The 816863-nt window shown below is 42.1% G+C and overlaps 7 protein-coding genes, 1 long non-coding RNA gene and 1 pseudogene across 19 annotated transcripts; 7 read left to right on the top strand and 2 right to left on the bottom strand.

Annotated features, from left to right (window-relative positions):
* Positions 1 to 32690: 32690 nt before the first annotated feature.
* On the bottom strand, positions 32691 to 95876 carry SLAIN2 (SLAIN motif family member 2). 2 transcript variants are annotated; one of them, XM_074951440.1, is made up of 8 exons: positions 95285 to 95876; positions 76502 to 76650; positions 62053 to 62217; positions 60558 to 60719; positions 58944 to 59300; positions 55675 to 55812; positions 37264 to 37585; positions 32691 to 35427 (listed from the first exon to the last, which is right to left on the bottom strand). In XM_074951440.1, the coding sequence occupies exons 1-8, from the start codon at positions 95647 to 95649 to the stop codon at positions 35361 to 35363; spliced, it is 1725 nt and encodes a 574-aa protein (XP_074807541.1). In that variant the 5' UTR covers positions 95650 to 95876; the 3' UTR covers positions 32691 to 35360. The 2 variants fall into 2 exon arrangements, with proteins under 2 accessions (XP_074807541.1, XP_074807542.1); XM_074951441.1 differs by lacking the exons at positions 32691 to 35427; positions 37264 to 37585 and adding an exon at positions 49663 to 49763.
* On the top strand, positions 44060 to 55785 carry LOC141986674 (uncharacterized). Its single transcript, XR_012639345.1, has 4 exons — positions 44060 to 44246; positions 46220 to 46394; positions 54454 to 54564; positions 55756 to 55785. It is a non-coding gene; the product is annotated as an uncharacterized LOC141986674 (long non-coding RNA).
* Positions 95877 to 114453: 18577 nt separating the features above from the next.
* Positions 114454 to 116366, top strand: LOC141985919 (uncharacterized; annotated as a pseudogene).
* A 39456-nt stretch (positions 116367 to 155822) lies between these two features.
* TEC (tec protein tyrosine kinase) lies at positions 155823 to 243770 on the top strand. Of its 4 annotated transcripts, none has more exons than XM_074951448.1 (18): positions 155823 to 155906; positions 171784 to 171966; positions 208040 to 208144; positions 209297 to 209378; positions 216810 to 216938; positions 218898 to 218938; positions 220466 to 220647; positions 221568 to 221630; positions 223559 to 223613; positions 223793 to 223872; positions 224680 to 224813; positions 226719 to 226793; positions 230142 to 230313; positions 230471 to 230687; positions 233716 to 233780; positions 238605 to 238723; positions 239103 to 239260; positions 242243 to 243770. In XM_074951448.1, exons 2-18 carry the CDS (start codon positions 171829 to 171831, stop codon positions 242318 to 242320), a joined length of 1893 nt encoding a protein of 630 aa, XP_074807549.1. In that variant the 5' UTR covers positions 155823 to 155906; positions 171784 to 171828; the 3' UTR covers positions 242321 to 243770. The 4 variants fall into 4 exon arrangements, with proteins under 4 accessions (XP_074807549.1, XP_074807547.1, XP_074807550.1 ...); XM_074951446.1 differs by having other exon boundaries at positions 221565 to 221630; positions 242243 to 243766; XM_074951449.1 differs by lacking the exons at positions 155823 to 155906; positions 208040 to 208144; positions 209297 to 209378 and having other exon boundaries at positions 171831 to 171966; positions 221565 to 221630; positions 242243 to 243765.
* Positions 242328 to 314057, top strand: LOC141986678 (tyrosine-protein kinase TXK-like). Its single transcript, XM_074951451.1, has 17 exons — positions 242328 to 242466; positions 259399 to 259450; positions 259666 to 259765; positions 261249 to 261460; positions 263701 to 263766; positions 265086 to 265140; positions 267364 to 267443; positions 273410 to 273537; positions 274240 to 274314; positions 275250 to 275421; positions 276058 to 276274; positions 277688 to 277752; positions 279736 to 279854; positions 281031 to 281188; positions 282865 to 282991; positions 307022 to 307114; positions 313021 to 314057. The coding sequence occupies exons 1-15, from the start codon at positions 242460 to 242462 to the stop codon at positions 282931 to 282933; spliced, it is 1575 nt and encodes a 524-aa protein (XP_074807552.1). The 5' UTR covers positions 242328 to 242459; the 3' UTR covers positions 282934 to 282991; positions 307022 to 307114; positions 313021 to 314057.
* NIPAL1 (NIPA like domain containing 1) lies at positions 310272 to 356583 on the bottom strand. Its single transcript, XM_074951452.1, has 6 exons — positions 356482 to 356583; positions 328652 to 328918; positions 327370 to 327426; positions 326357 to 326447; positions 322629 to 322789; positions 310272 to 311492 (listed from the first exon to the last, which is right to left on the bottom strand). Exons 1-6 carry the CDS (start codon positions 356528 to 356530, stop codon positions 310861 to 310863), a joined length of 1257 nt encoding a protein of 418 aa, XP_074807553.1. The 5' UTR covers positions 356531 to 356583; the 3' UTR covers positions 310272 to 310860.
* A 21119-nt stretch (positions 356584 to 377702) lies between these two features.
* CNGA1 (cyclic nucleotide gated channel subunit alpha 1) lies at positions 377703 to 405936 on the top strand. 3 transcript variants are annotated; one of them, XM_074951443.1, is made up of 10 exons: positions 377703 to 377864; positions 384730 to 384852; positions 386713 to 386829; positions 390751 to 390915; positions 391597 to 391659; positions 392029 to 392055; positions 392152 to 392265; positions 401759 to 401866; positions 402631 to 402737; positions 404552 to 405936. In XM_074951443.1, the coding sequence occupies exons 2-10, from the start codon at positions 384746 to 384748 to the stop codon at positions 405934 to 405936; spliced, it is 2193 nt and encodes a 730-aa protein (XP_074807544.1). In that variant the 5' UTR covers positions 377703 to 377864; positions 384730 to 384745. The 3 variants fall into 3 exon arrangements, with proteins under 3 accessions (XP_074807544.1, XP_074807545.1, XP_074807546.1); XM_074951444.1 differs by lacking the exons at positions 384730 to 384852; positions 386713 to 386829; XM_074951445.1 differs by lacking the exons at positions 377703 to 377864; positions 384730 to 384852; positions 386713 to 386829 and adding an exon at positions 390509 to 390612.
* Positions 405937 to 411080: 5144 nt separating this feature from the next.
* Positions 411081 to 499140, top strand: NFXL1 (nuclear transcription factor, X-box binding like 1). The gene is made up of 22 exons (XM_074951453.1): positions 411081 to 411282; positions 414035 to 414202; positions 415668 to 415777; positions 418844 to 418977; positions 426545 to 426723; positions 426967 to 427128; positions 427286 to 427386; positions 428068 to 428182; positions 428604 to 428728; positions 430444 to 430566; positions 433989 to 434079; positions 447385 to 447505; positions 451821 to 451977; positions 452926 to 453017; positions 458415 to 458436; positions 469195 to 469335; positions 475768 to 475934; positions 478106 to 478175; positions 484400 to 484504; positions 486247 to 486333; positions 490308 to 490361; positions 495949 to 499140. The coding sequence occupies exons 1-22, from the start codon at positions 411081 to 411083 to the stop codon at positions 496120 to 496122; spliced, it is 2700 nt and encodes an 899-aa protein (XP_074807554.1). The 3' UTR covers positions 496123 to 499140.
* Positions 499141 to 504137: 4997 nt separating this feature from the next.
* Positions 504138 to 815318, top strand: CORIN (corin, serine peptidase). 6 transcript variants are annotated; one of them, XM_074951454.1, is made up of 22 exons: positions 504138 to 504356; positions 548544 to 548685; positions 562175 to 562627; positions 612972 to 613206; positions 642643 to 642824; positions 694817 to 694930; positions 712710 to 712817; positions 722150 to 722260; positions 725968 to 726090; positions 731811 to 731918; positions 741946 to 742177; positions 747889 to 748034; positions 752962 to 753069; positions 759362 to 759475; positions 768535 to 768645; positions 770441 to 770570; positions 789819 to 789941; positions 797971 to 798020; positions 801112 to 801286; positions 809415 to 809686; positions 811843 to 811976; positions 813192 to 815317. In XM_074951454.1, the coding sequence occupies exons 1-22, from the start codon at positions 504282 to 504284 to the stop codon at positions 813372 to 813374; spliced, it is 3429 nt and encodes a 1142-aa protein (XP_074807555.1). In that variant the 5' UTR covers positions 504138 to 504281; the 3' UTR covers positions 813375 to 815317. The 6 variants fall into 6 exon arrangements, with proteins under 6 accessions (XP_074807555.1, XP_074807556.1, XP_074807558.1 ...); XM_074951455.1 differs by having other exon boundaries at positions 612972 to 613182; positions 813192 to 815315; XM_074951457.1 differs by lacking the exon at positions 725968 to 726090 and having other exon boundaries at positions 813192 to 815318.
* Positions 815319 to 816863: the final 1545 nt, after the last annotated feature.

Here is an 816863-nt window from a genome sequence, read left to right on the forward strand (position 1 = left end):
ACGTCCCACTGTCCATGCTTCATGTTGCGGTTCTCTGGTGGGACCAGCTGCCTCCGAGTTTGGCCTATCACATGAGGTGCCCTCTCCTTTGTTGCCTTTTGTTTTTAAATTTAGTGCACTACTGTGCTGTGCACTATGGGGTGTCTCAGATCACACCTCATAATGCATAACATGGTGGGGCACAAAATTCCAACACAAGAATGGATAGAGGGCAGCTAGAGCCAGGCCCCAAGCTACTTAAATCCCCACTGCCTGTGCCATCTGGTCCTACGCTTCTCCAGCAATAGTCTTCACCTCCACCCACCCCAAGTCTGTGCATCTTAAATTCTCTTGGGCCCTGGGCCCCTTTCCACCCAGGATATTGTTCCACAGCTAGTTGGAATCTGTCCCTAGTCTGTCATTGAATGAGTCTTCCAGGACATCCAAGTCCTGGAGCCTCCTGTGAAATTTCCTTAGAGTTCTGTCTGCCAGTCCAAAACTGTTAAAAGAGTACCTCCACAAAAATTGAAAACCCAAAGTAAAATGGGAGTCTAACTGAGCCTTACATTCCAAAATTTCAGATTGCACTACTTGTCTCAGTGGAGACTTTCACTGCTCTTAAAGAAGCACACAGCTAGGCCTACAACAAACCCCTAATATTCCAGCAGACGCTATTAGTGACCCAACAGAAGCAATAGAGTACCATCCATTTGTTAAATCCATAATTACCAAATTATGGGATAAATGTAAATGTTTTTCAGATTTGGTATACCACCAGGGGACAAAGTAATAGATACAGTGTAGTAACTTGGCCATTCAGTAATACCATTGTGAATGGTTTTATTCTATTTTCTTTTCCTGGTCATTTAGTTGAAGATAGGATAGGGAGAGAGGATGAGTCGTATCATAGGTGTTAAACAAACAGCTACAACCCAGTCCAGACAGTGATTTAATTTGTTGGTAAAACAAGGCAATATATGCTTTTAGATGGGACAACACTGAAGTGCAGTGTTTGGTTGGCCTTGAGAGCCAACAGAATTGTTTGAAACTAAATAATCTGCAAATCTACTTGTACTGAAAAATGTTTACAGTGTGTTTAGATTGCTCACAAATTTAGTATATACTGTGTCTTTCTCATTTTTACCCTTCACATTCTATCTATATACTCACACCACATTCTTTCCTCACTTATTATACCTCTATTTTTTTAGTAACCCCATTATATAGTTTCTCTTCTGGCACCTATGAACAGAATATAAGTTACACAAAGAGCAAAAGCAGGCTGGTTATCAAGTAGGCAGTGAAGAGAGCAGAAGAGAACTGCCCTTCTTATCTATGAACATGACTCCTAAAACCAGGCATGTTCACAGAAAGATATTTTTGCATTAATTATAGTGCAATCCACTTACAGTGAACTTGGATATAATGACGACTCTGTTAACAGTGAAGAAGAATGAAAATCTCAAATTGTTTCAGTGCCTTACATTGTGTTGATTCCAGTTACTGAGAACTTCAGCTTATGGAAAAAACATGACCTAGCTGTAAGAGGGTTCTGGTGTATTGTAAGAAATAAACACAAGATATTTCTTAAAATTTATACCAGCTACTTAAGAACTAAGATTCAAATTGAATTCTGGTTTAAACAGGAGCAGTACCATTGACTTCCATGTAGACAAACCGAGTTACTTAGGCCAGATCTGAATTTAACTTCTTGTGTTTTATTAATTCCCTATACAGTCAGCATTGGCACCATATGTAGCAACTGCAAAGTATTCTTATACCTAGAAGGTACAGTAAGGCCTATCCAGCCTTTGTACTTTCTGTTTGGCGTAGTCTCTTTAAATTGCTTCAGGGTTTCATATTATGTTACCACAACAACTGTATTAGTATGTAAGCTAGATACATGAATTATCCATTTTCTTTCAAGGGAGAAAATGACACTGACTGACCTCTTTTACAGGAAGTGACAAATTGGTCATCTGACCCTAAAAAACATTGGTAAATGTTCTCTAAATGGATATGTGGTTTTTAAACCAATTCTTATAAACTGAAAAAATCCAATTTGAAAATTGCGGGGCAAAATGGTGCCCTGGAAATACTTTCTTGTAAATTTAGTGTTATAAAGTAGGTGCAGTTTTTTATAAGTGGCACTGACCATGGGCAGCTGGTGAACCGGCCGTTGTGGGAGGTTAGCCCTGGCCCCTTCTCTTCTGCCCGAGGCCCTTCTCCTCCCTCTCCACTTCTGCCCCCCTCACCTGCAGGAGCACTCTCTCCTGTGGCCCCGGCCCTACCCCGAGCCACCCGAGCGCCCCCAGCCCTGGAGCACTGGGTGGCAGTGCGGTCCCAGTGCCCCAGACCTCAGCCCCTGAGCACCGGGTGAGTGGGTGGCACAGCTGCAGCGCCCCCAGGCCCTGAGCGCCCCCAGCCCTGGAGCACCGGAGAGCCGAGTGGGGTGGTTCCAGCACCGCAAGCGGCAGCCAACCTGGACCACAGAGGAACTGCAGGAGGGGGTTCGGGGGTAGAGCATTGACAGGGCTATGCCAGGCTGTTTGGGGAGGCACAGCCTCCCCTGGCCTATGATACCTGTCGGCCATGGTACTGACTGCATTTTTCTTTAGTGAGGTTTGAATTCTATAGCAGAAAGTAAATGACATAAATCCACTTTATAACACCATCCATGGTATTGAAATTTTTCAGGCATAGGGAAGTATGTGTCTTTTCTTAATGTAACTTGAAACAAAGATACAGAGCCTTGATACCAGAGAAAGGAGAGCCTTTTAATGAAGGCTGAGTATACCACCAGAAACATGCTAAACAAGCTTTGCCAGTTACTCAGATATTAGCATATTGTATTAACAAGTGAGAGACCTGGGTGAAAGGGTCTTTGGGTCACTTGATTCTCACACTGGACCGTGAAAGCATCTTATGTGTTCCAGGAACAACACAAAATTTTGGTTGTTGCGCATATGCCACCAGGTTTCCACTTTACATTTAAATATGGACATTCTTGGAAATTGGGTTTTACCCCTGAGTTTTTGGACTTAACTTCTGTTCAACACCTGTCACATGGTTGTGGCAGGGCTTGGTTGTGGCGGCCGTCAGTGAGGTGTACACAGGAGAGTGTTGGCAAGAGGGGTTCTTAGGGTTTCTTACATCACCATAGTATCTAAACACTTAGTTACTATGATAACAAAAACTATAGAAAACCCTAAAATAGATAGCTGGAGAGGGGATGAGAAAGCAAAGGATGCCCACTTTCCCCTTACCACCTTTCTGCTATTTCAGCTTGAAAACTAGGACATGTTAAAGAGCATGTAGGTGAGAGAAAACTGTACTTTTCTAACTCTCTAGTCCCTTTTCAGTTTCCTCCAACTATCTAACCTCTTTATTGTATTTTCTGCCGGAATCTGCAAGTGGTGGGGAAGCTGAGCTGCTATAGGCTGTCAGCATTGACCACTCAGTAATTCTCTGACTCCATGTGGATCTGATGCGACATGTTAGAGTGGGCTGGTTTATAGTCTCAAGCTGGAGGTTGTGAGAGAAGGTCTTGACAGATGACAGGCCTGTGGGGGATGAGTCCTTGAGAGACATCTGCATTCTGTTAGCTTGTTGTCACTTTTACCTGTTCTGCTGGGGATGACTTCTTCAGGAGGTGGTGTTCTTTACAAACACTGGGACAAAACACAGTTGTCAGGCTGACATCACCAAGGGCTATGAAAACAGTCATTCCCAGTTTTCAGCCACACATGGGCAGTCTTCAGATATTTTAAGTTAATTTCTATTTAGTTCTAAATAGAAATAAAATTCAAAATCAAGACAATGTAAGAAATAGAATTGGAAGTCTTGCACCCTGAAAAACTATTTTTCATTCTATCCAAAAACTTTGGTAGGACTCTTAAACAAACATATTCCATAAGTGGGCATCACACTCATTAAAGATCCTACATGGGAAATATAATCTCATACACTTAAATTGGGTTTCTGCTAATTGCCCTTATCAACCAATAAACCCTCTTTTGTATGTAAACATCTCTTGTTCGGTTACTGTTTTGTTGGGACATATGCTTTTCTCTGCTATGTGGAGAGTACCAAAATGCACCAAAATTGGGGGTTGGGCTCTGAGAGTTTAAGGGACCTGGAGCCCAGTGGTGGGGAGGGAGGTGAGCCATAGAACCACTGTTCCCTATCACATGCTTCCCTGTTGTCTGGGCAGAATTCTGTTTGCTGTGAAAACTTGTCCACATGATGCTGGTTGCCAGACTAGCAGTAAATCCCCATACACAGCTGCAAGCCACACCTGAGGTAGAGTTTTGCTTTATCTAGAAAGTGAGCTGTGCTGCCATAGGAAAGAAAGGAAGCCCAGTGTGCTATGCAGAGGCCTGGCCTCCTGTAGATATACTGAAATCTTCATTGTTAGGGGAATAAACATATTGGGACAAAACTCCATGAGTAGATACCTACAGTTTCTAGTCCCCTACATGGTAGAACCTGTGTAGAGATAGCATGTGTCCCATTATTATTTGTGGCTTTAGCCTATATTATCTTTGTGAGTATGAGATTACTCTTCTGGTTTACCGGAAGGCAGAATACAGTGTAGCAGAACACATGTTGCTGAAAGAAAACTGTTCTGGGTATTCTTTCATGATTGCCTCTGTAGCTGGTGGTGCTTTCCTTTCATGAATTATAAATCTATTTGATTCATGCCCCTCTCTCACAGACAGCAGTGTGAGAAGTGACTTTACTTTGCATTGCCATCTAGCCCAGTGTTTCTCAAACTTTTGTATTGGTGACCCCTTTCATACAGCAAACCTATGAGTGCGCCCCTCTCCCCATAAATTAAAAACACTTTTTTTTATTTAACGCTTATAAATGCTGGAGGCAAAGCAGGATTTGGGGTGGAGGCTGACAGCTCGCAACCCCCCAGGTAATAACCTTGTGACCCCACTACCCCCAGTTTGAGAACCCCGATCTAGCCCAAACTGACAATGAATGGTGAACACAAAGTGTTAGTTGTTATCAATTTGACACTTTACAACTTGTGCATCAGACTCAAACAGCTAGAGTTTTAATTTGTTAATTTTGATGTAACGGAGCATATTCTGACCCTTAGGTACTTACAGAGGGTTAGCAATACTGAAGTCAAAGATGTTAATCTGGATTTACACTGATGTAATTAAAATCAGAATCTAGCCCAGAATAAGACAGAATAAGAATCTGTACTTGAGACAGGCTGAGGTACTAAAACCTGGAGCTGTGCCATTAAATAGCACAAATTATTCCTAAAATAGCCTCCTATTGCTCACATAAAACAGGTGCTGCTCAAATACATAGGAAGACATGGCCCCTGCCCCAAAGAGTGTACACTCTAAAAGGCAAGAACAGATAGAGAGTTGGGGAAAGAGATACAACAGAGAAGCAAAGTGATCAGAGTGATAAGGGACACATTAATTAAGGATAAGGGACACTTGGTTAATTCCATGCCTTTTCTCCTTAAATAACGTATCCGCAACTGTCCACCACTAAGCAAACTGGCTACATCTTAATTCCTGTCTCCCCCCAGACTTCTCTTCTTGCCCGTCTCCATTACTACTGGCAATTCTATAGTTCTCTGAGCCCAAAGACTTCCAACCTATGCGTAATTTTTTTAGTCCTCTTTCTTCTCCCCTTATATTGAGTCTGCAGTTTAATCCTGCTGGCTCTTCCTATATAAATCTAAAAAATCTGCCTGTTTTTCTTATCCCACCACCAATACTCTAATCCAGAGACCTAATTGCACATACAACCACTGGAGGGGGAAAGCAGGACACCAGTACACTATCCTAGTATTTTACTGTTATGTTAACATTTCTGCAACACAGCTTCAAAATATACATTCTTGCTACCTGCAACCCTTTTAATAGTTGCACTGCTGCCTGATTGTCTCCAGAACTGCAACCTTCTCCTTTCTGGAGTCCCATCTCGCCCTTCTTCAATTCATCTAAAATGCTGCTGCTACAGAAATCATCTGCTTAGCTTGTTTTCCCAACCAACCCTAGCTCATCCTCAAATCCCTTTGTTGACTTCCCCTTGCCTCCAACCTCAAACTCAAGCTCCTTGTCCTCTCTTTCAAACTCACACAATCTGGCTTTCCCAGAACTCCTTCTCCTCTTCCCTTCCCTCTCTCTCTGTGTCCAGGTGGCAAGACTAACCATCCCTTCATATTCTTCCCCCTCTCTCCTCTCCCAGGCTCACTTCAACATCATCTCTTTTCCTGAAACCCTCATCTCTTACCCAATCCACCATGCCTCTATCCTCTTCTCCTTCAATTTCCTCTCACAAACTGCACCTCTTCCAACAGACCTATCTGACTCTGGTCTGTCCTTATTTCCCCCTACAGAGAAATGTCCTGACGTTCATAAGCTTTAGATACAATTTAATTATAAAGGTTGTGGGAGAGGGGGAAAACTTGAGACACAACTTGTATAACTAAAAAGGGTTTTAACGTCTCTGCTTAGCTACATTGTCCCTTCCTTTGTTTGTACATTGTCTATTTAGACTGTAAACTCTTTACGGCAGGGATCTTGCTGTCCTACCTTGCTATAAAGCACCTAGTATTCTGCTGGTACTATACAAGTAATAAACAGTAGATATAATAATTAATGCACATCCACTGCTCAGTGTTTTTCTTTACGATGAAGACCATTAATCAACAAATGAGAACATTGTGATCCAAGTGCCAGTGTTCCAACATGTTATAATTTAGCCTCAGATGCTTAGAACTGCATAATCCTCCTTCCAAGTCCATAGCCAAATTCCCATTGAATTAATTGGGAGCAGCATTGAACCTGTAGGATTTTAATGCCTTATGTTTCCACAACTTTAAAAAATGAAATAAAGAGGTATGTCAGGAATCAGCACAGGGTGAAAAAGCCTCTGCTCCAGGAAGTGAATCTATCTGGCTTCAGGGTGGGATATAGAATACTCCTACACTTTAGTTGCTAGATGACAAATGTTGAGACAGTTGTACCTTTAGCATTGTATTAACTGTTATTAGTAATATGTACTCAAAGGCTACATCAAGGATATTTTTCAGAAATTAAGAAGTAGCTTGGGGGAGTTAGGAATTCATGTTGCCCTTTAAAAAAAATCTCAGATGTTTGATGTTGGAGCTGTTTAAATCAACTTTAACAGAAATAACATCATCTTTAAAACTATCTTCTCTGATAGCTTTTGATCTAATCCATAATCTAGAGCCGAGTTATCAACCGGATAAGATGAAAATTCTTCATAAAATAAATGAGGTAATGAGCAATGCCTCTCTCAGTCCAGGAGAACCAAAAAAAATAGAGTTACATTCAGTCAGCCTAATCTCTCTTCACATCACTGCCTGCTTCTGAAGAAATGTTTCAGAGTAGCAGCCGTGTTAGTCTGTATCCGCAAAAAGAAAAGGAGGACTTGTGGCACCTTAGAAACTAACCAATTTATTTGAGCATAAGCTTTCGTGAGCTACAGCTCACTTCATCGGATGCATAAGGTGCAAAATACAGTGGGGAGATTTATATACACAGAGAACATGAAACAATGGGTGTCACCATACACACTGTAAGGAGAGTGATCAGGTAAGGTGAGCTATTACCAGCAGGAGAGCGGGGAGGGGGGCGGGGGGGAACCTTTTGTAGTGATAATCAAGGTCGGCCGTTTCCAGCAGTTGACAAGAACTTCTGAGGAACAGTGGGGGGTGGGGGGGGGGAATAAACATAGGGAAATAGTTTTACTTTGTGTAATGACCCATCCACTCCCAGTCTTTATTCAAGCCTAAGTTAATTGTATCCAGTCTGCAAATTAATTCCAATTCAGCAGTCTCTCGTTGGAGTCTGTTTTTTAAGTTTTTTTGTTGAAGAATTGCCACTTTTAGGTCTGTAATCGAGTGACCAAAGAGATTGAAGTGTTCTCCGAGTGGTTTTTGAATCTTATAATTCTTGATGTCTGATTTGTGTCCATTTATTCTTTTACATAGAGACTGTCCAGTTTGGCCAATGTACATGGCAGAGCGGCATTGCTGGCACATGATGGCATATATCACATTGGTAGATGTGCAGACTGCAACGAGAGACTGCTGAATTGGAATTAATTTGCAAACTGGATACAATTAACTTAGGCTTGAATAAAGACTGGGAGTGAATGGGTCATTACACAAAGTAAAACTATTTCCCCATGTTTATTCCCCCCCGACCCCCCTCCCCCGCTGTTCCTCTGATGTTCTTGTCAACTGCTGGAAATGGCCCACCTTGATCATCACTACAAAAGGTCCCCCCCCCTCCCGGCTCTCCTGCTGGTAATAGTTCACCTTACCTGATCACTCTCCTTACAGTGTGTATGGTGACACCCATTGTTTCATGTTCTCTGTGTATATAAATCTCCCCACTGTATTTTGCACCTTATGCATCCAATGAAGTGAGCTGTAGCTCACGAAAGCTTATGCTCAAATAAATTTGTTAGTCTCTAAGGTGCCACAAGTACTCCTTTTCTTTCTTCTGAAGAAATAAACTCAGTTTTAAAAGTCAGTCTGTTATCCAATACAGTATAAATATTTGGCATAATTCTCTTCATAATGAGTGTTACATGCAAATGAAAGAGGGACTTGACTTAGGCAACCTTTTTTCCAACAGACTGAACACCACTGTCTCTTTAGGAGAGGTATCAGTCCAAAGTATGCAGTAAGGTGGAAGGGTTGACTCCTTCATTCCTCCACCATACTAAACTTCTGTTGAAATTGAGGAGACATTTGGGTACACCAGGAATCAAGGATGGGCCCAGAAAAAGGAAATGGCATGTGATAATAGAGAAGATTGGGAAATTGAAACTCTTTCCTTTGACTGAAAAGGAGGAAAATTGTTGAGAGACAGAAGTGTATGTGTGTGGTGGGGGGAAGGTTGCTATTTCTCTGAAGAACTGTTGTAAATACATAAGGCAGTCCAGGAATAAAAGAAGAAAAAGAATGGGAAATAAGTGAAAGGACCCAAGGAACAATATATCTTTCTAAGGTTTCAGAGTAGCAGCCATGTTAGTCTGTATTCGCAAAAAGAAAAGGAGTTCTTGTGGCACCTTAGAGACTAACCAATTTATTTGAGCATAAGCTTTCGTGAGCTACAGCTCACTTCATCGGATGCATTCAGTGGAAAATACAGTGAGGAGATTTATATACACACACTACATGAAAAAATGGGTGTTTATCATGCACACTGTAAGGAGAATGATCACTTAAGATGAGCTATTACCAGCAGGAGAGTGGGGGGGGGGAGAAAACCCTTTGTAGTGATAATCAAGGTGGGCCATTTCTTTCTTTCTAAGGTATTAATTGTACCCCATAGGGAGAGGGGAAGAATCCATCTATCTAAATACAAGTTAATGAGTGAACTGAAAGGGCCTAAATTGAAATTAATGACAGTTTAGAGGATAGACACATTCATGGATGTTGTAATCCTTTAGGAAACTATTTCAAATTACATTGAGGTAAATAAAGCTTTAACATATACGAAGACATGGGTACTAGCTCTGACCAAATCCCATTTATATAGTTATCGGCTGATAGTGAACCAAATTAATGTGTTAACTGCAATACATTATGGACTGACAGTACAGAAAACTCAGTGATAAATTTGAACAGGTCATGGTCCTTGAGAAGTTCTTTGTCTCATACTGGCTTACTTTCATACCTTTAAAATCTGTGTTTGTTGTACTGCCAGAAAAGTGCCAAATCAGAGTAAGTGAGGCAAGGGTTATTTTGTCCAGTGGCCCAGCTTAAATTTAAAATATGTAGAAGTAGATTTAGTAGTAGTTATAGCTGCATCTGTTTCATGATATGGTATAATAATTTAACCCAGGAAATGAAAGAAGCCCCCTACAGAAAGTAACACCATCCCCTTCAACGAGAGGCTTTTTCTGCATTAAAGGAGATGATTGCTAATGGTGTTCCCTCATCAGGAAAATAAGTAAATATAACATTTGTCTGTGAATCCAATCTATATTTTATAGAGCCTCATTAATTAGGCTATTTAAAATATATTTTGTTGTTATTTATTTGTATTTTGATAACATCTAGGAATCCCAGTCATGGTCCAGGACCACATTGTGTCGATGCTGTACGGACACAATGCAAAAATATAGTCCCTGTCCCAATGACCTTAAAATCTAATTAAAAATCAGATAACATCAAATCAATTAATGAATTAACAAAATTTTAAAAAACCCTTCAAAATAGTCATGTCAGTACGTATTGTAAATGTTTTGCTAGGAAAAAAGTTTTCAAAAAATCTACCGTAGGTGAGAAGAAGTAAATATGGAACTTGAACATCTTAAATAGATATATAGTGAATGCTTTAGAAGGTATTATCTTAATGACATAGTCTTAATAGACACTTGTATGTTTTATATAGACCTATTAAAATGTGATAAACCAGGATATTTCCAAATTGCCTAAACAATCCTCTTGATTTTGAATCTAAGATCAGAAAAGCTTTCCCATCACCAGAGTCAAGGAGAACATATTGTTTCTGAGTTTGTATACACTTAGTTTTACTAGAGGACTGAAGCAGAAATATCCATTCTTCTTCAGGTGATGGTCCCTAGGTGTATTCCACATGTGGGTACATATGTGCATCATGCACCTGAGTCCAGAATTATTTCACAAGCAGTGTCCATTGGCCCACAAATGTACTGTTGCTCTCCTTGTGCTCTGAACCGGGGGTATAAAGTGTGGTGTGGGCCAACACCTCTCCAGTTCCTTCTTACTGCCACATGGTCTGAATCAGAATCTTCATTGTCCTCAGCTCCTTTCTACTGCATTATTGCTGTAAATATATTGTATGTGTTAGTTTTTAGTAGTTTTTAATATTTTACAGTATAGTCTATCATAGTATAGTTAGATAGTGTTTTCCCCCTTTTCTTTTCCAATCAGGGAAATTCCCCCCCCCCCCCCAGACTAGATGATCATAGTGCTCTCTTCTGGCCTTAAAATCTTTGAATCATGCAGCATCATGTGCATCACACATTCCCAGTTGAAGGGTGATGTGACTAGAACAATTACAGTGACAGAGAAAGAAGCTAAAGCCTTGATCCTATAAAGAGATCCACATGAATGGTCCCTGACCATGCAAGAACCCTCACTGAAGTCAATGGGGGTACACACTCCTGTGGAGTTTATTGCAGGACAGGGATCTAATGTATCTATTTTAGATATTACCAATTCACTAGATATTTTAAACATTTTGGATTCGTGACAGGAAAGATTAAAATCTTTCAGGGTTTAATAACAGAATAACAGTATCAACTATTTGTCCCCTTTGGACACTGAAGAAGTACCCCATATATGGATGTTTGATGCATGTGATAGGATATGCCAACCTCCCACTCTGGGTCAGCACAGAAATTATTTAAATATCTGGCTTGCAGATAGGTATTGCAGTCAGTTCTCCCTTGCAGTGTCTGCTATGACTGTCAAGCCTGGAGGGAGGATACTACAGCTGTAAGAAATAAGTAGGTAGGAAAAAGGAGATAAAAGGGATGAAGCAGGTTACAGAGGGTTGACCGTACGAGGATAGGGAGTGTTGCTCTGTTTTAAGCCTGGAAGAAACTGGATGCCTTGGGTCTGAGGCTTGGTCTAAACTTGTATATCTGCATTGCTCAGGTAGGGTTGCCAACCCTCCAGCATTGTCCTGGTGTCTCCAGGAATTAAAGATTAATCTTTAATTAAATATTATGTCATGTGATGAAACCTCCAGAAATAAGTCCAACTAGAATTGGCAACCCTAGACGTGCGTGTGAAAAATCCACACCCGTGAGCGACATAGTTATACTGACCTTTACCCTCCTCCCTCATGTAAACAGCGCTATGTTGGCCGGAGAGCTTCTCCTTCTGACATAGGTACCACTTCTCACGGAGGTGGAGTTATTAAGCCAAAAGGGCTCTCTCCCATCAGCTTAGAGCATCGATGCAGCTGTGCCAATGTAAATTAGTAGTGTAGACCTGCCCTGAGAACACTAGTGTGCCTGGAAGAAAGAAGGAGGAGTAGGACTAGCTCATTAAGGGGAAGACAAGTTCTTGCTTCTAGGCTTTGATCCAAGAGGTTCCTCTGTCTGGGGTTAGGGCAGAATGATCTCAGGACCTCAATAAGGGTGGTTGAAGCTAGGCCGTCTGTTTTCCTCAGAAAATGACCAGAACTATAACTTGGTCATAAGATTTCATCTAAGATATTATAATTCAATAATTTGGATCTGAGCTCTGATTACTTGATGGGCTGGGTGTTGGATATAACCCTAGAAAATGTCTGGAATAATTCATTTATAGCTGCTTTAAGATATAGAAAATAAGACTCAATTTGCCAACTCTTGTGATATTTATCACAAGTCTTGCAATATTTGGTGTTTTTCATAAAGTCCCATCTCCAGGAATCTTGTGATGATATGGGAATCTCAGCTTTCATTTAAAAACACAGGTAACCTTCTAGCCCGTAAGGTTGTGGAGAAAAGCTTGAAAACCTGGCCCAAGTGTATTTAAAAGCTCAAAAAAGAAAAGAGAAAAATAACTCAATGTTTTTTGTTTTTTAAAAATCTCATGGATTTTAAAGAGGTTCAGTCTTGCTCCCACTAAAGTCAGTGGCAAAACTTCTATTGAATTCTAAGGGAACAGATTAGGGTCCGTCCCCCCACCATGTGTGTGGGGGGTGGGGGGTGGGGAAGAGTTGCAAGAATTTAGATAAAGAACTCGCCAGCTAGGGAATTAAATGCTTAGACACCATGGTGAAGAGTGTAATATACATTTCCACCTAAACATTGTTATTTTGCTGTAAGTGAGAAAAGTCTTACTTCTTCATCTTGAATGCTCTGCTTAAGTAGGACTCATGCTTTTTTATGGAGATTTAAGACATTTGTTCCCACTAGAATTTCAGCACTGTTTTGGTGCTTCTCCTGGCTCAAAAAGCAAGAGACAGAGACCAGATCTGGGAATTGACTCTAGGGCTGTTGTGTAGTAGTGGAAACAATGCTCAGGACTGGTCCAATTTTTGTGATTAAGGGATCCCAATGATAGAGTTGTTGACCTAAAGAATGACTTTTAGGGGTGGCCACTTATAATGCACATAGGGCCAAATAAAGATGAACTTGTGGTTGAGGTTTTGGGCTAGAACTCAGGATATCTGTATAGCTCTGCCACAGACTTCTTGTGTGACTGTGGGCAAGTCAGCTAATCTGTGACTCAGCTTTAAAATGGGGATGATAATAATTCTCTCTCTCATTGTGTGTCTGGTTACCTTGTAAGCTGTTTGGGGTTTGTAAGCTGTTTGTCTCTTACTGGGGGTTTATCCAGCACCTACTACATTGGGGTCCCGATCTTGATGCGGGGTTGGGTTTTTCTGGCACCACTATAATGCGAATAATAATGAGGTTTCCTAGGGAGAAGAAAGCTCTGCACGTCTATTGGAGCCTTCAAGGATCTTCCACTTTGCCTCTCCTCATGGCCTCGTGTTACATACAGCTTTCTTCATCCCCCAGTTTGAAGAGGATTGGGCAGTGTTCCCACTCCAAGTACTTCATTTCTATCATGGGATTGCTGTGGAGTGACACAAGGTAGTTACATGACAGTGCACATCACAAATTAAGCCTCTCCAGACCAATTTAGTGTATCTTCTTAATTAAGAGCAATTTGTTCTTAGGCCCAAATCCTTTCTCAGGTGAAAAGCTCATGAGGCCAAGCTGTGTCTTCAAGGGGAACAGTCCTCCCGCTCAAGCTGGAGAGCAGGAATAGTCTCACTCTGCAACTGTTGCTCCAGCCTCAGAGCTGAACCAATTTCTGTACTACTTGTGCTCCCACCCTACCCACACACACACACGACTGACAGAGCTCACCTAGTGGCTCACTCTCAATTCCCGCTCCCCCCCCGCCCATTGAACTAGACTCTACAGAAGCGCTCATGCAGCATCTCCAGATCCTGATCCCTCCCCCTCACGTAGCCTCTCTTCAAGATGACCTGCTTGGGGGGCGGGGGAGATTTGTCCCTTGGACTGACCTAATACTGCAGTTCTTTCACGCCTGTGGTTCTGTATTATGCTGAACATTTTAAAAAAAATTATTCAGAATTCTTTCTCAAATATTGAATTTCATGTTTTGGATGGTTTGAATCAAACTGATACTGAGCTCAATAAGCTAACAAAACATTTAATCCTGACATGTGATGGTGGTATTACAAATATAGCTCCACAAGTCTGCATGGCACTTTCCCCATTCATAAAAAAGAGACAGTCCCTGTCCCAGACCTTAACTAAAATCTAGAAAATCAAATAAGGATGCCATCAGCAGTGGAAGTTAAGCTGTAAATATATCAAAATGTTATGAATGGCTATGAGTCAACATTAATGATTAGTCCTTTAGCTGCAGGAAGAAATATTAAGACCTTTGATCCCCTCACTTGCATGGAATGAGGTCATGCATTATATGTGCGAGTGTAATAGGTGATTTTTTTTTCTGTGGTGCTGTGTACTGCTGCATGTTCCCTCACTCATCCAAGATCAGAATCAAACCTTTATAATGGAGCATGCCTAACGTTAATGCAGATGTTAAATCATCATATTATTTTGATGAATATGAAAAATGTTGTGTACATTCCAGACAATACCATCTAATTATTTGAAAATGTGAAATGAAGCGGAACAACATGTAACTGAATTATAAAATAGAGTAAAACCAGAGGACGCAAGGGCTGCTTCCAGTGTTTGGAACAGGGCATTGTATTTTAACTTCGAGTGCTTGCTCTTGTCCTTTCCATGTTAGGTGTGTGTACACTGTGGGCACTGTTGCCAGAGATTCCTCTCCCCCCAGGTTTTGTCCGTAGGGCCGTCTCTAGCTCTCACTGGTGCCCCACATCCGTGCGCCAGTGTAAGGGGCACTGCTGGCCTCACACACTGCCAGTTCCTTCTTGCTGCTGTGACAGTTGCTGGAACAACTTTCTCGCATTTGCAAGCCTTCTCCAGTGGTTGAATTTGACTGTTTTTTTGTACTTAGTTAATCTTAGTGTTAGATATAGTTGGTGAAGTTAGATAATGGTCCCATCAGGGGACGCGTCCCAGGGACAGGGCATGCTCTGGTCCCCGGGATTCAAACCATGTGCTGCCTGCAATAAGCCCATGCCAGTGAGCAACCCTCATTCAAGCTGCCTAACGAGCCTTGGGGAAGCTCACATCAAGGACAAGTGTAAAATCTGCTGGAGCTTCAGGCAATGAACCCAAGAGGACAGGGACATTTGTTTGAAGGCCCTGCTAATGGAAGCTGCATTTGGAGCTGAACTGCTCAGATTCGGCACCGAGCACATTGGCCTCAGTGTGCAGTGCTCCTCTGGCACTGTGCCCCCCCCCCCGGCACCATTCTCAGTGCTGAGAAAGTGGCACAAGAAGCAGTGCACTGAAAGGGTGCTCCCCGCTGCTGAAGAGGGACAAGACGGGAGGGGCTGACGAGGCGAGACCCATGCCAGGCCATTTGTCCTCCCCAGGGCTGCATTCAGGGTGGCGATGAGTCCACCCGCAGTGCGAGCCCGATTTGGGACCCACCACCCACTCCTGGGAGTGGCCAGGGCACTTCACATTTGAGAGCCCCCTCCGCACTGGAGGTGTTTCAGGCAGGAAGGGCCCTCATGGCCCTTCCGATGCCGCCGACCCCATGGGACCACCCGCCTGCTCCCTCGGAGCCCTCAAAGGTGACCCCCTCCAGAGGGAAGCCTGCCATGGGCCCTCCACAGTGGTCCTGACCCAGAACTGGTCTCCAACACCATGCCAGTCCCCGGCTGCCCAGCACCGATCTCCAGCACTCCAGCACCGGTCTCCAGTGCCAAAGCATCAGTCGCCACGACATGCATCTCCCACCCAGGCACTGCTCTCTGGCCTCCCACCATAGCCTTGGCCTTCAGGCAGGGAATCTTCATTGGACTTCATCCCTCTGCTGAGGAGGCACCATCATCCAGCCTATGCACCAGATTTTGGTGCCGGGCCATCTGTGAGCACATGGCCTCAGGGGCAGTGGCCGGTACAATGGCAGTACTGAAACCATGGGGATTCCCGCTGGTATCTAGGCCATATTCTCAGCCCCCATCTTCAGCGGTCTCCAAGAGGCGGGCTGCAGCCCCACCCAAACCAGTTCCGGATCCTGGCTTGGATTCCAACACTGGTGCCAAGACCCCATCGCCACCCTTGGTAGAGGAAGCCCTGGTGAAAGTGGAGGAACCCTCTGGTAGCAGTGGCCTCCTCCTCTTCATCCCCAGATGAGACGATCACAGGTCCCACTAATTTGTTGCTGCCGGACGACTTCAGGTTTCACCAAGAGCTCCTTAAACAAGTTGCTATGAACCTGGGTTTAGAGGTGGAGGAGCTAAAGGAGCTCACAGACAGCATATTCAATATTTTGGCTGCAGCAGCCCCCTGCAAAGTGGCCTTGCCAGTACATGATGGGGTGGTGAAGTTGGTTACAGCACTGTGCCAGACCCCATCATCTCTGCCTTCAACATCCAAGTCCTATATTCCAGCCAAAGGGTTTGAATACATGTATTCCCACCCTCCCCTGGGGTCCCTGGTGGTCTCTGCTGCTAATGATCAGACAGACAGGGACAGGCAAGTGCCACACCAAAAAATAAGGATGCTAAATGGATCAATTTATTTGGTAGGAAGGTTTATTTAATGGCCTACAACTTCGTATCTCCAACCAGCAGACATTTTAATGTCTGGAACTCAATGGCTAAGTTTAAGGACTCCGTACGTCAAGAGTCAAAGCAGGAATTCCTGGCCATCATGGCGGAAGGGAAAGCAGCGGCCAAAATCTCAGTCCAGGCCACCTTGGATGCAGCAGACTCGGTGGCTGCGACAATGGCATCGGCAGTCACCATGAGACATAGTTTGTGGCTCCAATCATTGGGACCCTCCCACAAGGTTCAGCAGTTGGTACAAGATCTCCCCTTGGAGAGCTGTTCTCTGAACAGGCAGGCACCAAGCTGCGTGGCCTCATGGACTCCAGGGCTATGGTGCAATCTTTAGGTCTCTACACACCATTGGCCTTGAGGAAACACTTTAGACTGCAACAGCCACCCAGATTCTCAGGGCATCCCAGATATGAGCCCTGTAGAAGAAAAGGGAAAGGTTATAAACACCATCAGGGCCAGCCTTCCTCTTCTACACCTCAGCAGGGCACAAGTCAGTTCCTGAGCAGAAACAGGCAGGCCTTTTGAAAGCACGCTTGGGGATGACCTACCAGTCTCGCTTCCAGATCCATTCCCCCCTTTGGTTTCGAACCACCTTTTGCCCTACCTCCCTGCATGGTCATCAATCACATCAGACCGTTGGGTACTCAGTACCATAGCAGAGGGGTACATGCTTCAACTTTTGTCTATCCCTACACCTTACCCTCCTTCCCCATCCCTCTTCAGGGACCCTTGTCACGAGCAACTTCTCATCCAGGAGGTGCAAACCCTCCTGCAGGTGGGGGCTGGGGAGGTAGTTCCCTCAGAATGGAGAGGGAAGTGATTCTACTCGTTATTTCCTGATCCCCAAGGCAAAAGAGGACCTATAGCCCTTCCTAGACTTGCAACACCTCAACAAGTATCTCAAAAATCTGAGGTTCTGCATGATCTCCCTGGCCTCCATAATCCCCTCCTTAGATCCAGGAGACCAGTATGCTACCCTCGATTTAAAGGACACATATTTCCATATAAGAAAAGGAGTACTTGTGGCACCTTAGAGACTAACCAATTTATTTGAGCATAAGCTTTCGTGAGCTACAGCTCACTTCATCGGATGCATTCCATTCACCTGGAAGAATCACATTTCCTCGGGGATCAGAATGTGCTGGTGGATCAATTCAGCAGGTCCTTTTCCTCTTGCCATGAGTGGTCTCTCCACCCAGAGGTTGCCAGTTTCACCTTCCAGAGGTGGGAAATTCCCCAGGTGGTCCTGTTTGCCATTGCACAGAATGGGAAATGCCCTCAGTTTTGTTCTAGGCATGGTCAAGACAAAGGCTCCGTATCCGATGCCTTCTTGCTGTCGTGGACCAACGACCTGCTGTACGCTTTCCCTCCAGTTCACCAATTCAAAAGATCTTTCTGAAGATCAAGAGGGATAGGGCAGAGGTTATCATGATTGCTCCAACTTGGTCTTGTCAACACTGGTTTGGCATGCTTCTGGATCTTGCAGTTCCAGCCCTGTTGGCACTCCCGCTCAAGCCAAACCTGATCTTGCAGGATCATGGATGACTGCTTCATCCGAACCTCGCCTGCCTGCACCTGACAGCATGGCTGCTGCATGTCTAATCCTGAGGAGTGGGCCTGTTTGGAGAAGGTCCAACAGGTTTTGCTAAGTAGCAGAAAATCCTCTAGTAGGGCTACCTAACTGGCTAAGTGGAAGAATTTCACTTGCTGAGCCGAACAGAACCTTGGCCTGGCTCAAGTTTCCCTGCAGTCCATCTTAGAATATTTACTTCATCTGACATTCCAAGGTCTGGCGCTGTCATCAGTCAAGGTCCACTTGGTTGCCATCTCAGCCTTCCATCCTCCGGTCCTGGGCAGACCACTCTTCACCTATGAAATGACAAGTAGGTTCATCAAAGGGTTGGAAAGACTTTACCTGCAGGTTCACAACCCAATCCGCCTTGGGACTTAAACCTCGTTTTATCCAGGCTCCTCTCATGGAAGGTTGCATTCAGGGTGGCAATTACTTCTGCCAGGAGAGTTTCAGAACTTCAAGCACTGACATCAGAGCCTCCATATACTGTGTTCTTTAAAGATAAGGTCCAGCTGTGCCCCTACCCAGCCTTCCTACCAAAGGTGGTGTCACAGTTTCATATTAACCAACACATCTTTCTGCCTGTCTTCTTTCCGAAGCCTCACAGCACATATGAGGAAAGGCATTCACATTCTTTAGATGTTAGAAGGGCCCTGGCCTTCTGTATTGAGAGTACTAGGCCCTTCCACAAGTCGACACAGCTTTTCATCACTGTAGCGGATAGAGTGAAAGAACACCCGGTGTCATCCCAGAGGATCTCGTCCTGGTTCACAGCCTGCATCCAGGCATGCTATGAACAGGCGAAGGTCCCGCCCCCGCTATCACAAAAGCCCATTCTATAGGAGTGCAAGTGTCCTCAGCAGCATTCCTGGTGCAGATACCAATCCAGGACATCTGCAGGGCAGCAATGTGGTCATCGATCCACACCTTCACTTCCCACTATGTCATCACCCAACAGGCTGAAGATGATGCCAGTTGTGGGAGAGTTGTGTTGCAATCAGCACATCTGTGAACTCCTAGCCCACCTCCAAGGGCCCTGCTTGAGAGTCACCTAACACGGAATGGACATGAGCAAGCACTCGAAGAAGAAAAAAACATTACTAACCTTCCGTAACTGTTGTTCTTCGAGATGTGTTGCTCATGTCCATTCCATGACCTATCCTCCTACCCCACCGTCAGAGTTAACAGCAAGAGGGAACTGGAAGGGCGCGGGGCTGGTGGTGCCCCTTATACTGGTGCCTGGGCACAGGGCTCCAGGGGGCACTAGAGCCAACTCTACAGCTACCACTGCAGGGAAGATCTCCAGCAACAGTGTCGTGGTGCGCACACACCTAACATGGAATGGACATGAGCAACACACCTCAAAGAACAATAGTTATGAAGGTTAGTAACCATTTTTTCCCCATGCATGTGCACATTCATGATACAAAAGCTAAACTAAAGAGAACAATGGTGAAAAAGAACACATTAAAATATAGGAGATCAAAAAAGATAACGTTAAGGAGATGGGAGAAACTAGTATATAGGACTGTAATTGGAGGGCAAGGAAGTTCAATACATCTTATCTAAGGCCTAGCTTCACTAAAGGACTTAGGTGCCTAACTGCCACTTTAGGCACCTGGATCGCAGAATCAGCTGCCCTTGAATACTGTAGGCACCTAAACTCTCTCAGTGCCTAATTATTTTCCATAAAACTTCCTTTACCACAAATATTTCTGCCTCTGAACATGCACTCTGCAGCAGCACAGCTGGCACCCAGACGAGTAAGCCCCAGAGCACTGCATGAACCAGGGAAATATAGGCATTGCTCCATCTAACTCAGCAGCAGGGCCTGATATTGTAAGCGGGCTCAGCCCTCGCTTACTGGATCGGGCCCCTATAGGTGAGTTTACACAGAATGCCAGAGGAGGAGGAGAACCAGGGGTCAGTGTACTCACTTGGGCTGTGTGAGACCCCGCACTGCAATTCAAATACCCCTCCACCTGAGGTGTGAGGGGGAGAAGGGAAGGGATTTGAACTGTAATCCGCCACCTCTCTTTGTTGTGGGGCTCCCTCAGTCTCCTGTTACAGTTGTTCCACTTTGGGTAAATAATTTTTAAAAGTAATGGGGCAAAGGGGCACTGTCTCATGGTCTTCCCCCAACCAAGTCATTCTCATGCTCAGGTTTTTCTCGCTGTGGCATAATGTGACATTATTTAGTCACAGTGGAACAGTTTCAGCACCCTGGCTTCTTGTTATAAAACAGCATAAGTGCCTACTGCCAGGAGCGGGTTTGCAGCTGGGACTCCCAAGTGGTGAGAGGCACCTCCCAGCAGCTTGGACTTAGGCACCTGTCACTTCAGCTTGGCATCATGCACTGGCTAGTTTAGGCAAGGTGTCACCTAGCGTGCTGGTTTTTGTGAAGCCCATTCTGAGGTACCTAGCTTCCTCCAGTCGTACAGCAAGCCTAACTCAGCCTCTGTGAACTCCGATGACTTTCTAGGAGCCTAAACGTTAGGCATGATGATACTGAGCATTGCCACTCCTATGCATTGTGTATCTAGCCCCAAGTGATTTTGTTTTGTTTTTTTTTTTAATATCACACGCCTCACCATGGTATCTGAGCATCTTAATAATAAACATTACTGATATAGTTATACTAATAATTTACAATCGAGGGCCTCCATAAAGGCTTGGCCACAAGGGCCCTTATTCCTGCGGACCTCAATGGGACGCTGTAAAGCTATGTGTGTAAATCTCTTTGCAAGATGAGGCCAATATTGCCATCCACCTGCAAGACAAAATTATATAGCAGTTCCAGACAGGTGTTTGGTTATCACACAGCATGTTAGCTCCCAAGAAGTATACAGCCAAATTGAGACTAGCAACTATAATCTCATGGAGCTTCATTGTATCTGTTTCTGTCTCCATTATACGCATACATATGATGTAATACCTTGTCTCATGCAAGAGAGGCAGCTCAAAGTCTCTTCCTGCAGCTTCTGCACTAATCAGTGGCAATTACCGCTAGCCATTCATAACATTTTGATACAGTAACAGTTTTTCCATTGGTGATAGTGTTCTTATTTTATTTTCTAGATTTTTTTTTTTTTAATCTGCGCACCTCACAATCTTGAATGCATTTAGCTTCACAACACCCTTGTCAGGCAGGGAAGTGCGGTTTTACCCAGTTTACAGATGGAGAACTGAGGGAGAGAGACACTAAGTGATTTGCCCAAGCTCACACAGGACAACTGTGGCAGAGCAGTGAATTAAATCTAGCTCACCCAAGCTAGTGGTCCTAACCACTGGACCATATTTCCTTCCCATTGTTTCTGCAGTATTCCCTGTATACTGAGTCATTAGTGCAGCTTATGCATTAGTGATTTTTCTTGTATGTTATCAGCAATCCCGGATAGCTCTTAGTCCACATCCAAGTATTTGCTGCAGAGGAAGGACATGGTAGGTGTGGGCTTAAACTGTGGCTAGTTGCTGGTGCTGCTAGGTGTCAGGTTGCATCCTTGGCCTTCTTTTCTTCTGTAGAGGAACATGTCATATGTGTGCTGCCATAGTACGAACATTGATATCAAGGTGTCTGCCAAAAAAGCAAGAGAGACTCAAGGTCATCTTAATTTTTTTTAAAAACTATTCAGTTCATAATGGTGGCAACAACAACAGTGTGTGATATTGGCCATGTTCGCTACACGTGACTGTAATGTACATGCATATCTCAAGGCGTAAACAAACCCAACCGAACGCATTGGCTATAAGCTGAGGTTTGGGGTGAATTACCTCAGAGGGAAATGGTCTACCAAAAGGTCTTGAGGCTGAGAGGTTAGGATTTGAGTGGGTAAAGAGCTGAGGTTTGATCTGATTCCTCCTTTTCTTTTACGAACAGGTTTACTCATGCTTAATAAGACTTCATCTTTCAAAAGAGACAAGTGAAGAAAAGGGGTGGGAGTGGGGAAATGGGAAGTAGTAAAAGTGTTTAAGTAGTAAAAATAAACAAGGAACCCTTAGAGCTAACTTTCTCTCCCATCTGCATAAAGCCAAGTAGGACAAAACTACAGAGGAAAGTGTTTGTATTGTGTACACCTAAACTAGCTAAACATTCAAGCAGCCTCAGTCCACTAGAAGCCTCTTTCCCAGTGGCCCTCACCATACTATCACCACCCACTGGGGCAGAGAGAGAAAAAATGAGTCAATAGCCTAGTGTGGCTAGTGCATTTACTTGGGTTTAAGGCCCACTCCTCTCCTTAGCATTTGCTACTGGCTAGTTTAGGCAGCTCCCTGCTTAGCTTGCTGGCTTCTGTGAATCCCAGTCTTAGATGTGATCTACGCCTAAAAATTAGATTGACCTAGCACTCTTGCTCAGAGCTGTGAAAAATGTCACAGCCTGAACTCTGTAATTAGGTTGACCTAATCCTTAGTACAGATGCACCTGGAAGAATTCTTCTGTCCACCTAGTTATGGCGTCTCAGAGAGGTAGCTTAACTACATCAGTGGAAAAACCCCTTCCATCAGTGCAGGCAGTCTTCACACCACAGTGGCATAGCTGCAGCTGTGCTGCTCTAGCACTTGTAGTGTAGAAATAGCCATAGGTACTTAGTCCTCCCCTTGCACCATAAAGGGAACCTGGAACCCTAATTCATGGGTGTGAATTCCACTGAGTGGCAGGGTCCCTAAAAATTAGGTGCTGCAATGCTGAGCCTAAGCCTTCAAGTTGCTTATAGGGAATGATTTGGAAACAACCGAAATAGTGCAGGGGGAGTGAAGGAAATCAGGAAGAGGTGCAGAGGCGACTCTTCTTCTAAGAAAAGGAAATATGGATATGAGCATAGAGATCACCACAATCAAGGGCCTTGTTGGAGGCCCCTACAGTGGCCTGGACACTTTTCCTTGCCAGTACAAATATTTCAGTGTTGCATCAAGGACAAAGAATTTATCATTCCTGAACTATGGAAGCGAGGAGAGGAGAACGTAATCTGCCTTATTTAACTATACTTTCTGCCCTTGTTCACATTTTCAGAGATGCTGGAGTAGGTGCCAGTGAATGGAAACACATAACTCTGTGTATACAGAGCCAGAATCTCTGTTGCGGTGTATCTGATTTGGGCCACACCTCTGGCTCTAAAGCTGGTTTGAGCAGCTCAGTGAGGGTAAGGTCAGTATGAGGCTGATGCTCCCTTTGGATGAGGCTGAGATAGGGTTTGTTGTACCATGCTTAGGGCCCTACCAAATTCATGGTCCGTTTTGGTCAATTTCACGGTCATAGGATTTAAAAAATCATAAATTTCAAGATTTCAGCTATTTAAATCTGAAATTTCACGATATTGTAACTGTAGGGATCTTGACTCAAAAAGGAGTTGTGGGGGCTCACAAGATTATTGTAGGTAGGGTTGTGATACTGCTACCCTTACTTCTGCACTGCTGCTGGCGGCTGCGCTGCCTTCAGAGCTAGGCAGCTGGAGAGCGGTGGCTGCTGGCTGGGAACCCAGCTCTGAAGGCAGAGCCACCGCCAGCACAGCACAGAAGTAAGGATAGCATGGTATGGTATTGCCACCCTTACGTCTGCACTGCTGCCTGCAGAGCTGGGCCCTCAGTCAGCAGCTGCCACTCTCCAGTCACCCAGCTCTGAAGGCAGCAGCGTAGAAGAGTGGCAATACCATACTATGCCACCCTTACTTCTGCGCTGCCTTCAGAGCTGGGCGCCTAGCCAACAGCCACCACTCTCCGGTCACCCAGCTCTGAAGGCAACGCAGAAGTAAGGGTGGCAATACTGCAACCCCCCTAAAATAACCATGCTACCCTTGCTGCAACTCTCTTTTGGGTCAGCCCCCCCCCATTTGAGAAACATTGGTCTCCCCCAGGAAATCTGTATAGTATAGGGTAAAAGCACACAAAAGACCAGATTTCACAGTTCGTGACATGTTTTTCATGTCCGTGAATTTGGTAGGGCCCTAACCATGCTGTTTATCCCCCTCCCCCAAGTGGCGTAGCAGGACCAAGTGAGCAGGGTTGGGACATCCCTGCATTAGGAGGATGAGGGCAACCACTTGGGAGCTGGGAGACCTTCTCCACATCAGCGGGGAGAAGTGAACCCCAGTCTCCCACATCCTGGGGAAGTGCTCTGATGACTGGGATAAAGGCTAAAAGTGTGGTATCAGCACCTCCTTGGTTTTGCTTGAAAGAGGACAGAATTGCTGAGGCACTTGGAGTGTTCATGCCTCTGGATCCTGAGTAGACACAGGTGGCTAGGTGCCTTAGAGGGGTCGGGCTTGGGCCACACCATGCTCCTTGGCACTTCGTATTAGCTAGATTAGGCAGCTGCTGGCTGGCTTGTAAGAGTTCCATTAGGCACCTAACTTTCCATATATGGAATTTAGGCACCTAACTTGGGGTTGTAAATTACACTAGGCCACAGACTGCCTAAGTCCCCTTTGTGAATTCCACACACTGAACCTGTGCAGATAGTTGATGGGCCTGAGCGAAATTTCAATGGTATAATTGTCTCCAGATAGGAGTGGTATGCAACCTACACTAGGCATTTCTCATTTGAACATACCAGGAAGAAAAAGATACTGGTATGTTTTTCTCTGCCTGTGAAGGAGCAATCAGCTCCCATGAGGCACATCCCTAGGTGGTGGATAGGGGAACATCCTGTAGATAATGCAGAACAGCTGCAAATGTTCAATAAGCAATGTCAGATCAACCCCCATGTCAACAGTGGATGGTGGAGTAGCTGGTGGCGCTGCTACCTCTATAAAATGCCACATAGGCCCCATGACAAAGATGTCAAAGCGAATAAAAAACACCTTAAAATAAGTCTTGATGGGGTTCATCAGGAAAAGGAAAATTGATTTCACACCAGAGGTGTCACTTGATGGCTTGGACATCCAACCTGTAAAGCTCATCCAATAGATATGCTTCACCAGCCTTGAATAGTGAAGTGGGAAGAAAGGGGAGTATGTTTTTCTCTGCTGCACCCTAAATTGTAGCATTGTCGTGCGGTGGTAGTTTCTTTTCACAAAGTTTTTGTGGGGAGAGGAGAAGAGAAAAAATGATGTTAGAATTTGATTATGAAATTTTAGTATTTGATAAATACATTGTAGTGGAGCAACTTGAACTAAGCCTTCAAATTCAGTACTGAAACTTTCGTTGGGTTTGAAAATGCCATTAAATACAGGTTGAGGACAGACAGGGAAAATACTGAATTCAGCAAGATTGAGGGATGAATAGCTTTTTTGGGTCACAGTGATGTAGACCTTAAACCCATTCCATCTAGACCAGTGGTTCTCAAACTTTTGTACTGGTGACCCCTTTCACATAGCAAGACTCTGAGTACGACCCCCCTTAGAAATTAAAAACACTTTAAAAAGTAGTTTTCAGAGTAGCACTATTATAAATGCTGGAGGTGAAGCAGGGTTTGGGGTGGAGGCTGACAGCTCATGACCCCCGCCCCCCATGTAATAACTTCATGACCCCCTGAGAGGGTCACAACCCCTGATCTAGACACAACTGAACTAAAAAGAAAAGGAGTACTTGTGGCACCTTAGAGACTAACCAATTTATTTGAGCATAAGCTTTCGTGAGCTACAGCTCACTTCATCGGATGCATACTGTGGAAAGTATAGAAGATCTTATTATATACACACAAAAAGCATGAAAAAATACCTCCTCCCACCCCACTCTCCTGCTGGTAATAGCTTATCTAAAGTGATCACTCTCCTTACAATGTGTATGATAATCAAGTTGGGCCATTTCCAGCACAAATCCAGGTTTTCTCACCCCCCCCCCACCACACACAAACTCACTCTCCTGCTGGTAATAGCCCATCCAAAGTGACCACTCTCCCTACATTGTGCATGATAATCAAGGTGGGCCATTTCCAGCACAAATCCAGGGTTTAACAAGAACATCTGGGGGGGAAGGGTAGGAAAAAACAAGGGGAAATAGGCTACCTTGCAAGGAGAGTGGTCACTTTAGATAAGCTATTACCAGCAGGAGAGTGAGTTTGTATGGGGGGGGGGGGGGGGCGTGTTGAGAAAACCTGGATTTGTGCTGGAAATGGCCCAACTTGATTATCATACACATTGTAAGGAGAGTGATCACTTTAGATAAGCTATTACCAGCAGGAGAGTGGGGTGGGAGGAGGTATTTTTTCATGCTTTTTGTGTGTATATAATAAGATCTTCTACACTTTCCACAGTATGCATCCGATGAAGTGAGCTGTAGCTCACGAAAGCTTATGCTCAAATAAATTGGTTAGTCTCTAAGGTGCCACAAGTCCTCCTTTTCTTTTTGCGAATACAGACTAACACGACTGTTACTCTGACAACTGAACTAGACACGTGACCTCTTGAAAAGAGATTACAGCTAAACTACCAGTAGATGTCACTCTAGCATTGGATGAGCTTTTTGTATAGGAACATGTTAAATATTACACAGGTATAAAGCACTAAGTGTGCAGTAGGTGCTCAACTTAGAGTACCTGAAAATTCTTTGCCCTCTAACTTTAAATGAAAGCAACCTGATATAGTGGAAGAAGTGTCAACATCTTATTTTTAACATTTAAATTTTAATATATTCAAAAATAAATGTATAAATAGGTCCAATGTTTACATCTTTTGGAATTAACCCATACTTCAGTCACACCTGATTGTTGGCCATAAAGTTGAATTGTTGTCAGTGTTTCAATACCTAGCACAGAAACTTCCTTTAGAATCAAGGCTAACCATGAAGTAGTTTATATATCTAAATTATAAAACACAGGAAGGAACATTGTTTTAGGAAATATAAACTGATAGATTAGGAAAACTAATGTAGAATTAAAAAAAAAACAAACCCATCACTTCCCTCCTCCACCTTGTCTCTGTATGACCATCCAGCTTGACCAACAGAAACTCCCACTGAAGGAAAAACAAAAATGAAGAATATAGACTCCTATTGCAACATACTTGCCAGAAAAGAAGGTATCAAGTTTCTATTTCCTTAAAAAGTGATCACTCAACTTAAACACTTTGAATGTGATCCAAGCACACATTGTAGTTTGCCGAAGGAAAAAAAATAAATAATCAGAGTCAACTTGGAAGGTAATAAATCTTTACATTCCGAGGCTTCAAGTCCCAACAGTTATGGTTAGAAGTGGAAAACAACAGCTTGATTATATTTTTAGTCTGTTGTACTAAATAAAATGCAAAAAATTTTCCTCAATGTTTCTGCCTCATGCTTGCAAAAAGCATAAGCTGCAATTTGATAATATTTTTGTAACAAAGCCACTCACGATAAGATGAGAAGTTATAGAAACTTTTTACTTTGCATGTGTCCCCCACATCCTTGCATTTTTCACTGTTAGTGATATTTGAATTTTAAAAAGACTAGCTTTAAGAGAGGAACAGATAACTGGAGAACTCAGTCATCTTTTGTTTGGTATCACAATTAGTTGCTCTGTAAAGTCAATCCTAAAACTGTAAAGTCAGTCTCAGTATTGACTTTAGCTTCATGGCCCTGGTCTACACTAGGACTTTAGGTCGAATTTAGCAGCGTTAAGTCGATGTAAACCTGCACCCGTCCACACGATGAAGCCCTTTATTTCGAATTAAAGGGCTCTTAAAATCAATTTCCTTACTCCACCCCGACAAGTGGATTAGTGCTTAAATCGGCCGTGCCGGGTCGAATTTGGGGTACTGTGGACACAATTCGACGGTATTGGCCTCCGGGAGCTATCCCAGAGTGCTCCATTGTGACTGCTCTGGACAGCACTCTCAACTCAGATGCACGATTGCTTGCCGTTGCTCTGACGCAGGGAGGGGCGACTGATGACACGGCTTACAGGGTTGGCTTACAGGGAGCTAAAATCAACAAAGGGGGTGGCTTTACATCAAGGAGTATTTCAGGCAGGACTTCACGGAGGGTTCCAATAAGAAATGGTGCACCTAAGTTATTGTTCTTATTGGAACAAGCAGGTTGGTCTGGCCTCTGATTGATACATGGCTAGATTTACCTCTCTGCACCTTCTCTGTGAGCGACTGCAGTGTGACCTAGAGGAATGAGTCCCCTGGGGGGGGGGGGGGTTTGCAAATGAGTACAAAACAAATCTGGTCTATTTCTTGTTTTGATACACTCCATCTATCTTTTACATCTTTGACTGGCAGCAGACGGTGCAGAAGGACTGCATGCCATCCACATCTCATGGCTGCTCGGCAGAAGATGGTACAATAGGACTGGTAGCCATCCTCATCTCTTGCCTGCCCGGCAGAAGATGGTACAATAGGACTGGTAGCCATCCTCATCTCTTGCCTGCCCGGCAGAAGATGGTACAAGAGGACTGACTGCAGGACTAAAGAGAACAACCTGATCAAGTCACTCCAAATTTAGTCCCTGCACCCATGTCTGCCCAGGCGCTCCTGATCGATCTCACAGAGGCGACCAGGAGCACCTCGGACATGATGATGACAGCTACCAGTCCTACTGTACCGTCTACTGCCACAAGGCAATGGGTTGCTGCTGCTGTGTAGCAATGCAGTACCGTGTCTGCCAGAACCCAGGAGACATACGGTGACAGTTACCTGAACGGGCTCCATGCTTGCCGTGGTATGGCGTCTGCACAGGTAACTCAAGAAAAAAGGCGCAAAACGATTGTCTGCCCTTTCTTTCACGGAGGGAGGGAGGGAACGGAGGCCTGACGGATATGTACCCAGAACCACCCGCGACACTGTTTTAGTCCCATCAGGCATTGGGATCTCAACCCAGAATTCCAATGGGCAGTGGAGACTGCAGGAACTGTGGGATAGCTACCCACAGTGCAACACTCCGGAAGTCGACGCTTGCCTCGGTACTGTGGAAGCACTCCGCTGAGTTAATGCACTTAGAGCATTTTCTGTGGGGACACACACACTCATATATATAAAACCGATTTCTAAAAAACTGACTTCTATAAATTCGACCTAATTTCATAGCGTAGACATACCCATGGTAAGACACAGGAACAGGTCAACTCTATGGGAAGCTAGACAGACACCCACTTTCATTGTAAAAAATGAGAAAGGGACAGTAAACATTTTAGAATGCCTTTACTGACGAGGAGGCAGAGGCACGATCACAGGGATGGGATACATCCTCCTCCTTGCTCTTCAACTAAATAGCAGTACTCAGTTTTGGAGATAAGTGTAAATAAATGGCCAGTGTTTTTACTGGAAGCATAGAATTACCATGATTCCCCTCAAATAAGAGATTAACTTGTTTCTGTAGTTTTCTCTGTGTTTTTGTATTTCACCATGCAGTATCTAAATACTAGATTAAGGTAACCATGGCTAGTTTATATACATAAGTTACAGAACACAGACCAGATAAAAGTGGGAGAGGTATTCAATTACCTGTCCAGTTTTAACAAAGTCCTTGATTTTTATCTTTCAGTTTCTTAAATCTAGCATTGTACCCCACTAAGTATAAGGTGGGTGGTTGTTTTTTTGACAGCATGTTAAGATTTTTGGAAGCCAGTAGGTGTTAAGCCAGCCTGATTCTACAGATAAAAATCCCCACCCCCCAAACTACCCAGTTTGTAGGATGCTGAGTTAAAATTAGCAAGTGGGGAGTGCTGCATGAGTTATCATCACTTCTTTACAATCCTCATATAACACTAAGAAGGAAGATCCAACATCAAGCGATTAAATGAGTTGAGGGGACACAATTAGAGGGATAGGAAAATTATTCAGTGGAATGTGGCTAGAGTACTCCAAAGGGCTATGAAGAGTTTGTGCAGTTTAGTAACAAACTGTGGGCTATAAATCAGATATTAGGAGTGTAACATATAGAAGGTAGAGTCCAGCATCATAAACCCTTCCAATAGTTGGAAGACAGTACAACAGTTCTAAGTCACCATTTTAAACACAACTAGAAAAGTGTTGAGGGCAACCTAAATGAGCTGAGTTTTTGGTGTGATGCAGAAATTATGAATGATTTATCACACTTTTGTACAGTGCTGGAGAAAAGATGGAATACATAGGATTTTGCATATACTGATGCCAGAAACAAGCTAAAAAGATGGCATTATAAGGGAACTTGCATATACCCTGGGGTTCCTGTACTGGGTAACTGCAGAAATTGTAACAAAATACACCCACAGTGCAGCAGAATTGTGATCCAGAACACCCACTTTCATTTTTTAAAATTAAGTTTCTAGTTTTATGGTTGCAAATCTCTGAAATGTTGACTGGATTTATTCCCTGCATCTGCAAAGAGCCTGAAACAGCTCTGAGATGTAAATTGCCCCAGTCATGATACTCAGGGCGCTCTGGCTATGGTGGCTGTGCTGCGATGGAATTTGGCATTTTTCACCAGATACCACCCAATTCAGTATTTTTGCTCCAGAATGAGTATTTTCAAATGAGCTATCATTGTATGTTTAATTGTGGGTGAGATGCAAATGAAGGATATTAACGGTATATCAGTAAATTAACTTTGCTGCAGAGTTTGTCTTGTACTGTACATGGGTTTTACGTATACTCACCTGCACCAGAATGTATAACATGGAGAAAATTCCCAAACTCAGAAAGAAGCCCTAACGGTATGTTGAAGAGGGAATCACAAATAGGTGGAGCGGAACAGAATAAAGTGGTTAATACATTAGAAAGGATTGTTTGGAACAAGCAGCAAAGATACAAATCAATGTACTTCCTGGGTTTATAAATGTTAGCTCCTGGCCAGTCACCTCCTGGTGCATAAGGTTCCATATGTTTAGAATTCTAATGTAATTTGGACCTGGTTAACTAAAAAGATATTGGCTTCCACAGTGTGGAAATTGGATACATCTTTTGCCAACCTGGACTATTCAAGGAAGTTCACTAGCTACAGTTTTACTGCCAATTCAACAGTGAAAATTAAGGGCACACTATGTATTGAAGAACATAAGAATGGCCCTACTGGGTCAGACCAAAGGTCCATCTAGCCCAATATCCTGTCTTCTGACAGTGGCCAGTGCCAGGTGCCCACGAGGGAATGAACAGAACAGGTAATCACCAAGTGATCCATCCCATCGCTCATTCCCAGCTTCTGGCAAACAGAGGCTGGGGGGGTCACCATCCCTGCCCATCCTGGCTAACAGCCATTGATGGACCTATCCCCCATTAATTTATCGAGTTCTTTTTTGAACCCTGTTATGGTCTTGGCCTTCACAACATCCTCTGGCAAGGAGTTCCACAGGTTGACTGTGCATTGTGTGAAGAAATATTTCCTGTTGTTTCTTTTAAACCTGCTGCCTATTAATTTCATTTGGTGACCCCTAGTTCTTGTGTTATGCATGTAGTAAACAACACTTCCTTATTTACTTTCTCTACACCAGTCATGGTTTTATAGACCTCAATCATATCTCCCCTTATCCATCTCTTTTCCAAGCTGAAAAGTCCCAGTCTTATTAATTTCTCTTCATACAGAAGCTGTTCCATACCCCTAATCATTTTTGTTGCCCTTTTTTGAACCTTTTCAAATTCCAGTATATCTTTTTTGAGATGGGGCGGCCACATCTGCACACAGTATTCAAGATGTGGGCGTACCATGGATTTATATAGAGGCAACATGATATTTTCTGTCCTATTATCTAGCCCTTTCTTAATTATTCCCAGCATTCTGTTCGGTTTTTTGACTGCCACTGTACATTGACTGGATCTTTTCAGAGAACTATCCACAATGACTCCAAGATCTTTTTCTTGAGTAGTAACAGCTAATTTTAGACCCCATCATTTTATATGTATAGTTGGGATTATGCTTTCCAATGTGCATTACTTTGCATTTATCAACATTTAATTTCATCTGCCATTTTGTTGCCCCATCACCCAATTTTGAGAGATCCTTTTGTAGCTCTTTGCTGTCTGCTGGGGTCTTAACTATCCTTAGTAATTTTGTATCATCTACAAATTTTGCCACCTCACTGTTTACCCCTTTTTCCAGATCATTTATCTGGACCTGCACGTGCACAATTCAGGCTGGATAAATATCTGAATCCAGTTTCATGTGATCTGAAAGGACAATGCATAAGGTCAAAAACAGAGGCCTTCACATTTAATAGAAGTCTAATTTCAATCTTCTGTACTAAAATGACAGATGAACAGGACTGGGGCCAAATACGTAACTAATTAGACTCAATACATTAATTAAGAGAGCCAATAAGCAATAGGACTAGTTACTGAGCCACTGAAATCTAAAGTTAATTTTTAAGAAAGTAAACTATTAATCCCCAATTTTACAACCTGATTTCCAGAGTTTGGCAACTTCATACACTTCTAGAATGCTCTCTAGAGAGTTGAAACTTTCAAACAAATAGGTTTTATAGAAAAACGATCCACAAGAAAAGTGCTTTGTGGTAAGAATTATTTATATTTTTCTCATTTTTACATTTTTATTAACACAAAAACATTCAAACACAGAAAAATTAAATAACTTTGGAAGCAGAATTCAAGTCTTTCTGCCTACATACATATGACAATTCCAAGCTGTTGGCACAAAAAAAAATCCACATTCATAAAACCCTTACTACTATATCAAACATAAATTAAGTAAATCATAGGCACTAGTTTATCAAATCCATATTTCCACACTTCCGCAATATATCTGAATCTCTAAACACAGAAAGATCTAGGATTTCCTGATATTGAGAAACGGGTACTGCACAAAGGCTTCCTAGTAAACAGACTCTCTCTCTTTTCAGGAAATTATTAGCTATATTTCTGTGGGAGTAGAACAGCAGATAAAAGGATGCTTATGTAACTTAAGCACAACATACCTTCAATAAGTGATGAAGGTAATTGCTGAAATTTAAAAAAATAATGAACAATACTCTGATGCAGCCTTTATTTAAAAAATTAACCTGAATATCTTCATCTGAATTTTCTGATTTTCAAAACTAAAAAAAGTCAATTCAATATTTTCATAATAAAAATCAATTAAAATTCCTTCTCTTTTATTGAAGACTGCAGCATTGCTTTGTAACATTTTAAACAAATGTTTGGGCTTTGTTAGTGAGGCTGGTTAGTTTTGATCCAATCTTCTGTTCCTCATACTAGTTACATGAGATACCACTAACTGAAATACGTTTTCTATGCCAACAAATGACTGAAGGCTAGATCAGTAGCATGTACTGGTTGAATAGTGCAAGGTAGCTCTTTTATAACCCCTGCTGCAGTTTTCCTACTGAATTACAGTATATTTGATGCCCTGACTTCAGAGGGTAGTCACACTTGAGAGATCTTAGTCACCATGGTATGAAGTCTTTTCATTATTGATACAAGTTGTGCTTGCAGCTGCTTGAGTAGTTACAGTTACAGTCTAGTCCCTAAAACTTTCTATTTGGCTTTTCCCATCTCAAGTAGTGTTGCATGGCTTTTCATCCAGTAATGTTAACACTGGCTCCAAAGTCCAGAGTTGTCTGTAATTCCAGGATCAATTATCCTCTTAGTGGTGGGAGTCAAAATGCACTTACACTTCAAAGTGCTGGTACTAATGGGGTTAAAAGCTACCTACCATCCAATCCAATGTAAAGCTTTTAGTGTTCTCCAGTCATTGTACAAAAGATACCATCATGTTAGCCATTGCTGCAAACTACACATCCAGAAATCTTGTACTGAAAAATTCTACACACAAAAAACAGTACTCCCTGTTTAACTGACCCTCCCAACACATTTTTAGTTTTAAACCTTTATATTACAAATCTTCGAAAATAGAACAGAAAAAGCAGTCTGTATGTTAATTGTAAGAAAGAATTTTTCCACTGAGTAAAATGTTAGCAAGATTGCTAATAGGTGAAAACAATGTAAATGTTAATAGGTAAGTCTGAGAGCCACTAGAGGAATTTAATAGTTTGTAAACATATGTAGCAGATTTCATACTCTGTCACCAAACAAGGTAAGATACAGATATGTAAGGCAAAGTACATAGTTAAAACACTAACATGGGCAATATCATCTGCAAAAATATTTACAATTTAAAATAAACCAATTTAAGAAATGGATAAAAGTAAAAAGTAGGATACAGAAAACTTCCTCATACCATGAAATATTACTTAAATGAATATCATTTGGCATCAACAATACAACTCATTTCCTTACAATTTGTATGTTACAAGTGCATAGTTGTCTTTCCTTCTCATTAACTATTAGCATATACAGTTGTGTTCCAGGCTATAAGCATTGTGGTGTGATGATATCAGAACAAATGGATACTACTAGCTGCTCTCTCCTTTTTAAGGAAACCTGCTATAAAAAAGGTTTCCCTAAATAGTGAGCAGTGTGGTAAAAGTGTGTTACTACAGCAAAGGCCATCTTTCCTGAGCCAGGAACTATAAGGTTTAGAAAGATTGTACAACTGATACTAAGCCCTTTTGGCAATCAAAATATAAGAGCACATAAAACTGATATGTCAAACAAACAAAAAGGATGCAACCTACAGTATCTGAATGTGTGTATGTCTGCTACATCCAAACCTTTAATGATAAAACAATGCCATTACTACTATTTACCAACTCTAGGATACCTCCAGAGAGAACTGCTGGATTCTTTCTGAAGGATATATGTACCACTTTTTCCAACCAGAACCTTCTACAATTGTTTTAAGCAGGTGTTTCATTAGCACTATAGTGATCCGCAATCAGAATGTTGGCTCTGATTAACATGCTAATGTTTAAATAGTACATATTCATCAATGAATCATTCTGCTGAATTAAATGCCTCAATATGAAGTTTTGAACAATTGGAGTTTTCTATTTTACTTGCTGTTTTTCAAGATGGGCATTTCTTTGGCATTTGTTAGGTTTTTTGTCCAAACATTGGCCATTGTCATAAATGCTCAAACTGACAATTTTTAGCAAGCAAGAAAAAAAAACAAAAAACCCTAGAAATGACAGCTATTCCATGTAAAAGTGATTGTATGATCACCAAATATATGATGTTAAATGTCATTAAAGTGCTGCTTTAAAATCTCTGCCAGTTTGTGCTAATTAAAGACAGAGGTCTGGGATTTTACAAATCCTGAAAGTCACATCTGAACAGTCTGCATATCAAGCTGTCTTTTAGCTTGGTGAAGGAGTGTCCATTAACTATTGAACTTTGCATTTTTAAGCTTTGAGCTCAGTAGCAGCCATCTTTCCAACTCTCGTCTTTCATGTTGCCATAGCTTTTAGGAGCCGGTAATGATCTAAAATAAAATGAGATTTATTTCAGTTTGGTTTGTACTTCATTTGTTCAAGCTTCAAATCATTAACATACATGAACTTAACATAAGAGTAGAATTCTCTTTTCTTGAAAACTAAACTACGTGCTTTAATCATTTTGTTTCAGAAGCATCATTGTATTACATTGCACTTAAAAAAATAAATACTAAGTTCAAGGTTTAACATTTTATATTTTGACAACTTACGTTTTTAATACAGGTTTCAGAGTAGCAGCTGTGTTAGTCTGTATCCGCAAAAAGAAAAGGAGGACTTGTGGCACCTTAGAGACTCAGGTGCCACAAGTACTCCTCCTTTTGTTTTTAATACAGTGTTTAGTCATATGTAAATGGTTAAATATAGAGAACCTCATAAAATTACACACTGTGGAACTTTGAATCTGATCTGATGACGTGCATCTGTTTTACAGTAAAGCAGGCAAAACCTTATTGATGAAAGGACAACTCCATCCATTTTGTTCAGCCCAGTAATACAAAATTTCAAAAAGAAAATCACCTTCTCACCATAAAAACACTAAAATAATTTTAAAGTGTAGATACAATAAACATTTGATTAGGTAAGGGGGATGGACATCTTGCTGTAAAGCGAGATCAGTTATGCAATAGTGAATGAGCCGTTAAGAAGAGACTGTTAGGACTAGTATTAAGAGTTTGCAGTCAGAAATAAGGCAGCCTTTTATTACATTTTAAGATTGTTAAATAAATACTGAAGACAGACTAACACAGTCTGACACTTCACTTCCATTGTACCCAGTGGCAGAAATGTATTTTCAGCATGACAGGTAGTTAAATTATTTTCTAACACACATGTGAGGAGACCTGTGCACCCTGACCACAGATTTTAGAAATAAGCAAAAACATCTGAGGTGTGTTCCTCTTCCTAAATATCTAAATCACTACAGTATTTCACTTAAGGCAGTGTGGCCTGTCGGGGAGGACAATGGACTTACAAGCCGAGATCTCAGTTCTTGTTCCAATTCTGCCACTGACCTTTGTGAAAACTTGGGCAATTACTTCCTCTTTGTACATGAGGTTTCCTCTGTTTGTATAGCACTTTGAGATGATTTAAGAAAGGCTCCATAAAAGAGCCAAGTATTAATAAAATCTGCATAGATTGCCCATTCCTTTTAAGGGCTCGATAGTTGATAACTTGGAACTGAATACAAGTCTCTGAACACACTGTTTCTATTCAAACATTTAACTAAGATTGGCATCTAAACTTACATAATAGTAAACAGAACTGCACATTCACCGCAGAATAAAAAACAGGTTTAAGGACTGAACTACTTTACGAGCATCATTATGGACATCTTAATGTATTTCACATGATTTATTTGAATTGTTTAGCAGATGAAAATTTTTTGTTTAGCAGAATGCACCAAAAGATCTATCTTCTAAACTTGAACACTGCTTTTGAATTTACCTTTTACTTCTTTACTCATTTCTTAAAGTAACTGTCTAGTGGAAGTACCTTTAATGTGTGGGTCTGTGTGTGGATAAATACTCACTTTTAAAATTAAAGAACTTCAGTTCTAAACTACATTCAGTAATACAATCCAAGTACACTATCAGCTTTACATCTGATACAAGCTCTTTTTGCAGGGGTGTCATTTATTATGACAGGAGAATGGACTATGCAGAATTTAGTACAGTAGGCCTGGGTTATCTTTCTATGTTCCCATTCTTTTTTAAAGTTAATAGTTACTCTAGCCTTCTGTAGTAATGTACAAGATACAAAAATAGAGTTAAGGAAAGTGTTAGTTTCTGAATACAGAACTTAAAATCCCCCCTCAGATTACTCACCTGCGAACAGGCTGTGCAAGTTTGCTGCGAGGCACTGGTATGCCCCCAGCAGAAGGGGCACTCGGTCTAGGCAAGCCACTCCTCACCCCTGTTGTCCCTGCTGGTCTGGTAAGAGTAGTACTGTTGATACTGCTGGCAGGGCTTGGAGAGCCTGAATTCTGAGCTGCAAGAGGTCCTGGTGAAGAACTGCTGTGTGTCAGTTGTGTTGCTTCTGGAGGAGCAGCAGCAGAACCAGGTCCATGGTTACTAAATGCTTTCACTGGCTGTCGGAGAGCCAGAGGTGATGGTGCCGCAGGGGAGCGGAATTTACTTGGAGATGGTACTGGAAAATGACATACACAAAACAATCGATCACTTTCACTAGAAGTAATCTTGAGTTATGGCTATGAGTGACAGTTTAATTTAATTTTCACGTGGAAAAGGTAGATACAACAAAATAGTACATGTATTGGAATATAGCCAATAAAACAGCATGGAGAAGGGGAGGTCAGATAACCTGCTAGTATCAAGTAATTGCTGAAATTTTTAGAAATTGTAGAATTATAGCAATGTAGACTTGGACAGGGCCTCAAGAGGTCATCTAGTTCGGTGGTTCTTAACCAGGGGTCCAGTGCCCACGAGCAAGTTTCAGGGGGTCCGCCAAGCAGGGCCGGCATTAGACTTGCTGGGGCCCAGGGCAGAAAGCTGAAGCCTGAGCTACTTAGCTTCACAGGGCCCCCTGTGGCATGGGACCCCAGGCAATTGCCTTGCTTGCTATCCCCTAACACTGGCCCTGGCTTTTATATGGAGAAACACAGTTGTCAAGGCACAGACAGGATGTGGAATTTTTATAGCATGTTGGGGGGGCCTCAGAAAGAAAAGGGTTGAGAATTCCTGGCTCTAGTTCATCTCCTCATGCTGAGGCAGCATTAAGTATATATAGACCATCCACAACAGATGCTTGTCTAACTTGTTCTGAAGCTGCTACACAGATAGGCATTCCAAGCCTTCCCCCAGGTAACTGTTCCAGTGCTTTACTATCCTTATACTTAGGTAATTTTTTTTAATATCCAACCTACATTTTCCTTCCTGCAACTTAAGCCAATTAATACTTCTACCTTAATACCTTCTATATTTGAAGACTTGTCCCCCCTCAGTCTTCTCTTCTCTAGACTAAACATGACCAATTCTTTTAAGCTGTCCTCATCGGTTAGGTCTTCCAAACCTCAATTTTTGTTGCTGTCCTCCAGAGTCTCCTCTAATTAGTTCATATCTTTCTTAAAATGTGGTGCCCAAAAGTGGACAGAGATTGCCAAGTAAAGCAGAACAATCATCACCTATGTCTTACAAATGACACTTTTCTTAACACATTCCAGAATGATACTTCCTTTTTTTTTTGGTAACATCATACGGTTGACTTATTCAATTTGTGATCCACTATCCTTTTCTGCAGTACTGCTGCCTAGTCAGTTATTTCAATTCTTTATTTGCATTTGATTTTTCCTTCCAAAGTGTAGTACTTAAAGATCTTGACATCTCAGGCCTGTAACTCCACTCACCTTGTGTGAACAATTTTTATGTTGGATTCATGAACAAGACTGTTCTCTTTATCAATCACGGTAAACGCCAAGAAAGATTTTGTACCTGAGTTATGTTAGTTTTGCAAGAGTATTCTGTTCAAAACAATAGCTGAAATAGAAGTATCTGTTAAGAATAAATTTATGACAACTCTCAGTTGCTTCAGATTTGTTTAAATGGAAGTGTTGCACTCCTCAGTGAGAAAGTTTTAAAAAAGCACATTGCTAAATGGAAGTTCTGAAGATACTAGGTTGTTGTACTATTGCTGAAGGTTAGTTACACATGCATTTCTAATTCTGTATACTGATTTTGATGCAATGAGACTTTGCTAAGGAAAAATCTAAGGATTCTAAAGGTTACTCTTAAGCCTTGCCTCTTAACTTAGTCCATTAACCACAGGTAAAGACCAAGCATACTGATTTGATAATGTTGAAGTCTGAGCTACCATAAACATAAGAACATGAGCCTAAAAGCAAATATACTAGAGCATTTAGTAAAGTACAGATAGAAAACTATGACTAACAGCCTTCCTCCCAACAAGATATTTATTAAACTTTTCCTGGGAAAATCTGCAAGCCAAGGAAGCCCCATTTGCAGTTTGTTTCACTTAACCATTTAGACATGCAATACTTTTATGCCTTACTTCTCTTGGTGTTCAAGGAGCTACATAAAGTTTACACACAGTGGCTTGGTCTAAACAAACTCTTGTTGGCATAGTTACGTTGGTGAGGGGTATGAAAACCCCCAGTGCAGGAACAGCTATGCCAGCAGAAGAGTGCTTCTGTCAACATAGCTAACAACGTTGGGAGATGGTGTCCCTTCTGTCAGTAGTCTATACTAAGGGGCTATGCCAGCATAGTGTAGACAGTATTAACATCTGTTAACTTGCTTTTCTGATATGGGTTAAAAAGGGAGCATTCTCCCTGAAACTTCTAGTATAATGGGAGTTACCCTAACAAGAGTTCCCTTGTGCATCGTATGACACTAAATAGCATGTTGCTGACATTTAGCAATACATTTTTGTCATCTGCCTTATCTATAGAAAGATACTGACTAAAGAATATTTAAATTACCAATGTCACCAATGCATGTAAATCATTCTTAGTAGTGCGTTAGTGTGCCACCTGTACAATACATCTTAAACTTTATTCTCCAAATAAAATATTAAAAGCCATTAATAATACAGTCTAGTTTTTATTAAGCCTTAATACTGTTTAAAAAAGTAAAACAGAATATTTGAACCAAATCTATTTTCTTGTGATCTTGATAGAATTCCACTAGCCTTAAAACTAGCTTATCACCTTTTTAGGTGGATTCAGTGATAAAGTAGACACAGGAAATTAACAGATTAAATTTATTCAGAAAAATACAATAGTAAAATTAGTGTTCAAGAAGTGAATGTAGCTGTTGTGAATTTGGTGTTCCACAAGTGAATATACTATACCAATTTGTCATCATTTGTATCTGCTGGAGGTCACAATCAGGGTTGGATCCCCATTGTGATAGATGCAGTACAAACTTGAAGGAGATAGTTCCTACCCCACAGAGTTTATTAATCTCTCTTTAAGGCAACACTTGACAATTCAAACAAAGGAGGTAAAGCAGAGGGAGGGAACAACTAGAATAATAATAGGGGCATATGGTTGCAAATTAGTTAGATACACAGTCAGTAGGTTGCAAGTTGCTGCTTATGAACTATATTTAATACAATATTATATGCACACAAAAGTATGATCTCCATATTTCCACAAGCCTCCAGACTGGCCATTTTCCATAGACATCATAGCAGAAGTGGGTCTTGAGGAGGGATCTGAAGCAGTGGATAGTGGCTCTCTCAATAAGGAAGGGGTAGCAGGGAATAAAGCATGAAGCTGCTTATGCAAGAAACTGACAAACAAGTGGTGGAGCCTAGCATCATCAGACATGGACAATGCAATAAGCTACAAGAGCAGATAAATAGAGGAGGTGCTACATCATGTACAGCCTTAAAGGCAAGGAACAGATTATAACTGATCAGTGGAGAAGAAGAAACCAGAAGAGGGATTCAAAGGAAAAAGAAAAAAAAAAGAGTGCTGTGGACAGAATGACTTGACAGGAAGATTATTTTAGCAGAACAGTCTGCATGGACCCAAGAAGGGACACAAATCTGCAGGACTGGGTTTTAACTAATAAAGATTTCTATTTTTTAAAGATGCAATACTGCTAGTAACTTAAGGGTGTTTACTGAAATTGCAAAAGGTCTAAGTCATGCAATAGTTTAAACATAAAACGTTCCTACAGTCTTTGATAGATCTCATCCAGTTGTAGAACACGTATATGACATCACATTCATCACCTTGACTACATGGTTTTAAACCAGCCAAGGATCATTGCTCTTACATCACACTAAATGGCCTTTAGTTTTGGTTTGTTATGATGTTTGAGGTACTCTCTTGCAGGCACAAAAGGAAGAGGGTTTCTAGGCAAAATATGGGACTTGTAAAGTAGTAACATTCTTAAGAATATGACATAATTAGAGATAGTTTGCAAGTTTCCAGTAGAGATATGTAGCCAATAAAATAATGTAAACCTCCCAATTCTCCAAAGTCAGTTTTCTTCTGAACTACAATATTATGAATAGGCTTCCAGTCTGAGCTATGAATTCATAAAATACTTCAGTCACCACAACACCACACTGTCCACTTATTTTTAACAGTTGTATTTGTTTTGAGAGACAAAAGTTCTTAACAAGGCAAAGCACTTGGTTTAAATAATTCATTCTTCGATTAACTCCAAACCACAGCCAGCATGACATACCGGTAATTATTGGCAGATGGCCTAATAATTCTGTTCCATGTAGCAAAAGTACTTTGCCTAGAGAACACTTTTGAACAATGTTTAATAAAAGTCAGTTTGGCATCTTTAGAATAGAAAAGAGACTTACCTGTAAGCAGAGTTCCCTGAAGAACGAAGGAATAAACTCTTGGATTAATGAATAAGACTTGCATGTTCTACAATGGTGGGGCATATACAATTCAAGTGCTATATATACACACACACCACTAACACAAGCAGTTAAATTGAACAGAAGAAGAAAGAGTGTTTGAGAACTCTACTTACAAATAAGTAACTTCATTCCTCTAAAAAGATATGATTAGAACTTCTAGCTACAGCACAAGGATGAAGCCACTCCAGTCTGGGAGTAAGGAGAGACACTTAATTCCAGCTCTGCCAGAGGCTTTTTGTGTGACATTAGACAAGTCACTTAGTTTGGGATTCAGTTTCTCCTTCTGTAAAATGGGGATAATTACCTATCTCACCGGGATATTGTGAGGCTAAAATTGTTTAAGTCATGCTGAAGTCAGATGAAAGACACTCAGTGTTATATATACTCCAGAAAATTGAATCTAGTCCATAAAGGTAAAGATCAATATATCATAAGAATCTGATGGGAAGAGATTCTGATCAGCATGAAAGAACAGAGTGTGTCACCTAGTTAGAATAGGAACAGTCAGGAACCTGGGTTCTGACGGTCACTGGCTTGCTATGGGATCTTGAACAAGTTGTATAAACTACTTCAGTTTAACTGTTAAATACAATTTCTTGGCTATTTCACAGGGGTGTTGATTTTATTCTATATAATGCACTGAGATCATCCTTGCACAAAGAGGTATTATAGTTATATTATGCACTTTGAAATAACAGATTGTCCTTTTAAGACCTCTGAAGTACAGACAATCAGAAAAGTGATTAAAAAAAGTGCCATTGTCAGTAAATGTTTCGCTAAACAAAAAATAAGCTCACGGTTGTAATGATTGTTCTGGTTCTGATATTTACATGACAATGATTTATACACCTGTTAAAACTTCCTAAATAGTTATTAAAATAAGTGACATTCTGTGAGGAGAAAGTTATTCACCTTGTGCAGTAATGATGGTTCTTCGAGATGTGTCTCCCTATTGGTGCTCCACTGTAGGTGCATCTGTGCCCCTGCCACCTCTAATCGGAGATTTTAGGTAGCAGTTCAGCCTGCACATGCACTGTCCCTCCCTTGTGGTCTGTCTCGAAGCTATCTAGTCTCACATGCAGGAAAAACCCCCTCAGTTCCTTCTCTACTGCAGAGCCCCATATTGAGAACTCCGAAGTAAAGAGGGCAAGTAGTGGAGCACCCACAGGGGGAGACATCTCGAAGGACCATAATTATTGTACAAGACGAGTAACTGCCTCCTCTTCGAGTAGTATCCCTATGAGTGCTCCACTCTAGGTGACTTCACAGCAGTATCCCTCCTGGAGAGCTGGGATGTCAGAGTGAAGTCTGTTACTACAGAGAGAACCGATGAGCTGAAGATGGCATCAGAGGCCAAATCTCCAGCAATTGCATAACGTTCTGCGAAAGTGTGGGTAGAGGCCCAAGTTGCTGCTCTATAGATTCTGAGTTAGGGACATCTTTAAGGAATGCAACTGAGGTAGAAATTGACCTCATGGAGTGCATATGGACTCCAGACAGAGACAACAGGTTGTGCCCTTGATAACAGAGATGAATGCCACCAGAGACCCATTTGGATAGTCTTTGAGGCAATATTGTAGAACCTTTGGCTCTTACCACAAACAAAAGGAAGAGCTTAGGGGATTTCCTAAAGTCCTTAGTCCTGTCCAAGTAGAATGCTAGTGCTCTAACATTTAGTATATGCAGAATCGCCTCCCTGTTGTCACAATGTGATTTGAGAAAAACAAACAGGGAGATGGATCTGTTGATTCATATGGAAAGTGGAGGCAACTTTAGGTAGAAACTTGAGATGTGGCCTCAGTTACTTTATCTTTAAAAAAAAGTTCTTGAATGGTGCATGTGTCATCAGGGCTGCTATTTCTCCTATGCACCTAGCTGAGGCAATAGTAATTAGAAATGCTGTCTTCATGGACAGGTGTAAGAATGAGTCCATGGCGACTTGCTCTAAGGGAGATCTAGTCAGAGGTCTGAGAACTAGGTTAAGATCCCAGGTTGGAGCAAGTGGTCTCACATGCAGGAAGATATTCCCAATGCCCTTAAGGAATCTATGTATCAGCAGGTATGAACACAGAGTATCTGTCTACTTGATGATGGAAGGCCATTATGGCTGCGAGGTGTACCTTAAGGGAGCTGAGCGAAAGTTTTGACTTTTTGAAGTCTAAAATGTAATATAAAATCAGAGGGAGGAAGAGGCCACGTCTATGTGCTTAGAATGACACCAAATTTTGAATCATTTCCATTTTTATAGGTAAGTATGTCAAGTGGTTGACTTTCGGCTGTGTAGCAACACAATCTTTCACCTCATCAGAACATTCGAACTCTAAGTCTTGGAACCAAGAAGGAGAAAAGCATGGAGATGGCAGATCCGCCTGATGCTCTGAGAAAAAAGGTGAGGAATGAGCTGAAGAGGAACCATAGGACATACTGCCATCTGTGCCAGGTAAGAGAATCAGAATAATTCTCGCTTTATCTTGTTGCATTTTCAACAAGACTTTGGATACAAGAGGAAACAGGGGAAAGGCATACAAGAGGTCAATGTCTCATGGGAGGATGAGGGCTTCTTCCAGTGAATGTTTCCCCCTGATGGCTCCGGCATTAGTGAGGACATTTCTTGTGCCAGTAAGTAGCAAAGAGATCTGTAGTTGGGGTTTCCCAAAGGGCGAATACGTTGCGAAGCACCTCTAAGTTCAGTTCCCATTCGTGGTCTTGAGAAAAGTTCTGCCTGAGATTGTCAGCTGTCACGTTCTGCATCTCTAGTAGGTAGAAGGCCGATATGAGCACGTTGTGATGGATGCACCAGTTCCAAAGCACCAGTTGAGTGCTTCTATGCAGAGGGAGGGAGATCTGGCACCCCCTGGCAATTTATGTAAAACAAAGATCGTACTGTCTGTTCCATTATTTCCAATCTCCCTTCACTTTTGAGAGTGAAGGGAGATTGGCAGGCTATTCTAGACCTAAGGGCACTAAACAAATATGTGAAGGCGCAGAAGTTCAATATGGTCACCCCTGCAGCCATTATTCCAGCTCTAGAGCAAGGAGGTTGGTTTTCGGCTCTTGACCTACAAGATATCTTCTTCCACATCTCAATACAACCATCGTACAAGAGATTCCTATGGTTTAACCTTTGGGTAGGACTATTATCAGTACAGAGTGCTCCCATGCGGCCTCTCATCTGCACCCAGGATATTTTCCAGGGTTCTCTCTGTCATAGCAGCACACCTGCGAACACTGGATATTGTTATCTACCTGTATCTGGACGAGTGCTTCCTCAGGGCTTCTTCATTCGAGGACGCAGTACAAGCCATCCAGGTGACCATGTGCACATTTGGGCAGCTGGGCCTGCAACTCAACATACAGAAAATCGGTACTGACCCCACACAGTGACTGGGTTCAGTGGCCCTAAAGGGTAACAGATCTATTTACTGATGAAGTAGATTCCCGTGAGAAGGGTCCCTGAAGAGGGACGGGGAAGGGAGGTGGAAGTGAGGGAGGAATGTGAATTGAATGGCGTAACCCTTAAAAATAATCTCCAAGACCCATCTGTCAGAGGTGATATTCTTCCAACTGTTGTGAAAGAGGGCCAAGTGACTTCTGAAGAGACATGACAGGTGCATAGAAAGCAGCTGATATTGCAAGGAATAACTGTTCGGGCCCTCAACCAAACTGTCAAAAGTGCTCAGTGGAGGAGACGTGAAGGGACGCAGATTGGAGTGCTGACTGCTTCCACTTTTGTACTCTGGACCTTTTGCGATACGATTCATAATAGCACTGAGGGTGGGTTCTGAAGAGGTTGTGACCTGTGATGTGGTTGAGAGCTATATCTTCTCTTTTGTCCCGCAGTGTAGATTCCCAGGAAGCATAATGTGGCCCAGGAATCCTTCAGGGTGTGGAGAGTGGAGTCTGCCTTATCCGCCAAGAGCCTGGGCCCTTCAAACAGGAGATTTTCCACCATTGTCTGCAGTTCTTTGGACAACCCTGAAAGGTGTAACCAGGAAGCCCACCTCATTTTCACTACCTTAGAGACCAAGCAGGCTGCTGTATCGGCCACATCCAGCATCTGTAGGGTAGTTCTAGTTACTAAACGGCCCTCTCTGACAAAGGCCTGAAACTGATCCTTTTGTGCCTCAGGAAGATGTTCCACAAACTCATTGTGTTTTCCATAATTAATAACAGCATATTTGGCCTTGACAGCTTGGTAGTTCATGACTCTAAGCTGCAATGTCGCCAACGAATATGCCTTCCTCCCAAAGAGATCGAGCTTCTTCCAATCCCAATTGAATGGGGTCGACTTGGCATGATGTTGTTTGCCGTGTGCATTAACTTCATCCACTACAATCGAGTTGGGTTGCGAATGTTGAAACAAAGCCTGCCTTTTTGGGAGGGATGTAGTACTTCTTGTTGGCTCTCTTGCAGGTTGATGCGATGGAGGCTGGTGTCTGGCCAGATGACTTTGGCAGGATCTAGAATCACCTCATTGATTGGGAAGGCACTTTTGGACAAGGAAGCAGCATGGAGAATATCCACCTGCTTGTGATGCATGTCTGTTATCTCCTGCAGGGGAATTTGCAGCTCATCTGCCACTCTATTGGTGAGATCCTGGAAGTTCTTATAATCATCACCTAGTGATGGAGGGGGAGGCATTACAGACTCATCTGGGAAAGATGAGAAGTTTGCTGTAGGGTAGCTTCCCCTTTGAGCCTTTTCTCCTGGTCTTCAAAAGTTTCCTCCACCTCTGGCTCAGGAGCTCTGGACAGTGAGGCTGTAGGGGACCATTTGGTGAACTCTCTCTGAGACACACTGTATGCACTCAACTTGTGGGTTGCGTACATCACCCAAAGATCCGAATAAGGCCACTAGGAAGGAAAGGACATGGGTAGTGGGGGTGCCCAAGGAAGACCATACCATGATTGCAGTTCAGCTCAAAGGAAATGGGGAGGTCCCTTGTATTGTGACAGCGGGCCACGGTGAGAGGCCAGGAAAATGACATCCTCCTGGTCACTTTCCAACTCAGCACTGGATAAGGCTGGCACTGACTGGGGTATTGGCAGTACACAGCCCAGTGCTGAGGGCGATTCCAGGAGCCAGGATGCAACTGGAACCAAGGCCTCAGTACCAAGTAATGAAGATTGTGGTTCTTCCCTGACCTTCAGGTTTCTAGGGTACCAGAACTCTTGCAGTACTGTTGGCTCACTAGGTCTTCCTCCGCAGTGGACTGTCTGTGGCATATTGTCGGTACCGATTGCTGTAAATGCACGGAGCGCTCCACACACAGGAGCTTTGTCATACCCGGTACTGAAGGTTTACTCGGTGCTGCTCTTTTAGAGACGGTACGGTAATTGTCCTCCTCCTTAGGGGCAGTACTGCTGCCTCAGAACCTGAGCCCTTGGGGTCTCTACACAGTGCAGCTGAGCTCATAGCTGAGGCCCCCTTCTGGGTACTACACTTTGGAGCTGCTGGTGCCATAATGGCCAATCGTTCTGGGGAACCCCTCTAGCTGGTCCATAGCTTGGTTTGAGACCTGGGAGCCCTTTTTGTTGAGCTCAAGGGGAGAGGAGGAGGAGTCTGTGGGTTTTTTCGCGACTCTACCCCTTTTGAAGTAGAAGGCTCAGGGGATGATCCAGGGTTGGCACCAGAGTCTCCTCTTGGCTTAAGTGCCTTTTTCATAAGGAGGAGTTTTAACTTCAGCTCCCAGTTTTTAGGAAACATTGCCTTTAGCTGCTGGCAGAGGGAGCACTTCTGAGGGAAACGGGACTACCTCAGACACAGTGAGAGTCTGTCCGTCCATTACTGGAATCAACTCCTTGCAGGAAAGGCACCTCTTCAAGCTAGGAGAGCTGAGCATTTTCTCTAACAGTGAAAAATACAGAAGAAAGATGTTCTTTCCTCTTCCTTCCTTTTTTTTTTTTTTTTTTAAACTTAAAGAAGTTAGAATGTCTTCTAAATACCCTGAGAGAAGAAAGAGGCGGATCCTCCAAAAAAAGGGGGAAAATGTAAACTAAACTTCTCTTCTTTTTTTTTTTTTTACCCAACACGGTAATGAAACACTAACTATTAAGAACAAAAGAACCTAAAACAACTACTACTTATGCTAATGATGCAGATAAAGAAGGGACAACTGAAAAGGAGTACTTGTGGCACCTTAGAGACTAACCAATTTATTTGAGCATAAGCTTTTGTGAGCTACAGCTCACTTCAGCGGATGCTGCTCGTCCAGTTTGAGGTCAAAGGAAGGAACTGAGGGGGGTTCCCTCGCACAGCGCTAGACAGACTTGAGGCAGACCACAAGGGAGAGAGACAGCGCATGGTGTGGGCTGAATGGACACTGCTACCTAAAATCTCCGATCAGAGGCGTAGGGGTGAAGATACATCTACAGTGGAGTACCCATAGGGACACTACTTGAAAAAAAAAAAATCTATATTCCAAAACTGAAGATAGCATTTTAGGATCTTTATGCAAAGAGATCAAAACTAACAGACTGCGTAACAAACTTGAAGTTTAAAACACTCTAGGGCTTTAGAATTTTATTTTTGAGAGTCTAATGAAAAGAAACCACTTCAAACCCCAAGCAAGAGAAGCTATTAAATTCCTCTACAGGTTCCAACATTTCCAGATTGATAAGTATTCTGTCCACTTCTCCCTAGAAAATCTGGGAAATATCCAGAATTAGGACTAAAAGGAAATGGCTAGCCAGAAAGACTGCATTAAAATTTTTTGTTCAGGAGATGTTGGTAGTTTTATTCCAATCCAGGTGACTGACTAAATAGGTCTCGCAAAAAGAGTTCAATTCTTTAGTTATCCTCAAGATTGAGTGAAATTCCTGATATTGCTAGGAAGTGTTCTGAACAGATCACTTACAGACATATTTATGATTAATCACAAGAATCTGAACCAAATTTTATCTTATTAGGTTGATGAAAGTGCTCTTAATAAGGGGAAGGCAGAAGACAGTAAAATTTCCTGTATACGATGAAATAACTTGATAGTGGCTTTAAGTTGTGCATTGACTATTAATTATCAGAGATATGTTTTAAGATCAATCTGAGTATTTGGTATGAAAAAATTCCAGTCATTGATATAAAATAAGTGACTTTGCAATAGAGACTTCTCTAATGTACTTAATTTTAAGGTGAAGACTCATACAATTGTATGTTTTGTTTATACCTTCACAGTGAGATGATAGTGTCTTGTACAAGCCCACCAGAATTTAAAATAATTAATTAGGGCTCAGATATTAAGTTTGGTCCAGTTGGATTAAAGTTTAAATTTTGATTCTCTTCTGGCAAGAATGTACATGAGCCATTAATAGCATAAACAACCAGACACCCTATACTAATTTTCTAGACTATTTTCCTAACTAAAAATGTATAATTATTGTTATTTTTGCAACACATCTAGAATTGCTGCTATACTTGAACTTTTCAGGAGTAACTAACTTGCTAGCATCTATTTCTAACACTGACGTGTAAGGTAACAATTTTTCATGCATGATTGTTGACATTTTCCAGTGCAAAGGGAGAAGAGACGTTTAAAAAAAACAACACAATGCAGTGATTAAAAATTAATCTCACAAATGCAGCCTTAATTAATATGGCTTTAGAAATCAGCTTTGCTAATCCAGAACTGATTTTTTATTTATTTATTTCTTATGCTTGAAGTCAAAAGTCCTTGGATCATATCTCAAAGTTAATATCCATCCCTCAAGAAACCTTTCTGCCCACAGCAGATAAGACATGATTGTGCTATATTGATATATTAAACTCAATTTACTGTTAATCTCTACATGCAATTGTTCATATTTGTTAAAGGTACAAGATTTAACACAGGTGAACAGTTTTCGGAGTTTTGCTGGCACTTGGTAAGAGGCTGGAAGTTAGTTACCTCCTTTTGTAGATGGAGTTTGAAGAAACTGTTTGGTTTTGAAGGCAGCACGAGGCAATTTTTTCTGCCTTTGCATAGCTGTTGAAAGATAAGAAGTGTTATATTTGTCTAGAAAGTCAACAACTCAATTCACTTGGGATATAGAACCACATCTGCTTGTGAAGCATCAGGGAACAAGCAGCTAGCAAAGTGAGTAACAGTTTTCAAAAGCTGTTATGGCTCTATAAGAAGTGAAGTGTTTTGTTTTAAAGTGGTGCTTGCTGCATTAAAAGGTTGTAAAGGGAAAGTGTCAAAAACCTTGTAGTGCAAAATGCATATATTTCTTAATAGTAAAGAAGTTTCTTGCAGGGCTAAAAACCCAGGAAGGCAAAACAAACACACCAAAGGGAGAACAAGCCACCAGCAAACATGCCACAGCAATCTCAGTGCAAGATTAGATATAAAGTAAAGATAGAAACTAAGACGGTCAGATTTAACTTGATAAAACAAGGTTGATTTTCCTTTTAAAGCAAAGAGAAACTTTCAGAAAAGGTGATTTTCCCTTGAAACTTACACAAACGTATGCAAGCTGATTATCAAAATCAAATTCAAGACTGCCAACCATCAAATTTAGATATGTTCCAGAATTATTGGGCTTTGCTGGCTCTGCAAGAATAGATCTCAGCAAAAAAACTAGTCCTGTTAGTGCCTTAAAGGGTCCCTGTAACCCACCATTTGCCAACAGCCAGCCAGCAAAGTTCTAGGAGCAGCAGATGCTTGGCAGGAAAGAACATGCCAGGAACTGACAGATTCAATATACTCTCACAGCAATCTTTACTAGCTGGGAGTAGCCTCTACTGGAGCCTAAGGCCTTGTCTACACACAAAAACTGCACCATTTTCACTGTACTGGTATGAAGTGGTACAATGCTCCCAGTGTGTCCGGCAGTTATACCAAAGTTCTTATAGCAGTATAAGTTATATAGGAATGGGAATAAGCTGTACCAGTACATGGCAACTTTACATTGGTGTAACTGCATCCACACTAGGAACTGTATAAGTGTAACTATTGGGGGGGAAGGAGAGAAAAACACATACCGACCTGACAGTTATACCAGTACTAAAATGGTGTAGATCAGACCTCAGTTACCATCCTCAGCATAACCCCTGAGGGAGAACAGTTATGAATACAAGGCCTGTCCTGCACACCAAGCCCCACAGCATTCTACATCAAGTTGAACACTAGAATTGGAGGCACTTTGATTGGGGGGGGGGGGGGGGGGATTAGTACCTTAGTAACATTTTTAAAATACTTTTAACTTCGCCAACTTTACAATCATTCATATTCAATCATAATGTAAGATTATCTCCATGGGCCCTCTTCCACTTCAAAATGTACAATAGCGCTTTGAGGAGCAGGGAGGGAGTGAACAGAAAATTGCATAATTTTCCTCATCTCAATTTATGGCTGGCTGGCATGTCTGCTTGTCTTGGTCTTAAATGCTATAATAAAAAAGGTTTACTCAGAATTGTTATTCTTTCATAAAATAGTAAAAAATAATGAAGTGCTCATAAATATAACACAAGGCGCTAGCTCTGTAATTCATAAATACAAAGAACAGTGGTGACACTTTGTACCAGATAGAGCCTAACAAGTCTGAACACCATTCTGTGATAAAAGTGTGTAGCTTCACACACCCACACACACACCCCCTCTACACAGTTTCATCACCACTTCTGATGTACAAACTCACTGGGAATCCTTTGCTGAACTTAATTTCTAGATTGTAAAGCATTTTTGTACAATGTACCCCCACTTACAGCCTATTAAACACAAACAAGAAAAGTGAAAAGATATCACAAAGCACATAATGGTTTTAATTGTAGAAATGAACAAAAGCTTCCAAATGATCATATCTAGGAATTAAACAGTAACAGACCACTAGTCCAACATGCCTACCTGTGCCTCTGCCTACTGGTTTCTTATTGATTCAGTAACGTTTACTTCTAGTCTCACTGTGCTGTAATAATACCACTCAAAGACAAGAGAGGCTTCTTGTATGCTCCAGAAGAAAGTTTCTCAAGAATGAATTTAAAAGGCAGATTTATTTCTCAAACCCATGTCCCAATATACTATTCAACCTATTTATATTTGGGTAAGGAAGCCACCCATTAATTTTGCTCCAGCATATTTAGCTGATTCTCTGATATTGCTTAACTGATTTGAATGAAGATCTGGTACTAGAATTGAAGTTTAAGTGATTTTTTCTATCATGATACTTACATTTCATTTGCAAGTGAGGTTAGTGGATCAATATGTAAGATTTTAAAACAGATGTCCCATTTACAGATCAAATTCTCTGCTATACTTCATGAAGATTCTCTAACTACATAATTATTTGCACTAATATCACTGAAAAGAATTTCAGGCATTAGAGGGGAGCAAAGCTGAGGAAACAACTAGTTTCCCTCCGGTGGATATGCAGAATGTAATAGGATATAATATCCAATGCAAATGTTTTAAGATATTTTATCTACTTCTGTCAGTTTTGGTTACATAAAGTTGAACTTTAACAATAACACCTACAATTATGCTACTTGTAAAATGCTACGAATACTATTAAACTTACTCTGCCATACAGGGCACACTCTTGAAGTGCAATGCAGATTTATAACAAATATTTTTAAAGCAATATTTCAAATCAACAAAAACTATAGCAATGTAGGCCATTATTTGCACCAGAATGTTTGATTTTTGTTTTTATCCTCTTTGCGTGCTACAGAGCTTCACCTTGGCCATTTATGATTTCAGCCACTTTATCAAAAGATAAGTAGGCAACTAGGCTGTAGATGCTGCCAACTGAATTAATAAGAGCCAAGTGTGTTTAACTCCACTTTTAGGATTTCACCTAGTACATCTGAATTTTAATACACTGATATAAGTGAAAGGATATGTATTATGTACTTGATTTAATAGAAGTATCTGTCTTCCATCTGGAAGGTCCCCCTAAAAGTTTTCCCAATAGCTTTTCAGAGATTTGCATGGCTTGGGAGACAAACTCTAAAGGAATGTGTGACACTGTCCATACACTTATATAATATTTGAAAATCCAGTGTAACAAAGGTATTTGTAAGAGCTTGTTCTTTGATATATGGAACTTAAGGATTACAATATGGATAGTTAAGATCTAGTAAGAAGAGACACTCATTCAATAGTTTATCTACATTCAAAGTGATTTTTTACATATCACACGGGAGTTTCAAATCGCTACAAATAGGAGTGTGTAAGTTAGCCAGTTTTAAATAGAAACTGTAATCCACTACTTATAGATGGACTGATTGAGCAGTGACTTTACACTAGACTGCATCAGACTGAAAATAATTTTTCAGTTGGATTACAGTTAAGAACTTATCACAGTAACTGTCTTTATACCCTATACAACTACACACACTGAAGATCATGTCTGGAAGTACATTTCTTCCACTTACACTTAGACTAGACATCTCTAAAGTTGCCTGTTCAACAAATCACACATCTGAGCAGTTGCCAACTTAGAGGTCTTACTGCATTCCAACTAATTTTCAATTGCCAGCATCCACAGCACATTAGTAATGCAGCCATAGCAAATAAGCATGTTCATTAGCTAGTGAACAGCAGCCTTTGACAAGGAAAAAGCAACAACCTTAGATAGAAATGTAGCAACCTTGCAAGGTTAAGCTCATGCAAGACCAGCAGGTGAAAGATTTGGATCTCAAAACCCAAGAAGTCCTCGTCACAGGAAAATATGACAAACTTTGCAACAATTTAACAATGGCATTTGTCCAAAGTGAAACAGTTAAATACAAAGTCAATGGGAAAAAACGGAGGTTCAAATACAGGAATGATCAGAATTCCAGGAACTCAATGCTTAACACTGGCTGTTTGTATGTACACATACATAAGACCATCCGAAATAGATTTACTTCATGTTCTAATCTAAATCTTAAAAAAAAAAAAATATTGGTTTGTATATTCAATAGCAAGGATCTGACATCAACAAGAGCAAGGAAACTGTAAGGGGTAAAAGTCTGGGCTTTATTCATGAAATCCTATCTACAGGGACTTTTGTGCTTTGAAAAAATATTCAAGTATTGGATATAATCAAATTCACCTAATGATTTCCATTATTCTTATCTGTCTGTTAATTAATTACACTGTTTAAACAGGGGCATCCACCTACTTTGGATCCTGCAGTCTAATTACCATGCTAAACTTGAAGTCACAATATTATGACTTCATGGCAGGATTAAGCAGTACAAGCTAGGCTGTGAAAAGTTTAACTCTTGTATAGTAAACAACAGAAAGCGTTCTGGCCAAGTACGTTTTGTTTAGTCTTTCCTTCAAGTTTGCGCAATATTAAAACATTTGCCCCCAAGTAACCCATACGGGTTTGCTAAAACCCTGCTTTTGTTTTAAATTATTACGAATATGCAACATTCCTTAAGCAATTAAAACTACCACTGAAATATTCCATTAGGAGAGCTGCTACCAAATTGGTTTTTTAACTTACTGTAAACCAATATGATAATATATACTTTAATGGGATTTTATATATAGTTTGTCTGACAGTGGAAGTAGTTCTTAAAACTATTAAAGCAAGAAACTCAGTTAAACTATTAATATCCAGTAAGGATATACACCACATATTTTAGAAGCTTGTATCTAATAGTGTGCTTTTATTGCCTAACAACTTGAAACAACAATTCATGTTTTCTTCCTTAACCATTTGATCATGTTTTGCTTCCTTTAGAATTTCTAAAAATCTACACATTAAACCTTTAACGCTTAGACAAAGATGGTCATCACATTATCCTAGAAGCATCCAATTGTGAATGAACATTTGAAGATTAAAAAGATACAGGTACAGAACTCCTAGACATCCACCTTAAAATACACTTGCTTTTGTTTTGTTTTTTAACATGGTGAGTCCTTTAAGGAGAGGCCTGCAATATGAATACAAATCTAATCTTGCAGTTTAACTCAGAGCATTAGGTTGGTTTTGCTTGACAGTAATGTATGTGCACATAATAGGGATTTGAAAGTCATTTCATCCTTTACTTGGAAGGTATTGAAACTTGCAAGAATCCTGCATTTGAGCATGGATTTTTATGTTTTTGATATCCTGCATTTCATTACTTCACTGGCTTATAAAGAAGAGACCCATCTGATAGGGCAGAGGAAGAGAGATAAATGACTGAGCCAAAACAAGACAAAAATATATAATTTCAGATCAGCTTTCAGCATCTTTTAAAAACCATATTTACCTCATTTTTGTGTACTGCAATATAATTAAAGGGTGAAGAAAACCAGAAAGTTAGTTTTCATAAACTCTTGAAAAGAAAATGCAACAGTACAAAGTAGCACTGTACAAGTTCTCTAATTATAGTAAATAAAAATGGTTTCCACAATACTCTAGTCTGAAGTGTATGTATACTAAACACTTGTACCAGAATATACCAAAATATTAAATATATCATTTTTTAAAAAAGGGTTGGTCATATTTTGTATACAAGTAACAACTGATGTTTTCTCATCAGTTCAAAGTTCATGTAATTCTTCGCCAGTATTCATTTTATTTTACAGAGGAAAATACAGCACTAATACTGCATTTCAACAATTATAAGCAATCTCACACACAATTAAGGGAAAAAGAGGGGAAAACTCTGTGGAAACTTCAAGAGGGTGAGGAAAAATATTAAGAAGTTATGAAAGATAACTTGGACAATAGTAGGCACATACATAATTTTAATGGAAGAGAAGTGCTAAACTTGGAAACAATCTGTTGGTTTTTTTCCTGTCAGATTTCACATTTATATATAACCTGATCTCAGACTTGACTAAACATCAAGGCTAATATGATGTGTAGTTCTTTATGAAATGGTTCTCTTTACCATGAAACTGTAAACACATGCTACTGCTTTCAATCTAATTCCAAAATATGTGTTTACAATATCACCGTAAAGACACTTACTGGCTGAGGCCTGAGGTTGAATGCGAGGTATTCCTCCATTTGGCACTTGAAAATTTGAATCACTTCTGCTGTTTTTCACAGACTCAGCATGGATGTTAGATGTCCTGGACAAGTTTGGAAGACTACGCCTTAGTTTTTCTGTATAAAAAACAATACAAAGACAACGTACAATCTGATGCAGAAGACTGACAACAAAACTGATGGTCTCACGGTCTTCAAAAACTGACATGAAAATTAATTTTGCTGTACAAAACTGCACTGCAATTTAAAAGCATGCGGTGGCAAAACTAAATACTATTTAGACCAATGGTTCCCAAACTTTAACAACCCGTGAACCCCTTTCACTAAAATGTCAAGTCTCACAAACCCCCTCCTAAAAATGAGTATTTCCAGAGATTTTCTCCTTTACTCGAGTATAAATTATAAAAGTAGTGTTCTTGGAAACATAAAATTTGTTTTTATGACATGCTTATTACACATTACTTATTATTTATTATTCATCATTACAGTCTTTTTATTACATTATGAAAACGGCAACACACTTCCAAGATCTCACTTTCGTAGACTGTATCACTTTGAATAAGCCTGTTATAAGACAAGGCTCCTAGGTTTCATCAAGGAGTATCCAATGTGGAACAGCATGAAGGTATTTAAGAAGCCAACTCAAAGAGTTCCTCCTACACAAGCAATCAGGTCTTGAGCAGTCTAGGCAAACAATGCATGTTACAACAAAGCTTAAACTTGTTCTTCAAAATAATTTTAAAAACAATACTAGCTGCCTATTTAATTTTAAAAACAGCAAAAATATCCACATCCCTTTCCATTTCTTATAAGGAGTCTTGAAGTTTATATCTCCTCAGTGTGATAGATATGCTTGCTTTGATCTGCTTAACTCTTGGAAGTCCAGTGGCTCTGGGCTGCTGGCCCTGTGCTGCCCGGGGTCCCTAGGGACAGCTCTATCTGCCATTAGGGAATTTTTTCCCGCGAACCCCAGTTTGGGAACCACTGATTTAGATCATTCTACTGTTCTACAGATTACATAATTATTTTCTTATGCCTCGCATATGAAATATTCTGCATGTATTTTCTTCCCAAATAAATACTTTGCCATTTTGCTGTGTGCTATGGAAAGTCAGAAATATAGCCGATTTTGAAACTCTCAAAGATTATCTGCATTGTGAACTCATGATTTTTTTGTACTACATATTACATGATGTTTGACCATAATAATTTTTCCATCAATTTAGCCTAAGTAACAGTTTTTGAAAAAGTATTATATAATTACACAGTTTTCAATCTCTCGATATATAAATTAAAAAAAAATTCATTCCACTACTACTGACATGCAATCATCTGAGGTGAAACAGTACAGTTTATTTTGACAAGACACTGTATCTAACTGAAAATAGTTTTAGGTTGGCACAATTATCCAGAATGGAATTTGTGCCCATATGCCATGGTGAACACTTGTGTTTTTGCAAAGAGCACCATGGAATTTTTAAAATTAAAAAAACGAAAGTCCAAACCATTAAACACATTACACAAAAAGTGCATATTCTTACACAGGCTTCCAAACTGCATTTTAAACAATTAACAGCTTTCTAAGGTCACATCTACACTGGCACTTTCATCGTTAAAACTTCTGTCGCTCAGGGATGTGAAAAAACCAACACATACACACACCCCTGAATGACAAAAATTTTGACGACGAAAAGCAGCAGTGTGGGCAGCGCTTCGTCAGCAGGAGCCACTCTCCTGTCGACAAAGCTACTGCCTGTTACTGGGGATGGTTTTATTTTGTAGCTGGGAGAGCTCTTTCCTGGCAACAAAGAGCGGCTACACTGTGCACCTTACAGCAGTGTGGCTGCAGCGGCACAGCTGCGCCATTGTAAGATGCACAGTGTAGACACAGCCTAAGTAAGTGTTTATTGTCTGTACATTAAACTCAATTTAACAGGGCCATAGTTTAAGACCGTCTTCTTCCAGGGAATGCCCATACTCACACCCCCGCCAACTTGTTGAATAGAAGGATTGCTGCTTATTTGGGAAAGACCTTCCCTTCCCAACACATGGCATTTCCCTGTTCTGGGGATTCTAGCTAGGTTTTAAATACTGCATCCATTACTTAAGTATCACAGCACCTTGGTTATTTGTCCCTGTGGAGCTTCTATACCAGAGGTGGGCAAACTATGGCCCGCGGGCCACATCCGACCCACAGGACCCTCCTGCCCAGCCCCTGAGCTCCTGGCCCCTCCCCTACTGTTCCCCCCTTCCCCGCAGCCTCAGCGCATCTCACCACCAGTGCAACGCTCTGGGTGGCTGGGCAGCGCAGTTGCAGAGCCGCGGCCTGACCCGGTGCTCTGGGTGGCGTGGCTGCAGCACCGCCAGCCACCGGTGCTTCAGGCAGCACGGTAAGGGGGCAGGGAGGGTTGGACAGAGGGCAGGGGAGTTGGGGGGGTGGTCAGGGGGCAGGGGTGTGGATAGGAGTCGGGGCAGTCAAAGGGCAGGCAACAGGGGGGCTGGATGGGGCAGGGGTCCCGGGGGGCAAGTCAGGAATGAGAGGGGGGGTTGGATGGGGCAGCGGGGGGGGAGGTCTGGGGGTGGTCAGGGGACAGGGAGCAGGTGGTGGTGGATGGGACAGGAGTCCCGGGTGGTCCGTCAGGGGACGGGGGGGTTGGATGGGGCAGGAGTCCAGGGGGAATCTGTCGGGGGTGAGAAGTGTGGGGGGGTGTCAGATAGGGGGCGGGGGCCGGGCTGCCTGGCTGTTTGGGGAGACACAGCCTCCCCTAACCAGCCCTCCATACAATTTTGGAAACCCGATGTGGCCCTCAGGCCAAAAAGTTTGCCCATCCCGTTCTATACTCTGCAGGGATTAGGACGGAACTTAGTAGCTGCTCCCAAGTAATGCTGGAGTTCATCCAACTGAGAATAGCTTTAGATGGGAGTCGGGGGACAACTGTTTTATCAGGATGAGTGGCTGTCCACTGAGCCATCCTGATTTAGAAGAAATACAGTTAGTCAGATGCAGGAAATAGGTATATAATCCCTCATGTCTACTGGATTGAAGATAAAAAACATACAAGTGTGAGAGCTCTTAGGGTCTCATTGGTATCCATAAGAGCCTTTGTATTTTCTTTGGATAGCTTAGGTTTACCAGGTTTGCCACAAGTTATTGATCACTCACATTGCAAACTAACCACTACATTTATTTACAACACTATACTACTGCATTAGTGCTCAGTGCACACATTTGAGACAAAGCTCTTTACCTTCACTTTTGACATTGCTAGTCTGTAAATCTGTAGGATGGCCTTGAAGCGAAAGACGAGGTTGCTGTAAGCGGCTAATCATAGGCTGGGGTGACACTCTGCTATATTCCAGGCCTCGAGCAGGTGATCGAGAACGAGGAGAATTCCTGGGAGATTGCTTTGGTGAAGGCCATGGCGAGTTGCGTGGTGATGGTGAGAACTTAACAGCTGGATGCACTGCATGATGTGTACTCTCTTCTTCATCCTCTAAACTCTGTGCATCAAGTTCCTGATCACTAAACGTTCCCCGTCTTGTAGAATTGCAAGAGGAACCAGAACTACGTCGAGAAGTAGTGGCTGCATACTCCTGTCGGAGACCTGACAACAGTAAAAACATTGTTTACAGATTATCTTAGACTAGAAATGGCTAATACTATATAGATAGTGTATACAAATACCTACCCCAAGCTCAAAGTCATATTTAGCAAATCCTAGTCCCTCTTATTTGAGGATTCCATTTCATCCCAGATCTGTACCAACAAAGTTATCTGATGGTTGGTAGCCTATGTGAAATAAGGAGCTGATCTCAGGCCCTTTCCTTTGATGGGTTTCTCAATCTTGTTTTTTTCCATAGTGTGGACCACATCTTACATTTTTGGTTGCTCACCTCCCCCTCACATCTGCACCATAACACTGTGACAACTACAGCAATTACTTACCTAGAAAAATAATATTAAGAAGAATATTAAATGTCTCTCTTACTAGCAGCACCATTAAGCAACTGGAAGTAAGAAGAACTGTATGGTCAGCCTGCTCTACACATAGACCACCAGCAAGTGGTCCACAAGCCAGTTTGAGAACTGTTCTGGTAGATTAGTAACCATGATAATTAGCACCTTTGGCAATCTCCGCAGAAGCTAAAAACAAAACAGACAAACGGCTGAACAAAGGCTACATCAAAACTGAGAAAGTGTGCATGGCTGCTTTTCCCATCTGTACCTGTTCTGTGGACAAATGAAAAAGTTTATTCTCCAGGCTTTGAGCACTGAGCTCACCAAGACAGATGTATGCTAAAGAATTACTTGTTCCCTGAAGAAGGGACTTAGGATAATAGGTGAGTCCAACTAGCATTAAAAAAATATATATATATCCACTGTCAGCCATCAATTTGCCTCTCCTGTCCTCCAGTATTTCTTCTGCTCCTTACTTCTAAATCCAACTCCTTACAGTAACCTTATCCTCCTCTAACCAGAGGGCAAAAGGGTCAGTCAGTCAGTCATGTTACAGAAAGTGCCGAAGTTTGCAGAACTGCATATAACCTGTACCTATTTTCTATCCCCATCCCCTCCAACAACTTAGAGTGCAATGCCTCACCCACCTTTTTAAGGACTTCTGCCCCAAAGTACAAGTTTGGGGGACCATTTCAAACCTGGTTTTCCCATGTAGTAGTTCATTGCTCTAAATGGTCTAACTTTACTACTAGGGCCATCTATTTGATAAGTCAGCAACTCCTGCTCGCTCCTCTACCATTCTTTCCCCAGTTGCTGCATAAGAAAGTTAAAAATGTCTGCAGCTGAAGTTTAAAGGAATTATGTAATCAAAGAAGAGTTGCCTTTCAGTATGCAAAGTACTTACTTTCCTCCTGCATCCGAGCTAGAATTTGCACATCTGTGACATTAGTTAGCTTGTAATTTGATCCAATAGAGTCTTCATCCATTTCTGAAGCACTTAATTCACTGTCTATAGAGGACTGTGGGCTTAGTGAAGGATTTCTATCTGCTGAACTCTTAAAATGACCTGTACAAGAATAAAGACATTAAAGTAAAACTCACAAAATACACTGCACCGTATTTTAATAGCTCAGTAGCTACTAGTGTATCATAGTAGTTCAGTGGCTACTAGTGGATGAAAGGCTGGGTGTCTAGCAAAACAGCTAATTCTCTAGACAAATTCAGACAGGGAATAAGGCTTTTAAAACACACACACACACACACACACAGGGTAATTAACCATTTAAAGCATTTTCAAGCATTGTGGTGGATTCTCCACAAGACTGGATGTTTTTCTAAAAGATGTCTTCTAGTTTAAACCAGAATTATTTTGGGGAAGTCCTATGGCTTGTGTTATACAGGAGAGCACACTACATTATTACAGGGATCCTTGCTGGCCTTAGAATCTATGAATTTATAAAACTTCAAAACATTTTATTTTCAAGAGAAACTTCAAGAGACTTATTGATCCACTGGATAACTGCATATACGTGTTAAGTTACAATCTTAAATATGTAAGGATCCGATGAAGTGAGCTGTAGCTCACGAAAGCTCATGCTCAAATAAATTGGTTAGTCTCTAAGGTGCCACAAGTCCTCCTTTTTTTTTAAATATGTAACTGGAATTTAATACTTATGTAACTTAGGTAAAAAAAATCTTTTTTATATATCCAGTAACCCATACTATTTGTTTAAAGAGGTTTTATTAATCAACATTTGCAGAATTATACAAGCTGCTAGAAAGTCTTTCACATTTCTGATGCCTTCCCCATTCCCCAACAGGTCTGCTGATGTCCCAGAGAAACTGAGTCAAAAAGCCAAAGATAAAGGCAAAAAACACCGCCAAAGGTTATTGTACGTGTGTCAGACTGCGAAGTTTCAAGACATACCTTTCATACACACACTTTTCACACCAAGATTATATGGTTGTTGGTACCACAAGATTCTACACCACCTGCACTGATGCTGGCTATACCACTGCCTCATTGCATAAGAGAATTGTAGGCTTTGCAGCCATACTAGTGCAGATAACCATTATGAACGTATATTACAAAAAGCTGTACCAAACCTTTTAATAAATGCAATATACTCATATCCATACAAGTAAGTTACATGCATCATTTGTCCATGTAACATTACTTGACTAGTACAGAAAAGACCCAGAGGGAAACAGCATAACTCATGCCAAAATAAGCTGGCCAAATGCTTTTCCTACAAAGTTAGTATCTTACATATGATGCAGGCTTCCTATTGAAACTCAAGTTGTTAGTATAATATCTTCTTATCCACATAAGCTTTAATTCCTTGCCAGTCCATCCTATAACTCAAAGAGCACACCATGTTTTTAGAACAGACACTTACCTGAGCTACCAGGAAATACGAGCTGTTTCACTAAAGGAGGTTTCACTGGTGTTGAGGAAGGCGAGTTGAAACCACTGCTGTAGGGGCTACTAGCATTTGGACTATAAGGGCTTGTGTAACTGACCGCACTGAAAGGGTTACTGTACAAACTTGGTCTCTTGAGGACTGTATGAAAAGGGGAAAAAAGCTACATTGAAGGAATTGGTGAAGTTCAACATACATACAGTAATATTTAAAGTCATTCAACATGATTAAGTTACTAGGCAATTCAAGTAAAACAATTCAGTCACCAGAAAAACATTTGTGTTTTTACATTTACAAGAAGTGCCTATCTTAGGTTCCAGACACATACAATCAAAAAGTACACACAAAAAATGAGAGAACACTAACAAGTTTTCCTCACCCAACTCAATAGGACTAAATTCACACCACTTAACTCACCCCCCACCCCACCCCCGCTTCAAAAGAGTAGTAGATAAGCCTTGTAGAGTGCCCTATAGCTCAGACTGTGGGGGTGGAAAGGAAAAGCGAAGCAAACTCCTCCATAAAATACCAAACTCTAGGCTTCCCCCTTTTAAAGGACAGGCACAAGCACCTTGGCTTTTGTTAACTGCCATAGTATCAAACATAAAAGCAGTCTCTAAGGCACTCAGGACAGAAAACATTAAGGTGAACCAACTTGAATTACACACAAGCACAATGGAAGCCACTGCAGATACCCACACAAAGAGGGCTGCTAAGCAAGAGGCCAACTGCATTTGGTACTCGCTGAGCAGGCTTCTGAAGCAACCATACACAATTTATGATGCACTTGGGAAGGAACAAAATTATGACTGCCAAAACATGCTCCCATTGACAAGAAGATTGTGACCTTTTTCCTGTTTGTACTTTGGAAACAAAAGTCCTCTTGGTCATTACTCTACAGCTCTACAAAAAACTAGTTGCACGTATATAATAAGACCTTCAGATGCAAAGTGAATAATAGGATACCTCGGCTGAAGGAGTCAATGGCAGCCTACCAGAATAACCTTCTATTTTCATTTTAGTTGAGCCTCATCCAGCTAACTCTTATACAAGTCCTTAGCTCAGGGGTGGGCAAACTTTTTGGTCTGAGGGTCACATCTGGGTGTGGAAATTGTATGGCAAGCCATGAATGCTCACAAAATTGGGGGTTTGGGGTGCAGGAGGGTACTCTGGGCTGGGACCGAGGGGTTCAAGGGCAGGAGGGGAATCAGGGCTGGGGCAGGGTCTTGGCACGCGGGAAGGGGGCAGGGGTGCAGGCTCCGGATGGCACTTACCTCAAGCAGCTCCCAGAAGCAGCAACATGTGTTGCGGCAGCCAGGAGGCTCCACACACTGCCCCGCCCGCAGGCGCCACCCCTGTAGCTCCCATTGGCCACGGTTCCCGGCCAATGGGAGCTGTGGGGGCGGCGCTTGGGGCAGGGGCAGTGTGCAGAGCCTCCTGGCTACCCCTAATGTATAGGGGCCGGAGGGGGGATATGTTGCTGCTTCCAGGAGCTGCACGGAGCAGGGCAAGCCCCTGACCCCACTCCTCTGCTGGAGCACTGGAGCAGGGCAAGCCCCACTCCCTGCTCCCTTGCAGTAGCTCAAGGGCCAGGTTAAACATCTGGAGGACTGGATGTGGCCCCCTGGGCTGTAGTTTGCCCATGCCTGCCTTAGCTAGTCACTCGGATAGTATATTAATGAAACCATCTGGGTATGATAAAAGATGTACAGTTGCAAACTATATGCACATTGAGACAACACAGCTCTGTCTCCCCTAGTGATGACATATTACTTCTTAAACACAATATCATCGTCTTAAACACGATATCATCGTCATCTGATCTAAAGGGAAAATTCTTCAATCAAGTCTACTTTTGTCTAGGATTCAAAGTGACTTGACCAATTCAAAACACTTCAGAAGTGTACAAAGAATATTTTAAAAAGTAGTATTTGCATGACCCACACTACAGAACTGCCATTAAATTGTCACCCATGAAGATCTCTACCCTACCTGAGGCTTAAAGTATCTTTGTGTTATAGAAGTGACAAAATAAGGCTGTGGTGACACAAGTGTCACTCAAATCTGGAGAGACCATAAAACTGCAAATAGTTTGGCTGAAAAGCAAGATGATTCACAATTATTCAAATGAGGTCTCCAGAGTTTTGTGGCACCGTGTATATCTAAAAAACTAACATGTTAACTCCCAGATGTTTTACTGTAAAAACAAACAAAAAAAACTAAACAAAACACTGTTCTTAGTATTGCTCAAGTCTATCTGAATATTTATTGATTTATTTTGCACAAAAGACAAACGTTCGGATAAAGCTGAATGGTGAAGATATTCTACTATTATACCTCAGTATCAGAAACAATATAACCAGGGGTAAGAGACAGATTCTTTATGGAAATAACTGAAGTGCACTGCTACAGCAGCAAAATTTACATTGAAACATATTGTTTAATTAGAGTGAACAGTCCTCCTTGCTGCCAGCATTACTTCCTTTGTATGTTGGTGGAGCTAAAATATTAAGAGGAATGAGCAAAAGTCTGTAATACTTTGGGGTGAAATGCTTCATTCAGAGAGGTCAAATGGTTGTTTACCTGTGATCAATATTAGTTTAAATAGCAAAATTGTATAAGCTATTATTCTTGTTTCAGAAAGTTTCTCTGCTCATGAGGGCAAGTAAATGTTTAACATATCAAAGTTATCACACTGTAGTTAGCCTACATTAGCTGCTGAACATATTGTAGCTTATAGCGCTACAGCAATATTTTGGACGAGTATGACAGAATTTTTCTCCCAGTAGTCCAGGATTGTTCACTACTGTGTATTTTCTATTGTTTTTAATATTTTGTCCAGTCAATAGGGCTCCACCTCTATTGTTGCAAGGTTATTCCACAACCTAGAAGTTCTTATTAGGACATTTCTTATGTCCCTGCTTTTTAGCCTAATTTTTTCAGTTTTGATCTTAAGTGGCTCCAAGGTTATATTAAGTTCACAGTATACGTAACTACTTCGATAGCACTACATCTCAGGTCACTGAAAAACAGGATGTAAACATCCCAGAGCTATGATTACTTCAGACTGATTATAACTGTTCAAGTGTGTCCGCTTCAAAAGAATAGTCTATTTGTAGTTTAATACATGCATTATACCTTGATTAGGAAATTAATCTTCTAACCTAACTCATCTTACTACACTATGAATGAAAACTCTAAGGGAAAAAAAGCAAATTTGACTTCCCTTATTAAAGCTAGCTCCTTGACTACTGAAGGTATTTTATGTCAAAGTACAACTGAATTATCAACTTTCTTAAAGAAAGCTCTTCATTTTGCACAGTATAGCAGGTGAAGAGCATCTCATAAGCATAGTTTTAAATTAAGTTTAACTGCAACTGAGCTGGCTACTAGGAGTTATGCACCCTTGCCAAAGAAAGGTTACAATCAATTAATTAAAAGAAAAAAAAATCTATATACATACACTGCAAAACAGCCAAGCAGATGGCCCCAGCAAGCAATGTGCTGACTTGTGAGATCCTAGTACAGTTATACAGACATTAAAATCTTGAAAAATATGGGATTTTTTTTTAAAAGGCATGGGTAAAACTCCTCATGTCCCTCAAAGATCTAACCATACCATTCTGCTGCTGCTGAAACTGTGAAAGGTAGAAAGGCGGCTGTGATCAATATACTAATATGGCAGTGGTGATGAAGGACTTGGGCAAAGGGTTGACTCTCTGCTGTAATGCACTGAACTGCTTGACTCAGACTTGTTTACTTCCTTTTACTCAATGTCTTGTTTAAGTTAGGAGGTGCTACAAGTGACTCAGTAAGGGTTTTCCACACCTGGTGTCACAGGATTAAAATAGCATTCAAGTCTTTAAAATGCATAAACTGTCAGTTGTATTCAGAATAAGTGCAAGGACAGAAGGTTCGTATTCTTAAAAGTTCACATCACAATAGTGCCAAATATCACTTGGAGATTACAGAATTATGGTGGCCAATATATCTTTAAATATATTTTTATATCTATCTATCTTTAAAATATTTCCAGTCTATGTATACAAGTTCACAGAATGTAATGTTTAGAACAGAACAAATGCAGTTGTATTACAAAAAGCATCTAATTTAGAACAGCATCTGGAATTCTAAGATTATCTTCTGATAACATTGGACCAGAGTTCTCTTGGTATTGAATATACTCTGGTCCAAGTGTAAAAACTGATTTCCCTTATGTTCCAACTAAACCTTGATCCTCATGCCAAAAGGATGTAGCACAGGCCACATCACTTTATTTATTTATTTATTTTTTTAAACAAGGGTTGTCAAGGTTCCTTCCCGACTCTGAACTCTAGGGTACAGATGTGGGGACCTGCATGAAAAACCCCCTAAGCTTATTTTTACCAGCTTAGGTTAAAACTTCTCCAAGGTACAAATTATTTTACCTTTTGCCCTTGGACTTTATCGCTGCCACCACCAAGCGTCTAACAAATATATAACAGGGAAAGAGCCCGCTTGGAAACGTCTTTCCCCCCAAAATCCTCCCAAACCCTACACCCCCTTTCCTGGGGAAGGCTTGATAAAAATCCTCACCAATTTGCATTGGTGAACACAGACCCAAACCCTTGGATCTTAAGAACAATGAAAAAGCAATCAGGTTCTTAAAGGAAGAATTTTAATTGAAGAAAAAGTAAAAGAATCACCTTTGTAAAATCAGGATGGTAAATACCTTACAGGGTAATCAGATTCAAAACATAGAGAATCCCTCTAGGCAAAACCTTAAGTTACAAAAAGTCACAAACACAGGAATATACATTCCATTCAGCACAGCTTATTTTATCAGCCATTTAAACAAAACAGAATCTAACGCATATCTAGCTAGATTACTTACTAAGTTCTAAGACTCCATTCCTTTTCTGTTCCCGGCAAAAGCATCACGCAGAGAGAGAGAACCTTTGTTTCTCCCCCCCTCCAGCTTTGAAAGTATCTTGTCTCCTCATTGGTCATTTTGGTCAGGTGCCAGCGAGGTTATCCTAGCTTCTTAACCCTTTAGAGGTGAAAGGGTTTTTCCTCTGGCCAGGAGGGATTTTAAAGGTGTTTACCCTTCCCTTTATATTTATGACAAGGGTGAACCCAATCCCCCTGTGCATCTGTACAAGGCCAAAATGGTAAAAACAGGCGTGCTCTGTAGTATTACATATATATACTGTATACATACAAAGATATATTAAAAGAATGTTAAGATTGCAAAAATCAAGAGCTCAAAAATTAGGAATTGTCAAAATTAAGGGTGTCTACGCAACCTTAATTTGGCCTTCCTGCGCATATGCATTACGATACAGTCTTTAATTACACAGTCACATACTATTCTTTCCACAGGATCTCTCATTCTGTATACAGCAGTGGTCATCAAACTTTTCAGGGTCGTGCCCCCGCTTATATCTGTCTGCACTCCCCCCTACCCCCAGGCCATGGCTGAGAGCGGGACCACAGCTCGTGGGGGGGGGGGAAGAGGGGGAGGGTCGTGGACAGGGGTAAGGGGGCCCTGGGTGCAGCACTGTCAGCTGGGGCCAGGAGTGGAGTTGTGTGGTGGACCCCCACAACCCCTGTGGGGGTCGGACTGGGCACCAGCTGTGTCTCCCCCCACCTGAATGGTCCTCCATGCCCCCTTAGGGAGAGCACGCCCCACACTTTGAGGAACTCTGGTGTACAGGCTGAACCTACTCTGGAGATGTCAGGGATGGATAGTGAAGGAAACCTGTCTGTAGGGCCCCTGCTTCATTGGTTGTAGAAGCGGAAAGGTGTCAGTGAATAAAACAGGGAACTGCAGGAGGATAAAGGATGATCTCACGGTTAAAGTAGCTGAATGCCACCATGGGAATCTGGATTCTAATGTTACCTCTGCCAGAGTTCTAGGCAACACTGAGCAAGTCACTTAAAACTTTTCACAGTGTGTTCCTCAATGTTCTGGTGCGTGACTTGAAGACCTGAGGTCTCATATACAGAAGTGCTGAGCACTCAAAGCTGCAACTGACTTGAAGCCTTGGGAACTGTGGTTTGAACATAGAAAGTGCTATATAATGCTAAAATTCTGGTTACAATGAAAACAGTTTTTTATAATGGGAAGTGTCTGGTCACCTTAATAAGCAGTGCTACCAGACCCACCTATAATTCCTTTTTAATACATGTCACAATTTATCCAGGATGAATGATACTGCTCCACATGAACTTTCAGAATATTCCAGAGAACAATCTATAGTCTTTCCCCATCCCTGTCTCCCCAAGGAAAAGTCTGCATTTGGAAACATTCATAATCTAATGTACAGTAACTATTTTTGATAGGTAACACTAACAAACTGATCTACTCCCTTCTTCTGGCAAAAATCATGAGGTTCCCAACAGGACTTTTCCAAGTACGTTAGCACTTCATGCCTAAGCTAATTTTTTTAATGGATCAGTTTTCAGAATCATGGCCAACCTTTCTGAAATCCAGAACTTTATAATTTAATGAAAATCACAGATGGCAAACTTATTCTGGCAGCCTCAGTAGTAATTCAAACTGACTAGAAATAAAATCTGTCATTAAGTGTAAAGCTGGCCCCAAACAAGGTCATTGCTTTACTCAAAAATGGATTTTCCATTCCATCAGTGACATGGTAATAGTTCTTGTTATACATATATCCAGAGTGATTTGTGCAATATAAGAAACTATATACTAGTCATGCTTTTTATGCCAAATATTTAAGCACTGACAACATACCCAGCACTGTACAAAGCTGACAGACTGCCCCGAAGATTTCACAATGAAAACACAATTTAAATTGCATCCTTTGTCACCAAACTGCCATACCACCTCTCTTCCCTGCCCCTTTTTGTTTTGGGACATTTTTTCAAAAAAAAAAAAAAAAAAAAAAGAGGCAAAAGCGACAGGTTTTTATAAATGCAAATAGATGCCAACATTCTATCATCAGGCAATGACTCAAGTTTTTTTTAAAATAGAATCAGTTTTACTTCCTGGTTTTAGAGGCTCAGGAAATCACTTAGTAGTCTTAAATTAATCCCACCAGGACTGTTTTGGATTACATGAACATGGTGCAAGGACACCTGGATAGCCTTTCCACTCTAGCCGCATGACCCGTTTTTATGAGCAAAGTAATGATAGAATACATTAAACAGAACCCTGTTTCAAGAGAAAAGGAGTACTTGTGGCACCTTAGAGACTAACAAATTTATTTGAGCATAAGCTTTCGTGAGCTGTAGCTCATGAAAGGTTCTGCTCAAATAAATTTGTTAGTCTCTAAGGTGCCACAAGTCCTCCTTTTCTTTTTGCAGATACAGACTAACATGGCTGCTACTCTGAAACCTGTTTCAAGAGAGAAGACCAAGCAGGTGACATTCATGCACTGCAGTCATGTAGAAACCCAACAGTGAAACACCCTTGAAACATACACCACTAAAGACTCCCCAGCCATTTTTTAATTTAAAAAAAATCACAATATGTTTAATACACAATGTAGGGATAGATGATTTCACATTATAGAGTATAGGTGAGGCTAGTAGAACTGCCTACTAAGGTTGCTTAACACTTGCCATTATAAAACCATTTTCAGTTGCTTATCACTTTATCAAATAAACTGTTGGGGCAGAAGTTGTCCATGCCAGGTACATGTAATCATGTATTATGATAGTCTTTAATTACATGTGCCCAAGGGAGCTGCATTAAAGTTCCACAAGCAACCTTAATTCGAGCATTTCCTAACTTTTGAGTTCTTGATTTTGAACCTCTATAATAATGTTCTTTAAACATACTGTGTGTGCAATTTCCTAGGCTTTTTAAAAAGCAAATTGAATTTTTAATAATTCCATCTTGTGGCACCATACTGACCCCTACCTGGATCATCAGCAGGATTAGAACCTTTAGGTCCACCACATATAACATTGCTACTAGACGAGAAGGAGATGAGAGACACAGTGCCTGAGAGTTTCACAGGTATTTGCTGACAGCAGAGGCATGGTGAGATTCAGCAACCTTGGGTTCCATTCCAGGGTCTGGAGGGGGGTGTGCTCTACTGAACACAGACTCTTCTCCCCCATTACTGCACCCAGTCCTTGACCCAGTCCTGTCTCTTCCTCACAACGAGCTCACTGACATAATCCCCTGCCCAGTCACCAACTCCACTCCTCCAGATGTCTCATCCCAGTCTCCCTGCTCAGTCAAGCCAGATCTCCCACTCTGGGCTCTGAGTCCCAAGCTTCCCTTTCTGTCCCAACGCTGTGTCCCCAGTCCTTGCTCAGCCAATCCCAGTTCCCGCTCCTGGTTTCTTGTCCAATCTTCTCTCTCCTCTCCTTCTCAGTCCTAGTCTCCTTCCCCAAGCCACTGATCCAATCTCAGCCTCTCCAGTCCCTAGCTCCTTGTCCTAATCACTTTGCCCAGCCAATTCTAGTTCCCCCACTGCACCTCAGCTCCTTGTCAGATCGGTCTTCCCTCTCCCCCACTGGTTCCTAATCCCAGCTCCTTATAAAACCTGTCTCTCTTCCCTTCCACTGGCTCCCAAACCCAGTCCCATTGTCCAGTGAGTCCCAGTCACCATTCCCTCCCACACCAGTTCCCAGAATTCCTCTCCCCAGCCTCCTCTCCCAGTCTTTTTGTCCAGTCAGTCTCAGTTTCTCTCCCCACAATTCCGTCAAGTCCCAGTCTTAGACTCCTTGTCCCCATCTATTCCTTTCTGTCTCCCTAGTTCAGCTTTTGTCCCCCTCTGCATTCAATCCAACTTCCTCCTTCATGCTGCCAAGGTGCCAGCAAGGGAAGCGAGGTGGGGGAAGAGAAGGGGGTCACTGCGCACATAGGAGATACAGGCTTCCTGCTCTCAGTACCAGTACCAGGCCCTACCCCAGCCCAGAATTGCTGTGAACAGGCACCACAGGAAAAGTCCAGCTGTGCCACTATAGCCCTGAGCTGGAGAAAGCGTGCTCAGTTACTCTGTGGGGATGGAATATGCACAATTCAGTAAGCACTTGGAGCTGTGAGGGGCTCAAGTATGCTCAGTGAGGATAGAATCTGCCGAGATTGTAGTCTCTATTTAGCAAATGTGAACTGACATTTGTCAAAGGTGTGTAACTTGAACAAATATACTCAGATTTTCATGGGGATGACAAAAAGCACACCCCTGATACAAAGGCCACCACCACGCCAATTTCAAAATTTTAGCTAGAGTCAGACACCCAGAATGGAAAATTTAAGATCAAATTGTCAAAGTGTGGCAAAGTTAAAGTTTTGGGAAGTGCTGGGCAATATTAGTAATAGGTGATACTAACAGCCCTGCCTATAATTTCACATACATATGAAATGAGAGTGCAATCAGGAAGATTAAATATTACTATTACATCCCTCTTTTGGGGAGGTTTACATTCTTTTTCCTTCCTGATTTAATTCACTTTTTTATAAGTATCTCCTATAGAGTCCTCAGCGTCTCTTCCTTCTCTCCTTCCATCTCTCTCTCTCTCTTTTTTAAGATACATATACAAAATTTCCCCCACATTTCCTGTTTTTCCTTTCCTCTCCCCTCAAATTTACCACACTTCTCTAAATTACATTAATCTTTCTTCTGCCTATTCCAGCAGCAGTTGACATCTATACACAAGACCTGAACTTACCAATAGCCATAGACATAAGAAGAACACCCCAAGGCTAGGACAACACCAGTAATGGTCCAGTGGTTAAGATGCTAACCTGGGAGATCCAGGATCCAATCCCAGCATTACAACAGACTTCCTGTGTGACCATGGGCAAGTCACTTAGTCTGTCCCTCAGTTCCCTTTGTAGAATTAGAACAACAGTAATTACCTACCTCACAGGGATGTTTGAGGATAAATACATTCAAGATCGTAAGGCATTTAGAGGCTGTGTAATTAGTCATACAGATGCCTAGAATAGGGAAGCCCACCCTAGCTATTAAGAAAAGAGCAGGTACTGGGATTCCTTGAATCCTACTTCAGGGGGTTCTCCATCTTTTATAGCCTTTTGAGCTAGGAGTTGCCTGAAATTTTATGACCCCTATTCTCCCCAAAACACATTTGACTGCTGAAGGGAGAAACATTGTGTGTTCCCCATCCACTCAAGAACCTCCAAGTGGGCTGGGAGGAGAGGCCATACTACTCTTCTCCCAGATTCCTGCACATTGTGATGGAGTTTTCTGCTATCCTACTGCTCAGTCACTTTCTGGCTTAGCTGAAGGGTACGTGTCTTCATTACTGTAACTCCTCCAGTTTCCATTTTTAAGCAATGCTCTTCAGTAAATAGCTCTAGTGCAGTGGTTTTCAACCCAGGGGTCTGTGGACTATGTCTAAAATTTCCAAAGGGGTCTGCAAAAGGAAATTTCTTAGGGATCCACAAATGAAAAAAGGTTGAAAACCACTGCTCTAGTGCAAGTCCCTGCTGCTGCTCATGGTTCCCCCGAACACCAAAGTGAAACTGACATGATTCTTTTGAATTTCACTGCTACCCAACAGGGTTCTGATTAGTTTTCACTCTCGTAAACTTAGCAAGACTTTAATGGCAGAACTGCCTGGCTGTGTCCTTAGCAAGACAACACTTCTAGGTTTAATGCTTGTTTCGTATTGGGAAGGTTCATGCACGCAAGCAGGGCTAGAATTTTATTTATTTTAATGAAAGCTTACATTCTGTAGTAGTTGATGGTACTTTCACAGGAAAACTGCTTATCACTGGCAAGGGGGATTTTCAAGGCCTGGACAATGGAATTGTGATTGCTTATTCCAGGGCTGAATTTAGCCCTCTACATTCAGCTTAACCGAAATATGTAGTTTCCTGAAAACTTCTTCAATTTGGATCCATGATATGCAATAGCACAAGTTCAGAGATCCCAGTGATATCTGAGCACAATTCAGTGTTCAGAATTTCAGTCTAACCTTTTTATTTCAAAAAGAAAAGGAGTACTTTGGCACCTTAGAGACTAACCAATTTATTTGAGCATAAGCTTTCGTGAGCTACAGCTCACGTGCATCCGATGAAGTGAGCTGTAGCTCACGAAAGCTTATGCTCAAATAAATTGGTTAGTCTCTAAGGTGCCACAAGTACTCCTTTTCTTTTTGCGAATACAGACTAACACGGCTGTTACTCTGAAACCTTTTTATTTCAGTGTAGGAGGCCTTCCACAAGATATGCACTAAATTAACAAAAGAAATAGCCTTCCTAAATTGCTAAGATGAATATTTAGCTAAAAAGCAAGATAGCATCTGTAAAGGGCAGGAAAGAGGGAGGGGTGAAACAAGACTTTCATATTAAAGACAGTAATGGGGATAATGGTAGTATAGTCAAAAGTGACAGAATGCGGAGAACTGAGGAAAGTTATATTGGGTCACAAAGTTTAAGTTAACAGCAACACCTTCAGAAGGAGAGGGAGGGAGAGAGAGAGAGAAAGAAATGTGGGATGTAGTGAGAGAAGATTGTCCAGAAAGGAAAGGTGGATTTGTGAGTTAGTGTTAAGACAGTAGCTGAAAAACAGACAGATCAGACTGCCCCAGATAAAGCGTATAAAAGGATAACGGACAATAGCTGAGGAAAAAGCTCTGTAGGTCTCAAAGTAGGAAAGACAAGGGCAATGGCCCACCAAGAGACATCAGAACTATCAAAGGTAGGAAGCAAACAAGGAGTCATAAAAGCCCAGAGAGGACTTGATATCAGGAAGGAGGGTGTGCCTGATTGTAAAATGCAGCAGAGAGGACAAAATGAAATCCAGGCCCCTTAGATTTTAGCCAGAAGGTCAAAATGAAATCAAGAGAGCAGAAATCAGGTTAGAAGAGATCCAGGGTGGAGTTCAAAAAGAGGAACATGGCAACACTAGGGAATGGCACATTCAGTGTGCTTGGAGATGTAGAGGTAAAGGAGATGAGCTGCTAATTGGAGAGGCAGGTGTGATAAAGGATGAGGATTTTTTGAGGTTGGTAGAGAAAAGAACTTTAATTTGAAGCCGCCAGTGGAAAGAAAGGTTAAGGGTGGAGGGAGGAGAGTGAGTTTAAACTTTGTAAGTGGGAGGGGATGAGGTTGAGGGGGCAGGAGGAAAGGTTTTGGTTGTTTTTTTTTTTTTTTGGAAAATCCCGGGAAGTGGACCCAGGGACCAACTGATTACGGGGGACAACTAATGAAAAACAGGGACGGGAGTGAGGGTCAAAGGTTCAAAATAAGGATGCCGGATGGAGACACTGAGCAGAGAACCGGGCCGGACAGCGCCCACTGCTCCTCAAAGCTGTCGAGGGAGCCGGTGGACGCTGCCCAGTGGAACTCTGCCCAGATGCGTGAAACTAGGGAGGAACGGAAATAGGCCCCGCAGTCGCAGAGCACCCCCTCGTCCAACATCCTCCTCCTGGTATTGTAGATGGAGACTTTGGCCAGAGCCAGAAGGAGGTTGATGAGGAGGTCTCGCGACTTCGTGGGGCCACGGATAGGGTGTGCAAAAAGGAACAAGTGTGGGGAAAAGTGCAGCCAGAACCTCAACAAGAAGTTCTGGAGGAGCCGGAATAGGGGCTGCAACCTGGCACATTCGAGATAGGCGTGCGCCAGGTTCTCCCTCACGCCGCAAAAGGGGCAGGCCTCAGATGTAGGGGTGAACCGCGCCAGGTGCACGCCCGTGCTCATGGCTCCATGAAGGAGCCACCAACTAATGTCCCCGGCAGGCCGTGGGACCAAGGTGGAATAAAGGCTGGCCCACCAGGGCTCCTCACCCTCTTTAGGTGGAAGATAGTCCTGCCATTTGGTGTCGGGGCGGGACACAAGGGTGAGGAAATGTAACGTATGGAGCACGAGCGTGTATAGATGGTTTCTGGGCGCGGTTAGAAACCACACCGGCTGCAGGGTAAGCAGCCGGCTCAGAGTGTGGGAACGGAGAGGCCGGGGGGGCTCGCGGTACAGGGGCCCAAGAAAAATGTCCGGAGGGCCAGGGGTGAGGGGTGGGCGGGGAACGCCCTCTCGCAGGGCTCGCTGCAGGAAAGCGAGAGAATCGGGTGATAAGGCGGCCTTCACCTCCCGGAGTACGGGCCTAGGGGTCGGAAGGGTGGAAAGCCCCATGCGTTGTCCGAGCGCGCGGGGCTCTACCCAATCCCCCCGTCGTAGTCCAGGAGGTCTCCGACTCTGGTGGTTTCTGCCAGGACCAATCTCCGACACGCCGCGGGAGACTCCGCCACCTGCACATGGAGGTCGAGGTTGTATAGCAGGGGCTCCGCGAGGAGGTCCGCTCCCTCGGTGGCCACAAATGACCTGGCCGCCGAAAAAAGCTTCCAGGTCCGGAGGAGGTCCTGGTAGAAGACCGGCAGCTCAGAGAGGTCTCGCGGAAGGCCTCTCAGATGGAGAAAAAAAGAGCTGCCGGTCATATCGGAGCCCTCGGAGGAAGGCGTGCGCCAACGTACTCCACGCCGGACTACCTGCACTATGAAGGAGCCTCTGCAGGGCCTGGAGGCGGAAGATGATTGTTGTGACCTACTTTTCTTTCTAACAATAGATCTTGTTGATATTTTATTTAAAATCAGCAAAATCCCGCATGGAGATAGAAGAGAAAGGAGGAGTTTAGGAGAGAGTTAAAGGTTGCAAATAAGTGCCAAGGGTTATGGTATTCTAATGGAAAAGTAGTGCTATTTGGCAAAGAAGAGAGAACTAAAGACAGAATCAGGCAGCTGAGTGCCTCCCTCTAGGTACTGAGTACCTAACTTCCACCAGGACATCAACAGGAGTCATGAGGGGGGACCTCCATCAGCATTTCACAGGACGAGGCACTCAGACATTAGCCACAGTTTTGAGTGTTAAGTGGCTCCTTTATCTCAGGGCCAATTATATCATTTAAGACATTAGTCTCTATCATCTTGGAAAGGAATAACCAAGATCTCAAATCCACTGAAAAATCCATTCAGTGTTCCAAAACTATTAACTAACTTCAGTCTCCATCTCCTAAGCCAAGAACAACCAACAACCAAACAAAAAAAATTCCCAGCTGATTTAGCACAGTCAAACTACATAGCTAAATGTATTAAGGGTAAATGCACAGAGTTTATCAGCCTGATAAGTTTGTTCTCCCCTCAAGAGTTTAAACCTCTAACTAAGGCAGCAGACAAACTCCCGATTAAGCTGCTGGACTTTTTAAAAAAGTTTTATGGCTTGAGAGGAAGCAGAAACTAGCCAAAATATCACTACTCAGGAGGCATAATCATGATTCACATGGTCTTTTGCTTCCTCCTTTCTTCTATTTACCTGGCCCAAAACATAAGTAAAGAGTGAATTGCCATCTGAGAAATGTCAAAAAAATCTTAAGACTGAAGAAACTCCTCCAACCCTCAAATCACTAGCAGAATAGAGATATTGTATTATTTATTCTAAAACAAGGTTTTATGTTAAAATGTAAAACACAATGTCAACAGACGTGCTGATGCATGAACTCACCTGACATTATCTGTTCAAGCCTGTGGATCAGTGATTTTTTAGCACATTCAATATCAGGACTTGGATAATCAAGTACCTGCCTGCACCAAACTAATGGACTAACAGATTTCTGCACTGGAGTCAGTTTCTTCTTTGGTGACGTATATAACCTAAGAGAGGAAAAATTATATGATGTTAGGTAAGTGGACAGATGATTGGGCATTTTAAGAAAATACTAGGTACTATGCAATTTTTGTTCTCAGCTACCAAAAGGGGAGCACAAGTCAACATTGGTAGAAAAACTGCACATTTACTTTGGTCATTCGTAAAGCCAATGTGGTGTTCTTCTCATCAGCCCTCTTCCAAATACTCTAAAGAAAGAGAATCATCCAATACTCAAGAGCACAGCCACTACAATCACAACCAACATACAAATAAATTTGAGGAAAGTTATCCAGCTTACAAAAAAATAAGCAGGAAGAATTTTTAAAAAGTATGGTAAGTACTTACTGTACCCCTTAAAGTGGTGTAAAAGGAGTATCTGACAAACTTTGGCCAGGTCTACAGTAGGAGTGCTTTGCTAACTACATTATCAAAGTGCTCCTGGTGTAGACATGGCTTATACCAGCAAAACTGTACTTCTATTGCTTTTTTCCAACCCCTAACCCCATTCCCAGCCTCCAAGGAAGATGAGCTATACTGACAAAAGAAGTGCAGTTTTCCCAGTATAGCTATGTCTACTCTAGGGGCATTTGCCAGCACAGCTGTGTTAGTCCAAGATCACACCTCTTCACACCCATGATCAACAAAGCAATGCCAGAAAACGTTTGTAGTATAGAAAGTGAAGTTCATATTACATAATAGAAGCTCAGTTGATAACATACAGATATACTGGATTTGATTTTCAGATATGCTAAGCACCTGTAGCTCCCACCAATTTCTACCGTTATATGAAAATCAGAGGCATTGTTACTTTTTATACCAACTTAGTGTACAAAGAATTGCATACAAATTATGCCATTTTATAACCAGGTCAAATTTCCAAATCTTTTAAAAACCAAACACACATTTTCCAGTTATTTTAAAGAAAAGAAAAATCTATCTTCATACCAGGTTTAGTAATGTGGGCATATTAATTGTGATATGGAAATCCTGATTTATGCATTTATGGTTTTGGCCTTAAAGTGGCATTAACTTTAAGAGAAAGGAAAGAAAGCATCAAGGAGTTGTGGAGCTGCTTTTATACATCTCCATACATTAAGCTGCAGCAACTGGTAACCACAAGAATAACCAAATAGCAAGGCTATAAAGTTGGGCACCATGGTACCAAAGGTAAAGAGCTAATGTATAAACTATTGTAGTGCCCTTGTACGTAAAACAATGTTCAGTTATGTTTTCATATAAACAAACCTTAACGTTCTCTCTTTGAACTGAAGCTACAACTATTCTTCACTGAGGACTAACCACAAGTTTCAATTTTTTAAGTTCAGCCATCTGAGTATTTTCCCCCCCAAAAAAATTCCTAAGGGAAAATGGTATTTCCCAGACATGTACCCCAAATAGTGAAGATTTAAATCAGACAACATCTCATCTCATCTTTAGGTTAAAACCAAAGTTTGAAAGTTTTAGCCCTAAAGAAAAGAGAAAGTTTGAAGTATAGGATATCGATAGAAGCCAATTTGCAACCTTAACTCTAGCTTTTGCCGCTGCAAGAGCTCTAAATACATGCACACAAAAATAAATAATGGAATCAGGGCTTGTATTACCATCAACTACTCATCTAATGATAGCCTTTAAATTCCAACTAAACAGGATTCCAACTTAAGTATTGTAGTTTAGGAACATATGACAAGCTAAGTTAGCCACTCCTCTATACAAAACAGATGGTCAAAAATTCCCATTTCCTTTGTGCCAAATACATCAGCAACACAGTAATTACTTTCCATAGCTCTAGCAGAAGAGTGAAATTAACTGATTTTTCCTCAGCCAAGGTTTCAAAACTTGGTTGAATAGAGCTGATGAACTTTACAAAGGTTTACTATCCTGAAATTGACATTCCCTATATGGACCTTCTGAAGGGACTTGATTTTCGGGAGGAAGAGAAGGGTACAAAAGACCCTCACTAATGAATGAGCAGACCAATTTTTTTTAAAGCATGCTTTAAGCCACTTCTCCCTCAGAAATGTTTTAATTTTTTTTCATATACAATAGGGTAAACATCAGTGTTATCCACCAGTTTTTCATAAACTGGGGGGGAAGGGAAGGAGTAGGAGGTCCCTTTCCTATGAAGTGATATTTACTACATTTATATAAAACAGGTATACTGCAAAATAGAGAGAGAATACAAAAACTAATTTGACTGTTCTGCTAGTTTCCGAGATTCTAAATGCTCAGTTGGCACTACCAAAAGAGGGTTATTTTTGTAGCTATGTACTACTTGGGCCATTTTATATTCTATTTTAGAAGCTCTTTTGGTCTCCTGAATGATTTTGTTCATGATTACACTCAGTGTTTAATTTTAATTAATACCCTGAATACTGAAAGTCAAAATTTACATTTCATTTACTGAAAGTTCTGCATCCTGGTGGACTGGTTTAAACTTACAGATGAAGGAACTCAGAGACATTATATTTCTCTACCAGATGAAAGATCTCTCACATGGCCATGAATGTGTAGCACCATTCAGTTTAATATCTGATACATGCCTTCTCTGGGCATAATCACTGTCAGTAGATTAATCCTATAATTACAAAAGGGAAAGACCAAGATCAAAATTGCTCTCCATCTAATATCAATCTTGCGACATCACAACTTGATGCTGTGAAGACTGACAATTCAGGCGATAGTGACAAGCTATTACATAAACATTAATGTAAGTCTCAAATTAATTCCTAAGCAAAGATTCTATGTTTAGAGAGACAACATTTGAGACTTGAAAGCCGTGCCGATATGGGCTGAGAAAATAAGGACTTTTTAAAAAAAAGGCTAAACCCTTTTCCTTGTGAAAGAAAGAAATGAGAGTTAAAATATGCATTTCTAAACACTAGGTGGGGTTAAGAGTTTATCACTGATCTTCCTAAAGGTGACAGGTGATTAAGGTTAAGATTTTGTCATTGTTATTTTTAGAAAAAGTCATGAACAGGTCGTGGGCATTAAACAAAACTTCACGGAAGCCTGCAACCTGTCCATAACTTTAATTAAAAATAACAGGGCGCAGACCACCGCAAGGGCTGACAGCCCCAGCTGCAGGAGCTGAAGCCGAAGAAGTCACAGAAGTTGGTTAAAGTCACAGAATCCATCACTTCCGTGACTATATGGTATACTTACAGAGGATTCATACTACCCACTAGAGCGGACTTCTGGTTCTATAAATATAAAGGCATTGGCAAAAGGTTTTTTGAGTTGAGGGCCTCAGATCAGTGATCATTAGGGGTGCAGGAACCACTGGCAGCACTACAGCTGCTATAATTCTCTGCTAGACAGCTGAGTAGCTAGCACCCACTCTGCCCATAAGGACAGCTCAACATCATCTGAAGCAGCACAACATAAGACAGAGAACAAAGGACTCTTGTGCTCTAATCACAGCTCCGATTGCCATGAACTGTGTACTACCACCACTCAGTTTAATATCTGATACATCCCTTCCCTGGGGATAATCACTGTAAATGTAAAGACATTGTGGCCTTAATTAATATCACAAGCTTTTTGCCACTTTGTCAACATGCTTCAGCCAGTTTCCATAAATTCCAAGGACAGAAGGGACCATTGTGATCATCTAGTCTGACCTTCTGTATAATACAGGTCATAGAACTTCCCCAAAATAATTCCTAGAGCACAGCTTTCAGAAAAACATCCAATCCTGACTTAAAAATGGTCAGTGACAGAGAATGCACCATGACTCTTAGTAAATTATTCCAATGGTTAATTACACCCACTGTTAAACATTTATGCCTGACTGCAAATCTGAATTTGATTTCCAGCCATCGGATTGTGTTATACCTTTCTCTGTTAGACTGAAGAGCCCATTATTAAATACATGTTCCCCTTGCAGGTACTTATAGACTATAATCAAGTCTCCCCTTAACCATCTCTTTGTTAAGCTAAATAGATTGAGATCCTTAAGTCTATCACTATAAAGCATGTTTTCTAATTATTTAATCATTCTCATGGCCCTTCTCTGAACCCTCTCCAAATTATCAACATCCTTCTTGAATTGTAGACACCAAACTGGACATAATATTCCAGAAGCAGTCGCACCAGTCCCAAAAAGAGAGGTAATACAACCTTTACTCCTATCCAAGAGTCCCCTGCTTATACATTCTGTGACAAAGCTCTGTCCTTGTCTCAGTGGGTCCAGCGCTTCCTGGAGGATTTTGCTAGCCTCAGAGGCTCACTGTGACCCTCCATGTAGCCCTTCTCTCTCTAGAGGCAAGGGTCACAGCCTACTAAGCCATTTTCATCATAAGCCAGCAAGGGAGGTGAGGATAAGCCATCCTCCCTCGCACAGTCTCTGTTGTCTCCCAGTCTCAGTGATTAATCGGGGAGGGGGGAGCCCAGGTCTGCCCTCTACTCCAGGCTCCAGCCCAGGGACTCTAATAGTAGCACCTATGGTAGCTGACTTTTTGGAAATAGGAAGTATACAATTCCCTGAGCCACTTCCCCACAGCAGCTCCCACTCAATATCTCCTTCACCATTACTTCAGGGCCTCCTTCCTTGCGCCTGATATGGTTTGTACTGCTTAGTTCCTCCAACAGCGCGACTTTCTCCTACAGCTCCTGACATGCACACCCAGCTGACTAACAGAGAGGCTTTTAACTAGTTTCAGCCAGCCCCTAATTGGCTTCAGGTGTCCCAATCAACCTAGCTATCTTCCCTGCCTTCTGGAAAGATCTTAATTGGCCCCAAGTGTCTTAATTGACATGGAGCAGCTGCCATTTACTTATCCTGGTAACAGGGATTTGTTCAGCCTGGGGCTAATGTATCTGTCTCCCACTACTTTTCTATAGCCATCTGGCCTTGCCCTATCACAATCCATACACTTAAGAATTACATTAGCCCTTTTGGACACAGTGTCACACTGGAAGCACATATTCAGCTGATAGTGATACTTAAAAAAAATTGGGGATCATGGTAGCTGATTCCCAGGATAGAATCCCCCACATTCTGTAAGTCTGATCTACATTCTTTGTTTCTAGATGTATACATTTAATCATATTAAAACGTATACAGTTTGCATGCGTCCAGCTTACCAAGCAATCCAGATCCCTCTGTAGCAGTGACTTATCCTCTTCATTATTTACCACTCCTCCAATTTGTGTCATCTGCAAACTACCAGTGATGATTTTGTATTTTCTTCCAGGTCATTAACAAAAATGATAAACAGCATAAGGCCAAGTACGGATTCCTGTGGGACCCCTCTAGAAACACACCTGTTCAATGAGGATTCCCCATTTACAATTACATTTTGAGAACTACCACTTGGCTAGCTTTTAATCCATTTAATATCTTTCAGATTTTTTATTCAAAATGTCAGGCAGTACCAAATCAAATGCCCTACAGAAGTCTAAGTATATTACCTTTATCAACCAAACTTGTAAACTCATCAAAACATATCAAGTTAGTTTGACAACATCTATTTTCCAGAAACCCATGTTGATTGGCATTAATTATATTACCTTCCTTTCATTCTTCATTAATCAAGTCCTGTATCAGTTGCTCCTCCATTATCTTGCTCAGGATCAATGTCAGACTGACAGGCCTATAACTACCCAGGTCATCACGTTTACCTTTTTTAAATATTGGCACGACATTAGCTTTCTTCCAGTTATCTGGTGTTCTAAGACTTACTGAAAAATCAACATTAACAGTCCAGCAAGCTGCTTACCCACATATTTTACAACTCCTGGATGCTAGTTATCTGAACCTGCTGATTTAAAAATGTCTAACTTCAGTAGCTGCTGTTTATCCTCCTCCTGACGTATCATTGGAATGGAAAGAGTATTATCATATGATATAACTATATGATCTGTTTTTTCCCCCAAATACTTCTGGAGAACCTACTTCTAGGAATGGATGTGGCATTATCAATCAAGAGAAATACGGCAACTGAAAAAGTTCATGTTGTACAACCTACTGTAGATCTAACTCAAAGTTTACGATGCAAGACCCCATAATCGCATGTTCAAGTGCATGCACAAACACCTCAGCACTATGCCTTTGAAGACCTGTCAAATATCTACAGTAACGGGAAAACCCCTTCTGTTACTGTAGAAAGCATCTACACTATCCATTGCAGAGGACAGCTGTAGCTGTGCCACTGTAGCACTTGTAGTGTAGACATGGCCTAAATAAAAAAATAAAAGCTGGAATTAACATCTTATGGAAGCAAGCAGCATCATAAAATTTCTACTACTTGCCCGATGTCATCTCTCCCTAGCTTCATGTCAAGTTAAAACTTAGCACGGACTTTTGCAGGACAGGGAGCAGGTGTGTGAGACTGTCGTTCAGGACCTCAAAGTGGGTAGCCATCCCATTTTAATGGGGTTGCCAGGGCTGGTGTTAGAGTTACTGTGGCCCAGGGCCAAAGCCTGAGCCCCACCTCCCAGGGCCAAGCTGCAGCCTGAGGGCTTCAGCCCTGGGCAGCAGGCCTCAGGCTTCAGCTTCAGCAATGGGTGGCAGGGCTCAGTTACAGGCCCCCTTCTTGGAGCTGAAGCCTTTGGACTTGGGCTCCCCAGCCCAGGGTGGTGGGGCTCGAGCTTTCCCTCCTCCCCTCGCCTGGAGTGGTGGGGCTTGGGCAGGTTCAGGCTTTGGTTAGGGTGACCAGGTGTCCGGTTTTCGACTGGAACACCTGGTCGAAAAGGGACCCTGGAATCTCTGGTCAGCACCGCCGACCAGACCATTATAGGTCCAGTAGGTGGTGCTGCGGTGCTGAGGCAGGCTAGTCCCTACCTGTTCTGGGGCACGGCGCTGCACCCCGGAAGCGGCCAGCAGGTCTGGCTCTTAGGCGGGGGGGGAGGCCACGGAGCTCCGTGTGCTGCCCTCACCCCGAGCACAGGCTCCGCACTCCCATCAGCCAGTTCCCGGCCAATGGGAGCTGGGGGGCGTTGCCTGCGGGTGAGAGCAGCGCGCACCAAGCCTCCTGTCCCCTCCTGCCTACTAGCGCCGGACCTGGTGGTCACTTCCAGTGCACACACAACGTGGCGTCAGGACAGGCAGGGAGCCTGCCTTATCCCCGCTGCGCTGCTGACCGGGAGCCGTGCAAGGTAAGCCTGTGCCCCAGCCCTCAGGCCCCCCACAAACTTGGAGCCCCGTCCTGCACCCAAACCCACCTCCGGCCCCACCCCACAGCCAGCACCCCCAGCCAGAGCCCTCACTCCCTCCCGCACCCCAAGCTCCTGCCCCAGCCCAGTCAAAGTCAGTGAGGGTTGGGGAGAGTGAGCCATCGAGGGAGGGGGAATGTAGTGGACAAGGCCTCAGGGAAGGGACGGGGATGAGGCCTTGGGGAAGGGGTGGGGCGAGGGTGTTCAGTTTTGTGCGATTAGAAAGTTGGCAACCCTAGCTTCGGTCCCCCCTCCTGGGGTCATGTAGTAATTTTTATTGTCATAAGAGTGTCATGGTGCAATGAAGTTTGAGAATCACTGCCCTATGCCATACTTGCATATTGTGACATATAGCAGTATTTGTCACAACTGTATTTCTCTCCTACGTGGTGCTATTAGGTACAGAATATCTCAACTTTTGACACTCATGCCATTCTGGTTACCCTGCCTAAGCATTACAGCTTTAGGATTAAGACCTTAAAATGTTCAACTATCTATTTCTCTCAAAATTTGCCAAAGGCACTTAAACTACAATAGAATAATCACTTGCCATGATTGATTTTAAAATGAAACCTTTTTTGGTTCTTCTTTTCTCCCCAAAAACTGGCAGGGGCATAGGACAAAAAGGAGACTAAGGAGTGAGCTTCATGGATGCATTTTTGCATTAGCATATCAAGAGTTCTGAATTGGGATTCATCAATTTTCTATTCAGTCAATCACCTGTTGGTTCAGAATACCCAGGATACACAACGCCCAGTTGATCTCTGCCCACTGGAACAAAAGAAGAGTTTATTTCAAGATGGATTTATTCCTGGTTACTCCTCACCTGTATATATGCCACCATGACCCAGATGGCTCTTCACAAATGTAGTAGTGGCAATATAGCAATTTTAGGATGAGGGTGGTTGGGGACAAGGGGACAAAGGAAGGGAGGTGGAGAAGAGAATGGTCCTGGAGTCAAGTTAGCTCGGTTTAGTCATGTTAACAAACTGACAGCAAAACATCCAAAAGATGTCAGAGAGGCTGAAACATTGGATTGCATTAAGACACAAATCAGGAGTGAAGGTAGATTTGCAAATCACTGGAATAAAATTGACAGTTGACAGTCTGAACAGATAAAATAATCCACATAAAGGATGTAGAGCAGGGGTGGGCAAACTTTTTGGCCTGAGGGCCACATCGGCGTTCCAAAACTGTATGGAGGGCGGGGTAGGGAAGGCTGTGCCTCCCCAAACAGCCTGGCCCCCGCCCCCATCCATCCCCTGACTGCCCCCCTCAAAATCCCCGCCCAGTCCACCCCCCCCCAGCTCCCTGTCCCCTGACTACCCACTCCCAGAACCCCCTACCACAACTAACCCCTTGGGACTCCACCCCCTGCTCCCTGTCCCATATCCACACCCCCGCCCCCTGACAGACCCTCTGGGACTCCCACACCTACCCAACCCACCTTGTTCCCCATCCCCTGATGGCCCCCTGGCCCCCCCCCCCCTTACCATGCTGCTCAGAGCACCAGGACTGGCAGCCGCGCCACCCAGCCTGTCAAGGTTCCTTCCCCACTCTGAACTCCAGGGTACAGATGTGGGGGACCCGCACGAAAACCTCCTAAGCTTACTTTTACCAGCTTAGGTTAAAATTTCCCCAAGGTACAAACTATTTTACCTTTTGCCCTTGGACTTTATCGCTGCCACCACCAAACGTCTAACAGATATATAAACGGGAAAGAACCCGCTTGGAAACGTCTTTCCCCCCAAAATCCTCCCAAATCCTATACCCCCTTTCCTGGGGAAGGCTTGATAAAAATCCTCACCAATTTGCATCAGTGAACACAGACCCAAACCCTTGGATCTTAAGAACAATGAAAAAGCAATCAGATTCTTAAAGGAAGAATTTTAATAGAAGTAAAAGAATCATCTCTGTGAAATCAGGATGGTAAATACCTTACAGGGTAATTAGATTCAAAACAGAGAATCCCTCTAGGCAAAACCTTAAGTTACAAAAAGACACAAGAACAGGAATATACATTCCATTCAGCACAGCTTATTTTATCAGCCATTTAAACAAAACAGAATCTAACGCATATCTAGCTAGATTACTTACTAAATTCTAAGACTCCATTCCTGTTCTGTTCCCAGCAAAAGCATCACCCACCCAGACAGAGAGAGAGAGAGAGAATTTGTTTCTCCCTCCCTCCAGCTTTTGAAAGTATCTTGTCTCTTCATTGGTCATTTTGGTCAGGTGCCAGCGAGGTTATCCTAGCTTCTTAACCCTTTACAGGTGAAAGGGTTTTTCCTCTGGCCAGGAGGGATTTTAAAGGTGTTTACCCTTCCCTTTATATTTATGACACAGCCGTAGGTAGCCACGCCCATAGGTGCTGACTTTTGGTTTTGCCGGTGGGTTCCCTCCCGAGGCCCCACCCCCACTCCGCCCCTTCCCCCAGCTGCCCACCGCTCTCTCCTCTCTGCCACCTTCTCCAAGCACCTCTGCCAGTTTTGGAGGGAGGCTTTTCACATTAGAGAAAAAAGGTGGGTGAGGTAATATCTTTTATTGGACCAGCTTCTGTTGGTGAGAGAGACGAGCTTTTGAGCTTTGACAGAACTCTTCTTCAGGAAGAGCTCTGAAAGCTCCAAAGCTTGTCTCTCTCTCTCACCAACAAAAGTTGCTCCAATAAAAGAAATTACCTCACTCACCTTGTCTCTCTAATCTCCTGGGAACAGGGCTACAACAACACAGCATACAAAAATACAGGATTCACATGAACAGCACAGAGTGACCATCACACCAGGGCACTATTTTCAGGATTCATCTTAGCATAATGTCATCATTACACCAAGGAAGTAGCACTACCAGCCCAATGAGATAAATATAGCCACGTGTGCATGCCAAAAATCCACAGTACAAGCACACTGGGATCCACACAGCAAGATAGTAGCAACAGTTTACCTCTCAGTTTAGTGGGGATACACTCAGGGACTGAGTCCAAGGGTTCAGCTAAACACAGGAATACTGCAAATACTGTAAACACTGCAAATAGCTGTACTAACAGCAGGCTCTACACTGGCCCAGTAGGAGGAGTTGCATGTCAGGGCACTAATTTCCCAATCCCAGTGCAAGGCAATATGGGATCCAGGCACCAGGTCTTTAGTACCAGAATTTGTACTCCCAGGAGAGTGGGACAGAATTACATAAGTTACAGGGGAAAAACCCCTCGGTGATCATCCTGGCTCAGTCCATCTCCCTGCCAATGCAGGGCTGATCCTTACTGCATGTTTTGTCCAGTCTCCTTTTAAAAGTCCCAAGCCTTGGAGTTTCTAGCTGTGACACTCTATACCAGGGGTTCTCAAACTGGGGGTTGGGACCCCTCAGGGGTTGCGAGGTTATTACATGGGGGGGTCGCGAGCTGTCAACCTCCACCCCAAACCCCGCTTTGCCTCCAGCATTTATAATGGTGTTAAATATATAAAAAAAGTGTTTTTAATTTATATGGGGGGGGTCACACTCAGAGGTCTGCTATGTAAAAGGGGTCACCATTACAAAAGTTTGAGAGCCACTGCTCTATACCTCGGGGGAGTGGCGTGCTGTGCTCTGTAAGCCCCATATTAATCATTTGTATATATTCTCTATATTTCATATAAAGCATGCCATGTAAGGTATCATGGGAAACGTTATGATTTGCTGAAACCCACCATTCTGTCAAAATACGTATATCATTAAAGTGTATAATGATAACCCCCGCTCCCCCGTAAGAGGCAGTCACCCAGATGCCAGGGAGGGGGACCAAGTGCACTGCACGGACATGGCCACTGTCTCCAAGAGGCAGGCATCTCTGCCTGGGCAGGGAGGGCAAGCAGGGGGGCACCGAACCCCACAGCAGCCCCGGAGACATCCATTCTCCCCCCCCTCCCCATCCCGATCCAGCTGCCTGGCGGGGGCTGGTACTCTCAGTCTCTCTGTGCTGCGGGGGTCTGGGGGATGCTTTTGGAGACACCTCTGACTGAGCCCCCTGCCAGATGCAGAGTGCTGGGCGACAGCCGGTGCTCCCCCCCCACTCCCACCACGTAGACAGCCAGCTCTCAGTACAGCCACCTGGGAAGGGTTTTCAAGGCCCCGCCCCCCCCAGCCACCCTCACCCCAAGACCCCTTTGAAATACACTTACCAGCTGCTCCTGCTTCTGCCTTTAGTTGGCTGAGAGGTCGAAGCGAGGCTGGGAGCTGCTCAGCTGCAGCGCCACAGAAAGCAGCTTGCTGCCCACAAGAAGCAGGTAGGAGAAGGAGGCGGGGTGGCACTGGTGGTGGTGGGGTCACTCAGCCCCTGCCCCAGGAGCTGAGTCCCCATCACTGATTGGCCAAAAAACAGCTAAACAGCCCTGTCGGAAAGAGCTGTTTTGGCCATGCTGATCAGCGCAGCAGCTCAGAGCCGGAAACAGCTGATTGGCGGTGGCTCCCGGCTCCGCAAAAAAACTGCTGATCGGCCCCCTGACAGCCCCACTGAACAGCTGATGGGGCCCCATAAACAGTTGACTGGTGCCAGTGGGTGCTAAGCACCCACTAATTTTTCACCTGTGTGCTCCAGGCCCAGAGCACCCACAGAGTCGGCACCTATGGCCACGCCGCCGCGCAGTCTAGAGCACCGGGGCAGGCCAGCGGCTCTCACAGCCTCACTGCCCAGCAGGAGCTCACAGCCCCGCTCCCCAAAGCGCACAGGCAGCATGGTGAGCTGAGGCTCCAGGGAAGGGGGGACAGCAGGGGAAAGGCCAGGGGCTAGCCTCTGCGGCCGGGAGCTCAAAGGCCGGGCAGACAGGCCCATGGGCCAGATTTGGCCCATGGGCCATAGTTTGCCCACCTCTGATGTAGAGTGAGAAAAGGGTCAAAAATGGAGCACTGAGGAACTTCCATGAAGAGTGGGAGAGAAGAGGAGGATCCACTAAATATTCAAGAAAAGGCCAGAAAAATAGAAGAATCAAGAGAGGACTGTATTGTTAAAGCCAACTGAGGACAAGATTTAGAAGAGGTGAGCACAATCAACAGTGTCAAAAGCTGCAGGGAGATCAAGTACCGGCAGTTCAAGTTCTATGTAGTAAAATAAAACTTATGGGAGGGAACATGGTTTAGGCAGAACTCTATTTTAGTTATGGAAATAAATCTAAGAGTGTCAGTTTACTCAAGTGTTCTGATAGAAAAAAAGCTAGGAAACATCGGTGATGTTGCACCCTATATGATTTTATGAAAATATGCTGATGAGTGTGAATATAATGTAACTTAAATATGCTTCATACAAAAGGTCTCTTGTAAGGTATCGTTACAAAGCTCATAATCTACTGAGTGTGGTCATTCTATTTGTATAAATGTATCACTCTTGTATCTGAAACTAGAAATATGAAATAACTGAGGGCCTATTGTAATTATGCAAAGTGTGGGCCATTAATGGTGGTTTGGAATCTTGATGGCTCCCATCAACCAGGACAATTGACTGTGGATGGCTCTGTTTGCAGGCAAGCCTTCCTGTGAGTCAAGCTGGGAGGAATGAAGGCTTGGATTTTCACAGGACATGTGACCATGTCACCTGGTACTGAAATCCATCTTAAACCTGGTGCTTTTCCACTGGGGGGGACGGCAGAGAGACAAAAGATTCCCGCCTTGTGCCAAAGCCATATAAGGGAGTGGAACAGAACAAAGGGGGCTGCAGTCACGAGAAATCCCCTAGCTACTACCTGAGCTGGAACAAGGGCTGTACCAGGGGAAAGGATTGTGCCCAGACTGGGAAGGCATCCAGTCTGTGATGGAAGCTTATTGAAACATCTGAGGGTGAGGTTTTATCTGTATTTAGTTTTAGGCATAGACTTGCGAGTTTTATTTTATTTTTCTTGGTAATTCACTTTTTTCTGTCTGTTACTACTTGGAACCACTTAAATTCTACTTTCTGTATTTAATAAAATCACTTTTTACTTATTATTTAACCCAGAGTATGCATTAATACCTGGGGGGGAGGGGGGAACAGCTGTGCATTTCTATCAGTGTTATAGAGGGTGAACAATTTATGAGTTTACCCCGTATAGGCTTTATACAGGGTAAAACGGATTTATTTGGAGTTTGGACCCCATTGGGAGTTGGGCATCTAAGTATTAAGGACAGGAACACTTCTTAAGCTGCTTTCAGTTAAGCTTGCAGTTTGTGGGACATGGTTCAGACCTGGGTCTCTGTTTGTGGCCGCCAAGCATGTCTGGCACAACCGGGCAGGGCTCTGGAGTCCCAGGCTGGCAGGGAAAGCAGGGGCAGAAGTAGTCTTGGCTCATCGGTTGGCAGTCCCAAAGGGGTTTCTGTGAAGCAACCCGTCACGTCGTCTATTGAAGTTGTAGCAGAAACTAAAGTTTACCAAAAAAGAGTTGCATATTTAAGAAGTCTTTTGTAGAGGTTAATAAATCAATAGTACTTTTGAATGTAAAGTTTGAAGAACCCCACAAAAGTTACCTGATTATTGCAGAAAAGCAGGTGAAATCAATATTTTTCCCATAATGAAAAGTATACAGCTTCTTGTAGGCTTAACCTCTTAGCTAAGGAGATATTATAACTACTTTCATGGAAAAAGAAAAGAAAAAGCTGTGAAAGGTTTCCATGAATTTATTTAAACACAGGTATGGGCTCCTCAAGGAGATCATCTGCTTAACTACTGGTCTAGAAAGGAAGTTCTAAATCTACTAAAAAAAATGAGCGCCAATGCAAGCTGACCTAACAGTGTGAAATGCATATTAAGAATTCTATAATTAAGGCAATAGGGAAAAATTCTATTTAAAAATTCCATTATGGACTGGACAGCACATTGATAATTCCATGATATATCAACATTGGATGCATTTAGATACTATGAGGGGTGCAATACAAGAACTTAAAGAGAAAAACAGGAACTTGCTTTTACTCAGGATTCTTGCTACAGTCTCCACACATTTATTTACTCCTAACAAAGTTATAATATTTAGTTAAGAAGCTGCGAACTCCCATGTAATATAGTTACTTGGTGGTACTACTTCTTTAATGTGGAATATTGAAAGCAACTATTGTACCCCTCTAAGACCAGCTGTCACAAGTACTTCTTCATACCTTATTACAACTTTGGTTTGATTAGCCATTGTCTGAATTTGAAAAAAAAATCCCTCTGAAATAGATACTTCTATGTTAAGGCAAGTTCACGTTCCGTTACTGTACCACATATTATCTGATTAAAAGACAAACTGCTGTTTATTAGGTCACAATGCAGAAACTGAGAGAATCAGTACAATTGGATTTTAGCAACTGAATGGGTAGCACTATCAGGTATTGTACTAGTTTACAGTATTATGTCTCAGATTCCATTTGATCACTAAGGAAACTGGGGCTCTACATCCCAGTGAAGTTGTCCAACATGCTTCTCATGATTCATTCTGACACAATTTCCAAATCATAAAGCTAGTGCCAAAGGGAGCTCAGGCCATACAAATTGGAATGTCATAATTATAGAGAGGACATCCGAATATTTGTCTTCTATATCAGATTCAAGTATAGCAGTAACTTAGTTCACTAATCAAAAGGGTAACTTCACTGACTGGACATGAATTGCTAGAAATAGATCCTGCCTTAATCCAAACGACTACAGATTGGCAAAGTGCATTATACGACTTTTCTACATGGTGTGATAATGACTCTACAGGGGTGTGATTTCTAAGGCTATGTCTAATTCTTACAGTCCTTAAAGCGGCACTCTAAATTATACCAGAGTGGCACTTCCACTAAGTTAAGGTTAAGATGGCTTTCTGTTTAAAGCTCAACTGTTCTAAGAGCTCTAAAATTAATATGGTTTCTCAGACTGCCTTGAAATTTTGTGCGCCTCATGAGGGATCAGGTTTGGTCAGTGATCCAAATTTCGGGCCATTTGACGAAAGGATTCCTGACATACACCCCCCACTCCAAAAAAACAACCCCCCTAAAACAGTTTAAGTTAATAGTCACATTCTGGCAACAATTTTTTGATCACAAATAGAGATCAAAGCAGGGCTTAGATCCTCACACCTGGAACTCAAACACTTGAGAGTTACCAAGATGGAGTACATGCAATCCAACAGACCACTGGGGGAAATCAAATGACTAATTATTAGCCAAAGATTTTATCTGTTTGGAGCAGTAGCTTTGTGGTGCTGGGTGGTATGCCAACTGGATTGCACTGAGCATGTGCAGACAGAGGAGTTAAAAGGATTGTTAGCCTTCAATGTTCCACACCAGCTGGATGGGCTCAACAGGCTAAGCAGTACCTTTTAACCTTATACACCCAACCAGTGTCAGTTCGAGTTCTACTCTGGGCAAAAATCTGGAAAAGGTCAGAAGGCAGATTGCTAAAATCTGGTGGGGTTTTTCATTTTGTTTTTTTAAATTTTGGCGGAATGCAATCGAAGTATTTTTGTAAAAAATATTAGACATGTAAATGTTTGCTGGCAGGGGCAGGACATTTTAGAGGGTGAAGGAAGGAAAACAGGCAGAGGGGTTCGAGGATGCAGAGGGGGATTGAAGGAAGGAACTAAATGGGGATGGATGATCGGGAAGGTGAGGCATATATGGAAGAGGGACTGATGGAGAATAGGGCAGGTCACTTGTCTGCCCTACATTCTCCCCACGTGTGTATGTCCGAGGATCTAAAGTTTCCGAGCCTCTCCCCCTACCTGTGTGCATGCGCCAGGACCTTGGGGGGGGGGTCATCTAACCCCCTCTTCTCTAACCCCCTGGCCTTTCTGGGCAGGTCTAAGCCCCCCTCCCTCCCCCTCATGTGAGCTGGGATCCTGGATTTCTTGTATTGCTACGGGGGTCTGAACCCCTCTCTGCACCCCACCATGTGAGACAAGATGTGGGAAACCCCTGCCTCTCTGGGTGGGGAACTTAGAACAAACATGCTCAGAGCAAGAATCAAGAACACACTGTTGATACTGGGACGAGTTGAGAAAAGACATGCTTGATGCATATACACTAACAACACTGGGTTGTGGGGGAAACCCCATTAAAAGGAATGGAGCACTGCACACATCACAAGCTATTGTTTCAGGCTGTATTCATCCCCTTTCATGGGCAGAGGGTGAAATCCCTGGCTTGGGGAGACTAGCCCTCCAACCCCGCCCCTTCCAGACAGCATGGTCCCGCCCTCCCCCGGCCCAACCCCCAGAGGGGAGAGAGACCAATCTTTTCTCACAAGCTTGAAATTACTGTAACCAACCACTATGTTATAAAACTGTCAAGATTCTGGGACACAGACCATGGATTAGATTTCTCTCACTGACCCTGTTAGCAACTACACATTGGAAAAATTTCAAAGCATGACTTTTAACCCCATTTCTCGATAACAAAATATATAGGAGGGGTGAGGAGCACTTAGTAATCACATAACAACTGTGCAGCCTAGCGGAAAGGCCACTGGACTGGGACTATTACTAGCTCTGCCACTAGCTTACTGGGTGACCTCTGGTAAGTCACCACATCTCTGTGCCTTGGTTTCCCACCTGTAAAATGGGGATAATGATGTGAAGTTCTTTGAGATCTACTGATGAAAAGCACTACATAAAACTTAGGTATTTTGATTACCACCTAGCTACAGCAGCATATTTACTGCAAACTCTGATGAGAACTATAATTGCCTAAATGGTCACTAACTCCTACGAACAAACATTTATTTAATTTTCTAGTTTTTTAAACTGAAATGGCAAAAAAAAGTCTGGTAACACAGAGTTAAGGTTGCCTGGTGAGCTTCTACCCTTCCAGAATGTTGAGTTCAGCAAACCTCAAACTTCTGAAAACTAGAAAATACAGAGTTAACATAAATGCTCATGCAACTTTAACTAGGTTCCCTGTGAGTGATGCTCCAAAACACCTATTACACGTTCTCGCACTCTGCCTTTTCACTGCCTTACCTGCACCTCCCCATCACTCAAACACTGTGCCTACTTCCTTAATAGAATACCACACTTATAAAATTTAACAGCCACTTCATATCCTTTTACAGCTCCTTCTCACTTCCACATAGAATACTACGTAAACCTATACTGTTCCCTACCCATCATTAAATCCTCAGACTGCTTTCATGTCCCATTTCACTACTGACAGTACCCATGAGAAGATGACTGTAGTGCCCTGCTATGACACAGCCTACACAATTTTGTACTGAAATGATGTGAACTAGAACCCCAAGATATGAATGCACCTCTTTCCTTTGATCACACTCGTGTGGGGATTCAGACCCAGATCTCTTCATATCACAATCACAGCGCTTTGACATACTTCAAACTAATTCCCTGATGATCTCATATCAAAACAGATTTCTAACAACCTGCTGCACCTATTGCCTCCACCACTCAGTACAGCTACACCTAAAACAGAAAGCAACTGGAGAGCATGCAGGTAATTCCTGTTTGCTACTTCCAGCTCCAGGGGCAGAGTTAAGGCTACGTGAACATTTACCTTAACTCTGTATTTCCTGTTTTTCCCCTGAGTTTTGCTGAACTCAATGTTCTGGAAGGCCATAAGTTATCACCATGCAACCTTAGCTCTTAAATTTTTTTGCCATTTAATAACAACTCTGAAAATGTGCAAGGCAATACATCATGAGATAAAAGATGCACGATCAAAGTGATTGGCATACCAAAGATCAAGGAATTTAAATAACTGGCTTTCCTGAAGTGTTGCCATAACTACAGATGGAACTTGTGTGCCCATTTTGGGTATGTCTACACAGCAACTAGACACTCACAGCTTGCCTGTTCCAGCTGACTAGGGCTTGAAGGGCTTCGGCTGTGCAGCTCTTTCACTGCTTGTGGACGTCTGGGCTCAAGCAGGAGCTGAACTCTAGTACCCTGTGAGGTTGGAGGATCCCACAGCTCAGGCTCCAGCCTGAACCTGAAAGTCTACGGAGCAATCAAACACCCCCACAGCCCCAGTCAACGGGCACAAGCCAGATGCTGGTTTTTCTTTGCTGTGTAGACATACCCTTAGTGAATCACTGCAGTAAGTTTCTGGACAGGTACATTGATTTACCAACTCTGACCCAGAGACATTAATAGTCCTCATCTCCACTGAGAACCTGGATAACCCCTTATACCACTTTTTTCATGGTTAAGTAGAGGCGTACAACCCCACCTGGGATTCCCAGGCAGTTTTAAAGTCTGCCCCTGACAGCAGAGAGTTTCCTACGTGTCACTGACTCTAAGGAAGTAAGCCTCTCCCCTCCAGCCTCAGAGAGCGAGACCGCTTTCAAACCGTCGGGGAAGAACGACGGCCACTTTAATCCCTGTTTAGTAAACAAATGGCCTCTCTCAGCTCCCCACACTTTGTCCCCTGAGCAGCGCTGGATCCAGGGAGGGTTGTTCCCGACAGCGCGCTCCAGGCCCTGGCCCGTGCCCGGGGGGTGGAGAGACCGGGCCCCCGGATGCCCAGCACCTGGCGGCATAGCCCAGCGATCAGGCCCGCCCCCTACCCGCTCACCAGCCTGTCTCGTCCTCCTCGCAGCTGGCCAAGCGCTCCAGCTCGTCCGGCCTCAGAGGCTCCACTTCGTCCAGGAAGCTGCCCCCTTCCCCGGCTGCTGCGGCCGCCGGCCCGCCTCGCGTCTCCTCGGCGGGCGGCTGGCGGGCCCCGGCCCTGGGGCTAAGGCAGCGGCTCTCCAGTCCCAGCGGCAGGTCCCCCCGCGAGGAAGGGGTGGCGGCGCCGCTGCCGCTGGGGAGGCGCTTGGGGCTGGCGGGGGGCCCGGAGCGGCTGCGGAGCTGCTCGTTCTGCTTCTCCAGCTTCTTCACCAGCTCCTGCAGCTTCCGCACCTCCGCGTCCGCGTTCACGTTGGAGTTAATGTCCTCCATGGCGGCGGCGGGACCCTCCACCCGGCCGCCGGCTCGCTCACGCGCGGGGCTGGCTACCTCACGGGCCGGTCACGTCTCCGGGATGGGGGGGGGCAAGCAACCAGGGCCCGCCTCTACATGGCCGGGCCTGGAGGAGGCGGCGCCGCTGTGACTGCGCCGGGGCTGGGCCCGGCCTGGAGTGGAGCCGCCGCCTCGTCAGCTGCGCCGGCAGCCCAGGGTGGGAGGGAGATACACACATCCGGCCAGCGGCGCCATCTTGCCCTGCGCCCCGCCCCCAGCCGGGCGTCACGCACGCGCCCGGCACGCCGCCCGGTCCGGGACAGAGGCTCGTACCCCCGGAAGCGCAGCGGCACAATGGCAGGGGCTGAGCGCACAGCAGGGGCCCGGCCCGTAGCCGCCGCTCCCGCTGCCCCCCCGAGCGGGGCTGACAGCCGCCTGCGGAGCCTTGGGCAGCGGAGGCGGGATCCCGAGGCAGCGGCGCCCGGATCAGCCTCGGTTCCTGCCGCTGTCCGAGCCCGTGTCCGCCCGCCGGCCGATGGGGGCGCTTACGTCACCCTGTTGCCTGGGCCAAGGAGTGTCCGCTGCTGCTGCGGCGCCTCGTTAGTGCCCCGTCCCTGAGCAGCGGCTCTGCTACCTACCGCTGTGACCCGTCTGCCAGGGGCTGGCGGCGGCGGCAGTAAGGGTCGAGTTCAAAGAGCAACTGGCCCGTTTTAAAACTAACAAACGCGACGGGCTTCAGCCCCCACCCAGAACTGTTGGGATCACACAAGTACTTGCCACCTTCCCCCAAGTACTGAGGTTGTGTAGAAAACAAATCGTTATTAAGAGAAAGAGGAAAAAGAAAAGTGGATGGGTGTATCTAAATGAGTAAGTAAAATACATGCAGCCGACGAAGTGAGCTGTAGCTCACGAAAGCTTATGCTCAAATAAATGTGTTAGTCTCTAAGGTGCCACAAGTCCTCCTTTTCTTTTTACTGGGTGGAGGTAACTTTGGCAGTAGTCTGTGTAACTCAGTTCCACACCCAAGGGCTGAATGTTCCCTTTACCACACATTGCTTCCCTGTCCCCCATCTGGTAAACCACACTCACCATTGGGTATCAGTGAGTAGCATCATCCCATCATCCAGACGTGTACTCTGGCACAATGGTCCCCTTCCAGTGCTTTGGGAAATGCTGCCTCATCCCATCCCGAAGCTCTACTACCTAAACCATCTTTCATCTTTATTTAGAACAAAACTCTCCTGTTTTGCTGACAATAAAACCACCTCAACAAGAGGCATAGAGCATTTTGTGGCAAACTTAGATTGACAAAGTATCAATGTAGACACAGCTTGGTGATGTTGCCGTAAATGGCCCACAGGAGGTGTCTCAATACCCATCCTGACTGCTCTGATCAGCAGTTTGAACTCCGCTGCCCTGCATCTGCCCCTCCCTCTTTAAAGGACTGGCAATTTTTGAAATTCCGCTTTCTGTTTGCTTGGTGTAGACAGCTAACATTGCATCTTCCCAGCTGGCCATAGCGGCTCCACGCAGCAAAAGCTCTCTGGCCCGGAGCACACCAGAGTTATTAGATCTGCTGGGTCTGTAGGGAGAGGAGACTGTGCAGTCCCTGCTTCACTCCAGCTGTAGGAATTTTGATACCTATGGTCAGATTTCTTGTGGCGTGATGGATAAGGGCTACAAACAGGATATGCATCAGTGCTGTGTGAAGATCAAGGAGCTAGGCAGGTGTACCAGAAGGCAGAGAAGTCAAACCATTGCTCTGGTACTGTGCCGAAGACCTGCCGTTTCTATAAGGACCTGGACACCATCCTTGGTGGCAACCCTATCACCAAGAGCCCCATGGCTACTTCAGCAGGGCTGGAGATAGCGGCCAGCGGACTCAACCCCAAGGACGAAGAAGTAGGTTGGAGGATGAGATGGGACAGACAACTGGTTCATCTGTTACTGTGATGAGCCAGGATCTCTTCTCAATAGTAGAGGGTTTGAGCCAGTCCTAGTGCTCTGTCTGTGATGTGCATGATGCAGGAAAGGGGACTTCTGGTAAGTGAACATTTTGAGTTGATGCTGCTCTACATTAGGCAGAGCTGTCCTTTGCTTTTTATATGCTAGAATTGGGTTAAGGGAAAGAAATGTACAAAGACTAGCTGAGTCTGCATCTGCTTCCCATACCTCTGTGCAATACACAGTGGGCCAGGACTCTGTGTTAATACAATGAGAATCCTCCAGAGAGATCTCTAGGAAACTTTCCTGGAGGTACTCGCTCATCAGTCTTTAAACCATGATTTGAGGACTTCAGTAGCTCAGACATAGGTGAGAGATTTATCGCAGGAGTGGGTGAGTGAGATTCTGTGGCCTGCATTGTGCAGGAGGTCAGACTAGATGATCATAGTGGTCCCTTCTGACCTTGATATCTATGAATCCTCTGCCGAAGGTTCCTTGGCAAAGCTGGTTTGTTCCTTCCCCATTGTAGGAAACTTTCCCACACCAATCAGCAATCACTTGTGCAGGGACCAAAGTGGCATACAGGCGAGCAGCGTAAGAGCCTGCTTTGAAGCCGTACCCATGCAGGAGATGCACCCTTTCAACCTTACCCTCAGGAATGAGATATTGGCTTCAATGACCCCACCTGTGGAAAATGGTGGCAGAATTTACAATATTGTCCCTAGTTGCTTGCAGCGATCCCCTTAAAAAAATCCACTGTGACCCTTTGCGCCATCTTGAAACCCTCCCCGTGTCAAATTTACCATGTTTAGAGCATTTGCTGAGCTGTATGCATGCCAAAGGACAGTGTGAAAGAGGGGTATTTTACTCTTATGATTAGATGCGGTGAGTGCACTAACAATCATGCTTCTGTTTATTGTTTCTTGTGCTTCTGCAGATGTGGGAACTCCCTACACACCAGCAGAGCACCTCCACCAGCTAAGGAAGCTGCCGAGGAGAAGCAAGGAGGACATGTTTTGGGAGGTGCTCCAATCCTCTGTCGCCACAGAACAAGAACATGGGTCTTGGAGAGAGGTAGCTAATGAAATTTTTAAAATAGCTAGGCAGGAGAGGAAAGAGAGCCAGGAGTGAATTTTAGTGGTCCAGGAGCAAATGACAAAAGTGATGGAGGAGCAAACAGAGATGCTGCAGACCCTGATCGCACCTTCCAAATGATAGGTGAAGTTACACACACCTGTGAGAGCCTCCGTCAGGAGAGCGCCCTTCAGTATTATCTCCCTTTCAACCAAGCATTTTTTTTGTGTTTGTTGCTATTTAATGAAAAAATACCCGGTGAAAGATCATCAATCTTTATCTCCTACACGTGGTGGTTGCTGCTGGAATTAATACACAGTGGCAAATGGCACATTTGCAGACTACAACTCACGGTCAGAAAGCAGTCATAAAAATTTTCATGCAAGGCGGCAAGTTAACAAAGCATGGCAGAATGCTTTATAAAAAGACACATGACTGGTACTCATTGTCAAAATGGTGCCTCAAACCTTCCTGATTCAATAGCCCGCCATTGTGCCCCTCTAATATCCCTTGTATCAGACTGCTCAAAATTAGCCACCAGGCAATCCACCTCCATGCTGCACCTGGGGAAACTTTTCACCCTTAGCCTCACAAATATCATGCAGCGCACAGCAGGCTGCTATGACCCGGGGAATATTTTCCTCATTTAGGTCTAACCTGCCATAAAGACAGCGCCAGTGAGCTTTTAATCTGCCAAACGCACATCCAGTGGTCATTCCGCACCTGCTCAGCCTATTGTTGAAGTGTTCCTTCCTGCTGTCTAGGTTTCCCATGTAAGACTTCATGAGCCATGGGAGTAAGGGGTACACTGGGTCTCTCAGGATCAGTATGGGCATTTCAACATCCCACATTGGAATCTTCTAGTCTGGAGAGAAAGTCCCTATTTGCAGCTTTCTGTACAGGCCAGTGTTCCTGAAGATGCATGTGTCTGTGATGGGTTTGGGCCCTTTGGGGTGTCACCTAATGTGCTGGCGTTTACCTGAGTCAGCCTATTCTGCCAGCCTGGGTCACCCCTTTACCTGGCCTTGCTGGATTAGGCTCAAAAGCCTCTTCCAGCCAAGCACACAGGCAGAGCCACACCCAGCTGCACAGAGAGACAGAGATCCGCTCTGAAAAGATTCAGCCTTAGGGGCTTGACCCAACACTCTGGTGCCTACTCCCTTTAAGGGGTACAAACCCAAACGTTTTATGAAATTTGCCCTCTCCCTCAATGTGGAGGGAGATATGCACAACTTCTTGCCCCCTCAGTTAGAAATTGCATAAGTTGGGTTTTATTATAAACAAGAAATACGTTAATTAACTACAAAAGGTGAATTTTAAGTGAATATAAGAGATAACAGACAGAACAAAGCAGATTACTGAGCAAATCAAACAAAGTACGCAAGCTAAGCTCAAAATACTTAAGAAAGGTTACAAAATGTAATTTCTTACCCTAAACGTTATTTTAGGCAGGTTGCAAAGTTTCTGTGGTTCAGAGTTCCAGTTATATTTCTTTTCAGACTGTACCCCTGTCTCAGTCTGGACTCCCCCCCCTTGCCTTCCCTTCAGGTGGCTTTAGCAGTCTTTCTTCTTGGGCAGACAGGCCATGGAGAGGAGGAGGAGTCCTGTTTGCCTTCCCCCCCACCCTTAAATAGGATTTCCATAAGGTGGGAATCCTTTGTTTCCCAAACTTGACCCCCATTCCCATCCAGTTACAAGAAGTCTGAGGTAATGTTTAGTATCAAGACCACCTGACTCTGTAGCATCCATGAGTCACAGCATCTATGAGTCAGTGGCAGCATGGAGCATCCACACAACTTTTTCACAGTCCATTGTCCTCACTGATGGGCCATCAGCCCTGTCTGGCTTTTCCATTGTTGTACCTGAAGTGTTAGCAGTGGGCATTACCCAAAGTAGCATAGCTGAGATACATAGTCAATATTGCTAACTTCAGATACAGAAATGATACAGGCTGTCATAAATATAAAGAAAGGGTAAACCCCTTTAAAATCCCTCCTGGCCAGAGGAAAAATCCTCTCACCTGTAAAGGGTTAAGAAGCTAAAGGTAACCTCGCTGGCACCTGACCAAAATGACCAATGAGGAGACAAGATACTTTCAAAAGCTGGGAGGAGGGAGAGAAACAAAGGGTCTGTGTCTGTCTATATGCTGCTTTTGCCGGGGATAGAACAGGAATGGAGTCTTAGAAGTTTTAGTAAGTAATCTAGCTAGGTATGTGTTAGATTATGATTTCTTTAAATGCCTGAGAAAAGAACTGTGCTGAATAGAATGACTATTCCTGTCTGTGTGTCTTTTTTGTAACTTAAGGTTTTGCCTAGAGGGATTCTCTATGTTTTGAATCTAATTACCCTGTAAGGTATCTACCATCCTGATTTTACAGAGATGATTCCTTTACTTCTATTAAAAGTCTTCTTGTAAGAAAACTGGATGCTTTTTCATTGTTCTCAGATCCAAGGGTTTGGGTCTGTGGTCACCTATGCAAATTGGTGAGGATTTTTACCAAACCTTCCCCAGGAAGTGGGGTGCAAGGGTTGGGAGGATTTTGGGGGGAAAGACGTGTCCAAACTACGTTTCCTAGTAAACCCAGTTAGAGTTTGGTGGTGGCAGTGGAGATCCAGGGTCAAAGGATAAAATTAATTTGTTTCTTGTGGAAGTTTTAACCTAAGCTGGTGAAAGTAAGCTTAGGAGGTTTTCATGCAGGTCCCCACATCTGTACCCTAGTGTTCAGAGTGGGGGAGGAACCTTGACACAGGCATACAAATTGGATAATCACATTCAGTAAATTATAACCTTTCCAATATCTTACAAGACCCATCTTGCATAAAGTACATCTCAGTTATGTCATATTCATATCATAAGCATATTTTTATAAAGAATATGGAATGAAATGTTACAGCATCATGTACTTTCCTGATCACCCTGTGTTGATATCAGTGAAATGACCCTGGTGGTGAGGACATATTTCCTTGTATCATTTTCATAGCCCCTGCTATACTACTGGTGATCCACAAGCACCTGCAATACCATAGAGAAGTGCCCCCTTCCTACTGATGTACTCCATCATAAGATGGTCCACGGCCAAAATTGGGATATTCATTCCATCTATCGTCCCACCGCAGTTAGGGAATCTCAGTGCTGCAAAGCCACCTGCTATTTCACGCACATTTACAAGAGTCACATTCCTTCGTAGCAAGATGCGATTAATGGCCCTGCACACTTGTATGAATGTAACCTCAACGGTGGATTTCCTGACTCCAAACTGATTTGCAACTGAGCGGTAGCAGTCTGGAGTTGCCAGCTTCCAAATAGTTGTCACATGCTTCTCCACCAAGAGGGCAGCTCTCATTTTGGTGTCCTTGTGCTGCAGTGCTGGGGCGAGCTCCACACACAGTTCCAAGAAGGTGGCTTTGCACATCTGAAAGTTTTGCAGCCACTGCTCGTCATCTCATACCTGCATAATGATGCAATCCCACCACTGAGTGCTTTTTTCCTGAGCCCAATAGCAACGGTCCACCATGTGCAGCTGATCCGTGAATGCCAAAAGTAATCTGGTGTTGTTTCTTTTCATGGCACGGAGCAGAGCAGGCACCAGCGATTCCTATTCAGATTTGGAGCTCATGATATACTGCATGATCAGCCATGTTGTGTTCATAACACTGACCACAACAGTAGAGAGCAGTGTAGGATCCATCCTTTCAGACAGAGATGGCGGGTGCATAGTAAACAAGGGCCATTGAAAAGTGGCATGAAACACAGAAACCCCTGGAATGATAGGACAGAAAAAACTGCATCATGGGATGTTGAGCCCACGCCCATGATGGTCTGCAACCCACTCCGCCTTCCCACAACTCCTAGCTGCAGAAGGTGGTGAGTTGTGCAGTGGGTTAGTTACCACAGTGCTCTGCTCTCTATCTGATTGGCAAAGGCAGAATACCAGAAGTCCCCATTTTCAGGTTCTGGTTCAGTTTAAAGAGTACAAAGTTATAGGTCATTCTTGACAGGTTTTAGAGTAGCAGCCGTGTTAGTCTGTATCCGCAAAAAGAAAAGGAGGACTTGTGGCACCTTAGAGACTAACAAATTTATTTGAGCATAAGCTTTCATGAGCTGTATCCTCTATCCTTTGAATGAACTCATCAATAAAGTCTTGATCCTGAAATTTGATCTGCACAGGTGGACCCTTGTGCCTATGCACAGCCCCATTAATTTCAATGGAGCTCTGCAAGGGCAGAGATCTATGTGGATCGACAGAGACTGAAGCTTTTGACTATAGGCTCTTCAAGCCAGGAACCATGTCTCCATATGTGTTTCTACAGTGCTAGTACAATTAGAACCCAGTCCTGACTCAGGACTCTGTACCAAACTACAGTACAAACATTAATAACATATTTCTAATTTATATTATATATTTTCAACAATAGTAGTAGGAGACAGAAGACCACAGGAATGAGAAGCTAGAAAAGAAGAAAGAGTCAAGAGGAAGAAACTGATGAGGAAAAGATACAGAAAACGGAGAAGAGAATATCAGGAGAGGAATCAATGCTAAGGAAAGAGAGGACAGAGAGTTTCAAGTTGCTCAATCATCTCTCTCCAGCACATGAAGGAGTGGCCTTGAAGGGAACTCCATCCAACCCTACCTTTTCAAAAAATTAATAATATACCAGATTATTACACAGAGAGGAGAGGCCCAAGGGCAAAATGTCTTCCCCCATCCCAGACTACATAGCAGCTCTGTAACTGTTCTGCAATCTACTTGTCCAATGGCTGATGTTGCCTATATGGTGCACTTAGGCAGCACCCAACAGAAGCATTGGCAAGAGGATCCACCATTGTGTGAATCCTCCAATCCCCACCGTTTGTCCCTGGCTGTAGTTCCCCCACATCCAGCACCCAGTTCCACAAATGGACCCACCACAGCCATGGAGAACAGATCTGGGTTTGTCCCTAACACTCTTTCCCACCCTTGAACGGAGCCTCTTAACAGTCACTTGGAATGATGTAATTTGATGCAGCAAGAAAGGCTGTTTTCAATCAAATGTAGATTAAACTCTATGCACTGTTGTGTTGAAACACAGGGATCACATGCTCCCTTTTTATATTTGGTATACCTATGGTTATCTTTATGGCTGAGTAGGGATGGTATACTTGGGCAACCAGTTAAAGATTGGGCAGCTGATTATAGATCTCACACATGCCTTTATCACTACCTCTACCTACATATTTTAAAGAATTTGAAGTGCAATTCTACTCTAAAAAGTAACTCTCTAAAAAATGGCAAAGTAAAGCGTCATGTTTATTTTCTCTTCATGACTCCCAGATAAAAAGTTCTGTTTACAAGTAAAAAATATAGTTTTGCTAACTATCAGCTCTGCAAACTCAGCTTGGAATCTGGGAGCCAAAATGAGTTCTTTCATTCTTGCACATCATCATCAATAATAAAGTTTGTGCAGGTCAAACTATACCTTTGGTGACACCAACTGAGCAGCCCCTCTCATTGGATACTTTAATACAGTTCTCAACCAGGGATACATGTACATAAAAAACATCTACATAAAAAAGATTAGCAAAGTCAGTACAAACTAAAATTTCATACAGACAAAATGAGAAAGTAAACAACTTTTCAGTAATAGTGTGCTGTGACACTTTTGTATTTTTATGTCTGATTTTGTATGCAATTAGTTTTTAAGTGAGATGAAACTTGGAGGTACATAAGACAAATCTGACTCCTGAAAGGGGTACAGTAGTCTGGAAAAGTTGAAAACCACTGCTTTAATAGACTCAGTTTTTAAGTCCAGAAGGGACCATTAGATTATCTAGTCCAAGGGTTCTCAAACTGTGGGTCAGGACCCCAAAGTGGGTTGCAACCCTGTTATAATGAGGTAACAAGGTCTGGTGTTAGACTTGCTGGGGCCCAGGGCCAAAGCCGAAACCCAAGCCCTTCTGCCCGGGGCCAAAGCCCAAACCCAAGCCCCACCACCCAGGGCCAAGCCAAAGCCTGAGCCTCACCGCCAGGGGCCAAAGTCTGAGGGCTTTAGCCCTGGGCAGTGGGGCTCAGGCTTCGACTTCAGCCCTGGGTGGCGGGGCTCAGGTTACAGCCCCCTTCTTGGGGCTGAAGCCTTTGGGCTTCAGCTTTGGCCCCCCTGGCCCAGGGTGATGGGGCTCAAGCTTTGGCTCCCCCCTCCTGGGGTCATGTAGTAATTTTTGTATAACACAGGGGATAGAATTATACCCAGTTACCCCTTAGTCCTTCAGCCACTCTGGTCAACATTGGTTTAGGGTCCATACAAGTGTGTTGGGTTTTTTTATGTGGAATCTCTAGCTCAAGACCATACCTTTTAAGAATCAGCCTGATGACATTATCACTGCTGAGCATTTTGAAATATCGACATTTCATCCCTCCCTCACCACCCCAAATCAGTAAGAGTTTGCATTATTTGGGGTATACAGAATGAAGGCAGAAGAATTCTAATACATGAAATATGTGTATTTAAAATTTGAAACATCAATCAATAATACATGTATGAATAATAAGGGTATATGAGGAGGGTAGGTGTATAGCACAGACCTTAATTTTCATTTGATACAGTGACCATTCTTTTTAATGTGAAAAATATTCAACAAATTATAAATAAAATAATAATTGTAAGTAAATACTGCACTATGGAATCATTATAAATGGTTACTAGTGTTCTCTGATCTTCAAAACTACAGCTGAGTGTCCTAATCTGAGTAATGCATGTCAGGGTATCACTGGGTGACTCACCGAGGCCAGGGCAGAGCCAGCTCAGGGAGGTGCAGGTGGATGCTGGTGTAAGGCCAACTGGTGAGAGCAGGCTGGAAGCCTGGGTCAGGGACAGGGGGAGGCTAGAAGCCTGGGGCAGTCTGTAACACCACAAAGCAGAGGGAGCTGAATGGTGATGCTGCACAGACTGGCTCGCTGCTCTTCCTGTAGGAATAAGTAGCTGTGACTGGGTCATGTGACCCAGTCCTTGTTCATGGATTGGCTGCTGCAGCACACCTGAAGGATGAGTTATCACAGGCTCTGGCTAAGGGCTTACCTCACAGTACTTTCCCCTCAAGAACACCTCCCAGGCATCTTCAGACCGGGCTTGTCAGGATGGGATCAGTGAAACTCATGTAGCAGATTGATAGTATGGATGTTACTAGCTGGTTCCCATAAGTGTTCTTCTGGGTCATACCCCTTCCATTCAACAAGATATAGGAGGCTTTCCCCAAAGAATCTTGGAATCAAGAATTTGCCTTATGAGGTACTCCTCTTGTCCCTGCACCATGACTAGAGTGGGAAGAGGCTGTGTTCACCCAGGGAGCGAGTTGGGCATGCCCTTCTTCAAAAAGGAGACATGACACGTACGGTGCACTTGTATCATGGGGAGCAGCTGAAGGAAGGTTAGTTTGTTGAACGACCAGAAAGGGGACAAGGTACCGATAGCTGAGTTTGTGGGAAGCACAAGAAGTGTCCAAATGTTGTGAGTGAGAGAGTCCCAGAAGTGAGAGATGAACTGAAGTTGGAGGAGCTTGAAGAAGTGATTGAAGAACAAATGGGCTGTCATTTCCATGGTGGGCATCTTTCAACAGGGCATGAAGCAAGACTATTAGTATGGCTGTGTGATCCTGGGAATTAGGGAGGTCTACAATTAAGTCCATTGATAGGGACTCCCAGGGTTGGGAAGGACTAGGCAGTGGGACCAAGGTTCCAAGAGGTTTCATGCAGGGGACCTTTGTCCAGCAGCATACCTCGCAAAGTTGATGTAGGACCTAACAGAGGCGTGTAGTGTTGGCAACCAGAAATACAACAAAATCAATGTTATTGTCTTCCACATCCCAAAGTGGCTGACTAGGGGTAAGTCATGGCACAGCTGGAGAATTATGATGCAAGATGGACCTTCTGGGACATAAACACAGTCTCTGAACAATACCCCATTTTTAATAGAGAATATTAGATTGATGTTGGCACTGAGCCACTTTGCTGCGAATGTGTCATTACATAGCAAAGATCTCACAAGAGCTGGAGGTCAGTGTTCACTTGCACATTAGCAAAATGGCAGGGATTCAAGGTAGTGGAGGGTCTTTTCCTGATGTCAAGGTACTCCCCTTTGTGGGAGTGTGTGTTGGGCTTGCCATTGCAGCCCCCAGGCCAGTAGTATAGAGTAAACTCAAAAATAGGAACTAAATAGGGACCATTGGATCTGGTGTTGATTAAGGGATTTTGTGGAATGCAGTTAATCCAAGTTCTTGTGATCAGCGAACACTTGAACAAGTAAGCATATGCCTTACAGATGGTGTTTCCACTACTCAAAAGCAGCCTTGATGGCCAGCAGCTCCTTGTCATAGATTTCGTAGCTTTGTTCTCTGGGTGTTCACAATTTACTACAGGAAGCTAAAGGGTGGAGAATACTAGATGCCCTGCTGGTGTGACAGCACAGCCCAGATTTACACAAGCAGATGCATCTGCCTCAACAACGAAAGACTTGGATGGGTCTGGGTGCATTAATATGGGTGCTGAGATGAAGGCCTTCTTCAGTTGTTCAAAAGCCAGTTGGGCCTCTGGCATCCAAAGACAGAGTTCTTTTGGAGCCTTGCATCATCGGGGATACCACTCAGGAAAACGCTTTGATGAACCATCAATAGAAGTTAGCGAACCCCAGGAAGCACTGGATATCACGGGTGGTTTTTCGTGTGGCCTAGTTTATGATGGCAGAGATCTTCTGGGGCTCCATACTAATCCCATCAGGTGAGATGACATAACCTAGGTGCATTTAAACTCAAACTTTTCAGGTTTTGCATATAAGCTACTTACCTGAGGTGTTCCAGTACCTGTAGGACATGATGGTTGTGCAGAGTTGGGTTTTCAGACAAGATGAGAATGTCGTCCAAGTAGATTATGACAAACTGGTCTAGAACATCCTTGAAGATGTTGTTCAAGAAGTGTTGGAATGTAGTCAGGGTGTAGTGAGGCCAAAGGACATAATGAGGTATTCACAGTGGCCATATCAGGTATGGAAAACTGTCTTGAGTCATTGTTCTCCTGCATGCAACTAGGTTGTATGCACCATGCAGGTCAAGCTTGGTGAAAATTTAGCTGCATCGACCCATTCCAGAAGTTCATTGACCAGTGGGAGAGGGTACTTGGTTTTTGATGTAATGTTATTCAAGGCCCAATAATTGACACAGAGGCACAGTGTTCCATTAATCTTCTTGACAAACAGGATGGGAGCTCCAGAAGGGAATGTGTAGGGCTGGATGAAGTCCTTGGTCATGTTCTTACCGATCTGGGGCAAGCTTCCTCTGTATGGGCAGGCAGTTAGGTCAGGCAAAGTCCAAGTCCCTAAAGTTGCTAGATGCCCTGGAGTCAATCAAGGTGAGTGAGGCGCATCTTACTTTGGGTAAGGCTGTGGCCTGGCACCACAGCTGGATTTGCAAATGGGTCTGGAAGGGAACCACTGGTGCAGGAGCACACACAGTAGAGAAGGTCCATTTGGGGAACCTGATCCCCTTGTTGCATTTCGCCATGACCCCTATATTGGAGCTGGACAAGGTTATTTCCTGGCACCGTGGCTGGGTTGAACTTGTGGGGCCACCCTGAAACAAAAGGGCCACACCCTCAGCAATAAAACCAGAGGCCATTCTGGTACTGGCACTCTTTCAATCTGTGAGGTGTCTTTGAGCGGCGTTGATTTTAATGGGCTCTGCACAGGACTGGGCAGAGTGCATGCTCAAGGGGTCACAGTACTAGGTTGGGGTCCAGTGTTAGACCTTCTCTTCTCCGGGTATCACTTGAGCAGCTGGTTATCAATTTAGACTCAGAGCTCCAGGTAGGAGAACAACTCGGCAGGGGAGAAGGGTCAATTGGAGCCAGTTCCTCTTTTATTGCATCATTCAGCCTTCAGTGAAAGTGATAAATCTCTGCCGCCCCCATTCTAGGTGGTGTCAGTGGCCAAATTCTGGAATTGGGTTGCATAGGCAGAAACGAACTATGAACCCTGCATGAGGAACTGCAAGGCAGCTTTGATGCGGTGAACTTTGTTAGTGTAACCAAAAATGAGTGAGAAGGATTGGATGAATTCTTCAAAATGGCCAAGAATTGGGTCCACCCATTCCAGAAGGGGTGACACCTAGTCCAAAGCTTCTCCTGTCAGTTAGCTGAGCCCCACCTTTTCCTGGTAGTTTGGGTAAATGGCTGGCATATTATGAACAGCAGGTGGCATTGATTAATGAACCCTCAAAACCTCTGTGGGTCACCAAACCAGTCTGGCAATGGAACTTTCAGACCATGCTCCAGGGTTCCGACTGCAGCCTATCCCACAGGGTGTGAAATGGTCTGGACTTGCATTTGGAGGGAGGCATTTTCCAGTTGCAGCTGGGCAACTTGATTATGAAGACTCTAGAGTAGAGTTGTCGCCTCCAGAGCTGAAGTGCCCAGGAGCTCCATCTAGGACCCAGAGCTAGGTGTAGCAGTTTATGGAAATTGTCACTGGGCGACTCACCGAGGCTGGGGCAGAGCCAGCTCAGGCAGGTCTAGCTGATTATTAGTGTAGGGCAAAATGGTGAGAGCAGGCTGTAAGCCTGGGGCAGTTTGCAACACCAGAAGAGCTGAATTGTGACATTGCACAGACTGGTTTGCTGCTGCTCTTCCTGTGCGATTAAGTAATTGTTCCTGGGCGTCATCTGACCCAGTCCTTGCTCGTGGTTTGATTGCTGCAGCATGCCTGAAAGATAAGTCATTGCAGGCTCTGGCCAAGGGATGAGTCATTGCAGACTCCAGCTGAGGGCTTACCTCACAATAGAAGTTGCTTCTTGTCATTGCCATTTTCATCTGCAAATGCTGAAGATGATTTTGTCAGGTCACACCTCCTTGCACACACAAAATATGGTAGATGGCAGTTTGGCACCGTTACACCCACAGCTCATAGATTTACAAGGTGCATCATTCTCATAAGAGCACTTGATTAATTTAAAATATCTGGAGGAGCAAGCGTGACATTATCTGGTCCAGTTTTTGGAAACAGAGTTTTGGAAGGAACTGTCATCCATATCTACCCATACTGCAGCAGATCAAGTGGTGGTGCATCTACAGCCAGCGCACTTTTCCCACACACATACCTGAAGATGTGCTCATTTTATATTTTCTATAAATGCTTCAGTTGTTGGTGGTAAGGAGCTGAGCTTCGGTGTTGATGTGGTAATCTTTACCCATTTTCATTGTCCATGATTTCTGCCATGCTTCCGTCCTGGTGGCACAGTTTGATTGTCCGTAGCACGCAGCCATGAGTTTGATTTCCTGTTCAATAACATCAGGCACTGATGTCACCAAGCAGAGAAAGGAAGTATTCAGCTCACAGTATCTTCAACACAGTGCCTTTGCTGAGGCCAAAATAGAAAGCTAGTGTAACGCAACCTGAAAGTGCATGGGCAGCTAACAGGCCTGGTACAATGTTTTGATGTTGCTCTGCAGTATCACAGATTTCTATTACAGTTCTCTCTCTTGGGCTGGGTTCCATAATCACTGAGGATGTTAAGTCCTGTTCAAGGTAATGGTGCAAGATTAAAGGCAAATATATCAGTGTCATTTCATAATACTGATATTCCCACCAGTTTCTCTTTCGCAATCATCACTAGTTGTTGTACAAGGATGTTGTTAGTTTCCTCATGCGAGGTGGCCATATCTTCTCTGTTGATTACCACACCTCTCTGGTGTATTTCAACTGGGGTGTTGTCTCCACCTGGGATGACTAGCCTATGCTTTTGTGTGTGTTGTTGGTGAAACTTCTTGTCTTGAATGAGTTCTCTACAAATTATGTCAATCAGCTGTCTCTTATTTTCAGTATATATGAACATAAGAATGGCCACACTGTGTCAGACAAATGATCCATCTAGCCCAGTTTCCTGTCTTCTGACAGTGGCCAGTACTAGATGCTGGTGGTCAGCAGGGCCAGCCTTACTGGTGGGTGATTTGTGCAATTGCCCAGGGTGTCGTGGTGAAGAGGGCGAGGCTTGGTACATTTAACTTAATATACTAAGATGGGCCCCAGCCTTCAGCCCTCTTTCCCCCGACTTCCTCCACCTTCTCGCCCCCCAGTAACTCAGGGTGCCAGTGGGTTGGCAGCCCCAGGGGAGCCCTCATTGGTGTGTCTCTGTGCAGTGTGGTGGGAAAATGGGAGCCCAGCATGCAGCATCCTCTCGCGCTATGAGATACAGTGGGGGCAGCAGCCCCAGGAGGAAGGCAGTGGCAGCTAGACCCCCTTGCCATGTGCAAGGATGAGTTTGCTGGCTCCTGAGCCTGGCCTCCTGTAGCAGTGTAGTAGTGGAGCATCATCCGCCACCGCACCAGGAAGCACCAAAAAAATGGTGGCATCAAGCCCAGCAGCTGCAGCACCTGGTGCTGGAGCAGCCACAGCTCCTGCACTCAGGTCGTCACAGCAGACAGCAGCAGCAGCTGGGACTCCCCCCCAGTTTGCACCCCCCCCCAGTACTGGCAGCCCCGGTAATGGTCAGCGTGCCGCAGCCACAGGAGCCCCCACCACTCCAGGTGGGGGGAGAAAGCCAGCGAGCCAGGGAACTGGCTTCAGCATGTGTGAGATGTGCTGTATATATGGGTGGACGCTCAGACACACATGTCGCTGGGTCAGCCCCTCTAACGCACTTCACATTTCTCTCACCCTCACAGATAGGGACACACACAAACACAGGCACATGTGTGTAGACACATGCACAGTCCCACTCACTTTTTCTGTCTTGGTATGACAAGCTACACCAACGTAACCAAAGGGGAACAGAGACTGAGTCCTTGGGGCTCTGTCTGAACCTGCCACAATCCACCCAAGAAAGGGTTTCATACTATGGGGATTGATCCCCTGTGTCCGTCTGTCAGAGGCACATGTACAGAGCCTCACTCAGGAGCTTCTGTTCCTGGCTAGAGATCCTGTGAGCAGGATGGACATTGTGTATTCTGGGTTACACCCTTATGCCAGGATGCTGGCTAGCAAATGATTTGCATTTTAATCCTATCTTCTCCCAAACATCACCTCTGTCAGTGGGATGTTTCAACAAGAAGTTGGGTTGTCAGCTACTCTCCATTCAGAAAAAACAAACACACACACACACAGAAATGTGTTAGTTTTGCTTTTTAAGTATTTGGCTTGAACATGGAAAGTGAATGGGAAAGCACTGATGGTCCTGTCGCTTTGTAAAAAAAAATCATTTTGATACAATTTGTCATTTTATTTTGTGACTGTATTCATACAGGGTTGAATAGGGATCTGGGTATTGATGTTGCAGTTCTTATTCAAGCAAAGATTCCATTACCTTCACTAATATTACTCCATATTTAAACTCAAACAAAGGGTGCCAAAATATAAGTTTACCCAGGGCACCATTTCCCCTAAAGTCGGCCCTGGTGGCTAGTCCTAGTACCTATCAAGACAACTTTCTTTGGAGGTAGCTGTGTACTTGTACTCAAGTGAGGCACTCTGCTTGCTGCTGTAGTTCTGTCTTGTGACACTCTTTGTGCTGAAGTTTTTGTACCTCTCAAAGACAAGGTATATATCACCTGCTGCTAGCATGTGTTCAATGTAGTTTCTGAAATTGGTCACAAATTCCTGGATGATACTACTTACCAGCCAATGTATTATCCAAAGAACTGCAGAACCATCTATGACTGTGCAGGTAACTTCTTGTGAAGTATGTATACTTGACACTCTGTCTGCAGCTCCTTTTTTAGGTTAGACTTGGCCTCAGCAATCCTCATGCTACCACAATCAGTGAATACTGATGGTGGTAGAGGAACAAACACACAAAATATTCTTGATATCAACTTCTTGTGAACTTGCTTGTAGGCTTATCACTTTTCAACAGGTAAGGTTAGTGCCAAATACCCTTGTTGGAACAACCTAGTCATGCTCTTTTGTCCCAGTCAGTGCCTCTACTATCCTTGGTGTTATGATATGGCACCCCGTTGGCCAGCTACACTCACATTTTTGCATTTGGTGAATTCTAATTGTAAGTGACTGATGGTGGTGCCACTTTATCACTGATTATGTTTACTATTGCCCCAGTGCTTAGTGGAGGTCTAAGGGATCGATGCACAGCTCTAGCTTCTTACTAATGGCTTCTCTGCCCATGGGCTCTCCAGCCACCCTTGACTTGACAAAGTGCAGCTAGGTAGTGATAGCTAGCATAGAAAATGAACAATGAGAAGCTTATAAGAAAAACAAAGCTGACTGTGTGTTTGGTTTATAATCTGTTAATGTCAATATTGTCCACTATTTGAAAGTTAATTCTCATGAATGAATACATAAGAATCTGTTAAGTGAAGATGCTCTGAGCATACAAGAAAAACATGCATTGTGTCCCAGCTCAGAGGGAGGAGAAGGTATACTGGGAAGGTCTACTGCTAATACAGACACTGATACGGACATAATTAACGAGGAGGTACATATGTTACGTTCCATAAAAAAATATTGGTGTGAAGTTTTCATTAAAAAATAATTGAAATTCACTGGAATTGGTTTCACTGTTACCTGGCTTCTAAATCAAGAGAGAGGTGGTAATAAGTGCTCATATTTCAAAATGCTCAGGAGTAACAAAGTATCATTAGGCAGCTTCTTTGAATTTAGCATGTTGAAATTCATAATCCAAAATACAAAACACCACACTTTGTGTGGACACTATTTGTACACAATCCAAAGGAAATCTGAACAATAGAATAAAGGGTGTAAGAATTGAAGTTGGGATTCATCCTTAATCAAAAAGGGGAATTTAGTGGAGTTGATGTTGTATCAGTCTATATTGAAGACTTTATTCTAATTCAGAATATTTATGGTATGAATCTAGAGTGTACTAGAATGATGGTTCATTAATATTTGTAAAATGCTTTGTGATCCTTGTATGAAATGTAATATACAATTAAGATTATTGTGGTAATAGTTACAATACTGTTTGTGTGAGTGGAGAGGTGAGGGAGTTCAGAGATAGAAAGTTAAAAGCAACGACTGTCAACTTTTGGTAAACATAAAACAAAAAAAAAGTAAAAGACCACTACATCAGGAACGGACCCACAGAGTTGTAATTTAAGGACTGTTAACATTTACTGAGATCTAAATAGTTTACTATTTCTGATGTGAATAAAGAACGTTGAACTCAGACAAAATTCAAGTATTGCCCTTTAAGAATCAATCTATCCTGAATATGCACACACACACAAAAAACAACCAACAAATAACCAAAACACCCTTTCCACTTTGCCACAAGAGCAGGAAGAGTGGATTTTCACATGAAGTGAAAACCTGCTGCTGCAGATATTTTTGAACAGTTGCATTTTGAGTACATGCTTTCTGCCACTATCTTGTAAGAAGAGAACAAAATGTGTCAGAAAAGCCTTCAAACATGCAGTGAGAAAGTAGTGCTTTCAAAGTTTAGGGCAAATTTAGCAGCGTTAGATCGATTTAACCCTGCACCCTTCCACACGATGAAGCCATTTACTTCAACTTAAAGGGCACTTAAAATCAATTTCTGTACTCCTCTCCCGACGAGGGGATTAGCGCTGAAATCAACCTTGCCAGGTCGAATTTGGGGTAGTGTGGTTGCAATTCGACGGTATCGGCCTCCGGGAGCTATCCCAGAGTGCTCCTATGTGACCGCTCTTGACAGCGCTCTCAACTCAGATGCACTGGCCAGGTAGACAGGAAAAGGCCCGCGAACTTTTGAGTCTCATTTTCTGTTTGGCCAGTGTGGCAAGCTGCAGGTGAGGGCAGATCTCATCAGCAGAGGTGACCATGATGGAGTCCCAGAATTGCAAAAGAGCTCCAGCATGGACTGAACGGGAGGTATGGGATCTGATCACTGTATGGGGAGACGAATCTGTGCTATCAGAACTCTGTTCCAAAAGACGAAATGCCCAAACATTTGAAAAAATCTCCAAGGGCATGAAGGACAGAGGCTATAACAGGGACCCACAGCAGTGCCGCGTGAAACTTAAGGAGCTCAGGCAAGTTGACCAAAAAAACAGAGATGCAAACGGCTGCTCGGGGTCAGAGCCCCAGACATGCCGCTTCTATGATGAGCTGCATGCCATTCTAGGGGGTGCAGCCACCACTACCCCACCCCTGTGCTTTGACTTGGTCAATTAATTATCACGCAACAGGGATGCGCATTTTGGGGATGAGGAAGATGATGATGAGGAGGTTGAAAATAACACACAGCAAGCAAGCGGAGAAACCATTTTCCCCTGAGAGCCAGGAACTGTTTCTCACCCTGGACCTGGAGCCAGTACCCCCCGGACCCACCCAAGGTGGGCTCCCGGACCCGCCAGAGAAGGGACCTCTGGTGAGTGTACCTTTGTAAATATAATACATGGTTTAAAAGCAAGCATGTTTAATGATTAATTTGCGGCCAGTACAGCTACTGGAAAAGTCTGTTAACGTGTCTGGGGATGGAGCGCAAATCTTCCAGGGACATCTCTATAAAGCTCTCCTGGATGTACTCCCAAAGCCTTTGCAAAAGGTGTCTGGGGAGGGCAGCCTTATTCCATCCTCCATGATAGGACACTTTACCACACCAGGCCAGTAGCACGTAGTCTGGAGTCATTGCATAACAAAGCATGGCAGTGTATGGTCCCGGTGTTTGCTGGCATTCAAGCAACATCCGTTCTTTATCTCTCTGTGTTATCCTCGGGAGAGTGATATCATTCATGGTCACCTGGTTGAAATAGGGTAATTTTATAGGGACATTCAGAGGTGGCCGTTCCTGCTGGGCTGTTTGCCTGTGGCTGAACAGAAATCTTCCCCACTGTTAGCCACACGGTGCGGGGAGGGGTGAAGTGATCATCCCAGAGAATTGGGTGTGTGTGTGGGGTTTAGTTGGGTTTGTGCTGCATGTTAACCGGAAAATCGCAGCCCTCCTTTTAAATTGCCAACCCAATGGCTGTTTGGCATGGGAAATGAGGGCGTTGCTGTTTGAAACCATTCCCACATGTTATGAAGGTTAAAGAAACCAAAAGACTGTGGCTTACCATGGCTGCCTGCAAGCCGAATTCTGTTGCCCGCCGGCCCTGTGTGTGTGTGTGTGTGTGTGTGTGTGTGTGTGTGTGTGTGTGTGTGTGTGTGTGTGTGTGTGTGATCTCTCACACCAAACCGGCAGACCCTCAATATAAGAGGCAAAATGCAACCTTGTACCAAATGCAGATGTGCTATGTAATGTTAACAGCAAGGTTCACCCTGAAAGAGTCTACCCATTCTTCTCTAAAATGTGTCTTTTTAACTACTACTTTCCCTTTTTTTCCCCTCCCGCAGCTGCAAATGTTTCAACGCTCCCCCTATCATCTCCGTCCCAGAGGCTAGCGAAGATTAGAAGGCAAAAAAAATGCATTCAAGATGAAATGTTCTCTGAGCTCTTGCAGTCCTCCCACACTGAAAGAGCCCAGCAGAATGCGTGGAAGCAGACAATGTTAGAGTCCAGGAAATCACAATATGAAAGCGAGGACAGGTGGCGGGTTGAAGATAATAAGTGGTGGGTTGAAGATGATAGGTGGTGTCAGCTTGCTGACAGAAGGCAGGAGTCAATGCTGAGGCTACTGGAGGATCAAACTGATATGCTCCGGCGTATGGCTGAGGTGCAGAAAGGCAGCATGAGCACAGACCCCTGCTACATCCCCTGTGTAACCAACCACCCTCCTCCCCAAGTTCCATAGCCTCCTCACCCAGACGCCCAAGAATGCGGTGGGGGGGCCTCCGGGCACCCAACCACTCCACCCTAGAAGACTGCCCAAGCAACAGAAAGCTGGCATTCAATAAGTTTTAAAGTGCAGTGTGGCCTTGTCCTTCCCTCCTCCCCCACCCCTCCCGGGCTACCTTGGCAGTTATTCCCCTATTTTTGTGATGAATTAATAAAGAATGCATGAATTTGAAGCGACAATGACTTTATTGCCTCTGCAAGCGGTGATCGAAGTGGGGAGGGGAGGGTGGTTAGCTTACAGGAAAGTAGAATGAACCAAGGGGCGGGGGTTTTCATCAAGGAGAAACAAACAGAACTGTCACACCGTAGCCTGGCCAGTCATGAAACTGGTTTTCAAAGCTTCTCTGATGCACACCGCGCCCTCTTGTATTATTCTAACCGCCCTGGTGTCTGGCTGCGTTTAATCAGCGGCCAGGCGATTTGCCTTAACCTCCCACCCCACCATAAACGTCTCCCCCTTTCTCTCACAGATATTGTGGCGCGCACAGCAAGCAGTAATAACAATGGGAATATTGGTTTCGCAAGTTTACTGAGTCAGTAAACTGCACCAGCGTGCTTTTAAACATCCAAATGCACATTTTACCACCATTCTGCACTTGCTAAGCCTGCACATTTCCCAGAGCCACAACCCTTCGTAGCAGCAGCTCAGTGATTGCGTTGGCTACTTGGATCACAACAGCCCCCACAGTAGATTTGCCCACACCAAATTGATTCCCGACTGACTGGTAGCTGTCTGGCGTTGCAAGCTTCCAGAGGGCTATCACCACTCACTTGTGAACTGTGAGGGCTGATCTCATCTTGGTATTCTGGCGCTTCAGGGCAGGGGAAAGCAAGTCACAAAGTTCCATGAAAGTGCCCTTATGCATGCAAAAGTTTCGCAGCCATTGGGAATCGTCCCAGACCTGCGACACTATGCAGTCCCACCAGTCTGTGCTTGTTTCCTGGGCCCAGAATCAGCATTCCATGGCATGAACCTGCCCCATTACCACCATGATGTCCACATTGCTGGGGCCCGTACTTTGAGAGAAGTCTGTGTCCATGTCCTCATCACTCTCCTCACCGTGCTGCCATCACCTACTCGCCTGGTTTTGCAGGTTTTGGTTCTGGTTCTGCGTATTCGGCTGGATAATACGCGTGGCGTTTAGAACGGTCATAACTGCTATGGTGATCTGAGTGGGCTCCATGCTTGCCATGTCCAGGCACCCCTGACAGACCTCACCGAGGTCTGCCAGGAGCACCCATGTCTGCCCAGGTGCCCCGACTGACCTCACCGAGGCCGGCCAAGAGCACCCAGGAGATGACGAGGATGGCTACCAGTCGTAATGCACCATCTGCTGCCACAAAGCAATGAGCTGCTGCTGTGTAGCAATGCAGTCCCACGTCTGCCAGCACCCAGGAGACGTACGGTGATGGTGAACTGAGCGGGCTCCATGCTTGCCATGGTATGGCGTCTGCACAGGTAACCCAGGAAAAAAGGCGAGAAACAATTGTCTGCCTTTGCTTTCACAGAGGGAGGAAGGAGGGGGGCCTGACGACACGTACCCAGAACCACCTGCGACAATGTTTTTTGCCCCATCATGTATTGGGATCTCAACCCAGAATTCCAGTGGGCAGCGGAGACTGCGGGAACTGTGGGACAGCTACCCACAGTGCAACACTCCGGAAGTTTACGCTAGCCTCAGTACTGTGGACGCACTCTGCCGACTTAATGGTCTTAAATGGGGACACACACAATCGACTGTATAAAATCGATTTCTAAAAAACCGACTTCTATAAATTCAACCTAATTTTGTAGTGTAGACACAGCCACAGAGATTGTGGAAGCACTTCTGTACAAGAACAGCATGGTTGCGGTTCTGTCAGGGGGGACACTGACTGGAGGAACAACAGCTCTCCAGGGTATGCACCCTGCTGAAGTGTGCACATTTCAGCAGTAGCTCGGTGCAGTTGTAATTTTGATGGAACTCGCAGTAACTGGATTCTGAGCTTCAACTCCATTCCTCACCCAGGAGGGCAGAGTGAGTCACAGTGGCAGTATGTCTCCTAGGAAAGTCCTTGAACATGAGGGCTGGTAGAACAGATTTCTAACTAGCTTTCAGCTTCAAGCTGAGAAAGTTGGAGTTATTTAGAAGAAGCTTTGTTTTCTGATGAAGAAATTGTTGCCTCCCAACATTCCAGAAAGAGGTGTTCAACATGTCCATACATGCTCTTGCACATGCACAAGTGTATAGCAAAACCCTTGACAAAATGGAAAGTATGAGTCACCACAGTATACAGTACATACAAATGTTGCTCACACAGTGGAGTAACAGAGACCTCTCTCCTAAAATCCGCTCTGAAGCTGTTAAATTAGTTCCAACAAAAAAAGTAAACAATGCAAGTCAGCTGACCATTCTTAAGAGATTCCTCAGCCCTTACCCAGACCTCTTCAATGAGAAAAAAACCCAAATTTCATTGGTGAGAGTCTGGGCCTAGGAGTTTTGATAACTCCGAAATATTTCATTTTCAGTGATTGCCCTTTAATTAACATGAAATTCATCCTTTCAATGGCAGAGGGCCTTGTAGGAGTGTGAATGGGTTCAATGCATAATTCATGACTTAACACCTTTATAACTGTTAGGGGAACATTATGGCATTGTCTACACTACAAATATAGTCATATGAGGGAGACCTGGCTTCAACACTATGGTCCTCTTACCTGATTATAATATGGTAGCAATCAGTAGTGTAGATAGAACATAACTGAGCTAGAGCATGGAAGTGTCTTTTAACCAGGCCCAGATTAACCCATCACTGGGCCCTAGTCAAACATACACTTTGGGCCCCTACCTTCTGATATGAATAGCAACAAACAGCCAATAAATGGAAAGAAGGGAAAGATACACTTCAAACTGCACAGTCCCTATGTAAAAGGATAAATGGACACAAATCAGATATTAGGAATGGCAATATACAAAAACCTGTAGGAGAACACTTCAACGTCCCTGGACACACAATAGCAGATTTAAAAATAGCCATTCTGCAGCAAAAAAAACTTCAGGACCAGACTTCAAAGAGAAATAGCTGAGCTTCAGTTCATTCGCAAATTTGACACCATCAGCTCAGGATTAAACATAGACTGTGAATGGCTAGCTCACTACAAAAGCAGTTTCTCCTCCCTTGGTGTTCACACCTCAACTGCTAGAAGAGGGCCTCATCCTCCCTGATTGAACTAACCTCGTTATCCCTAGCCTGATTCTTGCTTGCATATTTATACCTGCCTCTGGAAATTTCCACTACATGCATCTGACGAAGTGGGTATTCACCCACGAAAGCTTATGCTCCAATATGTCTGTTAGTCTATAAGGTGCCACAGGACTCTTTGCTGCTTTTACAGATCCAGACTAACACGGCTACCCTTCTGATACTTCTGTGATGTTCCCTCCCACATGTGCCATTGCAGTAAATTCCCATCCCAGCCTACTCACTTACTGCTATTGAAAAACGAAGCATTTCTTTATCCAGTGCCCTCCCCTCTGCCATTCCCAGCAGAGACAAGGAAAGTAAGGCTCAGCTGTGTATGAGGTCTATCTTTGCCCACTCATGACTGGTGCGGATTTGTGTACAAACTGAAAGAACATCACTCACTTGAGTAATCAGTATTGGAATGTGGCACATGGGATCACAACTCGGAGGGGTGACTGGGCCAACTCTACGTGAGTGGCATCACAACACCAATCAAATTTGGCCCAACCACCCCTCCATCATGACAAGAGGTGTCCAGGCCAAATTTGAGTAGTAGTGTGACCCCATTTGCCAGGTAGCAATGCCACTCATTTAAGTGAAGTTTACAGTTTGTATGCAAATCTACATATGTAAATAACACAACAAAAAACATTTTGGGTCCCAAATTTGGCACGTGCATAAGTTGCCTATGTGTTAATCTGGCCCAGGTTTTAACTCTGGTAGCTATCAAGTCTAATATATAATTCTGTAACTTCTTTTTAATGTGCTTTTTCTTTTCCAGCAAGACAAAACACAAACAAACAAAAAAACCCAAACCCTATGTTAATAGTTCAGCCACCACCATGTCTAATATGATTATGTAGAAGGCATCTAGACCTTTGGGCTAGCATGTTTTAGCACAGTGAGGTCCTGGTCCATGATTGGGGCTCCTAAGCACTATGATTTTAATTAAGTAAGCTAGCTGTTTAGAATAGAGCCATACTGTAAAGTATTGTAATTAAATATTATTGTTATTGAGCCCATGAAGGTTTTTATAGATATTAATCAATTAGTCTTGTTAGAGTATGGTATATACAGAGAACATTTTTTCATGTTCTCTGTATATATCTTCCTCCTGTATTTTCCACTGCATGCATCTGGTGAAGTGGGCTTTAGCCCATGAAAGCTTATGCTCAAATAAATTTGTTATTCTCTAAGGTGCCACAAGTACTCGTTCTTTTTTCTATAGCTACTAGCATTCATGGCACATCATACTGCCAGTATTCATATGCATATTAAAGTAATCCAATCTTTATCCATTGTAGAATTAAATTCACTGAGGTTTATGATTCTTTTTAAAGATTAGTATGAAGCTGACTAGTCTAATGATTTTTCGTTCCAACATGTCTCCTATTTAATCGCTCTAGGTATTTGCACAGAACTTATCAGTGTGGTATCTAGCACCTTCCACATTTTTGCTTTAGAATCTTACTTCTTAGGAGAAGTAATTTTGTAAGTCTTCATTTACAGTCCATTAACAATCATTCTACTGCCCCTTAGTGACTGAGAAATAATTTACCAACGACAATTTAAGAATTGTTTCAGAGTAGCAGCCGTGTTAGTCTGTATCCGCAAAAAGAAAAGGAGTACTTGTGGCACCTTAGAGACTAACAAATTTATTTGAGCGTAAGCTTTCGTGAGTTGTAGCTCACGAAAGCTTACGCTCAAATAAATTTAAAAATTGTTCTTTGTAATTAACAATTTTTTTAAGATACAGATTCTCCTTTGATCCAGAGCCTTGTATGTTGGACACAAAGAAGACTAGTTAAAAGTTCTCAGATATATTCTTCAGAAAGTTCACTGTTCAGTAGCCTGTATAAGGATTCCCTTTTTATTTGATATGTATACGAGTATATTCACACAACAAATTAAAGTTTTGCAGTTTTATCTTGGAGTTATCATTATCATTTACTGACATTCTGAGTGCAGTGTAAGACAAATGTTATGGTTGGAGTCAAGTAAATAAGATCACTGGGAGAAAGCTGTTCAGCTGTCAAGAAGATAATGATTTATAGGCTTGTTTGTAGGGTACAAAAATGATTTCAGGTGTTGTAATATACAGGGAAACCTGTATAAGACACCACCCTTATGAGGCAATCTCCTCTTATAACACCCCAAAGAGTCTTCAAATATATTAAGTACAGTTCTGTCCCATATTTTCTTAACGAAGTTGATTTTCTAGTAAGAGATTTCATTAGGGTTCTTAAGATAAGTTTCCTTTATTTTCTTTAATAGCAGGAAATGACATCAGATCTTATATGGAATACACGATACTTGAAAATGAACTATTTTCAACATACTGGGAATTTCAAATGTTGAATTTACATGTATGTTGACAAAGAAAATTCCCAGTTAATTACATTTAAAAACCCTCCAACTAATGAGAAATTTGTATATAAAAAGGGAAGACTAAAAGATATATTTGTCAGCATATTTTTAGGTCACCGGCTAAATTAATTTCATACTTTTAACTATTCCCGTGAACTGTACCCAATAAAAGCTATGCTACTGAATGAAGAGAAAATGTACAATACATTGATTCTGACAAAATTCTTAGGATTTATAACCTAGGAGAGAAGGTGTCATAAAAAGTCTCTAGGTAAAAATTTAGTGGAGAATTATGACAATGAACATACTGCAAGCAGAAAATAACTAAAAATATATTCTAAAATGCTCCACAAGTATCTACATTTGTAGAAAAATGTATGATGTTGTATTTGAGAATAGTGTGTGATTATATTATTACAGACTTCATTATAAAGCAACCTTACTGATTTTTCAGCGTTAAATTCCATAGACTTGTATTATATAAGCTTCAGAGTAACAGCCGTGTTAGTCTGTATTCGCAAAAAGAAAAGGAGTACTTGTGGCACCTTAGAGACTAACCAATTTATTTGAGCATAAGCTTTCTTGAGCTACAGCTCACTTCATCGGATGCATATATAAGCTGTTTCCACAGGAAAAAAGTTAATAGAATGCAAAAGCAACCAAGCACCATCTAGTGGCTACATCTCATAATACCAGTAATACAATGCTCAGACTATATTGTGTGACTTTATGGCCATGAAATTAATACAAGCATAAAACTTGCTTTCATTTTAAAAAAATTTATTTTGAGCATGAGATATTCTTGGCATCAGTGAGTTTTGGAAATTAGATTATATTGGTTTTGGTGATAGGCTGAATATATTTCTGAGGGAGGGTTTCTGTTATTAGGAGATTTCAAATAAGGCACTCCCACCTAAATACTCCCATTAAAAAGTGTAAGAGAAGAGAATTACAGAAAATATTGTTGTAAATTCAACATTTAATCAACAGTAACATAAAAAATGCAATTAATATCAGCCTGTAAGTTAATCATATTACCAACATTTACCAGTTACCAAAAAATAATTACTTAAAACCACTTAAATAATAAGGAACTATGGGCCAGATTTTTAAAGGTATTTAGCTTCCTAAAGATGCAGTTAGGTGCCTTAGCTTAAATGCAGCTTTAGACTGTACAGACCCCATACTGATGCTCAAATAAATTGGTTAGTCTCTAAGGTGCCACAAGTCCTCCTTTTCTTTTTGCGAATACAGACTAACAGGGCTGTTACTCTGAAATGCTGACTTTGCAATCAAGGAGTTAACACAGCAACCACCAGTCAGCACTGACTGGCAGCCTCATTCCATCTGAGAGAATAAAAGAACTGGGAAGCAGAGGGGAAGGATGGCTTCCAGAGAAGCAAGCAGGCTGGAGAAAGAAAGTCCTATGAGCAAGCTGGCAAAAAGCCACCCAGCGTATGTGTATACTGCAATTAGACACCTGCAACTGGCCTATGCCAGCTGACTCTGGCTTGCAGGGCTAAGGGGCTATTTAACTACTGGCTTGGGCTTCAATCCAAGCTCTGGGACCCTCCCACCTTGCAGGGTTCTAGAGCTCCATTCCGATCCTGAATGTCTACACTGCGTTTAAACAGCCCCACAGCCTAAGCCCTGTGAGCCAGCATCAGAGGGCACAGGCCAGCCATGGTTTTTAATTGCAATGTAGACATACCCCCAGAGAAGGGATGACCAGATCTACAGGCTGGAAAAGCCTACAGAAACAAGGGAGGTAGGAAGGAGCTCAGGGCACAGCAGGAGTTGTTGTTAAGGCTTGATTCTGCCTGCCTGGTTTAAGGGCCCTGAGCTGGAACCCAATGGAGTGGGTGGGCCACTGATCTCTCAGACTCAAGAACCAAAAAGGTTTCTAGACCCGTTGAGGACCAAGACCAATTAGTCCTGCCAAATATAAAGGTAAACCTGTACACTGCAGTGGGACTGAGACTAATACCTTTATTGCTCAGAATGGGACTACCACAGGGACTCAGGCAAGAGGAGATGATTGACTGCCATTCTGAGTGGACTCCGTGCAATGCTCCATCTGACCACAGGACATGCTTTCATATTAGCACACCAGCTCACAGGCACGTAACACCCACTTAAAAATCTGGCGCTATGTCATTTTTAGAATGCGAGGCAGTGAATCAGCATGGTAGAACTCTCTGCTGGCTAATCAAGTTGTTATTTGGCCTAGACGCGGAGGAGATAAACCCCAGTAGGATAGTTCCTCCCTGGACCTACTGTGACTTTGCACTTCATAATGTTTTGTGGAAATATGCTTATGAGTGTGAATATAATGTAATTGGAATATGCTTTATGCAAAAGGTCTCTTGTAAGGTATCATTACAAGATATAATCTACTGAGTGTGTTCCTCCTATTTGTATGAATGTATCCTTCTTGTACCTTAAACTAGGAATATGTAGAATATGACCCCTCACTCTCACAGACCTTGGGAGACAAGCCTGTCCTCACTTACAGACAGCCCCCCAGCCTGAAGCAAATGCTCACAAGCAACTACACACCACACAACAGAAACACTAACCCAGGAGCTAACCCCTGCAACAAATCCCGTTGCCAACTCTGTCCACATATCTAGTCAAGGGACATCATCATAGGACCCAACCACATCAGCCACACCATCAAAGGCTCCTTAGCCTGCACATCTACCAATGTGATATATGCCATCATATGCCAGCTATGCCCCCCTGCCATGTACATTGGCCAAACCGGACAGTCTCTACACAAAAGAATAAATGGACACAAATCAGACATCAAGAATCGTTAACATTCAAAAACCAGTAGAAGAGCACTTCAATCTCCCTGGACACTCAATAACAGACTTAAAAGTCGCCATTCTTCAACAAAAAACCTTCAAAAACAGACTTCAATGAGCAACTGCAGAACTGGAATTAATTTGCAAACTTGACACCATCAAATTAGGCCTGAATAAAGACTGGGAGTGGCTGGGTCACTACAAAAAATAATTTTCCCTCTGTTGATACTCACACCTTCTTGTCAACTGTTGGGAATGGGGCACATCCACTTTGATTGAATTGGCCTCGTTAGCACTACAAAAAGTAATTTCCCCTCTGTTGATATTCACCCCTTCTTGTCAACTGTTGGGAATGGGCTACATCCACCCTAATTGAATTGGCCTTGTTAGCACTGACCTCCGCACTTGGTAAGGCAACTCCCATCTTTTCATGTGCTGTATATTTATACCTGCTTACTGTATTTTCCACTCCATACATCTGATGAAGTGGGTTATATCCCATGAAAGCTTATGCCAAATAAATTTGTTAGTCTCTAAGGTGCCACAAGGACTACTTGTTTTTACTGATACAGACTAACACGGCTACCCCTCTGAAATCTAAGGTCCTATTGTAATTATGCAAAGTGTGGGCCATTAATGGTGGCTTAGAATCTTGATGGCTCCCATTGATTAGGACAATTGGTTGTGAATAGGTTTATTTACCTGCAAGCCTTCTGGTGTATATGCTGGCCAGTACATGGGTAATGAAGAATGAGGTCTCACAGGACATGTGGCCATGTCACCTGATACTGGAATCCATCTTAAACCTGGTGCTTTTCCATTTAGAAGGAGGGGTGGGGACCCAGAGAGACAAAAGATTCCCGCCTTGTGCCAAAGCTATAAAAGGGGGTGGAACAGAACAAAGGGGGCTGCCAATCATGAAAAAAGTCCTAGTTACCATCTGAGCTGGAACTAACAAGGACTGTACCAGGGGAAAGGATTGGACCCAGACTAGGGAGGAGTCTAGTCTGTGAAAAGCTTATTGGAACATCTCTGAGGGTGAGATTTTACCTGTAATCAGTTTCTTAATGTATTCGGCTTAGACTTGCATGTTTTTGCTTTATTTTGCTTGGTTACTTACTTTGTTTTGTCTGTTATTACTTAAAACCACTTAAATCCTACTTTTTATACTTAATAAAATCACTTTTGTTTATTAATTAACCCAGACTAAGTGATTAATACCTGGGGGAGCAATCAGCTGTGCATATCTCTCTATCAGTGTTATAGAGGGCTGTGACCTTATTGACATAATCTGGGACTGTATAGATCATTGTTGCAACCACGGTCCTGTACTGGCACCAAATCTTGTATAAAGGAGGTCAAATAAGGTGTCTAAGACAAGGTTATGATTTTCTGGTTATGATTATGCTGTCTATATGTGTGTATCATTTTTGTAGTTAAAGTTATGAATATTGGCTCTATACTGTCTGTATTTCAAACTTATGCTATGCTTCTGGGTGAAACCCTAGACAAGTTGGTGTCAGCTCTGCCTAGCTTGCTTGATGGCCCATTAAAGACCATCAGCTATACAACTGACCCATTGAGAGAAGGCAGATACGCCTTGTGACTCAGGAAAGTATGCAGGGACTTGCCCATGTGACTCCACAGTCCATTTTGCTGTAATTTTCCACAGTAAGAACAAAGAGGTGTTCTTACACCTGGAAAAGACTATAAAAGGCTGATGCCTTATCTCCATCTTGTCTTCAGTCCTGCTTCATACCTCTAGAGGGACTTTGCTACAAACAAAAGCTCTACACAAAGGACTGATGACCCATCCCAGCTGTGGATGTACTCCAGAGACTTGATTTGAACCTACATTTTATTCCACCACTGCTACAAGCCTGAACCAACAACTTTGCCATTACTGTATGTAATTGATTCCATTTAACCAATTCTAGCTCTCATCTGTATCTTTCTTCCTTTTATGAATAAACCTTTAGATTTTAGATTCTAAAGGATTGGCAACAGCATGATTTGTGGGTAAGATCTGATTTGTATATTTACCTGGGTCTGGGGCTTGGTCCTTTGGGATCGAGAGAACCTTTTTTCTTTTACTGGGGTATTGGTTTTCATAACCATTTGTCCCCATAACGAGTGGCACTGGCGGTGATACGGGGAAACTGGAGTGTCTAAGGGAGTTGCTTGTGTGACTTGTGGCCAGTGGGGTAAAACCAAAGTCCTCTCTGTCTGTCTGGTTTGGTTTGCCTTAGAGGTGGAAAAACCCCAGCCTTGAACTGTAATTATCCTGCTTTAAGCAATTTGTCCTGTATTGGCACTCTCAGTTGGGTCCTGCCAGAACCAGCATCGTTACAAGGGCAGGCAATTTATGAGTTTACCCTGTATAAGCTTTATACAGAGTAAAACAAATTTATTTGGGTTTTGGATCCCATTGGGAACTGGGTGTCTGGGTGCTGGAGATAAACCAAAAACTGCTCAGCAGGTCACCTAAGTCCGCAGGTTTGGGGGCGTGAACCAGACCTGGGTCGGTGTTGCAGCAGGCTAGCATGTCTGGCTCAGCAAGGCAGGGTTCTGGAGTCTCAAGCTGGAAGGCAAAAAGGGCTCAGAGGTAAATTCAGCACATCAGGTGACAGTCCCAAGGGGGTCTCATTGACCAAACCTGTCACACCTACTCATCAGGGATTCATGTGTGGGGCTGGGAAGGGAAAGTGGGGGGATGGACATTATCTGTATTGTCACTCCCACCAGCCCCACAGGGATTCCAGACTGTTGAACCTGCCTTGAGGGGAAGAGGACAGGGGAGCAGCCAGCAGAAGAGTTCCTGAAAGCATGGCTCTAACAGAGCTGTACTGAATTGGAGCCATGGGTGGCCCAGATGGCTGTGGAGGTACAAGGCCCCTGAGGAATTGGGGGATATGGTGGTTTGGAAGGACAACCATAGAATCATAGAGCTGGAAGGGACCTCATCTAGTCCAGTCCCCTGAACTTGTGGCAGGGCTAATTATTAGACCATTCCTGACAGGTGTTTGCCTAACCTACTCTTAAAAATCTCCAATGATGAAGATTCCACAACCTCCCTAGACAATTTTTTCCAGTGCTTAACCACCCTGACAATTAGGAAGTTTTTCCTAATGTCCAACCTAAACCTCCCTTGCTGCAATTTAAGCCCATTGCTTCTTGTCCTATCCTCAGAAGTTAAGGAGAACAATTTTTCTCCCTTCTCCTTGTAACAACCTTTTACATACTTGAAAACTGTTATGTCCCCTCTCAGTCTTCTCTTTTCTAGACTAAACAAACCCAATTTTTTCAATCTTCCCTCACAGGTCATGTTTTCTAGGCCTTTAATCATTTTTGTTGCTCTTCTCTGGACTTTCTCCAATTTGTCCACATCCTTCCTGAAATGTGGCATCCAGAACTCCAGTTGAGGCCTAATCAGAGCGGAGTAGAGAAGAAGAATTACTTCTCATGTCTTGCTTACAATATTCCTGCTAATACATCCCAGAATGATGTTTGCTTTTTTTCCCCCAACAGCATTACACTGTTGACTCATATTTACCTTATGGTCCACTATGACCCCCAGATCCCTTTCCACAGTACTCCTTCCTAGACAGTCATTTCTCATTTTGTATGTGTGCAACTGATCATTCCTTCCTAAATAGAGTACTTTGCATTTGTCCATATTGAATTTCATCCTATTTAGTTCAGACCATTTCTCCAGTTTGTCCAGAGCATTTTGAATTTTAATCCTATCCTCCAAACTACTTGCAACACTCCCAGCTTGGTATCATCCACAAACTTTATAAGTGTACTCTCTATGCCATTATATAAATCATTGATGAAGATATTGAACAATGCCTGCTTGTTTCATAGATGGTGGGGGGATCTCTGTCCCCTGTGGAAATTCCAGAGGGAACTTCATAGAATGTGCTGTTCTGTTCCCTCATTATTTTTAACTCATTATTTCTATACAGGAGACAATCTGTTCCTTGGGAAAAGTTACTCCTTGTCTGACCTCCTAGCTGCAGGCCAAGTAAGGTTTTCCATCTGATATGTCATTCTGAAGGGGTATACAAATGCCACACTAGAGAAGGCAGCATTAAAGAGCTGCTCTCGGCACAGACGCCCCACCCCACTATATCTGCAAGGCCTGCACAAGCTGGAGATAGAGCTTAAAAAATGGAAGCAGAGTAGCTCAGACACAAGCAGACAGGGGACCTGATCTGACTTCTGAACTCTGGAAAGGAGCACCACAGGCGCTCTTGCTGTCTGAGGCTTGGAGATACTGACTTGGCGAAGCCTGCACAGGGGGAATGCTGACTTTTGAAAGTCAAACTTTAATTTTGTGTTCAGTTCTTTACTTTACCCTGTGGGAAGAGGGGCCACTGGTAGGAAGTGATCCAGGGAGGCAACTGAATAGCATGCCAAGCTACAGCTCTTAGGTGTCTGCCGTTGGGCCCTCCTGCTAACTTCTAAAGTGGAAACAATGACAGAAGTCTTTCACTCAGTGGGGAAACCTAGTTGGGGAAGATCCTGAAGGTGCCAGTGTCCTGGTCCCAAGACTGACCCAAGGGGAAAGCCCTGTAGCCCTTGCTGACTTCTGAGTCCAGTAATGTGGAGTCTTCACGCTGTGTATCCCAAAAGGGGAGAACTTGAACGTGCAACCCAGCTGGAGGTCTGAGTCACTAAAAATGACAGACGGCAGAGCAGTGAGAAATACAGTGAGAAAGGGAAAGACCTGGGAGGAAGACAACCTGCCATACTCCACTCTGACCGCTAGATGGCAGTGCCAGTGACTGTTCCCTTTCACATTACAGTCAGACTGTTATTAGCAGTATTCTTTCCTTCCTTCCTTCTGTGCCCTAGCCTCTCACTTGTGTGCTTTTTGTACTGAACTCCTAACAGTCAGTAATGTATAAGGACCTGATAGAACTCCCATTGTAGTCAATCGGTCTCCCCCTCAGTGGCGCCAAAGAGGAGAGACTGGGAGGGCAGGCAAATGTCCATCCCTGCCCACCCCAAGTTTTTTGCAATTGCTCAAAGTTCCCTTCCTCATGCTGAAGAGCAGAGATAGTGGAAAGGGGGGACATGGCAGTAGACCAGCCTTCTCTCAAAAGAAAGGCTTTTCATTCCACTTACTATCCTAGTAGCTCTTCTCTGCACGTGCTCCCGTTAAATTATCTTTTCCTTGAACATGGGTGACCAGACCTGTACACAGTATTCCAAACGAGATCTTATCAGTGCCTTTACAATGGCATTAATACTTCTTTCTCTCTACTGGAAATGTCTCGCCTACACATCCTGGGATCACATTTGCCTTTTTTCGAAGCTGCCTCACACTGGTGGCTGAGTCATTGTTTGGTCAGCCCACATATCCAGGTCTCTCTCCTTCTCTATTGGTTGGAACTGATGAGGCCTCAGCTTGTAGCAGAAATTATTATTAGATCCGAAGTGTATGCCTTGCACTTTGTACTATGAATTTCATCTCATTTCTGTCTCCAGTCTTCAAGGTCATCCCGATCTTTGTATATAATAATCTGATCCTCCTCTGTATTGATACTGCCTCCCAACTTAGTATCATCAGCAAATTTCACTAGCATACTCCTACTCTTTGTGCCCAGGTCATCCATAAAAATGTTGAATGAGACTGGCCCCAAGACTGATCCTTGAGAAACCCCAATAGTAAGCTCCCTCTAGTCTGGAGGACCAGGATTCTAACTGCAGGTTTGGATGGCTTATATAGTAATGGTTTGAACTATTTGATATAGTCAATATTCATTATGAATTTCTCTCATTTTGTGGTTAGAGAACTCTTTGCTCTTTCTTCAAGTTTTATGAGTATCCATCAAATAACTTAGCCAAATAATCTTCAGACTATAGCTTGTTTAGTAAACTATTCCCTATACCCTATTTATTATTTATAATGGGTGACTGTGTTCACCAAAATCCTGTGATACTATTTCTACTTCATGATTGGATGATTGAACACCCCCTGTATTTGTTCAATGACTGAAGGGACAATATCAGCTTCAAATCACATGCAAACAAGCATATTTCTTTACCTATGTTACCAGTAAAACCTCAGCTTATTAAGAGTGATTTAAAAAACAGCAACACCTGTTCATAAAGTTTAAAAGACAAAATAAGTAACTTAACTAAGGAAAAACCGATTACCTACCTTTTCATAACAGTTGTTCTTCAAGATGTGTTGCTCACGTTCACAACATTCTAGATGTGTGCGAGCCCACATGCACAGTCATCAGAGATTTTGGCCTTAGCTGTATCCATAGGGTCAGCTGTGGCACCCCCTTGAGTGCTGCACTCATATGCTGGCATATTGGGTGCCGCCGTCCCTACGGCCTCTCAGTTCCTTCTTGCCGGCAACTCCGACAGAGGGGCAGGAGGATGGGTAATGGAACGGACATGAGCAACACATCTCGAAGAACAGTTACAGAAAGGTAGGTAACCGTTTTTTCTTCAAGTGCTTGGTCATGTCGATTCCATTCTAGGTGACTCACAAGCAATATTCTCGGAGGTGGGCTAGGAGTTCATGATCTTGCGGCACTGCTGTGTAAGAGCATAATGAGACGTGAACGTGTGGACGGATGACCAGGTGGCCACGCTACAGATGTCCTGGATAGGAATTTGGGCTAAGAAAGCTGCCAGAGAGGCTTGCACCCTGGTTGAGTGGGAGTTACAATTGCAGGAGGGGGCACCTTGGCCTCATCCTAGTAGCAGCGAATGCAGGCAGTGATCGAAGAAGAAATTCTTTGAGCAACCTTTCATCCTGTCAGCCACCGCGACAAACAATTGCATCGACTTGTGGAATGGCTTGGTTCTTTCAATGTAGAAAGCTAGCGCCCTCTTGACATATAGGGAATGCAACCTACACTCTTCCTCTGACTTATGAGGCTTTGAAAGAAAGACAGGTAAGTAAATGTCCTGACCCATATGAAACTGTGAGACCACCTTGGGCAGGAAAGCCGCAGCTGGACCTTGTCTTTGTAAAAGACCGTGTAGGATGGTTCTGAGGTAAGCTCCCTAATCTCAAAGACTCTACGGGCAGATGTTATTGCAACCAAGAATGTGACCTTCCAGGAAAGGAGAAGGAAAGAGCAGGAAGCCAGAGGCTTGAAGGGGGGTGCCATGAGCCGTGACAGCACAAGATTCAGGTCCCATGGAGGGACGGGGTCCTTGACGTGCAGGTAGAGGTGCTCGAGACCCTTGGAGAACTTGGCAGTCATGTCCTGGGGGAAAACCGACCTACCCTCGAGTGGCGGATGGAAGGCTGAGATAGCCAAGTGGACCTTAATAGATGAAAGGGATAGGCCTTGGAACTTGAGATGCAGAAGGTAATCCAGGATTAGCTGCAGTGAGGCCCGCTTGGGCCAAATGCCTCTATCTGAGGTCCAACAAGTGAACCGCTTCCATTTGGCCAGGTAGGTCACTGTGGTGGAGGGCTTTCTGCTGCCCAACAGGACTTGGACACTCGCTGAGCACTCCTGCTCCTCCGCCTTAACCATGTAGCAGCCAAGTCGTCAAGTGCAGCGCTGGCCGGTTCGGATGCAGAAGACTGCCATGGTTTTGGGACAGCAGGTCCAGCCAGAGCGGTAGCTGTAACGGAGCAGCCACCGAGAGGTCCAGCAGCATGCTGAACCAGGGCTGGTATGGCCAGCCCGGCGCTATGACTATCACCTTCACCCTGTCCTACTTGATCTTCATGAGGACTCTGAGTTAATGGCACTGGAGGGAAGGTGTACATCAGAGCCCTCAACCACAGGAGCAGAAAAGCGTCTGACAGGGAGCTTCTGTCAATCCCCTGAATCAAACAGAAAACATAGCACTTCCTGTTCTGCCTGGCTGTGAACAGGTCCACCTGGGGAGTCCCCCTCATCTGGAAGATGATACTGACCACTTCTGGATGGAGGGATCACTTGTGGTGAGACAAGAAGGACCCGTTGAGGCAATCTGCCAAAGCATTCCTGGCCCTAGGGAGGTCTGCAGCTACAAGGTGGATGTCGTGTTGTATACAGAAGTCCCAGAGCTTGAAGGCTTCCTGGCAAAGGGAAGATGACCTGGCTCCGCCTTGCTTGTTGATATAGAACATAGCCATTGTATTATCCGTCAGAACCTTGACCACCCTGCTTTTTATGTGAGGGTCAGAAGGCTTGGCAGGCCAGGCGAACTGTTGTGAGCTCCCCGACATTGATGTGTAGGGAGCGATCAAGATTCGACCAACAACCTTGCATGCTGAGATTCCCCAGGTGGGCTCCCCATCTCTGGTCTGAGGCATCGGAGATGAGGGTCACCGATGGGGATGTAGCCATCAAGGAAACTCCTGCCAACACCGATGCAGGATTCTGTCACCACACGAGTGACGACAGTATGTGGTCCGGGACCCTGACTACACAAGAACAGCCATACTGGATCAGACCAATGGTCCATCTATCCCAGTATCCTATCTTCCAACAGGGTCAATGCCAGGTGACCCAGAGGGAATGAACAGAACAGGTAATCACCAAGTGATCCATCCCCTGTTGCCCATTCCCAGCTTCTGGCAAACAGAAGCTAAGGACAACATCCCTGCCCATCCTGGCTAATACCCATTGATAGACCTATTCTCCATGAATTTATCTAGTTCTTTTTTGAACCCTGTTACAGTCTTGGCCTTCACAACATCCTCTGGCAAGGAGTTCCACATGTTGACTGAGCACTGTGTGAAAAAATACTTCCTTTTGTTTGTTTTAAACCTGCTGCCTATTAATTTCATTTGGTGACCCCGAGTTCTTGTGTTATGAGAGGAGTAAACAATATTTCCTTATTTACTTTCTCCACACCAGTCATGATTTTATAGAACTCAATCATATCCTCCCCCTTAGTTGTCTCTTTTCCAAACTGAAAAGTCCCAGTCTTATTAATCTCTCCTCATATGGCAGCAGTTCGATACCCCTAATCATTTTTGTTGCTCTTTTCTGAACCTTTTCCAATATATCTTTTTTGAGATGGGGCGACCACATCTGCACGCAGTATTCAAGATGTGGGCATACCATGGATCTATATAGAGGCAATATGATATTTGCTGTTCTATTATCTAGCCCTTTCTTAATTATTCCCAGCATTCTGTTTGCTTTTTGACTGCCGCTGCACATTGAGTGGATGTTTTCAGAGAACTATCCACAATGACTCCAAGATCTCGTTCTTGAGTGGTAACAGCTAATTTAGACCCCATCATTTTATATGTATAGTTGGGATTATGTTTTCCAATGTGCATTACTTTGCATTTATCAACACTGAATTTCATCTGTCATTTTGTTGCCCAGTCACCCAGTTTTGAGAGATCCTTATGTAGCGTTTTGCAGTCTGCCTGGGACTCAACTATCTTGAGTAGTTTTGTACCATCTGCAAATTTTGTCACCTCACTGTTTACCCCTTTTTCCAGATCATTTATGAATATGTTGAATAGGACTGGTCCCAGTACAGACCCCTGGGGGACACCACTATTTACCTCTCTCCATTCTGAAAACTGACCATTTATTTCTACGCTTTGTTTCCTATCTTTTAACCAGTTACCAATCCATGAGAGGACCTTCCCTCTTATCCCATGACATCTTACTTGGCTTAAGAGCTATTGGTAAGGGACCTTGTCAAAGGCTTTCTGAAAATCTAAGTACACTATATATCCATGGGATCCCCCTTGTCCACATGCTTGTTGACCCTCTCAAAGAATTCTAGCAGATTGGTGAGGCATGATTTCCCTTTAAAAAAACATGTTGACTCTTCCCCAGCAAATTATGTTCATCTATATGTCTGACAATTTTGTTCTTTACTGTAGTTTCAACCAGTTTGCTCCATACAACAATTACAGCTGGTAAGCCTGACTTCAGGGATCACCTCTGGAGCCCTTTTTAAAAATTGGCATCACATTAGCTATCCTCCAGTTATTTGGCACATAAGCAGATTTAAATGATAGGTTACAAACCACAGTTAGTAGTTCTGCAATTTCACTTTTGAATTCCTTCAGAACTCTTGGGTAAATACCATCTTGTCCAGGTGACTTATTACTGTTTAGTTTATCAATTTGTCCCAAAATCTCCTCTAATGACATCTCAATCTGGGACACTTCCTCAGATTTGTCACCTAAAAAGAATGGCTCAGGTTTGGGAATCTCCCTCAAATCCTCAACTATGAAAACTGATGCAAAGAATTCATTTAGTTTCTCTGCTATGGCCTGATCGTCTTTGAGTGCTCCTTTAGCATCTCTATCATCCAGTAGCCCCACTGGTTGTTTAGCAGGCTTCCTGCTTCTGATGTACTTAAAAAATGTTTTGCTATTACTTTTTGAGTCTTTGGCTAGCTGTTCTTCAAATTCTTTTTTGGCCTTCCTAATTGTATTTTTACACTTAATTTGCCAGCGTATATGCTCTTTTCTATTTTCCTCCCTAGGGTTTAACTTCCACTTTTTAAAGGATGCCTTTTTGTCTCTCACTGCTTCTTTTACTTTGTTGTTTAGCCATGGTGGCACTTTTTTGGTTCTCTTACTATGTTTTTTTAATTTGGGGCATACATTTAAGTTGAGCCTCTATTATGGTGTCTTGAAAAAGTTTCCATGCAGCTTGCAGGGATTTCACTTTGGGCATTCTACCTTTTAATTTCTGTTTAACTAACTTCCTCATTTTTGTGTAGTCTCCTTTCCTGAAATTAAATGCTACAGTGTTGGGCTGCTGTGGTGTTTTCGCTGCCACAGGGATGTTAAATTTAATTATATTATGGTCACTATTACCAAGTGGTCTGGCTATAATCACCTCTTGGACCAGATCCTGTGCTCCAACTTAGGACTAATTCAAGAATTACCTCTCCTCTTGTGGGTTCCAGGACTAACTACTCCAAGAAGCAGTCATTTAAGGTGTCAAGAAACTTAATCTCTGCATCCCGTCCTGAGGTGACATGTACCCAGTCAATATGGCGATAATTAAATTCCCCATAATAAATTGAGTTTTTTATTTTTATAGCCTGTCTAATCTCATTGAATATTTCACAGTCACTATCACCATCCTTGTTAGGTAGTCGGTAATATAACCCTACTGCTATATTGTTATTAGAGCATGGAATTACTATCCATAGAGATTCTATGGTGCACTTTGGTTCATTTACGATTTTTACTTCATTTGGATTCTACACTTTTTTTCCACGTATAGTGCCACTCCTCCACCAGTACAACCTGTTCTATCCTTCCGATATATTCTGTACCCTGGTATTACTGGGTCTCATTGTCTATCCTCATTCCACCAAGTTTCCATGATGCCAATTATATCAATATCCTCATTTAATAGGAGGCACCCTAGTTCACCCATTTTATTATTTAGACTTCTAGCATTTGTATATATGCCTTTAAAAACTTGTCACTTTTTAGCTGTCTGCCATTACATGATGTAATTGAATGGGCCTCTCTTTCATTTGACAGTTTCTCATCAGAGCCTCTCCATATTTTATCATCTTCTATCCTCTCCTCCTTACTAGGACATAGAGAATCTCCATTAATAGATCCTTCCCTAAGATACGTCTCTGTCCGAGCCACGTGCTCCTCTGAACCTGACTACATGGTCCATGCTGTGTCTGTTGGGGACGTAGACGGACACTAGCCATGCCTGCAGGGTCCCGAGGTGGAGCTGCACGTGCCCGACCATGTAAGTGCAGGCTACCATGTGGCCCAATAACCACAGGCAAGTGTGAGCTGTGGTGAGAGGATGAGCTTGCATGCAGGAGATCAGATCTGCCATGGCTTGGAACAAGGTAAGTGGCCACTGGCTCTATGCACTTTGTGAACACTCTTGGAGCTAATGAGAGACCGAATGGCAACGCAGTGAATTGGAAATGGCGCTGGTCCAACACAAAAATGGAGGAAGCATCCGTGTTCTGGGAAAATGGAAATATGCATCCTTCAAGTTGAGGGCGGCGTACCAGTCTCCTGAGGATCCAGGAAAGGGATGATGGAGGCCAGGGAGACCATGTGAAACTTCAACTTCTAGAGAGACTTGCTGAGGCAATGCAGTCCAGAATGGGCCCGAGACCCTGTCAAGGCTGATTCCCCACCCTGGCACTTCGAGTGCAGAAGGTGGGGGCCCGCAAGGATTTTTAAATAATTAATACTGGCTGCTCCAGGCTTGTATTAAACTCCCAAGCTTACAGCTTTTTTCTGACCTTGGCTTGGTAAACGCTGCCACCACCCAAATGCAAAACCCCTTTTATTGGAACCCAGGAAGGTGCACTTGGGAATTCCTTCCTGTGGGGTACCCTCAAGCCCTTTCACCCCCACCCTCTCTCCGGGGAAGAGCTGAGAAAGAAAACAAAGGAAATTAGCTGTTGCCACCAGCTAATTAAACAATATATGCAAACTTTTTAGGACACCAAAAATGCAATCCTGTTCTTTAAAAAGATAAATTTTATTAAAAACAAAAAAGAAAAAATACATCTGGAACTTATGCTTTTGCTAGATTTTAAAAGAGCAATTTCAAAAATTAAGCATCCAAAATAGCTTTTCTGGGGGTTCAGCTTAAAGGTTACAAGCAAACAAAAGCATCTGGGGTCAGCACAGAGGAGTCCACTACCCATAAGAAATAAAACTAAACATGTCTTTCTCAACATTCCTGATCTACTTACACATTTGGGGGTTCCAAATAAGTAGTTCTAGGTATGATCTATGATCATACCTGGCTTAAAGCTTCTCATAGCATAACTGCTCCCTGTTCCCCTCTTTCCCAGAGAACCACACACACAAAGGGGAAGTCCCCCCCCCATTTTAAAAAGTTCTAGCCCTCCCATTGACTCTTTTGGTCAGGTGCCCACTCCTTTCCTTTTACCTGGGGGCTTGTTAACCCTTTACAGTGAAAATATGTAGAGAACAACCACCAAGAGGGATTCCATAGCCAACTGACTGGCTGAGTATCCACAAATGGGAGCTATCCCCTCCTCTCATTTATCACAGACACTCTTTTGCTTTTGGGATTAGGAAGTAGTAGGAGTAGAACCCCTTTCCTTTCATGTCCTGAGGGACTTCCTCCATCGCCCCCAGGTGCAAGAGTTCTCAACCTCTTGAACAAGGAGTTGCTTGTGAGAAGGGTCCCTGAAGAGGGACGGGGAAGGGGGGTGGGAGGGAGGGAGAGTCAGCCACGAACTGCAGGGTGTAACCTGAAGATATTATATCTAGCACCCAAGGGTCTGAGGTCAGCCGCGACCAGGCCAACAGGAAGAGGTGCAGGGGTGGCCAAACTGGCTTCGGAGCCGCATGCGGCTCTTCAGATGTTAATATGCAGCTCCTTTTATAGGCACCAACTCTGGGGCTGGAGCTACAGGTGCCAACTTTCCAGTGTGCTGGGGGTTGCTCACTGCTCAACCCCTGGCTCTGCTACAGGCCCTGACCCCACTCCACCCCTTCCCGCCCTCTCTGCTGAGCCTGCTGTGCCCTTGCTCCTCCCCCTCCCCCCCAGAGCCTCCTACATGCCACGAAACAGCTGATCAGGAGGTGTGGGGAGGGAGGAGGTGGCACTGATTGGCGGGGCAGCTGGTGGGCGGGAGAGGGGGCTGCTGATATATTACTGTGGCTCTTTGGCAATGTACATTGGTAAATTCTAGCTCCTTCTCAGGCTCAGGTTGGCCACTTCTGGGTTTGAGGAAAGAGTAGGAGGGTGGATCTTGGGATGTGACTGGGGTGCCATCCTCGAGTGCACCCTCAAAATGCCTGTTTCTTGGTTTCTGGAAGGGACAGGCTGAGCAGACTAACAGGAAGACGAAGGTTGCTGCCACTTAAATCCTTTGTCTGTCCTTTCTCCTATAGTTGCTCAGCTGGGGAGTCCCCCAGGATCTAGACTGTGGAGGCGGAGGAGAGAATGGCTTCCTAGCTTGCTGAGGGGTATGAAGGCCCACGGAGGAGAGGGTGGCCCAGGAGTCTTTAAGGTCATGGAGCCTTGCATCCATGAACTCAGAGAAGAACCCTGCTCCCTCAAACGGGAGGTCCTGTAGGATAGTCTCATCTCCTGGGATAACCAGGAGGACTGTAACCAAGAGCTGTGCCTCATTACCACCGCAGGGGCGACAACCCTGGCCGCCCAGTCTGTAGCATCCCAGACCATCTGGAGGGCACCTTTCACTACCGCTTTGCCTTCCTCCACTAAAGCAGTGAACTACTGGGCTCGGTCCTGTGGGAGGGCCTCCTTGAATTTGCTAAGGGAGTCCCACAGATTAAAATTTTACTTGCCGGACAGGGCCTGGTGGTTAGACACCCAAAATTCCAGGCTGGCTGTTGAATACATTTTTCTGCCAAACAAGTTCAGTCTCTTGGCATTTTTTTTTTTTTTTAAAAGCATGCCACTCACCTGTCCCTTTCATTAACAGCGGACATGACCAATGACCCCACTGTAGGGTGCGTGTACAAATATTCAAATCCCTTTGCAGGGACATAGTACTTCTTTTCTGCCTTCTTAGAAGTAGGCAGAATGGAAGAGGGGGTTTGCCACAGCAACTTTGCAATCTTAAGGACCCTGGGTGACCCGGGCTCAGGTGGTGGTGGATATAACGTTAAAGAGGTCATCTGACTCCTCCGCCAACTCTTCAGTCTCAAATTCAGATTGGTAGCCACCATTTTAAGGAGGGTCAGGTACTCCTTGAAGTCATCATGGGGACTGCCCATTTGGGAGGGGCCCGCCACTACTTTGTCCAGAGACAACAATTGTACCGCAGGGGGAGGGCAAGTTTTCCTTCCCTATCTGGGGATGGCCCCTTATGTGTTGGAGCCTGCTGTGCTGCCCCCACATTGGATTCAGCACTGTTCTGACTCCGGTGCCGGAAGCGGCTTATCTGAAGCTGCCAGGGAAGCCTGGTGGGAATATGGGACCAGCCTCACGAACAGACCCCATGGATTCTAGTAAGGCCATTGAGTGGGCCACTCTCCCTGCTGCCACACAGTCTTCGCGGATGCCTTGCTGTTCTTGTGGGTTGGCGGTGATTCACACTTACTCAGTGAGGGGCTAAGCTCCTGCACTGACTCAGATCATTGCCCTCCTAGTGACCAGAGCAGAGCCATGGAGGACTGAGTCTGCCGACTGACTCTTGTCGGTGACCAATGCGAAGAGGGCTAGGATCAGTGCCTGCTTGACGAGTGGTACCAGGGAGGTGGAGACCGGTGCTGTGACTGGGAGTGATCCCACTCCAGTGGGGACCGACGCCTGGGAGACCATGTAGGCAATGGTGACCTGTGCGGTGGTGATCTCTGGCAGGAAACTCGCTGGTATGGGGCCTGGTGCCTCAACACCGGTGTCCCATGCCTTGTAGGGGGAGAGTGCGGCGTCGGGGACCTGGGTCTTTTAACTGGAGACTGATGTTGCGGTGCCGGAGTACTAGGCTGTGGCCATGGGGACCTACGCCTCTGGTCAGGGGACCAAGGATGCTCCATTGCCCTATGGGAGGTCCCATGACTGGTTTTCCCTTGGATGTTGGGGTCTTAGCCAAGTCTGGCACCTGGCACGGGGTCTGTGGTGCTGGCCGGCCTACTTGTTCTTTAGCTGTTGGGGACACTTCAGGTAACGAGGGCCCTAGGAGAAGCTGAGGTCCCCTGCTGCTCCTGGAAGTTGGCGGCAGATGCCTGGCTGGGCTAGGAGTTCTGACTGCAGCAGTACCCCTGTGAAGATCTGGGACAGGAACATGGCCTGACATAGGTCCTTTTCCCAAAGCCCTCATCCCCCCTGATGCCGGGGAGCCCTTCTTCTTTTGCCACTTCTTCAGCACCAGTGAGGGGGAACGGTGCTGGACAGGGCCCGGTGCTGGTGGTGCACTCCGCACTGATGCCGAGGTAGGAGTGGAGTCCAAGCAGGAGGGCTCTGACTCAGAACGAAGCGCAGCCTCCATGAGGAGGGCCCACAAGTGGATATCCCGCTCCTTCTGGGTTCTAGGGCACACGTTCTTACAGATCCTGCACTGGTCCTTTCTATGGGACTCCCCCAAGCACTTCACACAGCTGTTGTGAGGGTCACTAATAGGCATTGGCCTATTGCATGACGAGCATGGTTTGAAGCCGAGGGAAAGGGGCATGCCGCGCTCTGGGGTGAAGTCCCATCCGGGACTGTAATTACCAAACTAACCTCACACTTAAGTTAATGGCTAACTACACACCTAGAATGGAATCGAGACAAGAAGAAACATGCTGTGCTTCACTGCTCATTTGCCCCCTTTTTGTTGCATCTCATCCTTTGCTATACATTCTTCTTTAAATTGTAAACTCTTTGGACAAGCACCTGTAAAGCGTCTAGTGCATTTCTAGCACTGTACAAATAACATTTAGCAAGGAATCAAGGCATGCTGCTGAAAATTGAATGAATTATTGGTTAGAAACTAAGGGCTTTATTCTGATCATTTGAAGTATGAACATGTTTCTCTGACATGTCCAAGCTGTGGGTTCAGTCCTATAAGCTACTTGCCCTAATCCAGCAAAGCACTTAAGTATATGCTTAACTTTAAGCACAGAAGTAGTCAACGGATGCTAACTGTAGTCCCACTGATTTATTAGGGTACTCTGCATATATACAGCTGAACCAGGTCCGGCTTACAAATGCAGTTTTCAGCACATCAACAATTTTTAAAAGAAAAGAAGAAAAAAAAAGGACACTGCTGCTCGGTGGAAGGTCAGAAACAATATTTGTAAGGGGGGGGGGGGGGAGTATCATATAAAATGAAAAGGAGCCAAATAATCTCTGGTGTAATCTCTGCCGTCAGAGGTATACAAGGGATAAATTTGAACCAAGTTAAAGCTGCCCCTGGCAGTAAGTCCCCAAACTGGAACATGAGGAAGATGTGTACCTGCTGGTGGGAGACTGCACTTACCAGTAGCAGTCTTTTTGGATCTGTCCCAGTGTTGTACAGCACTCTTAAAAATGGAAAGCATGGTATTAGAGCTAGGTATTGTTATATGTATCTTAATGATGTGCCAAATGACAAAAAGTCTGCTCTCTGGACAATTCAAAGCAGAGAGGGAGAGGGGGAAACAATCTTATTTTAACCAAGAATGTTGCTGTTCATTTTTCTAGAAGAATTCCCAGCTCAAACAATGTGGCAGGCTGGCAAGAGTGAGATATTTCCTATGGGCTAGGTTCCTACTATTGTTTACAAGTCAAAGGCAAAGCTAGATAGTAATGGGCTGTCCCATTTCTAGTCACATTACCAATGACAGGTCTATATATTGGAACATGTACCATGAGGGATTTCTTGCAGTCTTTTTCCTTTCTCATAAGCATTTTGGCAAGAAAAGCTTTTGGAAAACTCTAGGTCTTTTCCAAAAGAGTTTTACTTTTTAGAAAACACCTTTTTACCCTCATCACAATTGTATTTCCTAAGAATCAAACATAGAAGCTACCCTTCAGCTTAATAGCATTTGCTACTATTGTATTACCAACTCTGTTCTCTGAAAATTTCAGGGTTATAATGGAAGCTATTTTGCAGCCTTAACTGCCATGGTTGCTAGGAGTGAAGAGCACAACAGAAGCTGTATATTTTGTTAACACTGCTGCCATCTGAAGTGTTGAGGCAGATGCTGTTTGAACTCTTTCTTTGGAGAGACATAATACATGTGTATACATACATATATGGATGTATAAACATATTAGGCATACTTGTTGGAGGCCAAATACTTCTGAAAATATACCCCAACCGGGTTAGTCATTATTGGAATGGGTGAGGCTACATAGGCTACCATTTCTCTTATTGTTATTATTACTCTAAATATTTGTATTATGGTAGTGCCCAATTGAGCATAGGTCCTATTGTGCTGGGCACTGCATAAACATAGAAAAGAGAGACGATCTCTGCCCTGGATGGTTTACAATCAAAGCCAATTGATGCTGGTTATTCCAGACTAGAACTGTACCAAGTGTTGGACCTGAAATACACAAGACTCCAAAAATAGCCTTGATTTGAGTTTAACCTACATTCATGAACCCTGAACTAGGAGAGAGTAGCAAGGGGGATAGAACAGGTGGCACAAAACCCGTTACGTTGGTTTTATATTACCAGGGGAGTCCTCTAAAAATATAGTCCCCAGCTTCCCCTTACCTCATCTTTAAAATGACTGAGTACACAAGGAGGACTACACCTGATCTGAGGATCTGGCCTTTAATTTTTAAAATATCTACATCAAGAACACCTGCAGCCACAGACTGTATCCACTTTTTATAGGAGGTACAAAATTAATCCCTTTTAATTTCCCTGAAGACAATGGAATTACACCAGGGATGAATTAGGCCTACAATGTGGGTTTGTTCCTCCTGCTGGCTCTACAGCCACATCTAATTATTTAAAACATTTAAAAGGCAGAGTGGACATTAGTGAACACTGCATGTGTCACAACCTCAGGGGTTCCCCTGGGAAAGGCAGATCAGCACTGCATGTTGCTAATGCTGTTGCAAGCATCGCAAAGCATTTTGGGGACGGTCAAAGGTGTGAGTAGGGAGTGGAAGATTCTTTTGTAGGCTGCAAGAAGCCAAAGGGGGAAGGAGAAAGAGCAGAGAATGGGTTAACTCAACACTGCAGCTAGCAAGCTGAGTCCAACAATAAGATGCTGGCCCCGGTCCAAGGTCTCACAGCCAGCCATGAGAAAACCAGGGCTGCAGAGATAGAAAACACAGGCGAGATGATGGGGTGGGGGGGAGCAGAGCTTTGCGTCCCTGGAATCGTTGTGTTTTGGGAAAGCGAAGAAGACCACAGAAAGCTGGTTTGGACTGGCACAAAGAGCACCAGGAACAGAGGTCACGGACTGGAACACCCCCAAAGGAGCCCAGGACTTAAAACCCTCCTGAGAGCTGGAGAAATTAGGAGATTGGCAGCGAATCCTGGACGACCTGTGCACACAGGACAGAACTCCCTTCCACCCCTCCCCCCTTCTTACATTACACCCAGGCCTGGCCAGCCCTGGGTAATGAGTGTGAGAGTATGAATGTGGGTTAGGGCTTGGGGCACTAATGCTTCCTTCTTTCCTCTGAGTGAGGTGTGGAGCACCCATCACTCTCTGCTGTTATTATTTTATCAATAAGCTTTAAAACTCAGTTATGTGATGTGTTCCTTCATCTCCTCCTTAAAGATCCTGCGGCCTCAGCCTGATTACCTGACGCCCCAGGCAGATTGGTAACAAATCTGTCACACATGTGCACAAAGGCATTTGGGCATGAAGCATTTTTTAAAAACAAATGCCATTTATTTAAACTCCTTTGAAAATACAAACAAAATGACTGGCAAACAAAAAAGTAGAAACAGAATTATTAGGATGAGGGAAGAGAATCGAAATAAGGACACTGCACCAGATTCTCATCTCCATTAATTACAGGGCAGTTACTTTGGATTTTCATCATATGACTGAGATCAGAATCTGACATGTGCAGAAAAGAAGGTGGTCCCATCTGAAAGGGCTTTGGAAGGAAGTCTGATGTTATCAAGGGGATTTACAGAAGTTAGATGCAGATTTCATTCACAGCCTTAGAATTATGCCAAAATGAACCAAAAATAATGAAGTTCCATAACAAGGTGCTGATTTTAAAAGCTAGATTCCGAACAGTTACACCAATGTAAATTCAGAGCAACGTCAATGAAATTATTTCAGATATACACTAGTGTAGCTTAGATCAGACTCTGTGCTTATATTAAGATCTGGGGTTTTGGTTTGGCACTCCTAATTACAATGAACCAAATTATTCTCCTATTTACATCCGGGTAACACCTTTATACACACCCCATGTAAATAAGAGAATTTGGCCTATTGAGAATAAAATGTTACATTCAGTGTGCCAGTCATTTCTTGTGTGCCAAATCTATATAGCGTTTCACTTGAGTTTGTATACAAGACAAAAATTATTCTCTGACCACTTTGATTTCAGTTTTATTTTCTTTTTAAGCCAACCACATCCTGGTCCAAATTCTGCTCTCAATTGCACTGTTGTAAATTTAGTTAATTCCACTAAAGTCACTGGTGTAACTCCAGATTTACACTGGTTTAGTTAAGCTTGGAATCTATCCCCTATAATGTGCCTAGCTGTGCACTATTATTCCATGAAGGACATCTTTATCCAGCTGATAATGAATCAGCATGAAGACTGACTCACTAAACCGGCTTTTGAACTGTGAGAAGCCTTTACTCTTAAAATACATACTACCATGTTTCCCAAGTGGGGGGAAGGGGAGGGGGAGGGGAAGCTTGTGGCTTCTAAGCCACAGCCCATGCTAGAGTGCTGAGAACTGCACTGCAATGTGACTCAGGCAGAATTCTTCCTAGGGATTCCTGGAACATGCATATTATAAAAGAAGCTCCATGACCCTTTCAGATGCTGTGGCATGAGCCCAGTCAGCTATGCTGACTGGTGCAGAGCAACCCAATATCCTATTTCTCCTGTCCCCTCCTACTTCTCCTGTCCTGTCTTTTTTGGTAGCTAGTACCTACAGGAGCACTGGCAGCAAAGACTGCCTGCACTCCCCAATAGGCTTGTGCTCGTCCCTGCCCAGGAAGAATAATGGATGGGTGAATAAAGGTTCCTTTCACTCCCTATGCTCCATGCCCACATAGACATTAACAAAAACAACAAATAAAAATAGTTACAGTAGCAGGCAGAGGCCCCAGTCAGAGCATGGCCCTGCTATACTTGGGACAGAGTCCCTGTCCGAGAATGAACAATCTAAATTATGAGAAGATGCAACAAGATGGTATAGTAAAGAAACAGTGGGAGTAGGGGAGGGAAGAGGATGATAAGTGACAGGTAGGGATAGTCATGTAGTTATGCCACAGGCTGGGCACAATCAAGCCCACTGCCTTTTGTGAGAAACTTTATCTTTGAAAGTTTAAGGGGCAGATTCTACACTCAAATACATGAGCCCATCCCACTGACTTTAGTGGGAATTCCACACACATATCTGAGGACCAAATTTGGCCTGAAATAAATCATTTCCACTGGCTTTCCATCCTTAGGTCAGTAGGCCATGAGTATCCCTTACAGAGCCTTGCTAGTTTATCCCCAACATATAGTTATCTAGGTGTATCATCATTCTCAGTTACTTTTCCTTGTACTGGAATAAGACTCTGGTTTATTATGCCTAGGTAGGCTCTGGATATACAAGACCAAATTTTCTGCTGATACAACTCTACATGCCAGCAGAGAATTTGGCCCATAGTTGTCTGAGGGTTAACAGTTATTGCTGAAAGGCCGAAAAGTCAGCCAGATGGAAAATGGAGAGGCCTGAAATCTGACAGGAGGAGAATACCTGATAGTTCAGAGAAGGAAGAGGAGAACTATCATCTTGCTTCTTAGTGGCAGCTCCTTTCCCACCTTCAACAGCAAGGAGCAGGGTTCTGTTTTTCATAAATTATTTTTGGCAAATCAGAAAAATCTTTGGCACAATTCAAACCCTCCTGATGTGAAAAACATCTTCCAAGGTCCTGTGGTTCCATCTGATTGTTCTGTTTAGCCATCTCTGCTAAAGAGATGCCTCTCCTACTCTAGCAGCAGGTTCTCAGGGTTTTTTGTTGGATCATTGGATGGCTGCTATTCTTACCTTGAGCTTAGTGTCTCTGCAGCTCTGGCCCACTGATGCTGCACTAAAGCTGGATCTCTAGTAGGTGCTGGATCTTTGAACGGAGTGTGCACAACTCATTCCGCAGAGAGACATCCTTGGGATCAAGTCACTCAGGACCCACTTCCTTTTGGTAGTGGCTGAAGTTTATCTTCGTGCTGGCTGAACAAAGTGACTCCCCATTAGCGCTAGAGATCAGACACACACTGTAGATGGGGGTCCACAACAAATAGCTCTTAACAGATCTGCTCTGCTTCATCATCCGCAGGAAGTCCAATGTTCAGCCCCATGTGCCTCTTCCCATCAACAATCACAACAAATCAAGGTTGTACTGTAACTACCGGTACTTCTCCAATTGGTTTTTACCAACCCATTTCTTTCAAGGCTAACACACCCAGAAATACCTTGGGCACAATGCAAGGCATCCTTGTCTGCTACTCTGGCTAAGCCCAGCCCATCTTCAGATCCCTCATAAACTTCCTATTTGGCAAATGACAACTCTTTCGTGGAGGAGGACTAGATGAGATTCCTTCTGGAACCAGTCACCACAACTTCTGAACAGGCTACATATGAAGTGTGATGCCAGACACTATTCTCCCCTTGCTGCTAACAATACTAACTCCAGAGCACACTTACACCCTGCTAGTCTAGAGCATGTAAAACCAACATTGGGAATAAAAACATTTTTGTGTTACGATGAACTAGCTAAACACTTGTTTGTAGCCTTTTTGTCAATAATCTCTGATCCTCTCTAAAATGAACTCAAGATGAATTATTAATATTTAATAGATTAATTTATATGCTTTAATGTACATAGGAATGTAGTACTGGAAGGGACCTCCTGGGTCATTGAGTCCAGTCCCCTGCCATTCTATATCAGTGCTTATAGACTTATCAAGGTCCACCTGAAAAACAGCTAAATTGTTTGCCCCTGCTGCTCCTAGTGGAAAGCTGCTCCAGAGAGTCACACTCCTTTGATGGTTAAAAACCTTCTAATTTCCTACCTAAATTTATTCATGGCCAGTCCATACCCATTTGTTCTTATCCTACCATTGTCCTTTAGCTTAAGTACCTCTTCTCCCTCGCTGGTGTTGATGCCCCGTCCCATGATGTATTTATACAGAGCAATTATATCCTCTCAGCCTTCATTTTAGCCCTGGTCTACACTAGGAGTTGAGGTCGAATTTAGCAGCGTTAAACCGATTTAACCCTGCACCCGTCCACACGATGAAGCCCTTTTTTTTTTTTTGACTTAAAGGGCTCTTAAAATCGATTTCCTTACTCCACCCCCGACAAGGGGATTAGCACTTAAATTGGCCTTGCCGGGTCAAATTTGGGATACTGTGGATGCAATTAGACAGTATTGGCCTCCAGAAGCTATCCCAGAGTGCTCTATTGTGATCGCTCTGGACAGCACTCTCAACTCAGATGCACTGGCCAGGTAGACAGGAAAAGGCCCGCAAACTTTTGAATTTCAATTTCCTGTTTGCATGGTCACCTGCAGCTTGCCATGCCGGCCAGAGCTCATCAGCAGAGGTGAACATGATGGAGTCCCAGAATCGCAAAAGAGCTCCAGCATGGACTGAACGGGAGGTACGGGATCTGATCGCTGTATGGGGAGAGGAATCCGTGGTATCAGAACTCCGTTCCAGTTTTCAAAATGCCAAAACATTTGTCAAAATCTCCCAGGGCATGAAGGACAGAGGCCATAACAGAGACCCGAAGCAATGCCACGTGAAACTTAAGGAGCTGAGGCAAGCCTACCAGAAAACCAGAAAGGCAAACGGCCGCTCCGGGTCAGAGCCCCAGACATGCCGCTTCTATGATGAGCTGCATGCCATTTTAGGGGGTTCAGCCACCACTACCCCAGCTGTGTTGTTTGACTCCTTCAATGGAGATGGAGGCAACATAGAAGCAGGTTTTAGGGACGAGGAAGATGATGATTATGAAGTTGTAGATAGCTCACAGCAAGCAAGCGGAGAAACCGGTTTTCCCCGACAGCCAGGAACTGTTTCTCACCCTGGACCTGGAGCCAGTACCCCCCAAACCCACCCAAGGCTGCCTCCCGGACCCGCCAGGCGGAGAAGGGACCTCTGGTGAGTGTACCTTTTAAAATACTATACATGGTTTAAAAGCAAGCATGTTTAATGATTAATTTGCCCTGGCATTTGCGGCTCTCCTGGCTGTATTCCCAAAGCCTTTGCAAAAGGTTTCTGGGGAGGGCAGCCTTATTCCGTCCACCATGGTAGGACATTTTACCACACCAGGCCAGTAGCACGTACTCGGGAATCATTGTAGAACAAAGCATTGCAGTGTATGTTTGCTGGCATTCAAACAACATCCATTCTTTATCTCTCTGTGTTATCCTCAGGAGAGTGATATCATTCATGGTCACCTGGTTGAAATAGGGTGCTTTTCTTAAGGGGACATTCAGAGGTGCCTGTTCCTGCTGGGCTGTTTGCCTGTGGCTGAACAGAAATGTCCCCCGCTGTTAGCCAGGGGGAGGGGCTAGCCACGTGCTGCAGGGAGGCAAAATGCGACCTTGGAACGAAAGCACATGTGCTGTGTATGTAATGTTAACAGCAAGGTTTACCGTGAAAGAGTGTACCCATTGTTCTAGAAAATGTGTCTTTTTAAATACCACTGTCTCTTTTTTTTATCTCCACCAGCTGCATGTGTTTCAAGGATCACAGGATCTTCTCCTTCCCAGAGGCTAGTGAAGATTAGAAGGCGAAAAAAAAGCACTCGTGATGAAATGTTCTCTGAGCTCATGCTGTCCTCCCACACTGACAGAGCACAGACAAATGCGTGGAGGCAGACAATGTCAGAGTGTAGGAAAGCACAATATGACCGGGAGGAGAGGTGACAGGCTGAAGAGAGGGTTGAAGCTAAAAGGTGGCGGCAGCATGATAAGAGGAGGCAGGATTCAATGCTGAGGCTGCTGGAGAATCAAACCAATATGCTCCAGTGTATGGTTGAGTTGCAGGAAAGGCAGCAGGAGCACAGACCGCCGCTACAGCTCCTGTGTAACCAACCACCCTCCTCCCCAAGTTCCATAGCCTCCTCACCCAGACGCCCAAGAACGGGGTGGGGGGGCCTCCGATCACCCAGCCACTCCACCTCAGAGGATTGCCCAAGCAACAGAAGGCTGGCATTCAATAAGTTTGAAAGTGCTGTGTGGCCTTGTCCTTCCCTCCTCCACCACCCCTCCTGGTGCTTCTCTCCTACACCACCCCTCCTGGGCTACCTTGGTAGTTGTCCCCCTATTTGTGTGATGAATGAATAAAGAATGCATGAATGTGAAGCAACAATGACTTTATTGCCTCTGCAAGTGGTGATCGAAGGGAGGAGGGGAGGGTTGTTAGCTTACAGCGAAGTAGAGTGAACCAACAAGTGGGGGGTTTCATCAAGGAGAAACAAACAGAACTTTCACACCGTAGCCTGTCCAGTCATGAAACTGGTTTTCAAAGCTTCTCTGATGCGCACCGCGCCCTCCTGTGCTCTTCTAACCGCCCTGGTGTCTGGCTGCGCGTAACCAGCAGCCAGGTGATTTGCCTCAACCTCCCACCCCGCCATAAACATCTCCCCCTTGCTCTCACAGATATTGTGGAGTGCACAGCAAGCAGTAATAACAGTGGGAATATTGGTTTCGCTGAGGTCTAAGCGAGTCAGTAAACTGCACCAGCGCGCTTAAACGTCCAAATGCACATTCTACCACCATTCTGCACTTGCTCAGCCTGTAGTTGAACAGCTCCTGACTACTGTCCAGGCTGCCTGTGTATGGCTTCATGAGCCATGGCATTAAGGGGAAGGCTGGGTCCCCAAGGATAACTATAGGCATTTCAAAATCTCCAACGGTTATTTTCTGGTCTGAGAATAAAGTCCCTTCTTGCAGCTTTTGAAACAGACCAGAGTTCCTGAAGATGCGGGTGTCATGTACCTTTCCCGGCCATCCCACGTTGATGTTGGTGCAATGTCCCTTGTGATCCACCAGTGCTTGCAGCACTATTGAAAAGTACCCCTTACAGTTTATGTACTCGCCGGCTTGGTGCTCCGGTGCCAAGATAGGGATATTGGTTCCGTCTATGGCCCCACCACAGTTAGGGAATCCCATTGCACCAAAGCCATCCGCTATGACCTGCACATTTCCCAGGGTCACTACCCTTGATATCAGCAGATCTTTGATTGCGTTGGCTACTTGCATCACAGCAGCCCCCACAGTAGATTTGCCCACTCCAAATTGATTCCCGACTGACCGGTAGCTCTCTGGCGTTGCAAGCTTCCACAGGGCTATTGCCACTCGCTTCTCAACTGTGAGGGCTGCTCTCATCTTGGTATTCTTGCGCCTCAGGGCAGGGGAAAGCAAGTCACAAAGTTCCATGAAAGTGCCCTTATGCATGCGAAAGTTTCGCAACCACTGGGAATCGTCCCAGACCTGCAACACTATGCAGTCCCACCAGTCTGTGCTTGTTTCCCTGAGCCCAGAATCGGCGTTCCACCGCATGAACCTGCCCCATTAGCACCATGATGCCCACATTGCCACGGCCCGTGCTTTAAGAAAAGTCTGTGTCCATGTCCTCATCGCTGACGTCGCCTACTCACCCGGTATCGCTTTGCCAGGTTCTGGTGCTGCATATACTGCTGGATAATGCGTGTGGTGTTTAATGTGCTCCTAATTGCCAAAGTGATCTGAGCGGACTCCACGCTTGCTGTGGTATGGCTTCTGCACAGAAAAAAGGCGCGGAACAATTGTCTGCCGTTGCCCTGACGGAGAGAGGGGCGACTGACGACATGGCTTACAGGGAATTAAAATCAACAAAGGGGGTGGCTTTGCGAGAAACTGAATGGCCCCCTCAAGGATAGAACTCAAAACTGGGTTTAGCAGGCCGTTGATTTCACAGAGGGAGGGAGGGAGGAGAAAAGGAATACAAAACAAATCTGGTCTATTTCTTGTTTTGAGCCACTTCATCTATCTTTATATATCTTGCTGGCAGCAGACTGCAGTACGACCGCTAGCCATCGTCAACACCTGGGTGCTCGGCAGAAGACGGTGCAGTGTGATGACTAGCCATCATCTTCTACTAGCTGCAGGTTAAAAGACTGTGCACTCCCAGTAGGACTCCATCGCCACGAGGCGAAACAAGGGAAATGACCTGGCTGAGTCACTCCCATGTTTGCCCAGGCGCCCGGTTAAAAGAGTGCCCAGGACTACGTCAATGACGGCTACCAATCATACTGCACTGTCTGCTGCCAAAAGGCAATAAACTGCTGCTGTGTAGCAATGCAGTACCATATCTGCCAGCACCTAGGAGACATACAGTGATGGTTAGCTGAGCGGGCTCCATGCTTGCCGTAGTATGGCATCTGCACAGGTAACTCAAGAAAAAAGGCGCAAAACGATTGTCTGCCCTTGCTTTCACGGAGGGAGGGAGGGAACGGGGGCCTGACGATATGTACCCAGAACCACCCGCGACAATGTTTTAGCCCCATCAGGCACTGGGATGTCTACCCAGAATTCAAATGGGCGGCGGAGACTGTGGGAACTGTGGGATAGCCACCCACAGTGCAACTCTCCGGAAGTCGACGGTTGCCTCGGTAATGTGGACACACTCCGCCGACTACATGCACCTAGAGCATTTGTGTGGGGACACACACAATCAACTGTATAAAAACGCTTTCTACAAAAACGCTTTCTATAAATTCGACCTAATTTCGTAGTGTAGACATATCCTTACTAGTCTAAAGAAGCCAGGCTCTCTTACCGTGTTCTCCATTCCTCTTCCCTGCACCTGTTCCAGTTTCAAAGTAGTCTCTCTTGAACATAAGTGACCAGAATTGTTCACAGTATTTCAGAGGAGATCTTATCAGGGCCTTGTAAAATGTACCTTGCTTCAGACAAAATAGTTGATACCACAGGACGTGTATCCTGCATCTGATATCAAAAGCACATGCATTTAATGAAGAGAAGTGTAATGAAATAGTAACATTTTAACAATAAATGTGGAAAATATTGTTCCTAGGGCTAATCTCCTAAGAGCCAGTCACAGACTTTCCACCAGACAGTTGCAGAACTGTGTGGGGGTTGGAACATCATGTGAATGAGCTCCCTGGTTCATAGTCTAAAGAGCAAAGCAATCCTCCATCTGCAGATCTACTGATGTTAGGCACCTCCCCAGTGCCCAGTCTGGAGCGGGTGTGCATGTTTTACAGAAGAGGCATTAATCTGACAGAGAACTCGATCTCTTCTTCACCCCAAATTGCCATTAAAAAAAGAGAGTTAATGCACTCCTCTTAATTTCCTTCACTGAACTCTATTTCATAAATGGTAGTGAGGGAGAGGAGTTGTGGCCATTCAAAATTCTTCTAATCTGCATCCTCCTCCTGACATTGGAACATCTGGGGGTGCATGGAGCCTGCTCCCCTGAGGCTGCGGGTGAGCCTCTCTCCCTGCTCCCATAGCTTCTACCCCCACAGCCACCCTCCTGTGGAGCAGCCCCCCTGCAGGGGGTGTGCCAGTGCTGAGCTGCCTGAGTGTCTGGCCCTGGGACCCCCTGTTGTTGGGGGGCCCTGTGCCAGGGCAGTGTGTGTTTCATGGTAAATCCACCCCTGCTATGGGGGCTATGGTAGAGGTCTATAACAGTGGTTTTCAAGTGGTGGTCTGCTGACCCCTGGAGGTCCACAGACTATGTCTAATGTTTCTAAAGGGGTCCTCACCCTCATTCAGAATTTTTAAGAGGTTCACAAACGAAAAAAGGTTGGGAACCACTGATCTATAAAATCATGAATGGTGTGGAGACGGTGACTAGGCTAGTGTTATTTACCCCTTCACATAACACAAGAACCCGGGCTCACTCAGTGAAATTAACAGGCAGCAGGTTTAAAATATACACTAGGAAGCACTTCACACAATGCACAGGCAACCCGTGGCACTCATTGCCATGGGACATTCTGAAGGGCAGAAGTATAACTGGTATCAAAAAAGAATCACGAGTTCATAGAGGATAAGTCTATCCATGGCTTTAGCTAAAATGGTCAGGGACAGAATCCCATGCTCTGGGTGTCTTTAAACCTCTGATTGCCAGAAACTGGGACTGGATGACAAGCGGTGGATCACTTGATAATTGCCCTGTTCATTCCCTCTGAAGCATCTGGCACTAGCCATGGTCAGAAGACAGGATACTGGGCTAGATGGATTATTGGTCTGTCCCAGTATAGCCACTCACATTTTTCCTCTTTCTCCATTTACTCTCCATCATTCTTTTCTGCCCTTTCTTACTCCACTAACTTTGAGCTTTATGTTATGTCATTGCATGTGAGCACAAATTGTATTGAATTAGAAGCAGTTTTGGGTCCACAATTCAATTGCAGGGTCACTCTTCCTGCCTTTTTTGCCATCATTTTAAAAAACAATTCCATATGAGAGGGGTTTGGTGTGTGTTTAAAAAAAAAAAAAAAAACAAAAAACCCAACACACATATACTCTAAGATTTTAAGAAACTCTTCCCTCTCTGTATCATCTAAAAAAAGGTATTTTTTCCTTGAACTGACTTTTAGGTGTTCCTTCTTCCCGTGGTTGGTCTGTGTGACCTGGGAGTGGTGAGTCACCATGGAAACCATCATTTACAAGCAGGTTTCAGAGTAACAGCCGTGTTAGTCTGTATTCGCAAAAAGAAAAGGAATACTTGTGGCACCTTAGAGACTAAACAATTTATTTGAGCATAAGCTTTCGTGAGTTACAGCTTCACTGCATCCGATGAAGTGAGCTGTAGCTCATGAAAGCTTATGCTCAAATAAATTGGTTAGTCTCTAAGGTGCCACAAGTACTCCTTTGGATTTACAAGCAGTAACCCAGGAGGTGAAATTCAACAACAGCTGCAGAAGTGGCTTTAGAGTGTATAAATAGACTTTTGGAGCAGACCAATGACATAGACTCATCATTTGCATACAGGTCCCGTCTGGTACAACACCTTCACTCCTCCTTCCCTGACCTCGCACCCAAATCTATAACATGATCTTGAAAAAACACAATTGGGGAAATATGGTGAGTGGCTCCTCTGAATCCCCAAGATAGCACAATCTGAGCTATTTACATAATCCTTCCCATTTGTGGCACACAAGGGGTTCTCCAAACAAAATACAAATGAAAAGGTCCTTTCCCCCTCCTTCCCTTGATATAGAATCAGAGAAAAAGACAAAAGTGGCCAGTCTTTTCATTACCCTTTTGGGGTTTGGCTTATTTCTAGGTTTAAATCAAGGTTAAAGTCTGCCTCCAGCCTCTCCTTTTATTTATCCTAACTTCATACCTGATCCACGCAGTCTCAGGGACAGAAAGGTGTCCCTAGCTTCTGTTTGCCAGAAGCTGGGAATGGGCAATGGGGATAGATCACTTGATATTACCCGTTCTGTTCATTGCCTCTGGGGCACCTGGCACTGGCCACTGTCAGAAGACAGGATACAGAGCTAGATGGACCTTTGGTCTGACCCAGTATGCCTAATCTTATGTAAGGTGTGAGACTTTCTCCTTATTGCTCAATCTTTGTAATCAGCCATCTCCCTAGTAGTCACCACATCTTCCTGGGGAAGGGTCGTCCCCCCCCCCCTTTAAACTTCCCCCTCCAGGCAGAACAAGCCTATAGGTATCTGGTTAGTGCTGTCTGCTCCCAGAGGAGCTTGCTAGCCTTCTCCTTAGGAGACAAAAGGTGTGCCCGCTCACAGGGCGAAACAGCTCACATTTTAAACAGAGATGATCCTAAATTGTCTACCAGATCCAAAAACCAGTGACTGGGGGGCGGGGAAAGAGTATGGATCCAGCTCTGAATTTTGTGGCTCACACCCCTGTTTATAATGACTTGAAACCCAAAACCGAACTCAGATGTTGGGGAAGTTCAGATCTGGGTTTGCTTTTACTTCCACACTTCCTGATTTGGGCCAATGTGTCTTTTCAAAACACAGTCTCTGACATCCTCCAAGTGCCAGCACTGGAGATCTCTAAGCAAGGACAGTTCTAAACTCCACGATAATTGGAGAGTCTGGTTTTATGGGTGACAGACTGCGAGAGGGGAGGGAAATGATAAATGGTTTGGGAAGATGCAGGGTCACTAGGTGCCCTTCAAATCATTAAACCCTGTTTTCCCTCCTGTCACTGTGCAGTAAGATTTCGCTGCACAAGCCTCAAGAAGCAGGTGGTTCGTGAGTAAATCCAAAGGGCAGAGCAGAAAACGTGGCCGAGGAGGCTGCACCGCGCGCAGGATACAGGAAAAACTTGCAGCTTCCTTTCCCTCAGCGTAGCCGCCGTGTAAAATGAAAGTACATAAGCCCCACCGGCGGCTGGGCTGCCGGGTTCCGCTCTCCGGCGGGGCAGTGGGAGGAGGAAGAGAAGGGGGCGGCCATCTAATTGGTGACCTTCCCCCGGGAGGGCTAGTCTTCAAGGCAATCTCGCTCCGCAACGCCAGTTCCAGGGCTCAGCTTCTTTCAGCAGCAGCAGCGCTCGGCTCAAGCCGCGATCGCAGGTACGGGCAACGCTGCTGGGTTGGGCGGCTCCTCTTTTCCCACCTGCTGGTACAGGGGGTGGCAGCGAGGTGGGGAGGTGAAGGGCTTAGGTGGAGGAAGCGGACAGTTTGCATCCCCTGGCGGGCATGGGGGAGCTGCTCTAACAAGGAAGAAATAGTTCTGCCGAGGCAACTCCCAGGGTGTATGCTTCTCTTACCTAGAGGTTTCTCTCTTTCCGGCTTGGGGCACCTGTGACACCAAGGCTGACTGATGGCTGAGCCATATCCAGGAGGGCTAAGGAAGGGGTAATTGGCCCTAATTCATACCGTGTAGAATGCGCCTAGATACTGCAGTGATAGATTCATCTGAAATAATAGTTCATTTTAGCTGTTAATGTGCTCCCTCCCCTCCGCCCCCCCGTTGTCTGCGAGGACAAGGGAGTAAACAAATAAGTACAGTAAGTGATATATCCCACCAGTCAGTGGAAAAAGGCAGACAGGTAAATTATCTGCCTGGCCTGATAGACTTTCATGATCATTTCATAAGCGAGCAATATCAAGAGAGCTTTCTGTTTCTGATAAGGGTAACACTAGTTTCACAAATTGGGATAATGTAGATGAAAGGTTTTATCTATGCATTTTAAAATTTGTCTCACTGCAACACCCTCAGCAATCACAGCGGTGTGTATTGTCTGTTATATTACCTAAAATATACCCAACAAATACAGTGTATTTTTAATGTTTTAAGAAATCAGACTTGGATGGTTGTTTACAATGGCTAAAAATGGAAATAAGATAGAACTGATTAACAGTCTTGCCCTGCAACAACATTGTAGTCAGTGTGTGGGATGTCATGATATTATTTTATCTTGTGATTTTTATCAAGTAACTAAGAAAGAACCAACATCATTGTAGAATCTTTTGGACACGATTTTTTTTGAAATCTATATAAAAAGTGATTAAAATTACTAAAATGTGTAGTTTTAGGATTGGTCAATGTACATTGTTTATAAAATTAAACCATTTAAACACAATAAGCTGTAAAATGCTTTACTTTTTATGCAGATGTTTATATCTTCAAATCTAAAAAGAAAATGTCTTGTGTAAGACAATGCAACTTTGTACTTCATGCTGTCTAGTCAGTGATTGTGAAAAGATGCCTAACTTCTATTAGCCAGTGAGGTCTTACTTGTTTTGCTGTTTTCATTTGCCTTTATTTTCTCTGGTCCCCCTTCTTTTCTCACTGCTGAAATTTAAGCCTTAGTTTAAAAATGCTATAGCATGCATTTGTTTGTACAAAAGTTAACATTAGCATGTAAACACACAAAAAAATTAGCTCTGCTGCAGAAATGAGATAACCAGATAACATGGAAGATATATCAAGACAATAGTATATTAATGGCTGTTGTGATGAAAAAGGCCTGATTTTCCTGTCTGGACATTTTGAGGAACGCACATGACTTTACTAAGAGCTGCTGTATGGTTTGCATCTGTGGCATAAATATTTTCATTACTATGTAGAAGGGCACAAACAATAACTGTTGATTCAAGTAGTCCCAAAATATGGGGTGTTTATATCCTAGAGTTTAGTTCTAGTATATACTTTTCTTAAAAACCTATGGACAAAGTGGTCCAATAGAGTCACGTTGTATAAGCTGTCAACAACCATGGCATGCTGCTACATGTAGTATTTTATGTAATACAAGAGACCAGATCTTTATCCCACTGAAGTAAGTGACAGAGCTGCCACTGACAATAAAGGGACCAAAATTTGGCCCTCTTCTCTTCATCCCAATGGGCCCTGTATACATTTGGGGCCAAATTAATTGGTTGTGTAATTGGACAACCCTCTGGAAGTCAATAGAATTGCACCTGCTTTACCAATGTTGAATTTGGCCTCAAAACTTCATATAAAACCTATTGTTCAATAAATAGGCATTTCCACCTCAGGGTATCCTTCTCATAGCCTGTCGTCCCCTGTCCCCCCCACTCAGTTTTTATACACATTTTAGACTAGAAATATAAAAAAGTGAAAAATTATATTTGGCAGAGTGGGAAAGCGGAGAGTCAGCTGGAATGTGTATGTCATTTCTGTCTTTTTTGATAAAACAGGAACCAAATAGCAGTGATTGGTATTTATTTGATTATCACCCTTTCATGCTGGGAATTATAAGTCACCCTCTGCCTCAGACTAAGCCCATCAGATAATTATTTACAGTAAGGATAATAAAAGCAGAAAAAATACCATGCCATATAAAGCTTTACCCAAAACTAAAACCATGACAAATAATAAGGGTTGGTTTTACAACAGGACTAGAGGAAAAGATGAGGTTCTACACACAAGGGCTGACAGTAGTCAGAATAAAACATGCATTTGGAACAGAAAAACAATTTCAGGGGTTTCTTGAAAGTAGGGTGGGATGGACTGAGATGGGTATCAAGGAAGATTATAGTTCCTTGCTGTAGAGGCCAATACAGTGAAGAGCCTGCTAAAGCATGATGGCAGAATCCCTAAAAAGTGAGAGGTCTACTGAAATGAGGCCTAGAGAGGAATTCCTGAATGTAGACAGGGTCTACATCCTTACTGAGGTTGCTCATGGTAATCATATTGTACCACCCAACTACCTAGGTACTTGGGGAGAAAAGATGAATATTTAGAGGGAAAAAGGGTACTCTGGTTGGCATAGATGACCCCCATCAGAGATCCTTTTAGGGCCAAGGTCAATAAACTATCTAGCTCCTGAACACCAGATTGAGGCAATATCAGTTTTATCTAATAAAATATTTTCTGGTTAAGGGGGAGAGAAATATTTATCTTCATCAGAATTAATCCTCAAAAATGACAGAGAGAGAAATTTAATGTCCTTTTGCATTTCTTGCTTCTTACACATTTATACTAAGTTCCTGGCATTATCTTGTTTATCATCCATGCATCTGGATGATATTTCATTAGTAAATGGTTGCAACAACTAAAAATTGGATAGATTGTTTAGACTCTGAATAACTGTAGATTATAATTTTGCATGAGAGATCCAGCTATTTTAAATAATTTATTCATTATAAGGCTAGAAGGAACCATTGTGATTATCTGACATGACTTCCTGCATAACAGAGGCCATAGGACTGTCTTGAATTAATTCCTTTTTGAACTAGAGCATTATCTTCTGGAAGAAAATCCAATCTAGATTTAAAAAAAATTGCCAGGGATGGAAAAAAAAAATCTACCACAACCTTTGGTAGTTTATTCCAATTGTTATTTATCCTTGTTAAAAATTTGCACCTTATTTTTTGTCTGAATTAATTTAGCTTCAACTTCCAGCTGTTGGATCTAATCAGTCCTTTGTCTGCTAGATTGAGGAACCCTTTATTATGGAATTTTTGTCCCCCATTCAGGTACTTATAAACTATGACGAAGTTACCCCATAATATTCTTTATTAAGTTAAATAGATTGAACTCCTAGGCTTAGATCCACAAAGGTACTTAGGTGCCTAAGTCCCAGTTTTAAGTACTATTGTGCAATCCACAAAACCCTTGGCTGCTGCCTACCCCTGTAGGCACCTAAAATTTATTTGCTGCCTGAGTTTTTGCTGTGAAAGTTCCCTAGGTACCTAAGTTTCTGCCTCTGGACATGTGCACTGCTGCCTCACTCTAGGCATCCAGATGCCTACCTCCCACCTAAGGCCCCATGTGATCCTCAAACCAGATAAGCAGAGGAACATCTATCTGACCCATAGAGCTTGATCTGGTAGGTAGCCTCTGAGTATGCCTACCAAATTGGGTCCCATTTAAAACTGTCTGGAGGAGGCACCACAGCACCACCCACCTTATTACTTTTAGCTCATGGTTTAGCACACTCACCTGGGATGTGAGAGACCCAGGTTCAATACAGCCCTGTGTCTGATGGATTTTAACAGGGATCTCCCACTTCCCAGGAGAATGATCTAACTACTGAACTATGGGATATTTTCATGTGGGTCTCTCTTCTGTTGAGGCTGTTCCACTTTGGATAAATAGAGAAGGGGGATTGGACCCTGGTCTCCCACCTACTAAGTGGGTCCCCTAGCCACCAGGCCGTAGAATCACTCTCTCTGGCCTAATCTCATAGTGAGTGCTCTAACCACTGGGCTAAATGTTATAAGGTGGGCACCACAACCTACTCCTCCTCTGGCCATTGTGTGTAGAATGAGGTTGGTACCTAACTCATTCTCACTAGAAACAGCTTAGGCACCTGTCTGACTCAGAGAAGGGTTTCTGGTTGTGGATCACTAGCAGAGATGGGCACCTGCCTGCAGTCCTGACTATCTTTGTGAGACAGGTAGGGTTTAGGACACACCCCTCTTGTAGGTATCTCCCCAGGGACTAGCTTAGGCAGATCCCCACCTTGGATACTGGCTTTTGTAGATTGCATTCTCAGGCACCTATTTCTCCTGTCCCCTTCATTGTGTAGGGATCCTAGGTGCCCAACTCAGGCTTTGTGGATCCCATTGTTCCAGTAGTTTTCTAGGCACCTACAAGTTAGGCAGTGCAATGATCAGCTTAAGGTCCTTTGTGGATCTGGACCCTGGAGTCTGTCATTATCGGGTACATTTTCCAATCCTTTAATCATTCTTGTAGCTCTTCTCTGAACCGCTCCAATTTATCATCATCCTTCTTGAATTGTAGATAGCAGAACTGGTTTTACACCAGTGCCAAATAGAGAGGTAAAATAACCTCTTGATTCCTACTTGAGATTCCCCTGTTTATACATCCAAGTATTGCATTAGCTCTTTTAGTCACAGATTTGCACTGGGAAAACAAGACTGTCTCCAGGTAGCTGCTAGAGACACAATTTGGCTCTCTCAAACTATGTGAACAATTTAGAGGGGTGAACAGACGGTACAGAGGAAAAAGCCTATGTCATACCGAAAACTGTAAAGAAACACTCTGGTAAAATGTGCGTATCACTGGCACTCTTTTGCTAGTTTGATATTGCATGTGGTATGAGTTTTTAAAAATATTTTGGGATGTGGTCTGATTTCTGTATAAGAGTAGAAAGATCAGCGATTATGCTGTTTAAGTGCTGGTCTACAGAAATAGTTAAATGAAGAGAAGGAAGTAGGGCTTGAGTAAACAGATGATTCAAACAATCTACCTTTTGGTAGAAAGAATTTTTAAAAAAAAGTGTTTACAAATAGGGAGTGCCATCCCCATGTCGATTTGAGATAGTGGTTTTTCTGAAGATTTACATCTTGCCCCAAATGTTGCTTCTGGTATGACATTTGTTTGATGTTCCCCAAAGTGTCAGAAAGATTTAAATTAGCCCTTTGTTCTTTGTCAATATAAAATTAGTGAGAAAACCAGCTGTGGAGATGTTACAGGAAAAACTTACCTACCTTCCAAGCGTGCAACAAGAATTAATATTGAACAGTAGGCCAATTGATACTGTGCAAACAGCCTTTAGAATTCCCAAAAGGAACAAAACTGCAGACTCTAGTTTATCAGAGTAGACATTTTTCTAGCTCTTGATCACCAGAGCAGCATACAAGAAAAAGGAACTTGCTACAAAGATCACCAGGTTCTCCTCCCAAATTTCAACATTACCTACTTTTTAAGCCTGTGGAGTGCTGCTCTCCCGATCAAGAGAAACTTGTAGTAGAAGAAACCCTGAGGTAGCAATTCTGTCTTTGATTAAACTGTATGGTCAGAATTGCAGAGCTGATAAATTCTGGCTCCTGTACGCTCAGTAGAATTAATGGACTCTGCTCCCTACCATCTTACGTTTCTCTAGCTCAATAAAGTGCCATTACAGGGTGAGCTCACGTACATATGCATGCTAGTGCTAGCACTCATTCTCCTCTTTTACCAATGAAAATAGGTCCTAGAACAAAATAAATATAGTCTCCCCTTGATTGTGAATGAACAAATAAAATTTACCCACAAATGCAACAAAATCTTCTTACTAGTTCAAATGTGTCTTTCATTTATTGGGCCCTGCTGACAGATATAAAAGGAATGAGCCTCAGCCCCATTTATTCTCACAGCAATTTAACTCTTCCTGCCCAGATTCCTTAACCCTGCAAGCCTGAAATGGAAAACCTGCTTTTGGTCTTGGTTCTACTTAGGTAGTCCCTGTCCAACTGTCCAGGGTTTTCTGGGTCCCAGATGAGCATTTTCCCATCACACAAAAAAGTTAATGTTTGTTAGTAGACAAATAAAAAAGGTGTTGAGTTTGTACTATACTTTGTGTATTAATTAGAAATGGGTCTAAGCTGCAAAGTTCAGATTGAAGCTTTTCCATACTTTGGGAGGGTTTGGATCTGGCAAAATCCAATATGACAAAGTGCATGCATAGCTACTGTAGGAATAAAGCCAACCCCAAAAGTTAAAAAAAAAATCATAAGTGTGCCTAAAAAATTTAGACAATTTTTTTTTTACTGCCTCCTGATTTTTGAGCTCCCCTGCCCACTTCAAATGTGTGAGAGACAATTAGTATTGCCAACTCTCTCAAATTTATAGTGAGTAACATAATTCTGGCCACTGATGAAGGAGATTTCTCTAGAAGACATAAGTGAGATTGGGGCCGCATTGTGCTAGGCATTATATAAACAAAGAGTAAGAGACAGTCCTTCCATGAAAAGTTACAATCTAGTGCAAAATGTTATTTGTGAGAGTTAAAATTTTTTTTATTATATCTCTCTATATATCTATACTGCCCTGCTAATCCAATATTACTTAGTAGACTATTTAATGCTGACACTAAGTTACTTTAACAGGATCTTAAAAATTAGTTTCTAGAGAGAGACATGGACTGAAATAACTCTTGTGAATGAAGTAAGATTCTCTATTCGCAGAAGAGGTGTGGCAATGACACGAAATATAAAATATTACTTAAACTATTTTAAAGATTACACACACCATGTATGGTATAAAGAAAAGGAGTACTTGTGGCACCTTAGAGACTAACAAATTTATTTGAGCATAAGCTTTTGTGAGCTACAGCTCACTTCATCAGATGTATGGTATGTGTCTAAGTGTGTATGATTAATATTTAAATTGATAGTCAACAACTGTTTTCTTTCTTCACTTTTGTGCTCACAGCCATACTAAGGTATTCATGACACCTTTTAAGCGGCAGAGCTTCAGTTCTCTAAGTTCTTTCCAGTTCTCGAAGGTGAATTGCTCACTCACTAGGAACTAGTCTAAAAGCAGGAACTTATTGAAAGTTATTGTAAACATACTTTAGAACAGGGGCTCTCAAAGTATTTTCTGGGACCCCTGTTGAAAATATTTCAGGCTCTGATGACCCCCCCTCCCCCCCCAAAAAAGTGATGACCCCTTCCCCCATACCATTCTTACTTCTGCTGGCAGCAGCGCAGCCTTCAGTGCTGGGCACCTGGCGAGCAGCTGCCACTCTGCAGCCACCCAGCTCAGAAGGCAGTGCAGAAGTAAAGGTGGCAATACCGTGACCCCCTCCCTCCTACAATCGGTTGGCAACCCCCTTTTGGGTCGGGACCCCCAGTGTGAGAAATGCTACATTAGAGGAACAGTTCAGGTACAAAAAACAGAGCTATTGGGGTCAGGGGTTATATTGATTCCAAATCTCACATAATCTATTCCTAGTCTTCCCTTGTGCATGCCACATGACCACTACACACTATACTGTGAATAATGGTCTCTGCTTGAGAAAGACTGGAACAACAAGGGGATTTATGGTTAATCAGGACTAGAGTATGATGCAAGAGTTGTATACCAGCAGTATATACTACTCCTGACACTACTGTTAAAGAGCCATGATTCCCTCTCTTTCATAAGCACTAGATTCATTCACAAACTCATCTTCTTGAAATAATCAGCTGATTCTAGCAAACATAAAGAACAATATGATGAGAAAAATGTTGCTAATTGTATAGCTCTCTGGGAATATTTTTCATGCTCCTACTTTTCTATGTACCTGACTGTTTTGTTTGGTTTTTAATTTTTTGCACCAAGTAGGTAAAGAACATCACAAATACAAAAGGGGATTTGATTTGAACGTAGCAGTTAAAGGCAAAATAGTCTGAGTAACTTTATACATATTACAGGGCTTTTACCTGTGAGAAGAAAGCCAAAACTAGGATTGTTTAGCCCAAAGAGAATGAGTAAGAACTCTTTTTTTAAAAAAAGATTGAGATAATAAAATCTGATCAGTCCCTCCTTTTTCCATTATTCCATAATATAAAAACAGGGGTTGCTCCAAGTTAATAGCAGGCATATTTAAAAGAAAAACTTCATACATGATGATTATTTTCTCTTTCTTTTCAAGTGTGGCAATGAGAGTGGTGCTGCAGAAGGCACAAAATAAGTCACTCAGTTCTCAGCCCAAAGTATTTTCCATCTATGAGGCAAAATGAAGAAGGCATCCTAGGGAGCTGAGAGGAAAGAATAACTTGTAGTCAGCCTGGGGAAATCTTATTGCAAATCCTATGACCTATTGCAGGAGGTCATAGTGAAGAGTTGTGGCTTTAATAACAGAGAGTCTGGATAAATTTATGACCATTTGTAATTAAACATGCTAAGATAAGAGGAATCACATTTCATGCTACCAAGTGTAAACTCTTAATTTCAGGAATCAAGAAGGAACCTCCATATTGCTTTTCCCACTTAATTGTGGATATATTTCACCTTTTATGGAGGCAAGTAATATAAACCACTGTTAGAGGCAGGATACTGGATATGATGAATCACTAGTCCAGTCTGATAAGGTGAAACACATCCATGCAGCCTGACTCTTTAAGAGAGACTACCTCTAATTTTCAGAATTGCATTGGCCATTTATCCCCTCTGATAATTGAAAAAGCTCTTTGGCCTGGATCGGATCTTGAGCTATTTTTACTCAGTTGTGACTATTGTCTTGAATGGAGTTACTCCTGATTTACACTGAATTAAATGAGAACAGAACCAGGCCCTCTGCGTCCCGTGTACTTCAATGGGGTTCAAAGGCATGTCTTTATCTCCTCAAGTCTGTATATAGCGTACCACAAGCTTAAAAAACAAAAGTGTAGTTGTGAAAAACATAGTGCCCCGCTCCCTGGGAATGTGTGTTTGCGTTTTGCCATCACAAAGAACAGTGTGTGGTTTTCACCCTGAAATCCCACTCATCTGAGAGAATCTGCTAGAGGCAAAGTTTTCACCAGATGCCCCTTAGCCTCTATGCTACTGTTTAATCTCCTAACTTTAAATTTTGCTTGTGCAATTATTTGCCCTTGCAAATCATGCATTTCATGTGTACTGTGGACAATTATATCTAGTAATCCAATTTACACACAGGCCCATTTTCACACAGATTGAGGTTTTGCACATCTTTGGGTACAGTTTTGAAGTCTGTCTTAAAATTTGACTGAGTCACATTTTTGCTGTTTAAAATAAAACTAGCACGTGTCAGAGAGGAGTGGGAGTTTGAGAGTCTCTGCTTTCATCAAAAGCAAACCAACGTGTTTTGACTTCTCCTTTCTGGTGGCATTAATACACTTAAAATCTCCCTTTGTGCATTTTTTTTTCTGTTTCCACTTTTGAAATCATATGACAGACTTCGGTAACAACCAGTTTGCTATATTTATATTTCTATGAAATTTACCTTTAATAGATTTTTTTAAAATTTGTTTATCGGTTTCATACAATATACTAGCAGACTGAGTACAGAGGTAGAAGGCTTACTGCTTTTCACCTCTTAACTAACATAGGACCCAGTTCTGCAATCCTTACTCATGATGAGTGGTAGTTACTCACAGGACTAATCCCACACTGGCTACTCATGAGTAACTACTACTCAATGTGAGTAAGGGTTGCAGATTTGGGATCAGAATTGAGATATCTGTACGTGCTACGAAACCGTACCCATCCAAACTTTCTACAAAATCAATTCTTTAAATTGAAGCAGGGAAGTTAACATTATAAACATAATATTTAGCCTATTATGTAAACAGCAGTCCCAGACTGATGGTACTTTCAAGCAATTCATTTGTCTGACTCTGGCAAAACAAAGCTTGGAGAAGAACAGTTGTGCAGGATAGGAGGAGGAGAGATTTAAAAACCAGTTTCTGGGTGGGAGCCCATCAGTTAAGCATAGTGGCTTTGCTCCACAGAACATGAATTACCAGATAAATAATGAGCAGTACTTGTGGCACCTTAGAGACTACCAAATTTAGTCTCTAAATCCCCACCATCAACCGCAGCCTGGACTAGTCCATACAAGAGATCCACTTCCTGGACACTACAGTGCAAATAAGTGATGGTCACATAAGCACCACCCTATACCGGAAACTTACTGACTGCTACACTTACCTACATGTCTCCAGCTTTCATCCAGACCACATCACACGATCCATTATCTACAGCCAAGCTCTAAGATACAACCGCATTTGCTCCAACCCCTCAGACAGGGACAAACACCTACAGAATCTCTATCAAGCGTTCTTAAAACTACAATACCCACCTGGTGAAGTGACGAAACAGATTGGCAGAGCCAGAAGGCTACCCAGAAGTCACCGACTACAGGACAGGTCCAACAAAGAAAGTAACAGAATGCCACTAGCCATCACCTACAGCCCCCAACTAAAACCTCTCCAGCACATCATTAAGGATCTACAGCCTATCCTAAAGGACGATCCCTCACTCTCACAGACCTTGGGAGACAGACCAGTCCACACTTACAGTCAGCCCCCCAACCTGAAGCAAATGCTCACCTGAAACTACACACCACACAACAAAAAAACAACTAACCCAGGAACCTATCCCTACAACAAACCCCATTGCCAACTCTGTCCGCATATCTAGTCAAGGGACACCATCATAGGACCTAGCCACATGAGCCACACCATCAGGGGCTTGTTCACCTGCACATCTACCAATGTGATATATGCCATCATGTGCCAGCAATGGCCCTCTGCCGTGTACATTGGCCAAACCAGGCAGTCTCTATGCAAAAGTGTAAATGGACACAAATCAGACATCAAGAATTCAAACATTCAAAAACCAGTCGGAGAACACTTCAATCTCCCTGGAGACTCAGACTTAAAAGTGACAATTTCTCAACAAAAAAACCAAAAACCTTCCAAACCAGACTTCAGCGAGAAACTGCAGAACTGGAATTAATTTGAAAATTTGCAGTTTGATGGACACCATCAAATTAGGCCTGAATAAAGACTGGGAGTGGATGGGTCACTATAAAAACTAATTTCCCCATGCTAATTTCCCCCTACTGTTATTCACACCTTCTTGTCAACTGTTTGAAATGGGCCACCCTGATTACATTGGCCTCATTACCACTACAAAAGTGATTTTTCCTCCTGTTGAGAGTAGCCCACTTCCACTTTAATTGAATTGTCTCATTAGCACTGACCCCCCACTTGGTAAGGCAACTCCCATCTTTTCATGTACTGTGTATATATACCTGCCTTCTATATTTTTCACTCCATGCATCTGAGGAAGTGGGTTTCAGCCCATAAAAGCTTATGCCCAAATACATGAGAGTCTCTAAGGTGCCACAAGTACCCCTCATTGTTTTTGCTGATACAGACTAACACGAAACCTACCAGATAAATGTTATCATACCTAAGGTGGAGTCAAAACTTGGAAAGAATATATAGAGTTTAGTTGGGTTTTATTTTTTGTTTTGCTATTCTGGCTAATGACATTCAGATTTGTATCAAACATATTTCCGGTAACATTTGAGATTGTTGGTGGAAGGTTTATTTCCACTGTTTTTCTGAACCATTCTGTCAGATTTCATCTTGCACAAATGTCTGTATGGTTCAAGAAGTGAAAATCCAGTAGGACATTATTTAGATGTAAAAAGGTGCAGGCCAGATTTGGCTGCCTTATCCCCTTGCTATTTATTGGAACATCCACTCTGAAATGCTTATCATCCCTATGAAGCTTAACATTAAAGCTTGAAAACATTTCTTCAGCTGGTATAAATGCTTTAAATTTCATCACCAAGCTCACAGTGAATAATTGTTTCAATGAGAGACTACAATTCAGTGGCTGGGAATGGGAGTAGGAGATCTGGGTTCCAGGACCAGCTATACTTCTGATTCGTAACATGACACTAGTCAGATTTCTCACTCTCTCCATGTCTTTTCCCCATCTGGAAAAGGGGAATGCTGATATGCATCTTTGTAAAGAGCTTTGATCTCTACAGATGACAAGTGCTGTATAATAGTATTTAACATGTATATTGACAGATTTAGGAGTAAGGTTCTCACCTATTGGTATTTGTTACGAGGAACCAAACAAGCATGTTGTGATGCCATGCCAGTATACTTGCATGTCTGCCTCATGTAAAATTGACTCATTGCATATTGACACAAAGTTTTGACACCTAAAATAAAGTTGGAAGGTATTAATGGCTTGATTTTTCAGAGGTGCTGAGCACCGCAACTCCCACTGACTTCTGTGGTAGTTCTGGGTACTCACCAACTCTGCAAATTAGATTATAATTGCTACCACATGAGATAGGCCTGCAAGAACTGGGGCAGATCCTTGACAACAGGTATTGTGAAAATCTGGAAGGGTGGCAACCTGAAACTCACAACTGGCTGGAACAAGATGAGTGATGTGTCAATGGAGGGCAGTTTCAGTTTCTAAATAATGATTTAATAAGTAGTAGAATGCTTGGACGAAGTTGCAGAAGGAAGAATCAAAATCTGCAATGATGAAGCACAGGTATTGCTATTTTGGTGCCTTACAGGCAAGTTAGATTGTGTTGGACTCTTCTAAGAACTATTACTATTCTGAAAAGGAAAGTTTAAAAATAATGTGTGAGGGTTTAGTTATGCTGACTCATTTTTAGGAGTGGAAGTTGTGGATAAAAAGCCCCCGCTGCCTGAAAAATGTACAGTTATGTAATCAGCTACAGATTCTACAATAGATCCTGTTAAGCTCCTCAAATAGTAATATGTTGTTAGAATTATGTGAAATGGGGAGTTGGTTCCTAATTATAGGGGTGTGCATTAAACAATGTTTCAGTGTAAATAATCACCAGTAGCAAACAGGTATTGTGTTTCCACAGTGTTGATAGTGACTGATCTTTTTTAGAAAAAATGCATAGTCTTTGTTTAAAGTATTTTTTGTGGGTTAGGACTGTTTTGATTTAGTGATGGCTGGCAATGCAGTTTTGAAATCCCAGTTAATTTTACTTTTGTCTTACATGCCTCTGTCGGTTTTAAATGCTTAAAACAGAATAGAATTATGGGATTACAAACTGAGGCAAATATTGATTGGTATCACTTTCACCTGCCATCTGGAACAGCAATTAGTTAAACAGAACACAATGGGGGTGAGAGAGAGAGAAAGACACTGAAATTGGGAAAGGGAGGAAGAAATTGTAGACAGGAATATTTTAAGATGGACTGCAGTCAGCACTGAATATTTTTTAAGTCATTGAAGAATTTGTATTTTCTTACCTATCCTTCTCCTATTAACTCTGTCTGATCTTTTCTTTTTTAAAAAGGAGTGTCAAACTGATCCCCAAATTTGATGCCTGAGTAAGTGATGTGAGCAGATAAGACGAGTACTAGCTATAACAATCTTTCTTCACCACAGGAAAGCAGTTTTATCAAATGATCAGCAAAATGAAGTGTGTGTGATGTGTCATATATGACACACACACTTTTCATATATATGCCTGTGCATGCATGAGTGAGAGAGGGAGAAAGTTCTTGTTACTCTTTAGCCAGCTATATATTTATAAGAATATAAAAAGTACCACTTCAACTTTTATCACCTTTTAGATGTAAATTTCTAATCTGTTTTCATAGTTTTTAAATTTACATGTAAACCCTGGACTAATTTTATAGTAGATGCACAAATATACAGTACTTTGAGAGGATGGAATAGCTGCTGTGAGTGAATCTATATCTGTGCAGGTGAGCGGGTAGATGTATGGGGAGGGGGGTAAGAGAGCTGGTAGCACAAACAACAAGGGGCACTCAGTGACAGGACCAGACTAGTAGAAGAGGTGAAGGTTATAATTTCACATGCTGTCACCATAAATGATGTAACATTAAACAATTTTTAAAATTTATTAACTATTTGGGTCTAGATGGAGACTAAAGCAAAAGGTGGACTGGGCAGTGACACAGAAGGCACCCAAATTTTATTTAAAATTCATTATTATAATGTAATATTTGAGGAGGTTTGTAGCTTTTTGAATATTTTTAGCACAGTATTGAGAGAGTGGTCATTTTATCCATTCTATATCTGTATAGTTCACCAAGAATTTACAAGGACAAACTTACATATATTTCCTGAATGAATTTTGAAACATTCAGTTGTGCAATGATGTGCTAATGGACTTGGACACTGAACTCCCTTTCTCATTAATGGGAAGGCCTTTGCCTCCAGGCACATGATAAATAACAGCCATAAATTAGAACCTTTAGAAAGCTGAAGACACCTGTTTATAGGTGGAAGGGAAAAATTCTCACTTGTTAATTTGGGGAACTTTCAGTATTTGCCTAGAGCTTGTTTTTTTTCCAAACTTTGACATTTCCAGTCACTAGTGCATCACGTGAGAGCTCATTTTTAATCTTAGTCTTCACAAGACATTTTGGCCCAAATTTTCAAACACGTCCACTAATATTGGGTGCTTTAGTTTTGGGGCGCTAAACTTGAGATATTGAAGACCCAACTTCCAGAGATATTGAACACCCACAACTCCATCTGACTGGTACCAATTACAGTGGGAAGACTATTAAACAGGTCTGATATCTACATAAAGACTGTGTGAGTTCACTGATAAGGATTTTTAAAGGTGACTAGCAATTCTGAGTGCCCCAATTGTTAGGTGCCCAATTTGAGACACTTTTTAAAGGGGCCTGATTATGAGAACCAGGTACTTGGCACTTTCTGAAATTGGACACCCAAAAAATGATGTACCCCAAATCACTAATCATTTCTGAAATCTTGTCCAATATAATTTGAGGTGAATTTTCAAAACATGATCTCTATTGCATATTCACTTTTTGTATATTACCATTTATGTATACAAATGATATGCAAAATTACATGTGCACAAATGGAGGCTATTTTGAAAATGTGGCCCAGTGTATCTAAAATAAATGTCAGAACAAATTGGTACCAGTTGTGCCACTTTTCTTTTGCCTTGTATCCCCATCTTGAATTCCTGCCTCTGAACAATAGTTTCCTGTTGAATTCATGATGTCTATTAAAAAATATGAACTGTGAGAGAGTTATAAAAATAATGAGCATGAAAGATTTTTTTCCAACTGCTGAAACTGTCATGATCAGCCTTACAGTAGGAAGGAACTGTTATTTATATAGACTTCTTATTGTGCAACAGTTTTAAATGGTTATTTATCTGAAGTATTTCTCAAGGTTTATGGGGAGTTATTTAGAGATAACATATCAGTAAGGCCTCTAGTACACACCAATCCTCTGCATATGATCTCTTACACCAGCCTTGGCTGATTAACAGTCTCTGATGTACAGTCCAAATTTTAAATAAAACTCATGCCTAGCCTTAGAGTGAATATAGAATTGTGGCTCATGGAGACTGTAGATCTAAGCATGTGATACTCCATTTTGATCCATATGGTATCCATACACAAGATATGGGGTGCTGCAATGAACTTAATTTTTTGTCAGTCAGGTACAGCCCTCAGGCTCCTGGCAATGTGCCAATGTAGCCCTCAGTTGAACAGTGTTTGAACATTCCTGTCTAATAGTTAACTTTTGTTAATTTCCAGGATGTTGGATCAGTTATATTTTCCAAAGTTTTCAGGTAGCTTCACTTGCGAGCACCATCCCTTTTCAATGCAACAATATAAACAGTCTAGATTAATCTATAGGCCTTTTTTTCACCCAAACATCTAATATAGTATAGTAAAGCTCTCTTCTTCCCCCCCCCCCCCTTTACAGGATTTGATATTCAATGGCTGGAAACCGAGATATCAAGTGGCCAAAATGAATGTGAACCCTATCTTAGAGGAGGTTCTGATTAAAAGATCACAACAGAAGAAAAGGACTTCTCCCTTAAATTACAAAGAAAGGCTTTTCGTGCTTACAGAATCAATGTTGACATACTATGAAGGTCGAGCAGAGGTAGGAGATAAGGTTTTATATTCCATTGCCTTTGTTCTTTCTTGAGAAAAAGACTTGCTTTTTTGTATTAATGGTTTTCTTCCTGTAATATATTGAATCTTTTCTGTTCTGGGAGGTGTGATAAATGTGGGTGCTACTGAATGGGTATTATCCATCACTTCCCTGATGGATAGCACAGATTTATGGAGACTTAAATGATCAATCCATTCAAAAACAAGTGTAAACAAGGATCTAATCAAAGTCTCTGTCAACTATTAATCCATAAAATGATTTTAATACCACTTTCTGAGAAGTATTTAAGCCAGGTTGAAAATCTCAGTCTCCTGAGTACTGTGTTAGAAAGGCTTAAGCTACACAGGAAGTTTAAAGGTACCCCATTTCCTACAGGGCACTACAACCGCTGTTGAGTACTACAACCCTTGTTGAGCCTAAGACTCCCACATGTCTTCTTTGCAGAGTTAGTATAGGCACTCATGCAAGTACTCCCTCCAACCCCCCATGCACACACAAAAATCTCTCACCTGAGTTAGGTGGTGTTTTCAACCTGGGCTAGCAGACATTCCTCAGGATAAGGGTCAGAGCCTGGCTTCTGCCTTTGATCAGGCTGATAACCTGCCCACTTTTCACTGAGCACGCTAGCTAAATCACTCAAGGGCTGATATTCCTCCAGTGCCTTCCCACAATTTCCACTTTGTGCCCAGAAGGATTGACAAGTTCTCAGAGTTCACTGTGAAAGAACTATAGAGTTCAGCACAAAGAACCATGGATTATGCCCCCAGAATCTTAGCGACACACACTGTCGAGCACAGCACTAGTGAGGACACAGTAACTTGGGTATGACTTTGCAGTATGACTGCTCATACCCAGGCTAACTCTGCAGCAAAGACACACCCAAAGAGACAGGAACCAGTAGCATACACTAAGACAGAGAATACCGTCAGGCTACATTACAGCAGCAATATTGTGTTTGCTTCATACATTATTATATACAAGAGACTACATTGCAAGAACATTGAGATTGCAAAAATCTAGCATTTTGCAAAAGTTAGGAAAGGTCAGGATTAAATTGCTTGTGGCCTTGTCTACTGTACAACCCCATGTAGACCTTTTCCCCCTTATCTGCAGACTTTACTTCCCTTTGAATTTAGATCATGTAAATGTAAGGAATGTGGCAAAATGGCCAATATTGGGTCCCAGGCTTTTCTTGGTGTGGGGGTGTGTGTGTGTATGGTGGGGGAGGTTAGGACACTGCCCCTTGCTGCTGCTCTTAGGGTACTAAGGACCCTGTTAGTGGCCCAGGAAGGTGGTAGAGGAGGGAAGGGGTCTGGTTTGCCCCTCACTCTGAGCCTCAGTCCCTCTCAATCCCTGCAGGTTTCTTACCCTCTTCAGTAGAGTTACCCTCAGTCCTTGACACTGGGGGAGGGAGTCTCTCTGCCCTCCTGGGGCAGAGTCATAGAATTTCAGGTTTGGAAGGGTCCTCAGGAGTCTCCCTTCCTCTGATTCTCTAGCCTCTCACCTCTAAGCAACACACCTCCAAACTCCAGTCCTCTCTCCTTCCTCACAACCCCTGACTGCTTTAATTGACTACAGGTGCTCCAATTAACCTGTAGTAACCTTTCCTAGTCTACAGGGAACCATGCCTTGATTATCCTAGGGTTTATATGTCTCCTCTCTGCCAGTGCTCCCTGACCCTGCTGTATCACAGGAGAAACAGTATTTGATGTGAATAACTCAAGATAAGCCAAATTTTTCTCTCCTTTACACTGGTCTACTCATCTAACTGTGGCTACTGAAATGAAGCAGAACACAAGCTCGTTCTTTGCTACACTGGCAGCTGAATCATTGTGAGCACCAATTCAGCTATGGTCAGCAATAAGCAATTTTTGTAGCATAGACAAATTCTCTCACCCTCAAGTGAGCGCTGGAATCATTTTTATCAGACAACCTACACCTGATATGGACAAAAATATCCTCAAAATCAAAGGCTGGATTCTCTGCTCCACTAAGACCACTTTGTGCAGTTTAAGCAGCAGAAACTAGCCTTAAATGGCTGGAGATAGCCAGTGGAGAATTCCTTCTGTGCTTCCACCTGCAGAAAGTTGGTGGAGGTGGCTCTCTTGCCTCCTATGTCAGATGCCCCATCCAGGGGAAGGAGGGGCACAACAGGGCATGGTGGAGCAGAGTGCCACTGTGCCTGATTCTCTACTGGATAATAGTGTATTACAAAGTTTATACCAGTTGCAGAATTTAGAGTAGGCCCCTTGCTGCTCTAACTTCCGCTGGGGCATGCAGCCAAAGATCAGAGAGATGCAAGCGGATCCCAGCAGCCACCACTCTCCACTAGAGAGCAGAGCTTAGACGTAGTGGAGGATCAAGGCCCAGATGTATACTTGTATTACTATATTGACTACAGAGTTCACAAGTGTACTTGTCTTGGGACGTGGATTAATCCCTCAATTTTCTGTGCACATGGCTTTGGTTTCAAAAGCTTCTTGGAACAGTTACCTAACCATGCATGTCTTGTCTCAGTTAACTTCTGGCTCAAAATAAAGGTGAAGTTAACTAACACCTTTTCACTGCCACCCTGAGGAATCTCTCTTTTTTGACTGAAATTCTTTTGGATGCTAATTGGGCTTCCACTGATTTGACTCAGAGTATTATCTGAAGCAATTTTGCATTCTCTCTCTCTGGGTACTAAGTTTGGTGAGACAGGGTACATATTTTTCAATAACTTCATTTTAACAATATTTCTGCTGTATAGTAAATAGAAAGGATTGACACATGAAGGCCTCTCTGAAACACTGATGTTAGTGGTCCTTTGTGTCACTGAATAAGTGAAGTGAAAGAGAGTCTGTTTTTTAGATTTCTGGCAGAGGTTGTAGATTTTTATCTGCAGTAAGTTAGTTGATGGTATATCTATGAACTAGATCATGTAGACAAACCTGATGATTCAATACTAAAGTAGTCCCAGTGCCTCTGGTTCTTATATCTTTACTGTATTATAGTAGAACAGTTGAAGGGTTTCTGCTCAATCAGTTATCTGGCTGAAGTACAGTGGTTGAGTTTTTGGGCATTGTTAATAAAGGATAGATATGGATATGGCATAGAGCTAAACTGCAGGTTAGGGCTGATGTTTACAGTTAAGGTTGATGAGTAAGACTGGGAAATTATCAAGAGGATACCAGGGTATCTCCTTATACGCTCAGTTGCAGTGGTACCAGTCTCCGTCAAATATGACATATTTAAGAACTCTGGGCCATCTTCTGCTGTTGGATGCACATGCACAACTCCCCATGTAGCCAATGAAGCTGAGGCCTGAAATTCTGACGCAGTGTTTGCCTGAGGAATAAGTGAGTAAAAAATGAATGAGGAACCCGGGACTTGACCTTAGTTCAATAACTGGGCCAATCCATTAAAATGGACTCAATTAGTTAATATGCACAAGAGAAATGGTGGGTGGTTCATGACTGTAAGTGAAGAAACAAAATTAGATACAGAGTATGTCTGGTAACAGAAGTGGAATATTATATATATTTATAACAACAAAAGGGAGCCAACCATAGAGAAATGTTATTCTTGTAATGCTAGTGTGTATTTAATGAACTGTATCGTATGCAATCATCAATTGGAGTAGGACTGATCTTTTTAACCATAAGCTGTGCAGAACACAGATTCTGTTCTTGGTTTGACATGTCCTACCTATGATAATGTGTCACAATGCTATTTAAATAATAAAAGCTGTCTAATAGCTGTGATTGAACAATACATTAAGACACTTTTTTTATTTAATAATTTGTTCGTAACCTGCTAAATTGTCTCTCTATATCCATCCTTAAGCAACTTAGTCACAACAGACATATCAGAAAGGTGGTATTCATGGTGAATCTGGATTCTGCTGTCCTCTTAACAATGTAAAACTAGTAATGAAGAAGCTTACACTGTGAAATACTGTTGAAACAGAGATGATATGCAGTGCTTAAAGTGTGTGTGTGTGGGGTGGGGGTCCACAGACCTGCCATAAATAAATAAATAAAATATTGAGATGGTCGCTGAAGAGCATACTCAAAGCACTGTCTTACCAAAGCTGCTCCTGCTCCCAGAGAGCCCTCCCCCACTTAACTCATACACTAATCATAAAATGAGTGTTTTATCAGTAAAACAAATCTGTATCACCAGGAAAGAGGGAGTGTTTTGCAGTTTAGTTTCAGCAGCCAGGTTTTAAAAAGGGAAACCACATACAGTACACTGCACGAAACTTTGGGGAGGGAAAATTTGGGCCAAGTACATTAGGGCAAAGCCCTAGACTTAGGAATAGTACTCAGGGAATTTTAGTGTTCCTGGTAAACAGATAGGATCTTTAAAGGTTTAATTTCTTCAAAATATCCTGCTTTTACAGAAAACAAGGAGAACAAAGAGCTTTATAAAAGATAACAAGGGAAAAAGAAGGACACAAAAAAATCTCAACAGTGGAGGTAGACACCAAGGATAACTAGCTCAATATGTTGTGGTGAGAAATTTAAGAACTAGTTAGAGAGGAAGGAGGTTATGGTTAAAGATGACTTCCATTTTTGGCTGTATTGCTCAGATACTGTGAAATTCTTGTGTGGGTGCTGGAAAGATCGCGTGACTGCCTTACAGGATTGTACTAACAAGAAGATGCACAAGTAAATCAGTGATGGATTAAAATCCCCAAAACCTCACTAAGTTGTTGTGGAAAGAATCCTTACAGTCAATTTTTACATTGCAAAAGTGGCCAGTCAGAGCTGAAGATGATTGATCTAATCTGTAAAGATAAAAAACTTTCCAGAGATCTGCTCATCAAACAGGTGCAGGAGATGGAGGTAGGGAAATGGCTGTTGCCCTCATTTTAAAAACCTGAGTATGTTCACAGCCAGGGATGCCAGATAGGTAGTACAGAGGGGGTGGGCAGCTGCTCCCCTGAGGAGTAGTCCTGGGTTGCAAATGAACTGTCTACTGGCTCACCTGAGCATGAGGGCAGCCTGCTGGTGCTCTGAGTGGACCCCAGGGTTGCTTCAGAGTCCTGTTCTCACAGAAGAGCTGTGATTGACACACAGCGCTGTCAGGCACTGCCGCTCTGGGTTGGACAAGGCACAAGTAAATCAGTGCACGCTGTGCACTTGCAGCTGGTGAGTCGGACCGCTTGGAAGAGGGGGTGGAATGAGGACCCCCCTTCATCCCTTGCTCTCTCTATGGATGTGTGATTGAGGGAGCTATCTGATGGGGGCACTGCCTGGTGATTGAGGTCGAGTATAGCGGTGGGAGGCATTGCTAGGTGATCTGGGGGTGAGTACAGGGGCATTGCTTGGTGGGGGGCACTGCCAGGTGATCTGAGGTGAGTATGGGGTGAGGGCACTTTGGGGTGGGGGGCACTTGCAGGTGATTTGTATGGAGGTGGGAGGCACAGCTGAGTGATACAGGAAATAATCACAAAAAATGCTCCTGAAACAGACAAATTTTTACATCTTAACCTTCAAAAAATCTTTTTTCAGCAGGAGCCCTTGCTGAAAGTTGCCCTCTCCTATTCAAATGTGAAATGGCAGGCCTTTTCATGGCTGGGAGGGAGAGCAACACAGCCCAGTTGGCACTCAGGGCCTGCTCTGCAGTATGCCAGCCAGGACCTGCATTGTGCCACATATTGGGCCTTCACCTGCCAGCTGAGGAAACCATGGTGGTGGTTCCTCTTGGCACTGGAGACCAGCCTGGTCTAGGAAGCAGACCTGTCACCCAACGGTGAGGGGCCCTCCAGCAGGGAAGGGAAGGAATGGTTGTGGGAGCGGGGGAGAACCGGAGCTCTGTGAGGGGTTGGACTGATGGTGGGGACTTCCTTGAGGGCTGTGGAAACGTCTGGGGTGTGTTGGGGGAGGAATTTTTGAGATATTTTGGTTGCTTCCTCCTCTTCCGTGCTTCCCCCCTCCCCCCACACACTTTTGCTGTCCTTCTGGAACCCGGGGCTGATCATGACTTTGCAGATACAAGAATGAAGGAAAAAGTGCTGCCTTTGCCTCCACCACAGGCATGGCATAAAATCTGAAAAGCTGTTTGGCCAGGATTCACAATGGGATTTAAACATTGCAGGGCTGACTTTTGCAATGCTTAACTTCCAGACACTTCAAAAATCCTAGTAACTATGCTAGGATCCACAAATCTAGGATCCCAATACAAGGCCTGGGGAGAGTTATCAGAGTAGCAGCCGTGTTAGTCTGTATTCGCAAAAGGAAAAGGAGTATTTGTGGCACCTTAGAGACTAACAAATGTATTTGAGCATAAGCTTTCGTGAGCTACAGCTCACTCTCACGAAAGCTTATGCTCAAATAAATTTGTTAGTCTCTAAGGTGCCACAAGTCCTCCTTTTCTTTTTGGGGAGAGTTAGACGCATAAAAATGCAATCCACAAAAGCCAGCATGCAGGCAGGGAGCCACGAAAGCTAGCTAATGGGGAATGCACAGGAGAGGGGTGTGTCACAAGCTTGCCCTTCTTACAGAAACAGCCACCTAATTCTAGGTTTTGCCTATCTCTGCTTGTCATACACAACTCCCCACTCTGAGTCAGGTAGCTTAGGGGCCTAAATTGTTTGCTGTGAGAATAAGGGAGACACCCCTCTCTCCATGCAAAACTAGTAGGTGGTAGTAGTGGCAGAGACAGCACTGCCTACTTTATAACTTTTTAGCCCAGTTCAATTTCCAGTTTCAATTCCCCCCCCTCTGCCTGGGAGGAGAGAGGATATTAACAGCACTCTGTTAACTACCCTTATAACAGAGAGGAGGAATAGGTCTCCTAGGCGTATCAGTGTGATACAGTGAAGAATTCAGTAAAACTTTCTGTAGGGAGAGGTCCTTTCTACTTACATGTTTGCTGTTGTTTTATTTAAATAAATAAATAAATAATATGTTAGTAACAGCAAATCAGGAAATTCTCAGACCAGTTTTTATTTAAGTGCAAAATAATTTGGCTTGTGGTAGCTGGACACTCCCTTCCTTTGAATCAGGGCTCCTGAGTGTAATAGAACAGGGTAAAAGCAAATCTTGTTCTTGAGCATCTTATTAATGTGGAGGCTCAGCTGACATTGAATTAAATACTCTTGGGTAAATTCAGCCCTGGCATAAGTGAAGGAACTTTGCTTCAATGGAGCTGGACTTAGTGATGTCAAGGCCAAATTGGGCATTTTTCAGTTTTAATACCTCATTTCACCGGAAGGTACGCTTTTCTGCATGAGCTGAATTTTTAATCTAGGTCAGGGGTTCTCACAGCAAAATTTTTGGTGGCCTCAGAGCGCGGCCACCAACTCTTGCTGCTCACCGCTTTGACAATTTTTCCTAAAATACTCAATTACCTTTAGGAAAAACAAATAAATATGCACCTGTATGACCAGATCATTGTAATTTATTCATGTAGAGGTTTTTTTGAAGACTCAATAATAAAAATAATGTACAGTTGTCTATTCTTTACTGGACCTACACAGACTAGAAACACAAATAAGGTACTTTGCACATTCTTGGTTTTTTTTGTTCTTGTTTCTTTTGCTTTTAGGTTGCTTTTTTAAAAAGACTTGCTAACTAGTAAGTCTGCTGCTGCAAAAAGTAATATTTGTATGTTTGTTAATATCACTTTTCACAAGACTTATTAGCTAGCTGGGCAGCTGTGAAAAGTGCTATTAACAAACATACAAATACCAATTTTCACAGCAGACTTAGTCAACCATTGCATGGCAGGGGACAAACTAAGCCCTGAATGGGAAGGTGGGTAGGAAGACAGTGAGGGCCAGGGGCGATGGGGAGCCACTGAGGCAGGGGTGGGGTGGGGAGGGTTAGCTGAGGGCTGCTGCGGCACAGCTGGGATCCAGAGCCGGAAGCCCCATGAGCAGAGCCTGCGACCCCTGGGCTAAAGGCTGAGCCTCACCACCTCTGGGAAGGTGGGGGAACTCACTGGTGGCCTGCTCCTCCAGAGTTTGTGGGTCCAGAGGGGAGCAGGGTCCAACGCCTCTGGGGGAAGGTCCACTGCTTTGCCACCCCCCACTTCCCAGTAATTGCCCAGGAGGATGTGGCCACAAGAAAAGCTCCTGGTGGCTGCATGTGGCTATGGTGGCTGCATTTGAGAAACACTGGTCTAGACAGTTACTATATTATGTTTTATAGACTGCAGCTGGAATCACTGACTGCTATATATCGTCTTCAGGTGACCTGAAAATACAGTATAGCATTTGTACTATAACATGGTTCAAAAAAGAACTAGATAAGTTCATGGAGGATAGGTCCATCAATGGTTATTAGCCAGGATGGACAGGGACGGTGTCCCTAGCTTCTATTTGCCAGAAGATGGAAATGGGCAACAGGGGATGGATCACTTGATGATTACCGGTTCTGTTCATTCCCTCTGGGGCACCTGGCATTGGCCACTGTCAGAAGGCAGGATACTGAGATAGATGGATCTTTGGTCTGACCCAGTATGGCCGTTCTTATGTGTTTTGATGAGGAAACAAACGAGCAACTAAGATGCTTCTATGATGAAAATAGTTAAATAGTCTCACATATATTCACAATCCACAGAGGACTGAAACTCAAAATACTTAATAAAATATTTCATGTATAGTCTTGTTTATTAAGGTAAGCCAATTTTTTTAATCAATCAAAGATTAATATTATGAGTTAATTAGCTGAGTTAGGCTCTTCTGAAATAATCCTGCTACTCCCAGATAATCAAAGGTGGCAACAATTAAAATATTTAATAAAACACAAACATTACTAACGTTTTTTATTGCTGACAACTATTTAATTAAATGTTGTTTTAATAAGTCCTTTTCCAAACAATATAGTTAATTTTGAGGAGAGTGGATGGTTGATGTCCCAAGACGAAGCTATGGGAATAGCTTCACATGTGTGTAGCCCCAGAATTTTTCAAAAGTGGCCATTGATTGTGGGAGTCTCCAATTTTGCATATACATCTTGAGATATTCTGGATGTGATTTTCAGAGGTGCTATATCATTTGAAGTCAGTAATTCTACAAATCAGGCCCTAAGATGTCTCAGGTTCAACTCCCAGAAACAAACATCCCCAACTCAGAAGCCACTTTTGAAAATTTTGATCCAACAGTTTAATTTTAGAGGAATAATTACCGTAAAGGATCAAATTCACCAGTACACTGCAGCTGCTTTGCATCACTATGGTGACGCAAAGCAGCTATTAACCCTTCTTTGTAGGATATGGCTGCACTTGCATTACTCTTCTCAAGATAGTTAAAGCAACCACACTGGAATAACACTCATGCTGCTGTGTCCACACTGGTTCTGCATTGCCCCATGTGTGACATGGAGTCCTGGGGACTCATTCTATGACTCTTTTGTGCTGCAGTAAGATCAGCAGCACTATGAATTCTTTCCCAGTGAATTGTAGCCAATCCTATAATAAACTAACTAAGGATTTAGGTCATGTCTACACTACAAAATTATGTTGACCTAACTTATGTTGGTATACGGCCGCCACAGAAATTATGTGTCTCTTGCATGTCTACACTTTGTTCCTTATGTCAGCAGTGCCCGTCCTCATCAGGAGCACTTGTATTGATTGTACTGTCAGTGTGGGGCACTGTGGGATGGCTCCCGAAAGCTAGTAACAGTCAACATATGCAACGCAGTGTCTGCACTGACACGGTGTTGACCTAACTACATCAACCTTGACTCTGCGCTGCTCATGGAGGTGGAGTTATTAAGTTGGCGTAGCAGGGCAGTTACATCGCTGGAAGCGAAATTTTAATTGTAGACACTTCCATAGTTAGGTTAACATAAGCTGCCTTATGTTAACCTAACTCTGTAGTATAGATCAGACCTTATTAACTAAGAAAAAGATATAGTTATTTACAAGGTCAAAACAGGTAAGCATAACACGCACGAATGAGTTATAGTCAGGTTTCAAAAGGTAATAGAAATTTCTATAGTAAGCAAAGTCTGTATATGCTTTAGGTGCTAACTCAGGCAAAACAGTTGGACTTCTGGCTTATGCTTAGAAATCCTCGCCCCTCAGAGTTCAAACAACAAAAGAATAATAAATTCTCGTTAACAGGCACTTTTATTCCCTTACCCCAGCATTCAAGCTGTGATGGGAGGAGGGCTTGGACACTTATCCTCTTCTGGGCTGTAAGGGAAGTAATCGTTCCACAAAACCTTCATTCCACAATGATCCATTTGTATTCAATAGTCCTGCCTGATGGGCAGGAGATAACGCTTTCCGTAGGAATCCAGCATTTTGCAGTTGGTGAAGGGTTTTTCATTTGATTAATTACATAGTTTCAGAACAAACATTTTACAGTTAGAGAGCAAACACTTAAGCACTACTTTATAGCATGGGATATAGAAGTTATAAGTGAGATTAATTCCTGTAGCAATTTACAAGCTTTCCATAAAGTCTAAACAAATTCTTATAACACTAATTTCTGTTTTAACTATACTAACCCACAGGTAAGTCAGACTGGTTTCCAGCTATGCATCTGTCAGTAAAGCCTGAGGCCTTGACATGAGCTGGCACTTGGTCTGCCAGTGTCACACTATCTACCCAAAACATAGGATATATCCAAGGCTGCTTTCTGAGCTGTGTGGCCAGAGGGGTTTGACTGGGGACTAAATGCAAAAGCAGGAGGCGGGGTATTATTTGATGGAGCTGTGTGGATGTGAGAGAAAAGTAGCACAAACACAACAGAAGCAGAGAAAGGAGGCAATAAGAAAGCCCCAGGGACAGCCACAGAAGCACTTGTAGCAAGATGTGGAGGAAAAGCTAAGAGAAAGAGAGAGAGCTTTTGGGCTGATTGCTGGTGAGAAAGAGGCTTTGAATTGTGAGCAAAGAAATTCTCCTATTGTCTGATTCCTACTGTGTTCAGAGAAACAAAACATTGTGTATATTTGTGTAAATAAACAGCACTGCATCAAAGAAATACCTGACTCCATTGTCAGTTTCTCCTTTTAACAGGAATAACCTGCAAAACCCCAAATATTGGCTAGCCACTCAGGTCAAAAGGGCATCAAACAGTAGGCATCAAGGAAGAGGAGAGTTTTAAGGAGAGATTTGAAGGAGGGAAACAAGGCTTGACATTTGTTTACAGGGAGCTCCTTCCATGAATGAGAGGCAGCATAGGAGAAAGCACAAAGGTGCTTATTTAAATATTTAACAAATGGGTGATGAAGGCTGGCATTACTGGTGTGAGGGTAGGAATTTACATCTAAACAGCATATAAGAAATGATAGGCAGGATAGGAATTATTTGAAGAGCCTTAAAAGCAAAGACAATTAGTTTCTGTCCTTTCATTGATTCCCCCTGTGCTCCCCATTCAGCACCCTGTCAAACCTCTCTATTCACACAGCTCAGAGACCAGTCCAGGATATATACTGTAACACATTCAAAACTGCCTTTACCAAAGGAGGACACTCCACCAGAGAAGTAGATCGCATCATAGACTTTAAGGTCAGACGGGACCACCATGATCATCTAGTCCAGCAGTTTTCAAACTGTGGGTTGGGACCACAAAGTGGGTTGTGACCCCGTTTTAATGGGGTCACTGGGTCTGGCTGAGACTTGCTGGGGCCTGGGGCAGTGGGGCTTCAGCCCTGGGCAGTGGGGCTCAGGTTACAGGCCCCCTGCTGGGGCTTCAGCCCTTGGGTTTCGGCTTTGCCCTCCCACCCCTGCCTCGAGTGGTGGGGCTTGAGCTTTGCCCACCCACTCACCTGGGTGAGCAGGGCTTGGGCGAGCTCAGTCCCCATCCTGAGGTCATGTAGTAATTTTTGTTGTCAGAAGGGAGTCGCGGTGCAATGAAGTTTGAGAAATCCTGATCTAGTTTGATGTCCTGCACATTGCAGGCCATAGAACCTTACCTGCCCACTCCTGTCACAGACCCCTAACCTCTGGGTAAGTTATTGAAGTTCTCAAAGCATGATTTAAAGACTTCAAGTTACAGGGAATCAACCATTTACAGTAGTTTAAACCTGCAAGTGATGTGTGCCCTGTGCTGCGGAGGAAGGCAACCTCCCTGTCCCACCCCGCCAGGGTCTCTGCCAGTCTGACCCAGGGGAAAATTCCTTCCCAATCCCAAATGTGGTGATCAGTTAGACCCTGAGCAGGTGGGCAAGGCCCATCACCTAAATACCCCGAGAGAACTTGCTTCAGTACAGAAATAAACCCCCCTCTGACCGCACATCCCTCGTTGTCACCTACCATCATCCCATGCTGGAACCCATATGGCGTATCAAACAATTACAACCCATACGCAATGAGGACCCTATTCTGAAATAAATCTTTCCTGAACCACCCCCCAACCCCCACTTTCTGGCCTTCAAACAACCCCCCAGCCTCTCCAAGTTCATCATCAGAAGCGAGCTCCCCACACCCCAGGACACACCAACTCAAAGCAGCAGCAGCAGACCCTGGAGAACAACAGATGCAAAATCTGTAGACATATTTCCACTGCTACAATGATCAACACTCCTTTTGGTATCCCTGGGTCTTACACATCCATGTCACAACATGTGGTGTACTGATCCAGTGCGCTAAATGCCCCAATAACAACTATGTGGGTGAAACCAGACATGCTCATGAATGAATTCACACAGGAAAATGGTAAAAGACAAAAACACCCTATCACTTGTGGGTAAACACTGTTTACAAAGTGATCATTCTATGTCTGACCTCTCAGTCCTCATCCTCAAAGAAAACCTGCTTAACACTCGCAAAAGATGAGCCTGGGAAATTTATAACTGGTAGACACTAAAAATCATGGACTGAAGAAAGACTCTGGATTTATGGCTTATTATAACAAGGCCATGTGTACACTATCACTTTTGTTGATATAACATATGTCGCTCTGGGGTGTGAAAAAAAACATCCCCCAAGCAACATAAGTTACACCGTCAGAAGCGCCGGTGTGGACTGTGCTATGTTGGTGGGAGAGCTTCTTCCGCCAACATAGCTACCGCTGCTCATTGAGGTGGTTTTATTATGTCGATGGGAGAGCTCTCTGCCGTCAGCATAGAGCAGCTACAGAACAATCTTACAGGGGTGCAGCTGCATCAGTACTGCTGTGCTGCTGTAAGCTTGCTAGTGTAGACATCGCCTAAAAATCTTTATACACATTGTGACAAAGTTCCTCTGCCTTGGTGGGTCCTGCGCTTATTGGCGGATTTGCTCGCCTCAGAGATTCATGGAAGCCCTCAGTTTGGCCACCTTTGCTCGTGGCTCAAACCTGCTATTCACTCAGCTAACCTCATCACTGATGAGCAGTGATGAGACCTTCCCCTCTGGTGGGACCCACATTACAGGTCAACTCCTCCTGTATCCAATAGGGAGTTGGGAGGATGGGAGGAACCCAGGCCCGCCCTCTACTCCAGGTTCCAGCCCAGGGCCCTGTGGATCACAGCTGTCCACAGTGTTTTGTTTAACACCTGTGTGATAGCTACAACTCCCTGGGCTACTTCCCCATGGCCTCCTCCCAACACCTTCTGGACCCTCACTACAGGACCTTCCTCCTGATGCCAGATAGCGTTTGTACTCCTCAGTCCTCCAGCAGCATGCCCTCTCACTCTCAGCTCCTTGCGCGCCCCTCACTGACTGAAGTGAGGTCGTTTTTAAACCAGGTGCCCTGATTAGCCTGCCTGTTTTAATTGATTCTAGCAAGTTCCTGATTGTTCTGGAACCGCCCCTGTTACCTTACCCAGGGAAAAGGGACCTGCTTAATCTGGGGCTAATATATCTGCCTTTTATCTCTCTCCTGTAGCCATCTGGCCTGACCCTATCACATATCCCTCCCCTCTGCTCAACACCACGGGGTTGGGCAACTTGGGACGTCAGGCAGTGTATCTGTGACAAGCTATCTGCATTGCCATGGTGGCTTCCAGCCCGGTGTTGTATGGTGAATTGAAAAGGTTGTAGGAACAGGAACCATCTGGTCATCCTTGCATTCTTCTCTTTATTTCTCTGCATCCACTGGAGGGGTGCATGGTTGATCACAAGAGTAAACCATCGTCCCAGCAGGTAATAACGTAGTGTTTCTATGGTCCATTTCACAGCAAGGCACTCTCTCTCAACCACTGCATACTTCTGCTCTCTCGGGAGGAGTTTCCTGCTGAGGTAGAGGATTGGGTGTTCTTCGTCTCCAACCATCTGTGATAGGACAGCTCCCAATCCTACTTCAGATGCATCCGTCTGTAAAATGAACTCTCTGTTGAAGTCTGGGGCTATAAGCCCGGGGTTACTGCAGAGGGCTGTCCACAGATCCGTAAATGCTTTCTCTGCGGCATCTGTCCACTTCACTATGTCTGGACCCCGGGCTTTTATCAGGTCTGTCAGGGGACTTGCTCTGGTGGGGAAATGGGGAATAAATTGCCAGTAGTACCCCAACACACCCATGAATGCCCAGACTTGCTTTTTCCGATTTGGCTGGGGCCAATTTTGGATAGCCTCCAGTTTGTTTAGTTGGGGCTTGACCATGCCCCTTCCTACAATGTAGCCAAGGTATTTAGCCTCGGCTAGCCTATAGCACGCTTGGCTGGGTTGGCTGTGAGGCAGGTCCGTCTTAGCGTGTCCAGCACTGCTTCCACCTTTTCCAAGTGGGTCTCCCAGTTGGGGGTGTGAATAATCACATCATCCAGGTATGCAGCTGCATAACTGGTATGGGGCCGCAGGAGCTTGTCCATAAGATGCTGGAAAGTGGCAGGTGCCCCAGGCAGTCCAAAAGGGAGAACAGTATATTGAAACAGTCCCTTGGGTATAGAGAATGCAGTTTTTTCTTTTGTGTCCTCCACCAAGGGGATCTGCCAATATCCCTTTGTTAAATCAAGGGTGGACAAAAATCGGGCGTTGCCCAGGCAGTCAACTAACTCATTGATGCGGGATGTGGGGTATGCATCGAATTTGGATATCTCATTCAGCCGGCGAAAGTCATTACAAAACCTAGTGGTGCCATCGGGTTTGGGCACCAACACAGTCAGGCTCGACAATTGACTATGGGACTCTTCAATGACTCCCAGTTCCAACATCCTTTTTACCTCAGCCTTGATCGCCTCTCTTTTCGCCACTGGGACGCGGTAGGGCCTTTGTTTTACCTTTGCCCCAGGGTTTGTGATAATGGGATGATATGTTTCAGTGGTCTGGCCTGGTTTAGTTGAAAACACATCTTGGTACCGGCTGATCATCTCCAAAACCAACTTTTTCTGGTTCGGTGTCAGATCAGGGGATATCCTGATCTGCTCCTGCAGGTTATTTCCCTGATTCGGGGCCTCTTGCGCCACTACACACGCCTGTCAGGGGTTCCAAGGTTTTAAGAGGTTAATGTGATAAAGCTGTTCTTGTTTCCAGTGTCCGGGCTGCTGCACCTTGTAGGTTACTTCCCCCCCCGGGTTCAACCACCTCATAGGGTCCCTGCCATTGGGCCAAAAGCTTGCTTTCTGCTGTGGGTACTAATACCATCACCCTATCCCCTGGTTGGAACTGTCGGACTTTTGCCTGGCGAGTGTAATGGGTTTGCTGGGCCTCCTGCGCCTTTTCCAAATGTTCCTGTACAATAGGGGTGACCCGGGCTATCCGATCTCACATCTGCAACACATGTTCAGTTATATTTCTCCCCTCATTGGGTTCCTCTTCCCAGATTTCTATGGCGATATCTAGTATGCCACGGGGGTGGTGCCCGTATAATAACTCAAAGAGGGGAAACCCGGCTGAGGCCTGAGGTACCTCCCGGATGGCGAACATAAGGTAAGGTAGTAGGGTGTCCCAATCCTTCCCGTCCCGACTTACCACCTTCCTTATCATAGCCTTGAGGGTTCAGTTGAATCTTTCTACAAGCCCGTCGGTCTGCGGATGATCGACTGAAGTTCTCAAGGTATGTATATGGAGCAGGATACAGAAGTCCTTCGTTAGCTTTGACATAAATGGGGTTCCTTGGTCTGTTAATATCTCCTTTGGTAGCCCCACTCGGGCAAAGATTCCCACTAGCTCTTTGGCTATCATTTTAGAGGCTGTGTTCCGCAGGGGGACGGCTTCTGGGTAGCGAGTAGCATAGTCCAAAACAACAAGTTGTTGGTGGCCCCAAGCCGTCTTCTCCAGGGGTCCCACTAGGTCCATGGCTATTCGCTTGAAGGGGAAGGGGTACTAAAGGTGCCCTCAAGTGGGGACGGGGACTGTGCAGCTGACGCTCTGGGCAGGACACACAGTACCTCCGCACTTCTTCATGTACTCCGGGCCAGAAGAACTGTCGTAGGACCCGTGCCAGGGTCTTCTCTGCCCCCCAAAAAGATGACTATGGGCAAGAGTTAATACAGCATTCTGGTGTTTTTGAGGTACTAGGATCTGCTGTACTTTCTGCCCCTGTACTGGTGCAACCCGGTACAGGAGATCCTTCTTCATTATGAAGTAGGGTCCTGGTCCCTGCGTTTTCCCTTCCACGAGGACCCCATCTATTTCAGTCACCTCCTTCCTAATATTGTCGTACCTTGGGTCTTCAGCCTGGTCCCATCCAAAATTTTCTTTCCTGGGGCTAATCTGCCCAAGATCTAGGGGCCCAGTCTCTGTCGCCTCTACTGGTTCAGAGGCATTCGGGTGGGGGTCAGACTCGGGTGCTTCTCCCTCCTGGGCGGCCTCCTTTTCAGCTGCTCGGGTTCGCCTACCTATGAGAGCTACCCTCTGGCTTTGGGTCAGTATTCGGGTTCCCAAGGCCTTAACTGCCCTTCTTTCCCTTTTTGTCTTTCTACCCTGCCTGGGAGTGGAGAACAAATCTGGGGATATTTCAGAGAAGATTGGGGATTGACAGTCTGCTGTGGATGTCTCACTAACTTCAGGGTTTCCCCGTTTCTCCAATCCCCCTCCCGGGAGTAAGTCTCCAAAACGTGGAAAGTCCCTCCCTATGAGCACCGGGTATGGGACTTTAGGGACTACACCTGCTGCTACCTCAGTAGTGTTCCCCTGGATTTCAATTTTTACCGGGATGGTGGGGTAATAACTAAACTGTCCCATGGACGCATGTCACCCCTGTGCGCTTTGCCTGCAGCAGCTGACTACGCTTCACAAGCTTCCCTGAAATAAGCGTGATAGCACTCCCCGAATCAACCAGTGCCGTGGTTTCTGCCCTATTTAGTTTTACTGGTCTGGTGTACATATGCGGGGTTAGTGCGACCCCCACCAGGTGAATCAGGGAACATGGGTCTGCCCAGTTCCCCAGGTTGCACTGCATAAGCTCCTCGGCATTGGGACTGTGTGTCTATGTGTGCAGCTATATGTCCCCACTCCCCGCAGGCGTAGCATCTGTATGGGGCCCTAGGCATTCCCTGGTCTCTCGGTTTGGGCAGTCTAATGACACTATCCTCTTCCCCCTCAGTGGTCCAACTCTTTGTGGCCTCCGATGGGCCTTCAGCCTCTCTCTTTTTCCACCTGGGCCCTCCTAGGGGCCCAGTCGCCTGAGCTTTGGGGCTTGATGCTGCTAGTTTAACCCAGGGTGTCTCTTCCTTAAGTGGTCGGGTCAGCTCCCTCACCATCCTTCACCTCTCTACCAGCACGACAACCTCGTCGTAGGTGGAGGGTTTGTTCTGGCTTACCCAGGCACGAAGGTCTGGCGGTAGTCCCCTCATGTATCGGTTGATGACCAGAACCTCTGGTATCTCTTCCGGACTCCAGGACTCAGTTGGTAACCACTTTCGTATGAGATGGATGAGATCATATAATTGGGACCGCAGGGTTTCGTTTTCCTGGTACCTCCACTCATGATATCGCTGGGCCTGCACTGCAGTCATTACCCCAGATCTGGCCAGGATCTCTGCTTTCAGCTGGGGGCAGTCTGCCGCAGCCTCTTCAGACAGATCATAGTAGGCCTTCTGGGCTTCCCCACACAGGAATGGGGCGAGGATGCCAGACCACTGTTCTCAGGGCCAAGCTTCCCGCAGGGCTGTCCTCTCAAAGCCCAGGAGGTACGCCTCTACGTCATCCTCCCGTGTCATTTTCTGCAGCCAGTTGCTGGCCCGTATGATATGCGTCCCATCATGGCCGCGGTTCAGGTCTGTAAGGGCCTTTACCTGGTTTACCAGTTCCCACAATATAGCACGGTTTTGAGCAGCATGGTCCATCAAGAGGCGATTGGTCTCTTGCTGCAGCCGCACTGCCTCCTGTTGGGAAGTTGCCTGGACACGGGTAGCCTCCTGCTGGGCAGCCGTGGCTTGTATCAGTGCCTAAACTACATCATCCATTGTGGTGAAAAAAAATAAACCCTCTTCCTTTTTTTAAAAAAATAATAACACCCTCCTTCTTCTGCCGCGCTGTGCACAACAAATCCCACCTCTGACACCAGTTGTGACAAAGTTCCTCTGCCTTGGTGTGTCCTGCGCTTATTGGCGGATTTGCTTGCCTCAGAGATTCATGGCAGCCCTCAGTTTGACTACTTTTGTTAGTGGCTCAAACCTGTCGTTCACTCAGCTAACCTCATCACTGGCGAGCATGGGGAAAAGGAAGGAGAACAAACCCCGCAGTCTCTGTTGGTCCACCCAGTGGGTCGGGGAACAGGCCAGGGACCTTCCCCTCTGGTGGGACCCACATTACAGGTCAACTCCTCCTGTATCCAATAGGGAGTTGGGAGGATGGGAGGAACCCGGGCCCGCCCTCTACTCCAGGTTCCAGCCCAGGGCCCTGTGGATCACAGCTGTCCACAGTGTTTCGTGTAACACCTGTGTGATAGCTACAACTCCCTGGGCTACTTCCCCATGGCCTCCTCCCAACACCTTCTGGATCCTCACCACAGGACTTTCCTCCTGATGCCAGATAGCGTTTGTACTCCTCAGTCCTCCAGCAGCACGCCCTCTCACTCTCAGCTCCATGCGCGCCCCTTACTGACTGAAGTGAGGTCCTTTTTAAACCAGGTGCCCTGATTAGCCTGCCTGTCTTAATTGATTCTAGCAAGTTCCTGATTGTTCTGGAACCGCCCCTGTTACCTTATCCAGGGAAAAGGGACCTGCTTAATCTGGGGCTAATATATCTGTCTTCTATCACTCTTCTGTAGCCATCTGGCCCAACCCTGTCACAACATTTATAACACCTTAGCATAGTTGCTTTAATAAAAAATAGTGAACCTAAAAAGCTAACTCAACTTGCAAGAGCCACTGCCCAAGATGGGGAGAAGAAATATAAAGAATAACTGAACTAGAATGTTAGCCAAAATGGAGTTTATATAATTATTCCTTCTTTTTTCTCTTTTCTTCTTTTATACAATAGTGCCTAGACACACCCATTGTGCTATGTGCAGAACAAACACATAGCAAGAGAGTCTATGCCTCAAAATGCTGTATTCTTAAAAGGTCAAAGGATGTGAGGGAGGAAGTAGGTATTTTACAGATGGGGAATGAGACACATTTCATCCCTGTGCAAATGGCCTGTACAAGGGACTACTTAAGAACTCAAAATGGCTTAAGTGGGACATAGAGTGGTACATATTTGCCTTGACATGCACGTCTTCACAGGGATGAGTTTGACCCTAAATGAGGAAAAATACATTCTGCAGCAAAACCTCCCACTGTTGGCTGTGCATGGTTTGGAAAAAGAGTCAAAAAGAAAACTATGGAAATCCTCCTAAAAATTCATATTGTAATTTTATATTTTTAAAACATCCTTGGGGTTTTCCTTGTTGCTGTTTATTTCATGCAGCTTCATCCATTTCAAATTGTTGCAGAATTTAGCACAAATGTGCTGGAGAAATCAAGAGGTAAAGGTGCATCTAAAAGTTAGGTCATGCATGACACAGAATAAACAGAGCCCTACTTAAATGCTTTATATGATTGCAACAACGTATGCAGAGTATGACTGTTTACATTTGACTGACTGCCTCGGAGTTACAGGAAGAATAAATTACAGATATCATGCTGCAGCAATGGTTAGGAAATTGCATCAGCCATTGCTGCTGAGAAAATAAGGTGGATATGCTTTTTTCCTTTTTTCCTTTCTCTTATCTTGGCAGTTGGCCTCCTTCATTCTCATTCAACTGTGCTCTGTCTGTGGTAATGAATACTCACTTTTATGTTGGACAGGATGAAACCTAAACACTTTCTTTCACTCAGTTTTTTTCTTGCTATTTACCCCATAGAGTTCTACTAGCAAATCCTGTCACTTTTTGTTAGTCATCTTTTATCTTAAACTCTCATTTTTGCCAGCTATTTCAGATGGAAGGGGAAAATTGAGATTAGTTGGCCTTTGCTCTATTTATAATAACACATAAAAAATTTTACTTGGAAGCATTTAGGGTTTCTAGACATTCAGCATAACTAACACAAACTGACAAGCAAGGAAATGAAAATGAGGCCACATCACAGGCTGGCTACACCTGGATGATTGTTATAGAGATTGCACAGTTTAAGCACTCATCTGGTTAGGGATTTAGGACCAAAACGTCAAAGATATTTAAAATGGGTAGTTAGGAGCCTAAATGCCTTTGAGAATCTGGGCTTCACAGCCTTTTCCAATGCCTCGTCTGAAATCCAATGAAAATCTTGCTGATTTTAATGGGTTTGGATCACACCCTAATAAAGAAGCTGGCTCCAGGAGATACTGGGGATAGCCAAACTTGTCTGAGGTTCCTGAATGTTGCAGACTAGCTGTATAAAAGAAAGGTTAGTTTGATCTAGGTTCATGCTTAGTTTTCGGAACACAAGCTCCATATGGAAACAGGCTGGTGACATGAGATTTCCCAGGTGTAACGTACAGGGCACAGGCAGGAGAGAACAGACAATACTAAAAGCAAAGGGATAGAGACCAAGGATGAAGGAGAATGGGGCTACTTCCTGGCAACAGGGACTCACGGAGGTTTAGCTGAGGTTTTTGCAACTGGAATGGCTTGTGTGCAGTTTTTTTGATACTTTTGAAGATAAGCTGAACTTTTGTACATTTTGTAAGTTAATAAATAACACAAGAAAATTTGCTGAATCATGCGTTTCTGTTCCAACAGGGAAATGACCCAGTGAAAAATTCCAAATCTGCTACTATTCACCCACGAGACAATTTCATGTTTATAAAACTGTATTTGTCTGATTGTATCCCTCTTCTTCAACCCTGTGTACATTTCTTGTCATCTTAGATTTCCAGGGTAGGAATTGTGTCTTTATATGAATTTGTATAGCCCCAATCCTGACTGTAGCCTCTAAATGTTACTCACATTCAGTGTATGGAAATTGAATTAGTCACCTAAATTGGATATCTTCTCTATTCCCCAGCAGTGCAGGGAGCAAGACAGTAAACCAAACTCATGGTGTATGGGGAAATATGAACTATGTCGGACATTTTGCATTCTGGGGAGCTTTTTATAGTAGTTCTACATGGCAAGTTCACTCCTGTGTTAACTGGACATAATCTGCTTTAAAATTTAGTTCTGTCATTCTTGAGGAAGACCTCATCATGATGTTCCTATTACGCCTCTGTCGTTTAGGGCAGTGACAAAGTCCTCCACTCCTGTCTGTTTCTGGCAAGTCTTTCAGTGGTTCCCCAGCTGTGCCCCACGTTTTTCAGCTCGGCTTCCAGAGCTCTTCACCATGTTGTTTTTGGGCGGCCTCATTTTTGCTTGCCTTCAGGTGTCCATCTTATTGCTACTCTGGTGATAGAATCAGTTTTTATCCTAAGCACATGATTGATACATCTCCAACGCCTCCTGGCAATGATGGTGCTCAGATCCTCTTGGCTGCACTGTGTCAATAGATCTAGGTTTGAGATTGTTCTGGGCCAAAAGATACAGAGGATTTTTCTGAGGCAGGTTGTATGGAATGAAGACAGTTTGGTCATGTCATACTGTTTCAGTCCCCAGCATTCCACACCATAAATAGTATTGAAAGTACGCAGCTCTGATAAATCTTGAGTTTGGTTTTGATGTTGTATTTTGATGACTTCCAAACTGTATTTAAGCTCCTGAAGGTGTTCCTGGCTTTATTGATTTTGTTCCGGATGTCCTGGCTTGTTCCACTGTCCTGGCTGATGGTGCTGCCCAAGTATGTGAATGTTTTTACATCGGTGAGACCATAATCCTCTATCCATACTGGTGATGGTGAGACAATATTAAATGTCATGATATCTGTCTTATTATGGTTGATTTTCAGTCAAATTTGCTGGCTGAATGCATTGAGTTGAGTTGTTTTTTCTTGTATATGGTGTAGGGTATGTGATAGGAGAGTGACATCATCTGCGAAGTCCAGGTCTTCAAGGGAAGAGAAGAGTGTCCATTTAATGCCTCTTGGCATGTCTTCTGTTGTACGCCGCATTACCCAGTTGATGGCAATGTTGAAGAGGACTGCAGACATGACACACCCTTGATGTACTCCTGTTTTGACTTCAAAACTGAGCTCACTGTGATCAACACTACATGTAAAGTTGAAATAGAAGCTTTTGATGACATTGATTATATGGAAAGGAACTCCATATGCCCGCAGAATGCGCCATAGGCTGGTCCTGTGAATGTTATCAAAAGCCTTCTCAAAGTGTATGAAACTTATGTAGAGTTGCCGTTGCCATTCTAAGCACTGTTCTGTTATGTTTCATAGAGTGACGATCTGGTCTGTGCATCCACACCCTTTCCGAAAACCAGACTGCTCTTTTCTGAGAATGCTATCAACTGTCTCTGATATATGCTGGACTATGATTTTACAGAATACTTTGCTTGGCACAGATAAAAAGTGTGACACCATGCCAGTTATTACAATCACTGAGAGGTCCTTTCTTTGGTATCTTCACTATAACCCCATTGGTCCACTCATCTGGCACTTTTTCCCTTTCCCAGACTGATGTAAATAGAGGGGCCAGGATAGATGCTGCTAATTTAGGATTTACCTTGAACAATTCTGCATTCAAGTTATTCTTGCCAGGAGCTTTCCCATTTTTTAAAGGATTTGATGGCTTGAATGATCTCTTCCTTTGTTGGGGTGTCTGTGTTGATATCAAGATCTTCTTCTGCCTCCTGGATGTTTGCTTCCTCTTTAGGTGGCTCCTTGTTCAGCAATTCTTTGAAATGCTCTGTCCAGTGCATTTGTTGTTCTTTTTGGGTTGTTAGTAGGTGGTCCTTGTTTGTTCCTGATGAGAGTGTTTGCTGGTGTCTGCTGTTTACCCCTGATAAGCCGCATCATTTTGTAGACAGTTCCTTGTTCACCACAAGCAGCTGATTCATCTGCTTGTGTTGCCAGATTATCAATATAATGCCATTTGTCCGCTCTCACAAGCCGTTTGGCCTCCTGGTGTGCCTTGCTATTCTGCTAATGGTATTTATCCTTTAGCTTCTGGGATTTTGTCTAAAACTTTTTTCTTCAGGGATCATCTGGTTTCTATGGCATTCCATGTGCTGGGTGTAATCCACTCTTTCCTTCTCTTCTGCCTGTAGCCTAGACAGGCTTCACTGCTCTGTTTATAAATTGCTGTTACTTTGTCCCACTTCTTGTTGATCTCCTCATCTGCATTCCCCTCCTCTTCATTATGGTCTTCAAGTGCTTGAAACATGTTCTTTAACTGCAGAACAAAGGCTTTCTGTATTTCAAGCGACTTTAGCTTGTCAATATCATAACGTCTATGTCCCTTGTTTGGTGGACTCACACTTCTCAGTTTTAGCTTGATGGAGACTGTCTTGCTGCCAACATCTGCACCCCTTCTCACTTTCACATCTGTCAGTGAGCGTTGCCATTTGCCATTGATCACAATATGGTCAATCTGGTTCTTATCTCTGCCATTTGGAGAACATCATGTCAGCTTGTGAATTTCACGATGTTCAAATAGGGTTCTGCTGATGACCAAGTCATTCATATTACAGAAATCAAGAAACCTTTCTCTGTTTTCATTCATAGTGCCACACCCATGTTTTCCCATTACTCTGTCGTTGTTTGTTTTGTCCTTACCGACCTTGGCATTCAGGTCTCCCATGACGATAGTTAGGTTGTGGCGTGGTACTCTCTCTAACTCCACCTTTAGTGCAAGGTAGAGTTTGCCCTTTACTTCTTCATCACTGTCATTTGTCGGAGCATAACACTGAATCAGGGTGATATTATGTTTCCCCTTCAGTCTGGCTCTCATAAGTCTGCCGCTGATGGATTTTCATTCAAGCAGGGAATGCTCCACTCCCTTCTTCAAAAGGATGGCAACACCCTTGTGGTGTTGTCCATCATCCCGTCCAGAAAACAGCAAAGTTTCTCCCAAGGCTGAATATGCCTGATCCTGTCCATCTGCTCTCGCTGACACCCAGGATGTGTAAGCTGTAGCATCTCATCTCTGCTGTGACCTGAGCTAGCTTCCCTGCTTCATACATTGTCCGTACGTTCCAAAAACCAAGTCTGGTTTTTATCTTGGTGTTGAGCACTTCAGTCTTCATGCCAGTGGCTTCCTTTTGGCTTTCACCACTGGCAGTCATACAGCTCATAGACTCCTAAAGGCCATCACACATAGTAATGGTTCATTTCTCTGTTGCTGTTTCCGTAACATATTTTGTTTTTTACGGGACAGGGTTGTTAGCTCTGTGCCTAACCCCCAACCTGGAGGACCAGAGTGTCTGTTTTGTCAGTCCCCTCCCCGACAGACCAATCCGGCATGGTTGAACCTACCAGGAGCAGAAAGCCCCCGCCGACACAGACTTTGGGGATTGTTAGAGTATGCAAGCTGTCCTGCCACGACAAGGCACGGACACCAGAGGACAGAGGAAGACATCAGGGATATTGTAAAAAACATTTACTCACTTTCTTGTAACTTGTTCTTTGAGATGTGTTGTTCACATCCATTCCAATCAGGTGTGCGCATGTCGTGTGCACGGTCGTCAGAAATTTTTTCCCTTAGCAGCTCACATCGGGTCGACTAGGGAGCTCCCGGGGGTGACGCCTTCATGGCACTCAATATATGACCCTGCCGACCCAATCCCCGTTCAGTTCCTTCTTGCTGGCTACTCCGAAAAAGGGGAAGTAGGGTGGGTATTGGAATGGATGTGAACAACACATCTCGAAGAACAGCAGTTACAAGAAGGTGAGTAACCCGAGTGCTTGTTCACACTGATTTCAAACAGGTGACTCCCAAGCTCTCCCCTGGAGGTGGGGTCGGAGTTAAGGAATCATTGATTGAAACTGCTAAATCTTGACCCGTGGAACTATTCTGGATAGTTGACAGTCTAACAAACCCTGAGTATTCTTAGCCAGCTGCAGACCTTTGGACCTCATACTAGGAGGAACTCTCATCCTACTTCATAAAGGAAGTTAGGTGAAACTGTAGTAGTCTCTTTGGCCCTAAAGGAACCAAGTCAAATAGCAATCATTCCACCATATGTGATGGAAGTTGGCCCAATGATGGAGGTAGAGGTCTTGAAAACAGAGATATTTGTTTCACTACTGTCACCTATGTTGGCAGATAATATTTTACTCCATAATTATCTTAGCTCATTATATCTTACTGGACAGAGATACTGTATATGTACAGTAGTACAACAGTCTTATAATGATGTAATATATAGAGCAAATGTTAGACCAGGAAGAGCATCATTAGACTGGCACCAAACTTGGTTAGATAACCATGGAATAATGTCCAGCCTAAAGCCTGGCAATAAAAAGCCCCCTCTCTCACATAATCAGTTCAGTGTGTCCTGATCACATGTCCCAGAAAGCATCTGTCCCTTATGCCTGTTTGACTTTTTAAGTCCAAGTTACAAAACACATTAGCTATTCAAAACTATTCTTTGAAAATCTATGTTTTTAATGTGAATGAGTAATATTTATTTGTATTTTCTTTTTATTTAAAACCATAAAAAGTGCCCATATGCAATCTGAGTTGTCTGCTAATTATTACAAATCTAACATAAATTCCAGTCATCTCATTACTTGTACCAAACTCTAAAATGAATATTAAGTGGTTCCTGCGATTATCCATTTACAAATGGGTTCTCTAAAATACAAAGTTCACCACTATCACACTAACGGTAGTTACTCTGAGTCCACCTTATGTCTTGAATTAATATTCCTAATGATTCTCTCATACCTCTGAGACAAACTTTGTGACTAGCTTAACGCATGGTTTGTCCCAGCTGAGTTCCTCAGACTAACAGTAACCAGCAATGCTTACTTCCCTCACCCCAACATAACAATACACATAAAATATAAAGTGGAAATTATTGTGTATAGAAGATGAGAGAATTAAAACTAGATGAATTGGACCTACTTGTGTCCATGATTAGGTTGCCAGTACTGAGAAAAATAAACTCATTATTCTTAGGTCTATGAACAAGCATTTGGCAGCACTGACTTTTCACTCACTTCCATGATAGGCTGGATTTGACTTGACAATCTAAAAATATTACTTTGAATTTCTGATTTTATTAGAAAGTAGATGTTTTGGTTATTTTAAAATTAAGTTTTTAATTAAATTAATGTTTTTTTCAAGAATTGAAAGTAAGCAGGAAAACAACGAAATCATGAATGCTTTGAGTTCTCTCTACTAGTGCAGGTCAGAAGATCTGACTGAGTTCTGGTGGAGGATATTTTTGTGGTGAAGGTTGCTGAGTTTTGTGGTGAGAGAAAATTAGCAATGTGACCTAGAATTCTTGTTCTCTTGTTTTATGCCGTGGTCAAAGCAGTTAGTTTCTTTAGCCTCATAAATGCTTTCAAAGTTTAGTCAAGATTTAAAAATTTTGGCTGGAAGCATGATAGTATACTGCAGAAGTAAATGGGAGATCAAAGGTGCCGTGAGGTAATGCTCCCAGTTTAACTTATAGGGGGGCTAAATTCTGGCCCCACTGAAGTCAACAGGAGTTTTGCCATTGATTTCAGAGGGATCAAGATTTCATCCAATGTGGTTATAACCTGCGGCTACAGTGTGAGAGTCTCAGGAAATGCATAAGAACATGTCCTGAGGCCTTATCAAGGTATTAATTACTCAAAACTCCTGCCTGAAGCTAATGGGAACTTCTGCATAAAAACTAATGGAACAATAGGTCTCTTTTTCAGAAAGTCCATTATCTTATCAGGAGGGAAGGAAAAGGTGTCTAATATTGTCTTTAACTCTGCAGTGTTTTAAGAGTAAGTTTCCCATTTAGATCTAGACGAATAATGATTTATAAGGGACTTATACTGTGGGGCTACTCACGCTGTCTCTGACTTCAGTGAGAGTTTTCCCATTGGCTATAACTGGAGACAGATTGCACTCTCTACATTTAGCAACCACCATATGCAGCTTTAATTTTTTTAAAGTAAAGCTACTGTTTTAATATTAAAGTTCAATGGACACAGGATTAATTGTGCCAATCTCTAAAAGGATTTTATTCAAATAGTGCAACTCTCTAATTAGAAAACTAATTAAAAGAGCAATTTCATTTCTTTTGTAATAGAGGGTCACATATGAAAAAGAATGTTCATGAGTGGGTTCTCATGGCTAGGAGCCAAGGAGACTGTGTCTGAAGTATAGCATTATAAAGGAGAGCTTCATAAGTGGGGACAGGTATAAAATGTAGTAGCCAATTACTGCATTTGTATTAAGTCACTCTCTTCTACTTCACCGCAAAGAGGTTTAGTGGTCTGCGAAGCTGAGGGGAAATAGAGTAGCAAACTTGCACTTTGGAAGTTGGTGGCCACTAATTAATAAGTCTTGTTGTTGAAGGAATATTTTGAGCCAGAGAGGAGGGAATTCAGATTTAATTCCCCACATTTAATTTTTTCCAGTGTTTTTATCATTTCCAAAACATTAAATTATGGTCAAGTGATAAAGCAGTGCAAATTACTTGGATTGGTTTGGCACACAGTGGATGTGTAAACTGAGTAACCTAGATGCTGAAATGGTAAAATGTGGTAAATCAGGAAATGCAACCATTTATTATAGGTGGCACAGGTAGTGACGTAAGGCGTTTATCTGCAGAGGCAGTTTTCTCTTACCCCGTGAGGTTAGATACTTATCCTGCTGCAGTTGCGTTGACATATCATTTACACTCCTTTTGCACATCCATTGAGTGCCAGATTGGTGTGAAGGAGTTCACAGAAGGGAGGGAGAGTTCTCCCGGAAAAGATAATACAGTCTCAGGCTGTATCATCTTCTTCAAGGAATTTCCATGAGGCCAAAGAAGAAAAACAGTATATATCCTTCTAGCCCAGGGCTGGGCAAACTTTTTGGCCTGAGGGCCACATCGGGGTTGCAAAACTATATGGAGGGCCGGGTAGGGAAGGCTGTGCCTCCCCAAACAGCCTGGCCCCCGCCCCCATCTGTCCCCTCCCATTTCCCACCCCCTGACTGCCCCCCTCAGAATCCCTGACCCATCCAACCCCCCAGCTCCTTGTCCCCTGACCGCCCCCTCCTGGGACCCCCGCCCCAACTGTCCCCCCGGGATCCCACCCCCTATCCAACCCCCGTTTCTTCCTGTCCCCGACTGCCCCAACCCCTATCCACACCCCCGACCCCTGACCACCCCCTCCTGGGACCCTCGCCCCTAACTGCCCCCCGGGACCCCACCCCCTATCCAACCCAACTGCCCCAACCCCTATCCACACCCCCGACCCCTGACAGGCCCCCCGGGACTCCCACGCCTATCCAACCCCCCCGTTCCCCGTCCCCTGACCACCACCCCCAAACCTCCACCCCATCAAACCACCCCCTGCCCCTTGACTGCCCCCCCCAGAACCCCCAACTCATCCAACCCCCCCTGTTTCCTGTCCCCTGACTGCCCCCCCGGGACTCCCTGCTCCCCGCCCCTTTACCATGCCGGAGCCAGCCATGCCACCATGCTGCCCAGCAAGAGCGGCGGGCCAGAGCACTGGCAGCGCGGTGCACTGAGGCTGCGGGGGAGGAGGGACAGCGGGGGAGGGGCCGGGAGCTCAGGGGCCAGGCAGGACGGTCCTGCGGGCCAGATGTGGCCCGCGGGCCGTAGTTTGCCCACCTCTGTTCTAGGCTTTCACCCAGATCACCCAAACACCCCTAGCAAGAACCCAAACAGGGCAGAGAGGCCTCTGCAGGGTACAGAAGAATAGGTGTATGGTACCAGGGCCATGGGTAAGCTTCTCTTTCAAAGCGAAGAGATGTGTATGCAAAGAGTCCTTGTTATGCACACACAGATCTAGAGGGGCAACCTAGCCCATTTGTTTCACCAGAATTACATAACATTTTGATCACTATGACTTATAGTGTTTGTAGATTCAGGCCCTAACATTCTAATTTGACTGGTCTGTCAGTTGTCAAGCTGAAATAGTTTGGTAGTACAGTTAAAACCTGTAAAAAGGACCATTACAAAGTATCTATCAGAGATTGTTTCTGTACCAGGTGTTACATGATTCAACAAATTATTTTTTGTCATTCACACTAATAAACGTGTTCATATGGACAGTACAGTTCAGTGACAGAGAGGGCAGGTGGGATGCTGATATAAATAATAAAGAATTGTTAAAAACAACTTCCTGGTAAAAAAAAAAAATCCCAGGTTTTGCTAAGTGCAAAGTATTTCTCAATACTGTAAAGGATACTGGAGTCCGGCAGCTTTGTAGTAAAAAATGTAATAGTGTCACTATCTGTCTTTCTGTACTGAAAGTTGAGATTACTAATGTGCCTAATTCTGTTTTTTTAATGTTGAGAAAAAAACTTGTTTGTCTTTGTTGTAGAATATTTATAGATTTATCTGGACTTAAACATCCTGTCATTCTTCCTGATGCCTGGCCACTGAAGCATAAGCTTTTGAGACACAATTTCTCTTCCTGCTTTCTTTGTAACTGCTAGCAGACTAAAAGTAACAGGGTATTAAAAGGGTGTCTTAGGCCTTCAGGTTTTCCATGAGTATATAACTGTTACAGTTATCATTTATTGTATGTGGTACAGGTAGTGACGCCTCTAGTTAAGGTTACCTTACACTTCCCATTAAGAGACTGTTTTCAGTTGCTTATAATTTTGCCAAACTTTAACGATTCAGGATCAAATTTTCCATGCCAGGTGTCTGCCTCAGGCTGAATTTGTTGTGAAAATTTTAGCAAAAGTGTTCCAGCCATTTCTGATAATGAAATTAGGGACAATATGTTGTTTTGCCCATGTTAACAAATGAACTGAATTATTTTTTTAGATGCTGTAGCCCCTCCATGCTATGGAACAGGGACTTGAAATTTAGCTGTAGGTGTGGACTCTCTGCTAGGGATGTGCCTTTTTCTGTTCCCATGAAAAACCATCCAAATTTGGCCAAGATATGGACCCCTGAAAAAATTCAGTTCACACATACTCAGCAGAGACTTAGGGTTTTGCTGCTAAATTCTGAGAAGATTCTGTGTGCACTGAGCATGCTCCAGCCCCTCACAGCTCCTATTTGCAGACCACCCCACAGACCAACTTAGCATGCTTCAATGGTCAGCCTAAGGCTGCAGGGGCTAAGCAGGACTTTTCCTGCAATGGTTCTCTGGATCAATGTGGTGCTAGGCACCAGAACTGAGAGTAGGGAAATTGTCTCTCCTGTCCTTTCAGTGCCCTCATTGTTGTCACCCAAGCAGTGAGGAAGAATCAGCCTGATTTAGAATGCAGAGGGGTGAAGAATGGGTGGATGTGGACATGAGGAAAGGGGCCTCCAGAAGTTAGACAATGGGAAGAAGCAGAGGGGAGGGGTGGCAGAAACCGTAAGCAAGGAGGAGCAGTAGGACACAGGAGAAAGTTGGGGACAGGAGCTGGTGGGGTTGGACAGGAGCAAAAGGGGAGGGTGGGGAGGAGTCTGGGGTGTATACAGACAATGAGTGTGGGGAAGACAGCAGGAACAGAAGGGAAGGGGGCAAGAATCAGGGGGCATTAGTGGTGGATAGAAAGACAGAGGTGTCTGTAACTACCAGATCACATCCCTCTCCAGAACCTGGAATTGAACCCAGGAGTCCTGAGTCCCTATCTTCCTTTGCTGTTAACAAATAGCTGTGAAACCCTCTGGCAACAGTGTGTGTCTCATCCCTACTATTGCCTGATCCACATAGAGCAGCGGTCCCCAAACTGTGGATGGGGGGTGAAGAGGAACATTTGGGGGGGCCTGGGCCAGCCCCAACGGGGAGCAGGGAGGGAGTGCCGCCCAGCCCCAATCTGCCCGCAGCTCTGCTCTGGCTCTGGCCCCAGCCTTGACCCCAATCAAGGCCCCAGCTTTGGCTCCCGACTGTGGCTTGGACCCAGCCTCGGCCCTCAGCCATGGCCCCTGCTCCTGGCCCTGGCTCCATTCTCAGCCACGACTCCCCCCGGCTCCTGGCTCCTGCCCCCGGCCACAAGCCCTGCTCCCGGCCCCTGACTCCTCTCCTGGCCACAGTCTCAGCCCTGGCCATGGTTCCATGGCCCTGGCTGCAGCTCTGGCCGTGGCCCCAGCCCCAGCCCCAGCCACGGCTCCATGACGCCGGCTGCAGCTCTGGCCCCAGCCCCAGCCTTGACCCTGCTCCTGGCTGTGGCCTCAGCCCTGCTCCCGGGGTGTGTGTGCAGACAGATTACATTACAGGTCAGGGATGCACCACATAAAAAGTTTGGGGACCACAGACACATAGGATAACTGCCTACTACTACTACCAGTTGCTCTGTTAGCTCAAGTGGTAGAGATCTGTGCAGTGAACTTAAAGATCCAAACCTTTGATACTAATTACAAAGATCTAAACCTGCTGATGACCCAAGAGGGGGATCAGAATTGTTCTATATGACAGAATTTCAGTTTTTCTTTTGTTTGTTTGTTTGTTTGTTTGAAATTAGGAAATTGCATGCAATAAACTACATTAAGGTTGGTAGTCAACCACACAAAAGTTAGGAAATTCATACCTAAGGTTGCCCATGCAACCTTAATTTGGTCCCCTTGTGCATACGCATAACATAATATTTAATTATATGATAAAAATATTATTTTTTTACTGGACACCTGCCTGTCAGGGCACAGGATGCATCATACTCTGGGAATGAATCAGGGTTGTGCAACAAATGAGACTTGGTATGAGCCCTCCATCATTTTTTTGTAGAAGTTCGAAGGTGTGTAGTGAATGAGGCAGGGAACAGCAGGAAGAGACGGATAGTTTGATGGTTAAAGGAAATTTAATTAGACCATGGAGAACTGGATTCTGTCCCTGCCTCTGCCACAAAGTTTCTATGCTGGACAAGCCACTTAAATCAGAACGTTTACAGTTGGCCACTAATCATTTTCTGGGTGCCAAATGTGAGACATTTGGGGCCAGATTTGCAGAAATGCTGAGCACTCATAACTGCACCTGGAGTCTGTAGACACTGTCCTTTGAATATATGTGTTATAAAAATGTTAAGCACTATGGAAATTAATGTCTAGTTGTTTCATGTTGGGCAAGCAAAATTAGTGGACAGTTGAGAATCCAGAAATGCCAGCCTTGCTCTGAGACTTTTAGAGATGTTTATGAAAAAAATTAGGGAAGTTTTTTGGACCAGTGCAAGTGCCAAAGGTGCGAAGCCAAATACAGATAGGAGTCTGGGGTAGGTGCTTGAAAGGTTGCAGTGCATTTCTGTGCATATTGTAGTAATAACAAAAGTGATACAAGCTGAAGTAACTTTTTACTTAGTAACATCAATAGCCATGACCAGTTCCAACCATGATATTGGCAACTCCTTTGCAAGCACCATACAGGTTGCTTGCTTGGCCTTTCACAGGATTATCTTGTCTGGATTTCTCAAGTGGCAGGGTTGACCGAGTATGTCCGCTTTGGTGATCATCAGTGATTCCAAACCTTTATCACCAAGATTTGATCTGAATTCAGTTTGTTCTTGCACACGAGGGAAAATACTCTTTCCGAGTCAGAGTTCCTGTTAGGTATTGGAAGGGTTACTTTCATTATCCAGGCCAGAACATCATAGTGTCCATTATCTGCAATATGATATGCTGCTGTTTATCACAACTGATGCATGTCAGAACAGATGATGGCATGTTATCAACCTGGTACCGAGCTCCTGCTTTGTGTCTTGCTGAAATTGATCCTTCAGCAGAGATGGAAGGTGCTGCACGAAGAATGCAGTATCATTGTATGTAGCCATCATTCTGAATGCAATGTTAGCTACTTCTGCATGTTGTAGTATAGGATCAAGCAGAAGCAGTTTCTGCGCTATGTATGTGTCCACCTCTCGGTGGTACCAATGAACTGAATAGAAGAATGGCTCCAAGTCTATGTCTATCAGCCTCACAGTGTTCTCTGAAAGAGAAGTAGGACTTGATGACTGCTGAGTGTCTGAGTTGTCTCTGATAAAATCATGTGTCATAATATCCTTGCCAGCCTTCTGATTAGAAGTGAGGTTGTACTCTACTTCGCTTTGCTTCTACAATCACTAATGACTTGGTAATCTGACAAGAAGTTCGTTCAGAAGACTGAACAGCTGTTATCTTGGTATCTGAATCAGAGATTCCTCTTTTTGCATTTGATGTGTTTAATTTGTCAGAGATCAGGATCATGTAGTCAAAAAATAGGCAATAAAATTTGTTTGTGAAAAAATCAGTAAGTGTCTTATATTACCACAAAAAATTTCAATGCCAAGTTCTGCAGTTTGTTTCAGCACAGTGATGGCGTCCGATGTCAGTTTCGTTAATTTGTCATGTTTGGCATCAGCAACCTGCTCTGTAGGCTTGCTGTCGTGATGATCTTTTTGGATGATCCCTGTTTTGCAGTGATGGTTTTGACATTGATGACTGGCGGTTGATGATGGCTACACCTGATTGGTTTTTGCTGGTGTTGCTGATCTCTGCTCTGTATGATTTTCAATAGGTTGTCACTTATAGTCTGGTTTTGTTGGCTTGTCACCTTAGCACACGACTTATTGGCACCTGTGTCAGTTTTATGTTGCTGCAAAGGAGGACGGTGCAGATTGACAAGCATAGACTTGCACTTGGTGCTGCATGAATGAACTCCTTTGGACTTAGCTGCTTCAGCCGGAGAATGTGGTCAGTAGTTCCCACTGCTGGATGAGCCGAGTCAGACATAGGCCAAGTGACAGCCAGTGTGTGCTTCAGTATCTTATGGACCTCTACGTAGGACAGCTTCTGACAAAATGAGCTCCGAGTGATGCTTGGTGTTCTTGTCAATATAACAGTAGATATCAATCAGGAGTTCATCTGTGGTGGCAGGTGAGGACTTCACACTTCTCTCAGCCGTGGTGTGCACATGTGACATGGGCAACCCACAAGAAAAGCAGATAATGTTGCTCTCAAATAAATGCTACAATACTCTTGTGCAAGACCATCATGACAGAAGCATTGTCACTTCCAAAAGTCAAAGTGTTTAACAAAGGGATTTTCCTGGCCTCCATATTTTAATTCAAAAGCTTTAATTCCCAACCTGTACAGCAACAAGATGATCACTTTACCTTTGCTGTCATCAAAATGTTGAATAACGAGTGGGAGCAGTTTGCTGATGCCTGCTTCATTGCTGCCATCGGTGGCTAGAATAAACGAGGAATGATGCATGCTTTCTGCTAGGCAGTTCATACTGTCATTTGCCATCTCTTTCATAATTGCTGTCATCTTTGTGCACACCTAGGCATATTTCCTGGTGACTTCTGAGTCAGGAAAAGCAGTTTTCTGCAGCTTTTTATTAAAAATATTCCATTTGGTTCAGGGTTTGAATGGTGTGTGGTAAATAATGCCTAGAGCCACACACTGAATGAGGAGGATAAAAATATTTTGAATAACTACTTATTCATTGAATGAGGCAAGGGTTCTGTAGAGAAAATACTATGTGGGGTGAATTAAGACTGCACAGGCACCCTTAATTTTGGCATTTCATAACTTTTGAATGTTTGACTTGGCAACCTTAAAATTCTTTTAACAAAGTTACATCACAAAAACTTTGTATTATTTTGATGACTATAACACCCAGAGACTCCAAATAGATCAGGTACCCCCACTTTGGTGGGTACTGCACAGATACATATTAAAATAGTTCCTGGTTTAAAGCATTTTAATTAGTGAGCTGGATAAACCAAGCCTGCTCAGATACACGGTAATGAATGACACGTGCACATCATGATGTAGTGGGAAGTGCTGAAAGCTCTTCAGCTGCTAGATCCTATAGGCTATAGTACTCTACGAGCTAAACACAGAACCAAGTCTCTGCCTCTCCCAGAATGACATGTGGCCCAATCCTTTCCCTTCAGTTCATACTAGGGTTGAGGATACAGCAGGTTTATATGTGTATACTCTAAGGTCTATAAGAGATATTTCTTAAACTACTTGTACTGAGGCTAGATGCTACTCTTACTTTTACATCAGTTTTACACTTGTGTAACTCTGTTAACTACTCACAATTTACTATAGTAGCAGAATTAAGCCCGGAGACTCTTTTCTTCTAGAGTGACCCTGCTGGTATATAGTTCTTCTGTAAGGAGACAACTTCAAAAAAAAGCATAAATATGTATTCTTGCTTTGGAGAGTTGAACTCTTGGAAAGTAGTGTCTTTGAGTTTATTGAACAAATGTCTTACAGAATGCTATAGAGTAAAATAAAACTTTCAAGTTTTTTTTCACTGCGGGCTTGTCTACACCAACACTTAGTTCATGGCAAACTGGGATGTAAATCTATTCTGCACTAACCTGCCACACACAAAGTGTCCCTGTGACCCCTGCTGCCACACACTAAAAGTTCCCTAATGTACTTCAATCTGTTCACGTTTCAAAGCAGGGTAGATTTCAATTTGCTGTGAACAGTATGTTCATGTAGACAAGCCCTTAGATTACAGTATCATAAAACTACAGGTGTTTAACCTACAGAGTTTTGCATCTGTTCTGTTCACTGATTGTACAAATATTCAGAGGGACACTGCCTGGACTGTAATTGCTCTGTGAATCTTTGCTTTCTTTATAGTAGTTTGAATCAAATTATTTAAAGCGAAGAACCTTAAATTTTATATTCTTCAACACAGCTGGCTATGGAAAAGGTCATGTGATCCAAAGAGTACATGATTACAGACTCATAGACTTTAAGACCACCATGGATCACCATGGTCATCTAGTCTGACCTCCTATGCATCACAAGCCACAGAACCTCAGTCACTCCTGCAACAGGTGCATAATCTCTGGTGGTGCAACCCTACAGCACATTTCTTTTTTGCTTCACAATGGATCACATATGGCTTGGTTTTTTTTAAAACAGAAAAAATACAGAAAGGGATCTGTTGATATTGCTAAAATCAAGTGTGTTGAAATTGTGAAGAATGATGGTGCCATTATTCCCTGTCAAAATAAATATCCATTTCAGGTAAGTTAATTTGGTTTATTTAAAATGTAATACTCTGTTTTTCAACATAGCTCAGTTATTTTGTATTTGTTATTTATCTTGTAGTTTGCTTCTGATGATTTTAATGAACTGTCTTCAGATACCAGGCCTGATTTCTCTCTCACTTACACCTGTTTTAAATAATTTCAGTGTAGCTAACCCAATTGACACTAGTGTCAGGGAGAATCAGGTCCATTTAGGTTTTTAAATTCAACATATGTTTTGGAATAATTCAGAAAATTTGTTTACTTCATTTAATTTCACAATGGAAGGAAAGGGCTCAGAAGGGAAAAGTTTAAACAAATTATTTTGGGTCAGATTCTCTCTCGTTTGCAACAGTGTAAATCCTAGTGAAGTATCAGAGGGGTAGCTGCGTTAGTCTGTATCCACAAAAACAACAAGGAGTCCAGTGGCACTTTAAAACTAACAGATTTATTTGGGCATAAGCTTTTGTGGGTAAAAAACCCACTTCTTCACATTTGAAGAAGTGGGTTTTTTACCCACGAAAGCTTATGCCCAAATAAATCTGTTAGTCTTTAAGGTGCCACCGGACTTCTCGTTGTTTTAATCCTAGCCAGATTACTCTGGATTTTAACTAGTATAACTGAGAATCTGGCCTCTTCTGCCTAACAGCAATGCCTACTTTTTACCAATGAAAGCAAGAAAAATTAAAAATGCCAATGCAGATGAAGGAGACAGTGCAAGAAGTTATCTAGGGCAATATGGAATCATAAGAAGTTGTAAAGTGACATGTACAGAGGGATGTTTAATTACAAAATGACACTAGGTAATTTTTTTTTTAAAAGAAAACCCCAGGGTGAAGAATAAACAAAAGAAATTGCCAAGCAAATGGTTAAAGGAACACTGTGACTATAACATATAATTTAAAATTCCTTATTTGTCCTATCAACAGCAATTTAGATTATTAAAAGTGAAAGAATTTTTAAGTCTAATTTTTCACCATTTATGCTTTTTGCATTTCACTCATTTTGGCTGATGAATACAGATTTGTTAGTTTTGCTGAGCCTGTTAGCCAAGAAATATATGTTTTATACTAGATGGTATTTACTAAGAATCAAGTTTAAAATTATTGCCATATAAACGTTATTTATATTTCATTTGATTTATTTTCAGATTGTATATGATGCTAATACACTTTACATTTTTGCGCCCAATGCACACAGCAGGGATCAGTGGGTGAGGAATCTTAAGGAAGGTAAAGACAACTTCTTAAGGTTAATATGTGAAGCCTTTAAGAGGCAAGGCAATTGCTTGAACTAGAAAATATCAAGCACAAACTTGTATGCTGTTTGTTTAATGGCTTATATATGTATTGGGACAGATTCTGCATTGGTTTATATCATACACTACAACATTCTGCTTCAGTCATGCCTCTGTAAATATGAAGTAACCTCAATGATGTCACTGAAATTATTCTTGATTTGCACCGTCGTAATTGAACAATGTGTAAAAATATCGGATTTATTAAATATTTCTTAGCCACAACATGCAGTGTACATTAACATAATACTAGTACTAACATAATTTAATACCAAACAAGCACACCATGGTAACTCCTGTGACTCATATTCTGTGGGGCTGGCTGGGCTTGGCTCCCTGCTCTGGGTGTTGTGACCTCCAGGGTTGCGGCATAGCTCAGGTTTGGTCCAGCCCCAATGGGGGGCCATCCCGGTCAAATGTGAGTGGCACTGCAACCTGGCGCATGGGGTCACAACACCACTCACTGAAATTTGGCCCAGATGATCTCCCGTCATCATGACAAGGGGCGGCTAGGATAAACCTGAGAGGACCTGCAACCCTGTGCACCAGGTCCCAATGTCTGGAGTGGGGAGCCCTGCAGGATTGGATCCACAGGAATGGTGAGTGTAGTGTGGGTTCTGCAATCACCTCCCCTACATGCCTCCAGGACCTTCCATCCTCCTTGGCAGGATCCCTCCCACCCTGGGCTTCCCATATGACCCTTTGACACATTCTGGCAACCTAAATTTGGATCAAGAGAAACCCCGGTTCATTTGAGAAACCCTGGACAAAGATTTTCAGATGTACCCCCTTAGTAGTATTACAGTCTATTATCTGTAGGACCTTACCAAATTCACGGTCCGTTTTGGTCAATTTCATGGTCATAAGATTGTAAAAATAATCAGTTTCATGATTTCAGATGTTTACATCTGAAATTTCACAGTGTTAGAACTGTGTGGGTCCCAACCCAAAAGGGGATCGTGGGTATATGTGGTGCAAGGCTATTGTAGGGGGGCTCGTGGGATTGCCACCCTTACTGCTGTGCTGCTGCTGCTGGCAGGGGCGCTGCCATCAGAGCTGGGCAGCTGGACAGCAGCAGCTGCTGGCCAGGTGCCAAGCTCTAATGCCAGTGCCATTGCCAGCAGCAGTGCAAAAGTGAGGGTAACTCACCGGGTATGGGGGGAGGGGTTACCATATGCCCAGGTTTTCCCAGCAGCGTCTCCACCTGGGTCAGGGGCTGACAGATGGAGTCACAGCCTCCCGCCCAGGTTGGGGCTGACAACCGCCCTCACTTCTGTGCTGCCTTCAAAGCTGGGCTCCCATCTAGCAGCTGTGGAGCTTCCTGCAGCCGGGGGAGGTTCCCAGAGATGGGTCTGGCCTGGCTCCAGGAGCGGCCCCTGCAGGGGAACAGGAAGTCTAGTCCCTCCCCAGCCTGGCTGGGACTAGCAGCTGTAGCTCGTCCCATGATAGAAGCCCCCAGTTGGGGCACATTCAGACTTGCTCCTCCCCTACAGTAGCCAGATTCATAGATTCATAGATATTAAGGTCAGAAGGGACCATTATGATCATCTAGTCTGACCTCCTGTACAACGCAGGCCACAGAATTTCACCCACCACTCCTGCAAAAAACCTCTCACCTATGTCTGTGTTATTGAAGTCCTCAAATCGTGGTTTAAAGACTTCAAGGAGCAGAGAATCCTCCAGCAAGTGACCCGTGCCCCATGCTACAGAGGAAGGTGAAAAACCTCCAGGGCCTTTTCCAATCTGCCCTGGAGGAAAATTCCTTCCCGACCCCAAATATGGCGATCAGCTAAACCTTGAGCATATGGGCAAGATTCATCAGCCAGATACTACAGAAAATTCTTTCCTGGGTAACTCAGATCCCACCCCATTGGGCCTATTTACCATGAATATTTAAATTACCAAAACCATGTTATCCCGTCATACCATCTCCTCCATAAACTTATCGAGTTTAATCTTAAAGCCAGATAGATCTGTTGCCCCCACTGCTTCCCTTGGAAGGCTATTCCAAAACTTCACTCCTCTGATGGTTAGAAACCTTCGTCTAATTTCTAGTCTAAATTTCCTGGTGGCCAGTTTATAACCATTTGTTCTTGTGTTCACATTGGTACTGAGCTTAAATAATTCCTCTCCCTCTCCGGTATTTATCCCTCTGATATATTTATAGAGAGCAATCATATCTCCCCTCAACCTTCTTTTAGTTGGGCTAAACAAGCCAAGCTCCTTGAGTCTCCTTTCATAAGACAAGTTTTCCATTCCTCGGATCATCCTAGTAGCCCTTCTCTGTACCTGTTCCAGTTTGAATTCATCCTTCTTAAACATGGGAGACCAGAACTGCACACAGTATTCCAGGTGAGGTTTCACCAGTGCCTTGTATAACGGTACTAAAACCTCCTTATCCCTCCTGGAAATACCTCTCCTGATGCATCTCAAGACCGCATTAGCTTTTTTCACGGCCATATCACATTGGTGGCTCCCTATGATCAACCAATACTCCAAGATCCTTCTCCTCCTCCGTTACTTCTAATTCATGTGTCCCCAGCTTATAACTAAAATTCTTGTTATTAATCCCTAAATGCATAACCTTACACTTCTCACTATTAAATTTCATCCTATTACTATTACTCCAGTTTACAAGGTCATCCAGATCCTCCTGTAGGATATCCCTGTCCTTCTCTAAATTGGCAACACCTCCCAGCTTTGTATCATCCGCAAACCTTTATTAGCACACTCCCACTTTTTGTGCCGAGGTCAGTAATAAAAAGATTAAATAAGATTGGTCCCAAAACCGATCCTTGAAGAACTCCACTGGTAACCTCCCTCCAGCCTGACAGTTCACCTTTCAGTAGGACCCGTTGTAGTCTCCCCTTTAACCAATTCCTTATCCACCTTTCAATTTTCCTATTGATCACCATCTTATCCAATCTAACTAATAATTCCCCATGTGGCACAGTATCAAACGCCTTACTGAAATCTAGGTAAATTAGATCCACTGCGTTTCCTTTGTCTAAAAAATCTTACTTTCTCAAAGAAGGAGATCAGGTTGGTTTGGCACGATCTACCTTTTGTAAAACCATGTTGTATTTTGTCCCATTTACCATTGACTTCAATGTCCTTAACTACCTTCTCCAGAATTTTTTCCAGGATCTTGCATACTACAGATGTCAAACTAACAGGCCTATAGTTACCCGGATCACTTTTTTTCCCTTTCTTAAAAATAGGAACTATGTTAGCAATTCTCCAATTATACGGTACAACCCCTGAGTTTACAGATTCATTAAAAATTCTTGTTAATGGGCTTGCAATTTCATGTGCCAATTCCTTTAATATTCTCGGATGCAGATTATCGCAGCCCCCCGATTTAGTCCCATTAAGCTGTTTGAGCTTCTCTTCTACCTCAGATATGGTAATATCTACCTCCACATCCTCATTCCCATTTGTCATGCTACCATTATCCCTAAGATCCTCTTTAGTCTTATTAAAGACTGAGGCAAAGTATTTGTTTAGATATTGGGCCTTGACCTCCACTCCATCCTCAGTGTTTAGCGGTCCCACTTCTTCTTTCTTTGTTTTCTTCTTATTTATATGGCTATAGAACCTTTTACTATTGGTTTTAATTCCCTTTGCAAGGTCCAACTCTACTTGATTTTTAGCCTGTCTCAGTTTATCCCTACATGTTTTGACCTCAACAAAGTAGCTTTCCTTGCTGATCCCTCCCTTCTTCCATTCCCCGTATGCTTTCTGCTTTTTCTTAATCATCTCTCTGAGATGCTTGCTCATCCAGCTTGGTCTACAACTCCTGCCTATGAATTTTTTCCCCTTTCTTGGGATGCAGGCTTCTGATAGCTTCTGCAGCTTTGATTTAAAATAATCCCAGGCCTCCTCTACCTTTAGATCCACAAATTCTTCAGTCCAATCCACTTCCCTAACTAATTTCCTTAATTTTTGAACATCAACCCTTTTGAAATCAAAAACCCTAGTTGCAGATTTATTTTTGTTAATCCTTCCGTTCAGTTTGAACTGAATTAGCTCATGATCACTTGAGCCAAGATTATCCCCTACAACCATTTCTTCTATGGGGTCCTCACTACTCACCAAAACCAAACCTAAAATGGCATCCGCTCTAATCGGTTCAGCAACTACTTGATGAAGGAATCCATCAGCTATCGCATCTAGGAAAATCTGAGCCCTATTACTATTACTAGCACTCGTCCTCCAGTCTATATCTGGGAAGTTAAAGTCTCCCATGATCACACAGGTTCCATTAGTATTTACTTTATTAAAAACATTAAAAAGGACTCTATCCATATCCAAATTAGATCCCGGCAGTCACTAGCACTACCATTCCCCAAGCACTATCCCAGGGGAGGCTCTAATAGTTTTCTTCCCCAATGTAATTTTTGCCCAGACGGACTCTATCTTATCCATTTCATCGCTTCTTATTTCTTTACATTCTACCTCATCATTGATATACAGTGCTACTCCACCACCTTTACCTTATTTCGGTCTTTCCTAAACAGCACATACCCTTCAATACCTGTTGTCCAGTCATGACTACTATTCCACCATGTTTCTGTTATTCCTATAATATCTCATTTCACTTCCTGCACCACTTGCTCTAGTTCTAGCAGGAAGGAGATCAGGTTTCATGATCGTTACACATTTTTCATGGCCATGAATTTGGTAGGGCCATAATTATTTGTATTGAGGTAGCACCCGGGAGCCCAGGACAGATCAGGACCTTGTTGTGCTACATTCTGTACAAACACAGAACAAAAAGATAGCTTGTAAAGTTCCTGGGGGCAGAAATTAAGAATACCTTATGCTACAATCCTGTCGTTTATCACAAGATAAGAAGGGTCAGAACATGGAAATCTTATAATAAACAGCTACTGTAGGAAGTGCTATTTGTTATTCAATGTATAGCATGCTTATCTCTAAAAAGAAAAGGAGTACTTGTGGCACCTTAGAGACTAACAAATTTATTTGAGCATAAGCTTTCGTGAGCTACAGCTCACTTCATCGGCCACAAGTACTCCTTTTCTTTTTGCGAATACAGACTAACATGGCTGCTACTCTGAAACCTATGCTTATCTCTGAATCACACTGAACCAATTCTTCAATAAGATATCAGGAAGCATTGTGCTGCTGTAGGTGCTATCTTTTGGATGATGTGTAAAACTAAAGTTTTGACTACTTGTGATCATTAAAGACCTCAAAGCTACTTTTTGCAAGAAAAGGATTTGGTAACGTTGGTAGGTTGGCCCACATTCTATCTTTGGCAGTTACGTCTTGCCTATCTAAATTTCTCCTTGCAGTGTCATTGATATTATGTATAATTTCCTATCCTAAATTTTGTTTAGCTTTTTTGTGTACTGTATAACAGTTGCTGCTTTCATCCAGCAGCAGACAATTTTGGTGATAGGTGATATGATCCATACGAGTAGTTTGGATATCAATTTAAACTGCTAAGGCGCTTTGAGACCTTTAATGAGCAAATCACTTTGTAAATTAATTACTGCAGTGCTACTGCTTTCTTGACTTTGCTACTTCAAGTTCAAACAGTTTTTCTCTACAAATCTACTGCTGGAAATATTTTAGTAGAGCAGTAAAGTACTAAAAAGCAGATATATCCCTGTAAGCTGGACACGCTGGGGCTGATTTGCTTTAGTGTGCAGCTTAAACTATGCACTGCAGCAGTATGTGCATGTGTTGGAGGAATAGTGGGGGCTGTAAACAAGATGATTCTTTGCCCCAGCTTCCAAGCATTTAAGCTATACCAGCTGTGTCTAATGCTTGTGCATTCTCTCACTCTCTGGCCCAAATGACATGAGAGAGAGAGAGAGAGAGAAAAACCAACCAACCCATGAGCACAGGGATGAGAATGACTCCACAGTCTGGTGGTTAGCGCACTCAGCCAGGAGGTGTGAGACCTGGGATCCAGTCTTCCTGCTCCAGACATTCTAATTATTTATCCAGAGTGCAACAGCTTCAACTGGAGAGATTAATGAAGCCTCTCATCAGAATATCCTGTAGCCAAATGGTTAAAGCATTCCCCTGAGAGTTGGCAAATCCTTTTCTTCCCACCCACCCCCCTCAGGTGGAGCATGGACCTGAACCATGGGTCCTCCATATCCCAGGTGAGAACCCTAACCACTGGGCTAAAAGATATCAAGGAGGTCTTCCCCTCCCACAGCTGTTTTGTGTGAACTCACCTGAGGGGCCCAATCCAGCAGGTGGCTTCTCAAACATATACCGGATTGGACCCCATATGTGACTTGGGTGGCCAAACGAAAAGCCTATCTTCCCCTTTTTTTAAAATCACTCTTGGACACAGGCAGGGAGATAGGTGCCTGAATACCTAGTGGGAGGCAGCAGTGTGTATGCCCATAGACAGAAACATAGGTGCCTAGGGAACTTTTACTGCAAAAACTTAGGCAGCAAGTGAGTTCGGGTGCCTACAGGGTTTGGCAGGTAGTTTTGTGCATCGAACTGGTGCCAAAACCAGGTCTTAGGCACTTAAAATAGTGAATTAGGTACCTAACTCCTTTTGTGCTTTCAGGTCTATGTCATTCCATGCACTATAATCACAATTACTGCAGGTGCAGTAAAACATATGACTATCTAGGGGTTTGTGTAAAAGGCCTGATGAAAAAATCAGCTTCTGCAGAATGTTGTCAGAGGGGCCACCAATTGCCCTGTGTCCCTGTCCATGCAGATATGAGTTGGAATATTCCATTTGTAATATTATGTCTTGCTATTTTTTTAAAGGTAAGCAGAGCTATTGATGGTGCAGGTTAACTAGGTTCAGACTTAGGTCGATAAAGTAGGTTCCTGTGAGAGCCGCTCACATTACATCATGTTTGGCCTTTCTTCTGGGCTATTTGCTAGCTGTACATTTCTGAAACTGAACCCCTCAGATTCAGAGCTTCAGAAAAACTGTGGGCAGCAATACTTTGCTGATTAGATAATGCACTCACGGCATTCACTGTGTCACATATCAGAAAATTTTGAGATAGGCAATGCTGTTACTTTGATGCTCTTCATAATAAAGCTATCCTAAAATGGAGGACTGTTTCAGCTAGCTCCATTAAAGTGAATTCTTAAACAATAGTCTGGGCCCCCAAAAGCATTCTTGTGGAGAAGTCATCCTGTAGCTTGATGAAATTATCACCTACATAATGACTGTATGACATCCACATTAACTTGTAATGAATCTCTCAAGAGTAGTAACATTGCAATAAGTACCAGAAGTAGTATTGATTATGCCCTTATGTTAAGTGTTGTAGTATTTATGAATTAATAACATGAAATTATTATTAGAGCTTTTTTGTGCCTTAAACTATTTACTATTTACCTTTTATAGAAATAAAGAAAAATAGTAATATAATGGTAAAGTATCATCCTAAATTCTGGACAGAAGGAATTTACCAATGTTGCAGACAAACAGAAAAGTTAGCACCTGGCTGTGAAAAATACAATCTTTTTGAAAATAGTAAGTACATATGTTTTTCCTATATTATCATTTTAGCTTGATTTTCATCTATCTACTTATATGACCCTTATTATCATAGTATCTGAGCGCCTTTCTTATTAAACAAATCTAATAAATCATGAGTGAACCATGTAACACTGTTGCAAAAAAAGCAATCATTCTGGGATATATTAGCAGAAGTGTTGTAAGAAAGACACAAGACTTCTGGCTGATTAGGCCTCAACTGGAGTATTGTGCCCAGTTCTGGTGGCCACATTTCAGGAAAGATGTGGACAAAGTCCACTTTAATTGGAGAAAGTCCAGAGAAGAGCAACAAAAATTATTAAAAGTCTAGAAAACGTGACCCTTGAGGGAAGATTGAAAAAATTGGGTTTGTTTAATCTGGAGAAGAGAAGACTGAAGGTAAACATGATAACAGTTTTCAAGTACATAAAAGGTTGTAACAAGGCGGAGGGAGAAAAATTGTTCTCCTTAACTTCTGAGGATAGGACAAGAAGCAAGGGCTTAAATTGCAGCAAGGGTGGTTTAGGTTGGACATTAGGAAAAACTTCCTAGGTGTCAGGGTGGGTAAGCACTGGAATCTCCATCAGAGATTTTTAAGAGCAGGTTAGACAAATACCTGCCAGGGATGGTCTAGATAATACTTAGTCCTGCCATGAGTGCAGGGAACTGGACTAGATGACCTCTTGAGGTCCCTTCGAGTCCTACGATTCTATGAGCCTGATATTTTTATCACTTAAACCAGTGGAAATTAAGAATAACTGTGTTGGAGTCAGTATAATTACACCAGTGTAAAAATGATAGAAGAAGAGAATCAGGACCAATAGATGTAGGGAAATAGGACAAAATTTCCATAAATGTGTACACCAGACTTTGTGTGCCCAAACCTAGCTGAACTCTGATTTCCATATACATGTTGCTGTTTGCACATGTAAATCATGGATTGTGAATGCACAACAGTATAGATGCAATCTGGCGTGCAAACTGGCCCCAACTATAGTAAATACTACATCTGTATGTATAGAATTAATTTAAACCCTGATTCAGGAAAGCATCCATATTAAGGAAAGCACTTAAGCACGTGCTTAAGTCCAGCTGAAGTCAGTGGATTTATTAGGGCCTTAAATGGCAACAGTGTGGTCTAGCATATTTAGAAATGTGTAAGGCCCGATTAATAAATTATTATTATTTATACTGTAGCACCAAAAGGCCCCAGTCAGGATCATGGTCAGCCTGATTCTGCTAGGCACTATACAAACAGGAAGATAATAATCCCTGCCTTGACATATGTACGGTGGTGTCCTCCAGGCTAAATAGGACTGAGTTTTTAATGTAAAAAAAAACAAAGAAAAAAATGCCTCTTTTTGGGTGAAGGAGCTGTGGCGGCGAACAGACATAAATCTTTTCAAGCCTTCTCTATATATCATAAAGACACAAAAAAAGGGCTCAAGTACCGAGTTTTTCCAATGCCTCTGAGTATCTCCTGAGGTCTTGAGGAGGGAGATCATCTCCTATTCACCACCTAAACTGTGCAGGCAGGAAGTTTCTTTTAAATTTAATTTTGAATATTCTTTTGGTGGGTTTTAGGCTTTTAAAAAGAAATTCCTTTTAGTTTTTATCTTCAAATTACTGCTGTATACTCACAATTTTAATGTCAACTTAATGATTTTTTTCCTGAGATGGACTTTACATTTTCTGTGGATAGATGTAGACTTCAGTCTTTAGGTCTGCCAGGCATGCACTTTTCCACTAAGTTCAATTTACATTTTGTCATACTAAGTATGGGTTTACAGAGCTTTTTATCAGAGCTGTTTTTGTTTTCTAGGAGTTAAAAGTTTGTACTAATTGGAGGGCTGGTTAAGATGTTAAAATCTTGTCTGAATTTTAAAATCTTTTATATTATTGTTTATCAGTATATTTATAAATGTAACATAGTTACTTCTACTGCATTGCTTTTAGGCATAAGGAAATCACCCTCTTCAATACCAGATACAAATAAGGTAGGTGGAATCTTCAGAACACTGAGTAGTTCACTGCAATTGACTGAGAAGCGTTTTGTATACAGTACTTAGGCTCACTATAATATGTTTCTTTCAAGGATTAGGGTCCAATCTTGCAAGCACTGCCAGGCATAGAGCCTGATCCAGCTCAAACCGACATCAATGGACTTTCTATTAATTACAGTGGGATTTGGATTGGCCCATAGCGATTATTACTTTGAATAGCCCTATTGACTTGAATTAGAGTACTCACCATAGTAGCCATTATGGTTGGGGATAAATGTTTATAAGATTGGGCCCTTTTTATAGTTCATCTGTTATTTAAAAAAAATAAGCCAGTATGTAAAATGCTAAACAAATTTGCCTAAACTGTTCAATACCATACATGTAAAGAGAACCCTCTTCTATAACAGGACACCTAAATATTCAGCTGTCTGTTAATAAATAGGGAGTTGTGCACTTTGTTGTTTCTTTAGGCCGAGTTTATTGTATATACCAGGGGCTCCTTGCATCACTCTATTCTCCCCATAAGCTCCCAGTGTGCCACCCACTCATCCCCCTCTATTTCAGGGCCTTGCTGCAAGCTCCACCCCTTCTCTCATGCCAGGGACTCTGCATTACACCCTGCATTCCTCCTTTCTCCCCATGCCACAGCTTCTATGTGCCATCCATTCCCTTTTCCCCCATGCCAGGAGTTGTGTGTGTACCCCATTCCCCCTATACCAGGGTCCTCCATTCTCCTCCCACCCCATGCCAGGGGCTTGATGTGCATCCCTTTCTCTGCCTGCCAGAGTCCTTCAATCTTCCCCTGCCCAGGGCTCAGTATCCCCCCATTCCTCCTCTCCTTATACCAGGGTCCCCTATTTCCCCCTTCTACCCTTGCCCCCATCTTTCTTTCCTCTCATGCCAGGAGCTCTGTATGCTCCCTCTTTCCTCATGCTCCTGCATTCCCATCATGATAGTGGTTGGGTGCCCCCCATTTCCCCCTCACCCAATGCCAGGATCTCCCCTAATTCTTCTTTCCCCACCATTATTTTTTCTCTTCTTTCTGAGTGGAAGATAAGTCACTGGGGGACCTGGGGTGGCAACAGGTTAAACTCTAATGGGAGGATAAGCAGAACTGAGATTAGGGTATTGTTATGCTTAGAGATGTTTAATGGGTGACATCAACCAGTTTTTTGCTCTCTAGAGAGTTGCAGAGGTGTTTGAAGCTTTGGCTGTGCTGAACAAATGGCAGGGGCTACGTTTCCCATTTTCCCCCTTCAAATTTTTCAATTTTCCCCCAAATCAGCAGGGCTCTGCTCATCGACGTCTACAACATTTCCCTCACATTTTGGAATTGATCACCTCTGGCATTCAGAAGTTATGATGTTACACCCAAATGCCTTCAAGTTGAGTGTAGGGCCTTGCAGCTCAGCTAACTAGTTATTGAATGAGCTCAGAACTGACGCGACCTTCATCTTCAATGTCTTAATGAGTGTTTTGCTTTGCTTGAATGGAATACCAGTAATTTTATCTCATTTTCAGCGAAGGCCTCCACCACCTGTTCCCCCAGCTGAGGAAGATGAAGATGAAGATGAAGAAATAGTAGTAGCAATGTATGATTTTCAACCCACAGAGTCTCATGATTTGAGACTAGAGAGAGGTGAAGAATATACAATAATTGAAAAAAATGACATTCATTGGTGGAAAGCAAGAGATAAATATGGGTGAGACGCATTTCCATCCTTTTTGCACCCACTGCACTATTGAGTAAGACTATTCCCTTGTTGCAGTAATTTATGTTGATTATTCCTGTTAAATAACAAGAATAATGTAGCTAAAAACTAGATGTGTTTTGCTGCCCATATCTGATTTTGAGCCACAATCCTACAGTCTGATCCATGTTCATCGACCTTTATGCCCACACGGAATCCCTTTAAACCCAGTGGGGCTCTGCACAAACCAGTTTGCAGAGTGGGGGGCTTTTATGAGTAAATTTCCTGCGATATGTCAGAATTTTTAAAACTAAAATGTACTCAATTTTAATGTTTATAGAAAAACAAACCACCCCCCCCCCACCTTTTCCCATTTATTTTAAAGGTGTTTTAGACATCTCACATTGTCTTAATGATACTCTTCATGCTCCAACATTCACCGCTTCAATATTGAAAATTGTTCAGGGTAATTTTGAGTTAGTGAAAGACAACAGGGTTGTTGTGGTGATATATTTTGGGGAACAGCAGGCATCTCAGTTCTCCTGACAATCTCAGTCAGAGTATATCCCCAAGGATGGAGCTAGGACCACCAAAGCACAAAGCTGGCATGGAAGCATAGGGCTTCTCATTTTGTCCTGTCCTGCTGCTTTTTCTACAGGAAGAGTGGCTTGGCTCAGTATTTTAACTTTGACCCTTCTGCATTCAGTGTACCCTCATTAGATGCAGGGAAGATGAGTCAGAATAAAAAAACCCACAACCCTCTATATAATGAGAATCGGAACTGGTCAGTGATAAGGTAAAAGAGTGCTGGTGACCTTTACTAATTAGCAGTGTGAAGAACTGTGTTTTAAGGATGCATTCTGTATTTTGTTACCCAGATTGTATCATGATTAAAGTTTATGGCGCAATGTTTCTCTTATTCTTTCTAGAAGTACAGGATATATTCCAAGCAACTATGTAACAGGAAAGAAGTCCAACAACCTTGATCAGTATGAGTAAGTGAATATTAGCATAAAAATGGGGAATAGGATAAAATAAACCTTAAGCTTTAGCAATTGCAAGAATATATTTTACAAATAAATCTGTGTAAATTTATAGATTATGTAACTAAGATCAGAGATTGAACTTTTTAAAAGATTCGAAATACATTTTTTTTCTGATTTCTTCTTTCTCTGTCACTGTTTCACAGTGGTGAATATCCTGATTTACAATGATAGAAATGAGAGGAGATTCAGGCATGTACTTTTGAGTCTAAATTTGAGCAACAGCAAAGAAGTATTGCTAGATCAAGGGAAACATTTAAGGAATTTCATCTGTTATAAGTCTGTGTTGAATTTTTAATGTGAAGTGGTATGGTCATCTGAAAGGAATCTGACTGTAAAAGAATAAAGTAGAGTCCTTTATTCTCCACTGTACCCAAGCAATGAACATAAGCAGCACAATGAATGTAGATGACCAGAGAATCTGGACCAATAAGTCCAAATTTGAACAAAAGAGATATCTGTGTGCAGTTTAAACATTAGTGCATTCAATCAGCTCATCAACTATAAACAACTGGAAATACAACAAGCATTTTACTAACAATATGGGTGATTATGAACTACTTATGAGAGACTTAAGAGGATGGAAGTTATGAAGCTCTTCTGTAAGCCTGTTTCTTCAAATTAAAGTTTTGTTTTAAAATATCAGGTTATGAACAAGAGCAGGCATAAACTACTGTGCTGATCTATTAAAAACTTACTAAAGTTTCATATGAACTCATACTAAATAAAATCAAACTGCAAGAAAAGATATGTAAAGCAGTTTATAAAACCACATTATTAATTCCAAAACTTTGGTAAAAATTATTTATGACTCACATTTCTATTTTTTGGCCAAAGATAGATATTCTTTAGGGATTCATTTTCTCATCTTTATTAGATGTTACTCATTCTTTTCCAATGTTACTCCCTGATCTTTGAGACTTTTATTGAGAGTTTTGCCTTGCTCTGTGCTATGAAATTAATAAGGAGAGATAGGAAGAAATCATGCTGAATTCTCTGGTGTAACGACTTTGCACCTCGTCACCTGCATGCTGTAGTCTGGTTCTAACCAGTTCAGGGAGCATTACTCTGGTGCAAAAGAGAGAGCTGTTAGAGATTTGGCCTTGTAGTATTACTTTCTAGTTTTGCAGAGCTGATGTAGGGGCCAGGCTTGTTTGCTACTTCTTCCCCAACCTATTCCCAGTGTAGCAGGAGAAAGGGGGCATAGTCGGGACACTCCATACCATGCCAATCCCCAGCTGTGTTTTTGACTGCTGTGGACCATCAGTTCCTGGCATAAATTTGAACAGCCCTTTGGCTGTTCTAACCTAGCACATAGGAGTGGCTGTGCACCGAGCTAACACCAAGATCAGGGTATGCAAAGGTAAACTTTGATTCACTCCTGACTTGCACTCTGAATAGATCAGTCACCCTCCAAAATCTAACCAACAGACTCATACAGTGTTGTTGAATTAAAAAACAACTTACTAATAAGCCCAATTAGTAACTAGATTGGTGTGTAAACAGCCTGTTCAAGATTTAGTTAAGATTTTCAGTTGCTTATGGTCTGTTACTGAAATGACAGCTGTTAATACACATATTTGACAGGTAATCTGGTTGCAAAGTGAGTTATATTAACTGAACGTTATTGCACTCCATGCTTTTGTGAGAGCCTATTGGGTTTATTTCAGAACTGTTCTGTCTATAAACTACATAATGTAACGATGACTGAACCTTCTTGTAAATTCACTATCGTTCGATAGATTCAGTTCTTGTTCTCAAGTACTGCAAAATATGTTGACTCTGTTTGACTTCCTGTCTTAGTAACTTCATAACACCTTGTTTTTTGTAAGTTTTTTTTAATTGCTAATATCTTTAAGAGTTTAGAATTTTTTTTTCAGATGGTATTGCAGAAATCTGAACAGAAGTAAGGCAGAGCAACTTCTCAGAGATGAGGTAAGTATTTGTATTATTGTATCAATCCAGCACAAAGTTGTTAACAAGTGGAATTCTCTTAAGCTGGCTCCTCTTATTAAAAATGAAATGATCAGTTAATTCTGACTCATGCAAATATCAGGGAGCACAAGTAAAAAGAAAGGCTTGGAGCCTAAAATTTCATTGTGCTTGGATTTCAGGATAAAGAAGGTGGTTTTGTGGTGAGAGATTCTAGTCAGCCGGGTTTGTATACAGTATCCCTTTATACAAAATATGGAGGGTAAGTTACTGTTGCCACTAATTACAGTTTCTGTTGTGAATTTGATTTGCATAGATACACGAGCTCATAGGTTACAAAAAGGAGATTTATTTGTTCAACAAAGAAATAAGACCAATATTTTAAAGGGTGAATGCCTAAAATTAGCCCCCTGAATCCACAGTTAGGCAACTAAATGTGTAACCTGATTTTCAGAGGTGCTGAGCACCCACAACTGTTACTGGGATCAGTGCAAGTTGAAGGTGCTCAGCACCTCTTAAAATTGGACCATTTGTTGAAGTGGTTAACTTTAGGTATCCAACTTGGAAGTTTTGGCCTAAATTTTACAGCCTTTATAGTGCCGTTAAGACAAAGCCCCACTTTGGGAGTGGTGCAAATTCCTACTGCGCCAAAAGGGTCTCTGAGACACATTGTGCTTAAAAGAACTGCAGTGCCTCCAGAAGCTTCAGGGAGGGCAAGGAGAGCAGAGCCAGTGATACCTTTGAAGTGGGTACACGTGCTTTAATCCCAAGGAACCAGTGATACTGAGCAATACATAGGGGTGAGCCCACTCATCACCGCTTCTTCTGGACACAGTACTGCCACTGTGGGTGCTAACTTTACACAGTCTTTGAGCTCCATGACCACAGTGATTGTTTCCAGCTGCTGTATGGGGGGGACAAAGCAGGTGGCCATTTGTTCTCTCTTATCCATTTGGCAGGGATAGATTCAGTTTTATATGTATAGGTGATTTTATTTCCTATTTACCAGGTACCTCTCTTCAGGATTCATTCCTAAAAATGCCATCATATTTTAATTCTTGTTTTTTAGAGAAGGTTCATCAGGAATAAGACACTACCATATAAAAGAAACAATGACATCACCAAAGCAGTACTATCTAGCAGAAAAACATCTTTTTAACACCATTCCAGAGATAATTGAGTATCATAAACATAATGCAGCAGGTAAATGCATCTGATTTTTCTGTCAAGTAAATAGAAGCAAATTGAATAGGAAGATGATGCCATCTTAACATAGTCTCTCTTCAGACCATAAATGCCCTTTAAAGAGACTATGAGACACTGCCTTTTACAAAATTTTCTGTTTATCGTGTCACTCTAAAATGTTTGTTAAAAAAATTCTTTACGGTTCATGAATAACCTCTAAATTTTACACGTTGAACAAACTCCTCATAATTAGGGAGTGTTCAGAACTATATAGTTGTTTCTTTTTACTGTACTCACTTTTCATTAAATTTTGAATCCATCCAATATCTTTCATTAACTTACTACACAGTGGACTAGATCCCTGGCTAAGGTTTAGGAACAGACAGATAAGACAATGGAGGGGCTCCAAATGTGTTGTAAAGCTCACCTTTGCATTCCCCTGATCCTGATGCTGCTCTGTGCAATATTAGTACCCCAGAGTAACCTGAAGGCTTCAGCCAATACCAGGTACTAACAGATTCAAGGGTCTGAATAGGCAGCTGGGAATTGATATATACATATCCCAGCAACACTGTCTATGCCAGCACTCAGGAAGGGGTGGTTTCGGAACATGTACACCAGCCATATGGCACCAGACGATCCTGCTGGCACTGTGGTGATCCTGTAGCTGGTTATGCTAGCAGACAGAATCCACTGGCCATTTAGTGCACACTCCAGGATCTTGACCAGTGTACAGAAATTAAAACAATACAGTGATTTTCCCTCAAGTCCAGACAGTGGTTGATCCCATCTCAAAGGATATATCTGCAAGATGCTTACATCAGATTTGAAGGGACCTGGGATCCCCTGAGAATTATCTGAGGAAGTTTGGTTATATTATTTTAATATAAATAATTCTAAAATAATAAATCTGGAATCAAGATAAGTGCAAATTCCTCTCCTCCAAAAAACAAAAATGATTCTTATTTATCATCATAATTTTAGTTCATTTTAAAAAATTATTGACTTGGTTATTGTTCCCTCTATTTTATCCTTTATTCATTTAATGTCATTATCTTTTCCTAACCAGGTGTTAGGAGAATATTTAGTCAAAATGGAGTTTGAATAAAAGGGATTTTATGTGAGTGACTCCTGTTATTATAAATGAGAGCTGCATGCACTACTCACCAAACATACTGATGAGACTATACCTTTCCAACTTGAGCTACAGTAGGTGCAGTCCCTCCTCAACAGCCAGTGGTGTTCAATTTATTAAGCTAATATTAAACATTCAAATTGATTTAAGAGTGTCCACATGCTAGATGCTAAATGTACATTATTTTAGCAATAAAAAATACAGAGAACTTGTAGGCCACATTTAAGAGTTCTTATTTTCAGAGGGGCTGAATGCTGACAGATTCAATTTTTAAGAACATAAGAACGGCCATAATAGGCCACACCAAAGGTCCTAGCCCAGTATCCTGTCTTCCGATAATGGCCAATGCCAGGTGCCTCGGAGGGAATGAACAGAACAGGTAATCATCAAGTGATCAAGACAAAGCGAAGATGTATACAATACATCAAGAATAAGTTGAATTCTTCTTTTTTCTAGAAGAAAGAACTGTCACTATATTCTCACTTTTATTTATTTATATATTTTGTCCCCCCACTTGCATTGACCTGTGACACAAAGTACCTTTCCTAGACTTGAAGAAGAGCTCTGTGTATGTTCAAAAGCTTGTCTCTTTCACCAACACAAGTTGGATTAATAAAAGATTATCTCACCCACCTTGTCTCACTAATCCTGGGACCAACATGACTACAACTACTATATTCTCATGGTTATCCAATATTATAATGCACAATAAAAATATGAGTGACTTGCTGCCTAACACTATTTTGGGGTAGACTATGTTCCATTTATAAATTTTCTCCAAATTTTAGGTCTTGTTACACGGTTGCGATACCCAGTGACTCCAAAGAAGAAGCCTGCACCAACTACTGCTGGGTTCAGCTACGGTAATAACACACCTTCATAAATATACACTAATTTCCTAGAAAGTGACATTGTGTAAATCTAAATTGACAAAATATATACTAAAACTGATGGAAATCTCTAATTTTATATTGTGACTGCCTGCATTAATTCTTTAAAGCCTCACAGGAAGAGTAGATATGGAATCCAGGTGTGTCAGTAAATGCAAGGACTACAATGCTCCTGAAGAAAGTGGTAGGAGGGTCTGTTCCTCCACAAGAATTCATTGCCCCCTTCTATTGCCCCTAGGGATGCCTGGAGATCTGCATGGTTATAGGGTCATGCCCTTTCCTCCTTTGCAGGCCCTCAAACTCTTTCTACTACTTAAATTTGGCCATCCCATATTTTGTTTTGGCTTTCCATGGGGTGGGATGGAATGGAATGATCTGGCTCATACTTAGCACATCAGACATTGTGCATCTCTAGTTTATGATGCTTAGATGAATTGACAAAATTTTAGTTTAGGGCAGTTTTCTGATTCAAGTCTAATACAAATGATAATACAATGTCAATCTATATAACAGGAGTCCAGGATTGGCACTCTGTATCACTCTGAAGCCTGTTATGTCTTAGAGTCAGTCTGAAACAATGGAAGCAGCTACAAGCATGGTTGAGGGTTCTTTTTGTTCAGAATACCATCAGGTTCAATCATCACTGGATTTTGCAGTCTGCTACCATCCAATTTTTAAGTTCTCAGTCACTTTAACTTTATGAATTACACCAGTACATCTATGCAGAGCCATCCCGTCCATAGGACGGACCGGGACAACTGGCTCGGATCCCACGCTTTGGGGGGCCCCACGCTTTGGGATGCAGGGTCCAGGGTGGCCTAGGGGGTTAGTGGGGGGCATGGCACCAGTAGCAGTGAGCAACCCAGCCCCAGCCTGCTCCACCCTGCCTGCTCTCGGCATCGCTTGTGGGAGGGGGTGGAAGCCGGAAAGAGGCGGGCCGGAGGCTTGGGGAAAGGGGTGGAGTGGGGGCGGGATTTGGGCCAGAGGGTGGCGGCGTTGTCCCGGGCCCTGCACCCCCCTAGGTATGGCCCTGCATCTATCCTATGCCAACTGTCTTAGACCATTGTGATGTCAGAGGTAACTCAGACCACCATACTTACTCTACAACTAATTTGCATGCCTCAGTTTCATTGGTTGTATGAGGGAGATTGCACAAATGGTGGATTAAGGTCATAGAATTTAAGGCCAGAAGGGATCACCAGATCACCTACTCTGACCTCCTGTATATCACAGGTCACCACTCCGCCCAGCACTCACACAATAATCCCAACAACTGAAATTAGAACAAGATATTACGGCCCTCAAGAGACTAAACTATGTAGATTATTTGGTCCAACTGCCACAGCTGTGTACCCAACTGCCACCTGCACAAATCAACACATCGCCCAGCACCACCCAAGAAATCAAAACAAGCATCCACACGACACAACCAGCATACACGATAAACCCAAACACACACAGCCCCTCTCTTCAGCACATACCCCTCATTTGCCACAAATCCACACAACACAACCCACACACAAATCAATGCAGCCACCCACACACAAATCAATGCAGCCACCCACACAGCAACACAACCACTACACACAATAACCTCAGACACCACTCTGAAGCCTAGAATGTCTGTTTGAGTCAGTGTGAAGTGATGGAAACAGCTACAAGCATGGTTGAGAGCTCTTTTTGTTTAGAACGGATTTATGGAAAATAAACCCTGTCAAGCTAACGTGATCTTTTTTTGATGAGATTACAAGTTTGGTTGTACAAGGTAATAGTGTTGACATAATATACTTAGACTTCTGTAAGGTGTTTGACTTGGTACCACATGACATTTTGATTAATAAACTAGAACAGTATACAATTAACATGGCACACATTAAATGGATTAAAAACTGTCTGATAGGTCTGAAAATGTAACTCTAAACAGGGAATCATCATCAAGCTGCTTGGTTCCCAATGGGATCCAACTTGGATCAATTCTTGGCTAATTAACATCTTTATCTATAACCTGGAAGAAAACACAAAATCATCACTGATAAAGTTTTCAGATGACACAAAAATTGAGCAAGTGGTAAATAATGAAGAGGACACCGATTCAGAATGAGCTACATTGCTTGCTAAACTGGATGCAAGCAAACAGTATGCATTTTAAAAGGGCTAAATGTAAATGTATACCTCTAGGAACAAAGAACATAGGCCAGGTTTACAGGATAGAGAACTCTATCCTGGGAAGCAGTGACTTTGAAAAAAAATGCGTGAGTTGTGGTAGATAATCAGGTGAATATAAGCTCCCAGTATGATGCTATGGCCAGAAGAGCTAGTGCAATCCTGGGATGCATAAAAAGGGGAATCTCAAATAGGAGTAGAGAGGTTATTTTACCTCTGGGTTTGGCACTGATGCTGGAACACTGTGTCCAGGTCTGATGCCCACAATTCAAGAAGGATGTTGATAAATTGTAGAGGGTTCAGAGAAGTGCCACAGGAATGGTTAGAGGATTAGAAAAATGTACCTTATAGTGACAGACTCAAGGAGTTCAATCTATTTAGTTTTATGAAGTTAAGATTAAGGAGTGACTTGATTATAGTCTATAAGTATCTCCCTAGGGATATGTATCTATACAGAAATATAAGTATCTACAATATTTAATAATGGGCTCTTTGATCTAGTAGAAAAAGACATAACATGATCCAATGGCTGGAAGTTGAAGCTAGACAAATTGAGACTGGAAATAAGGTGTACATTTTTAATGGTGAGAGTAATTAACCATTGGAACACTTTATCAAGAGTCACAGTGGATTCTCTATCACTGACCATTTTAAAGTCAAGATGGGATGTTTTTTCTAAAAGATACTCTCTAGGGATTATTTTGGGGATGTTCTATGGCCTGTGCTATACAGGAGGTCAGGCTAAATGATCACCGTGATCCATTCTGGCCTTAAAATCTATGAATCTATGAAAGAATATGACCAGGTTTAATTATCACTGGGATTCACAGTCTGTTACCGTCCAATTTGTAAGTTCTCGGCTTTTTTAAGCACACAACTTTATAAATGACACCCATACAAGAGCATGAACTTTCAGTGACTAGTATTTAATTAATGGTTTAAAAAACGGAGTCTGATTTTGACCTCTGTCTTGGTTAAAAGTTTGTTGTAGGCTGTGGCTGTTTCACAATTTATGAGATACAAAGATTTTTAAAGTGGTTCTAAAGTACACCTAACTCTCAAAATTTACTAGTAGTATTTTCACACACTCCTCTGTCACTTTAGATTTAATATGTTCCCTATTATATTTTAACAGTCATTGTCTTTTCTTTCTTATAGAGAAATGGGAAATTAATCCATCAGAGTTGACCTTCATGAGAGAATTGGGGAGTGGTCTCTTTGGAGTGGTGCGTCTTGGCAAATGGAGGGCGCAATATAAAGTGGCCATCAAAGCAATCCGAGAAGGTGCAATGTATGAGGAGGACTTCATAGAAGAAGCTAAAGTAATGATGTGAGTTGCTATATAGTACTTAGCACTTATACCACAGGGCCCAGGTTTCTGGTACATATGCACTTCTTTATAAATAAAAAATTCTAGCCAGGTGAGATTTGTATAACTTCTTAGAGGGATGAAAGCTACAATAATGATATGTTTTAAATCTTTTCAGGAAGCTAACCCATCCTAAATTAGTTCAGCTCTATGGGGTCTGTACACAGCAGAAGCCTATTTACATAGTGACAGAGTTCATGGAACATGGGTGCCTACTGAACTACCTTCGACAAAAACGTGGACACTTTAATAAAGATACCTTGCTGACAATGTGCCAGGATGTATGTGAAGGGATGGAGTACTTGGAGAGAAACAGCTTTATCCACAGAGATCTGGTAATATCATATCAGCCTCTTTACTACATTTCTGATTTAGGCATTAATAGTTAAGGGTAAGAAATTGTTTCTATTCTAAACATCTCTCTTTTTCAGTTACTCATAACTTTCTCAAAAATACATGCTATTGTTTAGCTGGTTGTGTTAATATTAAGCAAAATCCACAAAATTGACCCATCTGGGACAGGGAGGAATGATTGAATCTGCATGGGCAGTGTATTAAAAACCTCCTAAGTGTTTTAATAAAATTATTATTGTCAATTCTGCACAGAAAATTATGCTTTGTAGTATATTAATTTCATTATTCAGAATTCTTACTAACCACAAAGTAATTTCTCCTGCTCATTTTATAATATGTCTGTCTCCGTAAGCAAATATATTTGCACTTAAAGAATGTATTTACATCTTTTCTGTTTCATCATTGACCTTGTGACTGATCTTAATGAAACACGTACCTTGGTGAGCAATGGGATGAGGTCTGGAAAGCTCTCTATATTGGAGAATCTTACACAGTGGTTCTAATAGGACACAGATTTAGATAACATGTAGGAGTCTAAGATAAGTAATATACTACTGTTCCTCTAAAACAGTGGCTCTCAGCCTTTCCAGACTACTGTACCCCTTTCAGGAGTCTGATTTGTCTTGCGTACCCCCAAGTTACACCTCACTTAAAACTACTTGCTTACAAAATCAGACATAAAAATACAGAAGTGTAACCACATTATTACTGAAAAATTAATTACTTTCTAATTTTTACCATATCATTATAAAATTAATCAATTGGAATATAAATATTGTACTTTTATTTCAGTGCATAGTATATAGAACTGTATATACAAGTTGTCTGTATGAAACTTTAGTTTGTACTGACTTTGCTAGTGCTTTTTATGTAGCCTGTTGTAAAACTAGGCAAATATCTAGATGAATTGATGTGCCCCCTGGAAAAGCTCTGCACATCCCAGGGTTACACGTGTAACCCTTCTGCCCGTCGGAGTTGGCAGCAACAAGGGCCGGGTTCAGTATCTAGGGGTTCCATTCCAATAACGCAATGCAAAACTGGCTCAAGCCCCCACCCAGTGACCTGGGACAAATATATACCACCCAACCGGGGCGCCTCTAAGAGGCAATACTTCCCCTCTCACAAGCACAGAGTCCGAGTGTAGCAAAAGTCTTTTAATAACAGAGAGAAACAATGTGGCATTATGTTGGGGAAACACCACCAACAGGACTCATCACACAAACCATGAGCAAAAACCCACCCCAAACAAATTGCGCCATGTCCTTTCCCTTTGGTTCTTGAGTCCAGCAACCCAAAAGTCACCCAAAGTCCCAAAAGTCCAACAACCCAAAAGTCCCTGGTAAGTGCAGCTCCAGAGTTCGAAAGTTTATCTGCAGAGTTTTACCTCCCAGCCTGGGTGAGAGCACCTTATGTGATCCAAAGCCAACTGCCCTGCCTCTCCGTGGGGCTCTGTTCCGCCAGCTGTCCCACAAGTTGCTCTGCTCCGCTAGCCGATCTGCTCCATCAGTCGTCCCGTGAGCCACTCCACCTATCCTGCAATATATCTTCAGACCCCCCCGCCCACTTAACACAGCACTCAGTAACTTCAGCTCTTAGTAATTTTAGCTCTTTAGTGATTTCAGCTTGTAGTAGGGAAGCTTCAGTGCTGGTGCACCATTAGCCCAAAGTGAATTCAGCTCAGCATCCTGTAACAAGACTCCTAATAGAATCAAAATTAGCTCTGATATTCCACCATGGAGAGAGGAGAAGGTGCAATTGGTGTTTCAGGCCCTTACTAGGGACTCATACCACCAGGTACTAATGCCTGTCCCCAGCCTCTCTCCATTCACTGGGAATTTGAACCCATGACTTTTGCCTAGCAAGTGCTGCTTAGTTGATGGCGAGTCCCTCCATCATAACAAAAGGCCAAGTACAGTTCCACTGTCCTTGATTCACATAATCAGGATAATAACAGTTTATTCTTTCTGCCTCTATAACAGAGAAACTGGGACTCCTACAGCAGCCAAAGTGACCATCTAGGCAGGGTGGGTGTGCCTATGCAAATGAGATCAGCCCCTGAAGTTCTTTTCCACAACTCACCACCAGATGTCAGGGGTAGAGCTCATCCTGACTCTGCTTACACATGTACCCCTGGTTGAGAACCACTGCTCTAAAAAACTTGCATTTGAAACACTGCTTGCTTTAACAAAAGGGAGAATCAGATCACTAGAGTTGGTCTTCCTTTGTTGTATACTGTATGAATATGAATGACAGCTATACTAATGGTAATTTTCACTGGAGGCAACAAAATTATGTGTTTCTCAGAATGATGAACTTTGCTATATCATTAAGATATTAGGGTCTGATTCTCTTCTCACTTATACCCATAAATCAGATGCAACACCACTGAAATGAGTTAGAACATGTGGGAAAAGAGACTAGGGCCTGAGAAGGTTCTGATGCACTAGAAATGAACAAAATGCTAAACAGCAGGGTCCTGATTGTGATCATCACATTGAGTTTATACCTATGTAATTTCATTGCTTCAGAGGAACTATTCCTGCTTTACACTGGTGTAAGGGAGAATAGACTCAGCCCCCATAGTTTTAGTTAAATGAAGTCATAAAATAATAAAGAATATAAGCAGATAAATAATGTCACCCAGTAGGTGTCTAATTTCTGAGCCAAATTCTGATTTTTTATACTGGTGTAACTCCACTGACTTCAACTGACTTTGATTTATGCTAGCATAAGTGAAAAGAGGATCAGGCACTACATATAGAAAATGAACATGCAAATAATGCAAGCATTGTGTTTATTTTCTCACTATAAATTATGATTGGGCTTCACAACAACAGACCCAATTGTACAGTTATTATTCATGCAGAATTCCTATCAAATTCAGTGTGAGTTTTCTCTGAAGAGTGATTGCAGAATTTATCCCAATATACAATAAACAGAATTTCATCTAATCATGTTCTTATTTTGATCTTTCCTCATCACTAATATACATAATTATTCCCTTTGCAGGCTGCCAGAAACTGTTTAGTGAATGAGTCAGCAGTGGTGAAAGTGTCTGATTTTGGAATGACAAGGTATAGCCAAGTTGACATACTTATTTGCAATGGTTTTTGAATGGATTTGGCATAACGTGTTCTTGCACTTGAGACATTACATCACTTTAAAATTACAGACAAAAGTGACATTTCTTTCTCCAGGTAACTAACTTCTCTTATTTCCAGTGGTTTGTAAATTGCTCCCTCTCAACTTACTTATTTTGTGGTCGCAGTGTGATATTTTCTTACTTTTTAAAAAAATAGGAACAGCACTATGATGCAACTTGTTTTATGGTGCATTATTGTGACATGCAGTTTAGCACATCTTACATATAGATGGAGGAAGGAGTTGTAGCTTCCACCCTGCTCTGAACAGAATATACAGACTAGGCTCAACCCTTTGTTGTGCATCACTTACGGCGACTGGGCCTCTTAACGATGGGTATAATGGGCCATAATTGGTTGTAAAGTGTTTTGAAATTCTTGAAGTATTGTTATTATGAGAACTCAGACACATTTGGACAATTGGGCTCTCTCTTCTTGCACTATCTGAAGGAATAAAGTTGGACAAAATTTGTTCATGAAAAAAAACACAGAAAAAAAAAAGAAAACCTTCACAGTTCCGGCTTCTGCCATTTTCCAATCTTCTTATGATAGAAGATTCTCTAAACAGAATCTGAAAATTATGTTGATGATGCACAAAGCACAACAGAATCTAGTCTTCAGTAAATGTAGTCAGACCGAGGGTTAGCAGTTGTAACACCTTATTTTTGTAAATAAAGAAAACAGGACACACTGGCCCCAGATAGCCTGGATCTGAGTAAACAGTGACGCAGGAATGCTGGGAGGCACAGTGCCACAGGGTGGTACAATTTCTCTTGGAGTTTCTTTACACTTCTTGCCAGCTCCACTGACCGGTCCCTATGGGGGCACTATGAGGAAGCAATCTGAGAACAGGGACTTTGCAGTTTGACAACAACTGGCACTCTCAGTGTGCCTGGCTCCTTTCACCCTTCCCATCTACTCAACCTGTGCACCCACATGATATCTGAACACAAACTGTCCCATGAGCATCAGATCTCTGTTGAGTAAGAAATTGGCATTTTACAGCAGTGGTTCTCAAACTTTTGTAGTGGTGACCCCTTTCACACAGCAAGCCTCTGAGTGCAACCCCCCTTACAAATTAAAAAACACTTCAAAAATATTTAAACACTATTATAAATGCTGGAGGTGAAGTGAGGTTTGGGGTGGAGGCTGACAGCTTGCGACCCCCCAGGTCATAATCTCACGACCCCCTGAGGGGTCCCGACCCCCAGTTTGAGAACCCCTGACCTACAGTATGAAACTAATAACTACACGGGAAGACTGTGCAACAATGAGAAAAGTTAACAGAGGCATAAATAAAACCTTAGCACCATTACTGAAGTTATTTTCAAATACACTTTATGATAACAATCACTAACCACTAGGTGGCAACATGAGCTCCTTGAAATAAATGGTTTCAGAGTGGTAGCCATGTTAGTCTGTATCAGCAAAAAAACCGAGGAGTACTTGTGGCACCTTAGAGACTAACAATTTTATTTGGGCTTAAGCTTTCGTGGGCTAAAACCCACTTCATCAGATGCATGCAGTGGGAAATACAGTAGGAAGATATATATACACATGAAAAACTGGGTGTTGCCATACCAACTGTAATGAGACTAATTGTTAGGATATAGATATTCAGGCCTGTCCATAAAGGCCAAACTCTAAGAATTTAGGTGTATTCTTATTACTTGGCTAGTTAGAGGTATAAAAGAAAGAATCAAAATCACTGTCTGCCAGTGTAAGGTCCTTCTCTTACTGTGACAGTCTGAGGCCCTGTTCTTAGGCTAAGGCCTTTGGCTAAGCAACAGAGGCAGCCATAAGCTGGGAAGCGACTAGTCACCTCCTCACATTCCAAACTAGTCACATTGAAATAAGGTGCTATTGGGCTGTTAGGAATACAATCCTGTGAGCTGTAGCTCACGAAAGCTTATGCTCAAATAAATTGGTTAGTCTCTAAGATGCCACAAGTACACCTTTTCTTTTTGCAAATCCTGTCCTGATAATGCCCATTGCCTCCAGAGAAAGGGAAGTGCCTAGAAAATGTAAGAGGAAACTTAGTTTGATAGCATCCTGTCTGGCAAGAACTCACTTATCAATAGCTGGATGTGAAATCCTCACTTCTGTATTGTTTTGTCATTATAGTTCCCACTTTGCTATTGTTTGTCTGTATAATCTCTGTCTGGTTCTGTGATTGTTCCTGGCTGCTGTATAATTAATTTTGCTGGGTGTAAACTAATTAAGGTGGTGGGATATAATTGGTTACATAATCATGTTACAATATGTTAGGATTGGTTAGTTAAATTTCAGTAAAATGATTGGTTAAGGTATAGCAAAGCAGAACTCAAGTTTTATTATATAGTCTGCAGTCAATCAGGAAGTGTGGGTGCGTGGGTGAAATGAGAACAGGGAATGGGGGTGGGGAAATTGGAATCATGTTTGGCTAAGGGCAGGAATGGGAACAGGGACACAGGTGTAAGGCTCTGTGGTGTCAGAACTGGGAAGGGGGACACTAAGGAAGGAACCTGGAATCATGCTTGCTGGAAGTTCACCCCAATAAACATTGAATTGTTTGCATCTTTGGATTTTGGGTATTGTTGCTCTCTGTTCATGCGAGAAGGACCAGTGAAGTAAGTGGGTGAAGGAATAAGCCCCTTAACACCAATTAATTAAGATGGGCTCTTATCAGCAGGAGAAAAAAAAAACAAACCTTTTGTAGTGATAATCAGGATGGCCTATTTCAAACAGTTGACAAGAAGGTGTGAGTAACAGTAGGGGGGGGAAATTAGCATGGGGAAATAGTTTTTACTTTGTGTAATGACCCATCCACTCCCAGCCTTTATTCAAGCCTAATTTAATGGTGTCCAGTTTGCAAATTAATTCCAATTCTTCAGTTTCTCATTGGAGTCTGTTTTTGAAGTTTTTTTTGCTGGAGAATTGTGACTTTTAGGTCTGAAATTGAGTGACCAGGGAGGTTGAAGTGTTCTCCGACTGGTTTTTGAATGTTATAATTCTTGATGTCTGATTTATGTCCATTTATTCTTTTGCGTAGAGATTGTCCGGTTTGGCCAATGTACATGGCAGAGGGGCAATGTTGGCACATGATGGCATATATCACATTGGTAGATGTGCAGGTGAACGAGCCTCTTATGGTGTGGCTGATGTGATTAGGTCCTATGATGGTGTCCCTTGAATAGATATGTGGACAGAGTTGGCAACGGGCTTTGTTGCAAGGATAGGTTCCTGGGTTAGTGTTTTTTGTTGTGTGGTATGTGGTTGCTGGTGAGTATTTGCTTCAGGTTGGGGGGCTGTCTGTAAGTGTGGACTGGCCTTTCTCCCAAGATCTATGAGAGTGAGGGATTGTCCTTCAGGATAGGTTGTAGATCCTTAATGATGTGCTGGAGAGGTTTAAGTTGGGGGCTGAAGGTGACGGCTAGTTGCGTTCTGTTACTTTCTTTGTTGGGCCTGTCCTGGAGTAGGTGACTTCTGGGTATTCTTCTGGCTCTGGCAAATCGGTTTCTTCACTTCAGCAGGTGGGTAGTGTAGTTTTAAGAATGCTTGATAGAGATCTTGTAGGTGTTTGTCTCGGTCTGAGGGGTTGGAGCAAATGCGGTTGTATCTTAGAGCTTGGCTGTAGACAATGGATCATGTGATGTGGTCTGGATGAAAGCTGAAGGCATGTAGGTAAATATAGTGGTCAGTAGGTTTCCAGCATAGGATGATGTTTATGTGGCCATCACTTATTAGCACTGTAGTGTCCAGGAGGTGGATCTCTTGTGTGGACTGGTCCACGCTGAGGTTGATGGTGGGATGGAAATTGTTGAAATCATAGTGGAATTCCTCAAGGGCTTCTTTTCCATGGGTCCAGATGATAATGTCATCAATGTAGCGTAAGTAGAGTAGGGGCGTTAGGGGATGAGAGCTGAGGAAGCATTGTTCTAAGTCAGCCAAAAAATGCTGGCATACTGTGGGGCCATGTGGGTACCCATAGCAGTGCTGCTATATATATATCTTCAAGTCAGTGGCACTGCTATGGGTACATCAGCCACACCTCAGAGGCTCGTTCACCTGCACATCTACCAATGTGATCTATGCCATCATGTGCCAGCAATGCCCCTCTGCCATGTACATTGGCCAAACCGGACAATCTCTACGCAAAAGAATAAATGGACATAAATCAGACATCAAGAATTATAACATTCAAAAACCAGTAGGAGAACACTTCAACCTCCCTGGTCACTCAATTTCAGACCTAAAAGTCACAATTCTCCAACAAAAAAAACTTCAAAAACAGACTCCAATGAGAAACTGAAGAATTGGAATTAATTTGCAAACTGGACACCATTAAATTAGGCTTGAATAAAGGCTGGGAGTGGATGGGTCATTACACAAAGTAAAAACTATTTCCCCATGCTAATTTCTCTCCACCCCCCCCCCACTGTTACTCACTCCTTCTTGTCAACTGTTTGAAACAGGCCATCCTGATTATCACTACAAAAGGTTCTCTCTTTGCTGCTGCTAGCAGCCCACCTTAATTAATTGGTCTTGTTACAGTTGGTATGGCAACTCCCATTTTTTCATGTTCTCTGTGTATATATTTTCCTACTGTATGTTCCACTGCATGCATCCAGTGAAGTGGGTTTTAGCCCACGAAAGCTTATGCCCAAATAAATCTGTTAATCTCCAAGGTGCCACAAGTACTCCTTGTTTTTTTATTAAATAAATGGTGATTTCAGAAACTGAACCAGACTGGAAATATCACATGCTTTTGTTTCTTAGGTATGTCCTTGATGACCAGTACACAAGCTCTTCAGGTGCTAAATTTCCTGTAAAGTGGTGTCCCCCAGAGGTTTTTAATTATAGCCGATTCAGCAGCAAATCAGATGTCTGGTCATTTGGTAAGACACTCTTTAGCAATTAAATAAGAAAATTATTTTTTTCAATTCACCAATAAGCAATTAGTGTCCAGTTGTTCAAGGAGAATCTAAACCTCCTAGGAGATGCTCAGTGAAGTCATTGGTCCTGATCCTTCTCTCATTTGCCCCAGTTTTCCACTGATGTAATTGCATTGAAGTCTGTGGAGTTACTTCTTATTTACACAGATGTTAGGTGAATTAGGCCCGTTGGGTAGTTAAGGGACTGAGCTTTTTCAGGATAGGGCCCTTACTGACCACACTTACCATTCAAAAAACAAATCCACAGTTAGTGGCATACATGTATTTCAAAGAAGTATTTGTTAATTTACTTGATAATCTATTCATGCCTTTCATTTTCCAGGTGTTCTAATGTGGGAAGTATTTACTGAAGGTAAAATGCCCTTTGAGAAAAACACAAATTATGAAGTGGTAACTATGGTTAGCCAAGGACAGCGTCTTTATCGGCCAAAATTAGCTACCAGGAATGTGTATGAAGTGATGGTGATGTGCTGGCATGAGGTACATTTCTTTTTCTGTCCTTTCTTTACCACCCAAAAGCTGAGTTTTGTTACCACACCTAATTACCAGTGTAAAATTCCGATTGCATTTTATTCAAAAGCACCCTGCTTAACCATGAATTAGCCTTGAGGATCCCTCCTTGTATTCTTTCCTCCAGAGGAACTCAAAGTGGAGAGAGTAGTGTCTTGGTGAATCAGAATAGGCAGGGCATTCCGTGCATACAGGCACTATGGAAAGAAACACTGACAAAGGTGTGTGTGTGGGGGGGGAAAATGAACAAGGCAGTGAAGCTGCTATTGTTGATGGATCAGCAGGGGCAGAAGGTAATAAGAAATGAGATGAGAAATCTAGGCCAGGTTGGAACTTTGTTTATTCTTGAAGGTGAGTCTTAAAATTTGAAGAGTGTCAAAGGAGGAGCCAATGGAAGAAGACAAAGACAGGAAGAGATCAAATAGGGAATAAGAATAAGATGGTTTTAGTGGCCATGATTTACATGGAGGATGGAGAGATGGGTATTGGAGTGACCACATAGGAGCACTTTGAAATAAACAAGGTGGTTAGATGCCCAGAGGTTGTTACACAGGTAGGGAAATAAAAAGAAAAAAGTGATGAGAAAAAACGTTAACATACAGTTATTAACAGAGAGCAGAACAACTAAAAGGTGAAAACAGGTCAATAATAGAGAGAAAAGTAGGAAGAAATGACAAACAGCAGCAAAATTAAATGTTGTAGTTCAAAAGATACGTTGTTCCACAAAGAGCGGTTGAAGGCACTAAAGCCATATGTTGGGATTTTCTGCATCAACTGATCACACACATTCCTGAAATCACCCCACCCATGCAAACTGAAAACTTTCTCTTTCATTGACTATGGGCCCCATCCTACTCCCACTGAAATCCATATGAATTTTGCCATTGATTTCACTGAAACCAGGACTGGGCCCTGTGACTTGGTAACTTTTAGTATTATTCCAATGACTTTCTGACACTGTTTGTCTCACTCAACTTTTCATGTTTATTTCTTAGGGGAAAAGATCTCTTTTGCTTTATAATTGATCGAGAGCAGGGACAGGAAAAGACCAAAGGGGAAACATCTGTGAAATCAGCAGAGCGTCAGTGTCAGGAATTAAATAAAAACAGGCAGCTGGTAAAAATTACAAAATCCATACACAAATGCAAAAAGCATAAAAGCAAAAATAGTTGAAATAGAATGCCTCACAGAAGAGGAGGACCTTGATGTGTCAGGCATTACAGAAACATGGTCAAATGACAAAAATCAATGGGATACTGTAATACCTGGCTATAAATAAGGCTGCAAGTCTGTCAAGGAGGTCACGGAAGTCATGGATTCTGTGACTTTTCGTGACCGCCATGACTTCTGCAGCAGCTGGTGCTGGCTCAGGGCTGATCAAGCCAGGCAGCCCCTGTGCCAGCAGCAGCAGTTTGGGTGTGTGGGAGGGGGTTCAGGGCTAGGGGAGGGGGTTGGGGAGTGCACGGGAGGCACTTAACTGGGGTGGGGGACTCCCCGGCTCCCACTGGCTTGGCCCCCCTGCAGCTCCTAGGCAGCAGAGGAGTGGGGGGGTCTCCACACTGTGCACTGCCCACACCCGCAGGCCCCGCCCCCGCTGCTCCTATTGGCTGCAGTTCCTGGCCAATGGGATCTGCGGCAGCTGGCGCTTGTGGCAGGAGCAGTGGATCCCCTGTCCTGGCCCCTGCCTCCACCAGCTAGGAGCTGCAGGGATGGGGAACCAGGTAGGGGTCCTGGGCTGCGTGCCACAGCCTGGCTTCCCCCTCCCCCAGTACTAGCAGGCGTCCCGAACCATCCCTGCCAGAGCACCTGCTGCCCCCTGCCCAAGTTTTAGTCAGGGCGGGCATTTTTAGTAAAAGTCATGGACAGGTCACAAGCCCGTGAATTTTTGTTTATGGCCTGTGACCTGTCCATGACTTTTAATAAAAATACCCATGACTAAAACATAGCCTTAGCTATAAACTATATAGAAAGACAAACAATGTTGAAGTGGTGAGGGTGTAGTGCTGAATCCAAAATATTCCATAGAATCTAATGAGAGGACCGTGCAGTTGAATCTATGGATACAAATCCCAAGCTGTAAGAATATAAATATATTAATATGCCTATACTAACCATCTCCAGATCAAGAAAAGGATATTGAGTGCATAACATTGAAAGAGATCAGAGGCAGCAACATCGAACAAAATGCTTTTGAATAACAGCTAGCCAAAAGGTATTTTAAAAAATGACAAGACATTCTTCAAGCATATCAGAGTCAGGAAGCCTGATAGAGAATCAGTCGATTTGCTGGGTATAAAATAATTCATGGTATTAAAAAGGTAGGTCAAGATCTTCTGTTTTTGCTGTCTAATAATACTAGAACAAGGGGACCCTCAATGAAAATAAAAGGTGGTAAATTCAAAACCGATATAAGGAAATACTTTTTCACACAATATATAATTAAACGTGGAACTCATTGACACATGACGTTGTTGAGGCCAAGAATTTTTCCATTCAAAAATGGATTGGATATTTATAGTGATAACAAGAGTTGCAATAGCTAAGGCTAACAAATTTTAGAAGGGATGTTAAATTTCACGCTGCAGAGTTTAGGCCAATCTCTAACGGATTTACAAGGAGGGGCAAATTCTCACTTCTGCCTAATGAGAGGCTTCTGGCACCTTCCTCTGAAGCATCTAGTGCTCTTAGATTAATAAGAAATAGAATAGTATACAACATCATTTTATGGCTTCACCGGGTCTGAGATGTCCTAGCAATACTTTAGGTTAATAGAAATTTACCTGTCACGTTTCTTTCTGCTGCCTCTCATCTGCTTAAATTTAACGGCATTTTTATCTTTTTGCACATATATTTTTCCTATTTTATTTTGTAAACATTATAGCTTCAGCAAAATAAAATCTTTCTGATGTGACTTTAGTAACTGACAGTACAACAAAGCATTTTAATTCCTAGAAACCTGAGGGACGCCCTACATTTGAAGATTTACTGCATATAATTGATGAGATAGTGGAGAGTGAAGATGCTTTCTGAAGAAGAGGAGCAGAGGCACAAGAATGCTATAGTACAGCAAAGAGTCAACATTCAAGAGCATGATCCTGCAAACTTCTGAGTGTTGCTGAATGAAGCGTGGAGAGCCTAAGCATTAACACTTACCATTTTCTCAGCAGTCATGCGGAGTAAGTTCTATGTAATATAAAGAAACATGCACAATATATTCACCAACATGAGCTGTGCGTGCAGCCCCATTCAGAGAAGCTAGCCCCCTCCCACCCCCCAGCCTGTGCTTTCTGCTCAAGGCCCTGCCCCCACCCAATGCCTTGTTCTCACTGACCGGCTGGTCGACCTGGCTGGTGCCCAGAACAGCCCCGTGCCTGGGCTGGCCTGCTGGCACCCAGAGCAGTCTGGAGGAGCCCTGAACACTGGCTGGCTGGTCGGGGCTGAGCCCTGAGCCCAGGCCTCCCAGAGGAGCTCTGAGCCCCACCACAGCCCAGTCCCAGGGCTGCGGCAGGGAGCATTAGCAGAGGATTGGGGCAGTTTAGCCTCCATGACACACTGCCCATGCCTGTGCCCTCTCTGAAGAGTTACCCTGGGGTTAGTAAAGAATTGGGATTAATGCATGGAGCAAATTATAGGACACAGCAAAAGTGCAGACACTTAAGTGCAAATGATGTATGTAGTTTCCATGTTTATGAGTTTCATTTATTCTTGCTGCCAGACAGTAGTAGGAGCTGCTTGTGTACGTAAGAGTTTTGCTTAAAAACTAAAAGCAAAGTCATTTGGTGAGGGCCACCTACTCCCATAGGAATGCTTCCAAAGGTTCTCCTGAAATATTATTTGTCACAGCCTGTTGATTGATGCTTTATGCCAGTGATGAGCAACCTGCAGGCATGTGTTGGCCGCAGCTTCCCGCAGCTCCCATTGGCCGGGAATGGCAAACTGCGGCCACTGGGAGCTGCGGGCAGCTGTGCAACTGTAAACAAACAGTCTGGCAGTCCGCCAGCAGATTATCCTGATGGGCCGCATGCAGCCCATAGGCTGCAAGTTGCCCACCACTGCTTTAGGCCATATACTGGGGCCAATATTCTTGCTATGTCATTAATCTGTTTTACCCACTCCCCTCAGCTTACTTCTCTCATCTGTGTGTAACAAAGCACCATGGTCAACAGCCTAGACCAGTGGCTCAAGTGCAGCACTCAAAGCCCTCACTGTAGGATTGAGCCCTAATTTATTTTATGCCAGGAAGTGTTTCTTGGGAATTTTTCACCCAGAGAGCATCTGGGGCCAGTCCTGAGGCCAATCATAGCGATAAACAGCATGCACAATACATCACAGCTGACTTTCAGTGGACTATAGCACATTGAATTTGATTAACTGTTAAGTAATTTATATACTAAATGTACTATAATTGTATACTGTACACATTTATTTATATGAAATGTAAGTGTTTTGTTCCTGAAAATGTTAAAGAACAACAAGTTGCTCTATATTATATGTTACACATACAATGTGACATATCGCATCTGTGGATGAAAGAAAACATACTATGAATTAGATTTTCTATCATTCTGTCCTTGATCATTTGTGAAATAAGCTTTATAGTCTTAATAGCAAATGTCATACTACAATATGTGCATAATAAACCAAATGTTAATTGTTTGGAAACTTGAACAACAGTTTGTCACTGATTTGTTGTCAGATAATGATTTCTGGCCAAACATATTGCTGGTATAACTGTTGACATCCATGAAGTTACATCAGGGATGTACAGGACTGAACATATTTAGATATGTATGTTAATTTACTTACAGCAATATTCAGTATCAGAGGATATATACAGATGGTACATACAGCCCAGAGCCACATTATGAAATATTACATATTTAGACATTTTATTTGAATAAAAGTAAGGATTACAGCAGATGTACAGCTGATATGGTTTGTGGGATATGGTTTACAAAAGCATGATGCGTCTGATCATGCAAAATGCTGAGGGTGCTATATAGGGTTGAGCGCCTTTAACCCTCACCAAAGGTCCCCATATGCAAATTAGGTGTAATATGCATACAAGGTGATAAATTGGTGGGGATTATTAATTAAGGCCTAATGCAGCAGTCCTTTCTATTGAAGTCACTGAGAGTTTTCCATGTAGAACAACAGTATGGTCAATTACATTTCAAACCAAGTCGTTACAGGGGAAGTTGGTAGTGAATCCTGTACTTAGGTTGCCTCACACTTACCCATTGCAAGAATCTTTTTATAAGGTATCTTGTGTTTTTTTTTTTTTTGTTTTTTTTTTTTAAAGTCTAGCCCTCCTATTGTTCCCTGAGGGCCTTTAAATTTGTTAGGGAGAAAGTCTTTGGACTAGAGAAGAGGCTTTTCTTTATCCCATGAAATTCCATTCAGGTTTAACAGAGTTGTGAACTGTTGAAAAACACCACTTCGCTTCTCTTGCTAGCATTGCTCAGAAAAATTATGGTTGCATGAAAAAATAATAAGCAAACACAAATATTCTAAAGACCCAGCCCCAAACAGCCACCAAAATAGGAGCAACAGCACATGCTATACTGTGAAAGCCTGGGAGCTGCCAGAGCATCTGTAGCAGCTGGGCTTACCCTGCCCTGCAACCACCCCCAGCACATGGCCCCCATATCCCAAATCCCACCCCTTCCATCCTATGTGATGGAGGCATCACATGGGACAGGAGCACCCCCAACTCTCAGGGCAGAAGAGAGAGACAATGCATTCAGTAGGCCCTTGTAAATGTCCCAGACCCAGTACATAGTGTCAGTTGCCATCTCCTCCCTAGGATAACATCCTTTGGGTGCTGCTTGCTAACATAGTCAAGTGACAGTAGTCTGTGTTGAAGGTTTGGAGCTTGTAACTCGGCTAACTGTATCTCATGCGCTCCCTTGTGGCCAACAGTCATGCTACAGGCAACCTGTCTCAGTTTCCCCTCTTGGACTGTTCAAGAAAAAGCTTGTATTTAAGTTTATTTGGTCAAAAATAGCCCTCCTTGGGGACTGGGTTTATTAATATAAAAGAAACTGTAAATAAAACTCAAAACTCCCATAACAAAGTCAATTTATAAATCCACACAATCCAATGTTTTTCTTCCTTCTCCCAAGCCAAGCATTCCTGTCTGGGGCCTTTGAAGTTCCCTCCTGCTTGATCTGGGGTTCTCCCAGGCCTCCCTGCCTGGGAGCTCTGCAGTCCCCTTCCCTACACAGAGAGCTTTCAGACTCTGCCTCAGCTTCCTAAACTGCCCACCCCCCATTCTTCACTGCAGTGTCCTACTCCTTTCAAACTGCAATCACCTGATTCCTCTCAGGCAGCCCATCCTGTAAACCTCCAGCCCATGGAGGCAAATCACTTTGTTACAGGGCTCAGACCCTTCAGATGATGCATGATAGGGGAGTTTTCCTTTTTTAAAAATAAAAAACCCAGGAAATTACATACAAAATACCAAGTTAAAAGAAAGTTATTTGGGTGCAAAGTCAAGCATATGAAAGTTGGGAAATGCTATATTTAGTTAGTGCAGAATTAGCGTTGTTGGGGAATTTCCAGCAAAATAGGGATTTGTCAGACAATGTCAAATTGTTGAACGTGAAATGTTTTGTGAAAACATATTGGGTTCAATTCACTTTTGATGAACCGCAGGGCCTCTAGGAGCCACAGCTCTGAGGTAGCCCTGCCATATGGACAGTCTCAAGGCGAGGGAGCCCCAGGACTTCCAGGGTCTGCAACTTCTGGGCTACCCCAACAGAATCATGACAATTTCATTTAGCACCTGCCATGATCCTGGGAGAATATTTCATATCATTCTGGGGTATATTAACAGGAGTGTCCTATGTAAGAAATGAGAGATAGTTGTCCTGCTCTACTTGGCACTGGTGAGGCCTCAACTGGAGTAATGTGTCCGGTTCTGGATGCCAAAATTAAAGAAACAATTGGACAAATTGAAGAGAATCCAGAGGAGAGCCAAATTGTGGACAAACTGATGAGAGACCACAGGAGAGCAACAAAAATGATAAAAGTTTTAGAAAACCTGACCTATAAGAAAAGGTTACAAAAACTGGGCATGTTTAGTTTTGAGAAAAGAAGGATGAGGGGGAAATCTGATAGTCTTCAAAAATGTTAAAAGAACAGTGATCAATTGCTCTCCACTGAAGATAGGTCAAGAAGTATTTGGCTTAATTTGCAGCAAGGCAGATTTAGGTTGGCTATTAGGAAAAACTTTAACTATAAAGGATAGTTAAGGACTGGACTAGGCTACCAAGGGAGGTTGTGGAATCTCCATCTTTGGGGATGTTTAAGAAAAGGGTGGATAGACACCTGCCAGGGATGCTCTATGTATATTTGGTCCCGCCTCATTGCAAGGGGCTGGACTAGATGACCTCTCGAGGTCCCTTCCAGCCCTATATTTCTGTGATTCAATTCAGAAACACCATGTGTCAGTTTTCTAAATGAAAATTGTATGGAATTTCCATTTGTCAGGAAATTTTTAAATGTTGAAATTTCCCGCAAATCAGAAATTCTGTATTTTGATTAGCTTTTGTTTTGATAGTCTTTAATTACATGATCCCATACTATTTTCCCCACAGGGTCCCTGCCAAATTCACAGCAAAGGATGGACACAAAGGACTGGACTTAAGGTTTCATAGGAAACTGTAAATCTGACATTTCTCAACTTTTGATTTGTGACTTTGCAATCAAAGTTATGTTATTTTAACGTACTTTAAAATATGTATTTTTACTGAAGTTTATCTAAAAGGTAAAGATTGAATTCCCAGTGCTGTCCTCCGTCAAAACACTTGATTTAAATATAGTCTAGGCTCCAAATTGTTAATTTTGGATTGGGTCAGCTTGTCATTATAGTCCGTTGCTTTGTTCAACTTTTTAGTACTCTGAAGGGAAATCTGTAAATGCTGTCTTGTAATTTTCCCTGGACAAGTTCAATCACCCTCAGAAACTCCTTTCTTTCTTTTTCTTTTTATTGTTAAAACTTAGTTTCATATAACAATAGGCACAGAAAATCTGCCTGAATTGCACTGAATCCTCTGGTATATGTCTGCTCTTCTTTCTAGTTTCAGACTTTTTTTTAAAGTAGACTAGATATCTAGATTTCAGTTGAGTTATTCTGCTGTAGAGCAAAATGTGATACAAGAACAGGGCTTCAGTGGAAATACTTCTGGTGTGAGGTTAGTATCAAGCCTCTGATTTTTTTTTTTAAAACAGGAAAGTAGGTGGGGTTAAATTTTGCCTGTGCTAAACCATACCTCTTCTCTGAGCTAGGATTTCAGTTAGAGAGATTTTACTGTTACCGACACAACTGAAGAAGAAGGATCAAATTTTTATTTGAATACAAGCAGACAATCAACTATGATTCTTTCTACCTGTAAGTAATGTGGGCCATGTATTTTATGCTTTATGTTCTGTTTTGTACACTAGTTAGCAATGAGCTGCATAAATATCACCATATTTTCCCAATTATCCTGCTCTTAAATTGTCATACTAATACGCATGTTAAAATTGTTAGTGTTAACTTTCCAAATTACTTCACAAAATTGCTATGATGGCTTCAGCAAAGCTACTATAGTTACCAACATACGGACTACTGAACACAACAAATGGGGAACCCAAGAGGATCAGGAACCAAAGGACTGTCCTTAAGAGGGTGTCGTGCATAGACATGACAGGGAAATTTAACAGCATTATAGGCAAACTTTCTGATTATGAAGAGTTCAGCTCAATGAAGAGCTAAGTGATAAAACTTCAGGAATTTCAATATTTTTCTATTAGTGGAAAAACAACATTTGGTTTGGAAAAAAGTATGTAGTTTTAGGAGCAAACTATACTGTTGATTTCCAACAGGACATGATTTTACACTTTTTTTCAGTCTGGATGAAAGGCAAGCAATATCTAATCAATTGTCGGGCATTCTATATATCACAAATGAGATGTTTTTGATGAGCAAAGATAGGTTAGGTGGGCGGACTACCCCTCAATGTGCCAATGTACACAGGTAACTCAATCTGCTTGAAAAAGTGTTGTTCAGAATTTGGTACAAGAACACAATTGCTTAGAATCAGACTAATTATCAACATTTAGCATCAATCTATCAGAAATGGCAAAACAAAATAAAAAAAAATCTGAGTATTAGATTATAAAAGACAAGTGACAAGAAAAACAAATTTCTGACTTGGCTGTTGGTTTTGTCTAGCTAACAGATTCCATTCTAATTAGAGCAATTTTTATTAGGAGATAGGAAGGAAGTGGTACACATTCTTATGCGTATATCGGCCACATATGTGGGCAGCTATATCAATTTAAAGAGCACCCATGGGTCCTAAAATTTTGTGCAGCACCTATAATCTTAATCTTGTGGTTCCAGTGTAGAATTTAGCAGCAATGGGAACATATCAAAGATCAAAGGGTTCCTGCACTTTCATTATGCCACCTTTAATTTTCACAGAACTGTCTCTCTAGCATCTCCTCAAGCAACCTGCCTCTCCTCCTCCCCACAGGCATCTTTTTCTTCCCCCTCCCTTCCTCTGGCACCCAGCACACCACTCTTCTGCTGTGCATAGCTAGAACCAGTTGCAGGTCCTTTCCTAGATTGTTTACTCTGATGGCAGCTGCTCAGCATGACAACTAACTATGCCTCAGGGTACGCTTAGTTACTCATTTCCCATTATTATGTCTCCTGCACCTATATCTCTTCAGGTATTTTCATATAATATATAGAACATACATATATAGAACATATAACTAGTCACTGTTTTAAGGACAGGTGTTTTCCTTCCAGCCACTTTTGGGGAGGAGAGGGCAAGCTATAAGACTGGTTGACTTTCCCCTTGTGATTATTTTTATCTGGGAGCAACACAGAGCTTTGTTTCAGACTACCAAACTACATCATGGCTGGAGAAATGAGATTCTTAACATTACCACCAAAGACAAAATGCATGACAAGCTCTAAAGCCAAAGGGCTGAATCCTCAGCTGGCATAAATTTTAAATCATTGACTATGTTTTGGTAGCTTAAGTGAAAGCCCAGCATTCAGAGAAGTAAGGATTGAAAAGTGTGCTGTCACCACAGCTGCTTTATGCAGACATATTCCCAAACAACTACTTACTGAAAACAAGTCACACACAAAATACATCTTCGTATTAACAGCAAAAGGAGTAAAGGGCATTTTCTTTCCAGTGCCCTGTCCCATTTTGTGTGTGGGATACAATATTTCAAATCTCAACAGCTACTACACGTTCCCTTTGGAAAATGCATTTAGGACCAACTCTTGGATTCCTTACTGAGGCAAGACTCCCACTGAAATCAACAAAAATTAGTGATCGAAATCTTGGAACCACATAACTAGGGTAGAGGCAGGCAGGCAGCATGTATGTGTGTGTCGTGAATATCGCTCATTACTGTTCAGCAACCTCCTCTGGTGTATGCAAAGGGTTTTTCCAAAGGGCAAGCTACTCCAAAATCTTTGCATTGACTTCAGTGGGTTTGGCTCATGCCCTAGCACAACATGAATTCAGGAAGAAAATGTGTAAAAACAATGTTTAAACTATAAGAGTCAATGGGCAAAATTCAATTTCAGAGATCCACAGATTCCAAGGCCAGAAGGAACTGTTCTGATCATCTAGTCTGACCTCTTGTATAACAGGCCATAGAACTCCCCAAAATAATTCCTAAAGCATCTCTTTTAGAAAAACATCCAATCCTGATTTTAAAAGTGTCACTGATGGAGAAGAAATCTGCCATGACACTTGGTAAGTTGTTCCAGTGGTTACTCACTCTGTTAAAAATGTACTCCTTATTTCCAATTTTGTCTAGCTTCAACTTCCAGCCTTTGGATCACGTTATACCTTTCTCTGCTAGACTGAAGAGAGCATTATTAAATATTTGTTCCCCCTGTAGGTACTTATTGACTGTAATCAAGTCACCACTTAACCTTCTCTTTGTTAAGCTAACTAGAGTGAGCTCCTTCAATCTATCATGATAAGGGATGTTTTCTAATCCTTTAATCATTCTTATGGATCTTCTCGGAACCCTACAATTTTATCAACATCCTTGACTTCTTGACACCAGAACTGGACACAGTATTGCAGCAGTGGTCACACCAGGGCCAAATACAGAGGTAAAATAACCTCTTTACTTCTACTTGAGATTGTATCCAAAGATTGCATTAGCCCTTTTGGCCACAGTGTCATGCTGGGAGCTCATGTTTAGTTGATTATCCACCATGGCCCTCAAATCTTTTTTAGAGTTACTGCTTCCCAGGATAGAGTCCCCCATCATGTAATTATGGCTACGGCTATAATTATGTCACGGAAGTCACATTGACCTCCATGACTTTTCCTGCCCCGGAGCTGTAGCTCCAAGCCAGCCCCGCCCCTGCATCTCCCATCTCCTGGGTTGGTGGGAGGGACTTTGCAGCTGCTCAGCTGCCGCAGGCAGACAGACAGCGGACCCTCACAGCAGCCCAGCCCCGCAGGTAGGGGGGCCCCAGAGTTCCCAGGCACCACAGCAGTGGGGGACCTGGGAGCCCCTGCAGCAGTGAGTGCTGAACCAGCCTACCCCTTTTGTCAGGGATATTTTTAGTGAAAGCTGGAGACAGGTCACAGGCAAAAACAAAAATTCACGGAAGCCTGTGACCTGTCCATGACTTTTACTAAAAATATCCGTGACAAAAACTTAGCCTTAATTATGGCCTACAATCTTTGCTACCAGATACATACATTTACCTTTAACCATACTAAAATGCATGTTTGTTTGTGCACAGTATACCAAGCGATCCAGATTGCTCTGTATCAGTGACGAATCCTTGTCATTATTTATCACAGCCCGAATTTGTGTGTCAGATGCAAACTTTATCAGTAATGAATTTGTTTTCTTCCAGATCATTAATAAAAATGTTAAATAGTGTAGGGCCAAGAACCGATCCCTGCAGGACCCCACTAGAAATACACCAGTTTGATGAGGATTCCTCCTTTAGCATTGCATTCTAAGACCTGTCAGTTAGCCAGTTTTTAATCCATTTAATATGTACATGTTAATTTTATTTCATTCTAGTTTTTTAATGAAAATGTCGTGGTACCAAGTCAAATGCCTTACAGAAGTCTAAGTATATTACATCAGCACTATTACCTTGTACAACCAAACCTGTAATCTCATCAAAAAATATATGAAGTTAGTTTGACAGGATCTATTTTCCATAAAACTATGTTGAGATTGACATTAATTATATTACCCTCCTTTCATTCTTTATCAGTCAAGTCCTGTATTAGCTGCTCCATTATCTTGCCTGGGATCCATGGCAGAAGGACAGGCCTATAATTACCTGGGTCACCCTGTTTACCCTTTTAAAATATTGGCACAACATTAGCTTTCTCCCAGTCTTTTGGATCTTCTCCAGTGTTCCAAAACTTATTGAAAATCAACTTTAATATTCCAATGATCTCCTCATTAGCTCGTTTAAAACTCTTGGATGCAAGTTATCTGGACCCACTAATTTTAAAATGTCTAACTTCGGTAGCTGCTGTGTAACATCCTCCTGAGATATTAGTGGAATGGAAAGAGTGTTGTCATATGATATGACTACATCATCTGTTTTTTTCAAATATAGAACAGAAATATTTATCGAATACTTCCTTTTCTGCATTATTATTAATAATTCTACCATATCTATCTAGTAATGGACCAAGACCATTGTTAGGATTCTTTTTGTTCCACATATACTTGAAAAATTCCTTCATATTATCCTTAACTCTGTTGACCATAGATTTCTCCCTGTGTCTCCTTGCTTCCCTTATCAATTTTCTACAATTCTTACTTTCTGATTTATATTCATTACTATGAACTTCCCCTTTCTTCCATTTGTAATATATTACCTTTACTTCCCTTCTAAACCATGTCTGTTTTTAATCAATAGGGGCTTCTTCCTCGATTGTGGGATTATGGCTTTTTGGGCATCTAGGAAAATGTTCCTAAACAATTCCCAATTATCATTCATATGTTTATGATTAAATTCTTCCTCCCAGATGATTTGGCTCATAATTGTTTTCAGCCTTGTGAAAGTGGCCCTCATAAAGCATCAAGGATATATATATCGCAGGTGTGGACTTGATTCTGTTTGCACATTATAAATGTGATCAAGTCATGATCACCTGTACCTAAGTTACTGTCAAGATGTCTGTAGTGGCTCAGGAGTGTGAGTACCAACCCCAGTGCACACTATTGAGAAACAGGGCACACACTGCAAATTGGTTGCGACTTCTATACTTAAATTTCACCAACCAAGTTTCAAGTGTGAACTCCTCAGGCACTATAGCTGCCTTAACATGGTGTCACAGACAGTCCTCTTGGGTACTCTAACCTAGCTTGCCTTTCTGATAGGTGGTCCCTTACATCAAAAATCACAACAACGTTCAGGTTATTCCCAGTTCCAAAGGACCAGTCACTTATCCCAGATCACTTGCACTTTAGATCCCACACCAAAAACAACGCTTCTAGCCAATTCTGTAATAAAATTAACTAATTATTTATTATCCAAGAAATACGAGTTATTTACAAGGTTAAAGCAGATAAACACACACACAAATGAGTTACAGTCTTAGGTCCCAAAAGGGAATAGAAGCTGCTATAATATGCAAGCTCCATAAGTACTCCTAAGGTTCACCCAGGCCAGGCACTGGGGATCCCCTTGTTTATGCTTAGAAATCTTGCTCTCTCCAAGTACAAGCAACATAGACATACAGTTGTCCCCCAGAGTTCAAACTGATGGGATGAGTTCACTTGCATATCTCCTCTTCATGGGTGTGTGCGGCGGGGAGAGCAATCAACAAAGTCTTTGTTCTTTGATGTTTCACAATGGTTCATTTGGTTCCAATGACCCTTCTTAGTGGGGAAGACGTAACACCCTCTGTGGAAAACTAGTATTTCACACTTGGACATGCTTCTCTCCTGACTGGTGGTTTCAGAACAAACACACACTTTTGCAGTCACAGAGCAAACACTTAATATTAACTTATAAATGGGATACAGATATTATAAGTAAGCCTATGATTTAGTCATGGGTATTTTTAGAAAAAAAAGTCATGGACAAGTCATGGGCAAAAACAAAAATTCACAGCCCCTGACCTGTCCATGGCTTCTACTATAAATCACTTTTGTCACCTTTGTCTGGCTTGTCCTTGTCCATCCCTCCACAAACGCAAGTCGATGCCACACCATTCTATTTTGTTGAGAGCATGTTCTTTCCATTTCTGGCCAAACAGTTTTGTCATGGGATCGGCCCAGGGCATTTTTGGTCTGCCCAGAGGTCGCTTGTGGTCTCTGGAAATCCAGTCACTGGTGCGGTTGTCCACCTATTGTCTTGTCTGTGCACTAAATGACCTGCCCATCTTTGCTTTGCGTCGTACATTGCCTGCACTACATCGGTAACCTCTGTACGCCTTCTGATCTCCTCATTCGGTATGTGATCATGGAGTGATATCTTGCACATTCGCCTTTCCATTGCTCTCTGGGTGACAGCAAATTTTTCTTCCTCTGTGTTCGTCGTTGACCAGCTTTCTGCTCCGTATATCATTGCTAGCAGAACAGTGGAGTTAAACAGTTCTTTCCTTTCCTTCACGGGCAGTTCATCATCCATTTGAGACGTCTTTATCTTGTTGAAATTTGCCCACCCCACCTTTCGCCTTTCTGCAGCTGAGCAGAGACAACCCTACTATAAATACCCCTGATTAAATCTTCGCTGTTCTGGCAGCCCTGGGGTCAGCCACACTGGCCACTGCAGAAGTCATGGAGGTCATGGGAAAGTAATGGAATCTGTGACTTCCACAACCTCCGTGACAGACTCACAGCCTTAATTATAAGTGAGATTAATGTATGTAGCAACCTACTAGCATTTCATAAATATATATTTTAACACTACTAACACTCATGAGAGCCAGACTGAATTCCAGCTATGCATTTGTCAATTGAGGCCAAGAGGCATGGACAGTAGGTATAATAGGCCAGGGAAGGCTCTGCCTTCCCTGATGATGCCACCGACCTGCCACCAGACACCTGGCCCCAGCCCTTCCCCAGGATCCTTACTGCCTCCTCCACTCCACACGCTCCCCCCGCCCGGTCTCTGCTGCTTGCCATGTCCCCCCTCCTCCTCGGAACAGGAGAGTGAGGAGGGATACAGAGAGCCAGCAGCCGGCAGACTGGTGAGGCTCCGCTGAGCACTGGGGCCAGCAGCTCGACGGGGGGCAGGGTCTTCAGGGGCAGGAGGAACTGGCTCTAGGGGGATGGTGGCTCAGCCTGGCCTGACTCTGGCAAGGGGATGGCAGCTTGGCTTGCCAGGCACTTGGGGGCTGGGGGGGGCCGGTAGCTCTGCCCAGCGCCACGCCTGGCCTGGCCCTCAGGGAGACTGGTGGCTCAGCCCGCACCTGGGGCCGGCAGTGGGGGCGGGGGGAAGATGGCTTGGCCTAGCGCTTTCGGTGGGGGTGGGTGGGTCAGGAGGGCCGGCGGCAGCGGCTCAGCCCAATTTATGGCTTGGGCAGGCGGGCCAGGGCTCCTCTGGTAGCGGGAGCCCCTCAGAGAGTCAGGGCTTCTCCTTTTACGCAGTAGAAGGGGGATTTCAGGGGTCTGGCGTGAGGGGGCGGGGCCTTGGGTGGAAGGGGTGGGGCTGGCAGGCTAGCCTCCCCAAAGCAGTTTGCATTTGTGGTTATAGTCAGGTTCACCTGCCGCCCATGCCAAGAGGCCTTGACATAGGCTGGCATCTGGTCTGCGAGCATCACAGTTACAATTAAATGTTTAGTTCTGTGATCAATTCTTCTTTATCTCGCAAGTATCCCATGTACATTAAAGAAAACCGAATTTGGCTTTTTGTATCCAAATGAAGTTAATTTTCTTTCTTTCTTTTGAATGGAGGGATTTTAAAAAAAAATAAGTAATAAAGAGTGCGGAGATGTTTATGTGAGGCAATATGCTGCATGTGCTTCTGTCAGGAAGTGCAGGCTTCCTGTACCACTTTATTAATCATTGCTACAATACTTGGAGTCAGCTCTGTGTGTATATAACTTCCTGTCTTGCTAGTACAAGATTATGATGTGAGCAAGTCTAATTGAGTTATTCACACAGAGAGCCAAGCAATTTGACATTTGTGGTGGGTATTTTAGATGTACAGGTATGGGTCATCTTCTCTTCCTGATAGAGGCTGCAGAGTCACTATGAGTTATTCTGTCACTTTAGTGGTCTGTGATTCTCTAATCAAGGACATCAGAATGAGAAAGTAGTGTCACATGTATTGTGTAAATAGCAGGCTCACCAGTAACTTCGCAAGATGTGACAGCCTACAGACCACCTGAATAGGCCTTCACCTGGGATATCCCAATAGCATTCCAGCGTTTTAAATCAAAGTTTCCAAATTTAACTAGCCCCATGGAATCAAATCCTAAAACCTGCAACTCTCAGTAGTCTCTGAAGAGCTCTCACAGTACTTCTTATTTCATGATGCTGTCCCCAGCTGATTTGTCAGATTTCCACACAGAAATATGGTGTTTCAATAATACATTTCAGAGCTTTAACTCCCATTGAGTCTCTCTACAGCTGCTACTGAGCAGCCAAAGTGGGAATCAATGCAAGGACAAAATAACTCCTTCAGAACCTGTGCTGCAAGGGAGAGAGAGACAGCCAAATCAGGAAGTATGCATGCAAACAGATCTGCCTCTACAAAGCTGGGGATGTCCCTTTCCTAGGGCCTCACGCCCTGTGAGCTCCACAGAACCAGAGGAGAACATGGTAGGGTAGGAAGAAGAAAGAAGGGCAGCAAACCTCACAGAAACACCCTGCATCTCAGAGTCTTTCACACTCATTTCTCTGCAAGAGATAGTAATCTTCTAGGTCACAGTTACTGGATTATGGGTCATATTCTGCACTCTTTTTCAGTCAAAACACTGAACTCAGTGAAAGTTTTGCTCAAGTAAGGAGTGCAGAACAGGGACCTACACTGCATACCATGAAACACCCTAATTACTGATTCAGCCCAAAGTTTGTTATGATTCCTTAGGCACTATAAGAAACTAGCTGGTAAATATATGATTAGGATATATGTAAAATGCATTACAGACATTTCATTTACTGCTGGTTTCTTTTAACCTAGCAAAGTAGATTCAAGTGTGGAAAGTGCCTATACTTTACAGAAAGAGTTTGAAATTCAGTGAAGGCAGAAAATTCCTGGGTTGACATTCCACCTTTATTCAAACCAGCCTGAACTCTGAATTCATTTGCATTTGTGGTTATAGTCAGATTTTCAGTGTACTTAAGAATGTTGTTTTAATAATACTTGAAGTTCTACAGCACCAGATCTAAATATCTCTGGTAAGTACTTAACAAATGTTCATTGAGGCTCACAGCACTAAGGCAAGATATACAGGGATTACGTGACCCATCACTAAAATGTAGACACCTTTGTGGTAGAATGCAGAAGCTCTTTAACAGTGCATGGTTGCAATACACTATCTAAGTCGGGGCAAACACTGCCCCCAGCTGAAACACCTTGGGTAGTTTTGGTAAGTAGTATGTAATTACCCGAGTTGGAATTTAAACATCCTTCCTCTAATGAAAAAGACCATGAGATCGCTAGTGGCCAATGTCAGTTCACCTCATTCAAAAGTCTGCACCAGCAATTTCACACTGCCATCTAATGCCATTCCAGTAATCAATTCAGTACTATTTCAGACTTTCCCTCTGAATTTCTTCTTTTGCAGGTAAACATAGACCAGTGATATTAAGATACTGAAAGTTGAAAACACTTTTCTTTTTTCTTGTTTATAGCTCCTTGTCTGGAAAATACAGTAAATGGACTAGAAATTACAGCAAGCACCAGTAGGAGAAAACACATTCTGGCAAAGCTAAACAGTAACAATTTTATATGGCAAGGTTATAGCTTCATGTACAATGGAAAGTAATGCAGCAAACTGATCACACTGCACATACCTTTTTTAGTCTGGCTTCTTTAAAAAAATTGTTAATGTCAGCTGGCTTGGGCATTTCCAATCCTCATATTTTCCATAGCCGTCACTGGAAACTTTTATCAAGCGGTTTATGATATCTTGTGATTAAAATGGGCTTGTCAAAGTCCCACACTGTAGGCTCTTCACAGGATGTCATGGTCGATGGCAAATTGCCCCCACAAGCTTCACTGGTAACTTTTCAAAGCAAAACAAGCATAAGCCACAGGTTTCTTCCTCTTCTGACTAAGAACTAATTTTGATCTTATCTCCCTGAAGTTTGCCCTTCTCTTTCCCTTTATATAGTGTGAGATTTGTTAAATACTGTATCTTTCTTTATTGGTCAAATAATTCAAGTTTCACCAGGTGTAATAAGGCCACTTAACCTTTTGAATGCTATGCTACACAGATTCTTAGTAAACTTCGTTGCGGTGCTATGCTAACATATACTCATCTTTAAAATGACTCCAACTCAAGCAGCTCCTCTAGTTCCAAAACAGCTGCCTAACCCACCCACAACCTTGTGGTTATGGGAACATCCCAGCCATATCTCAGCTGCCTAACTTTTCCTTCTCTTTCAGCTGCCTAAAGGTCATGCAACCTCCAACCAAGAAACCCAGCTAAAGCCCCTTTCCCACCCCAGGTGTCATCCATCCAGAAATTAGGTCAGAGTAAAAGGTCAATTGTCTTGCTGCAGCTGACCCCATTAGGTGTCTTCTCTCCACTTGTTCATTTGCAAACAGCATATGAGGAATTGCATAAACACAGCAGCTGTGATACAAGATAAATAGGAATGCATGACTAACTCTTGAGATCAGATTTGAGCTCTTGTTTTGTAAGGCTTCTATACCTGAAAGACTTATAATAATGATTTGCACTGAGATTATACAGCAAAAGATGCCAAAGCTCTTTTACAAACATTACTTAATTCTTACAATGTCCTATTTCCATTTTACAGATGAAAAAAATGAAGCAGAGAGAGGTTAACTTATAAGTAACTTGCCCATGCTCAGACAGTGAAAACATGGTAGAGCTAGGACTAACACTCAAGAGCTCTAACTCAGAGGCCTATGTGCTAACCATTGTATACTATACTTCCTCTCTTACCTAGACTGACTACATAGAGAATGGATGTTCTTATTACTTACACTGAAATACTTCATCCAAATCCCTCACATATAAATTAAATGAAACTGGGTCATCATCCCAGATAGGGGGTATAAACAAACCAAAAATGGTGAAGAGGGAATAAAAAAACTGAACACATTAGTGTGACTTTGAAAAGAACACGCATGAAAGATAAACTTGGAAAAATACTCAGTCCCAAGGGAAGGACACTACCTAATATGTGTCTTTAGAGTATCTTCTAATGACAAGAATGTAGTGTCCACTGTGGAAAAGAAGAGACAGGACTCACTTGTGAAGGATATAAAGGTTGCTGCTGCATACAGAAGGAACCTGTAGCACTCCTTGGATATCTAGCTTCCACACTGATTAAAACAATCGAGTATCACCACACAGGGTTTCTCTTAAATCTTAGCCAAGAACGGTGACTAGACTACAAGCAAAACATGAATAGGGAGCTCAACATAAAAAATGTGTAGGGATGCCAGGTTGGTTCTTCAGATTTTTCACACCTCACAAGAGGACATTTGTAACATCAGAGGCTCTTCTGGTGCTATGTATTCATTAAGAAAAAATATCCTAATCAGTATTTTATTATTGTACTGCTCACTGTGGTTAATAATTTATCCATCTGTAAATAGGAATAATACTTAGCACCTGTATAGTGTTTTTCATCTGTGGATCTCAAAGTGCTTTACAGAAGTGGGAAAGCACTGATAACTTCAATTTTAACAGATGAGGAAACTGAGGCACAGAGAGGTTAGGGGTTCGATTGTGGAGTCCTTCCTTACGCTGGCAAGCACTCAAGTAGTTCCACTGGTTTCAGTTGGACTATTCCCATGAGTAAATGTTCCACAATCTGGTCCAAAGTGACTAGCCCAGAGTCTCACAGCAAGTCCATGGCAGAGAACCTATTACACACTTCAGTGCAGTAAACCAAAAACAGTACTAAAAATACAGAAATGTTCTTCTTTTCAGATCACACCATCCAGTCTGCTTTTTGCTGCTGCTGCTGTTCGGTGCAGAAAAGGTAACTCAAAGTTTAGCTTCAACTTGCCAGTAATTAAGCTAATCAGAATAAGTCATTTGCTTTCAAACTAGTCACATATAAAAGCTTCTAAAACCCCTCAGTTTTCAGTAAATGTGCTGAAATTTTAAACATTTACAGACCTTTTCCCTCTCCCACAGCTAATCTGTTTGGTGATATATATTCTCACAAGCACTGTTTTTATTCTCCAAAATTAGAGCAGTGAGGACAAAGTTGAGCCTGGACAATGATGAAGACTTGATGGCTGGATACTCAATGTCACAACAGCTCTCCTATGTGTCTACCCAAAAGCACAGAGTAAGTAAAATCATACAGATTTAGGAAACTGAAGGACAAAGAGGTTAAGTGACCTATCCAAGCCCAGACACTGAATATATGCCAGAGCAGGCACTAGTGCAGAGGTTCTCAAACTGTGGTCCGTGGATAGTGGTCCATGAACTCCATTTAGGTGGTCCGTGGATAGTTCCTTCTAAGGTGCATCCCTGGGTGGCTGCACACAAGAAAATGAAGGGCCACCCACCAAATTAGTAGGTGCCTGGACCCTGGAGAAACACACATGTTAGGGGAGGTGGTGGCCTTGGAGGAAATGGGGGTAGGTGGGAGGAGGCAGTGGGGTGAATAGAAGGGGTGGGGGAAATTTGGGACGTGCAGGGCTGCGGTGGCCAGAGAAAGAGGCGACTTTCCTCAGCTCCAGGGTTCCGGCTGCCGGAAAGAGACGGCCCTCCTTCCCAGCCTCAGCTGTGTGGCTGCTGTGGTGGGGGAGAGACCCCCCTTCTTCCCAGCCCCAGCTCAGGGGCTGCCATGGCTGGGGAGAGAGGGCACATCCATTGCAATAGAAAGGTAAGACTACTGATATTAAAATATGAGTTGTGTGCTTTTATTTATAGAACAAAAAAAGTTAATTATTATTAAGGGTTTTTTTATATAGCCCTTTTATCCAAAGTGCTTTACAATAGTTAGCTAACGGTACAAATAACATTTGGAAAGATCATTAAGTGGTCCACTGAGACCCTCCACTGAGATCACTTTCAAGTGGTACGTGAAAAAAAAGTTTGAGAACCACTGCACTAGTGTAACTAACTCCCTGCCAAATCTTTAAAGTTGCAGTAATACATACTTCATATAAATATTGTAAAGAGTATTTTAATAAGAGTGCAAAGATTTAGAAGATTTACATTGTTATGTATTTTTTCTAGACACGAAAGACCTGAGTATGGTCTTACTTTCATTTGGCCTAACTCTACGGACTTCAGTGAGTTCCTCCCAACTTTACAACAGTGTAACTGAGCGCAAAACCAGGCCCTATGTTCATGCAAAACAAAATGTTTGTATTCCTGCTGATATATTAAGCATGTATGCAGTGTTCTCCAAACTCAGCTGGTGTAACTCAATTGACTTCAATGGAGCTATTCTGATTTACATCAGCTGAGGAGCTGTCCCAGAATTCATACCGCATTAATGTAACTGCGAGCACTTTGGGGGGGAAATGCTCTACTTTGGCAACAGTCACACTACATACATATTTATTTATTTATTTGTCAGTGTAACTTTGGCTTGAGTAACAGTTATCCAAGCGCAATCAACAGTACTCTGTTGCCTTCCTGCAAGTGCAACTGACCGGATGATAAGGCGTAGGGAGGAAGGAATCGTGATCAGTTTCTTTCAGGAACAGAGACAACATAAAAATAAAAATAAAATAAAATACTACTACTAATAATAATACTAATAATAAGCAGGGAAAGAAATGCAAACCAATTATGATACTTTTTTCTCTCAACAGCATGACAGGCAATTTGTTCAGCAATCAAAAAGGAAGCCACCACCAGCGTTACCCCCACAGATCCCTGGAGAGTATGAAGAGAAAATCAGAGTCATTGCACTCTATGATTTTTTTGCCAAAGGACCCTGTGACTTAACACTCAGGAAATCAGAAGAATACATTATCCTTGAGAAGTATGACCCCCACTGGTGGAAGGCAAGAGACCAGTATGGGTAAGAGAGGAGGCATGTTTGGACCCATTTGTTTCTATTTATCTTCCTAAAAAAAAACCCCCAAAAAACAAAAATACAAAAATTAGAGGCATAAATATATTTTAGGGCCAGATTTTAAAGTGTGCAGCTCCCAGTTAGGCATCTATATGAAGCAGCCAGATTTTGAAAAACATTCAGCACGCAGCATCTCCCATTGAGAATAATGGGAATCTAGAATCTAGACAGACACACACCAGGCTAAACAAGAGCAGTATTTGGGAATTTGAGAAGAGTTGCTGTTGAGAAGAGTTGCTGGCTGCTGAGCAGTTCTGGAAACCTGGCAACTTCATTTAGGACCTGTTGGGTGCTGAGCTCTTTTGAAAATCTGGTGCTTCATACTTAATTTGTAAAGTATTTTACAATACAGTGAATAAGAAGAAAGTTTATGTGAGTGTGATGAAATGGCATTCAGATAAAATAGCAACTACAGTCATATAAGTAGCTAGATCGGATTAGGCAAACTTTTTGGCCTGAGGGCCGCATCGGGTTTCTGAAATTATATGGAGGGTTGGTTAGGGGAGGCTGTGCCTCCTCAAACAGCCAGATATGGCCGGCCCCTGCCCCCTATCTGACCCCCCTGCTTCTTGCCACCTGACAGCCCCCCCAGGACTCCTGCCCCATCCAACCCCCCCTGTTCCCTGACGGCCCCCCGGGGACCCCTGCCCCCCCTGCTCTCGGTCTCCTGACAGCCCCAGGACCCCCTGCCCCAACTGCCACCCGCCGCCCCATCCAACCCCCTCTCCTTCCTGACTGCCAGCCCCGTGGAACACCTGCCCCATCCACCCCCCCTGCTCCCTGTCCCCTGACTGCCCCCTGCCACCACATCCAACCCCTCCTCTCCTTCCTGACTGCCCCCCCCTGCCCCCATCCAACCCCCATTCCCCACCCTCTGACCACACTGACCCCTATCCATGCCCCTGACACTCCCTGAACTCTCCTGCCCTCTATCCAACCCCATCCCTACTCCCTGCCCCCTTACCGCACTGCCTGGAGAATCGGTGGCTGGTAGCGCGGCTGCACCAGGAGAGGCAGCCGTGCCACGCAGCACAGAGCATTGCACCGCACAGCGGCGTGGCTGCGGGGGAGGGGGGACAGCCTCCCGGGCCAGGAGTTCAGGGGCCAGGCAGGACAGTCCTGTGGGCCGTAGTTTGCCCACCTCTGAGCTAGATAGATGAACGACAATTAAGCAAATTTCTGCTCTTAGTCACACTTGTGCCTATCTTCCCATCTAGTTTCATACAGTGATATCTTATATTGAAGTTACTAGGGTTGCACCATTGTGGCTCAGAGCAGAATTGCAGAAAGGGTATGTAATTCAGTAAAATATTGTTTTTGGAGTTAGGTCTGCCTGAACCAAAATCCTAGATCCAAATACCCCTGAACTTTAAAAAAAGTCTGGATCTGAACTTCACTTATGGTCCTCTTCCCATATAATGCTTTCATTGTGTCCCCCTTCTCTCAGCTTAATGTCTTCATCCACACCTCCTCCCCTTATGTTTGGAATAGCTGCTTTTTTTTTATGTGCCAAATAACCATCCCCTCCTAATTCAAATCCCACCTCTAAACACACTTCTTCCACCTAGAGGCTCAGTGATACTCCACCAGATACATATAAAAGAATTTGCCTTGTTCAGAGATTAGACAGTTATCTGGTGTACTGTGCATCTGAACCGCAGAGTATGTCCAAATTAGGAACTGTACAGTGACAAGCTTGCTGAAATACATAATAACCTTGAACGCACTGGTTCTTTTTGAAGGTGGGATTTAAAATAATTGGCAATTATGTAAAATGTAGGTTATATATATATATATAATGCAACTCAATCTACTTTCTAATGTGTGCACTGGCCATGCGTATGTGTTCAAAGGTAGAATCTAGGCTTCAGTCCCACCTGGTGGGTCTTATGCAGAGCTGGCAACACAAATTCACCCATTTTCTGGTTTTCCAGAGAACAGTCCCATACTGAACAATTCATACAGTCAGTATTTGCCCATCATCTGCCCTTTGAAAAATCACCAGGTTGATAAGAAGAATCTTGGGGGTCTTCGTTCAATGACTGTCTGAATTCACAGAAACATAACTCATACTTAATATGTGGCCAAAGTGTTAGTTGCCCTCTTCTTAAGTGAAAGGAATATTCACATTTTAATCCCAGTAATACTTTACATTGTGTTATATCTTTCATTTGTATTTATTTTAGTAATGAAGGCCTAATTCCCAGCAATTATGTAACTGAGAACGAGCGAAATAATTTAGAAGCACATGAGTAAGTACACTTGAAAATGATTATTGTGTCTCCTCCCTGAGAATTGGTTAGGATTGTACATTTTTAGGTCCTGATCTTTCAGTCCTTACTGGAAGTCAACAGGAGTTTGCCTGAGTAACGACTGCAGGACTAAACCCTTATTTTTTTCTTATAAATCATCATCCTAAAAATGAATTACCATTTGTCTTCCAGTTTTCATGATTCTTCTCCATTCAAATCAATGGCTGTTTGCTATGAGACTAGAATGTCATAAACACTGGTAGCTCATAAACAATAAATAGTATAACTGCATCTGTTTGCATAAGTCAAGATGTCACAATCTGGATGTTTCCTATTTGCTAGCACTCACAGCCAGATACTATTATACTCTGATCTTTTCCTGTTTTGTACATTTCAATGAATAGCCAGTACTCACTTCAACATATTTAAGGTTCATTGACTGGTGAGGAAGAGTAAAATTCTCAAATATTCTAGCCAGAGATGGGCCTGAGACACCAAGTGTAAATGCAAAAGTTCCCAAACTTGTGAGTGTTTATATCCAGGATTTTACTTAGTCTCAACTTTAAATACAACAAATGGGAAAAAATATTGAAAATCATCAGGCTAGACTTGACACCAGTAAAGTTGCCCTCTTTTCCCAGCCACAATCCCAACACATATTCAATTATGAGACACTATATGAGCAAAAATTCTACACATTGGACTGTAAACCCGCCAATTTATCAAAGGCAGAAGACTAGACCCTCTAACAACTCTTATGGCATGTGCAAGAAACCACCACACTTCACATTGTTACTGTGTAGGAATTTTTAAAATAAATTAGCGAGTGAGACTCAGAATGCTGGATGGGCACATTTTAAAAATATAACTATGAAACAGGAAACACTTATTTTATGAGGAAGCTAATGGGGTTCTTTCACTAGTTAGGGTGAGCTGAGTGATAGTAAGGGGCAGAGTTAAAATTGGTAGTGGAACTTTAAATATTTCCAGACTTTCTGACATTTTGATTTTTTAAACTATGACTTTAACATTTTTACTTTTCAACATTGTTTTTTTAACCTTAGCTCTGAATTTTCTCATTCACGAATATCTTGTTTTTGTTTGTGTTATTATTATAGCTGAAATGGTCTTATAAAGTGGTTTAAAATTAATAGCTGTTTGTTTACAACCATAGCTTTATATTAACCACGTTTTTGGTTTGGGAATAGTATAATGGTTAAGAAGTGTTGCTCTTTACAATAGAGTCAATAAGTATTTTTATTAAAACAGCTTGAAATCAGAACATAATTTAGCTGTCTTTTCTTGGTCATTTATTGTAGGTGGTACTGTAAAAACATAACCAGAAATCAGGCAGAACTTCTACTAAGGCAGGAGGTAATTCAGTTGGTTTATAAACTTTCATTGTTTGCAAAGTTACCCACAATCTAAATTATTCTGTCAGTATTACAAGATGCATCATGAAGAGTTCAGCAATCAAATCCAGAGCTAACTGTACAATAAGATAGAGTACTTTAAAATGAAGGGATGTCTTGGTGGTCTAAACATCAGGTATGGAATACTTAGACTCCGTAGAACTTGTTCTGTTTAGGTCTCTCACTTCCATATTAGATAAACTGAGTTCTGTGCAGTTTACTGTGCGTGTCTTTTGAGTGAGACTTTAAAAACTGAAATCTGTCTGCTCTGTATGAACATTAAAAATCTCACAGTCTCTTAGTTAACGTAGAGGTTTGCCCCAGTGTCCTTAACTAAAATTTCTACTCCTCTTATTGTCATGCAGCATGTTGTGTCCCACTTAGTCCTGCCCATAGGCAATTGTGTTTTATTGGTGCTATTTTATATATTTTGTGTGAAGCAATGTGGAACCCTTGGGAAGAAAACTGCATGTCAATATAAAATACAACTGTATCTATGACTTCAAATTGTTACTATTTTAGAGAGAATAACAGAGTTTTGCTCAGGGGCCAACACAGGGATTGGATAAAATACAGCTCAGCCAGAGGGAGTGCACAGAAATATACAGAATTATAGGTGTTAAAGAGGAAAAAGAACAGCTCTTATATAATCCAGTCTACCACCCTGCTTTACAGTATATTTTCTAGTGATTTGTGTGGTCTAGTTTTCAGTGCTCCAAACATGGAGCTTCCAGCACTTCCCATGGGAGAGTATTCAAATATATTTAACTCTGAGAACTTTTCTGATATTCAGTCTAATTTTTCCATTTCCATTTCTCAATTTCATTCCATTACTATTAGTTATAATCCCATGAATCACTCTAAATGATTCCTAGTCACCATGGCATTATCACCCTTCAAATATTTATAGATTTGTATGTCCTATCTTTAGTTTTGTGTTAACCAAGTCAGATATTTAACTCTGCTCCTCCAGCCAATGGCATGGCTATGACTACAGCACTTAAACTACACTGTACAGCTAAAGCTTACTGCAACCTGCTACACAGGGTTGTGACTACAGGATTTACACAGGTCACAATCCAGCTAGCCAGAGGTCTATCATGCAGATGTCCCACTCACAATTCCCCTTCCACATTAATATGAAGATGAACTGCCAGGGTTTATGGCCTTTCTCCTCCTGGTCCCCTGAACAGAAGCACGAAGCACCACAGTGGTTCCACTATATTTTGAGCCTTCCACAGATGCCAAATAGCCATGAAGTTTTAGCTCTTTATTCTTTAATTTTTCAAGGGTCTGTATCGCATTAGAGCATAGTGAAGTATAAACATTCACAGAAACAGTGGACTGGGTTAAATGTAAATGTTCAATATATTTAAGATGTTAAATATGAGTTATCTTCAACTTACCACTGATAGTCACCTGTATTTTAATGAATAACAGTGAATTATATCCATGGCGTTGTGCCATTCATCTGGTGTACTGAGTATATAAGAAAATGTACAGTACAGCACAAGTAGTCTCCAAACACAGTGTTACAAACATAACATATAATATCACCAGGCTTGTGTACTTAGTTCAATGATATAAAGCAATGAAATAGCTCCATATAGGAAGAAGACCCCAATAACTAGAAATAGTAAATAGCTCTATGGCTGTAGAAATTAGGAGGTTAGGTAGAGATCATTAGAGTATTATGTTACTATATAAGTCTTGTGTTCTAATATCATAAACCATGCTAGTAAAGTTTGAACAGTTTGAACATCAGTATCCAACAGTCAAAAGGCACCAGTGCTTCTCTTGCATTAAGTAATATCCTTGGAATCACCCAACAGTGATCCACACACAGGTGAATGACTCAGCATTTATATATTCGTATTTACTCTAAGGTGTTCTCAGAAAAGTACTTAGCTTCCTGCTGTAAAAAAGAGATATCACCTGCATTGTACAATACACTACAACTGTTAAGTACATTACCTCATTTTAGAAGTTACTGTTCTTTTAGTCATACAGTTAAAGGCCACAAGGAACCACCACATCATCTGCTCTGACCTCCTGACCTTTAGCTTTCTTTGGTTCCTTTATAAAATATTGAACAGTATTTTGTAATCAGCTGAATGTCTTATCACATGTGAATTTTCTGTCAAACACAAAAGAAAGGATAAACTAAATCTGAATTGCTTTTCAGTCCAAAGAAGGGGCATTTATGGTCAGAGATTCAAGTCAAAAGGGAGCCCTCACAATGTCTGTGTATTCACGATCCAGTGGGTAAGTGATTGCTGCTCTGAATGGTTAAGAATTTAAATAAACAGATGAAAACATATCTTAATTACAATTCTTTGTGAAAAGTGGCTTGCTTGCTGCACAATATACATGTACAGCACAATATTGTACAGCATTGTCCATACTGTGTATAAGGAATACTGAAAACCTTGTTGCAAATTACAATCCTTCCAGTTAATTAAAAGGTACATACCAATACTAATGCTCAATGGAGTAATTTTGCCCCAAAAGTTGTGGGGTGGGGACGGCAGATGCAAACGTTCCCATACAGCACGACAAGATCACCTGCATTTTCCTGAAACCCAAAAGGTTCCAGCATAAGTCCCTTTCATCCATCCAATTAAAATAATAAGCAAACAAGACTTACTGTAGCATCCTCTTGCCTCTCGTCCTACGGTGCAGTCCTTGACTGGCTGGCTCCCATGCAATGCTGTAGCCAGCGCACTGACCTCCTGCTACATCTCCAACCGCTCCTCCTTCCCCTTCACGGGAACCCCCCGCCCAGCCTCTCCTGCTACCCACAAACACCTCCATAGCCTCCTCCCTCTCTCACAAGCCTCTCCTCTCCAAGAACCTCCCAATCTCTCCTTTCCCCAAACTTGCTTCATTCCCTCCCTCACCCCAAATCTCTCCTTCACCCCCTCGCCACGCTGCCTCTCTTACCCATCCCCTCAACCATGCCATCTTGTCTCTTTAGATAGATTCCCCTCATAGCTGCTCCCTAGAGCCTGTTTCCTCCATAACCCTGCCCTCCCCTTTGTGTCTGCCCCATCTATAGCTGTGACTCCAATTTGTGCCTGTTCCCCACAGAGGTGTCCCCTCGCCTGTCCCTGCCACCCTGTGGGGAGGAAGGGGAGACAGACGCTGCTGCTCTAGTCCTGCTGCTCCCTCAAGCCCCCGCCAGCTGGGCAAACCTTCAGAGCCAGCAAGCGCAGGGCCCAGGCAAGGAAGGAGAGAAAGTGGCTGTGCACAGTAGCCATAGCAATAGCAGCAGGGAGTACATAGGGCTCCCCTGCTGCCAGGAGGATGTAATTGCAGTTCTCTGAGGTTCAAAACAATGGCACATTCACCTGCCCCCCATACCTCAGCACATATAATCCTGGGCACTGTCTTCCCATCCCACCATGGGAGAGGGCACCAGCCCCTGTGGAGCTCCTGTTCCTGGGGGCACCAATCTCGTGAAAGAGGCTGGATCTACCCTGCTCTTGCCCTATGGCAAACCCCACAACAGTTACTTGTATGGTGGTGACTGGGCACTGCCAGCCCCAAACTCCCCCTGTCCCACTTGATGACTCCGAGCCACTGATTCCTGGAGCTCCCAGACACTCTGGAGTGATAGCTCCTTCTACATAGGCATCGCTGTACCCCAGCTCCCCCCACTACAGCCACTAGGGACTGGGGAATCAGAGGGTGTGTGACTAATAAAAACCAGGACTTTTAATGTCCTGGGAAGGCTTACAGATTTCCTGGGACAGCTACCTAAAAAAGGGATGATTCCAGGAAAACTGAGACAGGTGGCAACCCTATAGACCAGGGGTTCTCAAACTGTGGGTAGGGACCTCAAAGTGGGTCGCAACCTCATTTTAATGGGGTCACCACCCTTTTTAATGGGGTTGCCAGGGCTGGTGCTAGACTTGCTGGGACCTGGGACCAAAGCCCAAGCCTCACCACCCAGGGCCAAAGCCAAAGCCTGAGGACTTCGGCCCTGGGCAGTGGGACTCAGACTTCGGCTTCAGCCCTGGGTGGCGGGGCTCAGGTAACAGGCCCCTTTCTTGGGGCTGAAGCCTTTGGGCTTCAGCTTCGGACCCCCCCACCCCAGGTGGTGGGGCTCGAGCTTTGGCTCCACCCCATCTCCCGGAATAGCAGGGCTCAGGCTTCGGTGCCCCCTCCTGGGGTCATGTAGTAATTTTTGTTGTCAGAAGGGGGTCACGATGGAATGAAGTTTGAGAACCGCTGCTTTAGACAGCCCTGGAGGAGTGAGGATGGCTGCTAACAAAGCAGCCTCAAACTTTCTTCTCTACTTCCTCAGCTACCACCCCTCTTTCCTCTTCACAGCCAACCAGAATTTGTTGTTGTTATTGGTAGGGTTGCCAACTTTCTATTTGCACAAAACGGAACACCCTTGCCCTATCCCTCCCCACTTCTTCCCCGAGGCCCCACCTCCTGCTCACTCCATCCCGCCCCCCCCCCCCGTTGCTTGCTCTCCCCATCCTCACTCTCTCACTCATTTTCACTGGGCTAGCTCAGGGGGTTGGGATGCAGGAGGGGGTGAGGGCTCCAGCTGGGAGTGCAGGCTCTGGTGTGGGGCTGGGGATGAGGGATTTGGGGTGCAGGAGGGGGCTCAGGGCTTGGGCTGAGGGGTTTGGAATGCAGGAGGGGGCTCTGGGCTGGGACAGGGGGTTGGGGCACGGGGGGGGGCGGTGAGAGCTCCAGCTGGGAGTGCGAGCTCTGGGGTGGGGCTAAGGATGAGGGTTTTGGGGCGCTGGAGGGTGCTCCGGGCTGGGACCAAGGGGCTTGGGGGCCAGAAGAGGCATCAGGACTGGGGCAGGGGTTGGGGCCCAGGTGGGGGGAGGTAAGGGGTCCATGCAGGCTCTGGGGTGGGGCTGGGGATGAGAGGTTTGGGGGGCAGGAGGATCCTCTGGGCTCAGACCAAGAGGTTCAGAGGGTGGAAGGGGGATCAGGGCTGGGGCGCGAGGGGGTGAGGGCTCTGGCTGGGGGTGTGGGCTCTGGGATGGGGCTGGGGAAGAGAGGTCTGGGGTACAGGAGAGTACTCAGGACTGAGGGGTTCAGAGGGTGGGAGGGGAATCAGGGCTGGGACAGGGGGTTGGGGCATGGGAGGGGATCGGGTGCAGGTTCTGGGCAGCGCTTACCTCAAGCAGCTCCCGGAAGCAGTGGCATGTCCCCGCTCTGGCTCCTATGTGGAGGTGCAGCCAGGGATCTCTGTGCTCTGCCCCATTCATAGGCGCCACCCCCACAGATCCCATTGGCTGTGGTTCCCAGCCACTGCTTCTGGGAGGCTCACAGAGTCATGGCAGGCAGGGAGCCTGCCTAGCCATGCTGCGCAGCCGACCGGACTTTTAATGGCCCGCTCAGCGGTGCTGACCGGAGTCACCAGGGTCCCTTTTCAACCAGGCGTTGCAGTTGAAAACCGGACACCTGGCAACCCTAGTTATTAGCCACCCCATTCTATCTGAAAGTTGGGGTTGGGGAGATGCCTCCTCTCCCTCCCTATAACTAGATCTATACTAACACTTGGAGTTTATTGCCAAAGTTCAGAATCCTCATTAGTTTCACCATTTCTAAAACAAAGTGTAAACCTCATTTGTCCAACTTGGCTCTCTCACAACCACAACTAAAATCAGTAGAGACCAGTCCTACTGGAGCAATACTACCCTTAAAATTGGTGGCAGATCAGTGTGGACGGATTGGATGGACAGCGGAATTATGACTGTATTGAATCTAATTGATGATAAATTTAAACACTTTGTAGCTCTTCAGCAACAATTTGGCTCGCCCTGGTACATAGCATGGAAATATCTCCAGCTAAAGCATTGACTTATAAATTTATTTGGACTGGATGCACTGGGAGTTACAGAACCTCCAGAACTTTTATTATTTTGGAGGAAACATTCTGGATATACTTGGCCAGCGGTATCCTGTTACAATTTTCTGGCCCCAAAAACTGTGCTAAAGAATGATAATTTGAGAGCTGCTTGGAATAGATATACGACGATATACAACGATCTCTGACCCAATGGAATACAATTGTATCTAATATTTAAAAAGCAACTATAGACATGACACTACAGCTTATTCACCAAAAGACAAATATACTGGTCCCCACATAAGCTAATGGTAATAGACCTCATAAATGTTGACTGCTGTTGGCAGTCCTTTGGTGCTACATTAGCTCATATGTTTTAGGAGTGCCCCTGTATTAAGAATTTCTGGTATGAGGTGGGTCAAAGGATCAATTTGATATTGGATGCTAAAATGGATTTCATTCTCAGATATATTCCTGATACCTGGAGATTACCTGGTAACAAGGCAGCATGGTTCCAATGTGCAGCTTTGGTCCCTAAAAAATTAATCCTTGAAAAATGCAAAAGTTGATCCCCACCAAATATTGAGGTCTGTCTCTGTAATATGGATGATACAGCTAATAAATGACTGGCATTCCACAGAAATGGAATGCCCAAAAAATTCAAAGCAATTTGGACTGCCTTTTTAGGGGTCTATGATTAAAGTAAACCCTGAAGATAGATATGACACTTCCCATCCCCCACTTTTGTCCTAAACCCCTTTAATTCCTTTATGTATTATGATGAATCTGAAATTTTTGTATAGTGGTTGTATTTGGAAAAATTAATAATTTAAAAAACAAAAACAGTACAGACGAGAGGAGGTGGAACAGGAGCAAAAAGCAGTGAAGAAAAAAGAGGAATGGGTAGAAGAAATAAAAGAAAGAATAAAAACTCAAATGAAAAAAGTCTCTTGACTGCCTTTGGGGAAATAGAGAGGAAATTTGGGACTTGAACCATTTTTTATGGATTAGTTTTTTAACTCTTTGGGAGGTGCTCATATACCTGTTGAGAGGTATCATTAGAAAAGCCTAGATAGATGCAAGGAAACTAGAGCATTACATAGTTTACCTAGTGTATCATTCAGATAATTTCTATAGATACAGTGATAAGAAGTGGTATACTAGATACAGGTTTTATGGGAAGTGCTTAGGCTACAGAGAAACTGGAAGGATCATGCAAGGACACCAATGACAGTGAATGGGGCTGATGCCATCACATGTTCTCCTGAAGTGACAGAATAGTATGAGTGGCCACAGCATTTGGACCCCCTGAAATTTGGGGTTTAGGAAAAACACAGAAGAAGAAATTATAGGAGTTGAGGTACGGGGGGGGGGGGCGGGGGACAGGAGTTGTTCAGAAAGGAATTTATTAAAGAATGAATAAAGATTTCAGCAAACATAGGGCATTTGTATCTATTTGCACTCTTGCCTAGGTATGGGCAGTGACACCTGAATTTATGGAAGTGTTCCCTATATCTATTACTCCCATAATGCAAGAAGAGGTACAATCTCAGAGGATATATATTGATTGAGAGACTAAAATAAGATAGAATAGTAGCTGATCTTTCATATAAGTTCCAAATTCTAATCCTGTTGGAGTCAATAGTAAAAATCACTCTGGTCTACAAGTTACCACGATTTGGCCATCGGAGACATCTAGGATGTCAAAATGTTTTAGTTAGTGGTGGGCAACCTGTGGCCCATCGGGGTAATCCGCTGGCCAGCTGCCAGACAACGTGTTTACGTTTGCATGGCCGCTCGCAACTCCCAATGGCCACGGTTCGCCGTTCCCGGCCAATGGGAGCTGTGGGACATGGCGGCCAGCAGGTCCCTGCAGCCCGAGCTGCTTCTCGCAGCTCCCATTGGCCAGGAACAGCGAACTGCAGCCACTGGGAGCTACAAGCAGCTGTGCAAATGTAAACAAACTGTCTGGTGGCCCACCAGTGGATTACCTTGACGGGCCACGTGTGGCCCATGGGCCACAGGTTGCCCACCACTGGTTTTAGTAAATGACTGCAGAATAGTTACAAAAGGGATGTCTGCTGTAGGGAGGAAAGGGAGCAGAGGAGTTTTTGGCTCGCATCCCTGGCTATTACTATTTCTTTATTTTATAGATTTCTTTAATTCTGAACCCATAGATCTCATCCCCAGAGGTCAGAGAAGTATTCAGATAAGCTCTGTTTTTTCCCCCTGAAACATTATCCCAATCATAATTCTACCAAGCAATTTTAAACAGGAAAATTGTATTTCCTCCCCATAGATCTTATTGTGTAATAGTAATTCTTGTCCAAAATATTATTTAAATCAGGCAGCTTTATATTATCAAAATATGGTTATTTTCAAGTAACTGATGTTTTGTTGATTTCAGAAGCCACAGTGGAAATATCCGACATTATCAAATTAAGCAAAACCATTCAGAACAGTATTATGTAGCAGAAAAGCACCTCTTTCCATCCATTCCTGAACTCATCCAGTATCACCAGCATAATGCAGCAGGTAACAGCAGCTAAACAAATACGGATTTAATCCTGATGATGATTGGAAGCTCATTGCAGATACGACTTTGAGAGCTCAGGAAAAACCCTTCCTGGAATCAAGTTCTGTCTTTTTAAAAAGAGACAGGTTTGCAAAATGTTGAAGAGAAAAGTTCAATTTCTTAGCCATCCCTTGTGCCAGATCAGTAGTTTTGTATGGTGCAAAAACTGGGGTTGAGTCTATATCCATCTGTTGCCTTTTGTCTTTTATTTAGAGTGTAAGTTCCTGGGAGCAGGGATGATCTTTTTGTTCTGCGTTTGAAGAACTCTTAGCACAATGCAGTCCTGATTCATCACTAGAGCTCTAAAGTGCTACAGTAATACAAATAATAAATAATTACTACTACTAATAATAAACAAGCTGAATCCTGTGGGCCTTTGGAAACTGTGTAATGTATTTGTCCTCCTACCTATTAACTTATCTGGCAGGCTGCAAAATGCCAGTGTTCTCACCCTATCCATCCAAGGACTGAGTATGCTTTTCCCTCAGTTACTCCTTTTCACCAGGGCTACATCGGAACAAGTCGTAAATAATATAGAAAAAAGTAACTTCAGTGAGTAAGAATGAGGAAAACAAAATAGGTTTTGTTTTAGGAAGCTAAGATGGATGCATAGGATAACAGGATAATTGTTCTAAAGAATATTATCACTTTGTCACCCATAGGTCTCATCACTCGCCTCCGACATCCAATTGGATCAATGGGAAGTTGTTTACCAGCAACGGCAGGATTTAGTTATGGTAAAGTTTGAGGTATTGTTTTGGTAGAGTTTTAGACATCTTCCTAGGTTTTTATACCATGCTTATCATCTTGGTATCTGAGGTATGTTAAGAAATTATCCCTGTAATAATTAATATATGAAAACACATGTCCATCAATAGGAATTATCCATTTCTTATTCAGGATCCAAAACTCAGTGAAATACCTGACTGGGCATGTATCATTTTAGAAGAATGGTCTCATTCACATTACTAACATTGCTTCTAAATTTTCTCACATTTTGTGAACAAAGACCTAAGACTCCATAGCCTTTTAAGGGCCATTGAAGCCTATTTGAATGTATAGACAATTGATGTTAACATTAATTGAGATCAAGATTGTTCTTGCCAACCATGCAGCTATTAGAAATAAGAGTGGCATTTAACAGTGCATAAAAGAGCAATGCAAATAATTTTGGTTTATATACGATAGTAAATGAAGTTCACCTGGCTGGTGAATACCCATCTAGAATGAGTCCCTCCAAATTGTATGCTGGGAATTAATATATTTAATATATTTCCTAGAACTACTACTTGTGAAAGGCAAAAATCATTGTGGATGTCACAATAGAGCCAGCTAATCAATAATATCACATCACTGTCTGGAGGTGGATGAGAGTGATGGACAACGCATATTGAAGTGCTCCCATGATGTTCTCAGATGTAGTGGATAATTAAATATCTGTCCTACCTTCAAGCCCCAAACATTCCTGTGTTAGATGATTATCCCATATCTCAAATAATAGGGGTGATGAAAATTTTCATAGCAAATAACAGGCGATGGATGAAATTAACAAACGATTATCTGTTCTGTGTATATACTACAGAGAATGGGGCATTTTTCCTGCACCATAAATAGGGGTTAGGACAGCTGGCATGTACCATGCTATTATAACATGTTGAGCTCACTTTCACAGAGAAGTGGAAGATAAACCCATCTGAGCTGACTTTCATGAAAGAAGTTGGGCGTGGCCAGTTTGGAATAGTTCATCTGGGTAAATGGAGAGCACTTGTCAAAGTTGCCATTAAGGCGATCAATGAAGGTGCAATGTCTGAAGATGATTTCATTGAGGAAGCCAAAGTCATGATGTAAGTACAATGGCTGTTTCATGCCTGGTGGAAAGGGTTAAACTGAGATGTAATAAGAAACAAATATAGTCAAAGATGTTTTCATAAGGTTTATTTGATGGGTATTATCATTGTGCTTGACACTGTACAATGCACAGAAGACAACACAGACCAATCTCCATGAGTTTACAATTAAAATTGTACTAACTTCATAGTACACACACATTGTACACTGGGTGCAACACTGTATCGTTAGGTCACTTCCATTTTTAATTGAAGGCTGAGTAGGGAAAGTACACTGATAGCTGCTCCTTTCTATCTATTCAACTGCACAAAGCCAGGCATAATCTAGTTTGGGAAGACAAGGAATTGAAAGGTCCAATCTTGATACAGTGCCTATTATATTTAATTTCTCAGTGGACTATCACTAAAAGAATTCATACAGACAGGTGATTTAAGGAAGGATTTGAATTAAGAAATGGTAGTAGATGACATAACAGGTCCTATGTCCATTGCAGTTGAATACAGCGTATCATACACTTAAATATCATATTAACATTTCACAAAATACTTTCTAAAATCATCCTAATAATCAAAACTTCTTTAACTGTTTGTCAGTGGCAAATGTCTAGTTACTGACATGCACCTTGTTAACAGGAAATTATCCCACCCAAAGCTGGTACAGCTTTATGGAGTGTGCATACAGAACAAGCCTCTCTACATAGTGACTGAGTTCATGGAAAATGGCTGCCTGCTCAATTACCTTCGGCAAAGACAGGGGAGGCTTAACAAAGAAATGCTACTAAGCATGTGCCAGGATGTCTGTGAAGGGATGGAGTATCTAGAACGAAATAGATTTATTCACCGTGATTTAGTAAGTACAGCAGGTCCTCTGTAATTTGTAGTGACAGTAACAAAATACATGTCATTATACCTTATGGGCACTAATATATTTTGTAAGTGTGGTTTAACTACTGCAGGATCCAATGGACCAACAGTGTGTTATTTTGATGAAGGTTGTATTCTGACAGGGAAACATTTCTGATGCTCACTCATTTTTATTGTGGTTTGTGGATTTTGTAACATTCTATTTAAGGTATTAACCCTTAAAATGTGCATATGTGTGTGATGTGCTGCATAAATTAATGTATTTAAACTGTTTACTATAAATGTTCTTGAGTTCTGTAGGCAATTGCTGCTGTTGAAAATTTACACACTATTTACTGTATTACAACTCCCTTTAAACAAAAGATATTCACACATGAAGAGTTAGAGAACACTTAGTGACTGAATGGAGTCAGAGAAAGTAACCATGTTATCTGAAAGTGATGTCCAAATATTGTATTGTCTTAACACCTCCTTATCATCAACTGATCTTGTGCTATAACAGAAGACATCTTAGTGTAACATCAGAACATCCTGCCAAAACTACTTTGGCTCAGTTTTAGCTTTGCTTTAGTTTGGCTATGTTTGATGTGAGACATCTAGAGGAACATTTAAGCAGATAAACACTGTATGAATAAGAACGATAAGGAGGCGATGTAATATTTTTAATTGGACCAACTTCTGTTGGTGAAAAGAGACAAGATTTTGAGTATACAGAGCTCTTCTTCAGGTCTTGGAAAGGTACTCTAAGTATCACAGCTAAATACAAGATAGAACAGATTATTTAGCAAAAATGGTTAACATGTATTGTAAGAGACCATTCATAGTGAAGTGGTCCCTTAACACCTTTACAATCATAGGACAAAAATGTGGGATTAGTGAGTTACAGGTTGTTGTAATAAGCCATAAATCCAGTGTCTGTATTAAGACCATGATTTTTAATATCTAGCAAAGTTATGAATTTATGCTCCCGGGCTCATCTTTTGAAGGTGTTGTGCAGGTTTCCTTTAAGGACGTGGACTAAAGAGGTCAGATACGGAGTGATCATTTTGTGAAAAGTGTTCACCCACAGGTGATATGAAGTTTTTGTCTTTGATCATTTTTCTGTGTGAGTTTGTTTGAGTGCGTAGTGATTGTCTGGTTTCACCCACATAGTTGTTATTGGGGCATTTAGTGCACTGGATGAGAGATACCACATGTGATAGGCATGTGTGGGACCCAGGGATATTGAAAGGCGTGTTGTGGGGGGTATTCAACACAAAATTTAGTCTCTCTGATATCCTGGGACCAACATGGCTAAAATAACAAGGCAAACTGTATGAGTAAAGTACTAGTGAGCTGTTGCATTTTTATCAGGATGCTTTAGTTAGATTTCAGATATGTTTTTCTCATTTTCCTGCAGGCTGCAAGGAACTGTTTAGTCAATGCCAAGAATATAGTTAAAATATCTGACTTTGGAATGACAAGGTATGCAGCAATTGTGTATAACAACAGTGTTGAATCTTAACTACATTGGAAATATTTTCAACTAGCAATAATGAGGCCTTGAATTAACCTCCTAGTTTACAAAACTGCCAGTACCAGTTATTTTGCATGTAGATACTGCCAATGGAATTACCTCTCATCTCTTTGATTCCCTTGTACTTTGGTGCACACACTAAGGAGCACATTTTCTAAAAGTTACCTCTATTTGTGCATACATAGATCCGTGCATGTGCATTCTTCAAGCATTAATATTTTGCTTACAGGTATTATAATCTTTCAGCTGCTCATGCAGTTTAGTGTTGGAAAAGTTAATGCAATGGTGTTTGCACACAAATTTGTGCACACACAAAAGCTGGGTTGAGGGCCCTTTTAAAATTTGGTTTTATCATAAGTGTCAGATACTAAAAGCTTCTAGCTAAGATAATCTTAGCACAGCTCCTATGGGCTTGTCTACAGGGAATCACCCTTCCAGCACACCTGGCAGGGCTGTTGCATGCACACCATAAAGGTTCCCATTCAAGCCTCATTTGCAGGGCTGTCTGTGAGGTGGGGGGAGGGCAGGTAATGAGGAGCAAAAGGGGCAATTTGCTCTGGGCCCCATATTTGAGGGGGTCCCAAAACTAGTGGCATTGCAACCTGGCCACACCTTTGTTATGATGGAGGGGTGGCCAGTCCAAAGCTAAGCGGAGCTGTGATGCCCTGTGCCAGGTTGCAATGACCAGAGTGGGGAGCTGGGCCCAGCCCCATGGGACAGAAGCCACTGCTGCAGGGTGAATGTGGGGCAGGCTCGCTTTCCAACCCCACCGCCCTGGGGCCTCCATTCAGTGTTTTTGCATACTTGGTTTAATGATTTGTGGGTATTCTTCTTAAACTCTTTCATCTCCAAGGTCATTTTCTGGAAGGGTGGCAGGCCTGAGTTTCAGATTTTGCTCTGGGCCCCCCCCAAACAGCATCTGCAATAATACACAGGACTCACATATCTTACAGCGAGCCATGAAACTAGGTAGAGGATTTCACTAACAAGTTGTTTATGTCATGGTCTCCTGCCACCCATTGTTATGTACAACAAAGTCTATTTAAAAAGAGACAGAATAATTAATTTATTATTGACTTGCTTGCCAAGAGTACAGGGACTACTTCTAGTATTGCATAATCAGGGGGATTGAATTATACCTTTCCTGGTGAATCTCCTAGTCTGTATTGGCACTTATTTGGACATGTGTCCATGTGCAATTCAATTCACACATTTAATATAAAGCTTTTTACTCACATGATTTATGTGTATATCACGTATGATATGATTTGGTATACATTATTTTCTAAGGGATTTTCACCATTTTATTTCTAGTCAATGACCAAAAAAGTGCTACTGTAGTTCTAACTAATCTATCTGGGAATTTACATCGTACTTATCTCTGTGGTATCTGTAAGCTTAGTTAGCTGTGGCGGTAAACATGCACAATTCTGCTCACAGAAAAATTAAGCACAGATGGCTAACAGTGAATCTTGTTTGAATTAATCCAGAGTTCTGACACCAGGAAATCACAGATTACGAACCTGATTCTTCATTCATTTACACAAGTATAAATCATATGTAACTCCATTAAAGACAATGGAGTTATTATAATAAAACAATTATAATATTTTTATATATTGTAATAGCAATTACAATATATAAAGTGTAAGGAGAATCAGACTGTGTCTCTCACTGGTATGGCAGCTGGTATCAGTGAGATCCGGGAAGTGCAATATCTAAAAAAAATTTCCAGAACATCTTTGTGATTATTGGTCGTGCATAATCTGTGTCTTTAATCCACTCTGGAATTCTTGGAAGTAACAGGTATTTCCATATGGACACAATATTTCTGAAAGTGTTTTTTACATAATCATAAATCTAAGGATATGTCACCTAAAACATTTACCCAATACTTTAAATTAAATATATTTGTTACCTGATTTCTTTAGATATGTTTTAGATGATGAATATATCAGCTCTTCAGGTACCAAATTTCCAGTCAAATGGTCATCTCCTGAAGTTTTTCATTTCAACAAGTACAGCAGCAAGTCTGATGTCTGGTCATTTGGTGAGTGGGTCAGTTTAAACTAATTTGCCACACATCACTCATAAAAACTGCAACACATAACTTTTATAGTAAATTATTTGTTGCACAGTTACCACTATCATGAGTTTTAATGAGTCCGTTTCATACTATCAGTCTTGTCTAAATTGCAAGAGTCTGTCCATTTTGAATAAAGCAGTGCTTCTTGGTTGGGATAGGGAGGCAGGAGGCCATGATCCAAAAATTGAGAGGATGGAATAACCAGCCTTTTCCACGAGTTGGAAACTGAGGACTCCCAATGGAAGGATTCCCAAGAAATTCCATGAGCTGAAATTTGATGTTTCCACTCCTTTATACAGGATCCATGGTTCTACAGTTCCGTTGTTATTGTCTACCAGACCACAATGCTTTATCTTAACCTCTTGTTACTTGAATTTAGATTATGACTGCAATGTGCATTTTTTACAGTCAGAAGTCTCCACTTATCAAAATCCACATTCATCTCATAAATCCATAGATTCCCAGGCCAGAAGGGGGCATTATGATTATCTAGTCTGAACTCCTGTGTAACACAGGCCATAGATCTTTCCCAAAATAATTCGTAGAGCATATTTTTTAGAAAAACATCCAATCTTGATTTAAAAATTGTCAGTGATGAATAATCCACCATAACCCTTGGTAAATTGTTCCAATTATTAATTACTTTCACTTTTTAAAATGTATGCTTTATTTCCCGTTTTTGTCTAGTTTCAACGTCCAGCCATTAGATCATGTTATACCTTTCTCTGCTAGACTGAAGAGCCCATTATTAAATATTTGTTACCCAGGTAGATCTTATAGACTGTAATCAAGTCTCCGCTTAACCTTCTCTTTGTTAAACTAAATAGATTGAGCTTTTTGAGTCTATCACTATAAGTCATGCTTTCTAATCCTTTAGTCATTCTTACGCTGAACCCTCTACAATTTATCAACATGTCACTGGGGCAGTGCCACAGCTGCTATAAATTGGTGCAGCTACATTTAAGTCAATGTAGCTATTCTTATTTACATCATCTGAGGATCGACCTGGTCCTCTCTCTCAATACAGTTCAGATGTACAGTTGTCTCCTGTATTATCCAGGACACAAAATCTCTAGTGTTCATGATTCTTAATATTATGGAATAGTTTTGTGAACATTACATTTTCTGGATTATTCCTAGGAGTTTTAATGTGGGAAGTTTTTACAGAGGGCAAAATGCCTTTTGAAAATAAGTCAAATTCTGAAGTTGTCCATGAGATTTCCGAAGGTTACAGACTTTATCAACCATATCTGGCATCACTCACTGTGTACAAAATCATGTACAGCTGCTGGCATGAGGTGTGTTTCTCTTATTTTCCTGTTCTGTATATTGATATTCCATCGCCAGGATCCTCATTCTAAATATGGAGTTAAAGACAATCATTGAAAGCAGGGAAATTAAATACCTACTTTACATTTGTGATAGCCTCAGAATCTTTAATGTGTTTTTCATATATCCCGGCTAAGATTAGAAGCTTCTGTTTCTTTTAACCATTAAAACCAATAAATATAAATAATGACTTGCATCACATCATTCACCAGTCAATCTGATTGCCTGACCCTCTGTCTGAATCCCTCCATGATCTTTCCCTTCTCCCTATTCCATAGCATCAAGGCTTTATATAACTATTTCTCTGCTTATATGTTGAACCTGGGGCATGGTTCTCTGTTGTCCAGTGCCTTGTGCAGTCATTTATGTGAGTACAAAACATGTGCAAAGTGTGCACAGACAACTACCGTTCTGATTTAGTAGTGTTTTACATCCACTTTGCACAGTTGTTAATGACCATACAGGTACAGGGAAGCAAAGAACCTGGCTCTACTCTCTTATTCCATCCCCTCTATTCTGCTAATGTTTCCTGATTTGATGCTATGTTTATCTGCTTCTCCCACAATTGTCTGTGCCTTTTTCTAGACTTGCTTCTTTATGTGGAATTCCCTCCTAATATAGCCCACTAAGCCACTAACCTCTCATAATTTGAATCCCTCTGTAAGACCCACTTCCCCCATGGTGCCCACAGAAGTCTATCATTTTAAATATATAAAATCTTTTTCAGGTGTACTTTTAACTATTCCATCTAAATAGGCACATGCCTAAAATGAGTAACAGTGTGATCTTATTGCTATAACTCTGTCCTTCCTTCCCACATCTCCTCTCTAATGTGTATCTAACAGCTTATAAAATATCTGCTCTAGGTGTTTGATAGCTACAGTACTTCTAAGTTAAAGCTACTATATCTTAAGGGATTTAAGCAGAAAATGCATAGTTTGGTCTCTTCTAGGATGCCTCCTGGGATGCTAGCCACATGCCATCCTTACCTTCCCTATATCAGCCATTGGAGCTTGCTGGCTGACTGTGCTGGGAAACATATACTGCATCCCTTGCAATGGTGTAGCTCTGAGTGTAGGAGCACAGTATTCCAGAGAGCCCTGGTAGACACTGTGATTCTGAGGCACACTGCTTCTCAGAGCCCTATTGGAATGGTGTGGCTATAGACAACCCCCAATGCAGGGCTGAAATGAATATCACCTAAACAGGCATTAGAGCTGGTCTACTCTAGTGCTTAAGTCAAGTCGCTCAGGGGTGTGAAAAATACACCCCCCCCGGAGTGACATAAGTTACGTTGACCTAAGCACTGTCCACACTGATGCTATGTTGGTGGGAGACATTCTCCCGCCAACATAGCTTCCACCTCTCACGGTGTAGTAGCGCTGATGTAGGACTTGAGCGTAGACTTGCCCTCAGATTTACATTTAAAGGTGTTTATGCTCATGATGCTGTTGTTCAGAAAGCACCCCTATCAGCTAACATACTTACATGATGAAGCCAGGATTTTTCTTAAAATGACAAACATACAACTTTTCTTTCTGCAAATGTACATGTGTAACAGTGTTCTGGGTAGTCTGCTTCTAAAAGTCTATTCTTATGTCAGATCAGCCTGTACTACAGAGGTGCCCTCTGCTTTGTTTTTCAGAAACCTGCAGGTCGCCCTGCTTTTGCTGAGTTACTCCAGACCCTCACAGATATAGCCGAGACTGGATAATCAGACTTTCCATACATATATATTCTCATTGCAGAGATAGCACGAAGTCCCTCATGTGGTAATTCTCAGTCTTTTACAGTCTTAGCTAGTTACATCAATCAGCAGCACTGTAAATATTGAGGAATCTGTGCGGTTTAGTCTGTTTTCATTTTCAGGGTTCATCACATTTTTAGTGTTTTTGGGGAAATGGATAGTTCAGGGGATTGGTGATAGGCTCTTAACCTTTTTGCCTCAAGGTTGCTAGTTCAAATCAAGACCAGGTTCATGATGATCAAATCTATGCTGGAGAGGAATAAGCAAGGTTCCTTCTAGTACATGGCACATAGGTCTAAACTGCACAACAGACGCTTCTGCTTTAGTTGGGGATTGGTCCTGCTTTGAGCAGGGGGTTGGACTAGATAACCTCCTGAGGTCCCTTCCAACCCTGATATTCTATGATTCTATGTGGCAGATTTAAATTCTGCAACAATGCCATTGATTAAGAAATCATTTGATAATTGGTCTGGCTCATAGATTGGGGAATGGGGACAGGTGGCAGCAAAAGATACTTAAGCACCCATAATGGACTTCTATATGGGTATTAGAAAGACAAGGTGAGTGAGGTAATATCTTTTATTGGACCAACTTCTGCTGATGAAAGAGACAAGGTTTTGAGCTACAGAGAGCTCTTCCTCAGGTCACTGTATAGGTCGTCAGACACATTTGAACACAGGACCTTAGGCACTGCAACACAGACTTCTGTCATTTGAGCTAAAAGAGCAACTTAAGACTGTAGAAATAGTAAGCTTTTGTCATCTAGCAGACCAGCCATTAAAGGGAGACACAACCTACTTTGCCTGTGTGCTATACATTCTCTTAGAGGAGGGGTGGGAAGGCATGCAGGAAGAGGCAGGTATCCTAGAGGCTCTTAAATCCCATCTGAATGGAATGCCACTCTATAACAATTTAGGAACTGCATAGCTGGTGAAGGTGCCTGCCTGTGTTCCTTAGGAACACGAGAAATCAACCACCATCTCCTGCAACCCTGTGCCTGCTTTCTCCAAGCAGTGTTTCCCATGCTGCCCTTCTGCCTCTTGCTGCCGCATACTTAACTAACGCCCTCCTTCAGTCAGCTATACTGAGCCCCCTCCTGTGGTGTGCCAATAGACAAGCTGAAGAGATGGAAAATGGCACCTTTTTGTATATGTGTGGCATAAGTAGTTTTTTGCAAAATCATGGCAAAAATAAGTTATCTATCCAATTTGTGTAACTAATACCTGTTATAATTGGAACCCTGCTGTGAACAACAATTGCATAGGTAACTTAACTTTTCCTTGTTCATCGTATATTTGTGGTGACCAATGTTAGTGTGAGAAAAGGTTATTGTTTGTAGCTGTACCATCTGTTAAATTTATAATATGGAAGAGAAATAGCAGAGCACTAAAGAAAAGGAAAACTAAATAACTCACATACTGCATACATAATCATATGTATTATTTATACATAGATGCATGTATATCTTTGTATTTTACAGCAACTTGTAGGGAGACAAAATATTTAAAACCTATTGATTGAAGAAGATTCTGCATGACTCCTACAGTTTTACCTTTTTATTCTAAATATAAACAAACTGTCACAATTTTTGGAATTATGCCCAATGATAGAATCCTGGACTAAATTCAGTCCTGACATAAGCCTGGGTAACTCCCACTGATGATAATAGTGTGTGATATTTTTAAGCAACGTAATTACCTGCAGTTATTTGAAGAATGTAAACATCAACGAGGAAGAGGAAATGTTTAATTACTTCGTGTACGCCTGTGGAAAGTTGCCAGCTCTTTTGGCTGCATTGTGAAAGCATCTCAGTTTCAAGAGAAACTAGATTTCCTTGTTCCTTTATATAACCTTTTAAAAGAATTTTAACCAAGTTATACCACTGTTTGCTCTTAGAATTGACTCATAGTACATATTTCATTCCATATCAAATGTATGTCTGAATACAGATTGGTACAATACACTACAGTCAGGAGAAAAGAGTAGTGTGCCTGTAAGAGCACACTGGGTGCAAGTTTTCCATTTAATTATTGCAACCCTTCTGCCCACTCCAGTGATGAGCTACTCTTTTCAGCAGGTGTTGCTGTATAAACAACAAATAAATGATATCCATAGTGCAAAGTATATGAGTATGTTGCAAATTGCATGAGAAGTTCTCTAAGAGATCGTATTGAAGTGGTTTTGCTACGTGTTTGTTTGTTACTGCATGCCAATATGTAGCTAGGAGACATCACTCAACTATGAAAGCAAAGAAGATCAGCAGTGGGAGGGCTGTGAGCTGAAAGCTGAGCCTGTGACTGCTCCACAGTGAATACATACAAATTGCTCAAATGTTTCCAAGCATGTTTCTCTGTTATGCTGAACTATAGTTTGCTTAGTGGTCCTTAGACCCTTTCAGTATTTGAAAGTAATGTAAAAGGTGACTATTGTTGCAGAAAGAGAGAGCCTGAGCCATGGGGCCTGGTATAAAAGGCCTAGTGTAAGGCCTAAGGCCCAAACAGAGCCAAGCCCTGCTAATACAAAGCACAGTTAGCAAGAGTCAGGCCAACTCAGGCCCTGCCCAGTTACAAAGCAGATGCTTGCTTGCAGGTTCACTATCCAATACATGAACTTGGCAAGAACAGGGCTGGCGTTGCAAAAACACAAGAACTCCTACGCACTAAGTATTCCTGTAAATACATTCCGGAAGGGTAGTGCCAGAACACCCCGATACAAGTTTATGGTGTAAACACACTCACCAAACGCACTCTACAAGGACACACTGACCCCTCTTAAAGAAAAGGTCAGGATGACAGGGTGATGGATAGAGACGTTTTGATTGAACCAACTGGTACAAGGTAAAGGGTGGTAATTAACCATGGTGGAGGGGCAATATGTAACATGTTTGTATCAGTGTATAAAAGAGGAGTCTTTGTCCGGCCGAGGGGGGAAATGGAAAGTCCTGTCATTCTCTGAGCCGAGTCCATTGTCATGGGCATACATGTGCTAGTGTAATGTTAGACATTGATCCAAGGAGCTAGTACTGTGCTTCGTCGGCAATAAACCTGGCTGAGTGCTTTCACTACAGAACTGAGACTGTGGTCTTTTGGGGCAGTTCAATTGAGGTCAGCTAGGTTTGCTATCTGGACAGAGGCAGCACAGCAAACAGGAAGAACACACATATGCAGCTAACAACTGACTACAACCATCTGTCCCTTTATTTATTCTGTTTTACTTTAATTTTGCATTTATGTTTAGCTCATGAAAATGGGTAAAGTGAGTTTTGAAAATGCTAGCAATATAACTTTAAGGATGTATTGGAAAGCCATATGAAGTTTGGAAATCCCCTTTGGAAATCTTAGACATGGTCTGCGGACCCCCAGGTGTCCGTGGACCACAGGTTGAAAGCTACTGATCTACATCTTCTAAATGACCACAAAGGGAAGAGTCAACAAAGGCCCCACTTATTGTCATTTGCAGCACAACTGGTCACTACATCTGAAGCAATTGAGCTTTGCCCACAGATGGTGTGGAAGGTCAAAACCAGGTGACTGGACTGCAAGGGACTAGAAGCAGTTAAATTGGAGAACAAATCCAAGCTAACTTTAATATGAGAGGCTCCCATATTCACAACTCAATGAACTTGCAATCATTTTCTGTGTGAGAGCTGATCAAGGCACACCCATCCTGAAACTTTGGAGGGGAGAAAGTAGTTGTTTAGATAAATATAACCAAATTACAGTGTGTGATTTTAGCAACTACTCATCTTCACTTGTCAGCCCCTTCCCCCATCATCTATCATATGCTATTAATATGTCAGTTCCTGCCTCCCTTTGGCAAATACCAACTGACACCAGCTTTCATTGTCCTCTTGTTAAAATTTTCAGATAGGCACCTTCCTGGTTTCTCCCATATTTCTCCTCTTGCATGGGAAGAGTTCCCTGTAAACATCCACAGAACTTATTGTTTTACTTAAAACTCCCCTTTGCTGTGATGCCTACCAACCTCCCACCCCCCAAAAAACCCAATGGGTAGACAGCTGATATAGCAAGACCACTGCCGATCATGCTGACCAGTATTGTCTTGTGCTACCCAGTTTGCCTGTACTGATCTGTTGTCTCATATCTTCTTAGATTTTAAGATCCTTGGGACAGGGACAGTCTGTGTTCTGAGTTTGTACAGCGCCTACCACAATGGGGTCCTGGTCCTTGACAGGGTCTCCTAAAAGATACTGAAATACACAAATCTCTCTTACCCTAGTTTATCACAGTTAAGTGACAATACAAGTACTAGAGTTTTTGCTGTCAGTATCTTCCTCTGACCATTAACTTGTCTCAGAAACCATCTCAATATACAAAAAACTTTAATTTGGAAGCAGCTAAGGTTGCCACACTCATTCTACTTGACAGAAACCCACAAAAACAAGTAAATGCGAAGTAAAACCACCTAACTGTACACACTTTCATCTCATTTCCTCCACACTATCAATTCTGCAACTGCTGCTCACCATGCTCCAAGTACCACACCCTCCAGGCTCGCCCCTCAGCCTGCTCTTCTGTACACACTCCTTTACCAGATTATTTCCTGCCCCCACAAAAAAACTAGTAGTTGGAGATGTTTGGTGCAGCAGTTGGTTGTGGTAGGAGAGGGTTGTTTTGTAAAGGGATGTGTGCAGAAGGGCAGTTAAAGGGGGTGATGGAAGAATGGCATTCCTTTGGGGGGCCAGAGTTAAGGATGCAATGTGTACCTGTGGTGCATAGTAGTTGTAGTAAATGTGTGCTTGTAATTGAAGGGGTAGAAATTATTACTGTCAAGGTAGCATAACTTTTCATGTCCTTGCTTTTGTGTCAGATACATTTTGTGTATAGGAACTCTAACTGCTTCACAACCAACCAATTTTTGTGTGTGTATTATTTGTTTGTTTAAAAAAAATTGAGGGCGGGAGAGAAGCTGAGCAAGAGGTAGATCATCAGGGCCAGGGCATGGGTGGCCTGGCCTAGGGGTTAGCATCAGGCACGGGCTGAAGGGTAAGGGGCCAAGAGCTAATTACCAGGAATCAGGCCGGGCTGGAATGCTAGAAGGTGAGAATCAAACCTGAAGGGCAGAGATCAAGGGTCAGTTACCATGAATCAGGCCAATTGAGGATATTAGGAGGTCAGGTTAGGGTGACAGAACCAGAGGGCAGGCACCTGGAGACAGTTACTAAGAGTCAGGATACCAGGAGGTCAGGATCTGAGGGCAGGAACCAATAAACACCAGCCCAGTGGTCCACAGCAGGATGAAGTCCAGTTGTATGCACAACTTAGTGTTTTGGCATAAATAGGACTGTGACCCAATCAGGAGCCTTGGAGCTCCCCCAGTCAGAGACTAGAGGTGAGGCTTGTACCTCAGTTGGGCTTCATGGACCTGGCTCCCAGCTGCTGTCTCTGAGCTGCTGGGCGGAAGATTGGAGCATGGTGGCTCTCAGGAACCCCACAAACCTGGGGTTTGAGATCAGCAGGGCCTGATATTGATGGATCTATGAGGAGGGAGAAATACAGCTACTGACAGGGAAGATTTTATCCATCAGCAGTTCCACATGAATGCTTAGGTAATTCTGCTGTAGGGAAAAGTCTAGCTCCTGATGGAGGAGGAGCTATGTGCACATGGCCCAAAACAATCAGGTTTAGGTGCACAGCATATATATATTCAGCTATAACTAATAATTGCTGAAAGTCACTTGAAATCCCAGTTAAAGAAAGAAACTTCACCAGTTGCCCCAGTTCTGCTCAGGATTCACTTCTCTACTAGGTTTTGTGTAGATAATGTTTTTTTTAAAACAAGTCTGTCAACAATGAGAAGTAGAAATGCCACAGACAAATTTCATCCAGAGCCCAATTTTCAAGAGTTCTTATTAAATACTATAAAGAAAAACCAAACAAAAGCTACTCAGAAAATTCAAAGGGCATAAAAACTGACCCTGGGCGAAATTCCACAGATAGGTTATCTACTTTTAGAGAAAAACATTAATTTATATCCCATTTTAGAATGAAATGCTAACTATGGAGTCATATCCATCACCTCCATAACATACTTGGGTAGAAGTTATGTATAAGTGCCAATCTGCATGTCTGTTTATGGGATTTTGAGGGGGGAATGGGTGCATCCATATTTTTGCAGCTATACCCATTGTGTCCTCCTTTGAAAAATATACCTTTATAGGCTGGTCTATTGTTGAGGGGTATTTTCAGGTCCCTGAAAATACTAAAAGGATATTGGCTATAGTAAAGTTTCAAAATCATGGAGTATAAATGTTTATAGTTATCCAGAACCATTTAGGGGCAGGACTTCTAATTTATGAGAGTCCAGTCTGTGGGAGAGCAGAGCCATTGTTCCAAACAGTGGTGTATGAATAATTCTCTCTGGTTTAATCTCTGGAAACATATCAGTTACAATTAATGTAGGAAATTCATTGATTTGGGTTGTTTCAATGTCAACTCCATTCCAGGAATGGGCATTTTCTGCATGACCACTAATATGTTCTGAAGTCCCAGGACCATTTGAGGTGTTCTTACACTTCTTGCACCACATTCTAAGGCATCCATAGAGCAGTACCATGGCTAGTATGATAAAAAGGACACTGCTGATGAGCCAAATAACCATAGCCAGGTCAATCATCTTGCTGGCTGGAAACACAGCGTCTCTGGCCATTGTATGAAAATTGGTACACTGACCTCTAGAAGGCTCTATCCCCTGGCAACGGAACACACAGGATATAGTTTGTAGATGGTGTTTGCCTCTGCAAGGTCAAGAAGTCATGGCTCAAAAGGTATAAGTTCCTCCTGGTGAAAATTCTGTTGCAAAACACCAGACAAGATGCTGTTCCAACTGGGCCAATATATTACCCTGTAAAACTCGTTGGGACAGGTATAATGGTCATGTGACCATATTACCGAAGCTGAAGTACGGGTGACATTCTTAATGTTAATTTTATCATCATAATTCTTTTACATATATATTAGACCTGAAAAAAAGAAACACACATTTGGTATTTTAAAATGTTATACAATACACATTTATTTCTATGCAGATGCAGCTAAAGTAATTTATCTAATATACATTTTAAATACAGACCTGAATGTATTTCAACACTGGGAACAGAAATACCATAGACTATTTGTAACACTTTGCTGGCTAATGAAAAGTTCTGCCCAGTTATACAAAAGACACAATTTAATGCCCACGTTGGGTTAAGATTTAGTATTACTTTGATACCAATGTCATCTTATGGCTACCTATTATATAAGAAAACATATGTTTTGTGGAAGAAGCAGCTAGCTAATCCAACTATGGCTGTCTCCTTTGTGTAAGCAGTTCTATGTCATAGCATCTTTTCACATTAAAATATACATTTAACACCTTTAAAGGTGACCTATTTTTGCCAGTTACTTTTATACATTAGTGGTTTCACTTATGAAACAGAAAAAACACAGTTGTGGCATTAATGCAGGAAAGTCCCCAACAGTCACATTCACACTTTAAAGCAAGCGCTACTACAATGTTTTGTTGTGAGCCACAGTAAGACTGTTTAAGGTTTGTTTTTATTAGGAACTAACAGGTGCTATTGTTATTGCTTTCCTGTTGTCTTAGAAACTCCCCTCTGCCCTAACATAGTCCGTATCAGTAAAAAGCTAAACTCTGGAATGGATTGTGCCAGAAGCTGGGAATGGGCAACAGGGGATGGATCACTTGATGATTACCTGTTCTGTTCATTCCCTCTGGGGCACCTGGCATTGGCCACTGTTGGAAGACAGGATACTGGGCAAGATGGACCTTTGGTCTGACCCAGTACGGTCATTCTTATGTTCTTATGTGCAGTGAGCTGGCCTGGAGGCATTTGCATCACACTTACCTTGGCACACATGCACCACGTAAAGAGGTTATTTATCTCCATACAGCAGAGAGAGTGAGTGTCACAGAATAATTCAGAAGAGCAGGTTCCTTTTTCCTGGGTAGAATTCATGTCCCTGAGAGGAAAAAACAAAAAACAAACTAGGTTATTGAACATTTGTGGCTCAGTTCTGCCTTCCAAAAAGATGACATCCCTCACTCTACAGATTGTAAAACCAGCTGCCATATGCAGATATTGGCACTGTAGCTGGCTTCACAAGCTGCAGGGCAATGGACACTTACATGCTAGAGAAAACTGCTGTGTTAGGACGCCCTGTTTAAGTACTCTCTTTTTTCTTTTTAAGTCTTGGTCTAAGTCCATATATAGAGACCTAAATAAGTGACTTAATTTTCAAAAATACTGAGCATCCAGCAGCACTCTCTCAGAAGTCATATGTGACCACTGTGATACAGCATGGCCAGAAGGCAGCAGGAGAGTGATATAGGAGAGATATGTAAGTCCCAGGATGAGGAGAAGCCTTATTCCCTGTAGAGGGAAGAAAGGTTTCTATAGATTAATTAAAAGCACCTGAAGCCTGTCACCTGACAAAAACCCCTTGCTTCAATCAGCCAGGGGAAGGAGTTGAAGTAGAGGAGAGTTTGGAGAAGTGCCGTGGCTGGCTAGAAGACCAAGACCCTAGGTAAAGAGATACCCGGGTTGTGCAGAGAGAGAGAGAGAGGGGGCAGGAAGCCCCACAAGCTGAAGAGCAGGAGAGGGAAGTAGCCCAGGGGAAGGAAGCACTAGTTCAAGTGGTTTACTACTATCCCTAGGGACCCTGGGCAGGGACCCAGAGTAGAGGGCAGGCCTGGGTCCCTTCCTCTCCACTACCCTTCTCTGGGTTATAGTGGGACAGTAGATGCCCTAGTTCAGGGGCAGGAAACTGCACCCTGAACCCCCTGCCCTCAAAGAAGAGGAAGCGTGGGACCCATCATAATTGTACCGGCAATTTGCCACACCACTGAACTCAATGAGAGTTGGATCAGGGACCAAAGAACAACTGAGAGAGTGAGAACCCAACCACATGACTGAAACTTACTTCCAGGGCAAAGTTAAACCTATGCATGAATGACAGAATGCAAAAGGTTACAAAAGGCAAATCACACCAAAAGATATGATCTTGAATACATATGCCTTACATAGATTAGAGTCATTATTTTCAATGGGAGCTGGTGACATATGAAAGTGGATAGGCAAAATAGAAATAGGTACACTCAAAGCCAGATCACAGCATTTGATAAAGGTCTATTTGTCTCAGAGTCCAAACTATGTAAGGAATGGCTATTGATTGCTATAACTTTTATTATTTTTATTTATATTCAGACTAATGGTTCCTGGATAGGTCATCACTTCTTTTGACTCTACTATTGTATCTGTTTCTGCAGTATCTGTTTTATGAAGCTTTAAGTGTAGTATATTTAATTTGTCTGTTCAATGCCCCTTTGTCAGGGAGAGGGATTCATTATAAAAGAAATGTTTTGGAAAAACATCTTGTTACAGGAGGGTTGCAATTGCCAAATAATGTAAGTCCAGAGTACATAATATAAAGCTACAAATGCAATTGGTTAATGGCAGTGAAATGGATATGGATGAGTGGACAATCAGGGTCCAGACACCCCAGGAGAAAAAACGGGCAGTTGAATCAACTGATCACAATACAATAATATTGTACTACAAATGTGTATTGAGTAAGGTCTTTTATGAAAGCTGATGAAATGCTGGTCATGAATATCATTGCCTGGGGTATGTACAGGTAGTGTATAAATGGTTATGTATGTTTGCTGCAAATATGTTTCTAAAATATGTTGTGGAGTTGATAAACAAGCCTGCCTTAGGCAAAGGAATGTGGATGTACTTGTTGGGGTCAAGCTTTGTAAGCCAGAGGACAATGAAAATACATTCACATATAAGGTAACAAAGCAATCAAGCTAACTAGTGGCAGCTTGGTGATCACACCAGGGGACAAACTGAAGTCTGAATCTCCAGGAGGTCTTCCTGGCTCTTGAGGCAAAGGCAATGGACTTTGGGAAATATAAGGGGAACAAAAAGACATTCTGGTTATCCATTGCTTAGGGAACAAAGGGGCAGCACCCTCTGAGTTTGTGATACTTGGATCTTCTGGCCTGGAGGGCTAGAGATGCTGGTATCCTGATGTAAGTGAAAAAACTGCATAGTCAAAGATTGTAACTTGCTAAGATTAAGTTTTAGTCACTAGAAACCATATTATGTTTTGTTTGTAAACATACCCCTCTTTTTCTCTTGGTTAGTATCTTAAATCTCTTTTCTTTATTAATAAACTTATTCTTAGTTTTACTATGTACCATCTCAATGCTGCTATATTGAAGAATAGAGTGAGTTCTCAGCTAAACTGGCAGACTGGTGCATGCTCTCTTACTCTGGAGGCAGTAAACAATTTCTGTGAGTGTCTAGTGAGAGGAACTGGATGCTGCAGTCAGACATCTCTGGGGAACTCTCTGACTAGAACTTGGGTTCACTGACTGTTACCTGCAAGGCAAGGTTTAGACTGGGAGAGTCTCAAGCAGTTTGTTGGCAATGAAGACAGACTGGTGTGTCAGGGAGACGACACAGTCAAGCCCCAGCAAAGCTCTCCCTTGCTGAGGCAGAGGGGTAACACAGTGGCTTACAGTTCTTGGTGTCCTGAGAACAGTTGTCACAATGAGCTAAAGATTACAAGCAGGAATACCACTTTAATACAAAGAAGGGCCATCAGAGATTTCTCACAGGCTGTTCGCAACAGTGGAAGTCAGTGATTCACTTTTGCATTTTATGGCTTTTATTGCCCTAAGAAAATTATTCATATTTCACCACTTAAGGTGAAATCAGACAAGCATAGATGGTAGAAACTAACATGGGAAAATATACTCTGACAGGTTTCAGAGTAGCAGCCGTGTTAGTCTGTATTTGCAAAAAGAAAAAGGAGTACTTGTGGCACCTTAGAGACTAAAAAATTTATTTGAGCATAAGCATATATTTGATGCATCCAATGAAGTGAGCTGTAGCTCACGAAAGCTTATGCTCAAATAAATTTGTTAGTCTCTAAGGTGCCACAAGTACTCCTTTTCTTTATACTCTGACAGAATATCTTTTCTATATACTTCATTAAGGTAAATTATTTAGCAATTTAATTTCTCTTATGGTTCATGGTTTCAGAGCAACCTGGGAAGCAAAATCACTGATCAGCCAGTAGGGTTCAAGAAAAAGCAGGATGGAAAAAAGTTAAAATGAAAAACATATATATTCTCTCATACCTTTGAAATTTCCTTGTTGTAAATGTCTGCCTTTTCCTCCTGGGCTGACGATTTCCAGTTATACTGAGATGTCTTAAAGGAAAGAAAATTCAGTCGGCTCTATATTTATCAGAAACATTTTTCCCCTTTTTCTTTGAAAATAAGATCTCCTACCATGTCTGAAAGGCTGGAACGGAACTCTAGTTACTGTGAGAGATGCAGATGTTTAAACATCCAAGACCTGCCTTTGGTGATATCACACAACAGCAAATTAATTTGATAGTAAAAGCTCTACTGGGGGAGGTGGAAAATGACTTATTCATCCAGGTTGTCATTTACACAGAACATGCAGTAAATATAGACTTGAAATAAATACATGGATGATTATTGCTTCATAGGGGAATGAATCATTTTGATTTGCATAGAAATGGCACAATTTCTTCAACATTCTTTTAGATTCCAATATGAAACCAAGTTTTCAGTGAATTCTTCTGAATTCTGATTCTAAATAAAACAATATACAGAAAAAACATAGTATGTCTATGCATCCTCCCCACTCTCTACTCACTGTAGATTTGGAAGAGCGGTTGATTTTAGATTTGGATTAGCCAACCCTGACCTAACCACAACCTGATCAACACATACCCTTAAAATACGTAGTGTGTCCTTACTTCTGTTGTCAACGCCTTCACTTAATAATGATTTCAGATTTTAAGAGGGCAGCAGTTGAAGAAAAGATAAGACATGGGGGGTGAGGGAGAATAGAAATGTCCAGACAGGAGCAGCAGAAGCTCTCTAAAAGTGGGGGGGCCATGGGTGCCCAAACCATGGCCTCGTCCCCTGCACCACCCCTTTCCCCCCAAGGCCCCGCCCTCACACCACCCCTTTCCCCTGAGGCCCTGCCCTCATGCTGCCTCTTCCCCCAAAGCCCTGTTTCCATGCCAGCTCTTCTCCCCAAGACCCCGTCCCCTGCTCACTACTCTCCACCCTTTCCCCCCCGTCGCTCACCCTTACGGCAAATAAAAAGGGGGGGGGCATGGCCCCCTAGCCCCCCTTGTTCTGACGCCCTCTGTCCAGACACAAAAATTACTCATGGAATGGAGACATACAGGATGACTCATGGGACAAGCTGATCACCCATGGCTTATTCATGGATGCACTACAAGCTAAGAAATCATAATTCTACAATGTTTGCCCTTATGCTGAACTTTACCAATCTATTAGTTACAGCTAATCTCTCCCAATGATATACTACTGTTATCTTGGGTTTCTTGTGGTAAGGTCCTCTGGGCCATAAGGAGTATGTAGATTAAGGTGAGGTGGTAATAAAGAAGATTATAATGGAACTCAAGGGAGTTTTGCCTCCCCTATCTACAAAACAACAATTTTCTTAAACTCAGTTACAGTTCAATATAGTTATACAAAAAATGTGCTTTGGACCAAGTATTATAATTATTTATTATTATTTTTATTACCATACCACCTAGGAGCCTTAGTCATTGATCAGGAACCAACTGTGCTAGGCACTGTACAAACAGAACAGAACAACCTTCCCTGTCCCAAGGGATTTACAATCTAAGAATAAGACAAGAGACAAAAGTTGGATATAGACAGATGGGGGAGTACAAGGAAACAATGAGACAATACTAGTCAGAATGATGAGCTGTGATCTTAGCATACCAGCAACCTAACTGTTGTCAAGTTTGTATTTGTATGTGTCACACCAAAGGAGAGTTTTGAGGAGGGATTTGAAGTATGAGGTAGTTTTTTGGATGTTTATAAGAGTGTGAGGCAGCCTGGGATAAAGCACTGAGGTGCTTGTTTGAAAATTTAACAAGGGGGCAGTAGAGACTGGCATTATGGCCCAATCAGAGGCAAGCATTGGCAGCCTGATAGCAAATGAGAGAGGATAGGTAGCATGGGAATTGACTGTGAAGGAATTTGAAACTAAATACAAGCAGCTTATGTATGATGCACTAGAGAAGGGGGAGCCAGTGGAGGGATTCAAAGAGAGGAGTGATAGGGTCATAGCAACAGGCTAGGAAAAAACCTGTTAGTAACCTGTTCCATAACTGGTTTCAGAATAACAGCCGTGTTAGTCTGTATTCGCAAAAAGAAAAGGAGTACTTGTGGCACCTTAGAGACTAACCAATTTATTTGAGCATGAGCTTTCGTGAGCTACAGCTCACTTCATCGGATGCATACTGTGGAAGCTGCAGAAGACATTTTATACACACAGAGACCATGAAACAATACCTCCTCCCACCCCGCTCTCCTGCTGGTAATAGCTTATCTAAAGTGATCATCAAGTTGGGCCATTTCCAGCACAAATCCAGGTTTTCTCACCCTCCGCCCCCCCCCCCACAAACTCACTCTCCTGCTGGTAATAGCCCATCCAAAGTGACCACTCTCTTCACAATGTGTATGATAATCAAGGTGGGCCATTTCCTGCACAAATCCAGGTTCTCTCACCCCCTCACCCCCCTCCAAAAACCACACACACAAACTCACTCTCCTGCTGGTAATAGCCTATCCAAAGTGGACAGCAGGAGAGTGAGTTTGTGTGTGTGGTTTTTGGAGGGGGGTGAGGGGGTGAGAGAACCTGGATTTGTGCAGGAAATGGCCCACCTGGATTTGTGCAGGAAATGGCCCACCTTGATTATCATACACATTGTGAAGAGAGTGGTCACTTTGGATGGGCTATTACCAGCAGGAGAGTGAGTTTGTGTGGGGGAGGGGGGCGGAGGGTGAGAAAACCTGGATTTGTGCTGGAAATGGCCCAACTTGATGATCACTTTAGATAAGCTATTACCAGCAGGAGAGCGGGGTGGGAGGAAGTATTGTTTCATGGTCTCTGTGTGTATATAATGTCTTCTGCAGCTTCCACAGTATGCATCCGATGAAGTGAGCTGTAGCTCATGAAAGCTCATGCTCAAATAAATTGGTTAGTCTCTAAGGTGCCACAAGTACTCCTTTTCTTCTTGCGAATACAGACTAACACGGCTGTTACTCTGAAACCTATCCAAGAAGAAATTATCTGAGTAGAGACTGATTGTCCTTTCATTCTATCTGCAACTGCCACAAAGAGTTGAGAGGACTTATGGAATTGCTTCTGTCAAGGTAGAACACCAGCACTCTTATGACGTCCAGAGTGTGCAAATGTTCCTCTTCCCAGGTCAAGTGTGGTTTTGGGAAGAATACAGGTGAGTAAATTGGCTGGTTGATATGGAAAGAGGACACTGCCTTTGGGATAAGCCTCAGCTGAGGGTGCAGGTAAACTTTTTCCTGAAAGAAGATAGTATAGGGAGGCCTAGACATTAACATGTGCAGCTTTGCCATTACCTATATCAGAAAGCTGGGAACCAAAAATGCCAGCTTCATTGATAGATGTAGCAGACAGCAAGTAGCCAAAGGCTCAAACAGGGGGACCCATAAGCTTGACAACACTAAGTTTAGGTCTCACGGGAGAACAGGGTCAAGCACCTAATGATACAATTTGACTAAGCCTTTCAAAAAACCGTACTGGCATGTTGTTAGAAAAAAACAGAGTGATTATCCTTCTGAAGGATAGCTGAAATAGCTGATAGCTGTATCTTGATAGAATTAACAGTCAATCCTTGATGTTTCAGATATTATAAGTAATTTAGTATGGGCTGAATTGAAGAACAGTGAGATTCCAAATGGCATGACCAGATGGAAAAACATCTCCACTTAAAGAGATAAGTAACCCTACTAGCTTTCTACTATTTAGCAGAACTTCTTGAATCTCTTTTGAGCAAGACTGCTCCCTAATGTCTAGCCATAGAGCATCCATACATTAAATGAAGAGTGTGCAGGCTTGGGTGGAATAGACAACCATGATTTTGGGACATTAGGTCCGAGCCCAGTAAAAGTGAAATTGGAGGTTTCACAGACCATGCCAGGAGAGTGGCAAACCAGTGTTGAAAGGCCCACGCTGAGGCTATAAGTATGACTCTGGCCTGGTTTCCTCTTATCTTCAGTAATACCTTGTGAATGAGTGGAATTGGTGGGAAAGCATAGAGGAGCCTGTCTGACCATGGTAATAAGAATGCATCTGTCAAGGAACCCAGGCTGTGACCACATAGAGAACAGAACTGCTGACACTTTCTGTTGATCCTTGTTGCAGGTAGTCTACCTGGGGAGACTCCCACCATTCAAAAGTGAATCTAGCCACATCCAAGCAAAAAGACCACTTGTGGTGACTCATAAATGATCTGCTCAGGTAGTCTGCAAGATTGTTTTGGAACAGCAATATGTAAGAAGCTTCTAGATCTATTGAGCTGGCAATGCAGAATACCCAAAGCAGAGAGGCCTCTTGACAGAGCAAAGCAGGGTGGGCTCCTCCCTGCTTGTTGAAGTACAACATTGCCACTCTGTTGTTTGTGAGGACTAACAGGCTGCTTCCCTTGATCTGCGGCAGAAATACCTGGCATGCCAACCTCACAGCGTTCAGCTCCCTGATGTAGATTTGTTAAACTAAGTCCTCTACAGACCATAGTCCCTGAGTCTGTAGAGAACTTAGATGGGCCCCCAGCCCAGGGCAGAAGTGTCAGTCACTAAAGAGAGCATTGGTTGTGGGCGGGCAAAGGGAATACCGTTGCATACATTGATGGCCACTTGCCCAGCAATCTAGGGAGGCAGGACATGAGAGAGCACCCTCACCACTGAACTAGATGGTGATGGTTTGGTGAGTAAACTGAGGCTAGCCAATCCTGTAGCATTCTGAGGTGCAGACTGGCATATTGAAGCATATGTGTACACAAGACCATATGCCTCAGGACCCTCAAACAGTTTCATGTTGTCATGACTGGATAAGCTTTGAGAGCTATAACAATTGATTGAATTGCCTGAAACCTTGAGTCTGGAAGAAAAGTTCTGACTTTAATCGAGTTTGTTACAGCCCCCTATAAACTCTATTCTTTGCTCATGGGGGAGGAGAGGTTTCTCTACATTGATTAGCAGTCCCAGAACAATGAATGTTGATTGGATCAGAGATACAATGAACAACACCTGCACCCTGAATTGGTCCCTCACAAGTCATCCAAGTAGAGCTAAACTTGCTCTCCTGATCTTCTGAGGAAGGCAGCTACCACTAACTTTCATAAAACTTCTGAGAGCTGCTGACAGGCCAAATAATAGCATGGTGAACTGATAATGATTTTAATTTACCAGAAATCTGAGGTACTTCCTGTGAGCATCTTTGAAGTCAATGGCAGCTACTAGTCTCCAGAAAGGGGATAATAGAAGCTAGGGTGACCATGCAAACCTCTCTCTTTTAAGAATTTGTTGAGTTGACTCAGGTCTAAAATTGGTCTCAGACCCCCTTTTGCTTTCAAGATTAGGAAATAGCAGGAATAAAACCCTGTCCCTCTATGACACTGTGGAACCTCCTCTATGGCACCTGCCTGAAGGAAACATTGTACCTCCTGGAGAAGGAGCTCCTCATGAGAGTGGTCTCTGGAGGGGCAGGGAGGAAGGGTAGGAGTGAGGAGTAGAAACAAATTGGAGGGTATAGCCCACCTCCACAGTGCTCAAGACCCATGGGTCTGAAGTAATTTGGGAACATACACTGTGGAAGTGGGCAAAACTGTTTTGAAAATATGGGGGAGATAGGGTTTGGAAGCATGGAGACTGGCATGGTGTCCTTGACCGACCCATCAAAATGATTGCTTAGCACTTCCTGTGTGTCCAGAAAGCCTAGGAGCTGGAGCAGATACAGAAGGATGGGTGAGCCTGCACCTAAAACCCTTGCTCTTCTTTTTTTGACAGGTCCTGATGAGCAGGGCAAAGTGGGATCACAATGTATCTGCTGAGGCTGACAGTGCTTTCTGACCCCAGGATTTCAAGGTCACTCATGAGTCCTTAAGGCCAAGGAAAATGCTATCTATCTGCTCTGAGAACAGAGAAGGACCCTCAAAAGGCAAGTCCTGCATAGTAATCTGGTCTGCATAGAGTAGACCAGAAGACTGCAGCTATGAGGATCTGTGCGTGGAGACCGCAGAAGCCAGGGTCCTGGCAGCTGAGTTGGCAGCACCCAGCCCAGCCTTCAATGAAGTCCCCACCACTAATCTGCCCTCATTCACCCATGAACAGAATTTCTGCCTCACATTCGCAGGGAGCAGATCTTTTAATTTCTCCAGTGGTCCCCACAAATTAAAATCATAATGCCCCAGTAGAGCCTGGTGGTTGGCAATTCTAAGCTGCAATCCTCCAGTCAAATAAACTTTTCTACCAAATAAATCCAGTTCTTTTGCCTCTTTTGATTTGGGGGTCACAGCACGATGCCTCCGGCGTGCCCTCTCATTAGCTACTGCGACCACTAGTGACCCTGGAGGACCTCAGGTGATGAGAGGAGTCCCTGACCTCCTTGACCCGAATGCAAAAGTCCATAAAGTCACTCTTTAACAATTCCTGATAAATCTTTTAGTTGTCAGGAGGGGGTGATGTTGTCTCTGAGGAAACCACCTCATCCGAAGAGGACAAAGGTGAAGATAAAACTGGTTGTGGTTGAACCTCTTCTGCAGAAGGCTTCTTCCTGATGCTCGGCTCTGGGACCAGTACCCGACATTGGGGTCAGGGCAGCTTGATGCAAGGACTCACCCCATCTGGACTAGGGCACTTTGTAGGAATGACAAGGGGAGGATCTAGAAGCTGGGGGAAACTCTTTGTGGTTCCAAAAGAGCCACTGAAAGGGGCCAGACCACAGTGACCTCCTGGACACATTCCCCTCGAAGCTCCGATTGTGCAGTTGCAAGGGTACCTGGAGAGGAAGGATCTAGGTGTGGAGTGGCAGGTCCTATTCAGAGGTTGAAACACACATGATCCCATCTCAGAATCCGATGAAGACAACTCCCTTTCTGTCAACCATGGGGACTAGTTCTGAAAGCCTGGTGATGGCTGGAGACACATTGCTGTTTTTCTCTTAGATGGTACCAATGGACAGACTGTCCAGGAAGTAGGCAGCTGGTGTGGTATCAAGTGCTGCACTGCAGTTGTTGGTGTTGGATGGTCTAATAATACCAAGGGAGCCGATTCCTGTACAATTAGCAATACTGGCATTGACGAGTAAATTCCTTGCCACTGTAAATGACTCTGGCATAGCTGGCAGCAAAATTGTATCTGATCGATGCAGAGCCACTGATGCTGACAGTTCCGTTTCTGGAACCAGACTCAATGATGCCTGTTTCGGCACTGGATTCAATGGTGCCGTCTTAGGCACTAATTTGGAGGAGTGCCTCGATCTCGGTTGCACTCTACTTGACTACCCTTTACCGCCCTTTCCTGACTTGTGGGGTGGAGATCTTCCTCTTGATGGTGCCTTTGTGGAAGGCTTATGCTACTTCCTCAGCACAGGCGAGGGTAACCAGTGCCAGGACTCCCAACAGTCTTGAAGGCACACTTCTGACTGAAACTGCAGCACTCGGCCCCAGCTCAGACCAGCACAACTCCCAGTGTGCTCTCAGCACTGCCTCAATTAGCAGGAGCTTCAGCCTAGCCTAGCCTCCCTATCTTTTTTCATCCTGGCCTTGAAGTCCCAACAAATCCGGCACTAGTCCTTCATGTGTGCTGTGCCTAGGCACTTAAAATAACTGACATGTGGGTGGCTCACAGGCATAGGGTTTGAGTAGGAAGCACATGGTTTGAAGTCCAGTGATTGAGGCAGGCCCCAGAATGGGCAACAGAACCCCAAAATAGGAAAAAAACAAACATTTTGCTTTTACCTACTAAAACTAACCTACAACTAGACTGTGTACACAAAGGCTGAGAGAAAACTGCTCTAGCAATTGACAGAGGTTCCAGTGACTGTCCTAGGCAGTAAGAAGGAACAGAGGGGGAGGGGCCAGCTCTGCGCTTTATACCTTCACGCAGTGGTGCAGGGGGCACTTAAGCCACCCAACAGGTACTGCTGAGGGAAAAACTTTCCGTCAGTTATGTGCTGGGCGCACAGACACCAAGAATGGAATGCACACGTGCAGTCACTCAAAGATAAGAATGATCTTTGCAGCAGCATTCTGAGTGGGCACAACTGCATTTATGAAGGTCACAGAGAAGGATGTTGCAGTAATTCAGACTATTATTATTTTTACTCTCCTATCCCAAATGACTATCACATTCTTGCAGAGTCCAATTCTTTCAGCACTTCTTGTTGCTCTGGCCTTTAATCCTTCACCTTTACTGTCCCATCCAGAAAAATCTCTTGAAATATTTAGTACCTCATGCGGAAACTAGTATGTAGAGTCTGATTGTGCAACCCATATTAATGGTTAGTAGTACCTTAGTGACTCATCCCATTTTCTTCAATGAGACGTCTCACAGCATAAGATATTACTCAACACGCATAAATTTTGAAGAATCTGACCCTTCAGAGGGATTTTTTTCAGTTTCATATAGAGCCCAAACTAATACAATTATTCTTTTTGTTGTTATTAGAGAGATTAATTTCACAACCATTAGCAAATCACAGAGTTGAAATTCTGATCTGGATATAATGAATGATGCACAGACTCAATCTGCATTGATAATGCATCTTTGACTGCCTCACCTGGACTCTACCTACTAATCAGGTTCTCACATCACATGTTCTAAGATTTCAAACTATCGAACATCTTCAAATACCCACCAACAATCACTCAGAGAAAGTAGTGTTATTTTTGTCATGAAAGAGAGCAGATACACACACAAAGCATTTTCCCAGATGGAATCTTTTTGTCATTGCCTGCCTATGTTTCTAAACTTTTCTCAGGATATTAGGTATTATTCTGGTCTTCATTGGACATCTGTTTCTCTCTCTCTCTGTTCAGACCATGTCATTCCTTTCTAGGAGTCCCTTTCCTGACTTCTTCCATATTAAATTCAAGCTCCTTATTGTCAAGGCTTCACACAGCTTCACTTCAGCCTACACATCAGATCTTGGATCCTTCTATCCTCATTCTTGTGTTGTATGCTTCATCTACCCCTCTCACCAGTCTGCTCCATTAATATCCTGCCTGTGCTCATGACTTCGTGCCTTTTTCACATTGCACTCTATGCTTGGAATAGACTAAACCCCTCCTTTTCATCAAGTGCCATCCTCTCTCTCCCTTCCAACTAATTTCTTTCAGCTTCTGATCATTACTTATGTTACAACATTCCACTTCTTCTCTTACCCATGAGTATATCAAAGAGGGAAGGAAATTGCAAAGCAACCCTGGTGTCCCTAGCCTCTCTTTGCTAGAAGCTGGGAGTGGGTGACAGGGGATGGATCACTTGATTATCTGTTCTGTTCATTCCCTCTGGGGCACCTGGCATTGGCCACGGTCAGAAGACAGGATTAGATGGACTTCTGGTCTGACCCAGTATGGCCATTCTTATGTTATGTTCATCCACAATTTATCTGTAAGAAGAAAAGCTTGAAAACCCAGCTCTACATTAAACAATGTTACCAACAAAACCAGGTTTTCCTTCTCTCTTGGTTTTCTGATGTCTCTCTCCTCCTCATTGTCTGTCAATTATTCATTTGATTTAGATTGTAAGATCTTTGGGTCAGGGACCTCGCCTTGTTACTTGTCTGTAATCATCCCACATACGTTGCTTACCACATAGTTTTCAGGACAAATTCGGGGGGGGGGGGGAACTGACGTGGTCTGTGTATATAATGTTTGCAGTAACTTCCATTCAGTATAATCTGCAAGTTTGATTAGCATGTGCCTCTCCTCTCCCTCTAACTGAATAGTGATCACTGCAGCCCCCCACTAGATGCGTCCCACAAACATGCTACAATGCCATTTACCTTTTGTTTGTGGTTATGTAACCAGTGTTCATTCTGTGTGTCAGTGGAACCATACTTATCCTGTCCTTACATGGTCCACATCACCATGCCATCTGTGTGTCCTTGTGCTGGTGAATGTTATTGTAACAATATAAAAGGCAGTAGCCAGCCTGGCATGATGGAATGATAACTTAGTGAAACAAGTTTTACAGTATGTACTAATAAAAAGTAAGTTGTTGACTCATTCTGAATCATAATACTTCATTGCATATTTAGTGAAGCAGGCTGATGAATCTGATTCATCATTCTCAATATTCTGTATTGAGTAAACTTAAACAGAAGAAATGCTCTTTCCTTGTTCTTGTACTACAAAGTGTAATTAAAGTGCCGTGGATAATATACAAAAGCAATATCCAACTGTTTTATCAGCAAGTTTTATGGTAAGATTTATAAAAAACTGTAGAACATATACTTAGTGAACTTTTAAATTTAAAAATAATAGGCAGGTGAAGGAGAGATCAAGTTTTTTATCCTCTCTTTTTAGAGTGAATATATATATTGCCCTGATCCTGGAAGGTGCTGAGTGACCTCAACTCCTATTGACCATCTTTGAAGGTGTTGCGTGTCTGAGTTAATGACTCGAGGTTGTCAAAATAACAGGCTCAAATGAAATTATTTAATCTAAGATTATTAATCAGAGATTAGTACAGCACTATACAGAACACAGACATAGATACATTACCACCCTTTGTTGTCAGACTAAGAACTGGATGTGTGTCTGACCTGCATCTGAAAGGGACGTGCAGTTTTCATTTCCCCAAACCTAAGTTTTCATATCACTATCTTTATATAGGGTTTCAGACAAAGGAAACCTAGTTGCCAAGAATATTCTTCCAGAAACTGTGTTGTGATGTCATTTCTATACAGTCTCAGTTTACCTGACTCATGTGAGAAGGCATGATTATTTACAGCTCAGAGGACTAACAATTCTTCAGGTTAATATCTCTGAGTCTACCCCACAATCATTCTTCCATGTTGACTTCCCCAACAGAAAACATCTGCTATAATAATAATCTCTTATTAGTTTCCCTAGTCTATATATGCTAATGTTAGCATTTTATATATACGTTACGGAGATGGTTTCCAAGAATATCTAGAGTTTTACAGACATGAAAGTGCCCTAGAGTTATTAAATACAGCATAATGAAAAATTCCTGAAAAGGATTACACATTGGTCAAGACCCGTGTTTTGGGCCTTAGACTTCAGACATAGTCTTTGTTGAAGATAAAGATTCTAAAGAATAATTAAGACATATAAATCAAATATACAGAAAGAAAGAATTAAAGATATTACTATTTACTAACAGGCACTAACAGAAAGATCAGCTCTACGGTGCTCTTGGAAAACAGAAGACTAAAGTCTGTATTGCTAGCCCTGTTGTGTGGGTGAATAAAGATCTCATTTTTTCTATGTACAGAATGCCTAATTACAAAATAAGAACACTCAACCATTTAGCATTACTCACAGTATGAGTAAAGGGCTGGTAGGAGGACATAGGAGGCATACTAATATTTTGGATGTAAGTTTTATATTGGCTTTGCTGGGAAAAAAGCACATTTAAAGTTACTATTGAAAAATATATCTCAGCTGTAAATATCTAATATTTATATGTACAGGATTTTCATAGTTGCCTGGTAACAAGTGAAAAGTATTTGAGAGAGTAAATTGAATCTATGTGACAAAAATCAGAATCATTAGACATTATTTTCTGACAAGGCAGATACAGCTTACTATTAGACTGCATGCCTCAGATGATTAAATTACTTATTGTTAACTTTAGCATATGGGACATAGGGAGCGCCTAATATTACCAAGAATTTATGTTAAAATTTGATTTTCCCTCTTTTTTGTTATATTTTATCATTTTGATTTACATGGATCTAATCAATTTTTACTCACTCACTGCTGTCTGACATATCTGAGCTCCCTCAAAAAGTCTATAAACAACTAGACGGATATATTTTCCTTGTAGCTTTAGATCCTTTAAACATTAGTTACTGCGAATCCCAACACAATGCACTAAACCATAATGTATAAAATTTTCAAAAGTGCCTAACTGACCTAGGAGCCAAACTTAGGACCCTATGCCAGTTAAGTGTTTTTGAAAATTTTACCGGATATGTTTATCACAAAATATGTTGTACTTAGCTAACAAGTTTTATGTCAATAATAACAAAGTCTGCACTATCATTCACTAGCTGGATATATAATTTACTAGTTAATTGGCATTTGGCACCCTGACACTGTATTACCCTATGAATACCTTGTATATAGATTAGCTTACAGCCAGGTGATATCTGGCTTCTTTCAAATTCTGACACAAACCAAGATATCACCTTTTGAACTCTTTAACTATCCCCACTCCTCAAAAACACTTCATGTTACTTTATAAATAGCATTCTTGTGTTTATTGTATTAGGTATTTGAGGAAAAACAACTTAAAACTCAGGAAAGAAGAATCACAGAAGCCAGAGGTGGGAAATGACTTGTTAGATCGTCTCACTAGTCCATATCCTGCTAATGTTGGGTTGTTCCCATGGTGCATTTCCAGTGTTTTGCTCAGCTAAGTTTTCAGATGTTTTCCATGCAAATGATAAAATAACTTCAACAAAATTACCCTGACCTAACAGGGATCTTTTGAGATTTGCTGCTTAGTTAAAGGCATTGTACCTCCTCAGGTCATTAGCCAACATGCTTTTTAGACGTGGTTTGTTTTTCTCTTTCCCACTCATGCCACCCCCCCCCCCCCAATTATCTCTATAGCATTATAGAATTTTATAGCATTATCTTGCTAAATATAAGTATCAGTTAGTCTAACAGCTGGCTTGCTTTCCTTGCAGAGCATATTTGACCTTCTTCACCATCACAACAATATAGTCAAGTTACTAAAAAGAAAATTTGAGGCCATCTTCTGTGAATACAGTCCTTTTTGTAGTATTATTTGCCTATCTTGTAGTACCAAGAGCAGAGATTCCATTCCCTTGCTGCCATTGCAACAAGAAAGTTGCAGAGTTAGGGAATGGATGGTAATTGCTACCACCTCATGAATTTCCATTTTATTTTTACTGCAGACCAAGAGAGGACTCCACAGAATGGAGTGTACGTACAGACTGAATACAGTGCCAAGGAAGCAACTGAGACCCCACCTCCACACACAGGAGGAGGTAACCCTCTATGTGTGGATGTCTGGGGGTGTGATCTGGCCCTGTTTCTATCCTGTTTTGGTCCATCATCTTCTGTATCATTCATTCAATCTCTTTCAACTGTTGGTCTTCTGCTGTGCAAAGTCCACAGTAAACCCCTACCTTATCCACAGCATTTCTCAGACCTGGTCTCATTTTCTAACTCTCTCAGTCTGCTCTGGTGCTGAAAGCAACTTCACTACCTTCTTTGGCGTTTTCTCTCCACCCCTTATACCATGCTGCTCCCTTAGAACTGTTCTCATCCCTACACCTATATACCAACCTCCCTTACCACATACAAATGGTTCCCCCCCAAAAATCTTACTTTTGCCATCTTGTCTATGAGAAACAAGAAGAAAGAAAGTTCCCTTTAAAAAAAACACAAAACAAAACACAAACCTACTAAGCTATACACGTCCCTTGCTGCAAAACTATATGAACTTGTTACTGTCACCCTCTTTTTCCTCTCCTTGTGCCATTTTTGGCTGGAGGGGCCTGTATTTAATCTGTCTTGGAAGGTGCCTTGAACATCTTTGGGTATTCAAAAATAGAATTATAATAATAAATGAGTTATAATAGGGTAATTGTACTGATTAAAGCTTACAGGCTAGATTCTGATTTCAGCTGTACTGGTGTAAATGCAGACTGACTCCCCTCAAGTCAATGCAGTTAACACTGCTGCAAAATTGATACAGGTGAGTTCATGATCAGGCCATTATCTACACTGAACTCAGCCTAACAATCTCCTTCATTTAGATGGGCATGTATATAAATGATACACATGATGGGATACCACAGAGATAACACAGTTCTGTTCAGATTAAACAGATGTTTGTGATTTTACTATAGCATTTAACCTATTTACTGCATTTTCTCTTAAAGAAAAGATGATCTAGCACATAATTAATATATACTTTTTATTACAAGACAAAACAGTGGAATATCTTTATACTCAAATTAAAACTTTAAAACGCTTCAAGGGAAGCAATCACTAAATATAAACCTTTCCAACAAAATATAAAATCTCTTTTAGTTAAGTAATTCATTCAAAAATATTTTAAGAATCAAATTTTATAATAAAAACAATTATTTCCTTTATTGACATTCTAGAGTGTTCTTGGACATAATGAAAATAAGCATTAACTATGGGGTTTTGATACTTTAGGAAAAACAAGTTTTACATCCATTTTTCTTTATGGAAGTTAACTTTGTATGATTACAAACTAACCAGGTTCATCAGGAAAGACTTATTTCATACTTATTACAACCAAGCAGATTGTCAGAGCCAGGTTTAAAAATAGGTAGCCCATGTGCATATGCAAAAATGTACAAGTATGAGTTCATTTAAAAATAGTAATACATATACAAACATGTCTAACTGGGCATTTGTTCATGCAGATAACCATTTGTGCATACAACTATGACAGCTATACATGAAAACATAGGCAAGCCATATGCCAATAGACTTCCTTTTAAAAAAAAATACAAACTTTGTTCTAAATGTTACACTGTAACCAGCATAATTAATTTCCACTGAGAAGCAATGGAAGTTTTTATTAAAAGGCCAAACTCTCTAAAGTTAATGGTGTAAATTTACAGTAACGTATTACCCACTTTTTGTGCTGAACAGTTTGATCTCACACACCTGACTAATAAAACCCCAAATAGTCTCTGTACACCCCTGTATTGCTCATTTGGAACGTCTGAAGAACATCTAAAGCTATATGAACGCTCGTATTTAAAAAGTGAGAAGAATTTTTGTAAGTCTCTTCCCGTTGCATGCAACATTGCTGCAACTATTCCAGCCTTATTCCACATGCTTCTCAAAAGAAGTTGTAATAGGCTATGCTCCTGAACTCTGAGTGAAGAAAGGATCTGATGATAGCAACATTTCCTGTAATACCATATTTACCTTACTGAGGATTACAGCTAGACAAACCACTTCAGTCAAACTAGTATTTCACAGGAGGATGGTTTAAAGGCAATCTGCAAATGATTGCTATAACTGATAGGTCTGTGTCAATGTGTTCCATCTACCCTCATAACCAAGGTATATTTAGTTTAAAACTTGGGATTAAAATGGTTTTACACTAGTGTTCTGAACACTATTATCAGTCTGGTTTTTGGTGGTTTCCAAATAATAAGGGAAAACAATCATTAGCAAATAAAACACGTTAAGAATACCTCCCAAAAAATAAATAAAAATTACACAACCTTATAAGTTATGCAGATATACAAATACTTGTGAAACATTGCAGTCCATTTTCCTCTTGTCAGGAACTCTTCAAAGTTAAAGAAACTTTCTTATGCATCTAAACTAAAGTGAACTTCACAGCACAGGCTTACTTTATAAAAGTAGAATGAGCAACATTTCATTCTCTAAATTGCAAAAGATTTGTTTGTGTTTCTTTGTTACACACTGAAAATCCCCCATCTCACGTTTTACACATCACTTTTGAGCAAGGAAAGTGAATTAAATCCTAAAATCACCTCTTGCTGAAAAGGCTCGGAATTCAGTAAGGGAGCCACGCTGTGTGGTGCTGAGGAGACGCTATAGAACTTGACCATCCTAGTCTATTGGACCTACACATTTGATAATTGAAGTCACTTTCTGGCTCACAATATGGCAGGGAAAGAGGTGTCAAGTTAAATAGAAATTATGCAATAAAAATATCATCTGTGCATAGATCAGCTGTCTTTTATAGGTTTCATGGCCAACACTGTGACCTAGAGGTTCTTGCAACACAGGTGATAGGCCATCAAGACATATAGTTTTAAAAGAAGTTGACACATTTGTGAGGCAAATACTAAGCAGTTGTAGAAAATAAGGGCTAGACAAATCACTTAATGCAATGATTTGATGCTCCTTGATCACTCAGTACAGTAAAGGTAAATTATGGTATTCTCTTTGCTTAATATACAGTCAACACTATAGTGCATGAGAAATAGTTAAAAGCTCCATGTATAGCTTTTATATAGAAAAAAATCCAGACTCAGTTAGAAGAACTGGACTTTAACATCAAGAAACAGGAACTAACAAAGGAAAAAAGAAAAAGCTCGAAGAGACTAGATACCAGAAAACTGCTACAAAAGTATGCTGTTTATGTTTCAAAGTATCTGAACTGGGCTCAATGCTCACAAATGAAGTTTTCATTTAAACAAATTAAGTTTTAGTATAGAACTGTTAATGGGGGAAGGCTGTGTTTTCTTCAGGACATCTGCTAATTGATAGGCTTCAAAGTTGATTGTTATATATGCATTAACCGTGACAATGTATTAGCATTTCAATCTTTGAAAAGGTCATCATATTCTTCTAGTAATGCCTTTATTAAGATACCTATAAAGTGCCTATTACCTTAATAAAGTGTTTACTACCCCATATCATGAAGGAAAATTGCACTTTATCAATATATATTGCACATATTGCAATTCTTCAGCTGAAAAAGAAAGTCTTCCAATTGACAGAACCACAATAAGGAGACTGAGGAAATCATATACTGTCAGAGATATGTGCACTGAAAAAGTCTCAATGGCAGGTTTCTATTTGTGTCATTGAATGGAAAACTGTTTATGTAATCAATAACTAACATCATAGTGACTTATCTATTTCTCCAAGCACACACTGTTGTTGCCAACATTTATCTCACTTCATAAAAGTTTTTTTTTCCAGGAAAAAAGCAGAGACAGTTCTGATTGATGTAGGTGGATCTGGTTTGCATGTCAAAATTTTAATGGCAAATAGCTCCCTGTGCATTTCCTCGACTGAACAAAGGATTGTCCTCCTCATATGCCAGCGTGGGGCTCTCCATGTTCTCCAATAAAGTATGATGAGCATCATATCCATGCAGAGGCAATGAGGGTTCTTTTATAGCTGTAGATGTCAATTGCTTCAGGGTGATATTAGTATTTTTAAAAACATGCAAAAGGAAAATGCCTATGATTATGGTGAAGAATCCACTGAGGCTGCCAATGATATCACCCAAGTCCATGCTATTCCATTCTTTAAACAGGATGATGGAACATGTCACAACTGTAGTAGTGAAACACACATAATAAATAGGCGTCACTAGAGACGTATTAAACATGTCCAATGCTTTGTTAAGATAGTTGATCTGAGTGCTGACCGAGAGCACTAAAGTCCCCACCAAAATATAAACCAGCGGATGTTGGTAAACTGGCTTCTGCTCCAGTATTTCTTTAATGGCAATGCCGAGGCCCTTGACAGATGAGACAGAGAAGGCACCAATCACTGAACAAATTGATATGTAGACCAGTATATTCGTCTGACCTTTCCTTGGGGCCACAACAAAAATCAGCACCAGGGAGACCACAGTTATAACCACAGCAAATGCAATGAACACTGTTTGGGAAGGAGAAAAAGAAGTTACACACAATTAATGAGGTACAGTTTCAAATCAGATTCAGTCAGGTACAAAAAGTTATACAGCTTTTCTAACTGCAATATAAATACTGGCACAAATTCACAAGGCACAATTCCACTGCAATCAATAGAGTTACACCCACTTACTCAAACAGTGAAATTAGCCCAGTATTTAGGTATAAGAATCTAACCTGCTTTATGCTTACAGTATTCTGATACATTAAGACATTAAGTATTATATTTGTAAATGAAGTTATGCATTTTACTTGGCCATTTAAAAGATAATGGATGAACTATATCAGACACATTATTGTGTATATATATATATATATATATATATATATATATATATATATATATATATATACATACACACACACACACACACACACACACCCCTATAAAAATAATACTGGTGCTCTTTCTCAGCCCCCATGAGTGGTTCCATTGCATTAGCCTAACCAAGGGATGTTCACTTCACCAAAGCAAATTCATAGTTTTTGGTTGGCCTTGATAGTCTCCGTTTTTCAAACTCTCACTCTGGGCAATCCTCCTTTCCACAATATAATCTGTCAAGCCCTCCTACCCTCTTTTTCACAGCGGTGCTTGAATATAACAGGGTTCTGATAGCTACTTCTGTGCTTATTATATAGTATTTATTATTCCAAAACACCTCCACTCAGTCTAGATGTTAGTCCTAAAACTAGTCCTGAACCCAAAAATCCTTTGTAGCTTCAGACTGTACCACAAATTTTGGAGAGTTCACAACACACATGCTGATTAATTATTATTAACTTAAAGAATGAACATATTATTCATTAAAATGTTCCAGATTGACAACCAAGAAGAGCGAAGAGCTCTAATTTGACCCAAGAACAGATACAATGCTGGTAGCAGCCGTGCAAGTTTCCCCCACACATACATCAATTTTTGGGCTGTCTGCTAAGTCAGACAGCAATGGACCAGTTTGTGACGTGGCCATGTTTGCTTTAAATTAGAATGAAACCAATAATTCATTTCACATAGGCCAAGAATCAGTCACATGAGGGCAACAATTTCTGGTCATTGCCATCCAGATGGCTTGGAAGAGAAAGCTTTATTAGTCAGATTTCTTCCTCCCACGGAAAAACCTACATGAGTTGGCTGAAAGGGCAGAAGAAAAAAAAATAGACTTACATAGTGTCTTAAAGATCAGTCTGGGCCTCTGCCCAAGACAGGGCAGGGGATTCTATCCTCAAAATTGGCATCTCCTGGAGAATATGCCAGAGGCACAGTGCCGTGTATGTGAAAGCTTTGGGTTCCTACATTAACTGCAGGGGATTCCTGGACCATGCAGCCAAGGCTTCCCCAATGACTCGGATCTCAAAAGGTAACCCTGAGGGATAATGAAGTCCTATATGCTGTGTATATAGTAGGCATTTCTAAAAGACTTCTTGTGTTAAGTTTCAGCTTGTACCCGACAAACAGGTGAGTTTGTTTGGAGGATTTTTGACCTCTCTTCTTTAAGGCTAGGGACTACGAACAGAAGACTATGAGGGCTACTGAGGCAGCACTAGAAGTGATCCAAGTAAGAGGGGAGACAAAGATGACTGGATGTAGAACCGTGTGTTGATGTATTATCATCCGTGAGTGGGTACCCAAGAGAAGCCACTTATGTATGAAATGTTGCCTGGTAGAGCTCATGGAAGAGAAGATCTGAGGATGCAGCTGGAGAAGATGATGGAGTTTGAATGAGGGTTTGAAGACATGGAGGAGAGGAAATGGGAAGTTGCAAAGACTCACGATTTGCAGACATCTTTTGCACAAGAGAACCCAGAGGGCAGACTGCTAAATGAGGAGGTTGGCTATTGGAAGAATGCAATCGTGAGGAAAAAGCAGAGGAGAAGAAAGTTGAGGAATATGTTTGCTGAATTGGAGAATGAGGAGGAGAAGGAGGCAGAAGATGTAGTCGTGAGGAAGACGAGAAAGGAAGCCAATCCCAGCAGGAGAGACTATTGTGACATTGCACTCCATATTTTTATTAAAATATGTTTATAAGTGTGGATATTACATAACTGGAATATGCTGAATTCTAGATATGCCATGTAACATATCTTTGCAAAGGTTATGATCTACTGAATATATTCATCCTATTTGTATGCATGTATCTTTTTATATCTGAAGTTATGAGCATTGGCTCTATGCTCGTATTTGAAGTGTTTGCTGTAGGAAACACATAACGGAGGTTTGGCCAATATATTGTGAAGGGGCTATTCAAGAAACTGGCAGTACTTAACTAACAATCGACTTTGGGAAATGCCAATCCACATCTAAGCTTTCCTGGGAACGTTCAAACTAACATGTAAACAATGGCGTCAGCCTGCAAAAAGCTGGATCATTCATGGACATATGACTTGCCCAGGTGGCTACAAACTCCATCTTATTGCTGTGATTTTGCACCAAAGAACAAAGGGGTTTCTGCCCATAAGAGAGAGAATATAAAAGGCCCTGGAAGCCCCTCCATTTTGTCTTCAACTGGCTCAAGAGATGCCTCTCCACCCCAAAGAGATGCCTGAAAGAAACTGGAACAAAGGACTAACTACGGGGGTGTGAGTGATTGCTGGATCCAGGGCATAAACTATAACGTTGGCCTGAAAACGAACGGGCCCAGACTAGGAAGGAGTCTAGTCTGGGAAAGAAGCTTATTGGAACATCTCTGAGGGTGATATTTACCTGTATTCAGTTTCCTGCTATATTAGGCTTAGACTTGTGTGTGTTGTTTTATTTTGCTTGGTAACTTACTTTGTTCTGTCTGTTATTACTTAGAACCACTTGAATCCTACTTTTTATACTTAATAAAATCACTTTTGCTTATTAATTAACCCAGAGTAAGTGATTAATACCTGGGGGAGCAAACAGCTGTGCATCTCTCTCTATCAGTGTTATAGAGGGTGGACAATTTATGAGTTTACCCTGCATAAGCTTTATACAGAGGAAAACAGATTTATTCAGGGTTTAGGCTCCCAGAAAGACTGAATACTGGGTGCTGGGAAAGTCCGTGGGCTAAGTGAATCTTTGTTTCTGTGTATTGTGTGTGTGTGGGGGGGGGGCAAAGAGGTCCACTTCTGGAAATCGCCAAGTCTGAAATATGTCAGCAAGAATCTGGGAGTCCAACTTCCATTTGTAATCTGGGAAAAAATACAGCTGACACTCTCAGTGTCATTTTACCTGCCCAGAAGACACATTGCCAAAATTCTTATGCAATGTTTTATACACCAGTTCCATAACCTTATTGCATTGGTACAGAGGAAGGGGATTTTGCTCCTCCCTGCCAATATATATAAAACTGGCAGGCCACATTGTCTGATAGACCAGTGTCTGATGAGAGGCAGAAAATGAAGGCAGGCACTTCTGACTGCTCTGAGCTCCAACAGGTTGATGTGAAGTGTGGTTTCTTGGGATAACCATCTGCCCTTTACCATTAGAGTGTCAAGATGTGGTCCCCATCCGAACAGAGATGTATCTGTAGTTATAGTTATTGTGGGCATCAGTTGGAGGAAGAGAACTCCCAACCCTACATTGCGATGAACCTTCCACCAGTCTAGAGAGTGTTTCACTTGTTGAGACACTGACACTCTTTGTCGAGGTTGTGACTGTTTGGCAAGTAAACTGATCTGAGCCATCCCTGGAAACAGCAAAGATGTCATCTAGCATGTTCTAGGTCATATGGCGGCTTGCACATTTGTAACAGAAGTTGAACACAGTTTCTGATTCAACTCTGGGGGCTACCTTGAATAGTTCTGACAAGGTTGATAGTGTCATGAATCTGTCCACGGGAAGAAAGGCTCTGGATGCCAAGAAATCCAGGGATTCCCCTATAAATTGTACGTTCTGTTTAGGAATCAGTGTGGATTTTCCCAGTCAACTGAAGACTCAAGTTTAAGAACGGAGAAAGTGCTTTCTGTCTGGTGGTCAACACCTCCTGCTATGACCAACCCTTAGCCAGCCAATCATTGAGGTACAGGAATATTACAATTGCCTGATGACTATTTGCTGCAAATTTGGTAGGGCCCTACTGATGACACAGGTAGGCAGCCACTACTCATAGAACCTTTGAAAACTCTTGGAGCTGAGGAGAGACCAAATAGGAGTATCCGGTACCAAAAATGATCCTGGGCTATGGTAAAATGCAGGAACCTTCTGTGGGATGTGTGTATCACTATGTGGAAGTATGTGTCTTGAAGGTAAAGAGCCGAAAACTAATCCCCTGAATTTAGAGAAGGGATTATAGCTGTTAGAGTCACCATCCTGAACTTTTGAGACCTCACAAATTTGTTCAGGAGTCTTATATTTAAGATTAGTCTCCACCATCCATTTTTATTTATTTATTTTTTTTGGCAAAAGGAAGTACCTCAAGTAGAAGCCCCTTCCCTGGTGCTGAGTGGGGACCAGCTCTATTACTCCTATCTGAAAAAAGAAGTGTATTTCCTATCTTAGTAAGAACTCATGAGAGGGGTCCCTGAAGACTGATCGAGAGAGAGAGATTAGAAGGAGGGAGGGAGGTAAAATGGATGGTGTAGCACAATATTATTATTATTATTTTCAGCATCCATCTGTCTGAGGTGGTATGTTCCTATGCTTGTCAGAAATGGGAAACTTGGTCTCCAGATGTGGAAAAGCGTGCAAATCATTGCAGCTGACAGGCTAAAGAGAGCAGAGGGTCTTAATCCTCAATTATCCAGTCAAAACTGGTGCTTCGAAGATGAAGTCTGCTGCGAACTTGTGTCGGGTGGTTTGGAGAATCTCTTTCTCTGGAACCTATGTCTCTTTCTTGAGGGTTCAATTTGTCTCTGAAAACCAGAGAATTACATTGACTCAAAGATCCCACCCATTTGCAATCTACTGAATTTTCTTTTGTTTCCAGGAGTGTAGAGGGCTAACGAATGCAATGTGGACCTGGAGTCTAAGGTTATGCAATGACTCGTCAATATTCTCTGTGAACAACATTAGTCCATCAAAACGGGAGATCCTCTACCATATTCTGGACTTCTCTGGAGAAACTAAGCAACTGGAGGCTGAATGCCCTTTGCATTACCAACTGCTATAGCGATAGAACAGGCGGTGGTGCCTGAACCTCCTAAAGTGATGTTCTGGCCTGTTACTGCCCGTCAGCAATATAAGCCTGATATTGCTCCCTTTGGTCTGGAGGAAGGCGTTGAATAAGAGAACCACATCTTGCATAATTTGTTAAGTTATATTTGGCCATCAGCACCTGATAATTCACAATGTGAAATTGTAGGTTTGCTGATGAGTAAGATTCCAGGTGTTTCTGGTCACTGTTGTATGGGGTGGATTTATATCAATGTTGTTTGCCCCATTCATTCACTGCATCCACTACCAGACACATTTGGGTGGAGGATGAGAAAATAGGAACTCTGAGTCCTCGGTGGGAACATAATATTTTATTAACTATTACATATAGGTGTTATTGTGCCTGAGGTTTGCCAAATGGTTTTTCCAGGTTCCATAAGAGCCTCGTTGTCAGGAAGGGCTACTCTAGATGATATCTCAGGAGTGAAGAATATCCAAGTTTGTGTTGAGATTCTTTGACTTTGTCAAGAGGTATCTGTAAGAAGTTGGCCACCTGTCTAATGAAGACTTGAACCTGCTGAAAATCATCAGCTATAGATGGAGAAGGCATTACTGCCTCATTTGGTGATGAGGAGGAGATAGTCTGAGGAGTAGCTTCTCTGTCTGTCCTAGCCTCCTGATCATCAAATGTTTCCTCCTGTAGCTGGAAAGGAGAAGCTTGAGTCTCCTTATCATCCTGATGGGAGAGGGTTGGGGGCCTGGAGAACTGTTGGCGATAAGCTGCCCAGGGATCCCAGTATGGCCATTGAGGGCCATAGGGGGAGAAGGTGGCATCCCATCAAGAGTGACAAGTTCCCTGGACATCCTCCCTGGCTTTGAGAAGTGGGGTTCCTATATGTGTATGTGGGAGAACCCTGGACAGAGACTGAAGATACTGAAGGTAGGTCTCCATCATCATCATCATCCTCTTCTTTCTCTAAGAGGGGAGCTCCAACCAAAAAGGGAGGTGAATTAGATGATACCAGGGATGCATAAGAGTTTGGAGACTGAGTGGTTCTCAGTATTGAGACACATTTGGTATTTGCAAGCAATGGTCCATCTGGTTCAGCAGTCACCAATAAGTTTTTCAGGTACTTAAGGTCTTGTGGTACCAAGCAGAGTTGCGGCACCGAGTGAGGTTGAGATATTGACAGACCAGTATGTGTGTCCCTGCAGGATGGTTTTGAGTGCTTCACAGATGCTGCTGATATAGCTGGAGGTTTAGCCTTACATGACCAAACAGCCCAACAGGGATACCAGAAGAGGGGTTAAGCCTGACAGTACCAGTCTTCTGTGTTTGCTCTGACCATCTGAACGTACTGGAGCCTTCTCAGAGCCATGATTTCTCTTAGAAGATCTGTGGGATTTTCCCACCTCGCCAGAACTGGAGGAGCCCTTCACCTTTATGGTACCAAGCCTTGAGGTCGAAGTCTCTGAGGCTGTTGACAAACTTGGAGAGCGAGGTCTTTTTGAAGTGGATTCCTTAAGAGGCAAATTAGAGCTCCTCTTCTTGGGATCTTGAGAAAAGGTCTGAGGCTTTTCTCTTTTAAGGAGAGTACTATGCTGAAGTTGAAGGGGCACTAGATATGCCCAGAGATTGGTGTACAGTTGGGTTCTCCTGACCTGGTTCCAAACCAGGGTGAAGGGCGTGCTCCATCATTAACTGCCGCAGCTTGATTTTCCAGGTTCTTTTGTGCCCTGGGTTTGAGGGCTAAACAGAAGTTGCACTTATGTGCGACATGTGACTCCCCCAGGCAGCGAATGCACAGAATGTCCCATCACTGACCAGGATGAATTCTCTGCAGGTGAGGCACAGTTTAAAACCCTGCCGAACTGGGCATGCCCCTCAAAGGGAGGATTTCCCCACAGGAAATAAAACAAACAAGCTATCTAAACTAAAATAAGTTAGGCCAAAGTCAGCAAGCAGCCAGGGCATGCAAATGCGGACACATGAAGATCCGTTTCAGGCCAAGGCAGTTGAGAAGAAACGGAGGGCGGTTCACCTTTTCAGCCTGATATAGCCTTGGTGTGGGCACAAAGATATCAGCAGCATATGCACAGGCCAAACAGACACTGCTAATGAAAATCTCCAATTAAAGATGAGCGGGGTGCATGTGCACCTGAAGTGGAACACACATAGGGACGCTACTTGAACAGAAGTTTCTGCTATAAGCTACCATGACCCGAAGAACTCCTCAATGCCAACTAGTAAAGGGTTTACTGTTGTGTAACTGAAACCCCTAACATGCCTGACAAACACCTAGCACACAGCTTTAATGGTATTTATCCATGAATAAGGTCATGGGAGGTCTCTAAAAAAACCCAAACAACTTATATCATGCTGAGTCTCATGATTGTCATGCGACGTATGTATGGGTGATATTTAGGGAGCCGTGCATACGTACTGCAAATGTGTTTTAAAGTTTGTCACCAATCAAAGAGAAAAATAGGTTTCTTGCAGATGGGGTAAGATATGTATCTCTGTTGAAATGTAAATTAAGTATTGTAAGCCAACACAACTTATTTACATACAAAGTCAACAGGGAGACAAGACACCAGAGCTTGAACCAAAGGGGGTTGCCCTGTCTGTGGGGACAGACAATTAACTCTGGGGAATATAAGGGGAAGGCAAAAAGATACCCTTTTAGCCTGCACCTAAGGAATTAAACAGACGTTGTACACATTCATGAAAATGGGATCTCAACCAGGCTTGGCTGAAGAGACATGCAAGAGACATTTGGGGTGAAAAACTTCCTGAAATAGAATTTAAGTTTAATCTCTAGAAAGTGAGTCATGATTTTGTTTTACATGTAGCCTTTCACTTTTCATTATCTATACTCTTAAATCTCCGTCTTTGATGATAAACTTATGATTGTTTTCACTATAACTATAACTCAGTGCTGTGGTGTTATATGAGAAAGCTGATCCTAAACTGAATCATCCAAGCTGTTGTGAGTACTCTCCTTTTGGGGACAGCTGACCTGGAAATTCTGTGAGTGTTCAGTGGATGAGGGGCTAAATACTACAAGGGAATGCTTCAAAGGGGCTTGGGTACTGGGCTTCTGCAAGGAAAAGCAAGGGCTGACATTGCCTGAGAAGACTGTTTGGGTGGCTAATAAGCTGGCAGGGTCAGGGAGATGACACCCAGTTAAGCACTAGTAAGTCTCTCACTGGAGGGAAGGGGGGGAGGGTGCTACAAGGTGACTTAGTCCTGGGCATCCCCAGAACTGTCACAATTAGGGGCTAATCAACTGGAAATGACAGAAGAGGACAGAGACATGGGTGTACTACTCAATCAATGTGATATGGCTGTGAAAAAGGCAAATGGGATCTAAGATGTGTCAGTCAAGGTATTTCCAACAGAGACAGGGAATTGTAATGACATTGTACAAAGCACTGATAAGACTTCATCTCAAATACTGTGTACAATTCTGATCATCCATGTTTGGAAAGATGAATTCAAAACTAGAACAGGTGCCAAGAAGGGCTACTACAATGATCAAGAGAATGGAAAGTCAATCTTATGGGAGGAGGAAGACTAAGTGAACTTGGCTTCCAGCAAAATTAAGGCTGAAGGATTCATAGATATTTAGGTCAGAAGGGACCATTATGATCATCTAGTCTGACCTCCTGCACAACGCAGGCCACAGAATTTCACCCACCACTCCTGCAAAAAACCTCTCACCTATGTCTGTGCTATTGAAGTCCTCAGATTGTGGTTTAAAGACTTCAAGGAGCAGAGAATCCTCCAGCAAGTGACCTGTGCCCCATGCTACAGAGGAAGGCGAAAAACCTCCAGGGCCTCTTCCAATCTGCCCTGGAGGAAAATTCCTTCCCGAACCCAAATATGGCGATCAGCTAAACCCTGAGCATATGGGCAAGATTCATGATATAATTGATGTATTTATAGAGATCATAGGGGTAAATACTAGGGAGGAAATTAGAAGACGGTTTCTAGCCATCAGAGGAGAGACACTCTGGAGCAGCCTTTCATTAGCACTAGTGGTGGCAAAACAACCTAACCAGTTTTAAAAATGGGCCTTATGCTAGCAGGAGGTGGGATACCTGATGCAGGAGGTGGTGGAGACACCTCTGCCAGCTTTCCCTGGCAGACAGTTCCCTTGCACTGGGAGTACCAGCTACCTCTGGATGCTCTGTGCATAAAGAATCTGGCTTATGAGAACTTTAAGTTTTGTTTTGTTTTTTAAAAGAAATACCCTAGATAAATTGAAAAGTTGCTCCTGAAATCTTACTAATGTGGAGTTACAAACAGAGAGAAACACAGACCACTTAATGTGCATGTCTGTTCTGAACAGTGACTCTGGAAATATGGAGTTGTGGGGTTTCAGGATTATTGCCTCTCAATAGGTTTCCATACCATTTTATTTTCAATTTACTAGAAAAAAAAAAGCCAAAAGTTTTCCTTATCTCAGCTTCATTTTCAGATGTGCTTAGCCCCCAACTATGCCACTGAAATCAATGGAAACTGCTGGGCACTTCGTTCTTTTGAAAATCAACCCAGGTGCCTAGCTTTTGGCATCCATTTTTTAAAATCTGGGGCTAAATATTTCTATTACTCAAGTGAGCAGATATGAGCGAATTTTACTTAATTCATTTTCAGAGTAGATCTGCACTCAATCATGGCCAAAGTAGTGTTTATGTAAAAAAAAAATAATAATAATTTGAGGAGGTATAGGATGGGTGGGATATGGGGCTACCAGGAGCATCCAGCCCTCTGCGCAGGAATAAGACCCACCCCTGCTCTGACATCTGGGAGGCAGTCCCCTAGGGACTTCTCAGTGGAACAACAACATTAGGGAATGCAAAGGAGGCAACTTAGCTGTTAAATAAAGAAGCTGCTCAGCAATTATGGGGCATGCTGAAGCAGTACAAGGACCACCCACTGCTAATGGTAGGAGCGGGGACGCAGGAACAAACAGCACCATTCTCAAATCCTGCATTACTGGTTGACAGGACAGATGCCAATACAACACTCCCTTCCCTAGATTCTCTCTCATGGTCTCTCACCAGAGAGGGGTAGACAGGAAAAGGAAAGACAAGTATTCCTCCCCATCTCCACCTCCCCAAAATGACTCAGCTGCCTGGGCCTGGGTGCAAGGAGGCTAGTGAAGGGGACAGAGAGAGTGAAGAGCCTCTGGAGACTGACCACTAGACCCTTAAAGTCTTTCCCACTCTCCCAATCTTTAAGAAAGCATATATAAATATTAGCTATTCTGTTTAAATACGTAATGCAAGGATAGTCATTATAGTAATAACTCCCCTGCTGCCAGCATAGCACTAACAGAATAGAACTCTGGCTGCTGTCATAACTGGCTCACACAAAGTCTCATCACAAATGGCCCTGTGCCTCCAGCATATTCTCCAAGATCTGCAGATTGGAAACCAGGAGCACCAGGCAAGAATAAGAAATTAACTACAGCATACAAACGACAGGCAGTCCTCGGACTTACAACACAATCGGTTCCTGAAAATTACATCATAAGTTGAAACGTCATAACTTGGAACCGCAATCCACTCCATTCCGGGACCGAGCATCATAAAGTTAAATTAGGGTGTCAATTCAGAAATGTCGTAAGTGCCGTTCATAAGTTGAACCTCGTAAAGTCGAGGACTGCCTGTATTATCGTGGTCTTCATGTGATAACACACACAGCATTTAGAGTTAGACATGCTTTCTTGTAAATGCTGATTTTTCTTTGTTTATTTTTTAACTACTAGTGTAAAGATGCTTCAAGTCAGTCTTGCTTGCTTACATTCACAGTGTGATTTTTGCTTTCAAGGTATGCTATAGTAAAGTAAAGCACCAAAGTGATAAATTTCATTTCATCTTCAGGTGAAAGTGAATGGGGTGATGGTAACATATAACACAGGAAAACCCTCCAATTATTCACTTATGGACAGGTCTAGTGCTAGCTGATATATCTATAAAAATAAGAGACATTAAGAGGCATTTTTTCATTAAATACAGATGATTTAAGTTACAGACCTGGATCTTTGAGTTTTATTTCCATTTCATCTAAAGAAGTGACCTCCTCTTCTTCAGGGGCATGAATAACCATCACCGTTGACCCCAAAATGCTCAATATGCAGCCTAATTTCCCATGAACATTGAGCTTTTCATTTAAAAAATAGGAAGACAATATTGCACTGTGGATTTAAAAAAAGGTAATTGATTTGTGCAGCTGAACCTTTTTATAATATAATCATAATGCTTTTATGTATAGTGATACTAATTAAAAAAAAGTTTGGATTTGGGGATCAGGAAACCAGCTGAGAGTAAATAAAAACCAGCCAAATCAACCTTTTTCCAAAGCTTTTAAAAATTCTATAAAGGTCAGATAAATCTTGCCCCATTTTCTATGGGGCCTTCCAACAGGCTTTGACTCTTCCCCCCACATCCTTCCCCATAACTTTACAAGGTCAGACAGAGCTCCAGTTTTTCCAGTCATTTTTCCTTTTGAATACCTATGAATGAATACAGAGGCAAGCCCTACTGACACACAAGCCACAGAACAAAAGACTTAAAGAATCAATGGCCCCCAGGTTTAGAAAGCTGGAGACTGGCTTTTCTGGAGCTAGTGTGGCAAGGGATAGGATTGTAGAGGAGAAGTCAGGATGTAGTCCTGTTGGACTGCAACCATTTGGGATTAGAACTAGGTCATTTTCACATGGGATCTGAGCAAGACTGGTGCCCGAGCCAGTCATTTGCCAGCTTTTTTAAATTTACCTTTGTTTCAGCACAATATCATTATACTACTTTAGCATCTATCACACATACAAAACACCAGTGCTTACAAACTGATAAGCATCTCAACTCTCTCATGAGATTAGGGATTTATATCCCCTCAGATAACACTGTGATGGAGTGCAATATTCAAACATAGATACATCTAGAAATCATTTTATCTACTTCTGAAACTGTGCATGCACAGTAACATTTACAATAAATTTGGACAGAAAGTGATATGATCCAGTTGAAATGGCAAAGAGACATTTTAGGTAAATGGAATGTAATTAACTGAATTGGAATCTGGCCAGGTCAGAGAGGCAAGCATCTCTACTCTTACATAAAGTGCCATGAGATCATTTAACATTTGTGGGATTAAAAGTGACCAGGATCCATACCACAGCGTCTTCCCACACAATGCTGAGGAACTAGTACAGTACTGATTTGGAAGGAAAATCATCACCTACTTAATCACTTAAATATTCCCTGGAGTCTCCCATCCAAGTACTGACAGCCTGATGCTTCTAAGCTTGTCAGATCCAACAGGATCATGGACCAAAATGGTATGGTTGCAGACTACAATGTATTAATTAGTTATACTGTACAACTTTGAAACATCATGACTAGATGAAGTGATATAATATTAGACAATTGCAAAACATATATTAGGTGAACACAACAGCTTATTTTAAGTACACACTAATGCAAACAAGCAAATTGAGAAGCGTATGGCTATACAGAAACTGGAAGCTAAGAAAATGGATATAATAATTGCTAGATTTTAAGGCCACAGAGAACAATTTGATCGTCTAGTCTGATCTCCGATATATCACAGGCCATTAAATTTCACCCATTTATTCTTACCCTGATTAAAGTAACTTGGCTTTGAATAAAGCATACCTTTCAGAAAAGCATCCAGTCAGGATATGAAAACATCAAGACATGCTACATTAAAAGACATCATCTCCACTACTACCTTTGGTAGCTACCTTCTTCCAATGATTAATCACCTTCATTGATAATTTTTGACTTATATTTAATCTGAATTTGTTTGGCTTTAACTTTGAGCCACTGGTTTTTGTTATGCCTTTCTTTGCTTGATTAAAGAGCCTTTAGTACCCAATATTTTCTCCCTGTAATCAAATCTCAGACTTTGAGACCAAAAGGGACCATCATAATAATCTAGTCTGACGTCTTGCATATTGCAGGCCACAGAACTTCACCTACCCACTCCTGTAATAAGCCCATAACCACTGGCTGAGTTATTGAAGTCCTCAAATCTTGATTTAGGACTTAAATTACAGAGAATCCACCATTTATTCTAGTTCAAACCAGCAAATGACCTGTGCCCCACGGTGCAGAGGAAGGCAAAAAAGCCCTATGATCTCTGTCAATCTGACTTGTGGGAAAAATTCCTTCCCAACCCCAGATATGGTGATCGTGAGCACGTGGTGAGACCCATTAGCCAGACACACAGGAAAGAATTCTCTGTAGTAACTCAGAGCCCTCCCCATCTAGTATCCCATCTCTGGCCATTGGAGATAGTCCTCACAGATGGGCCATATGACATTGTAGGCAACCTCCTCATACCACCCCCTCCATAAATTTATCAAGCTCAGTCTGGAAACATGTTATGTTTTTTTGCCCCCACTACTGCCCTTGGAAGGCTGTTTCAGAATTTCATTCCTCTCATGGTAACCTTCGTCTAATTTCAAGCCTAAACTTGTTGACGGCCAGCTTATATCCATTTCTTCTTGTGCCAGCATTGGCCCTTAACTGAAATAACTCCTCTCCCTCCCTGGTTTTTATGCCCCTGATATATTTATAAAGAGCAACCATATCTCCACTCAGCTTTTGTTTTGTTAGGCTAAACAAGCCAAGCTCATTAAGTCTCCTTTTGTAAGGGAGATGCTCATAAGAATGGCCATACTGGGGTTAGACCAAAAGGTCCATCTAGCCCAGGATCCTGTCTTCCAACCGTGGCCAATGCCAATCCAGAGGGAATGAACAGAACAGGTAATCATCAAGTGATCCATCCCCTCTCGCCCATTCTCAGCTTCTTTTTCTAAAATGTATACTCTAGGAATTATATGGGAGAAGTTCTATGGCCTGTGTTATCGAGGAAGTCGGTCTAGATCAGAGGTTCTCAAACTGTGGTCCGTGAGCTCCATTCAGGTGGTCCGCGGATAGTCCCTCTAAGGTGTGCACTTGGGCAGCCGCACACAAGAGAATGAAGGGTCATCCACCTAATTAGTGGAGCCACGCCTGTGCAGCCCCACTAATTAGGTGCCTGGACCCTGGAAAAGATGCACATATAAGGTGAGATGGTGGCCTTGGTGGGAAGAGAGGGTAGGTGGGAAGGGGCAGTGAGGTGAGAAGAGGGAGTGGGGGGAATTTCGGATATGTAGGACTGTGGCGGCCAGAAAGAAAGAGGCAAACTTTCCCCAGCTCCAGGGCTGCAACTGCCGGCGAGAGACAGCCTTCCTTCCCAGCCTCAGCTCTGTGGCTGCTGTGGCAGGAAAGAGAGGGAGAGATCCCCCTCCTTCCCAGCCCCAGCTCTGGAGCTGCCACAGCAGGGGAGAGAGCGCACAACCATCGCATTAGAAAGGTAAGACTACTGATATTAAAATAGGAGTTGTGTGCTTTTATTTGTAGAATAAAAAACGATTATTAAGTTTTTTTAATATACCATTTTTATCCAAAGCACTTTACAATAGTTAGCTAATGGTACAAACAACATTTGGAAAGATTAAGTGGTCCGCCAAGACCCTCAGCAATTTTCAAGTGGTCTGCAAAAAAAAGTTTGAGAACCACTGGACTAGATGATCCCAATGGTCCCTTCCGGCCTTGTAATTTATGAGCCAAATTTTTATCTGATTTGCCATGCAGAGTTTTCTTTTAAAATCCTCCCTGTGCAATAAAAACACAGTATTTTCTTATATAGTAAAAGGCTCACTTCTCAGTGGCTGCTTTTGACTCATACTAACCTTATAAGAACACTCAGTGCACCCAATGGGGTAACCAAGGTTGCAGGTGCAAAGGCATAGGCAGCAAAGTTGGCAGCCTCCCCTACTCCCACTAGAAGAGAAACAATATTAGTACAGAAAAAAACTGCTAGAAGTGTTAAGATGATGGGCACTAGACAGAAGATAAGATGTTTGACAAGAAAGGTAAGTAGTAAAATAATATTTCTTATTATCCACACTAATGTCCAAACATATTCAAAATTATACATATCTACCAATTACTGCTGGATGTAACCAAAATAAAGATATTACAGAGTTAATGCACACACAGGAACAGTTTTCAAATTACTGTATTGGTATATTAAAATGTAACAGTAATGGTAGCGGTGAGGACAGCTTTTCATGTACTACTATTTTCCTCTTTCCACGCAACTCCAGTTTGTATTCCTAGGTTTGTTTAACAGGATTGGGGGCAGGAGGGAAGAGAACAAAAAGCAAACAAGTCTTTTTTCCCCTGAAGTCTTTTTATTAAAATTTTTAACATCCTGTAACGGGGTCAGCACCCGCCTCTCATGGGGGCCCCTTTTCTCTGGCCTATATACTTGCAATCACTGCCCTTTTTATGGAGGGCATCCACCTCTTGTGGATGGCCCCCTTTCTCTCTGTTATATATGAGCCTGCTTTTACTTTTGGTCTTACATAAGGGTGGGGCCTGCCTCTCTCAAGCACCCCAGCAGCTGCTGGTTCTCTCGGCTGGTCTTCAACAGCTCAGCCCTCCAGCCAAGCTGCACACACTGTCCCCCCCTTTTGGGGTACACAGTCCCAAGTTCTTATCACAGCCCTGGTATGGGACTGCAGCTCTTAAGCTTCTTCCCAAAGGCACTGGACCAGAGTGATGTAGGGCCATGAAGCCTTCAGCAGGTGCCTCCAAACCCAGTTCTCCCTGCCACACACCCCTTTTAAAGTTACACACATTGCTCTGTTTTAGATGTACTTTAACAGAGAAAGGTAGAAACATTTTTACTGTGACTCACTTGAAAGTAATCCTGCCCACCAGAGCCATTCCTTCAAGTAAGAATATCCACCCTGTCCTGAAAAGATAATTTTTAATATTAGAAAAAAAAGTTAAAATGATGCTTCAAAATTCTGATTTGTCATTAATATTTCAAATTCTACAGATTAACTACTTCAATTTGAATAAGTTTTATAAACTTGAATGTGCAATGCTTAGTCTCTATGGGACATGGAGAGAGTCAGCTACACCTAATTTTGAGTTATTCTTAAAAATGTAATTGTTTAATATTAAATTCTATTATTTCAAGTCCTGTATCTTGAACTTTCAGTAGACACAAGAAGGGATAATAAGACTTCATTAATTAGGATTACTCATGTGCTTAAAGTCAAGCATATGTTTAAGTTATTTGCTACATCAGAGCCTACATAGCTGTCTATACCAAGACACATCTGGAACACGCTTACAGGTCCGTAAAACTTGTTTTTCTACATAAAAAATAAAGCTGCTAGTTATCCAAAGCTTTCTCATCCAAAATACAAACAAGTTATATGTTGAGAAATCCATTTTTCCTCAAATACTGAGAGCATCCAGAATGGTAGGGTATTATATTTTGCAAGAAACATTGCAAACAAAAGAAAAATAGCAAACCAAAACAAACTCAAAACCTTCAAAAAAGGATTTAAGTGATAATTCTAATACCAGCATCCTACTGGGATTTTCAAAAGCACTCCAAACTAGTCTAATTCTATTCCTATTGACTTTGATGGGCCAACTCTTACTGCAGAGATAATTCCTGTACTACACAGTTGTTAAAAATACTGCCAGCAAGTTAGCTAGTAAGTTTTTATTAATATTCTGTTTTGCAGTGACTTGTCCTGATAGCTTTTAATTTACAAAAACAGAGCTTAGTTCTCTTCAGACTGTCCTAATTCCACATCCTGCAAATCCACAAGCTGGGCATGTATTCAAATACCTACTTTTATAACTGTATTATCATAACTCAAGTGTTTCCATCACTCATACTGAAATGGAAGAAACAGCAAAAATCTTCGGGGAGTGGGGCAGAGGAAGAACTTTTTATCTGGCTCCTAGGTATTATTGTGGTGGGTGCATTAGAAAGACCTTGGATACATTAAAAAACCCACTCCCATCTGCATCCCCCTAAAGGTTCTTAAATCCAATATTACCTGTAGTCAGCTACAGAAAACATCAGTTGGCTTGAACCTTGAACTTGCTGATTTATGATAAAAAAATAGACAGACATTCTTTCTGTCAAAGATAAGCAAGTAAATATTTCTTACCAGCTCTGGTGACTCCCTTGTCAGCCAGTTGCAGAAGGCCCTTCTTTTTCAGTATAAAACTGGAGCCGACAAAAATACTGGAACCTATGGCCAGGGCCACACCCACATAGAGCCTATATTTGCTTCCCGCAGATGTGGAAACGCTCAGGTTTGTTTCATTGGAATGATTGTCTGGATAGGTAAAGAAAGGGGCCTGTGTTTCTGACACATTGATGATCCGGCACCATGCTTCGTAAGAGTCACGACAAACCAAAGAAAGAACAGCACCTGGAGAACAGGGGGGAGAGAAAGATACTTTTCCTCTGTAAGATGCACGACAAAAACAAATGTAGAAAGCATAATACACAGCATTTAGAAAACCATCTAGTCCTCATACTGGTATTTATATATAAAAGTAATTTTAATAAATTGTGACCTGGTGAATGCGCACTAACAGGCCACTAACAAACAAAAGTTTAATTGTAGCTTGACTTACCCCACCCTTAGGAAAAGAATTAGTGGGGGCTGGAGGCTGCTGGCCAATAACATTCTCCAGCAGGTGGTGTAAGGAGGACTCCACAGGTAGCTACTACAGGTATGTCTATACTGCAATTAAAAACATGCACCTGGCCTGTGCCAGGTGATTCGGGCTAAAGGGCTGTGAAACTGTGCTGTAGACATTCAGGCTTGGGATGCAGCCAGGTGGGAGGATAGCAGAGCGAGGGCTGCAGTCCGAGCCTGATGGTCTACACTTCAATTAAACAGCCTCTTAGCCCTAGTGCTGTGAGCAGGAGTCAGCTGGGCAGGGGCCAGCCGCGGGTGTCTAACAGCCATGTAAACATACCCTACAGGACACGAGGTAGCCCTGTTTTTCTATTTTGTTTCCTGGTAATTTAACTCCAGTTTATTTTGGGATGGGTTTTTTTTATTATTGTTTTTTTTCCCCCAAGTAAATGTACTGAACAAGAACCATAAGAAAAACTACACATGGGCAGGATTTTGGGCATGGTGTGGGTGGGGAGGAGGAGAGAGTGATGGAAGGAGAGGTACTAATCACATATGGTTCATCACCTTGTCTTTTTACAATGATGCTAAATCCATTTTATTTGCTAAAGATTTAAAGATTTTTGGAATGCCAAATACGGTACCTGTACAGCAAGCTGTATTTGTTAGAAGCAATATTGACATCCACTAGGTACTTTGGATAATGTGAAATAATGAGACAAAACTCTGAGCATGTTAAGGATGCACAGTGTCTGTGATCCATTAAAGAAAAGTCCCTATTTTAACCGCCACTGAGTGGATGTTCAGATGATCTCTCCTGACATCTAATGAAGTTTAATTGCTAATTTTAATAAGCGTTGGCCTTACTGAAGGGTGTCTCAGGTTACTCCCCATTCTGAAGCAATATCTATACCCCTGTTTAGGTACAAAGGCACATAGTATAAACACCTATAAATAGACAGTAAACTCTCTTTTTAGCAGAGGCTCAAAAGAAATATACCATTGTCAAAAGAATCCTACCCAAACAGAATGACATCTGTCTCTATCAGTTTTCAGTTGATTTTTTAGTTTCCTACCCATGAACAGCTTTCATACCATCTAACAATGAACTTTTAATCACTCCAAATATATTAAGTCACTTAGGTCAGTGTAGGAGGATCCCATGTGAACAAAACTATTTCTTCTCAATGACTACCATAAAAATGTCTTTCATTTATTAAATCAAACCTTTGTTGAGTTTGTAAGATCATAAAGTATATGAAGGGAAGTTGGAATCACAGTATCTGCCAGAGACCAATTATGAAGATAGATATTAATATCAAGGCAGTTATGATTTCTGATCTAAGTTTAAAAATGTGTGCAAAAAGAAGTGCCACTATATAAATCAAAAGGTCCTTTGAGGGCTGGGGAAAGAAATATCATATAGTCATGATTTCTTAGTGGACTCATTATGCATTACTATTCTTTTACCCACCGCTAGTGATTTAATGCTGGCAGTGGGAAGGAGGAAGATTAGACTGAGGGGGGAAGTCAGACAAATGGAGTATTCTTACCAGATCCAACTGATAGGCTTCTTTTAATGAGTATTTTACATTCATGAAAATGTGTCTCTGAGTAGCATCTAGTTCCTTTATCAGCTGTTTCATTTCCCCACTTCTGGGCATTCAAAAAGTAGCCATATGCATTTGCCACCAATATGCCTCCTCACTCATAAATACAGGCATTAAGCTTTGACTTAAAGCTCATGACAACAGTAAAGAATTTCTGAGTTAAGGCTGCCACTTCATCCTTAAGTCATCTTATTGCTCTCAGATTTCAGCTAATCGTGTTATATTAATGAATGTTTAAGCACTTACTACCTGATCTAGTAGCCTCAAGTTAGTTCAAACTGTTAATCCTACTTTTCAAACTGGCATCAACCACAGTTGCTGCAGGTTTAAGAATCAGCAGTACTACACAAGCTCAAGAGTATCACATGCTCTATTTCAGTGCCCTTGGTCACCCTACAAGCTGCTTGCTTTATATATTGTTTTAGAAAGCTGCTTTTTTCAGATCGTCTTTGTCAAGGTCATAAATTAGTGTGCACCTAACATAAGCGCTATATTAGAATTCAAATTTGATCTGTTATTGATCATTCAGAAATCAAATACAAGACTGAAATATTACTTTTGCTTTGCTGGTGTCAAACAGTGAGTCATTTCTAGGACCAAGAACAAAAACATCCACTACAGTTCAATATAGGCAAGGAACTAATCATTTTCCAGTCTGCTGAAAACTTCCAGCAGATGTTAAACTAGGAGAGTTTATTGTTAGCAGATCCCTTTTTGAAAGAACAGAGACATTTTTATGCTGATGGATCCTTATTTTTCATACAAAATTATGGAAAATTACTTTTGTTCATCCTATTATAAAATTCTAATGTGTAGTAGCTCTCATCTAGCTAATTCATTTCTCTTTAAATTAATGCTAGACCAGGGGTGGCCAACCTGTGGCTCCGGAGCCACATGCGGCTCTTCAGAAGTTAATATGCAGCTCCTTGAATAGACACCGACTCCGGGGCTGGAGCTACAGGCACCAACTTTCCAGTGTGCCGGGGGCAGGGGAGGCTCACTGCTCAACCTCTGGCTCTGCCAGAGGCCCTGCCCCTTCTCCTCCCCTGAGCCTGCTGTGCCCTCGCTCCTCCCCCTTCCCTGAGCCTCCTGCATGCCACAAAACAGCTGATCCGGAGGTGGGGAGGGAGCGGGAGGCGCTGATTGGCAGGTCTGCCGGTTGGTGGGAGGCGCTGGGAGCGGCGGCGTGGAGCTGATGAGGGGCTGCTGACATATTACTGTGGCTCTTTGGCAACGTACATTGGTAAATTCTGGCTCCTTCTCAGGCTCAGGTTGGCCACCCATGTGCTAGACTGTTTATAATGAAATACTTTTTGCTTAATTTGTAAGAGACCTAGAATTTACTATGATTTGATGAAATTAAGCAATTTATGCCCCGCTTCTCAACTTTTAAATTAGATAAAGAAAGCCCAGTTGTTATTGTATTCATTTATGTCATTTTATCAGTTGGATACTTTCCCAAAGCTGAAGAACATTATGAGCAAAACTAACTGTGAGAAAAAAATTAGACAGAAAAATGTGAATAAAAACTGGGGTTCTTTAAGAAGAGTTTATTAGATGGCCAAAAAGCCACGATTCCATAATGAAGAGAGAGAACAACTTTGGCTAAAAGCCCATCCAGATTCAGTGGCAAAGTGAAGGCAGCAATTAGAAATAAAGAAGCAAGATATAACAAGTGGCGAAAAAAAGAAATAGTTAGCAATCAATATAAATTAGAATTTATGAAGTGCAGAAAATTGATAAGGAAAGCTAAAAACATAAAGGAAAAAAATCCATGGCCAGCAGGCCTATGAACAATAATGAGCTTTTTATGTATATTAAAAACAAAAGAAATCTTAAACACTGTATAGGCCCATTAGTAGATGGAGATGGTAAAATTGTTAATAATTCTGTAGAAAAGGCAGAAATGTTCAATAAATATTTCTATTCTTTATTTGGAAAGAAGTATCACATAAGAATGAGGAAGTACTTTTTAGTCCACTAGTAACTAGGGAGCATGTTAATCATCGTCCATTAGGGATAAATATTTTAAAGTAAGCAGGCTTGGATAACTGGCACCTAAGACTCCTAAAACAATTGGCTGAAAAGATTTCTGACACACTGTTGTCAAATTTTGAACAAATCTTGGAATACCAAGAAAATTCCAAAATACTGGTAAAATGCTAATGTGCCAATATTCAAAAAGGGCAAGCAGGATGACACGGGTCACTAATGACTGGTTAGCATGACATCAATCCCAGGCAAAATAATGGAAAAGTTGATACAGGATTCAGTTGATAAAGAACGACGAATATAATTAATGCCAGTCTACATGCTTTTGTGGAAAACAGATCTTCTCAAACAAACCTGATTTCATTCTTTGATGAAATTACAAGTTTGGTTGATAAAAGTAAGTGTGTAAATGTAATATACTTAGACTTGTGTACAGTGTTTGATTTAGGACTGCATGACATTCTGATTAAAAAAGTAGTACTATAGAATATCAATAAGGCACACATTAAATAGGTTAAAAACTAACAAATCTGAAAACATAAATTGTCACTGGGAATCATCACAGAAGAGGTTTCTAGTGGGGTTCCAGAGATATTGATACTAGGTCCAACACTATTCAGCATTTTCATCAGTGATCTGGAAGTAAATATAAAATCAGAGCTGCCAAAAATTTGCAGATAACACAGACTGGTGCAGTGGTAAATAATGATGAGAGGGCAGTCATAGAGAGCTTCATAGATCATTTGGTAGACAAGGCCTATTCAAACAAAATGTGTTTAAATACATTCAAATGCAAAGTTATACATCTAGGAATAAGGAATGCAGGCCATACCCACAGAAGGGGGGATTGCATGCAGGAAAGCAGTGACTCGGAAAAGGATTTAGGGGTCAGAGCTCCCAGAGAGTACAGCTATTGCAAAAAAGGCTAATGGGATCCTTGGATATATAAACAGTGGAATAGTGAGCAGGAGCAGGAAGGTTTTATCTGAGAGTCATGTACTGGAATACTGTATACAGTTCAAAGGTATGATCCATGAAGGTACTTAGGTGCCTACATCCCATTTTTAAGCCCCACTTAAGATCCACAAAGCTCCCTCCCGCTCAGCTACCGCCTAAACCTGTAGGTGCCTAAATTCACTCGGCGCCTAAGATTTTGCATCTAGGCATGCACACTGCAACCTCATTCTAGGCACCAATTTCCCACCTAAGCATTCCCACTGCTGCCTCTCTCTAGGTGCTCAGGCACTCATCTCCTGCCTAAGAAGACCCAGAGTGATCCACAAACTGGAGAAGACAGGCGTTTGGCCACCTAAATTGCATGTGGAACCCAATCTAGCATGTACTTTGAGAGGCCACCTAGCTTCACAAAACAACCAGGGAGTTGGAGGCTTCCCCTTATAACCTTTAGCTTAGAGTACCCACCCAGGATGTGGAAAGTTCCTGATTCAAGATCCTCTTCTCCCTGAGGGGGAAAAAGAATCTAAACAGGGATTTGCTACCTTTCAGGCTATTGCCCTAAACAGTAGGCTGTAGTGTCATTCTAACTTTTTCACTGGCCCAATTAATATTTAATGATTCAGTTATTTAATAGTAGAACAACTTCAATAGGAGAGACAGAGGGAGACCCACATCAGAATATTCCATCGTCTAATGGTTAGGGTGCTCACCTGAAAGATGGCAGAGCCCTGTTTAAATCCCTTCTAGGGAGAAGAGTAGGCTTCAGATCCTGAACTGCAATATTTACACAGCTATTTTCAGTGTGGTAGCCCAAGCCTGACTTGACTCAGACTCTGAGATTTCCTGCCATTCATTGAGTAGATGCAGTGTAACGTGCATTCCTCTCCCTGTTCACTGTATAGGGAGACTGGCTTTGTGAATCACAGTGTTGTTCCTGTGATTTTCTAAGTGTCTAAAAGTTAAGTGCTGCAACACTCAGTGTAGTAATGCTTAAGTCCTTCTATGGATCTGGGCCCTGGTGTCCACAGTTTAAAAAGGAGGTTGAAAAATTAGAGATGGTGTAAAAAAGAACCACACAAATGATTCAAGGGCTAGAGAAAATGCCTTACTGGGAGAGGCTTAAAGAGCTCATTCTGTTCCATTTACCATAAAGAAGATTGAGAAATTAGTTGATTACAGTGTATAAGTACCTACATAGGGAGAAAATACTGGGTACTAAAGGTCACTTTAATCTAGAAGAGAAAGACACAACAAAAATCAATGGCTGTAAGATGAAGCCAGACAAATTCAAATAAGAAATTTGGCACAAATTTTTAGCAGTGAGGATAATTAACTATTGGAAAAAACTACCAAGGGAAGTGGTGGATTATGCATCTCTTGATGTCTTCTAATCAAGACTAAATGCCTTTCTGGAAGATATGCTTTAGCCTAATATATGCTATACTTTAGCCAAACAAGCCTTCAGCCTCAATTCTAGGTGACTGAGTGAAATTTAATAACCTGTGATGTATAGTCCAGACTAGATGGTCTAATGGTCTATGCTGACCTTAAACTATGAATCCTTAACAGCATGTCCCTCCTTTTGAACCATAAGATCAAATTGGACTAGATCAGGACTTTTTTTCTTTTAAGCCAACCCACCTGAAAGTCTATGGATTTAACTATTTAAATTTTAAAATCAATTCAACAGATGTTTGTATATCAGATTTGCTTGTTGTTTAGAAGTTGGTAGAGTTTAAACATATTAAAATAGCCTTATTAATGTTATTTAACAATCCTATGTTCAAAAAACAGAATTTAGATTTACATGAGCAGTTTGATGCCTAACTTGCCTAAATTGGAAAAGGAAATCAAATTAGAATAACATCACAAGTAAGAGAGGAAATTTGGAAAGTAACAAAAAATATTCCATCATCTTACAGTGAACAAATCAAAATTCAGCCATTGGAAAAGAATGTTACTTGTAACAAGCTTGTAAGATTGCTTGTTAGAGCTAATTGTAACATGACTTACTTGTGCTGATATTAACATGATTATTTTTTAAAAACAAGTTTAAAAAACAACAAATGTAGAAACAGACTAAGTGAAAATAGCAGGATAGGTACAGGGATTTAAAAAGTTTTATTTAAAAAAGTAAGGTGAGAAAGAGGTAGATAATTCAGGAAGGGGGTCTCATTTGTCCACATACAAAAGTTTCTTTTCCTGTTCCTCTGTCCTTTAATCCGTTCTTTGACCCTTTTCCTAAACATACAGGAAATGGATTGCTAACTGCCACGTACAATTGTTTATTGTACTTTGTACAGGTCAGGTATACTGCCAGTATCCGTTTATACAAACACAGGCAATGTTTATATTAGTTTAGTTGAAAGTGATGACTGAATCATAAAACAATGCAAGACTAAAGGTTTAGTGCCATTGTGAGAAGTGAATAAAAATTTAGATCCCAATCCTATAAACGCTTACACATGTGGGCACTCTCATGTAAAGTTGAGCATTACCGTTTACAGCAGTGTTTTTCAACCTGTGCTTCACAGACCCCTGGGAATCCACAGACTATGTCTAAGATTTCCAAATGGGTCCACATTTCCATTCAAAAATTTTTAGGGGTCCACAAATGAAAAAAGGTGGAAAACCACTGGTTTTCAGGATTGGGTCCTTAATATTCAGTTTCACAACTACTTACAGTATCTAACCAACAAATGCTGCTGGGCAAGTCCTTCTGCTATCTGGATTTTGATCTACAGCTTTGAACATGCTGTATGGAAAAAAGTAAAAGCCATTGAAGAAGAATAATCTTTATTCTGAATTAAGGAAAAAAAAGACATTGATCAGCTGGGAGGTAAAGAAAATCGGAACATTTTAAGTAGAGCCTGTGGATTGATATCAAACACCAGAAGTGGCATTCTTTATCAGTAAGGGGAAGCACAGCCTCAGTAAGCACTGCACATCCAAGCTGGTCGAGTCAAAGTAGGAAACTTTTAAAACTACCAAGAGCAGCAATGAGGGCTGGAAAAAAAAGTGGGAGAGAGTGGAACAAAGTTGAAGAAATGGTTTGTCACCTCTCTTAACTGTTGTTCCTAGTGATGTGTTGCATTTGTCCATTACACTACATGTGTGCATGTCTTGTACACTGGTGCCAAAGAGTTTTCCCTAGCGGTACCCATAGGGGCTGCTACACCTGTGCGTTGGTGTCCCTTGTTCTCTGAGCTGAAGGTAGAAAGGGGCAGAACCAGTGGTGAGCTGGAGCCGGTTGTTAAATTTAGAAGGCCTTTTAGAACCGGTTGTCCCGCAAGGGACAACCGGTTCTAAAAGGCCTTCTAAATTTAACAACTGGCGAAAAGTGGCGCCTTAGGTGCCGACTCCGTGGGTGCTCTGGGGCTGGAGTACCCACGGGGAAAATTTGGTGGGTGCAGAGCACCCACCGGCAGCTCCCCGCCCTGCCCCAGCTCACCTCACCTGCACTCCGCCTCCTCCCCTGAACACACTGCCCCGCTCTGCTTCTCTGCCCCCACCCCCCCAGGTTTCCCACGAATCAGCTGTTCGCGCGGGAAGCCTGGGAGGGCTGAGAAGCAGGCGGCGGCTTCGTGCTCAGGCCCAGGGAGGCGGAGTGGAGGTGAGCTGGGGCGGGGCGGGGCGGCGTGAGGAGGGCCGCCCGCACCACAGCAGGTTACTCGGGGGGCGTGCAGGGGAACCGCTCCCCGCCCCAGCTCGCCTCCGCTTCCCTGGGCCTGAGTGCGAAGCCGCTGCTTGCTTCTCAGCCCTCCCCAGCTTCCCGCGCGAACAGCTGATTCGCGGGAAACCTGGGGGGTGGGGCGGAGAAGCAGAGTGGGGCGGCACATTTAGGAGCGGAGGCAGAGCAGAGGTGAGCTGGGGCCAGGCGCGGGGTGGGGAGCTGCCGGTGGGTGCTCTCCACCCACCAAATTTTCCCCGTAGGTGCTCCAGCCCCGGAGCACCCACGGAGTTCGTGCCTAAGGTGCCACTTTTGATGTGATCAGTGGGGGAAGCGGCCACTCCCCCGCTCCCCCCCAGCTACACTACACCGCCTCTTGGAGCCAGAGGGACCTGCCGGATGCTTCCTGGGAGCCGCCCCAGGTAAGCACCGCTGGGACTCCCCACCTCGCCCCCCCCAGCAGGTCCCTCTGGCTCATAGGGGCGGGGCACAGTGGGCACCCACTATGGTAGCCCATGAGACCCTCCTGCCCAGTTCTGGGGGCAGTCAGGGGACAGGGGAGTGGGGTGGATGGGGCAGGGGTCCCGGGGGGCAGGGGCGGGCCACGACCCTTTTGTGGGGTGAGGAGGGAACCGGTTGTTAACATTTTGGCAGCTCATCACTGGGCAGAGCCACTTTGCCCATCCTTCAGTACCTTCTGACCAGAGTCTTAGATGAAAGACTCTGATGCACTGGGGAAGGAGGGTGGTTCATGCAATAAACATTTGCAACGCATCTCAAAGAACAACAATTATGGAGAGGTGAGTAACCATTTTTAATTCTTCAAGTGATTGCATATGTCCATCACAGTAGATAACTCCCAAGCAGTTTCCAATAGAAGTGGGGCTAAGAGTCTCATCAGAAGAGGGACTACAGGACTGCTTTCCCTACAGTTGCTTCTTCTCTTGATGCGGTGGTAATCGCATAATGTTTAGCACAAGCATACACTCAGGGCTGGATTACCCAATAGGCAGACTAACCACGTGCTTAGGGCACCAGGAAAGCAGGGGGCACCAAAAAAAAAGTTTTTTTTTAAATTGATATTTGATATTTCAAAAAAAGCATCGAAGTAGTCATCATGAGAAAAATCAGAACTTCGTTAAACTTCCTTACACTCCACTACACACTCTTCCCCCATTTTTCTCTTCTCTTTTTATTACTTATCCCCACCTAAACCAGGGGGGGTTTCCTACTAACGTAGATTGAAATAATGCGAGGAAATCAGATCCTGTCATGTACTGTGACTCAGTTTGACCCATTTTTAGCAGGCCATATCTCAAAATATGGGAATGCTGGCAAAGGTAACCCATCACACTTATCCAAGACAATATGTGATGAACTCATTGGTCTAATGAGTGACAAAGTTCGTTCAGCTATTGTGGATGAAATAAGTACTGCTGGGTACTTCAGTTTATCTGTCGACTCTACACCTGATCTTTCACATACTGATCAATTGAGTATTGTACTAAGATATGTGTCTCCCACAGGTGGAAAACCAGTTGAATGATTTATAACATTCCTCAATTTGAAAAGCCACACTGGTGAAGAAATGGCATATCAAGTACTGCATTGTCTGTGCCAAGTTTGCAAAATAGATTTCTCAAAGTGCAGAGGTCAATCTTATGACAACGCTGCCAACATGTCAGGGCGTTATCAAAGAATGCAGAAGAAGCTTTTAGAACAGAACAAATATGCCATATTCATGCCATGTGCTGCACACTCTCTCAATCTTGTTGGCCGCAGTGCTGTTGATTGTTGTCCGGTGGCAGTAAGTTTTTTCTCAACAGTCCAGTTACTTTATACATTTTTCTCTGCCTCAACACACCGATGGGCAGTTCTTAAAACATATTTGGGCAATGATGATGTGTTGAAATGTCTTTCTAATACTCGCTGGGAGGCACATGCAGTGGCAACAAGTGCAATTCTGGAGTCCTACTCAAAGATTGTGGATGCATTAGAAAGTATAGCTGAAGACCAATCACAAAAGGGAGAAACTATACGAGAGGCAGAAAACATTGCAAACAAGATGCAAGAACTAGAGTTTGTATTCATGTGGACCATGTGGAATGAAATTTTACAACACTTTTACCACACAAGTCAAGCTCTCCAAGAAAAAGAATTGGATTTGAAAACATGTGCAGACCTCTGTCAATCATTAGCAGACCACTTACACACTTTGAGGAATGATTTTGAAAGATTTGAAGACATATCGAAAGATATCTTGCCTGATACTAACTACAAAGAAGCCCAGTCCCGCAAGCGAATCAAGAAAAAACAAGCAAATGATAGCAGTGCAACAGAAACAGCATTGAATCCTAGAGACAAATTTTGCGTATCTACTTACTACACTATAATTGATACACTTGAAGCTCATATGAAGAGGAGACGTGAAGCGTACGAAGAAGCATCAAGTAGATTTTCTTTTCTACTTAGGAGACAAGCAGCTGTGAAATGACCCAAAAGGGCTAATCTATCTAGATAAGAAACCAGTGGCTCAGCGAACATCCAAAGTGTGGAGCTTTTGTTCATCTTTATAACCATGTGGCTTTGGAAAGAAGACGGGTAATATACTGACTGGTTGAGGTGGAAATCTGATGCTACTTTGGAGAGAAATTTAGGGTGTGGCCTAATGCTCTACCTTGTCCTTGTTTAAAACTAAAACAAAAATTGTGTATGGAGAATCTGTTAGCAGGTGTGATGGGGTTTCCACCCCCCACACTTGCCTTGAAGGGGTTAATGTAGACTAAGAAGGAGGGGGCCAATTAAGCAGACAGGCCACAGCTGAGGGGGATCAGGTGGCTTAAGTAATCCCCTGACTGAATGAGGGAGCACAGCTGAGGAGGAAGGAGCTGGGCTGGGTTTATAAATGCAGGAAGCTGATGACACAGAGGGCTGTGTCACTCCCTGGGAAAAAGAAGGAATGTTTGGGGCTATACAGGGAGGTAGCCCACAGTTACTCCCTGGGGAGGAGAGAGTTGAGAGGCTGGCAAACCCAGAGAGGGTGGGAGAACCAGAAGTTAAAGAAAGGGCTTAGGAAAAAGGCAGTAAGGTCTAGGAGGGAACAGAACTTCTCTGCTGACTAGAGGGTCCTTGAGCTGGAACCTGAAGTAGAGGGTGGGCCTAGATTCCCCTGCCAATCACGGGAGAAGGACTTTGAAAAGCCACACTGGTGAAGAAATGGCAAATCAAATACTGCATTATCTGTGCCAAGTTTGCAAAATAGATTTCTCAAAGTGCAGAGATCAATCTTATGACAATCAGGGGCAGTGACAGGGAAGACAACCAGAGACTGCTAGTGAGGAAAGACTTTGATACCCTGGAAGGAGGAAACACATATAGTGACTTGGCTGGAGGGCCAAGTTGTGACAAAGAGGGAATACCCAGAGTTGCAGAGAGAGAGAGAGAGAGACTGGCAGCAGTATGTGCAGTGAGCAGCAGAAGGGGGGCCTCAGACCTGGAAGGAGCTAACAGCCATAGAGGCCAGGAGGAAGCACCCCAGCAGTGGGCAGATCCTGTGACATCAGGGCACAGAGGTCTCCTATTGTCCTGGAAGAGGTGATGGCTGTTAAAAAAGCCACCTTTGCTCTGAGAGGTGTAACAATGAACAGGAGGCTAGTGGCTTGAAAGGGAGACCCATAAGGGCTGAGAACACTAGCTTCAAATCTCACTGTGGAGTAGGGTCTCTGATTGGCCTAGAAAGACTGTTTCCACCTTTTAGGAACTTGGTAGTCATAGGAATAGAGAATACAGTCCTGCCATAATATAGGAGAGAAATGCTGAAATTGTAGCTAAAAGGACTTTGATGGAGCTAACTGTCAAACTTGACTCTTTGAAGTGAAACAAATAGTCCAAGATATTTTGAATCATAGAATGAGTAAAAGAGATATCACATGGCTAGCCTCTCAGATGGAGAAATACTTCCACTTATTAAAGGTAAGTAGCTTTTGTTTCCCACTATTAAGCAAGACACTCTGGACGGCTTCTGGACAGTGAGCCTCTTCTGGTTTTACCCATTGAGGAACCAGGCTGAGAGGTGCAGTCACTGAACATTCAGGTGCAACACCAGCCAGCGATTCTGCAATATGAGGCCCTTGATTAAAGGCAGGAGTAAAAGTTTCCTGATTGACTTTTTGTGCAAGTCTGAGAGCTATGGCTGCCTTGCCCATGCTGGTGCAATGAATATCATTTTGCCTTCCTCTTGCCTCAGCTTAAAAATGCTCTTGGGAATCAGGAGCACTGAATGGTAGGCATAGAGCAGGCTCCTATCTCGGAGGAAGAGAAACGTTTTCAAGATGGACCTGGGGTTGTGGCTGCCCTGGAATAGAAAAGAGGGTATTTCCTATTCTGAAGGGTTTGCAAATAAGTCCACTCTTGGGACTCCCCCTACTTGAAGTACTGATCTTTGAATAGCCATGTTGAGACACAGTTCCTGATCCAAGATGAGCAACTTGCACAACAGGTCTGCTAATCAATTTTGAACTATCAGTAGGTCTGATGAGAGTCAGGGAATTCCATATACAAAAGTGCCAAAGCCTGACTGCCTCCTGGCACCCCTGCTCTCTCCCCAACTTGTTGGCACAGAACATTGCTGTACTGTTGTCAGTAAGTACATGGATAGTTCTGCCCTGCACATGAGGCAGAAAACGATGGTGCACTGTGGCGACTGCCTGTAACTCTAAAATGTTTATATACAGCCCAGCCTCCTGAGTGGACAAGACTTGAGCTTGCAGATCTCTCAGATACACTTCCCACCCCCTGACTGAAGCCTCCGCTACCAAAGTCATAGGGGGGAAGGGTGGGGAGAAGGGGACCCCCCCTGCAAACATTGTCTTGGTTCATCCACCAATTCAAGGATAATAGGACATTGTCTTGGATACATACTAGTCTGTCCAGGTGATGTATCTGAGGGGCTACACCGACTTGAGCCACATCCATAACTCTCTGAGATGCAGCCTGGCATACAGGCAAGGAGTCCCATAAGTGCACACTGCCATATGCCCCAGGCTCTTGAAGCAGTTCTTCACTGACGTTTGGGGATGTCCCTTGAAGGATGCACGGAGGCCTTGTATAGATAGAAACCTTGGTAGCACTAGAAAACCGCTGGTCAGGGTTGAATTCAGGACTACCCCAATAAATTCTTTTCTCTACAGGGGTGCGAAGATCAATTTCTCTTTGTTCGCCTCCAGTCCTAAGCATGTAAATAGACAGTGTTTGATGGATATTTTCCTCCATCTCCTGATGGGAGTGACCCCACATCAGCAAGGGTATATCAGTAAATACCAGTGGCAGAAGTGGGCTGCCACTACTGCCATACAATTGGCAAAAACCCTCTGTGGATGATAGGCCAGAGGGTTATGTCAGCTGGAAAGGGTCTCTTCCTCCAATGAACTTTAGAAATGTTCTGTGGCTTAGGTGGATCATGACATGGAAATACACATCCCTCAAGTCAAGGGCAGCATTCCAATCTCCCTGGATCTAATGAAGGTATAACAGTTGTGAGGAAAACCTACAGAACCGTAGCTTCTTCATGTACTTGTTCAAGATTCAAAGGTCCAAAATGGGACTGAGACCCCCTCATCCTGTTATGTCCTTTAGGGCTAACTCAGGCTAAGCAGCTGGGGATCACTTACTTATGCTTTAAAATCTTGCCCTCTCCAAGTCCAAGCAGCATAGACACAAAGTTTCTTCTTGACAGGGATTTTTATTCCCTCCCCGCAGAGTTCAAGATGATGGGACGAGTCCTCATGCATATCTCTTCTACATGGGTGTGAGGGGAGCAATCTACAAAGTGTTCTTTATTTCACAATGGCTCATTTCACTTCAATGGACTTTTCTGTGTGCAGGGCCAAACACCTTCTCTAGAAAGCCAGTCTTTACATTAATTAATGCTGCTTTCCTGTTTGGAAAGTTATACAGTTTGCATTGTAAACTTCTAACACTTAATATAATCTTAATATCTGTACCCCAGGTCATAAGTGAGATGAATACATGCAGCATCCTACAAGCATTTCATAAATACCAATATAAATCTAATGCCTATTTTAATAATACTAACACACAGGTGAATCAGACTGGTTTCCAGCTATGTATTAGCCAGTGCTCAGATGAGGCCTAGGGTCCTTGGCATGAACTGGCACCTGGTCTGCCTGCATCACACCCACATCAAACTCTGAGAAGGAATAGGAGTATTCCAAAGGCCCAAGTAGAACGGTACAGAGTGTCATAATCAGAGATTAGGACTGTGACTTACTGCAGTACTGGCAGCAACATCAGGGAGTTCTTGGCTATCAGTACCATGCACTGAGTTGGAATAGTTACTCTTGGTCTCTGAGTTGGCAGCAGGCACAATGGAAATGCTACCAGACCTGAAGTTGCTGGCAGTGCAGCAGGCCCCAGTGTGGAAGCCAAGATGTACACCACATGTGATGGCCTCAGCAAGGCACTGTCAGTCTGAATGTTCAATGAGGACTCTACCAAGAGGCTCACCACTTTCTTCACAGGTGTGTAGGCTTATGGAGGAAAAGGAATATCCTCTGACTGAGGTGGTTCTGATGCTAGACCTCCTTGAAGATGTACCTGAGGTTCTTCATTTTGCTCCCTAGTTCTTGTCTTGAAGCCCCTGCAAATCGAACACTTATGCCTGACGTGACCCTCACCCAACCACTTCAGGCAGTGGGAGTGAGGGTCACTCACAGGCATCAGCTTGTGACTCCTGGAGCAGGGTTTGAAACCAAGGGACCTTGGGCAGAGCCTGGAGTCCACTGATTACTGACAGTCAGAACAATAGGTAGGTAGGAAGACAGTGTTATTCATTTTGGGTCCTTGGACCCCCTTTTCTTTCTAAGTACTACTAGCAACAACTAACTAATGGTATAGTCACAGAAGGACTGACCTGACAGCATGCTCTGACCACTGACGGTAAGAAGGGACTGGAGGATGGGCAGAACAGCTCTGCCCTTTTATTGCCTTGACTCAGAGCACCAGGGACATTAGGGTGCAGGCACAGACACCCTATAGGTAGTGTGACCAGGTGTCCCAATTTCATAGGGACAGTCCTGATTTTTGGGCCTTTTTCTTATATAGGCTCCTATTAACCCCCACCCCCGTCCCGATTTTTCACATTTGCTGTCTGGTAACCCTACCTATTGGTATTACTAGGGAAGACTCTCCAGCACTGGTACATGAGACATGCACACACTTAATGGACATATGCAATCGTTTAAAGAACTGAGGCATTTAAAAAAAATCTTTCTGTACTATTTCTCACTTTTTATTCCACATATTAAAAATGTCTGTGTGGATCTCCAACTATGCTTGACACAGCAAAAGATTTTTATTCAAAATGTACTGGATGCCACAGAGGTTGCACAAGAAAGACTTTATCCTCTGATCTTTGCGGGCACTGTAACAAAGAAAGAGGAACCCTGATCCATATGCTATACAACTTTTCAACTGTCAGGAAGCTGTGGAAAGAGGCAGCCACAAAAAATAAAATGGTGCTTGGCTTCAGCAGCCAAACCTCAACTGAAAATCATATCTCAGATTATTTACCTGCTAACCTGTGTTTAACTCCACCAGAAAGACTCTGGTTCTTGATGGCTGCAATGATCACCAAGCATAAAATGGAAGAGTGGGCTTATGCCCAAGAATAGAACAGTGGTATTTGGACCTGTTTGAGTTAGCAGCCAAACAAAGAATATCTTATCACTGTAGACCCCATACTTTTTCAACATTTTTTTTTAAATCCAAATGTATCTAATAGTTCAAAAATGCCAGACCTCCATTCCACTAACCTTGTCCTCTTTTCCCTTCCCTCCCCAGTGTTCTACTCCCATTCACAGACATCTCCTACTTTATTACTGACCCTAATATGTTCTTTCTATGTAGTAGTGTCTGGTTTTATATTGTCTGGTCTTACAGATTTGACAAGTTGTAAAATTGTGTAATTGCATAGAATCATAGAAATGTAGGACTGGAAGGGACCTCCATAGCTCATCTAATCCAGGCTCCTGCACTGAGGCAGGACTAAGTATTATCTAGACCATTCCTGTTAGATTTTTGGCTAACCTATTCTTAAAAACCTTCAGAGACAGATATTCCACAACCTCTTTAGGTATTTTGTTCCAGTGCTTAATTATCCATACATTTAGGAAGCTTTTCCTAATGTCCAACCTGAAACTGCCCTTGCTGCAATTTAAGCCCATTGCTTTATGACTTTCTCCAATTTGTCCCCATCTTTCCTGAAATGTAGCACCCAGAACTGGACACAATACTCCAGCTGAGGCCATATCTGCGCAGAGTAGAGGGGAAGAATTTCTACATATCTTGCTTACAACACTCCTGCTAAATCATCCCAGAATGATGTTTGTGCGTGGTTTTTTTCTTTTTTTTCTCCCCCCCAACAGTTACACTGATTCATATTGAGCTTGTGATCCACTATGACCCCCAGATCCCTTTCTGCAGTACTCCTTCCAAGGCATCATTTCCCATTTTGTATGTGTGCAACAGATTATTCCTTCCTACATGGATTACTTTGCATTTGTCCTTATTGAATTTCATCCTATTTATGTCAGACCATTTCTCCAGTTTGTGCAGATCATTTTGAATTTTAATTTTATCCTCTAAAGCACTTGCAAGCCCTCCCAGCTTGGTATTGTCCACAAACTTTATAAGTGTACTCTCTATGCCATTTTCCAAATAATTGATGAAGATATTGAACAGAACTGGACCCAGAACTGATCCTTGCGAGACCCCACTCGACATGCCCTTCCAGCTTGACTGTGAACCACTGATAAACTACTCTCTGGGAACAAAAAGAAAAGGAGTACTTGTGGCACCTTAGAGACTAACCAATTTATTTGAGCATGAGCTTTCGTGAGCTACAGCTCACTTCATCGGATGCATACTGTGGAAACTGCAGAAGACATTATATACACGGAGACCATGAAACAATACCTCCTCCCATCCCACTCTCCTGCTGGTAATAGCTTATCTAAAGTGATCATCAAGTTGGGCCATTTCCAGCACAAATCCAGGTTCTCTCACCCCCCTCCAAAAACCACACACACAAACTCACTCTCCTGCTGGTAATAGCCTATCCAAAGTGACCACTCTCCTTACAACGTGCCCACCTTGATTTTCATGCACGTTGTAAGGAGAGTGGTCACTTTGGATGGGCTATTGCCAGCAGGAGAGTGAGTTTGTGTGTGTGGGGGGGCCGAGGGTGGGAAAACCTGGATTTGTGCTGGAAATGGCCCAACTTGATGATCACTTTAGATAAGCTATTACCAGCAGGAGAGTGGGATGGGAGGAGGTATTGTTTCATGGTCTCCGTGTATATAATGTCTTCTGCAGTTTCCACAGTATGCATCCAATGAAGTGAGCTGTAGCTCACGAAAGCTCATGCTCAAATAAATGGGTTAGTCTCTAAGGTGCCACAAGTACTCCTTTTCTTTTTGCGAATACAGACTAACACGGCTGTTACTCTGAAACATCTCTGGGAACAGTTTTTTCCAAACCAGTTATACACCCACCTTATAGTAGCTCCATCCGTTATATTTCCTTAGTTTGTTTATGAGAAGGTCATGCGAGACAGTATCAGAAGCCTTACTACAGTCAAGATATACCACATCTACTGGTTCCCTACTATCCACAAGGCTTGTTACCCTGCCAAAGAAAGCTAATAGGTTGGTTTGACACAATTTGTTCTTGACAAATCCATGTTGACTGTTACTTATCACCGTATTTTCTTCCAGGTGTTCACAAATTGATTGCTTAATTATTTGCTCCATTATCTTTCCTGTACTGAAGTTAAACTGACTGATCTGCAATACCCTGGGGTTGTCCTTATTTCCCTTTTTATAGATGGGCACTGTATTTGCCCTTTTCCAGTCCTGTGGAATCTCTCCCATCTTCCTTACTTTTTGAAGTTAATCATGAATACCTCATATCTCCTAAGTCAGCTTCTTGAGTATTTTTGGATGTATTTTATCGGTCACTGGTGACTTATCCTCCTCTTTATAACAACTTTTTACATACTTGAATACTGTTACAAATCCCCTCTCTTAGTCTTTTCTTCTCCAGACAAAACAAAGCCAATATTTTCAATCTTTCTTCATAGGTCATATTTTCTAGATCTTTGACTATTTTCACTGGAGAAAGTCCAGAGGAGAGCAATCCGTCTGCCTCTTTCCTGAAGTGTGGTGCCCAGAACTGGATACAGTACTCCAGTTGAGGTCTTTTCAGTGCTGAGCAGAGTAAAAATTACTTCTTTTGTCTTGCTTACAACACTCCTGCATAATTTTATTGGAGATCCCATGAAGTGTGTAGTATTTGGCAACACCCAAGCTGTAAATGATTTACCACTTTGTACTTTCATTGTCTTTCTTTATGAAAATTTAAAAAATCATTCAGATCCAATAAAATGTCTCTGGAATAATGACCACCTTGATAGAAAAAGAACTCAAAACACCCTACTTTATACTGTATTATGGTGGGTGCATTTAAAAAGTTGTTCAGTAGTAGGTCACTTTAAACACACTTCATCCTGCCATGTGTCCTTACCATTCCAATGTGACCTCCTATACTGTTTAAATATTTACTCTTTACAGCCACCTCATCACTCATAAAACCAATCTCATACAGTTCAAACCTGATGCCCTACTCTATTCTAACTATAATCTTACTACAGTGTCCTACTCTGTTGTTTTGGGTAAGTGAAAGCTGATTAATTACAGTGGTTCTTTTTATTCAGAGCATATATAATTCTGCTTTTGTTAACTAACTAACAGCTGGAAAAAATATTGCTTTGTTAAAGTTTCAATTACAAGCTAATATACATCTTTGATGGTAGGTCTACACTTCAAGCCTAAGGTGTAAATTCCATCTTGAGGAGACATAGCTGCACTAGCTGGGATCAAGCTAGTGTGCTAAAAGCAGAGTGCATCTGTGGTAGCATGAGTGGTGGGAGAGGCTAGCCACCCCAAGTAAATGCCTAGCATCTCAGATAGGTACAAACAAAGGGCAGCGAGCTCCTCCTGCTGCAGATACTACCCCAGCTATCCTCTGTTTTTGGCATGCTAGCTTGTTCACAGTGAGCCTAGGTATATATCTCCTCGAGATCACATTCACGCCTTCCAGCTCTAGTGTAGTCATACCCCTGGGTCATCCAATATGTTCTCTTACAAGAAGAGAAGTATGGATTAGCATTTCTGATACTTTTAAGGGTTTTTTTTATTTTTAAATCACTGCCACACATCGTGGAAAAAGTAGGGTATAAACCCAATTTCCCTCTTCTCCTGCAACTTTACAGGTCACCTTCAAATATGCAAAGAAATTAATCTATGCTTTTCACAGCACAAGTCCGCACTCATTTCAATGTGCGAATATCACAGGACCCTCAAATTAGTGAGTATTCTTACGCAGTTCAACCTTTGGTGACATGGATCCTCTGTGAAGTCATCTTTCCCTTCTGCTCTCCACCCACTTTATTTCTCCCGTTGTGACAAGGGCCCAATTTCCCTCTTCTCCTGCAACTTTACAGGTCACCTTCAAATATGCAAAGAAATTAATCTATGCTTTTCACAGCACAAGTCCGCACTCATTTCAATGTGCGAATATCACAGGACCCTCAAATTAGTGAGTATTCTTACGCAGTTCAACCTTTGGTGACATGGATCCTCTGTGAAGTCATCTTTCCCTTCTGCTCTCCACCCACTTTATTTCTCCCGTTGTGACAAGGGCCCTGAATTCTGGCAATTTTCACTTTGGTTGACACAATTCAGTTGGAACCACTCAACATTACTTGAGCTTTGATCAAGAAAAGTGATGCAGATGATACTAAACTGCTCAAGACAGTCAAGACCAAAGCAGACTGTGAAGAACTTCAAAAAGATCTCAAAAAACTAAGTGATTGGACAACAAAATGGCAAATGAAATTTAATGTGGATAAATGTAAAGTAATGCACATGGGAAAAAATAACCCCAACTATACATACAATATGATGGGGGCTAATTTAACTACAACTAATCAGGAGAAAGATCTTGGAGTCGTCATGGATAGTTCTCTGAAGACGTCCACGTGGTGTGCAGTGGCAGTCAAAAAAGCAAACAGGATGTTAGGAATCATTAAAAGCGGGATAGAGAATAAGATGGAGAATATCTTATTGCCTTTATATAAATCCATGTACGCACACATCTTGAATACTGCATACAGATGTGGTCCCCTCATCTCAAAAAAAAAGATATGCTGGCATTAGAAAAGGTTCAGAAAAGGGCAACTAAAATGATTAGGGGTTTGGAATGGGTCCCATATGAGGAGAGATTAAAGAGGCTAGGACTTTTCATCTTGGAAAAGAGGAGATTAAGGGGGGATATGATAGAGGTATTTAAAATCATGAGTGGTGTGGAGAAAGTGAATAAGGAAAAGTTATTTACTTGTTCCTATAAGAACTAGGGGCCACCAAATGAAATTAATGGGTAGTAGGTTTAAAACAAATAAAAGGAAGTTCTTCACTCAGCGCACAGTCAACCTGTGGAACTCCTTGCTTGAGGAGATTGTGAAGGCTAGGACTATAACAGGGTTTAAAAGAGAATTGGATAAATTCATGGAGGTTAAGTCCATTAATGGCTATTAGCCAGGATGGGCAAGGAATGGTGTCCCTAGCCTCTGATTGTCAGAGAGAGGAGATGGATGGCAGGAGAGATCACTTGATCATTATCTGTTAGGTTCACTCCCTCTGGGGCACCTGGCATTGGCCACTGACGGTAGACAGGATACTGGGCTGGATGGACCTTTAGTCTGAGCCAGTATGGCCATTCTTATGTTCTAACCCCTTCCTTTACCATCTTGTTTTATGTTAAAAAAATGAGTTCTAATATTTGGACATTGCAGGGCAAATAGGACTACCCTTTTTTAACAGGAAGAGAAGTTGAAGCTAAAAAAGCCAGTTTAAAGAAACATTTGTTCAGGGAATAAGGCTGAAATACTGTAGCATTTATGAAGAGTACAAAGCCAAACCTGGAAATTTTAAAGAGCTTCCAAAAATAGTTCCAACTTTCCTTCAGAGTTGGTGTGGCCTGATATTCGATGTCAGTATCAGTACAGGATCCTTCTCTCCATACTAGTTACTAAACACATAACTGCAGCTCTGATATAATGAAACACGGATGTTGCCGTCTTGTAACAGGGGCTAACTTTTATACACTTTTTTTTTAAACGGCAACCCCAAGGGTGAGATAAGAAAGGAGCAGAATACCCTTGACTTGGTCTGCTTTATCCAGATACTAAGTTACTGCCCAACACAGCAGAGCCTATTAAGTATGTTTTAGTTCAGTAAATAATTCTCTTCTCCAGAAGTTTTGGGAGTTTTGTCCAAGGATAGTAAGATCAGGCCCTAAGATATTAATGTTCATTAATACATGTTCAGTTTTTGTAGAAATTTTGCCCAATCTCATGTCAATGGAACCAAGAGACATCATCACCCTCTTGCTGCTTTTTGGTGCTTTAATACACAGAGAGCAGACTTGTGAACGTGACATTCTTAGTCATCTTTCAGGGCAGAACTTCACTTTAATGTATTTATGATTGTATTGCAGCAGCAGCAACCAAAAGTCCCACTCAGGATCAGAGACCCAGGATGCTAACTTCTGCTCTGTGTGTACCTGTGCTGAAGGGAGTCTGTTTAAATTATGGGACAACTGCAAAAACAGCGGAGAGAGAGGTAAGCATCAAATTAGCTACTCTTGATTTCTCCGCACACAGTTTTTGCACCAGTGTAACGCCTGTGGGCACAGGCTGTATCACTGAGCCCTGGTCTACACTAGGACTTTAGGTCGAATTTAGCAGTGTTAAATCGATGTAAACCTGCACCCGTCCACACGATGAAGCCCTTTATTTCGACTTAAAGGGCTCTTAAAATCGATTTCCTTAATCCACCCCTGACAAGTGGATTAGCGCTTAAATTGGCCTTGCCGGGTCGAATTTGGGGTACTGTGGACACAATTCGACAGTATTGGCCTCTGGGAGCTATCCCAGAGTGCTCCATTGTGACCGCTCTGGACAGCACTCTCAACTCAGATGCACTGGCCAGGTAGATAGGAAAAGAACCGCAAACTTTTGGATCTCATTTCCTGTTTGGCCAGCGTGGCAAGCTGCAGGTGACCATGCAGAGCTCATCAGCAGAGGTGACCATGCAGAGCTCATCAGCAGACGTGACCATGATGGAGTCCCAGAATCGCAAAAGAGCTCCAGCATGGTCTGAACGGGAGGTACGGGATCTGATCGCTGAATGGGGAGAGGAATCCGTGCTATCAGAACTCCGTTCCAGTTTTCGAAATGCCTAAACCTTTGTCAAAATCTCCCAGGGCATGAAGGACAGAGGCCATAACAGGGACCCGAAGCAGTGCCGCGTGAAATTTAAGGAGCTGAGGCAAGCCTACCAGAAAACCAGAGAGGCGAACAGCCGCTCTGGGTCAGAGCCCCAAACATGCCGCTTCTATGATGAGCTGCATGCCATTTTAGGGGGTTCAGCCACCACTACCCCAGCCATGTTGTTTGACTCCTTCAATGGAGATGGAGGCAACATGGAAGCAGGTTTTGGGGACGAAGAAGATGATAGCTCACAGCAAGCAAGCAGAGAAACCGGTTTTCCCGACAGCCAGGAACTGTTTCTCACCCTGGACCTGGAGCCAGTACCCCCCGAACCCACCCAAGGCTGCCTCCTGGACCCGGCAGGCGGAGAAGGGACCTCCGGTGAGTGTACCTTTTAAAATACTATACATGGTTTAAAAGCAAGCATGTGAAAGGATTAATTTGCCCTGGCATTCGCGGCTCTCCTGGATGTACTCCCAAAGCCTTTGCAAAAGGTTTCTGGGAAGGGCAGCCTTATTGCGTCCTCCATGGTAGGACACTTTACCACTCCAGGCCAGTAACACGTATTCGGGAATCATTGTACAACAAAGCATTGCAGTGTATGTTTGCTGGCGTTCAAACAACATCCGTTCTTTATCTCTCTGTATTATCCTCAGGAGAGTGAGATATCATTCATGGTCACCTGGTTGAAATAAGGTGCTTTTCTTCAGGGGACACTCAGAGGTGCCCGTTCTTGCTGGGCTGTTTGCCTGTGGCTGAACAGAAATGTTCCCCGCTGTTAGCCACGGGGAGGGGGGAGGGTTGAGGGGGTAGCCACGCGGAGGCAAAATGCGACCTTGTAATGAAAGCACATGTGCTATGTATGTAATGTTAACAGCAAGGTTTACACTGAAAGAGTGTAGCCACTGTTTTATAAAATGTGTCTTTTTAAATACTGCTGTCCCTTTTTTTTTCTCTCTACCAGCTGCATGTGTTTCAATGATCACAGGATCTTCTCCTTCCCAGAGGCTAGTGAAGATTAGAAAGAAAAAAAAAAAAAAGCACTCGTGATGAAATGTTCTCTGAGCGATGCTGTCCTCCCACACTGACAGAGCACAGACGAATGTGTGGAGGCAAATAATGTCTGAGTGCAGGCAAGCACAAAATGACCGGGAGGAGAGGTGGCGGGCTGAAGAGAGTAAGTGGCGGGCTGAAGACAGGGCTGAAGCTCAAATATTGCGGCCACGTGATGAGAGGAGGCAGGATTCAATGCTGAGGCTGCTGGAGGATCAAACCAGTATGCTCCAGTGTATGGTTGAGCTGCAGCAAAGGCACCTGGAGCACAGACTGCCACTACAGCCCCTGTGTAACCAACCGCCCTCCTCCCAGGTTCCACAGCCTCCACACCCAGACGCCCAAGAACACGGTGGGGGGGCCTCCGGCCAACCAGGCACTCCACCACAGAGGATTGCCCAAAAAACAGAAGGCTGGCATTCAATAAATTTTAAAGTTGTAAACTTTTAAAGTGCTGTGTGGCATTTTCCTTCCTTCCTCCACCACCCCTCCTGGGCTACCTTGGTAGTCATCCCCCTATTTGTGTGATGAATGAATAAAGAATGCATGAATGTGAAGCAACAATGACTTTATTGCCTCTGCAAGCGGTGATCGAAGGGAGGAGGGGAGGGTGGTTAGCTTACAGGGAAGTAGAGTGAACCAAGGGGCGGGGGGTTTCATCAAGGAGAAACAAACAGAACTTTCACACCGTAGCCTGTCCAGTCATGAAACTGGTTTTCAAAGCTTCTCTGATGCGTACCGCGCCCTCCTGTGCTCTTCTAACCGCCCTGGTGTCTGGCTGCGCGTAACCAGCAGCCAGGCGATTTGCCTCAACCTCCCACCCTGCCATAAACGTCTCCCCCTTATTCTCACAGATATTGTGGAGCACACAGCAAGCAGTAATAACAGTGGCAATATTGGTTTCGCTGAGGTCTAAGCGAGTCAGTAAACTGCAACAGCGGGCCTTTAAACATCCAAATGCACATTCTACCACCATTCTGCACTTGCTCAGCCTGTAGTTGAACAGCTCCTGACTACTGTCCAGGCTGCCTGTGTACGGCTTCATGAGCCATGGCATTAAGGGGTAGGCTGGGTCCCCAAGGATAACTATAGGCATTTCAACATCCCCAACAGTTATTTTCTGGTCTGGGAATAAAGTCCCTTCCTGCAGCTTTTGAAACAGACCAGAGTTCCTGAAGATGCGAGCGTCATGTACCTTTCCTGGCCATCCCATGCTGATGTTGGTGAAACGTCCCTTGTGATCCACCAGAGCTTGCAGCACTATTGAAAAGTACCCCTTGCGGTTTATGTACTCGCCGGCTTGGTGCTCCGGTGCCAAGATAGGGATATGGGTTCCGTCTATGGCCCCACCATAGTTAGGGAATCCCATTGCAGCAAAGCCATCCACTATGACCTGCACATTTCCCAGGTTCACTATCCTTGATATCAGCAGATCTTTGATTGCGTGGGCTACTTGCATCACAGCAGCCCCCACAGTAGATTTGCCCACTCCAAATTGATTCCCAACTAACCAGTAGCTGTCTGGCGTTGCAAGCTTCCACAGGGCTATCGCCACTCGCTTCTCAACTGTGAGGGCTGCTCTCATCTTGGTATTCATGCGCTTCAGGGCAGGGGAAAGCAAGTCACAAAGTTCCATGAAAGTGCCCTTACGCATGCGAAAGTTTTGCAGCCACTGGGAATCGTCCCAGACCTGCAACACTATGCGGTCCCACCAGTCTGTGCTTGTTTCCCGAGCCCAGAATCGGCGTTCCACAGCATGAACCTGCCCCATTAGCACCATGATGCATGCATTGGCAGGGCCCATGCTTTCAGAGAAATCTGTGTCCATGTCCTGATCACTCACGTGACTGTGCTGATGTCGCCTCCTCGCCTGGTATCGCTCTGCCAGGTTCTGGTGCTGCATATACTGCTGGATAATGCGTGTGGTGTTTAATGTGCTCCTAATTGCCAAAGTGAGCTGAGTGGGCTCCATGCTTGCCTTGGTATGGCGTCCGCACAGAAAAAAGGCGCGGAACGATTGTCTGCCGTTGCTCTGACGGAGGGAGGGGCGACTGACGACATGGCTTACAGGGTTGGCTTACAGGGAATTAAAATCAACAAAGGGGGTGGCTTTACATCAATGAGTATTTCAGGCAGGACTTCATGGAGGGTTCCAATAAGAAATGATGCACCTAAGTAATTGTTCTTATTGGAACAAGCAGGTTGGTCTGGCCTCTGATTGATACATGGCTAGATATACCTTGCTGCACCTTCTCTGTGAGTGACTGCAGTGTGACCTAGAGGAATGAGTCCCCTAGACGGGGGAGGGGGGGAAGCAAATGAGTACAAAACAAATCTGGTCTTGTTTTGATCCACTCCATCTATCTTTTACATCTCTGGCTGGCAGCAGACAGTGCAGAAGGACCGCAAGCCATCCACATTTCATGGCTGCTTGGCAGAAGACGGTGCAGTAGGACTGCTAGCCATCCTCATCTCTTGCCTGCCTGGCAGAAAATGGTACAGTAGGACTGCTAGCAATCCATATCGCCTGCCTGCTCACCATAAGATGGTTCAATAGGACTGACTGCAGGACTAAAGAGAATGACCTGGTCAAGTGACTCCAAATTTAGTCCCTGAGCACATGTCTGCCCAGGCGCTCCTGGCCGACGTGGCCAGGAGCACCTCGGACATGACGATGACGGCTACCAGTCATACTGTACTGTCTGCTGCCACAAGGCAATGGGTTGATGCTGCTGTGTAGCAATGCAGTACCACGTCTGGCAGCACCCAGGAGACGTACGGAGATGGTTACCTGAGCGGGCTCCCTGCTTGCCGTGGTATGGCGTCTGCACAGGTAACTCAGGAAAAAAGGCGCGAAAAGATTGTCTGCCCTTGCTTTCACGGAGGGAGGGAGGGAACGGGGGCCTGACAATATGTACCCAGAACCACCCGCGACAATGTTTTAGCCCCATCAGGCATTGGGATCTCAACCCAGAATTCCAATGGGCAGCGGAGACTGCGGGAACTGTGGGATAGCTACCCACAGTGCAACACTCCGGAAGTCGACTCTAGCCTCGGTACTGTGGAAGCACTCCGCTGAGTTAATGCACTTAATGCACTTAGAGCATTTTCTGTGGGGACACACACACTCAAATATATAAAACCGATTTCTAAAAAAACAACTTCTATAAATTCGACCTAATTTCGTAGTGTAGACATACCCTGAGAGTGTTTATAGTGCTATTATGCCTTGCTTGTTGAATGTAACAGCTATAGTGAAATCAGTGCTACAACAACCGTTGTAGAACAGAATTCAGTCTGGGTATCTCAGATCGCTAGGTGCTGCCCTAGAGACAGGATCTTTCTCAATCCGCCCCACTACATTTGCAGGCTGCTCTGCTCCCAGGAGGTGGCACCAGCGTCAGGCCGCTACGGCTGTGGAAACACAGCCCACCCCAGCCCCACTCCGCCTAGCAGCGCCCCCTGCCGGCTGTCCGCGCTCTTCTCCCCATCGGCTCCCCACAGGCTGCTCTCTCCCGAGTCAGCCCGTCCGGCGCCGCCTCCCCAGCCATCTGCCCGCTCCTCGGCCCTCCCTCAGGCCAGTGCCACCAGCCAGAGACACCCCAGCCCCTCTCGGCCCTTCACTGCTCCCCGCTCCCGGGCGGGTGTGACTGACCTGCGCGGCAGCGCTCCCGGGCTGGTACCATCACGGGCTGCTCCCCCATGCCTCTGGGCTCTCACGGAGTGCGGGGCGCAGCGTCTCCTCACAGCCACATCCCGGCCTCCAGCCCCGCCTGGCGCTGCACCGGCCCCCACCTCCCTCCGCCACTCCCCGCCCAGGTGCGGAGGCTGCGGCCGGAGCCCTGCCCCTGCTCGCCTCATTGTGTTGTCACGGCGACGGGGCCGTGGGGAATCCAGGGCAAAGGGGAGCTCAGAGGGGATAAAGCACTGTCTGTACCGGCGCTTTTCAGCGCTAAAACTTTTGTCGCTCGGGGGGTGTTTTTTCACACCCCTGAATGACTAAAGTGGCAGTGTAGACACAGCCTTTGGCGGCTTCCTGCCCGCCCGCGCCGCGCCACTCCGGGAGGCAGCCAGCATGTCCCTGCGGCCCTGGGGGCGAGGGGGGGGGGTAGTGGAGGAAAAGTCGCCACACGCTGCCCTGGCCCCGAGTGCCGAGCTGCTGCAAGAGGGGTCTGCGGGTCGCTTTCAGGAGCCGGCACCGCACAAGGTAAGCGTGGACCCCCTGCCCCCCTCCGGCACCCCTGCCCCAGCCCAGAGCCTTCACCCAGCACCCAAACTCTCTCCCAGAGCCTTGAGGGGGAGACCTTGGACCTGTTCTGGGCACCACCAAAAATTATCCAAACCTGCCTTCTCTGCCAGCATCTCTGGAATATAAGGGAAGTTCACAGTCTGTTCATCACATGTCCCAGGCCTCCTTCTCAGGCCCTGGCTGTGCTGCAAGGATGTTGCAGGTCAGACACTTGCTCTGGTGGTGGCCACATGCATACAGGCTCTACGTGGCAGGACCCTTCTTCTCAGTGTCAGCCCCCACTGTCGGGGTTACGATCCCCTTCCAAGTCTGGCCTGCCAGGCCTCTTGGCTGGGGGCATCTCCCTGTGCTGGGCCTGTTGCCCAGGATCCCCTGTCACTCTCCCCAGCTGCTCACTGCACCTGGCTCCGGACTGCTCCAGCCCCAGCTCCACTCTGCCACAGCACTGGTGCTGCTCTGGCTCCTGCCCCCTGGGTTGCTTTTTCTGGCCCCTCTGGCTCTGGTTGCTGCAGTTCTCCTCCCAGCACAGGGCTGCTCTCTGGGCTGCTTCTGTGGCTCTGCTCCCGTGGCTCTGCTCCCAGCACGGATCTACTTCCTCGGCTGCTTCTCTGGATGGTGTAACCCTGCTCTCCAGCTCAGTTTGGACTCCTGCTCTCTCCTTAGGACTGGCCCCACTCTGTCCCAGGCAGTTCCAGCTCACACGGAACCCCCCCCCCCCGACTCCCTAATTAGCTTGCCCACCCTGTCAATGAGGCTAACCTGGAGCATTGGCCTCTCCCTGTTGTTCCTGCGGACTGTCAGTCTCAGGGTCCTGATTTTCCATCGACCCTTCCCCTTTCTTTTGGTACTGGGAGGTAGCCAACCAAAAAAAACACACTGAGTTTTAGTAAGGGGCCAACAACCCCTTACATAAGTCATTATGAACCCTAAGCCTCACATGGGATAGACCACATGAGGGTACAGCAAGTATGCAGAAAGAGGGCCTGTGGGCCTCTGGAATGCCAAATAAAGAGTCTGTGTTCTGGCTCTGCATAGACTGACACCACACGCCTTGGTAGGAGTAACTTTAGGGACCGGGGAGGGCCTTTAGTTTCCACAAAACATTCACCACAACTGGCATGGAGAGGCTGTGGCTGCATTGGCTGTAACAGTAGTAACATGGGAGGTGTGCTGCAGCCTTGGGTCCTGCCTCTTCGTTGTGGTGTGTGACTTGATCACTCAGGCTCTATGCAGGTGAAATTTTCACCCTACAGGAATTTTCTGCACATGCCAATGAGCAAAATGGGTGCAGCATGTACACACCCGCAGTGTGATTCACTGTGTTTGTTCTTGCTATATGTAATCATAAAAAGATACTAACTTTGTTACCTAGTGGTTTCAGAACAGATCTTGTTTTTCTTGTTTTGAACTGATGAAAGTGAAGTCAAATTTATTTGTCAATGACATAAAAATCCAATGCTTTAACTTTTTTTAAGACATTGATGCAAAGTGCAATTTGCTAGATAAGCTATATCAATTACAGATATCCCATATTATTCAGACTGATAATGTATTTGGAATGTTGTGTTTGATTTGTGCCTCAAAGCTGAGAATTATATTCCAAATTTTAAACATGTCCATTTTAAACAGAGATTCTTACTACAAGAGATACAGAGTTCATTGTTGTTGTTAACTTTAAAGCTTCAAAACAAACTTTAAATATTTGGGAACAAACTGTTATAGTGTAAGCATGGTTATATGACTAATTCAATTTAAAGGAGCTTCGTGTTCAGAAAATACTAAGGCAGCTACCTGGATAATCATTGGAGTGTATTGTGAAAAGAATCATCATTTTGATAACTTCTCAGGCAAACCCCAGGAAGGGGTAAGTTTGGACCATATTCAATGTCCAAGAACTGTGTAAGGACACGGTGCCCCTACTTATGAAAAGAAAAAAATTGTCCCTTGAAAGAGAGACTGATGATCCAAAGCACTACGGGTGCTATGGGGATAGTAACAGAAAAAGAAATAGATATAAAGAAATCTGAGCTAATAATTAAAAAAACGTAAAAGCAATCAAAACAATAGCAATTATTTAACTACAAAGTCTTGAATAACGTAACCACATAATTTAGAGCAATGCTGCCAGCAGTATTTATTAACAAACCTAAACAATTTGTCTAGCATCCAAATAGATATTGGCCATCATATAATATGTTTTCTGTTCTTACCTTTTGCTTCTAAAATCTGGATGTTTGGGTAGATGATTGGCTCATTTGGCTGGTAAACATCAGCATTCTTCATGACTGGCTGAGAACCCGCTTTGATTGCAAATTTGTACCAAACCCTTTCATTTATATTAGGGCTGTCAATTAATCGCAGTTAACTCACAAAGTAACTCAAAAAAATTAATCATGATTAAAAAAATCAATTGCAATTAATTGCACTGTTAAACAATAGAATACCAATTGAAATATATTAAATATTTTTGGATGTTTTCTACATTTTTAAATATATTGGTTTCAATTGCAACACAGTATACAAAGTGTACAGTGCTCACTTTATATTATTTTATTACAAATATTTGCACTGTAAAAATGGCAAACAAAAGAAATAGTATTTTTCAATTCACTTCATACAAGTACTGTAGTGCAATCTCTTTATCATGAAAGCTGAACTTAAGTTTAGAATTATGTACAAAAACCCTACATTCAAAAATAAAACAATGTAAAACTTTAGAGCCTACAAGTCCACTCAGTCCTACTTCTTGTTTAGCCAATCACTAAGACAAACAAGTTTGTTTACATTTACAGGAGATAATGCTGCCTGCTTCTTATTTACAATGTCACCTGAAAGTGAAAACAGGCATTCACATGGTACTTTTGTAGCCAGCATTGCAAAGTGTTTACATGCCAGTTATGTTAAACATTCGTATGCCCCTTCATGCTTTCGCCACCATTTTAGAGGATATGCTTCTGTGCTGATGATGCTCATTTAAAAAAATGCATTAATTAAATTTGTGACTGAACTCCTGGGAGGAGAATTGTATGTCTCCTACTCTGTTTTACTTGCATTCTGCCACTATTTCATGTTATAGCAGTCTCAGATGATGACCCAGCACATGTTGTTCGTTTTAAGAACACTTTCACTGCAGATTTGACAAAACACAAAGAAGGTACCACTGTGAGATGTCTAAAGATAGCTACAGCACTCTAAAACTCCAGGTTTTAGAATCTGAAGTGCCTTCCAAAATCTGAGAGGGACAAGGTGTAGAGCATGCTTTCAGAAGTCATAAAAGAGTAACACTTTGGTGTAGAAACTACAGAACTCGAACCACCAGAAAAGAAAATCAACCTTTCTGCTGGTGACATCTGACTCAGATGATGAAAATGAAGATGCGTCAGTCTGCACTGCTTTGGATGGTTATCAAGCAGAACCTGTTATCGGCATGGACGCATGTCCTCTGGAACAGTGGTTGAAGTATGAAGGGACATATGAATCTCTAGTGCATCTGGCACATAAATATCTTGCAATGACAGCTACAACAGTGCCAAGTGAATGCCTGTTCTCACTTTCAGGTGATATTGTAAACAAGAAGCGGGCAGCATTATCTCCTGCAAATGTAAACAAACTTGTTTTAGTGATTTGGCTGAACAAGAGGTAGGACTGAATGGACTGGTAGGCTCTAAAGTTTTACATTTTTTTATTATAATGCAGGGTTTTTTGTACATAATTCTACACTTAAGTTCAGCTTTCACAATAAAGATATTGCACTACAGTACTTGTATGAGATGAATTGAAAAATACTATTTCTTTTGTTTGCCATTTTTACTGTACAAATATTTGTAATCAAAAATATTTTTTTAAAATTGCTTGACAGCCCTAATTTATATATAAATTTTCCTCCATTCTTTCTGTTTCAATTCCAGGCATGACAGGAAAAAATTTTGCTACTATGGAATGTATTTTTTTAAACAGCAATACTAAGAAGCAATAAAACCTGAACACACAGCTAGCAAACTTACTTATGTTTCAACTGTGCTGTTTATCCACTGGTTCCTGTGTTCTGGAGACGAAAGATTGAAGAGCAAAAATGCTAAGCACAGTAGAAATGAAGACAGAGTATAACAGAGCAGTAGCACTGGCAGTATGCTGGCTAGCAGCAGAACAGACTGCACAATTTAAACATTTGGGATCCAATATTGCATTCACTTTTTATAAGGTTCAATTTACTTTGTAGCAAACTTGATGTAGCTATTGCATCAAGGTCACTGTGGCTAAGGAGCTCTAGCAAAAGGGAGAATTGGACTCAAGAAAAGTGAGGTAACAAAAAGTTTGAGGTAACATGACAATTGCAGTGAGTCATGCTCACTTTTAGTAAAACTGACTATTGTAAAAGCTACAGTATATCAAGAGACCATTACAAAAGTCTGCCCCCTTACCCTGTGGAAGTCATGTGGATATTAGGTTTGGGTGAGTTATCCCAGTTACTTAATCTGGCCCTGAACCTGCAATGATTTATACATCTGCTTAACTTTTTGCGTATAAATAGTCAATGGGACAACTCATGCCAAATAGGCAATTGGATTGGGACCCTTAGTCTCAATGTAATAGTTAAAATTGAGGTAATTGGATATGTTTATACAATTTTAAACTTTCCAAGGTTTGAAAATGCCTTTTATCTGAAAACACAACATTCCTTCTAATATTATATGAATGTAGAGCTTTCTCTTCAGTGTAACTGCTTTTGTAATCATAGGGGCAAATTCTCCACTAAAGTCAGTGGAGTTATATCAGTAAAGAATTTGGCCCTTCTTGTGCAATCAGTTGCTCATCTTGATGGTTTTAGTTCTATAACTTCAAAATAAGTCCTCCTAAAAGATATAATTAATAATCCACTTTGGAGTGAAAGAACAAAAATAAATTCACTTCCCCAAAACAGTAAAGAAAGCTGTTGTAGCTAAGTCAGAAAACATATCTCTCTAACTTTGAAACCAGAAACAAGCATTCTTGACAGTGTATTAACATGTACATCAAATTTTTTTAGGCCCTGATCCATCAGTAAGTTCTGCATAGGGAGACCTCCTCATTGCAAGAGCAGGATCAGAGTCCAGACACCCTCTTTAGACTCTTACCAAAAAACCCACCTAATGTGCTGCTCCTTCAGCAGCCCAGGGAGAATAGGTTATTTTAGTTACAGAATGGAATGTTTTAATCTGTGTTATATAATATCTTTAACTTTGGATCAGTTGTTCCTTGTGTTTATTAAGCCACACAGAAGCAGCTGTAACAATAATTTCAAACTTTTCTGTCTCTAAGAAAAAAAATCCAATGAATAAAAATCCAAAACTAAAAATCCAGAGTTACAGAAAGACATAATTAATGTTAACAAATTATTTTAGAACATATAGTATATGGGATTATCATGTAAAGGTGTATGTAAGTGTATTTGTGATTCTATGTGTACTGTACTTGTGACGGACTTTGGAACTATTTAAGAAGAAAGGTGCCATATAATAGTGATTTATTAACAGTGTTATATTTTTATATATTTTGGGCGAGAGCAACTGGTATAAGTTGTTGTAGCTCTGTTTACTTCAGTAGAACTATGCTAATTTATACCAATAGAAGATTGGGCCCTGTGTGTAATGTGACATTTATTATATGGACTAGGGCATACCTAAATGATCAATTAATGTGTGGCATGCTGGGGTGTAAATTTACAGTGCTCCAGTGTGCTGTACGCTAACTTTCTGGGTGGACCCTCCTGCTGTGCACTAAAAGTTCCTTAGTGCACACTGATACACTGCTGTTTCGAACTGCTTTCACTTCTTTATAGGGGTATTAATGTTTGTGATGTACTCAGTTGTTATAGCAATGAACACTGTGTAAGTACCAAGAGATTAGATGCATCATGGGCAGCATGGGAAAAGGTATTGAGATAAGAGAAGAACGAAATAATGAGTTAGATTCTGATTTACACCATCTGAATCAGGATTAGCTGAAGTCAGTAAAATCAGTATCAGTGAAATGAGAGAATCTGGCTCAGGTCAGACATATGCCATGTTAGGTCGAGTTAATAATGTATGTGTCTACACTACAGGGTCCCTTCCGCTGACCTAAAGGGCTTGTAAAGTTGACTTCTGTACTCCACCTCCACAAGAGGCACAGTGCTTCAGTCGCCATCCACGCGTCGACATGGGGACAATGTAGACACTGCACAGCAATTCGAATGAATTGGCCTCCAGGAGCTGTCCCACAGTGCTCCACTGTGACCACTCTGGAGATCACTTTCAACTCCACTGCACTTCAGCCAGGTACACAGGAAGCAGCTGCCCTCCTGTTAAAGCCCCAGGAACTTTTGAATTTTCAATTCCTGTTTGATTGGCCTGGAGAGTTCATCAACACAGCTGACGATGGATGCTCAAGGCCGCAAACGCACTCTGGCATGGAGCACACAGGAGGTAGTGGATCTTATTGCTGTGCTGGGGGAAAAGTCTGTGCAGGCAGAGCTCCGAACCAGCAGAAGAAACACTAACATTTATGCCAAAATCGCACAGGGCATGGGGGAGAAGAGCTACACCAGGACACACAGCAGTGCCGTGTGAAAATAAAGGAGCTCCGGCAAGCATATCAGAAGACAAGGGAGGTGAACAGTCACTCTGGTTCTGCCCCACAGACATGCCTCTTCTTTGAGGAGCTGCATGCGATTCTCGGCATCGACCCCACAACTACCCCAAAACACTCCGTGGATACCTCCCAGGAGCCCTGGGTGACCTTGGGCAACAACGAGGAGGACATTGTTGACAAGGAGGAGAATGCATGGCAGGCAAGTGGAGGATCCATTCTCCCCGACAGCCAAGAACTTTTTTTAACGCTGGAGGCCATCCCCTCACAGGACCAGTTGTCGACGGAGCGTGATGCCGGGGAAGATACATCTGGTGAATACACATTTTCAGTCAACCTGTAGGGGTTACATGCTACTATTTTTAATGTTGAATCCGAATTTAAAAATTGAGATAGAAGTTATTGGTGGCCACTCCAGCTACACAGAGAATGCTCTCTGAAAAAAACTGTTTATAAGCCTGGGGATGGCCCAGGAATCCTCCCTCGAGATCTCTAAGAAGCTTTTATGGAGATACTCTGCAATCCTTTGCAGAAGGTTCTGGGAAGGGCTGCCTTATTTCGTCCACCACGGTAGGACACTTTCTTGCGCCACTCCAATATTAACTCTTCTGGCATCATTGCAGCACACAGCATTGCAGCATAAGGACCAGGTCTGTACCCAGACTCTTGCAGCATCTGCTCCCTTTCTGCCCGTTACCCTCAGGAGAGTGATATTGCATATGGTCACCTAGGGAAAACGGGGGAAGTTTTATATGCTAGCCCTTAAACTGCAAGCAATTCGATAAGTAATCTGTCCCTGTCTGGTGAATTCTGGGTCACACAGCCGCACTTTCCTGAGCGTGCCATGGTTGTGGTTAGAAGGAATCACTGTGTATTGCAGCCAACATTTAAAAAAAAAAGTGGGGGGGGACAATTCCTATTCGTCTCCCTTCCACCTCAACCCGGTGCCGCTTTTGTAACAATCAAACTATTTGTGGGGCTTTACGCTACTGCCTGTCTCAAGTACCATCCAGGTTGCTATGGGAAAGGGGGTTGTGCTGAGGTTGCAACCATTGATTCCAAGGATGTCTTAACAAAAGCTGCAGCATAAGGCCTCGTGGCCTGACTCACCATGGTTGGAGCAGCAAACTGACTCCTGCAGTAGCCTGCAGTCTGCTTACATTGTGGCTTGCAGGGAAGTGCATTGAGGGTTGTTTCTTTTATAAAAAGATTTAATCTTGCACCAGAAACAATGTATGCACTGTCAATGCTACCCTTGTATTTTGTATTCTTTGCAGCTGAAACCTTGTACATAGGCGCACCCTCCACAATGGGACAGAGACTTTCCCAGATTAGAAGGTGGAAAAAGAAGACTTGGGAGGACATGTTCAATGAGTTAATGCGTGCCTCCATGAGTGACAAGACAGAGCTCAGTGCATGGAGGATTGCATTGTCTGAGAACCTGCACAATGACCACGAGGACAGAAGAGCATGTAGGGAACACAAGTGTGATGTGCAGGATGAGATGGTATGGATTATGAGGGAGCAAACAGACATGTTAAGGCATCTGGCTGAAGTTCAAGAAAGGCAGCTGGACGCTGGTGTCCTTCGGCAGCCTATGCTGAACCTGCTGCCATCGTTGCCAAGTTCCACATCCTCTTCTCCCAGACATCCTAGGATGCACTGGTGGAGGGGAAGGGGGCAGGGAAGGGGGAGGAAGTCCAGTATCCCTTGCACTCAACTTCAGGGGAGGGTACAAGGACCAGAAGACACCCATTCCCACACCTTTGATTGTTATTGCAGTGCAACTGTAAGCAAACTGTCCTTGTTTCTCCCCCACACACAAGTGTTATCAGCCCTTTTGCTCAGGTTATCTTTCTTTTCTGTCTCTCAGTGTTTGTGAGCATAATTAAAATTAATGGATTGAAGAGAAAAGGCTCTTTATTCATTCACCACACAATGGTTAGCAGGGGTATAGTTTACAAGGGGATACATGCAATGAAGGGGACAGGTAGGTAAGGAACAACACACATAAGTGTCACATTACTGTGGGTCATTGATGAAACTAGTTTTCAAAGCCTCACAAAGATGCAGCACGCTCGGTGTGCTCTTCTTTTTGCCGTGGTGTCTGGCTGCTCCAAATTGGCTGCCAGGAGATCTGCCTCCACCTCCACCCTACCAGAAACTTTTCTTTCTTTGTTTCACAGATATTATGGAGCATACATCAAGCAGCAACAACAATGGAGATATTGCTTTCACTGAGGTCTAACCTAGTAAGCAAACTATGCCAGCGGGCTTTTTAACTCCAAAGGCACATTCCACCACCATTCTGAACTTGCTCCGCCTATGGCTGAACCGCTTCTTACTGGCGTCCAGGCTTCCTGTGCATAGCTTCATGAGCCATGGGAGCAAGGGGTAGGCTGGGTCTCCCAGGACCACGACTGGCATTTCAATATTGCCAACAGTTATTTTGCAGTCGGAAAAGAAAGTTCCTGCTTGCAGCTTTCTGAACAGACCGGAGTTCCTAAAGATGCGCATGTCATGCACCTTTCCCAACCATTCCCAAGTTACTGTTGGTGAAATGGCCCCTGTGATCTACCAGCACATGCAACACAATTGAGAAGTACCCCTTTTGATTTATGTACTCTTTGGCAAGGTGGTCTGGTGCCAAGATAGAGATATGGGTTCTGTCTATCGTCCCACTGCAGTTAGGGAACCCCACCATGGCAAAACCATCCACTATGTCCTGCACATTTCCCAGAGTCACTATTCTTCTTAACAGAAGTCTATTGATTGCCCTGGCAACGTGGATCACAGCAGATCCTATGGTAGATTTACCCACTCCAAATTGATTTCCCACTGACCAGTAGCAGTCTGGCATTGCAAGCTTCCATAGAGCTATCGCCACTCACTTCCCAGCTGTCAGAACAGCTCTCATTTCAGTATCGCTGTGCTTCAGGGCTAGGGAAAGCTCTTCACACAGTTCCATGAAAGTGCCTTGTGCACTGCTTGTCATCCCATAGCTGAATAACTACGTGGTCCCACCAATCAGTGCTTGTTTCCTGGGCCCAGAAGTGCTGCTCCATCATGTCAAGGTGATGCGCAACTGTCGCCAGCATCTGCAAGTTGCTCTGCGCCATGGCTTCCAGCAGGGCTGCTCGCATGGCATCACACTGTTTTGTGCGGTGGCTCCTGCTTCAGCTGAGCAAATACTGCAGGATAAAGAGTGAGATGTTTGTAAAATTCACAACAACAGTATATAGCTGAGCGGGGTTCATGCTTGCTGTGCTATGGCATCTGCAGGGGTAACCCAGGCTGAGGAAAAAAGGCACAAAAAAGGCTTGGTTTGTTTGCCGTTGATTTCAGGGAACGAGGGAGGGAGGTAAGTGCATCATGGGAGGCTAATGCCATGTTCCCATAGCCACCTGTGCAAATGTTTTGGTCCCATGAGGCATTGCAAGCCCAACCCAACATTCCACTCGACTGCAGGCACTGTGGGCTAGCTACCCACAGTGCAGCGCTCCATGAGTTGATGCAAGCCCTGCTAGTGAGGATGTGCGCTGTCAACACAATGTGCATAGTGGGGACATGCAGAATTGACTTGCTTAAATCAGAGGCTCGATGTCAACTTAAATAAAATCGACCTTATTTTGTAGTGTAGAGATACCCTCAGTGTCTTCATTTGTATTACTTTTATTTCACTAACTGTTGTGTATCTAAAAATCATCTGTCTTTCTTTTGAAATCTGATGATTTCCTTTGCACAATGGCTTTTGTTGCCTTTTAAATCTTAACTTTTCCTTTTATTTATAAATATATCACCACAAACCTAATGTATTTTTGTACACTAAAAACAGCTTGCCATTGAACAAAATCTGGGTTTTGGTTTCAGTCAGTTGTGAACACTTTAACGAAACAAGCCTTCCAGGACTTCTTTGCTTCATCATATAAAAGGCAATTAACATTTTTATTCCATTAACTGAGAATTTCTCTCTCTCCCTCTCATACATAGAACGTCTTTTGGGTATATATTATTATGCAGTCTTTCAGATTATCACACACTATTTCTCAAATAATGCAAAATAATATCATACAATTTTTCTACAATCTTCTACTACTATTTTAACACAGAGAATTAAGGATGGATTCCTGGCAAGTCAAAGACAGATTCCCAAGACTGTTTTAGCTAGAGTATATATTCCTTTGCATGTTGTCACTGATATCAACATCATATATGGTGATTATCTTTCAAATAAAGATGATTAATCTTACTGGAATCTATCCCGATTGTCTAAAGCAGGGGTGGCCAACCTGAGCCTGAGAAGGAGCCAGAATTTACCAATGTACATTGCCAAAGAGCCACAGTAATACGTCAGCAGCCCTCATCAGCTCCCTCCTTCCCCGCTCCCAGCGCCTCCCACCCACCGTCAGACCCGCCGATCAGCACCTCCCTCCCAACGCCTCCTGATCAGCTGTTTTGTGGCATGCAGGAGGCTTTGTGGGGTAGGGGGAGGAGCGAGGGCAAAGCAGGCTCCGGGAAGGGGGCAGAAAGGGGTGGAGTGGGGGCAGGGCCTATGGCAGAGCCAGGGGTTGAGCAGTGAGCACCCCCCCGGCACATTGGAAAGTTGGCACTTGTAGCTCCAGCCCTTGAGTTGGTGCCTGTACAAAGAGCTGCGTATTAACTTCTGAAGAGCCGCATGTGGCTCCAGAGCCACAGGTTGGCCACCCCTGGTCTAAAGGCTTTGGCATGATTATTCGATGCAATCAACCTAGAAAGTTAAGTAAAGTAGTAAATGAGATTAAGTTCCATGATCCTTTATTAAATTAAAGCTTCTTTAAGGTAAAGTCATATAAATTAAAAATATTCTGAAATATTTTTGTCAGATGTTACTGTAGACCCAAGTTTTAATTACAGTAACATTGTTGAAAGACAGAAATTTAGAATTATGGTACTGTTGCCCCTTTTGACCTAAGTGGCTACTCAAAGTTCAGGACCCTGAGGATATTCCACTTGGAAGTAGAAATTGATAGAGTCTGGTATTTTCTTTGATGCAGTTTTGTTTATTTACAAAGAATATTCAGAGTCCTGTGTCTCTGAAAACAGAAGGAATCAAATAGCAGGAAACAATTTTTTGTGCGCACAAGACTGCTTTTCGCTATGTCTTTCACAGCTATGTCTACACTTAAAACACTGCTGTGGCACAGTTGCAGCTGCATCACTATAGTGCTTCACTGTAGACAGTGCAGTGATAGGAGGGGTTCTCCCATCACTGTATTTAATCCAGCTCTTCAAGGGTTGGTAGCTAGGTTGGCAGAAGAATTCTTCCGTTGATCTATACTGGGGGTTAGGTCGGCTTAATTATGTTGCTCAGGGATGTGAATTTTTCACATCACAGAGCAATATAGCTGAGTCAACCTAACTTATCAGTGTAGACCACCCCTCACTCTTTCTTGTCTGTTCTCAGTTTCTTTATGTTCTGCCATCACCCGCCCCACATCTACCCAAAACAAATGTTCTAAGTTGCAGGAAATAAGGGGGAGGTCAGACAATTATTTAATGACAGGAGACACTAAGATTCAAAATGTTAAAGCTTCATAAACCATTAATAGAAATTATCAACATCACATGTCAAAATATACAAGGTAAATATCCTTAAATCATACCTGTTTTCACCATTCATTTGTCCATTTGTAACAAGCCTTATTCAAAAGTCTAAATCACTGGATTTGTACTCTAATAGGTAAAATAAGAAAAATGCTGCTTGAAAACCTATCTGTAGATTTAGAAGATTATCAATGGAAATATTTTTTGTCTGTGTGTATACAGTGAAATCAAGGTTTACAGACACTGATAAAAATTTAATCCTTCCAAGCCTATTTATCATTGTGTCTGAAGGAATTAATCTTCTTAAAACCACCATCTTTTGTATGTATTGTCTGTTCATTGTTATATGAATAAACTAATAAACAAATATGCTTAATAGGTAGAGTAATTTTAAAAGAAAAAACACTGTTTCAGTAACATTTATGGACTAACATAACCCAGCAATTTCCAGGAAATTCAAAGCTGAAGTTACAGTTAAAAACAGGGATGTTTACATGTACAAAATTTCAGATATTTATGTGTATTTTGGAAATCTTTTGTGTTCAGTTCCTCTTGTGAGATTTCCAGAACTTCATAATTTCCGGAGATTGGAATTATGAGAACAGCCTCTCATTACATTTTATTCAATCTATTTCCTGCAAACATTACAAAATAGAAGAAATTTTTGAGACTCAAGCCTGTCTACACTAGGAAATTAGATTGGTATAACTATGTCACTCAGGAGTATAATAAATCCACATCCTTGAATGATGCAGTTAAACCAAACTAACCCTGGTGTAGACAGCACTAAGTTGATGGGAGAATTTTCCTGTTAACCTTGCTACCACCTCTCAGGAAGGGGGAGTACCTACACTGATGATAGAAACTCTCCTGTTGGCTTAGATAGCCTCTTCACTGAAACACAACAGCGGTACCCCTGCATTGCTGCAGTGTTTTAAGTGTAGACAAGCCCTTAGTCTCCCCACCAAATCCTATGTGTAGCCTCAGAATAGTGAGTAGGTGACAAGGGGTTTTGTGAATGATGAACAGTAAGCCCTGGAGACTGCTGTGGACTAAAAATAGCATGAAAGATGCTGGTTCTTGTTGAAATCAAGTCGCCTGCATGAAAACTGAAGTTGATGGATTGTTACGTGATCCTGATAAAATACTGAAGCAGTTTTATCACAATCTGTGTAGAAGGAGACAACCACCTTGACAAGGTCGAACACCACTGATGAAAACCTTGTCAAAATGCCAGATGTTCATCTAGAAAAAGTCAGTGCTGTGCTCAACTCCATAAAAAAAGGGCAAATCCCCATGGCCACTTTGAGTCATGGTTGAAACACTGACTGCTGGAAGATGTTACTAGAACTGGTCCAATTGTTCATTAAATGTCAAAAGAGCAATGATGTCCTTGCAGTGTGGAGAGTGGCAACCAGTGCATTGCTTTATCATGTCATGTGCATATAAAATGTCAAGAAGGTCATCACTGACTGACAGATTGCACAGCTGGGTGCAAACCAGTCAAGAGAACGAGGTGAGCTATTCTGTCAGAGAACATGTGCTCATAGTGGGTGGAGTGACACAGAAGAATTGAAAATACAATCACCCCTCTTATACCTCACCTTCATGGACTACAAGAAAGCTTTCAACAGTGCTCCAAGCATGGCAGAGACAAGGTGTGCCTACCACTTATATCAAGTTGCTTAACAACATTTATATTGATTTGTTAGTCCAGCTCAAAGTCATTCCAGATTGGAAGAAGAGAACAGAAGTGTCACATTATATTGGTTTATGGCCGTATTAGAAGTCTTCAAAGAGTTTGTCTGGTAGGACAAGAGTCTAAACATTAACAGGAAATGATTGAACAATCTACAATTTGCAGATAATATTGTTCTATTAGCAAAGACTGCAATTGGCTTCGAGATATACTCCCTGAGCTCAATGAGACAAGCAGGAAGATAGATCTGCACATGAATCACAAGAGGACAAAGACCCATATCAAATATACCTGGTGCACAGATACTTAACATCTAAATATAAGGCTGTCATAAAAATAAAGGGAAGGGTAACCACCTTTCTGTATACAGTGCTATAAAATCCCTCCTGGCCAGAGGCAGAACCCTTTCACCTGTAAAGGGTTAAGAAGCAAAGATAACCTCACTGGCACCTGACCAAAATGACCAATGAGGAGACAAGATACTTTCAAAGCTGGAGTGGGGCAGGGAACAAAGGGTCTGTCTGTCTGTGTGATGCTTTTGCCGGGAACAGATCAGGAATGCAGTCTCAGAACTTCTGCTAGTTAGTAAGTAATCTAGCTAGAATTGCGTTAGATTTCCTTTTGTTTAATGGCTGGTAAAATATGCTGTGCTGAATGGAATGTATATTCCTGTTTTTGTGTCTTTTTGTAACTTAAGGTTTTGCCTACATGGATTATCTGTGTTTTGAATCTGATTACCCTGTAAGGTATTTACCATCCTGATTTTACAGAGGTGATTCTTTTATCTTTTCTTTAATTAAAATTCTTCTTTTAAGAACCTGATTGCTTTTTCATTGTTCTTAAGATCCAAGGGTTTGAGTCTGTATTCACCTGTACAAATTGGTGAGGATTTTTATGAAGCTTTCCCCAGGAAAGGGGGTGTAGGGCTTGGGGGGATATTTTGGGGGAAGACGTCTCCAAGTGGTCTCTTCCCCTGTTCTTTGTGTAACACGCTTGGTGGTGGCAGCATAGGGTTCAAGGACAAGGCAAAGTTTGTACCTTGGGGAAGTTTTTAACCTAAGCTGGTAAGAATAAGCTTAGGGGGTCTTTCATGCAGGTCCCCACATCTGTACCCTAGAGTTCAGAGTGGGGAAGGAACCTTGACAAAGGCCAATGCAACAGAAGATATGGAAGAGTATGTCTACCTGGGAGAGATGGTTTGCAGAGATAGTGACCAAGAAGGAGAAGTAGTAAGAGGAATGAACACAGGCTACAGGGCATTCAGCAGATTAAAATAGTTTCTTAAGGATGCCACTTAGCTTGAAGCAGAAATTATAAAACATCTGCATTTGTCTGTTGTCACCTATGGTGCAGAAACTCGTATGGAGACTACGAAAATGGAAAATCTCTTAGAGATGAGCCAAAGAAGAATGGAGCAAGTGCTGCTGGATATCATGTTGAAGGTCAGGAGAATCAGCATGTGGATTTGGCAACAGACAAAGATTGTCATCAGTGTGAAGAAAAGGAAATGGTAGTTTGCTGGCCATCTTGGGCATGCAAAAGATGGTCCAAGAAACTTTTAAGAATGGATTAGCTGAGGGGCTGGAGTAGAATATATTTTATGACCATTAATTACAGTGCAGTTCAGATAAAATGAGAATCATCCTGAAGCCTTTTTAAAGTGAACATTTTATCTTGTTTACTGTCAGGGTCCCAGCAAGGGCACTCAGGATGAAGGGTCAGAGCAGGGGCAAACCTGAGACTGGGAGTACTGGAAGCATTCTTAGTCTGGTTCCAGGCTGGAGTCAATACCAAGGCTCAGAGTCCGACTCATGAGGTGTAGTCCAAATCAATCCAAGGAAATAGCAGCTACAGGAAATCCATCTTTTACCTGGACGCTTCCTGGAACACTCATGTTTATCTATGGCGGGGAACCAATCAAGAGCCATGAGGCTGGTCTGTTCTAGACTCATGAGGCCTTAAATTTAACTACATACTAGTTCCAATCCTGCTCTCATTTAGTCAAAGACAAAAATGCCAATAAACTCAATGGAACCCTTTATTGTATGTGTGCTGAAAGTGTTTTTATGTGAATTACAAATACACTTTAGTTGTCTTAAAATGGACTTAACCCTGCAGACGTTATTCAGTCAAAATTGCCATTTGACTTCAAATGGAAATTTTTCCTGACTAAGGAATGAAGGAGTTGGCTAGTATTATTGAGTTCTGTTCTGTTCTACATCTCATGTACAAACGCAATGCTACAAAATACAAAATCATCTTTACTAACCCTTTATTTTCAGTAAAAGACAGTTTGTTCATGGCACAGGTTCAAGTTTTCTGTGGTCATTCATTCACTTCCCTGAATAAATAGATGAAAACTCCTTTAAGATGTGACTATCAGAGCTGAAAAATATGACTGCCTGTAGTATATTAATATTCCTGTTCTTGATACAGATATTACCCTGGCCACCTTAACATATTAATTGTGATTCTATAAACAGTGCTTCTGACGCTGCCTGTGTTTTAAGTTTATGTTTCTAATCTTGCTCAGAGAAGGCCTAAATGATATAAGATTAAAAATGTTAGGCGCTGCGGGAGGCTTTTCTATACTGGTACTCCTACCATTGTTGGAACAGCACCAGCGCCAGGAAAAGGCGGGAATATTTGCAAAAAACAAACAAACATACCTACAGTGTAGACAAGACCTAAGCATTTATCCACCTAGATAACTACAACAAAATAGTACATTTCTGATTTCCTTTGTGACTACAAAGCAGAGCCCTTCCTTTCAGAAACTAATTATTTATAAATAAATATGTATACGTGTCATGTAAATGAGAGCTTGCAAATAGAGACAGCCTTAATAGGATTGAGAAGAATTATAAAGGAGCTGACAAAGCCACAGATGGAAATAGATTAAAGCAAGCCTAATAAAACCATAATCCAGGGCTTCTATCTTCCTCCCATCAGTCAAGGTTACTTGATTCAAATACAAAACAATGTAAGAAATCCCTATGGGAAAATACTGACTCTTGTATAAACACTGGAACTAATTGAGCTCTCCCTGACATTAATGGGATTTCTGATTTTGACTTAAAAGGGAGCAGAGTTGTGCCTATTTGTCAAGTCATTCAGCAAATATAGGGCTTGATCCTGCAAACCCCTACTCATAAGAGTTGGAATTATCCCATTGACTCCAATGGAAATACTCATGAATAAAAATTACTCACTGGAGTAAGGGTTTGCAAGAACAGAACCACATATTTAAAGCAAATCTGACCCTTCCCTATCTCAGTTAAGATATAACCCCATTGGATTTTAGATGGAATTCAAAATTCCTCTACATAAAACATAACCAAATTGTTGAGAAAGAAACAAATAGATTTTGTCCACAGTACTTGTGGACCAACATGAAAACAACATGAAATTTGATATTTTTAGTAATAAAAGACCACGTTCTATAATATAGGCACAGGAGCAGTTAAATAAAAGATTCAAGAAAAATCATTTAACTTGATAGAAGATTAATTTTCAGCCTTGCTGAAACAACAATAAATTATGTCCTGAAAATTTGCCTGAATTTGACATATGATTTGCATCTGATTTCATTTGATATTCTGGATGCCTTTTGCGTATCTGCATATTTGGGTATAACATTAACTATGAATTTACTGGGTTTCTAATATGTGGTGTTTTGTTTGTTTCTGATAGCTACAATGTTCTTGTAAATGCAGTATTGTTGTAGCCACGTCAGTCCCAGGATAGGATATTACAGAGACAAGGTGGGTGAGATAATATCTTTTATTGAACCAACTTCTGTCGGTGAGAGAGACAGGCTTTTGAACTACACAGAGCTCTTCCTCAGGTATGGGGAAATTATTCAAAGTATCACAGCTACGTACAAAATCAAACAGATAGTTTAGCATAATACTCCTGGGAACATTCTGCACCAAAAAATTAAAAATTCTGTGCCCAATATTTTAAAATTCTGCATATTTTATTTGTCAAAATAACACAATATAATCACGCCAGTTTGAATTATTTTGGTAATTTATTTCAAAATACCTTTCAACAGGTATGTCGGTAATAATACACACAACAAAATAGATTCCCCCAGAAGTAGAGAGTTAAAGAAATCCCTGTGACAACCCAGTTTCTGTTTCTCTGTTCTGTTTTTGTTGGGTGCCTCAGTCTGGGTGTGTCACACGTGCCAGCTGGGCACATCTTGGGGGAAACCTCTTCCTTCTGGTCTCAGATACCCCCCCAGAGCCCAGCTTTGGGGCACCCCCCACCACAGCCAGACACCTGCACCCCCATCCCTCACCCCCTGCACCCCCACCACAGCCAGACACCTGCACCCCCATCCCCTGGCCAAGACACCTGCATCCCCTCCCACCCAGAGCCCATCTGTGGGGCGCCCTCCAGCCCAGACACTCACACCCCCTTTCCCAGAGTCCAGCTGTGGGGTGCCCGCAAGCGCACACACCCACACTCCCTACCCCCAGAGCTCAGGGATCCAGAGAAAGAAACAGCTTGATGCTGGATCCGGGGCTTGTATGGAGTTTCCTGCACACTGCCTCTTTCCTTCAAGATGTGCTGAGAGCTGCAGCTTCCTGGAACCCTCCAGCTCTCCCTCCCCCTTCCACCAGCAGTGTCCTGTATTTGCGAGCTGGAGAGCCGGGCTCTGCTTGGTTCAGCAGCCCCAAGTGGTGGCCAGCAGTTCTGTTGCACCAATTCTGTGGGGAAAAAATGAAATTCTATGCAGAACATTAATTCTGTCCAAATTCTTCATTGCGTAGCGCACAGAATTCCCCCAGCAGTAGTATAAGTAGTTAGCATATATTATAAGGGACCATTGAAGGTGATGTGGCATGTTAACACCCTGATAGAACCTGCTTCAATACAGAAATAAAACCCCCTGTGACCACAGACCCCTAGTTGTCACCTACCACCCCACACTGGAACCCATACTGGGTATCATCAAACAACTACAACCCATACTCACTGGGGACCCCATCCTGAAAGAAATATTTCCTGAATCCCCTCATCTGGCCTTCAAACAACCCCTCCCCCCCCCAAGCTCATCATCAGAAGCAAGTTCCCCACAGACTAGGTTTATGTACTTGTGCTACTAAGAGAGCAAACTGTGGGCACATGAGTCCCATCAGTGGTGCTGGTGCAGTTTGGAAACCCCATTCTTTCAAAGCCAGCAGTTACGTCAGAAATATCTTTTATGCCCACCACTTTGAGGTAAACCTGATTGCCTCAGAAACCTCTGCCACCACTTTACCTACAGTCAACTTTCCAACACCAAACTGGTTGGCAATGATGTGTAGCAGTCTGGGATAGCCAGCTTTGAGAGGATTATAGTAACCCATTTCTGGATCAGGATGGTTGCCCTCCTGCATGTGTCTTTAACTGGAGGCTTGGGGCAAGCTGCTTACAAAGCTCCAGAAATGTAGCTTTCTCTATGCAAAAGTTCTGGAACCACTGTTGGTCATCCCCCACTGCAACTTGTGACCATTGCTTCTTGTTCTGTCATGTGCCACCACTGAGAACAGTCTAGCTCCTTCCTCTTTGGAACCCCCTTTCAGGTAGTTGAATGCTGCTATCAAATCCCCCCTCACTCTTCTCTTCTGTAGACTGGAATGGGTTACCTAGGGAGGTGATGGAATCTCTATCCTTAGAGGTTTTTAATGCCCGGCTTGACAAAGCCCTAGCTGGGATGATTTAGTGGGTGTTTGTCCTGCTTTGAGCAGGGGGTTGGACTAGATGACCTCCTGAGGTCTCTTCCAGTTCTATGATGCCAGAGCCCCAGGTTCAAGCCTGGATTAGAAAATTCTTAATGTAGGGTTAAAAATCAATGTAGATGCTCAAGACCTGGGTTCTTTAACCGAGGCCCAGATGACTCAAGTCCCACTTATACTGCAGTGTAGACTTACCCAAAGTGCCCTCAGGGAAATTGTGAATTGAACCCTAAGGGAAGGACAGAAGGGAAACCTGTGGCAAAGCTAGGATCTGAACCAAATCTCCGGGCATCTATCTCAGTGCCTTAACTACAAATCATACTTTCTTGTCAGCTTGTGATTAATTCTTTGCCGTTTTATGTTCTGATGCAGTTTTATGTTCTGACACATAAAACTTTTCTGACACAGTTTGTCCTTTTTCAAAACCTAAGATAGAGCAAGGAGATTACTACTAATAGTTTTTTCTCTCTCTGATAGCTAAAATAATACTTTTTCTTAGAATTGGCAAGAAAGATGTTATAAACAATAACATTTTGAAGTAAACATATATGAAACATTTTACAGGTATTTTAAGCATCACAATGGGAACATTATAGTCCCTTACAAAGCTGTATTAGTTTGGCTGAGAAGTTTCCAAATTGACTAAAACTGTAATTATTATTATTCTAGGCTGTATGATAAAATATGAAAGAACAAACAGTAATCCATACCTATTCCAGTGAAAAACTCTAGTACAATAATAAGGTATGAATCTGCAATAAAGTAATACAAAAATACCACCAATCAATATTGCTATGTAACACTTTTCCAATATCTTCCTTAGTTTCAGAACAGGAATTGTTCAATAGTCTTTGTCAAATCCCATGCATATTCATAAGCTTCTGCTCAGGTGAGGGATAAAGGTGACTGTCACTGTCACTTTCATCTGTCTCTAAATCTCAAAATCCAGCACTAGGTCAAGGAAATCCTTGTCTAATGACCACGCCCTGGTCTTGGAATAATACAGAGAAGTACCATTAGACTGCCCATTTAAGAAATTCAGTAATAAGGAAATTAATACCCTGACATGTTGATTATGTTTGGATTTTCATTGTGGCTGTTTACATTCAGCGTGGAAATGCTGACAACTTAAAGGACTGCAATCATTACTAGGAGTAGATTACATTACCAAGGTAAGCACCCACAATAGCAAAACACCCTTGTGACAACAATAATATCGGTGTCTTTTTTTTCCCCACTTAGGTATTTTTTTTTAATTTGCTTTATTCTAGATGTATCCTAGAGGGCAAAATCTAGAGATTTTGTAACAACAATCTAGAGATTTTGTAACATTTTTTTAATGTAATGTAACTGAATATTTTGTATGTTGTTCTTCAATAATTAAAAGTAAGCAAATAGACGTACTGGGCCAAATTAATCCCTGGTGTTTCTCTGTTGAAGTCATTACGTCCCTGAAGTCAGTGTAGATACAGCAGGGGTGAATTTGGACCATTGTGCCAATAGGAAAGTGAGAACTGGCTAATGTAAAAAAGCACAGCAGATGGATCTGCTAATCCTCCATTCATTACAATTCTGTACACGAATAATGCTCTCTTTTGTTTTCTTGCATCCTAAAGCTCTTGGCTTATCACTGGTAAAATAGTTTTTTTAAAAAAAAACAGTAAGAGTTTGAACATTTAGTCGTTCTTCATAGCTCTCTTATCTTTTTAAAAAGAGAATACATAGAGCCAGATTATTGGTGAAGTCCATGACCTGATAATAATTGTGTAATATTTCTAAAGCAAAAGTTCATTTGCATTACCTTGAAGTCTAACTTCCTAAATATTATAATCTGCTGTTGTGGAGTGGGCTAGAAGATAATAATCAGTATGATAGTTTGTGCTAATATGATATTTTAACAAAACTGGTGTAGCTAGAGAATAAGGAAAAGCTATATTAACATAATTAATATCGTCCAAAAATATTTTGCTTAACATAACTTCAGTGGGGCAGGGATTTTGACCCACAAGTGCTCAATAAAAATACCACGCTCACAGGTCAGGCACATATAGGCAGACAGTTGTGTTGTCATTTCTACAGGACAATTTTGGGCTTCTGAGTTTAAAAATGTGGCCCTTCACATCTGAAATTATCAAAAATATTCTTTAATGCTAATAGAATTTGAAGACAGGAAAAACAACCTGATCCTGTACTCTTTACTGAGATCCAAATTGTGACCCACTAATTTGGAACTATGGGGGGGGCAAGTCCTTTCCACATCTGTGCATAGGAGTTCCACACCAGTCTAATCAGAACTATCAGGCTGGGGAAGAAGAGGCCTCAGAGTGGTTGCTCCACAGTCTGAACCAGTGGAACTAGGGTTGCCAACTTTCTAATTACACAAAACTGAACACCCTTGCCCCAGCCCTGCCCCTTCTCTGAGGCCCCACCCCCTACTCACTCCAGTCCCCCTCCCTCTGTTGCTGGTTCTTCGCCACCCTCACTCACTTTCACTGGGCTGGGGCAGGGGGTTGGGGTGTGAAAGGAGGTGAGAGTTCCAGCTGGGGGTGCAGGCTGCAGGGTAGGGCCAATAATGAGTGTTTCAGGGTGCAGGAGGGGGCTCTGAGCTGGGGCAGGGGATTGGTGTGTGGGAGGGAGTGGTTGCTCCGGCTGGGGGTGTGGTCTTTGGGGTGGGGACAGGTGAGGGGTTTGGGGTGCAGGAGAGGGCTCCAGGCTGGGACGAGGAATTTGGAGTGTGGAAGGGGGCTCAGGCTGGGGCAAAGGGTTGGGTGTGAGGGGGTGTCAGGGCACAGGCTCTGGGAGAGAGTTTGGGTGTGGGAGGGAGCTCAGGGCTGGGGCAGAGGTGTGGGGTGTGGGCTCTGGGAGGGAGTGTGGGTGCAGGAGGGGGTTACGACTAGGGGTAGAGGGTTGGGGTGAAGGTGAGGGTGCAGGGTCTGGGAGGGTCTTAGAGTGCGGGATAGGGTTCTGACCTGGGGCAGGGGGTTCAGGGTGCAGGCCAGGCGGCGCTTACCTCAGGTGGGTCCAGGTCGGCGGTGCAGTGTGGCTAAGGTAGGCTCCCTGCCTGCTCTGGCTCCATGCTGCTCCTGGAAGTGGCTGGCATTCTGACCCCTAGGTGGAGGCGCAGCCAGGCAACTGCGTGGTTCCCGGCCAACGGGAGCTGCAGAGCCAGCTTTTGGGGTGGGGTCAGCATGTGAAGCTTCCCTGGCTACCCTTGTGCCTAGGGGCCCGCAGGGACATGCCGGCTGCTTCCGGGAGCTGCACGGAGCCACAGCAGGCAGGGAGCCTGCCTTAACCCTGCTGTGCTGCTGACTGGACTTTTGATGGCTCAGTCAGCAGTGCTGACCGGAGCTGCCAGGGTCCCTTTTCGACTGGCCATTCAGGTCAAAAACAGGGCACCTGGCAACCCTACTCACAGGGCCTCTATAGATTCTGGCCCATTTGTATCTTTTGTGGAGTGATGTGTGGGTATGAGACCAAGGATCTTAGGGGAACATGCGGCTCAGTCAAAGCCTCCAAATTCCAGTGCTTGAGGGTGAGGGAGGGTTTGAAGAGTCTCTACTGTCCCCTTTTCACTTCCAGTGTCTTGGGGGAAGGAATGCTTCAGTCCCATTTGTTCCCTGTCCCCAGCTGACAGCTCCTTTTAAAAGTTCTAGGCCAGGATTTATATTGCTATGATTGTCCCTTAGGCCGATTGGAAAAGCCTTATGGGGTAGTTCCATTTGAATGAGAAGTCAGTGACAAGAAGTTGGAGTAACGTTGGTGTAATCCATTTATTTACTGAAATATACACAAAGTCCTGTTTCTCTGAACAGCAGAGGAATATACAGCAGACCAGCTTTTGCAGAAATTCTAAGCTAGATATACCAGCCTGGTATCCAAGAAGCCTCTGTTTTCTTACGATGTCCCACACAACACTTTTAAGGCTCTTACAGAGACCACAAACTGTCTCCTGAAGCATAACACAAAGTCTCTCCAAATATTGTTTGCTAGATGCTTAACACTGTTTTGGATTCAGTGCCCTGCTCCATATGTGCAGCCTTACAACACAAAGGGGCTTCAGCTGAGTGCTTGACCCACACCAGCATCAGTGACCCTCTGGATGCAACAATTTTACAGCATCTCATCTTTCTGTGGACAGATTAGTCATATGTGATTATATCAACAACCTTTACTGGGCAGCCCTTAGCCCCTTTCATAGCTAGGCGGTTGCACACTATATAGCTTCTATAGGCTGAATGGATTGCACACACTGGTGTTCCTTACATTCCTCCAATCCTCCTCCCCACATCCACCAACTAACCTGAATTCCACTCTCCCATCCCCTGCTGCAACTCCCCTCTGACTCATGCCAAGGACTGTGTGTGGCCCATCTCCCACGCCCCCTATCATTGTTCCCCATTCTCTCCCCCCATGCTAGGGGCTCTGGATGCATCCCCAATCCTCCCCCCCCCCATTCCCTTTTTCTGCCCCCAGTCAATTTTGTTAGAAAAGAGATTTCCCCTGTGAAGGGTAAACAGTGTTTCTGCCTTTGTCCAGTATTGAGTTTTGACCAGGAAGATGCACAGCTTTAATTTACACTAATGTTCCAAATTGGATCTTTTTAAAAGCTTCTTCAGGGAGTGGTTGAATCAGGGTGGATCTGAGCTGCCTTTGGGTGCCAGCATTACCTACTTTTGATATTGCTCCCCATTCGTGTATAGAGATACAACTGCTTAATAAAAGCTGGTGTAGTTTCAATCCCTAAGGCCCTTGTTGAAGCAATCCAGTGAAAATCCTCCTTCCAGCACCTATGCCATGGTTGACTCATTGGTTAGGTCTTAGAAATATGTTTCTTATGTGCCTGCCTCCTTATAGCCAAGCCATACAATTAGCTATTTTAAAGGCAAGATATAATGGAATGATACTTGTTAGTATTCAGTCTTAATCTTTTTATTTTATGGACTGTGGTAGATGTCTGCATAGCCTGCATGCACTGCCTGTTTGCCTGTTGGAAACAGAGTTTCCTCTCCGCTCTCCCATATGAAATGAGTTAGGCAAGTGGGAATGGTGCCTTCAGTTTCACTGGATAACACAAAGACATAATCCACCAACAAATACATCATATTCCTGTTTAGTTTAGCAGACACATGCTGTAGCAGTATCACAATGCTTCTTCCATCATCTTCCCAGCCGCAGGCTGGATTGAACGGCAAAGGTATTTTCATCAAAAGTGATCCTGTCAGTGGCATTTTATGGCACTTCTCAGCAGCACAGCAAATCATGAATGGGCCTTTTTTGAAGTAATTCCTGTCAGTTACTGGCAACTTCAAAACTGTCATCTTCATGCATCTTCAAACTGACAGGCTGATTGAAATTGTGCATGTCGGCAAATTTGAAAATACTCAGGACAGGCAACCGAATAACATGCTGGGTATAGTGACTCACTTTTACCAGCATTTCTGAAAGGATTTTATAAAACACCTACCTTTATTTTGTAACTGAACACTGAGATTGCATATTAACCAGAATGCATTGTGCAAGGGCTAGTGTACCAAATTTAGTTCATGATTTGCTATGAAATTCTCTTTCCAACAGTAAAACTTCATGTCAGGCACAGGTCCCTTATTTATGTGACTGCATGGTACTGTATCTAAGGTACTTATATGGCCTCCATCAACATTATATCTGAGTGCTTCACAATCTTTAATAATTTTATCCTTACAACCCTGTGAGGTAGGGAAGTGCATTTAACAGATGGGGAACTGAGGCAGAGAGACTAAGGGTTGTGCCCAAGGTCGCACAGGAAGTCTGTGACAGAGCAATGAATTGAACCTGGGTCTCTCAAATACCAGGCTAGTACCCTAACTACCCTAAACCATCCTTCCTGTCTTACTTAGCTACATAATGGGCCATGTTTGAAAAACCTAAATGATTCCACATGGAGGGCCCCTACCATGGTCCCTGTCAAGGTTCCTTCCCCACTCTGAACTCTAGGGTACAGATGGGGGGACCTGCATGAAAACCTCCTAAGCTTACTTTTACCAGCTTAAGTTAAAACTTCCCCAAGGTACAAATTAATTTTACCCTTTGCCCTTGGATTTCCACTGCCACCACCAAACTTTATCTGGGTTTACTGGGAAACGTAGTTTGGACACGTCTTTCCCCCCAAAATCCTCCCAACCCTTGCACCCCACTTCCTGGAGAAGGTTTGGTAAAAATCCTCATCAATTTGCCTAGGTGACCACAGACCCAAGATCATTGGATCTTAGAACAATGAAAAAGCATTCAGTTTTCTTACAAGAAGACTTTTAATAGAAGTAAAGGAATCACCTCTGTAAAATCAGGATGGTAGATACCTTACAGGGTAATTAGATTAAAACATAGAGAATCCCTCTAGGCAAAACCTTAAGTTACAAAAAAGACACACAGACAGGAATAGTCATTCTATTCAGCACAGCTCTTTTCTCAGCCATTTAAAGAAATCATAATCTAACACATACCTAGCTAGATTACTTACTAAAAGTTCTAAGACTCCATTCCTGTTCTGTCCCTGGCAAAAGTAGCATACAGACAGACACAGACCCTTTGTTTTTCTCCCTCCTCACAGCTTTTGAAAGTATCTTGTCTCCTCATTGGTCATTTTGGTCAGGTGCCAGCGAGGTTACCTTTAGCTTCTTAACCCTTTACAGGTGAGAGGATTTTTCCTCTGGCCAGGAGGGATTTTAAAGGGGTTTACCCTTCCCTTTATATTTATGACAGTCCCATTATATTGGGAGTTTTGCTGTTGACTTCATGGGGACCACCAGAGGGCCCAATGGAGCAAACTCTCTCAGCTGCTACTGTCTTTGTGAATTCCTGGAAAAGCATTAAGAGTGAAATAAATCAATGGCAAAGCTTTCTTTGAAAGGACCAGGATTCCACCCTACATATTTAGTAGGCAAAGTTATTGGGCCTGATTCTCCTGCCACTGACACCAGTTTAAAACTAGTGTAATTCCACTGACTTCAGTAGAAGTATTCCTGACTGACACCAGGGTGAGAGGAGAATTAGCTCCATTACATTTATTCTAAAGTTATAGTACATAGGTGAGATGAACTGCATTCAGTTTTGCAATTTGCAGCTTGCACTCAGACCTAGAGTCTAATCTCATATCTCATATCTCCTTAATCTTAGTCATATTTTATAATTTTTATTACTTCTTAGTTGTATTGCAGCAGCAGCTAAAGGCACCAATCAGGAGCAGGGCCCATTTGTGCCAGGCACCGTACAAACACGTAGAAAGACACAGCCTTTGCCCTGACATGCTTGCAATCTAACCAAGGGCAAGATGCGACAAGTGGCTTTGAAAAATAACTGGAAGAAGAAGGGAGGAAGGATGAGGGCAGTACGCTTCAGCTAGAGTGCCTTTGCAATATGTTGTTGTAATAGGGGGAGTAGTTGACATATTTTATACTTAATAATACTTAATATTTTTTCTACTTTTATTGGGGTAAGTCACATATTAAGTCTGAAGCCAAATTACTGACATATACACAACTTCCACTGACTTCTGAGAGAGCTACACACGTGTAAAGAACTATAGAATCAGGTACATTAGATAGAGCTAGATTTTAATGCTGTAATACAAGTATTGTGAATAGAGACAATGTGTTCTATGTGTTTTTATTGAATTGTACATAATAAATTTAAATCACATCCATGTATCTAGAATTACATTGAAAAGCAGCCTTGCTTAACATTCTTAAAACACACAATTGTGTCTTATTACATTTATATTTTTGTTTGGTTGAATGGCCCCATTTTCTGTTATTGTGGAAGACATTCTGGGTTGTTGTTTTTTCCTGATTCTACCTCCTATTTTCCAGATGTGTAATGATTGAATCAGGAGCAAAGAGATCTATGTTTAAATTGCATCTCTCTAATTTCTATGATCAATTTTCTACTCTTTGCCCTAGAGCATGTAACATGCAGATGTTAGCCATTCCGGGGTTTCTTTTTGTATAGAACCATAAAAGTACTTTTTTTCATTTTGAAATGATTCCTCCCCTCTCAACCAAGGAGTACCAATCTGACCATGAAGGTTGGTGTGATTAACACCCATCGCTCCTATATAAATGTTCCCAGACTGGCAGTACAGAATGCTGATGCGGGCGTAGGAAGGATAGAGAATAGAAACAGGAGGTAAGTCAAGTATACTAAGTAGGTCAAATTCTGCTCTCGGGATTTTTTAATTTTTATTAGTTTGCATGAGAGTGACAGGAGACAGATGTCATGTCCCTGTCTTAGTGTCTTTTCTCTTCCATTCATAAGAAGTTTAGCTTTTAACCTACCTGTGATACATTGCCCATTGTAATTAATTAGGATAAGGTAAAATGTGACTATATTTGTTAGTCAAATTATTTGGCTTCCTTAAAAATGAGTTCAGCTAGTCAAAAAATAACCTGGTAATGACTATTTGAGTGTTTCACCATCCTGCAAAGTGGCTCATGCCTTGCATTGGGACAATACTGTAAAAAATATAATTGTGAGTAAATCCCACTTTGTTGGCATTCACAACCCTTTTTATTGGATTATTTGTAGACGTTCAACTGAGCCACTTTTTATTACCAAGAAAGTCCACTAAAAGCTAAGCAAGATGAATACTATTCTGAACAAATATTTGTGAGCATTAAACACTGGGAAAACCATTCTGAAAAACTTTTTTGCAGAAAACCACTACACAGTTACAAATGTTTGTAGATAAATTTTACACACAGAAAAGGGGATTCTTTCAAGTTTCTAAAGCTTAGTTCATCAAAGCAGGGAACTGAAATAATATCGTGTGACTCAGGTGATTGATCATATAGCAAAAAAAAGTGAATAACAAGTTCTGACTGCTCAGGGGCTAATACTTTCATATTTGTCTGTCCAAATTTAGACGTCTCAATCCATGTTTTGGTTTCTAAATAAAAAGTATTCTGATATTCCGAGGTGCTGAACACCCAGAGCTCCCACTGAAGTCAAATTGTAGCCTAATGGTTTGTTTACAGACTGGTCACTGTGGCCACATTTTTCAAACCTGGGTGCCTAAAGTCCAGGCATCTAAGTTTAGACAAATAAAAGTGGCCTGATGAGCACCTGCAGAAAGTCCTATTGATTTCAATGGGAGTTACAGGTGTTCAGCACAAAATTGTGCTTGCAAGTTTTGCTTGAGGAATATCTAACTAGACAATTTGCATGTACAATGCACGTCTGGTGTATCTGCAATTTTGGAGGCTGGTTTAAAAAATTGGCTCACAAAACAGGTGAATTTTAAAGTTAAATGAAAAGTGTGCTAAAGCCAGAAATGTGTGCTCAGAGCTGCCATTTACAGGCTGTAGCATTCAACAGACATTCAACAGGGCATTCAACAGACATGTTAACTTAATTTGGTAAAACTGCTATTCCCTCTGTTATGAAATCCACTTTCTAGTTCACTAAAGAATGCATCATGGATTGCATGGGAACATCCTATAACCAAGTAACGTACACTGATACAGGGGTACATTTTCCTTAATCCTTAACCCTGCAAAGATTTTGCGTGCGATTAACTTTACACATGTGGGTAGTCCCACTGACTTTCCAAGGTTGGGGCCTTAGGTTTGTACATTTCTGCAGGATCAGGGACTATGTGGGGACAGGTACGGAAAGTTCTTCTGTGTTTTGTAGAGTTCCCAGCACACTCTCAATGCTTAACAAATAACAAAAGTCCATACCAAAAAATAATGTTAATGCAACTTTAAGGTTTAGAGATAAAACACATACGTAAATCATGCCTGGGAACCACTATGTATGAATTGTTTCAGAGTAACAGCCGTGTTAGTCTGTATTCGCAAAAAGAAAAGGAGTACTTGTGGCACCTTAGAGACTAACCAATTTATTTGAGCAGCTGTAGCTCACGAAAGCTTATGCTCAAATAAATTGGTTAGTCTCTAAGGTGCCACAAGTACTCCTTTTCTATTTATGAATTGTTGCTGTAGTACAGTAGATAATTTCTTCATTGTACATACTGTTTAATTATAGGTCTCTGGCTGAAGTGTATGATAGTTCATCCATATTACAAACACAGGAGCATGGGGACAGCTGCCCCGGTTATTCTTCCACAAACAACTCACAGGCAGTGAAAGGAGTGCTACAGAGGTGAGGTACATCCCAGGAATCCATGTTTAGCACAGGGTACCTACATATTTATGTGTTTACCTCTCCATGGATCCATTTATTTACACAAGTTTAGTGGTGATATTTTGGTAATCTTTATCATGTTTAAAACATCGATTTTAAGGGGACATTCATGAGTTTACGATTAAAACTTGACATATATACATTATTTTTGGAAGGAAATGCCCTGAAATCAAAGCAACTGAGAAACTCTCAGCAATAATCACTAGTTATATGAAGTCTATGGCATGGTGCCAAATTTGTTTCTGATAATTAATTATACCAATAATTATTGTATTAGCACCTAGAAGCCCCAACCCAGGTCAGGGCCCCATCTCATTAGGCACCGTACATACACATCATTAGTAAGAAACAGTCCCTGCCCAAAGAGTCTCTTCACCTTTGTCTTTTCCCATCATTTGGGGTAGGCAGCTCTTGTTCTGTGTTTCCAAATATTTTTGTCAAGTGTGTCTTCCAAGCTGACACCAACCTTCTTCATATCTTCCTTCAGCATCTCAAACCACCTTTTTTGGGGTCTTCCTTGTGGTCTTTGCCCCATCTCTAATAGCTCTTCTACTCTCTGGTCAACATATCCCACATCTCTGCCCCCAAAAGAGTATACAATCTAAAGACAAGACAGACAAAGTTTGGGAGAAAGTTGGGAAACTGAGACACAGAGAGATTAAGTGACTCACTCAAGGTCACAAAGTCAGTTCATGATCGCACTGGAAATTGAACTCTGATTTCTTTTGTCCCAAGATTTGGGGCAGGGACTGTACAGTACTTAGCACACTGTGGTCCTGCACTATGATTGGGGCACCTAGGTGCTGCTGCAATACGAACAGTAAAATAAATAATAATAATGCAGTACCTTAATCACAAGACCATCCATCTTCTCTCTAATAAGGACAGTTGCTCCAGGGAGGATTTTGGCTTGTGATTTTTAAATATTTTGTTTACTGCAGAATCAGCCAGTCAACAAAGGGAGCACTAGTTAACCAAAGGCAATTAAAAAAACAAGCAATCTATCTGATTGCTGTGTTGAGCTGACATCACTGTTATTATCATCAGTGATGCTGATACACAAATAAGGAACAAAACCCACAATTTTTTCCCACTGAAAATACACAAGAAAAATACGTATTCCAACTGTAAAAGGGCAAAATTCATAGGACAAGTAATCTTATTTTCAGGCTTTTAAGTGAGAATTACAAACAATGCAATATAATAAAACAGTGTGGAGTGACTTAAATCAAAGTGAGTTAAATCACAGATTTTAATCAGCAAGAAGAAAACCTTGATTTAAATCAGTTGTCATGTTGTTTTGAATTTAAACTTTTTAGTTATTTTCTTAAAGAAAGGTTGGTAACTATTAAAACATGTTGATTTGCAACTAAATATAGGTTTTACACTAAATTTGATACTTCTTTTTGCTAACCAGGAGGATACATTATATCTAAACAAATTAATGTAAGCAATTATATAGCATAACATACATATATACATATAGCTTCTTAATTTTTACATTTTTTACTATGTTAGAAATAACGAATAACATTTCTTATTTACTACATGATTAACTTTTTTTTACTTGTGATTTGTATCAAGCTGAATTTGGATGGAAATGATAATTCAATTAAAAATTTACAAACCAGCATTTTAAAATGGTTTGATAGCTAACTGAAACTACCTTAAATATGGGTTTCATGATGAAAGCTTATGCTCTAATAAATGTGTTAGTCTCTAAGGTGCCACAAGTACTCCTTTTCTTTTTACCTTAAATATGTTGGATACATAATAAAAGTTTATCAAAACATATTTTGCATTTAAAACTAACTGATTTATTAAACAAAGGAAGTATTATCTGCTGTTCGTGAACTGAATTAATTGTTTCTAGTCATCACATCCTCCACAATTTTAGAACTAGTATATCTCATCCTCTCACACATCATAGATTGGAAAAGAAAAAGAAGCTTTCCTGCTCTTTCAACTCCTAATCTATTTCTCAATTTTGATTCAACTAGTCATTACTAGTGGACTAGTGGAATAAACTGAAATGAAGAAAATATTCTCCTTGCACTTGCAGAAGAGGCTATTGCAGTCAAAAGCTGGTTTAGCACTTCAACAAACTTTGGTTTCAGGTGCTTAACCAATGACTTTCATCAGTTCAGTGGTTTGACTTCCTTTAAAATTTTGGCAGCAAACATGTACTGCTTGATTTTTTAAAATATAATTTTAACAACTTTAACAGATTTTAGTAAATTTAGGTCATAATAGAGGATGAGATAATTTCAAATTTAATTTTAAGTAGGTTTAATTTGAAAAATTAAAATGTATTAATATACATTTTTTAGAAATCAGGTTTTTTTAATTGATTTGTATTCAGCCTGTAAGAAAAGTATTTAAAAACTGAAATAATGAAACTATACTCAGATCTCTCTATTTAGTTTTCTCTAAGCCTATCCTGTCACTGTGATATCTAAACTAGACAGTATCAATTTAAAATATTTGTTCATATGAGGAGAAAATTAAACTTAAGTTGATATACTACTGACAGATTTATTTTCAACTTTTCTGTTTTAGTTGCCATAACATTTAACACAACATGGAAAAATTACTGGAGAGAAACGTTGCTCTGATAGTCTTCAAGCTAGTAATATTGAGTGCAAGGGTCCTGTGATATTCAACACTTGATCTATATTATGTGCCAGGGTCCTTGGTATCTTTGGTGCATGGAAGAATAAAATTATACTATTATGGCATGGGAAATTCTGACTACTAGGGCATGTAAAAGTGTTCACTGAATTAAAAATTAAAATAACAGCATCAACACCATTATACTTAGTTCAATAACAATTAGAATGTTTAACCATGTATTTCATACAGTCACAAAATTTACACCTTGCCTCAGAATTCAGGGCTAACACATTGGAGATACAGTAGAATCTCAGCATTATGAACACCAGAGTTACGAACTGACCAGTCAACCATACCTCATTTGGAACCGGAAATACACAAGCATGCAGTAGCAGAGACACCTCCCCCCAGCCCGAAAAAAGGCAAAAACAGTATAATACTGTCTTAAACATAACCTACTTAAAAAAATAAAGGAAAAACAGTATTTTTCTTCTGCATAGTAAAGTTTCAAAGCTGTATTAAGTCAATGTTCAGTTGTAAACTTTTGAAAGAACAACTGTGACATTTTGTTCAGAGTTACAAACAACCTCCATTCCCGACGTGTTCGCTCTTTGAAGTTCTCTAATGGGGGCCTTGTTTTAGGATGTAAGTCCAGTGTGCCACCCACAGAATACACTGATCTACACTCTGCTCCCCTAGGTGCTGGTAAGGCAAAAGGCTCTACAATCTCTCCTGCTGATGGAATGAGGTGTTGTGGCTCTCTTTCCCCTCCTACTGGTAAATGAGGCAGGTGGGAGAGGACTCCACCTACTGGGAGCTGTGTCATCCATCAACCTGGCTTCTGGGAGGAAGTTATGAAATTCTCTTTTACTTAAAAGCTAAGTGAAGGAGTTTGTGTGGGTTCTTCAGTTCCCACCCCTGCAGCTGGTGACTTTCTCTTCTGTGTATGTGTGTGGGCAATCTTATTAGCTCATCTCTTGCTGTCCCCCTGAATTCAGTGATTTTTTCCCTGTCCCATAGGCGCAAGGAAGGATGGAGGTATTGTGACTCCCCACTTCCACAGTCTGGCAGCTCTTCCTCTTCTGGATCTGTCCGATTTGTACAAAGCCACCCTCCTCACTCTGCATGGTGAATGAAATCTACAGTGAAAGTTACATATGTGCAAACGCATTGTGACATTTGGGTTTCCTACAAAGGTTTTTTTTTTCCTCCACAAAGAAATTAAGCTTTTTAAAAATATTAACTAATATTTCTATCTATTTTTAGAATATCCAACTTTTTGGTTACTTTAAAAGACTGGAAGAAGAGGGTTTCCGATGAAGGCTGCCAAACCTCAGACTCTTTCTTGGAAAAAATTCAAGGTCCACAGCTAAGATGGAGCAATAATTTTAATAATCAGAATCTCTGTGGTGAGATAGCAGAAGAAATCATGTGAGTTTTGTGCTCCTTGTATGGGGTATATGTCAAATCTTTGACTGTGTCCATATGGTCCTGTTTATGTGGATTTTTATCTGCTTGTTTTTGTATCTCACTTTATGCCACAAAACAATTTTATTTTATCTAATTTCAGTAAAATCTATTTTGATTAGGGGCAAAATTAATGTTAACGGCCTAGATTTAAAACGCAGGCACCTTGATAACATAACCAGATTCCCTACCTGAGCATTCAGTTTGCTCAGTCATAAAAATATGGTTCAGTTTGAATGTCTAAACATGAAATACCCTATGAGGCTATGAAGACACCTGCAATTTAAAACCAAAATCCATGTGATCAGGCATTTAACAGGGCAAACATCAATGGTAAAATCCTGATTCCACTGAATTCAATGGCAAAATTCCTCATGGCTTCAATGGCACCAAGATTTCACCCCTTTTCTTTTCAGAAGTGTTGAAACTCCAAGAAAGGAAAACAGAGACATAATCAACATTTCAGTGGTTTTCTTCATCTCTGTACTTACTGGTGAATATTTTCATTCTAAACTTATCAAACAAGTTAGGCAATCTTAACTAACTTATGCAGCTGAAAATCTTACATTAAAGGACTGGTTTACAAGTACTAGCCTATTTAGTGTCATGCAGCAGATATAACTATTTTATTTTGCTGTTTCTTAGGGAACATTACCTACCTAGTCCCATTGCACAGTACAATATCAACAACAACAGTAATAAAGATGAGTAAGTACTCTACAGTTTCACTATAAAGTTATATATATTGTAGAGAATAGTAAGAAAAAAAGCAATATACCTAGTTCTTTCCTTGCAAATTATTGCAGCATCATACAAGTAATCCAATAAGAAATTACATGTACATCTGAACTATATGCACAGCAAATGTTTTTCAAACACAAAAGTTCTTAGTGTCCTATTTAATCATGTAAAAATGGAAATAGTTGAAAACTATAAACAAAGGTTTTATTCAAAGGCCAAAATCTTAAGCATAATGTTAGACTTATAGAACTCAGCTGATTTTAACAGGAAAAATAGTGGAAATAATAGTTATATGCATCCCAAGAGCCAATCACAGAGATATTGTTTCTTTTTTAGAGAGAAACAGAAAAAAGAAAAGAAGGGGTAAGACAAAAATATTACATTTTAGAAGATAGTTTCTTTACAAGCTATCATTCTAGTTTTTCTGTAAAACCATAACATTTTAATCCATTTTTTCAGCAAGTCTGATGGTAAAAAGGAAAAGAAAAAGGACACAGAAATGCAAAAGAACAAGGAAAAAAAGGAAAAACACAGAAATAAAGATAAGCATAAGAAGAAGGACAAGAAAGAGGAGTAAGTGTTCTTCATTTGGTTTCAGAATAGTGTTATGTTCTTCTAGTAAAATTGCCTTGCCTGCACAACTGAATCCAATCATGGGTATTGTCATAAATATAAAGGGAAGGGTAAACACCTTTAAAATCCCTCCTGGCCAGAGGAAAAACCCTTTCACCTGTAAAGGGTTAAGAAGCTAGGATAACCTCACTGGCACCTGACCAAAATGACCAATGAGGAGACAAGATACTTTCAAAAGCTGGGGGGAGGGAAAAACAAAGCCTCTCTCTCTCTGTCTGTGTGATGCTTTTGCCGAGGACAGAACAGGAATGGAGTCTTAGAACTTAGTAAGTAATCTAGCTAGATATTGCGTTAGATTCTGTTTTGTTGAAATGGCCGAGAAAATAAGCTGTGCTGAATGGAATGGATATTCCTGTTTTTGTGTCTTTTTGTAACTTAAGGTTTTGCCTAGAGGGATTCTCTATGTTTTGAATCTAATTACCCTGTAAGGTATTTCCCATCCTAATTTTACAGAGGTGATTCTTTTTATTTTTTCTTCTATTAAAATTCTTCTTTTAAGAAACTGAATGCTTTTTCATTGTTCTTAAGATCCAAGGGTTTGGGTCTGTGGTCACCTATGCAAATTGGTGAGGATTTTTATCAAACCTTCCCCAGGAAAGGGGGGGTAAAGTTTGGGAGGATTTTGGGGGGAAAGACGTTTCAAAACGGACTCTTTCCTAATAAAATAATACCGGTTAGACGTTTGGTGGTGGCAGCAAAAGTCCAAGGGCAAAAGGTAAAATAGTTTGTACCTTGGGGAAGTTTTAACCTAAGCTGGTAAAAGTAAGCTTAGGAGGTTTTCATGCAGGTCCCCACATCTGTACCTAGAGTTCAGAGAGGGGAAGGAACCTTGACAGGTATATTGCAAGCATGTTGTGTATGTTAGCCCTAGATAAGTGAATATGCTGACCACTGTTAGGTCTTGTCTGTTCATGAAGTTGTTCCTGATTAATTCCGTGTGTGGACACTCTTATTCCAGAATAAGAGTGCCTTGTCTCTGTTAAGCTTAAATCCTAAACAGGAACAAGGCACAGGCTATGTCTACACTGCGCACCTTATAACGGCACAGTTGTGCTGGTACAGCCGCACCGTTATAGTCGCTCCTTGTCGACGGGAGAGAGCTCTCCTGCCAACAAAATAGAATACCCCCAATGGAGGGCGGTAGCTTTGTCATTGGGAGAGAATCTTCTGCCAACATAGCGCTGTCCACACTGGCACTTTTCCTTAGTAAAACTTTTGTTGGTCAGGGTTGTGTTTTTTCCACTCTAAAGTCTCCCGTGTAGCCTGCTCTATGTCGAGGGGAGAGAGCTCTCCTATCAGCATAATTAAACTACCCCCAACAAGTAGCGGTAGCTATGTTGGTGGGAGAGTGTCTCCCACCGACATAGCGCTGTCCACATTGGTGCTTCTGTTGGTGAAATTTTTGTCGCTTAGGGGGTGTTTTTTTCACACACCTGGCCATGGGCAGCACATAATGGAGGCTGGGGTAAGCAATATCTCATAGAATCATAGAATATCAGGGTTGGAAGGGACCCCAGAAGGTCATCTAGTCCAACCCCCTGCTCGAAGCAGGACCAATTCCCAGTTAAATCATCCCAGCCAGGGCTTTGTCAAGCCTGACCTTAAAAACCTCTAAGGAAGGAGATTCTACCACCTCCCTAGGTAACGCATTCCAGTGTTTCACCACCCTCTTAGTGAAAAAGTTTTTCCTAATATCCAATCTAAACCTCCCCCATTGCAACTTGAGACCATTACTCCTCGTTCTGTCATCTGCTACCATTGAGAACAGTCTAGAGCCATCTTCTTTGGAACCCCCTTTCAGGTAGTTGAAAGCAGCTATCAAATCCCCCCTCATTCTTCTCTTCTGCAGACTAAACAATCCCAGCTCCCTCAGCCTCTCTTCATAAGTCATGTGCTCTAGACCCCTAATCATTTTTGTTGCCCTTCGCTGGACTCTCTCCAATTTATCCACATCCTTCTTGTAGTGTGGGGCCCAAAACTGGACACAGTACTCCAGATGAGGCCTCACCAGTGTCGAATAGAGGGGAACGATCACATCCCTCGATCTGCTCGCTATGCCCCTACTTATACATCCCAAAATGCCATTGGCCTTCTTGGCAAGAAGGGCACACTGTTGACTCATATCCAGCTTCTCGTCCACTGTCACCCCTAGGTCCTTTTCCGCAGAACTGCTGCCTAGCCATTCGGTCCCTAGTCTGTAGCGGTGCATTGGATTCTTCCATCCTAAGTGCAGGACTCTGCACTTATCCTTATTGAACCTCATCAGATTTCTTTTGGCCCAATCCTCCAATTTGTCTAGGTCCTTCTGTATCCTATCCCTCCCCTCCAGCGTATCTACCACTCCTCCCAGTTTAGTATCATCTGCAAATTTGCTGAGAGTGCAATCCACACCATCCTCCAGATCATTTATGAAGATATTGAACAAAACCGGCCCCAGGACCGACCCCTGGGGCACTCCACTTGACACCGGCTGCCAACTAGACATGGAGCCATTGATCACTACCCGTTGAGCCCGACAATCTAGCCAGCTTTCTACCCACCTTATAGTGCATTCATCTAGCCCATACTTCCTTAACTTGCTGACAAGAATACTGTGGGAGACCGTGTCAAAAGCTTTGCTAAAGTCAAGAAACAATACATCCACTGCTTTCCCTTCATCCACAGAACCAGTAATCTCATCATAAAAGGCGATTAGATTAGTCAGGCATGACCTTCCCTTGGTGAATCCATGCTGACTGTTCCTGATCACTTTCCTCTCATGTAAGTGCTTCAGGATTGATTCTTTGAGGACCTGCTCCATGATTTTTCCAGGGACTGAGGTGAGGCTGACTGGCCTGTAGTTCCCAGGATCCTCCTTCTTCCCTTTTTTAAAGATTGGCACTACATTAGCCTTTTTCCAGTCATCCGGGACTTCCCCCGTTCGCCACGAGTTTTCAAAGATAATGGCCAAGGGCTCTGCAATCACAGCTGCCAATTCCTTCGGCACTCTCGGATGTAACTCGTCCGGCCCCATGGACTTGTGCACGTCCAGCTTTTCTAAATAGTCCCTAACCACCTCTATCTCCACAGAGGGCTGGCCATCTCTTCCCCATTCTGTGATGCCCAGCGCAGCAGTCTGGGAGCTGACCTTGTTAGTGAAAACAGAGGCAAAAAAAGCATTGAGTACATTAGCTTTTTCCACATCCTCTGTCACTAGGTTGCCTCCCTCATTCAGTAAGGGGCCCACACTTTCCTTGGCTTTCTTCTTGTTGCCAACATACCTGAAGAAACCCTTCTTGTTACTCTTGACATCTCTTGCTAGCTGCAGCTCCAGGTGCGATTTGGCCCTCCTTATATCTTTCCTACATGCCCGAGCAATATTTTTATACTCTTCCCTGGTCATATGTCCAACCTTCCACTTCTTGTAAGCTTCTTTTTTATGTTTAAGATCCGCTAGGATTTCACCATTAAGCCAAGCTGGTCGCTTGCCATGTTTACTATTCTTTCGACTCATCGGGATGGTTTGTCCCTGTAACCTCAACAGGGATTCCTTGAAATACAGCCAGCTCTCCTGGACTCCCTTCCCCTTCATGTTAGTCCCCCAGGGGATCCTGGCCATCTGTTCCCTGAGGGAGTCGAAGTCTGCTTTCCTGAAGTCCAGGGTCCGTATCCTGCTGCTTACCTTTCTTCCCTGCGTCAGGATCCTGAACTCAACCAACTCATGGTCACTGCCTCCCAGATTCCCATCCACTTTTGCTTCCCCCACTAATTCTACCCGGTTTGTGAGCAGCAGGTCAAGAAAAGCGCCCCCCCTAGTTGGCTCCCCTAGCACTTGCGCCAGGAAATTGTCCCCTACGCTTTCCAAAAACTTCCTGGATTGTCTATGCACCGCTGTATTGCTCTCCCAGCAGATATCAGGAAAATTAAAGTCACCCATGAGAATCAGGGCATGCGATCTAGTAGCTTCCGTGAGTTGCCGGAAGAAAGCCTCATCCACCTCATCCCCCTGGTCCGGTGGTCTATAGCAGACTCCCACCACTACATTACTCTTGTTGCACACACTTCTAAACTTAATCCAGAGACACTCAGGTTTTACCACAGTTTCGTACCGGAGCTCTGAGCAGTCATACTGCTCCCTTACATACAGTGCTACTCCCCCACCTTTTCTGCCCTGCCTGTCCTTCCTGAACAGTTTATAACCATCCATGACAGTACTCCAGTCATGTGAGTTATCCCACCAAGTCTCTGTTATTCCAATCACGTCATAGTTCCTTGACATCACCAGGACCTCCAGTTCTCCCTGCTTGTTTCCAAGGCTTTGTGCATTTGTATATAAGCACTTGAGATAACCTGTTGATCGCCCCTCATTCCCAGTATGAGGCAGGAGCCCTCCCCTCACAGACATTCCTGCCTGTACTTCCTCCCGGTATCCCGCTTTCCCACTTACCTCAGGGCTTTGGTCTCCTTCCCCCGGTGAACCTAGTTTAAAGCCCTCCTCACTAGGTTAGCCAGCCTGCTGGCAAAGATGCTCTTCCCTCTCTTCGTAAGATCTCCCCAAACCTTGCGCCGCCGGGGGGGGGGGAGTGGGGAGCAGTGACAGATTACTGCATGGGCCTATAGAACCCATGCCCAGGGGCCCCAGCCAATTTGAGGCCCCCAGAAAAATCTCCTCCCACCACAGCCCCAGGACTGGAGGAGATCTGACTCCCTGCTAGGGCCACAGAGCTTTTCCAGTCTTGGGGCTGCAGTGGGGTGTGTCTGGAAAGGAGTGAGCTGGGGGCAGGGCCTCGGGGGGAAGAGACAGAGTGGGAGTGGAATGGGAGAGGGACTGAGAGTGGAACAGGGACAGGGTGGCAGGAGAAGGAATGAGATGTGGGAGGGGCTTGGAGCTCTGCCGTTGCGGTCCCTGGCCATGAGGGAGGAGCTCCACCCTGAGAAGTGAGAGGGGGTGTGGCCTTGGCCAAAAGATGTAGGACAGGGTGCTAGCCTCCACAAGGGGAAGCTTCACCTGCTGCCCATGTCCCTGACTGACAGACGTGCTAGTGTAGACATAACCTTATTTTAGAACTGGAGTGTCTAAGTGTGTCTTGTTTCTTTTTAGGGGTTGAGCTAAACAGAGACAAGGCACTCTTATTCCAGAATAAGAATGTCCATACATGAAATTAATCAGCAAAACTCCATGTGTAGAATCCCTTATGTATAGACCAAGCCCTTTATGTATTTAAATTCTTCCATCCACTTAAGTCAGGCCATTTTCATAGCTATTACCGCTCCTTCTGCAAGACAGAGTGTTACTGTTCCACTTAACAGCAGGGTGTAATTTCAAATCAAATGAAATTTGAATATATAGTATATAGATTTTGGTAACCTGTTTTAGTTTAAAAGTCTAAATATCCCAGTACTGTATTTTCAGAATCTTGGTAACTTCACTATTGCTAAATTCAACAGTGAATAGATATTCGTACACGGAGACACATGCAGTAGATCTAATATACCAGGATTTCAGTTAAGCATTTGATACAGTTCCACAGGAGAAATTAGTTAAATTGGAGAAGATGGGGATTAATATAAGAATCAGAAGTGTTGTAAGGAACTAGTTAAAGGGAAGATTGCAACAGGTTATGCCAAAAGATGAAATGTCATGCGGGAAGGAGGTTTCCAGTGGAATTCCTCAAGGATCAGTCTTGGGTCCAATCTTATTTAACATTTTCATTAATAGCCCTGGCACAAAAAGTGGGAATGTGCTAATAAAAATTGCAGATGAGACAAAGTAGGAGGGTACTGCCAATATAGGAGGAGGACTGGAACATCATACAAGAAGATTTGGATGACCTTGAAAACTGGAATATTAGAAATGGGATGAAGTTTAATAGTGCAAAGTGTAAGGTCATGCACTTAGGGAAGAACAAGAAGAATTTTTGCTGTCAGTTGGAAGACCTGGGAGTACTAGTTGATCAGAGGATGACTATTAGCAACGAATTTGATGTGGCTGTGAAAAATGCTAATGCTATCTGAGGATGCATCAGTCAAGATATTTCCAGGAAAGATAGGAAAGTGTTATTACCATTATACATGGGACTGATGAGACATCATCTGGAATACTGTGTACAATTTTGGTCTCCCATGTTTAAGAAAGATTAATTCAAATTGGAACAGGTGCAGAGAAGGACTACTTGGAAGATCAGAGGGATGGAGAACCTCCCTTATGAGAGAAGACTTAAGGGGCTTGGCTTGTTTAGCCTAACAAAACAAAGGCTGAGGGGAGATATGGTTGCTTTATATAAATACATCAGATGGATAAAGGCCAGGAAGGGAGAGGAGCTATTTCAGTTAAGGGCTAGTGCTGGCAAAAGAACAAATGGATATAAACTGGCCAACGAGTTTAGACTTAAAATTGGACAAACCATCAGAAGTTTTGAAACAGCGTTCAAAGGCTAATATTGACCAAGAGGAAAATCAAGAAAGAGAGACTACAGGAATGGAGAAAGGAACACCAGCGGGTAGGATATTAAGAGGAAAGACAGTGCCAGTACCAGTGATGCTAATTGTCAGGCAGGCGATACCGGTAGTAGAATGACTGTACCTACTCAGTTGAGGAATCTGGGTGAAGCTAAGCAGAAACAACTAAGATGTCTGTGAACCAATGCAAGGAGCCTGGGTAACAAAATGGAAAAACTAGAACAACTGGTGCAGGAAGTGAAACCAGATATTATAGGGATAACAGAAATATGGTGGAATAATGGTCATGACTGGAGTACAGGTATTGAAGGGTATGTGCTGTTCACGAAAGGCAGAAATAAAGGTCAAGGTGGTAGATCGAGTATTACAGAAAATACAAACCTATACACCATTCTTATAGGTTTGCAAAACTGTCTTTGTTTGTGTTTGTGTATGTTTTACCACTTAGTGTTATCATTTACCTTTGCATGTGTTTTTACTATTGTATTGTATATAATGAATGTACTGAAATTTCTCTGCATGTCGTGTAAAGAATAATTGGGCCAGTTTCTGGCTGCTGTTGTGTGAGTGTGTAAGGGGGGAAGAGAGCACCTCCACTTGCTCATTTGTGCAGGGGGCAGCCAAAATTGTGATGCTTGTGCTCCTGAGGGAAAGTAAGAGAGCTATCAGACATTCCAAAGGAGGCATGATGGAGTATGGCTATACCCTTGCTCCTTTTCCACCAGTAGCTGGACAACCAGGGTGAGTGGTGGGAGAAGTACAAACTGCACCATTAAAGGATGCACTAAATACTGCTCTATGGTGCACTGTGGCAGTGCCCTCAAACAGTATTTTTATCTGTTTGTGTTTTCCACGGGCAAAATGCCTCCAGGAACTGCAACTGGTGCAGTGTCCAATTACACTTATTATGGAAGTGGCTACTAATGCCACTCTGACTCTTTATTGTTCTACATTTATCTATTAATTAGATTTATATAAATGCTGAAAAGGGCACCTAGCTATACACCTAAAAGGCATCAAACTATCTCAAGAGAACTGAAGTGAAGCAGTACAATTCAGTATGACCGAGCACCAGCAAACCACGCAACTTAAGAACTCAAACCCCCTTCCCCTCCGGTCCAGCAATTACCCTCTTTTCAAATACCTGGGAAGTAGAGAGGAGCTTTACAGTATGCTCTGAAGCTCATCAGATTCAGGCTTTCCTGAAGCAACGTGGGGAGTGAATTCCTAAGCTGTGGGTCCCTCAGAGAGAATGACCCATCAGCAGCCCAATATATAACACCAGGCTTCAGCTCTGGCACTTCTGCTGTTCTCTGCTATGGTATTTTAGCATGAGGAGAGAAGTGGTCTCTCATGTAGGTAGCTCCTGAGACATAAATGTTCACTGGTCAAAACCAATTCCTTAAACTTCACCTGAAGCTCTACAGGCAGCCAGTGCAGAGATTGGAGCACTTGTCGAATGATTACGATCCCAGTGAGATCCTCCACTGATCAAACAGGCTGCTGTATTCTCCACAAGCTTCAGCTGATATTGAGTGCAGTGCAGTAATTCAGTCTTGAGATGATAAAGACAGGAATGACAGTCACAATGACTGCTTCCAAAAGGAACATGCACATTCTCCTGACTATACAGAAATGATGAAAATGTGATTTGACTCTTGCTGCTACCTGATTTTCTAGTAGCAGTTGGAAATCCTGCCAGATGATTGGAAACCTAACCAACAGGTAGAAGAGGTGCCCTCCATTAAAAGGAGAGGTATTCTTGCCACATATTCTTGTTGCTTCTCCCCAAAAGTATCACCACCTCAGTCTTGACTGGGATGAATGTCAACTATCTAGCTGTCATCCATGCCCCAATTTCACACACATATTAAACTCATTGAGCATTTTAATTGGTCACATGAAATGGTGACAAAGCTGCATGTCATCACCATACTAGAAATGATGCAGTCCTTGTCTCCTTGTTAACCCTCTCAGTAATGCCACACAAATATTGAATAAGAGGGGTGATAAGATGGAACTATGCAGAACTTCATATAAAACTTCATCACCATCCTTGTGAAAACTCACTGCAAGGATGTACTTGGGCCACAATAAAGCAGCCTCATCCACTCATATTGATCCAAAGGCGAGTTAACAGCACCTACAATGTAAAGAGTCTTTTTTTTCTCTTAGTATGTTTAGGCATTTTACTTTGTAAATAAATAGAATTTGGGAGGCCAGGAGGAATGTAAAGCAATGAAGTGCCCTAAGGTCTACACTAGGGAGTGGGATCGACCTAAGATATGCAACTTCAGCTACAAGAATAGCGTATCTGAAGTCGACGTACCTTAGGTCGACTTACCTCATGTCCTCATGGCGCAGGGGTCGACTGTCGCCGCTCCCCTGTCATCTCCACCTCCCCCTCCATATGCCTCTTGCCGCGGTGGAGTACAGGAGTCGACGGCAGAGCAATTGGGGATCGATCACTACCCGCCAATCCGGTAGGTAGTGTAGACAGTTTCTTTTGTAATCCTTTGCAGTGTTTCATCTTTCACAACCAGTCACTCCCCTAATACTGAAGGCACGATCTGTTCAACACATTCAAATACTAATGGCCACATAACCATTTTCCTTCTGAAAAAATGAGGCATAGATGCTTTGAGTCATTTATCCTACAAAGAAGAAAATTAACTTAGTGGGAAACAGGTTATTTTGAAAAAGGGTGAAACTACATGTGTCAGTATTACTTTGTGTTGAGGCCTGCCAATTTAATTTCCCTTGTGTCCTAAGTTCTAGAATCCAAATCATCTTCACCAACTAGTTCCTTATCCAGGCATTCAAGAAAGGAGGCTAATTTTCATGTAAGGGTGTTCTTGCACAAATGAACTGCCTACTAAACTAAATGACCAGCATATGTTAGTAACCATAGAACATCTTTTGTGGTTCCTAAAACCCATTTCCATTTTTATAAGTTTCTCACTAATATTCCCTTTCCTTTCTGCTTACTGCTCAGGGAGAAGAAAGATCTTTTTGTTATTGATCCATCAGGAAACTTGTATTACTACTGGCTGTTTTGCATCGCATTACCCGTCATGTATAACTGGACCATGATCATTGCAAGGTGATGTATAACAGTGTGCATTTTCCCTATCCTCTCTCTTTCCCCATTAAAGTAATGAAATCCTCACATCTGGTTGCCACAAGGAAAGCCTTGTTTTTATCAGATAAAATGGATACAAATAGTCTATTGACCTAGTACTTTTACTGTGTTTATCCTTTCAGTCTGGTATTGAATACAGTCTACAGTCTTTTAGGTTCAATAGCAGAGATCACACACATTTATTTACAATCTCTAAAGTTCTTTCCATCATGTCTTTTGTCCAGTTCAATAAAGGACTTTCATTAACTTAATTATATTTTTCTGTCTGAAGCTTCAATATTTTATCAGTCTTATGCTCCCTGATAATGAAATGCGTATACGTTAATGGAGGTTTGGAAAAGTTAAAAGCAACCTAAAACAGGATCTTATAAAGGAAAATGTTAGGCAATCTTAACCATTGGCATAGCTATCAGCTCCATCTACAGTTACTCAAATTAATTTTTCTCAGTTAAATACTTTAAAAGATCCTTATAATCTGAGTTGTAAACATTTTCTGAAAGCAGATCTGAAAACAGGTTTTTCCACAAAGCTTTAAAATACTTGTTTTTATGTTATAAAAGTTTTGATAAAAATTACATTTTCCAAAGTTTGATCAAGCATAACAGAGATCCTTTAAAGACATTAAAAAAATGGTAGGGCCTCTGAATATATGGCAAATTTACTGTATTAATTACTGGTCTCATGGGACTATTTAAATTGTGTGCTTTTTTTCTTTTCCTATCCAGAGCCTGTTTTGACGAACTTCAGAATGACCATTTAGGAATGTGGTTCATTTTTGATTATATATCAGATATAATCTATATTGCTGATATGTTTGTACGGACAAGAACAGGTAGATGTACTCACTGTTTAGTTATCTACATTTATCTGTGTTATGCACTTTAAGGTGCCCATCAGTATATGATTTAGGGGCCAAATACAACAATTAAAGAAGAATTGGCTCTCTCCTAGAATGGACCAGTTAAATTGACTCTCCAGTTACACTTTATGTCTATGAAATGATGAAGTAAAGAAGTATCTTGCTGGCAATGTTCCCTCAATAAAGGAGGCGAGAAGGAATTCACACTGAAATATATCTTGACATACAAGGTCATCCTGATTTCTAGCAGAAAGGAACTGAAGTCCTTCCATTGCAAACATAATTTCTGCAGTTTTAGAGTTACACTTCAAATATTTCACCAACACACACACTTGTTTATATCCTGTGATGTACTTCATCATGTTTTATAAATCAGACATAAATTTATCTGTAATCTACTTTAGTGTCCTAATTTAAATATTCCATAAAGCAGGGACCAATCCAGCAATCCCTTTTTAGGCACAAGCACCATTGAAATTCAATTGGAATTTACCTGAAAAAGGAGGGCAGTGTCCAGCTGCTTATGCTCAAAACAGGGCTTTGGCAGGAAATGTGACGTGGTAGGTGAAATTGCTAAATAGAGAACAACATTATACATATGGCAGGGATGTGCTGATTTGTATTCTCCACTGACAAAACTCCTAGAAAGCCCCAATCACTGAAACTATACTCAAACTATATATACTGCCTAATCAAACTAAAGCTAGAAGTTTTATCTTTTTTTTTCCCTTTGTTAAAGATTTTAAAATATCTTTATAATCCAAGTTGTAAACATTTTCTAAAAGAATAGAAGAAAACCCCAAGGGAAGAGGAACCATTTGCCCTCTTTTGTGGTGAATCCCTGGTGTGCAAGGGGTCATATTGGTGGAGGAAAAATAAAATTATACCTCCTTACCCCAGGTGTAATGAACCTACCTTATGAACTGCAAACCAGGATATATCATGTGGATAAAACCCTGCACCACCTTTATGCAGTAGTAAGGAATATATAAATCTCTTGCCACCATTTAAGCCACCTGCAACCTTTGCTGGCTGAACTTGAGACCCATCTAGAACAGGACAAGGCAGAGAATCCACTTGCTGTCTGCATGAGTTAGGATCAAGATTTTCAAAAATGTGTTAATAAAATTAGGTTCCTAATTCCATATTTAAGCACCTAAATCAGTAGCCTGATTTTCGAGAGTGATGACCACACAGCAGCTCCAGTTAGCTTCATTTTATTTATGTATCCATTTTTACAAATCTTACCCAAGAAGGAGAGTTGTTTGTGGGTGGCGTGGGTGAACAAGGAATGGAATGAGCGCATGAGCGCTGCCCTCACTCTAACTCTCTCTCTCCCACACAAGGGCCATGGAGGTTACTAGGTGCTAGGGCAGCACAAACTGTAGCAGGAAGAGGGTAAACTTGGGAGGCTGTAAGTGTGACACTTCCACCATGGGGGATGGTTCCTCCCTTCAGGATTTCCATAAGACTCCACAGAGCCCAGCCAGGCCAGGCAGTACAGATGGCTCTGCTTAATCAAGTCAGCTAGGTCCAAGATTTGGCCCCAATTGCTTAGCTACAAAAATTCAACATAGGGCCTTAAAGTTCAAATCCAGTTAAAATATATAGCTGTTAAAACTATGCATCTTAATAAAAAGTTGGAAAATTATGTACAGCCAGAAACTCTATAGCCAAAATCATTTTAAAGATTAATTTGAAATTCACATATAACAGAATGCAATAGATGATAAAGCAACAAAAAAGTCAAAGTCAAAGAATTTTAAAGATTTTATATTTTATTTTAGGTTATTTGGAGCAAGGTTTGTTGGTGAAAGAAGAACTTAAACTTAAACAGAAATATACAGGAACTTTACAATTTAAACTAGATCTACTGTCAGTCATACCAACTGATCTACTGTACTTTAAATTAGGTCTGACCTATCCAGAATTAAGAATAAACAGAATACTTAAAGTATCTCGTATGTTTGAGTTCTTCCAGCGAACAGAAACAAGGACAAACTATCCAAATATCTTCAGGATCTCTACTCTTGTCATGTACATAGTGATTATTATTCACTGGAATGCATGTGTGTACTATTCTATCTCCAAAGCCATTGGATTTGGGGCAGACACATGGGTCTATCCAAACACCTCTGATCCTGAATTTGCCCGTCTGGCGAGAAAATATGTATATAGCCTCTACTGGTCGACGCTGACCTTGACCACTATTGGGGAAACACCTCCTCCTGTAAAGGATTCTGAGTACTTCTTTGTGGTTGTTGACTTCTTGGTTGGGGTGCTGATTTTTGCTACTATTGTTGGTAACATTGGTTCTATGATCTCCAATATGAATGCAGCCAGAGCAGAGTTTCAAGGAAGGATTGATGCTATCAAGCAGTATATGCACTTTCGAAATGTGAATAAAGAAATAGAAAAGAGAGTTATTAAGTGGTTCGACTACTTGTGGACAAATAAAAAGGCAGTGGATGAAAGGGAAGTTTTAAAATATCTACCAGATAAATTAAGAGCAGAGATTGCAATCAGTGTTCATCTGGACACATTAAAGAAAGTTCGAATTTTTGCAGATTGTGAAGCTGGCTTGTTAGTTGAATTAGTCTTGAAACTGCAGCCTCAAGTCTACAGTCCAGGAGATTACATCTGCCGAAAGGGGGACATTGGACGAGAGATGTACATTATCAAAGAAGGTAAACTTGCTGTAGTAGCTGATGATGGAATTACACAATTTGTGGTCTTAAGTGATGGCAGCTACTTTGGGGAGATTAGCATACTTAATATTAAAGGCAGCAAAGCTGGCAATCGAAGAACAGCCAACATTAGAAGCATTGGATACTCAGACTTATTTTGTCTATCTAAAGATGACCTCGTGGAGGCTTTAATAGAATACCCAGATGCAAAGGCCCTGCTGGAAGAGAAAGGTAAGGAAATCTTGCTGAAGGATGGGTTACTGGATATAGATGTTGCAAATACAGGAAGCGATCCTAAAAACATTGAAGAAAAGGTCATTCAAATGGAAGGAGCAGTGGACAACTTACAAACCAAGCTTGCCAGGCTTTTGGCTGAGTATGATGCCACACAGCAGAAACTGAAAAAACGACTGACAGAGGTTGAGAAAATACTGAAATCAACTATGCAGTTTGAATTCTCAGATTTAGAAGAATTAGATAAATAAATCTGAAGTGTCAACACTAGAATAAAACACTGGGGACTGCCACTAGCAGTTAAGGATAAATCTTGCAAGCTACCGAGTGCGCTCAACTCTGATCCTTGAGGATGTGGCCCTTTATTATAAGCTACTACTTAGTCATGAAACATCACTTATTTCATATCAGGCAATATACATACACAGTAAACGTCAAGAAAAAAATAAGATGAAGAATCAGGAATAAGAAAGGAGCATAAATATCATTGTTTTCATGCTACAAAATGCTACTCGGTCCTGGGCTTGCAGTTATATTTATGAAGTGCGTACATAAATTTAGTGTTTTGATATTTAATCTCAGTGAAAATGTTACAATAAAAACCTATCAATCATTTTGTCTTTAACAATTGTAGGCCCTTCAGGACAAGGACTGTGTATTTGTATTTCCTCTGTATTTTGAAAATAGCTGGTATATTTGTTAGGCCCTAAAGCAAAATAAATAATAAATATCAGTAATATAAAATGTTTGCTAATGGGTTATTTATATTATCCTTTATGTAACATTGTTGTAAAAACAAGTGCATTTAATCTACATACTATAATATGTTGATAGCCATGCAAAGTTGTACTCCATATTATAATTTTTTATAATTTCCTTCTCATTCACTATGTAAATAAGGAAACATTTGGTAACATTTATTGGTTATCTGAAGTCTGCATAGGTATACAGTAGAACACCTCAGAGTTACGAACACCTTGGGAATGGAGGTGGTTCATAATTCTGAAATGTTCCTAACTCTGAACAAAACATTATGGTTGTTCATTCCAAAGTTTACAACTGAATATTGACTCAATACAGCTTTGAAACTTTATTATGCAGAAGAAAAATTCTGCTTTCCCTTTATTTTTTAGTAGTTTATGTTTAACACAGTACTGTATTTGCTTTTTGGGGGGGGGAGTCTCTGCTACTGCCTGATTATGTATTTCTGGTTCCAAAGGAGGTATGTGGTTGACTGGTCAGTTTGTAACTCTAGTGTTCATAACTGAGGTTATACTATAAATGTAATATGGCCTTTAAACAAGCCCCTAACCTCACCAACCTCATTGCCAGAAGCAAGCTCCCCACAGACCAGGACACACCAACTCAAAGTGGCACCACACCCTGCCAGTAGATGTACAATAGATGTAAAACCTGAAGACATATTTCCACAGCTACGATGATCAATACCTCCCACAACACACCTTTCAAGATCCCTGGGTCCTATACATGCCTATCACAACCTGTGGTGGACCTCATCCAGTGTATCAAAAGCCCCAAAAACAAGTGTGTGGGTGAAATCTGACAATTACTACACTCAAATGAACTCATAGAAAAATGATAAAAGACAAAAACAACATATCACACATGGGCAAACACTTTTCACAAAGCGATCACTTCATCTCTGACCTATTACTCCTTGTCCTCAAAGGAAACCTGCACAACTCCTTCAAAAGACAAGTTGGGGAACTTAAATTCATAACTTTGCTGGACACTAAAAATCATAGTCTCAACAAAGACACCATGATTTCATAGCTCATTACAATAATTGTAACCCACTAACCCTTGTTTGGTCCTATGAATGCAGAGGTGTTACTTGCCCACTTCATTTTAAGTGGTTTCTTGCAATGTGTTTAACCCTTTATGTTTAACATGCTGTCCCACCATGTACTTAGCTGAGACACTCTGGTTACTTTTTGCAGACCTAAAAAGCAGCTCTATGAAGCCTGAAAGCTTGTCCCTTCCACCAACAGAAGTTGGTCCAATAAAAGATATTACCTCACCAACCTTAATTTTGGCATTTCCTAACTTCTTAGTGCTTGGCTTGTCAACCTTAAAAAAAACCTTATAGTAAAAGAATATTATGTAGTTTATTATTTATATTGCTGCAGCACTTACAGGACCAAGTCCTGTTTTGCTAGGCACTGTACAAATATTTCAGAAACAGATTATCCCTGCCTTGAATGGCTTACTCTAAGAGTCTAAGTAATAAAACTCATGATTTGAAGAAGGGTATGAGACAGGTATCGGCAACCTTTGGCCCACGGCCCATCAGGGTAAGCCCCCCTGGCGGGTCAGGCTGGTTTGTTTACCTACTGCGTCCGCAGGTTCGGCCAATCACAGTTTACTGCTCTATGCCAATGGGGGCTGCAGCAAGCGGTGCGGGCCGAGGGACGTGCTGGCTGCTGTTTCCCGCAGCCCCCATTGGCCTGGAGTGGCAAACCGCAGCTAGTGGGAGTTGCGATCAGCCGAACCTGTGGACATGGCAAATAAACAAAACGTTCCGGCCTGCCAGGGGGGCATACCCTGGCGGGCTGTGTGCCAAAGGTTGCCAATCCCTGGTATGAGATGTTATCTACAGTAGTGAAACTTGTGGTTCAGTGATAGTAACATGAAGTAGCTGCCAGATATCACTGTTATGGTGTTGATGTGTTTTAGTGAAGAAAAGTGGATATCTATTGTCATAACCACAATTTTTGGCTTGTTTTAATTGGCCCATCAGGCTGTAACATCAGTAATAGCCACTAGATGCCACTGTTGTTACATGAACAAATTTTCTTGACAATAGAACTCTTGAACCAAAAATCATTGAATGCAAAACAAAATGCTGTATTTCTAATAGAAACACCAAATCATACGCTGGTGTATTTCAGACAGATAGAAGTTTTATAATGTAAAATATTGATATTTTTAACTTTAACAAGCATGTATTTGCTAAAATAAAACTATGTTTAAAGTTTTCTTCTGACAAAGGAAGTACTTTGAAATAAAAATGTAGGGGGTATGTGTACACTCCAGTCACATTAAAATTCTTCCACATTGTTTATCTGTCAACATTTTAAAAAATGTTTCAAGTTTCATGTTAAAGACACTGTAGCTCTTGTAAAACATCCTAAATACCTTTATTCTGCAAAATTTTAAGTGCATGCATAACACTACTTCCGTGAGTAGTTCTGCTGAAGTCAATTGGACTTCGTAGACGAGTCAAGTTGTGAACAAGCTTTAGTATTTGCAGGATCAGGACTTAGCAATTGGGGTTCTAGTTTGGTCCATTATAGACACAGATCCTACTATATTCAAATGTGGGTTTGGATTTCAAAGAACCCCGCAAAACTGGAGTGTTTTATTTCAGAATTCTCAACTCCAGAGTTTACCATTAAGAGTGAAGCAACTGTCAGTCACAAATGTATACAAATATGGTGAGGAAATCTTGTGTATTTAATAGATTAAATCTATGGTGTATGAAATAAATATCTACAGTATTGCAACAACTTTTAAGAACTTGTCATCAAAGTAAGTCCCATCGATTACAAACATATTCTTCAATTCCTGTTTTGTGAAGTAAAAATCTTCTGAGACATTCTTATAGTGAAGTTGCTGAGTATGGATAGTGGTTGATTTTTTAATCTCACAACAGACTAATTATTTATTAAATAACATGTTCTATCTAGATTGTAATCTACTCTGTTTAAGCGTAACAGTTCAGTATGGCCCTTCTTTTCTATCCATAACTCAGAATACCCTGACTTACTGGCCTGACACTTAAGATTTTTTTTTCTGTCTTCTTCACATATGTCCTGAATTACTCCAGTAAGCAGTTTTCATTCTTTTACTTAGGGCTTATCTACATGGAGACTTGGGGCATGTCTACACAGTCCCGCAGTTCAAGCTCTGAGGGTGTGAAGAGCAGTGAGCACCAGAGTGCTGTGCTGTAACTTCCCTGTGTAGAGGCTGTGGGCACAAACTTAAAGGTTCCTCATTGGCATTAATATAATCCTATCTGAAGAGGATTAAAAAATCATAACTGATTTTCATATTTAAATTTGGCTCATTCCTATTTTAACAATCCTTTCAAACAGACATAAAAAACCCTCCAAATAGCAACACTCTTCCCCCAACTTACTTACTTTATAGATAAGGGTGCATTTATTCCCTCAACAAGAATTAACACCACATATATATGTAGCAGAACCTGAGAGTTACGAACACCTCGGGAACGGAGGTTGTTCATAACTCTGAACAAAACTTTATGGTTGTTCATTCCAATGTTACACAGCTTTGAAACTGTACTATGCCGAAGAAAAATGCCGCTTTTAACCATCTTAATTTAAATGAAAGAAGCACAGAAACAGTTTTTTTACCTTGTCAAATCCTTTTTTTTTTTTTTAACTTTCCCTGGTTTTTTTAGTAGTTTACATTTAACACAGTAATGTATTATCTTTGCTTTATTATTTTTGTCTTTGCTGCTACCTGATTGTGTACTTCTGGTTCCAGATGAAGTGTGTGGTTGACCAGTCAGTTTATAACTCTGGTGTTCATAACTCTGAGGTTCTACTGTAATATCTTTATGAGGGAATTTCAAGAAAAAGTCAGCATTAGAAAAGTAAATACACATTAGTACTGAAGATACAAGCATGCTTACCAACCAAAGACATCTACTATTTTACTTGCCAAGAGGTTATACATCTATTTTGCTAGTTATAGAAAACTAAAAATAAGAATCCAGTCAGGCCTCTTTACAAGATGATCCTTTGTTAGTCATAACCTCAAGTAAGTTAAGAACAACAAAAACAAATTAATATTATATACTATGCACACTGAGTTCTAGCATTTGATCCTAATTACGAGAGGTCTTATGAAGTTTAGTTTATAAAGTGTAATTAAAAAGATGTAATAGTGCCTGCTAATTTGCACTAAGAGACTATTATGACTGATTGAATTTTGCAAACTAGCAGGTAAATGAGCAATAAAAAAGGAAGGACAATAAATATCAATATAATTGGAACAGCCTAGTTTGGACTCAATTATTTATTAAATAACACAAACAAAAACACCACAACACTATTAAATTACAGTTGACCTTGCTACGTGCAACACCATAAAAGATGAGTAATGTAACCATGCCCCAGAGCTGCGACCATGTCTCCTGCCTTCCTCCCCAGCTGAACCGCCTCCCGCTTAACCTCGATGAGGGCAGCCTTAAAGAAGTGGTCGGATGACGCTCGGGCCAGCCGGCTACTCGGCCAGGGCGGGGCCTCTGGCCGGCGGAAGGGGCGGGGCTAATCTCCCGCTGCTGGCGCTGCCCGGGTAGAGGAGCCGGGCGGACGAGGGGTCTGCTCGGCGCCTGGCCAGAGGGATGGAGGCGGCGTGGCGCCAGGCCGGCCGGGGCAGGGGGCGAGCCCGGGCCAGCGGCCAGGCCGGGATCGGGCTCTGTGCCGGCGGGGGAGCTAGCGGCGGCGGCGCCGCCCGGCCCGGGTCCGGCCGGGGGAGAGGAGGAGGCGGCGGCACTGCCTGTATCCCGCTCACCGGCAGCAGCAGCAGCTCCCTGGGAGCCAGAGGTGAGTATCCTCCCGGGGCGGCGCAGCCGGGGCAGGCAGACGCCGGCCTGGACTCTCCGGCAGGCTCCACGGGCGCCCTGAGCCGCTGGCGGCCCCCGCTTATAGGGCAGCAGCAGCAGCACTGGCCGGCTGGGGCCGACGCAGAGGGGCTTCGTTAACAGTGGGGGGCGCAGCCTGAAGCCCCAGCCACGCAAGCCAGAGGTACCCGACAGGCCAGGGCTGCGGGTCGGGAGGCCTGAGTTAATTCCCGGCGCTGCCGGGGTGTCTCTGCCTTGCCCGCGCTGGTGAGCCTCCGCTCCCCTGAGTGGCGCTGTTGATTTCCCACCCTTCTGTGTGAGGGTCACAGCCTGCACCCTTGTAGGAATTGTTCCCAGACACGTAAGACATTGCAGCCAGCGAAGTCTAGTCCTGCCTCTGGTGGGGCTGCTCACGTGAATACGTGCTCCCCAGTGTGGGCCAGGGCCCCATAATCTGGCCCCTAGTTTCTGCCGCCGTTTCCTATTTGTAAAATGGAGATTATCAGTATCTCACGGGAGTATTGTGAATATACGTTCTCTGTTTGTGAAATACCGAGCTGCTATGTTGATGAGGGCCATGGAAAAGTTTGTAAATAAATATTTAACCCCTTAAGCTTAACAGTCTGTTTTACCTTGTAATTTAGCTGTGACACTCTGATTACTTTCTCCAGACATGAATAAAAGCTCTGTGAATCTCAAAGTTGTTTCTTCTATCAATAGAAATTAGTCCAATAAAACACATTACCTCACCCACCTTCTCTTTATTAGTAAACTCCTCTTTATTTACAGCAAGCTGAGTTAGGTCATGGTATAGTCTCCCAAGGAAAGCAAGGAATACTTTTGTTAAGTCTAGTTTTAAAGCACTTAAAAATACATTGTAGGGAACAAACTTGCACGTGGCATGGGGATGAAATGACTGGCCTAAGAAATCTTTTGCATCTCTAATTCTATAGTATCTGATCTTATGGTTACTATACTCTTATGTTGGACTCTTAACAAGTTGTGATTTTATTAGTATTCATTTATATTATTGTAGTGCTTGGGAGCCCTAGTCATGGGCCAGGATTCCATTGTACTAGGTGCTATACAAACACAGAGCAGAAAGATGGTGCCTGCCCCAAAGAGATTACAATTTAAATATAAGTTAAGAGATAATAGATGGATACAGACAGTGGGGGGAGTACATATGAACAGTGAAACAGTATTGGTTGACAGGATGGGCAGTGGGCTCAGTATATCAGCAGCCTAACCATTACCAAGCTTTTTGTATGCATCATGGCAGATGAGAGTTATGAAGGTGGATATGAGGTAGCTTTGCAGACAGTTATGGGGACCTAAGTTCCCTCTAAGCTGCATGGCCATGCAGCTGCCTATTAAGCCCTGCACAGGGGTTCAGGGCTGCCACGGGGAGAGGCGCTTCTCCCCCAGCATAGACATGCTGCGGCTGTGAGAGAGAGCTGGAGGGGGGGTCCTCTCTCCCCACTGTAGCCCCTGGGCAGCCTACACCCCAAACCTCTCATCCCTGGCCCCACCCCAGAGCCCTCATCGCTAGCTGGAGCCCTCATCCTCTTGCACACTGAGCCCCTATCCCACACTCCGAACCCCTCAGCCCCACCCCCACCACATGAATTTTATGTGCACCAATATGGAAGTGATGTGTGTCACATCACTTCCATATTGGTGCATATAACAAAATTCATTCCACACATGCATGGGAAAAATTAGAGGGAACGCTGATGTGGACATCCTCCCAAGCGGGAAAGTATGGAAGTTCTTGTTTGAAAATTTAACAAGTGCCTGATGGAGGCTGGTATCATCAGTTGATCAAAGTTAAGAATCAACCTTTTGATACCAAATAAGGGATTAGTAGGGTAGGGATAGGTTGTGATGGGCTTTGAAAATGAAAGCAGGTAGTTTCTTTGCAATAAAAAAGGGTGACCCAGTGGAGAGATGCAAAGACAAAGCGATGACATGGTCAAAGCAATGGGCTAGGAAAATTACCTTTGCAGTAGCATTCTGAATGAATATAAATGGCACAAGATTGCATTTATTAAGACTATTAGTCTCTCTCAAAAGGAAGGAAGTGAGACTTTGCTGTAGAGTCCCAGCTGCAGATCCAGTCTCCCACTACATCATACTTGGTAGTCTAACAAATTATCTGTTAAAATGACCATGTGGAGGCTACTTAATGTTGTCAAATGAAGTGGTGGCATGGATCCATTACTGCAGTAGCGATGCAGTGGACTGGTGAGAGAGCCCCAAAAGTCACAATTGTAAAAGTAATAGAAACAATTAAATGTACCTCCAAAGTTTCCGCAAAATAGCACAGATGCACTATTACCAAACAGTTGTGAAATTTTATGTGCCTGACCCAACAAAAAGGAATAGTGTTTTTAATAGCCTTTAGGTAAAGCAGCAGTATGGTACTGTCTAGCCAGCATACTTTGATAGAATGTGTGTGTTTGGTTAGAATAATATTTCTTTTGAAATAGTGATACTGGTGCATGAAATGCAATTAACTACTCCCAAAACTGTGAACATTCATGCTGATGCACAGTATTTGGGGCGGGGGAGGGGAGCATATTTACTTGTCCTGCATTAGAAACACTAAAATGCTGAACTGGCTGTAAGGAGAGAATACTCATTGAGAACATTAAGTTTAAAAAAAAACTAAAAAGGACAGTGGAGTCTTCAGAATTTAATATGGCACTAAAATTCATGTATTTTTTATACAGAATTATCTTCTCAGAAGAAATTTGATGAAATTAAGAAGGCTAATCAAGCGGCAGCAAAAAAGTTTGTTGAAGACCAGTTTAGTTCCTCTTCTGAAGAAGATGAAGATAGCGAAGGAAAACATGGAAAGATATTGGCCAAAACATTCACAACTTATACTAATCAAACTGGTAAAATATTTTAATATATTGACATCTCTGTAGCATAAAAAAATTGGCAGCATTGCACGATCATCTTATATTTAAAAGCTTTGATAATTAGAGATAATTCTGATATTGTAATGTTCTTAACGTATGACTTAAGTACTTAATTTTCTGTGGTGGTCAAGATTGGTAGAAGATTTGTCACAGGGTATCTCTGTCACTACCTGGTGTGCTGTGCTGTCTAAAATGTTTCTGTCACCTCACAGTTACAAACACTCCCAGGCTGTTTTCCTTTCACTACATGTATCTTTTATTCCTCTGCTTTTTTTAAATGCACAGAACATCACACAGGTATTGTGTAGCAGAAGCTTTCAGTATAGCCTCCCTCCTTAGTACAGCTCACTCTCTAAGCTTCCCTTCTGAGCTCACCCTTGTTTCCTGTTCCTTCTATTTATATCCTCCCAATGATGTTGTCAGCCCAGTATTACCACCCAGATGCTCATAGTCCCACAACAGAAAGTGTTTAATTGTTCACAGCTGAGCTTGCAGCAGACTTCATACTGCAGCAATTGATAAGGATGCTGCTGCTAGCACCTTATCACAATTGCATATGCCACTTATACATCAGGCCAGCTAGTTGAGGAGAAAAGCTGGCTGATTAGGCAAAGGGGAAGAAAAGTCTCAGGTTTGCAAAACAAGGCTTCAGAACTGTGTGGCTTTTCATTGGTTTGTATTGTTTTGTTTTTGGAGAGAGAATAAATGCCTACATGTATCCTAACTCCTTATGCTGAATTGTTATAGCCCTGCAACTTGGGTAAGCTAGTCCCATGCATGGGAGATGTAGCATCTGGACCTTTTTGGTTCTTTAGTTCTTTCATATCTACATTTTTGTTTTATTTGGTGGGACAAGGGAAGTGGAATGCTAGTGGTGGAAGAGCTCCTGAAAATTGAAGGAGAGGAGATGACAAGAGTAACAGAGCAGAACTCGTCAGGCAGGGCTGTGTTTGGACTGGTAGGGTATGGATAGGTAGCAGCTGGGGAGTGGGAGATGTGCCATCTGAGGCAGAAGTTGGTGAGGGGAGATGGGAGTAGCAACTTTGGTATACTTGCCACCACTTGATGGGGGGAAGGAAGTGATCTGGTGAGATGCAGGTGAGGAAGAGGGCTACAGGATTTAGCCATTTGGTCCCAAGAATTGAAATGAAACTAACTAAATCCCTGTGCACCTGCTGACTATTTATACTCAATTATATGCTGGGTGGACAGACTTGCAATCTTGATTAGTGTGGATTTTTTTTTTTTTTCCTTTCCTCTTCTAAGCTCAATAAAACTCTAACATGACATTTTCTTTGATTTGTGCTTGGAAATAATGCTACATAAATGAACATTTGATTATCTTTAAACATGAGTGCTTATCTTTGGGTGCTCAGATATAGAGGATCAAACACTGTTAATGGTCTTACAAGAAGGCTTTGTTTTTTGTGTATTAAAGATGGAGATGCAAGTGAACTGGAACGTACAAGACAATATGTGAATGAAGCATTTCAGTCTGGGGCTTTGACATGCTTGATTTGCATTGCTTCAGTTAAGAGAAACCAAGCTGTAAGTATTTTACAATAGTCTTCAAGGTATTAACCAGCTAAATTGCTTTTTATTAATATGTATCAAGCAAATGTTAAATATTTAAATATGAACACTTGCCTGACTTATTGGAGTGTTGAGGATTAATATGAAAGTTTCTAGGAGTGCTAAATACTACATAAAAATTATAGTTCACTTTCAGCTAACTGTCATGTTTGTGCAGTATCAAAGCTTGTGCGTACATAACTTGAAATCATAGTGGTAAATTTGGCTTTTGTTCTGTGAGGTTCCTGTCAAACCTGTGGTCATGGTACAGTATAAGTAAGCTTGACATAATTTGATTTTTATTTTAATATAATTTTGATGGATAATACCAATATTTATTTTTAACTATTTACATTTTCACAGTTGTAGGAAATTAGGGGAGGGGAGTCAGACATTTAGCTAATAACGTTGAGATTCAAAAAGGTAAAGCTTTATTACTGTTAAAATACAAATTGTCAATATGTCAAAACATACAAAATAAATAGCTTTAGAAGTTTTCAGGAGGTACGTTTCTTAAATTTGTAAATTTTGATTACTATCTAGGGAAATATTTTTTCATTGGCTTGTGTGTATAAAGAGAAATTTATTTGATATTTATCAATAAAAACTTAGGCCTTTCAAGCCTAATTAGAAGGATCACATTTTTAAATTTTAGAAAGTCACAGATACAAAAAGCAGCAGCAATAGGGCCTACACTTCAAAAGGATACGGTTGTTGAATCTTGGTTAAGATATTGTTACAGTCCGCAATAGGGGAGTATTACAGTTGGATCATATAGTAAGGGGAACCAAAATTAAGCTAGAGTATTGCAGAATGGGTCAGTAAGGTACAATGAGAGAAGAACGTGGGATTTTGCTTGTCTGGGTTTTGAGATCTGCATGATTGAATAAATATAGCCAAAATGACTTCATGTCCCCCGACCCACGTTTTTTTTATTTCATGCAGCCACATTTTTCCATAACCCAACATATCTCAAGCCAAATTTTACTCCCACTGAAGTCAGTGGAAAACTCCATTTAATTCAATAGGTACATGATTGGGCCCATCATACTTCACTGTAGTAAATATTGTAAGGGGAAACAGACTGGCTATGCCCTTGGTTTGCAATAACAAATCTTGCTGCAAAAGAGGTAGTGTGCAGAAAAACTTTCCTTTTTTTAATGGTGGATAGTTGTTATACATACCTAATAAAACTGAAGACGTTAACTTGTTCACAGAAGTCTCGTACAACACATGGTATGTGATTTTTATATTAGACCTTTTGGTTCTTACAAATGAAATGCATTTTTAATGTGTCAAGGCCAGGTTTTTTGTGGTTTTTTTAATTATTTTTTTAATTTGATTTGTCCTGTGACAGTTGACTTGACTTATGAGTAGACCTAAAATCATTTGGAAACTTAAATGAAAGTTGTTTGTGTTTTGTTGTTTTCGTCTTTTTTAAATCAACACATTGTTACTCATCTTGGATCCTTAACGGTTTTTTCCATTGAGTATTTTAATTCAAATTTAGTAAACCTGTCAACTGTTTATAAATGTTAGTTTTGGAAATGAGCAATTGAGCTGTTAGTAACTTTTAGTGGGTCTGGGGTAACACACTTTTGACGTTGTCAGAAGATTGGAAATGTTTTCTCTCTTGCCTTTCACAAGCTAAACATAAAATAACCTGCTTCCATTTTAAAATGTCCACGGGTAAATCCAGAGAAAAAGGAAATTCAGACTTAAATCTTCAGCTGTTTCACTTACCCCATTATGTCTGGTTCCTGCAACACACTGAATCTTTTAAGGTGTCTACGGAGATCATGGCAGTGAGCCTCCCATTCTGTGATGACGGACTCAGGTTTGTAGGGCTCATGCTACCGTGCTAAAAATACCATTGCAGCTTAGGCTCTGAGCCCTGGGGAGGGGGGTAGACTTCAGACCTAGAGCTCCAGCCCAAGCCATGACATCAAAGTGCCGCGTACACAGTTGGTTTTGTTTTGTTTTTTTAAGCACAGTAGAGCGAGCCTGAGTCTGTTGACCTGGACTGGGAGACTTTCTGCCATGGGCTGTGTAGACATACCCTAAAGGGCGTCACATCATAAGTTAGACTATAAACTTGCAAACAAGGACATTTTAACTTAAAGGGCTATGACATATGTGTGTACAGACTTGCCTTCCTTGGGCATTGCACAAGATTTGCATACATACTTACGTATGTTCACAGACCCTGATTCACGTTTATGCACTGAAGGCTGTGTGCCTAAATTGGATGTATTTTTGTATATTTTTGCTTTGAGATAATTTTCATAGTAACCTTTCAAATATCAGACTGACAGTACAAATTTATTCACCATTGAGGTGTTTTCATAACTGTGTTTATCCTGTTTGCAGGTTTCCAGTTATCTCTTTTAGACAGAGTATATTCCTTCACCACTCACCTTCTATTTCATCTTGTAGTGAAATCATAAAGCTGCATTTATTCTATTTCACTTGATTCTCAACTGATGTACTGAGCATACGATAATGATTTCGCTTCAGGATCAGCAAAGAAATACAGCCAGGAGCAAGAACATACAACTTCAGTTATGGCAAGGAGAGCACAGAAGGAGACTGGCCACAATAAATTACTAGTTTTTTGGTTTTTTTTTAAGTTTGTCCGTTATGAAAGTACCTGCTTTAAAAGGGACACTACATTTAAACTGACACTTCTGCATGAGTCTTTGGTTTATTATTGTTGCACATAACACCTAAGATTAGAGAGGTAAAAAATGTTTTACTATTTCTTTTGTGTAATTAGGCCCACATAAGCAACAGGAAAAACTTGCACAGCAATAGAAGAGAGAACAACATTTTTACAACAGTATGAAGCTGTAGTAGTAAAATCATCAAAATTGGCAGGTGAATACAGGAATACATGTAGTATATGAAACTAGTTTTACTTTTTTTTTTTTAATTGAATAGATTTAAAGTTGGTATCCCTTTTAGACACTTTTTTTTTTTCATTCATTTAATCAGAAGCAAGCCTAATAGGTGCTAGTCATTTCTTTTATGTTTATCTTTTAGGTCTGGAGCTGTTCTGGATGTTTCTGTATATTTCACATGCCATGTATCCAAAAGTGGGCTAAGGACAGCCTTTTTCTTATATCTTCTCCCTTGACAGATGATGATTTTGGGAAGAAAGATTATCCATGGCCTTGGTAAGCTTTGCATGTTACATTTAAAAAGATGCCTTGATTGAGGACTAAGTGAGAACTGGGCTCACTTTAAAAAGTAATAGTACTTGTAACTGGAAAATGTGTACTCCATACTTGCTTTCACATTGTTCTGTGAATTTGTTTGAAGTTCACACTGGCACAGTTTGCGTTTTAGGAAACATTAAAAAAAAAAAATCACTGCATTGAAATTTCAACATGTGAAGACAGTAACTTGACTGTTGTACAGATATCATGTTTTGCCCTCAGTTAAAATGTGTTTTCGATGGGTTTCCCCCCGGGGTGCCACCTGGAACTGGGGTGCCACTAAGCCTTCCTGACCCACCAGTCTGGGCTCCTTTTTGCACTGTATTGCTGTGACAAGCTGCAAAGCCCTCTCCAGCCTGCACTTTCACCTGCATACATACAGATAGGGACACACCCAGCTCCTGTTGCGCAACGGCTCTTTGACCGGCCCTTGCATGGGAAGGCTACAGCTAGGGAAACTACCAGCTTCTCAAGCACGCACCCACTCTGGAGTATAAACCCAAAATTATACCATCTTGCGCTGCACAAGGAACTGTACAGCAAAACTCATAAAATTCACTCTCTCCCTCTGTGTGGAGAGGAATATGCAACAGCTTTTTGCCCTTGAGTTATGGTTTCCACACATTGTTTTAGATAAAGCAAAAATAAGTTTAACTACAAAAGAGAGATTTTAAGCGACTTAAAAAAACACCCCATGATTAAACAATAATAGAATACCATTTATTTAAATATTTTTGGATGTTTCCTACATTTTCACGTATAGATTTCAATTAAAACACAAAATACAAAGTATACAGTACTCACTTTATATTTTGATAAAATATATTGACCCATCACTCTCACAGATCTTGGGAGACAGGCCAGTCCTTGCTTACAGACAGCCCCCCAACCTGAAGCAAATACTCACCAGCAACCACACAACAAAACCACTAAACCAGGAACCTATCCTTGCAACAAAGCCCGTTGCCAACTGTGTCCACATATCTATTCAGGGGACACCATCATAGGGCCTAATCACACCAGCCACACTATCAGAGGCTTGTTCACCTGCACATCTACCAATGTGATATAGGCCATCATTTGCCAGCAGTGCCCCTCTGCCATGTACATTGGTCAAACTGGACAGTCTCTACGTAAAAGAATAAATGGACACAAATCAGACGTCAAGAATTATAACATTCAAAAACCAGTTGGAGAACACTTCAATCTCTTTGGTCACTCGGCAGTTCTTCAACAAAAAAAAACTTCAAAAACAGACTCCGAGAGACTGCTGCATTGGAATTAATTTGCAAACTGGATACTATTAACTTAGGCTTGAATAAAGACTGGGAGTGGATGGGTCATTACACAAAGTAAAACTCTTTTCCCCATGTTTATTCTCTCCTCTTTCCTCCTCCTCCTCCACTGTTCCTCACACGTTCTTGTCAACTGCTGGAAATGGCTCACCTTGATTATCACTACAAAAGGTTCCCCCCGCCGCTCTCCTGCTGGTAATAGCTCACCTTACCTGATCACTCTTGTTACAGTGTGTATGGTAACACCCATTGTTTCATGTTCTCTGTGTATATAAAATCTCCCCACTGTATTTTCCACTGCATGCATCTGATGAAGTGTTCTGTAGCTCACAAAAGCTTATGCTTAAATAAATTTTGTTGATCTCTCAGGTGCCACAAGTACTCCTTTTCTTTTTGCGGATACAGACTAACACGGCTGCTACTCTGAAACCAAGTATTTGCACTGGAAAAATACTATTTCTTTTGTTTGTTTTTTAAATTCACCTAATACAAGTAGTGTAGTGCAGTCTCTTTATCATGAAAGTTGAACTTAAAAATGTAGAATTATGTACAAAAAAATCTGCATTCAAAACCAAAACCAATAGAGCCTACAAGTCCACTCATTCCTGCTTCTTGTTCAGCCAATCACTCAGACAAACAAGTTTGTTTACATTTGTAGGAGATAATGCTGCCTGCTTCTGATTTACAATGCCATGTGAAAGTGAGAACAGGTGTTTGCATGGCACCGTTGTAGCCGGCATTGCAAGGTATTTGTGTGCCAGATGCACTAAAGATTCATATGCCCTTTCATGCTTCAACCACCATTCCTAGAGACATGCATCCATGCTGATGACGGGTTCTGCTCATTAACCATCCAAAGCAGTGCGGACCAATGCACCTTCATTTTCACTATCTGAGTCAGATGCCACCAACAGAAGGTTGGTTTTTTTTTTGTTTTGTTTTGTTTTTTGGTGGTTCAGGTTCTGTAGTTTCCGTATCGGACTGTTGCTCTTTTGAGACTTCCAAATCAGAGGGACAAGGTGTGTAACATGCTTTCAGAAGTCACTTCAGATTCTTAAACCTGGGGTTGAGTGCTTTAGCTATTTCTGGAAATCTCACATTGGTACCTTCTTTGCATTTTGTCAAATCTGCAGTGAAAGTGTTCTTAAAACGAACATGTGCTGGGTCATCATCCAAGACTGCTATAACATGAAATATATGGCAGAATGTGGGTAAAACAGAGCAGGGGACAGACAATTTTCACCCACGTAGTTCAGTCACAAATTTCATTAATGCATTTTTTTTTTAATGAATGTCAACAGCTACACATTTTTAGCATAAATACCTTGCACTGCCGGCTACAACAGTGCCATGAGAATGCCTGTTCTTATTTACAATGTCACCAGAAAGCAAGAAGAGGGCTGCATTATCTCCTGTAAATGTAAAGAAACATGCTTGTCTTAGCGATTGGCTGAACAAGGAGGACTGAGTGGACTTGCAGGCTCTGAAGTTTTACATTGTTTTGCTTTTGAGTGCAGTTATGTAACAAAAATTTATAAATTTGTAAGTTGCACTTTCACAACAGAGATTGCACTGTAGTACTGGTATGAGGTGAATTGAAAAATACTATCTTTATCGTTTCTACAGTGCAAATATTTCTAATAAAAACAATATACACTTTGATTTCAATTACAACACAGTACAATATATGTGAAAATGTAGAAAAACATCCAAAGTATTTAATAAATTTCAGTTGGTATTCTGTTTAACAGTGCAATTAAAACTGTGATTAATCGCGATTAATTTTTTTGCATTAATCGCATGAGTTAGCTGCGATTAATTGACAGCCCTAATTTTAAGTGATTATAAGGGATAGCAAACAGATCAAAGCTGATTTTCTAGTCAATAAACAACACAAACTAAGCTTAATATACTAAATAGATTGCATATGAATAGCAGATTCTCACTGTAAGAGATGATAAAAGCAGGCTGCAGATTCTTAGGGGGCAAGTTGCGCTTGCTTACAGCTTGGAATCCCCAGGTGTTCCATTCACAGGCCAAAAATCCCTTTAGCCTGGCTCCAGCACTTCCATCAGTTCAGTCTTTGTTCCTCAGGTATTTCCAGGAATCTTCTTGTGTGGGGAGTGAAGAACCCCAGTTGATGTCACTTCCTGCCTTATATAGCTTTTGGATAGGGCAGGAATCCTTTGTTTCAAAGCTTGGTTCCCAGACTGGTCTGTAGGAAAACACTGATATCCCAAGATGGAGTCTAGAGACTGGAGTCTAGAGTAATGGTCTCATTACATGTCCTTGCAGAGTCCTAGCAGCCATTCTCGGAGGCTGTCTCTAGTGGTCTCAGGAAGACACCCCAAGTGGGAGATAAGGCCTATTGTTTTCCTAATGGCCTATTCCCCACCCACTGGCTAGACTGAAAGCATCTTGTCTAGTGGGAGTTTCCCAGGTGTAACTACATTTTGAAATATAGAGACATAGTCAATATTCATAACTTCAGATACAAAAATGATACATGTATACAAATAGGATGATGATATGATAGAATCATAGAAATATAAAACTGGAAGGGACCTCAAGAGGTCATATAGTCCAGTCCCCTGCACTCAAAGCAGGACTAAGTATTGTCTAGACCATTCTTGACAAGTGTTTGTGCAACCTGCTCTTAAAAATCCCCAAGGATGGAGATTCCACAACCTCCCTAGGCAATTTATTCCAGTGCTTAACCACTCTGCCAGAAGTTTTTCCTAACGTAAAACCTTAACCACCCTTGCTGCAATTTAAGCCCATTGCTTCTTGTCCTATCCTCAGAGGTTAAGAAGAACAATTCTTCTCCCTCCTCCTTGTAACAACCTTTTATGTACTTGAAAACTGTTATTGTGTCCCCTCTGTCTTCTCTTGGCCAGACTAAACAAACCCAATTTTTTCAATCTTCCCTCATAGGTCATGTTTTCTAGACCTTTAATCATTTTTGTTGCTCTTCTCTGGACTTTCTCCAATTTGTCCACATCTTTCCTGAAATGCGGCGCCCAGAACTGGACATAATACTCCAATTGAGGCCTAATCAGTGCGGAGTAGAGCGGAAGAATTATTTCTTGTCTTGCTTACAATATTCCTGCTAATATATCCCAGAATGATGTTTGCTCTTTTTGGAACTGTGTTACACTGTTGACTCATATTTAGCTTGTGGTCCACTATGACCCCCAGATCCCTTTCCGCAGTACTCCTTCCTAGGCAGTCATTTCCCATTTTGTATGTGTGCAACTGATCGTCCTTCCTAAATGGAGTACTTTGCATTTCTTTATTGAATTTCATCCTGTTTACTTCAGACCATATCTCCAGTTTGTCCAGATCATTTTGAATTTTAATCCTATCCTCCAAGCGTTTTTAATCCCTCCCATCTTGGTATCGCCTGCAAACTTTATAAGTGTACTCTCTATGCCATTATCTAAATCATTGATGAAGATATTGAACAGACCCAGAACCGATCCCTGCGGCACCACGCTCGTTATGCCCTTCTACCATGACTGTGAACCACTGATAACTACTCTCTGGGAATGACTTTCTAACCAGTTATGCACCCACCTTATAGTAGCTCCATCTAGGTTGCATTTCTGTTGTTTATGAGACGGTCATGTGAGAGAATATCAGAAGCCTTACTAAAATCAAGATATGCCACATCTACTGCTTCCATATTATCCACAAGGCTTGTTACCCTGTCAAAGAAAGCTAGTAGGTTGGTTTGACACTATTTGTTCTTGACAAATCCATGGTGACTGTTACTTATCACCTCATTATCTTCTAAGTCTTTGCAAATTGACTTCTTAATTATTTGCTCCATTATCTTTCCGGGTACAGAAGTTAAGGTGACTGGTCTGTAGTTCCCCGCGTTGTCCTTATTTCCCTTTTTATAGATGGGCACTATATTTGCCCTTTTCCAGTCTTCTGGAATGTCTCCCGTCTTCCATGACTTTTCAAAGATAATTGCTAATGGCTCAGATATCTCCTCAGTCAGCTACTTGAGTATTCTAGGATGCATTTTATCAGGCCCTGGTGATTTGTAGACATCTAACTTGTCTAAGTAATTTTTGACTTGTTCTTTCCCTATTTTGGACTCTGATCCTACCTCATTTTCACTGGCATTCAGTATGTTAGACGTCCAATCGCCACCAAGCTTCTTGGTGAAAACTGAAACAAAGAAGTCATTAAGCATCTCTGCCATTTCCACATTTTCTGTTATTGTCTTTCTCCTGTCGTTGAGTGCCCAGCCTACTCTGTTCTTGGTTTTCCTCTTGCTTCTAATGTATTTGTAGAATGTTTTCTTGTTACTCTTTATGTCCCTAGCTAGTTTGATCTCATTTTGTGCCTTGGCCTTTCTAATTTTGTCCCTACATACTTGTGTTATTTGTTTATATTCATCCTTTGTAATTTGACCGAGTTTCCACTTTTTGTAGGACTCTTTTTTCAGTTTTAGATCATTGAAGATCTCCTGATTAAGCCAGGGTGATCTCTTGCCATACTTCCTATCTTTCCTATGCAGTGGGATAGTTTGCTCTTGTGCCCTTAATAATGTCTCTCTGAAAAACTGCCAACTGTCTTCAATTGTTTTTCCCCTTAAACTTGCTTCTCATGGGCTCTCCACAGTGGGAGGGGCTCTCCCCTCAGTGGGCTCTCCCCAGGCGAACTCCCAGACAAACTCCCTCTGTTATTTATAGCCCATGTGGTTGTGAATTGTCATTGGTCCCTGAGTCTCCCGATACGTCTCAAGGACTGATTATAGCAAGTCCCAGCTGTAACTTGAAATCTCTTGTAGACCTATATTTTTAATGTATTAGCATCACTAAGTTTTTATTTGAATATCGTAGGAGTCTAGTCCAGTAAGAGTTCCCAGTTTTTAATGTCACTATTCGTGGTCCTATGCAGAGGAAGTAATAATTTTGTTACAGGTACTGTTTTGGAATAAAATTGTAGTATTTGGATATTACTTGAGGTGTAAAATATTATTCTCAAGGTTTGCTATACTAAATGCTCTCAAGTTTTACACTTGTTCATGGAAAAGGTATTGTGGAGCTGGGAGCCTGAAGAATTTGTCATAGTGAAATTGTGCATTTAAAAATTAGTATGTAGCAGCCACCCTGGTGTATTATAAATTTAACTATATCCTTAACTAAAACAGTGTGGGTTGATTTTAAATCAGCAAGTAGAAAGCCTCAATTGGAATAATTGATTTTAATCAACTTTTCCATTTGTACTTCAATTATCTTCTAAAGAAAGGTGTGTTCTCATTGGTTAACATAACCATTAAAACATAGAATCACAGAAGTGTAGGACTGGAAGGGACCTCAATAGGTCAACACTTTGATTTACAATTAAATAGAGCCTTTACACTATATTTCACACATCTTTTTGCTACCTAGGAGGGTACACTATAACTATATACATCTATTTAAGCAGTTACATAGTTTAATACTTTCAGATTCTTAATTGTACATTTTGGTATGTTAGAAAATAGTGAATGACTTATTGCTTTATTAACTTTTGGCTCATGATTTGTATCAAGCAGCATTCGGGTGGTAACTGGAATTTAATTAAACACACAACAGCATATAACCCTTTATTTTTATTAAACAAAAGCTTAAGCATTTTTTTGGATACATATGCTTATCAAAATATATTTCACATTTACAACTATATGAATTTATTGACTGTAGTTAAGCACTCAGTTCCGTTAATAAAACTGATTATTTCTGTTTAGCCTGGGAAGATTTTTCAAATATGCCTAAGTGGAAGTGATTGGACTGTAAATTCCTGAAATGAGACAGGCTCCTAAGTTACTTAGGCTGACCTGTTGTGCCATATTTGTAAAGCTTAACCTCAAATGTTAGATGTGTTTTCTCTGATACTTTGAGTCAAAGGCTGCTTTTCTATATAAAGTTTCTGATAGAAGCTAATTTCATCATATTTTTTTTATTTAAATGTTTTAAGAGATTATAAATTTAGGCCTTAACGTATTTTATATTACACTTTTTTATATTTTAAACAGCTTTATTTTTTAAACAAAATAATTTAAATATCAAAATAAAAAAAATTTAAATAAAATGATTGTATGTATGACTTTTAAAAAAAATCATACAGCTTTTTTTCAGGGTGGACAAAAATCTGTGTAGTTGATAACGTCTGTGTTGCTTTGCCGAACAGAATTAGTAAAAGTGTCCTTTTTCTTTTTTTGCCCATATCAGTCCAAAATGTAGGTTTGAGTACAAACGTTCTGAAACTCCCACTAGATACTACTGCTACTGTGGGAAGGTAGAAGATCCAGAGTTGGACCCATGGCTGGTACCTCACTCATGTGGCCAAGTATGTGAGAGGGAATTTAGACCTCCATGTGGACATAAGTGCCTACTGCTCTGTCACCCGGGTAAGTCCCTTCTATGCTATTGATTAACTGTTCACAATTAGTCATGAAAACTATCATGCTTAAAATCAATTATGACACTGGACTTAAAACTTTAATAAATAGGAGAGAGTGAATATTTGTGGGAAATTGCATTATTAAAAGTTATAAGTAAAAGTTATTGAACACTAATGAAAGGAGAATAAAATGAGTTATGGAGCTAGTGATGAAATGTTAATTTTATTGTTTCCTTTTAACCATTCTCAGGTCCTTGTCCTCCTTGCCCAAAGATGGTCACAATAGCCTGTTACTGTAAGAAGGCTAAACCAGTGCCGAGAAGGTGCAGTACCAAAGAATGGTCATGTCAGCTGCCATGTGGTCGAAAACTGCCATGTGGACAGCACAATTGTGAGAACCCTTGTCACCCAGGTAGACCTGATCTTCTTAATTGTTCAGAGAGTAGTTTTGCATTAGTTACTAAGAGTTGAAGCTTCTCTGTATGAACTAATTAAAAGGAAAAAAATTATTGTAATTTTTCTCCCTCTATCACCTCACAATTAAATCTATATTAATCACTTATTTTTAGGAGATTGTCAGTCTTGCCCACGAGTCAGTAAACAAAGGTGTATCTGTGGTAGACAAATAGCAGAAAGACTTTGTGCATGTCCATTTTGGCAGTGTGAGCAGGTATGTTTCAGAAGTCTTTTTGTATTGTCTTTATCTTAAAGAAAATGGGCTACTTCCTATATTGGAAAATTGAAAAGTGTTACCTGTTAGGAGTTTATTATTATTTAATTTTTAAGGTACGTGTGTTTAAACATACACACGCAAATCTAGGCAGCGGTCATTTGAAGACGGATACATTGCATGGGTCCAATTCACTTTTGACATTAGTATTCACAGCTTTGTTGACTATGTTGGAATTCTGCTTGCTTATGATGGTAGTAAACTTTACTTTCAGTCCCCATCATTTTGAGTAACTTTTAGATTCTTTTGAGAGAAACTTCTGTTGCCATCTTAAACAAGTATGAAACACAGCTTAGTATGTGCTCTAGTGCTTTGTTTATTTACTAATAGCAACTATGAAAAGCTTAATCAATTTTCTAAGAATGATTCAATATTTGTGGCTCAGAGCTACAACTGACACTGTAGATCGTAAAAACCTTAAATTGAAGGAAAGCAAAAGATGAGCGCACTCATAAGACAATGCAGAACTTCTGATTTTAATTTGTAGCTTAAGTCTACTTTCAAAGCTCAGGGGAAAAACTCCCTTCTCCTTCACAATCCCATTGGGTTTTGCGTCCTTTTATCTTGTTAAATTGCTCACTGTCAGCTGTTGAGGTATTATAGTTTTATTTTTTCTTTAAGGTATGTGGGAGAACTTTGCCTTGTGGTAATCACACATGTGAACAAGTTTGTCACTCTGGTCCCTGTGGCGAATGTCCTCGATCTGGGAAAAGGCCCTGTCCGTGTGAGAAATCAAGTAAGGATTTTTTTCTCTCATTGAGGCACATCTGTTTGCTGTAATAGGATTCAAACATTCCCCAACTAGTATGAATTTACAGGAGAATGTTGTAGCTCAGGTTTATAAATGTTTTTTACGGTAGTGATTGTCAACGGCTTACTTCTGCAGTGCAATTACTTAGCAGGTTTCAATAAGCAATGAAAGCTGCAAGTTTTATGTAACTTTCTTGCTTGATTCTTTACAAGTTTGATATTACTTAATTTAACTATGATTTTATGATAGAGGTACTAACTTAATTCAATATATTTGTATATATTTTCTGTAGTTTCTTTAAAAATGAGAGGGTGAAGCTAGAAAATACAAGTCAAATTGTCAACTGCATATCTAGATATATCTTTGTGTGTTTTCTTTAGTACATGTGCTATCTCTTTTCTTTTAGTGTTTTTTTTGCCTTGTACGGAAGATGTACCTACTTGTGGAGATAGTTGTGACAAAGTTCTTGAATGTGGAATCCATAGGTGTTCGCAGCGTTGTCATCGAGGTCCCTGTGAAATTTGTAGACAGGTTAGTTTTAATCTCTTCCAGCATGTGGCTTTTAAATACTTTGTAACTCTAATAAAGGTTTTTTGCCTCCTAAGAATCTGGCATATCTGTCACTAAAAGCACCCATCTAAGACAAGATTTTTGGGGTAAATGTGTTCAGAAAAGTGCATTACACCCTGTCTTGACCTAACCAGTTTCTAAAAGCCATGTTAAAGGCAAGTTTGAACTGGTAGTTGAGCAAACTTAACTGGAAGTCCTGTGTGGGTAATGCACATCTTCCACCATAAGAAAAGGAATATAGGCTACTAACATTGCTAAAGTGATGCTGAGAACTTTTTTAGGCCAAAATTTTAAAATATGTGGGTGGCAAAAAGGCTTTATTTTTTGTAAGTTTCCAGTATTGAATTCTTTTTTTAGGCATTCCCTGGGAGGGTGTTAACCCAAATAAAATTTTTCCCAAGGCATGAGAATGTAGAAATCAAACTGACTTCTTATTTATTTAGTCCAAGCTGAGTTAAATGTGAAAAACAAGCTGCATAAGACACAAGTTAATAAAATGAATTTTTTTTAAAACTAGCTATTCGTAATAGGTAAAGTTTTTAATTAACATGACCGAGAGGAAGGACTGTCTAGTGGTTAGGGCATTGGCTTGAGTACTAGGGACCCAGGTTCAGTTCCCTGCTCCACCACAGACTTTGTGCAAATCACTTAGTCTGTCTGCCTCAATTTCCTATCTGTAAATTGTGAATAATAGTATTACCCTGGAGGCTTGTGAGGATGATGAATACATGAAAAGATTGTGAGGTGCTCAGATACTATAGTAATGGAGGCTATATAAGTACCTAAGATGTATGTTCGTTGCCCCTTTTATTTTTGGCACAACCTGGAGATCTGTGGTTCCGTTTAGAATTCTAGTGATAAGTTGGCTTGAAAACACTTTATGGCAATTTGGAAGGAGGTTTCCCTCCAACTTGCCATTGAAGGCATGCCTTCCCAACAACTATACTGTCTATGATAAGGCTAATTGGACATGGCTTACTCAGAGCCACTTGATGTTGCTTCTGGTCTAGCAGAAGCACATGAGTTGAGGGCATTCCAAGGGACTAATTTACCCTCCCTTGATGTATGTGTGCAGCACTGCAGCTCAGAGAGCATGGAAGTGATTTGTGTATTGAGCTCAGTGCCATAGTTCTGTGCATGGCATTTTGCTGCAACTAGAGACCTTTAAAAACCACAATGTGGGCCTTATGAATATTCAGTTCTGCCTCTTAGTCATAGATGATTAGGGGATCTGTTGGGACTATATCCTCTGTTTGGGTGCTGGGGTCTTTCACTCTGTCCTTTTATGCATGGAATGCTCTCTCAATTGATCTTTAAGGTTACTCCCCATCCTCTTTCCATTATCGCCTTCAGATAATCTCAGCTACAATGCCTGTGGGATACTAGCTAATGTATGGTAGTTGGAAAGAGGGTCAGATAAGCTTGCTTATTTAATTTATACATAAACTGTGTATATTTGTATCCCCTTTCCTCACACCTTTGAGTCATTTGTCTTTTTGGGTTGTAAGCTGAGCAGAGACAGTGTCCTTATATGTTTCTATGGTGCCTAACACAATGCAGTCTCTGGGTGATACTGTAATAAAATTAGTCAGTTTGCCTTATGGTTCTTAGTAGAAAACTCTTTTTTTAGCTTCCAACTATAATGTCGTCATTTTCTCCCCTCCCCCCCACCCCAGGAAGTTGAAAAGCAGTGTCGTTGTGGAAAGCATACTAAATGCATGCCGTGTCATAAACCGTATCTGTGTGAGACAAAGTGTACTAAAATTCGTGATTGCCAGAAGCACCAATGTAAGAGAAAGGTGAGTGTTAAAATGTGTATTAACAGTACACTTACACAGCAATCATTAAAGTTCTAAATGTGGCTCTTTTTCAGTTTTTGGTCCAGTTTTATATTCTTGTTGTACAAATGTAGCATTGCATCAACATACCTTTTTGTTTTACATTTGGAAGGCTTTCTTTCAACTGTAAGGGCTAGCTAATTAATAAATAAAAGCTCAATCTGCAGCATAGGGTAGTTTCTGTGGCAAATTCCAAAACCGAAGAACACAGGTTGCTTTAGCTATGCTGCTGGGAATATATTTTGATATTAACTGTCTCCATTTTTCTGAAATAACTTTCCTCTTCTATTTCAGCATATGTTTTTGAAGGTTTAAATTGACAGTAAAGTTGTTCAAAAGTCTCAGAACATCTATAGCCTTTGCAAAAAGTGTCTCTTGTTGACCTGAGGGGCTAATTTGTTGGCAAGTTGTCTTTAGAGGGTACCTAGTAGATTTTGCAGCTTACTCAGCTTTAAGGGAGCTAGTCGCCAAGTAGATCAACTTTTGCTTTCATTGGGACTTCAGTGCCTAAACTACCTTTTGTGACTTAGAAAATCTTCATCTAAATGTTAATAGAAATAATATCCTCCCCACCTCCCCCGCAAGCCTCTTTGCGTATTAAAGAACAGGGTAGCAGCCTATCTAAACCTTAACCCAGCTGTATTCCTTTTGTTAACATAAAGGAAGAGCTCATGTCTGAAAAGAATGAGGGGTGTGTGTGTGTGTGTGGTGAAAGTGTACAGCATACTTAATGATTTTTCTTTTGTACTGTATCTCTCGGCTCTTCTGTAACATGTTAGTAGGTACAGAATGTGTACCTAGCCCACCAATATTAAAATCTGTAAGAACACCAGCAGTGCTGGTGTTATAGATTTTAATATTGGTGGGCAGGGTACACATTTAGTAATAAAATTGTCAGAGATCATTCAGAGAATTTTATTTGTATACAATTTTAGTGTGGTTTAGGTATTAGGAAGTTTCACAATGGAAAAAATCTACAGTATGAGTTGAATAGTATGCTCATGTGGCGGCATTACAACAAAAATTTGCTGTAGAAGTTTTAGTCTGTGCTCAACTCTGAAATAATTTCATATCTAGTAAACTTAAACATGAAAACTCCCAAATATAATCATTGTTGCAGTTGGAGTACACTTATACATCAGATCATCCATTAGAGAGATTCATAGCTCCTGACATTTGTGTTCAGCGTATGCGGGTGCGGCACTAAGCGGCTGTACTAGAATTTGATTATAAAAATCAGTTTAGGCAGTCCGTTTCTCAAAATTCTCCTTTCTTATATTTGCTATATGTAGATCCATGAGGCCAAATTAAATATGCATAGAAGCATATTTCCAGTTTTGTATGTAGAGAGAGCACTAATAGTCAAGAGGCTCCAAGTTGCGTTTTGCTTGATTATTGCTTGCTTCATTATTATAACTAAAACTCCCAATGTTCCTCTGTATGCAAAGGCAAACACCTCAGCCCAAATGGGAACTGACTCTTTTTTAAAGATTTGACTGCTGCAAATAAGTGTAACTCTACCCCCATTGTATCATTCATATTTGGAAAGAGCAAAATTCAGAAGTGGAACCTGAGGAAAGCTGTAAGGGGCCTGAAATTGTATCTTTTCCTGATCATTATTTGTTCTTTGTCGTCCTTAAGAATGTCCTTGAATGCAGTAAGGGAGCCATAGGATATTAGAGAGGAGAAGAAGCAGTCTTTTTATTTTTCCTCCCTTTTTTGGTAGCTTGCCTATCAGATGTCCTCAGTGACCCAACCAGTCATTTTTAACGAAAATGACCAGATTAACTATGTGTTTTGAGTGTGTGGGTGAATTTCTGGCTTGATTTTGGTTTATGGGTTTCTTTTCAGCAGTCTTAGTAGTAGTATTGTAGTATCCAGAATCTGTGAGGTGTTAGACAAACATAGGAAGGTGGAGTTTCTGACTCGAAGAGTCTACAAGCTGGTGTTTGTTTTGTTTTTTATTTCAAGCACACTTATTTTAAAGATGGTCTGCTGAGCAAAATTACTGTCTGCACTGCTACTTTATGCTATACAAAGGCTGCCTCAGACACTTCAAAACTTTTTTCTAACACTTGAAATATCAGGGGTTAATTCCTCTTTTTGTTGAAGGACCGGAATAATGTCACAAAAAGTTGTCGTCTGAGCTGCAGCCTTCCCCTTCCTTCGTTCTCCCAACGAAGAGGAGATGAGATGCTGAGTCTTTACTTCTAATGTAAAAGACAAACAACCTTCATTCCTCAAAAGAAAAATTTTAAGATTTTCTATATGCATCATAAATGACGAAGGTACAGACATTTTTCAGCTCTGCAGTTCAGTTTTAAAAACTAGACTAGACAAAGCACAAGTAAATGTATTGTAAGGAGCAATCTTGAATTTTCAGTGGGGTAGACTAGGTGACCTAGTAATTCTCTTCTTTCTCTAAAGACGAAGAACAAGAAATGTTGTAGTTAGCAGGGAGTTCCAGTTCCTTTGGGCCCTTTTCCTACCTTTGACTAGTTATCCTCTAAATGTTAAAAGTAAATATTTCAGAAATAGAGGTATTTTAGTATTGACATTTTTTAAGATGATGTGGGTGGGAGAACATGGAACAGCTAATGTATACCAATTACACATTTGGGTATTTGAGCCCAATTAAAAAGAGATCCATCAGGCAAAATTTGAATCTTTTTCATTTGAGTTACTTTTTAAAAATTTGGATTTGTCACACTAAGGTAAAGATAACTGGTTTTTAGTTTTGACTGGCACACTCTTGAAGCATTTTAAAAATTTCGGTACAGTGAAGAGAACAAAGAGTTGAACAAAAAAAAAAAAGCCCAAGTTCCTTTTGCTAACCCTATCCCTTCTTTCTTCAGTTCTTTCACAGGGGGAGGGATTTCTGTCTCCTACCCTGGAGTCCATTCACTTGTTCTGCTTGATACATCTGTACTGGGCAGAACGGATAGTATTACACACTTGAGAATAAGCACAGTGAATGGACCACAGATCCCACAGGAGCGTAAGCAGTATTCCCATGCTGCAGGCACAGAGATGATGGAAAAACAGATCTTGGAGAGTGCTGCGGGAGACCCAGGCTAATGACAATCAGTCACACAAACTGTGCAGTAATTAAGTCTAAAATGACTTCACAAGTCAGCCATGTGCAAAAGTATTCTAGATATTCATCCTAATAGGTGTGTGGGCTTTTTTTATTAGAAGATCTATATCTTGCTAATGTATCGAAATGACACTAGGAAGTCATTTGAAAGTGTCATCTTTTATTACAAGCGCTCAGTTTCTGTACTTCTGCTGTCTCTCATATGAATGGCATTGTAAGAAGATGACATGTTGGCTATTTTATAATTCCCAGTTCCGTGGAATGGTTTTTTTTTTTTATTTTATAGTGTTGTTCTGGAAACTGTCCACCTTGTGATCAGCTCTGCGGACGGACTTTAGGGTGTAGAAATCACAAATGTCCTTCAGTTTGCCACAGAGGTAAGACTATGCTGAAAAATTCCTGTTGTATTGATGCCTTTTTGTTGGAATATTGTTTCTGTTGGCACTAGAATGGGTTTTTTCCAACCATGCTGCCTGGAAGAATTGTCTTCCTTTCCTGGATGTCGGTCTGCCTCTTTGGGTAGGGATAAGTAAGGAACTGGTATTTGGATCTTCTCATTTTGCACAATGACAGCCAAGTCTCAGGGTTTCTTACCTGGTAACTTTTGTTTGACAAAGTTCCACTGAGAGGGAATACCTATCGTAATAACTGTTTTGGTCTTTGAAAGAAAAACTAACCTACAAAAGTAACTGTGTTTATTGAATATGCAATGTGTGAGGCCTAGTTATATCTACATATTGTTCATGTGGTCATGTTTGGTGGTTTCTAAAACACAATATGCAGTGGTTTTCAACCTTTTGGGGCTCATGAGCCATTTGTAAATGTTTATGGCCTGTTGAGAACCAGTAAATAGTCTGGGGGTGGTTTTGGTTGGATCCTGCCCTCCAGTGGGGGTTGGGTCCTGCCTGGCACTCACTCTACAGTGGCAGATCCTACGGCTCCTGTGCTGTGGGGCTGGCTGGGTGTGGCACTCTGCTCCAGGCATTGCAAACTCCAGGATTGCAGTGCTTCTCAGGTTTGGCCCTGTCCTCCTGACTGGACTTGTGAGAGTGGAATTGTGATCTGGCTCATAGGGTTGCGGTCCTACTCATTAAAATTTGGCCTACCTGGACTCCTGTCGTCATGACAAGTGGACTAAATGTGAGTGGCGCTTGGATTCCCATAGATTGCAATGCCGGGAGCAGGGAGGCAAGTCCAGCTAGCCCCATGGTAAAGGAGCTGCCACATGATCCTTTGAAAAATTCTGGTGACCCCATTTTTTGTTCTTGACCCATGGGTTGAGAAACCCTATGCTAGAGGGCCCCAATTTTTTTTTTTATTTTGATAGACGATGAGTGTGTTTGGTATTTTGCCTGTTAGGAAAAAATAAATACTAGTTACTAAACACATGACAAAGGAACCTAAGAAAAGTTCCCTCCACCAGCCCCAGATCCCAGTTACAAAGGAACATGAGATTGGCCATACTGGGTCAGACCAATGGTCCATCCAGCCCAGCATCCTGCCTTCCAGCAGTGGTTGGTGCCAGATGCTTCAAAGGGAATGAACAGAACAGGGCTATTTATTGAATGATCCATCCCCTGTTATCCACTCTCAGCTTCTGGCAGTCAAAGGTGTAGGCTTGGTCTACGCTACATACTTACTCCAGTGTAACTACATCGCTCAGGGGTGGGAAAAATCCACAACCCTTAGTGAAACTGAGCTTAACCCTGCATGTAGACAGCCCTATGTTGACAGGAGAATTTCTCTTTCCAATATAGCTACTGCCTCTTGTGGAGGTTGACTTATTAAGCCGATGGGAGATCTGTCTCCTGTCAGCATAGGGCGTCTTCACCAGACACACCACCACTACAGCAGCGCCAATGTAAAGTTGTAGTGTCGACCTGCCCTTCGAGACACCCAGAGCATGGAATTGTGTCCCTGACGATCCTGGCTAATGCCATTGATGGACCTATCCTCCATAAACTTATCCAATTCTTTTTTGAATGCAGTTACCCTTTTGACCTTCACAACATCCCCTGGCAACAAGATCCACAGGTTGATTGTACGTTGTGTAAGGAAGTACAGTAACTCCTCGTTTAACGTTGTTGTTATGGTCCTGAAAAATGCGACTTTAAGCAAAATGATGTTAAGCGAATCCAATTTCCCCATAAGAATTAATGTAAATAGGGGAGGTTAGGTTCCAGGGAATTTTTTTTCACGAGACAAGACCACACACACAGTATAAGTTTTAAACAAACAATTTAATACTGGTACACCGCGATGATTGTGAACCTTGGTTGAGGTGGAGGAGTCAGAGGGTGGGATATTTCCCAGGGAATGCCTTACTGCTAAATGATGAACTAGCAATTGGCTGAGCCCTCAAGGGTTAACTCGTTGTTGTTAATGTAGCCTCACACTCTACAAGGCAGCACGAGTTCAGTGGTTTGAGCATTGGCCTGCTAAACCCAGGGTTGTGAGTTCAATCCTTGAGGGGGCCATTTGGGATCTGGAGCAAAAATTGGGGATTGGTCCTGCTTTAAGCAGGGGGTTGGACTAGATGACCTCCTGAGGTCCCTTCCAACCCTGGTATTCTATAATTCTATGAATGGAGAGAGGGGAGACAGCATGGCAGACAGACACACACCGTGTGTGTGTCTGTGAGAGAGAGAGATGCGCATTGCTCCTTTGAGGGTATGTCTACACTATGAAATTAGGTCGATCTTATAGAAGTAGATTTTTAGAAATCTATTTTATACAGTTGATTGCGTATGTCCACACTAAGCGCATTAAGTTGGCTAAGTGCGTCCTCACTACCGTGGCTAGCGTCAACTTTCGGAGTGTTGCACTGTGGGTAGCTGTGCCACAGTTCCCTCAGTCTCCGCTGCCCATTGGAATTCTGGGTTGAGCTCCCAATGCCTGATGAGGCAAAAAGATTGTCGCAGGTGGTTTTGGGTACGTGTCATCAGTCGCCCCTCCCTCCGTGAAAGCAACAGCAGACAATCGTTTCGCGCCTTTTTTCCGCACAGACGCCGTACTGCTGTCAGCAGACAGTGCAGTAGGACTGCTAACCGTCATCATCCACAGCTTCCACTGCAACTCTGCTCTCCTGGTGCCATGAATCCACCTCCCAGGTCCTCTTGTCGTTCTGTATAAATATCTATTCTCTTGGCATCCGTCGTCATCACCGCTTCCGCTGCAGCTCTGCTCTCCTGCAGACGCAATACCACAGCAAGCATGGAGCCCGCTCAGCTCACCGCTGCTGTTGTGAGCATTGCAGACACCTCGCACGTTATCCTGCAGTGTGTGCAGAACCTGCAAAAGCAGGTGAGGAGGCGACGACCGCACGATCACAATAGTGATGAGGACATGGACAAAGACTTCTCTCAAAGCCCGGGCCTTGGCAATTTGGACATCATGGTGGTAATGGGGCAGGTTCATGCCATGGAACGCTGATTCTGGGCCTGGGAAACAAGCACAGACTGGTGGGACCGCATAGTGTTGCAGGTCTGGGATGATTCCCAGTGGCTGCGAAACTTTTGCATGCATAAGGGCACTTCCATGGAACTTCGTGACTTGCTTTCCGCTGCCCTGAAGCGCATGAATACCAAGATGAGAGCAGCCCTCACAGTTGAGAAGCAAGTGGCGATAGCCCTGTGGAAGCTTGCAACGCCAGACAGCTACCAGTCAGTCGGGAATCAATTTGGAGTGGGCAAATCTACTGTGGGGGCTGCTGTGATCCAGGTAGCCAGTGCAATCACTGAGCTGCTGCTATCAAGGGTAGTGACTCTGGGAAATGTGCAGGTCATAGTGGATAGCTTTGCTGCAGTGGGGTTCCCAAATTCTGGTGGGGCGATAGACGGAACGCATATCCCTATCTTGGGACCGGACCACCTTGGCAGCGAGTACCTAAACGGCAAGGGGTACTTTTCAATGGTGCTGCAAGCACTGGTGGATCACAAGGGACGTTTCACCAACATCAATGTGGGATGGCCGGGAACGGAGCATGACGTTCGCATCTTCAGGAACTCTGGTCTGTTTGAACAGCTGCAGGAAGGAACTTACTTCCCAGACCAGAAAATTATTGTTGGGGATGTTAAAATGCCTATAGTTATTCTTGGGGACCCAGCCTACCCCTTAATGCCTTGGCTCATGAAGCCATACACAGGCACCCTGGACTGAAGTAAGGAGCAGTTCAACTATAGGCTGAGCAAGTGCAGAATGGTGGTAGAATGTGCATTTGGATGTTTAAAAGCTCGCTGGTGCAGTTTATTGACGAGGTTAAACCTCAGCAAAACCAATATTCCCATTGTTATTGCTGTGTGCTCCACAATATCTGTGAGAGTAAGGGGGAGAGATTTATAGCAGGGTGGGAGGTTGAGGAAAATCGCCTGGCGGCCGATTACACACAGCCAGACACCAGGGTGATTAGAAGAGCATAGCTGGGCGCCCTGCGCATCAGAGAAGCTTTGAAAACTTTTCATGACTGGCCAGGCAACGGTGTGACAGTTCTGTTTGTTTCTCCTTGATGAAAACCTGCCCCCTTGGTTCACTCTACTTCCCTGTAAGCCAACCGACCTCCCCCTTTGATTACCGCTTTCAGAGGCAATAAAGTCATTGTTTCAAAATCATGCATTCGTTATTAATTCATCACACAAATGGGGGGGAAAACTCGCAAGGTAGCCTGGGAGGGGTGCGTGAGGAGGGAAGCACTGGGTGGGGTGGTGGATGAGGGGAGGCGGGAAGGACAAGGCCACACTACAGTTCAAAACTTATTGAATGCCAGCCTTCTGTTGCTTGGGCAATCCTCTGGGGTGGAGTGGCTGGGTGCCCGTAGCCCCTTCTCCTCTTCCTCCCCCACCCCCCAACGTTCTTGGGCGTTTGGCTGAGGAGGATATGGAACTTGGGGAGGAGGGCAGGCAGTTATACAGGGGCTGCAGCAGCGGTCTGTGCTCCTGCTGCCTTTCCTGCAGCTCCACCAGATGCCTGAGCATGTCACTTTGCTCCCCCATTAGCCTCAGCATTGCATCCTGTCTCCTCTCATTGTGCTCCTCCCTCCTCTCATCGCGTTCATTTAACGCTTTCCTGGACTCTGCCTCCACTCATTCTGCTGAGCTCTTTCAGTGTGGGAGAACTGCATGAGCTCTGAGAACATTTCATTGCGAGTGCGTTTTTTTCACATTCTAATCTGCGCTAGCCTCTGGGACGGAGATTACGGGGGGAGCGTAGAAACATTTGCAGCTGTGGGAGGAAAAAGGGGAGTAATATTTAAAAAGATACATTTTAGAGAACAAAGGAAAGACTATTTCACACTGAATCAAGCGATTCACATTACATAGCACATGTGCTTTTGGTACAAGGTCGCATTTTGCCTCTTACATTGAGTGCCTGTCGGTTTGGTGTGAGACATCACACACAGTTGGCTGGGCAACAGAATTAGGCTTGCAGACAGCCATGGTAAGGCAAAGGGTTCAGCCTCTTCAACCTTCATAACATGGAACGGTTTCAAACAGTAGCTCCCTCCTTTCCCATACCAAGCAAAGTCCGTTGGGTTAGCCATTTAAAAGGAGGGGCTGCTGTTTTAGGGTGAATGTGCAGCACAATTGAACCCCCTCCATTATCTGGGATAATCTCTTCACACCCACACTCCCCCCCCCCAACCACGTGGCTAGTATCAGGGAAGTTCCCTGTCGGCCGAACATGAACAGCTCACCATGAACAGGCCTTCTCCCACTGTGTGGCTAACAGTGGGGATGATTTCTTTTCAGCCAAAGGCAAACAGCCCAGCAGGAACAGGCACCCTCTGAATGTCCCCTTAAACAAATTTCCTGTATTTCAACCAGGTGACCATGAATGATATCACTCTCTTGAGGCTAACACAGAGTGTACCTCCCGGAGAGCTTCATGGAGATGTCCCTGGAGGATTTCCACTCCATCCCCAGACACGTTAACAGACTTTTCCAGTAGCTATACTCGCTGTGAATGCATCCCAAGTCTTCAGAGCAAATTAATCATTAAACATGCTTGCTTTTAAACCCTGTATTATATTTACAAAGGTACACTCGCCAGAGGTGCCTTCTCTGGCTTCATGGTCCGGGAGCACGCCTTGGGAGGGTATTGGCTCCAGGGTGATGAACAGTTCCTGGCTGCTGGGGAAAAGGGATTCTCTGCTTGCCTGCTGTGCACTATCCTCAACCACCACCTCCTCCTCATCTTCCTCATCCACACAATCCTCATCCCTATTGCGTGAGACTCCCCCCTTGCAGGTGTCCACGGGTAGTGGTAGGGGCCCCCTTAGAATTGCATGCAGCTCATCATAGATGCGGCATGTATGGGGCTCTGACCCGGAGCGACGGTTTGCATCCTTTGGTTTTTGGTAGGCTTACCTCCGCTCCTTAACTTTCATGCGGCACCGCTGTGTGTCCCTGTTGTAGCCTCTGTCCATCATGCCCTTGGAGGTTTTGGCAAATATATTGGCATTTCGTCTTTTGGAACGGAGTTCTGCCTGCACGGATTCTTCTCCCGATATGGCGATCAGATCCAGTACCTCCCGTTCGGTCCATGCTGGAGCTCTTTTGCAATTCTGGGACTCCATGGTCACCTGTACTGATCAGCTCGCCATGCTGGCCAAACAGGAAATGAAATTCAAAAGTTCCTGGCCCTTTTCCTGTCTGTCTGGCCAGTGCATCTGAGTTAATAGCGCTGTCCAGAGCGGTCACAATGGAGCACTCTGGGATAGCTCCCGGAGGCCAATACCGTCGAATTGCGTCCACACTACCCCAAATTCGACCCAGTGAGGTTGATTTTAGCGCTACTCCCCTCGCCGGGGAGGAGTACAGAAATCGATTTTAAGAGTCCTTTAAGTCGACAAAACAGGTTTGATCGTGTGGACAGGTGCAGGGTTAAATTGAACTAACGCTGCTAAATTCGACCTAAACTCGTAGTGTAGACCAGGGCTGAGTACGCTGACCCCACTCTTAAGTAAACTGCCCTTTTAAGATAATCAGCAAGCTGAGGCAGCTGCTGCTAGGAAGCGCCCTCCGTCCTGAGCCCTGTCGTGTGTGTGTGTGTGTGTCCCCTTCCTCTATGGAAGGAGGGGTAAGTAGGGTGCAGGAACAGGGCAGAGGGAGACACCCTGACTTTAGTCCCTCTCTTCTCTCTCCCGCGCGCTGCCGCCGCCCCCCTCCCCTCCCAAACACACTCTTCCTCCCCCACATAGCAAGCAGGAGGCTCTGGAGAGCAGCTCCAAGGCAGAGGGCAGGAGCAGCGCATGGCAGTGCGGAGAGGGACAGCTGAACTGTCTGCAGTTGATAGCCTGCTGGGCCCGCCCAGGGAACTTAGGGGAATGGGGAGCTGATGGGGGGACTGCTGGTCCCCACCGGTTCCAAGCCCCCACCAGCTAGCTGCAACGGGCTGCTCTTCCTGCAAGCAGTGGACAGAGCAGGCTGCTGCCGAACGACGTTATAAGGGAGCATTGCACAACTTTAAACGAGCATGTTCCCTAATTGATCTGCAACGTAACAAGGATATTGGATATTAGGAAAAACTTTTTCACTAGGAGGGTGGTGAAGCACTGGAATGGGTTACCTAGAGAGGTGGTGGAATCTCCTTCCTTAGAGGTTTTTAAGGTCAGGCTTGACAAAGCCCTGGCTGGGGCGATTTAATTGGGGATTGGTCCTGCTTTGAGCAGGGGGTTGGACTAGATGACCTCCTGAGGTCCCTTCCAACCCTGATATTCTATGAAACAATGTTAACCGGGACAACTTTAAGTGAGGAGTTACTGTATTTTTGTTTGTTTTTAAATCTACTGCCTATTAATTTCATTGGTTCTTGTATTATGTGAAGGGGTAAATAACACTTCCTTATTCACTTTCTCCATACCAGTCCTGATTTTATCGGTCTCCGCTCTTAGTCCTCTCTTTTTCAAGATGAAAAGTGCAAGTCTTTTTAATCTCTCCAAATATGGAAGCTGTTCCATACCCCTAACCATTTTTGTTGCCCTTCTCTGTACTTTTTCCAATTCTAATGTGTCTTTTTCGAGATGGGGAGATCAGAGATGCACGCCGTATTCAAGGTGTGGACATATCATGCATTTATATAGTGCCATTATAATTTCTGTCCTCTTATCTGTCCCTTTCCTAATGGTTCCTAACATTTTTAGCTTTTTTAACTGCTGCTACACATTGAGCAGATATTTTCAGAGAACTGTCCACGATTACTCCAAAATCTTTTTTTTTTTTTTTTTTTTGAGTGGTAACACCTAATTTAGAGCCTATCATTTTTGTATGTGTAATTGGGTTTAGTTTTCCAACGTGCATTACTTAACATTTTCAGCACTGAATTTCATCTGCCATTTTGTTGCCCAATCACTCAGTATAGCATGATCCCTTTGTAACTCTTCACATTTAGCTTTAAACTTAATTATTTTGAATAATTTTGTATTGTGAGAAAACTTTGCCACCTCACTGTTTATCCCTTTTTTCCATTTATGACTGTGTTGAACAGCTCTGGTCCCAGTACAGATCCTTCAGGGACTCCACTATTAACCTCTCTCCACTGTAAAAGCTGATGATTTATTCCTGCCCTTTGTTCCCTGTCTTTTAACCATTTACTGATCCATGAGAGAACCTTCCCTTTTATCCCATGATTGCTTACTTTGCTTAGAATCCTTTGGAGCGGGACTTGTCAAAGGCTTTTTGAAAATCTAAGTATACTATATGCACTGGATCACCCTTGTCCACATGCTTGTTGACACCCCCCAACCCCCTTAAAGAATTCTAAAAGATTTCCCTTTGCAAAAGCCATGTTGACTGTTTTTCCACATATTGTGTTCATCTATGTATCTGGTAATTCTGTACTTAAGTATAGGTTTCCATCAGTTTGCCTGGTACTGCAGTTAGGATTAATAGCCTGTAGTTGCCAGGATCCTCTCTGGAGGCTTTTATAAAAATTTGGTATTACATTAGCTATCTTCCAGTCATTTCATACAGAGGCTAATTTAAGTGATGGGTTCTGCAATTCCATATCAGAGCTCCTTCAGAACTCTTGGGTGAAAGAAAAAGACAAGAACAATAACAAATTACCTGGCAGCTTTTATCATTATTAAGCTGTCTCTCTTATATTGACTAGAGTCTGCAGTCTGTCAGAGCTATCTCTGTGTGTGATGTGCCCCTCAGAAGGAATATAGCATTAGCCTGAACTCCAGCTCAGTTATAGTTCAGCTTGCAGGTTCATTGTTACGGTGTGCTAGTAGGTTCCAAAACTGTGAAAACCCTAATTTTGTTCTGTGGGGAAAAACAGGGTGTTACTGCTACCTCAGTAGTTTGTTCTAGTGCAGCCAAATTGCAGAAAATAAGTTGTGCGAACCATTTTATATTTTTTTTTAAAACAGTAAGCGAATAATAGTTAAGGCTATGTTTTAGTCATGGGTATTTTTGGTAGTCATGGACAGGTCACAGGCCGTAAACAAAAATTCATGGGCCTGTGACCTGTCCATGACTTTTACTAAAAATACCCACCCTGACTAAAACTTGGGCGGGTGGAGGCGATCCGGGGGTGCTGCGGGTGCTGGGCGGGGTGGCCTGGGACTCCTGCTGGTGCTGGGGGAGGGGTTGGCGGGGCTGGCAGGGGCTTCCTACTCGGTTCATGTCCCTGCAGCTCCTAGGCGACGGAGGCAGGAGCCATACAGGGGCTCCGCTGCTTCCGCCACAAGTGCTGGGTGTGGGCTCAGGCAGCGCATGGTGCGGAGACCCCTCCGCTGCCTAGGAGCTGCAAGGGGGCCATGCCAGTGAGAACTGGGGAGTCCCCCACCCTAAGGTAAGCGCCCCCTGCAGTCCTCTGCCCCCTGCCCCTAGCCCTGAGCACTCTCCCACACACCCAAACTGCTACTGCTGGCCCTGCGGCTGCCCAGCTCAGGCAGCCCTTGAGCCAGCACCAGCCACTGTAGAAGTCATGGAGGTCACGGAAAGTAATGGAATCCATGACAGACTCTTAGCCTTAATAATAGTGCATACAATAATTAGTCTGTTATATGTTATAGACTCTCTTTAACTTTTGGCTTAAATTGAATAATAAAAATCCAATGTGACTGATGCATCTTGCAGCCTGGTTAAAATTATTTTATACTAATATCATATTCCACTTTCTACTGCCTGTCATCACATAGTATGTGGATGTCCAGGGAAAAACACATGAGGCAGAAGCGAAACTTTGAGATCTGATCATTTATAGGTGCTGTGAAATACGAATAAAATTCATATGCCAGTTCTGATTTATCATAATAGTATCATAGTCACATGAACACATGAGTGTCACATGTTAATGTCTTCTACTATAACTTAGTAATTGTTAAAACAGCATATCTAGATTTACTAATATATGCGCATACACTAAATTTTATACACCAAAACCTCTAAAATATGTTAGTAAAAAAGTGTGTGTGTATATATATGTGTATACATGCACACACCCCATATATATTTCCATAATGGCCACTTCATTTCAGAAAGCCTTTGAACTCCTTACGTTTTTACAGGAATGTCATAAAATGAGGTTTGGCCTTAAAGTTTTATTGTTCTATGGATGGCTAAAACACGGGTTGTTTACTTTAATTTATGAATTAAGGAATGTTGTGAGATTACTTCTTAAATTAATTAATTCCTTTGCACATTAAGAGATGCATTAGTGGCTGTGTTGGGACCAGTAGTGTTTGCTGAAAGATGATAAATTCTCCAAAACAATTTTGGAGACGTTTATTTTGCAGACACTCGGGTTTATGGTCTCACTTTGCTGTCCAAACTTTAATTGTATAGCTTCTAAAAGGAACAAACTTTTCCCACACTAAGTATTATTTATGTAGGTTTCTCTGTCAATGTATAGCTTATTCTGTGTCACAAATTGAGAGCTCTGTTTTGATATGAAGTATATTTTAAGACATTTTTGGAGTGTTAAATCTTGTTTCCAACTTTATTAGTGTAGTGTTTTAACACAGGCTTATTCAAAGTGTTAAATTGAAATATAAACAAAGAGAAGTGGAAATAAAGAACAGGAGGTCATTCATTTATGGTTTGGAATGTGTGGAGACTTTAAGTGGCCTTTTCTTTATTTCTTGCCTGACAACCATGCATTTTTCTTTGAAGGGAACAAGATAACATTCATGTAGTTAGAAAACTGCTAGTTCAGGATTCAGGGAAGGATATTAAAATGGTTTAGAACATTTTCAGTTGAAAATAACTTGGTCTAAAATCAGGTCTTCAAGTTTTAATGCAAAAATACATTATTCTAGTGCAAGCTATTTCATAGTATCATTACCTTTATAACTGCAGAGTAAAAGAATATCAGTATGTCTATTTTGCTTCAGTTTTCACTAAAAAAAAGGTTGAGAGTATGACCAGATAATTAACACACTATGCATTAACAAAGGGAAAGGAAAGCAAGTCAAAATAGGGGGGGGAATAATAGGTTAAAGAATATTTAGGTAAGGTGGATGTATTCAAATTGGCAGAGTCTGATAAAATTGATCCTACAGTACTTAAGGAACTAGCTGAAGCAATCTTGGAACCATTAACGATTGTCGTTGAGAACTCAGGGAGAACAGATGAGTTCCTAGAGAACTAGAGAAGGGCCAATATACTACCAAGCTTTAAAAAGGGGAACAAAGAGGACCTGGAGAATTATAGACCTGTGAGACCTGGAAAGATCTGGAACAAATTATTAAACAGGTCCGTTTTCTAGCACTGACGAGAGGTAGTGTTAAACAAGTGTTAAACATTTGTGCTGGAAATGGCCCAACTTGATTATCATACACATTGTAAGGAGAGTGATCACTTTAGGTAAGCTATTACCAGGAGGAGGGTGGGGTGGGGAGAGGTATTTTTTCATGCTTTGTGTGTATAAAAAGATCTTCTACACTTTCCACAGTATGCATCCGATGAAGTGAGCTGTAGCTCACGAAAGCTTATGCTCAAATAAATTGGTTAGTCTCTAAGGTGCCACAAGTACTCCTTTTCTTTTTGCGAATACAGACTAACACGGCTGTTACTCTGAAACCTGTTAAACAAGGAGTGATTCCTCGAGTATTTTTTGTTCTTTCTTTCTTTTTTACACTGGTCCCTAATGTATGTATGTTCTTCCTACCTAAACCATGTAAACTTTATTTTCACTTTTTTAAATTATAAAAACATCATGGTGCTGAATGCAAGAGTAACTGCAGAGTTAACACTCTTGATGCTCTGTGCACTGAGAGAGGGAAGAGCACGGACCTCGGGAATACCACTGTTTTAATGAGTGCAAGACAGATGAGAAAATGCTTCAAACCCTGGCAAAGTACTTTTTATGCATTAGCATGGTACTATTTGCTGCCCTCTTTTGTTGACAGCAAAAATGTCCTTCCCAAAGAAAATGGCACTAGTCCCTTTCATCACTAACTTGGGTGTGTCCGTTTCTGCTGCTGCATAGCTGATAGGGCAGTTCCAGAATCTTTTGCATGCACAATGGCTATGACCTGTTCTTCACGGAAAGGTGCATTTGTCAGCTGAAAAGTGACAGAAGTAGGCAGAAATATGAATGACCCTCTGAAGTATGTATTAAACATAGGAATGCAAAAATGTGGAAAGCCCCAAATGTGTCAAATCTCGTATCTGCCCCTTCCATTTTTCTAGAAATGCTAGTATTTGTCCCCATTGATGCAAATATTTAAATAAGCTGTACACGCATTATCCAGAGTCTGAGGTGTAGTCTTGCCGTAGAGCTTTTAATTTTTTATAAAAACTGGACACTTGCATATCCTTTTTGGGCAGTTTGTGTTGTCAGTGAGAGGACTCCTGATTCTAGAAATATTGCATCTCCGATACCATTGAGACAGCCAGGATTATCCGCAAAGTTATATCCCCATTAATGGTTTTAAACTATACATATTTTTTCATAAACTTAACAAGAAAATAGAGTTACAGATATTGGGTGGAAACCTGAATCTTTCCATCTCTGCATCTGCTTTCTTATGCAATTGATGTCAGGAGTGGCGCACACAATAAAACTTTACATTTGGTATTTGATAAATAAAATGAGTGGAAGAGTCTTAAAAAAAGATGTTTTAACCTTCTCTGATCTTTACCTTTTTAATTTTGAAATATGTATTAGTATTTCCTAATATGAATCATTTAAAAAGGAGGAAGACTTATTAGATAGGTGCATTTTATCAGCCTCTGTGCAGTTAAGCAACAAATTTGCATTTTTGTCAAGCATGATAAAAGTTGCAAAATGGCATCTTATAAATGTCAGAAATCTGATTTTCTTTGTTGACCTTTCAGAAATTGATGAAAGGCTATAATCTGTCTTCACATTCATAAGAGTCTGTGAAATATAAATAGCATTATGTAAATGCCATTTGATCAGGATGACTTGTCTTGCATTGATGATACTGCCTTGCATTTTAAGTCTACAAATTGAACTTTTCTTTCTTGGATAGTAGTTATATCACTATAGAACAGTCAAACTTAATGTTTGTTTCAAACGTCTGAAATTGTCTCTTCAAATTGGTTCTTGAAACTTTGAATCGAGATGCAAGTGTAACATCAGGTTTTTTTCTTCAGACCATGCAGCGTAGACAGATTAGTACAAAAAGGTTCCCAAATTCAGAATTGTGGTGATTACCATTTTAGAAGCAATGGGATATTTTGACTATCACTCTGTTCATGTATTTGTTTTAGGTAGTTGCTACCCATGCCCAGAGACAGTAGATGTGTTGTGCAATTGCGGTAAAACTGTTCTCAAAGTACCCTGTGGCAGAGAACGTAGCACCAAGCCTCCAAAATGCAAAGAGCTGTGCAGGTTGGTACAGAAGACTTATGCGCACACATTAGTTTCCAGTTCTTTGGATGACTTAAAGGATTTGAATGCATCTAAATACTTACTTGCTGCTATTTCTGTGCATTAGGATGCATTGTCAGATTTGTGGTATGTAAGACCATTGTCTTCCCAGGATTGTTTTTATACTCCTCTGTACCAGATGATTGCATCAATGTCCTGTGCACTCCGATTCCCCCTTTAGTTGGCTGGCTCTTATTCTTCTGTCCTCAGAAGACTGCATCTCTTTGGAGCTCAACAATTCTCCTTCGTAATTGGTCAGAGTTGTTGATGTTGAGGAGTAAAGGCCATGTTCTCATTTTTACAATTGAAGTATGGTTTTAGTGGCTTATACCTTGCATTACTGAAATTTTTTCATTTGCCAATAGAGCTGGCATTTAAAAAAAAATCTGTGTATGATCTGAAAGTACACTGAAATCAGTGGCCTTTGGGTATGGGAAGAGGCAAACACACTGAAATCCATAGAAAATTTATTTTATTGATTTGAATGTGCTCGTTTTAAAGCTTAATAGCTTGATAGGCTTTTGTGTGGCATAGGCCTAAAAACAATTTGGTCAACTATCTTTGTTCAAGGAAAACAGTTTTTTAATAATTAAGTACATATATATTTAAATGGTTTAATGGTTCTATTGAGTTGTTAGAAAGATCCAGCTTGACTGTCTCACTATGAAGTTAAAATAAATAATGTTAAAGGAAAATTATTTGCTTGCAGTTATTTTATTCAGTCCTCTTCTACCATTATGGAACAGTGCAGGACATAGTGTCATGGCTCTACCTCAAAGAGGCAAAGAATCTGTCAAACTATAAATAAGGTCACAGTCCTGCCTTCTTAGGAAGTGACTTTCTGCAGGAGAGTTAGAGAACTGAATGAAAGAGATTTAAGTATATAAGGGAGCATCTCATCTTATGGAAAAAGAGTGAGATGTAGTATGGGAGAGACAGTGACACAAGAAATTGCCAATGAGTAACTTCTTTTGTACATCGCTCTTCTTTCACCCCAGCAGTAGGGACAGCCACTGACACACAGCAAACTTTATAGCACTACTATATGAAAGAGATCTTAACTTATTACCCTGTGAAGAACTGCGTCTGAAGGAACAGTTCTCAGATATGGACAGATCTGGATTGACAGCACTTTACCACTTGTAGAGAAGACTGCACTGCTTCTTAAACACCTTTGAAATGGGGTCTTCAACTCTCAGTCTGGGGAGTGGCCATGACTAGCAGACTGATCTTTGACCAGTTTGTGACCCTGGTGTTTTACTTGCTCGTGGGCAAGCAAGATGCTGTCTGGTGGTGATGGATTTATGACAGTTCTCAAAATAATTGCTACACCTCTCTGAATGCTTGTGAATGAGACACAAAGAATGTCAACCTGTTTATCTGGGAAGTGAAGTCTGTCTGGGAAAAGCAGAATTTGGCAGAGTGGGAAAATGATAGTTTGATGTGATTCGAAGGTTGACCCAATCTGCCAGCAGGCTCATCAGCTCCTGAAACCAGGGGTGTCTGTCTCACCAAGAGACTAACAGTATTATCTCTTCTTTGACCTGTTTCACCACCTTAAGCACTGAGGGGAGCGGGAGGAGTAAGGTTGTGGGGAGCAGAATCTTGGCTCTTTGCCTAGTACTTTGGGCTAAAGATTAACATATTTGCGTGAGGCCCTGAGTGTACAGAGAGCAAGGAAGATAGATCAGTTTATTCTGTAACAGTCAATCACTGAAATTCCAGGATGCAGCATATTTGCTTGAAGCTGAGGGTAATGAAATGTCATTCACTGATTGTCAGTTGGTGTTAGCTGAACTGCCCTTCCAATTTTCCCCTGCAAATAGACTGCCTGAAGTGACAAGAAGTGACACTCTTTCCCAGATCCAGGAGAGGGATTCTGAAAGTAAGCGTGCACTTGGTCCCTGCTTGCTCAGCCTAGTTGCCAGGCTGAATCAGAAGGTACTTGTGAAAGTACAATACCTTTTGTGTCTGAAGGGCTAAGATGGTCTGAGACTCAAGTCAGCTGATGATCAATCTCTGTGAAGGAACCAAGTCCGCTGGAGTATGCGGGAATGCTGGTGCAAGTCATATCCTGGGACTGGTATCCATAGTCAGAAACTAGAAAAGGGTAGCAAAAGAAAGGTCCACCATGTTATCGGATAAATTGGAACATCTAGAAAGGAAGGAAGAGACAGCTGGTGGAAAAGAAGAGTTTCTTGGAGGAAGAGGCAGAATGCCATCTGGCCAGAGGGAAGTATTGTAGATGCTGAAAATAAACCCAGGATGTAGCTCACCACAGGCTACAACGTGGTTCAGAAGAAAGAAAGGTTTTGACCAGATTATTTCACATCTTAGGCTTTAGGGCTCTACTGAAAAGACCCATCTGGAGAAGTGTGTTCATTTTGCCACTCTACTGTCCAGGATCAGAAGAGCCTGAAAGGAGCGAATGTGACCTGTCCTGATTGATTAGGAAGCCCTGGGTTGCATGGTACTACAGAACCTTGTCCCATAACCGCTTCAACAGGGTTCTGATCAGGATGCCTTTTGAGAGGGGGAAACAAGTATATCCTATACTGATCAAAATTGGCCACTAGAATTGCAAGGTTCTTGTGAAGCTCCAGGGGGATAGATGAAAAACTGAGGATTGAGAACAAACCACATGTGACAGATGTTAATCTTGTCATATAGTGCACTACTGGAAAGTGCTTAGATGCTACAGGGAAGAGGATGGTGTAAAAAAACCTATATAGAACAGACTGAAGGAGTGAGGGACAAACTGGTAGTGTTTGTCAGTCGCGAGGTAGAGAACATTCCAGTGGCCCAGGTGGATGGGGACATGGAGATAAGTATCCTGAGGGTCAGCTGAGCAATGGAAGCTTTCCTCTGTATGTGTGTGTGAGAGAGAGAGAGGCAAGGAGACCTAAGGCTTCCATCCAAACCTTTCATTTGCACAAGTTCAGGAAGCAACTGCAAAACCTCATATTCCTGTGCTTGAAAGAGTAATGAAAGTAAAATACTGAGCTGACCTACCCCGATTGCCTATGGCAACTGAATGGCTCTCTTATCCAGAAAATCTTAAATTTTTGATGGTTCATGAGGGTTTACAGGGATGGAGAGAAAGCACTAGTGAAAGTGCCCAAGAAGAGCATAACACTTTCAAGTTAATAGCTCATTCGGCTGTCCTGAGAAGTGGCTGAAGTCCCTGAAGTGCTACGTTTGACTTTTCACTTAAAGCAAAGGTGGAAGCTGAGCCAGCCTGATCTCAGTAGAGCTGCTTACGTTGGTAGGCAGCAGAGGAGGTGATGGGGCTGCTGAAGTCTCTTGGGTGCAGCTTGTCTTGAGAAGAAGATGGTGGGGAAACCATGAAAGCAAAAGGCTGGTTTGCAAAAATGTGAGAAGTAGGCACTGTCTAAATTGGAGTGGAAGGCAGAGGAAGATTGGTGATTAGAGTACTTGAGTGACAATTGAAATCTGCATTCAGTTCCTGTATCTCATTTTCTGTAGACCTTCCATGTCTGTTGCCCATTTATAAATTGGAGATCATTCTTCCCAATCACTGTGAGGATGAACTCATGAATCATCAGTGTTTTTTTGTGAGGTGCTTGGCTTCCACAGAGTTTGAGGCCATATAAGAACATAGTAGACAAACTGGGGTCTTGTTAGATTCTTTACCTCCTTGCTTCCTAATAGGTGGAGCTGGAAAACACTGTATGTGCTGGACTGTCTGTATTGGTATGGATGTTCCACAATGGTTAGTGCATCTTGGAACATATGTGGGAAGAAGCATTTCCCTGCAGTGTTTTGTTGGCCTTTGGAATTCACTGCCACAGGGGGCCCAGAGTCAAATATTATTGCTGGATAATTTTATGATTACTAAGCTCAGTGTAAATTTTTAATCCTGCTCAAGGTATAAAGTGAAGGAAGGCATTTCCCTAATACATAGTTTTTTATAACTGGCTAGGTACATACATACGTGTGTGTGTATAAAAAAAAAAATTATTTTTTTTAATCTTCCCCTGAAGTGGCTAATGGACTTGATGGACCAGTGGTTTTCTCTAGTATGGCAAATCAGACATTATGTGTTAAGGTAATTTTGAGTTAGTGAAATACATTGTGTGTGTGTGTGGCTTTATATAGGCATATCAAAGCACTGCTAAATATAACTGATCAGTTTTATTTAAAATTAAGTACAGTAAACTATGTTCCCTAATTTTTTGTGATTGTATTAATGCATATACCCAGGGACTGCAGTTACACGTTTCATATTGTATTTGTTCTTGGTTTTCTACTTTAGTCGGCCACCAACCTGCCATCACCCCAGCCAAGAGAAACACAGTTGTCACTTTGGCCCTTGCCCTGCATGTCGTCAGTCCTGCCAGAAAGTGTTAAAGTGCGGTCACTTGTGTCCTGCTTCTTGCCACGATGAAGCTCTTGTGAAGCAAACTGGCTTGGTAAGACAATAGCCAGAAATGTATTAAGTACTAGCACTCTGCTTAACAAGAAGAATGAGGAACACTTCTGTCCCTGATTTTATGTTGGAAAGTATAGCTACTAGGAGTAAATATTTAGGGATCGATATGTTGCATGATACTTGAAAAATTAAGGTTCTGCTTCTAGTTGCCTTGTTTAAAATCTAATTGCTTTTTATCCTGGCCATAACTGATACTCGATTCTTCATGTATTTCCACAGGTAAATCTAGTCTTCCTTTTCTTTCCTCTTCCTTCTTCCTCCCCCCCCCCCCCCCCATGTTGTTTAATTTTTTGTCAACAATTTTATTTAATATCTTGTTTGCTTTTAATATCAGCTGTCAACTTTAATTTTTATTTGCCTCTGTATTAAAACTGATGGTTAGCTGGCAAGTATTTGCTAAACTATCATATTAAGAAGCAAAATAGGAAACTGTACATTTCAAAATAGGAAACTCTACGTTGAAGCTTTCAGACCTTAAACTTCATGTGCAAAGTATAGTGAGAACTTCAAAGTAGTCATACTCCTGGAGTAGAGTATTTTGAACAGGTGAGAATGTACTGTTAATTTTACTTACCTTTCCTCTGTTGTTCAACATTTAGAATGATTTTATTAATTTTTGACTTGTCCTTGTCCTCAGGTTAAACAGTAAGGGAATGAAATCGTGACTTGTGGTATAATAAAGCCACTTGGCCTTCAGTCTCCTATTCTTAGCCATGACAGAAAATGAAATGATTATCCAGGCATGTACTGCATTCATGTCTTAGTTCTAGTAATAGAATTTCTTCAGTTGGGGGAAAATAGACCCGTTAGAACTAAGATCTTACCAGGCATTATGGATATTTATAGCTAAACAGATGACTCAGAGTTGTCGCCACAATTTATATAATGCAATAATGTAAACACAGCGATGTATTTGTTTTGCTCTCAGCACCAACCTGCCGGGCCCTGGGAACAGCCATCTGAGCCAGCTTTTATTCAAACTGCATTACCTTGCCCCCCATGTCGGATTCCTTTACTAACGTAAGTATAAAAGGAGTTTTGCTTTGAAATTGTATCAAATTTTACATTGCTATATAATGTGTTTTTGAAGGCATCACTTTTTGTGCTTCAGAATTTTACAAGGTTTTGTACTGATGCAGCATGTCTGACTTACATTTTTGGTGGAAACATAGTATCTCTAAAGGCAGGGAATTTCTTTTGGTGGCCAATAGGTAGCATCCTAGAATGGTCTGCTCGATGCACTAAGGGATGGATAGGAAGAGTAAAAGAAGTGCCTGATTTTCAAATCTGTATAAACAAATGCACAAAGCTATGTTAAAAGAACATTTTACAGATAGGAGACTGAGGCACAGAGAGCAAAAATATCCACTAATTTTGGGTGTCCCGTTTGAGACACGTAGGACTTTATTTTTCAGAGTATGTAACATTATATAGCACTTCATGCTCAAAGGACTGCTCCCATTGACTTCACTTGCAGCTTTGAATGCCCAGCACTTCTGCAAATTAGAATCCAGTATCTTGTGTCAGTTACCCACAAAATGAGGAATTAGTGACCACCTTTGAAAAGTCTGGTTTAAATGACTTGACTAGCATCACATAGGAACTCCGTTGCAGAGGCTCTGATGACGTAAAAGATAGTACAGATACATTCTAATTCTCTGTGAAATTATGAACCTTCTGTATGTATCTTTTGATTCAATTTTGAATGTACATCCTCTTTGTCCTTCTCTATTATCAGTGTACCTCCATGTTGGACTGAAATTCCAACAGCATAGTGGGATAGGATTGCCAGTAGAAGGTCATTAAATCTGAAGTGCCCTTCCATTGAAAAGGAATATCCCTAAACAGTACACTGTATCCCCATCAGGAATTGGTTTATTGTGGGAAATGTAGTCTGGAAGTTACCTGGCAGGGTTCTGTGATCACCTGAGGAGTCTGATCCTGGGAGTCACCTGACAGGGACAGGAAGGTTATAAAAATACAGGAACTGCTCTCTTCAGGGTTCTCTTCAGCCATTTTTACTACCTCAAGATGATGGAAGCTACTGCAGGCCCTGGCAGAGGCAAGGGGACTGGAGAACCACCAATGCAGGTGGTCCCCAAAGGACTCCCAAGGAAAGGGTGAGCTACAGTGAAGGGAAATGCACGTAGAGTTTATTTTTTAAAGATCCATATATTTTTCATCTGAGTAATTAAAGAGCAAATAATGTCTTTGTGCAAAACGTGAAGCATATAACATATACACAACTACAACATGCCTCTATCGAAAGTTAAACTATAACCCAGAAGGCTTGTGCATTTGATGGGATTCTGGGAGAGTATATTTTCCAGCTGTTGGGGTATCTTGGGGGGCCAGCATGGTCCTGGGGCCTAAGGCAGGTGGGCTACTCAGTAAGGTGTAGCAGACTGAGAATTGGTGCGCAGGAAATGTACCACAGGGATGAAGGAAGGAAACAGTGCTGTAACTTTCTGAGACTCAGGGAAGCTTAAAACACACAGGGATCCAGAGGTTGGGGTTTCCTTCGTAGGAGTTTGGTGGTGGGTTGCCAGCGGGGAGAGCCCAATCAGATATGTGAGAGAGGCCAGGATAGAATCCATTTCTCCAGGGCAGCATTTAACTGCCTTTACCATGAAACCCTCCTTTGTCTTCCTGTAGTCTCCTGCCTCTTTCAATACTCACTTTCGAGCTTCTGGAACAAATGAAGCAGGGTCCTACAGACAACAGCCTCCTTTGCTAAACAAGTATGATTTTTTTTTTTTTTTTTTTTTTACCTAGAGCAGCTCCATTTTGTGTGCTGAATGAGGCAGGGTTACAGTGGGGAAAAAAATAGTATGTGATTACATAGTGCATACACCCAAGGGGGGGCAAATTCAGGTGGCACCAGCAACCTTAATTCTGGCATTTCTTAGTTTTTAAGCACTTGACTTTGCAAATTTAATGTTCTTTTAGACATTTTGTGTGTGTAATTTCCTAGCAAACTGGAAAACAAATCTGATCATGTAGCATCATACTGACACCAGCATGGTTCATCAGGTGGGTTGGAGCTTTTATATCCACCACACAGACGTGGCACTTGAACTGTCGGAGTAATTAATAGCCATAAGGTAGTTATCATCTAAATGGACCAGCACTAGAGGGCGAATAAACACTTTTGTTACACCTTTGCTGATAGCAGAGAAATGACAGAACTCAGGAAAGTTGGGTTCCTTTCCAGGCTGGGGTAGTGGGCACACTACCCATTTCCCCCCAGTGTGACCTCTTGTGCCCTGTCCCAGTCTTGTCTGTTTCCCACTCCAGTTCCATTCTCTTCACCTAGCCAGTCCCACTGTCCACTCTTCAGGGTTCTCATCAAATCTGTCTCCTTCCACCACCGCTCTTCATCCCCAGTCTCCTTGCCTAGCTAGGCCCAGATTCTGTCCTGTCCCCCTCTCCAGGCTTCTAGTTCCAATTTCCTTTCCTTCCCACATTTTCAGAGGTTTATGACTTGGCCAAATTTGGATGGATTTTCATGGGGACAGCAAAATGCACATCCATGAAACACAGGTCACACCCCTGCAAAATTTCACTTTCCTTCTCTAAAGCATGGGTCTGCAAGTGCTTTTCAAATAAAATATCAGAATTTTTTTTAGCATGGACAAAACATATTTTCCCTTTTTTCCATAGCCCTGTCCTTGAATTTCCCAGATTTCACGTGAGGCAGACACCCCGCATGGAAAAATTCAGCCTGATTAGTTAAAGTTAGGTAAAGTTATAAGCCCCCTAAATACACACACAAGAATATAGCAGTGCTGTATTTAAGGTTGAGATAGATGTCGTTTCTGTGTTAAACTCCTGTGTAAGACAGTTTTCTCTAGAGTACAGTTTTGTGCTGAGAACAAGAATAAAATTAGCTACATTTTCTCCTTAAACTCACCTGTCCAGTCATTTTGAATAACCATGCATGGAAAGTAAATACCTATCCTCCTATTTAATATTTTACTTTTTTGTCAATTCTATTGCTGTTGTGTAACTTGAACACTTGTTTCATTTCAGATTTGACGTATATTGTAGCCCGATTTGTGAATTGTATATTGATTACTTAAGAATTCACAATTTTCACTCTGAGATTTGACAGGTTCTTGTCCCAAGATCAGGACCAGTATTATTAAAATTACTGTTTAGTTGAGAACCCCGATGTGCAGTTACAACACGCTCACTTTAGGAACTCTTCTGTATTTGCAATAGTTTATTCATACGTTTAGCAAAGTCACAAACACTCTAACCTAGCAAGGTAGATAGAGATAATACAGAATGTATATCTGAACATCCATATACTTGCACCAGATCTTGCAGAACAACCTGAAATGTTAGTCAGTATTTTCCTCATCACCACCAGTGGCCATCATCCTGGCACCTCCCAAGGATATCTCTCTCCTCCTGCCCACAGTGTGGGATACGCTTTTATAATATGTTACGCCGAAGCCTCTGTGTCTGATGCATATTCAGTAGGAGTTTCTTCCCTCTTCCTTATTTGTATTTCCTCACCCTATTAATTTTGGGGTGCCCTTCTCCTATAGGTTAGTATATTAATGATCTCAATTTATTATCCTATACGTCAGACATCTGCAGAGGTTCCCATCCTACAGTATCCAAAAGCTGGTGTTAGCTCATGTTCCTATTGTTGGCTGGTGGTGTTATGGACAAACTTCCCCCTTAAGCACTCTAGTCCAAGTTCCCCAAAACTGAGGGGTGACCATTAGGCCATTTATCTGTGCCAGAGTTAATAGGCTTCAAGCCTGATGTTAAATGCTAAAGCCAATGTCTGGCAGGAAACAGGCCTGTAGTTTCCTTGCATTACTGCTGAATAAAATAAATGCTAAAGACAGCTCTGTGAGCTACAGTATATAGCTCTGAATGAAGAACACATGTTTTGCCTTGCTTGAAGACATTTACAGATATCTAAAGGTTGGATGTTGAGCATTCAGAGTTCACTAAAATTCTGCAAATATGTAAGCATGTGCTTCACTTTAATCATGTGAGCTTTCTTACTGATTTCATTGTTACTACTCATGTGAATAAACATTTGCAGCTTTGGGGCCTAAATAAGGAAATGACCATTCTCAAAATAGAATGTTGTTAAATTGGCCCTGAGCTCTTGTTTATGACTTAATATGAATAGTAATATTATAAATATTAATATTTCTGCCCTGCTTAGTCAATGTTCCAGTCAAGTGCCTTACCACAAAATATACATCTCCTTAAATCAGATATGGTACATTCCTAATGGTATCCTGGAATGAATAGTTTGAGGTTGGGAGAAACTTGCAATTGAAAAGACAATGGCTAAATGCAAAATATTTTGAAGAACAGCTGATATTAGTCAGATGAACATATATGATCTCATCTGGTTTTAAAAGTTAATCAGGGTTGGGCCTGTTCAATACTTGAGGTGAAAGGGGCTTGGAGATGTAGAAAGCACACTTCAGGATAAAGCAAAACAACCATGTTCATAAACAGTTGTCAGTAGTTCTGTTAATCGTTATTTGACAACTTTAGATAGGTGAGAGGCCAAAGGGCTGGATAAAAACAAATTTAATATCAGCCTTTATGAAGAGTTTAAAAGGAATGTCTGGAAAGTTAAGTATTGTGAACGTACTGGGCCAGCTTTTTCCTCCTGCACTAGGACAGATTTTGTGCTGATGTGAAGGACAAAGATGCTGTAAACCAGATTAACTGGCTACAGGTGAATCGTAGAAAGTAAGCACCATCATCACACAAACTGAGCAGAAGATTGATTTAGGCTCTCCTGGGTTCCGCCATTGTTTTGTATCTTTGACCATCTGAAGGAAGAAATAAATTTCTACAGGAGTAGACCGCTTATGAAAAAGCCTCTAAAGAAATTGTGAAATAGGGAAAATAATGCCTGTTAAAAGACTCAAAGGAGTATGCTTAGAAAACAATAATTCAGAAGTTTCTGCAATAAAGATAATACATTTCTTTATACAGCCTTGCTGAGTCTGCAGTTGGAATACTTTATTCTGTCTATAAAACTGATAAATTAGAATCCAAGTGAGAATGGAAAATTAGAGGTTAACACATTGATCTAACAGTGTAGTTGCGCTCCAAAAGCAGCATGAATGTTGGACCCACCCTTTGACCTTGATGACTGACAGAAGCACCAGTGTTGACAGCTGCCGCTGCTTGCTGAGGTGTTTTAATTATGTTGACTGAAGAGTTCTCTCCCATCAGCGTGGGGTGGCTATGGAGGAGACCTTGTAGCAGCACAGCTGCATCAGAAGTTCTATGCGTTTGTGGAACTGATGTTTTATAACGGATTATTTCCCACAGCAAAACATTGACACTGCTTCAGATGCCTTATTGCTTTAAGGAGTACACCTGTTTGCAATTCTCTCAATTTTTTTATTCCCTTCTTTGCAGGGAATGTCTTGGGCAGCATGAGGTGAGTCACAGAGAAATGACCATTTGAGTGAATATGAAGTGTGCATCATTTGTTTTGATTAATTAGTTCTTACAAAAAGTATTTTTTGCATTAAAATCTATGAAGTGTTTTTATTTGAGTGCTGTCGTGTTCATTAGGACAGTATTATAGCACTGTATTAGAAAATGTATAACAGTTGAATTTTAGGTTGTTTGATCAAAGTTTAAATTCTTGGCTTTTGAAAAAACATTTTATACAAGTATTGGGGTAGCAGTGTTAAAATGTATCCACAAAATTATTGTTTTTGTACATTTTATACAGGTTATAATGGTGAAATGCTCTTGGACTAGTGAGTGTATTTAATTGCATGTTGTCTGTTTCATTAAATATTTCGCTCCTTTTTTTTGTTTGGCTTATATGTAAGCAATGTTCCTCCTCTCCCCCATCAAATTTTCTTGTCCAAGTAGCTGCCATCACTACACTATCCCTCAGAAGGGATGGAGGCTTTGCATTGCATATGCGACAGTAAATGGTAATGCCACTGTGTGATTTAGATGCAGAGTGGGAAGACTGGACGTGGGGTGGAGACTGTCCTATGAGAGATCCAGCGAATTAACTTTTCATTTGGTGCAGCCTTCTGTAATCTAGTAGTAGAGATTTTTCTCTGCCGATTTACTCTAGAGCAGTGGTTCCCAAACTTTAACAACCTGTGAACCCCTTTCACTAAAATGCCAAGTCTCGCGAACCCCCTCCTAAAAATGAACATTTCCAGGGATTTTCTCCTTTACCTGAGTATAAATTAGAAAAGCAGTGATCTTGGCAATATAAAATTGGTTTTTATGACGTCCTGATCACACACTATGTATTAATTATTATTTATCATTATAGTATCTTTATTACATTATGAAAATGGCAACACTCTTCTGAGATCTCACTTCTGTCGCTTGTATCATTTTGAATAAGCCTGTTAAACGACAAGGCTCCTAGGTTTCATCAAGGAGTATCAGATGTGAAACAGCATGTAGGGATTTAAAAAAGCCAACTCAAATCAAGAATTCCTCCTATACAAGCATTCAGGTCTTGAGCAGTCCAGGCAAACCACTCAGGTTACAACGAAGCTTAAACTTGTTCATCATCATTTTAAAAACAATACTAGCTGCTTGTTTCATTTTAAGAACAGCAGAAAATATCTACCTCCCTTTGTATTTCTTATAAGGAGTCTTGAAGTTTAAATCTCCTCTGTGTGTTAGATATGCTGGCTTTGATCTGCTTAGCTCTTGGAAGTCCAGGGGCTCTGGGCTGCTGGCCCCGGGGTCCCGAGGGACAGCTCTGTCCGCCGTTAGGGAATTTTTTCCTGAGAACGCCCTGTAACATTTCACGAAGCCCAGTTTGGGAACCACTGCTCTAGAGGAAAATGTAATTAATTTTCACAATCATTTAACAGTTAGAAAAGTAATCCAAAAATCATTTACCACTTTTTATAATTAAATTTTCACTAATTTTAAAATTGCAGCTACATTTTAATGATAGTATTAGCAGGTGTTTTGTTAGGCTTATTGCAGACTTTTCACTAATATGTCAAGTTTTTGTAATATCAGTTTTCAGAGTAGCAGCCATGTTAGTCTGTATTCGCAAAAAGAAAAGGAGTACTTGTGGCACCTTAGAGACTAACAAATTTATTTGAATGCATTTGGAATGCATCCAATGAAGGGAGCTGTAGCTCACGAAAGCTTATGCTCAAATAAATTTGTTAGTCTCTAAGGTGCCACAAGTACTCCTTTTTGTAATATCAGTGACATTCTAATTTAGAGCCCTTTTAAATTAGACAATCGAGATGTAAAGTTTATTTGTTAGCGGTCATTATGATTCATAATTCACATAATTGTTGTAATCATAACCATGAGATTTTTAAATCAGATGTTCGTTGTTCCCATATAACTTTCCTCAATATATTTCCAATTTATGCTGGAATGTTTTTATATAAAATGAGTGTCTGCGTTTTGGTACACCATGTACTGTTGGCTTGATGATGTAGATATCATGTAAGTGCATCTACAAATTAGTTTTGAAAGTTGAAGTAGAAATGACACCATCTTGTATAGTAATATGGAAGGTCAAATGTTACAAAGATGTATGTAGTCTTTAAAAGACTAAGTAAATATTTAATACTGGCAAACAACTGTCCTAATCTTGTGCACACATTGTTCTGTAGTGTGAATGAAAAAAATATGTACGGTATGTCTCCTTTGATTTAAATGAAATTGGTGTTTTTTTCCTTGGTCATTTAGTGCTTATCTGTGGAAACTTGTGAAGTATGTGAGAGTCAAGATTTAGGTTTATGGTTTTGTGTGTGCATAATTTCAGTGGGAGGAAAAGTTTCAGAGGTTAGATAAGATATACACTTCACATATGCTTTCTTCAAAGTATTAGAATTGTTTTATAGAAATTGCCTTCTGTACAGATAGACTTAATGTGTGCAACCAAAATCAGTATTTTTACTGACGTCAGTAATTTTATAGCTGATCTAAATTTCTTCTTTGTGGTAAGTAGTCTCCTTTTCAACATCATGTATGCACACCTTCTTTCTACCTGTTTTACGTCAACCATTTCTCAAACTTTCTCTGTTTTACTTCAACCTCTTCAAGCTATTTCTCAAAGATTGCAGTGAGTCTGTACTCACTGCAGTCTCAGTATAATGGGGTTTTGTCGACTCAGCAGGATGAAAAGGGGTTGTGGCTCCTTTAAGTTTCCCCTACTGCCTTTAAGTTTTTTCCCTATGCAGGGAGAGCAAAGTGGACAGTTTCCAAAGCCAAGGGCAACTGGAAGAGGCTGGCTCAGGTGGGACATTGGCCATTGTGTGTACTGGGGTAGGTAATGAGGTTAGGTCAAGTTGTCTCAACCTAGCAGGTAGCAAGAGTCCAGTGCAGGTAAGGAGTCCAGTTCCCTCATAAAACTGACATTGGAAATGGACTTTGGGAAAGGCATCCCTTAATGAAGCTGGGAAAAGGGTTTGGTTCTCTTAGTGTCTGGTACAGTAGGGAGACAACCCCCCTTTTCCAATTGCTTCTCCTACCCTCGTATGGGGAGGGTGGTATGGTCACAACAGTGGGCAAGGACCAGGTTAGGAGGGGTGAGGGCTGACAACAGTACTCCCAAATAGGTGGGAATGATTAAGGAAATAATGGGCTGTGCTGTACAACCGATTGCAGAGTATTTTCCAGGTGAGGTATGTTAATAAAATTGCCACCTAATTAAATCACATCTGCTGCATTTTACCTTCCTTCCTGCGTGGCTGGGACAATCCCACTCATTGGATTTTGGAATTCGTGTGTCCTTTTATATCTCATTGCTGTATAGGATTGTGTTCTACGTATGTCACTACTTATAGCACAGACCCCTTCAAGACAGTGTCATCCTTCCTCCCCCTGCCCCACCCACATTGGAGATATTTGTGGGCTTTGGGACAAATTTATAGTACTAAGTCATGTAAGTTGTACTCTGTCATGAACTCCAAAGGTGTGCCATAAATAAATCCTCATGATCGTATTTGAAATCTGCATGTTGTTGCACCCCTTTGATTATGTGACTTCTAAAATACCCACTACAGAAAAATACATAAGCTAAAACTTCCCCAAACATATATACAACAACTAAACACAATCTAATAAATTATGTAGATAAACCTGACATGATAGAGTAGAAATTTGTTGGCTTTTTTATTCACTCTCTACTACAAATAATAGTTCACTTGTGCAGACAATGTAAGAACAAACGCACTGTTATTGCAGTACATACAGTAATCTAAGTAACCAATTGAATACCTATGTGAAATTAGGTTGGGTTTTTCAGCAGATTACTGTTCAGGCAGCATGCCTATCATGTAAGATAAATGCATGCTGTGAAGAATGGATGGGAGGAGACGATGAGCACATCTTTGTCAAAATATAGACTTCAGTCTTCATGTATGGAATGCTCTCAATGCTAAAACTTGTAGGTTTATTATAAATAAAGTTTATTTCAATCCAAAACAATCTCTCATCATGGTTAGGATTTGACGCATCACTAAAATTTCATGGATTGATACGCAAACAAAATTTGAGCCTGTATAAAGACCCGATGTCAGTTATGTCATTTAATCATGTTCCTCTGTATACCTGTATGGAAGGAAAACAGAATTTATGGATAGGCTCAAATCTATATTGAGAGAAAGTGCATGAATTTACATCTTCACAATGGGAAGAGTCTATCTTTGAGTTTATTTTTCATTAAACAAAGTAATTCCATAGAATTATTCATTAAAGATAGCTGCAAATAGCTTCTTAAAGCACTTAAATACTACACTGATTGGGTACTACAGAGAAAATGGAGTGAAAATGTGTCTAGGTTAACATGGTGCACGCCCCCGAATCATTTGACTACCCTAAGAGTGGCATTCAGCACAAAAGGGAACTTTCTATCTTCCCTTCCCCCATCCTTATATAAGCTGTTGTGAATATATGGTAGTGAAAGTCTTTTATTAAATCCTAGTGGCTTGTATACATTTGTTCTGTGTACTTTAGTGGATAAAACTTGTGTATTTTGTCAGCCAGCAGAGTGCAGATTTCTTCCTGCTTCAGTTTTACAGTATCGTGAATCCAAATGAACAATAGCCTAAACTTTTAGATGCTTGGTAGTAAAAGAAGGAAGAAGGCCCTTATCTGGGAAATCTGTGTTTGTTTATGATGCATATTACATACATTAAACATTTTTCATGGATTCCTCTAAGATCTTAAATACATTGTTAATGTATATCTGCAATATTCTGCTGCTACGCTGGCAGCCACCCAGCAAAAGGAGTTCTGGTTAATTTAGCAGTGCCTGTCAGAGAAACCATTTACAAATTCATTACAACACTTGCTATAATATATTATCATTTATACTGTGCTACTGATATTTTCAAGTAGTGTGATCATTTAAAAAGAAAAAGACCCTAAGAATGAAACATTTTTGGATCCTATTTGGGTGTTCTTAACACTGAATGCCTGAAGAAAAGTAGGTAAGAGATGATAGAGAAGAATAGTTCAAGAAGTAGATATTCATGCTATCAAACATAGACTTCATTTTGTTTACATATATAAAATTTGAATTGAGCACTTATTTTAATTTATTTAGGTGTTGTGCTTATAAACATGGTAGTGTAGATCCTTTCCCTTGCGTTGCTTGTTTTGTATTTTCTTCCTTTCAGAAAGTTGGGGGGGAGGGTTGTTTTTTGTTTTTTGGAGAAGTAGGGTGTAGAGAATTTGGGTACCTTTGATATATTTCTAGTAACTGATCCACCACTTGGGACAGCAGAGTTACAAGTTTTATTGCCAGACAACGTGCGTGCAGCAAAATATAAGCATAAGAAGTATGATTCAATAAGACTTACATTAAAATGAGATTCCTTGTGGTCTACAATGTAGTATTACTGAATAAAAACAACAAGGAGTCCTTGTGGCACCTTCGAGACTAACGAAAGCTTATGCCCAAATAAATTTGTTAGTCTCTAAGGTGCCACAAGGACTCCTTGTTTTTGATGATACAGGCTAACACAGCTAACACTCTGAAACCTATTACTGAATACAGTTTCTATAAATGCTTGCTGTAACTTTTTTCTTAGTGTTGCTCTTTAAATTATGTCACTTCCTAGGGTTTTTAAAAGTCTTCATATATATTTAGAACAATTAATAGCTTTTCACTTTCAGGTTTATAGAAACCAAAAGGCTGCATTCCAATCTTAACTATCAAGTTATAGTCTCGTAATAAAACTACCTAACAAATCATAGTTGCAATCTAAACTGAAAAGTTTTTTGTCTCACTGATTACTTTCAACTTTGGATTGGTGTGAAAACTCATTTCTTGTAGCTGTAACAACAGATGTATCAACTTATGGTCATTTGATGGTTGAAATTGGGAAAAAGAATACGTTTGAACAAAGTCTAGCCTTCTGGGATGCATTAATTAAAACCTTCGCACTGCAGATGGAAACAGAGCCAAGTATGCCTTAACCAGATAGAGTATCAAATAGCATTTACTTTTTGTATATTTAGAATGCATTATACTTCCTAGCACTAAATGGTTTAGGCTTTAATTTTCATTCCAGACTTGGTTTAGAAATTTCACAGAATGTTTTAAAATAGGCTTATTTTGAATAGTCCCTATATCAGTCATGCAGAAATAAATATCTAGTACATTGACACAGTATTTAAAGACCGTAGATAAGTATCTTTGTCCTTAACAACATTTTGTTTGGCTGTCTGGAAAGTGAGAGGATTAAATTTGTCACCTTTTCTAAATTGTCATATGATTAGGTATTCATTTAGGTTACTACACATACTAAATTACTAGGGCAAAAGTTGCTTTCACCTGCAACACTAGATACTCATAGACCACTAGTTTGCTTAAGTTCATTAAATATTAAGAGGTAATTGTAAAAGAATTCCACTTTGCTTTGATTTAGTGATTTCTATTATGGGTATTCTAGACAGTTTTTTCCCTGTATAATGGGGTATTCATACTGTGATTCATAGATGGATAGATTCTCATAGATATTAAGGTCAGAAGGGACCATTATGATCATCTAGTCTGACCTCCTGCACAATGCAGGCCACAGAATCTCAGCCACCCACTCCTGCAATAAACCTCTTACCTATGTCTGAGCTATTGAAGTGCTCAAATCATGGTTTAAAGACTTCAAGGTGCAGAGAATCCTCCAGCAAGTGACCTGTGCCCCATGCTACAGAGGAAGGCGAAAAACCCCCAGGGCCTCTTCCAATCTGCCCTGGAGGAAAATTCCTTCCTGACCCCAAATATGGCGATCGGCTGAACCCTGAGCATGTGGGCAAGATTCACCAGCCAGATACCCAGGAAAGAATTCTCTGTAGTAACTCAGATCCCACCCTATCTAACATCCCATCACAGGCCATTGGGCCTATTTACCATGAATAGTTAAAGATCAATTAATTGCCAAAATCATGTTATCCCATCATACCATCTCTTCCATAAACTTATCAAGTTTAATCTTGAAGCCAGATAGATCTTTTGCCCCCACTGCTTCCCTTGGAAGACTGTTCCACAACTTCACTGCTCTGATGGTTAGAAACCTTCGTCTAATTTCAAGTCTAAACTTCCCGATGGCCAGTTTATATCCATTTGTTCTTGTGTCCACATTGGTACTGAGCTTAAATAATTCCTCTCCCTCTCTGGTATTTATCCCTCTGATATATTTATAGAGAGCAATCATATCTCCCCTCAACCTTCTTTTAGTTAGGCTAAACAAGCCAAGCTCCTTGAGTCTCCTTTCATAAGACAGGTTTTCCATTCCTCGGATCATCGCAGTAGCCCTTCTCTGAACCTGTTGCAGTTTGAATTCATCCTTCTTAAACATGGGAGACCAGAACTGCACACAGTATTCCAGATGAGGTCTCACCAGTGCCTTGTATAACGGTACTAACACCATCTTATCTTTACTGGAAATACCTCGCCTGATGCATCCCAAGACCGCATTAGCTTTTTTCACAGCTATATCACACTGGCAGCTCATAGTCATCCTGTGATCAACCAGTACTGCAAGGTCAGTCTCCTCCTCCGTTACTTCTAATTGATGCGTCCCCAGCTTATAACTAAAATTCTTATTAATCTCTAAATGCATGACCTTACACTTCTCACTATTAAATTTCATCCTATTACTATTACTCCAGTTTACAAGGTCATCCAGATCCTCCTGTATGATATCCTGATCCTTCTCTAAATTGGCAATACCTCCCAGCTTTGTATCATCCGCAGACTTTATTGGCGCACACCCACTTTTTGTGCTGAGGTCAGTAATAAAAAGATTGGTCCCAAAACCGATCACTGAGGAACTCCACTGGTAACCTCCCTCCAGCCTGACGGTTCACCTTTCAGTATGACCCGCTGTAGTCTCCCCTTTAACCAATTCCTTATCCAACTTTCAATTTTCATATTGATCCTTATCTTTTCCAATTTAACTAATAATTCCCCATGTGGCACGGTATCAGACGCCTTACTGAAATCTAGGTAAATTAGATCCACTGCGTTTCCTTTGTCTAAAAAATCTGTTACGTTCTCAAAGATGATCAGGTTGATTTGGCACGAGCTACCTTTTGTAAAACCATGTTGTATTTTGTCCCATTTACCTCAACGTCCTTAACTACTTCCTCCTTCAGAAAATTTTCCAAGATCTTGCATACTATAGATGTCAAGCTAACAGGCCTGTAGTTACCCGGATCACATTTTTTTTCCTTTCTTAAAAATATGAACTATGTTAGCAATTCTCCAGTCATATGGTACAACCCCTGAGTTTACAGATTCATTAAAAATTCTTGTTAATGGGCTTGCAATTTCATGTGCCAGTCCCTTTAATATTCTTGGTTGAAGATTATCTGGGCCCCCCGATTTAGTCCCATTAAGCTGTTTGAGTTTCACTTCTACCTCAGATATGGTAATATCTACCTCCATATCCTACCGTTATCCCTAAGCTCCTCATTAGCCTCATTAAAGACTGAGGCAAAGTATTTGTTTAGATATTGGGCCATGCCTAGATTATCCTTAACCTCCACTCCATCCTCAGTGTTTAGCGGTACCACTTCTCTCTTTCTCTCTCTTTTTTTTTTATTTATATGGCTATAGAACCTTTTTACTATTGGTTTTAATTCCCTTTGCAAGGTCCAACTCTACTTGACTTTTAGCCTTTCTCACTTTATCCCTACATGTTCTGACCTCTGTATGCAAAGAACAGCCAGGCTTTTGTTTTTTGGGGTTTTTTTTTTTTTGTACAACCATTTTGGTGGTGTCTTCCATTGTGGTTTTATGTTCTGATTTTGTTCTAATGATTTGTTTTTCTCATAATTTTAATTTCATTTTTGAATTCTGTGGCAATCGATTATATTAATATGACTCTGCATGTGTACATTCTTTTATGCTAGCTCCTTTTTAGATGTGGTTCAGTCTTAGCCTAAAGTACAGTTATTGTGGTTTTAGTTCCCTAACTACCTATTTAAAATGTAATCAAATACTAACTTTAAAACCAAAAACAAACAGTTCATCCACTCCTAAATCCTCCATGTCTAGTATTTAAACTTCCTCTATATTTTTGTCTTTGGTTTTAATTCCGCTTTCCAGTTGCAGGCAGGTCTTTAGGTTGTTCTGTTGCTGATATCAAAACCACTTTTCATGCAGAAAAGACTGGGATGAACTGCTCAAATTTAGAAGGTTTTGTACTTCCTCTTTCAGCTCTGTCCCTCTGCAGTCTCCTTCTGGTAGATCTGTACTGGGAAATGGTGAGGCCATATTTACTTGTTCCTAATCAGTTTCTAAAAGTGACCTTCCACTCTCATCAACTTTTTTCCTATTATCTCCACCCCATCAGCCTCCTTGAAGCTATGGATTTCTTGTGCTGATAATGGTAGTGAGATTAATTATATTAGTCATTATAGTGTTCCAGCAGCAGGAGACTAAACTAGAATGGTTTCTTTAAGATGCTCTTTTGATCTGTCACTGACATTCACAGCAGAATGACTGATACCTGCCTGAAGTCAGGAAGTGGAAGTGAAATCTGAGAAGAAAAGGAAGCAACTTAAAATATTAAAGTGTAATTTTTTTTACCCCAAAGAGCCACCTACTTCTAGGTATTTGGGAAGATGGCTCACGCTTCAGCCAGCATAGATAGCTTCAATTTCCACATGATACTGTGGAGAAGTGGAGTAATTTGGCAATAACAGCCTTCCACATGTCCCATGCCACAATCATATAACCAACCCGCCATCCAGAACACTTCTCAGTTTCCCTGTTGAGGATATCCTACTTCAGTTCCATCTTCTGTCTTCCCAGCCCCTGAAAGGGCTGTCACCAAGTCCACACAGCCAGAAAAATGAATTATTATAGAAATTAGGTGTATGTGAGAGTTGGGGGGAGAGCCCAGTTATATGGTGCAGGGGCAGAACTTTGCATAAGGCCCACAAAATATTTGGAAGTGTCAGTGTATAGGTAACAATATGGAGCCTTTAGTCTCCTAACTTCTCAGTTGGAGTCTAGCCAAAATGTAAGTAGTTACTGAAAGTTATCCTAGTCTGACAAAATTTGTATTCAGTGCTCTGTGAAATTATCAATTTTCAATTCCTAATGGATGGGTGACAGCATCACAAACAATTTTGCATGTGAACATGGTGCATTAGTTAAAGGATGGGAACTGGGAGTGAATAAGTTCAAATTCTAGTTCTGACACTGACTTGCTGTTTGATGTTGGACACCTTTCTGCAGTTCTGTTTCTCTGTGGAGTTACAGTGGAGATGCTTAAAGTTCTGGTTTTAGAGATGATGTATCCAATGATATATCCTATGTGTAGGAAGATTCTGGAGCTTAATTCTAGAACTAGAATGGACTTTGAGTGAGGTCACGATACATATTGTCTCCACGGGGTTATTGTGAGGCTTAATTCTTTAACAGTTGTAAAGCACTTAGAAAGTCTCTAGCAAAAGGCACAATAGATGTGCAAAGTATTACTAAAACACACTGAAAGTCTGCAACTGATAGTCTATTTTCCAGATATTCAGCAGCTGTTTTCAGAAAGCAAGCTTGTTAGTTTTTTTATTTACTTAGGTATAATATAAAATCAAGTACATAAACTTAATTGAACTTTTCATTTTACTGTGTTAATTAAGGTTATTTGTCAGACGTTCAGAAGCACCAGAAGTTCTCTGTCGTGGTACTAATGCCATACGTTGGGTTTTTTAAACCTTTTAGGTGAGTCCTTTGCCATGTCACTCTGCGGGCCCCTACTCATGTAAAAGATTTTGTGGACGGCTGCTCGATTGTCAGAATCATACCTGCATGAAGGAATGTCATAAATTTACCAAAGTAAATGGTAATGCTGACAGGCAAAAGGTAAGTTTTAGAGGTTGTATTTTTCTTTCGTCTGTTCTTGGCTCAAGAGCACAAGATTTGCAGTCAGGAAACAAAGGTTCTGTTTCCAGCTCTATCAGTGACTTACTTGGCGACCTTTAGCGAGTCACTTAACCTTTCTGTGTTTTCATTTCATTTTTAAAATTGGGATAATTGTTAATTAGCTATTTTGTAAATATTAAGCACTGTTATTATTTCTGTTGTAACATTTAAAGCTAAGTAGTCATGTAGATTTTTTTTTTCCCGTCCAGTATCACTTTTTTGTATTTTTATAAACTTCCTCCAAAGTCAAATATGACAACCCTTTCTGGGTTTTGTGGCCTACTGATGTAGTGTTGGGAGGAATCCGGGTTTATCTTGAGGGGTGAGGTAAGGGGGATTCAGAAACCCCATTATAGTCTGTAGGGGAGAAATTGCTCACCAGTCAAACTTGCAGTACAGAAGGCCAGCAAACCCTTTAACAGTAGAGAAATTCTACCTCGTCACTAGAAGTATGTCAGAACCACAAGGCTGAGATTTCCACACACAAAAAAGTAGTGAGACTGCATGTTAAGATCCATCAAGAGACCATTAGAGACTATTTAAAAAAAATTCCTACACTGTAAGATTATTTGCTTGTTGAGTACGTGAAGCCAGGGGCTAGAAGATTGTAGTTGCTGGAGGTACGATGAAACAAAAATGAGAGATTGGGCAGGGATGAAGAACTGCCCTAGTTTTGAGTTGACAAGGTGGGTGAGGTAATATCTTTTATTGGACCAAATTCTGTTGGTAAGAGAGACCAACTTTGAAGCTTACACATAGCAGTTCTTCAGGTCTGGGAAAAGTGTTCAAAGTGTCACAGCTAAATACTAGGTGGAACAGATTGTTAAACATAAGTAGGTAACACACATTACCAGGGCCCTTTCAAGGTGAAGGTGGTCCACTAACACCACCGTAGTAATAGGACAAAAAGGGGGGTTAGTCATCAGAAGTGGCATACTCAAAGCCTGATCAGATCCAGCAGGACTGGAAACAAAACTTACTGTAGCCAGTAAAGGCAGCTAAGGTCACGGTGTCTGTCCTAATTTCACTTAAGGGTTGGTGGTCCTTCCTGGGTCTGCCTAGGTTTGTGAGGCACCCTGCTACCGCCAGGTCTTAGCGTGAGGAAGCCTTGTTTTGTGTCTGTTGTGGGTCAGCTCTTGACTCCATTGATCACAGGCAACACAAACACTTCCCTCTCAGCCTATGCAGGCTCTAATGTTTCTCTGCAGGCAGGTGATGGGCACACTTCAACCCCTGAGCCCTCCGAGTGTCCCGTTGGAGTGTCCAGTCCCTGTTCCACTGAACACTTACAGTAGTTACAGATTCACTGCTCCCAAAGAAGCAGTACTCCCCAGCTTGCCAGTTACCACTGAGCTCATCGCTCTGCTTATCTTGTAGCACTTAAATAAGTTTAAAGTATAAGTTTAAAAAGTTCATTTAACAAAGGAAAGAGATCCAAATGGTGGCAGGTAGAAATATTGGAAATAAATGGTTGCATATAAAATAAAATCATAACATGCATTCTAAAACCTAGACTTATGTAACTAATGCTTACCCCCAAAGTCCTTCCAGCATTTTACAGCCAGGTTGGCTGTAATCTTTCATTCATATGGCAAGTCATGCTGTCTGCTTCCCTCAGTGGAAAAGCTCTAGGGTGTCTCCCAGTACCCCCAGCAATACTCCCCTAAAACATTGCTGTTACTCGTAAACAGGAAGTCCCGCTGCTAATTGCTTTTTCCTGTTTGCCTCTTTCTTGTCGACTTCACAATCTCTTGATTGGCATTTGGCTCAGACTGCAGATAGGCCTCTGTTGTGAAGTGTACAATACATGTGTGACCAGACAGAGGAGAGATGAGAATCTCCTCCCTCCTACCTGAAAGGAGCATGTTTATCACCTTCTGGTGACCTGCCTTAACTCATATACCTTAGGAACATAATTTTCAGTACAGATACATAATTCCTTAGACATTATCTGTTCATACATTTTGCAATGATTATGATGCCAGTGGGCTCTTGGTAGATGCCACCCATAGTGAAGTATTATGCATATATCCAATGCAGGGGATCCCTTTAAAACTAAGCACTCCCTGTGCCCTCTGCCATTTGGCACTAGAGGTCCCTGGGTCACAAGGTTGGTGCGCCCGCAAAAATTGGAGGAAGAAAAAGTGTTTGAACCCTCATACTGCATGGAGAAGAGTGTAAATCTTTTGCTGAGATGTAGCAAAGGTTCATCTTGATTGTCTCAGTTCACAAAGGATCACATTTCCTTCTTGATTTGGGAACCACTCATGAAATTTTCTCATTGAACATTTCGGTCTGTTAGATGATCTGTTCCTTCCTCGCAAAGTATGTTACAACCAAGATGATTTTGGACACTAACAAGTTCCAATTATTAGGGCCTTCCAAATAGAGGATTATTGACCTGGGCAGAGTAAAATTCTAGTTAGAACAAAGGCACAAGTTTTGGGGCTGACTGTTTCAGCAGTTCTTTTGAGCCATTCATGGGTATGAAAAGACAACTTTACAAGCTCTTCAGATACAGGTTCTGTTAATTCCAGTATGCTTAACCTCAGTTGAGCAGCTCACCAAGAAGGGTTTCACGTCCAATGATTAGTCCAGAGATCTTGGATTTACATGGGCATGCTAGAAATTTGGACAGTTGAGCAGCGTTCAGTTGGGGTACAAAATATAACTTTAATTCTGAAAGTTGTATCTTATACTCCCAACAGGATAAGGAGGTAGGAGGACTCACTGTAAAACTTGATCCTAACAACCACTGAACCCACCTACCAGTGTAGGTTTCTTCATGCTCTGTAAATTGGACATAAAAATGCACCCTGGGTTTTCTCTGAGGCAGACTTATAAAAACCCATCATCTTCCTTGGCTAAATTTGATGCTAGCCAGTAGTACATTACTTGTTTGTCAGTTGATTCTTGAAGCAGTGCCACCACAGAACAAGAGGTAGTTAGAACGTGTCAGTGATGCTAACGAACTTGTCACCTCGTTCCATGAGAGCTATAAGGCCAACTGCATGGAACCTTTTTCATCTAAATTTTTATCACCACCAAGTCAGCGATTTGAGGTTTTAGTGTAGATTTTCCCGATTCTCTGACAAGTTTCTTTCATGCTGCCTCCTATAGATGGACTGTCCTGTTATTTAATTCCATGTTACACAATTCTGGCTTTTATTTGTTATGGCAGCATCCAAAAGTCTCATTCTGGATTGGGGGCACTGATATGCTAGGCAATGTACTAACACATTACTAGCCCTTTAGGATAGGTGTTGGTTCTTACTACTTAATTTAAGACAAGATGCAACAAGCTGATGTAACAATCATTATGTCTTCGTTCCATTCCCTAAAATACATGGTTGCCTTGGCTAGCTGTGCACAATTAGATGATGATGAATTGCTTGTTTTTTTTTTAAATCATAAAGTATAAACAAAATCAATATCAGTGATCCCTGCTGGCTGTCTGCTTAGCCATTATGAATTTGCATTTTCCTGTCAGCAGCATGGTAGAAGTGTGTTTTGAGGAGGAGTTTATGGGCTAACTCAAGAAGATCATTCCACATTTAAGAAGCAGCATGGAAGAAGTGTGAATATGCTTTTTGGGGACATAAGCAAACTGGTGATCTTGCATAGCATTGTTGGAGTGGAAGGGGCAGAACTCATTTAAAATGGAAAAAAGGGAGGGGCGGAGTTTCAAAAGGCAATAATGATGAGGATATGCAGAATTTGTTGTAAGTATAAAACGGAGCCAATAGAGGTAATGGAATCTTAGTGTTGTGGGATACCCGTAAGTTTTAAATAAATTGTCGTCTTTTTTCGTTTTATGTCTCATCAAAGAAATTATCATAAAGGTTATTACTCTATTCCTTCAATTACTCTCTGTTCTGAGTCTAGCTTAACTATATGCATTTCGTGGCTCGCTGTAAAATTTTAATCTTCACAAGTGGAACACTTCAGCAGTACTTGCCTCTTGGAATGAGGACAAATTACTTACCTGAAATTGTATGTTTCTGTTTGGAAAGAAACAATCTGTATAGGGCCTTGTCTGTGCTCATAAGTTACACTGATTTAACTAAAAACTGTTTTTAAAAAAAAAAAAAAAAACTAGGTTAAAACTGTGTAAACCCCTATTTGGACACTCCCCAATCTGTATAAAACTGGTTATGTAGATGTTTAGCTTACAACTGCAAATTCACCAACACAAGGTAAACCCCAACATATGCCAGGTTTAAACTGATTGTAAGAGTAGTGGTTTGCACTAGTGTGACTAAATTGGTCTATAATAACACCCTTTAGTTGATATTGTGTGTATAGATCAGGTTTATGTCTCACTAGCTGAGCTCAAAATTGAGCTGATGGTGAGAAAAAGCACCTTATTACTCACCATTACTCAATTTTGAGCTCTGCTGGTGAGACATAGGCCCCTCCGAGATCTACTTGCCACTGGATAGGGAAGGCAGCTAGGAAATTATATGGTTTGAAGTGCTCTCTGGATGGCATGTTGATGGCCATCTGAATAAGCCTAACTGCAAGATATTGGCTTCAGAGAACAACAGAAGTAAATGTTAGCATATGACTGATAAAAAGGGTATTATAAAATTCTGAAGGTTAAATATTAATTAACTGTTTGTTATATTCCACAAATGTTCTAAAGTAAATGTTTTAAAGTTTAAAAAAAAAATGGCACATTTAGTGTATGAATGAAAGTAAAACTGTCTGTTGCTTTGTGCCCATCTCTATCTGTTCAGTAATGAGATTTATATTAACCACTGAAGGAAATAGTGCTTGTTTCCTTGACTCTGTGCTAACGTAGATTAGAATTTGCTAAGTAAATAACCCTATTGGAATAAATTTAAACCTCACTACAATACAGACAAAAAAAATTTAACCTTTTAAAGATTATTCTCCATGTCGTGTGGAATTGAGTCTTTGTCCTTTTTCTGAAATGCATACTTTAATCATACAATAATCCTGATGTACTAATTTTTCAGCCTGCTATATAGTAGGTTTCCCTCCCAATGCTGTTTAAACTGCTGTTTGAGGGGGGAGAAATGCAAAAAGTGCAGAATATCAGTAAATCGTAAAGTTTACTTTGAATACTTTTTTAAATAAAGTTTTTAACCCCTTACTTCTAGGACTTTTCCTCTGCTGTTTGGCAGATACAAAACTACAGGCTTATTATAAAAGCCTGGTTAGTTTTATTTTTCTGATCTCTGAGCAACGACTCCTTCCTGCATCAAGTTAGTTTGTTCAGTACTTTGCAGGTGAAAAGCACTGTACTAATATCTGTTCTATTTGTTAACCTGCTATTATTAAAGAAGGCTGTTATGCAACCTTACAACCTGCTTTCAGAAAGTTAAGAGTAACTGGAAGGTGCACTTCTTGGGGTGACACTTTCCATGCTTAGTCACTACCCAGAGGTGCCTACTTCTTTTAAATGTTAGTGAAAACAGCTCAGCCGTGTGTGAGCAGAATGAGAGGGATTGGAGAGAAATGGCGTTTTCCTTGAATGAATGAATGAAAAAAAAAAATCTTATGACCTTATTTTGAACAGCCCTGCAGTCAAAATATCATGGAGTTGAAATGTGGCTTGGAGATAGTCCTCCTGGAGGAGCAATGCACAACCTAATTCTTTAGGAAATTCTTTAATTTGGCTAACTTATGAACTGGAGTGTGATTATGTGTAGAAATATTTTGCTGTGCTCATTAAGGCCCCATCTGTGCAGTCAGATCTGCTCATCCGTGTGGATCTGATAGCACAATCAAGGGCTAAATGAGCATCTAAGGAACGCGAACTCTGTGATCTGCCCTGTTGACTAGGGCTCTTGTAGACTTTGTAACTTGTACATAGTTGAGGCAGTATTCAGCAGCCCTCAAAACGTGGTACTAAATCAGTAGTTTTTGGACCATAATGAAACTTACATTAGTACAAGTGTATTTTAAAGCTGTTGTAGAAAAAAGAATGTATTTCAGAAGTAGTATGTTACAAGATTACCGCATCATGATGAATATACACTAGGGGTGCAGAGTTAAAGTTTTGTATATGCTGTCTTAACTTTAGCATTTCCTGACTAACTACTTTTAACGATGCAAACTTAATATAGTAGTGCTGAGTGGCAGGTTTTTCAAAGTATTATTAACCTTAAGTGGCCCTCTTTATGTCTGGGAGGGAAAGTAGGAGCCTCTCTCTTTGACTACCTATTGCAGGCATTCCTTCCATTCTATTAAAAACATATTTTAGTATTTAGTTTGATAGACATCTCATTGAAGAACAAAGCTCCCTCTTTACATAAATTTTTCCCTAGATGTAATAGTTCACTAAAATGATGTTTAGCAAAACAACTGTTTGGTTCAATAATTTTTCTTGTATTGTTTTATTAGGCTAGTCCAGAATGTTCTCACTGTGAGGAGGCGTGTACCAAGCCACGACCACCAGGCTGCCCTCACTCGTGCATTTTGCCCTGTCATCCTGACCAATGTCCACCATGTGTCCAAATGCTTAAAATAAAGTGTCACTGCAAACTCACAAACCTGTATATTGAATGCATGTAAGTAGATAAAGGGGAAGTTTGAATTCAGAAATATGACTACTTGGAAGGAAGCATTTAAAATGTCTCTTGGTCAGGTCTTTTAATTTTTTATTTGAAGATTACACAATTGGTGGTGGCTCAGAAAAAGCAGCACTAAAAAAAACTCCATCTGTTTTTCTGTCCATTCAGATCTGTTTCACTATTGCCAGTTAAAATACTAAGACTCTACAACAATGTTAAGAGCATAACTGGTTTGTGGATGTAGTTGAATTTTTGGTAACATATGTCAGAAATGGACTTTATTCTCCTGGGTAGTTTTAGAATGAATGTAGTACACAGACTTACTAGGTTCTGTAAAGATCTTTTCAATTAAAACTCTGTAATTCATAGATTATAGTCATAATACAGGTTATAGAACTTTCTCGAATTACCGTTTAAACTAGAGCTTATATTTTAGAAAAACGTCCAGCATTGATTTTTAAAATTGCCAGTTGTGGAGAAGCCAGGATATCTGTGGTGGATTGTTCAAATTGTTAATTATCCTCATTCTTAAAAATGTGTGCCTTTAGTCCTAGTCCAAATATGTCTCTCCAACTTCCAGTTACGGGATCTTGTTATGTGTTTCACTCCTAGATTGAAGATCTCTTTATCAAATTTTTGTTCCCCATGATAGGTACTTATAGGCTGTGATCAAGTCACGCCATAACCTTCTCTTTGCTAAACTAAATAGATTGAGCTTCTGGAGACTATCACTATAAAGCATGTTTTTCAATCCTTTAATCATTCTTGCGGCTCTTCCATGAACCATCTCCTATTTATCAACACTCTCGTTGCTTACTGTCTAGTTTTTGTGTCTACAATTTGAGTAGCACTCAAATATGTCCTCTCTACTCTTACTCGATATTCCCCTGTTATACATCCAAGGATTGCATAAGCCTTTAGGTGACAGCATTGCCCTGGAATTACACTTGGGTTCAGCTGATTATCTACCATAGTCTCCCAGGTTTTGTTCAGTTACTGTTTCCCAGGATAGCATCCCCTGTCCTGTTAGTATGGCCTTGTATTCTTTGTTCCTAGATAAGGAGTACTTGTGGCACCTTAGAGACTAACCAATTTATTTGAGCATAAGCTTTCGTGAGCTACAGCTCACTTCATCGGATGCATACTGTGGAAAGTGTAGAAGATCTTTTTATATACACACAAAGCATGAAAAAATACCTCCTCCCACCTCACTCTCCTGCTGGTAATAGCTTATCTAAAGTGATCACTCTCCTTACAATGTGTATGATAATCAAGTTGGGCCATTTCCAGCACAAATACAGGTTTTCTCACACACCCCCCCCCACACACACACACACACAAACCCACTCTCCTGCTGGTAATAGTAAGGAGAATGGTCACTTTATATAAGCTATTACCAGCAGGAGAGGTGTCCTGTCAGAGAGCTTCTCCATTAGTTCCTTTAAAACTCTTGGATGTAAGTTATCTGGGCCTGTTGATTTGAAAATGTTTAATTTTAACACATGCTACCTCACATTCTTTGTTACAGATGGTAAACTTTCTGTTCCATCCACAACATCCTGCTTCATTCCAAGTATAGAGCAAAAATATCGATAAACATTTCTCTTTTCTACATCAACATTTATTATTCCACTGTCTATATCTAGTGATAGACGTAGACCGGACCAGGGCTTTTCTGGTTCTTAATATGTTTTTTAAAATGCCTTTAACTTTCTTGGCCATTGATGTTTCATTGATTGCTTTAGCTTCATGTGTGTGTCGTTGTTTCCACATATCCTTTTAACCAGTACGGCTTTTTTTCCACCTCTGCTGAATTGGGTGTTTTGGGTATCCAGCAGGATATCTTTGAACAATTCCCTGTTTTTGTTAACACTTCGCACTTTAAATTTAAATGTTCTCAGTCAGCTGCGTCAACAATTGCTTTAAGCTTTGACAGTGAAGAAGCTGATTGCGTTATTAAATTGCCAGCATAATGGTGGTGATCTGAGTTGTCCAGAAAGTCAATTGATCTTAAAGAATTTTTATTTGAGACAGTTTCTCTTTGTACAACATGCAGGCAGCTGAAACTATCTCTTTGCCGCGCAAAAATATATAGTTAAATGTGTTAACTATACTTGATTGAATTAGTTTTAATTTGGCCTTGTTAAACATTTTCTCTTTTTTAATAGAAAAATAACTTGTGCTGACTTAAAAGAAAAGGATCTTCTCAGTTCCTGCAAAAATCAGTGTCCAAAAGAGGTAAGCTGTATTGGTAAATTAATGCTTACTTTGATTCTTCTTTGGCATTCCCAGGAAGCAATTTATTCTTTTCTGTTTTCTGTCCACCACCTCTCTGGGTTATCATATCCTTGTTCTTTGGCTAGTGCCAAATTAACTGGAGGGGCTACAAATAGCAATTTCTTCCTTCCCTTCCCAAATGCAGGTAGGATTTTCAAGAAGGGAAATAGGGATACTGCAGTCAGGGAGATTACAGAAAAGCCGTCCTCTTGGGAGATAGGAGGAGGAGGTTGGGTATGAAGAAGGGGCAATCTTTTCCCCACTTGAGAGTGAAAAACTGGGACGCATTTTTACATTAAAGGGTAGTGGGGTGGGACAGGAGGACAATATTTATCCTTCTACCGACCCTTCACTGTTTTCTCCTAGCCTCAGGCTGTCCCTCTCCAATCTACCTCTGCCCCACAAATTCCCTTTATCTCCTACATACACCCACCAGTTCACTTAAACCTTCATTCATCAGTTAACTCCATTTCCTTTCACACAACCCTGCCAGCTCAGACTCCAAATTCCCCCAGCTCCCCTCAAGTGAGCCTACTGAGAAACGCGATACATCTATATATAAACCCCAGACTGAGAATCCCTCTCTTCCTGCCTAACCTCTTCACAGCTCTGATCCTCCCATCCAGTATTTCCAGGCTCACAAGAAACACATAACCAGCCTTCCAGGCTCAAAATTATTTTTCCTCTTACTTCCTTCCCTCTGCTGCTTTCAGCCCATGTTTGTGCCTTTTAATGACTCTTACCTGTTCAGTCTCTCCTTATCTTGAGCAAGTAAATAAGTAGATTTATCACAATTTCCTTCAGCTAGGTATCTGAAAGTGCTTTCTTGGGGGCAAGAGGAGCATTCTCAAACACAATTTTATCCCCTCCATCTACCTCCTTAACTCAGTTCTTTCATTTGACTCTCTGTAATCTTGGAGTCCTTTGCTCTGAAATTTCCTCCTCGTGTCTACTAATGTACCTGTCTCTCTGCAACATTTACTGAATAATCCAGTGCCTCAACTCCACCTCTTCTGAAACCTCCTCTATATCTCATCTTGACTATTGTAACTCACTTCTCTGACTTCAATGACCCAGCTTCACACACGCACACACAGAAGCAAAACCCACAAAAAAAGCAAGACCACATAACTTGCAACCTTAAAAATTCTAGTGGGTGCCCCACATATTTTAGGATTCAGTTTAAAATTGTTCTTTTTGTTTTAAGAACTTTCTTGGATTATTCCAATCTACTTCACTGGAACTGGAGAAGGCCACAAATCTGCAAAGTTAATTAAGACTGCCATTGACTTAAATGGGAGTTGAATAAAACTTAGTCTGTTTTTATTCCTGTCACTCTGTCATATCTTACCATTTTCTAGAAAATCTTTCTGCAGCTCTTGCTACCTTAAAGGAAATATGAATATGTAAAACAGGTGCAAAATATGAAGGAACAGGCTCAGAACATATTTACCTTTTGCAGTCTGAAAAGACCAAGCTAATTGTGGCCCCCTTCTGGCAAGGGTTAAGAGACTTGTTCAAAGATTAGGGGATATAGATAGGACTGCACACTGTGGGAGGCTTTGAAAGTAGGTCTGTCAAGTTTGTGGGGTTTTTTTGTTTTGTTTTTTTTTAAAGAACCACGTTGAAAATATTCTAATATATGGAAGTAGGACCTGGACAGGCACAAAAACCATTAGAGGAATTTTAGGTAAATTTGAAAATCAGAGACTGACAATATAATGCAAATCAGTCAGCTACTGAATATGGCAGAGAAATCTTTCAGAAACCAGAAATTTTAATAGACAAGCCACAGGTCAGAATGGTGATATGGATAGTGGGAGCTGAATGGTTTAGGCTTACAAAAAAGGCCAATGGTAAATGGAAAGATTCTTTGAAGGATAGTGTGAGAGTTTCAGGTATGAAACTCACTTCAGCCTTAACAATGGTGCTGCAAACAATGCTTCCATAATATGTAATTAAAACCATTGCACCATGAGTTCACATACTGTTGTGACAAAGTCAAAAAAAGCTAATCAATGCCATGTTAAATTGATTGTTTTCTTTTATCCAAATGTAATTTTCCTTTTTATTGTGAGAGCAAATCCTCATATAAGTGCCGGTGACTGGCCCCATGTTAGTATGGAAAAGCCTAGTGACCTTGTTGCTGCTTGTTGCACATTGCACATTGCTTTGTAACGAAACCTCCACTGAAGTCCAGAGTAATAAAAATTTACTTCTCTAAAATGTAATAACTGTTTTATTTCTTAAGTCATAGCCTTTAGGCACTACTGTTTTTTTACTTGAGAATTGATGCAATTTGTAATAGACAGAATCATGCAATATTTGAATTGTAAGTCTGATATTACTGTTGGGAATTGTGAAAGACCCTTAATTACGTAGACTGGTGGCTTAAAAGATATAGCAGTAACTGTAAAAGTTTTGCCAAGTTTCATAGTTGTGTTTTGGCTATGGTTATACAAACTACTCAGAGGACTTCCATAGTCTGATACAAATGGTACTCTCTTATTTCAGATGTCCTTTCTGCTTTAGGGAATAGCAAAGGCTTTGATTTGCCAGAGATGCTAGTAAAGTTAAAACATTTTTAAAGTGCTTTTTTTATTTGGCAATAAAACCAAATATCCTGAGGAAGGAAATTATAGATCAGTAATGACTACTCAAATTCTTATGCAGAACACATTTTGTAAATGTTTAGGACAATTCTAAAAGGGAAGTGTTCACAATTTAGAAACTTTTCCAAGTCTGTATGTCCATATCAATCTTTGCTTAAACATATTACTCATTGTACTCTTTTGTGTTCTCTGTAATCAGAATTTACTATTACGAAGGAGATTGGTTTTCGATTTAACAGTAATACGTGACCTGTGATTTGGCATAGTTTAGCGTTCCAGCACTGTAAAGGTAAAACTCATACTTGAAAACCTGTAGTAGCTCTAACTTTTACCTGCTGATGTACAGCTATAAAATTTCTCCTTCTATAGTTTAATTACTGGTGCCGTAACATAAAATATTGACAGTTTAGGCAGCTTGCTGTAAATTTTTTTAAAAGTAAATGCAGTACTTGTGAAATTTCCCGCGGATAAAGGCCACACAGAACAAGGAATGGCAGGAGGAATATAAGCTTTCCCACATAGCCCCACATAATAGGTCTTTTAACGTTTAAACTTGAGGGCCCACAACTCGGGTTGAAAGGAAGAATATTTTTGTTTCCATTTGTACTTTGCCTCTGAGGCTGCCAAAAAAGAGTGCCATTCAGGAGTGGTGGTTTTGTTTAAGAGACAGACATCTGTTCACTAGAACTATGGAAACCAGTGAACACCCAAAAATGGTAACTGTTTCAGTCAGATTACTACTGATTTTCACACACACAGGACCCTGACAGGGATATGCACATGATGGACTAGTTCTTTTCTATCTCTAGTTTCTTTATCTTATTTATTTTTTAGTATAATATAAGATAAATAAATTCTATCCCTTTTTGTTTGTTTTTTTTAAAAATCCCTTCATCCAGCTCTGACAGTTCAGGTGCTCTGACCCTGTGGGAAACAACCAGCTGCTTCCTCCCACTGTCCACCTTGACCTATGCATAGTATAGTTAGATCATGCACTTGAGGAAAAATTTTAGAATCAGCCAACCAAAATGATCACCTCAATTCCCAGTATCTAGATCTGTATGCTAATCCATGGGCGGGCACCCTGGTGGTGTGGCCTCACTCTCTGATGAGGCAGCAAACTGCAGTAACCCTTCTTCCACTCCTTATGAAGCAGAGAACAGGATTTGAACTGGGCGCCCAGATGAAAGAAGTTTTTGGAATTTTGTGTTTTCATACTTGTAGCTTTTGGTTTATTTGGTTTTGGTGTTTTTCATAAAGGATTTTCTTTTTAAAATGTTTGGCATCTATCAGCTACCTAGTCAGATAGGTGCAGCATTTGGTCTAGTTGCTATGGACTACTGAGAGTGTGATTTGCATAGTGTAAAAGGGAGCTAATGGAATGTAGACATTGCGTTCTTGATTAATCTGAGTATATACACTAAGCTTTTTTTTTTAAAAAAAATTCTCCCACAGTTGCACTAGTGGTGATGTAATTTGGCGGCAGCAACAGTGGGATCTAATTTAAATTGAAGGCACAGGGTTTTTTACCACTGTTATCTAACTCTGCTCATGTTAATTAAAATGCCAGCAGGTGGTCTACACTAGCAGTGCAACAGTGGGAGACTTTAAGAAAAAACATTGTAGGCCTTGGAGCTTGGTCCTGTAGCACTTGTGTGTAATCTCACTCACTTCAGAACTATTTACGTGAGTAAGAACTGCAATATTGGGCTACAAATATTGCTGTGCCATGCAGTGTTTGTTAGATATATTTTGACATTTTATTTCTCTGTCTTGGAGGCAAACACAGTTCCTTCTGCTCTTCCTTGAGACTCTTGCACTGCTGAGCAGTGCAAGGAAACTTTGTCAGAACCTGTAAAAGACACATTTTATGCTCACCAGCAGGAAAACAGTCAAACACTGTTGCATAATGTCAACTGTACTCCGTTCAAAAAGATAGGTACATTAATAGTATAGTGATGGACATTGCTAGGGCTACCTACTTACACAAAGAAATTTTGTCTGAGACATAGTAGGAACAGGTATGTGCACAAACTTTCTATCTAAAGATCATGCAAGTTCTGTGATTGAAGCATGTGCTCTGTATCTATAGACTCTTGGCTAAATCAGTTAATCAATACTTCTTTTAAGTCTGTGAATCTGAATTTACTAACTTATATATATGCACTTCATTGGGTTATTTTATAATAGTACGTAATGTTAAATTCTTCTGGATTTATTCATGTAATATGTTATAAACTTAGTTACCAGTAAATGTGAAAAACACACATCCTAAATATTAAAATAATTGTGGCTCCCTTTGACATTTTCCAGAGTGTAGTAATCACTTGACTACAACTGAAAGTTTACTTTAAACTATGAGTATCTCCAGATAAAATTTTTGAACAGTTTTGGGAATTAAAGTTCATTTAATCAAATGTGCTACCTTTTAGGTAGCAGCTTAAGTTATTGAAAGCATGTTTAGCAGTTGAGGGGTGAAAAAAGTATTTTCATATATATGTAAAGGGTTATGTGAAGCTAAGTTCTTTACCTTAAATGTCTCTGTCCTCTAGCATTTTATATCTAATACAGTGTTTGGTGCATCCCTAAATTAATTATAATCACCATACTGTTGTAAGAAGTTAGTGAAATCTTCAATGAGCACTTACAAGAACAGGCATAGTTAACATTAAAAAAGTCTGTCATATAGGATAATAAAAATATCTTTTTTTAAAAAGCAGTTGAATTGTGTGTTTTGTAGTCTTATTTAAAGGATTTCTACTTATAATAGGAAAAAAGTTTGTAGTCCCCATATCCCAAAGACAAGAAATGGGATAGTCCTTCAAAGCCTCACACTTAAGATTTTCTGAATTTGAAAGGAGGCTAAAAAAACCTTTGATGTAGTGTATCCTTATTGTACAGTTTATGGTTCAAAATACATCATAGTAGAAACTTCCATTTCCTTCTGTTTTTGTTCTCGCCCATTTGAAATATAACTTGAAGATATGGAATGCAGAACAACAGCTTCTAATTTTTTTCTTTCCCTCCTTTTCCCCTTCTTCCAGACCTTATTCCCTCCAAAATACACATGGCTGGACTTGTATGTTGTTGTTGTTGTGTGTCATTTTAAAGGGGATATTGTACTTACTGAAAATTTGTATTTAAAATAACTGGATCTTGTTTTCAATCAAACTGTGAAAATGAAGTTCATAAAGAAAAATCATACTTTGCATGTTGCATAGTTTCTAGTAATAGGAACTAAAAATGCTGTGAATAAATAAAAAGCAAATATTAATGAACAAGCTAAGAACCTAAGAATGGGCTATGCTGGGTCAGACCACATGTCCATCTAGCCCAATATCCTGTCTTCCGACAGTGGCCAATGCCACATGCCCCAGAGGGAATGAACAGAGCAAGTAATCAAGTGATCCATCCTCTGTTGTCCATTCCCAGCTTCATGTAGTTAGTTACTACATGCGTGGGAAACGGATACATTAATTGCGCTTTCGTGACTTTACTTCTGTTTAAATGCTGTGTTTGAAATAGAAACATTTTATAGTCCAGTTGCAGAGAACCGGTCTCTTTGTTTCTCAGTTGCCCTGTGGTCATCGATGTAAAGAGATTTGCCATTCGGGTGATTGTCCTCAAAATTGCAACCAGAAGGTTAAACTCAGATGTCCATGCAAGAGAATGAAAAAGGTAAATTCCATGTTGTAATTTTGAGAGAATTGTAGTTGTAAACTTCCTTTTTTGCTTTATCTCTGCATCCACAGGGCACGATCAGCACTGGAGTAAATAGTTGGTATACAGTAGATCCAATTATTTTAATGGAGCTAAAACGCTTATGTCAGCTGAGGAGCCTACCCTTAGTATCAAAGTATTAATTGAAGATGTAAAATTGTTCTGTAACCTACAAATATTGTAATATTGCAATGAATTGTTTCAAATACACTTAGATTTTTATAACTCCACTGGGAGACTAGTATATAAGTCTCACTCAAAACTATTTCAGATAAAAGAAACAAAGTACATTTTTCTGACCAGAGATCAGGGAAGTGCATATTTAATTACATAAAAAATCCATTGACACAGCTAAGTTTCTGTGTAAATCTGAATGCAAATATGGTGGCATCATCATTAGGTTGTAATAGACTGATCCATTCATGTGGCCTTTCCCTAGCCAACAGACATAAAAGGGCATCTGCTGGCACCAGAGCATGCCCCTTCACCCAGACCAACACAGAGTTGCCTCACCACTGAGGCGCAGCAGTGAACTTCCAGCATGAACCGGCCACCTACCTATGAGTCAAATGCAGTGTTGTGCCCAAACATCCCGTCACCAACTCCTGTGAGGGAAAGAATAAATAGGAAGAGTTTAATACATACAATGCACTGAATATCCTCCCTGATGGGTCTCCATGCCCCTTTCTGTATTTGGATGCCACCATTGATAGAGATACCCCATTTGGCCCCTACTCCAGCCACTCCAGTCATGAACAAATGGGATCCCAGTTCAATAGGAGAACCTCAGAAATACAGCTTCTTTGACATCACTGAACTTCCTTTTCTGAGGTAATTTCTTTCCTGGTGAGGGAAGAGCATCCTGGCACCAGCAGCCTCCATGCATAGCAAGTTTATACTGCTTTGGTTGGCCAAATCCCAGCCTCCCAACAGTCCTAGTATAATGACTTACCTTATCAGCCCTTAATTGGTTTCTTTGACACTCTGCGATTCAGGTTGGCAGATCTCTCTCCTAACCCATTGCAAACCCCTAAACACCAAAGTCCCCATCTGAATCTGCCCTTCTGTCTCTTTATTAGCCCTGGTAGATTTCACCCCTCCAATAGCCTAGCTAGAACCTGCTATGGTTTCTGGTAGTCTGATACCCTGTTGCAAAGTCTGCTGCTCAATAAACAACCCAATAAGTGTCTGATGCCAGCCCAAGGTGTACCCATGACACCCAAGATTGTAATGTCAGATTGAGAGAGCTTTCGCTCTGCTCTCAAATGGAGTGGAGTAAATGCTTTCACACCCCAGTCTATACCTGAATGTTCAAGGTGCTAGTTGCATTACACTTAAGGATGTAATTCTTTAAAAGGGCCAAGGATTTTCTTTTCCTTGCTGGCCCAGACAAAGGCCTCCACCCACCTCTGAGGCTGTGCGGGGTGGAGGGGACAATGAAAATAGTGGAATATAAACATAACTAATTAAAAAAATCACTTTGCATGGTATTAATTGTATTGATACTTTGATCTTCACTGAATTACAAAAATAAAATTATAGACTTGAAAATGTTCTAATTAGCTTTTTTCCATTTTATAAAACACATTTAGAGCATGTTTTATCAAATAGAAATCTGTCATATCTTTTATGTTGATAATAAACTGTATACTTTATGTAGAGAAGTGGTTTTTAAATTTGAAGTTTTTTCATACCTACAGGAATTACAGTGCAGCAAGGTACGAGAAGGCCAGGTTTCACTAGAATGTGACACATTGTGTAAGGAAATGAAACGGAAAGCATCTGAGGTAATGTGTCTCTTGTGGTTATAATATATTCTCACTGCTTCAGAAAAAAAGAAATGAATACAGTTTTATTTTCCAAGACAATACCAGCAAGAAATATCATGTAATCAAATCAAATGTACATGTTTAACAGCTGCTGCTTCAGACTGTTGGTTTTGGTTAAATGTGGAAAAATAGTTCTTTTGTAGACAGAATGCTAATACTTAACATAAGTATGAGTTAGTGAACTTTTGGGTTATGCTAGAATAATACTCCGGTAATTTTTTCTCGTGTGTCTTAGCCTGTCTCATGGGCTAAATTGTGCCCTACTATGGCAAAGCCTTTGAGGGGAGTGAAAAATGCTTCAGTCTGTACACAGTTGACCTTGTGGAGGACCCGTTTTTATACTGTTGTTAGGGGAGGGTTTTGTATTTTTGTGGGATGGGAACGGGACGTGCCCTTGAAATCTTCAAACTATATAGTTATTCAACTCTGATTCTGGGGCACCTCTTAACTGTCCCCCAGGAACATTGCTTGCTCAAGGTATGTTACCACTGATTTCCAGTCATGTCAGAGAATGAATTTAACTCAAACTCTGAATGGCCAAAATTATCCCTCTTCATCAGAAGCAGTGCAAGGTAGTCATATGGTTTCTATATACCCTGTTGCAACTAGTTAGAATAGCTGTTTGGGAAATCGTAGAACTTTCTCAATAGCTGGTAGAAAATACATTGGGTTAAACTGGGATCTCATTTATTCTGACCTTAATCTGGAATAACTCTGAAATCAGTGGAATTATTCTGGATTTATGAAAGTGTAAATGACGGATGAATTTGGCCCATTCTCTGTATAATGAAGGATTTTGAACAAGTCTCGTTAGCTACAGGTGCTTTTCAATTAAAATGTTTCGATACAGATTGCCAACGTGACTGCAACTTCTAAGGAGACTAACATCCTTTGTCCTCACATGTAGTTGTAATACTAGCATTCTCATGCTATCAATATGCCTCCACCTTGCTCTAGAAATCAGTCACTAGGAATAGGAGAATTTGTTTGTTCAGTCCTTGGCACCTTTGCTGAGACCACAATTTGTGATCGTAATTTTAGTGATGTGGGCACATATTCACTAGAGACTGGACTGAAACCACTAACTCAGTAGCAGCTGAACATCTATCAGATGACGACAAGCAATCTGGCCACTTATGTCCGTGGCCTAGCTGAAAAGTACTTCAGTTATCTTACGAGTCATTTCAACAGTCCCAGACTAGACCTTTTCTGTTTAAGAACTGAGATTTTCAGACTCAAAATTAAACACTAGCAAGTGACAGCATAAATTGGCTGTACGCCCTCTGCTGTTTTTTGCAATCTTGTTGTAATCCGCAGGGAAGAATTGTCTAGTGCACAGAGCATAAGACTAGTAGCCAAGCACTCCCAGCTTTCACTGCATGCGGTGCCACGGACATGTTGGGCATGGGATAACTGAGTACCTACCTCAGAATTGAGTGTTCTGTGCTTTGAAGTTGAAAAGTGTTATACAAGTGCTTATTATTAGGCAATATTCTGGAACATGTGAAGGCTTGATAATGACAAACTAGAATTAACTCCTATTATGTACACTCCACATAATTACAGTTCAGAGCAGCATATCAAGACTGAGCAGCATTTTGATTAAGACTGCAGACATTTACAAAAGAAATCATCTTGCAGTGTTACAAGGTGACCATCAGTTTCCAGAAATCACTGACATTTTAACTGTACAAGCCAGTATAATAGTGCCTAATGAATGCGCACTGCTGAGTAGTTTGAGATTTCTTTTAATGCACATTGTTTTCTTTTCTTTTTAAGAACATTTTTTCTACCGACTCTACCTCATTTTCTCAGTGGAACATACACTGATCATTTTGGTTAATCCTCTCCCCCTGGTTCAAATTCAACCACAGTCGTCTGCTGCTCTCTTTCAGACTGTTAGCTGTGTTATATCACGGATGGCTAACTCATCTTTCAGAGCTGATGCCTTACCAATAGGTGGCAGTAAAATATCAGACACTTGGAATTTGTACACTTATTCACGCCACACTTTTTGGGTACAAGTATATGTGGTTGAAATATTTTTCCAATAAAGTCTTTTTTTATTTCACTTTGCATTTTGTTGCAGCTCTTAATTCTGTAAGCCATTTTTGTGGCTTTTTAAGCTTCCTGCCTCAACAGTTTAAAAGGGTACATGAAAATCTACAAAGGTTATTGGGCTGCTTATTAAATTGCCTTCAGTGATGAGCGTGTACATGGTGTACTATATAGTGTAAATTTCTGAGAGTTCCACTTTGTCTTCAACATTTCTTCTTGGATTATGAGCTATTTGGGACAGGGACTTGTCTATGTGGACAATGTTTAGCACGTTGTCACTGTCCGAATGCAAATAAATAATTGAAATATCTATTCAAGTTTAATGTTGGGACTTAAATGGTGCTTGCTTTCAGGTTATTAACCAGATTTTGAATGTAACTTTATCAGAGTAATACAATAGCTAAAAATATTAAAGGTCTAGAAATGCCGTTGCTTTCAAGAAACACTGCCAAGAGCTAAAGCTAAACCCTGACTTCGCATTAGTGAGTGATTTTTTTTTTGCTGATTTCAGGTACAAGGAATAGTTTCATTTTATAATATATTTAATGTTTTATTTTTCCTACTTGCTGCTAGTTCACTGTTTACACTATAGTATTCTGAGAAATGGTGTTCCAGAAGTATATGTGTAACGGGAAACTCAGTACATCTTTGAGGAACTTAGAGCTGCTGAACGTTGCATGTGTCAGATCTGGTTGAGTGCCCCTGGTGGCCACCCACAAGACTGCTGTGAAGGGAGTCCAAGCCTCTGGGTCACTGGATCCCCAGGTGTGTTAAGCCTCTCGGCCTGAACAGAGTCCAGTCAGTGTCCCAATCTCGGGGTCCACAGGCACACTCTGTAGGGTTCTGATCCTTTGTCTCACCATCCTGAGGACTGAAACCTGCTGTTCAGCAGCCTAGCCCCTTTAGATTCGTGGCTGACCATTCGGACTCCCCTGTACTTAAACACCCTCTCACAGAATCCCACCTCAAGGTTTGAGCCTTCTGCTTTATCAGTGAACTCTCTCAGGGGGAAACAGGATAGTTGTAAAGTATTTACTACTTTACCAGAGTCTAATGTCATTTCTCTTTTATTTCATCATTTAGAAGACGAAAAACCTCCTAACCCCAATGCCTCTCATAGCTTACCCTTCCCATGAGAGTGGGGGGAACTGGGCAGGGCCCCTACCTCCTGCAGGTACCTACATGCTGGGATGCTTCTCTCTCCTCTTTAGCTGGAGACAAAATGGCCAAAGGGCCCAGAAAACTCCGATCTCCCCCCCCCCCCCCATTTTTATAACTTTTGGCTCCCTATGTCAGGTGACCCTGCTGCCAGCATCCCCAGGTGATCAGAGAGCCCTGCCAATTGACTTTGTAGTCAAGGCAATCTCTCTCCTGATCTTTGTCATTTGGAAAGCTGAGCATCATATTTTAACAACTCTGTTGTTCTTTTGCCACCAGCCTTTGAAATTTTCAGTCCAGCATGGAGGCAAACAAGTAATAGAGAAGGCAAAAGGCTGCACACTGAAAATGGAATTTGCAGTCTGACACAGATACGTACAAAGCCCCCAGTATCAAACGCAATTAATAAATTGTATAGACGGATTCACAAATTGTCACAGCATGCTATTATTATTTATAAACCAAAGGCACCCCGCTATGTGCTAGATACTTCCCCAATATATGACCATGCAATTTCTGCCCTGAGTATCTTACAATCTAAGTAGTAGATTAGAAGCTCACCCAGGAGGAAGTTTACACTTTTTTGGTATTTTTTCTAATGAGTCTCGTTCTGTGAAAAGCCAAAATGATCCTGTGAGAAATCAGAAAACAGAATTTATACTATAATCAGTAACTTACAATGTCAGTTACCCATTATTTTGTATGTGTTTGAACAGATAAAAGAGGCAGAAGCCAAAGCTGCTATTGAAGAAGAAAAGCGAAGGCAACAGGTACCAACCCTTCTTCCTCTGACCCCAGCACCTCTCCCCAAGTCTTAGGGCAGGGCTACACTAGAGAGTTTACAGCTGCGCCACTGTAAGCTCTCCAGTGTAGCCACTCTAAGCCGATGGGGGAGAGAGCTCTCCTGTCAGCTTAACTACTCCAGCCCCTGTGAGTGGCAGAAGCTGTGCTGTCAGAAGAAGCTCTCCCACCAGCATAGTGCTGTCCACACTGGCGCTTATGTCAGTGTAACTTACATTGCTCCGGGGGGCTGATTTTTTCGCATCCCCGAGTGATACGTTATGCCGACATAAACTGTAGTGTAGACATAGCCTTAGTTCTCTTGGTAAATCTGTTAATTTATGCATAGCTAAAGGTTTGCAGTACATTGTCTTCAGATGCTAAGGGCCAAGATTTTTCACACCAGCTAAGGATTCTGGCCCAAAGAACTCAGGCCTGTGTTATGAGTGACTTATAATAGTAAAGCCGAAGTGTTCTTCCACATCACCAAACATCTATAAGTATGTGCAAAATCATGTATAAATGATTAACGCGTTATTCATGTTTCATGAGTTAAAATATCTTAAGTATTGTATTAAATTAGTATTTTTGTATGTAATTGCTCTTTTACATTTTGCCAAACCTTTATAAAATAAGAAAAATAAACTTTGGGAAAATGTAGTTTTGGTTGCAGAAACAGACCCTGTAAGCATTTAAATGGAGGCTGCAATTTTCTTAGGGACCTTGTAGTACAATAAAACATCACCTGTTTGTGCTTTCTCCTTCTGACAAGATAAGTTACATATTTTATTAAAATAAATGCCTATGCTTGATTAGATATATTGACGTAGCAACCCCTCTAACACTTTACACTTATAAAATATTCTTGCAACCTATTCTTTGAGAACTTCACACCTCCATTATTTTGCAGCAGGCCTGATAGCACTCAGGCTGCAGAAGTGCCTTTTCTTCAGTGAAACCTTGCTCACACTTTTGGAGCTTGAAATTGTTTAAAATTGCAATTTCTCTTCTCCTGTTCACATACCCCAGGAAAATCTTGGTAGCCTTCCAAGATAACTGAACAAAAAAATTCTAAGGTTGAGCTGATGCCAAAATAGTGGTAGCAGCAGATTGTACTGTAGCAGCAGAGAAATGGGGCAGGAGAGAGCTGGTCTGTGTACCACACATGGCCCCAGTGCCCAAGCCCCTTTGAGGACATCACATGGGGGAGGAGCCCTCATCTTCGCAGTGGAGGGGGGAAGAGTGCCTGGTCAGGTTCCCTGCCCTCACCATAGACCACCCTTAGACCCAGCACCTGGATCCAGCAACCCATCTTCCTTTCCTCTCCTAACACAGAGGCACCACATGGGGCTGGAGTTTCTTAGTGCTCTCTTCCTCCATGTGGGGGCAATGTCAGGCTGGGCTGCCCAACCCTGTAGATCCAGCTGTCCACCCCTCATTCTGCGTTAACAGACTTCTGCAGCTGGCAGTTAATGTATTTAGTTCTGAAGCGCAAGTGGTGGTGGTCTTTTGCTGCAGTGTTGGAGGTTCAGGGGTCAAACCCTGCTGATGATAGGTAGTTAAATGTTTTTATGTATGCAAAAAGATTTTTAAAACATTTTAGAAAGGGTGAAAAGTCAAGCCCTAACAAGTTAGGATTTATAGTTGCTCATGCAAACTTAATTTGTCCGTCCCCCCCGTGTGTGCGCACATTGATTCCATTTTTAATTACATGATCACATACTATTTTTTTTCTACAGGACCCCTGTCTCATTTAGTACACAGGATGAATAGAGCTCACTTAGTCAGCTGCTATTCAATATTTTGTTTTAACCTCCCTTGCTGATTTGACTGTAGGCTTTATTTACTGTGCGTTAGTCAAACCCAGCTCTGACAATAAAATTTATTAATTTCCTTGTGGGCTTTTTTTATGGTGCCTATCACTATAGAATCACAGTGCTTCATAAATGTTAATTGGCTAAGCACAGTGAGGTCTAAGGGCTTGGCTATACAGGGAGTTGTTCCAGAATAGCTATTCCTGATTAACTCCATGCCATTATTCTGATTTAAGCTAATTTGAAACATAAGAATGGCCATACTGGGTCAGACCAATGATCCGTCTAGCCCACTATCCTGTCTTCTGACAGTGGCCAGTGACAGATACTTCAGAGGGAGTGAACAGAACAGGAAGTCATTGTGTGATCCATCCCCGTCATCCACTCCCAGATTCTGGCAACACAGACTAGAGACACCATCCCTGCCCATCCTGGCTAATAACCATTGATGACCTATCCTCTATGAACTTATCTAGTTCTTTTTTGAATACTGTTATAATTTTGGCCTTTACCATGTCCCGTGGTAACAAGCTCCTCAGATTGATTGTGTGTTGTGTGAAGAAGTACTTCCTTTTGTTTGTTTTAAACCTGTTGCCTATTAATTTCATTGGGTGACCCCTGGTTCTTGTGTTATATGAAGGAGTAAATAACACTTCCTTATTCGCTAACTCAACACCAGTCATGATTTATGTAAACCTCTTAGTCATCTCTTTTCCAAGTTGCAGTCTTTTTAATCTCTCCTTATATAGAAGCTGGTTCCTATCCTTTATTTTATTTTATTTATTTATTTTGCTCTTCTCTGTACCTTTTCTAATTCTAATATATAAACAAGTCACTCTGCCTCTGGAATTAGACCATTCCACCACTCCTAGAATTAATCAGGAATAGTAAATTTGCTTTAAATTCACACACTACCTTTTTCTGAATTAATTTTCATGTGTAGACAAATGTTCACACTCAACTCAGAGAAGTGCCCCAGTAACGTGATAACTTCTGAACACAACATCTGCTAAATCGCAACATTTATGGGAATATTTTAGGCATCAATGGGCAGGATCCTATTGGTGGGTTTTGGTGTGTGAGAAAAACTGGAAGGGGGAAATAGGGGACATATGGAGCCTTTGGCATCTGGCTAGCAAGCCCAGCAGCTTCATCCAGGTCTGCAGTTGTCTACAGAGCAGCAGTTTCCAAACTGTGGAATGCAGCCCCAAATAGGGTCAGGCTATCAGCAGATGGGGTCATGGTGAACCTTAACATATGGAAGATGTCCTTTTGCTTTGCACAACATGACCTTGCGTGTATGGTTAATGTGAGATAACAATGGATGAAGCGTGACCTCACATGCACCATATGTACAAGGGCACATTCTGCAGAGGAAAAAGGTGTCCTCCACACAATAGGGATTGGCATGACCTCAACGTACAGTGTGTGCAAGGCCCCACTGGGCTGAGAATGCCATTTTGCTCTTCAGAATAGTGTCCTCCATGTTGTCCTGAGGGTCCTGGCAGGAAATACTTCATTAAAACAAGGTCATGGCAGCAAAAAGTTTGTGGACCCTTGCTTATAGATCAAAGAACCCGTTAACACTTTCCAGCATAACAATACCCCATCTCAGCTCTGCTGATCCTCCCAATACACTTGACACCATGAATGATTTATCTCCCAGAAATAAAAATAAATATAAATAAGAATGGTGCAGGGGCAGGAGGGAACGGGCAAGTGTGCATAACCCCTGGCATAGTGGGAGGGATGGGAACTGGGACCCTGGCATGAGGGCAATGGGAGTCGCATGAAATCCCTGACAGGTGGGGCGGGGCTGGGGAGGATACAGACTCCATGTAATGGAGGGGATGAGGGCATGGGAAGAATAAGGGCACACCTACCCCCTGGCATGGGAGGGAAATGGGGGACAGTAGTGTGAGGGAAGAGGGACATGGAGGGTACACAGAGCCTCACCATATGCTGGAGAGGGGAAGGGGGGTGCACAGGTCCTGGAATGTGGAGGTGGGGGTTTCAGGGTGTCCCTGAAATAGAGGGTGATGGAAGGGTTGTGCAGAGAGACCTTGTGGGTGGGAGATAGAGGGCAATGAGCTCAGCCTAGAGAAGCTACAAAGTGTACAGCCCTTTGGTTAATTTAACTTTACAACATCTTGCTAGGTGAGGAGGTGGCTCTGTCCCCATACAGATTGGGAAATCAAGGCACAGAGAGAGTAAGGTCAAGTTTCCACTAAGTTTTGAGTGCCCCATTTTAGACATGTACAACCCAGTTATTTAGAGGACTTAGCATTATATAGCACATGTTCAAACCACAGCTCCAGATGACTTAAGTTTCAACTGTAAGTGCTCAGCACTTCTGTAAATCAGACCACAGGGAATCAAATTGGACACCTAGAAAATGAGGAATGGAGTTAGTGGCCACCTATGAAAAACTGAAAAGTTTTGGTTTAAGGGGCTTGACTAGCATTACATTACTAGGGATTTTGTGGCAGAGGCAGGGATAGAATCCAGTTCTCCAGTGCAGCATTCAGTTGCCCCTAACCGTGAAACCCTCCTTTCTCTTCCTGCTCCTTGTCTGATGTGTCTCTGCCCTCCCACTGGCTCATAGACCTAGTCTGCCTCCCCAGGCTCCTCATCCAATCTCTTTCCCCTCACCCCCTTTATGGCTTCTTGTCCCTGTCTTCCCACTCTCCTTGTCTGTCTCTTTGCCCAGCCAGTCCCAGTTTTTCTCCTGTATCCAGGTCATTATCAAGTCTCTCCCATTTCCCCCCCACACCTTCACACGTCCTGGGTCTGAATCCTGATCTCCCTTCTCTAATCTCATCATCTCCCCATCCCATTGCTCATTTGCCTCCCTGGCTCCTAGTCCTAATTTTCTTGCCCAACCAGTTCCAGTTTCAGATTTCTTTTCCCAGTATACTCCTTTCCTTCCCCCTGTCTGGCTTTTGTCCCCTTTGCATTCAAATCAGCTGGTCCTCCTCTTGCTGCCGGGGTGCCAGGAATGGGGTCACTGAGAACAGAGGAGAGATTGGCCTCCTGCTGTCAGTTCGGGTGCCCAGCTCCACAATGGCCTGGAGCAGCCATTACAGGGAAAGTCTGGCTTCACCTCTGTTTGCCTGGTCGGAAGCATGCTCAGTTGCTTTGTGGGATGGTGCACGTGCAGTCTAGTCAGCACTTGGCGAGGATGGAGTCTTCAGTGATTTTTAGCTATTAAAATCTGAAAAGTCTCTACTGAGCATGTGTGAACTGTGATTTTTTTTTTTTTCCAAATGTATAATTTGGAGCAATTTGAGCGTTCTTTTACAGAGATGGCAAAAGGCACATCCTTGACACACAGGTCACCCCCTATAAAACGTCAGGTCTGTGCTCCAGAGCTGTTCAAAGAAGAGGTCTCCAGAATTTTTTAATCTGGACAAAATGTATTTTTCCTTTCCCTGAAATGACTGAACAGTTTTGGCTTAAATCTCTCCTCTCCCTCTCCAAAATAATAAAAATTAATTAATTAATGAGGCAGACATCTGGCATGTAAAAGTTCAGCCCTAATGGTTAAACTTTAGCTATGTTATAAGCAACTGACAACAAGGTCTTAAAAGGGGAAGTTTGGGGCAATCTGAATAGTAGGTGGTGCTACCAACCCCCCCATCGTATATAGATCTATTTCATAAGCCACTGACTTGTCATAAATTGACATTTAAAATATAAATGTATTATTTCCAAGTTTTTAATCCTGAAAACATGTCAACTATTTGTTTTCTGTCCTACCTAGGCTGAACTAGAGGCTTTTGAGAACAGGTTAAAAGGACGACGAAAAAACAAGAGAAGAAAGGATGACGTAGAAGTTGAGCAATCGGTGTGGCAAAAATATAAGAATTTTATCATGCTGCCAGTATGTGGAGTTGCTGTTGTGATGCTTGCGTGGCTCATGGCTTACAACAACTGAAATAATTTGATCTATTGTAATATTCCTCAGTTGGGCTTTAGGTACCTCTTATTGCTAGAATGTTAGTCTGTATATACTAGAACTTCATGTTCATAGTTCAGTTGTATATTTAATTGATGTCATGAGGGAAAAACAAAAAGCATGTGAAGCTTTTAAATCTTAGTTAACAGCACAAAAATATGAATTCAGAGTAGAATGATTTAAAGTTGTACAGTGCATGTGGTCATGCAGTTTATCCTGCACAGTTTCACCATCTCTGTTTTAATATATTGTATTATGTCTCATTAACTCCACTTTGCAATGTTAAGCATAGGTTTTTTAATTTGGTTGTACTGCATACCAGTACATTTGTAAAATAAGGTTAAATTGAGCCATATTTGCAGTAAATCAACATCGTATTTTTGCCACTTTAATAAGCAGAGGCCACTCTGTGTATGGCAAGCTAGGCAGCTGCCTAGGATGGCAGATTTCTGGGCAGTTGCCTAGAAAGGAAGATTTTAGTCCAGCTGCTCCTCTGTCATGATGGGGGACAGTCAGGCCAAATTTGAGTGATGTTGTGACCCCATGATGACAGAAGGGATAGCCAGCCCAAATTTGAGTGGTGGTGTGACCCTAGGTTGCAATACCACTTTCTCAGATTTGGCCTGACCACCACTCTGTCATGATGGAGCAGTGGCCAGGCCATATTTCAGTGATGTGAAGGCAGTGCACTGAAGCATCGCGTAGGGCAGCAGATTGCCTTGAGCTGCCACTCTTAATAAAGGTTAGTATTTTTAGTCTTTGATTTAGATAAATCATAATTCATACAAAACAAAATAGGAAGATCCATCCTTCGGCAACTTTTAATCATCATTTTATTGAATATAGAACTTCAAATGGTCTAGAAGACTTGGGTTTTCCACAGTGGAAATGTCAGCTTTCCTCACAAAAGATTTATTTACTTCGCTTGCGCTATCACAAACAGTACAGTGGGTCTCACATCGTTACTTTTCAAACCTTTAATTTTTCTGTGCCTCAAAAAAAATAAAAAGCCTAATGGAATCGCAGACTTGTGCTGATCATATGGGAAGTTGCTTGACAATGAAGTGAGCTCTCAAAGGTGTGCTGTCTTGTGACACTTTTTTCTTGAACAAATTTCCTTTACAGTATAAGGAAAAACCCACTTTGTTTTCTGCTTTCATATATTCCTTTAGTGATAAGTAGAGGCTTATTCCAAATCCATGCCATAAATGCAGACTTTGCTCTTCCAGGCCAGAGAGCAAACAGTATTTTTTTGTGAACACTTATGCCAAGTAATCCTCCTATTGATGGAGAGGAGAAAAGAGGAGGAGATTTTCCTTAAACAGATGTATGAAGATAGTCTGTTCCATTGTCAAGTAATATGTTGCGGACCTGTTTGCAGCAGAAATGTTCATATCAATGTGAGTAGGGCTTTGTTGAAGCAGTTCTCACCTTACTTGAAATGAACTCATTTTTTTCTATGACAGTGTTGGCTATTTCTTCATTAAAACAAATACATTGTAAAGTGTCTGCCTGCTTAGCTCTACTTCTGTTGCCAAAAGAGAAGGAATCCATCTCTTCAAATAGAGAAACCATATGAAAATGGTCTGCTCTTGCAGCAGAAGCTTTGTGTAGATTGCTTTGAGTATTTTTTATCAACTTGATGTAAAATATTGGAGGGAAATACTGGCAACTTCATTGATCATGTTAAATATTTGTATTTCTTGTTTGGCAGGAAAACACATTGCCATTTTTAAATTATTTCTTTTCATATGTAAAAGACACATCCTCTTATTAAAGGGACTAATTATCTCCTGATCTGTTGGTATGAGAGAAAGATAGAACTTAAAATAAACCAAAATATCAAAACTAGTGGTGTATAATCCAATCACAGAAAAGCATCTTAGTCATTTGCACTCTCTAAAGTTGGTAGGTCTGCTACAAGCAGTGCTTGTTGAATAAATATTCATGAATCCTAGCATCAAGGAATGTGAGTGGGTTAAAACAATCTGCATCTTAAATGCAACAGATTACTAACTTCTCTTCCACTTATGATTTTATACATTTGATTACTTACATTTTAATGTTGGAGGAGGAGGCTAATCAGTTTGGTTATAGATGCAACAAAGTATTTGGAAGTACAACATGCAAATAACACATTTATGATTTACTCAGTACTTGAATTGTTTATAACTTGTATAGGGAAAATATTGAAGCTTATTTGCAATCATTTCAATAGTATGTTTCTACTACATTACAACATAATGAACAAACATTCAGATATTAAGAATTTTATTTTGCAAAGAAAGTAAGAATGGAGAAGTCTATATCAGCCCAAGTGACATACATACTAGAAGGGAAGTGTCTGATTGGCATACATACTTGTCAGTCTTAAAATACAGTATATTTAGCTATATATTTAAGTACAACGCATCTTCCAAATCTGAATAACTCCTGCAAGGTGCTAAGCAACCTCATCTCCCACTAGTATTAATAAGAGTTAAAGGTGCTCCCTTACCTTTCAGGGGTAACTCAGCATTTTGGAGGATTTGGCCGTTAGATTATAAGCCCCTTGGCAGCAGGAGACCTGTCATTTATCTGTAAAGTATCATGCATACCTTTGGCACTGTATTCCTTACAGTCATCTGTTAAAAACCCAGCCATACAATAAATGTGGAATAAAATCTAGATCATGCATTTGTTCTCAAGTAGTAATATGATAAAGGAGCGCACAGTACTTAAACAGTAAACTTTGATATGGATCAAAATGGAAAAACTGTTAATTTCCTACTTGTCATATCCCCCTTTTTGATGGCTACTTCCCTGATTTTCTCTTTGCCCCTCCTGAAGATTCATTTCAGTCCCTGAGCTATAAATAGGAGGAAGGAGATTAAATTTATTCTAGGAAAAAATTAACTGAGATCTATTAAACTGTGGAATTACTCTCTCAAGTGAAGTGATGGTAGCTCCATTGCTTGTCATTTAAAATTATATTCTCCAGGACTTTATCCAGTCTACTGTAGATGAGAGAACAATGCTGAACTATTGCAAAGTTAGAGAAGGTGACTTAATAGGTTTCTTCTATCTCAAACCTTTGTAATATCCATTCTCTGTCAATAAAGTTAATTTGATGGTTTTGCTTAATAACTAAAAGGATGAAAAGGGGAGAAATGGGGGGTGAGGAGAGAATGTAGATAGAGCAACAAAGTAGGCAACTTTAATATTGCAATTATTTATTCATATTTCTTCATTTTAATGCACTGGCAAAAGTGAGACCTGAAAGAGGGGGAGTCCACTCAAGTAGATCGTGTGGGAGGGAATTAATAGTCTTCAGCTCTCTTTGACCAACATGTTGGTATATCAGCACTGTTATCCCTATCCAGGCACTTTATTCAAATATACATCCAACTTAAATACAAACAGTTTTACGGTAACTGCACCTGTATCTGTAGTCCATTCCAGGAGCACCCAGTCAGGACTCCAGCCATTACCTATCTCGGGGGTGGGACCTTTCTCGCACTTTCTTTTGACAAGGGGTTTTAAGGCTGCACAGCTCCCTGCCTTACACGGTGGTATCTCCAGCAAGCCAGTCTGCCTAATGGCCAGGGCCCATGCATTGCTCTGTCTCCAAGGGCTATGAACAACGTATTAGAAACAGGTTCCAGTTGCCACGCAGCTCTAAGCAAGCATGTTCATTAAAGCATTACAGAAGAAACATAAAAGAGAAAGTTCCTATATACATGCTAAAAGCTTACCAGAGTCACTCAGTTTTACGGGGCCCTAGTAGGCCAAAATCTTCCCCACCCTTCCAGACGGATTGGGGGCTTCCCTTGGACAGAAGGTCCATATGCTGGGTCAGAGAGAAGGCCCCTGAGTCGGTTTAAACCCAGCCTTTTTATACCACATGCCTTGTCTGTGTCTGAGAATCCATGATATGCAACCCTCCCTAGGGGGGTGATACTCCTCTGGTGGGGTTTGTATCCTGAGTGAGCCACCTTAATCACTGACCCACTGTGTTTAGCGCCTTTCGGAGCTGTGATAACCCTCCTTCTTGGAGTTGCACACAGTTCCTGGCCCACCGTGATACGTTAACCATAACCTTAATAAAATATGGTCTCCAAAGATATTGCATGGGATTGCAATATCTATCACACAGACATCCCATCATTCCTCCTGCATTAAACAGTCATGGTTAAAATCTCACTATGTAGACACACCAAAACTAAAACTATTTGTACAAAGTTTGTGGGCTCAGTTGAAGCTTTAAAACACTGCTCTATATTGGATAATGTACGATCATGGACTGTCCCAGTAGGGGCGCCAACAGCCATGCGTCAGCCACGATGCCTGGTGGGGTGCAGCTCATACATCACTCTTTTAGATTTTGTGTGTGTGTGTGTGCGCGCGCTCCTTTCTGATTCCAGCTATATCTGGCTGCTGGGGTGTGGGACGGAGCCGAGGACAGAGAGCTAATTCCTACCACTTGTGGGATGGCTAACACTCTTAGCCAGAAGTAATTGTGCCATAGAGCCTAACTACACTTCTTGTATGGTTGCTGTTCTGTGATGCACAGGTTGGGAGAAGACTGCATATGCAGGCAAAGGTCAGGCATAGTGTAGTCCCATTTTTCCTCTTAAATATTGTTTACTCCAATCTCTTCCTCTTAAATTATTTTTCATGCTCTGGCCATTTTACACGTTTCTCCCTCTAGCTGCACTGAAATGCAAGTATATACTTTAGTCTTTATCTTCTGGCTCCAACCAAACTAACCAGTTGCTTTCAATACATATAAATTTAACAAAATTATTCTGCACTCTGCCAGGCAGTGGAAGCCAAGGCATATGGTTGAGAACAATAAAATCAAAGAGAAATTATCTACATTAGTAAATCAAATTTGCTAGGAGACAATAATATGTATGTGTATTCCCTTGTTTCACTATCCTCAGTAACAGTTTTTTTAAAATGTGCATTGTACTATAAATGTATACAGATCATTCCACTGGAAAACAAGTTCTGCTTTCCGCTGATAGACTAATGTCACCAACTGTGTGTGGCTATCTAGTTAGTGTGAAGACAGACTAAATGGCAAGCTATGTTCCTGATCTGGAAACCACTAATAAGCGAAGCAATGGGGGGAGGGGAGCATGTTAAAATAACAGAACACTTTGTTAATATATTAATTTCTGGAATGTAGTGGTCTCATTAAAATAGCTGCTAGAAACAGAACTTCGCTTAGGTTTGCCCTGGCTTCCAGACCTTACAATAAAAATGTGGATAGTTTTCACAGAGGCTTCAGCAACTGGAGTGGCAGCATAGAATGTGGGTGGAGTGAGGTGTTCCAGGTGTTCTAATTCCAGCTCCACTACTGACTTGCTGTGGGCTTTGAGCAATACACTTCTCCTCTGGGCTTCAGTTTCCCTATCTGTAAAATGGGGTTAATGCCACTATTCACCCTCTTCGTAACTTAGGCGTTTGAGAGGAATAGTTAACATACTTTACAAAATATTAACCAAGAAAATCACTGTGTAAAGGCTAATTCCGTGTCTGTCTACTGTTAAACAGTCAGCAGTCGCAAAGTCTTTTAAACCGTTTGCTTCTCTGTTTCTTATTCCACACATTTGCTGTTATTTGTGGAGTAGCAGCAACTTGTTCTACTTTTCATTTTCTACCGGGGGATTTTGCCCAAGTGAAAAATGCAAGATTGGACCGTAGCATTTGGATTGGAAGCATTTATGTACAGTTTGGTGTGCATGGCATTTGAGAAACAAAATGGCCAGTCCCTGCCCTAGGAGCTTGCAGGTAAATTAGGCGTGGCATAAAGCAAGGGATGGTGACACAGGAGGGCTGGGGAAGAGTATGGGTTGGCAGAAGATCGTGAGATGTGCTTATTTAAGTATCTTGGTGGTCTCTCTTTTACTCTAAAATATGGGGTAGTGTCTGGAATGAGAGCCAGGGTGGAGATCAGTGATGGAAGTTAGGTTCAAGTCAAGGGGTTTTTTTAGTTGGAGCTAGATTCTCGCTTTTTTTCTTATGATCACTACAGTGACATTGCACTAGCGCTAAAAAACATTCTTAAAGTACAATAGTAGAAGCTTATTTGTTTTAGTAAGTAGAGCTGAAGCATATTCTCATAATCTACTTACACAAGATGGTGTCCTTTCTAAGTGAAGGGTGACTGCAGCTCCTGGAAAAGTACTGGATCCTTTTATATTCTGGTAGCATCCACAGTGTAGTAGGCATTGTCCGCAAACACAGGTACTCCCTGCCTTGATCTTTGGCTGAAGTCCTGCAATCAGATGCATATATGTGGACACTGGGAACCCTGCAGAGATCCACTGACTTAAGTGAGGCTCCACCTGGCTATAAGGGTCCTTCTGTATGGATCCAGTTGCAGGATTGGAGCATGAGCCAACAAGCAACGTACAAGGAGAAGGTGAACCAATCAAAATATGTGCAAATTTTATATGGATTGTAATCATTGTTCAGTGTGTGTGAGGTTTCTCCCTGTGCCTGACCCACAGCGATACCAGTCTGGCAGAGCTCTGAGCTTGAGCGCCTGGCTCTGTGGTTCAAGCTGTGGAAACTCTCTCACTTTCAGCTTTTGAGGTCCCGGGCACGGTAGCTGTCACACTATCTTTAAATTTGTTTTACATATTTCTTCGGCCTTGGAGTTTAGACTATGGGCTGGGAAGGCTGTATATGAAATCATCCATCTGTGATTTGCTCTTCCCCCTTCCGGGATTTCGAGTCCTTCAGCAACATGCCACTTTTACCCCCTAGGAAATAAAGTGAAGAGATGGATCTTGCTCAGGTACCTGAACGAGTTGGGATTGGAGGCCCCTGATAGGGTGAAGGGAGCTCATTGGCCCTGTTTCAAGCTCCCGGGAGTCTATTCCTCCAGCTTTCTTCTCTCCTTGCCCAGGCTGGGCTCTCCTTTTATACTGGCAACGTCTAACCCATTTCTCTGTGGAATTCTAGCCTCAATTTCACCTAGTCCATGGGCTCAGAGGACAATCATTAATTTCAAATGTGCCCAGATAACTTCCCCCACCTGCCATCTTCGGTGGGGAATGTGAATGGTGTCTTAATCAGCACTTCCTTGGGGCTTAATTCCCATTCTTCTCTAGTCCCTCAGGAGGCTGCAGAGCGGGCAACGTGTACTTTGTCCAAGAGCCTGTAGAAATAGAGCACAGCATTCTGTCTAATCAAATATGATCATCAATTACCTCCCCACCTTTCATGTTTCCTTGCACAGAGGAGTAAAAGCCCTTGTGAGAAGAGCTTTGCAACCCCTGCTTCATCAAACTGTCAGCGACAGGACCATTAAAACAAAATAAACCCAGAAGCCAAATATTCTTTGCAGCCAGTAGTAGCATCCTATTCAAGATTGCCTGAGTGAAATAAACCTGGGTTGGGGGAGGGATCGATTCCACCCTTCCCTTTACTTTGTGATCAGCCAGGGAAGGAATGGAGGCTAGCTCCTCTGGGCGAGCTGTGCACCTGGCTGACCCCGGAAAGGCTACCTGCCAGCCGGCCGAACTTGGTAGGGCGATAGGATCGTTTTATTGGCAGGGAACCAAAGGGTGGCGGAGCAAGGCAGTGCTGCCACTTTTCTCCAGGAGAGCCCCTGTAGCCTGGATAAGGCGAGGACAGGTCAGAGTGACAGAAATTCATCTACACAAGTGGGGTGAGCTACGTGACCAGCCCCTGTCCCTTAGCTCTAGCGAGTGATTAGTGGTGGCCGGGCATAGCCTAGATCCCTTTGCACGTCATCTGCTATGGGGGTAAAAGCTGGGGCTGATCTGCCTGACTCTTAATCTTCCTGCCTTAGTTTCCTGCCCCCGGTTACCTCTCCTCCCAGTAAGATGAGTTCGGGGAGAAATTAACACACAAGTTGGCTCCCAGCCTGTTCCCAGGGAATCGAGTCCTTGCGAACAAAGGGGGGGAGGGGGGAATGGTGGCTTGCGCGTTGAGGTTTATTATTATTGGGTGGGAGAGGGTGGCGGGGGGAGCAGACAAAATGCGGAGCCCCCTCCTTCCCCCGAGCCCAGTCTGTGTGTTTGGGAGGGAGGCAGGCAGTCGTGGCACTTCCGTGTGAGATGTAGAAAGGAGAAGGGGTGGGGGGAGGAAGGTGGAGAAGACTAAGCAGCAGCCAGAGCATGTTCTCGATGCAACCGTTCCCTGCCCTGCCTCCGGAAGAAGAGCGTTACCGCCAGGTCCTCTCCACTGACCGGGTAAGGCAAGCGCAGCTCCCCGGCCACCCTACGCAGCTACCGCATGGGTCCGTCCCCTTGGCACCAGCGGTGGCCACAGGCTCCTGGCGTGCCCGGGGCTGCGTTCGTAGCCCATCGGGTCCCGATGTAGTCATCTCCACCTCCCGGATGAGTAAGTAAGCCCCAGGGCGGCTGCCAGCCAGGGGTCTCGGGCTGTGGCAGCCGGGGGTCCCGAGGACCACGCCCAGAGGCGCGCAAGATGCGCAGCAGAAGGGGGACGAGAACACCGCGGTTCCGGCAGCGCTCTGCAGCTTAGCTGTCTGGGCAGCGCCTAGCGCTCTCCTCGCTGAGTCGCCCGCAGACTGGGGCGAGGGACAGCAGGGTAGGAATCCACATGGTTTGGGTTAGAGGAACCCACGGTCCCAAGGAAACCAGCTCACGCCGATTTAGCTTTGCAGAAACGATCCCATTTAAAGGGGCCATAATTCCTTGGGGGCAGAAACCGGAGTGTCTCATTCCGGCCCGACGGGTGTGTTCGAGAAGCGCTCTGGGGAAAGGAGAAACTTCCTGAGCAGGTCCAGCCTGGTGGCCGAGCCGCTGCACCTTGCACAGCACGCGTGGCCGCCCTCTGCCTTTCCACCGCCCGCTTTATATTTTGTAAAGGGGCAATTAACTTTAGCTTACTTCAGACACTCGAGAAAGTTCAGCCCGTCACCGCCGAGACACCACAAGGGCACACCAACTTACAGCGGCGAATCATTGGCAAGGAGAAACCGCCCTGCTGCCCTTTAATGTAACCAGGGAACGTTTCGTTTCCTTTCATTGTCAAGGGAGGACGGTGTGTAATCAACAAATGCCGCCAGTGGTTCTGTCCCCAGCCTCGCTTAGCAATCAGGGAAGTGATCAAAATGAATGTGTTCCAATAGCCATGCCCTTTAGGGCTGAAATAAAATATCACCGCATCTAACTGGCCCCAGACAGGACTGACTCCCTGGAGACAGGCGAGGGCTGAGCCCCCAAGTTGAACAGAAGTCCAGGGTAAGACTTGCCCTACAAAGGATAAATCCGCAGTCACCTTCCTGTGCCCAGCCCCGCCGCGTTCTGTTAGCGACCCGGGCTCAAGGAGAACAGCAAAGGGGGTTACTTTGGTTTTAATCGGATCCATTTGCGGCCGGTGATTGGCGAGAGCTGAGAAAAGTTATGCGGAGCGCAGCAGGTAACAAGTTCGCTCCGCGTGTCTGGCCATGTGTGCGCCGAGCAGCTGCTCTCCGGCATTTGTGTTGCGCGCTGTCCCGAGTGAGTGTCAATGTGATTATTGCCCTTCCTCAAGGACTAGGCAGAACTAGACAGCAGCACGGTCAGGGTTAGAGCGACACTTGTACGTTTCTTCCTGGCTGTCGCGGGGCAGCGTGCGGAGCCCATCTCGTGCGGGCTCGCCGAAGACGCAGGAGTGAAATGCAAGGCGAAAACCGGCAGCTAATCGCGCTCTGAGGGACAGCGCGGTTGTGATGAATCCAAACGGGAAGATGTGCCGAGTACGGGCGTTCCCAGTCCTCTAGGCACATTCCCTGGGCCGGAGAATGCTGGGGCCCTGGCTACGCTAGGAAAAAGAGAGACCAGGGGACAGCGATCACGTGTTAACTAACACGTTGTAAAATCCTACTGTAGACAGGGCAAAATCGTAGCGTTAACCCGCTGTCGCTCGCCCAGGTGCACCCTGGACCCCAGACTAGGGAAGCGGGCGCGTGTCGGAACTATGGTCTCCTGCACCAGCCCCAGACTCGGGGTACAATGGGGTAGGGCGCGGGGAAGGAAGGGTCGCCAAGTCAGGGGCTGCTGGGCAGACTAAGGGGAAGTCGTGAACATAAAAGTTTGAGCTTCCTAAGGAGCAGCAAGGGAGATGTATAAAGGGTTCCCGACTTGCCACAGAGCTCAGAGGTAATATACCGCCACTGGGGCAATAGCTTGAACAGTGCGCGTGTGATGTACAGAGCCTTTCTCCCCACGGGGTGTTATAATGTCCTGCTCTAATGAGAGGACCAGAACTCCGAGCGAAGGAATGAGCCCTTCTGGGGGGGTGGGGGGCAACATTTAAAAACTCACTTCTAGCTAAGTAGCTAATGGCTTCTTACACAATGTCTAGGAAGGAACCGCAAAACACCGACTTTACATTTTGGCGCTGTACAGCAATAGCGTTTAGTACACTTTAAAAACATTTTATACACTGCATACAATAAAACACGATAAACAATTAACACAGCCCATTATTTGAAACGTTTGTAAATATTGTCGTATATTATGTTGTCCCCATTCTCCACTTGATTTAAAATCCAGGTCCTTCAGTCACATCTCAGGGCAGAGCAGCCATAGATTCCAAGGCCAGAAGAGACCACTGGGATCATCCAGTCCAGTGGTTCTTAACCAGGGGCACATGTACCCCTGGGGGTACGCAGAGATCTTCCAGAGGGCACATCAACCCATCTAGATAGTTGCCTGGTTTTACAACAGGCTACATGAAAAGCACTAGTGAAGTCAGTACAAACGACAATTTCATACAACTTGTTTATACTGCTCTATATACTATACGGGGGTGGCCAAACTGCAGCTCATGAGCAACATGTGGCTCTTTTACAGTTAAAATGCAGCTTCTGGAGCCCACCATGCCCCCCTTTCTCTGCCTAATAGACTGGCAGGGAAGGGAGCTTGGGGCTTCTGGCCTCTGACAGGGCTCAGGGCTTCAGCCCGGTGGGTGCGCCTGCTGGGGCACTGAGCCTTGGCATGTGCCTCCTATAAAGCGGAAGCCTCAAACCATAGCACCCTGCTGCAGGGCAGAAGCCCCAGGCCCCAGCAGGTGAGCCCCACAGGACTGAAGCCCTGAGCCCCAGCAGGCATGCCCAGTTCTCCAGGTTATGAAAATTGTCGTATGCAGCTCAGAGGGTCAATAAGTTTGGCCACCCCTGTACCACACACTGAAATGTACAATATTTATATTCCAATTGATTTATTTTATAATTGTATGGTAAAAATGAGAAAGTAAACAATTTTTCAGTAATAGTGTGCTGAGACACTTTTTGCATTTTTATGTCTGATGTCCTTGTAAGCAAGTAGTTTTTAAGTGAGGTGAAACTTGGGGGTATGCAAGACAAATCAGACTTCTGAAAGGGGTACAATAGTCTGGAAAGGTTGAGAGCCACTGATCTAATCTAATGACAGGTTTCAGAGTAGCAGCTGTGTTAGTCTGTATTCGCAAAAAGAAAAGGAGTACTTGTGGCACCTTAGAGACTAACAAATTTATTTGAGCATAAGTTTTCGTGAGCTACAGCTCACTTCATCTGATGCATTCAGTGGAAAATACAGTGGGGAGATTTCTATACATAGGGAACATGAAACAATGGGTGTTACCATACACACTGTAAGGAGGGTGATCACTTAATGTGAGCTATTACCAGCAGAAGAGCTGGCGGGGGTGGGGGGGGAACCTTTTGTAGTGATAATCAAGGTGGGCCATTTCCCGCAGTTGACAAGAATGTCTGAGGACTGGTGGGGGATGGAATAAACATGGGGAAATAGTTTTACTTTGTGTAATGACCCATCCACTCCCAGTCTCTATTCAAGCCTAAATTAATTGTATCCAGTTTGCAAATTAATTCCAATCCTGTTGGTAATATCTCACCTTAAGTGATCACTCTCCTTACAGTGTGTATGGTAACACCCATTGTTTCATGTTCTCTATGTATATAAATCTCCCCACTGTATTTTCCACTGAATGCATCGGATGAAGTGAGCTGTAGCTCATGAAAGCTTATGCTCAAATAAATTTGTTAGTCTCTAAGGTGCCACAAGTACTCCTTTTCTTTTTGATCTAGTCTGACGTTCTGGATAACAGAGGCCATAGAATTTCCCAGAAATAATTCCCAGAGCATAACTTTTAGAAAACACATCCAATCTTGATTAAAAATTGCCAGTAAAGGAGAATCCACCAGGATCTGTGGTAAGTTATTCCAGTGGTTAATTACTCTCACTGATAAACATGTGTGCAGTTATTTCCAGTCTGATTTTGTCTAGCTTCATCTTCCAGCCACTGGATTGTGTTGTACCTTTTTCTTCTAGACTGAACAGCCTATTATTAAATATCTGTTTCCCATACAGGTACTTATAGACTGAAATCAAGTCATCCCTTAACCTTCTCTTTGTTAAGCTACATAAATTGAACTCCTGGGTTCTATCACTATACTGCATGTTTTCCTTTCTTTTCTTTTTAAAACTATTCATTTATTTGGGAAGTTTTCACAGGTTTATAAATCCTTGCCATATAAATATCAGAATCATAACAAACAGTTATGCTTTTGTTTAAAGAGACATTATACAGGAATACATAATACAGGAATAACAACAGTTAGCTTTTGTTTAAAGAGACATTATACAGGAATACATCATCAGATCTTTCTGTTTAACAGGGTGTTACTATATTACAGATTGAGCATGATTACAACACCTATAATATGTAATTTCTGGTGATTTTATTAAGTGACATTTCAATATAAACATATTTAACATACCAGGCACATCTATCAAATATTAATATTAAAAAAATTGGACAGGTGTGCTGGGGCTTTTTTGCAGGTGAGTGTACTTTGTGTGAGTAATGAATAAAAGGTCTAAATATAAATATCTAAATATCAAACTGTCCTCTATTTTGGTGGGTACATAATTGGTGTGTTAATTTTTCCATAAGCAAAACCTCTCATAATATTGAACCATTCCTTTATGGTGGGACTATTTTTTTTCCCCAGAGAGAGCCTACCAATAGTCAAGCAGCTACTAGCATATGAGAGATTAATTCTTCATTTCCTCTTGTGTGACCATTTCCATTAGGAAGCCCCAGAAGGATTACCAAAGGATCATATGGTAATACGTTTCCAACAATTTGGGATATACTGTTATGAATTGCATCCCAGTACTTTCTAATGTCCAGGCATATCCACCATACATGCATAAAATCTCTTATTTCACCACAGTTTCTCTGACTTTTATCCACATTCAATCTATATATATTTTTTACCCTGACTGATGTGAAGTACCATTGAAACAATATCTTAAAGACATTTTCTTTTATTATTCTACAGATTGAGGTTGCTGGTCCTCTTTTCCAGGTCAAACCCTATTTCTCTGCGGTAATTTATCTATCCACATCCTTTTCCCAGTGTGTCGTATATGGAGACTTTTTTGTTAGAAAAGCTGTCTGAAAAGATGGATATAAATTAATTTAATTAATAAATTATTTTGTTTTCAAATTGACCAGACACTATCACTTCTACAGAAAGTTGAGAAACATAACTTTTGACCTGAAAGTACTGGTACCAGGGTAGAGTGGGCCAATTAAAGTTAGTTTTGATCTCTAAATAAATTAGAAAATTATCTTTACTGAATAGTTGGCCAACCATGTGTATTCCATAGCTCTTCCAATGTGTGCAGCTTTCTGGTTCACAATTTGGGTTAAGATCTGGATTATTTGCAATGAGTGTCATTGGTGAGGGGAAAGAATTTATCTTATCTCTAGTTCTGTCCCAAACCCATAGATTACACTTTGCTAAAGGATGTGTGTAAATTTCTGGAGGGCACAATAGTTTATTAATCCATGGTAGCCTAGCGATGTTTACACTGTTACAATTTTCTTGTCTAAAAAAGATCCAGTATTTGACTGGGTTAGAGCACCCCAACTCCACTACCGCTTTGAGCTGGCTGGCTTGATAGCACCACAGAATATTTGGAACAGCCAGTCTACCCTGTTTAATGTGTCTGTACAAAATAGCTGCACTCACGCTTGGTCTTCTCTTGTTCCATATAAATTCTAACAACATCCTCTGTATTCTTGCTAGGGTTTTATTGGGGATAATCACAGAAGGATTTTGAAACAAAAAATATTGGCAGAATATTCCTTTTGATTGTGGCTATCCTTCCCAACCAAGAAATTGCATACTTCTCCCAGCATTCAGATCTCGGCTCGTTTGCTGAAGTAGTAGTTTGATATTTAAATCATAGAGATCTTCTAGATTGTTTGAGATTTGAATTCCGAGGTATTGTAGTTGCTGCCTATTTGTACCCAAATGTTTTCTGGAGGAGTGACTTTTCAGAACCTGACTTTTCAGAAATTTATAACTAGCATTTCAGGTTGGGCATAGTTTACTTTAAAACCAGATGCTTTCCCGAAGTCCTGGATTTCTTTAGCAACTAATTTTAGGGAAATATTTGGTGTAAATAGAAATAATATTATATCATCTGCATATAGCATCATTTTCTGATGTATTTCTGTAAGCTTTATTCCTGTGATGGAGTCATTGTTCCTTATCCTCTGTGCAAAAGGATTCATGGCCAGTGGGAAAATAAAGGGGACAATTCAAATAGGAGAGGTTTGACCCTATTAACTCACACAGCTGCTTTTGGGCTCCTGTAAAGAGCAGTTATCCATTTCAGGAACTGGGGGGTCTAAATCTATATGGAACAGGCCTTGAAATGAACAGTTCCACTCTATTCTATCAAAGGCTTTCTCTGCATCTAGTGATAATGTAAGAAATTGATCTTACTTTGATCTGGCATTATGGGTGATTCCAAGTACTCTCCAAATATTGTCTGACATTTGTCTATCCTTAATTAATCCACTTCGATCTGGATTTATAAAAGCTGAGAGCAAAGACTGTAATCAGCTAGCTAGTATTTTTGCTAAAATGTTCATGTCATGATTTAAAAGTGTTATGGGCCTATCGGAGCTGCCTAAGGTAAGGCCTTTTCCCATCTTTAGGGAGGACAACCACAACAGCTTCTTTCGTCGGTTGTGGAAGTGCCTCTAGAACATATTCCTAACAGAATAGTATTGAAGGTATCTCTCAAAGGAGACACACTAATACTTCCTTAAATACCTTATCAAATTTAGCTGGAAAGACAGCAAGTCCTGGAGTTTTGCCACTTTTCATACTTGCTATTGTCTCTAGAATTTCTTCTGTTATTTCTTTATCTAAAGTTTCTTTATCAGTTTTGCTTATCTTTGGCAAGTCTTCTACTTCCAGATATTTTTGAATAACTTCAGAGCTTGCAGTATATGAGGTGTAGAGATTTTTATAATAAGCAGCAAAAGTTGCACTTATTGCATCAGGGTGTGTAACTATCTTTTGCTGATTGTTTTTTATGAGTGGAATAATACATTGCTTTAGAATCCCTTTAAGTTTTTGAGCCAGTACTCTATCACTTTTATTTTCATTTTCATAAAACTTCTGCTTTGTATATCCAAGGGCTTTTTCAGTGGCATCTCTCCTGCAACATATTCATCTTCCCTCTAATATTAGTTAATTGTTGGTATTTTTTTTAATTTATGTTTTTGTGAATATCTTATAACTTTTTATCTCCTGTTCTAATTCTGTTTTTTTCTTGAGCTCTTTCTTTTTTTCAGTTGAGAGGCATTGCTTGTCAACTGGCCCCTAAATACTGATTTACCTAACTCCCAGAAAAGACTTTTTTTTATATTGTCTGTATTATTTATTTGAAAGTTTTGAACAATGTCATCTTTAATTGCTGGAACCCGGTGATTGTCATGGAGAAGCAAGTAGTTCATTTTCCCCCCAAAAATTATCTTTAGAACCCAACCAATATTACTTCCAAGGGTGCATGATCTGACCACATAATGTTGCCAATTTCCACAGATCTTTTCTGCTTCATTAAGGATTTAGATATTAATATTAGGTCTATTCTAGTGTATAACCGATGAGGGTGTGAATAAAATGTGTAATCTTTTTCTCCTGGGTACAATTCTCTTCAGCAATCTGAGAGATCAAATTGTTGTCAAGAGAAGTCCATGCTTCATCTGCTTCCATATCCCCCTTTTCTTTTTTTATCAGATTTGTGCTGATCCAACTGAAGTCTCCTCCAAGTATAGTTTCCCCTTCCCCAAAGTGTTGCAGTGTTTTAAAGATGTCCTTAATATTTATTATTTATTTATTCTTGTTTACTTAGCTTTTGGTTGGGAGCATACACTAAGCCCAGTGTTGTTATTAACCTAGCAATTGTGCTCTTCAACAATATAAATCGTCCCTCCTTCTCCTTAAATTGATCCTTAATTTGAAATGGCACATGTGTAGCAAGTGTAATGCCCACTCCCCTTTTCTTTTTGCTGAAGCAAAAATGTGTGCTGAAACCAATTACTTTTCATGCTCATAATTTGTTCTTCCTGAAAATGGGTTTCTTGGAGTTGAATAATCTGAAAGTTTTTTAAAAATAAATTATACCTAGATTCCCCCCCTCTTTTAATGACATTATTTAGCCTTTTGACAAAGATGTCACTTTAAAAGGAATAACCATTGAAAGTAACTATTTAGCTTATTGAAAAACTTGAAATTATTGAGATTCTCTAGCTACCTGATGGCATGAACCCTTGTGTTGTCAATGTCTCTTGTTTTCAATTGTTGCATTCATGACTGTGTGCCTGAATATAACTTGGTTTCTGTTTGTAACCCCCTCCCTATCTCCCCAGTTCCCTCCCTTCTCCTGTGTTCCTCTTACTCTAACACCAAATCAATACTTAAAATGCTGCACTGGTGCAGCTGCACCAATGCATCTGTGCTGCTGTAGCTCTTTAATGAAGACTCTCTACACCAACGGGAGAGCTCTCTCCTGCCAGCCTACCACCTCCCCAAGAGGCTGTAGATATGTCAGTGGGAGAAGCATGGGGACGAGGGGAAGTTAGGTCAGTAAAGCTGTGTTGCTCAGGGGTGTGGATTTTTCACACCTCTCAGTGGCGTAGTTATACCGATATGTTTGTAGTGTAGACTAGACCTAAATCCAACCACAAATGAATTACCAACATAATATGTGAAATGAAACCCAAATGATTGTGTTTTGTGAATCCTAAACTCTCCCTAAGAACACTTGGCCTGCTTATCTTGCAATCCAAATGAGGTGCAATTTCTACCTATGGGACCTTGCCCTTAGGGATGGATTACTGTCTGGTCATTTGAGTTATGAGAAGAATTTACAGAGAATCCCTAAAGGCTCCTCGCCATTCCCTCTCTGTTTTTTCCAGTCTCCTCCATCCTCTCCCCCTCCTCTGTTATTGTCCTTTATTTCCTCTATATTTTAAAATACAGAACACAGCTATTATTGATCACTGCAATTAAAGCAAATTTTATGCTATTTTCTTTATAACAGTAACATAGTTACTGTTCATCTGTTCACTCCTGGTGACTACCAGAAAGTCACTTCTGGTTGGTCTTTAGATTACTCATCGGGTATCCAAATTCTTTTGTTCAGCTTTACTTCTGCCATTGCCAATACAGTTGCTGGAGTCTTTTGTCTTTTCCTATCTTCTTTTTCCTGTATTTCACCATTTGCCAAGAGTTTTTTAGAAACTTATCTGGAGTTCTCCCTCTGGACAGTTATTTTGTACATCAGCGGTTTGGATTTCTATTCCAAGCCACTGGAGTATGTTTTTTTCCTTGCTTAAAGTCTCTTACTGTATAATACTGATTTTGGAAGCTGATTGAGAGTTTAAATGGGAATACCAATCTGTAGCAGATATCTGCCCACCTGAGTGCTGCTGTAATTTCTCCCAGCTCTCTTCTCCTTTGTAAAGTTAGGACAGAGTGTTCATGGAAAAAAATGCAGCTTGTGGCCTTTGAGTATGAGCTCAGAGTGCTCTCTGGCTTTTTCATAATTAAATTTTTCTGATGATAATTAAGAAGTTTCACAATTAGGTCTCTGGGTTTTTATTACTGTATTATTATGAGGCCAAGGCAGGGGGAGTAGCACCCTATGGGCTCTCTCTATTTTTACTTCTTCCAGGGAGCTCAGATGTTACAGCTGCACAATTAAAGTTTTTACAAACAAGATTGGGTTTTCTCCTTCAGCATTTCCAGGCAACTCCTTAATTCTGATGATGTGTCTTCTGAATCTGTTTTCTGTATAGTCCACTTTAAGATGCAGCTCTTTCTCCCTCTCTCTGCTCCATCAGTGTCATGCAGTACTGTGAGAAGTTTGGTCGTCAGATCATCTCTCATGGCCTTAAGCTGAGCTATCATCTACAGAATGTTTGCTTTGTTAGCCATTTGATTTTCCTCAACCCTGGCACTTCTGCCTGATTTGGCTGTCACGTGTTCACATAAAGTGTGAGAGGTCTCTCCATCCTGTGAGCCAGAAACACTCATCTTGGTGAAGTACCTTTTTAAATGTTCAGATTTTCTTGGAGAATCCATTCTCTGTAATCCTGTGCTCTTGTTTTTGGCTATTTTTTTCGGAGGAGTACTTTAGTAGGTTTTGGAAGTCAATGGAGGCAGATTGCTTCAGGCACTCATGTTATTCCAGACTCTGCTAGTCTGCCGTTAGGCATGTTTTCTAATCCTTTAATCACTCTTGTGGCTCTTATCTGAACCCTGTCCAGTTTATCAACATCCTTCTTGAATTGTGGACACCAGAACTGAACACAGTATTTCAGCAATGGCTGCCCAAGTGCCAGATAGAGAGGTAAAATAGTCTCTCTACTACTACTTGATATTCCTGTTTATGCTTCCAAGGATTGCAGTAACTCTTTTGTCCATAACATCGCACATGTTCTGCTGATTAGCCACCACAACTCCCAATTTTTTTTGAGTCACTTCATCCTAGGATAGATTTGCCCATCCTGTAAGTATGGCCTTTATTCTCTGTTGCTAAATAGGTAACATTTACATTTAGCCATATTAAAATGCACAGTGTTTGCTCGCCCCATCTTACCAAGTGATCCAGATTGCTCTATATTGGTGACTTGTCCTCTTCATTATTTACCTCTCCCAATTTTGTGTCTGTGGTGAACTTCCCCAGGGTTCAATCTGGAACTGGGGTAGTGCTGAGCCCTCTATCTCCCCAGCCTGGGCTCCCTCTCCCACTGTGATGCTGTGACAAGCTGCAGACCCCTCCAGGTCCTGCACTCACACAGCCTTATACAAACAGGGACACACCCAGCTGCAGTTACATGAATGCTTCTCCTAGCCACTCATGAACTAACAACAGAGAGGCTCCAGCCAACTTCCCCCAGCACCCCAGCCTAGGACTCCAGATTTGTACTGTCCTACCCTGGTCAGAAGCCTAACCAGTGTAAGTTATTACCCAGTCTGCCCCTTCCTCAACGCGGAGAGGACAATACACCAGCCCCTGTTCCTGAGCAGATTTCTTTTACACTTCAAACACCACACTGTTTTTAGGTAAAAAATGTAAAACAGGTTTATTAACTACAGAAAGATAAATTTTAAGCGATTATAAGTAATAGCATACAGATCAAAGTTGATTACCATAAGAAATAAAATGTAAGTTCTATACTCTAGACAGGATTTGAATCAAGAAGCGTCTCACTCTGATGGTATAAACAGTCCATCAATCTTCCATACACAGGCTGGGATTACTGCTTTCCCACCTGGGACTACATTACCAGTTCAGTCTTTGTTCCTAAGGTGTTTCCAGGTGTTTAGTTGTGTGGGGAGTGAGGCCCAGTGATGATGTCGCTTCCCCCTTTTATAGCTTCTTCCAGCTTGCTGGAAAGATCTTTTGCTGTGACATGATTCAAGCAGTCTCCATTGTGTATGTTATCTCGGAGAGGTTTCCATTGTACACAGTTCTTGGGGTAATCCGTGTGAGTATGTGTATTTCCCTCAATGGGCTATCAATGCTGTTTGGCCTTTTTGTTGTTGTACCTGAAAGGCTGGTTTTGGGTGTTTTTAACCTCACAATGTATTTCAGTAACAAACACATAGCAAAACTTCATAACACCAGATACAACAGCAAAAACAATCCAACAGGATATGAATATACAACAGACCAAGACTTGTAAAATGATACCACACAAAAGCATACTTTATACAAAATATATATCACCATGGTACATATGGGGGTCCCAGAGTGTTGCTTTGGGGTACAGAATGTCAAAATGTCATCTGCAAACTCTAACAGTGATGAATTTGTGTTTTCTTTCAGGTCATTAATAAAAATGCTAAATAGTGTAAGGCCCACAACCAATCCCCATGGGACTCCACTAGACACACACACTCATTCGATGATGATTCCCCATTTACAGCTACATTTTGAGACCTATCAGTTAGCCATCTATTAATCCATTTAATGTTAATTTTATATTGTTCTATTTTTTGTCATGCGTTCCCAAGTCAAATACCTTCAAGAACTCTAAGTATATTACATCAACACTATTTACCTTTATCAACCAAATTTGTAATCTCATCACAATGATATAAAGTTAGTTTGGCAGTATTTATTTTCCATAAACCCATGTTGATTAACATTAATTATATTACCCTCCTTTAATTCTTTATTAATTGAGTCCTGTATCAGCCTCTCCATTATCTTGGCCAGGATTGATGTCAGACTGACAGGCCTATAATTACCCAGGGGATCTCATTTACCCTCTTTACATATTGGCACAACATCAGCTTTTTTCCAGTCTTCTGGAACACGTCTGGTGTTGCAAGACTTATTGAAAATCAGCATTATTGAGTGTTATACTAAGGGTTTTCTCCCCTCCAGCTCAGCTTCTCTTTCTGAAGGAAAGTGATAGAGCCCAGCCCTGCAGGCTTTGCTACACCTCTCAGATGATTAGTTCCATTGACTTCAGTGAAGCTACTCATGAAAAACGTTGCAGGATGGGGAATGAAGTGGCCAAATTAACTTTTCCAGACTAGAAAATCTGTGTTCATGCTACTACATTAATATCCGATAGAGCCATTTTCTGGGAATTTGCCAGTTAGTCTGTTTTTCATCCATCTGTTGGACACTGGAGGTATGACAGATTCTTGATTTATGTTCTATGATCTATACACATAAAATCTCATGACACTTTTAGCAATAATATGGGTATTAAATCCAGTATTCCAATTTGTTTTCCAGTGGGATACTGATTTTCACCCCAATCCCCTTTGTAGCTTCAGTGGAATAAAGTATTGTTCATTTCCTCTCCTAAAAACTGCATTGGCACTGAGTGGCTTGTGTATTCCACTCCACAGGTAATTCCATATCTATGACATATAACTATGTGTGTAGGGAATCAAAAGAATAAGGCACTTTGTAATTCCTCAGGATGTGAGATGCTATATAAATACAAGATTTATAGTACAATTTAACAAATATCTATATTACTGTTTGATAATATCCCAACATATGAATGGAAAGTCAAGCCTATGGTGAGATTCCGCAATTTTTTTAAAAAATGCTGCCTTATATCAATATAGTCTGATGCATTTTACTGGTAAAAAGGATATACAACAATGGTTTTAGCCCTTAGCACTTTGTTCCTCCTCTGGTTGTTACTGTTGCCCAAAATCCACATTTTACAATGCACATAATCTGATCATTTCTTACATGGCATAAACTGAGAGCTACAAATGGGCTGGTAGACTAAGGCAGAGAGAAACCTCACAATTGTAATTAACATTATAAAAGCAATCAACCAACTTCACTCTTCATTACTTTGTCTGTGGTTTAGTGAAAATATCAACACACTGTGGCAGCTAGCAGAATCCAGGGGTACTGAGATCTGGGTCATCCTCCAATTAGGATTAGGAGATTTAATCAATAGCAGCATTAGGATCTTGGGCAGGAGCACCTTTGGTGTTGAAGTGGATCCATTCAGGGATTCAAAAGAACTGATCAGGTCCCAGCAAAGTACAAATTCTGCATTACCAAATGAATCCTGTATTTCCAGCAGTGTGTACACACCACTGGGTGGCCATTCACCCGATCATTAAACTTCAAGTTTTAATGTAAATTCGGCCTGGTGTTTTGAAAAAATTCAAGGTTACTGTCTTTAGGCATAAGACTATTTATGTGACTAAACTCTGGTTTCCTAGAAAACGCCTTATCACAGATTCATTATCAGTTCAGAGTAGCAGCCGTGTTAGTCTGTATCCACAAAAAGAACAGGAGTACTTGTGGCACCTTAGAGACTAACACATTTATTTGAGCATAAGCTAAGTGGGCTGTAGCCCACAAAAGCTTATGCTCAAATAAATGTGTTAGTCTCTAAGGCGCCACAAGTACTCCTGTTCTTATTACCAGTTCACTGCATGCTCATCCAGGAGGGCTCAGACTTTAAGGCCAGAAGGGACCATCATGATCTAGTCTGACCTCCCACACATTGCAGGCCACAGAACCTCACCCACCCACTCTCGTAACAGACTCACAACTGCTAGCTGAGTTACTGAAGTCCTCAAATCATGACTTAAAGACTTTAAGTTACAGACAATTCACCATTTACACTAGTTTAAACTTGCCAGTGATCCATGCTGCAGAGGAAGGCAAAAAACCCCAGCGAGCAAGCCCCTCCCTCAGACAGAAATGACTCTGGTAATTAGCAGGTATTAGGAGCACAACTATGAAACCCAGGTGACAGGCAAGTGGATGATATCACCTTGTACCATTTGGCAGTTTCCCCCGTAGGGCTATGCCTTTAAAGTTCAAATCATCTGCACCAATTTTCTTACTAGCGGTCAGCTAACCTCAAAAAGGCCATTTCAGACAAGCCCCCCAACTCCTTGGGGGAGGGGGGTATCCAGACAGTTGTAGCCTTCTCTATAAGTGCCCCAAGGCTTGGCCTTCCCAGCCCCTGACCCTGTCACCTTCCAAGAGCTTTGTGAGGGGCTTTGCTAGTAGGAGCGTGATAAGAAGTCTCTACGCTGCCCTGGGTTAGCATTTCGCAGAGCCTGCCAGGAAGAAGAGCAGAGAACTGGGGCGCACTTTCCTGGAGCGGGGCAGCGAGAGGAAACCGGGGGAGAGGTGGAGGGGGTGGGGAATGAGAGCTGCCCTCTTGCACCGCGCGCCTGAAACCCCACGCTCCGGGCGCCTGTGAGCAGCTCCCCTGCTGGGGCTCCCCTCCAGCGCATGGCGGGAATGGCAGCGCGGCGAGCCAAGGCCATGGAGCACCGCGCGCGGCGTTCCACGGGGACTGCCCGGCCGCGCTGAGGGCAGGAGCCGCCGCCAAGTGCCCACGCGGGCGGGGCGGGGAGCTGTTCGCTGCCGTCTCGGGTTCCCACAGCCGGCCAGGAGCTATGCAGAGTCCGCAGCCCCGCGCTATAAATAGCTCCCGCCCGGCCGAGCTGTCAGATTCCCCTGGCGGAGCGGGACCCCTGGCCGCGGATTAAAATACCGCGGTAAAAATAAAGTAGTCGGGCGGCGCCGCGGCAGGTCCTAGCGCCAGCGGGCGGGAGCCGCTGCCCTGGCGAGACCCCAGAGCGCGCCCCCAGCCCTCCCTCCAGTTTAGCGCCGAGCAAGGGCGGCCCTGTGCCAAGGGGCCGGAGTCCCAGGTGCTTGTCTGCAGGGAGCGGTTCCTATTGGTTACAGGACCTGGTCAGATTTTCCACTTGGGCCAAGGGGCCGCTGCGGCGAGCGAGCCGGGCAGCGCAGGTGTGGTGGGAAAAGCCCGGGTGGGACAAGCGCGCGGCTGCCTCCCGCGTCTGTTCCCTCAGTGCCCCACTTGGGCAGGCGCAGCGCCACTGGCTCCGCTGGCGTTACGGGGAGTCTCCTGTGCGTGTCCCAAGGCCTTGGGGGAGCGAAGTAAGTGCCCAGCGCTTGGGACGCCTGTTAGCTCCGCACAGCTGAGGGAGAGGGAGCTGGGTTCCATCCCGTGCGTTAGCACCGGGCGGCTTGGTAGGGGCACGTCGCAGAACATTTCATACTGTGGGATTGTGCAGGAGACAGAGTTCGTTTTCGGTTCCCAGCTTGAGTTTGCAGAGCTGGAGCCGGAGGTTAGGAGGAAAACCTCCTTTTTACTTGTGGACTGAACGGGTTTGAACATGGAGCCATTGTCAGATAAAAAACATATCAGAATGACAAGGTGGGTGAGCGAATATCTTTTATTGGACCAACTTGGTGAGAGAGACAAGCTTTCCAGACACACAGAGCTCTTAGTATACTGGTGGTGAACACATAATTCCTGTCCAAGTGTGATTGTTTTTCATTTAGATTTCTGATGTACAAACATGAAAGAAACAGACACCCAAGCTCCAGGGTTTGCTCTTCCTCCAAAAGTAGCACTTTTGTACTATTGAACCAGGAAGGGCACCTAAGCTTTTGTCCACCCAATTTTCAGAGGAAAGGGGTAGGAAAGATGACCACTCTCAAGGTGAAGGCACAAACACAGTCTTCTCACACTTAACAGTTGCTTGATTCTTCAAGTTTCAGAGTAACAGCCATGTTAGTCTGTATTGGCAAAAAGAAAAGGAGTACTTGTGGCATCTTAGAGACTAACCAATTTATTTCAGCATAAGCTTTCATGAGCTACAGCTCACTTCATCGGATGCATACTGGGGAAATCCCAGCCTCTCCCATCAGCTATCAGATTTCCATAGCTGATGGGAGAGGCTGGGATTTCCCCAGTATGCATCCGATGAAGTGAGCTGTAGCTCACGAAAGCTTATGCTGAAATAAATTGGTTAGTCTCTAAGGTGCCACAAGTACTCCTTTTCTTTTTTTGATTCTTCAAGGGTGTTTATTCATCTTTCCTTTTGTTTGGGATATTCCACCCTCTTGGGACCTCAGTGTCATGTTATCAGGTTTCATGGGGCCCCCTTTGAACTTTTAGTAGCCTGTTCTCTATACCAGTAGTTCTCAACCAGGGGTCTAGGGCCCCCTGGGAGGCCACAAGCAGGTTTCAGGGCTCCAAGCACGGCTGGTGTTAGACTTGCTAGGGCCCAGGGCAGCAAGCCAAAGCCCCACTGTGTAGGACTGTAGCCTGGGGCCCTGAGCTCCACCAACCCAGGCCAAAGCTGAAGTCTGAGCAACTTAGCTTCGTGGGGCCTCCTGGGGTGTAAGGCCCTGGGCAATTGCCCTGCTTGCTACCCCCTAATGCTGGCCCTGGCTTTTACATGCAGAAAACCAGTAGTTGTGGCACAGCTGGGCTGTGGCGTTTTTATAGCATGTTGGGAGGAGGGCCTCAGAAAGAAAAAGGTTGAGAACCCCTGCTCTATACCACCTATTTGAAGGCTGCCTTTTAGTGGGTATACCTCTAGTTTTATGAATAGGAGAGAGCCAAATCCTCATTGTGGGTCCATCTTATGTAGTATTCCATCTGCACAAGGTGATGCAAACAGAATGTCTTCACTGTAAAATTAACCTGGGTGACTGGCACCCAGGTCTGAGATCCTGAGTTAGCCTCACCTGGGTGTGAGTGTTCAGACAGCAAAGCCCAAGCCTGTATTACAGTGTCCTCACAATTTCTACAATCATGTGTGTGTGTGTTTGGGGGCATATCTCATGGTTCTTTGTGTTGAGATGCTCTAGGAGTCTTTCCCTGGCAGTTGCAGGAGAACTTGTCTGTTCTTTGGAGGGAATTGTGGGAAAGGCATAGGAGGACTATCAGCATCAAAGTGATTTTGGCTACATCCTCACTGAAAAGTGGGCGAGTTCCAGCCTGAGTTAAATTAGAGCTCAGGTTCTAATCTGTACCCTGAGCAAGTAAGCTAGTCTGGGCTTAAACCACTTGCCAACTCCATTCTGGAAGAATCACTTACTGTAGAGTAAGGAACCATTCTTCTTCTTCGCTATTTGAGTTTCAATGATTATGTGTCACTGTAACCGTGCCTCAGTGGGTCACAACTGAGGATGCTAAATTCAGGATGATCTGCTGAGAAATAGGGCAGATACACCCCAAGACTGGTGGCTAATCCCCCATAGGATATACCAAACCAGCAACAAAAGTAAACTTCTGTTTCACCACACTGGCTAACAAGAAAACATAAAGGCAGTTTCCTCAGCCATTCCAGTTCTTATATCACCACCAAAAACATTGGATTCAGAGATGAGTGGTTCTTTACAACCAGTCTCATCAAATAATAGGTTCTTCTGATCGCAAAGGACCAGCCACACACCCAGGTCAATATAAAACTTAGATCTTACCCAAAAATCACGCTGATGCCAATCCTTTAGTATCTTAAATCTAAAGGTTTATTCATAAGAAAAAGAAAGAAAGAAAGGTGAGAGTTAAAATTGGTTAAAGGAATCAATTACATACAGTAACAGCAAAGTTCTTGGTTCAGGCTTGTAGCAGCGATGGAATAAACTGCTGTCTTAAGTCAAGTCTCTGGAGTACATCCACAGCTTGGATGGGTCATTCAGTCCTTTGTTCAGAGCTTCCGTTTGTAGCAAAGTTCCTCCAGAGGTAAGAAGCAGGATTGACGACAAAATGGAGGTGTTTCCAGGGCCTTTTATAGCTTTTGCCATGTGGAGGGCATCGCATTGTTCTTACTGTGGAAAATTACAGCAACAAGATGGTGTTTGGAGTCACATGGGCAAGTCTCATGTTCATGCCCAATTTCGCTCCGTCATTGCAGGAAGCCATATTTAAATGACAGTCCACTCAGTGTAGATGGGTGTCCCCCATGGTCCATTGTCAACCAAGTGTTTCTTGATGAACCACTTAATTTGAATAATCCCTCCTAGATGTGCTGGCTATATACCTTGTGGGTGGTACCCCAGGAGCAACATTTGAAATCCAGGTATAGAGCCAATACTTTTAATTTCAAATACAAAAATGATACATGCATACAGATAGCATAATCATAATCAGAAAATCATAACATTTTCATAGACACCTCACTTGAAAACCTTTGTACAAGATTTCCTGCAAATGTATAACAGTGGTTGCAACAATGATCTATATGGTCATATTTTAATCAGATAACATCATGGATCCACAGGATCTGTACCGTGCCCAGATGGTTTTCTTTTGCTTCCTCCTCATCATATGGTAGGGGTTTTATGTGGGCTGTTTGTAGATCCCAGAGAAAGTGTGAAAGGGAGGAAAAAATGTTTTCTATGGATGAAGTTCAAATCAGATAGTTTTTTTACTTCCTGACTCAAGCCATAACAGCAGTAAGAGCTTTCTTTATTGAGAGACTGATTTGTTGAATTTTTCTGGAAACTTATATTGATGGACTTTGACTTTGGGCAGATGTTTTTTCTCCTGGGGATCCTGTACCAACATTAAGACTTTGATATAATATCAAAGTGTCAATTAAAAAAAAATTACAAGAACATAAGTGCATTATTAACCCATTTAACCTTGAGCTTCGTTTAGCAGCTCATTATTACCTGACTCATGAAACAGAAAATAGATTTGCTTGCTAGTCATCTCTCTTAATTATTTCTGTCAAGGTATCCTTATAGTTTAAAAATTTTCCTTTCCTTTCTTTCTTCCCCTTCCACTGAAGCAAAATGACCAAGGTCTAAATATTTCTCAATGGAGGATCATGGAATCCTAATAAAAAGTGAATTATTCACCTATCTCAGTTTTACAGTTAACGAGTTAGCAACATACGTGTCATTGTATGCTTCCATGTTCCTCTCTGGGAAGAGGCCTAAATATAATAGGGATTCTACTACCCTGAGCTAGTAAAACTATCACTTTGACTCTAAATAAGAGCCTTCCTTTTAGACAGCAGATGTTGCTACTGCCCATCCCATCCCCATAGAACAATCTCTCATAATTCCCTCTAAAGAAAAATCAGTAGTGCAAAGCTAATATATCAGTCAGAAAAGTCATACCTGAATCCTAAATTTTAATTTTGCATTAACGAAACTTTATGGCAGAGGGAGTAGTACTTACATAGTTTTCTTATTTCTTCTTCTTAAAAAAACCCACAAAGCATTAAGGGACAAATGCCCCAAAGATGATTTCTTCCTCTTCGTACAGTCTTCCACCTACCCTTCCTGACAAATGTTCAACCCATCTCTCTTTTGAGATGTTTGATTTCCCTTAAATTATTGTATTCATATAGCTAGCTGGTGTCTAATATGTTTAAAGCTGTAATCCTAAGGGCAGAACGCAACTTGCTGTCTCTTCTTCCACTTCAAATTGTCCTAGCTGCACAAAGTGGAGGAGGGTCTCTGCTAATCTGTCTCTTGCCTGCTTCAAGTGGGGAGTGTTAAGAAATCTCTGCTACTTTTTTTTGCCTGCAGCCTCTGTTTTCTTGTGTTAATAGCTCTACCACCTGCCTCTGCTCATCAAATTCCCAAGGAGCAGAAGCAGAAAAGTGACACGAATCTTGATAGTTTCACTGCTGTCTACATAAATTTGAGCAGTACTGTATTAGTGAAGCTGACTAAAGTCTTGTTAATATTACTCTGCATCTACGAGGCAAAAGTATGGGCAACAGGCAAGGAACTGGAGCTATCTCACGAGATTCAGGAAGACATGGCAATAATTTACAATCAGTTCTCATTTGAAAGCTTATCTTTGCAACCATAAGGCATAGGTAGTTTTTTTAAAATGGCATAACTTCCGCTTTAATTGATGACTTAGACTCCCACATTCATCAGGGAAACCTTTACACTCTGCTAGTGATGGGGTGAGTGGATTTTTCAAGCCCTACTAATAAGAAATATTGGAAGAGCTTCAAAGAGATAAAATAATAGCTATAATCTGGTGCATAAAAAATTTCTACAGGCTCCTCTTTTCTTTTTATCCTTGGAGGTCTCCCATCCATATATTTATCTAGCCAAATCTTTGTTATCCCTCAGTATTACATCATGGAGATTTTTTTTTCCTTTTTAACCTTCAGAACATACAAGATCTTTAAGCATAAAAAGGGGGGAAAAAAAAAAGGGGGAAAACTACTGTCTAAAATATATTCCGTTGAGTCACCAATAAATCCTGATCACAAATGGACTCCAAAGATTTGGGTAGTCAGGACTTTTGTTAAACCTCTGCAGAACTCCAGCATTTTAGGTGCTCACATTCTCCTTTGACTTGTCTTAAAATTCACACAGTGCTTAAGAGCACTGTTTTCTGGAAGTCACTGATCGTGTTGCGTTGCATGCCTAATGTGTTCTTGAGCTGCTCTTTCATACCCATAGGGATGATCTTTGTTCTAGTTTTCCACAGCCATTCCACTTCATAGCAGTGTTCTTCATACTTCACTATCTTCTCTTCTTGTTGCTTTTTGATGTTTCTGTCTGCTGGTATGGCAATATCAATTAACATGGTCTTGTTGTCTTCGTTTCTACAACAACTATGTCCGGCCCATTTGCCTGCACTGTTCAGTCTGTGACAGTTAGAAACATAGAACTGGAAGGGACCTCGAGAAGTCATCTAGTCCAGTCCCCTGCACTCAAGACAGGACTAAGAATTATCTAGACCACCCCTGACAGGTATTTGTCCAACCTGCTCTTAAAAATCTCCAATGATGGAGATTCCACCACCTCCCTAGGCAATTTATTCCAGTGCTCAACCACTCTGACAGTTAGGAATTTTTTCCTAATGTCCAATCTAAACTGCCCTTGCTGCAATTTAAGCCCATTGCTTCTTGTTCTAACCTCTGAAGTTAAGAAGAACAATTTTTCTCCCTCCTCCTTGTAACAACCTTGTATGTACTTGAAAACTGTTGTTATGTCCCCTCTCAGTGTTCTCTTCTCCAGACTAAACAAACCCAGTTTTTTCATTCTTCCCTCACAGGTCATATTTTCTAGCAGGATGGATTTGATTTAAATCATGATTTAAATCATTAGTCAGGAAGACTCAATTTAATCATGGATTTCTACATAAAAGTGCATTCTTGTTGGTTGTTATAACCTTAATACATAATCTTCACAGCTCAGAGATAGATGTATGTTTCATTTTTAGAAGGTACATACTATACATTTTTCAGTGATTTATTTATTTCAGATTAGTTTTACACTATATCAGAAAATGAATGATTGATTATTTCATTTTCCAAAGGTAACTGAAGCAGATATTTATGAAGTCATTGGGAGGTGAAGTATCTCCAATTCAACAGGTTAATCATAAATCTTTGGAGGATTTTCTTGCCACGCTGTATTAGGAGGAGAACATCAACAGACAGACATTTAAATTGTTTTATTTAACTAAAACAACGATGTTATGTAGTCTGGATTTTTTCTTCAACAGCAAATATATATTATTTTAACAAATAATATGAATATGAAGCATATGAATTTTTGAATTTAGTTAAACATTCAAGTTTTTTAAAATCAGGTTTGTATTTGTTAAAAGTGTTTTAGTAAAATAGTTAAATGAAATATTAAATGAACAAAACAAAAACAAAAAACCAACAAAAATTAAATCGACTATGTCAGCCAAGTCAACATGAGAAACTTAAAATACTGGCTTCTGCAGCTAACTCAGTTGTGTTCACCTTCATTTTCCTGTTCATAATCTGGAAAAGAAAAACAAGCTTTCCTGCTTTTTCAGGTTCCAAACAATTTCTCAATTTCGAATGAATTAGTCCAAAGGAAGAAAATACTCTTTCTACACTGGCAGAAGAAGCTACTGCTGTTAAAAGTGAGATTATCACTTCAACAGTCTCTGAATCCAAGTGCTTAAGTGACTTCCACCCATTTACTGGTGTGCCTTGCTTTAAAACATCATCAGCAAACATATGTTTCTTGAATGGTTCACCCTTAGCTCTGAAGTTTATTATAGTTGGCATTATGGAGGGATGATTGCTGGATGTCCATGTCATAGCCAACTCCTCTTCTTCAGCAGTTAAGGTTTGACCCTCGTATCGAGTATTGAGAATATTTGCATGACAATGAGCTGGAGATATGCTTGTCCCATTCATTTTTTTTAATGCTTGTAATTTAATTCTGTCATTGCATATTTCTCTTTTTAAGATCTCACTCTGTTCCTTCCAAATTTCAGCAGTGTCAGCAATAAAACAGCTATTTCCCTGCATTTTGTTCAAGGCTACAGAAATAGGCTTCAGGGTACTCAGCATGTGTTCAACATTTCTCTTAAGCCCAATGTTGAGAACTTTGGCTGTGACAGTGCCATCTATTTTTTCACAATTTTGTTCACAAACTGTCATCAGATTAGACCAGTTCTTGATATAGTGCTCAAAACAGTCCACTACTGAGTTCCATCGTATGTCTTGTGGGAGAGTTAGCTTGGTTCCTCCCACTTTTTTCAGAGCAGCTGATGCAAAGTGGTTGTTACGGAAGTATTTTGCAATTTCAACATTAGCCTTTATTTCTGGAACACTGAAGTGTTTGGCTAGGAGGTGCATCAAATGAGCACTGCAGCCGCATGTTATTAGCTTGGGACTCTCTTCTATATAATTTCTTCTCATCTTGGATACATTTGCAGCATTGTCTGTGACCAAGCTGTGTACTAGACATTTGAATTTTTTGCACAGTTTGTTATGGCTTTTACTGCTATTTCTTGTAAGTATTCTGCTGTGTGTGCATTTCCTGATGGATCAGTTGTTTCTGTAAGGAAGACATTCCCTTCTTCTGTTGTCACACAAGCACATACAACAGGATCATTGTGGACATTGCTCCACCTATCAAGACTCAGGTTAACAATTTCACCCTCTAGACCTTTTGCACACTGCTCATTTTCTCTTTCATACACTTTATCCAGCAATTTGCCTGCAACATCTGCTCTGTTGGGTGGACTGTATCCTGGTCTTAATGACTGAACCATGTTAATGAAATGTGGGTTCTCAATCATATGGAAAGGAGAGTTTGTTGCATAAACAATCCGGGCAATTTTTTCATCAATTACCTCTTTTTGTAATCTGCTGGTTCTTATCACAAAGTTATCTGTGGTTGTTTTGGGATGATGGAGATTTTTTTTTCTTTTTGCTACAGGTGATATACTGTGGCCATGTTACATACTTGATGTTACTGAAACACTATCACTGGCAGATAACTCTGAAACTATAGAAAATGATGGTGATCTTGAAGGTCGATAGTCTTCAGAATCCTGTATGTTGAGGATGGATTCCTCTAAACAAAATAAGTCAGTGCTCATTTAGTGTTATTCATTGCATTCACTGACACTCAGTACTACTTTAAAGGTGAAATTGTAAAAGGAAGATCTGCCTGTGATGTTGCACTCCATATGTTTTATGGAAATATGCTTTTGAGTCTGACTGTGATGTAACTGGAATATGCTTTATGGAAAAGGCCTCTTGTAAGGTGTCATAACAAAGGTTATAAATTACTGAATATATTCCTCCTATTTGTATGCATGTATCATTCTTGTATCTGAAGCTAGAAATATGAAGTATAACTCTGAGGTCCTATTGTAATTATGCAAAGTATGGGCCATTAATAGTGGTTTAGAATCTTGATGGGTCCAGTCCCGTTGACTAGGACAATTGGTTGCAAATAGTTATTTACCTGCAAACTTTCCTGTGTATGTGTGGGCCGACCCAGGAAGAATGGAGACTAGGTGACATGTGACCATGTCACATGATACAGGAATCCATCTTAATCCTTGTACTTTTTCATTGATGCAGTGGGGGTGGGGACAAGCACAGACAAAAGATTCCTGCCTTTTGCCAAAGATATAAAAAGGGGTGGAGCAGGACAAGAGAGGCTGCCAGTCATGAGAAAACCCCTGCTTACCAACTGAGATGTCTGCTGGAACTAATAAGGACTGTACCAGAGGAAGGGATTGAGCCCAGACTAGGAAGGAGTCCAGTCTGTGAAAGAAGCTTATTGGAATATCTCTGAGGATGAGATATTACCGGTAATCAGTTTCTTAATGTATTAGGCTTAGACTTGTGTGTTTTTGCTTTATTTTGCTTGGTGACTTACTTTGTTCTGTCTGTTATTACTTGAAACCACTTAAATCCTACTTTTTATACTTAATAAAATCACTTTTGTTTATTAATAAACCCAGAGTAAGTTATTAATACCTGGGGGAGCAAACAGCTGTGCATCTCTCTCTATCAGTGCTATAGAGGGCGGACAATTTATGAATTTACATTGTATAAGCTTTATACAGAGTAAAACAGATTTATTTGGGGTTTGGATCCCATTGAGAACTGGGTGTCTGGGTGCTGGAGACAGGTGACCTGGTGAGCTGTTTTCAATTAAGGCTGCTGCTTTGGGGGCGTGGACCAGACCCTGTGTCTGTGTTGCAGCAGGGTAGCGGGTCTGGCTCAACAAGACAGGGTTCTGGAAGTCCCAAGCTGGCAGGGAAAACAGGCTCAGAGGTAATTTCAGCACATCAGATGACAGTCCCAAGGGGGTCTCTGTGACTGACCCTGTCACACTGCCTATTTCAGCTATTTATTTTTTAATCACAACTGCATCTAAAATGATAGTACCATAGAGTAACAACTATATTTTTTGCTCAAACATGAGAGAATTCAAGAATAGTCCAGAAGGAAGACAGGCAGCCCTTAAGAAAGAAGTATGAAATAAAAAAGTTCCTGCATGTTCAGACATGTTCCTTTCATCATCTTCAACACAGCTTCCTCCTGAGAAGGAACACTTCTCATGATGTTGTTTCGTTTGGGAAACCAGGCCTTGTATTTCTTTGTTGTACTGTTTGCATTTTGCACACATGCCTGTCTTACCCATAGGTAGAGAAACTTCACTAAAATATTCCCAAACTGGGTCTCTTTTACAGCCTGCTGCCATTATAGGTTTTCCCTTCTAGTGAGAGAAAGGTATGGTAGATCTCAAATCAATGAAGGCTACACTCAAAGACCTCAAGAATTCTGGAATACGCTGCTCAAACAGTTTCACTTTTGTTTCTACTGCCTGTCCCTCCCTTCTTACATTCATCTCCAGACTTCTTCTCCTTGTCCAGTTCTATTCCGCCCCCAACAATCTTCTATTCATTGAACTTTTTGAAACTTTGCACTTTTAGAGAGAGGTAAGGGATTGACTCTGTGTACACAAATTTGCAGAGGGACAATAGGGTTGAAGTCTGTTATTTCTCATCTCTATCTCTTATTTAAAAACATTTTTGCTGTTAACAAGCATTTTATCTTTGAAGACGCAAATCAACAGTTTGAGAACTGCAAAACTAAGCATCTCTGATGGTATCTTCTAGGCTGAGCACTGAGTCCCATCGGGTAGATAGAAAGATTAATCTAAATCTATACAGAAGCCCCTGGAACCCCATAAAATTGGGTCCTTAATCCATGAACTATTGGAACTCATTTACAAAACTTTTCTTAAACGTTATATGAATATATTGTCTCATTCTAGAATTAGAATTTATAATCCCTATTCCATGATGAGATATCTTTGAGCTATAATGTATCTTTAGAAAGGTTTTTTCCTCAAAAAGCATTTTATCAAAAACATCTGATTTAAAAAAAAAATCTGTGCTTTTTTTTATTTTTATCCACTCTGTTTTCTAGACCTTTAATCATTTTTGTTGCTCTTCTCATGACTTTCTCCAATTTGTCCACATCTTTCCTGAAATGTGGCCCCCAGAACTGGACACAATACTCCAGTTGAGGCCTAATCAGCGAGGAGTAGAGCGGAAGAATTACTTCTCATGTCTTGCTTACAACACTCCTGCTGATACATCCCAGAATGATGTTTGCTTTTTTTGCAACAGTGTTACACTGTTGACTCATATTTAGCTTGTTATCCACTATGATCCCCAGATCCCTTTCCGCAGTACTCCTTCCTAGGCAGTCATTTCCCATTTTGTATGTGTGCAACTGATTGTTCCTTCCTAGGTGGAGTACTTTGCATTTGTCCTTATTGAATTTCATCCTGTTTACTTCAGACCATTTCTCCAGTTTGTCCAGATCATTTTGAATTTTAATCCTATCCTCCAAAGCGCTTGCAACCCCTCCCAGCATGGTATTGCCTGCAAACTTTATAAGTGTAATTTCTATGCCATTATCTAAATCATTGATGAATATATTGAACAGAACCGGACCCAGAACTGATCCCTGAGGGACCCCACCTGTTATGTCCTTCCAGCATGACTGTGAACCTGTAAAGAACCTGATAACTACTCTCTGGGAATGACTTTCTAACCAGTTATGCACCCACCTTATAGTAGCTCCATCTAGGTTGTATTTCCATAGTTTGTTTATGAGAAGGTCATGCGAGACCATATCAAAAGCCTTACTAAAGTCAAGATATTCCACACTACCGGTTCCCCCCTATCCACAAGGCTTGTTACCCAGTCAAAGAAAGCTATCAGGTTGGTTTGACACGATTTGTTCTTGAGAAATCCATGCTGACTATTATTTGTCACTTTATTATCTTCTAGGTGTTTATAAATTGATTTCTTAATTATTTGCTCCATTATCTTTCTGGGTACAAAAGTTAAGCTGACTGGTCTGTAATCCCCCAGGTTGTCTTTATTTCCCTTTTTGGAGATGGACACTATATTTGCCCTTTTCCAGTCTTCCATGACTTTTCAAAGATAATTGCTAATGGCTCAGATATCTCTTCAGTGAGCTCCTTCGATATTCTAGGATGGATTTCATCAGGCCCTGATGATTTGAAGATCTCATAAAATCTTAGCCTCTTCATGTTCTATAGCATTTTCAATTCTGAGGTCATAATACTGTATGGTTTGTTTAAATCCATACTTCCCACAGAGGCTCCAGTTCAGACGCTTGGTGCCCTCTTTGTGTCTGTTCATATATTTTCTCTCAGCCAAGCTCCTGTAGGCACTCAACACATGCTCCATCATCTCTTCCTTTTCAAAACACATTCTGCAGTTTGGGGAACAGTTCTGTTGGTCAATTGTGTTTCAATAGTAGTTAAGCCTGAAGAACTGCTCTTGTGCACTCATAATGAGGCTCTCTGTCTCTCTTTTTTTGAGGTATCTTTCTACAAGCCATGAGTTTGTTAATCTTCAATCATGAATGCATTTGATCTCTCTCCACCACTGTCTGTGCACTGATTTCTGCGTAAGTCTTTCAAGTCTTTCTTTGGTGATTTGCTTTCTCCTTTCTTGGACTGGGATGTATGCTCGACCATTGATTGTTACTGCAACCAGATGATCTTTTACTCTGGTTGACTCCTCGTATATTTTGATATTATATTCTTCATAGTCAGTTGTTTCCTCCACAGATAGCAGACCTTTTCAGATTGTCAAATGCATATCTTGTCCACGTCTTGATTAATATTCATTATTCTATAGGTAACATACAGAGAGGGGAAGTAAGTAAACTTACTTACCAATTCTGTGCTACAGAACTCCTCTATCTGACTTAAAGTATTTTCACAGATCATGAATTCATATTTTTGCAAGAGACTAGATTTTCTATGGGAAGCCTCTAAATACTAAGTGGAAATTATAATAGGATTCACTTTCTTTCCCTTCTTATGAATCCAGTACCAGTCTTTCTTATAAGACAGTTATGCACGTGCGCGCACACACACATTTAGTAGTTTCAAAATTTCTTTTTACTGAATAACTCTCCAAAGATAAAGTGTTACAGCACAGCAGTTTCAATGTACCCTAGCTAGACTAACATCACTAACTACAGATGTGTTATTTCCCTTTAAAATGAAGAATATAACCTGTGGTCTAAGCCCTAATTATATATATAATATAAAAATACCTTCCAAAATAAATACAGGGATTGGGACTTCTAACAATCTGGTTTCACATAAGCTCACCCTGGATATTTTGACAATTAAATAAAGCATTTAGTTGTATTACATAACCAATTGTTTCAGCATCCACACAATTGAGCACAGACAACTTTAAGAAAAACTGTAAATTACTGTAGTCGTTAGGCTCGCACACTGTCTTTGGTTCAAAGATATAATACACCTCATGAAGACATTTGGCCTCCAGTGTACAAGTCTTCCTTCATGGTGTTTTCTTAGTCTCAATCTCACTGACTCCTGCAAAGAAACTGTATTGTGATCCAACCCACAGATTCAATTTGGGTTACCCTGTAAGCTCTGTCTTCTCCTTGAAGAGCTGGGCTGGATCTGACTGGTGCTGAAAATGGCTGCCAGTTTTGTACCTCTGACAGGACTCACTACTGATTGGCCAGGAGCCTCCAGCTTCTAACTAAGGGTGTTACTCCTGCGGGAATTCTGTGCCACTATGCAGTGCAGAATTTGTGCAAAATTAATGTTTTGCATAGAATTTCCTTTTTCCCTTGCAGAAATGAGCTGCAGAGCTGCTGGCTACCACTAGAGGTCGCTGGACCTGGCCAAGCCCAGTTCCCTAGTTTGTAAATGGAAAACACTGCTGGGAAGAGGGGGAGGAGGAACTGGAGGGTTCCCAGCAGCTGCAGTTCCTGGCATGCTCCGAAGGAAGGAGGTGGTGTGCTGGAAACTCCATACAAGCCTGGGACCTAGCAATGGGCTGTCTCTCTCCCTCTGGATCCCTGGGCTCTGCGGGGATAGGGGGTGCAGGTGTCTGGACTGGGGGGTGCCCAATGGCTGGGCTCTGGGGGTAGGGGTGTGGGTGTCTGACCCCCCCAGATAGGCTCGGAGGAAGAGGGGGCAGAGAAACAAGAACTAGGGTTGTAGGGGTTTCTTTAACTCTCTACTCCTGAGGGAATTTTTTTGTTACCTGTATTGTTACAGACATAGTTGCTGACAGGTATTTTGAAATACATTTACCAAAATAATTGAAACTAGCATGATTACATAGTGTTAGTTTGACAAATAAAATATGCAGATTTTTTCAGAATTTTAAAATATTGTGTGCAGAATTTTTTGGAGCAGAATTCCCCCAGGAGTAGGGTGTATGTGTGTTCATGCAAGAATGTCTTTCCTTAATGAAGCCTTCCATACCAGCTTCAGAACAGCTCCTGAGCATGGTTAACAACTTCCTGCACTCAGTCTAGTGTGCTGAAATAGCAACTATTTGTTTGCAGTCACTCAAGTCACTGCCACCTTGTCTGGGAATGTTTCCATATCAACTCAGAGCAAGTTGGAAGAGCAGCTATAATTACAGCAATAAGGATTTTGGCTTAACACCAGGAAATAAGAAACAGAAAAGGGGGTCACATATGCATCACCAGGAGATTTCTTGTTTAGATGTCAATTTTTTTCTTTCCTCTTGATCAATCCAGCAGTCTACTGTACAACTAGTTACCGCCCACATATTAATGGCTTTGATCAAATTCTTCAAGTTGTTTTGTCCTTAAAGTGGTTTTTATTAACCTGTAATAGTCTTTCTTTGACTTATGTTGAACTCAAACAGTTCCCTGATTCCAAGGTACTTGTAGGGGCCATGCTGAGAGATCTTGGATAGTATCTTCATTAACTTGTATGTTATCTGATTGTACAAGTTTGCCCCTCTTCTGATGCACATTTAGTCAAGCCAACTAGTAGCTTTATATCTTCACTAAACTTTTCTACATGTCATCAATCTCTGTATCTCCTTTTGTGGCTGTCCCCCATGTAGTTTCAGATCATCCACGTACAACAATTGGTTAACTGGTTGTTGCTCTTTGCTGATCTGCAATTTATATCCTTGAACATCCAGCAGCAACATTGCTATCCTGAAAAGCGTTGGTGATAAGGAATCCTCTTGAAAGATTTTCTTTTTCAATTTGGTTCTCATCAGAGTCCCTTCCAGATAGAGTCAAGTAGGAAGGTGGGAAACTACAGCATGAGTCCACCCAATTTAGGCTTAGTCAATTTTCTCCTTTATTTATACATTTTCAGACTGAATTGTTGTCACTTATATTTTCTGGTTATAAACATATGACATACAATAAGACAGATAAGATGGAACAGGTAGGGGCCCAAATTACCAAGTTCTGGGGTACTGGGAAGCTCTCCAAGATGGTTGTCTCAGTCTCTGGACTGGGTCCTCCAACTTGGGCCTTCGTTCACTTTTCCTTTTTATACATTAATTTATCCTTCTATATCATCTAACATTTCATGTACCCAGGAGTACATTTACTCAGTCTTTCATAATTTGATGTTGTTACAAGTCCTTAACATTATATCAACTATACTTTTACCATTTAACATACATTGTCATAAACCATTAACATTTAACTAACAAAATGTAACACTTCTTTTCTACCATTCAGCTGTTTTCTTCATATTTTAATATCTTAGTTCAGTATACATGTAACATCCTAAATTATTCATTAACATAACCTTTATTTTTCTTATTTGAATAGGAAAGTTATGCAGAACAACATGCCCTAACATCAGCATATTCTTAACTTTTTCAAGCGACTTTTTGCTCTATGTTGAGCACCATGTTTGTAAATCACATACAAGCCTTGTTAGCAATTTTGCCTGTTGCATTTTGAGGGGCTTTATTCACTTTAGGGCCTAGATGTTTATTTTTTCCCCAACAGAATGTTCCTGTTGTTAACCATAGATCGCTGCAGAAAGGAAACGATCTTTGGATGAATCTTGTGCATTTTCAATGTCTTGATGATCCATGAATGTCATATGCTTTTTGGCAGTTTATCCACACTATCTCTAAATTTTTCATTTTGTTTTGTATCTTCTGTGATTCTCTTGTAAAGCCTGATGTGATCTTTTGTCCCTTGAATGTTTACCTTTTTGCTCAGGAAGCAGCATTCCATGCGAGCTAGCACTATCTGGATCTTCTTTGCCAAAATTGCTGTTAGAAGTTTCCACATAGTTGGTAAACACATGATTGGCCTGTAATTCATAGGATCACTGTGTCCTTCTTTCTGTTTTTGCATGAGGATGATTCTCCCTGTCACTATCCATCCTGGGCATCTGTTCTTCAAACATTTATTAAGTTATTCAAATAAACAATCATGGAGAGTTGTTAGGTGTTTCAGCCAGAATCCATGCACCCCAGCTGTCTGGGTGCTTTCCAATTTTTCATTCCTCTCTGTACCTCATCTATTTCTTTCTTTGATATTCCTGCATCGTCTTCTATTGTGTGGTTTTTTAATTTTTCACATTTTTAATCCAGCCCTCTGTCTGATTATGTTGTACATTCTCATACCAGATTTCCTTCCAGTAGCTTCCACATTACTTACTGGCTTTCTATTTTTTCTGATTTTCCTATTCCGCTTTTAATGCCCATCAGATCAAAGAATCTCTTAGGGTCTCTCATGAAGAGTCTGTTCTCTGTCTGATACTGAGCGCTTTGTGCTGAATATCTTTCAAGTCTTTGACTAAGTGTGATCCCTTTCTGTTTACATTGTTCCTTCACAACACTCGCATCCCTTTCATTCAGCTGATATTTCATCTCCAGGGTTGTTCGCTTCTGTCTTCTCTTCAAATGATGTTTCTTAAATTCACCCAATAGGCTGATATCTTGATGTTAAAGCTTAATCTTATCATCATCATCTTGGAAACCTCACCCGGCCCGGACACGGAAAGGATTGACAGATTGATAGCTCTTTCTCGATTCTGTGGGTGGTGGTGCATGGCCGTTCTTAGTTGGTGGAGCGATTTGTCTGGTTAATTACTATTAGTGTTACTGTAGTGCCTAAGACCCCCTAATCATGGTCCAGGACATCATTGTGCTAGGTTTGGTGCAAATGTACAACAAAGTCAGACACCTTTACCTTTCAGAGGGGTAGCCGTGTTAGTCTGTATCCGCAAAAACAATGAGTCTTTGTGGCACCTTAGAGACTAACAAATTTATTTGGGCATAAGTATATAACCCACTTCATTAGATGCATGGAGTGGAAAATACAGTAAGCAGGTATAAATATACAGCACATGAAAAGATGGGAGTTGCCTTACCAAGTGGGGAGTCAGTGCTAATGAGGCCAATTCAATTAGGGTGGATGTAGCCCATTCCCAACAGTTGACAAGAAGGGGTGAATATCAACAGAGGGAAAATTACTTTTTGTAGCACTAACGAGGCCTCTCTAAGGTGCCACAAGGACTCCTCATTGTTTTTACACCTTTACCTGCAGCTATTACAGACAAAGAGCCTAGAATTTGAGTTAGTTTGTCACCAATTCAAGTACTTTGTAGGCCAAAATTGTGTTGAAAATTCAGCAAGATCAGGTTGTAAGACTTTTGAAGCATCCATGACTATCTGTCTAACTGCAAGTTACTCTGACTCCTACAATTTATTGATTCCATGACACACATGCATTGTACAGTTTTGAGGAAATCATACTTAACAAATAATTGCACTTTGTGATAAAAGGTGTTCAGCAGTGCTTTCCTTGAGAGGAAAACCAATTCCCAAGTTCTCTGATAAATGTCCTCTTTATTCCTTCTCCATTATAAATTTTGGAAAGGGCCGAGTAATTGGATTTTATGGAAATTAGGAGATATGCCTGGCTCACAGTATAAAACGTATGGAGATCATGATAGTCATCAGTACAACCTGGCGCTATTTACCATGGAGACTGCCACACTGAGCTGTATAACTAGGTATAGTGATTCTAATTCTAGCCTACACTATGGGATTATAAACCAGTTAGTCTAACCTTGATACCTGGAAAGATACTGAAACAAATTATTAAACAATCAGTTTGTAAGCACCTAGAAGATAATAAGGCAATAAGTAATAGTCAACGTGTATTTGTCGAGAACAAATCATGCCAGATCAACCTAATTTTCTTCTTTGACAGGGTTACTGGCCTAGTGGATGGATGGGGGGAGGAGGGGGAAAGAAGAGTAGTAGACGTGATATATCCTTATTTTAGTAAGTCTTTTGACACAGTCCCACATGACATTCTCACAAGCAAACTAAAGAAATGTAGATGAACTAAGGTGAGTGCATAACTAATTGAAAGACTGTTAAATGGTTCACTGTCAAACTGGGAGGATGTATCTAGTGGGGTCCCACAGGGGTCTGTCTTGGGTCCAGTGCTTTTCAACATATTCATTCATGACTTGCATAATGGAGTGGAAAGTATGCTTATAAAATGTGTGGATGACACCAAGCTGGGAGGAGTTGCAAGCATTTTGGCGGACAGATTAGGATTCAAAATGACATTGATAAATTGGAGAATTGGCCTGAAATAAACAAGATGAAATTCAATAAAGACAAGTACAAAGCTCTGCACTTAGGAAGGAAAAATCAAATGCACTACTACAAAATGAGGAAAACCTGGCTAGGCAGTAGTACCGCAGAAAAAAGATCTGGGATTATAGTGGGTAACAAATTGAATATGAGCCAACCAATTTGATGCAGTTGCAAAAAGTTAATATAATTCTGGGGTGTATTAACAGGAGTGTTGTATGTAAGACATGGGAGGTAATTGTTCTATCCAGCACTAGTGAGGCCTCAGGTGGAGTATTGTATCCTCTTTTGGGCTGCACACTTTAAGAAAGATGTGGACAAATTGGAGAAAATCCAGAGGAAAGCAGCAAAAATGATAAAAGGTTTAGAAAATGTGATCTATGAGGAAGGGTAAAAAACTGGGTATTTTTAGTCTCTAAAAGAAGGCTGAGGAGGGGCCTGATCAAAGAGGACAGTGATCGGTTGTTCTCTATGTCCATTGAAGGTAGGACAAGAAGGAATCAGCTTAATCTGCAGCAAGGGAGATTTAGGTTAGATATCAGTAAAAACTGCCAAATTATGAGCATAGTTAAACACTGGAATAGACTTCCAAGGGAGGTTATGGAATCCCTATCATTGGAGGTTTTGAGGAAGAAGTGGGATAAACACCTGTAAGGGATGGTCTAGGTTTACTTGGTCCTGCCTTAGCACAGGGGGCTGGATTAGACCTCTCAAGGTCCCTTCCAGCCATACATTTCTATGATTCTGTCTTGCACTATGGCTATACTACGCTACCAACTCATTGTTGAAAAGGAGCAGTTAAAATAGTGGAACCAGTGCAGAGATATTACTCCTGGAAAAGGGGGTTTCCCAGGGGGCAGGGAATTGGCAGAACAGTTCTATGCCATCCACCCTCACAGCTCTCAGTGTAGAGCAATGATAGGGGGAGAGGTGCTGCATTCCTCAGGAGGGCTGCTCTAATTTATAATTAACTGCAGCAGCCTTCCTGAGGAATGTAGCACCTCTCCCCTACTACCTCTCTACACTGAGAGCTGTAAGGGTGGGTGGCATAAAGCTGTTCTGACTTTATCTACATTGGAGACCAGATTAAACCAGTGCTCTGCTGGATACCCAGAAACCAAGGAAACTAAAAAGAGGGCAAATAGCCATCTTCCTCCCAGCCCTTTGCCCTATTTCATCCTGAGCTGTGCTGAGTTTAGCTTAGCTTCAGGTCAGATTTGAGGCCTGTAGTTTGAATTTTAATAACTTTCTGATTTCTAAATCAAGCCTTGGCATACATGCAGTATATTTGGGGTTTCTTTAGGTTTTTGTAAACATAAAATAGGTACTTACCTAAAGCTCTAAGAAGGCACTTACCATATATTAAACATACAGAAATACAGCAGCCTCTCCCCAAACCAGAAGGTAATGAAAAGAAACAGACTATAGCCACAGACTCCAGCCTCAGTGAGCACTTCCCAGCCGTCAGCTCACCTCTTCCTCAATAACAACCTGGGAAAATCAATGGTCCTACACTGTTCTCTGACCAAACTGTGGGGTGGAGTGCAGTTGGAGTTAATTCCAAAGTCTAAGGTCCCACAAAGAATAGCATACCAGCAGCTACCTCCCTTTTAAAAGGAGGGAGCTCCGGTTTGATTGCCTTTTCTCACAACAGGTGTAGCAGTATGGCATGGGGAGAGGGCCTGTCCCTTAAACAGGAAGATCCCAAGCCAGTTAGGACTTTATAGGTCAATATTAACACTCTAAGCTCAATTTGGTGATCCACAGGCTGCCTGTGCGGATCACAGAGCACTCTTGTTACGTGCTGGTGGTGGGAAACTACTTAACGAGCAAGCTACTGCCTTCTGAACTATTTTACATTTCTGAGTTGATTAAAGGTGTAGCCCTGTGTAGTGTACATTGCAGTTATGTAATCTTGAGGTGACAAAGGCATGAAAAATTGATGGCTAAGTTGAACATATGTTCTAACCCATGGAGTGGCCCCCAATCTTGCTCCCTGGCTGGAGTGCCGGAGTGGGGCAAGCCCCAGACCCCGCTCCCTAGTGGGAGCTCAAGGGCTAGATTAAAATGGCTGGCGGGTTGGATTTGGCCAGCAGGCCGTAGTTGCGGACCCCTGCTCTAACACATAGTGAACACTGTATCACTCAAATGTCCCTCATCATAGTCCCAAAGTTACCTCTGTGACAAACACATTTGTTGAAAATTGTTTACATCAGAAATAAAGAATTTTGAAACTGAGGTTACGGGAAAAATATTTCAACTGAAGGAATGACTCCCACAGCATTCTGATTTTTTTGATGTCCCCCATTCTGCATCTTTCTTGTGCATTGTCCCCCACATTTGGTTCACAGTGGGCTGAGACCAGATGCAGGCAAAGTAGCAGAATGGGACAGAATAAGCCTTTCCCACTTGAGAGAGCCAGATGCGCTGTGGACAGTGGGGATTAAAGGAGTGTTTTGGCTATCATCAGACTAAGTTTTTCTTGTAGACTGAATTAAAATTAGCTCATGCTTATTGCAAGTTTTATTTTCTTTATAGCAATCAATACAGGAAGAATGGAGCTCAGCTAAGTAGCAGTTAATAGCAGTTCAGTAGGAGAGAATGTTTTAGCCTGCAGTTTGATGTTTTAAGCATGCTATATTTTCACAGCTGACACCTGTTTTGATATGGAAACTGATTAGGTTAAAGAAAAATGATTTTTATTACCGCACAAAATGAAGGTTAAGTTTTCAGACTACCAGTGAGCCCATAACTTAATTGAAAGAAACCCTCATTGGATCAACTTTTTATGACTCTTTGGTATTGTCATTACGAGTCTATATCTGTCTTATTTATACAGGGAAGTTTATGTACTCTCATGCTACAGGAGGTATTTACAGTACTACTTCTTGCTACAACACCCTGTCCACCAGGTCAGCAATAGTTAAACAACATAACTTTGATCAGGACATGCAGGAGAAATAAACGCAGGCATAGTGATAAATTTTAAAGTGGAAGGCTGCAACTTTATTAGCTGTAGTGTGGGGAGAGACACCAAAACAAAACCAGGCATTTATTTGGGTCCAGCTTCAGCGTTAAATGGTCTCCCTGTCAAATAACCAATATTCAGGGTCAGCCCCCTTCATCCTCACCGCTAGGATTCAGCCCATCCCCCAGCCTTCTCACCCTTTTCTCAGAAGGGGGAATGAATCATAGAATATCAGGGTTGGAAGGGACCTCAGGAGGTCATCTAGTCCAAGATGACCTGCTCAAAGCAGGACCGATCCCCGACTAAATCATCCCAGCCAGGGCTTTTTCAAGCCTGACCTTAAAAACTTCTAGGGAAGGAGATTCCACCACCTCCCTCCCTAGGTAACGCATTCCAGTGTTTCACCACCCTCCTAGTGAAAAAGTTTTTCCTAATATCCAACCTAAATCTCCCCCACTGCAACTTGAGACCATTACTCCTTGTTCTGTCATCTGCTACCACTGAGAACAGTCTAGAGCCATCCTCTTTGGAACCCCCTTTCAGGTAGTTGAAAGCAGCTATCAAATCCCCCCTCATTCTTCTCTTCTGAAGACTAAACATCCCCAGTTCCCTCAGCCTCTCCTCATAAGTCATGTGTTCCAGTCCCCTAATCATTTTTGTTGCCCTCCGCTGGACTCTTTCCAATTTTTCCACATCCTTCTTGTAGTGTGGGGCCCAAAACTGGACACAGTACTCCAGATGAGGCCTCACCAATGTCAAATAGAGGGGAACGATCACGTCCCTCGATCTGCTGCAATGCCCCTACTTATACATCCCAAAATGCCATTGGCCTTCTTGGCAACAAGGGCACACTGTTGACTCATATCCAACTTCTCGTCCACTGTAACCCCTAGGTCCTTTTCTGCAGAACTGCTGCCAAGCCATTCAGTCCCTAGTCTGTAGCGGTGCATTGGATTCTTCCGTCCTAAGTGCAGGACTCTGCACTTGTCCTTGTTGAACTTCATCAGATTTCTTTTGGCCCAATCCTCCAATTTGTCTAGGTCCCCCTGTATCCTATCCCTACCCTCCAGCGTATCTACCACTCCTCCCGTTTAGTGTCATCTGCAAACTTGCTGAGGGTGCAATCCACACCATCCTCCAGATCATTTATGAAGATATTGAACAAAACCGTCCCCAGGACCGACCCCTGGGGCACTCCACTTGATACCGGCTGCCAACTAGACATGGAGCCATTGATCACTACCCGTTGAGCCCGACAATCTAGCCAGATTTCTATCCACCTTATAGTCCATACTTTTTTAACTTGCTGGCAAGAATACTGTGGGAGACCATGTCAAAAGCTTTGCTAAAGTCAAGGAACAACACGTCCACTGCTTTCCCTTCATCCACAGAGCCAGTTATCTCGTCATAGAAGGCAATTAGATTAGTCAGGCATGACTTGTCCTTGGTGAATCCATGCTGACTGTTCCTGATCACTTTCCTCTCCTCTAAGTGCTTCAGAATTGATTCCTTGAGGACCTGCTCCATGATTTTCCAGGGACTGAGGTGAGGCTGACTGGCTTGTAGTTCCCAGGATCCTCCTCCTTCCCTTTTTAAAAGATGGGCACTACATTAGCCTTTTTCCAGTCGTCCGGGACTTCCCTCGATCACCATGAGTTTTCAAAGATAGTGGCCAATGGCTCTCCAATCACATCCGCCAACTCCTTTAGCACTCTCGGATGCAGCGCATCCGACCCCATGGACTTGTGCTCGTCCAGCTTTTCTAAATAGTCCCGAACCACTTCTTTCTCCACAGAGGGCTGGTCACCTTCTCCCCATGCTGTGCTGCCCAGTGCAGTAGTCTGGGAGCTGACCTTGTTGCCTCCCTCATTCAGTAAGGGGCCCACACTTTCCTTGACTTTCTTCTTGTTGCTAACTTACCTGAAGAAACCCTTCTTGTTACTCTTAACATCTCTTGCTAGCTGCAACTCCTGGTGTGATTTGGCCTTCCTGATTTCACTCGTGCAAGCCCGAGCAATATTTTTATACTCATCCCTGGTCATTTGTCCAATCTTCCACTTCTTGTAAGCTTCTTTTTTGTATTTAAGAGCAGCAAGGATTTCACTGTTAAGCCAAGGTACACATGAGGGTACACATGAAGAGTAGCTTAGTCTATGAAGAGTTAAGGTCTTTCTACAGGCCAGCAGGTTCCAACAATTTTCTCTTGGCTCTCTTGCTAATGTTTATCTTTGAGCCTCTTGACATCAGTGGACACTTGCCACAAATTGCAAAGAAATTACAAATGCACTTATAAATGTACAGCTTTTAAATCCCTGTCTTTACTCCTTATTAATCTAAAGCCAGGCCTCCAGGATAGTGCAAGGAAAGTGGAAAATAAATTGGACACCTTGTCAATTTTTCCCTGAAGGAAACATTCCATTTTGATTCTCAGAAACTATTGATCAGATCCACAGCAACCTAGAGACACAGCTCAAATTATACATCCATTATAGGGCAGGAAGGGTGGGGTAACAGGCAGCAATGGCAGCAGAATGGCTTCTGTATGCCCTGAAGGCTTCACATACAGAAATAAAGGGAGGATGGTATTCAAGACCATCAACTCTTTCCCTCCCCCAACCTGGATCTCCACATGTATTCTGAGTGGGAAGGCCCTGAGCAGTCAAGCTTGCCCCTCCCTTGACCCCTTCTCTCAGGACTCCAGGGTTTGTCTTTCCCCTATTGGTTCTATTGGATATATACCCCTTGTTGTGATGGGGGTGGCATTTATTCCTGAGGGTCAAGTAGTCGAAAGTTTTAACTTTAGGACAAATTTTGGTGCATGAATTGACTAGATTGCCTAGGTAGGTTGTGGAAGCTCCTTCGCTGGAGGTTTTCAAAAGGAGGCTGGATAGCCATCTGTCTTGGATGGCTCAGCCACAACAAATCATGCATATTGGCAGGGGGTTAGACTAGATGACCCTTGTAGTCCCTTCTGACCTTATGATTCTAATTTCTGGCCCAGCCCAAAGTTTGGGTGGTGGCAGGGAAGACAATGGCGTCAGGGATTCTATAATATAGCAAGTGGAATGCTTTTATAATTAACTCTATTGGACATAAGAACATAAAAATAGCCATACTGGGTCAGACCAATCCTCCATCTAGTCCAGTATTCTGTCTTCCGACAGTGGCCAATGCCAGGTGCTTCAGATGGAATGAAGAGAACATGCAATTATTGTGTGATCCATCCCCTGTCATCCACTCCCAGCTTTTGGAAGTCAGAGGTTAGGGATACCCAGAACATGGGGTTGCATCCTTGGCCATCTTGGCTAATAACCATTGATGGACCTATCCTCCATGAACTTATTTAATTCTTTTTTGACCCCTGCTATAGTTTTGGCCTTCACACCATCCCCGGGTAATAAGTTCCACAGGTTGACTGTGTGTTGTGTGAAGAAGTACTTCCTTTTGTTTGTTTGTTTTAAACCTGCTGCCTATTAATTTCATTGAGTGACCCCCTGGTTCTTGAGTTATGTGGAGGAGTAAATAACATTTCCTTATTCACTTTCTCCACACCATTCATGATTTTATTGACCTATCATATCTCCTCTTACTTGTCTCTTTTCGAAGCTGAAAAGGCCCAGTCTTTTTAATCAATATCCTCAAGTTTTCTCATTTGTGTTAGAGAATGGCCCTCCATCAGAACAACCTCTAGTTATTTCACATTTTCCATATATGTGGGTGAATAAAAAACATAAAGATGCTCAACTGAAAGAAAACAAGTTTATTGAGTTTATTCCTGATGATTCACTGATGGTAATGTTAAATTAGTCTAGTGTTTCTGCTTGAGTAATAAGAACTCCTTCTGCAAGAGGAAAAACAGAACAGTCCTTTTTAGTTGTTTTATAAATATTTGCTTTGCTGTTATCACTATGCTAGCAATTAAGGGTCTTTTATAAAATCATCTCTTCAGCATTCAATTCCTGGGCAGTCACTGGATGCAAATTTATATCTAATAATTCCGTAATATCCCATTAACATCTGTGAAAGTAGATTGTCAGTGAAATAGTTAGGATTTACTTTGGTTGCCTTTAGCAACTGAATTGTAATAAAGAAAATATCTAAAATATGTATTGGCAGTAGATAGATACGAAAACTATTAAATCAACATTTAAGATCTTTATAACCATTTTGACCATTACTGGTCATGCTTTTAAATATTTCTGATTCCTGTGATACATCTCTAGTACACAGATTCTTGCATACGATGGCTCACATAGATGTCAGTAGCACTCGGGAAATTGTCTCTCACAGAGACTGAGGAACACATGGTGAAGGGCTTTTAGAAGTTCATGTCTGCACTGGCATGACAGGTATGTCATAACATGTTTTAGGTCTCGCCTTACATGACTCTTCAGGCAACTGTACTATGGTGGCTGCAACTCTATTCTCATATTTTCACTTATATGCCACACAGCACAGAATAAAGAATTAAGATCTCATGTAGGACCAATGTTAAATCTCCTTTTCCCCACATGGAAGAGAATTGAAAATTAGTTAAGTAAATTGATGATCCTACACTGCTGGCTGTTTTCTCAGTTCTGTACGTGACTACAAAACTTTGTTATGATGTCTGATATTATATCTCCATTATTCTTATGCTCAGCATTTGGTACTGCCATGGGTCAGCATTTACACTGACTGCCAGTTACTTTTAGCAATTGGGCAATAGTTCCCACCATTGTCAGCTATACATGAAAGGTCCTTTATCTCCTGGAATAGCCTGCAGTGAAGGACTTTATTACTATTGGAATACTATTCCCTCTTTGCCAGGGGATGATGTTGTGAAGTCCAAAACTATAACAGCATTAAAAAAAGAACTAAATACATGTTCATGGAGAATTAGGTGTCCGTCAATGGTTATTAGCCAGGATGATTTCAATAGGCTTTGCCTGGGACTTAAAAACTGAAATGATTAGTTTTTGAAGTGCACTTGCTGAACATAAGACCGCAAGTTCTGCTCACGGACTCTCATTGGTGAAGAATCTTGTGCATACTGTGCAGTAGATACAACCTAAAGAGTGCATTGCAGTAATTTAGCTGAGAGGTCACAAAAGCCTGGATTCTGGTCTTAGTCCAGAAAAAAGATTGCAACTTCTGAATATTTTGGGGGTTAAAAAAGTACTCCTGGCAACTGATGAAACATTGGTTTCCATATTCAGTTTGTTGTGGCCTCTAAGTTGGGAGTCCTGTCAGCTCACTCGGGAAAACCATATCAAAAGCTATCAGTACCCCGGCCCCAAAGTGACAGCTTCAAATGCTCTCCTTGTCACGAAAGCAATATCTCTATCATCTGTAGCTTGACCTGCAACCTGAGCCAGACAATGCAACTGTGCTGAGACTGAATAACTGTGATAAGAAGAGGTAGCAATGCTTATTTGGGTATCATGAGTTACTGCTAATAGCTCAGGCTATGCTGCTGCCATATCAGTTTTCGATGTTACTTTAAACAGCAATGGTGACACAAGAAATCTGTGTGGGATTCCATACTGGAGGGTTCTCAGTGCAGATGAGTAACATTACCCAGTGATGTTCAAAAGAAATAAATGGAATCACAGTCATGAAATCCTGGTCATTTCCTCCTGTCCATACAATTTGGTCAACCGCAACTCATAATCAATCGTATCAAAAACAGATGATAGCTCCCATGTTATCTGGATGGAGAGTTGTCTCGCATCCATCTTGCACACCAGTATTGTTTGTGCCATTCTAGGCCTGGATGGATTGGATGATGCCAAAGAATCCTGTTCTAGATACTTGTCATCTGCAATCTTCTCAGCCACCTCCATAAAAGGGAGGGCTAAGCCTAGGACATAAATAAGTAAGACCTCTGTGTTAAGAAACAGTTTCTTAAGCAGCAGTCAAACTTTGGTTTATGTCAGACAATCTGGTATCCTGTTCTCCACAAAAAGGCATTTATAACAGAAACTGCCAGTGGGAGAACACTTAACCATTGGCATTTATATGGTGGGCAAAGATCCCAGCCATAGGTTATGGATTTCAGCTTCCCAGAGTCCCTTTCTATGTGTTTGGGGTAAGATACTGTCATGGTAATGGATGCATTTGTACTCTTGTGTCCTGTCACTGTCTCCCTCTATCAAGTGCAAAAGGGACAAACTTCAGTATGACTGGTTTCAGAGTAGCAGCTGTGTTAGTCTGTATCCACAAAAAAAACATGAGTACTTGTAGCACCTTAGAGACTAACAAATTTATTAGAGCATAAGCTTTCGAGGGCTACAGCCCACTTCATCGGATGCATAGCATGGAACGTATAGTAAGAAAATATATATAGATATATACAGATAAGTTGGAAGTTGCCATACAAACAGAGAGAGGCTAATTAGTTAAGATGAGATATTATCAGCAGGAGAAAAAAACTTTTGTAGTGATAATCAAGATGGCCTATTTAGACAGTTGACAAGAAGGTGTGAGGATACTTAACTTAGATTTTCCTGACAAAGAACTTAGATAATTGCTCATATCACTCAACTGATAAGTCAGCTTTAGGGGAGACGCAGTCTGAAATTAATAACTTTACCATACTATGACCTTATCAAATGCATGTTGTTCACCCTAGAGTCTTTCAAGCAAAAAAAAAAAAAAAAAAATTTGTAGAATTTTAAATTTTTTAAAACCAGGATTGTGTATGTACTCTTACAAAAATTGAATGACAACAAATCCACCTTTCCTGTTAAACATGTAAATAATTTGTTTTGTCTGTGTTTAAAAAGGACAGTATTTTTCTAGTAGACTGAAGCATAGGCCTGAATACAGTTCTGGCATATAAGGACTTTTTTTTCTGGGTACATCATGCATTCTAAAACTTGATCCTTCAAAGACTTTTGCACATGTTTAACTTTATGCACATTGAGTAGTTCCACTGAGTTCAGAAAATTCAACTTAAGATCCCTAGTCCTTCGTGTCCCCATTTGTAAAGTGGAAATAATATTTATCAGCTTCAGAGTGTGCAGTGAGGAATAATAACTTACAGTTTGTAAAGTGTGTTGAAGATGTAAAAGCATCATGGTGCTTAAGAGCTGAGTATTATTATTTAAAACAGGATTTATAACAGACTGACAGATTCCTTAATAATATATCCTTGAAAAGATGGAGTCAGTTATGCAGCCATTAATAACTGTTTTTTTAATGGACTGCTTTCTGCACATCTGGGTAAGGTGGGCAGAATTTAGCCTCTATTGTTTAAAATTTTGTATGTACTTTATGTCTCTCAAAATGCAATGATGTTCACTCAGCCTAACCATTTAAAAAGTTCAGCAAACAAGTTTCTGAAATGCTGGTGGTGGAGCTATACATTCTGACACATTGAAGAATGAGTTAAACATGTAACTTATGTGTACTGCTTATTTGTTGACAGGCCAGTTTAAATTTTTATATTACCTTTCATTCATGACCTAAATATATTTACGGCATATATTTCTGCAGTACTGCTGTTATGTGTATCAGATAACACTAGTCTTAAAATATACCATTGGAGTTTCCGAGTTACATCAGAATGATAAAACTGAACTCTTCTGTGTTTCAGGTCTTAGGAACAGATGAAGATAATATGGATGGTTGCTCTCAGAAGCTGGCTTCTGCCAAATACCTTCGACTTTTGCTACTAATACTGATTCCATGCATCTGTGCTCTCATCCTCCTATTGGTGATCCTGCTTACCTTTGTAGGTGAGTATTAGTCTTAACTAAAGAGAAAGAAGCTGAAATATAGTTGTATTTTAACAAGATGATACAAATAAGCACTATAAACTCACAGTGTAGTCTACTTGTAGAATGTAAACAAATGTCTTAGAACATCCACATAAAACTAAGTAAATTATGCTTTTTTTCAAGTTCTGCTGTGCTGCTTCAGTTGCAGAGAATACCTGATTTTGACTGTTTATGTTTAAAAATAATTAAAAAGTAATTGGGGGAAACAATTTTTGAGTCTCTGAAAATTAATTTTTGATATACTTGCTGCCTTGGACATACATTATATTGATTGTTTTCAATAGTAACTCTTACAAGCACTTTTTGATAAGTTTTTAAATATATATATTTTATATATGTGCGTGTGTATGAAATAAATATATTTCAATATCTCTAAGTGGCACAACCTATTGCTCCTTTACCATTACACACACCAATTTATAAACCTAATATCTATTTTCAGGAGAAAGTTAATGTACAAATAGCAATAAAACTTTCTGAACAGGTTACAAGATCTCCTCTCCTTCACCAATAAAATATAAGTGTTTTGTTATTAACTTTAAATACACATGATTTCAGAACCACAATCATATTTCACTGAAGATAGATTTGCAGATATACTTAATTTCTTAGTTACTCAGTCCATTAATTAATTGCAAGTTTGATGTGGAATTAACACATTAATGATTTATTAGAGAGCAACAATTTAAAAAAAGCCAGTTCTTGGTTACCTTCACAGCAAAGTTGACGTGCCTGCAATTAAATCATACCTGTGATGAGAGAGAAAGTAGATAGCACATTATATAACTTTTTGCTTTTAGTTGTGTACAGTACTGTAGGGTTGTAGTTGCTTGTGTACTTTTGGGGGTTTTTTTTTGCTCTTAAAGAATTTTTTTTTATTGAAATGCATTCAGTGGTTTAGCAGCATAGCTGTCTCTTATTTCAGTGCTGGATGATACTGCCTGCCTTTTTCACTTGAAGTATGTATCCATGAAACAGCGTTTTACTTCTCTTAGGGAGACTAAGGAATGTGCATTTTTCATAGAATCATAGAATCATAGAATATCAGGGTTGGAAGGGACCCCAGAAGGTCATCTAGTCCAACCCCCTGCTCGAAGCAGGACCAATTCCCAGTTAAATCATCCCAGCCAGGGCTTTGTCAAGCCTGACCTTAAAAACCTCTAAGGAAGGAGATTCTACCACCTCCCTAGGTAACGCATTCCAGTGTTTCACCACCCTCTTAGTGAAAAAGTTTTTCCTAATATCCAATCTAAACCTCCCCCATTGCAACTTGAGACCATTACTCCTCGTTCTGTCATCTGCTACCATTGAGAACAGTCTAGAGCCATCCTCTTTGGAACCCCCTTTCAGGTAGTTGAAAGCAGCTATCAAATCCCCCCTCATTCTTCTCTTCTGCAGACTAAACAATCCCAGCTCCCTCAGCCTCTCTTCGTAAGTCATGTGCTCTAGACCCCTAATCATTTTTGTTGCCCTTCGCTGGACTCTCTCCAATTTATCCACATCCTTCTTGTAGTGTGGGGCCCAAAACTGGACACAGTACTCCAGATGAGGTCTCACCAGTGTCGAATAGAGGGGAACGATCACGTCCCTCGATCTGCTCGCTATGCCCCTACTTATACATCCCAAAATGCCATTGGCCTTCTTGGCAACAAGGGCACACTGTTGACTCATATCCAGCTTCTCGTCCACTGTCACCCCTAGGTCCTTTTCCGCAGAACTGCTGCCTAGCCATTCGGTCCCTAGTCTGTAGCGGTGCATTGGATTCTTCCATCCTAAGTGCAGGACCCTGCACTTATCCTTATTGAACCTCATCAGATTTCTTTTGGCCCAATCCTCCAATTTGTCTAGGTCCTTCTGTATCCTATCCCTCCCCTCCAGCGTATCTACCACTCCTCCCAGTTTAGTATCATCTGCAAATTTGCTGAGAGTGCAATCCACACCATCCTCCAGATCATTTATGAAGATATTGAACAAAACCGGCCCCAGGACCGACCCCTGGGGCACTCCACTTGACACCGGCTGCCAACTAGACATGGAGCCATTGATCACTACCCGTTGAGCCCGACAATCTAGCCAGCTTTCTACCCACCTTATAGTGCATTCATCCAGCCCATACTTCCTTAACTTGCTGACAAGAATACTGTGGGAGACCGTGTCAAAAGCTTTGCTAAAGTCAAGAAACAATACATCCACTGCTTTCCCTTCATCCACAGAACCAGTAATCTCATCATAAAAGGCGATTAGATTAGTCAGGCATGACCTTCCCTTGGTGAATCCATGCTGACTGTTCCTGATCACTTTCCTCTCATGTAAGTGCTTCAGGATTTTTTGCCAATTCCAGAAAGATAGTAAAATATACAAAATTATTAGCTCTTTCCCTATTAAAAAATCAATCAGTCTAAAGAAATACCATACAATTGAAGCAGTTAGGATGTCTGGAAATAAAACTGAATCTGTATCCAGGTGACAGCTCTGCCTCTGCCAAATTCAAGTCACATTGAATCTTTATATTCATTTCAGTCTGTGGAGGATGATTTGCAACAAGACCCATAACGTCTGGTCTTCTCATTGTGCTTAGGATGGGTGGCCAGAATAAAAACCTAATGAATATGGTGATTGATAACTAAGTCTTGGGATCTATCTTTAAACTGAGAACAGACTGTAGTGGATTAAGATCATATAAGTCTGACAATTAGGAAATGTGATAACCCCCCACCCCCAGTTCATTTCCTGGTGTTTAGCATTCCATCTGAATCCTTTATATCCTTTGCCCTAGATTTTCACTATTAAATGAGAAAGTAGATGAAAAAAGGTAGGTGTGTTTTTCTGTCATACTCAATCTATTCCTTAGAAGAAAGTGTCTACATAATACATACTGAAATTGTACTGCAAAATGCCCAGGCAAAAGGGGCCTGATTCTGATCTTACTTAACCAGCATAAACCACTAAAATCAATGAAATTACACTAGTGTAAAACTAGTATATGTGTGAGGAGAATCAGACCCAATGTTATTGGTTAGGTCTAATGTATGGGACACCCATAAATCAGTAAAACTGTCTCCAGCATCCTTTCATATTATTCTGATTATTATTTATTATTCTTTTTTCCTAGAGCAATTAGAACAGCTTTAGTTTAAAGCACACTGATGACACAAGTAGACCTCTTTTCCAGGCTGTCTAGAAATAAATGGATAATTCTAAGGGCATCCTTAAAGTGTATGTGATGTCAGAATAATGTAATAGGCTACATCCAGGTCATTAACTCAAATTCAGATCAGATCAGTTTCCAGTGCTGTAAATCTGATATCTTTCACCAATTCTAGATTTGTGTGTTTTTTAAGGAATGAAAAAAAGCTTTTTTGTAATGGAAAGGACAAATCTTTTTAAGCTTCGTTAGTCTGTGCTCACATACTACACCCTGGTGCCCTAGAAAGAATAATAGATGCTTGAAGCATGAATGGAGAATTCCAATGTGTCATTTGGAACTTTACATTCTATTGCTGAAATTAACTTTCTCTTCTTAACTTTGGTTACTACATCCATTAGAAAATTGGGAACATTTTGGCTCCGTTTTGCGGGCAAAGAGTTTCATTTCTTATTGAAAACTTTTAGGAAAATGTTCTATTACTGCTGCTATTTTCAATTATTTTCATAAGATAAGGCAAGTACACACACGTATGGGCACACAATAGTATTGAACTGATATAAAATATTTCCATTCACCCTGCTAAATATACATGTACCAACCTTCTGACTTTCTCCTTATCCTAATGCAGACTTCTGGATAGGCTGTTCTCATCTTCCTAGTTCTGATGTAAAATAAATCTGGAATCCAGTATGAGGCAACTGGGGCTGTACAGCTCTATAGTCTAGTGATTTGAGGTATCCTACTTGAGACGCTCTAAAAAGCTGATGTTCAGAAAATGCTCAGCATTCACTCCCTGAAAATCAGGCCCCTCTAAGGTGTCTAAAGTAAGGTACCACAAATCACTAGTCACCCTTGAAAAATTGGGCCATGAAATTTTATTAATCTGTATGCAGAGAAGAAAAGGCAATGTAAGTAATGAACAAGGAGGTGCAAATTAATATGACTATCTGGCAAAATTATGTTAAAGTAATATAACAAGGGGCTTTTAAACTCCATACACAAAAGTCACACTTAGTTTAAAATCTCACTGCAGAAATAAGGAATATATTTCTCTGAAAGCTTTTGCATTCTTTTATATGCGTATGCTTCTTGATTCTGGTTGTTCTTCTATCCCTTACTTGCCAGAAAATATGGCACATTTCTGAACCTATCAAGAGGATGCTTTGTTCTTCTCATATGAAGTGGAAGCAGTGATCTCAGCTGCTGTTGAGGAAATTTGGCTTTCAGAACAAACCTGACACTCCTACTTTATTAAGTGGCTGGGTCATATCACAGAGGAGAGAAAGAGAGAGTGGGGATTGGGAATCCTCCTTCTTTAAGGGCCATAGGCTGGTTTGTGGACTGCCTAAATAATTAAACTTTGAAGGAAACAAAGGGATGGATTTTACAAGGTTCTAATCTCTTACAACTCCCCTTGATATTGATGGGCATTGAGAATAATCAGCACCTGATGAGATTGGACCCTAATTTCTTGCTCTCCTGACAGAGGCATAGTTGTGAGCTAGTTGTTAGAGGGAGTGTGGAGGTTCATAAAATGATCCATTAAGGCCACTTCATACAGTTTAAATTTGTCTGGGGTTACAAGCTACAGAGAAATCATATTATGGTGCATCATAGCCTACATAGTCTGCTGATATGTGATGGGGGAAAAGAGGCAGAAAGGGAAGACATTCTGAAAATTTCAGATGTCATAAAAATGAGAAATAAAATGAATGGGCTCAATTTAGAACAGCTCTCTGATTTCTGTGTGGCAGGGGGCAATCTCTAAACTAACTCTTGTTTAATAGTTATAAAAGGCACATCCCCTTTTTTATTTTATTTTTTAAAATTTTTTGTTAGGACATTACAGATTTTACTTACAAATGTGCTTACATTTTAAAATATGGTACGTGTTAAACTTACAGGGTTGTCTTCCTTTTAAAGAAAAGGAGCAGTTGATAGAAATACAATAAGTTAAATTAGATTTCATTTGGATTATTTGAAAAAAAAACAATAACTGACGCCATGGTTTGAATAGCTCCTTAGAAGAGGTTAAATATAAAGCAAGAAGACCATCTTGAACATAAGCTTGCATTTATAATCTATGGGCCATGTTCTACAATCATTACTCACATTGAGTGGTACCTTGCTTCTTGAGTAATCAAGCAAATATTACTGGCTTTAAATATAAACCTTTTCCTACAAAGACTAGAAAACATCGGTCACTACTGTTTTTGGCTTGAGAAGTTAATTATCCTTCACCTTTGAATAATTTTTAAAACAACATTGAGTCACTTCTGAATTAAATAAAAAAAAAATTTCGATGGGGCACAGCTGCTTAGCAATAGCAAACTCTAGTAGGGAAAACAAAACTATTTGATATTCATTGGAACATAATTGAAAGTCAGTCAGTTATTAAAAAAGACCAAGAAATAGGATCTGGTGGATCTTGTGTAGATACAGCATTTCACTTCTTATATACTTACTTCTGTGTGGTCCTCTACCATAAACAAAGGGAATCTTGAGTAGGAGGAGAGAGGTTATTTTACCTCTGTGATTGGCCCTATTGCGACTGCTGCTGGAATATGGTGTCCAGTTCTGGTGTTCACAGTTCATGAAGGATGTTGATAAATTGGAGGGGGTTCAGAGAAGAGCCACAAGAATGATTAAAGGATTAGAAAACATGCCTTACAGTGATAGAAGCAAGGAGCTCAATCTATTTAGCTTAACAAAGAGAAGGTAGAGGGGTGACTTGATTACAGACAATAAGTATGTACATGGGGAACAAATATTTAATAATGGGTTCTTCAATCTAGCAGAAAAAGGTATACCATAAGCCTGTGGTTAGAAGTTGAAGCTAGACAAATACAGGCTGGAAATAAGGTATACATTTTTAACAGTGAGAATAATTAACTATTGGAACAATTTACTAAGCGTCGTGGTGGATTCTCAGTCACTGAGCATTTTTGGTTAGCGTGCACAATATGAAACCCCTATATTTTTTGAGGAAGCTAACCGTACTGGTACAAAATGAAATGCCTTTTGGCTGCACGGATATAGTGGAATGGCTTGCTATAACTGAATTAAGGCCACAGAAAATTTGCTTTTTTTTTTTTTTTTGAAGGAAACCATCTTGAGCTGTGAATAATGAGATGTTAGAGAGCGTAACATTTTATGTTCACCATGCCCTAAGGGCTACTGATATTCCTCCTAGTCTCAGTGTTATCAGGCCTCAAGTTTCCAAAATATAACACAACCTCAGAATCCACAGTAGCTCCTGGCATAGAGGCTTAAAACTTGACCTTCTGGAAGCAAGACAAAACATCAGCAATGCCATTGTCAATACTCAGTCTGATTTGCTATAAACAGGTGTTCAGAGTTAGGAACTTTAACACAAAAGTGTGAACAAGCCACTTGATCCTGGGAGATAGTGTGCAGAGGGATGTGGCATTGGACCAGAAAACTACCTGCTTATTCTTGAATCTGACTCTCCATATGCAAATAGGACAGGGAAGCATTTCAAGAAGATAGTATCCAGAACCAGCCTCCATGTGTCCTAATCTGCAAGCCTCCACTCCATGTACTAATTCCCTTTAAAGAACTCCCCATCACTGAATTCCCTGGAAGCTTGGAACAATACATGTAGCTCTGAGCCCAGTTCCCAATCAAATTGCCAGAACATGACACCATTGTATCTAATGCAGAATGGTTTCTCCATCTTCAAGTGACTTCTGCCACCCAAAAAATAAATGTGGCAAACTGGAGTGCATGCACACATGGTGTGATGGCTGAGACATGGATTCAGCAAAAGTGTTGCTGGGGAGCCAATCAAGCAACACTCAGTGGTCAGTGCAAAGGGATTGATTAACATTGTTACAGACTTTCGGACTGATTTCTGAGATGCAGTGGTGGCTTTAGGTCAATGTTATATTCATTTAGGTTTATAAGAGCCCCAATAGGTACCTATGCTATGCTGTCTTGGGCAATGCAGGCAGAAAGACAAGACACCAGAAATGTGGTTTAGCAAGGCCACAGCTTTATTAAACAATACACCTGAGAACTACTGGGCAATAACTCATTCAGTGCAGGTCATCCCTCCTATTGCAATCTGAATGGCTGCCATCATCCTCCCCACCCCAATAAATTGGTCCCAGCACCATTTCATGCTCCCTATCACTCTCCCCTTGTATAAGAGATAAGAGGGTAGAGAAGATGGGGTTGTCTCCTCATTGTATCAGACATTAGGAGCTCTGCCCCACCTTCTTTAGAGGATACCTTCTCCTAATCCACTTCCAATTCCAGTTGATCAGGGAAACAGACCCCTTACTGAACAATCTGAACTGGGCACCTGCCAAGTTGTGCCAGTTGTGACAAAATGAGTTTTACAAGTGAACCTACCCCACCGAGTCCCTGCACTGCTGAGAGGAAGGTAAAAAACCCACCCCGCCCAGGCCAGTTTGGCAGTGAGGGCAAAGTTCCTTCCTAGCCCCATAAAGGTGATTAGCATAATACCCACAGCAAGGCTGCCACACTGGATCCTACTCTAATTTCAAGAGAGGAAGGAGGGGGAAGCTTTTCCTCCTAGCACAGAATGGCACCCTTGAGCAGGAAGAAGGGCTTATAAGAGCTCCCCACTGAGTATGTGGGAGTGAATAGGCTTATGTTGCACTCTGTCCTACCAACCAAACTCCTCCTCTCTTCAAACCCATGAGGAAGGGAGGGGATGCAGCAATCCTTAAAGGGGCAAAGGCTTTTTCTTTCCCAGACAAAGCCCCCCACCTCTGAGGCTGCAGAGGGGCACTCTGGGCTCTATTTACATACAGTAAAATATACAACTATTTAGGGCTTTACAGGCTTACAACAAACACCTTGAATTCACCCTAGAAGCCTGTTTGCAGAGAGTGCAGGTCTTGGACAATTGTAATGTGCTCCTGATAAGAAACTCCTGAGTAGTAAACCAGCCACTGCATTCCGCGATTGCTTAGTTTATGAGTGATCTCAGTGTATATCCCAAATTAAGCACTAAGCATATTACTGTTACCTACTCATTTCAAAGGGCCCAGTGCTGGGTCAGTTCCTGGTTGAGATAAGGACTAGAATGAGCTGTGATATCCAGTGGTTTGCCTATCTTGGCAGGATTGACCAACACCTACTCTCCCACCACAAATTGTCAAAACATCAAAGTCCGGTATTCAAATTGCCTTCCACCTCCAACCCTATACGTTTCAGTATCTGCAATAGGACTAGCCTCGGGCTGAGCCTGCTGAGGAGGTACCAGTAGATATTTGCTAACTAATTACAGAAATATTTTTAACCAATCATAAACCAATATTTTGTTCTCTCTCTAACTGTTTGATCTGTTACATACTCTTCATTAAGCTCTTTGCTTTGTTTGATCACATTTTTAGACTAGCCTGACCTTTCCTGCTGTAGGAATGGCCTAGAAGTCACCCTCACTACACACAGCCAAAATTGCCATTTAATCCTCTTTGTTTGGCTTCTAGCTTAGAGTATGTGAATCTTTTTTTAGATCTCATCACTGTCTGTTGCACATCTTTAAATAAAATATTAATTTTCCACTAGCAAATAACAACTGGAAAATGATCAGTAAAATTTGGCATGGTATTGTTGGCATGGTATTGCTCTGAACTGAATGAGCTTAGCGCATATCTCTCATTTTTATACTGAACATTCTGATTGCCAGTGTGCTGTATGCTTCCATCATCTGGTCATCTCCAAATGTAGTTTGAAACACAAATCCAAAACAGATACGTTTATTAACTTTGATATTTGGCCGCAGTTATGATTTACTATATATATCTATATATGCAGACACATGTCTGCAGAGTATTTTGATACAACACACATATGTAAATGAATGAAATCCATAGTGTATCTTTTTTATATAATGCATGTTGTAGTGTATTGTTTAAGACGTTGCAGAGACCCAGCTCTAAGTACCTTGGAGATATATAAAATATTGTTTTAAAGCCTCATGGTGGAGCTCCTCAAGGAATCTCTAATCAGTGGGAGTTAGGTGCCTAAATACTTTTGAGGATCTGGGATTGTGCTCTTTTCTTATGAGCCTTGAAATTAACTGGTTCCGCTAGACTTTCTGGAACGTTGTTCCCAGATAAAAAAACATTTCTGTTAAAATTAGGTTAAAGTTTAAGGGTATGTAGCTCTAATTTAGGGATTAAAATCCTTACAAGAACACTGGAGTTATACAAAACCGAAAACAACTGCTAGAAACCTATGAAATTCAAATTTAAGGTCAAATTTAGCATATGCCCAAAGGTTTGAAAGTATGGTAATATCCCAAAAGCCATAGCTCTGCCTCCACAATGACACCAGCCTCTTAGCTTCCCTTCTTTGCCACCTTTCTACCCTCTTTGAAAGATTTATTTTATTCTAAGGACTTTTAAAGGGCTGAGAGAGTGGGGTGGAGAGAGTTGTATTAATTTAGATGTAATATATAGGCTAAAGGTATTAACATAACTTTGTTGCTGTCTAAAATTAAATTGTATTAAATAAGGTCTCTGAGGTTTGGTATATGGAGACGTTAGCCTGCCTAGTACTATTTAGCAAATACACTATTAAAAACCCTTTTAACTTCTTCTTAAAGATAAAGAAAAGAGGGAAATACAGTTAAAATATTTGAAATTTAAAGCATTAAATTAGGCTTTTATTTTAACAATATTTTTTTCCTTTTAGTTGGAGAGAATTTTAGAGGGGAAAAAACCCTGTGTTTGACTGTCTTTTTTAGATGGTATTGAAGATGGTAATAACTCTTTTTGGGTAAAAGAGACGAAATTAGTTGAGATGAGCTGGAGCTGTTAAAGTCTGATCCCATGTCATCTCAGGTTGTGTTTGGGATTCAACTGGAGGCAGCAGAGGTGACAGTGTCAATTGAGTGCCACTTTGTGGCCTGGTCTGGTCAGGACATCTCAGGATTAGGCTGACAAAGGCCCAGAGTCCCAGGAGACAGTGGTGGTGGCAGTCATAAGGCTGACACTTGTCTTAGTAGCCTCCATACTGTTTTCTCCCCCCAAAGTTAGGGTGACCATATGTTCTGTTTTGGCTTGGACAGTCCCTTTCTTAAGCCTTGTCCTAGCCGTCTTGCCTTTTTTGGCAAAAATGGGCATTTGTCCCATTTTCTCTTGCCAACTTGATCAGGGGTGTGTGCCCTCTAGGTTATTGTGATATTTATGACCATTTATATACTTTTTACAGTTGACTCAGAGTTAGGGTCAACTTATGCCTACAGTAGTTTTAAGCCATCTTTGTGCTCTCTGCAGATTGTGGGTTGTTTCTTCTTCCCATCTTAACCTGGCTAAAGCAAGCCACACTTTTGCTTTAGATGTTGATTAAGAAGAGTGGTGGTGTATTTATGTTTAGTCCCTCAAGGAAAAGTCATTCTTTGCATTTACTTTTCTGTTTATATAATAATGCATACCAGAAAGTGTTTAAGCTCATGATAGGGGTAGAATCCTGTCAAGTTCCAGTAGCCTTAAACATAGCTTTTACATGCTCGCTTTTCTCTATTGAGGTAGAAACATTTTGAACTTGGGAAGTTCAAAGCAAGAAAGAGTGGTGGTCTGTGTTCAGAAAGGCAGTGCAGTCCTAGCAATTGTAGCATACCTGAACAATAAAAGCAACTGTATACAATTAAGATTTCAGCTTAACATTTGCTATTGGGTGTTCTCACATTCCAGCATTTGGTGAAAAGTCAACAGGGTTGGCTATTAATAATACTGATCTCTACTTGTGGGGTGTTTAAGAACAGCTGATGAAATGGTTTATGTGCTGAGGAACTCCCTTTTAATTATTTGTAATGGAATATATCTATCTGTCTAGCTGTTACAAGTAAATTTATGTCATTATACTCCCTTAAATGATTAACTAGAAGCAAAAATAATTCCTATTTACCATATAGTTCATATACTACAGTACAGAATAGTGCTTTTTATCCACTGTGTAAATAGCCCTTAAATATAACTCCTGATCAAATAACAAAGCTATTAGATAAATGTGCCCATACCCATTTTTAAATGTAATAATTTTCAGCAAGTTACTTATTCCTATATGTAATTCATATGTCTTCATCATGTTCTACAACAAATTAAATACCTTTATAAACAGCTATGGTTAAGCACAGACTATTTTATCATTTGGGTTGAATTTTCTGAAGCATATAGAACCATGTCATCTTCTGAGTTATCACAACGTTAAGCTAGGAAGCAGCTATATATCTATTTTGATTTATGATCTAGTAATAATTTGTACGTGTCAAAAAACATACAGATAAACCCAATATATGTTTGTTTTACTCTAAACCAATAAAATACAGTACATCAATTGTCTAGAAATCTAGATATAAATATATTTTAAAGAAATCTTCTTAAGCACCGGAGTAGGAAGCTAAATAATTCTTGAATCTATTTTTTAGCATTTAACTTTAAATTGCATCATGCTATACATAGAAAACAATGTCTACTTTCCATTTTAAATGTTACTATGTTTAAAATATCTTATTTGAAGCTGGAAAGTATCCTTCTAAAGATACAGCTGGCAATTTGTAGACTAGTAGTGATGCAATGGAAGGAAAATTATTTCTAGTCTTGTTAATAAAATGATGCCCTAGAACAACTATACATCACATCTGCTCCCATTCTAATCCACAGTTTAAAAAAAAAAGAAAAAGTAAAAGCCCAGTGACTTCATTCTGGATAAGGCCAAAATGCTTTTAGTTTGTGTTTTGTGAGGACTACTTATTTGTGTTGGGTGATGAATTAATATGTTTATTGTGGCTTTTATTTGGCTGCGGCTTTATTTTACTTGGTGGCCCTTTTGAAAATTCTGGTTTTAGTTCTATTCTATCTGACCTATGAAACTTTTAAAAAGTAAAAATACATTTCTGACGGGTTCCCCCTGGGGTGCCACCTGGAACTGGGGTACCACCCACCAGCCTGGGCTCCCTCTCACACCGTACTGCTGTGACAAGCTGCAAAGCCCTCCAGCCTGCACTTTCGCCAGCATACATACAGGTAGGGACACACCCAGCTGCAGTTACATGCATGCTCTCTGACAAGCCCCTGCATAGGAAGGCTACAGCTAAGGCAACTCCCAACTTCTTAGGCACACATCTCCTCTGGAGTGTAAACCCAAAATTATGCTGTCTTGTGCTGCACAGGGAACTGTACAGCATAAGCTCATAAAAAAACTGTACAGCGTAAGCTCTGTCCCTCAAGGTGGAGAGGAATATGCAACAACCTTTGCCCCTGAGTTATGATTCCCACACACTTCACTCCAACGCACTGGTTTAGATAAAGCAAAAACAAGTTTATTAACTACAAAAGATTTTAAGTGATTATAGGTGATAGCAAACAGATCAAAGCAGATTACTTGGCAAATAAACAAAAAATGCAAACTAAGCTTGATATACTAAATAGATTGGATATGAATAGCAGAGTCTCACCCTAAGAGATGATACAAGCAGACTGCAGATTCTTAAGGGGCAAGCTGCACTTGCTTAACAGTTTGGAATCCCCAGGTGTTTCATTCACAGGCTAAAAATCCCTTTACCCTGGGTCCAGCACTTCCCCCAGTTCAGTCTTTGTTCCTCAGGTGTTTCCAGGAGTCGTCTTGTATGAGGAGTGAAGAACATAGACCAGATGATGTCACTCCTTGCCTTATATAGCTTTTGCAAAGCTTTGTTTCCAGACCAGTCTGTGGAAAAATACTGACATCCCAAGACGGAGTCCAGAGACATGTGGTCTCATCACATGTCCTTGTAGGGTCATAGCAGCCGTTACTCGGAGGCTGCCTGTAGCGTTCTCAGGAAGGCACCCAAGATGGGAAATAAGCTTCTCCTAAGGCCTATTTTTTTTCCCTAATGGCCCATTGCCCTGAATGGGCCCTTCCCCGCCCACTATCTAGACTGAAAACATCTTGTCTAGTGGGCGTTATCCAGGTGTAACTACATTTGAAAATACAGATACATAGTCAATATTCATAACTTCAGATACAAAAGTGATACATGCATACAAATAGGATAATCATATTCAGCAAATCATAACTTTTCCAATGACCCCTCACATGACTGATCTTGCATAAAATACATTATAATTATGTCACAATCATATTATCATAATATCACTGTGAAGCATATGGGGTGCAGTGTCACAACATTATTTTAACAATTAGTGTGTTAGAAGTAGTATTAGCCTTCAAAAACTATTGGGTCAAATTTCTGTCCTTCCTAATAATCCTGGCGAGTGTGTTGATTGTAAGTGTTGAACATTTTTTTTTCTCTTCCAGGTATATTAGAAAAAACATGCTTTTATTCAAATGGGAGTGAACTTCTAGCTGCTGGTGGCAACATTCGAACATCTGACATTCCTTTTCCAAATATTGTTGAAAATGGTTCGGATGTGGTTCCCACTGTGGATCTCAAAATGCTGCCATCATCCTGGACCCAAAGTCCTTTATCTCATGTTGATCAAATGCACAAAAACTTAAGTATGTTCAGGCAGGGCTTACAGGAAGATTCCTTGGCTCCTATTACACCAGCCCCACCACTTAACCCCACGACTACAGATGTTGGTATTTTGACCAGAGCCCCTGAAGACAATACATGGTCATTTTCCAGTACAGAGGAGAAAACTCTTTGGTCCACAGATACATCCAACAAGATCACAGACAGGATATCCTCTCTACCTACGTTAAGTTCTATCCATCCAGCTGCTGTACAAGAAATGAATCTGAAAAAAAGTAAGATGATATTTTATTTGACTCTATAACTAATTATGACTCCAAAAGTACAAAAAATATATAGTTGGTATTGTGATTGGAATACTTTCCAAACCTATGAATTCTCAGGAATAGAAGTCAGTTCTAGATAGTTTTCAACATGCAGGTTCTGTATCTTAAGGAATCAATTTATCAGAATACATAGTCAGCCCTGATGAGGAAGAGACATGAACCTCCTTTATGGTTAAGTAACTCTTACTTAGACTGCTGTTTGGTTGGTTACATATTGCATATTGTGACAGCTATGCATGTTTATCTTGTCTGAAAGTGAGTTATTGCAGATTTTAACCCCGTGTTTTAGACTGAGTTCTTTCATATTTCAGTGATTTTAAAAGTCAGTTTAGGCCCCAATTCAATAAGATGGATTAAAAACATGTTTAACTTTAAGTGCATGAGTAGTTGCATTGAAGTCAATAGGCCTACTCACATGCTTAAAATTAGGCACAGTGCAGAATGGGGGCCCTAATGTTAAGGTTACATTTTTTCATATCTTATTGGACAAATACCTGCTCAATTTGAAGCTAATAGAATATGTATTCGTAAAGAACCTATCACATTTGTGGGGACTCTAAAGAAATAAACAACAACAAAAAATAATATTGAAGATAATGGTGGTCAGGTTTTACCATTATGACAGCAGCTACTGGTGCAATACCGCAACATTATGGTAATTTTATTAGCAGAGTTTGGCGGGTTAGGAGAGGGACTCCAAGGTATCATTTCTGCATAGTTTTCTAAAACACAGTGGTACAGTATTAAACTGACATTAGAATGCTTCCGTTTACTTTGATACCACTGTCTTGCTATTGATCACCTGATACCACAAAGGTATCTTCACAGAACTGGAATAAATCAGCTATCATATTTCATCAGAGATGAAATGGTAACCAGAATGATGTGAGAATGGCAGTCTATTAGTAATGCCATGGTATTTTTGAGAACTTCTGTAGTGGGAATAGAGAGACAGTGTCTCATGGTTGTAACTGCTTCAGAAAGATTTATACTACTGGTTATTTTGAGGAGAATGATGTGTACCGTACTCTGGTGCCAGACATTGTGGCTCGTTAAGCAGTAACATCCGACACTGATTTATCCGAAATTTTTAATCATTGTTGTATTATTCAAGCTGAGCTGATGTGATTTTAGAATGTCACATCAGAAAACCTTTAGTGTAAAATTTTCATGTGAGATCCAATTTATATCTTCAGCACTGAGGGCTCCTTTATCTGCTTTTCTCTTCTTCAGCACAACAGAGGATAAACCCTTGCTAAATCCAAAGAGACATTTTCAAATCCTATTTCCCTTTTCCTCCTACAATGACATAAAAACAGGGAAAGCTTCTGAAAAAGATGGTTGTAGTAACCTCTCCCATGGAAAGGGGTGGATGGCTGGGAGCTCTAATTTTTCTTCTTGAGTACGTTTTAGGAATATATTACACACTGTTGTCACAGTTCAGAGCAAATGCACCTATATTTCCCCCCTCATGGTCCACCAAGGGCACCCACTCTAGGCTCCTGGCTCCTCTGCTCTCATAGAATCATAGGACTGGAAGGGACCTCAAGAGATCATCTAGTCCAGTCCTCTGCACTCATGATAGGACTAAGTATTATCTAGACCACCTGGACCTGTCACCTCTCTTGGGTGGAGATCAGCATCTTTCTCCCTCCTGACCGGGTTTTTGGCAGCCTGCACAGTTCCCTGCCTACACTGTGATGTCTCCATCAAGCCAGAGTAAATGGGACAGAGTCTACACTTTGCTTTCTTTCCCAGGGCTATGAACAGCTGTAACTGTCAGCAGTTACAAGTGAGCACGTAGCTCTTTATAATCAAACACATTTATTCTTGAGGTGAAAGCATTGTAGAGAAAACTTATTAAAACAATAAAAGAACCTACGGGTCACCCCAACTTCAGTCTCTGGCTCTGGTTGGTGTCAGTCCTTCAAAATGCACAACTGGGGTTTTCCCCATGGTCATAAGTTCATAAATGTCTCAGATTCAGGACCAGAGCACCCATTTGCTTTATAGTGCTTGGGCCTTTGATCTTGGTCTCATATTACAGGTGATCAGCAGACAAAGACCCTCTCCTCAAGGCATAGCTTCAAAAGGCACAATTCTTGCATAAAGAGTTTGGGAATTTGCATTAACCTCTCCTTAGGTATTTCCCAGCAAATCCGCTTCACACATATTGTCCCTCAAATCCATTCTATTCATGGCAAACAGACTAGCAAATTGTTCACTATAGTCTTTTGATCATCCAGGCTTTACATCACATCTACCCCCCTAGAGAGGTTACATCAATCCTAGGTCACAATAGTACATAACCTTTGCACTTAGAACAATGGACCCCAAAGATACTTAAACTTAATTCAAGAAGGTTTCTCAAGGATATTGTAGGAAATTGTCATATCTGTCACAACTGTCACTCACAAATCATTCTTGTTCCTATTTGCTTAACTTTTCCCAGGGCTAACTTGCTGTAGAGAGGAGATGATGCAGATTCTTTTCTGTCGTATGGATAGTGGTTGTGTCATGAATCTGTGGTAGACCTCCTCCTTTAGGAACTAAGTGGGGAGCACATATGTGTGAGTCCAATTACTCCTACCCCAGTAGGTGCTATAGAGATGTGTCTTTCTAGTGCAAGGGTGGGCAAACTGCGGGCCACATTTGGCCCATCTGCTATTTTAAACCAGCCCTCGAGCTCTTGCCGGGGAGCGGGGTTGGGGGCTTGCCCTGCTCCACATGTGCCGTGGCTCCCGGAAGCAGTAGCATGTCCTTCCTTCGGCTCCTACATGTGAGGGCAGCCAGGTGGCTCTGCACGCTGCCTCTTTGCCCCAAGCACCATCCCCACAGCTCCCATTGGCTGGGAACCACGGCCAGCGGGAGCTGAAGGGGCGGTGACTGCGGATGGGGCACCATGCAAAGCTGCCTGGCCGTGCCTCCGTGTAGGAGTCGGAGAGGGGAACATGACGCTGCTTCTGGGAGCTGCAGGGACAGCGCCTACAGATGGGGCAGCGCGCAGAGCTGCCTGGTTGTGCCTCCGCGTAGGAGCTGGAAAGGGGACATGCCGCTGCTTTTGGGAGCTGCTTGAGGTAAGCACCACCCAGAGCCTGCACCCCGTCCCCCTTCCATGCCCCAACCCCCTGCTCCAGCCCTGATCCCTCTCCTGCCCTCCGAACCCCTCAGTCCGAGCCTGGAGCACCCTCCTGCACTCCAAACCCCTCATCCCCAGCCCCACCCCAGCGCCCGCACCTCCAGCCAGAGCCCTCACCCCCTCCCGCACCCCAACCCCAAATTTGTGAGCATTCATGGCCCGCCATACAATTTCCAAACTCAGATGTGGCCTTGGACCAAAAAGTTTGCCTGCCCCTGTTCTAGTGGGCTGGCTCTCAACCCTCTTTCCAAGACCTCTTGGCTGTTTCTTCCCCTCTCAGGCTCCAAGGTGAAACAACAAAACAGCCCACAGTCAGCTAACAGGGTTAAATAAAGGTATGAAGGAAAAGCAAGGGGGAAAAAATCTGTAGGCAGCTGTCATCAGGATATGGGCCTCTCTTATTGCAGAGGGCCCTGGGAGTATCACAGTTCACTTCAGAGTTCAGCACCAGTATCAGTCTTTTTTCTCTTTGTTAGTTCTGTGAGGGCAGAGGCTCTACTGGCTGTCAGCCCGTTCTTCAGGGCTGGAGAAGCTCAACAGCCTGTTCCCTCCCCAGGGTTGCCCCCATCAGAGTGGAGTTCCCTCATTTTAACTCCTTCTACAATACTGGCATGATTTGAAGGTGCAGAGGGGCAGGGCCACTTCAGCCCAAAGCAACTCCTTAGCCCCTTCTGTGCTAGTGTGGGGTTTCTGTAACCCGTGACAGGTTGTTTCACAGGTAATCTGAAGGACACAGAGCTTCTGTAACACACTGTCTGAGATCCTGATTACTTACTGGATGTAGTATGTTCTCCAATTGCTAGTCTTCTCTTCCCACAATTGAAAACACACATGTGCATGCCCACACTTGCATCCTATGGGTCATTTTACTGATTTACTTTATTTTGCTACTATGTCTCTGCGCTGATCAAAAGCATAGAAATATACTGGGCCATTACAGATTTGGAATGAGATATTTCTTACAAATGCCATTATTGCCAGTTTAGCAACAAAACAAACAAACCAAAAACAAACTTCAAACATAGCAGCTTCTAATTTAACAGAGCAAAATCATAGTTGCTCTACACTCTTCCTTGTCCTTGAACATTACCTTTTAAAGATGTATTACAGGAGCTGATTATTTCTTTTCTGGTCATGATGTCTTCATGATTAATTTTCATTGATTGGATAGATACAGTATATATCATATTGCACAAGACAGTGTGTAAATGTATTGAAATGCCTGGGCTCAGCAATATCTTTGTGGCCTAATCCTCAAATTTGGGATACCTGAATTAACTGGAAATATGGAGTCTGGCTAATCTATATAATAAGATTCCAGGATTTGTCACTCTGTGTATCACTCTGTGTATCACTCTGTCTGTTGAATCAGTATGAAGTGATGGAAACAGCTACAGGTATGGTCGAGAGCTCTTTTTAGTCAGAATATCACCAAGTTCAATCATCACAGGGGTTTGTGATTTGTTACCATCCAATATTTAAAGTTTCAGCCATTTTGACTTTACAAATTATATTCATGTGTCAGGAAGGCATGTATCCTAGATCACTGTGATATCAAAGGTAACCAATCATCAACCTTACTGTACGGCTAATTTGCATTTCATTGGTTATATGAGGGAGACAGATGATGGATTACGTGGCCCAACTGCTACACCTGTGTGGTGACATGGACTGTCAGTTACTAGTGTAAAGTAAAGCATTTTAAATTTTTGTGGTAAGTCATGAGATGAACCTGTATATAGATGGATAAGGGTGTTTCTTTCAAAGTGTGGGATTTTTTTCCCCCTCCGGGCATTAATGGCTTGTTTACCCTAACCAAAAGAAGGCTGAGAGGAGATATGATTGCTCTCTCTAAATATATCAGAGGGATAAATACCACGGAGGGAGAAGAATTATTTAAGCTCAGTACCAATGTCGACGCAAGAACAAATGGATATAAACTGGCCATCAGGAAGTTTAGACTTGAAATTAGACGAAGGTTTCTAACCATCAGAGGAGTGAAGTTCTGTAACCACCTTGCAAGGGAAGCAGTGGGGGCAAAAGACATATCTGGCTTCAAAACTAAGCTTGATAAATTTATGGAAGGGATAATATATGATGGGATAGACTAATTTCGGCAATTTATTGATCTTGGACTATTAGCGGTAGATATGCCCAATGGCCTGTGATGGGAAGTTAGATGGGGTCGGATCTGAGTTACTACAGAGAATTTTTTCCTGGGTGTCTGGCTGGTAAGTCTTGCCCACATGCTCAGGGTTTAGCTGATCACCATATTTGGGGTCGGGAAGGAATTTTCCTCCAGGGCAGATAGGAAGAGGCCCTGGGGTTTTTTTGCCTTCCTCTTTAGCGTGGGTCATGGGTCATTTGCTGGAGGATTCTCTGCACCTTGAAGTCTTTAAACCACAATTTGAGGACTTCAATAGCTCAGACATAGGTTAGGGGTTTGTTACAGGAGTGGGTGGGTGAGATTCTATGGCTTGCGTTGTGCAGGAGGTCAGACTAGACGATCATAATGGTCCCTTCTGACCTTAAAGTCTATGATTCTATGATTAATGCAGGAGCAGGACTAAAATTGGTTTGGGCAGTCTGAAATGTGTATTCCTATACTTTCAGATCTTTGAGTTTCTGTAATGTATAGGAATAGAATAGTACCCCTTTAAATAGTTTGTGAGCCCCCTCGTGGTGTTCACAGTGTTCTTATGTTTTAGAAGCTGAAATAAACCGGGCAGAGCAGCAATATGAATTTAGGTAGGCCTGGCATGTTTGTGTATATTTAGTAAACATGGTTATTTGGGACACAACTGTGATAGTATGGTTTCTTCATGCTTTTGTTGTGTAAAGAGAAAATAACATACACTTTTTTTAAACCTTAAATCTGAATTTCCTGAGTTTCAAATGGTGGGCTTTCTGTTGATGATTGCAACATTTTTGTAAGGGTTCCCCCCACCCCGACCTTGTAAAATACTGATATGTTACCTCTCAACCTTAATTCTAGCTTAATGGTGGGGGCGAGGGGAGGGAACAGCGGGACAGTTGGTTTGGGAATTACCTTAGTTTCACATTTAAAATAAATGTTTGCCATATATTGGCAGGCAGGAGAGTTTGGCTGCAAGATATGAGAGTGCTAAAGGAGTTGGCGGATGTGATTGCAGAGCCATTGGCCATTATCTTTGAAAACTCATGGCGATCAGGGGAAGTCCCGGACAACTGGAAAAAGCCTAATGTAGTGCCCATCTTTAAAAAAGGGAAGGAGGATGATTCTGGGAACTACAGGCTAGTCAGCCTCACCTGAGTCCCTGGAAAAATCATGGAGCAGGTCCTCAAGGAATCAATTCCGAAGCACTTAGAGGAAAGGAAAGTGATCAGGAACAGTCAGCATGGATTCACCAAGGGCAAGTCATGCCTGACTAATCTAATTGCCTTCTATGACGAGATAACTGGCTCTGTGGATGAGGGGAAAGCAGTGGACGTGTTGTTCCTTGACTTTAGCAAAGCTTTTGACACGGTCTCCCACAGTATTCTTGCCAGCAAGTTAAAGAAGTATGGGCTGGATGAATGGACTATAAGGTGGATAGAAAGTTGGCTAGATTGTCAGGCTCAACGGGTAGTGATCAATGGCTCTATGTCTAGTTGGCATCCAGTATCAAGTGGAGTGCCCCAAGGGTCGGTCCTCGGGCCGGTTTTGTTTAGTCTGCGGAAGACAAGAATGAGGGGGGATTTGATAGCTGCTTTCAACTACCTGAAAGGGGGTTCCACAGAGGATGGATCTAGACTGTTCTCAGTGGTAGCTGATGACAGAACAAGGAGTAATGGTCTCCAGTTGCAGTGGGGGAGGTTTGACCGTGTCAAAACTTTGCTAAAGTCAAGGAACAACACGTCCACTGCTTTCCCCTCATCCACAGAGCCAGTTATCAAGAAGAAAGCTTTCACTTTTCCACAGCTGCCTATGAATCATGGAATCATAGAATATCAGAGTTGGAAGGGACCTCAGGAGGTTATCTAGTCCAACCCCCTGCTCAAAGCAGGACCAATCCCCCATAGTTGCCCCAGGTCCCTAAATGGCCCCCTCAAGGATTGAACTCACAACCCTGGGTTTAGCAGGCCAGTGCTCAAACCACTGAGCTATCCCTCCCCCCTAAATACTGAGGATTTGTCTAAAAGGCAGTTATTTATGAAAATTTGGAATTTCAACAGTAAGGTTTTAATAAGGCTCCAAGTTTCAGCGCCATATAGTAAGACCAGCTTTACAATGGTGTTAAATATTTAAAGTTTAGTTTGGAGGGCAAGCTTGTTTTTACTCCAGTTCAGCTTTAGAATTACAAAGGTATGTCTGACTTTCACTTTTCTGGCTTTGTCTTTGTCTATTCCATCTGTTGTACTTACAGTGCTGCCAAGCTATGGGAAATATTGGACCTCTTCTTTGTAAGTCTCAGAAAGTTTTATTGGTGTTTCTTGTGTTGATTCTCATGGTTTTAGTTTTCTCAATGTTGATTTTCAACCCTACTAATTGTGCATAAGCCTAGAGATAATTTTAGCTTCCATGTCTCTCTGGGTATGGGATAGTAAGTTGATGTCATCTGCAAAGTCAAGGTCCTCTTACTTTTGCGTGAAAGTCCATTGTATGCCCCTTGGTTCTGTGGTCTTTCTCATTACCAAATCGACTCTCAGTAAAAAGATATGGGTGACAAAAGACATCTTTGCCTGATGCCCACAGTAACCTTGAATGGTTTAGTCAGTTTGCTGTTATGTGTAATATGGCATGTCATATTTTCATAAAAGCTCTTGATGTTCAAAAATTTCCATTGTGGCAAAACAACTTCCATAAAACTGTTCCATCCACTGTGTCAAAGGCTTTCTGGAAATCTATACAATTCAAATAAAGTAGTGATCGCAATTCAATCCACAGTTCTATGATGATACATAAGATTATCATTTGATCTATATGTGATTCCTCCTTCTGAACCCTTGAATCGACCACTCTCTTTATTTTGTATAGAATAATACATGTAAATACCTTACTTGGAATAGACAGCATATGAATGCCCCTCCAGCTTTTACACTGACTGAGTTCTCCTTTCTTTGGTAGTTTCACAGTATGACACATTTCGATTTGTTTGGTATTTTTACTTCTTCCCATATCTTTTGTAAGAGGCCTATAAAAATGACTAGAAGACCACAGTAGACTACCTTAAGAACCACTGTCAGAGTGTTGTCCAGACCTGGTGCCTTTTCCATTTTTAACTGATTGATGGCCATTTTTACATCTACTCTGGTGACTGGCCCTCATCTGACATACAGATTGTCTCTGTCCTCTATATCAGGAGATTGGCCACAGCCTCACCTTTTAGTAGTTGACTAAAATACTGCCTCCATATATTTAATGGTTCTGATGTCCTTGCTGTAAACTTTGTAACCTCAGTGTTCTCTTAACATTGCTTTTTTTCTATGGAACTTTACTCCTTAGGTTGATTCATATCACTGGCCTATGTCTGTAGTAAACATTCCCTAGTTGTCGCCATAGCAATAAACCAAGTACAGTAAAATTGTTACTATTAGATGTAATTTTTGTTATAACATAGTGGAAGATAGGTCACATAAAACAATCATCAAGTTTTAACTTTTATCCCATAGGTCGGAGGTTTTGAAACAAAAGATGATTTTCACTGAGAGAGGTTTTGGTTTCTTCTCTGTTAAATAAGAGGTGACTGAAAATGTATTTTAAATAAAGCAAATTAAATTCCTTTAAAGCAGTTTAGTAAAGGAATACTCTGAGTTACATCTGTATTGGAAGGAAAGGGGAGAAATGTGTTTTTCCAGTCAAGAAGTTTGAGTTAATGTGGCTGCATTTCTGGTTCGTTGTTTTGGAAACAGAGTGTGCTCTATAGATTTAAGTCACTGGCATAGGTCAAGCATAGTCCATGTGCGTGTTTTCTAAGAACAAAAATAGCAATAGGGAAAATTGTAAAGAATTCAGAGGTCCAGTAAAGTATATTCATTTAATTTAGAAACCTTCTGTGTGGTATTCTGTTAAACCACTAATTGACAGTAAATAGAAAAAAAAGAATACTTTTACATGTGTTGGTTTATCTTAAAGGACACGGAGTGTTTCTTCAAGATAAAAATCAAAATGGTTTTTACCTCGAACTGTTTTGACTTTTTATCGAAACACAAATATGTTGCAGCTGTATTATAAGGAGGGAGGGAGACTTTGATGTTGCTGGGGGAGGGAGAGGAGGAGAGCTCTTAAGTGCCTCAGATTTTGTGGGATGTTCTGCAGTTCAGCTGAAGCAGGCTCCCTGATCTGAAGCACTGTTGAGTCAGAGAGAGAGAGAGAGAGAGAGGAAGAGTCTTCTGAATCAAAGTACCCTTTAGCGTAAGTAAAGGTACACAAGGGTTGGAGCGAGGAGACTATAGGGCTTGTCTACACTGGTAATTTACAGCGCTGCAACTTTCTGGCTCTGGGGTGTGAAAAAACACCCGCCTGAGCACAGCAAGTTTCAGCGCTGGAAAGCGCCAGTTAGACAGTGCATCAGTGCTGGGAGCTGCGCCCCTCGTGGAGGTGATTTTTTTTAGAGCACTGGGAGAGCTCTCTCCCAGTGCTGGGCCATGACCACACAAGGCACGTTAAAGCGCTGCTGCAGCAGCTCTTTAGCGTTGCCAGTGTAGACAAGCCCTATGAGGTCACATTTCACCTCTTCTACTCACTGATGCTTATAATTTTTCTTATTGAGTAAGGTCTTGTTCTTCTACGTTAGGAGGCAGTCAAGTATCAGCCCTCCATTTTACAAATAAGTTAACTTCACAGAGAGTTTGGAATAATAATACAACCTTCTCTTTCATTTCAGTTTGTGTTTAAGAGGAAAAAGAGACTTACTAACCTTTCACTTTTTCCCCTCGTAGGCAATTAGAAGTATACAAAATAAATAAATATCCAACGTTCAAGGCACAAATTTTAGTAAGTTTATTAGTCCCATCATATATTGTCCCTCCAGCTAAGCTTGTGACTTTAATTCACTACAATTATTGTGCTAACTCATGGCTCCTTATTGTGCTTATTTAGTTTCTAGATGATCACCTACCTAAATATATAGTAGTGAAACAATCCTCAGAATAATATATTTAACAGACTCAGATGTACATTGGAATGAATACTATATGTAGTATTATGAATACATAATTGCATACACCCCCTCACAATAACATTTTCACTTGCTCATGTGTCTACACTCTTCAGCTTTTTGGCAGTGTGCTATGCTGCTGAGTGGGAGACTTTCCGGTTAGAACAAAGCTGGTTTTGTACCTGTTGTTTTCCCTGCCTTTATATGACATCTATGTGTATTTAGAATTATAGATGTAGCACCTTAACACCAATTTTTATGTAAAGAACAGAAGTCCTTTTCAGCCTTGAGCCAATCAATGTTCCTCCTTGTGCATATGTTGTACATTTTTACATTTTGTGGCTTATAGTTTAAACAGATGCTCATTAACAAAATATTAAACTATCAACTGGCCAAGTGGTTAAGTATGAAGTAATATGCCAACGGTGGCACAATACTCCCTAGGAATGGGAGGACTGAATGCTAGTGGTACTGTAAATTAATTGGCTGAGAATGATATTATTTCCTTTTCAAACTTGCCACATTCTTTCTTTCTCTCTCAAATACACAGGTAAAATGAATTATCTGGTTGTTTCAGTAAAGAGTATTTGTGGCTATTGTGCTAGAGTACCAGGTAGATTAGGGTTGTCCTGTTGTATGCTTATTTTTTTGGCCTTTATACCAGTTTACTAGATGTATGCCTTAGCTTTATTAGCTAGTGCCTGCTTCTGGCAATTGGATGTTGTGACTTACAATAAGACTTGGTCTACTTCATGCTTTTGCATGATCCATTGTAGATTATAGCACATCCAGTAAAGTAGGATGTGGACATAGACTCATCATTAATGTACCAAGCAGTGGCGGATTAAAGATTTTGCCGCCCCTAGGCCCTGAAATAATTGCCGCCTCCCCTTCCCCGCTCACCTCTGCTCCACCTCCGCCTCCTCCCCTGAGTGCGCCGCTGGGTCCTGCTTCTCTTTGCTCCCTGCCAGTGCTTGTGCGTGAAGCAGCTTCGCGAAGGAGGGGGAAGAGGGGGGAACGAGGCTTGCTCAGGAGAGGAGGCGAGGCCAGGGCGGGGATTTGGGGAAGGGGACCAATAGGAGCAGCGAGGGGGCGGGGAAAGGGTGGAGTTGGGGCGGGGGCGGAGGGCGCGAACCGGCGCCGGGGAAAGCAGCCTCTGGCTGCTATTATAAATTTGCCGCCCTAGGCCTAGGCCTTGTCGGCCTAGGCGTTAATACGCCGCTGGTACCAAGGTAGAATCCAGAATATCAGTCACAAAGCCTGAAGTCTTAGTATTGATACATCAATTTATGGTTCATAACTACTGTCATGTTGCATAGAAGTATTTGGAGAGTACAGTATTCTCATGTAACCAGCAAAGACAGGTCATGTCTTTCAATCTGAATCTCTTGCTGTTTCTAACATTTTTTTTCTTTTCTCACTGAAAACTTTTGAAGTCCAAGAACAAAATAAAAAGTAAATACATTGTAAATAAGAATAATTTGGGAACAGGAAATTTGAGGTGATGATAAATTAGCCACAGCAGCTGAAGCTTGAATATCTAATAAATTGAGCCTTGCAAAATTATCACGAAAATTGACTAGCCCAAGCACAAAATCTATTTACGTGAACTTTGTCATGATGATTGATAAAAATGAAAAAATTAATGGTTCTATTTTCTTATAAAATAAAAAATTCTTTGTCTTGGGATATTGGATAATTAGAATTTTCATGTCTGAATAAATGCATAACATATAATATGGGGGCCTGCTTAATTGTACTGAAAGCAGTCTTGGCCTCATTTTATGGGAATATATGTTTGCTGTAATCTGCATAACTAACATGGAAAGATCTAAAAAAGCCTAGACTGAGGAAAACTGTCTCTACTCATTAGACAAATGACATTAAAGAAATAAAAAGACTTTCTGTTTGAATGCTCATACTTCAACTACTTCACTCCAAACTCTTTGAGATTTACAAACCTCCAGCCTGCAAATTATTTGCACAATTTAAGTGTGGCTCTACTATGAAAAGTGACTGTGTAAAATTTTTCATATTTATTGTTTCTCAATGACATCCAGATTAAATCTACTCAATATACATGTAAAAAGAAGGCTTTCTTAACTGCCAGTTCCTCAAAGTCTGAAAGCCAAACGGTATTCTCTTTGGCTTGCACATCACCAATAATAAATATTCTGCAAATAGAACTTTAATTAACAATTCCTGTTGTTGATATGAGACCCAGAAGAGAGCCCAACACACTATCCCACAGAGCTGAATTGGCTCTGTGGTACTAACGAGTGATAAATATTAAATGTTTTTTGTCAGTGAATAGATAAGATCCAGAATACACACAGGTCTTTCGAGTGAGAAAATATTGTTTTCCAATTGCCACTTTTTTCATCATAATCACTTTTTAAGTTTGAAATCCGCTATTAATATAGATATATTCTAAACAGTAAATGATCCTTATAGAAACTGATCAAAACAGTTATGCGCGTCTCTCTTTACATTAAAGCATAAGGTGACAAAATAGAAAGAACAGCGTATCCTATCCTGCAAAACATTTGCAAGAGATTTAATCCCCAATCCTGCAAACTAATATGTTTGCTAACCTCTTAATTGCTATGCCTGCACAGAGCCCCATTGACTCCATTGGGGCTCCATGTGGGCAGAGGGGTCAATTTGCATGAATGAGCTTGCAGGATCAGGACCTTAGTGTGAACCTGTCAAATATGCTTGCATATTGTTGTGCACATAACAACAGTGTGTTATGTGAGATTTTAATTTTACATTTACAATGGCTTATAAAAGGAGATGTTATCTAAGAAATCCTATCTTGAATGAGACTATAAGTTATTTTTTCCAATCCCTCTCCTTCCTGGGAAGTATTGGACATTGCAGTTTGTTTTTATTTTATTTATTGTATTTTATTTATATTTATACAATTGAAAGGGTAATTATTTTACACTGTAGATGCCTCTGATAATTAAGGGTGAGATTTTCAAAAGTAATCAGGGTTGGTGAAAACTGTACTCCTGCTGAAGTCAAGGAGAGTTTTACCATAGGCTCATTCAGAGGAGAGTTAGGCCACCACTGAGCACTTTTGAAAATATCACCCTAGAAGTACAATGTAAAGTATGTAAAAGAAAGTCAGCAGCAGCATCACAACATTTGCCCTGAAGATCAACAGATCTGGGCTACAGTATTTTGGGCCAGTAGGAAGAATGTTCCAAAGGAAAAGGTCTTTCATAGAAACTTCTGTTAGCAACCTCCTTTTGTTTTTTGTTCAGTGGAGGTCCAGATTGAGTGCTTCTACAGAATTCAGTTGTGGAATTATGGCCCAGGGAAGGTGATGATTGGTGAACCTCAGGCCATTTAGGAGTTTGTAGATCAATACCAGGATCCTAAATTTCTCCTGGAAAATCCAAAGGAGGCATTGCAGATTACAACATCCAGGCTGAATGTACTTGCAGTGCTCCAGTTACCAAGCAGGCTGATGCATTCTGCCCTAGATTTAGTTTCTGAATAGATTTAAGGTACCATCCCAGGTAGAGCACATTACATTAGAGTTGTTTGGAGGTAAGGATGACATGAATTACAGTGGTAAGGGTGCGTCCCAAAAAAGAGGTCATGACATCCTCCAGGACATAACTATAAAAAGTACCCTTGGCTACTAGTAAATGGTGACCAACCCCTGGTAACTGGGAATCCAACAAGACTCTGTTTAGACAGCTCACTCCTTCCCTGCTTGTAGCCTTTATGTCTCTACTGTGAATCTTTATGTTGTTAACAAAATATTTGTCTTTGTTATTCCGACTATAAAAATATGAAAACACATTCAACTTATTCATAAATGATCTGGAGGAAGGGGTAAACAGTGAAGTGGCAAAGTTTGCAGATGATACTAAACTTTTCAAGATAGTTAAGACCAAAGCAGACTGTGAAGAATTTCAAAAAGATCTCACAAAACTAAGTGATTGGGCAACAAAATGGCAAATGAAATTTAATGTGGATAAATGTAAAGTAATGCACATTGGAAAAAATAACCCCAACTATACATACAATATGATGGGGGCTAATTTAGCTACAACTAATCAGGAGAAAGATCTTGAAGTCATCGTGGATAGTTCTCTGAAGACGTCCACGCAGTGTGCAGCGGCAGTCAAAAAAGCAAATGGGATGTTAGGAATCATTAAAAAAGGGATAGAGAATAAAATGGAGAATATCTTATTGCCCTTATATAAATCCATGGTACGCCCACATCTTGAATACTGCGGACAGATGTGGTCCCCTCATCTCAAAAAAGATATGCTGGCATTAGAAAAGGTTCAGAAAAGGGCAACTAAAATGATTAGAGTTTTGGAACGGGTCCCATATGAGGAGAGATTAAAGAGGCTAGGACTTTTCATCTTGGAAAAGAGGAGACTAAGGGGGGATATGATAGAGGTATATAAAATCATGAGTGGTATGGAGAAAGTGAATAAGGAAAAGTTATTTACTTGTTCCCATAATATAAGAACTAGGGGCCACCAAATGAAATTATTAAAACAAATAAAAGGAAGTTCTTCTTCACTCAGCACACAGTCAACCTGTGGAACTCCTTGCCTGAGGAGGTTGTGAAGGCTAGGACTATAACAGGGTTTAAAAGAGAACTGGATAAATTCATGGAGGTTAAGTCCATTAATGGCTATTAGCCAGGATGGTTAAGGAATGGTGTCCCTAGCCTCTGTTAGATGCCCCAGAGGGAGTGAACCTGGCATTGGCCACTGTCGGTAGACAGGGTACTGGGCTGGATGGATCTTTGGTCTGACCCAGTGTGGCCATTCTTATGTTTTTATGTATACATTAAATAATTAAATTGTATTAATATAACCCAGTCCTCATTTTAATTTATTGGAAACATATTCGTAAGGCATTGCATTTGAGTATCTGTGTCTCTTCTTCAGCAAACATATTTGTAATTAAAAAGTTTAATTTCTCATGCAACAGCTTTAAAAATACCTTCAACACTCAATCCAGCCTTCTGTGGTGCTGGAAATAGACCTCCAGCTCCTTCAGAAAAACACAGAATGAAATGAATCTTATAATTTATTTCTTGGAAATGTATCCCCATATATGGCACACTAAAGACTCGTAAAATTAGGCTGTGGCTAGATGAAATACAAGGTATGGAACAAATTACAGCTCAAATCAGCCAATCTCAGGATCGGTTTGAGAAAGATGAGATTTAACAGATCATCTGCTCACAACATATAAAAGAACAAAAAAAAATTAGGCATAAAACCTCAGCCCTGAACTAAAATATGAATACAAAATAATTCTAGTCTTCAAGGAACATACCCATACCAAGTATCTGAAGGACCTACTCACATATAACGATACTGCACCAACTCTGCACATAAAAACTGAGTCATCTGAGTGTCTGCCTTTGTGATGTGCTCCCCAAATTTTAACAAGGTGCTGCTCTGCAACTTTTCTCCAAGCAAGATATGTGACATTCCCTAATGCAAAATTTTCGTTTCCCTACCCGCTTCAAAAAAAATCTGCCAAGTCAATTGTTACCCTCCCTGCCACAAAAGAGCCAACAATGCCTCACCCCACTCTTCTCATATTTCCTCCTTATCCTAACCTGGGAATTCCTGTTTTCCACAGATCTGAAGGAAGCTTATCTTCACATCCCAGTTTCCCATCCCTATGGACCAGAGGTCCCCAAAGTGTGAGGTGCATGCCCCTACGGGGCATGGAGGAATGTCCGGGAGGGCATTGTGGGGCCTGGGATAGGCCCCAGGGGTGCAGGAAGGGAGTGCCACGCAGCCTTTCTCCACCCCCATTTTGCTCCAGTCCTGGTCCCGCTCCCAGCTGCATCCCTGGCTCCCGGCCTTGTGCCTGGCCCTATCCCCAGCCTCAGCACATCTCCCAGCCCTGCACCAGCCCCCGGTGTCGGCCACTGGACACGGCTCTGTTCCTGGCCTGGGGCCGAGGCTGGGAGGAAGGCAAGGAGCGGAGCTGCACCTGGCTGTGGGCCTGAGTGACAGCCTACACTGCATCCTGGCTGCGGCTCCACTCCCGCACCCAGCCTTAGCCCCTGGTCCCGGCCCCCTTACTCCTGTCCACATTCCCCCTCACGAGCTGTGGCCCCACTCCTGGTTTCAGGGGTGGTGGTGGCTTGGACAGTGGTAACTGTTGCCATAGACCGTCTCTTTACTTTGCTTATGACTGGCAACACTTTTACAGTACCAATCTTTCCTATTTGGACTATCCACAGAGCCAGAGTCTTTACCAGAGTTCTACTGGTCACAGTAGCAACCCTCAGACAGGAAGAGAAACATATATACCCTTTTTAGACAATCAGCTGATCATGGTCCTGTCAAGAGGCAACATGGAAATGAACATCCTGAGGTCAATAAAGGTTTTGGAGAATTACAGATTTATAATAATTGGAGTATAAAGTTAAATATTCACTGTGAACTCTACCTTCACCACCAGATAAATAATAGATACCATCAGGCATAAGGTATTCATCTCCATGGAACATCAGTGGAATTTGGATAGTATAAGGGACATAAGAGGGAAACAGAAGTGACAATTCAATCTCAAATTAATTTTAGGGATGCCAGTTTTGTGTATGTGCATGCTGCAGTAGTTCCAATCACATTCAAGGCTTATCCATATCTCAACGATCAATGAGGGTAGAGATCCCACAGGCTGCATCTAGCTCTCTGAAATAGTGTCCAGAAAAGGACAGATTAATAATGTGGTACTCAATCAGCAAAGCTAGACTAGATGGTCCTTGCAATATGTGCCAGTCTGGGAGGATGGTGAACACAGTTGACCCTGCTCCAGTAAACATGGTCCCAAAAGAGAGATTATAATACAGCATCTACTTGTTGGAGCTCAGAGCAGTCTGATATGGCCTAAGAACACTAGCTCACTTTGTGCGAAATGAGTCTTACTAGACAATGTTTCTGTCGTAGCCCATAAAAGGAAACAAGATGGAATGTGGTCTGCAGCACTTTTAAAACAAGCTCCTCTCTTACTGACTTGAGTGGCACAAAACCTTCTGTCATTTTGCACCTTTCATGTCAAAGTCTCTGACGAGGAGCAGGGATACTACCATAAATCAAACTGTGATGGGGTGTGCATACTTCACACTGGACAAGAGAGAGTTCACTCCATATTATGGGTGGTGGAAGTCCCACCCCTCAGACTGGGTTGGCCATGCTCCAACTGCTACCTCAGTATAAAAGAGCCCGGCTCATTCTAGGCTGACCACCACGGGGAGAACATGCTTGCGGGAGGCTCCAGGCCAGGAGCTGCTACAGCCACAGACTGCAGGAAACCAGGAAACCTGGGGACCAGACTGGTGAACTGCTATCTCCAGTGGATCACTGGGAGTTGGACTCCCAGGGATTTACCCCCGCAAGGGAATCTGGAGACCCTGACGCTGTATGGACTGCTACCTCAGGAGATGTGGTAGGAAGTGGTCCAGGGAGGTGGAGGGAGTGGTATCTACCACTCAAACAAGGTAAGTGTGTTGTGGTAGCATTCGCCACTGACTGGATGACGATCAATCCTGTTGCCCCCTAGCTGGCCGTCACCCACTCGTAGGTGGCCCACTTCCCTGACTCTGGGCAGTAGCCACGCCAGCCCTGACTCCAAGGGCAGCTGCATAGACTCTGGTCATTAGGCTGCACAGCCCTGACCCAGAGGGCAATTGGATAGACTTTGGGCACTAGGCCATGCAGCCCTGTACTCGAAGGCTGCCATGTTGACTCCGGCCTCTGGGCTGTGCTTCTCTCAGCCTAAGGACAGTTTGATAGACTGTAACCACGGTGGCATCACTGCCCCTACCCAATCCTAAGGAGGATGGGGTGTGCATACCACATGACACGAACAAACGTAGGAATTGCCTTACTGGATCTGACTTGTGATTCATAATCCAGTATCCTGTCTCCGACAGTGGCCAACACCCAGTGATTCACAGGAAGCTGTGAGGAAACCAGGAGCAGACAGGGGTGGGATAATCTGCCTCTCCTGAAATCTCATCCTAATCTCTAATAGTTAGAAATTGGTTTCAAATCTGAAGCAATAGGTTTTATATCATTTGCAAAAAGGATAGTGGTACTAACTCTAATGCTTTTGAGCTAGGTTCACCGGGGGAAGGAGACGAAAGCCCTCAGGTAAGTGGGGAAGTGGGATACTGGGAGGAAGCAGGAACGCGCGAGAGGGCAGGGCTCCTGCCTCATACTGAGAAAGAGGGATGATCACAGAGTTATCTCAAGTGCCTATACACAAATGCAAGAAGCCCGGGAAACAAGCAGGGAGAACTGGAAGTCCTGGCACAATCAAGGAATTATGATGTGATTGGAATAACAGAGACTTGGTGGGATAACTCACATGACTAGAGTACTGTCATGGATGGATATAAACTGTTCAGGAAGGACAGACAGGGCAGAAAAGGTGGGGGAGTTGCAGTGTATGTAAGGGAGCAGTATGACTGCTCAGAGCTCAAGTATGAAACTGCAGAAAAACCTGAGTGTCTCTGGATTAAGTTTAGAAGTGTGAGCGACAAGGGTGATGTCGTGGTGGGAGTCTGCTATAGACCACCGGACCAGGGGGATGAAGTGGATGAGGCTTTCTTCCGGCAACTAACGGAAGTTACTAGATCGCAGGCCCTGGTTCTCATGGGAGACTTCAATCACCCTGATATCTGCTGGGAGAGCAATACAGCGGTGCACAGACAATCCAAGTAGTTTTTGGAAAGGGTAGGGGACAATTTCCTGGTGCAAGTGCTGGAGGAACCAACTAGGGGCAGAGCTCTTCTTGACTTGCTGCTCACAAACCGGGAAGAATTAGTAGGGGAAGCTAAAGTGGGAACCTGGGAGGCAGTGACCATGAGATGGTCGAGTTAAGGATCCTGACACAGGGAAGAAAGGAGAGCAGCAGAATATGGACCCTGGACTTCAGAAAAGCAGACTTTGACTCCCTCAGGGAACTGATGGACAGGATCCCCTGGGAGAATAACATGAGGGGGAAAGGAGTCCAGGAGAGCTGGCTGTATTTTAAAGAATCTTTATTGAGGTTACAGGGACAAACCATCCCGATGTGTAGAAAGAATAGTAAATATGGCAGGCGACCAGCTTGGCTTAACAGTGAAATCCTTGCTGATCTTGAACACAAAAAAGAAGCTTACAAGAAGTGGAAGATTGGACAAATGACCAGGGAAGAGTATAAAAATATTGCTTGGGCATGCAGGAGTGAAATCAGGAAGGCCAAATCACACCTGGAGTTGCAGCTAGCAAGAGATGTTAAGAGTAACAAGAAGGGTTTCTTTAGGTATGTTAACAACAAGAAGAAAGTCAAGGAAAGTGAGGGCCCCTTACTGAATGATGGAGACAACCTAGTGACAGAGGATGTGGAAAAAGCGAATGTACTCAGTGCTTTTTTTGCCTCTGTCTTCATCAACAAGGTCAGCTCCCAGACTACTGCACTGGGCAGCAGAGCATGGGGAGAAGGTGACCAGCCCTCTGTGGAGAAAGAAGTGGTTCGGGACTATTTAGAAAAGCTGGACGAGCACAAGTCCATGGGGCCGGATGCGCTGCATCCGAGAGTGCTAAAGGAGTTGGCGGATGTGATTGCAGAGCCATTGGCCATTATCTTTGAAAACTCATGGTGATCGAGGGAAGTCCCGGACGACTGGAAAAAGGCTAATGTAGTGCCCATCTTTTAAAAAGGGAAGAAGGAGGATCCTGGGAACTACAGGCCAGTCAGCCTAACCTCAGTCCCTGTAAAAATCATGGAGCAGGTCCTCAAGGAATCAATTCTGAAGCACTTAGAGGAGAGGAAAGTGATCCGTAACAGTCAGCATGGATTCACCAAGGGCAAGTCATGCCTGACTAACCGAATTGCCTTCTATGACGAGATAACTGGCTCTGTGGATGAGGGGAAAGCGGTGGACGTGTTATTCCTTGACTTTAGCAAAGCTTTTGACACGGTCTCCCACAGTATTCTTGCCAGCAAGTTAAAGAAGTATGGGCTGCATGAATGGACTATAAAGTGGATAGAAAGCTGGCTAGATTGTCTGGCTCAACGAGTAGTGATCAATGGCTCTATGTCTAGTTGGCAGCTGCTATCAGGCAGAGTGCCTCAAGGGTCGGTCCTGAGGCCGATTTTGTTCAATATCTTTATTAATGATCTGGAGGATGGTGTGGACTGCACCCTCAGCAAGTTTGCAGATGACACTAAACTGGGAGGAGTGATAAATACGCTGGAGGGTAGGGAGAGGATACGGAGAAATCTAGACAATTTAGAGGATTGGGCCAAAAGAAATCTGATGAGGTTCAACAAGGACAAGTGCAGAGTCCTGCACTTAGGACAGAAGAATCCCATGCATCGCTACAGACTAGGGACCGAATGGCTCGGCAGCAGTTCTGCAGAAAAGGACCTAGGGGTTACAGTGGACGAGAAGCTGGATATGAGTCAACAGTGTGCCCTTGTTGCCAAGAAGGCCAATGGCATTTTGGGATGTATACGTAGGGGCATTGCCAGCAGATCGAGGGATGTGATTGTTCCCCTTTATTCAACATTGGTGAGGCCTCATCTGGAGTACTGTGTCCAGTTCTGGGCCCCACGCTGCAAGAAGGATGTGGAAAAATTGGAAAACGTCCAGCGGAGGGCAACAAAAATGATTAGGGGACTGGAACACATGACTTATGAGGAGAGGCTGAGGGAACTGGGATTGTTTAGTCTGCAGAAGAGAAGAATGAGGGGGGATTTGATAGCTGCTTTCAACTACCTGAAAGGGGGTTCCAAAGAGGATGGATCTAGACTGTTCTCAGTGGTAGCTGATGACAGAACAAGGAGTAATGGTCTCAAGTTGCAGTGGGGGAGGTTTAGGTTGGATATTAGGAAAAACTTTTTCACTAGGAGGGTGGTGAAACACTGGAATGCGTTACCTAGGGAGGTGGTGGAATCTCCTTCCTTAGATATTTTTAAGGTCAGGCTTGACAAAGCCCTGGCTGGGATGATTTAGTTGGGGATTGGTCCTGCTTTGAGCAGGGGGTTGAACTAGATGACCTCCTGAGGTCCCTTCCAACCCTGATATTCTATGACTCTATGATTTTAATGCAGCCTTTTGTCAATTATTTGCCAATGGAAGATCTGTTACCTTTTTGCATCACTGAAAGCTGCAGATCTTTTGGATTCTCTAGTAAATTACTGAAGCATGACAGCAAAAGATATACTATCACAAGACTGGTATCCCTAAGCATGTTGTTTTCACTCTGAAAGGCATTAGGGCAGTGTAAATATATCGTAACTACTTCCCGTTAAAGGGCTACCACCTATCTCAATTTTTCCAGATAGTAACAGTTTTGAAAGGACAGCTCTGTGTTGCTTGCAGAACCATTAGAGTATCCCAAAAAATATTTTGGGCAACATCATCACAATTTATGCTGAGTGAGCATGAGCTGATATTTTGGGGGAGATTGAAGTGAATGCTGGAAAATCATTATTAATGTATTAAGTATTTATACATTGCTGTAACTATACTGAGTAATTGAGAACAGTTCTAAGGTGAGATGGTTCTTGTTTTTGTTTTTCTTTAAAAGAAAAGGAGTACTTGTGGCACCTTAGAGACTAACCAATTTATTTGAGCATGAGCTTTCGTGAGCTACAGCTCACTTCATCGGATGCATACTGTGGAAATTGCAGAATACATTATTATATACACAGACACCATGAAACAATACCTCTTCCCACCCCACTCTCCTGCTGGTAATAGCTTATCTAAAGTGATCATCAAGATGGGCCATTTCCAGCACAAATCCAGGTTTTCTCACCCTCCGCCCCCCCACAGACAAACTCACTCTCTTGCTGGTAATAGCCCATCCAAAGTGAGCACTCTCTTCACAATGTGTATGATAATCAAGGTGGGCCATTTCCTGCAGGAATCCAGGTTCTCTCACCCCCTCACCCCCCTCCAAAAACCACACACACAAACTCTCTTTACAACATGCATGAAAATCAAGGTGGGCCATTTCCAGCACAAATCCAGGTTTTCTCACCCCCCCACCCCCATACACACACAAACTCACTCCCCTGCTGGTAATAGCCTATCCAAAGTGACCACTCTCATTACAACGTGCATGAAAATCAAGGTGGGCCATTTCCAGCACAAATCCAGGTTTTCTCACCCCCCCTCCCAAAACCCACACACACAAACTCACTCTCCTGCTGGTAATAGCCTATCCAAACTGACCACTCTCCTCCCCACAATGTGCATGACAATCAAGGTGGGCCACTTCCAGCATAAATCCAAGTTTAACCAGAAGGCCGGGGGGGGGGGGTAGGAAAAAACAAGGGGAAATAGGCTACCTTGCATAATGACTTAGCCACTCCCAGTCTCTATTTAAGCCTAAATTAATAGTATCCAATTTGCAAATGAATTCCAATTCAGCAGTTTCTCGCTGGACTCTGGATTTGAAGTTTTTTTGTTGTAAGATAGCGACCTTCATGTCTCTGATTGCGTGACCAGAGAGATTGAAGTGTTCTCCGACTGGCTTATGAATGTTATAATTCCTGACATCTGATTTGTGTCCATTTATTCTTTTACGTAGAGACTGTCCAGTTTGACCAATGTACATGGCAGAGGGGCATTGCTGGCACATGATGGCATATATCACATTGGTGGATGTGCAGGTGAACGAGCCTCTGATAGTGTGGCTGATGTTATTAGGCCCTGTGATGGTGTCCCCTGAATAGATATGTGGGCACAGTTGGCAACGGGCTTTGTTGCAAGGATAGGTTCCTGGGTTAGTGGTTCTGTTGTGTGGTATGTGGTTGTTGGTGAGTATTCGCTTCAGGTTGGGGGGCTGTCTGTAGGCAAGGACTGGCCTGTCTCCCAAGATTTGTGAGAGAGTTGGGTCATCCTTCAGGATAGGTTGTAGATCCTTAATAATGCGTTGGAGGGGTTTTAGTTGGGGGCTGAAGGTGACGGCTAGGCGTTCTGTTATTTTCTTTGTTAGGCCTGTCCTGTAGTAGGTGACTTCTGGGAACTCTTCTGGCTCTATCAATCTGTTTCTTCACTTCCGCAGGTGGGTATTGTAGTTGTAAGAATGCTTGATAGAGATCTTGTAGGTGTTTGTCTCTGTCTGAGGGGTTGGAGCAAATGCGGTTGTATCGCAGAGCTTGGCTGTAGACGATGGATCGTGTGGTGTGGTCAGGGTGAAAGCTGGAAGCATGTAGGTAGGAATAGCGGTCAGTTGGTTTCCGGTATAGGGTGGTGTCTATGTGACCATTGTTTATTAGCACTGTAGTGTCCAGGAAGTGGATCTCTTGTGTGGACTGGACCAGGCTGAGGTTGATGGTGGGATGGAAATTGTTGAAATCATGGTGGAATTCCTCAAGGGCTTCTTTTCCATGGGTCCAGATGATGAAGATGTCATCAATATAGCGAAGTAGAGTAGGGGCGTTAGGGGACAAGAGCTGAGGAAGCATTGTTCTAAATCAGCCATAAAAATGTTGGCATACTGTGGGGCCATGCGGGTACCCATAGCAGTGCCGCTGATCTGAAGGTATACATTGTCCCCAAATGTAAAAGAGTTATGGGTAAGGACAAAGTCACAAAGTTCAGCCACCAGGTTAGCCGTGACATTATCGGGGATAGTGTTCTTGACGGCTTGTAGTCCATCTTTGTGTGGAATGTTGGTGTAGAGGGCTTCTACATCCATAGTGGCCAGGATGGTGTTATCAGGAAGATCACCGATGGATTGTAGTTTCCTCAGGAAGTCAGTGGTGTCTCGAAGGTAGCTGGGAGTGCTGGTAGCGTAGGGCCTGAGGAGGGAGTCTACATAGCCAGACAATCCTGCTGTCAGGGTGCCGATGCCTGAGATGATGGGGCGCCCAGGATTTCCAGGTTTCTGGATCTTGGGTAGTAGATAGAATATCCCAGGTCGGGGTTCCAGGGGTGTGTCAAAGTGTGCGTTGTAAATGGCTTGTCTAGTTTTAGTAAAATCCAGCCACGAGGAAGTTTGTGTGGAAGGTTGGTTTTTTATGAGAGTATCCAGTTTTAAGAGCTCATTCTTAATCTTTCCCTGTTTGCTGTAGAGCATGTTGATCAGGTGATTCTGCAGTTTCTTTGAGAGCGTGTGGCACAAGCTGTCAGCATAGTCTGTGTGGTATGTAGATTGTAATGGATTTTTTACCTTCAGTCCTTTTGGTACGATGTCCATCTGTTTGCATTTGGAAAGGAAGATGATGTCTGTCTGTATCTGTACAAGTTTTTTCATGCCGTTGATAGATTTCCACTCCATATGGCTAAATGCAGTGCCTTGCATAATGACAGGTTTCAGAGTAACAGCCGTGTTAGTCTCTATTCGCAAAAAGAAAAGGAGTACTTGTGGCACCTTAGCGACTAACCAATTAGCAATGCCCCTCTGCCATGTACATTGGTCAAACTGGACAGTCTCTACGTAAAAGAATAAATGGACACAAATCAGATGTCAGGAATTATAACATTCATAAGCCAGTCGGAGAACACTTCAATCTCTCTGGTCACGCAATCAGAGACATGAAGGTCGCTATCTTACAACAAAAAAACTTCAAATCCAGAGTCCAGCGAGAAACTGCTGAATTGGAATTCATTTGCAAATTGGATACTATTAATTTAGGCTTAAATAGAGACTGGGAGTGGCTAAGTCATTATGCAAGGTAGCCTATTTCCCCTTGTTTTTTCCTACCCCCCCCCCCCCCGGCCTTCTCGTTAAACTTGGATTTATGCTGGAAGTGGCCCACCTTGATTGTCATGCACATTGTGGGGAGGAGAGTGGTCAGTTTGGATAGGCTATTACCAGCAGGAGAGTGAGTTTGTGTGTGTGGGTTTTGGGGGTGTGTGTGTGTGAGAAAACCTGGATTTGTGCTGGAAATGGCCCATCTTGATTTTCATGCACGTTGTACTGAGAGTGGTCACTTTGGATAGGCTATTACCAGCAGGAGAGTGAGTTTGTGTGTGTATGGGGGTGGGGGGGTGAGAAAACCTGGATTTGTGCTGGAAATGGCCCACCTTGATTTTCATGCATGTTGTAAGGAGAGTTTGTGTGTGTGGTTTTTGGAGGGGGGTGAGGGGGTGAGAGAACCTGGATTCCTGCAGGAAATGGCCCACCCTGATTATCATACACATTGTGAAGAGAGTGCTCACTTTGGATGGGCTATTACCAGCAAGAGAGTGAGTTTGTCTGTGGGGGGGCGGAGGGTGAGAAAACCTGGATTTGTGCTGGAAATGGCCCATCTTGATGATCACTTTAGATAAGCTATTACCAGCAGGAGAGTGGGGTGGGAGGAGGTATTGTTTCATGGTGTCTGTGTATATAATAATGTATTCTGCAATTTCCACAGTATGCATCCGATGAAGTGAGCTGTAGCTCACGAAAGCTCATGCTCAGATAAATTGGTTAGTCTCTAAGGTGCCACAAGTACTCCTTTTCTTTTTGCGAATACAGACTAACACGGCTGTTACTCTGAAACTTGTTTTTCTTTGTAAATCAGGAATTCCAAAGCAGTGGTATATAGACTATTAGAAGTCCACACAGTATTTGGTGATGTTTTATGGAGAGCTGGTTTGTCACATGGCACTAACTCACTGTTAGCAGTATTACTATATTACACCTAGAGGCCCCAGCCAAGATTTGACCCCCATTGTCCTAGACACTCTCAGATCAGTCACAAAGTCTCCACTCAGAAAAGATTCCAATCTAAATAAATAGGTAGAAGGGGAAGAGACTTTCCCAAAGTCACATTATAGGTCCACTGCAGAGTGAAGAATAGAATCCAGGTCTCCTAACTCTCAGTTCACCATCATACCCTTTAGACCACAGTGCCTCCCTGTTTCTAGCTGCTTACTCACATTAAGGGAAGTGAAACATACATTCAGTACTTTTCCACCATTACTTTTCCATGTAAGCAATTGGGAGTGGGAGGGGATGTGGTCTGCACAATAACAAATGGGAGACAAGAACATCTATATGACAATCTAGTGAGATATGATCCATACTATGAAAATATTTGTGAGCCTCTCTTCTAAGGGAGAGTTTCCCGTTAAATATATTCTTATTTCCTTGTTGTGGTATTTATATGCCTAAACTGCTGTAGAGCAGGATGAGGAGAATTGTTTGAATTGGTTGAGGATTTTGCAACAACTCTGCCTTTTCTTGTGCCCATTAGTTATTCAGTCATCATGCATAGGCGTTTATCTAAAGTGTTGTATTTCTTTATCATCTTCCACATTATTTAGTCATTCCTACAACCTCACAGAATTTGGAACCTGCTTGGAATGCCCTCCCTTCTTCAGCTACAGTCACCTCTTCCATGAACCTCTTTATTCTTCTAAATGTTGACTAATATTGTACGTTGGTGCACGCATTACATTTCAAGATACCTGCAAATAACATAGGCCAAGATTTTCAAACTTCGCCGCCTATCATGTAAGGTGACTGTTCAGGAAAACACTTGTGCATGGTCTAAAGCGATCCCTACTCAAAACAGCACTTAAGCATATCTAAAATGCTGTCCTGGGTAAGGATACTTTCTTGAACAGGGGCCAAGCATATCCTGGTTACAACACACATTCATTACATCAGTTAAATAAGTAAAAATCCATCTGCAGTGTTTGTATTCTACATGTTCCAGCATTATGCCTGAGAACCGAAAATTAAATTGGGTAGAAATTGACCATAAACATAAGTGAAACTATTTAGGTTATTTTCATGGTCTAAGATGAGAAGAATGCAAAAAGTAAATAAGCAGCATAAAGAGGAAATCGTACATTTGATTATTTTTAAGTGATGTGTGTTTGAATAATCTAATATGTATAAGTAAGGCCATTTTTAAACTGTAATTTGAAACATTACTGTGTCCCTTTTAACTGCAGGAAACGAGTGAAATCTGAATTGAATAAATTAAAAAAGGAATGTGATGGAAGTGAAAAATATTGAAATATAAATTATATGTCCATGGATTATGAGTACCAGTCACTTTATTTGAGGGGGGGAAAAATGTATGAACAAGGATATGTAAACTGTAAAGGAAAATAAGAGACCTATTCAAGATACAAGAGGACTGTAAAAAATTAGAGAATGAAGTTGACATAAAAAAGGAAATGATAGAAAAGGCAGAGATGGAGAATGAAAAGAAATATATTTACATAAGAAGATAAGTTATAAAGAGAAAAATTCCCACCACTTACAGAACAAAAAGAAGCCTGGGGAGGAGACAGCAGGGGTCTCTAACAGATGGCAAAAATAATTTAAACACCAAAGCACTTGACATTGCTGAAGAAATTAAATGTATTATTTTTCTCATTATTTTACAATGGCAAATGCAGGACAGATGTCAGAAAGACACACATTTTCTAGAGTCCGAAGTGGAAATACTAGAGGAAACCCAAACAGCTAATCAAGATATTACAGTACCCTTTCAGTGACTGACAAAACCAGACAGATGGGCTCCAGGGAGGAGTATAAAAATATTGTTCAGGCATGCAGGTGTGAAATCAGGAAGACCAAATCACACCTGGAATTGCAGCTAGCAAGAGATGTTAAGAGTAACAAGAAGGGTTTCTTCAGGTATGTTAGCAACAAGAAGAAAGCCAAGGAAAGTGTGGGCCCCTTACTGAATGAGGGAGGCAACCTAGTGACAGAGGATGTGGAAAAAGCGAATGTACTCAATGCTTTTTTTGCTTCTGTCTTCACGAACAAGGTCAGCTCCCAGACTGCTGCACTGGGCAGCACAGCATGGGGAGGAGGTGACCAGCCCTCTGTGGAGAAAGAAGTGCTTCGGGACTATTTAGAAAAGCTGGACGAGCACAAGTCCATGGGGCCGGATGCGCTGCATCCGAGAGTGCTAAAGGAGTTGGCGGATGTGATTGCAGAACCATTGGTCATTAGCTTTAAAAACTCATGGCGATGAGGGGAGGTCCTGGACGACTGGAAAAAGACTAATGTAGTGCCCATCTTTAAAAAAGGGAAGGAGGAGGATCTGGGGAACTACAGGCTAGTCAGCCTCACCTCAGTCCCTGGAAAAATCATGGAGCAGGTCCTCAAGGAATCAATTCTGAAGCACTTAGAGGAGAGGAAAGTGATCAGGTACAGTCAGCATAGATTCACCAAGGGCAAGTCATGCCTGACTAACCGAATTGCCTTCTATGACGAGATAACTGGCGCTGTGGATGAGGGGAAAGCAGTAGATGTGTTATTCCTTGACTTTAGCAAAGCTTTTGACACGGTCTCCCACAGTATTCTTGCCAGCAAGTTAAAGAAGTATGGGCTGCATGAATGGACTATAAAGTGGATAGAAAGCTGGCTAGATTGTCTGGCTCAACGAGTAGTGATCAATGGCTCTATGTCTAGTTGGCAGCTGCTATCAGGCAGAGTGCCTCAAGGGTCGGTCCTGAGGCCGATTTTGTTCAATATCTTTATTAATGATCTGGAGGATGGTGTGGACTGCACCCTCAGCAAGTTTGCAGATGACACTAAACTGGGAGGAGTGATAAATACGCTGGAGGGTAGGGAGAGGATACGGAGAAATCTAGACAATTTAGAGGATTGGGCCAAAAGAAATCTGATGAGGTTCAACAAGGACAAGTGCAGAGTCCTGCACTTAGGACAGAAGAATCCCATGCACTGCTACAGATGAGGGACCGAATGGCTCGGCAGCAGTTCTGCAGAAAAGGACCTACGGGTTATAGTGGACGAGAAGCTGGATATGAGTCAACAGTGTGCCCTTGTTGCCAAGAGGGCTAACGGCATTTTGGGCTGTATAAGTAGGGGCATTGCCAGCAGATCGAGGGACGTGATCATTCCCCTCTATTTGACATTGGTGAGGACTCATCTGGAGTACTGTGTCCAGTTTTGGGGCCCACACTACAAGAAGGATGTTGAAAAATTGGAAAATGTCCAGCGGAGGGCAACAAAAATGGTTAAGGGGCTGGAGCACATGATTTATGAGGTGAGGCGGAGGGAACTGGGATTGTTAAGTCTGCAGAAGAGAAGAATGAGGGGGGATTTGATAGCTGCTTTAAACTACTGGAAGGGGGGTTCCAAAGAGGATGGATCTAGACTGTTCTCAGTGGTGGCATGTGACAGAACGAGGAGTAATGGTCTCAAGTTGCAGTGGGGGAGGTTTAGGTTGGATATTAGGAAAAACGTTTTCACTAGGAGGGTGGTGAAGCACTGGAATGGGTTACCTAGGGAGGTGGTGGAATCTCCTTTCTTAGAGGTTTTCAAGGTCAGGCTTGACAAAGCTCTGGCTGGGATGATTTAGTTGGTGATTGGTCCAACTTTGAGCAGGGGCTTGGACTAGATGGCCTCCCGAGGTCCCTTCCAACCCTGATATTCTATGATTTTATCCCCAAATTGTGGAGGAAGTGAAAAATTATCTTCATAGGAACATTTTGAGCAGATATAGTTAAAACTTCTCTGAAGGTTCCTCTTAGGTGTTGGACTATCTATGTTGCTCATGTCTTCTTTACCTCTGTGCAGGGCTACTGTAATGTACAGTATCTGGGATAGGAGCCCAGTGGCAAAGTAAACTGATGAAAACACATCTCAGTAGTACTGCTCACTCTGCACTGTCTCCTGGTCAACTTGTGGTTCAATTTAAGTGCTTGGCTGCAGTAAACACCAGAAATCACTAGGATAATTGCAATCAAATGGGACACTGCTGCAGGATGGAAGTCTTGACGCTGGAGAACGGTCATCCTTAGCAGTAAGCCATTGGCTATGGTGTTCTTTACCAAAGGAGGGCAGGTTTCTAACACCTTTAATGTGCAATGTAAGATGCCAGTCTTGGTACAAGTCTTCCGTGATCATGTCAACTGCTGCATAGCCCAGCAGAGTGCTTCCTGGAGACAAGTCAGAACATGACATGAAGAAATCAGTGCAAACGATGGAGGGGTGAAGATTAGACTTGAAAGGAACTGAAGATTTTTAATTTGTGACTCCTAGATATCACAGTGACAAGCACATTAAAAATACCCAGGACAAACACTAAGAAAGAAGATGTACCAGTTTATCTAGACATTAGAAAAAAGGTCCACTAGAATCTGTGGATGAATTTAAATTTCATCTGCTTTACAGAAGTATCTCATATCATTTTTGTAACTATTCTTTTGTGCATTTGAATTTGTGTGTGTGTTTCAGGTTTCTTAAAATCTGCTCCTCCTAAATTCAAATGTTTGTACAACAGTTCCATAATTTACCTTTCCGAGAGAGAAAAAAAATGAGAAAAAGAATGAAAAAAGCATTCTCTCTTACTTAATTATGCAAACATTGGCAATTTTTCTCTAAAAGGCTGCACGTGTTTTGTCATTTCCCCCTTAACATTGTATTGGGATTGTATGCTACTTTTTAAGATGGCTTGGTGTTTCTGCTATGGTGTTATATGCATCTTAAAAGGGAATGAGTGCACAGATTTGTTGGGATTCTGAAATAAACACAGGAAAACATCTGAAAATGTATTCAGAGTTTAATATCAATCGTACATTCAGCCCAGCAACCAACTTCTTTCTTTTGTTAAGAAAGTGAGGCTACAGTTTCTGAGAATTCTGGAATGTGAAACTCTCATCTTATTTTGAACTCAAAGCCCATATGAAAAAAATTGTATAGAGTACACTTTCATTGTAATATAGTTGATCTAAACACTGCTATTTTAATTAAGGGAAAAACAGTTTGCAGATTCCCCTGATGGTAGTGTAATAAATTTTAATCTCAGACAAATGGCATGCATTGTGGTGCATCACACAAAAATCACACGGCAGGGGCTTTTCTTGAGTTATGCAGCAGGCATCTGAAATGAGAATCTGGTCCAAAATGGACTGCACCAGGGGAAATTCCAGACTGGAAATAGGCCAGGAGGGCTGTCTGTCTTTTATTTTGACAGGTATGAAAAATGTACAAGATATCATAGAGATCCAAATGAAGTACTATAATTTGGGAAGAAGAGAATGAATTTTGGAAAGTAGTTTTGTTCAAAGACCAGACCCTAGCTAATATGTCATACTCCTAGTTGATCTGGGCACGAAAGGTAAAATCCCTGCAAGCTGCATGGAAATTTTTTAAAGGCACCATAATAGAGGCTCAACTTAAATGTATACCCCAAATTAAAAAACATAGTAAGAAAACCAAAAAAGAGCCATCATGGCTAAACAGCAAAGTAAAAGAAGCAGTGAGTGGCAAAAAGCCATCGTTTTAAAAAGAAGTTGAATCCTAGTGAGGAAAATAGAAAGGAGCATAAACTCTGGTAAATGAAGTGTAAAAATATAATTCGGAAGGCCAAAAAAGAATTTGAAGAACAGCTAGCCAAAGACTCAAAAAGTAATATCAAAATATTTTTTAAGTACATCAGAAGCAGGAAGCCTGCTAAACAACCAGTGACGCCACTGGATGATCGAGATGCTAAAGAAGCACTCAAGGACAATAAGGCCATTGCGGAGAAACTAAATCAATTCTTTGCATTGGTCTTCATGGTTGAGGATGTGAGGGATCTTCCCAAACCTGAGCCATTCTTTTTAGGTTACAAATCTGAGGAACTGTCCAACATTGAGGTGTCATTAGAGGAGGTTTTGGAACAAATTGAGAAACTAAACAGGAATAAGTCACCAGGACCAGATGGTATTCACCCAAGAGTTCTGAAGGAACTCAAATGTGAAATTGCAGGACTACTAACTGTAGTCTGTAACCTATCATTTAAATCAGCTTCTGTACTAAATGAATGAAGGATAGCTAATGTGATGCCAATTTTTAAAAAGGGCTCCAGAAGTGACTCTGGCAACTACAGGCCGGCAAGCCTGACTGCAGTACTGGGTAAACTGGTTGAAACTATAGTAAAGAACAAAATTGTGAGACGCATAGATGAACATAATTTGTTGGGGAATAGTCAACATAGTTTTTGTAAAGGGAAATCATGCCACACCAATCTACTAGAATTCTTGAAGGGGTCAATAAGCATGGGGACTAGTGGGATCCAGTGGATATCGTGTATTTAGAGGCTCTTATGCAAAGTAAGCAGTCATGGGATAAGAGGGAAGGTTCTCTTGTGGATTGGTAACTGGTTAAAAGATAGGAAACAAAGGCTAGGAATAAATGGGCAGTTTTCACAATGGAGAGAGGGGTCTGTACTGGGACCAGTTTATTTAACATATTCATAAATGATCTGGAAAAAGGGTTAAACAGTGAGGTGGTAAAATTTGCAGATAATACAAAACTACTCAAGATGGTTAAGTCCCAGACAGACTGCAAAGAGCTACAAAAGGATCTCTCAAATCTGGGTGAGTGGGCAACAAAATGGGAGATGAAATTCAATGTTGATAAATGCAAAGTAATGCACATTGGAAAACATAATCCCAACTATACATATAAAATGATGGGGTCTAAATTAGCTGTTACCACTCAAGAAAGAGATCTTGGAGTCATTGTAGATAGTTCTCTGAAAACATCCACTCAATGCGGCAATCTAAAAAGCTTACAGAATGTTGGGAATCATTAAGAACAGAGTAGATAATAAGACAGGAAATATCATATTGCCTCTATATAAATCCATGGTATGCCCACATTTTGAATACTGCATGCAGCTGTGGTAATCCCATCTCAAAAAAGATATATTAGAATTGGAAAAAGTTCAGAAAAGGGCAACAAAAATTATTAGGGGTATGGAATGACTGTCATATAAGGAGAGATTAATAAGACTGGGACTTTTCAGCTTGGAAAAGAGACTATTAACGGGGAGATAAGATAGAGGTCTGTAAAATCATGACTGGTGTGGAGAAAGTAAATAAGGAAGTGTTATTTACTCTCTCAAACACAAGAACTAAGGGCCACCATATTAAATTAATAGGCAGCAGGTTTAAAACAAACAAAAGCAAGTATTATTTCACACAACGCACAGTCAACCTGTGGAATTCCTTGCCAGAGGATGTTGTGAAGGCCAAGACTATAACAGGGTTCAAAAAAGAACTAGATAAATTCATGGAGGATAGGTCCAAAAATGGCTCTTAGCCAGGATGGGCAAGGATGGTGTGTTAGAGGGCTTATTCCTTCACCCGCTTTCTTCCCTGGTCCTTCTCGCATGAACAGAGAGCAACAATACCTGAAGTCCAAAGGTGCAAACAATTCAATGTTTATTGGGGTGAACTTCCAGCAAGCATGATTCCAGTTTCCTTCCTTAGTGTCCCCCTTCCCAGCTCTGACACCACAGAGCCTTACCTGTGTCCCTGTTCCCATTCCCCCCACTTAGCAAAACATGATTCCAATTCCCCCATTCCCCATTCCCATTCCCCCCTTTTCTGATTGACTGCAGACTATATAGTAAAACTTGAGTTCTGCTTAGCTATACCTTAACCCTGTGGTTCCCAAACTTGTTCTGCAGCTTGTGCAGGGAAAGTCCCTGGTGGGCTGACCCAATTTGTTTACCTGCCGCGTCCGCAGGTTCGGCCGATCGCGGCTCCCAGTGGCTGTGGTTCACCGCTCGAGGCCAGTGGGAGCTGCTGGAAGCAGCGCGGGCCGAGGGACGTACTTGCCACTGCTTCCATCAGCTCCCATTGGCCTGGAGCAGCGAACCGTGGCCACTGGGAGCTGCGATTGGCCGAACCTGCGGATCCGGCAGGCAAACAAACTGGCCCGGCCCGCCAGGGGCTTTCCCCGCACAAGCGGCAGAACAAGTTTGGGAACCACTGCCTTAACCAATCATTTTACTGAAATTTAACTAACGAATCCTAACGTGTTGTAACATGATTATTTAACCACTTATATCCCACCATCTTAATTAGTTTGCACCCAGCAAAATTAATTATACTGCAGACAGAAACAATCACAGAACCAGACAGAGACCATGCAAATAAACAATAGCAAAGTGGGAACTATAATGACAAAACAATACGGAAGTGAGGATTTCACAACTACATCTATAAAGACATAAGGGTTTCCCAGCTGTGTCTATTGATAAGTGAGTTCTTACCGAACAGAAAACTATCAAACTAAACTTCTTTTTACATCCTCTAGGCTTTTCCCTTTCTCTTGAGGTGATAGATCAGATCACCTTTCTAACAGCCCCAGATTGCCTTATTTCAATGTGACTAGTTTGGAATGTGAGGATATGATCATACACTTCCTAGCTTATGGCTGCCTCTGCTGTTTAGCCAGAGATCTTAGCCTAAGAACAGGCTATCAGACTGTCACTGTAAGAGAAGGCCCATAAACAGGCAGAATGTGATTTTGATTCTTTCTTTTATACCTCTATAACTAGCTAAGTGATAAGAATACTCCTAAATTCTTAAAGTATAGGCCTTTGCAAACAGGCCTGAATATCTATATCCTAACATGTCCCTAGTCTCTGTTTGCCAGAAGCTGGGAATGGGCAATGGGATGGATCACTTGATGTTACCTGTTCTGTTCATTCCCTCCAGAGCATCTGGCATCAGTCACTGTCAGAAGGATACAGAGCTAGATGAACCTTCGGTCTGACCCAGTATGGCCATTCTTATGTTCTTATCTTAAGCAAAAGAAACCCAGAGTCGTAGGCGTGTAATTGTAACAGAACACAAAATAATGGGTTTATATAGCTGCTTTCATACTGTAGATCCTTCAAAGCTATAAGGGCCAGATTTTTAAAATGAAAGTATGAGGTGTTTTCAAGTTACTTTAAGGATTCAGATTGAGAAACCTGTCTCCATGGTGGTGGTAGAGCTTCATTTTATGGAGGGTGAACAAACACCCTCTTCTCTATTTGGGGTTCAGCAGATATGCTCCTCTGAGGCTCCAGAGATACTAGGGGATTTATGGGCTGCCGCTCATGAGTTACACTCAAGTGGTGAAGTCCAGTGAGGAAGTGCTGGGGCCACTACTGGAGCTGAATGTCCTTCCCATTCATTAGGGAGAACTCTGCTCAGGCTGCAGACCCATTTCTCTTCCAAAGATCGGGGCTGAAATCTTGGCCCTATTGAAGTCAGTGGTAGTTTCTCTCTTGATTTCAGTGGGGTCAGGATTTCATCCAGGGACATTTTTTTTCTTAAGTATAGTTCTATACTGAAAAGTTATTAAATAAAATAGCATTGTGCTGTTCCATGTTTGCCTCTTAATGACTCAGTGTAAAATTTGCTCAATTTACAAATAAAAATATGATTTTTTCTGACACCCCTACAAACTACACCTGTGATTTGAAAATGAAGCTAAGTCCTTTCATTTTCAAGCATCATTACCAGTAATAAAAATCCTTCATGCCAAATTGTGTACTTTTACAACTCTCTATTCTATTGCAATTGTGTACCTAAGACTGATGTGTTTGTTTGTTGCTGATCAACTTGGAGCATAATACTACAATTAGGATCTAGGCCTCTGAACACAACGGCACACACCAATAGCTTTAATGGGTTTCTACAGATGTAAATGAGGGCATAATCTGACCTGCAGAATCTTTATTACTGATAAAGATGCATGAAGAGGAAAGAGCTTAGTTTCACTTTCAGATCCTAGGTTATGTTTGCAGGATGGCAATTGGAAAATTCATAATTTTATTTGTGAATTGAGGACATTGATACACAGTCAGTCAGATGCAATAAACACAGAACCACACCAACTGTACACATTCAATTTTTAGAGTAAAATTGCTCTTTTAATGTCTCATCTGAAGGACAGCAGCTCTAACAGTGCAATTCAGCTGTCCTAACCCTGCTGCACTGCAGTGTGTAGTGTCTGTAATGATAGTAGGAACTTTGGAGGAGAAACCAAAGTTAGCCATAATGTTGTATGGGGGAAAATCATTATGTAGTGAGTCTTATCAGCAGTAGCACATTGCATTTGCTACATCACTTGGAGCCAGGCAGGCAAGCTAGGAATACTTGTCTCTACAGTTCTCAACAATAACTTAAGTGTTTACCGTTATTTAAAGTCCCCGATATCTTTTTTATGGTATAATAGCTATTACATGGTGTCAGAACAAAGCTAAAAGTAAGAAAAGAGTAGAAAACATCTGAAAAATGGACTGACTTAAAGCCTCTAGGAAAGTTAGTATTTGAAGGAAATGCAGCAGAAAACTGGAGAAAGTGGAAGCAAGGGTTTGAGCTGTACAGCACTGTGAGTGGTGCAGACAAAAAAGATGAACAGCTGCAAACAACATTATTTCACCTTGTGGCAGGTGAAGAACCAAGAAAGGTATTTAACACTTTTCAATTTGACAATTCCACAGATAAAGAAAAAACACAAGTCTGAAAGAATAAGTTTGAGGCCCATGAAGAGAGGCACACATTTTTCACTAGAAGTCAGTCAGAAGAGGAAAGCATAGATCAATATGGGACTGATTTAAAACTGGCAGCACAATCCTGTGAATTTAGAGAACTGTGTGACTCACTCATTAAAGACTGCATTTTGTGTGGTCATCAGACTCGGTGCAGGTTATTGATGGAGACAATTTAACCCTTGAACGGGCATGGACATATGTCATGCAGATGGAATGACTGCAAAATTGTCGAATGAGCTGGGTGAACCTGAAAAATGTGCACAAGTTGCAGCGTAAGCCCACCTTTTAGTAAGCACCCAAATATGTGGTCATGGACTGGAAGGCATTCTGCTGCTAATAAAAGCCTGCAATCAAGTGACATGAAAAAAGAGCAGTCAGAAGTAACTAAGGGTTGTTATATATACAGCGATAGCCATGCCATAAGGAATTGTCCTGTGTATGGGCAAGAATGCTGAAGATGGGGCAAACACAATCATTTTGCCAAAATGTGCAACTCTGGAAAGGTAACGTCCCGGTGCAAACAGATGTTTATCCTCACAGAAACCGACGAGCACTTGCAGGATCTGTTTCTCAATATGCTGAGTACGGAGCCTCCCAAGAATGAGTGGAATGTGAATTTGCTCATTAACGATCAGAAAACTGTGAGTTTTAAAATTGATAATGTGGCATAGGTCAATGTGATGGTCTGTACTGTCAAGTTATACAGCACTTCAAGGACCAAACCACTTTGCAGCTCAGTGATCCAGCTGTTAACCTGCTCAAGGGACAAACTGCAAGTATGTGGTAAATGCAGCTTATATTGTGAGTATAGGGATAAAAAAGCATTGCTGGAATTTCAGGTGATGGAATTGATTCACAAGTCATACTGGGCTTACGGGTTGTGGCAAGTTTAAACTTCATGCAAAGAGTCAATATTGGTAAAGAAAGAGCCATAAGGTAACTGGGATACATTTAAAGACTACAAGGATGTATTTGAAAATGTAGGAAGCTATCCAGGTATGCAAATCATAAAGATGAACTCACTAGTATTATCGGTAATTCATGCGCCTTGTAAAGTTCCAGTGGCCTTAAGGAACAAAGTAGAAAAATAATTGCACCATATAGAACAGCTGCAAGTAATAACGAAAGTGCAAGAACCTACCAAATGGTTTAATTCTAGAGTAATTGTAGACAAACCAGGTTGAGATTAAATAAGAATATGCTTGGATCCAAGAGATATGAATAAAGTGATATAAAGGGAACATTTCTAATTGCCTACAGTAGAAGAAATCACCAACAAGTTAGCAAAAGCTACAGTTTTCACTCTCTTCGTTGCCAGTAGTGGATTTTGTCAAATATAGCTGGATGACAAAGTTCTAGACTCTCTACATTTAACCCACCATTTGGCAGGTACCGATTCATTGGATTTCCTTTTGGCAGCTATTCAGCTCCTGAAGTGTACCAACAGACATTTTACTCCTGGGGGAATTCTGCGCCACTGCACAATGCGGACTTTTGCAGAAATTAACGTGCGTGCAGAATTTCCTTTCCCACACAGAAATGGCTGCCATGTTGCTAGCTGCCACCAGGGGCCATTGGACCCGGCAGAGCCCAGCTTGCACATTGAAGACAAGGACGGGGGAAGGGGGAGGGAACTGGAAGGTTCCCAGCAGCTGCAGTTCCCAGCACGTCCTGAAGGAAGGAAGCAACGGTGCCCAGGAAACCCAGGTGTCTGGGCTAGGGGGCCCATGGCTGGGCTATGAGTGGGGAGGGGGTGTGGGTATCTGGGCCATGTGGGCCCCACAGCTGGGCTCTGGGGGGAGGGGTGTGGGTATCTAGGTAAGGGGGGGCCCTGTACCTGGCCTCTTGGGGGGAAGGGGAGCAGGTATCTGGGCTGGGGGGGGCCCTGCAGCTGGGCTCTGGGGGGAAGAAGGTGCAGGTATCTGGGCTGGGGGGGCCCTGCAACTCAGGGTGGGAAGGGTTGTGGGTGTCTGGCTCCCCAGCTAGGCTTGGGGTAGGGGTAGGGGTGGGGAAAGGGGCAGAGAAACAGGAACTGGGTTGTCAGAGGAGTTTCTTTAACTCTCTACTCCTGGGGGAATTTGTGTGTGTCTGTCTGTATTGTTACAGACATACTTGCTGATAGATATTTTGAAATAAATTACCAAAATAATTGAAACTGGCTTGATTATGTAGTGTTGTTTTGACAAATAAAATTTACACAATTTTAAAATATTGTGCGCATAATTTTTAATTTTTGGCGCAGAATGCCCCCAGGAGTAACATTTGAAGGTCTCAAAGGTATTGAATGAAAGGCTCAAGAGAGTTTTAGATAGGTGTCATGAAAGGAGCCTGTGACTGAACAAAACTAAATGCAAATTGGCTCTGACAGATACAATATTTGGGGCATCACTTGACAAAAGAAGGTCGAACATCTGACAACTCAAAAATTGCGGCTATAACTGAAATGGCTGCACCACCCTGCAAAGCTGGATTGCAAAGATTTCTTGAAAAGGTTACTTCCCTTGAGAAATATATCCCAAACATGGCAACAGTCGCAACTCCTTTAAGACAAGTATTGGGAAAAGATGTTGAGTTTGCCTGGATGCCAGTACATTAAGTGGTATATAAACACTTGAAAAAATTACATATGGTACACTTGTGCTGAAGTACTTTAATGTCAAAGAACCAATTACTGTGTCAGTGGATGCAAGTTCTACCAGATTAGGAGCTATGTTGGTACAAAACAGGGCTCCTGTTGCTTTTGCCTCGAAAGCTCTGACAGCTGCACAACAGAACTATGTCCAAACAGAAAAAGAAATGCTGGCCATAGTATTTGGTTGGTTTCATCAGTTTTTCTATGGGGAAAAATTAGCGGTGGAAACAGACCACAAACCTCTGGAGGCCATTCAGAAAACCTCTTGTACAGTTCTCCACCAAAGATTCAAAGATGATTGCTAACACTCCAGATTTATCAACTGGAAGTTGGATACAGACCAGGGAAAGAGCTAGCAATTGCTGATGCTTTATCCAGAGCATACATGTTGCATGGCGAAGGAGTAAATTTGTAGGAAGATGATGATGCAGTACATCTCATGATATCTTATTTGCCTATTTGAGAACATAAATTGAAAGAATTTCTTGCTGCTACTGCAAATGATGTTGTCCTGCAAACCTTAAGACAAACTATTTTGCAAGGATGGCTAGACAAGAGAACTAAAGTACCAGAGGATATCTATGCTTATTGCTCATATAGAGAGGAACTAAGTGTGCAAGATGGACTTGACTTTAAAAATGACAGACTCATAGTATCAGCAGGTCTCAGAAAAGAGATCTTGTCTGTTATCCATGAGAATCATCTGGGAGCAGAGCTATGTAAAAGAAGAGTTTTAGATGCTGTCTATTGGTCAGGCGGATGTTGTGAAATTGAGGGCATGGTACAATGTTGCAAGACAGTTTGAACTTCAGAAACAAAAATCAAAAGGAACCACATGAGGTCCCTTGGTAGAAACTTGGCACTGACCTGTCTGAGTTTCAAGATGCAAATTATCTTATTCTAGTTGATTATTATTAGGGTTGTCGATTAATCACAATTAACTGACATGATTAACTCAAAAAAATAAACTGCAATTAATAGCAGTTTTAATTGCACTGTTAAACAATAGAATACCAATTGAAATTTATTAAATATTTTTGGATGTTTTTCTGCATCTTCAAATATATTGATTTCAATTACAACACAGTGTACAAAGTAAACAGTGCTCACTTTATATTATTTATTACAAATATTTGCACTGTAAAAATGGCAAACAAAAGAAATAGTATTTTTCAGTTCACCTCATACAAGTACTGTAGTGCAATCTCTTTATGGTGAAAGTGCAACTTACAAATGTAGATTTTCTTTGTGTTACATAACTGCCCTCAAAAACAAAACAATGTAAAACTTCGGAGCCTACAAGTCCACTCAGTCCTACTTCTTGTTCAGCCAATCGCTAAGACAAATACCTTTGTTTACATTTACAGGAGATAATGCCCCCGCTTCTTGTTTACAATGTCACCAGAAAGTGAGAATGGGCATTTGCATGGCACTTTTGTAGCTGGCATTGCAAGCTATTTATGTGCCAGATAAGCTAAACATTTGTATTCTCCTTCATCCTTCGGCCATGATTCCAGAGGACATGCTTCCATGCTCATGATGATTGTTTTAAAAAAAAAAAAAAAAAAAAAAAAAAAAGAGTTAAATTTGTGACTGAACTCCTTGGGGGAGATTTGTATGTCTCCTACTCTGTTTTACCCACATTCTGCCATATATTTCATGTTATAGCAGTCTCAGAGGATGACCCATTGTGACAGGTGTCGGTCGGTCCTCCGAGCCCCTAGGGGCGATGGAGAGCTATGGTTTCCCTGGCAGGCCTCAGCCACACCTTCCGGGCGTTGGGGAATTAGCGGGGAAGATGTGCCGGCACGAGTCGGCAGCGCGCCCCTCAGGCAGGGGGAGCTGCCGGCACGAGTCGGCAGCGCGCCCTCAGGCAGGGGGAGCTGCCGGGGTAGGGGAACGCAGGCCCACCCAACTCCACTGCGTTCCAGCCCAGGGCCCTGACAGTGGTGGGAGGCGAGAGTCCCGCCGCTGGGTCAGCGGGACCGTCCACGCCCGCTGACCAAACACACCCACCCCACGGTGTAGTTCGGCCCCTGCGCTACTTCCTACCCGGTCTCTCAGGCGGGTCACTCTGGTCCCTCCATCTCCTCCGGGTATTCCGCTGAGGTCAGCTCCGGTCCCTCCATCTCGTCCGGCTATTCTGCTGCGGTCAGCTCCGGTCCCTCCATCTCATCCGGGTATTCCGCTGCGGGCAGCTCCGGTCCCTCCATCTCGTCCGGGTATTCCGCTGCGGACCACTCCCGCTCCCCCTTGGTATCGGACTCACGCTGGCCCGGGCTGCAGTCAGGCCCCTCCAGGTCCTCTGGGTATTCGGCGGCAGGCAGCCCTGGTTGCCCCAGGCCTTCCTCCCGGTCAGGCTCCTCCTTGCCCAGGGCTTCGCCTGGGTCAGCAGCAGGATCGCGAGGGAGAAGTCTGTGTCTGTCTCCATCCCTGGTGCTCTCCTCACTGGGCAGAGGGCCCCGCCCTTTATACTTCCTGTCGCACCCTTCCCCTTCCGGGGATTGGCGGAAGCTTGGCCTGGCCCCGCCCACTCAGGCTGAGAGGGTGGCTCTTTACCCTCTGGTTCGGAGGGGAACCACCCTGGCTCCCTACACCCATACATGTTGTTTGTTTTAAGAACAATTTCACTGCTTTCAGTGCTTTTCAGAATCTGAGAGGGCGGTGTGGAGCATGCTTTCAGAAGTCTTAAAAGAGCAACACTACAATGCGGAAACTACAGAACTTGAACCACAAAAAAAGAAAATCAACCTTCTGCTGATGGCATCTGACTCAGATTTTGAAAATGAACATGCGTTGGTCCACACTGCTTTGGATGGCTATTGAGCAGAAGCCATTATCAGCATGGATACATGTCCTCTGGAATGGTGGCTGAAGCATGAAGGGACATATGAATCTTCACTGCATCTGGCACATAAATATCTTGCAATGCCAGCTACGACAGAGCCATGCGAATGTCTGTTCTCACTTTCAGGTGTGTCATAAATATAAAGGGAAGGGTAAACATCTTTAAAATCCCTCCTGGCCAAAGGAAAAACCCTTTCACCTGTAAAGGGTTAAGAAGCTAGGATAACCTCACTGGCACCTGACCAAAATGACCAATGAGGAGACAAGATACTTTCAAAAGCTGGGGGGAGTGAGAAACAAAGCCTCTCTCTCTGTCTGTGTGATGCTTTTGCCAGGGACAGAACAGGAATGGAGTCTTATAGAGAATCCCTCTAGGATTCTAGTTCTGTTTTGAATCTAATTACCCTGTAAGGTATTTACCATCCTGATTTTACAGAGGTGATTCTTTTTACTTTTTTTTTCTCTAGGCAAAACCTTAAGTTACAAAAAGACACAAAAACAGGAATATCCATTCCATTCAGCACAGCTTATTCTCTCAGCCATTTAAAGAAATCAGAATCTAATGCATATCTAGCTAGAATACTTACTAAGTTCTAAGACTCCATTCCTGTTCTGTCACTGGAAAAAGCATCACACAGACAGAACGAGAGGCTCTGTTTCTCACTCCCCCCAGCTTTTGAAAGTATCTTGTCTCCTCATTGGTCATTTTGGTCAGGTGCCAGCGAGGTTATCCTAGCTTCGTAACCCTTTACAGGTGAAAGGGTTTTTCCTCTGTGCAGGAGGGATTTTAAAGGTGTTTACCCTTCCCTTTATATTTATGACAAGGTAATATTGTAAACAAGAAACGGGCAGCATTATCTCCTGCAAATGTAAACAAACTTGATTGGCTGAACAAGAAGTAGGACTGAGTGGACTTGTAGGCTCTAAAGTTTTACATTATTTTATTTTTGAATGCAGTTATTTTTTGTACATGATTCTACATTTGTAAGTTCAACTTTCACGTTAAAGCAATTGCACTACAGTAGTTGTATAAGGTGAATTGAAAAATACAGTTTCTTTTGTTTACAGTGCAAATATTTGTAGTAAAAAATAAATATGAAATGAGCACTGTACACTTCGTATTCTTTGTTGTAACTGAAATCAATATATTTGAAAATGTAGAAAATATCCAAAACTATTAAAATAAATGGTATTCTATTGTTTGTTAGTGTGATTAATCGTGTGATTAATCATGATTAATTTTTTAAATCATTTGACAGCCCTAATTAGTATTCAAAATACGTAGACATTTGCTTGACTCAGGATGCTGTGTCATCAGATGCAGCAAGTCTATATTTGCAAGGTATGGCATTCTGAAGAACTTATTAGTGATAATGGACTACAGTTTTTCTCCAGAGACTTTTGCAAAGCAATGCGGTTTTAGTCACTAAACTTCAAGTTCATTGTTCCCACAGTTGAACAGAATGGCTGAGAGAGCAATTCAAACTATAAAAAGAATTCTTTAAAAAATCTAGCTTGGATAATACAGATCCCTATTTTAGCTTGGTGTACTATCAGAATACACCTCTGAGAGGATGAGGATTACATACTCAATTCCTCATGGAAAGATGACTAAGGACCAGATTACAAACTTCATCACAGTTGTTACAACCCAAGCTGATACCAGGAGACCTACAAAGTAGCCTAAAATTGAGACAAGCAAAGCAGAAATATTTCTTTGACAAAGGTGCAAAATCTTTTTCACCTCTGGAAAATGGAGAGACTTTTTGTATTTGTCAAAAAGGAACATGGAAACCTGCAAAGGCGGTTGACCAACACACTGCTCCAACTGCTTATCTTGTTAAGACAGAGGAAGGAGATGTCTATAGAAGAAACAGAATTTGATAAGCATAAAAAGAATTGTGCAGGAGTATGAAAATATGGAATAAACAGAAACTGTGTCAACATAGAACTCAGAAATGCAAGCAATACCAGACCAGTCTACTGAATCTACTGAGTCTCAAATTGTCAGTTCAAATACGGGGGAAGGGCTCTGATACTCCTGTTACTACCTCTAAAGGCAGAGTGATAAGAGAGCTGGCTAGAGAAACAGACTAATTGTTCTAGATTTTTAAGGATTCAAATTAGATTTATGAGTGCTGAATTAAGGTGATATGGTTAAGTAAAAAAGTTGAAATTCAGTTACACTGTATGTATTTAATTTAAGAATAAAAGAGAGATGTGATAGTAGGAACTCTGGAGTAAAAACCAAAGTTATTACCTATGGTCTTGTATGGAGGGCATCATTATGTAATCTTATCGGCAAAAGCACACTGCATTTGTTACAGCACTTGTAGCCAGGCAGGCAAGCCTGGAATGTCTATCTGTATGGTTCTCAGTAATAAATGTACCATTTACTGTTATATAAAGTCCGCAGCATCTTTTTTTATGTTATAACAGCTAGTTGGCAACAGCTATTACAATGTCAGTACTGCACATGAGCTCAAGTCCTTTAAGACTAGACCTCCTGATTATCTGGCTTAGATCATATATGTTAGAGATTGAAAAAATCACCAGCTCAGTAAATTCATTCTCCACCAGCCAGTGAAATATACAGAGTAACCCTAATTCATCTCAAAAAGAAGAATGAGCCATATTGGTACAGAACATAGAGAGCTGATTAAAAACTTTCCCCCATTTTATCATCCTCACATCCACTGCCCAGTGTTCTATGTATAACTGAGATTCTTTTATGTTTCTTGTGTTTCCTATAATTAAAGGATCTTTAGTGGAGAGAGGAAGCAACTGGGATTGCTGGAACAGCTGCCGTATGAGGGGAGATTAATAAGACGACTAAAGGGAGATATGATAGAGGTCTATAAAATCACGACTGGTGATGGTGGAGAAAGTAAATAAGGAAGTGTTATTTACTCTTTCTCATAGCAAACGAATTAGGGGTCATCAAATGAAATTAATAGGCAACAGGTTTAAAACAAAGAAAAGGAAGTATTTTTCATACAACGCACAATCTGTGGAACTCCTTGCCAGAGGATATTGTGAAGGCCAAGACTATAACAGGATTCAGAAAAGAACTAAAGTTCATGGAGGATAGGTTCATAAATGGCTATTAGCCAGGATGGGCAGGAATGGTGTCACTAGCCTCTGTTTGCCAGAAGCTGGAAATGGGCAATGGGATGGATCACTTGATGATCCCACAGTATTCTTGCCAGTAAGTTAAAGAAGTATGGATTGGATGAATGGACTATAAGGTAGATAGAAAGCTGGCTAGATTGTCAGGCTTAACGGGTAGTGATCAACGGCTTGATGTCTAGCGGGCAGCCGGTATCAAGCGGAGTGCCCCAGGGGTTGGTCCTGGGGCTGGTTTTGTTCAACATCTTTATTAATTATCAGGATGATGGGATTAATTGCACCCTGAGCAAGTTTGCAGATGACGCTAAGCTGTGGGGAGAGGTAGATATGCTGGAGAGTAGGGATAGGGTCCAGAGTGACCTAGACAAATCGGAGGATTGGGCCAAAAAAATCCGATAAGGTTCAACAAGGACAAGTGCAGAGTCTTGCACTTAGGAAGGAAGAATCCCATGCACTGCTACAGGCTGGGGACTGATTGGCTAAGCAGCAGTTCTGCAGAAAAGGACCTGGGGATTACAGTGGACAAGAAGCTGGATATGCATCAGCAGTGTGCCTTTATTGCCAAGAAGGCCAACGGCATATTGGGTTGTATTAGTAGGAGCATTCCCAGCAGATTGAGGGAAGTGATTATTCCTCTCTATTCAGCACTGGTGAGGCCACACCCCGAGTATTGCGTCCAGTTTTGGTCCCCCCACTACAGAAGGGATATGGACAAATCGGAGAGTCCAGCGGAGGGCAACGAAAATGATTAGGGGGCTGGAGCACATGACTTATGAGGAGAGGCTGAGGGAACTGGGGTTATTTAGTCTGCAGAAGAGAAGAGTGAGGGGGGATTTGATAGCAGCCTTCAACTACGTGAAGGAGGTTCCAAAGAGGATGGAGCTAGGCTGTTCTCAGTGGTGGCAGATGACAGAACAAGAAGCAGTGGTCTCAAGCTGCAGTGGGGGAGGTCTAGTTTGGGTATTAGGAAACACTATTTCACTAGGAGGGTGGTAAAAGCACTGGAATGGTTTACCTAGGGCGGTGGTGTAATCTGCATCCTTAGAGGTTTTTAAGGCCTGGCTTGACAAACCCCTGGCTGGGATGATTTAGTGGGTGTTGGTCCTGCTTTGAGCAGGTGATTGGACTAGATGACCTTCTGAGGGCTCTTTCCACCCTAATATTCTATTCTATTCAAAAAAACAAAAACACAACGATTAAAAGTCTAGAAAACATGATCTATGAAGGAAGATTCGAAAAATTGGGCTTGTTTAGTCTGGAAAAATGAAGACTGAGAGGGGACACGATAACAGTTTTCAAGTATATAAAAGGTTGTTACAAGGAGGAGGGAGAAAAAGTTGTTATTTTTAATCTCTGACGATAGGATAAAAAGCAATGGCCTTAAATTGGAGCAAGGGAGGTTTATGTTGGACATCAGGAAAAACTTCTGCACTGTCAGGGTGGTTGAGCGCCGGAATAAATTGCCTAGGGAGGTTGTAGAATCTCCATCATTGGAGATTTTTAAGAGGAGGTTAGAAACATTTCTGTCAGGGATGGTCTAGATAATACTTAGTCCTGCCATGAGTGCAGGTGACTAGACTAGATGAGCTCTTGAGGTCTCTTCCAGTCCTATGATTCCATGATTACCTGTTCTGTTCATTCCCTCTGGGGCACCTGACATTGTCCACTGTCAGAAGACAGGATACTGGGCTAGAGGGACCTTTGGTCTGACCCAATATGGCCGATCTTATGTTCTTATTGGATTGAGGCTTCTGCTGTACCCATACCTGATTTTTTCCCATCTCTGGTTCATTCTACAATTGATTTGTAGTGTGTTTGGTATTAGTATGTTGTAGTGTTAGTCAGATTCACCTGGTATTATGTTGAAAGTTTGAGTTTGTAAGGTGGATTTAGACTTTATATGGGATATCATGTTTTGTCATTTGTTATTGTGGCAACTCAGTGGTGGATTTATTAATAAATTTTGGGGTTTACTATGTTCTTATTTAATTCGGTGTCTATTTGTTGGCAGGAAGTTTTGATTTAATTACTTTGAATTACCCCTTTAGTTTTAAAATTATTGCCTATTACGAACAGGTTTTTCCAAACAAAAAAAATATAATGCTTTTGATTGAAGTCCCAATTCCTGATTAAATAAATGTTTTCTCTTGTGAGTTTTTAAGTGGTTTTCCTGCTACTTGACATTTGTTACAAAACTGTGGTCTAAAGTAATTCCTTAGAAAAAGCACTGGAGTAGCTTCAAAGAAGAGAGCAGTACACATAGACATTAGAGACGGGGAAGAATCATTGAGTCCATCCTGCTGCCAGTCCAGCATAGATTCCTATAGAACGTTCTCTAGTTCTTTGAGAAGTTGAGGAACCCTATGCAATCTGATAGTGCTTTTTCTGAATCAGAATCTTTACAAAATCTGTATCTGATGGAAGTGTGCATTGTATTTCTTACTGGTGTTTGAAGGCAAAATTTGGATCTTAGGGAAAAAAATTATTTCAAGCAGCTGCAGGCCAACAGATTTACAGTGTTCTTTTTCTCTCTCCTTCCACCACCTCATTGTCTGCCTCTGTTTGAGAACAGAAGTCATTTTTCCTTTAAGTTCTTAGGAGCAGGGACCATGCTTTTCTATTGGTACAGCACCTTGAAAAATAGGTCTTCAGTCCTGATAGACACCTTTGGGCACTATTATAATATCAGTAATAAATAATAACTCGGGGCTAGTCTACACTGGCCATGCTAAAGCGCTGCCATGGCAGCGCTTTAACGTGTCTTGTGCGGTCGCAGCGCAGCGCTGGGAGAGAGCTCTGCCAGCGCTCTAAAAAACCCACCTTCACGAGGGTCGCAGCTCCCAGCGCTGGTGTATTGTCTACACTGGTGCTTTACAGCACTGAAACTTGCTGCGTTCAGGGGGATGTTTTTTCACACCCCTGAGCGAGAAAGTTGCAGCGCTGTAAATTGCCAATGTAGACAAGCCCTTTGTCAGTAGCAGTAGCAGATGTGGAGAGACTTAATTCTGTTTGCCCACCTACTAGATCAAGTACACAACTGTGGCATGCAAGTGAAATAATGAATCATAATGGTTGTGGGAAAGCTTATTTGAAAACCTCAACCGGTAAAAACATGGAGATTCCAAATGGTTTGAAAATTGAAAAATATGATTCCCTACCCACCCCAACCTGACTGCCTTAAATTCTACCAAACTAGATAAGATATAAACAGAGTATGGCTATGGACACTGATTATTCAAAGTCAAATTCTTTCCAGCCATTTGGGCCTTTTGGGTGATATCACTGCTGTGCACTGACTACCATCTGTGCAGCTGGAATATTTCATTACCAAAAGAAAAAATAAAATCTCTTTGCCCCTTATATTTAATGGCAAGTGCTCCTCCTGGTGGCAATTTAAAGCACAGCTGCTGTTTCCCCTCAGAGCCTGGCCTCAGAGAACTGCAGTTTTCCAGAGGTAGCCAGACTTCTTTGAACTGCACATTGCTTTAAAAAACTGATCTAGGAGCAGGTTTAAGGAGCTGCTTTCCTCAGATGAGCTCAGCATCATTGACTATAGTTTAGCACCAGTCCATGGCCCGTCACCTGATTTTAATTCAGTTGGTGCTGTTTACCCCCAAATCATTTTTTGCAATAGAAACTGAGTTGAAAGTGGCTGTTGGGCCCTACACCACTGCTGAAAAGTGTAACTGGGCTCACTGAGGAAAGGATCTGATGAATACAGGAACTGAAGTATATACAAAAAGATAATATAAGAACAAACATATTCAAAATAATAGAGAAGGAGTTTATAAGCTTTTCCCTAATATTTTCATTAGTCCTCTACTAGAAACTATTTTTCTTAGTGGAAGGATAGGCTCAATAAATCCTTCTCTAAAATAAGATTAAAAAAATTTTTTTTAAAGAAATGTAAAATTAAGGAGCCAGATTCTAATAGCAATTAGTCATGCCAGGCTAAGATTAATAGGCTATTGGGGCACTTCTCAGGATGTCCAAAATACTTTTACACATGTTCAGTAAAATACGTTAAACTGTCTGGTATGGTGGCCCTGACCACCAAACTAGATGTTTGACTGATTACATCATATCCATATTTGAGACTCTGTTATGATGTTTTTTAAAAAATTCCATGCACTTAAAGCATTTCACTTTTGGGCCCAAAATAGGCACCAAAATAAGTGGCCAGATTTTCAGAAGAGCTAAATATATTGAATATAGAGATGTTTTGAAAATCTGTCCATAGGTGTCTCAATGGGAGCAACTGGGTGCTGATCACCTTTGAAAATCTGGCCTTTATTTATGTGCTTTTCTGAAAAATTGCCTTTGTTTAAGGGCACCGAGCACTTGAAAATCTGACCCTAAATTCTTCTGAAAAATTTGGCTCTGTGCAAATAGACTTGGCACTCTATATGCCAAAAGGTGCTCAGCATGGGACTAACAGGGAATTGAAGATCAAGAGTGGTGTGCACTCCTGTGCAGTGGTATGGGAAGGCTTGTGTAATGCCCACCTGTACTATGCCTCCCTCAAGTCAGTGTTTTACTCTTACTTTCATTAGCAGTATGCAGAGGAGAGGAAATCTTAAAAACCCTTGGGTGAAATTGCGGCCCAAATAAGTCAATGGGAGTCTTGCCATTGACCTCAATGGGTCCAAGATTTTATCCCTTGATTTTTACTAGGTCTTCTGTGGGCCTCTGAGAACCTTCAATGTATCGCAGAAAAATTAGGGATGGGAGAACCAATCTGGATAAAATAAAAAGAGGACAGGAGAAGCCTGTGGAAGGCCCAACTAGCCTTAATTGATCTCTTCTGCTTCCTTCCCTCTTTCAGCCAGAACAGTTTATGTAAAAATACCACAAGAGGGTATTCTCATGGTCTGTGTATTGTAACTTTAACGTAAAACTCATGAGGGAGCCTGTTATATATAGTTTCCAATCCAGTTTTGAAGAACCAAGAGGTTCAGATAAATGTGAAAGCCAAACTTTTGGCTGCATATCCAAACTAAACCCCAAACTTCTCCAGGTTCTTCAAGCACTAAGAAAATGCTCCTCTTTCATGGTGTGAAGTGATAGTGTTTAAAGTTAACTATTCAATTCAGCAGATACTTACTGTCACCATATAAGATTTTAATTGGTTCATATGTTCTAAATTTAACTGTTTTGATTTCACAGGTGCCTGCATAAATATCACCTACAGCCAGTGCCAAATGCTGCCATATAACCACACCACTCTAACATCAGTTCTTTCCATTGTCAAAAGCATTGAAATGGAAAAGTTCCTCAAGTTCTTCAGTTATCTCAACCGCCTCAGCTGCTATCAACACATCATGCTGTTCGGCTGTAGCCTTGCTCTTCCTGAGTGCATCAGTGATGGTGATGACAGGTATTTGGGAACTAAAATCAGTCAGTGAGTAGAGCCCCTTGTAGCATAATACTGCATATCTAATCAGAACAAAACAGTCCTGAGCTAAGCCTATGGCCTTTTCATTGCAAAAATCCTGCTAGTCAAAGCTATCCCCCCAGCATTTCTGCCTTACTAAACTGTCTTCAAGCTCTTCTGTTAGAACAAGCTTAGTATTTTTGCTGGGAAGAAATTAATTAGTGTCATTATAATAGTTTGAATAATTTGTGCCACAAGTTAGAACAGAACTGCAATGCAGTCAGGGGTTGCTTTCTTAGCACAATCAATATTACAATATATATGTAATATGTAATTAAATGCATAAAATGTTATGAATAATCAAAGTAAAATTTAATAAACAAGTCAGGGTAAACAAAATTTACGGTTTCTAATGCAACAGTAACTCAGCCATGTACTACGTTTGTAGTGTTTTCTATTCTACTAATTTAAGAAAAATAAGATAAATATATTTTTGTCTTGTGTATTTTATAGTGTACATTTAGCAGCGTGTATGGAAAGGGCCTGAGTTAATATTATTTTAGGAACTTCAGCAATAGCATGTCCTGATTTTTACAATTAATTATGCAACTTTAATGTCCCATTCATGTAATTTTGCACTGACTTTCCTTTTTTAAAGGAAAATAATGAGATCATTCATGTTTAATAATGTTGAAAATTAAAAGTGACATAAAGGGGGAAATAGGCTGGTGCCTTTTTTGTTTTTGATAAATACAGAAGGTCTGCAAAGTTGTTTTAGTTTTCCTTTTTAAACTAAAAAACAAACAAACAAACCAAAACCACAAACCACGTTTCTTACTCCTGGTTTTTTCCATTTGAAATTCAGGTCTTTGTACCAAGAGTCTGAAAGCCCAACAGTTGAGAAGGGATAGGATGTTTTGTCAGAGAGTTTAAAACTCTTTGTTTTTTTGTTAACACCTATTTAACTTAATTGCCTAATGAATGCTTGAGTGAAAGGATGTCTGAGGGCTTGTCTACACTGGCAATTTACAGCGCTGCAACTTTCTTGCTCAGGGGTGTGAAAAAACACCCCCCTTAGCACAGCAAGTTTCAGCGCTGTAAATTGCCAGTGTAGACAAGCCCTCAGACATCCTTTCACTCAAGCATTCATTAGGCAATTGAGGGCTTGTTTACACTGGCAATTTACAGCACTGCAACTTTCTTGCTCGGGGTGTGAAAAAACACCCCCCCTTAGCACAGCAAGTTTCAGCACTGTAAATTGCCAGTGTAGACAGTGTACCAGCACTGGGAGCTATGCCCCTCATGGAGGTGGTTTTTTTAGAGTGCTGGGAGAGCTCTGTTTCAGTGCTCTGCCGTGACCACACAAGCCACGTTAAAGCGCTGCCACAGCGACTAGCACTTGGTTAAAGATTCCGCATTCCTGTTCCTCCACTTAAGGAGTGAGAGTTCGGAGGATACACCTCTGACACTCCTTCCCCCACAAAAAATCATCCAGCAATACCAGGGAAGGCTATGTTTAACTTTCCTGATAACGTTTAACAAGTAGAAAAAAGATCCTCTTTATAATGTTATAAAGAAGTGAAAAAGGGCACAAACCCAACTAAAACAACATGTTTGCAGGTCACTTTTAAATGTTCCATTTAGGATTTGAAGTTCACACCCCTTTCTGAGAGTGAATGGGATGGGAGAGGGGTGCAAAGTTCGTAACTCAATGAGGTGGATGGAGTGGAAGGAGAATAAATTCACACGTTATTCTTTGTCTGAAGACAGCTTTCTGTAAGACTGGGGGCTTTTCTACGTGGGTGGTTTAGCCTGCACTAACTTAAAGGCATGTCTACGATGGCAGAGTTACAGCGCTGGGAGTTATAGCGCTGCTCAGAGAGCACTGAAGAGAAACTGCTGTTGTGTGTTCACACTGTCAGCTGCCTGCGCAATAGCATGTTCACACTTGCAGCAGTATTCGGAGCTTTGCACTCTGGGCAGCTATCCCACAGAGCACCTCTTTCTCTTCTGCTGCTAAGAGTTGTGGGAAGGCGGAAGGGGTCATGGGGCATCCTGGGTCCTGTTCCAGTGCCCTGTGATGCATTGTTTTGCATCCCCGCAATCCCTGTGCTTCTGTCTGCATTTGGCGTCGTCTTTCAATGGTTTGTGTATTGCTCACCCTGCCTCTTCGGGGTGCAGGAATGGATCCCGAACTGTTGACCAGTGTGCTGCTCGCTCTGACCAACACGTCACGAATGGCAGTGGAGTTATTCCTTAAACTACAAGGCAAGAGCAGTGTGACATTGATCTCACCACACATAGTAGCTACGACACGAGATTGTTTGTGGCATTCACGGAGGTTCTGACCACAGTGGAACGCTGCTTTTGGGCTCAGAAAACAAGCACTGAGTGGTGAATCACATCGTGATGCACCTCTGGGATGATGACGAGCAATGGCTGTAGAATTTTGGATGAGGAAAGTCACATTCATGGGACTGTGTGATGAGCTCGCCCCAGCCCTGTGGCGCAAGGACACGAGACTGAGAGCTGCCCTGCCATTGGAGAAGCGCATGGAGATTGCACTGTGGAAGCTGGCTACTCCAGACTGCTGCCGATCACTTGCTAACCAGTTTGGAGTGGGAAAATCAACCGTTGGACTCAAGTTGATGGAAGTCTGCAGGGCCATCAATCGCATCCTGCTCCAAAAGACGGTGACTCTGGGCAACGTGCATGACATTGTGGATGGCTTTGCACAAATGGGCTTCCCGAACTGCGGAGGGGCGATAGATGACACACACATTCCAATTCTGGCACCAGACCTTCTAGCCACCAAGTACATTAATCAGAAGGGGTATTTCCCAGTGGTTCTCCAGGTGCTTGTGGATCACTGTGGGCATTTCATGGACATTAATGCAGGCTGGTCTGGAAAGGTGCATGATGCATGCATCTTTCGGGACTGTCATAAATATAAAGGGAAGGGTAACAACCTTCCTGTATCCAGTGCTATAAAATCCCTCCTGGCCAGAGGCACAAAATCCTTTTATCTGTAAAGGGTTAAGAAGCTCAGGTAACCTGGCTGGCACCTGACCAAAAGGACCAATAAGGGGACAAGACACTTTCAAATCTGGGGGCGGGAGAAGGCGGGAAAGGTTTTGGTCTTCTGTTCTGTGTGCTTGCCAGACACAGATCAAGGAAGCAAGCAATCTAACTCCATTAGAATTAGTAAGTACGAGCAAGGGAATGCATTAGCTTATTTTGTTTTGGCTTGTGATTTTTTCTGTCCTGAGAGGAAGGTGTATTCCTGGTTTTCTTTTTGTAACTTTAAAGTTTGGCCCAGAGGGAAATCCTCTGTGTTTTTGAATCTGATTGCCCTGTAAGATTATCTTCCATTCTAATTTTATAGAGGTGCTTCTTTTACCTTTTTTCTTTAAAGTTCTGTTTCTTTTAGAATCTGATTGGGTTTTTTTTTAGTGTCCTAAAAAAACCCAAGGTTGGTCTGTGCTCATCTTGTTTATTCTCAAGCCTCCCCAGGAAAGGGGTGTGGGGGCTTGGGAGGATATTATGGGGGAGTAGGAACTCCAAGTTGTCCTTTCACTGAGTTTGTCTAAATCACTTGATGGTGGCAGCAGCGTTACCTAATCCAAGGTACAAGGGAGAATTTATGCCTTGGGGAATTTTTAACCTAAGCTGGTAGAAATAAGCTTAGGGGGTCTCTCATGTGGGTCCCCACATCTGTACCCTAGAGTTCAGAGTGGGGAGAGAACCCTGACAGGAACACTGGCCTGTTCAGGAAGCTGCAAGCAGGGACTTGTGGCACGGAAGGCACATACCAATCTACCTAGTTTCCTTTTCTCTCCCTGCACCTGTCCTGCTCAGTGAATGCATGCCCCTGTGCCCCCCACCAAACAAAATAAAGCTGCCTGCTCAAAATAATAGCCAGCAGCATGGCACAGCTGTCACCTCTGCCCCACCATTCTTCTCCTCCCCTCATGGCAGCATACCCAAATAATGAAAACATTCAGTTGTGCATGAAATTCAACAGGTTATGGAGACAGTGGTGACAGGGAAAAAAAGTTTAGTTAGTGTTTTCAGTTTACATGAGGTAGACATGGGCATTGCATGCCCATAAAGGTACAAAGACTACAGCTCCCTGCTGAGGTATATGTGTCCTGTAAGATGCATTCATATAGGATAAGAAGTTTACCTTAGGGATAGCATAGCCATGCAGCTCTTAATGGCTTTTCACAGGCTCACACAGAAAAAGAATGGGAGCAGTTATGGTTCTGCACTGATTGTCTGAAGCCTTATTTGTTTCTCTGTGCACTTTCAGCATGTCTGCAGGGAAGATAAAGCAGAATCTAATACTAAGAAATAGCACAGGTTTGGTCCAAACGTTCTGTGGAATAGCTGCACTCCTTGCTTCTGGTACAGCACACAACTCCCTTCTACTCCTGCAGCACTTCTGGGGGGACCATCTTGGTGAATAACTTCACAGCATAACTCACTGGTCTGCCCTCTGCCTTTTGGAATAACACCATTCTCTGTCTCCTTGTCACTTGCCTCAGTGTAACATTATTGAGAGCCAGGGCACCTAAAGGGGATATAGAGGGGATTACTTTCCCGTTCTCTCCCAGATGGCCCTTATTAGTCCCTCTGATACCATAAAATCACCTCCAAGGCACTGCCTAAACTGCAAAGCCAAACTGGGAATATAATTCCTAACCATCTGTATCTTGTAAGGCACAACTGCAAATCCACACAGCATATATGCACACCCAGAAATTCCCAATCGAGCCTCCATGCACACGCCACTGATCATCTCTGAGGTCCCTTTAAGTCTGGAAAAGAATCTCAGGGAGGGGAAATGAGAAATACATGTTTAAAAATGCTATTCTAGCCTCTCTGGAATATGAACAATAACTGCTTGTTTTTCCTGCTACTCTCCTATTCTATGGCACCTGCAGCAGCCAGACCCTTAAGGACAGGGTCTTCATCAACAGTTGAGTGGCTGGCTAACTTGAAGAGGAAGAAACGGAGAAGTCAGGATGAAATGTTTGCAGACCACATTTCTGACGCACCCCCGCCCCCAAATTGAAAACATCAGAGAGAGCTGGAGGTTGTATTTGGGGTCACAGAGGGAAAAAGGCAGGAAGCTCTCCAGAGAGGGTGTTGAAGTGGCCAGAGACAGCATTGCCATAGCAAAAAACACTGTAGAGAAAGACAGGGACATGTAAAAGCAGCCCCTGGAGGCAATACAGATGCAGAATGATTTGCTGCAGACAATGTAGTGCCCCAGACACTACAGGATACTGGGAATACCCTCATGTGTTCCCCTCTGTACCCCTGTAGCCATGCTCCCAGGTGCCAGTCCACTCCCTGGCCCAAGCTCAGGGTAGCGAGAACAGTTGCACCTGCAAGCCCAGCTCTTTCAAGACCCAACACTCTACACCAGGAGAGAGAAGAACAAGAAGATGCAGAGGCAAGGCATAAACTCACCTATGAACTGGAGACCTCCCCCCACCCACATTCTTTTGTTGTGCCCTCTGCTGCAGTGTTTCATTGTTGTTTTAATTAAAGGTTTATTTGTGGTTGTTATATAAAATTGTTGTTTAATAACAAAACCATTAAATTCATTCATAAAGAATCTGTAATCATAAATAAATGAATAAATTTTGCATGTTATAGGATTTTACAATCACAAAATAAAATAAGGAATGCCACAATGTGCCAGTTCTATCACCCCATAAAAGACACTGCAATGGTCTTAATCCATTCACCAACCCTCTTCCCTGGGATAACGTGGATGTATAGCTGCATATTTTGAGGCCTGAGACTCAAAGATGGCCAAATGCGTGCTCCACTGTCATTCTGCAACTATTGAGGCCACAGACTTAAACAGTTCCTTTCTTCTGTTCAAGTGCCCTGTGAATTGCTTAATTAGCTAGAGAAGCAAATTATAAGATGAGTGTTTCAGGATAACTAGTGTACTCTCCACACCATTAATGTCCATAGTAATAATGGGGGAAAAGTCTCATAAGAACATAAGAATGGCCATACTGGGTCAGACCAAAGGTCCATCCAGCCCAGTATCCTGTCTACCGTCAGTGGCCAATGCCAGGTGCCCCAGAGGGAGTGAACCTTACAGGTAAAGATCTAGTGATCTCTCTCCTGCCATCCATCTCCACCCTCTGACAAATGGAGGCTAGGGACACCATTCCTTACCCATCCTGGCTAATAGCCATTAATGGACTTAACCTCCATGAATTTATCCAGTTCTCTTTTAAATCCTGTTATAGTCCTAGCCTTCATAACCTCCTCAGGCAAGGAGTTCCCACATGTTGGCTGTGCGCTGAGTGAAGAAGAACTTCCTTTTATTTGTTTTAAACCTGCTACCCATTAATTTCATTTGGTGGCCCCTAGTTCTTATATTATGGGAACAAGTAAATAACTTTTCCTTATTCACTTTCTCCACACCACTCATGATTTTATATACCTCTATCATATCCCCCCTTAGTCTCCTCTTTTCCAAGATGAAAAGTCCTAGCCTCTTTATTCTCTCCTCTTATGGGACCCGTTCCAAATCCCTAATCATTTTAGTTGCCCTTTTCTAAACCTTTTCTAATGCCTGTATATTTTTTTTGAGATGAGGGGACCACATCTGTACACAGTATTCAAGATGTGGGAGTACCATGGATTTATATAAGGGCAATAAGATATTCTCCATTTTATTCTCTATCCCTTTTTTAATGATTCCTAACATCCTGTTTGCTTTTTTGACTGCCGCTGCACACTGCGTGACTGTCTTCAGAGAACTATCCATGATGACTCCAAGATTTCTCCTGATTAGTTGTAGCTAAATTAGCCCCCATCATATTGTATGTATAGTTGGGGTTATTTTTTCCCATGTGCCTTACTTTACATTTTTCCACATTAAATTTCATTTGCCATTTTGTTGCCCAATCACTTAGTTTTGTGAGATCTTTTTGAAGTTCTTCACAGTCTGCTTTGGTCTTAACTATCTTGAGCAGTTAGTATCATCTGCAAACTTTGCCACCTCGCTGTTTATCCCTTTCTCCAGATCATTTATGAATAGGTTGAATAGGATTGGGCCTAGGACTGACCCTGGGGAACACCATTAGTTACCCCTCTCCATTCTGAAAATTTACCATTTATTCCTACCCTTTGTTCCCTGTCTTTTAACCATTTCTCAAACCATGAAAGGATCTTCCCTCTTATCCCATGACAACTTAATTATTCATTAAGGTACACAGAGCTGAGTTCTGAAAGATGCTAGCATCATGGATTCTCCACACCACCCTGCATTTATGTTTGTGAATCTACCATGACAATCAACCAGGCCTTGGAACACTATGGAGAAAGACCCCTCTCTGTTTATAAACTCCAAACCCTGCTGTTGGGGGCAAGCAATAGACAGATGGATCCTGCCAGTTTCCCCAATACAGTTTGGGGACCCCATGCTTACAAAGCCATCAACAATCTCCTGAACATTAATAAGGTTTATAACCTGGTGCAACAGTACCTTATGTATGGCATCACACCCCTGTATGGCAATAGCCTCAACAATTGATGCCAAATTGTTTGGCGCTGGTCTGTTAACATTCAGGGGTGGCCAGCTTCCAGATGGTAATGGCAACCCATTTGTCCTCAAGTACAGAGCACCTCATGTTGATACACTGCCCCTGCAGCTCCAGAGCTAGTTCAGCACAGATTTCAAAAAAGGTTGCCTTCCCCATTCTGAAATTGTCCCTCCAGTGCTGGTCATCCCAGTTCTGCAGAATGACCCTTTCCCAGCAATTGACATTGGTTTTCTGAGCCCAGAAACACTGTTTTCCCAGACTTCCACTGGCTTCTGCTATGCATCCCACAATGCACAGCAGGAAAAATTGCAGACCACACACTGCTCAGCAGCAAAGCAGAGATCATGGGATACCCTCCCAGAATGCCATGCACATAGTATATACCAAGACCTTCCCATGCGTACACAGTGATGAAAATTGAAAGAGGCCACAGTCATCCAGTGTGTATGCTACTGGTACAGCTTACATATTGCACACCAATTAGTATGCATCAACTGTGCGAGAACTAAACCTACCAGGTAGATGAGGCATGGGATAACATGGCAGTAGCTAATCTATTTACACTATAACAGTTATGTCTTGGCAATTAAAATATAAAAATTAGGAAAAAACTAGTATTTTCAGGTTATTGCCACATTTGAATAGAGACCAAAAACTTGAAAGATAAGCAATTTTTCCGTGGCCACAATTTTCTCCTGTTCCTACTGTCAATGTAGTGCAGGGAGTTTGATTTTCATTTTACTGATATATATTTGGAGGGATGTACTACATGTTCCCATTAGGCTGGGCAGGCAGAATGTGCATAAATCCTAAAGGGCTACATAAGATTCTGCTAAAAAAAGAGAAACCTTAGCAGGTATCTACTTCTCATGGCAGCGGTGTCAACAGAGATGGATGCTGACAGATTGTGGAGTAGCAAGGAGGAATTGAAATGGTGGCCTGTCAAAAAATATTGCTGGTTTTCCAAACCTAAATGTGTCACCCAAATCCAACTCCTAATTCTCAGTAATCCTTCTTTGGGGGTAATTTTTGGTTGCTTTATATGAATCAACCTTTTAAGTGGGTATCCGGTAGATAATTTATCTTGCAGATCCTCTGCTTACTTGCAGATAGAGAGATATCTTTTAGATCTGATCTATCAGAAGCCAAGGTCATTTAGGATGTAAAACTTTGAGATTATATTTCTTATAAGATTTAGTTTTTAAAATATGACTGCATTAAATTTTCCATTAATTAATAATATATCATTCAAATGGTTCATTGGATGCATAACCTGAACCCCTCCCAAAATATCTTGGTATTTATATTTGTGTTTACTTCATATATATTTAATGCCATATATGTGAGGTGAAAATAACAAGAGATTTAGTCTTCTTGCAGTATTTCAAGCAAGTAAGAAATAAAACGTAGCAAAATCAGATTTTAGATTATTTGAGCCTCTTAAATGACTTCCTAAGACATTAAAAAGCCTGTGAAAAATGTAAACAAATACTTGAAATAATTATACTAGACAATGTGCAACTTCCTACTACATAAAAGTGATGATATCAAATAAGTTCTAGAAGGAGTTTAAAGAGGATGGAAGAAAATGCATTGATAAAATTTTCATTGTTTCATGACTTGGTATCGCACAACATTTTGATTAAAAAAACGAACAATATAAAATGAGCATGGCACACATTAAATGGATTAAAAACTGGCTAACTGATAGGTCTCAAAATGCAACTGTGAATGGGAAATCATCATCGAATGGGTGTGTTTGCAGTAGGGTCCCACAGGGATTGGTTCTTGCCTTATGTTTATTAACATTTTTATCAGTGACGAGGAAGAAAACATAAAATCATCACTGATTAAGTTTGCAGATGAGACAAAAATTGGGGGAGTGGTAGATAATGAAGAGGACAGGCCACTGATTCAGAGTGATCTGGATTGCTTTGTAAACCGGGCGCAAGCAAACAAAATGTCTTTTAATACAGCCAAATGTAAATGTATGCATCTAGGAATAAAGAATGTAGGCCAAATTTCCAGGAGGGGGGACTCTATCCTGGGAAGCAGTGAGTCTGAAAAACTCATAAATTCATAAATTGTCTGCCCTCTATAACACTGATAGAGAGATATGCAGAGCTGTTTGCTCCCCCCAGGTAGTAATCACTTACTCTGAGTTTTTCAATAAACAAAAATGATTTTATTAAGTATAAAAGGCAGGATTTAAGTGGTTTCATGTAATAACAGCCAGAACAAAGTAATCCACCAAGCAACATAAAGCAAAAACACACAAGTCTAAGCCTAATACATTAAGAAACTAATTACAGGTAATACCTTACCCTCAGAGATGTTCCAATAAGCTTCTTTCACAGACTAGACTCCTTCCTACTTTGGGGCCAATCCTATCCCCTGGTGCAGTCCTTGTTAGTTCCCGCAGACATCTCAGGTGGTAAGCAGAGGTTTTCTCATGATTGGCAGCACCTTTTGTCCTGCTCCACCCCCTTTTATAGCTTTTGCACAAGGCAGAAATCTTTTGTCTGTGCCTGTCGCCACCTCCTCCTTATCAATGGAAAAGTACAAGGATTAAGATGGATTCCAGTATCATGTGACATGGTCACATGTCACTGTAAGACCTCTAGTCTCCATTCTTCCTGGGTCGGCCCACACATACACAGGAAGGTTTTCAGGTAAATAAACCATTTACAACCAATTGTCCTAGTCAATGGGAGCCATCGAGATTCTAAACGACCATTAATGGCCCATACTTTGCATAATCACAATAGGACCTCAGAGTTATACTTCATATTTCTAGCTTCATATACAAGAATGATACATGCATACAAATAGGAGGAATATATTCAGTAGTTTATAACCTTTGTTATGATACCTTACAAGAGACGTTTTGCATAAAGCATATTCCAGTTACATCATATTCACACTCATGAGCATATTTCCATAAAACATATGGAGTGCAATGTCACAGATGTGTCACATGGTTTGTACCTCACCACAGTCACAATTTGATGATTCTTTGATTTCTTTCATTTGTGGAAGAAATAGCCACATCTTCTGTGCATTTTCTGAACGTGGTTGAGTGCAGTCCACTGCCTATGGGAAAGGAAGAATCCCAGGACTTCTTTCCTTGGATCTTCACTCAGGTGTTTGTTTGGGATGTCACAAGTGGCCCCGCTATTTGAGCCATTGAGTGCTGCGTCCTTTCTGTTGGCCTGTAGCATTGATGTGTGGATCAAGAAAGGATTGCTGGATTTGAATTGGGAGAATTGCAGTGGATTGAGGTCTTGACAGGTCTGGAGCAGCCAGGCTCTTATTGCACTGTGGAAGCACAGCAGCTTCTCATCTGAATGTTGGCTGGCCCAATGTCCACCAAAACTGAGAGCCACGGGATTGGTGTTGATTTAAGAGAGTCGCTAAGAATCCTGAGCATGGCACTGATTTCAGTGTCAGCAAGACTGGTGTGGGAGCTTTTGCACCAAACTGGTGCATAACACTTTGCTGTTGGCAAGACCAGGACTTGTACTGACATTTGAAGCACGCATGTATCACATGTCAGCAAGCTTCTGGTTAATGTTAATCCTTGTTTTTATCTTCTTTTTGGTGTTGTCAAAATGTTGTTGATAGCTCAGTGTCTGATCAAGGGTAACACCAAGGTACAGTAGATGACGCTCATGCAATTGTGTCAGCTCCACCTTTTATCTGGAGACTTTCAAAAAAGGGGTGTATTTGCCCCTGTTACGCAGTGGTGCTACCTAGCAGAGTGTAAAGCCTTGGATAAAATAATGCTTCCAAATCTGAAATACATGATTATTCATTTCCACCAATCTCAGCTACTTCTTCTGCCATTGGTCAAAGGTTAGAAAGCAGTAAAAACCTCTGGATTGTTCGTTATTCTTCATCCGGTAATATCTACAAACTTTTCTGGTGTCAATGTAACATGCTTTTTTTAAAAAAACTTGATTATAAGTTTAAAAGACTATTTAAATTCAGTATCATAAGGGTCCAAAAAAATCAGAATGACTTAGAATAAATGGATTATATTTTTCATAAAAAGAATACAGTCTTGGCACCTGTGCAAGATAGACAGCTAAAATATATGATTAGATAGTTGAAAAACAAAATTAAACACCTCTACTCAGTCAGTCGGGTGAAATGTTATGCCTAAGAAATACAAAACTGAAACCTATCAGTGTTTCTGTAGTGGCAGGGAAGGGCCACTTCTAATATGTTGATATGAAAAGCTCTTCGAGCAATATGGGGAAGTCATTCTGGAGGTGTTGAAAGAAGAATAGGAAGAAAGTAGAGGCTGAGTTGGGAAGGGAAATTGAACAGAGGAATTTGAGGAAGGTGAGAAACACATAAGAGGTCTGAAGAAGCAGAAGAATCACTGAGGAATTGATTTTTTTAAAATGAGAGTGTTTTTAGCTTATTGTAAAGTTGACTAGAGCTGAAAGCATGCTTTAAAAAAATGCTCTTTACACAATTGAAAGAATTAAAAGAAATACATAAAATGATCACAGTTACTGTTGTTTATTCTTATACATATTTTATAGAGTTTCTGGTGACAGTTTAAACCATGACAGTAAAGTTCTGGCAGATTGTACATTTCATGAGAACCAGCCAGAATGAAATGTGCAGCCATTAATCGCTGGCATCCAATGTGTCATTATTACATACACCAGACCCTCACTAGAATGTGCGTCTACATAGTGCGAATTTGCATATAACACAGTCGTGACCATGGATCCCAAATTTAATTACTTTAATTGCAATTCATTTTAACGCGGTCCCCGCAGTTAACGCAGTAGTGTGCATGGATCCCAAATCCCGTGTTCTAGCGAGGTGTAGTTTTAATTTACTTTCTGTCTATGTTTACTTACTAGTTTCATGTTCTATAATTTTTATTGTGTTTGTAAAATAGTCTTTATTTATTAATACTTTGAGGCAGGGGTAATTTTTTAGTTGTGTGTTTGTACAGCATCTGGCACAATGTGTTCCAGGTCCAGGGCTGGGACTCCTGTAGACTACCACAATACTGTTACTTCTAATAATATTTTAGCTGATCTCTCAGCGGTGGAGAGATTGTGATGTTTGTTAAGTATTTCACAATCAGTTGTTTTTCTGAAGTAATCAATGTAATGATCAAGAGTGTGGTTTCGTCTGCTGTGGGGTGTTCAGTCAGACGGTTTGTTTTTCATATGAACTGTCTGGGGATGTGGTAAATGTCAGTGTGTCTTCACTATGAAAGAATTCTTTGAGGCAGAGTTGATAGAAGAATTCTTCTAGTTCTTCACATGTTAGTATGCTAATATGATCAGGTTCTGTGGTGAGGCAGAAGTTCAGTCTTTTGGGAGAGTACAGATACTTCAGCTCTGGTTGAGGACAGTCTTGAAAAATTGATGATGTTGGGATGTTGTATACTGTCCATGTGGTCGGCCTGGTGCCATGGTTTCTCCTGGACGTGGTGTTCTGTGGTTTGTGGAGTTGTTGTAGTTCGTTCCACTTTTTCTTGTTGTATTGGATGTCTGTCATCAGTCCACTTTGTATTTAGCTGTGACACTCCCATGACCTTTCCTGAAGAAGTGCTCTGTGTAAGCTCAAAAGCTTTTCTCTCTCATCAATAGAAGTTGGTCCAACAAAAGATATTACCTCACCCATCTTGGCTCTCTACAAAGCATTTTGTCATGTCAAACTGACTAAGAGCTTGTCCACATGGAAACTTAGTGCGTGGCAAAGTGGGACATGAATTTACAGTGCATTAGCCTGCTGCATGCTAAATCTCTCCGTGGACCCTGGTACTGTACAATAAATGTTCCATACTAGTGCACTATCAAACTTTTAGTATGTGGTAGCAGGGTCCACACAGAGACTTAGCACGCAGCAGACTAGTGTGCGGTAGGTTTATACCCTGGCTTGCCATGCAGTAAATCTCCATGTGGATGAGCCCTTAATTTAAGTACTAGTATTTACGAAATAATGTACACTGTAGAAACAGCTGTGGTCAGTTAAAAACTCTTGGAAAGCTAGCAGAAGGGGATCCAAATGATGTATTTTTGTGGTGCTATGAAATTAAGGATAATTCAGTTTTACTAAAAGAGAACGGTTGTTTTAATTCTTAGTCATCTTGTATAGATCTGTTATTAATTTAGTAGAATTTTTAGAGTTGTTCTATCATGATTGCGAGAAATGTACTTTTGTTTTCTTCCCATTTTTCTGGTTCTTGGATTTCATCTATCTTCTGTCATTTGTAAAAGCAAAAAAAAAAATTAATTTCTGTTTTCTGTTTGTAAGTGTTTAAAAATGTTTTAAAATGTCCTGTGCTGAAGTACTAGACTTCAAAAACAAACAACAACAATAACCGACCTGAAGCAGATAATAACCAAATTTAAATGAAAATCTTTTCGATGTCCCTTTTTAAAATATGAAAAACAGCCCATATTGAATTAGATGGCACCATCTATTTACAGAAGGTCTTATTTTACAAGACATGCACAAGTTCATTGACTTGGTCATTCTTTGTAAGTTAGAATTACATAGTGCTCACACCGTAGTGGATTTTGTTTGGATTTTTTAATAAGACAGTTAGTGAGAAATCCTACTTAAAACTAATCATGGCTAATAGAAACTTTAGAGAATTGGTCTCTTTGCATCACTTTCACTGTATTGCCCAGGTCAGGGTCTAAGATCATTTTTATTTTAAGACCGTTATCTACTTATGTATACAAAGCATAAATGTTCAGTATTGGTCAGCAAAGCATTTAAGCACTTGCCTAAGTCCAGCCCTATTGAGCAAATATATAAGCACATGTTTAATTTTAATCATGTGCTTGAGGCCCTTTTGAGTAAATGAGACTTCAGGACTTTGCTGAATAAGGATGGTTTGCTCAATAGAGGCCAAACTGTGCTTGGTACTTTACAGACAAATAAAAGGCACAGTAATCCTTACCCTAAGGACCTTGTAATCTAAAGCACTGATCCTGCAAATACTTACACATGTCCTTAGATCTACCTATGTACCAGTTCTTGCAATTTTATTGAGTTTTGTGATATTTGGTGTTTTTCTTAAAGCATCATCTCTTGGAGTCAAGTGGTTACATGAAAATCTCAGATTTTTTTTTGAAGACAAGTTTCTAGCCCTTATGGTTGCGGAGAAAAGCTTGAAAATGTGACCTCAAAAGGCTCAAAACCCAGAAGGCAAATAAAAATACGTCAAAATTAAGGCGGTTTTGCTTTCACGTCCCGGCCCAAATCCTGACTGAGCCAGGTCTAGAAAGTTAGTTTCAGTTAGATGAACTTGTAGTTGGTCTTTCTGCTAGCTTCTGTATGAGCTTGCTCTGAAATGGGAGGTTTGACACGGGGTAGTTTCCTAGGCAAAAATATCTAGGGTAGGTTTCTTCAGTATTGGTCATACTATTATGTGTCTGAAGGAGGAAGAGAAGATTCCTTCTCTAAAGGAGGCATTGGCTGTTTCAGTTAGGAATGGCACCTGTTGTTCATGACTTTCTTTCACAAGAAGGAAGTCTGATTCACAAGACTTGGGTCGAGACTCCTTTAGGGTATCCAAGACTTCTGATAAGTGAATATTGTGAGTTTTGGGAATGCTGGTGTGCTATCTGTACCATCCCCAAAGCTTGATGCTCCAGTTAGCTGCAAAACCATCTTGAGCAATAGTCATTCCATGGTCTGGTTCCATAGTGGGATGAAGTCTACTGCAGTGAGGGAGATTGTTAAAGTGGTTGTGAAAAGGTTTGTGGATGATTCCGTAAGCCTGATTCTGCACTCACATTGATTTATATCTCATGTAAATATGAGCAGAACCCATCCCTCTGTCTCAAAGATTGCTAAACTTGGGGTCATCATGGGACTTGTGGCTAAGAAACTAGATAGGTAAGATGTGGTCCAACCCATCTTGTAGAAAACCTATATAGACTGCAATAATGTATATTTGTGTAATAAACAATGTAAGGTATAACAATGTATAATATGTAAGGTACATATTAGTGTATGTTTATTGAAATGGAAGGATATAGACTTCAGTTGGCCAAAACACCCATCCATGGATCTAACAATTTCTGATCCTGTGAATATTGTGCTTGTGACATTCAGTGATGATACTTTAGAACAACATGCCAAGAACATGATAAAGCACTCAATGTCCTGAAATGCTTGACGACATACATTAAACAAGAACAGATTTTATTTTTTCAAACAACAGCTTAAATTGTTCTGACATACATTTCCAGACAGATGTGGCCGGCCCAGGTACAATAGACATTAAAGAATTTAGACGATTGCCCAAGACAGCAACATTGCAGATATTTAGTAATTTATTGGCATGGTGCATTTACTGCACAAGTCATCTTAAATTTTGCCTTTTCTTCACTCTGAGCACTTGCAAAACATGACAGGCTGTTTATGTGGAAGAAAATATCTTAAGGCATCAAAGTCATACAATCTATCTTTGAATACATAACCATGTCATAATTCCTCTCTGAGTTTTCACATGCGCTTGTGGTTCATGAAAGCTCATCTAGCTGATAAATAACATGTCATAGCCCTTTCAAATTGAATCCTGACAGATGCTGAAAGCAAAAATTCTCAGACAGGGAGAATCTTTAGGGTGAAGTGTGAGGTTGTGAACACTTTCATCTATACTAGGGGTGGGCAAACTTTTTGGCATGAGGGCCACACCTGGGTATGGAAATTGTGTGGCAGCCATAAATGCTCACAAAATTGGGGGTTGGGGTGCAGGAAGGGGTGAGGGCTCTGGAGAGGGCCAGAAATGAGGAGTTCATGGTGTGGGAGGGGGCTCCGGACTGGGGCAGGGGATTTGGGTGCGGGGGAGTTGAGGGCTCCAGCTGGGGGTGCGGGCTCTGGGGTGGGGCTGGGGCTGGGGATGAGGGGTTGGGGGGTGCAGGAGGGTGCTCTGGGCTGGGACCGAGGGGCTCAGAGGGCAGGAGGGGGATCAGGGCTAGGGCAGGGGATTGGGGTGCAGGAGGGGGTCAGGGTGCAAGCTGCGGTTGGCGCTTACCTCAAGCAGCTCCTGGAAGCAGCAGCATGTCCCCCCTCTGGCTCCTATGTGGAGGCACAGCCAGGTGGCTCTGCACGCTTTCCCATCTGCAGTCACCACCCTTGCAGCTCCCATGGGCTGTGGTTCCTGGCTAATGGGAGCTGCAGAGCCGGTGCTTGGGGCAGGGGCAGCATACAGAGCCCCCGGCTGCCCCTACGCGTAGGAGCTGGAGTGGGGACATGCCGTTGCTTCTGGGAGCCATGCAGAGCGGGGCAAGCCCTGGATCTCACTCTCTGGTGGGAACTCGAGGGCCAGATTAAAACGTCTGAAGGGCCGGAGTTTGCCCACCCCGATCTATATGTATAAGGTGCCCTAGTCACCATTGTTACTAATCACCAAACACTATTAGCTCGGTTTGGCTATTGTAAAGTCAAAGAGCTATCCAGAATTGAATGGTGAGGTTTACAACTTGAAGCATACTGTTTTAATATAGAGCCTAGCAGAGGGCAACTTCACTCATTCCATAACCACCAAAACAACTTAATCACTAGAGGATCAGTATGCCAATCACATTTGGTATCAATGGAACTGCAAAATCTTTAACGATTAGGGAAGTTGTAGACACAGTTAAGAGACCTGTATTGACTGCTGTAAACTGCTGACAAAATAATGATGATTTCACTCAGAAACCAAAGAACAGTAATGATAATACCTAGCTCTTATATAGTGCTTTTTCTTGAGTAGATTTCAAAGCACTTTGGAAGTATCATTATCCCCTTTTTACAATTGGGAAACTGAGACATAAGGAGGTAAAGTCACTCAACCAAGGTCACCCAGCAGGCTAGTGGCAGAGCCGAGAATACAACCCAGGTCTCCTGAGACCCAGTCTAATGATTTAGCCGCTAGGCCACACTGCCTCCCAGCAGTTTATTCCCAGTAATTATAACTACATGAGGATTCTTTTGTTTTAGAAGTGAGCTCTCAGGGAGAGGGGCATTACTGATAAATACTCAAGATACTGTCTGCTAGAATAAGTAAAATCAGATGCAGCCAGAGCTATTCTGCCTGTGCTGGACAAAATATTCACCATCATTGCCAGTCCCAACAATGTCAAAACTGACCGTGTGCTATTTCAAGGTCAGGACTTCTAGCAGGGGTGCTGTCGTGTTTCTATAGTACCTAGCACAATGGGACCCCAATCCTAATTAGGCATTTGTATACTACCATAATATAAATACCACACCAGCATACAACCTATGTATGACAACAGGAAGATAGAATGGTTGAGAGGCTTAATGTACTTTTTAAACAAAGAGATTAAAAACAAGCAAAAATTTCTGACCAAGATAGCTGTTAAATAGTACTAAACCAATTATTGTGACCAGTTGTTATGGAACTACTTTACGTATTATGACACATGCCATACAAACTGCCAGAGTAAAATGGTGTTGTGAAAATGACATTGCCTGAATCCTCAATCTAAACGAACAGAGGACAAATAAATATAAAAATTTCAGGCAAACTGAAAATGATAGAAGCAGAACTGGTGACCCACTATAATGAACAAAGGAGAGCTATCTTATGTGATCTAGGGGAAGGAGCAGAGTATTTGTATAGTAGCCACTTACTAGCAAACTACCATGTTTGATACAGGACTTTTTATCAAGAAAGGAAATCTTGTCTCTGCTGACACTGATCATATAATCACCTAGAAAGCGTGAGAGAATGCTCTTGAAAAACAAAACAAGCAAACAAAAAACACAGACTAGAGTCTACGTATATCTATATTCATAAATACAGGATTGCTTGGGAGAAAAATGGAAGAACTATTGCTGAAAATAATTTAAACTAGATTGAAGGAGATTCTGGAATACATATTATAGGGGAAAAACAGCAGTGGCTGTGGGTGCTGTTGGGGGGGGGCATTAAATAATCTTGTAGGTTTAGTGTGTGAGGAAACTGACATTTATTAAAGCAGTAGGCAGCAAACTATGTATCCAGTTGTCTTATTTTGCCCTTTTCAGGGAGTAGGGCACTACTCCATTATGATCTTCAAAGATTTTCTCAGTCTGTTTGTTATCATCCGTGAAAGCTTTTCCGCATCACAGAAGCACGTCCTTCCACAGTGGAGAGTGTGTGTGTGTGTGTGTGTGTTGGGATGACTTGGGGGAGAGGATGGAGATGTATTTTTATTGAGCAGGGGAAGAAATTTATTATACAATTTGGACATGGGAACATCCCTTTGAAAACATTTCATAACATTGCCCCCACGAGTTAGGGGAGGGAGGCATAAATGGAAATCAGAAAGACCGGTTATTTTATGAACTTGCACTTGGTTGGTTGGCTGGTTGCTTCCAGCCCCGAAATGTTGTATAATATTTTACTGCTGAGTGTGCACAGTACATATAATTTATTATGTGTAGTTTCTGGTCTACAAATTGGTATGTTAACTAGGGATCATAGGCCACCTGCTCCCTCTGATGCCTGTGATTTTTATATAACTTAGAACAGCATCAAGCCATCTATAATAAATAACGGGAGTTTATTCTAAGTAATTAAAACCATTATTCACATTATATCAGGAAAGGAACATAATAACCCCCTGTTAAGATTGGTCTAAAGATTTGTTTAAATATTTGAATTTGTAGTTTAGATAAACAAACCATTGTTCTTAAGACAAGGGAGGGAAATAGACTTATTTTGTGTAATGAGTTGGAACACACAACTGCACCTGAGCTCTGAATACCTCCCTAGATTTTCACAGGCAGTAGGACACAATGAGTGCAGAATTCTCACTGGATCATTTAACCTGTCAGACTTGTGCCAATCAGACTCAACAATTGAAGAGACATAGTTGGATGAATATATTTTATTATATAGCAAAACTTTAATAGTAGTTGTACATATTTTCTCTTTTTGCAGGTTGTAATAAAAAAAAATGGTTTCAAGTCATACAGTAGCTAGGTTAAAAGGATTTTTGGAGAGTTCCCACACTTTTTAGCTGATGTTCCAGAATGTACTTAGTTTCTTCTAACACCTAGTTTATCACTAGTAACCTTTTAAACCATGTACAGTTCCAAAATAGTGAGCTGAGTCATTTAGTGAGATAGATATGAACATTCCATAAGCTGATCCTTTTCACACCCACAACAGTTTGGTGACTGTTAAAACTTGGGTCCTTTCCCGTGGTGGCATATACAAAGTTTTGTATATTCTATCACTTTAGAAGAAATTAAAGAAACAAAATAATTACAATTTGCCCCATTACTCACACACACATTCCAAAACTTTGTGGGCCATGGGATAGGTGTTCTATAGGGTTAAATTAAATAGTGTGTGGAAGTCTAGCTAGAACAATCCATTTGATACTTTGTTTTATAGCCATAAATAGTGTTTCCTGTGTTTATTTTTTTCCAGTTCTGGGGTTTATTCTCATTTTAGCATAAACTTAATATAATATAAAAACAATGTTTTTGGGTTGTTTTAAAAATGGCCATCAAAAAGGCCATAACCAGTCAGTTTCATTAACGGTCTTGATTATTTTTAAAGAACTACTTAAATATATTAGATGTTGATTTTTTAAAATGGTTTTAAAAGTCAAACATAGTGTCACACAGCTGCATAAAAAATGCTAGTGTTATCATAAAAATCACAGTACCTTACTGGAGTCCTTAGGCATCCTAACTCTTTTTCTTAGATATGGACATCTTAATTTCAGAAAAGAATTGCATGGTATTGGTACTTGGTACAGAAGAAGCTAAGCTTTTCTGAACACAATCTGCCATTTTTTGCCATTATTTTATCTTGCCTTTCCAGTAGCAATGAAATTGCAGTTCAACACTGTTAGGAGAAGGCTCATTACGATATTTATAGAAATCTGAGGACAACCCATTAGACACATTAAAGTGATATAGGAGAAAGGTACAATATCTGAACTTTCCTTTCCGAAAGGTGTATTATAGAGATGAGCAAAGTGCCGCAAGAAGGCTTTGTTGACATCAAAGGAAATGGTGTATTTCTTTGCACCACTGCTTGCCATTTAAAAAGATGCCTATCAGAAGCCATTGCTTCTTCACTGGCAAGCAGACCATTGAAAGCTCACATTGCTGAATCAAACCCATGCAAACTGTCCTCAAGTTTCTTCTCTAACTGTAGTCTAGTGTTCACCCTAATAATAATAATTGGTGTAAAATCCTGGCTCCACTCAAGTCAATGGCAAAACTCTCATTGACTTCACTGGAGGTAGGATTTCACCTTTGGTACAAAGGTCTTCTGATTATAGCTGCTTTATAATATGAACAAAAAATACAGTCAAGGATTAGGTTTTGAGTTTTAGAATACAATAAATAATGTGGGTGCTGCCCCCACTTCACAGATGAGCAGAAGTGCTGTGAGGGCTGGCCCTGCCCCCAGAGCCCTGATCAGCTGGGGACTGGAGAAGTTGCACTCTCCACCTGTACCCCCTCACTCCATGATCCCCAATTGGCTAGAGAGCTGGCTGGAAATCTGGCCCCAGGGTCCTGCTGCCAGCTCTCTTCTGATTGGAGGATGGGATTATTGTGATCCAGAGGGCACAGAGATATAGGGATCACTTGCGTTCACCAAAAGAATGTCATGTAGGGTCCCAGTGAAAGCATGTGTCACACTGGTCAACATAATAATTGTAAGATATATACATGGGAAATATATGAAGAGTTATGTTTATGTACTAAAAATTATGTTCTCTGGGTCTGTGAGTTAAGACAGGTCACCAGAAGGTAATCCACATACACCTGGCATGCTTATCTCACTTTGGCTGGTCACATGCAAATTCAGTATTGTATCATTCACAATGAATGTCCTGTCTGAGCAAAATGCTAATCAATAGATTATGGGGGATGGAGGAAAAAACAAAAACAGTAGGAGTTATCCTGCTTAGGAGTAAGACAAAATGACCTTCTGAAACTCTATCTAGGGTACAGCGGAAACACTAGATATTCCTTCAGTCTGTGAGGACGAGCTGCCTGTGGGGTTGGTTTTCTGAGAAGGGGTCTCAACCAAACTGGTTGAAAAGGCTGGGGAAAAACTTGTGGTAAACTATCTTGTTGGAGATATGGGAATGCCTTTTTAGGTAAGTTTAGTGTCTAGAAAGCATGTTATGATTTTGTTTTGTTTATATGTAACCATTTGTTTAGAATATTCTTATCACTGTCACTTCTTTGATGATAAATTTATTCTTGTTTTCACTATATATATAAAATTAAGTGCTGTGTGCTATGCAAAGTGGTGATCCTGAATTGAATCTTACAAGCTGGTATGTACTGTTGCTTTGGGAACAGCGGATGTAAGAGTTCTGGGAGAGTTCAGTGGAACAGGCTGAATGCTCCAGAGGGACACCTGAAAGACTTGGGGGTTGGTATGTGCTTATACGAAACTGTACAAAGAGAGCGAGGCCTGTTTGTGTTGCCAGAGGCAGATGGTTTCAGGGAGCTGATCACAGACAAGGCTCTCTCACTGGGCTGGTGGTTGGGCTGGTCTGGTGGTAGTAAGGTGCCTCATAATCCTTAGTACCCCTGGGAAGTGTCACATTACTGTTTAAGAAGGGACTAGGTGGCCTGCAGGAGAGGGCATATGCTGCTGCTGAAGAGACACAGCAGACAGAGTCTGAGCTCAGGGCAGGGGGATGGGACCATGGAGCTGCCTGAGTGTTTGGTTCCTATGAGCCAGCACCGCACATGAGAATTGGACACCAAAGGGAAGGAAGTACCTTAATCTGGGACAAAGGAGTGGAGGCTGGAGGGGCCCTGGAGACTGTTTGTGATTGATGGAGGTAGAGTTCCTTTTAGGCATCTTGTATTTATGTTGTACTTCCATGAAGTGACTGTGCTTTACAATGGCACGGGGGTTCTGTACATGCTAATAAAGGGGATAGGGTAGATCAGTGTGTTGGAACAGCTCTGGAGTGAATTCTTGACTTTCCAAAGGTCGTAAGTATTTGGAACAAACTAACAAAGAGTGGAGTCCCCACCACGTCTTTTGCTGGGGTGCACATAGTACAGTCTTTGCATCTGAGCTCATGTACGTACTTGGGCTTAGATTTTGACTCAGGTAAGGAAGCAAGGGCTTGTCTATCTGGTGATTTAGCGTGTGGCATGCCGGGATGTAAATCTATAGTGCTCTACCCTGACATGCACTAAATGGTCATATGAACCCTGCTGCTGTGTATTAAAAGTTCCATAGTGTGCTCTGAGGCACTTCTGAAACAGCAGTATGTCATAAAAGAATAGCACAGGCGTGTAGGGACAAAATCAGAAAGGCTAAGGCACAAAATGAATTATACCTAGCAAGGGACATAAAAGGCAATAGGAAGAGGTTCTGTAAAACACACTAGGAACAAGAGAAAGTTGAAGGAAAGTGTAGGTTCACTACTCAATGGGGAAGGAAAACTGACACGAAGAAACCAGAGGTGTTTAATACTAATTTTGCTTGTGTTCCCTAAAAATGTTAATTGTGACCAGATGCTTAACACAATTAATAAGAGGTGTTAATTATGACTGTTAATTAATGTGTAAAGCTAACATTTGCCACTGTGGATACTAAAGTGATGGGTACTATAGAAACACCTTAGATAGAACACCTTAGTGCTAGGATTAACCAGAATACACACATAGTCCTCTAATGACTACTGAATGTGTGGTGTCCTCCAAACCCCAAACCTATTTGGACAATTGTTGCCTGAACATAAAATAAAGTTACCAAAATTTGCAGCAGAAGGCTGATGGTTGCCCAAAGATCTTGTCCCTAGTTTTTGTATCAAATAAGTATGTTAACTTTTGGGGTGTCTGAAATAATAATTCCATTGCCTCTTCTAAAGTCCATAGGCCAGTGAGCATGCACATAGTGGTGTGACCACAATGGAGAGAAGGGATAGCACATGGAAACTCTTTTTAAAGGTCCATCCAAAAATGGTAAGGCTACCTGTTACTTCAGTAAGTCCTAAGCAATCATCCTTTGGGCAGAAGGTCAAAGTATTGGCCCGACGTGAATCAGTCAAGTATTTGATCAAGAAAAGTACTTGAAATTTCAGCATAAAATATGTAGTTGGGAAAACCTGAATTACATCTTTCCCAGTTTGTATAAAAGCAATCCTGTTTGCACATGCCACATTATAAATCCATAGAATTCGAAAAATTTAAATAATTATAAGGAAATGAAACTGTATTCTTTTTCCTAGAAGTTATCATAACATCTCTTGCAGAAACAAAAAAAGTTAATGTGAATTTCTGTTCACCTTGATAATAAGCCCTTTTCCTGCCATTGCCACACAATTCACAATGGAGAGGCAATTACAAGGGGTTTATAAAGAAATAACTGAGATATGAATTTCAAGGTTGGGGAAGACAAACCACAAAGTTAGAACTGGCACATGATAATGTAATTACCTTCACCTATCTTCAGTGGGAGTTTTTTTGTAGACCAGTGGGAGCAGGATTGGGCCCTAAAACTGTGTAATCTTATTCTGTATCCTGTGTTGGTGCCAAGTAAATTGTGAAAAGATTCTAACAGCACTGCCTGTTTATTTTAAAAAGCCTGGTCTTCATGTAGTCATAAATAAAGAGTAATCAAGATGGGAATGCTTAATCATCCTTTCATCCTTCAGGGGGTTAAGCAAATATGTCCATGCTAAACTTGATCACTGTCCAAAAATATTTATTTTTATGGAGCACAAATGACTGAGTATTGTAACTGGGCCAAATATTACAGTAATTGTAGGATAATCCTACCATTTCCTAGTTTGTCAAGGTATCTCTAGAGACCATACATTCTGTTGGTTTATTTAATCACCATGCCATTTTCCTTTAAAAGACTAGTAATTTTTAAATTATTATCAAGATATTTGTATTACCCGTACATGCATACTGCATTGTAACATTTAGACTTAGAATTGCATAAGATGACCAAATGAAGCTGAACTTTTCCCATATGCATGGTTTGAAAGATATAAGTCCATTTATTTGTAGATGAGTTTCCTGAAAAAATGACCCAGCCATGAAACTTTTAATGTATCTTGTGTGCATAAATCCCACCATTCTTATCCACCTGTGATGAATTTGGACTAATATGTTGTAGTTATATTTGCAAAGATTAGGATAGCCGCATCACTATCTAACAGGGTTAATGTCACGTTCCTCACATCACTTAGAAGAAAAAAATGGCAGAACTGCCAGAGTGCTGCAACATAGCAATTTGTAAATTATTTTGAGGACTGTAGATTTAGATAGTGAGTGCTAAGACCAAATAGGGACACGATGCATTTCAGAAATGCTTTTCATATCAGATTCTCAGAGTACTTTATTTTTAAAAATATTTTTAAAAATGTGTCCCTCTCATTTGTCACTGTGTGTTTGTGCAAATCTTAAAAACAATACAAAGTTAGTTAGCCAGTGTTAACTAAAAATAAATAGACCCAAACCACAGAATTGTTAAACATAACAAATAACCCTGTCTTTACCCCGCCAGGCAAAGGTTAAAAGAATAGATGGATTTTTAACTGTGCCTTGAGTCCAACAGAGGGGCTCTATCAGACTAATGGGAGAGGCTCATAGTTAATGAATTAGTCAGTAGTCTCATTAATTATGCCCCTTACATCTTTCCATTCAAATGTAGTTGTGCATTGTAATTTACATATTTTCTTAAATTTGAATGAACAGTTGGGACTTTAAAAGATCAGCCTATATAGATTGTGGCTAAATTCAGTAAATTAATCTCTAGTTCTGTTTTAGATACATGGCATCTCATTTATTGCTGAGATATTGGAATTGTTCTGCCTCACTTAACTTCACCACCATTTTTAAACATCTATGAAACGATTTCTTCTAGAATTTTCTGTATACATGCACACACATTATGGACTTAATTGTTCAACCCTTACTCATGCAAGTCAATGGGACTACACATGTGAGTAACTTTGCCCAGACATGATCATGCATATATAGCCTTTCATAAGCACAAAGTAACTTTGATCATGCATATATAGCCTTTCATAAGCATAAGTAACTTTGCCCAGACATATATAACCTTTTATGATCATCCATATATAACCTTTCATAAACACATACTTTCTGTTGGTTTATTTAATCACCATGCAATTGTCCTTTAATAGCCTAGTAATTTCTAAATTATTATCAAGCTATTTGTATTACCCATACACGCACTTTGGGATACAAAAATTAAAGTTCCTGAAAGAAAATTGTTAATTAATGTTGTGCCATATTCCCAGAAATGAGACAGGGACTGTGTTAACCCTGTTCTGCAGATAAACATTGACAGGCACTGAAAGGCCCCATACACACATGCTTCCTCTCATATTTTCACTCTCTCTGTCCCTCCAAAAATAGGCTCCATAAAAAATAGGAAAAGTGTTTTTTGAATGACTTTATCTGAAGAGATTTTACTGGTTCTGATAGCTAGTCTTTAATTGCCAGAACAGTGTGCTGGCAACATCAAAAGAATATTAATAACCAGCAGCTCTTACTGTCAACAGGAGAATCCAGAAGCCATTTGTTTTTATTCTGCACACAGCCAGACCTTTTACATGATATCGAAACTATCTGCCTTCAGCATGACATAAAGTCGTGGTGAAAGGTACTATTTTAGAATGTAAGTGCTTATTTCCAAGCAACAAACAAACTGACAACTACAGATAATCACTCAGGGAGCCACAAGAGACAAGTTTAGAGATACAGATCTTTATCTCAGATATGAGATAATTCCCGCACTTCAATGTGTAAAGTGCATTTAGCATTGTGTGAAAGTCCTTAGCGTGACTTAGGAACATATCTCTAAATACAGTTCCATATCCAGAACATATCTCTAAACACCAATTCCAGTCCCACAGTCAATCAGGATGCCCTGTAAACATGATAAGGGTACTGGTTGTACATTCACCTCATTAGTGTTTAAAGCAGAGAAATGCCATCAGACTGATTTCAGAAACACAAGTCAACACAATAGGTCAAGAGGGAAAACTGAAATCTCCTCAGGCTCCTGTGATTTTGATCTAATACACGTTTTATATTTATAAAATAGAAGGCTCATTCTCATAAACATGTGAGCTGATTCATCTTTCTTCCCTTCACCACTGGTAATCTGACAGCTACTGTAGCTTTTTGATCCCCAGCATAGTATCACTTTCTTATTATTGACCCGTTAATTCACTTTTCCACTCAAACAGGAAAACACAGTGAAGTCAGCAGGAGCTGCTGAGTGCTCAGCACCTCTGAAAATCAGGCCACTTATTTAGGTGCCTAAATATGGACATGAAAATCTTGGCCTATATAGACCCCAAATTGTAGTCAGTTAGGGCTGAACCCTTATTGCAGTGCTCACTCTGAGTAGCCAGACTGGGTTGTGAGTAGATGAGCAAGAGGGAAGAATCCTCTCTCACAGGCCTGGAGCATATGCAGAGCCCCTTCATGGGGGCTCTGCTAAATTAGACCTCCATGCACCTTACACATCCCTTCTGTGGGGTGGAGGACCTGCATGGTGGCAGATCCTCTGGCCTGGCCCTTTCCTTCCCCACATCCTGCACTCTGCCATGCAGATAGCTCCTAATGAGTAGGGGTTCCCAAATGAGGCACCCGGCCTTGCAACAGAGAAACTGCACTTCCTTCGCTTCCAGGGGACCCTCCACAGCTTTAGGGGAAAGGACAGGACTTGTCCCTTTGTGATAAATAACCACTCCCAATCATGTACATTGTAAATCGCTGTGAGGTTATTTCTACTAGAATGGTTGGTGTGGGGAAGTATAAGGGTTTTACTAGCATGAGTTTAGCTCACTCATGACAGATATGCAGGAGTAATGCTGGTCATCCCAAACCATTCAGATATGTCCTACTAAACCATCTCCCCAGAATGTACTCTAATATTCCAAACCCTGGAGTGGCTTTGAGCAGAAGCTGGTTTTATTTGAATCGGCCTGTCAAAGAACTGTTTCCTTGTTCCCACAAACTTGGAATTTCTCCTGTAAAAATTACTCCCTTCCTGGGGACTGAGGATGAGGAAGACTCAGTTCTGGGCTGACACCAGCTATTGCATAAGCTTTAGTTTCTGACATATTATGGTACTAGACTTTATAGAAATGTGAACTTTATACTACTGAAGATTCCCAGCTCTCAACCAGGATACACAGCACTTGCTTTTAACCCTGGAAAGGTCTGAGATCCTACTCTAAAGCCAGGATATTTCATAGGTTCATAGAAATTACCATATTGGATCAGACCAGTGGTGCAGCTAGTCCAGTTTCTTGTCTTTGACATTGGCCAGTACCAGCTGCTTCAGAGGAAGGTGCAAGAAACCTTGAAGAAATGAGTTATGGAATAACCTGCCCACAAGAAAAGTTTCTTCCTAATCTCCATTAGTTAGAAGCTGATTTATTTCCTCAAGCAAAAGAGTTGATAGCCCTTCAAAACTCTGGGCTATTTTTAATCCTTACTATAATAATTTGGGATATTCTTCTAATCCATATAAATAATCCTTTTCTGAATCCTGTTAAACCATTGCCCTCAATGGTATCTTGCAATGAGTTCCGCAAGCTAGTTGTGTTGTATGAAAAAGTATTTCTTTTATCAGTTTTAAATTTGCCAACTTTTAATTTAATTGAATCTCCTTGTTCGGGAATTATAATGAAGGGTGAATAGAATTCCTGATTTACCTTCTCTATATCATTTACTATTTTGTATATATTCATCATTTCCTTTCTTGTTTGTATCCCTTGTAAGATAAATAGTTCCAGTTTTTTCAATCATTTATCATATCAGAGTTTTTCTCATCACCTGTCTCTAAACCTAATCTATTGTTGCTGATATGCCTTTTTTGAGATAGGACAAAGTATTCCAGATGAGGGTATACCACTGGTTTATATAACGGTGTTATCATATTTTCAGTAGTATTCTCCATCCCATTCCTCATACATTTTGTTTGTTTGACCACTGTTGCACACTGAGCAGAGTTTCATTGAGCTGGCCACAATGATAGATACTTCTTCCTGAGCTGCTAATGTTAATTTAGAATCTAGTAAGGTGTACGAACACTTCACATTATTTCTTCCCATATGTATTATTTTTGTGTTTGTCAGCACTGGATTTCATCTGCCATCATGTTGCCCTTTCACATAGCTTGGTTAGGTCCCTCTGATGCTTATCACAGTTTACTCAACTCTTGACTAACCTTACAAATGTTGTGTCATCTGCAGATTTTGCTACCTCACTGATCACTTCCATTTCCAGATCATTCATAAATGTATTAATATATAGAAATAATAGAAAAAATAGAAAAATCTAATTAGGTCATTATTAGAGGTGTTTCACATTTGAGTTGTAATTTTTCTCTTGTTCTGATTTTATATATATGTGTGTGTGTGTGTGTATGTATATATGTATGTGTATGAATAGGGAAGACCAAAGGGAAGCAGGTGTATACATACATATATGTCACAGTTAGAAAATGAAACAGACAAGTACAATTTCTTTAAACCTGTGACACTGTTTTTTTCAATCAAGTTCAAATCATGTTTAATCCTCATTGCCAGTCTGGTTTGTAGGCTATTTTGGCTGCTCAGCTTGGATGGGATTGACCTGAGTAAGAAATTGGTTTGAATTTAACTTGGATTTAAATTTATTTTAAACCACAGTGTAGATGGGACCTTTGATGAATAATGAAGACTTAGTTCCAGATCATTTTATCCACTTTCATATCACTCTGCATAGTTTTGTTGAACATGCAATTACTCAAAAACGTTGATTTTTTTTAAATTAAAAAAAATATAGAAAAAAGTAGAAATAATTTCATGAGCCAATAGATTATTTCTTTTTCTTCTTTCTTTCTTTCCTCCAGTCGAGCACTCCTGCCCTGTCAATCATTTTGTGAGGCAGCAAAGGAAGGTTGTGAACCAGTTCTGGGAATGGTAAATTCTTCGTGGCCTGAGTTCCTCAAATGCTCCCAATTCCAAAACAGAACTGAAAATGACAACACCACGAGGGTCTGCTTCTCACCATGGCAAGAGAGAGGAAAACAATGTACGTTACTTTGTTTTAATCACCAAATGTAATGTATTTATTAGGTTTTGCTAAATAACGCATCTTTGGGTAAATTTAGCCTACAAAATCAAAGCTTCCAGGGGATGAAATTGTGATTACAAGATGAGGTTGGTAGCGTGGCCTATTATTAAGATTGCCCAACACTTCCCATGATAAGAACCTGATATGAGTTGTTGTTTTGACAAACGTTAACCATTTGGGCTGAAATTTTCCATGCTGTGTGCATGCTGGAGGCTGATATTTTGAGGGGGAAATTTCAGCCAAAACAGTACAGTTGCTTCCAAGAACAAGGCTAGGGAAAAGTAATAAAATATGGTGACCTTTTCTCTGAAAAGCTCTAGCACGCCCATACTTTGGAGCAAGATCTTGAAATTTGGCAGAGGTGCAGCCTTTGTGTCAGGAATATGCCTTTTGCTGTTCCTGTGAAAATCCACCCAAATTTGGCCAAATTTATAAGCCTTTTAGGAATTGCAGACTGCACATGCTCAATACAGACTCAGACTTTAGGAGCTAAAACCTCCAAAGATTCTGTGTGCACCGAGCGTGCTCCATCCTAGTACTGACAGGACTGTGCGTACACCATCCCTACAGAGTGACTGAGTAAGTTCCATTCCCAGGGGGAGCCAGACACTGGAATTGAAGGCAGGGAGTCTGTCTCCCTTTTATTCTTAATCATACCCCTCCCTCCTGCTTGCACCAAGGCAGCATGGAGAAGGAAGGTGCCAGACTCAGACACAGGGAAGAGAAGGACTGTACTGGGAAGGAAAAGAGTGAATTTGGATAAGTAGCTAGAGAGACTTGGGATCAAGTGGGAGGGAGAGAAACTGTGTCCAGAAGTTGGGAGGGGACTTGATTTGGAAGCTGGGGTGGGAGAAGAGGACTGGCTGGGTAAGGAGATGGGGACTGGGAGGTGATGGGGATGTTGGAAGGGGAGCTAGAGACTGGTTGGGGAGGGAGATAAGGGCGGGGGAGGCTGGGACTGGTTGGATAAGGAGACTGGGAGATGGGGGTGGGGGAGACTGGGACTAGGAACTAGTGGGGGCAGGGGAAGGAGGAGACAGATCTGGATGTGGAGGGGAGAACAAGGATTGGAAGGTCAAACAGACTGGAACAAGGAGTCAAGGAGTGGGGAGACTGAGATTGGGTGAAGAGCCAGGTGTGTGTGTGTGTGGGGGGATTGGGACTGGAAGCCAGTGGAGAACAGGAAATTGTGGTAGATGGGGACAGGAGGCTGGGGGATGGGGAAGAGACAGATTAGATGAGGAGCTGGGAAGGGGGAACTAGCACTGGCTGGGCCAGGAGATTAGGACTAGGAGCGTGAGATGGGAGATGCTTGGAAGGGGAAATACTAGGTTTTGGACAGGGAACCCAAAAGGGGAGACTTGCACTAGCTGGGCAAGATGACTGGGATGAGAAGCCTGAGGAGAGAAGACTGGGACTGGTTTGGCAAGATGAATGGAGCTCGGATGAGAAGCCAGGTGGGAGGAAGAGAGAGGATGGGGCTGTGCAAACTGCAATGATCTTGGTTTATTATTTGCAATTCTGACATGCTACCAATTAAAGCAAAAGGTAATTTAAATTGTGTTTTTGCTTGGACATGCACAAATAATGAGTGTGTGCTTATGTGTATATGAAGAGATTCCATGTAGAATGTGTGATGGAGACTACAGAATACTGAATATTTTTCATTTTTAAGAGCATTTCTATTTTCACTCTCTCTTCTTACAGATGGTGTCTGACTATTGTGTGTTTTCATATGTTAACTATGGTCCTCAATGTTTTGCTCTTAAGGCTTATGTGGATCTTATGGATTCTAAGGGGGGGGGGGTCCATATACCTGACTTTATTTCTATTCGGTTTGCCAGGACCACAAACACTTATCACAATGGCCAATTACCAGGCTCCCTAATTTTTATCTGTCAGGCAGAATGAGGGGTGCCTAGCAGACAAACATATCCATGTAAGAGGTATTGTTATCTGTCTCCAAGCCCCATTTTCCCACTACAGGTAAGAATGGAGCTCACATCCAGAAAAGGAGGGGAAAGGGCAGAGATACGACTCTCAGTTGCCAGGAGGTAGGGAGAAAGAGAGAAGAGTGCCAGCAGCTGAGGAGATGAGGTTGAAAAAGAATGCTAAAGGTATCTCTCTGTAGCATTTAGGCCTTTGTCTTAAAGACACAATGTCAAATATAGATGCCACTGTGACCAAAACAACACAATGCAAGGATATCACAATGCAATAATTTCATGGTTCTCTACAACTTTAGTCAAAAGACAAAATGGCTTCTCAGCTGTTAAATGCTACCAATAAAATACAGGAGAGTTTTAAATCAAAATGCTATTTTTTTAGTTGCAAGTGTCACAAGAGAACCTGGGTTTTTGAAAAATGTTAGCAACTTCTGAGGCTGGTATTCTGTAGGTCTTGTGTGGAAATGAAAGCATCACTGAAGACAAGGCCACTTAGCACTCTCTCACTGCCTGGCAAACATCTCATTATGCAGCCTATTTTCTTTTCCATTTTCCATTATTATGCAGAATGTGCCCACTAAAGGCTGAAAGAGAAATTGGCTGATACAAAAATACAGAGCTCTGGGAATTCAGCTGCAGAGGTTTTAAAAAAATATTTGCATTAGTTTCCACAGATGAGTTGTGAGTAAGTAAGGGAGTGAAGGTTGAGTTTTGTCAGTCTTTCCTCCCACTTGATCCCTCTAACCTATCCACCACCTTGTCTGCATACTTGGAAAAAATAATATTTAAATAGCATTCCTGTGGGTCTGAAATGCACCCCCCTAACCAGTTAGGAAATACTTCAGTTATTTTCCTTTCTTTTAGCTCTCTCTCCACCTCCCTGGTATCTTTATTTGCTTTGAGTAGCCAAAGCTGATGATAGTGTACTTGAGAGAATAAATAGTATGTGGTAATTTAAGTAAGAAGTAAAATGAATGCAAGGAGCTGGCTTTTATAAGCTTGAAGCCTATCGGGGAGCCCTGGAATTGTGTCTTAAGTAAATAATCTAGATTGCAAAATGTTTTTAGAACCAACAGTGAATATAGATGCTACTGTACTTCATACAGTGTGTGAAACTTATACAAGATACAACCCTGACTAGGCAGCAGCTGGCAAGATAGTAACCACAAACACCTGCAAATCACATAGTTGAACATGTGCAGCTAGGTTCCAACTTCCCCATGCCTGGAGGACTCCTGTAGCCCTGTGAAGATCCTAAATTCCCCAGGTTCCCCTTGTACCTCTAGTTCAGAGGGCCCAAAGAGATCTTATTCTGTGCCACCTTTTCCCTGGTCCTGGTATGTTTTACAGCCCTCCTAGCTTCTCAAAGTCATCTTCCCACTAATGCCCTGACTCCGCTGCTCTTTCAGGTTCCACACCTAGATTCCTGCTTCTGTTCCCATATTTGCCTCCCTGTGGACATGTTAAAATCTGTGCTAGTTGTCATGGCCCTTAGTAGAATGCATTTCTGGTCCACTCCTCCTGCTGACTTCTGTTTGCAACACATCCTGTGGCCTTTAGAAGGTCTGCAGGGAAGTCAACCTGAAAGTGGGAGCAGGAATCAAAGTTTAGTGTCTCTAGGGCTAATAGGAGCTGACTCATGGAAGCTGGGAAGCATGCAGCTCCTGATTGCTACAAGAGTTACCTGCTCTCTGCTTTCCCCCTCATCTCCAGTGATCTGCAGATCCTCTCCTGTTGTCTTTCCCAGTTCCAAAACTCAGGAGTACCACAGGGTATCATGCTTCCCTTTTCCCAATGCAAGTAATGAACGTTCAAAATTGTAAAAATAACCCAGACCAAAAAAGACAGTTTCCAGACAAAAATTTCATTTAGCTGGAACTCAGACTGAGAGTGCCCCACTTTCAAATGTTTAGGTTTCTTTTCTGTTAAAATTTGAGTTTCCTAGGTTGCTAATGGTTGGTGTTTTTGATAACTACATCTGCTTTTTAAAAATTTTACTCTTATGTTATTGCTATGTACCGTCAGCTTTAACTTCAGCTTAATGATGTTTTTGTCTGGGATGCTGGTTATTGTTGACATCCTGCAATTTATTTTGACTGTGAAACAATAACACTGAATTTTAGAATAATGATTGTTATTAAGCATTGAACATTATTGCAAATACAATGTGCAAATACAAAATTACAAAAGCAATGTGGAGCCCACCATGGTGGGGTGAATGCCAGATGGTCTTAGACTGTCTTTGTTTTTCCCATTTACACAGCCTCCTTGCTCTTTGCCCCCTAGTGGCTACTCTAAACAGTCACAATTAAGACCACCAGGAGGATCCTGACCGGTCTTCTTAAAGGCCTTCTTCACCATCACTCCATTTCAAATGACAAAAGATGAATATTATGCTGTTAGTATTCCTACAATCAGTATTGGTTTCAGGATGTGAGCATAAACATTTCTAGCAAGGTGCCAAACAATATATGTTGGTTTGCGAAGTGGTGCTGCCTCCTCCTTTGGTTGTGGCCAGGAGAAACCTTGTTTGTTTGTTTGTTTAAATGAAAAGAAGTGAATGGATTTCCTAGTGTCTCTCCAGTACTCCAGAGCACATGGACCCATCGTATTGGGTTTAACAAAGGCTCAGCGGGAAAATGTTTGTGGAAGCCCCTTGTTAAAATACTGGTTACACATGTCTGCTTGGACCACTTCTGGGGGTTTTAGTCCTATTCTGTTAACCACGTAGAAGTTGTATAGAGAAATTTTAATAATTTATTTACTTCTGCTTTACAAACTTTTGCAAGAGAGATTAACTGGGATCAAGGCCCTTGATAACTGAGATATCCATTAATGGATCTTAGCAGGTAAGCTGGCAAAACAAGACTGATTATCTACATGGAATATAGTACATTAGACATCTTTTCATTGCATAAATTTGTGTGAAGTTAATTGATTTTTAATTACTAGATATTTGAGGGGAAAAATTTCATTTGATGTGCCGAACACAGATTGTGTAGCACATTTGCTCATTAGGCATCTAAGTGACAACTCTCCCTTTATTCCAGTAGGGCCATTATTTGCAATGAGGGACAACTGTAGAGAACTGTTCTATTACTGGGTAGCCTACAGAGCACAAGGGCTTAAGAAGTATATTTGTATAACAGGTCTGATTGTTACTTTTGATACATGATAAACTGGTCTATAGCCTTCTGTTGGTGCTGCTGTACTCTTCATGATACTGTGGTTTTCCTTTTGTATGCTTTTAGTAATGTTCTTCATTAATGCTAACAATCAGTCATAAGTTTCTCTGTCATTAATGTCCTTTTGGAATGGGCTACCAAGTTTGTCTGAGGACTCACTCAGTAGCTTCAAGGTTGTGGCTGCTGCTAAGTCATCTCTTTCATGGTGTCTAGCTGACAGCTGTATTTCTGCATCATCACCATTTGTACATTTTAGTTAGACTGTCATCTCTTCAGGGTAGGATTGTGTTTGCACAGTGCCTAGCACAATGGAGCCACGAGCCCACAGGCATTACTGCAACAGAAATAAGATTACAGTATGGATTATAGAGTCACAGCTTGCTTTCAAGATTATGGTTGTGTGTGTGCTGCTTTCTGTGGCCTCAAACACAATTATTTTTTGACAGAGTGCTGACCAGACCTTGTGGTCAATGTAGACCAGGAATAATCATGTTCAGCATGTCATAGTTGTATTCAAACTCTAACATTTTGTAATGTACACAAGCCCTCAGTGTATCTTGTATTTCCTTCCTTGATACCAGTCTTTGATTGCTGCCTGGTAATTAGCACTCTTCTCCTTTACCTCTTACTCTCCTCTGGCTCTTTCTGCTCACAATACAACATGCTTTTGTCTCTTCCATTTTAACCCCCCCCTCCCCCCGCACTCTTCTTGCCTCTCCAACTACAGCCACATCTCCCTTCCCCATTTCACCTCTAAGCTCATTGAGCAAACTGTCTACAACCACTGTCTGGAGTTCCTCTCCTCCAATTCCATCCCAAACCTTCCACAGTCCTGCTGCTGTCTCTTGCACTCAACTGAAATTTCCCTTGCCAAAATCTCTAATGACCTCTTCCGCGCCAGGTCTCAGAACCAGGACTCCATCCTCATTCTCCTTGACCTATCAGCACCATCAACCATGCTCTTTATGAAATCTTGTCCTCCCTTAGCTTCTGTGCTGTTGACTCTCCGGGTTCTTGCCTACTTCTCTAACTATTCCTTCAGCATGTTCTTCGGAGGATCCTCCTCAATCCTTCTCTAGCTTTCTGTGGGGCCTCCACAGGGTTCTCTCCTTGGTCTCCTCCTCTTCTCCCCCTAGACTTTATCTTTGGTAATCTCATTCGCAGACACAAATTCATCTATTGTCTTTATGCAGATGACTCACAGATCTACCTCCCTACTCCATACCTGTCCTCTTCTCTCTAAACTAAAATCTCAGCATGTCTCTGGGACATATCCTCATAGATGTTTAGCCATCAGCTCAAGCTCAATCTCCCTCTAAGCTCTCACTGCTACCTCCTTTCTCAAGGACTGTGGACCACCTGACCATCCTTCCACTCAGGCCCATAATCTGGGCATCATCTTTGATTCTGACCTCAGTCTAGGACTTTACATCCCGGGTACATTTAAGTCTTGCAAATTCTTTTAGAATCACATCTCTAAGTTGTGGCCTTTCTTATCCATCTACATGGCTAACATTCTCATCCAAGCTCTCAACTTCTCATTCTTGATTACTGCAACATCCCTAATTTTGACTGGCAAAATGCCATCTTGTCCCATTCCTCCGTAAGGATCTTTTCCCTAGCTTGTCACTTTGACCATACCACTTCTCCTTTATTGCATCAAACATACATTTATCTTCATGTTCAAGGCCCTTCATGGCCTATTCCCACCCTACCAATCATCTCTCCTTTGCGATCAAGCTGTCGACTCCTGCCTCTTTTTGCTTTCTCTCATGCTGCCCCTCATGCTTGCGAGGAGTTTCTTATAATGTACACACTTCATTATTCTCCTTCAGATCCTTAAATCTCTTCAGAACTCTCCTGTGCTGTAATACCTAAAAAAATATAAAAAATTGACAACAGTTAGGCTGCTGGTGTGCTAGGACTTCTGCCTGCCACGCTGACTGATATTATGTCATTGTTTCTCTGTACTTCCCTGTCTATATCCATCTGTTGTCTCCTTTCTTATACTTAGATTGTAAGTTGTTTGGAGTCTTTTTTGTTCTGTGTCTATACAGTGTCTAGCACAATGGGGTGCTGCTCTCTGGCTATGGCTCCTAGGTGCTACAATAATACAAATAATAAATAAAAAATAAACACAGCTTTTGAGGCTATACACCATGTGGCGGGTTGGATAACAGAAACCCCCTTGGGACTTGCCACCTGATGTGCCAAGACTACTTCTGCTCCTGCTTTCCTGTCCTATCAGCTTAGGATTTCAGTGCTGTCAAGGTTCCTTCCCGACTCTGAACTCTAGGGTACAGATGTGGGGAACTGCATGAAAAACCCCCTAAGCTTATTTTTACCAGCTTAGGTTAAAACTTCCCCAAGGTACAAACTATTTTACCTTTTGCCCTTGGACTTTATTGCTGCCACCACCAAGCGTCTAACAAATATATAACAGAGAAAGAGCCCGCTTGGAAACGTCTTTCCCCCCAAAATCCTCCCAAGCCCTACACCCCCTTTCCTGGGGAAGGCTTGATAAAAATCCTCACCAACTTGCATAGGTGAACACAGACCCAAACCCTTGGATCTTAAGAACAATGAAAAAGCAATCAGGTTTTTAAAAGAAGAATTTTAATTGAAGAAAAAGTAAAAGAATCACCTCTGTAAAATCAGGGTGGTAAATATCTTACAGGGTAATCAGATTCAAAACAGAGAATCCCTCTAGGCAAACCTTAAGTTACAAAAAGACAAAAACAGGAATATACATTCCATTCAGCACAACTTATTTTATCAGCCATTTAAACAAAACAGAATCTTATGCATATTTAACTAGCTTACTTACAAAGTTCTAAGACTCCATTCCTTTTCTGTTCCTGGCAAAAAACAACACACAGACAGAGAGAACCTTTGTTTCTCCCCCCTCCAGCTTTTGAAAGCATCTTGTCTCCTCATTGGTCATTTTGGTCAGGTGCCAGCGAGGTTATCCTAGCTTCTTAACCCTTTAGAGGTGAAAGGGTTTTTCCTCTGGCCAGGAGGGATTTTAAAGGTGTTTACCCTTCCCTTTATATTTATGACAAGTGCCCTGCCTGGTTTGAGCCAGGCCCGCTAGCCTGCTGCAAACCCAGACCCAGGTCTGAACCACGTCCCCTAATAGCTGTAGGCTTAATTGAAAGCAACTTAGGAAGTATTCCTGTCTTTGACACTCAGATGCTCAACTCCCAATGGGGTCCAAACCCTAAATAAATCCGTTTTACCCTGTATAAAGCTTATACAGGGTAAACTTATAAATTGTTCGCCGTCTATAACACTGATAGAGAGATATGCACAGCTGTTTGTCCCCTTCCCCCAGGTATTAACACATACTCTGGGTTAATTAATAAGTAAAAAGTGATTTTATTAAATACAGAAAGTAGGATTTCAGTGGTTCCAAGTAGTAACAGACAGAACAAAGTGAATTACCAAGCAAAATGAAATAAAACATGCAAGTCTATGTCTAATCAAACTGAATACAGATAAAAAACCTCAGTAGTTCCAGTAAGCTTTCTTTTACAGACTAATCTCCTTCTAGTCTGGGTCCAGCAATCACTCACATCCCCTGTAGTTACTGTCCTTTGTTCCGGTTTCTTTCAGGTGTCTTTGGGGCAGGAGAGGCTCTCTCTTTAGCCAGCTGAAGACAAAATGGAGGGCATCTCCCAGGGGTTTAAATAGACTCTCTCTTGTGGGTGGAGACCCCCTCCTCTCTCCTTGCAAAGTCCAGCTACAAAATGGAGTTTTGGAGTCACCTGGGCAAGTCACATATCCATGCATGACTGAGTTCCTTACCAGCCAAGCCACATTCCTGGGAAAACCCAGATGTGGATTGGTGTCTCCAAGTTCATTGTTGGTTTAAGGGCTTCTTGACTGGGCACTTACTAAGAATAGTCTTTTCTCAGGAAGCTGACCAACTGCTTCACTAAAACCTACTCAGAATCAAACAAGTATGCAGTCAATATTCATAACTTCAAATACAAAAATGATACATGCATATAAATAGGATTAATAGATTCAGTAGATCATAACCTTTACAGAGATATGTTACATGGCATATGTAGCATAAAACACATTCTAGTTACGTCATATATTGTGCAGGAGGTCAGACTAGATGATCATAATGGTCCCTTCTGACCTTAATATCTATGAATAAGCATATTTTCTTAAAGCCTTATGGGGGGCACCGTCACACACCACTCGTGCTTTTCACTCATACTTCTTGCTATGGTCAGTCTAGATATAGAGGTATCTTCACGTAGTTAGCTCATTTCTGCATTGTCTCTTCTAAACAACATTCTCTGGAAAGGTAAATCCCAAGAATAAATTACCCTTTGGTCACACATTCTTGCCAGTAGCTAGAAAATCATTTGTAAAATTGCATAATAATTGCAGACAATTTCTAAATATAAATTGTGTGACATTAAAAGAGGCTAGCTCACATGGTTGAGGGTGGCTTTCCTGCTGATCAGCACAACAGATGAGATGCAGATCAGAGACACTGATAGTTCTGTTGCTACCCTAACACACAAAGCTTTGAATTTTTTTTTAAACTTTGAAAGCACAATAAATGCATTTTAATTCTGAGGTTATTCCAGAGCAGCGTTGGTATTGTTGATTTGTTTTAAGTTCACTCCCCTAAATGCCCTACAGGAAAACAAAAATAAAGTTGACTCACCTCAAAGGGAGAGTACTGTATATTCATTTTGCTGAACAGCAGAGGCTCTATGTTTAATGTTGTTATACTATTAACAACTCATGCACAAGTGGCTCATATGACAGGATGTGGGCAAGATTAACATTTCAGAATTATATGCCATTTCTTGCATGAGAAAACAGTTAATTTTTGGACTTTTAAAATTTTACTTTGTAATTATAAAAGATTCTATATTCCATTAGACTGTCACACTTGTTTATTTATACTTTAGTAGTGTCTAGTGGCCCTCTGCTGAAATGGTACAGGAAGATCAGATAAATCCTGTTTATTGCTATAGTAGAATAATTTTTTTGTAATTAGCAGTAAGACTGTCACGTTGTTAGTAAAATTTTTCCTGGACACTTCTGCAGTTTTGTCTCAGGTGATTTTACTTCCCCAAGGTTGGGTTTTTGTGATATTTCAAAAAGTGTAGGTTTTGGATTAAAACACTCTTCCTGCTCCCATGGTTTATTGCAAATCTTCTTACAATCATAATTTCACTTCTGTTAGAGTGAAAGCTGAAGGCTAAAATCATGGCTCATAACCCAGTGCAGAAACTACACTCTGGTTTTTCCCCTCCATAATTTTTCTGTTTCTCTCCATTCCCCTGACCCTGATTTCTCACCCGTACTCCTTCTAGCCCCAACCTCAGTAAACCTCATCTCATCCCCCACTTCAGTCCATCCAAAATATTACCACAAAAATGATCTTCCTAGTCCATTGCTCTGACCATGTCCAACCCTCTTAAGGTCCCTTCACTCGCTTCCCCTCACACACCAGGTACAATTCAAGTTCCACGTCCTCATTTTTAAGACCCTGCACAATGTGGCTATCATCACCTACCTCTCTGTTCTTATGTCCTCCTTTTCCCCTCATTGCCCCATTTACTTTCCCCAGTCTGCCTGACTCACCACCCCCTTTGTGTTACATTTTGATTTCTGCACCTGTGCCCCTTCCATTTGGACTCCCCAGGAATCCCTTCCTGACCTTCTTTTATATACCTCCATTTCTGCCTCCTTAGGTCTCTCCTTAAAACACACCTCTTCTTACAAGTCCTAATCTTCTCCTCAGGTGCTCATCAGATGTTAGTTCATCAAGAATTTATGAACAAAATTACATATGCACAAGTGGAAGCCTGGGTCTGAAAATCAGCCTGCCTGATACATCACTAAGGTGACCAGATGTCCTGATTTTATAGGGACAGCCCCGATATTTAGGGCTTTGTCATATATAGGTGCCAATTACCCCCCCCCGTCCCGATTTTTCACCTTTGCTATCTGATCACCCTACACATCACTGGGATGTGATGTACATACCTCACACCCAGTAAGGTGACTGATTCCTTGGCTCACTCGATGGACAGAAGATTCTTCTTTGTTTAGACCATTCTGAGGACCCTGTCTGCTGTAACACTTTCTGGAGATTCTAATCCTTAACATTTCCTGTTAGCACCTAGCCTTCCTTGTGGTTATGCTGTTGTTCTTAGAGACATAGATAACCAAACATGATACTGTCCGGCAATCTGACAGCCATCACATCATGATGATTTTGTTGACTGAAATGTTATAGAAAGTAGAATACATGTTTGTAAATCAGTGCATCAGTGTACTTTTAAGTACAGATGTTTGCAGGCAGATCAGTTGGGTCCTAAGAGCAGTGAGTGATCTATGGGTAAATACCGTGAAACTTGTGTAATTAAAAGTACCTTGGAGACTTTAACCGTTCTGTAGAGGAGATTTATTTTTGTGAACTTTTCACTGCATGCTTATCTGGATGCAGTATTTTAATTAGATTTGTTTCTGGTCGGGAGTGTTATAGTAGTTCTCCAGCAAGAAAACCACTGCAGATAGCCTAGATAAGCTCCCTTCTTGGAAAAAACACAATATTAGTTATTGTGCAAATACGGACTCTCAGCAATGTTCAGGGGACTGAAAGGGCTACAGATCTGAATAATTAGAGTGATCTCTTTAGTCGGTTTGTAGATGTCACCACAGGAGTCCTTAATACATGTTAATCTGGATAAGGAGTTTTTAATAGGAACTCCACATTAAGAAGTTTTAGCAAAGGGTACATACATTTATACTACTCAAAAGTCCTACAAAAAACAAAAAAAGCTGTTACATACTTTAATGCCATTTTAAGGGTCATCAGTAGTGAAACAGGAGAGCCCCACCTGGAGCATCCGCTTGTGGCACAACAATTGCAGCTGCCTCAGTTTCCCTCCTTCAGAGACCCCAGAAATAGTCCTTAAGGCTTTCCATGTGTATGTGTTATCGTATCTATCTATCTAAAATCCATTGCAGAGTTAATTTATTACAAGAATCCCATGCACAAATCATAATAAAAGTTCCATAACCATAGTCTGGAATTCCCCAGCATAGTCCAAACAATACATATAACACACCTAGTACAGCAATAGCATCTCTCACCATTCCTCATGCCACACTGGCCTTTGCTGGCTTGCCCTTCTCAGGCTTCCTAGCCCTCTGGCCTTTCCAGCCTCTCAGCACTGGCACAGGAAACTCAGCAGATTAGCCTTCCACTGGCTTAATGACATTCCTCTTTCATCCAGGGAAGGGCTGCAGAGAGCTTTCTGATCTGTGCAGCATTCCCCAAAGACACACCAATCACCTGACTGACCCCAGTTGTTATCAGGGTCTCCCATTTATATGGCCCAAGATCCCTCTCTTAAAACCCAATTAGGAGGCAGCTGACAAGTCACAGGTGCACTGGACCCACTCCCTCTTAAAGATGACAGTCATCCTGTGCCATAGCACTTGTTTTCCCAATACAATAAAAAACATTGTCTGAGGCCGGGGGCTGCTTTGAGCTTTCTTTTCCAGTTTGAACTATTCCATCAAGTTTCCTCTTGATAGCTGATAGCATTGTACATTTTGTCATGTGCAAGGCATTGCACTGCAGACAATTCTAAAATCACTTTTTAGTCCAAAGTATTTTCAAACAGAAAAAATCCAAGATGTGCCAGATAATGTCAGTTGCATAAAGCTGTAGAAACAAGTTACTTTCCAAGTCAAATACATATTGAACTAGTTCAAGTTTTTATTGTCTCTGACATCCAATCTGTCTTCCTGCCACTGGGCCCATATAAATGTAAAATATAAGCAGTGATGAGCTGCCAAAATCTTAACAACCGGTTCCCTCCTCACCCCATGAGAGGGTCGTGGCCCGCCCCCCTCCCCCCCCAGACCCCTGCCCCATCCACCCCCCTCCCCTGTCCCCTGACTGCCCCTGGATCCGGGCAGGAGGGTCTCGTGGGCCACTGTAGTGGGTGCCCACCCTGCCCTGCCCCTAAGAGCCAGAGGGACCTGCCGGGGGGCGAGGTGGGGAGTCCCGGCAGTGCTTACCTGGGGCGGCTCCTAGGAAGCATCCAGCAGGTCCCTCTGGCTCCTAGGGGCAGGGTAGTGTAGCTAGGGGAGGAGCAGGGGGAGCGGCTGCTCCCCACACTGATCACATCAAAAGTGGCTCCTCAGGCGCTGACTCTGTGGGTGCTCCAGGGCTGGAGCCCCCATGGGGAGAATTTGGTGGGTGCAGAGCACCCACCAGCAGCTCCCCGCCCCACGCCCGGCCCCAGCTCATGTCCCCTCCACCTCCGCCTCCTCCCCTGAACGCGCTGCCCCGCTCTGCTTTTCTGCCCCCCGCCCCGCTCCCTGCGAATCAGCTGTTCGCGCGGGAAGCCAGGGAGGGCTGAGAAGCAAGCGGTGGCTTCGCGTTCAGGCCCAGGGAGGCAGAGGTGAACTGGGGCAGGGAGCGGTTTCCCTGTGTCTCCCCACCCTGGTTACCTGCTGCGGCACGGGCAGCCCTCCTTGCGCGCCCCCGCCCCAGCTCACCTCCACTCCGCCTCCCTGGGCCTGAGTGCGAAGCCGCCACTTGCTTTTCAGCCCTCCCAGGCTTCCCGCGCGAACAGCTGATTCGCGGGAAGCGGGGGAGGAGGGGGACGTGGAGAAGCAGAGTGGGGCGGTGCATTCAGAGGCGGAGTGGAGGTGAGCTGGGCTGGGCGCGGGGCAGGGAGAAATTTTCCCCGTGGGTGCTCCAGCCCCAGAGCACCCACGAAGTCGGCGCCTAAGGCGCCACTTTTGGCTGGTTGTTAAATTTAGAAGCCCTTTTAGAACCGGTTGTCCCTTGCAGGACAACCGGTTCTAAAAGGGCTTCTAAATTTAACAACCGGTTCCAGCGAACCGGTGCTAACCGGCTCCAGCTCACCACTGAGTTTAAGTATAAATTTAGGGAATGAACTGGTTTCAAACCAAGAGTGACTGGCAGTAGTTGGCTGTGGGCAGGTATTTCTTATTCAAAATTGTGACTTTGTTTTGTATATCCAACAATAAAAACTGTCTGATAAACATTGTCTAAAATCAGAACAAACATTATCTTTCCTTTTCATCTTTGCATTAATTTTATAGAGAGAAAGTCAGAGAGCAGGAGAGAGATATGATGTGTGTATCTGTAATATTGCTATTTTGTGGCTGGAAGAATGATATAGTAAAATACTGCCTGGAGGGAGATAAAGTAGTTCCTGAGATTGTGGTCTGTCATGTGAAGCTGAAAGCTGAGGGCAATATTCACGAAAAAGGAATTCCCAAAGAGCAATTCTCTCCATCAATGACTCATACTTGATTATGTCCCTTGATTTCTTTCTCTCCCCACGTATGCCACCCCAGCTGTTTGTCTCTCTCCCTTCTCCTGCTTTCCTACTCCGTGTCTCTCTTTTTATTTCCAATCTGTGCCTCCCTAGTCCCTTGCGTCTTTGTTTTTTTAGGCCACCATCATCCTAATACTCTGCCCAAGAGGAAAGGAGAGATCCACTGTGCCCCTCTCCTATAATAGCTTTGTAGATTGAGGAGAGGGCAAATGGAGGAGTGCACAGCAGCTTGAGGGTCGGATTAAATCGGCTGGTGGGCTGGATGTGACCCACCGCGGGCTGTAGTTTGCCCACCCTCGCTGTAGGATCTGTAGGGGGTTTTGCCCCAGGACACTGAAAGATAGAGATAAGCGCCTGAAGATCCTAATGGAAGTGGCACTCCGGCCCCAATCTGACCCCGGATTGGAGGACCCGGTGCTGAGTACCTCCTCCTCGGTACGCAGTGCCCTGGCACCGTCGGTACGGGGATCGGTGCTGAGTAAAGACAAGGACTCTCGGCACCATCATGGCTCCACTCATAGCTCACATGCCGCAGACAGGCACTGGTCTCAATCACCGGTGCTGCATAAGAAGAGGAGGCCAGAGACAGGTCATTCCCCCCCAGCTAAACCCAAGGAGCCAGCTGTTGTGAGACCTGAGTTGGGCCACACTACTTCAGCCTCACTGCCAAAGACGGTCATGTCGACTCCTGCTCCCATGGAAGGGCGGTTGAGTCCGGACACTTCTCGCTCCCTGAGGCCGAGCCGACAACTTCACCTCCCATTGACCCCAGAGGCGTTTGAGGCAGCACGGGACCTGCTCCAGCTCATGGCACCATTCTCCTCACCTACATAGGAGAGGTCGCCGTCACAGGTTGCTCCCCTGGCACCTTCAAAGGGAAAGCCACAATGATGGCCCGGTAGTCTCCATCCCCGGTGCACTGCTCCTCGGTGCCGGAACAGGGTCAGCAGCCTCGTTGGTCCCCGAGCCCTCGGCGCAGACCCTCGGTGCCTCAAAGTGCCGCCCCTCCATGGTCCTCCTTTTCAGAGGCCTCGGAGTCGGACTCCTATCGATCTTGTAGGAGCAGAAATAGACAGTCCAGGTCATCATGAGACCAGCACCTCTACCCATCACCGTGGCGTGCACAGTGGCAGCCCCTGGCACAGTGGCCCTTTTGGATCCCCTGGGCCTTTCACCAAGGGCCTTTCAGCCACTTTTGTACCGCCTCTGGCATCAGCAGGATTGGGGGTAGCTCCATCGCTCTCTGACGCCACCATCCCAACCCCTGCAGCATCGGCGTCAGCTATTCCAGCTCCAGCGATGTCAGTGCTGACAGCCTGAGCACCGACAGCCCCAACACCATCGGTTCCAGCTTCAGCACCCGTGGCCTCAGCACCAATGTATACAGCTCCAGCACTGAGAGCCATGGCACCATTCACGTTGGCTCCCGCCCAGAATCCCCAAGTGCCACGGGACCCCTTGGGCGTGGAGGGAAGAGAGCAACCACTTCTTGAGGGGATCTCTTCCTCCTCCTTTCCAGACAAAGCACTGGTGGGCACTTCAGTAGCCCTGGCCCTGGAGGACAACAGGGTTCTACAGCAATTGCTGAGGAGAATTGCCCAGGGTCTGGGCATTCAGGCAGAGGAGGTAGTGGAGGACACAGATCCAGTGGTGGGTATCCTCGCCCCCTCTGGACTGGTATGTATTGCCCTACCCCTCATAAAGACCATTGCCAACACCACAAAACCTCGTGGCAGACATCTGCTTTGTTGTCCCCTAGGGCTAAGCGCAATGAAAGACTCTATTTTGTGCCGTCCAGGGCCTACGAGCACTTGTATACCCATCTTCCACCAGATTCCTTGGTCATGGATGCTGCTAACCAAAGCAAGCGCCAGGACTACCAAGGCTTCTCCCCAAAGAATCGGGAAGCGAAATGACTCTACCTTTTTGGTAGAAAGGTCTACTTTACTGGTGGTTTGTAGCACTGCATTTCTAATCAGCAGGCCATCATCAGCAGGTACTGCTACAATACATGTGAGACAATGGCAAAGTTTACAGAGCTGCTGCTGCAGGAATCTCATGCTGAATTCTCGGCTCTGGTGGAGGAGGGCAAGCTCATTTCCCGAGCTTCGTTGCAGGCTGCTCTGGATGGGGCTGATGTGGCCACTTGAGTGATGTCTACCATGAGAGGAGGCTCTTGGCCCGGCGACATCATTTGAAGTCTCAGGAAGTTTCCCACCACCACAGCAAGGAATTGCCTGAAGCTTATAGGACACAGGGCCTCTTGTACCTATGTGGTGCAACACGCCAGGCCCAGACTCTGGCGTCTCCAGTCATGGCTAGCCTCAGTGTACTGGCCGGCTCAGGACAGTTTGGACAGCGTCATGACTCTGCCTTGCCCAGTCCTTGACTCCCTCCAGTGGTGGCTTGACCCACAGGTAGTGTGTGCAGGGGTCCACTTCACTGGTCCTCAGCCATCCCTCTTGCTAGTGAGGGACACGTCAGCCTTGGGCTGGGGAGTATATCTGGGAGACCTCAGGATAAGGCCTCTGGTCTCAGGCGGAACTTGCTCTCCACATCAATGTCAGAGAGCTGTGTGTCTGACATGCCAGACTTTCCAAGCCCGCTTGATGGTGAGATGTGTATCAGTCATGACAGACAACACCACAGCGATGTTCTATATCAACAAACGGGGGGTGCACTCTCCTCTCCCCTGTGCCAGGAAGTCATCACGCTGTGGGACTTTTGTGTAGCTCATTCGATACACCTGCAAGCATCATACCTCCTGGGAGTACAGAATGAGTTGGTGGACCATCTCAGTAGGTCCTTTCATGGCCATGAGTGGTCCCTATGCCCTGATATCGTAAACTCCATCTTCCAACAGTGTGGCTTTCCCCAGATGGACTTGTTCACCACGCAACGCAATAGGAAGTGCCAACAGTTTTGCTCCTTCCTGAACCACAGCCCAGGCTCCATCACAGACATGTTCCTAATCCCATGGGGAGGCCATCTTCTCTACATGTTCCTGCCCATCCCTCTCATTCACAAGGTGCTCCTCAGGATATGGAGTGAAGAGGCTTCAGTGATATTGATAGCTCCAACCTGGCCCCGCCAGCATTGGTACACAGCTCTCCTGGAAATGTCCATGAAAGCCCCAGTTACCTTGCCACTCCTCCTGGACTTAATAACGCAGGATCACGGCCATCTCCAGCACCCGAACCTTGAGTCATTGCACCTCAAGGCATGGAAGCTCCATGGCTGAACCCCCCCGGAGCTCTCCTGCTCGGTCCCGGTTAGACAAGTCCTCCTTGGCAGTAGGAAACCCTCCACCAAGGCTACCTACCTTGCCAAGTGGAAGAAATTCTCATTCTGGTTGGCGCAGGATCACTCGTCCCAGAGGCTTGCCTCTATACCACTCATACTGGACTACCTTCCCCATCTCAAGCAGCAGGGACTGTCCATGTTGTCAATAAGGGTTCACTTGGCTGCCATCTCTGCCTCCCATCCTGGCTCAGAGGGCTGATCGGTGTTTGCCAACCCTATGGTCAGCCGTTTCCTGAAAGGTCTCGACAGGCTATATCCACACGTCTGGCAACCGACCCCAACCTGGGACCTCAATCTGGTCCTTTCCAAATTGATGTGTCTGCCCTTTGAACCACCACCACCATGTTCCCTGCTCTACCTGTCATACAAGGTGGCATTTCTGGTAGGAATAACCTCAGCCAGGAGGATGTCTGAGCTCAAGGCCCTAACATCAGAGCCCCCTTATACCGTGTTCTAGAAGAACAAGGTTCAGCTCAGGCCACATCCAGCTTTTCTCCCAAAGGTTGTTTCCCAGTTACACATCAACCAGGACATATTCCGGCCACTATTCTATCCTAAGCCGCACTCAAGCGGCAGAGAGCAGAGGCTTCACTCGTTGGATGTCTGCAGAGTTCTAGCCTTTTACATTGAAAGAATGAAACTGTTTAGGAAGTCCATTCAACTGTTTGTGGCCATGGCAGACAGGATGAAGGGTCTTCCAGTCTCCTCCCAATGAATTTCCTCATGGATCACATCCTGCGTTGTGAATGCTATAACCTGGCAGAGGTGCCTGCCCCTCCACTCACAGTGCACTCCACTAGGGTACAAGCTTCTTCAGTAGCATTCCTGGTGCAAGTCCTGACCCAGGAAATATGCAGAGCGGTGACGTGGTCCTCCATACATATTTTCACGGTGTATTATGCGATTACCCAGCAGGCCAGAGATGATGAGGCCTTCGGTAGAGCAGTGCTCCAGTCAGTGGACAGCTCTGACCCTGCCTCCTGAATTGAGGCTTGGGAGGCACCTGATTGGAATTGACATGAACAAGCACCGAAAGAAAAAACGGTTACTCACCTTCTCGTAACTGTTCTTTGAGATGTGTTGTTCATGTCCATTCCTATATCCACCCTCCTACCCTCCAGCAAGAAGGAACGGAGGGGGTGGCGGGTCGGTAAAGCCCTATATTGAGCGCCATGATGGCGCCACTCCAGGTGGTACCCATACTGACCCGACGGATACTGCTAGGGGAAAAATCTTCTGGCTGCCATGCAGGCATGCACGCATACACCTGATTGGAATGGACATGAACAAGACATCTTGAAGAACAACAGTTACGAAAAGGTGAGTAACTGTTTTTTTCTCATTCTCCACTGTAGTGGCTGGTGCATCCTCGTAGACAGTAAGAGTCTGCTATTTCTACCTATTACTTTCTTAGCTCAAATGGTAGAGGTCTGTATTCTGGATATAAAAGTCCCAAACCTGATGAGGACCCATATAGGGGTCAGTATAGTTCCATATAATGGAATTTATTTTTCTGTTTTATAAAAAAAATTAGGAAGTTACAAAAAAACCTATCTTAAAATCATGTGAAGAGTGTAGTGATTATCTGGTTTCACCAACCCACCTGCATTTTATCCCAACAACAACTATATGGGTGAAACCAGACAGTCACTATGTTCTCTAATGAACTCACACAGGAAAATGATAAAAGACAAAAATATCACGTCTGTGAGTGAACACTTTTCACAAAACAGTCACTCTGTATTTGACCTCTTGGTCCTTGTCCTCAAAGGAAACTTGCAAACACTTTCAAAAGACATGCCTGGGAGCTTAAATTTATAACTTTGCTAGACACTAAAAATCATGGATTTATGGCTTATTACAACAATCTGTAACCCACTAACTCCCCTTTTTTTGTCCTATGATTGTGAGGATGTTAACAGGACACTTCTACTTTGAATGGTCTCTTACGATATATGCTAACTACTTATGCTAAACAATCTTCTCCACCTTGTATTTAGCTGTGACACATTTGAGTATCTTTCCCAGACATGAAAAAGAGCTCTGTGTAGCTTAAAAGCTTGTCTTTTTCACCAACAGAAGTTGGTCCAATAAAAGATATTAGCTCCCCCACCTCATCTCTTTATGATTACATACTGCTATTTTAAAAGGATTCTTCCCTCATTCAGTGCGTAGCATAGACAGTGCTCTGGGAATGAATCAGGGTCATGGAGTGAAGGAGACTGTTGTCTGTATGACCTTTGCCTTATTTGTTGCAGAAGTAGGAAGGTGTGTAGTGAATGAGGCAGGGGATAGCAGGAAGAAAGGAAAGTTAAGAAAGTTAAACATCAGCTGGAGAATTAGAGCCTATCCCTGCCTGTGCATAGATTTCCTCTGTGATGCTGGGCAAGTCATTTAAATCACATTTTTCCACACATGGCCATTATTGTTGTGTTCCTCACTTTTTGGGTGTCTGTAAAGGGGTGGGCCACACTCTGCACCTGCTTCTGGCCAGGTGTGGCACTGTAGGTGAGCCCCCCTTACTTTCCCCCACTGGGTGTCAATAAATCCACATGCACAGATTAGGGCAGGGGTAGTTAATGATGAATCGTGGGCCAAATCCACCAGATACTTTTGAACAGACCCCAAAATCTTTTTTATTTACTTATTGCTATCATTATAGTTAATTTTTTAAATTTTCTCTGGAGTCTGGACCTTGAATATACCTTGACCAAGAAATTTGGACCTTGATAAAAATAATTGACTACCCCTTGATTAGGGAAATGAGAACCTAAATACATCAATGAAAAGAAGATATGTCTGCTTTAATGAAGCCCATGGAAACTCAAAGGTCCTTATCTCAGGACCCAAGTCCAGAGATCCTAAACCTAAGGTCCAAAACAAAGACTTTGTGCCTGGACAGGCTACCCTTCTGGAGCTGGAGGGAGATCACTATTGTAATTGTAAATGGGGAATCACTGAACAGGTGTGTTTCTAGTGGGGTCCCCCAGGGATCATTAAGGCATATGCTATTAACATTTTTGTTAATGACCTGGAAGAAAACATAAGATCACTGATTAAGTTTGCAAGTCGCACAAAGGAGTGGAGGGAGTGCAAAACAATGAAGAGGACAGTTCACTGTTACAAAGTGATCTGGAAAAACGACGAGGAGTCCTTGTGACACCTCAGAGACTAACACATTTATTTGGGCATAAGCTTTCGTGGGCTAAAACCCACTTCATCATTTTAGCCTACGAAAGCCTATGTCCAAATAAATTTGTTAGTCTCTAAGGTGTCACAAGGACTCCTCGTTGTTTTTGCTGATACAGACTAACATGGCTACCACTCTGAAAAGTGATCTGGATCACTTGGTAAGCTGGGCTTAAGCAAACAAAATGCATTTTAATATGTATACATCTAGGAACAAAGAATGTAGGCCAGGCTTACAGGGAAGCAGTGACCCTATAAAATATTTGGGGTCATAGCAGATAATCAGCTGAACATGAACTCACAGTGCAGTGCTGTGGCTGAAAGGACTAATGCAATACTTGGATGCATAAACAGCAGAATCTTGAGTAGACATAGAGAGGTTATTTTACCTCTGTATTTGGCATAGGTTTAACTGCTGCTGGAATACTGTGTCCAATTCTGGTGTCTACAATCCAGGTAAGATGTTGATAAATTGGAGAGAGTGCAGTGAAGAGCTGTGAGAATGATTAATGGATTATAAAACATGCCTCATTAATAGAGTCAAGAAGCTCAATTTATTTATCTTAACAAAGAGAAGGTTAGGGGGTGACTTGATTACAGTCTGTAAGTACCTATGTGGGGAATAAATATTTAATAATGACATTCTGTTCCTCTTTAAATAGGTCTGTGCTAGACTGGGAAAGGGAGTCTCCTTGATTATACCCAAGCATTTCTGATTGTGAGTCCTGGCTGACTCTTAAAGGGGTAGTAGACTCCTTCACAGAGTCCAGTTTGAGACATCTGGGATCATTTGCAGATGGGTTGGGCTCTCACAACGTCAGCTGAAGCAATGGGAGCAGTGCTTTGAACAAGTGATATAAATAGGCATGGAAGCACTAGATTTATACTGGTAAATGTTGGTAAAGGTCAATTTCACTGTACACATACAAACCGACAAAAATATTTCCATTTATAATAATCAAAATTTACAAACAGGCAAAGTAGAAAAAATGATGCTTAAGAAATTTTTAGTTTGATTTAAGGAATTTACTTAGTATATTTTGATATGTGATGTTGACAGTTCATGTTTAAAGGATTATAAAATTTTAATTTTTTCAATTTCAATGTCTAGAGTCATTAAATAATTACAGCCTGATGCCCCCTATTGCCTGACCTCCCTGTAATTTCCCTCAACCAAAAATTGAAAAAATGTTTAAAAACAAACATCAGTATTATCTATCAAAATTATATCTATATATAAAAAACCAAATTCTGCCAAGCCTACAAATAAAAAACCTGATTACTCTGAAAAATAAGGGCCTCGGAGACTCAAATTGGGCACCCAAAATTAGTGGGCAGTTTGACCACTTGGCCATAATCTCTCTGAGCCTCAGTTCCCCATGTGTAAAATGGGGCTAATGCCAGCTAATGTTACAGGAGTACTTTGAAAATAAAAGTATGAAGCACGGTGATGGGGGATGGTGTAAGGAGCTATCCTGCTGCTTGTAGAGGCCTTTGGAGAGTGTTGGGGGTCTTCCATCCCTTCCTACTACTTTGGGGTGCATGGGGCCTCAAAAAGGGCAGTGAGATGGTAGGACTATAGCTCCAAACTCTTCCACATGCACCAGCTAGCAAACTTGGCTGGCCACGCAGGGAGTAAAAAGGTGTGCCCTCACAGGAGAGTACAGGAGTGCACTGACTAGTGGATGTTCAGAGGCACCTTGCTGTGTTCCCCAGTGGCACTGGCTCTTACTAATGTTTGTGTTAAAATGGCACAGTATAGTCCAAAACCCGTGTTTTAACATCTCTTGTATTCTGGTCACCTTGCTGCCACCAAGCTTGGAGCTATAGACATTCATTAAGACAGATGTCATATTCTATTAACTGTCTCTTATTGTAGTATCTGTGACCCCATTACATAATTTTGATACAATGTTCTGCCCCTCAATAGAGAGTGCAGTGACTAGTGTGTGGGGTGGCAGGTATATGACTGTATGGGAAGTGCACCTGGGAATGTGTAGAAGAGATTTTTGAATTATTCAGATACATTTTATCATAAACACATTTTTCTATACAAGTTTGTAGGTTGACTTACTAACTCAGACTGATTTGTTTCTTGTGGAGGAGGTAATCTTCAGGATTGTGTAAGTAGGCTTTGTAAGTAATTTCTTGCTGTCAACAACTGGCTCTAGACAAGTGGAAGTACTGTAGAAGATCTTTTTTGATACTGGAATAGTGCAGTAGGATGAGCAACTGTGTGCCAGGGCTGCAAGACAGTGGAAACCTAGGGCTTAATTTTCAGAGGTCTTGAGCCCTGTAATTCCAGTTGAAGTCTATGCTAACTGTAGATGGCTGACACCTTTGAAAAATCACAGCCTTCCTTGTGTGGGTGGTCCAGCACTCGACAGTTTCATCAGATCCATCCATTGTTTTGCAGCTGATCAAAATAATTGTGGAGAACAGATATCATGCATTCCTATATGGCAACGCCGGTCCTTGTCAGAAATCCAGTTTTTCTTTCTTAAGCACATTAAAGGCTCCTTATCCTGTACAAGACAGGATTACCCGGTGTACTGATCTCTTAAGGCTGCCCATTGAAGTCTTTCAAAATATATTATTCATATTGGGCAGATTTAATTGTTTTGTTCTATCACAAAAGTTATATTGTTTCCATTAAGATTTACCTTATAGCTTTTCTCTTTGTTTGCAGAGTTGTTGTAGCCCTGTTGGTCCCAGGATTTTTGAGAGACAAGGTGGGTGAGATAATATCTATTATTGGACCAACTACTGTTAGTGAAAGAAACATGCTTTTGAGCTACATAGTGTTCTCCTCCAGGTCACCTTGCGCACCTTGTCTCTGAGCTTTTCTCTTAACTATCATTGAATTAGGTATCTTCCATTGTGAGCTGCCCTCATGTTTCCTGATCGGACATATATTTCTCAGTTCCCAGGAGAAACCTTCAATTTAATTTTTTTCATCAGAATGAAAATAACTTTATAGGCTTTCCAATGTTGCCCACCATTGTAGTACCCCAATACACTGACAGCTTTTATCCTCAGAACACCTCTGTAAGGCAAGGTTTCAGAGTAACAGCCGTGTTAGTCTGTATTCGTAAAAAGAAAAAAGAAAAGGAGTACTTGTGGCACCTTAGAGACTAACCAGTTTATTTGAGCATGAGCTTTCGTGAGCTACAGCTCACTTCATCGGATGCATAGCATATCGTGGAAAGGCAAGGAAGTATTATTATCAGGGCTTAAATTCAGCCAGAGCGGTACAATATTTTAAACCTGTAGGAGCCCCGGCACCTCTCATGGGGCAGAAGCCCAAGCCTTGGCACACCCTGCAAGTGAGCCCCAGCACCTCCCGTGGGGCTGAAGCCCAATGGCTTTGGGAACTATTCGGTGAGTATTTAAGCCCTGAGTATTATCCTCATTGTACAGAAGGAGAACAGAGGCCCTGAAAGATTAAGTGACTCCTCCAGAGTTCACACAGAGAGTGTGTGCAGAGCAGAGAACCGAACATACATCTTTCAAGCCCCACTACAGTGCCTTAACCATAAAATCCTCCTGCCTCTCCTAGATTTCCCTAGTTTTTCTTATGTAGTGTTGTCTGCTGATCTCGGATGCGTAAGGTCACTTTACAGTTATTTTTTCTGAATATTCACCATAGAATCATAGAAGATTAGGGTTGGAAGAGATCTCAGGAGGTCATCTAGTCCAACCCCGTGTGCAAAGCAGGACCAATCCCAATTAAATCATCCCAGTCAGGGCTTTGTCAAGCCTGACCTTAAAAACCTCTAAGGATGGAGTTTCTACCACCTCCCTAGGTAACCCATTCCAGTGCTTCACCATCCTCCTAGTGAAATAGTTTTACTAATATCCAACCTAGACCTCCCACACTGCAACTTGAGACTATTGCTCCATGTTCTGTCATCTGTCACCCCTTTGAAAAGCCTAGGTCCATCCTCTTTGGAACCCCCCTTCAGGTAGTTGAAGGCTGCTAACAGATCCCCCCTCACTCTTCTGCAGAATAGTTCCCTCAGCCTCTCCTCATAAGTCATGTGCCCCAGCCCCCTAATCATTTTCGTTGCCCTCCACTGGACTTTCTCCAATTTGTCCACATCCTTTCTGTAGTGGGGGGCCCAAAACTGGACACAGTACTCCAGATCTGGCCTCACCAGTGCTGAGTAGAGGGGAATAATCACTTCCCTCGATCTGCTGGCAGTGCTTCTATTAATGCAGCCCAATATGCCGTTAGCCTTCTTGCAACAAGGGCACACTGTTAACTCGTATCCAGCTTCTTGTCCACTGTAATCCCAGGTCCTTTTCTGCAGAACTGCTGCTTAGCCAGTCGGTCCCCAGCCTGTAGCAGTGCATGGGATTCTTCCATCCTAAATGCAAGACTCTGCACTTGTCCTTGTTGAACCTCATCCGATTTCTTTTGGCCCAATCCTCCAATTTGTCTAGGTCACTCTGGACCCTATCCCTACCCTCCAGCATATCTACCTCTCCCCACAATTTAGTGTCATCCACGAACTTGAAGGTGTGATCCATCCCATCATCCAGATGATTAATGAAGATGTTGAACAAAATCATCCCCAGGTCACACCCCTGGGGCACTCTGCTTCATATCAGCTGCCAACTAGACATCGAGCTGTTGATCACTAGCTGTTCATCCCAATGATCTAGGCAACTTTCTATCCACCCAGGGGTGGCAGGTTTGTAGAAATTTTGGTGGTGCCCAGAACCCGCCTCCCCTCAAACTCGGCCCCCCGACCTGCCTAAGGCTCTGGAATGGACTTAGGGTGCGGGGAGGAGGTCTGGGGTGCAGGCCCTGGGCTGGGGCAGGGAATTGGGGTGCAGGAGGGGTGCAGGCTCTGGGAGGGAGTTTGGGTGCAAAAGGGATGAGAGGTTGGGCTCTGGGAGGGAGTTTTGGTGGGGAAGGGGGTCTGGGGTGCAGGCTGTGGGATGGAGTTTGGGTGCTGGGTGCAGGCTCTGGGCTGGGGCAGGGGGTGGGGGTGCAGGGGGATGTGAGGAGTGCAGGCTCTGGGACGGAGTTTGGGTGCAGGCTCTGGGCTGGGGGTATAGGAGGTGGTTAGGGGTGCAGGCTCTGGGAGGGAGTTTGGGGATGGGAGGGCGTGTGGAGGGAGGGGGTGCAAGCTCTGGGAGGGAGTTGGGGTGGGAAGGGGTGAGGAGGGAGGGGGTGCAGGGATGAGGGGTTTTGGGTGTGGCTGGGGATGAGGGGTTTGGTGTGGGAGGGGGCTCAGGGCTAGGGCAGAGAGTTGGGGTGAGGGCTGGGGGGTTCATGATGCAGGAGGGGGCTCAGGGCTGGGGCAGAGGATTAGGGTGCGGGGGGATGAGGGCTCTGGCTGGGGCCAGGTATGAGGGGTTTGCGGTGTGGGAGGGGCTCAGGGCTAGGGCAGAGGGTATGGGTGCGGGGGGGTGAGGGCTCTGTCTGGGGGTGCGGGCTCTGGGGTGGGGCAGAGCTGGGGATGCATTTGGGGTGCAGGCAGGCTGCCTTGGGGCTGGGGCCAGAGAGCAGGACTCCCCCCCAGCCCTCTCTCCATCAGCAGCAGTGAGCTCTGGGGGAGGGATGCCCCTCTCCCACCTGGCAGCACATTCACCTCGCACCACTGTCAAGGCACGTGCTCCTAGGGCCCCTCTCAGGTCCAGGAAGCCCCCTTGCCTCCCCTGTGGGGGGTGTTTGGGGGGGGGCTGCCATCACATGTGCTCCTCCTCCCCTGCTGCTGCCCCTCATTGTAGTCTTACTGGAGGGTGGGGGATGGGGCTGCCCCTTGCCCAGCATGGGGCAGGAGCGGTGACTGCAGGCAGGGGGGCCCTCTGTACTGGTGTAAGGTTCCATTGGAAAAGGGAAGGGTCCTAAGCGGAAGGACCCTGCGGTGGCAGTTGATGCTGGGAGCCAGCATAGCGGAGGCAGCATGGAGCTGCAGGGGAGAGGCAGTGATGCTCCGGGACCCGGGGGAGGTGCACGGGGGCAGCAAGTGGGGGCCTGGGGACACTTGGGGGAGGTGCGGGGGGGGCAGGCATGGCCTGGGGAGAGACCCGGCCCCAAACATTGGTGGAGCTGGCCCCCGGACCCTGAATATTGCTGGAGCCTGGGCACCACGGGCCCATATAACTCGCGGTCCCTGGATCCACCTTATAGTCCATTCATCCAAACCATACTACTTTAACTTGCTGGCAAGAATACTGTGGGAGACCGTATCAAAAGCTTTGCTAAAGTCAAGATATATCATGTCCACTGCTTTCCCCATATCGACAGAGCCAGTTATCTCATAATAAAAGGCAATTAGGTTGGTCAGGAATGACTTGCCCTTGGTGAATCCATGTTGACTGTTTCTGATCACCTTCCTCTCCTCTAAGTGCTTCAGAATTGATTCCTTGAGGACCTGCTCCATGATTTTTCCAGGAACTGAGGTGAGTCTGACCGGTCTGTAGTTCCCTGGATTCTCCTTCTTCCCTGTTTTAAAGATGGGCACTACATTTGCCTTTTTCCAGTTGTCCGGGACCTCCCCTGATCACCACGAGTTTTCAAAGATAATGGCCAATGGCTCTGCAATCACATCAGCCAACTCCCTCAGCACCCTCAGGTGCATTAGATCAGGACCCATGGACTTGTGCATGTCCAGCTTTTCTAAATAGTCCTTAACCTGTTCTTTCACCACTGAGGGCTGCTCACCTCCTCCCCATACTGTGCTGCCCAGTGGACCCTTTTAACTAACAAAGGTTTATAGTATAAAAGGACATAAGGTGTAATTTAATGTTATCAGATAAAATACATGATTATTTTAATTGTATTTTTTCTAACTATCCCTGAACCCTAACTATAAAAATAATTTAAAAAAATATTTTATAAAGAAGCAAATGTAAAAGGAAAAAATGTGCTATTTTTCAGTCAAAATGGCAAGATGTTCATGTTTTCTTCTTTTGATATTCTAGTAATTAGTGTGTGGGAGACCATATCTCATTAAATGCCTTCATTTTAAAAGACAATACTAATTGTGATGGGTTTTATTTATTAGTCACCAAGTTTTTAGCAGGAATGCTAGCACTTCTTGAATAGCATGAAAGAGTTTGATTGCCAAGAAATTTGATTGGGTGTTAAATATTTATTCTAAGAAGCAACTATTTTTTCTTGTAGTTTTGGAGCTGTCAGCTTCATTATCTAACGTGCTGTGTTCCAACCCTGACCCAACTGTGATATAACATAGATGTAACATAGGTCATTATGATAAATATAGTTTATGAAAAACTTAGCAAGCATGGTAAGGTCATATTTGTTTGTACTATCTGTTGTATGTGTTGAATAAGACATTATTGCGTCGTTTAGACTGAGTCAAATCACCAGATGTTGGAAGAGATTTGGAGCTTAGCTGCAAATCTCACTAGAAAAAAAGTTAGAATTTCAAGTTTTACAGTTTTTTGCAAATTCCTGGGGCATAAATCTCCCCATAGAGGAGATGAACTATTTCCACAGAAGTCAATGTGGCTCATTGAAACCCCATGGCAAAACTCAGGCTCTCTGGCACTAATCCATTGGCGTTCTCAAGACTGCAACTATAATAAAGACAATGCCTGTGGCAAAAATACTGTGCCAAAAGGAAAAAAAAAAAAAACTTTCATTTGGACACTATAATAGAAGGTATTTGTGATTTCAAAAAAACAAATGCCAGATTTTTTAAAATTTATTTTCGTTTCCTGCCTCACCTGTCTTTCCCTATTTTGTTTCACTCCTTTTCCTTTATCCATTTTGTCAGTGGAAATGGAAAAAGGAAAGAGTGGGGGAAAAAGGAAAAGTAGAGGGAAAAAACAGGAGAGTCAGAAAAAAACCCATGAAAAATGAATACCAAAGCTCAACAATGTTTTTGTTTTTGTAATGGGGCGGGACTCACCACCACGACGCCTCCTGCTGGCCGTCCTGGGAATTAGCTCTTGGGCCTTCCAGTCCTCCTTCAGCTAGTGATGTCACACCTGCTGTCACTGCTGTCGCCACTCTTTGGACCCACATCACTCCCCGGACATCAGTGTCCTCTTCCAGACACAGCCTTCCGGCTGTGCCTCCACTCTGCTTTTTCCCCCCATTCCTGGGAGACCAACAGTCCTTAATCCCACCACTTGCCTCAGTGGCCAACTGCAGTCCAAGGTCCAGCCCCTCGCCTCGGGGGCAAACTGCAGTCTGGATACCGGCCACTCTCCTCATTGGCAAGTGAGGTGAAAGGGGGGGGGGCAGCAGGTCCGCCCGCTACTCTGGGTTCCAACCCAGGGACCCTATAGCCGGCAGCCACCTATTGCCCTCCTCCACCCTGCTGCCTGTTTTCCCTGGGCCACTTCCCCCATAGCCCTAGCACCCTCTCAGCCCTTGTAGCAAGGGCCCAGCCTGGCAGTGGTCAGCCCGCAGCTCACCCTCACCCTCTGCTGCCCCTGCCCCTGCCCCTGCCCCTGCTCTAGCTATGGTGCTACTTCAGGCAGCTAGACCTCTACCCTTGCCTTCCAGGGAGAGACTCTCCTCTGTGCTGCTGAGCAGCCCTTTATATATGGCCCTTGCCAGCCCTGATTGGCCGCTCCAGCAAGCCTTCCCCCTGTTGGTGGGCTCGATAAGCCCTTTCCTCATTTGTGGGTTCCGTGCAACCTCCCTGGTGCTGCTTTTAAGCCCCTTTCTTCTCCCTGTGTGGGGCAGCCGGTACTTTTCAACAAATGAATAAACGGTACAAATAATTAATGATTTGCTTACGTGGATATTAATGCTGAATCTATGACACTATTTAAGCAAAATGTTTAACTTTAGAGTATATTTTTTCCAAGATTCTTACCATTTTAACTGTTTTTTGTTTTTAACTTTAATTCTGAGCAACATTATGCTTAGGCTCGGAAGGATTCAATTTTTATCGGTAAATATTGGTCAAGTCGAATTCTCTGTACACACACACACACAAACTGATGAAAAATATTTTCGTTGATAATCAAAATGTACAGATAGGCAAAGTAGGAAAAATATTGCTTAAGAACTTATTAGAGTTTGATTTAAGGATATTTACTTTGTACATTTTAAATATGTGATGTTGACAGTTTGTGTTTTAATGGTTATCCTCTTGAATTTCAATGTCTGTCATTAAATAATTATTGCCTGATGCCCCCCATAAATTCCCTCAAATTAAGTTTAAAAGACCCTTAAAATCCATAGTTTTGTACAACTGTGAAAATGTAAATGGATAAAAATTTTAAAAGATGCTTAAAATAAACATCAATATTATCTGTTGAAATTATAAAAAAAAATTGAATTCTGCCAAGCCTATTTATGCTAGAGCACTTTCAGCACCTGATCTAGCTGTCCTGACTCAGTCATCTCTCCCATTATAGCCAATGGCAATTTTGCCTATGGGTGAAATCATCCCGTTGCAAAACATCCTTGAAGTGAAGGGGACTTGTACAAAAATGGGCACCACTTCCCATCATGGTAACTGGGTTTGTTTCCCTGCAGCTCTCAGCTCTCTGTGATTAGCTATATTGTATGGGCCTTTTCAGGCCACATCCCCTTCTGACCACTCTATGACAATGAAGATGAAGGGCAAGCAGTATGATGTGTAGGAAAGTACACAAGTTAAAACTCATTAACTTTTCTAGCCCTAATACAGGATTTTATTGTGTAGGACATGATTTGTTTCAGAGTAAAGAGGCCAGTTTTAGGCCCTTAATATGATTTAATGTTGAGTTTGGAAATTCTGAGGAACCATTAATTTTAATTTCTGTTTGTTTAGCATGCAAGAAGCTGTTGCTTATGTTAAATTATTTCCATGTTCTCTGAATTATTCTGGGTAGCACTTATGCATGCCTACTGGTAAAAAATGATAGCTATAAATTAATTCTTGCTGATTTTTCTAATCTGTGCTTAGGGCAAAAATTATTTAGAGTAAGTGTTTTCATTTCATAATATGTATTTTGGAGGTCTAGTGAGCTTAGTGTTATGTAAGCTAAAATATTGCTTTTTTGTTCATGGACATCAGTTTGTAAATCTTCACATAATGGCTTGCTTGCAAAACTTCACCTAATAGACAGCAAGCTTTAAACAACTGCTTTAAATTAACAACACATTATTCCATCAATTAAAATATGCCTGAAGAACTTTCAGAACCATTTTTCACTGGCCGAGACATACTGTTATATAAATATGTCATAAAATGCCTAGTTGTTCTTTGAAAATTGTGTTTGATATTCTGGATGTTAAACCCATCATTCATAAGCCTGTAAATGTTTAGAGACTTTTGTTATCACACATTGCAGCCAGTTGTCTGGATACCAGATGGCTCAGTATAATAATTAATTCGATCTTTTGACATGTGGCTTCACCACAGTAACATCCAAAGCAGAAATTGACAATCCTGTTTCATTCATATGAGTGGAAGCCCTTTGCTTTATTAAATGGGGTGAATTTTTGACAAGCTTATGACAATATATGGTACAGTGCAGTATTCAGTGTGTTGCATTTTAGGATAATAAAAAAACATATGAAAGCTATCCTATATTAATTTTACTGAAAATTAATCTTGGGGGAAGAAGGGTTAGGAGAAAGTCTAATTGTCCTGTATATGTTACCATATGTTGCTGGTAAAGATCACGGTAGTGCATTATTGTCTTGTACTATTGTATTTTAGAAGATTGTTCCAGAAGGTGGTTTCTGGTTTAAGAGGACTTGGATGAGCCACTTAGCGCTATTGTCAGGAGCCATTTTAGAATTGAAAAGTAGTGGGACAATGTGAATCTTGGTAAGGGGAGGATAAGCAGAGTTATGAATATGGTGATAAGAAGCAGAAATTTGTTGCACTGGTGGATTGGGAACTAGTGGAGTGACTCAGAGAGGGGAATGACATGATCAGATTGATAGGCAAAGTAGATGACTTTGGTAATTGCATTTTGTATGGATTGAAGGAAGGCAATGTGTATGTGTTTGGAGGCCGGAGGGAAGAATGTTACAGTAGATGAGATGGGATGTACTGTCCATCATATAAGTAGTATTTATATACAGCTGTGAAGAGATTATACTGAATTCTGAATTCAAAGGGGACAAATCCTTTCAAGGATTTTTAAAGAAATTATTTTAGGAAACCACTATGCTGTGACAAACCATATGTAGAGTAACCTTATGAAAAGATCATCTACCAGGAAGAGTATCTTGCTTTAAGATAGCCGTTGTAGAAAATTGCATGAAACTTTGAGAGAGGAGCACAGGTTTCAGGAGAGAGGAGTTTAGAGGGACACAAGGAAGTCAGTCTGCATGCACATGGCTAGAATACTAGCTGCAACTTCTCTGTAAATGTTTTTTTTCATAAAGAACCAGTTTAATTTTACAGTCATGTAGTCCTTAATGTTGTTACCCAGTATGTGCTACATGAAACATGGTGACAGTGATCAGTCTAGTGAGACCCCCAGCAAGAAAGAGAGTGTGATTAACAGGCGAACAAACCAGCACCTAGAAGCAGATTAAAGAGGCAGCATGGAGGAATTCAGATCACCAGGAATGCTGGATTTCCAGACAAAAACCTTGCACAAGCATGGAAGCTGTCAGGTGTTGCCTCCGGGTAGTCCGTCCTAGTGTTTGGAGCAAAGGTCAAAGCTGGATGTAGGGTCAGGATTGGGCCAGGGGTAGCACTGGAACCAAGGGCCAGGGCCAGGGCCAGGCTGGGGTCAGAACTGAGATCAGAGTCCATAGATTAGCCAAAATTTGTACTATAGTCAGAGTTCAGGTGTGGGCCAAAGGTTGAAGCTGGGTGGTCAGAGTCCGAGGGGGTCAGGAGCTGGAGGCAAGACTGGAGTGAGTCGGTAACAGGGCTGAGGCAAGATCAGGGTAGGGCAAGTACAAGAATGGAACAGGGCTCATGAAAGGCTGGGGCAGGAACTGGATCAAGAGCAAGCACTGAATCTAGAGAGCCTGTTACAGTGTGGGGTATCAGAAAGATTTTCTGGGAAGGTAGTTTTGTTGCACAGCAGACTGACTTGCAGCTTTGGTGGGGTTGGGAAGATACTTGAGCATGGGGGTCATCTGACCCAGGCTGTGCTCAGTGATAGGCTGCTGCCACATGCCTGAAGATTGTGTCACTGAAGGGTCTGTGGGAAGGGTAAGTCAGTGCAGCTAAGTTGTTGCTGCATGCCTGCGTGATGACTCACTGCGGCTCTGTTGGAGGCGCACCTGTTGAGGCTCTGGGGATGGGTGGGTGCAAGCGGACTCATATCTAAAGGTCAAGTCAGCCTTGTCACTAAAAGTCAGCGTGTGTAAACGCTCTTTGTCGGTACTTTGTCGGCACTTCTGCTGACAAAACACTTCCAGCCCCATGAGCAGCATTAGCTTTGTCGGCAGGAGAGTGCTCCTGCTGACAAAGCCACATTCATACTGCCGCTTGTGTCTGCAAAACTTTTGTCTTTCGCGGGGGGGCTTTTTAAAGTACCTGTGAAAGACAAAAGTTTTGTCGACAACTTCGCAGTATAGACATGACCATAATATCTGCATTCTTTGGGTCGGTGTGTATACTGTAGAAAGCAACATGAAAGGCAGAAACAAAAATGCTCAGTCTGTGGCAATAGCGAAAGGGGTGGAAACAGAACCACTTTCTGTCCCGATTCTACAGCTAGCTCAGGAAGAAAATAGTGGTTTTGTAGGCTGTGATGGAGAACATACAGACTTCCAGTGAAGAGGAGGAAGTCTGCAGTGTGATTTTAGTAGACACAAAGACTCTCAATATACATGTATTGCAGGAGAAGGCTGCCAGCCATTCAGTTGCCACATTGTAACTATGCTATTAAATCTATGACTAGTTTGATTCCAAATGGATTGTGGAGCCAGCTGTAAAAAATCCCAGTAACACTGACAAGCAGCAATATAATAAGACTGGAGAAATGTGACTGAGTGCTGGTGATATACAATAAAACCATTATGAGGTGACTGGGCTAATACAGACTGTTGATAAGAAGCCCATGAAACAACAGATATTATTGCTTGGCATTCATAGTAGTTGACACACAGGAGTACAACCCATTGCTGGGCAACAGGCCCCCTGGATTTCCTCACAATAAAAGACCAGAATATCTTCAACATGAAAGAAGAGGGAGAACTGTCACCATGGGCTCTGTCTAGTATTCTAACAGAATATAAGGACTTTTTCAAGGAGATGGCCACCTAGAAAGGCAGCTGAAGTTAGAAATAGACCCCTGTAAGCAGCTTATGAGACTATTGAAACACAGAGTTTCATGTGCTCTAGTGGAGCCACTGAAGAAAGAACTGGCAAGCCTGTAACGAAGAGGTATCATTCTACCCACTGAAACTAGCACGGAGTAGATCAGCTACCTAGTAGCAGTGAGAACACTTTCAGGCAAACTGAGGATCTGCACTGACCTGAAACCACTGAACAGATCATTGAAAAGAAGTCACCCCCACCCATTACCAATGACTGGGGACGTACTGCTCAATTTATCCAGGGCAGAAACGTTCAGTTTTTGTGATGTCAAGAATGGGTTCTCGCATATTGAGCCATCCAGCTGCTTGACACCTTTTGCCATACTTTTTGGCAGATAGCTCTGGGTACAGATGCCTAAGTGCATCAGCCTGGCCCCAGTGTAAACTGAACTAGGCACAAGATGTACTCCCTTGCATCAAGGTTATAGCTGATGACCTTCGTATTGGAGGAGGAGGAGATGACAAGGGAGACAATCCAGGAACATGATACCAAACTGTGACCATCCCTAAATAAGTGCTGGGAGCAGACTATTAGGCTGAATGCAGATGAGTTGGACCCCAAGAAAACTGAGGTTCCCTTCATCAGATACCTACTGACTTCTGGGGGACTCCAGATGAATCCTGAGACACAGAACCATTAAGGAAATATGAAGACCAAAGGATGTGAAAGCGATTTATAAGGATGACCACCTGTCTTTCCGGATTCTGTGCGCACAGAAACTTATGAACCCTTGAGACCGTTAACACACAATGAGTAGTCAGACCCCAAAACAGGCATTTTAAAGAAAAAATAAAATCGTAAGTAAGGCACCAGTACTACAGCACTGCGTAACAGCTAGATGCCTCAGAAGGAGGCCTAGGAGCAGCACTGATACAAAGCCAGCTGACTATAGCATTACCTAGCTGAGCTGTGACAGACACAGAAAGGGGATATGCTCAGATAGAAAAGAGGCTACTGACTGGGCTCTTTGGAATGGAACAATTCCATCCATTCACCTTTGGGCACAAGGTGGACATGCAGTCAACTCACAAGCCATCAGAAAGCATCACAAAGAAGTCACTGCTGAGTGTATCCAAGTGGCTACAATGCACGTTATTGAGACTCCCGCACAATGATTTGAGGATAAGGTACTGCACAGCGAAGTCACTACTGGTGGCAATTACACTGAGCAGGGCAACCCTACTACAGTACAACACAGGTGGCTCTTTGGAACAGGAGAAGTCTGTCAACATGCTACCATCCCTCTGATGGGAGGCTCCTGGCAATTCAACAACGTACCGAACTGTTTGGGATACTGCAAGCAAAACAACAGTTCATACTTATCTTTGAAAACTCATGGCGAACGGGGGAAGTCCCGGATGACTGGAAAAAGGCTAATGTAGTGCCAATCTTTAAAAAAGGGAAGAAGGAGGATCCTGGGAACTACAGGCCAGTCAGCCTCACCTCAGTCCCTGGAAAAATCATGGAGCAGGTCCTCAAAGAATCAATCCTGAAGCACTTACATGAGAGGAAAGTGATCAGGAACAGTCAGCATGGATTCACCAAGGGAAGGTCATGCCTGACTAATCTAATCGCCTTTTATGATGAGATTACTGGTTCTGTGGATGAAGGGAAAGCAGTGGATGTATTGTTTCTTGACTTTAGCAAAGCTTTTGACACGGTCTCCCACAGTATTCTTGTCAGCAAGTTAAGGAAGTATGGGCTAGATGAATGCACTATAAGGTGGGTAGAAAGCTGGCTAGATTGTCGGGCTCAACGGGTAGTGATAAATGGCTCCATGTCTAGTTGGCAGCCGGTGTCAAGTGGAGTGCCCCAGGGGTCGGTCCTGGGGCCGGTTTTGTTCAATATCTTCATAAATGATCTGGAGGATGGTGTGGATTGCACTCTCAGCAAATTTGCGGATGATACTAAACTGGGAGGAGTGGTAGATACGCTGGAGGGGAGGGATAGGATACAGAAGGACCTAGACAAATTGGAGGATTGGGCCAAAAGAAATCTGATGAGGTTCAATAAGGATAAGTGCAGGGTCCTGCACTTAGGATGGAAGAATCCAATGCACCGCTACAGACTAGGGACCGAATGGCTAGGCAGCAGTTCTGCGGAAAAGGACCTAAGGGTGACAGTGGACGAGAAGCTGGATATGAGTCATCAGTGTGCCCTTGTTGCCAAGAAGGCCAATGGCATTTTGGGATGTATAAGTAGGGGCATAGCGAGCAGATCGAGGGATGTGATCGTTCCCCTCTATTCGACACTGGTGAGGCCTCATCTGGAGTACTGTGTCCAGTTTTGGGCCCCACACTACAAGAAGGATGTGGATAAATTGGAGAGAGTCCAGCGAAGGGCAACAAAAATGATTAGGGGTCTAGAGCACATGACTTATGAGGAGAGGCTGAGGGAGCTGGGATTGTTTAGTCTGCAGAAGAGAAGAATGAGGGGGGATTTGATAGCTGCTTTCAACTACCTGAAAGGGGGTTCCAAAGAGGATGGCTCTAGACTGTTCTCAATGGTAGCAGATGACAGAACGAGGAGTAATGGTCTCAAGTTGCAATGGGGGAGGTTTAGATTGGATATTAGGAAAAACTTTTTCACTAAGAGGGTGGTGAAACACTGGAATGCGTTACCTAGGGAGGTGGTAGAATCTCCTTCCTTAGAGGTTTTTAAGGTCAGGCTTGACAAAGCCCTGGCTGGGATGATTTAACTGGGAATTGGTCCTGCTTTGAGCAGGGGGTTGGACTAGATGACCTTCTGGGGTCCCTTCCAACCCTGATATTCTATGATTCTATGATTCTATGATTCTACTCTAGAGTTGTCCAGATCGCAAGCAGCTGTGCCCCAGGAGATTGACCATATGAGGGATGAACTTTGTATGCAAGACAGTATTTTGTTTAAAGGTGACCGAGCAGTAATCCCAATAGATTTAAGAGCTGGCATTAGAAGATAGAAACATGCTTCACATCTGAGGACAGAGACATGCCTGAGATGAGCCAGGGATGGTATCTGCTGGGCAGACATGGATGCCGAATTGACAGCATGCATGAGGCAGTGCATGGTGTGTAAAAAGTACAGTGATGGATAACAGAAGGAGACTCTACAGCCTCATGAAATCCCAGCCTGACCCTTAGAAAAGGTCAGAACAGACTTGTTTACTTCTAATGGCAGAAACTACATGATTACTATTCTGATTTCTAGGATGTGGACTATCTGGAGGACACCTAGGCAAGAAATGTGATCAGGAAACAGAAGGTGCATTTTGCAAGGTATGGCTTAGCTGACATGGTATGCTCAGACAACGGAACACAGTACTCTGAAGCAGAATTCAAGTGATTCAACACTAAATGGAAATTTGAGTACAAGATGTCTTCTTCTGATTATCCATAAAGCAATGGGAAGGCAGAGCTGGCAGTAAAGACAGCCAAGAAACTCATGGCAAAGGCATAACAGACAGGAAGGGATCTCTACCTGGTAATGTCAGACTATCACAGTACACCCTCCCAGGAACTAGGCAGTAGCCCAGCACTGACGGGTGAGAGGATCAAACCTCGGCTGTCCACAAGGGGTACTCTGCTGCAGCGGAGGAACAACAGACAGTAAACAGAAGCAGTTAAGAGAATGCCAGGCTAAGCGGGCAGCCCACTATAACAAAGGAGCCAAGGACCTGAAGATGCCACACACAGGTGAGCTGATCTGGGTACAGTCCTCAAACAGCCATACAAAGCACACAGGCTGTATGAGGTAGCTACAGATTCAAGATAGTAGTGGAGACAAAACCAAAGGCAGCTGTGGAGCAGTAGAAGACAGCTGGCACACCAATGGGGCCCAGCCAGGAGCAGGAGAACATTGAAAGAGCCTTAGCCATCAGCTGGCCTGACATAGGAGAATCAGAAGAAACAAGGTATGTGAGCAATACAGGGAGCCAACAGAATACCGCTCCACAGAATGAAGGCAGCAACAGGGGTTGAAACAGGTCCCCACTAGTGGTAATAACAGACAAGAAGTGGGAGGCTGGTTTGAACAGCATGTCAACAAACTCTTGCATAAAAGACAGAACAAAAATTGTTATAAGGAAAGATGTAGTCACCTGCATAGAACTTGGACGGAGGAACATAGGCTGCAGGAGAGAATTGTGTGGAGGCTGTGCCAGGAGGTCAGTCTGTATGCACATGGTTAGAATGCTACCTGCAGTTGCAACATCTCTGCAAATAGTTCTCTTAATAAAAGACCAGTTTAGCTTTAAAAGCATGGAGTCTTTTCATGTTTTTCACATTCCATATGCTTGATAATGAGTGGTGATAAAAGGAAAATTGATTAAATCTAGTTCTTTTAAGTATTTGGATGCTGTGAATGCAACTACACCTGGGATATAATTCTCATTTTTGAGCACCACATTACCAGAAAGATTGAAAACCTGGAAAGAATTCTGAGGTGAGTGACAAGAATGATTAGGAAGTTAGAGAGAAAGACTTTTATAAGAAAAGTCTAATCAAAATGAAATATTAATAGCTTGACTAAGATGTAAAAAGGAGGATAAGAAACAGAAGAAAATCCATATGGGGTCAGACCAATGGTTCATCTAACCCAGTATCCTGTCTTCCGACAGTGGCTAATGCCAGATACTTCAAAGGGAATGAACAGAACAGGCAGTCATCGAGTGATCCATCTCCTGTTGTCCTGTCCCAGTTTCTGGCAAGGGGGCATGGATCAGCATTCACGTTGCACTCCCTGTCGGTACCCAGCCCGGGCCAGGGAAGCAAATGATCCAACCAGCGGACCAAATTCGGTGATGAATCCTTGTCACATGCCACCTGAGGCATGTTGCACATACACTAAGATGAAGTTTCTGGCAGTCAGAGGCTAGGGACACCCAGACCATGAGGTTGCATCCCTTACCACCTTGGCTAATAGCCATTGATGAAGCTATCCTCCATGAACTTATCTAATTTATTTTTGAGTCTTGTTATACTTTTGGCCTTCACAACATCCCCTGGCAACAAGTTCCACAGGTTGACTGTGTGTTGTGTGAAGAAGTACTTCCTTTTGTTTGTTTTAAACTTGCTGCTTATTAATTTCATTGGGTGACTCCTGGTTCTCATGTTATGTAAAGGAGTAAATAACTCTTCCTTATTCATTTTCTCCACACCATTTCTGATTTTATAGACACCTATCATATCCTCCCACCCTATAGTTGTCTCTTTTCTATGCTAAAAAGTTCCAGTCTTTTTAATCTTTCCTCATATGGAAGCTGTTCCATACCCTTAAATCATTTTTGTTTCCCTTCTCTATACCTTTTCCAATTCTAATATATCTTTTTTGAGATGAGATGACCAGAACTGCATGCAGTATTCAAGGTGTGGGCATACCATGGATTTATGCAGTGGCATAATGATATTTTCTGTCTTATTATCTATCCCTTTCCTAATGGTTCCTAACAGTCTGTTAGCTTTTTGACTGCTGCTGCACACTGAGCGGACATTTTCAGAGAATTATCCACAGTGACTTCAAGATCTCTTTCTTGAGTGGTAACAGGAAATTGAGATCCCATCATTTTATATGTATATTTGGGATATGATAACAGTTTACAAATATTTGAAGCATGAAGGAGTGAGAGAAATTATTTATTTAGTGTGACACATTGGGTTATAATGAAGAGTAATAGGTTGATGTTAAGAAAGAGAAAACTTAGATTAAATATCAGGGAAATCATCCGGACAGTGAGATAATGTATAAAACTGTGGAATAGTATCTCAAAGGAAGTAATGGAACCTCCATCATTTGAGACATTTAAAGTTAATCTGGATAAAACATTAGAAGTATAGTGCAAGGAACAAAAACCTCCCCACACTCCAACTTTCATACAAGTATGTGTTTGCAGCAAAAATGAGAGACTGGGGATCCATTCATTTTTTAAAAAAAATTAGATTTTTCTCAAACAAAACCAAGGGAGGACGCAGAATTTAGTAAACCTATATAAAGCTGTACTTTCCTGGAAAAGTTTATACGTGGATCCCAAAAAATATACTGATGAGTTTATCATTAGGATAACAGTGTTCAGTTTATGTAATTTGAAGGGTCAGGACTGAAGACTCCTTAAGGGCGTCTGGACTTTTCGAGGGGGTTTACGAGTATTTCCCAAGAAATATTTTTAAAAATATCTGCAGTTCTGTGCAATATGGTTTTCCAAAAGCAAAAGTGTCTGCTCTTCAGAGGCATTTTCATAAGCTCTTGCAATAGATCCTATCTGACAGCAATGCTGAAGAAGGATTGAATGAGCAGGTGAACTCCATCAGAAGCAGGGAAATTGACAAAACCTTTCCTTCAGTTTGGGGGTAAAATTTTACCAAGGGACTTCCATGAACCCTCTTTACACTGCCACTGATTCCTTATGTGACCTTGGGCAAGTCATTTTACCTCTCTGTGCCTTAGTTTCCTCATATGTAAGATAACACTATCATTTTGTAAAGGCACTTTGAGATGTTTAAGTGAAAAATGTGTGTTACCTTTATGTAAGGATTGATTTTGTTTAACTGCCAAATGTCGTTCTAAAATTTCCTTATGGTTGGGACAATAACAATTTGTTTTATAATTGTTTGTATGTGCTAAGCATCTCCAGCACATGAACGTTTCTGCAGAAACCAAATTAATCCTCTTTTGGAGGTTCCAAGAAACCTCTCCCTACTTTAAAAAATTCAAGTTATGTTTAGTGTCTCTGATTGCAAGATAGATGTCTGCCACACAATTTTTAGATCAAGTTTATGTATGCTTAAGTTTTAAATGTGATTTTGTTGTTGTTTAACAGGAAACTGTAAATAATGAAAGCCAGAAGTGCTTTGTTCTTCAGTGAATTTAAGAACTCTTCTGACAGGAGCCTAATTGGGGTATCGCAAATCATTTCCTCCGGTTTAGTGCATACATTAGAGTCTTTCAGTTCTTGAATAAAGTTTTTGAAAACTATTTTTTCCACAACTAGTTTTGAGAAGCTTATCAAGTTTCATCAAATATTCTAGATTTATGATTCCCATTAATAGCCATTTCTGCTAATAAATTATTCATTTTTTATTGATTAATTACTTCCAAATGCAGTGGATGCCTTTAAAATGTAAACAAATACTCTAATGTGGTATTGACTTTACCCAAAATACTTCCTGAATGTAGAATATGACACTACTGGGAAGTATTTATACTGTACCAAGATAAATGTTGACTTCTTAAAAGGGTGACCAAATAGCAAGTCTGAAATAATGGGACATTTTTTTTCGGACGGGGGATGGTGGTAGTGGGAGGGCATAGTTGCATATATAAGACACAGCCCCTAGTATTGGGACAGTCCCTATAATATCAGGGCATCTGGTCACCCTACTTCTTAATGACACCAAATATACAGAAGATGCCATTTAAAGAGGCATCATTTACTAAAAGCAATCATATCTCCGAATCTTAGGCAGCACTGTCTTTCCTTATAGATAAAAATAACTTAGAATAGGAATCAGAATAGGAAGTGACTAGTATATCTCACACATCTTGGTATGGAAACAGTTGGTTAATGCTGACTTTTTAATAATGACCTCTACAAATCCTCTTGTGTGTTTCCATGGATTTACTTATAATTTTGAAAGGCTATATTCTAAATCTTCCACGTATCACAGGTTTTGTGTGAATTGCAGGTGTTTCTTAGTTTTCAAATATAAATGTGTCAGTGACACACTATTGTATGAGGACAGAGCAAGTTAAAGACTAATTAATATTTCTTCAAGTTAGTTAATCAAAGTCCACTATTTTAAAGGTGCAATATGCTGTAGTTTTAACAAATTTCAGTTTATGCTTTTGATTCTGCTGTTTAAAATCTATTTTTTTAAAAAAATATGGAAATGAAATCACTTTTAGAAACTATAAATCAGTAGAGTTTGAGAGGTAACATGTCTGAGAATAGTTGGATATTAGGAAAAACTTTTTCACTAGGAGGGTGGTGAAACACTGGAATGGGTTACCTAGGGTGGTTGTGGAATCTCCTTCCTTAGATATTTTTAAGGTCAGGCTTGACAAAGCCCTGGCTGGGATGATTTAGTTGGGGATTGGTCCTGCTTTGAGCAGGGGGTTGGACTAGATGACCTCCTGAGGTCCCTTCCAACCCTGATATTCTGTGATTCTATGATTCTATGAGTTGGAAGAAAAAATTAGCAGAGACCCTAATTTTGGTTGTTATGACTCACACCCCATGGAAGTTGGCTTGGAACTACCTTTGTTCATGATTTATGTTTATCAGGTATTTTTCTGCCATTTTGAAAGTGAAACTTTTCTTTTGTTTATATGCATCTTACATATGTACACCAGCATTGCTTCTGGATACACAACATTGCTTGCCAATCAGTATGTTACTGCAGGCCAAGTTTCAGTTTCAACAGTTTTCTATTGATTTCACAGGAAGGACACTGCATTTTAATATAGTGGGACAACATATCCTGTACTGACTTTGATATAATCAGCATTAATAGAATGCTCTGGTGTCAGCCTTCATCAGGAAACCTTTGAAGGACACAAACCCACACCGAGTAGAGGTCAAGCATAGGAGTTTATTACGTACAGCGCTGACAGAGTGTCACCTCGCTTATTAGGCTCAGAGACACTGTCAATCAATTGATTACAATGGAATATATGGATTTTCCATGGGCGGGGAAAAATGATGGGGTAGGCAGTCCCACACCCCCGGATAGGTGTATCAGCAAGACATGATAGCACAGTAGCCAATGGTCAAAGATTACATAATGTTTCCGCCCATGGTCTCAAGGTAACAAATTAACATTTAACATTTAATTAGTACTTTAATAAATGTATTAGTATAAAATATATGTTGAATTTTGATTTGGGGTCCATAGGAATGAAGTAGCTCCTTTGATTGCCCAACAGATACATACCTAGGGGTAAAAGCAAAGGAACAGTGAAAGTATATGGCAATAAAGATTGTCTTTCAAGTTGCTTATTTGTGTTTGGTTCCTGGAAAAGGGAGGTGGGAGGAGGCCATATCTTATACTGATATGTTCCAACCTTTTCATAAACTCAGGGTTGGATGTGTGGGAAGAACATCTCCCTACAGAAAAAACTAACACAACAGAAACGGGGCTTCTTTGTTCTATTTGCACCTTTGAATAAGACACAATTATTGCCCCCAACATCTGGTGTTTTGCTGACCAGGCATATCTTAACACAAGCAAGGTTATCTTTGGTTATTCTGCTTTCTCTTAGCTAATCACTATTTGCTAGGCCTCTGACCTCTTGACCAAACTCTGGACTTTGGGCCTGTACACAAATCCATATACCAGGTTATTACATCAGCAATTGATTTTAACCCTTCACCTTCATCAGACCACCAGTCTATGGATGGGGTTCTGGGTGTAAACTTTTTGGGGGTATGGTTTTCAATTACGGGATGATCAGAAATATCATATTTTGATAACCTGGAACTCCTCATATATGAGGAAAACCCTACCAAGTTTGCCAGTTTCAGAACAGCCTCAGCATAGTATGCAAGAACATGTGGCTGGCTTTGGACAACAAAATTGCCACCAAAGACAGTGCTGCAGCTCCTTCTGCTAATCATATTGTTACTACTTCTGCTTTCCAAAGAATGGAAATGGAATAGCATTCTTTGCTATTGATGCTACCACACAAATGGGGAAATAGATCAAGAATGCCCATTAGATCTGATTTAATCCATAATAGAGACATCTGTTGCTGTAGGAGGGCATTTGACACTGGTAGTGATTTTAGAAAACTGAACCTGAAAGGAAAACCTATTTTAAAAGAATGGGTTATGAGGGCAGAGCCAGCCATTTCCATCAGTGATCTGGAATACACTTGAGAAATAGTTATGCTCAATGTGCTGAGGCTATCACAACTTCTTGGTATTTGGAGAAGGAAACTAAGTCAATGCATGTTACGTTTGGAGTATTCAGGTCAAAAAAGGGATATATCCCCAATAAATAGTCAGTATTACTAAAATTGGGTTAGTTGTTCATCTATTACAGCCACCTATTGTATAAGGTATAAATGTCTATTTAAAAACATTTGATTTAAAAATATATTTGAGATTAACATTTATGTAACAGTGATATTTGTGACTGTATACCCATTATTCTTTAGTACATTATTTTAGTTGGGATTCAAATAAGTGATTGGAGAAAAAAAGCATAAAACAAAAAAGACATGCTCTTTCACTTGTTCTTATTTCATCAAACCCCATATGTCTATATTACCCATTTGGATACCAAATCCTGAAATTACCACTTCATGGGCAAACCCCTACATCCTTACAGAGTTCTGTTGAAGTTAATGGGGCATTGCATGGATATAGACATCTGCCCATGCTCTGGAAGTTGTAAGATCAGGGCCTTATATTATAAATGCTTCGGGCAGGGATGCTTTCCTCAGATTTGTCTGTAAAATGTATAGCACACATTTGGCACTTCATAAACTTGTTATTACCTTAAAAGAACAGAGTGGTTTGGTTAAGACGAGCACCCAGAACTTCAGATCTGAACTACAGAACAGCAAAAGTGGGCTGTAATTGTTCATGAGGATATGGAAACAATGAGACACAGACAAAATAGTATGGTTAAATGCAGAGACTGCAATTTTATTTAAAACTGTTAACCACCCCAAACTGCCTGCCAGGGTTATTCCAGTGGAGACCTGAACAGGCACCTAAGCCTGAGCCCAGGTATGAAAGCAATGTCCCCTCAGGCATGCCCAGGTACCCTGACTGGAAACCAGTCTCCTCCACCCCAGCGATAGGGGAGTTTAAGCTGAGGGGAGCCGCAAACTGCGTGAGACATAGAGGCACATCTCTCCACCCTGCTTCCAAAAGAATCTGACTTATTCTACAATTTTGAAAGATGTCTTCTTGAAGAGATCTCAGATGCTAACTGAAAAAATAAAACCACATCAGCATTTTATAGAGTCTGGAGTTTATAAAGTTTCCTGCTGTGTGCTCACAGTCTGTGAAGGATTTGAGTGAAATCTGAATAGAGAAAGTTATCCAAGCTTGTCAGGAAAGCAGATCAAAGACTGATATGAAGACCTGATCTTTCCTTCAGGGGAAAAATATTGCAGGATCAGGCCTTTAGTTAGTGGAGTTAGATAAGTTCTCTTATTTTACTCTTCATTTGGGCTTGATTTTTCAAGGTGAGAGCCTGCAATTGGAGTTGTGAGAGGGCTCAGCACTTCTGAGAACCCAAATTATCAGGGGTGAATGATATTCCTTCTTGTAACTATACCTCAGATGTGGCAGAGAAAAAACAATGAAGATACCTTTCCAAATCAACAGATCATCTCGGCCTGCAAGTCAGACTGTCTGTATTTCTTCAAAATATGATCAACATGCATCTGTGAAACCTTTCAAACTATTGAAGAGCTTAATTTGGACTTTTCTTCCTATAAAATGAAGTAATTTCTGTAGGACTAAAGGCTTTAAAGCCATAGACTTTTCTTACAAGTATAGATGTTTATATACAGGAAGTTTTTAAAAACAGGTTGGACAAACACTTATCAGGGTTGGTGTAGGTTTACTTGGCCCTGCCACAGCCCAGTGTGTTGGATCCAATGACTTCTTGCAGTCCCTTCCAGCCCCACATTTCTATGATTCTGTGAAGCCAAATTGAATCTGACTACCATTTCTCTCACATATTTAATAGCAGCAAACAAATTCAGTATGTCACTGACTGGTATAGGTCTTGAAATAAAAAGTTTATATTTGGAGATGCAAATAGTTCTGTGCACCACAAGACATCTGCATTTTCAGGTATTAGAGATAAGTGAATTTTTCTTGCCAGAGATTACAAATCTGTTTGTGATTTAAAGTATTGGGCCACGTTCATCACTGTTGTTACATTGATTCTATTGGGTTGATTCCAGTGGAGTAAAATCAGGGATGCATTTGGCTCATGTATATATTATTTCACATTACACACTTATTTAACTCCATATTGTGCACGAAGAGGTAAGGTACCTTCATATGCCAATCTCTTCTTGTCTTTAATTAATTAATACACTAAAAAATTAAGGGATAATGAATAGCAAAACATCACTTTCCAAGCTGCACTTTAACTCAATATCACGAAAACCCAGATACAAAGCTAATTGCAGTGAAGACATCTAAAGGGTGACAGCCCTGGCTCGGTTTGGGTAACCATGTTGGTAACAACCAGAGAGACTTTTGAAACACCAAGCATGATTTAAATAGTGGACATTCCTCTGCATGTTGATCCTATCAGAATAGTTTATTTCAGGGTCAAAAGACTCAGGCACTAGCAATGATTATTTTGTGTTTCATTACAGCAGTTAAGAATCTGAATCTTGTTTAATATTCATTATTTATATTTATCATGTATCATTATATTCCTTCAATATTTATGTTCAGACTTCCATTGGCTTCAAAGCCTTTGTAACACTCACACCCCAACCCTCATAAGAAGCTAAATAGATTATTCACTGAGGGCCCAATCCTATATTCATTTCACACCCCAAGTCCCTATTAGCTTCACTGGGAGTTTGGTGTACACAAGGGAAGTAGGATAGAGTTCCAGGGCTGTGTATTAAGGAAACATGGATGGTGTTTAGCTTCCCAGATTTGATCCTTGAATGGATTCTAAAAAGCTGAAAAATGTTCCAAGCAATCTTTCAAAGTTTGGTGTCATTTCACAGAATCTGATCTGTTAAATATTCCATAACTATAATAGGATCATTCAAGGTGTGCTAGGGGTGGGGGGCGGGGCAGGAGATTAAAATGATTTAATATTTTATGGCAAATGAGACAGACCCCCATAACTTGTTTAAATACAGAGGCTGCAACTTTATTTAAAACTATCTCATTGTAACTAAAATGTAAGTAGAATATAAAATTTACAGTTGGCAACATGATCAAATAAAAAGAAAGCTGGCCCTCATAATTCATAGCTAGGGCCTACCAAATTCATGGTCCATTTTGGTCAATGTCATGGTCATAGGATTTTAAAAATTTCAGATATTTAAATCTGAAATTTCACAGTGTTGTAACTGATGGGGTCCTGACTCAACTCTGAAGGCAGCAGCACAGAAGAAAAGGTGGCATGGTATGGTATTGCCACCCTTACTTCTACTTTGCTGCTGGCAGGGCGCTACCTTCAGATTTGGGCACCTGGCCAGCAGCTGCTGTTCTCCAGCCACCCAGCTCTGAAGGCAGCGCAGAAGTAAGGGTGACAAATGCTGCAACCGCCCTACAGTAACCTTGCAACCCCCTCCCCCCTCACAACCCTCTTTTGGGTAGGAATCCCCATTCTGAGAGATGCTGGTCTCCCCATGAAATTTGCATAGTAGAGGGTAAAAGCACACAAAAGACCAGATTTCATGGGGGAGACCAGATTTCATGGTCTGTGAATTTGGTAGGGCCCTATTCATACACATCAGTCAAGCAAGAGGGGTTAAATCATAAGTCTCTTCCCCTTTAAATGTATAAATATGAAAACACATACAGCATTGCTGGGCTAATTGTTGTGGATGAAACATTGTGGAAAACAACATTTTCCATATGTTTCCATATAAAATTTTCCCTCCCCTCTTTTGCTAATGTAATGTATAACATAGACCCTAGGAACTGAATATAACTCTGACTAGATAGAATAGCATCTGGGACTTCGGGAAATAGTTTGGCATTGACCCCAGCATCGTCTGCCTCAGTGGCCCTGGCATTGACTCTCTCAGCACCTGAACCAGGTTGATTGCAGTAGTGCACCATCATGATGGCAAAGACTGTGGTATTACCCTGAGAAAACTTGGTTACAGCTCACCTATACAACCTATACAACCCCACACAGCATTCTTCAGGTGATCCATACCGACGGACCTGCACAGACGGCACATCTGGAGCCACAGTCCCCTTTTCTGTCAACTTCAGCACTACAGTCAGCACTGACTTTATCCACTAGGATGGCACCATCAGCCCGAAGGCCACAGCACCACCTGAATCTGGGTTATACATTCTTTTCAGCTTTATCTTCAGACTCAGGGGGTGAGGAAGATTCATACCAGCAGCATCTTTACTCACCCAGCTTCTCACCACAGCCCTCAACATCTTATAGCGAGTCCAGACATTTTTCACAAGAGAGATACTGGGACCCACAGAACCTGGACTCATGAGTCCCTACACCCTGGCCACTAGACACTTATCCACCAGTTCCCATGTGGCCCTGTTGGGGACTCTAGTTGGCTCAGAGGAGTCTTGGTGTGAGTGAGCAACTGTAGCACCAGAAGACTATCTGCTCCATGGCACTGCACACACAGAGATCCCAACAGTGTCCCTCCCCTGGGTTCCAGTATAGCCATAAGCAGAAGAGGAAGAAATGGAAGAGCAGGCACCTTCCAGCACTGGTAATCCTTTTCTCTTTGTTCCCAATGAGGCTGCTGAAGTGCCACGATTGGCCTCAGAAATGCATGACTACAAGGCTATCCAAAACCTATTAAAAAGGATGGCCTAGGCCCTCCAAATCCCTGTAGAGGAAGTAAAGGAGTTGGCGGATATACATGTAAGTTGGTGGATATACTCTGCAGGAAAGTAAGCCCTCCCTGTCAATGAGCACCACGCCGGAACCCTGTGGCAGATGCCTGCTTTGGCACTGCCTATATCTCACAATGCGTGCCTCTTACAGGTGCGGAATTCTTTTACATTCACCCCTTCCTGCTGTGTGGTCACAGTGGCGAATGAAAAGACAATTCTGGTTCACAGGTCTATTGACCTGTCAGTATCCCATCCCGAGACTTACCTCTGCTCCCAGACCTGCTGTCTCAGAACCAGAGACAGATCCCACATCCAAATCTACTGTCGCTGCACTTCACAGCATGGTGACTAGATGGATGTCATCAATGCAGCAGTCTTGCTCTTCCCCAGTTAGGGGAGTTCTAATAAGTAGAAGACAAAACAAACTCACCTGGCAAAATGGATGCGATTCTCCCACTAGTGTCACCAAAACTCATTGATTCCACATTACTCCTCGATCCTGCAGATTCTTCACTAGTTACTTGAGCTAAAAAGAAAGAATTTGTCCCTCAGTTCTATCAAGGTTCACTTGGCAACCATCTCAGCTTACGACGCGCTGGCAGAGAATCACAAAGTCTTCTCATTTGACAGTGATTAGGTTTCTAAAAGACCTAATTATAGTGTTCCTGCCTGTCAGGGAACCTGTTCAGCCATGAGATTTAAACCTAGTAGTTGCAGATAGTAATAGCTGGCAGGGTAGCAATAGGTGGGAACATTTGCTACATCTTTTCTAAAGATGTAGGAAGAGCTGCTGCTCACTACTGTACCAATGTCCTCTGGATGCATAATGCACTGCTTCCACTTTTCCAGGCAGATCTGCATCTAGGTATGCCAAGAACATTGGCCCCTGACTGGGGCCTTTAGACATTACTGCAAAGTAAATAATAATTGTCACAGTTTTGGGATAACTGCACCTGTGGCCCCCTCCTCTGTTGTATGCTTAAGGAATGCCCTTTCAGGTCTGAGGCCTCTAGCTGTCACCTCTCTCTGAGCTGGGACCTGCATCCCTCTCCCTTCTCACCAGGAGTTAGGCTGTAGCTCCCTGGCAATTTGTGGAGATTATCCTGGCAGGAGTGACTAATATCCAGCACCTGTGCTTTGCTTTCTCTCCAAGGGTTCTGATCAATATATGCTAGTGGTTATCAGTAACCAAACAGCTCTCTCAAAGCAGAGTATATATATTGAAAGACAGAAGCCTTACAGAGAAAATATATAAAATAATAACAGGTCTAAATGCATCCTAAACATACAGCAGGGTTTGGCTCCTGCCTTGGTCAAAGGGTCATGGCTGTTCATTGGATTAAAATGAAGCCCTTTCTGTCAATTCAATCTGGCTCTTGATCCCCCAGGTTCTTTCTTTGTCTCCGGTGGCTTTTGAAACTGACCTGAACCAGTATATGCCAGTCACTCCAGGGGGTTGTACTTCTCTGGAGCTGTTTTCAGTCCCAGGACAGCAATAATCTCCCCAGAGTGGTTTTTGTTCCTGAAAGACCAATGATGACCCTCTCCCATGGAGCATGGTTTCAGAGTAACGGCCGTGTTAGTCTGTATTCGCAAAAAGAAGAGGAGTACTTGTGGCACCTTAGAGACTAACCAATTTATCTGAGCATAAGCTTTCGTGAGCTACAGCTCACTTCATCGGATGCATATTGTGGAAAGTGTAGAAGATCTTTTTATACACACAAAGCATGAAAAAATACCTCCCCCCACCCCACTCTCTTGCTGGTAATAGCTTATCTAAAGTGATCACTCTCCTTACAATGTGTATGATAATCAAGTTGGGCCATTTCTAGCACAAATCCAGGTTTTCTCACCCCCCTCCCCCACACAAACCCACTCTCAGAATACAATCCCTAGCCTACAGTAACACATATGACATTCATAAAGTTAATACAATAGTCCCCAAAGACACTGCATGTGGTTGGCATACCTGTCACAGTAATATTATCAATTATAAACATAATTTGGCTCTAAACCTAATTTGGTTTGTACTTTGGGATACAACAGAAGTACAGCTTTTGAAAATGCTTTACCCAAGCATACAAAATTCAATTTAGTTAACTTTTTCTTCTAACATCTCTATGGCTCCTTTATGTGACCGTAAACTTTGGTCACATGTGTCATATTAAGCTTCAGACTCTATTATATGGCCAGCTGCATTTCTAATACAGTGCAAAACTGACCTGGCTAAAAATGGTTAAGTTCCACTATGTGAACAGAATTTTGAATTTTAATGAAATTGCCTGATGGAAATTTCCCATTTTCACAGTTAAATTTAATGACTTTCTAGCTGCAAAGTGATAGTTTTCTGCTCCTGGAAACTCTCTCTCATTTTCATTTTTATAACTATATTTTACTGTTGCTGAGAATTGCCGTTTTGCTTAAGTTTATTGAGTACCGCTGTAGTTTTTAAAAAGAACAAAACCACACAGTGCAGGTCCACCCCCTGTACCTGACAGCCTTTAGAATTGTACCCCTGTATAATACTACTTACCGACCTCACAAATTGTGTCAGCGTAGGTGTGCAAGGCCTTTGGGTAAAGCATGGATGTGGGCATGTGGATTGTATTCCTGGCTTTGTCTGGGATCTTGTACATGTCAATTAGGTTAAGATTTTTGTGAATGACCGGTGATTTTCAATGCCTCCATTTTTGAATGCCCAGCTTGAGACACCCTAAAGGGGCTGCGTTGTCAGAACATTCTGAGTACCCACCCTCTAAAAAATCAGGCCCTCTTTAAGGTATCTCAAGAGGGGCATCCAAAACCACTAGTCACGATTTGGGTGTCTCAGTTCACAATCTGTCTAATGGGAATAATAATACTTCCCTAATACACTGGGATATTATGAGATAAATTCATGAATGTTTGAGGGGCACCCACACTGTGGTGAAGTGGGGCATATAAATTCATAGAAAGAAAATCTCACTTTGGCACTACTGAGCTGGAACCTTAGCCCTGATTGTCTTGCTCCTGAGCGCCCAGTTGCTGGCCTAAATTTGGTGTGCATCTGAACTCCACTTTCCCAGCCCATCTCTAATTAAGACTGATTAATCATGAGGTTGTTATTTAAATACACTTTTAATGGATGACACCCGTTCAAAACAGATATTGCTTATGATGTTATTTTTTAAAATCTGAAAGGCTTATCCTGTGTTTTTTCCTTTCCCTTCCCTTCCCAGTGCTGTGCGGAGGAGACGAGAGCTTCTTATGTGCCAGTGGAATCTGCATCCCTGGGAAACTACAATGTAATGGCTACAATGACTGTGATGACTGGAGTGATGAGGCACATTGCAGTATGTTACTTTATATCCTTATAGTGTTTGTCTAGACAGAACACTGAGTCCAGGGGAGCCTAGAAACAAAAGTCAACTATTGTAACAGGAGAAGAGCTTTGTGTAGCTTTTGTGTATATTCGCTTCTGGCCTCTCTTTCAGGTGCCTATGAATATGTTTGCCTTTGCCCAGCCTGACCACAGAATGTCTTTGTAGACCTTTTAAAGTTTATGTTTAGAAGCTTGATTTTATTGGCAGTTGAACAGCTAAGATTTCTTCAAGGACCTATGGCGGTTAAAAGTATTATTGGACAGGACTGTGGTTTTTTTATCGATAAGTAACTTGCCATAAAGACCATTTTTGTAAAGAGATAACTAGGTTACAAGTTTTGAGTGTATACTCTTCTGGTACTTGGCTTTGATTCTACAGCAGATACAAAATCATCTGCTTAGAAAGTTGTTTCTTCTCCAGCCCTGAATGTGTCTTTTATAAACAAATTTTACTATGAGGTGCCATGGAAAAGGAAAATATATATGCCCATTAAGTATCTTCATTTGTCATTTCCCTTCTCCAGTGTAGTATATTTTTCAAAGCTCATACACATGATCATCTGTTTAGATGACTAAATTCTAAAACTAACCCCTGTGTTCAGAGACTCTGAAAAAATGAACAGTAGACAAAATAGTGAAAAGGGTAAAATAGAAAGAAAGAGGGACAGTTTGGGGGATAAGTAAATGGATAGGGAAAATTATCAGAGAGTCAAATCAAAACTCTGGATCCAAATACACCCAAACTTTGAAAAAAATCAGATCTGGATTAGGATCTGAACTATGTAGCTTGGGCTCACTTCTGAAAATCACTTGCCTCTTATGGATTCCCAGAGGGAAACTATGTGTAACATGCATAAAAGGCCTAAGTGAGTTAGGATTCTGAGTCACATTGGAGGTCCATAAATTAATGGGACTTAAATTCACAAATAATTTAGCTGCTTTTGGAAATTTTTACACACAGTTTTTATCTGGGAATCTATTAGAAGCAAGTGATGGCTGCCATCTCCTATAAGTCTTAATAGGAGTAAGGCTACAGGTTGCCACACCTGTTGTGTTTTTACCCTCAGTGTTAACTCCAGTTTAATTTAGAATAACATTTTCAAAAGTACCTACATGATTTAGGATCCTATATCCTATTGAAAGTCAATTGAAAGGTTGAGGGCATAGAAGTAATTTAACAGTACAGCATTACAGGGATGTTGTAACTATTAAAAAACAAGCATTAAAAACTCAGAAAATTCAGAATTAAGATTAAATTGAAAAGAAATCCAGACATGTGAAGGTATGGAAATGCACAGTTAACATTTACTTGCATAACACTGTGCAATCAATATACAAATATGATTAGTGCATCAGTGTTTGTAATCCTAGATTAAATTAAATTGAATTTTAAAGACACAGATTTTTTCTATTTTCTCCCCTCATAGTGGCACACAAGGGAGAGGTAAGGTTATTTGGTTGCCTTAACCATGCATTGTCCCCTGTTCTGACAGGGAGTACCACCTTCCCTTGAGGGCAGCTTCGCTTTTACTCTTATTGGAATAAGTAGCTAAGGGCAGGCTGTGGCCTCACTCTTATGGACAGCAATAACAGAGTGGCAGCCAATTTGAAATGGAAGAACATTATATGTCAGCCCCTGCTGAATAAGAAACTTTCAATTATGAAGAATAATAGCAAAAATTACTATTAATTCTAAAACAAATCTTCAAATATAGCTAATGTGTGGGATTTGAATGAGTTTTAGCTATGTGGGTAGGTTGAAGAGTCTGCATTGTTCAGATGCTGAGAGGCAAAAACATGGTCAGACACAGGGTGCTGTGGGATAGAAAGAGGTTGGGCACCAGGTAATTTTCAAAATAAAATTACCTAAAGAAAACAAACAATTATCAGACTTGATAATTGGGAGAACCAACAGTCAATTACATGGAATTACTAATTAATTGCTTCTCATATGACGAGTTCAGGATAACCAAATCAAAAGATGGAATTATTGATTATGATTATTAATGAGACTGCACGCAAGGATTAACCACTTACATTTTACAAAGAATTCTTTTCCCTATACACTAAAGGATGTCCCCAAATAAACAAATGAATGTGACTTTGAAACATTTATTTAAACATCAAAATGAAAAAAGAAACTAATAATTAAATCAACAGGGATAATGCAAATGGGATACACCGGATAAAAACAGGTAAATAAAAGAAGTGATACAATGTAGCAATATTTAAAGCAATATGAAATTCTAAAATATAAAGTACATTGAAACAAAGTTGGTTAACTTTAGTGAATGAACTAGTATTAAAAAATTGAGTAAAAAATTTGAAAACTATGAGCATCAACCAGTATGGTAAAAAGAAAAGGAGTACTTGTGGCACCTTAGAGACTAACAAATTTATTTGAGCATAAGCTTTCCAAAGTGAGCTGTAGCTCACGAAAGCTTATGCTCAAATAAATTTGTTAGTCTCTAAGGTGCCACAAGTACTCCTTTTCTTTTTGCGAATACGGACTAACACGGCTGCTACTCTGAAACCAACCACTATGGTATTCACTTGATTACTTAGGATACTAACAGCATCAATAGGTTGTTTACCCTAATTAAGACTAACTAGTAGCTAAAAAATATTAATATAATTCAACAGCTAAAGTTAAAAAAAAAGATATAAGAACATAAGAATAGCCATGCTGTGTCAGACCAATGATCCATCTAGCCCAGTATCCTGTCTCCTACAGTGGCTAGTACCAGGGCTTCAGGGGAACTGTACCAAACAGGGCAGTTGCAGTGAACTGCTTTGTCTTGCTCTCCCAGCTTCTGGCAGTGAGAGGTTTAGGGTTACCCTGAGCATGGAATTACGTGCCTGACCATTTTGGCAAATAGCCATTGATAGACCTATCCTCTGTGAACTTATCTAGTTCTTTTTTGAACTCAGTTATACTTTTGGCCAGCACAACATCCCATGGCAATGAGTTCCACAGGTTAATTGTGTGTGTGCACTGTGGATTTATATAGTAGCATTATGGTATTTTTAGTCTTATTTTCTATCCCTTTCCTAATAGTTCCTAACATTCTGTTGGCCTTTTTGACCGCTGCTGTGCATTGAGCTAAAGTGTTCTTGAGACATAATAAAGTTTTTCAATCCTTGCTTTAAGTGTAAGACAGTAACTGGAACCAAGACCAGTGCTTTCATAATAAAGAAATGTGCTAGTTACCCCAAATATTTTGATGTGTTGTTGATAGTTGAATTATTACATGATTGATGATCTGTCTAAGAAGATAACGGAGAGGAAAAGAAAATGTGCTTTTCTCTAACTTTCTGTGCTTTAAACTAGTTTCCATACACTAACAGTGCTGATGCTGATATGTGGCATTCCTGTATCTAACAGGATCCAGAACAACACCTGGGAAACTTTTTACACTGGTGTAATTTAACAAAGTCCAAACTTTATTTGATCTTAGATAAGTTTGATCTGGAGTGAAGTTTGTTTTAATGCTCCAGCTGTAAACTTTTGGAGAGAAAAAAAGAGGTTTATGGAACAGCAGATGCAAACTTAACTATAGAATCAGGGATAAGGTTCTGGCTATGTTAAGTAATTTGACCAGTTGTAAAACATCTGGCTCAACTCTGATCTCATTTACACTGGTGTAACTTCACTTCTATGGAACTGTTCTCTGAAGATCAGTAGGTGGAAGCAAAGGCTTCTAGTAATGTAGATGGAGAAACAAATTTGAATCTTGATCCTGCAAACAATTAAGCACTTGTGTAACTTTGCTGACATGAGTAATCCTGTTGAAGACAATGAGATTGCTCATGTGAGCAAAGTTACAGACATGCTTGAAGGTTTGCAGTATCAGAGTCTTGGTAGTCTTCTCTAGACCTGTTCATTTATTCCTGGCCCAGGGGAGGATTGTTTGTCCAGAGTGTTTTCTCTGGAGTGAACAGAATGAGGCTGTGGTGACAATGATGAATAATTTGCTGTGGAAGTAGCTTTCTCTTGGTTGTACACTGTGTTGATGTTTAGCCGTTCAGTTAAATTGATTTGATGTACTGTAATTAAGTCAGTCCGCAGTGTGTCTAGACAGTGATGCTATATAACTTCATAAAACTAAAAAAAGATTTTATTTCTTTGAAATGACGTAAAAGGCTTTCTGTAAACTAATTAACCAACAAACTCTATCTGGTTTCAGATCAGTAGACTTTAAAATGTAGTTAATTGTATCTTTTAAGGGGCACTGGACTGATTTAGAGTACATCTATATTTGAGCTGGGATGTGTGATTCCCAGCTCTCATAGACATACCCATGCTAGCTTTGCTTGAGCTAGCTCCTAAAAATAACAATGTGTCTGTGGTGGCATGGGTGGCTGCTCAGGCTAGCTGCCCCAAGTACAGTCCTGCCTGGGACAATCCTACCCCCTGCGTGCACGCTTGGTGTGTCACTGTGGACACACTGCTACTTGTAGGTGCTATCCCAAACACCGCTAACATGGGTATGTCTATGCAAACTGAGAATCGCACCTCCTAGTGCAAATGTAGATTTACCTTTAGGTTCAAAGGGCCAAATTCTGCTGTTGTAAACGGGCACAGCTGTATGGAAGTAAAAATATGGGATTATGTAAAAACACAATGGTTATTAAATTAAAGATGAAAAGAAATACTTTCATGAATATGTTTTGTGATTTAAACGAAAACATTTTTGTTAGTTTGTTTTAGATTTAAGCATAAGAGCATTATGATTTCTCCAGCATGTGACAGATGAGGAGGTCAAATTGTTGGCAAACAAGTACAGCAAAGTACTTATTTTTAAACAATTATGTAATCACTTCAATTAGGGTTGCTGTTTTTTTCAAATGTTCAAAACAATCATTATTTTCTACTAATGTTTTGTTAAATTAAATAGTAATTCCAAATGGCTGAAGAAATAGGGAGCTACCCATCTTGCTTGTCTGCTAACTTGTGGCTACACCTGGATTTTCTCAGGTGGACTCCTGCAACTGCATACAGCCCCATTGTTCTGCATGGGTGTAAGTGTCTGCTCAGGTGGACCCAGTTGCAGGATCTGGCCCTCTAGGGAGACAAATTCTGCTTATCTTCCTTGCATGAAAAGTGTCATTGACTTCAAGAGGACCACTCATGTGAAGAAGGTGAGTGAGATTTAGCCCATAGTCTGCAACAAAGAAAGGGCTTCTCAGCATTTGAATGCATGGGGAAGGCTAGTGATTTTCACAGTCAAGATCTATTATTTATTAGAGCTCTTTATTAGTTCAAAGAATGTTTACACATTTTCCATGCAAACTTTTCTAGTACATAATAAAAGTTACCTTAAAACAACTAGGGAGCTCTTCAACCTCTCCTGAATTAATCTACTGGTTAATACTTCCATTATTGTGGATTATGTCAGAACACAGAATGTCTTTCTGGGAAATACATTAGTAGTAAAATCGCAGCTCTCATTGAGATGTCTTTTGTTATTTGTATTGCAGTAACATCCAAAGGCCTCAATCAAGATACTTTTATTTTTGAAAATAATTTATATTGCAAATGCAGGCTCATGAAATAGAGGTTATAAAAAGAATTACTGATACTAAAGAGATGAATCCCAGAGCGTTTTAAGTGGCCTGCATCAATAAATTATCAGTATTATATTGCACAGTGAATTATCTTCCTTTCCTCTCCTCGGCTCCTTCTGATACACACTCTTCCTATCTCGCCTTTGATACACCAAATAAATTATTTAGGTAACATTTAGAGTCTAGACAGTTGTAGAATCCAATGAGCCGTTTGCAATGATCATTTCATGTTTTATGTGAGATACTGTCGTTTCTTTATTTTCAGGCAGATACTACACACACACACACACACACACACACACACACACACACACACACACACGAGATTAACATAGCAATTTTAATCATGAAATGTAAGAGACTGACTTTGAAGTTATTAAGTTTACAAGTACAGGGGCAATTTCTGCCCTGACTTACACACTGTGCAACTCTACTGACGTGGATGGGTGTAACTGGAGGCAGAATTTGTCATACTGCATATAAGATTCCTTATACCCAATTTTACTAAACAAATCCAGTGAAATTATACAAACATATTTTACAACAAATGACACAGAAGTTGCTGGAACTTAAAATTATCTTTAAGGAGTGGGATGGGAAACTGACAGACAGAAGAGTGTGTATTGCAATAGTGAAATTGAAAGGGCAAGTACGTTAATAGAGATCAAAGGGCTGGTAAATCTGAAAGGTTGACCAGCCTTAACCAAACTGATATGAAACTTAAAAAAGATTTGGGTTTAATAGAGATTAGGAACAGGAATGAAGTTCAACTAATTTTTATTTTATGAAAACTGGCTTTGGCCCATCCCTCATGAAAATTAAATTCTACCAGTTACAAGTGGTAGTTATGAAGTGGGATTTGTAGAATGATGAGAATAAGTAGCTGTCTAATATATTATTGCCAATACCTTAATGAAAATGTTAAGACATTTAGACTCGCATATTCACTTATTTCAGCCCTTGCAAAGACATCTGTGTGCCTTTGTTTAAATTACACTGTCTGAGTTTCAGAGTGCTGTTGTCAAGCTGTGCCATGCTCTAAATGTCATTTCTGTAGCTATGAAAGGATGAGTGTAAATATGTATTAGGGCATGAATGCAGATCAAACAATTAACTTAGCCAGAAGAGGGACCATGGGGAAAAGACAGCTTTGTTTTGTTTACAATGAGGAATACTAAGAAATAGATACAGTCAGAGTTACATACCGATGGGAAAAGATAGAGGCTTGATACAGATTCAAGACAAATAATGTTTTGAATTTTAAACCCAGCGGGATGCTGTTCTGCTCATATGAAATATACACAGAAGTCACATATTTTCATTTAGTTTTATGGTTTTGGAATTTGCCATTTCATTCCTTTTCTTTTTTTTTATACACTGGTCTGAAAAATTCAAGACAGTGAGATTATTTTATTACATTCTCTTACACACAGTGCTTGGCTTTAAGTCACAAGTTCAGATGTGAACTTCCGAAATAATGCAAAATTAGTAGAGAGAACAAATCTTTTTGTGGGGGTAAGAAGTGATTAATATACATAGTCCAAAATTAAGGTTGTTAAGCCTGGGGAAGCTCTACAAATTTACCAAGCTCTCCCAAATTTGAGACCACTCCCTTAGTTCTATTAGCAGAAGTGCTAATACTAAAGCAGTCAGGCCAAGCCTGAAGACTGTCAAGCCCCATGTCTAAGGTTGGGAAGAGGAGACCTGCACCCTCTGTGTGACTGGTTACTGCTTAAAGGTTTAGGAGCGCATGTTAATGAACTCCCTACCCTTTCTTCTCCCCCAAACAGTGCCATGAGCATTTCCAACCCCTTCTCTCCATGCAAAGAAGTGCAAAAGCACTACAGTGATCTTCATGTGGCTCCTGTGTGCAAAGACAGAGGGTTTGAGGATGGATATTCATCTTCTAAAAAGAGTAATAAAAGATGTTACCATGTAGCAATATGTGTGGGAGTGTAGTGGCTGCTGGAGTTCTGGCCATTTTCCCTCCCTGATTACCAGGAATCATAGTTTCTTTATCTTGGTGAACTTTCTCCTCTTCCCTTGGTTGGCTGATTTACTTTGGAGCTCTCTGCCAGGAAGATCAGAAGTACACCAGAAGCAAGAAGCCTGCCAATCAGTGGGGCTACTGGATCATTAAGGTGCTAAAGGAGCTAATGCTGTTTTGGAGATGCTAAATGAATTCTTTGCATCAGTCTTCACTGCAGAGGATGTAAGGCAGATCCCACACCTGAGCCATTTTTTTTTTGGTGACAGAGCTGAGGAACTGTCCCAGATTGAGGTGTCAGTAGAGGAGGTTTTGGAACAAATTGATAAATTAAACAGTAATAAATCAGCAGGACCAGATGGTATTCACCCAAGAGTTCTGATGGAACTCAAATATGAAATTGCAGAACTATTACTGTGGTATGTAACCTATCACTTTAATCAGCTTTTGAACCAGATGACTGGTGGATAGCTAATGTAATGTCAATTTTTTTAAAAGGCTCCAGAGGCAATCCTAGCAAATACAGGGCAGTAAGCCTAACTTCAGTGCCAGGCAAATTGGTTAAACTATAGTAAAGAACAGAAATATCAAACATATTGATGAATACAATTATGTTGGAAAAACATCAACATGGCTTTTGTAAAGGGAAATCATGCCTCACTAATTTACTAAAATTCTTTGACGGGGTCGACAAACTTGTGGACAAGGGTGGTACAGTGGATATAATGTACGTGGACTTTCAGAAAGCCTTTGACAAGGTCCCTCACCAAAGGCTCTTAAGCAAAGTAAGCTATCATGGGTTAAGAGGGAAGGTTCTGTCATGGATCAGTAACTGGTTAAAAGACAGGAAACAAAGGTTAGGAATAAATGGTCAGTTTTCACAGTGGAGAAAGGTAAATAGTGGGGTCCCCCACTGATCTGTACTGGGACTAGAGCTGTTCAACATATTCATAAATGATCTGGAAAAAGGGGTAGACAGTGAGGTGCCAACGTTTTCTGACTATGCAAAATTTATTCAAGATAGTTAAGTCCAAAGCTGATTGTGAAGAGTTACAAAGGAGTCACACAAAACTGGGTGCCTGAGCAACAAAATGGTAGATGAACTTCATTGTTGATAAATGCAAAATAACGCACACTGGAAAATATAATCCCAATTATACATACCAAATGATGGGGTCTAAATTACTGTTACCACTCAAGAAAGAGATCTTGGAGTCATTGTGGATAGTTCTCTGAAAATAACTCCTCAATGTGCAGTGGCAATCAAAGAAGCTAACAGAAAATTAGGAACCATAAGGAAAAGGGTACATAAAACAGAAAATATCATAATGACACTATCTAAATTCAGGGTATGCCCACACCTTGAATACTGCTTGCAGTTCTGATTCTCCCACCTCAAAAAAGATATGTTAGAATTGGAAGAAGTACAGAGAAGGACAACAAAAATGATTTGGGGTATAGAACAGTTTCCATACAAGGAGATTTTAAAAAGCTGGAACTGTTCAGCGTAGAAAAGAGACGACTAAGGGGGGGATATGATAGAGCTCTATAAAATCATGAATGGCATAGAAAAAGTGAATAAAGAAGTGTTATTTACCCCTTCACATAACACAAAAACCTGGGGTCACCCACTTAAATGAATAGGCAGTACATTTAAAACAAACATAAGGAGGTACTTCTTCACACAATGCACATTCAGTCTATGGAATTCATTGCCAGGGGATGTTCTGAAGGCCAAAAGTATAATGAGGCTCAAAAAAGAATGAGATAAATTCATGTAGGATAGGTCCATCAATTGCTATTCGCCAAGATGGTGAGGGATGAACCCCCCTGCTCTGAGTATCCGTAGTTTCTGACTGCCAGTAACTGGGACTGGACGACAGAGCATGGATGACTCGCTGATTGCCTGTTCTGTTCATTCCCTCTGAAGCATCTGGCATTGGCCACTGTCAGAAGACAGGATACTGGGTTAGATGGACCATTGATCTAACCCAGTATGGCCGTTCTTACGTTTCTTATCTCCCTTTTTATATTGTTTCTGTCTGTCTGGCATTAAATAAGCCTAGAGAAATCCTGTCTTCTCTCTTGCTGGTATGTTGGTGCTGTCTCTCAGATTACTGGGAGCTCTTTGAATTAAAGCACTGAGTCTCAATAAGGAGGTGCACATCTCTCATGTTTACTGGACATATCTATATTGCATGAGAGTCTACATATTATACTGACTAATCTCATTGTGTCTTAGCCCAGCGTGCTTTGGGGGAAGTGTGAAAATGGAAGGATTTTGTGGGGTAGATTGAGAATTCTAGGGTTGTTCTTAAATCCAGGTCAAGAATCAGGGAGAGGTCTTTCTTGTGTGTATACTTGTTACAGCTGCTCCGTGCTGTGGTACACCAAACTCCTAAGTAGAGCCCTACCAAATTCACAGCCATGAAAAACATGGCACGGACCATGAAATCTGGTCTCTCCTGTGGAATATGGTCTCCCCTGTGAAATCTGGCTATTGTAGCAGAGTCGTGGTATTGCCACCCTTATTTCTGCACTGCCTTCAGAGCTGGGTGGCCAGAGAACAGCATAACCTTATCCTTTCTATCAATGAATCAATCTCTTATCTCTAAATTACAATTTGGCAGGTACTAGCATCAATTTACTACTGCCATCAGATATGACAAAACAAAACAATGTACCTGTTACGGTGTTGTTAATTATGCTACCCCAAAAAATTAATTGTGAGTAATTTTCTGTACTTTAGTGTCTCACACTATAACAATGTGGAACAATACTGAATTAAGAGGATACTCAGTGTTTTACACTGAACACAAGAGTACTTACTGGCAGTGTTCCCTCTAATTTTTCCCACCTATATGCGGAATGAATTTTGTTATGTGCACTAATATGGAGGTGATGTGTGACACATCACCTTCATATTGGTGCACGTAAGAAAATTAATGTGGTGGGGGTGGGGCCGAGGGGTTCGGAGTGTCAGAGGGGGCTGGAGTACAGGGGTGTGAGGGCTCCGGCTGGGGGTGCGGGCTCTGGGCTGGGGCAGAAGGTTGGGTGCAGGGGGTGAGGGCTCCTGCTGAGGATGCAGGCTCTGGGGTGAGGCCAGGGATGAGGGGTTTGGGATGCAAGACGGTGTTCTGGGGCTATGCCAGGGAGAGAGGACTCCCCCCAGCTCTCTCTTCCCACAGCAACACCTAGGCTGTGGGAGAGAGGTGCCTCTCCACAACGTGGCAGCTCTGGGGATGGGGCCGCAGGATAGGCACCCCTCCCCCGGCAGGTCTGGGCTGGGGCTGGGTTTGGGCCAGGGGAGGGGCACTGTGGCAAGTCTGCGATGGGGCTGGGTTTGGCCTGTGGGAGGGCCGCCCTGGCCCAGCTGATCCAGGCACCCTGGCTGTGGCAGACTTGGGGCCCGGGGAAGGACACCCCACACCGGTCCGGGCTGCCCCAGCCGCAGCAGGTTGGGGGCTGGGCTAATTTGGGGCTGTGGGAGAGCCTTCCCTCCCCCGGCAAGTCCCTGGACGGGTTCTCTGAGTGGCGCTAGGAAGGCTGCTGCGCGGCCGCGCAGCTTACAGGGAACTTAGCCTACTGGGTCCTTTGTCCCATTTGCCACACAATTGACAGTCATGGAAAGAAAGAATAAACCCACTTGGGGATGTCTGTATTAGTAGATCATTTGGAGAGAAAATAGTGGACCAGATTCTGTGCTCACACCAGTGTAAACCAAGAGTTATGCCTTTGAAGTCATTCTAGTAAGATCAGAGTCAGGCCCACAAGTTCTTACAAGTAAAAGATTTAGGGTCAGATTTTCAAAACAGCTTACTCTTTGTTTAGCTGTGGCCCTTGAAAATCAAGAGTGATCCTGGGTGGTCTAGAAGTGAGGAAGGAAGTAAGGATGAGAAGTCACAATTGCTATAATTTCTGAGCCCCAGAGAATAATTCATGAGCACAATATTGGACAGTTCCATGCTGTTAAAATCATTGGATACAATGAGAAATTGATATGCATGTGCTATTTCACAATAGGTTAAAATGATTTTCATAATGTAGCCCTAGCTCCCTCTGCTTTGGGTCTATAACACAAAGTCAGGCCAGACGGCTGCAAGAGGGTCTTGGTAGGCCGATATGTTAGCCCCAGAATATTAAAGGCTCTTTTCCCTACAAACTGAGAAGTGGTTACCTCAGGTCAATTAGGGACACCTGATTCCAACTAAGGGCTGCCTGAGGCCTTTAAAAACCTTTTCTCTGGGCAGAGAAGAGGGGAAGAGAGAGAGAGAGACAAGCTGTTGCCAGGCTAGTGGCAGCAGAGAAATAAGCTGTTCCAGGGTGAAAGGCTGTGCTCCTTCCTTTAGGGAAACAGCCAAACCTGAGCGCCTGCTGGGGGGAGGACTAACACCCCAGGACAATCAACAGGACGACACCCTGCACCAGTGAGGGGGCAGCGAAAGTTACCCCCCTGGGGTTTTTTTGTTTATGAGACTGTTTCCTTTTTGTTTGGTGGAGGATCACCCCAAAGGCCAACCCTCAGCCCTGAAATTGGGACTAAGGGAGCACAGAAGGGGGAAGGCAAACCCTGCCCTGAGAAGGGTTGCCCACCTCAGGCCCACCATTGCCAGAGGGGGCAGCACTAAGTCTGGCGAGAGAAAGGAGGTGCCTTGCCACACCTGGTGTTAGGAGTGGGATAGACTTCGTAGCAAACTGTCCCACGGCAAGGTAAATCACGTCCACCCTGAAAATGGACGATGTAGTGAGGGCACCAGTACAGGCCACAGCAGCAAAACAAAAGGCTACCAGGGTCCAGATGGCTGCCCAACAGGAGTTGGTATAGCTACAGCAGGAAACAAATCAACTGCTGATGTGCCAGCAGCCCAGGATCGAGCCACCCTGAAGGAGGTCATGAACCAGCTGAAGGCCCTGACCGCTCTGACCCATGGCCATTACGGGACATGGTCCCTAAGGGCAAGTAGTTACCTACAGAAGATGACAGTGGAAGATGATGTGGAGGCATATCTTCTTGCCTTCAAGAGAATGGGCCAACGTGAGGCCTGGCCCCAAGACCAGTGGGCCAGCATCCTCTCCCCTTTCCTGTGTGGGGAGGTCCAGAAGGCATACTACGACATGGCAGTGGAAGCGGCTACAGTTTACCCCCGGCTGAAGGCTGAGATTCTGGCGAGGTCCGGGGTGACAACATCTATAAGGGCCAGAGGTTCCACGAGTGAAGGTATCGGGATGGCAAAGCACCGAGGTCTCACCCGTTCGACCTGATCCATCTGATGCAGAAGTGGCTGTGCCCCGAGATCCACAGCCTGGAGAAAATTATGAAAGTCATAATGTTGGACAGGTTCACAAGAGGACTACTGCCAAACCTACGAGGATGGGTCAGCCAAAGTGACACCTCCTCCTGTGATGCATTAGTTGCCCTCGTAGAGAGACACTTAATAGCCAAAGAACTTTCTCGGACTACCAGAGAAGAGATGCACTGGGGCAAGAGGTCAGTCCCCACCCCAAGGGCCCGGGCTTCTGAAGCACTGGGCAGAACTATGTTGGGTGGGGGAAGGAGGCTGAAGAGTGGCCTGAGGCCGCAAAGGGACTTTGGGACCCGGGGAGAAAGGGTCATGGGATAAGGCCCACTAGCCCAAAGAATACAGGGATACCTCGAGTAGGATATAGGTGTTATGCTTGTGGGGGAATGGGGCATATAATGGTCCAGTGCCCTAAAGTGCAGGAGCCCATGCAATGCAATCTGGGGGATCATGAAGATCTTTGTGGCTTGATAAACCTCTTGGGAGTCGCGATGGCCCCCCATAGATACATGTGGCCACTTAGGATAAATGGCATACAGACCACTGAATTAGTGGACTCCGGAAGTGCCGTCATGCTGGTCTCAGGGAAACTTGTGGGTCGGGACCAGTTGTCTCGGGCCAAGCACACTGGAATAACCTGTGTACATGGTGCTGTCAATTATCCAACCATTCCTGTACAAATTGAGGTCTAGGGGAATACCACAAGGGTGATGGCGGGGGTGGTCCCGAAATTCCCATATCCAGTCCTTATAGGACGAGACTTCCAAGGGTTTGGAGGCCTATTCCCCGTAGATGAGTCAGAAGAGAGTAGTGACCCCGGGATTAATACAATGGCCCCAGTAACTAGCCCTCTCCCGGTCTTCTGTGAATTAGCCCAGGACTTGTTCTCTACAACTGGGAAGACTTGGAAGACTAGGCAAGAAAGGAGGGCAGACAAGAGGTTGGGAACCAGGATCTTGGCCCAGAACCAAAAGGCTGCACTCATAGGGAAGAAATCATGTCCAGCTGGCAGGGGGTGATGCAGAGAGTCGACAAGTTAGAAGCTGGACCTAGTTCCACGGAGACCAACCCTGAGAGGGAAACAGAAGTAGGTCCCCTTGAATTTGGACATACTGGACCCTCATTTGAGAATTTTGGGCAGGATCATGCCAAATGATCTGCTATACAATAATATTAGAAAAGAGATAGTTGAAGTGAATGGGGTCCCAGTGGAGGGGAAAACCCAAGTCCCAGGGCTATATTTCATGATAAAAAGGGACCTATTATATAGAGTAGTCGAAGAGCAAGAGGTGGAGCAGCTCTTGGTACCTTGAAGGCACCACAGGGCAGTGTTAGACCTAGCTCATAGTCATTTATTCGGAGGACATCGGGGGGTAGATAAGACCCTTGACTGAATCCTACAGAGGTTCTTTTGGCCAGGAGTTTATACGGAGGTATGACGATATTGCGCCTCCTGCCCAGACTGCCAATTGCATGTCTTCCGACCGCACCTGAGGGTCCCTTTAGTACCTCTGCCAATTATCAAAGTTCCATTCAATAGGATAGCCATGGACCTGATAGGCCCACTGGAGAAGTCTCGGGCCAAGAAAGCCAAAGACTGCCTTTTCGACACCAGAGGGATTGTACCAGTAAACAGTCGGATTACGTGGGGCTCCCGCAACCTTGCAGTGGCTCATGAATAAGCTGTTGAGTCCACATGGCAAGTATGCGGCCACTTACCTTAATGATGTCATCATACATAGCACAGACTGGGAGAGACACCTAGAAAAGGTGGAAGCAGTATTGGATAACCTGAGGAAGGCGGGTCTCACTGCGAATCTCTCCAAATGTGCAAAAGGGCTAAGTGAAGCCAAATACCTCAGGTACGTCATTGGGAGGAGCATAGTGAAGCCCAAATGAACAAGTCAGAGGCGATACAAAGTTGGCCCCCTACCGATCCGGAAGAAACATGTCAGGGCATTCCTGGGGATCGCTGGGTACTACAGGCGATTCATTCCCCACTTTGCTACCAGAGCATACCAGTTGATGGACCTAATGAAAGGCTGGGACCCAGACATAGTGAAATAGACCAGCACAATTGAAGAAGCTGTTACAGATCTGAGGACCGCCCTCTGCAGTAACCCAGTGCTAGTAGCTCCGGACTTTGAGAAAGAGTTCTTGCTGCAAACCGATGCCTCCAAGGTCAGGTTGGGAGCCATGCTTTCTCAAATGGTAACAGAGGAAGAATACCCAATCTTATCCCTTTGTTCTCTGGGCAAGAATTTCCTACTAAGGTATGCCATGGTAGAGAAGGAAGGCCTTGCGGTAAGGTGGGCCATGGAACCCCTCCGATACTACCTACTTGGACGGAGGTTTACCCTTGATGCTAACCATGCCCCCCTGTCACAGGGTCCCCGCAGGCTTTCTCCCTCTTGAGCCTGCACCCTGTGTTTAGGCTGGTATAATAAAGACTCTTCCATGCCTTCTTTTGCTGGATCACCCAAGTGTCTGTCTTTATTTACAGTGTTCATTTAGTTCCCAGATCCCCCAACAGCTAGTGCCCCACAGACCCTCCCCAGGGTCTCCTAGCTTTTGAGGCTTCCTTCTTTGGTAAGGAGACAGCGATACCACCCTCTTGCCTCCTCACTGAGGTTTGCCCAGCTGTCACTACTTAGCTCAGAATGTTCCTCTGAGCCAGCACTCGTTAGGGCTTGCAGCTGTGCTCCCTGCTGAATACCTGTGTCTCTACCTCTGGCCTCCTGGCCAGAGAGCAGGCTGCAGCCAGCATTTTGGCAAGGCCTTAAAGGGGTTTACTCCTGCCCTGGCACACCCCCTGAAATGGATGCACTGGAACAAAGAAAGAAATGCAAGGGTAATAAGATAGTTCCTGTCATTACAACCCTTCCACTTCAGAGTGCAACACAGGTCAGGGACCAGGCATGGCAATACTGATGGCCTGTCAAGGGTGCACTGTTTTTTGACTCAAGTAGCCCCCAACCCCATGGTGTTGAGCAGGGGTGTGTGTCTGTGTGACAGAGTCAGGCCGGATGGCTGCAAGAGGGTCGCGGTAGGCCAATATGTTAGCCCCAGAATGATAAAGTCTCTTTTTCCTACAAACTGAGAAGGGATTACCTCAGGTCAATTAGGGACAACTGATTCCAATTAAGGACTGCCTGAGGCCTTTAAAAACCCCTCCTCTGGGCAGAGAAGAAAGAAAGAAAGAAAGAAAGACAAACAAACAAACAAACAAACAAACAAACAAACAAACAAACAGGCTGCTGCCAGGCTAGTAGCAGTAGGGAAATAAGCCACTCCAAGGTGAGAGGCTGTGTTCCTTCCCCTAGGGGAAACCTGAGTGCCTACTAGGGGAAGGACTGACACCCCAGGGCAACCAACAGAATGACATCCTTCACCAGTGAGGTGGCAGCGAAAGTTACCCCCCTGGGGTTTTTTTTGTTTATGAGACTGTTTCCTTTTTGTTTGTTGGAGGATCACCTCATAGGCCGATCCTCAGGCCTACCCTGAAAATAGGACTAAGGGAGCACGGAAGGTGAAGGCAAACCCTGCCCTGAGAGGGGATGATTACGTCAGCTCCGCCATCGCCAGAGGGGAAAGCGCTAAGTCTGGCAAGAGACAGGAGGTGCCTAGCCTCACAAAGCACTGTATCATGCCTTGGAAAATGTTAAAATTTGCTCATCTATGTCTTGATAACATAGTTATTACAATAACAGATGTGATGTGTAAGATTTGTGAATGCTTGATCCAGCCCATCAAATCAACAAAATCTTTCCATTTGCAGATTTCCAGTGCTTATACTTATCTCTAACTTTCAGGAGAGGTGTGTTGTATCTTAAAAAAGATACAGCAGGCCCAGACCCTTGTCTTCAGCGAAGGAACATGCAGAACAAATCAGGCCTAATTCTGGGGTCACGGTATGAAGGGCTGGTCTCTGGGCATACAGTAGGGCAGCTTGAGGCTTCTGCTAATTTACTGCTGCTACCAATTCCACAAGGGGTAGAAACCATAGCCAGGTTTTGGAACAACCCGTGAGTTTCCCAGCCATACACACTTCCCTCCAGTCACTAGCAGAGAAGGTAGGGTAGCAATCTTTATGTAGATTTTTCATCACCAGAGAATCTCCCTATGCTGGACATCCTTCTTGGGTCAGATATGCTGGCTCAGTGACCAGGTTATGTGTGCAGTATGGTGCAAAGGGACTTCACTGTTTCGGAGGATTTGGCCAATGCATTTCCTGAGGATGGTAGGAAGAACTGAGAATTAACCTTATCACCATTTTCAGGGCAAAGACACATACTTTCTGAGCGCTAAATACAGTGGCTTTTGCTTAATAGCAATCCGTAGACTAATGCCTTTCATTTAATGGCAACATTTTGCTGGGAACCGATCCTGTTCCATTGACTTTAATATTAATTGGATTCGGATATTGGCAAGAGGCATGCAGCTTACAACTTTTTTTAGGAAGACAGTCCCTGGCCTCAGGCAGTCTGTGGGGCTGTAACCAGGGAAGTTCTGGGGCTGCACACTATCTTTCCATGTGCTTTCTGGTCTCCATCCTGCCCTGGCATGGGAGTGCTGGGTTGTGCCGAGCCCTGGCCTCAGACAGGTTTGTGGGCTGGGGAAGGAATGTCCCAACACTTCCTTCTTGGCTGCAGCCAGAAAGGTCCACAAAGTGTCTTTGATCCTTCTTCTTATATTCAGTATCCATATTGGATTCTAATGAACTCATGTGCTTATCAAATATAGTTGTTGGCTTATATGTGTGTTTACTACTATAATATAGCTACTGTGTGTAGCTATTAATGTAGTTTAACTTGCTCTATCACTGCTGTGGTGCTATAAAAATGGAACACAATGTAGTGTTTTGTTGATGTGCTTTACAAATATTTGTTTTGCAGACTGCAGTGATGATGTGTTCCGCTGTACTACCGGAAAATGCCTCAATTACACCTTTGTTTGTGATGGATATGATGATTGTGGAGACCTGAGTGATGAACAAAACTGTGGTAATTGGGAGTGTTACATTTTTCAAAAGGCTTTAATATAATAGCATTGTCTAAACTGACAGAATCTTTTCCCTTAGACTTACCAGAAACAGTAATATACCCATGCATTCCACTTTATTTAGCAAGGAAGTGAACACAGATTAAAGTTTGTGGCTCTCTAACTAATTTAAAAGATTTGGAGAATTTTATTATTCAATGCTTTTTCAGCAAATGGTATTTTTACACAATTTTTATGTTTTATACAAATCAGGTGCACATTTTATTGAAGAAATGTTAACTTTGTTATTTATTGTAGAATTGTTCAAGATGTGTTGTCAATTTTCCAGCTAATTCAGCAACTCATATGAGACAAAATAGAACCTAAAAATGCTGCATATCATTGGTGCCAGCAGAGCATTATGACTAAATTCTTCCTGTATTAGCATCAGGACAGACTTGTCCTCCTTGACCATCAGCCATTCACTGCTCCTTAAATCCTGTTCTCCATTGAATTTCAAGGCTCTTTCCACTAATAATTATCCTCCTACCTCTCTGATCACTTCTTCAATGTCTTGTTTGGCAGATCCTCTTCCTCTCACAATCCACATTACATGTATGGCTGGCTTGAAAATTGGAATTTTTCCCGTGGAAATTTTCATGGGGAAAAAGTCCCCATTTGGAATTTTGCCACCAGGAAATAAATGGTTTCCTGAGGCAAAATTAAAAAAAGTTAGTGTGGAAAAATCTTATTTTTCCAATTTTTGCCAGAGAGAAAAAGTTAAACAAAGTGAAAGTGCTACTTTCTCTCTGAAAGAGCTGCCTTTAAACATGTAAAATAATATTTTGTTAAAATAAAAAAAAACCTGTTCCTTTTTAGCTTTTACTTTCCTCCCACTTTTCTGGGAGGTGAGAAAAAATAAAAGAAGGTGTCCATTTTTTAACAATTTCAAAACAAAAATTTTCAAAAATACTGAATACATGTTTTTTTCTAAAAAATTTATTCAATATATTTAAATGAAAAATGTAATAAAAAATGAGATTTAATTGCAAAAAATCATTTACAAAAGCTTTTTTTATTAAAAACCTTTTCATTGAAAAAAATTTCCATCCAGCTTTGATCACATCTTGTCTTCCTAATATTACTTTATCCTATATAATGTCCATAAGATTCAACCTTTTCTCTCTGTATAGACTACCGATGGCTTGTTCAAGTGTTTATTGTCTTGTGCATTGGTTATTGTAATCTCCTCCTTTCTGGCCTGGATACTTCTAATCTTGCCCACCACAAGTCTGTTGCTGTTAGGCCAGTTTTGAGTAGTAGGCAGTAATAGCTGCATTGGTGGACAACAGGCATTTGTAACCTGCAATAACAAAAACTCTCCACAACTGTCCCACCCATTTTTTCTTTTAATTTTTTTCCCCATTGAATCTGATCACTTTTACAGTGAATAGGCCCCAATCCTGCAAGCACTTAATCTTGTGCAGAGCTTTCTTCATGTGAGTAGTCTTCATATGACTTATGAATTTACTATTTTGAAGACTTCAGTGGGATTTCTTATGTGAACAAAGTTATGCATGAGTTTAAGGACTTGTCTACTCTAAAAAGCTGTACTGCTTCCACTATACAAGTATAGTTAACCTCCCAAGTGCAGATGCAGTTGCTTTGCAAGGGTGTAGCTATTCCTGTATGGGAAGGGAAATAACTATTCAGGTATAAGTCACCCTTCTACTGATATAACTATTTTGGGAGAAAAAAATCACATCCCTAACCAAAAGATTATTCCAAAAAATTTTAAGTATAGACCAGACGTTAGGGTGTGCCTGCACTTAAACCACTGCAGCTGCACTGCTGTAGCACTTCAGAGTAGATGCTTCCTATGCTTACGGAAGGGGTTCTCTCATTGGCATAGGTAATCCACATCCATTAGAGACAGTAGCTAGGTTGGTGGAAGAATTCTTCCTTCAACCTAGCACTGTTTACACTGTGGGTTAGGTTGGCATAGCTACATCTCTCGGGGTGTGGATTTTTCCTTATTCCTCAAGTACTTCCATTGGAATCTATCAAAGGGACTACTTGTGCTGTAAGGTATTACTCCTTGTGAGCTAGATTGGCAGAATCAGGCCCTTACAGTGAAATCCTGGTCCCATTAAAGTGCTCAGTTGTGTAGCATGGTTGGTAATAATTTTTGAGAACAATGGAAACAAGTTAAACTTCCTAACTTAATAGCCTACAGAAAACAGTGACATAAAAACAGTGTTTGACAGTGATTGCTCCCAGATTTGTTGTGTCCCATTCTCTCTTCCTCATCTTTAACATACTCTCAAGTACTTTTTATACCAAGTGTATTCTGTATATTCAACCTTTCCTAAGGGTTTGACAAAGAAAGTTTCATTACTGGAGGAAAAAGAATGATGAAAGGGCAAAATAAGGCTAAGATTTCTGTCTCTTCTTAGAGCTTTCTTATGGAAAATTCTTGGCCTCTTCCAAAGATTAGCAGGCTAGTGGGATCATTATGTGTCCCATAATGCAATGCAGATCTTTCTTTTTTTACTTCTGAACAATTTTATGGTGGGAGTGAAGAAAGATTTTTCCTCTACCTTAGCCAAGAAGGCTGGCAAAATAAATAGCTGTGTCTATAATAGATACAACCGCAAGAGCTTTAGCCTTCTGAAGAATGTTTTGTTTATCTGGGAATCTTAGTTATTTCCGTCTGGGAACCTACGTTTGGTGTGTTCATTCCAACTCTGAACTGATGTCTCCATCTGGGTTTGTAATGGGAAGAAGTAGTGTTTACACAAACACAATATCATTGCCTCCTGCTGTGCCTTATGGCAGCCTAAAATTTTTACATCGTTACTTCTATGTCTCTCTTCATAATCCTTTATCTTATCTTTCACTAGGGACAGATAGATCTCTTTGAAAATCTTTTACCTCACCCACTTTTTGTTGGTGCAGCTTCTTTGGCCATTAAAATTCTTTTTTCAGCATGAGCTGTTTTCTCTGCAGTATTGGCCACAGAGTCTTCCAGATCCTTGTTGGAGATCACTAGTGATTCCAGCAATCCACTTGTTGGAGTTTCCTCCAAGACACTTTTAAAATAGGTGGCATCCAAGGTGGTGTCTCTTCAGTCCTCTGAGCCAGACTATAGTCTATTCCTTATACACTATTTGAGTCTTCAGTTTCATCTTTTACCTCAAATATTTTATTTCTTCCGGTCGTATTATCTATTAGAAATTGAGTGTAATGTCAAAAACAAAACAAAATTACCAGACCAGTGGGTTTTAGTAATTCTGTGGGACCTCAGCACAGCTACTCACTCTACTCACATCCCATGGCCATTGGACTCATCTTTTCTTGGCAGGTATTGATATGCTAAGAGAGATACAGTTCTGCAGACAATTTGAGTGCTCTGTGAACTTCAGTTTGGGAACAAATACTCTATCATACAGACATCCCTATGTAGGAATTGCAAATTAAATGGATGTACTTGACATTAAATTTCATATTCAGAACTGTTTATGAAATAATATGCTAAAATATATGGATAAAGCACAAAATTACATGTAGTAGCTGCTTAGTTTCTCTATCCAGGCTATTTCCCATTTGTTAATATAAAACTAAATTACTTTAATAGGAAAAAAGATATTGGTCTATACTATGGTACTCACCATTGGAAACTTGGCAATTGCCTTAGGTAACATTGTGACAGGTCACAGCTGCTGTACCCCCACCTCTTTCACCAACACAGACCACTCTGAGACCTTCCTGCTTGTGAACACCAGCATGTACTTTATTTACAGTGTCTCAGTCCTTCCATCAGTACATATCAGTCAGGGGCGAAAGTGGGCCAGTACAGCGTACTGGTAGAAAATGGCCACCGGTACTGGCCCTTATGCAGCCGACACGAAAGTGCTGCCGCAACAAAGGACCCTGCTTAAAGTGCTGCCGCAGCAGCGCTTTAACATCATTGCCCCTTTTGTGCCCCCCGGGCCGCCGATGGGGGGGCAGCAAAAGCAGTAGCTGCCCCAGGGCCGGTGATTTAAAAGGGCTGGAGGGCAGCAGCGGCTGGAGCCCTGGGACCTTTAAATCGTTGCCAGAGCTCCGGGCGGCATGGGCCAGGGCCAGAGCTCTGGGCAGCATGGATAAGCTGGCTGGGGGAGGCTGACCCCCCCCCCAAAGCCCCACCCCTCCGCCCGCAGCCCTGCCCCTTCCAGGGGTCCAGAGCCAGGTTCCCATACCAGTAATTGTATAATGTTACTGTCACCCCGATAGCAGTGCAACCACACCATTGCACTGTTTTCCAACTTTCTGGCCCTTTCTTCCAGGGGTGAGTGGCTGAGATGTCTCTACTCCAAGAGCTGCCTTAGCTAGCTAGCTAGCTGGCTCTCTCTCCTCAAGCACTTCCTTCCTGTACTCCTTTTTAACCACTTGCCTGCTAATGGGTTAATTAGCTCATTAACATTGCTAACCCCTGACTTAATCTTATGATCTATGGTCCTCTCTCATGTCTTGTGGGTGATTTTATGCTTGCTAGAGGTAAAATGACATTATAGGAGTGAAGGGGGTGTATTGCTTATTAGCTTCGAACTTGCATGGGGGGCAAATAGGTGAACATAGGTAAATGGCTAATTAAGGTTGCTAGAGTTAAGGGTCTGTTATATTAGGTGAAAGCTTTCTGCAGGAGTGTGATGGAGTGCCTGCCCCACACTGAGATCTAAGGGGTTAATAGAGCCCTTGGGAGGCTGCGCAGGAGGCAGCCAATCAGAGGGACTGTGATGAGCAACCAATCAGGGCCGGGTTGGCCCATATAAGAAGGGCTGCAGCACAGCGTTGCTTCAGTCACTTCCTGGAGCTTGAGGAGTGAGGTGGACTGGCTGCCTTGCAGGCTGAAGGCAGTAAGCACCCTGGACAGTGCTTCAGGCAGAGACCCAGGGAGCTAAAGGCAGCTCCTGGTGGGCTGCTGCAGTCTGCAGGCTGTGGCTCTGGGGCAAGGGCAAAGAGGGTGCTTGGGCCATGGGGAAATGGCCATACACAGGTCTGGGACCTGTAGTAGTGGGCACACCTGAGTCCCTCTCCTCCCACTCACCACTGAGGAAGTGGTAGGACTAAGAGACTGCAACAAGCGGGGAGCGCAGCACAGCCCGAGGGTTGTGTCACTGAAGAGGACACCGCAATCCTGGGAGTGATGTGGGTCCCAGAGCAGAAGTGATTGTGGCAAGGCACCACCAGAAGAGGGTGCACTGGTGAGAAGACCTAATTCCCCATGACAGCTGGCAGGAAGCCCCAGAGTGGTGAGTCGCACCACGTCACATGTGGTGGAGAATGCAGGCATTCAATTACCCCTAAGGGAAGGGGACTAAGTGAGGGTTTCAGAGATAGTTTGACCACTGCCCCTGGTACAAGGGGAGTTTGAAAGACTATTTAAGGGACACTTGCGGGTTTAGGGACTATGGGGCTGCCATGTTTGGAGGTCTTTTTGGTCGAAGGCAGGTATACCTTCCCAGGTTGGACTTCAGAGTTGCTGCTTCCACTGGAGGGGGTTGAAGAGCAAACAAGAGGGATTCAGGTCCTGGTGGGGTAGATCCTGGAGAGCCAGAGGCCACAATGGGAGGCACAGAAATACCTACACAAATCCCTGAGTCAGTTAGCGGAAGAGAAGCGTTATTTGCTCAAGACCCTCCAAGAGGTGATCAGGGGCCCGAGAGCAAGAAGCAAGGTCCCAGGGTCAGGCCAGAAGCACAAGCAAGGCAGTGTTAGGCCTGTGGGCTGAGGGGACACTTCAAGAGAGGGTGCCCCTCTCGGGAAGAGAAGAAGTCTAGCCCCAAGGGAATGAAAGCAGGAAAACTGCAAGGTCCCTGACCTGGGAAGAGAACAGGAAGGGGGGATGCTTGTTTCGCCTGTGGGGAACCAGGGCATGTGAAGAGGCAGTGCCCTCACAGGCAGAACAGGAGCCCAGGGAAGGGCAGCGTCCTGATTGGGGATGAGAAAGGGGACCCAAGCCAGGAGAAGGGCAAGGGAGCCAGAAAGGAACAGAAAGAGGTGCCAGATACCCAGAGGGGGCTGCACCAATATGGTAGAGAAGGCCAAAGGGGCTGGACCGGAGAGACAGGAGGGAAAGAAGAGTCCCTTAGACATCCAGCTGAAAGATGTGGGCACTTATATAGAGACCAATTGAAGGGAGCTGGAAACTCAGACCCTAGGAAAAGTGGTACTGGCAGAGTCAGCAGAGCAAGGACCAGGGCTATGGGACAGGCTGAAAGCCACCGAGCTGGCCTTGCAAATAGCACAAGATGGCACAGACAGGGAAAATAAGGAATACCAGGGAGGAGAATGATAACTTGCTCCTCCTAGTGGAGAATCTGAGATAGGAGAGGGACACCCTGCGACCACAGCTATGGGGGAAATCGGTCTAAAGGAGGAGGGTGCGTGATGGGGTGCCTGCTGCACATGGGGCTCTGAGGAGTTAATAGAGCCCTTGGGAGGCTGCGCAGGAGGCAGCCAATCAGAGAGGGGCTGAAAGAAGCAGTCAATCAGGGCCGGGCTGGCCCATATAAGAAGGGCTTCAGAACAGAGCAGCTTCAGTCATTCCCTGGAGCTTGAGGAGTGAGGTGGACTGGCTGCCTTTCAGGCTGAAGACAGCAGGCACCCTGGACAGAGTAGTGCTGCAGGCAGAGACCCAGGGAGCTAAAGGCAGTTTCTGATGGGCTGCAGGGATCTGCAGGCTGTGGCCCTGAGGCAAGGGCAAAGAGGGTGCTGGGGCTGTGGGGAAGTGGCCCAGGGAAATGTACAGAGGAGTCAGAGGGGTGCTGCCATGCCTGGGTCCCCCGCGTCCCACTCGGCACTGAAGAAGTGGCTGGACTAAGGGATGGCAATATTCCCCTGGAAAGGGGGAGCACAGAGTGCAGTGCAATCAGAGGGCTGTGTCACTGAAGAGCACGCTGCAGTCCTGGGAGTGACATGGGTCCCAGGGTAGAAGTGACAGTGGCAAGGCACCACCAGAAGAGGGTGCACTGGCAAGAAAAGCTAATTCCCATGACAGCCGGCAGGAGGCACTAGAGTAGTGAGTCTCACCCCATCACAAGGCATTATACTACAGGCTGAAGTGTAGCTGAAATGTGAAAGACCTACGGCAATAACCCCAGGTCAGAAACTTTGCACACTCATTCTGGGAGACAAACAAGTAACCACAAATGGGTACAGTCCACCACAAAGATCTGCAAGAAGGGTGTGTGACACTCTGTACCTCAAAGTAGGACCCTGGAACCTCCTTATTCACCACGGTCATATGATTATGATAAGTTTTGTACAAAGTATATCTAGTGAGGTATCATTTAAAAAGTCTTGATTTGTTGAACATTAATAAAATTAGTAAAATTCCTGTTGGTTTGTGTGTACTGTCATTATATGTGAAGTTATGAAGTATTGCTACATGTGCTACTGAAATACGTTGTAAGGTTTGGAGACACCCACAACGAGCCTTTCAGTTGCAACAAAGGAGGGCCAGATAGGTGTAGATGGCCCATCAAAAAGAATTCACTCTCCCGGAGGCTCCTTAGAGTAGGCATGTATCCAGTGGAGACTGCTTGACCAATGGGGACTGCCTGACCCCCATGTCACAGGAAGGATCTTTCTAGCAGCTGGAAGAAGGTATAAAAAGAGAGAGTGACATCACTTAGTCTCTCCCCCACCTCCCATCTCAACATCCAGAAGATCGTCTGAAAGACAAAGACTTGGAATTAGGGAAATTGGTCCCATGCTGGATCAGAGTCCAGTCTGTGTATTGAGGAACTGTAAGCTGCCTATAACATCTGTGGGGGTGAGAAACTGTTTGATTCAAATCTTGCTTAGTCTGTTAAAGTTAGAATTTAGACAATTTCTATTTTTAGTTCTTAGGTAACCAACTTTGATCTCTATGCCTATTACTTAGATTTTAAGTGATTATATCTTTCTACAATTAATACATCTGTTTTATATTTTACCTAAAACAGTGTGTTTTTGGTTGAAGTGATAGGAGAATCTCAGCTTGGGTTACAAAGGCTGGTGCATGTCCACTTTCCTATGAAGAAGTGGTGAATTAAGTAATAATATTACACTGGCCAGGCTCTGACCAGTGCAAGACAGCACAGTTCTGGAATTGGGGCGGAATTGGCTGAAGCCTCCCAATTGATGGTTCATGAATGGCTGGGAGTTCATTCATGTAACTCAGTTGGGTATGTCCCTGCCTGTGGCTGGCTGTGTAAATGCAGTGCCTGTCAGAGGCTTATAGCTTGACATTAACATGACCATGTGAGAAGCAGCCCAGGCTGGTAAGTTTGGAGGGCTCAGTGGTCCCATAGTCCAGGTTTCACCCTGGGGATCCCATCACAGGGGGCTTTGGCAATTAGGTTGCTATGGAGTATGTAAGCAGTTAGACCTCATTTACATATAGGAATTAAGAAATAAGTATATAAATCATGAATATTAATGTCTGATGCTTAATTATGGACACCCCAAACACCACATGTGGATGGGGCAGCTATTGACCTTATAATTATTAGGGTAAAGGATCAAATATGGTATATATCCATACTATTACCATAATTAATGGTATAAAATGTTACACCCAGTTCCCGTTTCTTTGGGTTTGTTGGGTCCCCGAGATGGTGTAAACTGAATCAGGACCTCCATTCTGATGGGCTCCACTTACTTTCCCTTCTATCTGGTTTTCAATGGTCTCCATAAATTGTGAGTATGCACCATGCAAGATTATAAGTATGAACAATACAGGAAACCACTTTACTCCACTTACTTATCCTTATATTTATGTATATTGATCCTTTCCTACTATGTCAGTTATACTTGTCTGTATTAAATTTTCTGTGTGTGTTTCACCAAATAACCATCTTCTCAATAAACTCTAATTTTCCACCTAGGAAAAGAACGAGTTATCTGTAACAAGTGCCTGTTGCACCCCAATACATAATCTTATAAGTGTAATAATTCTTCAGGTTACAACTTCCTAACCCCTGTCTTGTAATTAGGCCCATCTCTGACCAATTAGGCCTTCTCTAGGAACCTAATTAGTGCTAATAGTGACGAGAGAGCTGGTGCAAGCTCCATCTCTCTCAGCATTCTGACCTCACTTTACATCAGTTTTTCCTTTGTTCAAGGCATTTACTATAAGTATAAAATAGTTTAAGTAATACTGCAGTATAGTAACCTTGTGTACTGTTGCTAATCTAACACTAAATTGCCAAATTTGTAATGATAATGACCTTTTCAGAGCATAGAATTGTCAAGCAGAAATAGGAATTACACAATTGGAATTAATTTTTTTCCTCTTTCCTTTTTTTCCCTCCTAATTTTTCATCAGATTGCAATCCATTGAAGCAACATCGATGTGGAGATGGAAGATGTATAACGGTAGACTGGGTATGTGATGGTGACCATGATTGTATAGACAAGTCAGATGAAGTCAATTGCTGTAAGTTACCTGGTTTCTTAAGTCTCCATATCAATACTGTTTTAACAAAATGTTAAGGATGGAATATTGCTAGAAATAAAAGAATTTAAGGTCATTTGATTTCATACAGCTTAGTAAGTGGTAAATGTCCTTGCAGGTAACGTACTGTGGCAAATATAGTTACCCTAGAGGTTAGCTAATGTGATTCCAATTTTTAAAAATGGGCTCCAGAGGTGATCCTGGCAATTACAGGCCAATATGCCTAACTTCAGTACCAGGCAAATTGGTTGAAACTATAGTAAAGAACAGAATTATTAGACACAGATGAACATGATTTGTTGGGGGAAGAGTCAACATGATTTCTGTAAAGGGAAATCATGCCTCACCAGTCTACTAAAATTCTTTGAGGGGGGGCTTGTGGACAAGGGTGATCCAGTGGATGTAGTGTACTTAGATTTTCAGAAAGCCTTTGACAAGGTCCGTCACCAGAAGCTCTTAAGCAAAGTAAGCTGTCATGGAATAAGAGGGGAAGGGCCTCTCTTGGATCAGTAACTGGTTAAAAGATAGGAAACAAAGGGTAGGAATAAATGGTCAGTTCTCAGAAAGGAGAGAGGTAAATAGTGGTGTCCCCCAGGGGGTTGTGCAGGGACCAGTACTGTTCAACATATTCATAAATGATCTAGACAAAGGGGTAAACAGTGAGGTGGCAAAATTTGCAGATGATACAAAACTACTCAAGATAGTTAAGTCCAAAGCAGACTGTGAAGAGTTACAAAGTGTGACAAAGTTCCTCCTCTACCTTGGTGGGTCTTGCACTTATTGGCGGATTTGCTTGCCTCGGAGATTCACGGCAGCCCTCAGTTCAGCCATTCTCATGAACCCACAGTCCAGGTCAACTCCTCCTGTGTCTGACCAGGAGCTGGGAGGTGTGGGGGGAACCCGGGCCTGCCCTCTACTCCGGGTTCCAGCCCAGGGCCCTGTGGAATGCAGCTGTCTAGAGTGCCTCCTGAAACAGCTCTGCGACAGCTACAACTCCCTGCGCTACTTCCCCATGGCTCCTTCCAACATCTTCTTTGTCCTCACCATAGGACCTTCCTCCAGTTGTCCGATAATGCTTGTACTCCTCAGTCCTCCAACAGTGCGCATTCTCATTCTCACTCTCAGCTCCTAGTTCCTCTTGCTCCTCACACGCGCACCACAAACTGAAGTGAGCTCCTTTTTAAACCCAGGTGCCCTGATTAGCCTGCCTTAATTGATTCTAGCAGCTTCTTGATTAGCTGCAGGTGTTCTAATCAGCCTGTCTTAATTGTTTCCAGAAAGTTCCTGATTGTTCTGGAACTTTCCCTGTTACCTTACCCAGGGAAAAGGGACCTACTTAACCTGGGGCTAATATATTTGCCTTCTATCACTCTCCTGTAACCATCTGGCCCAACCCTGTCACAAAAGGGATCTCACAAAACTGGGTGACTGGGCAACAAAATGGCAAATGAAATTCAATGTTGATAAGTGCAAAGTACTGCACACTGGAAAACATAATCCCAACTATACACATAAAATGATGGGGTCTAAATTAGCTGTTACCCCTCAAGAAAGTGATCTTGGATGATCTATTTGGCACTGCTGAGGCCATATCTGGAGTATTCCATCCAGTTTTGGGCCCTCCACTACAGAAAGGATGTGGAGAAATTGGGGAGAGTCCAGAGGAGGGCAACAAAAATGATTAGGGGGTTGGAGCACATGACTTATGAGAAGAGGCTGAGGGAACTGGGCTTATTTAATCTGCAGAAGAGAAGAGTGAGGGAGGATTTGATAGCAGCCTTCAGCTACGTGAAGGGGGGGGGGGTCTCAGTGGTGGCAGATGACAGAACAAGAAGCAATGGTCTCAAGTTGCAGTGTGGGAGGTCTAGGTTGGATATTAGGAAAAACTATTTCACTAGGAGGGTGGTGAAACACTGGAATGGGTTACCTAGGAAGGTGGTGGAATCTCCATCCTTAGAGGTTTTTAAGGCCTGGCTTGACAAAGCCCTGGCTGGGATGATTTAGCTGGTATTGGTCCTGCTTTGAGCAAGGGGTTGGACTAGATGACCTCCTGAGGTCTCTTCCAACCCTAATCTTCTATGATTGTGCACAGTTCTCTGAAAACCTCCACTTAGTGTGTAGTGGCAGTCAAAAAAGCTAAAATAGTGTTGGGAATCATTAGGAAAGCGATAGATAATAAGACAGAAAATATCATAGTGACTCTATATGGTATCCCCACATCTTGAATACTGCGTGCAGATCTGGTCATGCCATGTCAAAAAAGATGTATTGGAATTGGAAAAGGTACAGGGAAGGGCAACAAAAATGATTAGGGGTATAGAATAGCTTCCATATGCGGAGAGATTAATAAGACTGGGACTTTTCATTTTGGAAAAAAGACAAAGGGGGCATATGATAGAGGTCTATGAAATTATGACTGGTGTGGAGAAAGTAAATAAGGAAGTGTTATTTACTCCTTCTCATAACACAAGAACTAAGGATCACCACAAGAAATTAATAGGCAGCATGTTTAAAACAAACAAAAGGAAGTATTTCTTCACACAACACACAGTCAACCTGTGAAACTCTTTGCCAGAGGATGTGATAAAGGCCAAGACTATAACCGGGTTAAAAAAAGAACTAGATAAGTTCATGGAGGATAGGTCCATCAATGCCTATTAGTCAGGATTGGCAGGGATGCAAAACCATGCTCTGAATTGTCCCTGGCCTTTGTTTGCCAAAAGCTGGGAATGGGTGATGGGGATGGATCATTTGATGATTACGTGTTCTGTTCAATTCTTCTGAAGCACCTGGCATTGGTCACTGTTGGAAGACAGGATACTGGGCTAGGTGGACCATTGGTCTGATCCAGTATGGTTGTTCTTATGTTCTTAACCTTTCCTTCTGGATCATTATCATTTCAATTGGAATACTGTAACTGTCCTTCTTAAATTGTAAGCATTTTGGAGTTGGGACATCTACACAGTAATTTTTCAGCTCAGAGCCTGAGTCCTGTGAGCCCAAGTCAGCTGACCTGGGCCAGCTGTGGTTTTTTATCCCTGTGTAGCCATATCCATTGAGAGCACAGGAGAGAGAGGCTTTCAGTTCAGCTACCCAGACTGGACCAGGCAGAGCTGTCATCATCCCACAGCTGATATTACATGGAAAGTCCTGCTCAGGAACAAACTGGAGCATGCTCAGAGCAGACAGTCTTCCAAAAATGTATCTGCAAAAATCTACTGATCATGTGTAAATTGTTCCCTCCCCCGCCCCCCCCCCCAGTCTTATCGTTTGGTAAAATTTGGATGTTTTTGTGCAGAGACAGCAAAAACCCACTCCCTGCCAAATTTCAAGTCCCTGCTCCAAAGAATGCAGGCACTGCAGATTTTTGAACAATTTTTTAACATGGGCAAAACAACTTATTTTTCCTTACCCTCATTCTTAGAAAAAGCCAAACCATTTGGCTGAAATTTTCCAGAAGAATTTAGCCTGAGGGAGACACCTGATAAGGAAAATTTCAGCCCAAATGGTTAAAATTTGAGAAAGTTTATAAGCAGCTGAAAACAGGGTCTTTATAATGGTAACAGTTGGGCTACCTTTCTAAGCATTGCTGCCAGCCCCTCCAACAATATTTTTTTCAAAAATTATCTTTAAAAGAAATGAGACCTGTAGACATGTAGGATGATTGGAATGTGTTATTGTTTCCCCAGCATGTTACAGTCAGGGTCTGGTGGAGTGCAGAAATGGACAGTGCATTCCCAGTGCTTTCCAGTGTGATGGGGATAATGACTGTAAAGATGGAAGTGATGAAGATAATTGCAGTGAAAATAAGGGTATGCTATGTTTCATTCTCTTTCCAGTAAGTCAACCAATCCCCAATGACCCTCTGTACTGGAACTTCCTTTTGGGAAATAAGGACATAAGGATGTCTGTCCCCCAACTGGCACACAAGAAGTGCCCCCCACTCCTCCACGTTACAGTCAGAACTTTTTCTTAACCACTCCTGAAGAACCTACTCTGAGGCTAAGCAAAGAGATGGAAATGCCATGCTAGCATTTGGTTTCATAACTAATCCGTTTTTAAAAAAATATTAGTATTCTCTGTATTTCAATAAATCCAGCTGTTAAGAGTTTCCCTGTGGTTAGGATGGGTCAGTGGCATTTAGATATCTTTAGTGGCTATTGCCACTTGGCAAGGAACCTCCGGGGAAAGACTTTCCTGATTGAAAATAGAGAATTAGAGGAAGAAAGTGTTCTCATTGTTGAACTACTGGTTAAATGTAGGAAGCTCAGTAAGGGGAAAAACGGGTATGTTATAAATGCTTACAACTGGCAATAATGGCAGAACACAGAACTGACACACTTTGGGGAAAAAAATAAAATCCTTTCGTATAAGTCCATTCTCCTCTGGGGTCATCTGGTACCTTTTTCATCTCTGGCCCTTCCCATTGCTATTTTAAGTCATCTGGTCTAAAGAATAACTGAAGAAATAAAGCAGAGAAATTCAGCTCCTCCTCCTCCACCAAGATTGTTAGATCTTACAACTTGCATTGGTGAAAGCTACAGCAGGATAGTTTTTACATTTCTGTCATATGAAGATGTAAAATCCAGAGCCAAATGTTGCCCTCAGTTATCTGTGCAACCCCAATCAAGGCTCAATTTCCTCTCCTCCATATTTCCCCTTCTCTGGTGTCTATGTTTGTTGTCATTCTCTGCATCCCCAGCCTTATACTGCTTTCCAGGTCCCTCTGCTTCTCCTGTTGGAGGTTGCAAGATAGAGGGGAAAGGAAGGGAGTTGAGAAAGGAGAGTGGAATACGCTAGAAACTGTACTACTGTTTCTAGCAGCCTCTGAAAGATGCTTTTCCGAAATAGCCTTGTCACATCCACCTTACTTTCTGCCTCCTAAATTATTCATCGCTAATACAAGACTATTTAGCTGACACATTGGTGCATGAGACACAATAGAATCCAGGTGCATGTCTGTCTCTCTTGCTCTCTCTCACTCATTGTTTTTCTCGCTGCTGTGGGACTAAGAGTAGTAATTTTGTTTCTGTCAGTAAAGTGACCAGATATGACTCAAAGATACAAGGAGCAGATAAAGAGTGAGAAGGGGCCTTTATTATACAGTCAATATTCTGACTATATGCTTACAGCTTAAAATGTTCCCATCTAAACACTTTAGCTGCAATGCCTTTAAATTATTAGAAAATTTCCTCTTCTGTTCATTATCCCTAAATATTTAGTAAAATGCTGTTAAACACTTTTAGCAATCTGCCAGAGAGCAGGGACCTTCATTTAGACAACCTTGTCAAGTTTTCCCACTGGGAAAGCGTCTCTCTAAATTTACTTAGGACTGAAGTTTTGCCTGGTTGTTATCAGGGTGCATACTATGGAGATTTCTACTGTGCCCGTTGAACAGTCCCCATAAGGGCCAGGCAGAATTCCAGTCCTTACATTTGGGAGTTCAGGGACCACCCCTTCCCAACTGCCCTAGGGCATACAGAACAGATTGGGCCATGCCTCAGCCCCACCATACCTCAGGCACTGGCTGTTGTACCAAGAGAAATAAGTTGCACTTTGTAAAGAGAGAGGACCTTCCTGTGCTTTTTCCTAAGGGTACAGCTCAGACCTAGTCAGACTGTGTGCTTTACACATTCTGCTGTCTCTGCCATCTGAGCTTGTAAGTTCATTTGTTATAATGTCACTTTACATAATTTACAAGCTTTGCTATCAAAGCCAGGAGAACTTGTAGATTCTTTGATCCCTTCTTTGAACTAGCTGCACATAGGGGAACTGTGTGTATCTGTCTTGTATGCTCAGTAAACAGTTTTCAAGGAGTCACAGTTTTGCCAAAACAATCCCTGCAATTACTTTTGTCCTCACTTAGGACCATACCCAGCTTTTGCTTTCTAACTTCAGTCTTTTCTGCTATAGCTCTGTCTGAAGAAATATGACTGGAATTCTAAAGCATGAGAATAGTGTCTTACATCCTCACGAAACTCAAACTGGATGAAGGGATTTTCTCAAATTTTCCTCAAACTCAATTCCAGGCAGAGTCCAAATATAAACACTCCCCACTCCCTCCTGCACCTCCCCACAATGCTAATTTTTTTAAATAGTGAGAAAATGGCCTTATAATTGAAATTTCTCTATAACCTGTATAATACTGGGCACTACCAAATATGTGCTTAAGAAACTCCCAAATTGTGCGGATTCTTGTGTCACACACACATGTGCAGAATCAGTTTCCAGTGAAGCCAAATATTATGTTAGTGGGGGCTGGAGGCGACACACTGAAAGTCTCTCTGAGACAATTGAAAGAGTAAATTCCTTACTTTTAATGTTAATGAGAGCATTCAATTCAGAAAGTAATCAAGCCTGCAGGAAGACGTGGCATGACCACATGTTAGTTGACCATCTGATCTTTTAAAATAAAAATATAGTCTCCATATACCCCATTTCAGAATGGTAATGGGAGAACCTCTGAGGATTTATAGACATGGGCCTATTCAGCTAAGCTTTCACACATTCAAATACTTACCTACATCTTGTTTAAACTTTTGGTACCCCCACACCAGTCTGCCTCTGGCAAGCTTTCAGTAGCTCATGCTAGTCCTATAATTTTGTCTCCCTCTACTGACCCAGACAGACCACACTGCCTCAGTCTGTACTTTGTATTTTGAAGGGTCTCTGGATCCAGCAAAGTATCTGTGGCACACCTGGTCTTACTCCCCCCAACCTCGAAGCGGGTGGAAAAACACTACTAGATCCCACCTAAGGACTTCTAGCATTTTTATGCCCATTTGATACTGGGGTTGCTTATTATCTCTGTAGTGTAGGAGAAGACCAGATCCACCAAGGGCATCAAGACAAGGACACCAAAGAGCTAGATACTTTTGTCCAGAAAGTCTATTCTTAGGTAGCCCTCCAATTGTCAAGCACTGTTCATGCAAACAGTATCCAGACTCTGCAAGGCTGCTTGTGAAATAAACTGCTCACATTTGTCAAGCATTATGCACTGGACTTGGCTGCTAGAGCAGATGATAAGTTTGGGAGACTGTACTCCAATCTGTATTTGACTGATGCAGTTGATACTCCTCATGTTCACCAACCTGAAGAAGATACTGCTTGCGAGTCACCTACAGTGGAATCCACAATGACACATACTCAAAGAAAGAACGATTATTTACACCACAATAACTCTGGTTCTTCAAGATGTAGTCAGTGTGGATCACATGACTTCCTGCCCATAGGCGCCGACTTTTGCTTTTCGCCAGGGGTGCACCACCTCCACTCCCTGACAGACATTACTATTCAAAATATTCAGAGCTTGCGCACATGAGGTGCATGTGCACTTAGAAGGGGATCCATACTGACTACAGCATCTCGAAGAACCACAGTTACTGAAGGGTAAATAATCATTCTTTCATCTTTTCACAGTTAAAGGAGTATGGATGCATCTAAGAGAGGCAGAGAAGTTCTTAAATGACTTAGGATGTTGGTTTGGCTTCAAAAAACAGTTGAGCAGTAGTAGCACATTTGTGATATCATCAGAATAGATATGAGAGGGAGAACAGCCAGTAACTTGCTACTTCATCCATATAATCTACAAATGAATATTGGCTTACCATATTATTGAATGAGAAAACGTACCTTCCTTACATACCTTAAGGAAATGTAATTACGACCTTAATGCTGTCTCATTCTGTGAAAATAGAAATCCAATATGGAAGTAATCAAAACTGAGTCTATGATGCTTTCTAAAGACATGGCAGACTGTGTTTATATGAATTCAATGTGGACTCTATTATGGTTAGAAAGAATCTGTACTGTACCCACAGATGGTAGCATACCAAGGACTTGAAAAAGGACCTCCCTTTGGGAGATGGGTAGGAGGTAGCTGAGACGTGGTGATGGCAAGACTTTAAAAATGTGTTTTAATGCCCAGATTTATGACAATTTTGGAAGTCTGTAAAGATTTTCCTATCCTATGAGTTTCATTTTAGGATCAAGTGCTCTTGTAAAATAAAAAGACCAAAAATCTATTAGTTCCTGTATGTGCATATCATATTGTACTGTAGCAAATGTGGTAAAGATGTAAAACGTACATCCTCTGCCATACCTCAGATGAAGTGAAGCCACCGAAGGAATGAAAAGATACTCTTGATACACCTAGCTCAGGGTTAAGCTACATAAATTAGATTGTGAGCTCTTTGGGGACAGGGTCTTGTCTCTTTATTGTGTGTCTGCACAGTGTCTGGTGGTTGGTGCTCATGGACACTACTTCAGTACAAATGACAATTGTGATAATATGATTTTAAACTTGACGGAGTGATAACATTATACACTGAGTCTCTGTGTTCAAGAGCAGTTAATTGAGGTAACTTTACAAAACAGCCAAAGCCACATAAAGGAGGTGACTTTCAGTGCCAGCCCCGGCTGTACCCTTAGCAAAGATTTTAGTTGGGTGGGGAGGACTCAGAGTCCTACAGCACATAGATAGTAATAGAGCAATAGAGATAGTATTCTGTGAGAGGAAGTGTGGACGGGCCAAAGTTTCGAACACGGAAGCTCTCTGGTGAGGTGTAAACTTTGCTGCATTTGACTGTTGGATATCCGTCTATAGCAGAGGTTCCCAACCTATTTACGATTGTGGGCTGCATATGCAGCTCTCTATGTGTTATATGGGCCACATCCATACAATTATATATACTACCTGCGTGGCCCTGAGGATGTCACATAGGCCACAGCTGTGAGCTGATTGGGCCACAAATGTTGAGAACCATTGCTCTATAGGCTGGTGGGCAGCTTCACCAGCCAAGGAAGGAAAACAAAGCTTTAGGCATTAGTCTTTTAAGGCCCTTTGTTTTTATTGTCTACAAAACAAAAAGCAAATCAGTTGAAAAATACAGAGGAATAATTCCCACAGGCTTTCCCTGCTTTAACCAGCCAGGAGGCGAGAGGACATACCATTCCCCTTTGACCCAGCTTCTTATTCCTCTTATACTCTTCCCCAAATAGCTATGTGACAGGCTGAAAGCACTCCTCATGCACAGCCCAGAATCTGGGCTATAAACTTTCTCACATTTAATTTAATTTAAACCTGGGGATAAGAAGAGCGAAAGGAGAAATCTTGTTAAACACCAATAAGTTTTTTTCCACCTTAGAAATGTTTTAAGCACTGGTGTCCCAGATGTACTAGTGGAAATGCTGGGGGCTCTATGCTCACCACGGAAAATACCTTGAAAATGACAAGTACTGTGGTGGTCTAACAGCAGATTGTTACTGAACCATCTAATGCACTTGGGAACACTTTTAGTCTGTGTCTGTTAATCTGTAACGGTATCTTCTGACCACTACACTGTCACTTTTATTCCTCCACTAAACCATTATAGTAACTAGGGTGACCAGACAGCAAGTGTGAAAAATCGGGAAGGGGTGGGGAGTAATAGGAGCCTATATAAGAAAAAGACCCAAAAATCGGGACTGTCCCTATAAAATCGGGACATCTGGTCACCCTAATAGTAACAAGCTTTTATTGTTTTTTCTTCAGGTCAACCACCATGTCAGGAAGGGGACCAGAGATGTATTGATACTTCCTGCCCTGACTCTTGTGGCACCTCTTTTCTCTGTGACATGACCAATAGCCAGACAAACTGTAGTAAGTAGAGCATGTATTTCCTGCCATTGTTGTCTCAAGGCACATTTCCAGAGCTTTCACTGTAATTGCATTTATGAAGATGTGCTGCAGAATACAGAAGGAAAGTCTTTTCATTTCACCTTAATTTGATGACTAATGGATGCAAGTCTAGTAGTTAAGTTGTTGAAATGGTCTTGGTTAGGCCAAACCAGAAACAAATCAATCTTGAATCATGACTAAGATGCCGTGCACTTTTTAACATCTTTATGACATTAGACCCTCATTTTTTCCCTCAGTATATTTTCTTTGTTTTGTTCTGCTGTGTGGAACATTGTTGCAATTTGTTTAAATAAAGTTAAAGAACACTAAAATGTGCACAAAGGAAACAAAGTATAGAGCATGACTCATGAATCCACATATGTCTCCCTAGACAAAATACAGTCTAGTATATAGCAAGTATGTACCTTAACAGGTGGCCAAACATTAGGATAATACAGTATTAAGATTGACTCTCGACAGAAGTTAAAATAGGCCAAGTGAGGCATGCATATGGAAGAGTTCAATTGGGTACTATGGTTTAAAGAGGAGTTTTAAAGAAAGATGAAAAGAAAGGGAGAAAAGTGTGGAGATCGTGCCCTCTAGGAATGGATTGTTCATAGGCGGTTTTGATTTATCGTCACAAGCGATTGTTTACTGGGAGCATGCAAAATCATTTTGAGGAGTAAGTTGAACAGGTATGAAAGAAAATTTGGAATTTAGCTCATAAATTCAGGTTAGAATTATTTCAATTGCAAATGAGCTATTGAATGGCTACCAGTTTGGCTGTGCTTGGGAACCAGTCTCATGGGGAAAGTGGTAATGATTTCCATATCATCTTGGTATCAGTCCTTAGATTTAGTGCAGTTAACTGTAGCCCCTTCCACTCCCTCCCCTAACCTACTTTGTGTAGTCTATGCAGTCTGATTATTCAGGATATTGAGTGCCCTTAACTTAATTGAAGACAATGAGAGTTAAGGGTGTTCAGCACTTCACAGAATTAGCCCTGAAGTGAGTATATTGACTTTGGCAGATCATGTAGGCCAAAGCCTGGGGGATTTGGGAATGTCATTTCCAAGGATCTTATTAATTATTATAGAATTGCTTGGAGCATACTGCAATGTTAGCCAGCTATGACTTTGTAGCACATGGCATGATTAATAAGTTGTCTTCGTTTTATGTTTAATGGTGTATGGGGTATTAGAAGGGCTGTCTCACAGCAGCATTGTTGCAACAGTGTCTATCCCAGCTCTCTCCAGCTGCTGCTGGTAGCAACAGTGCCAGTGTTCCACGACTCTGAGGGATGACTCCATCTCCCCAATCAAAGGTCCTCCTGCAAAAGGTCTGTTTACTTGGGCTGTGCTGAATTTGGCTATAGAGATATAGTTTTCCTAAGAACAGGCACATTATTAGTTTGAGCCGTTGTTTCCCAGCTGTTCTTTGATCATAAGAAGTGTGTTATAGCTTTCATATGCTACCGCTGAAGGCTTTAGATTTAGACACTGGGTTATGAGTTTACTAGTCTGACAATTTCAAATTTAATCAGGATGAAACATATTATACAGGTAGCTGGCCTCAATGAGACATTTTTGGGATATGCACATTGGTTTATTTTTAGAGGGGGCAAAAATGGTTTTGATCAAGTATTTTTCTTTATTTCTAACCAGTTTTACAGTAAAGAAATTTATTTTTAAAGAATAATCTGTTGCAGGCATCATCCCCATGTAAAACATGACTGATGTCTGGGCGGTAACCTTGGAAAACAGTAAGAGCAGGAGCTACGTTTCAAAGCATTCAGGATGGACTGAATGCCCTCCGGTCATCATAATTTCCAATCCATTTAGGCTGACATCGTAATGTAGTTGTGGCATCTTTTTAATGACAGTACAGATGTCTTAGACACTTCTTCTGAGAGTATATCGAAGGGAGCTGATGGAGATGTTACTGTCATATCAGACATCCTCATATCTAATATAATTAATGCTTTTATTCAGATCTGGGCCTAATATTTTGTTAGTGGATAAGGCCCAGGCAAATTATTTTTATTGTATATTTTAAAAATATTTTTAAAGTTATTCTGGTCCTGCCTCAGTGCTGGAGGCTGGACTAGGTGACCTCTCGAGGTCCCTCCCAGCCCTGCATTTCTGATATTTCTATAGGATTTTGGCTTAAGATGACAGATGCAAGGGATTTTATTACTTTGTCCCTTGCTCATTAGGTTGTACTTAGAGATAATACTACAAATAAGGATTTATTTCCTGTTAAACTATAGAATATATTTCAAAAGGAAGCAATATGGTTCTATTACTAGCTGGGTGAATAAAAATCAATTATTTTAAAAAATCTAATTTTTTAATTTGGATTTTTTAATTTAAATTAAAACCAGGTTTATTTTTTTCAAAATAAACCTATTTAAAATTAAATTTGAAATTAACATCCTATTTTGAGGCCTAAATTTATAATCTATTAAAATCTTTTCAATAAATAAATTAAAACAAATAATAACAACAGTACATATTTGCTGCCAAGTTTTAAAGAAAGTCAAGCCACTGAACTGCTGGAAGTCTCTGGGTAAGCACCTCGAACCAGAGTTTGCAGAAATGCTAAACCAACTTTTGACAGCAGTAGCGTCTTCTGCAGGTGCAGAGAGAATATTTTCTTCATTTCAGTGTATTCAATTAGGTCAGTTCAATGTCTAGTTCATTCAAAGCTAAGAAACCAACCGGGAGTTGAAAGAACAGGAAAGTTTTCTTTTTCTAATCTATGATTAAAAGCTAGGTGTAAGAGGAAGAGATCTACTAGTTCTAAAATCCTGAAGGACATAGTTACCAGAAATATTCAGGTCAGTTCCCTAACTATATATAATACTTCCTTTGTTTAATAAACTTGTTAGTTTTAAATGCAAAACATGTTTTGATTTTTTTTCTTGTGTATCCAGAATATTTAAGGTAGTTTTATTTAATTAATATAAAATGCTCCTTTTGAGCATTTGTCATTGAATTTGAATTTCCATCCAAAGAGCGTGACACAAATCATAAGCAAAATTTTAATCATTTAGTAAATGAGAAATGCATTATTTACTATTTTCTCACACGGCGGTTCTCAAACTGTGGGTCGGGACCCCAAAGTGGGTCGCAACCCCATTTTAATGGGCTCGCCAGGTCTGGCTTAGACTTGCAGGGGCCCAGGACCAAAGCCCAAGCCTGAGACCTTCAGCCCTGGGTGGTGGTGCTAAGTTTACAGGCCTCCTGTCTGGGGCTGAAGCCCTTGGTTTGGCTTTGGGTCCCTGGCCTGGGGCAGTGGGGCTTTGACTTCCCCCCCCCCCACCTCCCAGGGTAGCGGGGCTTGCGTGGGCTCAGACTTTGATCCCCCCTCCTGTGGTGCTGTAGTAATTTTTGTTGTCAGAAGGGGGTCACAGTGCAATGAAGTTTGAGAACCCCTGTTCTAACATAATAAAAAAATGTAGAAATTAAGACTCTTAATAAATTTCCTGGTTAATGAAAAGAAGTACCAAATTTAGTATAAAGGCTATATTTAGTTGCAAGTCATCATGTTTTAATGGTTACCAACCAATAAGAATCAACCGTTCTTTAGGAAAATAACTAGGGCAGTCAAGCAATTAAAAAAATTAATTGTGATTAATCGCACGGTTAAACAATAATGGAATACCATTTATTTAAATATTTTTGGATGTTTTCTACATTTTCAAATATATTGATTTCAATTACAATGCAGAATACAAAGTGTATAGTGCTCACTTTATATTTATTTTTGATTACAAATATTTTCACTGTAAAAAACAAAAGAAATAGTATTTTTCAATTCACTTCATACAAGTACTGTAGTGCAGTCTCTTTATCATGAAAGTTGAACTTACAAATGTAGAATTATGTACAAAAAAACCCTCCATTAAAAAATAAAACAATGTAAAACTTTAGAGCCTACAAGTCCACTCAGTCCTACTTCAGCCAATTGCTCTGACAAACAAACTTATTTGCAAGAGATAATGCTGCCTGCTTCTTGTTTACAATGTCACCTGAAAGTGAGAACAGGTGTTTGCATGGCACTGTTGTAGCCAGCGTTGCAAGATGTTTATGTGCCAGATGTGCTAAAGATTCATATGTCCCTTTGTGTTTCAACCACCATTCCATAGGACATACATCCATGCTGATGATGCGTTCTGCTCGATAACGATCCAAAGCAGAGCGGACCGATGCATGTTCATTTTCATCTTCTGAATCAGATGCCACCAGCAGAAGGTTGATTTTTTTTTTTTTGGTAGTTCGGGTTCTGTAGTTTCCGCATCTGAATGTTGCTATTTTAGCAGGTTTCAGAGTAGCACACGAAAGCTTATGCTCAAATAAATTTGTTAGTCTCTAAGGTACCACAAGTACTCCTTTCCTTTTCGCTATTTTAAGACTTCTGAAACATGCTCCACACCTCATCCCTCTCAGATTTTGGAAGGCATTTCTGATTCTTAAACCTTGGGTTGAGTTCTGTAGCTATTTTTAGAAATCTCATGTTGGTATCGTCTTTGCGTTTTGTCAAATCTGCAGTGAAAGTGTTCTTAAAACGAACATGTGTTGGATCATCATCCGAGACTGCTATAATATGAAATATATTGCAGAATGCAGGTAAAACAGAGCTGAAGACATACAGTTCTCCCCCAAGGATTTCAGTCACAAATTTAATTAACGCATTATTTTTTAATGAGCATCATCAGCATGGAAGCATGTCCTCTGGAATGGTGGCCGAAGCATGAAGGGGCATACAAATGTTCAGCATATCTGGCACACCTTCCAATGCTGGCTATAAAAGTGCTATGCGAACATGTGTTCTCACTTTCAGGTGACATTGTATTCTATTGTTTAACAGTGTGATAAATCGTGATTAATTTTTTTAATAGTAATTAATTTTTTGAGTTAATCGCCTGAGTTAACTGTGATTAATTGACAGCCCTAAAAATAACTAAATAACTAAAAGGCACAAATGCAAAACAAAATTTAAATTGATGATTTAAATCAAGGTTTCCAGCTTGCTGATTTAAACTTTGATTAAAATTGGTGATTTAAATTGCTGTGATTTAAATCAGTCCACTATGATTATTAGAGTCCTGGAAAATGAACAGAACAGCTGGGTGATGGACTGCATGGGTGATGGACTGCATGATCTAATTCAGTGGTTCTCAAACTTTAGCAACCCAAGGACCCCCATTTTGATTTAAAATTTTTGGTGGACCCCAAGGCCTTCCTGCTCAGCCCCAGGCCCACCCCGTCCCGTCCCCACTCCTCCCCCTTCCTTCCAGCTGTTCCCCGGCATGCAGGAGACACTGGGAGGGAGGGGGAGGAGTTGATCACTGGGATCCACTCAGTTTGAATAACACTGATCTAATTGATCTTTTCTAGTTTTAATTTCTATTTCTTCCAAACATGAGTAGAAATCCTATTAATATTAATGGTAATTACACATGCATATCAAGAAGACAATCAGTCTCTCCTCAGCCTAGATTTAAATTTATATTATATAAACTCTTAGAAAGCTTAGATGTACTTGCATTTGCAACCTATATTAGTGTATCTGACTTTCATAATGAAGAATCACAAATTCATACCAAATCGCAATGCATAAAAGCCAGCAACTACCTCCACACCAGCAACTACACACCACACCACAGAAACACTAACCCGGGAACCAATCCCTGTAACAAATCCTGTTGTCTACTCTGTCCCCATATCCAGTGATGAGCTGCCAAAATCTTAACAACGGGTTCCCTCCTCACTGCACGAGGGGGTTGTTGCCCACCCCCGCCCCCCGGGACTCCTGCCCCATCCAACCCCCCCACGTTCCTTGACACACACCCCCCCCCAGGATCCCTGCCCCATCCACTCCCCTCCCCAGTCCCCTGACTGCCCCCAGAACCGGGCAGGAGGGTCTCGTGGGCCACCATAGTGGGTGCCCACCCCGCCCCTAAGAGCCAAAGGCACCTGCCGGGGGGGCGAGGTGGGGAGTCCCAGAGGTGCTTACCTGGGGCAGCTCCCAGGAAGCATCCAGCAGGTCCTTCTGGCTCCTAGGGGTGGGGGAGCATAGCTGGGGGGGAGAAGGGGGAGCGGCTGCTCCCCCACTGATCAAATCAAAAGTGGCGCCTTAGGCGCCGACTCCCTGGGTGCTCCGGGCCTGGAGCACCCACTGGGAAAATTTGGTGGGTGCCACTGGCAGCTCCCCACCCCGTGCCCGGCCCCAGCTCACCTCCTCTCTGCCTCCTCCGCTGAATGCGCTGCCCCGTTCTGCTTCTCTGCCCCCGCCCCTGGCTTCCCGCAAATCAGCTGTTTGGCGGGAAGCCGGGGAGGGCTGAGAAGCAAGTGGCGGCTTCACACCGAGGCCAAGGGTGGCGGAGGTGAGCTGGGGCGGGGAGCGGTTCCCCGTGCACGCCCCCCCCCACCCCCGGGTTACCTGCTGCGGCGCAAGCGGCCCTCCTCGCGCCCCCCAGCTCACCTCCGCCTCCCTGGGCCTGAGCGGGAAGCCGTGGCCTGCTTCTCAGCCTGCCCCAGCTTCCCACGCAAACAGCTGATTCGCAGGAAGCCTGGGGGGGTGGAGAAGCAGGGTGGGGCGGCGACAGAGGCGGAGGTGAGCTGGGGTTGGGGGTGCGGCGGGGAGCTGCCAGTGGGTGCTCTGCACCCACCAAATTTTCCCCTTGGGTGCTCCAGGGCTGGAGCACCCATGGAGACGGCGCCTAAGGCACCACTTTCGGCTGGTTAAATTTAGAAGCCCTTTTAGAACCGGTTGTCCCTCGCGGAACAACCAGTTCTAAAAGGGCTTCTAAGTTTAACAACCGGTTCTAGCGAACCAGTGAGAACCGGCTCCAGCTCACCACTGCACATATCTCCTCTAGCGACACCATCAGAGGACCCAACCACATGAGCACACCATTAGGGCTCATTCACCTGCACATCTGCTAATGTGATATGTGCCACCAATGCCCCTCTGCCATGTACATTGGCCAAACAGGATAGTCTCTACGTAAAAGAATAAATGGACACAAATCAGACATCAGGAATGGTAACATACAAAAGCCAGTAGGAGAACACTTCAATCTCCCTGTACATTCAATAACAGATTTAAAAGTAGCCATTCTTCAATAAAAAAAAACTTCAAAAACAGACTTCAAAGAGAAACTGCAGAGCTACAATTCATTTGCAAATTTAACACCATTAATTTTGGGCTTGAACAGGGACTTGGAGTGGCTGGCTCACTACAAAAGCAATTTTCCCCTCTTGGTATTGACACCTCCTCATCAGTTATTGGGAGTGGACCACATCCACCTTGATTGAATTGGCCTTGTTAACACTGGTTCTCCCATCTCTTCATGTGTCAGTATATTTATGCCTACATCTGTAATTTTCACTCAATGCATCTGAAGAAGTGGGGTTTTTTACCACGAAAGCTTATGCCCAAATAAATTTGTTAGTCTTTAAGGTGCCACCGGACTCCTTGTTGTTTCAGTGCATAAAAACGAGGCCAATACCTAACACATTTCAACAATATGAAGAAATTCAGTTGTGTATTCAGAGTATGTACGTGTGTGAGGAGAATTCACTGTAAAAAGAGAAGTGGCAGAGGCAGTGACAGAAAGTGATGAATCAGGTTTCTCAGAGAGTCAGGAGATGGAGGTACCAGGAGGTGAAGACATAGATGGAGAGGGTATACCAGAAGCAACAGTAAGAGAGCAAGAAGGGAACCAGGGTGGATGTTGCTGGTGAGAAAGAAGAATGGCAGAGGATTGTGTGTGTGTGGTGGTGGTGGGTGTATGTGAACTGATTATATGTGTGAAAGTGAGAAATGAAAGAGGTTATGGAGACGAGAAAGGAGGTGGACGGAGCAACAGGTGAGAGGTGACTGGTCATGAGTAATTATCAGCTATTCCATGAGTCAATCAGTTATGCTGTTGATCAATAGTGCAAAGAATCAGTTAAGCTATGAAGCAGTTATATGGTGAATGAATGATAGTAAGCAGTAAATATGCAAAGACTCAACAATAAGATGAATAAGCTGTTCAGAGCCCAAGAAAAATACTTTTATGCAATCAAGAATTTGTTGTCTAGGTGCACAAAGCAAATCAATTTCCGTGCTTTTTATCTGTCTCAACTCCACAAAATAATTTCATCCCAGACCACTCACTATTAAGAGGATTTGGAATTGAATTTGACCTCCCCCGACCCTTTCTCAGTATTCTTGACATACATGCTATAAATATTCACATTTTCAGGCAGTATTGTCAAATTAACATCATGTGACCTAATGTGGCTTGAGAGGTTTCTATGATGGTTTTATGCCCTAATTACTGTCAATTCTACGTCTGAGCTGTGTTTTAATTTCCAAACATAAAACTTGTTTTACTTGCAGTTGAGGGTGAGAAAAAAAACCACTAAATCTGCTACCTGATATATACAAAATAGAGAATTCCCTGTTAAGATTCCTATGGATTCCGTGTCCACATGGGAGCCAACAATTTTTTGCCACTGATTTCCATCTAGACTCAGCTAGAAAACAACATAACTTCAAGAGCAACACTTATGGTTTCAGTTGTATGCATTTATGAATTTAGAAATACTACTGACTTGTGTTAGTGCACAACCAAGTCAGGATATAATGGGCAACCTGGCATGCTCCAAAAGTGGATCTGCCTAGACTACATTGCATGGCACAACATACACAGGAATTCCTATTGTCATCTGAGTCTTTCTTGTATTAGAGAGGTGACTGCTAAAGGAGGTTGCACTAGGGATTGTCAGGCCAGGCAAGATTGTCAGATACTACTGAATCTTCTTTCAAATCTCTCCTCAAGACTCACCTATATAATGATACTTGCAGTAAACTGTGAACTGATAATGGCTAGGCAGGTGGCCAGCGGAAATTACTAAAGTCATTAACATATCTTGTTTGTTTACAGAGCTGATCAAAACTTTTTTCCAATGAAATATGGGGTATTAAATTATACAAAATTCTCCCTGGAAAAATTTCATAGTAAAAAAAATTCATTTAAATGAAACAAAATATTATTTTTGTTTCAATTCTAAATGAAAACTTTAATCTCACATTGAATTTAAATGAATTTTTTGTTTTTAATTTTTTTAATATTTTTCCTTTTGATAAAATGAAAATTTCTTGTTTTTTTTTTTTAACGTCCAGATTTTGCATTTCTTTAACAGTTTTTCCTGGAAAATACTTATAAGTCTCTGACCAGCCCTATTTATGTTATAAAACCCCTCAAAACCTGCTAATTAAACATATAACTAGCTGGCATAACCGTGCATACTACTTGTTACCCTTGTTCTCCCCCTGTGTATCTTCCTGTTTTGTTAATTACATTCACTTGTCTTAAACTGTAAACTCGTGGGGGCAGTGACTGCGTCTTACTATGTGTTTGTACAGTGCCTAGTCCAATGAGGCTCCATCCTGATCGGGGCTTCGGGATATAGTGTAATAAAAATAATAATCTTTATTCTGTTAAAAACTCTTGTTAATTTGGGAGTGGGGGGAATGTTGACAAAAGCTTTCCAATCTGCTGTATTTTGATAGTTCTGTATAAAAGCTCTTGATGTTTAAAGAGTTATTAGTTGAAAAGAATTAGCTCATGTAGTAGTTTATTTGTACCTTTTTATAAATGAGCATTCAAAAGTTATGATACAGAAAGAGTAAGTATAAATATGAAGATTGTGATTAACTGAATAGCTACGTAGAGATCAAAGTCTCCTTCCCTTGTTGACATGACTAGTCTCATATGGACCACTGCACTCAAGGACCTGTAGTTTTTATAAACTACATCTTTGTATTAAAGATTAGAGAGGCTACTGGCCACTTGGTAAAACTCCACAAGCCACCTTGGTCTATGAAAAACAAGACCTACTTTAGGAGGCCAGAGAGAGTATTATCGGTTTAAATGATTAGAATCTTGTAATTATTTATTTCGGGTTTCATCTGGTTTTACACAATGTATGTTCTTTTCTTTCAAAAGGTCAGTGTGAACCAATTACTCTGGAACTCTGCATGAACCTGCCTTACAACTATACTAACTATCCAAACTACTTGGGTCATAGGACTCAGAAGGAAGCCTCCATCAGCTGGGAGTCTTCCCTTTTTCCAGCCTTGGTTCAGACTAACTGCTACAAGTATCTTATGTTTTTTGCCTGTACAATCTTGGTGCCAAAATGTGACCCTCAAACAAATCAGCGTATCCCACCCTGCAGGTAATGTGATTGCTTCCTAACTGGATTCTTGACTAGTTTCATTCAGTACCATATGGATCTTTCTTAAAGGCTAACTCTGCTTCCATTGAAATCAGGAGAAGTTTTGCTTTTGACTTCAGTAGGATCAGGATTGGGCCCATATTTTGCAAAGTGAAAGGGGTATACTTTTTTATATACGTGTGATTAATTTTTGAAGTTTTTGAAATATTTAATGACATAGGTAAAAGAATAGCACTTCGGTTAAGTTTTCTATTTTAAACTATGTTTATACAACCTTATAAATATTCTATTGCTCTAATCCTTTGTTAGATATTAGATAAGAATTGCACCAATAGAAGGGGTATAAAAATACACAGCAAATGAAGAGTGTAGCTAGAAATACAAGTATTCATAATAGTGCTTAGCTCATATGGAAAGCTTCATATATTCAAAGCACTGTACCAAATATTAACTAATGAAAGACGAGATTTGAATGTGATGGTCACTTTTCCAAAATTGGAGAGCAAGTACTATAAAAATATAGTCTAGTTTTGTCCCATTGCTTTTTATTGTACAAACTAAAATGCTCTTAGTCTATCAGTGCAAGGACTTTTCTGTTTCCTCAGGGGTCAGCATTGGGATTTGTAATGTAAAGTGTTGCCATTAAAATATTGACTAAGTAGTACATTGTTATATTTGATTGATTCACAGATTATACTGATTTAGGAAGAACTTTAGACACAGTAATAGATAGAAATAGAAAAATTATTTGGAAGCTATAAAGAAATGGATTCATCCTAGTGGACTGTGATTTAACTTGGGGAAATGCAAGAGACAGAAATATAAAATATTTATTTTTAAATATTTAATTGCTGTCTGAAGCTCTTAAAAAGCAGACTATTTACTTTCCCTTGGAAAACTCTAAGACTGTTTTCCTAGAATCTGCTGCCGCCTTTACAAATTAATTACACCCTTGTTCAATTATAGCAGTGATTAATTGGTTTGAACAGTGCGTACACATTGTCTCTTTCTGTAAACATTAAACAAAATTCAGCTAATGTAATTTTCGCTGTGATAAACTTTCTAAGTCCAAGTGCAATTTACAACCTTGGATTTCAAATTCACATTCTAATCATACATCTGTTATAACATATCTGATGAATATAAGATTTATTGATATTGTGGATACTCATCTCCATTTTCTATTCTAGGTAATACTGATCAGCAATTTTATTTCTGTTTTCTAGGTATATAACATATGCTTTAATTTATCACCTTTTTATTATTATTTTGATCATTATGCTTTATTTTTAGTGCAGAAGACTTTGAAGAAGGTCATGTACAGCAAGTGGAACATGTTGAACCAGTTTTTGAAAATTAAGATGGCTATTATTGAGGCAATTTACTGATCTGTCATATATGATTTCAAATTCTGTGCAATGTGGTTCATCTTTAATAAGGCATTTGTGGTATCAGCACTGGTCCTGTTAACTGAACAGTACACAGCACTTCTGCAGTGACAAAGGGCATGATCCTTTAAGCCCTCCACAGTCAGAGCTGTCCTTCCAAAATTTTGAGATTACATTATTTTTATTTGCAAGTAGTTTCTAGAGACTTTGGTTGTTTGATCAATCAGGTCTGTGGCATAAAGAATGTGCTGGCAGCAACAGATTTCTGGGGAGACTAAATTTCCTCACAACTGATGTAATTTAGGTGTTCCCATCATTTTGTGCAGTATCACCCTGTATTTGAATTAGTGGCATTTTGCAGAGATCAAGGAAATATTTTGTAGCGGCATAGCTACAGTGGTGCAAGTGGTGCAGTCAGACCAAGGTCCATGAAGTTATGGAGGCCAAACCAGATGGAGCAATGCTCTGACACTTCATCTGGCAAATGGGGTCACAATGCCACTCACTCAAATTTAGCTCCCATGTCATGGGGTGAGTGGGGAGTGTTGGAGCTCAGTGTGTGAGGTGTTGGGGGTGGAATCGGGAAGGGGGTCCCTTACTTATTTTTGCAAGAGGGCTTTCTGGGGCCTTGTTACACCACTTTTATTTCAGTTTACTTTTAAATAAGTTTAATATTCATGGAAGGTGCTAGATTGAAAATCCTGCAGACTGAAGTTCCTGATTTAATGCAAAATAGAGAGAGCTTCCTCGCTGCTTTGCCAGTGACCATCATCCTTGTTCTCTGCTACCCATTTCTTCCTTGGACTTTCTGTTGGCTCTGCCAAACTAGTGTGGTAGTCTGTCTCCATTTTGTTGTGATTGCCTATTAACTATGAACAAGATTCAGACCACCAGATCATTTCGCACAGACTGCCGAATAGCCAGCAAATGTCAACTTTGGTCAATACAACCAAGACTAGATTTGAACGAGAGACCTAGAAGTAAAAAAGCTCCGTATTCTGTTACCAAGCCCCTAATCCATTCAGTACCCCAGAAGGGAGACATTTTATTGGAACAGCAAAAGGCAACATTGTTCTTCTAAATTGTGTGCTGTTTTTTCTTGCTATATTGCAAAGAGCTAACATCTGCACTGTTATTGGCTTCAGACATCTATTTGACACGTTAACTGAATTTTAATTATTCCCCCAAAATTAAAACTGAATGTCTTGCAGCAGTCATTGGAAACTGTCTCCTCTGAGAGAAGGTTGGTTTTTTGAAAGGGTGAGGTTGAAGGAGCAGGGACATGTTGAAGGCACAAGTTACTCAGATGTTTCAGTAAACTAGAACAAAACTTTTAAAATCTACTTATTGTTTTCACTGCTCTGGCTGTCATCAGAAAATAAGCAGAGCAGAAAACTCTGGAATTCAGAAGGTTGAGGCCAAACTACAAAACAATGTAGGGCAACTGTTCAAACGTGATTTGAATCAACACAGAGTAGTAAGCTTGTTTGGAGGCAGGGCTGACTCTGGATTTTTGCGGCCCCAAGCAAAAAATTTTTTGGCTGCTCCCGCTTTTTTTTCGTGCTATGCCGCCCCTGGCTCCGCCCCAACTCTGCCCCTTCCCAACCCCTTCCCCAAATCCCCGGCCCCACCTCCTCCCCCAGCGTGCTGCATTTCCCCCCCCCCCCATTACTTCCTGCACCTCCCCCCCAACCCCCCGCCCTAGCTCACCTCTGCTCCGCCTGCTCCCCTGAACACACTGCTGCTCCGCGTCTCCCCCCTCCCTCTCAGGCGAGGGAGAGGCAGCGCATTCAGGGGAGCAGGCGGAGCGGAGGTGACCGAGGGTGTGGGCGGGGGGGTAGAAGAACCTCTCCCCACCCCAGCTCACCTCCGCTCCACCATCACCGCTTTCCCTGAGTGCGCCGCTGCTCGGCTTCTCCCTCCCTCCCAGGCTTGCCGCGCCAAACAGCTGTTTTGCACGCTGCAAGCCTGGGAGGGAGGGGGGAGAAGTGGAGCGGAGGCGATCTGGAGTGGCGGGGGCACATTTCTAGGGGCGGCATGGCCGGCGCCGGGATGCCTCCCCTGGAAATGTGCCGCCCCAAGCACCTGCTTGTTTTGCTGGTGCCTAGGGCCGGCCCTGTTTGGAGGAGAGGCAAATCTAAAAGGAAACAGATTACTGCTGAGCTGTAACAAAGCAAGTTGATTTAAGACCATTCTTATAAAATGAATCTCTTTATAGTACACTGTGCCTCATTTCAATTGGGCACAGAAATAAAGTTCAGTCTGTTCTCATTCTAAGTGAATCTTGTTACAATTACAAGTAAAATAACTGAATGGTTTTCTGTGGCTAACTGAAAAGAATATGCAGATACCTTTTGCAAAGGCAAAGGGCAACTGCCGTTATCCACTCTAGTTTCCAGCACTTGCCACACAGACAACTGATTTTGCAGCTTTTCTCTGCAGAATGCAGGGTACACACACACACCTCTACAATACATACATACTCCATTCTTACTATTTAAATGAAGGGTTGATCATTCAGGCAAAGAAACAAAAATTAATCTTATTTTTTTAACCTCCCCCCTCCCCACAAAACCAAATTAAATTTTAGAATAATACTGAAAATATTATGATGTCATTGTATGCATTGTTGGTACAGTATGTATGACCTTGGTTTAAACAGCATGTTAAGTTTAGGTCACTCCTTTTGAAAAGTGACAGCAGAAGGAGAAGAGGTCCAGAGAAAGACCATGAAAATGATTAGTAGCATGGAATGACTTCCATATATGAGCCAAAATTAAAAAGATCAGCGCTGCTTAGTATTGAGAAGAGGCAAAATAAAGGTGACGTGACAGAAGCACGCAAAATATTTGAGAAGATAAATTGGACCCTCCTGTTCAAAACTTTTCTCATAATATAAGTACTAAGGGTACATTCACTGAAGTTGGAAGGCAACATTTACAACTGATAAAACAAAACACTTTTTTACACAATACACAATTAACCGGTGGAACTCACTGAAAAAAGATATAATTGGAACAAAGACCTTTGTAAGATTCAAAAAAGAACTGGACCATTCCATGAATATAAGAATATCATCTGCAGTTACTCAGATAGAATAAAAAATTATAGGCATATCAGCCCCTGATACAGGACATAAGCCAATCAATAATTGCCTGTGGTTAGGAGGAAGCTTCGCCCATAGACAAGTTATTACAAAATTTCCGATTATGGGTTTTCTTTCCATGCAATTGAAGTATTTGGTACTGGCCATTCTGAGAGACAGGATACTAGTCTAGATGGACTATTGATCTGATCTGCTATGGCAGTTCCTATGTTTCTATGATGGAAAATAAATATTCAAAATCAACACAATTTTTTTGCCTCTATAGGCCTGATACAAATGTTGATGGTTAAAGTGACCACACCCTCAAAACTAGGTCACATGGTCTCAAACCATCTTAATTTTACAAAATTCACTGAAGTCTTTTGCTCTTTTGTTTTCCAGGTTTTAAATCCCTAGACTGCCTGGAATCACAGGTTCAAATACATGCAGGATTGACTCAGCCCTATAACCATCTGTGCGGTAGATAGTGTACTTACACCCTGTGAGTGGGTCTCTGAGAAGAGACCTTAAAAATCTAGAACCTGCCTGTTCTCTATGAACATTAAAAGTTCCTATGGCACTTCTTTGTTAGATAAGGCATATGATCCAGTGTCCCTGGCCAAAATTTTCTTTTCCCTGCTAGTTGTTATGCAGTGTGGTATGGCTGCTGCCCTCCACATCATAAGAGACAGTATTTCATTGGTGCAGTTTGTATGCTTTTTGTGAAGTGCTTTGGCATCCTTCAGGAGGCCGGTCTTAGTGTAGCTGTGAAACATTAGTATTGTTATACTGATTCATTTAAGAATTTCTACTAGAATAATATCTTTCCCTGATCTCTCTGCATAGAATGGAGTTTAGTATCTTTTGCTTTAAGAATGTCTCCTCTGTCATTTCCATCTGAGCAAAGGTTGTTTGTAAGAAACTTTACAATTGCTATTGTGACTTTTATGGTATGACTCAGGCAATAGTTTGCTTACCATAATTTTCTTAACAAAAATCTCAGCAGTGATGAAACATTTTAATATATTTTTCTTTAGTCTAAGGAAAGTTAAATGCCTGTAAAAAAAAAAACAAAAAAAACAACTTTCTTTCATATAAGGAAGATTAACAGCTTATTTTTTTTTTCCATCTTCAAATCCTCAACTAGGCATGCTAGTTTCCAGCAATAGTTGGTAACCCGTCATGACATGTTTTTCCACCCTATGTCTTTACTCACCCTCTCCAATTCATCCCTCCAGGGTGCTGTGTGAGCATTCCAAAGAACGCTGTGAATCTGTGCTTGGAATTGTGGGCCTGCAGTGGCCAGAAGACACAGACTGCACTCAGTTCCCAGAAGAAAACTCAGACAACCGAACCTGCCTAACACCTGATGAGGATGTGGAAGGTTACTAGTTAGAATATTTATAACTGGATATTGAATATAAATTTGTAGCTTGCTGTAAGTTAGTGATCCCATTTCATACTTTAATACACCCTCTTTAAATTATATTATGCAAAGTAGGTGAATTAAACTCTCAGTATGGCTAATATACTGTACAAATGATTCAAAATCAGATTTGGGAGAATTCCTGTTTCTTCCAACTACATATTATCTATTTACATCTAGGAGAAAGTTTTGTTAAGAAATTGAAGAGCTTTCATTCTAGGGAAGGACAAAATTACCCTCATTCTGATTACCCACACATCTCAAGTGTGGGTAAACAAAACACCTCCCACTTGCCTGTATTTGCACATGAGCCCAGTTACCTTCAGACCTGCCAACCTGCTGCTGTGAAGCATTACTATTTATCTAATGGAGAGCCAAGATCTTGGCAATGCTAAACAAACAAGCTGTGATCCAGTCTTTGCTTAAGACCAATTCTACAGATGTTAGTGTCCTTGCTAACTACTGTCTGCTCTCTTTCTCCTTTTGGGGGAAGGTCTGAAAGGAGTATCAGGCCAACTTCAACAACGATTGACAACCTCAGATTTCTTGAACCCATCCATACTATTGCTCACCAAATACTGTTGATGCAAATCAGGGGTCTGGAACACATGAATGGAATTGCCTTTAAATGATTCTGCTTATTCCCTATAAAGAGAGGGAGGCTGGTGTTGTACAGTTGCTCCTCCTAACTGAAGGGCCTCAGCTGTGGAGTGGGGCAACTCTGTCCCGCCTTTCATTTTTTATCAGAGTCTTTACTCATTGCTGTGATAGTGAGGTGACATGAGCTAGAGTATCAGCAATATGCTTATGACCCTCAACTCTTTAATCTCCCTTTCATTTGACTAAGATGTAGATGTCTCCACAGTCTCCTGGTGTCTGATTGAGATTGGATCACAGATGAAAGCCAGTTGTTTTACAATCCAACTAGATAAGAAAGATATGATGCTGACTTGTATAGGGAAGTATTTGAGGGTTCAGCAAAGGGTATAGCTGCATCAAAGGTGTTTACCTGCAGATCACCACATTGGTTCACAATTGGGAGACCTTACAAAAGCCTTTGTTGCTTCTTGGATTCTGAGATTGCATTAGTGAGCAAATCCACCTTTTTGTTATACCTTCACAGTGCCGACCAAACTCCATTTGTATACACCTTTGTTATCATAGAATCATAGAATATCAGGGTTGGAAGGGACCCCAGAAGGTCATCTAGTCCAACCCCCTGCTCGAAGCAGGACCAATTCCCAGTTAAATCATCCCAGCCAGGGCTTTGTCAAGCCTGACCTTAAAAACCTCTAAGGAAGGAGATTCTACCACCTCCCTAGGTAACGCATTCCAGTGTTTCACCACCACCAGTTATCTCTAGGTTAGGCTAATGCAACATGCCCTACCTGGATTGGCCTGGTTAGTGCAGAATATGACTGTCCTGGTCCACTCAGAAGACTGTCAGTGAGGACATATTACTTCCTGAGCTCCACACTCTGCACCAATGTCTGTGTGCCCAAATCACCATGAAAGATATGCATAAATCATGTAATAATAATAAAATAGTTATTCTGAGAAGTTAGAAGACATAGGAGTAAATTCAGCCTTAAGCTATGCCCTGCAGCAATCTGGTGGGGGGAAAATAATCACCCATTAATAGAAGGTACTATATAGAGGAAATAAAATCAAACTTCTGGTGCAAGGGATCCTAGTGAAAATCCCAAGTTGTAGGAAAAATAATGCGGTGTTAATCTGCAGTGTATAAATTAACTTCCATCCCTCCTCTGTGTGGAGTAAAAACTTTGGTTTTGGGTGGTAGGATGTAATTGGATACATTTTTAAATGAATTTTTAAAAACAGTTGTGAGATGTTTACAGAGTTAAATTGGGTGCACACATTTTATTCAGCATCTCCTTTAAAGTCCCTTTCAGGAACATCTCAGTTAAATTAGTAAAATAGAATGTGGCTACTGTGCTGACTACCTGGCTGTCCATTTATTATCTTGTCACTGACAGTATAAATTAGACACCTTTGTAGAACAAATCAAAAGAGAAATTTATACTGTTAGTTACTCCTTTATAAGTAGCCTAATCGCTTAGTAAAGCAATGTTATCAAAGTTGTCCTTAGGCTGACTCATTGCTAGTATTTCACATTTGTTTAATGAAAGATTTGCACCAGCTGCCAGTGTTAGTTAGAAAAACAAGCCTCTTGGAAAGTTTGAAATACTATAATAAATATTTCAGAAGGACACTACAGCAAAAGAAGTTAGACTTTTGGGTATTTTTAGTAATTAGTCATGGACAGGTCACGGGCAGTAAACAAAAATTCACAGCCTGTGACCTGTCCATGACTTATACAATAAATACCCCTGACTAAATCTTGGGGAGGCCGCTGCAGGGGGGCGCCGCTGTGGGGTGGGCACGGCTGCAGGGGGAGGGCACCCCAAGGGGCCACTTCTCCGGCCATCCCGGGGACCACTGTCCAGGGCCAGCAACAACTGTTACAGCTGGCTGCAGGGCTGCATGAGCGGCTGGCTGCAGAGCTGCTCCAGCAGCGGCTGGTGTGGCTGTCCCCAGGGCCACCTGAGCAGGTAGCCCCTGAGCCAGCTGCTTGGGCATCGCTGGGGTCAGCCACACTGGCCGCTGCGGAAGTCAGAGGTCTCAGAAAGTCACGCAATCCATGACTTCTACAACCTCCATGACAGACACAGAGCCCTATCAATGATTACAAAATATAGGTGATTTGCCCACTTAAACTATAGCTGTCAAAAACATTACAGTATTGAATCATTTAAGCCCCCCAAAACCTTACATTATGTGATGAATCCAAAAATAAACTGCTCCAAGGTGGCATGCCCAGTGAACTCAAACGAATTTATTCATAACAGACTTTATCCCCACACAGTGGTAGTAAACACAATTCTTTTTGTTTAAAAGAAAGTGGAAAACATTGCTATTTTTTTAAGGTCATGAATTTTATTTGTAACTTTTTCTCATATAGCACCTTAAAAGTTAGATATAAAAAGTACATAAGAAACTGTATTGTATTAAATACCCTAGAGAACTTGTAGAAAAAGGAAGTAGAAAATAGAGGGACTGGATGTCATTGATAGGGAGTTGGGAGGAGTCAAAGTTCCCCAGCTGTAAAATGGGGATAAATGCGTGGATTTTCAAAAACACCTAAGGGTTAGGGCCCAGATCCTCAAAGGGATTTCAAAATTCCTTTGAAGGTCTAGGACTTAGTTATTGCAATGTCTAACTTGTACATACCTAGCCACCCAATGGAATCCACAGCCCCAGGCTAGGTAGTTAGGCCCCTTATACAATGCCTGGGAGAGTTAGATACCTAAGAATGCAATCCACAAAACCTGGCATGCTGATCGGGTAGCTGCATAATCTAACCAATGGAAAATGCTGAGGACAGTGGTATGGCTTAAATCCCTCCCCTCTTGAGACATTAGGCATCTATATCTGGGCTGGAAAGAGGCATTTATCTCTGCTTGGGATTCTCACACATTCTCTACAGAAAGAAAAGGAGTACTTGTGGCACCTTAGAGATTAACAAATTTATTTGAGCATAAAAGCTTTCGTGAGCTACAGCTCACTTCATGGATGCATCTTCCACTGAATGCATCTGATGAAGTGAGCTGTAGCTCACGAAAGCTTATGCTCAAATAAATTTGTTTAGTCTCTAAGGTGCCACAAGTACTCCTTTTTCTTTTTGTAAATACAGACTAACACGGCTGCTACTCTGAAACCCTGTCATTCTCTACAGAGTTATTCTCAGTCTCTCTGACCCAATGTATATTTATTTACAAACAATGGAACAACTTCAACAAAAGGCCCTGAGAGAGCCCTACACCAAAATATCCCATGGTCCAGTGGTAACAGCACTCACCAGAGAGGTAGGAAACCCAAATTCAAATCCCATGAGGCGGAGGAGGGAATGTAACTAGTCACATCCTGGGCAGGTACCTTAACCAATGGACTAAAGGGTATAACTCAGGCCACTGGCTTTCCAGGCTTTGTATGTGTATAAGAGTGCTCTGAGAAGTTCTACTGGATTGGGTTCACAGAAAGATAGGCAGAGGAAGCCCTTGTTTGAGGATCCCACTGGGGCTTAGGCAAGAGATAGGAGCCCAGCTGCCTAGACTGAGGCAATTGTGTGCATATTCACTGGTGGAAACCTAGGTGCCTTGGGAGTTAAATGATGGAAACTCAGCTGCCTAGGGACTTTAGGTGGCTCCAGGGTTAGGCAGCAGCTGAGCAGGGGTTTTAAGGATCTGAATTGCACCTAATGTTGGACTTAGGTACCTAAAGTGGCAGTTAGGCACCTAAATCCTTTTGTGAATCTAGCCCTAAGTGACTTAGGAGCAAAAGTCAACATTGACTTTAAATGGGACTTTTTTCACCTAAGGCACTTCTGAAAATCCTTTCTGGCCATTGTGATGTGAGGATTAATTGGTGAATACTTATTAAGGACTCTGAATTTTTACAAAAGGCCATGTAATTGCTAAATATTGTTATCTGTTATAAAATCAACACACTGAATGGTTTACCTCTATCTGTTTAACACAACATCAGTGGACAATCTAACTAGAAAAGTGGTGCCCTCAACCTAAACAATATCTGCTAATAATGTTGTGAGGCTTTGAAACTTGAGAGTGGCAGTATGTGGGAAAGTAGTGATGGGTACTCAGACCCACTCCATCCTCCGTATATTTGTCAAGGATAGTTTCCGTTTCTGTATAGTTCCAACTTAGTATCTCAGAGAGTTCGTGTTCCTGTCTTCTACCCTTTTTACTCAGTCACAATGATTAATAATCGTAATAAATAAAGAGTACTATGTGATAATTCATGCTTTCCAGTTTGCTGAAAGTGTTATGTTTTCTGACATTGACAGAGTGCTCACCCAGTCACTTCAAGTGCCGTTCTGGGAGGTGTGTCTTGGCCTCCAGAAGATGTGATGGCCAGGCTGACTGTGAAGATGATAGTGACGAGGACAACTGTGGTAAATAAACGAAATGAGTCAGTTGATTGAATGGAAAGCTGCTGGAGTATCAGAGTACATAACAGTTGCTCTCCATCATTTTGTTCAGCCCACAGTCTGAAAGTTCAAAAGATAAGCCCCTTTTCCTCAAGAAAAAGCTGTGAAATGTATTTGAATATTGAATTTTTAATGATTGATTGTCAAATTAGTGCAGGCCACATCCTGCTTGCTGAATATCAACATCATTTGTGACACTGAAAGTGTGGGAGCCCTGGTAAGCCAACTTCCAGACTGTTTGAATATTAGTTTATCATTTAGGAGGAAATCTTTAGTTGTGCAGGCTCAATTCCCCATTGTATTGCTCTATTGATACTGATGGAGTTATACTGGGATAAAAAAGGAATGAGTGCTGAAAATCAGGCCCTGAATATTCAATTACAATTTTAAAAGTTTACATGTCAACATTCTTTTTATGATGTGTTGAACACAGGCTGGAGACCTTATTGTAGTCTAGTTTCCCTTACTGCAATGGGCTCAAACACTGGAAGTGTCAGGAATTATGTCAGTTTTCAGCTGTGAGCCTCCAGCAGTAGGCTCAAGAATATCACATGTAACTACAAACTTTATTTTCAGTTTCATTCCAAAGTTGTTTCATGGTGAAAAGCCGCTCTTACCGCTTAAATGTAGAGAAAGTGCTTTGGCTGAGCAACAATGAGCAAATCCCCTGGAAAACAATTCTAGTTAATTAACAATTGTTTTGGTTGCCCTTCCTTCAAAATTATTGTCATTGACACTTGCTTTTAACTCCCAAGAACACTAATAGCGAACTATCTTTTAGACTCATTTTATACTCCTTGACTTTAAGGTCTGAAATATTGCTTTGATACATAAAACAAATTTCTTAAGTAGATCTCTCTCTTTTTAGTCTAGACAAAATGTCGCTAGCAATCAACGGAATTCTTATCAGCTTCTATAAATATGGAAAGCTGCATCTGCTAGAAAATTACAGCTGTCAGAGTGACATTTCATTGACTACGGGTAATGTTGTTACTGAAGAACAGCCAGTGCTTTTAGAGCTCTAGAAGTTGCTCTCTCTAGCTCATTCATATTCTTTGTGTGTAGGACAAACTCAGAGATCATTGAACTTTCCCTGTGTAAATGACTAGCTCAGAATATATTGGATTTAGTTTTTTAAGAAAAGAACACACTGATTTTTGTACCATTAGTTCACCAAGCTGTATTTAAAGAATGTATATTTTAGATGCCATAAACAGTAGGCATAGTAGCGGATACTGTGTTAGGACAACCAGACTGACTATGTCCATTGATGTCCTGTGACAAGATCTGCACTTCACAGGATGAAGGGGACCATTTACAGTTCCCTCATTCTCAAGCTGTCCTGGCTCGAGTGTAAGTTAGAACAGCCCTTAGGCTACGAGTAAGAGTCCACCTGCAAATTTAAAATTGGCAGAACAGAGCTGTGCTCAGTGCCAACTGTGCCCTCTCCCTTTGTGCCCTTCCCTGCTCTGACATGCCCTCTGTGGTTGGATGGTTTGCTTGGTTGTCTTAGGAGCCAGCTCTGTCAGCTTTTGCTCTAGCTCTGAGAGTTTCATTACTCCACTGGGGATAGCAAGTAGATAGCAGAAAGGTGGCAAACAGGAGTATTGTGAATGTGAAGGAGCGTAACCTTCAAAATCAGCATTTTGTCTTCTACAGTTTGCTGCAGCTCTAGTTCTCACTGTAGTATTTTAGCTGGGGTCAAAAAGTCCTGGTATTTAATTTTAAGGACTCGAGTAATAAGAATTGCACAATGAATGTACCAGTGACAATGAGTTAACACATAACTTTAAGGAGAACAAAGGTGAGATAGTGCGTGAATCCCCTTCTCCCATCAAAAGCAGGATTTGACATGGGAATTGTATAAATACAGACATGTTTTCCATAAAACATTAAGAAATTCATGTTATAACAAAATCCTTATTCTACAGATCTAATCAAAAACGACACATTTGGCATGCAGAATAGAACTCACAATCTTCTGCTGCAAAAATAGTTTGTATGTCCATGGCTGGAGTCATTGAAATATACACACTGAACTTCTGTTCTAAAGGGTGCCTCTGTTCCATTCAAAGATAAACAATGTTAATACATTTATGTAGTGTCCTCAGGAGTCATAGGACACTTGACAGTAAAACATTGTAAACATTTTAAAAGTAGTCAAGGGCAACAGTGAACAAATATTTAGTTAGTGGTAAATGATTAGTCAGACTGATGCATAACTTTGGGCCTGTCTAACAGTAAGTGCATGAGAAGTTGGGGTGTAAACTTACAGAGCACTAGTGGGTTGTATACTAGCTGTCCATGTGGACTCTGCTACGCTGCACTAAAAGTTCCTTAGTGTGCATTGACTTACTCCCATTTCAAAGTGGAGTAGATCAAAGTGCTCTACGGAATTTTTATTGTGCAGCAGCAGGGTCCCACACAGTTACCACACAGCACTCTAGTGCACGGTAGGTTTATGGCCCAGCTTGCCATTCACTAACTGTTTGTCCAGACTTGCCCTTAGATTCTTAGGCTAAAGTCACCTATTCTGTTCTATTCAGGTTCTTAGATCTCCCCTCACCATCATACTGTCTGAGTGCCTTCCAAAAGTACATTAAGCAATGTGACTAGCATTTACCTCCCTTTTCCCACTGAGGGGGAAAATTAGCATTCAATGTATGTCTGCTATGCTATATGTATTTATTAGGAAGGCATGGTCAAAGAGCTGTACCTTATATTTGGAATGGAAAGTGGTGATATTTGAGATGGTTATTAGAACCTGTGAGAGTTCATTTCGCAGCCTTGCACTGGCACCCAAGAAAGCTCTAATCACTGCACAGATGAGCTTTATCCTTGCTGTGGATAACTCTATTGTCCCGAGGAGCAGGGCAGGGACAGGAGAGATCACAGATGTGGGTGTGTGCATTGAGTAGCCACATACCAACCATAGGCCCAATCTTGGAGTTTCAGGCAATCTTTTAGGTCTCCTGCGCCTAGACCATTAAGTGCCTTTAAAATGAAGACAAAGACTCTGAATTTGACCTTGAACATATTCCTAAGATACAAAAGCCCTGTATGGGATAGGGATGCATAACCACTCCTCTGGTACAGGGAAGTGTAACTCACACACATGTGTCCTAACCTGGACTTCTGTAACTTAGAAGGGAATTCAACCAGAGGAAGAGCATGCAGGAATCTCACAAAATCGACTTCTGAGATATTGGCACCTTCAACCCAAATGTTAGCTCTGATTTTTGGGATAGAATCTGTAACCTAAACTGAGCAAAACAAAGAGCATGATAACCTGGCTCTCACCATTGCCTCCTTGGCCCATCTGGAATCATTTCAACAATTGATAACTGTCAGCACCAAGGTGTTTAAATATGAGAAAATGAAGATAAATTAATAATGCCTCATTCTTGTTGTCATGAACTGGGACATGGGTGGTCAGGTCTAGTGGGTCTGGAATGGACTGGGCAGGACAGGAGCAAGGCTGGGAACAAGGCAGGAGCAAGGCTGGAGTGAGACTAGGAGCAGGGCAGGCACAGAAAAGATAGCAGATGTGGATGCGTGCATTGAGGAGCCAGTGATCATTTGTTGCTGTGGGACTTAAAAGTAGACTTGCTGACTTCCTCAGCCAGTCAGGCAAGTGGCCTATCAGGTGGACCTGCTGTTGCTCACCTGTGCTCATAGGCTGCCTGGAGACTGGACAAGATACAGCTGCAAGTTCTCATTCCTGAAACTTGTTCATCATAGTATTGCTTATTCTCCCCCAGTAATGCGTGACCTCTCAGGAAGGCCAATTATTCCTCTGTGTACAACTCATAACAGTTCTAATGTGGCTTATTAAATAAGATGTAAATGAAGTGGAGTACTATGTGCATTCAGTATACTACATTACAATTACTGATGGAGGAACCCAAACAAATTATTTCTATAGTCATGTGAGCTAACTTTTCTCACACTCACAGTCATAAATGTGTTCACCTTGGAAATAGACCCTGTGTAAGCGACATTTCCTTTTGCTAACTTAGTAACTGCTATCCTTTGCTGAACTAGTGCACTACATGAGCACCAGCCCCAAGAAAAGTTTAATAGTACTATACTGTCCAAGCCATTCGTACCGTAGCGAACTCACAGAACAGAGGTTTGTTTATTTTTTGTTTTCATCACATGGGCCAGTCACCTGAATCTGACCTTGGATTAAGTTTTTTAAGTATAAAAGCCAATGTGATCAGCTATAGAATGGATTAAACAAGGCAGCCACAACTCCATCTATTTTAAATAAATATTAGTAGAGTAAAATCAAGGGAATTCTATTTATCATGTATTATTATGGCCTCCTGTGTTACTATTGTGTCAGTGATGCATGAGGACATTTCTTCATCAAAGTGAACTGTTTCCAAACTCTGATGTTAGAGTGAGATGCTTTAATAATTATTTACAGAAAACTGTAAAGGTAAAATTGGAAAGCTAGATGTTTTATGAACCTACATTATGCCATTCTTAATTTCCTCCATTTGACAAACTAGGAACCTACTATCAAAAAACTCTGACCCAGTTTTACAAGAGTTCATCTTGATTTTTTTATGAAGCCAGTGCAACTGATTAATGTCACTTGGAGGAGACAATGGCTGTGTTAGCTGCATAATAATGAATTTTCAGGTAGATGCATATAGTTGGCAAGGGTGAATCTGTGTAACCACTCGATGCAGTGGTAAAATATTAGATTACTGCAAACAAGGAAACATTGTACTTATGCCCAATATGGCTAGCTCCTCTCCACCTCTCAGTCTGTTCTCTGCCTCTTTTTACATCAATATTGCAAGAAAAAATATTCCATGGTATTTAATGGAGATTACCAAAAGAAACAAGTTCACAGTATTTCCATTTTTGAAAGACGAGTATGCTAAATGTTGATATTTTGAACATAGCCCCTTTACTTTTAAATTAAATTGTGCAGCATCCAGGATGAGAACTATTCACATATCCTTAGTAATGTATATCAGAAATAGTTTGGTAGGGATGTTTTCCTGAGTTAGGACCTAACTTGATGGATATAGTGTAAGCAAAGGATAAGGTAAGTGTAATTGGTCAGAAAGAACAATGGAATATTGTATATTTCATGCCCATTTGAATAAGTGTTTACTTTGACAATCTTGCTTCTATTCCCTCATCAGTAATTATTTTTGATACTTTTAAAAATATATATTGAAAATTGAACATACCTTGAATTTTTCAGAAACATTAAGGAAAAAAACACCTTTTTGAGATCTGATATTGCAAGTAGATCTGCGGCAACATTCAAAACTTCATGAATTCGTGTAGATTTCAGCAGGTGTTTTTGGTTAATGTGAAAAAAGAAAAATGTTTGGAAATGTCAAAGTGATTTGTTTTGACATCAAAATGGAACATTTAGGTTTTTGGGGTCTAGATCCAGAAGGAGATTCAGGCACCATTCACAGAACAGGAGGAGGAGATGGTCTCCTTATAGCTTTTAGCTCAGTGGTTACAGCACTCATCTGGGAGACCCAAGTTTGAATTACTACTCTGGAGCGGGGACTTGAACCCTGGTCTCCTGAGCGTGCCCACGCTACCCAGCTAAATGGTATTCTGGAGTAACTCTCTCTCTTAGGTTTCAGAGTAACAGCCTTGTTAGTCTGTATTCGCAAAAAGAAAAGGAGTACTTGTGGCACCTTAGAGACTAACCAATTTATTTGAGCATAAGCTTTCGTGAGCTACAGCTCACTTCATCGGATGCATCCGATGAAGTGAGCTGTACTTCATCGGATGCATCCAATGAAGTGAGCTGTAGCTCACGAAAGCTTATGCTCAAATAAATTGGTTAGTCTCTAAGGTGCCACAAGTACTCCTTTTCTCTCTCTCTGTTTGTCCTGTTGAGTCTGTTCTACTTTGTATAAAATTCTTGAAGAGTCATTGGAGCAGGAACCGGAACCCAAGGGTTCCCCATCCCAGCTGAGTGCCCTAACCACTGGGTTACAGAGTCATTCTCACTTGCTTTCTCTTTTTGACCCAATGACAATTCAAGTTTCAGGTTGAACAAAATGTTTAGTTTCACCCGAAACCATTTTTTTCCAACTTTTTAATTCACCTAAAATTTTGAAAAATGTGTTTTCAATTTGACCTGAACCAGTTTTTTTCCCTGTTTCTCAGAACTACAAGCTAACCGAAAAATCAGCCATTCACACAGTTCTAATTGCAAGTAAATGTTAAAATGGAATATCTCCAAGCTCTTGTTCTCTGTGTCCAGGTTGTAGAGAAAGGGGACTTTGGGAATGTCCATCAAACAAGCTGTGTATCCAGCACGCCATGATCTGTGACGGCTTTCCGGATTGTCCTGACAAGGTGGATGAAAAGAACTGCTGTAAGTGCTTAACCAGGGTGACGGTCAGGACTGAATCTAGAATTTTGGGGGCACTGGACAAACTGTAGAAGCAGTCCCATAAAAGCATAATGGCCCCACCCCTCCCCTTAGCTCCCTATCATTCGCCTTGTTGCTCCAAGTTCTCCCTCTCCATCCTATAACCTCTCTCCTTGGTTCCACTTCTCACTGCTGTGGCTCCATATCTCCACCTTGTCCTGTCTCTCCTTGCCTGGTCTCTTTCCGTTTGTGTCCACTTGGCTGCTATTTTTTATTTGTAGCTCCTTGGCTCCTGTCTCTTCCTCTAACCTCCTTGACTCCCTTTCGTATAACCTTGGATGCTTGGATCTTCTTTACTCGCACTTGTCTTACCAAATCCCGGGACTTTTGGGCTTTTGTTCCTCCCCCTGCTCCCTTTGCTCCTTTCTTCCCATGTTTCCATTGTCTCTTCCTTCTCACCATATCCAAGGTGGCAATGAGTGCCAGCGGAATACAAGTTTCAGAGTAACAGCCGTGTTAGTCTGTATTCGCAAAAAGAAAAGGAGTACTTGTGGCACCTTAAAGACTAACCAATTTATTTGAGCATAAGCTTTCGTGAGCTACAGCTCACTTCATCGGATGCATACTGCGGAAGTGAAGAAACAGACCGACAGAGCCAGAAGAGGAATACAAGTGTATCCCATGCAGTGCCAACAAGAGCGTAGGGATACCCCAACGATCCCCACTGGGGCCTGGGTAATGGTTCTATACCTGCAACCACTAAGAAATTCCTCCTTCCTTCGGCTGATAGCTAGAAACAGCCGTGAGTTCCTTTTCACAGTTTATCAGTGGGATGGGAAGAGGAGGAGGAGGAGGAGCTACTGAGTGGCAGCTGCTGTACGAGCTTCCATCTTGTTGCTTATACTTTCAGTGTGTATGTGAAGTCAGAAGTGGAGGTTGGGAAATGCTTTTGGCTGCAATTTAATGGATATATTGATGATTCTCTGTTTCATCTGCTTTTAATCAAACCGAGTTCTGTGGTCTCATCTTCTGCCATCTGATCTGCCAAAGACAGGAATGGTATCTGTTAGAGCTGATTGAAAATCTGAATGTCTGTCCCCCAGGAAATTCGGATATTTCAGCATTTGTTTTCATCCTGATTGTGGAAAACACATTTTCAGTTGAAAAAACATGTTGATGTATAATTCCTGACCAGCTCTGATGCTTGTTGGAAGGGGCACATGCTTAGAGAGGCAGTGTCTGCACCATCTGTGTAGGGTAAATGCAGTATTTGCAGTACCTGTGTAGGGTAAATGCAGTTTTGCCATACAGAATGCAGCTGCTCTTGTCTAGAAGAGCACATAGCATCAGTGCTCAAATCTCTTTTTGGCTTCCTGCATGCTTTCAGGTGCAAGTATTGTCTGATTTATTGATGGTGGATTAATTATTGATTATTTAAGATTATTGATTATTTAAGAATTACCAATTAACAACTTAACACACTGATGTTTGATAGGCTCTTGTCCAAAGATCAGATCCAGTATTATGAGGATTATTGTTCATTTGGGAACCCTGACATGCACGGTTGGAAAAGATCTTTTGCTCTTTTAAGATTTGTATTACTAAAGTTAGTTAACACACAAATGTTCCAGTCCAGATGACATTATTGCATTATTCGTACTAATTTGACATCCAGTATCATCTCATACACATACTCACAACTATTCTTCTGGAGACCTAGAATTACTGAGACAGGACCCCTGTGGACCACCAGCTGTTTTCTCTCTGACTTGCATAATGATTAAGGCTACGTTTTAGTCACTGATATTTTTAGTAAAAGTCATGGACAGGTCACGGGCCATAAAGAAAAATTCATGGGCCCGGGACCTGTCCGGGACTTTTTCTAAAAATACCCGCCCTGACTAAAACTTGGGTGGGGGGCTGTGGGTGCTCTGTGGGGGGAGGTCCGGGGGTGCCACAGGTGCAGCTGCTGCAGAAATCAGAGGTCATGAAAAGTCATGGAATCCGTGACTTTCGTGACCTCCGTGACAGACTCGCAGCCTTAATAATGATTGCTGGATTGAGGTTTTGTCAGCCTACTTCATGGTCAGACCTATTGTAAGTTTGATGACTGTCATGAATATTCATAAGAATGTTCAGTGTCCTTTGCCCATAACTAACTGTTTTACCTTAATAATGTTGGGGTATCCTTGTTCTAATTTATGGACTAGTATATTAATTATATCAAACTCATTAACGTATATGTCAATTGGTTACTATAACAATTCTGTGATTAAGCATCTGCTGATGTGCCTGTCACAAAATACTCCATACTGGCATCAACTGACTTTTTGCAGTTTCTCATCAGCATTCTGCAAAATTTCAACAAAATTATTTATTGCAAAATTATGTTTTATGCCATTTTATGACCTAGCATCACTGCTAACATATAGTAAACTAAACAATTTACTTTTGCCAAAGTTCATATCCTTATGTTAACTGCTTAAGTTACTATTTTACAGGTTTAGGCCTGTAGGCTTCTTGCATTTCTCCCTTATATCTTATTTTAACGCATATAAGCTAGTTTTGAACTCAGCATAACCCATAAGCTAATGCACAGATTACACAAGTCAAGATGTCTCTAAAGCTCTGAATGTTTTGAGATGTTAATAACTGAGAGCAACTCACATTTACACAATAAACTGCAGCTTTTCAGATCAGCTGGGATACTGTACTTATGCTACTTATATGGTTCCCATAACTGTTGAATGATGTCTCACAATCTTTAATGTACTTTTCCTCAAAATGCCCCTGTGAGATAGGGAGGTACTATTATCCTCATTTTACAGACAGGAACTGAGGAACAGAGTGACTAAGTGACTTGCCAAAGGTCACATAAGAAGTCTGTGACCTCAAGAAACTGAATCTGGGTCTCCTGAGTCCCAGGCTAGCACACTAACCATTGCACCATCCTTCCTCTCTACTCTTGCTGTCAGTCCTGGGGATGAATTATTCAGGAATGGCAGTAGAGCTTCTCAGCTGAGGGCTCTCTACCTCTGAAATTTGATCCCCCTTCTCAGCTGGGGCCCTCTACCTCTGGAATTTTCTCCCCCTTCTCAGCTGAGGGCTCTCTACCTCTGGAATTCGTTCCCCTTGGAGGTCTTCCAGAGCCAGAGTTAGGGAGCTTCAGGGTATGATGTGAGGCGTGGTTGTTTGGTTTAGCTTTTTCTTGATTTTGTGCGTGCGTGTGTTTGTTCTTGTTTTTCTGGGTTTACATCCTTTGTTCCTGGCCTGAAGACACATGACTGTTAATGTCACAGCAGACAGTATCAGTTTACATTGTTTTATGGTTTTCATTGTGGATTGTTTGATGTATGATAAGATGGGTCTTTTAGTGTTGTAAATAAATGCCTGACCTGTACAGTAATACGCTCTATAAACTAATAAGACATATAAAAAAATTAATGAGAACTAAGGGCCAGAGTCACTAAAGCTACTGCATGATGGTGCTAATTATACTTCTTTGTGTCAGCCTGCACTTGTGCCCCAGGGGGAAAGCCTGATAAAGTGGGGCTGGTAATGTTGCATGACTGCCCTTCCTGGGGATTTTGCGATGGCATGGGGTAGCTGTAAAATCCTATGGGGACTGTACATGAGCACAAACTGACATCAAAATGATCTTGTGGATACTGGACTGGGATGTAGGAGTACTGAGTTCAGGTCCTGGCTCTGCCACAAACTACCTATGTGACCTTGAGCAAGCCACTCCATGCTTCAGTTTCCCACCTCTGAAATGAGGATGACAGTACTTCTGAATTTTAGGTATCTTAGGCCTTGTCTACACTACGAAATTAGGTTAAATTTATAGCAGTTGGTTTTGTAGAAAGCGTTTTTATACAGTTGATTGTGTGTGTCCCCACACAAATGCTCTAGGTGCATGTAGTCGGCGGAGTGTGTCCACAGTACTGAGGCAACCGTCGACGTCCAGAGCGTTGCACTGTGGGTAGCTATCCCACAGTTCCCGCAGTCTCCGCAACCCATTTGAATTCTGGGTAGAAATCCCAGTGCCTGATGGGGCTAACACATTGTCGCGGGTGGTTCTGGGTACATATCGTCAGGCCCCCCTTCTCTCCCTCCCTCTGTGAAAGCAAGGGCAGACAATTGTTTTGCGCCTTTTTTCTTGAGTTACCTGTGCAGACGCCATACCACGGCAAGCATGGAGTCTGCTCAGCTAACTGGCACCGTATGTCTCCTGGGTGCTGGCAGACGCGGTACTGCATTGCTACACAGCAGCAGTTAATTGCCTTTTGGCAGCAGACAGTGCAGTATGACTGGTAACCGTCATCGACGTAGTCCTGGGTGCTCTTTTAATCGGGTGCCTGGGCAAACATGGGAGTGATTCCAGCCAGGTCATTTCCCTTTTAAGTTTCGTCTCATGGCGATTGAGTCCTACTGGCAGTGCACTGTCTTTTAATCTGCAGCCAGCAGAAGACGATGGCCAGCAGTCATACTGCACCGTCTTCTGCCGAGCACCCAGGTGATGACGATGGCTAGCGGTCGTACTGCACAGTCTGCTGCCAGCAAGATGTATAAAGATAGATGAAGTGGATCAAAACAAGAAATAGACCAGATTTATTTTGTATTCATTTTCTCCTCGCTCCCTCCGTGAAATCAATGGCCTGCTAAACCCAGTTTTGAGTTCTATCCTTGAGGGGGCCATTCTGTTTCTCACAAAGCCACCCCCTTTGTTGATTTTAAGCCAACCCTGTAAGCCATGTTGTCCGTCGCCCCTCCCTCCGCCAGAGCAACAGCAAACAATCGTTTCACTCCCTTTTCCCTGGATTGCCCGAGCAGGAGCAGACACCATAGCACAGCAAGCAAGGAGCCCGTTCAGCTCACCACAGCAGTTATGACCATTGTAAACACCTCGTGCATTATCATGCAGTGTATGCAGAACCAGCACCTGAAAAACCAGACGAGGAGGCGACGGCAGCGCGGTGATGAGGACATGAACACACTTTTCTCTAAAACCGCGTTCCCCCACAATTTGGAGATCATGGTGTTAATGGGGCAGGCTCATGCCGTGGAACGCCGATTCTGGGCCTGGGAAACAAGCACAGAGTGGTGGGACCGCATAGTGTTGCAGGTCTGGGATGATTCCCAGTGGCTCCAAAACTTTTGCATGCGTAAGGGCACTTTCATGGAACTTTGTGACTTGCTTTCCCCTGCCCTGAAGCACAAGAATACCAAGATGAGAGCAGCCGTCACAGTTCACAAGCGAGTGGCAATAGCCCTGTGGAAGCTTGCAATGCCAGACAGGTACCGGTCAGTCGGGAATCAATTTGGAGTGGGCAGATCTACTGTGGGGGTTGCTGTGATGCAAGAAGCCAACGCAATCACTGAGCTGCTGCTATCAAGGGTAGTGACTCTGGGAAATGTGCCGGTCACAGTGGATGGCTTTGCTGCAATGGGATTCCCTAACTGTGGTGGGGCTATAGACGGAACGCATATCCCTATCTTGGGACCGGACCACCAGGGTAGCCAGTACATAAACCACAAGGGGTACTTTTCAATAGTGCTGCAAGCACTGGTGGATCACAAGGGACGTTTCACCAACATCAACGTGGGATGGCCGGGAAAGGTTCATGACGCTCGCGTCTTCAGGAACTCTGGTCTGTTTAAACGGCTGCAGGAAGGGATTTACTTCCCAGACCAGAAAATAACTGTTGGGGATGTTGAAATGCCAATAGTTATCCTTGGGGACCCAGCCTAACCCTTAATGCCCTGGCTCATGAAGCCGTACACAGGCACCCTGGACAGTAGTAAGGAGCTGTTCAACTACAGGCTGAGCAAGTGCAGAATGGTGGTAGAATGTGCATTTGGACGTTTAAAGGGTCGCTGGCGCAGTTTACTGACTTGCTCAGACCTCAGCGAAACCAATATTCCCATTGCTTTTGCTGCTTGTTGTGTGCTCCACAATCTCTATGAGAGTAAGGGGGAGAAGTTTATGGCGGGGTGGGAGGTTGATGCAAATTGCCTGGCCACTGAATACGTGCAGCCAGACACCAGGGCAGTTAGAAGAGCACAGCAGGAAGCGGTGCGCATCAGAGAAGCTTTGAAAACCAGTTTCATGACTGACCAGGGTACTGTGTGACACTTCTATTTGTTTCTCCTTGATGAAAACCCGCCCCCTTGGTTGACTCTAATTCCCTGTAAGCCTCCCACCTTTGATCACATCTTGCTTGCAAAGGAAATAAAGTCACTATCATTTAAAAAACATGTATTTTTTATTAATTGATTATAAAAATAGGGAAAGGTAGCCCGGGTGGGGTGTGGTAGGAGGGAAGGAAAAGGCCACTTTAAAACTTGTTGAATGCCAGCCTTCTGTTGCTTGGGCTGTCCACTGGGGAGGAGAGGTTGGGTGCCTGGAGCCTCCCACCCCGCGTTCTTGGGTGTCTGGGTGAGGAGGCTATGGAACTTGGGGAGGAGGGAGGGCAGTTAAGCAGCAGCTGCAGTGGCAGTCTGTGATCCTGCTGCCATTCATGAACCTCCACCAGACGCTGGAGCATGTCCGTTTGATCCCGCAGTATCCCCAGCGTTTCCTCATGCCTCCTCTGATCTTCCTGCTGCCACCTCTCCTCACGTTCATCAGTCACTGTCCTGTACTCTGCTATTGTGTCCCTCCACACAGCTCTGTCAGTGCCAGACGACTGCATGAGCTCAGAGAACATCTCATCGCGTGTGCTTTTTTTTTCGCCGCCTTATCTGAGATAGCTTCTGGGATGGAGGAGGGAGGCTTGAAACATTTGCAGCGGCTGGAGGAAAAAAAGGGAGTGAAGTATTTAAAAAGATACATTTTACAGAACAATGGCTATACTCTTTCACAGTGAACAACACTATTCACATTACATAGCACATGTGATTTTGGTACAAGGTCGCATTTTGCATCTTATATTGAGTGCCTGCGGCTTTGGTGTTAGAGATCACACACGCAGGGCTGGGCAACAGAATTCGGCTTGCAGGCGGCCATGGTAAGCCATAGTCTTTTGGCTTCTGCAACCTTCATAACAGCAGCCCCCTCCTTTCCCATACCAAGCAAAGCCCGTTGAGTTGGCCATTTACTGCTGCAGTTTTCCTGTTAACGTGCAGCAGCAGAAACCAAACTAACCCCCTCCCCCCATCCAATTCTCTGGGATGATTGCTTTTCCCCTCCCACCACTGCCTGGCTGGTATCAGGGAAGATCCCTGCTAGCCAAACGCGAACAGCTCAGCGTCAATGTCCCCCCACTTCCACCGTGTGGCTAACTGCAGGGAGGATTTATTTTCAGCCACAGGCAAACAGCCCAGTAGGAACGGCCACTTCTGAAAGTTCCCTTAATCAAATTCCCCTATTTCAACCCGGTTACCATGAACGATATCACTCTCCTGAGGATAACACAAAGAGATAAAGAACAGATGTTGCTTGAATGCCAGCAAACACTGGGACCATACGCTGCCAGGCTTTGTCATGCAATGATACCAGATTACTTGCTACTAGCATGGCGTGGTAAAGTGTCCTACTATGGAGGACGGAATAAGGCTGCTCTCCCCAGAAACCTTCTGCAAAGGCTTTTAGAGTACCTCCAGGAGTACCTTCATGGAGATGTCCCTGGAAGATTTCCGCTCCATCCCCAGACACGTTAACAGACTTTTCCAATAGCAGTACTGGCCACAAATGCATCCCAAGTCCTCAGGGCTACTTAATCATTAAAAAATACTTGCTTTTATAACATATATTAAAAAGGGTACACTCACCAGAGGTCCTTTCTCCGGCTTCGTTGGGTTGGGAGGGTATTTCAGTTAGGGTGATAAAAAGATCCTGGCTGTCGGGGAAAACAGTGTGCTGTGTGCTCTCCCCAAGCTCGTCCTCCTCCTCATCTTCCCCATCTTCAAAATCCTCAGCCATGGTGGAGAGTATCCCATCCTCGGAGTCCACGGACAGGGGTGGGGTAGTGGTGGCCCCCCCTAGAATTGCATGCAGCTCAGTGTAGAAGCGGCATGTCTGGGGCTCTGTCACGGAGCGTCCGTTTGATTCTTTGGTTTTCTGGTACGCTTGTCTGAGCTCCTTAAGTTTCACGCGGCACTGTGTTGCGTCCCTGATGTAGCATCTGTCCCTCATGGCCTCTGAGATTTTTTGAAATGTTTTGGCATTTTGTCTTTTGGAACGTAGTTCTGATAGCACAGATTCCTCTCCCCATACAGCGATCAGATCCAGTACCTCCCGTTCGGTCCATGCTGGAGCTCTTTTTCGATTCTGGGACTGCTTGGTCACCTGTGCTGATGAGCTCGCCTGGCCAAACAGGAAATGAGATTCAAAAGTTCCCGGGGCTTTTCCTGTACACCTGGCCGTGCATCCTAGTTCAGAGTGCTGTCCAGAGCAGACACAATGATTGCACTGTGGGATAACTCCCGAAGGCCAATACCTTCGAATTGCGTCCACACTAACACTAATTCGAAACGGCGATGTCAATTTCAGCGCTAATCCCCTCGTTGGGGAAGAGTACAGAAATCTGTTTTAAGAGCCCTTTATGTTGAAAAAATGGCTTTGTTGTGTGGATGGGTGCAGGGTTAATTCGGATTTAATACTGCTAAATCTGACATAAACTCGTAGTGTAGACCAGGCCTTAGGGTAAAGGATGAATGTCTAATCAACACAGAATAACTGTCTGGATTAGGATTAATGCAGTCCAGCAAAAAGTGAGAAACAAAAGGTTTCCATCTAAAGTTTGTGAGGGACTCCAATGCTATAGTGGTAGGATCATAGTTGAAACTTGGTAGGTAGGATGCACTGAATCATGTACCCTGGCCATGCTATTTCCAGACACTACTTCCCACCTTTGAGGTTTGCTGGCCTCCCACGGATCCCCTCCAGCTGAGTCCTCCTCTGCACCCCGAACAGATTTTCTGCCTGCTGACTCTATCTCCCGCTCCATAAACCTGCTCTGAACTTGTCCCTATGCCTTTACCCAATCAGATCCTAGTGTGCATTTTTATGATAGCCATTTTTAAAATCATCATCTTAATATTTGTGTTTGTCTTGGCAGCATTTTGCAAGGCAGATGAGCTTGAATGTGCCAGTCATGATTGTGTGCCACGTGAGCTGTGGTGCGATGGGCAGCTAGACTGCATGGACAACTCAGACGAATGGAACTGTGGTAAGTCTCATCTGTGCCACTGGCTGGAAGTAATGTTGTGGATGGTAAATGTCATGAAATAGTTGAGTTTTTTTAACATTTTTCCAAAGTGGAGCTGGAAGAACTTGGACTAGGAGCCTGTTCCAGGAAAGCATGAAAGTCAGTACAAACTGTACAGTGGGCAAGGGAGAAAGAGAGAGGGTTAGATGACAAGTGTATGGATACTGCAAGGTGCAGGAGGAGATAAGATGAGAGAAGTGATGTTGACTGAATGGAAATGTGGAGAGCTTCTGAAGTGAGGAGTAGAGTCTTGAGACTGCTGTAAAAGAAGGCAGAGAGGCAATGAAGAAACTGAAGTATAGAAGTGACCTGGGCAGAATGACTAGGGCTTTGATCCTGTGCTCATTGAACTTCGTGTCAGAATTCCCATTGACTTCAATGGTGCTGAGAAGAAAATAAGCCTGGCAGCTCCATTTTGAATGTACTGGAAGTAAGAAAGGGGACAGTCAGCAGAGAAACCTGGCTATTACCCACCTGCAGTACCAGCATCCATAAAAAGGCCTCATGCTTTTATGTGTTATTAAAATAAGAGTTCTCAAAGCATGGCTGTTTGAGTAAGAATTATTTAAGTCCCACATAAGCAATAGCAATATCTGAAGGAAGTAGGATGTGTGTGTGTGTTGTAGTGTCCTGGCCCATATACCCGAACTCCACCAGACAGCAATTGGCTGCACTGTATATGTGATGCTACCTGAAGCTAATCTATTTCTCTGTGTGAAGGTAATACAGTACCACAAAGAAATCTGATGTTTTATGACATTTTTAGTGTAAAACAGAAAGATATCCTGTTGTTTAGAGAAACAAATATTCTTTATTCATACTGCTGAGAAAATATGTTGTGCACACATCCATCAAAATTACTTAGGCAGTGGAGACAAAAAGTCCTATAAACATGAGTTAGAAGTATCGAGAAGGAGGAATCAAAGATTAATATATAATTTTCTTATAGAGAGGTAAAGGCAGTGTAGTATGAATGAAAAATGCTTAATAACTAAGTGAGTTCGGATGAATGAAATTCAAGAATAAGTGAGAAGTACAAAGTTTAAATAAAAACAATATGTATTTGGGGAAAAATGCACACAAAAAACCTTCTGTCAAGAGTTCCTGTCACAAACTGTAGTACTATAGGGGCACCTAAGTTTACCTCAGTGCATTTTTGGCCATTTGGAAGCTTTCTTGTGCAGGATCAAAACAAAGGCAGACATTAAGCCAATAAACAGGTTGGGGAAAGAGATGATGATAATGGCAGAGGATGGTCTTTTTTGTGGTCAATAGCTATTGATTGTTCTTCATTTCTATAAACACACTTGATATAGTCATAATAGGAGCAATATAAATTTATCAAGGGCCAGACTGATACTGTTCTTATATTGAGTAGCACCTTATCCCACAAGTGGTCTCATAGATTTCAGTTGGACTACTTGTGGAGTAAGGTACTACTCAACATGAGTTAGGCTGTCAGTCTGGCCCCATATAAACAAATGATGAATTGAAGTGGTTTGGTTTGATCTAAACTTCAGGATGTCTCTCTTGTTTGTTATCTTACATACTGTCTTGTCTAGGACTACCTAGAGTCTGATGGGCACTGCTGCCTCTTTCTTGAATTAAATCTTCATAAACTATAGAGGAGATAAAAAATAACTGGATCTTGCATTACTCAAAGACACTTTTGAAAGTATTCTTATATTTACAATGTAACAAACAGCATACCAACTAGCTGAAGAAATATTTAAGTTACTTTTCTTTTTCTTTGCAGTGACCCTATCTAAAAACACAAGCTCTTTGGCATTCCTGACTATTCACAGGTCAGCTACTGACTACCATGTTTGTGCTGATGAGTGGCAAGAAAAGTTAAGCCAACTGGCCTGCAATCAAATGGGTTTAGGGTAAGGTCAGTAGTTTGTAGCATTGATGAATTTCCCAGGCTGATGGGGGCAGCAGAGTTAGTTGAGTCTATTGTGACTATTGTTAGTGTGACCTGCGTGAGATTAAACTTAGTACAAAAAGGGTTAGTAAAGGAAAGGGGTAATGGAATTCTATGAACTCTCGAAAGCAAACTCTCATTAAAATTCTGACACTTTATAAACACTACACAACTGTAATTAAAGGAGGTAGTTAAAAAGATAACCTTTCAGCCAGGTATTGGAAAGTAAATTGAATTTATAATTATTTTTGAAACTAATTATAGCTTCGAAATTTGATACTGTATTTGTTCCTAGCGACTAAAAAACAAACAGTTTGCTTTATGAAACAGAAAGGAAAAACTGTGGTAATTTCAGTTTGTTCACTGGAGTTCTGTAATTAGAATGTATCCATGAGAATTTTAAAAAGGGTTTTATCCGACACTCACCTCCCCAGTCAGAGCCCCTGTCATTTTCATTAAAAAGAAGGATGGATCCTTAAGGCTGTGCATGGACTACTGTGCCCTAAATAAAATTACCATGCAAAAATTACTACCCCTGATCCCAGAGCTCATAGACCAGGTAAGAATGGCCTGGTTAGTCACCAAGCTGGATGTGAGGAGAGCCTGTAATCTAGTCAGGGTCTGTCCAGGGGACTAAGAGAAAACTGCATTTTGAATATGATAGGTGTTAGGGCCCATAATGAGAGCTCTCTGACCTACTGGTGAGAGTCAGGAGTAGGGTCAGGTCATGGTCACACCAAAGGTCAAAGGGGGACTCAGAAGTCATGCCAAGGGTCACAGCTTGAATCAGCAATGGGGAGCAAGGTGTGGTCAAAGGAATAGGGACAAATATGGGGAAAAGGAACAAGGCAGGGAGGTGGGGACTTGGTCTCAGCAGTCTGGGCAGCAACAAGCCTAGCAACTAGTTGCTCAGAAAAGGGATGGGACAGGAATAGGAAGCTTTATGATCAGTAGTGTCCAATCAGCCATCTGCTGTTACTCATCTGACCCCACTGAATCAGCAGGTGTAGCTTCTGGTGTGTGAGTGGGGGATATTAGCAGCAGTTCCCACATCAGTTCTTGCAACATGATGATATACAGAGTAAGGCTCCTGCTTGGCAGCTGCCCAGGCCTGGGATCAAGACTGGTGGTGCCTGATGCCACCCCATCTCCTAGGGTAATCCACGGGGTCAGACTTCTCTGCATGATTCCTGTGGAAGGTCCATACTTTTGCAGGGGTGTGCACCTGATGAGCTGGCTCCCAAGAGAATTCTTCAGGTCCATAACTATCCCAATCGATCAGATAGTACAGGGGCCCTCTATGCATTTGGGGGTCCAGGCTGTCATGGACGAGATATGTCTCATGGTCTTGAACTTGAACCAGGGGTAGAGGTGGTTCCTGCTGGGGTTTCCCGTGGGTCTTCCCTTGGGGTTTTCCCACTTTTACCCAACCAGGGAACCTCTTTTATACTGTTGTTCTGACCATGCTTAACACCCTGTGCACACGCATTGGAGTTTCAACCCTCTTTTCCTTATCTGTACTTCCACACCCCGTGAATATTTGGGTGCCCCATTTTTCATAGGTTATCTTAGTTCCTCTTATTCTCATTAACATCTACACACAACATGTGTCCATGGTAACCTGCAATCAGAACAGGACATTCCATGATGTTACAATCAGGCGTCTTGTGGTCTTGGACAGTACATTGCGGTTTATTTTTCCATAACATCACCTATTGGCTCATCTTTTACAGTAATCTTCTAACCTACCTGGCATATGGTTATTCCTAAGTTACCCACTCATGTCAAAAAGAACAGAAGAACTTGTGGCACCTTAGAGACTAACAAATCTATTAGAGCATAAGCTTTTGTGGGCTACAGTCCATTGCTGCTACTCTGAAACCACTCATGTCAAGCATTCTTAAGCCTACGACCCACTATGGCTAAACTAAAATCTTACAGGCCTCAGCCTATAGGCTTTGCATTCTAGCCATGCTTTACTTATATATCTAATACACAGTCATCACTCCTACCTACTTGTCAATCTATTGTTCAAGCACCTGGTTGACCTTTTCTGATTGGCCATCCATATGAGGGTAATGTGTGGTGGATGCATGATCTGGACATCTTGGAGGGAAAACTCATCGTTCCAGAACCTGGATATGACTTGGAAGCCACAGTCTGTGGTAAGATGTTTTGGGAGGCCATGGAGGTGGAAGATATGTGTAACTAGAAGGCATGCAGTAGTTTCCACGTGTGCATGGTACAAAATTGGCTGTTTTGGTGAGTTGGTCCATGATAGTTAGTATGGTGTTAGGCCTTCAGGTTCGGGTAGTTCCACTATAAAAATCAAGGGTAATATGTGACCAGGGCCAGGAAAGGGTCCCAGGTTGGCATCAGGAGGCCAAAAGTCCTGCTCTAGAGGAGTTTTGTGCAAGCACAGATGTTGCAGGACCTGATGTAGGACCAAATGTCACCTTGCATTTGTGGCCACCAGAACAAGTGGGCTACAACTCAGAGTCTTGGATTGCCCAAAGTCACCTGCCTAAGCAGTATCACGATGTATGCACAGCGCTTCCAGTCTTGGAAAACCCTTGGGGATGGATAGGGAGCCATTGATATAGAGGAGGTTATTGACCCAGGGATAGTGGTGTTGGATCATTAGGGAGAGCTGCTCAAAGCATGGTAAGGAAGTCCGAGGCTACAGACCCACAAATTAAATTGTGTGGTTTTAATGTGTAAGGTGGCGGTTCTTTGGGGTTAGTGGGTTCTGAATAGTATTCCCCTTTTCGTCAGAGGGCATCAGCCTAGCCATTCATGTTGCCTGGATTATACATGATTATGAAATCGAATCTTGAAAAGAATAGGGCCCAACACAACTGATGCTGATTCAGTGCTTTGGCAGATCATAGATATTCTAGATTCTTATGGTCAGTTAAAACTAGGATGGGATGTTTGGCCCCCCCCCAGGCAGTGTTGCCAATTCTCACATGGAGCCTTCATGGCAAATAACTCCTTGTCTGCTATTTCATAATTGCATAGCTTTTTTTTGACTACTGCTCTACATTGGGTAGATGTTTTCAGAGAACTATCCACGAGTCTAAGATCTCTTTCTTGAGTGGTAACAGCTAATTTAGACCCAATCATTTTTTATGTTTAGTTGGGATTACTTTTCCAATGTGCATTACTTTACAGTTACCAACATTGAATTTCATCTGTCATTTTGTTGTTCAGTCATCCAGTTTAGTGAGGTCCTTTTGTAACTCTTCGCAGTCAGCTTCATACTTAACTTCCCCAAGTTTCTTCCCCTCGTATTGGATCTCCTGGCTTTTGGACCTTCGTATAAACTCTTGACTGCTGATCTGGACTGCCTGCCCACTAGGCTTGGGTGACCATACGTCTCTTGTTGGCTGGGACAGTCCCTTTTTTAAGCCCTGTCCCTTCCCTCCTGGGTTCCCCCCACCCCTCAAAAGTGGGCATTTGTCCTGTTTGCTTTTGCTGCCTTGATCAGTTGGCAAGAGCAAATGGGACAGATGCCCACTTTTGTCAAAAAAGTGGGGTGCTGGGGGGCAAGTGGAGATGCCAGCCCCTCCCTCCCTCCTCTCCCCTCCCCCCTGCAGTAGGGGAGACAGAGCTGGGGAGGGGAGGCAGCATTCCAACATTCCCTGCTGACCCAGTGGCAAGACCACTTTGCCACTGTTAGGGCTCTGGCCTGGGACGCAGTGGAGTCGGGAGGGCCTGCGTTCTCCTACCCCTGCCACCCTCACCCCCCTTGGGGTGGCAGTATTCCCCCTCCTTAGGCCAAGAGGCCTGCCTTTGTTTGTTGCCCACCAGATCCAGGACGAAAAACTAGGGTGGTGTTCACCTCTGCCAGCCCCCTAAACTGTTTGCTGGGTGCCTAACCTCTACCTGTGTTCTAGACTGTTTGTTTGGTGCCCTGCCGTGGCTGAGGGCCTGCCCCCCCACCCCCGAACCACTCGCAGCTACCCTGCCTAAGGGTTCAAGCCATAGACTGTGTGGTGGCCCGCCCTGGCTGAGGGTCTGGGCCCCTGAAGTATTTGCGGCACTACCCTGCCTAAGGGTTGGAGCTGGAGACCACTAACTTCCCCCTTTACTTAGACTGCGGTTTCAGGAGCGTGTCAGCAAAGCGGCATGGCCTCCGTCAGAGACTGACAGCGAGGGAGAGTTACACCCGCCTACACGCTTACAGATATTAATGGGCCACTCTACCTTGAATGATCCCTTACAGTATGTGCTAACTATTTCTGTTCAACAATCTGTTACACCAGGGGTCAGCAACCTTTCAGAAGTGGTGTGCCAAGTCTTCATTTATTCACGCTAATTTAAGGTTTTGCGTGCCAGTAATACATTTTAATGTTTTTAGAAGGTCTCTTTCTATAAGTCTTTAATATATAACTAAACTATTGTTGTATGTAAAGTAAATAAGGTTTTTAAAATGTTTAAGAAGCTTCATTTAAAATTAAATTAAAACGCAGAGCCCCCCGGACTGGTGGCCAGGACCCGGGCAGTGTGAGTGCCACTGAAAATCAGCTCGCGTGCCGCCTTTGGCACATGTGCCATAGGTTGCCTACCCCTGTGTTACACCTTGCATTTTGCTGGGAGTTCCTTTCCCAGGCCCGAAGAAGAGCTCTGTGTTGCTCAAAAGCTTGACTCTCTCACCAATAGAAGTTGGTCCATTAAAAAATATTACCCCACCCACCTTGTCTCTCTAATATCCGGGGACTGACACGACTACAACTACACTGCACACACCAAACCACACAGGTACTCTCATTTACACATGTCTAATTGATTAAACAAAGTGCTAAGCAGTGGAGATTCAGGCCTACCCTTTGTATTTTTACTCTCTTGAGAAAGCAGTTGAGGGTTTTCATATGCATTGGAATTAGGTTGTTGCTGTACACGTGCTGGTCTTTTATCATTCAGTTACTCTTTGTTTTTATGTCAGAATATGCTTAGTGCATATTTTTTTCATAAACATCAACATTTTCATTTTGTGGTTCAAATCCCTTAAAGATTTATACACATGCTTAATTTACTACAGTGTGAGTAGTCACGTTGAAGTCGATGGGACTATTCACAGTGCATAAAGTTTTTGCAAGATCAGGGTTTCCAGCTATAAGAAAATATAAAACACAAGTTGTGATATGACTAAACTTGAAATGATAAAACAAAGAAGGCATGGGAGTGGCAAGAGGAAACCAGGCACGAAAAGATAAACATGGGAAAGGTCAGAGCAGATGTACATAAATCAGAAAGTCTTCAAAAATAATATTAAGTATAGTAAAGCTCATAAGTAATATGTGCTCTTTGTGAAAGGCCATCTTTGTTCCATTTCTTAAAGTAGCTACTTTTTCAAATTTATAAACTATCTGTGAATGAAATAAATGAAGTATTTTCCTAATTATATTAGGTGGATTAGCAGTTATCATGTAATATTTTCAGAATACTAAATTGCGTATTAATATTTGAATCACAAAGATCCTTTTAAAATTACACCAGCCTAGATTAAAGCATGTGTTTTGTGAATATTTTCCCAAATCAAAATGTCGATTCTACTTTGGCTGTGTTTATGCCCCTTTTGTTTTCACTTTTTGCAAACATTATAGTGAATGAGTTTACTGTCAGATATATACACAAAATAGTGAATTTGAAGAAAATATTAGAAAATATTCATGAAAGCAAATTTTGAACTCTGAGACACGAGTGTTTGCATCTGATGGGAACAGAAAGAATGTGACCTAATTGTCTGACAGCCCTTTCACTGATGGAGCACCACATGTGGCCAGAATTGTTAACCTAAGTTACAGTTTAATGTCTGCAATCAGACCGCTTGCATAGGGCTCCATATATTTCTAAACTGTATCAAACTTTTGAGGAAAACTACTTTTCAGTGGTTAAAAATGCTGTGATACATGAAGGGCGGGGGAGTAGTTCCCTTTAATGGACACCCAGCCAGCCAGTTAGCTGTAAAATCCCTCTTGGTCTGTTCTCTGTTTGCTTTACCTGTAAAGGGTTAACAAACCCACAGGTAAAAGATAAGGAGTGGGCACCTGACCAAAAGAGCCAATGAGAAGGTAGAACTTTTTAAAATTGGGAAAGAAACTTTCCTTTTGTTTGTTGTTTCTCTGGGCTGCAGGGACACAGAGCAGTAATGCTGTAACCAGCTTTAAACCAGGTATGATTATAGATTATCAATTCATACCTTGAACCTACTTATCTGGAGCCTCAGATATGTAAGTAAAATTAGGGAATGTCTAAAAAGATGTGATTAGGGTTATTTCTTTTATTTCTTATTGGCTTGTGGACTCCTCTCTGCTGACTCCAGATGCTTTTGTTTCCTTGTAACTTTTAAGCTGAACCCCCAAGAAAGCTATTTTGGGTGCTTAATTCTGGGAATTGCTCTTTTAAAGTCTAGCAAAAAGCCTAAATTCCAGATGTAGTTTCTTTCTTTTTGTTTTTAATAAAATTTACTTTTTTTAAGAATAGGATTGGATTTTTGGTGTCCTAATTGGTTTGTGCATATGCTGTTTGATTAGCTTGTGGCAACAGCTACTTTCCTTTTTCTCTCTCAGCTCTTCCCTGGGGCGGGGGGGAGGGAGGGCTTGAGGGTACCCCACAGGGAGGAATTCCCAAGTGCTCCTTCCTCGGTCTAAGGGGATTTTTTGCATTTGGGTGGTGGCAATGTTTACCAAGCCAAGGTCAGAGAAAAGCTGTAACCTTGGGAGCTTAATACAAGCCTGGAGCGTCAAGTATTAATTTTTAGAATCCTTGCTTGCCCCCACCTTCTGCACTCAGAGTGACAGTGTGGGGATTCAGCCTTGACAAATGCATTCCTCAAGCCCCATTGGGTTAACAGAAATTCTGTAGCTCTAGAGATTGCAGAAACAATGCTCTGGACATAATAGAGCATGCTAGTCTCCTTTCTAATGGAATCATATAATCACAGATAGGATAAGAATTTGGATAAAGGGGAAGTACAGCTTATTATAGGATTAATATACAATTATCTAATACAGGAATTAAAAATGTTTAGCCCGACTGGTCCTGAATCAGAATTTTCCCAATGGATCTCAGGATGTTTGTAAGTTTGTACAGTCATACTTCCCTTCTCCATAGAAGGGCAAAGAACACCTCCTCTTCCCAATTGGGAAAATGACACTGAAACAACGTGACTGGAAATTTCCAATTTCTGTCCCCATTCTTGGGGTTTCCCCACAGAAGTAATTATTTAACTCTGTCACTTCTAAGTCACTATGTGAGACAAAAATTTCAGCCCTTTCAAAGCTATTTTATAAAAGGGTAGAATGCATAATAAAGCTTTTTTGGCAGTGATGAGTAACCATGTAAGAGATGTTGAGAAATTCAGATCCAGAACCCAAGTTTGTGGTTTGTGCCTATCTCTAACAATAAATGTTGATGTCTCCTGATTCTTCAGAAAACTGAAGTCAGGTTCTTTTTTCCTACTCTTGAGGCAAAATTCTGTCAGTCATCTGAAGCTTCATTTTCTCAGCTTATTTTCATTACACAGTGACAGAGCCAATAATGGCATAAATTATCTTTGAAGGAGGTCTTTGAGAAAAATGAGGAACACAATACATTTACCAGAACCAGTTTGTGGAAAGAAGGAATTTGAACGACTATAACATATTTAATTCTTCTTTAGACCTTAAGCCAGGTTGGCAGTAAATACATCACTTATGTGAACATTTTCTGCATTGGCAGGGAGAGGGGCGAGATGATGTAATGTTTTCAGGATTTCAAATTGCTTTGAAATCACACTTCAAGTCATATACTTCACCTGTTTGCCATTGACATCCTATATGGTTTATTAGATATAAAATGGCCTCTAACAAGAAAGCCTGTAATAGTAGACTGATAACATTTGGCGTGTTGTCAGTAGGTTGCTTATTTCCAGACACAATTTAGTAGGATGGATTATATATTAAGTTAGAATATATATTATATAAGGCAAGAAAATATCAATGACAAATGTTTTTCCCTTGCAATAGTCACATTCTGCTCTAAGGGTAATAACATCTTGAGCAAAACTTTTTTGTGTGCATGGACATTCATAATAATCCAGATCATAAAGTGATTTTAAAAAGGGAATATTTTGTGATTTACATTCCCCACCACCATGAATAAATTTAAAGATCTAAACAAATAAATGCCACCTGTATGATGCCATTATACAGAAGGCATTTGTTATATAGATATAAGTTTGTTTAATAATAGTTTATGTGAGCCTATGTTACCTTATGCCTGAAATTACAAGGAAAGGTAGTACATGGTACTTTTCTTCTCTGTACAGTTGTTCAAGATAGAAATCATAGTTTTATTTAGTAGTGAATTCCCAGATGATAAGTCCCAGTGCTCTGTAATCTTTAGAACATAGAAGGAATGGCTTTCTAACTCAGGAGTGGGCAAACTATGGCCTGGGGGCCGCATGCGGCCCTTCAGATGTTTTAATCTGGCCCTTGAGCTCCTGCCGGGGAGCAGGGTCTGGGGCTTGCCCCGCTCCAACGCTCCAGTGCATGCCATGCCGCTCTGTGGCTCTGTGCGGCTCCCAGAAGCAGCAGCATGTTCCCACTCCAGCTCCTATGCAGAGGGGCAGCCAGGGGGCTCCACACATTGCCCCCTCAGCTCCCATTGGCTGGCAACCGTAGCCAATGGGAGCTGCAGAGGCAGCGCCCTGCAGACAGGGCAGCACACAGACCCGCCTGGTCGGGCCTCCGTGTAGGAGCCGGAAGTGGGACATGCCGCTGCTTCCAGGAGCTGCTTGAAGTAAGCACTGCCCGGAGCCTGCACCTCCGACTCCCTCCCATGCCCCAACCCCCTGCCCCAGTCCTGATCTCTGTCCCACCCTCCGAACCCCTCAGTCCCAGCCCAGAGCACCCTCCTGCACTACAAAGCCCACACCCCCAGCCGGAGCCTGCACCCCAACCCCCTGCCAGAGCCCTCTCCCGCACCCTGAACTCCTCATTTCTGGCCCCACTCCAGAGCCCACACCCACAGCTGGATCCCTCACCCCCTCCTGCACCCCAACCCCCAATTTCATGAGCATTCATGGTCCACCATACAATTTCCATACCCAGATGTGGCCCTTGGACCAAAAAGTTTGCCAACCCCTGTTTTAACTGCTTATGGATCTTTGTTTGTTTGTTTTATTTTAAGTATTGAGAATTTATTAACCGCAAACAAATGAATAGAATTTAAGGACAATGAAATGTGGTTCTGTTAGATGAATTTAGCAATTGGTTCCAAATACACATGAATAACGTTTCTAAATGACAGATTCTAAAACATCAGTCAGTTTGAAAATGTACATATTATAAACTTGACCTCTGGTAGCTGGAGCAACATAAAAAATAACCCAGTTTCTGCCTATTGTACTAAACTCAGGCTATTTGCCTGGCTGACAGTCAATACTAATTCCATACAGATTGTATTTTTTTCTACAGTTTGTTACAGTGCAACATAGTGATGTGATATGATCCCTGGCTCTGAAAAGGGCAGAGCACCCTGTTATAGTAGTTCTGTATCTTGAATTTAGTAAATTCTGCTGAAGTGCAAATCCAGATAGCTTCCAGATTACTCTTTCTTAGCTGTATTGTCTCTGTATTTCTAACAAGAGTAAAGAGCCATTAAAAACTTATTTTTGTTTGTAAAGTATGCAGATATGAGACTGAATTCAAACAAGAAGCAATTTTAAGTAATAATCTGTCACTTTTCTGACAATAATTGTACTTTAACTCCTTTTTTTTGGGTAAGTATGTAATATCATCCAAATTGCTGTAGTCCTACATAATAGAACACGCACCTCACAGTCAGTGCTAGATTCAGAAGTGTAAGGGCTTGTCTACATGGAGACTTAATGCATGGCAAACCAGGATATGAATGTACAGCGAACTAGCTTTCCATGCACTAACTGGCCATGTGGACCTTACTACCATGCTCTGAAAGTTCCATAGTACTCTTTGGTATACTGCTATTTAAGTGTAACCTTAACACAGAATTTCTTGGCTTTCTGGTGTTATAGATGCCTAGTTTCAACTTTAAATCCAACATAATTATTTTGTTGAGAATGTTCTTAGATTTTAAAAATCAGCTCTGTTACAATACCATGTTACCTCTGATGTCCATTGTAGTTTTCTAAAAGAGATGTATTGATCTAGACATCTGTGCTGTATTGATATGGGGTGAAATTTTCAAATGCATCAAAGTCCCGTTTTAAAAAAATAACTGAGGCTCAGATCTTCAAAGTATTTAGTCACCTAATTCCCATTGACATACCTTTGAGGATCTGGGTGTTAGGAGCCTAAATCCCATTTCATTTTGAAAATGGGCCTTAGGCCTCTAAGTCACTTAGGTGCTTTTGAAAATCCATAGGCCTTGCCTTCACTATATAGCTAACTCAATAACTATAACTATATAGCTAACTAATAATTTAGTATTACCTTCAGAGCACCATGGAGTCACTGAGTAAAACAGAACAGCATTATAAAACTTTATTATCTGCAGTTCTGGACATAAATTTTACATGCTATGGGGGTTTTGTGGGTTAAGAAACCCATAAGTTGAGGCTTCAGCTAGCTGCCATGCTGACTGGTCTGGAGCTCAGAAATTCTAACATCATTCATTCAAGCTATATGTATCCATGCAGATCTTATAATACCCACAGGACTATTCAGTTACACACACATGGTCTGTGTATTCATGTAGGTATTCTAATGGAACCCTGGAATCATGTGGGTATTATAATGACCTCATAATGCATTTCAGTAGTTCCATACAGGTACTATCATGGGGTATTATAATGGCACATTGATTCTGGCAGAGCTGCTCAGCTCTTCATGGACTCTGTTGGAGAATCTGATCTTAGTAATCACCACATTTTAATGTTTTAATACATTTTAATGTAAATGGATTCATCTAGGAACAAAGAATGTAGAGCATACTTATAGGATGGGGGACTTTATCCCGGGAAGCAGTGACTCTGAAAAAGATTTGGGGTTCATTGTGGATAATTAACTGAACATGAGCTCCCAGTGTGACGCAGTGGTCAAAGGAGCTATTGCGATCCTGGAATGCATTAACAGGGGAATCTTGAGTAGGAGTAGAGAGGTTATTATTTTACCTCTCTATTTGGCATTAGTGCAACCACTACTGGAATATTGTGTCTAGTTCTGGTGCCCACAATTCAAGAAGGACGTTGGTAAATTGGAGAGGATTCAGAGAAGAGACATAAGAATAATTAAGGTTTCAGAGTAGCAGCCGTGTTAGTCTGTATCCGCAAAAAGAAAAGGAGTACTTGTGGCACCTTAGAGACTAACAAATTTATTTGAGCATAAGCTTTTGTAGCTCACGAAAGCTTATGCTCAAATAAATTTGTTAGTCTCTAAGGTGCCACAAGTACTCCTTTTCTTTTTAAGAATAATTAAAAGACTAGAAAACTTGCCTTATAGTGATAGACCAAAGAGCTCCATCTATTTAGCTTAACAAAGAGAAGGTTAAAAGGGTTGACTTGATTACTGTCTATAAGTATCTACTGGGGAACAAATATTTAATATTGGCTCTTCAATCAAGCTGAGAAAGGTACAACACAATCCAATGGCTGGAAGTTAAAGCTAGACAAATTCAGACTGGAAATAGGGTATAAAGTTTTAATGGTGAGAGTAATTAAATTAGTGCCAATGTCAACAGATTAAAACAAACTTGGAGTTTCTGGGCCAGGTGATTTTTGAGATATAAGCCAATCAAATGTTAGGAAACCTTGCAAGAAATGCAAGCTCTTCTTCTTCTTTATGAACTGTGCATATCTCCAAAATACTTTATTATTAAACAGGTTTAGTATGGTAATGCCTAAGATCCAAGAGTGCGGTCCCATTGTGCTAGGCACTGTACAAACGACAGTAGATGGTTCCCTGCCCTGAACAGCTTACAATGTAAGTAGACAAGACATCCATAGGATGGGGAAAAGGGTAGAACATACAAGATTCTCATAAACAGAGTGAATACTGTGATGGCAGCAATTATAGTGTGAGTTCCACAATATTTTTTGTGGAGGGGCATGGGGGATGGAGTTTATTTAGCAAGGAATCAGTCAATAGAAAGAAAAGAAAAGGGAAAGGGGTGTGGGGGAAAGGCCAGGGGAGTAGATGATGTGTAGTGATGCTAAAGTGAAGAGACTGTGAGGGAGGGGAAAGGGAAGGGTTGGTGGAAATAGCCAATCAGCACAGGGCAGAGAGAGTCCAGTCAAAACTGTAGGAAGTTCTCCAAAAGCGTGTATGTCTTTAAAAAACAAACAAATAACAAAAAACACACTTGAAAATCACACTGTTGATCAAAATCCTTGTACCTTTTAGAGTTAAAAATAAAACCTCAGATGACTAACCCTGAGAGAAGTTAGGGAAGAAACAATTTTCTTCCTTTGTCCAGGTTGTATTCCATGGGTGAAATTCTGTGCCATATCTGTAAGAGGTGCACTATGGATCTTGCAGCCAGGAGATGGGAGTGGCTTAAGTGGCCATCTCTGCACCCTCACAAGCCTGAGGGCTCTCTTGTTAGCAAAGAGTGAAGCTGAATAGAGCAGGTTAAGTTGAAGAATTATTAAATCTTGTGCACTGCTTTGTTCATGTGGTCGAGTTGCTTCCAGCCTAACTCCACTCATTCCCTGTTCCCTTGTTGTCGTGTCAATAACAGCCCCTGCATGGAACATGGGCACTCTGACTCCATTTCCATTGATCATGATACAGGGGCCTCTGTAGGTATTATGGCTGCCTCTGGGCTGCAGGGCTGCCCAGAAACTCCACCACAGGCCCGACCTGAGTCATACCATGCTACTCCTGCTCCAAACTGTGTCCCTGGCCCTGTCCACTATGCCTAGGTTTGTGGAATGGGGAAGAGGGGGCATCAGGAACTAGATTTAATACTTAGTCACTTTCAGAGCATTCAAATGGATGGTGTCCTTTTAATGGTGGTGAATGGATATATTATTATAGAATATAATCTGGAATTACTTCTTTTTATAAATACAAAGCATAGGTTAGCTACAGTCTGTTTGTTTTACCTTATTAAGATCACACAATATTTGGGGTAATACAGAGATTTACAAACTTCATTGCACTGCGACCCCCTTCTGACAACAAAAATTACTACATGACCCCAGCACGGGGGACTGAAGCCTGAGCCCACCCAAGCCACACTGCCCTGAGGGGATAGGAGAGCCAAAGCCAACGGGCTTCAGCCCCGCCACCCAGGGCTGAAGCCGAAGCCCAAGTCCCAAAGCCCCAGCCCCGCTGCCCAGGGCTGAAGCTGAAGCCCAAGCCTTGCTGCCCAGAGTCGGGGGCTCAGGCTTGGGCTTCGACCCTGGGACCCAGCAAGTCTAACACCAGCCCTGACGACCCCATTAAAAAGGGGTCCCGAGCCACAGTTCGAGAACCACTGGGGTAATATAAGCTTGCATCCATCAACTGGCATGATGATGTTCATGTTTAAAAATACGTTTTTCTGAATTATATATTTTATAAATTACATATTTGGTGAAAGTCACACAATGGATAAAACACCATTCTCCAAAATTATGAAGTAATGGAGACGTTGCTCATGGCAGATTCTTCATACAAAGAAGACAGGTCAAAAATGTTAAACAAAATGGTTTTGTGAACGTTGTTGGAGGAGATGGAAGGGGAAATGAGAAAATACTGGAAATTAATAGAAGGAGACAGCTGTGTCTGTTTACCATAAGCAGACACAGGAGGTAGAAGCTCTTTGCTGCAGAAGAGCCTTCATCTGATGAGGTGAAAACTGTTTTAAAAGTACTTACTAGCAACCACTGCTGGCTAGTAGATCATGCAGTGATAATTGTTTAATATGCCCAGAGGAGATTAGAGAAGGAAACCATACAATGGACAGGACCTCAGAGTCTAATTAATTCTGCCAGTCCTGCTGAGAGTATTTCCATATGGTAGCACTGACAGCCATTGCCAAAAAATCATGCTTAGTCGATCATCAACAACTTGTATAGTAAGCTAACCAATGGATGCTACCTGTTTTAAACCACTGTAATTGTAATATAGCTCAGATTTAAAAATAGCCTAATGCCATGTGCTGCCCTATGAGAAAGATGCAGGAGCAATCTCTAGGCCCTTGGACATTTTTCCTGATTTTTTTGTTGTTGTTGTTCTTCCTTCCATTGGCTGGAATCCAGAATTTGAGTTATTGTTAGACTTTAGTTGATGCAGACCTGGCAAACTAACTCACTGCTGACATAGAGCATGATGTACCATATTGTTCATTTTTATGGCTAATAGATCATTCTTTACAGGAAAACCATGAGGTGTCTGGAGCCATTTATGAGCTATGTCCTCTCCTTCATATAGCAATTCAAACATATCAAAAACAGCAACTTATTTAGTGGATACACAGGCAGAGTTGTTAGCATAATAACAGATAATGGCTGGGCTCAAGAGGTGTAAGTCTGAAAATATCATTTAGTGGAACCATTCCAATCTATATTTAGTTGTCTGTTGGACAGATGTAGACTCCCAGGTTCCTCTAGCTATTTGTTTTGTTTAGCAGACTTGAAAACTTGGACTCAGACTGTTAAATTCTATAACTGAAGTCCAGTTTTATCTACATTTTTACAGGTTAACAAGCTTCTGATGGTCAGTATCAATTAGAAAACCCCAAACTCTCTACTACTACTACGTGTGTGTGTGTGTATAATATATAATTTAACGTAATTTCCCACATGTGTAATTAAAAAAGTACAAGAAGGAATTTTATTTTTTAACATTAGATAAGTGATTTATTTTAAAGTATACTAAGTGTTATCCCTCTCTTCTCCCATAAAGGATTCCTTAGCTATCAAGCTTAGGGACTCTATAATCTTCTGAGTAGGAGCGTGGTCTTGGACATAACAGAAACTTCTGTATTAGATCAAATGGATGGGTCTGAAAAACAAATTAGTTTTCCAGGAAAGGCCCAAATAGTAACAGATTTCCTAGATGGGGGGAGAAATCAAGCATTAGAAACTATAAGATGCTTAAAAATACAATTAAACTATGAATCAGTTTGTTTGTGGTTCACTAATTGTGCAGTAGCCCTGAATATCTGTATTTTTCCAAACCTACTTATGACTTTTGTCTAACTTCAGTTTAAAGGAAAATGGCATTGGATTTTTTTACACTTTTTTAAAACTCTTTATGTATAACAGCTTTTTAGAATCTTGAACAAGTCATTCCTGCAGATTTTTTCTGTTAAGGAAAGCCAGATTTTTCTTCATCATGGCTTTAGATTGTCATTAAAAAAAAATCTTGATGAGGAAACAAGTCTGAGAGTTGAATGTTTCATTGAAAGCTTAAAGGCATCTTGGCAGAATCTGAGAATCCATCATGTTTTCTTCTTACACCCATTGCTCAGGCAAGGTCAGAACTTTTTTTGAAATAGAATATATTGTTCATCATTCATCTTCACTGTCCACGTGTGCTTCTTAGTGCAGATCCTGCATTTCTTATGTACCCAAATCTTCCACTGACTTTAATGGGAGTTTTGGGTGTATGGGGAAGGTACAATCAGGCCCTTAATAATATATACAGAACTATTTCTCTTTAGTCATAACTTCCACTGTGCTTGTTTTTTCCCCCCCTTTCCAATGTCTAACTAATCAATACATAGTGACACTTAAGTCAATGGGACTTAAGTACATGCTAAAAGTTAAGCACATGCTTGAGCACTTTGCTGAATTGGGAGCATCATTCCTAAGCACATAGTCAACACTTAAATAACGATCGTAATAACAGGCTTTTATTTTTTCTTCCCACTTATTTTCCCTAGATCCTTGCCACCCACCTTAGTAAAATCACAATTGGGTGGGTTTTTGCCTCTAGTTTCACCAGCTTTGAAAGATTTTCAGTGGTAGTCCATTGCACTACTTTAGCTCCAGCTCCAGACAGAAAGCTGCTTTAGGTACCTCTTCTGAATCTTCCAACATTTATCTGATGTCTTTAACCAGTCAAGCAAACAAAAACTTGCTTTTGCCAGAGGATGTAACATCTATTTATCAGTTTAAAGTTTGTCAATCTAAATCTAAAAGTTTGTAATGTCTGGAGCTAGCCCCCCCTTACACATTTTTCCTTTGCCTGTGTCTTCCATATTACTATTCAGTTTTCTGTCTGTGTGTGTGTCCCCCTAAGATTTTCTTTCTCTCTTTCTCTCTTTCTAATATATACACTCTTAATTTCAGCTCGGTCCCCCTTTTTGGGAGGGGCAAAATTTTTGGCCCTGGGGTGTCTGTCATATAGATCGCTATGGAGCTGCACAGTCCCACTGCGCTTTGATGTTACCTAGGCCTGAACATAGCCTTGCCTTTCTGCTACTGGAGAAGGATGCATGGGACCAGGGGCAATGGAACATGATGGAGGCTTCCGTATGCCCTGCCAGGTGCTGCCTGCTGTTCAGCTTCCTGGAGCTGATCGCAGCTAGCATAAATGACTCTAGAGTACCTGCTCTTACTTATGCTTGGGAACCACTCCAACATATAAAGAGCTCAGGATCAAGGGAGCATAAAGGCAAACTTTAGTGCACCTGAGCTGTACCCTGTACAGTTTGACTGGACTTCAGGATCTGGTATTTTGTTAGTTAACTCATGTTGTAGAGCTACATATGGAACTCTTTTCAAATTCACAGCACAAGAGCAAATATTCAGAAATGTGTGTTTTTGAAGGGTTTTAAGATAAAAAAATAGCCAATTTTGCCAAATGTTTTGCAGAAGAGCAATCATAGAATATCAGGGTTGGAAGGGACCTCAGGAGGTTGTTACCCAGGGTTCTTTCAACCCAAAGCTCTTGGTAACTTTTACTCTGTGCGAGGTGGTGTCAGGAAATAAATCAGGGGAGACACGGCCATCCGACCAATAGATGGCTGGCACAAACAGGACAACACGAGTGCTTTCACTTAAAGCTAAACCTTTCTTAGTCTCAAGCACTTATACACACGTCCGCAACAGGTTAGTAAAACACCCCCAGCCCTTGATAATTACCAAAGCTGAGTGTGGCTCTCGAGTGGCACAGCGGCAGTCCATCTGCCGGTGGGGAACACAAGATGCATCCAGAGGGAGAGTCCAGTCCTGAAGAGTCCCACCACCTCAAACTTTTCCCCCTTATTTATACATTAGTAATAGAATGACATGTCCCTTAAAGCAAACTTGTTAAGTAAGCAGTTTCAATGGTCAAGCAAGAGGTTCCTTCTGATTATCGATTAACCAGGTGTGAGTTTTTCCAGAGTTTGCAGCCTTGAGGCCCTAATAGACATTCCTGGGGCACATCCTGCTCTTCTAAAATGCATGTATCAGCAACTCAACACAATTCTTATCAGGAAGGGTGCGGGGTCAAGCTGCCCTCTCTGTGGCACCCAAAAACCCCCTTCCCCTCCTGCCTTGGTTAAACTGAGACTGCTGAATGGCCAATTTACAGCCTGCTGACTTGGCTGCTTTTAGCAATAAGCCATAGTGGTTTCAGGCACTTTACTGGTTTACCAAAGTCTCCCCGTACAAGGTCATCTAGTCCAACCCCCTTCTCAAAGCAGGACCAATCCCCAACTAAATCGTCCCAGCCAGGGCTTTGTCAAGCCTGATCTTGAAAACCTCTAAGGAAGGAGATTCCACCACCTCTCTAGGTAACCCATTCCAGTGCTTCACCACCCTCCCAGTGAAAAAGCTTTTCCTAACATCCAACCTAAACCTCCCCCACTGCAACATGAGACCATTACTCCTTGTTCTGTCATCTGGTACCACTAAGAACAGTCTAGATCCATCCTCTTTGGAACCCCCCTTCAGGAAGTTGAAAGCAGTTATCAAATCCCCCCTCATTCTTCTCTTCTGCAGACTAAATAATTCCAGTTCCCTCAGCCTCTCCTCATAAGTCATGTGCTCCAGCACCCTAATAATTTTTGTTGCCCTCCGCTGGACTCTTTCCAATTTTTCCACATCCTTCTTGTAGTGTGGGGCCCAAAACTGGACACAGTACTCCAGATGAGTCCTCACCAATGTTGAATAGAGGGGAATGATCACGTCCCTCGATCTGCTGGCAATGCCCCTACTTATACAGCCCAAAATGCCGTTAGCCTTCTTGGCAACAAGGGCACACTGTTGACTCATATCCAGCTTCTCGTCCATTATAACCCCTAGATCCTTTTCTGCAATATTTCAAGAGTGCAAAATCGCCTGAAATGAAACGATAAAATTTAACAAATGATCACTATGTTTACACAGCTTTCATGTTACTGCACATATGCACCATATCTTTTGAAATCCAAATCCATGAAGAATCTTCCTGCTGTTTGAGAATCTGCTAATTTTTTTTATTAAAAGGCATTTGTATTCTGGGGCAGAATGATCTGATATTCCCTTAAATTGACCTGCTTGTCTAATGCGTAAATGGTTTAAAAAAAATCTTTTCGGTTTTTTTTAAACGGCATCTTGTACAAATTAATTCAGGAGAAAAATGTATAATTTTTTGACCAAGCAGTTGTTGAATCTAGAACCAGGTAAGTACCTGAGGGCTTGATTCTTTGTATAAGTAACCTTACAATGAAGAGCTTCAAAGAGAGAGATGAAAGTCTTACTTACCAGGAAAAAAAGGGGGGAAAATTGATCTTACCAACCTGCCAAATCTGATTATCTGCTACTTCCGTTTAAGAGACTCTATTTTGATATGTTCTGAAATTTTCCTGTGTCTCTTGATCAGTATGAATAAAATCAATCCATACAGTGATCATCATTCCTGATTATATCTTGTGGAAGCAATATGAGCTAAACAGACACATAGTGGGTAACTGAAAATTGCTTGGAAAGGAAATTTGTGGGAAGAAAAAGCTTGGATGTGATTCTGAGCATTATGACCAAAATGTAATAGTAATGAATAAAGTAGATGTGAAATAATGCTTACATTTTCTGCCACCAGAGAACTTTTGCCATTTCCCACTTCCACTTGTTAGAACATTTATCATGAATAACAGTAAAATGTGAGTAGGTCTGACTGGCCAAAACCTGTCTCGCAACCATCTGCAGATCTGGAGTATCATTCAATTGCCTGAGTTTGGCATAAGGGGGAAGTACTAAAGCATCTTTCCCTCCCATCAATTTAATGTATGGATAGTCAGAGTCAAAGATATTTGAAGATCCATGGACTGTTTTTATTTGTTTCAGGGGGCCATCTGCAACAAAAATTGTACAAGAAAATGAGCAACTACACCATCAAAAGTGGCTGAATCTGCATTCTGACTGGAAGAATAAAAATGCATCCACATTACCTGCCCTTGTAGTGAAAGGGTAAGGGACAGCTAGTGTGTGCTCCATATGTGCTTCAGAGAGGTGGACGGAACTATAGCAATGAAGGATGGTATTTCCATTAGTGAATTTTGTGTTCTGAGTGTAGAAAGGTATCTGTGTTTGCATTCACATAAACATATGTATGCATGACGTAATGTAAATTTCACAGTGAGGCTAATGTCTCTTACAACTTCACTCTCATTATTCACTCTGATATTCTGCACTCCTTACACGAGTGGAACTGCTTAGGAATTTCCCTAGGAGTTCCATACATTTAAGGAGAACATACTTACATTACTGAGATTGGCAAAGTGTCTGTTTTGTAACAGAAGTGTTAATTCCAGTGAGAATAGAATTTTGCAATCTGTTTTCAACAAAGCAGGATAGATTTTTACACCAATTTTTATACAACATAAACTCCAGGCTACCACATTAATTTCAACAGAGTTGTAAATCAGCTGAGAATTTGGCCCAGATTGCACAGAGCGGAATAGTGATTGTGTAAATGTATGGCCAGTCGGGTTTGAACAATAATAATGTCTCTTCTTATTTTAAAAAAGTGTTTGCATGTTTTCCATGGGGGATATTTATCAACAGAACTACATATGGTTCACTGTTTAGTTTTTCGTTGTAGGATTCTGAGCACAATATGCACCCTTCTCCCCCCATTTCCCATTCTCAAGTTTGAGTTATCTGTTACATTTGATAGCTAGCTAGAAAGTGGTAACCATAATTAAGAAACCATTGAAATATTTAAGTATTATGGTCCAAATTAAGTGTAAACTGGTACAACCAACCTGATTGCCTTCTATGATGAGATCACTGGCTCTGTGGATATGGGGAAAGCAGTGGATGTGATATATCTTGACTTTAGCAAAGCTTTTGATACGGTCTCCCACAGTATTTTTGCCAGCAAGTTAAAAAAGTATGGATTGGATGAATGGACTATAAGGTGGATAGAAAGCTGGCTAGATTGTTGGGCTCAACAGGTAGTGATCAACGGCTCAATGTCTAGTTGGCAGCCAGTATAAAATGGTTGGTCCTGGGGCCGGTTTTGTTCAACATCTTCATTAATGTTCTGGATGAAGGGATGGATTGTACCCTCAGCAAGTTCACAGATGACACTAAGCTGGGGGAAGAGGTAGATACACTGGAGGGTAGGGATAGGGTCCAGAGTGACCTAGACAAATTGGAGGATTGGGCCAAAAAAAATCTGATGAGGTTCAACAAGAACAAGTGCAGAGTCCTGCACTTAGGATGGAAGACTCCCATTAACCGCTACATGCTGGGGACCGACTGGCTAAGCAGCAGTTCTTCAGAAAAGGACCTGGGGATTACAGTGGATGAGAAGCTGGATATGAGTCAGCAGTGTGCCCTTGTTGCCAAGAAGGCTAATGGCATATTGGGCTGCATTAGTAGGAGCATTGCCAGCAGATAGAGGGAAGTGATTATTTCTCTCTATTCGGCACTGGTGAGGCCACATCTGGAGTACTGCATCCAGTTTTTGGCCCCCCACTACAGAAAGGATGTGAACAAATCAGAGAGAGTCCAGCGGAGGGTAACGAAAATGACGAGGGGGCTGGGGCACATGACTTACGAGCAGAGGCTGAGGGAACTGTCTAGTTTGCAGAAGAGAAGAGTGAGGGGGGATTTGATAGCAGCCTTCAACTACCTGAAGGGGGGTTCCAAAGAGGATGGAGCTCGGCCGTTCTCAGTGGTGGCAGATGACAGAACAAGGAGCAATGGTATCAGGTTGCAGTGGGGGAGGTCTAGGTTGGATATTAGGAAACACTATTTCACTAGGAGGGTGAAGCACTGGAACACTAGGGAGGTGGTGGAATCTCCATCCTTAAAGGTTTTTAAGGCCCGGCTTGACAAAGCCCTGGCTGGGATGATTTAGTTGGTATTGATCTTGCTTTGAGCAGGGGATTGGACTAGATGACCTCCTGAGGTCTCTTTCAAGCCTAATCTTCTATGATTCTAACTCTATTCATGTCACTGGAGTTATGCCAGTTTACTTCAGAGCTGAATTTATTTGTGTATTCATCCATTATGGCCATTCATCTCTTCCATCTTTCCAGTGATACATAGAATTTAGTTCCTGACCACTAGTGGCCTGAGTAGGGCCCATAGCCTTTTGCAACAGAAGTGTTAATTCCAGTAGCCTAGCCAAATTGCTAGTTGAATTACATTCTGTTTATGTAAAAAAAAAAAAATCTTAAATTTTCAAATAGATGCAAGGGTATTTATCATTTTGTCTTTCACCATAGTGTGCATGGTATACGGCAGTGGTTTTCAAACCTTTTTTCATATGTACATCCCTACAAAATTTCAAAAGGAGGTGCAGACCCCTTTGGAAATTCCCAGGGGTCCACAGACCACAGGTTGAAAACCCCTAGTGTACAGTATTTTACTCTTTACAGTATTTTGTGTATAAGTTTAAATTAGACTCATAGACTTTAAGGCCAAAAGGGACCATCATGATCATATAGTCTGACCTCCTGCACATTGCAGGCCACAGACTTTCACCTACCCATTCCAGTAGTAGACCCACTGCCTCAGTTACTGAAGTCCTCAAATCTTGACTAGATGTTACAGAGAATCCACGGTTTACTCCAGTTCAAACCAGCAAGTGACAGTAAGTTTGTAAAATACTTTGTGATCCTTCTGGATGAAAAGCACAATATAAATATAAGTTAGTATACTTCATTCTTTTTTTGCTCTATCTAGTAATACAGATAAGCAAGTGTTATTTACTCCTTCTCATAACACGAGAACTGGGGGTCACCAAAAGAAATTAATAGGCAGCAGGTTTAAAACAAAAGGAAGTATTTCTTCACACAGTGCACAGTCAACCTATGGAACTCTTTTCCAGAGGATGTTGTGAAGGCCAAGACTATAACAGGGTTCAAAAAAGAACTAGATAAATTCATGGAGGATAGGTCCATCAATGGCTCTTAACCAGGATGGGAAGGGATGGTGTCCCTAGCCTCTGTTTTCCAGAAGTTTGGGAATGAGTGACAGGGAATGGATCACTTGATGATTACCTATTCTGTTCATTCCCTCTGGGGCACCTGGCATTGGCCACTGTCAGAAGACAGGATATTGGGCTAGATGGACCTTTGTTCTGACCCAGTATGGCCGTTCTTATGTACAGTGCAATGTTATAACAGCGTGTAATACTGCCTCTTAGAACACTGGACACATTTATCATTCTTCCAGAACAAGGATTTTTCCTAAAGCCTGACCTGTATTTGATTTTCCTTTAATTTCTATATGTGCCCACATTCCTGATATCTCTGCTGGCCTGAAAATTATCTGGGTTAATATAAAAGAGAAACACAAAATTGATTTATGTTTTAACATGGTTTTGGTTGAGAACTTGTCCAGATTTTAGGTGGTACTGTCACTGAAATCTAAGAAAGCCTCTCATTTTTATATATACGCACTAGTATATTGTGCTCATCAGTCCCTCAAGACACACAGAAAAAAACTTAAAAACATGGATAACAATAATTTGGCCTTCCATTCTTAGCAAATCCATAGGTATAGTAAATAAATATTGAGATCTTCATAGCAATTGGTGTCTTGTTCATATTTCGTCTTATTCAAGATGTCTTTCTCTTATTGACTGGGTTTAATGATTTGCAGGTACTGTCAGTCATGCACATGAATAACTTGACTCATAGTGTGAGTAATCCCATTGAAGTCAATGAACCTTGGACTATGTGACACAAGGAGGCAAATGAACTGTAGAATCAATACTACTGGTAGGGAAATGATTCTCTCCCTCCCAAAAACCTACAACAAAAATGTGAACTCTTCAGTTGCATAAACGTTTTCCTTGGAAACTTTCTGCATTTTCATCAAAAGACCAAAATTCTTTTGGCAAAAAATTCTGTTTAATCTAAAAGCCATTTTCTATCAAATAAGTGTCAACAAAAATCTTTCACCTACCTGGAAGAACCAAGAGAGCTTCACAGAGATTTATTTGCCTTCAGATGTCTGAATTTAGGAATGATCAGATAGTACATCTCAGCTGTTGGGTTAATTAATAAAGAAAGAGGTAGTCTCTAAGCGTATGTCTACACTATGAAATTTGGTCAATTTTATAGAAGTAGATTGCGTATGTCCACACTAAGCACATTAAGTTGGCGGAGTGCATCCTCACTACCGTGGCTATCGTCGACTTTAGGAGCATTGCACTGTGGGTAGCTATCTCACAGTTCCCGCAGTCTCCGCCACCCATTGGAATTCTGGGTTAAGCTCCCAGTGCCTGATGGGGCAAAAACATTGTCGCGGGTGGTTTTGGGTACGTCGTCAGTCACCCCTCCCTCCATGAAAGCAACAGCAGACAATCGTTTCGCGCCTTTTTTCCGTGCAGACGCCATACCACGGCAAGCGTGCAGCCCGCTCAGCTCAGCTTAGTGACACCACTGCTGTCGTGTCCTGGGTGCTGCTGGCAGGAGACTGTGCAGTAGGACTGCTAACCATCATCATAAACTGCTTCTGCTGCAACTCTGCTCTGCTGCTGTTGTCTCAATATCGAATTTCTCCATGTTGTCTGTCATGGGCTCCCGGGTATGTGTGTTCTTCCTCGGGAAATGTGCGCGGTACTAACCGTCATCCTCCACCACTTCCACTGCAACTCTGCTCTCCTGCCCTCATGAATCCACCTCGCAGGTCCTCGTCGTTCTCTATAAATATCTATTCTCATGGCATCCGTCGTCAGCCACCACTTCTGCTGCAACTCTGCTCACCTGCAGATGCCATACCACGGCAAACATGGAGCCTGCTCAGATCACCGCGGCAGTTATGAGCATTGTAAACCCCTTGCGCATTATCCTGCAGTATGTGCAGAACCAGAACCTGCAAAAGCAGGTGAGGAGGTGACGGCAGCGCGGTGATGAGAGTGATGAGGACATGGACACAGACTTCTCTCAAAGCTTGGGCCCCGGCAATTTGGACATCCTGGTGGCAATGGGGCAGGCTTATGCAGTGGAACGCCGATTCTGGGCCCGGGAAACAAGCACAGACTGGTGGGACCGAATAGTGTTGCAGGTCTGGGATGATTCCCAGTGGCTCCAAAACTTTCGCATGCATAAGGGCACTTTCATGGAACTTTGTGACTTGCTTTCCCCTGCCCTGAAGCACAAGAATACCAAGATGAGAGCAGCCCTCACAGTTCACAAGCGAGTGGCGATAGCCCTCTGGAAGTTTGCAACGCCAGACTGCTACCGGTCAGTCGGGAATCAATTTGGGGTGGGAAAATCTACTGTGGGGGCTGCTGTGATCCAAGTAGACAATGCAATCACTGAGCTGCTGCTATCAAGGGTAGTGACTCTGGGAAATGTTCAGGTCATAGTGGATGGCTTTGCTGCAGTGGGATTCCCTAACTGTGGTGAGGCAACAGACGGAATGCATATCCCTATCTTGAGACCGGACCACCTTGGCAGCCAGTACATAAATGGCAAGGGGTACTTTTCAATGGTGCTGTAAGCACTGGTGGATCACAAGGGACGTTTCACCGACATCAACGTGGGATGGCCGGGAAAGGTAAATGATGCTCGCATCTTCAGGAACTCTGGACTGTTTGAACAGCTGCAGGAAGGGACTTACTTCCCAGACCAGAAAATAACTGTTGGGGATGTTGAAATGACTATAGTTATCCTTGGGGACCCAGCCTACCCCTTAATGCCATGGTTCATGAAGCCATACACAGGCACCCTGGATAGTAGTAAGGAGCTGTTCAACTATAGGCTGAGCAAGTGCAGAATGGTGGTAGAATGTGCATTTGGATGTTTAAAAGCTCGCTGGCTCAGTTTACTGACTCAGTTAGACCTTAGCGCAACCAATGTTCCCATTGTTATTGCTCCTTGCTGTGTGCTCCACAATATCTGTGGGAGTAAGGGGGAGACGTTTATGGTGGGGTGGGAGGTTGAGGAAAATTGCTTGGCCACTGATTACATGCAGCCAGACACCAGGATGATCAGAAGAGCACAGCTGGGCACACTGCGCATCAGAGAAGCTTTGAAAACCAGTTTCATGACTGGCTAGGCTACGGTGTGACAGTTCTCTTTGTTTCTCCTTGATGAAAACCTGCCCCCTTGGTTCACTCTACTTCCCTGTAAGCCAACCATCCTCCCCCCTTTGATCACTGCTTGCAGAGGCAATAAAGTCATTGTTGTTTCAAAATCATGCATTCTTTATTAATTCATTACACAAATAGGGGGATAACTGCCAAGGTAGTCCGGGAGGGGTGGGGGAGGAGGGAAGCACCAGGTGGGGTGGTGGATGAGGGGAGGAGGGAAGGACAAGGCCACAAGAATATCTGGGGGGGGGTAACCTATTTCCCTTTGTTTTTTCCTAGCCCCCCCCCCCCAGATGTTCTTGTTAAACCCTGGATTTGTGCTAGAAATGGCCCAACTTGATTATCATACACATTGTAAGGAGAGTGATCACTTTAGAAAAGTAAAAACCCATTTTTTCATGCTTTGTGTGTATAAAAAGATCTTCTGTACTTTCCACAGTATGCATCCGATGAAGTGAGCTGTAGCTCACGAAAGCTTATGCTCAAATAAATTGGTTAGTCTCTAAGGTGCCACAAGTACTCCTTTTCTTTTTGTCCTAATATGGAGGACGGAATAAGGCTGCCCTCCCCAGAAACCTTTTGCAAAGGCTTTGGGAGTACCTCCAGGAGAGCTTCATGGAGATGTCCCTGGAGGATTTCTGCTCCATCCCCAGACATGTTAACAGACTTTTCCAGTAGCTGTACTGACTGCAAATGAATCCCATGTCTTCAGGGCAAATTAATCATTAAACACGCTTGCTTTTAAACCATGTATTATATTTACAAAGGTACACTCACCAGAGGTGCCTTCTCTGGCTTCATTGTCCAGGAGCCCGCCTTGGGAGGGTTGGGAGGGTATTGGCTCCAGGGTGATAAACAGTTCCTGGCTGTCAGGGAGAACGGTTTCTCCGCTTGCCTGCCGTGCACTATCCTCCTCCTCCTCCTCACCTTCCTCATCCCCAAAATCCTCATCCCTGTTGCATGAGACTCCCACCTTGCAGGTGTCCACGGACAGGGGTGGAGTAGTGGTAGGGCCCCCCCCGTCCCCCCAGAATTGCATGCAACTCATAGAAGTGGCACGTCTGGGGCTCTGACCTGGAGCGGCTATTTGCCTCTTTGGTTTTTTGGTAGGCTTGCCTGAGCGCCTTAATTTTCACGCAGCACTGCTGTGGGTCCCTGTTGTAGCCTCTGTCCATCATGCCCTCGGAGATTTTTGCAAATATTTTGGCATTTCGTCTTTTGGAATGGTGTTCTGGTAGCACAGATTTGTCTCCCCATACAGCGATCAGATCCAGTACCTCCTGTTCAGTCCATGCTGGAGCTCTTTTGTGATTCTGGGACTGCATGGTCACCTGTGCTGGTGAGCTTGCCATGCTGGCCAAACAGGAAATGAAATTCAAAAGTTCCCAGGGCTTTTCCTGTGTACCTGGCTAGTGCATCGGAGTTGAAAGTGTTGTCCAGAGCGGTCACAATGGAGCACTCTGGGACAGCTCCCGGAGGCCAACACTGTTGAATTGCGTCCACACTACCCCAAATTTGACCCGGCAATGTCGAGTTCAGCGCTAATCCCCTCGTTGGGGTGGAGTATAGAAATCGATTTTAAGAGCCCTTTAAGTCGACGACAATGGCTTCATCGTGTGGATAGGTGCACGGTTAAATTGATCTAATGCTGCTAAATTCGACCTAAACTCGTCATGTAGACCAGGGCTAAAATATGCAGCACCCAATTCATAAAGGCTTTATATAGATCTAAAATAACACCTTTAACTGCCTTCAGAAACAACTGGAAGCCAGTGCAATTTCTGGTGTCCCAATATAATGCTCCCTGTGTTTCATTGTATCATGTGGATTGATTTTGCTGTGTTTAAACAAATGATCCAATTGCTCTTATATTGGGCTGATATAATATGATATGTAAATTGATAATATGTTTTTAATTTTTATTGTTTCAACACTTAGGCAGTCATGTCAAAGCAGAAGCAAAGTGTCCCTTCTCTGTACCAAAAAAGGTAAGAGAAAAACATATAATTCCTGGAACAACATATGAAGAGCATTTTATTTGGACTCTTATGCATGTGTCTTTGATATGTTGAAATATAGTTTCTCAAAAACAAATCTTTAATGTGTATTTCCCTTTGAAATCTGATATACTTTTGTTCATCTATTAGTTTCCCATTAATTTTTTTTTGGCCCCTACATCCAATGTTTTCAGCTTTTTTCCCCTTTTGATGATGAAATTGTCCATTGTATTGGACTAAGGCTGGCTTCTGCCCCCACTAAATTAATTGGGAGTCTTGCAAATAATTTCAAAGGGAGCAGGCTTGGTCCATAATTGGTATGATGATATAGTTACAAGTACTGCATGTGTCATAAATATAAAGGGATGGGTAAACACCTTTTAAAATCCCTCCTAGCCAGAGGAAAAACCCTTTCACCTGTAAAGGGTTAAGAAGCTAGGATAACCTCGCTGGCACCTGACCAAAATGACCAATGAGGAGACAAGATGCTTTCAAAAGCTGGGGGGAGGGAGAAACAAAGCCTCTCTCTCTCTCTGTCTGTGTGATGCTTTTGAACCTGATGTTGTTTTTTACCTAAGAGCAACTAGAGGGGTTTTCTGTCTATTTGCCTGGAGACAAAGGTGTTAGTTTTTGTTTTTGTTTTAGGATTTTGATTTTTTGAACAAGAACCACAGGTCTTAAAAAGGAATTTTGTTTCCTTTGGGCTGCTGAAAAGCAGGTTTTTGGCTGAAAGCAATTAGAGTTTTTTTTTTTTCCTCTGCTTTGGGGCCAGAGCAGAGACAAAAGGGAATTGTCTTTTGTGAGCTGGCGTTTTCTCTACCTAAAGGCAGGGTAGTTAACCTCCTGCAGGGAAATTCACCAGTCTTCACAGACCTGAAGAAGTTTTTTTTTCCTAAGAGCAACTAGAGGGGTTTTCTGCCTATTTGCCTGGAGACAAAGGTGTTAGGTTTTTTTTTAAGGATTTCTCTGTAGGCTGACAATCACTATCAGAGAACATAGGTATCCGGACAGCACAGCAAAATTCTACAAGCCAACGTTTGTTTTGTTTTGTTTTCTTTCTAACTCTCAGGTGTAAAGTTAGTTAAAAACAGAGAGGTTAAGATGACAGACTCCATTCCTGTTCTTTCCCCAGCGAAAGCATCACAGACAGAGAGAGAGGCTTTGCTTCTCCCTCCCCCCAGCTTTTGAAAGTATCTTGTCTCCTCATTGGTCATTTTGGTCAGGTGCCAGCGAGGTTATCCTAGTTTCTTAACCCTTTACTGGTGAAAGGGTTTTTCCTCTGGCTAGGAGGGATTTTAAAGGTGTTTACCCTTCCCTTTATACTTATGACAGCATGTTACATAGTTCTTCCTCAAGTCTTACTTAGGAAGACTCTCTCAGGCTTCTGTGGAAACTTGCCTGAATAAAGACATAAAGATTTGGTCCATAGAGTCTAATGAGAAAGGGTCAGACTGAGATATTAGTGAGTCTGGAGTAAGTTCACTGACTTTATTGGATTTACTCTGGATTGACTGAAAACAGAATCTGTCCCAGAAATTATATCACTAACTGTATGCACTGGTATAATCATCTTTCCAATGTCTTGCAAATGGAACCAGAACCAAAGGATGAATTCCTCTTTTGCCCTAATCTTGTCAATATCCATGTTTTGATTAGACTAAACTTTTGTTCCGGTTGGGAACATCTTTTGCTACCACTATAGTAAGTAAGCTCCTGATATGGTATGTGACCCATTTGTAGCTGTGACTGTCAAGGGGATAATGAAATTTAAAGGCGAAAACTCCAGATTAAATCTAAATGCACAGTGGATTGTGCAAGTTTAAGTGGTTTGAAAATACAGCAATTCTTCAGTTGGATGTTAGGTTCTACAAAATGAAAAAGCTTTCTTGAAGAACATTTTGAATAAATATATTAGCCTGATGACAAAGATTAATCATAAAGCATGACCTGGATCCAGGAAACTACTCAAAGTTTACTATTACCAAAAAAAAGTCATCTTGTAGGACTCTGTAAGGTTGTTTGCCTCTTACATGTAGTACATATAGAGGACTTTAAAGCAACACAAAGGTCCTTGCCCCCTGAAGTTATTTGAGGGAACGTGCTAAGAATTTAATAGTTACAAATCAACATTGTACTAATTTATTTCTTCATCGCTAAATTCCCACATATATGCAAAAACAGGATATCCTCCCCTGGGGAAGGATTCCAGAAACTGATACTATTTCAGCCAATTCTCTAAATTGGGCAGTAATAAAACAAGAGATTTATAAGAGCCTGTCACATTACAATCCCAGAATTAAAAAGGAGAACTAAAAGAAAGGGATGAACATATTTTTAATAGGTGTGTAGCTGACCAGCAAGTTAATGGAAAACTTCTTGTCAGTGAAATTTATAACAATATGATATAATTTCCAAGGGAAGTGGTGGATATTTAAAACTAGAATGGACAAAGCACTAGAATAGGCATTGTAAAAAATGAATCTTCACTGGCAAGCTATATATGAGCAAATAGCTATTTTTCATTTGAAATTTCCATGAGTAGAGCAAGTATTATATATCCTGCAGATAGATGCACATCCACACTTGGACTTCTGGGACTGGGCAAAGGCTTTCCAATGTGCTACTCCAGTGCCACTTCTGGGCTGTAGTCCAGGGTAGCAACAGCATGCTGGTAATTGACAGGTGATGCACTGATATAAAAATAACCCTCTTGCCCAAGGATAGGTTGATAGCTCTACTTCTCAGAGAAAGCCAAACTCTTCCAACTTAGTCTGGCTCCCCCCCCCCCCCCCGCCCCGTTTGTCTTATTTGGGAACCTAAATAGGTCAAATTAATCCCTGGGCTCAGTCCACGGAAGTGAAAGGAGGGATGAATTTGGCTCATTGTATACGGAATTCAACACAGTGTGTTGTTTTTATAAATTCTTCCCATAAGTGCGACATAATTTCGTGAGTTTTATAACTTCATTCCGTATAGAGAAATCCCTTTGCAATATTTTTTTCAGAGCAGATTTTGAGAACGTTCTATGCACGTTGAATTTCGTGGCAGTGAATAACACACGGTATCTTACATTTCTCGCTAGATTGTGGCCGTCGCCCTGCAGCTCGCATGAGCAAGAGGATCCTTGGTGGCAGGACTAGTCGTCCAGGACGGTGGCCTTGGCAGTGCTCTCTGCAGAGTGAACCAAGTGGGCACATATGTGGCTGTGTTTTGATTGCAAACAAATGGGTTTTGACGGTAGCACACTGCTTTGAGGGGTGAGCAGAGCTGAGACAGTTTTACTGTTGACGTACAAATGGCTAGTTAGACAAATAACTTCCACGTAAACATATTAAAAAAAAAAATCAGATCTTGTCAAAACAGCAAATCTCTTTTTGGAGACTAAAGAGACAATGAATGTTATTAAATGATTTCAGCTGAGGGTTTGACTAGTTTTAATATTCACTTTGATACCTAAAGTTGATAAAGGCTTTGACTTTCAGCTAGGAAATTCATAAAAAACTATCCCTTTCATTTATGATATTTTACTAATGTGTCTCATATAACTATAGAGTAATAAATCTTCTCACTGAGAGCCAGAATAAAAATAACACAAGAATACAGGGACAGTGGTAGCTGTTTAACCAGAAAAAATAAAATTGACACTTCGCCACAGTGGTATCTGAGATGATGGAGCTATTGCCTTTTCTAACTACAGAGAAATGCTATGCTATCTCCACTGTCATTATTAAAAAGTCAGCACTTACCATAGAGTGAAAATTTCTAGTATCTGAGATTTGATACCACAAGGATTTTCTGTTTGAAGCACAGGAACCATTGATGCACCTCAGGCACCAGACATGGGTGTCAGTTTAATGCTAATCATGGTATCATTTTGATTAAACAGAATTTTGGGTGGAAGTTTATTACCTTACTTCCTGTTTTGCACCAAGTCCTGTTAATTAGATTTCTAAAGAGAATTAAAATGTGTTTCAACAGTTAACATGCTTTCCCCTCATATAGTCTAAGTACATTTCTGCTGCACAGCTTCTCAGCTCATTCATCCCTAATGGGAGATGCCTCTCACCTGTGGAGTTTGGAGATAATTCTGGAGTCTCCAGCAACAGCACTGAACGAAGTGCCACCCTTCAACTCAGGCCACCAGAAATTCTGCTTCTGGCAGTAGAACAAACTGGTGGCTCAGCTTCTCCTGACCCCACTTTGTTTAAAACTCTCATTTGTATTCATTTTTGTGCAGTAGCAACTTCATCTCACCTTCTAATTCCCCTTACCCTTTCCTGACGTGAGGAATCACTGGAACATTGAGGCTCCTTCCCTCTGATGCAGCACCTTTTGAACAGGCTCTCCCTCCCTCCCACCCACCACAGCAGCAGAGAACCCCTACAAGCATTGAGCCACATCCAAAGGGTGCTGTAGGCAGCTTTTCAGGAAACTCAAAGGGTGAGCTATGGCTTACTGCCACTGACCCTTGCATTGCCAGAGCATGGGGCTTCAGAGGGAGAGCTATGGCCTGCTGCCACGGGTTGCCAACTTGCATAGAGTTTTGAGCCAGACAGCTGTGCCAGGGCTTCATCCGCCATCCAAATCCATGACTCCATCATGGGAAGTCTCACCTGGAGCATGAGCATTCGTACAGAGGAGAACCCCCTCACATCTTAGCGAGACTTCAGGTTTTAAAAAAAGTCAAAAGCAAGTGTCCCTTTTGTAAGGCATTAGTTCGTATTGTTAATGAGCAAGGGGTGTAAAAATCAGGGTTTGAACCCTGTCTCCTTTGCCATCTCACCCTGAGGGAGGGTTTGTTGGGGCTTCTGTCCTCTACAGGACTTTCTCACATCTTGCTGTATCAGGTTCAATGCCCCTCCCCCACTCTACGCCATAGTCTGGGCAGGCAGAGAAGCCTGATACACCTAGTGAGCCCTGCCTCAGGCTGCAGTGTGGTGAGAATTTGTGCCTATCAGGTTGTCAGCCTGCAGACCCTCACTCTGCCAGGGAAAGGGGCTAACGGTCTGAAAGGTGAGAAGGGGTCTCTCGCTTCCCTTCCCCCTCCCTATCGACTGAGTAAAGCCTGAGAGTGACACTAGGTTGCTCCTGAAGTACTTACCAGGGTGATAGCCAGCGTGGGCAGTAGGTTGTGGAAATAGCCCACCAGCTAGCCTTCAAAAGAACACCAATCCGAATATTTGTTCCAGTACCCATCCCAATCAAGTGGTCCCTAGGCCAGGATGAATAGCATGCTACCTCCCTCCTCCCAACAACCAGAGAAAGTCTCATACGCGCACCACCAAAAACTAACAAAACCCAAAAAAACTCATGACTCTCACAGGGCAAGAAGCCAGTGGCTCACAGAGAATGCATTAATAATTATAAAATATTCTCCTTTAAGCAAAATTAGATACAGAGTTTCCAGTATGTGCCTGCTTTAAGAACATCATAAGATCTGAATGGGGATTTCTGGTTAAAACTAAATGTTAAACTATGTTATATAAAAATGGATGAAAATTCCATAAACTTTGGGAAGCTACAGCTGGTGCAGCAGTAGCTCCACCAGTGAAAGACAGTCAAAGCATAAGAAGGGGGCTTCCTTCCAAAAGATCCCTTATAGACTATAAGAGTGAAATTTCAAAGCTTCAGCTGTGGCCATTCAGATCCTATCCTTAATAAGGAAAACCAACTTGATGAGCCTCTTGCTTGCTACTGCCTAGGGGTGTGATTTTTGCTTTGAATGTCAGAGGTCTCAGGTTCACATTCTGGTCAATGCTGGGAGCAGTGTGTAAAATATTATTTCTTTGGAATATTTCCTGGCTCTTGATGTGATTTGAGATGAGCATTGCCTCCTAACTCCATGGCTACACCATGAGTAGCAATCACTCGTCTTAAACAGATACCTTGTGCAGCCAAATTTATACATGAGCGGCTATGTGGGGAAAACTTTGGAGAAATTAATATCTGAGAACGCTGAGCGGCCTCAAGCATCTCTGTGAAATCCAGCATAGCAATCTCTTGGTCACCACCAACAGGGTATTCAAGAAGGGACTATTTCTACTAGCAGAGGAAATAAACTGGAAGAGAAACTCCCAGGGAAGACCTGGATTTTTTTTTTCTTCACAAACCAACAAACCTCAGCATGACAAAGACAAAATGGGCATTGATGTATGACAGCTCACAGTTCATGTACAAGACTCTGCCTTCTGATCCACCCTCTGCACCCAAAGTCTTAAATGGCTTTTAGTAGTTACCCATCTATACATATTTATGGACAATTTCACAATCCATTTCCTGTTTAGAGAAACAGACCCACTCATAACTTGCCAACTGCTAGAAAGGATTCAAATACACCAGTTCAAAATCAAGAAGGGCTTTTTGAGCCCAACAGAAAACTGTCAAAAAAGATGAGTCAAAAAAGGCCTGGCACGGGTCATAATTTTACCACCATGGTAAAGATTTGCAAAGATCGAAGAGATCATTGCAAAAGTTGTTTCTACCAGCAGCCAGCTATAGCTAACTGTCTCCACTGACTAGGTTTATGCATCAGTATCAACCTGTGCATGGGATTTCACACAATATGCCTCCGGAGATTCCTTCTGAGGTTGTAGAATAACACAGCTGATGCAATGCAAAATTAGGTGTCACTCTTGGATCATGTCTGAATGCCCTTTTATGGGCAAGTACAAACAACCTGCTGACAGCTTACTCAGTTTTCACTTATAGACCTTTGCATACTTGCTACAAAAGCAAGCGTTGCAAGGCGGGGTGCATACTTGGAAGAGATGATGATTCAGGATTTATGGTCCCTTACTTAGCAGAAGGTAAGCATCCAGCTCTCTGAAGCTCACACCTTGTGCTACACAATTTTGCAAAATCTCAGAGAACATATCCTTTTAGTTCACTTTGACACTTCTAGCAGGCTAGCAGCAGAGTGGCTGAACAAACACATATAGGAATGCCCATATTGGATCAGACCATAGCATCCAGTACTTTGTCTCTGTTAGTGGTCATACTAGCTGCAAGAGGAAAATGCAAGAAACCCCATAGTGGGCAGTTACAGAACAACTTGCCCCCCAGAGGAATCTTCCTCCTATGTAGTTAGAAGTTGGTTTATGATCTTAAAGGTGAATGTTTGTATCCCTTCCAAATCCACTAAGTAGCCAGAGGTCAAAACTTCTATGAGACATTTGAAATAATGTCTTGGTCAGAGAAGAATTTGCTGTGTTTAAAGACAGTTCACATAAAGGGTACAGAAAAGAAGTAGCAAGAGCTGAAGTTGTCATCCTAGCCCTCCACTGGTTTGGACTGAATAGACAGTCAAGGAACTTTCACGGCATCTGTGGAAAAGAACAGACCTCTTGAAGTAGGGACACCTCCTTCATCCTGACCTGAACCATCTAGTTAACAGCCTACACATCAGAAGAGAAGTGGAGTTCAGCAGGAATTCTCTGTAGCCTCATTGATACATTTTGGTATCTAGACAGAACTTAATGAGAAAATTTTAATCATTGATGTGGTCAAGTTTCATTTCCGGTAATGAAGGGAAACAGTAAGCTCCCTCTGTACAGTGCCCAGCACAATGCCACCTTGGCCTCTAATTAATGCAATTAATAATCCCAAAGTTCTGGTGATCTTAGCTTCATTAGAGTTTCTACTGAATGGATGGTCAAAATCCTGCAATCAAGCACCATGAAAAGTTGGTATCAGCGCTAGTGGCATTCTTTATACAGCTATATCTGACTCCACAACTGAGTATCATTAGGCGTCAAGATTGATCAGCCTGGCCAGACTAGACAAACCTGTGGCTGGCCTTTCTTGTTTTGTTCCAAGCTTCCACATGTTTTTGAAAGGATGCAGCATACATGTGCAGTCCTAGCGATCTAAAGACATCGCATGGATACACACACCAGTCCTATCCTGTTCATCTCATTTACTCTAAACACCAGGGTCTGAGGGCTTCACAGTTGCTACGGGCAAGATGTTAAAATCCTGGGCCAGTTGTCATGCACAGAGGGCATCAAGGCTGCCCTTGAAATGGGTCCTAGTGGCATTGTGGAAAGAAAGCCTCTCATTTACACAGTAGGTTTCCATTCCTCTGTAGTAACATCTTTTATTAGAAAGTTGGTGCTGGGTTGGTTCCTAAACACATTACAAAGTTGTGCTTTTATAGAGAGGGAAGCTCTATTTCTGCCTATTATTCTATTGTAACAGTAATTAAAATTCCACTTTATCCTCCTTTCCACTTCTCCCATTTCTGTGATTCACTGCTCGCTAGTCCCCATTGCAGATGAACGAGGAAAGGCGTTATGTAGCACAATGAGACATTTCTTACCTGATACATTTTTTTTTTTCTGTTAGTAGCTTCTCTTCTCATACAACCCACTCTGGAAGACCAGAATGTAACTTCTAACTTACAATACATTGATTTTTTTCCTTTAAAGGGAGACTTAAACACAAGTCAACCAAATTTCCTCTTAATGCTGTTTATCGGTTGCTGAACTCTTTCTATAGTTTTGGAAGAACTTCTCGGGTAAGCTGAGTTGAAGGGCGGGGCTTAGTCCTAGAGCCCTCAGCAACAACATTGCAGAACGTGACAGTTGAGAGGTATTATCCATTAATGATGATTGAGGAGAGAAGCTGCTTGGGGAAGTTTTCATTCTATAGAACTTAGACTTTTTGAAGTGGTTCATTTGTCCCTGGATAGATCTATACTGCATCAGTGTGTACCTAGTATGTTTCCTTTAAAAGGACACTGTGTCCCAGAATGGATCCCAAATGCCGGCCATTTGAAATTGCTGGGATGAAAAGGTTTGTAAATTTCTATGCCTATATCTTGTTTGAATCTGACACTGTGAAATTACAAGAAATGGGTTATGCTCACTCTTCTGACCCTATAGTGGCACCAAACTATAAATGTGAGATCTTATGTTGTTAAATCATTTTAAAAGTATACTTTCATAAATTGGAGGGCCCAGTCTGTTTCCTTTATCTGTTTGACATTATGATGTTGTATTGTGGATTAAGATGGTCTGAGGAAAATTATTTTAAATTGTGTCAGTCAAAAAAAAAAAAAAAAGCAATTAAAGAGGAATTTTAAAGTGATCTTAAAATATAATATATTTTTATCCTGAGACTTATTAGTTAGAGGCATTTTGGCAAAGAGTCAGCCAGGATGCAGGGACTATGTGTATACAAGTGTTGCAGCCACTCGCAGAGAACATTACAGCAAATGTGCTCTCAGATACTCAGACAATAGCGATGAGACTTCATAAAGCATCTAGTCCATCTTCTTGCCATTGCTAGTGTTTCCTCATTATGTACCCTATGGTTTTGTTGAGTCTATTTTGCAATAAATCCCATGAAAACGCCTACGATCAATTTAAACTAACCAAGAGGTTTTTTTCTGTTGGAGAATATATTCATGTTGTGACTTTTCATTGCCCATGGCTCTGCATTTTCAGAATCCTTCCTTGCTTTGTTCCCACAAGACACAGTAAGACATAAATATGCCTTGTGGTTTGTCGTCATACAGAGAGCCATGACGGACAAAAAAAGAGTCTGCAATGTCAGCAATGGCATGTTACCTTATTTTAATCGAAAATAACATTTATTATGCAATCAGAAAACCACAGTGCTGAGAAAGAGTTGTACTTTTGCATTTTCACGGTTTCTTTCTGCCACAGTCTCTGTAAAGGCAGCCAAGCTTTACAAAACCATGTTCAATCAGCTATGTAAATAGTGAATGCTTCCTTTTTTTTAAAAGCCACAGGGAAGTCGGAGAACCTGTGACTTCCCACTAGCTCTCACCATGTGATTTAATACTCTTAGCCTCTGATACAGCCCACATTTTAACATGGCGGTTCGCATGCAGCTCAACTGATGTTGGTTCAGTCCTCTCGACACTATTACTTCCCCTTCCTCAACTGCAAAAATCCACAAATGTCAGTAATGATGGCTACAATTTTTAAAAAATACAATCATGGAAACGTAGTCTTAAGCAATCACGGCTAAACGTCAAATTGAAATGTGACCTTCAAACTTAGGTTGCTGACACTTGACATCTTGAGGCCTAACACCTAAAGCTGGACTGTTGCCGTGAACGACACAGCTTTCATAATTTCCATATAGAGCAGGGGTGGCCAACCTGAGCCGGAGAAGGAGCCAAAATTTACCAATGTAGATTGCCAAAGAGCCACAGTAATACATCGGCAACCCCACATCAGCTCCCCCCACTCCCGCTGCCTATAGAAGGAGCTGCATATTAACTTCTGAAGAGCCGCATATGGTTCTGGAACCACAGGTTGGCCACCCCTGACATAGAGCAAAGTGATGTGATGATTTTTTTGATACTAGCTGGTGGCTGAATACAAGGACAGCTCTCTTGTTTGAGCTGTAAAGTTAAATTCAGAGTTGCTTGAGTAGCACATAGAAATCAATTGCTTAGTGACAAAGCAGGAGAGAGGCAAAAGACCACATTAGTGGATTTCCTAGCCCTGCCCTAATGATACTGAGCATCTTGACGGCAATAGGAATTGAGGGCACTTGTCACATTACAGGAGCCAGGAAGGACCAGCCTCCACCAAAGTTAAAATATATACAGCCTCTTCTTAAAAATAATAGCAGACCTCAGGGAAGGGGCAAGGCAATTTGATCTAAGTTATGTTCTGATGTGGTGCCTCTTGTTCAAAACAGCATATGCACTGTTCTTGTGATTTGCACTAAAAATGGCAACATGAGTGATTATTTTGGGTATAATTTTATACTAGTGATTTGGTGACTATCCACCCAATTATGGTTCTGTAACTTTTGCTTTTTCCAGTATTTTTATTCAGGAATTGTTTTCTAAAATTTGCCATGACCTAATTGCAACCTGAGATTATTGTTCTTCCTTTTGCACAAACTAACAAGAGAAGGATGGTACTACAGCTAAAATACACGGATGGGAGTCAGGAGACTTTGCTCAGTTCTTCCATCTATAAAACTTTCTAACCTCACAAGAGTGAGGAAAGAGTGAATTCATGAATGTTTGAGCACTGAGGCCTAGATTCACATGGGGGGACTTAGGCGTAAGTTTTTACTGGTGGGTATATGCAAATCCAGCTAAGGCACAGTGGAATTCACAAAACTTGACGTTCTGCTGGCTCTCTCTCCTGGAGTCCCCTGGTGAATCTAGCCCTGTGTTCCTTGGGTGGAAAATTTGAAGGAAAGAAAGTATGATTGTGTGTTTTTTGGTGAGATCTTAATTTTTAGTGTAACCTCAAAGTAATATTTCTGTTAGTTCTGTAGTACCACTTGTGTGTTCAGTGCATTGCAGAAAGGTATCCAGAAGTCCTCAATTATACAACTGTGTCTAAAAGAACTGTAGGGGGAAATTTACAATTTTTTCTTTCTCTTACAAAGGAGAGAAAACGCTGCAGTCTGGAAAGTGGTGTTTGGTATAAACAATCTGGATCATCCATCAATCTTCATGCAGACACGACTGGTGAAGACTATTATCTTGCATCCACGCTATAACAGAGCAGTAGTTGACTATGATATCAGCATTGTAGAACTAAATGAAGATATCAATGAGACAAGTTATGTAAGGCCAGTCTGCTTACCCAGCAGGGAGCAGTTGGTTGAGCCAGATACCTACTGTTACATCACAGGCTGGGGACACATGGGCAACAAAAGTAAGATGAATGCTTTCCAGACTCTTCGGAGATATCTAACCTTCTACTAACCTGATCAACTACTTGGCTCCAATTGCAAACCACTGTGTCTACCTCTAGTTATATACTTGTGCCTTATTAGGCCACTTGTACATAATCTGCATGTATTCACAAAAGGCTATACCTGTGGCTAGAGCTTAGCTTGTCAAAGGCAGGAGCTGTTAAAGTCAGGCTGCTAAATCCATATTTCAGCAGCTACATACATGATGTGATTTTTAAGAGTACTGCCCATCTAGGAGCTTCTACTGAGGAAATAGCCTGAAAATCTTGGCTATAGTCTGTTACTTGCTTAAGCTGCATTTGAAGCTATATTGAGAGTGTGGCAAATGATCAGAGGACGATAATGTTAGCCGTGTGCAAAGCTTCAGGCTCAAATCTTGGCTTGTTGCTTGACTAAACAAGATTTATTTATTTATTTAACCAAAACTCTCCATAGCATGCTGTGGCACTATTTATCCCGCCCTCCACATAATCCCCAGGTGCCTCTTTTCTAACCAGAAAGGTTTTGCCTTGTTTTTGTTAATTGTAAGGGCCAGGGTCCCATGACACAGAGCAGAGGGAAAATGTTTGTGGCTGCCCTGGCTCTGAAGTACCAGTGATGTGGAAATATTTCTCTTTTTTAGTTATTGTAATCACGAGCAGGGGAAGGAGGTAAGCCCTGAACTCTGGAGAATAGGAACATAACATGGTATTCAGGCTCTAGTGGGCATGTCAAACATGGGGTAATACTATTCATACCATTCCTTTTAAAACTGAAACATGTTCTACAGTCCAGAACAATGACTTAAATGCCACTGACTGGTGTAGTCTGTTTGCTAACAAGAAATCCATTCTGTCCGCGTACGCCTACTCTAAAGGTAGCAGACCTAATGACGCAGTGATGATCTTTCATACCATTGGTAAATGGCAAAACGTTGTTTTTTTGCTCGCCCAAGCAGTCATGTTGTCAATGACATCAGTTTCAAAGTTACAGGTTACTAAGCACCATAAAACAAAGGTGTTCATCTTGATTGCATAGTGGTTAGTACTTTGTACTCTAGGTTTAACAGTTTCCCTTCACCTTTGAGTTTTGGCAAAGACAGCAGGCAACAAGCCTGCATTGGCCCCTTTGGGACAGGATGAATGGTGTGATAGGTTTTGCTCTTCTCTGATACGCTCTCTGAGGGTTCATCAACCCAAGAATTTAGTTCATGGCAAGTCTAGCCCGCTGCACACTAAGTGGCGGTGTGGATCATGCCTCTATGCACTAAATGTTTCCTAGTGTACTTTGAGTTGCTCCTGTGTCAAAATGCACTAGAGAACTTTTAGTGTGTAGGAGACAGGTGCACACAGACCATGTGTGCAGGCTAGATTCACCCCCCAGCTTGCCATGAACTAAGCCTTCACATAGACCCACCCACCCCGAGTAAAGCAATCAGCTTTGATGGGTTTATTATACTAAGCATGAGGGTGACAGTGTTGTTGTGGGACATGGCTTTTGAGCCCCAAGTATATGCTCCCTAATTATGTCTTCTTCCCAACCCCCAATCTCAAAAGTCCCATAACATGTCTTTTAAAGTAGCAGCCGTGTTAGTCTGTATTCGCAGAAAGAAAAGGAGTACTAATGGCACCTTAGAGACTAACCAATTTATTTGAGCATAAGCTTTCGTGAGCTACAGCTCACTTAGCTGTAGCTCGCAAAAGCTTATGCTCAAATAAATTGGTTAGTCTCTAAGGTGCCACTAGTACTCCTTTTCTTTCTATGTCTTTTAAAGGCTCCCTCCCCAGTCTGTCAACTCTAAGCCTGGTTTAGCTGGAGGCACAAAATAAAATGCTCACACCCGCTCTGGAATAGAAGGTGGGCCAATCCCCACACCTATACCACTGTCCTGTGAGCTTGAGAAATGTGAATCCCTACTTGTGGGAGTATATGAAACTACCCCCCCTTACTGGCGGGAATGGGGGAAAGAAGCTTTTCTTCTTATATTAAATACACGTTTAAAGCTAATTTTATTATCATTACTATTTTTAAGTTTAGCCTATCATAGTAGAAAAGAATGTTGCAATCTTAACTAGCAATGAATATAAGTATTTCTGTATATTACAGTGCATACTTTAATACAAATTTTTTTTTCCAGTGCCTTTTAAACTTCAAGAAGGAGAAGTTCGTATTATTTCCTTAGAACAATGCCAGTCCTACTTTGACATGAAGACCATCACCAGCAGGATGTTATGTGCAGGCTATGAGTCTGGAACTGTAGACTCTTGCATGGTAGGCCTTTTTCTGAGTAGAAACATGAAGCAGATTTTTTAAAATAAAAGTCTAAGAACCTATGGTATTTCAATGGGCACTAGAGGTTAGTTTTGATACAGAGGTAACATTAATTTTCATAGTACTTACTTAGAAATGGACTCAAACATTTTTGACCAATTATTTATTTCTATTAATTCATAATCCATTTCAAAGTTGATTGTACTAAGTCTGCAAGTTTCACAGATTCCTTGACTTTCCATGATCTCTGAAATCGCTGGTGCGCCTGGGCCGGGGGCAGCCCCTGCCTCAGTTGCTGCTGGGGCAGTCTCCAGCCACCGTGACACCCTCACCCCAGCAGCAGCAGAGTTTAGGTATGGTAGGGGGGAGGGGAGGGGAGGTGGCGGGCTCTAGGGAGCGCTTACCTCCGGGGTGCTCCCCAGAAGCAGCAACATCCCCCTCAGCTCCTAGGTGGAGGTGTGGCCTGGCAGTTCTGCATGCTGCCTCCACCTGCAGGCATCACCCCAACAGCTCGCATTGTCTGCGGTTCCTGGCCAATGTGAGCTGCGAAGCTAGCACACTGGGTGGAGACAGCATGTGGACCTGCCTGGCCATGCCTCCGCCTAGGAGCTGAGCAAGGGGGAATGTCCCCACTTCCGGCAAGGCACAGAGCTAGGTAGGGAGCCTGCCGGCCCCGCCATTTCCCCCCACCCTCCAGCACCAGCAGGGGTCCTGGGCCGCACAGTGGCCTCTGCCCCCCCCCCCCCCAGCACCCATGGCACTCCCAAGCTGCCCCTCCCCAGATTGAGTCAGGGCTATATAGTAGAAGTCATGGACACGTCACAGGCCGTGAATTTTTGTTTACTGCCCATCACCTGTCCATGACTTTTACTAAAAATACCCGTGACTAAATCGTAGCCTTACTTATGATCTACTGCTTGGAGCCTCTAACTAGTAGTATATGTTAAGTAGTAGGCTGATTTTTTTTTCTTTCGTTTGTGTGAATATTAAATAGCTAATTTTTTGGTATGAACATACCAGCCAACCAAACCTTACTGACATTGTTTCAAAATATTAGCTGTCCAGTTTGTATGCTGTTTTCTAGATTAGCTGAAACCCATTTTTACAGCTGCATTAGTCATGAAAAGCAGATTTTATAGAAACTCAGATATAGCTCGAGTCATAATGGCATTGGCTGTAACATCCATAGGTTGTATTTTTTCTCTCCCATTACAGGGAGACAGTGGAGGACCTCTTGTTTGTGAGCAGCCTGCAGGACGCTGGACATTGTTTGGTTTAACCTCGTGGGGCTCTGTCTGCTTTTCCAAAGTTTTGGGACCTGGAGTTTATAGCAACGTGTCACACTTCATTGAATGGATTGAAAGACAAATATACATTCACACCTTTCTACTAAACTAAGGCTAGTGGTGTGCTGACATACAAGAGGCAAAGATCATTGGCCTTTGAGCATTGAAGATTGTGCAACCAAGGCACTTAAGAGGATGTTACAAGCTCTGTGTTGTTGATGAGGAGGTATGGAAAATGCAACATAAATGAATTGATTAAACTCTCTGCTACTAAAGATACTCTGGGGCAGGACTACTATTTTTGTAATCCTTTTTGACTTTTCTGTTAGCTGCATGTGTTACTATTCCAGGCATAACAGAAGGCTTAAAGAAAGAATCAACCAATTTTCTGCCTTTCAGACATTTAAATTAAGCTATAGCACAGACTTAGTAAAACTATAAAACTTTGGGGGAAAAACAAACAGTAGCACCTGCAGTTTCAGCCCACAATTCTTCCAGTGAAGAATTAAACCAATATATTCTCAAAAATGACATTGAGGTCTATATTAAAATTAGCCCTTCTGCTACCTTGAGTTTGCTCCCATGTGAGCATAGCAGGGCCTTGTCAAAAACACAACCGGCATGGGAGAATATGTAGTTCTTTGAGACAACTGGTAAGTGGATGTTTTAGATACTGGCACACTACAATTAAGTCACATAGTTCAGACTACTGTTAAGTGAAACATTTACCTCTGAAGTTCAGTACCTTCTGTATTGATTCACCTAATGTAACATGTACCAGATAGTGTCCTATAGAAATATTAACTGTACTCAAATATTAATAGTGTTATGGATTATTAAACTACTTTTAAGTCACTGGTGTATTGCAGTTTCACTATGAGAAAGAAAACCCAGTGACTTGACAGTATATCTCATTGTAGATTATGGGTTTAGGGGACAGCAAAATAACTCTCCCCTGACCTCTAAATAATACAGCTGTGTCCAAATTTCTCTAGTTCAGGGCTGCATCTGACTCACGAAAGTTGAGATAGATTGTCGACATCCTAATCTCAAATGCAAAAAGGTGCAGAAATTACAACTTCCATTAGCCCAGGCTCCATCTTTTTCCACAGGACCAGGTCCTCAGCTGGTGTAACCTGATATAGTTCAGTTAAAGTCAAAGCCACCATATTGATATAAACCATCTTAAGCTCTGGCCTTTAGTGTGTAAGGGCCAGTTGGACAACCTTGCACTAATAGAGTGGAACAGGATTTTCAGGAAGTTTTGTTTTCAGTATTAGGAAAAAAATGCTGTCATAAAACGAACAGCCTCTCCTGCCATCTCTGTTCACCAAAAGATGTACTTAAAGTTGGCTTTGATTTTATTGTAAAGCACTGGAACACTTACAGCCATTCTATGTATATGTAAGCACTGCCAAGAATTAATATTTAAGGTAATTTCTTATTTCCTCATTGATTACTTGGGCCTTGGCCTACAACCAGTTTTCAAGCAGAACTTCCCAGTAAAATAAATGAGTTCTGATTAAAAGCTGGTGGCACCATATAGCCCACTGAATATAATCACCTGTGTTAGGAAATGATGTGTCCCAAGCGGCACCAGAAAGGAGCAGAAGTTTTTTTTCCAAATCATTTCTGCCACAACATTCCATGTAAAGACAATATTTGTAATTTTATAAATGTACTTTTATACTGGTTTTCCCCTTCTATATGTGCACATGATAATATTGTATGTAGGTTTTAAAGAGTCAAATTTACTCCCTCCTTCCAATGTATTAGTCCTTTCCTGTGTATTGTCATATCTATGACCATGAGAATTATCTAACACTTGTAGCCCCATTTTAAGGTGATAAAAACACATTTGTTGTTTCACTCCTGTCACAGCTACAGCTCCACATGGAATTAACAACTAGGCAGATGTGTTTATTTCTACCCATATTTAACAAATATGTACAACAATTTTCCAATAATTTCTGTGATCTAAAATAAACACGTTTTTATTCTTGCCAGAGACTCAGTTCAAATGGAAGAAGTTAGAAGCAAGACTATACCTCTACTCTCTTGTGATTGAAACCAATTGGCATACATGCGCCAAGCTGCTTACCGTACTACCCCTAGCCGCCTCTTAGCACAGTATCAGTTTGTTCAGATTCTGTCTCTACAACTTGGGTGTGGTCCTTACCCATATTTCTCATGGGCGTTACCAATACAGAAAGATCAAGAAGTGTGACTGCTTACAATTATTTTGGATTAAATTACATTTTTGTAGTGGGAAATTAAAAAACCCATTAAGCCATATAGTGGCTTCTCTGAATATCTTTAGAGCAATATTTCTCCGATGACATTATTTCAAAATGATTAGCATCAGTACAGATAAACAATAGGCAGAGTTTCAGCACTGTGAAAATGTGCAGAGAGCAAAATATGCACATTCTTGGAATTGTGCAAGCAAAAAATTTCAGAAGGAAACAGAACAGAAAATGGGCTCAAATACTAATAATTTAATAGGAGCTGCACTTTTTTGAGTTGTGTTTATTTCAGTAGGCCCTAGTGGACTCGAAAAATTCCCTACATTGCTCCATGAATTGGCTATGTAATATAAAATAATTAAAAAAAACAAAACGGGCAATATTTTAAACAGCCTGGGCTAAAGAAACAGACTCAGATTCTCAAACTGTGGTTCCTACTGGTGGCTTCCAGAACAGCTGAAAGGTCTCATGGTGCTGAATCTCTTCCATGTATCTAGTAGCTTCTATAGGCATCTAGGTTGTTAATTTAAAGAAGAGTCTGGAGGCCTGCAAAAGCAACTGACAGCAAAGAAGATGAGTCATTCTAGCCACCTCTACTAGGGGAGGCTGTGATATAACAGGAGGAAACAGGATGGGCTCAGGGATTGGGGTGCCAGCGGGACTGGAGCAGTCGATCACCCTTTGGAGAAGACTATCCAAAAGATAAGAAAATGAGGTAACGAGGCAGCATGTCCTGACGAATGGGCACCAAGTGCAAGAAGTGTAGATAGGGCAGAAGGGATTGGGCCAGTCAACAGAGACGCACATGAAGGGGAGCCATGGAGAGAAACAGTAGAGGTGTGGGAGGAGGATACAAATTATATGAAGAACAAAAGGAGATGCAGTGATTTGTTCTTTCAGAAACTAAAACTTCATATTAAACACAGTTAAATACACATCATGCCACTCCCCTATATTCTACCTGAACAGTCTCTGTTGTTCAGCTATCAGTGTTAAGGTGCCCATGCGACAGCAAATGGGAGGAGAGGTCTGTGCTATGAAAAAAACCCCAAGAATCCTGGCAATAGACCAGTGTGTTGAGGGCCCCAGTACCAGCGGGGGGCCCAGACTGCACACCAGCACCCCCCACCCCACCCAGGGCACCCTTCTCCAGCCCCACCCCCCCAAAGTTTTAGTCAGGGGTATATAGTAAAAGTCACGGACAGGTCACGGGCTGTGAATTTTTCTTTACTGCCCGTGACTTTTAAAAATACCCGTGACTAAAACGTAGCCTTACTTACATCACACAAATAGTGTGCGAGACCAAGGCAACAGCGGAATGTATGTTCAGCGATATAGGTGAGCGAGGGTTCTAC

This window comes from Natator depressus, chromosome 4 (genome assembly GCF_965152275.1).
Source record: "Natator depressus isolate rNatDep1 chromosome 4, rNatDep2.hap1, whole genome shotgun sequence".
NCBI classification, from domain to species: Eukaryota; Metazoa; Chordata; order Testudines; family Cheloniidae; genus Natator; species Natator depressus.

Excerpts from the sequence above, each read along its gene's own strand:
- SLAIN2 (XM_074951440.1), bottom strand. The coding sequence starts at position 95,649 with ATGGAGGACATTAACTCCAACGTGAACGCGGACGCGGAGGTGCGGAAG. Across the intron at positions 76,651-95,284 it reads GAGGAGGACGAGACAGGCTG|GTTATATACGTCACCAAAGA; the intron begins GTGAGCGGGTAG and ends TTCCTCTCTTAG. Across the intron at positions 60,720-62,052 it reads CGTATTTCCTGGTAGCTCAG|GTCATTTTAAGAGTTCAGCA; the intron begins GTAAGTGTCTGT and ends ATTCTTGTACAG.
- TEC (XM_074951446.1), top strand. The coding sequence starts at position 171,829 with ATGAATGTGAACCCTATCTTAGAGGAGGTTCTGATTAAAAGATCACAA. Across the intron at positions 216,939-218,897 it reads ATACAATCTTTTTGAAAATA|GCATAAGGAAATCACCCTCT; the intron begins GTAAGTACATAT and ends CATTGCTTTTAG. Across the intron at positions 233,781-238,604 it reads TCTGATTTTGGAATGACAAG|GTATGTCCTTGATGACCAGT; the intron begins GTATAGCCAAGT and ends TTTGTTTCTTAG.
- LOC141986678 (XM_074951451.1), top strand. Across the intron at positions 263,767-265,085 it reads AATAATTTAGAAGCACATGA|GTGGTACTGTAAAAACATAA; the intron begins GTAAGTACACTT and ends CATTTATTGTAG. Across the intron at positions 274,315-275,249 it reads AACGGCAGGATTTAGTTATG|AGAAGTGGAAGATAAACCCA; the intron begins GTAAAGTTTGAG and ends TCACTTTCACAG.
- NIPAL1 (XM_074951452.1), bottom strand. The coding sequence starts at position 356,530 with ATGGGGGAGCAGCCCGTGATGGTACCAGCCCGGGAGCGCTGCCGCGCA. Across the intron at positions 326,448-327,369 it reads GTGGGCAGGATTACTTTCAA|TGGGAGTAGGGGAGGCTGCC; the intron begins GTGAGTCACAGT and ends TTTCTCTTCTAG. Across the intron at positions 322,790-326,356 it reads GCACTGAGTGTTCTTATAAG|TGCAATATTGTCTTCCTATT; the intron begins GTTAGTATGAGT and ends TTAAATCCACAG.
- CNGA1 (XM_074951443.1), top strand. The coding sequence starts at position 384,746 with ATGAAGGTTGGTGTGATTAACACCCATCGCTCCTATATAAATGTTCCC. Across the intron at positions 391,660-392,028 it reads AACAACAGTAATAAAGATGA|AGAGAAACAGAAAAAAGAAA; the intron begins GTAAGTACTCTA and ends TTTCTTTTTTAG. Across the intron at positions 401,867-402,630 it reads TGGACCATGATCATTGCAAG|AGCCTGTTTTGACGAACTTC; the intron begins GTGATGTATAAC and ends TTTCCTATCCAG.
- NFXL1 (XM_074951453.1), top strand. The coding sequence starts at position 411,081 with ATGGAGGCGGCGTGGCGCCAGGCCGGCCGGGGCAGGGGGCGAGCCCGG. Across the intron at positions 475,935-478,105 it reads AACCTGTATATTGAATGCAT|AAAAATAACTTGTGCTGACT; the intron begins GTAAGTAGATAA and ends CTTTTTTAATAG. Across the intron at positions 484,505-486,246 it reads CATGCAAGAGAATGAAAAAG|GAATTACAGTGCAGCAAGGT; the intron begins GTAAATTCCATG and ends TCATACCTACAG.
- CORIN (XM_074951454.1), top strand. The coding sequence starts at position 504,282 with ATGTTCTCGATGCAACCGTTCCCTGCCCTGCCTCCGGAAGAAGAGCGT. Across the intron at positions 748,035-752,961 it reads ACCTGATGAGGATGTGGAAG|AGTGCTCACCCAGTCACTTC; the intron begins GTTACTAGTTAG and ends TGACATTGACAG. Across the intron at positions 789,942-797,970 it reads CCTGCCCTTGTAGTGAAAGG|GCAGTCATGTCAAAGCAGAA; the intron begins GTAAGGGACAGC and ends TTCAACACTTAG.